At 42.4% G+C, this 1145204-nt stretch overlaps 9 protein-coding genes, 2 long non-coding RNA genes, 1 other non-coding gene and 1 pseudogene across 30 annotated transcripts in view; 6 read left to right on the forward strand and 7 right to left on the reverse strand.

Annotated features, from left to right (window-relative positions):
* Positions 1 to 2886: 2886 nt before the first annotated feature.
* NIPSNAP2 (nipsnap homolog 2) lies at positions 2887 to 27934 on the reverse strand. Its single transcript, XM_048824168.2, has 10 exons — positions 27781 to 27934; positions 20615 to 20754; positions 20484 to 20529; positions 14887 to 14981; positions 12471 to 12541; positions 11050 to 11190; positions 9763 to 9794; positions 6598 to 6692; positions 5070 to 5153; positions 2887 to 4245 (listed from the first exon to the last, which is right to left on the reverse strand). Exons 1-10 carry the CDS (start codon positions 27876 to 27878, stop codon positions 4181 to 4183), a joined length of 867 nt encoding a protein of 288 aa, XP_048680125.1. The 5' UTR covers positions 27879 to 27934; the 3' UTR covers positions 2887 to 4180.
* A 4259-nt stretch (positions 27935 to 32193) lies between these two features.
* Positions 32194 to 36547, reverse strand: MRPS17 (mitochondrial ribosomal protein S17). 4 transcript variants are annotated; one of them, XM_048824176.1, is made up of 4 exons: positions 36480 to 36547; positions 35597 to 35685; positions 33906 to 34052; positions 32194 to 32625 (listed from the first exon to the last, which is right to left on the reverse strand). In XM_048824176.1, exons 3-4 carry the CDS (start codon positions 34026 to 34028, stop codon positions 32335 to 32337), a joined length of 414 nt encoding a protein of 137 aa, XP_048680133.1. In that variant the 5' UTR covers positions 34029 to 34052; positions 35597 to 35685; positions 36480 to 36547; the 3' UTR covers positions 32194 to 32334. The 4 variants fall into 4 exon arrangements, with proteins under 4 accessions (XP_048680133.1, XP_074976943.1, XP_048680131.1 ...); XM_075120842.1 differs by lacking the exon at positions 36480 to 36547 and adding an exon at positions 36366 to 36438; XM_048824174.2 differs by lacking the exon at positions 36480 to 36547 and adding an exon at positions 36259 to 36395.
* A 642-nt stretch (positions 36548 to 37189) lies between these two features.
* On the forward strand, positions 37190 to 67912 carry LOC125623968 (merlin). 7 transcript variants are annotated; one of them, XM_075120773.1, is made up of 18 exons: positions 37190 to 37209; positions 39036 to 39107; positions 43587 to 43695; positions 46451 to 46576; positions 46969 to 47091; positions 52294 to 52377; positions 53510 to 53578; positions 53832 to 53914; positions 55136 to 55211; positions 55752 to 55889; positions 57604 to 57678; positions 58691 to 58804; positions 59256 to 59378; positions 60350 to 60567; positions 61516 to 61618; positions 62735 to 62862; positions 64476 to 64626; positions 65358 to 67912. In XM_075120773.1, exons 3-18 carry the CDS (start codon positions 43606 to 43608, stop codon positions 65604 to 65606), a joined length of 1950 nt encoding a protein of 649 aa, XP_074976874.1. In that variant the 5' UTR covers positions 37190 to 37209; positions 39036 to 39107; positions 43587 to 43605; the 3' UTR covers positions 65607 to 67912. The 7 variants fall into 7 exon arrangements, 6 of the variants coding, with proteins under 6 accessions (XP_074976874.1, XP_074976876.1, XP_074976877.1 ...); XM_048824165.2 differs by lacking the exon at positions 37190 to 37209 and having other exon boundaries at positions 38739 to 39107; positions 65358 to 65567; positions 66782 to 67912; XM_075120772.1 differs by lacking the exon at positions 37190 to 37209 and having other exon boundaries at positions 38738 to 39107.
* A 265-nt stretch (positions 67913 to 68177) lies between these two features.
* On the reverse strand, positions 68178 to 75965 carry SBDS (SBDS ribosome maturation factor). The gene is made up of 5 exons (XM_048824172.2): positions 75740 to 75965; positions 73392 to 73521; positions 72035 to 72235; positions 71238 to 71402; positions 68178 to 70454 (listed from the first exon to the last, which is right to left on the reverse strand). The coding sequence occupies exons 1-5, from the start codon at positions 75865 to 75867 to the stop codon at positions 70326 to 70328; spliced, it is 753 nt and encodes a 250-aa protein (XP_048680129.1). The 5' UTR covers positions 75868 to 75965; the 3' UTR covers positions 68178 to 70325.
* Positions 75966 to 76048: 83 nt separating this feature from the next.
* On the forward strand, positions 76049 to 203041 carry LOC125623967 (S-adenosyl-L-methionine-dependent tRNA 4-demethylwyosine synthase TYW1). Of its 3 annotated transcripts, none has more exons than XM_048824164.2 (17): positions 76049 to 76135; positions 77087 to 77383; positions 80059 to 80201; positions 81018 to 81158; positions 81715 to 81816; positions 82543 to 82737; positions 84275 to 84556; positions 85863 to 85985; positions 99269 to 99395; positions 114057 to 114109; positions 117221 to 117339; positions 128224 to 128333; positions 132158 to 132335; positions 136221 to 136356; positions 173873 to 173983; positions 185530 to 185697; positions 200584 to 203041. In XM_048824164.2, the coding sequence occupies exons 2-17, from the start codon at positions 77350 to 77352 to the stop codon at positions 200803 to 200805; spliced, it is 2244 nt and encodes a 747-aa protein (XP_048680121.1). In that variant the 5' UTR covers positions 76049 to 76135; positions 77087 to 77349; the 3' UTR covers positions 200806 to 203041. The 3 variants fall into 3 exon arrangements, with proteins under 3 accessions (XP_048680121.1, XP_048680120.1, XP_074976872.1); XM_048824163.2 differs by having other exon boundaries at positions 76062 to 76755; XM_075120771.1 differs by having other exon boundaries at positions 76079 to 76093.
* Positions 203042 to 316419: 113378 nt separating this feature from the next.
* Positions 316420 to 500895, forward strand: CALN1 (calneuron 1). Its single transcript, XM_048824173.2, has 6 exons — positions 316420 to 316969; positions 336066 to 336190; positions 395555 to 395698; positions 418641 to 418753; positions 480135 to 480288; positions 492767 to 500895. The coding sequence occupies exons 2-6, from the start codon at positions 336073 to 336075 to the stop codon at positions 492892 to 492894; spliced, it is 657 nt and encodes a 218-aa protein (XP_048680130.1). The 5' UTR covers positions 316420 to 316969; positions 336066 to 336072; the 3' UTR covers positions 492895 to 500895.
* A 1027-nt stretch (positions 500896 to 501922) lies between these two features.
* LOC142069474 (uncharacterized) lies at positions 501923 to 554973 on the reverse strand. Its single transcript, XR_012665319.1, has 4 exons — positions 554603 to 554973; positions 552067 to 552151; positions 549317 to 549495; positions 501923 to 501982 (listed from the first exon to the last, which is right to left on the reverse strand). It is a non-coding gene; the product is annotated as an uncharacterized LOC142069474 (long non-coding RNA).
* A 13507-nt stretch (positions 554974 to 568480) lies between these two features.
* On the reverse strand, positions 568481 to 862278 carry GALNT17 (polypeptide N-acetylgalactosaminyltransferase 17). The gene is made up of 11 exons (XM_048824104.2): positions 861242 to 862278; positions 791223 to 791406; positions 754458 to 754624; positions 744034 to 744208; positions 738540 to 738737; positions 674389 to 674506; positions 588663 to 588848; positions 583846 to 583983; positions 582073 to 582168; positions 572357 to 572524; positions 568481 to 571700 (listed from the first exon to the last, which is right to left on the reverse strand). The coding sequence occupies exons 1-11, from the start codon at positions 861477 to 861479 to the stop codon at positions 571572 to 571574; spliced, it is 1797 nt and encodes a 598-aa protein (XP_048680061.1). The 5' UTR covers positions 861480 to 862278; the 3' UTR covers positions 568481 to 571571.
* Positions 653135 to 655028, forward strand: LOC142069486 (uncharacterized). Its single transcript, XM_075120762.1, has 2 exons — positions 653135 to 654044; positions 654433 to 655028. Exons 1-2 carry the CDS (start codon positions 653465 to 653467, stop codon positions 654972 to 654974), a joined length of 1122 nt encoding a protein of 373 aa, XP_074976863.1. The 5' UTR covers positions 653135 to 653464; the 3' UTR covers positions 654975 to 655028.
* LOC125624161 (5S ribosomal RNA) lies at positions 817106 to 817220 on the reverse strand (annotated as a pseudogene).
* LOC125623942 (uncharacterized) lies at positions 861952 to 881120 on the forward strand. The gene is made up of 2 exons (XR_007353158.2): positions 861952 to 862067; positions 876529 to 881120. It is a non-coding gene; the product is annotated as an uncharacterized LOC125623942 (long non-coding RNA).
* A 74010-nt stretch (positions 881121 to 955130) lies between these two features.
* AUTS2 (activator of transcription and developmental regulator AUTS2) overlaps positions 955131 to 1145204 on the reverse strand; it is a 986895-nt gene continuing 796821 nt past the window's right edge. For 4 of the 8 annotated variants that reach the window (XM_048823808.2, XM_075120910.1, XM_048823813.2 and 1 more), the window contains 14 exons: positions 1042716 to 1042764; positions 985637 to 986114; positions 983799 to 984052; positions 982588 to 982829; positions 982092 to 982136; positions 977312 to 977407; positions 975904 to 975975; positions 973511 to 973540; positions 971613 to 971684; positions 967202 to 967343; positions 966543 to 966620; positions 964888 to 964971; positions 963396 to 963618; positions 955131 to 958299 (listed from right to left, as the gene is read on the reverse strand). In XM_048823808.2, coding sequence (XP_048679765.2) covers positions 957057 to 958299; positions 963396 to 963618; positions 964888 to 964971; positions 966543 to 966620; positions 967202 to 967343; positions 971613 to 971684; positions 973511 to 973540; positions 975904 to 975975; positions 977312 to 977407; positions 982092 to 982136; positions 982588 to 982829; positions 983799 to 984052; positions 985637 to 986114; positions 1042716 to 1042764 — 3108 coding nt within the window. In that variant the 3' untranslated portion in view covers positions 955131 to 957056. The remainder of the gene's footprint in view (positions 958300 to 963395; positions 963619 to 964887; positions 964972 to 966542; positions 966621 to 967201; positions 967344 to 971612; positions 971685 to 973510; positions 973541 to 975903; positions 975976 to 977311; positions 977408 to 982091; positions 982137 to 982587; positions 982830 to 983798; positions 984053 to 985636; positions 986115 to 1042715; positions 1042765 to 1145204) is intronic. The other 4 variants (XM_048823809.2, XM_048823810.2, XM_048823812.2 and 1 more) reach the window with 4 other exon arrangements.
* Positions 1096688 to 1096759, forward strand: TRNAA-UGC (transfer RNA alanine (anticodon UGC)). The gene has a single exon. It is a non-coding gene; the product is annotated as a tRNA-Gly (tRNA).

Genomic DNA, 1145204 nt, shown 5'->3' on the forward strand with positions numbered 1-1145204 from the left:
ATCTGGGGCCATGGCTTTGACGTGCGTTTGTTTGACGTGCGGAAAGCAGTGAGGAACGCCACACTGAGCGGAAACTCTGCTTTGGAATGTGAAAAATAAGCTGCTACCATTTGCTGAAAAGCAGAGTCAGGGCTCACAATTCCAGCAGAGGTGTACCACCCGTAGTTATGCGATGTACGGATAACTAACCGGGGGCACTGGCTAGAAGTTTCAGAGTGTGCAACTGCTTGCTCAGGGTCAACGCTTGTTGGCAACTCTCCCAAAAGTTCAGCGTTCACATGTCCACTTATCGTGGTATAGAAAGGACAGAGATAAATGTATGCAGCGTAGTTGTAGCTGTGTCACTCCCAGGACATTAGACGCATAAGGTGGGGGGGTTTGCTCCAGAAAAAGATATGCCTGAGACACAAGGAGGGGGAGGTAATAAGTGAGTCATTTTCTGTACAAAATTCCAAAATACTGCATGAAGACAGCATGGGCGTCGGTTTTCTTCCAAGGAAAGATGAGCACACTATCACCATAAGTTTTTCTTTTTTTGGCCACTCCTTTCAAGTTTGTTCTTTAGCAAGTTTAGTTGATTAACGCAAGGAGCAGATAACCCAACAAGCTGATTTATTTTTGAAAATGTCTTTTCAAACAGACCTTTATTAGTGAGGGCTGACTCAGAGGGCAACATCTGCTCTGCTTGATAAATCTGCATCTGTACTCTAGCAATGGGCAAGACAGCAGGCTGTTTACTACAAGACTCTACAGTGGCCTACAAAAAATACTCCCTTTTAAATTCATCTGGAAAGAAATCTCAGCAAGTTCCAAGAACAGCTCATGTACAATAAGTCTTTTGTTTAGGTAGGAGTGTTTGAATAGGGCGAGAGAACTCTGTTGCTCTTGCTGTTATTCAGGGTGTTTTCTGCTCTGCTCTGAGATGCAGCTGTAGAGTTTCCAGGCATGAGAGAGTTTTTTGTTAAGAAATCTAACGTCCAATACACAGCTACGGCACTCACTCAGGCCCTGTCTCTGCAAACAGTTATACACCTACTTAATGTTAAGCATGGGTAGCCTGACTGAAGTGAATGCATTAACTTAAGCATATGGAGAAGGGTTCGTACAACTGAGGCCTCAGTGTACTTCTGAAATTCTTCTCCACGCCCGTCACCGTGATTACAAGTGGAAAATGGAAACGTGGATTGTACCTGACATTTCACAGGACTTCTTCAGGTGTGATTGTTTTGAAAAGAAAACCGTTCTCCATTGGGCAAACAGCAAGCCACACCTCTTCCTAGGTGGAATCAAGAATTATTATTTAGCTCAGTAAGCTCTCTTCTCCTGGCTAGCCTCTTTAGCACTCTGTGCTTTACAGACCGCTAATCAGAGGCAGTACAGCAGTGAGAACAGCAACAAGAGGAAAGTTTCCACACCACAGGTAAGGTGCCAGTCCAATTGCATACAAGATCCATCACAAAAGAGCCCAGGAAAATTTTGGGAAACAGTGCAAGGGGTAAAGTAAGTAGGCAGTGCCAGGGGTAAAGTAAGTAAGTAGGCAGGCGCTCCCCTGACAGGAGGGGAATAGGAGAAAGTAGAGGAAGTTACAGGAGGGAAGGGAAATGCCCTACTTGACCCAGAAGAGGTAGGAAAATCATGCAAAGCCATTGCTCACTTAGAAAAATCTGTTCTTCAGTCTGTGCTCAAGCACATGCATTATATTCCTTTCCCCATGCTTTCTCTCTTGTGTGTTTAGATTGTAAGCTCTTGAGCACACAAACAGTCTTTCACTCTGCTTGCACGGTGCCTAGGAGACACTGGGTGCTACCACAGTACAAATAATACTAAAGTTAGGAAATTAATAATAAAGTTAGGAAACTATTAAGTTGAAAGACCAGATATGCACAGGTGCTGGAACTAGGAGTGCGGTGGGGGGAGGCAGCACCACCCGACCTGAAGAGGTTTCCATTATATACAGGGTTTACAGTTTGGTTCAATGGCTCTCAGCACCCCCACTATAAAAATTGTTCCAGCAACCCTGCAGATGTGTGTCACATCCATGTGCATTTTTCAAATGCTGTATTATCTTGGCCAAAATGGCTAGGTTAGTGCATTAGCTTTTCACCTGCGGAGACCAAGGTAAAAATACTGATGCCAATCAATAGTAAGTTTGGGCATCTAGACTGGAGCATCAGAGACAGGGGATGGAAATTACAGGCTAACATGCAGGATTCAGCACAGTTGCCATTGTCTAGCACTGCAAAGCCATCTAACAATCGGGCATAATTAAGTAGCTCTACTCAAGAGAGGCCTGGCAATAGAATGAAACAAGGATGATGTAGGTCAAGGGGTCAAGACTGAAGTATCAGAAGAATGTTAAAGCTTGCAGTGCCAGGCTCAAACTGGCATTGTTCATTCCTCACTCTCCTGAGCAATGAATGTGTTCAGTAATTAAAAGCAAAAATAAGCCACACACAAAAAGAATACACTGGATAATAATAATAGCATGGATCGTTTGAAGCCATACTCTGCAAACCAACATGGGTCCTGATCCTGTAATCGGATCTGGCAACATGGATCCCTGTAGCCTATATGACCATCTGCTGGCTCTACATGGGTGCAGGGCTCCACACCAGCAAATCTAACTGAGGGATCAGGGCTGTGGGCATAATTCCCTATTCCACATCACATCACCACACACTTTTGCAACTTAGTATCTTATTTGGAAATAGTATGTAAAGTAAATATCAGCTGACAGTGTGTCTTTGTGGAAGTAATAAACTTCTGGAAAAAGGGCATATTATGACAATGTTGGCCATCTAAACTGAAATACTGTATACTTCCCCCCTCCCCGCCTTTTTCATAATAAACACTGCGCAGCTGGATGGAGACATATGGTGCCAGTAATATGTGAAAATTAAAAGGATTTTATTGACTGATATGTTATTGCAGAAAACTCATTGAAATGTACAAACTGGACATTCAGTATGTGATTTGTACATACAATATATTACAGTGATTCTTTAACTAATCTGAATAGACATTATTGTTTTCACTTGTAGGATGGCCACATCATGATAGATACTAAAAAAGTCGATATGCTCTATTCTAAAAGTGAAATCAAATCAGAACTGGACATAACGATACATTGCTTTATGCTAATCATATTGACTCAACATGCGCCATCATCACAAATCGTTTCAGAGGCACCTACTGTGGAGATAGTGAAACACCTGATCAAGCATCTATCCGAAGTCATGATTGCTTATTAAACAAAACCTCTTTTCCTAGCCTTCAGAATTATTTTCAGAAATACACAATTAACAAAACGTGAGTGCCTGTAAAATTTCACATCTGTGTTCCTTGCAAACATTGATTCTAGTACTGTAGATCATACAGCCCAAAGCGTTGATTAAATAATTTCATAAAGTTAACTCCAGCTATAGACACCTGGATAGAAGTGTTTGTTTCTACTCCAGAGTCTTATCAAAATGGAATCCACTATTTTCTGTACATTCATCAGCTATCATCTGATTTGTAATTCATTTTCCACTAATACTTGCACTTTGTTTATAAGGGAGAGTAGTTCAGTAATTCTACTGTACGTTATCATTTAAATATTCTCAGCTACTTTGTAAATTTAGAATTATTTACTGGTTCAATTCCCAATAAAACTGATATAATGGTATGAATTTCTCAGATACAAAGCTTTGTTTAAATCTCTCCTATTTATGGGAACCAACCGACATGGATTTTTCAATCGGTAATTACTACAAAATGAATATACATTTTCCATTATACAAAAGCCCCCTGAACTGTAACAAACTTCCCCAGGATTTAAACACAGCATTAGTTCAAGACTTTAAATGACAGCTGTGTAACTCTCCCTTTGATGCTACTAAAGCGTGGCATCAATACAACCCCAAGACACACCATGTATCTGTATGCCAGGCTCAGCTTGAGGGGCCAGTGTCACAGATGAACTGGGGTAGGTCTTTAAGTTCTTAAACTACAACCCTACTATTCTTTCCCTGGTACATTTCTAAATACGAAAAGTCTTTTGATTCTGAAGAAAAGAGGTTTCTTTGACAATCTCAATATGGTACTTTTATGTTTCTTTGACCATGATATATGATGTATACCATCAAATTAATTTAAGAAATACTTGTCACTTCATGTAGGCACAGGTAAGTCAATAACTTTACTGAAGTGGAGAGATCTTCAATGGTATCATGATTCTGGACTCCATTTCCTGAATAAGTGGCACTGAAAAAAGGAAAGATAGGCTTTCATTTACTAATAAAGATCCCATTGGTAATTCTGCATACTCAACTTGGAGTATCGCTGTCATCAAACTACTCTACTAGTTAGTGCATGTCAAATCTTTACTAATCACCAACCACCCCTTTCCTCTGTCACCGAAGAATAGTAGTTTTGAGAGGAAGCAAAAAACCCAAAATTATTTAATAGTCTTTAAATCTGCACTAAGGGTTTTGAAGACAAAAAACACTTGTTGCTTTTCAGCAAGATTTAAGGTTAGCTTGCAATTGTACTGTTATATTTCCATTGTAATCTGACGGAACAACATTTGAAATATTTAGCATAGCTTACATGCCAGATTTATTATGAAAGCTGTTTCTGCTATCAAAGGTCTCCTGGATCCTGGCTCCAAAGTCTACTTTCCCTCTTTAGAGGAATTTATGTCATAGGGTTCCAGTGTTTCACATTATAGCTTGTTCCAAAGAAAATATAATGGATTCTTTTAAAGATATATTTCACTATTTACCGTACAAGTTTTTGTGCACAGAAAATTAAATCTTTGAACAGATCTATTCCCTTAGTAGATGTTCTTTAGTACAAACCTGTTTTAATACAAACATTGATACAGGAACTACTGTACATCAATTTGCTGACATTTACAAAAACTGAAAACAGATTATTTAAACTGACTTTGTAACTGACAAACATACCAGCAAAATAAAAGATTCACGACAGGGTAACTTACTGAAACAATCATGGTGGCATCTCTGTCCATTAAAAAAAAAAAAATGTTTACTACATGGCCCATTCCAATTTAGTTCAGCTCTTACCTGTATAATATACTAGTTCATCCCAGCCATGTTTATTCCATGCAGAATTTCTTGTATCTTCTCTGGACTGGAGGTCTTTGTAAGCTAGAGTAAAAAAGTACACACACAAAATTTAGTACTAAGTCAATGTCCTGCTGTCCATAACAATCACGTTTTAAAATATTTAATTCTGTGGTTAAGAAGCTGCAGTCATTTGGAAGAAAAAGAAAAAGGTAGTTTCAGATGCTCCCCTTAAAACAAAGGAAAAGCTCCAAGATCAGAGGAAAGGGTGAAGGCAGAGAGAGCGAAAAAGTAGGTCCACACCATGTATGGAAACCATTCCATGTGACTCTCACATGGCTGGTGCTCCCTCGGTTTTGCTGCATGTGGAATCCTCAGGCAACTGCTCTGCCTGACATTTAACCCTGGCAACCAGCCTTAAGTATTGCTCGGAAGGCTGGTAGAAGTCACTGTAGGTCATCGGAACATTAAGCTCCACTCCCATGCTGACTAGCCCCTTTCAAATGGAAGGTTTCAGAATAGCAGCCGTGTTAGTCTGTATTCACAAAAAGAAAAGGAGGACTTGTGGCACCTTAGACACTAACCAATTTATTTGAGGTTAGTCTCTAAGGTGCCACAAGTACTCCTTTTCTTTCTGCTACTCTGAAACCTGTCATTATGCAAGGCACTGCATTTAGCCGTACGGAGTGGCTCAAATAAATTGGTTAGTCTCTAAGGTGCCACAAGTCCTCCTTTTCTTTTTTCAAATGGAAGTAAGATGTAATTGTGGCAAGTGATGCCAGAGGCAGAAAGGGCATTGAGGGGGCCTTGATACCATAATTATCGCTGCACTAGAAATAGATTAGATAATGCAGCACACAGGGACTGGATCTCTGCATGGGTGCTCTAGGATTCATGGTGTTGGAATCCAATTTCCTGTGGATACCCTTGAGGCCTGAAGGCTGCAGCACACATTTTCTCAATGCAGTTGTTAGACTGTGAGCTTCTCTGAAGAGGCCTGTCCTCCTGAACTGTCCAGAAACCACCTAGCACACAGTGGGTGCCACTGCAAATAAATAAATGTTCAACTCTTTCTGATGTGAGGGGAGCAGACAGTGGTAACCTGAACAGACACTTGATTTTTCCTTCCCTCTAGGAAGGTATGATTTGACCCTTAGAAATTAAATCTTTGATTACTAATTTCAGTGTGAATTTGGCCTGAGGGAAGAAACGGCAGGACTGAACTCATTACGTCCACTTTACTTGAAGCAAACAGTAAGACTCTGATAAGAAAGGTTTGTGATGCTTTACTGTAACTTCTGATAGAAGTTACAAAAGGACAAGGAAATGTCTATTTTGTGCTTTTAACTTTGGCAACTAAAACTGGAAAATAAATGTAAAAAACCCTTGTTGATATCAAAATGCAATTCACATGGTTCTCTCTCTATTCCACATATCTGGTTACACCGAACGGAATAGGTCCTTGTTTTAAGGACCTATTTAGTATAGTGATAGAGGAGCGAGTATAGCAGAAAACAAAGAAGCCTACCCCAAAGATGATGAACCATATATAACTGTCCGATTTGTGAGAAAAATCCTCCAACTGCTTCATTATTGTCCTGTCGGAAACGAATAGCACGAGCCCTACAAGAGATAAACAGAACCTCTAGAAACAGTAGATGGGCACAGCAAACAAGTGGTGATTGGAAGGAAAGCAGAATTAGAATTAACCCCATCGCAAATGTTAAAGCATTTTGCAGCACGCTCCAGATGTAAAAAACAAAAATACAACCCTATTCCCAGCAACAAGCAATTAAAATAGAACTTGCCTTGTTAAGCCACATTAAACTTGGAGACACACACCTTTATTAGATTGCATGCTGATCATTTTCTAGTCTTCAACTTTAATTTTGGAGCCAGTAGGATTATCACTGTTATGGTTTAAAACGGCAAGAAATTTCTAAAGGTTTCATCAAAAGAGTCTTCTGTAAGTGAATCCTCACACCTGCCAACTTTATACTAATTTTGAGTGTTAGTCATATCAGGAAGATATGGTATTTGTTAATGTATTGTCTTTCACACTTACACACATGGATTTTAAGTTACTGGAATGCAAAGTTCTTGTACACATACATCTTTCTTAGGCAGTTGCATCACATGATGCCCCAAGCCTATTTTTAAATTTTTAACTCAACTAGAAGCTGCTACATTTTCTGAAGTGGATCTGTTGCCAACCTACAAATGTATGTGAATGTGTACCACCCCAATAATAGTATGAAACCACATTACTGGCAAATTACTGAAATTAAACAAATTATCTTGATGCACATTATGCTCTTAGAAAACCCAAGTCTTCATTCTTATTCAAAACAACTGTAAATACTCACAATCATGCAACCGCAATTCATTAGAATTGCTTGGATGTAGGTAATGTAAATGTAAGGAACTTATACGGGTATTAAACAAGATAAAAATCAGGCCTATATACTGAAGAGGAGACAAACACTTTTACCTATATCTCAAAATAGAAATGTGATACTCAGGAGGGCTTTAAAATGAGCTTTATTTTAAAAAGATAAAAATCTAAGGTTTGCATTATAAAAATAGTATCTCTAACTTTGATGCTGAGGAAGCCAAGAATGATCAACATAATGTTAAGTAGTTAACCCTCTGAGTTTCAAAGGGCAGTACTTTCTAGAGAAAACAATGCATTGCCGTGAATTCTGCACTACAGTACTGCATTGCTCAGAAGGCAGACGGGACATCTGGCCTTAGCTGGATACACCCAGCATAGGGAACAGAAAACGCCAAGTGAGAAGGGGGAAGGTTTGTCCCTAATAAAACTAGCAAGTGATTCAGTATCCAAAACCTGCTGAAGCCAAGCACTTTCCACTGCTTCCTTGGCTGCCCGTGTCCCATAGGAAGCCTGGCTCGTGGAAGACTCTAGCATGTGCTCCTCAGTCTGGGCACCCTCTACCCACAGAAGTTGGCTCTAGGTTACAAAGCAAAATGAAAGATCTGAGACTACATTTAATTCTAATTAAATGGAATCTACAGAGGCCTCTCACAGAGAGGAGAAAAAAAGTATGCCAATTCTATTGACAATTCTTCAAATGCATGACTTCCAGAAGCAGCAACACACAAATTATTAGAATCTTGAGACTCCTTAATATTTTGAGAAAAGAAAAAAATCCTTCCTTGTAAATTAAAACAACCACCACCTAACCAATGCCAATATATTGTATTGTGTACTAGTCAAACCGTATGGATGCTAACTTTGGCGAATTGGCCAATGGGTTAGGAGTCAGGTGACCATATTTTCAAACTAAAAAACAAGCATGTTTTGCACAACTTTTTTCTGATCATCAAATACGCAAGTCCTCCGCCTTTTGGCGCCTTTCTTTGATTTGTTCCACCTGAGCTAGATGAGTTCCATCTGGAGCAACAGGAAAACCAAAGAAAGGCTCTGCCTCTTCCCCCTGTGTTCCTCCACACCTGTTTTCCCTCCTCCATGTGAGTCTGGCAATTTTAGAGAAAAGGGAACCAACAGAGACCATCAGCTCTCCCTCCCACCACCACCCATTTCTTAAGGGGTCAGAGCAGAGGTTTTGCATTAATTAGGCTGGATCATTGGCCTTATTACTACAACTCTGGCACATGACAAGTTATAACTAGCTTTGGTTTTGAACAACTGTCAGCGTGTAACACACACTTACTGTGGGAAGGACGAAGCAGGGACATATACTGCTATAAGATATTTTGTAATGATAAGAAACCTGAACATTTTGATAGACGAAGTAAAAAACTGGGAAATTTCAGGTGTTCCAAAAGAAGTTCTCAAGAAACAGAGACGTATCAAAAACTGGGACACATACAGTCTCTTTGTGTAAAGGTCTTTATTTGTTTTGATCACACTACTATGGACAAACATGAGCAGGAGCGGCAAAAGAGTTTAGCCGGTAGAGATCTACAAGTGAGAATAGGTGAGATTCTTAGTGGTAGAGGACGGTAGTTCATTTTGTAGTTGTGAAAGAAACCCAATGCCAGTAGTGCCCAGGTGTATTAGAAAGGTGATGGTGTCTCTTCTACAGAAGTCTACTCTTGCCAAGAGTCTGAGCCTGCTCTTATCGAAGTCAACAGCAAAATTCCCATTAACTTCAATGCAGTAGGATCAGGCACCAAGTCAGTAACATTGGTACTGTCCCTGAGGAGACTGATTGGGAAAGTAGACTGAACATAGGACAGCAAGCAAAATAATCTAGTTTTAATCTTGGCCCTGACATTCGCTTGCTATGTGGCCTTGGGAAAATTCCTTCCCCAATCTGTGCCTCGGAGTCCTCAATAGTAAAATTAGGATAATACTTCCCTTCCTCACACAGTTGTTGTGAAGATAAAGCATTTAAATATTAAAGGATGAAAAATATGATAGAAGTGTTAAGTATTATTTACTTCTCAAAAGAATGACAGCTTTTAAAATGACAACAAACAAGAGAGGTCCCAGCATTGTTCATGGAGCCACTCCCTTTCCTTCCCAGAAAGACAAAATAAAAGAACTAATTTGTCAGAGCTGTGTAGGACCAGAACCAGCTCATTAGCTCTGTGTATCTGGAAGGGTTTGGGGATTATTCTACCATCTCCACCTACATGGTTTTAAACTATGAAACGTAATTAATAAACTTAAATTACACTACACAACATGGTGAAATACACTTACCAGTAGTTGCCCCATTCAATCATTGTTCCAGGCTGAAAGAAAGAAAGAAAGAAATTTCAGGTCTAGTATTTTAAAGAAAACTAGAGTGTTGGGACAGTTCTGTGGCATATTTTTGAAAATGGATCTGACAAATGTGGAGTTATATGAAGCAAAAATATAAAGGGGAGGTGAAGAGGGGCTTCCTTCCATATTTCACAAACTGACAGTGATATGCCTGCTGCTTGATCTAAGCACCACCTTATGGCCATCAATCTTCTGAGCAAGTTAAGATTTATAGGGCTCCCATTTTGAGTCTGTTAACACACCACATTAACCAACTGAAGGAGTCCCTTGAGTGACAGAAGGCACTTCTTTCCCCTGAGAGGCTGTGCATGCTGCCTCTGCAGGGTCCTTAAATGTAAAAGGTAAGAAACTGAGATGTGACTTTTCAAATATTTTTAGAATAGAATTTTTCAGGCTTGACAGACCATGCCAGCTGCTCAAGTCCTCACTCCTGCCTGCTGGCATTATTACAGGTTTTCAATAGTGCTTCCAACAAAAATGTATTTTTAGCATGTCTTTTCTGCCAAACTGAGCACTGTTTAATTTTCACTAATCTGAAGGGTGTTTTTTTTTAAATAAAAATTAGGAAAAAATGAAAAATACAATGGCATGAGCCAAGAGCTACTGAAATCTATTATTATCATAATCAATTACTTGTATTATTGTAGTGCTTATGACACACTAATGACAAAGGGGAACTAAAATGGCTTAAAACAAGATATTGACATTGCCACAAATGTCAGTGATGCTTTTTTGAGCTACTTTCATCTTGCACGTACATGTTAGGAGAATACAACACTGAGAATTCAGTCATCGATATTACAGAGGCTTCCATTCTCACAGGATTTCCATTTGAAAAATACCATCATTTATCAAATACATTGATTCCTTTAAGTGCTTAAAGTTATGACTGTATATTCATTTGCAATTACACTGTACAGCTATTATAGATTTTCTTTCAGTCTCTTGCATGAGTGTGCGCGCATTTCCTTTGAAGTCAACGAGAGGCAAGGGTACTCAGCACTTCTCAGGAAATGGCTAGCACCTTCTAGGATCCAGCGTTTATCGCTGGATTCTGCACACATTGAAGCCAATAACACTTTTGCCATTGACTTCAATAGGAACAAGACTAGATCCTTAGTTTATTTTTAAGAAGGTCTGTGTTTTATTTTACACATGTGTACATGTGTGTTGAATATTTTAAATTTTTAATCATTCACAAAAGACAAAATATTTGACACTTACTCTAAGTTGATAAGATCTCAGTTCATAAATATTAGGACCCTCCCTGGGAACAGGTTCATTCCAGAAACTAAACTCCAACAGAAGCTGGTTCTTGCGAGACAGAAGCATGTTACCTCTTTCTTTGCGAAACTCTGTGAATTCCTTAAAAATAACAGTTATCATCAAACTTTAATATGTTACATTAACAAATTCTACACTTCTATAGTGGTTGAGATTTTCAAAACCACCTTGGGGATCTGTACACCCAGTTCCCATTGAATTTAGTAGTATCCAAATTCCTTAGGCAGCTTTGAAACTATCAATCAGTGTGTTTACACATCACAGTCTATATTAACAATTTTTGTACTGAGCAGTTTGGGTGTGAGCTGTTTTAATAATGCCAAGTTAAATAAGTAAAATCCAGAGGAGTGATTTTCTACACAGACTGTACTGAGTGGGTGCATGACAACAATGTTTTAACTGATAATTAGATTGTGTGTGTTCTGAATGGCTACTGACAGTATCCTGAAGAATGTAATTCATCTGAGCTGGTGCCAGTGGCTGTGCGGGGCAGAGGAGAGAATTAGGGTGGGTGAGAAAAGATGTAGGACTCCAGATCTACATCATCCCCATATACAGCAAACATGCTGATGCATTTGCAGGAAAAGAAGTGGGTAGCTCATTAAAAGCTAGTGGACATTCTTACATGCTTCTACACAGCACCTAAGGTCACTGGCTGTGGCAGCAGCTCACATGTACAGTGCTGAAGGCTCACACAGCAGCCTGCCAGCTCAAGCATCACTTTTCTGCTCCCACTGTAGTAAGTATAGCCTGGCACCAACAAATACCTCCAGCCCCCAGCATGTGACCTTCAAATAAGTGGGAAAATGGGGAGGGGAGAGAAAGAGTATCTGCAAAAATCATGTAAAAGAGCATAATGAGAATAAGACAGGAGGGAAAATAAAAAGACAAGACGAGAACAAAGTAAAGGAGAAGCATTATGTGAGGGGACATGGTGGTGGGGGCATGCGCCGCTGGCAAACCATCCCAAGAAGGGGCTCTGACAAAAAAGCTGAGAATCACAGCCAATTCATAACAGCAGAATATAAATGACTAACACTTCTTTGCACTTCTCAACGTTATACAGTTGAGGAACTCAAAACATTATATAAACATTAACACATTCAACCTCAGCACCCAAGAGGGGTGTGTGATCCCCATTTTACAGACAGGTACAATGAGGCACAGAAAGATGAAGTGCCTTGTCCACGGTCGCACAGTTAGTCTGACAGAGCTGGAAATAGACTGTAGGAGTTCAAACTTCTAGTCTTTTGCTCTGACTGCTAGACTATGTTCTCTAGTGACATTGGGAAAAATATTTCTCAGTAAAACATTTATTATTTCTAGCCAAAGTTTAAAATGTAGTCTTCATTCCGACTTACTTTATTTTGTCGGAGCTTATTCATGACCTCAGTAAGAGCTGGATAGCCTCCCTCATACCGCCAGAGATGTACTGAAATAGAAATATACCATTTTAGAGGCTTATGACAAAAGACATGAAACACCATAATGTAAATGAGGCCATTAACACTAACAAATGATACAAAAATAAAAGCTGACTAGCATGTTCAAAATGCATTCTCAGTGCTATGCAGTCGAGACATTTGCTTTTTGACAAGGGGCTTTCCTTGCTATTCTAGCAACAGATGATTTACCCTAAAGGCAAGAATGTACAAAGATTTTTGAAGGGCGCTTTTGCTGTATACTACTTAGATGGGATGCTTCTATGTGACTATAATTAAAGTTGAGCTTCAACTTAAAAGCTGTAGCTCATGAAAGCTTATGCTCAAATAAATTGGTTAGTCTCTAAGGTGCCACAAGTACTCCTTTTCTTTTTGCAAATACAGACTAACACGGCTGCTACTCTGAAACTTAAACCAGTGTCTTATGCCAAAAATGACTTGGTGCAGAGCTTCAACTGATAGTAGGGCAGCGGTGACACTTGTATTTCAATTAACTACTCAAACAGAAGGAGCACAAAACTTTTTTGTAGGATAGATAAATAAAACAGATGCCATTGTTAATTTTTTAATTGCTCAGCGATAAGAGGCAACCTTAAAAAGTGCGCCAAGCAAGACCAAAACCCTCTACAATATTTAGAATCAGGAGGAATTTCCTCATCAAATAATAATTTCAAGATGGGATGCCTATTTTGACTGAAATTTGACAATGCCCTTTAAGTGCTCTGTGTAACAAGACTTCTTTACAAGTTTTCAGAACAGCAGTGTTAAAATACTGAGACTCCCATTCCCACCCTCTTTTCTTCCATCTTCCCTCGAAGACCCACAAAAGCTACCTTTCCTCCAATGGAGATGGGATGGGAATGCCTTGCTCTGAACTAGTTAATGCTGCTTCATGCATCTACCAGAAGAGTGGACTAGACACCAACCTAAGGCACTCCACTTGCCAGAAGACGTGTGCTGCTTCTGCAAAGATCCAAACTTGGATCCAGTGCATTGTGGCCTTTGTGTGCCAGGCTAGCTGCTTTGGGTACTTAACATCTAGTACCCAGTACTAGCAACCCAGTACTAGCAATAAACTGGAGACAGATATCAAATACACTGGAACCCTTTAATCCGCTGTTATGTTGCTAGGACGGTTGCCATAAAATGCTTAGGCAGGCTTTGGAAATGATTGCAGGGACATTCTCTGTCAGTATGCTTCTGAATTAGCAAAGGAGATTGTCAAGCAATATTTCAGGTTTATTCCGCTCCGTACCTCAACATTTTCTTTATTTTTAAAAATACTCTCTTACAAGCTGACAAATCTCTGTCTACAGATATCCTCTCACCTTTAGCCAATGCTAATATTATAATTATATAATATTCAGCAAATACAGCTGACATTAACATACACATGAGCATATGCTCTTGTAGTTGAAGCAGCAGCATTGATATTAGGATAGCTTTGGCAACAGTGTGTGTCTGCTGTAGAACTAAAGAGAGCACAGCATGCTGGTTATGTGGTTTCCACAACATGAGGGCTGCTGCTATATCCCTTTAACTTCTCAGAGACCAGGGACTGTTCTAAAAGCCCTTTAAAATCATTTAGACGTCTTCCCCAGACCAGATTATAACACAGATACAACACTTTGTAGTTATATAGCATATTTTCATCAATTTGAAGGGAGGTTACATTTTGATCCTGAATTACAGGACACCATCCGTTTAAGGAAGAAATATCTAGGGTATCAGTACAGGACCCAACTGGCCATGAGACAAGAGTTCCGTTACATTTTGTGATAACTTCAACGTTGCATAACAGTGCCATGTGACCAATTATAATAGGACACGGAAAGTCAAAGTTAAACTTTTAAACTGGCTCACACCAGCTAAATTCTATCTCAGTACACCTTTAACTATGGCTTTTAAGCCTAAATTTTCAGAAGCGTGATCCTATGCCTGAAAAATAATGCAGGGACAAATTGTATGCAGGTGCAAAAAAATGCAGGAACAAGAGGAAGGGGCTTACCATGTACTGTCATCCTCTCATTGAGAGGAGATAAAAGTGTATTAACTAAGTATACAAATGTGTTTGAGAGAGAGTATTAGATTAGTGCGAGCACCTGAATAAGCACATTTTATGAGTCAACACTTCAGTATCAAATTCAATGTGATAAAAACAAAGCAATTTTAAAGTTAACAATCATTAACCAATTATTTTATGTAATCAACAGCACACATATCCTCAAGTACACTGTTAAAGGTTTATGAACAACAGTGATGATGTAAAAAGAAACCTGCCAAGCACACATTTCACTTGTACGGTTTTACATTCTGTTGTACTTCTATCTCCTACCAGCCTGATCTTGCTCTCCGTACCACGTGTTCCAAGTCCCCACCAGTGCACATGGGTAGTGTTTTTCTTCATGAATCTTTGGCAGCACCTCTTGACTTAAAAACAAGGAATACAGACACTACGTTGCATTTCCTTCAGGGAGGCTACATTTGATATGCATAACAAATCATATTATGCCACCATTAACTCAAAACTATGCCACCACATGTTCATTATAGTATGAACATTCACAAACTTAATTTTTCAGAAGAGAAAGCAGAAATACAAAAGCCTGCTGTATGCAGGAAAAACTGATCACTACAACTCTCTCTGTGTAAACTTAAGCATAACCATCTGTATGTGTGTCTAATACACTGTGTGTATTAATCTGTGTGTCTAATACACAGCACGACCCATCAGGTCTTTTGATGTGAACCCATAAAACATGTAATGTTACCTGGCAGGTTACCTGATATATTAGCAAGATGTCCCAGTCTGAGGGTGTGCAACACACTTGCATGACTTGATTCAGGAACAACTTAAAAAGTTTTCTTTTGTTAGCAGCAATGGCAAGACACAGAGATGGGAAAGGATAATTCGTCTCTGACACTAAAGTTCTATAACAATGACATTTCTATTATGCCACACAGATGAAGATAATCAATCACTTGGTCTGATGGACATGAGTAAAGTCAAGTGATGGTTGCACGCTGTAGCATTACTGAACAGATTAGAAAGCAGACCCAGTCTGAAACTAATTTATCCATTAAAGCACAACGTACACAGCGAAAGCTGCCTAAAATCCATCTCCTACATGCAACCTGGTCTTGAGCAACCACTGGTTTCTTGCATGGTTGTTTAAAACAGATTTCACTATACTGTATTTTGATGAATAAGCTTGTTTCAGACTAGCTGAATTTTCTCTTTATTACTTTTTATTGCTGAATAACTGTCAGACATTTAGCATTCTGGCTAGCAGCCACGGATTCTATGTACCATAATAAATAAGGAAGAAGAATGGTCTTATGTATAAGGAACAGCATTCAGAGTTAGAAAACCTGGGTTTTATTCTTAGCTCTGCCACTGACCTTCCATGTGACCTTGAGCAAATCTCATTACCATTTGTGCCTCAATTTCTCCATCTGCATAACAGGTATAATACTATGCACTGATCTCACAGAGGAGCTGGGAATTTTTAACAATTTATGTTTGTGAAGCATAACAAGATCCTAGGATAGCAGTTGCAACAGAAAGGTAAATTATCATCATTACTACAATAAAACTAAAAGCTAGTTTTTGCTCTAGATTAGGAAGAATCTCATCTGATTCATATATATGAGCACCACCTTTTTGCCTTTTATTATCAGAAGTCAAATTGGCTCTCAAAGCTTCAGAATGGAGCCCCCTACCTCTGAAGGTTCATGAATTAGTGTTATATCTGTCTTTGTTCTACTATTTTTCTATTAATTTACACAGTAGGGCTGGAAGATGTCATCAAGTCCAGGTTCCTGTGCTGAGGCAGGACCAAGTAAACTAGACTAGACCATTCCTGACAGGTGTTTGTCCAACCTGCTTTTAAAACCGTCACAAGCTCCCTTGGAAGCCTATTCCAGAGCTTACCTACCCTCGTAGTTAGAAAGTTTTCCCTAATACCTACCCTAACTCTTTCTTGCTGCAGATTAAGCCCCTTGCTTCTTGTCCTATCTTGAGCAGACATGGAGAACAATGGATCACAGTCCTCTTTATAACACCCCTGAATGTATTTCAAGACTGTTAAGCAAGTCCCACCGCAGTCTTCTCTTCACAAGTCTGCAGATGCCCAGTTTTTTTAACCTTTCCCCACAAGTCATGTTTTCTAAACCTTTTATCGTTTTTGTAGCTTTCCCCTGGATTCTTCTCAAATTTGTTCACACCTTTCTAAAAGTGTGGCACCCAGAATTGGACATCGTACTCCAGCTGAGGCTTCACCAGAGCTGAATAGAGAGGGACAATGACCTCCCGTGTCTTACATACAACACTCCTGTTAATACACCCCAGAATATTAGCCTGCATCACATTGTTGATTCAAATTCAATTTGTGATCCACTAAAGCCCCAGCTCCTTTTCAGCAGCACTACCACCTAGCTAGTTATTCCCCATTTTGTAGTTGTGCATTTGATTTTTCCTTCCTAAGTGAAGTACTTTGCCCTTGTCGTCCTTGAATTTCACTTTATTGATTTCAGACCAATTTTCCAATTTGTAAAGGTCATTTTGAATTCTAATCCTGTCATCCAGAGTGCTTGCAACCCCTCCCAATTTGGAGTCATCCACAATTTTATAAGCATACGCTCCACCCCATTATCCAAGTCATTAATGAAAATATGGACTAGTACCAGACCCAGGACTGACCCCTGCAGGATCCCTCCCATCTTGACATCAAACCATTGATAACTACTCTTTGAGTATGGACTTTCAAACTGTTGTACACCCACCTTACAGTAATTTCATCCAGACTGTACTTCCCTAGTTTGTGTATGGGAATGTCATGTGGAAGTCTGTCAAAAGTCTTACTAAAATCAAGATATGTCACAACTATGTCTTTCCCCCATCCACGAGGCTAGTAACTCTGTCAAGGAAGGAAATTAGGTTGGTTTGGCATGATTTGTTCTTGAAAAAGTCCTGCTGGCTATTCCTGATAACCCTGTTATCCTGTAGGTGCTTACAAACTGATTGTTTAATCATTTGTTCCAGTATCTTTCCACGTATTGAGGTTAGGCTGATTGGTCTATAATTGCCCAAGTCCTCTTTGTTCCCCTTTCTAAAGAAAGGTACCCTGTTTGCTCTTCTCCAATCCTCTGAGACCTCACTCATCCTCCATGAGTTCTCAAAGATAATCGCTAATGGTTCTGAGATTACTTCAGTTAGTTCCTTAAGTACCTCAGGGTGAATTTCATCAGACCCTAGTGACTTGAATCCACCTAACTTGTCTAAACATTCTTTAACCTGTTCTTTCATAATGCAGGCTTGTGCACCTTACCCCTGGTTGTTAATATTGTGTTAAGTATCTGGTCACTATTAACTTTATTAGCGAAGACTGAAGTAAAATAGGCATTAAACACCTCAGCTTTCTTTGATGTCATCCATTCTTAACTCTCCTTCCCACTAAGTAGTGGACTTACACTTTGGTTCATCTTTCTCTCACTCCTAACGTATGTATAGAACCTCTTATTCTTGCCTTTTATGTCCCTTGCTAGGTGTAACTCATTTTGTGCCTTAGCCTTTCTGATTATGTACCTAGGTGCTTGCAATGTTCTTTTGTACTCCTCCTTATCAACTCATCCACGTTTCCACTTTCTGTAGGATTCCTTTGTGATTTTCAGGTCATTAAAGAGCTCCTGATGAAACCACACTGACCTCTTCCTATCTTCCCTTTGCATCAGTATAGTTTGCAGTTGTGCCTTTAATATTGTCTCCTTGAGAAACTCCCAGCTTTCCTGAACTCCTCTTACCCTTAGATTTTCTTCCCACTGAACCTTACATACCATTTCTCTAAGTTTGTCAAAATCTGCGTTTTTGAAGTCCTTTGTCCTTATTCTGTTGCTCCCATCTTTCCTTTCCTTTAGAATCATGACATCTATTATTTCACTATCACTTTCACCCAAATTGCCTTCCACCTTGGGATTTGCTACCAATTCTACCCTGTTGGTGAAGCCTCCAGGGTCAGGATGCCAAGATTCATGATGGCTAATCCTTATCATCCTGAGTTGGCAGTATGTAATGAGGACTCAGACTGCTCAAGATGAATTTTTGGGGATACCGAGGGAAGCTCAGGGAAGCTTCAGGTTTTCATCCCTCCATTCTTAAGATGGACCCAATTCTCTCCTTCCTACTTGAATACTTAGGCTGACTTGGTTTGGAAAGATCAAATCAAATACCATAGCTTTCAGTAGATTGCAATCACTCTCCCTGTACCTTTCCTTGAAAATAAACATCTCTGCTTTGACTTAACATTTATTTATCTGATGAAGCAGTGCCATTTCTCCACTTCCCTACCCCATATAATTATATACATTTATACTGAACTGGTTGAAAGTGATTTGCTCCTCTCGAGGTATGCTTTTCTTCTTTCAGTCATGAGAGGAAAAAAGATTACCCTGGAAACGATTTTTTAAAGATTCCCCCCTTGTGTAGCAAAGAAGAACCTTTGTTTAATTTAAATGAAGAAAATAGTTTTCCCCCAGTACATTCTCTCTACTTTGGGTGTTTTAACAATAGGATCATTCATACTGTATTAGAGATATAATAGTGATTTTATCCAAAGCAAACCAAAGCACTTTACAAAAATTAATTTATGAAGCCTAAAAGAAACCCTGTAAGGAAGCTATGTATTATTCCCATTTTAGAGATGAGTAAATGGAGGCACACAGAGGTCAGGTAACCTACTTATGGTTACATGGAGAGTCATTAACTCTCTTGAGAGCAGAAGTCAGGAGTTGTGACCTCCAGACTACCGTTCTAGCCAACAAACCACGCTTAAAACAATATTGGTTGCACTAGGATATCATTATCCTAAAACAGTGTTCTATTTAATTGATATCCTCTCTTAAATGATCAGTGTCAATGAGAAAGAACTGCCATTTTGAAACATGGGAGGCTCATGTTTCCCAAGGTGAGTGTTCAGCTCTTTCAAAGTGTAATGGCTATGGCTCTAATACAGCAACTAGACAGTCAAATGAGAATTCACATTTCTGTAACTGGTCTTTAAATTAGTATAGTACATTCAAAAAACATAAATATTGATACTTATTTTTAAACAGCAAAAGAGTTTTTGGAAATCCTATATAACAGCCCTGTGGGTAAAATTCACTGCAGATCAAGCCTGCACAAGGATTCACAATACCTCTTAATATACGGTTCTCAAAAATGTGACTTTTCATAGAATCATCAGGGTGAGTGAATGTCAAAGCTTGGGGTTTTATCCCCTCCCTCAAAACTTTACTTCCATTTTATATTTGATATTTAGTGGCCCCTCGCAAGTGACCATCTCTCTTTTCTTCCCGTTTGCAGACAGGACTCCCACCAGGTAGATTCCTACATTGTAGCTGAAGGAAGGAGGGAAGCTGTGGGCGGCGAGGGATAGCTCAGTGGTTTGAGCATGGGCCCGCTAAACCCAAGGTTGTGAGTTCAATCTTTGAGGGGGCCATTTGGGATCTGGTGCAAAAATTGGGGATTGGTCCTGCTTTGAGCAGGGGGTTGGACTAGATGGCCTCCTGAAGTCTCTTCCAACCCTGATATTCTATGATTCTATGAAGGGCAAACTGGAACAGCAGCATCTGCCTAAAAAGGCTGCAATAGCCTTAAGACAACTAGGGGAGGGAAGAAATGTGCACCTGTGTCCTTCTCATATGAATCCTAAAAACAGCATCTGGTGCAGTTCAGTGAAGGAACAGCCCAAGGAACAGGGCGGTACTAGGGGAACTGGAAAGAAGCATCTGTGCCAACTGTCTCCAAGAATAAATGGTTTATTCAAAATAATTCTCTTCTTCCCAAATAAAAAAAATCACACATCAGCCAATTTACAGAATCCCATTGCTCAGATTCACATGTTGAAAACCACGAAGTATAATATATGAACTTACCAAAGTTTGTTGTAGGCATCTAGGTATTCTGGCTTTACATTGTGAACTGAAACAACAAAATTCAAGGATAAATGTAGTCGCAAAAATAAAAGAAGATAAAAGGAAATGATAAATATAAAAATATCACTCACACTGTATTTTATACAGACTGCTGGTCTCCTTTTTGGCTAGTAGATTGGAGTGAGCATCTTTCCTTGGATCCACTTTGCGAACAAAGAGTGATTTTAACCAGCTGTCTTCACCTGCTCTGTTAGTTGATGATGCCAGCCCCCTACACATCAATGAATATATTACATAGTCACTGAATGTTTATTAAAAATGCACAGACAAGAGGAAAGTCAGTCAAGATCAAGTTTAACATAATATGGTAACGTATACAAAGGAATGATGCTAAGTCTTCCCATTACCTCACTCTCCAGCAGTGTAAAGGTACAATGTTTACCCAGCAAGGTATACACCGATTGAAAAGACTTCCTGGGATGGCACAGAACTGGTGCAGCTACACTACCCCACTTGCACCCCTTGTACTGAGGAAGGGCATGGCTGGAATGCTTCTGCATTCCAGCTAGTCCCAGCTGATGCAACAGACCCAGGAGCCATTGCAGTCAAGCATATGGTAAGTAGTTTTGATGCTGCTCTATGGCCTTGTCTACACTGCCACTTTACAGCGCTGCAATTTTCTCGCTCAGGGGGGTGAAAAAACACACTCCTGAGAGCTGGAAGTCTCAGCACTGTAAAGTGGCAGTGTAGACAATGCACCAGTGCTGGGAGCTATCCCCTCGTGGAGATGGGGTTTTTTTTGGTTTTTTGTTTTTTTTACAGTGCTGCGAGAGCTCTCCCCCAGCACTGGGGCCACGACTTCACAACCACGTTAAAGCGCTGCCAGTAAAGAAAAACCCTAATGTATATCAGGTTTTAAGCCAACCCCAAAACATTGTGAGGCATAAAGCCACTTTTGCTTCCCTGCCCTGCCCCTGCATGGATTAGAGCTCTGTAAGAGCAGAGAATGGGAGCCACTATATATTTTTTTCTTTTAAACTATCTTTGCTCAAGCAAGATAGCTACGTCCCCCCAGAAACTTGCGGTCAAAAATGAACACCCTAGTGCACGTGCACAAGAAAAGACATGTGCAAACATTGCTTTGTTTACTGTGAATGGCACAGTAAATGCCACGTGTTCCTGTGTTTACTGAAACAGATTTCAAGAAAACATGATAGAAAACAAATAATACAGGTTACAGTATACTCTACTTTCGGAACAGGTTACAGTGGCAGAAGTCAAGGAGTCTGCATAGATTTTAATTTTTGAACATTAGCCATTATAATGTTCAGGGTTCAAATTCATTTTCTTTGTTCAATATTTACAGTTTTTCCCACTTAAAAACTGAGTTGACTTTGATAGAGTGTCTGAAAGCCTAGCTAGTTTAACAATTTAGTTTCTGCAAGTACCTCTGCAAAACTGCTACTTTCTACCTTCTTACAACAATACAGTACACAATAAAATCACAACAGACAACATGGTTCTTCTGAAAGTAAGAATATATTAGGACTATTTTTTCCCCTTTTTCAGTGGTAGACAGAAACTAGAGCCACCAAATGATGTTCACTAGCTTTATCTACACCAATACAAATAATCTTTCGTTCAAGTGAACAGCAAACAGAAAAGATTCTGTTTTTTACTGCTTCATCTTTATAATGTACAACGGTGGCCTTGATCTTACAATATTTTCCTTCCTCCAAACCCGTTAGGAGCATTTGCTCGCAGCTTCTCCCCATTTCCTGGAGGATTGTGGAAAGATTTTAAATTATTTAATTATACTGAATTATTCTGGAGGATTTTATTGGCTGGGAGATCCAGATCAGGACAGATTACAACCTTCAGCTGTGATATTGTCTTTAAGGTTCTCAATAGACTGTGAAAATGTTCCAGAAATAAAAATGTTGGAAAAAAACTGTTTTTGGAAAAATAACACTTTGCAGTTCACTTTAAAAACACATAAACCCCCCCAATACACAATCTTCTAATCCCAATAATAATAAAGAGGCATAAAGTGATGTGGTATCTTATATTGCTTATCCAAGCAACATGCTGAAGGAAGCAGAAGACATGTGACAGCTAAGAAAAGAATAGCTGGGAATGAGGTGACCTTCAACACAAAGAAATGACAAGAACATCTCTCACTGCTCCACTCCACTTATTGAAAAGTGTATTCACTTTCTCTGATCAAATCCCCACACACTATTGTGTAGAAAGCTAAACAGGATACTACTAAACAGAAGTATTTACAAAGACCTCCAGTGCCAGAGATATTGCGGGGTGTAGGGCTAATGCAGTTGATCTGTAGCCCTTCTGTGCCACATAGCCAATGCAATCCATAAGTCAGGCCTTCTCTCTATTATATAAGGTTGATATGTACTCATCTTCCCTGGAGGGTGTCGTGAGAATAAGTTGATGTTCTACAAACATCCTGACAATAAAAGTCCTAAGTAATCATATTTACTTCCTCATTTGTGCACTAACATTACCACTATCAGCAGCAAGAACATGAAGAGTTATGGGGATACTATTGGATAACCAATTCCTCAGCTAATAGGAGACACTTATGCCTTTGTTGTTATTTGCCACATAAAATTAGGAGGTAGTTTTCTCTTAATCTCTCAATGAAATGGTGACATTAATAACTCTGCAATTCTTGGATACAAAGTACCATGCAACTGCAAAGAGCTTTATGAACATTGATTAATAAAGTGTTACTATACACCTGCTAGATAGCATGAGCAACATTTTACTTATAAGGTAACAAAGAAAGGTTACAGTTAACATTTCTGAAAATGGAAAAGGAGTACTTGTGGCACCTTAGAGACTAACCAATTTATTTGAGCATGAGCTTTCGTGAGCTACAGCTCACTTCATCAGATGTTTACCGTGGAAACTGCAGCAGACTTTATATACACACAGAGAATATGAAACAATACCTCCTCCCACCCCACTGTCCTGCTGGTAATAGCTTATCTAAAGTGATCAACAGGTGGGCCATTTCCAGCACAAATCCAGGTTTTCTCACCCTCCACCCCCCACACAAATTCACTCTCCTGCTGGTGCTAGCCCATCCAAAGTGACAACTCTTAAATAGCCCGACTTGATTATGTAAAGAGTTGTCACTTTGGATGGGCTAGCACCAGCAGGAGAGTGAATTTGTGTGGGGGGTGGAGGGTGAGAAAACCTGGATTTGTGCTGGAAATGGCCCACCTGTTGATCACTTTAGATAAGCTATTACCAGCAGGACAGTGGGGTGGGAGGAGGTATTGCTTCATATTCTCTGTGTGTATATAAAGTCTGCTGCAGTTTCCACGGTAAACATCTGATGAAGTGAGCTGTAGCTCACGAAAGCTCATGCTCAAATAAATTGGTTAGTCTCTAAGGTGCCACAAGTACTCCTTTTCTTTTTGCGAAGACAGACTAACACGGCTGTTCCTCTGAAACCTGATTTCTGAAAATGGACACTTATTCTGTGTCCCAAGTTCAGACAGCTAGGATCTGATTTTTAATTGTCCTGAACACCTGCAGCTCCCATTGATTAACATAAAAGTCATTGGTACTCAGCTGGTAAATCCTGCCTGAGGTATATCAAGTTGGGCACCCAAAAACGGGTAGGTCCCAAACTAGTGGCCATTATTGAGAAATGTAACCCTTGTTTCGCCAAGACTGACTACGGGGAAAAACTGGAAACTGAACCCAACTTTCTTGGCTGCCAGTCTTGGGCTTAAACTGCAAACCCATCCTTCCTTTTTAAAACAGAGACATGTATATATTTTAAATGTGAATGACATTCCCTATTAGAGTTACAAAAATTGGAAGGAACAAAGTCTTGTTCTGAAATAAGTGTGTTCACCTTCAGATAAGACAAAAAATACTAGACATGTCATGTTCCCATGGATTTAAGCTGGAAGAGTTAGCAAAGTAATCACATTGATTAACATAAGAGTCAGAAAAATAGATAATGCTGCATAAGGGCACTTAGCCCACAAACTACAGATCCTTACGAAAGCGTAAGGCAAAATTGATTGTGAACACAATAGTTCTATTGGAAAAAAAACTATTTTAATTCCCCCCACAGAGATACTGCAAAGCACATAATTATACAGAACATTTCAGTTTAAAGACCAATCGCATGATAAGTTACATTATTTCCTTTTTTCTCCTGCTCCGGGACTGTATCTGAACTTTAGCATATTGTAACTGAATAGCAAATAATGCATTTTTTTCAAATGAATGTCTGATGCAACCAGGGCTACAGCTTCTGGGGCTAGACTTGAATGTCAGTAATCAGTATGGTACACAGTGAATTTTCACGGCAGAGGACTGATCAACTGAAAAATAAAAGTTAGTAAATTAAAACCATGGCCCAGTTTAATAATTATTGCTGAACAGTCCCCTTCTCAAGAGTTTGTCAGGGACAATAATGAAAACCTTGAAATGAAACAAATACAATAAACGTACAACCATAAGAAATCAGCTTTGCATGACATATTACTGGGTAGGTACAGTATTTGAAGATTATAAAGTAATATGATTATCTCTCTGTTTTGAAAGTTAGTACTTCTTAGATGTAATCCTGGTAGTATAGAGAAGAAGTCCTCATTTCCTAGGTGTATTTTATAAGGATACTACAGTGCTTAATATTTTTAAATAAGAACACTATCAACTAAAACATGAGCAACATTTAGAATTTTGGGAGGGAAATAATTTTTAAAAGCTCAGATCCAACAGGTATATTTCCATTAATTTGTTTTAAACATCTTCCAATATAAACAGTTGTTTTTAAACAAAAGCATTTTCCTCCAGTGTTGTCAATTCACAGATTGCAGTGCTAAGAACTTCAAAGAGAAACTGACTATAAACAAGAAAGAAACTGACTTTGTTGATATTAATTGTTGAGTGGTAGTGGAATGCAAAAGATAACAGGATATAAATGGAAAAAAGAACTTGCATTTTTAGAATACTTTGAAATAATAATCAAATTTATAATAAATATGCATACAATACGAATTATAAGTTGACAGCATCCCCTTAAACTCTCCAAAGTTTTACTTCTCAGTAGTTTGAAGTAAGACTTATTTCCTTAACAATTCTCACTGTTTGACAAAAATGGATACTTTCCTATATTTCTAATTAATCTTAAAATCAGCATAGACTTTGTGCACAGTATCACTGATGTCAGCAAAACTTTGAGAATTGTCTCCCTTGTCTTACTACTACAAAGCCAGTATATGTGTTGGTCGTAGATGAGCTGCTTTCCACCAAAAATGTTCCAGCTATAGAGAAATAGATTTTCTTTAAAGGATATCCTGACTGCTATTCTGAGCTCTGAAAGAGACAGAAAAGACCCAAGTAGGTCATCATCTAGTCTAATCTCTTTACTAATTCAGAAATGTTCCCTGCAGTAGAACATTAGCGCTTTGTACAGTTCAGTTTTAAATATCCAAAGCCATGGCATTCCCCACTGGAAGATCACTCCACAGTCTAACAGATTCAGAGGCCAGAAGGGACCATTGTGATCATCTAGTCTGACCTCCTGCATAATGCAGGCCATAGAATTTCCCCAAAATAATTCCTAGAGCAGATCTTTTAGAAAAAGATCCAATTTTGATCTAAAAATTGTCAGTGATAGAGAATCCACCATGACCCATTGTAAATTGTTCCAATGGTTAATTACTCTAATTGTTAAACATATATACCTTACTTCCCATCTGACCTTACTGTCTGGGAATGTTTCCTGATATGTCCCACCAGATTATAAAACAGGTTTAAGAAAACACTACTTGACATCATCTCTCTAATGCCAATAAGAATGTGTTTACATCATGGATAAAGGGTAGGTATACAGTGTTTACAACACAGCATAACATTTTTGGTTTTCTGGGAGCCATAATTCTCACAGCATTACACGCAACCTATCGTGGAATCATTATCAGTCCTTTTACTAAGGCACTACTTGATTTTGCTAGCTGTGGTCCCAATCCTGCAAGCAGTTATGGATGTTCTGAACTTTAAGCACGTGAAGTCACTAGGTCGAGCTAGGTACTCAGAGTAAAGCATATGCCTAAGTGTTTGCAAGATCAAGGCCTACAACTGCACCTGGTAGGTAAGCAATCATGCAGTGTGCAATGGTGTGTCCACACTGGCTTGTATAGAGAAGCCAAAAAAACACAGAAAAAATCAAGTACTCCTGTGTTGTTGTTTTTTTAAGAAAAAATCATTGATACCCAAGATTTCAAATGGACACTACCAGGTTAAAACAATGTAACAAAACAACTTTCCTTATTTAAGAAGCATCATTGGTAACTTGTAACAAAGGGAAAGTTAGAATTTTGAAAATGTATGTTTATTTTTCACTGTTTCACTTTTGGCATTACCCTTCAATTGAAAAATAGTAAAAGACTAATCAGTTTCTAATCGATTTCACCTCTCTGTTCTCAGTGCTACAATAGGCCGCTGGAAAATGTTTATTTAAAAAGTTGCTTACGTTAGATTAAAAGCACACAGGAAAATATTTCTATCCATCAAGTTTTCTTTTAGCCGAAAACCTATATTCAAGTTGAGTACAAATCCTAAATATTTGCCCTGACACCATCGCCCTGAAAGAGAAAAATTTGGAAGAAACACTTCACTGAAATGGAACCAATTTGTCCGAAACAAATACCAAAGTTGAGGGGAAAGTAGACAAATAAACCAGACTCTTCAAAGCCATTCCAAGCGGTGCCTTTGGGGCATGGGGCATCAGATATTTAGACACTGTCCTGTGGGTTTGCCTCTGGGGGTGCCTGTGTAGGGGGATTGTGTAGGAGGTTCCCAGTCTCAGTTGGGGGTAGGGGGGTTGTGCCGAAGGGGGGGGGGGCGGGAGGAGAGGTTCAAACCCAGGAGGGGGCGGGCTTGGGTGGGCATGATCCCAAATCCAGGTCGCGGGGCGGGTATGAGGCGGACGGTGCATCCGTGGGGCGGGCCCCGCATTGGGGGGGTGCACACGCCTGGGGAGGCGCGGGGGGTGGGTGCCCGGCGCGGGCTGTCCCTCGGCGGAGCGGGGAGGCCCACGACCTTGCGGGAGACCCCGGGCTAGGGACGACGACGCGGGGCTGCCCCCTCTCCTGCCCCCGGTCCCGCCGCCCGGGCCCCTCCCCCCAAGCCAAGGGGGCGCCATTCACAGTGCGGAAGGAGTCCGCGAGGGGGACCAGGGGGCCGGGCCTCCCCGCGCCGCACAGCAGGCCCGGGGTCCCCCCTGGAGGAGCGCCGCGCTCACCTGAGGGCCAGGCTGCCGCGGGCCGGGAGGCGAGGCCCTGCCCTGGCCAGCCCGCCGGCTCCCCCCAGGCTCCGCCGCAGCAGCACTCGGGTCGCCATCTTGCTCTGGCCTCCTCCTCCTCCTCCCAAGCTCGCCCGGGCCCGGGAGAACTCGGGCCTGCTGTACCCGCTGGCGGCCACTAGGGGGACAGCGGGGGGTGAGCAAGACCCCAGAGCAGATGGGGGGGGGGGGAAGCATGGCGCGCTGGGGAAGGGGGTCAAGGGGGACAGCCCCCCCATCTCTGCACCCCCCCCCGACCCTACTCGTTAACCCCTCGGCTGCTGGGCTTGGTATCCGTGGCTCTACGTCTCCCGAACACATCCCATCAAGGCAGGCACCTGCAGCATCAGTAGAAGGGGATGGAATAGAATCATAGAATATCAGGGTTGGAAGGGACCTCAGGAGGTCATCTAGTCCAACCCCCTGCTTGAAGCAGGACCAATCCCCAATTTTTGCCCCAGATCCCTAAATGGCCCCCTCAAGGATTGAACTCACAACCCTGGGTTTAGCAGGCCAATGCTCAAACCACTGAGCTGTCCCTAGGGGATTTTAGGGTGGAGCCCCATTTGCTCCCATGCAAATCTGTTAAAGCCTATCTTCACCCACCACGTGTAAGTCCCTTGGGGGTCATGCCAGTGCTTCTCCTCCTCTACTGTTAAAAGAACAGGAGTACTTGTGGCACCTTAAAGACTAACAAAGTCTCTCTGGCGCAGGAGAATAATTCTGCATCTCATCAGCACTTCAGCCAAAAAACATTATCTCTGTAAGGAGACCAGGGTGCAGGAGCCAGCTCTGCTACTGGCTTCTAGCCTTGGCAACAAGCCCTTTCACCTTTCTGTGCCAGTTTCCTCCTCTGTAAAATAAGGATACTATTTTGCACATGCTTAACTTTACTACTGTGAGGAGTCCCGAGGATGCATAAGTCTTAGTGGGCTCGAGAGCCTAAGGTATTACTTGCTAATGCTTGCCACGGTGGTTTTTGCTCTGCAAGACAAAAAACCCAGCCATGGGCAGAAGTCCCAGCTCTGAAGAGCTAAGGGTCTAATGGTTGGCTGCTCTTTACACTTGTTCCTTTCATGAAGTGTGTGATGGATGCAGAAGTATTTTGTGTTCAGGGTTAGCTGTAGCTTCTTACCACTCCAACAAGTTATTAGAGATTAGAATGCTCTTTTTCCTGTCGCCCTCCTGTTGGAACCCTGCAGGAGCAGATATTAACAGCAATACACTGAAGTAATGGGAAAAACTCAAGTCTTTTTCAGTTACCACAACAATATGTTTCACTTGTCACTCATAGTTACAATTTCACTTTTTTGCTGGAGGAAAGAACCAAAACTGGAAAATACCTTCACATTGGAGATACGGCATCCGTATACCACAATGCTGAGTGCACACTACATAGGCAAGGTGTATTTTCCCATACATACCAGACAAGCAAGGCAGTACTAACAGGGTTAAAGCAAATGTAGGGGTACTGAAAGAGGTCAGTGTGACAGCCCTGGAAACCATTCTACTACTATCCTCAGCCCAACCAGCACCAGTGCAAAACTCCTCTGAACTACTGTGTGAATGTGCCTCAATCTTGACCCAGAAAACAAATAACTTTTAATGAGCACAGTGGATAAATTACAGAAGCTGTAGCTCAAGGTCCTGCAAAATACATTAATAAAGATGTAAGCATTCCAGACTCCCACTTTCCAAATCAAATACAGAACTGATTTTTGACATAACTTTAACAATGTAAGATCTTCACCCCCACACAAAACTAAAAAATATTTTCCTTCCCTCATCTCTTACTCTAGGCTTAGGCGTTAACTTAACAAGTGTAAAAATTTCAGACAGATTTTTTTTTAAAATGGAGGACTGTAAAAGTTAATATATAATATATTTTAAAGTAGTAGTTGAATTTTGGGACTTCTATTTATAAATCATTAAGGTACACAGCCACGAGTAGCTAGAACGGGTACAGTAAACAGGTGTTTTAAAAGAACTTGTGACAGTTGTGAATAAGTAATTATCTCTCCATGACACTTCCTTCCATAGGTTCTCTGCTGACAGGGACTTCAGTGACAGCCCTATTAATTCACTGAACAGGTACATTTTCACACCACATGCTTCCAGCTAGCAAGGGTGTCCATTAGATCTTTGTTAAAACTACTTTGTGTAGAAAGACAAATCCCCTAGTGACTAAAAAATTATATGTAAGCCTATCAGAACATAATGCTGCACTACCAAAAACTTTGCCCAGCCAATTGTTTTTATGGTGGTGAGCACAGAGAGGATATAAATTCTGTTAACACATATGGTGGTCCATAAACCATATGTGGTCTGTTAACACATATGGTGGTCCAGTAGTGTGAGGGTTTGACTTGTTCAACAGAAAATGAGTTCAAGTACTGTTTATAATAGTTAATTTTACAAGTTTTGGTTTAAACGGCAAGTAAAGTTCACTTGGCCAGTTACTTTAAGATTTGATATTAGCACCCACTGCACGGAGACCCATACAAACTTGCACATACAATTTCCTTCAATATTAGCGAAGTCTGATGTTGCATCTTAAATCATCGGTAGCCACTGACTTAAGACTCCTCATTTACAATTTTTTAAAATGAGCATACCTCAGATTTTTTCTCTTGTTGGTCTCATATTTTGATTTAAGCAGAATGAATAGGTATGTTAAATCTCCAGCAAACAGCGTGAAGCACTTTTCACAAGACACCTGCAGTCTGAGAAACATGAATTCCATTCCCTCTTTACATATTCTTCTTCCGCAATATTTGAAAAAAACAAAACAAAATCCAATTTCTCTAGTGCTATATAACTGCTAGTGCAGAACAGCGGGCACACGGATAATGAATGAGTTGGTGAGCAATGCATGGCTTTTGGCAACTGCTGAACAGATTCGCAAGCACAAGAGCCTAAGCCTTTAGTGTAGCATTTCCCACAGTATAACACAAGCACCCCTGGGGGCTGAAAGGATATAAATTAAAATGGGTAGGACACATGGGAGACTGGAAGGGGGCACAACTGATTTCATATTCCTGAAGAGGGGCTCAGTTTCCAAAATCTTGCTTTATCAGTAGCACCTCATCCACAGAGATGGATTCACTGGAAGTTTAGGCTGCAATCCTAACCTTGCAAAGTGATGGATACAGGCACACCTATACACCCATTTGAAGAGTCAGTGAGTGAAGATTCCTTCCCCCAGCACTGGGCCTGGCCCCTGTGCAGGTGCACCATATATGATCTTCTGCTGTCCCCTGCAAACCTTGTATTTTGGGAGTGGGAGAGGGTGTCCCAGTAGATTTGACTGCTGAGCAACCCCTGGAACAGCTCTAATTTATGGCAAGGGGGTGAAATAGTATCAACAGGCCCAGAATCCCAGCACCAAGTCAACTGTAATCCTGAATTGCTCTGGACTATTTGTTCTGTCTTACAGCTTTTAGAGACTTGATCCCTGCATCTCTTTGCAGGATTTGTGGCCTTAATTAGATTCTCTTATTAAGGGATTAAGACTTCAGGCATCTTTACTTCCCCTCTTTTGTATTACATTCATGGGATTTTTCCAATACTCAGATTTTGTAACTTTTCTATTTGCAGCACACTTTGGTTAAAACAGATACATCCCTCCCCTATATCTGTGCTAGATACATATCTACTTTTCCTTTGTTTTACAAGCTATTTGAATCATGAAGGACCCACTTTTCTCCTTCATATATGGATTTTACCCCTATTTAAGAACCTCTCTCATGAAAGTCAATAGCAAAACTCTCATTGACTTCCCATTCCCCTTTGACTTCAAGGGTGCTGGATTATGTCCCTTCACTTTGTCAAACTATACCTCTGTTTCATTTTAGCCTTTTATCAATTTCACATGGGAACCTTTCCTTTAGTATGTCTTGTGATAAAGCAGATAAAATTTATAACAGTAAGCAATTAAAATTAGGTGGTTCAAATGCATGATTCTATTACTCATTTTATACAGAAGGTTTATGAAATGTTATAACAGGCTTACTGCTATAGTGTGGTATTACTAATAATAAAATTAAATTTTTTAAAAAAGTTATAACTGTGTTACTTTAAATTTAAGGCTACAAACCACAACAGATTCAGTTCCAGGGTACAGACAGTCAAACATGGGAAAAACATCCTCCCATGAATATTAAACTACATATAGATTTATGCTCTTAAACATCTTAATAAAGAAGAACCATTCTTAATTTTGTGACTGAGGTGGTAATTTTGACATTCTTGCTAAAGATAGGGCAAAACTGTGTGTTAAGAAAATAAACCATTGACAACACAGCTTAACTGTAATTTAAGTTTTCTCCACATTACTTCTAATTGATAAATTCCCCAATTTTAAAATATCTGTCATTTTGGTGTTGGAAGTAATTCAGTTTATTATTTGTTGTTACTAACAATAAAAAGATTTTACATCCTAAGACAATAGGCACAACCAATCCCTCATGTAAAGATGAGAGGTAAAGCCCTCGGTTTACGGCCTCTTCCCACCCTTTATTTCTCTTTTGAGGAAACATTTAGTTCTTGGAGCTTTTCACTTAGATAGGTAGTGTCTGCCTCAGTTAGACTTTCTGAGTCTGTTAGACTTTCCAGGAACCTGGTTCCTGCGCAGGCCTTTCCGGTCACTGGGTCTATGACATTTCCAACCTTGAAAACAATCTCAGCCAGTTCATGTTTCACATTTTTGGTCCTCCGCTCAGGCAAAGCTTTTAGAAGAACAATGTCTCCGATGGCACATTGCTGCAATGGATCATGAGCGAAATAAGTTTTTCGCTTGTTAAAGAACTGTTGGAGAGAAGGAGAAAAGGAAACCCAGGCATTAGGACTCGAAACTAAAAGATGACCAGTAAACTTATGTTCAAAAGCAAAATGAATTGGAAGTTTCACTATCAGGCTGATAGTGCAGGTATGTACAACTAACAGGGTTTTTGCCCAAACAAAGCCACTGGTAGATGCATATCTATAACAGTAGAACTGGGCAAATGTAACATTCGCTCTTCTTCACCTGGGATAGGTCTTTCACCCTAGGTACTGTCACTATTCACCAATCCCTGACTCATCAACTCCATTCTTGACCACTAGTTACCTCTGCTTTATCATCTCAGTCCTTCCCGTGCTTAAGATGCACCAACATGACAGTGCATCACATTCAGCAAAAATGGTTGTCAAGGCTCTTCCAAGCCTAATAATAATTTGCATAAACTGCAAAGGGGAAGCGGTCACGAAACTATATAATTCTCATCCTTCTCAATACACCCAAGTCCCTATCACTGTGGTATTAGTGTTGCACCAATATCTCCCATATGAGCACATTTTAGTCCAATTTTAGTAACTTTTATTGTCTGGGGAAAATATCAGGATCCAGACTACATCCTTTGAGAAGATTATGTAAATTATGATTGAAAAGTTGTGGAAAATGCACCCTAAAACAGAAAAGAGTCAATCACAAATCTAACCTACCTTCTTTTATCTTATAAAATTGAATTGAATAAAGGGAGCATAGTTTCTCCTGAATCTAGTCTTTAATAATAACTGAGGGAGGCTTGCTTATAAATAGTCTGATTATTTTATTAATTATTAATTAATTATTATTCCAATGCTAAAGAATATTTCTGCAATTACTTATTCAACAAAGTGGTTAGGAAAAAAGATATAGTAAGCAATTATTTTATTATCACCATATACAAAAACATCTTATTTTATAACTTCAAGCTTTCAAAATGGAGCAAAAGCCCAGAAACTTATAAAAATTTTAAAAGGACTTTTCAAAAAGTCAAAGCACGAAATCAGCAGTCCACTTTCCCAGCTCAGATCCAAATGTGTGTTTACAGAATCATTCAAGGAAATACATTTAATAGCTAATCTGATATGGAAAATTTTATGTTCTTACAGTGGTTTTACTTTCTATACAGTCACATTCAGAGCCATATTACCACCCAATGTTCTTAATTAGTTAACAATGTAAACAGTTTACAATGGAATCCTAGTATTTCAACGCATCAATACAATTTTTGATACTGAATATGAAAATGGTCTTGCAAAATAAGTTGGTGACCAGACCTTACCTTTAGTAAATAAGGATCCAGCACAAGCCTTGTCACTCTCACTTTGGCAGTTTTATGCATTTTAGTTCCAATTACTTTCCCTATTATCCATTTTGCATGGACAGCTCCACGTAGTCCAGACATTATTTAGCTATGATCATCCAGTGCCTGGAAAGAAAACTGCAATGTTACTTCATAAAAAAAATTAAGTGGTTTCTGATCAGTGCCAAAATGACAAAGCGCCTGGTCCCAACCCAAAATCTATTTTAATCCTTAGAAGAGGTAAGGCACAGACAGCAGCAGTTCAAGTTCCCCACATTCCCCTTCCTTAGCCTTATATCAAAACCTACAAGTAGGTGTGTGAATGTATGTCAGTCTCTACACCCAAATTTTGAAGACAGCAACTGAGGTAGTGATTTCAGGGATGTAGACTTGGACCCCTTGTGTCCACTGAAAAGTGAACTGCACCCAGTTCATTTTACATGGCTCAAATAGCCGTCCGATTAAAATGCTGGATCCAAATTCATAACCTAGAAATGAAAAACTAATTAGGTTAATATGAACCTAATCCATATCCAAATTACTGTTCTTGTCTTACCTTTCTTTGGTATCTTCCCTATAACCCCCCTCACAATTTTACCTAACATTGTATCATATGAAAAGAATGATGTGGAACAGAAAAAACCCAGAAACAAACAAACAAACAAAAGCCCCAAACAAACAAAAAAACTGCTACATGAAATATTCCACAGTTTTAGGGATAAAAATATTGTACATATGTCTGTATATTCCATGATTATTAATTCAGAAACTAAAACTTGAAAAAGATGTCATGACACTTTCAAGGTGCACTGGGGGTTAACTAAGTTAAATGTTTTTTTCTCACATCAGATGCATTCCATGAGATGACTACTTTTAAAATTAGTTCTGCTGTGCAAATAAGAGTGTGTGACTATCACACCAGTCTTGCTAGGACTATAACAGGGTTTAAAAGAGAACTGGATAAATTCATGGAGGTTAAGTCCATTAATGGCTATTGGCCAGGATGGGTAAGGAACGGTGTCCCTAGCCTCTGTTTGTCAGAGGGTGGAGATGGATGGCAGGAGAGAGATCACTAGATCATTACCTGTTAGGTTCACTCCCTCTGGGGCACCTGGCATTGGCCACTGTCAGTAGACAGGATACTGAGCTGGATGGATCTTTGGTCTGACCCAGTATGGCCATTCTTATGTTCTCTAAAGGGGGGAAGAGTTTCTCCGCAGTTGCACATTACCCTGATGAGCACTAAAGGAAAACTATGTCTTCAGAAATAAAAATAAACTAGGGCAATGTTAAAATTGTTAGCTCAGTAAACACCTGTTCCCCTTGTTCAAGTAAACTTTGCTAAAGACAGTCATCAACACTAAAGGAATTCTTGATCCGCCATATTGTTTTGCGAGTTATTTCCCACTAAGCAACAAAAGCAGAAGTACATACATTACATACATATATACAAGGTGATGCATACTTTTATTTCTACAGTACTCAGCACTAGAAAAGTAAATAATACATTTAAGGAAATACTACAAAAGTAGATAAATGTATATCTGAAGTCCCAAGCCCGAGAGGGCGCTAACATGAACAATTTTTCTTGACACAGACCTTGGCAAATTCCAGCTACAAACAATTAATGTGACAAAGAAAGAAAATAGCATTGTTCTTTTCTGACACACCTTTTGTGCAATGTTATGCTTGGCTGAAGAGTCTCTCCAAAACCCCAGAGACACTTCCCTCTCTACTTTTTACTGTGATCTCCACATACCTACAAGATAAAACAAAACAAAAACGCACATTTCAACACAGGAGTTAACAGCCAGCTCTTCCCTGCACATTCACAAGCAAACAAAGTATCAATTCTCAGTTGCATGGTCTAGTGGCTGGAGCATTAGACTGAGGGTCAGGATTCCTGGGCCCTATTTCTGCCCCTAACTTGTTGAGTGAACACAGGGAACAAGTCATTTTCCGTGACTCTAGCTCAGTGGGGATAATGATACAGGAGTGCTGTGAAAGAGGAATCACTAGCGTTTATAAGGCATCAGAGATACACTGGGAGGGGAAGTGCTGTAGGCAGGAAGGCCCAGATCCTCACAAAGCATTTAGGCACCTAACTCTCACTGAGGTCAATGGCAGTCAACCACCTAAGTGCTTTTGGAGGAGCTGGGCCGAAGCTGTCTCGCCGGGAAAGGTAACCTGTACGGAGAAAAAGATCAAGTCAAGGGAGCTGTAGTGGCCCTGCCCTGAGAAGCCCCCAGAGCTCCCTCCCTGCCAGCATCCCGCCCCCAGAGTTCCCCCCCGCCCTTAGACCCCCCCCCACTGCCCCATCCCCCACACCCACCCTCGGCAGAGGCCAGCCCCAGACCCTATCGCCCCCCATGGCCGGGAGCGGTCCTGCTTTGGGCCGCTCCCCCGACCCCAGCGCCGAGCAGCGGCCCGGGACCGTACAGCGGCCTCAGGCCGCGCTCCGCCCACGGGCTCGGCCAGCGCAGCACTCCCGGCTCCCCCGGCTAAGCAGGGAGCGAAAAGCCGACTCCCCACCCGCCTGCACCCCGGACTCACCTCACGTCGGCCGAGGGGGAGGAGCCGGCGCCGGAACGGGGCGGAGCCAACCCCGGAAGGGAGGGGGCTGGCCCTGATGGGAGACTAGGGGGCGTGGCCAACCGCGGTAGAGGAGGGGGCGGGGCCATTTAAAGGCATCGGGGCCATGCAGGCGGCAGCCCCGTTGTTCCTCTCCTCAGGGGAGGAGAAAGGGAGGCCCTCTGCTGTGGCACTGGGGGGGGGAGTAGTAGTGTGGAGGGGCATGGCTCCCTGCCTCCCTTTGGGGGCAGGGATAGCTCAGTGGCTTGAGCATTGGCCTGCTAAACCCAGGCTTGTGAGTTCAATCCTTGAGGGGGCCATTTAGGGATCTGGGGCAAAAATTGGGGATTGGTCCTGCTTTGAGCAGGGGGTTGGACTAGATGACCTCCTGATCTCCCTTCCAACCCTGAGATTTAGTCACACAGGGGGGCTACAATGGGCTGGAACGGGAGGGGAGCTTAGGCTGCAGCCCCTCAGCCAGGGGAGGGGGAGCCATTCCCAGTCAGCAGGGGGGGGACATCTGTTGCTTGTAGTAAAGGGGAATCTGGGCTCAACTTCAACCCCTGCACCTGAGCAACGGGGTGCGCCTACTCGGGAGGGGGGGCAGGATGGAGGCCCGGTTGTGCAGGGTGGCTGGACTGGGGTGGTGGGAATGGGGCGGCTGGAACGGCCCGAGGCGAAGGACAGAGAGGAAGAGGTTACAAAAGCTGAGGTGAGATGGTTCATCTGGCCTTCCAAGAACATCATGTAACCATAAGCTTGCTCTTGCGGAGTGTTTCTGGCAAGTACTTTCCATTGACCCGCCCTTTGCCACCTCCCGAGGTGGTTGAGGAGTCTGTGTGTGCACCCCCCTGCAATGTGGTCCGCCCTGGTGAAGTCGTGTCTTCTTCATTTCCTTCGCTGGCCAGTACTGTCACTAGGGAATTACTTTCTACGGCGGAGAGGAGAACTGCAGTCTTGTGTTACTGGACCATTCTAACCCTACCTTTCCTTGCCAGCTTTCCCGTTGGGGTCAGCATCGTGTCAAGTCAAAGTTCAAGCAGTCGCAAAACCCCTCTCACGTATGGGTATGAATAGAGCTGGTTGAACTCTTCGTTGTGATGAACAGAGCTGAAGATTTTGTCAAATTATTCATAATTACATTTTTCATTATTCAGCTATGAGTGTCTTTTGTGGATTTCCATTAGAGGTGCCCAAAGGAGATGAGGATGCAAAGGTGTAGGAACTGAGGTGCCTTGTTCCATTTCACCAGAGTTCCTGTTAAGAACTCTGTTTAAATAAAATACCCTTTGTTTTATCGTGAAATTGTGTCCTTTGCACCTCAGGAGAGCAGAATCTGATGACAGAGGCCTTTCTCTGAGGGGTTTATTGGACCTCTGCTCATGCTCAGACCAAAATCAGATCAGTGGGCCAAATTTTGCTGTTACACCTGTGTAAAAGTTTACATTGGTGTAACAGACACGGGAGTTTGGTCTATTGTCCTTGCTTATCCATTTCCTAGTAGAATTTGGATATTTAAGAAATTGACTTCTACTGTAGCTCAACTCCAAGGCCTGGTCAACAACTAAAACTTAAGTTGATCTACCTATGTTGCTTAGAAATATAAAAAATTCACACCCCTGAGATGTAGTTAAGATGACCTAAATCCTGCAAGGTCGATGGAACTATCTCTGGGAGGGGTGGATTAACTACAGCAATGGCAAAACCCTTTTACTGATGTATCACATGTCTACACTACAAAGCTATGGTGGCACAATTGCAGAGTTATAGCCCTAAAAATGGCAAAGGATAGTGCAGTTGAGTCTCTGCATTCTGGGCAACGTGCTTTTAGCAGCTCGTTGGCACTGTTACCCCCATCCCATTTCTTTCACTTTTCCTCAGATTTGGGGCTAGCTGAACTGCATTCAGTTTTGTTTCTGGGTAAGTTTTGGTCTGTGAATATATTGGCCATTACCCATTTCACAGTCCTACTCTCTAGATTTTATCATCGCCTCACATGTCACCACAGCAGGAAGTAGCAAGAGGCAGGGTGGTGTTTACCTAAGAAGAGTACACAGCACAGTTTCCTTTTTTTAAGGTGGTTGGCAGTTTTGAGGTAAAGCGTCTCTTTGTGACTGGGGATACTGTCAAAATAATACGATCAAATGTCTTTAAAAGAGTTGTGACACTCTTCCAGTGTGTCTGATCAGTTTTTACATATGTGTGCATCAAGATTTACAGGCTCCTTCCTGAAGCCCTCCTTATGTTTTAAGGTCTTGCTGCTTAAACTGCAGTGAATGGAAAATTGGGGAGGAGTTTAGCCAGCACAGGCAGGAAATGGTTAAAAGCCATTCATATCACCTGGGAAAGCAATTCTTTGATTTGTCAGAGGGCGCTAACATGCTGCAATACATAGGAAACAAAGGAAAGGGAAGCAACTATTAAACATGAGCCTGGATCTTAATTTCAATGACAGAACTGAGGAGTGAGGCTGGACCTTGATGTGTGCTGCAAAATGTGGAATTTGGGATTGAAAGTAATTTTTTTGTCCTATCTTAGTTCAGAGCGGAAACGGGGAAATAAATCTGGTTCCAACTGGAGAACCTAGACTCAAGAGAAGTTATCTGAGAGGTAAGGAAATTATTTATATCACTCACACATGTTAAAAATAATATTTAAGCAAATCAGAGTGGGGAGCACAGAGACAAACGTTTAATTTAAAGATTTCTAAAAGAAACAAAACACCATTTATCTCTTAACTGTCTACATTCTGTTTATTTGCACTAATTTCTGGTTTTAAAGTATAGACACCTGGGAAACAGGAAAAACAGATGAGGCAGTGGAACTTGTGAATAAAAGCTGCAGTAAATACTTCAGTGATGATGAAGACAAGAGCCTTTTAAATTAGACAGTGTTTCTGCTGACATAGTGCTTTTAAAGTACTCTGCTCCTTTTACTGCAGGATCTCAAAGTGCTTCACAAACCTTAATTCATTAAACACTATTTTGGTGCCTGTGAGGCACAAATTTGGTGCTTGTGAAAAGAGCTTATCGGACATGCCTGAAGACTTTCATGGTAATCTGCCAACCACATACAGCACCGTCACTGCCCCACCAAAATGCTTGAATCCTAATCTGAAAGAATTAAGTAATCCTAATTAAAAGATGACCCTTCTTGGCTCATTCATTTCTTGGCTTATCTGATGAGAAAACAAGGTTGCCAATTAAAGAAGGAGATGTGTGTGCATCTCACACACACACATGTGGATGCTCTTCCACTTGGGGGTGTGTGATGCACACACAGGGATTTGGACTGAGACTCCCAAATTGTGATCCAGACTGTAACACTTTTACTCACTATCCATATCAGCCAGAGCTGGATTAAAGCAAGTGCCATGTACGTGAAAGCCTTTATATCCCATATACAGTCTCATGAACAATCCACTTAGCTTGGTAGTACTAAATTGAAGTTGAATAAAACTCAGCTTCTTGGGAGGGTTAATTACAGTGGCCTTGGTTGAGATCTTTTGATATCCTGGTTTCGGTAATTTAATTACCTCTGGTAGCTATATTATGACCAGCAGGATTACTGATTCCATTTTCTTTCCAATTCTGGTTTAGGTTGATGTCATAAGTCTAATTATCTGGATTGTTTACACTTTTGATAAGCTCTTCAGAGCAGGGACATGTTCTGTTTTATATGTCTGTAAAGTGCAGTGCACACCTATGTGATGTATAAATAAACTGTAATCTTTGCAACACTCCTGCAAGAGTTGCCTTGCCAGTTCTTCCTGCTGCTATTTTCCTTTATCGTTCTTCATCCTGATCCCTTGGTCCAGGTGCTAGTTTCTGGGTTTGTCCACGGACTGTACCAGGCAGGAAGAGGACTGCAGTCCAGTGAGGAGTGGCTGCTTGGGTTCTGAAAGTTCAGAGTGCTTAGCAAACCGCTTTCCTCAGTGAACATGGTGAAAGGTGGGGCCATAATAATTTTGTTCCAGTAATTATATTAGATCACTACATTTCTATTTCCACCTTTCAAGCAGAGCTTATGTCTTTCCTCAATGAATTATGAGGGGGAGGAGGAAGAACTGAAAATTCACCATTTCTCCATGGTTCCCTGGCTCTAAAATGTCAATAATTTTCTATCCAGCCAGTTACTATGTTTTTCACCTCACCCTCTCTATGTACCTGCTGTGGCTTGTTGCATTGTTATTTACTAAATATTATTACATGTTTCAGTTTATCAAAATTTGTAGCTTCTGTCTCTCTGGGAATTTCCTAAATAAATCATTGGAACTCAATGAAGGAGATTGTATCTTGATACAAGTTTCCCATGACTCACAGTCCAAAGTGGTTATTACTAGCAAGAAGACTTGACACTGTTTGCCATTTTGTATTTCACAAAGGATTTCAAAACCTGATTATGCTGGCCTGCACGGTTTCTTTTATTTGAAAAAGATTTCTTTGTTGCTAAGGGCCTGACTCTTCTCTCACTTACAAGGGTTTTAAGTAGGTGTAACTCCATTAGGGTTCAGGAGAGTTATTCTGGATTTAAACTGGTGTGAAGAAAATCAGCAGTGGGTCCTTGGATTAATTAATGTGGAAAAGCTCTCCTCTTACGTTCCTCAGAGTAGGTCTGCTTGAAACTAGGAAATTTCATTTAGTGAGAAATTCTGACATTTCAAAACTTGGGGCCATGTAGTAATTTTTGTTGTCAGAAGGGGTTCTTGGTGCAAGGAAGTTTGAGAACCCTTGGATTAGTGAATTCAAAGTATACATTAAAAACAGATTGTGTAACTACTTGCTCTCTTGTCTCTAGCTACTGATTCTCTGTCTCTGCAGGATTGGGGGGTAGAAGGTTTCATTCCCCTGTTTCACTTTGGTTCCACCGGCATCTAACTGTCATCTCCTGTACCAGTGCTAAGTACATCTTCTGTAATACTCTGTATGTGTTGTACTTTGTGGAAGTATTAGTTACCTTTATAAAAGGAAAAGATGTGTGGGAGTGTCCTTTTGAATATACTAGACACACAAAGGTACTATTACTGTCATGTGCACGGTCACATCTAGAATAGCTTGGTGGATTGGGGCCTAAAAAGGTATCAAAGTAATTAAACTGTTTTCATATAGCTTCAGTTCAGATCCTTACTGAGACTTAGGATGGTGGCTGAGCTGGCAAAATGTTAATGTCACCTTTGACAGAAGTACAACTTTGTATACTAAATACAGAGGCAGTATGCTGTAGTGGTTAGAATGCAGGCTCCAATTGCCCTGTGGAGAATTTGCATCGGTTAGATTGGTGAAAAGTGATTGCACCCCTCCAGGAAAATACTTCCAGTACAGGGATTGTTCTGGAGGTGTGAGTGAGAGGGTTTGGCTAGGGCACAGCTGCGTCCCAGCTGTTCCTCAACCACACTAGTCGGCTTTATAGCCAAGGCACACCTTGGCAGTTCTGATCTGTGCCTGAGTTTAAACCAGCCTCCAGCAGCCTCAGGATTGGGAGAGTGTGAGCCACGTCCCCATGATTTCTGCAGTGGTCTCAGTGCTGGTGCAGGGATGAATTCTTCATTGAGAATCTATTCCCAACTCTGCCATTGTTTTTTGTGTGACCTTGGGTACCTTACTGACCTGCTCTTTGCTTCTGTGCTTCCATCAGTAAAAAGAGAGTGAGTGTGTGTGTGTGTGCCTCTGTGTGTGCGCGCGCGCACATGTGCTTGAGATATTTGGTTGAAATACACTATTTTCCATTTATTTTGCATCTTTGCCAATTTACTGCTCAGTAGAAGAGGAAAAAAGAGACAAAGGTGCTTTATAAATTACTGGGAAGTTCAGACAAATGGACCTTTTCAATTTAAACTGGGTTCTTATTTAGGAATTTTTTTAAGACAAGATTTGAGGGTAGCCACACTATAAGAACAGCCTTAGTTTGTAGGAAACCAAGAACTCTGGGTCTCTTCTTGGCCTATATTGCCCTCACATGTTAACTAGGCTGTGTATGTTTCAAATCAAAGCTATTAATACTTGTTTTTAGTTTATGGAACAAAACTTTATGGATTACTTTCCTACACTTATAACATCTGAGGACAGCATAGTGTGGATCCATGTCCCACTGCCGAGCCCACTGCTTGCAACGTTTAGTTGGGCTAGAATCCACAAAACCATCCGGCTATGGAAATAGCACACATTTTCCATATAGTTTTATAGAAAGTACTCAGTCAACTGTATTTAAAATATATATTATGTGGGCTTATGCAAAACTGAACTAAACTCACATCACAAGAACTGATGTGAAAATAAATATTTAAATTACCTTACATCAATGAGACTTAACTGATCTTTTAAATATATATCCTAGAGAAGTGTAAAAATGCAATTTATTCACTGCATATGTTGTTGCACATGTCTCAATGAGATGAGGGCATCCTCTGTAAAAGGCAGAGAATGATTAAGGGTAAAATAGTCCTCTCTGGTCAGCGCTGTGGATCTCTGCTCTTTGGTGCGTACTTTCGTTTCATATTCTGCAACACAGCTTCCATTGATGTCAGCAGCAGTTCTGTGCTCAAAGAGTATGGCATATGCAACAGAGATCCTGTCTTGTTAAGGAGAATTTTGTCTAGGTCTGTAAAGAGACAAGATAAATGTCATATTTGTGTTATTACAACACAATAGTGAGATGTTGTAGTTTGTTGTACTCTGACATTTATGCTGCAACAGAGGAAGGGAGCACTTCAGTATCTTGTGGGACTGGATCTGGGGATGCGTGTCTCACATGTGATAAGAAGCAGACAACTGGCCCTTGCCATGGTGGGACTGAATGTTTGCTCGAATTGGAGGAAAAGTTGGAGACTTACTCATATAAATAATTGCTTCTGTACCGTAAAATCTTAATCTCCTTTCTTGGTTATGGTCTGGATTTTCTATCATTTCCAGGTATGCTATCACATACAGAGACAGCTCATAATAAAGAGTGATTTCCTCCTCCTCCTCCTTTCCCTAGATCAGACTTATTTTATATTGGGATTTACTATTTTATTCCAGAAAGTAGATTTGCAGCCCCAAATTGTGTATTTAAATGTATACTTTTGTTAATGTTACTCTTGTTCAATTCTAGCTGCAGTTGTCCTGATAAAATGTCCATCAGGGGGCTGAAGAAGAAGCAACCTAAGACTTTTAAAGTGAAAGTTATAACCATGGATGCTGAAATGGAGTTCAGCTGTGAGGTAAGTTTCCTGGAGGTGGGAGGAGAGAGAGAGAACTTACATCCTCCATGTTACTAAGGTCTGACTTGGACAATTCTGAATACAACCACAAACAGGCTTTGGAAAAATAATTGTTAATCAGGGGACTGGATGGCTCATGGGATTGGTAATGGGATTTTGAGCCTGCCTCTCCACTGTCCTGCACCTTGTGTAGTCACATACACCTGGGATTCCGATCTACTAGCATTTCATGTGTATTTTGTACAGGTGTAAATGGGTACATGAGGTGCAGGACAGTTGAGAATCAGACCCATAGTCTCTCACCTGTAGGGAGCTGGTTTGAACCCAGCCTAGGTCAGTATTGCCTGCAAGGCATTGCTATGTATTGATTGTTCAGTGGCCTGTGTGAAGTAAGTTGGGTGGTCTCAGTCCAGTTCCCAATGGATAAGTGTCCACATTACAAAACCACTTTTTTTGACACCTTGGGAATCTCAGCAGAGAGACCAAGGATTGAATAGACAGAACTACCCACAACCTTATAGTAGGTCCCTCCAGCTTCATGGTGGAGGCATGCCGACGGGGCAGTGTAAGGAAGCCTGTGCTGCCACTGACCTTGCCCTACATATATAGGTAATGATTAGTAGCATTAACTTATTAAATGTTCATTTTTAAAGTACACTGAGATGGTATATGTGAAAGGACAGTCGTACATGTAAAGAATTAATCAAGGCATGCACTCTGTAATGGGTATCCATTAAAGTCCTCCGTTAATAGGCTATTTAAGAAATAAATGGTCAGACCTAAGGTGAGGGCCATTAATTGTCTCAGAAAACATGTTCTGTTATGCACCCTTGACTTCATATGCTCAGTAAAAATCTAAAACTACCTCAGTAAAATTAATTTCTGATTGTAGCACCACAGTACAGCTAAAGTGGCATTATGCCAGCTGGAGAGATTTCAGTCTGATTTTCATCCTAGTCAGACTGGTGTGCAATACAAGGACCTCTTGTAAATATCAGTGTGGGTGCACATATATAATCTTTGTACAAATGACATAGTCCTGTAAGGTGCTGATTGTGGTCCATTCCCACTGACTTGAATGGGAGTTGCGGGTGCTGAGCAGGTCCAGGGCCTGTAATTTATTTTACAAGTTGCAGAATGCATATTTGAGTTGGGAATTAAGACTTTATCCTCAAAGGTGCCTGCTTGTTTTCTGGATTTAAAAACGTTTACCATGCTCAAGTATATTTGTTTAGTCAGAATGACTTTTAGAATGTCAAAGCTCTTGTTTTGTTTTTCCGTGGGGGAAGCTTTTTATGGGGGCGGGGGACAAATCTGGACACACCAGCTAGTTCTTTCTTTCTGCTAGTTATGACTCCCCCGTAAACAAAATCAAGAAATACAGGCTGCAAAAGAAGAGAGTAATGCATTAGATGACCAGTCACTGGTTGAATTTGGGTTTACTGTGGAGGAAATACAGAGATTGGCTAGCTGGTCAACACATACTAAATCAACAGTAGCAAAAAAGGGTGGGAAATGATTTTATTTAAAAATTAAAGGTGAAAATTTAGAACTGGTATGGGCTGAATGAATTTGCCATTGTGGGAGCTGGCAATCTTGTTTGGGATTGTCTGTTCTGGGTGTGAATTGTTACATAATTCTTGGTTTTTAGAAGTCACCCAAAGATCAAATAACCTAGTTACAGGTCATATATTGTTACACATTGATCTAAAATAATTTTGTCAGATTAACAGAAATAAAGGATTTTTGAATATTGCTTACAGCTCAGGAACCTTGTTAAATTCAATGTAATGTATTCTCTTCCCCCTCCTTTGCAAAATATTGGTTTTGTTGTTGGGATGATTTCCTTCTCCCCATCCAAATATTACTCATAAATTCACTTTTTTTGCCATTAAGTTCTCAGGATCCTGACCCACATTATTAGACAGCAACTCTTGTAACACCCAGCCAAACAGGAGAAACAGCTTTATTTTTTTTCCTCTGAAAAGGCTGCACATCTATGTGACTGTGTGAGAGAACTTCAGGTCCTTTAATCAAAACCTTCTTCCTACACGGAGCTAGCCTAGCAAACTAACTAATCATATATCTATGTTAGGTCTATCATTAGACTATGTTTTTACATTTTTTTCCTGGATACAACAAATCTTGCCTCTATTGTGGGATCAGTCCTATCCCAATGAAGGCAGTGGCCAACCCCATTGACTTGAATGGGAGTAAGATCAGAGCCTGTATAGTTAAGGGGTCAAGTCTGTCTGGTGTAACTCTCTGAAGTAATGGAGTTACATCAAGGATGGATTTACCCTATGATTTTTATGCATTACTGTTCTTCTAGGCTTGGGCCTCCCTTCAACACACCTGCCCCAATCTCTCCAATTTGCATGAATTATTAAATATACTTTACAAATTATTAATAAAAGTTTGCAATGTAGCATCATCTCCATTTTATATGTAAGTAAAATGCAGGATAGAGAGTGACGTACTCAAAAGCTTCACTGTGAATCTGGCAGAGTTTAGAAGAGACATCAAGAAGACTTGGCTCTTGGGCCTTGCTTCTGAGCCTTTCCTCTGACCACTAGGCAACAGTGACACATTTATTTGAAAAGCAAAAGATGAGATAAATGCAGTTCTCAGGAAGAAAGCAAACCATGACCTGGTTAATCCCCTATGCTTTAGAAAACCAGCCTGAGAGCACCTCATTAAGATAACATTTGAAAAATCCATTGTCTTTTTTTTTTTTTCTTCATTCTCATTCTAGATGAAGTGGAAGGGAAAGGACTTGTTCGACTTGGTGTGCCGAGCATTAGGACTAAGAGAAACTTGGTTCTTTGGCTTGCAATACACAATAAAAGGAATGTACACCTGGTTAAAGATGGATAAAAAGGTATTGAAAACAATTAGCCTGTAAAAACAGCAACTGTCAACCTCCTTTCAGTTAGGTTACTCCTACAGGAGCTACTACTTCAGCTCAAGAGGTAAAGGCTCATATGTTTAGTGATGACCTGTGATTTCTAGATTTTTAAGAAGGGACCATAGTGATAGTCTAGTCTGATCTGCTACATAAAATAAGCCTTAGGATTTCACCAGATGATTGCTGCATAAGGCCCATAATGCATAGTGTTAAATTTAGAGTCAGCAATGTCCTTCGTGCTCAAATCTGAAAGGGTTGCTTTGGTTCAAATGCTTGCTGCTTTCTAACTGATGTCTGGAATTGTGTTCTGAGGCATATCTGCACCATTTTCACTGCTGCTTCTACTAATGCTTATTTTAAAATAGGTTTTGGATCAAGAAATCCCCAAAGAAGACCCTGTTAGCTTTCGGTTTTTGGCTAAATTTTATCCAGAGAAAGTGGAAGAGGAGCTATTACAGGAAATTACCCAGCACCTATTCTTCTTGCAGGTCAGGAGGCAGTTTTTAACTGTTAACTTTTGCTCTGTTCATCCCATCCCTTTTCATGATTTGTCTTCTCTTTGTTTGTGTCTGTAGTTTAGTCCTCAGTGTGATGCTGCCCATAGCAGGCAAGCTGCTGTGTTTCTGTGGGATATCCTAGTTGGAATCAATAATAATAGTCTCCTCTCCTGGTCAGTGGGCTCACTCACCTTATTAGACTGGACTTACCCATTGTTTGGGCTACACCAGCTTTGGGTCTCCTGGTGGCTTGTGTTGCTGTGTCCCTATTACAGGTGGATTTACAGCTGCTGGGACTTACAGTCCAGAATGTGAATCAAGCAGTCAGTGTTTTGGGTGTTAATCCCATGTGAACATAACCTCTGAGTATTTCAAGGTTCATTCATCATTATTAATTACCTATTTTTTCCTCAGCAAGGGTGAGAGAGAGAGTGTGTGTGTGTGTAAAACCTTCAAGCAGAGCCAGGGAGATTTGGAGAAGCTTTTTACTTGGCTGGGCTGAGAAGGAAGAAACACAGCAAAACCAGGAAATATGAACAGCTCCATAAAATTTTTAAGACCCTCCAGTTCTTTGGTCTGTAAATCTTCTGAGCTCTGGGGTTCTCAATTGTTTGAAGGCAAGATCAGACCAGCTTAGCAAATCAGTGTCTGTAGTCCCTGCTGCTGCCTGTTTCTCTCTCTTTTGCTCAGCTTCCTGGATTTCTACCCTTGGGCTGAGAATGCAACTTCATTCTTCTGATTGTATCTGTCAGTTTTCATACCTAGAAAGTCTGCCCTGAATATATGTTTTGAAAATCTGTTGGGACAGCAGCATAAGATTCCAGGAATCCCTTATGGATTTAATGTTCAATCACATGTAAAACGCACAAAATTGGACATGGAAATACAGGCTGTCTGGCAAACTCTTAAATTTTATTGGGATAAACAGGTAATTTATATAAACAAATCAATGGGCTCAGCATACTTTTGACCTAAATCTCTTGCAAATTTATTACAGATAAGCCAAGCTTGGGACTGGTTTAACTCTTCAAATCAAGCAAACCATATACCCTGTTTACTGTACAACAGCACCAATATACTATATTTGTTTCTCTGGATAGCAATTCAGGGATACTCAGAAGTCCTCTGGCACCTTGCATGCTCCTAACTTCTGCCAGCCAACTGGAGTTGTGTTTCCCATCCCTGGGAATTTAATGGAATCCCACTGCTCACAGAAGTATAATTGACCCTACTCATGGTGACACCCTGCAATGGGGTTGATTGCATTAGGAAGTAAAATTGTGGTTTTGCCAGGAGAGAATGGAATAATTTCCAGCACTTCAATAACTGTTAAGAGGGGAGCTGTTTGTTTTCAGAAGCACAGTGCAGTAGTTGTAAGAGCAGAATTCTTAAGTCAGGACTCTGGTGTTCTTTTCTCCTCCTGACACCCTAAATGATCTTGGGCAAGTTGCTTAGCTGGTCTGTGCCCCAGTTTCCCCTCTTAAAAATTGAGATTGTAATACTTGTCTCCCTCTCAGTGGTGCTGTGAGGCTTAATTAGTATTTGTTAAACGCTGTGAGATCTCTGGATGGATGGTGCTAAAAAACTAAAATAAATTCTACTTGTACATTAGAGCTCGTAGCTCTGCAGAGCTGCCTTTCTGATTGAATTGCTAGGGTTGGTCATTTCCATTATGCTTGTCTTGGAGACTTCTAAGGTTCTGGTAATCCTGTGGATGCTGTGCACTATGGGCCAAATTCTTGTGTCTCATGCTAAGTTAACAGGCTTTGCTTGGGGACCTACATAGAGATGAGTGAGCTCAAAACCTTCCCCAACCTGGAATAGAGAAACCATGTTGTCACACCACAGCTGCTATAATAGCCCTTCTTATGCACCATGCATGGAGGTTTTGGCCAATTATTCATAGAACCACTGCCCGTTCCTTGGCCTGCCCCAGCCCCACGTTTCTGCTATTGTGTACAGAGCCACTGTAGGGCACTGCTCTATCTACTGCTCCATCTGCCTCTCAACAGATGGGTTCCTCTTTGTAGCAGGACCATGGCAGTTCTGCTTGTTTTTGGAACTTGAATGTCTGTGCAAAGGAGGTTGGAGGCATAGAATATGATTGTCTATATGCTGTATGATATTAAATATAGAAGCACAGCAGATATACTTGTTTCCTGGCAGGTATTAATTCATCAAGTAGTTGGACAAATGCCATTGTTCTAAGGAACTGTTCTTCCACTTGGATTCTTTTAACCATTTGACAGCTGGTTTCTTGAGTCATTTAGGAAAGAGATGACAGGACAAAAACTCTCCTCTTTGCCTTTCTTTTAATCCTCATTTTGCTTTTGTTTTTTTTTCCCCTTGAACCTGCCTTGACTAGCTTTGACTTTCAGATATGCAATTAGTGTAATTCTTCTCATTCCAAAGTAGAAAGACATGGCAAAAAACAAATTTGAACTTGCAGAGTTTCCTGGCCATAAGAACCAGATTGCACCTGGATACTAATAGGAAAAACATGTACAGACATCCGCATGCCTACAGATTTCAGCTTTATAGACTACTGAAATGTCTAAATATTAATGTGGCATAATAGCATTTTGCCATATGTGTGAATAAAACTACATGACTAAAACTCTTCATAACTTTCTCAGTTGATCTCTAATGAACAATCTGCTGTCTAAAGAAGTATAACAATTCATGTTTGTAATTCTTTAATTTCAAAATCCCAAAGACGTATATAGAATTTGTCCAAGGTCATTTTCAATTGTGAAAGATGTGATTTGTAACATGGAACATGAAAGCTGCAATTTTGAAGAAAAACCTTTTCATTCTTTCCATTTTAGCATCTTAGAAATGAGTTTCCCCCTGCACTATAACACACATTCACAGATTGTGCTCACCAAAGGAATAAATTTTTATAATAAAAATCCTTCCTTGAGGATTCATTTCAGTTCACAGAATCTGCTATCCCAATGGATATTCATAAAGATAACCGAGTTACTCAGGTCATTCCTTCCTTCCATTTTGGAAGTGTTTAAGGCTATAAATTCCTCAAGACTTGTTTCTAGGTTAAACTCATTTGCATTTGAGAGGGCTATTTGTGAATATTATGCTGCATTTCTCCTTTAAATTATTGGGTAAAATCAGATTTAAAACAAACAAAACCCCTCAAGTTAGTACTTGTGTTACTAATATCAGCTTAGATTATTAAAATGGAAAAAATGTTAGATATTTTAACTTTTTACCATTTATGCTGTTTTTTCCTCCTGAACTTTCTGCACTTGGCTCTGCCTGGTCAACTAAAACACTTGTTAGTTTCACTATTTTACTAGTCAGTTTTACATTGTGGTTCTCCTTCACTAGTCCAATGTTGCAATGTTTGAGCTTCAGGCACTGCAGAACTGTATTAATTGAGCATTTTTTATTTTATTTTTTTACATTTGAGAACATTTCTATTAACTTTACATTTTGTAAGCCTCTTTTAAAACAAAATTTAAACTTTTGGCCTAAGCTACCTGCTAGAGCCTTTTTTAGATATAGTGAGCCAGATTCCCAGCTGGTGCAAATCGAGGTAGCTCTTCTGAAGACAATTAAGTTGTTATGCTGATTTATGGTAGCTGAGGAGCTGGCTCACTTTTTTTAATGGTAAAAGCAAGATGTGTTATCGCTTCTCCCCTGGATATATATGCTTGAGTGCCAGATAGATGGGTGAGAGAGAGAGAGTCGTGATTCATTCTGCATATATGAATGTGGCATAATGAGTAAACCTGATGATTCCAGATTCACAGTAATGAAAGCTTCTCCCTTACATTTTTCTCGCACTTATGGGAAAAAAACCTGCTCTTGCCATTTTAAAATTTTAAGAATTTGTGATGTCAAGCAAACTGAGTATTATATTTTCATTGGGTTTTCTTACTGCTGTTAAAATGTTTCTTCAGTTTTAACACTTACTTCTAAGACATAATTTTCATTTACATTCAGGGAGCTTTATACCACTCTGGCAGCATAGAGGGGCCTGGCAATGAAGGCCTGTTGGTGCTGCTGGAGTGGTATAAAGTAGGCTTTGTATATATAAGAATTGGGCCCTTGATCTCTAGTTGAACACTTGTTTTCCAGGAAAATGTTGTATTTCAGTAATTCTCAGATGATCTCTGATGATATTTTGCTCTTGTAAAGCACCTTTTATCTACTGTAAGGTAGACCCGTTTTTATTTTCACACAGAAAAAAACTGGGTTAAAGTGAAATGAAGGCTAGAGGCGTATATTAGTGGTTTGAATGCGCATTACCTTTCAATAACATTTGAGTTAAGAGAAAATTCAAATTTAAGAAAACCAGGCCAGAGTTAAGATGAAACTCACAAGAAACCCAAACCCTTGGCAGCATGGAAATTTGCAGTTAAAGTAGCCAAACGACCTTAACTCTGTGCCAGTAATGAAGTGCTGAGAAAATAAGCAACATGTGCTACTATATGGTACTTTATCCATCCAAAACAAGTGCCTTCATTTTAGCATTGATCTAAAAAAGTAGGATACTTTCATCTTACTCATACAGTGGTTGAGCATCTTTCTGACCTTCTCTATGGTCATATACAATATGTGCACACAAATCTGCCAAATTCCTGAATAGACAAATAGCATATGGAAGGCAATCATTCCTCACTCTTCATTAAGGTCCTGATCTTCGGAGAGTGCTCACCACCTATGATTCGTGTGTCATCCAACTAGTCACATGTCTTTAGACCCCAAGCTAGTGTGTTTCTCTATAAAAGCTTCATATCCCTGGATCATAAGATTAGAGCAGGTCGATGAAAAGTGTGCAAGTTAGCATGGTGAGCAATTATTTCACTTAGTATTGGGTATGTGTGCATGAAACAAATGATAAAATTCATGTTCTATAGTACACTTTTTCAATACAGCATCTGCAAGACAGGGTAGATAGCTGACGACTGGTATCTCTGTGGGGATAGCCAAACTACTTTAACTGTGACTTCCAGATTTTCAAAGGTCTTGGTTTCCTGTACATTTAACCTTAACTTTGAATATCCTGTGTTTCTACAGTGTATTTTTGTTTGTTGTTGCTGTTGTTATCTCATAACTGTTAATTTCTGGTGCCAGGCTGTGGTGGGCTGGTTTGATTCACTTCAAACTTAGTTTAAGTCCTGATTTTGGATTGTCTTTCATAACTTGGTACTGTTTTTCCATCTTTAGGTTAAGAAACAGATATTGGATGAAGAAATCTACTGCTCTCCAGAGGCTACAGTTTTATTGGCTTCTTATGCTGTGCAGGCTAAGGTTAGTACACAAGTGCATTTTCTTTTTATTTAATTTCTATCAAACATGATTATATAGGTTTAACTAACACATACAATACTGACAGGTTTCAGAGTAGCAGCCGTGTTAGTCTGTATTCGCAAAAAGAAAAGGAGTACTTTTCTGATGAAGTGAGCTGTAGCTCACAAAAGCTTATGCTCAAATAAATTGGTTAGTCTCTAAGGTGCCACAAGTACTCCTTTTCTGCATACAATACTCTTAAACTTTGCTGTGAAGAAAGTAGGTCAACTGGGGACATGGAGGTATTGCAGAAAGAGAAGAGTTATATTGTATATAATTACTTGCAATTAGGGAGAGAGAGGCTTGTTTGCTATTTTACATTGTTTTTAACAAGGAAGAGGACTAAAATTAGATCCTGTTCTCTGGATTGTCGTATTGCACTAAGAGGTAGAGTGCGAGCATGTGAATATCTTGATCCTGAAAATCTGTATATAGGACTTTGGTATAAGCTTATATTAAAATGTAAAATTATTCCTGGCTCTTTAAAAGATGTCCATGGATCCTGCAGGTGGCTGGTGCCCTCAGTTCCTACTGAAATCAATGGGAACTGAGGACATTCAGCATCTTTAAGTATCAGAGGCCACCATATCCTCACAGGGGTCAAAATTGCCCCATGGCAGAAGGTCAGCACAAAGCCCTCTGCACTGCTGACTGCAGTAGCCATGTGTGGGTATTTGTACAGGAGGAATAGCTGAGCCGGCAAAGCCACCACATCTCCAGAATGCAGCTGAAGTGGGCTCCTTGTTGTGTCTGAATCAGCTGAGGTGAAGAAGGATGTGGGAGGGTGGGACAGGGAAGGAGTCACTGGATCTGTAGTTACATGGATTCACAGACTGGAACTTCTGCAAGGGGCTGTGCCTAGTATTTCAGTCCATTGGCTAGAACAGTGGCTTGTTGAAGCCACATGCCCTGGCCATGGACTAACGACAAATTCCATACCCCAAACCCATCTAAGGGATCCCTGTACAAAGCCCATTTACTTGGACTGTATTTCCCCCTTGAGGCAGTCATTCTAGACAAAAGTTGTCCAGCTACCAAATTCTCCAGCATTCTGCAGGTATTTAACCAAGTGTGTTTTCTTCTCCTGTGACAGTATGGTGACTATGACCCGAATTTTCATGAGCCAGGCTTTCTTGCCCAAGAAGAGCTGTTACCCAAAAGAGTAAGTATTTCCCATGCCTGAACATGAATATTTTTAGCTGCATGAAGAATCAAATGTTTTCGTGGGGCTGGCTGTAACCTCAGGAATTCACACTGTGTGTGTGTGTTTTCTCTGAACTTGGTAACAAGTCCCAGCTGTGAATTTTGTTGACCCTTATACACTGTGTTGTTTGGGAGCTGCAGGAGGTAAACGCCATTGGCAGCACATGTCTTCATATGTTCAAAAGAAAACCAAATCCTTCCCTGTTCTGTAGGTCCTCCGGCAATATCAGATGACAGCAGATATGTGGGAAGAAAAGATATCGGCTTGGTATGCAGAGCACAGGGGTATTGCCAGGTACTGTAACATCTCTTGGGAGATCATAGACATATCTGTTACATCAGTGCAACCCACTTGACTTCAGTGGAGTTTTAGTTATAAGTCATCGGATGGGTATCTGACCCCATTTATGTTGGTTTATCAACACTGTATTCCTAATAGGAACGTTTATTGCTGAATGGAAAAATACAATATTTTGGTCCTAAGATCCTGCTCATACCAGGTGCTGAGCAATTGAGATAGACTTAGTGCCTTCAACTTGCATTGAAGCCAATGGAGGGGTTGAGGCCCTGTTTCAGAGGCACACCATACCAGGCCCCATGTTAAGCTACAGAGAATGAACCTCATATATCTCATACCTACTTAAGGAAATGAGAGAAATTGCTAGGATTATAGAGGCACGAGTCTATTTAGCTAGGAACCAAGATGGAAAGGGGGGGCATCACCTGTGCAAGAATCATGGGGTTTGTCTTGGTGCTGTTCCATGTTCATGTTCCAGGGCTTATACAACTAACAGTGATGTACTCAACATGTCTGGCAATAAAATAAAACTCAGTAAGAGTTTTAGGCATGTGGAGTTGATCTAGCCCAAGTTGTCTGAATTCATTTTTTCTTTATTTAGCTGCCCTGGATGCACATTAACATTCTCTCCTCAATATTTATTATTTTGCCTGCCTTGAAAGGGGATTGGCAATTATGTTGATCAGTGGCTGAAGAAGTTCTCTGTTAGTCAAAGGACCGCTTCGGTGTATCTCTTGGACTTTAGTGCATAATATTGTATGGAGCCTCTTACAGCAATACTTCTCAGTGAACCACTTCCTGAGGGGAAAACTCCTACTCTAACATTGTCTTCCATGACACAGGTCTCTAGCCAGTGGCATCTGTGAACATCTGAAAGAGGCAAAACTGACACGCAGAGATGAGATCAGAGCCAGTTACCAGTAATGGGTAAAGGTTATACTATATGTGACTCAAACAGGGTTGGTAAAGCTTTACTCTGGTCATCTGGAGTAGACTGCACTGGTTAAGCTGTCAGCAATAGATCATGAATTTAACAGTGCAGATCTTAAAAGCTGTACAGCAAAACTTAAGCGCAAGTAAACCAAATGACAAAGGAGCAAAAGATCAAGTCACCTGTTTAGGATTGCTCTCTTCAAAATAGTAATGTAAAATTAGAGGAGAGGAAAATGGTTGGAATTTACTTGAATTTCCAGGTGTAATCACTCCTGTGCTTTCTAGGGATGAAGCAAAGATGAACTATTTGAAAATTGCTCAGGACTTGGAGATGTATGGTGTCAATTACTTTCCTATTGCTGTAAGTGTATCCTATTAAGCTGTATTTTTAGTTGCCATAGATTAACTGATTCTAAATCTTCAGCCCAGTTAGTGCCAGTGTTTCCTGATACTTGAAGCAGGGGAGTTAGCACTAGGATTCATAGGTTCTATTTCCACCTCTGCCACTGACTGGCCATGTGGTCATGGACACACTACTCTCTCTCAGCTTACTAGTCTGCAAAATAAATACAATAAGTTCCTGTGAATAGAACTATTAGGCTTAATTATGTAATGTCTGTAAAAGGTCTTTGATATCTGCATGTGATGACCCCCTAGTGAGGTCACCTATGGTGACTGAGCCTGGGATCTCTGGATCTAAAACTATGGGCTTCTACTGGCTAAGCTAAAGGACCACGCCTGTTAGCTAGAGGTGGCAGTAGACTAATAAACCCCGTATATGGTGGAGACACTAGCCTCTAAAATATACAAATACATTGCTTAGAATAAACAAGTTGCTGGAGTGTGGTTGTACATGCCACCCAAAATGATGTTGGTCGTAATTTATTGTATTCCTTTGCAGCAAAATAAGAGTGACACAGATCTCCTACTTGGAGTTGATGCTAAAGGTATTCATGTCTACAACATAAATAACAGGTTCTCTCCAAATAAGTCTTTTGAATGGAGTGGTATCAGAAACATTTCCTATAGTGAGAAAGAGGTAGGCTGGATCTAACCTATTACTCTTTTTGCGGTCGTGCGTGCACACACAGGGATTCTTGTAATAGATTGGAAGCAGTCTGTCTATCTGAACAGCTGAAAAAAAATCTGAGGATGGGGGATTTGTAACAAAACTCAGAATTATGGGCCTGAATTTCCCCCCCAGAGGTGCCGAGTACCTGTAGCACCCATTGGTTTCAAGGGGAGCTATAGGTGCTCAGCCCTGCCTGAAAACTGAGCACATCATTGCAGTCTGATGGCTCTTTGACCTGTGAAAAAAGTGTGGTGGTTTGTGTTCATTTTCCAGAAGATAAGGCCTACAAAAGCCACCATGATTGGCTCCAGTTGCCTCCGTGGAGAAGCCAAGGATTGAATGGTCCATGAAGACTGAACTTTATCTTCATTTACAGAGCTGGTCCCTCCAGGTCAGGATGGAGGCACTATGGCAAGAGAGGGAATGTAGGGAGGCTTATGCATTTTCTACCTGCACTCTGCCTGTTCTGTGGATAAGTAGAAGACTTCTGTCTCCAGAGCTATAAACCCAGCACATTTTATAAGAGTTCAGTTGAATTTAAAGAGATTACAGATCATCCTCCATACAAAGAAGGGAGAGTGTGGAGGGGAAGGTGTGAGAGAGACCTGAAATATTGCTAACTGGAAGACTGATCAGGAGAAAACATCAGCACTGGAATCCCCAGGAATTAACAATAAAAGCAGAACACAGTCTGTTCCTTTCTTTTCAATGAGCCCTTTCAAATTGGGGTCCAAATTCTGCTCTAGTGGAAATCCAAAGTCAGGGGTGTACATGTATTAAAACATTCATTATCTTCTGCTATTCAAACACAGCCTTGCTTTGGGCAAGATGTTTGAATGACTGTTACCCACACAGTGAAATGAGCTATAACAAGTTATTTATAATCTGAGTGAAACCGTATCTAAAATCAGATGATAGGCACTGAGATTATACAACAAAATGCAAATGAGTGAATCGTAATAGAGTGCTAATTCATGAGTCGCAGCAAAAGCTAGGATCTAAAAGAAGGGAGCTGCTTTTATCGTACTGTTGAATGGAACATAGGAAGTGAAACACTCTGTGCTGGCCCTCTTGCAATATAGCTCTTTTTCACTTACTCCTCAGAAAACAATTTGGGAGATGGACTCTGAATATGGAGAAGCAAAAATTCCATGAATGGGTCCTGATGTCCAGGAGTTTTTTATCCTTTAGGCTTTTTGCTATGTATTTCCTTTTTGTTTGTTTTATAACCACAGTGGTGCTGGATACTTCACAAGGGCAGGCTTGGAGTATTAAATTTGTTAAAATGACAACTTCTAGAGATTAGTAATAACTTCATGTAGTAATTAGTAATGATGACCATTGACTTTGGTGGCCTCAATCCAGTTGGTCACAAAGCCACTGTCACAGCTGGCACTAACTGGCCCCATTGCTGGCAGCTTCAGCTTCTAAAATCCCTTAGCAATCTGATTGCAGGACTGGAAACTAAGAACTCTCTTGTTGTCAAATCCCAACTCTGGCTCTGATTCTCTCTGAGGTCTCGAGTAATCATTAATGTCTTGTCTCAGTTTCCCCTCTATGCTGGGGATAATACTTTCCTGTAGGTGTGGGTTCGTTATTGTCTGCTGTAGAAATAGTATTCAATACTTTCAGCTTTTTATTGATCCAGACTTGTCTGCTTCCCTTTATTTTTTTTCCCCAGCTAACTATTAAACCTCTTGATAAAAAAGCAGAAGTTTTCAAATTCTTTTCTTCTCAGCTCAAAGTGAACAAACTGGTAAGTGGGCTGCTGCTCTTTTAAAAAATCTGAATGTAGTAACAATCCCAGTTGCATTGATTGATATCAGAGTGAGAAATCTTATTCTCAGAATAGCCGCTGTGGTCGTGTGTCATGAGTATTGGTACTTAAGAGGCCTGAAGCCATAATAAAAATTAGTGTTGCAGTGATTTGGTAAAAATTAATGAGAGAAACTGGCGTACCATATTGTGCCCTACATGAGAGAACCACCCAGGGACCAGAAAACTTTGTCTAAACACTTGCTATTTCCTCTAAATTATTCTGTTTGTGGGTGAGTTTGCACTTTTTTTTTTTTTTTAAGAATGGGTATGGGAGGAGACTCACCAACTGTGTAAAAGACCAAAGAGCCACAGGGAAATCCTGCAGACCTAAGGCTAGGGCATTGTGGGAAGGCATGATGCCTCCTTTGCTTCCTCAGGAGCGGTGCTTGTGTGGATTCTCAGTCTGTTGCTGTCCCAACTTTCCTCAAGGAAAGGGAAGCAGCATACGATACTGCTGACTGGGTTGGCATTATCTTTCATTGAAATATCCCTATGGGATTGATGGGGGAAGACACTGGCTCAGTCCTCTCCCTAGCTAAACCATATCCGTTCCCAACCTGCAGTCTTATTATGCACTTGTGCTGGGTCTTCTGCAGATGACCTGCCATGCCACTACTGCTTTTCTCTTTCATATGCCTTCACCCCAGACGAGTTCCATTTACCTCTCTTACACCAGCAGAACTGGAGGAGAAATTGGTGCCAGAGACGGTGACTGAATAAGGAGAGAGACTTTCAGCCTGCTCTCAACCTGTCCAAATCATATATTTGCTGACTAAAGATGTGCCTTACCTTGACTTGCTAGGCTAGAAACCTACAACCTGGAGGAATTGCTAGCTCCTGATGATTCTGAAGTTAGCCCCCAAGTAGAAGATGTGTTTGCATTCCTGTGCCGTGCTCTTCCCCCAGCTCACTGCAACTTACTTGTGTTGCAATTGCTTTGCTTTCTGCAGGTTTTACAGCTGTGCATTGGAAACCACGACCTGTTCATGAGAAGGAGGAACGTTGACTCCATCGAGATCCAGCAAATGAAAGCTCAGGCCAGGGAGGAAAAGGCTAGACAAAAAGTAGGTTCCTTCTGCTTCTTGTTGCTGAAAGTATCTATTCCATTCATCACACAAACATGCTTCCTCACCCTACTTGTTCATACCATAAGCAGAGGTGGGTGTGTCTGTGCTGATGCCTGTGGAGGGACTGAATATGAGCAGCTATGGGAGGTGTGGAATGTCTGAGGAGATGTGTGTTGTGTATGGGTGGTATCTGTGGTAGAGGGATGCTCATGACAAGGTGCAGTACAAAGGGAGACATGACACACGTGCTCCATATGGACAGCACTTTTCAATAACCAGACTCACCAGCTGTTGGATTCAATGCGGATGAGCTGCCCTGGCACTTTGCAAGATGCCTTGACAGTGGCAGATAGCCATGCAGCAGCTGGACAGCTTTCAGTTCTCTAGAAATATTTACCCAGTTTGCTCGGCAGTCCCAGTCTGTGAGCATCACTCATTATCTTTCCAGATGGAGACTCAAAGGCTGGCCAGGGAGAAGCAACTCAGAGAAGAAGCCGAGCGAGCCAAAGAAGAGCTGGAAAGGCGCCTCTTCCAGATGGAAGATGAAGCCCGGCAAGCCAACGAGGCACTGGTGAGCGTTACAGTCGTCTGTGAATGTCATCTGGCCTTGGGTGACATCAAGATTTATAAGCTCCTTTTCCTGTGGCGTTAGCTAGGACACTGAGGAAATGTCTATACTGCAATAAAAAAACCTATGGGACCGAGTCTCCGAGCCCGGGTCAATTGATTCTGGCTCACAGGATTCAGGCTGCAGGGCTAAAAATAGCAGTGTAGCTGTTCGGGCTCGGGCTGGAGCCCAGGCTCTGAGACCCTCTGTCCTCATGGGGTCTTGGACCTCTGGTTCCAGCCCAAGTTTGAATGTCGATGCTGCAATTTTTAGCTCTGCAGCCTGAGCCCCGTGAGCCTGAGTCGGCTGACCCAGACCAGCCATGGCAATGCCACAGGTCTTTTATTGCAGTGTAGATTTACTCTGAGGGTTATTGTTAAGGAAAGGAGGGAGACTTTCTGGGAGGCAGGGTATGCTTGCACTCTTGCAGGGAGCCAGGCCTGCCCCCAATCTCCATTTGCTGGGAACCACCCACTTCCCCAATTTTTCTGCCAACACCTTGTTCGGGCCAGGAACCAGAGAGAGAGGAAAGCAGGCTGCATGAGGAATGGAAGCTGTGGAGAAGCCTGTTTGAAGCCAGCAGCAGGTGGGACTGGCAGCTGAAAGGAGGCAGGCAGAGTTCCCAAGGCTCTGCCCATTTTGGATGATGTCTTAGTCCAGTGCTGAGTGAAGGAGGAGAGGTCATATATGGTGGAAGGAGAGAGGAAGGCAAGCATACTGGAGCAGAGGGAGATGAGATATCCTGGAAACGTTTACTTGGCTCTAGGCCCTCAGTAAAGAGGGCAAAGGACTAATATAATGATCCTTGGTATGTTAAGGGTTAACATTATTATGATCTGCTGGGGAAAGACCTCCTGCTTCTAAGCTGACTGTAGCTATTTTTCCTTTCTAAATATTGCATCATAGTAGCTAAGATAAATCATGTCTCTTTTTAGCTCCGGTCCCAGGAAACAGCAGAGCTGCTGGCTGAGAAAGCTCAGATTGCAGAAGAAGAGGCCAAACTGCTGGCCCAGAATGCTGCAGAAGCTGAGCAAGAGCGGCAGAGGTTGGAGATCACAGCACTGAAAACCAAGGAGGAGAAGCGTCTGATGGAGCAGAAGATGCGGGAGACAGAGCTGATCGCAGTAAAACTGGTGAAAGAGTCAGATCGAAGGTTAGATATGCTTGTGGGTTTGGTGGCTGACATCTGTCAGCCTTGGCACTTGTGGATATACTGTGTGATTATCTTCCCAGAATTTACGTGTGGAAGGAGGAACTCCCCAGGTAACACTTTACAGCTTTGTGCATCTTGTTCATTCCCACCTTGTACCAGTGTATTTGAAATTAGTGCCAAAAATTGTTTAGCAAAAATTGCATCTTCAGCTATAGTTTTCACCATGACTATGCAGCAACTCCTTCTTAGCATTATCGAAAGACTGAGGGCTACTAATGGAGAGTCTAAACTTAAATTTAAAGCCTTGTGAATGCTAGACCCATGCTAATTAGAGGAGTTTAAATTCATAAGTGGTTTGCAGGATTCTATTATGGGGTTCTTAGCCAGTGTAGTGCATTTAATATACACACTGTTGTAGATTATGTATATTCTATTGTTTACACATGTATAGAATCCCAGGGCTCAGTGCTGTCCTAAAATACAGGGCGTGTCTCATGTTCTTTGTTGTTATAGGTATTTGTAGAGTACTTATCACCTTGGTAGGCTGAGGGCACTTTACTTATGCTAGCATAGTGTTAAACAGCATTTTCCCCAAAACAAGGAGCACTTACTTTTCAAACCAGCATCCCAGAGGGTATCTTTGATGCCAGATAATGGTTGAAGGCTCAGAGATTACAAGACAATGGGTGCAGAACTGGGCCCATAAGAATTAGAGATAGAAAAGATCTATTAAATCAGCCAGCTAATGCAGGACTGTTTCCGCAGTCACCTCTTCTTGTGCTTTGTCCAGTTTTCAATTTCCCATGCAATTAGGCCTTCACCTGTGGAGACTATTTCAGAGGCTAACAGATGTCTCTCCAGAAACAAGCTAGGTGTATGAACTCAGTGTATTGCCATGTGTTTGAAATCTACCACCTAACATTCACAGTATGTTTGTTTGTCTGACAGAGCCAAAGAAGCTGAACATCTAAAACAGGATCTGCATGAAGCCAGGGAAGCTGAACGAAAAGCGAAGCAGAAACTTCTGGATGTAACGAAGCTTAATTATCCTGTAAGTTACCCAGTTTAGGTTCTAATGGGCAGCACTTTATTGGAGAGTGGACAAATAACCAATCATCATTTAAATGTAGATACAATGTAACTAACAAGTAAATACACATTCTCCATGAAGCTTGCTCAAGACACTTTGTTACCAAGCTGAAGTATTTATAATGTCTTTGTACTTTGCAGTCTTTGGTCTTCACAATTTTAACATATGATAGATTAGACAGATATTGCTTAAATTATCTGTCTGTCACCATCACTGTTAATCACATAGCCTACACAGTACCCAGAGATGTTTGCAATTTAAGGATACCTGGATGTCGTATTGACAGAAATGAAATATGGAAACTGCGTGACATTGAGAGAACTTTAGGAAGGGATCAGCAAAGGAGCTTTGTGGACAAAAACTTGTCTGCAGCTTCAAACTTCTTTTGTATGCTCCAGTATAGCAAAAGGGGGAATCTGAATTGTCAAAACCGAGGATTGGCATGGTCAGGTTCTATTCCATTCTCTGCCACTGAGTCACTATGTGAACTAGGGCAAGCAACTTAGGGTAAAATTTTCAAAAGTGTCCGAGTCCAATTTTCAAAAGTGTCTAGACTCCTCAGTACTTTAATTATTATTTTTGTGAGTGTAACAGGAGAAGATGAAAGTTTATTCCTCCCGGTCTGTGTTTAAAGTAAAGCTGTGGTCTTGCATAGAAGCAGTATTTGCCACTGTGACCTGAGGTGCCAGGAGCAAATGCCACTCATCCTGCTTATGGGGAAGTGGATCTATGCACATGCTGCACTCTCTCTGATATCCACAAAGTTTAAAATTAGATGGGAAACATTCGAGCCATGATGCTTCTCTCTCATTGGCACGCAGTCTGTATGCATTGTAATGTATTTAATTGAAGGCTAACATTTTATTTCAAAAAGATTTGTTTAGGGCCAGCCAGCCAGGGAGGAAAGGGATACAAATGCTTACAGCCATCTTTAGAATCAATGGGAAGACATCAATTTTGGAGACACTGTTTTTGAGATTCTTGTAGAAGCCAGAAATATACTTGAAATTAAAAAAAACCTTCTAATTGTATTGTTAATGGAACAAACTCTTTTTTTGATTATCTTGCGTCTTTTAGCATGTGGCCCGGTATCCTCCTCATTCACCTGCGGACACCAGAGATGTCAGCTTTGACAAAGGATCTGTAAAGATGGATTTAAAAGATGTAGATCTGAAGAGACTGTCCTTTGAGATAGAAAGAGAGAGGTACTGGAACACTCCTGAGATGTAAATAAACTAGGGAGTCTTAACGTGAGAAACTAGAAGTGGAAAATACCAATTAGGTCTCCTGATGTATCCTCCTACCAGTGGAGGATTGTTCCCCAAAATACATATGGGTGACTGCCTTATACGGAAGTAATAGCATCAGCTCAGAACACATTAGCTTTTTAGAAGGAGAAAAGAGGTTTTCTTGGCATCTAGCCACGAAGAATACAGAGCCCTGGGGTTTAAAGGAATACATTGTCTGGGGCAAAGCCATCTGCTCCAATATGAGTCTGCAGGAGGATGGAAACAACTGACTGGTGCATTGAGAGGGCTTTCCTTTCCTTTGCCCCATTGTAGACTGTATACTGGACTAGGGGAACCTTTGTTCTGTTACGGTCTTTCCTACATTCCTGTGAAAACTGGCTTTAAAATCTATCAAAAGACTATGCAAAATATTCCTAGATATTACACTTGCTTGCCAACACAGACCTTGGAGAGTTCCAAGTTGGTTCTGAGGCTATCTTGAATGTTAAAAATGGTTTATAAGCTGCATTCTGGGCAAATGGACATAAAGTGGCAAGACTCATGTTTTAATTTTTTTCACTCTGCATGCACTATAATGTATGTTATACTTTCATAGAGTTTATCATCAGAAGAGACCATTAGTCATCTAGCCTGATTCCTGTATATCACTTGGCTCCATATGGGAGTATCTGGGCTGTAACTTCAGCAGTATCTGTATTTGACTGATTGAAATGCATTAATGTTCTGATAGTAAATTAGCTGACAATGCAAGGAGCTACTACACATATTAATTGCATTACCGTCGTACCTAGGAGCCCCAGCCATGGACCATGACTCCATTGTGCTAGGCAATGTCCAATCACAGAACAAAAAGATGGTCCCTGCCCCCAAAGAGCTTATCATCTAAGTAGAAGACAAGAGACCACAGATGTCCTATCTATACCTATTGCGGGACCCTCTATGATTCTGCAGATTCCCATATAAAGCTGGTTCTCCGACTGTTTAATAACACCAAACAGGAGATTCTGTGTGTGACTGCTGGATTTATAGTTGAGGAGGAGCAGGTATTGCTGTGATCAGCTGGAAGTAAATGTGTGTCCACAGGTTTCCCATGAAGCCCATAGCGTGAGCTTACATTTGTAACCATTCCCCTTTGTTTTGACTTCTCCCTGATTAAAGAAAACCTCCCTCAGCAAGCAGGGCTAAATGTTGCAGGTGCTGTCAGCAATTCAGAATGAATGTAATGACAACCAAAGAAAAGTCAGGGTCACTGAAAGCCTTTCCCTGTAATGAGACAATTGGAAAACATAGGTTCAGGTCATGTGGAGCAAATATCAGAATAAATAAAATACAAATTGGATGAAGTTATTGACTGTCAACTGAATAACTTAGTGTCAAATTAATCTCTGATGTAAGATTAGTGGATTTACACTGGGGATGGTTTTTGTCCCAGAAGCTTAGAATGAACATTTCTTACTAATTGCCCTTACAAAATAGATGAATGTAAAAACTACAAAACCCTCCGTTAGAGCTACCACTGGCTAATTAGATTCATTTTTTGGCTTCTTCTCTCCCTGTGTGGGCTGCAGGTTAGATTACTTGGAAAAGAGCAAAAAATTTGAAGATCGATTGAAAGAGCTGAAGTCAGAAATCCATGCGCTGAAACTAGAGGAAAAACAAACTGGGCTCTACTCTCACTGGAATGAAGTTCTTGGATCCTTGGATCGTTCAATAGGAAATGTATGTAACCACAAATATAGGTTTTATAATACGAATAACAGATAACCTTACTTATGCAGTAGACATTAATAAATATAGAAGGTTCAGTTGACACCATAAACGAAGGAACATTGGAATCCCTAAAATGTTTCTAAAAGCATATGCTAAACGTATGCTTCGTATTTTGGTACGAAACACACCATTCACTATCTCTATTGATAATATGTGAAAAGGGGGTCTGGAGACATTGAAAGTGGCATTTTCTGTTGGAAGCTTTTTATGGGAGGAATCCCCTCAAATATATAACAGTCAAAAGACTGTGAGCTCCCAGGCAGAGTCCCATAAAGGCTGAAAGCTTTTGCGCAAAATAAGCTCTTGCAAGCTCATTACAACTATGCTACATTTAACTGTTATCAGTCTCTTTCTACTGCATGCTTTTTGTGGCTATTTATTCTTCAGGTGTGATGATATTTTTGTGTGTGTGAAAGTCAGCTTTTTACGCCAGATTCTAGTGATTCAGCAAACAAACTTTCAAGCCCCTTTCTGGACCAGTGCAACAGTAACAGGGCCCCAGCCCTTCCAGATTTCTTCAAACCTAGAAATTTATCTTAGACTAACATGTGAGAGACAAAAAAGGGAGGCTTGGGTGAGAGAAGGCTCCTATAATTTCCGGTCCATGTATTTGATATGCCTTTGGCTTAATGTGAGCTGATGTAGTGAGAACACTGTTTCACATATTCTGTTCTTTAAAGGCTCCCTCATGGATGAAAACCTTTGGAGCTGGAGACTTGTTAGATATGAATCTTCGAAAGCCCTTCCCAGCTTATCCATTAAATGCCACAAGCAGCTGCCCATGTACCAACAAGAATCAACATACAGTACCTGTGGAAAAGTCAACTTTTCAAACAAATACCTTGGTTGCCAGCAATGTGGGGACAGGAACTAGAAAACAGATTATAAAGGTAATGGGATTTATATGTATTTTCCCAAAATGTGGATGAATTTATTGCTTGTGAAAGTAAGGAATTAATAGCTTGGGCAAGCTTCTTCCACCCAGCTCTGCCAGTGCCCCTCAATCCCAAACTGTGGAGGACTGCTAGTTACTCTAGTCCTTCAGTTTCATGCCATTTAAGGCAGCTTATAACATGGGCATCATGGGGGCTAAGATGAGACCATCTGACTCCACTCCACCTGTGGACAAAGCTGGAATACGAATGGAAGATAAATCCCATTAGACAACAAGAGGATTTGTATTCAATAGCTGCGTTTTCTTTATAGTTTGACCAAGCTTGAAAGTAAAGTGTCCTCAGTGCTGGCATCAGCAGTTTAAAACATAAACATGACTCCCTTCTGCACTAGTATTTATGGCTGTGAAAACCTAACTTCCAGCATTAAGGGGTAAGTAATAAGATACTAGTAACAGAAATTGACCAAACCACCTACAATTCAGCTCTTACATGGCAATGGTAATAGAACACTGCCTCTCTATCAGCTGTTTCACACAAGTGCTGTGTAGGTCCATGAGGGAGACCTTGTGTCCTGGTATGCTTGGCTCCTTCCAGGTAGGTGAGTGAGTAAATACATTTGGGGATATAAAAGTTCAGTCTGTACGTGAGACTGTTTTAAGGGCAGGTAACTGTTATTTAACAGTTACCAGCAAGTAACTTTATTTATGCACTACTAATTGTGCTGGTTGCCAGAGAACTAACTGGAGGTTTAAAGGAACGTTGATGTATGTGAATGAGGTTAGGGCAAGAGTTTCTACTCTATGATCAATAAACTTGAGCTGTGCCTGTGACCTCCTTCAGATATTTATTCTAAAGATTTTTCAGAATCTCTAGAGACTGTCACATGACCTTAACTTGCAGACTGTGGGCAAGAATTATAAGATACACAGTCCAATGTGGTTGGACAGAAGCAGCATCTTCCTAATACAAATAATACAGGTAATTGTTTTAAGAAAAATAAAATCCAAACTGCAAAGTGATGTTTTTCAGTGTGAAAACTTCCATGGGGCTGGCAGGAAAATAAGTCAAGCCATTTTGATGCGACTTCTTAAAGGCCAGAGTTGATATCAAAGCCAGGATTAGAGCTAAGGAATTCCTGGTTCCCACTCATATGCTTAAAACAGAACTTTAGGGTGGGTGGAAATAACTTCTCTTTGATTTGCCTGTAGGTTCAGCAGCATGACTCGGACGTGATCTACATTTGAAGTGTTTCGGCAATTCAGTAATGCTTTCATCAAGAGGTGAAAAGGTAGAATTTCAGAGTAATCCATTTGCCTGCCACAAAAGTTACTTACACAAAACCACTATATACATTTAGCTACCCAATGATGTCAGCATCAAAACACATCCTGTCATGAGTGTGGTGCTGCTCAGTTTCCAGACAGGCAGCGTATGCCTGTAGCACTGGAAACGACAAGCATCTTTCATACAGTAGCAAACATGAAATAATATAGGAGCCAAGTTACATCATATGTGCTTTGTGAGAACACTTTAGGAGAAAAGGCATTTTAAATTTAAAGTGCGTTTTAAACTACAGAGCACCACTGAAATACAAGACCCTTTAAAGCGAAGATTAGCAAACAGTCAGTGGAACACACTGGGAGGAAGTGATGTTTTGGAAGATTCCTGCTTCTATAAAAAAAAGTACATAGAGCATACAGGACTTTGTGTTTAAGTCTTTGCAGCTGGTGTGACACTTCTGAAGCCTGTTTCAGCATATTTGTTAGTCCACAGAACATTTTTTCACTTATCCCTAACATAAGACTGTCTGCATACTTGACTTGTATTTCTATTAGGGAAAGTTTAGCTCTTAATTGAGGATTGGACAGGCTTTTTTGTGGGTCTTAATACATCTGTTATTTTGATGTCTTATGGAGATGTGAATGAAACCTTAATTTGAAAGTGCAAGACTTCTGTTTCTGTATGATTTTTGTGATGTGGAATACCTTCACTGCTGACACCTGTAGAAGACTCTATAACATACTGTCTCAGAAATTTAAGTACTAGAGACAAGAAACCTAATGGTATCTGCTAAAGAGGGACTCATCTCTGATGAAGAGTAAACATGGTATCCAGCATCTACTTTATCAGAACCAATTTGTACTTGAGGATGTTGTGTATTAAATGTGTATTTAACTGAGATCTTCATACAGACTTCTATGGAAGTAGACAATACAAAATTGTAGCTAAAGTCAGTTGAACATGCAGGACTGAGTAAAAACAGATGTTAATGTTCATAAACATCTAGTCCTATAAGTTAGGAATCTAAAGTATAGTGAATAAAGTTTCAATTTCTTCTAGCTGTCAGCTTTTTAAAGGTGTATGTATATATTGCTTGGATTTACCTTTAAAGGCAGAGCATGAAATACTGGAAGTTTTTCAGCTCTGAGCACAGACCAAGTAGGTGTACCATGTGCTCCTTTACTAGTCTTCGGCTCTACTTCCTTACTTAACTTGCTTATTCTCTAAACAGTAAGATGACAATTGTAAAACCTCTACATGTATCTTTTTGAAATGTGAATTATATCCATATTCAGGAAAACATTGTGCAAGGAAGTACAGGTGTTGAAGCAGAACTGAAAACCACCACAAGTGATAGTCAACTTTAATAAGATTTGTTTTGATACTTGTCAGCCCTTCTTCCTGACCCATAAATACTAAACAAACCAACTGTACATAAATTACAAAAAGATCAAAAAAGAACTCCCTCTACAGAAAAAACCTGAAAAAACTCACCCATATCCTAGAGAAGGCTTTACAGGCTCAGACTTCCCCCACTATTAACCAGTTTGTGAACTGGCTTCTACTAAATTATTACAACTCATCTCATTCTCTTGCTAGCTCCCAAGTTTGCTCTTCAGAAGCTAAGCTTTATCACTAAAGAAAAACCAGCTCTAATTATGGATGCAGTGATGGCTACAGCTGCAGGCAACCCAAAACACTAAATGCAACTAATGAATTGCCCAATTAATCTCAATGGGATATTAGTACTGATGAGTATCTTTAGTACTCAAATATTAGCACAATCAATGTCTTAACATAGTTTAGGTATAGCTACTTAGTCTAGTGTGTGTCCATATAAGGAGACATAGCAGCAAAATCACACAGGTAATTTCAATTTTCAAAATGCTTAATGACTAAGGAGCCCATATCCCATTGACTGTCAGTGGGACTTAAACTCCAATGCAACTTAAGTACTTCTAAATTTATTATTAGCCTCCCCTGTAATCTGAACTGTGAACAAGCTCAGGCTGTAAGACTAAAGGGAAGGTAAATGCCTGAGAGGGGGATAGAGGGGCTTTGCTAGGTACTTATGTGTTAACAGTATGTTTGTTGTAGTTATAAACTAAGAACATCTAAGTCTTTGCAGAAAATGTATGCATCAAATCAGAGGACAGCTGACAACTTCATCACAAAATACATATGCAGCTTAGCTCTAGGAGTCAGCAAGTGACCAGTGTACTTGCTCATCCCCTAAAACTAGGAAACAGAAATTGTACCAAACAACTAATGCATGTTTTGCTGCATTGTACGCTGTCAGAAGTTGTTTAATTACAGGGGCACTATTTAAACTCCATGTTTATCCTTGAACTATCTATGGATGGGTAGGTGAGTTAGTATCATTTATTCTCTTTTCCCGCTATTTTGTATTCTCTCTCAGGAAGTATGAATGCATCCCTTGGAGCTGCTTAGCTGTATTATTCATACACTATCTAGTTTGAAAAAACTGTACTGTAATTTTAGCAAGAAAATAGTTTAGAGTGCTATATCTTCTGCAGCAGGTTAGTTGATAGAAAGTGTGTGTGTGTGGACATCACCAAAACATACAAAGGGTCTAAAATGACAATACTAGAGAAGTTGAAAGCATTTTGGCTTTTATCTTTGATGAGAAAAGGAACATACAACTTCTAGCAGTGGAAAATCTCAGTGAGCAGATACCTTGATCTAGAATAGATCAGGTTTATTTTAGCAGTGAGTTTTTGCAGATTGTGGAAGCACAGCTTCAGCCTCACAGAAGCATAGAAGACTACTACACTTGTGCCAGATCCTATAAATATAAGTATATATTATAATTCATTTGTAGTTGAAAGAATGAATTAGGGGAACACTTTTTTCCCCCCAAGTTAGAATGTATATTTTGCATGTGTCCCATGAATAATATAGAAGAATGGTCTATTTGAAAATGGCTAAAGTTCTCTAGCAGTAGCATGTGGCAGTCTAGGTCACATCTACTTATGTTGCCATTAAACAAGGTTAATATTGTACACACTAACTCTGTGCACTGGTTTAAGTGACACTTCATTTAATTCACTTGCCTGTGCATGTTTCTCCTCATACACAATAAGCCTCTCTGGGATATATGCAGTCTTCCACCCAGCACTAAATTAAAGGGAAAAGGACTTGGCCCACTGGATAGCACCAGTGACTACTGATAATCAATACCCACACCAAAACAAAAGCTAGTATAGCCTTTCACTGTTAAATCCTATAGCTTTGTCCTTAGTGCAAACTGAACACTCAAAACACCTCTTTATTAAAAAGGCACTTGTTACCCAGACAGATGCAAGGAAACGTGGCATAGAAAAATCTCAAATAGAACTAGTGACAGCAGTTATTTGGCAGCAATAGGTTGGAAAAACAAAAGTAACAGAATGAGGTGGCTTAAGTCTACCTATTAAGTGTTTACCACAAAAGTGAGGTTGATGAAGGGTTTTATTCAAACTTTTCATCTCCTTCTTCCACATCTTTCAAACTGAGTACTTCAAGCGAGCCTTTCCCTTTAGTCTCACACCGGATCAGTTCATCTATCTCCCTGAAGCAGCCTGGGTCAACGAGGCACACCTGAAACATTTTACATATCAATCAGTGAAGATTTTAGCCTACACTGTTTCCTTTTCTCCAATGGCATTTTAATATACAGAGATGACTGACCCAATAGGCCTGAAGAAAGCTTTTCCACATTCCTAAAAGCCTATATTTAATCAATCCCCATAGATCCATCTTTTCTTTAAGGGAGTTTTGCAACTCCACCTGCTGATGCTTGACTTGCTGATAATGCAGCAGTGAAATTGCAGAAGCAGCCCAGTCTGTTGTACGTATCCCAAAGTATTACTAATTACACATTGTTTTATTATTTTGGGGGAATACCTTTTAAATAAATTACAGTACTGTCAGAACTGAATTGCAGTAAGATACAGTGCAAAACACATGCACCATAAGATAATGAAAATTTAACATCCTAACATATAGGGGACTGGCAAAATGAGGATGTTAAACATAGCACTCACTAAAAGTTGCTGCATTATACTTTAAGTTTGAGCAGTAATTCTACAACAAATATGGGTACAGGAAGATAACCGAGTCATGCCTGCTGGTTAAGAACTCTCATTCCTCAAGTAAGTGTTCTGACAGTCCTGAGCCTTGCAAGGCTTGAAAGCAGTCACTAAGACCATGAAGAATTAAAATACCAAAACAAAACCCAAAACATTTAAATTATGCATCTGATTAATTCAGATTTCAGCACTTTAGTTCAATTTCAGCTAACCCAAACACAGGTTTTACATGTAGCTTTCAAAAGACAGCAACTAAATGTAGACAAATTAACTATGGAAACTAGATTCTTACAATTTCTAACTGCTCATCGAAGTCTTCACTCTCTATAACTTTGATCAGTGGTTTGAGCTTCTCTTTTAGCTTCTTGCCCTCTTTTGCTGGGAGAATAAACCGCAGTCTCATGTGAGCCCGCTCAATCTGCATAGTCTCCTTTAACTGTCTGATCACTTCCAAAGCCTGCAAAAGACATTAACTACAAATGAAATTCACTTATACTCATTTGTTATTTACATAGCACCACATCCCACTCAGACTGAGCATTATTTACAACAGCTTATAGATGCTCCAGAAACATTCCTTGTTACCATCCCCTGGAATTCTCCAGGAATACATTTGGTATATTATTAGAACTGATTATTGAGAAGATCTGCCTTTTTATGTTAAAGTATTGCTGGCATTGGACTTAAGGTGTCAGAAAAGCTGGAAATGTTAAACAAGGTGGTTATATCGAAACTATAAAAGCCAGGACATTTAAAATTAAGGATAAACACACTGTCCCACTGAACAAGAGGTAAGACGACAGCATGAGCGTTGAGTATTCTTGCTTTTGTTTTACACCCAATGTTGCTGCTGTTTTAATAATCTGTAGTTTGTTTCCCTTTCTTTGTTTCATGGGCAGATACAAACCAAATTACAAAGTTTCAGAACATATGTTTCTTTCTGACATTCAGCTCCTGTGCCACCTCTGTGTCAAACAATGCTTACCTACCATCCTTAGATTTAGGCTCAAGTGACTCCTGTGGATGTTAATAATGAAACTGCATACAAAATTTTAAGTTTAAACAGAATTTTTGGGGAGTGATACTGACCTGCTGTTTGGTACTCTTGTTTGGTTTAACAGAATAGTGGATATCCTTCATGGCTCTTTCTATAAGAATTACTGTGTATGGCCTCTTTGTTTCAGGATTCACACATTTCTCAGCGACAATAGTTGCAATATCTCTAAACATCTGCTCCAATTGTGTGTGTCGCTCTTTGTCAGACACCTGCAACTCCCCTTTTGTTAAAATCTAGACGTGATTAATCAAGAATGAAAAATTCTATTAAATACATATTTGACTGAGGAATAGAAGTCCTAGCTCTGGGAAAGTTATTGATTTGTTTTCAAAGTAACAGTTACACACACACACACACAAAGCTAAGACATACCATATGTATATTATATATAAAAATAGTGTATATATATTTAATTTGATTAGGTTATTCTGCAGCATGTCAAGTATAACCTTAGAGTTTTTTCATAATACAAAAAACCCTAACGCAAAAGTGTAATGCTTGTTTCATCAAACTATAAAAAAGAAACTAGTGTTTTTAAGATAAGGGTCAAATCCTACAAGTGAAGTTAACAGTTTATATACGTGTACCAACAAGGGAACCAAAAAAAATAAATCATAACAGGTTTATCTTGAACACTGAAACTATTTCAAAATAAACAGCATTACTGAATATCTTGTTTGATTAAAAATGCAGATTAACTATTCACCCCCACTCATTCCTTTTACATCATAAATACACCACTATAACTAAAAAATCCTTTGGATCAAAACATGTGTGAAACAAAACTATTACCTCTCTCCCTCCATCCCTATCTTCCAGTAGAAATTGGTCTAAAGTTCTTTGGGACAGGGACTTTGCTTCTGACATGTATGTAAAGGACAATGCATCCTAATGATGCTATATAAAAAGTGCAAGGGTCAGAACTCAGTTTTATAAATCTCTCACTGGAAAGATCAGGTATCAGAAGAATGCCCCTTCCCTCCCCACCAGGAAGCTGGTTCAGTAGCGACTGAAAGAGAAATGTATCCTTGACTGAATCAGCAACACACTTGTCTATAGCAACTAGGCATTGCACGGACATCCCCTATCAGTCGACTGATCTGATAGGACCCTGCTTTGTTCACAAGACAAGCACAAAGTGGTGCTGAAGACCACAGATTTAAAGCACTTTATTTCCAAAGAGAAGGGAAAGAATGTGTTTACCCAAACCTGATCAATAATTCAAAAAACCCACCACCATGTAATATACTAGAAAATTCATTAATCTCTAACAGCATCAATTGACAGATGGAGATTCAGTTAGCTAAATTTTAATGGAGGATGGCTAGAAGCTTCTGTGATTCACAATAAGGTGTGTTAACTCTATGCTTTCATGTATGGAGGACCTACCATCTTGCAGATTTCTGTTTGGTCATCAGTTCCAAAAGCTTTGAGGAGATCTTCCTTCTTTGCAACTTGACCTTTAGAGACGTTTACAAATACCGTATTGGTCTGTAGAACTTCATCAATGTCTTTTTCACTGGTAAATAACAATTGTATTCACAATCAGAAAACATGCAAGCATAGTATTAACTAGCAGGGAGTAGTCTTGTGGTTGCTACTCTGTCTGAGGCTAGGGCACCAATTAGTGGAAGCTGGGAACTTGAGTGTGGGCAGCTGTTGGACTTTCTCACCAAGAGGAATGTTGTTTGGGGCCCTCAGTAAACCTAATTGTAGCTTTATGGACTGGTTAATTCATTACCAACTTCTTAAGAGGACACCAGCAAGTGACTTAAAGGAGAAACAAATTTCCTTTCTAGATTACTATTACCACATTGGTTGTTAAAAAGGAAAGAATTTTAACATCCAATGTATTTCTCCTCTAGTTTATACTGCTTGTTTACTTTCATCACTTCTTGCAACTGGGACCATGAAAATCAGTTAAGTTGGTCTCATTTTGATTCTCAATGCTGAAACATTTGTACTGCATGCACTGCAGAATGTTTGTTTACAGAGAACTATTTTCACTGGAATTTTAAAAAATGTCAACATTGATTTTAAGAGTTGGTTTTCACAAAAAAAAAATTTAGATGCTGGGGTTAAGCAATGGCTAGTTAAGTCGGTGCAGCCATTAATGTTCCTTTAGGACTCCAAATATGACATAAAATATTAATTTTGTGGGACTAGTCTTTGATTTTTTTTGAAGTTAAACCCGTAGCTATTCAGAGAAACTAAAGAAAAAACATGGTTGAGACAATGAAATAGAAAAGATTCTCAATAGGCTCTCAAACATTATGCCGATTGGGATAATATAAATCCCAGAGAAAAAGACATTCAAAATAAGAGTTTTAGATTGATAGTGACTGCAGGGACAGGTCTTTATTCTCAAACCGCTGTTGCCTCTTCAACATTAGTGGTGCAGAAACATAAAACAAGTACTGCCAACTGCAAGCCTCACTACAAACATTGCAACACACAAAACAAATCAATATTTTCCAAATAAGAGCAGTCAAAACTGGCAGTAGCAACAGAGTATTTCTAAATCCTGAAGTAAAACAACATTCACAAGAAGAAGAGAAGGAGCAACAGGTTCAAAGGAGGGACACTTCCTCATGTAGAAGCTAGGAGGACTCTTAGAAAAGTTAAAGGCAAATAAACTAAAGGTGTGAAGATACCTTCAAAGGGCAAGGAAGGATTCAAGGAGGATCCAGGAGACTATACTGGCATAACCCCACGGCATAGATGCAGCCTACGCCAACAGAAGGGTTTTTTTCTAATCAATGAAGGAACACCACCTCCCCTGTTGACAGTAGCTAGGTTGATAGAAGCATTCTTCCCTTGACAAAACTGCAACACTCAAGGGTGTGTTTTTTCACACCCCTGAGTGATGTAGCTACCTCAGCCTAACTTTTAAGGCTATGGCTACACTTGAGAGTGCCACTGTAAACTCTCTAGTGTAGCCGCTCAAAGCAGACAGGAGAGACCTCTCCCATGGATTTAATTAATCCACCTACAACAAGCGGTGGCAGCTATGTCAGTGGAAAAAGCTCTCCCACCGACAGTGCTGTTCACAGCAGTGCTTAGCTCCATGCAACTTATGTCACTCAGAGGCTGACTTATACCAACATAAGTGGTAATGTAGACACAGCCTGAGTGTAGGCCACACTTAGTTACGGGAAACTAAAGCAGTGTTTACTCCTGAATGAGAGCATCTACATGCTTTAACTTATGAGCATGGACTCTTCAAATTCCAGAGAGCCCCCATGTAGACAGGATTGGTATTTTCAGACCCCCCTCAGTAACTCAGGGCAGAGCCAACTCCTAGCTTCCCTGCATGCTGCGAACCCCTCCCCCAATGCCTGGGTGGGAATCGCTCCTGGAGTAGGATGAGGGCAGGTCACCCCCGCTCTGTAAGCGTTGGCACCAGCTAGAGGAGTAGGGTACTGGTCAGTCAGCCCAGCCGGGGGAAGGGCCTGACCTGGTCCATTTCACTAGGAGCTGGATGTTGGCAGGCACCGCTTCCCAGCACCGCCTGGGGCATCCACCCCCCTCCGCCCCAGACATCCGAGTCTCCTCCCCTTCAGAAACCCCCCAGCGAGGGGGGTCCCACCTCAAACGTCTCCCCGGGCCCTCACCCGCCTCCCAGCCCTGCACCCACACCGGACTCCCCAGCAGCCCTGCACCTGCCTCAGCCCTCTTTGCCCCCAGATCTCCCTCCTCCCCACAACCCTGCAGCCCCCGCCCCAGCCTGTACTCACGCCCCGCTCCGCCAGCCCATGACTTTGTTGCGGTAGCAGGCGATCTCGAAGCGCTTCCCAGCGCGCCGGGTCCGCACCACGGCCACGTTGGTGAGGCGGATCTGGTTGGTGGGGGTGAAGATGGACATGGCGGCGCAGGGGGCCCGTCAGGCGGCGGAGACCGGAATGGAAGCCTGTCAACAAGCGGCGCTGCGCCACGGCTATTAACCACCGCCCCCGCTTGTGACGTCGGCGCAGCTCCGGAAACAGGCGGCTCGAGGGGCCGCCGAAAGGCGTCCGGGGCGGGAAACGCAGCCCGCGAATCAAGGGTTCCGGGGCAGCGGCCGCACAGGGAGAAGAGCGCGCGGTGTGGGGGTGTGTGCGCGCGCGCGGGTGTGACTTCTCCTCGCGCGTGGGGTCAGTTCCCCCCTCCCAGGGGCCCAGTCTTCCCGGGGGCGGGAGGGCGCCAGGCCACGGCTCCCGGCGCGGGGCTCTCACAGCGCCGCGGCACGCTGGGGGGGGGGGGGGGGTCTGATCGTGCCTGCCCCGGCGCCCGGGAGAGGGGCGGTTTGAAAGCATTGCCCCGAGCCGGCCCCGCCGTGCACGGTTCCCCTGAGGCGCACCCGGGCCTGCCCCCAGCCCCCCGGACCTAGGGGGCAGGACGCGGCCTGTCAGGGAGTGTCATCCCGCCATGGGCCCTCCGTGGCAGCGGGCCACCCCCTGAGCCACACACCAGACCCCAGCGGACCACACCGCCGTGATGGTGCATTCATATGAGCGCATCGCACCGCGGTTATGGCCGGAGCGCCGTCAACGGACAGGGTGCTGCGGAGGCGGCAGAGAGACCGGCCCCGCCGGAGGAGCTCACACCCAGTCAGCCCGCGCGCCCATCACCGTGACGTCTTGGCCGCGTGCCTCCCTTCTCTGGGGCATGGATGCCAGTGGCTCCTGGGTGGGGTTCCTCGACAGCAGTGAAATGCTCCAGAGGGCCGGCTGGCGTGGGGGACGGTGTTCCCGTGATTGTGTCGGAGACGGGGGTGAGAGTGGCCTGGCTCTGTGTTTTTCTGTAGCACGGCGTGTTTCCCGGGCGGGCTGCGTTTCTGCCTGTCGCTCTGTGCTTCAGTGTGTTTCTGTGACTGTTCGTGGCATTCGGTTTCTATGCGACCGCGTGTGTGGGGTGTGTGTAGGATCGGCTGCTCTCCCCCCCCCCCCCCCGCCGTGATTGTCTTTACTGTATTATTTTAGTGTCCCCTTTCTTTAGCCCGGTGAAGTGGCACTGCCAATCTGATGGTTTGCGTATGAGAGATTGTTTTTCTATGACTGTAAATGTTTAGAGTGTTTGTGATCGCCTGTGTTTTTGTTTTCTAGGCATGAGGAAGAAAACACTGCCACACCAGCCCTGAGCTCTGTGTAGCTTTCTTTTCATGAGTAGCAATCTATGAAGTGAAGTGGGGAGGAAGGAGAAAAAACCTCCCAGCATCCCTCTGCAAACAGCATGGCTGCCCCCAGCCGCTCCTGTGGATTTCTCTGTCTCAGTTAAGTTTGTTACCTAAGACGTAGAAGAGTAGCTGCAAATTGCCACATCACTCTCTGGAATACTGAATTTTTGGCTGGTGTTTCAGGTCTTAACTATGCCAGCTGCTTGTGCTGATGCTCATGCCATGGGTAAGTACTATTGTGTGGAGAGACCTAGTGAGATCGTTGTTACTAGTGCCCTGACAGAGGACATATCTCCTATTAAACTGAAATGATACTGATTTAGCCATCACACATCAGGAATAGCCTGTTATCCTGCTGCTCCCAGCAAGGTGGGAACGGGCTCGCTCACTTGCCGCTTTTAGTTCTGAGTGCGTCATACGCTCGGTTGCTTATTCTTTTAAAAAGGGGTCAAATTAGTGCCAAGCCTGGAAGGGGTGACCCCTGTGACCAATATCTTAAAACCTTAGGGCTGCTGGGACCACCCGAGTGCAGGCTGGCTTTACAGATAGAAATGAGTTTGGAACATGTCTCTGATGGAAACACCCAAAGTGAAATCTGTTAGTATCAGAGAAATGTAAGAAACAATAATATGAAGGTAACCCTGAATTATTGCTACACCCTTCTCCGGTGGTGCCCCTGGGGGAAGCATCTCTGAGCCAGCTAATAGCCTTGGCTTTTGGGTGTTAATTTCCAGCCAGGGTTCAAGGGTGTTAATTACAGGCAGCTGAGTGTATCTAAACTCCATAAAGGGAAGGTATGTGTGACTGGGAGCAGTGAGGAACGGGAGGGGTTATCTTTGGGGTTATGAGTTTTCTGCATGGGAGGAGGGTAATTAGAGATTTTGGCCAGATTGCTTTTAGGTGGGATTGAATTAGAAACTGTTGCAATAAAACCTTGACCCAGAGGATTATTTGGATTCAAAGCTGAGAGTCTAATAAACCTTTTTGTTTGAAGAGTTACCCTCTCTGGCCTTGCTTCAGTGGGTAAGCGACATTATCCCCATTTTACAAAGAGTGGGAATGAGAGCAGAGAGGTTGAGAAGGAGACTTGTTACAGATGAAATATCAAGCCACTGGTAGAGCAGGGAATAGTACCGAGGTCTCCAGACTTCTAGGAAAACATATGTTTTTTTAGATATCCCTTTTACCAAAAAGGCATTTTTGTTCCAAGGAAGGCTAGGCTAAGCTTTTATTTGCCTGGCGCTCCTGGTTTGGTTGTGGACCTTGGAAACTAGTTTATTAACTGAGCTGATTCTAAAGGGCTTGTTTAGATTAGGGCAATTTGCAATTGTGTGGTTACATCTGTGTAGTCACACTGGTGCAAATTTCCATCTAGACAAGCTTTTTGGGTTTTTGCTGCTTCAAGAATATTGGAAAACATCTGTTGCTCACAGTGATTTTCACAAACATTTTCTGGTCTCCAGCATTGTCTGTACTACAACTCTGGCCTCTGACAGGCAGCTGCTTGTAGGGTTGGCTCTGGTTACAGACTGCTGTCTCAGTGGCTCCTCATTTCTTTCCTTTCAAGTAGCTCATTCTGATTGAAATGCTAGGCAAGGCTGGCCAGCCGTGGAATTGGGGCAATGAATTAACAAGTGAGCTGACAATCAGTGTGAGAAGTCTTATGACTATTCCCAATGGAGGTTGCTGAGAAAACCAAATATTTTGCATTCAGTTTCCAAGAAACTTTCCTTTCCCTTACTTGCACTCTTTTGTTGGATAGCAGACCTGATCTCAGACTCCAGTACCTATTAGAGTCATGATGTTGGAGCCCAGTTAGGAGCATGAGAAGTAATAATGTGAATGCTCAATCCCTGCTCTTCAGAAAGAATTAATTTAATGAGTTAGTCTTATTTTGTTAGCTTATGATCTTTAAGCCTTTGAACATTTTGCACATAACCAGTAAAGACAGAGAATGGGGAAGTAGTACTGTTTACTACACTGTAACGTATATTGCTCTTAATACTATACTTTAAAAGCTAATCCTGTTTTTAAATAAAAACCTTGTGGTTATGCGCCTTGTATAATGCTGATAAAGTATGTTCAGTTTAATCAAAATATTAAGCATGTCTTGATACACAGTTTATTAAAACTTGTATAATTTGAGCAGTTTGTAATGGTTCTAATCCTGCACTGAGCTCTTTGAAGTCAGCAGAGCTCTATATAGGTGCAAGGTTTTGCACTCATTGGATTTGTTGCAAGACTGAGGCCAATGAGATGAAGTTTGGCTTTTGCATTAAGACTGTATTAATTCTTAAGAGTCTATAATGGCACAAGTATCAGAAGGATAGCCGTGTTAGTCTGTATCCACAAAAACAACGAGGAGTCCGGGGGCACCTTAAAGACTAACAGATTTATTTTGGGCATAAGCTTTCGTGGGTAAAAACCCCACTTCTTCAGATTCATCTGCAGTGGTTTTTTAACCACGAAAGCTTATGCCCAAATAAATCTGTTAGCCTTTAAGGTGCCACTGGACTCCTCTTTTTTTTTTTTTATAATGGCATAGAACATGTTTAAGACTAAGCGCACCAGAGCTATGTTGTTGAAACTTAGGATGTCATGTAACAGTCCAAGGCTTTGGCCTGCATATGAGAATGTAGTTATGCTCGGTCTATGCAGCAGTATCTTACTGGGTGAAAGGCCAGCTAGTCCCTAATTCATTTATAATGGTTGTGTCCATAGTCAAAAGCCATTTCAATTTCTGCCTGTCATTGCGTGATCTGGAGACTGAGAATAGTTAAGGTCATGAGACTGGTAGATGCTGTGTGTGCGTGTGTTGCTTTTTTAAAATGGTTGATGAAGGAAACTACTGCTGCTTTTGCTGAGTTGGAAGAGGGCAGTCATGATTTATTCTCATTTTAGATGCATCAGGGGATACATGGAGCTTCTTCTACACTCATCTGATGTCCTTATGGCTAAACAGGTTTTACATCTACTCTTGTGCAGCTTTTGGCATCGGTATTTGGATCTGCTTTCAGTTCATTACCACCAAAGCCAAAAAGCAGGTAACTGAGACTTCACACTTCTAGCATTTATAGTCTTTCAACTGGAAGTATCCCAGAGTGTTACAACAGTAATCCTTTGATTACTACTGAAATGTATCCCACTTTGATGTGGGAATGTGGCATTTCATTTCAGTGTAGTCCACTCTAGGCCACGTGCAAGTCCTAACTTCTTAAAGTTTAAATGTGGCTTAGCATACTCGAAAATCATAGTACTTGAAGTGTGTTAGAAATATATCAAAAGTATACCTGCTGAATATTTTACTGCTTTGTAACCGACATGTGAATTGATCTCACATAATCGCTTCTGTTTGTTATGTGAAGATTTGACATTCTGGACGGGGCCAGCACTTTTTCAAATGTAGAATCCTATCTCTGCCAGCTGCTTACACCTGATGTTTTAGAATCAAGTCCTGTTCCCATTGAAGTTAATGATAAAAATTCCATGATTTCACTAGGAGCAGGAGTATGCCATTCAAGAGGGTAAAAACTCCCTAATAAAATATTCAGTTGTGTATGTGGGTGAAGTGTGTAGATATGTGGGATGGGAGGAAGGCATGTCTTCAGACACCTGCTGTGATCAAGTCACGCCCTATAGTCTGAGATAAGATTACAGAAACATGGCTTATTTAAATGAGAGGTTGCTAGTTTGATTGTTTTTATGGGCCAGTTGTAACTCTAAAAATGATCACTGTTACATTTGCTAGCGCTCACCAACCTAATGCTGAAGATCTGACCAGGTGGTTTGCATTTTATGTGAAAACTAGCTTAAGATGAGTTTGAAAGGGGTAAGATTGGGATACTACAATTGTTTTGTAGGATGAAAAATCCACCCAGAAGCTAACTCCATCTAAAGTAACAAAAGATGTGCTAATAAATGGATATACAATGCCAAAGACGAAGGAGGTTTATGTTGCTGGGGTGAAGGTTTTCTATGGCTCTCAGACTGGCACTGCTAAGGTAAAAGTAACTTTATTCTACTTGGACAAAGTTAATTCAAAATGTTATTGAAGTGTAACTTTGGCTTGCAAACAGTGCATTGTCCAAGAACCTGAAAGTGAAATTGACTAGGTTTTTGTTGTCCAATACAATGAAAAAAGTGAAGAGGAAATTAGTTTTTAAATAATTATTCATCTTGAAAAATCTAAGGGTTATTACATGAACCCTTTAAAATATACTCTATTAATCTGTTGGTGTCACTTTAAACTCCTCTTGTGTGGAGAGATTCTGCTTTATAATGTTTCACTGACAAAGACAAAAACTGATTAAAGTTGAGTGATTTTTGTGTGTCTGTAGAAATACTCACTTTTTCCAAAACCAAATGCACTTCACTTTTAAAAAAAGAAAATGTGTGTTTTATAGTTGTCTTTGTTCTATTTCTGTCCGTGATAGCCATATGAAATATCAGCTTCTTGTTAAAAGGTTTGTGAGTTTCTAACGCCCTCTCTTGAATTTGTTTGGCTCTTCCTTCGGTTGGATTATTGCAGATAAAGCCTTTCCATGTCTCTCTCTCCAGGGATTTGCAACAATTCTTGCTGAAGCTATTCTCTCCCTTAATTTGCCTGCAGAAATCATTAACATGAGAAACTATGATCCAGATGATTGTCTAGCCGAAGAGGTTAGTATTTTTCTTTCTTCCCCTTCCTAGAGAGGTAAAGTATATAAATGTAACAATTCCCTGGGTCTGTTGAGAGGTCTTATCTCTTCTGCATCTCCCTGCAGACCTTCCCCAGTTCTCTGCAAATCCCATAAGATTTGTGTTGAAGAGTGTATCTTTGGGGTAAATGGGAACCTTCAATGCTGGGCTTCTTACAGCCTAAAACACCACCTTGAAGTAATTTAATATTAGCCCTTATTTGACATCAACTTGCTATTTCTTTTCTAAGAGGAGGTAGAATGATAGTCTGTCTAGAACACAGACCTATGATCCTGGGAGATCTGAGTTCTTTTCTTGGTTCTGCTGCAAGCTTTCTCAGTAAGACAGAGATATTTCTCAAGTCCTTGCCTCAGTGTCCTGTCTGGGAGTAGTAATAGTTCTTCCCTACTTCACTGGGGTGTTGAGATTTATTTAGTTAATGTTCATAAAGTTCCTTTAGATCTTTGAATGGAAATGCTGTATGGGGCAAAATGTTTATTAATACAGTTTCCCAATTTATTGAATCCATGGTTTATACAAAGTGAATTTACCAGCTTCATGCCTAGGGTTTTCTGCCCTAGACTTCATACCTAGACTTCTAAAAAGACAATAACATTCTCTTCCTGACGCTCTAATATTAAAGTTGTTTTAGAAAATGCACTGATCATCCCTTTAAAATATTCTTTTCCTCTGCTATGCTGTCTTCAGGCAATCAGCAAAAATATTTGTGTGTTTCTGGTTGCTACCTACACTGATGGACAGCCAACTGAAAATGCAGCATGGTTCTGCAAATGGTTAGAAGAGGCTGTGAATGACTTTAGGTTTGGTAAAACCTATCTGAAAGGCATGAGATACGCTGTGTTTGGCTTGGGAAATTCATTATATGTGGACCACTACAACACGGTGAGTTTCTCTGGATTTTATTTTTGTTTTCTGATCCTGAAGAATTGCTAAGCATCTTCGGTGTCTGCAGACATCAGTGAGATTGATAGTGTTCTTCACCGCTCAGGTTAGGCAGTTAGTGTTCTGGAGATTCCTTGCTTTTAAGAGGAAGTTGGAAAATTAGATGTTTAAAGGATGCAGTATTTAAGGCCAGATCCAACTCCCCTTCAAGTGCAGCACCCATTCAAAGTGAAGAGGAATGATTCCTATTGGTACTATGTTAACCTGTGGATTGTTTTCCCCAGGATGGCAATTCAGACACTTGTAAAACTATATAGTAACTCTGATCCCCAGCCTTTGTAATATTTACAGAATACATTTTGTAAATCTCTCATTGTGAAATGAATTTTCAGGCTTTTAAAACCAGTAATTAGTAGATAAAGCTGTTATATTTGTTTTGTCAGAGGCTGTTCTGTATGTTTTTTAAAGAGCAAAATAAACCACTGACTTATTGCCTCTTTCCCTTTTTTAAAGTACTCCTTTCTCTGCATTTCATTTACTATACTGGATCATGTACATCTTGATATTCGCCAACTATGTGATAGTCTGATGGTGTTTAACCTTATGAACTGACTGAGATTATCTAAATCAGAAAGAGAAAAAATATGTAGTTTATCAGACTAATGTACTTGTACGGTGCTTGATGGCCTGATGGCAACACCTGGTATTCTACATACATAGGTTTAGTTATTACTAGCAAATGCTGTGAAATGAAAAACTATCCCCTAAAACACATCTATTATAGAATCCTAGAAATACAGGGCTGGAATGAACCTCAAGAAGTCATCGAATCCAGCGTCCTGTGCTGAAGCAGGACCAGGTAAACTTAGACCATCTCTGACAAGTGTTTGTCCAACCTGTTTTTAAAATCCTCTAGCGATGGAGATTCCACAACCTTCTTTGGAAACCTTTTCCAGAGCTTAACTATGCTTAGAGTTAGAAAGTTTTTCCTAATGCCTAACCTAAATCTTCCTTGCTGCAGATTAAGCCCATTACTACTTCTCCGACCTCAAGTGGACACGGAGAACACAGTCCTCTTTAGGACAGCCCTGAACAGATTTGAAGACTGTTATCGGGTCCCTTCTCAGCCTTCTTTGGTAAAGACTAAACATGCCCAGGTTTTTTTAACCTTTCCTCACAGGTCAGGTTTTCTAAACCTTTTATCATTTTTGTTGCTCTCCTCTGGACTCTCTCCAGTTTGTTCACATCTTTTCTACAGTTTAGCACCCTGAATTGGACAGACTCAGTGGTGATATCAATACTGTTTTACTGATGAAGAAACTATGAGGTATAGAGCTAAGGTTTAAGTTCATACTCTGCATCTAACAGACCTGGTATTAGAGCGCAGAAATCCCTGGTTCCCAATCACTTAGTTAGCCTGCTATGGCCGTGCATCTAGCCACATCTTTCTAAATTCCTGTCCAATTTGTTTTCTGAATTACTGTCTCTGTGAGTTCCTGGGCCTTGTTAATGGGCTTTTTTCCGTCTCCTGTCCTAGGTTGGAAAAAACATTGATAAATGGCTGTGGATGCTCAGTGCTAGTCGTGTCATGACTCGTGCGGAGGGGGACTGTAATGTAGCCAAAAGCAAGCACGGCAGCATCGAGGCTGACTTCGACGCTTGGAAGGCCAGGTTCCTTGCTAGGCTCCAGGCACTTTGCAAAGGGGAGAAGAAGCCCTGTAGCGGGAACTGTAAGAAAGGCAAGTGCAAATCCAAAGGGAAGCAGAGCAAGGAGGGATCAGATCATGAACAAAGGGTGTCGGAGCAGGAGAACACTGAGGTAGGTCCAAAAATCACAGGGCATTACTTCTGTGACAAGTCTCTCTTAGCTGGGTTGGTTTAAGGAAATCTGTGGGCTCTCTTGGAGCGGTATTGGACTCCTCCCTTTGCTTCCCCAGCTCTAAGGGCTTGGATCCACTATGTGACCTTTTCCCTCACACCTGTGCCTTGGGGAGGGTACAAGTAGAGGGCCAGAAAAGAAGTAGAACTGAAGCTTGTGTGTGTGAAGGGGAGTTAGAGGGAATGGTACGGGGAAGTTTCCCTTTAAATGGGAGCAAGGATGTGCCAGAGCCAACATAAAGGGGAGCCATGTTGATTTCTCAGAGGGGTCTTACGTTATCTCCACCGCCGGGGTGAAGCTTCTTCTTTACTGTGCCATAGGAGCAGTTAACAGCGCCACTAGCATTTCAGTCTGTCGCTGGTCAGGTGGGCTGCTTTGATCCAGGGTCTCTTTTCAGCTGCAGATTGGCAGCATTGTCTGAGGCAGCTCTGTCTCTTCCTCTGAATACTTACATGTCTAACTGCTTGTCTCTCTCCCACAGTGTTTGTGTTAATAACAGATTTTGATTAGGGGATCATCTCTCTTGCTCTGTAGAAAGTGAAAGCAACAGCTGCTGATGCTGAGACACTTGAATCATCTATCTTGAGCAAAGGGCATCATTTCTAGTGCACTGTAGACCTTACCAGAAGACAGTTGCTCTTCTCCCTGGATGGGTTTGAAGGTGCAAGGCTGCCTCTTCCTTAGGCTACCACGAGAGGAATAGGCTTTGTTAATATTGATACAGGACAGCTGCTGTGCCTGGCTCTTTACGGGGGAGTAAGACAAGCCCCCTGCCCTGAGGAGTTTACAGTTTGAACAGCAGTTCCCTTCCTGTCTTGTTCACTGTGATATTGATCACTCTGGTGTGGCTTTTCAAAAGAGCCTAAGGGAATGAGGTGCCTAAATCCCATGGGAGTTGGGTGCCTTTGTCCTAACCTCTGATTTAAACTGCCAATGACATGGTGGCAAATGGACGGATCAGGAAAGAGAGAGAGTGGAATGAATCTGGAAGCCAGATTTCCCAGGAGAGTGAGGGTCAAATGCTTTGTGTACTCTTAAATTCATTGAAAAAAACAATTCATCAGGCTTTTTATTGCTACAGCTGGGAGTTGTGTGCCTTGTATAGGTCAAATGTCCCATCGTTAACCCTTCCAGAAGTCTTTGCCGCATGTTGTGTAATTGAATCAGCAGGCTCGAATAGGCAGGGGTTTATATTTAATATAGTACGCAAGCTTCTAAAATTCCTTCTGCAATCTTTATTGCATAGGTGGAGGATTTATTTGAAACCACTAGCGAGGAGGAGTCGGGCGCTGAGGAAGATGGAAGCCGTAACTCTGTCATTGACGTTGAAGATCTGGGCAAAATTATGGGTCACATGAAGAAGGCCAAGGTACTGCTATTAGAGCAAGCTCAGTACTTGGAGTTTCCTTATCACCAAGGTGGCGAGCTGATTAAAATAGTACTGCCCCTGGCTTGTAGCTATATAGGTAAATTATAAACTAAGCAGTAAACTCAGTTGGCTATCACCTAAGGACACAACAAAAATGTGACTTAAAATATTTGGAGGTAGGTTGGGAAGTGCTCTTTTCCCCCTTCAAAAGATTTAGCAATAATAGTCTTATTTTAAAGTTACGGGAGTGTAATAAAGGGCACTGACGCCTGGAAAAATGTGGATTGAAAAGTGCACAGAGTACAGCTCTTGGTAGCATAGATGTTTCGTTTTTAAAATTTTCCTCCAGTTGGGGGTGAACAATATGATTTGTTTAGTGTCACCCATGATGCCACGGTACAATGGATAAAACTCCATTTTAGGTGGACAAGCAGATGACGATGATGTGCCTTTATAGCAGAGGTGGGCAAACTACGGCCCGTGGGACCATCCTGCCTGGTCCATGAGCTCCCAGCCAGGAAGCTCGCCCCTGGCCCCTCCCCTGCTGTTCCCCCTCCCCCGCCGCTGCGCGGGCAGCGGGGCTGCGAGCTCCTGCCGCTCTGAGCAGCATGGTAAGGGGGTGGCGGCAGGGGGATGCGTGCGGCGGTGCAGGGGTTGGGTAGGGGGTCCCTGGGGGCAGTCAGGGGACAGGGAGTGGTTGGATGGGGTAGAGGTTCTGGGGCGGTCAGGGGGTGGGGGCCAGGCTGTTGGGGGGGGCACAGCCTTCCCTACCCAGTCCTCCATACAGTTGCGCAACCCTGATGTGGGCCTTGCGCCAAAAAGTTTGCCCACCCCTGCTTTATAGAGACTGTGGCATGATACTATCTTCAGTCATGTTAGACAGCTGAATGCTTTGGGTAACAGGGAGGCTTTCCCCTGTAAGGGCCAGTCAGCCCTGTTCAGTTAGTCCCACCCTGCTACACCTGCGCTGGGTGTTGGATTTAAGAAGAGGAGCTCCATGTGGAAGCAGGCCAGAATCCCGTGGCTAAGGAGGAGAACAGGTGAGCTACCTGAGGAGGAAAGTCCAGCAGTTGAGTGCTGGCTGGGGTGGGAGCGGATGGGTTGCTCCTAAAGAGGGAAAAAGCTGAGTGTGAGCTAGGAATTGGCTGTGGCCTGCCAGGGTCCCTTTGAAGGAGGGTAGACCTGACCTGGATGGTTGGGGTGATTGGATCCAGAGGTGAGATAGTGAGACAGGCCATTGCTGCTGGAAGCCCGCCGTAAAGAAGACTTTCTTTTGTTTTGGTGTTGCATTGGACTTAGACTAAGGGACTCTGTTACCCTGGAAGGGATTGAATGTTTAAAGTGGCTTGGCTGCAGGGCCATGTCACCTCTCTGGCAAGAGTAGGCTGAAGAGTGTTAAGGGGAAACTCAGGCGCAAGTGCTGCAACACCTGGTCTTGCAACAAGGGGACACTCTGCGACAGTGAGCTGTGTTCATGTTGTCACAAGAGTGCTTGCTAGCATGAAGTTTTGGTTCAATTGTCTTTCCTGACTAAAGGAGAAAGTTGGAGAGTCTTTCAGTAATTTAAGAGAGCAGGAATTAGCTCTTTGCACTGGGACTGTCACTTGCTATATATTTGACCTATTTGTAGAGTAACGCAGCTCTGACTTGGTTGATGCCTCTAGGGGTGATTGCAGCATAAATGTCTAATAAAAAAGAAGAAAAATAAAGGTTTGAAATGCAATGGGACTAGGACAGGGCCTGAAGTTTCTCTCTTTGGAAATACGGGTGCATGCACAAATATTGACTCTACTTTGGGTTCGTAGAGGAAAAAGTGGTGTTCCTGAACGATAAATGGGAAGTGTCCTCAGAAGTTATTGGACAGAAGTTATTTTTGCCAAGTGCAAAGATGAGTTTTCTACTACAGAACTAGGCCTACTATTTTATGTTGGTTTTATTAAACGCTTTCAGTAGCTAAGTGTGTTTTTTAAGAAAAAAAAAAAAGACCCACAAAAAAACCCACAAACACACCACCAAAAACAAACAAACAAACCTCCTGCCTCTGCCACATGCTCATTATTCCTGTTATAGTGCATATCTGTTTGGATTTATCTAGTAAGGCATCCGAGGCAATAACTGTAAAGTTTCAGTTGCGTGTGCAATGAAAATAATTGGTGTGCACGTTTCTTTGTAGTCCATAACAGTAACGGCAGTTACCAGTTAGTTCTAAGAGACAGTTGCAGATAAATCTGGCAGGCCTGATCTTTTATTGCCTCAACACCCAAAACTCTAATTGATTTCAGTGGGAAACATGGGAGTGCAAGGAATGCAGAATGAAGCTGTCTGAGGATACTTCATCTCTTTTCTCAAGGGGAAATTCTGAGATTAGCAGGCTTCTCCCCCGAGCTCATACTGCCTCATTAACTGTCATGGGGGAAGATGGGGACCTGTATCTGAATGTCTACCTTTCCTTAGTGTAGTGTCAGCTTAGTATCTGTGTCTCCATTGCAGGGAAACTATTTTCCACTTACTAGATCTTCCTCACCCTTAACACGCTTTGATCCTATTTGCAACAGGGTACAGTCCTCCTTTGGCTTCACTGTCACACGTATTCACCACTAGAGGTCACTGGAGAAAAGAAAAAGAGATTCTTTGTGTATGCAGTGTTGTAGCTGTGGAGGTCCCAGGATATGAGAGAGACAATGTGGGTGAGGTAATATCGATTATTGGACCAACTTCTGTTGGTAAGAGAGACAAACTTTTGAGCCACCTTGAGCTCTTCTCCAGGCTTAAAGCTTGAAAGGTTGTGTCTCTCACCAACAGAAGTTGGTCCAATAAAAGATTCTTTTTGGTAGCCTTCATTTGTGACATGACTTGAAACCACTAAAGGGAAAAAATAATCATTTTTGCAACAATTTTTAGAGGAGATTAGACCTCAAGGTTTCACTAATAGAATCTAGCAACAGCACAAGGAATGTGCAATGTAAAATAAAAATATGCATAGTCCATTGTCTAGTTTATGAACAAGCAAATGACCACAACAGTAAACTACAACTGCTTCCTAAAGTTTTATGATCACTGCATTGGTAGTGACCAAAGTCAGAAAGGCAACAAAAACTCACTGTTGCTTGACACTTGGTCTTTGTAGGATCTAAGACGGAGTTTTCTGTCTCTACCTCTCATCCTCCCCTTATTTTGTCTGTGGAGCTGGAGTCTTTTATTAATCCCCTCCTCCCTAAACTGGTTTCTTTGTGCAGACTCTATGTAGGTTGGCTATCCCAGAAGTGCAATCCCCTACCCCATACAATCTAGGGACTCTATCCTGCAACTCTTACACTAGTAGACCCACTTGAGTTCAGGGAGGCTACTTGTAAGAGTAAACTACTTCTTGTGTGTTCTGTAGCTGTCTAGGATTTTGGATTAATTCAGAAAGCTTAGACTTGGGAAGTATTTTCTTTCATCTCTTCCCCCATGGATATTCCAACTAAAAACCTCACCTGTGGCAGTTAAATACCTTCAAAGAATCCTCAGGGCATGTCTACACTTAAAATGCTGCAGCGCTTCAGTGAAGATGGTATGGGGGGCTTCTCCTGTCAGCATATTTAATCCACCTCTGTGGGGGGCAGTAGCTATGTTGACAAGACATTGACATAGCTCTGTCTAGGTTGGTATAACCTGCATCGCTCAGGGTTGTGCATTTTTCATACCCCGTCGTGATGTAGCTATACTGATGTAAGTTTATAGTTGGAGACCTGGCCTCAGGCAGGCCCGGGGGAAGACTCTCTTGTATTTCCTCTAGCTATGTGTTGGCTGTGTGTGTTTAATGTCTGAAAGTTGCATTTCATTCTTCTTTTAAAAATTGCTTGTCAAGGATAGGTTTCTTAACTACAGCCATATCCTGCTATTAATTTTAATGTAAAACTCCAATTGACTTCAGTGGAGCTCCATACACAGAACGATGGCAGGATATGACCATATTGCTGCATGGGAGCGGCTAAATAGGTGTCTGTCTGTATCGTTAGCTATGAGAATGCATGGCTTTGCCTCTGATGAATCTCCCAGGGAACATGCAGACTGACTTACTAATGAATTTGTGTAAATGCTTGAATTGTGGAATGATCACATAGGTGCAGTCATTTACTGTAATAAAAATAAACACTGAAGATGTGATGTTAACATGCAGAAGAATTTGAAATGTGAAACTAATTCTTCATTATCGAGTTGTCTGATTTCCAAGATGGAAGGTGCCATTGTTGGGTAAGTCCAAAGCATCCTTCTTTACAGAGTTGTCCTTGCTTTAGCTGCTGCTGCGCATTAGTGCAATGAGAGCTTTTGTCTTTCAAATTAAGATAATTTTAAAAACCAGTTTACAGAATACTGAGTTGCATGTGTTGAGTACTTAAATTCGCAGGGCCTGATTCTGATTTCACACTGACTCTACTGAAATCAGTGGAATTACATCACTCTGACTTAAAATGGGATGAGTGAGAGCAGAAAGGGGCCTAAAAATCTATTTGTAGAATACGTTGTTGTATCTTAGCTTCTGATTTTTTTTTTTTTTTTACAGTGCTGATCTATAAATATTTCAGGCTTTACTATATGATGTCAAATTCATCCTTCTAATATTCCCCTGGCTTTGGGATGTACACTTGCACATTTCCTTTGTGCGTAGGGGGCAGTAAAAGATAATTTTTGAAGATTTTTAGGACCTAATTTTAATCTCTTATGTGGCTGTGTAAGGACTGATGGCAGAGATTTGAATGCCTGGGACGTCTAGTCATAAATCCTTGTTGTCTTGATTTTTATGCTATGGCAGCATGAGCGAGGTCATGACAGCAGCATCTTAATAATGCATGTTTGTTCAGATCTCTGCAGTTAATCTTCATTTAATTTTGCTGAATGAAATTCCATCTCCCATTACATGACTTGCTGGGAAATCTAGACCAGATTTTTGTTTTATGTATTGCCTTAGACCAGATTTTTGTTTTATGTATTGCCTTTTACACACTGCAAGTTTCTTAGGATTATACAAAATAGGGCATTTGATATAGGCAGCAGACCTTTTCTCATAATGCAAGGAAAAGTGGATTTTAAAAACTGATAAAAGGAAATACTGTTTTTACATGACAAAGAGCTAATTTGTGGAATTCACTGCCACAAGCTAAAATGGAAGCAAGTCCTTAATAGAATTCAAGAAAGGGATTAGATCTTCATATAGATAAGGGATTCTCAACCTTTTTCTTTCTGAGGCCACCCCCAGTGTGCTATAAAAACTCCATGGCCCACCTGTGCCACAACAACTGGTTTTCTGCATATAAAAGCCAGGACCAGTGTTAGGGGATAGGAAGTAGGGCAATTGCCTGGGGCCCCACACCACAGGGGGCTCCACAAAGCTAAAAGAAAAGGAGTACTTGTGGCACCTTAGAGACTAACCAATTTATTTGAGCATAAGCTTTCGTGAGCTACAGCTCACTTAAGTTGCTCAGGCTTCTGCTTCAGCCCCAGGTGGTGGGGCTCAGGGTCCTGGGCTTCAACCCCATGAGTGTAACACTGGTCCTGCTTGGCGAACCCCCTGAAACCTCCTTGTGACCACTGAGAAAATATCCACAGTTTCATAAGACAGGATAAAATAAATTCCAAGGCATATTAAAAATCTCCATGCTTTAGGACATAAGGCAACCACTAACTGATGGGTGGTTAGGAATAATTAGCCCAATGGGGAGGTTACTCCGTAAGTAGTCCACCATGGAGTTTCTTGCACCTTTCTCTGAAGCATCTGGTACTGGTAACTCAGAGACAGGATGCTAGATTAGATGGAATGCAGCCTGACCTAGCAAGGTAATTCCTATGTTTTCTCGCTGTTAGCTATAATTTCAATTTCGTTGCTTTTCAAACACAGAATATGGTTAGGTTTTATTCCCCCAACCAGCTTTTGTTTATCAGAGGAAGGTGTTGGCTTGTGACAGGTTTAACAGTTCCTTCTGCTTTTGATTGATAAAAATGTGGTACACCTTCTCTGTCCTCTAAAGTAACTCCCTAGAAATGTGTTTGTCAGATAAATGTGAAATTTAATGGATGTATTTTTAGCCTTTAAATCTATGGTCATTAATCACAGGGATACTGTTTCTTCATACAGTGTGTCTGCCACAGCTGGATGATTGTGATAAACTAGAAATACAGATCTGTCCTACCAAAAGGAATTGCTTTATTAACCTTCATACTTATAATCACCTAATTTTTTTTTGATCTGTTGAGAGCTAATCACGCATGCATGTTTTTCTTTGTACCATCTTCATATTAATGTTCTTGGTTTGTTTTCCAAAACAAACAAGTATAATGTTGTGTGTGGATACAGTTGCAAAGTTAAAATACAAGGGCAGGGAGAAGAAAAGAAAAGGGGTAGTTGGAAATGAACCATGTGTTCAGGATAGGATTGAAGTGGGGGACTAGGAGTCAAAGACTTTAGGATACTATTCCTGTTCTGCCACAGATTCACTGTGTGTTCTTGGGGAGGTCACTTGATCTCTCTTAGCTCATTTTGCCATCTTGTAAAATGGGGTGGATATTTACTCAACTCCTGTGGGATTTGTAAACCTCAGTGTTCATACATTTATTTGAGAGCCTTTATAGTATTAGCATTGTGAAAGGCCAAATCTTACTGTCTTCACTTAAACAAAACTCTGAGTGAAGTTGGTGGGAGCTTTCCTTGTGTAAGGAAACAGGTTTTGGTTCAAAATCTGTGCAAGAAACATGGTGTCCGCTGTCGGTATCCAAACCTAACTGAGTGAGCTTACTGTTCTGAACTTTAAAGCTTCACAACTAACAACCAAGAGTATGTGCACAACTGGAGTAGGGTTGCCAGATGTCTGGTTTTCGACCAGAATGCCCAGTCAAAAAGGGACCCTGGTGGCTCCGGTCAGTGGTGCTGATCAGGCCATTAAAAGTTCAGACAGCGGCACAGCAGGGTCCAGGGCGGCACAGCAGGGTCCAGGGCTAAGGCAGGCTCTCTGACTGACCTACCTCCAAGTGGCTCCCAGAAGCGGCTGCCCAGGTCCCTGTGGCCCCATGGCACATGGTGGGCAAGGGAAGCTCTGTGCGCTGCCCCCGCCCGAGTGCCAGCTCCGCAGCTCCCGTTGGCCAGGAACTGCAACCAATGGGAGCTGTGGGGCGGCACCTGCAGGCATAAGGGCAGTGCGCGGAGCTGCCTGGCCACGCCTCTGCCTAGGGGCTGCAGAGACTTGGCCACTTCCTGGGAGCCATGGTAAGCGCCGCTGGGACCCCGCGCCCCGTCCCACACTGTCCAAGTGTTTGGCATAGTCCCTAAATGGCAGTCAACCCTGAAAGTTTGTCTTCTGTCTTGCCAAAGCGTACTCCTTTTCTCTAAAGGTGCGGTTATTCTGAAATACGTTACCCATCAGGTCCTTTCTTCATTTTAAGGTGATGCACAGCTTTGCTTCCTTCAGCAAATTGGTTGATTTTTGTTTGAGCACTTCAGAGAGTTGATGGACAGAAATCCCTCTCTTTCATTTGTGGCAGTAGCACCTAGTGCTGCAACTGAGATTGAGACTCTGTTGTGCAAGGTGTTGCACATACACAGCACGAAAGTATGTCTGTCCTGAGTTTATATACACGAGATGGGCAAAGGGTAGGAGAAAGGAAGTAGTATTGACTCAATTTTACAGATGTAAACAGGGCCTAAGTATGCTATAAACTGATATATTAAACTGTACCTGTAAACTGGCATGGAGTAACCTCTGGGTACAAAACCATGCCATGGAGTTTGTCTTGGTTTGTAGTACAGCTTGGTCTTGGCCAGGGAAACAATGTTAACCTGTTTCTGCCAATAACCTTATATAATTGTAATCTCACTCTACTGATGAGCGCAGTGTTGGCCTTTTGTATACACTTGTGACATGTGTAGGCTAGGAAATGATCTGTGGTTGATCAAGGATACCGACCCATCTCAAGTGAGGTTGAAAGTAGCTCGGCCTCTAGGCAAGGACAAATTGGGCTTGACTTGATTTGGGATGCAGAAGGTTGAGGGGTTTGGAGTGTGGGAGTGGTCTCTGGACTGGGGCAGAGGTGTTGGGCTGAGGGTGCGGGCTCTGGGGTGGGGCTGGGATGAGGGATTTAGGGTGTAGGAGGGGGCTCCGGGCTGGGATCGAGAGATTTGGAGGGCAGGAGGGGGCTCAGGGCTGGGGCAGGGGGCTGGGGTGCAGGAGGGGGTCAGGGGTTCAGGCTCTGGGCGATGCTTACCTCAAGCAGCTCCCTGAATCAGTGGCATGTCTGCCCTTCGGCTCCTATGCAGAGGCGAGGCCAGGCAGGTCCGCACACTATGCGGTCTGCAGACACTGCCCCCACAACTCCCATTAGCCACTGTTCTCGGCCAATAGGAGCTGCAGAGCCGGCGCTTAGGGCAAGGGCAGTGTGTGGAGCCCCCTGTCTGCCCCTATGCATAGGAGCTGGGGGGGGGGGGCGGAGATGGGGGACACATGCTGCTGCTTCTGGGAGCCGTGCGGAGCCTCGGCAGGCAGGGAGCCTGCCATAGCCCTGCTGCACCGCCGACCGGACTGTTAAAGTGATCAGCGGCGCTGACCACAGCCGCCAGGGTCCCTTTTCGACTGGGCGTTCTGGTCGAAAACCGGACACCTGGCAATCCTACCCCAAACAGTTACTGCCTGGAAGGCTGCTGGTGTTCAGTGATTCAGCTGAGGTTTAGTCTGATTTAGAACAGACATATTAGCTCATCTAGTCCATATTATTGCCAGGACAGTGTTTCCTATGGTCAAGTTTTATCTTTTGGACATTATTGGTGGCAGCTGCCATGCTGGAGTAGAGAATTGTATAGTGAGTTATATCAACAGATTTTCTTCAGCTGTGACCCACTGAGGATGAGAGTCACATTTAATGGGAGGTTAAAAAGACTTAAATTAACTGTCTGCTTAGTTTAAATTGAAATGGCTAATTTTATCCACAGAATGTGTTCTGAATATTTTGAATTCTACATAATGAAGCCAAAAATGCAGCTGAGAAGTTTTGACAGTTTCAGCTATAACCATCTGTGGAGGTGTCCTCCTCCATGTCTGCAGATATCGGCAGGACCCCAAATAAACACACGCTGCTGAAAGAACTTTACGTTTTGTGTGCGCTTTCCAGGCATATTTGTAAGAAATGCATATAAAGAAGCATTTGAAACATTTGAGCTGTGAATTTGCAGATAATGAATGTTGTTCTGCTTTCTATTCCTATCCTAACCAGGAACACAGAACGTTCTCTACTAAATCGGGCAACTGGTCCCATGTTCTGCCTTTTATAATTGCTAATATTTGGTCATTCAGAGGAAGGTGGATTTCTCTGGCCTGTTCCATAAAGTGCCTAGCTGATGGTGTTATGCTGTACATATAAGAATAAAGAGAAATACATTTCTTTCCTGACCCAAGATTGAGGTCAGCTTGTGCCCGGAAGCATGAGGTGTAACTGTCCTTATTTAGGTCCCAATGAAGCATAGTAGCAAAACTCCTGCAGGCTTCAGGATTTGGGCCTTAAGTAGCAAAAATCTGAATTCCTAAGTTTTCACTGTCCATGGACTTTTGCTGCCTGTGAATATAGAACAGAAGGATGAGTGTTTGGCTTGTTTTATTGGCAACCACATTATTTCAAGGGCAAGAAAAGCTGGCTGTAGCCACTACTTGCTTGATTTGTTACAGAAAGACAATGAACTTGGCTTAGATTTACTTCAGTGCTTCTTGCTAAATCACCCTTGAGAAGTTTGCTCTCTGTGCTAAATTGTTTACTTTTGTTCTTTTCTTTCAAATCCTAAATAACAAACATGAAAGGTTTATTATTAAGCAAATGAATAAATACAACTCCTAGGGCAGCAAGTTGCTTTTCCTTCAAGAAATGTCTTGGATTAAATATTTACCAAACACAAAACAAATTGGGTACTCAGTTAAGATTGGAACAAATGATTGGTGTTCTGTTTACACACTTTGAAATCAGCCTGGGAAAAAAGTGGTAGACAGTCTCCTAAAGGTAGAAAAAAATAAGAATTTATTTTTTGAATTTAAATATACAGATTTCGATTATATTTTTCTAATTAAATAGACTCTTTATGCTTCAATACTTTGCTGAGATAATACAGCATATTATAGTATATAGAAAAATAGATATGCTAGCACACTTAATCATGCAAGATGACTTTTCTTGAATGCAAAGGTTGGTTCGGTATAGGATTTATTTGTACTGCACACTTATGTGAATTACTACATTTAATACAGCAACACAGATACACATTGTGCTCTCTACTCATGTAAAAGGGAATGCTCCTGCATCAGTACATGCTGTCCTGCCCACAGAGGAAGAACAAGAGGCAATGGGTTCAAATTACAGTGTAGCAGATTTAGATTAAATCTCAGGAAAAACTTCCTAACTGTAAGAACAGTAGGACAATGGAACAAACTGCCTAGGGAAGACATGGAAGCTACTTCACTGGAGGTTTTCAAAAAGAAGCTGGATAGCCATATGTCTTGGATGGTTTAGACTCAACAAATCCTGCATCTTGGCATGGGTTAGCCCAGGTGACCCTTGTGTCCCTTCTAACCCTATGTTTCTATGATTCTATGCAGTATAAGAGCTGAAGTTTACCTTGTTACTCACGTTGAGTAATGCTGCACTCCGATAAGTTAATGGGACGACTATAAGTAAGGTACTGCCCACCTTGAGTAAGGGGAGGGCAGAATCTAGCCCAGACGTGAATTAGAGCTTTTAGAGAGAGATGCTCAATAGTTACTTAAAAGATGACTAACTTACCTTCTCCCTGCTTATGTATGAAGCCTTTTCAGTAACATCAATATTTTATTGTCCAAATGTCTTGATGAGTGAAGGTGGTGTCTTATATTGGACTTAGAAGCGTATTTACATTAACAAGAGGGTTGTATATAAGACGTGAGGTAATTGTCCCACTCTACTTGGCACTGGTGATGCCTCAGCTGGAGTACTGTGTCTTTAGGAAAGATGTGGCTAAATTGGAGGGAGTCCAGAGGAGAGCAACAAAAATAGTGAAAAGTTTTAGAAAACCTGATCTATGAGGAAATGTTAAAAAAAAACTGGGCATGTTTAATCTTGAGAAAAGAAGACTGAGAAGGGGCTTGCTAATAGTCTTCAGATAAGTTAAGGGTTGGTATAAAGAGGATGATGATCAGTTGTTCTCCATGTCCACTGAAGGTGGGAGAAGTAGTAATGGGCTTAATCTGCAGCAAGGGAGATTTACGTTAGGTATTAGCAAAAACTTTCAAACTATAAGGGTATTTAAGCTCTGGAATAGTCTTCCAAGGAAGGTTGTGGAATCCCCAATCACTGAAGGTTTTTAAGAACAGATTGGACAAACACCAGTCACGGATGGTCTAGGTTTACTTGGTTTGCCTTGGCACAGGGGCCTGGACTGGATGACTTCTCGAGCTCCCTTCCAGCTCAACGTTTCTGTGATTTGTATTAGTGGCTGGGTGCTTTATATTGTGGACCTTTTAAGAAACTTCAGATGAATTACAAAAATGTTGGTAGAATTGCTGATGAAATGCTGTATTTGTATCTTAGAACTGTTTTTGAACAAACTATGAATGCAAAGAAGCAAAAGTTGGACCATATCTTACTAGTTTAGTAAGGGCCAGATTCTGTTATGTTCTGATGACTGATGCCTACTGCACAAGTAGTCCTATTGAAATCAACAGGTACTACTTCAATATGAACAGGTAAGGTACTTCTCTAATATGAGGGGTGGGTAGAATCTATCCAATATGACTTCAATAATCTATCCCATATGACTTCCTGGAAGCAACGGCAAACTGAATTCTTTGATGGTTCTGAGCTGGCTCTAAGTATTTTCTGAAAACTTCTTGGAGTTCAAATGAAATATGTATGTGTGTCTTGAGAACTGTTTGAGTTACTGTGAATCTGGTCAGGAAGACCATGTGGAGCTCAGGAAATTAAGAGCAGTTGTTTGATTAGTATCTTTAATAGAATACTACGTTTAATAGTACGTTTCTTTAAAAGGAAGTAGAAATAAGCCAAAACTGGAAAAAATTATTGGAACTTCCTGGGGGTGTGTGTGTGTGTGTCTGTCTACTGATTTAAAATAGACCTAGATCGGGGTGCTGATTAAAATGGACCTGGTTGTAAAACAACTTGATTTTTGGGAAATCAGAATGACTCCATTTTTAAACATCATTTGTCTGTAACGTATGTATATTTTCTTTGAATTTGAGAACAAATGTAGTATACCTTCCATCAAATATCAAAGTAATTATATATACTTCCATGTGTGCTGTCAGGGCAACTATAAATGGCAATACAATCTCAGAAGTGATACTCATACAGCAGGGGATTCACAATTATGATGTACTCTTTTTTTGGCCCTCTTTTTAACTTTATACTAATCTGTGTTTTCTTTATTCATGTCAAACTAGACTTTGGGAATTAGCCATATTTGTAGCATTGTATCCCTGGAGAGTCCAATACTCATGTTATACTGTGGCTGATAATGGTGGCTCTAATCTTAGTTGGGTTCCATGATGAGATTTATTAGCTTATTTCTAAACAATGCAGTTGGTTGGGTCTGCATCAAGAGTCCTGAACTGATGCAGCATCACAGCATGAAAGGACAAGTTATGTTTCTGGAGTGTGTGACGCTCCAGATAGACATAAAACAGAGGTCTGAAGCACTGGCCAGGAAAGGTCCCATGGTATTTAGTGTAAGAGTAGGAGAAACATTTCATGTCTCCAAGTCAGTAAATTGTTTTGCCTATTGAAAACCCTTCAGTGGTTTAAAACGGTTATGGGGCATTCTTCACTGACCTGTGCTAAATAACTGCAGTGCTGAGTACTACTGGAACTACTTTTTACCCAAGAGGTGGCTGTGGTTTACTGGCAGGGAGATGTGATCTCTGCACATACGGATCAGTTGTAAAGCGCTTGGAGATGAAAGTCCCTATGGCTGTGGATTTTCAAAGGAATTTATGGGAATTGGGTTCTCAAATCCCATTGACTTTCTATGGAATTTAGATGCCAAACTCCATTAGACTCCTTTGTAAATCCAGGTATTTAAGTGTTTTGGACAGCATGACAAAGAGGTGGAGTGAAATAATGGATGATCAGCTTTTAACAAATGAATTGCATGAGTGCCAGGTTCATCTTGGTGTGCCAGAATTGTTATCAAGTTTAATAGCTGTGATTTGAGGTTGTTAGGAATATTCCTATGTCTAAATATTGCATATTCGGATAAATGATTGTAATTCATTCTCTTTTAACAGAAAGAACGTGAACTTGGGGAAGAAGCTGGCAGGACAGGTCCATCTCAGCAGAGCAGTGGGAAAAATGAAGAGAGTGAAAGGAGGGAGATGATCACTCCAGGTCTTAGAGATGCACTTACAAAACAAGGTGAGGGTCCATAAAGATGGTGTGGAGACCAGATTCTGGATCAGGCTTCAAAAAGTTTGTGTATAGATTTTTATTAGAAAGGGTGCAATGTAAGGATTGCGAAGAAAGGATTGAGCTATTGTATGCCTTTTGTTTATGTTGGTTTCCATGATGCCTGCATAATAGATATGGGACAAACTTTTTGTAGGTGTCACCCTCCTGTTGCAAAGTTAGGACACCAGTGAGATTACTGAAACCAAGCAGTCCAGGCCTAAAATACTTAATAGGGCACAGCAGCTCTTGAAGTCATAAACAGTAGTATCTGATCAGGAATTTTGGAGTCTAGTGGGCACCAATCTTCTTCGTGAGCCGGTTTGTTAATGTTTTGGGGAGAAAACACCCTGGTGCATATCCAGCTCCCAAAAGAGAGGGCTTTTGAAGGGCATTTGAAAATTGGCCTCACTTCTAATATTTTAGTCCAGTACTTTTTTCTCAATTTCATACTTTGATTTTAGTGCTGAAATTCATTCAAATTAATCTGCATCGTCCACTGGAGGAAAACTAGATAATGACTTCTTTCAAGAACCATACAGAACAATGTTATTGGACTTAAGGCCATTATTTTAAAAAACATGTATGTGAGAATGCATGAAAAATGCCTGATTTACAGCCCTGCAGACCAAAAGCCTCAATCCCCAGAACAGGTACAGCTTGGGCAAGGGTAGCACAATGCTCCGCAATGTAGCTCAAGGGCATATGAGAGAGTAGTTTGATCTTCAGCTCTAAAGATGAGAGAGGAGTTAGTTTTCATGCCCATTCACACACTAGTTCCTCTCCTGAAGCTCCTGAAAAAGGGTGTTACAGATGTGTGACTTGACAGCTAGTCTGAGATAGTGAACTTGTTTCATGTAAGTCAAACAGCTGTGGCCTTTCTGTAACATTTTCAGTCACTGATGGTGTGTTCTAGCTTCTTCGACATGGTCACGTGAACGTGACCCAGCTCCATGTCCCAGCCATCCAGTCTTGTGCATATGCTTTTTTGTTTTGTTTTTTTGATTAAATTTAGAACAGATATAAAAGAAATGGGAAATGCATAAAACTCAGAATAAAATAATCTAGCAAAGGCTTCGTAAGAAATAAAGTTCTGCAAAACTTGGCTACTAACCTGTAGTGCCTCCAAGTGGGTATCTGTCTTGCTACTTGCTGACACCTTTGGAAGCCTGAAGTGTCTCCAACACATCCGGGTTGCTCAAGTCTTTTTTGGTTTTGTTGCCAAAGGCCATACTTTTGGTGACAAGTGCAATGTAAACTGCTGCAAAGTAGTTGAATATGTGGTGCACTTTTGTGCCCCTGTGTAACTTTAAGGTCAAATCCTGTCCTAGCCTGTTGTCTTAGGAGCAGGGATGCTGGTAGATGCGTAGGGTGGAGAGGGAATCTGAAGTGGGATGGATGGCATGCAGTGCAGTAGCATCTATTGGAGATGATAGCATGTGCACTAGCTGCCTGGGAATTTGGGTTCTGGCTGTTCCCTGGGTTGGATGATTGACCCCGATGTGCTAGGCAGCATGGTAGCTGGTACCCTGCTAAGTGATCTGTGGAGTCCTAAGGAGGAATCTTGTTCTGCTACTGCACGAGCATGGTAGCTGGTACCCTGCTAAGTGATCTGTGGAGTCCTAAGGAGGAATCTTGTTCTGCTACTGCATGGACGTGAGGGGAGAGGCTTTTACTGTCTCTTTCAGTTGGTGAAACACTTTGATGATAGGAAGTAATTATAAATGCTGCTTATGGCCCTGGCCCTTTGACATGCTGGGGGCCATCAACTACCATGGGAGCTGAGGACGCTCAGCATCTTGGGGGATTGGGCCCCATGTTTGCATTGTAGTGCCCTGCCCAATTGTGAGTCTGCATTATGTCTTCCGGAAGAGTGAAGCAAAGTGACTGCAGTGATTCAGGCAGCTTCACCTTTCCAATTGCCTTTAATTTGCTTTGGTTTTGTGGCTCTGACGATATATCTATTTGGTGCAACATAAAAAATGTTCAGTTAGATGATCAAAATTGCACACAGAGCCCACTTTTCTTCAAATAAAGTTTTAAACACCAGAGCAGATCTGCCTGAGAAATTTTCATCATTTGAGACGTTCAGAGAAGAATTCACTTTCCTGTTGGCAGATTGCATTTTTTTTAGGTACACGTGTCATTTACTTTTTCTGCTTTCTGGAAAATGCCAGCAATCATAGCTGGATGAATAAACCTGCAGTCTCCAAAGAGTTAATTTTAGCATGCCCATTTCTGTTAAATTAAAACCTCTCAGTGAAACAGTTTCCCGCTGTGCACTGAGTACACTATATTCACAAAAACTAGTATCAGAGCATGCTGCTCTATAGGGGTTTAATTTGCCGCCTTTCTATTCAGATGTCAAAACAACATTCTTCCAGAGATCAGACTATAGAGACATATTTACAAGGTGGTTTTAAAAAAAAAAAAAAAAAAGTGCAGAGGATTCAAAAGACATATAATTTATTTAGCAGTTACTGGTTGCTATGGGTTAAACTTCACTTTCTTTTCAACGTTATCCCTGAAGGCATAATTAACTTGAGAGAGAGAGTCTTAGCAATGAATCTATTTCAAGTATTTGACTGTGGGTGTTATGTTTACAGTGATATTACTTTGCAGTGGTAATGTTATAGTAGATTTCATCTATTTAGGCAGACAGGAAATGAACTGAAAATAGAAATCAACCATTGATATTACTTTGTTTGCCAGAGCAAACAGTATGTACGTAGAGCTGAGACATAGCTTATATTCTAACTTCTTTAGTTGCTTATAGTTTTTCAAAACTGTTCCTTCTTGGCTGAAACCTGGTATGCTTGGTCTGAAGATGAATTTTTGTGTGTAGAAAAGCTTATCTCTCATGACTTCTAAGTGTTGGAGGCTGAATTCAGATGAGGAGGTAAACTTGTGTGGCTTTAGCTTTAGAGGCACCCTTAAATTATGGTTATGATCAGAAGAGAATGAATGTTTAAAGTAATCCATTCTGAATCAACACATCTGTTCCTTGTGTGTAATCCAGGTCAGGTCTGCTTATTTTACTAATGCAAAAAACATGATAAACTTTTACACTATCCTGCTAGCTTTACAAAATCAGCTGTGGCATAGGAAGCTGTATTCTGTTCTGGTTAATGAATTATTCATGGGATTTGAACTTTTCTGATTAGCAGACTACTTATTATCAGCGATAGACAAGTCAGAATGAACGCATCTTGACGTGCAGATCCCAGGGTGAGGGCTGGGAATTAAAAAAAAAAAAAATCATAATTTGTCTAGTAAGCCGATTTGTCTCTAAGTGATTTTTTTGTATCCATAAACATGATCCCCCCACAGTGCCCATTTTGAAGTCTGTAGTGAGGACTGTAGCTACAGTCTTATGGTGCTTAAGAAGGGCACAGTAAAGAGGACCTTAAACCAGTGGGAATATAAATGCAAAAAAAAAAAGACTGAGAACCCAAGCAGGGAGAAACTCCAAATGAGACTCCTTCCGTGTCTCTGTTACCTTGGGGTAGGTCTACGTTTTAGTCATGGGATGTGATTGCAGCTTGTTTAGGTCTACCTGAGCTATCTTCAGTCGAGCTAGCTTGGGGACTGGCGCAAAGAAGCTGTGGAACCATTGGCTTTAGTGTGGGCTAGCTGCCTGGGTAATTATCCATGTGTATTTCACACTGTGTGTGTGTGTGTGTGTGTGTATAATATATGCACACTGTGTGTATATATACAGTATATGTGTGTGTATATATATGTGTATATGTGTGTGTGTATATACTGTGTATTGCACAGTATATATTTAGTACAATGTGGCTGAGGTAATGTTACTTATATACTTACAAAGCAACCTGGGCCAAATTCTTCTGTTGGCTGGAAAGTCCAATGGAATTTGTTCTGTGTTTACACCAGCGTAAATGAGAGCAGAATTTTGAGCCTTAATAATGTCCAGAATGTCCTCACTTTCATGGGGCTTGCTTTCTCATCCTTTATGATGTTGCATTTAATTATAACCTTAATTTCCTGTTTGTTAGCTGAATGGTAATGGAAATGCCAAATGATTGGGAATATCCATTTCAATAGTATGTGTACTTTCTCTCATCCTGTTCTCTAATGTCAAAGAATCATCAGGTTATAGAAAATTGGTTATTTATTTAATGGGCCTTGGTAGAAGAGAAATCCAAGGGAAAGAAATAATAGAAGAGAACGCACTATCTGAAATAGCAGGGGCTATTTCAGTCCTGTAACGTCTTTGGTGCTCTCTCATCCCATTAGGATGTCAATGTAAAGTGCTTTGATCTAAGATTTTCAGTGTGTGTGGGATGTGCAGGTGTTGACGTCAGGAAGAGCTCAGGGTCCATTTTCCAAATGCTCAGCATGCACAGTTGAGGCCAGACTTTTAAAAGTACTCAGGAGCTCCCATTGTTGATTCGGATGGCCAGATTTTCAAAAGGGTCCAACACCCAATATTCTGGGCTCTGTTGAAAATCTGAACTTGATTATGGGTACTGAGCTCTTTTGAAATTTCTGGCTAAAGGCTAAATGTGCTGTGAATGTGATGCTGCATTCTGCATAGAAACTGTCACTGATAGGTTTAGGAAGCGTGATGTACCCCTGTGTGGGTTGCATACTTAAAGTTATATTTTCATCTTTCAGGCTTGGGGATGATACCCAAGTCTGAAATCCCTGTGTAAATCCCTGTGCATCAAGAGGAAAATAAAGCCCTTGAACTCCAGGGAGTGCTAGCAGTCTTCTGGCTGGATTATGTATTGGTAACAATAGCGCAGCTACTAAAATGTATGCTATAGATAGAACAACAGAATTCAGATGTTTGTTGTGGAAATATTAACCATGAGTTGTGAAAACATAAAATAAAATTATTCTCACTCAAGTGCCTGTATGCAGAAGAATGCAGTGGTTTTAGATGACGAGGCTCTAAATGTGCTAAATTTACTTAGAGAATTTGTGTATCTGTAAATAAATATGGAATATACAGTTAAAGAAATAACACCCTAAGAGCAGCAGTAACTGAGGCTGAGCAGGGTCATGGTGTGGGAGCTGCCAAGAGCTCATGGAGAAGTGACTATATTCATTTGCTCGGCTAGATGCATAGCATTAGTGGCACAGAAAGTGGTAATAATCGAGATTCTGTGGGCCTGATTAACCTTTTGCTTATGTCAGTGTAAGTGGATGAAGTTACAAATGTAAAACTGGTGGGGGGAAGAACTGGACTCTTTCTATTTCTATTTTAGGTATATTGGTTTTTTGAAAGGGGATGGGACTACTGGGGGGAGGGTTGGAAGTCATGAGGCCTGTTAGACTTAGACAAAACACAGGTTGTAGACATAGAGACAGGCAAGAATAAAAGTCTCTCTGCATTCTTCATAACACCGTCTGCCCAGACAATAGGAGGGGTGTGGTTTTTTTTTTTTTTTTTTAGAAGTTGAAAAAAGTCCTAGACATAAGAATAAATTTGCCCAGTTCATGCAATAACAGCTGGAGGAAAGAGATGCTTTAAAAAAAAAACAACTTGGTCTCTAGCAGCCAGTAAAACTGACACACAGGTGTACACGGAGAACATGCTCTGAAGTTTCCACCAAGCATCGCATACCTCTTCATGCTTCAGTTCCCCCCTCTGTAAAATGGGGTTGATGATACTGGCCTCCTTTTGTAAAGTGCTTTGAGACTTACTGATGAAAAGCAGTGTGTATGAGCTAAGTGGTATTATTGGTGAGTGCACCCAGAGGCTCAGGTAAGGCTGAGTTTTCATTAATAGAATGATAAATGTACACCAGCTCCTGCTATCAGTGGTCACTGTATCACATCACCCCTTGGCAAACACTGCCATCTGCCTTCTCATCCTCATCCTCAAAGGGAACCTGCACAACCGCTTCAAAAGATGAGCCTGGGAGCTTAAATTTATAGCTGTGTTAGACACTAAAAATCAGGGTCTTAATAAAGATACTGGATTTATGGCTTATTACAACAATGTGTAACCTGCTAATTCCACCCCCTTTTGTCCTATGACTGCAGGGGTGTTAACAGGCCACTTCCCCTTGAATGGTACCTTAGAATGTGTGCTAAGTACTTATGCTAAACTATCAGTTCCACTGTTGATTTAGCTGTGATGCTAGGAATACCTTTCCCAGGCCCAGAGAAGAGCTCTGTGTAAGCTTGAAAGCTTGTCTCCCTCACCAACAGAAATTGGTCCAGTAAAACAACATCTTTTCTCTCTAATGTCCTGGGACTAAGGCCGACCACTTATGACAGGTTTCAGAGTAGCAGCCATGTTAGTCTGTATCCGCAAAAAGAAAAGGAGTACTTGTGGCACCTTAGAGACTAACAAATGTATTTGAGCATAAGCTTTCGTGAGCTACAGCTCACTTCATCCGTCCGTGTAACTTGTTGCTCAGGAGTCTGAAAAAATCCCCCTCTGAGTGACATAAGTTACTTAGACAGAAGTTCCAGTGTGGACAGCGCTATGTTGGCGGGAGAGCTTCTCCCATCAACATAGCTACGGCTGCTCGTGGAGGTGGATTTTTTTTATGTTAACAGGAGAGCTCTATCCTGCTTGCATAGAGCGGCTACGCGAGTGATCTTACAGTGGTACAGCTATGTCACTGTAAGCTCACTACTGTAGATGTGGCCTAACACAGCTACGACACCACTGCAAACAACTAGTGATCACATCGGTCTTTTATTGGTGGAGGCTGGAGAGCTAATTTTACAAAAAGGATGGAAAATTAAATGTCCTGCAATAATCAAAAGATTCCTCACTTGACCTCTTGTCTCTGTTTCCTCCTGAGGTTGTATTTGCTTTATTGTATGTAAAATCATATTGGCTTTGCTCTTGCTGGTGTGCTCCAGGTGTATTACTGGGTAATATCTTGTGGTAGTTGTAGGGCAATTTCCTTCATTCCACCCAAATACTGGAAATTCAGTAGACATTACTTTGTTAGTGGCAAGAACAGCTCTGTGAGTGGTCCTGCTTACCACTTTGCTCTGTCTATACCTGCACAAAGCATGAGGTTTTTTCAGCACTAGTTTAATATAGATGAAAACATTGAAGTGGTATTTGTGGCAGTCTATTTGTCAAGCAGACACTTTGATAGGAAATGGTGCTCTGATACATCGGTGGTTTTATGTGCTCCGCTGGTTTGGCAATTTTGTAATGTAAAGATGGATCTGGGCTTTGATTAAAATGAAAAACAGTATCATATTGGACACTGAAATCTTAAAAATTTGCAAGATATTTTATGGTCAGTAAATTAAGGTTGAGGCTGGAGTTTGTTGCAGCTACTGGCAGTTCATCACTGTCAATTTCCCAGTCTGTTTCTGACACCTAGGTGCATATGTTCGCTTGCATCTAATGCACATGGCCTGAGAGGTTGTATTTATTAGTCATAGCAGGTTTTTACAACGTCGAAAATGCAAACATTAGTTTTTGATATTCACAGAGGACGTTAGGCGCTCAAAGCAACATTTTAGCAGCTCAGTTGGGAGGCAAAGAATCACAGGTATTAAGCTGTAGTTGTTTCGCAGTCAGGGTCCAGTCCTTCAACCCTTTGTCATGCAAACACTTTCATTGGGAGTCATTCTGTCAATTGCACTACTCATAGGAAAATATTTCAGGATCAGGCCCTGAAAGCTTCCTACCCCACAAGCCTATTTTTAAAGTATTTTTCCCCCAAAATGCTTTAAAAAGGATGTTGTGAAAACTAGGCCTTCTACTGGTTGTGTTGATTGATTTCCCCCATCCCCCCAGCCATGAGATACTGGTCAGAGCTCAGAACAAAATCCAGAGTGTGTTTATAGTTTAATAAACACCAATATGACTGGCCAACCTATCCAGTTACCAGATACTGTTCATATTTTTGCATCAAATACTAATTTAATTCCAGTAGTTTCCTTTCAGCCTTTTTTGTGATCTCTTTCCCACCTGCCCCCCTGGTTTCTCTGCCAAGTAATCTTTGCTAAGTACCCCAGTTGTGTGGTAGCTGTTGGAGGTGAATTACTATTGTATTAGTGACCTTATTACGTTGCAACCCTTTTACGCTCCACTTTTGCATTGTGGGAGCCAATGGGAAACTTTATTCCTGTGAACATTCTCCTGATGAGTGTCGGGTTTAACAGGTAGCAGTCACTTCAAACCAGAGTGTTTATTTAAGGAGACTGCTTAATAGAACCACACAAATATATTGGATGTTTATTATCCCCTGTTCACAGCAGCTCTTTCTGAATTTGTCTGATTTTCAAGTTCAGTGTTACATCGAATTTGCTTTCACCAGAGCTTGCAATGACTTCTTCCTTATTGGGGAGCGTGGCTAATTTTTTGCTCTTGTACCTCCTGGTGATTTCAATTGCTTATTTAGCTCAGTCTGTCATGGTTAAATCCTTAATTTCACAGCCCTACATCTTTCAATTTTTTGGCAAAACAATTTTTTGATAGTGTAATGACCCTCCATTGTGGTGTGTCCAACATTTCTGTGCTACTTAGGGCTGGTCTGCACTGGATAGTTGTATAACTGTATTTATGAGGGGTGTTGTTTTGTACTGATACAGTTAACAGTACAACTTCCAGTGTAGATGCAGTTATACTGATACAAAGGTACCTCATCCTGGTGTATAGCGTACGTCACTTACCGAAATATATTAAGCTTTTCCCGGGGTAAGCACTCGCACTCCATACCAGTATAACTGCATTTACAGTAAGAGGGTTTTGCCTTTTTAATTATACCAATATAGTTAAAGTGGCAAAACTTCCTAGTGCAGACAAGGCCTGAACATCTGAGTTTCCTGGAGATGTTTTCAGTTCCCATGGATGACATGCTGTTGTAATGGAGAACACACACTATCATTTCACTGGTGACTAATTCTCAGTGATGGAGAATGTAGGATGTGATCCTTGTATGGATGCCAAACAATGGTCTTTTGTTTTGTTTTTTAAATCCATTGATAAAAATGGTGCAGCTTGGGTCTGAGTTGTGGTTAAATTTTTTCACTGTGTACACCCTGCTGCTTGACAGTTGTAACATAGCTTCTGTCTCTTCTTTTGAAAGTCTGGCTGTCAGAACAGATCATTACCAAATGTTCTTTTTATCCTCTTAATATTATAGCCAGAGGACACTCATTTGTCTCAAAAGCTGACCTTCAGGCTATAATTCACGTCTTTTATAACATTTAGGCTTGATTACTGAAATTCACTGTTTGGCAAGCTCTAGTTTTTTCAGAATTCATCAGCTAGAGAAGGGTCACTTGGTACAAAGTCCCAGTTTTGAAGTCCTTGTGCTTTCAGTAAAAATTTTTTTGTTGATTTCATTATGATCTTGCTTATGATGATAAAGGTATTTCATGGGCTTGACTTACATGAATACTTGGTCATTTAAAGATGTGTTGATGCGTACTTCTTTTGAGCAGTGCTATGACCATAAATCCATCTAGTTGTGATTCGAGAGAGTGCTGTCTGGAAAGCATTTTTTTTTTTATTTGGAGTATATTGAAGCTAAACTTTCAACTTAAGCCTGTATCTCATTATAAGTGTTTTGGGAAGATGTGAAACTTGAAATTTCTTTGCTAGCACTTTGAAACTACTAGCAAAAACAGTTGGATATGTTCAGAATGTCCTTGGGAATATCTATGCACAGGCTTGCCCTGAGTGCTTTTACATGGGACCAGTAGCTGCATTTAATTGAAACAGCCATTGTAAGCATCGCAAACAGGAAAGAAGATCAATAGAGTTACCACAGAACCAAAAAAAGTATAACAGTGAAGGTGACCTGGCCCCACTGATGGAAAAGGTGTCTGGCCTGGGCTACTGAAGAGTTCATTATGTATGGTTCAGGTAGCAGACACACAACATAATGAGAGAGAAGAGCCTCAGTTTGATTCTGTCTCCTTTGCATCCATAAAAAGTGCTTTCATATCCTGTATAGTTTAATCATGAGTATGCACAGTCCTTTGTGCTCCTTTCTCCTGTGTTACTTAGGCTGGCTTGGTGCTGGTATTGTTAGACCAAATGGGAGATACATAAATGGGCTTTAGAGAAATTGGAGGAATGGTTTTACTCGTTAAAATAGCCGTACTGAGCTGTTAAACTTTAGCCACTAACCTGCGTGGGGATGGGTTTCATTTGGCTTAGGACTTTGCCATTACTTTATAGTCCTTGAAACCATTAGGATGGCTGAGTGGGCAATTGTCACCAAACTTTCCACACAGTCAACACAACAGGTGAAGAGCTTGGGTACATAAGTTGCTTTTAAGCACTTCTGCAGATCTCTGTGCTATTTCTTCCAATAGTATAATTCCTGGCACAGGCCAACTAGATGACTCAGACACTTTTCATCGCTAAAGTTGGCTGAGAGCTTCAGCCTCTCTTAAATGTTGAGCAAAATCTTAGGAGGTGCTGGGCATGTGCCGTCCCCATTGCCTTTATTGGAGGTTTGCAGGTGCTCGGCATAGTGAATTTGGCATCAGTGGCCCTTACTCAAGGGAAATAAACCTTGTAGATTCAGGATCCCAGGGTCTCAACATCTCTTAAGATTGATCTAATTTTTTCTTTACCATGAACTGGTCAACAGGGGATTTGGGCAGGTAGGTTTTATTTTCAGTAAAACGTTAATATAATAGTATTTCTTTTTTTTAAAAAAAAGTGATACTATTGAGACTTTCTTACTGACATTCGGTGTTGTAGTCTTGGAGAAAATAAATAAATCTCTCCTAAAACTGTCGATGGAGGGCTGCACGTGGCACCTGATGAATGGGTAAAATGTTTTTTTTAAAAAAAATAGGGCATGGGAGCTCTGTGGAGTGACATGAGCTACAAATGTGGCCAATGGCACCTTCTTGGAAGGGAGGAAGAAGGCGCATGGTAGGTTCTACTCAGACAAATAATGAAAATGAATGACAGTAGTACCTACAGGCACCAGTTGAAATCAGGGCCCCACGGTGGTAGGCATTATAGAAACCTAACAAGAGGTCCCTACCCCAAAATGCTTACAGCCTAAACAGACAAGACAGACCCAGGACAGGAGGGGAAGAAGTGGTACAGGGAAACGAAGTGACTTCCTCAAGGTCACACTGCAGGGCAGTGGCAGAGTCAGGAATAGACTCCAAGTCTCCTGACTCCCAGTTAAGTGCCCTATCCACTAGACCAGGCTCCCATGCCTCATATGGCCTTGGGTTTTTTTGCTTTTCCCTGTAGCATGTGGGTGTAAGCCCCTTGCCAGGATTATCTGGGCATATTTCCCTGCCATTGCGGGGGCCTTGGGCTCTGATGCACATCTGGCTCCTGCTATTTTCTGCTTGTGGTGCATAACAGTCTCCTGAGCGGTGTAATACTTTGGTCTAATTTTGGTTGTTGGGTTTAGCATGCGGGTGCTGGGTGATGGTGGTGGCCTGTGATACACAGGAGGTCAGAGTAGGTGATCTTTGGTCGCTTCTGGCCCTAAACTCTGTTTCTCTATGTAGTTTTGGTGAAAATAAATCCCACATTTAAAATGTTAATTGGGGGCTACACAGGTCCCCAAATACATTGGCAAAATGTGTTATTTCCTAAAAAGATGGGGACAGACCCTCAGCAGGTATAAAATGGAATAGCTCCATTCATAGAATGATAGGACTGGAAGGGACCTTGAGAGGTCGTCTAGTCCTTAGTCCTGATGGACTGTATTATCTAGACCATCCCTGATGGTGTCTGTGTAACCTGCTCTTAAAAAATCTCCAATGACATTCCACAACCTCCCTAGGCAATTTATTCCTGTGCTTGACCACCCTGACAGTTAGGAATTTTTTTCTAATGTACAACCTAGACCTCCCTTGCTGCAATTTAAGCCCATTGCTTCTTGGCCTATCCTCAGAGGTTAAAGAGAATAATTTTTCTTCCTCTTGCTTGTAGCAGCCTTTTATGTACTTGAAGACTGTTATCATGTCCCCCCTCATTCTTCGCTTCTCCAGACTAAACAAACCTAATTTTTTCAATCTTCCCTCGTAGGCCATGTTTTCTAGACCTTTAATCATTTTCGTTGCTTTTCTCTGAACTTTCTCCAATTTGTTCACTATAAGCTCTTTGGGGTAGGCACAGTCTTTCTCCATTAAAGTAATTCATTCTGGCCCATAGGATTTTTGGCAGCCAATAGTTCATTGTCCTTCAGAATTAATTTTTGTCTAACTTCTGTGTACGTAACATGCTTTCGGCTAGTCCGTTGAGGTGCTGAGTGCTCTCTTCGCCCATTGACTTCAAAAGGAGGTGAAGGGTGCTCAATACCTATGAACAGGAATAGCCTGTTGAGTGCTGTATATGCTCAATGGATAGACAGTTGCACAGCCTCCTTCTGTGCTTGCAGTATATCATGCTGCTTTATTTGTAGCTGGTACATCTGACTCAGATTCTTACTCTTATTTTAATTCTGCACTGACTTCATTGGAGTCTGCAGGGGTGTGTAAATCAGGACAGAGCATCACCCTGAGCCTGGTGGCAATGAGATGTGTGTGATAACTTCACAAGTGAAGAAAGTAAAATAAACACACTAATTCCACCCTTTGATTCGCTCTGGGTGGCAGTGTGCCGAATGGTTCCTTGTGCCGTATGGTAGGTTTTTATATCTAGCTCATGCTTCTGGGCAGGAAGGAGGACTTGATTCATAAATTTTTATTTGCCTTAAAAGAATAAACATCATAAACATCTGCTGGAATTAACCAAGAAAAACTAGCTAGCTGAGGTAAACCTTTGGGTCTGTGGGTGTCCAGTCTGCATTGATTAGTAAAGAGCTCTGCATTTGGTCTGAGTTATGCAAGTGGGCTTTCCAAATCCCACTTATCTCTTTGTGCCCATTTCGTAGAGAATTTAAATCTTACAGACATTTGGGTATCTAAGCATTTTTTTTTCCAAAGAGGAAAATTACCTAACGTAGGTTATTTAGGGTAATAGTGCTTAGAGCTTAATGAACATCATCTAATTAATCCCCTCATCCCAATGAATTTGAAGAAATGTGTGTCAGTACTGTTGTAATGTCATGAAGTGATGTCAAATTTACATTATCTTCAGAATATAGGGTTGGAGTCTTAGCTGGTGTAAATCAGCATAACTCCACTGAAGACAATGGAGTTACCCCAAGTTACACCAGCTGAGAATCTGGCTCACAATATCCTGAGTCCAGTTTAAAATCCCGAGGCTTCCTTCCTGCTTTCCATTCCAAGCCCATCATTCTCCTTTCCATTTCCATCTCTTATCCCTGTTGTGGCATGAGTGGACTGAGGAGAGCTGGCTATAATTCTCCTTGGTCTGTCAACTTTGCTGAAGAAGATCCCCTTCCCTTGTCCAGGGGAAAAGTCACTGCTAGGCCTCTAATTTAAGGTCTGGCCAATTTGGAGAATGACATACACTGGCTATTTAGAGGCCTACATGAGGCCCTGGGTTGGTGTCTGCCGCGTTTTAGTGAACAAATATCACTTGACATAGGCCATTTGCTGGTACTATGTTGAGTCTATGTTGAAAGGGCATGAAGATGGAACAATCATTCTCTTGAGGTGCTCCCTTCAGAATTGGGCTGAGACACTAGTGTGGGAGAAGCTTCTGGAAGAGGTGAGCAGAGGTGTGATAAGTCTCTTGTTCTGGTATAACCTGTGCTTTTGATTCCTGCACCTTTCTGAGGGGCTAGATGATGCATTATGAGACGGAAGGGTCTTCCTACCTTGAAGTCTGCTTTATACTCTTTAGCCCTTCCCTAGAAACCTATGAGCACCTGGACTTTGCACCATGCAGCTAGTCCAGATTCACCCCTTTCTTCCTAAGCTTTCCTCCACCAGGGTTAGCTGTTACAAGGGGTCTTCAGGAAAAACCCTGGGGTTCCAGACCCTATTTCCTTTTGTGTCTGAGAGGAGATACCATCCTCTGTATGACTGGTTTGGAGCTAGTTGGATTGCCTGCTGCTGTGACTCGGCCATAGTTACAATGTGCCTAAATAGCGGATGCCTCAACACAGACTCTTTGTCACTGTGATTTGTCCTAGAGTCTGCCACTCTGTTACATGGCCCCTTCTTGGGGCCACCATCTTTTCATCAGAGGGAGACTGGGCAATATAAATACATCATTTGTAAACAATCAGCAGCCATCCTGAATGAGGTGGAGTCAGTTTTGGGTGACATGTGGTTTTCCCTCTGAGATCTGGGCTCGCGAGAATAAAACAAGGCTGATGCTATCAATGAAATAACTCTAATGCAGGGAATTGCTGATGTGTGTGTTAAGTTTCTCCACCATGTTAACGTAGGGCGTGTCTACATAAAGAGTTAGTGTGTGGCAAGCCAAGGTGTGAATCTCCCGCGCACTAGCTCCCCAAGTACTAGTTTGCTGCGTGGACATCACTACAGAGTACTAAAAGTTCCATAGTGCACTTTGCAGTGGGGGCCACATGGCCAGTTAGTGTGCAGCAAGCTAGTGTGCTATAGATTCACACTCTGGCTTGCAGCTCATTAGCTCTCCCTGTAGACAAGCTCTAGTATTGTGTCACATCCATCATCTGAACACCTTTAATTTTTAGGGGTGGCTAGAGGGGATGGGAGATGTTAATGCTCAGAGACTAGATTAATTTTGTGTGCCATTTACTGCAGCTTAAAATCAATGGAACTAACTCTTCCCTTTCTTCTGTCCAGGTTACAAATTGATTGGAAGCCATTCCGGTGTGAAGCTTTGTCGGTGGACAAAGGTACCTTTTTATTTTTTTTTTAAGGTTGCAAAACTAACAAAAATAAACATCTAGAGACCTAAATCAGGTGTGACCCTTCTCTGTCCAAAATAACCGTTTGAAAATATATTCCCTGTAACCAAACCTTAAGCTGTCTATTATAATGTCACTTTGCATTTTGATTTATTAAATCCCTGCTGTGAAGAGTAGAAATATGGTTTACGCCAAGAAGCTGGAGCCACTCTCTAGTAGTCTCACTTTCTGCGGCTTATTCCTGTTGTTGTTGAAGCTCCTGTCTGCAGTAATATATAGCATGAAAAAGTAATTGGGCAGATTGCTTGCACCACAGAGGCAAGATCTTCTAAAGCAAAGATGACACCTTCCATTGTAATAGCTGTAGCAGGGTATTCAGACCAGTTTGTCCTTTAATTGATGTTTCTGGCTTTCTGTGGTTGTACTGCCTTGTCCTTGTCTCCTAACAGAGAATATTATGAATTTTGCAAATTCAGGATATATTTTACTAAAACTTTCTCAGAATTATAAACTCTAGGATTAAGCACTTTTAGTGAACGTGATGACACATCTTTAATTCTGGAGTCATGGCATTGATAAGTTCCTGGTGTGTCTGTTTTTGACGCATGATTAGCGTGGTCTGTTTTGAAAAGAACTCTTTGAATTATGATTACCAACATGGGTGGCTGAATCTAGTTTTTACTGAAATGCCTGATGGAGAAGTCTCACATCACAATATCTGCACCTCTGAATGGTTTAAAGTGCACCCTGCCGTACTGTCATGAATGTTTTGTAAGGCATATTGATCCTGGTAATGCTTTTGGTGACCACTGCATCGATTGCAAAAAGTGGGCTGTAAAATTACTTTTAAAAATGTTCCTTCTGTGGTTTTTAACATACTAGCAGGTAGCGAAAAACGTAAAGAAAAAGTCTTCCGATTTTGTCAGTGCCGCAAATGAGAGCGAAGAATAGAGAACTGATTTGTTTTAAAGTGCCATCGTTTCAAGCAATATTACATAAAACCCATTAAAAAGTATAGAACTACAATTTGGGAATGGATGGGGGCAGTACGTAGTTATTCTGAAGTGTGTGGTATAGATCTGGTCTACATTACCAGTTTCAGACAGTATCTTAATTGATTTTAATTTAAACCAGTGGAAAGCAGAAGTAGGCCTAAGGTTTATTAAAGAAAACAAGCTGTACAGTGCCATCTTAACTAATTAGACGTATTTATGCTTTGCCATATTACAGAAGAGAATTGGCAGGTATGAAAAATGTGTATTTCTGGGCATCTCAGAATATCCATCTGCACGATCTGGCTCTCTTAGATGATGTGCATCTTCTCAAATCCATACATATGGCATTGGGCAGGGACTGTGTTTTTGTTCTGTGTTGTTCTGTACAGCAAGCCCAAGCAAGGGCTCCAAGGACTCCTAGGTGCTACGATAATACAAAAAGTACTTTTAATACCTGTTTGAAGGCAGGGGGCACAATCACCTTTTTTAACTCTTTTTTAAAAAATCACTAAGTGCGTAATTATACTGTAATGGTTAGGCATTAGCTGTATTTTCTTTTTCTCTAAGAGGATGAAACTTTAATTTCAATCACCGGGGCTTTTAGATTAAAAGGGTTTGGTTTAAAAGTTAATCCATTATATTCCTCTCTCCCTCTTGATAGTGATAGCAATCCTTTCCCATTTGTTGTTGTTGATCTGATGTGTTGTGCCAAAAAACAAAACAAAACAAAAAAAAACAATCTCTGTCCCAAGCAACATACATTCTAAATAGACTGCAAATTCCTACGGGAACAGTGGTTCTCCAACTTCTGTATTGGTGACCTCTGTCACACAGCAAGCCTTTGAATGCAACCCCTGCATATAAATTAAAAACACATTTAAAAAAAATATTTAACACTACTATAAATGCTGGAGGTGAAGAAGGGTTGTGGAGGCTGATAGCTCGCGATTCCCCAAGTAATAATCTTGCAACTCCCAAAGGGGTCACGACCCCCAGTTTGAGAACCGCTTGGATAGATGCTGCAAACCCAGGCTTAAGGAGATAATGCAGTCCTCCTGGAACAGACTCCTGGTGTAAAAGAGGGTTTGTATTATTTAAATTAGGATTGAGAAAGAAGCAGTTTTTTAGGAGAATTAAAACAAGTGGATGTTTAATAAGGTAGTCTTTAAATTGGTTTTTGTTACTATTTGTAGTAACTTTTTACAAGAAAGTTACCTTAAGTTTACAGCTAAGTGGCTTGACCTGTTGGTTATTGATAGTGAGTATTTTTGTAAGGCTAAAAGCTTTAATAACAGATGTGGTGGGGTATGATACTATTCAAGAAAAAATGATGTTTAAGCTACAGAATTGTTTGTTGTTTCCTTCCTGTAAAGGAGAGTCATGAATTTCCCAGCACTGATGTAAACTTTTTATATAGGCACATACATAAGCTGCTGTAGTGTACACTGATCTGCTTGCCATGAATTTTCTCAAATAGACTATATCTGTCATTATTGTGACCTACTGCATACATTTAACCTGGCTTGTGGAATCTGTCCATGGATGGATTTGAATGAACATCAAAGTGGCTGATGATTGAAACTGCAGATCTGTTAGGGGAACAAATAACCATACAGCATTTATATGACCGTATTAAAAACAAAAATGATGCAAAACTTGAAGAAATGCCTGTAAAGATGTTTGGGTGTTGCTGTATTATAGTTAATACAGCACTGGGGACTTGATCTCCATTCCAATGCATTGACTTTGCTGTGGATTCTTTGGCAAAAGGAAGCTTAATTTAAGCAGCCTTATTGGTATTCAGGTTACTGGGCTAATTAGTCACAGGTATAAGTCTCTAGTGAAGTCAGTTACACTGGAATTTTCATATGTTCATAGGTTGTAAAGCCAGAAGGGAACCATTGTGATAATCTAGCTTGATCTCCTGTATAATGGGAGTAAGAATTAAGTTTGATCCATTGTCTTATTTCTTTCTATGAAGGAAGCTGAAATATGGCCAGAGTTGTCAAATCTTGTTTTTCTACATTATTTTGCTTTTTGCATCATTTGGTTGCAAACTGTGTGTTAAACTTCTATGTGGCTTTTTTCCCCTTTCTGTTTCTAGTCTATGCTGCGAGGTAGAGGAGGCTGCTACAAACATACTTTTTATGGCATTGAAAGTCACCGCTGCATGGAGACCACACCGAGCCTGGCTTGTGCAAACAAATGTGTGTTTTGCTGGAGGTAAAGTACTGATGATGATTTACTTTGGGGACTGTCATTCTATCATTTGGTGAATTAATTGGAGTGTTTATAATCTCCTGGATTCTTAGCGTGAGAGAAAGACCTGCTTGCAATTCTGTGAACTCAGCATACCTATTTTAAAAAAAACCTCAAACAATAATTCCAAAAATTAAATCGGATTTGTTGCATGCTGACAATCTGCTGAGTGCTGTGTACACACACTTAGTAACACATAGCCTAGATATTGCAACTGGACACGTGCTTACACATGGAGATCCAGTTGCAGGGTCAGTACCTCAATGCCCTTCTTATTACAGTTGCAAATGGGAGGTTTTTAAGTTTAAGGTGTTTCATTACCAAAGATTGCTAAATTTTGCATCCAGAGTAAGAAAATATTAATATGATGATAAATGTGGTTTAATAGACCTCTTTAATTTTTAATTTATTTATATGACATTTTAAAAAGATATTTTTAAAAGATCCTTTTATAGTTCCTGAGAATTTGGTGGAGGGATTAATTCAGTGTATGTTCTTGCTGTTTCGATAGTGAGGGTGGGAATAATTTCAAAAGCATCCTTGAGTTTCCAAAGAATTTTTCATCTGGAAAGATGACATTTAGGCTATAAAGGAGCTATCCAAGAAACTGAACATGCTGTGCTTTACTTTGCAGCTAGTTTTTTCTTGCAATGTTAAGTCCACTGGAAAAAATACCAAGCACTAATAAGTCATCTCGGAACCTGATTCAGTTAAAAAAAATGAGTAAACTTCCCCATGGTGCAGGGTCACAGAAGTGTTAAATAAATGTGTTCATATGTTTTAGATTGTATGAAACTGGGTCTCTCTTTTGTGTGCGCGTGCATGCCGAAGTGCATGTCCCAAGATGGATGGTCTTGTTAATCGTCCCTTGAGGGGCGTGAGCTTGTCGGAAGCTGAAATTTAAGATAATACCTGAACTAGCACTCCTTACTCAGGCAAAAATTTCATAGTATTCAGCAGGAATTTTTTTGCCTGAGTAGGGAGGGCCAGGTAAGCCTGGTAGGAAAGAACATAACCCTCAGTATAAATAAAAACACTGAAGTGAAAATGTGATGGATAGGAGGAGTTGAAAGTTATTTCAACTTCTCAACTGTTCGTTCTTTTTCTGTCCCATTAACTAATTCAATACCGTTCAAACTGTACTTAGCTTGGGTATTATTTCTCCCCAAGAGCACATAGACAGACACCATTCATTTTCATATTCTGCCAGCGTGCTGGACATCTCAAGATCATACTGTGAAAACAGCTGTATCCCCCTGAGTGTCAGTTGTTTCCCCTATTCTGATAGTCTGTAAATTTAAGAGTAAAAGTATTTTAAATAACAGTCCCAGTGCAGACCGATTGATGTCATTTTGAAAAGGACTTTGAAGATAACTACAATGTAAATGCTAAGTTCAAGCATTCTGTACTGGCCATCCTATTTAAATCTACACTTGAGCCTTAATTGGTACTGTAATCCTAAACAGGCTCTCCACACCTCATGGTTTGAAAGGACACCGTGAACTTCATATGGCATAGTTAATGGGTGTTATTTTCCCACTCTATTCTACAGTATGTCATAACTGTTCTGTAGCTAGGAAACAAAATGTGGTTTGTTTTTTTTTCTTTTTTCTCTTTTCAAGACTTCAGTTTGTAATGGTGCAGTTAATTCTGCAATGGTTACTGTGCCATTAGGAGTGATTTTGGCGTGTGTGTAATTGTGTATCCAATCCCAACACAGATGGGGCGTATCATAAACGTAAAATAGAAAGCAATAAAAACCACCCAAACGAAGCTTTTTGGTACCTCATGTTCTACTACAGAAAATTTAATACCGTTCCCCTCCAAAACAATCCAACTACAGTATTTTCTATCAGCAGGAGTCTGTGTCTTGAAGTATGGGGCTGAATCAGAGACGCCAAGGGAGAGTAAATTTGGAAGTATGATAATTGGGATAAATCGTCGAGTGTGACACCCGCCATATGACTCTAACTCATAGCTCTGTGGAGCCATTTGTCACTTTTTAAAATAATGCTGGAAATGGAGTAGCACTAATGAATAGTAATGCTGGAAAACGGATTTTGCTAATGGTGACAAACTGAGTGCAAGGAAATTACTTTCTAGAGGACTATGCTGAAAAACATTCTAGGTTATTTGCTTTGGATGAAATGGGTCTAATTAGTAAGCTCTTCGGTATGAACAGGAGGAGTGTCTCTTCAGCTGTCAGGTCAGGTGCAGTTAAAAACACGGATACAGGTGCAAAAAACAGATGTGTAGCAAATTTCAGTGATCTAGGGTCATCCCTACCTCTTTCTGACCAGTTTTTTGGGGGACCTAGGTACAGCCTAGGTAGTCCAGTGGTTAGGTCACTAGCCTAAGACTTGGAAGACCAGGTTTAATTCCTTACTGCACCACAGAGTCCCTGTGTGACCTTGGGCAAGTCACTTAGTTTCTGTGCCTCAGTTACCCATCTGTAAAATGGGGATAATGGCGTTGCCCTGCCTCATAGGGCTATTTTGGGGATAGATACATTCCAGGTTGTGAGGTGCCCAGATACTGTGGTAACAAGGAGCCCCGACTGGTGGAACAGGCAGGCTCAGTGGTACTCCAGTACATCAGGTGGCACCCCGGAGTGGAGGGTAACCCATCACATTTACCATCTGTGCTGTTGGAGACTCATGTGGTAATGGTTTTGTATCCAATGCTAGTAAAATACTTGTAATATGTATTTCCCTCCTGACTGGCCCTGTCAGCTAGCTCTACTCACTCCCTCCTCACTGGGTTTCAGAGCCCAGGTTCCAGCCTGAGCCTGAATATCTATACTGCTATTGTTAGCCCTGTAGTATGAGCCTGAGTCAATTGACCTGGGCTCTGAGACTTGCTGCCGCAGTGTTTTTTTTTTTTTTATGGTATAGACATACCCATAGAAGTAAATGATGACTGTCCCACCCCCACTCCTCTGGCAAGACATGGCTATAGTTTGGCTGTCTTCACTCAAGATGGGCGCTGGCTAGCATTGGTTATGATACTCATCATCCTAAAGCCCATATGCATGAGTGTGGCCATGGCTCGGCCCTTGGCACGTTAAACTCTGCAGCTTTGGTCCCTTTTTTAAAAAGTGTGGTTTGGCTCACTCCATCATCCGTGGAGGCATTATGCCTTGTGTAGATATAATGCCCTGCACTGGTGAAAGGAAGCAATTAGGGGTGGTCTGTCTTCAATACCACTTCCATTCAGAGACAGGCAAGATTAAACTTGGCCCAGGATTTCCTAAGCGCAGTGTACACGTTGTCATATGCTTCTTGTTGCCAAGAAGGCCAATGGCATTTTGGGATGTATAAGTAGGGGCATAGCGAGCAGATCGAGGGACGTGATCGTTCCCCTCTATTCGACATTGGTGAGGCCTCATCTGGAGTACTGTGTCCAGTTTTGGGCCCCACACTTCAAGAAGGATGTGGATAAATTGGAGAGAGTCCAGCGAAGGGCAACAAAAATGATTAGGGGACTGGAACACATGAGTTATGAGGAGAGGCTGAGGGAGCTGGGATTGTTTAGCCTGCAGAAGAGAAGAATGAGGGGGGATTTGATAGCTGCTTTCAACTACCTGAAAGGGGGTTCCAAAGAGGATGGCTCTAGACTGTTCTCAATGGTATCAGATGACAGAACGAGGAGTAATGGTCTCAAGTTGCAGTGGGGGAGGTTTAGATTGGATATTAGGAAAAACTTTTTCACTAAGAGGGTGGTGAAACACTGGAATGCGTTACCTAGGGAGGTGGTAGAATCTCCTTCCTTAGAGGTTTTTAAGGTCAGGCTTGACAAAGCCCTGGCTGGGGTGATTTAACTGGGAATTGGTCCTGCTTCGAGCAGGGGGTTGGACTAGATGACCTTCTGGGGTCCCTTCCAACCCTGATATTCTATGATTCTATGAATACTGTAGTCTCTTCACAGGGCTCAGGGATAATATGCGTGTTTTTTAAGGGCTTATTCATGTCTTAGTGAAGTGAGTAGGAGTTGGCAATGGGAGCAGGAACAAACCTTTAATTATTATAATACATAAATATCCCAAACTAATAATTCACTTTACCACAAAAAAATAAAAAGGTAGTTGGTCACCATCCATTATTGCTCTCAATCTGTCCACTGTATTTGTTGTGTCTCTTCAGCTTAATTGTCTAAATGGAAAAATTTAAGTGATCAAATCTTTTAATCAGTTAGAGGAAGCGTACAGACTGAGTTTTCCGACACTGTGCATATTCTGTCACGATTACTTAGGAGATCACTAAGCAAACCTGATTTGATTATATCCTTTGGCTGAGTGTCTAAAACCCAATCAATTACTGTGGAGAGATGAAGCAGTTAAATAAGATTTCAATGAATAGGTTTTATTATTTTGTCTTTGAGTAGGAGGCAACCAGAATAAAATACCGTAGAAAAATTGCTCTTATTTCTTCCTTTAACACTACATTGATTACAGCTGTGTCTAAATGCTCAGTCTTCCGCTAGTACAGCAACCTGAAATTTCGTGGCTTGAACTCCTCAGGGATGGATTTCCTTACCGTAATACTTGAATATCTGTATTGCCAACTCACAGTGTTCAAAGAGCAAGAGTCAGGCCCCCAGAAATAATGAAATTTTCAAAGGAGATACATTGTGAGTTTTTGGGTTCTCAAGGTTTTCTGTGCAGTTGGGAGGGTAAGAAACTTACCTTTTAAAAACCAAAAGCAGACTTTCATCTAATAACTTGACTCCAGAAGCTGGGGCTTTTAGAGAAGCATCGAATATCATGATAAAATCACAAAAGTTAGCAACACTGGAATGTAATAGAATTACATTAAATAGAATTGGAGCCTGTAAGCTGGAGAAGGCCCCTCCCATCGCCAAACAACCTACTCATTTTAATAAGTGAAGTCATCTTCCTGTAGGGGTTTGTTCTGTTAACAAAAATAGGGTAATTCAAAATTAGCATTACCTAAACCCTAGCTTTAGCCTTCTCCCCAGGCTTGATTTGTCCTCTAGTTTGTTTTCCATAAGACCGGACTGTCCCAGCCCCTACCTTCCTTTGCAGGTCCCACTGGCTCAGCAATAAGGACCCTACAGGGTTTCAGCACCTGTGTGACAATGGATAAAGGTGCTTGTTAACTCCCCATGCGTAAGAGGGTTCCCTGCCTATCACATGGGTAACCTGGGGGGGGCTAAAGCAGAGGTGCAGGTATCCAGAGAAAGGGTGTATTTCTTTCCTCTCGGCTTGCTGCAGTCTTGAACGATGGGTAGTGGCTGTGACAGAGTGTTCCAACCAGCTTTGGTCTTGTTTTTAATTTGTTTGTATTAATAAAGCCCGTCTTGAGGAAAGAGCCTTGGGCTGAATGGTAGCATGGGGCTTTAGTTTATCTTCCCCTATTGCCAGGTGAGGGACCGGGAGAATTCTGTCACAGGGTCTAATTCTGGATTCCTTCCACAGATACAGTTCAATTGACTTCAAACATGAGGGTAAGCTGGATGGTGTGCAAAATATATAGCTTGGGTTTGATGCCAGCAATAAATGGTGGAAACTTAAACATGCTAACAAAAAGGTTATTTGAATGGAGAGCAGAGAATACCTTCCACAGCCCCATAGGTACAGTGGCTTCCACCTCCATTTTGTAGCAACTTCTTTATGAGGTGCTCAGTTCGGTACAAATACCTAAATATATCCTTCCTTGTCAAGTCCAGGCAATATAGGGTGGGGAATAGGTCTCACTATATGTACAATAGTACTCTCCACTTAGATAGCATTTTCCGCATGAGTGCCCTGCAAAGTAAGGAGTATTATTATCTCCATTGTATAGAAGGGGAGGCTGAGCTACAGCAAATGGAAATAATTTGCTTAGGGTCACATAGTGAGTAAACAGTAACATGTATCCAAAAAGTCCTCTAAACCCAGGCAGTCTGGTCCAGTGGACAGGATACTGTATTGGGACTTGGCATCTATTCTTGGCTCTGCCACTGACTTACTGGATGACCTTGGGCAAGTCACTTTACCTCTCTGCTTCAGTTTTTCCCGTCTGTGAAATGGGGATAATGATACTTTCCTCCTTTGTATGGACAAAAAACACTTTTGTAAAGCTAGGTGGTATCATTATTGAGATACCTTTCCCTCAACATTAATTTCCCAGTCTCAACCGCATACTGGTACTGAAATCCATACTTTTCATCACTCTCACTCTTGTATCTCAAAACCATGATGTTTGATATCTCGTACCTTTGGTGTTCTCTGTGACAGTAAAACTTTTGTGATACAGTACTGTGGTATCAGTAATGAATATTGTTATGAGCTGGTGAAGCATTGTTATGGGTTGAGTAAAAACCTTGTTGAGATTGATTTTTCCTTACAGTTATCTTAAATACAGGGTGGATTCATACCCACCAATCACAAGCCACTACCTAAGACAAAAGGGTTAGGTGACCCTGCCCAGGAGTTTTGGACTAGGTGGGTGGAGGGGTTTTGCTGAGTGTTGTTTTTGGGTGGGTGTGAGGGTTGGCAGAACAGACAGAGGCGCTGAGGTGAAAAAGCAAGAAAGCCGAGCAGTAGCCTCTGAGCACAGTGTGTGACCCTGGGAACAGACAGAGTGCTTTTGGGTCTGTTGTTTAAAAAGGTTTGGGGCTGTAAGCTAAGAAATTGCTCTTTTGGTTTTTGATTCCTTCTATGCTCAGAGAAGCAGGACTCTGTACTTTCCTTGTAAATAAACAAGATTGAACCAAAGAAAATACCAGACTCCATCAATGTCTGCTTTCAACTGGAACATCCTCAGAGCCCTGAACTATGGCTAGGCGCTCGGGTCAAAAAGATACAACAATATAATAAAGCTATTGGAAACACCATGATCACTTCCCTCCACTAATTATTGCATGTGGTTGGTGAAATGGCACTCAGTCTTGCCAATCCTTTTTTGACAGAATGCTAGAAACAGTCTTTTGAGTTGATTTTGAAGGAGAAGCTTCCATGTCTCCTCATTCTTGTTAAGTGGGGAGCAGTTGTTGTGTTGATTGCAATACATATTTCCTTAGCGAAAGAATATTAGATACACTAGGCTAAATTCTGAGAGGTACTTGTTTTCTTAATGCATTGAAAAGGTCTATATTAGAAAAAGCACGTTCTACCAAATTACATGGTTCCTAAACCCAGCTCTTTCCCCTCCTCATCTCAGCCCCCAAAATAAAACTAACAAAAAGGAAATATGTACCGCAAAACCATCTTTGCTGACAGAGTAAAAGTGTTGCTGCTGATAGAAGCTAAGGGTGGATAAATGACATTGAGAGTTAGGAGCAAACCAGGAATATGTTCTAGGAGTCTTGACTTTCAATCCCCAACAACTAGACCATACTTCCCCATAGTGTCTGTAGAAGCTTCCTATTGCTGGGTCTCCCAATCTGAGTTACCAAGGCAGGCAGACGCTGGCAGTTCAATTTTTTGTGTGCTATTTGTTTCTTTATAATGGACTGGGCTACTTTTTCACAGTGGAAAATAACTCCTTGTTCTGTAAAGGTTTGCAGTAAATCCACTGACCTTTTTTCCATTTTAAGCAAATAGTGCTTATGGAACTTGCCCATGGTAGTAAACTAGTGGTTGCTTCATCGTAAATATTTACACCATAGGAGCATTCATCTTCCTGGGAAAAAGTTATGATTAATTGCCAGGGTCCTTTGGGTAGTATTGGTAAATGATATAGGTAGATCAAGGGCCTGATGAGAATACAAATAAGGTTCACTTGTAGGCCACACTGATTTGCTGACGGACCGCTAGAATGATCTGAAAACTCCCCGTTGTGTTCAGGTGATGTCTTTCATCAGTTTCTCATAGCAGTACACTATAGCACTCATGCCTTATATTTCAGAGTAGCAGAGCAGTCTCTTAAATGAATATGTTTTGAACGTGAAAGTTCTCTAATACAATAGGATTTTTTCCCCTTTGTTTTGAGTATGGTGTGTTAGTGCTGGAAGGGGAAGAAAGTCCCCCATGATTACCTGCTTGAGACCTGAGTAACTAGTCGGGCACATGTTCTAGGACACCTTATAGCCTGCTGGTGAATGAAAAGGTGAGAGTGAATGATTGGCTTTGGCAATAACTAGGAAGTGCAATCTCCAAAGCCATGAAATATGCTTTGTGTCCCCATTAAAACTCCATACTCCAAATAAGCCACTTGTAGACATGACCTAGTGTGTTTATTAAACAGTTAGTGTGTTAAAAAATTCAAGGCCTGTGAGACGCTCATAATTTATGGGTGTCCAGAGTCCATCAAGGAAGGATCTATTGACTTTCTGCCAAGTCACCCTATTAAATATGCATGGTACAAGTGATGGAGTTAAACATGTATGAGTTGAATAAATACCTTATAATAGAATGTAAGAGTTGTATGAATGCCTTATAATGCTTTTTGGAGAAACTCTAGAAGAATAAAGCTGCTTTTGATTGAGATTCACTTTTATTTATGTATCTTCCCTTTGTGAGAAGTTAAAGATGCTTCAGGCATCAGTGCATGAATTTGTTCTTTACCTGAACGAGAAGGATATTTGGCCCAAACAGGCACTTTGGCCTTGTGCTAGGTTGAGAATCAATTAGTTTGGTTCAGTCAAAGTGTGAGGTTGAAGGGTTTTTCTCACTTAGATCCCTTTGACTTGGTGGAAGTCTTTTGATTAACTCAATGGGCTTTGTCAGGCCCTTAATTCTGGCCCGCGATCTCTTCCTTCCCTCTTTTAGCCACATATTAGATATTAGGCATGAGCTCTATGTAGCTGGAAGATTACAGGAGGAAGACGTGGCCTTGAAGACTATAGAAGAGTAATATCAGAGTCTGAGTTCTGCAGGTCAAAAACCACTTGTCTGAAATGCTCCTGATATCAGCTCTCCCTTGAGCAGCATTTTGCACAGTAACCGGAACTGTGAATGCTGTATGGATAGAAGGTGTGATCCTGTATTCCTTGCTCAGTGTTTTAATCCATCAGTGCCATTGCGTGAGATCCAGTAGGGTATTTTGTTCCCTCTACAGCGCTTTAAATTTCTTCTGAGAGCTGTACTGAAATTGATGGTGCAAGTGCTCAAATGAGAGAACAAACAGGCAGCCTTGTGAATACACAGGCAGCCTTTGTGAATTTCAGATTGGTTCAAAACATGAACAGAAGATGGGGGAATGCACAAGATTAGAGGAGAAACTTCCATTTTTGGCCTTCTGTTTTCAAACACACTGTATTATTTTTAGAAGAGGCACAGAAGTGTGTGCGTGTGTATTTTCTTTCTTTTTTTTTTTGGTTTATACCAAGTTAACCCCACTGAATTCAGTGGAGTTACTCCACTGTTGTAACAGAGAACAGAATCAAGCCCATTGTCTAGGACCCCTTTCTGTGTTGTTACTGGTATGCACAACATGAATCACTTGTAGTAAAGGGAAATCATGAGGGATGTTCTACCTTTTTGTCTGGGAGTTAAGAGTCTGGGAGATGCCTTTGGAGTTTTGCACAGTTGAGTTTCAATCGATTTATAGTATATCTGGAAAACTAAGGTAGAGGGTGAAATATAATTGCAGGTGCCTGGCCTGTGGAAAAATAATCAGTACAGGCGAATCTGAGTACAGCTGCTGAGATATTGATATAAATGCTTTCTTTGGGTGGTTGGGCTTTCCTGACTCTGAGCAAGCTGCTGCATTGTGGTCTTACTCCAGCTGTGTCTCAAATGTTTGACTGATTGTTTTGTTTGCCGCTTACTTCAGTGCGGAGAACTAGTACTTTGTTAGGTTTCAATACTTTAAAAAAAAAAAATCTTATAAGTAACCAGAGAAGGCCTCACCTCCATAAACCTAGGAAATTAACTGGATCCATCATAAATGCATCTCTGATCTATTGCAAGTTGCACCGTCCTTTTTTTTTATATTGAATAACAAAGTCTGCTCTTGTCCATTTTACACTGGAACTCACAGAAAGGGTAAGGCTATTGTGTTAGAAACACATCACTTCATTTTCAGTTGAGGATAGCATCTGTACCTTCAATATTCGGCTAAATGGCCTGGGACCTGCCTCCTTGAGTGTGTCATACTGCCGCAGCTGCGCTCCATTGAAGATTCTAGAGCTGGATCCCCTTGATTTTAATAGAGGCATGGTTGGAGGCAGAGTGTTCCCTTGGCTGCTGAAGAAACTTTTGCCCATCGTCCAGAATAGTTAGACTTATGGCCTTCAAAATGTACTGCAAGGCCCACCTTTCTGCCTGGGGAGAGGAGAAATTGAGGCATGGGCAGTGGGTAACATAGGCAGGGGAATGCTGTGCCTCTGCAAACAGCCTGGTGTGGCCCCATTCACGCTCTGCCCCCAGGCCACCTCTTGCCTGCTTCCAGTTACCTTTCCGCTCTTCTGTGGCCAAGAGGCGGGGGCAGGCAGGCTGGTGCTGGTGTGCACAAGTCTTGGGGCTAGGGCTGAGGGCACTCCAGCCACGCCCACCCGGTGTGCTGGGTTTGGGGACACTCCCGTTGCCCAGCGCTGGGGCTGGGGGCTTTCCGGATGTGCTGCCCGCACAGCACGCTGCAGGGCCGGTGGTCGCAGGGGGGTGTGCTCTGGGCTCCAGCCGGGGGGCAGGGGACCTCAGGCAGAGCAGGAGCAGCCAGGGACTAGCCTCCCCCAACACCGTGTTCACCCATCGGCCATGAAATGAGGGCTGATGGAGCTGGCTGCTTTGTTAGAAAAGTCCCATATATTTATTGGGTTGTGCGAGGGTTGGAGTTGTATTGGGGATTTGTAGCTGGCTTTTGTTTTGTTTTTTTAATAATGTCAGAGGTGCAAAGATTGGCAGGTGGGCTCATTCTTGTGGGTTACAAATCACAATAAAAAAATCAATATTTCTCTCTTCAGGCATCATACAAATCCAGTGGGCACAGAATGGCGGTGGAAAATGGACCAACCTGAAATGATCTTGCGAGAGGCTATTGAAAACCACCAGAGCTTGATCAAGCAATTTAAAGGTAATTTAAATGTATTTTTTTTAATGAAGCTGTTAAGCGGGAATCAGAACAGACACTAACTAATAATGTGTGGAGCAAAAAGTTTCTAGAACACTAGAAAAAAAAGATGAGACTAATAAGGGCCCTCAAGCGTACGTAACTGTGAAATTTTTATGGCACATTATTTATTGTCGTTTTTCCCCAGGTGATTTGTCATGTTTACATCATTAGAACTCAGGATCAGCCTCTGGGCTGCTAGTTTCTGCCATGAAAGAGCTATCTCTTATATGATAGCAGGGGTAAGATATATGGTTTGTGGACAGAGGCCCCACAATGGGTGGGGACAGACTGGGTGACTACAAATCTTGACCTTGCTGTATAAAAGGTAAGGAGAGGTAAGAATGGAAAGGAGCTGTCCATTAACCTGAGCAGAAGGAGTGCCATAGATAGAGCCTCATTGGAATGAGATCCGCAGGGTATTGGCTGCATTTTCTCTCACGTTTCACAGTAGCAGCCGTGTTAGTCTGTATTTGCAAAAAGAAAAGGAGTACTTGTGGCACCTTAGAGACTAACCACAAGTACTCCTTTTCTGTTTTCTCTCATGTTTATGTACCTGGTTTCTGCACTTGAGGGTCTGATTCCCCCTGAAGTACTTGGCACCCAGAACTCCAGCTGGAGTCAATAGGAGCTGCAGGTGCTCAGCACCTCTGGAAATCAGCCCACCTGAATGTGTAACCTGGAATCTTCTTGGCTTTGTTTCCCGTATGGGCTACTCATTAGCTCACATCCTTTTTCAGATACAGAAAATTAGTTACCTTGCCATGGTCAACACTTGTGCACAAGAAAAGCCAACCGATTTGACAAGAAAACTCTGACAAGAAATAAGCTCTTTCTTATTGACTGTTTAGATTGTGACTGCGTCAGGAGTCAAATGAAGCATCCGTAAAATGTGCAAGTCGAGCCTTTGTCTTGGATGTCATTGGGTAACCCATCTGTCTATCATGGCTGAGCATGGAACACGCCCAATGGATGAGAAACGTGACAGGCAGAAACTTTTTTCAGCAGTATGGAGTGATCCTGTCTAGTTCATTGGTGTTCTCTCTTATGTAAACCCAGCTTGAGTTAGGCAAAGTCGGTCCTGCCTTCCTTTTTCGTTAAGTTGCTGATTTAAATCCTGTTATGTTTTGGATGAGACAGTTTCTTAGGATCTTGATGAACTAGATATTCATGGCCTGATTCTAATGGAGAGGGCCAGGGATGGTGGGGCCTGGGCTGTGGGGCTGGAGTGGGATAGAAGAGCTGGTCTTTGTTGCTGGAATGAAGTGAGGGGATTGTGGGTGCAGGGTGGCACTGTGGCTAGAATGGGTTCTCCTTGCTCCACCCCCACCCTGACATAGCTTCCAGCCACAGAATTCTCCATTGTGTAAATTAGAGAGGGAGACAGAGAGAGAGAGAGATCTTATTGATTGATTGGCTGCTGAAGGGGACAGGGGCAGGATAATTTATTTGGTGGATACTTTTTTCAGGTAGTGACTAGTAAACCCCATTGCCCTTCACAAAGGTGGACACTGCATAGTAATAATAATTAAATCAATCAATCCTCCCACCCTCTCCCACTCCAGAAAAGCAGGTACCTTTGGTATTGCAGTCCTGGATTTGTAACGAAGTGTGCCCTGAAAATCTAGGTGCTGTAAGAGGTGGGGAGGGGAAGGTCGCTTATCTGGGTGTTTCTGATGTGTTTAAACAAGATCCTTAATACAGTACTATAATGCTGGTACAGTGTGAACAGGGAAGTTTGGTCCCTAATGTTCATTATGCCTAAGCATTGCAGCTCAATGGGAATGTGATATTAAAGTCACAAAGAGCTGAGGTGGTGGAAGAGTGAGCACCGTAGATCTGAAAGCGAGCTCATCCACAGGAAATGGGAAGTTGAATGTGGTCATTATGTTTAGTTATTAAGTGTATGGGAATTCATGTGCTTCTTAACATGCCCATGTACTCACTGGGAATAACCCTGAACTAGCATATCATTTATGCTGGTCAAAATGATTGCTTATAAAACCTCAGTACCCCACCATTTTGTATGTAGTGCATGCCATATTGGACAATAACTGTTGTAGGAAAATTTTTAGAGAATTTAAAAATGTGCTGTTGGGATTATTTTTTATTTCCCTCTGCCTGTAAGCCTGGTGCCTTGGTCATCATTATCCAATAGCGTAGGGTTAATAAGGGAAGGGAAATTAAGCTAAATGCATCCCAGAATAACTTTGAGACATGGAAATGTCATGACTTTAATGTCTGATATCTTTGATCCTTCCAGAACCAGAAGAAAGTGCTGTTTGTCCCATTGTAAATCTGCGATTCTCCTTTCCAGTGGGGTAAAATTCCCATTTTGAGTCCTGGAGGGTCCCTGTGAGTAGACATTATTAGAGCTATCATGGGCTCAGGACTAAATCTAACTCCTTTTAAATGCACTAAACTTCCTGGTTCTGGTCACAGACCAACTTCTCTGTTTAAGGTTGAGGCTGTATCCTCAAACGCCTTTCTTTATATTGACGTTGCAGTCTAGTGGGTAATTTTCTGTACCATTTGAGCTGCAGCGTCTAGGCAACATGAGGTGAGGTGAGGACTGTGGTTTCCAGCCATAACTCTTTTTTAAAATTCTTAGTATATTATTCAAATGCATCAAGGCACCTCAGGCCAATATAAAGTGACATCTTCAGAATAGAAATTTGAATTGGCTTGCTTCTTATTCCTAGTGAAATGAGTTCACGTGCAGACGCAGAAGCTCAGGGAGCTGGTAATGGATGGGATAGAGCACTCTTCGTTCCCAGATTGCTAGTATGAATCTGGCTCATGTTATTAGGAGCTAAAAGCACTTATATCTGGTGACTGTTCCATGGGATAGCTATAGCTGGTAGCCTTATTGTTGCTACCTTCTCACTTGGAAGTGGTCCTTGCAACCCAGGGATGAGGCAATGTTTGTGTGTTAACAGGTCTTTTGTCTCAGGAAATGTCTTAAAGCAGATGGTATTGCTGACGAATACTGATTTGCAATGGAATATTGTTGCTGTGTTAAATGAAATGTGGGCCTTTGTTTTCGTGTGAAATGCACAAACTACTTTCAGCTCTGAGGGAGGAGGAACATAACTTGTTCATTTCTTCTTAAAGAAAGGCTTATGGTTCTTGGTTTTGTTCCCTTGTTCCTATTCCTTCACGTGTGCTTTATTGAGGACTTATGTGTGGGCGAGAGACTATTCTATACAGTGTACTAAAATATTGCTTTTGTTGTTTATACAGGTTCATTGTATACACAGTGACCGGCATCCTCTGTTGGTGCAAAGCAATGTTAGGGCATTGACTTCAATGATGCCATGTTAATTTACACCACCTGCGGATCTGGCTCAGTAGCTTCAGTCATCAGTCCCATTTTCTTGATCTTGACTCAATGAAAATCTTAAAATGAGTAGCCGCACAGGTGGATTGGCTCAAGTACATGATGGTTCAGAAGGGTTGCTTACAAATTGGTGTTCAGTTACTGGAGGGTAAAATGTTGGGTTTTTTTTGTTTTTTTTTTTAAGGATTAACCAATCTTCTCTTTCCCTGTGATGGACAGCAGATTTTCATCATTCACTTTACTCTCTCCCCAGTTTCCAACGAATATCCAAGATGTGCTGTTTGTGTAGGTTTTGCATGAATTCTTTTCAGAGTAGCCGCTGTGTTAGTCTGTATCTGCAAAAAGAAAAGCAGTACTTGGTGCCACAAGTACTCCTTTTCTTTTTATGAATTATTTCGTAAATTCTTTTCCCACCGCACTCTTCTCCCCACCTCTCCCTTTTTTCCAGGTGTGCCAGGGGTGAGAGTAGATCGCTTCGAAGAAGGGATGGTGGTGAAACACTGTGCGCTGTCTCTGGTGGGAGAGCCGATTATGTACCCAGAAATCAACACGTTCTTAAAACTGCTGCACCAGCACAACATCTCCAGCTTCCTGGTTACAAACGCACAGTTCCCTGTGGAGATTAGGTGAGAATCCTATGAAGTGTTTTTTTTTTTTAATGGATTTTGTCTTGTTCTAAAGAGTTGGTGTTGTATGGTGTGCTTATATTTTATCATAGTGGAAATACACAATGCCACAGTCTGCATGACAAATAGCCATGAAAATTATTGCTCAGAATCTGCCTGGGTCATAGTTTTAGTCTCTCTGGGCTCGTTTCCCGCCCTCTTCCTTCTCTTCTCCACACCAATGTACATTTACTTTATTTTTTTTTTTTCTGTGCCTCTTAAATTCAGTGCAATTACTTTGAATACAGGCAGTATAACCAAACGTCCATTCCGGAAGGTTCTGGAGATACCTAAAGTCTATAAGAATAAAACAAATGAAATGCAAATTGTGTTTTGCTTTTGGTGTTGCAATTGAGTAAAGGAAGGGAGTGTTTCTCATAAACAGACCGCAAATTAAAGCTCATGAGTTCTATTCCCAGTTCACTTGCTCGCTTCCTTGTGACCTTGGGCAGTTCACTCACTTCTTCTCTCAGTATTCCCACCTGCAAAAGGTAATTAGTCATTTTTATCTAACCACGCAGAGGGAGTTGTGAAATTTAATATTTGTAAAGCATTTTCAGATACTTCGATTAAAGGTCCTGGGTGAATTAAAAGTATTATTTGTCTCTTTTGAGAGTGCTTGACACCTGTTTAACCAAAAATCAGAACAGCAGTGAAAAACTTGCTGCTAATGTTCAGACCCTGTCTTCAGCTCCCACAACTTGGGGTGGGGAGAGGGAGGAAGAGCACTTCGAAAGGCATTAGTTAACAGCATAGGCCCAAATTCCTCTCTGGTGGAACGCTAGCAGTGTCACTGGAGGGTACAGCCGCGATGGCTTTGGTGTGTTATATTTCCCACAATTTCTAATTCCAGGTGAATAGGACATTCCATTTGTTGCAAAATAATAATTTACACATCAGTAATCTCTGATATTTTGGCTTCCTCTCTGGCTCCCTTTTTTGGTCTGAATGTGAGGGCTGGAGGCACACATTTTTTAGAGTGAGTAATTAGGTACTCCAAAGCCATTCCAAATGATTGGGTAATTGTGTAATCAAGTTACTTTTCAAACCATGTATTATGAGCCTGATAGATAGAAACTAAACATAGAATTTAAAAAGAGAGCCAACACTATTTTTGAAAATATATTTCTTGGAAAATGATGGGGTTTTTTTGTTTTTTTGTTTTTGTTTTTTTAAATGATAAAATTCTAGTTTTGCTCTCTCATCAGCATGTCCATTGATCCCAACTAGCAAAATCCGAGCCTGGTATATGGTACAGCAGTTAATAAGACTTGCTTTAAGAACACACAAACCTTGCTGAGATAAGAGTGGTCTTATTCCTGCTGCTGAACTTAGACTGTACAGTTTATTGACATGATGTTTTGTCGGTATTGTAAGTCTCTTAGGGATCTGACACTGGCTGTGTACAAAAGCATTTTCAGGTTTAGCTGGTAATTATATCCACTACATTAGGTTGTGTCCCTTGTTTGTTCACTACTAAATCCATGTCAGAGCTCCGTGGAATATCACAGCAGCTCTCACAGCTTGTGGGGTAGAATGACAAGTGTATTCATGTACTTTCAGACCCAGCTATGCCCCCTTGTGGGTGCTGGGGCTCAGTCGGTCACTGCAAAGCGGAACAGCATAGAGCAAGAGGGTATGTAAAACCTCTGCTCATGATCGAGTCCCAATCTTTCTGTGGTATAACTGTACTAATTCTGCTGGCTGCCTGCAGCTGCTGGGGATGGGGCATGCTTTGGTTCCTTGGAGAAGAGGAACTTTTCCAGTTACCATTCTGAAAGTGACTAGCTCTGTTTTCAGTGATACCTTTTTATCATTATTATTATATTATTTTATTAGGCAAATGTAACATGCAAAAGACTGGCTACGCTCTTTGTAATTGAATATTCCAATCCCTTAATACCTGGAACACTTGGCCATTTGGGCAATTGCTGCTTGGACTGTCAGTTCAGAGCATGCTCACTAGTAAACCGGTTCTTAATCTAAACTGTTAGATTTGTTTCCCATTAATGATCTGTTCTTGTCTGAATCTGGAGAGGAGGTATATGCTTGGGTACTTTGCAAGTTCATGTCGAGTAATTGGATTTTCTAACCATTTACAGCTCAGCTCTGGTCTCATTCCAGACAATTCTTGTCACTTTTAGTTTTCACCTTCATGTTTTTTTAAAGAAGGAGTGATTGACAGCTGTATGAAGGATTCTTTTTTAAAAGCACTAGATCAGACTGGAGTTGTAGCCTGCTCGTTAGCAGCTTTCACAGGCAGCATTTGTGGAAGGCTCTTCCTTAATTTCCTAAGATATTGGCTAGTAGACCCACAGAGCTGTGTGATAAAATTTTGAAGCTGTCACTTTATCTAGAAGGCATTGTGGTAGAGTGTTTTTGCCTGGTGTTTGACAAATATCACCAGCCCCCCAGAAGAGACAAAAGGGTATAAAAATTAATTGCCTTTGTCTATTTCTCTTGATTTTAAGGAGCTTGCTAAGTCTGATTCTCTCAGCTTGTTACTCTTTGTTCATTATTCCTTGCATAGCAGAATACAGTGTTATTTATTCTGCTCTTTGCATCTCCAGTTATCTGTGTCTGCATCACACTTGCTAGCCTTGGGGTTCCAGCATGGATGAAATCGGTCACAGGCTCTTGGACAGCAGAATAGGTTTAAGCTTTTAGAAGTCACTTACGCAGTGCTTGTGTTAACCCACTGGTGAATGTGTGTTTTAACTGGGGGCTGTGACAACTCCTGTCCTCTGTGGATCAGCATAGGGGGCATTCACTAGGAAATTACACTTGTAAAAAGAGTAATGTCTTAAATTATAAAAGAGCTAGAGCATAATACGCTTTCCTGCAGAAATCCAAGCTGCAGCTCTTTGCACTTTGACTGATGCGGGCTGGGATTACTGTAATGACCTCTTTAGTCAACTTCACAAAGGCATTGATGTCCTTGTGGGAGCTATATCCCACGCTTTTTGCACCAGAGGAACACTCCTCAAAATGTGGGAACTTGGGAGCCTGGGCTATTAAAATGTGGGGAGGAAATCATAACTAAGGATATGCTTTGGAATCAATGTCTCATATGACAGTAGGTCTCTGGACCCAAGCATGTTTACAGTAGTGCTAGCTGAAAAGGATTCAGTGCAAAATTTTGAGCGGGTCCCATGAAATAAGGTCCTCTACAAAGTACCAGGAGCACATTTGTAAAGCCACTTTTATACTTCTTTTGTTGCAAAAAGCCCATTTGCATGTGGCTTACGGTTTTGGAGCCTTAAAGTTCCACTTGCCTAGCTCAGAGATGTCCCACCCTGCCGGGTGAACTCCACTGAGCAGCACTGCATTTCTGTTGAATAGGGCTGCCTTCCTGTAGGACAGGTGGAATTTTAGGGCACTTTGCCTGCAGATGTTCCAATAGGAAGTGAAGCTTTTAAATGCTTCAGGTGAGACTCCAGGCTCTTTTGATCACAGGCCACTTGGGAAGGCTTTTCTTAATTAGTGTTCTACCTGGATGAAAGATGCTGTTCAGTGAGGATTGGATTGTTGAACTATCACTGGGCTTGACCCTTCCGCGAATGGTTAGTATGTGGTATTTCTTGCTTTGTGGCACATTATGTGGTGAAAGACTATTTTCTGTTGCTATTAGAAACCCCAGCCATTTGGTAAAGATTCACTGCTGAACTTCGAGAGAGTATGCTGTAAATATTACATTACTGCTTTTGCTTCTGGGAACAGAGCAGAGTCAAGCATAGTTATTTGCTCTGCCATGTTATGTCTTATGGATGCTTCTGTAAAAAAGCATAAATTCAGTTAGCTGTAATGTCTGAAAATAATGATTCCCCTCTCCTTTTTATTGCCAAGGAACCTTGAGCCAGTAACACAGCTGTATGTCAGCGTGGATGCTAGCACCAAAGAAAGCCTGAAGAAAATTGACCGTCCCCTCTTCAAGGATTTCTGGCAAAGGTTTCTAGACAGTTTAAAGGCCTTGGCTGAAAAGGTACCAAATTAAGAACAGTTTTTGTTAACTTTTTTCCCTTTCTTCCCATTTTCCGCTCAGGAGGGGGGCGTGGTTTTGTGGGGCTTGAAGGAAATGGGGTGCTGAATGCCTTAAGAGCTTTATTTCTGTGCTTTGTACAGTTTGTGGTGTTAGGATAAGGAGTATAGCAATCCAAACTCAAAGCTAACAAAGGACTCTGGGTTTTTTTGTGTGGGAATAAATTTCAGGAGAGGAGAGGTAGAATGTGTGTCAGGAAGAGAATCGTGTATTTATTTTGCTGTCCAAAATGGAGGTAGTCCCTGCCAAAACTGCTTGCAGCCAAAACGAGGCAGTTGGAGAAAGGTAGGAAGCCCAGAAGAGTTCATGAAAGCACATGTGATAGCTAACATTTGTTTCCAAAGCTTTCACCAGGAGCTCAGTAAAGCCCCTGTCTTGTGAACACTTACACATTGACTGCAATGGGACTACTGATGTCTAAAAATAAGCATATGTGTAAAAGTTTGTTTGCAGGATTGGGGCCGAAGATAGTGGCTGTATATACTTGGGCAATGTAAGGATGCTGCCTCTTCCTGATATTTCCAGGTTGTAACTTTCTTGCTGTACTGCATAAGGCAGTTGAACACTGGGCCAAATTCACAGCAGGCTTACGACCTGCTTATCCCAGCTGTGAGTTTAGGCCACAATCTTTATATTTTTCCTTCTCTCTGACAGAGCCCTACTTATCTGACTTGGGCACTGTGTGAATTAACAAGCTAGGTGTTTTGTGTATATATTTTCTCTTGTCTTTACTATTGCAGCACTCAGAAAAAAAGCTTTTATTTATATTTCTGGCACAACTTTACATGCTGCCTCTGGTACTGAGCAGATGGGAGATGCTATTTAGTGTATATAATAAGCTTTGCTGTGTTCTGAGACTACAAATATTAGGCCTGTTTCTGCCAGATTTACTTATATGAATAGACCCATTAACTTCAATGGAACTGTCTGAAGGTTTGGTCCTGCAAATGCACGCAATTAGCTTTCTCACTCGGATACACCCGTTTCATTTGCTGGCAGTACTCACATGGGTAAAGGTACTTGTGTAGAGTGGCTGTGTACAGGATCATCTTGTTAAACTCAGGGCTAAATCTGGCTTCAGCAAAGTCGGGGGCAAAATTTCCGTTAACTTTAATGGGATCAGGATTTGGCTTGGGGACGCCCAAACTCGATTAAACCAAAATGAAACAAAACCAACCAAACAAAAAAGGGGGACATTTTGATGTACTAGGAAATCTGCCTTTGGCAGAATATCTCTCTTGACCTTGGTTATATAAGGTACAGTCACTGCTGAATTCCTGTCTGTTGTCACAATCTTTCCACCTTCATTTTTTGTGAGGAACATATTGGCAGTTATATCCATAGAGCTAAAAATACTTTTGGTCAAGGTGAAGAGGAAAGGGGAAAAAAAAGCCAAGCTGATAGCTGCATTTTTTTTCCCTTCAAAGACAGATTTGGGTGTTCTTATAACACTGACAACACAGCACCCTCTTAATAGCAGCCAAGGTTGACAATATCCTTTATCAGCAATGGGGTATGATTTGCATAATGCCAGGGCAAAAATATGCAAATGTCAAAATCCCCTAGGAATCTTGTATATTTTAGATGATTTTGTAATTTTACACATGGCTGTGGTTATAGGGGGTGTCTAGAAACACCTGAAGTGACTTAACCTGGAAGGTTCTCCTTCTTAATTTCTCCTCGGTGTGCATGCTTTTGTGTCCAAGTTGGAGATTAAGCACTGTTTCGTAGGACTCTGATAAATTAAGTGTGGGGAAAGCTGATGCTGCCTCTGATGATCTCAAGGTATACGGTTCACACTACAATATGGATGTTGGGATAAGGAAGCAATGATGCATTGTGTTGAGGAAAGCAGTGCTATGTATCAGGAAACGGAACACAAATCCTCAGTTTTGCACGTTGCATTCAGCTGTCGTGTCTTACATAATTTCTCCAAGACACAGACAAGATGATATTGTAGTTGATATAAGGTCATTGTTATTAAGAGTTTATAGTGGGTTTTCATCCCCTGTGCTGCCAAAAACCAAAAGGCTTCTAAAAACTGACATAAAATGTCTTCATGTGCTTGCTACAACTTTGTTTGGCAAGAGTTGTTCCTGTATTCTCGTTCTCCCTCATCCTACCTGTGGTTGGTTGCTTGTATCACAGTAGTACATGGAGGGCCCAGACAAGAGCAGGGCTCTGTTGTGGTTGGTACTGTAAGTATGAGAGTCAGTCCCTGCCTGGCATCTTGGGAAGCCAGGTAGCCTGGGAGCCCTGGGGAGCCGTGGTAGGGCTGTCTGGAGTCAGAGCCCCGGGGAGATCATCCCAGGACTTTCAGGATCCCAGCTCTGCAGCAGGGGGTTGGAAACCTTGAGAGACCACAGGAATTCCAGGCTCCCTGTTGCAGAGCCAGGAGCAGTGTCTCAGTCAGGGCTCCCTGCCGTGGTGCTGAGAGTCCTGACTCCACAGCAGAGATCCTGGAAATCCTGGCATGGCGGGACTGTCCTGGAGCTGAAAACCCTAGGAGCCTGGGGTCCCTGGCTCCAGGGCAGACTGTGTGGCACTGCAGGATTTCATCAGAACCCTAGTGGGCAGAGTTCACCTCTAGTTTGTCAAACCAGTCTTGCTTTCATGAGAAATTTCTGGTTCAGTGACCTGGTGTTTTCTGAATAAACAGTTTCTTCAGAAAATCTCTGACCATCTCTTATCAGGCTATCACTTTCCAGTGGAAGCAACAGTGTATCTCCCAGCTCATGTGGAGAAGCTGTTTTCGGGCATAAGTCTTGCTCTCTCCAAAGTAATCTTTATTGCAGCGGTCTTTATGATGAATTTTCCATTCTGAAATACTCTTCCCGAGAGATCTGTGTGATTTAGTGTTAGATAGCTGGTGAGTACTCGGAAAGCTTTATTTGTTTCGGATCCAAATGTATATTCTGAACATGTCTTAAGCACATGTTTATCAATGAAAAGTAAGGGACAGGTGTCAACTGAGTGCTTAAACTAACATCTAATTTAAAGTGTGCTTTTTCCAAACATCATGTCTGAAATACCCAGCAGAGCTCACTCACCCCTTCATCCTTCCAAAGCAGATGACTTTAGGTGATGAAAACGATCAAGGGGTGACTTAATTTACGGTGGAGAAGTATCTTCCTGTGGAGAAAGTGCTTGGGATTAAAGGATTTTTCATTTTAGTGGTGAAAGACATAATAAGAACCAATTGCTGGAAGGTAAAGCTGGACAGATTAAAATTAGGAAATAAAGCTGTTGCTTTTAATAGTGCGGGTCTTGAATTACTAGAACAAACTACTGAGGGAAATGATGAATCCTCCATCTCTTGAAGTCTTTAGCTCAAGTCTGAATGCCTCTCTGGAAGAGATGCTTTAGCCAAACCCAGGGTATTAGGCTCTCTACAGGAGTAATTGGGTGACATTCCGTGTCCTGTGTTACACAGTCAGACTCGATAATCTAATGGCTCCTTTTGGCCTTTAAAATCTATGATTCTATGGACTTGATTTCCATGAATTCTACTGGGTGAGGTTCTGTATGATGACAGCTGGTAAAAATTAAGCACCTGTCTGTGCTGCCTGGACAATGCAAATCCGGTGATATGTCTCCTAAAAAGAGGGTGTGGCGGTTAGCACAAGTGATGGAGCGACCTTGCATAGGGACCTCAAGCATCACTTGGCTCATAGTTGGTCAGCTGCTTTGGGGGGGGGTTTGAAAAATGGCATAATAATTAAGCCGATTTTAAAGGGAGCACATTTTATTTTTTGGTATGTGACTTACATATTTGTACATCAGAAGCTATAAAATTATCTTGGAGAAAAGTTGAAGTAGGTGCCAGCAGAGTGTTAAGATCTGGGTTTGGGATTCTTCATCATCCTGTGGTACCTGTGTGCTCACACGTATATTTTTCTTTGAGAAATTAGTTCAACTAATTTTTAAGCAGGGTTCTGTGTTTGCTCAGAAAAAAAAAAATTCATGGAGCTGATGAATACCAGAGTATAGGAAAAAGTCAATTTTCTGAGCTTGATGCATTCTGCAGAATTCTTTTCCACCTCCGCGTGGTGCCACCTCTTTGTCATCTTTAGGTGCCCCCCAGGTACCTCTTACTTCTCCATCTCCTTGACTTAATCATCATAAATCCTTTCCAATCTGCTCAGTACACTGTACCTCAAAGTACTTGCTGTGCTGCCAGACACCAAGTAGGCATTATTGCACTCTTTTAACTTTCAGAGTGCAGGTGCCAATGTTCTCTTAAACAGATTAGAATGTTTGGGCAGGGGGAGTCCAAACCCTAGGTTAATATAACATTATGGCCCTGCAAGAATTGAAGACCAAGTAGGACATTAACCTGCCCTTAAAAAAGGGTCAAACAAGCTAAGGAACTCCTTGGTGAGCCTTTCCAGAGTTCATTCTAAATTGTATCTTTTTGTAGGATTTAGATCCTAAGTTTCAGATCTTTTCCTTTCTTCAAGTTAATTGAAATTTCATTGGGAAAAGGGTCATGACTCTGTGCAGATGCAGTGCTGCAGAAGTTCCTCATCTTCAGTATGAAAGAATGTTCTTAACTGTGTTTAACTGAGGACTTCACATTTTGAACAGCGAGACCCTTAAATACGGTGCCATATTCCCCGATCCTGCCAAGCGATACATTCACGTAGATCTGTATTCCATGCATGGAGTCACCTTAAGGGGTGGTGTTTGCAGACCCATTTGCAGGATCAGGGCCTCAAAATGTGAAACGGCACTTATACATCAGTTTACCACTTTCTGACTCTATTTATGACACACTTCTACGTAATTCCTCATAGATATCTGAGTGTATATGGAGATGCCTGGATCTAGATTTCAAAATTATGCAAGCTTGTGTCTGGTACTGTTTACTTAGCTCTTCTTTTTAATGTGATCCTTACTGCAACTTACTCTTTGGTTCTGTGTGTTTATACATGATGTTTGTAAATATGTATCTTCAGAGTAAAATCTTAGTTGTGCTTTGGCGCTAATGCTCTATTACATAATATATGCCAATAATTATAGCTTTTATGCTTGCAACAGATTTTGGTTTGTGTGGAGATTATTTTGTGTGGTTGAGGGGAGAAATCTCTGTTAGTTGGTTTGGAAAGACTGGTCTTTGTTTCTGAACCAAGATATATTTTTTTAAGGAGACTGTAAAATTCAAAATTTGCAACAGACATTGAAATCAGTATTCAATTATGTGTCACTATAAATTTAGAAAAATCTGCCTCTCATGCACAGTAGACCATCTCTTCTCCACCAGCTGTTTGCTAGCTTTAATGATTTTGTTGACAAGATTTATTGATGTAATCATTGTGAATTGAAACATCATGAAAGTTACAAAGGTACAATGTTTTATGTTAAATGATACTCCCTGAAATATGTTGCCCTCTTTCAGCATGGCGTACCGAGTATAACCAGAACGAATCTTTAACAAAAACATCTGGACTTTGGAAAGAATAAACACATACTTAGCCTTTTCTAACCTTTCTAATATCTCTTGTAGAAAGGAAAAGGGAACGAAGAAGTTTGTAAATAATATTGCAAAATCAAACCTGTTTAATATTCCACATCATTGGTCTCTACTGGGGTACCTGGAGACCTGAAATTACAAATAATTACATTTTAAAAGACTGGTTAAGGATCAGTTCCTGTTTTGCTTACCTGGTGTCAGACTTCTATTTTTTCCTCTGCAGGAGTTGTTAATTCCTAGCTCTTATATATCACTTTTCAGCTGTGGATCTCAAAGCGCTTTACAGAGGAGGTAAGCATCATCTTCCCTATTTTATAGATGAGCAAACTGAGGGGAAGTGACTTGCCCAAGGTCACCCTGCAATTCAGAGCCAGAGCTGGGAATAGAATCCAGCTCTATTTAGTCCCAGTCCACTAGACCATGCTGCCCTTGAGAGCTGATGACTTGGGAAATACCCAAAAGAGAGCATTCTCTGTCCTTCTAGAAGAGTCACTGTGTCCCACTGGGTTGACTTGGGAAGCCAGAGTTCTGTTCTGACACTGACATGTTGTGTGACCTTGGGCAAGTCCCTTAACTTCTTTATTCTTTATCTGTAAAACGGGGCTGCTCATACTGACTTTTGAAAAGCACTCAGAGATCTTTAGCTGAAAAGGTTCTATGCATATATGTATTCGTTGGAACTCTTGCAGGGGAAAGATGGGGACTGATCACTGGTTGTGTCAGCTAAGCAAAGGAGAATTAAATCTCATTTAATTTAGAATGGTGCTGGACCAAATGCTGTGTGGACTTGTACTGGGTCTGTTCAAGTTTTCCCATTTGTTAAATGATGTAACCTCTTTTAACTGTTAGATGTTTCTGTTGTTTTTAAACAAATACCAAGAAGCTCTAACTTGGTGATTTATAAGAAAGTATTTATTTCATCCATTGAATTTTTTTTATTTGACATTTCATGAAAGAAGAGGAGCTGACAAAGCATTTCCAAGGGTGATTTACATTTTCATTTCAATGAGAGCGAATGTAAAACTGATGCAAAAGCACCACAAACAAAAGTGAGAAATTCAGTACTGTGAAGAACATAGATACTGGTGTGCTAATGCATATCGAAAACAGAGGGAAAGAAAGAAACGTGGATCCTTCCACACCCAAGAAAAATGGAATAGTAAGATAGCTCTTACTGGAATAAGAGAAATCCGCAACAAGGTTGAATATGTAACCTTTGTTCCATGTGGTAGGCTGTTTGGGTTGTAATTGTGACTTCCATATAAGGTTAAATTGTGCTCTTAATTATGCCTGAGCTACCAAGGACAGATTTTGGCTAATTGCTTCTACATGTCTAGAAAGGATTTACCCCAGCACACTGAAGTAGTACATATGCATTCCAAGACAAAGGGCCAGGTTTTGGTGTTCAGGTTCAGGTTGGTGGCCTTATTCTAGATTAGACTATTCTAGATCTCAGTGCAAATGAGAGCAGAATCTGGCCCTAAACTTTCACTTTTGTTGGGGTTGCTATATTGTGAGTGAGTTGAGTGCCAATTTGCTTGAGCTGGGTTCTTTTTCTTGCAGCCTATAGTGTGCCATGTTTGGGGTCTTTGCATGAATGCAAGGAATATATGCCTTAAACAGTTCCTTTATTATAATTCTACATCCACCTAGCAGGACATGAGACCAAAGCTGCTCCTAGCTTTGTCAGGGCGTTGTGTACTGGACAGTATTCAGAGCCCTGCATGGCTATACGAAGGGTAACCTTTGACCTTTCCAGCCACACCCATCAACTTTAGGAACTAGGAGCCTTTGAGGGCAGCCAGGTCAGGCCATTTGTGGTCTCGTTGATGTTGCTGAATCTGAGCATTAGGGCCAGATGCTGCATTTCTTCCTTGGACAAAATTCCCATTTGGTTTGCCACTCTAAGGACTGGAAGGCTTGCCTTGCCCTACAGCGATCTTCAGAGCCCTTTCTGAAGCTGCTACACTGAAGAATTGTTTTCCAAAAAATTAAATTGGGGGATTCCTACTCATGAAAGCTTACCAACCTTGAACAGAGAGGAGTCGTTTTGGAACTGGAATCTCTTAATTAGAGGTTGACCAAAGGCTGTAAACTAATTGCCAATTAAAGGTGATTTTTTTGTTTGTTTTTACATTAAGGCTTGTCATTATGTTTCAATTTAATGGGTTGGTTCAGCTGCTCTGATTAATGTCAGCAATACAGAAAGGGAATAGTGTAGCAGTCAATTTTATGACTAGCATTAACACCATTGATTTTTGATGTAAGGACCATGTAAAGTACAGAAAATCTGAAAGGACAAATGGATTTAGATCATTCTTTCCATCACTGTTTTCTCACCTAATTGCCTGCATAATCTTCTGTTTAAGTACAAGAAACTATGGGAATTTACTGAATTTCATGCAACGATAATCAGGAATGTACGGTGTTAGATGCACATCAAAGCAAACTGGTGGTTGTGGAACATGGAATGAAAGATAAACTGCTCTGAGAGACTGAAAACATGCTGAAGAGAGATTTCTGGGTGAGCATGGCTGAGGTGATTTTTGTAAAGCCGTCTACCATATTACAGTTAATTGAATCACAGAATCATAGAATATCGGTCCTCAAAGCAGGACTGATCCCCAATTAAATCATTCCAGCCAGGGCTTTGTCAAGCCTGACCTGAAAAACTTCTAAGGAAGGAGATTCCACCACCTCCCTAGGTAACGCATTCCAGTGTTTCACCACCCTCCTAGTGAAAAAGTTTTTCCTAATATCCAACCTAAATCTCCCCCACTGCAACTTGAGATCATTACTCCTTGTTCTGTCATCTGCTACCACTGAGAACAATCTAGAGCCATCCTCTTTGGAACCCCCTTTCAGGTAGTTGAAAGCAGCTATCAAATCCCCCCTCATTCTTCTCTTCTGCAGACTAAACATCCCCAGTTCCCTCAGCCTCTCCTCATAACTCATGTGTTCCAGTCCCCCAATCATTTTTTTTGCCCTCCGCTGGACTCTTTCCAATTTTTCCACATCTTGTAGTGTGGGGCCCAAACCTGGACACAGTACTCCAGATGAGGCCTCACCAATGTCGAATAGAGGAGAACAATCACGTCCCTCGATCTGCTGGCAATGCCCCTACTTATACATCCCAAAATGCCACTGGCCTTCTTGGCAACAAGGGCACACTGCTGACTCATATCCAGCTTCTTGTCCACTGTAACCCTTAGGTCCTTTTCTGCAGAACTGCTGCCAAGCCATTCGGTCCCTAGTCTGTAGCGGAGCATTGGATTCTTCCGTCCTAAGTGCAGGACTCTGCACTTGTCCTTGTTGAACCTCATTAGATTTCTTTTGGCCCAATCCTCCAATTTGTCTAGGTCCCTCTGTATCCTATCCCTACCCTCCAGCGTATCTACCTCTCCTCCCAGTTTAGTGTCATCTGCAAACTTGCTGAGGGTGCAATCCACACCATCCTCCAGATCATTTATTAAGATATTGAACAAAACTGGCCCCAGGACCGACCCTTGGGGCACTCCACTTGATACCGGCTGCCAACTAGACATGGAGCCATTGATCACTACTCATTGAGCCCGACAATCTAGCCAGCTTTCTATCCACCTTATAGTCCATTCATCCAGCCCATACTTCTTTAACTTGCTGGCAAGAATACTGTGGGAGACAGTGTCAAAAGCTTTGCTAAAGTCAAGGAACAACACGTCCACTGCTTTCACTTCATCCACAGAACCAGTTATCTCGTCATAGAAGGCAATTAGTTTAGTCAGGCATGACTTGCCCTTGGTGAATCCATGCTGACTGTTCCTGATCACTTTCCTCTCCTCTAAGTGCTTCAGAATTGATTCCTTGAGAACCTGCTCCATGATTTTTCCAGGGACTGAGGTGCGGCTGACTGGCCTGTAGTTCCCAGGATCCTCCTTCTTCCCTTTTTTAAAGATGGGCACTAAATTAGCCTTTTTCCAGTCGTCGGGGACTTCCCCCGATCGCCATAAGTTTTCAAAGATAATGGCCAGTGGCTCTGCAATCACATCCGCCAACGCATCCGGCCCCATGGACTTGTGCACGTCCAGCTTTTCTAAATAGTCCCGATCCACGTCTTTCTGCACAGAGGGCTGGTCACCTCCTCCCCATGCTGTGCTGCCCAGTGCAGCAGTTTGGGAGCTGACCTTGTTCGTGAAGACAGAGGCAAAAAAAGCATTGAGTACATTAGCTTTTTCCACATCCTCTGTCACTAGGTTGCCTCCCTCATTCAGTAAGGGGCCCACACTTTCCTTGACTTCTTCTTGTTGCTAACATACCTCAAGGAACCCTTCTTGTTACTCTTAACATCTCTTGCTAGCTGCAACTCCAAGTGTGATTTGGCCTTCCTGATATCACTCCTGCATGCCCGAGCAATATTTTTATACTCCTCCCTGGTCATTTGTCCAATCTTCCACTTCTTGTAAGCTTCTTTTTTGTATTTAAGATCAGCAAAGATTTCACTGTTAAGCCAAGCTGGTCGCCTGCCATATTTACTATTCTTTCGAAACATCGGGATGGTTTGTCCCTGTAACCTCAATAAGGAGTCTTTAAAACACAGCCAGCTCTCCTGGACTCCTTTCCCCCTCATGTTATTCTCCCAGGGGATCTTGCCCATCAGTTCCCTGAGGGAGTCAAAGTCTGCTTTTCTGAAGTCCAGGGTCCGTATTCTGCTGCTTTCCTTTCTTCCTTGTGTGTACATTATAATGGGAAGATAGTAATTATCGGGATGGGTCAGACCAGTAGTCCTTTTTCTGATGGTGACCAGTATCTGATGCTTCAGAGGATACATCATGGCGGTACCTGACCACAGCAAAAATTTCTCCCTAACCACTGTGAGCTAGTTATCAGCTTAGGGCCTGAAGCATGAGGGTTTATAACTCCCCATAAAAACACATTTCTAAAATCATGTGTGATAAATCTCTGGATGTTTTCTTTATTCATATAAATGTCAAATCCTTTTTTTGAATCCCACTAATTTTTCAAGCTATGGGTTCTGCAGTTTTAATTTTTCATTTTGTGCAATGAAAAGAAGTGTCAGGGCTTTAAAAGTCATTGCCTTAATATTGGTACAAAGCTTTAGGAAATGCATACCACTCTTTAGTGGTAATTATTTTGTTTCAAAATCTGAAAAAAAAAGCTGCAAGTATTTTTTTATTATACATTTGTTTAATTTCAGGAAATCTTAGGGATGATGCATACAATCCTGTTTTTTTTTTTAAGTCCCTTTTATTCATTGAGCTACCAGCTGGTAACTTGTACCTAATAATAATATTTATTATTATTCTTCCTAATAATAATATTTATTACTAATTTGTATTCGTCACATTCTGAAGTGAGGGGTTGTCAGTGCCTGCCCTGTAACCCTGAGTGCCTCAAAATGCTCTTCTACTGTGGTTCTCTTGTCTGGATGCTCCCAGCCAGCATCCAAGCCTGTGCTGAGTTTCTGTGAGTTAAGCAGCTCTGACTCAGCAATTCTGGTTCCAGCAGCTTGCTTGTGACACCTCAGCCATGCTCTGGTGACATCTGGCAAGATGACCTCAACACATGAATTTTCCCAAAAACCATGTGCTCTGCAATGTCCAGCCCTCTCCTGGACCATTCAGAGAGAGATCATAGAATCATAGAATATAAGGGTTGGAAGGGACCCCAGAAGGTCATCTAGTCCAACCCCCTGCTCGAAGCAGGACCAATTCCCAGTTAAATCATCCCAGCCAGGGCTTTGTCAAGCCTGACCTTAAAAACCTCTAAGGAAGGAGATTCTACCACCTCCCTAGGTAACGCATTCCAGTGTTTCACCACCCTCTTAGTGAAAAAGTTTTTCCTAATATCCAATCTAAACCTCCCCCACTGCAGCTTGAGACCATTACTCCTCGTTCTGTCATCTGCTACCATTGAGAACAGTCTAGAGCCATCCTCTTTGGAACCCCCTTTCAGGTAGTTGAAAGCAGCTATCAAATCCCCCCTCATTCTTCTCTTCTGCAGGCTAAACAATCCCAGCTCCCTCAGCCTCTCCTCATAACTCATGTGTTCCAGACCCCTAATCATTTTTGTTGCCCTTCGCTGGACTCTCTCCAATTTATCCACATCCTTCTTGAAGTGTGGGGCCCAAAACTGGACACAGTACTCCAGATGAGGCCTCACCAATGTCGAATAGAGGGGAACGATCACGTCCCTCAATCTGCTCGCTATGCCCCTACTTATACATCCCAAAATGCCATTGGCCTTCTTGGCAACAAGGGCACACTGCTGACTCATATCCAGCTTCTCGTCCACTGTCACCCCTAGGTCCTTTTCCGCAGAACTGCTGCCTAGCCATTCGGTCCCTAGTCTGTAGCTGTGCATTGGGTTCTTCCGTCCTAAGTGCAGGACCCTGCACTTATCCTTATTGAACCTCATCAGATTTCTTTTGGCCCAATCCTCCAATTTGTCTAGGTCCTTCTGTATCCTATCCCTCCCCTCCAGCGTATCTACCACTCCTCCCAGTTTAGTATCAAGGTTCATTGTTCTTTAAAGGCACAATACAAAGCAGCTTGCCACCTTAACTGGAATTAACATTCACTTTAAGTCAAACACAGCATTGGGTTGGTTTAGATTAAAAGTAAAACAAGTGTATTAACAAAAGGAGATAGGATTTCAAGTTAGTTCAAAGTACAAAGGATAGATATGAAAATGGTTACAAGCAAGTAAAAGTGAAAAGCACTTTCCAGAGGCAAAGACTTGAACACAAGAAGCTACAGGCTTTGTTCAAGGCAGTTTCCTTACTGATAGTCCTACCAGCAAGATGGCTGACCAAGCCCTCTGGTTAGGATCTCCCACAATGTCCAAAGGGCTCAGTTCCTTTGTCGTCTGAGGTGAAAAATAACTTGGGTTTTTTTGCCTCTCCCTTTATAGTTCAATGAAGCTTTGAAATGGTTTCTTCTGAAGGTTACCCCCCAAAATAAAGTTCATTCAAACTGTGAGGAAGGCGATGTGGAGTCTCCTGGTGAAGGAAGTTTCATGCTGCTTCTTCCCCGACTGGTGTTTGCTAAAATGCAAATTGATCTGTTTTCTGCAATCTCCTCCCCATGCTGTCTTGATGGTCTTGTGTATCTTCTATGTAATTTGCATTCCCATTGTCTCTTAATGCAGCAGTTCTCAACTGGGGGCCCAGGGCCACGTGCAGTTTTCAGGAGGTCTGCCAAGCAGGACTGAGGTTAGACTCACTAGGGTCTGGGGCAGAAAGCTGAAGTCCTGCTGCATGGGGCTGTAGCCCAGGGCCCCAAGCCCCACCACCTGGGCCTAAAGCCGAAGCCTGAGCAACTTAGCTTTACGAGGACCCCGTGGCGTGGGGTCCCAGTGAATTGCCCTGATTGCTACACTCTAATTTCAGCCCTGACTTTTAGATGCAGAAAACCGGTTGTTGTGGAACAGGTGGGACGTGGAGTTTTTATAGCATGTTGGAGGGGTGGGCCTCAAAGGAAAAGGTAGAGAGCCTCTGTCTTAATGTACCTTGGTGATGCCTTCCAGATGGCAGAACCTATTTCTTTGTCTAGGATGCGGTAACTTTTGTCCTGGTTGGCAGACACATTTATAATTTCCAGCATGTTTGTAAATTTTGAATTTGACCTCTGTAAATATATATCACAATAATATCAATGAGCAGAATGTGGTTAGCTTTCTATTAATGTTTTACCTGACACCTTTTAGATACAGGTTATGACATCAGTGGTCTGGGGTACACTGATCAGGTCAGGCCAGGTGAAAATCCAGATACCAATGTGCACCTTGTCCTCTTGCATAGGGATATTGTTAGGGTCACAGCACTGTCATAGCTTTTCTAGCTTCTGAGCTGCCCCATGTGCTCTGTTGGGCTCCTAAAGTCACCCCCTGGGGATAGGAGTGGAGTTTCTTCACAGTCAGCGTTTTGCTCCCCAAGTTATATTCCACAAAGGCTGCAAATCTGCCAGCCAAATGGGATCTGGCAAGAAAAATTAGAAACTTAGTTGGGGATTCATGGGGAGAAATAACTTCAAATTATTGTTCTTCATATTACAGCACCACCTAGAGGTCCCAACTGAGATCAGGGCCCTGGTGTGCTGGGTGCTCTGAGCCTGTCTCAGCTCCATGGAGCGTACACGTTAAATAGATGAAGAATGGGAAGGAAAATGGAGGGATCGGGTGGCAAAGTGACTTGCCCAAGGAATAGAATTCACATCTCCTGACTCTGAGCCGAGTGCCCTAGTTATCTTTCTATGACGGAGAACGGAAAGTCTCCAAAATCACTGAACAGGCCATTTTTAATGTGGCCGCATTTAGTGTGCAGATGAATCTGAAGCTGAAAGCATGTGCTTTGGGTACTGTGAAGTTGCACACATTTATTTACCAATTTCTCTCCAGATGAAGTCACCCCCACACAAATGGTCCACAGTAAAAATGTCTGTAAATAAACAAATCTATTGTGTACATTTTTAACTTTCTCTTGGGCCAGAGGAATGATGGTTGTGGTGAGCAAGATGGATTCTCTCCCCACTATTACTCCCAGAAGAGTACTCTGCTGTCTCCATGTTTATCAGATGGATGCTTTTACAATAGGCACAATATAAATGATCTCTTCTCATTCTTTTTTTAAAATTAAACTCCAATAGTCCATAAAAAAAAGTCTATGAAATCTGAATTAGGAAGTGTCCTTGTAATAACGACACATCCTGCATAAAGCCATTATGCAAATCCATTAGGTATACTTAATCCTTCCTCAGCAAACGACCTCTTCAGCCCTACACTTCTATGTTTTTATGCTAACACCAGTAGTCTATCCTGGTTTCTCTTTTAAAAGAGACTGAACTTTGTTTTAATTTTAGCACTCAGAGAAACCACAATTCCTGAATGTGTAGTTTGCAGTAAAATCCATTTAGCCAGAATTTCAAATAGCAAAGAGAATAGCAGTTGAAATACGATGTGGAGACATCACATTTTCTTATAAGGCGAAGCCTGGAATCTAGAGATACGGTTTCCAGCCTTGTAACAAACTTGCCTTTGTCTTTTTGTTCCTGTATGTGCCTTGACTTTGTTGCACTAACCTGCTCTTGTCTTTGTGGGCTGTGATTTTTTCAAAGGATCCTAAGGCATAGACTTTTAACCTAACTCATTTGGCTCCTCTGGAAATCCCAGCCCACAACAAGGGGAAGGTAAGGTTCTCAGTAGTGACTGTTGCCTCAGTTTTGGAGTGCTTAATTTGAAATGCCTGGAAGGGGCCTGGTTTTCAGATGGTGCTTAGCACCTACCCTCAAAACCAGGCTCCATTTGCAGGAGTTTCATCTTGGACCCCCGAGTCACTAACCCAAAACCTTGGCTAAAGGTTTTAATAATGTGTAATACTTATTGAGCTGAGCCGATGGACACCTAAGAAACATGCATGATTTGTGTAGGCTACAACCAGTTAGTGATCTCTTGCCTAAGCCTTGAGCAGGTTTGAGATTCTGATCAATACAAAATGACACCTGAGAAGGCACACAACTATCTAGGTGCATCTCTTGTGCTGAGTCCAGTTTAGAAAATGTTATTATAAAGGATTCAAATGGTTCCCTCTGACAGGAGCATCGGTAGAGTGGTGGCGGTAGAGAGAAGAGGCACGAGGCACCTCAGGCGAATTTGGAAGGATTTGCTCTAACTTTTTTAGAAGTCTGATTAATTCTTAGTGGATAGAAACAGATATAATTTTGTTTTCTCCTTCCTACCTTCCTTCCCTTTACTTTTTAGAGTTTTTTTCTGTTTTCCCCCTTATTTTTTGGGGGGGGAAAAAACCTCAACAAAATATAAAATTAATAATAAAAAGAAATACCCGAGGAGGCAGATATGTTGCAACTGCGAAATGTGGGAGACTTGACAGATGGGGTAACGTACCAGCAGTGGCGCAGAACAGCTTAGAGGGCCTATTAGGTTCTGTATTTTGCATACAAACGGGCTTGGAGGGAAAACTGCTCCCAATTTGTTTTACAGGAATATTAACTTGGTAATTAGGTCCTAATGTTAGTCATTGTTTTGGATGTGCTCCCACCACTTGCATTTTCTCCCCTGCTATCACATTAGTGAGCAATTCCTCATGATCCTGTTCTAAATATTTTAATTTGTTGTAAAGTCACGTACGGAGAAGCTGCTTATAGCCAACTCGGATGGAACGAAACTCTCCTTACAGTGAAGTAGAAAAGTCCAAAATTGTTTCAGTGCATTGCAATGGGCAAATGATAGTTCTGGTTCTAGCACATGGCCTCTATGAAAATGACTTAGCTTTTCACAGTCTAGCTTCTAACAGCAGTGTCTTCCTACAGGAAAGTCAAAGGTAACTTTTTATAAAAATTCCTCATCGTTTGAGACGGAGTCCCATCTGGCAGTTTTAGGACACAGACAATTAATGTCCATGTCTCTTCGTTTAGATATACAACAGACGCAGGAGCAAGACCATGTCCAGATCAGTGCAGTTGGCATGAGCAATATTCCCCTTTTGGCAGGTCTCACACAAGGCTCCCCGTGCTGTGAAACCCTCATGCCTGTAATGCTATATAGTTAGAGCCATGGGGAGTGTCCATTCTGAAAGGCCTTCAAACTCACTGTGTGCTGGCGAGCAGACTCCACCTCGGTTCTAACCATCAGGATGCAGAGGTGAACGATGGGGGAAAGGGTTGCTGGATCCAAAAACAAGTGGCTGCAGCAGATTAGAAGTTCTGCATAGAAAAGCATTGGCAGCTGATAACATAAGAATGGCCATACCGGGTCAGACCAAAGGTCCATCTAGCCCAGTATCCTGTCTTCCAACAGAGGCCAGTGCCAGGCGCCCCAGAGGGAATGAACAGAACAGGTAATCATCTAGTGATCCATCCACTGTTGCCCATTCCCAACTTCTGGCAACAGAGTCTAGGGACACCATCCCTGCCCATCCTGGCTAATAGCCATTGATGGACCAATCCTCCATGAACTTATCTAGTTCTTTTTTGAACCTTGTTATAGTCCATTAATAACAGTCATGGAATGGATGCAGAGCCGATTTGTGCCCTGTGTGTGGATCAGTGGTTGGATTCCCACTTCCCCAACTCCTGCTTAGCTCCCTGTCAGCTGGATCAGAGCGCCTTCGGCCCCAGATTGTATCTTCTTGCTTGTCTCTAAAGCATGCAGTTGGTACTATATAAAAATTATGTTCTTTTAAAATCCCATGAGCATTCTGCTGGAGCTATGCTTTTAATAGGATGGGCAATTAAAATTTTTAAAGCCCATTTACCTTTTATTTTAATCATTATCTTAGATTGTAACTATTGGAGTAATATAATGGCATACAAAAGCAGCTGCCTTCAAAGCTCTCTTAATCAACAAGACATAAAACGTATCTTTCGTGTGCTGTTTTTTTGGTTAAATTCAATAGGCAGGAATTACAGCAAATCAGGTCTTTTAAATCTATTTTTTTAAGGTAAATTAGACAACCCCAAAGAAAAATACTCATAAATCTCTTGCTTCATAGAGTGTTTGAGAGGTGTTCTATAAGGTAATTATATTTTTATGGCAGATTAATCTGTACTTCATTATTTAGCCCTTGCAACTGCACTGCTCTTTGTTGCTTTCCTGATGCTTAGCGTGTTAGCCCTGTTCTTTTAACCATAATATTAACTTGTCATATTTCAGTCCATTCGGCATGCCAATGTACCACAGCATTAATCATACATAAAATGTATTAGGTCTGAGTTATTGGCCGCTGCTTTCAGTGAACCAGACCTGTGACAGAGCTGAAGTTTTGTCAAATTGTGAAAATCTTTCATTTTAGTAGGCATCATGCCTCTTAGTGTTTCATGCAGTAGGGTCTGGGGGGCTTGCTACTGGAGGGGCTGCTGGAGGGGCACTGCCCGGCTATGTAATCCATGGAACTGATGGAAGGACGTGGGATGGGACAAGGGGCTCTGCACAGGGCGGGCAGACTCTGGGCTCCAGACGGATCGGAGCAGGGAGTGGAACTCTGGGTCCTGGATGGGGATGCTGCATTTTAGATTGGTAGCTGTGCTAATGTGACCGTTTGAACCAACCCTCCCACCCTGGGAGCCGCTGGGGTGGATCCCTGCTGACTCCCCCATACACTGGGGAATGCTGGAGTTGCTGGAGTGCATCAGCCATGAAGCCAAGCTGGGAAAAAATCTCCCTGTGACCTTCTGCACCAGTGCAGGGGAGGAGCAGCATTAGGGTTACCAAGCTGTGTGGGGAAGGGTATTTAGGTTGCCAGGACACAGGCATGATTGGGGAGGGGCATTTGGGCTGATGCACAAGTGGGGGCATGTTTGACTTGCCTTGTCCCCTCCTGTGTCTCTGATCCATGAACCTTCTCTCCTTGCTGCCTCCCATCTCCCGGAGCTGCCCTAGTGGGGGGTGGTATATCTTCCCCCACCCCTTTCCTACAGCTGCTCTACATTAGCAGATCCTGTGGCAGGGTCCATGGTGCATCCGTACCTCAGTGAGGCCCCCACTCCGTGCCCCCTGCTTTGCAGACAGCCACACCCTCTCAGGGAAGCTGCGTCTGAGCTGGACAGGATGGGGATGGGATCAGTTCCCAGGGCTGGGGCTCTGTCTTTGGAGTGTGATTATTTTTGCTTGCAAACAGCAGCAGAACCATGGATTCTCTGTCTGAGGATGCAGACAGCTTTGGCGGGCAGTTCTCTCACCGCCCTTCTCACACTGAGGGTTTTGCTGTCCAAGGTGGGCATGGGATTCCCAGAGGGGCTGAGCTCCCCCAAACAATGGACTTCAGAGCAGGGGGACTTAGTGCTTCTGGCAGTCCAGCACCTAAGAGCTGGAGAAATTACAAAGGCATGAGAGCATATCAAATCCAACTGGAGCTGAAAAGTAATTTTCTTTGGCCAAGATTTTCAACAATAGGAACCTACAGTAAGGCTCCTAAGTCTTTAGCTGGGCGCCCTGCTAGGGTGTACTACCCCTTTACAGGACAGTCTGGAGTTCACAGCTAAGATAACCTGCGTGTAGTCCAGGAATGCCCTGCCCTGTCCTTGGGACTGGGCTATATAAACAGGAAAAGAAAGCTGAATAAGAGATTGGGGACCAGAAGCCAGGCTGGCTGACCGAGGACAGGCCCCAGGTTACTGGCCTGTAGACTGTTTTGCTGACTATACATTTGGTGGCTCTGAGTCAGGGGCCTTCTGAACTGGGTTAAGTGACTCATTCACCAACTTGACCTAAGGAAAAGGGGGAGCACCTGCTTGCCATCTAGACCAACAAGAGAACTAGGAATGTTGCAGGTGGCTGGAATCAGTTTGCAGATCACCTTAAAAGTGACTTATTTTTGGGGGGGTTAGTTTTGGCCTTCCACTTCTTGGGTCTTCTACAGGCATGTAAATAAGTGTCTGACTTTCAAAAGTGCTGAGCGGCTAGCAGCTGCCAGTGGAGCTGATGGGTGCTTTGCAATTTTGGTAATCAGTCTGCTTATTTATATTCCTAACTGTTGATTATTTTTAAAACCTTTTGGCCCTGGTTTTCATTTAGATTGTTGCAGAGGATAATCATAGGTAGCATGCCCTTTTCTCTTTCCTCCCTCCTCCTCCCCGTATGAAGTTCCCCATGTTGTTTGTCAATATACTGTAAATGTTGCTCTTCAGTAATGATGATAATACCTAGTTGTTATACAGTGCTTTTCATCTTTCGCTCTCAAAGCACTTCACAGAGATGGAAACTGAGGAACAATTATTTCTAATGTTTCTGTTTTTTTAATAGCATTTTCATGGTCTTAAACTATACTTGTCACTTTTTCATTAAAATGTTGCGGTGGTCATGTGGAATCAGAACTGAGTTGGTATTCCAGCTGGGGTTGTAACCAGGGTCCCAACACAGTGATATGGGGAGATGCTGTTTTACAGATGCGACTTAAAATTGAGGGCTGACTGCTTGAGTTTTGTTAAAACTGCTGTGGCTCTTTTCATGATAATACATTGGTAGCCTTGATGTACTGGCCAGATTCCAAGGCTGATTATTACTTTCCGCCTTGCTAAATTGCCCATGCGATTTGAATTGGATATAGTGGTCGTCATTTCCTATTCTGAATAGTTGTTGCCTGATGTTTTAACAGCTGCTGTATCCACCCTAGTGACTGCTGCTGTATGTCATTGGTCGGTAAAGCGAGACCTTTATGCATAGAGGCCCTGATCTTGTGAACACTTGGACATGAAATCACAAAAGCATCCCTGTTCAGGAAAACACTTCAGCACATGCTGAATGGGGTCTTATTACTAGTGTGCTTATTCCCTATGGGTATGTCTATACTGCAGCTGGGAGTTGTGATTCCCAGCTCTGGCAGAGAGATTTGTGCTAGCTCTGTTCAAGCTAGTACGCTAAAATAGCAGCGTGGATGTTGTGGCACAGGTGGTAGGTTGGCGTAGGCTCCTGAGCCCAAGGCAACCGAGCCCTGGATCTAAGCGTGGGTGACTAGACCAAGCAACCATCCGTGCCGCAATAGCCACACTCCAATTTTTAACACAGTAGCCTGAGCAGATCTAACTCACGTCTGTCTGCCCAGGCTGTAAGGCTCATTCCCAGCTGCAGTGTACACATACCCTAAGAGGTCTCCTGTAGCTCAAGCCCTGTGTTTTCGTAATAACATTATAGGATTGGGCCATGTGTTCGCAGTATCCATGCTGCTCCTGATACTTGTCTTCTCTAATGTTGGATTTACTTAATTTCCCAAAAGGAACTGAAATATCATTATTCCTGTCGGCCTGTTTAACAATAAATCTGAAGAATGTTTTTGCTGATGGCTGGATATAATTTGGTTTGCTGCTCTTCTTTTATTTTCAGGAACATTACACTTGATTTTCTACTGTGAGTATAAATTTTACATGACAGTCTCCTGGAGCCAGCCTAGAAATAAAAATCTTTCTTAATCACCAAAGGAAATTTGGTAAATGATTTATAGAGATAAGTATGTTAAAGTGGAAAAAATAGTGAGGTCTCTGGATCTACTTAGTAAAACAGTTTTCAGGCCTCAGCACAAACATTTAGTTAAGGTTTTATTTCCAGCGATTTTTAATCAAATAAACGGAACAAAGACTATGATTGGGATAATGAAGTGGTGATAATAGCTTACAAATATTGGTGTAGAAGTACAATGGGTCACAGAGAATCTCAAAGTTTAGTGGTACGATTTTGGTAGGTGAGCAAGAGACATGAATCATAGTTAGTTCTCTACTTTTTTTTAGTCCTCAATCTAGCAAAACACTTAAGCACATGCTTAACTTTCAGCATGTGAGTAGTTCCATTGGCATGCGTAAGTGCTTTTTGGATAAGGGGGTCTTGGTGAGGGAATTGGTAGTGGTATATTCCCAAAGCATCTCTGTAGATTATTCCTGTCCTTTCATTGGAAGGATTGTAGATTTGGCCAGTAACAGTTGGGTTAAATGAACTCCCATCCAAGGACCAGATATAAAATGTAGAAGAATTGACTGCAGGATTTTGCACGTCTTTAATACAAATACACATTTTGACAAACGGATTTCTCTGCATTGATAACAGGGAAATATACTGAGGCTATAGAAGAATGAGAAATGGTTTTATGGATTTTAGCCTTGGTACCTAAGGATAAAAATAGCTGATCATTAAATCTGAAAATTTTATAGATCTGATTTGCATTTGCCTCTTTGTCCTGGCTGGTACAACTTTCTTGTGTAGAGAAGCTGTCAGTATTTACAGGATCCGGTCCTGAATCAGTTTGACATTTACTTAGTCGATTTCACTTTCGGTTCTCTTGCGCTTCCACCACTGATGCAGAGCACAAATGGTTTGGAATGCAACCACTGTAGGGGGGTATCTATATTTTGTAAATAAAACTATAACTTTTTAAAGGAACATCTCAGGTTCTCTTTGACATTATAAACCTGGGGTCAAATCTGAACTAACACTGGCCTTATCTTCACTGCTTAAAAAGATATTTTCTTACAGCCTGGTAACAAAATTCTCAGTGGAGATAAGATAGAGTTAACCAGAGATCAGCCCTATACCCCTGCCTGGGGCTGACTGTGCCTAGGTTATCTGGCAGTAAAACTGAAGTGCCTTGTCCTCCCTATGTTTTTTACTGCCAGAGAGCCTTTTTTTTTCTTTTTTTCAAGCCAGTGAAGACAAAGCCCAAGGGCTAATCTACGCTAGAAGCTATTCAGCTGTGTCACTGCAGTGCGTCTGACGCAGATGTTCTGTGCTGAGGGGAGAGTGCTCTCCTGTCGGCATAATAAAACCACCTCAGCAAGAGGCAGTACTGTTTTTGCCTGAATGACTGTGTTGGACATTCTAAAGAGAGGAAGTGAAACCTCATTGCTATGTGCTACTTGAGTTAAACTTGTAAGTAGACTAGGTGGTATAGTTCACTTGGGATGGTGTCTTCTGAGAGCCTGGAAACTCAGGTGTTGTAGTGAATTAGGGAAAGGCTAGTTTGAGCTCTCCCACAGGCTGGGAGTTAAGCCTGGATGAATCAGATGGGGCCACTTTACTCTCAGAACCAAGAATCTGTTTGCTAAAACTCTGTCACCAGGTTGCTTTACAAAAGCTTGGAGGCTTCTGCATTAAAATTAGGGGCTGAAATCTGGGATTTGTTGATCTCATGGCCTTTGAATTTATTTGCTGTGTCTTGGATTTATTGGTCTTATGCATGTTGCATATCGTAAGTTGATGCATGGCTACAGCTTTCTTTTATAGCAAATCCCTGTAACAAGTGATTGTTTCTGTGTGATAAATTGTGGCCAAGGTTATGATAACTTTACTCAGGACTTAAGTTAGATTGCTTTTGGAGTAAGATGCTCCTCAACCCGAGAAAGGGCATCAAAATCTGGCTGCTGGAAATTACTATTTTTCTATCTTCAGAGGGGCTGCCACTCCAAAAGTTAACCTTGCCTACTGCTCCCATGTTTATAATAAACCACCTGCCATGGCCACCAGGAATGAAACAGTGGTCCTAAAGTTGTGTCTGTGTGGAAGAATTTAAGCTATTCTATGTTTTGATAAGGGTTAGTACTTTGCAATTCAGATCCTTTTAAAATGTTGTCTCAGGCCAGGGTGCAAGTCAAGGCTCTTTGTCAAAGAGAGAGCAGGAAATACTAATGAAAAATCCAAAAGCTGGTTTCTGCAGTAGCTTCCTATTTATAATCTAATACCTACCAAGTATCTGCAATGTTGGAGTAAGACAATAGTCCTTTTCATGAAGGATTTATGTAATCTAATCTTCCACAAGTCTTTTTTCCCATTTAAGCAAAGCTACCTTTGCATTTCATTTGTACCACTTACGGTACTTATTTAATCCCATTAGGCACAGAATATGAATTTACTTTGAAGACCAGGTGAATAAAATTTCTTATTTTAGTATAGAGATAATATGGGTGAGGTAATATCTTTGATTGGACCAACTTCTGTTGGTGAGAGAGACCGTCTTTCAAGCTTACACAGAGCTCTTCTTCAGTCTGTTTATATCTAAGGAAAGTATATAACTATTCAGAAGACTTTGCTTTAAGCAGTAGAATAGAAATCCCATACATTTTGGGTGTATTGAACACGTAACAATCTGACTTATAACTCCATGAATATGCTGAGTTCACTTTACCAGAGGATTCTCACACTTTAATGGAGGAGGATGTTAAATCAGCACGGTGCCTGACTGTATGCCTGATCCTGCCCTCCCAGGGAGGAGGAAATATCTGCAGGCATCTCTCTCCTAGTGTCTCATTAGGTATGGGTTTCCCATGAAAAAGGCTAAGTTTGCCCCAAATCTGTTGGAGCTTGGTGGTCTGCAGAATGCCAAGGCCCACTGTGTGTAAGCCCAGAGTGCTTCTACTGGCATTGGCCATTGTGGGCCCTGCTTTTGATTCCCTAGCAACACAGCTCACTGGTGGGAGTGGCGAGTTCTGATTTGGTAGCGTTTTGTACCTGCTTTGCACAGATATGCACAAGATGCAAGGCAATTGGGAGTCAGGCCTGAGGTCTGATCCTGAGCTGCTGAGTACTTACAGCTCCTACTGAAATCAGTTGCAGATGTTCACGATCAAGCACAAGCTTCAGCATTGCTTTTGTAACTCGTGTTATGGATTCTGTGCCTTCTCCCTCCTTGAAGGGAAATTTTTCCTCTTGCTTCTAACTGTACCTGTGCAGGGCCATTTATAGTAACAATTGTGATGTACATCCCCCCATCTGAAATTAGAACTGGTATGTTCTGTGGAGAATAATTGTATCTGATCTACAAAAAGATGAATGTTAAGGAGGAGGGAATTAAAAAGAGATGACTTAAGAAAAAACAAAACAGACTAATCCCTCTTGGTTTATGAAGCAGGAAGGGAGCACTTTGTCAAGCTGACATGCAAAACCTACATTAGCAGATTCTGGAATGATGGATAGTAAAGAGAGCACTGTCTCCTATATTGGCTTTAGCTGATTGCTCAGATGTATGGGATAGTTTGGCTTTGCAATGTGGACAAAGTCAAAGCTTGTATCTAGAACAAACGCTCACTTGCAAATTGTACAAGAGTGGAAAACTTCTTGATATGGTTCAAAAGTGAGATTTAATTGCATGGTAAAACTCCGGTAAGTTTCTGTGCCTTCTGTGTCCAACATCAGTGGTGAGTGTCAGTTGTGTTCTCTGCTTCTCTAGCAGTGAGACATAAATTCTGACCATACTGATGGGTAACAGGATTCAAAAGTCTCCTCTGGAGAAAAAGGTTTTATCTCTTTGTCTACTGGATAATAATTTTGGATTCCAAAGCTTTTTATTGTAGGATTTTTATTACATTTTTGTTCTTTGTGCCCCTCCTTGGCAATTGGAAGATGCAATGTTTCGAGAAACGAATCAGTTGTACAATAATAATTTAATAGGAACAAATACAATGAGGAGTCTGGTGGCACCTTAAAGACTAATAGATTTATTTGGGCATAAGCTTTCGTGGGTAAAAACCCACTTCTTCAGATGCAACAGGAATCTAATAGGAAAATGCTGTTTTTCATCAAGGTTCCTATTGCATGGAGTTGTTTGAAATGTGTTTTCCTTAAGTAGAAGAGCCAGAGTCAGTGTGTTTGGCGTTTACTGCAAAAGTATGGCAGTGCCAGTAACTCGTTCTTGTTGTAGACAGAGGGGAAAAGATCGGTAGAGAATACTTATGAGTGTCTCTGGTGTGATGCCTAGATTTGCCTGGTTTAATTATTCCCTGGTATAATAAAGGTTTAAGAATTTTGCGGGAATAGGTTGTGCCATGTGGTATATATTGAACAGGCTTCTAGCCTGCTCAAATACTGTACTAAGGCTGATTTTAATGAACTGAATAGCACTATGAGCTCCAGAAAAACCTCTCATAAGCAAATTTGCTACCTCTCAGAAGTTTGCCCTGATTTGATATCGATGAGGATTCTATAGGAAAAAAGAACGGTGAGGATAGCAAGAAAAAATTCTGACTGAGGGGCTGTGGCGTTGCAGTCCCATGCGCAAGGTCTCAGTGTCTGAAGTGGGGAGCAGGGCCCTGTCCCAAGGGACAGGAGCTGCCACTGCTGGTTGATTGCGGGGTGGGATCGCTCTGCAACCCCTCCCCTCCCTCACAGGGCCTCCCAACTCTCCCCCACCCCCAGATAAAAAGAGCTAACACAATTTCCCCAAAATGAAATGAAAAATTATATATATAAAAAAATTTCACAGAGCTCTATTTTTATATAGGGATCATTAAATTTCTCTAGTCTGACCTTCTGCAAATCATAGGCCATGGAATATCACCTGATGATTCTTCAATTGCCAGTTAGATCAGAAATAGGGCCTATAACTTCATTTACAGTCATAGGGTAAAATTTTCAAAAGTACCTACATCACTTAAGCTCCTGAGTCTCATTTTCAAAAGTGACCTAGACACTTTGGAGTCTGTCATTTAGACACAGTTGTTGTTGTTCATAGGGTTGCCAACCCTCCCGGTTTCACCAGGAGTCTCCCGGAATCAGGCTTTATCTCCTGGAAGCTACTGAAGCCAATCCAGGAGATTTTAAGCTGCTAAAAGTCCGGTGGTGTAGCGGGGCTAAGGCAGGCTCCCTGCCTGTCCTGACCTCACACGGGTCCCGGAAGCGGCCAACATGTCCTTGCAGCCCCGGGGAGGGGCGCGCGGGAGGGGGGCGAAGAGAAGGGCATCTCCGCGTGCTGCCCTTGCCCTGAGCACTGCCGTTGCCCTCCGCAGTTCCCATTGGCTGGGAGCTGCAGGGGCGATGCTTTCAGGCAGGGGCAGCACATGGAGCCCCCTCCCCAGGGGCCGCAGAGACGTGCCGGCTGGTTTCAGGAGCAGTGCGGGGCCAGGGTAGGCAGGGAGCCTGCCTTAGCCCTGCTGTGCCGCTGACTGGGAGCTGCCTGAGGTAAGCGCCGCCCAGCTGAAGCCCTTACCCGCTACTGCACCTATCCTCCTGCCCCAGCCCTGAGCCCCCTCCCACACCCAACCTCCCTCCCAGAGCCTGTACCCTGCACCCTAACTCCCTCCCAGAGCCCTCACCCCCTCCAGCACCCCAACCCCTGCCCAGCCTGGAGCCCCCTCTTGCACCCAAACTCCCTCCCAGAGCTTGCACCTGTACCCCAACTCAGCCCGGAACCCCCTCCCACACTCCGAATCCCTCAGCCCCAGCCCAGAGCCTACAATTCCTCCCTCAACCCAACCCTCGCCTGGTGAAAGTGAGTGAGGGGAGGGAGGGGGGATGGAGTGAGCGGGGCGGGGCCTCAGAGAAGGGGCTGGCGGGAGCAAGGGTGTTTGGGTTTGTGTGATTAGACAGATGGCAACCCTAGTTGTTCATCATGAGTAAAATTCAATAATGAGTGAAAAATTTTTAAGTGTTGTAATTGCTCTGGCTATACAAAAATATATTAAGTATGTTGTAAATAACTCATGAAGTATGTGGACGTAAAAAGCTACATTTGCACTGTATTGCCTAGGGAATACTGACCAAACACATCTATAAAAGCCACGTTTGTATGTCAGTGTTATGTTGACAGCATACACGCAGAAGTTAGATAAACATAAAATTTTTTTTTTTTTTTGGAAGATTGTAATGTAATGCTCCTTTATTTCTCAGAATCAGGAATCTTAACATGCAAGAACCAAAAACCAGAGAGACACAAAGGAGGCTGCTCCCTTATGCAGAGTCTCACAACTCATCCCACCTTGCTCTGGGCTAACTCTTTGCAGGCTGACTGCTAAAGAACCAGAGTGCACTCTTCCTTACAGAGGCCCAGAGTCTGCAAGGAGTACAAGGAAAACTCCTGAGAATTTAAAGTGGCAGCTTATAATGTTAACAGTTTTCAATACAGCCCAGTCAAGAAATATAAAAACACAAAATAGATCTGTTGGTGTCCTGCAAAGAGACTAGTTTATTGTAGAAGGAACTCCTTGGTTTATGCATCTGGTTTTGCTAGTGGAATGAAGCAAATCTAAAGAAGAGTTTTCCTTAAGTGCCTCTAAAAAAATCTTAATTATCTCTGTGAGATTGTTAGTGTAAAAAATAGTCCTCTAGGAGTTTGTTGTTCAGTTTTTTGAGAATAATGGACCAATAATTTGTAAAACCCAGTTGCTTCTGTGAAGCCATTGGTCAGTAAGAATGGTTTATAATTGCTGATGAATGCTCTCATATATGCTCTCATAGTCAAGGATATATTATCTCAGAGTACCAGACTGTACTGTATCAAGGATACACCTTATTTCAAATGTGGCAGCTCACGTCCTTAGGTAGGCAGACATTATAAAATATTATTAGTAATTTTCTGAAATCTCAGCTCTCTTTCAATATATTGATTTTACAGTTGATCTGACTCTTATGGCTGTGAATGGATTGCTTCAGTGTGCTTTACTGCTCTTTTCTCCTGCTACGCTCCCAGCTGTTCACTAAGATCTGAATCAGTTGGTTATCTAATCTACCTTGATTATAACCTTGTGATGATGGGAGCTAGTGTTTTTTCCCTTCTGTATTTATGCCCCATGACTGTAGAATGCACTTTCTGCTGCTGTTGATAATTGTTGGTCTAGGTCGATATTTTAAACAAGGCTAAAGAAATGTTCCGTATGTTTGTTGCTCCTTTTAATTGTTGTTAATTATGGATATTTTCCTAGAGCTGAATTGTACACTGCCCTCAACTCCCCCTGTGAAGGGTGATTTTAGAAGAGATGTGTTTTGTATTATTGGAGCAAGTCAGAACTATTCATTGGCATATGTTGTTTTCTTTTTCCAAAGTGACATGTTTGTATCTTCCTCCTAGATGCCATTTCTACAACTTTTAATTTCCTGATTTAGCTTGGTCTGTGTCAGAGGAATCCCATTTAGAAGAAGAGCATATAGTTTTTTGCAGCCTTTGTCAGATCGTGCTAGTTCCAATAGCAGCAATGTTAAGTGGCGCTGTTCCATGTGTCGTTGCGTTTGGAAGGATGATGAGCGTAGATTTTTAAATAAAACTTTTGCATTTCCACACCCTCAAATTTCTTCTCAACTGAATTAGCACTTGGACAACAGTCTGTCAGCTTTTATTATTCATAACATTTTAACTAGAGTTACTGTGATAGCTGTCTGAATTGAAATACCGATTGCTTTTTCTGGGAACATAAGGCATGTAACGTTAGACAGTAAATGTTAACATTCCAGTGTTTTGGCTTGTAAACTCTTAAAGTGTAAGATGTCTTATTCTATGTTAGTTCAGTGCTTACTACAGTGGGGTCCGTACATAAGAACAGCCATACCTATTCAAACCAAAGGTCCATCTAGCCCAGTATCCTGTCTTCCGACAGTGGCTAATGCCAGGCGCCCCAGGGGGAATGAACAGAACAGGGAATCATCAAGTGATCCATCCCCTGTTGCCCATTCCCAACTTCTGGCAAACAGAGGCTAGGGACACAATCCCTGCCCATCCTGGCTAATAGCCATTGCAGGGGTCCCTATACGCTGACCTAATACAAACACTAATAATATGTGGCTATTTTTGCTGGGTTAGTGCTGATGATTACATATAAGGATTACTCACATGTAACACATTGAGGGATTGGACCTTTAGTCATTTTTATATACTTTTTTTTTTTAAATGAAAAAGTGAGTGAGTTTAGTCTGTTTCTTCCCCACTCAGCCTACACTTGAAGTATATTGCCCTCTGGAAGGATGTTACTTCAGTTGCAGTATTAATCCCTGATGCTTGCTAATTTTTTTCCTATCCCTTTGGGCAATATTTCAGTGTTCTTCATCTGTTTCTCTCAGAGCTACTAATGATTAGCTAATATTTTTTTGTAACAGTTGGGTTGTTAAAGTGATTGATAATATACGTTGACTGTAGTTATTAAATATCAGTCAGCTCTCCCATTTAAAAATACTATTCATATACTTGTAGCAGTTTCAGTTTCACAAAGTTGGGTGAAGTGTGTCAGACTTTTAAAACAGACTAAAATTTCGATCTGAAAGTACCAGTTGAGATCTAGATGACAGGAAACCAAATGACTAATCTGTACAGTACTTCATTATTACAGAAGGAAATCTGCATGGGCACAATAGGTTTATCACTTTCCCCAATTTAAATTTTAAAATATTTAATTTCCTTCATGTAAAATCCTCCTTCCATTTTCAGAATTCTGTGGCTCTCCTTTAATCTTTACCCTCAATTAAAAACATCTCCTGTCACCTCTTACTGATACAAGTGGGCACTTACACAATTTAAGTGTGCTTATTCATTACATTTACTCTAACGTACACTTAATGGTATTATGAGGTGTTGGTAAATTTTGGGAGAACATTTTACGGTCTTTTCCCAGAGATCTTGCTACAAACCAATGGTACTCAAGTGGATAACACATTCCAAGTAGATACTACAGCTGTGCACGATGCCTTGTGAATTGCACGTGTTTCTTAAATCTTTGGTTCTGCCCTGAGCTGTCAACACTTCAGTTAGGCTAAGGGGCATGCTATCTGCTACATATAGTGGCAATTACCATGATTTTGCAAAGAGATTCTCACCCCATTTGTATCTTGGCTAATTTTTTCCCCATTTTTATTTTGTCATTATTAACAAACATGACTTTTCCATTCATGTATTAACAAATATTGTAATTCTTAGCCCGTATTTGTTATATTGAAAAGATGTTTTTGTGTTTGGTCAAATTCTGTGTATTTTTGGTCAAATTCCCCAAAATGCTAACCATTTCTCATAAAATCTGGCTGATCCTGATATAAGGCTGTCTATCTTTTCCCCCCATTGAATGGATTTCACATACTTCATTTCTCCATCTCCATGCTAGTAATCTGTTCTTTTCCAAAAAGGGGCTATTGTAGATCTGGCTTCTGGCAGTAGTTGTGTTTTCAATGTGTCCTTCCTTGAGTCAATAACCTCCTTTAGATTGTAACCCGGTAGAATTGCTATGGGTTCTGTGAGTAGCCTAAATGGAGTGGGTAGTTTTTCTTTACTGGTATTCAATCTGCCTATTCCAATGGGGATTATTGAGACTGTGATGGAAATCCATACAAACGGGCATTTCCACTTTTTAATGAAAAGTTTCTGTTGGGGCTTTAACCTCCTGACAGGGCGGTATCTTCCTTTTCTGAGTCACTAAAGATTTGTGCATGTGTATTATCAGCATGTTGCATTTTCCGCATACACAGCAGAAATGCACTGGGCCCTGTTCTTATTTTTATATGACATTCCAATGTTACCTCTAGACTTAATTAATGCAGGGCACAAAACTCACTGATTACATTTGGAGTGTATTCTTTCTGACTTTGGCCCTTTGCATCGATAAACTTGTATTAAGAGCCGTTAGTTTATTTAACATTACGTTGAAGCTACACATATTTATTTTTCAGTCCTAGCTGACCCTTGGGGAGCAATTTCTGATTTAATTGGTGTGACAATCTCTACCCCTGTGTTCACCCTTTTTACAAGACTATGATAAATTTTGTACCAAGTATGCCTTGTGAGGTATCATTTGAAAACTCATAATCCGCTGAACATTAAAGTAGTGGTTAAATATGTGTGGCAACACGGTTTGTAAAGTTATAAAATTCTACTGTATAAGACATATTCCAACTATGGGGAAACAGCTTCAAACCAGTTCCCCAGGGACAAAAGGCTAGCCAACGCCTCAGCCAGGTATCAACAAAATCAAATGGACTATCATCTGTTACGTGGCCATTCTTTGGCAGGAAGAAGAGTATAAGCAAAAACATTTACATAGCAGCAAAGAAAACAGCTTGGAGGTTCCTGTCCCCCAGACCTCTTGTCTTCTGAAACTGAGCTGGAAATGATCTTCAAAGGGAAAAGAGAACTATAAGAAATGAGAAGAGATTCCCCCAAAATACTCCTGCCTTTCTCTCTGCCTATGAAGCCACAACACCTAAAAGAGAGAGAGAGAAAACTTTGAACTAGGAGTAGGGTCCTGGCTGAAAGGATTTCAGCCAGCGAGACTGCAAAAGTGTGTGATGAGAGACATTTTTATTTAAATTCATTAAGTTTGTTAAGTTAGATGTTAGTTGGATTTTACTTTTTAGGTTCTTTGTAACCAATCCTGACTTTTATGCCTCATTACTTGTAATCACTTAAAATCTTTCTTTCAGTAGTTAGTAAACGTGTTTTATTGTTTTATCTAAACCAGTGTGTTTGGATTGAAGTGTTTGGGAACCTCCATCTGAGATAACAGGGTCTGTGCATATCATTTTCTATTAATGAAGCGATGGACTTTCTATGAGCTTGTATTATCTTTCTATGAGCTTGCAAAAAGCTGGGCAGTACGAGATGCACACTTCTGGGGGGGGGGGGGGAGGATGTCTGGGGCTGGAAGTTTGCTGGTGTCGCCATATAATATAGTACATGACTGGCGGGCTAGAACACTCATGTAACGTAGCTGGGAGTAATTTACATGCTAGAGGCTGTGTGGGAGCAGATCAGGAGTAGTTATTCTCACAGCAAAGCTGTGTAAAAGGCACCCCAGGTTAGAGTTGAGGGACACAGCTGGTCAGCAGTCCAGATTGTACCCTGAGTAAAGTCACAATTGCTTCAAAAATGGTCAGGCATGCAATGCAGAAGAGATTTTACTGAAGTTTAGATTTTTTGTAATCTTTGGTTTCCTTTCCCACCAATAACCTTGTAAAAGATGCTGTATCCTTAGCATTCCCATAGTTCTTTCTCTCTTTAATAATCAATTTCATGACCTTGCTGTTATCTCTCCTCCGAACTTTCCTTTTGCTAATTCAGTTATATCACAAAAGCCTTCACCCTACCATTCCCAGAAGGCAACAAGGTTATGAACAATGGAGAGCCAGGGGGAGGACAGATACTTCATTCATGCCAAACTCTGGGCTTAGAAATCATTCCCTCTTCTTGATGTGCCAGGATACTTGTCACATGGATTAGAGTCTTTTAGAGTGATATCACTCGTTAAAGTAAATTAAATTAATGTTATTATTGTGTCTTCATTGATTATCTCAGCTGCTACAGGTGGGCTTTCTACGCATTGTAACTGATCCAGAATTTGGCAGCTAGCACACCAACTTTCAAGAGGGATGCTGTTGGTTTCCGGTAAAATGTATATTAATCTCAGGTTTCTTCTCTTCTATAAGCTTTTGTGTTAGTTTATCATATCCAACTGTTGTTGACTCTTTTTATATGCAAGGTCCTACAAGAGGTGTATCCCTTCAAGGACTTCGGGGGTTCAGCTTTTAAGGCTAGCAGTAAAATTTTTAAAAGTGCCTCAGGGCATGGCAACACTTGCAGATGTAGAGCACTGTGGGTTAAACCCGCCTTCGTAGAGCGCAGTAGGGAAAGCGCTGCAGTCTATCCACACTGACAGCGCACTGGCGTGGCCACATTTGAGGCACTTGCCATGGCATTGGGAGCAGTGCATTGTGTGCAGCTATCCCAGCATGCAAGTGACTGCAACGTGCTTTTCAAATCGCGGGGGTGGGTGGGGTGGAGTGCGACAGGGAGTGTGTTGTGTGTATGTGGGGAGAGAGAGAGTGGGTTTTTGGGGTGCTGAGAGTGCGTCAGCATGCTGTCTTGTAAGTTCAGACCCCCCTCCTCTCTCTGATTCACTCAAACAAATAGTAAATATTTGCTTTTTCTTGGAGCTGATAAGCAGCCGACTTCTCCAAAACAGAGCTTTGAAAGGGCATTTCCGCATTTCTGCAGCCGATTTCACAACAATGAGAAGAGTGGCCACTTGACTTAAGGGGATTATGGGACGTTTCTGGAGGCTGATCAGAGCGCAGTAGAGCAACACCTTGTTCACACTGGCGCCGCAGCGCTCCAGCGGGGGCACAGCAAACGTTATTCCACTTGCCGAGGTGGAGTACCAGCAGCGCTGTAGCTGCGGAGTCAGTGTGCTCTACGTGCCTTGCCAGTGTGGATGGGTAGTGAGCTAGTGCGCCCTCGGCTCCTTTATTGTGCTGTAACTCGCAAGTGTAGCCAAGCCCTAGTCTGATTGAAAGTGAACAGTAATTAGGCTGCTAAGACCCAGCTCCTCAAAGGTCTCTAGGCCCATAACTGCCTTTGATTTCAATGGGAGCTAGGGGCCTAGATACCTTGGAGGATTTGGGCCCAAGTTACTTTAGGCGCTCTTGAAAATTTTACCCTTTTTCCTTGTATACCACCATGACATGCTGAGGCTTTTTTGCCCATAATGGGCAGAAACGCTAAGGCACAAAGGGCTGGATTTTTAAGGTGCCTACAGCTGCAGGTAGGTGCCTATCTGCATCTTTAGGCACTTAAATACCTTTTAAAAACCTGGCCCAAGATGCTTTGAAATATTAACTAAAGGAGCAGTGAGTCTTCAACCTTTGTTTTCAGGCAGTGGCACCCAGTCTGGTTTTGTCTGCTAGTCCTTTGTTAGTAAGTGATCCAAAATGGATTCTAGATTTATATCTATATAGGTATAAACACTATAGATTTTTATATGCTGTAGATTGTAACTAAATATTTTAGTTTACTTAAAGGTGAAAGTTTCATAAAAATCAGGTGGAAAACGATGTTATATGGAAACTAGACGTATACAGACCTGAGGAAGTGTGATGTTCCTGGGAGTTGGGAATGGTACTTGAAACCATTTGGCTATCAGCAGGCAGTGTTGCCTAGTGGATAGAGCACCATGCTGGGACTTAGGAGCCCTGGGTTTTATTCCTGGCTCTGCCACTGACCTAATGGGTGATTTTGGTCAAGCAGGGTGGATAAAAATCAATGATTTTTAAAAAAAAAATTTAAAAAATTGGATTTTTTTAATTTAAATCGGATTTTTTTGATAAAATACTTTTTAGGAAAAAACCTACCTAAAGATAGTTTTAATTATGATACACTATAGCTCAAAGATATCTCATCATGGAATAGGGATTATAAATTCTAATTCTGTAGTATGAGACAATATATTCATGTAATGTTTAAGAAAAGTTTTGTAAATGAGTTCCATTAGTTCATGGATTAGGGACCCAATTTTATGGGGTTCCACAGGCTTCTGTATAGATTATTTTGGTCTACCCAATGGGACTCAGTGCTCAGTCTAAAGATACCATCAGAGATGCTTAGTTTTGCAGTTCTCAAACTGTGGATTTGTAGTCTCCAGAGGTAACATGCTTGTTAACAGCAAAAATGTTTTTAAATAAATAAATATATAGAGGTGAGAAATAACAGACCTCAACTCTATTGTCCCTCTGCAATTTTGTGTACACAGAGTCAATCCCTTACCTCTCTCTAAAAGTGCAAAGTTTCAAAAAGTTCAATGAATAGAAGATTGTTGGGGGTGGAATAGATCTGGACAAGGAGAAGAAGTTTGGAGATAAATGTGAGAAGCGAGGGACATATGCTTGTTTTGTTAAAATATTATGTATGCTGTTGAAGAAAAAAATCCAGAATAATTAACATTGTTGTTTTAGTTAAATAAAACAATTTAAATGTCTGTCTGGTGGTGATCTCCTCCTAATACAGCATGGCAAGAAAATCCTCCAAATATTAATGATTAACCTGTTGAATTGGAGATAGTTCCCCTCCCAATGACTTCATAAATATCTGCTTTAATTACTTTTGGTAAATGAACTAATCAAACAATCATCCATTTTCTGATATAGCTGTAAAACTAATCTGAAAAGTTTTCAAAATAAATCACTGTTTAAAAATGTATAGTGTGTACCTTCTAAAAATGAAACCTACATCTATCTCTGAGTTGTGAAGAATATGTATTAAAGTTATAACAACCAACAAGAATGCACTTTTATGTAGAAAACCATGATTAAATCGAGTCTTCCTGACTAGTGATTTAAATCAAATCCACCCTGTGGGCAAGTCACTTCCCTTCCCTCTGCCTGTTTCCCTATCTTTAAAAGGTGGATAATGATACAGTACTGACCTCCTTTGTGCAGCCTATTGAGATCTACTAATGAAAAGTTCTATATCAAATCTCCAGGTATCATTATTATTGTGAATATAATATAAGAGCTAGGTATCATTATTAGCATATACTTCTGGAGTGAGGAAATATTTAGTATATTTTGTAATAAACTGGTTAGTGTGTATGTGTACAACTCACCTATACTGAATGACAGGTTTCAGAGGAACAGCCGTGTTAGTCTGTATTCGCAAAAAGAAAAGGAGTACTTGTGGCACCTTAGAGACTAACCAATTTATTTCAGCATGAGCTTTCGTGAGCTACAGCTCACTTCATCAGATGTTTACCGTGGAAACTGCAGCAGGACTGCTGCAGTTTCCACGGTAAACATCGATGAAGTGAGCTGTAGCTCACGAAAGCTCATGCTGAAATAAATTGGTTAGTCTCTAAGGTGCCACAAGTACTCCTTTTCTTTTTGCTATACTGAATGGAATTAGAATGGCTTATGAAATTCTGCCCTAGGCCCTGTAATGCTGACAGCTAGCGGAGAATCTCTTCTAACTCAAGTAGTGAAGGCCTGATTCTTCTGCTCCAGAAATATTTGATTTTTCTCCCTGCTGTTGCTGTGAATTTCTGGCCGTGGTATGCAATGTACTGACAACCGTGAAGTCTTTGGTTGCCATGGATTTGTTACATTATCTTTTCGAAGTAAGCTGGTACTGTTGAAACATTTTACAATGTACTCTCTGCCAAGGATGTAAAATGAGTTAATTGAAAAAACAATTTTGCTGGAAAATTACTCTATAAATAATGTTTTATTCTACCAGCTTCTGTTTGGAATATAGTGAAAGATGAAGGAGCTGGGGGAATAAGGGGGCAAATGAGCTTTCTCAAAAAATAAAACTGGAGCATCACCTTATCCCATAGTTAAGTGGCTTCCTACTTACAGAAAGGTTGTTGCTAGTATCTGCTTGAGCAAACTTGCCCTAAGAAAGGGACTAGCAAGAAGAATTTTTGCTACAAGCTGAGGAAGTATCAGTTGGAAGTGACGGAGGAGGAGAAAGACCTGGGTGTATTGGTTGATCGCAGGATGAGCCATCAATGTAATATGGCCGTGAAAAAAGGCTAATGTAATCCTAAGATGCAGATGGTTTCTTACCATCAGAGGAGTGAAGCGCTGGACCAGCCTTCCAAGGGGAGCAGTGAGGGTAAAAAACCTAACTGGCTTCTAGACTGAACTGGATAAGTTTATGGAGGGGATGGTCTGATGGGACTGTCTACAATGACATGTGACCCATCGGCGACTGCTAGCAGCAAATATCTCCAATGTCTGGTGATAGGACACTAATTGGGGAGGGCTCTGAGTTACTACAGAGAATTATTTCCCAGGTGTCTGTGTGGTGGGTCTTGCCTACATGCTCAGGGTCTTAACTGATTGATTGCCATATTTGGGGTTGGGAAGGAATTCCCCCCCCCCCCCCCCAGCCAGGTCAGATTGGTAGAGGTTCGGGGAGTTTTTTTACCTTCCTCTGTAGCATGGGGCACTTGCAGGTTTAAATCAGTGTAATGGTTCTGTAAGTTGAAGTCTTTAAACCGCAATTTGAGTACATCAGTAACTCAGCCAGAGGTTAGGGGTCTATTGCAGGAGTGGGTGGGTGAGGTCCTGTGGCTTGCAATACGCAGGAGATCAGACTAGATGATCATGATGGTCCCTTCTGACCTTAAATCTATGACTCTATAAAGAGTGAAGCTGCTGAACAAAATCACTTTATTCTTAAGAGACGCACAGGGCCAGTATTATGCATGAACATGTTTACTGTGGACATCCTAGGAAATAGGCTAGTGTAAGGAGAAATCCTAGTGCTTCGATAAAGCAGTTTTTGAAGAGAACAGCTTTGTGGAGAGAGATTTTGTGGAGAGCAGGTAGAAACCAAGCAGTAGTGGTGGTGATGTGTTGATGAGATTCAGAGCTGCTGATGGATTGATGTTGGTTTATTTAATAGCATTGCAAATAATGCACACTTTTTTTAACGGTTTATAGCACAGTCTTTATGGATTAGGTTGTGAATGGGACACACATTTTTTGGTAGTAATTTTAATTGTCACTTTTGTTTCCAATAAAATGCATTACTTGTCACAAGGGAGCTTTTTCCACAGCTACAGTGCATGTAGCGTACCATAGCAACTGTCAGACCCGGACCGATGAAGGCTCCCTCTAATCTAGTTGCTCGTCTCCATTACTGGCAGTGTCACATGATTCATCTTGATGAAGTAAAATATCCATATTGCAACTAATGGTGAAATGTCATACCAAGGGGGAGAAACTTTCTTGATTCCTGCTGGAACCAAGTGATTGTCCTGATAAGTAAATACTCCCATATGTAATTGTATATGGAGAGAGAGTGTTAGATGCAGTCATTCTAGATCAAAAGTTCGTTCATGTAGCATGGGTTATTCACTTTATTATCTAAATGCCTGCAGTTCCCCCCCTCACCACAAGTACTTGGAACTATAACTCTACAATAAAATGCTTTTTTTTGTGAAAGTTTGAAGACTGTGAATTAGAAAGTAGGAAACATCAACGGTTCATTAAGTGGAGTACAAAGCAAGTGTCACTGAACTGAGTTTTCCTCTATTTCAGCAACAGCGCACAGTGTATAGACTGACACTGGTGAAAGCTTGGAACGTGGATGAACTCAAAGCTTATGCTGAGCTGGTGTCCCTTGGTAAACCAGACTTCATTGAAGTTAAGGTGAGCTGCGTATCAGTGCTTTTCCACTACGGAGCTTCTATTTTTTTCCTCTCCACTTTCTGTAACACAATAATTCAAGATTACCCGAGCACTGAGCAAATAAATGACACAAGCATGGCTCTCCCACCACAGGTGGCTCGCACGCTCCTGGACAGGGGAGGCACACCGCTGCATGGAAGGGACTCCTGTCTGGGAGCGTGCAAGCCTCTTGTACACATTAGCACAGAGGTCCCCACACTGTGGGGCACGTCCCCTTGGGAGGGCCTAGAGGAATGTTCAGGGGTGTGTGCGGTTGCTGGCACCTCACTCCGCTACCGACCCCAGGCCTGGGGTCCCAGCTCCTGGCCCTGTGCCCGGGCCTTGCTCCTAGCCCCGCCTCAGCCTTGGCCCCCTTAACTCTGTCCATGTCCCCCGCTCCCGGAATTGCAGTCCTACTCCCGGCTCTGGCGACTACTGCATTAGCACGACCAGGGACAGCTGCCAATGAGCCTGGTGGCGGCCCCAGTGTGCAGGGCTGGGACGGTACAGCCATGCCGGAGGAGCTGCCTGGGCTGGGCACTGACTCCTGCAAACAGTGGCCTGACATGCTGCTGCTTTTGCTGCTGCAGTTCCTGGCCTAGTCACTGGCCATGGCCCTGCTCGTCTCGCTCGTTGTCGCTAGCGTCCTGCAACTCCATGGATATCTGCTTTATATCTGTGGACATAAATTTGGTATCCTTGGAGGGTTGCAGGCGCAGTGCTACCAGCACAGAGACGGTATGTGGGCCAGAGTATCTCATGCTTATGTCCTTTAAGGGGAGAACGCATGCATTTTGCCTGTCAATGGAAGACTCTGCATATGGGAAGAAAGAGGTGGGAAACCTTCTTGGGGCTTCTCCATTCCTCTTGTCAGCCCCTGTACACGGCCCTCAATTACAGCTGGCTGAAAATTTTTGCAATGTACAATTTCAACATAAGCTGTATAGTTCTTAGGGTATGAAAACGACTCGTGCATTGGCTTTCTCATTTAAATTTGGATGGAAAAAAGGGGCGTTTTTTTCACAATGCACTTGGTACTGTACATTAAGACAGCAGCTAAGTTATAGAAGAGAAAAGTGGATAGTTCAATACCATAAAACACAAATAATTGGTTGGCATATTCACCTGATAGAAATAGACTATCAGCAAACTAGGTGAACCTCCATCTATTGCAGATCCTGCAATAGCCTCCGTTTCTCCACTTGAGTCATCACAGAGCTTTTAAATTGAAATGCACTGTCCTGTTATTTTAATGCATACGAACTGCAGCAGTGTATATGTCCTTAAAAAGCAAGCTTAAATATGAAGCACCCTATTACTTACAGCATTTGCAGGCAATGCCCATTCAAGATGGGATTTTTCTTTTCCTGAGAACTGAACTGATCTGATCACTTTCTGAACCAAATGGCACAGCTGTCTATGCATCAGTGGAACATTTTTAGATTTGGATGACATTTCCGTCTCTTTAAAATGTCATGAAATTTTCTGACACTTTCCTGCAGCTGAGATTTGCTTGACACTTGATTATTTTGTTTAAATGGACTGTAATTTATAGACAATGAAGGACAAACACTGCCTCATGGGTTTTTCAGCGGATTTTTTATTTTTAGTGCTTTTATTTTGGGGCAGGGCTTTTTTTTTTAACCGTTTTTCTTTCATCTTTCAGTTCTTTAAAATGGGAGTAACATTTTAAAGGGGGTAAATTTTGTGCTGCATAGGAAAAAGCATCTCACACTAAATATAGCATTAGGCCAACCAGTAACCTTATTTGTTCCACATAGTTTTATTTGCCAGTTTCTGCTAAACAGCAGCATTTCTGAAGTGCAGAGGGTTTGGCTCAGTGGGGAAGGTGCAATAGTTTACTCCTCTTACTGTGCTATCTCTGTGAATGTGATTACATGGTTTCTTACTTCAAGAGTGAAACTGATTTCCCTATTATTTTTTGGCCTCCCTTTCCTCTTGGCTGGTATCGAGAAATTGTGCATCCCAACAAGGATGATAGAGACACAGTTGTGACCACTTATACCCCACTGAAATAATGCCAACATGGGAAGGCAACACCTACATCTTTGTCTTAACAACAATGGCTTATATCAGTTGCAACGACTTTGTCTTGGGATGTTTTATCTATTTACTTAAATTATTTTCCCCATTTGTACCTGAGCTCTGGCTGCCTAGTGTGGGGATGAGGACGATCGAGACCTCAGCTGAGGTCAGGGCCCCATTGAGCTATGCTGTATGTAAGTATAATAAGAGCCAAACCCACTCCAACTGTCCCCTTGTTGCAGTCAGTAAGGTCTGCTGGAGATGCATTTGGCCCAGGAACGTAATCCAACAGTTTCGGCAATACTATGTGGATTAAGTGCAATGAGTCAAAGTTTAAACTCCTAGCAGCATGGATGTCATGTAGCACTAAGAAGGGATTAGATCCAGGGGCTCTAAGTATCGCAGAGCCAATTCTTTCTTTCTGCACTTGCTGGGTACAGTTTTATGTATTACTTAGAGTTCTTAGGTGCTATTTAACTTCTTGATGTCACTCCTGCTGATAGACATAAGGGTCTGTCCTTTAGCGCAGCTATAATATTTTTGATAGAGTAGTGCCCAGGAGAGGATGTACAGAGCTCTTGTGATGTTGAAATTTCCCTCAGATCTTTCTTTGATTTACAAGGTGGTATTTTTAATCCTTTGGGAATGAAGTAGATTGAAGAACTCATTGGAGACCAAAAGTCATCACAGTCCTTTTTGCCCTAGTTACACTAGTGCAATGGGTTCAAGAAAGGAGACCAAGAAAAGGAAAAGGAATTAGGTCCTGGAGAGCATCTGCTACAAAATGAGGCTTCATCTGTGGGATTTTCCTGGTTAAATACTTGAAATAAATTGTTAGTTTTAAATGAATGTAGCTAATCCCCTGTTGCTCCAGAAACACTCTGGGGTGTAGTGGAAGGTCAAAAGATCTAGAATGTAATTCTGCTTTCATTTACACATCTTACATTGGTGCAACTCTGTTGAACCCTATTCTTCTCTCACTTAGTGGAAACTAGCATTAATTTTGTTGTTGGCAGTGGTTACCCTTGTGTAACACCTCTGGGTCAGGAGAATGAGGTTTATGGAGATCAAAATTAAGAGATCTGACTTATTACCTTATCAGATTTTTACCTAGAAAGCCACCAGTTTATATTAATAAACACGCAGTATCTTGCATTTTTTTTTTCAAATCAAGCGCACTCATAGATTCATAGTATTTAGAGCCATAAGGGAGCATTAGATCATGTAGTCAGATGTTCTGTATGTCATAGGCCATTAAATTTCAGCAGGGGTTACCCCTACATTGGGCTCAACAACTTATTAGAGAAACATGTGTGAAATTTAATAAAAGATTCAGTGTTTGGATCCTTAATAATTAATACCAAAGATATGGAAAACAAAGTGCATATTGCAGAAGATTAACTTATTTACAAAAGCTCTGGTGGTGCTACCGGGATGAAAGCCAGATAAGCACCCAGAAAACAAATACACCTTTAAATGGCTTGGTTTACACAGCAAATCTGTTACACTAACATTCTTCATTGTATCTGTGCCCTTGTGTGCACTTACTTCAAACCTCTCTCTGCAAACTGACAGTAGCTTTCAGACAATGTGTGTGTGAGCGTTCATGTGTACATACCCTCTTGCAGCTCTGACCCTGATTTTGCAGACCCTCACCAGTCAGTGAAGTAAACCTGGCAATTGTGTGTGCGTGGCCCTTTGTACATAATTGATAAACAGACACTAACTTACCCAGGAACAGTTCGCCTGGAGAGCAGGCTGGCGCTACTAAAGAAAGGCCCAATTGTGCAGCCCTGAGAACACTTGATTTTGGTAGGCTCATATAATGAGGAAAGCCTCTAGGATCGGGCCCATAATCTGTCCACTTCCTTTGTCATCTTTGTATTTAACCAATTTCTTTCACTTAAAATAAAATATTGGGCCAGATTCCCAGTTACCCAAAGGCTATTTTACACCATGCTGCTACTTCAAGGAAGAGCTCTGGAAGGGTAAAGGGGCCTTAAGTATAAATGAGATTCAGGCCCAGTATAATTTCCAAAAGCCTTTGTCCATTCAGTCTTCTGACCACTGCTGCTGCATTTGTCTAGCTACACCGCTCAGCACTTCAGAGGTTCTGGGCTAGTGTATAAGGGATGGTGGATCCAGTGTCAGTGAGAAGGAGGAAGGGCTTTCTGGACCTGCTATCTGAGGCTTTGCTATCAAATTAAAATGACCAGTTAATAGGCTGGCTGGGTAGAGCCACACAGAAGCATCTCCCCCGTTCTGCTTACCCGTATCATATTAAATGTTAAAGATTATGTAAGTGTTTAAAACAGAGGAAAATTAACTCTTCTTTAATGAGCTTTTACTTGCAAGAAGCGAGAGCTGATTGCCTTCACCTGTCAAAAAGCTATTCAGAGCCTGGGTAGCGTTCCATTCTGCAATTAGATGGAGAGAAGATGAAGTTAAGTCACGTGTCCTAGCGAGTGCTATAAAACAAAAACAACTGATGTATAATTTTCATGCTTGAGAAACGCTGACCTTTGCCGTTATGTACAGAACTCTAGGTTAAATGAGTTAGAGCTCAACAGAGAGAAAGGGAAGTGCCAAAGCTGCACGCTGCATGGTGTGATTTTCAGAGAGGGTGAGCTCTCACTAAAGGCCCAGCCCCTTTGAATACCAGGCTAAGTAAAATTTTGTATTGGAAAAACATACAGCCAGCACTTTTTGCTAATCCTTTTTCAGGATAAGGCCCCGGAGTGGCAAATTGCATAGATATGTGCTTAACTCGAATTGTATCAGACATCCCACTGAAGTCAAATCAGTTACTTCAAGTTCAGGACGTGTGAACATTTTAGCAGGAGGTTGTATTTTTTTTTTTTAAAACGTTTCGGATTCTAGACACACCCTGTCAGGTATTTTGGGCTGAAAATTTAGTCATTTAACAAAATTTAGCATCATTACACATGTTTTCATGATGTGAGAGAGAAAACAATTAAAGCAGGTTACTTTTTTGTTTTGATTTAATCGTTCCCCACATTCTTTTTGCAGCCCAAACATTGCAGCATTGTTGTGTTGGTGTATCAATGTGTGAAAATAACCAGAAACCAATCTGAAAGACTCGTCTATTTTCATCGTCTAAGCCAAGAGTAATGTATAAAGTAAATAGCAGATATAAACCATGAAAACTGATGTAGCTATCTGAAAGTATTTGTTATCATTAAAAGTATTATTATGGCACAACTAACGTAAGGTGATAGCCAAATCTGGACCATGATTTTTAAACACTGTCACCACTTAATGCCAATGGAGTAAATAATAACACTTATATAATGCTTTCCATCTGTGGATCTGAATGCTTTGTAAAGGTGGATAAGTATCATTATCCCTATTTTACTGATGCGGAAACTGAGTCATAAAGAGGGTGATTAGCATTAGGTTACACAGCAAATCAGTATCTTAGCTGGGGATCAGTTGTCCTGACAGCTAATCAAGTGCTCTATGGGCAGGTGTTTAAACAAACAAGAAACCAACCAGATTTGGAACATGATGTCCTTTAAAACTTAATATTGCTTTTTTTCTTTAAATATCTATACAGTCCATTTCTAAATGTTAGAGTACAACCAACATTCATGGAAGTAGCCTTTATATTCATGACTAAACAGTTGAATTATTGGGTTGGCAGATATAATTGATGCAAATAAACTGATGTCCTTTAGTCAATCCACTTGAGCATGGATATAAAAAAACACATTTCAGGGAGGAGTAGCTGTGTATTATAGCTTTAGACAATATTAAAATCCAAATAATCTGCATTTTTATTGCAGAGTATTTGATCCATCAACGGGCAGTTTAAGGTAGTTACATTTGCCTTGGGTCAAGATTGCCCCAATTTCTGAGCAGTAATCCAGTCTCTCTAATAGTAGGTCAGCCACATTTTGATGGCAGCACTTTATTCTTTTGTCATTTCACACAGTACTCTGTTTAATGAACTTATAATCAGCGGTTTAGAAGATAAGAGAGTTCTCTTGTTCATAATAATTAAATTGGAAGGCCTGCAGTTTATTTTAGAAAAGAAGCAATACTCTCTCGAATTTTTAGTTCACAGGTAATCTCCCTCCACAGTCATTTGGATTAGAATGATTCATGATTGTTCAGGTCCTTGGAAAGGATCCAAATCTCAGTCGAAGAAACTCTCTGGTGACTGAGCAAGCACCAGACAGCACTCCTTTTTGTGTTTCTCATTCACTGTAATTACAGCCAACCTAGCACAAGACATTGTATAAAATCAGTGGTGAAAATTCAGCTCCATTACACCAGTTCAGTGGAGTTACTCTGGATTTACATGCGCAGAACCAAAACCACAAATTGGCCTGAGCATTAAAGACACTTTTGAAGAGGTTTGGATTTCAAGGTATTTGTCTGAAAGCTGTTAGTATAATTAGCATGCTGAAAACATGCATATTAAAGACTAATTAAGAGTGTCATTGATGTTTCCACTACGGAGAAGTTTATATATAAGCTATTGTGTATAATAGAACTGTTTCCTTTTTAATGGTTTGCTTCTTAGTAATTGCTATTTTCAGGTATTGGTGAAAAATATAACAGGACTGCTCTAATCAACCATTTATGTTTTACAGACATTGTTGGCACTGTTAATTAGCTCAAGTTTTAAGAAGTTGAAAGCTGATGTGCTTTTGTACAGTGTGTTGCTAAGATGATTTTCACTCGTGTGTGTGTGTGAGAGAGAGAGAATTAATCAACCATCCAAGTACTTGGTAATTCCATTTGCCACTGCATTCTCTTTGCTTGTAAATGATATCTTTGAAGTTTATTAAAGGAATGAGTCATGTTGTAGCTTCCTAGGAGTTTTTCCCCTCTGTAATCATACATTTTTCATGCTGCTCCAATCATAATCTGCATAATGAATGAGGGGAAAATATTGCTCTATACAGCTGAGCCTTTGAGATATACATTACATTATTTGGGTGTCTGGTTGCTTTTATATAGGCACGTTTAAAATCTCTTCAAACTTCCAGTGCAGGGTTAAATTAATGTACTTTCCTGTTCAGTACTCCCTCTGCGTCTCTTCTGTCTTGCACAGTGCATCTGTTACCTCACTGGTACTGAGCTACAGTATGCTGCTTTAATATCCTTCACTTGGGTAGATTAACGGAGGCAGCCCACCATAAATTAAAAATGTGAAAAATAATTGTTTCCAAAATGTGTGCAGTTTCTAATTAATGCTATTCCATTTCTTCTTCAGGACGTTTCCACTAGCCTAAGAGTCTCTGCTGCTTGTATGGTTTCAGAGTAACAGCCGTGTTAGTCTGTATTTGCAAAAAGAAAAGGAGTACTTGTGGCACCTTAGAGACTAACCAATTTATTTGAGCATAAGCTTTCGTGAGCTACAGCTCATCACTTGCCCCCATTTCAAGCCTTTGCAGTGTAAGGACTTGGCCCTCTTTTTAGTGCTGAGCACATTCAACTTCAGTACCTAAATTTTAAACTCTTTGGGGCAGTGACTGTCTTTTTGATCTGTTTGTTCTGCTCCTGGCCCAGTGGGGTCCTGGTCTCTGAGTGTGCTTGAGAGGTGCTACAGTAATGCACATGACATCGCTGGAGGTTTGAAAGAACAGGTTAGACCAACACCTGTTGGGAATGGTCTCCTTATTACTTAACCCTCCCTGCCTTGAGTGCAGGGAACTAGAATAGATGACCTTTTTAGGTTCTTTCCGGTCCTATATGTCTATGATTCTATAATAAACGTTAATAACACCTGCAGGATTGGGTCTTCAGAATGTAATGCTGGAAAGGATCAGGGCTCCATAAACATTTGGTGGAGATGCAAATACTGATTAAAAGAAACCGAAGTTTCTTTCCATAGAAAAAGGTTTCAAAACATAATCCTCCATAGAATTGCATGTGCTCTGTTTTTAAAGGCACATATCTGATAGCATTTTGGGACCAAATAAAACATCCCCAATCATGAAGCAAAGATAATAAAATGGCCAGTGGGAATGTGGCGCCAACGGGGCCAACTTTTTACCAGAGTAGAGGAACTCCGGTAAAAGCAAGAGCACCTCTTGCCCTCACGCTCTCATTGGCCGTTGTATCATCTTTGCTACTTGGTTGGGGATGTTTTATTTGATCACAGAGATGCACTTGGCCATAAGGGGTGTGCAGGGATGGCATGGAGCCTTAACATGATGTAATTAGCTGAATTCACAGCAGATGCTTGAGTGAATACACTTCAGGGATGGCCTTGTGGATTTTTAAGTATCCAAAAGCTGTGTGAGTAAATCAGACCTGTAGATGGCACGTGGGTCAACAGAGCAATTTAATGCATCTCCTATGCCATATCCTTCATTTTGTGTACTAGCAAGGGGAGTTTGTAATGGTTTCCATGCTGATCCTTATTGACATTAACATCCATAAGAAATGCATGGTATTCAAACACTTATTTCCTTTCTAATATTTAAGTAGAGCCGGGCAATGTGATTTTCTTCCCTATTCACTTTGTACATTTAGAGCCCAGTCCTGTAAGGTGCCAGATGTCTCCTGAACAATGCTGAGCATTCTTGATTCGACTGTCTTCACTGGGAATTGAAGGGAGGGATTCTCCCATTGGTATAGGTATTTGACCTCCCCTAGACACGGTAGCTGGGTCGATGGAAAAATTCTCCTGTCAACCTAATGCTGTCTACACCAGGGCTTTGGTCAGTTTAACTGCATCACTGAGGGGGGTCTGGATTTTTCACACCCTTGAGTGATGTAGTTATACTGACTTAATTTCCTAGTGTAGACCGGGTCTTAGAAGGGAGGGAAGTGGCATGTTCAGAACCCTGAATTTATGAAAAATGTGTGGCTTCCCCCAAATATTCAAATGGCGCACATAAACTAACAGCCTGCAAAATTTCAGTGTAGATAATGCTGCAGGTTTTGAATTGTAGAACTACAAAATAGCCTCTGAAACTAGGATCTTTTGTTTCTTTTTGCATGGCTGAAAAAGCCAAGGAGATCTTCTTTACCTTGTTTAAAAATCTACCTGTCATCTGGCAGAGGCCTTATGTTCCTGCTTTCATCTTGGAGCCAATATTTGTCCGAGTTACACTGTCATGAAAATAGAGCTAGGTACAGTAATGGGAAAAAAAAATAAGCATACTTTTCTTTAAGCCAGAGGAGTTGTTACAACAGGAGTCTTTGTCACTTTTTTTTTTTTTTGAGTTCATATTACTGAGCAGTTCAGATTTTTTTTCTCTCAGGGTTGTTGAGAAATAGAAGTCAGGAGGTGGGAGTGAGACAGAGGGAGAAACAGAAAGAAGGTCTTTCTGAAGTGAAGCAAAGGAAACCAGGGTTGTCACGAGGAAGGAAGGGGGTGTTGGATGGAAGGAAGGAAGGAAGGGGCCACTGGTTAGGGATGCTGGCCTGGGATATGGGATACCAGAGTTCCATTTCTGGTTCCCCACAGGCTTCCTATGTAACCTTGTGGAAACCATTTGGTCTCTTTGTGCTTCAGTTCCCCATCTGTACAGTGGGGGTAAGAGCACAGCTCCACCTCGCAAATAGAGCTCCTTGTGCTTCGACCGAGTTGTTTGTGATTTAAGTCATGGTAAGTGAGGTGAGAACTGGACCCAATGAGTTGAGGCTTTTGATATAAAATTCAGATCTTTCATTGTTGTGCATTCACAAATAGCACCTGCCTTCTGAGGGCTCTCCATGTGCACTTTACTGCTTTATACTGCTCCTTGACCCCCTTACAAATGAGCAGATTTGATCTCAAAGCTTTCCAAAGAGTCAGAGTAATTTCACACTTCATGCACTTGCACAGAGGGTTAGGAAACATTTGCATGCCTGCAGTATGACTTTTTTTTCTTTCCTTTGAAATTAGAATGGGAGTGTGCATCCTTGAGGTTTGGGTGGGCCATCCGTTTTCTTACCTTCGTCAACCCCTCCAGAACAATATCTAATGGGTTTGTTGCTGGTCCTCATGTTGGCATTGTGTGTATTTTACTGTAATTCCCTACTGTCTGTTTTATGCAGGCTGTTTTATCCTTTTAGAATAGCAGTGGCAGGAAATTAAAATGGCCAGTAGTGAGTTATGAGATCTTGGGATGCAATCAGTTGTGGAAGTAGAACAAAGCGCATTACTATCAGTGGACTAGCTGACCTGTAGCAGCAGAAATGCAGTCTGTGCTGGCCTATAGCTAAGTCCACCATTTGCAGCAGCCCCACAAGATGGCTTCCAGTTGTGGAGATTTCTGTGGAAGGCAGGCTCTGGTTTCCAAAAATTGCATAGTCTGAACCACATTTTAATAATAATTGTCTCCTGCACATCCCATTCATAACTGTGTGGCCTATCTCCCCTTTTCTTATTTATGATCTCCTTACACTTCTGGCAACTACAATTGTGTATCCTGAAAAGTAATAGTAGCGAGTTAGTGGGTGTATTTTCAATTGTCTCTTAAATAAATTTAGAAGCTTCAAATGAGAGCCAGTTCTTTAGGGCAATGGCTCTCAACCGTTCCAGACTACTGTACTCCTTTCGGGAGTCTGGTTTGTCTTGTGTACCCCAAATTTCACCTCACTTAAAAACTACCTGCTTACAAAATCAGACCTAAAAATACAGAAGTGTCACGGCACGCTATTACTGAAAAAGTGCTTACTTTCTCATTTTTGCCATATAATTATAAAATAAATCATTTGGAATTGAAACATTTTACTTAGATTTCATTGTATAGTATAGAGCAGTATAAACAAGTCATTGTCTGTATGAAATTTTAGTTTGTACTGACTTCACTAGTGCTTTTTATGTAGCCTGCTGTAAAACTAGGCAAATATCGAGATGAGTTGATGTACCCCCTGGAGGACCTAACAAAATTTAATACGTGTACCCCTGGTTGAGAACTACTGCTCTAGGGAGCAAAATTTAAAAACCACTGGGACAGAGAGTTCATTTGTGAGGGGATGGAAGGAATTATTCTCTTGTAACTTTTTACATTTTATTAGGCTGCTGTACATACAGTAATACTTTATACTGTGATAGTACCTTCCTTCCGAAGATCTCAAAGCTGTCTATGAACATTAAAGGTGTGGTTTTCAAAGGCACCTAAATGGCATAGGAGCACAAGCCCTATTGACTTTTGCTATGTTGCTGCTGCTGTTTTTTTTCACATCCTAATGCATTAAAGTGTGTGAGTTAGAAGGGGTGGATTAGTCCCATTTTACAGAAGGGGAAATTGAGGTGTGGATTACCAAAAATGGTGGAGAGAGAGCCTTCCGCAGAGGTGAGAATATCTCTTTATTCTCTTCCTATGTCCTTGCTGCAAGACCATCCTTCCCCATCCAACACACACTTGGCTGATAATATGGGTGAAATTGTCAAAAAGGAGCTCACAGAGTATAGCTAAGTGTGAATTGTACATGTGCGTGTGTAAATGCTGCCTTAAATTTGTAGTCATCTTAAAAAGACATTTGGTAATTACTTCAACATGTTTCGACAGGGAGTGACATACTGCGGTGAAAACTTGGCCAGCAACTTAACCATGGCCAATGTCCCCTGGCACGAAGAGGTGGTGCATTTCGTCCGGGAGTTGGCTGACCTGATTCCAGACTATGACATCGCGTGTGAACATGAACACTCAAACTGCCTCCTGATAGCTCACAAAAAGGTAAGGCGTCTCTCTCCTGGCGGGTGAAACAGACACTGCATAGAAAGATTTGACGCCTCACTTCCAAAAAGCTGTAAGCTGCTGAGTCTAAGCAATTGCTTTACTTCAGCAGGATTTTCTTTCTAGGTTTGGAAGATTAGCTTTTTAAAAATCCCTTAATGCAGTTATCCCATGGAGCTCTGTGGATTAGTTTTGGAGATTGTTATGGGTTCAGCGACTGCCCTGTTACAACCTGCAGTACTGTCCTTGATGACACAAGCAAGATCTTGAAAATATCAGTCAGTCATTTGGCTCTCAAAGAAAATGAAAGTCTCTCTCTTGCTGTCTTTGCTTCGTATTTTTTGGCAGCAGGAATAAACTAAATGGGGATGGGTTGGTTGTTGCTGTCTCCCGCCCCTATTTCTTCTTTAATAATGCTGTTCAGCAATGAGTGTCCTCATGCAGATTAGACATTGAAGGGGCACCAGAGCTTAGAGGGGTTCGGGTTATATATATATATATATATTTTTTTTTTAATCATTATTCCTTTTACTCCCGAGTTGGAGGAGCACTGGGGACTGCGTTTCTTCTTTGAGATAAACAATTTCTACACAAGACAAATTGATATGTGGGTGTTAAGCATGGAAAAATTTCCCCTCAGAACAGCTTGATGTATCTGGTTTGCAGTATCTGAGAGGTCTCCGCAACTGTATTTCTAGAAAACTGATTTTAAAGGACAAACAATAAAGCAGCTCTGTTATAATTTCATACACTCTCTATCCATATAAATGATAGATAAACAACTGTGAAACTACTACTGCTGTCATAACAGCAACACCAGCCCAGCAGTTCTGTCAGGCACTGAAATACTTTGTAGGCAAAGCATGTTTCAGTGGCGCATATATGTATGTGTATATATAATGTATGTTTCTTATAAATGCCATCAAAGTAATTTGAAATGCATGTGAAATGCTGAAAGGATGGTTAATTTTTAAGCGTGTGGGGTTCAGAAAATATTGTACTATTTGGCATTCTGTTGTACAGGAAAACATTTTAAAATGCAAAACGAAGGACTTGCTAGGCAGCTGATGACATCACTACTTCTTATTTCGGTATTAGATTATGCTGTGTGTGTCTGTCTGTGTGGTATTCACCTGTTACCTCTGATCATTTACTTAAATTGTGAACTCCTTTTGGGGCTGTTCTCTTGTCTCCTGCGTGTACGGTGCCTTGCAGACACCGACTTGCAGAAAATCAGAAGTTATTTTTAATTGGTGTTTGCAACTAATTATAGTGGCTGAAAATGTCCAGTAGGAAATTTTCAAAGGTGCCAAATTCACATTAAAAAAACAAGTGGGGGTATGTGTGGAGTAGGATTAAAAAAATCTGACATGCTACTTTCTTGGCCCATGTCCTCATAATATTTCCTTATTTTTCAATTCAAATCTTATGTGGTGGAACTGGTAGCTGTGCCAGAGTGCATTCACAATGGAAAAATCTCTTCCATAGCAAGGTGAAAGTCTGGCCTAAGGAAAGGAAACCAATTTTTCCCTAGGTCATTGATACATAATCTAAGTAACACCATTATTAACAGTAACAAGAATAGATGGATACTAACCTGTGAGGAATTCTACAACTACTTTGCTTTCTAAATTCATGAGGAGAGGGTGTCTGTTGGAGGCAATCAATACCCAGGAGCTAAAATAACTAATAAAAAGTAAATTTATTTGTACTCCTTTTTAATTCTGGATTTCAAGCTCCAGTAGAGAATAAAACTCATCAATGTTTTACTTGTGGAAAACCAGAGCTATGGGAGCCATTAGGCTGCATAAAAGGAACCTTTTAAAATAAAAAAGAGTGGAGAAAAAAGGATAGTAGAAATAATTAAGAAACTTCATTTGCTTCATTCTGTTTGGCAAGATCTAGCTGTTTTTATTAAGTTCAAATTAAAAAAAATCCAACCCTTCATTGAAATGCCTGCATGTTCAAGAGAATTTAAAAATGGCACATAGAGAGTGAGCTGTTTAATACCTGTTTTGTCTTAAATTAGGGGCATTGACTACCAACTGCTTTAAATATGGATAATCACTTAAGCACTTTTGAAAATTTCACCCTAAGTCCCATTGTCAAAAGGACTTGGGCATTTGGGTGGCTGACTCATTGATAGTGAATGTGATTTAGGGGCCTAAATCCTTTTTGAAAATAGGACTTGGGCACATTTGAAAATTTTATCGTTCAGGCCCAATGCAATTCCCATAGATGCTGGCTGAAAGACTCCCATTTATTTCAGTGGAAATTGAATCTGGCTTTCAGTGTTGCATTAGCCACTGTGATTAAAAACACTTGGTTAATAGATCAGTATTAACCTGTAGATGAAGAAGCTGATACTTGTACTATTTTGAGGTTGGCTTGAAACTATCTGCTGTAGAGTAGCCATTGCTAGCAAGTGCCATTGTGTTCAGTGAAGGTAGATAGCCCTGTAGAAGCAACATTAGTAGTCCCCTTAGCTATCTGTTTCTTGCTTGTATTGCCCAGTGTGTGCCACTTTCAGAAGGTGTCAGTCCCACTTGTCTCTTCTGTGTCCTCCCAGTTGTGTCTTTTCTTAAACGGATGACTTCCACCTCCCCTTGCGAGGTGTCCAGAGTATTCCAGCTCCCTCCCGTCTGATTATATTTTCCCAGCATAGCTGTTATAGTCTCAAGTAATTGCATTTGCTTTGTGGCAAATCCTATGAACAGTCAAGTACAAAAATCTAATTTATTGCAGTGCTTTTGAATTAATTGGTGGAGATATTGAGACAGTGGCAACTTTCTAATTTAACAATTAATTCTAATAACCTTTCCAGAGAGAGAACTTAGGCAGCTGGTTTTCCTTGTGTTGTAACAATAAATGGTATCCTTGAGACAATCAGAGTGAGTGACTAATAAGGGAGAAAATCTTCTGCAGATGCCTCGCAGCAAATATCTTTTTGAATGAAAGTTACAATCGCAGTAATTTCTGGAATAAAAACGTCTGCTTCTCTTTTTTTGTTTTGTTGGATTTGTTTTACCCTGGTGTTTGCCATGTATTCCATTGTGTTGAAACCCTTGCTTGCCAATTACATTCTATTATACTGATTTTAAATAACCTACCTTGCTTTTGTGATGGGTTTGTTTTCCATCAATGCTGTCTCTGTCGCTTTACATTCCTGGGTTTCTCATGAGTGCTATTTGTATTTGTAGTACCTTTCTTGCTTTCTACTTCTGTTGCTGTTCATTTTTGATCAGCTAAAAGCAAGTCCTTAACACTGAAGGATTATTTTTAAGAATTTAAGTATTTTGTGAGCTTCTTCCTTGTTGGTGTAGTGATGAGTATCCCCACCTGTCATAAGGGGCACCTGGGTTTTTTCTCCCTGCCAGGAGACTGCATTTTGAGGTGGCCAGTTGGACATGGCATTGGGCTACTACTGTATTATGTTGTGCATGCATGGGTTCAAATCCCACCTTCATCAGTCTTTAGGAGATTTCAGTAGTGTAGTTGCCTATCATGTGGAAGGTCCCCAGTTCGGAACAGGATAGAAACAAATCAAAGTTTGGGGTAAACAGGTAAAATCCAAAGGCCTGTGTTACACAGGAAGTCAGTCAAGATAATTGAATGGTCCCTTCTAGCCTTAAAATCTGTGAATTGACAGACCTTGTAAAGGTGGATCTGAATCCAAACGGTGGATCCAGAGATCCCAAAACTTTGGGAATGTTTGGCTCTGGATGTGACGGTTATAGCTCAAACCCTCTCTTGTGTTCTACATTGTCTGCAGGTTTCAGCACTGGATTTTGTGGGCTGCAGTGCTTTAGAATCAGTATGTCCAAGTAGGGTGAGTCCTGACCCACCAGAGGGTGGCGGGTGGGTTCTACATGGGTCTGTGTAAGCTTCAAAGCTTGTCTCTCTCATCAAGAGAAGCTGATCCAATAAAAGATATTATTCTTGTCTCTCAGAAAGATCTACAGCATTTTATTTCCTTCCTGTCCCTAACAGTCCCACCTTTTGCAGGTCAATTTTTGGGTATAAGTATTCTCTGTCCTCCTAGAACCTGGGATCCAAAATCTGGACTGCATTCTCTTCGTGTTTATGCTAGTTTGATGTCAGCGTAACTGTACCGACAACAGTAGAGTTGCATGGTGAGAGGAGAATTGAACCTCCACTGCCATAAATTTGAACCAGATATAAAACATCCCTGTGTTTACAGCAGGCAGGGAGACCCATGTAACTCCTTAATCTGTCCAGGAAATAGTCTAACTTCTCGACAGCAATATTATTGCAGGCATGGGATTGTAACTTGATGCTTCTGTGATTTTCTTTAGTGTCGCTCTCAAAATATGAGGTTGGTTCTGCTGTGCTTGATCTGTTAGTTATTAAAAAGGGCACTGTGGTTATTCTGAAGTAATCCATTTTTCATCCATTAGAATTAAAACTGTCTGGGTGTATCTATGGCTTAATTGGTAGATGGGCTGCTCCATAATGATGGTAAGAATTATATATTAAAAAAATCTACAATAATGCATCTTTTATGTAGAATAATCTGTATAAGATTAGACTTAATAAATAGCAGCTAATAAGTTACAGAAGAGAGATCCCATGTGTGGATGGCATTATGCCACTGTACCGAGGATGGTACAGACATTTTGCAAGGCTTTTACTCTTTTAGAAAGTGCGATAACAAATTGAATGTATAAAACTTTATCAGTGCTAAATTTGGATGATGACACCAGATTGTCTAAACTGGTGATAATGCTGTTAAAGGGTTTAAAAAAAATCACTGATCATGTGACTAGGGTACTTATGGACAGAGAAAGATTGTTGGGGGGAAAATGGAAATCTTCAGTGTGATTGTTCTTGGATGGTGGTTTTTAAGATTTCTGGAAGGATATAGTTCTGCACCAGTATCATTGTTCCCCAGCGGTCAGTGCCGATATACTGATTTTTGTTTTACCCCTAGGGTATAGTATGTGGTAAAATTCTCATAATTAGATGTCCCATACACTGTTAGAGTTTTATAACATTCCATGTCACATGTTTATGACTTGATTCATCTCCTTAGTCCTAGTTGCTTCCCATGGAGCCTAAAGTTATAACTAGCAATTAAAAATAATGCTGAGTTCTGAATTAGAAGTGGTGATATGAGCCTGATAGAATTCAGCTGTCTGCCATATTTCTTTTGGTTTCACATCAGCTCCAGTCCAGTTACTCCTGCCATACAAGAAAGCATATATTAAGAACCTTAAATAGTTAGGTAAAGAAACTGTCCACAATAACTTAATGAATTATTCACGTTGACTCAGACAGATTTCTATTGGCAGGTGGTGTGAATAGCCTTGTTATGAAAATTTGCATTAATGTAATACTGTGCACTGCCATTATGTTTCATCTGTTTAATGCTACTTTGTGAATGTATAAAAGCTGTTTTATTAAGATATCTCACTGTCATCAGCTTAAATTAAGGAACTGAGGCTGGAAAGGTTGCATGAGAAAATGGATTAATTTTTTTCCCAACTAACCTAATTTAAGAATTTTCCTCAAGGCGCACGTTAATGAGAACAAAAGGTGGTTTATGCTGAAATGGTGCAAAGAAAATGGCATAAATTGCTGCACTGAGGGGCCCTAGATAAGTAAATATAGTGGTCATAACTTTTAAAAAGGAAACTTCCTATAATATTACATTGCACTTAGATAGCTCCTTCTGTCTGAGGAACTTGGATGTCTTAAGCATTTGAGTTAAGCAACATAGGGAGGGAAAGTGGAGGTGGCAGCAATATTCCCATTTCAGAGATGGGAAAACAGAGGTATGCAAAGGTGAAATAACTTGAAGCTCGTGGCAGAGCCATGACTAGAACCAGATATATTTGTTGGTCTAGGTTTTTGCACTGCACCGCATGACCATGGTATTTGAGTACCTTCTGACTCCTGCTTCCAGGCATTAATCAGTAGCCAATTCATACCTCTCTGTTCCATACATTGAGGAGTCCTTGTGGCACCTTAGAGACTAACAAATTTATTTGGGCATAAGCTTCTGTGGGCTAGAACCCACTTCATCGGATGCATGGAGTGAAAATACAGGAGCAGGTATAAATACATGAAAGGATTGGGGGTTGCTTCACCAAATGTGAGGTCAGTCTAACAAGATAAATCAATTAACAGCAGGATACCAAGGGAGGAAAAATAACTTTTGAAGCGGTAAGAGAGTGGCCCATTACAGACAGTTGACAAGAAGGCGTGAGTAACAGTAGGGAGAAATTAGTATTGGGAAAGTTAAGTTTAGGTTTTGTAATGACCCAACCAATCCCAGTCTCTATTCAGGCCTAATCTGATGGTATCCAGTTTTCAAATTAATTCCAGTTCTGCAGCTTCACGTTGGAGTCTGTTTTTGAAGGTTTTTTTTGTTGAAGAATTGCCACTTTTAGGTCTGTTATTGAGTGACCAGAGAGATTGAAGTGTTCTCCTACTGGTTTTTGAATGTTACGATTCCTGATGTCAGATTTGTGTCCATTTATTCTTTTGCATAGAGACTGTCCGGTTTGGCCAGTGTACATGGCAGAGGGGCATTGCTGGCACATGATGGCATATATCACATTGGTAGATGTGCAGGTGAATGAGCCCTTGATGGTGTGGCTGATGTGGTTAGGTCTTATGATGGTGTCCCTTGAATAGATATGTGGACAGAGTTGGCACCGGAATTTGTAGCAGGGTTTGGTTCCTGGGTTGGTGTTTTTGTTGTGTGGTGTGTAGTTGCTGGTGAGTATTTGCTTCAGGTTGGGGGGCTATCTGTAAGCAAGGACTGGCCTGTCTCCCAAGGTCTGTGAGAGTGAGGGATCGCCCTTCAGGATAGGTTGTAGATCCTTGATGATGCACTAGAGAGGTTTTAGTGGGGGTTGTAGGTGACGGCTAGTGGCGTTCTGTTATTTTCTTTGTCGGGCCTGTCTTGTAGTAGGTGACTTCTCGGTACCCTTCTGGCTCTGTCAATCATTGTATCGTATCACACTTCATACATCAATATATTACATGCACAAATATGGTACATATAGAATCTTTGTAAGCCTGGTGCCATGGCTTCAGAGAATAATATACTGCGGTAGACCGATAGTCAATAGCCATTTTAATGCTGTCTAGTCTTGCAGAGCTAATACACTTGGTCTCCATGAAATGTATGTGGGGGAGGGGACAGAGCGAGAGAGAAAATGGGCAACAGCCCTTACCTTCTGTGCCAGCAAATGAGCAATTAATGGAGTGGCACTTACACTAGCCTAAAAGGAAACATCTGTTTTATGCTGGTGTTTTGGGAGAAGAGTGTTGCTCTTAGTTGGCAAAATACGGGTTTATTTTGACGCAGGTGTAACATCTAGTGCTTCTTTCTGGGAAGTTAGAGTGCCATGTTGCTTTTACAAATCGGCTCTCTAAATATACTGAAAAGGAGTACTTGTGGCACCTTAGAGACTAACCAATGTATTTGAGCATAAGCTTTCGTGAGCTACAGCTCACTTCATCGGATGCAAGCTGTAGCTCACGAAAGCTTATGCTCAAATAAATTGGTTAGTCTCTAAGGTGCCACAAGTACTTCTTTTCTTTTTGCGAATACAGACTAACACGGCTGCTACTCTGAAACCTAAATATATTGAGACAACTTTGAAAATGAAAAGCATTTTGGTGTGTGTTCGTGTGGTAACAATCATGTTAGATGACCACAAGCCATCAATGAGAGTATCTGATATGATGTGCTAGTGTTCCTACAGGCTTTACAAGATAGCAGATTTTTAAGTTGCAAGAGTTTCTGCAACTAAAAAAAAGCATCCTAAGCTATGTGTGCACATCTGTGCTGTCTTCCTAAGAACGTTTTTTGTTTAATGGAAAAAGAATTGTTTAAGCTCAGTAAGAAATCATTTGAGGGAAGCTGCTGAAAATAGGGACTCATGAGGGTTGTTCTGATGCAACCCTAACCTGTGCTTTGAAGATAAGTCTTACATTTTAGTAAAATGCATGTGGGAGCGGTGGTCTTTTTTTGATCAAGTACTTCATCAAATGACTGTACTGTGCAATAGAGTTAAAGGGACATATTAAGGTTTGCGAGCCCAACATGGAACACTTCTAAAGTATGTAAAATGATTTTCTGCAAGTGGATATGTGTGACCAGTCCCACCCAAGCCCCAGTTGCTCTGGGGCTGGGGGATCCAAACGCAAAAACAAGCAACCTCTATTAACAATTCTGGTTTCTGTGAGCCTTCCAGGAATGGAGAAAGACACAATGTTGCTTTGAGGCATCGTTCATGTCAAGTTTAGTTCCTAACTGGCTCACAAGAGTGTGAAGCAGTTTGGAAAAGCAAGGGGGAGAGCAATATGTGTGTGTGTGTTGGAAAATTTAACAAGCCTATGTTCTGAGTTCCCTAGTTGGAATGCTCAGCTGAGAAGCTGGAGTTTTAACACTCTTGGAGTCCTTCCTGTTGAAACCTAATAAATAATTTTTGAATGTCTGATAATTGGGTGTGAGAGAGTAAATTTTCATTTGTTTTTTTGAAATGGGGGGATGAAGGAGGAGGAAGATGGTAACCAGAATTAAACCTTGCATCTGTCAGCCTTAAAAAGCTTCCCCTTCAATATTTGCTGGTGAAAAACCCTCTTTTAACATGTGATGCTGTTAGCAGACTGGAAAAATGTTGGTTGAACACTTGCAGAAACCAGATTTTAAAGTTCTGTAAGTTACAGATGGAAAAGCTCTATTACATCCTCCAGTCCATCATTCTGCCAATGCAGGATCATTCCCTACAGTACAGTCCTGGAGCAGTTTGTGTCGCTAAGCAATGCCATTGAAGCATTCACACCTTTTTCTTTCCACTGAGTGATTTTTTTTATGTAGTCTAGAAATGATTTATGCTTAACCATTATTTTTTGGTAACTTCTGCATGTAAAATGATGAACCTTGAGGTTATTAAAGAATAACTGATTGAAAAAAGTAATGCCCTGTTTTTCCTGTATAGTGGTGGTGTGAAGAATTGCTGTGTAGCTAAACTCTTGCATTTGACCTCAGTTTGGCGCATAAATGAAACACAACATGATTGCATCCAATGAAGTGAGCTGTAGCTCACAAAAGCTTATGCTCAAATAAATGTGTTAGTCTCTAAGGTGCCACAAGTACTCCTTTTCTTTTTGTGGATACAAACTAACATGGCTGCTACTCTGAAACATGATTATTGCCATTCAGTCAATAGTGGAAAGAATTCCATGTTTCATAGCCCTTTCAGTTCAGCCTTCCTGACAGTCTGCAAGGAGAAGACCCTAATGAATGAAGTGGACAGGGCAGCTAATTATCACTTCTCCCATGAGAGGATATGTCCTTCCAGCTCAGGATTAGCTCCAGATGGGTAAAACCTGGATAGTAACGGCAACAAGCTTCACTGCACCACTCTGGTTGAATTTCTTATTTTGCCTAGAGTACTTTCTCTTTGTCTGGGAATAAGTATATAAAGAACTACCAAAGTGAATGGATGAAGAGACACCTTATTCTTCAGTTTAATGCACGTTCCTCAGAAGAGAATAATAGTGTCATCCTTATTAGGATAAACTAATTGATTTTTGGCTGACTTCCATTTTTCAACTGTAGCATTTCATGTCACAATCTTTGGTTCTCTTCTGTATTATATCCCTCCATATAAATCTGTTGAGACTTTTATTTCTCTGCAATTATGCCTGTCTGATGGAATGTAGTATGTTGTACTACAAATTATATTATCTCAAACATAAATTCTTTATACATTAGTTACTAAAAATTGCTTATGCACTGCAGCAATTAACTGTTTTCCACATTTTAATCTGTTCTTTCCTTCAGGAATGTTCAGTTTTACATAATAAGCTACTCTATTTTCAGCATAAAGAAATTCAAGTGGAAATGGTATTCCAGTAGATAATGCCCTTTGAAATAATGTTAGATACACTTCCATTAGGGATAAATAAAAAACAAAGTAGTCAACATTAACTCATGATGTGCTGTCAGTATTGGCCTGAAATGACACACACTTCCCATCAACCTCTTCCCTCAGGCATGATCCAGAGTTCATCAATGGAAAGACTCCCATTCACTTCAGTGGGCTTTGGATTGGGCCCCCCATAGATGTTGCTGGGAAAAGATTAAGTGGGTTTTTGTGCACATTGAGGCAGGGTGGAGGGGAGTGGCTCCCTAGAGTAAGTACTGGAAGGTGCTCAGGCACTATGGTAATGAAAGTGGTGTAAATATGCCTGTATCAGATCTATGGTGTGGGCTAAGCATCCCTGAGATAGGAACCAGTAGAACAGTCAAGCCTGAGGTGAATGTCTGACCTTACTGTTAATAAAGCCAAACCCCAGAAAGGGGATGAGTTTTCACTCTTCAGTGATTTAATTTTAGAGCTGGTTGGAAAAGACAATCTCACATAGCCTGTGTGGTGGCTTTTGTTGTTGTTTGTTTGTTTTTTTAACTGATCTAACAAAAAAAAGTAGTCCCTTGTTCCTGTATTTATTACCTTAACAGACTAACTAGGTAGTGAAAAATATAATAAAAATCCCAACTGTGTTGGCCTTTGAAATAACACTAGTTTTTAGCATTATCGTTCCATTGTTTGTGTGAACATTGAAATACTATAGAAAGTCTTAAATCTTTTGCTAGCTGGAGAATGTTCATAAAATTGTTGAACTCCAATCAGTAAATCTGTGTGGACAACTGAAGAAGTCATTGTCCCGCTCCCCGCAGTTTATTTGATTTTTATTGCCTTGGAGGAAAGTCAATCCATGTTCCACTGTGCTTAAAGATGACTTTTTCATATCCATGTGTTGTTGCCATTGCACCACAGCATTAAAAATATTAAATATTTCTTCTGTTTTTGTAACAAAATACCATAGAATCTTAGCTTGATTGTTGCTATGGGAGATGGATGATGATGATGATTATGAAAGCCTGTAAAGGACCCCAATCGGGATTAAGGGCCCCATTGTGCCACATGGTATACATCCACATGAGATGATGTAGCTGAATTGCTTAAAATCTAATTTAGACACCACAAGAGTTGAGCGTTCATCACAAAAACTATAAGTAACTAGAACGGCCTGCATCTTTGACTAGACTTTTTGGGCTGTCTAGCTCTAGTTCAGAGTGGGAATGATGACATTTGGTATGGGTCCGGAAGGGAAGGTGTCCTTGGGAAAAGATTTAGCCTGGGTTTCCTGGGATGTTGTTTTGGAATTTCCTTTGTGTAATAAAACCCGGAAAGGGTGAATTTTTGATATTATGATGAGTGCCTGTCTTTTGCTTGGAGCTGGGTGGGAACTCCCCCAACTCACATTGACCTTGACTGGGTAAGTTGCTTCCTTTCACTGTGCCTTGGGTTGCCCAATTAAAAATGACTCCTGATTCTTACGTGCCTTTTTAAGCACTTTACATACTTTTCATGCATGGATCTGCAAGCATTATTGTTGCATTTGGAATTCTACACTGGTTTCCCTGCTATAATTCAGGTCTTCTTTGTTTATTGCACACTCCCTTTGTTGCACTATCAAGTTTTTGTTGTTTGACCCCAGTTTATTTGGGCTTCAATAAGGGCTTGGTTTTAGGTTCTCACTTGGTTTCTTTTGCATATATATGATCCTATTGAGTAATTGCATTTGATCCCATGGTTCCCAGTGCCATTTGTATGCAAAAAATGCTCAAATAGACCTTTCAGAGCCTGCATATCAGATAAAGCAGATTGACACTTTGCATAATTGCATTCGGTCATGAATATCTTCTGATTTTCTTAAGGAGATTGTGCGGGTTAACATTTTCTTCAGGAATCTGACAGCTCACGTTGCATAACTTTTAAGAATTCTGCCCCCTTGTTACAAAAATAGCCCATTGGACACTAGTGCTGGACATACCATTTTAGGTCCCCCAATTATTCTAGTATGCTTTGACAAAGATGAGTGTAGTCTTAGTTGGACAGTTAGAGCAATGAAATAGAACACTATTGTGGTCTGAGAAAAGTAAGTAGTTATTTTAAAAAAAAAAAGCTAATTTTTCTCCAAAGCTCATTTTAAGGTCTCATCTCTGTAAGAGACCACTTTCCCCAACTAAATTGGACAGCAGTGGAGTTCTGTATCTGTAGCAGCTGCTGTGCACTGTGAAGAAGACTACTTGAATGCTAGCCCATTCGGGAATTTAATTTCTTTGTAATCCACACATTTATGTTCTACTGAGTGCGGGTGAAACTGAATCACTATTGATTAGCTTGTCAGTGCAGATATGGGTTCGATGGTAGTTCTGTTCATCCTTCAGATAATACACAAAATTGCCATATTGTTTCCAATTTAATAATCTAGCTTGTACAGTAGACTGCTGTCTGGACTGTTGCTGTAGTTTTTAATCTATATCTTTGTTTCATCTTGACTTGATGACTTATGGTAATAGCAGTTTTTCTTATTGTGGGAGTGGGTACAAAGTTTGTCAGCTGCTGAATGCAGTTAAAAAATTTATTGCAAAGTCGTCGTCCCATCCCCCCCCCCCCCCCAAGGTAAGAGCACCTCATTGGTTTGCAAGAAAGTAGGCTTGTTGAACTATTCATTTGCTGATTTAGTTTCAGGTTTTAACAATTTTATTTGATCTTTGATCACCATCCACTAGGTTGCCCTTTATCTTTGCTTCTTTAAATGGCTTTGATCCATTCCATATCTATGGAGTTCCTTGTGTAGTTATGAAAATTAATTCACTGTGCGTTAAACAGTTCACTTTCACTGTATCACATGCTTAAGGCTGCAATGACCATCCATTTTTTGGTTTCCTCTCTTTAAATATTGCATGTGCATTGTATGCCAACATTTGTTGGCATCCTTATACATTTTATGAACTTTCTGAAATGTCTTTTGTTCTAGGGATTCAAAGCTCTTTTAAGTCATTTAATAAGCCTCTCTCATTCCCATGAGGATGGGGGAGCATGATAGCTAGTTGACTGATTAGGGAGTAAGGCACAAAGAAGTTAACTGACTTGCCCAAAGTCACAAGAGTCAAAGTGAGCTACAAACAGAATACAAAAGTCCCGATTCCCATTCTCCAGCTCTAGCTACTGAGCACCACTGCATCTGGAGGTCTCAGCCAAGAGAAGTGCCCCATTGTGGTAGGAGCGTAGGACATGAGAAGAGAGTCCCTGTGCTGCAGAGCTTTTAGTCTGAGTAGACAAGAGAGACAGAGGGTGCGAGGGAGCAACAAAGGTAAGGTGAAGTGGCTTGCCCAGTGTCAGGTACAACAATGGATGTAGAGTCCAGCTCTCCTCTCACCGGGAGCACTACCCTATCCACTAGACCACACTGCCTTTTAGGCAAAAACATCTCTTTAAATTGCAAGTTGCTTTATTGCAAGCTGTATGCAGAACAATAGATACATCGCCTAGTTTGAACACTGCCTTCGTATCATCACATATTTAGAGCAAACATTGAATAAAAAGTATTTGACAATGAAATCATTGCCTGCAATTATGACTCTGCATTTTCCTGTTCTTGGCTAAGAGAACTAAGCTGAGGAATCTTCAGACAAGCCATCTTCATAACTATTAGATGGACAGCAATATAGTAACAGGAGCAAAGTTTTTTTTCAAATGTTGCTGATGTTAGCTTTTTTTTCCCCCCTACTGAAAAGCTTTTAGCTCTTGGGCATCAAGTCAGATGCCATTTAAATGCATAACATTCAATTTTTAAAACCCCCTCCCTCTCTGTGCCAGAACATTCTCAGTCTTTCTTGGATGGAGCGTGTAATAGGCACTTACTTAGCGCCGATAACGCCTAATTGAGGATTCAGTCAAGGCTGTTGCTAAATTAGCAGAGCTGGCTTATTAGACAAATGCAGTATAGACTTGTCAAAATGAGCAATTCTTAAAATTCCCATTGCATAAAAGGAGAATTCATGTAATTAAGCTTCTCTTCCTTTTTCTCTTCCCCAGACCCTGTCCTCTTATTCTTGAAGAATAATTCAAACCTGTTTCCTACAAAGGCACACCTGTATTATTTACCCGATTTCGTTTCACTCGGTGGTTGCTAATGTCCTCTAGCCGGTATTACAGCATGCTTATGTAACCCACTGATGAGAGTGTGTTACAAGTCCTCATCCATGCTGATCTGCAGAGGATATGAGTTGTTAAAGCCCTCAGCTACAGGGTTTTGGCTATTTAGCTGAACGGGGAGCATCTCTTGCTTTTAGCTCTGGAGGAACCCGTTGTAATCCCAGTGTGTCAGTCAAGATGATGGCTGTTACACAGGTCGATCACTGTCATGGGACAAGATCCTCCAAACAGGGATACCCCACTAACATTGTGTAACACACAAGGCTGAGACAGAGTTTTTCCAGCACCTGAAACCATATTCTTCAGATAAGAATGAACGCTCGGGTGAATGCTGAGATGACTGCGAAATAGGCTGTCGAGTGTAGCCAAAGAGGATAGGATGAGGTATTCCTTCCGAGGAGGCAGCACTGAGTGTTAACAGGATCAGAAGGACATTCACTTTTGACATGCAGGTAATGCATCCAAGAAATTAAGTCTATATGCCGGTAGAGAACACTCAATTTTGACTAGATCCTTAAGAAAACGGACTGTTCCACATCTGTGTGCATTTTGTTAAGCTTCAAGATGTGAACTGGAAAAAGTGGATTCCCATTGATGGTGAACAATACGCAGTCTGTATGGCTTTTCACATTCAGTCATTATCATGTCTTAATTTTTAGATGGCTTCTTTTCCCAGGGAGAAACGCTGTGTCTAGAGAATAAGAATGCTGCAGTTCGACCCAATTTAAAATGTAGCTATGAATTCATCAGCTTGGCTAAGCATATAGTCAAGTTTTTTTTGGTACTCTTTATTGCTCCCAGATATGACAATATTCTTTTTTCCCCTTTCTAGTTCAAGATCGGCGGAGAATGGTGCACGTGGATCAATTATGACCGTTTTCAGGAGCTGGTCCAGGAGTATGAAGAAAGCAGGGGATCAAAGACCTTCACCGCAGCAGATTACATCGCCAAAACACCACACTGGGCAGTGTTTGGCTCCAGAGAGAGGGGCTTTGATCCTTTGGACACTAGATTTCAACGAAAGAACAAAACAAAGGACATCTCAGGGTGTTGATATCACTAACCTGATTGATAGATAGAGCTATTATTTGGTTTTCTTACTTATATAGCATAACCTTCATACAGAATATTTGCATGAAGCCCTAACCCTTGACAGCAACAAGAAGGCAAAAGCCCTTTGTAATCTCTTCCTTTCTGTTCCTTCTAGCTCTGCGAATTAAAATATCAGACACTTTTTAATCTAGTACAAATGATCCATATAAACAATTTGCTATAATTGGCATGGTGCCATGTACATTTTATTCTAAGCGTATAGACCTTGCAATTAGAGAGTAACTGTGACCCACACAATTTAGTGTTACAGCTTTTATTATTTTGTTGCTGGCCTTTTTGGAGTGGAGAGAGCTGGTGTCTGTTTGCTTCCTGTTTCAACATTTAAATGTTCTGTTTCAATAACAACGATAGGGAGGTTGAATTTTTCAGTGTAACTGTCCCCCTTGTCTGGTTGTCTGAGGGCTTGAAACCTGGGAGCTCTGGTTTTAAAAGCCTGACCCATACCAGGACCCATACCCATGCCATTGGCAGCACCTAAGATTTATGAACATGTATGTCAATCACAAACACTCGTTGCTATAAAGAAAAGACAAATAAATCTAGAGCCCGATCCAGCAAGGTGGAGAGTATCCACTGAAGTCATAAAACACCTCTAATTATGCTGGTTGTGTCAAGCCTTTAAAACATGCCCAAGTGTCTTCCAACTTCATGGATTCTTATATTTAATATTTTCTAAATAGTTGTGCCTCCAAGCAAAATGAGTTCAGTTTTGTATGAACTCTTTTGGGCCAAATCGTGCTCATCAGATTTGTGCACAATGTCCTACTGATTGCGAGTTTTGAGTGAGGTAGGCTATCAGTATTTGATTTTTTTGAGTAAGCAGCAGTGAATTTTAATTTGAATCCCTGACCAGTAGGAAAACCTAAATACATCAAGTCTTAATATCTAAAGAATCACTTCTGCCTTTGAGCAGAAAGACTGAACAATCAACAATATTTTGAAACGACTAGGAATAAGGCACCAACAGAATCTCTCGAACCAGATCATTACTGGCAGTGTGTGTGTGTGTGTGTGTGTGTGTATGGGAGGGTGATGGTGGCTAATCTTCAAGCCTAAGTGCCAGTGTGTTTGATCAAAATTGTCAGTTGTGAATGAAGAGCAGTTTTGATTTTAAGCAGTACATTTATTCAGGAATGTTACTTGTTGTCTAAACCCTTCAACAGTTTCAGTTTTTGTGACAACTTCCGATTGTCATGGTAGAGCCTGGACTTTGGGGCTTGTTGTGAACTTCCTTACACCTGCGTAAATATACAGTAACAACGGTGAATTTGTCCAAGTTATAAGTGTAAACTGGTGTAAGTAAAGTCTGAATCAGGTTTGGGATTTTTGTTCCAAGAAAACTGTTGTCTTTTATCACAGAAAAGTAAAGGTCAAACTGATGTGCGTCTTATAAATGTATCTGTCAGAGAGGCTGGGCCACAGATGGCTTTTTGTGATATTCTAAGAGATTAAAGTAACTGCTACTAGGAATTCACATTTCAATAAAGGTGTTTTTTGTTTACCATTGAGGAAATAATTGCTTTTGTAGCCCAACAGTTTGCACCATTCTGTTTATGAAATACGCTTGAGTGTGCTCCATGTACAAGTTACTAAGCCTCAGTGTGAAAATATCTGAGGTCAGATTCTCAGCTGGTGTAAATTGGAATAGCTCTGTGGAAGTATTGATGCTATGTTGACTTAGACCAGCTGAGGATTGTGGGTTTATTTATAATCTCCATCTATATGGATCTTAGACTCCTGTTGCATATAATGATTATAGAATGGAGTTGTATTTTACTATTTTCCATTTACAGCAAACTTTAAGGAGGAGTATAATTTGCTCGTGCAGGTTAAAAAATACAATCTCAGGCATATTATAGCTATGTGTTAAAGAGAGCTATGCTTGCTGCCATGTTTTTAAGATATATGCATCTTTTAGATGTGTTCTCTCAGGGTTCCCAGAGATTGCCATAATGTATCTTGACTGAAACCGAACTACCTAACCTGGCTGTTTTATGAAGGTCATTGCAATTTTTAATTTCTTTGTTACAGTAGCTGGTATTTTCAAAATTAGTTATATTCCTGCCTTATAGCTTGGACATGTCGGTATTCGTGGGATTGTAATTTTTTAAAAGTGCAATTCATAAACTGTAAAAGTAATTCAGAAAAGGCAGGAAATAAAGTACTTGACTTTTCAATGCAGTCTCTTGTGTGTGATTGTGCACCATTCACCATTTTTTCTATATGGGGACATGAACGAAACATTTAAAAAAAATTTTGTAATGGGAATTTAAATGTTTGAGCTTTTGGTTTGCTTTTAGAAAAAAGTGTGTGTGTGTGTGAGAGAGAGAGAGAGAGAGGTCTGAGCTAGTGTGAAGATGTCCTAATAGGTAATTTCTCCAGCTTTTTTTCTAAATGTTCAAGTTTGTTCTCATGCTATGGAGGTTAAAGGTGACAAATACAAACAGCCATGATTCTCTAGAGAGTGATTTCTAGTGGTTAGAACATTTTGCTCACTGTAATATTGGGTATAATAAAATTGATAGCTTTTGTGCATGGTTACAAAGTCAAAAGTAAGCATCCTTTTGTTATCCCCATACCGTCAACCACAAAGACAGCATGCTGGCCTTTAGACTATCTCTACTCTATTAATTGGAGACTGGAGTTCATCTATCTTTTGATACTAATATGCTAGGAATGTTGTTCAGTGAATTGTAAAGGAAAGATAATTAGATTTCATCGATCCTTTAAAGGTATTGGAAACTCATAATGTAATGCAGTTGGCATATTTGGTTAAGGTAATGGTCAGAAAGCCATAATCAAACGTGGATTTTTTTTCCTTTCACCATTCACCTCTGCAAAATACTTACCAAACCCTAGTGTGAAAAACAACTTCATGGTTACAATTTTTCACTGTTTTTCCCAGTTAAAAAGTCTAGGGAGCAACGCTTTTCCTTTCTGCTCACTGATCTGGGCTTGGACTAGCTTACTGGCTCTGCAAACATTTTTAGTGCTCTCATCCAGGTGTTAGTGCAAGATATCACATCTTAAAAAATCACATCATTATGATTACTCACTTGTTTCCTTTCAACTACATTTTAGCAACTACTGTCTCAAGATGCCAATATTGGAAATTATTTTATACCATCTGCAAACTGAGATGCCCAGCTTTCTGTCATTAGAAGCTATTTTGTAAGAAAATTCACTTTTACTAGTAAAACTTGAGTTTTGCTGTTTCTGTCTCTTTCAAGTGAATAGGGCTTTTTAAAATAAGGATTACAGATCTCAAAATACGGATTACAAATCCCAAGAATTCAGAGGAGGCTGTGTTCTGGTTTTGCAAAACAAGAACCAGAACTGGTCTGGATAAATCCCCTTGGGTTTTTTCAACTCTAGAATGAGGTTTTTCTCATTGGCTGGAATGGCTGTTACATGCTAACGTACAATCTTCTGTCTGTCAAATCCTTAAGGTGTGGAGCTGTTTATACAGCGGAGGTCAGAAGTATTTCATTGCATCAAAGTGTGCAAATTTTGCTTTGCCATAGTGAAAGTCATCTTGTATGTTATAGTAAGGAAGTGGGAAAGAAGTGATCTTACTCAGAAGTGCTCCACTGGATTTAAAATGAGAGGTAACATGTTCCAATAGAAGTTGGCTTCCCTTGCAGTTTAGCTATCATCACACAGCATATTTGTTCGTGAAGAGCTGAAGTTTAAACAACATTGACATGCTACTGCTCCTCGGCACAGACATTCCAGGAGGAATTACCCTCTGATGGAGATGTCTGTAGACTGAGACCTTGTCCAATCCTGTTATGTTTCATGGCAGCCTGAATGTCTTACTAGAAGTTCTTTCAAGGGTGGGACAGTGGGGTGAAAAACATATTTCTTTGAAATTAGGGATGTTTTGTGTGTTGCTAAGAAGCACCATAGTGTAAAGCCACTTCTAGTTTCCCGGGTAAATCAAATCAAGATAATTGCCAGAAATCTAATGCCCTGCATAGGTTCTATTAGATTAGTATTAGCACTTAGGCCTCAATACTGCAATTGACTGCTCATGCCTATTCGTGCAAATTGTAGAACTGGGGCCCATCTATGCACTATAATGTACTTACAATACTCCATTTAAGGCTTTCTGTGATGTAGCTGTTCTGGTTTCCTAGGGCCAGATACTCCGATCACTTCCAAACCTCACTGATGTTCCATGGAATTACACAGCTATAAATCAGCCCAGCATCTGGCCCCCTGGCTCTGAATCTACCCTAACCTCCCTGTTCAGACCATGCACTGCAGTATAGTTATTCAATTTCGCTTCTCCCTTGTATTTAATCATTGAAGGCTGAGAGTTGGATTTTACTGATGGGATGTGTGCTGCTGTTGACGGCTATGGTGATAATTAGGCAGTTAATGCTCTATAACATCTAAGTGCTGGATCATCCTTTCCCATGAAGCACTAAAGAGTCAGAAAATGCTCCCATGTGTTCTATCAGTCTCTCTAAGATTCTCTATTACTGTCGTATTTGAGCACCTCCCAATCTTTAATGTATTTCTCCTTAGAACACCCTTGTGAGGAAGGCAAGCACTGTTATCCCCATTCACACATTGGGAGCTGAGGCACAGAGAGGCTAAGTGACATGCCCAAGGTCACATGTGGAGTCTGAAAGAGCAGAGACTTCAAGCTACATTGTTCCACTTCTAGGCTAGTGCCCACTGGCCCATCCTTCCTCTCTGTTCTGATCCCATCTTGTCAGAGGTCCCTCTCCCCACAAAAGCCCAGCTGCGCACCGCTCTTCTGTTGGGGTTAACTCGCATAAGAAGCACCATTGCGTAAGAGCTTGCTTGCTAACATGAGGAAAGTGTCATCACTGAGATTTCTTGAGGCGTAATTTGAATGCAGGCTCCTAATGCAGCAGCTAAGGTGCGATTCCAACTCCCCAACCTTCCTGAACGAAGTATTTTGACAAACCATTCACAATTTGTCAGAAAAAAATAGTTTAATCTTCAAAATAACGTGTGGCCTGGTCTTTAACTTGGGAGTGACCTAAATGCCCAGGAGTTGAACAGGCCTGTATTGCTTTGGAGCCTTTTTAAAAAATATTCAGCAAAACTTGAGGGAAGAGTTTCAATGACTGGTGTTGGTTACTGATTTGTAAATATAAATCTCTCGGCGCACAGTGAAAATTTGTTGTGATCGCTAGCAGGTGGCCACTTCAACTGGAAATGTACAAAGGTGTGGAGAGAAAAAAGAACGAAAAGTTCATTTTTCATTTAGTGGAAAACAGAATAGGGTTTAGTACTGAGTGCAGCTAAGGGCTCAATCCCAGCCTAAAATGCACAGACATAGTTCACATTGAAGTCACTGGAATTACAGCCATGTATGCAAAGGCATAACTGGAGCTGGAATATCTCACCTTGATTGTGGCAATGGTTAATGGCATGATCAAGGTACAATATTTTAGTTGCCTTAAGGAGCAAGGCTTTGGGATTACAGAGATGAGTGAAACGTGAAAACCTTGAAAATTAGGAACATTGAGCAAACTAAGGGCCAAACGCTGTTCACTTGAGTAGTTCCATTCACTTTTAGGACTATTCAAGTGAATAAAACTAGCTGGATTTTGTCTTGCAGTTATACCTGATTTACTTTAAGCACAATGCATGTCTTTCAATGCCCACATCCAAAACCAAATCCTCTTACACAGCTAGCTTTCAAGTGTAAAACTTAATATAAATTGCCATCCCGTGCTGTTCCTAAAATGTGCTAAAACTCAGACCCATGCAACCAGAATGGAGTGCTCTCCTAGGTTAATATATCTGAAGAAGATAGGCTAGATGTTGTTGTATTTGGATTCAGATATTTGGTACTTTGAAGTTTGTTTGTTTTGCTGGACATTTTTTTTTTTAATCGGACAAAGGTCCTTTGGTTCTGAACAATCAACGATAACATTTGATGCCGTCTCAGAAATTGCTTATTTTAAGGTAGATTTAAAATAGATCGCCTCTCGACAATACATTCACTTTGCTTGTGATTTACACCCTTTCTGTGCTAGGGCTGTCCTGCGACAGTATTCATCCAGCCTGCACAAGAAAAAAGTGTGATCTTTAGGGTTCTCAAACTCTATCCTTTCCCTTTTGACATAGATTTATAAAAGGGCCTGGTCGTGGGAGAATTCCCATAGGGCTCAGTGATCAGGCTCGGGCCCATCCTCTTTGGAGATTTTGATGTCACTTTTCCATAAGCATTACTGAATAAGCTGCTAGTCAGGGAATGTCAAACTATTTTTTATATGTATCAGTTTGTAACAGAGCCTATTGTCTCAGCAATTGTGTGCCTTTATACTCTTCAGAATAGATACACTATATCAAACTCCCACCCTCCCATACATTAAGGACATAAAAATGGCCACACTGGGTCACACCAGTAGTCCATCTAGCGCAGTTTCCTGTCTTCTGACTTTTGGCTGGTGACAGATGGTTCAGAGGGAATGAACGGAACAGGGCAATGGATCCATTGATCCATCCCCTATTGTTCAGTCCGAGTCAGAGGTTTGGGGATGCCTAGAGCATGGGGTTGCATCCCTGACCATCTTGACTAATAGCCATTGATAGACCTATCCTCCTCAAACTTATCTAATTCTTTTTTGAACCCTTGCCCTTAACATCATCCCCTAACAATGAGTTCCGCAGGTTGACTGCGTTGTGTGAAGAAGTATTTCCTTAGGTATTTAAACCTGCTGCCTGTTACTGGTAGCAATGGTCACGTGTCCATTTAAAAGTCTGACTTAACAGCTCAGTCTTTTGTTTGTGGCCTGAAGCTCCCCAGACTCAGGATCTGGCACCACTACAAGGGGCAATGTCCAAAACCATGACTTTTCTTGCTGAGAGTACCCAGCTTCTTCTCCTGGAAAGTTCAACTCCAGGATCCAAAAGTAAGATGGATTTTAACCTCTGCATTGTCTTGGTAAGACCTTCTTAGTGAGCATGCTGTAAACTAAGTTAACCTATCCGGGATCACGAAGAGCTGGTATTTTGTGATATAGTGGTGCCATCATTTTCTGCAGAATTTAAGCTTTCACTTAAAAAGGTCTTTCCCTGTACTTGGGGTGAGGAGGGAGGAGGACACACACCACGACACACACCTGAATCTAACACCAGTGCAGCACTATATTACTGAGATTGTGGTTAGCAATAATAGCTCTAGGAGGGTGAACTATCCCAATTCATCTCAGTGATAACTTTGAAGCTTCATGATGATCATCCAGGCTGACATTTCACAATTTTGTTCAATTGCTGATGTTCGTAGCTGCAACATCCAGCCACTGTAGAGTTATGGATAGGGATGGAGTAAAGAACCATCACTTTCATCCCTGACCCACTAAAGTTCATCTTTTCAAAGGATAGAAATAGCTTTTTCATAAAGAGCAAAATCATGATTAGAAACTTCCCCAAAACAGTCGCTCTCCATCAGCTCTGCCTTTACTTTGCTTCACCTGTGAATTATTTTGAATATTATATTTAGCATGATGCAATAAGGAGAAAATGAAAAGAGACATCTTCATTTAAATAAGGTGCTCTCTTTCATTTCATCCAGTGCAAACTGATTCATGAGCTGGCACAGAGTCGTGGCCCCTGAGTGAAAGTAACTGATGGCAAGTATGACCGGGTGTTTGTGCAAGTGACTTAATATGATGGAGCAAAGGAAATTAATATTGGGGAAAATATCAATAAAAATGACACACATTCCTTCCTCTTTGCTGAGCAGAGAACTTGAATTCTTTTCCTTTCCCCCATAATTTTGTGTCTGTATGCCTGATTTGCAGGAATTTTCAGCTTTGTTTATTTGTTTTTTTAAAAAGTGATGTATGTGAAATAAGTTTTGGTTTCTCTTTATTGTTTTGTCAATCACTAATATACACTTGGTTAGATTCATTTACTATAGTAGAGGTAAAAAAATTTCAAAAGTGCTTAAGTCCCATTTCCAAAAGGGGGGATGCAGGCATCTGGGTATTTATGTCTCATTGAAAGTCCATATGATGTAGGGCATGTCTACACTATAGCTGCTATGGCAGCTCAGCTGTGGCCCTGCAACTGTACCACTAACGTGCAATAGTGCAAAGGCTTCCTACATTGGCAGAAGGGGTTTCTAGTGCTTCACTGAGACCCATTATGCTTAACAAATACTAAAACCAACTTTATATTAGGGAGACGTAAGATTATGTAGTTATAGGTCTACAGTAAATTTAACTTCAACTCAGATCACCATAACTTCTCCACCACATTACATCCTCCTGTCAAACCACCTCGCTTCCATATGCATGAGAAAAATAGCAGGCTTTGCAGCGGATCTCGTATGTTGGCTGGATTACATGGACTGAGACACGTGGGTTAAGTACTGTGCACCTCTTCCTTGGTTCATTGAATGTAAACGTTAATGACTGTGGGGCTGTACTGTAGTGTCTCTGACTTTGACTGTGGTTGATTTTAAATGGGTTCCAGTCTGGACATGTACACACCTTCCCATATTGTTGATCTTTTCTGACTTATCCCTCTTATTTTGTCAATCTGAAAAGGATGTGCTGGTCTAGGGCCTCATCCTGCAGTCCTATTGAAATCAATGAGGCAAATTGGGCATCTACTTTCATCCCATGAAATCCCATTCCAGCCAATGGGATTTAATAGAGTGTGAGGGGCCAATTTAGCTTGAGGAGACTATTTACATGAATAAAGGCTGTTTGCATTAGTGCTATGATTCCTCACAGGGTCTTTTTACGATCAAAAGGAGTAGTTCTGGATGCCCCAGAGAAGCAAAACAGAAGGCGTGATAGTGAGACAAAAGATGCTCCCCCTCCTCCCCCCCCAGCCATTTCTTCTCTTCAACCAAGATGCGCTTGGCTTATCTCTATGTTCTTTCTAATTATTTCATGTGGACCAGGCCCATATTGTGTCAATTCTATGAAGGTGAGTCCAAAATCACCTTGGACAAGGCAAGTTAGGATAGCCTCCTTGAGGAAAGCCAAGTGCCTAGAAAAGGTGGGATAAATTTGCCAATGGAGTATCCAATAGAATCTCATTGTCAAGCTGGACAGGTAGGAATTCGGATTCACTGACTGATGTTTAAGAGTGGATTGAAATGATAACATCAAGCACAATGAGAGAGACCAAACAAATAATGGAACAATCCTTAGTCCAGGAGTGCAAGGAATTGAGTCTGTCTGGAGTTACTAGGTGGTACATATGAGATGAGCGCAATTAATGGAGGCTCTTACAAAGGCCTGAGTAAAGTCTGAAAAAGCCAGTGTGATCAGAGACCAACCTGTGGGTTCCATCTTGCTCATGCAACAGCACAAATTGGCCTTAGGGCAAGGCCAAACTTCTGTGCTAACGAAGTGCAGCTCAATGCTGCGGTGTATTGAATACTGTTAAAATGACAAGGTATCACTTTAAATTCTCAAAAAGAATGAGGAGTACTTTTGGCACCTTAGAGACTAACAAATTTATTAGGGCATAAGCTTTTGTGGGCTGAAACCCACTTCATCGGAGGCAAGTAGTGGAAAATACAGTAGGAAGATAGATATACAGAGAACATGAAAAAATGGGTGTTGCCATACCAACTCTAATGAGACTCATCAATTAAGGTGGGCTATTATCAGCAGGAGGAAAAAAAAACGTTTGGAGTGATAATCAGGATAGCCCATTTCAAACAGTTGAGAAGGAGGTGTGAGTAACAGTAGGAGAAAAATTAGCATGGGGAAATAGTTTTTTCGTTTGTGTAATGACTCATCCACTCCCAGTCTTTATTTAAGCGTAATTTCATGATGTCCAGTTTGCAAATTAATTCCAGTTCTGCAGTTTCTCGCTGGAGTCTGTTTTTGAAGTTTTTTTGTTTTTTCTTTCAACAAAAAAACTTCAGAAACAGACTCCAATGAGAAACTGCAGAACTGGAATTAAACTTATGCCCTAATACATTTGTTAGTCTCTAAGGTGCCACAAGTACTCCTCGTTCTTTTTGCTGATACAGACTAACATGGCTACCACTCTGAAACCTGTTTAAATTCTCAGGGGTTTTCCTGGTCCTGCTGCTACAGGGTAGGGGGTCTGTTTGGAAGCATTCAATCTGGGGCGTTTAGCAGTCCATCTGTGAGGAGCTAGAGCAAGTTGGGTGTCTCTGCCTTAGCAAGCAGCCTGCTTTGTCTCTTTGTTTTTGGGGTTCTTGTGTGTCATGTGGGTTCTAAGAAATAAAGTAGCGTTATGTTGCAGACTCCAAGAAAGAGTATTTAATGTTTTTTAGCTAACTTCTCTGTTTGTGAATACCAGATATTTTCTTGCCATCACGCAGGGAAGATGTCCATCTTGTTACCCATGTTCTAGAGTCCCTACTCTACTCCTGCTGCTAGCACATGGGGTCTCCCCCCTTCATATTTTATGCATGCCTTTAAGGCTTTCTGTGCATTCATTTTACATTCATAGGGTTTCTTAAGATAAAGTCATGAAAAGTTCTTAAAATCAAGAAATGCAAGTGTTTGTTGCAACGAAAAAAGAAGCTGGAGCATACAGAATGGTTTGAGTTGCTTTATGTTTAAACTCAGATATGGTCAATCAGCTATAAAACAAACGTGTAGTTACATTTTTACAATTGCAAATTGTATTGAATTAAATTCTCCCAGCTAACATTAGCTATGTTGTCATTGCGTTGTGCCTGAACGGCTTTGAGCATCATGTGGAATCATTCAAACAAGCAAAAGTGCATTCTTTTTCTAGGGCAAACTTGTAAGTCAAGAACATCCAGGCTGTCTGAATTCAGGTTATATATATATAATGAGCTTCTTAAGGATCCAGGGTTCTTCTGCAGAAAGCCTTGCTATCATCTGGTCTAAAATTACATCCAGTCTTCCTCTAAACCAAGGTTGACTTTCTTCACCTGCACTCTGCTAATACTAAGGAAAAAGGTTCTCAAGATGCTATGACAGGTGTTTGTTCCAGCAAGTTCACATTTCGAAAGCACTATCTTTAGTGCACACTGAAATGTGACACCTTTTTCAATGGCTTTTACAGGCAGACACTGACGTGTTAAAAGGCAGCGAGATTATTTATTATTAACCCTCCCATTTTTGTGTCGTCCTTGCTGGTTGTATGCCCCGCAGAAATATAGTCAGAAAGGGTCTTGCTGTACAAGTAGGTATTGTTCTGTTTCATGCCTGAACTAGGGGGGAAATTAATTTTCCTGTCAGGGTAGATACTTGTGTGATAATTTTTAACTTGTAGCTGCTCCAGCACAAATGACTTTGCCTTAAGTTTTAACTGCTGGATACTGAGTCAGACAACTCTGACTAAAATGCTGGAGCTAAAGAATTGCTACATCCACTGGTTGTCTGTTAGATGTCGTGTCCTCCTTTAGGAAAATAATACGATGCTATTCTACAGCAATCACACAAAACGCTGTCTTAGATACTTATCTGGCCACCATTGCCATCATATCTGAACACCTCAGAATCTCTAATGTATTTACCCTCACAACACTTCATGAGGTTGGGAATTACTATTATCCCCATTTCACAGATAGGAACTGAAACACAGAGAAACTCGGTGACTTGCCAAGGTTTCATCGGAAGTCTGGGGCAGAGCAGGGAATTGAAGCCATGTTGCCCAAATGCCAGGATAGCACTGTAACCAACAGGCAATCCAGCAGTACTAAGGGAAGATGCAATGTTTTGGGCCACTGCTTTTAGAAATGGAATAGTGCAGAAGTTTTTAAAAGAGCTATAAACCACCAAACAGGAGGCGACAGCCAGAGCACATTGTAAGAACGGGAGCTGAGTCAATTGTGTGGCAAGTGGAGCTGTGGCTAAAGTAGGGTTTTGGTTTTTTCTTTAGAGATTTGTGCTCCACCAGATCAACCTGTAGATTAGCATGAGACCTAACAGCTTCCCCTTGTGCTGTCTAGACAAGCTTTCATCTGGCTTGCCTGGCTCCTTCAAGCTGAGTTATGTGATTGTGACAGCAGGGTCTGAGACACATACACTGTTTGATCTAGCCCTCTTCTGAAGTAGTAGATCCCAATGAACTGGAAGGAACAGCAATCTGCTTAGAAGAAGGTGGTCTATTATGTAAAATGTTTCTGTGAATGACTAGCTGGAAACACACAAGTAGCAAATTGGCAGCTTGTAGGAGACGGGGCAGGGGAAAGATAGGTTTTGTTTGGAACATACATATTAATCATGGGGGTTGTGATGGATCTTTGATGCTCAAAGAGATTTATTTTAGAACTCTTTGTTAAATCTTTAATTATGAAGAAGGTTGGAGACCCAACAGGGACCTGTAGATGCAGATGTAGAGGATGGTTATATTTAGTCCTGTGGTTTTAAAAATATTTCATTGAGAAGAAGTTGTTGACGTCACGCTGGGAATAATTTGAAGTGACAGCAAGCGCAGCAGTTCCTGGGTTTCAGGGCTCCCGATTCCTATTTGAGACTGGCTCAAACTATGCTAACTTGCTGCGTGACCGTGGGTAAGTTGCTTAGGCTACGTTGTTCAGAGGTGCTGAGCACCCACTGACTTCAGTGAGAATTGGGAGTGCTCAACACTTTTTTGAAAATCGGACCCTCAATTTTTATCCAAGAGTCTCCTAGCTATAAAATGGGTACACTTTTCTATCATAGAGGATTGATGGGAGAGTCGGTGCATGCAGTTGTTTTCACTTTGATAATGATATTGTCAGTCCTAAGTGTTCAAAAATCAAGATTGGCTTAATAAAAATCATGAGACTTGTTAATGGGAGGGATGTTCTCTTTATTCACCAGTCTGACTTTTGAATCTTTAGGATGTGCTTTTTTTTTTTAAGCTTTTCTCTGCTACCATGAGGACTAGAAAATTATTTTTTAAAAAAAATGAGATCTGAAATTCTCATGTATTCACAAGAGTCCAGGAGCTGGGAATTTAAGAAATGTTGCAAAACCTATGATAAAATCACAAGTCAGCAATATTGCTTTCATCATAAATTCTCTTTTTTGACAGGGAATATTTCTAGAGGTAACCCTGATGCAAACAGACACATGTTAGTAATATCATACAGCTATAGAGACAAAAGCTTTTGAATCAGCTCATCAGCCATATTAAAAAAAAAAATGTAAGTAGCATGAATTGTAGTGCTTGGCTACACAAACACTTAGTTCATGTCAAACTGAGGTGTAAACCTCCCCTGCACTAGCCTGCCACGGACTAAGTTCTGACGCACTTAAAGTTCCCTCGTGCACTTTGATCTATTCCTGTTTCAAAGCAGGGTAGATCGAAGTGCACTAGGGAACTTTTAATGTGTGTCAGCAGTGTCCACATGGTGAGGTAGGGTAGATTTACGCCTCAGCTTGCTGTGAACTGTAGATGAGCCCTTAAATTTGCAATTTTGGGGATTAGGAGTAAGAACAGGATGATTTAAAAAAACCTTCTAAAAATTGTGAAATATAAATTATTTTTAGACCCTTGTTCTAACTTGCTACTCTGGTTAGATACAAAATGGAGAGGAGTATATTTGAGAACTGGTACATCTCATTACAGGGGCAGTTGTTAATTACAGTTTCAGGATGATTATCTGACAGATGGATTACCTGCCTTTCCTGTATCACATTTATACCTTAACTATGGAATAATCTTAATTGTTTCTTCTCTCTTGGGCCTGGTTCAATAAAAACTCCATCTGCCATGTGTGCTGTGCAAGCCCAGTGTTTTAGAGAGGAGGGGGTTTCTGTTGTCTGGATGCCAGACGGAGGATTATAGACTCTGGCCCGAAGCCTTTTCCATTTCGCTGTCAGTAATGATATGCTGCAATATGATGCAAGTGCCACTGCAGTAAGATGCTGCTGCCATATGATATTGCCCTTGCTGGTCAAGGGCTGAAATTCCGATTGCTGCAGCTGCTGCTCTGTGTGATTATACAGCACCCTCCTTGCTCTGAAAACGGCAAGCTAAACATTGTGCCTTCAGTCACAGTCCTCAGCATGGTATGTTTCGTAAACCTCACCCACCTGTGAGGCAGCATAAGTCAGTGTGTAGGACACAATGGACTAGGAGTTAGGAGACTTGGGTTCTAGGCCTGGCTCTACCACTGACTGGCTTCGAGACCTTGGGCAAGTCGCTTCACCCCTATGTCTTGTTCGTTTAGGTGGTGTACTCTTTGGCGTTTACACTGTCTCTTTCTGTGTATATTGACGGCGTATAGTACATTGGAGCTCCAATCTCTATTCTCTAGGCACTACTGTAATACAAATATCTAATAATACTTCCCTCTCTGCTTTACTCTGGTGAGATTGTTGTTTGTTATTAGCTTATATCAGCAGTACATTACAGCACCTTCCGAGCTAGCCCAGCTACACTGGTTGGATGCACCAAAAGGGCAGAGCAAAGGTACAACCATTCCCCGGCCCAGCCACTCTGGGGAGCATGCCTGCTGATTCCCAAGGTCTGTGCAGGCATGTAATGTGAATTCTCATTTCCCCCTTATTCTGTATGCATCCGATGAAGTGAGCTGTAGTTCACGAAAACTTATGCTCAAATAAATTGGTTAGTCTCTAAGGTGCCACAAGTACTCCTTTTCTTTTTGCAAATACAGACTAACACGGCTGTTACTCTGAAACCCTTACTCTGAGCCTCTGTGTAGGCCAGGTCACAAGCTAGCCTTACATGCCTTTAAATATCAGTCCTTCACAAATCATTTCACCCTTTGTGGAGATAGATGTCAGGAGGCTGAAGTCTTGTGTCCTAACCTGTACTTCTCTTTCTCCCACTTCATTACTGCTGAACACTCTTCTCTCCACAGGCTCCCCATCAGGCTCATCAGAGCCTTCACATCTGTTACCACTGGTGTTTGGTGTATTTGAAGCCAACCTCATACAGATTTAATCTCAGCTCGGTGTTCTTTAAGCACGATATGAAAACTTTTACCTTCCAATCCAAGGGCAATCAGGACTTACCGATTTCACAGCTCATGAATATGAATGTGTGAAATATTGACTGATATCTATTTAAACATGTGTCCGCTCTCTGTAGAAGACAAATTCTATACGGGTGGCTGTTCAGATTATTATTAATTTGGGGTCAAACCTTGACTCAAGAAATCCCAGTAAAATCACTGGGAATATGGACAGTAGGCTGAACCCTGTATCTCCTTTGCTTCTATGTTTTTTCTTGAGAACATAATTAAACTGACTGATGCCATGGAGGAAAAGAATTCACACTGTGCTTATATACAATGTATATGTAGGTATCACTTACATTTATATAGCAGCTTTGCAAACTCCTATGCAAGTTATAAATAGACATCACTTCCCTTGCCTCTGCAATGTGGCCATCTCAAGGGTAGAATGTGGCAGCTGTTTAACTGCACAATAGCATTGCAGAATTGCTTATGACAGAATCAAAGAGTACTGCCTTATCCAGTTGAAATGGAAGTAGGCAGAAGGTAACTACTTACCTACTTGGCTTCCTTCCTGCTGGATAGCCAGCCAACAATACTTCCTACAGCACATAGGAGATCCTTGATTTTTTCTCATCAAACCACTGGCCTAGGTGGAACTCGCTTTAGGGACTTCTTGCATGAGTGTGATCAAATTGGACTGGGCTCTTGCACTGGGAAATCTGATGTGTGAACCTATTGTATTTGGCTTGCCTCCATATCTAGCTCCAGTAAGGGTTGATATGACTGGTTATAGACTAGCATTAAAGGTTGTTCGCTAATTTCAACATTTTTGCTATGGGTCCCAGCCTGCAAAGACTTATGCATATGCTTGACTTAATTGACATCAATGGGTCAACTCACATGAATCGAGTTAAAACAGGCACATTTTTTCAGGATCAGGTCCATGATGATATTGTTCATATGAGAGAAAACAACCAGTTGATGGGAAAGGCAGGAAATTTTAGAGGCTTGATTAGTTACTGTTTTCCCCCACAGTGCTAGTATTCTTGGTCGATTTCTCCGTCTCCCTCTTCTAATGGATTTGCCATACATGTCTTTTATCTCCAGGAATTTTTATGCATGCTGATAATAGTGTAATCCTCACCTCTGGGTCAGCCATCTGGGAGTTTAAACTGCCATTGCCATGCTAAATTTCATCCTCTTTGCCAGGGGCTCAGATTGGATCAGCTGTTTAAATCATCTTAGCACTAAATACATGTTATTTAGAAAACAGAGAGAAAGCGTCAGACGTGAATAATTAGCCAATAAATGCTCCATTCCCATTCAGTGGATTGCCCCAGGAAATGAGAAGATACTTGTCAAAATTATTGGCACTTACGCAGTCCCCGAGTGGTTGTCCTATTGTCAGCAACTTGTAATTTCTCCTTCTGAATCAGGTTGCTCATGGGAACCTAGGTGAAACTAAGGTGTTGTCTACACGACACCTTTGCTTCAGTTTCAGCCATCCATGACCAGCCATTGGTGTAGTTGCTTGGAGTGCGGAACCCCTTTTGTAGACAGGCATATCTACTATTTACAGTGCTTGAGACTAGGCCAAGCTATGCTGGTGCAAGTCTGACTGTCAGCATTTTACCCTGTCTGCACGAAGGGTTTGCTGTGATGCAGTAACATTTGTGGCTGAAATCTGTGCATATCGCCAGAGTAGACAAGGACTGAACTTTTGCAGGAGGAAATTTTTCTATATTTCCCTGGCTAATTACATTGAGAATATGGAACTTGGCTTTGAAATATTTTTCAGGGAAGCAGTCCTGTTCCACTCTATAGTTTTGAGTGCAGCCTGACAATAAAGCTCATTACCCTTAGGTTCCCCTACACAGTACATTGATATGGGAGGAAATGATGCATTTAGGCATCACATTTATCAGGTCGGTCGACATGATCCTACAGCTGCACTGACTCACTTCCACTTCCTGGTCAGTGCTGGCAGCTTCATTTGTTACTCCATGTTATCTTGTGTCTCACCCAAAATCTCCTGGCTTCAAAGGTGATGGAAAATCTCCAACAGAGGATCATGATGAAAAAAGTCTTTGCTGCATTTAGCTGAAAGACTGTGCATTGTTCCTGTACAGTATAGTTGCCATGCATGGCCGCAGTCAGTTCAAAGGAAGTTTTCAAACTGTATCATGCACAAATTCTTGCCTTTACTGGTTTCAACACTGGGTATAAAGCCTTTCCTCTAGTTTTTAAGTGTGGCTTGTGTGACAAAGTTCCCGCTCTACCTTGGTGGGTCTTGCGCTTATTGGCGGATTTGCTTGCCTTGGAGCTTCACGGCAGCCCTCAGCTTGGCCGTTTTTCTGAACCCACAGTCCAGGTCGACGACTCCTGTGTCTGACCAGGAGTTGGGAGGATCTGGGGGGAACCCGGGCCCGCCCTCTACTCCGGGTCCCAGCCCAGGACCCTGTGGAATGCAGCTGTCTAGAGTGCCTCCTGGAACAGCCGTGTGACAGCTACAACTCCCTGGGCTACTTCCCCATGGCCTCCTCCCAACACCTTCTTTATCCTCACCTTAGGACCTTCCTCCTGGTGTCTGATAATGCTTGTACACCTCAGTCCTCCAACAGTCCGCGTTCTCACTCTCAGCTCCTCACATGCACACCACAAACTGAAGTGAGCTCCTTTTTAAAACCCAGGTGCCCTGATTAGCCTGCCTTAATTGATTCTAGCAGCTTTTTGATTGGCTGCATGTGTTCTAATCCACCTGTCTTAATTGTCTCCAGAAGGTTCCTGATTGTTCTGGAACCTTCCCTGTTACCTTACCCAGGGAAAAGGGACCTACTTAGCCTGGGGCTAATATATCTGCCTTCTATTACTCTCCTATAGCCATCTGACTCGACCCTGTCACACTTGTTATATTGATTCAGCTGTGGTTGGGACCTCTAGATGCTAGTATAATATACAAAATACCTAGCATATGCAGTTGTGGTCCATGACTGGGGCTCCTAGGCACTACTGCAATACAAATAAATAATTTAGCAAAGCCCTGATGTTCTTATGCTGTTGTACATAGCTGATTTAATAGTTATAAATTACAGTTGAGAGCCCTCCATTGTGTAATCAATTGGGATCTCTTTAGCTAAATGTAGCTTTCAAACATCTTTCATCTGTCTGAGCAATCCTGTTACAAGTTTAAATATTTGGGTTCATGCTGTTCATCTGTGACAACTGTGCAGATTTTGGGTCCCTCTACCAATTAGTAGATTAAAATGATGGATAAACATCATCTACGCCTGGTATAACCTTGTAAGCAGCGTAGCTATGTTGGTCCCAGGATATTAGAGAGAGAAGGTCGGTGAAGTAATGTCTTTTGGACCAACTTTTGTTAGTGAAAAAGACAAGCTTGGACCCAAAGAAGAGCTCCGTGTAGCTGGAAAGCTTGTCTCTTTCACCAACAGATGTTGTTCCAATAAAAGTTATTATCTCGCCCACTGTAAGCTCTCTGGTATCACCTTGATCCTTTCTTGATTCACTGGCACTTTATAACTTAACGTATCAGAATGGAACTTGTTTTTGTGCTAGGTGGTTGTTAATAGTCATATTTATTTGGGTAGTGCCTGAGGACCAATCAAGAATGGGACACCTTGTGCTAGGCACTGTACAAATATAGAGTAGTGGATGGTCCCCTGCCCTGAAGCATTTACAATCTAAATAGCCAAGACAGACACAGGGTGGGGAAAGGGGTAGAACACAAGCAGAGTGAACAATGTGATGGCAGCAAATGGCATGTTAGCGTCACGATTTGTTGGGGGGTCGGTTTATTTAGTAGGGGATCAGCTGAATAGAAAGAAAAGTGAAAAGCAGAGGAGACATTGAAGGGTCGCCGGTGAGGAAGATAGGGAAGAGGGGAGACTGGGTAGGTGTGGAGTGAAGCTGAGGTGAAGAGGCAGGGAGAGGGTTGGCGCAAACTGACAGTCACCACAGACCAGAGATAATCCAGCACTTAGAGGAGAAGAAAGTGATCAGGAACAGTCAGCATGGATTCACCAAGGGAAGGTCATGCCTGACTAATCTAATCGCCTTCTATGATGAGATTACTGGTTCTGTGGATGAAGGGAAAGCAGTGGATGTATTGTTTCTTGACTTTAGCAAAGCTTTTGACACGGTCTCCCACAGTATTCTTGTCAGCAAGTTAAAGAAGTACGGGCTGGATGAATGCACTATAAGGTGGGTAGAAAGTTGGCTAGATTGTCGGGCTCAACAGGTAGTGATCAATGGCTCCATGTCTAGTTGGCAGCCGGTGTCAAGTGGAATGCCCCAGGGGTCGGTCCTGGGGCCGGTTTTGTTCAATATCTTCATAAATGATCTGGAGGATGGTGTGGATTGCACTCTCAGCAAATTTGCGGATGATACTAAACTGGGAGGAGTGGTAGATATGCTGGAGGGCAGGGATAGGATACAGAGGGACCTAGACAAATTGGAGGATTGGGCCAAAAGAAATCTGATGAGGTTCAATAAGGATAAGTGCAGGGTCCTGCACTTAGGACGGAAGAACCCAATGCACAGCTACAGACTAGGGACCGAATGGCTAGGCAGCAGTTCTGCGGAAAAGGACCTAGGTGTGACAGTGGACGAGAAGCTGGATATGAGTCAGCAGTGTGCCCTTGTTGCCAAGAAGGCCAATGGCATTTTGGGATGTATAAGTAGGGGCATAGCGAGCAGATCGAGGGACGTGACCATCCCCCTCTATTCGACATTGGTGAGGCCTCATCTGGAGTACTGTGTCCAGTTTTGGGCCCCACACTACAAGAAGGATGTGGATAAATTGGAAAGAGTCCAGCGAAGGGCAACAAAAATGATTAGGGGTCTGGAACACATGAGTTATGAGGAGAGGCTGAGGGAACTGGGATTGTTTAGTCTGCAGAAGAGAAGAATGAGGGGGGATTTGATAGCTGCTTTCAACTACCTGAGAGGTGGTTCCAGAGAGGATGGTTCTAGACTATTCTCAGTGGTAGAAGAGGACAGGACAAGGAGTAATGGTCTCAAGTTGCAGTGGGGGAGGTTTAGGTTGGATATTAGGAAAAACTTTTTCACTAGGAGGGTGGTGAAACACTGGAATGCGTTGCCTAGGGAGGTGGTGGAATCTCCTTCTTTAGAAGTTTTTAAGGTCAGGCTTGACAAAGCCCTGGCTGGGATGATTTAATTGGGGATTGGTCCTGCTTTTGAGCAGGGGGTTGGACTAGATGACCTCCTGAGGTCCCTTCCAACCCTGATATTCTATATTCTATGATTCAGTCAGAACTATAGAAAATTCTTTGGAACCAGAAGGTCCCTTTTTTGGCTGTATCTGCGCCAACCCATTGGAATCTCTGTCTCCTCTTTGCAGGTTTTGCTCTGGAACCACATGGTGGGGGGAGGGAGGGAAAGAGGCTCCATCTGGGTTCTAGCTTCGCTTGGAGAACTTCATTCCCTTTCCGCAACGACAAGAGTAAATATTTGTCAGGTACATGTTATGTGGTCTCTTAACCATGATTAGGCCCTGAGAAGTGGGAATAAATATTGGCCTAAATATTTAGTGTGTAATGATTCCTTAATATGGTAAAGCCAAGGTGGGTGAGGAAATCTCTTTTATTGGGCTAATTTCGTCTGGGGAGAGAGACAAGCTTTTGTGCTTACACAAGTTTTTGAGGTCTGAATGCCTCATACAGAAACTTTGTTAAACATTTAGGTTATTAAGTTTTCTACCTTTATGGCCCTTGGTGTTCATTGTTAGCATGGAAACAGGATGTTTGTTCTGATTTGCTCCTGCTGTCCATTTCCCATCTGAAGTCAGGAGAACGTTCCTGTTCCCATGAGGGCTGCAATTGGCTTTGATTTGCTAAAGATGAGTCTGATCTGCAAAATCTAGCAAGGCTAAACTGATATTTCTCACCTTGCAGGGTTTATCTTTTATCTTTCCTATATTCTTTATCTGTGCCTTGTTTTTTTTGTAGGTGGGTGAGGAAATATATAATCCTGAGGGTAGATGATTTGGTTAGCTATATAACGTGAATGTGGCTTAAAATTGCATCGGCAATATTTCTTGTCCTCATATTTTTGTTCTGTAGCTGTGTTTGGGCCTGCTTTTATGAGATTCCTCTTCTGGGAGGAGCTGAGCATCCCCAACTCCCATTCAAGTCTTTGAGAGTTGAGGGCACTAGGCCTGGTGCAGAGGTTTCAGCACTTTGTTGGATCAGAACCTTTGGTACTTTATTAAATATTGTCTAATACATGCTCTGATCTAGAATGACAGATTGTAGGTCTCTTTTCTGTTATTAGTTTTAGGGTTTCAGTATTATTTTAAAAATAAGAAATAGATACCACCAGCCATATCTGTAAAATATGGAAAAAACTGCAGGGACCTTATTTTCCTGAAACACTTAGGTTTAGTATGGGTGCAGATAATCTAGAGAATTCCATGTTTATTTCATTCCTCAGATCATATTTATGATTAACACGATTCAAATCAAGAAATGGCAATATTTACAAATTGACTGATTGCTTTCAAATAAACCACACCATAATATACATTTTGTAATTCTTTCTGTTGACAGATGCATTCTCAAGTTACATTTGATCATTGTATGGGCAAAGCAAACATAGTTTGCTTATTTTTACTTTAAATTGTTGATTGAAAGTCGTAAACTTGCTAAAGAGAAACTTTGCAGTGCAGTTTTCATTATATGCAAATGTCAGGTTGACACTGTGGTCCTCCTTTTATTTCCTGTAATGGACCCTGTTTCCATTCCCTTGTACCAGAAAGAGAGCTCTGAGGAAATGATGTGGATTTTAGCCCCTCTCTATACACAGAGGGTATGGAGAAAATTCAATTTTCATAATGTAAAAGTCAATTGTATTGTGATTCCATGTGGCATAATTTGGGTTTGCTCAGTTCATTGTTACTCTGTCTTCTTATTGAGCAATGAGACAGTGATGTTCAATGAAACAGAACTCTGAGAAGGTTAAGGTGAACAATGCTTTGTATTGGCAGCAAAAAAAAAAGGTTAAAAATATTTTAAAAGGTATGAAATGTAGTGGTTTACCTATTTCCTTGCTTCTTGTGGGGCATTCATGTAAATCAGATCCCTGCCCTACCCCCCCTTTTAGTATGAAATACATTCCCCTATATAAAGACGTTTAGCCTTAACTTGTAATTTCCCTTTGTCATTTTGGGCCAAATGATTGGCCTCAAATCCTGCTTTCCCATTGTCATAAAAAGGGGCATTTTGCTGCAGTGCAGAATTTAGAGAGAGAGAGATCTCAGGATAGCCAGTAGCCCAGTTGTTAGGGCACTTATTTGGAAAGTTGGAGACCTGGGTTCAAATTCCTACTCGGACCTGATTCAGAAATGGAAGTGGGCGCTGTCTGCTTTAATACTATATATCTGGCTCTTCTCTGCTCATGGCACTGGGTGACCAAGCTGCCCATCTTCCCTTTTCCCTAATGCAGCCTGCACAATGCCCACACTGACAGAGGCAGATGACCTAGTCCATGTGATGGCAAAAGGGCTGGGAGGCTGCAGGCTGTGTTGCTGAAGGATCTGAAATTTCTCATACTGTCTCCCCTATGTGGTATCTACCATGAAGAGGAGACGCTGCTCTGAAAATCCTCTGTATTGGACAGAATGGACAAAGGGCATGTAGATCCTTGGCCCAGTTTTTATTGTAACAGTTAACACTCAACTTTCCTGCTGTAAACTATTGTGTGTGGAGGCTAAATCTGAATTCCCAGCTGGGTCACTGTCAAATCTTATCTACAAATGAGAGGGTTTTCAAAAGCACACTTGTTGTTTGAGTGTGTTGGGCTGATTTACATAATAATAGACAGAGCTGTCATTTCCAACGCTGCGTATTGACAATACATTTCCTTGCACTGGGGGCTGGTGTATTTTGCATGCACGACACTTACAAAGTAGCTAATAAATAAAAATCTGCTTCAGAATTATCATGTAGGAGTGACACCATTTGCATATTTCAACCCAGGGCCAGGGACCATGGGGGAATTCTAATGAGATTCAATCTCAAGCAATAGGCTACAATCTGAATGATACAATATATCATCCACATATTGTAGAAATCAACTCCATAGATTAATTCTGCAAAAAATAAATCTCAGTGGTGTTTCCATACAGAGGACTGGGTAATGATTCCAAGAGGATTGCTGTGGATCAGACAATTAGTATGTTAATAATAAAATATTGTTCTTTGGTAGAAGGCTTATGGCATTATAACTAAAGCTGCTCTGGTACAGTATTTAGTCTTGTTTAGATAGCCCTGCAATAGCCTAATCCCTTGTTCACCTCCCATTTCAGCTGCTAAAATCTGCTTGGAACAGAACATTTCATCTCCTTTCAGCAAATAGGCTACCCAAGACATTAAATGCCTTTGAGAAACAGTAGTGAGAAAATACAGCCACATAAAACCAAATTCATTTGAAGCTATTCCAGCTGGAAAACTGCACTAAGGAAATAGTTGGGGTGGGGTGGGTGGAGCTCCTGTAGTTTTGTGTTTCTAGGAAACTTTACTTTTCTAAATAAGATTCTGGAGTCCCAAAAAGCCCTCCCTGCTTTGGGCATGTTCCCAGCATGATGTTAGAACATTCAGCCAGTGGTGGAATATTCATTATCAGATGCCCTGGAGGTAATTTGATGACATAATTCCACTACTAGCCTGTCTAGTAGGTAATAGAACAGTACACAGTCTAAAGTAACCCATCTGCACACTATAAATTGTAAAGCAGTGTGGTCAAAGGCAGGTAATTACAGCGAGTGTATGTTACTGTGACAGGCTTCTTTAATGGGAAATGCAGCTAGAGCATATGCACTCGTATCACTGTAGTGTCCTGCATACTGTCACTGCTCTATAAGAATGTATAATTTCATTCCTTTTTGTTTTCTGGATGGTCTCTGCTTGTCTCTCAGGAAACCCACAGATTTCTCTCCAGTTTTCTCACCCTTAAAGATCTTGGTGAACTTACTTCCACCAGTGGAGAGTGGGGGCCATCTTTAATAGTGCTGGGGCTCAGGGCTTCAGCCCCGCGGGAAGCACTTGCCAGTGGTTGGGGCTTCAGCCCTACTCCTGCTGAAGCCCTGAGCCTGGGCAGGCACCTCCCGTAGGACTGAATCCCTGAGACCCCCTTCCACACTGGGCAGAAGCCCCTAGCCCTGCTGCAGGGAAGAAGCTCCGAGCTCCCCTCTCCCAGTCTGGTAGCTGGAGAATTGGGTTGGGGGGGGGGGGGCTATGAGGGGCTCCGTGAGCCGCACTTCAAGTGTAAAAGAGCTGCATGTGGCTCACGAGCCACAGTTTGGCCACCCCTGGTCTAATATATCAAAAAGTAGAGGACTTCACTCTCCAGGGTTGCCTATCTGGCTTCTTTCACCAGAAGTAAAAGTAATTAGAAATATTGTGTTAATTTCCCAAAGGGATGAAATAGAATCTTACAGTAGGATGTTACCTTCTGATTGACACCTCGACTGTAAGTTCTTTGGGGCAGGGAGGGTTGTCTTTATTTTTTTGTACAGCACCTACCACCCTGGGGCCTGTAACTGGGTTTCCTGTGTGCTGCTTTAATACAAATAACAAAGGTAGGCACGGGTAACTTAAGAACAAGAAGTCACACGGAAGCAGCACATACATCATGACTTGCCCTTTCTTTCATGCCTGGCTTTTGGAATGTGCTGTGGGGTCTCATTCCCACACCACATTGTTGATGGAAGACCGAGTAATACCTAAAAGCAAATGGAAGCACATAAAGGCCACATGCAGCTTCAGGCTCCCCAAACTGAGCATTTTTATCCTAGAAAGTCATGAAAAATGTCCTTTGGCTGTAATCCCAATTTATACCATAGCAGAAAATGCTCAAAATGTGGTGGCAACCTCTCTATTTGGTCACGCAATGTATGGTATGAAGATACCAAGCTTAAAATCAAGAGAGTTATTTACTATCTGTTAGACACCATCCATCACCCAAAGGAGTAAGCCTGGAAATTCAGGGTATTCATTCTCGTGCATTTTTGGCTTCCTTTAAAATGGCAGGTATAAAGGTTTATTGCTTAAATTCTCTTTAAAAAAATTGCATGTAAGGCCAGGCCAATCCCGTTGCAATCTGTTTTATGTCCGTGAAGGATTCATCTTGAGAATAAGCTGCACAAGCGGATCAAGTATGCAGATGCGGTTCTCATTTAACGCTAAGCTGTTATTTAATGGAGACAGAGCACAGCTTAATTTTCTTGCTCAGTCCAGCCTCCTCTGCACTCTCCTCACAGCACAGTAGCAAGGCCAATGTGTGTTCCGAAGAGCTGAGCCTGGCCGTGCCCCGTGGTTAAGATGGGAAGAACGGAAGCCCCTTGTGCTTTGAGTTTTGTAAGGAATGATATCACTTTAAGACCAAGGAGGGAGTCTGGCTGAATGCACAGCACCCTTTGCCCAATCAGATTGCACTGAGCTGGCAAACGGTGGCAGACTCCTTGTCCTTACAGCTGGAAGGGGCTAGTTCTAAAAGAACGCTTTGTAGCTCAGTGGTAATTTCTGTATAAAATTTGATGACGGTGTTTGGTCTTCGGTGTGTGCAAACAGCTTCAGCAACTTGAAACTGTGAATGTAGCTGTTGTTTGTAGCGTCTATAGGCCTCAGCCAAGATTTGGGCCCCATTGTCCTAGGTGCTGTGCAGAAGACATAGTCCCCCAAAACCATACATTCTTGATGAGACTGAGACAGTAAGTAAGTGATGTTATCCCCACCTAATAAATGAGGAACTGAGCCGCAGAGAGATTAAAGGTAAAATTTTCAAAAGGAATTTCGGAGCCTAAGTCTAATGGAAAGTCAACGCAATGTAGGCCCCTAAGTGTCTAGGTCAATTTTGAAAAAAGGACATAGGCTCCTCAGTCACTTAGGTGCTTTTGAAAATATTACCCTTTGTAGCTTCCCCATGGTCACCCTGGAAGTGTGTTGTAGAGCTGGGAATTACCCCGATCTCCTGAGTTCCAGTCTGATGCTTTTACCATAAGACCATCCTCCCTCTTTAAACCATCTTTCTGCTTTACGCTGATAATAGGTTGACAGCTAACACCTCTGTTTCTCAAGCTTTGCTAATAGCAAGGGGCTGGTTTAATCACTTTGCCTCATCTACAGTAATGGAAACTCATTTAAGTCAATGGTACTCAATTGCAAGAAACAACCCTTAATACTAGAGCTTATTACACACATCCTTATCCTCCCTAGGGGCATTGTTTATGTCCTTGTAATGACCAGCACAATCCTACAGGGCACCCATAGGTATAGCCAGTGTACATACTGGGCCAGTTCAAGAGAAGAGAAAAAGTATGGAGATTTAGCAGCTGGTTTTACAAACTGCTGGGCCATCCATGTCTGAGTCTGGGGGATCGCAGAAGCCTGAGAGCTTGAGTCTAATCTCAATTTACTCTAATGTAAATCAGGAATAACTGCACATATAAGCCATCACACTGGTGTAAAACTGTTGTGAGAGCAGAATCCGGCTGCAACTTCCTTGACAAACTACAGGCCTGTAATTCACCATTAGTCCAGCTCCATCGTTGGTGGGAAGTGTAGTGTAGACAGGGCTCCAGAGCTTTTTTTTTACTGCTATATCCTCATTGGAGTTACTCCCGAGTTATTCTGGTGTAAATGGAGGCATAATAAAGCTCTTGGGACTCTGACATCCTCTAATCTCAGAAAGAAAAGGAGTACTTGTGGCACCTTAGAGACTAACCAATTTATTTGAGCATGAGCTTTCGTGAGCTACAGCTCACTTCATCGGATCCGATGAAGTGAGCTGTAGCTCACGAAAGCTCATGCTCAAATAAATTGGTTAGTCTCTAAGGTGCCACAAGTACTCCTTTTCTTTTTGCGAATACAGACTAACACGGCTGTTACTCTGAAATCTAATCTCAGAGACACTCCAAGTAGGGTTAATGTTGTAATGCTCCCACCAGTGGCGGCAAACAGCTTGAAAACGATGAGTCCAGTTTGTTCGGGGTGTAGTCAAGGCCTTCAAGATCAGTGACAGAACCGAAGATGCACCCTGCAAGGCTGCCTGAATGAATGTGAACACTGCCCGTTTCCATTTAGCAGGGTTTCCTTTAAAAACCTACTTTTGCTCTAATTGAAGCCAAAACTTCCTATTGTCTTCAGTGGGAGCAGGAGCAGGCTTTTTCAGTTACTAGCTCTATAAATTCAAACACTTGTTCTAGTTAGTGCTTCAAGCCCAGGCATTCCATCATCAGTAGTTATTGCTTTTCCTAGATACCGCTGAATCAGGAGCCAAGCCAATATGCCTACTTCAAATCTCCTCTAATGCTTTTTTAACTGGTAACCAGATTTACTGTTTCTTACAAAGACTGAGACAGGAGTTGTTTTTGTAGGATCTTTGCTGTTTACCTGTTCATGACATTACAGTTAAGCGTCTGTCAGTGTTTTTGTGATAAATCCCTGTGCTTGCCGTTTTATGGCTTGGCTGAAAACATTTGCAGTGGGCTCAGAATTGTCTTGCCAGGTCTCAGCTTGTGGGTATGGCCTCTCTGCAAAAGTGAGAGAAGTCGGCATTTTAGATGTTACTTAAAAAAAATTTTTTTGCAACCCCTACTGAAAAACACAAACAAAAAAGCCCTTCATTTGCCAAAATAAGGCAATTTGTAAGCAGTTCTGGTCTGCTCTTCAGAGATGCTGAGTACCCATAACTCTCATTGGCTTTACTGGGAGCTGTTGGTGCTCACTAGCCCATAAGAAGATCAGGTGGATAGGTCCTGCTTCTGATCCTATTGTTTTCAATGGGATCAAGATCAGGCAAAAACTCCATTTTTAAAAATGAAAAATATGAAAATAGCTATGCGATAAATAAAGTGGGGGGATAGCTCCCTTTGTTGGACACCCAGCTGGCCAGTTAGCTGTAAAATTCCTCTTGGTAGCTGTTCTCTACTTGCTTTACCTGTAAAGGGTTAACACGTCCCGCAGGTAAAGAAAAAAAAGTGGGCTAAAAGAGCCAATGGGAAGGCTAGAACTTTTTAAAATGGGGAAAGAAACTTTCCCTTTGTCTGTTGTTCTCTGGGCTGCAGGGACACGGAGCAGCAATGCTATAAGCAGAAATGCTGTGTAAGGTTTGAACCAGGTATGCAAAAGTATCTTTCATACCTAGAAGAAATAATTTGGTTAGGGAATGTTTAGTTAGACGCGATCAGGTTTATTTCTTATTTTGGCTTGTGGATCTCCTCTGTGCTAACCCCAAATGTTTTTGTTTTGCTTGTAACCTTTATGCTGAACCTCAAGAGTGCTATCTTGATGCTTAATTTTTGTAAGTGTTTCTTTTAAGATCTAGCAAAAAGCCTAAGTTCCAGATGTATTTTTTTTCATTTTTGTTTTTAATAAAATTTACCTTTTTTTAAGAACAGGATTGGACTGTTAGTGTCCTAAGAGGTTTGTGCATGTTGTTTGATTAACTGGTAGCACAGCTAATTTCCTTTGTTTTCTTTCTCAGCTCTTCCCTGGAGCGGGGGTGAAAGGGCTTGAGGGTACCCCAAAGGGAGGAATTCCCAAGTGCTACTTCCTGGGTTCAAAGGGTTTTTTTTTTTGCATTTGGGTGGTGACAGTGTTTGCCAAGGCAAGGTCAGAGAAAAGCTGTAACTTTGGGAGTGTAATGCAAGCCTGGAGTGGCAAGTATTAATTTTTAAAATCCTTGCAGGCCCCCACTTCCTGCACTCAGAGTGGGGATTCAGCCTTGACAAGCTAATATTGGACCTGGTCCTATAAGTCTTCGTTAAAAGCTTGTTCACTTCAATGGGGCTACTTATATGAGAGGAGAGTAAAGATTGCAGGGTCCAGGACACACATACAATTGTAAGCCCGTTGGGGCAGGGAGTATTTTTTTGTTTTGTGTTTGTATGGCGCCTAGCACAGTGGAGCCCTGGTGTATGACTAGGGTTGCTAGGCACGACGGTAACGCCAATCATAGCATCATAGGACTGGAAGGGACCCGAGAGGTCATCTAGTCCAATCCCCTGCACTCATGGCAGGACTAAATATTATCTAGACCAACCCTTACTGGGGTTTGTCCAACCTGCTCTTAAAAATTCCCATTGATGGAGATTCCACAACCTCCCTAGGCAATTTATTCCGGTGCTTAACCACTCTGACAGTTAGGAAGTTTTTCCTAATGTCCAACCTAAACTGCCCTTGCTTCAGTTTAAGTCCATTGTTTCTTGTCCTATCCTCCTCCTTGTAACAACCTTTTATGTACTTGAAAACTGCTATCATGTCCCCTCTCAGTCTTTTCTCCAGACTCAACAAACCCAATTTTTTCAATCTTCCCTCGTAGGTCATGTTTTCTAGACCTTTAATAATTTTTGTTGCTCTTCTCTGGACTTTCTCCAATTTGTCCACATCTTTCCTGAAATGTGGCGCCCAGAACTCGACACAATACTCCAGTTGAGGCCTAATCAGCATGGAGTAGAGCAGAAGAATTACTTCTTGGGTCTTGCTTTCAATGCTCCTGCTAATACATCCCAGAATGATGTTTGCTTTTTTTGCAACAGTGTTAGCTTGTGATCCACTATGACCCCCAGATCCCTTTCCTCAGTACTCCTTCCGAGGCAGTCATTTCCATTTTGTATGTGTGCAACTGATTGTTCCTTCCTAAGTGGAGTATTTTGCATTTGTCCTTATTGAATTTCATCCTATTTACTTCAGACCATTTTTCCAGTTTGTCCAGATCATATTGAATTTTAATCCTAGCCTCCAAAGCACTTTCAACCCCTCCCAGCTTGGTATCGTCCGCAAACTTTGTAAGTGTATTCTCTATGCCACTATCTAAATCATTGATGAAGATATTGAACAGAACAGAACCAATCTCTGCGGGACCCCACTCGTTATGCCCTTCCAGCATGACCGTGAACCACTGATAACTACTCTCTGGGAATGGTTTTCCAAACAGTGATACACCCACCTTATAGTAGCTCCATCTAGGTTGTTTTTCCCTAGTTTGTTTATGAGAAGGTCAAGCAAGACAGTATCAAAAGTCTTACTAAAGTCAAGATATACCACATCTACTGCTTCCCACCTATCCACAAGGCTTGTTACCCTGTCAAGGAAAGCTATCAGGTTGGTTTGACACGATTTGTTCTTGACAAATCCATGCTGACTGTTACTTATCTCCTCATTATTTTTTAGGTGTTTGCAAATTGATTTCTTAATTATTTGCTCCATTATCTTTCTGGGAATAGAAGTTAAGCTGACTGGTCTGTAATTCCTCGGGTTGTCCTAATTTCCCTTTTTATAGATGGGCACTATATTTGCCCTTTTCCAGTCTTCTGGAATGTCTCCATAATAATAATAATAATAATTAATAAATAGTATGCCGTACTGTGTAGGCTACCCTTGCAACTTTGCTCTTTACATTTTCCTTAGAATTGCAGAAACACCCCCCAATAGGAATATGCCTAGTGGTCTGATTCATTTATTTCTTGAGAGGTTCTGAGAGTCTGCGTGTCCATTGGGTGCAATCTGGCAATCAGTCCATGAATACATATTCACATGGTAGTCTGTAATGGCTGATCTGTGGGAGGCAGATGCATTTATATGTGGTTTTAAGATGTGTAATGTTTACCCAGCAGACCGGAATGTCTCCTTGGGAGCCACCCCTGAGCATTGTATATCAAGTTCCATAATGATACAGTCACTGAACACTTTTAAATAAATAGGTAGTACACAATTGAAACAATCTGTGTTTATGCAGGGGACCATAAGGACAAGGCACAAGCAGTTGTTATTTGTCACAATCTCTTAATTATTTTTATTTCTCTCTTTCTTTCTAGGTACACTTTATTCATGGTAGTGCCGATTAGAACTGGCTGAAATTTCTCAAATGAAACTTTTTTTAGTGAAAAATGTAGATCCAGTTCAACCAAAATATGTCTCAAATTCATGTAGATTTTGGCAAATTGTATCAGCTGGAAAAAAACCTTAAAAAAAAAAATTCTGAAAATAACCAAAACATTGTTTTGACATTTTCAAAATGAAACTTTTTGGCTTTTCAATTCAAAATGACGTTTTGTTCAGGAATTTCCATATATATAAAACAAAACAATGCTTGAAATCAAAACAATTTTTTTTTACTTTTCAATTTGCTGAATAATTTGAATTTTTTTTATTTTGGGTTGATCCAAAACTCTGTTTTTTCTGAATTGCCAGCAAACTGAAAAATCCATAATTCACACACGTCTAGTGCCCACTGTGTGTGAGACAATTTTCAAACGCCAGAGAAGAAGATTCCGCACTGTATGGAACTTGCGTTCTAAGAAAAGTAAGTAAGGAGACAAAGGTTAGGGGAAGGGAACAGCAGTAGGGAATAGGCAATTTATATACAAGTGAACTCAGTTCACTGAGTACAGCAGAAGTGGATCTTTAAGAGGAATTAATAATTTGTCACCTCTTTTTACCTTAATTCTTTGTTTGCTTCCATTAAGATTTGACTCTATTGGGGATTCACTGTTTGAGGCAGAACAGTGCCATTTGTTTCTTCGGAAATGTAGCTAGTGTTCAAGTTGCAGCTCCAATAAAAGTTGTCAAATGTGTACTTTGGCTTCCCTGAGATTTGGCAAAATATTTTTTTTTCAAAGTCAGCATTTTTTCTTACTACGCTCCTCAATCACATTAATTGTCCTGTCTGTTCCTGGATCCTCATGCTACAAGACTTGTACTCCTTTCTGTAGTTTTTAGCTGCTGAGGTCTCTCCTGAGACTGTTAGTGAAGATCTGAACTAAAGACTGCAGCCCCGACAATAAATTTAGATCCCCCGCCTTTTAAGGGGGGCTAGTTCCCACAGTGTAAGTGCAAATTTCAGTATCTCAGTTGACTGGAGCGGAGCCAGAAACTGCAGCAATGGTCACCTTATTAAAGCAGAGCTAGCATTATATAAACTGTCTAATAATGGGACGATTGTGCTGTGTAGCAAGCATAGCTGCATTGAAGGGAATGAATGAGGTAGGAGCAGAGAGGGACTGTTATATATTCCACCAAACAAAATTCTTCTTTAAAAACAGCTCGGGTTTCTCAAGTCCCAAACACAACCATAAAAGAGGGTGGGAGACAACCAGTTAAGTCTGCAGTATAATACTGATCTAATGTTATTTCTAACCACAAGCATGGTTAGAGATGAAGACAGCACGTTTTGCGTGGAGGAGTAGGCTGGAGAGGAGTGTGTTGTGAGTGAGGTAAAGTAAAGAAAGTCAAATCTTGTTTGTAAGATTGCAAGGGTGAGGACTTACCTAGTGTTTTCCTAGACTCTTTTATTTGTGATGGTCACTGTTGAGTCTAACTTATTTGCATCATCCCTTAAGGGTCCAGTCCTGCTGGAAGGACCTGTCCTTAATGTAAGAATGGACAGCAAGTTTGTAGTATGGGAGTGACTATGTAAATGCCAGTGTCAAGTTTCTGAGCATTCCCAGTATGAGAGAGACGGTTCCAGAAACTTGACTTGAGTCACAGTGAGCCACGTACTTGTGCAGGTTATAAAAGTGCTCTGTCTTCTCTTGTGGCTTTTAAGGGCTTTTGCCTTCACTAAGAGCTGTGTCTGCATAAGAGACATCTGACTGTGAATGGATTCTTGCCCAAGATTTTCAAACATGGTGGTGATTTTGGGTGCCTCAATTTTTGCATGCGTAACGTGAAACTCCTTAAAGAGGACTGGTTTTAAACAAGTGCTTGAGCACCCACCTTTGGATATCAGGCCCCTCTAAGGTGTTTCAGGTTAGGTGCCCCAAATTGCTGGTGACTTTTGAAAAACTTGGGCTTGAGGGTAGAACTGCCAAAAGGCTGACAAAATCAGTTCTCACAGCTCATAAAGCAGTAAATACTAGAAAATACTTATTTTAAAAGATTAAGTTTTAAAAATAAGCATTACACTTAGCATTTCTTTTTATGCTTCTGTCTATCTATCTGAGGTGTCTATGTGGCCCCTGTTACCATGTTGTCCAAGAAGCTCACAATTATAATTTCTTGTCATGGATTTTATTAATTGCAGGGAACGCAGAAAGTAAACTCATTTTGCAGTTTTGTTATCACTTAGAATTTAGTGCATTGCCTTAACAATGTAGCATCAGGTACCTTCCCTGAATTCCTACCTGGATGCTACCTTGATATTCCTCCTCCTCCTCCCCCCAAAGATCTATTTCACTCTACTGTACTCATGTCTTCAGAGACATCTATTTCTTATTTTTCCTTCTCCTTCTCCTCCCTAAGACTAAACCGAGAACACTTTTGAACAATACTTGTAAGGTTCTGATCTCTTCAAAGGCGCTGTTCGATGTTTGATTTAAGATGCCAGACAGATTTCATTTAAATGTCTTTTCAAAGCAGTGTTGTGGGACATTACAAGAGTGCGGCGCTATATCTAGATTCCTTTGATTAAAGGAAATTCAGTGTTCTTAGATTCTGCGTATACAACTGGAGTTGCACTTAATGATCACTTTGCTCCTTTTCTATTTACCCAAGAACAGTGAGGTATGGAGAGTGAAACCATTGGCATGAAATCCTTCCTAATTATGACTCTCTCAGAATAGGCAGGAGGGAGCATCTTGCACCCACCATGACAGAGAAGTAAACCCTTGATTTGTTTCTAGAGCTCAGATACCAGCCCAGAGATACTGGAACAGCACAGAGGAACAGCCGTGTTAGTCTGTATTCGCAAAAAGAAAAGGAGTACTTGTGGCACCTTAGAGACTAACCAATTTATTTGAGCATGAGCTTTCGTGAGCTACAGCTCACTTCATCAGTGAGCTGGAGGAGGATTCTGGGTAGCACAATGCAAATGAGCACATGAAGCAACCCCATTAGTTGTGGTCTCTGTATAGCTCCCCTGATGACTCTCAGGAAGACTGAGTTGCCGTAGTCCAGCCTGACTGTACTTCTCAGTGAAAAGGGAGTGGTGTGGTCATTACATCATCCACTTTAGTTAGTCCTTACCTGGTGTCATATGTGAACTAATGCACTAGAGGTGAAAGACTCCATTTCCTAATAGGTTTGGCCCTGTGAACCATCCGATGCATGTCCATAAGGTAAACTCTCTGCACCCCATGTCCACATGCCACTGTTTATACCACACCTGGTAAAATGATGCCACTACCATTATACTGTGACTGTTCTGTTGATTTTCATATAGTAGATTTACTGTAGTGTTTTCTACTCTGGTGATAATTACAGATCATGATCTGACACTGTGTACTTCTGGTGGCTGGTTTGCAAATAGTATATTGGCAGCTGGCAAGAAACATGTGATTTTGTTGTGAGCATAATTTCTTCAGTGCCCAGACAGCTTTAATACAGAAGAAAAGGCTTTGACAGGATCAGAAGCTTTTGTGAAATCTTCTAACTAGTTTTTCCGCATGAAGCATTTACAAAATGCTCCTGACAATACATTATCCATGTCCATAGTTTAAGTGCCAGTATTTTAATATGGAATAGACACTAGGATGAAATACATCAGCACGTTTATTTTTCTATTTTCTCATATAATGGTCCATTAAGTCAATATTTTCATTATCATAAAAGAAACACCCTGAAGTCACGTGCATGCAAATAAAGCTATTTATATCACTGCTTATGGTCTCCACTTTCTATAAATAAAGGAACAACTGCAGTGTAGGCCACTTTCTCGCTCTCTGAAGAATTCCTTAATGAGGTTCTAAATTTTAATTGAAGTATAAGGGATTATTTCTGTAGGGGCACAGGCAGTAATGGATTACTTGTCATGGTGAATGGACAACAATTTTTCTCCCTTTTATAAACACGTTTATGCTGAAATTGCATTCAATGTAAATTGTGCTATGTTAAGTTTAAATGAAGCTTTTCAAGTTTTGTGATGGAGATCAAGAGATCATGTAATCGCAGGGTTGGAAATCTATCTGGATTTTACAAGAATTCACATCCTTTGCCTTATTTTTTGAAAAACATTTTTAGTTTCTGAACATTTTTACCAGCTAACACAAAAATGCTTTGCCCTTCCTCCATATCTTCCACCTGAGGACCTCAATGTCCTTGACTAACATTCGTGAAATACTGCACAGCAGTGTTGGGAAGCGTAAGTGGCATAATTAGTGCTGTTTGTATCAGAGTAGTGCCTAGACATTCCAGCTGAGATCAGGGGAAATGCTGCACACAGCCCTGTGCTTTACCTAGAAGACCACTCTCATTTTAGACCATGGAAATTGAATCTCATGTTATCCGATCACCTCCAGGAGTCAGGAAGGAATTTCTCATTCCATGCGCAAAGGAACAGAGACACTGTTAGCATCAGCATTTTTCTGAACCATCTTGCTGGAGACAGACTATCAGATGAGAAAGTATCAGTGGTCCCCTTTAGTTCGGTAAGTCCGACGTTCCTATTAAAGATGAGTCTGAGACACAACGTCTGAGGGTGCAAAGAGCTGCTGGGCTTTTTGTTATGGGCCCACCTGGAGCTCCTAGAGACTTGGTTCTGCCATGTGCTAAGCACCTTTAATACCCACTGGTACCAATGTGATATATGCCATCATGTGCCAGCAATGCCCCTCTGCCATGTACATTGGCCAAACTGGACAGTCTCTATGCAAAAGAATAAACGGACACAAATCTGACATCAGGAATCATAACTTTCAAAAACCGGTAGAACACTTCAACCTCTCTGGCCACTCAGTAAAAGACTTAAGGGTGGCAATTTTGCAACAGAAAAGCTTCAAAAACAGACTCCAAGGAGAAACTGCCGAGCTTCAATTATTATGCAAACTAGATACCATTAACTTGGGTTTGACTAGAGACTGGGTGTGGCTGGGTCATTACACATATTGAATCTATTTCCCCATGTTAAGTATCCTCACACCTTCTTGTCAACTGTCTAAATGGGTCATCTTGATTATCACTACAAAAAGTTTTTTGTTTTTTTTCCCTCCTGCTGATAATAGCTCATCTTAATTAATTAGCCTCTTACAGTTTGCATGACAACTTCCACTTTCTCTGTATGTGTGTATGTATGTATGTATCTATCTATCTTACTATATATTCCATTCTATGCATCTGATGAAGTGGGCAGTAGCCCACGAAAGCTTATGCTCAAATAAATTTGTTAGTCTTTAAAGTGCCACAAGTACTCCTGTTCTTTTTGCGGATACAGACTAACATGGCTGCTACTCTGAAACCTGTGGGGATTTGAGGTCTTGAACCTTGCAAGATTGGACCCTGTATTTGGAAGTATCAACCCCCCTCTCTATATTCTCAAAATCTGTATTCTGCAGGCTTCCCTCCCTTGCCTCCTGCAGGAAGTGTTTTCTATTGTGTCCCTTTTCTCCAGACTGTCCTTCCACTCTGCAGTGCTAACTTTTAAAGCACCCTACCTTGTAGCTGTATGTTTGCTGAACATGTGCTGCTGTTTCCCATGCACCACCATGTCCCCAAAATGGGACCTGTTTTCTCCAAAGCGTGTGGTTAGCTTCCTTTTATTACAAAAACTGCCTTGGTATTATTGCTATAAACTGTAAACTTTTCCAGAAGACTTACTGTAGATCAGTAAATTTTATCCAATTACGTGGGGATAAAGCAATCAGCAGCCCCTCCCCCCCGGCCCTCCCCCAACGGTGTTTCTCAGGATTATGTGATTAAACAAAGGCTTAAAAGAGGAATCTTCTTTAAACAGCGTGTGAAATAGTTACTGAAATCCTCTGAGAAGGAAACTGTACTTAAAAATGCTGATAAAGAGAATTGAGAGAGGCTCAGCAGTGCAGGATGTTGACTTGACAATTTTGTTTTTTGGGGTCCCACTCCTACATGGGTACAGGAGTCTGCTTATGCTGAGGTCATTGCAGAATTGGGGCCCTAGTTAATATTTTTGACTAATCCTGATGTCTTTATGGTTGAATCCTGAGCCAGTGGATCAATGGGTGTCTCAGCATCCTCTCTCCTGATGGATGGATTTGAATCCCTTCTGTGTTTTTAGGAGGGTGGGCTAGTGGCTAGGGTGCTAGCCTCGGGCTTGAAACACCTGGGTTCAATTCCATGCTCTGCCACAGATTTTGTGACCTTGGGCAAGTCACTTAGTCTCCCTGTGCTTCTGTTCCCTTTATGTAAAAAGGGAATAATAGCACTGTCCGGCCTCACAAGAGTGTCATGAAGATAAACAGGGGCAGTGAGGTGCTCAGGTACTCTGGTATTGGGGGTCATATAAGCACAATAAATAGATTGTGCTCATTATAATAATTGGGTTCAGTACACATTATTTTCAGTCAAATCTCTGAGCACTTTACAAAGCCTCTTGGCACACCTGTGAAATAGCTATTAGTACTAATCTATTACAGTATTTAAACATTCATGCCATAATAAAAAAATTATCCTCATTTTGCAGAGGAGAAAACCGAGACACTGAGTGATGTGTCCAAGTTCTGTGCTTCTCAGAGACACATCTGGGAATTTAACCCAAGAGTCCTGATACACTTTTTCAAATTCTAACCACAGGATCATGCAGCTTACCTCTCTCCTGTGCCCTTGACCCTGAGCTATATTATAGCCTTCTTGCTCCGTTCAACATCATTAGTAGATTGCTTTCAGGATCACTCTTATCTCATGCAGACAACAAAGCGGCCTCTTTAAGCCTCTCTTCCTGATCCGAATATCATGCTATCCTGTTGTTAACATTATTGATCGCTACACCCCTTGAAAATAGATTTTCAGTGATTAAAGGGAGAGAGGGAGAGAACATATTAATGGGCCTACTTGGCTCATCCACTCTTTTTAGTCTGTAGGGAGGTGATCCTGCTCTGCCTTTAAAGTACCAAGATGGATTCTGCTGCCATTAGCCTGGTCTGAATTCCACAATCACAGCGCTAGCCGGAGATTCATGGTCGGGCATACCAGATGGAGAAGTGCAGGAGTTGCCTCTCTGGGTCATGCACAGAACATTTTTAGCTCCAGTAAGACTGCAGGAACCTTAATTAACAGTGGCAAGGCATTGCCAGGAGGGAGGTTTCTATATTGCTCCCTGCCACAGGGGAAGTCTCATAACTCCTAGAAACTTGCTGGCAATTCTTTCACTTTAGCCAATTGTGCTGCGTTCAGTTCTGACTTTGCTGGATTGTTTCAAATGTTGTTTACTGGTGCTTTTACTGTACTATTGTTCCATGCTTCGAATGTGCTATTATGGGAGGTTGTAGCAGGGAGCGCGGCTTCGTGCTTGAGGCACTGGACTGGGAGTCAGGACATCTGGGCTCAGTTCCTCGGTCTGCCACAGGGTTACATTGGGACCTTAGGCGAATGGCTCCGCGGCAGTGTGCCTCCCAGCCCAGACTGATAGACTTGGGCTAGTGCTCTGAAAACAGCTGTGTAGACAGTGTTTTGAGGTTACGGCTTGGCCTCTGAGCCTGAGCCACAACTTCAAAGCACTGTCTGCCTTGATAGGTTTTAGAGTGCTTGTGTGAACCCTGCTAGCCTAAGTACGTTGCAGCAGGCTAGGAAGGTCCCTGCCACGGGCTGCATACACGTATGCTGAGCGTAACATTTGTAGAAGTGACTGCATGACTTGGAAGCATGAGTCCCATCTAAAAGCTCATCTCCGTGCTCGTTCCCTACTGAGTATGTTCTGAACATTTCTGAATGGTTTTGAAGGTTATTAAAATTAAGGGAAACGTCGAAACAAAATGTTATTTTGATCCAGAACATTGCAAACAAAATGTTTTGCTTTTTTTTCCCCTGATTTTTCTAGAGTTTTTATCTAAAGGAACAATTTGGTGAAACTGAAGCAAATTCGCAGAATGATTGGGTGTCACCGAATCTGCATTTTTCAGCAAAAAAAAAAAAAAAAAGGGGGTGGGGGTGGGGGGTTCAGCTGAAAATGGTGTCTCCGCTCTAATGGTGGCTGTCCTCGTTGCAAATGACAGCACGCACCTCTGGAGCCTATCAGTGCTTCTTGATGGGTGGAGTCAAGCGTGTTACCTCAGAGAATGGCACGAAGCTTCCCCCTCTCCAGGGACTGAGCTGAGCAGGGTGTGCTGTGGAGGCTTTGGACAAAGACGGGCAAACTGGATGGTGGCTTTGATTGTGCAGAGTCTTACTGGTCAGAGTCTTGTTCTTCATGTTGAAATTCGGGGGGGGGTCACACCTGGGTCCTATTGGGTTGGAACGCTCCCATCTCTCTCCTCACATGCATTTCCAGTGGCTCAGGTGTCTTTGGCCCATCTTTCTTCTTGATGCTTGTGCTGGAGAAGCAGATTAAAGGGCTAGCAAGATCTGAGCTCTGCCCCATAATATAAAGCCATTCCTGATTATCATAATTGGCAGAAGACTGTGGCCCAGTGGCCTGTCAAGGAAGGAGTGATTCAGGGAGGCATGTTGTTGCAAAAACATTAAGAGCAGAAGCAGGTGTCAGGGACTTTAGGAAGGTAGGTGGCTTTCCTCCTTTACCTGGGATCTTGACATGATGGCACCTGGTATCCACTGCAAGGTTTGAATGTGGGTGGTTTGCATGATGTCTACCTACGGGCAAACACAGATATACTGTCACAGCCACCTGATTGTGATGGGGGGGAAAAAGCACCAGACAAATCTGATGGTTCCATCTGGCCACGGAAACTAAAGTGCCGTATGCAAAAGATGAGATTAGTGGAAATATGTATTAGCCACTAGGGAATACTGTTGTCCTCAAAAAACAGGATGTACTTAGCTGTAGCAATACTGTTGCATCAGAGAATGCCTTCAGGCTGGAAAAAAGCAAGTAGCTCTGGAAAAATACTGACCTGAAAAGGTCAGCTGTAATCGACAAGCTGCCTGTTTTGCCAGAGAATAACCCAAATGGCTGGATTTTCCTGTTGTCCCTTCAGGATGCTACTTTTGGTTCTGACAGTGGTATATGTAAAATGAGCATATTGATGGTCATCTGTGTATCAATGCACATGTAGCGACGTAGTGAAAGGTGCTCAACTAGATACTTGGGGATACCAAGTTTCAGAGCAGCTTGAGATGCTTGTCTCCATGTAGCCCGGCTGACGTGGACTTTCAAGCAGGATGCTTCCCTTATTACATGATCTGAGTCATCATCCACATATGGTTATAAACAAAGGCCATCTGTGTATTTTGTGCCACCCTAGGGGAATAAGTGAAAGCTGAGGGCAAGAGGAAGGGACAATTTGGGAGTGCTGACCCCATATTAAACCCTTCAAATGCAGAGTAAAGATAAAGCGATGCTTGATTTTCAGGTGACTGGTTCAATAGGAACTGCATTGAGGCAGAGCAGCTCTGGCTCACTTCCAGAAATTGATCTTCTGCTGACTATGAGCCTTTAGCAGCTATGCAGCATGGTCTGGTTGTTGGGCATGAATTGGATAAACCCTCTTGTGTTTTTTCTGTGTCAACGGAGTTTGTGGTTCAGGAGTGGCTGGGAGGCCAACACAATTAGATGCTTTTATTTCAGAATGAACCCACACACCCTTTAGTGTCACCCCCAAAACACACCTCTGTCATTGTTATTTTAATGCCCTATCACATTTATTCCTGGGCTCTTGTGATATAGCCGGTACCCCTGTAAGAGAATCAGCTCTGTCCAAGTGATTTTCGATTCTCTGACCATGTGGAAAGCCAGTTCAGTGCTGAGGGCAAACCGTGGTCTGAAAAGTGGATAAAACACTGACATTTGGTTGCTGCTTGGGATGAAGGGAACTCTGTTTTGATCAGATGCTCCATCCTGCCGCAGAGAGGTCAGAGGAGTGGAGTTGAGGGTGAGGAGGCTGTGGCTGAAATGTTATCACCAATTTCTTCCAGAGCATTAAATGCTACCATTTTTGCAGATAAAAGTGGCCAAAAATTCTGAAAAAGAGGGGAGGGGAAAAGGCTTCCTTTTAATGAAACCCAAGTTCTCATGCCTATTCACCAGGAACTAGAGAACCCCTTCCCGTAGAGAACCCCATGGTGAAGATTTTTCCCCATATGGTTCTGTTGCAGTTGGGGCAAAGGAGCTAAGGATTCTGCCCCACAGATCCTGGGCCACCTATGTGAAGCCTCTGTACTGGCATTGAGCCCCTCTGTATTACTTCTTGAGAGTCCTGGTCCAGTGCCTTAAACATCGTTTTGGAGTTGCAAAGCACAGGGCTGGAACATTTGGTGTGCAGTGGACAACTTAGAGCCACTGGCCCCTCTATTAGTCTCAGAAACAGCCATCCATTATTAAAGGGGACAAAATTCTGATTGTGTGAGGGGAGAGGCTTTTTACGTATTGATTGACATAGTTAATGATAATGCGCAAAGGTTCTGATCCTTCAAAGACTTACACACACGCTTACATTTATGCCCTTGGGTAATCCCTGCTCAGCTATCCCCATGCATAGAGTCAAGCGTGTATGTTAGACTTTACAGGATTAGTGCCTGAGCTTGGAATAGAGTGTGGAGCTGACCCTCACCAGGACTGGAATAGCTCAGCATGTACTGGAGCCCCCACTTTGAGGATCCCTGAACGTTACTTAAATAAGCCTTGCGGCGCGCCATCTAATCTGTCCAGGCATTTATGCCACACACATCACCGAGACATCTGAACCACCCCTATGAAGACGTTAAGTCTAATTCTCCCATACTACTACCACTTGACCACACTCTCTCCCTTTTGCATTAATGCTGGTTGAGACTGGCTAACGTTTTATTTCTCCTGACATCAGATAAGGCAGGTTCCATCGACTCCGCTAACGTTTTTGTAGGGCTCACAGGGACGCACATTAGAGCTGCCCCACTTCTCTCTGCTTTTTCATGACTGTAATATTAGCCACGAGAATGCAGGCAGCTATAGATATGAGAGAATGAGTGAGTGTGCATGTGTGCGCAGAGCAAAGAGAGAGGAAAGAACCGAAAAAGATATGCATCTCCCAGAAGTCTGTGCTGGAAGAAGACATTAAGCTTGGAAGAATGATGGGCAAGACAAAAAAGCCCGGGGACTGCTGAGAAGTAAGTGGGGGAAATGTAAAAGAGAGGAGATGCCTAAATGGGGGAAGCAGAGAAGAGAGAAAAGCAGATGAGACATGACAGCAATGATGTTATTTAATGGCAGGTTTGACGTGATGGTGAAAATTAAAGCAAACCCCAAGGAAGCTACTGGACTGCTCTTTAGGATTATTTTTAGTTGTATTGTGCACACAAATGTGAGTGTTAAGTTCCAGTATTAAAGAAAATAATCACTAAATAGGATCTCAGTACGCTGGCAAGAGCCCCTCCTGGGGTTTTAAGCTGTACGTAGGACAAGTTCACTCTTAACCCTCCTGCAGCTGCACTGTGAAAATCTAATTTCAATTACGCTTGTCATATGAGGGTGGAGTGGAAGAGAGAGAGGTTTAGCGAGAGGCTTGAGGCTCTCAGGATTATAGCTGAGATGAAGACATGTTTGATCTCATTAAAAGTTAAGGTTAAAAAAGCACAGAAAAAAAACAGTTCAGAGGGAGGGCTATGCATACATGAGCGCTGTCTCTTTAAAGCTAGACAATGAGTTGGATTCAGGCTTATACCTCCAGCCATGACAACAAGCAAAAGCATGATTGTCAGGCTAGAACAAACAGGGAAGGGAGAGCTGCCTATTGGAAATAAGATATAAGAAAGGCAGTGGGGATGGCAGGGCAGAGAGGCAGACAGGATTCCAGTCTGGTTTTCCAAAGAGCCCTAATTACAATAGCGAATGATGTGAGAAAGCAGACATTGACCTTGGCAGGAGAGACAGGCTGCAATATCCCCTCTGTGGGGTGACGTTTGGATGGGTGGGAAGTGTTTGCTCTGCTGAAAAGCCAGGCACATCAAACATACAGGAAAGCACGGAGTCAAATAGAGGATGAGATGAGACACCGGGTCTCCGACATGTTGCCAGGGCTAAAGTGTCAAAAGTGGTAGCTGAGGAGAGGATGCATGCTCGAGAAGTTATGGCTTATTCCCTGTACGGACACACAGTGGGCCTATCTAGAGGAGCCTTTGCATAGATTTAAGACTAGGGGGTAAAATTTTCACTAGTGCCTAAGTGACTTAGCAACCTAAATCCCATTGAAATCCGTGGGACTTCGGCTCTAAGTGTCTTTTGACAATATAACCCTGGATCTATTAGGCAGAGCATGGTGTTTGGTTGTAATATTTCTCTCTCTTGTTTCATTATGACCCAGGCAGGAATTTTAGATGGTTTGGGGAAATTCCCACAAGCCATCTTCAAGAGGTAGAACAACTTTCAACCTCTAAGAGGCAGTGAAGAGAAGGGGTCTGGAGAGTCCTCTACTCAAGATTTGTGGCCATTATGGCACAGGCTAAGAATTCCTTGCCCCGAGGGTGTATCATCTTCAGGGCTATGGGTCTCAGGATGCATGAGAAATTCTGACAGATTTCTGTTCCTAATCTGCCTGAAGCGTCAGGTGATCAGTCTGAGGCCACAGGATTGTTAAGGGAGGAGATGACGTAACACACCAAGTGTCTAAATTTTAAAACTTTATTGATAAAATAATAAAATAACACCGGAGAGTGATAGGTGCTTCCCATGTCACTCAGAGGAAGGAAGGAAGGAAGCATTAGTGCCACAAGCCCTAACCACTTTCATACTCACACATGCACTACCCGAGGCTGGCCAGGCCTGGGTGTAACGTAAGAAGAAGAGGGGAAAGGGTGGACAAGAGTTCTGTCCTGTGTGCACAGGTCGTCCAGGTCCGCTGTGATCTCCAAGTTGCTCCAGCTCTCAGAAGGGTTTTAAGTCCCGGGCTCCTTGGGGGCAGGGGGATGGGGGGTGCTTCGTTCAGGGACCTCTGCTCCTGGTGCCCTCTGTGCCAGTCCAAACCAGCTTTCCATGGTGTCTTCAGTTTTCTCAAAACACCCCGGTTCCAAGGATGCAGGGTTCGGCTCCCCCTCTTGCCATCTCGCCGGTGTTTTCAATCTCTGCAGTCTTAGACCTTGTTTTCTTCTTTGCTGGCCTTGCTGCCTTGCAGGTCTGTGCAGTTGGGTTTTTCTTTCTCACGGCTGCTCGGGAAAGCCTCAAGCCCCCGTCTTTCTCGGCTGTCAGCCAAGTCTCGGCTGTGAGCAGTGTCCTTGGGCTGCGGAGGCCAGTGTCTTATCTTCCGACTGAGCTAGCTGAAATGTTGAGTTAACCCGTTCTCTGCTCTCTTCTTCTTCTCCCTTTGGCCTCTTGCAGCCTGCAAAAGAATCTTTCACTCTTCACTTACACATTTGACCCTCCCCAAAATGCGTTGCGATGCTTGCAACAGCATTAACAACACGCAGTGCTGATCTGCCTTCCCCAGGGGAACCCCTGAGGTTGTGACAAAATGCCTGATGACCATGGGGGGAAGGGATAGCTCAGTGGTTTGAGCATTGGCCTGCTAAACCCAGGATTGTGAGTTCAATCCTTGAGGGGGCCATTTAGGGATCTGGGGCAAAAATTGGGGATTGGTCCTGCTTTGAGCAGGGGTTGGACTGGATGACCTCCTGAGGTCCCTTCCAACCTTGGTATTCTATGATTCTATGAGAATCTCGAGAACTGAGTTTACAGGGGTAAAACAATAGTCTAAGATATTGACTTAGGAGGCTCACTTATTAACAGGCCCATGGGAAGTTAGGTGGAATTACAGGGAGGGAGCTTTTCTGGATATCTGTGTGGAAATCATGGGCACATCAGAAGTAAATATAAGTTTAATGCTCTCACTCTATTCTCTGCTGGACACCGAGGGCTCACTTCCATAATCGCAAACCTCTGATTCGCTCTGGCTACACTTGGAAAATAGTGTAAAACATGTTAGTTAAAATGTGTTAGCTAGTCATGGTCTATTTTCCTTGTCTAGATGTGCCCAATGACTTTCATGGAAGAGGAATCAGGTTTTACTTAATCTCAGCCAGTCAGAGACATTTCTAACAGGAGAACATTTCACACCAGGCTGTTATAGTTTCATTTCCCTCCCTTCCCCCAGTTTGTTTGTGTTGCTTAAACTGTAGGAATGTAGTTGGCTCAAATAATTTGATTGATTTGAGTGACTACATCATTGTATCTTCCACTGGTTTGATGTGGTTTAGTATCTAATGTAACAGCATAAACCACAGCATGATGGTGTTTTCTGGACAGTTGTGTGCTTGGGAGGTTGTATATGCAGCCTCCAAAGGGTTAATCAAATGCCTTTTGGGGGTTGGGCTCTTTAATATTTTGCTACACTGTCAACACAATGATATTGGTGGCTACTTTAACAGCTTTTCCTGTCTATTCCCCCTTTGATCTTGCATAAAGTACAAGATATTGCAGATCGTAAGAGCTGTTCACATTGTTTACTTTCTTCTACACTGCAATTAATGTCGCAGATTTGCAAAAAGCCAAGCATAAGGGCTGCAAAGTGGTGTTGCCTATGAAATTTTAAAACCCCCCGACTGCACAGACTGATTGGGTTGATTCGGTTGATCTTTATTCTTGCCTAGTATTCATTAAATTATTCTGTTTATATGAAACCTTAACATTAAAAACATATTTTAGGAGGAAGTTCTTTGATTCCCAATGACACTATTTAAAGAGGTTGGTGGAAAAATATCTATAATTAATGGCTGTATATATCTACTTTCTCCTTCCTCCTTTGAGGCTGAGAATCCATTTAACGTCCTACTCTGATACTAAATTCTCATTACCAGTGGCTGTTAAATTCCTTCCACCAAGTGCATTGCATTTAATCTTTCTGATCAGAATTGTATTGGATCCCAGAGTTGAAAGGTGTGGGCCTTTACTCTGGATCTAAAACTGCCCTGGAATATTGGATATGGATCCAAGCTTTTGAAATCAGTTGTGTGAACCCACTGAGAAATATTAATAACTCTTCCCGCTTCCCTTATAACTCTTCTCTGGAGAAGCTGAGAATGAACCCTTTGCAAGTTTCTGAAGTGTTTGGAAAAAGTTTTGCATTCCATGCCCAGTTTGCATCCAGGACTGGGATTAGAAATGCTTGAGATACCACAAGAAAAACTGTTCTGGCAGGTATTTCCATTAGTGAACAGATAATGAAATCTCACAATAAAGCCTTTTCTTATAGATTTCCAGATTGGTTTTCCAGACTCATGAGGTTTGGATACTTCAGAGAAGCTTTGGGTGAGCTTTCAGATAGTTATCTGAACTGAACCATTTAGGGTTCACCCATCACTTGTGCAAAATCAGTCACCAAGTTTGTAAACACCACCAATGTTAATATGTTTTGCTTATAAAGAAAAGGTACTTTGTTTAATCCCTTAAAGTTCCAATGAACACAAAGGCCCAGATCCTCAGCTGGTGTAAATTGTCACAGCCCAATTGAAGTCAATCTAGGTTAATTTATACCAACTAAGGATCTGACTGTAACGGTTCGGCGACTCAACCCTGCGGCGCCTCCTGCTGGTCGTCCTTGGGAATTAGCTCTTCCAGTCTCTGGCGCGCCCTCTGCAGGCCAGTGTCCTGCTTGCTGCTGGCCCCTGTGTCCGTCCCGGGCCACGGTGCCCCTTTACCTGCAGTACCCCCACAGATCTGGGTCTCCCCCTCCCAGGGGAACCCCCACCCACTGTCCCCACCTCGCCTCAGTATATGGCTACTTCCCAGTCACCATCTGGCCCCCGTTCACTGGGGCAGACTGCAGTATATAAGCCAATCATAACAGGCAAGGGGGGTTTGGACCTGCTGCCTCTGCCTACCCGTGGGCTGCCCCCTGCAACCCCACTACCTATCTTAGGCCGTCTGCCAGGCTTGAAGCCTGGGACTTTTCCAGTCTGGAGCCTCCCAGCTCCTCTGGCCTTCCCCAGCCCTGGTTCACCTTAGTATGCTTCACCAGGTATGTGCCCCAGCAGCCAGGCCCATCTCCTTATAAAGGCTGAGAGAGAATGTCTCTGCTCCTGGCCCACTGCCCTCTTATAAGGGCCTGCTGAGCCTTGTTTGGGGCATGGCCACAGCTGAGCCTGCTTCCCCCAATTAGCCTGGGAACTGCTTTCTCCCAGCCACAGCCCTCTCCTGGGCTGTTTTAGGCCCTTCAGGGCAGGAGCGGGTGACCACCCCGCAACACAGACATAAATAGTTTTAATGCCACTGCTGCCTCAGAAAAGATTGACATTTTGCGCAATTTAGAGGAGGGCAGGGGATATGTCCCAGTCAGACAAACTTTTTTGGCTAGATGTCTCTTGCTTTGCCCTTCACCTTTGTTGTGACCTAAAACCAATTTAAGGTACCCAGAGAAATTACCCCAGCATTAGGGTGACTCTCTGGTGGCAGAGAACCAATGCCCCCACTCCTTTCCTCTGATTGGATTAGCCATTTTGATCTTAGACTGCATTTTTTGCTTCTTCTGAGTGCTTGCAACCTGGCTTAAGGTAGAGCAGCTTTTGGGCTGCTCTAACATGGTGCAGGGCAACTGGCTGTGTGCAGAGAAGTACCATGATCAATGGGATACAAAGATGAGCTTTGAGTAGTATACCAGCCCCTCCTGACCTGTATTCTGTGCAACGCAGCCAAACCCCAGGACTTGGCTTTTCCTTCACTGTAAATATTAATGATGTGGAAGAAATGGAGCTAATAGAAACCTGACCTGGCCATGCATTCTGAACTGCAGAGGAATATATAAATATTTTAAAAGTAGTTTACCAGAAGAAATTTTCTTCAGGAAGCAGTTATGCTATGACATACCTTTGTTTTTGTTGGGAAAACTCCAGGCCAGCGTGCAGGTCAGTCCAACAGATTATTTAGAAAAGCTGGACGAGCACAAGTCCATGGGGCCGGATGTGTTGCATCCAAGAGTGCTAAAGGAGTTGGCGGATGTGATTGCAGAGCCATTGGCCATTATCTTTGAAAACTCATGGTGATCGGGAGAGGTCCCAGATGACTGGAAAAAGGCTAATGAAATGCCCATCTTTAAAAAAGGGAAGAAGGAGGATCCTGGGAACTACAGGCCAGTCAGCCTCACCTCAGTCCCTGGAAAAATAATGGAGCAGGTCCTCAAGGAATCAATTCTGAAGCACTTAGAGGAGAGGAAAGTGATCAGGAACAGTCAGCATGGATTCACCAAGGGCAAGTCATGCCTGACTAATCTAATTGCCTTCTATGACGAGATAACTGGCTCTGTGGATGAAGGGAAAGCAGTAGACATGTTGTTCCTTGACTTTAGCAAAGCTTTTGACACTGTCTCCCACAGTATTCTTGCCAGCAAGTTAAAGAAGTATGGGCTGGATGAATGGACTATAAGGTGGATAGAAAGCTGGCTAGATTGTCGGGCTCAACGGGTCGTGATCAATGGCTCCATGTCTAGTTGGCAGCCGGTATCAAGTGGAGTGCCCTAGGGGTCGGTCCTGGGGCTGGTTTTGTTCAATATCTTCATAAACGATCTGGAGGCTGGTGTGGATTGCACCCTCAGCAAGTTTGCAGATGACACTAAACTGGGAGGAGAGGTAGATACGCTGGAGGGTAAGGATAGGATACAGAGGGAGCTAGACAAATTGGAGGATTGGGCCAAAAGAAATCTGATGAGGTTCAACAAGGACAAGTGCAGAGTCCTGCACTTAGGACGGAAGAATCCAATGCACCGCTACAGACTAGGGACCGAATGGCTTGGCAGCAGTTCTGCAGAAAAGGACCTAGGGGTTACAGTGGACGAGAAGCTGGATATGAGTCAGCAGTGTGCCCTTGTTGCCAAGAAGGCCAATGGCATTTTGGGATGTATAAGTAGGGGCATTGCCAGCAGATCGAGGGACGTGATCGTTCTCCTCTATTCGACATTGGTGTGGCCTCATCTGGAGTACTGTGTCCAGTTTTGGGCCCCACACTACAGGAAGGATGTGGAAAAATTGGAACACGTCCAGCGGAGGGCAACACAAATGATTGGGGGACTGGAACACATGAGTTATGAGGAGAGGCTGAGGGAACTGGGGATGTTTAGTCTGCGGAAGAGAAGAATGAGGGGGGATTTGATAGCTGCTTTCAACTCCCTGAAAGGGGGTTCCAAAGAGGATGGATCTAGACTGTTCTCAGTGGTAGCAGATGACAGAACGAGGAGTAATGGTCTCAAGTTTCAGTGGGGGAGATTTAGGTTGGATATTAGGAAAAACTTTTTCACTAGGAGGGTGGTGAAACACTGGAATGCGTTACCTAGGGAGGTGGTGGAATCTCCTTCCCTAGAAGTTTTTAAGGTCAGGCTTGACAAAGCCCTGGCTGGGATGATTTAATTGGGGATCGGTCCTGCTTTGAGCAGGGGGTTGGACTAGATGACCTCCTGAGGTCCCTTCCAACCCTGATATTCTATGATTCTGTGTGTGTAGTGTTTGGGCTTACGGGGGTGCTTTGCAGTGTGTGGGGCACCAGGAGTCATTTTTGCTCAGCTTGTGACCCTAGGCACCTCTGTATTCATACCCTACATGCTACTGGAGTAACATTTGTACACAGCAGGCCTGTGAGATATCCTATGAAAGCCAATAACACACTGTTTATTCATAGTGTAAGATGCATGTGTTAACCATATATGTGAAGTTATGAATTCTCTCTGTATGATGTTACTAGAACATGTGTAAGACCAGACTGCCTAGCCTCGATAAAGGTGATGAACAGGTCTGTCCGAGACAAAGGAATGTGGGTTTACCTCGATTTACAGATTAGTATTAAACAAAGTCATCGAGCTAAACTGGGGCAATTTTCCTACTCCTGAACTCGAGAGACAGAGAATTAACATGGCTCCTGTACCCCAGAGTCACAAGAAACTGAATCCCGAGGGGGCCTTCCTGACTTGTAAAACAGACATCCCTTAGGTATATAAGGAACACAGAGAGACTCCATCTTTATCCTTCTCCTTAGGAGACAAAGAGACCAAGTGATCTGGTTTCTGTGATGGATCCTGGCCAGTAGAGGAGATGGCGTGCGTGTGTGTGTGTGTGAGAGAGAGAGAGAGAATCCATCTTGAACAAAGACTGTATCTTGCTAGATTAAATTTTAGACTTTTAGGCATGTGTTTTCCTTTTATTTGCTTGTAACCATCTCTACCTTTCTCTCTTTTGCTTGGCGTTACATAATCCATGATTCCTTTGTTAATAAACTTGTTTTGCTTTCATTATAAATCATCAGTGCTGGGTAAGTCCAGGAAAGTGCGTGCTTGCAAAAAGCTAACAGGTTGGAGTGTTTTGCTGGTTCTGAAAAGGCAGCAAATTGGCACTTTCTGTCTGAGGGTCCAGTGAGAGGTACTGGTCCCTGCAGTAGGATGAATTTGGGGCTGGAAGGGTCCTAAGGTCAGCCTGCAAGGAGTAAACAAGTGGGACAAAGCTAGGGTAAAGCTTGTGGGCTGCCAGCAGAGCTCTGGTTTAATGCTGCACAGCCACAAGAGAGCCCAGGTTACAAGGCAGATGGTGACTGAACCCCTTGCTGGCCTGGGTGAACCTCAAAACATCACACTGATGACATGCATTTTATAGGAATTAGTGATGAGAAAGAGAGAGGTAATCTTTAGGATGGTTCCGGCAGAGGCAAGTAGGCTAGGCTCATCGCTTGTCGAAAGAGAGCTGCTGCTGTTGTTTCACCTCTGAGTCCAATGCATGCCTCATTCCTTGATTAAAATGCGCAAATCCCTAAGTGAAAACATTCAGCTCTAATTTGGAATAGATTTTATGACATTCTCAAAGCCCAGCCTTGAGGTGAGTTTTCAGAGCTGTGGACCAGCTTATTTAAGCAGCACTTTATTTAATGCAGCAAGAAAATAATGGAGGAAAAAAATTAAAATTAGGGAGACAGATCAGTTAGAAAACAAGAGTGGTGGTTTTATAATTTAAACAAGAACAAATAAAATATCCATGATAATGGAAGGAGTTAGATGTCACCCCAGAGCTCTGTTTTTCCTCCAACAATTTGGCAAATTTCACTCGTTCTGGAAAGCTCACTTTTTGCAATTCAGAGTAAAAAAAAATTCTGATTAGTCTCTCCATATTTTTCAAGTTATTTAGGCACCTAACACCCCTGGAAATCTGAGCTTAAGTCACTTTTGAAAATGGGACTTCAGAGCCTGAGTTACTTTTGAAAATTTTACCCAGGATCTATAAACCTCATGATTTATGTGCAGTACTTCAGTTTTGAGACTTAAACAGATCCTCATCTGGAAGTCATCAAAGCTATGACAACTAACACCAGCTGACGAGGATCTGCCCTTGAGGGTATGTCTACACAGCAACAGAAGATCCATTACAGTGAGTCTAAGAACCCGGGTCAACTGACTTAGACTTGCAGGGCTGGTGCTGTGTGGCTAAAAATAGCTGTGTAGACATTCAGGCTTGGGCAAAAATAATTCAAATCTGTGGTTTGAAAAAGCAGCTGGCTGGGATTCCACCATTATAGCTTTAGAAGCTTAGTGATGTGGACAGTTCACATTAAAAATTGATACACAGAACATATCCGATAGTAATTAAAAATATGGGGGTGAGAGGTGAGCTGAGAATGTTCAGGTGAGCTGTAGGGAAGCAGCTAATTCCAATATTTTACCGTTTAGAAGATTTCTTTACCCTTTGAATTATTTGGGTTTCTTGTGATCTGGGTAACTTTACTGTTTCCGTTTAAAATGGGTAGTTATTCTCAACTTTTTAAAATGTCCAGCTATGTGTACTTCTATGCTTTCCAGTATGACAGCCAATGTGGGAAAGAGCCACATTGCAGCATAGATTGTCCCTGGAACGGACCCTACCCAACAGCTGAGGTTATGAAAAAGGTGCTAGGCATTAGACGGTAGATGCAGAAACTTTAAGGGATAACAACAGTGAAGACCAAAGCTGAGCAGTTTCCTCAGAGTTTCATTTTGTGTTTGATTGGAACTAGGGAAACTATAAAGCTCACCTGATTGTGACCATGTTAACTGCATTACTGCTTTCCGGTTTGGGTTTCCATTGCTGGGGCGCACAGAAGTTGGAAGAAACTGAATTCAGTAAGAAAAGTTGCTGAAGTTTTAGGGCTTGATCCATGGCCGTTTGATGAGCCATGGGATTTCGATCAGGCTCTTAAAACAATATATTTGGGGGGTTATGCCATCAAAAAAATACAGTCTCAACAAGATAAGTTGGGGCAAAAGGAATCAGATCAGAGCAAGTGTCCAAAACGTCACTGAGCATCTGAAAAGTGGAGGTGCTGAGCTGTGTTATTGTTAAAGTATTCATTCTGCACACGTGCACAGAGACGCACAGAGAAACCTACATGTCAGACTTGCTCGGAATTGTTTGGATGACACATTATTTTTTTAACGGCTTTCAACAAAAATGGAATTTTTTGAGTGTGGAGAAATTTCATTTTGGTTGCCATTTTCTGGGGAGGGTTTTCTTCAGTGAAAATCTGGAAACTGAAAAATGTGGGATAACATTTTTCTGAAAAAAAAAATTCTGGGAAGAGGGTGAAATTGAATTGGTTTACGCCCTCTTCTGATATTCTGTTCAGAGCAGCGTGGGAACTCTACCTGCTCACACTTGGCTTTTTTTAATGTTTCTCAGTCAGACTTTTGTTGGGCTTCTAAACAGTGGAGTGTACCTTGAAGATGAGAGTTTATGCAAGTCCAAATGTGCATTGTAGGAAACATTTCAGAGTCCCAAACCTCTCTCCCCCAAATTAGCTTAATTTCATCTGCTAGGACATAGACATTTTTAAATTAAAATCCAGAAGCGTTCCAATCCCTAATAGTGTTTCTGCATTCTCAAGTAAATGCACCAAGGGATAAATTTGATGGTGGAGTTGAATCATGGTATGAGCCAGGGGAATTTCACACAGATGTTTAATAAAGCAGTGTTGACCTGGAATAGCATTACGTTGATTTTGATCGACACTTGAATTTAATGAGAGCTCTCTGAAGGAACACAGCCCCCATCTGGCACTCCTAGAATGGTTGCAAATGGACTAGTGCCAGCAAACCCTGCTTTAGTTCAAGGATGCTGCTGCTCTGGATAGGCTGCAAAACTGCTATAGACCACAGACCTACCAACCTGAACAACTGTAAGTTGATGAGTTCACCTATAGACATTGACATACTTGTTCTTCTGAATTCCAATGGCATGGGTCCCCATGGCATGATTACTCAGAGCAGCAGTATACCTGATGTGAATGTTTATTACACAGTGCTTTCCCCTCCACAATTCCAATAATTAGTTATGAAAACAGATAATAAGAATCTTCTCCTTTTTTGAAAACTAGCTTTAAAAATGAGTGTGATGTTCATGGCTGATAGGTACAACCCTAGAATCTGCTTCACTCTCGGTGCACAGAATTACAGGTGCTGTAGGGGCAGTCTGATTTCCCCTTTAGTGTCTCACCAACGTTCCTGGAGGAACTATATCTAGGGATGAGAGGATAGCTCTCAGTGGCCCATCCAGGCCTTGACTCTCATGGGAGTTTTTTGTACTATGAGAGCATGTCCACTAAGAGCTGGGCTGAACATCTCCTCCCCAACTAATTACACATATGGTAGCGTAACAAGCTGCTCAGAATGCGTTTTGTGTCCTCTACTGTGCCAGATCCATGGAGGATATGGATCTTGTACAGTCCCCAGGTAGAGAGTTTGTTTCTGTAGCTTGAGCTGTGGAGACTTATGATTTTAGCTTTGGAGGTCCCTGGTTCAGGCCCTTGATGTCTCTCAAGCAGAGAGCTATAACCAGTCTCATACCAAAAGGGGAAAAGGTAACACACACTGACCGGTGTGTTACATATACAGAGCCAGGCTGTCAAGCAGAGAAGCTGTAACAGACTGGTGTGCTCTGTAGATTGGGCATACGTGTGTAGCACATACTGACCAGTGGGTTACAGCAGGTCACTGCTGACCTAGGTTGGATTCTGGCAGGCGGCATGGTGATACGCCGATCTGTGTCTCCCAATGTAGAGTGTTGAACTATCTGGTTGCTTATCAAGTTTTATTCTGAAGGTAAAGTGATGTCTTCTATAACCTCGTAGAATGGTCAGCAGTGTTTCTAAAGAATACTCTTCCAAACCAAACCCACCAGGGATATTGATCAACATTTCTTCCTTCTATATTTTGCTCCCATTGTGAGATCCTGACTGTTTGACTCCAGGTATTTGGAAATAGTGGGATCAGTGGGCAAGTTTTTCAGTTTCAGGAGTGACTGTTGATTTTGGATATTAGATAACCTTTACGGGGGCCTGATTTCCAGAGTGCTCAACACTTTCTGAAATCCAGCTGCTTTAAGTTGCTAACATTTTAGGAACCAAAAATCATTAGTGACTTAAGAAAATCTTGCCTTACATGTGTAAGCAGAGTCAGGATGAGCTCCACCCTGACATCTGGTGGTGAGGTGTGGCAAGTTGTGGAAAAGAACTTCAGGGGCTGATCTCATTTGCATAGGCACACCCACCCCGCCTAGAATGAGGCCATAGCTGCCCAAATGGTCACTTTGGCTGCTGTGGGATCCTCAGTGTCTCTGTTATTGGGGCAGGAAGAATAAATTGTTATTACCCTGATTATGGGAATCAAGGACAGTGGAACTGTACTTGGCCTTTTGTTATGATGGAGGGACTCACCATCAACTAAGTAGCACTCACTAGGCAAGGGACATGGGTTCCAAAACTCTGTGAATTGAGAGGGGCTGGGAACAGATATTAATACTTGGTGGCATGGGCCCCCTGGTGAGGGCCTTACTGCTAATTGCAGAGCAGTTTGTTGGATGCCTAGAGTAGCTCATGGGGTGGCTGGCAGAGTGGAGCCCCATGGAGAGGAGGGGGCCATCAGATTTGGACCACGTAAGGTCCCCTTAACCCCCCTCCCGTCCCCCTAATCTCCACCCAGGTTGGGAGGTAAAACGCTGTAGATAAACTTTTGAACTCTGGGGCTGCCCTGACGAGGGACAGAGACTTTTGGGTTGCTGGATTTTTGGGACTTTGGGTGATTTTGGGTTGCTGGACTCAAGAACCAAAGGGAAAGGACATGCCCCAATTTGCTTGGGGTGGGTTTTTTCTCATGGGTTGTGTTATGAATCCTGTTGGTGGTGTTTCCCCAACGTAATGCCACATTGTTTCTCTCTGTTATTAAAAGGCTTTTTGCTACACTCAGACTATCTGCTTGCGAGAGGGGAAGTATTGCCTCTTGGAGGCGCCCAGCGGGGGTGGTATATATTTGTCCCAGGTCACTGAGTGGGGACTCGAGCCGGTTTTGCATTGTGTTATTGGAATGGAACCCCTAGATACTGAACCCGGCCCTTGTTGCTGCCAACTCTGACAGGCAGAAGGGTTACACATGTGCAAACCTTTCTGGGATTTCTCAATTGTAAAACCTTCTGGAGTTACACATATCTACATGCAATGGTGACTGTTGCTCCTTAAAAATCAAAGAAGGTGAGAGATATGAATATTCATATGAATCCTGCAGGAAACCAAGGAACTGCTGTGCATTAGCAAGCCCTTATCATAGTAACACTTTGCAATATTCACCCACCCCTTTGAAGTACCTCACTATTCCCAGTCTATTGGGAATGGAAAATAATTCCTCTGTGAGATTTTGGCTGTGACTGGTTGTGCATTTTGAAGATGCAGAGAATGACTATCTGACGATGGTTGAACCTGGGTTAGTGAGACTTGGCAATTCCCCTTGAATCTCATAAGAACTACAACCAAACCTATTCTCATGGTCAACGAAGCTTATTGAGGAGCAAATTCTGCCCCTGCCCTCATCATCTCCTCAAGAGGATCGTGCCTGCAGTGGAACTGATGTGGGGCTGGTATAGCCAGGATTTGGTGCATAGCCCCATGTACTGTAGGGCCCAGCTCACGCCATATCCCATGCAGCTGGGAGACAGAGGATGAGACAAGGCCAGGGCCGGCTACTCATGGAGCAAAGGTGTAACTGTAAAAGTAGAGCTGTAGTAGCATCCCTGAAGCAGCTCTGTTACCCCTCAGTGGTCTGAAGCATGGGGAAAGTTTTTTCTCCCTTCATGAAGCCTACTGTGGCAAGGGTAGCTTCTTGGCCTTGGTGGATGGGGAGGAATTGGCCCTCAACTCCTCCTTGTTTCCTCTCCAGTTTTTGAACATCTCTGCCCTTGTGGGTTCCAACTGGGGTTCAAAGAGATAACACCAAAGTACCATGAGCGTGGCTGGTTTCTGACTGACACAAGAAGTTCTGAGCTTTCCATGAGGGAGCCTCTCCAACCTAACTCGGCAGAGCCGAGAAGTCCAGATAATTCAGACAAGCATCTAATCGTGTGTGTGTGTGTGTAACAAGCCCAAACCTCAAGCCTTTTTTGAGACCTAGGCCCTTCACCCCTCGCTCCTTTGAAAGCAGCACTTAATATCCTGTTTTTATTAAAAATCTCCCTGGAAATAAAGTATGTCCCATAGCGTTCTACTCTTGAACGTCAGTTTTCGGTAAATAGCTATGCAAGGTGGAAATGAAATTTAAAATGCTACTCGGGACACCCGAGGTCCTTTTGCCAGTAGTTCATTTTCATTCTCGTTTGGATTATTTGTAGTCAATCTAAATTTATTTACCATTTACAATCTCAAATTCAATCTTCTACATGCCTGATCGTAAAACCAACTCCTTTAGCATTTCCTATTTGCCACAGTTACACTCTCCTCTTTTTATCCCTGATTTTGTCTCATCAGCAAATTGTTCTAGTTTGTGCTGCAGTCATTTGGTCTGTCTAGATCATTTGCTGTCAGTGGAATGAAAAACAGGGGTAAGCTGGAGTTAAACAATGAATTCTGCTTTAAAACATGCCTGTGTGTGTGTATGTGTGTGTCAGCAGCAACGTGATCACTTATCGCGTCATCCAAGAGCCTCCTGCAGATGTACAAAGTATGCTCAGATCACACTGATGTCCTTTGTCCTTGAGACCGCGGGTCAATTGCCAGGACTATCTGGGTATATCTCACTTAATCATTTTCCTGCCCTAGGCCCTGGTGCACCTCAGTCTCTCCTATTCTCTCCTGGGACACATAACAGTCTTGTCTGCTGTGGGGTGTAATTCTTTGGTCTACTTTTGGTTATTGGGTTCTGTCACTGGGTGCTGGGTGGTGTTGGTGGCCTGTGAGACACAGGAAGTCAGACTAAATGTTCTGGTCCCTTCTGGCCTTAAACTCTATGACTTTCTGCCTCCATTTAAGCAGGGAAGTTCAAGAGGAAGGTTTCTGCCACCCCCAAACAGACACCGTTGAATGACCTCCAAGGTCTAGGTGGAAGCCAGGGAAGAGTTACTGTCATGCTGTGACAGGTTTCAGAGGAACAGCCGTGTTAGTCTGTATTCGCAAAAAGAAAAGGAGTACTTGTGGCACCTTAGAGACTAGCCAATTTATTTGAGCATGAGCTTTCGTGAGCTACAGCTGAAGTGATGAAGTGAGCTGTAGCTCACGAAAGCTCATGCTCAAATAAATTGGTTAGTCTCTAAGGTGCCACAAGTACTCCTTTTCTTTTTGTCATGCTGTGGTACTCTAGTGATGGGAATTGGGTGTAACTAGCTAGAGTAGATTATATAAAAATCCAAAGCCTAGAGTTAGAGCTTTTGTAACCTCCTCCAAGGAAAATAAACATCGTAATGATGCGTGACAATTAGAGATGGGCCCAGATGAAAAGTCTGAATTTGAACAACACTAAACTCCCCGAACATGGGACGGTTCAGATCCAGATACGTTGGCTCAAACCTATTTCTGTTTCTACATTACGTCATTTATTGTATCTGTTGTTACTATTTATTTGTACTGCAGCTATGCCTATGGGCCCCCGTAGAGATTAGGGCTCCATTGTGCAAGATGTTGTACAAACACATAGGAAAAAGACGAACACTACCCCGATAAATTTACACTCTAAGTAGGATTGTAATGCATCTGACTTAGCACGGAGCGAAAGCTCCATAAAGATACTAAGGAGTGACTTGCTGATAAAGGTCCCGCCTTTTGAATGAAATGTGAAACTGAAGATGGGAAAGAGTTAAGGGGGTTTACAGTTTTGAACCAAATGTGACAGATATTACTTATGCATGCTTACTGCACTACTGGAAGGCACTGAGATAGTACAGTGATGAGGGAGGTACAAGAACCTATGGAGAACAGACTAGAATAGAAATGAGAAAATGCATAACTTGATGGTTTCACTTTGTGTTCTGAACTGTTTTTGAGTGTTCATTGTTAAACAGCTGCTATTGTTCACCCCACAGGTGGCTGTATTCTATTAGTGAGAGAAAAGGTATCTATATGCTTTATATGTTCTTATAATTAGGGCCCAGTCCAACTCCCATTGAAATCCAAATTTTTTATTTTTGTACATTAAAGTGAGCAGGAGTTTGTAAAGCACTTTTGGAGCCATTAGGATGAAAGATGCTCTAATGCTATATAGGGTCAAAGAGTCACATCGATCGCTGGTTCCACTGTAATGAAATCCATGGAGTTGCATCAGTGATAAATCTGGCCTAAGATCACAAGCATCTGTGTGGATTGTGCTCCCCTAACTTATCCTCTTACATGGTTTATTTTTATTCTGTGCATCCAGGTGCCAGGTCTGTCATTTCCTCAGCTAGTCTCGCTGATCTGTTATCCTTTTTATTCTAGTTCTTCTTGGTCTATAATTTTTCCATGATGTACTTTAAAGCTCAAAGAAAACCCCAGTGTGTCATGTAGCAGGCCCTAAATGGATAAACCTCACTCTCACTTCCATGGACGCCTTCCAGCTTATTGCATTGAAAGCCAATATCAGATGATAGTATTTTCTCTTCTGAGTTCATGTTTTCACTTATTACTTCAATTATTTTGTCTTCCTCTACAATTTACTTTCATATTTTATCCTATAATAGGCTCGCTGTTCCCACGGATCTTTTCATCTCTTATGATGATAATAAAAAAAATATTCTTGGCACTACTTGCATGCATCTGATCGTTTTCTTTACATTCCTAATAACAGAGTTACACGTGATCACGGAGCGTGTTTTGACATCTTTTTCTTTTACCTACCAAAGAAGAATTCGCAGTATGATCTCCATAATTTTCAATGATACAGCAACAGGGCAATGGAATCTCTCAATGAGGGATAACTGGAATATTCACAAGTTGATGTGGGTACTGCTTTACAATCCAAGAATCCTCTGTGTAGAAATAGGTTTCAGAGTAACAGCCGTGTTAGTCTGTATTCGCAAAAAGAAAAGGAGTACTTGTGGCACCTTAGAGACTAACCAATTTATTTGCATCTGATGAAGTGAGCTGTAGCTCACGAAAGCTCATGCTCAAATAAATTGGTTAGTCTCTAAGGTGCCACAAGTACTCCTTTTCTTTTTGTGTAGAAATAGGTTATCTCCTAAAGGTTCTGAAGAGATGAATACACAGAAGCACCCCAAACTTAACACTTTTGTGTTTAAAATACTATTATTAGGATTGTGTTAATATTATAGTTTGATTATTATAGTATTTTATCTATTTGTATTACAGTTTTGCCTAGAGGCTCCAATTTGAGATCAAGGCTCTATTTTGGTAGGCACTGTACAAACACAAAATAAGAGTGTCCCTGCCCCAAAGAGTTTAGAATCTAAATAGACAAGACATGCAGACAATTGGAAAAAGGAAGTAGGCCTATCCCCATTTTATAGAGGGGGAAATGAGGTGCTGGGAGTTTAAATGACTTGCTCAGGGTCACATAGGAATTTGTGACTGAGCCAGGAACCCAGATCTCCTGAGAAACAATGCCTTAACCACATCATCCTTCCTTTCTAATATGATTTGCAAACATTAGCTATTTCATCTTCATTCTGAGGTAGGTAAATATTGCTACGCTCAGTCCCTGGATGAGGAAACAGACAGATATGTTGCATGAGCTCCCCAAGGCCTTGGAGGTAGGGCTGTGTGAATAATGGATTTTTTGATTCACTGACAATTCTGGGGGAGAAAAATTGGCACAAAGAGAAAATGAATTTTTTCAAAATTTTTGGCAAATCAAAAGTTAAAGAAAAGAGCTTCAGGTCAAACAAAATGTTTTTACATTTTTAAAATAAATGTGAAGGAATTTTTGAAACAAAAAGTGGTTTTGAACTGAAAAAATTCAAATGTTTTGGTGTCACCCAAACTTGCATTTTTTCCTGAAAAATGTTTTGACTGAAAATTTTGCCCAGATGTATTTGGAGGGATCTGGTGTTGACACTGCAATTGGAACACAAAACACCTTATTCTATTATGTGCTTAAACCATCTTATACAAACCTTTTGGCTCTGCAAAAAAGTAGGCTGGAAATTATTTAGATGCAAGCTATTTGAGGCAGGGGACTGTCTTTTTGTTGTGCATTTGTACAGTGCCAAGCACAGTGGATCCTGGTCAACAACTGGAGCTCCTGGGTGCTGTTGCAATACAAATAATAATAATAAAATTGTAAATGTGCTGAGATTTCCTTTCAGCTTGGCATGATATGCCAAAATAATGCCTTGTCTAATGGAGTTGTCAGCATTTCTAAGTGTGGAAGCACAAAGAAAGGTAATAAAAAAGAATAATCCAAATCTTTAGGTGTCTAAATACCTTTAAAAAGCTGGCTCTTAGAAGCCTAAATCCCATTGAAAGCCTATGGGAATTAGGCTCCTAAGCGTGTCATTCTTTTTTTTGAAAATGGGACTCCTAAGTCACTTATGTGCTTTTGAAAATGTTACCCTTTTCCACTACCTGTATTATTTTTGTTTTTCTAGGTCTTTTTACTGTACCAAGCTCTTTTCAATTTTCCTTTCTTTTCATTTTAGGTACTAATTATTTTTCTCACAGCAATGAGTGCTTCAGTGCTCTACAAAATCAAGTCACTCCTCCGATGCACTTTCCTTCAGTCAAATATTTATATTAGTATTTGCTACTTGGTTTCTGTCTCCCACATACCTAATTAGTAGTACACTAAAAAGTCACTTTTGCATATCTATCTCTTTTGAGCCTCATAGCTAATTCCTGAAACCCCATTTTGATTGTGACAATTTCTCTCCAGGGAGTAGAACTCTTCTCAGTTTCTATTCAGTATAGCAATCATATCCTTTATGAGGCTAGTTCTCTCTTCTAATTGTAGAAGGTCTTTTGGTAATTACCTATATCACATCTGGATTGAACAGTTTCCCCCTTACTAGAATTGAATTGAGGAAGAATCAGTGAATAGTTCCTACGTGTCTTCACTTCAGCAGGTGAGGGAACAGGATTTCTAAGCCTGAACACTGTTGACCCTCGGTGAATAGTGGTCAATTCTGGCTCCTGGCAGGAAGTCCTCTCTCATGAAACCTCTGGGTTTCTACTGGGGAGACCATCTAGTTGAAAATGTCTGCCATAACAACACTAACCAGAACTGCCGTTTGCCTCAAATCACTTTAAGTATTTTTGGTTAGTAAAAAAATAAGTACATTAATGTTAGCTCTTCAACCTGTCTCACCAGCAGGTTAGGCAGCCATCTTGCCCTCATGTGAAGTGACTCCTCCATAAACCTCACCTCAACCTTTATAACATGGCAGAGCTTTCAACCAGAAGTTACCTTGATAGTGAGCATTCAGAACACCTGAGAGGCAGGTCAGGTGTGGGCTTTAGTCCTGGGATATTTCCTGGCAGCTAAGTCAGGCAATGCAGCTCTTATCTGGAGGGACTCCCATGTCACCCTACCTCGTCGCACTAGGAAACCTTTTCTGACACCTCCATTCCCAGATAGATGCTGACAGCTTATCTGCCAGGCACCGCCTGTCTTCTAAGTACAAAACTCGATCCAGATTTTGACACTCAGGCCTCTCTCTGTTGCTAATGTACAAAATTTTTATTGATTTATTTTTAATGTATAGTTACACTAGAATCATAGAATCATAGAATATAAGGGTTGGAAGGGACCCCAGAAGGTCATCTAGTCCAACCCCCTGCTCGAAGCAGGACCAAATCCCAGTTAAATCATCCCAGCCAGGGCTTTGTCAAGCCTGACCTTAAAAACCTCTAAGGAAGGAGATTCTACCACCTCCCTAGGTAACGCATTCCAGTGTTTCACCACCCTCTTAGTGAAAAAGTTTTTCCTAATATCCAACCTAAATCTCCCCCACTGCAACTTGAGACCATTACTCCTCGTTCTGTCATCTGCTACCATTGAGAACAGTCTAGAGCCATCCTCTTTGGAACCCCCTTTCAGGTAGTTGAAAGCAGCTATCAAATCCCCCCTCATTCTTCTCTTCTGCAGGCTAAACAATCCTAGCTCCCTCAGCCTCTCCTCATAAGTCATGTGTTCCAGACCCCTAATCATTTTTGTTGCCCTTCGCTGGACTCTCTCCAATTTATCCACATCCTTCTTGAAGTGTGGGGCCCAAAACTGGACACAGTACTCCAGATGAGGCCTCACCAATGTCGAATAGAGGGGAACGATCACGTCCCTCGATCTGCTCGCTATGCCCCTACTTATACATCCCAAAATGCCATTGGCCTTCTTGGCAACAAGGGCACACTGCTGACTCATATCCAGCTTCTCATCCACTGTCACCCCTAGGTCCTTTTCCGCAGAACTGCTGCCTAGCCATTCGGTCCCTAGTCTGTAGCTGTGCATTGGGTTCTTCTGTCCTAAGTGCAGGACCCTGCACTTATCCTTATTGAACCTCATCAGATTTCTTTTGGCCCAATCCTCCAATTTGTCTAGGTCCTTCTGTATCCTATCCCTCCCCTCCAGCGTATCTACCACTCCTCCCAGTTTAGTATCATCCGCAAATTTGCTGAGAGTGCAATCCACACCATCCTCCAGATCATTTATGAAGATATTGAACAAAACCGGCCCCAGGACCGACCCTTGGGGCACTCCACTTGATACCGGCTGCCAACTAGACATGGAACCATTGATAACTACCCGTTGAGCCCGACAATCTAGCCAGCTTTCTACCCACCTTATAGTGCATTCTTCCAGCCCATACTTCCTTAACTTGCTGACAAGAATACTGTGGGAGACCGTGTCAAAAGCTTTGCTAAAGTCAAGAAACAATACATCCACTGCTTTCCCTTCATCCACAGAACCAGTAATCTCATCATAAAAGGCGATTAGATTAGTCAGGCATGACCTTACTCTGGACTAATGTAAGTCCAGAGTAATTTCACTGATGCCAGCGGTGCTACTCCAGACTTACACTGTGTATCGGAGAGCAGGATCATTGTTTTTCAACTTGGCAGCATCCATTTAAATAATGGAAATTTGTGATGTCGCTAATGTTTAGAGTTGGCTTGGAATTTTGTTGACACAAAGTTTTTAATTGGAAAATGCTGATTTGTCAAAACCAAAACTTTCCACAGAAACTTATTGGTTTTGATGAAAATTTCATCTAGACCGTGTCTATATCAGGGTGGCATTTTGGAAGGAAAGAAGGAGAGAGGGCACCGCCCCTGACTAGTCAAGAGTCTGGTGATAAGGGTGCTCCCCTGGGATGTGGTAGACCTTTGTGCAAGTCCCTGCTCTGCCTTATTTGGAGAAGGGACTTGAACCTGGGTCTCCTAAGGTCAGGCTTGACAAAGCCCTGGCTGGGATGATTTAACTGGGAATTGGTCCTGCTTTGAGCAGGGGGTTGGACTAGATGACCTTCTGGGGTCCCTTCCAACCCTTATATTCTATGATTCTATGATTCTATGATTCCTATATCCCAAGGGAGTGCGCTTAGCACCAGGCTGCTATCTATTCTGGGATGAGCCTGTCTGTCTTTTTCTGAAAAGTTTGGAAAGGTCTGGTTTTTGTTCCAACAGGGAGAGCAAACAAACGTCAAAAACTACAGATTTTTTTTTACAAAAACAGTTTTCTTGTTTTCCAGACAGCTCTACCAGAGTTCCATCAAGTGCTGTAATGTCATTGGGCATATGAGAAATGGTATGAAAGGGTTTTTTAAAAATGCTCAGTAGCTTCTAAAGTAATTTATCTTAAATGGATCAAGTATCCACAAAAATACTTTGATTAGCCATTTTTTAATTAAAATGAATTGAACTTTGAATTGTATTGTATTTAATACCCAAGATCCTTTTGTAAAACCTAAACTTTCCTCACTTAAGCATGCCCCAGAGGGCACTGTATGATGTGCTGGGATATACATAGAACTCTAATCTTAATACAGCCAGGATTTGTTTTCCTATTATGCAGAAAGTACTCATGTGAACATATAGAACTGACTCGTGCAAAAGCCGTTGTGGGAGAATTGTTACAGGGTGTTACCACGGTTACAGTCACCATTTGCCACTGAACCAGTGTTCTGATAACAACCGCTACGTGTGTAAAACAGAAAACAAGGCTACCTTCAGCACACACATTCTCCAAACGGCTGCATCACAAATATGCTATATGAGAGAGTGTGTAGAAGGCAACCGTTACAACACCCACAAGCATGCTCCATGCTGAACACAGAAGATGGCTCCTGGTCTGAAATTGCTCATAATATAAATGATGGGGCAATTGGGACATGAATTCTCCCTGGATGATATATTATTAACATGATAATCTGGGGATTACTGATGTATGATGGGTGATATTTACATTGGCAGATGCATCCTATCAACTTCCTTGTGGCTTCACTTCTGGAGTGGTTGTGGCATGTAAATTAAGAGGTTTCTAAGCATGATCTTCATTTCTTGCAGGGTTCAGATATGCCAGTTAGGAATATTGAGGATGCTTTGGGACTGTAGCAATGCCACTGGATCAAGCCTCATATCTTCTTTTCAGATACTTTGGCCCCACTATGGATGTGCCATACAGTTGTCTGAAATTGCTATGAGATGCACAGAAGCATCTTGTGAGGGGCCATTTCTGCACTGAAAACAAACTATGTCACCATCTCTGCCTTGAACAGGGGTAATCAATTATTTTTTGTCAAGGTCCAAATTTCTTGGTCAAGGTATAGTCAAGGTCCAGGGTCCGGAGAAAATAATATAAAAATCATGATAATGGGGTTACTCCTTACTTATCTCAGTGCAAATGAGATCAGTCCCACTGCATCTAAACTTTGGAGAAATTCTGCTCTGTGTTCAGCTCTTGATCCGAACTTGATAGCTAAGGTCTGTCTCTGTCATGGGCCTAAAATGGAACACACAACTTTCAAGGGCTGTGACCCTTGGGCAGATTTTGGGTTCAGATTTGAGCTCTGAAGCTTGGCTCCACTTCTGTTCAAAACTGGTATCCCTGGCATGAAGCAAAAAGAGAAAACTATGACCAGGTCTAGCACAGTAGGGAGCACTATATGAGAACGGAAATGATTTTAGCTGAAGCAAATGTGAGGTTGGCAAATTCAACAGACTGTCTCTTCAACTGGGTTGGGCAATCTGTGATCCAGTCAGTGGGTGTCAGGGACTGGAGGCTGTTGTAAATTACACAGAGATGGGATGAATGTAGTCTCCTGGAAGAATGATCTTGTAAACTGATTTAAAGCAGGATGAGTTAATAAGACTGAAGTTCAAACTGAAAATAAAGGTGCAGCTGTTCAGTTGGCTTGCACCATCCGTACTTAATCAATGTGTGTTCTGTAAGCTTCCCTCCTGACTGTGGGGCTAGAGCCGAGATGTGGCTGAGGCTCAATGTTTGGACCTAGGGTCAGCTCCTGATGTTTGAACCTCTCTCCCTCACCTGGGTCCAGAAGTGTATGTCCATTTGTAGCTGAGTCTAATCACTCAGGCTGTCTTGTGACCAATAACTGAATATATTAAACATATACCGTGCCAGTTTGACTTAGGCCCAAGCTGCGTTTGAGATCTCCTTGAGCCTCATCCTGATAGATATCTGCATTCGGGCACGGCTCACTGCTTAGAGGTCCCATCATTGTACTTATTTATCTCATTTATGGCATTCCTCACGATAGCATCTAGATGCCTTTATATTAAGAACATAAGAATGGCCATACTGGGTCAGAACAATGGTCCATCTAGCCCAGTATCCTGTCTTCCAAGGGTGGCCAATGCCAGATGCTTCAGAGGGAATGAACAGAACAGGGCAATTATTGAGTGATCCATCCCCTGTTGTCCCCAGCATCTGGCAGTCAGAGGTTTTGGGACAGAGCATGGGTTTCATCCCAGACCCTCTTGGATAATAGCCATTGATCAACCTATCCTCCAGGAACTTATCTAATTCTTTTTTGAATCCAGTTATACTTTTGACCCTTATAGTTTCCCTTGGTAACGAGTTCCACAGATTGACTGTACGTTGTGTGAAGAAGTACTTCCTTATGTTTGTTTTAAACCTGCTGCCTAATAATTTCATTGGGTGACCCCTGGGTCTTGTTGTTATGTGAAGAAGTAAATAACACTTCCTCATTCACTCTTTCCACACCAGTCATGATTTTATAGACCTTTTTCACATCCTCTCTTAGTCGTCTCTTTTCTAAGATGAACAGTCCCAATCTTTTTAATTTTTCCTTGTATGGAAGCTGTTCCATGCCCCTAATAATTTTTGTTGCCCTTCTCTCTACTTTTCCAGTTCTAATATATCTTTTTGAGATGAGGCAACCAGCACTGCACACAGTATTCAAGATGTGGGCATACCATGGATTTATATAAAGGCATTATGACATTTTCTCTCTTATTTATTCCTTTCCTAATGATTTCTAACATTATCTTTTTTGACTGCTGTTGCACATCGAGCAGATATTTTCAGAGACTCTAAGATCTCTTTCCTGAGTGGTAACGGCTAATTTAGACCCTATTATTTTGTATATATAGTTGAGATTACGTTTTTCAATATGCATTTTACTGCACTTATCAATGTTGAATTTCATCTGCCATTTTGTGAGATCCCTTTGTAAATCTTTGCAGTCGGCTTTGGGCTTAGCTGTCTTGAGTATTATCTGCAAACTTTGCCACCTCACTATTTATTGCCTTTTCCAGATTATTTATGAATTTGCTGAACAGCACTGGGCCCAGTACAGATTCTTGGGGGACCCCACTACTTACTTTCCCCACCATCAAGACTAACCATTTATTCTTACCCTTTGTTTCCTATCTTTTAACTAGTTACTGATCCATGAGAGGACCTTACCACTTATCCCATAACTACTTACTTTGCTTAAGAGCCTTTGGTGAGCGACTTTGTCAAAGGGTTTCTGAAAGTCCAGTTACACTGTATCAGCTGGACTGCCCTTGTCCACATGATTGTTGACACCCTCAAAGACTTCTAATAGATTGGTGAGCCGTGGTTTCCCTTTACAAAAGCTGTGTTGACTCTTCCCCAGCATACTGTGATCATCTATGTGTCTGAGAATTCTGTTTTTACTATAGTTTTTTCAACTAATTGGCCTGGTACTGAAGTTAGTCTTACTGGCCTTTAATTGTCAGGATTGCCCCTGAAGCCTTTTTAAAAAATTGGCATTACATTAGCTATCCTCCTGTCACCTAGCACCGAGGCTGATTTATATATATATTTCTTAGCCCCAGACTTTCTTTTCCATTTCCCTTGAATGTGCCATAAATCAGTTTTATGAATTTACATTTCTTACATGGCAGCCTTATATTTCAACATGTTTACATGTATTTTAAATCAAGATGGGTTGTCTTTCTGTAACAGGTGGCCTGGCTGAGCCGCAAGTTATTGGGCTCAATGTGGGAATCATTGGATGGACTTCTCTGTCCTGTGCTATGCAGGAAGTCAGAGTAGATGATCATAAAGGCTCCTTCTGGCCTTGGAATCTATTAATCTGCATTTTGATGATGCATAGCATCCTAAATCCCTCTGCATGGGATGATGAAATGATAAAATTACCATTGAGTGACTGTGATATTGATAGGAGGTTAATAAGCAATGAAAAGCAATAATACAATGAAAACTGAAGTGAACAGGCTCATCAGAAACTCTTCGTATTGTGGAACAGAGCTGCTGTCCTGAAATTTCCATCATTAATTCAGAGCTTTCCCTGTACATTGAGTGACTATTATAAAAGTAAGCATTTTTCAGCACACAGTTATGCGAATGGAACAGACAGCTCTCAGGTAACCTCAATAGAGGTGGCTGTTACTTATCTTCCTTGAACTGAATAATTCCAGCAATCTGAATAAAATGTACAGGCTTGTATTTGCATTTTTAGGATACTGTACCTCTGTAGGAAGTCAGACAATTGCTGCTGTCCCCAGATTCATAGATGCTAGGGGAAGGTGTGAAAAGTAGGTTGGGGGGAGAATGCCTGGAAAGGAACAGTGCAGTGTATATAAAAACAGACGGTAAGGAAGAGCCATGGTTTGTGGCTTGTCATTGTGCTAGCTCTGTCCTGTCCGTGCTGTAACCCTTCTGCCCGTCAGAGTTGGCAGCAACAAGGGCCGGGTTCAGTATCGAGGGGTTCCATTCCAATAAAACAGCGCAAAACCGGCTCGAGTCCCCACCCAGTGACCTGGGACAAACATATGCCACCCGCGCTGGGCGCCTCCAAGAGGCAATACTTCCCCTCTCGCAAGCACAGAGTCTGAGTGTAGCAGAAGCCTTTTAATAACAGAGAGAAACAATGTGGCATTATGTTGGGGAAACACCACCAACAGGATTCATAACACAACCCATGAGCAAAAAAAAAACCCACCCCAAGGAAATTGGGGCATGACCTTTCCCTTTGGTTCTTGAGTCCAGCAACCCAAAAGTCTCTGTCCCTGGTCAGTGCAGCACCAGAGTTTGAAAGTTTATCTGCAGAGTTTTACCTCCCAACCTGGGTGGAGATGGGGGGGGGGTTAAGGGGCACCTTACGTGGTCCAAAGCCGATTGCCCCAACCTCTCCATGGGGCTCCTCTCCGCTCCACCAGCCATCCCACGAATTGCTTCGCTCTTCCATGAGCTGCTCCCATGAGCTGCTCCAGCCATCCCGCGAACCGCTCTGCTCCAAGAGCTGCTCTGCTCTGCCAGCCGTCCCGCAAACCGCTCTGTTCCAAGAGCTGCTCTGCTCCGCCAGCCATCCCGTAAACTGCTCCGCAATATATCTTCAGGCTCCCCCCACTACTTAACACAGCATTCAGTGATTTCAGCTCTTAGTAAGTTTAGCTTTTTTGTGATTTCAGCTTGTAGTAGGGGAGCCTCAGTGCTGGTGCACCATTGGCCCAAAGTGAATTCAGCTCAGCAACCTGTAACTAGACTCCTAATGGTATCAAAATTAGCTCTGATATTCCACAGTGGAGAAAGGAGGAAGTGCAATTAGCATGTAAGGCCCTTACTAGGGGGTCCATACCACCAGGTATTAATATCAGTCCTCAACCTCTTTCAATTCACTGAGTTTTGGAACCCATGTCCCTTGCTTAGCGAGTGCTACTTAGTTGATGGTGAGTCCCTCCATTATAACAAAAGGCCAAGTACAGTTCCACTGTCCTTGATTCACATAATCAGGATAATAACAATTTATTCTTCCTGCCCCAATAACAGAGAAACTGGGGATCCCACAGCAGCCAAAGTGACCATTTGGGCAGCTATGGGCTCATGCTAGGCGGGGTGGGTGTGCCTATGCAAATGAGATCAGCCCCTGAAGTTCTTTTCCACAACTTGCCACACCTCACCACCAGATGTCAGGTTGGAGCTCATCCTGACTCTGCTTATAGCTCCATATGTTTTTTTTTAAGGTCCAAATCCTGAAGCTCTCACTCAGCTCACTCTGGCAAACTCTCCATAGAGGTTAAAGGGAGTTTTGGCTGAGTAAGCAGGGAATATGGGCCTCCAATTGACACACTGTTCTAGGGGTTGCAGGTGTGGTGGGGAATGAGCTCAGGGTCCTACCTCCTCCCCCATCCCTTTGCCTTCTCCTCAACTGCTTGGGGCCAATTTGTTCCCCCTTTAGGGGTAATTTGTGTCCCCAGCAGGAAGTGTGACACACTCTGGCCCTTGCCAGGAGGTGCAGACATGTGAGTGGGTAAATGAGGACGTCCTCATTGCTCCCCCACTCTCCACCCACTCCAAGGTCCAGACCAGTTGGGTGCTAATCTCTGTTCCTTCTGTCATCCCTTCAGCCTCACATATACCCACAGCACCCCGTTCCATTCACATGGGTGATTGCAGCTGTTTGAAAAGGCAATGCATCTTCCTAATTTTTATCAACATAATGGTCGCTTCTCCCTGCATGTTAAGACGTTTTCTTTGCGCTTCTTATTTAAAACATACAGCTAGCCCATGGAGGGCTAGGGGGGCAGGAGGAGGGGAAGGGAATCAAATGATGAGTTTTGAAAAGAATCCTGATTAAGGGATAAGGGTCACACTAATGGTTAATCTTTGTCCTTCGCTAACTGAATTGAATTGATGTAATCCTACATACGTTAATGGGAAACACTGCATGAAGATATTAGCAGTCGTCACATCCTAGTCCTACCATTATTTGATTTGCTCCCATTTAATATCAGTTCAGGATTAACCCAAGAACAAGGTTTCACAAGGGAAACTCTTTTTCTTTTTAGTTTAGTTTCAGGGGATTCATAAATCTCACTGGTTTCAGAGTAACAGCCGTGTTAGTCTGTATTCGCAAAAAGAAAAGGAGTACTTGTGGCACCTTAGAGACTAACCAATTTATTTGAGCATGAGCTTTCGTGAGCTACAGCTCACTTCATCGGATGGATTTCACTTGCGATAGTTTAGAAAGGGATGCAAGAGTATGCTGCAGCAGCAGAGGAAAGAGCCGCAGAGATTCAGGGAAGCAGGCAGCCATTACACTCCATAATTCTTCTGAACAAAACCAACACAGTGGATTAACACTGAGTGGGGCCTGGATCAGTAACAATACTGGGCACTGGGGGTCCCTGAAGAGCATCAGTCAACCCCTAACTCCCTCATCTCTGCTTTCAAAGCTTCCATAAATAAGCTCTTTCTCCCTGTCTCCCTCACCCTAGTTTGGGAAGTCTCTGTTTCTTCTGTGACTCCAAATTAAGCCCCTTATTAGTCTCCCCCAAATAGATTTGGTTACTCACTGCATCACTGGACTCCTCAGATTCCTATCCTATGATAGGGACGCAATGACTTTACCTTGATCTACCCATAAAAATCACCTTTGATTTTCTTACGTGCATGCACACACCTTTCACAATTTACTTCCTGGGGACTATATTAGCATATGAATTGAGATAGATTAACGTTGATACTGCATCTTTCTGCACAACAGGTGCAAAATGAGAGAGTATTATCATGCCTGTCACTGTGCACTTTCTCAACCCCGCTGTTGAAGAGCAGAGCAATGAGAGTGAGACAGGCTCTGTTTGCCAAGTATTCATGATATCAGAGTGCCAGATAAACAGGGCATCCAATGCGTCACTTTGTTCTTGTCGCCTACTTTCTCCATAGCTACTATTTGATACTAAATCAAGGCAAACTTATTCTTTCTGTCCTAGAGAAAGCTCCATACTAAGCATCGGGGAGGATATTGTCAAAGGCACAAATGGCAACTAGCCACCTAATTCCCATTGGCCTTTGACCAGGATGTTTGCAAAGGATAGTATGGCCTGCATGCCTTACTCTTTTCCTGGAGGACTTGATGTACTATGTTCCCACAGCAATTTGTGATCTACATCACAACCTGTTGGCTTCAGTTTGCTTGAGTTGCAGCACAATTTTGGAGGTGTGTGCACCTCGTGAGAGTTGTGTTCTGGTTCTGGGTGTTGTCTGAACCCAAGATGGAGGCCAGCTGAAACTGGTGAGTATTTTTAAGCATTCCTATCTAGAGGCCAGATCTTTGGTTCCAGCTGGTTTATACCACGCAAAGAAACCAGAATGGTACTCTAAATATCAGCTCTGGATTCTCCTGACAGAGGGTGTGACTTAGACTTCAGACTTTAAGGTCAGAAGGGACCATTATGATCGTCTAGTCTGACCTCCTGCACAACGCAGGCCACAGAGTCTCACCCACCCACTCCGGCAACAAACCCCTGACCTATGTCTGAGCTACTGAAGTCCTCAAATTGTGGTTTAAAGTCTTCAAGGTGCAGAGAATCTTCCAGCAAGTGACCCATGCCCCATGCTGCAGAGAAAGGCGAAAACCCCCGAGGGCCTCTGCCAATCTGCCCTGGAGGAAAATTCCTTCCCGACCCCAAATATGGTGATCAGCTGAACCCTGAGCCTGTGGGCAAGACTCACCAGCCAGACACCCAGGAAAGAATTCTCTATAGTAACTCAGATCCCACCCCATCTAACATCCCATCACAGGCCAGTGGGCATATTTACCGCTAAGAGTCAAAGATAAATTAATTGCCAAAATTAGGCTATCCCATCATACCATCCCCTACATAAAGTTATCAAGCTTAGTTTTGAAACCAGATATGTCTTTTGCCAGATACTCTCTCCCCTCCCTTCCAGGGACAGGGCAATTTTGGGAGTGGGGCAAAGCGAGTGACATTTTCCAGGGACAGGGCAGTCCCTGTGGGGCGGCTGAAGCCTTAGGGCTGCTGTAAATTACACTGCAGAGCAATTTTGACCCCTGGAAAGCCCAGGTCCAATAGAGTGCCTGGCTCTCTCTCTGCTCCTCTCAGCTGTGTAGAGGGTAAACTTTTCCCAACTGTGGATCTGGCTCATTCTGCCTATGATGCCACACGTTGTCATGATATCTGTGGGCCATTCCTCAAAAGCTTGCTCAGCTCAGCACACCTTCTGTGACCACCTGTCCAGCTGTGACTAATCATCGCTCCTATATCATTATGAAACCACAGCACATAGACTAAGCTCTTTGCATTTAACTAAATGTTTGTGGGCCCAAGACAATTTTACAAGAAGCTCTGCTGGATTCATTTCCATTTCATTTCATTTCCCAAACTAGACCAGATCTTGCTTAGTTTTGGGTTTCCGTTGTAAAAGGATGACGCAACTCTGCTCACCATGGCAACAGAAAGCTAAGGTAGAATCCACACTGTTCTTGGCAACATCTTGCGGGTAATGGACTTCATTCACAGTACTACTGTATCCGCAGCATGCAGTAAAAAATACCGGCACAGAAAGCTTTTCTACAGTTATACACATGCAATTAGTCTTTGCTGTCAGATTCACTTATCACTTTTAGTTTAGACAAATACCTTGAATCCATTTGAAATGTTAACAGTCAAGTATGAGTTAAAATGAAATCTTTCCTACTCTATCTACTGTTCACAATTATATGTGAGATATATGTATAAGAGAGAGAATATGATTTGATTATATTGTTTTTGGCTGAACTCAAGCTACATAATTTGTTAGCATTAAATCTTGCTTAATGTTTTGGTGATAACTGCTACACTTCAAAGCATTGATAAGTGACTCTTTTCCCCCTTTCCCATCCCCTCAAATTCACTCAAACAAGAGAGATATAGAAGCTCATAAAACCCAACTGATGATTGCAAAATCTCTTTGGATGCTGAATCAAGGACGAAGTTTTGTACCGACTGTTGGGAGTCTGCAGTCATGCCTCCATTAGACTATTGGGTATTTGCAATTGCATGAATATTGTAGAACGTGGTCCACAAATGTGAGAGCTCCTCACTGAAAAAGTAGCTCAAGCCAGAAATGCAGTAGTAAAACCAAGCCCTATGATTTCTCAATCAAAAGGATTGAAAAACATGTTAGTGGCCTCCTGATCATAAGAAACCTTTTTCTCCTCCTAAGGGAGCATGGACCGAAAATTACACTAACCTCCTGAAATGGTGTGTGAGTGTGATAAAAGCATAAAGCTTGTGTGTTGACAGCTGTCTTGCTGTTATAATGAAACCTACTTCTTGGCTCGCTCTAGAATGGGACCTGTGTTGAAGCAGGTTGTTCAAAGTCATGCTGAAACAGAGCAGAAAAGAATAAAGAATCATAGAAAGGTAGGGCTGGAAGGGATCTGGAAAAGTCATCAAAAGTGAGAGCTCAAGAACTTCCCTTTGGGATAATAAAGGGAGGAGTTCTATAAGCTGTATTTTTAAGGTTTTTGTTGTTTGTAGCTGGTGACTCTTGGCCCTGGGCAGGTGATAAAGTAGCAGTGACCCTATGATAATCACAGAGGCACAGAGGAATTGCTATAATGGATCAGATCTGTGATCCATCTAATCCCCTCTCCTGTCTCCACCAGTCACCAGCATCAGAGGCTGGAGACAAAGGTTCAACTCAGCAGCAAATTTGGTTGGGGAAAAATCATAATTTACTAATTGAAAATGTTCTTGATATTGTTGGAAAAGTGTTGAAATTTTGAAAATATACAACCCCCTCTCTAACTGGTTTAAGCTGGGGGAAATGTAACAAAAATGGTATTAAACATTTTCCTGTGGTTTTTTTTTTTTTAGTTTTCAAAGTTTTCAACCAAATCTACACTGCAGCAGGCAGTTATGGATTAACCTTCCCATGAACAAAGTTTCTTCCTAAACGCCTATTAGTTAGAATTTGATTTATGTCCTGAAGCAAGAACGTTTTTATTCTTTCAAAGATCCTCCACTTTTAAACAAAATCCCTCTGTTATTATGAGATATTCTTGTTATCCATATGTGTGGCCAATCCTCTTATAAATGCTGCTAAGCTCTTGGCCTCATTGATATCTTGTACCACTGAGTTCCAAAGGCTAACTGTGCAAAAAAAATTTCTCTCTCAGTTTTAAATTTAGTTTAATTGACTGTGCACTTGAGTGAATTGCAGAATCCAGCCTACCTTCTCTATAGACCATTTACTATTTTGTGTGTCTTTATTGTGTCCCTTCTTACTCATCTTACCTTAAAGGTGAATGGTCCCAGCCTTTTCAATCTCTCATCATATGAGTGTGCTTCCAGGTTTGTAATCATTTTTGTCGCCTGTCTTTGGACCTCCTCTATTTCTGATTCCCAACTCCATTGTTGAGATAGGGTGACTTAGAACTGAACACAATATTCCAGGTGAGATTGTATTTTATATAAACAGTAATTCCTGGAGTTTTTCTTCTTGTTCAGTGACTGCAATATCTCACTCAACAGAAAACTTGCCTCTTAAACCCTCTGTTTTCTTTTATCTTCTCCTCTATGATTTTTCTGGAGCATTTATCATTGTAACCAGCACTGTTGTGGAAATTGGTTAAATACCCACTCACCCAGATAGGTGGAACAGAGCTCGTAACTTATCTAGATTTCAGAGATACATTTGTTTGCCCCATGACAGAATGATTTGCAAAGCCAGGAAAGTGTGGGATAGGGGCAAATTTACAAAGGTGTATTAAGAATTGGCTCATATCTATGTTTAACTATATTTTTTGTTTTCAAATTCCATTTGAAGTCCTAAATAATCTTCTGTGATACTTGGGTAAAAGAAACAAGGTGTTCAAATCTTCCTGCTGGAAATCAGGAAAGCCAGACGGGACATGTGTTCTGATATGTTTTATTCCCTTTGCTTTTTCTTCACTAGCAGAATGAAACTTATATAATAAATATAAATGGGGAATGTCTATACTTGGTATTTTTTGGTTTAACATAATCCTGCATTTTAAGGTTTCGCTCCCGTCACAGAGCAGTTGTGTTTAATCCTCCTCCTGTTTGGTAGGAAACAAGTACAACCTGTCAAAGCAAACCCCAGCCCCTTTTATTATTATAGTTACTATTTATTTATTATTTATATTATGGCAGCACTTAGGGGTCACAGATTAGGCCCCATAGCGCTAGGCACTGTACAGATGAGTAAAATTGGTGCATTTCTCTGGTCTCTGTTATGCAGCAAATGAGATGATCGTAGTGGTGCCTTCTTGCCTTAAAATCAATGTAAGTGAGACAGAGGACACTCCTTGCCCTCGAGAGCTCACATTGTAGATGGCAGGCAAGATGTAACAGAAAAAGTGTGTGGTGGAAAGATGAGGTAACAACATGAAATGAACAGGATTTAGCATAAGAGCAGAAGTCTGAGCTCCCCACTTGCCTAGCCAACGTGAAGTGGCAGTGATTTGCTGGCAGCATGGCGGGTCAGTTTTAAAGAGGGATTTAAAAGACGATAAGGTGGTGGCTTTGGACAAGAATCTGCACAGTTCTATTCCTGCCTACTGAACATGTTGTCAAAGTCAGATTCAGGACTCACATAATTTGTCAGACCACTCTGTTTATTAGCAAAGCGCTTTGCCAGTGCACCCAGATATGTGAGCCCCTCTCTGAGACTCAAGCTAACTTATTTATACAAATAAGCCGAAGCCAATTTAACATAAGAGACAAAAGGAAGCAGAAACTGACAAATATACATACATATCTTATTTGCATACTAACTGTTTACCAATCTCCTAGCTCAGTAGGAGCTCTAAGTTAATTAGTTTGAGGACTCATTGTCTCACACTCCTTAATGTTTCTCTTCCTGACAACTATATTTCAACAAACCCTTCAAGTAGCATTTCTTTAATGAATTATAATTTCAAATATAATTCATTCTGCTTTCACAATATCCTCACTCATCACCTCCTTGCTTGGACCCTGTACTCCATTAGATCTGCCTCAATGCTCCGTTTTTGTCCTTTCCCATCCAGAGTTACAATAGTAAAGATTACAAAATCACTTTACATAAGCTATTACCAGCAGGAGAGTGGGGTGGGGGGAGAGAAAACTTTTTGTAGTGATAAACACCCATTTTTTCATGATTTGTGTGTATAAAAACAAACATCTTCTGTATTTTCCACAGTATGCATCCAATGAAGTGAGCATGCCTGGGTGGCCACACATGAGAGAATGAAAGGCCACCCACTAATTAGTGGAGCTGCACAGGCGTGGCTCAGTTAATTAGGTGACTGGACCCTGGAGAAGACACACGTAAGGTGAGGTGGTGGCCTTGGGGGGAATAGGGAGTAGGTGGGAGGGGGCAGTGGGGTGAAAAGAGGGGGTGGGGGGAATTTGGGATACGCAGGGCTGCAGTGGCCAGAGAAAGAGGCGACTTTCCCCAGCTCCAGGGCTGTGGCTGCCGCGGAGAGACAGCCCTCCTCCCCAGCCTCAGCTTTGTGGCTGCTGTGGCAGGGGAGAGAACCCCCTCCTTCCCAGCCCCAGCTCGGGGGCTGCTGCTGTGGGGTAGAGAGGGCACATCCATTGCATTAGAAAGGTAAGACTACTGATATTAAAATACGAGTTGTGTGCTTTTATTTGTAGAACAAAAAAAAGTTAATTGTTATTAAGTTTTTTTTATATAGCACTTTTATCCAAAGTGCTTTACAATAGTTAGCAAATGGTACAAACAACATTTGGAAAGATCATTTAAGTGGTCCACCGAGACCCTCATCAATTTTCAAGTGGTCCACGAAAACAAAAGTTTGAGAACCACTGTTCTAGTTAATGGAGGTTAGGAAGAAACTAGCCCTGTGGGTAGATAATTCCATAGCTGCCTACTATGGAGTTTTTTGTCCCTTCACACACTGTTAGTGACAGGATACTGGACTAAATGGACCATAGGTCTAATCCAGTCTGGCAAGTCCCATGTTCTCCCACAAGTGGCTCTTCCTATGACGCTTTTTACATGATGTCTGACTCTATACAACATGCAACCTCATCTGGTCTTTCAACCTTCGCCTCAAAAATCACTTTCTCCACAATCTCTTAACTCGTGATCCTCTATTTCTATTTTAGCTACAATGTAATAAAATCAAATCAATGTAATTTCTATTAAAGAAAAAAAGAACACCAAAAAACCTAGGCGCTAACAGCTACTGTACCAATCAAGCAACTGTAATTTTCTGCATCTTACTTATCCCTCTCTCCTGTTGTCTCCCCATGTTACAATCGGTGAGAATGTAACCTTGTTTGGGTAGGGTCCATGGATGAAATCCAGACCACTCCGAAGTCAGTCGGACCTGGATTTGATCCCAAGTCTTTTATCTTTATGTAAACACCAGGCACATCTGTCATGCAAATGCTCAAATATCGAATAATGTCAGTAGCTCACTTCAGCTACTAAAGCACTGTAAACACAATGTATGTTTACGAGTAAAAAATTTGGCTGAAGAAAACATGGTGAGCAGCTATGTTTGCTATCTGTTAATGTGGAATGTGATGCACTCCAACGCTATAAAGCACAAGAATTTCTGAGTGAATGTGTACAATGTCACAGGGCCTGCCTATATATTAAAACAAACATCTCACATCCTTGAAAGCAGACCAGCAGACTTATTTGCTGAAGGAGATAATGCTGCGTGAATTGGACACAATATTTAGGTTTTGTTTAAAAAAAGTTGTACAAAACCTACGTGAATAGAAATGATATCAAGACACTTAAAATATACATTAAATGAGAACTGTTTTTAATATGATTTAACTAAGGATGGGCTCAAGGAGGCGAGTTTCAAATCACGATTCTGAACACGTTGGGATGTTTGCTATGGCTTTGGTTCAGCCCAATATAAAGGGAAACAGCCACATGCAGAATTCCGGTATGGATTTCAGACATCCTCAAAGTTCAGGGATGTTCTTTGAGATTTATCAGGCCCATTAACTAGTTTTCTGGGAGGAGACATCTTTAATTTTTCGTTCAATCTAAATGGGAAGACTTGAATGAAAGACCCATTTTTAAAAAAACCTAGGTCTGGAGTTGAAGCTTGGAAATGAAAGCAGTGCTGAAGGGCCCTCTAAAAGCACAGCTCCATAACCACTTAATTGATAACGCTCATCCCTGACTATCAGATCAAACCATTAGCGTGATGGCTCCAGTGAATCCTGTGATAACATTGTCAGCAAAAGGATCTTATCAGGAAATTAGATTCCGCACATGAAGGCCTGTCACACTTCTATCAAACTGGGATTTTTCATGTGTATCACACTTCAGCATGTGATACAGTTTTTAACTTTCTGGATGGGTACTTTAATTGAAATGCATAGTATTTTATGGTGGGTTTAATATTAGGCTGGAAGGACAATGCAATTGGTCATGGGATGAAGACAAGTCAAATCATGTGGATGTGTATTTCTCATTTTTTGTGAGCATCCTTTAGAAGCCCATATAAATTCACATACGTCAGTACACAGATTTATAATTCAAGGGATAACTACTACTGAATGTCTTTGAGACTCATAAGAGAGAGCAACATCTCCCAGCTTAGATTGGAGGCATGAGTCTCCAGAGACAGACTGTCTCTGCTAACATTTTACCTCTTTGTTTAGCAAAGTGCTTTTGTACCATGCTTATTTAACTAGTAACTTACAACTGATGGTTAACCTCAACCAGAGGAAGAGTGGTAGTTCTGGAAATTACATCTACTGTATACTCTTTATCAAATTGATTAGGAGAGAAGAATCAGAGGCAGTCATGTTGGTTACCAATATTCCAGAGCTGTGTGAAAATTCTTATCTGAAGCCCACTGGAGTCAAGGGGAGTTGTTGGACTTTGGATCAGGCCTCAGATATTTTAGAGAAACTGGCTTTCAGAAGGGTCAGTAGGTGATGCAAATTGAAGCTGTGGATGCTTGATTCCTCTGAAAATCTGGCTCCAAATTTGCTTTCTCTCAAATTCTCTGAGCCAGATGGGTGTCAAGAAGCTATTGCAAATTCATGGAAGCCATTTCAATCCAAACAGAATGGAAAGACTCCAAATTTAGGCCTAAATTCTCCGTTATGCAGAACTCTCTCATCTACAATGCGGTGTTTTAATATGCTGGTTCTCTGTTGGGAGCGCCTGTTGATGTTAATGAGAGAACAAACATAGAACTCATAGAACAAGCAACAGAAAGCCAGAAGATGGATCAGAAAGGGAGAACCTTGCCCCTCGATCTCAGCTATGCAGCTTGGACCATCTCGAACTTTGATGCATTTGTTTTAGAATGTGAATGAAACCCACAAGTGACTTGTGACCCCTTCTCCCCATCTTTTAGTTCCTCCATTCTGCTAGTGTTCTTCATTCATGTATAACCCTGCTAATTATCTCAACGGCTTGGAATTGGTTGCAATCTCAAATTCACGCAAGCATTTTTTGCAATTTTGCTGCCATCTCAAGCAAGCCCAGAGAAGATGAGGAAAAGGAGCAATAGTCTTTCTTTCCCTGCTTCTCCCCTCCCTTATTTAAGATTTGGCAAAGCCTGGACCAAGGTATGTTGATTCAGTATTCTGTACTTTATAGTAAGTCTTCAGTTGCTGTTTGCTAAGACAAAAGTGAGAAAACAACCCAGTAAAGTTAGGAAACATGCTTCCATCATTACTGCCATGCCTAAGAAAATGCAGACACTGTAGCTTTAAGGAATGTTGCACACTGGAATTCTGATATCCATTGTGAGAACAATGGGAGGTCTGAATGAATCTGCTGACGGAATAGCCTGGGAAATCAAAGGAAGAACAAGTATTTTTGCAATCTGGGCACCTGGAAATCCAGTGCATATGTTGGGTGTGATTCCCTACGGCCTTGGGTAGAAACAGAGATTCCAGATCAGAGTGGTAGCTTTTCCAGTTCACTTTGCACAGATGTAAATTACAAGGGACCAGGACGGTGGTAGACTAGGGCCCTGTATTAACATGGTTGCCAGGCAGAAGCAAGGGAAGTGCATCAGGTTCAGCTGCAGGTCCTTTACCCCTCGCTCGGTTTGGACCACTTACTGAAGTCCTTATTCAGTCAAAATTCCAACGGATTTCAGTGAGGGATTTGTCCCCGTACTCAGGGTCCGCATCTCTCCTGGTATTGGGAGAGATGCGAGCATTTTAATAACTAGGACAGAGAAACCCTATGTTAAACTGAAAAAGCTGGAAAGCATTTGTGGATTGCAAACGTTCTTTCCCTCCTGCTCCTAATGTGCTTCATTCAGGTCACCTCGTGGACACCGTTGCCAGCATCACTACTTGCACGTCAGGGTTTGCTAGCCTCCATGCCTAGGCCTCGTAGTATTGATTTACAATTTGTTGTTGCTGCCACCAGGTAGCTGTGGTTGCAGCTTGCTACATGGTTACTGTATTGTCAGCAAGTTATCTGCAGGCTCTGGTTTGCTGCTGCAGCTGATGGACTGAAGTGAGAGAGGATCACTCCTCAGCGAGCTACAACACCAAATTGGGATTCTAGCCCTTTAAATCACTTTTTTAAAAAAGAGCCTTCAGACTCTTTTAATTACAGCTTGTACTATATTCTGTCTTTCCAAATAGCTACAGTTACTCTAGGTTCTTCAGAACAGTTTAGCCATTCACCGGCCCCATATCATGGATTTTGGAAGCTGTTCACCTGAGAGCAACTGTAGTAGGTATGTTGTTTGCTGATGGCCTTGTGGGGGAGGAGGGGGACTTTTATATTGAAAGTGGGCTAGTTGCATGCTTTCTCTCTCTTCTAACAGCCAGAATGAAAGTGTTCCCATTTTTCTTCTAGGGCACAGTTGTATGCCTTGACCTCTCCCTCCCTTTGTTTAAAAAATAATTAAATGCATGACCTAGAGTTTTTATTGTGCCTTAAATCAATAACCTGCCACTCAATGGAAGATAAGTTGAGCCACTTCTTTCGTAAATTACTGGAGAACTCATTCCCTGTCACTTACTCTGTAAATTTCCCCAGCTGGACTACAGTGTTTGTATTCTGCTCCTCTTTGCTTTCCTTTTTAAGAGTACCAGCCTAACTGAGTTTTGCCATAGTCTTCCATGAGCATTGCACTCTTAATGCAGAGCATTTCTTGGGAGCATAACAGCTGAATGTTAGGTCTATTAAGGACTGTGTTGTGTTTGGATTGGAGTTTGATATACTCGGGAGTATAACCATAGTGGATTTATCTAGTCTTAGAAATTGCCTTTTAGTGAGAACAATGTGTACAGAGAACAGTTAACAGTGACCCATCACATTCACCAATTGATTTTTTTTACTGAGCTATATCTTAATCCCTCATTCCCAACAGCAGAGCTGTTTCTTTAAATTACGCAGTGATGTTCCTTCATTTCTATGTCTGAGAGTCCGGTTATGAGCACAGTTAAGATTTTTTAATCTTAATGAGCAATTCTCTTTATCTTTGCAGTCAGATCCCAGGTGAGCTGCGGGTCCTCAGAAGCCCTTATGTGGTGTGGCTCTCTGAAGGGGAACACAGGCTTCGGAAGAAAAGCATTTTCGCTGATGCCTATCTGAGTTTAATAACACTTTTGACAAATAACAGACCGTCTTGAAGTAGGACTGAAAAAGCAGCCACTAATCTCCCAGAAAAGGGCTAGAATTTTAACCACATGTTTCAGCATATAATGAGACAGGTTGTTTATACATGGAGTGTTAGCGCAGGAAAAACTCTGCCATTAATCTGTGGGCAGAGAACTATACCTTACTATGGCCACATCTGATGACAACCAACACACCCATTTAAGAAATTCTGTAAATTCAGCATGTATCAAAGTGCATAAGACCATAAGGATTGCCATGCAGGTCAGACCAGTGGTCCATCTAGACCAGTGGTCCATCTAGACCAGTACCATCTCTCTGACTGTGTTGAGTACCAGATGCATGGGAGGAAGAAGGGGCAAGAAACTTCAAAGTGAATAATATAATGTAGAGTAATATACCAACAGCTGTTGCATGAAGAAGAATACAGGTGCAACTCCAAGTACCATATATCTTCTGTCCACCAAGAGGTGGCTGCTGGTGCCATGATTTGAATAGTTAAAGGAACAAATGTAGTGAAGGGTTGCAGTCTCTGCAAGCCAAAGTTAAAGATGCCAGAGCACAGTGAAATCTGCACCATAGAATCTATTATTAACTATTAAAGGAGTAAGCCTACAGAAGATGCACATTTTCTGTGTCCTATACTTTTAACAGGTTTCCACAATCTTGGTTTCCTTCATCATTTACTCTGTCCTCCCTGATTTACTTGACTGTAAAATGTTAACTGTTTGTTCGGCTGGTGAGCATATGAAGGAGCTTGGGCCTCGTGACTAAAGCCCAGGATAATAGGTCTGCTGTTTTCATTTTGCAGAGGAGAAGTAAATAAGCTGGCAAGGAAACCTGAAAGTGCCTTTTAGTTCTATTAGAAAAAAAATAGTGTGTATGATCTGGCCCAGGCCGGTGGCTTTTCAGATATAAACTCTTGCTTCTTGTGTAACCCCCTCCCTTCCCTTGGTAATTAGCAGAGTTTGACTCTAGTACCTTCAGACCCATAGTGCAGATCTCTACCACTTGAGTTAAAGGAGTAACTCTGTTAGCTAGTAGCTATAGTAGGCTGTTATCAAGCATGTCCACTAGCTTAACAGATTTTTTGAGACCAGAAGGGACCATTCTGATCATCTAGTCTGACCTCCTGCTTAACACGGGCCAGAGAACTTCACCAAGTGGCTTTTGCCTCAAGCCCATAACACGAGCCACCAGAGGGGTACATGGCATGTGCTGTGTCAGCATGTGCTGCATGAACACAAAAAAATTCAGCACTAATTGGCACTCATGCAACTCCGTTGTTGCAGGGAAGAAACTGAATGTGCAATTTGGCCTGTGCTACACACAACTTGACATATTTAGTTCAAAAATGGTGGTAACTACATTTCGTTCATTCAGGTGTATCTACCAATATGTTAGTTAAGTACTAAATAAATTGAATCAGCCGTATAATAAAAGACAAGTGTATTCAGATTCCCATTTCTTAACCATAAGAACAGCCATACTGGTCAGACCAAAGGTCCATCTAGCCCAGTATCCTGTCTTCCAACACTGGCCAGTGCCAGGTGCTTCAGAGGGAATGAACAGAATGGGTCATCATTAAGTGATCCATCCCCCGTTGCTCATTCCCAGCTTCTGGCAAACAGAGGCTAGGGACACCATTCCTGCCCTTCCTGGCTAATAGCCATTGATGGACCTGTCCTTCATGAACTTATCTAGCTCTTTTTTGAACCCTGTTATAGTCTTGCTGCTCCATCTCTTAAATTAGGAAGTACTGTAACTCTTTCACTGAAACAGGCTTGCTTGTAAAGACGCACAGATCTGCTGACATTTTACTCAGTAGCTCCAACAGCAGCTTTGCTGGGCTCTCAAACTATTGCTGCTTGTAGATGTTGCTTTTGGTCCCGGTGCCGTTGCGATAGGCGTTAAAGCATCTGCTGCATATCCAGAGATGGCATATCCTAGAGTAGAGAGGTGGTTCTGCGTTCTGTATGATTGCGAGAGACCTCAACTGGAACATGGTGTTAATTTCAGGGCACCTCACTACCAGAAAGACCGACAAACTGGAAGGAATTCAGAGATGAACAACAAAACCCATTACAGGGAGGGAGAATGAAGAGCTAAACAGCTTGGCTTAGTGATGTGACACCAACCTGCAAGCTTTTGACAGGTGCAAACACCAAGAATGGGTAGTAATTATTTATGGTGGTATAACCAGGAGTAATGGTATGAAATTAAGAAAATGACAATTCCTGCTATGGGGAAAAGCTTCCTGACCCTGAGATGTGTTTTATAGCATCCAAAGCATGTTTTGCACTGCTGAAGAGAAATACAGCCCCTCCTCCAATTACTTTACAATCTAAGGCCCCAATCCGTCAATGAATCTTGTTTAGACAGAATCCTGTGTGAGGCCCCAGTGAAGACAGAGGAGCTCCATCCAGGCACAGGGATCCACCCACATGGAGAATCAAGGCCTAAATGTTGGTTGTGATACACCAAGTATGAGTGACAAGCAGTCGGGAGGGGATGCTGCATTGTGGAATAATCCCCTAAAGGAAGTTAGCTATGGACATGTACAATTAGACAGGACAAAACTTAACATACAGAGCAATGCTTCACTGGCAGGCGATGGAGTAGATGACTGAACAAGATTTTTCCATTTTTAATTTGATTCTACAAATGCGGCTATTAAAAAAGAAAAAAGAAAAAGCCAAGATCAGCAGCTAGTATAATTCAATGTATTAACCTTCATAATTAAACTCTGTGTTCTGTGCTTCAATAATGCTCGTGAACTGTAACGACAGATGGAATTAGAGAGGATTGGAAGACACACATTCAAGCAGAAAAGCACTCACCTGGCATCACTTAAATTAAAGGTGGCCAGCAAAAACTATTTTTAAATTGAGTTTGTGCCCTGTTTTTGCTGCTTTATGATAGATAAAGAAGGTCTGGATTTTTTTTAAACCTTAGACTTTTCAAGATTATGGGTATGTCTACACTACGGAATAAGGTCGAATTTATAGAAGTCGGTTTTTTAGAAATCGGTTTTATAAATTCGAGTGTGTGTGTCCCCACAGTAAATGCTCTAAGTGCATTAAGTGCATTAACTCGGCGGAGCGCTTCCACAGTACCGAGGCAAGCGTCGACTTCCGGAGCGTTGCACTGTGGGTAGCTATCCCACAGTTCCCGCAGTCTCCGCTGCCCATTGGAATTCTGGGTTGAGATCCCAATGCCTGATGGGGCTAAAACATTGTCGCGGGTGGTTCTGGGTACATATCGTCAGCCTCCCGTTCCCTCCCTCCCCCCGTGAAAGCAAGGGCAGACAATCATTTCGCGCCTTTTTTCCTGAGTTACCTGTGCAGACGCCATACCATGGCAAGCATGGAGCCCGCTCAGGTAACCGTCACCCTATGTCTCCTGGGTGCTGGCAGACGCGGTACGGCATTGCTACACAGTAGCAGCAACCCCTTGCCTTGTGGCAGCAGACGGTACAGTACGACTGGTAGCCGTCATCGTCATGTCTGAGGTGCTCCTGGTCGCCTCTGTGAGGTCGATCAGGAGCGCCTGGGCAGACATGGGCACAGGGACTAAATTTGGAGTGACTTGACCAGGTCATTCTCTTTAGTCCTGCAGTCAGTCCTATTGAACCGTCTTATGGTGAGCGGGCAGGCGATACGGACTGCTAGCAGTCGTGCTGTACCATCTTCTGCCGAGCAGTCATGAGATGTGGATGGCATGCAGTCCGTCTGCTGCCAGCCAAAGATGTAAAAGATAGATGGAGTGGGTCAAAACAAGAAATAGACCAGATTTGTTTTGTACTCATTTGCTTCCCCCCCCTCCCCTGTCTAGGGGACTCATTCTTCTAGATCACACTGCAGTCAAGATGCAGCGAGGTAAATCTAGCCATGTATCAATCAGAGGCCAGGCTAACCTTCTTGCTCCAATAAGGACAATAACTTAGGTGCACCATTTCTTATTGGAACCCTCTGTGAAGTCCTGCCTGAAATACTCCTTGATGTAAAGCCACCCCCTTTGTTGATTTTAGCTCCCTGAAGCCAACCCTGTAAGCGCCCCTCCCAGCGTCAGAGCAATGGCAAACAATCGGGCATCTGAGAGTGCTGTCCAGAGCAGTCACAATGGAGCGCTCTGATGGGGCTAAAACATTGTCGCGGGTGGTTCTGGGTACGTGTCGTCAGGCCCCCGTTCCCTCCCTCCCTCCGTGAAAGCAAGGGCAGACAATCATTTCGCGCCTTTTTTCCTGAGTTACCTGTGCAGACGCCATACCACAGCAAGCATGGAGCCCGCTCAGGTAACCGTCACCCTATGTCTCCTGGGTGCTGGCAGACGCGGTACGGCTTTGCTGCACAGTAGCAGCAACCCCTTGCCTTCTGGCAGCAGACGGTGCAATACGATTGGTAGTCGTCCTCATCGTGTCCGAGGTGCTCCTGGCCGCGTCGGCTGGGAGCGCCTGGGCAGACATGGGCGCAGGGACTAAATTTGGAGTGACTTGACCAGGTCATTCTCTTTAGTCCTGCAGTCAGTCCTATTGAACCGTCTTATGGTGAGCAGGCAGGCGATACGGACTGCTAGCAGTCGTACTGTACCATCTTCTGCCAGGCAGGCAAGAGATGAGGATTGCTAGCAGTCGTATTGCACCATCTTCTGCCAGGCAGGCAAGAGATGGGGATGGCTAGCAGGCGTACTGTACCATCTTCTGCCAAGCAGCCATGAGATGTGGATGGCATGCAGTCCTTCTGCACCGTCTGCTGCCAGCCAAAGATGTAAAAGATAGATGGAGTGGGTCAAAACAAGAAATAGACCAGATTTGTTTTGTACTCATTTGCCTCCTCCCCTGTCTAGGGGACTCATTCCTCTAGGTCACACTGCAGTCACTCACAGAGAAGGTGCAGCGAGGTAAATCTAGCCATGTATCAATCAGAGGCCAGGCTAACCTCCTTGTTCCAATAACAACGATAACTTAGGTGCACCATTTCTTATTGGAACCCTCCGTGCAGTCCTGCCTGAAATACTCCTTGATGTACAGGCACCCCCTTTGTTGATTTTAGCTCCCTGAAGCCAACCCTGTAAGCCGTGTCGTCAGTCGCCCCTCCCTCCGTCAGAGCAACGGCAGACAATCGTTCCGCGCCTTTTTTCTGTGCGGACGCCATACCAAGGCAAGCATGGAGCCCGCTCAGCTCACTTTGGCAATTAGGAGCACATTAACCACCACACGCATTATTCAGCAGTATATGCAGCACCAGAACATGGCAACGCGATACCGGGCGAGGAGGCGACGTCAGCGCGGTCCCGTGAGTGATCAGGACATGGACACAGATTTCTCTGAAAGCATGGGCCCTGACAATGCATGCATCATGGTGCTAATGGGGCAGGTTCATGCTGTGGAACGCCGATTCTGGGCTCGGGAAACAAGCACAGACTGGTGGGACCGCATAGTGTTGCAGGTCTGGGACGATTCCCAGTGGCTACGAAACTTTCGCATGCGTAAGGGCACTTTCATGGAACTTTGTGACTTGCTTTCCCCTGTCCTGAAGCGCATGAATACCAAGATGAGAGCAGCCCTCACAGTTGAGAAGCGAGTGGCGATAGCCCTGTGGAAGCTTGCAACGCCAGACAGCTACCGGTCAGTTGGGAATCAATTTGGAGTGGGCAAATCTACTGTGGGGGCTGCTGTGATGCAAGTAGCCCACGCAATCAAAGATCTGCTGATATCAAGGGTAGTGACCCTGGGAAATGTGCAGGTCATAGTGGATGGCTTTGCTGCAATGGGATTCCCTAACTGTGGTGGGGCTATAGATGGAACCCATATCCCTATCTTGGCACCGGAGCACCAAGCCGCCGAGTACATAAACCGCAAGGGGTACTTTTCAATAGTGCTGCAAGCTCTGGTGGATCACAAGGGACGTTTCACCAACATCAACGTGGGATGGCCGGGAAAGGTGCATGATGCTCGCATCTTCAGGAACTCTGGTCTGTTTCAAAAGCTGCAGGAAGGGACTTTATTCCCAGACCAGAAAATAACTGTTGGGGATGTTGAAATGCCTATATGTATCCTTGGGGACCCAGCCTACCCCTTAATGCCATGGCTCATGAAGCCGTACACAGGCAGCCTGGACAGTGGTCAGGAGCTGTTCAACTACAGGCTGAGCAAGTGCAGAATGGTGGTAGAATGTGCATTTGGACGTTTAAAGGCGCGCTGGCGCAGTTTATTGACTCGCTTAGACCTCAGCGAAACCAATATTCCCACTGTTATTACTGCTTGCTGTGTGCTCCACAATATCTGTGAGAGTAAGGGGGAGACGTTTATGGCGGGGTGGGAGGTTGAGGCAAATCGCCTGGCTGCTGGTTACGCGCAGCCAGACACCAGGGCGGTTAGAAGAGCACAGGAGGGCGCGGTACGCATCAGAGAAGCTTTGAAAAACAGTTTCATGACTGGCCAGGCTACGGTGTAAAAGTTCTGTTTGTTTCTCCTTGATGAACCCCCCCGCCCCTTGGTTCACTCTACTTCCCTGTAAGCTAACCACCCTCCCCTCCTCCCTTTAATCATTGCTTGCAGAGCCAATAAAGTCATTGCTGCTTCACAGTCATGCATTCGTTATTCATTCATCACACAAATAGGGGGATGACTACCAAGGTATCCCAGGAGGGGTGGTGGAGGAGGGAAGGAAAATGCCACACAGCACTTTAAGCACAGCACTTTAAAAGTTTACAACTTTAAAATTTATTGAATGACAGCCTTCTTTTTTTTGGGCAATCCTCTGTGGGGGAGTGGCTGGTTGGCCGGAGGCCTCCCCACCGTGTTCTTGGGCGTCTGGGTGTGGAGGCTATGGAACTTGGGGAGGAGGGCGGTTGGTTACAGAGGGGCTGCAGTGGCAGTCTGTGCTCCAGCTGCCTTTGCTGCAGCTCAACCATACACTGGAGCATACTGGTTTGGTCCTGCAGCAGCCTCAGCATTGAATCCTGCCTCCTCTCATCACGCTGCCGCCACCTTTGAGCTTCAGCCCTGTCTTCAGCCCGCCACTTACTCTCTTCAGCCCGCCACTTACTCTCTTCAGCCCTCCACCTCTCCTCCCGGTCATTTTGTGCTTTCCTGCACTCTGACATTATTTGCCTCCACGCATTCGTCTGTGCTCTGTCAGTGTGGGAGGACAGCATGAGCTCGGAGAACATTTCATCGCGAGTGCGTTTTTTTTTCTTTCTAAGCTTCACTAGCCTCTGGGAAGGAGAAGATCCTGTGATCATTGAAACACATGCAGCTGGTGGAGAAAAAAAAAGGGACAGCGGTATTTAAAAAGACACATTTTATAAAACAGTGGCTACACTCTTTCAGGGTAAACCTTGAAAGTTAACATTACATACATAGCACATGTGCTTTCGTTACAAGGTCGCATTTTGCCTCCTCCCACCGCGTGAACGGATTTTGGTTGAATGCCAGCAAACATACACTGCAATGCTTTGTTCTACAGTGATTCCCCAGTACGTGTTGCTGGCCTGGAGTGGTAAAGTGTCCTACCATGAAGGACGAAATAAGGCTGCCCTCCCCAGAAACCTTTTGCAAAGGCAGAACCGCAAATGCCAGGGCAAAGTAATCCTTTCACATGCTTGCTTTTAAACCATGTATAGCATTTTAAAAGGTACACTCACCAGAGGTCCCTTCTCCGCCTGCTGAGTCCAGGAGGCAGCCTTGGGTGGGTTCGGGGGGTACTGGCTCCAGGTCTAGGGTGAGAAACAGTTCCTGGCTGTCGGGAAAACCGGTTTCTCCGCTTGCTTGCTGTGAGCTATCTACAACCTCCTCCTCATCATCTTCTTCGTCCCCAAAACCTACTTCTGTATTGCCTCCATCTCCATTGAAGGAGTCAAACAACACGGCTGGGGTAGTGGTGGCTGAACCCCCTAAAATGGCATGCAGCTCATCATAGAAGCGGCATGTTTGGGGCTCTGACCCAGAGCGGCCGTTCGCCTCTCTGGTTTTCTGGTAGGCTTGCCTCAGCTCCTTCAGTTTCACGCGGCACTGCTTCGGGTCCCTGTTATGGCCTCTGTCCTTCATGCCCTGGGAGATTTTCAGAAAGGTTTTGGCATTTCGAAAACTGGAACGGAGTTCTGATAGCACAGATTCCTCTCCCCAAACAGCGATCAGATCCCGTACCTCCCGTTCAGTCCATGCTGGAGCTCTTTTGCGATTCTGGGACTCCATCATGGTCACCTCTGCTGATGAGCTCTGCATGGTCACCTGCAGCTTGCCACGCTGGCCAAACAGGAAATGAGATTCAAAAGTTCGCGGTTCTTTTCCTGTCTACCTGGCCAGTGCATCTGAGTTGAGAGCGCTGTCCAGAGCGGTCAGAATGGAGCACTCTGGGATAGCTCCCGGAGGCCAATACCATCGAATTGTGTCCACAGTACCCCAAATTCGAGCCGGCAACGTCGATTTAAGCGCTAATCCACTTGTCAGGGGTGGAGTAAGGAAATCGATTTTAAGAGCCCTTTAAGTCGAAATAAAGGGCTTCATTGTGTGGACGGGTGCAGGTTTAAATCGATTTAACGCTGCTAAATTCGATCTAAAGTCCTAGTGTAGACCAGGGCTATGACTCTTGTCTTTCCCTGGTGTTGATGGAGGACTTCTTGGAGGTCTTGAAAATGTTTGTTATGATCTCTCTCTACTCTTAAAAGAAGGACCTTGGAATTTTTAATACACATCCTCTTAGCTAAGTGTTCATCACACAGTAGGCTTACATAAGATCTTACCAAAAGCAATCAATCAAAATGTTTTAAATAAACTCAACCCTGTTCCTCCCTCAAACTTTCAGCTTTCTCTCTGTAACTGCATCATACTCTTACCACAGGCCAGATCAACAATTGGGGTAAACTACATAGTTCATCAGTTTACACAAGCTGTGGGTCTGGCTCCAAGTCTCCAGTTGTCATAGCATCTTCTAAGATAGACAAGACCTGAATATCTGGTATGAAGAACAAGCAGAAAAATCATTCTCTTTGTTACACAACCACAAAAAGCACAAGTCTAATACCCGCAAAACAAATACTATACTGTACCTGGAACAGGAGGGGACCAAAGTGGGTCTGAAGAGGTAATATCTGTTTACTCACTCTAGCTCAGTGTTTCTCAACCTTTTTGATACCAGGGATTGGCTTGCTGCCTTCCTAAACTGTTTCAGGGAGATCTCAGGGACCGGAGGAGGCTGCCATGGACTGGTGCCAGGCCACAGACCAGTTGTTGAGAAACACTGCGCTAGCCTATTTTGTTTTTCAGAGCAAGGGACATGTGTCAAACCCATTCTACGTTTCTGGCAGGTGTGATAGACCCAGGCCAGTTGGGTACAGCAGAGTAGTAGAAGGCAGATATACTGGCCACTAGATAAGCAGTTTTCTGTTCCCTGACTGACCAGAGCAGGGGCTGCTACAGGCTAGGGTGGATACATGACTCCAATTAGCCTGCAGAGAGTCAGTTGAAGCCATTAAGCTAATGAGAACACCTGACTCCACTTAACCTGCAAAGAGTCAGGTGAGGCTGTTAAGCCCATGTGAACACCTGACTCTAATTAAGGCCCCTCTGATACTATAAAAGGGCTCACTCCAGTCAGGCCGAAGAGATCCAGGGAGCCAGAGGAGAGGAAGTGCGGCTGAAGGGCTGGGTAATGAAGACACCCTCAAGCTGCAGGAAAGGGAGCCCTAAGGTAAGGGTGAAGAAGGCATTAAGAGAGAGAAACGGGATAGCTGTGGGGAAGTGGCCCAGGGAAATGTAGCAACTCTGGCAGTGAAAGGTCGGCTGCCAACAGCTGCTGCCATTAGGATCTCTGGGCCGGAAGCTGGAGTACAGGGTGAGACCAGGTTCACCACAACCCGCCACTACAGAAACACCTCCTGGGAGGGGAAGACAGGCCCCTGTCAGGACAGGAGGCTAAACTGTTCGGGAATAAGCCCATAGGGACAACAGAGACTGTGGGAGTTCTCTCACCAACCTCCTTGCTGGCTTATGATGAAAAGGGCTCAATAGACTGTAACCCTGGCCCTAGAGAGAGAAGGGCTACGTGGAGGGTCGCAGTGAGCATCTGAAACTAGCATAAACCACCTGGAAGCGCGGGACCCACGGGGACAAGGCTGGAGCTCTGCCACACAGGATATTACAGTTTGAATTAGTAGGATAAATTAAAAATAGTTGTAAAATTGTACAGCAGTCTTAAATTGTTAAAATGTATTGTCTGAGTGAAATCACACAATGATTAACGGAGGTGTTTGATCTAGAAGCATTAGCATGAACCTGAAGCTGGGAAAAGTGGGAAACAGTCACGTAAGGAGAAAACTAAGTGATCCAGATGTGGAATAATCTTTACTGATAATCCGAATGTGTTAGCTTGGTTCAGGTCCCCTTTGAATATGGGCTAAATCCTCCATCTGCTGGGGTATTTTCTTTCTGAATCTTTATCTTTTTTATTCAGGGACTTCTATATTTCCCCCCTTTAAATATAAAGCTACTTTTAAGGTACTCCTTGAAATGTGTTTTGGAGGGAGGAGAGAAAAAGAATGTACAGGGGACACTGAAAACCTTGTCCTCAGTGATTGCTCAGGAGAGCAGCAAAAAGCAATTGCCTGGTAGGGACTGGTTTTTAAATAAAGTGAAACAAAATTGTAATGGAGGCCTTGGGGCACCTTTAAAGTAGTTGTTTAAGGAGGATGTGTATAAGAGGTGGTGCTTAATTTGATTGAGGCTTAAGTTTGATTATTTCTTTTGTGTTGGGGCCTGAAGTTCTGAGCAGCTGAACTATGCTGCATTCAGGCCCTAGCCAGAAGATTGATTCCAGATTTGGGGGAAAAAATGTCACAGGCGCCCTTAGTGACTTACGAGACCCATTTTCGACTGGGACTTAGGGGAACCTACGTCTCATTTGAAACCAAAGGGACTCAGGCTCCTAAGTTACACAGATGCTTGTGAAAATGGTACCCTTGATCCTGTTGTGCCCCTCCTGTTGTTATGGGACCAAAGATAAATATCTTTATTTTGGAATATATGGAATCAAAGATAAAATAGGAAGAGATTTTTATTTTCCTATAATGCCCTTGGAAGTAAGGGTTTGTTGAAACAGCATATGGAGAGGAAAGGCATGACTTTAGAAGGGCATAGGGGCTGCCTAATCTTGAGAATCAGAAACCTGCCCTGCTATGTTTTACCTGAGGTGGATGCAGGCTTCTCCTCTTCTACCTGAGGGATACATTAGGCTTGAATGTGCCCCGCATCTCAGTGATTTATAACAACGTGCTATTGACATCAGTGGAAAGAATGCAGACTTACACCCGTGTAAGTGAGAAGAGAATTGGACCGGTTATGTGCAGGGGATTTGGAGCAGACTTGCTAGTTTACTAGGAAACGTCAGAAAAGGAAGGGAGTACAGTGGCATGACCAGGACTGCAGTGGGTATTATTGTTTAATATTTGTATTGTCGTGGCAATTAAAGGCTCCAGTCAGGGACTGAGAGTCCATTGTCCCTAGGCACTCTACGTACATGTAGCAAAAAGCCAGTCCATGCTCCAAAGAAATTATGCTACTTTGTAAAAGATTTTCAAGGGAAAGGTGTACAGGTCCAAACTAAGGTGACTTGCGCAAAGATCGTGTATATATGCAGTAAGCCAATTTATGACACAAGTCTGCTTTCAACATAAGGCTTTATTTTGCTATCGTTTAAACTGGTGTAACTGCACCAAAGTGAATGGAGCCATTCCTGATTTACACCGGTGCAAGCAAGAATGTAATCAGTCATATAATATCTAAATTAGCCCTGTTCTACACACAGGGCCATATCATAGTGATCATAATAAGGACTTCATGAAAATACGTGCAGGCCCATGTGATAGGAGCTAATCAAGGTAAAAACAGATAGGAAACATGCTTCAATATTCCATTGATTCAGGTAGAAATCTCCACATATTGAGGCAGGGGGGAATAGTATGTTGTACTATAATATATAGAGAGGTGTCTCTTTGTTCTGTGCTTGTAGAGCATCTAGCAAAAAGGGGTCCATGCCTAGGGCTTCTAGGCCTACGGTAATACCAATAGCAACAATGCTATCCACATATATAATGCTATCCGAGGGCATCTATCTCTGTTCCACAGCTTTTGAAAGGCGGGCCAAGAAAGTCACTGGAGAATGTTATTTCTCTTTCTGTGCTAATGTGTTTAACGGAGATCACCATGGGAGGTATTCACAAACAGATTAGCTGAGACTAATAGTGGGAATTACATAAGGAAATTGCCCTGTGCAAAGCTGGAGGAGGGATCAAACATGCTGATTTGCTGGGTCTTTCCCTTACCGTTAGATTAAATAGTTTATGCCTAAAATTTGACTTTCCTTAAAACTGTTGGGGCCTGATGGAGAATATCTTCTGAGTTCTTACTATCCCAGGGTGAGGTGAAGGGAAGAAATAATTTCCTCCCTGCCTCCCACAGCAGGAAAGCCTATGCATATCTCAGGGAACTGTACAGAGACAACACACCTCTGCAACAGAGGCCTCATTTGAACCCCTCTGCATGGGGTGCTGATCCATGGAGTGCTGGGGGTGCTGTTGCAGCCCCTGGCTTGAAGTGGTTTCTATCACATACAGGGTTTATGGTTTATGGTTTGGTTCAGTGACTCTCAGCACTCCCACTAGACAAATTGTTCCAGCACCCCTGCCCCTCTGATCCCCAAGGGTCAGTGGAGCTACCAGGAATCCTGCGCAGGTGACTGTTTCTGGAACTCCCCCGTAACAAGCCTGTATTACCTTCGGTGTCGATTCCCCAGCTAATAACCACTTAATAACTGTAATTGTTTCCACGAGTTCTCTGTGATAAAGGCAACAGTGCCAGGCGTCACCCTTTTTACTTGGATCTGGTCTTGACTCGCTGATATGTTAACAAGGAGTACTGCCCTTTTCCACATTGCCTGGCAGGGCCGGTTTACAGTCTCCAGCCAATCCCAGATGCCCATCAGGGAGCTGCTGTTCACAGTGCCTCTTAAGCCACCCACATCTTATTTTTGCAGCACCATCAGTGTGATCCAGTAGCTAGAGCATTGGACTGGGTCTCAGGAGACCCGCGTTCTATTTCCCACTCCATCACTGCCCTGCTGTGTGACCTTTCACCTCTGTACCTCAGTGCCCCCATCTGTACAATAGGGATAACGAGACTACTCGTTAGAGCTAAGTAGCATTATCAGCATGCCATCTAGGGAGGATAAAACATAAGTGGACACCGGTTTGGCAATGCTCGTGTTAGACACGACGACAGTTCAAGTGGATCAAAACGCTACAGTAATTGAAATGTTTGAAGTCAAATGAATACAGGTTGGTAGGGTCAACCTTAAACAGGCTTCCCGAATAGCTGGCGGAAGAAGAATGGGAGAACAATTACAGTGATCTATGAATGATGACTCTGGTGCTTAATTCAAACGAAACATTAAATAAATAAATAAATAAATAGGAGAGGGACTGAGAGAGAGAATGCAATTAATCAAGATATATAACCTAAGCAAAAAAAGCCTAGCACAGCTGATATTGTGCGTGGTAGAATTTCAACAGTTTAGCACAGAACCTGTTCGGGTTTTCCAGAAAATTGAGCATTTGAGAAAGCATTGAATTGCTGTTGGAAGTACTTTGCAGCCTGGAATATTTGTTTAATATGTGTATGCGCGGCAGCTCGCCCAATGGGTCCCCAGTGGTGACCGGGGCCTCAGAGTGCTACTGTAACACGGTCTGAATAATAAATAGTAATATCTTGTGGAAATTAGAGTCTCTAGCCAAAGCTCTGATCTGGAAAACGCTCAAGTACACACTTAGCTTCCACTGAAGTAACTGAAGTCAATGGGACTCAAGCAGGGGTCAACAGGAGGGTGGTGACGCACTGGAATGGGTTACCTAGGGAGGTGGTGGAATCTCCTTTCTTAGAGGTTTTTAAGATCAGGCTTGACAAAGCCCTGGCTGGGATGATTTAGTTGGGGATTGGTCCTGCTTTGAGCAGGGGGTTGGACTAGATGACCTCCTGAGGTCCCTTCCAACCCTGATATTCTAAGATAAGCACTATCTATGAATAGGGATGGATTTAAGGACACACTTAAGTGCTTTCCTGAGTCAAGGTCAAAGTCTTCTGTATATACAGTTGTGCAACCAGTCTGGCACTCTCTGAAGTCAATGATAATTTTGCTCCTGACTTAAACAGCCACAGCATTAAACCAATGTAATGACCTGCACCAGCTTGATTTGATCTCTTTTATTCCATGATAGTATAGCTTTAGGGTAGGGTATTAGTTATGCTAATCTCATTAGCCTAGGGGGTGGTCATGGGGATAGTGGGGTAGGGGGAAGATCAGAAGTATGCACAGAGCTAGTCTTCCTGTATTGTGGCTTATTGTTGTTTTTCTTTTTTATTATTGTATTGTTTTGACATATTTTTGCTCCTTGAGGGGCAGTGGGGTAGGCGCCGTTGGGTAGAACAAGAGGCTCCTTGGGCTTAGGTTTCTTGTAGCTTATTTTGAATCAGATACAGTTTGTTCTTCCTCTTCTGCAGTAGGTTAGCTCTAAATGCACCTATGTGTATGTTTCATCTCCCTACTTTCCGATATTAGCATCCTCCATGGTGACAGCTCTGGAGATTTACCTCCTTTGTTTCTCTCCAGAACAGGTTCAGAATAGGCAGTGATAGCGCAGATGTGCACTGATGTCGAGGCACCACCAAACAAGAGTGAGAGGTTGGCTAAATCTCAGTGCCCCTTCAGTCCTCTGCCATCTTGGCTATCCCTGTCAACAATCAGTCTTCTTTTCTATGGTGATATTTATAATGAGGCCATGTGTCCATTGGGAACTGGCCTGAGACCCACCAATTCTTTGCACAAGGCCCCACAAACAGCCTTTGGATGGTAAACAGATACCTATTTGGAAAACTTTCCTTTTTCATGTGTGATGATAATGAACGGGAAATCGGTGCAGATAAACTCATGGATGTTTGAGGTTTGCAAATGACAAAACTCCAGGAATGGAAAGTCAAGACTATAACATCACTCCTAACTAAAGAAATAAGACTGGTGGCTAAGAGTTAGTGATGAAGGATTATTTTATGGCACTAAGGGCAGGCTGGCTCCCTTCAGTGTTAATTTCCAGACATCGTGAGGTTTGATGTTTTTAAAAATGTTACATTTTTGTAAGGACATTTTTGAGTTACTTGGACTCTATTGAAACGAATTCCATCGTAAGTCTTTCCTAATAAAGCTTTTTGTTTAGGATATATATGCGTGTGCATGAATAGACTAGAGAGCAAACCTTGACAAAGATTCAAATGAAGTTGTGCTGAATTATGGGACATTGCTTGTTGAGTTTTGAGCAAAATTGGGGCAATTTATGGTATTGGGGGGGAACCATAGAAAACACTGGGTTTGACTAGCGCAGGGGTTCTCAAACTTCATTGCACCGTGACCCTCTTCTGACAACAAAAAATTATGACCCAACCCCAGGAGGGGGGACTGAAATCTGAGCCCGCCTGAGTCCCACTGCCCCGGGGGGTGGGACAAAGCCAAAGCCTGAGCCCTACCACCCAAGACAGGGAAGAGGTCAAAGTCGAAGCCCAAAGGCTTCAGCCCCCCACCACAGGGCCTGTAACCTGAGCCCCAAAATATTGCCAGGACAGCTCACAAGATTTTGGCACTGGTCCCCGGTTCCACCCTGATTCGGAACTCTGAACTCCAGCTTAAATCTGATCCAGACCCAAACCCTTTCTCTTTGGCCAACCTCGGATTTTGATCCAAATCCAGGGAGAGGTGGTGGTTTTGACTGAGTTTAACTTCATGTTTTGGGGTGCCTTTGGGGTTGAAATCCAAGGGGAAGGAAGGTGAATTCATGTGCACGCCACCCAAAAATAAAGAAACAAATAAAAGCCTGGCCCATACTCCTGAGCGCCAGGACAGCTGCACTCATGTAGCTCTGGTCCTATGATTGTAACCCTTGTTAAAAGCGAGGGGTGAGGCCTGCAGAGAAGCCAGGCTACTGGAGCCATGAGTAACCTATTAGTTGGTATGTGTATGGGCTAATGAATACTAACACTGTCCAATTAAGCTCAACCAATATTTGTACAGGGCTGTACTCTATGCAAAGGCCTTTGTGCAGTCTTTGGCTGTTAGCACCTGCGGCTCTGAATTCAGAATAACTATGTATCTGCTCCTTTAGGTTCATTTATAAGATTGCACTAAAATTCATTGACCTTTTAGCCTTGCTCCTCTCATCATCAAAACATTTCATCTAAATGCAGATTCAGCACTGCCAAATATTGACCAACCCCCCCTTTTCTTTAATACCGGATTTTTTGTTACCCTCAAAATCTTTTCCTAGTTCTTTTGAGATTGGAACTGTTTGGCTCTATGTAGGGTAATTAATTGGCCTCTCCATGTTAGCAGCAGCAGTATCTCCGGTGAGTTAGCTTCAGCACTCAGCAATTACTTTACAGACGGTGGGTGAAAGAGGGCATTAACGATTTGCAAGTTATTTAGTCAGTGCTGCCAACAAGGTCTCTTTCATTTTTGTTGTTGGTTATTTCTTTTTTCATGCAGCTTGGCAAGTTTCTCTTTTGTTTTTCTTTCATGATGTTGCAATTGCGCAATGAGAACAGTATGTCATTTCACCGAAACCCTTGTTTTATAATTGTCCTGCCAGTTGCTTTTTCAAAAGACCATACATAATATCAGAGCTCCTTGTCGGGGAACAGTTATTCTTAGATGCTTGCCAAACTGCTCAATTCTTTAGGAACTTTCTGGATATTCATCACAATCTCTTCCTAGCATCCTGTGGTTCCAGATATATGCTAATACACTGAATGGCATCCAACTGACCCTAAAAGCATGCACTGCGGGCTGGAGGATCTATCCTTGGTGATAACAAACCTGGTTGCTTGAAGGGAAGTTTTCCTACAAGTGTCCCTTGTTCTCTCGGTTCATTATGAATCAGGCAATGTGTTTGAAATGTGTCGCCCCAGATGATTCGCCCGGGTCTGTTTCGGTTATTGCTTACTCTGGTGGGGATCAGTACTGACTGAAAAGATTAGGGATACGCTGGTGTGGAACTGGAGTAAGATTATAATCAGGTCCATTATGTCAGATAATCCATTGGAACCTTCCTCTTTCTGCTGCAACTGAATTGTGTTTTGGATAATGCCAATTCCAGGCAGTGAGATAAACAAGGCAGGTCATGCAACTCTTCCATGACTAATCTTTCTATGAGTAAGTATCTTCTCACTTCAGGGCTCACAGAATGAGTCCAAAGATTGGTACAGATGAAAGGGGCAGCTGAGATAGTAGTCCTGTTGTACATGGAAAATGTGTAGGTGTTACATGTAAGGGTGAAAGTGAGTGAACCATTAATCATATTGGGATCAGATGGGTAAGTACAAGCAAGGGAAAAGCTCTCAGCCACAACACCACTGCATTAGTTGTTCTGCCACTCTGGCAAAATGGATCTTTCTATTTATAAGGGTAAAACTCACCTGTGTGGGAGACGGAACTTTCTCAGGAGCTCATCCTAGACTTTGAATGAATGAATTCCTACAGGAACTAAGGGCCATACAAACCTCATCAGCTTCCGCTCATGGCCAGTGCTCCAAATGCAAAGTGCGCTGCTCCGACCTGCTTTCTCTAACCTACACACAGAGCAGCGTGTATGTTAAAATAAATATTCCCCAAAATAAAACCCATGCCACAGGAAAGTGCTCAGTACACTACTGGAAACTGTTCAGATACTACAGTGACATGGGCGACATAAAGCACGTGTATAGAATAGAACAACAGAAAAGTGAAGAAAAACTACCCGTGATAAAGTAGAAATCCAGCAGCTTCAATATCACACAGAGAGAATACGATGTGGGTTTTTTCATACCATTTTAATAAAGGGCTCCAGATCCAACGAAAGAATTGACCAAAGGCTTCTAAACAGGCTGAGTTCAGACATCATCTACTTTCCAAAGAGAGCACATCTGGAACAGCTGTTGATTTCCATTTTAATAATATTAGGTTTTGAGCTATTAATAAGACTGGAAATAACCACAATTTATTTGAATCACAGAACAGATGTTAAAATCCCCACTATATAAATTTGTCCATCCCATGGAAGCCTTGATATTGAGATCTTCGAAGTGGCTCTGCTCTGTCGACATTTTGCAATAGCATCTTTGCTATTATGGGAAGAAAGAAGGTTGTTGTTGTTCCATCTGATCTTATCATCTGTTTTGAAACTATTTAATATGCTCTTCCTTAATTTGCTTTATACCAGATATACTGTGTGTTTAGGATTTTCTTGCCTTTTCTAGGCATAATATTTTTAAGGCAATGCCAACTAAAATGAAACCCTATTGAAAGAATACATTGGGATGAAGAAATGCTGAATGAATGGTTGAGCTTGAGTTGGTATGTTGTGTTGTAAATCAGTCCAGGGTTTTTACATTTGGAGTGACAGACTGAAAAGAAAAAGCAAGAAAAGAAAAGAAAACTTTAGACAAGAAGCATTGCATTGCTCGGGGAGCCAGCTGAACTTGATTAGTGATCATTTTCGTTCTCAACAGTTTAAAGGATGATGCTATCACCCAAAAAACCTGAAGAGCTCTGTCCTGGTTTTACAGTTACAAGCAAACTTGGTTGAACTACCATGAAATGTATCTTAAGCAAGTGTTCAAAGGACCAGACAAAAATTGGACTTACTCAGAGAGATGAAAAGGATTTTTGCCATGTCGGGGTTTTATTAATTATAAGGCTGGAAAGGTCTGAGGTCTTTTTATTTCTTCTTAAGTTTCCTTTTCTGGTTGTTTTTTTTAACCTTGCAAAAACACCAGAAATATCAAATCTTGTCTTTGCTCTTTCTGTTGGAGTTTGTCTTGGAAGATTCAGAGCCGCTTTCTCAGCACTTAACTAGGGGTGTGTGTTGAATCTTTAACAAAGTCTCTTTTTCAGGCAGTGGGTTGTTAGTTGTTTTTATAAAATAGGTTTAATTATAATTAAACAAAAAACCAGAAAGTTTTTTTTAAACCATCTGAATATGTATTTCTTCCTCCTCTCCATCAGGTTACATTGCTTTGTTACTTGTCACACTACATTACTGCTACTTCTCCAGTCATCCATCTTTTGGGAAAAACAAGGTAGACAGGACCTGAACTGTGAATATTTAAGATAGAGGCAAGAATTTTTTTCTGGCTTCCTGAATACATTGGAGGAGCATAAACGTAATGTGCAGGGGCTGCCCTTTGGATAAAGGAGGAGCAGAACTGTAATCAGTACATTATGGGGTAATTTTGGCAGTCCTCTTGAGACAGGAGTTTGTAAGTGGTTTCTGGTACACGTGTCAATAAATTAATGAAACTATTTCCAAAGAGAGTCACATTTTCTGTGACTGCAGAGTCACCAGGACTGTTGGTCCAACATCCAGATTAGTGGAATATATAATATAAAGAAGCTATGACATTCTTGTATTAGAGGTGGTTTTCTCTCTCTGAATGATGGCTTCATTTAGATGCAATGTTAAATGTTTTTGGCTGAAATCTGCTTTAACATCTTCTTGGATACACATACTGTCATGGCAACTAAAAGCATACCTTAATACCAAAGGATATCCTTTTCTCACAATAATGCTTTTGGGGAAACTTGGCTCAAACTGAACAGGCTTATAAAAGAAAACTCCCAATGTGAATGTTTAGCTGTTTTGTCCCTATCACATGGCAATGATAGTCGGAATTGTTTGTAAAGAGAAGTCCTTTGAACATCTTTGGATTCTGCTCTGATTTTTCATGCACTCTACCAGAGAGTCAAGGAAAGTGCTACAAGATTTTTTTAAATATGTAAAGTTCAACAGAATTGTGGATGGAATGAAACCCTCTTGGGTAACCAGGCTTTAATTTGGATGGCCTCCTAAGTGGCATAGGTCCAGAAACTTCATAGAAAGAATTCTGCTAGAGCTGACTGTTGGCCTTTTTAACCAAGGTTAAAATTCATGACATGAGGTGTAGAACAGGGGGACAGGTTTGAATGACTATGGGAAAAAGTGAACTACCCCTTTAAGGGTCAGGCCAGAGCCTATGACCAGGGACAGTCTGGGTGTACTCAAGGAGGCCCTGCCTGCCCCCAGCCTGGGCTGGGGTATTTAAACAGAAACCGGAAGCTGTCAAGGGAGAGGGGAGAGAAACTGTGCAGAAGTACAGTGGGTGGTTTCTTCCTCAGGCTCCAGGTGACTAACCTGATCAAATTCAGAGACTTTATTTGAGGATTTTGTTTGGGAGCTCTGAACAGGGGCCAAGTGAGAACCTTATGAACCAGTTATTGTAATTGCTCCTAGCCTGAATATTTATTAAAGGGTTTTGCTACTTTAATAGTACGTGTCTGCTTCTCCTTGCCCAGATCTGTTAAAGTGAACTTATTGTTACCCATTGAGGAAAGGAAGTTGGGTCTCACCTGCAGTGCCACACCTGGCCACAAGGAGGCATACGGGGACTGTCTGCACCTGTACACAGACCACAAGACCTCTCTATGGCTCTCCTTAGTTCAGCCTTGAACAGCCATTGACAGTCTTACTATCTGTTGTTCAGTGCTCCCTACTGATTGATGGGCTCCTAATGTGGCTTTGATTAGCTAACTGATCTTGAAGTTCAGCGGCTATCTATAAAAAAGCAATGTCTGGCTGGCATTAAGTGGCTGGCTAGCAGAGTGAAATACTCAGACGTTATTAGTAAGAAAACTCCTTCATAAGTACTGTCTGTGCCGCAAGTATGATGACTGGCAAGGAGAGGGAAGAATCCAGTTATCAGAGGAGGTGTTGAAAGCCCAGTGTTGCAATAAGTAGGGATGGACAAAACCATCTGAAAGATGTGAGAGCCTATCCAGAGCTCAGAAGAAACCCTTACGGAGTTTATCATTGTCATCAATTATTTGTATTACCATCGTGCCTAGGACAATAGTCGTGGACCAGGAACCCACTGTGCCCGGCTCTGTACAAACACAGAACAAAAAGATGGTCCCTGCCTCAAAGAGCTTACAATCTAAGTATAAGACAAGAGATGACAGACAGATGGATACAGATAGATGGGGGAGTGCAAGGAAACAGCGAGATACTGGTCAGCATAACAAACAGTGGTCTCTGGACACCCGCAGCCTAACTGTTGTCAAGTGTTTTGTAGGCATCACTGAATAGGAGAGATTTGAAGGAAGACAATGAGGTAGGTTTACAGAGAGCTCCTCCCAAGTGTGAGGGGTGGCATGGGAGAAAGTACAACGGTGAAAATTTAACAAATGGGTGATGGAGGGTGGCATCATGGGCTGATCGGAGGTGGGAGTCCTTATCTCGATAGTGAATGAGCGATGATAGGGAAAGTGGGGATTGGCTGTGATGGAACTTGAAGGTGAAGACAAATAACTTACGGCTGATACTATAGAGAAGAGGGAGTCAGTGAAAGGGGGGACACGATCAAAATGAGGGGGCTAAGTAAATTATCTGTGCAGGAGCATTCTGAAGGGACAGACGTGGGGCAGGATGGCTTTTGTCCAAGCCAGAGAAAAAGATGAGATGATGAGAGTTTTAGCTGTGTGGATGGATGAGAAAAGACCATACGTTAGAGATGCTCTGCAGACAGAACCAGCAAGATTTAGACGTAGCTTGGATAGGAGGTCCGGGAGAGAGTTTTGAGTTGAAGATGATGCCCAGCTTATGGGCCTGAGTGATGGGCAGGATGGCGGTGTTGACAACAGCAATAAAAAAAAGGGGTCTTGGGGAGAGCTTGATGGGGGGAAGAGGAAGACTGAGAGCTCTGGTTTAGCCATGTTGAGGTTGAGTGGACAGATAGACATCCAGAGGGAGGTGTCAAAGAAACAGGCTGAGATTTTAGTTTGGCCAGAATGAGACAGGTCTGGAATAGACCTGTGAGTTGTCTGCAGAGAGTTGGTAGATGACTCTGCTTGCAGTTGAGATTTCCCAGAGATAAGATGTAGAGGGAGGACAGAAGGGGACCGTGGACAGAGCCCTGTTGAACCCCCACGGAAAGTTGCGGGCAGAAGAGGAGGATCCTCTGAAGGATGTGCTGAAGGAGCAATTAAAGAGAGGAGGAGAATCAGGAGAGGACAGAGTCATAGAAGCCAAGGGAGGACAAGATTTCAAGAAAAGCACAGCTGGCTGTGTTGAAGGTGGCTGACAGGTCAAGGAGGATGGAGTATTGGTTCGGAGCTTTGGCTTCTGAAGATGTTATTTAGAGACTTTGGCGAGAGCAGTTTGCAGTGGAGTGCAAGGTCTGGAAGCTGGACTAGGATGGAAGTGAAGGAGTAGAACTCCAGACAGCCATTGTAAACAGCATGCTCAATGAGTTAAGAGATGAAAGAGAGAAGGGAGGTGGGGCAAGTGGGGTCAAAGGTGGAATTGCTCATAGTGTGAGGGGAAAGAACCAGAGGAGAATGAGGTTAAGGAGAAGAGTAAGGGAGGGGATAAGAGCAGGTGCTAGGTAGATCAAGAGATGGGATGGGGTCACTGAGGTATGTGGAGGGCCTAGAGGAGGCGATCAGGTGAGAAACTTCCTCTGTGGCAGGGAAGAAGGAAGCAAGAGTTGCTGACAAACTATGTAGCCAGTTGCTTGACCACACTTTAGTTCGTTATGAAATATATTCAAGAGACCAAATACCCAATGTCTTTCATGTTTATTATTGGTTGCAAAGTAGCAGCCGTGTTAGTCTGTATCTGTAAAAAGAAAAGGAGTACTTGTGGCACCTTAGAGACTAACAAATTTATTAGAGCATAAGCTTTCGTGAGCTACAGCTCACTTCATCGGATTATTAAAATTCAATAATAGTATAGAAGAGGAAAGAAGGTTCAATCTGATACCAGTTCCTGGGGAGCTGTCTCCTGTACTATTGTTAAATTCACCTTACAAAGAAGATGTGCTGTCAAAGTGACACTCCTAAGCTATCCTTTTTATACTCATCCATTTACATTAAAAAGATACTGGGTGCCTCATCTGAAATTAGATTTAACTAATCAGCTTTCTACTTTTTGTCTACCCCTTATCTCTTTGTTCTGAACACATGCATCCCAAGTACCAAGGGGTGTGATGGCACCTTTTCATGTTTGGGGGAGTTGAACGAGGGATGCAGGTCAAACGAAGAGTTGAGGAAAGGTGCAGCTAGGGGGTCAAAAGTGGTGGCAGGGTAGAGGTCAAATGTAGGCCTGACCGTAATCTCTCCCTGGTTTTTACCCCAGTTCCCTGGTTCCAGTGCTGTTACTCCTGATTTACATGAGCATCTGTGCATGCAGAATCAGGTTCATTGGTTCCAGTGGAGGTAGTCCCAATTTACATCAGTCTCAGTGGGTTCAGAACCATTGTGCCTACATCCGGCCCAGTGCTACTGAGAATATCCTTTCAGGTGTTGCACGTCTAACATCCCCATCACTGTGGGATTGTGGCTGAATCTAGCTCTAGACTTGTCATTTTGTCTATGCAGATGTTGTTTGCAATGAAAACCAATGGGCAAGGATCCCTGCATACCTATAAATAGTGGGGCTGTCTGTGAAAGCACGTCCTTTAACTTGTGTTTTAATATTCTGTGGTAATATTGAGCTTTTATTAATAACTGGACATCTGTTACAGCTGCAACTATTCACTGTTTGTGTTGTGCTGCCATTGTTGTCCTGCTGCTCACTGAAAGGGTGGTATGCATGACTAAAAGGTCTAGTTTCAATAAATTATAAATTAGTACAGTATGTGCAGTAAGTTTCTGTCAACCCCTTGCAGAGTCACGTTGCTGGCTTTGATGTCCCCCTGATGTGGTCACCCATCTTCTGGAACCGTTCGTCTCATCTGCCTGATGGGGCTGATAGAAGAACATGGAGAGAGGCAGACCAAGTGTGAAGATGATCAAAAGGGAGAGTCTCCCAGAGAAAAAGAAGATCTACAGAGAAGTAGGCAACCAGAATTCCCTGTCTGGCAAGTCTCTTTCTAATCACAAACTATTCCATTCAATAATGCATGGGCAGCGGGTATAATAGGCCAGGGAAGGCTAACCCTCCCCTAACCCAGGCCCTGGCCCCACCGATGCTCCGCCTTCTCCCCCAAGCTAGCGGGAGCTCATCTCCGGCTGGAGGTGGGTGGCTGGGCTTGGGGGCAGAATTTAGTCTTAAGATTTATGTCTCGTCTCATCTGTTGTGTTCTTGCTATTCTGATGCTGCCTTCAATAATGCTGTCTTCCATCTTCTATAATGATGCTTCCCAGGTAGCAATAATTCCTTACTTGTTGTACAGCTCTGTCGTTTGCTGGAATGTTGCATGTTTGCCCAGGATCCTTGCATAACACCATAGTTTTTATCTTTAATCATATTAGGAGAGCAGAAAGGCTGGCCTGAGTCTGGGTTTATTAGTGGGTTTGGGACAGCCAATGCCTCACTTTGTGTTGAGCGGGAACTGGGAAGTCCAAAGGGATTTCTGGAGGGCTGGAAATCTCTAACTGTGGATTCTTCATTATTTTTGGAAAATGGTTTGACTCACATTAATTGCATTAGGCTATGGAGGAGTCACAACAGACCATCTGCTTCAGCTCTTTGCAGGCAATAATTTTTATATATTTTTGCCACTTTTGATATTCTTTAGAAATATGTGCTTGGATGACTTCAGAGTTACTTCCTTTTTAAAAAAGAGAAATACACATTTGATGCACTAGTTAAAAAGAAATATATTTTTATTGGGTTTTCTAGATGGAGATTTTGTCTCTGACAGGCAGGCTGAAGGACACTGTGTACTGTGTATTTCCTCTTCACCAAGGAATCATGATAATGCTCTGCTAAGCAATCTTGCAATGCACTTAGAAAGAATTTTTGCTGGCTCTGCTTTGATATTAGAAGGATCTGACTACATCAGGCTTTCTGTCTGTCTGTCACCAGTACATTTCAGGAGTTGATTACTGAGGCACTTTGATTAAATCAGTCCTTTGCCTCCAGTTATTCTATCCAGAAACTGAAAAATTAGTTAATTTCTTGATTGGTGTTCACAGTTGAAATTTCAGTTTGTGACTGGGCATATCACACAATAATTACAGGACAAGTCAGTCTTATTCACACTAGCTAGCTGCAAACACTTATGTCCATGCTTAATTTTATGCATGTGAGCAGTGCCATACATTGAGATCAGGGTCTCACTGTGATGAAGATATCAACAAGTCTGTGATACCTGGATATATTTCTTGAAGGGGTACTGTCTGTCTGCCACACACCTGTTTGAAAAATTGTTACCTAATACTGTTACAAGAAGCACCTAAAATCATGATAGCTGTTACATATTAGAATTTTGTTTTGGTCTTTTGAATTAGTTTGCTTACTTTGAGCATTTGATAGCACTTTGTAATGGGCCAAGTGTGATTGCAAAACCACCAGAATTGACCACTGGTTGTGCGGGACTACTGTAAACTCCTTTTTTTCTGAGATGTCCTATTTCAAATTGGTGGTGTCCCTTTAAGAGATGAAGCTACACTGTATGGAGATGTTTGGTAGCTGATCGTGAATTCCGTGTCAGAGAGAGCAGATTGAAATGGAGAGGTTTATACCAGGTGTCAGAGAGTTGCATTGTTCTGTGGCATGTGTATCCCTGGAATCCCTGTACTGCTGCTTGAATGACACACAGTAGCACCGATATGGCAGAGTTTGGGGGGTTAGCACACCTGAAAGGTGGTCTTGGGGCATGGATTTATTTCAACAACCTGCACACCATAAAATGCTGCCTGTTTTGCTCTAGACTCTTGGTGTCCATGAACGTGAGATGTTGGCGAATCCAGCACAGGTCGATGCGCTTTTACCTGTTTGTGATATTTGGGGAAGATAATGGCCGGGGTTGTGGAATAATAGCCAGTTGTCCCATTGGGACTATGACAGGTTTCAGAGTAGCAGCCGTGTTAGTCTGTATCCGCAAAAAGAAAAGGAGGACGTGTGGCACCTTAGAGACTAACCAATTTATTTGAGCATAAGCTTTCGTGAGCTACAGCCCACTTCATGGTCATTCAGCAAAACTGTAAATGTATTCCAGAAGATGCTGTCCTAATCTGGGCAGATTATTATTATTATAGTGTCAGGATTTAGGAGTTCATTCTGTGCTTGGTAGCCCAAATGGGACATCTTGAACAAGCCGAATGCACCAGGTATGAGGGTAGCTAACTTTTGGTTAAATATCATTTAAAGGGGCCAATCCTACAAATGTCACCGTGTCTTTAATAGTTCTGAAGTAGTTATGCTGTGCAAGGTAGGGGATACCGAGGGTGCCCATACCACAGGCACAGGGCTGAGCTCCACAGTAGATCCCTGTGCACCAGCATGCAATAGTTGAGTGGGGGCAGTATATGGGGTGGAGGTAGCAGGCCCCTCTCATTCCCCTTTGCCTGGGTGAAGCCTCAAGGCTACAGTATCAGCTGTCTCCCAGGGAGAAGGATGCATTTCTTCTTTCACTGACACCCCATGCATCTCTCCAGAATCTAGTGCAGCTACTTGAGTTGAGTTCTGGAGAGTAGGTTTTCCCTTAAGGGCCAAATTAGGCAGAAACTGCACAGAGATGCCCGGCTGTAAACCCATGAACAGCAGCAAGAGCATGTGGTGGAGGCTGACTGAACCATTTTAGCTCCTCACCTAAAGGAAATCCACACCACAGGTCTGTTGTGTAGAGGCATTCTTGGGCACGGCTGAAAGGTGGTCCGCACACCCACGCATGTGCTGCTGGATGTAGGGTGGTACCCACACATGCTTCTCCTTTGCAGATTATTCCAACCCCCCTTTCAGGAATAATTTTCCCAGGAAGGGATAAGATAGGTGCATAGAGCTGCCGCATTCCAGATAGGCAGGTGTTTAATCAGGAGCCATCCCTGCCTATCTGAGAGATCATGATGTGCTCTAGGAGTTAGGTGTAAAAGAAAAAAAAAATCTCCCCATCAGTAAAATTTCCCATTAAAGTAAAGTCTGAATGGAGCTTCACCCCCCTTCCCTTCCAAAATGTCTCTTGCCACTGGGAAGTCTAAAAATAAGCACAATGTCAACAAAACATTTTAAGATGTTTAAAATGAAAAGCAACACAAGATTTAGAACATCTGACTCATTAAATTACAGGGCTATCTTTGATAATGAAAAAACTCCCCACTGAAACTCCCTTGTAAATCTATAAGAGATATACATTGCCTTATAGGGTGTGTCTACACTGCTAAACATCGTGACTGGCTCGTGCCTGCTGACTCAGGCTCACAGGGCTCAGGCTGCTTAATTGCCATGTAGATGTTTGGGCTTGGGCTGCAGCCTGGACTCTTGGACCTTCCTCCCCCTCTCCCATAAGATCCCAGAGCCTGGGCCAGCCTGAATGTCTACCCTGCAATTAAACAGTCCTGTAAGCCTAAGCCCCATGAACCCGAGTCAGTTGACACGGGCCAGCTGTGGATGTTTAGTTGCAGCGTAGACATACAGATAATGGCCTGTTCAAATGACAGTGGTCGCATTTCCTGGGATGATATGGGACAGCACCTTTATTCCATTTTTAATGTATAGTGTTCCAGGGCACAGTCTATGTCTAAACATTAATAAAAAACACCCAGCTCAAAGGTATGAGCATAGGGTGCTTTTTTCTCAGGCTCAATGGCGATTCTGACACAGCTTGAGATCTTGCAAGATATTGTTGGAAGTTGAGGCTACTCCTTGAAATTAAAGATATAAATGTACATTGGTCCTCATGGTATGTTTTCCTCATGCTCTCTAAGTCACAAGTGTTTGGAGTTGCAATGGGTAGTGAGCAAATTTTTGTGGGTGTTGTCACAGTTACCTACAGGTTTATTTTGTAATGAAAAGGAGTTCTTGTTTTATTGTCCAGGTTGAAAGAGTTTACTAACAGGACTTGCAAAATCAAACTGATTTTTAAGGCCCCCATCCAGTGAGCCACACTCTGGTGGGAACCTATTGTAAGATTGAAGCTGTAGCTAGCACTAGTAGGTAAGCCTGGATCAAAACCCTGGACTTTCAGACAGTGGGAAGGGGTGGTCAGGTGCCAAAGCTAAACCTAGATTTGATATTTATAGCCAGCCCAGTCTCTCTGATGGGCTGAACGGAAACTTTGGAACCAAACACACAGAGGGGATGGAGATAGAATCAGAGATCATAGAATTTAAGGCCAGAAGGGACCCAAATCATCTAATCTAATCCTGAGTGTATCACAGGCCACCAACAGCATCTAGCATTCGCACACCAAACCCAACAATTGAAATTAGACCAAGGTATTGCAGCCAACAGGAGACTAAACTATTGGGTGCTACAGGCAGAAAATAGGGTGCACGAGGTACACCCCAAGGCCTCTGCAATGGAAGGAAATTGATTAAGTGAGATTATACCCATATGATCCTGGCATGTGACCAGGAGATGTGGATCTGCTAGAAGTTTTGTAGCTCAGGCCCTTTTCTATTAAGCATCTCCTCTGCTGTCTATAACTATTCTAAGCAATGTGACAGCTGGATAATTTAGGCCTGATGCTGCAACCCTTACTTATGCTGAGTAGCACCTTGTTCTGTGAGTAATCAAAATCAATTCTCTTTGTGGAAGAAGGTACTATTCAGTGTAAACAAGGGCAACAGCACTCGGTTATTAAAAAGCTGGTAGATCTGCCTTCTCTCTCTTCCCACAAAACAAGCACGGTTAACTGTTTTGCTTCTTAAACTACCAATGATCTTTCATGTGGTTCCTCTTCAGCCCCATTGCAAATACCTAATCAATCAACATCAATTACATGAGTTGGCAAAGACAATAAGCACTGCATAGAAGGATCATAAATCCTCAAGCAGAACCTACTCACTAATTATAAAAGCTAGCTATTTAGCTCTAAAAATTGCCCATTAAACTTCAAAATAAATCATCCAACAAAGAAATGAAATAAAGGAGAAAGTTTAAGAACAATTTGCCTCTGGAATAATTAACCATGGTTAGAAGGGTATAAATATCCAGGCTGGGTAGCAGTTGTTTGGGATGGTGCACAGCAGTTTAATTAGGAATAATGGGATGAAAGCCAGCAAAAAAAAAAGTCAGAAAACATGTTCTAATTGTGAGACCTATTAGGCTATGAAGTATTCGTGAACTCTCCCAAAGGAATTTTAGAACCTACACTTCTTGGGACATTTAAAATTGGAGTGGACGGAGGACAAGAACACATAGTATATTGAAGGGAACAATTCTGCACTGGAAGGTTGATAGCTTAGGTGGACCTAATGGATCTTTTCCAGTTTTAATTTTCTCAATTGAGCAAAACTCCTACTGATTTCAATGGAAGATTGACCATTTAAAGATCTCTACGGTTTGATGTGATGGATCTATAAAATCATGACATAGCTAATAAAGGGGAGACATTTTAAAATGTCAGTCCTTTCTAAAATTTTACATTGGCTTGATTTGATTGCCTCTTGGCTTCTCCCTTGTTCTGCTGCAGGATGACCAGTGATCTAATCTGGTGTGGCCAATGCTGCTGGTGTGTTCTTAGTACTGGTGGTCACTTGTTAAATAATAGCTCATAGCTATGTATCCATGGTGTTGCTTGGTCTGTGATTTACCACAGAAAGTGCAGCTCAAAAAACTGGTGCATAGATAAAAAAGAAAAAAACCCACCACTCCAGTCATGGGCTTACTGAGCTGTTTCACCTTTGAACTGGGTGATACCCAATGTTTGATTAACCGTTTTGGCTGATCTGAAGCATGTTTATGACAAATTACATCAAACCATGATGCACTTGTTAGTAGAGCGATGCCTCAGTTCTGACAGTGACAACTATCACCAATTACCCACAGGCAGCTAGGCCTGTGACAACAACTTTCTCTGTCTTCAATAATTTTTCACTGTATTACTTTGTCACATTGGTATTATATTGTCTCCCTCTGCATTATTTGCAGAAACGTAATGCAGATGACATACTTGTGATTTCTGAAACTTTTATCCCTTAATGAAAAATACACATTTCCATGTGCTTGTGCCATGAAGAGCTAGCATTTGTGTCCACATATAGGAACAAAATTGGTAATTTATATTTATTCTTATAAAACACAAGGTTTTACACAATCAGTAATATGTTTTAAAGGATGTGGAGTAAAAGAGAGGGAGAACCAGATTCTGATCTCAATTTTGTGGCTGTAAATCCAGAGTAACTGGGGTTACTTTGGATTTATGTAGGTGTAGCGGAGATCAGAATCTGGTCCGTGAACAATTTAAAAAATAAATATAGAACTCTAATCATTTTCAGATTACTATTTTCAAACCACAAGGCAGATGCTTTTGCTACTATATGGCTGGGATTTGGTTACTATCTTTGGGAATTTATGGGCAGGAAAATAAGCCTAAAGGGGGAATTAAGTTCTTATAAATTGATTAGAACAATAGTGGGCCAAACCCTTGCTTTACTCATTCCAGTAGTGCTATTAAAATTGATGGGGTAACATATAAGCAAATCAGGCTTGATCCCTTTAAGAGTTAACCAAAGAAAAAAGGAAAAGCAAAAGAATGAAAAAGCAATGAATTCCAACCCTACCCTGGTGTAAAATGTAATGAAAACACAGGCGGTCTATGGTTTATCAGCACCATTCCCATTGACATCCGTGGGAGTTACGTTCATGGATCAACAATTGAAGTGTTTTCATTGGACATGGATATGTGTACTATATAATGAAGATAATACAGTGCTGGATTGTAGTCTGGTTTATGTACCCTTATGGCGATGTACGAAGGAGTAAGAGAATCCCCATACTCCTGCATGGCCTCCCCAGACCAGGGGCCCAGGTGCATATAAGTAACATGCACCCAATATCCCTTCCCTCCAGGGGTGAGGAGTGGGCAGAGCACAGAAGAGCTTTGGCTCCACCCCTTCAATGTATTGGTCAGTGCTCAGGGAGCAATAATCAGCAACTGATCGGGGTTAACTAGTTCGCTGGGGCAGGTGAGGAGCATGGTAAGGCGGGATCCCTTCCTTGACCATCTCCTGCTCTCATTCACTGTGTTTTAAAGGCCTCATCTAGTCTGAAGTGTTGGTAACATAGTGATTCACTAGTCTGGAGAGAGAGAGGCAGCAGACAGGAAAGATTTTTACACTGGAAATGTACAACACTAACAGGCTATGAATTAAATACCCTTGAAATATAAAGATGACACATGATCCATGAGGCCACACAGTCTTTGCTTAATATTAATGTGATTGTCAACGTGTTTTAGTAGCTGCTGGAAACTCTCCATGTCGTTTCTGAATACTATGCACACAGTTCTAGTTGGCTCAAACAGTGGGTTTCCAGTGGCAACTATGCCCCACTTCTGCCGGTTAGAACGTTTCTCCAGATATCAGCCTAAATAGTCTTTAGTTTAATTTCATCACACTATGGCACCCTGATTCTTTTGTTCCTTGGGTACTGCTTACTCAATGGGAGTTCTGAGTGACAGTGGTGCGGGGTCAGGCCCCAGGCATGTAAGGAACGGCTGGCTTTGCCAAGCAAGCCACATGCATGCATTCCCATGAGGATGGAGCTACCGTATAGAATATCTTTCATGGTGAAGAAAATGAAAAAGAAACAGCTGTTCAGTCACATTAGAGTGACCATGTCACTGCTTTTCAGACATGGAGAGAGTGCCCTTCCTTGTCTGAGTAAAGAAAGGAGAGACGGGGGGGAAAAGAAACCCTACTAATCCCAGATATCCTGGTTAAAAAGACATAAAACTCAGTGGTGTTTTCTGGCTGATCTAAAGTGTCTGGGAAGCCATAACTCTCCATCTTAAGGTGATGCTTAATAAACTGCGAGATGCAGAAAAGGTAGCCTTTATATTCTATCCCTGCATGAACGTGCCATAGAACTTTGGAGAATTTGGAACCACTTCAAAGGGCTGTCTGCCTGATAGGAACTATGATTTGTGATCATTTGGCACCATCTTTCCTCCTTTGCCCTCATCAATATCTCTGTATATAAACACAGAGAGAGAGCGAGCACTGTATATTGTCAAGAAGTAAGGGTGTAACTGGTAGGTCTGTGTTGAAACCCATACCTGTTCATTCAGGAGGCTTGTGGCAGTGTTTAGTTATGCCTTTTATTTTCTTTTGTTTATAAAAATGCTGGTGTCTGATTCTACATTCACTTATGTCAGCCCATCAAATGTCTTTTGTGAGCTATTCTGAAGGATTGTGGGTTTTCATAGAAACAAAATTATTTGGCACTTAGGTATCTAGAATTGTGACAAATTAGTAATATGCACTGTGTTTGGCTTTGCCTGTGTCCCATTTGTTGAGTTAGTCTTTGGTCTAAAGACAGGAAAGATGATTTAGTGGTTTGAGTGCTAGTCTGGGACTCAGAACACCTGGGTTCAATTCCTGCTCTTTCACAGACTTCCTGTGTGACCTTGGCCAAGTCACTTAGTCTCTGTGCTTCTGTTCCCCATCTATAAAATGGGGATAATACCTACCTGACATGGGTTCTGTGAGAATAAATAGATTAAAGATTGTGCATTGCTCAGATACTATGGTAAAGGGGGCCATATAAATATCTAAGATCATTTCTAGTTAATATGCCATAGTGAACTATACAACATGTAGGAACTTGAGCTCTCATAGGGTATGTCCAGACACCAACTAGACACCTGCGGCTGGCCCATGCCAGCTGACTCGGGCTCACGCTGCAAGTCTGTTTCGTTGCTGTGTAGAATTCCGGTGGCTCTGGGACTCTGCAAGGTGGGGGGGTCTTTGAATGAATTCTTCAAATATGGGCCTTAAGCTGTGTTTAGTGAATTGTGCTGCTAGCCAATTAGAGGCCTGAAGAAAAGTGGTAGCATAAGACTGGCTATAAATATCTTCCTCCAGCCATCTCACTCAGAGTCACTTCCTCCCCTGGCTGCAACCCTTACTGCCTATGCTAATTTCCTTCCCTCCCCATTCCCCTGGACTCTCTATCCCAGCAGTTCTCCAACTTCATTGCACCGTGACCACCTTCTGACAACAAAAATGACTACATGACCTTGCCCGGGGGGCAGAGCCGGAGTCCAAGACCCACCGTTCCGGGTGAGGTGGGGCTGGAGCCCAAACCCAAGTCCCAGCCCTGTCACCCCGGGGCTGAAGCCCTTGGGCTTCGGCATCAGCAGTGAATCTAACGCTGGCCCTGGCGACCCCATTAAAATGAGGTCGGGACCCGCTTTGGGATCCCGACCCACAGTTTGAGAGGCGCTGCGAGTCTCTCCCTGGGAGTTTTCTATGGCCTTGAGTCTCCCTCAAGGGGACTCCCTCTCTTTTTCTCTCTTGGGGCCTCCACATTTTTTTCTCCTTTCTCCTGGGATGCTGCTCTGGGCTGGGTGGTTTATGTCTCTCCCCTTAATCCTCATCGCTCTTCCCTTTCCCTCCCTCGAACTCTCTCTTTGCCCCACCTCCCTCTCCACCTCTCCTCTCTAAATGTGCCCCTCACTTCCTCATCACTCTGCCTCCCCCGCTCTTAATCTGCCCCTCAGCCCTCTTACCCCCCCCGACTTTCCTCTTTCGCCCTCTGTCCCCCACCCCCTTTATTCTCTGTCCCTGTATCTCTGCCCCCAGGCCCCTCTCCTCTCTGCCTGTCACCCTCTGCCCCTCCACTCCCTCTCCCCAGCCTCTCTGGGCCTCCCGCCGCTGCTCAGTCCAGGAGCCCCAGATCTGCAGGCGTGCGCCTCACCTGCTGGTGAGGAAAGAGTTACCAAGGGCCCTGGTGCAAGGTGTCCAATATGAAACGGCTCCCGTGTGCAGGAGTTTTACGTGGGCAGCTTCTCCTTCGGAGGGGAGGAAGCTGTCGCTCGCTGCCTGGCTCCGGGGCGGGGGGTGCGCGTGTGCAGGGAGGCCAGGCGCTTCTCAGCCGCCTGGCAGCAGAGCGGGGAAAGCCACAGCGGAGCCGGCTGAGCCCAGGTTCCCGAGCCCCAGGAGGTGGATGGGGGGGCGTTTCCCGAAGCCGGGGAAGGGCAGACGCTGTGAGTTGGCCATGGGCGGCTGGAGGCACCAGGCAACTGCTGAATGGAGTTTAAAGGGAGCCCTGCCCGGGGACAGGGAGCACTGACGGCCCCGGGGCGCCCCTGGGCCACTCGCCCCGCTGCCGGAGATCGATCCCAAGGCTTCCACCGAGGCTCACCCCTCTCCTTCCCTGCCCCCGCCCCATGCCCCCCGAGAAAAGGGGAGCGCTGGAACCCCGCGAAAGCCCGTGCTCGCCTCGGGGGCTGCATGTTTTCTACCCGCGGGGCGTGTGACCGGAGATTTCTCGTCTTGGGCGGAGGAAAATAAACCACCACCGCCCCCCCCGGCCAGCAGCGACCTGGAGGGGGGCCGAGGGAGCCAGGGGAGAAAACCCGTAGCGGCGGCGGCGCCTGCTGGGGAGGTGAGTACAGCGGGGAGACGGAGCCCGGGGAGACGGAGCCCGGGGCGCCCTCGCCCCCTTCTGCGTCCTCCGGCGGGGCTCCCGGGCGTGCGACGGGACCCGGGCGCGGGAGATGACCGCGAGTAGCCAGCCCGGGGGTCAGGTGTTTGTTGCACGGAAAGCATATGGGCTGTGTGTGTGTGTGTGTGTGTGTGAGAGAGAGAAAACCTTCAGAACCTGCTGAGAGCGGCGTGTGTGTGTGTGTGTGTGTGTGTGTGTGGATTGTGCAGCTGTGTGCTGGTTTCTGACCATCATTTGCTTCGATTCGTGTGGCGGTGATGGTCACAGGACGGTGCAAGGAAGAGTAATGTGTGCGTACACAATAATGCGTGTGCGTGTGTCTATAGACTATGCACATCTCCGTATTCTGTTAACCAGTCCCATCTGCTGCTGGACAGTGGGCTCGAACTGGGGGATCCGGGCCGGTTGGCAGCCGGCTCATTAGGCGCAGAGAGATTGCAGGCGGGAGGATTTTGCACCTGGCGGTTAAAAGGGGGCCCCTGGTGCTTGATGGGGCGTGGGGCGTCCAGCCCTGGCTGTTGGGGTCTCCTTTAGCTAGTTTTGGATGCGCTGTCCCCCTTCCCCCTCCGATAGTCTCGACAGAAGGTTGAGCTGAATATCCCCCCCCCGGGAAGCAGCAGAATGGGGGGGGAGGGCAGGGCTGAGGAGGGGCCGGTGACCCAGCGGGCCGGTGGCAGCGTGGCTACCTGTTGGCTGCCTTGCGGAAGCAGCAGGTACCCGCCCCCGGGGGAGGCGATGCTTTGAACTTGCACCGTGTCTCGGAGGGGGGGGGGGGGGGAACCTTGCGCACAAAAGCCACCAGCATCCTAAGCAAGCACAGAGCAGCTGCAAAGACCCGGTGGGGCGGGGGCAGCCCGTGGCCGATCGCCAGCGCTGCTCTTTGCATAGGGGCAAGCTGGGCACAATTAGAAGTTGTTCTTTTCCCCAGGCAGCTTAATTTAGCTGTTGAGCAACAGGTGGGGCTGTAGCTGGGGGAGGAGAGGAGAACGGCAGTAGGTCACTGCTGCATGAGGAGGCTGCACCGAGCTTAACACAGTTAAAGGGCTACAGCTGGGCCAGAGGGTGAAGGAAGCTGTGTGTAGACAGAGAGATATCTCCTACCTATCTACAGTTGTAATACACTGTTTGTATTTATAGCAATTGTGAAACACAGCATTTGTGTACACACATTATTTCTCTCTTTCTCTGTGTATGCATATTTTTTCTTCCCCTACCCCCCCATTATTTTCAATAACAATCAGTAACGCAGACCTGTATCTGCTTTGAGTGTTGGGTGCATCCATATGGGATATAGATTCGGGGGTGGGCGCACACACTCTCCCAAGACAGAAAAGTACACAAGTTCTCATTTAACAGCATCCCACTAGTGTTCTATTTTATTTTCCAAACACCCCCCAGGCCCAAGAAAGAAGATACACACTTGTTTTGTAGCTGTGTAATACACAACTCTGTAGGTAGGTATAAGTAGATGACAGAAAGAATCAGAAAACAAAGAGCTATGATTTCCCCTCCATTTGAACACCCAGGTCCAAATTAGTCCATTGAAGTGAGTGAATTCACACCATGGATGAATTTGGCCCATAATGTCCACTAATCTTAATGGCAGTAATCAAAAGGTGATGGTCCTATCTGGCATATGCACACGTGTATTAATAGGTTTTATGTATTCAAACATACATTCGTTCATTTTATTTTAAATATAATTTCAACCACTGAAAGATGATCTATAGTGATTGCATCCTGATTTATCTACTAAAAGAGCAAAAGGAATACATTTAAGAAAGCCTCCCTCTTAGCTTTCTTGCTTTCTGAGGTCTTAAGGCTGTATAATACCATTTCAGCTGACACTGATAAGCTATTCAAAGAAGTTTCTGCTAACATTTTCCAGCATGTGCAAACTGCAGTTTTCTTAGTATTACTTGCATAGTGTTTCAATTCTTAATTGTGCACAGTGCTGGATTTTAGTGTGGTGATGGTCATTTCTCTTTTGAAATTCATAATGATAATGACTGCCTCAATGGGAAAACTATAGTAGAATTTGATCCATTGTGGAAACAGCTGTCCAAGTCGTCATTGGTCTAAATGATCTATATCAATATTATCTATATATATCAGTGGTTCTCAAACTTTTGTATTTGTTACCCCTTTCGCACAGCAAGCCTCTGAGTGCAACCCCCCCCCTTATAAATTAAAAACACATTTTTTAAATATTTAACACTATTATAAATGCTGGAGGTGAAGCAGGGTTTGGGGGTGGAGGCTGAGAACTCATGACCCCCCACATAATAACCTCACAACCCCCTGAGGGGTCATGACCCCCAGTTTGAGAATCCCTGATATATATATGTATTAAAAAGAGAGAACACGCCACATTATATTTATTGTGCTTATCAGGCTATTTAAAAACTCCTAATGTAATTGGAAATGGGATTTCTTGCACTGGACTTGATTGGTTATGGATTTGATTGACAAAGTTGCATACAACATGTAGGCAGCTGACATCAAAATGATGCTTTGTTTTAAGTCCAAAAGAACCATGTAAGTAAGTATCTGCGATTAGACCACATATATATGATGTCTTAGTGCAAATAAAAGTCTCTCTAGTCTTCCCTCCCCCCATATTGTTTTGTAATGAGCCTTCCATTGCAGGGATAATGTTTAGGTCACATTGGCTATACTTTTACTTTGCATTAATGCTGATGTAAGCTTCCTTGACCTGAAATAATTTACTGTTCCAGTCTCATACAATAACCAATGGAAGTTCAACAATATAATGCCACCAGGTGAGTACCCTGAAAGTTTTCATTTCAAAAAGACTGTCCCAGCTGTTTTACTTTATGGTATTTCTGTAAAAGTTTATTTATTGCAGGATACTTTTTATTACCTCATATGTGTGGCAGGAGAAGCTTTGATGTGACAGATTTACCCCAGTCAAGTTTTCTAATTTATTCTAGATCCTGTACTCTTTTCCTTGGCATATGCACTGCCCCTACTGAGCCAAATCTGCCCTGATATCAGTGAGGTAGCATGGGGTGTAAGTCAAGGCAAAATTCAAACCACACTGTACGTGGATCTGGATGACGGTACATGTGGGCCAGATTTTCGTTATGCAAAATATCCACTTGCAGTAAGGACTGCAGGATTAGACCTCTCAGGGTGAGCTCTGTCTTGCAAGGTGCTAGGTATGCATCCTGCATTTGACTTTAGGTGGGACCCAGCCTGGTTGTCACTGGCAGCCCCCCCATTAATTTCAGTAGTGCAAGAAGAGGGCTCATTATAAAGTATGCTTCTTCATGCTGATGAATTACATTATAGTGCAGGGCTTTATAGAAACTACATATATTATGGAATCTCTGGCCTAAATTTACACTGCAAAAATTGTATTCTGTTTAAAGATACTAGTTGTATATTCAAACCTTATTTTTATATAGAAATTCTGTTTTATCCCCTCTCTCATTTTACACGAGGCAAAGTTATACTCTCTCTCTCTCTCTTCCCCCCTTCCCCCACTTTAACATCATGCAGTCCTTGTCCAATCATAATGTGGTTCAGGATTATGCTGATGCATCTTATCTATGGCAGATCATTTTATATATATATATATGTACACACATGCACACACACACACTCTCTCTCTCTCCCTCGGCCACTTGTTCCAGCCTTTACCTCAGCAGAACCAATGCAAACCCAGTCCTAATACATTTCAGTGGCTGGTCCTCTGCTTCTGATCCAGGCTCCAGAAAACCTTCCCCTCTAAGTTGTAATGCAAGGCAAAATCCTTCCTCCCTCTACCCCCAAATGATCTAACTGGTAAGGCAGATGAAAACATTGCTTAATGAATGGCAAGATAACAGCACCTAGTTAGTATTCAGGTTTAATCTTCAACAGTGATTTGTAAATTGAAAAAAAAAAACAGTGCCTATGTAAAAATTGTTTGCATTAGCAATGCTAGTTTGCATCATTTTAGCCAATTTCTGCATGCATAACATTACTGAGTCAGCATGAAATGTAGCTGACAAAATCTGTTAATAGATATAAAAGAAAATGGGAACTTTTTAAATGTATCATGGGATTGTAGAATGTCTTTTAGAATGTTTGTTTTATTCAGTGGAATTGGGTTATGGCAACTAAAGCAATTATTATATGGATATTATAAATAATATCAAGTCTCTTTTATATAGTAAGCAGTACAATAAAATGTACTTAGCTGGGATATTAACTGGAGGAACCAATATCTATAGACAGACTTTCTGAAGGTATATACTTGCTGATTATACTTTACATCTGTGAATTTGACTTTGTGCTCTAAGCTGTAAACAAGAAACTGTAGAAAACACAGGCTATTATGTAACAGGACTTGGATTATCGTTAGTGTGATGCAATAGAAGAATGCCACTTTACATTATTACTTATAATTAAATGCATCCTGCTTTGCTAAAAGGCTTAAAGGATTAAAATGTGGTTTAGAATAAAGATGCTAAACAATAGTAATCAAAATCACATTGTGGATTTAGTCTTCTGAAACTGAAATCCAAGAGTATGACATGAAATATGTATAGAAATAATGAGGTGGTTTCAAAACTGCCCGTTCATTCGCTGAACTTAATTTCTGTTTATGCACTCTTTGTAGGCATAGTTGTACATACCTTTTTACAGCATAATAAAAGAAAACCTTAAACATCTGCACTGCATACTGTCATTAAGCCTGGTCTCATGGCTATAGTATACACACAGCATATCTCTGCTTTTCATAATAAGTGACAGTACTACTTAGTCTGGATCTGAGGTTTAGGATTCATATCATTTGTTGCCTGCAGCCATATCACTTTGCGCTGTGATCCTATCAGCATAAATGGGAAACCTCCAAGGAGCACTGAGATGTTCCAGGGCATAGAGTTGGTGATTTAGTAGCTGTTACGCTTCTCTCTGAGCCAGGAATTAACCAATGCCCCAGTGTGGCATTAAGGAGTATTGTGTTGGTGGTGGTGCTGGGTCAGTGTCTGATTTAATCTCTCTGCCTCACTAAGTGCTTTCACCTTGGTATTTGAGGGCACTCATACAATGGAGTGGCTCCAGATTTTCACAGGTGTAATTCAGATAATCTGGCTCTCTATCTTTCAGGTCAGGCCGAAACAGAAGATGTGATCACTTATGGTCATTAAAGATCCCATGGTATTTTTTACAAGATTAAGGAGGGCCATTCCCCTCAACATCAAAAAATGTGGGACACAGTGTGTGGCAAGATCAAGAATGAGGTGGGTGGGGGGTGTGTACATGCATGCACCCGCACAAAAAGTATTAATGCAAAACACTCAAAGTACCGTGGGATCCACTTCTATGGTGTACACAACTTTGTCGTCACCTCGCTTAATGATCCTTTGCTATCAGTTGCTTTCAGTAATAGGAGTGAGAGGGAGAATAGATCTGTTTGAAATGTAAGTAACTTTGGGACTAAGATGAATGACGTTCCTTGAAATGAGGGACAGTTGAGTGATATGATGCCCTTGGTATCCTGGCCAAAATCCAATTCAGGTCATTACATTCTGACCTAAATTCCACCTAGATATGGAAACAATTGTATAGTGTATTTAATTTGTCTTCACTTCCTGCCCATGGCCCTAATCATGCAAAGGGATCACTATGGTCAGAATCTCATTGCAGTCAATGGGACTAAGTCAGTAGGATGCTGTGAGAGTGGACCTTTATGCCTGTACTGAGACTTTTTCAAGTCAATGAGCTTTTGCCCATGTTTCTTTGTTGGCAGGGTTGGGGCCTTTAAACTGTCATATAGACTTGCTGAGCACTTTTAAATGACTGCCTAGTCTTACAAAACCTTACTAAGGTAACTAGTTTTTGTTCTTGCGAATAATTCCGTTGACTTCAATTCGGGACAACTAATGGGCACAAAGAAAAGAAGTACTTGTGGCACAATCTCTCCCATTTAAGTTAATTGGCGTTTTGCCATTGACTTCAGTAATGATGGGAGCATGTGGGTAAGGTTTGCTTCTGTGAGTATGTATTTGAAGGACCAGGCCTTGTACAATAAGTTTGTTAGCTTTCTGAAGCATTTGGGGAGCTATCTAGATGAACGATGCTATAAAAATGTCAGATTGATGTGTGTGTGTTGATACACATTGCCCCATTTTATAGAATTCCTTGATCTTACATATTCTGTTTTGTCGCCTTCTAAAAACTGTAATTTAAGTGAAATGCCTTCTTTCATATTAGTTTTTTCTGCATAGTATGATATCCTCCAGGGCAATAATCTACCTTGAAGTATTGTCAGCATGTCAACTGTTATGTAAATGAGATTCCAAACAGTTAATTGACCCAGCTAGGTATTACAATTGTGAACATGAAAGTACAGAGTTAAGTCCATGGAAAACAATGAAATGAAGTCTACATAACTGTTTTCAATTATTTAGTCTTAGTGATTCTTTTTATATTTCAAGAAGCGACATGAAAATCTCTCTGGAGCTAACTTGTTTACGGAGCACCAGCAGGTTTAAAGCACTGCCGGCATCAGACTTCTCTCTTGTACATTTCCTTCAAATAAATACTGAATAAAAACAAGAATCCTGTAATTTGGCCATCCAAAGAGCTAAACACTATGCTTCAGCAGGAAATTATCATTTCAAAATCTCAGGACAGCTTTGTGACAATCTTCCAAAGACCAGTACCCTGAGAAGAAAGAATTGCATCCGATGAAGTGAGCTGTAGCTCACGAAAGCTCATGCTCAAATAAATTGGTTAGTCTCTAAGGTGCCACAAGTACTCCTTTTCTTTTTGCGAATACAGACTAACACGGCTGTTACTCTGAAACCTATAATTTCTAAAGAATTTCAGCACTTTACTATGGAGTCTGATTATCCCATAATTATCACTTATGCTTTTAGGCCCTGATTCAACAAAGCACTTATGCAAGTGCTGTAGTCTGATTGAAATCAGTAGGACTTAAGTTTGTACTTAAGTACGCTGTTGAATTGGGTACTAAATGAATAAATCCTATTGACTTCAATGGAACTGCCGCGCTAGATTAAGTGCGTTGCTGAACTGGGGCTGTAGGCCTTAATCCTGAAATCTTCTCCATGCCAGCAGACCCCCGTACCCATGCAGAGTTCATTGTACGATCATATATTTAGGGTTTATTCTTCCCCTTAACCTGCTCAGTGCTTAGGTATTATGGTAACTGGTGCTATATATAAATTTCACAGATGGACAGGCAGTACTTAGCTCTTCTCCTTTGGGTGGACATTATGACAACCTTAGATAGTGGTGTAAAAAATATAATGCTTTGGAATCTTCTGCATATCATAGTCTGAAAGCTCTCTGTTAATGCATCTGCAAGATCTCCTGTAATAATAAATAGCCATACAATTTTGGAAAAGTGTTGCTACTGAATATAAGCCTAGGTCAAATGTCCTGGTCTGATCAATCTGGGACTTTGGAAGTCTACATCTACACCCTAATTTAAGGACTGGCTACTTTCTCTACAATGTACTCAACCAAAAGCCTAGATCCTAAGACCCCATAACTTTGAAACTCAGATCTGCATGTGAATTTTGTATGACATTTCATCTCTAGTTATTCCAATTTATAATTACCCTCCCCTGTTTTATTACTTTCTATCTCATTTATGATATTTGCATAGCTCCCAATTACCATAACATCTAGGCAACTTCACTAAGATTTATCTGCTGTTGCTTTTAGAAATGAAACCATGCAAGCTGTACAATAGCTTCCTTTCAGGAAGGGGGCTGGTGAATATCACATTCACTTGAGTAATTAATTGTCCCATTATTAAAATTAAATGTTTTGGCACTCTACTAATAACATCCAATCAACCCTGAGGGTATTTGTAATGCCATGTTGTTTTGTTAAATCTGTTGTAAAAATTCTTCATTATTGATGTATTTCCATTTATTATTACTCAGCTGTGATACATTCAGTCTATTATGAATAATAACTTGTGTATATATATTTTTTTAAATTGAGGCTTTTTGTTCAGTATACTCTAGTGCAGATAGGGAATGCTTTGAATTCATTTCTTCAGCTTTGCTATAACTGTTTGAAATGAAGGCAGTGGGACATGGGGAAATGAACTAAAACATGATGGAGAAAAGAGTCCTTACAACACTCGTGATAAACAAACCCACAACAGCCATATCCTCTGTTGCCAGTGGAAGACAAGGTCTTTAAACAGATTAAGAGATGTACAAATGTATAATCGGAGACTTAAAGATACACAAGTGACATTTCCTTGCTACTTTGATGTTCTCTTAGCAAAATCTTTGAAATACAGTTTTTTCTGACTGCTAATGATCTTATTGTGTCAGCATTCTACTCTTTCTCTAGGCCCTGATCCTTCAATGAGCTCTGCGTGGGCAAAAAATGAGATAAATTACTCTAGAAAGAGACAGATCTCAGATTTTTGGGACTTAACAGTAAAGATCCTAAGAGTATTTGCTGGCATAAGGGGTGGAACAAACAAAGAAGATAGTGCGGAGACTCTATTGCACTGGTGACTGTTGATGGCCCCATTTGTTCACTTAATCACTGTTGACTTTATTCAATTCTCCGTACACCAGGTGCTCTGCTGGTGAGGGGGAAATTGCTGATTGCTAGATGAGAGGAAAGAGAAACAGCGATGACTACCAGTGCATGCCAGTAAGGGGGAAAACAGTAAGTAATTGCTGGGCATGGATTCAGAGAGATCTCTGCTGGCATCATCATTCATTAGCAGGGTAACCTGCTTTGGGCAGAGTCTAAAGAGATCCAGAATGGGAGATAGCGATGAGATAATGCTTGGGATAGGTGCAAGTAAACACACAGGATAACATTTAAGTTCTTTCATAGTAGATGTTCTGACCTGGGCATTTATGCTGTGTTAGTAGGTGTGGTATCTTCATAGATTCACAGAGTTTAAGACCAGAAGTCAGCATTAGGTCACTTACAGTATGTCTACACAGCGAAGAAAAATCCGTGGCTGGCCGGGGGACACAGGCTGTGGGACTGTTGCATTGCTGGGTAGAATTCTGGGCTCGGGCTGGAGCCTGGGCTCTAGGATGCTGTCCGGTGGAAGAGGGTCTACACAGCAATGAAACAGCCCCGCAGCCTTAGCCACGCAAGCCTGGGTTGGCTGACATGGGGCAGCCATGGATTTTTCTTTGCTGTGTAGACAAACTTGTAGTATGACCACCTGTATAATTCAGGCCATTAAATTTACTGAGCCCAAATAACTTGTGTCTGGCTAAAGACTATCTTCCAGAAAGGCATCTAGTCTTGATTTTAAGACAGCAAGAGACAGAGAATCCACCACTTCCTTTGGTAGTTTATTCCAGTGGTTAATGACCATTTCTGTTAAAGATTTGTGCCCCATTTCTTGTTTGAGTTAGTCTGGCTTCAGTTTTCATCCTTTGGTTCTCTCCATGATTAAAGAGTCCTTTACTACCTGGTATTTTGTCCCTATGAAGGTACAGATACATTCTAATCAAGTCACTTACCAATCTTCTTTTTTATAAGCTAAACAGATTGAGCTCTTTGTCTCTCACTATAAGGCATTTTCTGGCACCCCCAAATAATTTCTCTCTCTCTTTTTTGTACCCTTAGCAACTATGTCTATTCCTTCTTCTTTTCTACTCATAAATTTTCAGTAGTCCATGGCTTCCAATCCTATTGTAGAGGCCAACACTTTGGCATAATTTTTTTAGGACCCTGGACTTCACTGAAATTTCTCACACTCTGAAGCTTACTTGGATCGAGACATCCAAGGGTGCACTGCAAGCCAGACTTGGAGGAAACAGTCCCCTGGGCCCAGCAGACAGGTTGAGACTAGAGCTGGTTGGAAAAAGGAGTTTTTCCTGTGGACAATTTTTACAAAAATATCACCCCCATCCCCCACCCAAAATACATTTTTGTGTGTTTTCCATAGAAAATTTCAACCTTTTTGGTGGAAAAACTAAAGTTTTTCAGCCAACCGCCCAAAAATTTTCTGCTGAAAAATTTCTATTTGGAAATGCTGTTGTGATCCATTATGGGATTTGTAGTTCAGGTACGTCATGCTCCCGTTCTCCTATATGAGCTGGGGTCCAAGGCCTGACTACATCTCCCATGATGCTTCAGTGTCTCCCTTGCTGAATCGTCCTATTATATCACGGGAGATGTAGTCCCACTGGGGAACCCAGCCCATAGAGGGGAATGGAAATGACAAATGCGTAACACAGCTGCATTTCCCAAATGACGTTTTGGATTTTCAGGCATTTGGGGTTTTGATGGAAAGTCAAAATTTTCCATGGAAAGCACACACTTTTTGCGAAAAATGTCATATAACAGAAAAATAGTTTGGTCAGCATTTTTGACCACCTGAATTGCAGAGTGGGAATGGGAAGCTATTGAAAAATGGTGAAGGAATAGTGAAAAGGAAGCAAAGGAACTAGTGCAGGGCTGTGGGAGGGTAAGCAAGCTAGGGGATTGCTGGATGGCTACAGAAAGGGAGGAAGAGCTAGGGGGACTAACGGAGGACGGCATGGAAGAATTTAAATATAGCTGAGCTCTTGGGGACTAAGAGGAGAGTTGGATGGATCTGACCCTTAAAGATGATTTAGATTTAGGCTGAGGATCAGGCTAGTTCCTACTCCCTCTTTTTGTTATTTTTAAATTTAAACTTAGTTTTCGTTTCTACTGTTCAGAACTCAAAAGAACCTTGGCATTCTTGAAACTTCTGTGTTTTTCAACATGATGCCTTTTAAAGTGACCTTCACTACCTTTTTAATAGTAAAGTTTTCAGGAGGAGGGGAAAACCCACCACTAACAGAATTTGGGGTCATCACACCTTTATACTTGTCAACAACCTGGAAGCTCCTAGGTAATGAAATGGCTTTGTGACACTGCATCCATCAGGCTAATTGCTAAGGTTTTGTTTCCTTCATTTCCAAGAACTAAACTGCTTCCGAGGTTATATCCTTAACTGTCAAAAATAATCTGAAATGTGTAGTGACCCCTTACCCACGATGGGTCATCAGCAGGGATTGAATGTTCAACGTTCATTATTAAAAGCTTGATCCATTACCCACTGACTTCAGTAAGCATTGGACCTAAAATCACAGGCCTTTACTACTTGATGGGGCACTAGAGGGGGAGGGCTCCTAGTTACTACCAAGGATTCTTTCCCAGGTGTCTAGTTGATACGTCTCGCCCAAATGCTCAGGGCCCAACTGAGAAGTGGGGAAAAATTCTATCAGAGAACACATGGGCTATTCTGTGCTCAGAATATGCATAATGGGCTTGCATTGGAGTCCACGGAAATTTGGCTCTTAATAAAAAAAATAAAAATAAAAAAAGATAGAATGAACAGATTGTGTTGCCCGTACCAATGTAGCAGGGAAATCCATTTGTGCAGCCTAGGGTTGAAAGAGATGTAATCTCTTTGGTATTTTGTCCCGTGTACTTGTAAAGTGCAAGTTCACTGCATATAGGCTCTTCTGCTTGGAGCACGTCTCGCTACTTGTTATAAAAGTAATGATTCTGTAACAACCTCTCTCAAACATTTATGATGCAAACACAATACAGTGTAATAAGTATTTCTTGTTGTTATTTCAGTATTGAAATTTCCCACTGGGTTGCCTTGTGATCCATGAGCTATTAAGAAGGGCTGTAAGCAGGTGAAGTTCCCACCCTGCGCTGCTCATAATATATACACACTATATATAACCCCAGTTTACCCTCTCCACTCCTTCCTGGCATCTTGGCTTTGTTGATAACTTAAATAGCAGCAAATATGTAAACTTCATTCTAGGTTTTCTCCCTAAGGTTGTCTATTCTTACAGCTTTCCCTGTAAGACCTCCTCAGTCCCAGACCTTATTTCCCTCTGCTCCAGAGACTCCCAAGTTCTCTTATAGCCTGTTTGGAGCTATAACAAGGTCCACCTACCAACATAAGTGAGCTATAATTCTTGTTTATCTTGAAGCACTTAAGGTTTTGGTGATTAAAAAGAAGATCTCTGCATTCCTATGCAGGGTCCTAGAATCTGGCACACTGTTAGAGCCAATCGAGCACTCCTGATATGCCTGTTAATGTGCTGGATATACTTTCTGTTGCTGTACTGAGACTTTTTGGGTCCTTCCAAGTTCTTTGCAGCTGGATCTAGTATTGAAATATAAGGAGAGCCAACTCTATGCCCAATAGGAGACACGCAAAAAGAAAAAATACACAGTCAGCAACAGCAAATCCAAGTACTAATGCATAAGGTCAATTAATACTCAGACTAATGGAGGGGTGTTGCCAAAAGCACATGTATGCAACAGGTTGTTGACTCCCATTAAATATATTGGCTACAGCGGGAGAGATGTGGATTAACTGCAGAACAGTTGCTTACATGAAGGAGGTCATGGCTAAAGATGGCTCTCTGGTTATTGCCTTTTCCTGTTAAACCTGCAGCAATTAGGGAAGAATGCACCAAGACAACAATGAGGAATATTTGGAAAGACAACTGTCTCGCCTGCCTGACACGCTCAGAAGATGGAGGGTGAAATTATTCAAGATATGCCCCACTGATGCACAACGACCTGTCTGTGTTTTATTCTGATCTTTCCTTTGGTCCAAGTTAGAAGCTCAGTTATTAGCCTGATTCATACAGATATCTAAGACTGTATCAGCAATCTTTCAACTCAGTGGGAAATGGGTAAAGCGCCAGAGATCTCTCTTATTTGCCTCAGTTACTGTACTTGACCCTTCCTCCAATTTTGTTCAACCCAGCCCCACTACTTAATTTGGTGAATCTTTGCAAAAGGGGCTATAAAAGGGCCCCAGGGTGCTTTATGGCTCATAAATTTGTTACCCTACAATCTAATTCTTTCTTTCTTTCTTTCATATAAAATCTACTCTTTGATTGCACATCTTCGTGTGGAAGGTACTTTAGGAAATCACTGGCAATCATATATTGTTGGACGTAATGAAGAATTTAATAAGAAATGTTGCATATTTTGGTAGCCATCACATATCTGCCAGTATAGTTTCAGGGTAAATTTGAGCAATCTATTGGCCAGAGCCACTTAAATTATCCTAATCCTGCAGTGTAGGCTTCAAGCGCACTTAATTTCTAGTTAAAAGAAAGTTTCCAGTTTAACAATCGGATGAATTTTCAGTAATGTCTGAAAATCTTTTTCTTAAACACGCCAAAGGAGCTAAAGACGAATGTAAGCTACAGAAATGTTTTTCTACCTTTTGATACCAGGGACCAGCTTGCTGCCTTTCTAAACTGTGTCAGGGAGATCTTGGGGACCAGCACTGGTCCATGGACCCTTCACTGAGAAACACTGAGCTAAAGAGATTTCTGACACCAAAACACCAGTTGAATGAATAATTAGTAGTAAATCGTTTATTTGGTGAAATTCACTTTGTTTTCCTGTTAATGACTTGTCCAGGAGCATCTTATATTTTTCCTCAAATGTATTTGTACCAAAACCCTGACAAATATATTTGGAAATGCTGCTGCCATGCATCGTGAGACATATAGTCTGACTGGTGACCTTGGTTTCCCCCGAACCAGCAACTCCCTGAGGCATCATGACAGCATTTCCAAATAAAATTTTTTGGGTTTGGGGGAGTTTTTTTTTTTTTTTTTTTTTATGAAAACTCAACATTTCCCATGGAAACAGACGCTTTTTGCAAAAAAACTTTTTTTCATTGAAAATTCAATTTTCTTCCAAAAACCATTTGCAGTGGAAAATTTTCAACCTGCTGTAGTATTCATCCAGCTTCACCAGTGTTGCAGTCCCTAAATGAGAGTCTGTCTGTCTTGAACTATGCAAAATAGTTACATCATGGCAAAAGCATACCAATAGCTGCTCTCTTCAGCCTTTTTTTGTTGCTGGTAGTTTGAGGTGGACTTCCCGCTTCTAGGCTGTGTTGAGGTTGTTGGGAGAGAGTATCACACAGAGACTGACTGGTGCCAACTGGCAAAGGACTCAGGGTTGTTTACAAGCAGCTCCTGTCTCAGACCTGATAAACTCACTACCTCTAATACACCACTTTCATACTATTATTCCATAGAGGGTAGCATGTGAGGTCTCTACTGAAAGCTTGTATCGTATCGATACTCGTAACCATGGCAAGATGTGTGTATGGGTCATATTTAAGGAATAATGTAACTATATGGAAAATTATGCCTTTATGGTCTTGGAGTAAAAGTTAGTCAGCAGGGAATCATATGTCTCGGTGTTGGCCCATTCAGGTGGCAGGAAGTTGTCACCACTCCCTGGCTAGCGGGCTATGTAATATATTGCTTAGTGCACGAACCCAGAAAAGTCAGTGGAAAACCATCAAGGACAAACTATAAACATTGAAACTACCTGGAAGTGAAAAGGAATGATAGGCCAGTGAGTGGAGCATCCTGTTGGGGAATAAAGACAAAAGACCGATTCAGTATATCACAGGGTGGAGAAAGGCACTCTGGATCCATTCACTGAGGAGGGGGTGCTTCAAGAAAGACGGGATTCTGTTTCCTTGTGGCTAGCAAATACTGGAAAAGGCTGTACTTTCAGGTGAGAATCTGCTCTGTTGGCCAGGAAAGGTAACTATTAATATGCCCTAGCCCTAGTTCACATTTTATTATTTTGTTTTGTACGTAACCATTTGTTTCCATCACTCACGCTGGTTTCTATTTGAATTTCTCATCTTTCTGAAATCTGTATTACCGTGACTGAGCTCAAGTGCTGTGTGTGGTACAGGCATGGTGGGCTAAGGTAAAATGGGTAAGCTGGGATACACTGTTCCTCTGTGATCAGAGGGTCTGGGATTTCTATGGTTATCCAGTGATCAGGTGCTGGACACCATAGGAGGACACTTTATAGGGACCCAGGGGCTGGGAGCATCTATTGTCAGGGCAAAGACAGGGTTGGTGTAGCCCAGAGGAGAGTGCTTGAGTACCTGACAGGCAAGTTGTGTTAGGGAGTTAACACCCCGATGATACCGGTAAGATTCCCTCACAATGGAGGCAGGTGGCGGGGAGGTGACTCTCAGCCCTGGGTGCCCTGAAAAGCGTCACAATGGGCTACAGAATTGGAGATCAGGTGTGTGGTGTGAAACCCGTTGTCCCAGCCACAGTCACTAGCGTTATGAAGTGGGGTGGATCCTCCACAGGAACACCCCCTTTCTTCTTTGCTGACCGTTTCAGCTGTGAGCTCAGCCAGGCAAAGGATGGGTTTGCATTCTGCAGCTGCTTCAGAGGTGGAAACTCTCCAGATGGAAGCGAGAGTACCCTTGGTGGTGACTCTCCATCTAAGGAAGCACTGGGTATTTCATGTATCAGCTACAGAAGCTGCTTCCTGCAGGACAGAACTCTGGATTCTTTCTTATGCCATCTCTGTAAAAGGGCAGAATAAAGTGCTGTGTCCCCTTTCCCACCTAATGAGTTAATGAGAAACATGTTCACATGGCTATAAATTTAGCAATAGGGACTCCGGTCACATGCCAAATGTGAGAGGATGCTGGGTGCCACCCGTTCTCAACTGAGCAAGAGTTGGGCTGGGTAGCACTGTGAGGTCTCCTGAGAGCAGGAATGTCTCTAGGCTAGTAATGCTGCCAGCCTAGGTGCTCTGAAGAGTGCCAGGAAATGCCAGCCCCTTACTACACCTGGTTGCTTCCCCCTACGAAAGGGTTACACAATGACTTGCCATTTCTTTTCCTTTAAGGCATAATCTCTTTCAAGAGTTCCTGCCTGAGCAGTGAACCACCAAGGCTATGTCTTTAAATTACCATTAATTAAGTGCTCAGACTCATTAAGATAGAGTCGCTTTCTCTTTATTGCAGGTGAAGAGGAAAAGGTCAATGTTTCTACCACAAAGGGCCTTCCTCAAAAAGACATAAAACATTCAGTACAGTAGTGTGAATACAAATGAGAGCGGGCCTTGTCTTGCAGACCTTACTCAAGCAAAAACTCCAATTGAAGTACTGTGTGGTTTGAGGTCTGGCAGGGTCAGGCCTACTATGGGTATTTTGTCCCTGAAGGTGTCGTGCTCCTCTAATGCTTCCGAAAGTGTTTCTTGGTGATTGCAACTTACGTAAGTTCAGGACAGAGGTACGCAGGGTGAAATCCACCTGCCTCACACCAAGCTGGAGTAAATCAACTTGACAGTGGGGGGCTATCTTGGGGCAGGGAGAAAGGAGTATATTCCTTTTCCCAATTTGCAGATATAGCCAGCCCTGCAACCTGTCCATAGTTAATAAAGGATGTCTACTGCACATGCCCAGTGCTAAGGTATGTGGCTGCTTGGATTAGTGTAATCATGGACCTATGGGCTATCTTAACACCTCCCTTGTGTACACATAGTCCAGCTGTGTCTCATTTAGGCAGTGCCATGTGCAGTGTTGTTCTTACCTCCCGCAGCGAAGTCATCTTATTTCCACCACACTGGGGCCCTCTGTGACCCTGCTTGTGATAGGTAGATTTTGCTCAGACTGATCATGCAACAATTCACCAGCAAATTTGACAAAAAAGCGACCTCCTGTCTATAAACAAACTGTCTGTAGTAGAGCACATCACTGATTACCAGATGGGTTGATATTTACCCACTCTCCCAGAAAGCCTTTGCTTGTTTCAAAATATTTTCCCTTTTTTGTATGGCACACCCACAATCCAGGTGTTGCAATCCAGATGTTCTGCTTCATCTCTCTCTAGGGAGGATTCCATTCTGGTGGCAGGATACCTCAAGCTTCACTCTGCTAGCAGTTGGATGTAGATTTCAAACATCTCGACGTTCAGGGGATGGTTAGCTGTGGTATTTTAAAAATCATTATAAAGACAAGGATTCACAGGCCTGATTTTTAAAATGGTTAGGTATGCAGTTACATGCAGAAATCCATACCTGATTTGCATGTGCAGTTATTGCAACTGTACATACAAATTGGGTAACCCCGGACACCAGTTCTGGCCTGTTGTGTGCCCTCAGCTGCTTGATTTGTGTATGCACCTAGTCAATTTAAACCTCTGACCCTGTGTGAGGAGTTGAGATCTGGATTTTGGATATCAAACTAACCCCAATATGTGACTGCTCAGGTTTAGGGATTTGGTTTAAGCCCCTCTCTAATTAAATGGGATTTCAAAAGTCAGTGTAGTTGCTTTTATATTGGAAGTATGATTATGGAGAAAACATGCAGATTCATTTATGTTTAAATATTTCATTGTGTGACATGACAGCCAACATGAATGCACAGCTTGCTGGAACTGCTGTCTGACTGGTCAGCATTTAAATATCCAAACCGGCACTGAAATGGTGTTCACTATACTCCTTTTGCTGTGTATATAAAGTTAGTGCCTTGGCAACACAGACTAATTTATCGGAGTGAAATATTTTAATTGGTAAGTGCTGGGAAATTATCTATTTAATGAAAAAGAAAACCTATTTATTTTTGTAATGTGCTGCTGAAGAAACTAGTTCCCAAGTAAATATATTTAAAAAAGGATTAGGATTTGTTTGCATAATTACAGCAAGAGAACTGCTATGTATGTACAAAGTAATGACAGGGAAACAAACTCTCTTTCTCATTCTGTGTTATCCGTGTATCAAGTTGGTTTGCTGTTTAAGGCTATTTAAGCTTTCATAAACTCAGTGAGGCAGAAAGTCATTAATTACAGGATTAAGATGTGTATGTGTGTGTATATATATATATATATATTGAGTGTATGTGTGCGTGTGTGTGTGTATATATGCATCTGTTTTATTGACTGTACTAAGAACATATGGTGGTGTAAGAGCCAAATCACCCCTGTAATTATTACCCAAGTGTGGCTGGAAGTTGAGGACACGATTCAATAGGTGGCACTTGTCTCTCGGAGGCAGTGCTTCAGCATGAATGTAGAGGTGATGTCCTTTGAGTGAGATGCAAAGGAGAGACCCTATAATACATTTTTATAGAGAGCACTCAAGGGATCAGTTCCTCAGCTGCTATAAATCAGCACAGTCAATGTGGCTACATCGAATTACACTTGCTGAAGATCTGGCCTGAGGTATTTTGGCCTGCATCCTGGCCAAATTCCAGTTTGTAAAATGTTTGGCATAAAAACATTGCGCCAATCGACACAGCTCCACGGAGGCTGCTGCTCTAGCCACTGAAGGTGGACCCTTTACGCTAGAACATGTGGTGTGGCTGGGATGAATTCTGATTTACACCAGCTGTGGATCTGGCCTACAAACATTTCAGTTTCAAACATCGTTTCAGTTGATTACAGCAAACTTGCTCCTTTCCTGTCCATCCTAAATCATTGTAGGTTATTGCTATGTAACTGCCATTTTTGACTGGGGGAATGGCTGTCCTGCAATAGAGGGTGACGAACCGTACCCTAGGTTGTGGTGGGCATTGCTTATGCTGTAGGTGAATTGCAAAGAAGTTTCCATTGCAATCTCCTGGGATGCTTTCCTAGTAATACTTTTCTGCAACATTCATATACTGGGATGAAAATGTTCATCTCCAGTCCCTGCTTGAAGGTGAAATTCCTTCCTTCAGCAAAAACCATTGCAGTTAGAATCTTTAAACTGTGGCATGGACATAGATCTCATTTAGGTTTGGTACTCAGTACTAGTGCTAACATGTCCTGGCTCAGATGCTCAAAGCTGCCTAAGGGGTTTGGATGTTCAGTTTAAATTAATGGGAATTGGGCGTTTGGATCCCTTGCGCAGCTTTGAACATCTCAGCTCTGATGCCTTGTGATTTTATTAAGAGTGCATTTTGCACTCTATTAAATTCTCCAGGCTGAACATTGCTAGGTAAATGCAAAGGAGGATTATTTTTCTAGGACATCTGTATTCTGCCTATGCTAACTCTCCCCCCTCATGAAGAAGACACTGTTATTTGTTTAGTTCCTGGTGTAGTGACAAAATTAAGCCTGCAATCCATCAGTCCTGAGCTTGGCTTCTCTGAGCATTCATCATTCTGAGATGCAGAAGGTTTTAATCTTACTGCTCTTTCAAAGATTGCTCTCTGAAAAGAAAGAATAGACAAAGTATTATAATGAGTCTTCTGCTTGTTTTTCGTGTGCAGGGAGAAGATGCCATTCCACCATGTAACGGCTGGCTTGTTATACAAGGGGAACTACCTGAATCGATCACTCTCTGCTGGCAGTGACAGTGAACAGCTAGCCAATATCTCTGTGGAGGAATTGGATGGTAAGGAGCCTTGTTTGAGGTGGGAAGGGGGTAATTAGACAATAGGAAAAGGCAGTCGGTGGGCCTGCATTCATTTTATTAGTTGCGTAATCTTAAAATAACTTGAACGTCATTCTGAGTGTGAAGTAGAGAATAAAATGTTTGTCTGAAGTGGCACAGCTTACCAGATCTAAAATGAGGGGAAGGCCACAGTCTAAAGTTGTATTCAGATCTCAGGTCTGATTTTAGCTTCAGTCTCTGTCCTTCCACCTTCAAATAAGGCAAGAGCTTTTAAAAGAACAAGAATGTTCTGTATGGGCCAAATTTTGTAGGAGAAAGTTAGACTAACATTTTGGATAAAGATGCTTTGTTCTTTACACAGGGCCAGGATCTGTCTTCCTAGATGTACCATCACATCTGGTATATGGCCATTAAGCAAGCAGTTTTCTGTCTGTCTATATCTATTTATCTAGATAGATATGTGGAAGCTGAATGTGGCTCTGGGGCTGGAAAAGTGCTTTGCGATTGACTTCTCCAGGTCAATGATTCAGGTCATAAGCCAACTTTGAATTGATGAGGGTTAGAAAGAAACTTTTCTTGTGGGTAGATTATCCCATAAACTACCTACTGTGGAGTTTCTTGCACTTTCCTCTGCAGCATCTGGTATTGGTCACCATCAGAGACAAGACACTGGGCTAGATGGACTTGGGGTCTGATTCCTCTGTTCTTGCCCAGGTAATTTCTAATTATAAGTAACTACCGTTTGATGGCTCTTCTGTGAGCAACATGGAAGACGTTGAAGCTCTTGGTCTACTTCCCAGTGGACCTTTTGTACAAGCTCTGCAGAGAGCTTAATGATTCAATGAGCATGGAAATGGAGCTAGATAGAAACCGTCCCTCTAGAACAGGGTTTACACGTATTGGTGGGGCAACATGCAAGCAAGCCAAGTTTTATATGTTCTGAGAATTAATCAGATCTCACTTACAAGCTTGACAAGTCTGTTTTATCTCTACTCTCTGTAAGTCAATTTTGCAAGCTGTACATTAATTTAAGCTAAGAAGACAAAAAGTACATTCTCCAAATATATTTGTTACAATGATTTTTCCCCCCAGTGGGAATTTACTATACTTATTAAAGGTAAGAAATATACAGTACCTAATATAAAACACTTTAAACACAGTTTAACTAAAAATGTCACTTAAGGTACATCACTTAAGGGAAGTGTGCAGATTTTATAGCCACACTCTGTTCCTTATAAATTTGGATGAGAGTTTGGGTTTGGTTGATAATATCGCTGACCCGGCTTGCCCATTGTGGGCTGCAATAAGGAAGAACAATGCGGTTAGGTAAAGTTTAGATGCTCTCATAGTTGATGATCAAACAGGTTAGCACAATGCAGACAAGATGGTAGTGGATTAAGTCTTGCTCAAATGCCACTCTGGAAGACTTCGCTGCTACAGGCTAACCAGGGTATCCTATTTTAATTCCTCTATAGCTCACAGGCACCTTACTTCCTAGTGACTGAGGAAGGAATTGCAACTTATTTATTTAGAAGATTTGCATTTAGAGGCAAGCAACCAAACAGAAAAGCCAGGTCTCTGCTCTGAAGTGTTTACATATCAGCATCAGACAGAAGGCAATCTCTCTGTCAGTGCAGTTTGGCCTCTTTGTGGTCTTGAACTGGAGTAATCTGCAGTGAAGACACCACTGATCCTGTAATGGCAGAAGGACTTCTGTGCCATTCACCCTCCCTGCTGCTAGCACTGCAGGGAAAAGGGGGCCTGGCTGAAGAAAGGGAGAGTGGCCAGAATACTGCTGAGATGTGCTGATTCTCAGTTGTATTTTCACTCCTCTCAGGCTGTTTGCAGCTGGCCTTCAAGTGGCTCTAACATAGCACAGGGAGACCAGCCCCGCACAGAACAGTGACAGACCAGAGATTTAGGCCCTCTTAACCACCGCCACCCTACTTTGCAATTTGGCCACCCCCCCAATCAGGTAAAATTCATGCATGTTGTCACTGGGTGGACTCCATTCTGATTTCACCGGCTATTGGTCATCACAAAATTCAGCCCAGGGAGTGAAGGTGCCTGACCTAAACAGAGTCAATCTGAATATGAATCACTGAGTTGATTACTGGTAATTAATGTGAAATGTCATGAATAAGTGCTGGGTAGCTGGCTTATAAAACCAGTGGCAGTTGCTGTGAATGTTAATACCATGTCAGCTCAACATGGTTTGTGTCTTATTGTAATTGTGCCGTTGCACTGGAGAGCAACTTATTTCATTCATCTCTGTTCACAAAGATATCCCACTCACTCTTGAAAATACAGGAGTCTGAGCTCTTTTGCTAGTCACCCATTTATTCTTTGGCTGTTAGACATAGACTTCTCATTAGAATTTATGTATAATTTTTTGACAGCATTTTGCTTTACAAACACTTATTTTCAAAGGCTTTATAACTTTGCCGTGAAGATTTGTCCCAGTTTTTAGCCTAGCAGAAAAGATGTCAACCCGGGGGCATTTTTTTTCTTAAACAAAAAATTGGTGCTAAATTGATTCAGATCCTCTTAAGCTGTAGCAACACAGAAGGATTTTGTAGGTGGAAATGCTTTCCTGTGCACTGTGTACTAAAATATAGCTTAGTTATTTTTTAAAAAAAGGATGGAATTCCTTTTGGCCATTGTTATTTTTTACCAGCAGTAAGTATTATTTTATTATTTATTTGTGTTATTGTAGCACCTAAGAGCCCCAGCCAGAGACCAGGACCCCAGTGTGCTAGGTGCTGCACAAACATACAACAAAAAGACTATCACCTCTCCAAAGAGTTTACAATCTAGGTAGCAGTTATTAAGCTGTTTTAGCTTTGGGCATTAGTGAAGGCATATGCGAGTTATAATGATGTTCTAATGGCTGCATCACAACCTTTGTAACATAGTAACAAATCTGAAATTAATAATACAGGCTGGGATTTTCAAAAGGAGCCTCTGGGAGTTAGGCACTGAACACCCATTGACTTTCAATGGGAATTGGGTGCCTAAATCCCCTCCAGTGCCTTCAAAAATACCAGTCACAATATGCTAAAGCCTTAAAGGATTGAACCTTCTTGCATAAAAGTTAATGGGAATTTTGAGTGGGACTTCTTGCAAGATTGGGGACCAAATATCCATCTGATCTGTTAGGCTTCTCTGGCATCATGGTAGCTTCTAGAGTGTTTGGCTGAATCCCATTCACTTCTGTAACAGATTTTTAAAAGTGCGTGTGATCAGTTACTACTGTGATGAGTGCAGTATAAGAGTCGAAGTAAAACCAAATAGAGTAGAATGTTATTTTTGCTGAGGGGTAATGTAATGAATTCATACTTGCATTGTTGTTATGGGATCCACAGGGTCAAACAGTGCAGTATGGTATGAACATCAGACAATTTTTAAATTGTTCAAGGTTACACATTTTTAATAAGCGGTAAAGGTGGGCAGAGATTCTGGGTTGTAGGGTAAATAAGCACATCTTAGTCTGTCCACATGCCCAAGCAATTCTTCCACCTCCTTTCTGGCTAGTCGTTCTCTTCCCATGAGAACTTCTCAGACTTTTGTCAGCTGTCTGTCTATTTTAAATGCATTCTCTTTTTCCCATTCTGCTCTAAATACTATCGTGGCAGCACAGAAAATAGCTTGAAGCAATAGTTTGTTACTCTTTTGATTCTCTGGTTATTCCTCATAGTGTTATTTGCTATTTGTGGTCCCATAGTAGCTTGAGAGTTTTGAGAAATTCTTAGGATTGCAAAGGAAATTAACTTATAGAAAGCTACATTAGGTGTTGCCAAAATTTGTAACACAAAGTAAATGACAAAGGTGAAACTGACATGCCATCCATAACCTGTCTCTTGGGGATTATAAAGCAGGGGCGGGCTTCTGGTGAATGTTATGTGCTATATGGTCAGCAATAGCTAGGCATGAGAGAATAAATTAGGGCTAGAGCAACTACTTTATCTATGAATTTCCTGTCTATTGTTGATTCATTTCAGAATTGTAGCACTATTTGCACATATTTCCTTTTAGAATCGGCTGCTGCCTTAACGTTACAAATTACCAAGAAAATATATATATATATATATTCTTAGCAAAAATATATATATATATTTTAATAAAAAAATCAGGGGATGGAATCATCATTGCAAGTTTGAGTCATCCACCCACACAGGCACTCTCTAAAGGGTATCGTCAGCAGGCAAAATGTTCCCATTGTAAGAGTCTGACAAATATCACCTGAAGGGAAAATATATGCATTTTAGGTAAACTTTGTAAAAGTCTGTGTGTGTGTGTGTGTTACACACACATCTCTATCTCACCCCCTCATCCCCCCTACACACACCAGAACAGAAGAGCAGCCATTAGAATGGAAAAATGTCATGATAACTCAGAGCCTGGCCCAAGTCACATTAAAGTCAATCGGCACTGGACGTGAACCCTCCATGTCATTATAAAGCACAGGGACATATGATTGGACAGGATCTGCTGGGTCATCATGTCCAGTCCCCTGCTATCACAGGCAACTACCCCACAGAATCCCTTTTGTAAATTTATCAAGCTCTATCTGGAAATCAGTCAGGTTTCTTGCCCACACCGCTCCCACTGGGAGGCTGTTCCAGAGCCTCGCCCTTCTGTTGGCTGGAAACCTTTTTCTGATTTTCAGCCTCAGTTTAGTCATCCCCATTTTATACCCATTTGTTCTTGTGCCAACATTGTCCTTCAGCTTAAATAGCTCTTTGCCCTCCCTGAGATTTACTCCCTGATTTATTTAAAGCATCTTGAAGTAATAAGGTATTTCATCCAGAGATTTAGATCATATGGCCTCCACCATAAAACCTTAGCTGTGCCTGTTAGACCTTCTGTAGACTGGGGATGTGCCCCGATTACAGACATCAGGCTGGCTGAACTGGTGCAAGCTCTAGTGTAGTGAAGCTGAGGGAAGTTCCATCAGTACAAATCATGACTTTGCCTGTCCAAGCTAGACTTGCAGTAGTGGAGCTATAGTAAAGGCTGAAACTGGGGAAAGTCCCCAGTCTAGACAAGCTTAGGTCAAGTGGCCTTCAAATGAAGAGCTCTAGGACTTTCCTTGAATCAGAGCTCTTACTCAAGGATTATTTTGTTTGCATTGAAGACAAACATGCACCATAGCACCTCCATTCCCAGGCTTCCACCCCTTTCATTGCCAACTCTCTGCCATTGTGGAGTGGGAGCAGTACCTGCAGAAGCAATTTTAACCAGGTCACTTGTATGCTGGGCTGCTGCATACGATACAACAGCGAGTGGCTTTAGAGTATAATTGGAAAACAGCTCATGGAAAAATGAAAGGGCCTGGTTAAATGCTGTCCATATGCACTTCGAAATTAGATGTTGGCTCCCATATGCCAATAATCCAGGCAATGAAAAATTGGATGAGGATATATTGAGGCAATAGTCATGTATAAAGAGTCAAAGTTGCAGCAGGACAATAAGGCATTAGGATGATGCAGATTATACCACAAAATAAGCTCTCTTGGGAGTCAGGAACGAAACCTGTGGACCCCAATTCTCAAACTGAGGCACCTAAACTTTAGACACACATGTCTACAAATTTTGTCCATGGCTGTTAAAAATGAAGGCAGAGGTCAGGATTGCTCACTGTATAATGGGTAGCCTCAAGAAGGTCAGTTTTTAATGCATTTCAGATATGTTCTATGCCCTGCAAAGCACTAAGACCCTGATTCTGCAAAGCTCTTAAGCATGATCTTAACCGTAATCCCATCCCTATTCAGCAAATCACAAAAACAGGCACTTGAGTCCCATTGAACTGCTTAAGCATTTTGCTGCATTGGGGCCTGATTTGCTATTGGCTACCAGGAGGACTTGATGAAAAGGACTGTTGCCTCTGAGAGATGGGAACCACAGTATTATTCCCAGAAGTTCCTCCCTGAAAATGATTCTTTTAGAATGTGCCTGTTTTGTGGCCCCTTTGCATTTGTGGCTATTTTGATCATCCTGCTGAGTTCTGGTGGCTCGAGGAGCAGTTAGAGTATTGCTAGTCTTAAAATCAAGCTGATTGCACAGTATATTTGCAGTTGAGACTTATTGTTGCAGAGTGAGCTGCTTTTAGGTCCCCAGAGAGTGTGAAACTTAAGTACTTTGGAGAAGCAATGTACCAGCACTCAGAGGGAGGAAAATCCAAAGGGGATATGACCTGTTAGATGCTTGGTTGACACATGGACCAAAGCTGAGTGAGTCTGCCTTTCGGCCATGGAAAAAAACAGCCAGAGGAGGAGAGGGATAAAAGCGTTTGGGGGTCCAAGGACCGCTTCTGAAATGGCTAAGCATGACACAGAAGGAACTAAGCTGAAATGCTAGCCGTGCTCATGTTGCATTAAAGGCTGGTGCTCAGATTAACAGCTTTGATGCACAGCGTTGAGGGTGATAGCAACGGAGGTTTCTCAAAAGCCTGTATTTCAGTGTGGGCTCTGGGAGCAGCCTGTTAATTATGTGGATGAAATTGTGTAAAGTTCCTTTTCTGTTTCTTGGAATGCTTGTAAAAGAGAGGTTTATCCGTGGATTCCCCATCATGACTGATCTGGGCTGAAAATGGAATAATTTAAGTTTTAAATTGTGTTTAAATACTGTTTCATCTTTGTGGCTATAAAGCCACAGTGTCATGATGCAGATACTCCCCCGACTGGACCTTGGGTATCTCTGATGCCTGTGGGGCTTTTCTTTCCAGTTTCCCAAGTATAAACATATTTTAATTACAGTGTGCATTTCTTCAGTGCCCAGTCGCTTCAGGTTTGAAACAGCTTCCGTTTAAAAATCATAAATACCAGCACGGTGATGATAACTTCTGTATAATATTGATTATTTTATTATGAGATGCACATTTGCTCCTGAAAAAAGCCCATAGAATGAATACCCACAGGAAGAGCATACATGCACAGAGAGAGATTGTGGCTACCCATTCTGGCCGATGTTCTTATTTACTGTGGGCTTAGGTTGGAGAGTTCATTTAAATCAGACAAAGAGAGGACACAGCAGTGCACTGCATGTATAATTATCCCAATCTATTTTATCTTCTATAAAATTAATATGGAGTCTATAGATTCTGGTGTTGTTTGGGTTTGCTTGGACGTTTATACACTGGCTCAAAGACATCGGGCCTAATTCTCCATTGAGCCGCACCTTGTATAGCCATTTACACCAGTGGAAGGTAAGTGGTAAAATCTACCATTCTGATCTGGTAGCATTTTACACCTACTTTGCACGGAGCTGTAATGCAATCCGGGTGCTTCAGACAGACACACAATTACTAGACAGATCTCTCTCTCACACACACACTCACAGGGACTGTAATTCAGTTCCATAAACACAGGCCTTGAGCACTTGAGATACAGGAGCTTTCGCTAACAGGAGTAACAGCTCCCAGCCCCTCACAGGCACCCGTCAATCACTCGGCCACACAAAGCCGGTATGACACAACAGTGACCCTTCGGGCTAGAAGGAAGTTGGGCTCTGTAGGGAGCCAAGCTCGTATCTTCTAAGCTGTGGAGGCTGTGATGTCTCGGGGAGTGCTGTGGCCAGAAGGCCAGCCCTGTGCTATATGAGACACTAAGGACCCTCAGCAGGCAGGTGGTAAAAAGCTACAGCATGGAAATTGTGGAGCGGGACAAAGCAGCTCAGGTTTCCAGTCTCAGATGTTTTACTGCCTAGGCCCTGGCTGGCGGTTCTGTATTTGCCCAACGTGGCAGGTTGCTAAAATATTGCGGCAAACCTCACAGCGTTTGTGTATGTGGTGGGGAAAGGGGTTGCAGGTGCCTTGCGTTAGAGGGGAAAGTGCTTGCTCCTTTCCCCAGAACAGCCCCTCTCTCCCGACGCCAGAATCCTTTACTGTAAGCTCATTCACCTTGGCTTACTGCCCCAGCAGTCTATTATAAAGGAAAAATACAGTTAACACACATCACAGCCGTCTCTGAGGGGAGAGCTCTGACAGAGAGAATTAAGAAACTGACGATCAGCTGCCAACAGATGAGAATTGCTAGGGACACCATCTGGAAGATAATTAAAGAGGTTATGTTTGAGCTCTAGCTACATCACTGTAGTTATTGGTATCGGCTGGTCAGTGGGCAAGTCCTCTGAGTGTTACTAGGGTTAGTTATCCTCTGCAATGAATCTGAACAAGGATGGGGTACGGAAGGGGGCCAGTCTACTGGAGGTAGCAAGGAAGGAACCAGTATAGGATGAACATTGCTAACCCTCTGTGTACAAGACAGTTTTTAGAAAAGACCTGCAGTTTGCATGAAGCCACTTTTACGTCTCTCCTCATTACTTTATTTAATCTCTTGCCTCCTAGCGTGGAGACAGGCGTGCGTGTCTCCTACTGGGAACGCATCGTTGTTACGTTATCCCTCATGAGATATGCATTGTTGTGTGTGAATATTCCTCTGAATTTTTGTAAATAAACCCAGTTCATTTTTACCTGCCTGCCTTTCTTTGGAGCAGCAGTATTATAACTAGCTCTCTGCGTGGCCCAAGGATCTGTGTGCAGAGCTGCTGCCTGGCAAACTCAGATCAAGCTCTAAACATGCTTTAAAAGTCCCTTAAATTAGACAATAACACATTGATACCATTTTACTATGGACCTTTAAAATACATATGTCTAATCTAGACCATTCATTTTCCAGGTTCCGTCCAGTTCCTTGTCCTAAACCCACGGTTCACCTCACAGCTGCTCTACAACATGATTCTCAGCGCATGTTGCTCTAAAAACTCACTGGGCCTAATCCTTAGTTAACAGCAAAGCCCCTTTACAGCCTCTCAGAAGCTGTGGAGCTCACAAAAGGGAGAGTGCACTGTTCTGTGGCTATTCTCTGCTTCCCAGGCAGACCCCTGAATATGCAGGGTCAAAGGTGGCTTTAAGCTACCTGTGCCTCCCTCCTGCTGTTCCTCTCCCAGGTGCAGAAGCAAGAGAATAGAGGATTGGGGCCAATGTGTTTAGCCAGCATCCAGTGCCTACATCCAGAGGCTCAGACCAAGGTGAACATTTTCTAGCATCCCTCCCGTATGTTTCAGACACTGCGTAAATTCATTTGTGATCAGTACTGGTTGCTGTTGGTTGAAGTGCCTCTCCTTGTCACACAGGAGTCTGTGGGGTTTGATTCTGCTTCTGCTCCCTGGGCAGATAGGAGCTGTGGGGGGGGGGAGTTCTGCAGGGACACAGATTTCAGGCTGAATACACTCAGAGATGGTTAGAGGGAACAGCTGCTGAATATCCTGAAGGAGATTATTTTTTCCTTCTTACAGAACAAGGTCTCCCTACTGTTGACCTTTTAAAAACTTCCCTCTTTGATCCTCCTTTGTCCCTCTCTGACCACTCTTGGTGGGCTGCTGGCTCTGTTCCTGCCAAGATAGCCCCACTGAAGCCAACTACTTGCACAAGAGGCTGTCTCCCTCCTGAGCTGCAGGTTCAATAGAGGAGGAACGGCAGCCTGATGGGAGCAGCAGGAAGCCTGCAGAACTGAAGTATTCCGACCAGCTGACTGAAGATTCTCATTTGCACTTGGTATCTTAGAAATAGGGGACATTATGTTGCTAAGTTGCCTTGGGCAAGTCTCTTAGCCTCTCTGTGCCTCACCTTCCCCATTTGTGGCTGAATAAATCTGCATTAATACTCATCTCATTCAGGATTTGTTAATTTGGGGGGGTGGGGGATTCTCCTCTCACTTATGCCAGTTTAAATTGGGAATCACTCCACTGAAATCAATGATGCCAGACTCGTGTCACGCCCATGAAGTGTGTACAAGAAGACTCAGGCCCCCAATATGCTATATAAGTGCTTAATCAAATGGCCTGTTCTATTTTCTGTTCTATGCCGTATCGGTTCTCATACCAACTGCCATCTGTCTCGTCGCTTAGGGCTTTCATATCTCAACCAAAGTCCTGGGGCTGCTGCAGAGTGGACTCAGGAGTTTCAGACAAGACGCAGTTAACAAAGAGGCAAAAGGAGGATGAATGTTACTAGAGTGCCCTGATGAATCTAAGCCAGAGCTAAACTGGAGCAAATGGAACCTTAATCTTGCATGATTTTGGGGCAGAATGAGATTGCATCAATTTATAAAATGTGGGAAAAGGTCCTACATGCTCAGCAGTGGTTAGGATGCATATTTCATGTTTCATGGGGAAATGACTTCTGTTCGGTTAGCTGTACCAAGTCAAGGGCACCTCTGCGGTACTTCTGTACTAGCAGGGTTCCTGCTCAGAATAGCATGCACTGTAGTGTATCAATTAGCCAGCACACTTTGCCTGTTTCCCCTTCAATTAGCATTATTTTAAATAATTAATACTTGAAAGTAAACGATGCTAATGCTGAGAACTAGCTCTATCTCAGTCTGTTTCCTGGGTTGTCTGCTGTCGGGTGCCCCTTAGAGTTACAGTGATCAATGTTTTAGCCACGCTGAGTTAGCTCACTGTGTTTTTCAGCCCGTCAGGTTTAATCAAGTTGTAGCAAAACCTAAGTCAACTTCCTCAAGTCCAAAAGAGTCACCCTGCCAAACTTAGCGAACTATGATTAGACATCTGTTTGCCACAATGTTTAAGTGCATTTCATAAAGCCAGTCTAAAGACAGGTTTCAGAGTAACAGCCGCAAAAAGAAAAGGAGTACTTGTGGCATATAAAGAATAGATTTTGCCTCATTACTAATGAGATCTGGCAGCTACAGAGCAACAGACTGGGAGCCAGGACTTCGGGGTTCTTGTTCTGCACTGAGACTTTGTGAAAGTCATTAATCGCTTTGTGCTTCAGTTCACCTCATGGGAGCAATGTTTGTAAGAAGGGCAGAATAATATTTATATCCCCATTTGGGGTGGTACACGATTTCCCAGATGTAGTATTCGGAGGAATGCCCCTTTTCGGCAAAGTGCTTAGCTTAAACATGTGTTTTTAGTGGAAAGGCTTAAGTCCTTTGCTGAAATGGGGTCGAAATGAATGGCACTGTGTGAACCTCTGGTTTGCATTTATCCCCTGAATGGAGGAGATGGGGAATCTCCAGAAATCCAGGGAAAGCTTTGCCTGTATCTTCCACACATGATCCTTTTTAAAGAACATGTAAAAAAAAAAGATAAAATGTCAAGGTTCATGGTAACAGCTTCAGTTTGACTTTCAGGGCATCTGTTATGCGGCATCATAAAACATCTTCAAACCTGCTGTGTTATTGGTTAGAAGCCATCGCAGGCAACTGCTGTCCATAAGTCTGTAATGACACATTTTGATTATGATTCTCCCTCCCCCCCAGTACTATTCTCCCAAAACTCATGATAAAGTACATTTGTCTTCCTGAGGGGGCAGGGTTGTGACTCACATCTCATGATTGAGAGAGCTACGAGTCACTTAGCAAGGCATAGATCCAGAGGAGAGAAGCTAAGTACGCTATGCTCAGAAGAGTAAAACTAATGGACTGCATTGTGTCTTGTACCGTTCAGACCCATCTTTCCATTCTCCCTGCAATTACAAGGCTGTGGGAAGCATGAGACCAGCTGTTGTAAAAGCTCTGTATCCAAGTTTACCTAGCCCGGTCATGTCATTGAGAACAATGCTTCATTGAAGGCAAAGAAGGGAAAATAGAAAAACACACAGTAGCTCATCCCAAAACGAAATGAGAATAGATGTGAATGGCCAGAGCTAGGAAGCTGGGAACAACTCTGTGTTGTTTAAAAGGAAAGGGGCTTTCTTTTTTCACTGATTTCAGAGTAGGGTGAATGCCCAGTAATATACAGTGCAACCCACGTGGGGAATCCAGCTCCTATCCAGTGCAGCCACTGAAGCACACTCCTTCCTGGTAGTTTTGTCAGATTATTTGCAAAACATTCAGGAAGGGGGAAGAGGAGAGGGGTGGAAAATTGGTGGCAGGGTTGTGGCTGGGATAGCTTTAAAGACAGGGGAGAAAGAATAGTGGGGAAGCAGAGAATCATCTGTGAGAGGGAAGCAGGATTCTCTGTGGTGGAGTGGGCAAGTTTCTTGGGGGCAGATTGGAAGAGCAAAGCAGGAACAGAATAGCCGGGTGCGGAGGGGTGATATTAGAGTCAGAGCTGGGATGGGGAAGCAGGGAATATTGGGGGGAGAGATTTGGGAGCCAGGGCAAGCTGGACAGACTTCTGGAGGACACAGGCGAGGGAGCAGGTGGTTGGTAGCTGGCTAGGTGTGATGTCTGGGTACTCATGTTCCATCCTACAGGCCCCCCCGAGCAAGATGAGCTGGCAGCCAGGACTGTGGGCAGCAGTTGTTGGCTTGTGTAGGATTGCTGGTGCATCCAACTGTCAGACAGATGGTGGGGCAGAAACCCATCTGGGAAGAAGCTTTTCCTGGCCTTGGCTGGCTTCTGAAACATCCAAGGGTATTAAATGAAAACTTTGAATTCAAAGTTTGCTTCTGCATGCCCATGAGTCCCGAAGAGGTGCAATTAACCCTATGGCTAATATATCACTGGGTGGGTATATGGCTCCCTCCATGTGACAATTTCAAGTACTTGACAAACATCAATCATCCAAACAAAATAGCAGACCTGTGTGCCAGGCAAGTATCCTCGTCATCATTTCACAGAGAGGGACACAGAGAGTTTGAGCACCTTGCCTAGTCACACCGCACAGGAGAGGCAGAATTGGGACTAGAACCCAGAACTCTGTGTTTGGTTATAACAGGTTTTACTGTGCATGCTTGGGTTAAGGTATTTGTCATCTGTACTAGCCCGGTGGTGTAACAGTGCTGTGGGGCACTGGGTTCATCACTTGCCTCATTTCACTTCAAAGGTGGCACAGGGTCAGTGGGAGAAGCAATTTCTGTATGTGTATATATATGAATACATATGAATTTTCCATGCCAGCGCTATTGATGTCAGAGGGAGTCTAGAAGTGGAACAGGTGCAAGGTCTGCAGTGCTGATCAAAAGGAGAATCATCTCGGTAGTATGTGAAGTGCTTTGTGATGGTTTGCCATTCGTAATGCTATTACATTGTAGGATGAGTGGGCCAAATTCACTGAAGTTAGTGGGATGACACCATGAATTTGGCCCAGGGCTATTCTGCCTCTGAGTGAAATTAAAATGAGTTAAAAATGACATTTCTTTTTGCATCCAAAGGTTAGGTTAAAGCACGTGTCTGTGGTGCATGTAGGTGTTGCTGTTACACTCAGTCTTCCAAGTTCTTTTTCTTAGTATGTGAGCAAATGTTCAGTTTTGGGAAGACAAGTGGTGTATGTTTTGTTATACAGAATTCGGTATGGGGGGACTGTGACATTGAGCCCCATATTCTTCATAGCGATATTAGTATGATATAATTATATCATAATTATGATGTGTTTTATGGAAGATAAGGCATGTAAGGTGTCATTGGAAAGGTTATGGTTTGCTGAATATGATTATCCTATTTGTATGCATATATAATTTTTTTTATCCGAAGTTATGAGTATTGACTATATATTATTCACATGTAGCTATCCCTGGGCAAAGCCCACTAGGCAAAATGCTCTCAGTCTAGATGGCTCACTGGGAAGGGCCCATTCAGGTTAATGAGCCATTAGGAAGAAATAATAGGCCTTAGGAGAAGCTCATCTCCCACTTGGTGAGCCTTCCTGTGAACGCTCCAAACAGTCAGTAGGGGATGGCTGTTGTGACTTTACAGGGACATGTGACCATGTCACCTGGTGCTGGATTCCATCTTGAGATGTCAGAATTTTTCCACTGACTGGCATGCAAAAACAGCTGTGAAACAAAGGGTTCCTGCAATATGCAAAACCTATATAAAGACAGGGGAGTAACATCATCTGGGTTCTTCACTGACTCCCCACCCACGGAGGCGCCTAGAAACACCTGAGGAAAAAAGTCTGAACTGGGGGAAGTGCTGGATGCAGGCGAAAAGGATTTTTAGCCTGTGAATGGAACACCTGGGGATTCCAAGCTACAAACAAGTGCAGCTTGCCTCTTAAGAATCTGCTTGTATCATCACTTAGGATGAGAATCTGCCATCCATATTGTGGCAAAATACCTTGTTCGCCGCAGTAGGCTCAGTCCTTTTTAACCTTGGAGACTCAGGATTGGGACAAGGTGTATCCTTATAGGTGGCCCAGGGTCCTGCTACTCCTTTCCTCAGTCAGTCCCTTGTGCTTATTTTCCTTCCCTTCTGGGGAGCGAGTGCAGCCTCCCTACTGGGAAGGTTTGGTGTCTTGCTGCAAGCAGCCTACTGGCAGCTTTCCTGCTCCTCTCACTCCCTCACTCTCCCCCTCCTACCATCCAGGAGAGGGTTTAAAAAGGTCCCAAGTAGTTGGAGTCAGCTGAACCTAATTGGTTCCCTAGCAACCCCTTTTCTAGCTGAACCTTATTGCCCCCTGGTTCTCTCTCCTCAGTGGATAGGAGGGGCCTTTTAAACCCCTAGGACTAATTACTACCCCCCTTTTTGTAGCTGTTTGTCCTGGGTTTACCACATATCCCCCCTCCTCCCCCCCGCTCAACACTATGCGGTTGGGCTACTTGGGTCGGCAAACAGTGCACTCTTGACAGGCCATCCGCATTGCCATGTTGGATTCCAGACCTATGTTGTACTCTGAAGTGGAAGGGTTGAAGCAACAGGAACCATCTCGTCACTCTGGCATTTTTGTCTCTATTTTGGTGCATCCACTCCAGAGGAGCATGGTCCGTGACAAGGGTAAACCTCCATCCCAGTAGATAGTAGTGGAGGCTTTCTACAGCCCATTTTACCTCCAGGCATTCTTTTTCGACAACGGCGTATTTCCGTTCCCTAGACAGGAGCTTCCTACTGAAGAAGAAGACAGGGTGTTCGTCATCCCCGACCATTTGTGAAAGTACTGCCCCCAACCCTACATCAGAGGCGTCAGTTTGTAGGATAAACTCCTTTCCCCAGTCTGGGGCCACGAGTATGGGGTCAGTGCAGAGGGCCGTCTGTAGATCTGAAAAAGCATCTTCAGCTGCGGTCGTCCATCTTACTATGTCTGGGCCCCAAGCTTTTGTCAGGTCCATTAATGGGCATGCCCTGGTGGCAAAGTGGGGAATGAACCGTCTGTAGTACCCCACTAGTCCCAGGAATGCCCTGACCTGTTTTTTTCGGAGTGGTCGGGGCCACTTCTGTATAGCTTCTAACTTGTTGAGTTGGGCCCTCCCCACTATATACCCGAGATATTTGGCTTCAACTAGCCCGAGCGAACACTTGGAGGGGTTTGCCGTCAGCCCCACCTTCCTCAGGGTATCCAGCACTGCCTCCCCCTTCTCCAAGTGTGTCGCCCAGTCGGGGCTATATGTGATAACGTCGTCGAGATAGGCTGCTGCGTACTTGCCATGTGGTTGCAACAGTTTGTCCATGAGCCTTTGGAAAGTAGCGGGCGCCCCATACAACCCAAAGGGGAGGATGGTGTACTGATATAGTCCCTCTGGAGTTGCAAAGGCTGTCTTCTCTTTGTTGGCCTTGGCCGGGGGATCTGCCAATAGCCCTTGGTCAGGTCATGGGTAGACATAAACCGTGCTTTTCCCAATCTGTCAATTAGCTCATCTGTCCGGGGTACAGGGTACGCATCAAACTGGGACACCTCATTCAGCTTTCGGAAGTCATTGCAGAACCTCACGCTGCCATCCGGCTTAGGCACTAAAACCGCTGGGCTTGACCATTGGCTCTGAGATTCTTCAGTGACTCCTAAGGCCAGCATTTTCCTGACCTCTGTCCTGATCTCCTCTCTTTTGGCCTCCGAGATCCGGTATGGCTTGACATTCACCTTCACTCCAGGCTCTGTGAGGATGTGATGGTGAACCTCAGTAGTCCTGCCTGGCTTTTCTGAGGACACATCCTGGTTGCGTTTAATCAGGCTGATCACTTCAGATCATTGCTCCGGAGTCAACTCCGGGGATATTCCCACTTGGTCAGGCTGGTCGCTTTTAGGGGATGTTGCCCCTAGCGCAACCACATGCGCTTCTCTATCCTGCCATGGCTTCAGCAGGTTTATATGGTAGTTCTGCTCCAGCTTCCAGCAACCCGGCTGTCGGACCTTATAGTCAACTTCTCCTATGGCTTCTATTATCTCATATGGCCCCAGCCACCCGGCCAGGAGCTTGCTGTCTGCCGTGGGTATGAGCACCATTACCAGGTCTCCCACCTGGAACTTCCGGGTCATTGCTTGGCGATTGTAGTATGTCTGTTGGGCCCCTTGGGCCTTCTCCAGATGTTCGCGCACAAGGGGGGTGACTTGGGCTATCCTGTCTTTCATTTGCAATACATGTTCAATGATGATTCTCCCAGTGTTTGGCTGTTCTTCCCAGCCCTCTTTGGCCATGTCCAATATGCCCCTGGGGTGGCAACCATATAACAGCTCGAATGGGGAGAATCCAGTGGAAGCTTGGGAAACCTTTCATACAGCAAACAGCAAGTAAGGCAGCAGGGCGTCCCAGTCTTTCCTGTTGCGACTAACCACTTTCCATAGCATGTTCTTCAATGTTCTACTGAAACATTTGACAAGACCATCAGTCTGTGGATGATAGACTGACATCCTGAGGGTCCGTATATGGAGCATTGCACATAGGTCCTTCATTAACTTAGACACAAAGGGGGTCCCTTGGTCCGTCAGGATCTCTTTAGGTATCCCTACTCTGGAAAAAATCCGAACTAATTCTTTGGCTATGGTCTTGGACATGGTGTTCCGTAGGGGTACGGCCTCGGGATAGCGGGATAGTACTACCAGAATGTACTGATGACCCCGGGCTGACTTCTCCAGTGGCCCTGCTAGATCCATAGCTATTCGCTCAAATGGGATTTCAATAATTGGTAGAGGTAACAAAGGGGCCTTAGGTGTGGTCGGGGCCCATGTAACTGACATTCTGGACAGGAGGTACAATATCGCTGGACAGCTGCATAAATGCCGGGCCAAAAAAACCTCTGTAGAATCCAATCAAGGGTCTTATCTACCCCTAGATGCCCCCCAAACAGATGGCTGTGGGCCAGAACCATCACGCCCCTCTGATGCTTCTGTGGGACCAAGAGTTGTTCTACGACTTGCTCTTGGACCCGGACTACTCTGTATAGCAGATCACCCTTAATCACATAATATGGCCCTGGGCCCTTGACTCTCCCCTCCACGGGGACCCCATTTACCTCGACTACTTCTTTACGAATATTGCTGTATATTGGATCATTGGCCTGATCCCGACCAAAATTCCCAAGTGAGGTCCCCATTTGTCCAAACTCAGGGGGATCTACCTCTGTCTCCTCCTCGGGGAAAACCCCTGGGGAACAAGGTCCGGCTATTGGGTCATTGATCTCCTGCCCTGCCCCGCTGTCCGTTGAGCTACCTCTTTCCCCTACAAGCGTAGATTTCTGGTACTGGGTCAAGATCCTCATTCCCCTCCTTTTATCCGCCCTCCGAGTCTTCCAGGGCTTTCCTGGCGGGGAGAACAAATCCTGGCCAAATTCATGGAAGCCGGGTGGGGGTTATCTATCTGGGCCACCCCCTGGGTCCAGGGTTCATTATTTTCTTCCACCTTCTCCCCAGGGAGTAGGCTATCAAACCCCGTGAAGTCTCGTCCGATAAGGGGAGTTTCGGAACTACTCCCACCGTCACCTTAGTGGGGTTTCCGAGAACTTCTATTTTTACGGGGATGGTCGGGTACTAACTGACATCCCCATGCACACAAGATATTCCTGAGCATTTGGCCTGGGATAGTTGGTCCTGCCTGACCAGCTTTCCCGAGACCAGCGTGATTGCACTTCCCGAGTCTACTAACGCGGTGGTCTCTATACCATTCATCTTAATGGGTCTAGTGTATCTATGAGGGACCATCGCAACCCCTACTAGACTTATTAGATCACATGGTCCTCGTATATCTCCCAGTTCACATTGCGTGGGCTCTTCTAGATTTGGGCATTGGGCAGCGATATGCCCCAGTTCGCCACATGCATAACATCGGTACCCTGCTCGGGGCAGCCCCCGATTTTTCAGGCTACTGGGCTTTATCCCCTGAGCCTTTCTCCCCCCAGCCTCAAGTCTCTCTGGGACCTCTGGCTGCTCTTGGGCCTCCTTCCTCCCCTCCATAGTCCGGCCTGGTGTTAGGGCAAACCGGGGCCTCGGCGCAGAGACTTGTCTCTGATTCTGGCGCCTTCCTTCCCCGGTGGTCCGCGAAAGTTCTTGGGCTGCTACGTGTCTCTCTACGAGGGCAACCAGTTCATCATAGGAGGAGGGATCATTTTGGTGGACCCCCACCCCCGTATGTCTTGTGTCAAGCCCCTCATGTACCTGTCCAACACGAGGATTTCCACTATCTTCTCCGGCCCATGGGTCTCAGGGCGGAGCCACTTCCGGGCGAGGTGGATTAAATCAAATAGCTGGGACCTCGGCAGTTTGCTATCCTGGTCTTTCCACTCATGGAAGCGCTGGGCCCGTATGGCTGACGTCACCCCTGACCTTGCCAGGATTTCTGCCTTCAGCTGGGGGTAATCCATAGCTGTCTCTGTGGTCATGTCGAAATAGGCCTTCTGGGGCTCCCCACACAGAAATGGAGCCAGGATACCTGCCCACTGGTCTTGAGGCCAGGCCTCCCGCAGTGCCGTCCTCTCGAAGGCGAGGAAATATGCCTCTATATCGTCATCCATAGTCATCTTCTGTAAATAGTTGCTTGCCTGCAGCAGCCGGATCCCCTGGGGCCTGTGCGTCAGCGTGGTCAGGGCTTTTAACTGGTTCACTACTTCATTCAGGATGGCTCGATCTTGGGCCGCCTGGTTCATTAGTAGTTGGTTTGTCTCCTGTTGGACGCGTACTGACTCTTGCTGGGCAAGCATCTGCACCCTGGTAGCCTCTTGTTGGGCCGCAGTGGCCTGTACCAATGCCTTCACTACATCCTCCATTTTTTTTTTATTTACCCTGCCCTGAGATGGCTTGCCACAGAGCCTTGCTCACTCACCACATCCCACTTCTGACACCACGTGTGGCAAAATACCTTGTTCGCCTCAGTAAGCTCAGTCCTTTTTAGCCTTGGAGACTCAGGATTGGGGCAAGGCGAATCCCTGTAGGTGGCACAGGGTCCTGCTACTCCTCTTGTGCTTATTTTCCTTCCCTTCTGGGGAGCAAGTGCAGTCTCCCTAATGGGAAGATTTGGTGTCTTGCTGCAAGCAGCCTACTGGCAGTTTCCCTGCTCCTCTCACTCCCTCGCTCTGCCGCTCCTACCACCCAGGAGAGGGTTTAAAAAGGTCCCAAGTAGTTGGAGTCAGCTGAACCTAATTGGTTCCCTAGCAACCCCTTTTCCAGCTGAACCTTATTGCCCCCTGGTTCTCTCTCCTCAGTAGATAGGAGGGGCCTTTTAAACCCATGGGACTAATTACTACCCCCCTTTTGTAGCTGTTTGTCCTGGGTTTACCACAATATCTAGTATATTAAGCTTAGTTCGCATTTTTGTTTATTTATTAGGTAATCCGCTTTGATCTGTTTGCTATCCCTTACAATCACTTAAAATCTATCTTTTATAGTTATTAATCTTGTTTTTACTTCATCTAAAACCAGTGTGTGGGAATCATAACTCGGGGGAGAAAGCTGTTGCATATTCCTCTCCACATTGCGGGAGGGGGTGAATTTTATGAGCTTATGCTGTACAGTTCCCTGTGCAGCGCAAGACAGTATAATTTTGGGTTTATACTTCAGAGGGGGTGTGTGCCTTAGGAGCTGGGAGGTGCCCTAGCTGAGGCCTTCCCATGCAGGGGCTGGTTAAAGATCTTGCCTGCATGTAACTGCAGCTGGGTGTGTTCCTAACTGTATGTATGCTGGTGAAAGTGCAGGCTAGAGAAGGCTTTGCAGCTTGTCACAGCAGTACAGTGTAAAAGGGAGCCCTGACTGGTGCATCAGGGTGGCTCAGTGGCACCCCAGTTCCAGGTGGCACCCTGGGGAGGAACTCATCACAGGGAGCTGCATGAAAAAACGGAGAGTTTGATCTCTCTCTCTCGGCCTCTGATTCAAATCAAATATTTCCTAGGAACCAGTCATTGGTTCTGGGCAGAGATTCCTGAAAGAAGAATTTGCCTGTGTGCTGTATGTGACCACCTCTGATCCAGGACTGATGTGTGTAAGTAAATAAAACAAGCTATACTCAGAATATAACCAGACTCCAGGTCACTGATTTCTCTTTCACTGGGGATCTTGACCTGCAAGGCCCCTGGCATCTGCAGCCAGTCAGCTGAAGGGCAACTATAAGTAGAACCAAAAAGCTGATGAGAATTGGAATGAATGTTCACGTACACTTTTTTTGCAGTACTTACCTGGGTGTAAAGTATAAAGTGTTCAGTACAGAGACTGTGTCTTCCTATATGTGTAAACAGCCCCCTGGTATGTTGTAGGAACAAATAATACAAATAGTAAAGATAGAATAACTAAAGCAGATATTTTATCATTGTATATTTTCCAGTCTTCAGTAATACAGTGCTATGATCAGTCTTAATGTTTCACATCTTTTCTTCAGTTTGCTGAGAAATACGTAAAAACTAAAATAACCCCTCGGTCGTAAAAAGACATCCAGGCTCAGTTTCTCAAATTCACATCTTTATAATGTCATTTAGGGGAAGCAGTGCCTCTCCGTGATAAGTCATTAGAACACAAACATGTCAGCAACATTTGGAACAGGGCATTTCTAATTACTAATGAGATTATTTGTTTGGGCAATTATCTACAGAAATTGGGAAAGACCGATCTCATTACCTTTCTTTCATCTAAATGCATAGCCAAAGGGATCCTTGAATAGGTTTGAATGGAGAGGGGGGAAATAACTGTTTTAACTAGCTAGTAATTGGTATTTTGCCCCTACAGTTGAATCAGTTGGGTGTAGTTTTTCTTCAACAGTTCTTAATGTGGAGGTGGCATCCTCTGTGCTCTGCAGGTACAGCTAAGTTTCTGCCTTTGAAAGGTGAACTTGCTTTTCTAAAAGCATGTGATGGGTAAAATGCCTGTCACAAGAACTTAAATTTTATCTCTGACAGCTGCGGAGGAAAGTAAACTTTCAGTTCAGTGCTGGTCGCAGGAGAGATGGAAAAATATTGACAGAGCTGAGGGACATAGCAGCAACAATAATCTTTCCCTATCTGGCTTCCTAAGATTGTAGCTTTCAGCAAATTTGATTTTTCCCTTCCATAAAGCTGCATTGATTGCCTTACTTATTGCTTTATAAAAATAATAGATGTAATGACAACACTAGTTGGCTAGTCTGCAGATATTGAATTTAGTACCTCTGAGTCGAAAAGCACAGCCCCCTGCTACCTGTGCTAAAGAAACAAATCCATTAGCATGAGGGCACTAGCAGACTCATAAAAAGAGCTGGCTGGAAAACACGAGAGGAAAACGCTGATTCATTAAACCAGAAATGCTGAGCAAAAATACCTCCAATTTAATGAATTTTCGGTGAAGGAAAGGCAGGTTTGCATGGGAAACCTGCCAGCTCTCTGGGCTACGGGGGAGCCCAGGTTTTCAGGGTCTGCCACTCTGGGGTAGGCAGCCATGCCAGGGCTTCCAGACTCTCAGCCATATTGCTGGGAACCTGAAAGCCCTGGGAGCCCCAGCTCTAACCGAGGCTTGGCTCCTGGGGAGCAGGAAGCCTAGAAGCCCTGCCATGGAGCCTGGCTCCCAGGGTCTGGGGCAGTCCCTCCACATGCGGACTGCCCTGGGCTGGGAGCCCCAGGACTTCCAAACTCCTGTGCCAGCTGGTGGCTGTGAGAAGAATGTCAGTTTCATTCAGCAGCAGTCGGGTTCCTGGGGAACAGATTTTCTTTAGGAAACACCATGTGTTGATATTTCCAAGATGAAGTTTTTTTTCAGGATTTCTGGTTTGTGGAAAATTTCAAAAAAGTGAAATTCCCTGCAGAGATCCTACATTTTGGCCAGCTCTACTCATAAACCTTTTTATCCTAGTCCACCCACTAGAAGGTAAGTAACAGCAACAGTAGGGTTAGTGTGGGTTACAGAAAAGAAGTAGTTGTCTGCAGACAAGTTGCATTTACAATGTGTATTCTCTACACAGCACAGCAATCATGATGGAGATGCTTTATCCTGCTTTGTTTAGCTTTTGGGTAACCTCTTTCCAGTGTTTGACTGTTTACAGGCTTAAATGGTCTCCTGTTTAACTGCTCCTAAAGTTTCCAGAATGAAAAAGTTATTACCTACATAATGTACAAAACAGATGTAAAGCTTGAATTACAGGTCCTTGTCACTGGGCCCGGCAATGAAATGTTCACATGGTGCGTGCTGTCATTAATAGCAATACTTTACACACATTACTTTAATCTTCACCAGGCCCCCAAAGTAATTAGCGTTGTTGCCTCCAGAGAGCTTTTAAAATGACTTGGCCAGAACTCACTAGTTTCTGGCTACCGGTCCTGGGCTCCAATCACTAAACTTTATTGCCTCCTGGGCACATAGTTGCCACATGGGAGTACTCATCTGAGTTGGATTTCTGCTTCATTGGATTCTATTTAACTTATAAGCAAGGGGGGCACAGTCTGAGGGTACTCCAACAGCTAATTAACCATACAACGAAGAGGCCAGTCTGCCTGACCAACGGCCTGTCTCTGTTCCTTATCTTCATGGAGAACGGGTGTTGTGTAATCACTGGCTATAGTTTATGCACACCGGGACTGATTAAAAGTCCATTGAAATCAATAGGCGTCTTCCCGCTGACGTCAGTGGGCTTTGGATCAAACCCATTATGAAAGATAGAAAGCAGTCAAATTGGGCAAAACTCTGACCACTAGCCTGTGCACCTCTGATTACTTGTGGTATAAATCAGGCTAGTATGTGGTCCATTGTTTCTGCCTGTATAGTATAAGCATAGAAACTATCTGCCTAATAACTTTTCTCAGTACTGTAATCCACTGGTTCAGTTTACATTACATGTCCCATTCTTGTGTCTGGTCCAGAATCAGAGGATAAGAGCCTATTACTGCTTCCAGCTAATGGAATTACTCCTTTAGTTTGAATAGCAGAGTCCTATGCTTCTAGACCTGATTCAGGAAGGCATTTGCGCATCCTCTTAAGTGATGTCTGGATCAGGACTTTAGTACTGATAACGCATGGTGGGGAGCAGGACAATAGCTTGATAGGTTTTATTGTCTCTTTCTTTGTGGTTTTTATTTTGCGGTAGTTTCTGTGTACTCATGTACCTATCTCGCCTTTTATAAAGAATAGATAAAAACAAACAAACCAACCAGTAGAAGTAGAAAGCTGTGAGACCAGATGAGAATATTTCTTGTGGGAGGGAAGCACTTATTGACAACTCCCATGTTCAAAGCTGGCCATGTGCCTTTCTGCTTTTCTACAACAAAAGCTGGTGTTGGTGTTGGTAAGCTCTTTACCGTACCTCCTCATGGCTACCGCGTGCAGTAGTCACCAGTCATTTTCTTTCAGTTGCATTGATAAGACTAACTTTGTTCCTTAGGAGGAGGAGATGAGATCGATACCAATTCAGAAATAAAGTGTATTAGATAAATGCTGTCCCATTTGTGCAGTGGTCCCATCGTTAACCCTTTCGAACAAGTGGCTGTTGAGATTTTTTGTCCACATTTGAAAAAAAAATTTAAACCTGATAGTGGCAAAGCTTTGGCTTTCTTTTTAATTATTCATTGACACTAAAGGCTTTGTGGCTGTTGACATGGCACAGAAGGAGAAGCTTTGATGTCTAAAACTGATGACTTAGTATTGTACAGGGTTTTTATTTTCCTCCCTAAAGTTTCCCCTGTTCTTGGCTAATAATAACAGCAGCCCCATGTTGTTGTTTCGGGGTCATCCTCCCTGTGTATTCCAAATCCCTCTTGACTTCCAAAGGGATTTTGAGTGTCCAAGAACTACAGGATTGGGCCCCTATGATATATATATAATATTTATTTTGAGTCTTGGCACATAAAAAGCTTTTGGGCCAACTTTAAGCTTTTTGAGTTCAGGGCTTTGTGTTCCTCTAGCAATGACTGGCAACATCACTAGCACCCAGTCAGAGCATTTCCATGTTACTTCATGAGATAAGGCTGCAGAGAAACACTGAATCTACTTGCCCAGATGATGGAGGCACTGATTCCAGCCAGTTAGCTTTAGAATGAGTTTGTTGTTTTAAAAGTCCAAATGCACATTCTGAAAAGGTAAAATTCTGACCCCATTGATTTCAATACCAAAACTGCCATTGATGTTAATGGGACCAGGATCTGGCCCTTAGTCATTTGAGATTTAAATAGTTGGCTAATCTTCTTAGCTTTGCTTCATTTGTAAAGAAACGCTTTTTAGTACACATAGGAATTAATCAAAATTTCAACTCCTTGAACTCTGAGGAAGTTTGGATTCAAATGCTGTAACTAAGTTCTGCAGCAGGGTGAATCAAAACCCCAGATCAGAATACGCCCACATAGGGAAGTTTGGCACAGCTCAGATCCATCTCTGCCTTTCGGTTCCCATTTTAGTTTCTTGGTCTGATATGAATGTGTCAGAGCATTTTTCCATAGTAACTTTATTTTCATAAACTGGAAGCTCTGACTTTGACAGGTCTTTTGACAGTGATGGTAGCGAAAGAACGTATCCAAATGTGTGCTGAAATATACAACGCTCCTGGACAGTTGGATTAATATATATTTTAATACACTGCCCGCTTACCAGACAGTTGGGAAGGCAGGATGAAGATGGACATGTGCAAACAAATTCAAAACAAACGTTGGGAAATTTGACCTGGGGTCAGCAATAACTTGGTTGAATTGTCTTCGTGTCTGCAAACATATGAATTGTTCTCTATCTGAGGTGGCTGTGTGCCAATGCTGTTTGAGCGTGAATGGTGCTTGCCAAGAAAAGTCTGAGTGCTATATAAAAGAATTACAATATATTTGTGTATACTATATCTAAATAGTTAATATAAGGAGCACCATTTGCTGGCAGATAAGAATATGCATCCAGCTTTTAACAAAACAAAGTCAGTCACATGGTATTTTACAATATGGCCACCAGCCTCATCATTTTTGCCAATGAACATGTGCAAACCTGTGAAAGAGTGTGAATTATCACACCTAAGGCTTTCTTAGAGGCTTACATTGAGATTTGACTATGGGCAAAATGGGTTGCTCTCAGAGGTGAAAGTAAGCCGGTATGCCCTGGTACGGCATACCGGCAAGAGCCCGTGCACTGTACCAGGGCGGATCGGCTTCCCCAGGCAGCAATTTAAAGGGCCTGGGGCTCCCAGAAGCACCCCGGGCCCTTTAAATTGCTGCCAGAGCCCTGGGGAAGCGGCGGTGGGGCTCGGGCGGTGATTTAAAGGGCCCGGGGCTCCTGCCGCAGCTACCGACCTGGGCCCTTTAAATAGCCGCTGGAGTGGCAGCAGGGCTCCGGGGGCAATTTAAAGAGTCCGGGGCTCCGGAAGCCGCTACTGCCCCAGGTCCTTTAAATCATCCCTGGAGCCTGCCAGAGCCCTGGGGTAGCAGCGGCGGGGCTCTGGTGGCTATTTAAAGGGCCCGGGGTGGTAAGGGAAGCCTGAGCCCCAGGCCCTTTAAATCACCGCCGGAGCCCCGCCACCGCTACCCCAGGGCTCCGGCAGCAGGGCTCTGGGGATGATTTAAAGGGCCCGGGGCTCCCAGCTGCTGCTACCACAGTCCCAGTCCAGGGCCCTTTAAATCTTGATTTAAAGGGCCCGGGGATGTAAAGGTCCCGCCTCTTCCGGTTGAGGCCCTGTCCCCTCCTAAGGATTCCGGAGTACCGGTAAGTCCTTTAAGTTACTTTCACCCCTTGTTGCTCTGAACATTGGGTCTTTTTGAAATACATGGTAAGAAAACCCATGTGTTTCTTTAGCAACTGACCCTTTCTCCAGTCCCACTTTTCATACTACATGTGAATTGGTTCTGTCAAACGAAAACTGGGAACCACTTTTGAAACAAACTTTGGATGCGTTTAGTCAAATTTGTCCGATAACAGCTTTGAAATTCTCTGCCCTGCCCATGCTTTCCAGTAATGAGATGTTTTTCCTGTGCCTTAATCTTAGGCCCCAGTTCTGCTCCCACTGATACTACTAGCAAAACTGTTAACCAGGAACAGGATTGGGCCCCAAATTCCCAGCAGTCTAATGCAGAAAAAGTCAAAATGGCAACGTTCAGTGGTAGAAGCACTGCTCATGTTCAGACACAGTGACAAGTACTTCTAAAGACTATTTTGAAAATGTATTTAAGTATATCTAGGTATGCTAGAGTAATAAATACTTGGCTTTCTCTGCAGTGTCCCTTTTAATTGTGGTGAGGCAGCCAGACAAAAACAGGAGGAAGACAAAAGGAGGACTTGTGGCACCTTAGAGACTAACCAATTTATTTGAGCATAAGCTTTCGTGAGCTACAGCTCACTTCATCGGATGCATGTAGGAACTGGCAGCAATAGAAGATTATTTATTAGAAAGCTTAAAATTCTGTACACATGTCCTAAGGGCTCGTTTGCACCGTAAGGTAATATACTCTACAGGGGTGTGATTTCTAAAGCATACTAACATGTTGCCCATTAATTGGTCCCTGTAGATCTGCACAGATTCCCCAGTGCACTTTTAACACTGTTTCAAATAACACTACATTAAAGCACACCAGCAGGGTCTATTCAAATTATTGCACAGCACCTTAGTGTGCTTTAGAAATCACACCCCGGTAGAGCGCATTACCCTCCCATGTATACAAGCCCCAAGTCACTTTTTTTTTTTTGCCATGAACCTAAAACATCCTGTTCTCTCTACATATTGTGGGTCATGACTGTAAAGCTTTCCAACAAGATGAATCTGAGCAGAGTTGTACGGTCAGCCAAAGTTTAAGGAATCTGATCATTTCACCAACGGGTCTAACCAATAAAGAGACTGGGTGCAAATAGGAATTTAATACTTCATTTGTCTAAACACAGATTGATATTTTATCAATTGATATTTTAGGAGGAAAGGGTTAAATACTCCAATGGCACCATAAACTACTTTGCCATCATATAATATATTTATAAAATATGGTGCCAGGGTATTTTTAAAAGAAGCCTGGTGTTACAGTATGTTGATTGTTTTGCACAATTTACAGCAAAAGGCATAAAATATTTGTCTCATTCGTGTGTGTATGCCCCAAACATTGAGAAATAAGGACATTCCATCTCTGGTACATGTTTATGAACATGAACTTTCAACAACTGTGTAGGTTCAGAAATTAGTTTTTGATGTTGATAAAAACAGTGAAAGCTTTGCAGAGACCAAATTTGTCACCCACAGTAGTTAATTTGCACTAACTTTGATGCAGAGTTTAATTTAGATTGATGAGAGAGGAATTTTGTTATGACTATAAAAATCCATTAATTACAGATCCTGTCTTAATTATGAATGGCTTTATTTTAAAGTGAGGTTTGCAACCGAAATTAAGCCTTGAAGCAGTTCAATCAATACAAACATCAATTAGACCTGACTTTGTACTCCAATTAGTTTCTAGAGCTTTTAAATGAAGTGTACAAAGCATACTGCTTTGTCGACATCTTTTAGACATACGCAAGGATCGGGAGGTCTTTGCCATTTCATTAACAGCCTCCTCACAACAAGCATGGATGGAATATCAAACAGGATGTTGGCCTATCAAAGAAGCTTATGGAGTGAACTATTTAAAAGGCAGAATGTGCGGCAGATCTAGTGGGAAGTTAGATGCTCTTAAAGATATTAAATTAATAAGTATTATTTGTCTTACCAATGCACCGAGAAGCCATAAGCAAGACTGGGGTCCCATTGTCCCATCTTAGTGTTCTGTGTTCCAACAACACCTAGCACAACAGGATCTTAGTCCAGGACTAGGGGTCCCAGATGCTACTGCAATGCAAATAACCAATAGTAATAATAGGGAGTGTATGAATAAGAGATTAAGAGCCGATAGCTTAAGTAGACGAGAAAGACAAAGGACGGAAGGGGAAATCGAGAGAAATCATGCATGTCCAAGGAGGGAAGTGATTTACCTAAGATCACGTTGCAAGTGAGTGGCAGAACCAAGGACAGAACCCAGGTCTTATGAATCCCAGTCCAGCCTCTCGAGCCGGTTTTATCTAGCCTCAAGTGAATAATAAAAATAAATATATTGCACTTTTATAGCACATTTTGTCTCAGGTCCCAAAGCTTTGTATAAAAAATATATTTAACCTCACAAAGCCCCTGTGAGGTAGGTCAATATTACTGTCCCTCCAACTGTAAAGATAGGTGAGCTGAGACACGGAGAGATTAACATGTGGCACTGCTCTGAGCTGCGACTATCTTAAAATGGCATCTTCCTCTGAGCAGATTGGGTCACCTTGCGTATCCGGAGTCATATCTGCTAACTTGAGGGACAAAAATATTTTTTAGCTGTTGCTTAAGTCTGAAGAGCCAATTGAGCTACGACGAAGTGGTTGGTTTCCACTCCTGCTTATGCATGGTCACCCAAATGTCTGACTTGAATTCCAGTCACTATTAACTGTGGAGGCCATTGACTGTGATGGGTTTGCTTGAGAGTCACCATAAGCATAAAAGGAGCTGCAGAGCTTTTATGCAGCATTGTTTTATTTATTTAACTCAAAGCGTCACCGCTACATAAGTTTCCCAGACCTGAAGAACTCTGTGTAAACTCAAAAGCTTGTCTCTCTCCCCAGCAGAAGTGAATCCAATAAAAGATGGATTGCCTCACTCACCTTGTCTCTGCAGAGCTGTTTCTTCTTATTATTGAAGGCCATGCACGGAGGAAGCAAGAACTCAGTTTGACTCCCAGAACACAGGTTATAAGTTTGGAGTGTTATAAAAGACAGAAATAACATAGTGTTGCTTCTAAACTGATCACATTTGATCTGGAAGTCACTAGCAAATGAGAAGCCTGGATTTCTACAATGCCATTTATGGAGAGTAGAATGTGCACTTTAAGGGATGTTAGTGCCAGGTCTTACAGATAACTTAAGCCCTTACTTGGGCGTTGTGTAATCCCTCTTTACAAGGGATGAGATTTGGCCCAACTGTCTTGCCAGTGCAGGTCATATGTGTAGTCTGTGGGGCTTAGGTTAGAACTCAGGTGGCCAATGTGTGTGTTCTACCTCATCTCTATTTAAACTGGATGCTCCATTAAAACCAAGCTCTCATTTGGATAATTGGTGGAACTTGACCTTCAGTTGGTAACCTGGCCAACCAGAAAACAAAGAGAGAGAGAGAGAGAGCACACTAGGCAGATAGCAGAAGAAATTATCATAAGGTCTTTTGCTGTTTTAAATTCCTTAAAGCAGAGCCATTTGTACTGGAGAAAATCCTCCCAAGGTATATTTAGGCCATATGAGCAGAAAAAAATATTACACCATAGCAAGCTGTTTACAAATGTACTAACCTTGTTTAGTGCTACTAAAACTCTCTGCTTGGTGTGCTACAGTGTGCGTTAATTGCTTGACAGAAAATATGCATCACTGCTTTTCTAAAATGATATAGATTGGCTAAGGTCTGCAGTTGGGGCAGTGTACAGGGTTTATATAAATAACCGTGAATGGTTCTGCAGTTCTTCTATTCAAACAGAGATGGTGAGGCAAAAAAAGACAGACGGTGCCTATTATTGACTACTTGTGCTTCTTCACTGAAATTCATTGAGCCTTTGTGCTATGAAGCAAAAGGCAAATTCCATCCATTCTCGGTCAGTTTGAGAATTAAAAAAAAAACACTGGATGCCAAATTGTTATCTCCATCTCCATGGGAAGATTGGGGACAAAAGCCTGGTATGCTCCTAGCTGGGGGTTGGTGGGGAGGTCACTTGCCTCTTTGTCATCATAATTCCACCTTCCTGAACCATGGAGAAAGTGCTCTGTGATGAATGGGATCTATATGAGAGGAGGAAACAGGCCCATGGGTAGGAATGGGAGGACCAAGTGTGCTATACACATAGGAACAAGCCTGTAGATAATGAACATAGCCCAGGGCTGGGTTAACTTTTGTGTGCCCAGTCACTACACTATCAGACCCTTCTTTGGTTGGGGTTCTGTGATTTGTTGTCATGGGAAGCTGTGGAGGGAGGCAGGTGGCATTGCAGAATTCCATGTCAGAGGCATACAGTCTCCTTAGCCATTAGCAATTCTTGCAGGAGTTAGGGACTGGTGGCTTTACTTCCACCTGATTGTGGCCTAGGACTTGCAAAACCTGGGTTCAAGGTTCTGCTCTGCCAAACACTCCCTCTGTGTGACCGTGAGCAAGTCACTTAGTTTCTCTGTGTGTCGGTTCCCTCTCTGTAGGAAGGAGATCAGAACAATACTTCTCTACCTCACATGGGTGTTGTAAGGATAAACACATTAAAAACTGTCAGGTGCTCAGATATTACAGTAATAGGGGCTATATATTTATTGTAGGATTCCTGTATACAGAACTCCCCCCTGCTACAGGGCTGTATTTCCTGGCAGAGAAAGTGGTTTCTCTTTGGAACCACTCAAAGCTTTATAATTCAGCGTAGGGCCTTGTGAAAAGAGCCGGAGAACAAAATTGTGTCTGAATAACGGGGAAACTTCCAGGACACTTATTCAACTGAGCAATGATCTGTCAAGGGAAGTGATGGAAACCCCATTGCTTGAGATATATAATACCTGACTGGACAGAACATATAATATAGGGAGGAGTCCCTCCTTAAAAGAGGAGGGTCTAGATGACACACCTGGCATTTCCCGTCTCTCTCTTCTCTTATGTTTTGTGTGGTCTGGAGGGTTAAATATCTTAGGAAGAGAGGGAGTGGAACACAGAATAAAGCAACAGTACTTGGCTTGATTCTTCTCGCCTGCCGTGGGCCCATTTTGTGCTTTGTTGCCAACGCAAAGTTGCCCTAAAGCTGGACAGTCAAGGATCCCCCTTGTGTAAGGGAAACCTCACATGCCACTGAGCTGGTGTAATGGCCCTTACATCTCCTCCCCATGCACGTGGCATAGGGGACATGGCCAAGAGGTATGAGTGTCATGGCTGTGAATTCCTTTTATCTAGCGACTCTTGGCTGTTATAATAGCCCCTTGGGGCTACTGACAGCTGGCATAATTTAATAGCTCCAGTTATTATTTTAATATAATGCTTCTTCCAGGAGCATGAACTGGGCCCGATTTTGTCCTTTGCATGTGACTGGATTGTGTGGAAGTCACCGAGTCTCTAAGGGTAGAATTTGGATTGTAGTCTTGGGCCTGAGCTTGCAATCGGAGATGAGCTTTTCCATTTGAGAGAGAAGTGACTTTCAGCAGAGATGGGAGGTAATACATGGGAGAGTCACATTTCAAAAGAACCTCTGCTTAGGGCTGGTTTTACACTCAGTTTTTATATTGTTATAACTATATCAGTTTAGAAACCCCTGAGTGCAGCTGCAAAGAGCTATGCACCTTTATACTAGTATAATTGTGTCAACGTGAAGGAATCATACCACTTTAACTTATAAGTTATAGTGCTACAAAAACTGTGTTGAGACCTTACATAAAAAGGGTGTTGGGAGTGGGACCTGATTTTCTACTGCTTTTACCTTCGTTTACACCTGTGCACGGTGGGTACAAAATGCCATTGCAGGTGTAAATGACTGCACGAGGCAGTGGAGAATTCCTTCACTCTCCTTTCACATATAGTTTAATTTAAGAGGTGAATGTCACAGATTTTACCTCTCCTCTGCTGTGAGTTTTTCCTTCTCTCAGAATTTTATGTTTTTTTTTAAAATGTAATCTTCTGTATGTTGTATTGGAAGTTATGTTCCCTTATCTTCTCCACGGCGCACCGAGAAAGATGCACTTCTGCTCCTGCTCCTCCTGAGGTGGCTTCCCAGCAAAGTTTTAATTTGGCTGATTTCAGAGTTTTGTTAAAGCTGTGTATTCTTAGACTGAGTTGGCCAAGGCTACAAGGCTATTTCTGTGATAAGAAAACATGTCAAGTATCGTACAGTATACAGCAAGGCACAGTTAGTGTCTCATCCTTTAAATAAAGTTCAATGGTACTTGGCAAACTTTTGCATACATGTTTTTAGAACAGATACCTTTCCAAACATTCACAGGTATTGTGGAATAAATGCTGTATAGATTCATCCAGGTGCTTAACTTGAAGCATGTGAGTAGTCCCCTGGGGTGTTGTAAAACAGTGGGAGCTGACAGTCGTGTGCTCTTCGTGATGAGGGGTCCTTAGCTTTCGAACCTACTCTCCCCACCTACCCGGACATCTGTTGACATTCAGTCACACTGCAAGCCTGTCTGTTTATCCAGACTTTTGGAGAGGGAGGGACATGACAGGTGGTTGATATTTGTGTTAGTGACAGGAGTATTGCTGGGTTTGCTTTGTACTCTGACGGTTACTTTTTGCTTGTGGGTGTGGAGTACCTGCTGGCTTTCCTTTTCACTTGATAGTATCTTTAATTGTGGTAAAGGAGAAATGCCATAGTACATTTATCAAACAACATCCCTAATTAGCTGTTGCAGTGTGGTTTAATTTAGGGGCAATTCCACCTGATGTGCAACATTATCTAGACTGTAAGACCTTGGCGGCAGAGACTGCATGTATATTGTCTGTTTGCATATTGTGACTGTGTGTGTGTATTATCTATGTATGTAAAGTGCCTGTATATCGTGTCTATGCATACACTGTGACTGTATACAGATTGTCTGTTTGTTGTGTCTGTGTGTATACAATGATTCTGTGCATATTGCATAGGGCACTGAATACACTGAATGTGTTTAATAAATAATTATAATAATGTGAGTAAAATCCCCTATTCCCTGCATCAGGTGTGAAATAGCTGCTCTCAAAATTTGACATGCTGTATAATAAGACAAGTCTGTATGGTGTCAAACTATGTTTGTTTGTGCTTTGTAAGCATTAGCTCCAATGTAAAATATATACACATTGTCAAGTCTTTAATTAGGGAAAACTTTATCCATTTAATTTATTTCACAAACAGATAGGATTACAGATGGTGTGTTCCCCTCTGACTTCAGACAACAAATAAAGCATGCAAGTAATGTACACGGCTTGAAATTTCCAATAGCCAAATGCCAAATTGATTATTTAAAGGGCATTTGAAGCCAAAATGCTGTTCATTCCATTTTATTTCATTTCAGAATCTTTGATCACCTTGCAGCAGTAAAAAACATGGCAGGCTGGATACATCTGATTGTAAATGGCGAGACTATTCCCTCTTAAATCTAAATTACTTAGCCTCTGTCTCCTTCCCTGGAGCTCCAAATAGTGACCATGGCATTATTATTATCATCATAACTGTTGGTTTTAGTAATCTGCAGAAAATACATGGAAGAGCTAAAGTCACAGCTAAAATAGAGCTGAGCTTGGATTGATTTTTTTTTTTTATCCATCAGAGATGCAGGAAAACGAAAATAAGCCCAGCAGTGTTTGTAAAAGCTTTAAGGATTTTTCTTTGCCTGTTTGTGTGATACAGGAGCTGCAGGCATCCACGTATGGGCATTTCCTCGTGCTATTGATCCTGTCTTCTCCTAGGCAACTGTTATACTTCGTAAGAAATAAACTGCTGATCGTGCGGTCTTGATGGACTCTGATCATTACTGCTGTGGGAGCAAAGACAATCCCAGCTGGGAAGCAAACTCTCCTTTTGCTCAAAAAGGGACTCAAACTCCCCACGCTGCTGGGCTACAGAACGAGAAAGAGAGACTCACATTTTTTGAGTGCTTCTCTCTCTACCGCTGAGAAGTATGGGGAGAATGGACACCGTGCTAAACAGAAATGTTTGCTTCCAGATCATTTTTATTTTTTATTAATATTACAGGAGCACCTAGAGGTGCCAACTGAATTCAGGGACTCTTCGTGCTAGGCACTGTACGTAGACATTATAAGGGATAGTCCCTATGTTAAAAAGCTTAAAATCTAACTGGAAAAAGGGTGGAAAAAAGGAGATGTGATTATCTTCAATGTACAACTGGGAACTTGAGATGCTTGAATGATTAAGGGCTAGATCCTGCAAATGGATGTGTTCTGGGGGATCCACCTGCAGGATCTAGCCCCAAGTGTGACTAGCCCAAAGTTTCTCAGGAAGTCTGGAACTGGACCCTGATCTCCTGAGTCCCAGCTCGTTGCCTTAACTACAAAGCATTCTCAATCTACTGTGATGAGGTATACAAACCTCACACTGGACAACCAGGGGTTAAGGAACTGCTCTGGGCTCAGACAGCTCTGACCTGTCACACCTGCAGATCCCACTCACACCGGAATCATGGGAGAAAACCACCTTTGCCAAGACTTTGGCCGCTGTCATTTAGAACTACGCCCTTTGGCCTCCTTGGTGCCACAGTGACATTCCATCGCATGCAGCATGCTATTTAGATGATACGGTCATCCCCAGCTGAGATTCAGATGAACATGAAGCACAAGTCACCACCGTACTTTGGTCCCTGTGGGAGGCTGGGCCAGTTGGAAACCCAGCAAAGTGTAAGATTGGAAAAGAAGAGACCACCTTCCTGGGATGTAGTTTGGGAAAGGGCCAGGACTGGCTTCTTGTGGGCAAAGTTCAGGCCCTCAAAGCATGCCCTATCCTAACCACGAAGAAACAAGTCCAAAGTTTATTAGGCCTCCCAGATTACTAGTACCGATTTGTGCCCAGGTTTTCAACCACAGCAGCCCCTGCACAGACCTAATGCGGAATAGTAGCCCCAAGAAGGTTCACGGTTCTGAGGCCTGTGAAAAGGCCTTTTTGAAGTTGAAAGAACACTTGTGCAAAGAGCCTGTCCTGTTCAGTCCTGACTTCTCCAAAGAATTCATTTTGCAAACTGACGCCTCAGAAGTGGGACGAGGCACAATGTTGTCCCAGGAAGCAAATGGAGAGGAACATCTTGTACTCTACCTGAGCTGCAAACTGTTCTCTTGGGAGTGGGCATATTCTGTAATGGAAAAGGAAGGTGTGGCTGAGAAATGGGCCGTAGACTCCCCCCACTACTACCACCTGGAAAATCTGTTCAAGCTTGTCACCGATCATGTCCCTTATTGTGGTTAAACATCAGCAAAGACACAACCCCTCCAGCTTATGCCCTCCAGCTGTACACCTTCCAAATTCAGCATACAGTGGGAAAAGCTCACCAAAATGTCATTTTTTTTCTGGGCGGGGCAGAGAGTGGAGGACAATCTGCTGGTCTGGGTCCCCAATGCCATCTTCAGGAGGAGTGGGTGTGATGGGGCATACAAACCCCACACTGGACAACAAGGGGCTAAGGAGTTGCTCTGGGGTCATCCAGCTATGCCACACCACACCTGCCATGCATGCACATGCTGGAAGTAGCGTTTAACAGGGGAGTGGAGCAGCTCACCTGTTGGCAGACCATCAAAGAGAACAGAGCGTCAGCCCTCAGCTCCTGAGGAAAGGGCTGACTGAAGGCAGGAGCTTCCCAGATGAGCACTGCCTGAAGGCCCCTGCCTGAGGGGAGGGAGGGCCAGATTCTGACACACCCTGAGAGAGAGTCATGGATTCTGACGCACCCCGAAAAGGACCAGTTCCCCTCTCTCTCTCACTAACTCTTTTTATTTTCGTTAATCCCCCCTGCTGTTTGTTCATGGCCTACTCCGGAAGGGGACAGGCTTTAAAGTGACCTGTCCGGAGGGCCACATCACAGGAAGAGGCAGAGCAGCCATTAGCAGGAGACGGCCAGTGGGCAGAGAGCTGCTACGCCACACCTGTCCACAAGGAGGTGACAGTGGTGAGTTAACCCCTTCATCCTATACCCATACAAACAACATGACTCTGATCCCATGCTAGTGTCCATCAGGACAGTAATTCCACTGAGGTCAGAAATCAGCCCAGAGAGAGAAGAGAGAAGATGAGACCTCTCTGTGTAATTGAACTCCTCATGTTTGGTAAGTGGAGAGAGACCAGGGGACATGGGTTGCAGCTTTAGTTGCCTTGCGTTTCCTGTATTTTTGAGGTATCAAATGAATTGAAAGTGCAGGCGGCCACATCTGAGCTCAGAGAGTTGATGCGACCATGAGAATTACAGGGCTTATTATGGCCTTCTGTATGTTTACAGTATTGTCGTGCATTTATATAGCACCCTAAACTCCCGAGGACACCAGAATGGAGAGGAACACCCCGAGGATCCCAGAATGTTATTTTACAAAGGATAGCGTATCAAGAGTGTGAGCTTCTGCGAAGGACTCGATTGGAGACCACCGATGTGAATGTGGGAATTGAAAACCCTTTTAGGAACTCTTGTAGGTTTGGAGAGAGGGAGCTATCAAATGTTTGTTCTACAGATGGACACAAAACTGAGCAGGGCTTTATCGATCCTGCTTCTGCCACTAAACCCAGAACTCCTGGGCAAGTGGAAGGAAAGGGTCTTAATCTTTCCATGAATCATACCAGCTTTTTGACCTGGGCTTGCTGCACCTTTCATTATGATCAGCAGCCTATTTCATGGAGGGGGATAGAGAGAGAGAGATTTTCAAAGTACCATTTTCACCTGCTTGCCTGTCTTTAATGGGAATTCACTGATTAGGTGCATGAAAGTCTGCAGAAGATGACATTTTCACTGTGCTCCATTTTAATACAAAGGGTACTACGGTTGCTAAGAGACAGATACTTCAAGTTTGGAAATCTTCATCCACACTGGATATGTTATCTTGGCAAATTGGACTTTCAGACTTGGCAGCAAATGGAAAAGAGTAACTTTTAAAAATAGAAAAAAGAAAGGGAGGACTTGTGGCACCTTAGAGACTAACAAATTTATTTGAGCATAAGCTTTCGTGAGCTACGTGCATCCGATGAAGTGAGCTATAGCTCACGAAAGCTATGCTCAAATAAATTTGTTAGTCTCTAAGGTGCCACAAGTCCTCCTTTTCTTTTTGCGGATACAGACTAACACGGGTGCTATTCTGAAACCTTTTAAAAATAGAGATAATTTAGATGACGCCAAAGACATCTGGTATCCTTTTCTAGAAATGTGAAGCTGATCTATTTTGCTAATATATATTAGATCAAATGCACACAGTGCAAGTTTTACCTGTGTCTGCATTTGATGTTGGTTTATTAATTTGCTTTATGCTTGGAATCTTTAGCCAGATAATTTTCTTAATTAAAATGGTTTTATGTTTATAGCAGATAGAATCTGTCATCCCCGTGAATCTCAGAGCATTTCAGCCTTTTGCCTTATGCAAAACAGAAGCTCCAGGAGCATAATACCCCCTAACACTCACTGGGACGGTGGTTCTCAACCTTTCTGGACTACTATACCCCTTTCAGGAGTCTGATTTGTCTTGCGTACCCCAAGTTTCACTTCACTTAAAAACTACTTGCTCACAAAATCAGACATAAAAATACAAAAGTGGCACAGCGCACTTGTCATAAATATAAAGGGAAAGTTTCAGAGTAACAGCCGTGTTAGTCTGTATTCGCAAAAAGAAAAGGAGTACTTGTGGCACCTTAGAGACTAACCAATTTATTTGAGCATAAGCTTTTGTGAGCTACAGCTCACTTCATCCGATGAAGTGAGCTGTAGCTCACGAAAGCTTATGCTCAAACCAATTGGTTAGTCTCTAAGATGCCACAAGTACTCCTTTTTCTTTTTATAAAGGGAAGGGTAAACCCCTTTGAAATCCGTCCTGGCCAGGGGAAAGCTCCTCTCACCTGTAAAGGGTTAAGAAGCTAAAGGTAACCTCGCTGGCACCTGACCAAAATAACCAATGAGGAGACAAGATACTTTCAAAAGCTGGGAGGAGGGAGAGAAACAAAGGGTCTCAGTCTGTCTATATGCTGTTTCTGCCAGGGATAGACCAGGAATGGAGTCTTAGAACTTTTAGTAAGTAATCTAGCTAGGTACGTGTTAGATTATGATTTCTTTAAATGGCTGAGAAAAGAATTGTGCTGAATAGAATAACTATTTCTGTCTGTGTATCTTTTTTGTAACTTAAGGTTTTGCCTAGAGGGATTCTCTGTGTTTTGAATCTAATTACCCTGTAAGGTATCTACCATCCTGATTTTACAGAGGTGATTTCTTTACTTCTATTTACTTCTATTTCTATTAAAAGTCTTCTTGTAAGAAAACTGAATGCTTTTTCATTGTTCTCAGATCCAAGGGTTTGGGTCTGTGGTCACCTATGCAAATTGGTGAGGCTTTTTATCCAACATTTCCCAGGAAAGGGGGGGTGCAAGTGTTGGGAGGATTGTTCATTGTTCTTAAGATCCAAGGGTCTGGGTCTGTGGTCACCTATGCAAATTGGTGAGGCTTTTTACCAAACCTTGTCCAGGAAGTGGGGTGCAAGGTTTTGGGAAGTATTTTGGGGGGAAAGACGTTTCCAAACAGCTCTTCCCCAGTAACCAGTATTTGTTTGGTGGTGGTAGCGGCCAATCCAAGGACAAAGGGTGTAATATTTTGTACCTTGGGGAAGTTTTGACCTAAGCTGGTAAAGATAAGCTTAGGAGGTTTTTCATGCAGGTCCCCACATCTGTACCCTAGCGTTCAGAGTGGGGAAGGAACCTTGACAGCACTATTACTGAAAACGTGCTGACTTTCTCATTTTTACTGTAGAATTATAAAATAAATCAACTGGAATATCAATATTGTACTTACATTTCAGGGTATAGTCTATAGAGCAGTATAAACAAGTCATTGTATGAAATTTTAGTTTGTACTGACTTTGCTAGTGCTTTTTATGTAGCCTGTTGTAAAACTAGGTAGATATCTAGATGAGTTGATGTACCCCCTGGAAGACCTCTGCGTACCCCTGGTTGAGAACCACCACACTAAGACACTGGCTCTGTAATGGCTCAGACAGTAAAATGCCACTTGCCAAATTGTTAACCCCACTTCCTAGGTGTTCCTTTCAGCTCCCCCATCCAACTTCTGGCCCTGCCCAACTTATGATCATAGCACAAGGTGATGAGGCTACAGACTATGTTACTGTGTTATTATTGAGCTCCATCTTCCCCTGTATGGGAATGAATGCCCATGGAGGAGAACTCTGAATTTTCTACCCATTTATCTATGGTGTGGTTAGCTTTTCTTTTCCCTTTATCTCCTCTCCAGCAAAATGACTTCTCTGCCCCAGCATTGCGTATGTGGGTTGGTGTTTGTGGGCCTTGTGAAAGAGATATGGGGAGGCTTTGAATGAGAGAGAGGAGGGTAGGAAGCTTCTGGGGCTGGGGCGGTGGTGTTCTTCTGTGTGCAGGAGGCAGTGTGGGAGAAAGAAGTGAAGGGAACAGTAATGTTGATGTCTCTGGTGGAGAGACTGGGAGCACAGTAGGGGAGTAAGAGGCACACTGGGGCAGAACTGCAGCGGGACTTGAGGACAAGAGGTTTAAACTTGTCTTGGTGGGTGAAGAGGGAGCTATGGAAAGGATTTGAAGAGGGGTGTGGTGTGGACTGATCGAGGGGGGAAGATTATTTTGGGAGCTGCAGTATGAATGGATTGTAGGGGCACAACTATTTATTTAAAGAAACTCATTAATTCTGTGGTATGAGGGGTCTCTGAATTTAAGTATAAGTGGTCACTGGAATGATAATTAATCAATATGTGATGTGAGCAGGGATAAAACATATCAAGAGAGCATAGATGTAAGATGATGATAAACACAAGTTACCCATTTTCAAATTTAGAAATCACACTAACTGCACCTTGGACATTATTCAACTTTGATATCATGCACACTGATTAAACCATTCTCTTTGAAGAGCCTTACTTTCATCTTTCTCTTTTAAGATGTTTTTGTTCAGTAGGACGAAAGGCATTGTTCAGCTCTGATCCTGGCATGCGATTTGAATCGAAACTAACATATGGGAAAGGGTGACAAAGAATCGAATTCTCCTCTTGTTAACACTGGTGCAAATCAGGAGCAGCTCCACTGAAATCAATGAGGCTGCACTACAATAAGACTGGTCTAAAGGGGAGAAGAATTGAGCCCTGTAGCTCTTTCTTGCACCAGCCCTTTGTTTTTATTGGCTTCATTTATAAATATTTTCATTAATTCATTAAGTAGGGATCCAGCTGTATTTTTTCTGAATAATCTGCTTGGATATTTTATTGACATATCCCTGCAACTTCATCGTGGAGGTAGCGTATATAATTGGATGAAGGCTAGTTGTATTAGAGATACAAGATGGGTGAGGTAATATCTTTTATGGGAGTAGCATTGTCACAACTAAATACAAGGTGGAACAGATTGTTTAGCCTAAGAGGTTAACATGTTGTAAGAGAGCATTCAAGGTGAAGTGGACAGTTAATATCCTTGCTGTCATAGGACAAGGGAGGTTTAGTGGATTATAGATTGTTGTAATGAGCCATAATCCAGTGTCTTTATTAAATCCATGATTTTTAGTGTCTAACGAAGTTATGAATTTAAGCTTGTCTTTTGAAGGTGTTGTGCAGGTTTCCTTTGAGGAAGAGAACTGAGAGGCTAAATATAGAGCAATTGTTTTGTGAAAAGTGTTCACCTGTGTGTGATACGGTGTTTTTGTCTTTTATCGTTTTTCTGTGTGAGTTCATTCAAGAGCGTAGTGATTGTCTGATGTTACCCATATGGTTGTTATTGGGGGCATTTAGTGCAATGGATCAGGTACACCATATGTTGTGAGAGGCATGTGTAGGACCTATGGATTGTGAAAGGTGTGTTGTGGGGGATATTGGTCATCGTAGCAGTGGAGAGATATCTGCAGGTTTTCCACCTGTTTTTATGGCAGGGTCTAGTGCCGCTTTGAGTTTGGTGTGTCCTGGTCTGTGGGGAGCTTGCCTCTGAAGATGAGCTTGGTGAAATTGGGGGGCTGTTTGAAGGTCAGAAAAGGGGGTTTGGAAAAGATTTCTTCCATGATGTGGTCCCCATCAATTATGGATTGTAAATGTGTAAAGACACCCCATATGGATTTTGGTGTGGGGTGATAGGTGACAACTAGAAGTGTGCAGTCGGCATTTCTCCCCTACCCCCCCTATTTTGAAGCAGTTTCTCTTGGGGTATTTGGGTGGCCTGTTCCATGATGTATCCTTGTTTGATGAAGGTGGTTTCAAGTGTGTTAAGGTGTGTTCCCCTCAGAACATATTCTCGAATCAAATTACAGGCTTAACCTTTCTAACTATGGCCAAAGTCAAGAATTAGTAATGCATCAAAATGTCCCCCATGTGAATTCTTTGTCCCAGTGCTGTAGCTACTATGTTACTTAAAAGATGCATGCAATATGACTTGTGGCTTTGGAAACTTCTTTAGAGATGGGCCAGAGTTAGAATACGAGGATACCCATAGATATTCTCCAAAAATTCAGAGGTGAATCTGGAGGTCCAGATTTAGTGTTCAGTTCACAAACTCATTACCTTAAAACATGGTGAGGGCCAAGAATAATAATGTTCTCAGAATTAAGTATGACAGTTCTTGGATGCTGAAGGACAATATCAAGCTTAGTATGTGAGATGAAAACTAAAGTTTGTTTCCTGAACTTGCCCAGCTTTATCTGGTACACCCACAACTTCACCTCAAGTAAGAAGCATACACATCATGTGGCATATAGTACAGGAGGCTCAGCCTTGCTACACCTACAGCTGTACAGATAGACCCATGTCTTCAAAATTGGATGCTGAACTTTAGGTCCCCAATCATGAAAAGTTTGGCCTGAGCAGCCAGATTTGTTGCAATGGAGACTGAAAGAGATGGGAACCTCCAAAGATGTTGGCTGCATAGAACGCCCACTGTCGGTCCTTCTAACCTTCTCTAACAGGGTAAAAGAGTGTTTGGGATGAGGGATCAAAGTCACTGGACAAAGCTCAATTCCCCTGTAAATAATATATTCTTTCTATAACGGACACTGCGTATACTACAGCCATGGAGAACACCTTAGCAATACTGGGTATGATTTTCTATTGCATTGGATCCTTTACATCGGTGCAAAGTGGGTACATAATTATTCTCACTTTACACTGGTGCAAATTATGACACAAGGCAGTAGAGAATATTGTATCAGCTTTGCTGCACTGGGTGCATGGCAGTGTTGAGTGTCTCTGAACTTGTACATCTTGTTGAGTGGACCTCTCAGTGCTGCTTCACGATCAGGGATATGAAGAGCCTTCTCAAATGGTCTTACACTATGTAAAGCCATAAATAAAGCCAGATCAAAGGCATATGGAGGAAGTAGGGGGGAGTAGAGCTCTTTGTAATTTTTCCAAGAGAATGGTTGTCTGTTGGAAAATGCTGATTGGATTAAATCAAAACGTTCTGCAGGAATTTTCAACAGAAAATTATCGAAATGATTAATTTTGACTACAACATAATATAATTGAGTTGCTAAAGTGGAAATGAAACATTTTTGATAAGGTCAAAACAAAATGATGTTTTGATATTTTTAAATGAAACTTTGAATTTTTGTTTTGATTTAGATGTTAGTCTTTTGGAAATTCTGGAATTTCCCATGGAATGAGAATTCCGGGTTCCAATCCACCTTAGGTCAGTGGATGTTGTTTTATTTCCAATTCTTATTCATTTTCCATATACTCTGAGGCGAATCAGATACCTTCATATACAACATGTTACCTTCTTTGCACTATAAAATTACCAGCATCAACAAAAAGCGGAAAAGACAGATGGCCATTAAAAACATTATAAATAAAATATATTATTGAAACTCCCCAGTCTAGATTCTTAGTGCATTTTCTGGAGAGAGCATTTTATTTTTTTTCCAAATGTCCCCAGGTACAAAGATTTATTAGAAAACTTCCATTTCTAATCTGAAATTACTTCTGGAAAAGAATGATTTATTTGGTTTAATTGTGGCAGCCTGAAAGATTTAGTGGAAAACAAAACAAACCCTACCATAAATAACTGTACCATGCTCTCCCCAGCCTGCCTCCATCTGTAATCTTTGAAATTAACTTCTTTTTACTGGTGAGACAGAAGGGTTCTGAGGCTAGACCATGGAGTTGTCAAAAGCCCCGAATGAAGGGATGCTGCTGCTCCAGAAGAAGGCCAGGCACTGAACTGTAACTTAGAGCAAATCCTGTACATGGTGCAGTTTATTTCCCACTGTACACTGGCTCAGCTTTGCTGTGTTGGCATATGGAGGGTGGACCATGGGTGAGGGAACCTTGTGCAGGAGTGGGATCAGCAGCTTTATGGCAGCTGGCCTCTCTGCTACACACGGTCTGGTGACAGAGGTAGCCTGCCCAAGGTTATGCCTGCTTACTCACCTGCACATAAGGTAGGTCATGTTCAAACACATCGTGCTGCATCTCCGCCGCCCCTCCTTGCTTCCCCACCTATTTTTGGTATCCTCTTTATGTCCCCTTTAAAATACGACTAAGAGTTACACTCCTGTTCTCCTACTGCCTGAAGTTTTTACTCTGCTTTCACCACCACTTTGGTTTCGTCTTGTTTGGGCTTCTGAATAGCCTTATTGATCTGAATGTCACTGGGAATTCTCCATCAGTTATATAATTGAGGAGTCAGGTGATCAAGGACCTTTCCACTGTAATTGCAGGAGGAGATGATTGAGTTGCAGAAAACTGAGGTTCAGATAATGAAGAATTGTAGAGCCCTTCTGTCCAGTGAGGTCATTACTAGGTTTGCAAAGAATTTGCTTTCATATGAAGGTCACCTTAATATGAAAGTGTTCAGTGGAGTTAAGAGAATGTAATCACTTGTCACCGGGCAGAAAACGTTAGTAGAGCCCCATTTTTACTGTGCAGCGAATATCTCTGTAGTAGAAGGTAACAGAAGAAAAGTTGGGCTTACCAGAAAAGTCATAAATCTACTGACAGCATGAATTCTAACATGAACTTCTGTAGTTAAACCACCACATTTATAATTCATCTCCAGCACTTCGACAAAGACCACAGTGGCTGAATTCACTGAACACTGCACACTTCTTTCAGCGGCAAGTAGAATATGTACTTGGGGAGTCCCCGCATCGTAAGTTTAAGTAGCAAAGTAGACGGTAAGGCCTGGCTTAGGCGAACAGAGTACAGGTCTGTCTGAAGGCTGCGGGTATGTACCCGAGGACATACCCTACATAGCTCTCCAATCACCCAGGCTGTGCCTCGCTGTCTGCACTGCTGTTGTTAGCTGTGTCATGTCCCGTGGCCTGCCAGCTGCTGCAGCCTTTCCTCACCATAGGAAAAGGCTGGGGCACAGGGGAAAGGTTCTGCCAGCTCCCTGTGACTAGAGCAGGGGTGGGCAGACGTTTTGGCCCGAGGGCCACATCTGGGAACAGAAATTGTATGGCAGGCCATGAACGCTCAGAAAATTGGGGTTGGGGTACGGGAGGGGGTGAGGGCTCCGGGGTGGGGCCAGAAATGAGGAGTTCAGGGGTCGGGAGGGAGCTCTGAGCTGGGGCGGGGGAGTGGGGTGCGAGTTCCGGCTGGGGCGGGGACTGCGGATGAGCGGCTTGGGATGCGAGTTCCGGCGGGGGAGGAGGGTGCTCCCAGCGGAAGCTCCAGGGCCGGCTTAAAATGGCTGGCGGGCCAGATCTGGCCCATGGGCTGTAGTTTGCTCACCCCTGGAGACTAGACCCTCTCCTTGCCAGAGGGAAAACTGCTGGAGCCTTCCCTGTCTCAAGAAAAGATTCTAGCAGCTCCTCACCGCTGGTGCCTTTTCCCGCTGTAGGTAAGGACTCCTGCTGCTAGAGCCTTTCTCCACCAGAGGGAAAGACTCTGGCATCAGGGAAAGGCTCCCCTAGTGGGCAAGGACTCCAGCAACTCCCCTCTACCGGAGCCTTTCACTGCTCCGTGTAGCTACACCCTGCAGCGTGGATGCAGCCTTTTCACTGCAGTGTATAGCTACACATACGCTGCATGCCGCCAAAAGTGGTGTAGGTGTAGCCTGCGTGGGAAGTTTTGATTCAGTGTAGCTGGCTCTGTGTAGTCTTTAAAAAAAATAGAGAAAGAGTAAAGAGAAGCTCATTTCCTTTCACTTTGACACAGTAAAGAGAGATGGTAATGAGTGAGAGCCGGAAAGGGCACATTCGAGTTAGATTGGGTTTTGTCAACAGACTCTCTATGCTCCTTTTCACAAGACATGCTGCCAGTATAGCAATTTACATGTTATAAGGAATATTATTTTGAAGAGAAAGAAATCCGTAGCTGCTGAGGGTTGGGGAATAGAAAATGCCCCGGGGGAAAAGTAACTTAATAATGAAAAACCTTAAATCAAAGGTACATTATAGTCTTTACAAGACAGTCTGTTGCCTTGGGCCAAAGTTAGTGGAAGTGAATCCGGGGCCCAAGGGGCAAAATTTGCTGATTGAAAAGGAAACATGGGGATGGTTGAAATTGGTCTTTGAAGTGGGCAGGCTTATGATGGAGGAGTGTATAGAATAATAATGCGTGATCAGTTTAGGGCCCGATCATACAAGGCGCTGGATGGGCACTCAGCAGCTCCCATGATAGGGTCCTTAGTGAGGCAACTGACGGAGTTAACTGAACCATGTGGAGATTTACTTAAAGGTGCTGTGGTGGGTGAGAAGGCTGTCGAACTTCAATCATTTTTGCCAACATTGTGCCCACAATTAATTGCCCCCACAAAATTGATTCCAAAAAAAGAAAGAAGCCCAAGTCCTTATACGCGTCAGAACCAAATGCCAGGTGACTTTGAGGCATTCCCATAGCAAATCAATCCCTGCTTAGCTGTTTTAAGGATGTTGTCCTAAATGTGGAATTTAATGCCCTGAGTTAGGCACCCAAGTTTGAAAATTGGGAAGTAAATTTATAAAAGAAAGTTTTCCATATCTAAATAATCCCCTTTTATGAAGGGAAGGAAAATAGCTGTAAATGAAGACAGAGGTCATATTTCCCAAACAATTATAGCCTTGAAGATTGCCGACTGAATCTGTCATTTTACTAAGAACTGTACATAAACAGTTTCTGTGGGAAATCAGAAGAAGATGCAAATTAATAAATGATGGCCAACCATTATCTCTTTGACATTAATGAGAGTCATGGGTAAATAATCTTGAGTCAAATTACCATCGGTCTTTGAAATGCCTGTGAGCAGGATCTTAAACGTTGTTTATATCCAGCAAATATTTTCATTTTTGTGAGCGTGGATTGAATACTCATGGCAAAAAACTGGAGTGATGTCATGGGAGGGAAAATAGGCCTTTCCTCATTGTCCATAAACGGTGGTACAGTGGAGCTCCGGTTTTTGTGGATGATTGTACTCCAACTCATGCAGGTTTGTTGTGCAGCTACTGTAATTTTGAGATGTTCAGGTTTATGGACTCCTCAATGGGTTTGTAAAATAGGGCGTAAGGGCTTTCTATCACCAATTCACACTAAAGGAATAGGAATAGGAGGATGAGGGAAAGGAAAGAGAGGAGTTTCTTTGGAAAACAATGAAGAATAGCTGTCTCCTTATTCAGCTTTCTGAATAGCAGTTTTTTAAAACTGTACAGGAAATATTATGGGCTGTCCATTTAACTGGACACTTGTAGTGGGGGAGGGGCCATATGTTTTCATGGCTGTGAATTGTTTTTCATTACCAATAATAAGTAGCGTTGGGAGTTCCTTTCCCAGTTGTGTTTTGAAAATATTACCCTTGCAGTCTCAGTCCACTTCCATGCAGGGGTGAAAGTAACTTTAAAGGACTTACCGGTACTCCAGAGCACTTAGGAGGGGGCAGGGCCTCTACCGGAAGAGGCGGGACCTTTACATCCCCAGGCTCTTTAAATCAAGATTTAAAGGGCCCCGGGCTGGGACTGTGGTAGCAGCAGCTGGGAGCCCTGGGCCCTTTAAATTGCTACCGGAGCCCTGGGGTAGCCATGGCAGCTGGGGGCTCCTGTGGCGATTTAAAGGGCCAGGGGCTCCCAGCCGCCGCTACCGCAGCCGAGTCCCGGGCCCTTTAAATTGCTGCCGCAACCCCCGGGGCTCCAGCAGCAGGGCTCGGGCGGCGATTTAAAGTGTCCGGGGGTACGGTTGCTGCTACCACCCCATGTCCTTTAAATCATCCCTGGAGCCTGCCGGAGCCCTGGGGTAGCGGCGGCAGGGCTCTGGCAGCTATTTAAAGGGCCCGGGGCGGTGACGGTGGCCGGAGCCCTGGGCCCTTTAAATCGTCGCCCGAGCCCCACCGCCGCTTCCCCAGGGCTCTGGCAGCAGGGATCTTGCGGCAATTTAAAGGGCCCGGGGTGCAGCTGGGAGCCCCAGGCCCTTTAAATTGCTCCCGGGGAAGCTGATCCGCCCTGGTACGGTGCACGGGCTCTTGCCAGTACGCTGTACCGGGGCATACCGGCTTACTTTCACCTCTGCTTCCAGGTGAACATCACAAAAGGCCCCCAACACAGCTGTCCTTGTTGTTGGCAATCTCATCAGAGAGGGCTGAATGAGTCCTAGAGATTGTGACCTACTCTTGTGGTCTCTCCAGATCACAGAGATGAGGGACTTGGGGGGCTTATGATGCCACCGCTTGTGTTTTACCTTCTGAGTGGATAAACAGAGAACTAGGACCTCCGGGTCTGGCAATATGGCACTTTTCAGCAGCACAGTAATTCACAGTACAAAACAAAAGAAGTGAAACTGTCACTCTCTGTGCAGATCTTTTTCAAGTCCCTGGCGTTGTCTATTTGGGATCCATCTGCAGGTTTAAAAGTCAATTGGTATTTCTCCTGTTCTATGCAGAGCTCTTTGTGGCATGGTTCAACAATTGAAAGAAAGAGGTCAGACGACTCTTCCATTTAAGACACAAGCCACTATACATGTGTCAGGGTGGACGGGAGCCTCCTGGCTTGTGCGGAGAGACCTCAGAACCATTCTGCAAACAGCATTAAATGCAGCACCGGCATCACTTCCAGCTCAGAGATGGCACATTGACAGTGGTGTACTGGGAGGGTCTTGTGTAAAATGCTGAGACCTGTAACAATAAGGTCATTGCTCAATCAACAAAAATGAGATATTTGCTTATGTAGCCAATATCCATCTCAAATGCTGATATTTATAAATAATCTGTTTGGTTGCCGGTGCCCAAGAAGAGACTCATTTTGTGAGCCATTTGGCTGAGAGAACGGGAATGCAAAGCTGAGCATTTCTGACACTTAAACTGGGAAAGAGACAATCTGTCACCCTTGCTGAAGCTCTTTGGACTAAGTTGTCAAACAGCGAAGAAGAAGAAGAGATAATAGTGATTGGCAGGCGATAGGATCAGCCCTGAAATGATCACAGATGGAATGGACTGGTTAAGCCCCAGGGAGCAGGAAATAGAACAGCTGGGAGAAGAATGCCAGGCTGGGAACAGCAGGTGAGTTTTAGGGAGAAGAGAGGAAGAAGCTGATAAGGCTGAGAAGAATTGGAAATGGCCGAGGGTGCATTAGTGAGGTCCAAAGTGCAGGTCATTCAGGAACCATATGACAGCTCTGATGCATGTTGGGCTGTAAGTTGTCGAGGAAGAATGTTCCTCTCTTAGTAGAGAACTTTATTGCCTATCATGGTTTTCACCCGTGTAATGTTGCATCATCTTTGCACCGATGCTTGCAATGAGCATTGATATGCTGGGAGCAAACACATATTTACACTTCTCTCTTGTTACCACTTTGTTGACAAGCCCTCCCTTGCTTGGTATTTTTCTCAGCACAGATGTATATGTTTGGTCTCTTGAGGTGTAAAAAACAACAGGTTGAGGTAGACTAACCAACATTTCCCTCACACCTACTTTAATTGACTGAGCAATCAATACTACTGTGACCTGTGTGCAGTGGTCCACAGAGCCAGTATAAATTTGCACTGTACCCTTTGGGAATTAAACATATTTTTGTGGCAGTTCATCAATGGGTGTTTTATTTTTTTAAGCTTATTTCAGATGCAGGGAACTAAAGAGAAGTTATTCCTGATTAGCTGAAAATAAAGGGGAAAATGTGCACCATTTAAAATCACTGCTCACTGAATTATTCTGCATTATTTTATTCACCAATTGAGGGCCAGATTCTGCTATCATTGAGAGACAAGGAGTCCACTTGATTTGAGTGGAAGCAGGTTCAGGCCTGGAATTACATTCTGGGTGAAATCCTGACCCCGGTTAAATTGATGGGAGTTTTGCCATTGACTTCAGTGGGCTCCAGATTACATCCTCTGTGTCAACAAGGGGACCAGTCCTGTTCCTGTTGAAATCAGTGGAAAACACCCATTTACTTTTCAACAGAGGCAGAGACAGACCCAAGGTGTCCAGGATGCTACAAAGAGAATTGCTAAAACTAGACTTGTAGATTGCCAATTCTAATGGGAATGACATAAAATGATGTAAAAGAAGTTACTACTGTTCCAAACACTTTTGACAGCTGGCTTTCACAGTCATATTCTCCTGAAGAACGCTGAAACTCAAGACAGTGCAGGGTTCATAAAATTATAAGCTACTCTATATGCTCTGTACGTTCCCTCCAGACCAGGGTTAAGGCATATTTGCCTGGCAATAGGTGGGTAATGGGAAGTTTGCAGTGTTGCTGTCTGCACTGTTATGCGGATAAACATCCTTAAGGACTGTCAAGATAGCACCTATAACTGGCATTAAATATTTACTGTGACAGATATGGCAACTTCCTGCCATATACTTGGGAGACCTTACTGAATTAAGTTTAAATATCTTTTGGGTCCATTGTATTAACTGAATGGTTTATGTATGATTGTATTCTACTTCCTCAGGGAGGGGTGCCCCAGCTTCTTCAGGAACTAAAAACTGTGGGTGGTGATTAGGACAAATCACCCAGATTGTAATACCCCCACAGAGATATGTGGGAAAGCTCACATATGCTACTTCAAACTGGATTCTCCAGAGACCAAAAGACAAATAAAGGATTTTTGGATTCATTAGCCTGAGTTTAAATTGATTTGGGGACTTCTTTCTGATCCAGGAAATGGACAAGATCTGTGGTCCACCTTTAGGGAACGTTGGACTAACTGAGGCCCCATAAAACTGATGGGTAACCTTTGGTAGGCTGTCAGCATGCATATGGGAATGTTTATTGGTTGTTTTTTTTTTCTCTGTAATGCTTTCACCTGAAGAATACATGTACTTGCTTAGAAAGAGCTGTGTGGTAACTTGTAACTGCTGGCAATTGTACTGTTCATAGTCCTGGGAGAGAGAACAGAGCACAAGCATCTTTTTAGGCAGACTGGCTTGCTGGCGATATTGCCGTAGAAGACAGGACCCTGTGCAACCTTAAAAGCCCTGGTCAGGAGCGAGTAAAACTCACTGCCCAGAAAAGGTGACAGCTGTGAGCTGGAAACCTTTCTGTGGGTGCTGTCAAGGAATGACGGATGGGGAATACAGGGGAAGTTACCCTGAAACTGTGACATTTATTATCATTTTAAAAAATTACTTAGTATTGGCACATTCAATGCATTTATATGCTAGTAACATGTTCCTGAAGATTACCTGGTAATTATTAGAGTGGCTGGGAATTTTCCATCTAAATGTTTTTTCAATGGAAAATGCAGTTTCCCACAAAATCAGAATTTTCATGGGGAAATTTCAGTTTTGCCATTTCCTCCACCCCCCTATTTTCCACTAGGAAAATCGAACTGAAATGTATTGGGTTGGATCGACCCAAATTAAAATATTTCCGTTTGTGAAACGAATGAAAACATTTAGTATGGGTCAATTTGACATTACTGTGTGCCCCCATTCTCCTGTATGAGCTGTGTCCCTGGCTGGAGTACATTTCCATGATGCACAGCAGTCTATCCTCTGGTTGAACCATCACAGTGCATCCTGGGAGACGTAGTCCCTCCAGGGAGCCCAGTCCATAAAGGAGAATGGGGGTATGAGATACCTGAACTACAACTCTCATGAGACACTGTGACAGCTCTCACAAACACAGTTCAGTGTCAAAAACAAATGTTTTCATCCAATAATGTTGTCATGTTTCATTTCTATTGAAATTCTCAAAATAAAACATTTTGACATTTCCAAATCAAAATTTTTCAGAACTTTCCATTCTACCAGTTTTTTTTCTTTTTAGATATTTTGACACTTCATCCTGACTTGGGATGAAAACAAATGTGGTAGTATCAGAATTTCCCAAGGGATGGAAATTCCAATTTTTGACCAGCTCTAGTAATTGTTAAACTTATTTACTAGGCAACTAAGGATATAAAATTTTGTAGCTTTTAGATCACTTATTTATACTTTAGAACCCAAAGCTGCATTGAAGCCAAGGAAACTAGCTACTGGCAAACATAAGGGATATAGGACTGCTGCCCATCTTACAATGATAGAAATAATCGGATAGTGATTACATAGCAGTTAACGTGGTCAACAGTTGCAGTGTAATTACAAATGTATTACATGGCTATTTATAACCTATCAAATATATTGAAACCATCTGCAGGGCCTGAGGCTAGCTATCAGGCAGGGATTTCCCAAGTAGAATTTGTTTCACAGAGAGTTGTGATTCATTCTGGATCAGTATATGCAACAAAAAATAATGAGGATTGCCGCTAGTTCCCAGTCATATAGGGATTTCCTGTAAATAAATGGACTGCTGAACTGTAGGTAAGAAAGCTCAGGAAGTTTTAAAGGAAAAACAATATCAAACACCACCAAAACAACTCCGTCTGTGAATGGCTTTTCTGAAATGAAATGCACCGAAAGAAACCAATTCAGAGTAACTCATGTACATGGGGAAGTAGCCTTTGAATCTTCATATAGCCAGATGTAGATGAAGAGAATTAATTACTTGCTGGACTGGATGTCAGGTCAGGACTATAATAGCTGTCTACTTTTGAACCTGCACAAAGAAAATTAAAAAATGCCTATTTCACCTGATAGTTCTTTCCTTCATCCCAGAGGAATTTGGGACTTAATAGAATTGCCATGTGCTGCCTAATAGCTAAAATGAGAAGGTGCAGATGTTAAACACAATCAGAGAGTGGAAATTAATTAAAAACAAAACCCCTTGCATGCTCAAATAACTCTGAGAAGTGAGTACTGTACCCTTTAGCACTTGTAGAACATAAATCATCAGCAGGGGAAAAATAGCAGGCTAAACCATCATGAGAAATGTGTTTTAAAAGCAACAAACAGAAGCTGAAGCAAACATCCACAAACCCTGTGACCTCTGGATGATAGAGCACATTGAAAAGTTTTGACTTTCTGTACAGGTTGCTCTTTGAGACAGATTCATTGGTTTTCTTCTGAAATGGAGATGCTTCTTGGATAAGTCACTACAGAAGCTGCACTTGGAAATGAATCCTAGAATTATACATTGAAATCAGTCAATAAAATAGAAAAATAATGAATATTACCCTAGAGTTCTTTCTGCATTAATACTTCTCTAGTCCTTCCCTCTCTTGAGTTACTCTTCTCATGTTGTTTGTTCCCTAGTTCGGTGATTTTGCATTTTTTCCAGGTGAATCTCATTTTTGTTGTTTTCTGCCATTCAGTCTAACCTCTTGTGCACAGTGTTATTTCTCTGTTCTTGGACTGAGTGGCAGAAGAGCGATGCACTTTTAGTCCTTAGATCTTAAAGCTCTTTTCAAGGAAGATCCAAGGTCATTATCCCCATTTTATAGAAGGGGAACAAAGGCACAAGTTGGGGCAGTGACTTCCCAATATCACCCGGAAGAACTGAAGTTTCCTGAGTCTCAGTCCAGTGCTGTTACCGCTGGAACACACTGTCATGGTTCAGGGGTTAACTGCACCTCTGGCCTCTACAGATCTGCTCAAGGACACCCCTGAGAGTCTCGGACTCCAGCCATCACCTCTCTGTGGGCAAGAACATGTGTCTCAGCCTGCGGATGAGGAATTTAAGCTTTCAGTCCCCATGCAATCCACTGTACTGATCCCAGAAGGTCTGTCCCCGTCTCAGGGGAAATGAGGGTTACCAGTGACCAGACAGCTTTCATAAAGCACAACACATTTATTTTAGGCCAAAGGCATTACAGAAAGGACATTTAAGACAGCTAACAGCCTCCATGCACGCGAAGGTTACCAGGTGTCACCCATTTTCCACATGGAGGCCCTGGCAGATGCCAGTCTTCAAACCCTTCCGGCAGTGTTTTGCCCTCTCGGTTACAATCTCATGTCAATTGTTGAATCAAAAAGAAGGTTCAGTCAGGCAGTTCCGGCTGACCCTTCTGCTACTGGCTCTCTCCTTGTCTCGGCCACTTGAACCTGGTCTGAATTCAGCGAATTCAGTGCAATTAATTGCAATTCAGTGGCACTTCTCTGGAGTTCTTTACCTGCCCCAGGATCTGCATAATTACCCCGCACTGATTTTAGTTCTTGGCAGAAGCTCGGTGACCCTCCCCCATAAACCTAGAATACTATCCCTCGCTCATAATGATACATATAACATTTATAGATACAAAAGTGTATGACTAATCCCTGAGCCTATAGCATCTGGCCCATTTCAATATAATAGTCTTTTGAAGTGTCCATGTTTCTAAGCTCTCGCATGTATCTCACACACGGTCACCCAATATTAAAATCCCCAGAGACTTAATCTACCACCTTCTCTTCATGTGTAGTTCTATTTGTGTTTTCTGTGTTTGGGAGTAGACTACATATGTTGGACTGGAGGGCGACAGCGGTACAAAGTGATGCCAAATAATATACATAGGAGTGGGAATATACTAAATCCCTAGTGGAAACCAGTAGAACTTGAACAGACCTGTCGCTTGCTACTGTATGGCCAGCCCCTGCACAGGACTGCTTGGAACTAGCGCACCCCCACCGGTCGCTTCTCCAGAAGGATTGGGTAAGAGGCTTCACCCTTCTGGAGCAGTGTCCATCTGTGCTGCCCTCTGGTCACAATCTGGCCGTTATTCTTCTATGCTATTATTATGACTATGTTTATTATGGTTGTGCCTGGGGCCTAGCCAAAATTGGGGCTACACTGTGGTAGGCACTGTACAAACCCAGCGTAGTAGAGAGTAGAGCTGAGCAAATAATGGAATTTTCAATTTGAGCACCAAACTAAAAACTCTGAAAAAAGTCTGGTTCAAATTGAATCAAACTGAAATTTTTTGCTGAAACAAATTTGTTTTGAATCAACTCAAACATTTTTGGTTGATTTGAATGAAAATTTTTGGTTTTATTTATTTATTTAGTGTCAATTAAAACATTTTGGTTTACCTGAAATAATTTGTGTTTTGGTTTGGATTTTTTACTTATTTTTTTGTCTTTTCTTTTTAATCTGGCCAAATTTGAAGTCAACGTCAACATTTTGAAATTTTCAGAACACAACATTTCAAAATGAAAAAGTCAAAACAAAACATTTTGAAATGGTTGAAACTAAATGTTTTGACTTCTTTGAAATTTTGTTCTTGTTTTTTTCTGTATGGAGATTATTAATTGAATTGGGCCCAAATTTGCAGAGAGCTTTGTGGCATGGAAAGATGCATTTTCCAACCAAAAAAACCTATTTGTTGAACTTTTTTTGCCGTGCTCTAATAAAAAACAGTCCCTGCCCCCAAAGGGCCTGTAGTCTAAATCAGTCATTTTCAACCGGTGGTCTGCGACCTCAGGGAGTCTGCAGACTGTGCCTAAGATTTCCAAAGGGGTCTGGCACTTCAATTTTAAATTTTTTAGGGTTCTGCACATGAAAAAAAGTTGAAAACCACTCGTCTAAATAAAGGAGTTCTCAAACTTTTCATAGTGGACAGCTTCTTTCCTGAGTGATTGCTTCATGGGCACCTCCTGTCCCACTTGTGATCCAGCAGCATCAGTCGTCATTGCAACCACCATGATCACTTGGAAAAGTGATATTAGGAAAATACTGATGTATTTTTAGCTTCTGCTAATGACATTTAACGGCTGGTAACAAAAAGGGGGAGCCAGAACCATGTGATCCACAGGTTCAGAGACCACAGTTTGGGACCTGTGGTTTTGTACCCGTTAGCTAATAGAGTTGGCTTGACTATACCTGAAAAGGAACCAGAGCCATGTGACCTTTAAGTTAGGTGATGTGTCGAACAGTAGCACGGAGTCTGTTGGAGAGCAGAATCAAAGAGTGCTACAAAGAAAAAAACGTTTAAGAGGTGGAGTTACATACAAGTATACAAAGGAGGCACTTGCTGAGGTAGTAGCTGCTTTTTGGACTTTGAGTACAACCTATTCATAGCTCCTCAAATAGATTTACACTAGGAAGTGCTGTTTATAGACATGAGTGCAAATAGGTACATTTGGGGTCAGAAGTTGATGTTTCAGACTTGGTTAACAGTTTATTTTTCTGAAGGCTGTGGAACAGGGCTTGAACTGAATTTTATGTCAGGATTCTGACCCTGATCCAGCAAAGCACTTAAGCATATGAGTACTCCCAATGAAATCAATGAAACCTGCCATATGTTGGGATTAAGAAATCCTACATTGAAGTCAATATATAAATATAGATTATTCACGCATTTAAGTGCTTTCGCATTGCAGCTTGTAAAGTTTTCTGAAGTTAACGCCTGATATTTTCCTTTAAAAAACATTTTTAATTCCCTACCATATTTGTAGTTCTGATTCCTTCTTTTTAAGACGTCAAAAGATTATTTTTTAAATGGATGGATTCCACTGTAATATTTATTGCGCTTCAGCTTTCAGCCTGACATATGAAAATAGCTATCACTTGAGATGGTAGTGGCTAATGGGATTCATTGCTACTCCACAGGCATTATGTACTGAAACTTCCAGCTGTTCTTGATTTGAACAGACTCGTCATCGCTTTACATTATTGTGATTCCAGTGCAAGGAGTGAAGGTGGATACAAGGTAGCATCTATCTTTCACTTATGTATAAAGAGGCCATAGTTAATGCCGGTAGGAACTGAAAATATAGTTGTTATGGGTCTGATCCAGTGCCCACTGAAATTAACGGGAACCTTTCCTTTGACTTCAGTGGGTTTTGGATCAGGCCTTACATGGGTGACCTATAAAAGCCGATTTAAAAACCAACGAAGCAAACATGGAATTATTCTGTAGTATAAGATAGCATATTTATAGTGAAATGATAAATGCACAATAGATTTTGTCAAAGCAACAGTGGTGTATGTGTGAACTTTGATTTATTGTGATTTAGAAGCTGTCTTTGGGCTTTAAAAGAATTATTAGAAAATAATTAAGTCACTGCAGCATGCCACTATGAACTAGGATATCATCAGCTCTTCCTTGGATGGAAAATCCATTATTATGGTAACTGATTCCCTGCAGAGCACTAGTATTCCCACCAGCCAGATGGGGAACTGAGGCACAAGAAAGTAAGACACTTGCCCAAGGTTACTCAGGGAGTCTGTGGTGAAGGAGGGAATGGAATATTGATCTCCTGAGTCCTAGGCTAGTGCCCAAGCCAGCTTGGGCTGGTTGAAAATTTTCTGATGAAACTGTTTTATGGCAGAAAATTGAATTTTGAATTGAAAACCAAACACCTGAAAATGAAAATTTAATTTTTCAGCTGAAACCAAAATATCTTGAATCAGACATGCTGCCATGATACCTCATAGGAGTTGTTGTTTGGTGCCCTTGGTCCACATTATCCTCTGTGGACTGGGCTCCCCAACTGGTTTTCATCTGCCATGATGCACTGGGGCCACGGAACTCACATGGTATACAACCTCTCCTCCCCTGGGGGAATCATGGTGGATCATGGGAAATGTAGTCTGACCAGGGAGTCCAGTCTCTGGGAGAATGGGAGCATGAGGCCCTGCAACAGTATTTTACAAATATTTTGTTTTTCAGTTTTTGGTGAAGATGAAATTTTCTGCAGGGAAAAGAGCCCTATTTTCCAACCAGCCCCCAGCCCCCTTTTTATCTGTTTAAGTATATACTTTTTATTAACTTTGTAAAAGCAAAGGCCACAGAGGCACCAGCCATGCAATATGATCAGTAAGTTCTGCAGGAGACAGTTATACTACAAAAAAAAATCTCTGCAGATAAGTGGCTCATTGCACATCCCCAGCTCCTTGGGCAAAGGGGAGCAAAGTGGATGGAGATTGGGCAGTGAAAGCAGATGAGGGGAACTCACCTCTAAGACATGTTCCTACTTTCCCAGTAATCTTCAGAATCCTACCTTGTGCAGTTGGAAGTAGCATGTTGCCATCCACCTTGGAATGCTCCCTCTGGGACCCCTGTGGCTGAATATAGTATGGGTACTAGCAATATTGACTTCTGCTCCATGCCTCTTATTATGGGAGTGGGCACTGGGCTCCTCTGGGGTTCCCTGAATCATCATCATGTCTGCTGGTGAGCACCCAGGAGATGACGGCTAGCAGTCGTACTGCACTGTCTGCTGCCAGCCTACCCCTTACTCCCCCCTCCCTCTGTGAAAGCAATGGCCAACAATCGTTTCATGCCTTTTGGAGGGGGGGAGATAGCTCAGTGGTTTGAGCATTGGCCTGCTAAACCCAGGGTTGTGAGTGCAATCCTTGAGGGGGCCATTTAGGGATATGGGGCAAAAATTGGGGATTGGTCCTGCTTTGAGCAGGGGGTTGGACTAGATGACCTCCTGAGGTCCCTTCCAACCCTAATATTCTAAAACATTTTTGGGGGGAGGGATAGCTCAGTGGTTTGAGCATTGGCCTGCTAAACCCATGGTTGTGAGTTCAATCCCTGAGGGGGCCATCTGAGGGGGGGAAAAATTGGGAATTGTGCCTGTTTTGAGCAGGGGATTGGACCAGATGATCTCCTGAGGTCCCTTCCAACTCTGATATTCTATGATCCCCCTTCAGGAGAATATTTATCAGAAAATCTGTGGTTCACTTGACAGAGTTTCCCAGAGTCATAGAATCATAGAATATCAGGGTTGGAAGGGACCCCAGAAGGTCATCTAGTCCAACCCCCCGCTCGAAGCAGGACCAATTCCCAGTTAAATCATCCCAGCCAGGGCTTTGTCCTCTGACTTCTTGTAGGTTTTACTACTGAAAGGTACATTATGGCCCTGGGTAAACTGAAAATGATCAGTCAACATCCTTGTAAACAATGCACAAGTAAGATAAACATAACTGATGACATGTTAAATAAGGAATGTGTTCGTATCCTAGCAGAGATTATAAAGAGCTGACTGATGTGAGATTACTGAACCTGTTAATAGCTGATTATCTCCCTGAAAGGTGTTTAATAAAACATCCTATGTTTTCTTTCCAAATGCATGTCAAAAAGATAAACCTATTTAACAAAACAAAACAAACCCCACAACCCCAAGTCCCTTAAAGTAGAAAGGCTTCCCAGCTGGCTGAGACTCCAGAATTGACATGAACCAAAATGTCCTGTATTTTAAGCAGCCATGACCACTTCACCTGAGGAATTTGATGGCGAAACTTCAATGTTAAGAAAGCCCTGAAGTACGTCAAACTTGGATAACCATCAGTGCCCTCAACACATTGGCAGAACATGGACACTCCAGGATAGGGAATGACTGAGCAGTATGGAGTTTAAAGCGGCTATGAAAGGCTTGAGGTGTGAATGTCAGATTCAAAACAAAAACAATATCAGATGTCAAACTGAGCCAGGGTTGGGAAGAATGATGGATGATTTCTCTGGTTCTCACAGCATTTTTATAGATCTGTGGCTGCTTATAGCAGTAAAACAGTTATAAATTAGAGGAATGCCATGAAAAGTAGTGGGGGGTGGAAATTGCCTGGAGGTGGTTTAAAAGGTATACATCATGATTTATCAGACAAGAAAGAAAATAAGTATTTAGGGCTTCATTTGGGAGATAAGAGTCTTCTATGAGAGAGACTCAACTTCCAAAAGCAGTTTTTTGGGCCAAACATGTTACTGGCTGTAGGTGAAAATCTACTATTTAGATTGGTGTGACTTCGTTTAATAGTGGAGAGATGTTGTCCTGATGTGGTGATGTGGGTGACCTCATTAGAGGTTCATACTTAGGTTATATGAATCTGCATGTAGCAGGGGAGTGTGCCTAGGTTCTCTTACCCTGCAACAAGGTCATGGTTTTATTACCCTCCTTGTATGATGGACAAAACTTATCTGTCCTACAAGTGTGCTGACAGGCTTAATTCGTTACTTTTTCTGAAAAGCATTCTGAGTCTATTTGATGAAATAGTCTATAGTATCCCAGGGTTGGTGTGATGATTATAATTGTAGAAACATAGGAATAACCATACTAGATCAGAACAATCCACCCAGATCAGTCCATCCCATTTCACACACAGCTCAACAGCAGATGCTGCAGAGAGATTTAGAAACACCTCAGATAAATATTTGTGCAATAGTTTGCCTAAGGACAAATTACTTTTGGATTCCTAGTGGTTGTCTTATGCCTGAAAACTTGAGGGTCGTCTGTGTGTATATATACACACAGACGACCCTCAAGTTTTCTGGCATAATATATATATGACAGTAATAGTAACCAGGAGATTTTTTTTATCTATCTATATATCCTGGTTACTATTACTGGAACATTAACAAACATCTAATTGATCTAATAAAGAGAGATGTGTATTCTTTGCATGGAGAGGTTAATGCACCATGATACTATTTTACCCTTCTTCTTTTCTTCATTATTGCAGAAATCCGTGAAGCCTTTCGGGTACTGGACAGGGACGGGAATGGCTTTATCTCCAAGCAGGAGCTGGGCATGGCTATGCGTTCTTTGGGATACATGCCTAGTGAGGTAGAACTGGCGATTATCATGCAGCGTCTTGATATGGATGGTAAGTCGTTATTATTCTTTGAATTGTAGTAGTGCTGGGTGCTGTACAAATACATAGTGAGAGGCAGTCGCTGCCTCAAAGAACTTACCATCTAAATAACATGACAGACAAAGGGCTGGAGGGGAAACAGAGGCACAGAAAGGTGGAGTGGCTGGTCCAAGGTCACACATGAGATCAATAGCAGAGACAGAAATAGAACGCAGGACTCCTGACTCCCTGTCCTATGCCTTATTCGTTAGACCATACTGCCTCACCTTATAAAATTCCCCAGATGAAACCTTTACAAACAGATTTTCACTTGCAGATAGGACTTTCCTATAATTTCCAAGCAATGTCCAGGTGGAAGTGGCAAAATAGTGCCTTTCAAAGTATCCCACTAAGCCATTTCCTCCTTAGTTTAGTTTTCAGATATTTATTGTGAATACTGTGCTCATGAAAGGTGTCAGTTGATAACCCAGGAAACTGAAGTCCTTTATTCATTCACCTAGCAGGTACAACAGTGGTGCAAGCTTCCCCACGCTGTCCCTTCTATATGACTCTATCCTGACCGCCTCTAGGAATGAGAGGGTAGCTCAGTTTCCATAACTCATTCAAATATAGCGCTTGGCTTCTCTGCTGTGCCAACTAGAGGTAGTCATGGAAGTGGTTTTGTGGATGCTTGTTCACTGAGAGTTAGCCTGAAACCACTAAACACCTTTGATTAAGTCACGAAACAGATATCAATTGTGAGGAGTTTTTGGTTATTTCTGGGCTGCCTTTGAACCAGTGACCTTGCGTTGGAAGGCTTTGTAGCCAGTTATCCGTGTCTTGAATGGTCCAATCCTCTGAGCAATCCAGTCCTTTATAAGCCACGATGTAATTCTGCTGCATCATGCATAACTTGCAAGTGAAAGTTGCTATAGGCGGGGCTTTCTCATGCTGTGTCTGAAATGTGGAAGCTTTGGCAGTTTTGATGGACAAGGCTTTGAAAAGGATGGAACAAGGCCCTGTGGAGAGATTTCCTTCAAATAGTTACTAGCGTATAATCAAAGAAAAGGAACCCATTATTAAAGTGAATAGAGGAACAGGACATCAAGGCTTTTGGAACCATGGGGGACTCTCTTAGCTGATGTACACCTGCAATCATACTAGCTCAGAATAAGGAGCCATCTTTAAAATGCCCTTAGAATTATAGGTCAGAAAGGTAAATGCTTTTCTAACAGCTAAAATGTGCATAGATGCTGGACTAATGAGCAGCTCTTCTCTCCTGTTTCTGCAAAGGCACATAACAGCGTTGAAAAATTATACAAAATGGTGCAAAGCCAAATGGAAAACATTATTGTGTATGCAGTACAAATACATTAATCATGTCAGGCTGCAGAAAATTTGGTGGGCTTTTGGTTTTAGTGTTTGTTTTTTATTGTAAAATCTTTCTGGTCATCTAAAGAAGTTTTACAAATGAAGAGTATTATAAATCTGCAAACGTTAAGTTGAGAGTGTTGATATTCTCAGTGGGCAACAGATGCACGATGGAGTGTAGCTAATACATGCTGCTTTTAAATAAAATTTGCTCCTTGTTACAAATGTGTGAGTGAAGTGCAAACTTCAAATGTTTCCTAGGTTTAGTTCATATGCTACTTTGTTTTAGAAATTAGGCTTGGAATCTAATGGATACAGAATTTCTCACATGATTTTTGGTACTTTCTGTTTCCAGTTAGGACAGGCTCTCTCATTCTCTTGTGATTAAAGAGGGGAAAAACACCTCTATGGAATGTGAAAGAGCATGATAACCTTTCTATAGAATGTTCAAAGTATCCCACAGAATTCTATAGCAGGGATAGAAATCAATAGAAAATGGATTCCATAGGGTGGATTTAAAAAATGGTGAAAAGTATCTCATTCTTTAAAAAAAAAAAAATTTTAGATAGGATTTAAGAGTAGTTTCTATAGAGCACTATTACGTTCATCCTATTACATTCTACTGGATTCTTCCTTCAGGGTGATTTTGCTTTAGGTTTTACAAAACGATGTGGTACAGATTCCTACACTATTTTAACTGAGCCTCAAGTTTTTAGGACAAAGAATGATTTGGATAATGACTCCAACTCTGGTCCATCTCCTGTTATTCTCTCATTCCTGATTTCTAGAAGCTCTGGAGATCTCTGGCGTGCTATCATTTCCACTTCTAGTACAGCTGGGACCTGTAAGTACAGAGGTGGCATGTAAAAAAGGGGAATAAATTAAATGAACTTCTGAGACCTTTGACAAAGTTTCAACGTGAGTTTTGCATAAAGATTGGGAGGTGAGTCTTGTATCTGAGCCAATTCACCCAACCCTATCTAGCTTTTCTAGGCAGTTTATTATTAATTATTCATGTTTCTAAGGTGCCTATTTTCATAGTATTTTGACTGAAGGGTTTCTGGACTAGAAGACACATGCATGTGATGTAAAGAACATAAGAACGGCCCTACTGGGTCAGACCAAAGGTCCATCTAGCCCAGTCTCGTGTCTTCTGACAGTGGCTAATACCAGGTGCCCCAGAGGGAATGAACAGAACAGGTCATCATCAAGTGATCCATCCCCTGTCACTCATTCCCAGCTTCTGGCAAACAGAGAATAGGGACAGCATCCCTGCCTATCCTGGCTAATAGCCATTGATGGACTTATCCTCCATTAATTTGTCTAGTTCTTTTTTGAACCCTGTTATAGTCTTGGCCTTCACAACATCCTCTGGCAAGGAGTTCCACAGGTTGTGCATTATGTGAAGAAATACTTCCTTTTATTTGTTTTAAACCTGCTGCGTATTAATTTCATTTAGTGGCCCCTAGTTCTTGTGTTATGAGAAGTAGTAAACAACACTTTCTTATCTACTTTCTCTACACAAGTCATGATTTTATAGACCTAATAATATCTCCCCTTAGCCATCTCTTTTCCAAGCTGAAAAGTCCCAGTCTTATTAATCTCTCCCCATATGGAAACCGTTCCATACCCCTAATCATTTTTGTTGCCCTTTTCTGAATCTTTTCCAATTCCAATATATCTTTTTTGAGATGGGGAGACCACATCTGCACACAGTATTCAAGATATGGACGTACCATGGATTTATACAGCAGCAACATGATATTTTCTGTCCTATTATCTATCTCTTGCTTAATTATTCCCAGCATTCTGTTAGCTTTTTTAACTGCCGCTGCACATTGAGTGGATGTTTTCAGAGAACTATCCACAATGACTCCAAGATCTCTTCCTTGAGTGGTAACAGCTAATTTAGACCCCATCATTTTATATGTATAGTTGGGATTATGCTTTCCAATGTGCATAAAGGATAAGTGGACCCAGAGTATAAAAAGACAAAAACAAAACAGAAAGATTAGTAGGGAAAATTCTTTAGGCAGTGCAGGAGCTGGGGGGGATATTATGAGAAGAATTTATTTAGGCTACAAACTGAGCTAACACAATGCAGCTCAAGGTTTTCTTTTCTTTGATGGATTGCTCTTTTCTGCAGCTTATCTTGAAACGTAATGAGAACGTGAAACCGTATAACTAGCTTCCCTTTCTTTCTCTTGCTGTGTGAATGGGGATTGTTCGTTACTCTGGGCCTGATCCAAAGTCCAATGAAGTCAATGGAAATTGACTTCTCTGGGCTTTGAATCAGGCCCTGTACTTGCAGATATAGACCTACCCAGCCAAGTTTCTCTCTGTCATATATTCCTGATGAGGGATGCAGCACTTTGTCAGGATAAAGCCAAAAAACGGAAGCTCTTGGCAGTGCTTTGCCTGCATTTATCTCAGTTGGGAGGCCAGGTTGCGTGATAAATCATTATGTACAGTGTGCAATCATAAGACCCCCACAGTATGTGAGAGCTACGGAAAAGACAATAAACCCTCTGTGCATTTGGGGGTATATGACTGATAAAGATATAAAGTGCAAGCGGATATGCTAGCCAGATGTGTGCTTCCCCCCAGGAGGCTGATGACAGTGGCTGCTAATAATAAGGTAATAAAATTGGCAGTGGTTTATGTGTAATCTGAACCAGTCTGCGTGGACCTAGTACAAATTTAACATTATTGTCAGATAATACCTTGGGAGTATATTTGCATTGCAAGATGGCAGAGGAACTGTATCTGCCTTGCCTTATTTAGATGACAGATTGATTATAGTGACACAACCAGAATCAGTCGGCCTTTCCATTCCCGTATGAAGCCCATTTTGTAAGAGGGTTGAGAGTGAGAATGCGGCTATTAAAAATCTGTTTCAGGTTGAAAATGAATAGAAGCCTTAGCCTGGGAGCAAGTTTGTCTTCCCCAGATTGGATGAATTTGTGTTTATAAAGAGCCACCCGCATGAATAATGTGGACAGGTTTTAATGGCTTGGCACTCACCCTAAACTAAAACCATAACAGCATGTTTCATCTACGTAGTCACCATTGTCCTGAAGGATCTCATAGTGCTTAACAGATAGGGTGCCCAGGTGTCCTGATATTGTCGGGGCCATCCCAATATTAGGGGCTTTGTTTTATATATGCAACTATACACCCTCCCTCCCCCACCCCCCCACAAGGGAAGTGTCCTGATTTTTCACTCTTGCTATCTGGTCACCCTATTGACAAATTATATAGGAATCACTTCCTATCCCACTGAAAAGCAGCTACTTCTGGGGTTGTAACGTGGCAGTTGTTTAGCAATGTGAAGCGTAACCACATACCAGGTTAGGACAGAAATAAAGGAGAATTTTCTATCCCATTGGAAAAGCAGGCGGAAGTTAGGTTAGGTAGAAAATGCTGGTAGAATTCTAAGTAGAAGTGGTAATTGCCCAAACTGGAATTTGACCAGCACCTCAGTAAAAGTGCCATGCCGTCTTTAATGCCCATGAGTTTTCAGTAACACCATGTTTCCTCTGAAAAATGGTAATGCCAGCAGCCCTGTGCCCCGTAACACCATGCTGGGGCATTCATTCATTATTGAGATAAAGAAAAGAGAGCCACCAAAAGAACTTGCAGATTTGTCTCTGGAGTTTTCCCATCCAAGTGCTGACCAATGCTGACTCTTCCAGCTTGTATGATCCAATCCTAACCCCAGTTTAGAATCATCTGCAGTGGTGCATCAAAGCATATGTTGTATTGTACTTTCTCAGAAGGATTCTTAGGACAGTTGGAACAGAGAGAGAAGTTTCTCAAATATCTGATTCTCTCTTGAAATTGGCTTTCAGTTGTGAATCATTCAGTTTGGCCACAGTGTAATGATTTATTTTGAATTGCATTTTGTTTTATTGGGATTGATTATGACCTGGGTGTTCTTGCCACTTTCTCTGGCGGGAAAAAAAAAGCTTTTTATTTTCCTTTTGGTTCTTATGAGCATATTATCCCACAAAATGACTGCATTGTAGAAAAATGTAAGCATCTAGTTAATTCATTAAAAAGATGATGACACAAAAACCTCATGGTGGAACTTTTTTCAAGTATAAAGTGTGTAATTATGGAGACTTGGATGCCACAGATGCGATGATGGCAAGACCAGGGATGGACATGAATAATTTGTCAGAGCAGTGGGCACAGTTGACGGGAGAAGGGAACGTCTTTGGGATGAGATTAAGATAAAGGGATGGTGGTTGGTAAAGTAGAAAACTTGAACTGATTCACAAACCCATAATCTCAATGAAAGCAGTTTGAGCTGAAAAGTTGGTGTCCTTTGGGCTTATATAGGCTGATGATTCTGAATGAACATTATTTAGAATGGATTTGTATTCTATTGTAGTGAAACAAACTGGGTTATGTGTATCTGTGCTTCTGCCCTCTTATAGATGGCATTGGAATTGCTCATTTGAGTGTCATAAACCCTGTAGCGCAGACAGAGATGTTCTTAACTCAAGTTGTAGAGACATGTGCGTTCAGAGCTATAAGATCTGAGTTCTGTCCCTGCTGGGATGACAAAGATTCAAGCTGTCATGGTGTGCCGATGGTGACCACCGTGACGTTCTAAGTGGCCACACATTTATTATCATGGTGTGGTTAGTACTTCACGTCATGGTAGTTATATGCTGCAGTTCTGCCTGTTATGCTGTGGGCCCTGTTGTTTTATATGGAACAGGCGAAGTGAGCCTCACCGGGGAAAAGGGACACGGGCTAGAAGACTGGCCTGAGCTGGGAAGCGAGTGGGTTTGAATCCTGCTCTCTGTGCTGGTGCTGCAGGTCTGGGTCTAGCAAATGAAAGAAGGCATCTGCGGACAGGAATGTGCACGCTTATAGTGAAGTCTGCACTGAGGAACCCACTTCCAACAGCCGGCAGCTCCCCCTTAGCAACTGACCACGTTGAAGTGTCCCCAGGAGGCTTCCAGTACAATTTTTTGTTGTCCACGTTAAGTAAAGGCTACCCCTTTACCTAACATGTGAAAGTTTGTTGGGCACCATCTGCCCCCTGACCTTAAGGGGTGTGTGTGAGATTATAGATGTGTCAGGGGAGAGCAGCATATTCGCGTTTCACATGAGGCTAAATTCTGCCTTCCCTTGGGTGGGCGTGCTGTGTGGGGGCAGACGCTGAGCCCTCTTCTCCCCCAGTGCATCTAAGCAGGGGCCAGGCAGCACAGGAAGGGCTAGAGCAGCGGTTCTGAAACTGGGGGTCAGGACCCCAATTTAATGGGATCGCCAGGGCTGGCGTTGGACTTTCTGGGGCTTGGGGACAAAGCCTGAGTCCCGCCGTCTGGGGCTGAAGCTGAAGCCTGAGCCCCACTGCCTGGATCTGCCCTCCTGTGCACCAGGTGGTAGCATCTGGAAGCAGATGCTGGGGGTACGTGACCCTGCTAATGTCTGCATCAGCCATCAGGAACGTTGGTGCATTTGCTTCCCCCTGGGCTAACTGAGCCATTTTCCCCGCACCAGCCTTATGCAGATAGAATGGCTAAAGGAAGCTCCACAGAGTTGCTGCCTCTCTGCTGCCCTCCCTCCCCTCATGATCTGGGTCAGGTAGAAAACAACACAATTTAGCATATTATGATCCCAGCATGTTCCGTTCCCTGCCCTGTGTGTCTCCTCTCGTATATTTGCAAAGGAGTAAGGATCCAGCTACGGTCTCCCAAGCACAGCCTGACTGAATGCAAAATACTTCCCCTGAATACCAAACTCCGCAGCTCTCACCGGAGGCAGGCACTGGAGGTCAGAGCAGTTATTGTATTTATTAAAAGGGGTGCTGCTTATTTTTTTAATGTTTAAAGTCTCCTTACCATTTTCAAAGGTGTATTTCAGCCAACGAGAAGGGTGGCTGCTGCAGAGGGAAATATTTTAGTCTTTTTTTGTTGTTGTTTTTACTGTTAAAAATAAAGCTCGGGGGAAAATAATATATTGGGAATATTTCAGGTCTCTAAGGAAACCTAATAAATTACCAATCATATTGCTTTACTCGCTATCGAAAGGGGCTGAGCTACTACTGTAATGAAGGTGGTATAGTAAGCCAAGTAGAATAGGATTGAATAGAGTGTGGAAAAACTGCTTCTCATTACTGTGTGTGTAATGAGGGAGGAGAGCAATGCTTTCATCCCTGTAAGGGATGCATCCTGTGCAGGGTATGCGGTGCTTATGCCCTGTTTTGAGGGTACAAGCCGTTCTTAGATTGTGTGGGGGGTCTCTGCACTGGGATGAATTTCACACTAACACAGGAGAGGGCTGTTCAATACACTTGAATATTCACCAGATGCACAATGGCCATATATGAACCTTCTGGATGTTATTCCTCAGATGTGAGATATGTGCTCTGACACCACGGACCATGTTCTGCCTGACTTACACCCCAGGGCCCACTGATGCCATTGGGGGAGAGCAACATATTCACTTTTCCATTGCCTGGGGTGCAATTGAAGTAATTTAGGCCTGTGTTCTTACCTATATGCTGAACTGCATAACATTAACGTGAACATTACAGTTCATGGGTGTTTCATGTATCGTGTACTGGGTAATAACATGAAGGATTCCGTGTTTATAACATTAAACCAGCTCTTTATTAAGAGAACTATTTATAGAGATGCTGTGATGGCAGCTAGTATCCTAGCCATGTGCGTACGGACTGACTTCCTGGTGCCTTCTTCAAACTCTCTTCCATTCTGCAACCTGTGCCCCTCCCTCCAAGTCCCATGCATGTTGCTACAATGTTGAATACCTACCTATCTTTCTGAAGTCTTGTTAGCAAGTTGGGGTGCTCTGTCTTTAGAGCCTTGGGATGTAAAGTATTTAAAATGTATTTTCTGTGCAAAAAAAGGAATAGTTTGTACGATTTGCCAATTAGCAGGAAAACTAATAAAGATATTGAAAAACAGCATATTAACTACTGCATTGTCCTATGTAGTGAGCCCACCATTTAAACTGGCCTCTAGAAATAAAAAAGATGAATCTGTGACTCACTATGCTTGAATTTAACTGTTAGGGCTATATGCTCCATGGTATATGTAGATAAAACTCCACTGAAATCAATGGAGCTATATACCCACAATGCAGAGAAGTTGGCCCCATTGTGTAAACTTCCCCCATAGTTAGAGATTCTTCTAGCACTCCCTTTTCTGATCTTAGTTTTGGGGTACACTCAGGTTGAGCTGTTACAAGATTGAAATACAGTTGCCAACCCTCCCGGTATCGGGCTCTATCTCCCAGAGGCTACTGAAGCCAAACCAGGAGATTTTAGGCTGCTAAAAGTCCGGCAGCACAGCGGGGCTAAGGCAGGCTCCCTGTCTGCCCAGGCCCTGCGACGCTCCCAGAAGCTTCCGGCATGTCCCTGTGGCCCCTGGAGGGGGCAGGGGTCTCTGCGCCCTGCCCGCGCACCGAGCGCCCATTGGGAGTCAATGGGAGCTGCGGGGGCAGTACCTGCAGGCAGGGGCAGCATGTGGCGCTCCCTAACCCCCCACCAGGGGCAGCAGGGAGGTTCTGGCCGCTTCTGGGAGCAGCGCGTGGAGCTCCCTGGCCCCGCTTGCCTCGGCTGGCCACTTCTGGGAGCAGTGTGGGGCCAGGGCAGACAGGGAGCCTGCCTTAGCCCCCCTGCACTGCCACCCGGGAGCCGCCTGAGGTAAGCTCTGGTCAGCTGGAGCCCTCATCCCCTCCCACACCCCAACCCCCTGCCACAGCCCTGAGCCCCCTCCTGCACTCCTACCCCAGGCTCAGCCTGGAGCCTTCTCCCACATGCCAAATCCCTCGGCCCCACCCCCTAGCCCAGAACCCACATCTTCTCCCACACCCAACCCTCTGCCCCAGGCCAGTGAAAATGAGTGAGGGTGGGGGAGAGCGAGTGATGGAGGGAGGGAGGATGGCGTCAGTGAAGCGGGGCCTTGGAGAAGGGGCGGGGCATGGCCCGGGCCTCAGGGGTGGGGCAGGGAAGGGGGTGGGACAAGGATGTTTGGGTTTGTGTGATTAGACAGTTGTTAATCCTAGATTGAAAGGATGCACTCTTGCGTTCTGATAGCCAGCCTTTGCGGATACAGTTTTTTAAAAAGGTGATCTGAAAAGTGTATAACAAAGGCTTTGTATCAAGTCTAGTCTTCCTTGTTTTTGCTGGAGGTTTCCAAGGAGGACCGGAGAACTGGAATGGGAATTTGTTTTGCTTTCAATTGAACCTTTAAACATTTGGGAGGAATTATCTTTTTGTATGATTAGGGCATTTGACTTAAAGAGGAATGAATAAAAGCAAAAGAATAGCATTAAGTAGTTAGGCAGTATGAGTAATGTGGACTGTCAAATACATATGAGGCATGATTGTGTTGTTTAGATGTGTCCACACAGCAGCCTTTAAACTGTATCATATAACTGGAACTGGCGAAGAGCTCTGTATAAGCTGAAAGCTTCTTTCTCATCAACAGAAGTTGGTCCAATAAAAATTATTACCTCACCCGCCTTGTCTCTCTGATATAACTGGTTCAGATGAAAATGTCACGACACAGTCATAAATATCCGGTTGTATTTGTAGCGTAGACAGAACCTTACCAAGCATCCCTTCATATGGTGCACCAGAGTCATGACTTGACAATTTCTCTGGGTTAATACTCTTTTCTATGCTATGCAAAGTGATCTATCCTAGTTCAGGGCACTTCTCACCATCCCGTCTTTGAAGCAATACAAGTAGAGTTAAAGCAATATGACCCTACACAGTTACACCAATTTTGCTATTCCCAAATGGGAAAAGTTATACCCGTATAAGGCATCTTGATATTGTTATAGGTGCATCATGTGAGGGATTGTGTTGGTATAACTATTTTGGTTAAAAAATCACACCCTTAACTGGAAGAGTTATATTGGTACAAAATCTGTGTGTAGACCAAGCATTATTGGCCAAAATCATGTAGGGCAGAATTAGATTGATTACACTGAATACAGTAGATCAAACATGGTGAGTGAGAACAGAACAGTATCTGTTTCGTGAACTCCAGCATGTTTGGTATCAACAGCATTTTGTGCAAGGATGGAAGCTGTGTGGAAGTACCAATTGCACTGAAAATTCTAGGGGAAAAATAAATTTCTCCTTTAGAAATTAAACACTGAGTTTTCTTGGGCAGCTGTGCCAGCTGAACTCCACTAACAGATTGCCATAAAACACCAGGTTGCAGAATATTAGATCCTTTGTTAGGAGCTTTGCTTTTTGCTGTGCTGTGTGGAACAACCATGAAACCCACATCCAATACTGGCTGAAAACATTTTCTTGTATCTTAATACTTTTTTTTTTTTTGGGGCTTTAGCAGAATGGATAATTCATTGTGTTTCGACTCTGAAAAAAGATGAGTGGATCCTAAACTGGAAAAAAAAAATTAAAATAACACAAAACAAAAAAAGCCTCCTGCCCTGGCCTACACTACAGAATTAATTTGGTATAATTTGAATATAATTACTTTGAATAATCCACACCACTGAGCGACATAGTTGTACCGACCTAAGTGCCGGTGTAGACAGCTGTGTGTTGGCAGGAGAGCTTCTCCCACAGACAAAACTACTGTCTCTTGCTGAGGTGGATTAACTATGCTGACAGGAGAGTTGTCTCCTGTCGGCACAGAACGTCTTCATTAAAGCATGTTGGTGTAGCTGCACTGATTCAGTGTTTTGAGTGTAGATCTGCCCTAAGAAGTCAACAGGAAGAGAACACATTGCTTGACACAAGCGCTTCACTTGTTCCTTGTCCGTGAAAAATGACCTTGCTCAGATACAAAGTTCTGCTAGCTTAAACCACATTGCTTAGCTGGGAGACTCATCCACCTGACAAATGGAATAGCTTAACTACAAAACTGGTTTAATCAGACTAGCCTTTATTTATGTGGCACTGACTTGGATGACCCTAAGGTACTCTCACCCCTTACAGGCATATGGCAAACCTTTCATTCTGGCTAAAGAACTTTATCAAGTCCAGCTATTTTTTTATTTCAGTAAAAACCACTTACAGCTGTTCTTATTTGTTCTTGGGGTGGGGGCAAGATACCTCTCTTCTGTACAATAATAGATTTTGGAATGTGCTTTCCAGTGCAATAGGAAATGGGGTCCAGTGTTGGATCTTTGTTCACCTTTCACGGATGACCAGTATTTTTAGAGCTCTCCTCCTTTTATGCCATCATTGTTGAATAGGAGAAGCCTGTAGCATCTTGGATACATGTTACAGAAAAGTTTCTTTCTCTCTTTCTCTCTTTCTTTCTCTTTCTTTTCTTTCTCACAGTGCTGTGAATATTAAACCATATTACCATCAATATTATATTTTAATTCATTCTAATCATCTGATCTAAATAAGCATAGCTTGGTCTGGTAAACTAAGTGATTGCTGAATTGACAACCAGATGTTAGATGCTTCTCTCTCCCTTTTTTGACTTCAGAGGTGGCTCATAAGCTTCTCAATGTGCAATTTCATAGTTTAACTCTCTTAGGATGAGTTTCTCTCCCACGCTTTAAACCAAATGTGAGGGGGGAAATGGGATATGGCTTTTGCATATTAACTAGGATGTTTGGAAAGCATTGCCTCTACTGGACTTCTCACACGCTGGAGAACTCACTTAGAGCAGTGCTGTTATAGGCAGCCACTAATTGTTGATTATTGTCCAGCTTCTTGAATCCGAGTGTTGAGCATTCACAAGTACAGTTGGGAGCTGTGGTCGCTCAGTACCCCTGAAATATCAGTCCCATAGTGTCTCAAGTTGGGCATTGAAAATGAGTGGAAATTTGTTCAAAAGTTGGCCCCAATCTTTCTTTGCCTCAGTTCCCAACTGCAAAATGGAGATAATGATACTCCCTTCCCCCACCTCAGAGAGGTGTTGTGGAGTTGAATGATTGTTTGTAAGGCAAGTAGGATACTACATTGATGAGCACCATTTCTGGAAAAAAAAGGCAATGAGCAATAACAAATTCCCTGTTAAGTGCAGGGACTGGCAGGTGTGGTTGGGGCCACATACGAGTGAGGAGAATAAAAAGAAATAGTGAACAGCTCTCTCATTACCTGAAGACTGGGACCTGGGAATTGCATCTTTAAATTCTCGCACTTCTATCTTTGACTTTGCAAGCTCAATGGTTTTTTTAAAAAAATCTTAGGGGTTTTTTGTGTGTGTGTGTGGTTTGTATGGACTATGTCTGTAGTTCCGCGACTTAATTATCAGCTTCCCAATTGTTTCAAATGTTGCAGAGCTCTCTGGTAACTACAATGATGATTTCAGAGTTTCTTGCCATTCTGGGAACCTCTTAGGCAAAAATGATTAGGGTCTCAACAAGCTTGGCTTGTTTTTGCTTTAGCTGATCATTTGGCAAACTGTTCATCTACTGCAACATGTGAGACTTCCTGAAATCTTAAGGGAACTGCAATAATCCTTTCACTTTAACACATTGCCTGATAGCCATTGCTCTCTCATCTCCTGATGGTAGCCTCCGCAGTGCAAATGAAGCTATTTCTGCAGAATAGGCATTGATAGCTTGCAGCAGATTGGCCTGATGGCCTACTGGCAAAGCCAAAGGAGATGGAGGCAAGCCAGGGACAGCCGGCCCTGTAGTCTGTTTACCTGCAGTGCAGTCATTGAGAGAGAGAGGTAATTTTGAGGTTATATGGTTTCCAAGGGATTGTGTGGAGCTGACGTATCACTTGACAGATGTCTGGTGAATTTTTACTGCAATGTAAGTTGCTGTTATCATTGGACTGCTCTTCTCTACCCAAGTGCTAAAAAGCACCCTGCTCATTTTTGACTGGTAATAGATGTTGTGGAGAGGAAGCACCAGTCTCTGTGTTTGTTTAACCCAGCGATTCTCAGACTGTGGATTGGGACCCCAAAGTAGGTCATGACTCCATTTTAATGGGCTTGCCAGGGCTGGCGTAGACTTGCTGGGGTCCGGGGCCAAAGCTGAAACCCAAGTTCCACCGCCCAGGGCTGAAGCCAAAGCCCGAGGGCTTCAGCCCTGGATGGTGGGGCTCAGGTTATAGGCTCTCTGACTGGGATTGAAGCCCTTGAGGCTTTGCCCCCCCCAGCCTGGGGGGAGGGGCTTGGGCTTTGGCCCCGCCACTCAGGGCAGCAGGGCCCGGGGCTCATGCTTCGGTCCCCACTCCTGGGGTCGTGTAGTAATTTTTGTTGTCAGAAGGGGATCACGGTGCAATGAAGTCTGAGAACCCCTGATTTAACCTACTGGTGCGTGTATGTTACAGATCCCACTCCATGAGGCTCCACAGAGGGTATGAATTTTTACAGCCTCCAGCTCCAGAGCTTTAGCTCTTCAGCTCAAACTGTAGCAGCTCATGGTTTTAGCTCAGACAGTCCCTGTTCAGTCCCTGGTATGTTGGCCAAGATGGCAGCTGTCACATCTGCATCTCCAAGGTCTGGTTACCAGGCTGAGGTTTAAATGGATACTCATCAGGGTAACTTGATCTCTGGTGTTGCAGAACAAGCTTCTATCACTCGTTCTCAGGTGGAAGCATCTGAGCTGAAGTTATAGCCCTAGTCTTTGATCACTGTCTTGCAGGGTCAACAGCTAGAGCGGGTCCTACTGGCTCATATGAGTAGGCTAAGAGTATCTTCTAATGGGGAGACAGTCATTCAGTCCTTGGAAGAGTTCTGAACTCCCTTTCCTTGAAAGGGCAATGAACAAATGCCAGTCGCTTGAAACAAGGTGCAAATGGGAAGTTCTCAGATTACCCTACTTGCAGTGTGGATAGATAATATAATCATTGGACGCAAAGACTTGGTGGTCAGTTCAGCTCTCTGGTTCTTGCAGGCAGATCCCAGGCCAGGGTAAAACTGAGTAATTCTTTGGTCTCCAGATGATCCCTTTGCAGGGTGGATGCAAATCTGCCTTTTCCCTCAGCTAGGAACCCCAGTCCAACCAAATCATGCAGCTTTTATGTTTACCCCTCTATGATCCACAGCTGCCAACTCACACCAGAAACCCAAAAAGATAGGCTTCTCATGGAGTTATTTAGCCACCCTCCTGAGGCCCAGTTACGTTTGGGGTATATACAATGCCTCACAGCCAAATTGTCTAGAAGGGTATGTCCTGAAGGGGGTCTGATAATTTCTATTTATCCCGTTTGTAGAAATGTGTCTTTAATCCTACAGTGAGCTTTGGAGAGTTCACGTATCTTCAATAATAGCAGGTTTTTGTAATTTGTTCAGGAGAAGCAAGGGAGAAAGGGCATGGTGCTTTTAGTTTGTGTCTCAGCAAAACCTGAACAGAATTTCATGGGACAAACTAAAGGCACTTGTGCAGCCTGCTGGTGTTTCCCAACGCCCACTGTTAAAGCCCTGCTGCAAAGAACGGAGGTGTCAGAGCTTCACAAAGTAAAGGCCACCAGGATCTTTTACAATGGAAAAGGTGTATTATCTGAGTTCATGCTAGAATGCTTGTGCATTATTGTCTGGGGGGACTTAGTGTGTATGTGGGCGTTAGCTCAGATAGGACAGAGAGACCTGGGTTCTCTTCCTGACTGCCACTTACTTCTTATGTTACCCTTGGACAAGTGACTTTACAGCTTTCTGTGCCTCAATTTCCCCAACTGTGAAAAGTGGATATTATTATTATTGTGGGGCTTTTCATTAATCTTTGCAAAGTGCTTGGAGATCTTAGAACAATTTTATACAATAAGTTTAAAATATCTTTAGTATTTTGTATATAGCTGGCCACTTCACTGTCCTTCCCATCCTCCAATTGCCCTTCCAAACCCCTCTAAAACAAACACTCCCACCTGAAGTGTAATTAGTTTATTTGTGAAATGGAGTTTTTCCCCCACAGTATAGAATCATAGACTATCAGGGTTGGAAGGGACCTCAGGAGGTCATCTAGTCCAACCCCCTGCTCAAAGCAGGACCGATCCCCAATTAAATCATCCCAGCCAGGGCTATTTCAAGCCTAACCTTAAAAACTTCTAAGGAAGAAGATTCCACCACCTCCCTAGGTAACGCATTCCAGTGTTTCACCACTCTCCTAGTGAAAAAGTTTTTCCTAATATCCAACCTAAACCTCCCCCACTGCAACTTGAGACCATTACTCCTTGTTCTGTCATCTGCTACCACTGAGAACAGTCTAGAGCCATCCTCTTTGGAACCCCCTTTCAGGTAGTTGAAAGCAGCTATCAAATCCCCCCTCATTCTTCTCTTCTGAAGACTAAACATCCCCAGTTTCCTCAGCCTCTCCTCATAACTCATGTGTTCCAGTCCCCTAATAATTTTTGTTGCCCTCCGCTGGACGTGTTCCAATTTTTCCACATCCTTCTTGTAGTGTGGGGCCCAAAACTGGACACAGTACTCCAGATGAGGCCTCACCAGTGTCGAATAGAGGGGAACAATCACGTCCCTCGATCTGCTGGCAATGCCCCTACTTATACATCCCAAAATGCCATTGGCCTTCTTGGCAACAAGGGTACACTGTTGACTCATATCCAGCTTCTCGTCCACTGTAACCCCTAGGTCCTTTCCTGCAGAACTGCTGCCGAGCCATTCGGTCCCTAGTCTGTAGCGGTGCATTGGATTCTTCCATCCTAAGTGCAGGACTCTGCACTTGTCCTTGCTGAACCTCATCAGATTTCTTTTGGCCCAATCCTCCAATTTGTCTAGGTCCCTCTGTATCCTATCCCTACCCTCCAGCGTATCTATCACTCCTCCCAGTTTAGTGTCATCTGCAAACTTGCTGAGGGTGCAATCCATACCATCCTCCAGATCATTTATGAAGATATTGAACAAAACCGGCCCCAGGACCGACCCTTGGGGCACTCCACTTGATACCGGCTGCCAACTAGACGTGGAGCCATTGATCACTACCAGTTGAGCCCGACATTCTAGCCAGCTTTCTATGCACCTTATGTCCATTCATCCAGCCCATACTTGCTGACAAGAATACAGTGTCAAAAGCTTTGCTAAAGTCAAGGAACAACACGTCCACTGCTTTCCCTTCATCCACAGAACCGGTAATCTCGTCATAAAAGGCAATTAGATTAGTCAAGCATGACTTGCCCTTGGTGAATCCATGCTGACTGTTCCTGACCACTTTCCTCTCCTATATGTGCTTCAGAATTGATTCCTTGAGGACCTGCTCCATGATTTTTCCAGGGACTGAGGTGAGGCTGATTGGCCTGTAGTTCCCAGGACCCTCCTCCTTCTCTTTTTTAAAGATGGGCACTACATTAGTCTTTTTCCAGTCATCTGGGATTTCCCCTGATCGCCATGAGTTTTCAAAGATAATGGCCAATGGCTCTGCAATCACATCCGCCAACTCCTTTAGCACTCTCGGATGCAACGCATCCGGCCCCATGGACTTGTGCACGTCCAGCTTTTCTAAATAGTCCCGAACCACTTCTTTCTCCACAGAGGGCTGGTCACCTCCTCCCCATGCTGTGCTGCCCAGTGCAGCAATCTGGGAGCTGACCTTGTTCGTGAAGACAGAGGCAAAAAAAGCATTGAGTACATTAGCTTTTTCCACATCCTCTGTCACTAGGTTGCCTCCCTCATTCAGTAAGGGGCCCACACTTTCCTTGACTTTCTTCTTGTTGCTAACATACCTGAAGAAACCCTTCTTGTTACTCTCAACATCTCTTATTAGCTGCAACTCCAGGTGTGATTTGGCCTTCCTGAGTTCACTCCTGCATGCCCGAGCAATATTTTTATACTCCTCCCTGGTCATTTGTCCAATCTTCCACTTCTTGTAGGCTACTTTTTTGTATTTAAGATCAGCAAGGATTTCACTGTTAAGCCAAGCTGGTTGCCTGCCATATTTACTAGTCTTTTTACACATCGGGATAAGAATTCTTTAAAATACAGCCTGCTCTCCTGGACTCCTTCCCCCCCCATGTTATTCTCCCAGGGGATCTTGCCCATCAGTTCCCTGAGGGAGTCAAAAACCCACATGCTGAAGACAAATGCTCAGAGACACATGTATGTTAAAAATACATGTTTTTATAGTGAAGGTAATTCATTATGGAACAACTTATCTAGGGATGTGGCAGATTGTCCGTCACTTGCAATCTTTAAGTCAAGATTGGATAGTTTCTAAAAGAAATGCTATAGCTCAAACTGAAGTTACATATTCAATGAAGTAACTACTGGATGAAGTTCTTTGGCCTGCGGCATGCTGTAGGTCAGGCTAGATGATCATAATGGTCCCTTCTGGCTTTAAAGTCTGTGAAACAGGCACACAACTTTTCTTGGAAATAGCTCCGTGGTTGTAGCTGTTCTGCACCTTTCCTCCGTATAATTTTAGAGCAGAGCAGGGTGGCCATCCCAAAATTCCATAATTTTCACACACAGTTACTATATGGCTGCAAAGAGTGACACGGAGCAGGATAGTGAGTCACGGCTGCTATGTATTAAGAGAATAAAAATGAACGGAAGGGTCTGCATGCTTGTGACCCAAGCTGCAAGTGACTCCCTCATTAATTCAAATATATCCAGCTAGCCGCATTCTGGAGGTCAAACACAAGAAAAATGTGACTATTTATCAGTCACACACACCAGATTCTTATAGCCATTTATTAATGTGCCTTATCCTTTGTGCCATGGCCAGGGTTTTTCAGGAAGTGTTCCCCTGCACGCTAATTTAGCATCAAAATCTGTGCCTGAAAATGTATTTACATTTGCAAAGTTCACTGTCCCTGAGTGATTTCTCACTGCTAGAGAATTGGTCTCCCTTTTGTGATCCCACTCCAGGAAATGGGAGTAAAGCAGGTTCTTCGTTGTCATTAGGGCTCAACCAAACCCAAACAATGAAAGGATAATGGCCATGTGCTATGTTTGGTCTTCTTAAAGCAGGGCAAGACTGCCTAGGGCTGTGGGGGAACTAAGCAGCAAGGAAGAAAGCAAGTAACTTGATACATCTGTTTGCTAGAATAGTGTCTCCTGTGCATTGAGGAGAGACCATAACAACAACAGGGTCTATTTCATCCCATTAATTTTACACTGCAACAACGTGTTCAGGGGTGTATTTTCATTGTTATGGAAGGTTTTAGCTGTACAGTTTCCAGCCCATCTTCCACTTTGACCTTAATGGAAGACAGTTAGTGGGTTGTATTATAGGGGATTGGGTAGAAAAATCCTCAGAGCAACTCTTCGAAAAATCCTCTATTAGGTAGACAAAGGGAAGCCAGTGGACTGGCTCTAGGGAAGAATATTATACAGTGAGGACCTTCCATGTTGCGTATTACCTTATTTCAACTCTGCTTCTCACATGGCCGTGGTTGCAGTCCTGCAGTCTGACCGACTAGTTAGGAGCTTTTTGCGGCTGCACTAGTATCCAGGCACCCTGGGTTTATAAATAAGTCATAGTAGGGTTTGATTGTCATAATCAGTCGGGGCAGTGAGCACAGTATGGGTCAGGTTTATAAACCTATTCCTCATTTATACCTGATGAGAGCAGGGAAGAGAGAATACCGGCTCTACATCACTACAAGGGAAATGGAATATCTGAGCTGAACAAGCAACAGATTTGCATCTTCTCACTCCCTATGCCTGCTGTTAAATTTACGTTCGATTGCCTCCTTGGTCAAATTGCCCTTGACGGTAGTTCCTTGAATGCGAAGAGGATTTGCTAATGTAATTAACGTAAAATTGCACGTTGAAGGAAAGGGAGACTGTAGAAGGTGGACGGTGTACACATTGGAAATCTCTTGGCATAGAGAGAACTGCAGGAATTGGGCATGACACACAAAATATGTGCTAATAAAGCTGGAGGTGGGCTTAGACCAGAACATGGGATTCAAGCCCACCCAAACCTGAAGAAGTTTGGATTCATATTTGTGTGACTCAGGTCTATCTGTCTAATGGCTGAAGAGTGCCATCAAATCCAAACACCCCCAAATGCCTGGGATTGTTCCAAACTTCGCATCTTGGCCCCATCTCTGCTAAAACCTACAATTTCTGAATAAGACAGCGTTCGATTGCTCTGAATATCTAATAATCTCTGCCAAGAAGGATTTCTATAGACATGGTATAGGTACTGACTGTGATTGAATGCATCATAGATTATAATTGAATGAGATTTGTGCCTAGCTGAGATTGTTAAGGGTGTGAGCAAAAAGAGCAACTATGGATCAAATTCTGCCTTCAATTAAGGCCTGATCCTTCAAGATGCTGAGCGGTCCTCTGAGCTGATCTTAACTCCTGCTGATCTGAGGGGGAGCTAAATTCATTCAGCATCATCCCTTTACAGCGTCTTATACCTGAGAGAAACCCCATTGATTTTAATTTCGCAATTACAGCGGTATTACATGGGGTATACTTGAGGACAGAAAGTAGCCCTTTATGTTCATTTTCCCATGATCCGTACACTGGTATTTAAGGATTTTTCTGTTGACTGTTGAATACCGTAAAAGGAGTTCTTGGTTTAAATTGTAATTTCTATCTCTGATACAGAATCTCTGGTGAGTCTGATGGTGGGAAGTGTTTATTTTGTTATACTTAAAATAAATGTCAAAGGGACCTTTTCTGTTATGTAAAATCCTGGTTCTGCTTAGGTCATATGCTAGTCACCAGTTTTAACTGAAAGTGCAGCAAATAAGAAAATAAAATATCGTTGTACTTTTGTGGCATCTTTCATTGGAGGTTTTCAAAACATTGTACAAATTTCAATTAATTCAGCCCCAGAACAGCCTTGTTGAAGTAGTAGTTATGTTTAGATGGGTAAACTGAGGCACAGAGTTGTGACTATAAATGACTTGGCCAAAGTTCTAGTAAGTCAGAAAGTGAGCCCAGGAGTCCTGACGCTTGTTCTATTATGTGGCACTCCCTGCTTCTCTTCTTAGTAAATGAAATGACACTGTCTCTAGTAGAAAATGTCATGTGGATAATTCAATATATTGGGGTCAGACGTCCAGAAGCAAATATATGTGTGGTCAGGTACTAGTAGCTATTTAAAATGCAAATTGTTTTCTTGATAATCTGGCTAATATCTTTAACCCAGTTTGTAAGGTAGTGTGTGTTTCCATTCCTGCCTTTCCTTCTAAGCAAGGCACTGCAGTGTACATCATTTTGAATTCACTGTCATCTTGCATTGCATTCCACAACATGGTCCAGTGTGATGTGATTGATACAGTCTGACTTAATGTCACAAGCTTCTGTCTCCCACAGGGAAGCAAAAAAAGCGCCGTCTCTCTGCCTATGAATATTTTAAAAATCTGCTCTCAAAGATGTGGGGTCCCTATGCCCCTCACCCCCACCTCGCCCTTACCAGACTATTCATAAAATGAATGTTGGCATTGACTCTTCTATCATGGGACTGAATCCTATAAGTTGCTGAGTGCTCTGGCCCTGATCCAGCCAAGCATTAAGCACGTGCTTAGCTGTAAGTGTGTGAGGATCATTCCCAATAATATGAATGAAGCTACGCGCAAACTGAAGTTCCTTGCTGATTTGGGGCAAGACTGCTCAGCAGCTGGCAGGATTGAGCCTGTTCTGGATCCCTGCTACGTTCTTCAGAGCAATGCTTGTTGCTTCCCCCTCAGAATGTTCTTCCCATCTCTGCGTGTCTTCCTGAAAATTATTGACTGCACTCTTGAGTGGGTAAAGATCATCAGTCTGGAAAGGGAATAATCTCTGCTCAGCTTATTTGACACAGTTTTTTTGCTCGGATAAGAATTTAGTTTATATAGATTTCAACAAATGAGGCGTACGTACAAATGGAGAACAGCAAACAATTATCTTAGTTACACTGAAAAGGGCAAATACCTACAGCCCACAAAACACACACGTACCTGCAAATGGAGGTGTTGTCATTAATCAGTATTTACTCAGAAGTAACCACACACCGCAGTATCTAAGATACCCTGGTTAACGCTGGCTTTTTGCTAATGACCACTGTCCGGAGCTGCTCTAGTCTGATCTTTTAGTAGTGATTAATTCTTTATAATTTAAGAACAACACCCACACAAGCTCCTGTGGGGCCAATCTGTTCCCATTGTGTGCAGGGTGCAAATGGGCGCAGGATTGGGAGAGAAGCAGGAAGGTCCCAATGATCAGGGTGCTAGCTTGAGACATGGGAGACCTGGGTTCAGCTAATGCCACGTCTACACTAGAACAGCACTAGAAAGCCCTCCTGATGTAGCCAGTTTATACTGGCAAAAGAGTGCTTTTTGCTTGTAGAGTACCTGTAGCGGCTCCCTGGATAACATAAGCTATACGGGCAAAAAGAGTTTCCTGCTGGCATAACTGCACCTATATTAGAGCTTGTCATAAAAATCACACCCATTACATGACACTGCTATATCCGCAAATGTTTCTAATGTGGCCCTGGTCTCAATATGTGGCCCTAGGCAAGTCTCTTAATCTTTCTATGCCTCCATTCCCAAACTGTCAAATGACAACAGCTCTTCCCTCACAGAGGTGATGTGAGAATAAATGCATTAAAAGATTGCGAGGTGCTCTGGTACTGTGGTGATAGGGGGCAGAAAAGCACGAAAAGGCAGATGTGCATTGTACTCACCTTTTTAAAGCCTGGAAAAGCAAAGTATTTGAAAGATTCCTTAACCACTACAGAAGTGCTCTCTTTCTTTCTTGTCATTTTTTATTAATCCTTCTGTAAAGTCCTCCAAGGAGATAATTAATACTTGGATGCATGACAAACAGCGTCAAGTGCCACATCATTTACAAAACAGACAGTATACTGCAGGGTCATGGGACTGCACAGGCTGAGTTCATTAGTGGCACGAGCAGTCTCCTCTTTCTGCTAACGACACTGGATCTGTGTCTATGCTGTCTTCTCTGCATGCAGACTACACAGAACTTTCAGGAGATACACATTGATGAAAGCAGATAAGAATTGCCTTGTGGTTACTTTATTGCCTGGCTGTTCTTTGTATGGTAACCTCCACTGCAGGATGTAATTGGACCTGCCTAAGAGTTTGGGAAGATTTCACTCTCTGCAGGCTGATTTACAAACAGGATGATAATAATAATAAATAAATTAATACCTACCTCTTACACAGAGCTCTTCCCTTTGCAGATCTCAAAGCACTTTACAAGGGAGATCAGTATAATTATCCCCACTTTTTACAGATGGGGAATTTGTGGCACAGGGAGATGATGTGATGGGACCAAAGTCACCTAGCAAACCAGTGGCAGAACTAGGAACAGATCCCAAGTCTCCTGAGTCCAGTCCAGTGCTGCCACGCTGCCTCCCTCCTACAGCTAATGGAGGTTGCTATCTTGCTGAAATGCTTGAGAGCCTCTGGTTTTTAGAAGTGACTTGCTTGTAACCTCAGCAGGGCATGGGGACAGCCTTTTCATCTTTTTTTTGTACAGCACCTACCACAATGGGGCCCTGATCTTGACTGCTCTTTGGCTAGTAATATAATATTAAACCATTAATAAGAATGGAAATGAGAGCTGTTCCCCAGGCACCATAGATGTGATTTTGCTGGTGATCATGGTGTCTAGATGTATGCACTCACTGGTTCATAACTTGTTTTCTTTCCAGGGGGCAGAGCAATCCAGGGTGGCACATGGACTTTTGAACGACCTTTGAGATAGCAATCAACTAAGATTGATTGATAGTTTCTCTCTCATTCTAGGGGATGGCCAGGTTGATTTTGATGAATTTATGACCATTCTTGGACCTAAGCTGGTATCTTCAGAAGGGAGAGATGGTTTTCTTGGAAATACAATAGATAGCATATTCTGGCAGGTAAGTAAGCTTTTTTCTTCTTAAAGCAACATCAGTGAGCAAATATCATTATCTCAAGAAACAATGAAATGGTTTGAAGCATGAAATATTTTGCTGAAATTGAACAATTGTTTAAAGGTTATTCAGTTCTGTTTATGAGCCAGATAAGACCATAGTGTATTGGTGGAGCTGGCGAGCTGAAGTTAATCAAATGTACAGAATGCTGATCATATCGCATTGGTGCTTATGTGTGTTCTATGAGATACAATAGATCAAACAATTTGGGATCCAAGTCTGGGGATAATGAAACCCTCTGTTTATCACAGAACAAGTAGACTGGCAGTGCCATTTGCAAGCTGCTCCCACGCTGACCCATCAATGTGCCTCAACCCTGCCCTATCAGGGTAAGATGATAGCGCACGTTCCATGTGAATTCAGTCCTTGGTGCTGAGACTCCTGTCTAAGGTGTCAACCAGTGCCTGTAAACTTGATAACTGTACTGAGCTGTGCAGGCTTCCAAAAAGGATTGGATTTTTGTATGATGACAAGGTTATGCTGAGTTGTTATAGTAAGGATTACTTCCCTTCCCCCCCTCTCCCCCCCCACACACACGCCCACCCCCAAATTTTGGAGGGGATATAAATGTTAGTGCTTCAGGACATAAGCAATCCTCTAACCATTGGGAGTTAGATATAACCTTTCCCTGTGGACATATTATTTCATAACTGCCTCCTGCAGGGTTTCTTGCCCCTTCCCCAGGCCTGCTGTTTGAGACAGGACTATTGGACTAGATGGACCACTGTATCCAGTATTTCTCTGCTACTATGAGATGAGCAGTGATTTCACATAGCAACTGAGTGCTTTTGTGTGGCCTAACAGCTTTTGGTCACTATCAAGCCTAGTCCTTGTGGAAACTGACACCCTAACTCTAAAAGGCTTTGTCTCTTGTTACTAGTTCCTGCAGACATTCAGTCTGCCATATTTGAGTGGTTTCAAACTTGTTTATGATACATGGTGGGATGATAGGAACAAGCTTGAAAATGTTAGCTCTGTATTTCCACCATTCATTCATCAGAGTAAGTACTCAGTGTTGATGAACCAGCAATGAATTATGACATATCTGGGAGGGAAACAGTGTTTGAAGAAACATTAAGAAGTTCCGGGACTTTGCAGAAAATCATTATTGTTCTTCTACAGCCTCCACCGAGCCCCACAGGTGAGTCACTTATCAAAGAGCTTGACTAGTACAAAGGGGAAAAAGCTCTAGCTCTTCTTACCAAACAGTATATGCCTGTGGCTAGCCTTGCCTCATGAGACGAAGCAGGGGAATTCTGGGTTCTATGTCTGGCACTGCTGTGGACTCTATATTTGCCACTGACTTTAATTCTTTTGTGCTGTGGTTTACTTTGCTTATCCAATGAGGAAAATAATAATGCTTCTCTTCCTCACAGGACTCCTGTGAGAATTAATTAAGAGTTTTGTGATTCTCAGGTGACAGATGCTATACAAGCTGTGAGAAATAGTCTGGGGAGTTATCTATGGGCAACAAAGATTTGACTGAATTGCATGTGTGCTTCCGAGCATGTAAAACATTGTATGTATTGTTAAAGCTTGTAATAATAATTCCTAGCTCTTACATAATGCTTTTCATTCATAGATCTGCAAGCACTTTGCAAAAGAGGGTAATATCTTTATTAGATGGGGAAACTGAGGCACGGGGAGGGGCCATGACTCACCCAGCATAGCAATGGCAGACCCACAAATTGAACCCTGGTCTCCTGAGTTCTAGTTCATTGACCTATCCATGAGGCCACATCTAAGACTGGCGAACACACATTTTCATTTTGCATACAAAAATGTATCCCTCTTCTTTCTGAGCAGGTAACATTTGTCTAAAATGTGCCTCAGCAATTTGACTGCTTGTTCTCAGAAGAGTAAACCAGCAGAAGAATGTAGGAGAGCGCAACTCACATGTGTGGCATGTTTCCTTTGCTTATTTTACCTACTCAGATATCAGAGCCTTGATTTATCAAAATATTTAAGCAGTATTAAGTCCCATCCCAGTACAACAAAGTATTTAAGTACATGCTGAAGTTCAGTGGGCCTTAAGCACATGCTTAAAGTAATGCACATGATGAAGTGCCTTGCTGAACTGGGGTCTAAATGCACTCTCAACATCCCACTAATGCAGACTTTTAACTTTCTCGCAAAAGGGAAAGACGTGGAGATGTGTAGTGATTTTTGCATGTTGACATTTTTGGAAAATCCCCTCAAGTATCTAAAGAAAGTTGAGAGTAGCTGCAGCCTTGCTATGTCCATTCAAAAGCTATAAGTGGGCCAAGGCAGTTGAAGGTGTTAACTTAGCCACTAGAAGGTTATCTTGTGTAGGCTGTTAGCTGAAGGCCTGGGGCACCACACCATAGAATCAGCATGTCAAGAGGCACCTCTGAGAAGTTTTTTATATCAGGTGCGGAGGCAGAAGATACATTTTTGGCTTCCAGAAACTGCTTTGCCACACTATCCATCCAATCTCTCATTCTCCAACTGTCACGATTTTGGCTTGCATGATATTTTTGCCGAAGGCCCAGCTTCCTATATTAATGGCGCTTTCATCCAGATTCTGTTCCCAGCACAGTTTAAATAATACAATGACAGAGTTAAATAATAAACAGCAGCAGAAGGAGAGAGAAATTCAAAGGAACCGGCGAGGGATGAGAGATGCGTGTTCAAATGAAACTGGGAGTGTGTTGGTGTGATACAGGAAGGCTGCTCCAGATGGCATGAGCTGGAGAGGGGAAGGATCTTGCAACAACACTAGCAGGACTGCGGGAAGACAGAGAAAGGATGCCAATGGTAGAAGAGTAGAGAGAGCAAAAATGGGAACAGGGTGTGTAAGAAACGGACCTGAAATAATATCAAACTGGGGCATTCTTCCTGTTGCAAATATTAGGTAAAGCGTAATGGACATTCAGAAAATAGTTAATCTCTGCTGAGGGCTGTACAGTGGCACAGATTGGGAGAATGAAGGGTTTTTCAAACGTATGTTTCCTATTTTCCTTCCCACGTGAGCTTTAAATTGCATTTTATCAGTTCTTGTCAAGGCAGCTCGCTCACTCTCTTTCTACGGTAGCCAAGATCAGTTCCACTCCGGAAAGAAAGGCTTTCCATGTTCTTACATGATTGTTCAAGAGGTTATAGGGTGGGGATGGGGGGCAGGTAACACTGTAAAGAGTATTTCCGTTCAACGTAGTGTTGAACAATTGTATCAATAAAGCTGAGGGAACATTAATATCTATCTCTGTAGCGCTGCCTCTGTAGAATTTCGAGCTGGAGCTTGTACAAATGGAATACAGTTTTGCAGAGAATGTTGTCAATTACATATTTCAGTCCCTAGTTCTCTGTCTCAGCCCCATATGCCCAGATGTGGTTTTTACTGATGCTTTCAGTTTACAAGTGAATATAAAATTTAACCTTGGGTAGATGTCTTAAACTTTCCCGGAACTTGTTTTTCTTACAAACAAAAGTTCTCTGATACCAGAAGCTTTTTATGAGCACTTAGTTTGGGCGATTATGGTGTATGATTTGAAGGACAAAAGGATTTGTAGTGTAGTGTTTTCCATAGTGTGTGTGGGGGGGGGGCATGCCTCTAGTGGGGCTGACGGATGAGCTAGGGTGGTGCAAATAGACCATTCCATTGATCACCAGAGTGTCAGCTTTTTTTTTTTTTTTAAGTAAGAATAAGGGTAAAAATTTGAAAAGTGTCTAAGGGAATGTCTATACTACATCTTTTGTTGGCATAACCTACGTCACTCAGGGATGGGAGTAAACCACCCCCCCCCCGAGCGACATAAGTCACATCGACAAAAGCGTCGGTGTGGGCAGCACCGTGTTGGCTGGAGAGCTTGTGCCAATCACAGAGGGGGTGTTATTTTGCCGATGGGAGAGCTTTCTTCTAGAGTGTCTTCATCACACGTTCTGCAGTGGCATAGCAAACTTAGCAAAGCACACTGATTTACGTAGCAGGGCATTATGCAGCCATGGGCCATCAGGCCAGCCAAGCATGTTCTGCTAACATGGGAGCTTTTGTGATGCAAGAAGGGAAGGAAGGCTGGTTCCAGCCATGTAAAGGAGAATGGGTTTTCTCTTCTCACCACCAGGTGGTGATGGATGTGCTGAGGACAGGGTGAGACACAAGCCCAGTAGATTCGTGACTATTGCTGGGTGAATTTATTTTAGTGAATAGTAAATTTGCCACACACAAAAATGCAGTTTGGGGGCAAACAAAACTCTTTGCGAATTCAGGTTGAGTTTGGCAAATAGTTTTGGCTGAATGAAAAGCAGAGGGGGAAAAATTAAAAAGATAGAAATGAACCATTTTGATATTTTTCAGAGTAGCAGCCGTGTTAGTCTGTATCCACAAAAAGAAAAGGAGGACTCGTGGCACCTTAGAGACTAACCAATTTATTTGAGCATAAGCTTTCATGAGCTACAGCCCACTTCATCGGATGCATTCAGTGGAAAATACAGCGGGGAGATTTATATACACAGAGAACATGAAACAATGGTTGTTACCGTACAGACTGTAACGAGAGTGATCAGGTAAGGTGAGCTACTACCAGCAGGAGAGTGTGGAGGGAAAAACCTTTTGTAGTGATAATCAAGCTGGGCCATTTCCAGCAGTTAACAAGAACGTAGCTCACGAAAGCTTATGCTCAAATAAATTTGTTAGTCTCTAAGGTGCCACAAGTCCTCATTTTGATATTGGCATTTTCAAAATGACATTTTTTTAACCTGCACAAATTCCTTTTTTGTTTTGTCAAGAAAAATAAACCCAAAGGAAAACATTTCAGTTTTGGTTCCAAACTAATTTTTTTTCCTGGATTTCTCAGTACCACCATCTATTATTCGCTCAGCTCTATTCATGACTATATCCAGGGACTGAGAAGGCTACAACAGCTTCCAGTATTGGCCTCAGATGGCTGTGGTGATTTTTATTAGGCCAGCGGAGGGCAGGATTCTGTCTTCTGCTGGCCTCTACAGAAAACTCATTACTGAGGGCAAGGACCCCAGTTCCCTTTCTATGTGGTGAGCAATAAGGATGCAGTGAGGAAGGGGATAGAACAGTTGCATTTCCACAGCCTGGCTTCCGTTGCTGACGCTTTAATGAATTTATGTGAGGAGCTGCCTGTTCATAATCTATTGTCAGTTGTCATTACTAATGGAATGACTCTCCCATGGGATAGTTCTATGCTGTATTAAGCCACTCAATCAATCAGTGGTTTAATAGAATGAAATGAGGAAGGAAATATTTGGAAATCTCATTGACATCAACAAAAGCCCAGTGCAAGCTTGAGGGAGGGAGGGCTGAGACTCTGAAAGATATAAGGTGGTTGGGGAAGGGCGCTGTTTTTTTTCTACGTCTAGTAGATAAATTTAACAAAATTTCTTCCTCTGAAAACCTGAGGAACAGTTAGTTCCTCCTCTAGTCCCTGCAGAGGAATTAGTTTGGAGCCTGCACGTTTTTTAGCATTGTTATAATCCCTGAGGATGTATTTTGTCTCTCTGAAAATAGTATGTAATTTAGCCAGGTAAGAAACCCGGCACTTCTTCACCAGCATTGGAAAAGTGTATTTCTAAATAATGGATTTCCTTCTCCCCAGCTGGGCTGGGCTGGAGAGGGCTTGGGAGTATGTAGATTCCGGTGCATCCTTCATTTTGTTCTACTCTAATGCTGGTCTTCCCATTTTGTCTGGGATCTGGCTTAGCCAATACTTCATTAATTGTCTTTCGTCAGCTCCCCTTACTTTTGCAATCAGCTGATAAACCAAGCAGTTACACCATTCCAAGCCCTCAGCACAGATGCATTACACTTGTGTAATATGCGGTGAAACCGCAGTAAACCCCATTTTACATCAGTGCAACACATCTACACTGGGAGTTTGCAAACTCGTGTAGCTACATTGATACAAATTTTCCAAGTATGGACTTTAAGTGGTGGTGTTTCCGCCTTTGCAGTATGGCAGCAGCCCCATTCATTCACAGTTTTTACCGAGGACTCCAGCCAACATTTGCTGTGGTTCTAAATAATGGCAGATGCTCGAAACTGTGTAACGCTAAGTTTGTAGGTCAAAGCTCCAGATGATGCACAATGTTTGGTGGTTGGCTCAGCTGTCGGAGTCTTATATGTCTGTTGACTACTGAATCAGAGAATGAGCTGTATGAGGTGCTTGGCTCATAGACTGCTGCATGTGCTGTGGTCCGTGGAGGAAAGCTTAGCAATGCTTCAGAGTAGCAGCCGTGTTAGTCTGTATTCTCAAAAAGAAAAGGAGGACGTGTGGCACCTTAGAGACTAACCAATTTATTTGAGTATAAGCTTTCGTGAGCGAGACCTCACTTCATCGGAATGCCACATGTCCTCCTTTTCTTTTTTAGTAATGTTTGTAAGTCTAGTGCACATGTGATGGCCACCATATTGGCGCATGCTCCAGGGATTGACCCAGGAACCTCCAGAGCTAGAAGAATGAATTTCTACAACTTAAACCAAAATTCTCTAGCTGGGGCTGTCCCACTCATATCTTTTGGAGATTAAGCACAGAGGCGTACCTATAACGTGCACTCACCAGTGGATTACCCAAACAAGCCAACATTTTCAAAAGTGATCTGCAATTTTGGGTGCCTCCACTTTCGGGTGCCCAGCTTGACATATATTGAAAGGGGGGTGATTTTCATAGGGCAGGTGCTCAGAACTTTCTGAAAATCAGACATTTTTATAGCGTCTTCAGTGGAGCATCCAGAATCTCCAGTCACTTTTGAAAACCTTGGTCTGCTGTTGATTAGCAGACATTACTACAGTCTTCACTGCCTGCTTGGCACGATTGCACTGCATTTCTCGACTCCTTCTCCCATTTACACAGGGTTGGTGATGCCCAGGATTCTTCACCACTCCTTTTGGTCCATGACACATGGACTCATGAGTCTTGGAGTTCCAGTCCTCCTCTCTTCAGACATCTCTGATAGTCTTTCCACCATATCCTCAGTCTTTCTTGCTGCCCTCTTCCTCCCGTGGCTTTCTTTGCGGATCATTCTTCTCCCACTCTTGTCACATGTCCATCTAACCTCAAATGCGCGTTTTCCAGTGTACCTATCACCGAGAGTCCCGAGTTCATTTTGCCTCTGATTTCTTCCATGCACACTATAGCCATCCTCCGCTTGCCTGCCATTCATCTCAGTACTCAACAAGAGACCTCTGTTCATGGCACAGGTATCCTGCATAGAAGTGCTTTGCGCAGCCTGCTGGAATATACATGAATTCGTGCATTTGTTAGGTTCATGAATTATATGCCATCCATGAAGTTGCTGTTTGTCCTGTGACGAGTGTCTCCATTCTTTAACCCTTTCCACAACTACATAACAAATGTGAAGGCCAGGATTTCAAGAATAACTTGGAACACTTGGGATGTCTTGGTTTTTGGGTGGTCAACTGGAGACACCTAATGGGGCCTATTTTTAGACAGCATTAAACAGTGTCTGTCTGAAAACCAGGTCCACTTAAGCCATCTCAAATTGGGTATCCAAAACCAGAGGCATCTGAAATCACTAAATTTTGAAAATCTAGGCCAAAATGTTTCTGCTCAAAAGCAGGAGACTAGACCTCTGCTGTAGCCAACAATAGGGAGAAAAGAAGACTTCCCGTTCCTATTGTGTTGCATAGTTTGCACAGGCCTATTTGTACCATTAGCCTTCTTAAGACACCAAAGCCTTTCGAGTCTGAGGTATATTTAAAGCTAACAATTTATATAAAGAGGCTTCCTGCATGCTGGGTCATGTTGCTTTATCAGTGTGGCAGGTGGTGATTTTGGTATTCAGCGTCACATACTTGGAAACACACACGCACTGACTATTTCTTAATTCACAGAGGTTATTTTTTTCTTCACACACACACACACACACACACACACACACACACACACACACACACACACACACACACACACACACACACACACACACACACACACACACACACACACACACACACACACACACACACACACACACACACACACAGTTTTGGTCTGTGTCTGGTGGTGTTTTCCTCGCCTCCTGATATATAAAATAGCAACTTTGCTCTGACTTTCTTAATGAGCCAGTTTGGAGAACACTTCAATCTCTCTGGTCACTCGATTACAGACCTAAAAGTGGCAATTCTTCAACAAAAAACCTTCCAAAACAGACTCCAACGAGAGACTGCTGAATTGAAATTAATTTGCAAACTGGATACAATTAACTTAGGCTTGAATAAAGACTGGGAGTGGATGGGTCATTACACAAAGTAAAACTATTTCCTCATGTTTATCCCCCACTCCACCCCCCGCCCCCCCCCGCAGTTCCTCAGACGTTCTTGTCAACTGCTGGAAATGGCCCACCTTGATTATCACTACAAAAGGTTTTTTTTCCCCCACTCTCCTGCTGGTAATAGCTCACCTTACCTGATCATTCTCGTTACAGTGTGTATGGTAACACCCATTGTTCCATGTTCTCTGTGTATATAAATCTCCCCACTGTATTTTCCACTGAATGCATCCGATGAAGTGAGCTGTAGCTCACGAAAGCTTATGCTCAAATAAATTTGTTAGTCTCTAAGGTGCTACAAGTCCTCCTTTTTTTTTTTTTTAAATGAATGGAGCTGTGAGTGCCAAAAGTAAATGCACGTGGCTGTAGGTCTCTGTGTTGATGGCGTGTCTGGAATTTGAACTGGCATGGGGCTCCATTGCTCCCTATGAGATCTGCTTTGGATAGGTTCAGTGGTGGAAATTCTTCAATACATATTGCGTGCTCTTTTGAAGTTTCTTTGCTGGGTTTGTTGGGAGAAATGTCTTTTATTTAGATATAGTCCTTATGTTAAGTTTCAAGTACAACAACAAAGGCAATGGAGGAATGCATGCAGGACTCATGCCTTCCATCTTGAGCAAAGCAAGCTGTCATGGGAAAAGAAGGAAGGTCCTTTCATGGACTGGTAACTGGTTAAAAGATAGGAAACAAAGGGTAGGAATAAATGGTCAGTTTTCAGAATGGAGAGAGATAAATAGTGGTGTCCCCCAGGAGTCTGTACTGGGACTAATCCTATTCAACATATTCATAAATGATCGGGAAAACGGGGTAAACAGTGAGGTGGCAAAATTTTCAGATGATAACTATCTTAAGTAGTTTTGTAAGTCCCCAGCAGACTGTGAAGAGCTACAAAGGGATCTCTCAAAACTGGGTCACTGGGCAACAAAATGGCAGATGAAATTCAATGTTGATAAATGCAAAAAAGATATATTGGAATTGGAAAAGGTTCAGAAAAGGGCAACAAAAATGAATAGGGGTATGGAACAGCTTCCATATGAGGAGAGATTAATAAGATGGTGACTTTTCAGCTTGGAAAAGAGATAACTAAGGGGGATATGATAGAGGTCTATAAAATCATGACTGGTGTGGGGAAAGTTAATAAGAGTGTTATTTATTCTCATAACACAAGAACTAGGGGTGATCAAATCAAATTAATAGGCAGCAGGTTTAAAACAAACAAAAGGAAGTATTTCTTCACACAACGCACAGTCAATCTGTGGAACTCCTTGCCAGAAGATGTTGTGAAGGCCAAGACTATAACAGGGTTCAAAAAAGAACTAGATAACTAGATAATGGCTATTAGCCAGGATGGGCAGGGATGCTGTCCCTCGTCTCTGTTTGCCAGAAGCTGGGAATGAGCAACGGGGTGGATCACTTGATGATTGATTACCTGTTCTGTTCATTCCCTCTGGGGTACCTGGCATTGGCCACTGTCGGAAAACAGGATACTGGGCTAGATGGACCTTTGGTCTGACCCTGTATGACTGTTCTTATGTTCTTTGAGGAAGGGTTTTCCATAGTACCGTTCTGGCCAGAAGCTAAGCACAGACTACACACCCAAAACTAATTTAAATCAATAGACTTGCAGATGTCCAGCGCCCTTCTGGTTCAGGCCCAAAGAGCCCTTGTTTTTGATTTAGCTTCTCCAAACAGTTTCAAATAATCTATTTTAGGTACTTATATGGCCCCCATTACCAGAGTATCTAAGCTCCAATAATCTTTAATGAATGTATTCCCCCACATATCATCCCTATCAGGTAGGCCAATGCTATTACCATCATTCTACAGAGAGGGAATTAAGGCACAGAGACACTAAGGTCTGGTCTACACCTAAAATTTAGGGCAACCTAGCTATGTTACTCAAGGGTGTCAAAAATTCAGCTCCCCTCCCCGCCCCGAGAGATGTAGTTAAGGCAACCTAGTTCCAGTATAGACTTCTTCCAGTATAGACTTCTTCCATCAACCTAGCCACTGTCTCTTGAAGGAGTGGTTTTCTACAGCAATAGAAAACCCGCTTCTGTTGCTGCAGCAAGTCTCTACGCTGCTGCAGTGCTTGTAGTGTAGACATAACGTAAGTGTCTTGCTCCAGGGTGCACTGGGGGTCTTTGTTAAAGCAGGGAGTTGAGCTCAGGTTTCCCAAGTCCCAGGCCAGCACCCTAACCACTGGACCATCTTTCCTCTCTTCAGAGCTATCTAAGAAATGGCTTATTAGGGATTTGGAATGCTGGGAAATTTTGCTAAAGAACAAACCTTCCCTAGACCACCTTCTTTCGGTTGTTGTGGTTGTTATCAGGTTCTTGTAATATGCTTGTGTCTTTCGGTTTGCTTAACAGAACAATAACAATGCAGAAAAAAACAATTTCCTAATGAGGTATGTGAACACTAGAGCCGATGGAGAAATAAAAACCTATTTTCACAAAGAATTGCTGAATGTTGAAGTGATTTTCAGTCTGAAGTGTTCAAAACAGACCCATTTGTTGTTTTTTCAAAAATTTTTCCCCAAAAAGGTTGAAAACGTCACCAAAATTTTTTGTTTACCAACAACTTGATTTTTCAATAAAATGAATTTTTTTGCCTGGGAGCCAGGGAAGTGGAGCAGGCTGGGGCCAGGTCACTCCACTTCCTGCAGGAAGTGGCCAGCCCCGCCCTGTCCCCCATGGAAGCCTAGGGCCCCACACAGCCCCCCTGCGGAGGCCTGGGACCAGTTCCCGCCTGTGGAGGCCTGGGACCCCAGGCTGCTCTGCTCTCCTGGCTCCCAGGCTTGGGGAGATGGGGGAACAGCCCCCAGCACTCACCGGCGGCGCGGCTGGGAGCCAGGGAAGTGGAGCAGGCTTCAGGGGAGTGGGGGTGGGGCGGGGCTGGGGCAGAGCAGGGGCGGGGGCCTGGGGAAGAGCCGGAGCAGGGGCTGGAGCAGCACGCAGCTGCGCAGGGCACCAGGAAATTTGGTGCCCCACGCAGCTGTATGCTTTGCGTATGGGTAAGGACAGCCCTGTACAGGCCCATGTCCCACAGAGCTTGGGTCAATGTGCAGTGTAGACATACCCTAAATGTACACCCAAGTGGTAGCATTGTGGTGCCCTGGTGTGAAATCAGGATTTTCAGTTGCAGTCTGCTGGTTAAAGCCTGATCTGAAGACTACTGAATTCAATGGAAAGACTTGCATTGACTTTTCAAGGGAGTGTGGATCAGGCCCTAAATGGTATATTGGTTGTGCAGTGATATCAGCAAAACAGCAATGTTAAACCATGTGCAGATGACCGACTTGAAGCAGTTAGCATCTGCAGATGGCAACAGGGTTTGAAAAAGTAAGCCATGCACCTTTACCAGGCCACCAGTCATGAGCGTAGATGCGTGTTGGACAGCTTTTCCATCGTAACACCTAGAACTGTGCCACCCCAGTGGCACACGCTCACCTGTCTTTGTAAAATGCCTTGATTGTTTTGGTCTAATAGGGCCAGGCTCACCATGCTGGCTGCTGCGAATGAGTGCTTCATAGCTCTTTGCTCTCCCCAGCACCCAGGTCGAGTAACTGCTCTGGGTGCTGGGGATTCCCCACTGGCAGGAAGGGGAGGAATCCTGACCCTCCACAGCTGATGGATAACTCTGTGGCCCTAGCATTCCCAATCATGAGATCACTGTTTGATCTCAGTTGCATCCCTTGCTTCCTCCTGGGCACCGCCCCTCGCCCTGGGCTAGGATGTTCAAAAAAGCCTCATGGAGTTAGGCACCCAGCTTCCACTGGAAGTCAATAGGATTTGGGTGTTTACCTCCCTTTGAAAACCCCAATCTTTCTCCTTAAAGACTCCCATCAAACTTTGTTATGCCACCCCTTTCAAGTCATGACTTTCTCTTGTGCTAGCTCTCCAGCTCTGTCCTAAGTGGCCTTGACAAATCACATCCTCTGATCTCGTTCAATGCCTTTCTCAGCCTCTCCACCAGTCCCTTACCAGTCTCTTCCAGGATAAGCCATAGTACAGCTTAGTTCTTCCATCACACACCTCCCTAGCGGTGAACACCATCTTTTGTTTGGATGACAGTCCATACATCACTGGCCCTGAATTTTAGCCCATCATTTCTGGTCCAGCTGGCACTTGAAAAAGAAAAACAAAATATAAGCCCTGGTTTTCAAGTGTTTTTGAGATGAATTTTACAAATAGGCACTGTAGAGGTTTGAAATTGATTGTCTGGCAGGAGTAGAATAGGTTACTGTCTAGTGTGTTGGGGCAAAAATTGTGCCCACTTAGCTGTGAACTTTGCCTCACCCACTGCAAACTTTGCACTGGCAAAGAAGGACGGGCTTAGTCCTCTCTCCTTCCCCCCCCCCCCCAAAAAGTGTTGCTTTGTTAAATAAAAATTTCTAGCAGAGACATGATTTACCATTTCCGAGTGGGTGGAAAGATGCTGAACGTGAAGAGAAAGCTGATGAAATGCCAGAGGTCTCTCTCTTTTAATGAATCCACTGTTATCCAGACAAAGTACCTCTCTGCCTGTCTCTCTCCACCACTTCATTTTACTGTTTGTGAAGTTAGAAATATATTTCTGTGCCAGCAAGAGAAGAAATACATTATGCCTTGTAATGCACAGGATTCTCTAGAACTGATTGTCTTAATGCATTTTCTAGTGGCCGGGAAAGATTTACTACTGTATATAATTGAATTCTACATGGTATTATACAGTCGTCATTTTTTAAAAAGAAGTATATATAAGTCACAAGTAGGACTGAAGAAATATGTTGGAACAGATTCTAGCACCACTTACTATGGCATAAATCCGGAATAACACCATTGAAGTCCATGGAAACACTAGAAATATATAAGGATATATCTGTCAATTAGATATTCTCCTTAACCTCTGAGGATAGGACAAGAACCAGTGGGTTTAACTTGCAGCAAGGGCGGTTTAGGTTGGACATTAGGAAAAACTTCCTGTCAGGGTGGTTAAGCACTGGAATAAATTGTCCTGGGAGGTTGTGGAATCTCCATCATTGGAGATTTTTAAGAGCAGATTATACAACAACTGTCAGGGATGGTCTAGATAATACTTAGTCCTGCCATGAGTGCAGGGAACTGGAGTAGATGACCTCTTGGGTCCCTTCCAGTCCAATGATTCTATGATATTAAATGATCAAAACCTTTCCTGGTCTCCCTCTTTATGTACTGATATTTACGGTACTTTCTATGTGTAATTTCCCCTGTTGTGAAATGAGCAAGATATCTGTCCAGTGTTTCCATGGAGGTCTTACATAGATCAAGAGTTCTGTCATGAGGCATGTTCATTTTTCAAGGTTTTGTACACTGAGGGCAAAGAAAGGCAGACTTCAGAAGATTCTCTATCAAATTATACAGGTTGATAAGCTCTGATATCAAGAACAAAGTCTAGATATTGTTATGCAGAATATGGAGATGCCTTCACCTCAGCTAAGAAGAGACAAAAAAGAAATCTTACAAAGATTATTTTGATTTCTGTTCTCTTTTGGTCATTGCTGTGTGTGTTGTTTTAGATACCTTTCCCTTGGGGACTGGATAGCTCAGGGAATTGCAAATAAGATACAGAGGGTGTCAATCCATTAGCTTTCTCCAGAGTTATCAGTCCTGCAACTTTCACCAGCCCTAAAATTCACTCAATTTTCTTTTCTTTTCATCGATCTCTCTCTTTCCAAAGTTTAAGTGGATACATTTTAGAGACGCATCACTCGGGGTGGAAAAGAAATGACACAATACTTCTTAGATAGTGCCAATCTTCAATGAAGCATGTGTTGTATACCTACATAGGTATTGTGGGACTCAGTGTAGATAGAACCCAGGAATCTTAGGTCTCAAAACACTAGAGTTAAAAGGACAAAAGCTTTGGTATTATTAATGTTACATATTCTTTGTGAGCTAACCAGTAGGGGGTGACATAATACCACGTGCTTAGACAGTGTGTTACAATGTGTCCCCTTCCCCCAGGATTAGAAATTCTTCTTTCTACTTACTGGTTCAAGCCAAACATCCTCATGTTTTCTCATAACTCCACCTCTTTATTACTGCCTCCAATACGAAAGCTACGAACTTCTGGCTCTGAAATGCTCTTGCAGTTACTCAAATAGCTTTCAGCAAACTATGTATTTTATTCTGACATTCAAAAATGCTTGAATCCCAAGGGCAGTTTTAAGTCTAAGGGTAGAACATATAATGATCCTAAAATCAAATGATGACGTAATCCTCCAGTGAAAATACATTCACTTAGGAAGTACATGTACTGGAATTGTACAGAAATGGAATTTATTTTCCTTAATTTTTTTTTTAACGCTGTAAAACACAAAAGTATATAGTAAAAAGAAACTGGAAAGGTGGAATTTTTTTCTCCAAGTCTTCAATTTGTGCATAATTGTTTTAAAACAAAGATGTTTCATACTAGAAAATTAGAGATTTAAAAATAAAATAAAATTAGTGTGACCTAGTGCTTAGAACACTGGACTTGGAACTCAGGAGGCTTGAGTTCTATATACAGCTCTGTCACCGGTCTGCTGGATGACTTTAGGTAAGTTTCTTAGTCTTTCTGTACTTCAATTTCCCCATCTGTGAAATGGAGGTAATGATACTGATGTTTGCAAAGCACTCTGCAATTCACTGATGAAAAGCGCTATGTAAGAGTGAGGTATTTTACCATCATCATCATGTTTCTTTATATTGCTGAACATTCTGGGCTTGTTATAAATTGGATCCCCAGTGCTTTACTTTTGCTGGCAAACTGAAGTACAGAGGGTGACATTCACCCCACACACCACTTAAATCTAGAAACAGGTGAACAGTTAATTTTTTGGTTTGGTGGCTAGACTGGAAAAATTAAATTGTTTCAGTTTGATCTGAAATGAATTTTTTTTTAGTTTTTAAAAAAAGTTGTTTTGGGTCAAATGAAATATTTTTTGTTCAGGATTTAGGGTCTAATCCTGCAAATATTCCAGAGCACATTGCTTCTGTCCAAGACTCGTCTGCTGAAGAAAGCACTTTGCCTGGTAATAACTGTTTATGCGATTAGACCCCTAGGTTGGAAATGGGGATATAGGGCTTTGTGTACAGGAGAGAGCTTGCAGGGTCCTGGCTGGTATGAGCGGGGTCAGATTGAGAATGGATGCAAAGACAGAATGAATCCACTGCCAATGTTCCTCTTAACCACCAATATTCCTTAGTAAACTCTTAGAACACTCTGCATCTATGTTTTCATCACAGAGTTAAAACCATCAGGGTAGATTGCATAGCAAGAATATTTTCAGCTGATGGTTGGTGACTCCAAAGTAAATAGATTTGAAAAACCAGATTAATTTTTTCCACATCTATATAAAGGCTGAATCTGAGCAGCCTAAATCAAATCGCTGTGTTATAGGTCTTTTGTATAGAAGGGCACAAGCCATAAAATCTCTGTCTTAGGTTGGGTCTGGATTTAACCCTTCTACACCGTCGCGCACACACACCTTCCCCACACTGGCCCCTGAAAGTTTGTGGAAGTGTGAAGTTTGTATTCTGGTTTGGACCCACCTCTAATCTTTCATACTGCTGCGTTAGTGTGTAGGGAATAGAATGCAGCTGAGCTACACAATTCTAATGAGTTTCAAAACCAATGATTCATTGAAATGTCAGGGTTTCTGAACCCAAGCTTGGCAAATATGAAGAGGATTTGATCTTTCCAGCCATACTATGTCTAGCAAAGATTTCTTTTTTAAATTGCTTCTTCAGTGTTACATTCCAATAGGAATCTACCAACTGAATTGTTATCACCTGTAGAGATTTTGTGTGTGTGTAAGAAAGCAGGATACCTAGGTCAGTCAACACAGCACATTCTTTGACCATCACTGTGTGTGTGTGTGATATTTCAATCCAGGCACTGATCTGGTGGGGAAGACCATTCTTTTTTACAATGGTGTACATTTACCAAGCAAATTAGTGTAGTGTTCCAGAGATGTGGTCAGAGGGGACAAGAACAATCTATTCTATAGATAGAGCTGCAGATCCTCAGAGGGTGTAAATCAGCACAGCTTTATTACTTCAATGGAGCTATGCTGCTTTACACCAGTTGAGAATGGGGACTTTTTGAGGCTCTGTTGAATGCCAGCTGTGATGAGATGTCTGGAAAGTCAGGCAGACTGAGTCTTGAAGGGAGCACTATTCTCTTCTCTGCAGACTGGAATGCACAAGTAACTACGTTGCTCTCAGAGGATTTTATTTTTTGTATTTATTTTTATAATGTATATACTGGGCATATTAAAATCTCTCTCTCTAGGTGACAGACTTATTTCTGGGTTGAGGTTGGTGGAGTGTGGGGGCCACTCCTTAGATATCTTGTGTTTCTTCCTTATCTGTCATTGGCTCAAAGTGCATGTTTCGAACTTTCATTACCCTCATCTTCTCTCCATTTCTTCTGCTTGGCTGGAACACCAGCTTGCTGAGTCCTGGCTTAATTTAGTCCCCAATTCTGCAACAGCTTATACACGTATTTAACTTTGCGGACTGCAAGTTGTCTCATTTAAGCTAACGGGTCTACTCACAGTGCATGAAGTTAAGCACATGCCTACAGCTTTGCAGGATCAGTGCCTTAAATGTAAGCTCTCTGGGGCTGGACTTGTTCGTTTTTCATACATTTGTCCAGATCCTATCACATTGAGGGCCCATTTTTATTATGGCCTCTAGAGAGCCCTGTAAAGAGTAAATAATAATAATTAGAGATGATCAAAACTTTTTGTATGAAAAATGTTGTGGTTTTTTAGTTGAAAAATACCCACCCACACCCCATGAAACTTTTCATGAAAGAATTAATGGAGAAAATTTTGAGAATAATCGAAAATGTCTATTTTTACCAACCTTTTCCCAGAAATTTTGATCATTTTTTTTCTTGAAATCCTTATTAAAGTGTTTTATTTACCCCAAACCACGGTTTCTTACAGCAAACCAGGTGTTTGCTAAATGAAAAAAAAAATCGGTAAAAAAATCATGGAAACTTTCATGAAAAACAGAAAATGGGTCCATTTCGAATGGCAAAATGGTAACAACATAAAAAATATTTGTGAAATCATTTCCCCATTTTCTAACTAGCTTGAAGAAGCGTGTGCAGTGTACTTTATCAAGCTTTTCTAGCTGTTTACAGTAGAGTCTGAAGAATGCACCTTGTTCAGACAGGGCATCTCAGTCACTTATGATAATTACTGAGACAAATTTACCTATTGTAGCCTATCGTAATGATCATTCTTTCTATGAATGCTGTTGGTCCAGTGGAATTGGGAAATGCTGTCTTCACAAAATTCCCCTAGTTCCATTTGTCTACCAGAAACCAGCTCTTTGTTTTTCAAGTTACTCTTCTGTTTACACACAGTAAAAGAGTATTGGGGAAAGGACAAGAGAGACTAGAATCCTGTTGTATTCTTCTCACTTCCCGAAACAGTCTGTTCTGATTGCAGTTCAAACAGCTGACTGTTGATTGCTGTACAGGAATCAAATTAGGTGAGTTAAAAACCCATATCAATCACCCTCAGGCACACTTGCATCTGAGACATAGAATCAAAAGCTTTATGGTAATCAAGGTAAAGTGGCTAATTAAGTCCATTAAAATTGTCAAGTTGAAAATCCCTTCTCTCTGCTTCTGCACCTTCTCAATCCTGTCTGTCTGACAAACCACATCTGACTTTCTTTATTTTCTGTGGCAAAATGCGCCAGAGCTGGACATGCTACTGAAGGCATAGTAAAAGTCAGGCTATACAATTGTACTCACACATAGATTATGGGGATACATCCAGTCCGAGAGGCAGGAGGAAAATGAAAAGTAGGAATGTTTTCATTTAAAATTTACAAACCTTGGAACCAGTTCCAATAGGTCTCAAAGGGTTTCATGTTTTCCAGTATAGACCATAAACCTTAAAAAATTAAGATAGAGATCTAACTGTACTGAAACTCCATAGTTTCAGAAATGCCCCGTGACTAATATGTTGTGTTATTTCTAAAGCACCTGTCATCTTACTATATATGTGCCTGTTCTAAATTTAAGCCAAGAGTATCCTCCTGTGAGATACGTTTTTCCCAATTTTATCTCAATATCAAAGTAATTCAGAATGGCATGCAAGGCACCTCCATAAAAGGTGGAAATGACACACACGTCATTGGTACTTTGACATAATGAGAAAATGTCTCAGATTGCACTGTCAAATAATTGCATGCACAATTATTAGGAGGGGCTGTGGTTCATATGACCTTCAAAGCTTACCTGCCTGATTTGCATGTGAAATCCGACAGTTAGATGTCTAAATCATCTGAATTACACCCATAAGTAATTGAAGATCCAGTTATCGGTGCTTGCAAAATCAAAAGCTGGTTTGAGGTCTTTTTTCCAAAACCGGGGTCAAAACTGTTAGGCACTATATTTTGACATGGGCGTAATGCCTGATATTGCAGAGGTGTCAGAACACCTCTAGCTCTCATAAGCATCTGTGGGAGCTGCAGGCTACAGGAACCACAGACAAACATGCCTTAGTGTTCTCTATACTATAGTATGTAATGTCATTGGGAGTGGATTCTTTTCCAGCTTTCAGATTTTTAAAATGTTGACCCCTGCTTTCAGGGTGATAATTGGAATACAAGTATCCACACAGCTTTCTAACAAAGCCATTGGGAGTTATGTACCCTCTTGCAATCCTAGGTTGTTTTTCTTTATTGTTCTGTGAGTCATCCGTGGCCTTGATGTTGATATAGAAGAGGATAGAGTACTGTCAATTTGCCTCCCTGTTGCTGTTGGGTTTAATGCCGCATGTCTTTTTCCTGCTGGTCTGATCTCACTAATTGTATCTTTTCAGGAAGGTTCTTGTAGCACCTCTTATGCAATCATGCTGTGACTCTTCCATGGTTTGCTGCTCGTTTCTGGTCAGTAGGTGCCTCACCTTATATGCACTTTGCAAGTGTCTGATCAGTTAACATGTGGCTATCAGGATGGTGGTTGTCAGTTTCACCTTCCCTTGATGCTCATTTTCAGCTAGGCTTCTTCCATTTCTTCTGATAACGTCTTTGATCAGCTGATGCCCACTCCAGAGCCTGTCACTGTTTTTATGAGGTCAAATCTCAAGCACATAAGTATAAATGCAATTTAATTTCTTCAGGTGAAGGGGAACAAACAGATACACACATGTATAGATGCACATGCCCATCTATAAGTTACACACAAAAAGCACGTTAAAAGAACATTATTAAGGTTGCAAAGTCAAGCACTCAAAAATTAGGAAGTACTGAATCAAAGCTGCCTGTGTAACCTTAACTTGGTGCCCTTGTGCGTGTACATTATGATACAGTCTTAAATTGCATGATCTTTCACTGTTTTTCCTGACAGAACTCCTACCTGTGACTCCAGTGGTCTTGTGTCAGGCTCTAAATCAATAATTACTTTTATGTATTCATCTTTATCAATCATGTAATCATCATTTACAGCAGATAGCGTTGCTGGACCAGTCCTACATAAATAGTTCTCACTGTAGTCCCATTGACTTCAATGAGATTATTGCATAACTAAGGACTGAAAGTAGGTTGACATCTTGGGTATTGTGAGAAGAAGTGATACATTCTGCAAGGTGAGGTTTCAGTGCTTGATTATGAAAATATTTCATTGTTTCTTCCTTTTTTTTTTTTTGGGTGATCATCCAATTGCAGCCAAAATTTCTAGGCTAAACCCTGCTTTAACTTTCAGTGGTGTAAATCTAGAGTGATTCTGCTTTTAGTCCCTCCTCCTGCAACTGGTTCACTAAGAATTTCTCTACTTTTTTTTATAGGCTGTGGGAGATGTAGAGTGCCCAGCACCTCTGACAATATAGTCATTCATATTTAGATACCTAACTTTAGTCACCCAGGTTTGGAAAGCTTGGGCCAAAATGCAATGGTATGTCAAGCAGATGGGACTGATATATTTGTGTGGGATAATGGAAATACCAATAAATGATTAGTTGAATATGTAGAGACTTGTACACTACACCCATGAATCCAGTTGTAGTAATGTCCTACATTTATATCTTGCAATATCGTTCACCCTAAAGCATACCAAAACATTTACCAAATGTAAACTGATACACACTGTCTACAGACCTAACTTACTCCAACACTAAAACTCAGCTACCTTGGGGGTGAAGAACAAATAACAAATACAACAAAACAGTTCAGAAGAGGAATACCTTGTACGAGTGAAACCACAGAAGAAATAGGGCATGGCAGAATGTAATGATCAGAACTGGAATTTGGCCAGGACTGCAGATTAATGCTGTTGCTGTTACAAGAAATGCTCTGGCATCTTTCCTGGCACATACATTAAGGGTTCAGTTCTACAACTTTTAGGACTTCTACATGCCTAATCAGTACAATGCCTCACACGTAGATGGCAATATTTAATACGTGCTCACTACTGCTCCAGTATTTAATGAGAAAAAACGGCAGTCCAAAGGTGCCTGAGGATATACCTTGGATTAGTTTATCAGTTCATTCTAATGTCATCAGCTTCACTTGGCAACTTTCTCCTTTGTGCATGTATTAGATTTGTACTGCGACGGGCACTGGGATCAAGCTTATAGTTTAGATCAAATAGTACTTTAAAAGATAGGATGCTTTGTGGCTAAGAAGATTCTGATGGTTCCAAGGAGACATACCTCCCTTAATGAAATTAATAGGGCTGGACAGGATGCAGTTTTCCTCTCCTGTGAGAAGTTTCAAGATTTTGAAAATTTTCGTAAACCCAACAGAAAAAAAATTGAAACATTTTATTTTGATAAAGTTGGAATATTTTGTTTCCATGTTCACCTTATCAAAAATGTATAGTAAAAACTTAATTTCAAAACCAAAAGTTGTTTCAACCCAAAAGCCAGAAAGCTTTTGTTTTGATAATATTGAACCAAGATGTTTTGACAATTTTGAAATTTTTGATTTTTTTTTTTTTTCAAAATGGGAAATGTATCAAAACCAACCCTTTCCTGTGAACAGTTTCAGGTTTGATGAATCAGTATTTTCTAACGGAAAAAAAATTGTTTTACTGAAAATTCCTCCTCAGCTCTAGAAGTGACATGATTTTTGGGTGTTTTTTGTTGGGTGCATAACTTGAGACAGCACAAAGAAGTCTGATTTTCAGAAAGTGCTGAGTCACCAGTATTCTGAAAACCAGGCTTCTTTAAAGGTGTCTCAAGTTGGGCACCCAAAACCTACTTTTGAAAATACTGGCCTTTAGTATTTAGCAAAGAACATCACTGGCTCATCGTTGCTCATCATTGCTTGACTCTGCAATGGAAAAGCCTGGATTAATTCCACTGTGGTTTCACTAACATCCACTTCTGATTGCCAATGGTATTTTCAGGAAAAATCTCAGGCCTGAAAAAAATAGAGGGGTACTTCACTTCAGCTGAAGACAAGGAACGTGTAACTTAACCTCCTTCCCCCAACCCCCGCATTTTTGTGATCAACTTAAAGAGAACATTGTATGAAAAACAGTGATGATCGTATGTCAAAGGCATCAGAAGAAGATCCAGTGTGTGAATGAAAGGTTTTTCAGATGCTGCGGTCTGTCTTATTTCTACTATGGAGTGTCCCTATAATTTTGTTGTTTGTGATTTGTGTTTTGCTTCATGCGCAGTTTTTTTTTTTTTTTTGGTAACATTTCCTTTCTCTAAATAGTGTAAAGTACATTTCTGGAGGCAAGACAGTATATACTATGTTAGACCATAAGTCTGACACTGAGGTTCTTTATTCCTCCTCCCTAGAATAAAAATCAACTCCGAAAGCTCTTTACTACTGACAAGGTAGAAAGTTCAGTTGAAGCCTACAGAAACGTCTGGTTACTCTGTTGCTATGAGTACAGTTTTTTGCCTTGGTAAAAACAAGGTGATCAATTCTCAAGTCCCCTCCAGCCGTTCACTTTGCATTTGCTGGCTCTTGCCAGCTACTGATATTCTAGAGTAGTGAGGGAGGGAAACAAAATCAGCTGTCACAGCAAAAGAAAAAAAGAACTAGTCAAGGAAGTAATTTTAATGCATGTGTTGGATCAGTCAGCCTGTGACCAACAGGCAGACAAGGAGATTTTGCATTTTAGGTCTAAGGAAAAATGAGGTTCTTATCTGTTATCTAATACCATAATGCAGATTGCAGAGCACTGAAACAGTACTGTGCAATCATCTTAGAAATCAAATCTGATGTATATTCAGTGTGTTGCCTACAATACACGCTAGCATGAGAAGAGGCACACAATTGCTTAGGTGAAAGTGAATCATAGCCTTTACAGTAAACCCAGGTTTGAGCCTAAATTGGATTGTGTCTCATTTTGACAATTGATAAGGAGTTTGTGAAGCTTCAAACTTCTTACATTTTAGGATCCCCAATGTGACCTTGGAAACATAACCACTGAGAACACCTCAGAAGGTCCAACTGCTTTTCTTGATCTCTAAACCTCCTGAGTTGTACACTCAGGAACTCAAGCCAGGTCTCATTCTTTACTTGAATGGAAGAGGAGGACATCCATCCTGAGTTCGCAGGGCATGAGAGACTCAATTGGTCGAATGTACGTTCCTAAATGAAGTTGTCTGAACTGCTTAATCTTTGGATTTCTATGTGCCATGCAACAATGTAGCCATGCATTAGGACACCTCAGGGCATGTTCTTCCCTCAGTTACATCCTGTGAATCTCTTTACAGCCCACTGAAGTGACAGGGGGTTGCACAGGTGTATCTGAGGGCAGAATTAGGCTTGTTGAATACTGTCGTGTCAAGTTCATGATCTGTGCTTGTTTCAATCTCTGTTCGGTCTCATGTGGCATTGATTTTCGCACACACAACAGATTGCTGAGAATTGGTTTTCACATCATTTTTAGTAATGGTCCCGGGAGCCAGTGCTGGAAGCAGTCGGAACACTCATGTGGACTGTTTTCAGTAGAGTTGCCGAAAGCATGGCTGAAGCTCAGTGGGACAGGAATGCCCGATCTTGCAATCGTTAGGCAAAGCACCCATTGATATCTGTTAACGTGAAGTCAATGGGAGTCTTGACAGAGCTAGGATTCTAAGGTTGAACTCAATGAGTTCTATTAAGTTATACATTCATTATAGAAATATACAGCTGAGTGAGGCTCGTGAATTCTTTGCAGTACGTCATATGACTTAAGTAGGTCATATGACAGATCAGTTCACTAATCTGCCCAATAGGAGTACACTGCTGGTCTTGCCGTTTATCAATCCAGCCAGTTCCTTTGTGTTCCTGGGATTGTTTTTGTTTTGGATCTTGTGACCTCAGCAATTGGTTTGGCAATTGATTGATGGATCTGGAGTTCATAGGGAAGCAAAACTACTATCTAAGAAAATAGCAGTATGAGAGAGAAACAGAGCCACAATCCTGGGGAATTTGGAATGCCAGCTGTGACTACATTCCAAGAGGTGGCCAACAATTCAGATCTAGTGTTAATGGATCCATTGACTGAATTAGTCCGAGGCATATGGGCAATTAAAAAAAAAGTCTTCATAAGGAATCTGCAAGGCAACAGTGGTATGATCAGTTATGTTGTGTGTTAGTGTAGCCCCCCCACCTTTTTTTTTTTTTTTTTTTTACAAAATTCTACACTTGAAAGACAAAGCAACCTTGTAAGAATGACTGAAATAGGGTGTCAGATTCTAGGACCTTGCTCAGAGATGTAGAGCTGCTTTCCTGACTCATCTTGGCACCCACACTAGGTAGGTCCTCTTAGTTCCAACACAGGAGTTTTGCTTATTGAGATTTGAATGTTTCCCTTGGCCAGAGGGGTCCTGCAGTGAGAAACCCAAGGAAAAGGCGCCTGTAATAGGAAACTTAGGCTGAGATTTGTTTAGTTTTAATTTCACACTGAATAGCAACCCAGGACGCAAGTAAATTTAAATGCATCTAATGTGCAAGTAGGTTTACTGTGTTAACAGTTGAGCAAGAATACTACCTGCACATAGTGACTTTACATAGTTCCATCTCTGTCCTCTCACACTAACATTTTTGTATCATGTACAGATCAGACGTTGACTTTGCAAGGATGGTGGTTAGAAATCTCCACCTTGGCCCATAAAATAGAGCAGCCTTTTATTAGCCATAAATAAGATGCTTGCAATCAAAATGTAACTGATCATTTTGCTAATAGATGCATAAATCAAAATGTTGTACTGCTGTGAGCTCTCTCGTATAGCCGTAGCCTAAGAATTTTCTGGTTTCAGAGTAGCAGCCGTTTAGTCTGTATTCGCAAAAATTGTGGCACCTTACAGACTAGCAAATTTATTTGAGCATAAGCTTTCGTGAGCTACATCCAGTGAAGTGAGCTGTAGCTCACGAAAGCTTATGCTCAAATAAATTGGTTAGTCTCTAAGGTGCCACAAGTCCTCCTTTTCTTTTTAAGAGTTTTCTGTAACTTTTGCCCACTGCCAAATGGAATGCATATGTTTGTGCAGTGAGTCCTGCTGCATAATAACCATTCCCACTTACATACATTGGAGAGAAGCTGGTTGCTTATTTAGGAGAGACCAGATGATCTACCCTCTTTCCCAACTTCTTCTTGTAGGACTTGTCTTGGGAGGCCACGTGACTCCTGTGCCTTCCTTTGGTTAGGGTCATGGCATGGTGAGTGGCTCGGAGAGCCCTTTTTCTCTCCAGCTGTTGCTTGACCTCAGCACTCCCTTTGCTGTGTCCTACTGCTGCACTGCTTTCTACACTCAGCTGTTCCCTGGGACTTCTGAAATCCTGGAGCTATTTAAAACCTTGGCTGTGGTAACATTTCAGCTGCTGTATTGCCCTCTTAGCTGCAGGTCATGGAGAAACTCCAAATGCTGCTAAATGTAAGAGAGAGATTCTGAATCAAGAGGTGCAGTTAAGGGATCCTGCCGCTATCTCGGGGAGCATGTGGGGCCCCGCAGGTTCCCACACTAAACCATGCAATTGGAGAGGGTAAGGAGGCAGGAGAGAGTGGCATATCCTCCTACTGAAGTGTCAAATGTGGGGAGAGTGTCTGGTGGGTGGATAGTGTCTATGGGCTTAAACATTAGCATGCTTACGCAGGGCATATTTTGGAACCTCCAAACGTCTGTCTACCCAGCGTGCGGGGGGGAGCATGTTTTATGACTCAGAGCTGCTGCAACAGCAGTTAACTTTGACTTCTAATCAACTTGTGGAACACACCCTCTCAGAGCAGGGCTATACATGCCACTTCAGCACGCAGCTTTAATTGTGCCCCTGGGCCACACACCCAAAAAATGAGAACTGCTTCCTTAACTGAATCACCACTCCCCAGTGGAAAGAAAGGAGAGCATTTTGGAGTTGTGAATAGGTTATTCCCCCTTTGCCTTTACAACATTTCATTGTCAGTTATTCAGATGCTTCCATTAAAACCATGTTGGGTTGTTTTTAAACAAAACAAACACATCTTCAAGTTGAGAGTAGCCACTGCTAGATTTTCCTGTTAGGGCTGATCTACACATCGTATTATCAAAATGATACTGATTTAAAAACAGATATAGTTACATAGAGGTGGTGAAAGTCCCTGGTGTGAACACAGTTATAGTGTTATCAAAGTGTTTGTATCACTTAATTCCCAAAATAAAAGGGCTGATTTTTACATAAAGCTAGTTTATGCTGGTATTACTGCATCCAGAGTAGGGGTTGCACTGATGTAACTATAATCAGTTTTGATTTGTGTGTAAGCAAAAACTAACTCTGCTGGTTTATAGTCAAACTCTTAGGTATTGTTTCCTTTAGTGCATTAAGAACACAAACTCAGTCTGAAGATTTATATAGTTGTCTGAAGCCAGATCTATTCTGGCCCTGATTCAGCAAAATTGATAAGCACATGATAATTCCATCTCTATTCAGCCAAGCATGTAAGATGTCCTACTGATCTCAATGTCTTAAACTTAAACACATGCTTAATTAGTTTGCTGCAACACTGCCTCTATGAAGCTCTCCTACCTCTCCAATTTGGCGGATGGTAATTCACAGTATCCTTTGTTCTGAGTTCTCATAAAAGAGAACATACACAGTGTTGAAACGGATCTTTAATGGCCCACAGCTGGGCACATTGTTACCGGTACCAGTGAGAATTCAGAAACCAATATGCTTAATGCATAGTAATGTATTTGACAAAGACTCACACAAGTAGTTAAGGTTACACAGTACACATCTTTCCCAATAAGCCTCAGTTCCTCAAACATAAAGCCTCAATAACTATGTTAGCCTTACACAGTATCCTGATTGGCAAACAAAGCAGGTTTATCTACCAATTCTAGATGGAGACATCTGCTCTTCTTTTCTTTTCCCCTCTCAGCTACTTGGTCCGTCAAGTGTCCCCGGAAGCGGGGTCTAGCTCACCCTGAGGACTTCTGTCTCACAGTCTTGAACCTTTTCAGATGTTAAGTTAGTTCCCCAATTAACTAATTTACTTTGCTTAGCATTTATACTTTTTATTCTCAAAGGAGTCACTTGTCCCAGAAATGTGCCTTGTGGGTGTCTTATTCCTGATTTTCTTTAATTAATATTTTGGGAGGGACTGCAAAGCAGACATAGACCAAAACTCAATCATCGTTTACCCTCTTATCAATTATTCACTTAAGCTCTTAATGTGATACCATTTTGACCCAGGTCAGCTTGTACTAAGCCCACTGATTGCATGATTTTACATGAGCTGGTTCCCCTGCTGATATTCCAAAATTCGATGTTGAAACATACACACAGATTGAGCCTTTATTAGCCATTCAGGTGCCGTTTTAGCACCGCCAGTAATTTTCCACACCATTTATATAATGCTAAGAGAATCCTGCTCCCAGAATCCTCTAGCAGATTCAGACATCCCAAGCCATACCAAACTCATGCTTACCACATTCATTCATATCAGTCATAGCAATTCATATTAATTTGGCACTGGCCCAACATATAGCATCATACATACAAAAACCAGAACATTGTAACTTGACTGCTGGCTCCATCTAATGTGATCGATCCATGGATTTATCATGTGCATATCACTGTTGTTGTTGTTATTGATTTATATTGCAATAGCACTTAGAGGCACTGGTTAGGAACAGGGGAGTGTTCTAGGAGCGTTCTATATAGGAGAGATGTCTGATTCTGTATAGCTCTTTACATGAAGCTGTTATCCAGCACATGGCACAGTGGGCTCTGTTAAGTTTGTAGTAACAAGACAGTCTCTGCCCCAAAGAGCCCATGATCTTGTTGCATCTCGTCATTAACCAAGTGGTAGGGACAAACAAATTGAGTCAAGTGATAGCACAAGATAATGCTGATATGAGCATGCTTTCCTGTAGGCTAACGGGGTATACAGTGCAGCTTGCAACTGCCTAGCTGTTATCAACAGGCAGCGCTCTATAAGCAGCAAGCTGTCCTATGTGAAAAATAGGAACCATCAGATCTATCACTAAGGGAAATGATTAAGTTTGTCATTTCACCGACAGCGTCCTAAGGTTTAAATAGCTTTTGTTAAGTGAGTGAATCAAATATCTCGGTGTTTGTACTGTATCTACTGCTTCTCAAAACTAATTAGTTGATCTGGTAAAAACATGTGATGGAATAGTTTTCTGTCGAAAAATGCATTTTCATCAAAATCTTAACTGTTTTTCAAGAGTATGTCAATTTCAGCTAAAGTTTTGACAGGAAAAAGTCAACTTCCTAATTTAATTTGGATAACATTGATTCCTTTTGCTTAGACTTTATTTTATATTATGTATATTATTTCACTTTGACTTTCACATTTTAATATACATTTAATAAAATTACTATATCATACATGATTCAGTGTTTCATAAACATTTTGTTTCATGTTGAAATAAGGTAAAAATGCTTTGTTTTGATAAATATTTCAAAATCAATTTTTTTCCCCAGCATTGTCATTTTGCTGGAAAACTTAGCTTTTTATTCCAATTTGGAACAGAAACAAATGTCAAAATATTGGGATTTCATACGGAACGGAAATTCTGGTTTCTTGACCAGATCTACTAAGCTGTCAGCTGATGGCAAACCGTCACCAGATCAGCTCAGACTGCTGTATCTGGTATTACATCTCTGTTAAATATATTGATATATATGGGGAGAAAGCTCGGTGTTTGGCCAGGTTTTAAATAGTTCATTCCCTGACTTTATTACACTTCAGATACGGTGCATATCAGGAGGAGAGGTGGGCAATCCCACAAACTGGTGAATCGTTATCCTGGGGATCCTTCTACATTGTCTGGCTTGTGGTCACTTAATAATGTATTGGGTCATCACACTCTCTGGTGACCCCCTGCTATATGGATTTTACATTTCTTTTTTTGTGCATTTTTATAAAATTTTACTCTAATTATTAATTAACAGTGAACACAGTAAGTGTATTAATGCATAGCACTATTTTATTTCATGCAATTAAATATAGCAGTGACGGCCAGACTGAAATATTGTACATGTACTTTACTGTGTTAACTTCACCTATATTTTTACACAGTGATGGAGCAATCCAAACTGACAATACAGAAGTGGGCCTGTCTTCAGTGGAAATCAGGCTATTTATTTTCTCCCTACCCTTTACAGTGCAAAGGTTTTTAAGGAAATGCAGACATCTCCTTGAATTTCAGGTAGTGCTGCATTTCATGGAACTGTTTTCAGACCTCCCCAAGTTTTCTGAATGGACTCCTGAAAGCCATTTTTTTTGTTAAAGACTTAGTCACTATATACAATGGGACTGCCTCAAGTAGGGAAATGTGAATGTAATTGACAGGGGTAGGTTGTGCGCAGGTCAGCCTCTAAAGAGGAATTGCAATAATGTGGTCTTTCCATCAATGGCAACAGATGATGGCACATGATGGCTCTGAGGGTGGTCGGTTAAGGTAATTACATTTCCCATCTCTCCTGTAATCCTATATCTTCCGGTTTGCCATCGATGGTATAACATAATAACAGAGACTCTGGGTTAAAGCTGCTCTGATACCATAGCTCAAGCCAAAGTGCAAAGTTCATGCTAGCAAGGCTGTCACTAGGTTTCCTCATGGCTGGCCTCTCTAGCTGATACATCGCTATGTTGTTTAGATGATAGCTATAGCTATCGAGAGGTTATTAGTCAGTCCCAGAAATAGTCCAAGAACTGAAGACTCTGCAGCTTTCTAAAAACTGTGGCTAGAGGCAGGCTTTAAGGTACTAAAAACAGTTTTAGCGTATTAAATATGGCATTAATGTTAGAAATTGATACCTGGGTCCCAATTTTGCAGCATGAGTTAAACACCCAGAAGTTTGGTGTAGGAATTTGGCCCATTATAAAGATTGGGGACGTTTTCAGAATTCAGGTAAGGGTTTGGATTTTGAGCAACAACCCTAAAAATCAAGCATAGTTGGATGTTGGTTTGAGCAACCAATGGGTCGTTCTATTTTACATTCTATAGGATTAGGATAATTAATCTCAAGTCACCTAATCACTGGAATATGGGATGTTCCGATGTGGGTCTCTCATGCTCTCTTGTTGAATTATTCATATAAAGTGGAATGGCTTCAATAATTACTGGGCCTAGAGACAGAATGTGAGAATGACTCTATAGTCCAGTGGTTAGGGCACTCACTTGTCTCCTCTTTAGTCAGAGAGGGAAATTTGAACCAGGGTCTTCCACATCTTGGGTGAGTTCCCTAACCCAGTGGTTTTCAATCTGTGCTCCGCATACCCCTGGGGATCCGCAGACTATATCTAAGATTTCCAATGGGATTCACATCTCAATTTGAAAATTTGTAGGGGTCCGCAAATGAAAAAAGGTTGAAAACCACTGCCCTAACCAGTGGACTAAAGTTTATAAGAGAGACTGCCTCCTCCTTCCTGCCACTCCTTGGCCATTTTGTGCAGAGGTAGGTGTGCTCAGAGAACACCTACTGGATCTGGGCCCACAGGCAAGATAGGCGCTATTCCACCGATCTTCACCTGGTTTGAGGGTCATGCTGGGGCTGAGATGTAAGATGAGCATTCTGGATGCCTGTCCGAGGCAGTGGTGGGCATATCTGGAGGCAGAAACCTAGGTTCCTAAGGGAATTGAGGATTAGGTGAAAATTTAGGTGCCAAGTGAATTTAAGATTAGATGGAGCTGAGCAGGAGTTTTGTGGATTCCAAATCTGGGCTAAAGTTGCCCAAGTCCCTTTGTAGATCTGGGTCTAAGTGCCAATATCACGTAAGACTCCTAAACTGTATTGCCTGCTCTGTAACAGACTTAACACCCAGTCCCATCCATCCTTTAAGCATTAGACTACAGTCATAATGGGTTCTTTAGTGACTAAAAGTGGAAGGAGATTTCCAAAGGGTTTGTTTTCAGTTGGAGCCGTGAAGGTACTAGTTCAGTTAGAACTAGAGGAGGATCTGAGCTGCAGCGTTTGTGCTTGTTGGAATCCAAATGTTTGCATTGGGTCTGCCTCTAATTGGTCTATTTCCTTTTGCATCAGTTATTTAGGTGGGGAAACAGTGATGTGAAGTCACCCACTGTTACCTGCTGTTTATTACTCTGCCACACTCAGGTTTGGAATTTTCATTGAGTGCAGGAGTCAATTATTAACACACATGGTGCGTCTCCTCCTTGATTTCTATAAACGTTGATCATTCCATGGTAATTGGAGCCAGGAGAAAGACCACTGTTTTTCCTGAAAGTGGAAAACATGGGTACACTAACTCATAGTTAATTATTCATTTTCAACATAAACTGTGTCCTCTTCAAGGTGTGTGGGTGGAAATGTGATTGCTCTAAGTTGCTTTGCTAAATGAATTCCATTTATGGCTAGCACCGCGAGGTTATGTTTTGGGCCGAACTTTTTATGAACGGAATCCTTTGATCTAATTAAGAAAAAACCAACACGAAATAAACATGCAGAATATTTTTCAACTTTAACCTGTACAAGTTTACAGCAAAAGCCACCTTCTGTATTAAATGCATGCTCCCTTCTGCACAGTTCTGGTTTTAAGCAACCCTTTGTGCTTGCTAATTCTACAAAGGACAAGTTCACCAAGACGGAAGGTGCCATTGAATCAGTCACTCTGTGTTTACGATAATAGTAGTCACTGGCTTCAACTACATGCTGTTTTATTACTGCAACTAAACAGCACTTGGGAAGTCATGTTTCCGTTAATACCAGAGGCCAGCCATAGTGTTGTAAATAGAGGTGAGCAAATAATTTGTCCATACATAATTTATTTGATGGGTTTTTTTTTAAATCTCATTTGCAACTTGTCCCACAAACAAACAGTGAAACCCTCAAATTTTTTCTGAAAGAAATTAATAGACAACAAATAAAATATTTTGTCAAATGGTGAATATTCACAATTTGCAATTTGTGCTGTGTTGCTTAGTTACAAAAGTCAAACTGTGCTCTTTCTGATCTCTGATTGGATGACTCTGGTAAATAACCAACACAACAGATTGGAAATTGTGAACTTTACCAGTGAATACACACATTTAAATTTCCTTTCCAAGAATATTACAGTCAAGCTCACAATTAGGCTTTTGGACGTATTTGTGCTAGTGAAGCTTGAAGGCACAAAAATTCACAGAAAGCAAATACAGTAGGGTAGAAAATATGGCGAACTGAAATTTGCTTTCAAATTTTCGTGACTAGTGATTTTGTCTGTCTGGGTTCTTGTACTGGTACCCATCACTCTGTTATCTGAACATTTCCTCCGACTGCTTGCTTACCATTGGTTATAATGTATTGCAGACCATCAGACGTTTACAAGGCTATTCCACAGCTTGACTGCAACCAAATCCCTATGATCAAAGAGGCAGAATTCCTCTTCCTGCAACACACTGCAAGGCAGACATTAAAACAGCTATTTGCAATAAAATACGATATGTGTGAATGTGAATCAGTGTGTCTGACTTGCTCCCGACACTGCAGGTATATGATTTCAATGTGAGCACTCCCCCTGGCAGACCCCACGCTTCCTGAGACTTGGCATTTGCTGCATGAACTGCTTTCTTCCTCAACTCTATATGAGTAGAATGGGTGACATCTGGCAAATATTTTTGCTAGATCGTCAAATACCTCCCCAGACACTTCTTCAGTTCTTTAAATCACATTCATGCTGCTAAACTGCCCGTGACTCTGTTCATAGCAATGGCGTGGATAGAGTCTCGTCTGAACCAGGTGAAGTGCATCTTGTGTCTCTCAACTGCAGGCTTTCATTAGAAGGGGGAGCCCCTTACTTCACTTCATATAGGCATGCAGATTTTCCGTAATGCATTTTGCCTTCTTCTGAGCCACGAGTTAGTTGTTGTCTTAATATTTTCTCCTTTCTTTCTCCCCTTGACAGTGCCAAAATCTAGCTTTTGTTCATTTTTCTCTTAATCAGAAATGCTTGCTGGTCTTCAGATATTGGCTGCTTCACCCCTTGGAAGCATGACTATCTACATAGAAGTCTCTGCTTATGTTTAGTCATCTGCTGGATCTTTTGCTTTAGATCTCAGCTCCTGAAGCCATACACAGTCTCTCTCTAACTCTGGATTTCACTTGTGAGATCTCCTGAGATTTTTGACTTAATGTATTCTTGCTGTGCCTGTAAAGCCTAAGCTCTAATCAGTAAAATGCCAGGGACCAATTTAGGGACCAATCTAAAGCCCTTTGCACCTAGAAAGTATGGAGCTTCCAAGGAAACTGTCCTGATCTTATTTCCAAAGGGTAAAATCCCAGGAGGAGGAAGACAGAGAGAAGTCAGTCTAGTGATCTACACTAGAACTAACACGGAAACAAATACAAACATCTAGTTAAGTCTTTTTTGCTCTAGTTAGATCAAATGTGGGTTTGCGTCCAGCCTGTGTAATGGGCCAGCTCAGAGCTTGGATTCAAGTACTTCTGGATCCCCTAAAGATATGGATTTGAACATAGGAACACAGACATTTGCCTACAAAAAAATCTCCTGCAGTAAGCTCTTGAAGTAGCTAAACAAATAGTTATTTGCAAAAAGAAAAGGAGTACTTGTGGCACCTTAGAGACTAACCAATTTATCTGAGCACAAGCTTTCGTGAGCTACAGCTCACTTCATTGGATGCTGTAGCTCACGAAAGCTTATGCTCAAATAAATTGGTTAGTCTCTAAGGTGCCACAAGTCCTCCTTTTCTTTTTGCGAATACAAACTGACATGGCTGCTACTCTGAAATAGTTATTTGTGTTTTTAAGATGAAATTGAGCCTTAATACCACCATTTTTTATTTAGTGCACAATATCTAGCAATACCGGGAATAGCCATAGAGGAGATATCAGTTTAGACAGGCATGTTGCTGGTGCTAATTGTAGATGACACGTCACTGTTACCTGAAAAGGTGATGCCCCAGTTCTGTGGAACCAGTGGCTCGCCAACTGAGCTACTTAACACTTTGAATACTGGCATTTTCCATCCTACCTTAGTCATCACTCATATTGCTGGGTGATGTTGCAAGGGGTTAACACAGAGACATTTGTAACAACTGCCCATCATCTCCGCTTAAATGTGCCACCACTGTGGTTGATGTTCTGGAGCCTGGGGGGAGCTATGGGAATGAAGCAACTGAGAGCAACCGGTGTGGCTAAAAAAGATGAAACAGAGCAATTTAATAAATGAAGTTCCCTTTTTCATTTCATTTCATTTCATTCTTGGCTGAGATTGCACCTCCTTAACACACTACCGTAGACTTGTTCCAACCAGCAGAGTTCACTAAGATACAGAACCCAGAAAAAGTGTAAGAAATCCTGGTATGGTTGTAGCCCTACTTGTAATGGACTGTGCAAACATACCGCAAATGTGTCAATTGGAGACTTCTGCTGTGTGGTGGAAGATTTATTGTTTTCTTTTCACTGTGTCTGGAATTTAATAACGGTTTTCAACCCTACAATATCGTCCCGGGTCAGGGGTGACCAAAAGTCGTCATTGTCTGATGGCTTTTTTGGGAGGTTTATATGAAATAAGTTGTTAATAAAATATCCAGGACCTGACTTTCAGTGATGCTGAGCACTCAGATCTGCAGATGAAAACAGTGTGAGCTGTATGTTCCCAGCATAGCTGAGAATCAGGCTTACTTTACATCACACCTCTTTAACCTCTCTACCTTTCTAGTATGCTTTGATATCTTCGGATAAGTGAGTAGGACTTAAAGTGGTCCACAGTAGACTTGGGAACAGAATCCAGGGTTCCTGACGTCCAGTCTCCAGTTATAACCCCCAGTCAGCACTACTTTCCAGTGCGCGAGATGAAGGTGACGTTGTGATAAGTGAGAATGCAACCTAGGAGAATAAAAGAAACCGGTATAAAGTTTTGCTTAGAGTAGGGCTTCTGAACCTGGTGAGTAACAACCCAGATGGGTGGATGGGTGTGTGTGTGTGTGTGTGTGTGACAAACATAGGCTTTGCTTGGTGTAAGTGTGAGCAGAGTTTGGCCCAATGTATTCAGACTTTGGATAAACATCAGAAACTTTGGGTACTGAATCAAATCTCTGTACCATCTGAGGATCACTAGTCTGCTGTACAACTTTACATTTCAATAGCCTGCCCCACGATAACCTTGTGATTTTAATCAAGCACTCAATAAGACTTGAACACTAATTCTCAGGTATTCTCTCCCCCCTTCTTGTATTTACACTAAGCTTTTATCTTTATTAAGCAATTAATGGAGTGAGACACCAATGAATAATGGCCAAGGCAGCATTGATGTGATTCATCACCTAAGGTGCATCTGGGACCAGTGATATAGGAAGCATGCCTAAAAACCTGTTCGCTACTGTACTCGCAATTGATGTAGAGTAGCACAAGAATGTTATTTAAGTTGGTTGGATCATTTTTGCAACAATGAATTAGAATACAGGCCTCACTTAGGCTTTGGCTTGTTGGTACAGTGAATGTGTGTTTGAGGATTTATTCAAGGCACAAGAAGGTCTTGCAGAATGTACGCTGTTCTTGTCTTGCACTTTGTTACCATCAGTTAGGGACTTTGGGATAATTGAATACAATCCCCATCTTTGTATTTGGTAGTGAAACAGATGGCGATGGTGTGTCCATTTAAATCAATGAGTGTTTTGCCGCTGGCATTAAAAAAAGAGCAGGAGTGGGTCCTAAAAACAAAACTTTCCAAAAGCAGTCAATGATGTAGGGTGCCCGGTTTGATACACATTGGGCCTGATTTGTATCAGGTGTTGAGCTCCCTCTCGCTGTCAGAAGGAACGATGGGTGCTCTGAAAATCAGGCCCGCAATGTCTCATGTTAGGCACCCAAAATCAGATTCCACGTCTGAAAATGTTGGCCCAAGTGACAGGCTCAGAATCCCAGTGAGGCAGCATCAGAATCACTAATAGAACCCAGGTCTCCCTACTCCCAGTCAGTGCTGTTTAGCAAGACCCATTTTCCTGCGTTTATACGAGATGTGTCACTTACCCTGCCATGTACATTACTGCGGAATCTGGCCCAGAGCCTCCCATGGGTTATGTTGTCACTCGCACATTGCATCTGCTGTGATCAGTTTCCAACAGCGAGCAGCCTTTAAAGATATATTAATGTAAATGTGTAATAGTCTACAAAGGTGCCAGACTGACAGCCCTGGAAGCCAGGCCTCAGGTTTCAAGTTTTATCTGTTTTACATTCACGGATCTCTTCTGTATGTCAGAGGAAAACTATTGGTTTAATTTTCTCTTGAAGCTGGAAGTTTGGTGCCTACGTTTAGATTTTTGAGACCTCTCTGCTCTTTTTATGCTTGGTGGAGTGAAAACTCATCTTAATGCTCAGTGAAAATTATTTTTATTGCTGACGAGTAACATTCCTCACCGCCACCTGCTTCCCTTCTCATTAATTATCCACTGGAATTTGGATTAGTTGCCTCCTGTGTGAATAGATAATATCGATCGTTGAACTGACATTGTCAGCATGTCACATTGCATTACACTGTACAAGATTCTTAACTGAATAAGCACTTTGGCCAGGTGATCTTGAATATTTTAAGATTCAAGTACAGTTGCATTTTTAGACTCGCTGTGCCTGCCGCATGACAATTCACTTGATGGTAAACACTTTTGTATGTAATCAAGTATTTGAGAGGGAAATAGGTTTGCTATTAAGAAAAACCAAATGTATATTACCAGAATTATGCTTATGAGTGTTGTCAACCAACGTAAGAAAACCAAATTTTATAGGAAGTTCTAGCCCTAATTTACTGTGAACTAGCGAGCATCATCACACCTTCAAATCAACATTTATTTCAGTGGCTGTTTTGTCATTGACATCAATCAGACCAGTAACATGCCATGATTAATAAGGAGCTGAATGTTAAATGAGTTTTCATTGGCAGGATGGTTGTGGTAAATCTGCATTACTTATGGTTAAGTTTTATATAAAATCATGTCCACATGGTGTGGGTCAGTTATTAAGCTGCATATTTTAGTGTGTGTCACCAGATGTGTGCAGGAAAATGCCTTTTTTTAAAAAAATGACTGTATAAGATCATAGTACAAGTCTTCATATCCAAACACAGAGATAGGGAAACATCAGCCCTTAGGGAGCCCTCAAGAGGTTTGGTTCAGATAAGCATCCAACCTGCCTAAGCCCCTTACATGTGTAAACTGAGATCCAAGGGTCACGAAAACTGGTTCCAAACACACCGCAGGGAAATCTATCATGGCTGTAGCCCAGTACACAGTTCAGACACACATTTTTCATATTTCATATAACAGAAATACAGTTCCTCACATTAACAATATTTGTCTCCTATCTTTGATTTAAACCTGCTTTATATTTAAACCAGCTTTATAATTGTGAATTTTAAAATTCATTTCAGCTCAGGTTTCGGACAAGGAATGAGTTACCTTCTTTTTCTGTCTCCAGTAAAGACAGCACTGAGTGATCAGAAGCAGGCTTTTTTGTTGCATATGATGGGAGAGCTGTTTTAACAGTTGTCCCTTTTAATGTTATCACTTCTGATGCCCTAAAAGCTGCTGCTTTTAACAGCTCTTGCTGTTCATGGTCTAGAGGACATGCTTGTTTTCACAGTCCAGGACAGGGAAAACAATATAAATCATAGCTTTCAGAGTAGCAGCCGTATTAGTCTGTATCCGCAAAAAGAACAGGAGGACTTGGGGCACCTTACAGACGAACAAATTTATTTGAGCATAAGCTTTCGTGAGCTACAGTCCATTTCTTGATTATCACTACAAAAGTTTTTTTCTCCTGCTGATAATAGTTCATCTTAATTAATTAGCCTCTTACTCCACCTTTTCATGTTTTGTGTATGTATATATATATCTCTTCTTACTATTCGTTCCATTCTATGCATCTGATGAAGTGGGCTGTAGCTCACGAAAGCTTATGCTCTAATAAATTTGTTAGTCTCTAAGGTGCCACAAGTACTCTTGTTCTTTTTAATATAAATAATGAAATTCTTTGCTGGTCTCTGGACATCAGTAGTTGTTCCCTGTAACTGAAGTCTGGAAAAGGATCCTACAAAAACTTGGCTTGGCTATTTAAGGCAAGTTCTGCTCCATCAACACCTTGGAATACTATACCCCAAGAGGGACAGAGCACACTCATACAGTGGGGTTTGGATTATTGTTAGTCAAAAAGGGTGACATCTTGGCCCCACTGAGAACAACAGGATTTTTGAGACAGGCTTCATTGGGGCCAGGATTTAGAGTCACAGCAACGTAGAAGGGCCCATTAGATCAAGTCTGACCTCTTGTTTATCACAGGCCATTAACACTGCACCCTCACTAAACCCAACAACTTCCTTTCCCTCTCTAACACAAAATGTTGTGGATAAAGACAGATGTAGCTTTTTGTTTTAATCTTAAATAAAACTGTGCTTGTGCTCCGAGCTCTCACTGCTAAAAAAAAAAAAAAACTGGTGAGCACAAGCTGGTTTTGGTACAGCATAATGTTTGGTGATCGTGAGAGCGTCTACAGGCTGGTTAGTGACTGCAGGCAGGGTAGTTGAATCCCTAGAGCTGGTGCTTCCAGGAGTTATTAAACTAGCATTTCAGGAAGTTTTCATCTCTACCAAAATACTTAGCTAAGGCTGTACAGCAGACTCAGTCTAAGTGGTCTTGGTGCCACTAGATGGGACAGAACACCACACCCAGGAGGTGTGTGGGTTACACTAAGAGCCATATGGCTTTTAGCTCATGCAGTAGAGGTTCACGCTCTAAGCTTCAGAACTCCCAGGTTCGATCCCACCCACTGACAACCAGAGTCTGTCGGTGTTACACTATCTTGGGTTATCGTTGACTTTGGCAGTACTAGAGGCAAGCTGCTTCAATGAGTACTAGCTGCATAACTTACCGTAGTTATCGACACCAATCAAGACTAGTCTGGAGGCATAAATTACACTAGTTAATAACCCCCAAAACTCCTTTGTTTGGGTGGCTTCTCTCTCATTTTCCTTTTGTGCCTCCCCAAAGCATCCAAGTGTTGCTTAGGTTGACTAACACTGATTTTATGGCTGATAAGCGAGATTTCAAATCAATGTATACAAAAATTCCTGCACACATGCTGTCTGTGGTCAGTGAGAGGATAACCTTTATTTAGTAGTTATCACTTTGGATTCAATTTGTCACCTCTGATGCATTCCTGTTTGCCATGAGAGGGCTGCGAGAAATAGCACTCTATTCAGGAGAGCAAATTTCTGTACACCGGGCATCAGCGCTGCTCTTTCCTATTTTTAAACTAGAATTAAAAGTTTAAAAATCTCAAAAGGGGAATATTAAAATTATAATGCAAGATCTTTGCAGATCATATTAAAGGTCTCTAAACAATTGCAACTAATCTTGTCATACAGGCATAATCTTCGGAGTATGATTTCTGAAATTCCAATCATTAGTGTGTGATAAGGTGAGAGGTTGCTTGAGGAAGTGTTAAATTCTTGCTTACTGGATATAGATAAGGAAAAAGAAAGGGTGACACTTTGATTCTCCATTTATACTCAGGTTATGGGGGGGGGGGGGGGGGATTGCTCTATTAGATTTTGGAAGAGCATTGTATCTATTGAGGGACAAGTCCTGCTCTGAGGAATGGCAGCACTGCCTCCCACATCCTCTGTCACAGAGTGAGTTCCTACAAGCCAGGACAGGGTATTATGGGGAATGCTGGGTCACTGTTCTGTAGAGGACTCTTTGCTGCTGTTGGGAGATGGTGGGAATGAATGTGGAGTAGCATGTAGACAAGCCCTTAATGCAGCTAACAATATTCTCGAGAAAGTGAAAGGATCTTATTGGCTATTACAGAGACATATAATAAATATTATATTATGGTGGCCCAGCTGGAGAGCTGGGTCCAGAAAGCCCAAGAGGGCGAGGACATTGTCACCAGGGAGGAGTCCTGGGGCACTGCTCTAGACAGAGAGAGAGTGTGCAGGTACATGCAGTCGGCCAAGGGAGCACTCACGAGAGGTGAGCGTGCCCAGTTGCAGTGCTCTATAAATCAACTGAAATAATATTAGGAACTCCCAACAAAGGTTTTTGGCCTTCATCTTGATGTATTATCAAAGAGCCACATTTAATGCAGATAATCTCAGGTGTCTATAAATAATATTGCTCCCAGTTTTACTCCACAGACTGTAAGGGATTTGTCATCTGTATATGAGTAACTACGGTATATATCTGACATGCAGCTAAGATGCATTTCCATGAATGACGTATTGGTGTATTTTGTAAATAGATTTCTATGCATTACTGGGGCTTTACAGTTTGAAAACAAGATATTTTGTATGCAGCATCCCTTCTGTAAAAATGGAATCTCAACAATATACATCATAAAAATGAATCAGAATAGGCAATACAATTATTGATGAATGTTCTGTTTAAGCCGCTGACCAAGCAGACCATATATAGCAGCTGATGGAGTCATTTACCTCATCTACTGCTAGCATTGTACACAGTTGTTTTACAAACATTGTAAGCACACACATATACACACATGGTATTGCAACTGGCAAACACATGTTCTGCCAGAGGGAAGTAGGTTTTTCAACATCTCATCCATGGTAATGGAGATGCGGAAGACTGAATCATCAGCGCTGGGACTGACAAACTCAATAAGGGGAAGTTCACCTCAAAATGCCTGTGTCAACAATGAATGTTCTCGTTTCTATTACGTTCCTTCGCAAGACAGGCAGGGAGATTAAGGAGGAATCGGTGATGACATATGGGATTTAGTCACTTACCTATTGTGGTAGCACTTAGGAGCATCGTTCTTGGATCAAGACTGTACTGTGCTGTATAGACACAGAACAAAGATTGATACTTAAAGACAAGAGAGAACAGTTGGATACAGTCAGAGGGGGGAGCACAAGGAAAGAGTGAGACCATATTAGGCAGTGTATGAACACAGTCAGTATGATAGAACTGAGATCAATAAGAGTTGCCAGCATGATGTGCTTTCACAGATCTTGTAGCTAAGGGGTGAGATTTTCAAAGGCACCTAACACCCCTTTAGAGGAGAGATTGTTTTAAAAAAAAACCCTGAAACTCTCCCCATAACATGTGTTAGGAAAAAATAAAGACAGGTGCACAGCTATAAACACCAGCTATCCTGGGTTTTTCCTCATCAAAGAATCTGGGGGACTAGGAGGAGTGGGGTGGGACTGTGAGGGATAATAGGGTATAGAGTTCTTTCTCCGCTAGGTCAAGGACTCTTCTCTATGTCAGGTTGGGAATGGGCTCAAATTGTTGGACGTTTATTGTTTTGTGTGAAATTTGGTAATATCAGGTCAGTTCCCAAGCAGCGATTCAGCACACTTCAGGACTGGAGCACGTTGTTAAGTGCTTTGCTGAATAAATGCATGTTTTGTTTTTTTTATAATCCATCATCCCTAAAGGCTTTCCTGAATTGTAAAAATCACCATCACAATTGGGACCTTTCATTGGGATTCACAGGAGAGGGGCCAAAGATTAGTCAATTGGTTCTGAACCCAATGTCCCTGATCCAATCACCTGTGAGAACATTCCTATATAGCAAACTAGAAATGAGTGTAGGAGCCTAGTGTCGTATTTCACAGCCACATTTTTCCATTTGCTTTTCTTTAGTGTTGTGAAGGTTGCCTTGTACAAAGTCCAGTTTTTGAGTGAGGAGTTCATTTTTCTATAATTTACCTGCCTTAAGAGACTATTCCTTTGTGGTGACTGCAGGAGTCTCTTACATAGAGTTTATCTGAGATGCTGAACAAGGAGAACCAAGATGCAAGCAGCTAGTGTCAATGTATTTCCCATGCAGAGGATCTAATATATCTAGACTCATTGAGCACACACATGTAAATAATTTAGTCTTGGAGAACTTCTAGAAATCACAACTTGAAAGCACCTTTTTACAGACCTAGAATCCTCTTCAGGGACGATTGAATTGACTAGGATAAAATAAAAGGGCAAATTTTCAGGTCAAAGACCTTGGAAATGACCCTAAGTTGAATACAATATCTAAATTTCTAAGCTTGTTTGCTCTTCCAGCTGAGCTTAGCAATGGCAGTGCCAGAGGGTTGCAAGAGAACGTGTTCTTGTGGGATTTGTAGTGGCAGCCTTGGAGGTTCAGTGAAACCACTAAATCCTTTGACTCCCTATTGACTCTCAGTTCAGAAGCTGTTTAAGAAAACTTTATATTACTAGGTATTCATGCATTTCTGTAGTGCACATCACTGTGTTATCTGGGTCTCCCATCATCCCTAAATCTCTTGTAAAAATGGGGTCATTGTTGCCCAAGGCTTTCAAAAAAGATTCAGCAGGGAAAGTGATCAGACAGTTCATACTTCCTCTGAAGTTTTTTTAAAAAACCCGAAGTACATTAAATGAAGTTTTATGCTCGAGGTAGTGATTCGGTAAGAGGGGGAGGGTAACAGATGTCAGTCCCTGATATTTTCCTACTGTTTGCTTTCAGGAAATTCATTTCTCACTGCTGGGAGGATGTAGCACTTCATGGCTGCATTTTCCAGGAGTATGCCAATACTGGGGATTGCTGAAGAAGCCAAGCATCTCTGCAACCAATAAACCAGCATCACGGCATAAGGAACTTGTCAATGGAAAAGAGTGAACGTGGGCAGGAGTAGACAAAAGATGCAATTGGTGATTGTCCTTGCAGTACACATAAGTGTATTACGTGGATACTATTTTCTCAGTACAGTATCTAGGCAGTAATGGTGGTGATACTTTGTAGTTTCAAAGATACTTTAGGTATTTTTTCACCCAGTGAATGACTGTTGAAGGGGTCTCCTTTCCCAAGGATGTCAAAGCACTTTCTATTACCTACTAAGCTTCTCTACCTCCCTGTGAGGTAATAGGCTAAATATTATCTCCATTTCACAGATGAGGAGATAGATGCCTAGAAACTAAGGCAAGGTGCGTTATGTCACTTTGTGGCAGAGCCAATAATAAAATCCCAGGTGAAAATCTGGCCCTACTGAAGTCAAGGGCAAAGCTCCAGGATTTCTCCCAGGCTTGGGCCAAAACCACAAGACCTTCCTCTTTCTAAAATTAAAATGCATTAAAGAATCTTTCCTATGACACATTCTGATGCTTCTTGGGTCACCCAGGCCTGTGAGTTACCTCATTGCCACCTGTTTCCAACGTGAGGGAGCCTTGCCAGTACCAGCTGGCTATTCCCTTTTCCAGTCATTGGTAAATACCCAATGGTCTGGGAATAAATTCTTGGGGCATCCTCCTGTTGATCTTTGGCACTTTATTCTTACAAGTAGGAACCAGCAAACAGAAAACAATATTAACCCCTTAGGGATAGGGCGCCTGCCCCACACTGGGCTCCTTGAGCCCTAGGCAGGCTGTGTAGGAGGCAGCCAATCAGAGAAGGGCTGAGGGAAGCAGCCAATCGAGGCCCAGCAGGTCCCTTATAAGAAGAGCTGCAGGGCAGAGCAGTTTGTCAATCCCTGGAGCTCGACGAGGGAGAAGAACTGGTTGCCTTGCAGGCTGAAGGCAGCTGGTCCGCTAGACAGAGCAGTGCTTCAGGCAGAGACCTAGAGAGGTAGCGGCATCTCCTGGGAGGCTGCAGGGATCGGCAGGCTGAGGCGAGGGTGATGGGGTCATGGGGAAGCAGCCCAGGGAACTCTGTGGAGCAGTTGGAAGGGCGGCAAGCAGCAGCCTTCTACAGGGTCCCTCCCCTCGCCGCACTGGGGGTGGTTAGATGGTAGACTGCAGTCACCCTGAGAGAAGTGGCTGGACGGGGATTGGAGAGATTGGCTTTGTCACTGAAGAGGACACTGCAGTCCTTGGAGGGACATGGGTCCAGGAGGAGAGGTGATGGAGGTGAGACACCCCCAAAAGAGGGCACGCTGGCTACCAGAGCTAATTCCCTTATTGGCCACAGGGAGGTGCCGAAGTGGTGACTGAGTTAATGTCCTGTCATGGAGTGAGGTGAGAGGCAACTAAGCAGTTCTCACAAGAGACTTTCTGAAAATCCAAATACATTGTCAGCTGCTTCTCCTTCATCTGTGGTTTTACTGATCTATGCATGCGTGTTTTGGCATATCAGCCACTTTGTTCATCTTGAGTTCCTTCTGAAGTCTCATCTCTAGTGACCAAACTGCTCCTTAATATATCATTTTCTGCCAGTGTAGACCCCTTGCCCTTATATTACCTAGGGCATATTTCTTCTTTTTAACATCCTCTGTGGTGATGACAAATGCAAATCAGCCACTTAGTGTCTCTGTAGTATCTTTCTCTGTAGTACCTTTAGTTGCTCCCTTTTCTCCCCAGTGTTAGGATTCCCTCCAAAACCTTTTCCACTCAGTTTATCCAGACCACATCAGCCAGTTCTCTGAAACCCAAGAAATCAGTTCAACTCCAGACTCTTCACTGAGGTTTCATTAGTGCCCTATGTCAAGCTACAGTTGAGCCCAATCAACTCAACTGTAGAGGTGGGTACAGAGTATACAGCCCATTAAATCAATGAACGTAATCACAAATCTGCTTAAACTCACATTTTAATACTATTGGTTAATACCTCGTATCATGCACTGGATGATTGGTGCTTGTGGATAGCTCCTGCATGTTCTTTACAAGGCCACTTGTGATTTTATGCTTTGAAAAAAAACAGAGGTTAATGAACATTCTTTGTGCAAGGCCGACACCCAGCAGTCGAGCAGATACAGCCAATCTCAGGCAAGGAATTATATAAACAAGGAAGCTTGTCAAAGTCTATATTTATTAGACCCATAAATTAAAACCACACTTCCAACACACTATGCTTTCTTTACTTTCCCAAGGTGTGCAGATGTTTTTCTGTAATGATCTAAAGACGGTTAGTAATGTTATCTAATTCTAACAAACTCTGTTGGCAAATTTGGGTGCAGGGGGTGGGGGGGTGAGAGGAAACACATTTGTATTGAAAATGGGGGCAGATAGCTTAAATTACCACTCTTATCTAATTACAGGTAGTGTTACCACCTTGTGTTCCTTGTTGTGGGATACAGGCCTCTTTATCCTGCATCATGTTCTTCTAGATCCTAATCACCCATAGCTTATACTGTAGCTGCAAATGGATTAGTACCTGGTCTTCCCAGAGAGACATGCAGCTCAAATGGTGATGAAGTATTCATCCTTTGGTTGCAGAAGGTGTTAACCTCCACTTGGAAGGAAAGGTACGGACTTCACGGAATTTGGTAACTCCAGTAGCGTCTTAAGCAGCTCACTTTCTTTGAGTGGGTTTCCCCCCTCTCTTAGGGCTAGGCTTTTCTCTTGTCCATACTGGAGACAGAGCACACATTTATCTTTTCTAAGTTGCTCAACAGCCTTCATTAGAGTGTATGCTATATTTTTTCTTCATTTACCTAAGGTGATATTTTTGTGGCACAACCAGGGGCATCTGGAAAGGATGGAATTTACATACTAGATTAGGATCCATTTGTCAGATGTATCCTGGACAGTAGCTAATTATTGGACCCCATCTATCTTACCATGGTAGATGGTATCCCCTGTCTTTCCCCTCCCCAACCCACCTTAAAAACCTTGGAGGAAGTTGGATTCTGGAGGCAACTTTGGTGTGGGAAACTTCTGGAAGTACAGTCGCTAGACGAGTTGTAGCTGGTGAGGCTGGGTGTCTGAGTGGGGGATCCACATGTAAAGAAGTGGAACATTCCTATGGGGTAGAAGCCCTATGGTAGAAGTAGCGCTTCCTAGGAATTCAAGTTGAACCTTTTGGATTTTCCTCTCCCCTGTATGGGTTCAGTTCAACTGAACCAGAATTCACAGTAAATGGATTTTAAAAATTACTGCATCTTAGTCTCAGATAATAGTGGTCTCCCATTTTGATTTTTTTTTTTTTTTACTGAAAAGGTACCAGAGTTTTGAGAAGAGTCAGGCCCACCAGTGTAAACAAAACTTCATTGACTTTGATGGAGGTATTAAGTCACTCTATATCTTCCATTATATTTGTATAATATCTATTGTGAATCTGGAGTTCATGGTCCCAGTTCTCTTTTCATTTTAGTTTAAATCCAGAGTAAGTTCGAGTAAATCTCAAAAAGTTCAGGTCACTTAAGCATGCATCACTTGGAGAAGGCTTGGATAAGCATCCAAAGCGATGCACGCAGCTAGTGAAAAATGGTGATTTGCAGAGCGCTCAGGCAGTAACATAAATAATTAAATGATCTTGTTAGCTTCTCTCTTTATATGTGAATAACTAGGCTAAAAAGATCTAAAAATGACGATGCTCAGGATAGTCTTGAAATAAGTAACATATATTTGTCTGGAAAATTAAAGTGACTACATTACACTTTGAGAAATGAATACATCAAGCAAACTATCCTAGGAAACATCGTAAATGTAAAAAGACTATCGGTGAGGACGCCTGCAGCATCTGAAGATGCAAGTTTTCTCCTGAGGGTCTGAAATCTAAACTAAATATCCATTCACTTTGGATTTCCACGTAACTGAAATGGACTCTGACAAATGGATCCTAATCATAGATCTGAGTTGTTAAACACAGTTGAAAGTTCTACGTTTATTTAGGATTAATTAGTTTGATTTGACATGACACATGAAAACTATCAATTAACCTTAGCAATGATTTCCCCTCTTTCTTCTCCTTTTAAACGAACAGCATTATTGAAAGAGAAGACAGTACAAATTTTAATGCCAAGGGGCCTATTTCTTTTAACCTGCTTCAATAATGGTTATGCCCTGGCCTTGAACTGGAGAATTCAGCATGGCATAAAGATCTCTGCCCCAATGGGGTGCAAAATGCTTATGCACAATGCTTTAGAATCAGGTCTAGCACTGGGCAGAGGATGAACTTAAAACGGCCAAGAACATTGTTACACAGCAGTTGCAACACCGGAATATGCTTTTGGAGTTCTATTCCAGTCCAGCTAGAGTGAAAAAAGTGTAGGCAGCAGAAGTCAGGTTTCAGTTGTTGATGGTCTCATCTCAGGAACCTGCTGACATGTGGATTCTGTCTCTGTAATGTGTGGAGGAACAAAGCCGCATCCTATGCTAAATAGCAGTAATGAATTTAGAGTAATACAGTAAATGGCCCAGACCCTAACACGCCAGAGCACTGGGGCTAAGCCCAATTCCGTCTCCATAAAGTACTAATTGAATCCCGAGGGAGGAATCCCCCTCATCAGTGGTAACAGTGTAGCACCTTCTAGGTAAATAACGCAGCCATGAAGGAACGCCCCCATCCATATCTTTTCCAAAAGGTTCAAACAAAATTTTGGAATACTTGTTCTGGGGAAATTTTCTTTTTCTTCCCATTGAAATTGTTTTTCTTGGTTGCGTTGTCCTGCAAAGTTCCCCATGGAAAGGGAATTCTAGTTTCCAGCCAGCTCTAGCGATTTCACTTTTTCCTCCTATTTTGCTATTCCTGTGGCTGTTTTGCAGGAGTTATTGACCTTGGAGATGGGGAACTCATTTGTATAAACATCTTGTTTCCCTGTGCTGCTTTGCCATCCCGTTCCAACCCTCTCTGTGGCCCTTCTGAAAAGGTCTCATTGTCCCCAGACACAGTCACATGTAGTGCTGAGCCTCCACGGTCCTAAAAATGGTCCTAAAAACGGACCATGCAATCTGCCAGTTCTTCTGTATCATGCTTCAGAATTGGAATTGGGTGCCTGATTCTGTGACCCTCACTCCTGTTGTGTAATGCTTATTCAGGCAAATGGCCCTCTTGAATTCACCGGGACCACTTACATAAGCAAAGGTTTCAATGAAAAGGCTCTTCCGAGGAAGCCTTCAGGCTTCAATCTGAATGCAAACGTGGGCACTGCTGTACGGCTTGAGTCAATGCTTACAGCTCATGGAGTTTCTTCTTCAACACAAGTGGTGCTGACAAATCTCCAGCAGGGTACTTTTCTCACGGAGGGATGGAGTGGATATTTTGTCGCCACTTTTTTGAAACTGGAAATCTCTCCTGCGTTGATTGTCAGAGTCCTTCTCCTAAGTGCTTTGTGCAGCCTTGTCGCTCCTCAAGCCATCGCTTCTTCCTGACTGTAGGTAGGATTTTAAGACACGATGATGATGGCAGTCTAGATGTTTATGTTTAAGATCCAGCTGCTCTCTGCAGTTCCGGAAAGAGGCCCTAACCCAGCACATAATAGCAATTGATAGTACAAGATGCTGGCTAAGCTAAACCATATATCAGTCCACCAAACCCTGGGTTTTCATGACTCTTGGGGCATTCTAATAGGATAATGCTTTCCCCAGTGAGGGGAAAGTTGACAGATTTGGGTAATATTGTGAGTGGCTGGAAAGTAGTAACTAGAGGTGTCTCTGCTTTTATGACCTATGAGTGTTGACTTGGTGGGTCTGTTTTTATTTTGAATGCTTCTTATTGTATTCAATACTTGATGATGTGCCTAAGGTTAAGACAGGCACAGTGCATATATTATTTTCAGAAATATTTTAAAAATTTTAAAATTAAAAATTTGTATATATTATGTACCATTTCCTGCAGACAAGTCTGCTTGATTCTTTTCAGCAATCTTGTATTAGCAGCAGCCAGCATAATAATGAGCCCGTTACTATGGAAATGAGATCATTACTCTTTGCTGGCTCCTGAATGATTTTTTGAGCTGCTTTTCAGTTTCGGAAAAGCTGTTCATGAATTGTGCTTATTTGGGTTATTGTCCCTCCATTACTGAAACTTGTGGGTGGGGAATCTTGGCAATTAGCAAATGGATAAAGTCCCTTAGTTTAGCATTACACAGAATCACTGCAAAGAACCATTAGACTCTGTTTGAGACCTTCAGGAGGGAAAATGGAAGAGTAGGAATTACTGTAACCATGAATATGTCCTATTTAATATCATAACAAACCCATGGCCAGCTAACCATTTGTTACACCATGCCCACTTCTCATGGTGAAGGAACATCTGAGCTATAGGCCCACTGTTACTGTAATACGAGCAAATGCTCCTATCTACCATCTGAGCTCAGAGATACCGCATTAACAGTATAGAGGCAATCTGCCCCCCCCCCCCCCCGCCAGTGGGATAGCAATCCAGTTGGACACATCCGCTAGGAGGTAATCTTACAAACCTCACCAAATCTTAATAATTTTGTGGCAATTCCTGGCTGGAAAAAGCTGCAGGCCCCTGCCCCTTATGCATCCCTTTTAACTTCATCCTCGGAATCCGTGTGAATTCCAGACTGAGGCTCATGGGAAATAACATCAATGAGAGGAACACTGTAAAATCTGAAATTAAAGTAATTTCACACTTCTGTTGCCTCAATGTGATAATGCTAGAATAATTATGGAGGAAGGCTCCAAGTTACTCATACAGAGGACAGCCTTTTCAAATGGGCTTTGCTTTATTCCCCTGGGTTTGCTTTTTTTATATGCATGTCTGTGTGTTCCTGAGAGAGGTAGGGTTTTGTGTCAGTGTTATTTTGAGGCATGGATCTTGCAGTACAGCCAGCCATAGATAGGAAGCTATAAGAACGCTCCTCTACTTCCAGCTATGGACAGGAATAGCCACCTCTTCCTCTGTATTCTTATGGGTAGGAGGCTACCCCAGTATATAGGGATAAGGACCTGGTGTCTATGCACATCTCTAGGCTGCACCCTATGTTTTCTTAGGGATAGAAACAGGCATCATTTCCTAGCCCTAGCAACAGCCCTGTATAGATACCCATACCCTCATAATAGTCACTTGCCACATCTATATGCTCTTTTATTAACATGCAGACATAAGTTGTGTGCACACAGTGTCCCCAAATCTAGCCATGTCCTTTTGAGACTCCATCATGTGAGGAAAGACATTTAGACTTCCCTCCGCTCCACTAAGATCAGCTCTTCTTTGAGGTTTGTTTCCTCTAACACAGCATGGTGAACCGTGCTAACAGCAGCACTGGTGCAAATGAGCTTTGTGGCCCCTGCACTGAGTAGTGGAAGCAAATAATTCCCACTCTTGTTGCCAGATGACTCTGGGGCCAGGGAGATTGTTCTGTTCACAACGCGCGACCCTCAGACTTTCGCTTGATGCGCGTCTCTTTGAGAAGCAACTTTTCAGTTGCTCTTGTGCAAAATTGTAGCAGCTCCGATACTTTCCAACTCAGCATTCTGAAGGCAAATGCAGTAAGTACACACAGGGTTGGAAAGGCTTGCTACTAGCCTAGTGGTGTTCACTTCCTCAGGTTTCTCCTCTAGCTTTGACTTTAAACTTTTTGTTACTGATTTGTATTAGAACCAAGATTTGGTTCAACTTACCTTTGTTTCCTAGAGGCACCTTTATTCAATATGTGCGACTACACTAAAGGGGCAAAATATTCCCAAATCGTCACTGGTGTTTTCCTTAAGTCTTCAGCGTTATGAGAACTGCAGCGAAAAGCTTGGGAAAAAGAAAACAAAGAAGGCAAAATAAAGAGATGCCACATGTTGGTTTTTAAATGTCAGGATGTTTGCATACTTGAAAGTTACTGTATTGCCAGCCTCAAGGGAGAGTTGCATTTTCGTGCCCCAGTAGGCATTGCAAAGTTACAAAGTCCACACTTGCATGCCAGTTAGTTAATCCTGCAGAATGATAATCTACTTTAGCCCATCATTTCATTTGTCAGAGCAAATGCCTCTGATGGTGCCAGTTTGCATTACACAACTGCCCATTTGTTAGATAACTGCTCTTTCCTTGTATACAGTATGAAATTGACAGTATTCTGCATGGAGCATATATATAAATAAAATCTGGTATTTCTTCTGTATGTAATATAATTACACTGGCAAGAAAAGTGTAATGTTGCTGGCAGTGTTTCTGCTTCAGTGCCCCATGGTTCAGTGATTTTAAGGAGATGAATTTAAAACTTTCCAGCTGTGACCTGCCGAGGCGGAGAGAGAGGACTGAATCCCAAAATAGCACTCTTGTTTTGGAAGGAAAGGAGCACTTCGAGTGCTGGGGCAGGATCTGAGCAATGTGTGTGTTCATGAATGAAATCCCACAAACAATTGAATGTTTCATATTTGGATTTATTCAGGTTTGTGAATGTCCCAGTCGGCGTATGCTCAAGTGCTCAGCTGAGTTTAACTGAGGTTGCTTAAGCTCATGAGCCTGGAAGACTGGGAAGAACCTTTGCGGTAAAGTTTGACTAGAGCTGGCAATTGCCTGAAGCCCGAGGGTTCTGACAAACTATGACAGCAGTGAGTTGCATGGTAGCTCTAAGACGCTGAAGATTAAGGAGGCATTCATTTGGTTTTTTTGAGAGGGTTTCCCTTACATGCCAGAAAATAAAAATGTCCAGGGATGTCACTGCATCATCCCCATGTTCAATCAGGTGTGCAAAATGGCATCCTTTGCACGCACCATACGTGTGAGGTCATGCTGTGCAAAGAATGCCATTTTGTTCATGCATTGAGGGATCAGACCGAATTGTCCCATGGGCACAGCTGGTCTTGGACCATGTCTTGCCCACACAAACAGCATGCCACTGATGGGATGGACCAGTGGAGGGGAGGGGTTGAAAATGTGACATGACTATTACGGGGCTGGTTGACACTAACGAATGCCCTTTTTCACCAAAAGAGGGGAGAAAAGGTCTTTCCAAGTCAAGTTTGAAGCATATTTGCAAGACTACATGTGGAATCTTGCACTCATGGTCTCTGGATCCTTATAGACCTAGAGAATGTACTGACAATCAAATCCAGGGATGGGGGCAGTGATAGAGGGAAAAGATCATCTTTCAACCCAAAGGCAATGCCTTGACTTGAAGAGGACTGGGATTAGGCTCCATGTGAGTTCTGCCCAAGACTTTTCAGGGAGCAGATTTAGGCCCTAAGGGGTCTGATCACATGGTACATTTAACCATTCTTGCCTTTTGAAAATGTAATCTTTCTACCACCCCTTGTGCTCTATGCTGATGAAAGAAGATGGGCACACTGTTTGCAAACCTCCTTGCAGAAACAGTGCTCCATGGATAATCCAGTCCATTGTGCGCTAGTTTTCTCTCTGCCTATCCCTCTAGCTCAGGGGTTCTTAAACTTGATTGTACGGTGACCCCTTTCTGACAACAAAACTTACTACAAGACCCCACGAGGGGGGACTGAAGCAAAGTGCCCTTTCAGTGTAGGAGCAAACAAAGAAAATATAATCAGTGGCCCAGACCCAACTAAAACTTTCCTAACAACTAGACCTGTTGAAAACACAACTTGTTATTGATCTATGATTTGGCTAATCCCCCTCTCCTGGAAAGCATTGTAAATCTTTTAGTTGACAGCTGATAATGGCATATGCTTTGACTTCTGCCAGGGACTGCCAACTTTTCTACATTCTGTTAAAGTTCAGATGAAGAAACTGAACCATTGAACCTGTTGAAGTTTGAGCTCCACTGATGAGCTAAGGAGAGGAGGGGGAGGAATAATAAAAGGTTTCAGACAGAATTTAACTTGATTTCCAGCCCAAATTTGTTCTATGGCAGAGTTCTGGGTACATTTGGGAGAGCAGGGTGGTTATTTCTTTTTTGAAACAATCGGTCTGTAAACTCCATCCCTCTGTCAAGCTTCATCACTTAGTAACAACACGATACCCCCGTAGATCAGACCTGGGCTGGAACAATTCTTATTGAGCACATCTGTCCACTACAACCTTTTCCTCAGTTCTATGGCATGATTGCGTGTGCAGTGTTCATTCAGACAAGACTGCAGCTGAGGAGCGTGGCTCCTTTTAAGCCTGTTTTCTGTCTGCTTCTGTGTCCTCGGTTTAGTCTGCATCCTTGTGTTTTAGCTGGTTAGCAGGCCTTTTGTTCCTCTTAATTTCAAGAGATTAAACTTTAGCTCTGCAACAGTCGCCAATCCTTCCCTCTGGTACTATGTCTCAGGCTTGCATTTAGTGTTGCTGAATGTTATAGGAACAAGCACTACCTCATTTCTTCCAGGAGCCCACAGTACATTGTAAAAATTTCAGAAATGGCTCTTGTCCAGCATGCAGGTTTACAAACATGTTATGACCACCAATACTTCCTAGTTATCTTCAGGCAACTCCACATATCTCTTAAGTAGAACACATTTCTAAACCTGAGGGCTACCCCTGAGCCCACTGTCTGCCTTCATTTGCACCCTTTAGTGACTGGTCTATAGTTCTGTGGCAAGTCCCCGCGTCCTCTCTATGTAGGCTGATGCACAGACCGGGGCGAGCTGATGGATGGAACTTTAATATCCAGTTTGATAAAATTCATTCTTCTTTAGCACCCGGAAACATATAATAGTCTCAGCTTTCTTTAACTTTCACAGAGCCATCACGGCTATAATTCTGACATTTACAAAAAAGTGGGAGGACATTTTACATGAATCAGAGATTGGCTCCACTGTATTAGAAATTGGGAAAAGACAAGATGACATTAAAAGAAAGTAACAGAAATAAGTGTGTATGTGACAGAGAAATCTACCCATGTAAATGATCGCATAAGAAAAGTGGAACGGTTGAGAGAGGATACCATATAGGGCAGAGAAACACATGCTAATGGTACTCATAACCACAACAATCATCTGCCGTTGTAGCAGGCATCCTCAGCCAGGGAGGGGGGAGTATTTATGGGACCTCTGGAAGGCCGTTTCTTCACACCCAGCAGCTTCATGCACATATGAAGCAAGACCAGTCATCTGGATTTCATTCCTCATTGAGTTGTCACCCCCACAGTTTCCTGTCCATAGCTGATCAGAGGAGGAGATTGGCTCTCAGTGAAGTCTTTCAATACAGTTAATAAGTAAATACTGGCTGTTTTCTAACTGGGCATCTTTATGCTTCTGGATCTCTGTAATTCCCAGCTCACTGTACCCTTTAAACTAAGCCAACATTTTCAAGCCTTAGTTTACACTGGGAGCAGCGATAGAAATTTGCTCGCCCATGCCTAGTGTGAACTGTGGTTAATAAGCAGTGACGTGTTTGAACACAGTGTACTCCCAAGAGCAAAAAAGGAACTGAGCTAAACAAGACCTTCCCTAGACTATTTCTCTTCCTAAATATGCACTTGCTCACACTAATCTTCCACTACAGTTCTGAAGTAATTACCTATTAGGGGAACTCACACGTGAATAAAACCAGTTACCCAGATGACAGTCGTTAAACAGCCTCGAAGATACTCTGTTTCAAACTGCTCTGATTGCATATACAGTCAGGGCCGTGCTTTGACCTCTTAGGTAACTGTGTATGCCAGAGGGGTGCAGATGCAGAGAGGCCTCTGCTGCCTCCAGCACACCCACATAATTTTGGCTCAGAGAGCTAGGGAGCATGATTAGCACTGCTGCTTTCCCTCGGCACGCCCCAGAGGGGGTGTTCCAGTGTTGGCACAAATGCCTCCATAGCAAGCTGCAGGGGTGCTTTGGGACAGATCCCTTTTCTGCGGAAAAGGACCTAGGGGTGACAGTGGATGAGAAGCTGGATATGAGTCAGCAGTGTGCCCTTGTTGCCAAGAAGGCCAATGGCATTTTGGGATGTATAAGTAGGGGCATAGCGAGCAGATCGAGGGATGTGATCGTTCCCCTCTATTCGACATTGGTGAGGCCTCATCTGGAGTACTGTGTCCAGTTTTGGGCCCCACACTACAAGAAGGATGTGGATAAATTGGAGAGAGTCCAGCGAAGGGCAACAAAAATGATTAGGGGTCTGGAACACATGACTTATGAGGAGAGGCTGAGGGAGCTGGGATTGTTTAGTCTGCAGAAGAGAAGAATGAGGGGGGATTTGATAGCTGCTTTCAACTACCTGAAAGGGGGTTCCAAAGAGGATGGCTCTAGACTGTTCTCAATGGTAGCAGATGACAGAACGAGGAGTAATGGTCTCAAGTTGCAGTGGGGGAGGTTTAGATTGGATATTAGGAAAAACTTTTTCACTAGGAGGGTGGTGGAATGCGTTAGAATCTCCTTCCTTAGAGGTTTTTAAGGTCAGGCTTGACAAAGCCCTGGCTGGGATGATTTAACTGGGGATTGGTCCTGCTTCGAGGAAGGGGTTGGACTAGATGACCTTCTGGGGTCCCTTCCAATCCTGATATTCTATGATTTACTGTGTGTCACATGCAGGCGTAACGTCCCACCACCAACACACTTGGATGCTAACCCCGTGCTTCGCTGGCTCCCAGGGCCATCATTTATCCCAATGTGTTCAGTGAACTTATTTGGTAGTTCTAAGTTGACATCGGAATGGAAAGAAGCTGGTGTTCAGTGTAGGCAAATGAGTCACTGATCTGCATGTTCTGCCTTGTTTCTTTCCACAAAAGTATTGTATGGGAGTTCTAAGAGCTCCCTGCCATTTCATCTGAGAAGCCTAAAGAGGGAGGGATAGAAGATCATGTTTGTGGGGAAAAAAATAATCTACGAAAAATGGCATTTTAGATTGTGGGTGATTTTATAAAGAGCATAAAACAAATACATTGTTTTTTTAAGATCTAAGGGCAGTCCATAGTGATCAAAGTTTGCTATAATTTGGCAGTGCTTTATGGGCAGAATAATTTCTCAGCTTGGCCAAGAGCCCAGGTATTTTTATTAAAGTTGCAACCAAAGGTTGGTTATTACTTTGTCCTTCATTTCCTCCCACCGCCCCAGCCCGCATACCCATTGTGCTGGTGATAGATTGGACAGTTCATCTGATATTGCTCTCTGCCGCACTCAGACAGATCATCATCATTTGCATGATTCATGATATCTGTCTAGATTACCATCGATCTAGCACTGTACAGTTCTGGGCTTTTTCCTGAGCTATAATTTTATCTCAAAAGGAACTAACTCTCCTGAGCTTAGTTTGGGGCTAAAGTACGACTACTGGCTCAAGAGCCCTACCAAGGGTATTTTTTTCATATATCTTTGACAACAGGGGTACTGATTTTTGTTTTTAATCAGACTGGAGATGTGAAAGCAGGTACAAGGCATAATGAGTGTTCCTGGTGCAAAAGCCTGTCAATGCAAGTCAAAGTCTAAACACTTCATAACAAAGCCTGAGATCTACTTATGTCAGGGTTTTGCCCCTGCCCAAATACATTTTCACACTGGTTTGTTAAGACGATGTGAAGTGGGCAACACTTCCGGGGTGATACACTCACATCTAACCAGCTCACTGCATCGACCACAGCGGGCATATGCACTTTTATTAAATAAGGACCCATAAAATGGGAGCAACCATGTTTCGTCTCCTTTCTACAAAAGCATCGTAAGCGTAGCATATGTTCAGTGTAGGCAAATGAGTCAAAATGGCCATTCTATGCCTTTGAGTGGTGTTTTAAGAAACATGAGCTGATCAGGGAAATGAAACTGTAATATACTGCAGTCAGTAGCCAAATAGAATGCATTGTTGGATGCAAAGTATAAAAATTTGAGAGCAATTTATGGAGTAAATAATTGAAACGAGTTTCCAACTATATGCCCAAAAATTTATAGTCAGAGTTAGTTATCTGGGAGAACAAGGAGTCTAATTTACCCCAGTCAATGGAGTGACACACCAGGGATCATCTTGGTCTCTGTTCAAAGCATGCCTTGCCTAAGAGCTTGTCTACAGGTGCAAATTTACCAATTATACAGCACGATTTCTAAAGTGATAGCATGACGGATTCCAACACTTTCTGGAACTCCATACGGCTGTCGACAAGCAGGGCCAGCTCTAGATTTTTTGTCGTCCCAAGCGCGCAACTGCCCAAGCCCAGAAAAAAAAAAGGGATAGCCAGAGTGTCACCCCAAGCACGTGCTTGCTTTGCTGGTGCCTAGAGCTGGTTCCTGTTGACAAGCTTTTAACGTTGCTCTAATTGCTGAGACACGGGAGGCTCACTCACCTACTGAAAAGGTTTTTTTCCATAGCTCATACAAGTTGGTGGCTACAGTTCAGTTATAAAACTTTAAGTTCTCTCCCCCGAAGCTGAGCCTACATGCTATACAGCAGATGAAATCATGCCCTTCTTTTACAAGCTGTGATGATTTTATATCTGGGTTGGATACATCATTAGAAATGCCAGAAGTTTGTCAGAGTGTGTTAAAACCTACCACAAGAGTTGCATCAGCACAGGGATGTACTAAGTCGAATAGAAAGCTATCAGATAGGTGTAAAATCCCCAAGGCCAAATAGTCCTCTCCATTTCGAATGGTGGTGCTCTCTCCTTTTTATATAAAAAGGGAGCATCAGCATGGACCTGATCCCACAGGCAGATCCATGCAGCCAGAGCCTTGAGCCCCTGCACAGCCCAGCGTAGCCTTGATAAGCAGATGTGCTCACCTGCTCAATTTTGGTACTGTCAATGTGCTGCTGTGCAGCATTTAGCACAACTTTCCCTGCAATTACGGGTTAGAGTTGCACTACGAAACCTCAGGTTCCCAGTACCCCTTATCGCTAGGCAATTTGACTCTAGCTCCACCCTCCATGAAAGGCCAAGCCGGAACCCTGGCACTGAACAGCCATATGTTTGGGGCAAGTTCAAATGTCCACTTCATGGCTGAGAGGAACATTTCTTTTTTTAATCTACAGGGGGAAATAGATAAGATGATCTAATGGGCTCTTAGAACCTTAAACTCCTTTTCCCTTGTCTGACCACCTGAATATACAGGCCCTTAAATTTCAGTTCAGGTTAAGTCTAACATGTTAATGGCAAGATTTTTCATATATCATAGCTAATGGTGAGCTTGCTAAGTCCCTTAGCCATGATCTAAGTGCATACTTTAAGAAAGAGTTCTAACTAGTTCTGGCTTTCAGCATGCAGATGTGAGTTTCTTTAACTAACAAACAGTTCTCTACCTGTTAGCAGGACTTTAGTCCTGGTAGCAGGTAAATACTGAGGCATGCTTGAGGGAAGTGCTGTCCCTGGAAATTATCAGCACAGGAGCTGAGCTTATTGAAGTACCACCCTGCCTCAGAATCATAATCATCTCTTTCATACATCCCCAAGAGGCAGTAGTCAGAGTTCTGATAAAGTTCTGTACATTCATTTGTGAAGAACAAAGAGTTTATCAAGCTGACTCGCTTGTCTTCTACAGCATAATACTGGGAGATTCTTTTATGGATTTCGTCCATTGACAGGGCTCTTCCCTGTCTATAAATGCTCTTCCACCTTGATCGTTAGCAACAGCCAGCGTTTTATAGTTTGAGATTCACTTGGAGAATTTAACACTTTTTAAAATTCACTGAATTTAATTTATTCCTTTGTGCTTATTTCAGGAAAGTTACCATCTCTGTATGAACCTTAATTTACAGCCCGTGAATGAAAAATAGGCTTATAAAATCAGTTTCCACCACTGCTCTTTTCACCAAAGCTAATGATTGTGTTATTAACACACATTAATGGCAAAAGGACATTTCTGACTAACACGCTGACTGGGCCAGAAGGTGTGGGCTCAAACTGGGAACTATTTCAGGCTGCTGAGTTTCTAGGTGCTGTTCATAGCTCTAACGGTTTTCATCCCCAAAGATGACAAAATACTTCACAAACTGCAGGTCTGATCCTGCAAACACTTTATTACCAAGCGCCGTGCTCATTACAGATGGACGATTGCGACAGGCGGGACTGAGTCAGGGATTGGTGCTGAGTCCTTTCTTCTTTATCCTCTGCCTCTTCTTGGGAAGAGTAACGCTCAGCAGAAGAACTCGGCATACAGGCTCACGGATGGAGTGAGCAAGTGCTGCATGGGCCCCCCCAGCCTGAAGAGTAATCTAGGTAACGTGTGTGACACAAGACAGGATCTCTCTGCATCAAATTATAAACCCCTTCTACTGTTTGACACAGTCAGTGGCTCCACGTCTTAGTGAAAATAAGTTGGACATGCCCAATCGGCTGCTGGCTCAACCTCAGGGAACTGATCTGACAAGGGGCAGGGGTGCTGCTTGGTGCAGGGGGGCTCATAGGAGAGAGAGCGCCCATGCCAGATGATCGTAAGGCAGCAGTTCTGCTGCTGAGGAATACTTTGGTAAATTGTCACTAAAAGAGCCATTGCAGAATCCTTCCACCAAGGATTTCTTCCAAAGAACCTCAAGAGAGAGTCCGTCGCCAATTGCCCTTTGACGTGGGATACAACCGTACTGTAGTTGAAGTGTGTTGCTATCTGAACATACTTATCTGCCTGCTGGGCGGTTTCCTGCACCTTCCTCCGAAGCAGCTGATACTGGGCTAGATGGACCAGAGGTCAGATCCACTGGGGCTAGTCCTATGTTTCAGTATTTCTGTGATGGAGTGAGGGGAGTCCCACTACTACTTTTGATACCCGCTGCCCATGAAGTTTACACGCACTGTCCCTGAAACTAGCCCATCCAAATCCCCTCTCCCTAGAATGTCCCAAGAGGCAGAGGAACAAACGCACTCCTTGTAGAAAACCACACGGGCGGAATATCAAAAGCACAATCTGCTAGTAGTTACAGAAATGTCTGAGGAGTCAGAACACCAGTGATTGGTGGATGCCTGAGAAGACGGGATTTCCACTCATATGTTGGGGCACTTTCAAATATACCATGTGAGTTAGCTTACAGAGCACAGAGACCATGATCTGTGCTTCTAAATACATCTGCCAGAAAGTCACACACTGTGCTTTCTAGCATTTGCAAGCACCCCCAATTACTGGTAAAGCTAGCTATTGGGCAGATGGTAGAAGGAAAAAAAAATCTCTATAGGGTGGCGCTATGAACACACTGGCTTCAGAGATCTCCCTTTGAGACAAAGATATAAACCAAGCACAATTATAGCATCAACGGACCAGCCACCACACCCCCTTTGGCCAGTAAGGCCATGGCTTCACTGCAGACTTAACTCAGCTGTGACCCCTAACGTAAGTCTGGTCCACACCAAAAGGGCCAAAGAGGAAAGCAAAACTACAGGGCGGGTGAGAAAGCATACGCTCAGTATGTGGGGGAGACTGTTGGGCTCTGGGTGTTTCACAGAACCACGATAACCCCCTGCACTTTAACATAGCTCAGTTTGGCCCATAGAGATACAAGAGGTAAATCTGGTGTAAAGCCAGAGCAACGCCGTTCACCTTAGCACTGTGCCAGCCTGAAAACACTGCCTCAGAAGGGGGTAAAAATGATCAAACGACACTTGGCTCTGTAACATGCTTTGCAAATGCAAAGCAGCGTATAAAACATCAAGTAATTAATGCTTCCAACACCCCTGTGAGGTAGCCAAGTGTCTGTTAGCCTATGTTTACAGAGCTCTAGTTGCCAGGAGAAACATTTTTCCTATTCATACCAGTTCTGAAAGAAATCAGAAGAGGAGTATGCAGATTTCTGTGCTTACAACACAATGAGTGGGCAATTTGTCACTGTGTGTGTGTGTCTTTCTTCTAGCGCAAGCAAAGTCTAGAGCTTGCTGGTGGCAATTGTGCGTTTGGTGATAGTTTTAGTAGGTCAGCGGTGTCCCAAATCCAGCAGAGAAACAACCAACCCCAATAGATGGGGTCTGTTTGGAGCTACATGAGGCGCTTGCAGTGTTCACCATTTCCCGTGCTGTCTCCTGCTCGCTGCGCGATAACATTGTTGGCATCAGATTTTACAGGTCACAGGAAAAAGAACTAAATTAGAATTTTAGAGATCAATGAGTCTGGATTCATTTATATGCAAAAATATTTTAAACGTATCAAGAACAGCTTCTGAAAGCTTATTTTCCCCACATAGGCAAATGATTTTTCTCAGTGAAGGAGAAGGTGGTCAGGGAAGAGGGCCTTAGCTGTTTTCCATGCTAAACTTCTTTGTTTTCCTGTTAACTAAGAATAGATAAGCTTATCTAATTGCTTTGGGGAGGGGGTTCTCTTTTTGCTCCTATGGTTTATGAAATTGTTGGATAAGAAATCTAATTACTTGCTGTCAGTATGTGTTTAATGGAAGAAGCAGACACAAGTGGTAATTTATTTTTCTCAATCACCATATTAGGCCAGAGGTGTAATTTGGATTCCTCTCTCATTTCAGGAGGTGGGCATTTCTTTTGAAGGGTTGAGAAGACTACAGAGGTTGCATGTAAATGTCGAGGGTTTTTGTTAAATAAATCAATCAAGCAATGAGTTCTCTATTTGTATATGATAAAAAAAGAGAACACATTCTCTTTTTATTTAATTTTATTCATACTATATATATAGGTCTGTGTCTGTGCAATTGTACAGCCAGATACCCCAAAGCAAAGATGTACCCTCTGGAGAGGGGCGGGGGCCTGTGTTCCAATGGAAGCATATTTCTGCAGCAGTGACCGTTTCAGGCTGGGCACTGACATTGTGTGGGAGCAGCACCTACCTACCTTGCCTGTGACATATGCTCATGAATACTTGAAGGTCAACATGTCAGCGCCCTGTATTATGTTAAGAGGGAGGGATTAGGGCAGGGTGCTGCTGCACTGCAAAAAGCTGCTAGGCAGCCCAGTATATAAAGATCCTACCAAAAATGAGCGAGGCTCATTGAACCCATCCTGGGTTTGGCTTCTTGGGCGCATGCATGCCTGGAAAAGCTGATAGGCAATACAGACCTCATAGGGGAAGTGATGGATATCCACCACTTCTAGTGCATTCTTTAGAAGTATGGAAAAGAATTTGAAAAATAACCTCTGAGGCCTTTTCTTCCACAACGAGCGTGCAGCACATTGGGATGTGGAGAGCGCGTCCCTAAAGCATTTATGGTTTGTTACCACTTCTGCAAACTAACTGAAATGCTTTCTCTTATTCCCACAGTTTGACATGCAAAGGATAACGCTGGAAGAGCTCAAACATATTCTGTATCATGCATTCCAGGATCATTTAACAATGAAGGACATTGAAAACATCATCATCAATGAAGAGGAGAGTTTGAATGAAAACTCTGGCAACTGCCAACCAGAGTTTGAAGGTGGTGAAAAGTTGTTATGTCTTTTCTCTCTAAGCTTTTCTTTGTTATGAAACTCTAGCAGGATCCTGAGGTCCTTTCCGAAGGTTTTAATGGGAACTGACCTGATTAGTACCAGTGAGCACTGGTCTGCTTAAAAGCACGGTGAAAACTGACTATGGACCTCAGAATTTGAGCCTTAATCTTCTTTACTCTGTATCCATGAAAATTGGGGGGGTGGGGGGGCTGAAGTGTTTTAAGTATCAAACTGATACCTTATATGGTTTGCAGTACATTTACAAGGATTGAAAAGGTCATGTACTAACTAGATTTTATGACTACCTCATAGTATTACTTAAAGGGACTATAAAACACGTAGGGATCCTTTACTCTATATCAGTGGTTTGCAAACTTTTGTACTGGTGGCCCCTTTCACACAGAGGCTTGCTGAGTGTGACCCCCCCTCCTTATAATTTTTTTTCATATTTAAAGTGTTTAATACCAGTGTAAAATGTAGGAGGCAAAGCAGGGTTTGGGGTGGAGTCTGACAGCTCGTGACCCCCACACACACCTGCTGTAATAATCTCGCAACCCCCGGAGGGGTCAAGACCCCGGTTTGAGAACGCGTGCTCTATACGATTAACTCCCATCTTTATATAAGATGGATCTTGTGACAAATTTGTCAGGCTCAGTACCAAAATCATGAACCATTTTGGGGTCAATTTCTTAGTATCCTTCCACAAGCAAGGTAAGTCTTCCCCACCAGTTTCCCCTACACACTCTTCCCTTTTCAGCACTTATAACACAGTAGCAAACCTACATTTAAACTTAGTGTGGATTTGAAGTCAACAAATTGCTTAAAGGGGAGGAAGAATGGCTGTGTACTTTGTTAGTAGATTTGTTTAAAGCATACTAATCAACCACCACAACCCCCTCCCTAAATCGCCTTCCTTTACTAGAGCTGTGGAACAAAACCATTTTCTTACATTATTTAGTCGGGAGTGAATGCCTAGCATTAGAACCTCTTGCCTTCCAGCTCACTGTTTCATATGCTGCCCCATCCGGCTTTAGGAGCACCACCCCAACCTGCTCTTCATGCTAACTCCAGCTTTTTCAACATCCGTGAGTGTGAGCCCATGCATGAATTGATATGAGTTTTCATGCTCCATTGGGAACAGTTTCAGTCCCTTGGCATGAACCCAAGAAGAGTCAGGTGGTACAAAAACCAACAACCCCTTCCTCCCCCAAACCAATATCAGTGAAAAATGTCAAGGAACTGAAAAGGTGTTCACCAAAGTGAGCCACCTCTTAAAAAAAATGGTTAGAAGGTTATTACAAGCAGAAAACCCTGCAAAGTGTTCTGAGAGTCTCTGACGAAAGGCTCTTTGGAACAGGAAAGTTAATAATAAAGAAAAATAGGATAGCTCAGTGAGAGGTCAACGGAGGAGGAAATGGTGATTCTCTCAGGAGTAGCTACTTCTCAGTGATAGCATTTCTGGGGACTGCACAATGGTTGGTATAAAATGATGAGAGAGTGTGCGAGCCAGAGAGCTTCTCAGGGAGACAGGAATCTCTTTAGTTGGCTCATATCCTTGTGAGAGGCAAGTTTTAATCCTTGTAATAGAATTAGCACAATGAATTACGACTGAGCTCTGGAGTCATCTCTCTGACACTGGTTAATTACTATTGATAGTCCTGAAATCACCTAGCACTTGAAACCTGGCATAGTTCTTTCTCTGCAAAAGAGAGAATGTTACCTAGGCAAGCCAACCCATTAGCACAAAAGAGAGTCAAATTCTGCTTTGTGATATTAATCTACTAAAAAAGTTTGGCCCCTTAAGGTCCCAATCCTGCAAAGATTGACACATACACATGGGCTTAACCTAGCATTCTGGAACTAATTACAGTAAGTCTCTGGATGATTTGAAAGAGACAAGGTGGGTGAGGTGATCTCTTTTATTGGACCACATTAAGAATGACTAGCTTTGTATTCGCAAAATTGGGTTTAAAAAAAAGTTAGTTCAGTGATTCCACAAGCAATGTTAACTGAAGTGCTTGACGGATGGTGTCACATGCAATTTTGGCTTTAATAGTCACAGCCGCTTTTATACTTTACCCAGCATAAGATTCCAATGGGAAAAATGACTCAAAGTTTAAAAAAAAATCCCATCTAATCTTTCATTTCAAGTTTAAGAATGCTTATCATAGAATATCAGGGTTGGAAGGGACCCCAGAAGGTCATCTAGTCCAACCCCCTGCTTGAAGCAGGACCAATTCCCAGTTAAATCATCCCAGCCAGGGCTTTGTCAAGCCTGACCTTAAAAACCTCAAAGGAAGGCGATTCCTCCACCTCCCTAGGTAACGCATTCCAGTTCTTCACCACCCTTCTAGTGAAAGTTTTTCCTAATATCCAACCTAAACCTCCCCCGCTGCAACTTGAGACCATTACTCCTTGTTCTGTCATCTGCTACCACTGAGAACAGTCTAGATCCATCCTCTTTGGAACCCCCTTTCAGGGAGTTGAAAGCAGCTATCAAATCACTCCTCATTCTTCTCTTCTGCAGACTAAACAATCCCAGTTCCCTCAGCCTCTCCTCATAACTCATGTGTTCCAGTCCCCTAATCATTTTTGTTGCCCTCCACTGGACGTGTTCCAATTTTTCCTCATCCTTTTTGTAGTGTGGGGCCCAAAACTGGACACAGTACTCCAGATGAGGCCTCACCAATGTTGAATAGAGGGGAACGATCACATCCCTCCATCTGCTGACAGTGCCCCTACTTATACATCCCAAAATGCCATTGGCCTTCTTGGCAACTACGGCACACTGTTGACTCATATCCAGCTTCTCGTCCACTGTAACCCCTAGGTCCTTTTCTGCAGAACTGCTGCCTAGTCAGTCGGTCCCTAGTCTGTAGCGGTGCATGGGATTCTTCCATCCTAAGTGCAGGACTCTGCACTTGAACCTCAGATTTCTTTTGCCCCAATCCTCTAATTTGTCTAGGTGCCTCTGTATCCTATCCCTACCCTCCAGCGCATCTACCTCTCCTCCCAGTTTAGCATCATCTGCAAACTTGCTGAGGGTGCAGTCCACGCCATTCTCCAGATCATTTATGAAGATATTGAACAAAGCTGGCCCCAGGACCAACCCTTGAGGCACTCCGCTGCCAACTAGACATGGAGCCGTTGAGCCAGACAATCCAGCCAGCTTTCTATCCACCTTATAGCCCATACTTTAACTTGCTGGCAAGAATACTGTGGGAGACTGTATCAAAAGCTTTGCTAAAGTCAAGGAACACCACGTCCACCGCTTTCCCCTCAGTCACAGAGCCGATTATCTTGTCGTAGAAGGCAATTAGATTAGTCAGGCATGACTTGCCCTTGGTGAATCCATGCTGACTGTTCCTGATCACTTTCCTCTCCTCTAAGTGCTTCAGAATTGATTCCTTGAGGACCTGGTCCATGATTTTTCCAGGGACTGAGGTGAGGCTGACTGGCCTGTAGTTCCCAGGATCCTCCTTCTTCCCTTTTTTAAAGATGGGCACTACATTAGCCTTTTTCCAGTCATCCGGGACCTCCCCCGATCGCCATGAGTTTTCAAAGATAACGGCCAATGGCTCTGCAATCACATCCGCCAATTCCTTTAGCACTCTCGGATGCAGCGCATCCGGCCCTATGGACTTGTGCTCGTCCAGCTTTTCTAAATAGTCCCGAACCACGTCTTTCTCCACAGAGGGCTGGTCACCTCCTCCCCATGCTGTGCTGCCCAGTGCAGCAGTCTGGGAGCTGACCTTGTTCGTGAAGACAGAGGCAAAAAAAAGCATTGAGTACATTAGCTTTTTCCACATCCTCTGTCACTAGGTTGCCTCTCTCATTCAGTAAGGGGCCCACACTTTCCTTGACTTTCTTCTTGTTGCTAACATACCTGAAGAAACCCTTCTTGTTACTCTTAACATCTCTTGCTAGCTGCAGCTCCAAGTGTGATTTGGCCTTCCTGGGCTTCACTGAGTGTAGATAGTTTCCCACAATAAGTTCAGAGTGAGAGAAAAATAAAAGGATACTAGAAGAGCAGAAATTTTTAGGTATAGACTGGGCCTCAGCTGTAGCTCAAGGTTTATTTGGTTTATATCACTTAGGGCTTGGAAAAATTTCCTGCCCTCTGCAACGTAGTTAGGTTGACCTAACCACTACTGTAGATCAACAAAGAATTCTGCTGTCGACCTAGCTACAGCCTCTCAGAGAGGTGGATTCCCTACGCTGACAGGAAAACCACTCCTCTCACTGTAGGAAATGTCTCTACTACCGCACCACCACACGTCTGGGCTACTATATAAGCCACATACCCTGATTTAGACGTCACCATGTCCTTCAGGATTGGAACCAACTGAAACGCAGAACAAGTTTGATTGTGAAGGGCACTAGTTTTACCATCACACTGATTTGATAAATGAAGTCTTGCCCGCGATTTATTTACTAAGAACACTTCTTTTGTGTCCAACATATTTAAGGTAGTTTCATTTACTAAAAACAATGCAGTTTGTGCATTTTGAATTGATTTCCAATTTCTAGCCAAATGGAGTCTGACATTTTTTTTACTTGCAGTTATTAAATGAGATCCTCCATTCACCATTTTCTAATATAAAAAAAGCAAAAGTTCAATAAATGTGCAACACTTAGAAATTGGAATAAATGCGTATAGATCTAGTGCATCCTCCTGGTTAGCAAAAAAAAGTACCACCAAATCACACCAATCGACCTGTCTTTAGGAACAATAAAAAGCGCAAATGCAAAATAAGATCAACATCCATTACTTAAAATCAAGGTTTCCTGCTTGCTGATTTAAATCTTGATTAAAAATGGAAAGTTGATATAAAGCAAAGCACTTAAAATCACCATTACCTGCTGATAACCCACTAATGTGACTCAACGGGGGAATTTTGGGAGGTTCCGAGATCAGCACGGAGCTGGGCCCGATACTTCGGTGAACCCTCTCAGCCTGGATCTGCTAAAATTGGGCTGGAAGTGTCATATGCTCAGTCTGTCAGCACGTTGGTACTTCCTGCTTCTGAAAGTACAGCGGGAACAGCTTTTTCTCATGGGATGTTGGCGCTGCTGGTGCCAGACAGAACCCAGAAGCATATGGACCCATTAAAAAAAAAAAATCAGGAGGAAAAAAATATTAGCTTTTAACCAGTTTTTTGGTTCAAAAATAACTGAATTCTTCAAAAGTTTAGCCGTGACACTGGCACTTTTCAAAGTGCTTTCAGGCCCAAAGACAACCTGCATCTTTCCCCCATGCGTAGCTGTTCACTTAAGCATATACGCTGCTGCCCCAACTATACCCATTACACAGGTGCCAAACTTCACTGCTTGGCTCCAAAGCAAGAACGTGGGACTTCATGGAGTCGACACGCCTTAATTAAGCAGGTTTCAGAGGAACAGCCGTGTTAGTCTGTATTCGCAAAAGGAAAGGAGTACTTGTGGCACCTTAGAGACTAACCAATTTATTTGAGCATGAGCTTTCGTGAGCTACAGCTCACTTCATCAGATGTTTACCGTGGAAACTGCAGCAGACTTTATATACACACAGAGAATATGAAACAATACCTCCTCCCACCCCACTGTCCTGCTGGTAATAGCTTATCTAAAGTGATCAACAGGTGGGCCATTTCCAGCACAAATCCAGGTTTTCTCACCCTCCACCCCCCACACAAATTCACTCTCCTGCTGGTGCTAGCCCATCCAAAGTGACAACTCTTTGCATAATCAAGTAATTAAGCAGTACCTTTGCAGGTAAGGCATGTTGGAGTGCCCCGCTGGATTTTAGCAAGGTTCCCCCCCAGCTAGTTTAAGCCTTCTGCAAAATCAGCACTCACTAGCACCATTGAAACATTCTTCCCAACAGAAGGACACTGCATGCTCTTTCCACGGACACAGACGCTCAGTGGGTCAGAAGGGATAATTACCCCAGAGAATCTCAGGGCTAGTCTACACGCAAAAGTTGTACCACTCACTATACTGGTACGACTCCCTAGTGTGGATGCACTTACAGCAGTATAGAAGGTTCTTGTACCACCATTGCACTTTATAGCGTATTCTTGTAAAGAAACTATGCTACTATAAGGCACCTTTTATATTGGTGTAACTGCATCCTCACAAGGATATACCAGCATAACTACCTCTGTTAAATATAACTATTGCTTCAAAACCTCTGTCCATGCCAGGCCTTAGCAAACCATTTTCTCTATTTTGTGGCCCGAGATTCCCTTGTCTGGGTACAGACTTTCAGGATTACACTTTAAATTGTGTGTGTCAGTCCCTGTCTAGTGAAAGTTACATACACATATCCAGATGTCCAACCCTACAAATCTGGAGTGTTTGGCTTCTATATTTAGAGTAAACTGAATGACACGTTGAACCCAAATCTGCATCTGAGACCAAAATTGCCACCTATCCAATGACAAAGTCTTTGCTCTAGTAGAGAAAAAAAAATGGAATCACCCCCCACGCAAATTGACACACACATTTTTCCCCTTTTCCATTCAGATTTTCCATCCTGATAACAAGGCACCACAAAGTCCTGAGAGCTCCATAGAAATACCTAACAAACAGAAGGATACACAGTGTCATTGGGCAAAAGAAATTAATGAGCAGGCCAGGGGAATGGAGGCAAGAACCAGGAATCAGTATATATAATTTATGGCAAAGAAACAAGCAGTCAGCAAAAATGGGAGAGCCATTCGCAATTACACTAAAGCCTCTTGCCTGGCAGTGCCTTAAATCAAACTGCTTGTGATATCACAGGAAACAAACTAGAATGTCTATATTCTGATGACTGCACACACCTATTTCATCCTCAAATGTGACATTGAAATTAACAGGATACAATGGAGCAGCTGCAGCCAAATGCCACGAGTCTCTGCTCCTTGCCCACAGTGTGAAAATGCGGAGCTGACTTCCTCCTATTATTTTCCTAACTCTATTCCCAGACAAAGGGAAAGAAACCTGGGACTTGTCCATACCAACATTTAGAGCGTGGCAAGCTGGGGTGTAAATTTACAGCACACTAGCTTGCTGCACATGAAGTGTGTGATCGCAGGGTCCACATGGACAGTAACAGCTCCTCAGTGCACTGCAAAGAGTAGATCAAAGGGCACTGTGGAACTGTTAGGACAGGTCTACACTCACAGCAGCATACAGAGGACACGTGCTGCACGGCCCACTTGCACAGGTATAAATAGCAGCATTGGTGGGGAGGCATTGCTTAGTAGCGTAACATGCCAAAACCTTAGGGCATGCTCAACTACACGCCTGAGCAGTGCCTCCCCCAGCTCACTGCTGTTTTTAGTGGTGTAGCATCCTGCAGCTTCCCCTCTGCTTCTCCCTGCCAGAGCCTTTCAGAGTCAGGGACAGCAACACGCTGCATTGTGGATGCAGCCTGTTTTGTACTATGGCACGTAGCTACACGTGCCCTATGTGTTGCTCTCACTGTAGGCGAGGCTTTAATGTATGGCAGCATGGTCCACATGCACAGTTAGTGTGCAGCCAGTTAGCATGCTGTAAGATTTACACCGTGACTTGCTGCAAACTCGGTGTTTGTACAGCCACGCTCCTAGTGTTGTTCGCCGCGTGCAGGAATTATGACAACGTTCACTGTAAATATTTTCAAAAAGAAAAGGAGGACTTGTGGCACCTTAGAGACTAACCAATTTATTTGAGCATAAGCTTTCGTGAGCTACAGCTCACTTCATCGGATGTAGCTCACGAAAGCTCATGCTCAAATAAATTGGTTAGTCTCTAAGGTGCCACAAGTACTCCTTTTCTTTTTGCGAATACAGACTAACACGGCTGTTACTCTGAAACCTGTAAATATTTTGTAGCACGTAATTTGAATTTGCTGGATACTGACCAGGTCCTATAGCACCTGCATTTGAAGAAGGCTCATCCTTTACTTCTAGCAATAGCTTAACCATGATAACACTGGCCAGATCGGACATGGTAGCTTTATGGTAGAGGTTGCTGACTCGGGGCATCCCTCAGATACTATGGCTCTATTTTGGTCAGTGTTAGCTCTTTGTGGCCTCTTCCCCAACCCAATAGAAGAAAAACTGCAGCCACTCTCTGCCCCTGCAACCTCCAACAGCTCTTCCTCCACAGAGGTCCAGCATAGACCCTGGGCCATATCTTGCCTGGCACCTGTTATACATGTACGCGTCTTCGTTAGCGGTCACCCGACATTATTCAGATGTTCATTGGTGCTGCTGCATAGCTCATTTCCTTTGCTGTGCTTGCTCTCGGCTGAGCCCACTGGGACCAGCCCCTTGTATCTAGTTATCGTACATGAACGAGTTACACACTCAGTGAACTCCACCAGGGGCTATTCCCACTTGGCGACCCTTCCCTCGCTTTAATAAGATTCTCCTGCTTTGATGTGACAATCTTCTTGCAGATAACCCTTGCTTCCTGGGAATGTCTTTATGTAGCTCAATCTCACAGATTGCCTTTCGAGGCTGCTACTCAGCCTCTCGCATCCCAGAGGGATTCCTGACCCTGACCAGTTTCAGAAGAAAGCTCACATCCGACTGCTGTGCTTACTCCGAACACACCCAGCCACTGCTAAGATTGTATTCTTCTCTATAGCACCATGTTCATCTCCTCTGTTTTGAGGAGAAAAGTGGCTAGCCTCTGGGAGAACTCCAGTCAAACAAACCTTGAGGAAGACCTAAGTGTTATGCTTAAATGATTTCATTACTCTCAGTCCTTCCAAATAGGAAAACACAATACACAGCCATAATGGTACAGAGCCTAGACACCACTACGGACAGGTCTCTGCTGTAAAATGCTGACTTTCCTCATTCCAAAAACCCCAGCCTTATCTTATCAGGGAGCGCCAGCATTAGAGCTTGGCTAGTTATGACCCATATTAGCTGAATCTATCCTGGCTCTACCTAGCATCCTGTGCAGTGTGCCTAGATATTCATGGTAGTTGTCTTTTCTCAGACCTTTCCCAGTGGAATAAAGGCAAGACAAAATATTTTTCAATACAGCTGCAGAGAGCTGAACTCTGGGAGGACAAAGCCCATGAGGCGGTCTTTAAAAAAATCAAGCTCTAGGCCCACTCCATCGGTCTACTTTGCTCAATACCACCAGACACTTATTTGTGTGTATATAGGTGCACCTCTCTCCAAAAAAACACATCTTCCTCTAGAATGCCATTGGACAGCTCTGTGGCTGCTACAGCCTCATTCAAAACCCTTGTTTAACCAGACTGCATTACAGCTATAGGAACTGTAGCTCAAAGTGGGTTATGTTGCATTACACAACTCTTGCGAGTAGACAGATCAGGGCTACAGGAAGATTATATTGTAATGAGTGGTCTCCGAGAGCAATTTTGTTCAAGGTGGCAGCTTTCCTTTTCATAGGCAGGGCAGGAATTCACACCCTTAGCACAGAGGAGCCTGCCATAAGGAAAAGTGGGGCCCTGGGACTGACAGGTTTCTCCTGCCAGCTGAATTCAGGATCTGGCCCTGACCAGATGAAAAGTTTGAGCATACACAACTCCATTTGACTCAGCACCTCTCAGGATCAGATCCCTTGTGATTAGTGAAGGGACCTGTGCATGTTTCATAAAACTGTCTTTCTTCCTCCCTCCCTCTGCTTCCACCCCCATCAACACCATGTACAGTAGGCAGTGCAGAATAAGACTAACATTGGCAGGAATAATTTAGGCCCACAGTGAATCACCAATGATTTATTCTTTGGAGATAGAAATGGAAGACTTGTTTGTGCCCTAATAAGTTCAAAAAACAAACAAAACAAACAGACTTCTAAGTTCCGGCTACTCAAATCTCAAATAAAACCTGTGGAACATTTTAAGGATGTTGCAAACTTATTGCTGAACCAGTTTTTCCATTTGCCAGTGTTCTAGGTCACACACAGTCCTGTTGATTGTCTTCCTTTCTAAAGAGAAATGCAGCTGGCCAAGTATAGAGTGTGCTGGGGTGCAGAGGATTTCTTATTTCTGACCACCCAAATACTGCCTCATCATATCAGTGAGACGCATGAAATAATCTTGTTCATTTGTAGAATATAAATTCAGTATGTCATAATCTTCTATTAAAATGAATACAAGGGACTGATCAATACAGTGATGCACAATATAAGAACCAAGACAAGAGAAGTAGGCAGACAGGAAAAATATCAGAGAATACTAGATATCCTAGGCCTGATTCTGATCTTAGTTATTTCCATGCAACTTCTAACATAAAATAATGAATCAGTGTTGGATGAAAGAAAAAAACCAAACAAACCAAGGAAGAAAGCAACAGTGAGAAGATAGAATAGGAAAAAGGTACAGGCTGGAGTTCAGGATTTTTTTTATTATTGTTATTAATGCCCCAGAAGAGGAAACAGTATACAACTGCCACAATGGGGATTTTTACACTCTCTCTGCATGGAAATTATTGACTCCCCTATTGGTTTCTCTGACCTAGGAAAAAAAGGATGCTAAAGAAACAGCCATTTCCATCAAAATACCACCTTTTGAGAAGGAGTAAGGATGTACTGAAGTGTTATTGCAGGGCAACTAACATTCATATGGGAGTGGGCATTACAATTCAAATTTCCTTACCCCCTTATGAGAGAGGAACAAACAGTAACACACTCAGAACTGAATATCTGGAGCTTTCCGACAGTTATGAACAGCTTCCACCCCCACCCCCCACCCCCCCCACACACACACACTTTCTGCATGCCTTTGGATATTCAGGTTCCAGCTGGCATCAGAACCAGAAGGGCAGGGTATCATGAGAGGAAAACCCATTCTCATGAAACCACCAGCCCAAGCTTTCCACACTTGAGAAGTTCAGAATCTCTTCTGCTCATCTGAAAGTCTGATATTTGAGATAATATTCCAGTTTTGACAGTCATTTGAGGTTCTCTCATTAGTAATCTGACCATGGAGGCGGCAACTTCATGTCCATGTTATAACTAGGGTACGGGGAAGCCATATCAAAATTTAGTGATTACCATGCTTGTTTGGAGAAGGTTTATAATCACTAGCAGTAAGTCAGTGCTTGCCATAATCAATCAGCTATGCCCTCTCCCCCTCCCCTACACACACCAAAATAAGAAAGCTATTTGCTGCCTAGCAAATACAGATAAGACAGATTTCATACTTCCTGCAACAGCAAACTTAATGATACGCCGAGTTGCTATAGCACTTTAGTACTGTAGCAGAGGCTCCCTAAGCACTTGCCAAATACTAAATCATTACAATAACTCTGCAAGATGGGGAGATGAAGACCTGGAGGGGTAAACTGGCTTGTACAAGGTCATGGTGTGAGCCAGTGGTAGAGATTAAAAAAACAAAACAACCATAACTCCTGACTTCAAATATTGTCTTTTGACTAGTAGATGATAAGCCTGCTTTTCTACAGGATATTTAGAGAAAAGTTTGCCCACTGTTCTGTAAGTCATTTTTAATAGGTCTCCTTTTGCCTGTACACTGAAAACTTTGAATGCGCTTCCAGGAAGTGATGTAACCATATTTAACCATGGCAATTGGGCACAATATTTAGAGCGAGTTGTCTGATGAGACCCCCGATCTGGAATACTCTCTGCTCAGTTCTGAGCACCGCATTTCTGAATTCCTTCCAATTTGACTACATCTTTTCAGTCAAGACCAACACAAATGATTTATAAGGAAAGATTAATGGAGCTATATCTAAAGGACTGAAGAGATGGTCAGTTCGTGGATTAAACAGCAGTAAATTTAAACCCTTCTAATACTTGTAAACAGTGTTTCAATGCCAGGAGGAGACAGCAATGGGTTAGGAGTTTTAACTAGGAGCAATGGGTGAAGTTAGAGAACATGCAGGGTGAATACGATGAGAATTGATCACTTGATTGTTTTACAAGCCTTTTGGACAAAGCATTAGAAAATACACTGCAAGAGAGCAAATCCTGCATTGACAGAAAGATGCACTAGATGACCATAATACATGTGTCATCAATATAGAATCCAAGCGAAGTTTCCAATGTTGCTCTAAGGACTATAAAAGAAAAACTGATCTGGGGTTGTGCAAGGATACCTGGCGTATCAGTCTGTATTGAGAATAAGAGGGCTTGAATTTAGCATGTGCCAGGACTGGGCAATATGCGGCTTGACAGTCTCCCTTTGAAGTGCACAGTGGAGAATTTAAATTACTGGTATGGAAATCCAGGGGTGGAAATCTTTATGGAAATGTAACTTCTTAAATCAGAAGTCAAACAACTGGGGCTGTCGAATCTGGGGGAATCTCAAAAGGAATAGACTAGAGGTTTAACCATTCAAAAGTCAGACCAGTGAAAAGGGTGGGGTAAAATTCAATTGATATGGATTTTTTTGCAGAGAGGCTACAGATGCAAGAGATGTTAAGTGCTTATTATGATACAAAGAAAAACTGGTGAAAGACTAAATACTTCCAGTTGTAATACTCCTCTATTTTTTCCCTCCCACTTTAGTTCACTCCCAGAAACAGAACAGACAGACCTGTGTACGGAAGAGCCTTATATGTGCATTTGCCATGGCCTTTATTATAAGTGTCATGCTGATTGCAGCCAACCAGATCCTCCGGAGCGGCATGGAATAGCCTTTCAACATAACACTGTGAACCAAACTAACCATGCATGCGCATGCCAACGGGTGAACTTTTTCCTCAATCAACTTTGAAAAGGGAAATAAAGAAAGAGGTGGGCAGATAAAGAACCAGTCGACAAGGAACCCGAGGCTAGCAGTGTAATACGTCTTGTGAATCAACTACATCCTCTTGGCAGGGACATAAAAGGGCTGTCTTAATGCTTTAATGGCTTAGTTTCCTAATGCAATAAACATACAGGAGTCCTGAATTATTGCTTCAAAACGGCGGTGGTAACTTGAAGGAGGACTCACTTTCATCCAGAGTTATATTTTGTGATTCTGAAGAAGCGCAGCCTTACGAGCTATTTTTGTGGGACTGTCTTTTAACCTAGGGGGCCAACAGACTATTTTGAGTAGCTTTCCTGGAGTCCCATGTTCCCAGGAAGTCGATCATAGCGTAGCCACAAGCAAATACAGTTTGTTTTACTTCATCTACTTCGCTGTGTTTTCCCTTATGACTGTGCGCTCAAGTCTACGGCATTGGAGGGGAGCTAGAAAGTCCTTGTACAGTATTTTCAAATTTCAAAAAGGAAAATTTGCTAGTATTGTGCATTTTTTATTTTTTTGGTTTTAAACCCACCTTTGACACAAGATTGTGGGGGAAGCACTCTGCTTTTTTTCTGTTTCAATCAGGGCTTTTAAAAGAAAAAGGAAAAAAAAGCTTGCTTTAGCACATGGGCATTTTAAAAATCTGTGCAGTCTTCCTACTGAGTCTGCAACCAGCGCTATCAATTAAAGATCATATTTGGCTCCATCTGTCCATCAGAGGTCACTCACTGGTTTTCAGCAAACTCGCTTTTGCCCTTGCTCTAAATTGGTCTTGCACAAGCATCTCAGGCACCAAAAATCCTAGGAGAACTCTTCCAATAAAAACAATATTTTTTGAGTCCTGGCTCCAATTTCACGCTTTGTTAGGTGTCAGAAGTCTCTATGCTAGGCACCTTCTATTAAAAAAATATATATAAAGTAGCTCATACCTTTGACTTTTTGGTGTTGTTCGTTTTTGATCATTTGACTGTTCTGTCTTTTATCAGGGGCAGTTTTTCCCCTCGTGCATAGGCTCATGGGAGAGAAAACTGAAAAGCAGAAAGCAACAAGCAGTGGAAGAGCTCAGAGTAGAAAATACTGCCATATGTTACATAGCACGTCAGCCGTTCAGATCCTGAGAGTTACTCATTTTTCCTGGAAGAGATTTTCACGAGCGGCACAAACAAGATCAGGGAGTTATGTAGACAAAAGGTACAACATGTACTGGGACGAGCACAAGAACTACGCACGCTTGATGCCAGGATCAAATATGGAATTTTTATTTTTTTAAACAAGGCATGATCCTTGCATTTAGCTTTGAACGATCCTCGCGTGATCTGGGTACGAGGTAGGGGTGAAAGTCACCTGCTATCGTCAAATGGACAGTGTGTGTCCGGGGAGGAGAGAAGGTGTAGGCTGTATTTCTTTAGATACCTGAGTGCAGGGTTAGAGCCTTGAGTGCTGCCAGCTACGTTAGATGCCCCCAAGGGGGTGGAAAGCGTCACTGTGAAAGTGGGGCCAAGGAGCAGATGCTTCACCTTTTTAAAGGGAGGCAGAGCTTAGTCTCCAACACGCACTTCCCCCGGACTGTCAGTGGAACTTTGGGTGCGCCGGCCATAATCACTGCAGAGACGCACAGTGCTCCATTCCTTCTCTTCCCCCTACAATGCAGCCAAGCATCTTAAACCCTGATCTGTCCTGAAAACTAACGGTCTTTTTGTTTGGCTACCAGGTTGGTCTGTTACATGTAATGCGTATTTTTATTTGGTCTGATTAGAAAGTGATCATGATGGAACCATTCCTTCCTCTTCTTCTGCCTCCTCCTCCATCTACAGACACTACAGACAATGGATGTGTTCAGTATCGGTTATGGATTTGCATTCCTCTTCCCCCCCCCCCACCTAAATCCACAATCTTTTCATCATCCATCTTTTCCCTGTTTCTGAGCAAGACAACTTTAGTTTTCAAAGCAACCATGCAATTTTTCTGCTTAGGTTTCAGGACATGGTGTGCGTGCACACACCCCCCACCCCCTTCATTTCTGTTCTACTGTGGCCAAAACTGGATCAATGGGTAGAATATTCTCCGAGAAGCATTCCTTCTCCCAGAAGGAGAGATTTACATACGGTATGGGACAGGAACGGACTTCAAAACAAAACCAAATCCTTGGAGAGTTCTAAACACATGCTTCTCCTCACTAGGGAACAGAGATAGAGTTAAAGGCTTTCTGCAAGGGACCCGGCAGATCTAGTCGACTAATGAGCATTGAGATCTTGATGCTGTAAATGTGGATGACAGTTTCACATCTCAGGGGCACGATGAAAGTGGCATCACTGGAACACAGCATCAACACTACTTATCACTGGGTGATGTTTATTAACAATTTGCAGTTATTGCCTGGAGGCTTAACACTTGCTTAATATTCCTAGTTGCCTGGTTGATGGACCATATTGGTGCCTTTTGAAAGTTAGAAACCAACATTCCACATGGAGAGCAACCGAAGCCGGAGACAAGCATTAAGTTATGGTCTGACCCCCCCCCCCCGTTCACTTCCTGGGGAGCTGGATCAGATCACTGGGGCCAAATCCCAAGACCCTTCCCTCGGGCACAAAACTCCCATTGACATCAGTGCGAGTTTTGCCTGAGAAAACTTGGCTCCGGGTACATTAACAGATCAACATGTGTGTGTTGATCAGTATCGTAATAGTAAATGAAAGTCACCAGCGTTTGGCAAGTCTCAATTACTTTAATCATCCCCATTCCCTGAAAACAACGCATGGATTTCAGTAGGTGTTTGTGTTTAATGTTTTAGTTTATACAAAAAACAGGATTGTAATTTCATATTGTTCAGCCTAAATATTAAATTGATACTACTAGATTGTTATTAGGTTACATAAAAGGACTCAAAAACATGTTCCTGTTCTTAGTCAGTTACTCAGAATAAGAGAACTCCAAAGCCATGTGATGCTTGATTCATAAATAGGAATTAGATTTTGAAAACTGATCCTTGACCACAGTTAAAAAGCTCTGTTCTCATTCCCCGCGTGGAGGGGAGCCTGGCATGCATCAGGAGTGGGATAAATCCCGCCCTCCAAAATACAGGCACGCAGTACTGCATGTTTAGTAATATTAACTACTGCACGTGGGCATGTCTTGCATATCGGTAACTCACTCCGCATCTTGCATAGCGACACTACAAGTTACATGGGAATTTCAGGGGATGCTCCACATTGCCTTTTCATACCAAATGGCAATCGCAAAGGCAACCCTGGCTATACAAGATGTGCACAGTGTCACAGAAACATGCAACAGTTTCTTAAAGAGAACACAGCCCAATTTCATTAGTGTTGGTCAAACAGTATTCAAGCCAAGAACTGATAAACTTAGCCTGCCTTTTGGTTCATGCATCATTCCCAGATTCTGAAAATACACTTGTATCTAAGGGCTTGTCTAGGTGGAGGGTTGCACTGGTTTGTCTAACTATGTGAAATTCAACAGATTGATTTAAACTGGTGGAAAACCTCTGAGTGGACACACTTATTTCAGTTTAAGTGTAGTATTCTGGTTTAGCTAAACCAAACTAAAACAATGAGTGTGTGTCCACACATTTGGATTGCATCAGTTTGATCAAACCAGTGTAAGTCTGCATGTAGAAAAGCCCTACGGTTTTGCTACTGATTGGACGGTTCTTATGTCAGTTGGTGAATGGACAGCCACAGGCATCCGCAGTGTGGGACTGATCATATGGATGTTAATGCTTCCTATTGGAAGGACAAACTTTTTAAAAACAGGTGACTACTGAACAACAAGAAAGAGCCCATCTGATAATAATTGGAGAGGCATTTGGTATTTGCCAATATTACTGCGGACATGGACCAAATCTGGAAATTCCTGAGCAGTTCAGCGTATGAGCCTCCCAAAAAGCGGAATAGGAGGTTGCTGGTTGGTTTGTTACAATGCCAGCTTGCCAAACCTGTATCGAGCCGGGTAAGAATCCCTGTAAGGAGGATTCTGGCTCGGTCTTACGAGATCCGAGATGAAATTTTCGGCTGGTTCAGGAATCTTTTTCACCCTGATGCTTTACATTTAAAAAGGTAGATCCTGGTTTTCAAAAGATGTGGAGCACCTGGTCACTTCAGTTGGAATTCTGGGCACTCAGCACCTCTGAAAATCTTTTGAGGCTTTCGTAGGGGTTTATTTATGGTACAGTCTTGGATCAGTAAGCAAGACGGCTTTCTGTTTCTTTAACCTTTTGCCCTACGGGATCAGAGAATCTCTGGGCAGCCTCAAGTTGAAGTGGTGGATGAATGAAGCTGCAGCTAGGGAATAAGCGAGTGGGTCAAAAACAACATCAGAAGTAGCAATTTACATAATCGTCAGCTGAGCAAATTGAACATGATAGGCTCACGCTGTCCAACTAGCAAAGTTACAAAAGCACCAGAATTGACCTTCATATAGCTTATACCTTTAACTACTGCCAAAGGAGAATCTGAAGTCAGATCCAGTATCTGTGCGGACTGAGAGGAAGTTACAAAATGTTACCATGCAGCATAACTGGGAACAATTGTCTGCTACCGAGTTGGTACTCACACCATTGTTAAGGTTACAGCAAGATTTTCCACAAGAGAAGGGTTGCAGTAAATTAGGGTATGAATTCAATTACCAGTCAGGAAATAATGAGCATTTTACCCAGCCATATCTTAGAAAATTGACTCTCTGGAATAGTTATCTTATGAAAATTAGCCACTAGTGTCTCACTTTCCTTTTTACTTCACTGTAGCTACACAATCCCAGGGTCAAAGAAAACTCTAAACCACACCCCAACACACACTGAAATGTTTCAAGTTGTCTAGGCTAAGACAGAGTTCAGCACCACAAATTTTATCCCCATCAAGAGTTGTGCATTGAAAATTCTGTCTGAACCCCTTTATTAGCTCTGGTCTCTAATGCCACCTCCATGGCCCTGCTACCTAGCCTGCCTCATCAGCTCTGCACCCCACAGAATCTCCCCAAGAGCCTCTGACCTGGGGTGGCAGAATAGATGGGGACAGAACATGGAAAGAGTGTAGAACATGGAAGAGGATACTTTCTTCTCAGCCCACCCCTTACTCCTCCCACAAGATAACCCTAGTCTAATCTTGCTGAGGCCAGGGTTAAAGTTGTGATTTTGAGGGACTGGGTACAGGCAGTTCACATTGCGTATTCTAGGTGTGTACCTGCACACTGATGTTTAGATGTCTGAATTGGTTGGTCAGGAAGTTGGTGTGGCTTTTACTGGCAATGTCCTTGAATTCTAGTGACTGTATCAAAAAGGTAATGCAATCACAACCTAAACTCCACATTAACCAAGGGGTTTAGATGGTTTCAAGAATATGTCATCATCCTAAGATTATCAGTCACAGCATCCTAGTGAGCTCTCAGCTGTCTATGTTATTGATCTGAATGAATGCAGAAAGCCCAGAACAAAGACTGTACAGTAATTAGAGAGAATCTTTCTGTGTTTAAAGTGTGTTTCTGGCTTCCTGTGAAGAACTCAACGAATGCCTGATGGAACTTGGCACAGGACTGTGAGCCCTATCCACAGTTCCAATCTTATAGATGAAATTCCATTTTGAAGTGCTCACATAATACAAGGAGCGTTATGCCAGTCTCTCTCCCTTATCCATTCAAGATTTTATACTCAACTGCAACTTTTATGCACTTGTGTACACACACACACTCTGCTGTCAAGAACTGTTGTTCCTCAGAAGCAAGAAATTAACAGTCCCAATTTAGCTGTAGGTCTGCGACAGGAGAAATGGTATTTTGATCATTCACAGAAAGGAGTTACAATTAATAAGAATGAGGCTCTCTACTTTACCACCAGATACAATGACTTATTGAGTTTCGGGTCTTTTAAAAAATTGGTCATCTTAAGTCTGACCAAGTGTCTTGATTCATATATATTCATGCTTAAATGGAGGAACAACACGTCTTATAGCAGCCATATCTTAGTGAAATAAGAGATTATACTCTAATTGATGTCAGGAAATCTAGTGGCAGAGCTGTCAGTTTCTAGGAAAGTAATGGGCTTCATTCTAAGAATTTAATATAGAACATTCACTTTCATCTCTATTTTGGCTGCCACTTTCATGAGGCCTATCATTGATTCTTTTATTCACGTACATGAATTTTAACTTTCTGGGTCAAAGGCAACACTCCGATTTCTAGCAGAAATCTTTCCTATAAATCTCAGAAATATTCAGCATCTCTGAATGGACTTGCCAATTTAAGTCTGCAAATTCTAATGCGCTCTCATTTGGAAGGAAGAGGGGCAAGTTAAACCCTAGTATTCAGCTAAAATCCATGGCAACTTTGCTTGCAGTTGAACAGAATTGGGAATGCACGACTTCCCCTCCCTGCCCTATGGTCAGCTACACTGAAAATTCCCCTTTTTCGGGAAGTAACATGAGTGATTTTGGGGAAAGAGATAATGGGAAGAGTTGGAGTGGTGAGTTTCTTCTGAGCTATCCAAGGAGAGATTTGAAATACCAAGGTCATTCCAGGAAGATGCAGCAGCAACCAGAGATCATTATATTCGTGTCACATTTTTATTTGTTGAAAATTTTCTGACCAGCTCTACTCGTTCAGTAAAGTATTGTCAAAACATGCCATTGTCAAAAATGAACCGTTTCAGAAAGACACAGATTTTGAAGAACTTTTCCAGCTACAGGGTGGACGTGAGAGCATAACCTGACCTTTTTGATCTGAAAACAGATGTTTCGACAATTGTTTCACAAAAACTTTCAGAACATTTCGGTTTAGTTCCAATGCAGAACAAACCCAGATTTTGAAGCCTTGAAAGTTTTCACAGGCTGGTATTGTTGGTTTTCTGTCCAGTCCTATTCAAGAGTGATCATTAACAGGATCCTAAAGAGAAGTCTGTCTTTGCTTTGTTATCACAAATAGCCAGCCCCAAGGACTGTTCTTTCTTCTTTTAAACTGCATTCCTCTTAAAATGGACTCACATCTGCTAGTCCTGTGTCTGAAACAGCAAACCTTTCCTCACATGGCTCCTGTGACTAAATCCCTGACCCTGCGAACAATTATGCATGTGCTTCACTTTACTACTGTGATTAGCCCACTGATTTCAAAATTAGGCATGCTCATGTTTGCAGAATTGGGGCCTAAAAGATCAGGACCCTCATATTGTACATCTGTTTTGATTTTACTTGTGAACAAGAGCTTCTATTTTCATATTCTTCCAGACTAACACACAGTATTAGCATTCCTGCCATCCTTGTCTAGACATGCCAAACTGTTCCTGTTTCATTCAGTGGCTCCTGTTCTCACAAATCCCATCAAACTACAGTAAACATATGGGGTGTGATTGTTCTCTCACATACATGGGTGAAATCAGGAGTAAATCCATTGAAGTCAAGTGAGTGAGATCAGAATCAGCCACACTGACATTCATTTTATTGTAGGACCTGAGTAATTGATGCCTACTGGCTCAGCCATATGAAATCCAACATTACTAGTTTAATTTATATACCTCAGTGTTGCATCAGTCATTATTTCTGCTCCATTTCTCATTCAGTTTTTTTTTTAAAAAAAAAGTCATTTTTGCTCATTAACTGAAGATATGGTATTTTAATTAAGAACAATCACCGCCCACACATTCAAAACCATAATGGTTAAAAAAAATTAAAAAACCTTTGTACAAACCAATGTAAATATTAATATAAATGAACTTGGCATGCAACTTAAATTCTATGTTATTACAATGTTATCTGAGTGTATAAAGAAGTGTATAAAGAAAAACAGACTGCCATATGTACCGGCTGTTTCCTCTAACCAAACACCACTGTAAATATATAATGTGTATAAAAAGATTTTAATTTTACCATTATTTATGCAATAGAAATAAAGTTTTCGTTTCTTTTGATGAGGGATGAAATTTCTTTTTTGTTCTCATTTTGAAGCAGAGTCATTGATAGTCATTCATGCCCAAGAATGAGAAAGAAAGCAAGATTTGCATAAAATATACAGACTGAGACCCTCTTTCTTTCTTCTGAGGAATACATGAAGATTAAAAAAAGATTTGTTTTTGGCTTTGAAAATAGATTTACATATTATAAAGCTTGTTATTACAAACAGTGCTTTGGGCTGAATACTGGCACTGTCAGTTTAATGCTAGGATCGAGATAAGCAGCATGTGACATTACATAGAGCTTAGTAGGGTACTAAGAGACGGGGCTCAACTCCCTTTGTAGAGGTCAGAAATAATTTCCCTGCCATCAGTAGTGTTAGTGATGCAAGCAAATGGACAATGAGGCCCCGACTTTGTTGCACTGCAGTACTTTCCTGAACACTTAATGGCCTGATCTGACGCCTACCAAAATCAATGGAATGACTACCGCTGAATTCAGTGCAGGTCCAGATCAGATCATTACTGTGCAAGAATGTATATACTAGCAGTAAGAACAGAGAGCGTACCTGAGACATCAGTTCTGCTCCTGACTCTGCCGCTACATAGGCTTCAATACCGAAAGCCGCACCAGGCAGGAAAACCCTGGTATTCTGGAGGGGGCCACTGACTCCAGCAAAGTTCTATGCAGCCATTGAGCAGCTTGTAGGAATGGAGCTTTGGTGCATGAAGTCACATAACCTGCTCTTCATTTTACTCTGATCAGTTTTACAGATATTCTTCTTCACCTACCTCCCGACTCACATCTACAGTGTGCTTCGAGATCTTTGGATGAAGGGCCGTATAGAAGTGTTTAATATCCCCAGAGCTATTAGAACAGTGTTCAAGTTAACTCTTTACCAGAGACAGATCAGAAAGTCTGAAATGAGACTACAGCTATCTGGAGTGACACCTGACTGCTTGATTTGTGCCGTCAAAATTAGAATTTGACAAGTTTCTGAAGTTGCTTACCCACGTCTTCTGACAAAGTTGTGTTTTGCTGTTCGCTCACATCTTGCAACTACAATTGAGTCGTAAAGGATTTTTTTGAATAAAAGCATTACACCTGGTATAGAAAAAGAAAAAAAACCCTTATTGAAAAACTTATGGAAAGTGCTTTCCATGGATTAAAAGAAGGAACAACAACAACAGGTGGGAAAACTTCAAGAAAGTTGCAGAATTAGTCTCTCTCCGACTCAGGTTCATATATTTATTACACAACTATTTGGACAAAAGTCTGCTGTTTCAGATGATGTTCCTTAAACTTGGAAGGTTCATCAGTTTTACCATGAATGATTATCCATCCACTAATTCATTTTACTTTTGTTTCTGTTGGATGACCAAAACTTTATAAACACAACCACAATTTGGTTTGCCTATTACACTACACAAATAGCAAATCTCAATATGAATAGAACTTAGTTAGAGATGACACTTCCACATACCCATGTATACTCTGTCCATCACCCCCCTCTTCCTCCACCTGATTTACATCTATAGCATTCATTTGCTAATGCTAATCCAGATGTAGTATTTTTTTATTTTTTGATAAAGGCTAGTTAATACTGGAAAGTTTTCTTTGTTGTATTAAGTGCAGTTTCAAGTCCTCCCTTTTAAATTGGCTCTTTGTTTCTTACTCTTGATAAGATTTTTAATTAAAATGTTTTTGATTTACCTTCCATATCTTTTTCCAATTATTCTTCCACCCACAGAAGTTATCAAAACATTTGTAATTTTCTAAGCAAGTAATTACAGGAGATGTTGAGCACAGCTTCTATACATTATTGTTGTTGAACAGTTTTCATTAGCCTTCTTATTTTCACTTGCTCAGAACTTTCTGCAGCATCTCCCCTTTGGACTGAACGTTTCTCACACTCACCCAAATGTGGTGTGTGCGCGCACTCTGGACTCAGAACAAATTCCCTCCAGTTATTTGAGTTAGAAAAATGTATGTGTAGGGGGAAAAATACCATTAGTCATTTGACCAGGCTACAACAAAAAAAGTTTGAAAGAGGAAATCTGGAATCAAAATGAAACTCCTCTAGGAGTGGTGCATGGGATTGTCTGCGGTTTAAATTAGATGTATTAGTTTACTATCAATTTGCGACATACCAAACGCACCTTTACAACATAGCAGAGAATAATACTTCTGTTCAAGTCCTTTTCCCACTAAAATAAATAGCAAGACTCCGGTTGCCTTCAACAGGATGCAGATTTGGTCTTTACAGTTTATCACAAGTGGTACCCAGATATTTAGGCAGAACTCGAGCCAAATTTTACATTCTCCAGTGAATCAGTGTTCTGTTGCCACAGTTGGAATAACCACCGTTAGGAAACATCCAGGCGGTCACAGCGTTAAGACCATTTATTTATGGATTTCTACTAAAATATTCGAGTTTACTCATTCAAGAATGGCTAAAAATGCTGTATGTCCTACCTATTTAATCCCTAGTATTACACCAGATTTACAATGAACATCATAATACTGGCCTGGGGGGGCGGGGGTGGTTATTGTAGTGCAATATGATAAATCCAACCTAAACTGGAACACAGCACTGGGAAATATACTCTACAATGTCAATTTATTGGTAATTATGCATAGTCAGCCTTTTCAGCCTTAGTGCTGGGGCCGAACTAGAATAAATGCCTCTTAACCCCAATAGCTATTTAGACTGCTACTTGTCCATCACGAGTGGCTTTGAAAATACATACTCAAAATACTTCTCATGTATAATGAATGAAAGCGGAGATCATTTGAGCCTATCTTTACAAGTGGCTATAAAAGAAGACTAATAATAAATAGCTATATTACCATTTAGATGGATGTGGAACAAAAATCCCGCAGCCACTTATTACCCCCCACCCCCCAAAAAAAAGGGTATTCATTCAGTTAAATCCCCCCAAATCTGGTAAAGTAGCTCCAGGGAAAGGAAAATGCACAATTAATTGAAAATGCCGTTGTCCTTTAACTGACCACACAGCAAGTCAGTATTGCAACATTTATAATTGCTGCATCCATTAACTTGCTCACTTGACAACAGCAACTAAGGAAGAAAAGTAATCTTGCCATGATAAAACATTTCGTACTCCAACGGAGATGCTACAGTATTTCGCTAACAGCACAGGATAAGAACAGTTGGCAAATTTTAAGATGTTAGCCATTAGCAGATCACATTCACTTTTTAAAAACAGAAGCTTATTAATAGAACGGGAGAGTTGAAGGTTAACAAAAAGATAGCAGGAAAAATCTTTAGTATTCCAAATATTTACAAGATGTGTGTATAGCCTTAAAAACCACAAGTATATTTTGTAATTACATGGCTGGCAACTGCTATTGCTGAGCAAAAGCCTGCAGACAGTAACTCCAGAGTTCATCTCTGAGCATCAACACCAACTCTCGCTCTGTGGCTGTGGGTAAATCACTTAAAAATCTCTGTCTCGGGGATTTTTCAAGGATTAAATTTCTATGGGCCATATTCGTTCCTAGTCTAAGTGAGATTCGACTCCTTAGGCAAAAATCCTACAGATCACAGAACAGGAAGCCCATGAGTTTTGGCGCGCTCAGAAAGGAGACTGCGCAGTACGGCTACAGGAAAACAAGGTAAGTAATTGCTAATGAGCCACCTCCTGATGAGTCTAAAAAAGCTTGTGCCCTTGTACGCACTATGTCACGTGCCAGCCTGCAAAAGCATTTTTACAGTTAGGCTGCAAAACTCCCAAAAATAAGGATTTATAATGGAAAGGCTGAGAGACCCTTAACTATAGTGGTACGAACTGTACTACTATAATAAGGGTAATCACTGCACGTTACATGGAACGGCTCTCAAGTGATTGCTGTTTGCAGAGTCTGATTAAATATAAATTAAACTCATCTGCATGCTCAGCAAGAGACGTGAATGGAATTGCTAAGGCATCTCTCCCCATCAGCTCCACTCAGTACTGCTAAACGTTTGGCAAAGATCGTCTAATGACCGGGCATAACAGGACAGAGGGAGGCTGCTGTAGGAATTCTGGAATGATGCCAACAACCTGGGCATCTGCTTATTATCAGAATTAAAAAAAAAAACATGTTCACATGCATAATGATGAGGTTAGATGGAGTATGAAGAAATTATTATTTTTGTTATTCCCATGTTTTTCATGGTGGTCCGAGTGTAACTTTTTGTACTTCCACTGCTGCATTGCTATCTAATTTTGTTTGCTTCAGGTCATGTGTGTCTTTGTGATCCTGATTTCTTGCATAACCTATTCAGATTCATAGCTGTCCACACCCCTACCATAAAGTGAACAGACAAGCAATTCCTGCTCAGAGACCCAGTCCTGTACTTTCCTTGAAGTGCATCCCCAAACATTCTATTCCTGGTTAGGAGGGAAGCAGCATCCACTCACAGTTTTATTTGGATGAAAAACAGCCATTTCCAAATCTGGAGCATCGTTTAGTAAAGAGCCGGGAATGGCACTGACAAAAATCGTTAATGGGTACAGTAGCAGGGAAGCAGCCTTCACATTCAACAGAACTATTAGTCATTAACCTGCTTTGCAGGAAAGCCTCATTGTTACTGCAACAGCTCCAAAAGTCTGAGCTACTTCGTGAAAAGTCTGAGAGAGTCCCTGATCCCAAACTTTAAAGGCTATAAATTGATTTCAGAAACTGAATTTTACAAATTAAATAGACCATACAGTTTGTATTAACTGGGCAGACATCATAAGAACATACGCAGAGGGAGCATGTTTGGGAGAGAGAGTTTGGATTCTTGGCTTGTACAGCCAACTCTTACAAAGACATGTCATTTTTTCATTGGCACCCCCTTATGCCCCAAAAAACTCTAATCAACCAAACACTGAAACAAATCACCCTTAACGATAGAGGGAAATTAAATAATAATTGAGAAATCCCTCCCCTAGGCAGAGGTTTTACCCCAAAAAGGAAGACATGCCAGAGATTCTATGCAGTCCACTAGGGACTACTGTATCAATTTGATGTGGAAGACACTCAGATACTAAAATGATGGGTGGCAGTATAAAATCCTACAATAGACAGGACTTTAACCTCTCAGTTTAAGTTGATCACTTTGAAAAAATAGACCAAGCCTTACAAGCCTCACAGGGCTGTTGTGCAGACTGTAATTCAAGTGCTTTGGAGTTTGAAGAAGAAAGTCACTATAATACTAGTCTACCTGGGCTTGATTATTTTAATAAGTCATGGATAGTAGGCATAAGTGATTCCATTAAGCTGGGTCTGCCATATATATAGGGCCAAACCTTAAGTGTATACCCATATCCAATGCTAAAAGTACCCACATCTGTAGGCCTTATTTTCCATGTACTATTACAACTGTAAATGCAATTACATATCTTAGGTACCTACACACATACAATTATTAAAGTCAGTGGGACTTTATAAGATCAGACTCTCAGATTCCCATCTTGATCTATCCTATGTCTGTTGGCCTAGTTACTTTGTGGGCTGGGGGGGGGGGGGGGGGAAGGATTTTGTCCATCCCCAGTGCACTAAAACTTTCTCTCTCTCTCACACACACTTTCCTCATACAGCTCTAAGTCCAGTGTTCCTACCTTGATTTCATAGAATTCTTTCCCCATATTTTAAATTCACCTGAAAAAAATGCAACCACTATGCTTGATCTACCACCCCCTTCCCTGACTATCCCTTTCTCTATCAACTCAGATGCTACAACCATCCTCCTACCACTCAGGCCTGTCACCGGGGCAGTTACTTTTGACCTCATTCGCTCATTTGACCCACTTGGTCAGGCCATTGCTAAATCTTTCTGCTTTTCTCTTTCACACTCTCTCTAAAATCCGGACTTTCCCCTCCTCATCATTTCACATCTTGAATACGGCAACTGCCTTGGTTCTGGCTTTGCTCCATTCATCAAAAGTGCAGCTGCTGAGCTAAGGTGGTGATCATCTTCACAGCGTAACAGCCCCCACCCACCACGAGCTTCCTCCTTCACTCCCACATCAACCACAAACTTCTTGGTTTCACCTTTCAGGGACTGAAGAGTTCAGCTCCACTCGATCTAGCTGGTCTATAACCTAATGCAGTGCTGATCCATGCCTTGGCTCCATCAGCAAGCTTCTGCCTTAAACATCTCCCTGCTTTTTCAGACATTTTCTTCTTACACATGGGAAAAGCACGGATAACATCCAAAGAGTCTCTGTCTTAACCTCCTTAAGACACCTGTGGTGGGATGTGAGGTTGCCACCTCCAAGATGCAGAAAAACTGGTCAGTGGCCACCCCCCTGCCACTAAGAAAAGGGGTCCTAGTGTCGACTAAAACTTTTCAATAATTAGCTGTAGAGAACCATTTAAAAAATGGAACAGTCTGTGTATGAGAGGTTAGTTTATCACTTTCTTACCTTACCCTACCATGGTGCTGCAATGCAGGCTAACTGAATGTAAATTGTAGACATATCCCAAGGCGGGGGAGGGAACCTGGCACATTAAAATCTTTTAACCAGCAAGGTGGCATAAAAACTGGCAAGCTGAGAATCCTATGCAATCCGTAGCCTGATGATCATGGCTAGCCAGGTTCTCTTTCTAAACCCTACCTCTGGCCCAAGGTTAAACCAAAGTTTAAAAAAAAAAAAAATCCTACAAAAACACCACCACTCTCAAAACAAAAAACTACTGCTACCCAGAAGTATCAATTCCTCACCGTAGTCATTTGCTTGAATGGCTTATCCTTCCCTCCTGCTCTTTTTGCCTGTGCCTTTACATGGTACACCTTCTGAGGCAGAGATTCCTTTCTATATTTGTACAGTATCCCAGCACAATGGGGTCTCAATCCCAAAGAAAGCTTCAGGGTGCTACCGTAGTATACTATATTTACAACACCCCCTAGTACACCTGTTCCTCCTAACTGCCAGTGACCTAAAGTAATCAAAGCTGGCATAGTACCTCAATATGATCCAATCATCAATGTATTGATATTGTCCACCAAAAATACTTTGCCCTGTACACCTCAAAGCACTTACAGCTCTCTCTCACACCTAGACTCTCTTTGCTTAATGGTACTAATGGGTCACATGAGAGAGGATATAAAGACCAGCTATAATTATAAAGAACTGCTACAGATTCTTATGGGTTTTGCTTTAAATCCCTGGGAGTAAACCAGTCATTCAATCCTATTCAAATCCAGAACACCCCTTTTAGCAAATTACAACAATGCTCCCCAGTACCACAATTACATAAAAGAGTAAATTTCAACTACAGAATCATTTGTATACTATTCAATAGTACTTTTTATTGGAAAGGGTATGTGATTTCTGTCAAAATGTGAAATCCATATGAAGAGTTTACTGGACTGAATTTCATGATCACTGAGATTAGTGGATAGAACAGAGTTTGCATGTATGCATATGCATGTCTGACTACAGAGGCTTAAGTTAAAATGGAAGGCACAAAATAAGAATTTAAGGATCCATTGCATTTATAAGTGAAAAAAGTACACGTTCTGTCAAAAAGTATGGCATCTCCCCAAGCTAATAAAGCCAGAGGCAACTTCAAATGTTATGGACTGATATTTAGTTCAGTTTTTACTTTAGCTGAAAACCTTTGGAGTGCCTGTTTGCTACAAAAGTGTACCAAATCTTCCCTTTCCTGGTTTCGGATTTGTAAAGAGGGGCAAAGCATTAGCACAGTAGAACCCCAGAGTTACAAACTGACCGGTCAACCATGCACTTCATTTGGAACCAGAAGTAAAGTTTTAAAAAAATAAATAAATAAAGATTTGACACAGTAAGAAAACTGTTTCTGTTCTTGTTCATTTAAATTGAGATGATTAAAAGCAGCATTTTTCTTCTGCAGAGTAAAGTTTCAAAGCTGTATTAAGTCAATGTTCAGCTGTAAAATTTTGAAAAAACAACCATAATTGCTTTGTTTAGAGTTACAATCAGACTCCATTCCCAAGTGGTTTGTGACTCTGAGGTTCTACTGTACATTAAAGGTAAAAAGGAACTATAAACTACAGCAAAATAATCCATCTTTATTTCGGATAAATAACCTCTTGATACGCCTTGCACAGTAAGTATTCATTAGACACTTTGAATGCAACAATTGTGTACACATGATGGCTTGTCAATAGCAATTATAATTTGCTGCATTTATTTACATAATTGCAAATCTCTATGTTGTTAAAGATCATTCTTAAACACTTATCACTTCAGGATTTCTTTAGACTCCACTGGTCTACAAGTTGTGCATGCAGTAATATTGCAGAAAGTGGTCCCTGAAAATTAAAGTGGATTTGTTTTTATAACAAAAGTTTAAAGCTTAAGAGATATTCAGTGGTCTTATAGACTCGCAATGAAGTGGGACAAAGCTATATCAAAAGGTGAACAACTATAAACGCAAGGGACTAACAGAAGGCATCCATCACCTTGGTAACTAAGCAATACAACTACATTTAAAGGCTAGAGAGATGGATTGGTTACTGACTGGTGTAGAGGAAAAAAAAGCTTTTTCCTGTCTATAGTCAATCTGCGACTTTCCACCCACTGGATTAAAATACTTTTGTTAGATTATTTGTTATCTTTCACGTTGTCGCTAAATTCCACATTTGATTACACCTATTCTACCTCAGTGGGTTTAAATGAGAGAAAGATTTTGCCCACTACAATTTCCTAATCATAGCGTCTAGGGTGTCCAGTTAAGATACATAATCTCTAACAGAGCATTTACAGGGTTAAAACAAGTCACAAAACCACAACAGTTTAGAAGAAGGATGCTGGAGGAGTTTAGAGAATTCAGAAGTTCTGAAATTTAACCCTTCTGGTGCCATGCCCAAGGCAGGCTTTGATTAGCACTGCCACAAATACCATCTATCAAAAGCACCTACAAGGATGTACTGGGTAAGTGGTACTTTACTAGATGTCCAGTTGCATCTTGCCTATTTATTAAGATGCATTGGTCAAATGCTTATTTCAGTCTAATATAATCAATGCCATTGAAAAAAATATCACCACAAATTAGAAACTAAGCCTTGGTGTTTTTAATTTCTTTAGACTGCAGGAGGAAGTTTCTTTAATAGATATCAATGGTACAGAAAGCTCTAACATTGACTAGCAATTGCGGGGTATGCACACCCCGTCCCCTTTGGGGGCATGTCGGGGTTGTGATACTACTGCGGTTACAGTCTACCCGACTATCCCTAGCCTGAGAGCAGTTTGGCCCCATGACCGGAGTCTGTATGGCTGACCTGGGAATCAGGGCTGTATGGACTCATGGTCAAAGCCAAGATGGCTGCCCTCAGGGATCCAGGCTGTGCAGCTTAACAACTAGAGCCAGTAAGACTGCCCTGGGGATCAGGGCTGTGCGGTTCAATGGCCAGAACAAGGGGCCGCCATCTGGGGGGCGGGGCGGCCAGCGTAGGGGAACCCGGTCCCTCCCTTCCTCACTGGGTCCCGGCCCAGGGCCTTGTTAGTGATGAGTGTGGTCATCATGCAGTCAGCGTGGATCCTATGGCTACATGCTGACCTTCCTCGGGTGGGAGATACCACTCACGCCACCTCTCTGAGCCACTTCTTACCATGTCTTCTGAAGCAGAGGTCTGTATGTTGTCAGGGTCTCCAAGCCCCTTGTACGTAGGTCCCTGGGATTCTGACTCCAGTTGGCTGGCCATAGGCAACAGGCCTCTAGTCTGGTCTTTGGGTTCTCTGGTTCCCACAGTCAAGTGCTGAAGCAACTTCTAGGCAGGAGCCTCCACCAAGCGTCCTCCCTCCTCGGTGGTCAGCTTAGAATGAGCTGGGCTGCTCCCTTTTAATACTGAGGCAGCAGTTGGAGCATGCCCAGCATGGTCTTAGGGGTGGGACTTCCGCCGCCCATTGTTGGGTTAACCCTTTCTTGCCTAGTGTGGGGTATGCACACCCCGTTACACTAGACTATATAAATTGTTAACCCATGTTTATACAAGCAACAGCGCTTAGGTAAATTTGTTAATGCAACCACAGCTCAAGGTTCCCTGTGCCAGAGATCCATGTAAACTTTGCCCCAGCATGTGGGCTGGTATGTTGATTTAGGATGGTATGATAGTAAACAAGTTCTCAAAGGCTGGTTGGACTAAATAGTAGCATTTGGATTCCAGTTCCTTAAAGTTTGGGCATCTTGGTTCTCACTGACCCTACTTATCTTCCATTACTTTCAGGTCATGTTTGTTTCAAATGCTGATGTCTGAGATTTAAATACACTATTGACCTAAAACTCCCCCGATGTCAGAGGGAATCATAGAATATCAGGGTTGGAAGGGACCTCAGGAGGTCATCTAGTCCAATCCCCTGCTCAAAAGCAGGACCAATCCCCAATTAAATCATCCCAGCCAGGGCTTTATCAAGCCTGACCTTAAAAACTTCTAAGGAAGGAGATTCCACCACCTCCCTAGGCAACGCATTCCAGTGTTTCACCACCCTCCTAGTGAAAAAGTTTTTCCTAATATCCAACCTAAACCTCCCCCACTGCAACTTGAGACCATTACTCCTTGTCCTGTCCTCTTCTACCACTGAGAATAGTCTAGAACCATCTTCTCTGGAACCACCTCTCAGGTAGTTGAAAGCAGCTATCAAATCCCCCCTCATTCTTCTCTTCCGCAGACTAAACAATCTCAGCCTCTCCTCATAAGTCATGTGTTCCAGACCCCTAATCATTTTTGTTGCCCTTCGCTGGACTCTTTCCAATTTATCCACATCCTTCTTGTAGTGTGGGGCCCAAAACTGGACACAGTACTCCAGATGAGGCCTCACCAATGTTGAATAGAGGGGGACGATCATGTCCCTCGATCTGCTCGCTATGCCCCTACTTATACATCCCAAAATGCCATTGGCCTTCTTGGCAACAAGGGCACACTGCTGGACTCATATCCAGCTTCTCGTCCACTGTCACCCCTAGGTCCTTTTCCGCAGAACTTCTGCCTAGCCATTCGATCTCTAGTCTGTAGCGGTGCAGTGGATTCTTCCGTCATAAGTGCAGGATTCTCCACTTGTCCTTGTTGAACCTCATCAGATTTCTTTTGGCCCAATCCTCCAATTTGTCTAGGTCCCTCTGTATCCTATCCCTGCCCTCCAGCATATCTACCACTCCTCCCAGTTTAGTATCATCCGCAAATTTGCTGAGAGTGCAATCCACACCATCCTCCAGATCATTTATGAAGATATTGAACAAAACCGACCCCAGGACCGACCCCTGGGGCACTCCACTAGACACCGGCTGCCAACTAGACATGGAGCCATTGATCACTACCCGTTGAGCCTGACAATCTAGCCAACTTTCTACCCACCTTATAGTGCATTCATCCAGCCCGTACTTCTTTAACTTGCTGACAAGAATACTGTGGGAGACCGTGTCAAAAGCTTTGCTAAAGTCAAGAAACAATATATCTACTGCTTTCCCTTCATCCACAGAACCAGTAATCTCATCATAGAAGGCGATTAGATTAGTCAGGCATGACCTTCCCTTGGTGAATCCATGCTGACTGTTCCTGATCACTTTCCTCTCGTGTAAGTGCTTCAGGATTGATTCTTTGAGGACCTGCTCCATGATTTTTCCAGGGACTGAAGTGAGGCTGACTGGCCTGTAGTTCCCAGGATCCTCCTTCTTCCCTTTTTTAAAGATTGGCACTACATTAGCCTTTTTCCAGTCATCCGGGACTTCCCCCGTTTGCCACGAGTTTTCAAAGATAATGGCCAATGGCTCTGCAATCACAGCCGCCAGTTCCTTTAGCACTCTCGTATGCAACTCGTCCGGCCCCATGGACTTGTGCACGTCCAGCTTTTCTAAATAGTCCCTAACCACCTCTTTCTCCACCGAGGGCTGGCCATCTATTCCCCATGTTGTGATGCCCAGCGCAGCAGTCTGGGAGCTGACCTTGTTAGTGAAGACAGAGGCAAAAAAGGCATTGCGCACATTAGCTTTTTCCACATCCTCTGTCACTAGGTTGCCTCCCTCATTCATTAAGGGGCCCACACTTTCCTTGGCTTTCTTCTTGTTGCCAACATACCTGAAGAAACCCTTCTTGTTACTCTTGACATCTCTCGCTAGCTGCAGCTCCAGGTGCGATTTGGCCCTCCTGATTTCATTCCTGCATGCCCGAGCAATATTTTTATACTCTTCCCTGGTCATATGTCCAATCTTCCACTTCTTGTAAGCTTCTTTTTTGTATTTAAGATCCGCTAGGATTTCACCGTTAAGCCAAGCTGGTCGCCTGCCATATTTACTATTCTTTCGACACATCGGGATGGTTTGTCCCTGTAACCTCAACAGGGATTCCTTGAAATACAGCCAGCTCTCCTGGACTCCTTTCCCCTTCATGTTAGTCCCCCAGGGGATCCTACCCATCTGTTCCCTGAGGGAGTCGAAGTCTGCTTTCCTGAAGTCCAGGGTCCGTATCCTGCTGCTTACCTTTCTTCCCTGTGTCAGGATCCTGAACTCAACCAACTCATGGTCACTGCCTCCCAGATTCCCATCCACTTTTGCTTCCCCTACTAATTCTTCCCCGTTTGTGAGCAGCAGGTCAAGAAAAGCTCCCCCCTAGTTGGCTCCTCTAGCACTTGCACCAGGAATTGTCCCCTACGCTTTCCAAAAACTTCCTGGATTGTCTATGCACCGCTGTATTGCTCTCCCAGCAGATATCAGGAAAATTAAAGTCACCCATGAGAACCAGGGCGTGCGATCTAGTAGCTTCTGCGTGCTGCCGGAAGAAAGCCTCATCCACCTCATCCCCCTGGTCCGGTGGTCTATAGCAGACTCCCACTACTACATCACTCTTGTCGCTCACACTTCTAAACTTAATCCAGAGAGTTGATCTAAGGGATGAATGAAGAATTCAAGATTGTAATGGTCAGAGAAGCCAAAACCCAGATATATTTTTTTCCTTGCTAACCAGAATAAATAAATTCTGGTATCGTACAGTCCATATATCTTTTCTGAGGAATGGGAAAAACTTTTTTGGTTTGCTTTACTTTTCCAATTACACTTGGCATATGCAAGATCTACCTTAATTAATGCAAGCTTATTATTAAATTAGAGCACCACACAATCAAGTATTAATTAGATTGGTCCCCCTTTTTTAAAGAGAGGTTTAGCTGGTTGGTTTATTGGCTTTTTAATCAAGGTTTTAATTAAGTCAATACAATTGAACTCTTAAATATTGACTGAATGGTAATATTAATTGCCAGATGGAGCTGGGAATACACATCTCTGGGGACCTAATTAGATTAGGTTTTTTCCCTTTCTTTGTTGCTTGTCAGCCTTCCCTTTTGCTATATCTTAAATTTTTGACACAGTGGCTCTACTGATCCCAGGGAAACACATTCAGTGTAATTAAGTTAATTTATCAATAAGGAAGTCTGTTAACTGAGTTTCTTTGGAACTTATATTTAAAAGAATCTCTCATCTCCCCCCCCCAAAAGAGCAACTTGATTTTCATAAACATACATACACTGGATTTGTCAAGACTGAAAATGTGTCCCTGTTTATAGCCATTGTTGGCCACATCATGGGAAATGAATCGATGTTATACATAGTATCGAGAGGCAAAGTCATTGCTGGCACTGGTGAAATATAGTTTGGTTTGAAGCAGAAGTAAAGTCCATCTGTACAATCCAATTTCAGCTTACCCCCCTCCTCTAAAAAACAAACAAAAAATACAGCTAAATTTTATTTTAACTCCATGCACACAGGGCCTCCCCGAAGATGGAACCCTAGTGGAGCAGACAAAATAATGCCATACAGTATCTCTAGCAGTCCTACTGGATAGGGCTACACTATGTGTTACCATACACGTTTCTACTGTATAGCATGTTCCGGAAAAATCACAGGAAAATACAGTCCATAGAAAAATGGTTCCTATTGCTTTATCAGTCTAGCATTGTGCTGGTTACAGCAGATGCGTGTTTTCCTTTCAGTAGCAGCAGGACATGCTGATGTGACTACGTTTGGGAAGGGGCAGAAGTAGACCTTCCTACACAAGGCATCATTCCGATCACTTTTTGGTGCTCACCACTCAAGTGTTTCTGTGAAGATCAGAAAGTCTGAATAACCTTGCCCACTGCTTCAAAATGAAACAAGTGAGCATATTGTTGAGATTGTCAAGAGGTTTCTAAGCCATTCTCAGAACAGTCCATGCAGCTGGATGTAAGATATATGCTTATTTCAGTGGGAAACAATTAGTCTTGCATTTTATGTTCTTGCCCACTATGTGCAATGGAAATATCTTGAAATAGCATAAAGACACCTTACCCCCTACCATGTTTCTTTGATATACTCAACTTCCTTCTACCTAGAGAAATAAAACAGCTACTCTGCGCGGGTGAAGATAAAAATGATGAAGCTGGAACGCCTACAGAAAGCGCTACTTACCTCCTCACTTATTTGCACTGGCTTCTTAATTGGTTCTGCAGGAATGTCTCTGATCCCTGCCAAGTGTATGTGTCTCTCTTTCTCTCCACACACTTATAGACTATGCAAACCCTTTCTAAAACAAATCTTAACATTGCAAACATTTTCACAGGAAATAAGGATTCTAGCAGTCTCTCTCTATTGAATTATTAACAGCTGTTCATTCTCTCCCATTAATGTACCTGTATAAAGCATGGTACACCTGCCTGGACTTTGTACTTATACAAATCTGTATAATTCCAAACACTGCAGCAACAGTGTATTGCTTTAAATAACCCTAATCATTTCACAAACATTACATTGACTTTAAGTGTAAACCCTGTCACTGTAAGCTAGGGTGACCAGATAGAAAGTGTGAAAAATCGGGACGGGGCTAGGGGGGTAATAGGCACCTATATAAGAAAAAGCCCCAAATATCGGGACTTTCCCTATAAAATCGGGACATCTGGTCACCCTACTGTAAGCACAGCAGATTACTAACATATGTTAACTCTGTGTACAAGGGGACAGATTGAAAAAGAGGTGGGAAATGCAGTCTCCATGGTTTAGTCACTTAGCCTTCCTGCGAGGCCTGCCACCAGGAGAGCTAATATAGCAGAAATGTTTTCTTTGGGAAGTAGAGTGGACACTGTCAACTGGAACTAAAGATTCAGACATCCTTTGGTGTGTGAACTCTTCAGTAGTTATTGTTTTTAACAATCTTATTTATGGAAGCTGGTGAACTAGTCTGGCAAAGATTAAAAAAAAAAAGGAAAAAGAAAAATGAACCTCAAACTTGAAATGAAAAGGAGGACTTGCGGCACCTTAGAGACTAACAAATTTATTTGACAGGTTTCAGAGTGACAGTTCTTCTGTAACAGTAACTTCTGCAGTTTCCACAGTATGCATTTGATGAAGTGAGCTGTAGCTCACGAAAGCTTATGCTCAAATAAATTGGTTAGTCTCTGAGGTGCCACAAGTCCTCTTTTTCTTTTTGCGAAATTTATTTGAGCATCAGCTTTTGTGAGCTACAGCTCACTTCATCAGATGTAGCTCACGTAAGCTTATGCTCAAATAAATTGGTTAGTCTCTAAGGTGCCACAAATACTCCTTTTCTTTTTGCGAATACAGACTAACACGGTTGCTACTCTGAAACTTGAAATGGACTTTTCTTGAGGTTCCAGCACATTTCAAAACATATTTCTTCTCTTTAGGAACATGAGATAAGAGTAAAAATTATCAAACTTTTTGAGATGAGGGAATTGTGTGTGTGGTGTAAAATGACAAAGTTTGTTTTTAGGCAACCCACTCAAAGAATTAACCCTGTATCCAGCAATTAGTATTGGCTGATCAACAGACTTACTTTATTATCTTCCTCAAATGAGGTTTTCAGAGAGGAATTGCACAGGCTGGCCAAGTAATATTATTAACTGAATGCACCTTTAAAATATATATATATATATATAGTCCTCCGCAAGTCCTCCTTTTCATTTCAAGTTTGAGGTTCATTTTTCTTTTTCCTTTTTATATAAAAAAAATATATATAAAAAAATAAAATGAGAATCAAGTGTGTGACATCTAGTGGTGGAAAGGAAGATTTAGGTTTTCATAGTGCAAGCAAGCAATCAGGATGAAATTTATTACAGGAATCACACTGGGATTTCAGCCAAGAGGAAGCTAGGACTTTTTCCTGATGACAATAAATATGCTGAATTGACCTCTATCCCACTTGACAATAGGCCATATGCAAATTGTGGGCAGTTTCTTAACTGAACTCATCTGTTGAAATTCAACATCCTGCATGCAATTGGTTAGTGTGTTCAGTTTGATGAACATTTTTACTGCACTAGCAAAAATATTGCACATAGAACCAAACAGACAAAGCAGGAATCAATGCTAACTCAAAGTAGGAGGAGGTTATATTTACAAATACCTTTCAGCCCAAGAGAAAACCTGAGGGATTTCATATTGTAAATATAAGATCTGATTTTTCAGGAACCAGACACCTGCATCTTCCTGTGAATTCAAGAGTTTTAAATACTAAACAACTCAGAAACCATAACCCTGCAAAACAGGATAGAGGTTCATCCAATTTTAGGTGAACCTGAGCACAGTTCGGAGATGGTAACAAGATACAAAATCAGGCAAATTCCCACTACAGCTCTGGTCATCCTACTCTTTTAATGGAATTGTAGAAGGTGGTAATTGATAGGAGGACAGCACCATACATAACACAAGCAGATGCTGATTTATTTGTGCCCTTGATACTTTTGAGAAGGCCAGGAGACTTTACAATACTATCTGCCAAATATCATCATTAAAAGTTCTTTATGATAAACAGCTAAACTGTATGATTTAGCCTGCAAGCAGAGCTAAGCCACTGTAACACTGAGTGTGTCATTACAGGTATGAAATAGCAGCCTCGGTACAAAACACCTTGTAAGAGATCAGAGCTAGAGAAACACTCGAAAATCTGGTAAGCAGTATTTATAGTTTTCTCATTGAAGCCTCACTTCATCCATAAAGACCACATGGAAAGTAGAAGCTGGGTATAGGGTAAGGGGTTGTTTGGAGGAAGTTTTGAACTAGGCATTGGAGATGAGGTTATGACATTCACTCCTCACCACTACAAAGAAGCCAGCACTAGTGATATTCACCACAGGACAGATATCCCGAAGCCCCATTGGGAGGGTGGAATAGGTCTTTTGCTGCAGGGCTGAATTTCTCCCTAGATGCATAAAAATCAGAACTTTTGCTTAAAAGCAACCAATGAGGCTTAAGTACTCATGATCTTAAAAAAAAAAAAAAAAAAAAAAAAAAAGTTTTTCCCCTTTTCTCGTTCCTGATTCCAGCTAGGACTGCAATCCAAAGCATTCAAATGCAACAAGGAATGTGATCTTTAATATGCCCAGGAGCCAGACTGGCTGGACAGAAGCCACAGCTCATTCTGTTACATGCTCAAGTATTCTGCTCAGTCCAGCTCAGCTCAGGCTTCTGGAAAACATCTGGAACAGGCTGGTGCTTAGCATGTACAGAGGCCTAAAATACATATTAGATTGGTCAATTTTTCCTAAGTCACCTTTGGCTTCTTTCCCTCACTTGAGCACATAATTGTCCTCCCATCCTTTCTGCCTCATTTACTTAGGCGAGGCTTTTCAAAACACTCCTAAGGGTAGAGTGCCCAACTCCCATAGGATGCAAATGGGAGTGTGTGTTTAAATCCCTTGAGCTCCTTTGAAAATTCCAACCTAAACTTTTTGGGGTAGAGATGGTCTCTTACTCTGTATGTACAGCACCTTGCACAATGGAGCCCTGATCTTGGTTGGGCCCTTAAGGCATTACTGTACTGCTGCTCATAAATCTTGCTCTCTAGGCTTGAAGCATCCACCCTCTTCTCACTCAAAATTTGTGAGTTATTTATTTGTTTATTTAGGATAGATCATTCTTCATAGTAATACCTCTTGTATTACTCTAAGTAGTATACATCCACTCTCCAGCTAGGGGTCATTATCATTTCTCTCATTTAGATAGCAAGCTATTCAGGGTAGGAACCTTGTCTTCTGCATTTATACAGCACTATGCATGTCCATGATGCTTCAGTTATTAGAGATGGTCTTACTCCCAAGTTTTAGGTGTATTCATATCCCTGCATATTAAACCACTGGCCTTCTAGTGCTGTTTAGATGCCACTGTGCTGCTGGCCATTCAGAACTTTAAGGCAGCAGGGAGGATAGGATTCACTCTGCCACCAGAGGCAAGAGAGAATCTCCACTATGCCCAGGAATATATGGTCTCTGACACACACAGCACTCATCATATCCAGAACAGGGCTATAGTACATGTTTCAGTACATACACATGATACTTCATTACCTGAGGTTTTGGTTAATGACCGCCGCAGTTGCTAGCACTTGTAACAACTCAGAATGAAAAATAACCTTTTTGAGTTACGAATCATGGTATCAAAAAGCTGACACAGTCTGTGCCCTTCAAAAGTGGGGCAAATCTAAATGGTCACTCCTTTAAACTACCCAATATATGCCCACAGTTGGATTGTAGGTACAGAAGGCAGCTACCAGAGAGAAGCCACCCTGTCAGACAAGAGGAAGGAGTGCATTTGAAAGTGGAATAGCTCTGTACAAATAAAATAATATTGAATTAAGACTTGTTCACAGTGAATTACATGGGACCAATTTAGAAAGATATTAATGTTTACATAGATAAATCTAGGTCCCTGGGTGCTTTTCAAACCATTCTTCGTGCTATAAAAAGTACATTAAAAAGCCATGAAATACCTGGGGTTTTTTTATTGCTAGAAATCTTTTTATCTAGGAAGTCCCATCTGCTATACTTAGGGCTCAGACTTAGTGTAACTGCAATGTTTTTCCTGAGCCCACACCAGAGTTTAGAGAAAGAACAAGTTCAAATGATCCAGAGCTTATGCCATGTAGAATATTTATATCATAAAATGGCAGTTGGATGCATTTATAACATGGCTCATCATCAAGGATCTCAACACTATTTGGTAAGTGCAGACAGGGTGGATTGATTTAAAGTAAACTTATTTAAACCATGATTAAATTTGATCATTTAAATTAGCAAGCGAGAAACCCAATTTAAATAATTTATTTCCAACCTTGTATTGCACTCGTACTTTTTAGTTGTTTTTCTAAAGCAAAGGTTATTCTCACTGGCTGGTAACCATTAAAACATGTTGATTTGCAACAAGCCTTTATACAAAGTTTGGTACTTTTTTGCCAATCACAAGGATATAGTGTATCTGTATACATTTAAGCAAGTATATACTTTGACATACAGGAAAAGTAAAAATTAAAAATCAAATGGGTTAGAAAATGGTTGATGGTACACTTCTTGTTTATTAGGGTCATTTACTTGAAATGTGTGTCAAGATGCACTGGGATAGAAATTGGAATTCAATTAAAAATATACAAAACGAACATTTAAAAACATTTACTAGTTAGGTAAAACTAGCTTAAATGGTTGATATACAAGAAAAACAAGCAAACAAACAAAAAAAAGGACATTTATCACAAGTTTTGCTTTTTAAACTGATTGTATTAAACAATGGAAGTAGAGGCTATAGTTGGTGAGCTGAACTGACTGTGGTTCTCATCATCCATTTCTTTCAAGATTTCTGGACTAGTAAGTCTCATCCTTGCATGCCTGTTTTTATTGATCCAGTGGAAAACAAGCCTTCCTGCATTTTCAACTTCTAATCAATTTGTCAACTTTGACTGAACTAGTTAGTCATTGCACTGAACTAGTTAAATAAACTGAAATGAAGAAAATACTGTCTCTCTGCACCTGCACAAGAGGCTACAACTGTCAAAAGCCGGTTTTAGCCCGTGAACAAACTCTGTTGCAGGTACTTAGCCAATGACATCCACCACTTCAGTGGTTTGACTTTCTTTAAAACTTTGGCAGCAGGCATGTACTGCTGGATTTTAAAAAAAAATAAAATAAATCCAATTTGAAATTATTACAATCTAGGTTAAGGCCAGAACATAGTGTAATCTAGTAAAATTATTTACATTAAACATTTCATGAGAAAACTATTTTGATTTTTATAAATCATTGTTATTTATCCACCTTGAGCACTAACACTGTGTTCTGAGCTGAACAAAAAGAGAAAATGAAGACAACCTTTGCTGTGTAGTTTTTACCGTATTGAGAAAAATTAATTCACATGCACACAAAATATTTTTGCCCCTCTGCTGAAGTAGAGGAGGTTGGGGTTTTGCAGAACAGTTTCCTGTTGGAGGAGGAATCAGTGACATGGAGTCTTTGCTTTATATACTGTAAATAAAACAAGTTGAACTACAAAAAAAAAAAGCAATATAGACACCCTAGTTCTTGGATACAGGTGATCACACACAACATGCAGGCAACCCCGCCCTCCCGCCCCTTTCAAAAATCTCAGCCCAACTACCTACACCTGGTTTCCAGGAGGCAACGCCAAACCAACAATTAACTCTAGAGATTAATGGAGAGCACATAGGCTTTTGCTGTTTGTAACAGCATCTCCAAAAGACCCTACACGTTTCAGAAACAACAATACAGCATTTCTTCAAAAACTCTCCGCCGCTTGTATGCCAACAAAAAAACCTTCTAGACTGCAACAACGCCATCTGGTGACTCCCACCATAACAAAATATCCATTTTACACAATTATGGAAAAAACCTGGATTTGTGCTGGAAATGGCCCACCTTGATTATCATGCACATGGTAAGGAGAGTGATCACTTTAGATAAGCTATTACCAGCAGGAGAGTGGGGTGGGAGGAGAGAAAACCTTTTGTAGTGATAAACACCCATTTTTTCATGGTCTGTGCGTATAAAAACATCTTCTGTATTTTCCACAGTATGCATCCGATGAAGTGAGCTGTAGCTCACGAAAGCTTATGCTCAAATAAAGTGGTTAGTCTCTAAGGTGCCACAAGTCCTCCTTTTCTTTTTACAAATGGCTAAACTCACCACTGACATGCAGCCATCACTAAGGCCTGGGTCAACACAGGGATTTTACTTATGGAGATAGGGATTTGGCTCAATGAAGCTAACAAAGATACCATTTAACCAGTGGAATGAGATTTGCTGTGCAGAAGAACTGATAAAGCTTCACGGATTCAAATCAGGCTGCATTGGTGTAAACACGGATGCGTTAGGGGACTGCACTGATGCAGATACACTGGGATTTTAGGAGCTAGTGTAAATGACGGCTTAAAGTGGAGCATGGCAGTTGAACAGCTTTTAGCAATTATTTTAGCACAAGAAGCAAAGACATATATTGTAGCCTGTCAAATGGGGGAACATATGTAGACAGAATACTAGTTCCCAAGCAAGCATCTGGCCAAGGCACCCGAGTTAACAACTCTCCTCTTGCATGAGTGAATACAAGCAGTTGTGACCTCAATTTTCTCTTGTCAGAGAGAAAGCATTCTCCCAAAGCAGCATCCCCCAATATCACGCTGGGTATCTGTAATGCCAAATCTCTCTCTCTCTAGCTTTACCTTGAGCACTCACTGGTAACTCATGACAGAGAAAGCGAGTTAATTGGTATTGTTAGGTTTCCCCTATTCACTTTGACAATGTGAGCGAACCCAAGCTTCCGTCCCCGACACTAAGCAGAGCTAGAGTTGTACCAACACTTCCAAGAGGGGCTTACAATGGGTTCAAGACATTTCTCCCCAGAATTCTCATGGTTTCATGGGACTTGACGTTTGCAGGAATTTGGGTTTCCCCCTTGCCAGACCAGAGACAACTTTTGGGTTCATGTGCTTCTGAATGGATTCGGGGAGAATTCCTAGACCCAGAAGCGGAACGAGAGCAGGGATAGTCAATAGGCAGACCCCGGGCCAAATCCGGACCACTCGATGCTTTTGAATGGACTGCGAAATATTTTTTAATTTACTTAATACAAAATTATCATCATTATTGGTATTATTTTCTCTGGAGTCTGGACCTTGCCTAGACCTTGACAAAAATAATTTGATTACCCCTGCACTAGGCTTGGCATCGATACAACAACCTAAATCAGATTAGAGGGGGAAAACACTACCTGGGGGAGGGGGGGAACCAACCAAACAAAAAAACCAGAAATACTTATGATGCTAATATAAAAAAATAAAAAGATGGGACAGTTCAATAATGCGGAAATTTACTGAAGGTTACAATGTACAAGTTCCTCTAGATTAGGGGTGGGCAAACCTTTTGGCCTGAGGGCCACATCTGGGTATGGAAATTGTACGGCAGGCCATTAATGCTCACAAAATTGGGAGTTGGGGTGCGGGCTCTGGCTAGGGGTGTGGGCTCTGGGATGGGGCTGAGGAGTTGGGGGTGCAGGGGGGTGCTAACCTCAAGCAGCTCCCAAAAGCAGCAACGTGTCCCCCTTCTGGTTCCTACGCGGAGGTGCAGCCAAGCAGCTCCGCGTGCTGCCATGTCCGCAGGCACCACCCCTGCAGCTCCCACTGTCAGTGGTTCCCAGCCAATGGGAGCTGCGGGAGCAGCGCTTGGGGTGGGGGCAGCATACGGAGCCCCCGGCTGCCCCTATGCAAAGGAGGCTGGAGAGGGGACATGCTGCTGTTTCCGGGAGCTGCACGGAGCAGGGCAAGCCCCAGACCCTGCTCCCCAGCTGGAGCTCGAGGACCGGATTAAAACATCTGGAGGGCCGGATGCAGCCCCCGGGCTGTAGTTTGCCCACCTCTGCTCTAAACTATGAGCTTCTGGGAACATGGGTTCCCTACCCCGCCTTCCCCCATTTTAGAAATCTGTGAGCAATGACCAATTATTTACTCATTATCTTCTGATAATGTTTGCATAGTCAGAAAAGCACAAGAGCAACTGTAGAAGGCTTTTCCCCACCCTGCCCTCATTTTCCCAGTAGACGCAACTAAACCATCAGAAGGCCACTGGAAAGGATTTCTGAGTTGGACCACTCCTTCTGACGCCAGATCTGGACACAGTGAGATCATCTAAAGAGCTCCACTTGAAATGCACTGATTAGGGACTCAGGAGTTCAGATAACCTGACAGAACAAATACGTCTGCAGAGATCTCCATCACTGAACACATGTACAAGTTGCAATCAATGGTTTGTGAACAGATCAAACTTAAATCCAGGCCAATTTCCATTACTCTGGGTGGTTGGGTACAGCAGCATGACCATCATATCCCATGCTTCCCCAAAGCGATGGTTTACACTGATAACAGGGCTGAGTCCATGGAATTCTCTTTCAACTCAGGACTGAAGCAATATGTCTCCAAATATCTAAAGGAAAATGCCAGTGGGGAAAGATGCAATGTAGGATATGATTCAGAGTTCTGGATGTGCCAGGTTTGGTCCAAAATTCTAGTTCATCACCCCTCTCACCAGCCATACTGTCCGTATAAAATAAAACCGGATAATAAATAAATTAGCTTTTGTAACTAAACTGACTCAAATGCAGCTGTGCAGCAAATGGGATAATGCATTTAGATGAAATAAATGAGCTTGTGGTACAAACTTGGCAGAACAACAACACTTTTTGCATTCTGGCTGAGATTAGTCTGAATGATTATCGGTAATCAGCATCATGAGTCCTTTTTCCTGGGGTGTGAGAAAAGGCAGTCTGTTTCTACTCTGCGGTAAATTGCATACTACCTGTGAGCTGTAAACAGCTCCTGTATTGGTACAGAACGTGGTGGTGGAAAAGCAAGTATTTTGGGAGAGGCAGGGTCACTTTCTCCCGCTAAAATGAACCACTACCTGCTGCTGGAACGACATTCAGAAAAGCTCCCTGTAGTGCTGGGCCTGAGCCAAGGAGTTCAGAGTCATTAACTTCCCCAAAGACTGATGGGCCTGATCATCAGCATAGGATCCAACCAGAGATGAGCTGCCAAAATCTGAAAAACCAGTTCCTTCAGTCTCTCTGGGTCTTCGGTGGCACTGAAGTACCTGCCAGCGAAGTGCCGCCAAAGACCCGGAGCACCGCCGGGTGAGTGAAAATTTAAAAAAAAAAGGATTCTCAGTCAGAGGAGCCTCCACAGCTGGGAGCTCAGGCAGGCAGGACAGGACGGATTAGAGTGCCAAATAAAATAAAAAATAAAATACTTACTAAATAAAATGCATTGTCTGCCATAACATGCAATTTGTGTTGCATACCCCCAAGAAGAGCTCTTGTACCCCTAGGGGTAGGCATACCCCAGTTTGAAAACCACTGCCCCAGTGTAAGAGAGCCTTCTGGAAAGGGTGGCAAGCATAATTTAGGTGAGGAAGAGGTATTCTCTGTGCTAGAGCTATGCTTTCCATTTGCAGTCGCACCCACATGCTTCTAGACTATGAAACCTGGATGTACAGTGCAGTCCTTGGGCTCCTTCATACCAGCTCTGAGCCGAAATCTTTCCTCCATTATTAGTCACAATCATATGTTCACATCAAAGAGAGTTTTGCCTGAGTGGGGGGGCTTCAAGCCAGATCCCAGAGCTGCCAACTTCCATAAAAGCTTGCAAGTGCTCAGCACTGTAAGAATCCAGGTCTGCAACCCTACCCCTACGAGGCCAATGGAGCAGCACAGATAAAATCAACGGGGATTGAGGTTACTCAGCCTCCCACAGGATGGGGTCTTCCATGAAGTTCATCTCTTCCCCAAGTCTACACACAACTTAAGCCCTCAAAAATAGGGCTCAAAAAGGCTTATGTAGTGCATTGGCATTGTGGAGGGTTGGCTGCAGGGGGTGAGGTTCACCCTTTGTGAAGAAAGCACCTCAACTCTTGTATCTGTCAAAGAGAGGGGGGTGCCAGTGATTTGCTGATAGAAAGAGCAAGCCAAGTTCCTTGAATTAGACCCATCAGATGCTTAGCACCCTTGCCCATGTGTTCCAGCAATAACACACTGTGGTGAACAGTGTCTGCCTAGCTTGCTAGGAGATAAACAGGAATCTAATGGTGAAAGAGACGGCGCTTTGCTTTGTGAGACTCTAAAACAAAAACAAAAAAAAGATTTTGTACTAAAGGAGGTATCATAAACACTGACGTTATGGGTAATGGTTTAGACAAGTCTTTGCCCATATATAATGGGAACAAAATCCTCAAAGACGATTTCAGTCTTGTGATTAGAGGAGTTTGGTTTGGACCTTCATATTAAAATGATGGTGCAAAGATATGGAAAAGGTTCATAACGCAAAAGAAAGAAGAGGCACATATCAATATTCTGTTGGAATTCCTCAGCTGAGAATTTTAAGAAGTCTTTAGCATCAGATTTCACATAGAAATTGCAGGTAATGGCTCAACTATTTTATTTCATATTCTCTGGATGCCTCACCTTGCGTGAAATGTCTAACTCTGTCTTCTTCTTTGCAGGCAAGCTCAAACTTAAAACTATTGATTAAGCTGATGAGGAGTTTAACTTCAAGGGCTCAGTAGAAATGCTGTCTTTAATAGAATGATTGACCTCAGTTCCCTCTTGAAATGGTCTGCAGTTTTTTGCCAGTGTTCACTTGTACATATTATTTTACGGAGATGTGGCATTTCCTATAACTATTGAGTCTGAGACAGTAGTCCCATTAAATGGAATCATATGGCTTCAATATACAGTATTTACATGAGTGTAGTGTGCCAGCAGGAGACTACTTTTAAAAATGGTCTTTCTCCACCCACCCCCACTCTAATAACCTTCCAATTCACAATATACCTGCAGACAATAGGGATTTTATGGTTGCTAACAACTTCCACAGTGCTACATGGCAGCATTTCAGTATATGAACTTTTTGTACTAAAAAGGAACGGATGTTATGAAGCAAGTGGGAGAGAAGTCAAGGAAACCCACAAAGTCTCCAGACATCATGTGTTGCTGTTTTATATATTGTTACACAGAGCTCCTTCTGGAGAAGGAAATAGGGGGAAAGAAATCCTAAGGTGATGCAATCGGACCAAAGATTTTCCCCACAGTATACTGCATGCTGTAGTGAATGACTTTATGCTTATTGCTAACGAGCCACCTACCCTGTTAAGTGGTATGAAAAAGGAACGAGGAGTCCGGTGGCACCTTAAAGACTAATAATCTGGGCATAAGCTTTCGTGGGTAAAAAACCCACTTCTTCAGATGCATGGAGTGAAAATTACAGATACAGGCATAAATATATATTGGCACATGAAGAGAAGGGAGCAACCTTACAAGTGGAGAACCAATGTTGAAGGCCAAACGGTGGATGTGGTCCACTCCCAATAATTGATGAGGAGGTGTCAATACCAAGGGAGGGAAAATTTGCTTTTATAGTGAGCCAGCCACTCCCAGTCCCCATTCAAACCCAAATTAATGGTGTTAAGTTGCAAATGAATTGTAGCTCTGCAGTTTCTCTTTGAAGTCTGTTTTGGAAGGTTGTTTTTGTTGAAGAATGGCTACTTTTAAAACTGCTATTGAGTGTCCAGGGAGTTTGAAGTGTTCTCCTACTGGCTTTTGTAGGTTACCTTTCCTGAAGTCCGATTTGTGTCCATTTATCCTTTTACACAGAGACTGGCCGGTTTGGCCAATGTACATGGCAGAGGGGCATTGCTGGCACATGATGGCATGTGTCACATTAGTAGATGTGCAAGTGAATGAGCCTCTGATGGTGTGGTTGGGTCCTATGATGTTGTCACTAGAGTAGCTATGGGGACAGAGAAGGCAACAGGGTTTGGTACAGGGATTGGTTCCTGGGTTAGTGTCCCTCTGGTGTGGTGTGTAGCTGATGGTGAGTATTTGCTTCAGGTTGGGGGCTGTCTGTAAGTGAGGACTGGCCTGCCTCCCAAGGCTTGTGAAAGTGGGGGATCATTTTCTAGGATAGGTTGTAGATTGTTGATGCGCTGGAGAGGTTTTAGCTGGGGGCTATATGTGATGGCCAATGGTGTTCTGTTGTTTTCCTTGTTGGGCCTGTCCTGTAGTAGGTGATTTATGGGTACCCATCTTGCTCTGACAATCTGTTTTCTCACTTCCCCGGGTGAGAATTTAAGTTTTTAAGAATGCTTGATAGAGGCCTTGTGGGTGTTTGCCTCTGTCTGAGGGATTGAAGCAAATGCAGTTGTATCTTAAGGCTTGACTGTAGACAATGGATCACGTGATGTGTCCTGGATGGAAGCTAGAGATATGTAGGTAAGTATAGCGGTCAGTATAGTTTCCTGTATAGGATGGTGATTATGTGATCATCACTTATTTGCACTGTAGTGTCCAGGAAGTGGCCTTCAACATTGGTTCTCCACTTGTAAGGCAACTCCATTCTCTTCACGTGCCAATATATATTTATGCCTGTATCTGTAATTTTCACTCCATGCATCTGAAGAAGTGGGTTTTTTACCCATGAAAACTTATGCCCAATAAATCTGTTAGTCTTTAAGGTGTCACTGGACTCTTCGTTGTTTTTGTGGATACAGACTAAGACGGCTACCCCTCTGATATATGAAAAAGGAAGTCCACGCTCACTGGAAGCGTTGCCGTGTCAGAATTCCAGGAGACAAACCAATATAACTTCCATTCTCAGCACACACTGGATGCACAAAGGTGTATGAGAGTGAACAGTAATTTTGGTGGAGGTAAGGTGGGGAAGGGGGTCAAGAGAAAAATAGAGTAACCCAAAGCTCCTTGTACTTCAGAAGAGTTTTACTTCACTTCTTCATCTTATCCCACATGGCTCACCTATCCCTCCTGATGAGCAAAACTAACTGCTTGAAGATGAAAAAGAGGAGGTAGTGGAAAGGCCGAACTGGCAGATTCCAGGGAGCAGAGATCAGGATGGTATCGGCCTTACTTATTCTCTATTTACCCACACAGTCAAGCACAGCTTTCTGTTATGCCACGAGCCATTTGAGCATGTGATGAGTGGCATTCCCAGGGGCCGAAGCCTCCCGCTGCAGCCATTTCCCCCCCCCCCCCAGGTTGTTTTGCTGCTGTGGCAGAGCTAGCGTCTCCTAGCCTCACTGGAGCATAAAAATATTTGTAGGTTTGGCGTGACGACCATCACAGCAGGAAAGCAACAGTGAATGAATGCAGCATGAGACATCCAATGTGCAGTGCAGGAGTCTCCACAACTTAGTCAGGGCACATAATGGCCACAGATGTGACCCTTGGCCCCATCACCTGGAGGGCTATTGGCTGTCCCTGTAGCTACTAGCCACGACTGTGTCCAGACCGTGTCCAGATTCAGAGGGCACTTCATAGCATGCTGCCTCCAGCAAGTTCTCCAGGATAAATACCATTTCCTCCCTGACTGGTCTCCACAAGAGGTTACAAGATTATTTTCCCTCCCAGAACCTACCACAACGACTGTCTCTGAACAATGAAAATTTGAATTCTGAATTAAAATACGATTGAGACTAGATTGGGGGGAGGAGGGGGATTAGACAACAAAAAAGTGCCTGCACAGAATATCTAGTCTGAAACTCTGCAAAAGCGCCTCTGAATAGGCAATGCCTTTGCATCTCCAGACTATTTGCTTTTTAAAATAAAGCTCCTCCTTCTCCATTTCCCCACACCACACACTTTATCTGGGCAGTATATTCAGTTCCAGCATCTGGTATAGGGTGCCATATGCTACCCTCTCATGGCTCCCTTGGATCCCAGTTCTTTATAGTCTGTGAGCCCTTTGTGGCTCTCAAGGGTAAGACAGAACCCATTCTATATGGCATCGAGGTCTAGATTACAAGCTCCAGTGCCACTCCGTTATATTTGCTGTGCCGATAAAACTTCTCCGTCCAAGGGCTATTGGCCGTCTTACTAGCTGGCTCTAGAATTTTTTCTCCAGCTTTTCAGCTGGCAGTTTGAACCTGCCTTGCTAGCCTGAAGCATCTACATGACTGGAGGTCTGTTTGCAGATCCTAAACTGAATCCTTTTGAAGGTGTGCGTGCGTGCACACACACACACACACACACACACCCCCCAGTCACTTCAAGGCCAATTTTGCATTGTATTTCCAAACAAGTTTTCCCCTCCAAGAGCGGTCTGCTTTTTGATTTAGCAGGGATGCTTTTATCTGCTAAATGTCCTTGTCGATCTGAATCCAACCCATCTTTCTGGAGAGGTACGGCTTATATTTTCTTAAAAAGCAGAATGAAGTTATGAAGGAATTTTTTATCAGCTATGAATTATTGACCTCTATATGTCACAGAGCACAACTGTCAGATATAAAGACAGCTGACCTACAAATCTGAAGCGAAACTACACACTCAACAATCGCTGCAAAGTACTGGCTGAAGTGAGGTCTTGGCTTTGGATGTGATGGAGGTATCTAATGCGACATGGCCCAAAAGTGACCTCTATTAAGGCCCTGTAGTTAGAGCAGTAGCCTGGGGCTCAGGACACTCGGGTTCAATTCTCTGCTCTGCCAAAGACTTCCTATGTGACTTTGGGCAAATCACTTGGGGCAAGATTTTTAAAGGTATTTAGACTTCTAATAGCTATTGAGAACAATGCGTTGCAGGTGCCTCTAGGAACCTACAAGTCACCTAAATATTATGTTCACAGCATACACACAGGCTACATCTACACGACAAGCGAGGGTTGTGTTTCCCCTGCTTGCATATACACGCTTGCGCTAGCTTTTAATTGAGCCCGTGCGAGAACAAATAGCAGTGTAGCCATGGTAGCATGGGCAGGCAAGGCACAGCTTAGCACAAACCGACCTGAAACCAGTAGGAACAGAGTACACATATAAATACCAGTGTAGCCACGGTACTAACTCGATGAGAGCACGTGCAAGTATGTGTATGTAAGTGGGGTGATCACACCCCTAGCTTGTAGTGTAGGCTTACCCACAGAGAAGTTAGAGATAAACATAATTACTCTTGCTGGAAGGTTGCAATGTAAAGCTACTTCATTTCTTAGAATTCAGAACGATAAACACACAGAATCTAAAAACAGAGAGGAAAAAACAGGCTGCTTCATAAGGCAGCAAGGTATAACACCCTCACTTATGTTAAGGTGGCTCTGCTGACTAACTCAGATGACACTGTTTCCCTCAGAGCCCCTTAGCCTGCAAGCAGGACTGGGAAATCCCTCACTCTTAAAGTGATAGCTTGTCAGGTTTTAGCTGTTTCCTATACTCCACACAAAAGACCTTTAAAAATCTGTCCCTTCATCTCTCTGAGCCTTATTTTTACCTATTTACATATAGGAAATGGAGGCAAATAGCATTGCCATGTCTCAGAGGGGTGTTGTGAGGAAAAATACATACAAAATTGTGAGGCATTCAGATAGTACAGTAATAGTGGCCAAGGAAGTACTGAAGGTGGATAGTTTTTGAACAAGCAATATGTGGGTTGACCTCTTAAAGGTCTAGCAAGTACCTACAATTTTAAAAGTGTCTCAGAAACTAACTAACCCCCCTGACAGGTTTCAGGGTAACAGCCGTGTTAGTCTGTATTCGCAAAAAGAAAAGGAGTACTTGTGGCGCCTTAGAGATTAACCAATTTATTTGAGCATAAGCTTTCGTGAGCTACCCTCCTGAGTATTCAGAGCTGATCTGGAAGTAAACCAGATACAGACTGAGGGAGAACAAGAATGAATGTAAGTGGAGAACTCAAAGAAAAGAAACTAATAAATGCAGTATTCAGACCACACTATAGAAAAAAAGCAATGGTAAAGGGAATAAATTACACATCACTAAGTCTACCTGCAAGATAAGAACTCAAAAGAACCCTGATTAACATTTAAAAGGGAAAGTTGTTTCAGTCTTGCCTACTGATGAGGTGAAGCCAATCATAGCCAGAATGAAATCCATATTAGCATTCTTGTGATTAATTTTAAAGTAACGCCCAATACATTATTAAAAATGAAATTCAGGAGGGGTGTGGCTCCTCAAATTGATATTATCCTTCCAGACTTCCAAGGAATCTTTGCAAGGGATCTTAAGGGAATTAGCGCTGCTGTTTCCGACAGCACATCGATGCAGGGAAGACGTAGCCCGGCACTCTGCAAATCTGTCGATTTGGCACCTTTCACTTCCTGAGAAGTTATTGCTGGAGACGCTGTAGTCGTGACTTAGAATGATGGGAGATCTTCCTCTGCTGCTAATCTGTTAGCATGCCACATGGCAACAGTGTAAAAGCAACTGTTGGGTGGAACCGCAGGTGATGGTGTGGGGAGAGGTGGCTAGGAAAAGGATATTAAGGCTATGTTTAAAATTACTCTCTCTAATTTGTGATGACAATGCAAGGAGATATTTGAAAATTTAAAAAAGACTTCAGGCAATGAGTAGATTGTGGAAACTTACGGTTTTTTAGATAGCTGATGAATGAAATTCGTCTCTGTGGACTAGAAATGAAAGGCATACAGGAGATTTGCAAAATGATCAAGAATTGATCCATGAAAGGAACGGGAGAGTCAGTGTTAAAATCAGATTTATTTTGGCACTTAAATAGAGTAAGAACAATGGGCCTCAGTCCTATATTGACAGAAAGCTATATATTCCCATTCAATATACAATGTAAACTTCAGCTCAGTATATAAAGAAAATGGAATCTAATGGTCAGCTGGGAAGATGCTATGTGAGCTCTCCAGGCTGAGTAAACCGGAAGAGGAATTTTTAAAAATCCCAGGGATAAAAAGTGGGGAGGGGCGCATGCCTGTGTACCTGGCTGCAGGGCAGTGGAGTTCAAACTGGTGATCAGAGTGCCACGATGGGCATTGTGGGACACCACCTAGGGCAACATAAACAATGTGGTGTCCGCACTGACACTGCATTGCTCTAACGCCGGCCCCATATGCGCTACACCTCTCGACTAGGTGATTTTGTTACGGTGGCGAAGCAGGAGAGTTACAGTGGTGAGAGGCGCATAGCTGTGGGGGTGTACACACGGCAAAGTCAACATAAGGCAGTTTGTGTCAACCTGACGGTGTACTGGAGACATGGCCTAAGATGATAGGTTCATCTTACAGCCAGAAACAAAAATGCAGTCACCCTCTACCATTTTCATACAGTAGCATTCCAGAAAAATGTACAACGTTAAACATAGTTGTAACCTACAGAGAAATTAAGTGGTATCCAAAAGGGAGAAGCGGAAGTTTTCCAATACGTTTTGAAGAAAGAGATTCAGTGATGAGGTGGAGAAGCACAGAGGTGGTTCGGGATGGCAGAGAAGACTCTCACACCCGCACTGGCTAGTTTGAGAGAAGGGACTGAGAAGAGAGCCATGACTGTCAAGCTCAGGGAGCAAGGAGGAGGAAGATACTTGCTCTGGGGCAAAGAAAACTAAAATAATTCTAGGGCATTCCCAAGAGCTACACCAAGAGAACAGCCTTTTTGCTGATATCCCCAACCCAGCACCTCACACACAAATAGCATTCCCGTTGTGGTAATACTTACGTTGGCAAATGAGCGAAAAGACAGCACAGAAGAGATCATGAATTCAAAACTCCCAATTCTGGCCATGGACCTTTCAAACATTCAAAGCTCTTAGGAGGTTTTAAAATGTGAACAAATGCCTCAGGCAGTCAAACAACTTGAATGGTCTTCAGGGTTAATAGCCAAGGGCTCCATTTGTAATCAGTCACAGTGTGTCCTCGGAGCTGAATTATGTTGGCCCCAAAATCATGCACTAAACACAGTGAGAGCCAATGGCAACATCCAAGACAAACCAGAGATTTACAGAGAAAACCAAACAGCACATAAACCACTTTGCTTGTTACGAAAGCCCTTAAACACACACAAAGTGTTTTCTAACCATTTCGACAATCTAATGAACTGTGGCACAGAAGATTTAAATAACTTACATCCCCATTTCACTCGCTCTAAGTTGGAAAAAAGCATGACACTTCAGGTTGACTTTGATTGTAAGCTGCTTGGGGGAAAGGGGCATCTTTTTGTTCTGTGTTTATACAGCACAATGCGCTTGTGGGTTCTCCGAGGTAAAGCTGAGCACAATTTAGTTTTTGATTTGGTAGCTGAACTGAAAAAAAAAAAAAAGTTCCAAACACAAGAAAACAAAAATTTCTCCCTGAACCAAAAAAAAAAGAAAAAAAATTCATTTTTTAAAGAAATGTCCATTTGAAATAACATTTTGAGATGGATTCAAATGGACATTTCCAAAACAATATGTTTGAGCCAAAGCAAAATATCAAAACAGTGTGATGTTTGTTTTTTCGGCCAAGACTATTCATCGAATTCAACACAAATCTGCAAATTGTTTCAGTGCCCTGAAACAACAACAACAACCACCAAAAGTATTTTTCAGTAAATTTACTGTAACTGAAAAACGTTTATCCAGCTGTACTCCTAGGTGCTCTGGTAATACTAGTCAACGGTAATAATAGGGTTTGACTACACTAGAGATACTTTAATTGCCAATCAATTAACTTGGAGTGAACTCAAGGTAGTTAACACCTTTGTAAAGCTTAGCGTGGATACTCCTTTACAAAGGAGAGCTGGAGACCAGGAAGATAGGCTTTGCACTTGCTAATTGGGTTATCTGATCCAGAGCTAGTTAGGAACAAACGAATAAAAGAACGCCATACTGGGTCAGACCAAAGGTCCATCTAGCTCAATAGCCGTCTTTCGACAGTGGCCAATGCCAGGGAAGGTACAGAACATGGCAATCAAGCGAGCCATCCCCTGTTGTCCACTCTCTGCTTCTGGAAGTCAGAGGCTAGGGATACCCAGTTCTTGGGGTTGTGTCCCTGACCATCTTGGGTAATAGCAACTGATGGACCTATCCTCCATGAACTAATCTAATCATACTTTTGGCCTTCACAACATCCCCTCGCAATAAGTTCCACAAGTTGACTGTGCATTGTGCGAAGTACTCCTGTTTGTTTTAAACCTGCCGCCCATTAAATTTCACCTCGTTCTGGTGTTTGTTTCTTCACATAACACTTCCTTATTCACTTTCTGCACACCATTCACGATTTTATAGATCTCTATCATATCCCCCTTTAGTTGTTTCTCATCCAAGATGAAAAGTCTGTCTTTTTAATTTCTCCTCCATTACATACATCTTTTTTGAGATGGGGTGACCACAGAGGTGAAAATAAGCCGGTACCGCCATGGTACGGCATACCAGCGAGAGCCCGTGTGCCATACCGGGGCGGATCGGCTTCCCCAGGTGGCAATTTAAGAGGCCTGGGACTCCCAGCAGTGGCTGGAGCCCCGGGCCCTTTAAATTGCTGCCAGAGCCCTGGGGAAGCGGCGGTGGGGCTCGGCTCCAGCCACTGCTCCGGGGACGATTTAAAGAGTCCGGGGCTCCGGTAGCCGCTACCGCCCCGGGTCCTTTAAATCATCCCTGGAGCCTGCCGGAGCCCTGGGGTAGCGGCAGTGAGGCTCTGGTGGCTATTTAAAGGGCCTGGGGCGGTAAGGGCAGCCAGAGCCATGGGCCCTTTAAATCGCCACCGGAGCCCCGCCACTGCCTCCCCAGGACTCTGGCCACCCTTACCGCCCAGGGCCCTTTAAATAGCTGCCAGAGCCCCGCCACCGCTACCCCAGGGCTCCGGGGACGATTTAGAGGACCCAGGGCAGTAGCGGCAACCGGAGCCCCAGACCCTTTAAATTGCTGCCCGAGCCCTGCTGCTGGAGCCCCGGGGGTCGCGGTGACAATTTAAAGGGCCAGGGGCTCCGCTGCGGTATCGGCGGCTGGGAGCCCCTGGCCCTTTAAATTGCTGACAGAGACCTGCTACAGCTGCTACCCCGGGGCTCCGGCAGGGGGCTCGGGTGGTGGTTTAAAGGGCCCAGGGCTCCCACGGCAGCTACCCTCCGGAGCCCTTTAAATCGCCACCCAGGCCCTGGGGTAGTGGCAGCGGGGCTCTGGCGGTGATTTAAAGGGCCAGGGGCTCCCAGCTGCCGCTACTGCAGCGGAGCCCCGGGCCCTTTAAAGCTCCGCCAGAGCCCAGGGCCCCTGGGTAGCGGTGGCAGCTGGGAGCCCCCGGGGCTCCGATGGCTATTTAAAGGGCCTGGACCTCCGCTGCGGTAGCTGGAGCCCCAGGCCCTTTAAATCACCCCTGAGCCTTGGGGCTCCCAGCCGCCTCTGCAGTGATAGCTCCGGGGTGATTTAAACGGCCTGGGGCTCCAGCTACCGCAGCGGAGGTCCAGGCCCTTTAAATAGCCATCGGAGCCCCGGGGGCTCCCGGCTGCTGATTTAAAGGGCCCAGGGATGTAAAGCCGCCGCCTCTTCCAGTTGAGGCCCTGTCCCCTCATAAGGACTCCGGAGTACCGGTAAGTCCTTTAAGTTACTTTCACCCCTGGGTGACCAAAACTGTATGCAGTATTCAAGGTGTGGACAAACCATAGATTTATATAGTGGCATTATGATATTTACTGTCTTATTCTCTCTCTTTCCTAATGGCTCCTAACATTGTTAGCCTTTTTGACTACCGCTGCACATTGAGTGGATGTTTTCAGAGAACTATCCGTAATGACGCCAAGAAAGAGATCTTTAGTGGTAACAGTTAATTTAGATCCCCTCATTTTGTATGTATAGTTGGGACTGTATTTTCCAATATGGATTTATCAACAGTGAATTTCATCTGCCATTTTGTTGCCCAGTTTTGTCAGATCCCTGTGTAACTCTTCGCAGTCCGCTTTGGACTTAACTATCTTGAGTAACTTTGCATCATCTGCAAACTTTCCCCTTTTCCCAGATCTTTTATAAATAGGTTGGTCCCAGTACAGGTCCCTGGGTGACACCACCGTTTCTCTTTCTCCATTCTGAGAACGGACCATTTGTTCCTACCCTTCGTTTCCTGTCTTTTAACCTGTTCTGATCCATGAGAGGATCTTCCCTCTTATGCCCTAACAGCTTACGTTACTTAAGAGCTGTAGGTGATGGACCTTGTCAAAGGCTTTCTGGAAGTCCAAGCACACTATATCCAGCGGATCACCCTTGTCCACATTTGTGGACCCATTCAAAGAATTCTACTAGACTGGCAAAGCATGATTGGTCTTTAAAATAGCTGTGTTGTCTCCTCTCTAACAAATCATGTTCTTCTCTGTCTGATAATTCTGTTCTTTACTATAGTTGCAACCAATTAGCCTAGTAATAAATCAATTTTTTCCTCACCAAACAGCTTGACTGATTGTTGCTATTGATTTCAATACATGTAGAATGAGCCCCTAGGTGCATCTCTTGTGTCACGGGTTTGCTGCACCGACAAACCAGGCTGTCATGGTGGATTATGGGGTTTAATACAAGAGAGGTGTGAAGAATTCTGATAAATCATGTAAAAAGAGATGGAGGTTTACCTTTGATAATGGGATAATCCAGGAGCTCCTTCAAGAAGTCTGGTGTTTGAAGCTAGAGATAAGAGTCTTCTTTACAAACTGAAACACTGGTTAAGTAATTTGGAGGAAGAGGTTACTTTTGGGACACAAAGGAGAGAGAGTGTGGAGGGAGATGAAGCAATGGAGGATAGTGACAGTAGGTAGGCAAAATTGACACAGACTGAGTCAATTTACAGAAGCAACTAAAGATCATAATGAATAGGATTCAAAACAGGGGACTAAAAGGGGATGCAAAAAGGTTTTCATGGAGAAAAGATGAAGAGACAAGTACAGCGGAGTTTAAACGCACACACAAGTCTACTTCTGGGGCCTTTTGAGGTCATTTATGCATTTGTAATAGGCAGCAGGTTTAAAACTCATCCCTAATCAGTCTCATGTGGTAGCAGAGCAGAATAGAATAGATGTTCTCACCGACTTGCGGTTGGTCAAGAACTGATCGCAAAAGCCGTCTCCTCTTATTGCTGGTAACCAGAATTGCTCACGCTGGAGTTCCAGTAAGAAGCCGCTACAATATCCTCACAGCCCTTGCTTGCCCTTTTCTTGCTGCTGTTAGTTTAAATGTGGTATCCACAGTCAGACTCCAGGAGAGTTATTATTGTATTAGGCTCTCTTTTGTCCAGTCTCCGCCTCGTTACTTTATGACATTAAATTGTATGAGCCATTTATCTGCCAGCAACCCAAATCTGCGAAATGCACTGCAAATTAGCTGGCTCCATCTTTGCTACCCACTACTTCCTATTATTATACAAGGGAAATGAATACATGCTGCAAGGGCATCAGGCCTCTGTCCACTGTTTCTAGTTAATGACATACGCTGTCCTCTATCCTGTAGCCAGTTTTGGAGTTAAATGTATTCCAGTAACACTTTCTATTCCAGTCTTATTGGTTGTGCATGAATGTGACCTACATTTCAGCACCGAAAAATATTCTGAACTGAGCTCAGTCTAGCCTCACTACAGTAAATCACATATTTATGCATCTCAGAAAGCCTGGGAGCCTTACTGCTACACTAGGATTTGGACACGTAACTCCCAACTGCATGCCGGCAGATGCCAAGAGCGCGAATCATAAAAAAAAAAAAAAAAAAAATCACAGAAATGTCGGACTGGAAGGGACCTTGAGATGTCATCGAGTGCAGCCCAGTGCACGGATTCAGGGCCAAGAAAACCTAGACCATCCCTAACAGGTTGGACAAACACCTGTCCTTAGAAACTTCCAAGGATGGGAATTCCACAAACTCCCTCGAAAGCCTGTTCCAGAGCTTACCTACCCCCTATAGTTAGAAAGATTTTCCAAATATCTAACCTAAAATCTCCCTTGCTGCAGGGTAAGCTCATTACTTCTTATCCTACTTTCAGAGGACATAGAAAACAACGGATCACTGCCCTTTTTATAACAGCCCTAAAAATATTTTAAGGCTGCTATCAGGTCCTCTCTCAGTCTCTCTGTTCTCAAGACAAAACATGCCTAGTTTTTTTAACCTTTCCTCAGAGGTCAGGTTGTCGAAACCTTTTATCGTTTTTGTTGCTTTCCTCTGGACCATCTCCAATTTGTCTACATCTTTTTACAGGGGGCAGTACTCCTGCAGAGATCTAATCAGAGCCAAGCAGAGTGGGACAATTACCTCCTGTTTCTTACATACATCACTCCTGTTAATACATCTCAGAATATTAGCCTTTTTCACAACTGCATCACATTGTTGACTCATATTTAATTTGTGATCCACTGTAACCCCCAGATCCTTCTCACCAATACTACCACCTAGCCCAGGGGTGGGCAAACTTTTTGGCCCAAGGGCCACATCAGGGTGTGTCATGAATATAAAGGGAAGGCTAACCACCTTTAAATCCCTCCTGGCCAGAGGAGAAACCCTTTCACCGGTAAAGGATTAAGAAGCTAAAGACAACCTTGCTGGCAACTGACCAAAATGACCAATGACGAGACAAGATACTTTCAAAGCTGGAGGGGGGCGGGAAACAAAGGGTTCTCTCTGTCTGTGTGATACTTTTGCCGGGACCAGAGCAGAAATGCAGGTCAGAACTCCTGTAAAGAGTCAGTAAACAATCTAGTTAGATATGCGTTAGATTCGGCTTTGTTTAAATGGCTGATAAAATAAGTTGTGCTGAATGGAATGTATTTTTTTGTAACTTAAGGTTTTGCCTGGAGGGATTCTCTATGTTTTGAATCTGATTACCCTGTAAGATATTTACCATCCTGATTTTACAGAGGTGATTCTCTTACTTTTTCTTCAATTACAATTCTTCTTATAAGAACCTGATTCCTTTTTCGTTGTTCTTAAGATCCAAGGGTTTGAGTCTGTGTTCACCTATGCAAATTGGTGAGGATTTGTATCAAGCCTTCCCCAGGAAAGGGGGTGTAGGGTTTGGGGGGGGGGGAGGGGAAGACGTTTCCAAGTGGGCTCTTTCCCAGTTATATTTGTTAGACACTTGGTGGTGGCAGCAATAAAGTCCAGGGACAAAAGGTAAAATAGTTTGTACCTTGGGGAAGTTTTAACCTAAGCTGGTAAAAATAAGCTTAGGGGGTTTTTCATGCAGGTCCCCACATCTGTACCCTAGAGTTTAGAGTGGGGAAAGAACCTTGACAGGGTGCGAAACTGTATGGAGGGCCGGGTAGGGAAGGCTGTACCTCCCCAAACAGACTGGCCCTGGCCCCTGCCCCTTCCCACTTCCTGACTACTCCCCTCAGAATCCCCGACCCATCCAACACCCCCTGCTCCTTGTCCTCTGGCCACCCCCTCCCGAGAACCCCTACCCCTAACCACCCCCCCCCCCCCCGGAACTCCACTCTCTCTCCAGCCCCCCCTGCTCCCTGACCCCTATCCACACCCCCGCCCCCTGACAGGCCCCCGGGGACTCCGCCCTATCCAACCACCCTACACTGAACCTCCACCCCATCCAACCACCCCCGCTCCCTAACTGCCCCTTACCCGACTCCCCTGCTCCCTGCCCCCTTACCGAGCAGCAGGAGCTCGCAGCCCCACCGCGTGGTAGTGTAGCTGCGGGGGAGGGGCTGGGGGCTAGGCTCCCTGGCAGAGAGCTCAAGATCCAGGCAGGACTGTCCCGCAGGCCGGATGTGGCCCGCGTGCCACAGTTTGCCCACCTCTGGCCTTGCCAGTTATTCCTCATTTTGTAGTTGTGCATTTGAGTTTTCCTTCTCAAGTGAAGTACTTTGCACTTATCTTTCTTGACTGTCATCTTGATGAATGCAGACTCATTCTCCAATTGGTCAAGGTCCTTTAGAATTCTCAGTCTGTCCTCCAAAGTACTTGCGACCTCTCCCAGCTTGGTCTATGTGACACCACACCCCATCGTCTTCATAGACATTTGCTTCTATATGAATATGGCATAACTAAGATGTATTTTATCCAAGGTGGGTCACGTGAGGTATCATTGGAAAGGTTATGATTTACTGAATGTGATTATCCTATTTGTATGCATGTATCATTTCTGTATCAAATGAGGAATATTAACTATATATCAATTACCAAAGTATTTGCACCTGGGGAACACCCACTAGACTAAATACAATCAGTCTGGCCAGTTAGGCAATGAACCATGAGGGAGAACAACAGGGCTTTGAAAATACTAAGCTCCCACCTTCCTGAGATGTTGCTTTGACGCTGCAAGGTCACATGATCATGTCACCTGGTACTGGACCCCATCTTGTCCTACTAGTGTTTTTCCACTCATAGGGACCAAACTGGGAAACAAACTATTCCCACCATATGCAAATCTTATGTAAGGCAGGGAAGTGAGTCAATCAGGGCTCTTTCTTCACTGAATCCCCGCCCAGGATGACTGCTGAGAACATCTAGGGAACAAGGACTGAGGAGGGGGGAGAAGAAGACCAGGCTGGAAAAGGTGTCTGGCCTGTGAAAGAAATGCCCTAGACAACACATAGGGTGAGAAATTACTACTTGTAACCAGTTTCTTTAGTGTATTGAGCTTAGTTTGCATGTTTGTTTTATTTGCTCAGTAATCTGCTTTGATCTGTCTGCTATCCCTTATAAATCACTTACAATCTATCCGTTGTAGTTAATAAACTTGTTTTATTATAAAACCCAGTTTGTGAAATTCATAAAGGGGGAGGGAGGCAAAAAGCTGTGCATATCTTCCTCCACATTGACAGAGGGGGGCGATTTTCATGAACTGACCCTTGTCAGATTTCTGTGACACACAAGACAATACAATTTTGGGTTTGCACCCCAGAAGGGGTGTGACTTGAGAACTGGGCAATCCCCTAGCTGATTCTTCCCCTGTAGAGCTGATTTCAGTGTCTGTGCCTTTCTGCAGCTGGGTGTGTCCATACCTGGGTGTGTGCTAGAGGAGGCTTGAGGGTCTAACACAGCAGGACAGGGTGAGGGAGCCCAGGCTGGTGGAACAGGCGGGCCCAGTGGGACCCCAATACATCAGGTGGCACCCCGGACGCAGGGGGCAACCCGTCATAGTGTAATTGGCAAATTTTATAAGCACATTCTCTACTCCATTATCCAAGTGATTAATGAAAATATTGATTATTACCAGACCCTGGACTGACCCCGAAGAACTCCATTGATATACCCACCTAGTTTGACAGCGAACCATTGACGACTACTCTTTGAGTAAGGTCTTTCAACCAGTTGTGCACACACCTTATACTAGTTACAGCTAGACGACATTATAAGCAACTAGGTAAAATGTTATGTGGAACTGTATCAAAAGTCTTATTAAAAAAATCAAGATATAGGGCATCTACTGCTTCCCCCCACCCACTAGGCCAATACTCGGTCAAAGAAGGAAATTAGGTTGGTTTTGCATGACTTGTTCTTCAAAAATGAATGCTAGCCATTTCTTGTAAACCTATTATCCTCCTAGTGTTTACAAAATTGATTGTTTAATAATTTGTCCCAGTATCTTTCCAGATATCAGAGTTAGGATGACTGGTCTATAATTCCCCGGGTCCTCCTTTTCCTGTTTTTCAAAGATAGATACTATGTGTTTGCCCCACTCCAGGACCTTACCTGTCCTCCAGGAATTCTCAAAGATAATTGCAAATGGTTTTGAGATTGCTTCAGATAGTTCCTTAAGTACCCTAGGATGAATTTCATTAGGCTCTACCATCTAAATATTCTTTAACCTGTTATTTCCCTACTTTGTCTTCCATTCCTTTCCCCTTGTCATTCATATTTACTCTGTTGAGCATGTCACTAAAAAGGTGACTAGTGTTAAAAAACAAAAACAAAAAAAGTTGTCCCCAATACTTTCCAAGACCTTGTTAGAAATGTGTGTTCTGCCATTTTACTTTTCCAACAGAGGTCTGGATAGTTAAAGTCCCCCCTTACTACCAGGTCTTGGATTTTGGCTATTTCTGTTATTAATTCATCCACCTCCTCTTCCTGATTTTTTTTTTTAAACTCCTTTTCTCTTTATCCAGAGACTCTCAACTGTCTGCCTCCCACCTCCTTCTGGACCTCAAAACAAGTGTATATATTAAATGTATAATGCATCACCACCTCCCTAAGCAAGCTATTCTCCCTATACCAATATTCTAATCATGAGGCTTCTCCCACTAGGGATGTAAAATGTTTACCCCCGGACTGGCCGGCCCCAGTGGCCCCATGCCAGCCAGCCGCTGGCCCCAGCAACCCCGTCCAGAGTGGCCCCGCCTGGCCAGATCAGCCCCAGCAGGATGTCCTTTTAATCCATTAACCATTTAAAACAAAATATTCTTAAATTGTTTAAACGGTTAAACTTTTAAATAGTATTTACATCCCTACTTCCCCTCCACACACACACCAGTTAATACATAAGCTAAATTACGACGTAATACTTCCAGTTCTCCCTGTTTATTCCCCATAAGCCTTGCATTTGTATATAGACCTGTAAGATGTTGAGCAAATTCCTACACTGATATCCCCTTGTTGCACTTATTTTCCAGCTCTCTTTCTCCCTCCCCCGCCCGCACCATTCCAATATCCAGCCCCCTGTTAAGGTCTCCTTTTTTAAAAAATTCATACCTAGGAATGTGCCAAGGCCATTTGAAGAAGAAATGAAGGTCACTCCTCTGTAAACAGAGGTTTTCAGGATGGACTCTGCACATTCATACTCACCACACACTTTCCCTTGAGTCTTAGTTCCAGCTTTGGATATGAGCGGGCAGTGGAAGATTTGAGGTGACTGGTGCATCATGCCCCCTTTTATAGCTGCTACCTCTGAATCTTCAGAGCAGCGACGACACGGAAAATGTTAGCAGTGCCCATTGGATTGCTTTTACAAAGTTCCATTGGTTCACACTGTACAGTCAGTGCATCCAACTCCCTTTGGTTCTTTTGAAAAATCCCTGTCTCAGTAACTCACCCAAGATCATAGAGACAGAACCACTCAGAACACTTAATTACAAACCCCGCCCTTTACCAACACACTGTCCATGCTCGTACAGAAATAAATCTTTAATACAAAAGGAAGTTACAAGAATCTTTGGCCATGAACCTTCAACGCACTCTACACAGTCTGAACTACAGAGGAGAAGAGTCTCAGACACACTAATATCAATGAGGTTGTGTGAAAAGACAGAAGAGATCTGTTCTACATGACTTTTAAAATAATCAGGTAAAGTCAACTGCAGGGACCAAACTTCACTCCCTAGTTAAGGGCAACTGCAGAAAGAAAAAACGTCCCACCATTTCTCATTAACAGGAGACCCCCCCCCCCATTACTACAGCACAGCTAAAAAAATAAAAACATTTACATTAAGTATTTCCGCGCTATGTTTTCCCAGTATTGCAAACTCTCACGATTTTATCATGAGGCTTGCAATATTTGGTGCTTCTCTTAAACACCCCAGCTCTCAGAGAGCTGTGATTAAGAATCTCAGCTTTCATTTAAAAAACAGCCCTCATGATTGCTTTAAACAAAACAACAACAAAACCAAAACACAAACACCCAACAGAAGGCAAACAAAAAGCATTAAAAATTAAGTCTTTAAAAATCTGTTATTGCAACCGAACAAATTTGAGCTTTTGTGGTTCCCAATACTGATTTTCAGAACAGTCCTCAAACGGTTGAGCTATGCCTAGTTGACTTATTCTTCTGTTTAGGAACCTGGGGACCTCTTGTGGTGAAAAATGGCATTTATCATTAGTATTGGCTTATAGACACCAAAACCTCTCCTTATATGCCCTATCACCACTACAGATGGATGGAAACACAGAACAGGGTTGGTGGCGTTAAAAAAAAAAAAAAAATGTGTTTGATGAGGAGATAAAAGGGGAAATGTCAGATTTTTAAAAGGTATTTTGCCATTGTTGAACTCAGCATTGCAATGGGATTTAGGCTAAGTGCCTAAATCCCTTGTGAAAAAATCAAATTTAGGCTCCTAAATGCAGAGCACAGCAACACCTAAATACCTTTAAAAATCTGGGCCCTCGTGAGCAAGATACTGTCTTACTTCACAGGGCAAATTAGTAAAGCTTGTAGCTCTGTAACTCTCACTTTGGTAAAGACATGAGGCCATCATCATTTGTTTCCATACAAGGGGCAGATTGAATTACTAACGAGTGGCTTTGGCTACACCATGGACTCTCTCTCCACGTAGACAAAGGAACCTGTACCCAGATTAAGGGTTGCATAGTAGGTGTATACAGATTAGGAGCAGTACATGCCATTGCTAGGATACTATCCTACACATTGCAGTCAGAGGCCTGCTCTGGTTGAATTGTTTGCCTTTCCTGGCTATTTAGCTTGGATCATTCTTTAAAGAAGTTCTTAGATTTTTTTCTACTTTTTTTTTTTTATTAAAAATACCCCTCTAATTCTATATGCACCAGTAAATCACATTTACTCATCTTTTCTATACCAAGATTTAATTGAGATATCACTTTTGAAATATATTAACCAAGTGAAGCTTTATAAGAATTGGAGGGAAATTATGTGCTGTAGACTAGGGTGGCCTTTAGTTGGCAAACCAATGTGTTATATTTCAGGTCTAAAGAACAAGGATACGAATAAGGCAGCGGAACACCTCAAGATAGTAACTCTTAGGTCTTCTTTCAGCAAAGACTAAGGGACATTGCCTGAACTTTTAGCTTTGACGATATTTCCAACTTCCCAGCCAACCTGCTATACTAGTTTAGTTCAGAAGGACCAAAGCTCAGGAACACATGAGAACAAAAGGACTCAAGCAGTTTAAAAAGGGTGTCCTTCAAGAGTAGAACTAAGAGGAAGGCACCATTGGGGTATCTGAAGAAGTTAGGCCTGCCTAGGCTGCCATCAGGCAATGGTAAGCCAGTCGGCAAGATAGAGAGGATATTAGAACAATCTACACCCATGGCTAACGGGTTTGTTTCTATTGTGAAAACGATACACACACCCCTTCATTGTAAGATGGCTGGTTTATCACTGGATAGCAATGATCAGAGACACCCACAGAGAAAAAATGTCTATGGTGTCTATGCTCAGTGACACCTGCTGGGTAGCACAGTTGATAGACTGGGACCTGGGCCACAGCACCCTTCACAAGTGGGAGATCTGTTGCATTCCACCCAGGAGAAGCAAAGGCATGAGGCCTGACCCCTGAGGGTTGCACTGAGAGAGACCAGGAAGGGGACAGAGGTGCAGCTAGCCCTGTAACCATGACAGTCATTTTCATCCTGGTTATGAGTCATATATATATTTGTGGCATTGACCTGGAGGCTGGAACCAAAACCTTACATCTGAAACTCCCCCGTCCCACCCCACAAACTCTGGAGCAGCATGGATCTGGAACTAAGCCTCACAGCCAGGCCCAGTCCTGCTAGGTAATGAAAATCCTCAGCCCCCATGGAGTTAATGCCCAGTGCTGGCTGGAGTTCTTAGGCAATATTGCAACACGAGTAATATAGCTAGTAATTTTTCCAGGTTCTCTCTCTGGACTTTCTAAAATACTATTACTCTAACTGCAATAGGATGGAAGTAGCCCTGCATATCACAAGCAGGAAACTGACATCAGCCCATGCATGATGAAATAGAGGTGCACATTCCTACACATAAAACTTACGTATGCATACAGTTGGCTTGTTCACATAGTTGTGTGTTAACCTCTTAAGTGAGTCCTTGTAATATGCACCCTGTGCAGCACATAAAATAAGTGGTAGAAATAAAAGGACAAGTCCCATACACAAGAAACTTGGGTTTGATTCTGCTCCTACAGCAGTCTTTCTATTGCAGAAACTTCTTCAAAAAGAAAGCCATTAGCCTATTCTTTAGAATCTGTTTTTTCATTCAGAGCAAACTCATCTCTCCTCAAAGCAATTTTTTTAAACCCAAGAAAGAGGTTTGTGTTTACAGCTACAATTAAACACTGATCACTATCTAACAAGCTCTCTTTGTTGGGAAGTCAGACAATGTATCGCTCCTGTTTAAAATATCACGCTTATCTACCTATCCTTTCTGTCGATGGCTGCTTAAATTACTTCTCTTTGGCTATTAACGTTACCTCTGTACAGAACGTCTTCAGAAGAGTCCTTTTGCAGTGAGTTGTTACAAGCACTTCTCTTCTTGATGATGATGTAGATCTTGATGATGACGAAAGACCAGGCTACGTTTGCAGTAAGCAATGAAGTTTGATTCTATTTATGACATTGCAGTTCTTCATCTCGGGTATGTACCGGGAGATGGCAGCATAATCTGACATGGTGCCAGAATGAAGATTAGGTCTACCAACAATTTTTGTACCGTTACACAAGTTTAGAAAGCAAGATAGTTAAGGTGATGTAACTGCCTAATGTGGATAAACTTCTACTAGTAGAAAAGTGGTCATATTGGTATTGCTTACTCTGTTGAGGGAAGAAATAGACTGGATGCCTCCAAAGAGTGAAACAGTTAGGCAACTGGTGGATTTTTAAGACCGCTGCCCATGGTACTGACTGATATGGTCTCATACTTCCCTTGTGCTGTTGTCTCTGGTCTTGTACTGGGTTGGGGTAGGGACAGCCTTTTTGTCTTGTGTTTGTACAGTGCCCAGCACAATGGGGTTCTGGTCCAGGACTGGCAGTCCTGGAAGCTACCACAATGCAAATAATAAAATACCAGTAAACTGTATCCACTCTAGGTGGTTGTACCACTTTACATTTGTTTCTATAGAATTCCAAAAACTGTACGTAAACAAACCCTAAGGAAGGAAGCTGTCCAGGAGCACCGCCACAGTCCGTCTAAGCAGTGTATAATATACAGTGTCCATTGTAATGGCCCCATGGGAGTGGGGTAGGCATATGGGAGCATCGTTACCTCACACAAATAGCACTTAGAGCATCAAGATTAGATTCAGAGCTTAAACCCCTCAACATTTGGGCCTCTTTCAATAAGGTTGAGGTTCTACAACTTGTCCGCTCTTCCAGTGTCACCTCATTAACTTTCACAGAGTTGAATAGGCAATATTCCTCAGGTCCAATATTTATCAAGTCACAAACAGAAATGCTGATCCACAAAGGGCTGAATTCATTCTAAGATGCTGAACTGGGGGGAGGGATAGCTCAGGGTTTTGAGCATTGGCCTGCTAAACCAAGTGTTGTGAGCTCAATCCTTGAGGGGGGCCATTTAGGGATCTGGAGCAAAAATTGGGGATTGGTCCTGCTTTGAGCAGGAGGTTGGACTAGATGACCTCCTGAGGTCCCCTCCAACCCTGATATTCTAGGATTCTAACTCCTCACAAGAAATGTCTGGTTTAGCTTCCTGTCTCTGTGGTGGATTTCATCGCTTCTCAGGCCAACAGTGTCAAAGACTTATTACTGTACTACATGCTGTTTACTATTACCCTCCCGTGCAGCAGTGTGCGCTCACAGCCTTTGGGGAGAAGAAGAAAGACATGCAGAGACTGACAGCGGCCAGTACAAACACAGCAGCCCCAAACACGCTCAGAGATTGCCCCCCACCCCAGACTTGTGACCATTGACCAATGTGAACACACCCAGACAAGACATAGAGGGGTGATAGAAAAAAAATCGCCCTACACCTACCTCAGCCTCCCCCCGCCCTCCCCATGAACACAGCCTCCCCATGCAGGCACCAGCCCCCTAATACAGCCACTGTCCTCCCTCCACCCACAGACATGCATGAATATACCCCCCCCCATACGAACAGAGCCTTCGCCCTATAGGACAAGCATGCAGAAACTGCCCATTTGCAAACACAGCTACCCCCACCACAGACATCAGCCCCCCCCATGAACAGAGTCCCCCCAGACACCAGCCCCCTGAACACAGCCACAGGCCCCCAACCGTGCAGATACCATCCCCGCCTCAAACATAGCCTCAGCACCCCCCGCCCCAACAGATGCACATGCAGACACCAGCCCCTCCCATCCCCATGAACACAGGCAGCGCCCCACAGTGGACATACAGAAATCAGCCCACCAGGAACACAGCCACCCCATCAGAAACACACATGGGCAGACCCCAGCTTCCCCATCCTCCCCTCCATGGCTTAAACGTCAGCCCCCGCAATGAAGACAACCACACCCCCTATGGACACAGACTTCCCCCATAAACACAGCCACCCCACCCACGGATGTGTGCACAAACAGCCCCCCATAAGGACACGCCCAAAATGTCATTTCCCCCCCCCCGCCTTGAATGCACATATAGGTACTACTCCCCTCCAGACACATGTGCAGACCCCAGCCAACCATAAACACAGCCACTGGCCCCCCACGGATGCTTCACACAGACACCAGTTCCCCCCATCCCACCATAAATACAACTGCTTCCCCAGCTGTAAGCAGAGAGCAGCCGCCCCATCCAGCACGTGAACACAGCCAGCCCTTCCCCCACCCCCGGACCACATTTTTCCACACAAACCCTCCACTGATTTCAGGTGCGCCCCCCACCCACAGACTTATGAACACAGCTGACACCACCCTTCTTCCCAATGCACATACACCTTCCCACCCTCCCATGTACAAAGCTGCACCCCCACCCATACGCAGAGGGGAGGGAAATTCGGATTTTTGCTCAGCTCTTTATGCTAGTGTCTCCAATCCTACTCTGAGCAGTCACTCAGGAATCTACCCAGTAGAAAATACTCCCAGTATAGCTTTGTGTCATGTCTCCTTTAGCGTCGTGAGGGCAAGAACGGTATCCCTAGTCTGTCTGCCAGAAGCTGAGACTGGGCAACCTGGGATGGATCACTTGATGATGACCCATTCTGTTCATTCCCTCTGAAGCACCTGGCACTGGCCACTGTCAGGAGACAGGATATTGAGCTAGATGGACTTTTGGTCTGACCCAGCATGGCCCTTCTTATGTTCTTACCTCTAGTGGGTAAAGAGCAAGCCTGGGACTCAGGAATGGAGTGAAGGGATTCCCAGCTCTGCCCCAGACCAGACAGGCTATGCAACCTCTGGCAAGTCACATGAGGACCAATTTTTATGGGTACTGAGTGCCAGCCGTTCCCATTGGCTTTAGTTGGGAGGTGAGAGTGCTCAGCATTCCTGGAAAACAAAAAAATCTAGATCTTAGGAAAACTTGATTATGGAGAAGCTGCCTGTCAAACAGGTGTAATAATAAATATTTAAATTGCATCACAGGGCTAGAGCAAGATTGATTAATGATTAAAACACTGTGAAAGGTCAACTTCCATTTTACTTCTTGAAGATTTTACATTGCTTTAACAAGACAGAAACAAACGTAAGATTTGTCACCAGAGCAATCTCCGATCATTGGTTTTATCGGATATGCTGATGCAAAGCTCTTGGTCCCATCAGAAGGCAGCCAAAATAAATATTAAGAAATCGCTATAGTGGCACAGTTGCACCAAGTGTAGACCTGCCCTAGGCATCATCTGCGATTTCTCTCCCCCCGCACCCGCAGCCTCTTCATTTGAATAAAAGCTCGTTTGAACGTGAATTCAGGTAGGCTTGCAGCAAGTTTTCATGGTGTGAACTGCATCTTAATAGAGAAATGCGCTCAAGACTTCTCTCCTCCCATTTTCTGATCCCATGGATCACCTCTCTTGCAATCAAATGCTATCCTCGTGTTACAGCAAATAAAAAGGAAGTTAATATTAGAAAAGCATTTACTGTCGTTTTAGCTGTGTTCACGCAATTTAGCTGATGCAGTCCCCCAACTGTGCTGTGACAACACATCTGCCATTACCACGCCTCATTCCTCTTGCTTTTCAATAATCCAGAACCAGCATGTACTTATATTACTCAAAACAAGTCAACCTCTCTCTCCAGAGGCTTCTGCTACTTTTACAAAGAGGCAATAACACCTCAGAGAGACAAGGTGGGTGAGGTACTATGTTTTATTGGACCAACTTCTGTTGGTGAAAGAGACAAGCTTTCGAGCTTACACAGAGCTCTTCTTTAGGTCTGGGAAATGTACTCAGAGTGTCATAGCTAAACAGAAGGTGGAACATATTGTTCAGCAGAAGAAGTTAACATACATCATAAGACACTGTTCAAGAGGCCTGTGTTAACACCTGTTAACACATGTTAACATGTGGCCTGTGTTAACACCTCTGCAGTCATAGGTCAAAAGAAGGGGGTTAGTGGATTACAGACAAAAGGTTGTAAATCCAGTGTTTTTATTAAGACCTTGATTTTTAGTGTCTAGCAAAGTTATGAATTTAAGCTCCCAGGCTCATGTATTGATGGTGTTGGGCAGGTTTTCTTTGAGGAAGAAGACTGGGAAGTCAGATATGGAGTGATCTCTCTGTGAAAAGTGTTTGCCCACGGGGATATGGTGTTTTTTGCTTTTAGAATTTTTCTGTGCGAGTTCATTTGAGAGTGTAGCAATTGTCTGGTTTCACTCACCTAGTTGTTACTGGGGGCATTTAGTGCACTGGATGAGGTACACCACTGGTTGTGATAAGCATGGGTAGAACTCCTGGATCTTGAAAGGTGTGTTGTGGGGTGATTGATCACCATAGCAGTGGAGATATATCTGCAGGGTTTGCATCGGTTACGGCAAGTCTGGTGCCACTTTGAATTGGAGGGTCCTGGTTTGTGGAGAGCTTACTTCTGACAAAGAATTTGGCTAGATTGGGGATTGTTTGAAGGCCAGAAGAGGGGGGTTCAGGAAAGATTTCTTTCAGAATAGAGCCCCCCATCAAGTATGCGTTGTAATTGTTTGAGGATACCCCCTATGGGGTTTTGCCATATCATTTGGCATTATGAAGTGCTCCCTAGGTTAGGATGAAGATCATTCCTGGATTAAAAATAGACAGCTCTCCAAGACTTTGCATCGCCGTTGTTCTGCCACAATAACGGGACTTTCATTCACTAACATTAGTGGGCATGAGACGGTGATGCCACAGAGAAGCCACATTCAAGAAACCCAATTAAAGAGCTAGACATTTAAAAAACAAACAAACTTCAAAATACGTTTGGCTGTGCAACGAGCAACATCTGCGACTGCAAAATGGCAGCTGTGCCTCACTTGGGTGCTGTTATGGCAGAAACTGGATAAGAACAACTGGTGTGATGAGAGGGCAGCAGCATTACACAGGTGATGTGCTCTCTCTCTCCCACACACCCCCCTCCCCCCCATTACCATCTCAATCCAACACCAAGCTGACAGGGCAGCATGCCTGCAAGCAATATCCAGCTATGTGAGACAAAGCAAAGCATTAACCTGTTCTGCATGTAGGGCATGAGAGAGAGAGAGAAGGGCAGTTTTCAGAGAAAAGTTTAGTCACAAGACTAAGAGCAGATCCTGAATTAATGGGGAAAGGGCGGGGGGGTAAATCACAGTCTAATGCTCTCAGAATGTGACTGACACACACTTCTGGCTCTGAATGGACTAGGAGGCAGATCACCTCAGGGACTTAACCAAGATCCCAGGGATATTCATTACTAAACAGATTCTTTTTTCAGAGGAACAGCCGTGTTAGATTTTCTTTAAACAGATTCTGCGCTTGCCACTGTAATACCACCACCCAGCTCTTACGTGGCACTCTTCTTCAGTAAGTCTCAAAGTACTTCACAAATGGAGGTCAGTATTTTTTTTTAAACAGATACACAGATGGGAAACTGAGGCAGGGAGTTGACATGACTTACCCAAGGGCTGCCTGAGTCCCCGTCCAGTGCTCTAATCACTAGGCACTCTGCCTCCTTTTGTAAGAGGTATGAAACAGTGAAATCCCTAGAAGACAAGAAACAGAGGAAACAATGCAGACTGACCCAGAGGAAGTAGTAACCTAAATTCCCACCCACCCTCACAAAACCCTTTCTTGTGAGCATCACAGCAGGGTTACTAATAAAAGCCCCTCTCTGGCACTGAAACGGACACATGTGGCAAGCTCCATTGGCTTTACTGGAGTTCCATTCAGGGCCCATCCACACACAGCTTCTTGCTAGATCCCGTCCAGAGGGTTACTTGTCATTGCCATAAGGAATGAGCACAGATTGGAGGCATGCTCTGACGATAAGGAAGCGCTGAACCAAGCATGGTTAATAACTGAGCAGAAACTTGGCGCTAGAGACCAATGCCACTTTTGGGAATGTTTGTCAGAATTAAAAAAAACAACAACAAAAAAGAGACTCCATAGGATGAAGGTTTGAGAAAGCTGAAACAGTGGCTGGCTGGCCTGCCCATTTCATACACCCTGTCACTCAAACTACACTTGAGTGCCCTCCGAGAGATATGAGACTAATTGTAGTGAAAGCTTCAAGTTAGCTTCATGTTTGCAGCCAGACAGAAAGCGTCTGAGTGGGTAATTACCCAGCCAATGCTTAGGATTGTCAGCTTTTACAGAAAGAAGTCAGCCAGGCTTTTAATTCTTTTTTTTTGGGGGTGGTGGTGTGGGAGGTTAGACACACTCATGTTTCACAAGTGCAGACAATTCCTTTGCTGATTCTGTTAGGAACCTAGAATTGCACCCGCTGGCAAAGAGCAAACAAAACAAACAAAAAAAAGCCACTGATTAGATACAAATGACAGCTTCTTCTGGACCAGTGTTCCTCAACCTTTTCAGGTTGGCAACCTTTTATTGGAGATCATTTTTCATGACCCACTTAGGTTTACTTTAAAAGAGTAAAAAATTACTACAATGCTAAGCCTATATACTTTGCATGCGTGTGTTGAGAGACTAGCAGAACACTTGACCATGAAGGATAACGGTGTGAGGAGAGTGGGGCAGTGAGATTTTCTTTGCTTTAGAACATAATAAAGTTTTAGAAACTTTGCAATCCTCCCAATTGCTTTTTCTGAATCCCAGGATTGTAACCCAGGGTTGGGAAACCCCAGCTCTAGCGTATAGACATCAATCCAACTTTGAGAGGAGCTGTACCATGGCCAACATTTCCTTCCCCCGCCCCAAAAAGAAAAGAATCGGTGTGTTCGGAGAGGGTGAACGGTTGTGTTTGTTTTTAATAAAACAGAAAAACTGCACCGTGTGGTGCCCTACTAGAAAGCTCAAAATATAAGACATTTTGCCTCCTGGTTTCGTCCTAATGCATTTAGCAAACACGATGTACTCAACGAGCAACGTGCATTGCTCTCACATTTTGAGTGGAGCCAAGATTTACCTGATGGTTGCCTTTTGTTCAAGACCTTCTTCTTATCAGAACCTGAATCTGTTCAGCTGGGAAAAAAACCACTTCCTCACTTCTTGTACTTCAGGTTTGTTGTTTCACAGGGTTTGGGGGGAGGGGCGGGGGAAAGAGGAGAATCCCCAAACTCCTCTCAGGTAATGCGCCCCCCCCCCCAATACCACAGCATCTGAGCACCTCAATCTTTAACGTATCGATCCATACTAGCACTAGTGAGGTAAGGCAGTGCTTTTATCCCCATTGTACACATAGACAAAGAGAGGCTAAGTGACTTGCCCAAGGCCATGCAGAAAGCCTGTGGCAGAGCAGAAACTGAACTTGGGTCTCCCAAGTCCCACGCTAGTGATCAAACCCACTGTGTGTGCACATACACAGTCTCTGGCCAAATTCTGAATGCCCTGTTTAATATGGCTAAAACATTAAACATGATTTTCAAAGCAGCTCCGTTTCTGCCCAGACTCTGGATCTGCAGGGCTCCTTAGGAGAATTCACAGATGCTGACTTCTTCTCAGCCGGACCATTTTATTTTTTTACTTTGAGGCCCATCTGTGATGATTTGATTTTTGGCCACACGGTGGCACTATGAAAATGGCCTTGAGTCAACTACTGAATTTCACAAAGCAAATTCCAAGAACCATTCCCTTTCCCATACAAACAATGCCAGGAGCTACACAACCCAAAGGCTACTTCAGACAATGGGTTGTGATGGAGCAACAACTATTCAAGCCAAACAACTAGAAAAACAAACAGTTAAACTGGCACAAAAAGTTAATTTCTCTCTACCCACAGGGGTATGGAGATATAGGGACACCACTGGCCTCTCTCAGGGGTCTCAAAGTCTCATGGCCACTGATTCAAACAACTGCCTATGGCACAGTCAAGGCCCTGACAAGGAAGAGACTCAGACATACACACTTGAACTGTTAACAGGAAGCATGAAAAAGCAAAGGATAAATTGCACTGAAGATGTTATCAGCAGTTCAGATTGAAGGAGCCAACCAATCTCACATTAGCATACTGTTAATAGTTCTTAAGCTCCTACCTGCTGCCAACAATGCTCGGTCACAGCTGGGAGGAGGATCACTGCATGTTTAGAGGGGTGCTCAGGTAGAAGGCACATCTAAATGGAATCCTTTCTACTCGTCTCTGGTGAGCATCGCATGAAGAATCCCACACAGGGCAGAGTCAGGGGCTACATAGCTGGAGAGAAGTTTCCCAGGAAGTCCAGGCTGAACTACTCGCTCTGAGACTTCAGGACTTGCACAGCCAAAGAAACCAAACCACAATGCTACTTCTAGCCACATTTTCTTCCTGCAGCAGGAATCCTTACACAGTACCATAAACAATATTGATCTCTAGAGCACTCTGTCCTGGTCTCCAACAAGCAGAATGTCCCTTCTCTGCCTTGACTGAGCTGAGCTGCTCTTCAAGGTTCTGAGCCTAAGGAGGCTCAGCTGCCCTTGATTACTGCCAGCTGGCAGTCATCTCCCTGAGCTGACTGTGCAAGCAACCCTCCTCCCCCACTGCTGGGATTCAAACAAAACAAAACCCACATCTGTGTCTGGCTTGGTGAGGATTCCCTGCAGGGTCAGAGGGGGTGGGAGTAACAGAGCACACAGCCCCCTCTAAAGGTCACTGAAAGAACTGCGGAACCTGAACTCACGACCGCTTTTGGAAAAGGTCAAAGAATAGGTTCCGCATTCTGCTCAACGCTTCTCTGTTAGTAAAACAGGTTCTAAGGTCCAGTGCCGTGTGTGAAACCTTTTAGTGAATGCACAGTTATGATCTTGCTGCCTTTGCATGCATAGTCCCTGCACCATCACTGATAGCGTATGATTATTTATTGGGGGTCCCTTTGGGACAACGCTAGAAGTTGCCATAAAACCAGAATAGATTCTAAATTCTAGTCTGAAGTGATTTACTTAGGGCTTGAAATTCATGCCCTTGGAATTAGCATGGATTTAAAGCAATGCTGTGCATACAATTCCCAGAGCAGTTCAGAGCTGAGCAATAAAGCTGCAGTTTAGAGGTTATTTGCTCAGGTCAAAGGCAGTCCAGAATGGCAGTGAATTTATTAGTACTTATTAGTAGTACTTATTTGATTATTAATACTTATTATCTGAACTGCAGTAGCATTCAGAGGCCTCAGTCAGCACTGGGGGGCTCCAGTGCACAAGCTGCTGTGCAAATGCGCAGAAAGACCCAGCACCTGCCCGGAAGAGTTTATAATCTAAGGCCCAATCCTGCAACATGATGCATGCAAGCAGACTTCTGCACCCTCACAGAGCCCCAGAGGGCTGCACATATCTTCCCACATGGGGCAGCTTTCAGAATCGGGGCCAGAATTGCTGAAGGGTTCAATAAGTGAATGTGAGAAATTAAAGGAGCAAAGTGGGCGGGAGGAGGGTGAAGATGAATGGGGGGGTTCCATAGGTTGGTTGTTGGACAAGCACCAGCAGGTAGATCCAGATGGCATGTGCTGTGGGGGAGAAATTCAAGTGCAGAGAGGGCATCATGCCCCTGGGCTGGGAGGGAACACAGAACAGTCTCCAAGGGCAGTAAGGAAGAGGGACACAATTGCTCCCTAGTGTATAGGAGAGCAGGAGGGCAGCACCACCAACAGAATGGATCTTCTCAGACTGAATCATGGCTTGCCAATTGCCCTGCCTGGGCACTGGACCCTTCCGTCCCTGCTTTCTCCACTGCGGGTGAGAGACCCACCTCCTCTGCAGCTTCCCTCATCTGGACTAGCCTCCCTTTATGTCCTCACTTCATTTCCAACATCTCATCTCTCCATCCCTGCAACCGGATTAGGCTCTAATTTAAACAGAGTGGGGGAATTCAGGTTGTTCTCAAACATGCTTGATGGCACAGTTTTATGGGCAGTCTCGTGGGGGTAAGTTTCCCCCTGCCATCTAAAGAAAAAAATATTTAAAGCTATCTAGCTGCCCTTCCTGAGACACACTCATCCCATCATTAAATCATTAGGAGCTTTTAGATCCAGAGTTCAATCCCCTGCAGATGTCAACTCCGCCACAGCTGTTGTTGCAATGTCATTAGCTGACGGTTGCCCAGCAAGTCAGTAGCAGAGCCAGGAATAGAAACCAGATGTTCTGACACTCATCCACCCCCATGCTCTAACCACTAGACAACACTCTCTGCAAGAGTTGGACCAATGTAATCCAGAAGTCCTGACTCATAGCAACCCTCACACACCCAGAGCCAGAATTAAAATCCAGGAGATCTGGCGCCTAGCGCCCATGCTCTAACCCAGGGGTGGCCAACCTGCGCCTGAGAAGGAGCCGAAATTTACCTGTGTACTTTGCCAAAGAGCCCCAGCAATGTGTCAGCAGCCCCCCATCAGCTCCCCACTTGCCTGCCAGCAGCCCTGCTGATCAGTGCCTGAGGAGCGAGGGCGTGGCAGGCTCAGGAAGGGGGCAGGAAGGAGTAGGGGTCTTGGGGGAAAGGGTGGAGTGGGAGCAGGGCCTGTAGCAGAGTCAGGGCTTGAGCAGTGAGCAGCCCCCTAGGCCTCCGGCACATCGGAAAGTTGATGCCTGTAGCTCCAACCCCGAAGTCGGTGCCTATATAAGGAGCTGCATATTAACTTCTGAAGAGCCGTATGCAGCTCCAGAGCCACAGGTTGGCCACCCCTGCTCTAACCATTAGCATGCACTGCCAGACCCAGGATTAGAATCCAAGCGTCCTGATTCCCATTTTCCCTCTCGGACTACTCCCAGAAGAGGCAACAACCAGAGCTAATGCTAGAGATACAACACATCCCACAGGCTGAGCACTCAGCTCATAGATGGAGCATCATTCAAGAAAGGCAGACACTCCACCAACATCCTTGGCACACTCCTCTAGCACGGTGGCTACTTTCGTTTCCCTCAACAGAGAAGCTGTTGCCATCTGGCTGTTTAGAGGCTGGAGCAAGCTGAGCTGGTGGTCCTAGTCCAGTCCTCACTGGATAGGGATCTACATCAAAAGCCACCCTCCTCATCATGGACGCTTAGCTGCCTCTGCAGAGAGCCCGAGGATCGAACGGATAGGACGGCAATTACTTTTCTGAGGCTGAGGAAAGAAATGGGGAAGTATGCACGAAGGGCCTGATTCAAAGTCTATTCAGGTCAGTGGTAAGTCTCCCATTGGCTTCAGTGAGCTTTGGGTCAAGCCCCCTGTTTTGCACCCTGCCCTGTGGGTGAATGGAGGGCTTCTGGCAGAGCTGCTTATTCAGCCCTTTGTAGGAGAAGAGCTGAGTTCTGGAGCAGCTGTGACGTTACCGTCCCTGCATCAGTAGAGGGGGCAGGAAGAGATGCTTTTAGAACTCTGTGGAGCACAGTCCCTCTCCTTTGGGAGAAGAGAGAGTGAGCAGGAAGACACACAGTGCCTGCATTGCCTTTAATCTTCTCTGCAGCAAGCCCAGAGAGCAGCATAAGATGATGACAGTGATTCACCCTGCGGGCGTTCTTATGGGAGGGAGAGGAACAGATGAAAAGAACTACGAGCAGGATGTGGAAAGTCTCAGATGAGCCCCCGCTTTGTGGCTGTATTAGTCTGGGGCAGCGAGAGCCCTTTGGCTCATGGGCTTAGCATCGCAGAACGAGAGAGAAATAACATCTTACACACTAAAGTATGCCACAAACCCTGTTCTATCTAGCCTCATCCTTATCTTTCAGGTATCCCTGTGCTACACGTGTAGGGAATTGGTCTGGGATTGAGAAAAACTGGCTCTGTTGTATGACCATTGGCAAGTGGTTTTATCTCTGTTTCTCCTTTGTCTTGTCTGTCTATATTATAAGCTCCTCTGGGCAAGAACTAGCTCTTCCTTTGTGTTTGTACAGCACCTTGCACAATCCTATTTAGGGACTATAGATGATACTGTGATAACAGTAAGTCTCAGGATATGGTGTACCTTTACTCTTCAAGGTAATTGTTATGTAACTTTAAACACTGCAGCAAGAGCTACGTTCATCAGCATGCATCCTACATTCTAATCAGTGTTCTATTTAGATAGTATCAACCATGGGCCCTATAAATCTTCACCAAAAAAAACCAAACCAAAGCCGCCAAATATCTTGCACTTTTAGCAAGGTAAAATCACTCCCAAAATATAATTACACTTTGTCTGTATTGTACTTCTATCCCAGGCCTCACGAGAGTCTAACATTTTAATGAAATGTGGGTGTTACAGGATATCATGTAGTTTGGTCACCAAACTATTCCATCAGTAACTTTATCCTATTACTATAAAGGACAATGCCAGAAATATTCTCACTCCTAATCACAATTGGCTTCTTGGGTGATGACTATTAGCATTGTTGACTAGAACGTCTGTCTTATTGCAATTTCACGGCATAGCTGAAGAGAACTGGATGAACCTATTACTTTCATTAATTTTACAAATAAATTTGCAGTGTGGAAGAAATTGTTCATTAAAATACAGAGGGAAGCTTGTTTGATCTTAAGGACTAAGGATAGGCTGTGAATAATTAATGTATTTTACCTGTCACGTATCTAGGAAGAAATCAAATACCTAGAAATACTAACCTTGACTTTGTATGGAATTAAATATTAAGTAACATTTTAGCAGGCACTTTCCACTCTTCCCCTTGCAATTGTAGCACTTAAATAATTCATGAGAGGCTAAAGAGAAAACCCCTTCTCTTCTGATTAGGATGGGTGGCAACTGTAATTTACATCAATTCACCAACAGCCTTCACTTTGGTCAAAGAAAACTGGTGCTAAATCTCATCACCAGAGGTGGTGTCAAGGCCATAAGTTTTCCCAGCACACCAAGACCACTTGCACAACGACTGGGGCTAGAACAGTTAATAATTAGCTTCAGAAATCAGCCTGATTTTTTAAAAAGTGTGCGTCTCAGAAAAACTGTGTTTTCCCTCAATTGCTATTGTTAGTGATCACTAGCCTAGCGGCAGTCAAGAGATAGCAGCTGATTAATATCAGATCTCTAGGAGCTGTTAGAGATCCATCAAAGGCCTGAAGAGCGCCTCTCTTGCCTACTGAAACACAGTTTACCCACTGATGGGATTATAATTATCTTGCTATCAACTGCAACAAAGCCGCTCAGCATGAGCTGCTGCACTTCAGCTGCGGAAGTCACCAAAATTACACTCGTGGGAAATGTACCACGAAACTATGAGACTATCACGAGGCTCATCGCCCAGCATGGTCTACATTATCTTTGTTATCTGGGTGGCGGTAGTCCCCAGGAGTCATGGGCGACCACCCCATTGTGTGAGGTGCTGAACAAACACAGAACAACTTCCAGCGGAAAGCTATCACAGGGGGTGATTCCCTTTCTTGGTTGCCTCCACTCTAAGGACTCGTGGCCCAAGGCACTAGAGTTCTGACATTAGGACAATTCCTAAAAACACCGAGGGCCTAATTCGGCTTTTCACACTGCTCCTGTGAAGGGCTGCTCAGGGGGAGGAGCGTTGGTGAACAGCTCTATGCCATACTTCTGTTAGTCCTTCTTCTACCTCCCCCCCAATCCCTGGCATAGGGGAGACAGCTGGGGAGCAAAGTGTGTCTGACGCATTCTTTGCTCCAGCTATTCTGAACATGCCCGAACTTATGTTAAGGAGTACTTGTGGCACCTTAGAGACTAACCAATTTATTTGAGCATAAGCTTTCGTGAGCTACAGCTCACTTCATCGGATGCATACTGTGGAAAGTGTAGAATCTCTTTTTATATACACACAAAGCATGAAAAAATACCTCCTCCCACCCCACTCTCCTACTGGTAACAGACTCCAGCGAGAAACTGTTGAATTGGAATTCATTTGCAAATTTGATACAATTAACTTAGGCTTGAATAGAGACTGGGAGTGGCTTAGTCATTATGCAAGGTAACCTATTTCCCCTTGTTTTTTCCTACCCCCCCCCCCCAAGACGTTCTTGTTAAACCCTGGATTTGTGCTGGAAATGGCCCACCTTGATTATCATACACATTGTAAGGAGACTGATCACTTTAGATAAGCTATTACCAGCAGGAGAGTGGGGTGGGAGGAGGTATTTTTTCATGCTTTGTGTGTATATAAAAAGAGATTCTACACTTTCCACAGTATGCATCCGATGAAGTGAGCTGTAGCTCACGAAAGCTTATGCTCAAATAAATTGGTTAGTCTCTAAGGTGCCACAAGTACTCCTTTTCTTTTTGCGAATACAGACTAACACGGCTGTTACTCTGGAACTTATGTTACTGACTCTTCCATTTCTCCTAGATTCCTAGAATCCAAGGGGCCACAGTGGTGGCCTATAATTACCTTGCCCCTCCTATGAGGTGCCAAACTCATCTAAGCACTGCTGAGAATTAGGGCGAAAGGCTTGACTTTCTCAGCTGAGTCCCTGGCAGCTCCATCACAAGGCTGATGTTCCCCTCTATCCCTCCATCCTCCTACTCAGGGTCCCAGATCAGTTGCTCCTTTCTGGCTGAGATCAGGATAGGGCCCCTAAGTGGTCACCGATGAACAAAGAGAAACACTGCTGCTCTTGCATCAGGAAATGCTGCTGTAAAACTGATGTGGGGAAACTGTGCACTGCATACCCTATTGCAGGGCCGTTCTATACATGACCACGGAATTTGGTCCACAGAGCTTTTAGAGATGACCGTGACTAGATTCAAGTTCTCCCACCTTCCCCTTCTCAGAAGTGAGCCTCACAACCAAACACACATTTCATTCAGCTTGTGATTTCCCCTCTCTTGGAAACTGGGATCAGCACCGCAGGCTTAGTTCTACCTTTTCTGAATTTCCTTCTCCCCTGTGTGCATCTCCATCCTCTTCCCACATGCAGCTTCTGGGAGGTGAGGGGAACCTCATTTTTCTGAAGCTCTGCTGGCAACAACCGCAGCTAAGAGTTCCCAGTGCTTCTGGAAATCAGACTCTAGATATTTCTTCTGTGGGTGACCAATAGTTCTAATCTTCAAGTTCAAAAAGGAATTATTTGGGGGAAGGTCTTGGCTTGTCTTGGTGCAAGAGAGTCAGAGCAGATGATCACAATGGTCCCTTTGGCCTTAGAATCTATCAGTGTAATGAAAAGCAACAGAGAGCAGTTTCTCTGGAGAGAGACTTGTCTTCAAACTCAGTGCTTTGTAAAGCTTGAAAGTCTTTTCCCTTGAGTTGCCAAGTGCACGACAAATGAGGTTTTCTATGGCTCCAATTGAAATAAGTGTTCTCACTCTAAGATAGCCAAATAAAATGCCACCTTATTTTCCGCCCCCCCCACTATGGTGTAATATCATGGGTCTGTCTCTTCTTGGCTTTGTCTACACTGGGAAATTAACAAACAAATTACAGTGGTTGCTACTGGTGTTAGTGCTGGCAGGAGCTGTAATGTTGATATAAGGACTGACTTGGTTTTACCATTAAATTACATGCATAATAGGATTAACTAAAGTGGTGGTAAAACCAAGACTGACTTTAGGAGCCTTGCCTATTAACCCCATGAGAGCACTGTTGGGAATTATTTTGTTCATTGTAGACACAGACCTTGGTATTATGGCCTATATTTTATTAGAACTGGGAGATCCTGGAAAGTTTGACCTCCATAATAATGGCCTGGATTGCTGGGAGTGGACTTACCCTTTCGAAAGCATTTGTTTTTTCTTCTCAGGAAGCGGTGTTGTATTCCATGATATCACGTCCTGCTCTAGTGCAGTCCATTGTCACCGGTAGTAAACATTTGGGGCAGCACTGTAGGGAAGAGAGTCTAACACCCTGCAAAAGGAAGCAGCTTTTAAAATCTTTTAGAGGCTGATTCTCAGTTACACTAAGGCTCCTTTCCATGCTGACAGTTTAAAGGGACCGTAAAGTGGGTGCCCAGTACGCTGCCAAAGTGGGACTAAATACAATAAGAATATGCTCATTGGTACCTCCCTACTCTGCTATATATCTTGATCTCAAATGGTGCTGGCTCATCAGAGCTGGGCAGATATCCGTTCTCTCAGAGCTTCTGCTACATTCATCAGCATTCTAGAGAAACCCCCGAGTGGGAAGAAGGAGTACTGAAATAAGCTAAAAACCCAACGCATACTGCACGAGAGCAATTCAGCGTTGATGTAAGGCCGGTTTTGTGTAACTCTGAGAACACGAGTAGCTGTGTGGACACCCATTGATCAGCATTAGAAAGTCAATGCATTTGGAATACAGACACGAATGACTAAAATTTAGAGAGAAAAATATTTAATCATTATACCTAGGTTGGATGCAAACCTCCAAAGGGAAACTTAAGAGGAAAAACAGAGGCATAGTTACTTAGAGGCAATAGAGGAGAAATCTAAAGAGCAAAATGATGACATATAAAGAACAAAGCAACTAGACTAGAGAACCTAATTACAAAGAAAACAGAGCAACAGAAAAATAAGAGAGAGGAGACAAGACATAGAGGAACAAAATAACCAGAAGGGGATGAGTGGAAATAAGCAATTAAGAGAAATGGCAAGAGAAAAAAGACTGAACAAAGAAAGATACATGGAAAATAAAGGGACTGAAGAGGATGTAGATGGAACAAATCCATGCTGAGAACAAAGAGCCAAATCTCAGGCAGCCAGAGTCACTAAAAATAAAACAAGACAGCTAAAGGCAAAGGGAGAGGAGGACAAAAATAGCACTAAAGCTGAAGACATGACAGGAGAGAAGGTAAAAATGACATAGCCTTAAAGACAAGGGGGGAATCTCTCCCCCCCCCCCCCCGCAAGAAAACCCAAACAGCAGAACAAAGCACAATCCCTGTGAATATATACAAAATCATCAGCTGGTGTGATCTGGTGTAGTTCTACTGAAGCTAATAGGGCTGTGCTGATTTACACCAGCTCAGGACCAGACCCAAGTCACGTTAATGCCCTGCTCCCAAGAAAATGCAAGGGTTGTTCTCCACATGTGCCCTCACGTTTTATTACTGAGAGTTAAGAGACAGCTCTCTGGGTGCTAGCAGCATGGGTGGGCACTGCTGGAATAACATTATTAGTTCTAACTGGGTCTGTGAGCCATAGGCTGCAGTGAGAAAGGGTTGTCCCATAAATAGGGCCACAAAAGGTATATGCAAGGAGTTCTCTCAGGAGTGGTGCATTTTTACATCCCAGGCCCATCTGTTCCATCAGATGATCCCCCCTATACTGGGTTGATCATCTCATGGCTTCTCAGCAGTAGGGTCCCTTTGTACCAGAGGAGTAGTGAAAAATGACCCCGATGCACAGACAAAGCTTGGAGGACTTAAAAAATTCTCAGGACTTAAAGTTTTTCTCTGTCATCTTCACAGCAGATGACTCATTATTTCTGACCTGAATTTAGAAGCATTTTTGTCTCAGCAGAAGGGGATTTCCTCTTGCTATTTTATGTACCTTTTGCCTCATGCCATTCTAAAAAGAAAATCAGTAGAACCATAAAGCAATGAATGGAGCGACAAAGAGACTCCTCTATTGCCAGCCACAATTAAGAAAAACAAATCACCCGTCAGATAATAAACTTGTCACCGCCCACATAATTCACTTCTGTAAATCAGAAAGTACAGGTGTGTATCAGTCATGCCCAGGTTGAACCAGCCAGTATGCCAGCCCAGATGTCAGACTCTCTTCTCCTGAGGTCCTATCCTGCAGGCCTTTGCTCAGTCAATGACAGAGCCTCCAAAGGGGCTTGTTATGGCTTCCTGGGACTCATCAGGTTACAGAGATGCCCTCTGCCAGCTGCACTTTGTCCTGGCCACATCCCCGCTAACTGCAGGGAGGGGGCTTAGAGGAAGAGCAGCTATACTAGCTCTGTTCCATCCCCCCTACACTGGGTTGATCGTCTCATGGCTTCTCAGCAGTAGGGTCCCTTTGTACCAGAGGAGTAGTGAAAAATGGCCCCGAAACACAGACAAAGCTTGGAGGGCTTATAAAATTCTCAGTGTAGCTATGTTTCAGAGTAGCAGCCGTGTTAGTCTGTATTCGCAAAAAGAAAAGGAGGACTTGTGGCACCTTAGAGACTAACCAATTTATTTGAGCATGAGCTTTCGTGAGCTACAGCTCACTTCATCGGATGCATGTAGTTCACGAGAGCTCATGCTCAAACAAATTTGTTAGTCTCTAAGGTGCTACAAGTCCTCCTTTTCTTTTTTCAGTGTAGCTATGGTACCCTCAGAGATTGCCGCTCAAAATGCAGAGTTGTTTGAGGTTCATTGCAGGTTTCCACCCAGTTGAATATTAGTATTGCAAAACATGCTGGTATTCCCATATTCACCCTGTCTGAAGAGCGTAAAAAGGAATTGGTTCCTGCAGATTTCAGAGTAACAGCCGTGTTAGTCTGTATTCGCAAAAAGAAAAGGAGGACTTGTGGCACCTTAGAGACTAACCAATTTATTTGAGCATAAGCTTTCGTGAGCTACAGCTCACTTCATCGGATGCATACTGTGGAAACTGCAGAAGACATTATATACACAGAGACCATGAAACAATACCTCCTCCCACCCCACTCTCCTGCTGGTAATAGCTTATCTAAAGTGATCACTCTCCTTACAATGTGTATGATAATGAAGTTGGGCCATTTCCAGCATTTCCCGCAGAGTTTCTCGGCTACCTATAAGACACTTAAACATAACAATAAAACCTAGTTAGAATAGCTAGGAAACCAGTTTTCAGGCTATTATCCATCATGTCTCAGAACATAAAATGATCACCAAGTGGGATTAAAAAAGAAATCCCTAGGGAGTTACTCATATGCGTTATCTTTTATTATTATTATTATTTTGCCTCTCTCTGAACATCTGACATAGGCCCTTGCCGAAGATATTGCACTGAAGTAGAAGGACCGTTAGTCTCTTCTGGGGTAACAATTCTTATATTCCTTCCAACCAAACATTTAGCATATTAGGAGATATAAGAGCTAGTGCCCCAACTGTTAATTTGTTGACAGTACATATAATATATGGCAGACAATGAACTACCAAAGATCTCGGCCTGGAAGATGGGCCAGATCCACAGCTGGCATAAGTAAGCATAGCTACATTGGATTTATAGGGTCTGATTCTCATTTATATTAGGGTCCCCACTTTACACCAATTTGGCATTGTAAAGGCGCTTTACGTGGGTGGAAAGCAGCCAGAGGGTAAATGTGAATCAAGTCCATTCATGCTTATAATCTACAGACCAAACAGTCCAGTCCTTAGGCAAAACTCCCTTTGGGGTTAATAGAAGTTTTGCCTGTTTTAGGCCTGAAAGCTTGGTCCCAATCAATATAGAAGTCACTTTAACCACCACTGAAGTGCAACCACTTTTTGGAGAGAAACATTTATCCGTGCTCCCACCTCTGGAGAAAAAAGCGTGGTCACCAAGGTCCAGAGCACAGAGTTTAACAATGTTCAGCAATGCCATACCATAGTTCAGACAGACAGTAAAGGGACCTCCATCCAGTTGAAACTATAATGGGAATTTGTGAAGGAATCCATCCAGGACACTGCAGTTAACACCTGTGTTCTTGAAAAAGAACCATAGGATTTTTAATGAGCACAAATAGTTAGAGCAACTGAGTCTATTTTTTGTTAGAAGTTATTTAGTCATTCTGTTTCTGAAGCAACGTAATTATTTTGCTTCTATTGTAGACCCCAGTCCCCCAAACATTTACACACATTAGTATCTTTATGCACCTGAGTAGCCCCATTGACTTTACAGTGCTGTGTAACTCTTTCCTGTAAATGTTTGTAGGACTGATTTTGGCAACCATCTCCCCCAAATAAATACCTCCAAAGTGCTCAACCCAACTTTCAATTTTCTACCAAAGCTGAAAATTCTGGAAAGCTGGGGAATATCTCAAAACCTTGCCTTTCTTCACTTGTCAGGTGGATGGGGCTACAAGGGGGAGAAATTCAGATCAGCGAACCTGACAAAAATGTAATCTGATTGTTTATGTAAATTTACAAAACACTTTGGTTCAAATGAGGGAGGTCTGGCCCCCAGTGGATTATTCAGCTAGGCTTGGAATTTCAGCTGGGATTCCTAATGGTCACATGAACTTTCTGTACGTTGCATACAAAAGCAAAACCAAAGTCTCATCTACAGTTTCATAGTTGCTTCCGAGCGCTCGGTATAGGGATTTCACAATGCTTAATTTCACACTGCATAATGGAGTGCTTAACTCCATACCCATTAGCAGTGGATGAATGCCCAAATTACTTAGTGGTCAAGCAAAGAGGCTTTTCTATTGGGAGTTCATGAGTCAAACCTGACTTTGAAAGCAGTCGAACAGTGAAGTTTCTGAAAGCTCGGCTATCTGCCCAGGGCAGTGGCAATAAAGTTACTGCTAAAGAGTTTTGACTGTAGGAATAAATGCTCATTTTTGACTTTGAAGTTCCATAAAATAGGTTGGATTGTATAGTTCTCTCTGGCCTAGACTGGTCCATCATAAAATTAGAAACTTACAAAACTATATGGCAATAACAATGCAGGTGTTCTTCCATTAGTCTTGTAATATCCCTTAAAAGAGCTTTTAGCATAACCCCAAAAGCCCCTCCCCTGTGTGTGTGATGACTTACTCACAAACAATACCTCTGACCAGGTGATTTTTCATCTCCTCAGTATATAATTTCATTATCTTTGTGACTGACAGACCATATGGAGGGATGGAATGGCAAATTAATCTGTATAAGCAATCTCCCTTTCATTCTTCTTTTTCTAAAATTTAAGTTCCATTTCTATAAAAAAAACAACCCACCTTTGTGTTAAATAGGGAGCAGAGGATAACGAGTCCCTCCACATTTCAGTGGCATCCAATCCTTTCTAAATTACTTGAGAGGCAAGCCACCTGGACACTGCTTGTTGAAGCAATTAACTAGAGAGAGAGATGCAAGATGCAACATTTAGATCCAGATCTGTAAAAGCACCAAAGTTTGAATCTCAGGTTTTGGTTCTGGCCTGTCTCTGCATTTTACAATCCTAAATGTAAGAACTTTAAATGAATACAAGAGGTAAAATCCTGGCTCCATTTAAGTCAGTGGTAAAACTCCTGTTGACTTCAGTAGAGCCAGGATTGCACCCAGGTGCTTGTCTGCTGAAGTTTTCTTCTTGATCTTTTTAAAGCCTTCTGTGTATGCTGATTGGAAACCAATTTAGGGGAATTTCTTCCCTCTTCCCAAACCTATATCCATTTGAATACCAAATCAGAAATGCCTTGTTCACTTCCAAAATCCTCTTCACTTTTCATTTTCTTACATTTACTTATATGATGATTTATAAAATGATAATATCAAAGAGCTTCAAAATACTCATTGACAATCTCTTCTTAAATGGAATCCCATTACAAAATAAGTCCCGTTTCTTCCCCAGAGTCATCTCTTTCAGACAAAGCCTGATGCAAAGAGATGGGTCTTAGTGGCTGACTGTATTACTTCCTGGTTCTATCCAGAACTGGAAGCAGAAGCGATAAAACAACAGGTTCTTCTCAAGCTGTTTCTGGTCAACAAGAAGTACCTGAACTCTCACAGAGAACTGTCTTCACCATGAGATCAGCAGTCCAAATATCAAGACTCACTCGGAACCCAGTCCTGCAAACACTGACTCAATTACATAAGTAACTTTACATGTGTGAGTAAAGCATTCTACATGCCTAAGTGTGGCAGGACTGGCCTCTGGGTTTGGAATAGTCATAAAAGTTTCAGATAAACATGCAAACTTTTGGGGTGGTTACGCTGAAACATTTTGAGTTCTCCCAACACTACGCAATACATGATTTCCACAGCTGACCTTTAGCAAATGAATTGCTCATTTAGAGATAATTGTACTGCATTTATCATTAATTTTGTCGCATAACCCTCCCCCGCCACCACCGCAAGTTTTTTCAGTGAAAAGTTTCTTGGCAAATTATTTTCGTTACCAGGTGGCAATGAACAAGAGGGGGAAACTTACAGACATTTTAAAACATACACATCATGCTGGTTTTGTAAGTGCTAAAATTTATTACACAAGAGATGATGCAACAGCTAATAAGAGAGCAAAGTTTTACAATGACTCCGTACTGTGCAATTCAGGATAACTGAAAGATTTCACTTCATTAAGGACAGCAAGGGTGAAAAAATCAGAGAAATGCCAATGGGGAGTCTTGTCAAGCATGATTGAACAATGATGTTCATTGCTGTAGAAGGAACAATGAAATACATCTGCTTCTGTTCAATAAATTACTAAAACATCAGCTATAAACCTGTTGCATGGCATTGAAAATGAAACTCATTAAACATCAAGGTAGCTTCATCATGACCCGAATGGAAGACAGGCACGAGTGCTCTGCAGCAAACAACTCTGGGTACATCCAGTCTTTGGGAATGATATTTACACGTACTTCTCATATATTAATATATTTTATACTTACCCTGACCAGAGGGCAACCAGAAAAATTATTATTCTGTGAGAAAGACAAAGAAAAGAGGTTCCCCCCTCCCCACAACAGACACAGCTTGATGTGAAATGAATTCTTTTAACGTTCATGTGAACATTGGTAACTTGGTTTGTCACTATTCCCCCTTCTCAATTACCCTGACACTGGGACCCAAACGCAATATCTGGGGGTCACCTATCATGGCTGAATAAATTGGGTAGTGCATATTCTTGTGGTTGAAAATTGAGAACGTGACAATGCCACCTTCACTGTGTTGCTGTAATTAGCCTTGATGGCTGCCAGGGCAGGAACTTGTGGCAAATCAGCATTGAAACAAACTACATTCATTTATCTGTTTACCTCCCTCCCCTGACTTAGCCAAAGCTCATGAAGAATCACAGAGGCCAGGATTGTGGCAAGCAGGGATACACCAGATATGGTACAATGAATGTGCTCAAACACCCACCACAGGGAGTAGGACTAAAGCACTACGAAGATCAGGGGTTTTTATTATTATTTTGTCTTCATTTGTCACGAGTGTATTTTTAAAATTAATCCCACTGCTTCACTCAGAGGATCGCCTTGGTAGGATCTTCTCTCCTCTTACTTGTTCTTGGCATGACCTGCAAACAAGCATAATTATCCTCACTTTCAAAAGAACAGCAATAGGATAAAGAAGAATTGCAGGAGAGGCAGTTCTGGTGCTGAAACTCCAGTGTGGAGCAAAGCAAGTCAGCTGCTCAGCATGCTGTTGGCTGGTCAGCATCTTGCTGTTCAGCTGATTGGCTGCCCCTTGGGAAAGAAGACTTCCGTTGGCCATCCTCACTAAGAGCACACTGGACTGGTCCTGCAATGGGGTAATCATTTGAAATCAATGTGAAGGAGCAGCAATCACTTTGGGGGGAAAACTGGAAGGTGTTTTTAGAGGAGAACGCATTCAGGAGGGTGGTGGTGGGATTTGGCTGCCATTTGGCAAAGGCGTGGGAAAAGGAGATCCATTCTGCATGTGGTGGGTTACTGCAATTGTTAGCAGGTGGAAGGTACAGGAGATAACTACTTTAAACAGCCTTATAGACTGAAGCAGGGTTTTGCTGTTGCTGGAGGAGGCATACGTGTTAAGTGGAGGGGGAAGCAACAGAAGATCATATTTTTTTTATTTCAGCTGATTTAGAGTAATGAAAGAATTGGCATGAGATAAGAATATATGAATGGCCACACTGGGTCAGACCAATGCTCCATCTAGCCCAGTTCCCTGTCTTCCAACAGTGGCTGGTGCCAGGTGCTTCAGGGGGAATGAACCGAACAGGGCAATTATCAAGTAAGCCATCCCTGTCATTCAGTGCCAGCTTCTTGCAAACAGAATATAGGGGACACTTAGAGCACAGGGTTACATCCCTGACTCTTGTGGCTAACAGCCATTGTTGGACCTATCCTCCAGGAACTTATTTAATTCTTATTTGAACCCACTTATACTTTTGGCTTTCACAACATCCCCCGGCAACGAGTTCCACAGGTTGACTGCATTGTGTGAAGAAGTACTTCCTTATGTTTGTTTTAAACCTGCTGCTTATTAATTTCATTGGGTGACCCCCTGGTTCTTGTGTTATGAGAAGGGGTCAATAACACTTCCTCATTCACTTTCTCCACATCCTCCCTTAGTCGTCTCTTTCCTAAGCTGAGCAGTCTCTGTCTGTTTAATCTTTCCTCATATGCAAGCTGTTTTATACCCCTTATATTTTGTTGCCTTTCTTGGTACCTTTTCCACTTCTAATGTATCTTTTTTGAGATGGGGAGCAGAACTGGACACAGTATTCAAGAAGTGGGTGCACCAGGGATTTCTGTATTGGCATTATGATATTTACTGTCTTATTATCTATCCCTTCCTTAATGGTTCCTGACCTCCTGTTAGCTGTTTTGACTGCCCCAGTACACTGAACAGATGTTTTCAGAGAACTATCCATGATGATGCCAAAATCTCTTTCTTGAGTTGTAACAGCTACTTGAGACCCCATCATTTTGTATGTATAGTTGGTATCCTGCTGTTGGGAGAGGGAAATCAATGGGCTATTTGGAGATGCCTTTGAGACCTGTCACTTTAAAGCATGCCTGTCCCAGGATGAAGAAGAAGGTGGATAGGAGAGAAGAGACATTTAAAAACACCTAATGACTTTAACTCAGCTCACTTTAGGCTTCCAAACTTGGCAATCTTTTTCTGTTTTAGACAGACAAATGCTCTTGCTTGACAAGTGGGTTTGTCCAAGGTCTCTTAACTCTGGTCCTGGTATAAACCTTGATGGCCCTTGCTAAGAGCTTCAAGTCATTTGTGAAAGCAGCTCTTCCCCGTCAATAAACCATCCATAAGACTGCACAGGTTTCATTCCAGCAGAAATAAGTGATACCTTGAGAGCTCTTGCTAGATGAAACTAACAGTTCTGACCCAATTTCACCCAGTTGGAATCAGCTGTGAGAGACTAATAAACAATAAAAAAAACTCCACAAATGCCCACTTCCCCCAAGGTCCTCTCCTGATACCGTGAATAAAGCTCTGTTTTTATATTTATTTCCAAAGCTGTGAAAAGGATCCCTGTCTGATTGGTCCAAGTCACTTGTGTTGTGAGTGAAGCTCTTCAGACTGCTCTGGCCTTTACACCTTTACTTGATGAAGTTTTTAATTGTCCATCTTTGTCCCGTGCAGCTGCGAAGAATTAGATCAATGCCGGACATTCCTTTGCTCTCCACTTCCAAGCAGCGCCCAGTCCCCTTATTCAGGATCGCACCATTCTAAAATCAAAGATATAGGTAAGAACTTTCTGTGTAGCCAACAGGTGACTGCATGCCATCACTGGGACAGGGACTATGTCTTCCTCTGGACCTGGTAAGTGCTTAACACTTGGTGGGCGGGCACTAAGGCAAACTAAGAAATAATGCCCATTAAAATAATCCATGAAATCCTTCAGCCCTCAGTGCATATATCCCTGCCACTTCAGCTAACTGAGAAAATCTGTAATCTGCAAGTAGCAGGGTCTTAACCTCTGTGTGAGGGAGACATGATCACACACATTTAGCCAATATATTACACACTCCCGACATAGACAAAGGCAATTTTCAGTCTCTGAGGTCTGCCTGATCCTATTCTGGGATGCCATTTTGTGACGAACCTATGGCTGCATGGCGTGAATATCGATTTCTGGGCCTTATGCACCAGCAGTACAAGACTTAGGAAGAAGGAGAAACATCCTTAATCTCACCAACGTTAAATTGTTCTTAGGCTGAGCAATTTCTGTGAGAGTAAAAGTAGCAAAGGGGGCACAAAAACATCTCCTCTCGCAGCATGTTGGCTCGTAGCCCCTACCTCTGAAGAAATGCTTCCTCCTTGCTATAAAGAAGAGGCATAGGTAAAGGGAGGAGAAGCAGGCGAAAGCCCCAGCCTCACAAACCTGTATGAAATTCCAGCGTTTATGGAGGCTGCTCTTGACCTTTTCACAATCAAGGAGCTGAGGGAGTCGGCTTTTCATGTTATCCACCAGGCAGCGGGTATCTGGCAAGAGAGTCGTGGTCCCAAGGGCCCCTAAGTGAAGAAATCCCTCCTTGGTGTAGCGGGCAAGCTGAGGGGATGGGAGGAAAAAGACTGTTAGCGTTTCTCGAATGTCATTAGAGAAGAGATGCAGAGGGGACTGAGCTAGTGAGTACAGGAGATGGGCACGACATGCAAAAGCCTGTACTCAGGAAATTTCTAGCTCAGTTTTGCAGACACATGCAGGTGACCGGGGGTGGGGGGTTGTTTGATACCTAAATACCTTTATGGATCTGAGCTTTAATAACTAACAACCCCCTGGGGGGGGATCCTTTGGCCTTTATTTGGTGTTGATACTATCCTAGTCATGGTGGTTTTAGACTGTAGCCAGTTTGGGTCATGCTGGACCATTCTATTGATTCTGAGATGCTTAGCTGTGGGTTCTTCTTCTTCTGACAACTAAATGCCTTGTCGGTGTGTCCAGAGCAGCCCTCCAGCTATGCTAGGCATAGTTAGAAAATAGCAGCCAATAGGAAAGGCTAGCCAAGTGAAGGATTTGATTTGTGATCACGTCCCTCACGAACTGATCCAATCTTAGATTCCCCCATATTGTTCACCATATGTGTGTACAGCTATAGATGATATAAAAGCCTCCTGGTGTGACCATTTCCAACACACTAGAGTATCCGTCAGTATCCTGCTAATGCATAACTGTATATCTCGCTTCCCCCATGCACCCTGAAAATTCTGTCTGTTCTGGAGGAAATGTTGAATGATAGCACCAGAGGAAGGCATCAGAGCTGTCTTGTCCTCAGCCATGGAAAGAGTGAAGTCTTGCTACTGGTCAGAAATTAGCTATAGGAAGACAACTGCCCGCCTCACGTCCCTTCCTGTTGTTTATTGTCCAACGATCTGCATTGTTGTTTAAGAAAAGGCTGATATTTGCAAAGTTTAAAAAAAAATATTTCCCTAGACGTATTTAAATTCACAGAGTGAAAAGAGATGAATGACAGCAGCCTGCCTTTTATAATTCAGGGGAAAGATATACACAGCTGCTTATTTAAATTATGAATCAATCTATTATCCAGCAGACAAATGAGAAGTATTCAGCACATTAATTAACTGAATATATCTGTGACCCAGATGCTTAAAGAGAGGCAGTAAATCACACTGGGAGTTGTGGTTATCTTTGTTGGAATAATTAAACATCCAAAATCAGGTTAAAAACGATGTAAAGGGATTTGACTTGAACCAATAAAAGCAGATCCCGCTGATTAAGGTATTTGTTTCTAATTTCATCTTTACTTCACTATGTTGGATTTAGACATACATGCGCATTGCTCTGGGTTGGCGTGCATGATTGTGTCTCTAGAGGCTTGTGACTATAACAGCATGCTATTTATCAACAGCTTATCGACTCCTTCAGATCATTTGGCAGCGTTGTGGTGTGTTTGGTGCTGAAGTTCCCAGGTTTGCTCTCCAGCTGGGACAAAGGGGGCTGGATTCTGACTAGAACTGGCTGAGAACAGGAGAGGGCTATGCAATGCCAAGCCGCCACTGCTGTATGATTCCTTAAGAACATTATACTAGTGTCGTAAATCTAAGCAAGACCTAAGCTATAACTCACAACAAAACCCACTGTCTCCCACCATTCTGCCCACCATGCTCTCCTTGCACTGAAGAAAGCTCTGATACAGTAAAACACATGACCCTTTAGCTGTAACATCGTGATCAAACTTCCCCTGACTGTGCATTGACAAGTTCTTTTTCCCTGTGGTTTTGGCCAGAGCCCTCAGTTGTGTTAGGGTTGGATCTGTGGAACAGGAGGGAGCGCCTTCTAGAGGTTAATGCAGCACCATATACATCAGGACTGCTGGGGTCTATTCCCAACTCTGCCACTGACTCATTGAATGGGCCCTGGGCAAGACACTTAACCTCTCTGTGCCTCAGTTTATTCATTTGCAAAACAGGTATAATGCTCACCTGCATCACAGAAGCTTAATTACTTCAACTCTGCAAAGTGTGATGAGACTGTCTGGCAACAGGGCTACCATATGAACAAAGCAGTAGAATTACTCTAAGAGCAAATCAAGTATTGCAGAATGGTGAAATTCTGGATTATCTGTTTTTATTGGCGCTGATGTTTTTGTTTCAAATCCTCAGCAGTGAAATTCTTGACTGACAGTTTGTGTTTTAGTAAAGCAATCAAACTGAATTAGTATTTGAACAGTAGCTCACAAATTTTTCAAGGACTAAAAAAATCCATCTGCAAGGGCATGCATGCAGTGCAAGTATTTTTCTTTATGCCGCTTTTAAAACCTTAGTGACCACGTATACAATTATTGTATTAGGCATCTTTCCTTTCATTATGTTTGGCAGCTTCTCTTTAGCCTGTTGGCCTAGTGCCCACAAGGCAATAAAATTTCTGTGCTTAGATGTTATCTCCTTTTGAGGTGGGAAAAGCAACTAGAGCAAAAATCAGATCAGGTCCTGAAGGCAAGGGACAATGGCAAAATGAAATAATCTGAGGAACAAACATGGATCTTATGAGAAATCGATCACAATGGATATATTACATGTGCAACCTATTTGGTATAATAGCCAGATAAATAAAGCCCAGATTGTATTTCTGGATTGACTTCAGCGTATTGCATACTATTTGATCTACCTCACTGTCAACCAAAACAGAGCTTGCAATTGCTTTACTCTTCAGTCTTTTTCATCAGCTCAAAGCGGAGGACAGTTATTCCTGGAAAGTATCACTGCTGGAAAAGGCTGTTTCGGAGAGTTAACGTTGTGCACGTGCATTGATGAGTTAAATAAGTTTAAGGGTGTGATTTTCAAATAAGCTCCAGTGATTGAGGAGTACAAATCCCCTTGTGTTCTGAATGAAGGATGCACGAAAGGTGTGATGTTTTGGTTCTAAAGTTAGGGCCACTATTGTTGAAGTTGCAGTTTTGGTGCCCTCAACTGAAGTAACGTACTCTGCCTTCAGCATAGAGGTGTGGGTAGGGGGGGAAGGAGACAAGTGTATATGGGCAAACTGGGGGGAGGGGATGCAGGACCTAAAATCTATTTTATAACTAACTACATGGCAAGTTGGCAGCAGGGTCCTTTAGCTTGCAACAGGGGTTGGACACCCTCTGCCTTCCTCCAATCCCCACAGCAAGGTGCGGGGGGCCTGACTCCTGTAGTCCCAAAGCCAGCTGTGGCTCCAAGACCCCTGGAGGCATTGTAGGGGGCTGGCACCACCAGGGCTCCCTTGTCCCAGCCCTCTGCTCTTCCCAGGCCCCATTCACCTGCAGAAGTGGAAGATGAAGGCCCTGTGGTCATGCAGGAGCTGTGTTGCTTGGGGGGCCTGGCCCACACCAGCGGGCAGAGAGGAACCATTCAAGGCCATGGCCACATGCAGGTGGCAGCAGAGCTTGCCCCTGAGCCAGGGCAGCAAGTCCCCCAGGGAACCTGGCTGCAACTTGCATGCAGAGCCTAGGCCTGACTCTCACAGGGAGCCTGGCCCCATTCCCCATCTCATCTGCCTCCACCACTGCCCCTCCTCCTCCCCCCGGACTATATGCACCAGCCCACATTTCAACAAGGAGGTTGCATAGAAGTCATGGGGAGTGTGGGAAGTCACACTTTCCACAGATCAAAATGGCAGGGTGTGAGCTGTTACTTCTAATGGATGTACTCTACACTGCTAACTTCTACAGGCCACCTTGTTCATATTCTTGAATGGGTCCCCCACTGGCAAGGACTGACCATGTTGCAGAGGAGTATGGACATCTCTAGGGATTGGGGAAAAGGAGAGGAAGCAAAGCCATAGGAATTACCATATAGACCTCTATGAGTAGGTCTACACTGCATTACAGACCCAAGTGAGACCCAGGCTTGTGGACTTGGTGTTTCTAAGCTAGAGCTCGAGCATCTATACAGCACTGAAAGCCTGGGTTTCAAATTGCTGAACCCGAGTCTCTCAGTCATGTTCATGTGACCCTTCTGACTTGAGGCCATGGCTTGACCTGCGTTCACATTGTAAAACAGAGCTTGGACCGGCGTCTCAGTGGGATTTTGGGGGCACTGATCAACCCCCTCAGCAGCGTCTGAGAATTTAGGTCCTGAGTGTACGCTGACCTGAGTGAGACTGATCAGTATGGACAGAAGGGGGGCTTGAACTCGGACCTGAGCCTACATTTAGTGTGCAGTACAGACCTACCCTATCAGGCCACTAGGATGTGAGGAGTTCTAGAAAGGGGGAGAGAGAGAGAAACAGGGGAAAAGGGAAGGAATCCAAGAGGAACCCTTAAGAAAACCAACAACGATCTAATGACCAAACCGTTAAAGGAAATTAATATGGAGTGACACTGCCTCAGGCTCACTGCTGACTTTGGATAAGGTTGAACATGTCCACAAGTAGCCCCATAAGACTGTACCTCTCAGCAAATGCTCACCAATGTAAGGGATGCACAACCTAACCCTCAGATTAATAAGTGAGGATGTGCTAAGAGCCTGGCCCTAGAACCTCCAAGTATCACTATTCTAAATCTCTTTCCAATCCAGAAGGGGATGGTGTAACCATACCTCTGTTCAAAGGGGGTGGCAGCTGCCTGTGTTTTTAAGAGGGAAGGAGGGGGTAAAGTAAAGATTACATAATTTAGCTAACCTGTAGCTTCTGCAAATTTCAACAGTTGGGTAAGCCTCACACTCTACAAATGCACTGTTGCATCATTCAGTTTGATCTCCTCATTTGTAAACCTGACATTAACAATATACACTCTTTGATTACTATTTCTGGCTGATTGCTCCTCGGTGATGGAAGAAAGTTAGACTTCTTCGGACCTGGGAAATAAGTCGTGATGATGTTCCTTGACTATCAAAAAATAATATAGAGTAGTTTAGCTTTTTCTGCAGAGGCCAGCTTCTCAACTAGCCACAATACATAAAAGAGTACAGTATTTTCTTTTTTAAACAACTCAATCTAAATGCTACTTGTCCCCCAATGATACACCATTCTTCTGGATTACTTCAGTATTAGTGGCTTTGTCCCAGGGTCCTGCTGCTTAACAAGTTTGTTTGAGGAAAACATTTTATCCTATAATTAAAGGGAAGGAAGGCACTGCTGGATGGACATTATCTTGTTTTATAGTGCCTTCTATTATGCCAATATATCACCACAGTTCTGTCACTCCAATGACATTACTGTAATACATCATCAAAAATACTTTGCAGTAATGATATATCACTTAAAAGATGCAGCTAACAGAAAGTGAGTCCAAGAACAGATTCAATTTAATTACAGGATAAAGGGATTCTTCATCATTCACTCTTGGTGATGAATTAACCTAGAAATGAATGAAAGCCTTATATGAAAGAAGAGAGGAAGGAACGCTAAAGGGAAGATAAACAGAGGAAACAACAAAAAGGGAGACAAATGCGGCCAGAGAGATACTTTGAGCAAAAGCAAAAAAAAAATCTTATCGGCAATACAAGCTGCACTATGCATCTGACCGCAAGGCTCTGAAGCCAGATTGCATTTTACCAGAACACCAAAATCACTGAGCAGACATATCTATCTAATGCTTTGGCTTGTAAATGTTTGCTTTATGTGCCCAAATGCCATTCTCTTTTTTTGAGCAGCTGGGCATACCATTAGATGCCCACATTAATTGGGGATCATTGTTTCTTTCATGGTTTGGAGAGGAAAGGAACAACGTGGATCAGAAAGAAAAATCTGCTTTGAGCTGGTTTCCTTGAGCCTGCCAGTCAAACAAACTGTAATGCAACATTTTAATGCAGATCACCAAATAGGAAAAGAAAACATCATTAAGTTTAATAAAAAAAAAAACCCAGGGGAAGGAAGAAATAACCTGCTTTTAGTCATTCATCTCAAAGTCCAAGGTTAGCAGGCAGTATCAGTTTAGTTTCTCATAGTCAGAAACTTAAAGGCATAAGCTTCCGTCTACAAAGTGCAATATGCAGTTTGTGCATAATTTGTTATTAAATGGCACATTCACAACAGTGGCTAAGTTATACTTAGTAAAGAGAGCTACATCATTGGGTGATCTAGTTTATCCTTCCCTTTGTACAAAGAATAGGATATCCATCTTCGCCTTAAGGCTTAACTGTGAATTGATCCCATGCTAGGTACAGGTGGCCCTACAAAAGTTTTCAGTTCAGCTTCAGTGCGAGCTAGTATCTCATCACAGAGATGTTGTATCCCATCACTATTCTACCCTGGTGAATCTTCAAAGGTCAGGCTGGAAATATTTTGAGGATGGCTCTCTTAGGGCATTTCTGGCACATGGGCAAATGTTCCAGCTGAAGGCCAGAAGGGAAGACTACTTGTATCTGAACACATCAGAGCCCGAGATTAACCAGGGCCTTTACAGCAAGGGAGGCTTCTATTTATTCATTTTCTTGTGTATTTATATGGCCCCTTTCATCATACTGTCCAATCGCTGCATAACCTTGAATATATTTATCTTCCCAAGACCCCTTTGAGGTAGCTCAGTGCTGCTATCCCAATTTTACAGATGGGGAGCTGAGGAGGGGGAGAGAGACTAAGTGATTTGCCCAAGGTCACAACTGAAATCTGTTCTGGAGCTGGGACTTGAACTCAAGTCCCCCCAAGTCCTAGGTTAGTGCCCTAACTCGAGTACCATCTCTATGGTAATAGTGTTGGTGAACGGTGAGCTGAAAGGTGAGCTGAGCAGCTGAGCCCATTGCTGGTCACACCATGAGGGCCAATATCAGGCCCATTCTTTGGGCAAGTTACCAGTCACTGGATCAAGTCTACCTGACACCAGGGCCTTTCTGTAAACTTGAATGCTACCATAATCATCTCCCCTTTCATAAAATGGGAACAATACCTCCTTTGTAAAGAGCTCTATTATGGACAGATGGGGAAAATACTATAAAAGAGCTTGATTATTATATGCAAGTGCTACCACAAGCGGGAGGAAGAGAGACTATTTTCAAACATGACTTTGACAAACATCTCTGGTAGTCTATCCTACCACTGCTAAAGCTACAGTATGGAGCCAGAGCATGGCTGGAATCAGTTAAATAGGCTGGAACAGCCTTTTGCTCAGCCAGAAAACTAATGCTTTAGCTGCAAATCTTTTCAGTGAATTAATTACCTCAAACAAGTTTAGGAACCTTTTGGTCTTGCAGGAGACCTTTTTGCCCCCCTTGCACTCCTTTCTGGTGTATGTGAGAAATTGATTTCCTTAGGCAAGCTTCTTATTATGCAAATATCTGGTGAGCACTTACTGTGATGGTCTTTATTGTGTTATATTTCAGAGTTTTGATCTTAATGAATGCAATTGCAGCCCTGAGCGCTCTCATGTAACACTGATGGAAGAAACAGCAGAATAAACCTTAGAGCCTCCCTTTCTCACAACTTCTAATGAGAACCTCATTGACCAGAGAATAGAGATGCTGGCTTACAGAACAACTGGGACCAGGAATTAAGACTTCACCCCGAGTCCTTGTGGGATGCTTATGCACTTTTTTTTTTTTGGGAGATTAAGAAGGCTTGATAGGGAACTTACTTTGTAGGTAGAGTGAACTTGTCAAACAGTGGCAGTTTATAAAGGCACCTTGGAGCTCAGATTCTATTCTGCATATTTTTTTATACCCCCTTATTCCTGTCATATCGGAATGCTTTTCAGTGATGCATTAATCAAGGTGTCATGTGTGGCTAATTTTGTTGCTCATCCTCTGCCCAGGGCAAGAACTGTGTGGCAGTGTAGTGCTTTGCTTGGGTAGAGTTGTTTTTAAATCTACCATTAGAAGACATGGTCATGTATAGGGTGATATACATGATGCTGTCCATCTGGAAGACAGAGGGAATCAAAAAACTAAAACCAACATAGTAGAGCAAGGGAAATAATAATATACATCACATGCAATAAAGCTCCCAAAGCCTCTGGAAGGATAGTCAGTCCTTCCTCTCCGAAAAACCCCACTCAAAGGCAGATGACTTGCCTTCTAATAAATAGAACTCTACCTGGATGTTAAATATGCCTAGATAGAGTGGATCTTGGCACACTTATGGTACAGGAAAAGTTTTTCTAGCAAAAGGCAAATGATGTAATCCCTTCAGTTCAGATGTTGAGCCAGAGGCGGTAGGGTGAGTAATGCCTGACCTGATTGTTCAGTGCTATGCACAAATTTTTAGTAAGGTAAAAAGGGGAGCAACAGAAGAAAAGAGAATGACAGATGAGATGCTGGCAGGTTTGCCTTCCCAATTCTAGCTGTAGCCAGTATCTACTGGTACATTCATTCTCTGAGCAAATTGACTGTGGAACATGTGATCTGTATCCTTTCCACCTCACCTCTCACTTGATTATGCTCATATAACGATGGGTAAATCTCAAGCACTTCAGGAGGCTGAAGTTTGATGCACACCCAAAAACTTGGATCTTTAGCTAAATTATCTGAAAAACCTCTTGGGTGTATATATAGAGATTGGGCTGCAGATCCCATGAGAACAAGCTCCAACAGACCCTGGGTTTGGTCAGGCAGGAATTTCATGATTTCTGGTGTCTCCTGCTTTTGGTCAAGCAGGAAAAAAAATGAAACAAGTGGCCTATTGTATTATGGCTCTTTTACTTCCAGAAGTATCATGAACTTGCTTAGGACTCTTCATTCATATCCCACCTCAAAATGCCCTTCTTCCATGGAGATGAAGGAAGGTGATGACTACCTGGCACATGTGACCAGGACTGTGATCCCCGGTTAAGAGGAAGCACAAAAGTAGACACACAGGTCAGAATGAGAGAAGGATGCAAAGTAACAAAGGAGCCTTGGCAAGTTATTCTTGGAGGCTTGCAGATCTTGGAAGCACAGCATAATCCCCCAGTTTTAAAGATGGATGCAATGGCACTGTTTGTGCTGTACCTGTTCTATGGCAAAACATAGGATTTCCAACTCCAAGGCTGTCCAGCCAGGACTATTCAAGTGTAGTGAATTTACTAGGTTTCTTTTTAAAGTATCGAAGGATAAAATTATATCACAGGCTAAGGTAAGCCATCATATCACAAATGCACACCATGACAACAACAAAAGTTAGGGAACTGATCTTTAGCCCAGAAGGTGATTTGAATTAAGACAATGGTCCAAAGAGTCTTTTGGTTGGCCCATACTTTCTTGGGCAAGTAAGAGGTGTCCTACAAGCATGAGGCGAAGGCCTAGTAAGGCTTCATCTTAAGTCCTTACCTAGTTGAAAAACAAACAAAACAAACAAAAAAAAAACACATTCTAGTTATGTCATCAGAAAAAAAATTCCACCACCGTTTGCTTTGTTTTCCCAGGGGTCTCTTTGTCTTGCTGGCATATGAACAGAAAAATAAAATGCCTTAAAATGTGTTGCATGAGGCATGTTCGATTTTGCCGATTGGCTATTTGCTTCGCCTAGCTCTCTCAAGATTACGGTAATTTAATTTAGAAAACTGCTCTAAGTAAATGGAAAAAAAAACATACCCCCCTGCCCTCTTCATTCTTAACAGGAAGACCAGCCTTGTCATTTGAAAGTCTGAACGGATCAGACCCCACCTCACGTCTTTATTATGCTTTGCAGCAATCTTGGCCGATTCTCTGTTATTTGTGCACACAGTACGACAGAAAATAAATCCTAACCTGAGGTCCCCAGCCGTGGCACGGATACAGTATTGCTGTGTGGTTCTCCTGCGGACCCTGGTCAAGACATACCTCTTTCGCTTTGTTGTTACGAAGCTGTAGAAACAAACATTGCATATTTACGTATCCGTCCCTTACAGGAGGGAAGACTGGAACTCATGATCACAGTGAAGTCCCTGGCCTTTAGTGTTATGGAAAAGAAGATGCTTTACACATCGTTGGCAATAGGTTTGTGTGCTGCATATGCGATAGTTTTAATAACTTGCATTTATACAATAGCTACCACTAAAAACTATTGTTTACTGACAGTTGCAATGATTTCAGCTGCCTCTGTATTTAGGATATGAGACATGTGTGGTGATATGTTTTCAAGTCTTCCACGGTATGGTGTGGGGGTCAGGGTAGCACTCTTTATTCCTTATGCTGAAGTGCTCTAGAAGCCCTGAAATAAAATTCAGGGTGTCTTATGTGGGTGCAATGATGGAGTGTGGGGGAAAAAGGACACCAGGAACCCTTTTCATGCTACCATGAGAGAGCAGGATGGGATCCAGGCCTAGCGATTAGGCAAAAGTCCCAACTCCTTTGCCCAGGGGCCCAGAGGATGCAGTCAGCCATCTTGGATACATGGTCAGAGCTCTCTGCTCTTGTGCCCATGTTGCAGTTGGCAGCAAGCACTGGCAACACCCCTTTTCGGAAGAGTAATAGAGGGCATAGGGGTCAATGCAGTGCTTCTTGTGGGCAAGACTGCAGAGTGTTTATAGCTTTTAAATCATCCAGATCATAATGCTCACCTAAGCTGTGGCTGTGAGTGAAACTGGTGCAGTCTTGCCATTAGTCAGGCATTTTTAAGGAACTTAGGAGAAGGGTGGTAACGGAGAGGTGGGCAATGATGTACACATATGCTACTGGTCTGAGGGGGGGTGGGGGGGAAGAAGAGAAATTGAGGAAACTGAAAAGAGGTCAAGGAGAAGCTTGCACATACTAATACAGACATCGTGTTAAATTTATACTGTAAAGTGAATGAAGTGTTGAGACATGAGTCAAGCAATGAGATTTGCTCATGTAGTCATTTGTTCTCCAGAATCTCCCCATACAGACCAAGTGAAGTTATAACACACATTAAAAATTCCTGTCTCTGTTTTCGGCTTAAAAGACATAACATTGGTGCGGGACATGTTCTTGGGATTCATGACCAGCTGGGATCCCTGGGCAGTTTTGGCAACTCTGCCCAGGCAGTCACTATTCCATGGGAAACGAACTGCAACGGATCATTATTACTTAATTACTGTGAATAGCTGTTTTTATAATTCTCATGTGATCCCAATGCCAGTCAATACTGAATTCCATCTCTTTACATGGCACAAAGGTATGGCTTTGGGGCAAAGGATTACACCCTATAGAGCACATATGTCCAGGCCCCTGCAAACTGGCAAAAGTTAGGTCAAGTGTAAGTTAAGAAATTACTACAATAGGACAGCACATTCCAAAAAATATTTTTACACACACACGCTTATCCAATGGAGTTAGAAGGGACCATGCACAGTATTGTGGTAACTATTTACATTTTAGAGTATGTATGGGACCCCAAAATTGGGAATGAACCTAAAGCTCAAAACATTACAGGGAACGGTGAACAGATTCTAAAATGCAGCTCTTCAAGTTCATCTTGAAATGGGTTTCTGATTAGATACACATTGACATGCTCATGTGTCATTTCTCTATACAGTATGATACTTATTGGTGTGCGTTAAGAACATGCTTTGTCTTAATTACCTCCCCATAGGCAATAGTATTATTGTATCTCCTCATTTCTGGGTAAACATGGTCCAGGTACCACTGGAAATTCTTACACTTTAAGCTTTTTCTTAATGCTCTTCTCTCCGAGACATCCCCAATGTCAATGCCTGGATTCTGAAAAAGACAGACACACGCAGCACCTTAGGTGAGAGTTTATTCTTGCCATGTTATTTAAGGGATTGGATTTCCTTGAGTTTTAATATGGTTGCTGAACAGCTTGAAGATTTCCAAGCGCCGCTCTACATACAGGTGAACTATGCTATTTTCAACCCCCACCCCATCCATTTCTTAAAAAACCCTTGTCCAAGCAGGTTAATAGAAAGGCAAGTACCTCATAGCTACAAACAGGAAGAAATATACATTTTAAAAAAAGTGTTTAAAATCATTCTTTCAATTGTCAACACCTCAGTACTCGACAGATTGAGGTGAAGTGGGCAGGAATTCAGAGAAGACAAATAAGATTTAGGAAGCTGGAAGAACTGATTTTGAGGAAAGATTAAGAGACTATTAAAGTCAGTGGGCTTTGGATCAGTGCACAAAGTGTTCAGAAGAACTTAGTTCCCATTTAGGCACCCAAGTAAGAGTCCGTCTTTCCAAAAGAGCTCAGTGACCAACGTGCTGATAATCTGGCCATAGGTTATTAGAGTGGGAGGGACTGAGTGTTGAGCTCTCGTGAAAATCTGGCCCCAGTTGTGAGGGCTGTACGCTTAAAAAGCTGTCCCTCCTAAAAGAATGAAATTTGTGAAACTTTGCTAACAGATGGCTGAAGAGCGAGCATGTTTAGGAAGGTGTAAAAGAGACTCAGGGCATCATGGGGGGGAAAAAAAAACCAAGAGTAATAGAATAAAATTATGGAGACAATTAAATTTAGGTTGAACCTCAGGAAAACCTCCTGACAATTTCAACTATTATACTTGAAATAGTCTCCCAAGGGAAACAGTAGAAGCCCCATTACTTGTGTTGATTTGAAAATGAGTAAAGCTATTGTATACAGACTACTGCACTGGGCAGCTCAGCATGAGGAGGAGGTGACCAGCCCTGTGTGGAGAAAGAAGTGGTTCGGGACTATTTAGAAAAGCTGGACGAGCACAAGTCCATGGGGCCAGATGCGCTGCATCTGAGAGTGCTAAAGGAGTTGATGGATGTGATTGCGGAGCCATTGGCCATTATCTTTGAAAACTCATGGCGATCGGGGGGAGGTCCCGGATGACTGGAAAAAAGCTAATGTAGTGCCCATCTTTAAAAAAGAGAAGAAGGAGGATCCTGGGAACTACAGGCCAGTCAGCCCCACCTCAGTCCCTGGAAAAATCACGAAGCAGGTCCTCAAGGAATCAATTCTGAAGCACTTAGAGGAGAGGAAAGTGATCGGGAACAGTCAGCATGGATACACCAAGGGCAAGTCATGCCTATCTAATCCAATTGCCTTCTATGATGGGATAATTGGCTCTGTGGATGACGGGAAAGCGGTGGACGTGTTGTTCCTTGACTTTAGCAAAGCTTTTGACACGGTCTCCCACAGTATTCTTGCCAGCAAGTTAAAGAAGTATGGGCTGGATGAATGGACTATAAGGTGGATAGAAAGTTGGCTAGATTGTCGGACTCAACAGGTAGTGATCAATGGCTCCATGTCTAGTTGGCAGCCGGTATCAAGCGGAGTGCCCCAAGGGTCAGTCCTGGGGCCGGTTTTGTTCAATATCTTCATTAATGATCTGGAGGATGGTCTGGATTGCATCCTCAGCAAGTTTGCAGATGACACTAAACTGGGAGGAGAGGTAGATATGCTGGAGGGTAGGGATAGGATACAGAGTGCCCTAGACAAATTAGAGGATTGGGCCAAAAGAAATCTGATGAGGTTCAACAAGGACAAGCACAGAGTCCTGCACTTAGGACGGAAGAATCCCATGCACCGCTACAGGCTAGGGACCGAATGGCTCGGCAGCAGTTCTGCAGAAAAGGACGTAGGGGTTACAGTGGACGAGAAGCTGGATATGAGTCAACAGTGTGCCCTTGTTGCCAAGAAGGCCAATGGCATTTTGGGATGTATATGTAGGGGCATTGCCAGCAGATCGAGGGACGTGATCGTTCCCCTCTATTCAACATTGGTGAGGCCTCATCTGGAGTAGTGTGTCCAATTTTGGGCCCCACACTACAAGAAGGATGTGGAAAAATTGGAAAGAGTCCAGCGGAGGGCAACAAAAATGATTAGGGGACTGGAACACATGACTTATGAGGAGAGGTTGAGGGAACTGGGATTGTTTAGTCTGCGGAAGAGAAGAATGAGGGGGGGATTTGATAGCTCCTTTCAACTACCTGAAAGGGGGTTCCAAAGAGGATGGATCTAGACTGTTCTCAGTGGTAGCAGAGGACAGAACAAGGAGTAATGGTCTCAAGTTGCAGTGGGGGAGGTTTAGGTTGGACATTAGGCAAAACTTTTTCACTAAGAGGGTGGTGAAACACTGGAATGCGTTACCTAGGGAAGTGGTGGAATATCCTTCCTTAGATATTTTTAAGGTCAGGCTTGCCAAAGCCCTGGCTGGGATGATTTAGTTGGGGATTGGTCCTGCTTTGAGCAGGGGATTGGACTAGATGACCTCCTGAGGTCCCTTCCAGCCCTGATATTCTATGGTTCTATGTCCCAATGTGAACAATCCTACAGTGGCCAGGAAAAATGACTCAGATTATTCCCATCTTTAACTTCTTTAAGTAATTTCAAGAACTAGAGTAATAGTTTGGTCTGAGAAATTAGAGGCATGATACAACCATCCTTATTCCTTTAAACAGGTGTCTTTTATACTTTTGTATTTTCAAAGTTCATTAGATTCAGTCAGGAAAGCAATTTTCTAGGACAACACTTGTAATGATCTTCTAAGGAATTGTTCACTCTGCTTTTCAGAAGAGAGCATTATAAAATGGTACTAATAAGTAAAACTAAATTGGATTCAATTTAGTATAAAATCTGGATGAAGTGAGCTGGGATGATGTGCTAAGCAGGCCCATAAACCAGTCAGACAAATATTCAGAGCATGGCGTTTTACACTGAGCAAACATGTTCCACATTTTATATAAAAACAAAAAGAAGGGGTCAATACATATTTGCACTGAGGAAGTTTTGTAATGGTTATGAACAAGGTACTTTAAAATTAAACCCTCACAGGGTGACTAATAATGCCCATAGAAAATTCCTGAACCATTTGAAAAAAAGACTCAGCTGCTCTTTTAAGACCATTTCTAGTGAGATTCCCTCTGCTCCTTAAGCATAGAGCCCTACTGCCCTCAAAGCTTGGGATCTAATTTTCTACTCTCCCTGGTGTGCTCCTAAAACCAAAACCACTCAACTCAAATGCAAGCCCCCCAAAGAAACTTTTATTCACTTGCCTCTTACACAGAAAGGTCTAAGGCTTGGGTCTGAGCCCACTCAACTTGCTTAGAACCCTGTCCCAAGTTAGGCAGGAATGACTGCAGATACAGCCTAAGAAAAGCCAGAAAGCAGTCAGACTCCTGATATCTTTCCTTCTTCATCACAGGCACTTGGAGTACTCACAACACTCAGATCATATAAGCCCCAGCTCATCTGTTTAACAGCATTTTAATTAGAGACCATCTGCAGTCCCCAGCACGTCAAATCAGGAAACCCTTTCAGAAGGTTAGTACCTAAACTGCACTGAGGAAATACTCTTTGTTCTCTGACAAAGAACAAAGGCTATGTTACTGCGTGTCCAAATGCCAGTAAATCTCCTCAGACTTAACCTTTCTTCAGACTACAGTCTGTAAACTGGCCCACAGAGGCAGACACTTATGCCTGTGCAAAGTCCTGCTGAAGTTAACGGAGCTCTGCACAGAAGCAGAGGTTGACCCACACAGATCAGATTGCAGGAATGTAGCCTTTGTGAGTAACAAAATTGCTGCAAAGCAGAGTTTCGGAAGCTCCTGGCTTCTAGCTTCTGCAGGGAAGCCACAGGAAGTTGTCACAAGAAAGGATTTAACTAAGAAGTTTTTGCTAAAACTCAGTGTTCAAGCATTTATGTGAAATAAACATAGCCACCAAGGATATCACAATGTATTGTACTATTTAGAGCAGCTACACAAACACTAATCTGTTGGAATTGGAGCCCATTTCCTGAATAGCTGTTCCATTGTCTTGGATGTTTGTGTATCTAAGGCATCTGTAAACATGGTTTCTAAATGCTGTTTGTCTCTAAACTGTAAGGTCTTCAGGGCAGAGACCCTGCTTAGCCTATGTTTGTGAAGCACTGTGTTCAAGGCTGGGAACTTGGAATAGAAATGGTTTTTCCAACAATTTTTGTAGAATACATTCTCAACAGAATGAGCTTGGGCTACAAGTTGGAGAATTTACAATGGAAGTGATGGTTTCCTGTTACTATGGGTCTGTGGAGCAAGGCATGCAATGTACATTCACCACATGAAACAGTGTGTTAAAAAGACATTTACTGACTGCAGAAAGATTTGATCATTTGCTATCTTTAATCCCACAGAAAGACTAAATTTACTGGGTAAAGTCAGTGATATAAATACACAACAAATATGAATTGAAGCGTGAGGCAAATAAATTGCGTGTTTAATCTTCAGAAACAACAAGCCAGACCCTCAGCTGGTGTTAATCGGCATAGCTCCACGGACTCCTATGTCCTCCAGTAATAGCTCCGTTGACTTTGCTGGAGGGTATGTTTATTTACACCATCAGTACCATGATGCAAAAAGACAGCTATGTACTGTTTATTTAAGATCTTAAAAAGATAAGAGTAAGACTACATGAACTGAGGCAAAGGCTGTACCTCCAGTGGCAAGTTCCATGCAATGTAAACGTGAGACTTGTAATCGTCCATCCACACTTCGGCCACTCGCAAAGCATTCCGCTTGGTGTAGAAACCAATGTTATTGTTGTAGGGCTTCTTCTTGCGTTCAATGTGAGCGACTCTGGAGCATGGCAGGACTTCCATGCTGCCACCACACAGCCACACCTGAAACAGACCAGAATAAGACATGCAACACATTGGTTTAAGGACTGAGTTTTCAGATCAGAATCCAGCACGTTAATCTCTGCTGCTCTCAGAGTTCAATCATCCAAAAATGGAAGAGAAGGAGAGAGAAGGGCTGTTTCTCTCCCCCTCCACTCCCCCACCCCATGAACTACCACAGTCTGTTGACCAGCGTGGATGGCAGTGTCGTCTGATAAACTGAAAAGGCTCTGTAATACCTTGGAGCCCAATCCTTGCAAATACTGTCAGCGTAGTGCTTACCACTGTAAATCCTAATTAGACTACCCATCGTAGCAAGCATTCTGTAGGGAGAAATCTGGGCCTTATTTAAAATCAATGGCAAAACTCCCAATGGACTTCAGTGGGGCCAAGATTTTGCACTACATTTGGTAAGTGCCTGCAGGATTGGGCCCTTAGTTTACATGGCTGTTACTCTTGACCAATAGAGTGTACACACCACTTTTTATTCAAGTCATAGTGGTGTGTGACGTATCAGCATTATTGATGCTGTCAACGGCACCAGAGGTCTGGAAAGGGCCCAATCTAAGCTCACTGACTTCAACTGGAGACTTTCCATTGGTTTGGATCAGGCCTTGAATTCAATTCTTAGCCATGTCCAAACCTGGGAATCTGTTGGGAAGGAAGCAAAGCCCTAAGCCTTTTCCACAGCTGTAAGTGCCTACGGCATTCTGGGTGACCAATGGAATATCGGCAATGTTTGAATCTACAAGAAAGGTAACTCAGTGAAACAGATTGTAGGGACAGATTTCTCTAGGAAACATTTGCTCATGCTTCCCCCGCCCTGCCTAGGGTGACCAGATGTCCCAATTTTATAGGGACAGTCCTGATTTTTTTTTTTTTTTTTTTTTTTTAAATATAGGCTCTTATTACACCCCACCCCGTCCCAATTTCACACTTGCTGTCTGGTCACCCTACCCCCACCTAATGGTTTAAACTTCTTTAAATCACAGTTTATATTTTATTACAATAACTTCAAGTCTTTTCTCTCACACAGAAATGGACTGAGGCATACAACACACAATATATTCTTCCCAGAAACCTTTATGTAAAGTCTTAGCATACCTGTACTCTACAATCCCTGCTTTTTCCCCCCATTGTTTTTCTCCATCTTAAATTGGTAACAGATCATACCCAGGGCTCTAGGCACTGGACAGTTATGGCACAAACACATGACAGGGATGCCTAATGATCATGGTTGGGCCTATTTTGTGGTGTTATTCATTAATGTTTTGCATAATTATTACAGCACCCACAGTTTGATATTATTTCCACGCCCACCACTTTTTATTCCATCTGTGTTCTCCAATTTACATTGGCCTCTTTCTGTATGGCTCTAGATAGTGCTGGGATACCAGTTGCGCCATGCCAGCCCTGCTGGGTCAGATTCTGATCTCCATTACCCTGCAGTAAAAATCGAGATTAATTGCATTGGCCCAAAAGGCACACGATTCTAGGAGACATACAAAAAGAGCATATATGTGTATCCATTCAGAACTCTATGGCTACACAGAGGTGGCCCTTAAGAGCTCACCACTTGTATCTAGGAGATACTACAGTAAGCTGCTCTAGGAGTTATTCCCTTGCACTTTCCTACGTAAATAATGTCCAAACTGAAAATAAATATTTAGTTATCCAAGGCAATTAGCCAGTTTTTAAGAACCTCTGCTGTTTATTCAAATGGATAGGTTCAAACGCCTGTTTTCATGCACAAATGCGGAACTACAGTGAGCAAGTGCGCATCTTCCAGGAACACCATGTAGCTAGTGCTGTACCTTCCTTGCTCTCAGCAGCACATACACCCTATGTATTATTTGTATTCCAGAAGTTCCCAGGAGCCCAATGCATCTATTAGGGTCCCACTGTGCTAGGTGCTGCACAAAACAACCCCCCAACACACCCCAAATATACCCTGATCCTGAGGTTTGCCCTTGACTTCAAACACCACCAAAACAAAGACAGAATTCAGAATTGTGTCACTTTTCATGCATCTGAGCATCCCTGCGAGCATATTTTATTTCAGAACCACCACATTTCAGTGTTTCCAAAAGGAAATATTATGGGATTTCAGTTTCAAGACAAATTTTCAGATTTTGGCTTTTCATCTTGATTGAGGACAGAATAATTCTGACAACATGAAAGTGTTCACAGAACTAAAATTCTTTTCCCCAAACACTACTACTTAGTAGGCTTGGGATGCAACTATTATGGTCTTGTGTTTTACTCACAATCACAAACTTTTCATAGGGGACAAAGTTTGTTTCAGGAATAAATGTACAAAAAATGCACAAACATATGGTAGTAAACTAAGGGATAATGTCTCAGGTATCATTTGAAGGGCACTGATGTGTGTATGTATACACACAAGTCTGTTGCAGTAAGATCAATAAGGTTTAATTTTAAAAAGGAATTATAATATGGATGACCATGCTCTATGCACAAATAGATCAAGCTGTCATAATAAAATAAATAAAAATGGACACATCTCTACCAGATATTTCCTACCTGATGAGAACGGTAGCAGAGAGAAATAATTCCAATGTGATTTAAAACCAAAATTTGTTTAACTACTTGTATTTTTATAGAACTTTTCATCCTAGAAACACTTGTATCTAAGTCTTACCAAACTCCTGTGAAGTAGGCAAATATTATTAGTCTTCCCATCTGAACAATGAGGACAAGGCACAGAGCAGCTGTCACTTGTACTTGCTCACACAAAGCCAGATTGGGTTTCCCTTACTGACACTGGTGGGTAGTGAAGTGGCCGCACTGAAGTGGCCCAGAGGGACTAGGCAGGGAATAGAATCCAAGTGTCTTGCCTTCCCTTCTTGTACACTAAGCATTAGATATACTTCTTTCAGTAAGTTCAAATTGATCTATTTCATGCATATCTATACCCTGTTTACAAAGGACTAACAGTAACTTACTTTGAACATGGAGTTTCCATATAGGTGTTATTGGAGCAAAGAGAACAATATCTGGACATCTTCCTACTGAGAAGTACAGGACTAACCTTCCAATTAAGCCATCTTCCCAATGATCCCAAGAGCCATTTAATGTGGGTCTTAAAGTGACGCAAGTGCTTGAAATGCCATAAGCCTTTAACACACATTAGTACTTAAAGCCACCTATATGTTGCTGTGTCTTAACCTGCCTTAAGTCTTTAGACAGCTTTGCACATGTAATTGAGAAGTTCATTGGAAAGGGCTGTGTTTCATTTACTCTTCACTTATATCCCTGTTGAGTGTCTCTCAGTTAAGCTTTCAAATAATGGTGATGGTCCCCAGGGAACCAGTTTAAGTGGATTTCCCAGTTAAGTGTATAGAAATCTAGATGTCTAGATCATAGCAAAAAAACTCTGTGCCACCATGAGGCATTGTTTGCTACAATAACTCATTAACTAGTTAATGTGTCCCACACAGTTACGTTGACTGTATGGAGGATTTTTCCATTACTCACAGCTAATGTTTGATCCACTGAAAGGGAGAACATAAACCAAATCACAACACTTAGATCAATGAGGGGAAAAATCCACTTTTAAATTAAGTCATGTTTGGCCATTTAACTTGGCAGTGTCCTTTGTACATATAGTTACAAAAGGAGCAAATTGTGTGTGTTAAAAATATGCATGCTTAGGATAGAATGCATGTTTCAAAAGTTTACTATGGTATATTTCCTGGTGGGAAAAAGAATCATGAAAGTCATTATTTTTCAGCATAAGACTCAAATATGCAACAGCTATTAGCCAACCATTCATCCATCCAGAAAGAAGTAAAACTGGATGCATCTCCCTCCACTAGTTGATAATGGTGACTATGTAACCTCTTGTCTGTAAAGCATAGAAAGCCAGGTCATGGGGATACTAGAATACATAAATAATTTTTTTGAACTAAGCTCTATAGAGCAAATCTCAAAGAAACAAATCAAAAAATAAATCTTTCACCCACAAACCTTTGAAATACACAACAAAAGAGTGGTGGGTGATGCATTTCCAATTATCTTCCAAACAAAAATTTATTGCCTTAGGAATTAATGAGAAGAATATATAATGATTTGTCTTGCATACTGACATTTACTAATGATGTTGAAATGATATCAGTGATCTCTTCTCTAGACATTTTTGTCATACGTGAGAAGGAAAAAAAGCGGGGGTGTGTGTGTGTGTGCTGGAAATGGCCCAACTTGATGATCACTTTAGATAAGCTATTACCAGCAGGAGGGTGGGGTGGGAGAAGGTATTGTTTCATGGTCTCTGTGTATATAGAGTCCTCTGCAGTTTCCACAGTATGCATCCGATGAAGTGAGCTGTAGCTCACGAAAGCTCATGCTCAAATAAATTGGTTAGTCTCTAAGGTGCCACATTGCAAACACAGACTAACACGGCTGTTACTCTGAAGCATGAAAGAACCACTCTATGGGAAATGTCAGGCAGGTTCTTTCCAGAGTTAAAATACTTGCACTATTGGTTGTGATGGGTTTTTTTTGTTTTTGTGTTATGCCAGACCTCAGCGTTTTTCAATGGAATTCATCCTGACAAGCAGGTAGTGTGCATCTGGGAAGGCTCCATGCAATCGTTTCAGTTTGCATTTTCAAAATAGGAGAGGCATTTTTACATTGCTCTTGCTGGAAAGGGAAGCCATTTGCATTTATTTCTCTCAAATGACAGCTAGGAATCACTCACTGTGCTTGTCAGTATCTTTATGTTTCAGGATATTCACATGAGTGTAAGGTCTATGCCCTCAGGACTGAGATGGGACTGGAAGATGAAGCACTCTGTAGCCTGTTAGAGAAAAAAAGACTCTGTGCTGTCTGATTGCCACCTGCTAAGATTACTGCACTCACTTTAATAGAAAGAGAATGGCTGATGACTTTAGGAAATGCGATATACAAATGGTGCGCGTGCGAGAGAGACCCAGGGAGATGTCAGGTTAACTAGACCACCTCATCTCTACAGCCACAGAAATATTTTTCACAGCGTTAAGAACAATTACCTTTCCTGTTCCCTTTGCCCTCAAAGAAATGCCGTAGCTATCAATTTGCTTTGCTACTGTCGGACAGCAGCAGCCATCACCCTAAAAGGAATGTTCTTTAAACAAAATGACCCTTCACAATCAGTCTAAGATCAAAATAACTTCAAGCAAAAAGCATAATCCAGGTCTAGTGATCAGGACTGATCCTGCTTTCACAAAGTAGGTAAAACTCCAAGCTCAGTGGGAGCATCCCTCTGCACAAGCACTGGAGTACAGAGTTTGTACATCTTTTCAGTACTCTCTGCTAGATTGTGTGAACTCCCTGGACTGGGACTCTAATGCCTGTTCTGCCACTGATTCACCCTAGCTGAATCCCTGTACATTAATTTCCTCATCTGTAAAATGGGGCCAATGTGTGCTTGATTTACTAGCTAAGCTCATCCTTTGAGATCCATGAAGGAAGACGCACTGAAAGTGCAAAAGATTCTTACTGTTACAGATGCGGTCTTTGAGGAAGGAGACAGACAGGTTTGTTTTGCGCATATTATTGAAGTGATTTTATACTTTAATACACAACTTGTGTGGTATGTAGGTCAACTGAGCCCTAATCCTACAAAGCACGTGCTTTACTGCTCCTGTGCTTCAAGTTAAGCACATGCTCAAGTACTTTGCTGGATTGTGCCAAAGCATAAACGGCAATGTAACACGGTCAGCACCTGCCTCTCGTGAGCACCCCCTTCCCTGGCCAATAATGCCTGAAATCACAGTTCTTTTGAGCAGGTCTTCAGTGACTCAGCCCTCTGAGTGAGCTGCATTCACAATCCCCCGTTCCAGGGTATACAGTCTCAGGTTCTTTCCCCAGCCTTGGTATGGGGCCATAGCTCTAAGGTTTCTTCCCAGATGCCCTGTTTTCAACAACCCAACCCAGGCTCATCTCTATACCTGCAGCTGGTGTCCTTTCAGCAGTCCTCCCTGGGCTCAGTCTGCAACCAGACCCCATCTCAGTGCGCTTGCCAGGTTGTGGGCTCAGCCTGCCCACACTGGCCTGTCTACAATCCTGCTGCTCAACCAGCCAGCCAGGCACCTGGTCCTCTTGGAGCTCCAGGAAGAAACTGAACTCTCTGCTCGCCTGCTTGCCTTTTATATGGCCCTTCTGACACCTGATTGGTCACTCCAGCAACCCCTCCAATTGGTTGCTTCTCTGTGGCCACTCTGGCTGCCTGGAGGACTTCTCCTCTACTCTGTTCTGGGGTGGGGTAACGCAGACCCATGAGGCCTCCAAGAGAGGGCCTGCACACCGAGTCCACCCCATCACAGGCAAGATGAAAAGGTGAGTGGTTTTGATTCTCTCAAACAATGATTTTATGGCAGACGGAAGGGGTATTTCCCCAGCCCTATCAAAAAAGTTAGGAAGTGAACTAATTAAAAGAGTCTAGCTTATAGAAACCAATCTCCCAAGCAATTCACAAGAAAACAATACTAGTTCTAACATGGGTAAAATCCTACTCCACCCCATTGACAGCCAGACCTGCTGTTGGGAGACAAAAAAACCACCCCATCCCTGCCAATATGGTGATGAGTGAAAAAGTTGTTCCCAGCCCTCCAAGGAAAATGGCAACTAGCATAATGCCCACAAGTAGGTCAAGAGAAGCCTGGTCTCAACACCAGGCAGACAAATCAAAAGTCAATTCCTTGGCTAGTTAGAAGTGTCTACAGAAGTGGAAATTAACGTAACTTTTGGAATGCTGGATTTGGAAACAAGAAACTGGGGGAATAAATAGGGGACAATACTAGGGCGGGGGGAGGAGGAAGGGAGAAGAAAATGGGACAGAAAACACTCCTTGTGGAAACATTGATGGAGCTTCACCCTGATTAGCTAATGAACTCTAACACCTGGGCTTGATAATGAGCTGGGTGAAATCTTTTTTTGGCAAATAGATGTTTTGCCAAAAAAATGCATTTAGGGGGTCTCTGAAATTATTTGCAAATTCAGGTTGAATTTCACGAATAGCTTTAATTGATTTTTTTTAAAGTCAAAACATTTTATTTTGACTGGACTTAGAAACAGCATTTCATTTTTTCATTTGGCCAATATTTAAAATAACATGAATCAAAATGAAAAAAAGTCTAAGAGTTTCTTTTCAAGTCAACTGAAATGTTTTGTTTGATTCTAAATGAACTTTTGCGTTTTTCAAGTCAATGAAAATTTTTGGAAACGTTGGTTCTGATTTGAACTAAATTTTATTTTATTTAAAAACCAAAAAAAACCCCAACCTTTTGGTTTGGCTCCTGAAGCAAAAAAAAAAAAAAAAAAAAAAAAGAGAAATCCATTATGTACTCAGTTCTGGTTGTTAAGCGGAGGGGAGGTAGGGTGGATGGGGGAGAGAAATGCTCTCTGGACTTAAAAGTGGAAGAGTCAGAAAAGGCCTCCCTTTCTAGAGATGTAGATTTTCTTCTCTTTGCTGTAATTAAGCTAAGGAAAGCCTGTCTCACTGGGCTTTAGTCAAATATACTGATATGTAAACCATTTCTTTTAATCAGATTCTCTGTTTTCAAAACAAATCCTGTTTTTTAAGAAGGGTGCTAGCGGGTTGGTATTGCACAGAGATTTCCCTGGAAAATGCAAAGCCCTTCAACCTCCACGGAAAAGCAGAGAAGGCAAAAGGTGAGATCTGAGGCCTGAGCCTCTATGCCTATTCTTAGTCAAACACGTGTCCCTCGCCAAGTGAGAGGTGTTGCAAAGGCTATGCCAGGCACATGCTCAGGGTGAAGTATAAGGCCCAAAACAGAGACATGAGTTGTGTGACAGAGATTATTAATTTTTATTTAATGTTTCTGAAAGGTGCCAGATTGAAAACCTGGATGACAAAGGGCTTTTGTTTATCTATAACAAAAGTACAGGATAGGCAATGGTAGTGTCAGATTCAGCCAACTCATGCCAAACTAGTATGCCTCAAATCCTCACTTGAAGGGGCCATTTAAAGGGCTGGCAGGGGGGGAAAAGGGTAATATACTAAACAGACACAAAATAATATATTCTTGTGATGCTTTCCCGCTTCTCTCCCCTATCCTTAAGCTGCGTGCTCTATGGGGCTGGAGACTTATATTATGGGTCTCTTCTGGTGCCATGTAAACAACAGTAATGCCCATATAATTCTTGGCCTTACTGATGAGACTACCATATTAAAGCCATCTGTGGTGGCCATTTGATGTAACCACCTATCCAGTAGGAACTGGATTGGGACCAGCAACTCCCTATACAAAGCCCACAGTATTTTAATATAAAGTATATTTTATCGCTGAAACTGTGCAAGGAATATAACCAGCTTAACATTTGACATACTGGAGAATATTACAACAAAACTTTTTAGGTCTATGCATTCTACAGTTGGTGGAGCTGAAGCAATTATTGCTCTGTGCCACCCCCTGTCCAATCAGAATGATACATACACTTGGTAATTGGGTTTGTACAAAATTAAGAATTAATGTTGTGTTTCTCCAACAATCCCCAAAACAAGCAGTTTTAAAAAGTGCACCAGTGCCAGCTACCACGTGCATTGATTTGACTGCATCAGCAAAAGATAAAATATTAAAGAATGACCTTTGGCGGAAGTCTATATTTAAGAGACTCCCAATCGCAGATACACTGCACTAGTCGCTATGATGAATTTCTGTACTCTCAGCTCTGAAAAAACTATAGAAAAAGAACGTACCACTTCTTAACCCCTTTGGGGTTGATACTTAAATTGTTACACAGTTAAACTACTGGCATCTAGAACAACTGCATGATCAGACCAGAATTTTGTAATCTTAACTCTAATAGTTTATCCCTCTTTTACATTAGACTATTTCTAAGCAGGCATCTTGGGGAGGTATCAAATTTATCTAACCTGAAGATATAAACTAAATTCAGCCTGAAACTGGAATCCCAAATCCTGCCTGAAACCTAAACTGCAACCAAAAACCCATCTCCTCAGCACATCTCTGGCCTTGGCCACACAGTAACGTAGTGTGCAGCAAGCCATGGTATGAATGTGCAACGTGCTAGCCTGCTGCACACTAAGGCTACGTCTACACTATGAGCCAGTGGTGTGACTCCCAGCTTGAGTACACATACTGCTGTTCAAAGGTCTCATTGAGCTATCGTGAGTATGTGAAAGACACTATGGACATTTTAGTATATGGTAGGGTGGCCAACATGACCACTTAGCGTATGGCACATAAGCGTGCTGTAGATCTACATCCTGGCTTGCTGTGCACTAACTGGTTAGACAAGCCCACTAATATATGGCCAAGTTCTATGGTCCTTGAATGAGCAAAACTATATTTGTGTGCATAAGTTATTCCTAGCTATTGTGATATAAAATCTACCACAGATATGCACAGTACTTAAATTCCCCAACACATTGAGGTTACATGACCAGTCTCGTCATCATAACAAGGACCTTATTATGTTTTAACAGTACAATACAAACATTAGAGGCTTATAAAAAAGATAGTATTTAAAAAGCCACTGTAAACCATAATCACTATCCCCTATGGAACAGGCAGAAATAGCCAAACCCTGTGTGTTACCAGGATAGAAAATAGTCTCCAGAAATTGATCCTAATCTACACAGCAATTTTATTGCAGGTCACACACCAAAATAACCTTGATCTTATTTTTCCATTATTGCATCCAGTAAGTATATCCAGTCACATAGTGATACCAGTAAAAATGGCAGAAGATGTTTAACAGAATTTGGATGTATTTTTGATGCAAAGAGGCTGCAGAGCAAATTAGCCATAACCCGTTATTTAGGATAGCGGGGCTCAACGTTGTGTGTGCACATGTCATATTAAGTTTTAATCAGAAGAGGCAGTTCTGAAACAGAATTATTTATGCAGAGACAGGCACCAAGTGTGATATAGCAGCTCCTGTGCGGACAGTGTGCCCACATCCTTCAGCCTATTATTATTCCTCTCAACTCCTGCGCATCATTAAAGTGGCTTTTGCTAGCTGTAATTATAGATAGCCTATGAAATCATTCAGTAGCTTCCGTTCAACACATTCTCTGTTCAGATCGGATGATAGGCTCTCTGTTTTCATGCAAGTGATTCAGATCTATTCTTTCTAACGGAAAACCAAAACAGAAAACTTGCTCAGGTAACTCACCATGAAGGATAGAGAATGGGATTAGCATGTACGTATACTTAAGGCTTCCAAACACTTTAAAGCACAACTGACAATAATGCTCCGTAGGCTCTTACAAGTTCTTTCTACCATCTCCCTTGATTATTAGTTTCAGTCAGGGTTTAGCAGGTTGTTAAACGGTTTCCCCTGGAACAGCCCACCTTGCCTGTAGGTGCTGTTCCTACTTGGAAAGGTTTAAGTGGGTTCTGCCTGCTCAGTGAAGCATGTATCCAAGTGGTGTAACAGACTACAAAGGAGGAGGCAATGGTGCTCTAGAGGAAAGAGGCTCTGGAGTGTGAGTTGAGAAATCAGAACTAGGAACCCTAGGTGCTGAAGCACCTTGGAAGCAGTGCGAAGTTCAGACCCAAGCATGTGTTATTGTTAACATCTTTGTTAATAAAGCCAAACCCTAGGAAGTATTAAGAATGGCTATTTGCAGTACACAACAAGTTCTACTGATTGTCCAAAACCCAGAAACTATCCTACATATTCATGAGCACCATCTACTGACACTATATCTATTAATGCCCCCTCTTACATATGCACAGGTATCGAGCATTTTTGTAACAAGAAATGGATGAGTTTCAGCACTGCACATCTGTCTTTGTTTAAGAGCAGGTTGAGAGGCATCTCCTCACAACTGTACGTAAAGAATACTAGTTTGTAGTGACAGTAGTATGGACGGCACAGCCTAATACACGGCCTTCTGCAAAGCAAAAAGTCTGCTAGAGACCTCAGATGTGTGCAGTTTTAAAATCAGGACTCTATAAAGGTCCTAAACAGATGGCCAGGGTCTGTAGCAGTTCTGTCATATTTTTGCCATTCATTCTGCCCGTCTATAGCAGGCTAAAAAAATGACTTGCTTAAAATGGAAGTTAAGTACAAGATGACTCCTCAAACGCACAGCATGGGCAATCACTGTGGTTCTGAGGTTATCAGCTATGGAAATAATGTTAATTTCTTACACTTCCGCTGAGTATTAGAGCTCAACCAAAAAACTTCTCAAAAATTCAGGCACATGTGATCAAGTAGCATCCAGAGGCTCGTAAGATTAATAAACCACCAACGGCACTTTTAAAAATAGTAGACACGGTCATATCTTGACCACTCCTTAAAGTACAGCCAACCCAGACAGCATTTACCTCCAGAATTAGCACTGGAAAAGCAGTTAGGCTGGAACTGTGATTTTAAATATGGAAGTACTATCTTCAGGGGAGCGCTTAGTGCAATGAAGATAATGCAGCCGTTGGATGTACTGATGGTCCTCTCCACGGCCTACAAATTACCTTTGGTGATAGGCTATCTAGATTCTGTTGTCTTGAAAGGTTTCCAAAGCTCGTGGCTCATGAGCTAGTTCAGTATTTATTGATATATGTCTGTTTGATGGAGTCCCTATTATTCACTGGATTCTGAATTGCTTGGTGCCCAACTCAGACCTGATGGACTGAATGCAAGTCTGACTTCAGGGGCCTCTCACTTGTTTACAGCTGCTAAGAATTTGGCCCCTGGCCTTCGAACATCACACAAGCAACAGAAAAGAAGGCTGAAGGCTGTGAGGGGCATTTGGAATGAGTTTTAACTTTGTCTGTGGACATAAAAATGTGTCTGTTCCAGACAACATATATTAGCATAGTGGGTTTTCCACCTTTTGGCTTATTGGCTAAAGAGCACTCATTTTTATTAAGAGCAATATTCAACACTTTCTGTCAAATCGAGTTCCGAATTAAGGCTTGTTTAGATTCTGAGGGTGAAATCCTGGCTGCATTGAAGTCAACAGCAAAACTCCCATTGACTTAAGGGAGATCAGGATGTCCTCCTGTTTCTATAATGCCAATAACCACAGTACGTTTGCCAAATACAATGTGTTTAAGTATCAGCATGGTCCTAGTTAGGACTTGGGGTGGCAGGAGAGAGAGACAGACAGACTTCCCTATTACTGTGGGAAGATCAGTGTAAACAAGGAGTCTTCGGTTGCATTCTCTAGAAACAAAAGAGAAGTTCATCTTGATCTTGCAGGACATTGAGCTCCAGAGCCATATCTTCTTCACCAAGATGATTTTGGATCTCCATCCACATTGAATTTTCATATGGATAATGATAACTTATAATAATTGTAGCTGGTTGGAAAATGCCAATTGTTTCTTGCAGGAAATGTCTTTAATTTCTCACAATTGTGAGAGTACCTGTCCCCCAAACAAAAAACCAACCCCCCCCCCCAACCCAATACTTTTTGGGCTTTCAGTAAAACATTGTTGAAAACTGAATCTGACTTGAATGGGACTTGAAGATATTCTTAAAATTATGTGTACATCCTTCCTGAACAGGGATACTTCCCTAGATTAGGGTCAAGGGCTCCATTTGTTTGTAGCTTTTTTGCTGGAAAGTTTGACCTTCTTAAGGTCTGATATTTTGGATACTATGATCCTTCGCTAGTTAAAGAAGTCAATGGATACATGACCTACTAAATGACAGCCCATTACACTGCCCGAGATTGAGAAGGTGGGGCAGACTGCTTCTTGTACAAAATTGCTTTCATGACTGCACAGAAATCATGCTGCTTTGTTAGGCCCCTTTATAACCTACGTTGCAAATTGTTCCTTTGATCTCCGGGACCAAATTGCCATGGTAGAGATCAAAATTATTTTTAAACATTTTTCCCACTGGCTGACTTCATTAGCTTTTTACAGCTGACCCCCTACTCTTCAGTAACATGTTCGAAAGCTGTTTGCTTGCTATCTCACTCCAGAAACCTCAGCCAACAGGGGCTTACTGAATATATTTCTGTTTACCTTGGGGTATGGTCACAGCATGGACCCTACTTGGTTGAGCATCATCACTAATGATTTTTTGTGTAGCAAATGCTGGGACACTGTTGTGCTCATTATGCCAGATCTTTTCAGTAGAATTTAATGGCATTGAGATCCAAAGGAAATGTTCTCTCCATTGTCCCTGGATGACTTCTTGTTATTAGTCTGCACAGTTAAACACTCTGCTATGTTAGGATGCCACTTGTATCTGTCTCAGATGAGGTTGCTAGCTTGGTCTACATGCTGTCACAATGTGTGGCCATTGTCGAGATGTCTGGCTGAAGGTTAAACTAGACAAGAAACTAATTTACAGCAAGTAACATTTAGAATAACTATTTTTAATACTTTCCTACCCTTGGTGGATTCACAGTGCAGATAGGTTTTTTATATTTTTAATCTAGTCTCAATAGTCAGACTAATATAGAATATCTACAAGAATCTTTTCTCTGCATAGGTCCTATAGAGTAGCAAAGTACTATTCTTCTAGATATGGGTCTGCTCCAGCATTTTGCTCTTTAAATGATCCATACAAAGCTCAACTCATAAAAGCCATGGGAATGGAGGATGGTGAAGACTGATTACAGCACTGATGTGGCTGTGTACACAGGCAGTAAGTGAGATGCAGTGTGGTCCAGTAGACATTGGACTAGGATCCTAGAGATCTAGCCTCCATTCTCAGCACTGCCAGTAGCCAGTCATTTGGCTGCTTTTGGACCTGCCTTTGGACAGGTCATTTCAGTGCTGTGTATCTGTTTCCCCTTCCATGCATTATCGGTCTTGTCTAATTAAAAGTCAAAGCTCTTTGGGGCAAGAGCTACCTCTTATTACAGGTATGGATAATGCCTAGAACAATGGAGCTCTCATCTTGATTGGGCCTCATGATGCTACTGTACACAAACAATTTCAGATAGGTATTGGGTTTTCTGTGTGTGTCTGTGTGTGTGTGTGTGTGTGTGTGTGTGTACACACACACAGCCTAGTACAAGAGGGTCTGAGCTGTGACTGGGGTCTATAGGTACAACAGTTCAGAGGGGAATATAAATGGAAAGGTTCCCTTTTAAAGGTTAGACAAATCTCTACCCCTTATTTCAACAGAACACAGATCTTCAATAGAAGTTACACCAATAGAGAATTTGGTTCAACTACTTTGCAGGGAGAGTGATGAAACATGGGCATGTGTCAAAGCAATCTATGGGCAAACCTTTTTTTAAAAAAAGTGATCAGATCTGCACCAAAAATGTCTTGGTATTTGTCAGAGCTATTCAAATTTCTTGGGTGAACCTGTGTTAGAAATCTGTGAAAGCAGTCTTTTCCTAAAAAACTTCCAGTGCTTCCAGATTCAGGTGTTTTATTTTATTCAGTTGGCCCATTCCAAGATTAAGCTCATTTATTTGAAAAGTTTTTTGGGGCTAACATTATTTTCCTTGCATGAAATATGCAGAAGCGAAGCAGTGGCAAAAATATGTACTAGCACCTCCATATCTGTGAAGGTGAGAATGTATTGTTTACTCCCTTAATAGCATTCTGCTTATCACGCAAGCATGCACTTTCCCGTACAACATTATTCTAAGGTCCCACTAGGCATTTCATAGATTTTTTTTAAAATTTCTTCCAAGTTCCCAAAAGCACAGTAATCACTGAGAAGACAACAGCATTTAAATTCCTATTTTTTTATATTGCATTTCTTTGTGTTACTAAAGATTAAAAATTGATTCCATGTAGACTACTGAATAGCAAATAGAGTTGGTCAGGAAAGGAGTATTTTTCCATTGGATTTCTTTAAAAAGAAAAAAAAAAAGCTCAGTTTTTTAAATGCAACCCCGCAAAATGGTTCAATTTTCAAGTGACTGAAAACCAAAAACCACAAAGAGTTTGAAAATAGCTATTATGTCTCAATGCAAGTTTCCATGGGAAATGTCAGTTTTCCAGTAAATATTTGGAGTTCAGTTTTTCAAGGGAAACCTGAAAAATTTAATAGTAAAAATAAATAAAAAACAAAACAAACAAACCAGTCACTTCCAAAGGAAATTCTCATTTAGATAAACAGATCCACTTTCCAACTCTGCCATAAAAATTTCAACCACCTCTAATAGACTTAGTCCACATCATTTTGTTTGGTGTGTACAGAACATTTTCCAAGCCCATATTTTATTATGAATGAAATATCAGATATTTTTATGAAGATGACTTATAGACATAATTAGGCTGGAGTAACCAGAGCATGTGTGGGTTTCCCAGCTCCATTCCAACTACTGTCTGTGCCCAAACAGAAGCTCTATCCAGCTTTAGAATCCAGTTCAAGCTTTTACTCCTGCCTCTTCCAAGCACTGACTGCCAGCTCATGAATTTTGAGCTATCTGTAGTTAAAGACCAAAAGAAAATTCTCCTGAGCCAGAATTGCAAAATGAAGGACCCTCATTTCAACCTTCTGTCTCTTAATACTCCATTCTCTCTTCCTGTGCCTAGCAGTACTAAAGCAAAATTCTGCTTAGGGGCCAACAGGACTTAACTCCTTTTAAATGCATTTTAAAGTGTGCTGAAAAATGGAGGCTGCTGGTTAAAACCGTTTTTAACAGCAGCAATAGTTCGGCAGTGTCACTGCTCATTTTCCCACTAGGAGACTCTGCTGCACAACCGATACACGCGACAAACAGGGACAGTGTATCCTTTCAGTACTTTTGGATATTTGTCAGGCACTTGGCTTGTGAAATCCTGGAAAAAGCTTGAAGACTGAGCTGGTTTAAAAATTTTCCCATGTCAGAAAAGAGTTACTGTGTCAAAACTGAACCTTTCTACAGGACTGTCAATGAAATTTCATTTCAAATGTTGTAAAAATGAACTCTTTGGATAAGGTCAGCAATGTTGTGCTTTGACCTTATTGGTATGTAGCGTTTAGATTTTTCATTTTGAAATGACTGTTTCAAAATCTATTTCAATATTATTCCAGCAGAAAGTTTTGCTTAACCTAGCAAAAAAAATTTCAATTTCATTTCATCAGAAACAGATTTTGTTTTTTTTTCTGATTTGGAACAGAAGCAGCTATTCTGAGTTTTAACCATCTCTACTTGGAAACTGGAACTCTATCAGTAAATCACTTTGGAGAAAAAGATGAAAAGATGAAAACAACAAGTAAACCCTATTATCTCCAGCTATTATGAGATCATCCGATTCCTTTTCAGTTGGCTGTCATGTGTTCATATTTAAATAACTGGACAATGAGTTATTCCAGGCTCTAAGCATTTTTGCTACTCATAACCTAGTCACTGAGATCCAAAACAGCAGCACATGCTTTCCCTCCCCACCCCTGCAAATCCATACAATCAACGGGGGAGGGAAAACAAAATTAAAATATTTCCTCCTAAATGCAACTGGAAACCCCCCTCAAGACCATTCCAGTGCCCTGTTAGAAAAGATGCACTTTGAAGCAGGCCTAGAGCTATTTCAGAGCGAGAAAGTGAAGTCCAAAGTTGAGAGGTGCTCAGCGAAAGTTCCCTGCCAGAGCAGCACCTACTTTTCTACATGTAAGGGGACTGTTGCCCCCTTACTAACATTCAGTGGGGGTTTTTTAGTTGCTAGCTCCTAGTACCAAAAGGGGAAGGGTCAATGGGAAATCAGGATTCTGAGACTGACAGTCCCCAGGTACAATGGGGAGAGGCCAATGCTCCAGGTCAACCTGAATGACAGGATGGGCAGGCTAATCAGGGAGTCAGGAGGCCAGGGAGGTCCTGTTCTACAGTGTGAGCTGGATTTGCCTGGGTCAGACAGAGCAGGGCCAAGCTAAGGAGAAAGCAGGGGCCCAAGCTAAGCTGGGGAGCAGAGCTGTGCCAGATCCAGAGAGCAGACCCTGTCCTAGGAGCAGAGCTGCAGCCCCAAAGCCAGAGGCACAGCCCAGAGAGAGCAGACTTGCCCTGGGCGCAGAGCGGCAGCAACCAGAGCCAGAGGGGCCAGAAAAGCAGCCCAGGAAGCAGGTCAGTGCTGGGAGCAGAGTCACAGAAGCAGCCTGCAGAGCAGACCTGTCCTGGGAGCAGAGCTGTAGCAACCAGAGCCAGAGGAGCCAGAGAAGCGGCCCAGGGAGCTGGAGGCAGAGCAGCAGTGCAGAGACAGAGTGGTGGAGCTGGGACTGGAGCAGTCCGGAGCTGGGTGCGTGAGCAGCTGAGGAGAGCGAGGGGGACCCTGGGCAGTGGGCCCAGCGCAGGGAGACGCCTCAGCCAAGGGGCTCTACATCGTAACCCCGACAGGGCGGGGGCGACACTGGGAAGAAGGGTCCTACCGCTTAGAGCCTGAGAGTGTGTAGCCACCACCAGAGCGAGTGTCCAACCCACAGCATCCCTGCAGCACAGCCAGGGCCTGAGCAGGAGGCCTGGGACTTACAAGGAGCAGACTGAACCGCCCTGACATTCCAGAGACACTGTTTGTGATGTTGCCTGCCACAGAGCGGGGTGATGTGTTTCCTTTAACCTTTCCCATTTTTTCCTTATTCTTTTTAAAAGTAATTGTTGATTAAATAACTTGCATTTGCTTTAAATTGTATGTAATGGTCAGTGGGTCAGAGAAGTGCCCAGTGCAGAGAGAGTAACCCGGAGTGGGGACACCCTAGCCCCTATCCTAGGTGACCACAGCAGGTTGGGGGGGGGGTTGAGCCCCCCAGGAATCCTGGGCCCAGCCTTGTTGGGGTTACAAGGACTCTGCCAGACAGGAGAGTGGAGGGGAGTCCTCAAGGGCAGCAAGGCCACTGGGTAAAGGAAGTGGGAGTGAGGACTCAGATCCTTTCGCTAGCCCACTTCACCGGGATAGTGCAGAAGCCAGGAAGTTCCCCACAATAGCAGGACTATTCCCCTGCTTACATACAGCAAAAAGGCCCCAACTCAAGTACCTCCCCTGAGCTCTGCTGTAGTGGTGTTGAACAGGACAAGGATAGTCTCTTAGGTAAGACAGTCCTAGGCCATTCAGGGACTTTTAGGTCAAACACATCACCTTACATTCCACCTGGAGGCCAGTGGGTAGCTGCTGCAGATCACGAAGCACACACTGTCCGTGTGAGATCACTAGACCCCTGCACAGATACAACTTTATATCCGCGGAACCGCAGAGCTCTCCTGGGAGCCGTAGCGGTGAAAGGAGAAAAACGTGGGGCTGCCACTCCCAGGGGCCAGCGCCCCAGGCCGGCAGCTCCTCCAGCATGGTACTGCCCTAACCCCCCCGTCCCTTCCACATGGACGTTTGTCTCCTGTCTGGGGGCGTGCAAGCTGCTTGAACACAAGAGTGTGACCAGGGACAGCTGCCAATGAGCATAGTGCCCGCCCCAGTGGTTGGGGCTGGGGTACAGCTGCACTGTAGAAGCTGCTAGTGCAGGGCACTGGCTCCTGGGAGTGGCAGCCCCATGTTCTGCTCCTTTCCCTGCTGTGGTTCCTGGGAGAGCCCTGCGGTTCCATGGATACTGATTTATATTTGCATCTGTGGATATACAGAGATGGAGCATGGCATTTGCATGCAAGTATAGAATTGCATGTTTGTGATGGTCTTTGGTCATGGGAAGCATTGCCTAGTGGTCTGAGCTTAGGCCCTTCAACATGCAGTGAGAGGGTTTGGTAGGGAAGCCTAGGCCCTCCCACTCTACAGGGCTCTGGCCCAGGGCCTTGTGAAGGCCACACAAGGTCTGACGCTCAAGAATGCCTTAAGGCTGCCCTCCCTGGGTCACCTCCTATCACTTCACCATTGCCTGAAGTTTGAAGTCGATCACAGGAGGCAGTGAAGGGCGTCAGCTCACCACTTGGCATCTCTTCACAGCCGAGCATGGTATGGTAGCTCTCCCCCTTTTGAGGAATGCAGCTTGGCCCTCTGGCCAGGTCAGTTCCAGGCCTTCCCCTTCAGGGGTAATCCATAAATATGGGGAATCAACACCAAAACTGGGTTAGTAGGGGAGGGGGAAATGCCTCCCTCTCCAGGTATAACCTTCCATCTGGGAAGGGCCTTCAGGCAAGTGTGAGGGAGAGATCCTGCCTTCCCTCAGCCCTTTTCTCAGGAGCTGCAAGGTAGAGGTCCCTTCCCTTGCCTGCTCACATAGGAGCTGTTCTGCTCCCTTTTAACTCCTCATCCACTCCATGCATCTCTTGCAGTTGTGGTGGGGCAGGGCTGGCTGCTCCCTAACCCCTTGTTGCCCAGTGTAGGGTTTTTATACCCCATCACAATGCCTATCACAGCATACCACAGGATGTCATATGCCCACCATGGGATTCCCTACACTACAGGTTACGTCACTATAACTTGTCCCCCTCAGGGGTGTGAATAAGCCACCCCCCTCCGAGCGACGTAGAGTTACACTGACCTAAGCACCAGTGAGGACGGTGCTATGTCTGTGGGGAGCCTCTCCTGCAGACATAGCTACTGCCTCTCGGAGGCGGTTTTATTACACCAATGGGAGAGCTCTGTCAGCATAGAGCGTCTTCACCAGACCTGCTACAGTGACACAGCTGCATTGGGTGCAGCTGCACCACTGTAGCGCTTCTCGTGTAGACTAGCCCTTAAACAGGCAGCCATTCTGCACCAGCCTCTAAAAAGTCTTCCAGCCTGAGCCACAGCTTGTCAGAGTCGATAGAAACACTCCGATTGACTTCACTGGGCTTTGGATCAGGCCCCTAAGCTGTAGCTGCAGATATGGCACACGGCAGCACTTCAGTCTAGAGGTGACAAAAGCTTGGATCACAGTAACAAGATTTAAATCGCAACGTGGTAACAAGTAATATCTTTACTGGACCAACTTCTGTTGGTAGAAGAAAATCTTTCGAGCTTCACAGAGTTCTTCAGGTCTGGAGATCCATAGAAGGACACACTGCTTTGGGTCCGAGGTGTAATTTGTGAACTTCTTTCATGAGTTTAACTAGAAGCATGCACACTGACCTTCCCGGTAAGTCAGCAATCAACAGAATTTAAGCACAGTTATGCATGCCACACGGGGGGCAGAGGAAGAGGCTATCTGTGTGCTTGCCATTGCTCTGGCTTTAGCAGAGATGCCTGTGGGTGTTGACTATTTCTCCACAAAAAGAACAGGAGTACTTGTGGCACCTTAGAGGCTAAGCTTACGCTCAAATAAATTGGTTAGTCTCTAAGGTGCCACAAGTACTCCTGTTCTTTTTTGCGAATACAGACTAACACAGCTGCTACTCTGAAACCTGTCATTTCTCCACAGTCTCTCTCAATTTCAAGCCTTCTTTCTGAAGTTAGAGAGAAGGAATCTCCTTCCAATAATGAAGTAGTTCAAAAAATATTTTCAAATGCCTAATTCCCTAAACCAATCACTGTGCTTCCATGTGTCTATTTTCATCATTCCTGAGCTGGCCCATCTCCTGATAAGGCAGCCAAAGCCTTTAACATTTGAAGGAAAAGAAAAGATCAGACTTGTTACCACCAAGCAAAAGTTTCTGAGGCAAAGCAGTGCATTACAAGCGTGTGTGCAGGTGCACACACAGAATTTGCGGTTATTAACATTACACATTGTACCAAGGATAATAGGTTTTTGTACATGTTCACAAAGCATATAACTACTTACCTTGTTCTCATTTGCTGTACTCTGTCTGTCATGGTTTGGGTGCTTTTAAATGTCTTTAGAGCTATTTAGAATTACTCATCCCCATGCTACCATGAAATGAGAAGGTGAACTTGAATTGCTAGCACATTGGTTGTCACGGACTGTGTTGATCTCTGTATAATTACTTGGAGATAGATACCCTTAACATGGAAAGATGATTCAGCTTTCAAAGACTAATGCTCTTTATATGCCTCAGACACTCTTTGAGGTGCACTAGCAACCTTGTTTGCAGGACTAAGCTCTTTGGGGCCAGAACCATTGTCTTTGTCTATGGCAGTGATACTCAGACTGTGGCTAGTGAGCCGCAAGTGGCCCTCTAATGTGTCTCCTGTGGCTCTTTGCAGCACAGAATATTAAAATGATGTGATTTAATTAACAACCAGTCAGGATGCTTTTTCTGTGTTATTATCCAATTAAGTTATTAACTTATTTGCTGAGAGTATACATACATTAAATATTTCCTATCGTACTGTTTAAACATGAATACAGTAGAACCTCAGTTATGAGCACATTGGGAATGAAGGTTCTTTGTAACTGAAACGATTGTAACTCTGAACAAAACGTTATAGTTCTTTCAAAAGTTGACCACTGAACATTGACTTGATTCAGCTTTGAAACTTTACTATGCAGAAGAAAAATGCTGCTTCTCTTTTTTTTTTTTAAAGTAGTTTATGTTTAACAGTACTGTACTTTCTTCTCCCCCCCGCCCCTTCTTTCTGCTGTCTCATTGTGTACTTCCGGTTCCAAATGAGGTGTGTGATTGACTGGTCAGTTTATAACTCTGGTGTTCGAAACAGGTTCTACTGTAGTACTGTAGTGAATGAAAATTAATTCACATGACTGATGCCCTTTTGGGTAATGCTGAACACTAACTTGGCTCCTGAACCACTGAGGTCTGAGAATCACTGGTCTAGGACTTTGGTCCTGCATAAAGCTTTGTGTGGGCAGGCACTTGGGCCCACACAGAATAATATTAAATTAATCTGAATTTACATAGCTCCCAAATCATGAAGTCATAGAAACATAGGGCCGGAAGGGACCTCAGAGGTTCTAGTCCACCCCTCTATGCTGAGGCAGGATTGAGTATACCTAGCTATAAAATATTATTTAAGACAATTACAGCTGGTTAAAGGTTGGTTGTTTTATTTCAAAAACCAATAAAAATGTCTAGCCAAAAGATGGTTTTTTGACCAAAGTTAAATTTTTCATTTTAGTCAGTTTTTCTATTTTTGGATGAAAATGGAAAAACTGGTCTTCAGGGTTTGGTTGTTTTTGATACCCTTCACTTTTCTGCCCCTTTTCTTCTTAAAGGAGAAAAGGAAAAGAAAACTGAAGGTTTTATTTCCAAGTTGTCAAAAAACAGAAATACTGAACATAGTTTGACATTTTCCATGGAAATATAGCATTTTTCAAATATCTTTAAAGATATTGTATTGCACTATGTTGGTACCTATGGAAATAAAAAATCAATCTAGAGCCTTACACCTGAGAGTTTGTGTTTGTAATGCGTGCATTCATCAACCTGACCACTCTACTTGTATGCTGAATCCCAATTCCCCCTCTGCCCACACACCCACACCACCCTTCGCCTATATTTCTGGTGTCTGTCCACAGACTTATTCCTGAATAACTGTGATAGATGCCCTGAATGTAGTTGAATCCATTTTTAAATAGATTCAACTGTAAAAAGACACTTTTATTCCAGAATAAGAATGATCACATGGAGTTACTCAGGACTGGCTATACTGCCTTAAATTCACACCCTATCTTAGGATATCTCTACACCAGAAATGCTACAGCAGCATGGCTGCACCTGCTCTGCTGTAGCACAGACACATCACTGCAAGGGAAGGGGTTCTTCTGTCATTGTAGTAAATCCACCTCTGAGAGGCATCAGGTAGGTCAATGGAAGAATTCTTACATCAACCTAGTGCCATCTCCACCATGGCTTGTGTGATGAAATTTAGACAACCTAAGGCATGAAATTTTTCACAGCCCTGAGTGAAGCAGTGGAATCTCCCGAGTTTTGTAGTGTAGACCAGCCCTCAATTTGCAGTGATTTACACATGTGAGAACTTGTCTTCTACATTATAAGCTCTTTGAGGTAGTAAGTGTGGTTTACCATGTGCCTATACAACAAATAGCACATTTTAGGCCTGAGGCAATCCCCAGTGAAATGACTTCAATAAACACTGAATAAGGACTAAGATGTCCAATCAATGGAAGAGACTTCCAAATCCTTTTAAGATTCTCACTGAAATATACAGAAATTGGTATAAAAATGGAGGGGGGCGGGAACAATTCTCATGGACAATTATCCCTTGACAAAATGTAATCGTTACATATGATCATTACCACATCAAAATTTAAAACATGGTGATCAGACCAGCAAAGTAGAGTAAATAAATAGAGTTCAAGAGATCCTACTGAAGATATGAACAATACTGTAAACAAGAAATAATTCAAAGAAAAAAAAGACCGTCTTCATTGACAGATGGTTAACAAAGAGCTAGATTTCAGATCTCAGCAAAATAATGACCCTTGTCTGGTACATGCTAATTATCTGAAGCCCACTTTCAAAATTAAATTTTTTATTTCATTCTGTATGTTCATTTAAGTGACAAATATGCAGGATAATAATCCCACGGTATAGTGCACAACAGTTCCGATTCACTTAGGAGTCAGGCTTTGTGAAAGAAGGAAAAGAGTTCTGTTTCTGTTCTCTGCCTCTAAAAAAGAAGAATGTATTTTAGGGCAGTGGTAATTTCACACAGCCCCCTCCCAGATATTACTGTATTTGCCGTAACTACAGAAACAAAACAAGCTGCAAATACATGCATAATCAGAATCACACAGCCACAACTGTGGCCATCCTAATGCTTACAGATTTTCTGACCTCATGTATACAGTCAGTTATATACAGCATATAGAACACAGTAAAAGAAAACTGACAGAGTGCAGAGTAAAACTTCTTGTTTTTTAAAAGTTTTCAGACATGTCAGTTCACAGAAACTGGAAGATGGCAGAAAAAGTGGGAACTGGGTTACTCAGTGAATAAAAGCTTTCAAATGTAGCCGGTTCTATGAGGGCTGAATGGCGAACCCGCAGCTCACACCGGTGAGCAGTTACTCACATAAGCGATTCCACTGAAGTTAGTGGTGTAGTTTTATAGCAATGAGCTGAGAATGACCAATTTACAGCCTGACTGTGAACCCTTAATTGCCACTGGTCATCTGGTATGCAGTGGGGCTGCTCATGAGTAACCACCCACCAAAGTAAAAAGGAGACACAATCTGGATCTAAGTGGAATGAGTTTGGCAGTCTCAGCTCAGTCCCTGGTGATTTCATTCCAACTCTTAAATCTATTGGCTGCAGACCATAAAAAAAGCATGAAAGACATTCCTGGTCCTCCACTGCCATCTGCAAATAATTACCTAGCAGTCCTAAAAATAATTAAGTGCAAATGGTAAGAGGGGGCAAACATACTTTACCTAAAGTCTTTTAACTGGACTTATTAGAGGCCTAAGTGAAGGAAAAAGATTCCAGGTATAGCAATTACCCACGTGTACCTATTGATAGGAAATTTCACCTCACAACTTTTCTTCAGTGCACACAACAGGATTTTGTGCCCCGGATCTTGCCCCTTTTAGCATTAGTCACAGGATTTATCTGCCTAAACTAGCAGCTGGCATGAGACACCCAACAGAGAAAGAAAAGGAGTACTTGTGGCACCTTAGAGACTAACGAATTTATTTGAGCATGAGCTTTCGTGAGCTACAGCTCACTTCATCAGATGTTTACCGTGGAAACTGCAGCAGACTTTATATACACACAGAGAATATGAAACAATACCTCCTCCCACCCCACTGTCCTGCTGGTAATAGCTTATCTAAAGTGATCAACAGGTGGGCCATTTCCAGCACAAATCCAGGTTTTCTCACCCTCCACCCCCCACACAAATTCACTCTCCTGCTGGTGCTAGCCCATCCAAAGTGACAACTCTTTGCATAATCAAGTCGGGCTATTTCCTGCATAGATCAAGGTTTTCTCACATCCCCCCCACCCCCATACACACACAAACTCACTCTCCTGCTGGTAATAGCTCATCTAAACTGACCACTCTCCAAGTTTAAATCCAAGTTAAACCAGAACATCTGGGGGGGGGGGGTAGGAAAAACAAGAAGAAACAGGCTACCTTGCATAATGACTTAGCCACTCCCAGTCTCTATTTAAGCCTAAATTAATAGTATCCAATTTGCAAATGAATTCCAATTCAGCAGTTTCTCGCTGGAGTCTGGATTTGAAGTTTTTTTGTTTTAAGATAGCGACCTTCATGTCTGTGATTGCGTGACCAGAGAGATTGAAGTGTTCTCCGACTGGTTTATGAATGTTATAATTCTTGACATCTGATTTGTGTCCATTTATTCTTTTACGTAGAGACTGTCCAGTTTGACCAATGTACATGGCAGAGGGGCATTGCTGGCACATGATGGCATATATCACATTGGTGGATGTGCAGGTGAACGAGCCTCTGATAGTGTGGCTGATGTTATTAGGCCCTGTGATGGTGTCCCCTGAATAGATATGTGGGCACAATTGGCAACGGGCTTTGTTGCAAGGATAAGTTCCTGGGTTAGTGGTTCTGTTGTGTGGTATGTGGTTGTTGGTGAGTATTTGCTTCAGGTTGCGGGGCTGTCTGTAGGCAAGGACTGGCCTGTCTCCCAAGACTTGTGAGAGTGTTGGGTCATCCTTTAGGATAGGTTGTAGATCCTTAATAATGCGTTGGAGGGGTTTTAGTTGGGGGCTGAAGGTGACCGCTAGTGGCGTTCTGTTATTTTCTTTGTTAGGCCTGTCCTGTAGTAGGTAACTTCTGGGAACTCTTCTGGCTCTATCAATCTGTTTCTTTACTTCTGCAGGTGGGTATTGTAGTTGTAAGAAAGCTTGACAGAGATCTTGTAGGTGTTTGTCTCTGTCTGAGGGGTTGGAGCAAATGCGGTTGTATCGCAGAGCTTGGCTGTAGACGATGGATCGTGTGGTGTGGTCAGGGTGAAAGCTGGAGGCATGCAGGTAGGAATAGCGGTCAGTAGGTTTCCGGTGTAGGGTGGTGTTTATGTGGCCATTGTTTATTAGCACTGTAGTGTCCAGGAAGTGGATCTCTTGTGTGGACTGGACCAGGCTGAGGTTGGTGGTGGGATGGAAATTGTTGAAATCGTGGTGGAATTCCTCAAGAGCTTCTTTTCCATGGGTCCAGATGATGAAGATGTCATCAATATAGCGCAAGTAGAGTAGGGGCTTTAGGGGACGAGAGCTGAGGAAGCGTTGTTCTAAATCAGCCATAAAAATGTTGGCATACTGTGGGGCCATGCGGGTACCCATAGCAGTGCCGCTGATCTGAAGGTATACATTGTATACACCAGCAGGAGAGTGAATTTGTGTGGGGGGTGGAGGGTGAGAAAACCTGGATTTGTGCTGGAAATGGCCCACCTGTTGATCACTTTAGATAAGCTATTACCAGCAGGACAGTGGGGTGGGAGGAGGTATTGTTTCATATTCTCTGTGTGTATATAAAGTCTGCTGCAGTTTCCACGGTAAACATCTGATGAAGTGAGCTGTAGCTCACGAAAGCTCATGCTCAAATAAATTCGTTAGTCTCTAAGGTGCCACAAGTACTCCTTTTCTTTTTGCGAATACAGACTAACACGGCTGTTCCTCTGAAACCAACAGAGAAAGAATCACCATCTCGCTGTACGGGACCAGCTTAAGGACAAATGGAGAAAAGCTGTACTGCAGAGGCAATTTGCTGCATGTTTAATATTATTAAATGCTCAGGTACTACAGTAATGAGCACCAAAGAAACTTATATGCCTAGATCTTGCCACCTTTACAGTATGTTGATACACACATTTGATTAATCAGAGAGACACAAGGTGGATGAGGTAACCTTTTATTGGACCAACTTCTGTCAGTGAAAGACCACAGAGCTCTTCTTCAGGTCTAATTAAACTAGCATTTCCCTCCAACAAACAGGTTGCAAGAATCCCAGTGCAGAAGGAATGTACCCCTATAAATAAGGGGAAGAGGTTTGTTTATGACTCTGTCCCAGAACAGGTAATACAGTGGAACTTAGATTAAAATGACCAAATCAAGACCCAGGACAAACTGGCTGCCTGATTGGTCTTTAACCAAAGATTGCACCAAATTATTCTGGAGAGCACAATGGGATACTTTAAGGGCACTGCTTAAGAAAGGGGTTTCTCCATGAGAAATAGGGTCCCTAGTGCAGGTTTCTGGGCCTGATTCGCCACTCACTCAGACCAGGTAATTCCACTCAAGCCAATGCAGTTATACTGTAAGTGAAGTGAGAAGAGCATCAAACGATACATATCATGATGCTGGAGTAGGACCTCCAAAGCAATGGTTAAAGGGAATACAAGGATTTGGGTGAGGTCACAGTCTTGTTCGCCATCTGTTTAAAGCCATTTCCCTGTGCCAGTCCTGCTTGAAGTCTTATCCACACCTCCCTTAGCACCGCAGGTGAGCATGTGTTCACTGAAGTGTTTAAGCTTTGTGACTGTGCTGAAGATAAAAAAGGATCAGTGAACAAACACTTTGGTGGATTTCTTGGTCCACACCCAAGTATGATTTGGGCCACTTGGCACTGGTGTGGTGTCTTATTTCTTTTGCTCAATTTTGCGAAGTGAGGGGATTAGCCTAGTGAAAGAGTTTGCTGGGCTGGTATCTAGTGCGATCTTTTGGACTAACTTTCACACTTTCCAATGTGAATCATGAGACTGGAATAAGTGAGATGAAGTGCTGATAACTTGCTTTATCCTACCATCACTGGAAACATAAAGCCCCCTTTTCTCTGCAATGGTGATTAACAGGGAGCAAAGGCAGATAAAGCCAAGGCACACAGTCTGCCATCCCTGCTTAATCTTCAGATAACTGTGTTCTTAAAACTCCCTGGTCTGGCTGCTCTGCATCCCCAGCACAGTGGTCACCGTAAATGAGTCTGTCTAAAGAAGAAGGATAAGGACGTAAAGGAAAATAGGAAGATAAAGAGATGGGGAAAATGCCTGGCATGCTAAAAAGGGTGGTGGCCTACAAAGCTATTGCTTAGAACCAAAGTGGTAACAGATGAAAGGAGAAAGATTAACTTTTGTTGTTCAATTGGATGAAGGCACTCGGCTCAGTTTGAGTGAACAATGCTTCTTGCTGAATGTCGTATAGAAAACCATCAGCCGCAGTGTCTAAAGGGACCAAATGTAGGATTTTGAAGCTTGATTCTCAAAACTACATTAATATTTATTCACTAAGCTAATCTATTTAAATGTCATAGCCTTTGAAGTTTCCTATTGCCTCAGTTTGCGGATCTGAGAGAAGGAGCACTGTCTTTAAAAAAACCAACCAACCAAAACAAAACAAAGACATTTATTTAGTGATCCTGAAAGTTGTGGCTACACATACCTACAGAACAGCTGCAGTGCAGGCAAAGACAGTGCAAAGTTCCCCATACCTGAGGGAAGGTGACCAGATGTCCCAATTTTACAGGGCCTATCACAATATTTGGGGCTGTGTCTTATATAGATGCCTATTACTCCCCACCCCACCCCAATTTTTCACACTTGCTTTCTGGTCACCCCGCCCATACCGCACATTGACAACGTACACCAAACTCTACTAGCGCAACCAACTCAATCGCCCATGACCATTCGGTTCCTGGACCTTGTTGAGGCTGGGAACAATGGACGAACTTGTGATGGAAGTGCTTTCCATGACACAGATGTTGTCCACTAGGAATTTGATGGAGACCAAAAATTCATTCCACATATGCCAGCAATTATTCCCATAGCCCCATATGACTGCAGAAATAGGTCCCTGCCTCACAAAACATGCAACTTGGACAAACACTGGAAATTATGAGAACAGACAAAGGAGTAGAGTAGGAGGAAAGAAAAGGAGGAATAGGATCGACAAACAGCAGCTAAGTAGGTAGATAGAATCAAAGGAGGGAGTCCTTGAGATAAAAGCCATTGTGAAAGACCTCAGATACTGATGAGTGGACATATGAAAAACAGACACTGGCTTTTGGTCACTCACTTCTAAAGCTGGTTAAAAAATGGCAGTTATTTTTCACAGGAAATGTTCAAAATTTCCTGCAAATATTTTTCAGTTTTTCAACAAAAACCCTAAGTCTAAAATATTTTTTATTTCAGAAAACCTGAAACTTTTAACAAACACAAATGAATTTTTCTCATGAATATGTATTTGACTCACTTCCAACTTGAGTATTATGGTCTAGGTATCTTGGTCCTGTCTCAGCACAGGGCTAGATGACCTCTTGAAGTACTTTCTAGTCTTACATTTCCATGATTCTAAAACGCAGTGACCTAGTAGTGAAAAATTGCATATTCCACACCCATTTCCCAGAACCTTATTGAAACAGTTCATTCATGAACAAAACCACCTAGACAAGTACAGCGACACTAATGTCTACGGGATTACCAATTCTACTGCACTTACATGCCATCAGTAATGGGCATACTACAAATGGATTAAATACTGTAGACAGATGTTTGATTTGTTTTTCTTGAGCCTAAGACTACACTCCTAGAGGCTATTTTATTTTTTTTAATCCAAAAATGAAACATTAATGAGCACTCTGGATTGCATTAGAGCATCGAAACAACCCCCCCTCCCCCAACATCATGGCTCTTATAAAATCATTGTTAAAAAATTTAGCCTGTTTTTCCAAGTCTGAGTAGTCAAAATATTTTACGTGTTCAGTACTCGTGTACACTTATGGTTGCCAATGATCACTTACTAGCAGAGACATCTGGAATATCTCACATTCTTACTTGTGAACTCCTTTATTCATTCCGTGGAAACACTTGATTCTAATTGTCTATTACAGGCGGGTAAACAAAATGCATTTTCAATAGGACGCCCACATAATGCATGTGGGCGACTACATACCAGATGAATCAGCCAGAATGGAAACTACTAGATAGATTCAGAATACCTAGATAGTTTGGGGTATGGTTTCCAAATAGTGCAGCAGTGAAATCTTACTGGGAATAAGTATGTGGCAGAATTTTAGCCAAAATTTTAACGTTTGCTTTGACTAATCTTCAGAGGCACCTCTCGCTGCACAAGTATCTACAGCATAGCTGGATGTGAGTGCTGCTTATCTCGGTGTCTTGGCAGTTTTCACAGGGATCTGGCACAGTTTGGGGTGGAGGAGAAGTTAGAAAGAGGCCCCATTTCCTTGTTATCCTTCCCTGGAGAATTTCATGTCAGACTCTCTTCCCTGCTACTCTTCTCTCACCCAGTATCAGAGAGAGACAATTAAAAGCCCCCAAAATTAAATGGAAGATTTGTGCACCTACTGGTCCAGATCCTCAGTCATGTAAATTGGCCCTGATTTACACCAGTTGAATATATGGCCGTGTGTCTGTTGGATGAGATTTAAAAAGTGATGTTCCCACCACTTGTGATCATTAGTGTTCCTGTGACAATTTTTATAAGAAAAGGGATGTTAACCATCGGTGGGCTGGCCGAACACAAGCTCATGTGAATAGTCAGCCTAGCTAAACTCAATTCAGTTCTTCTTAACTTCCTCTCCTAAACTACTGGGCAGGATTACTATATGCTGCTCAACAGTTACTGTGTTCAAAACAGAAGGCTGCATTTTCATGGTGGGTGAAATGATCCCTGCATATAGTTTGTAACACAACCCTGGTATCCGTCAGGATCAAAGGCTCTGTATTAACTTAAGCGAGTGTTATCCACACATCACTTTGAAAATAAAATTCCTTCAGTTATCAAAGGCACAATAAATCATTTAGAAGCGTTTGTTATCTGAAACTCAATTATAGTCAGAGCACCCACACTACCAACACATACATTTATTAGGCCTACTGCTACTGCCAAAAGTACAGGGAAAACCATAACAGTTGGTCAGCTAAAATAAAGAGTTGCTTTGTACTTTTTAAACAAGTGTTCTGCAGCCCCAATTCCCTCATGCCTGCTTTATAAAGTGAGTTGCTTAATTAGCCCATGATGAGGTATTGCAAACATTAATAAGTGAAGCTACAGCGATGAGAGAACCTGTAATTAAGCATTCTGCTGCTGCCTGGTTCTGCAAATAAGCTCTTTAAGACTTTAAAAAAACCCAAACCCTCAAATTAAAGGCAATCTGAAAATGCGTTCTGTGACAGGGGAGTGTTTACTCACCATTGGACAGCTCCTCCTCTTGGAAGTTCTGGGGTTTAGCTCGGCCAGGCCAATACCCCTTCCCTCTCTCTGCGGTTCCTCTCCTTTCAGGAGCTGCAGCCTCCTCTTCGCGACTCATCCTTCTAGCCAGGCCATGAAGCGGTTTCCCCTTCTGTGGTGGTCTTTCAAAGTCTCTCTCCACAAGCAACATCTGACAATCCTCATACCCACTGCCCTATGTCACTCCTGCTGTCTTCCTATTCGCTGCCCTTAGCGGTAGCGCTCTCCAGTGGCTGGTGGGGGAACCCAGGGCCTCTCTCTATCATGAGCTCTACTGCACAGCCTTGTCATGAACACTTAATATCTGCACTTAATATCTTAATATCATCATGAGCACATATATTAATGAACACTTAATATATGAACATCATGTTCAGAACCCTAGACTTCTTCCCCCTTACCTAAGGAGAAGGACCACATGCTTCCTCCCTGCTTCTTGTCTTCCTGGCTTTATAGAAGCCCTGCCTATACCCTCACAGGTAAGCTTCCTTCTAATTAGCTCCCTCCATACAGCCTAAATCTCCGCCCTTTACAGCTTAATTGGCTGGTTGAGCCCACCTGCCCTAATTCAGCTCTGGCAAGGCTGGTGTGGGGAGCACATTCCCCAAACTGAAGGGTATTTATATGTTTGATTTTTACACAGCCCCCATCCTCCTTTACAGAGGCTTCTCTGTCCATAGCCAAACACCATATGAAGACAGTCAAAGGAATGCATCCTGAACAGATTAAAAGAGAAGGAGGATGGCAGGATCTTCCTGAAGTAATAGGCATTCCAAACAACACAAGTCTCATTTAAAAAAAGGAGTGTCTCCTTCTACATTAGGTGATTTTTCTACCAAGTCCTTCTGAAAACTTGGTCTCATGTGGTCATACAAAGACCAGGTCCAGGACAGCACCTCACAAAAGGTACTGTGCTGGTTTATCTTGACATGTGTTTCGTTTTCATTTAGGAGAAGGAGAGTACTGTCTAGCAGTTACAGATTATGTAGAGAGTAAGGGTCATCTTCCTGACTTTGCAACGGACCTCTTGCTTGACCCTGGGCAAGACACTTAACCTGAGTGCACCTCAGTTTTCCTTATTTGCACCCTGGGGAGCTATTAGTGGTGTAAAACATTGTGAGACCTTTGAGGTGAAGGTACTAGAGAAGAGCAATATCTTATTTACAGGAATATTTCACTCGATCATGGTAAACACACCGTACAGAATAACTTCTAAGAACAATAAATTCTTAGTCATCTGAGACCTCACTGTGGCATTCCTCTGTTGCAGTGTTTGCTGAGGAGTGGGTGAGGCTGGATTCATTTTTGTGGAATCTAATTGGCTGAGAAGTGAAGTGAGAATTAGGAAGGTTCTGCTGCACAGGACAGAATTTAACTTGCCAAGAGTACAACATATAACCTGCCTGAAGGCTATTTTGGGTATTTGCACTGGGAGCCCCTCGGTAGTGCCCATAATATTATATATGCAGTGTTGGTAAACTTGCAAGGATGACAGTCAGTATGCTAACACAACCTTACTTGTAATCATTCGCTAGAGCTCAGGAAGCCACATGGTTTGTATTAATAGCAAATGCATACTATTATTTTTATTATTTGTATTACAGTAGTGCCTCAAAATCCCAACTGAGACTGGAGGCCCAGGGTGCTCAGTGCAGTACAGACACACACTGAGAGGCACAAAGAGCTCATAGTTGAAAAAGAAAACACAAACTCAAGGTGGGAAAAAGGAAGCATTGACATGCCCATTTGACAGAGGAGCAAATGAGGCACAGTGATAAGAAGTGACTTGCGTGAGGTCACAGAGGAAGACCTGTGCAGAGCCAGCAACTGAACCCAGAGCTTGAGTACCAGTTCAGTAACTAGACCATAGGCCACCTTACCACTAGTCCAAAGAGTGATATATCTCATGTATTTTCCAAGAAGTGCATACTTTTAATCACAGTGAAGACCCATCACCAGGAGATGGTATGTTTGATCCCTTGGTGGGAGGGGAGTTGGGACAAGCCTTGCATTACTTTCCTGCCCCCCTCCTCTGGAACAAAGGAGCGGGTGAGTATGGCCATTGGTGGGTCCCAGCAAGAGCCAGCCAGCCAGCCAGCGCTCCCCGACAGAGGGACAACCGTCTAGAAGGGGGCTGGTGGGGAGTTGAAGAGGGGAGGGACAGAGAAATCTTGGGGAGGATTCCTTTTCCCATTCCCTTCCCCATCAGAAAAACAGCCATTTCTATCATGAGGCTCACAGACAATGTTCAGTTTGTCCTACAGTGAAAGTGTGATGCGACTGTTTCGTTTCAGGAAATTTATGATGTCCCTGGAATGGGATATAGACTTGGACTTGGCCAAGAAGTTAGACTGTATTGAATATCACCTGGGGGTGATGGGGGGGGGGGGGGGAAGGAGAAAAGTCCTTTCAAGTTGGTTCAATGGATTAGCAAAACCCAACATTTACTCTCAGAGGCTATTACACTCTGACAGGGGAAAAGGCAGAGAAAGTGATTTGTCATGCTGGTTCAGTATTTACAGCTTAGATAAGCTTCGCTACCTTTCAGCGCGCGTGCGCACACACACAGGACAGATCCTCAGCTGGTGTAAATTACCGTAGGTCCATAGATCTGGCCAGGCTAACAGTGAATCATAGCATATGCTTTCCCCCTATATTTTAACTGCCATTCCTCCCTAATCCTGTGTCCCCACTCCACACACACACCAAAGCAGATGTGGCTTTTGCAGTAATTGTTAATGATTCTTTGCATGCATCAGAAACCAGGATTAGGAAAGCAACAGAGCCAGACAGAGACAGATGTTGAAAGCTCTGGTTCTGTAGTGCGAAGAGGCCAATCCTGCAAGGTGCTGAGCACCGTCACCTCCATTCGCTGCCAACACCAGGCCCTAGATTTTTAACAGAACAAACGGTTCCTTGCACAGAAGAATTCAGTTAGAGCCCTGGAATGCTCCCTCTCACAAAGCTGCACGCAGACAGGCCCATCCATTTCTGCCCACAATTAGATGAGTGGAGAAAAAATATATATTGAAATCGAGGCTCCTGAAAGAAAACCTCATTCTCTACTGACCAAAATTCATATTCGGCTTCCAGACAAAGGCCATTGCCAATCCATCAGCCTATCTGTCAGCATTAGCCAAACCAGCCTGAACAAGTGTTTAAAGTGCAAGATGCTGAACCTGGTGAAAACTTGAAAATGACAAGAGCAGGCGGCTGGAGGGGGAAGGAAACAGGCGCGTGTAGCAATGGGAGGTTATGGAGCTGCACAGAAAGAACAACATAATCTAAATAACCTTGAAGTCAAGCGATGGTCTTTGCAATGTACTCTAGCTTGAATTTGGTTACCTGCATTTTCATCTCTCTTCACGTATTTTCACTCCATTTATTTAAAAAAAGCTTTTAATGAGTAATCCTGACATTAGCGGAGGCTTTTGGAACATGTTAATGATGATGAACCTGCTAATGAGAGTGAAGGAACTGAAGCCCTTGTAGTTTTCCATAAAGTAAATTCTTCTGCGACAAATGCTTTTTTTTTTTTTAACTCCTAATACTTAAAGCTTCACGTTCAATATTATGAGAAAGGTGAAGCAGGGTGACAGGGTTCATTTATTCTGCTTTGTGTTTCACTTCTGAGACTTCTCTAGAACTGAGACTGCTAATCAGAATGTCCTTTCAGATGTGTGGTGACTTTCTATGCGGCCCAGTTGACGTTTGTTCATTAAAGATTTAACTGTGGCCATGAAGCTTATTTTATTCAGGGCTTCAGGCAAGCCCCAAAGCGAGATGATTTTTTTTTTCTTTCCCGGCAATCCACCAGCTCCAAGCAGTTCTCAGGTATGTGATGGAAACCACATAGACCCAGGGCATCAGCACCTCTGCTGCAACTCAGGAGGAGTTTAAATATGAACAGGACGATGCTGTGTACTCTGTGCAATCTATCTGACTACTTTAACTGACTGCTGGATACATTGTGATGGCTGTTAGAAGGAGAAATGATGCTTTGGGGAGAAAAAAGCCACAGTGGAGAAGCATCTTTCCTCTGTGCAAAGAGCAGGGCAGGACCCCGAAGAACGCTGTGAAAGTGATAGTAACATACCTAGTTTTTATTTCTAAGGTATTTCTAAGGTACTTACTATTTTTAATGTGTTTATCTTCACAACACCCTTGTGAGATAGGTAAGTGCTATTACCCGCATATACAGATGGGAAACTGAAGCACAGGGACACCCAATGACTTGCCCACAGTCACAAAGGGAGTCTTTGGTGTAGCAGAGAATGAACCTGGGTCTCCTGAATCCAAGACTAATGCCCTAGCTAGTGAACCAGTCTTCTTTGTTAGCATATCTCAGCCAATGATTTCAAAGTGATTAACACATAAAATATTATTACTCTCATTTTACTGATGATGAGCCTGAGACACAGAGAGACGAGGTGACTTGTCACACAGTCATCCAGGTCCCTTGACTCATATTCCAGTGCCCTGTCCACTCACACTCTCTCTCTCTCTGGATGAGCAGACAATTAACACACCAGTCATGGATCACTTTCCCAAAGATACATGGTGTTAAGCAGATTAATAGGAGTTTCCAGGTCCACTCATAGTTGGCGACTGCCATGATATACTGTAGATTTCTTATTTTATCCCAAACCAGATTGCTTATCCCTCTGTAAAGTAAGTTCTTTGATTTATTAAACCAGCCCTTCACCCATCCTTCTGTACAAAGAAGTGTTTTATGCAACAGATCCAGAGTTGAAGCCAGGTGTCGTTGCTACTGACCACTCTTTGTAAAAGATCAATTGCTTACAGAACTCAAAATGAATGTGTCTGTTCTTCTGCTGGCAAATATAAAGTCTGAGAGTCAACTGGAGTTCATACTCTCTGCAACAACGACAGAGAAAAATGGTGTCAGAGACAGCCAAGGAGCTAACTTTTGGCTGTTATAATAATGGGGGTGGGGAGGGATGGCTTAAGCTAGTTGGGTGTAAGAGTTGGATATTTTTCTGTATCAGCTTGAACTTCATAAAGATTACAAGGAATAATCAAACTGCAAACATTTTAGCACTTTACTCTAGTTATTTTAAATATATATAAAAGTTTCCATAAAAAAGTATTACAAGAAACCAAACTTTGAGAAAATATACACAAGCTTCCATTTAATTACACCTTTTGTTTTTGCTAGGCAAAATGCCTGAAACAGTGGTGTGTGTCTGTCATTTTCCCTGATAGTGTTGGCAACTGTTCAAATGCCCCAAAAGCACGACCAGCAGGGTTGCAAAGGAACGTTGCCAGTGATTAATATTACATACTGGTTGACCTACTGTAATCATTAAGCTGTTTTCCCAGATAAAATTAAAAACATTTCATTCTCACCTTAACTTGCATGTTATTCACCTGCATATTCCATGTTTATTACCGCATTCACATTAGAATAATTAGGCTAAAGACTGAATGTAAAATTGAATTTCATTTCCTAATTGCTGTTCTATACTTTAATTATAGTCTAATAATTTTTATATTAACTAGAGCTGTGCCAAGTTGGGACTTTTTTTTGTGTGTGCGCAAAGTTTTCTGCAAAAATATTTCTTTGAGGTAATTTTTCAGCTCCAAAGTTTTGCTTTTGCATGCAATGTTGGGGTGATGGATTTTTTTCAGATTGATTCATTGAAAAGCCAGTGCTGGGTGAAACTGTGAACAGAAGAAGAGATGGGACAGCTGCCATCTTAGAGACTTTCATTTTGTGGGCATAGAGTGGGAGAGGCAGGGAGGGAAATACTTAATATATTTCCAGAAATGGCTATGGTTTTCAAACAAGTGCTTTTGTGCTTCCTCCACATGGCATTCCTCGTACTTGGGAGGAGCTCCCTATAAAAATCCCAAAGCTGCGTCATTGTCCTCCTTCAAATCCCTCTTTAAAACTCTCATTTGCTGTGCTGCCTACAAAAAAACTTGACAACAGGCAGTTGGAGTGCTGAGACCACTGGCTGTCATGCTGACCCATATTGTCTTGTAGTTTCCTTTTGCTCCATTTCTCTCTATATCCACCCGTTGTTTCTTGTTTTATATTTAGATAGCTCTTTGGAGTAGGGGACCATCCTTATGTTCTGTACATGTACAGCGCCTAGCACAATCAGTCCACGACGGTGCTACCCCAATAAAAAAAACAAACAAATAAACATCATTTTGTGTGTGTGTGTACGCATGCACCACTGCCCTCTATTGGGTAGAATCAGAAGTTCTCACCTTTGTGTCATAGAACCTACAGCTGCTGGAAACTCTTCTGTACTTCAAATGGTAGGGGGCATTGCTTGTTGGGACAGAGGTTCTGATTGTATAAAACAAGAGCTGAAAAGTTTTACAGAAAGTCTGCACCAGTTTTTCTTTTGACACAGGAAGGAGTCTGTTACTGGCACAGTTTTTCCACCTCCTGAAGCACTGTGTGAAACTCATGAAAAAGTTTCCACATTGAAAAATAATAGTTTCATTGTTTTATTCCAGGCAATTTTGCAGCTCGTTCAATGAAAACGGAAAAATTGGAATGAGCTCATTTTCACTCAGTAATGGGTCCTTTTTCTTCCCAAGTGAAGAGTTCGCAGATCATGGTTTATTTTTAGGTAAAATTGGGTCCATTTTCTAGTGCACAACAACAGCAAAAAAGTAAAATCCAATTCCAAGTATCTTCTACTTTCATTGCAAATAGTTCACACATTTCTAAGAGTTAAGCCTCCAGTTCCCTTTCAGGAATGTCATATCTGGCTTTGCCAAACAGATTTCATAGTCCAGGTGAGGCACATCATTTAAAGTGGGTTTAGGAGGTTGCAATGTGTTTTTAACTTCTAGAGAAGCTTCATGAGAGCTCTCAGAATCGGAAAAAACAACAAGGAGTCCGGTGGCACCTTAAAGACTAACAGATTTATTTGAGCTTAAGTTTTCGTGTGTAAAAAACCCACTTCTTCAGATGCAGAATCTTATTTCAACCTCTTCAGGCACTGAGAAGTTACACAGCTCGCCTGAAATCAACCTATCTCCAGTACTACAGAAACAAGACGAAAAACACCCAAGGAACCTAACAATGTGTTATCTTTTGCTCGTATAGGCAGGAAAATACATGAAATTCAGCAGTGCAAAACTGAAGTAAGGGAAAATTCAGACGTTTGGAGTGAGTTTTGCTTCAAGGTTTTTGGTACAAGCCCACTAAAAAAAGCTTGTATGACCCTATGGGGATGTTCTTCCTTTACGTCTGTTGTGGACAGCAGGCAGGAGGTGGGTCTGAGGAAGGTTCTGAGCAAAAGCTCTCCAGTGAAGAAAGGAGAGATAGACAATAGTTATGGGGGGGAACACCATTCAGGGTTAGAAGAAAGTGCCTCTATCTCTGATTTTCACTATTGTCACAGAATAAAACACCTTTTAGCTGAAGCTGCTCAGGAAGTGATCTGATTCTCTCAGTGACTTCAATAGGCCATAAAGTTCATTTTTCCTTGTTTTGTTCCAGATGTCTGAAATTAGAATTTTAGGGCCAGAGTATGATCTCATTTATTCTGGCCTATTGACCAGGAGATACCATTTTCACAGATCACGATAATCTACATTACCTCAATTTAACGGAGACCAGAATCTGGTTCTTAGATCAGACATGCTTATTCCCTGAACTGCAACTTTTCTAAATGGCATTTCTCCAGAGTGCTCAGACTCACATTACTTTTTACTGTTTGAGATTTTCTTTCCTGGTTTTAGAGTTAGAGAGAGGTTTTGAGATGTCAGAAAGAAAGTCTGTTTTTTCACTTCTCCTAATAAGCTCGCACTGTGATATGGAAAACAGTTCTACTGCAAAGCAATCTCTAAAGGAAGACCCCACTTTGAGGGATTTTTCTTTTGCTTCCTAATCATTTCAGTATGCTAATTTTTGCCATTAATGATCACTCACTGCATCTGGTCTGTTAGACAGTGATTGCCACTTGAAACGGTTTCCTATATATCAGACACACTTATTCTGGCAGGGAATTTGATCTCTGGTAATGCAATTGCCCTAAATTGGGTAAAACAGACAGTGTTAGTTCTGGGTTGTTTATGCCTACTGTATTGTAAACATATGGCATAAAAATATCCCCTTATGATCTGAAATTAGGGGTAGCCTAACATGATACCCCAACAAAAGATGTGAAATTTGGAAGATGCAATGACTAAAAGCATCCTTTGTTCCGATGACGTGGCTCAGAATCAGATTTCTCTGTTTAGCAATGGATAAGCCAGATAATTTGTTCTGCAAATCACGAACAGATGAGCACAGGTGGTGGAATTAGGTGTGCTACCGCACCCCCCTGGCCTGAACTAGTAATAACAACTCAAATACATGATTTCCTCCTTCAGCACCCTCCCGCCCCACAAACACACACTATAAAAATTGCTCCAGCACCACTGCAGATAAGAAAACTGCAGGGAGAAAAATGTGCTAAATAATTAAACCATCCTTCTATAGGTTATCAAATTTTGTTTAAAATAGTTTAAACAAATACTTAAAAAAAGAAGAAGACATAACTGAATCTGCACTACTGTGTGCAGTCAATAGACAGTCTTTTTAAAAAAATCTTTTACTTTCAAGGAGAAATAATATAGTGAAAAACAACAGTCTGCCTTCCATTCTGGAAATAATCTGTCTTCTAGTAAGTAATCCATCATTCCAAACTCCTCATTCTTTCAAGTAATTATTTAGAGTTCACAGTTTATTAATTTGACAGCGCATCTCATCTACCTAGTATGTTAAAAAGCTTACATTTAATCAGAAAATCAGCACCACGGCTTGCTGAACAATGGCACCTTCTCTCAGTCCTTTGATTTAACTGATTTCAACATGCTTATGAAGGTCCTTTATTTATATGCAGGTAGTGCAAGTTAATGCAAAGCACATTAACTAATCTTAAATGCCACATTGGCGAGTAATAGAGCTGGGCAAGCTATTCGTAGGGAATAACTTCTCCAATGTATTTAGCCCCATTTTTCTGCTTATGAATTTTCAGCAAACAGATACATATAATTGTTTTATGAGCTCTTTATGTTAACATACTGTAACCCAGGGGTATTAGCATGCACTGTATTGCAGTTGTACTTAGGAGTGCCAATCATAGCCCAGGATTCATTATGCTAGGCACTGTACATAATCAGAACAATAAGATGACCTTGCTCCATACAGTTTACAAGCTAAGTAATAACAGTAGCTAACCGTAGGGCAATTATTGAACTATTCATTTCAACTATGTATTCTACTGTTCATTATTTGTGGTCTGTGATTGGTTGCTTCAATTACATGGTATTGTCTCAGCTCCTTGAACTGATGACTAAAACTGCATGAAATGAGGATGAACACCGTTGGTGCAAATAATATTTGCTAATGGATACCCTGGATCACCAGCAAATAGTGGTATTTGCATGAAAAGTAGCGGTTCCCCAATGTCACTCATCTGAATGAGAGCCCAGGAGCACAAATGTTAGTGGAAAAACTACCGTAATCTAAACCATTTTTTGTAATTCGAGGAAGAGATTTTCAAAAACTGCCTAAGGGATTTCGATGCACAATTCCCTTTAATTTTAAGGGGAATTGGGAAACCAAATTCCTTAGGCAGCTTTGAAAAACCCAGCATGAGTATCTGAATATTGAACATTATTTTGCAGTATTCACCAAATTCTAGCTGGATTTGTATACACATGGTAGTCATTTTATAAAAGATTCAGTTGTATGCTGGTAGATTATTAACAGTAAAAGGAAATGTAACATTGCACCCGTAGGTGGGTCATCATCAGCATGGATTGACTCTGGGATCTCTGATTCTAAATGCTCAGTTAGACGAGGCTGTAAGTAGGCCCATCAACCTCTATATGAAGACCTCCCACCACTAGAGGGGGATAGAGTCACACTGAGCGAGTTACATAAAATAGGAAGCAAATGTGCGCTGAGACATTGTGGTATGGTGGAACTGTACTAGAGACAATCTCCCACAGTTCTCCTGGTCACATTTTGTATTAGGTTCACATGCATAAAGGGTTAATAAATTATGAATACATGTTATAAGCATGTTACAGACACAAGCAGTATGTGTCACGGAAAGCAGGCTGGTGCTAGCCCATCGGGGGCCCCAAGCAGGAATATTTTTGTGTCCCTCTCCCGGCCGCACACTATAATTAATAGGTGGCCTTCTTCAGCTGCTCAGGGGCCTAAGCAAGTGTTTAGTCTGCTTGTGCCTAGTGCTGACTCTTTCTATTAGAAAGTTATAAGCACATCCGTAGAAGGTGTTAGAGATGGTTGTAACCAACCGGTTGAAGTCTATAACAAACAATCACCCACTGACTAAAAGATCTACTAAGCATTCATTATTCCTTCATACATCATTTATAAATGGAAACTAACTATAAAATATGCTATTGTGTTAATATAAAAATGAGTTTCTCACCTAGACGTCGCAGTAGACATATAGGGAGAGAATGGATTTAATAGATTCTTGTACTTTTAGGGAAAATTAATACTGAATTCAGTTGAGCTTACTTTTTATTTTTCACAACAATAATTTTTTAAACATTGCACACAAATAATTTTCGTGACTGTATTTCCCCAGTATCCCACTGTATAAATCAGAGTGCTGGGTAAACATACAGCAACATGATGCTGCATCTAGCACCCTCGCTTCCCCATAGATCGTGTTAGAAAACACTGCTGGCTGCCTCATTAGCAGGAAGAGAGGAGCCAAATACATTGTTGGAATATGAATATTCCTGAAGTATGGCACGCTTTCAGAGCAAAGTGTTTTGTTACTTTTCTATTAGACCTTCCAATCATATACATTTACAATATCAACATGCACAGACCACTAATCCATAGACTGTCCCAGACCACAGGCCCATGATTGGGTAGGATAAGAGATCATTGTATGGCTTTGTACATTTTCTGGAAAAAGTGGCAAGAGCTGTCCAGTTGTGAAAAGTTTAGCAGAGCTCCTACTGGCATTTAGCTCAGCTGACAGGTCTGGTGGAAAGATAAGGAGAGACCTGATGGAAGTCTTTATGGTCATGTGTGGGATGCATACACAGAGGCACAAGATTGGAACTCAGAGCCCAGGGAGAAGGGAAGTGACCTTGGCTATAAGAGTCTGTCCTCTGCAGTGCCTGCACCCACGGTATGCATCCGATGAAGTGAGCTGTAGCTCACGAAAGCTCATGCTCAAATAAATTGGTTAGTCTCTAAGGTGCCACAAGTACTCCTCTTCCTCTGGCTGAATCAGGAGCTTTTATTCCTCTTTGGCCTTTTAACTCAGCTGACCTCACCCAGAAAGCCCAGATATCCAACTGGGGAGGTTCCACTAACTGATTAAGTCTGCTTCTAGTGCCCAGTCATCAGTTGGCTAACACAACAAGTCAACTTCCACTTGTTAAAGTAGTGAATCCTACAGAGGTATGGCTGAAAGATCAGTGAGGTGGGGCTAGCCACAAGAACAAATTGAGACACCTCTGGATAAACTGAGTTGCTTTTAGGAAAAATTCCTAAATCAGCCTAACTCACCTCAGTATCTTCCGCACTTGAAATCCTTAATGCAAACAAACATGTTGGAGATCAAAGTTACGCCACACACACTTGAATAGCTAACACTGCAAAGAAACAAGAAAAGATCTCAAGGTCACACCTGTGGAAGGTGGGGGTGGGGTGGGAGGGAAGGACCATCTAAGTGTTTAGAATCATGGGTTTTATCAAATCCTGGCTATGCATGTGAACCAGAGGACATAATTGAACTTCTGTGTACCTCAGTTTCCACAACTGTAAAATGGGAATAATGGCCCAATCTCATCACCACCAAAGCCAGTGGAAAGATTCCTGTTCACTTCAGTGGAAATTGGATTAGGCTCACGCTCTCTTTTACTGTGGCTACCTCACAGCTTTGTAAAGAACTAGAACATTATCTGATGCAAAGTCGTACCTGTGGAGGTTCAACCTATTATCATCATCATCATCAATCTCAAGACCAACAGGAGCATCCAATTCCACTAGGACTGATGATTTAATTTAATCACCATCCGTGAAAATTAATTGAAAGAACAAGCAAATATGAAAACAGAGGCTTAAAGACTGCTCAAATGTTAAGGGAAAATATAGCTTTAGACACTTTATTAAATCATTACCACCCAAGGGGGTTGTTGTTATTGTCACAGGTAGGCAGCCTCAAGCATCTGACTGAGACTTTGAGAATGGAATGCTCTAATGCCAACATCTTAATTTTATTTATAATATCTGTGCTTTAGCAATTAGAGCACAGTCCTGTTTTACCAATGAAACAGTGTCACTATGGCTCACTGACCAGATGATAAAAGAATGATGATATGATTATACATCCACATACCATCCAGTCCTCGCTTAGGCCTTGCCCACATGGTGTCCTAGTGTGCACCAGCAGGGGTGTAAAGTCTAGTGCCCACCAGCAAGTCACACACTAACTGATCCGTGTGGACCTTGTTGATGCACACTAAAAGTTCCTTAGCATGCGCTGACATAGTCCCACAATACTACATTAATGGGCCTGGGGGGAACTTTTAGTGTGCGTCAGCAGGGTCCCTTTAGTGTGTGACACACTTGTGCACTTGAGAATTTACCCTTCCCCCCCAGCTGGTGTGCACTAAAGCACTGTGTGGGCCAGCCCTTAGCATCCGTTAGCCTATCTGCAGGGGAGGGCTGAAAAGAGAGTAACAGAGCAAAATGAAAAAGCAGGCTTTCCTGTTCACACACTTAGGTCCCAAACTCATGCTAAGCCCCTCTAAAAGTTAAACAGGGATCTGTGTGTATGGTTCCTAGAGGAGGACTGGGTCCTTATTTTCCATTGCCTAGAAATTCTTTATCACTCTTGAAGAAATGGGCCTGGGCTGTAAAGTTTGGTTCTGGATCTGAACTTTCCCTAAGTTCTGTGGCACCCAGATGTGGCGTTTTGTTTGTTTACTTCCTCTAGCTATTTGATGTGGGAGCTCTCTAATAATTAAGGGTTTAAGAACAATCCTAGGGAGCCAAATATTTAAACCTTTACTGTCTGTCTTTCCTTGGGAAAATTCCACTGAAGGCAATAGTAACTGAAGGGAACAAGAATTTTGCTGAATAAAAGCTGCCTTAGGCTTCAGGATTTGGCTCAATAAAAATTTGAAGGATTGTTCATCAATGAGATCCACAAAACAAACCAAGCTGGGGAAAAATTGTTTCCACGGTTTTCTGTGTACAACATATCTAACTGGAGCCTTGGGAAAAGCGTTCTTCCTCCTGCTTTTTACACGTGCATAACTCAAAAGCACACAGCTGGATAGATTTTACTGAATCTATCAACAACAACAAAATTTCCTCTTGGCTGAGACCAGGAAATGGGACAATTTTACTCCAAAAAGAAGTTGTAGTGAGCAGCTGAAAAAGCAGAATTGTAACAAAAGTTACATTTTAACTTTAATGACAGTGGACACTTACTGCTCACTTACTGTGCCTGCAAAAACATAAAACTGTGTACATGTTCATAGTAAAATAAGTTAGCTTATTCTTTAATGTAGAAATATTTCATTATTATAACTCTTTACTCATTGCAATTATAGTAAATAGACAATATACAGCAACTTCAGGACAAAATATTGAAGATATTTTTACCTCAGAAACTTAGCTGTTCAGGGTGAAGAGGAGGATCCTTACATCAATGCATCCCTATTTTTTAAAAACCTTTTTGTCTTTCAAAGGGAGCACGTGAAAGTGGGTGAGGTAATATCTTTTATTGGACCGATTTCTGTTGGTGAGAGAGTCAACTTTCCAGCTTACACAGAGCTGTTCTTCAGGTCTGGGAAAGGTACTTAAGAGTGTTACAGCTAACTACAAGACAGAACAGATTGTTTAGCATAAGGAGTTAACACATAATTCAAGAGACCATTCAAGGTGAAGTGGCCTGTTAACACCTCTCCAGTCATAGTGGGGAAGGGAGAGAGGGGGAAAAAAAGCTGAGGGGAGTGAGGTTTAGTGGGTTACATATTGCTATAATAAGCCTTAAATCTAGTGTGTCTGTTCAGGCCATGATTTCTAGGGTCTAGCAAAGTTATGAATTTAACCTCCCAGGCTTGTCTTTTGATGGTGTCATGCAGGTTTCCTGGGAAGACGATGATTGGGAGGTCAGGTATAGAGTAAAAAGAAAAGGAGTACTTGTGGCACCTTAGAGACTAACCAATTTATTTGAGCATAAGCTTTTGTGAGCTACAGCTCACTTCATCGGATGTATACTGTGGAAAGTTTAGAAGATCTTATTATATACACACAAAGCATGAAAAAAATACCTCCTCCCACCCCACTCTCCTGCTGGTAATAGCTTATCTAAAGTGATCACTCTCCTTACAATGTGTATGATAATCAAGGTGGGCCATTTCCAGCACAAATCCAGGGTTTAACAAGAACGTCTGGGGGCGGGGGGGGGGGGGGGTTAAGAAAAAACAAGGGGAAATAGGCTACCTTGCATAATGACTAAGCCACTCCCAGTCTCTATTCAAGCCTAAATTAATTGTAGCCACTCCCAGTCTCTATTCAAGACTAAGTTAATTGTATCCAATTTGCAAATGAATTCATCTGATACAATTAACTTAGGCTTGAATAGAGACTGGGAGTGGCTTAGTCATTATGCAAGGTAGCCTATTTCCCCTTGTTTTTTCCTACCCCCCCCCTCCAGACCTTCTTGTTAAACCCTGGATTTGTGTTGGAAATGGCCCACCTTGATTATCATACACATTGTAAGGAGAGTGAATCACTTTAGATAAGCTTCAGAGGAACAGCCGTGTTAGTGGCTCAGGAAAGCTCATGCTCAAATAAATTGGTTAGTCTCTAAGGTGCCACAAGTACTCCTTTTCTTTTTAGATAAGCTATTACCAACAGGAGAGTGAGTTTGTGGGGGGGGGGGGTGAGAAAACCTGGATTTGTGTTGGAAATGGCCCACCTTGATTATCATAATCATTGTAAGGAGGTTTCAGAGTAACAGCCGTGTTAGTCTGTATTCGCAAAAAGAAAAGGAGTACTTGTAGCACCTTAGAGACTAACCAATTTATTTGAGCATGAGCTTTTCATGCTCAAATAAATTGGTTAGTCTCTAAGGTGCTACAAGTACTCCTTTTCTTATTGTAAGGAGGGTGAATCACTTTAGATAAGCTATTACCAGCAGGAGAGTGGGGTGGGAGGAGGTATTTTTTTCATGCTTTGTGTGTATATAATAAGATCTTCTAAACTTTCCACAGTATGCATCCGATAAAGTGAGCTGTAGCTCACAAAAGCTTATGCTCAAATAAATTGGTTAGTCTCTAAGGTGCCACAAGTACTCCTTTTCTTTTTGCGAATACAGACTAACACGGCTGTTACTCTGAAACCAGGTATAGAGTGATTGCTTTGTGAAAAGTGTCCACCCACAGGTGATATGGTATTTTTGTCTTTTATCGTTTTGCAGTGTCAGTATATTTGAGAGCGTAGTGATTGTCTGGTTTCACTCACATAGTTGCTATTGTGGCATTTAGTGCACTGGAGGTTACACCTTATGTTGTGAGAGGCATGTGTAGGACCCATGGATCTTGAAAGGTGTGTTGTAGGGGGTATTGATCATCCTAGCAGTGGAGATAGGTCTGCAGGTTTTGCATCCGTTGTTCTGGCAGCATCTGGTGCTACTTTGAGCTGGTGTGTCCTGGTCTGTGGGGAGCTTGGTTCTGATGATGAGCTTGAGATGTGTAACAACTTTACCATCCCAGAGGTCCCGCTTGTGACCTTTCCCAGTGATCTCCTGCATTCAGGCCCTGGGACTCCAGACAGATTCCCCCCTCTTTCAGGGCAATAATGTCCTTCAAGTTCCAAATAATGTCCTCCACCAGCATTAAAGCAAATATAGCAATCCTCCAAAGGTCTTCTACCTCTTCTGGGACTTCTCCTCTCCAACCAAACTAGAGTCCAAACCATAAATACCCCTGCACCTCTTTGACCCCTCTTGAGTTTGAGGTTTCAGCCTCACCATCCTGTCCCTGGAAAAATCATGGAGCAGGTCCTCAAGGAATCAATTCTGAAGCACTTAGAGGAGAGGAAAGTGATCAGGAACAGTCAGCATGGATTCACCAAGGGCAAGTCATGCCTGACTAATCTAATTGCCTTCTATGACGAGATAACTGGCTCTGTGGATGAGGGGAAAGCAGTGGACGTGTTGTTCCTTGACTTTAGCAAAGCTTTTGACACGGTCTCCCACAGTATTCTTGCCAGCAAGTTAAAGAAGTATGGGCTGGATGAATGGACTATAAGGAGGACAGAAAGTTGGCTAGATTGTCGGGCTCAACGGGTACTGATTAATGGCTCCATGTCTAGTTGGCAGCCGGTATCAAGTGGAGTGCCCCAAGGGTCAGTCCTCGGGCTGGTTTTGTTCAATATCTTCATAAATGATCTGGAGGCTGGTGTGGATTGCACCCTCAGCAAGTTTGCAGATGACACTAAACTGGGAGGAGTGATAGATACGCTGCAGGGTAGGGATAGGATACAGAGGGACCTAGGCAAATTAGAGGATTGGTCCAAAAGAAATCTGATGAGGTTCAACAAGGACAAGTGCAAAGTCCTGCACTTAGGATGGAAGAATCCCATGCACCGCTACAGACTAGGAACCGAATGGCTAGGCAGCAGTTCTGCAGAAAAGGACCTAGGGGTTACAGTGGACGAGAAGCTGGATATAAGTGAACAGTGTGCCCTTGTTGCCAAGAAGGCCAATGGCATTTTGGGATGTATAAGTAGGGGCATTGCCAGCAGATCGAGGCACGTGATTGTTCCCCTCTATTCGACATTGGCGAGGCCTCATCTGGAGTACTATGTCCAGTTTTGGGCCCCACACTACAAGCAGGATGTGGAAAAATTGGAACACGTCCAGCAGAGGGCAACAAAAATGATTAGGGGACTGGAACACATGACTTATGAGGAGAGGCTGAGGGAACTGGGATTGTTTAGTCTGCGGAAGAGAAGAATGAGGGTGGATTTGATAGCTGCTTTCAACTACCTGAAAGCGGGTTCCAAAGGGGATGGATCTAGACTGTTCTCAGTGGTAGCAGATGACAGAATGAGGAGTAATGGTCTCAAGTTGCAGTGGGGGAGGTTTAGGTTGGATATTAGGAAAAGCTTTTTCACTAGGAGGGTGGTGAAGCACTGGAATGCGTTACCTAGGGAGGTGGTGGAATCTCCTTCCTTAGAAGTTTTTAAGGTCAGGCTTGACAAAGGCCTGGCTGGGATGATTTAGTTGGGGATTGGCCCTGCTTTGAGCAGGGGGTTGGACTAGATGACCTCCTGAGGTCCCTTCCAACCCTGGTATTCTATGATTCCTCATGACATGCACTTATTCAGATTCCTACCTCAACCTGACCACACCCACCCCAGCTGTACCATGTGAGCTCCTAGGCTCCTTAACTCTTTCTCTGCCCTGTTTGTTTGAAGGACCATGTGCTGTGGGCAGCAGTTGGAAGCTGTGAGCTTCTAAACAAGAGTTGAAATCTAGAAGCCTCTGTTCATTGGCTGAGCCTTAGGCAGGGGGCGGGGCTATCTAGGAAGCCAGTGCTTTATAAAGCAGTGAGCAAGCAACCAGGGAGGTTTGCAAACAGGGGCCGCTAATAAGGAGTTTCGAGAGGCAGTTGGGAAGGGGATTGGGAAGGGGGCAAGGTCCACCTGCCATTCTTTAAAACCTTTACACTAAACTATTATCAAAACTTCTTGATTTAAACAAAAACCCTATCATTAACCTACGTAGCTGTAGGAGAAAATGCAGGCAGAAGCCCAGCAACAGAGTGGGGGCTACCCTGTTTATTGCACTCAGTGTAGCATGTATGATTACCTGCCCTGGGGGTGGGTGGCGTATGTGTGCATTCGGTGCAAGGAGCTCTGGGCCCTCAGAGACTGTGTATGGGCTTAGGAGGCCAGGGTGGCAGAACTAAAGGAGCTAAGGGAGGCAGAGAGGTATGCTGATGAAGCTTTCCGGGACACTGTAGATTTGTCCCACCTCTGGTCAGACACCCCCTGCGCTGTTAAGGAGGATGAAAGGCACAGAAAAGGAGAGCAGTCAACAGGAACAGAGGGAAACCTTCCCATAGTTGGGACCCTCCTTCCAGATGATGCTGGGGTATCCTCTCGCACTGAGGTTACCTCTTCAGGGGAGGTTTCAGAGGAACAGCCGTGTTAGTCTGTATTTGCAAAAAGAAAAGGAGTACTTGTAGCTCACGAAAGCTCATGCTCAAATAAATTGGTTAGTCTCTAAGGTGCCACAAGTACTCCTTTTCTTTCTTCAGGGGAGGGAACTCCAGTCATTAGGAAAAGGCAGGTGTTAGTAATGGGAGATTCGATCATTAGAAACATAGATAGCTGGGTTTGTGATGACCGGGAGAACCGTATGGCGACTTGCCTCCCTGGTGCAAAGGTTGCGGATCTCTCAAGGCATCTAGATAGACTTATCTGTAGTGCTGGGGAAGAGCCGGTGGTCGTGGTACATGTAGGTATCAATGATGTTGGGGAGGGTAGGAGAGACGTCCTGGAGGCCAAATTTAGGCTGCTAGGAGAGAGACTGAAATCCAGGACCTCTTGGTGGCAGTCTCAGAAATGCTACCAGTTCCATGCGCAGGGCCAGGTAGGCAGGCAGAGCTTCAGAGTCTCACTGCGTGGATGAGACGACGGTGTAGAGAGGAGGGGGTTAGATGTATTAGGAACTGGGGAAACTTTTGGGATGGGGGGAGCCTATACAGGAAGGATGGGCTCCATCTAAACCAAAGTGGATCCAGACTGCTGGCACTTAACATTAAAAAGGTTGCAGAGCAGTTTTTAAACAGAGATGGAAAGCCGATTGCTGCAGGGGCGCACGTGGATCAGACAGAGACTTCTCTTAGAGGAGAGTCTATTGATGGAGATTCTCTAGGTTTTAGTCAGAGGAGAGGATGAAAGAGGACAAAGTATGGGCCAGATCAGATGAGAAACATTCACCAAAGAATCTGACACATCAGAAAAGGGTGGACAAATAAACAGTGACAAGTTTTTAAAGTGCTTGTACACAAATGCTAGAAGTCTAAATAATAAGACGGGTGAACAAGAGTGCCTCGTGTTAAAGGAGGATATTGATATAACAGGCATCACAGAAACCTGATGGAGTGAGGACAATCAATGGGACACAATCATTCCAGGGTACAAAATATATCGGAAGGACAGAACAGGTCGTGCCAGGGGGTGGGGGGAGGGTGGCACTATGGCATGTGAAAGAAAATGTAGAATCAAATGAAATAAAAATCTTAAATGAATCCACATGTTCCATAGAATCTCTATGGACAGTAATTCCAGGTTCTAATAAGAATATAACAGTAGGGATCGATTATCAACCACCTGACCAGGACAGTGATAGTGATGATGAAATGCTAAGGGAGACTAGAGAGGCTATCAAAATAAAAAACTCAATAATAGTGGGGGATTTCAATTATCCCCGTATTGACTGGGTACATGTCACCTCAGGACGAAATGCAGAGACAAAATGTCTCAATACTTTAAATGACTGCTTCTTGGAGCAGCTGGTACAGGAAACCACAAGGGGAGAGGCAACTGTCGATCTAGTCCTGAGTGGAGTGCAGGATCTGGTCCAAGAGGTAACTATAACAGTACTGCTTGGAAATAGTGACCATAATATAACAACATTTAACATTCCTGTGGTGGGAAGAACACCTCAACAGCCCAACACTGTGGCATTTAATTTCAGAAAGGGGAATTATGCAAAAATGAGGAGGTTAGTTAAACAGAAATTAAAAGGTACAGTGACTAGAGTGAAATCCCTGCAAGCTGCATGGACACTTTTCAAAGACACCATAATAGAGGTTCAACTTAAATGTATACCCCAAATTAAAAAACACAGTAAAAGAACTAAAAAAGAGCCAGTGTGGCTTAACAACCATGTAAAAGAAGCAGTGAGAGATAAAAAGGCATCTTTTTAAAAGTGGAAATCAAATCCTAGTGAGGTAAATAGAAAGGAGCATAAACACTGCCAAATTAAATGTAAAAATGTAATAAGAAAAACCAAAAAGGAGTCTGAAGAACAGCTAGCCAAAAACTCAAAAGGTAATAACAAAATGTTTTTTAAGTACATCAGAAGCAGGAAGCCTGCTAAACAACCAGTGGGGCCCCTGGACAATCGAGATACAAAAGGAGCACTTAAAGACGATAAAGTCATCATAGAGAAACTAAATGAATTCTTTGCTTCAGTCTTCACAGCTGAGGATGTTAGCGAGATTCCCAAACCTGTGCCATCTTTTGTAGGTGACAAATCTGAGGAATTGTCACAGATTGAAGTGACACTAGAGGAGGTTTTGGAATTAATTGAGAAACTTAACAGTAACAAGTCACCGGGACCAGATGGCATTCACCCAAGAGTTCTGAAAGAACTCAAATGTGAAATTGCAGAACTATTAAGTATGGTTTGTAACCTGTCCTTTAAATCAGCTACCTGTCCAATGACAGGAAGATAGCTAATGTAATGCCAATATTTAAGAAGGGCTCTAGAGGTGATCCTGGCAATTACAGACTGGTAAGTCTAATGTCAGTACCGGGCAAATTAGTTGAAACAATAGTAAAGAATAAAATTGTCAGACACACTGAAAAACAAACTGTTGCGCAGAAGTCAACATGGTTTCTGTAAAGGGAGATCATGTCTTCCTAATCTATTAGAGTTCTTTCACAGGGTCAACAAACATGTGGACAAGGGGGATCCAGTGGACATAGTGTACTTAGATTTCCAGAAAGCCTTTGACAAGGTCCCTCACCAAAGGCTCTTACGTAAATTAAGTTGTCATAGGATAAGAGGGAATATCCTTTCAGGGACTGAGAACTGGTTAAAAGACAGGGAACAAAGGGTAGGAATAAATGGTAAATTTTCAGAACGGAGAGGGGTAACTAGTGGTGTTCCCAAAGGGTCAGTCCTAGGACCAATCCTATTCAACCTATTCATAAATGATCTGGAGAAAGGGGTAAACAGCGAGGTGGCAAAGTTTGCAGACGATACTAAACTGCTCAAGAAAGTTAAGACCAAAGCAGACTGTGAAGAACTTCAAAAAGATCTCACAAAACTAAGTGATTGGGCAACAAAATGGCAAATGAAATTGAATGTGGATAAATGTAAAGTAATGCACATTGGAAAAAATAACCCCAACTATACATACAACATGATGGGGGCTAATTTAGCGACAACTAATCAGGAGAAAGATCTTGGAGTCATCATGGACAGTTCTCTGAAGACATCCATGCAGTGTGCAGAGACAGTCAAAAAAGCAAACGGGACATTAGGAATAATTAAAAAAGGGATAGAGAATAAGATGGAGAATCTCTTATTGCCCTTATATAAATCCATGGTACGCCCACATCTTGAATGCTGCATCCAGATTTGGGCCCCTCATCTCAAAAAAGATATACTGGCATTCGAAAAGGTTCAGAGAAGGGCAAATAAAATGATTAGGGGTTTGGAACGGGTCCCATATGAGGAGAGATTAAAGAGGCTAGGACTCTTCAGCTTGGAAAAGAGGAGACTAAGGGGGGATATGATAGAGGTCTATAAAATCATGAGTGGTGTGGAGAAAGTGAATAAGGAAAAGTTATTTACTTGTTCCCATCACATAAGAACTAGAGGCCACCAAATGAAATTAATGGGTAGCAGGTTTAAAACAAATAAAAGGAAGTTCTTCACACAGCGCACAGTCAGCCTGTGGAACTCTTTGCCTGAGGAGGTTGTGAAGGCTAGGACTATAACAGGGTTTAAAAGAGAACTGGATAAATTCATGGAGGTTAAGTCCATTAATGGCTATTAGCCAGGATGGTTAAGGAATGGTGTCCCCGGCCTCTGTTTGTCAAAGGGTGGAGATGGATGGCAGGAGAGAGATCACTTGATCATTACCTGTTAGGTTCACTCCTTCTGGGACACATGGCATTGGCCACTGTCGGCAGACAGGATACTGGGCTGGATGGACCTTTGGTCTGACCCGGTATGGCCATTCTTATGTTCTTATGGGAGGTTTATGTACCCCATTATACAAAGGAACAGGGAAGCATTTAAGGAACTAAGGTCCTGCTCTCGGAATGAGAAGTGTATGGGCAGATCTCTGTATCTGTGTGGAGCCCTACAGACTTCAGTGGAGCTGCATGCAGATGCCAGGGTCCACCTGAGTGAATTTCATTGCAGGGCTGGGTCCTACACAAGTCCTGAGGTACAAAGAATAGATAAGATATCAAGTAAATGATACAAACAGGATATTTTACTTGAGGCCTGGCCTGACATGAATAAAATTAACACATGGAGGGATGCCTCATTTCTTGGAAAACAGAATTAGGGAGATAAATGAATCATTGGGTTGAAAACAGAACATTTGTGCTAAATAAAATAAGTAAATAGGGTCAGTAAGCTAAGAAGACAGAATGTCTGAGTCAACTAAGATAAGAGGGAGAAACACCCAGGGAATTATTTACTATGAATTAGATAACAAAGGACAAAATAAGTTAGAAATGTAGAGATGAGGTCTGGAAGTTGAAACATGGACAGTGCATGGACAGAGTATGTAGTTCAGGGACTGGTTTCTGCTAAGTAACCAAGCCAATCCTAAAACATATGATACAACGTATAGTAAATGCAATGAGATGTGAAAATGTATATAAAGAGAGACAGTTTCTGTGTAACTTTGGAGCCGTGATGTACACTCCATCCGCCTCCACTCCTGGGTTTGAGTCTGATGAATTCAGTGTAGCACTGCTGTATGCCAAATAAAGATACCTGAGTGATGAAGTCTGGTGTCAAACTGAGTTCTTGGGAAGCTGAATGGAAAGAGCTCTTGGAGGGAATCCCAACAGATATAACATAGTTGAGTCACAGTCAAATACTACACTGGTCTGAGGCACACTAAACCAATAAATCAACAAGCAGCAGGCAGACACATAGGTGAGTAAGTCTATACTCAGAGTTTGGCATAGCACTCTTATACACAACAAAGCCTAGCTCTTTGTATATGATATGTAGAGTGAATGCTTGCCTACACAGTGGAGTGATGTGCTTATGGGAGTGTGATTTCTAAATTAAACTAATGTGCCACACATTAATTGGTCCAGTAGACCCTGCTGACGTGCACTAATGGTTCCCTAGTGCACTTTAACACGTTACTATTTGAAACACAGAACATTAGTGAGCTTTAGAAATCACACCCCTGTAGAGAGCATTACCCCCCTCTGCCCAATGTAGATAACCCCTAAGTGTCATGTTGTTCCCCTGGGAGTCTGGAATCAGTTTGCATTGATATTTTAGTTCAGTGTCAAGGTAGCATGTCTGTTGTGAGTTGTGAGTAAAAAGTCTGCTCAGACCTCTTTTCCTTGAACTGAATTTGAGATTAGAGAGTTAGAGATGGGCTATGTTTTTCTCCACCTCTCATATTGACTTGATTTTTTTCTAATTTTTTCTAACAACATTTCAATCACACAACTCTTCTTTGTGACGACACATTCCCTAGAAGCTGCTGTTGAGACTTCAAATTGGTGTTATTGCAGCTGTATTTATTTCCCAGAATATATTGGATTTTTACTCAAACTGCACATTGATGATATTTTTTAAGTGATAAACTGAAATTTTGGACCTCATGATGTCCCAGAAAAAATTTGCTTTTTGACCTCTTTGCCTGCAATCTCTCTATAACACATTTCTGTGTGTGTGTATGTACATGTCTTCAGATTTGCACACATTTTTTATGGCACAGATAATACCCGCTAAAGAGGTTTAAAATGAAAAGGCTGACACACCATCTCTGGCTGCAGAACAGGAGTCCCATAAGCGGTACGCTTATAAATTGTATTTTCCCCTTTGTGCACACGCTCTCCCTCTCTCTCTCTCTCTCTCTCACACACACACACACACACTCAGAGGAATCTCTGGTGAGGAAAGGTGAGATGATGAGCAGCAGCAGCAGCAGGAGAAAAGTCAAACAAAAAGTCCACGATGTTTGCCGACACCCACTTATTATTGGTTCAGACAGACAGGTGGTGGAGCAGCCGTGCAGAGAACACATGTCGTGTGCAGCCAAGCACGCTAATCTGATTAGCGGATTACTGAAGGGCAGAGCTATAGGAAGGATATGGGTAAAGGGTTAACAAAAATTCACAATTCCAGTTGCAGATGTGAGGACTATTTCTGCCTCGATGATGAAATGAGTTTAGCTTTGACAGATTTGGGTCTGGAGTGCTTAACCTGCCCTGCAAAGAAATTTTGAGATTATTTGCTTTGTCAGAAGAAATCCTTACTGGTGTGCACCTTCCCATACATATAAACACTTGCTGGTGGCAGAGCACAAAGCCTCCTTGAAAATCACTTGATGTAAAGTTCTGGGCATTTTCTGTGCTTTATGTGTTTCCTAGATTGCAGTTATTCTGTAAATACAGCAAAGTTCTGGAATCTGGGACAACATAAAGACTGGCACTTGGATGCTACAGTGAGAGACGCAATAAGAAAACCTAAATTAAAACAGCTTAATTCAGCAGTGACATAAATAGAGGGGTCACTTAGTTGGACACAGGTACACTGCAAGTTGCACAGATTTGGCATTTACTGTAAAATGAGTGCACATTAAAACCGGGGGACAGAAAGGAATTGCAGCAAAGAAGGCAACGAAGAAGAGAGCACAAGATAAAGCAAGTCTTTCCTCTGCTTTGGGCCGAAACTTGGTTGCACTGTGATTCCTGTTGCCTCTGATAGCACAAGGATTTGACACTTTACTTGATACTTTCCTGTTACTTTTATCTCGTACCCAGATACTTAGAACCCATGGAAAACAAGTAGGTAAAAATGAGCTATTTTTATTTATTTCGTCTTTTTTTTTTTTTTTTTGAAGAATAAGGGGCCTCTCTGTCCTCCTCCCCCACAAAGGAAACTGGGTGCAAAGTTAATGCAGGGCATAACCATACAGAAAAGCTAAGAGGGAGAAAGAACCCTAACTGGTGCATCTGATCCTGCATCAGGCAGTGGGTGTGCCAGGTGCCCTCTAATGTCAACGTCCGTGTTTGCAGTATCAAACGCTTAAAGGGTAACTTCAGTACAGACATCTGAAAACTTTTGTAAAGAAGCAGCACACTCTCTTCCTTTTGAGACACTCGCCATTAACAAAATAGGCTTTTCATGCATCTGTGGTGTAAGTTATCAGCTATTCATTTCGGTCTGTTCTATTTACATGATGCACACTTACCAACAGGAAAATGCTTTCAGTGAGAACAATGCATTACATGTTACTGGTTTGGAAGGGACCCCTCTGTATTTCTTTACAGTGACATTTTGCAATAATGAAGATAGGGAGTCCTGAATGTTTCCAGGACATATGAATCTCTCCACAGGATATTCTTTCTGCAGGATTTGGGTTTTTTCTTTTTTAAGAGAGTGTAAGCACTGCTTCAGTACCCCCTGCTCTCATAGAACTATTTGTTAAACTATTTCTCACTGGGAATGAAGTATGGAAATGCAGGAATGCCTCATTTACACAGCTAGTGGCCTGATTCAAACCCCAGAAAAATCAATGGGAGCCTTTCCATTTATTTCAGTGGGCTTTGGATCACGCTCAAAATACAAGTTCCATAAAGATTTCGGTGTTTCTGGAGATCTGCTGCTATGTGCCAGATCTTTGACATCAGCTGAGGATCAGACCCTATAAATAAAAATAAATATCAGTATCTACACAGATGTGATGTATGTATGTATATCTATACCAGCATTTCAAGTAATATATAAAGCATTCATAGTAAGGATAATTAATCATTGGAACATCTTACCTACAGTTGTGGTGCATTCCCCATCGTTGGCAATTTTTAAAGCAAGACTGGATGTTTTTCTAAATGATATGCTCTAGTGAAAACAGGAATTATTACGGGGAAGTCCTACGAAGGAGGCCAAATCAGATGATCACTGTGGACTCTTCTAGCTTTACCCTATCAATATGTACTCTATGTCTGTGTATAATGCACCATCACTTTAAATTTTGCTCTAAAATAGGTTTCAGAGTAACAGCCGTGTTAGTCTATATTCGCAAAAAGAAAAGGAGTACTTGTGGCACCTTAGAGACTAACCAATTTATTTGAGCATGAGCTTTCGTGAGCTACAGCTCACTTCATCAGATGCATACCGTGGAAACTGCAGCAGACTTTATATACACACAGAGATCATGAAACAATACCTCCTCCCACCATTTGTGCTGGAAATGGCCCACCTTGGTTATCATGCACATTGTAGGGAGAGTGGTCACTTTTTGGATGAGCTATTACCAGCAGGATAGTGAGTTTGTGTGTGTGTTTTTTGGAGGGGGGTGAGAGAACCTGGATTTGTGCAGGAAATGGCCCACCTTGATTATCATGCACATTGTGTAGAGAGTTGTCACTTTGGATGGGCTATTACCAGCAGGAGAGTGAGTTTGTGTGTGGGGGGGTGGAGGGTGAGAAAACCTGGATTTGTGCTGGAAGTGGCCCAACTTGATGATCACTTTAGATAAGCTATTACCAGCAGGACAGTGGGGTGGGAGGAGGTATTGTTTCATGATCTCTGTGTGTATATAAAGTCTGCTGCAGTTTCCACGGTATGCATCCGATGAAGTGAGCTGTAGCTCACGAAAGCTCATGTTCAAATAAATTGGTTAGTGTCTAGGGTGCCACAAGTACTCCTGCTCTAAAATAGGTTATTTTTATGGGCTTATAGCTTATGATGGTTTGTTAATGATCATTTTTCTTCTTAAACTTATATAGTGGAAAGCAGATCAGTTGTAGAGGAAAAAGAGGGAGCTAGTTTTATGAAAAAAACAAAGGAGCGAATGTGGTTTTCAGCTTATTACTATTCCTGTTTCTCCTGCAGATGTTTTAACAACATCTAAACGACTTTACATTTGAAATATATATTTTCCCTGACACTCAGTAGTTATGACTTGTTTTAGATAAACACGAGTGGTGGAAATATAACTGAAAATAATGACATGTTGTAGATATTGTATTATGCATTCAGCTTTATAGGGCTTGGCTAATAACCATGTCACAGAACTCTGCTCAGTAAAACTGTGAGAAAGTTTTGTAATGACAGCAAAGCTGACCATTTCTGCCTTTATACTGAATTTGTACAAAAGGCTAAAAAACATCTGAAATGTTACAAGTCTTCAGAATTTTCCATTAGCAAAAAAAGCTGTTTTCACTTTTAAAGTGTCACAAAAAAGCTTCTATGCAAAGCCCATAAATGTATGTACTACTATGCAAACACTAGGAAACACAATTCTGATTAAATCAAACTAGCTCACATTTGCACTTCTCATGTTTTTGAGTGCATGTGAAATTCATAGCATTTCATAACCTGAGCTTGGCTGTGAGGAGCAACTTGGTACAAGCTTATCATCTTCATCTACATCATGTCACCCTGAACTGGAAATGTGTTTATTATTTTGTAAGTGAGGGGCTGACTTAATGAAAATATAGAACCAGAGGTTCCTTTGACCTTGCATAGACTCCTATGGTTCAGAAACTAGATATGTATTATATTTCATTGGGCCCTAACGGTCAATAAGTTTTATTCTCTCATACTGTCTGTGTCTGTCTGAAACAGGCGGGGGCTTCAGGAGAGACAAACGATACACACTAAAGACCAAACTTTAAATGCCAATTCCTAATCTGGCAATTTTTTATGCAAGGTTTACAACTATTCATATTTTCCTTCAGAGCATAAATTTTGCTTTTAATTCTGAAAAAGGGTGGTGGTGGGGAGAAGGGGACTCCATTTAAGTGTCACTCCCATGGAATGGAAAGTAAATTTGCTTTCAATGGGGGCATTTAGGAAAATGTTTAACAATAGTGGTTGAGATTTTGGAGGACCCTGTGGATTTAGACATAAAATGCCTGCTGCTACCTCCTCTTACGCAAAGCTACCCTTCAAAACTCTCTGTGATGTGGCTTACCCCACAGCACTTGCAAGGCAAAGGAAAGAACTCAATAATCATGCTCTGCACAAGTATTGGGGGTGAGAACTCATTATCTCTTGGCTAGAGGTAGACTGAAGGAGGTAATGGGGAGACAGGTCTCTCTGATTGAGAAAAAAAAAAAGGGTATCAACCTAGGGCTAAACAGGCAGGGTACACCAGGGACTACAGTGAAGCCTGAGAGGGGTGGAAGGGCTATTAATTTGAAGATTTGTTTGAATCTTTATTAGACTTGTTCAGGCCGGAAGGGGCTTAGACTTTTCTGCGACTTGGCCAGAGTGTCAAGCCACAGAATACTCTGAAGGGGAGTCAGGAGAAGAGACAGTCAGAGAAAGGCCATTGCTGATCCAAGAGAGATCTCAGCAGGGGCTGCTAGAGTTGAGAACTCCATGCAATGCTGTGACCAGAGTTGAGGGGCCGCCCACCAGGCGAGGACACGCTCTCACACTCTCTCAGCTCCCTCACTCAGCCCATTCACCTGTTGTTTGTCCTCATCTGGAAGCATTTCCCACCCACACTGAAGAATACAAATAAATCAATCACAAAATTTAAAACAAACAAAAAACATGCAGTGGGAATTCATGCTCCCCTTCCCCCAAATAACACACACACAGAAAGGAAATCTTTCCATCCTACCCCAGGTGACTGGTCTAGGCCACCAGAAAATGAATATGAGTATTAAATACTACCTATTGCTCCTCCTACCCAAGGGGAGCAGAGAGTTAACATTCTGTGCAGCTTTAGCTATTGCTGAGTATGCTTAAGCTCTAGGAAAAAAACATTTATTATTTAATGGCAGTTCTTCAACTTAAAAGGTAGTTTTCTTTTTAATGCTCGCAAATGCTGCTTTTATATCGTACAAATGCTAATCCCCAGTGAACAGCCATTTGCTACTCTTATGTAATCTAAGCAGACAACGTAACTCTGACAAGACACTCCGCCTTAAATTTGGCAAAAGTAGCAGATGATCTAAATGAACAGTTCTGAAAGGCTTTGTTAAATGGCTCAGTCTCTATGTTTTCACTGACACCAACACTGTTGTTGCCTTGTCCCAGCTCAGAAAGGTGCATTCACTATTGCTTTAGCTGTACTAACTTTTCACAAGTCTGGATAACTTATAAACTATGAAGAAATGATGGGCTGGGCTTGATTTTTTTCATTGCAGTATTTTGGAACTCCTGCTCCTTGTTCTCAAAAGTGCAGAGATACATTGAAATGAAATTCTGGACTCGATTGTGGCCTGTCTAATGTTCCCAGGCAGAGAAGCAAGGGGGCTCCAGGCATCCCAGGTGGACCATTCAAGTTCAATTCAATGAGACTTTATCGGCATGACAAACTATGCAAGTGTTGCCAAAGTGTAGACCCCCATACCAGGTCTGTCCGGGCAGGTATGACCCACTCAGGAAGGATACGGTCACATACTATGTTTACGGTTTGAGCCCGTGTGTCTCAAGACAGTGCAAGGGAGAAAGCAGCCTTCCCAGAGCTTCTACTCCCACGCCTACAGAGGGTGTGAGGGGAGGGAGTGAACTGGGGAAGAGAGAGGGCAAAGCCCCTGCCCGCTCCACATGCTAGCATACTGGGGCAAGTCAGGAGAGAATCATTCCATGCCCCCAGAGCCAGAGGGAAACCTGGAAGCAGTATGCTAGCATACTGGGGCAAGTCTGGAGAGAATCATTCCATGCCCCCAGAGCCAGAGGAAAACCTGGAAGCAGCATGTGAGTCTCTCAGTCACAGTCTGCTTCCTGGGCTGCAACAGCAAAGCCAAAGTTTAGCCCTTAATGGGTGTTGAATGAGCAGAAGTTTTCTAGTTTTCTAAAGATAGTTTGGTTCAAGATTTGGGGAAAATCTCAGGAACGCTCTTATTTTATGCCAATCTATTTAATTCAATGTTTACTTAATACAATCATCTGTAATCACCATTAAAATACTCCTGAGAAACTGTAGGGGGTCGCAGAGTGTCAGCACCAGTCACTCAGCATGTCTGACTGTGGGCTGATGCTGGCAGGAATAGAACAACACTTCAATACTTGCCAAATTCAAGGTTTGCCAGGAAGTCCCCACAATGAGACGCTGAAGAACCTTCCGCTGAGTTACTGCTAACCAGAACCATGCAAACATTCCACAAAGAACCCTTTATGTTTTAGCCCAACCCAAAACACAGTTCAAGGTCCTGAAAAGATTCACTAAGGGCTTGTCTACACCTGAAACACTACAGCAGCACTGCCTAGACCTTACCTATGCCAACAGGAAGGGTTCTCCCATTGGGGTAGGTAATCACCTCCCCAAGAAGTGGTTGCCATGTTGATGGAAAAATTCTTCCAATGGACTAGTGCTGTCTACACAGGGACTTAGGTCAGTTTAACTACGCTGCTCAGGGGTGTGGATTTTTCAGTAGCCTAAGCTTTCTGCGAACAGGTATCTAGTTTCAAATGAAAGCTGCCAATGTAAGGTTTTGGATGGAACTGAAATGGAACGTTGTAGTTTTACACGGGTTTGACCTCACAATTGATAGAACATGGTGGTTTATACATATCTCATTTCTTCCCATTGGAAAATGAACATAAGTTGTATTCCTTGGAAGAAACACAGAAAATATCGGTATTCTTTTACACAGTCAATGCGTGAGTGAGGCAGAGACGGCAAACACCTAACAGAAAAGCAATGTTACATCCAACATGCTGAGATGAATTTGCCAATCAGTGAATCTACTCCTTTTCTTCCCGTGCTAGCGAGCCAGAGCTCAAGGTGAAGGGTCCATGGGAGTTGGGAAGAAACAGACCGGGGACACCGTGTGTCCAGAGGCCCCGGTAGGAGTGTGGCAATGGACAGGATGTCATTCAGGTGCTAAATTAGCAGTTGAAGCATCTACAGTGCTTGTGTATGAGTAGGACTCCTGGCCAGCCACTGGGGATTGAGCTATGACAGCACTCTAGCTACCCCATAAGTAAGGATGGATCACAACAGGAAAGGATATTATCCCAGATAAACTGAACACATCTCAAGTCAACATGGAGAAATCCTTATTTTACTACTGTTTGGACACTGTGATCACGAGAAGTCTTGGAAAGGTAGGGACTTATTGGACTTAAAAAAAAAAAGAAAAGGCGTCAGTTTAAAGTTTACACTTGAACTTAAGTTCAGCTGTCTTCCCCTACTTTAACCCTGTGGCTTTGGCACAGCAAAACAGCTGTTGCAGAAGGAAACATGGTTTTCCATCCTGTAGGAAATCCAGACAAATTTCTCAAGTGGGATCCCATATGGATATTCTGTTGCCACGCTTGTATTGCTTCCAGCAACTTCTGCAGAGTGGAAATCATGGGACCCCTCCATACCCACCCACACTGGGCTGCAAGGCATAGATCTGATATACCTAGCGCAGAGCAACCTTCTTTAAAAGGTAGAAAATGTAACAGAAATGCTAATCTTGAAATATTGGTTTATACTACTTCATTTGCATGTGCCCATTCACAACAATGGGGTTAATTAATACATGTGCTGGGTTTTCAGCTGAATATGAAATAGTTACTGCATTGAGGCTTTAAGTATAAATCTATTTAAAATACAGATTACCTTGCTTCCTGGTGTCTTATCCCTGCATTTTCTGTGCAAATGACGTATAATAACTCTCAAAAGTAGAGCCACATGACCCAATCCAAGAAGGATGCACATATAATTTAAAGCCAGAGCCAGGTAATTAGGGCATCAGGCAGAAGATTGTTTTTTATCTTTTAAAACTTGTTCAAACCTATGTTCACTTATAAGAAAAATAAGGTTGAGTGTTTTGCTTCACAAATATCGGTTCTTAAAATGCTTTGGTTCAAGTTTAACTCTTTAAGGCATCGGTCCAACAATGCACTTAAGCATGTCATTAAATTTACAGCATACAGACTAGTCTTAAAGAAGTCAGCATGACTTCTCATGTGCTTAAAAGTTAAGCATTTGGCTGGATCAGGGCTTATATGGCCAAAGGTAGAGTTCTGGACTAGCTCACCCAAACTCTTTTTCCTTCTGCTTCTGACAAGCATAGGGAGAAAATGTGTGGCCCTAATATTGGGCCAAATCCTGAGGTCCTTATTCTTTCCTATTTTGGTTCTTCTATTGCACACATCACCACAGTGTCTGAGTTTTTAAACAAAGCCAATGAAAGGATGGTGCTTCTGTCGGTCAAGCCCCGAGTCATTACAGAGCTTAAGGGTGGACAACGACCTATAGCCTACTACCAAAGAGGTGCAAGGGAGGAGATGGACTCATACGTTTGGAAAACGGCAACAATTCTCATGCTGACAGCAAGAAAGGAAGCACAATGCACACCATAGTACAGAACTGAGGGAGGTTATGGCTGACACACTAAAACCATGAACCCACTACACATGTGAAAACTAATATAAAAGCGTGCCTTGTATCTTTACAGAGTTATTAAATAAGGCTGAGCACTCTCTCGTCAGTGAAATAGCTGGGTTGTAAGTATTCTCTGCTGCTTTGGAACTGCTTGGAAAGCAGTGATGAGAAAGAGACCTCTGAAGTAGCAAGGAGACAAATGAGAACTCAGTGCATTGAGTTATTGAGGTTAACCACCTTTTATGTATCATGGAAACAAGTGCACTGCATGGATTTGATTCTGTATGAACTAGAAGCCTTGCCTTGAATAATAAAAACACCAATGGGAAGCCAGCTAGTGTGGCACTCTGCTACCTTCATATTATAGTGAACTTTGCCTACGACTGTGATTAAAAATGAGTCCCCAGGAGCAATACCCTTGTGATGTCCACAAAACATAACAGGGACACACAAAGGTGGAGGATAAATTCATAGGGATGCAGGACATACACCTTCAGAAATTATTCTATTGTTGTTCTAAATACCACACAGAACAAGTCTCAAGTTATATCACATTAAGAATAATGCATGCTGATCTGGTCACTTACTATCTCAAGGAGAGGACAGATTCTCAAAGGTGGCTTGAGGAGTGAAGCAACCAACTCCTGCTGAATTCTGATGGGAGCCTACGTGCCCTTTGTGCCTTTGAAAAGCTCACCTGAGATTGTTGGGATTGTAAAAATGGTGGCAAAAGTGACCAAATAATCTGAAGAGATGACTAATAAAGAAAGGTTTATTGTCATTATTGATGGTGCCCAAAATTCTCTGGACCATTTCCAAATACATAAGATGACATAATTCCTGCCCCAAAGAGCTTGGTCTATATGGAAAATACATAAGTATCACAGTAAGAGCAAACTAAATGTGAGCGGATGGGTGAAGGAATCCACTTTTCACAAAAGAAATCTTGAAGATTAACTGAACCAACACCCAAATGCTGGAGATAGTGGGCCTGATTCTCCATTGACCTGTTCTGTTGTGACTGAAACCCAAATTGTCTCATTGGATTTATGCTTCTATGCCCTGGTCTACACTAGGACTTTAGATCGAATTTAGCAGCGTTAAATCGATTTAAACCTGCACCCGTCCACACAATGAAGCCCTTTATTTCGACTTAAAGGGCTCTTAAAATCGATTTCCTTACTCCACCCCTGACAAGTGGATTAGCGCTTAAATCGACGTTGCCGGCTCGAATTTGGGGTACTGTGGACACAATTCGATGGTATTGGCCTCCGGGAGCTATCCCAGAGTGCTCCATTCTGACCGCTCTGGACAGCGCTCTCAACTCAGATGCACTGGCCAGGTAGACAGGAAAAGAACCGCGAACTTTTGAATCTCATTTCCTGTTTGGCCAGCGTGGCAAGCTGCAGGTGACCATGCAGAGCTCATCAGCAGAGGTGACCATGATGGAGTCCCAGAATCGCAAAAGAGCTCCAGCATGGACTGAACGGGAGGTACGGGATCTGATCGCTGTTTGGGGAGAGGAATCCGTGCTATCAGAACTCCGTTCCAGTTTTCGAAATGCCAAAACCTTTCTGAAAATCTCCCAGGGCATGAAGGACAGAGGCCATAACAGGGACCCGAAGCAGTGCCGCGTGAAACTGAAGGAGCTGAGGCAAGCCTACCAGAAAACCAGAGAGGCGAACGGCCGCTCTGGGTCAGAGCCCCAAACATGCCGCTTCTATGATGAGCTGCATGCCATTTTAGGGGGTTCAGCCACCACTACCCCAGCCGTGTTGTTTGACTCCTTCAATGGAGATGGAGGCAATACAGAAGTAGGTTTTGGGGACGAAGAAGATGATGAGGAGGAGGTTGTAGATAGCTCACAGCAAGCAAGCGGAGAAACCGGTTTTCCCGACAGCCAGGAACTGTTTCTCACCCTAGACCTGGAGCCAGTACCCCCCGAACCCACCCAAGGCTGCCTCCTGGACTCAGCAGGCGGAGAAGGGACCTCTGGTGAGTGTACCTTTTAAAATGCTATACATGGTTTAAAAGCAAGCATGTGAAAGGATTACTTTGCCCTGGCATTTGCGGTTCTGCCTTTGCAAAAGGTTTCTGGGGAGGGCAGCCTTATTTCGTCCTTCATGGTAGGACACTTTACCACTCCAGGCCAGCAACACGTACTGGGGAATCACTGTAGAACAAAGCATTGCAGTGTATGTTTGCTGGCATTCAACCAAAATCCGTTCACGCGGTGGGAGGAGGCAAAATGCGACCTTGTAACGAAAGCACATGTGCTATGTATGTAATGTTAACTTTCAAGGTTTACCCTGAAAGAGTGTAGCCACTGTTTTATAAAATGTGTCTTTTTAAATACCGCTGTCCCTTTTTTTTTCTCCACCAGCTGCATGTGTTTCAATGATCACAGGATCTTCTCCTTCCCAGAGGCTAGTGAAGCTTAGAAAGAAAAAAAAACGCACTCGCGATGAAATGTTCTCCGAGCTCATGCTGTCCTCCCACACTGACAGAGCACAGACGAATGCGTGGAGGCAAATAATGTCAGAGTGCAGGAAAGCACAAAATGACCGGGAGGAGAGGTGGAGGGCTGAAGAGAGTAAGTGGCGGGCTGAAGAGAGTAAGTGGCGGGCTGAAGACAGGGCTGAAGCTCAAAGGTGGCGGCAGCGTGATGAGAGGAGGCAGGATTCAATGCTGAGGCTGCTGCAGGACCAAACCAGTATGCTCCAGTGTATGGTTGAGCTGCAGCAAAGGCAGCTGGAGCACAGACTGCCACTGCAGCCCCTCTGTAACCAACCGCCCTCCTCCCCAAGTTCCATAGCCTCCACACCCAGACGCCCAAGAACACGGTGGGGAGGCCTCCGGCCAACCAGCCACTCCCCCACAGAGGATTGCCCAAAAAAAAGAAGGCTGTCATTCAATAAATTTTAAAGTTGTAAACTTTTAAAGTGCTGTGCTTAAAGTGCTGTGTGGCATTTTCCTTCCCTCCTCCACCACCCCTCCTGGGATACCTTGGTAGTCATCCCCCTATTTGTGTGATGAATGAATAACGAATGCATGACTGTGAAGCAGCAATGACTTTATTGGCTCTGCAAGCAATGATTAAAGGGAGGAGGGGAGGGTGGTTAGCTTACAGGGAAGTAGAGTGAACCAAGGGGCGGGGGGGTTCATCAAGGAGAAACAAACAGAACTTTTACACCGTAGCCTGGCCAGTCATGAAACTGTTTTTCAAAGCTTCTCTGATGCGTACCGCGCCCTCCTGTGCTCTTCTAACCGCCCTGGTGTCTGGCTGCGCGTAACCAGCAGCCAGGCGATTTGCCTCAACCTCCCACCCCGCCATAAACGTCTCCCCCTTACTCTCACAGATATTGTGGAGCACACAGCAAGCAGTAATAACAGTGGGAATATTGGTTTCGCTGAGGTCTAAGCGAGTCAATAAACTGCGCCAGCGCGCCTTTAAACGTCCAAATGCACATTCTACCACCATTCTGCACTTGCTCAGCCTGTAGTTGAACAGCTCCTGACCACTGTCCAGGCTGCCTGTGTACGGCTTCATGAGCCATGGCATTAAGGGGTAGGCTGGGTCCCCAAGGATACATATAGGCATTTCAACATCCCCAACAGTTATTTTCTGGTCTGGGAATAAAGTCCCTTCCTGCAGCTTTTGAAACAGACCAGAGTTCCTGAAGATGCGAGCATCATGCACCTTTCCCGGCCATCCCACGTTGATGTTGGTGAAACGTCCCTTGTGATCCACCAGAGCTTGCAGCACTATTGAAAAGTACCCCTTGCGGTTTATGTACTCGGCGGCTTGGTGCTCCGGTGCCAAGATAGGGATATGGGTTCCATCTATAGCCCCACCACAGTTAGGGAATCCCATTGCAGCAAAGCCATCCACTATGACCTGCACATTTCCCAGGGTCACTACCCTTGATATCAGCAGATCTTTGATTGCGTGGGCTACTTGCATCACAGCAGCCCCCACAGTAGATTTGCCCACTCCAAATTGATTCCCAACTGACCGGTAGCTGTCTGGCGTTGCAAGCTTCCACAGGGCTATCGCCACTCGCTTCTCAACTGTGAGGGCTGCTCTCATCTTGGTATTCATGCGCTTCAGGACAGGGGAAAGCAAGTCACAAAGTTCCATGAAAGTGCCCTTACGCATGCGAAAGTTTCGTAGCCACTGGGAATCGTCCCAGACCTGCAACACTATGCGGTCCCACCAGTCTGTGCTTGTTTCCCGAGCCCAGAATCGGCGTTCCACAGCATGAACCTGCCCCATTAGCACCATGATGCATGCATTGTCAGGGCCCATGCTTTCAGAGAAATCTGTGTCCATGTCCTGATCACTCACGGGACCGCGCTGACGTCGCCTCCTCGCCCGGTATCGCGTTGCCATGTTCTGGTGCTGCATATACTGCTGAATAATGCGTGTGGTGGTTAATGTGCTCCTAATTGCCAAAGTGAGCTGAGCGGGCTCCATGCTTGCCGTGGTATGGCGTCCGCACAGAAAAAAGGCGCGGAACGATTGTCTGCCGTTGCTCTGACGGAGGGAGGGGCGACTGACGACACGGCTTACAGGGTTGGCTTCAGGGAGCTAAAATCAACAAAGGGGGTGCCTGTACATCAAGGAGTATTTCAGGCAGGACTGCACGGAGGGTTCCAATAAGAAATGGTGCACCTAAGTTATCGTTGTTATTGGAACAAGGAGGTTAGCCTGGCCTCTGATTGATACATGGCTAGATTTACCTCGCTGCACCTTCTCTGTGAGTGACTGCAGTGTGACCTAGAGGAATGAGTCCCCTAGACAGGGGAGGAGGCAAATGAGTACAAAACAAATCTGGTCTATTTCTTGTTTTGACCCACTCCATCTATCTTTTACATCTTTGGCTGGCAGCAGACGGTGCAGAAGGACTGCATGCCATCCACATCTCATGGCTGCTTGGCAGAAGATGGTACAGTACGCCTGCTAGCCATCCCCATCTCTTGCCTGCCTGGCAGAAGATGGTGCAATACGACTGCTAGCAATCCTCATCTCTTGCCTGCCTGGCAGAAGATGGTACAGTACGACTGCTAGCAGTCCGTATCGCCTGCCTGCTCACCATAAGACGGTTCAATAGGACTGACTGCAGGACTAAAGAGAATGACCTGGTCAAGTCACTCCAAATTTAGTCCCTGCGCCCATGTCTGCCCAGGCGCTCCCAGCCGACGTGGCCAGGAGCACCTCGGACACGATGAGGACGACTACCAATCGTATTGCACCGTCTGCTGCCAGAAGGCAAGGGGTTGCTGCTACTGTGCAGCAAAGCCGTACCGCGTCTGCCAGCACCCAGGAGACATAGGGTGACGGTTACCTGAGCGGGCTCCATGCTTGCTGTGGTATGGCGTCTGCACAGGTAACTCAGGAAAAAAGGCGCGAAATGATTGTCTGCCCTTGCTTTCACGGAGGGAGGGAGGGAACGGGGGCCTGACGACACGTACCCAGAACCACCCGCGACAATGTTTTAGCCCCATCAGAGCGCTCCATTGTGACTGCTCTGGACAGCACTCTCAGATGCCCGATTGTTTGCCATTGCTCTGACGCTGGGAGGGGCGCTTACAGGGTTGGCTTCAGGGAGCTAAAATCAACAAAGGGGGTGGCTTTACATCAAGGAGTATTTCAGGCAGGACTTCACAGAGGGTTCCAATAAGAAATGGTGCACCTAAGTTATTGTCCTTATTGGAGCAAGAAGGTTAGCCTGGCCTCTGATTGATACATGGCTAGATTTACCTCGCTGCATCTTGACTGCAGTGTGATCTAGAAGAATGAGTCCCCTAGACAGGGGAGGGGGGGGAAGCAAATGAGTACAAAACAAATCTGGTCTATTTCTTGTTTTGACCCACTCCATCTATCTTTTACATCTTTGGCTGGCAGCAGACGGACTGCATGCCATCCACATCTCATGACTGCTCGGCAGAAGATGGTACAGCACGACTGCTAGCAGTCCGTATCGCCTGCCCGCTCACCATAAGACGGTTCAATAGGACTGACTGCAGGACTAAAGAGAATGACCTGGTCAAGTCACTCCAAATTTAGTCCCTGTGCCCATGTCTGCCCAGGCGCTCCTGATCGACCTCACAGAGGCGACCAGGAGCACCTCAGACATGACGATGACGGCTACCAGTCGTACTGTACCGTCTGCTGCCACAAGGCAAGGGGTTGCTGCTACTGCGTAGCAATGCCGTACCGCGTCTGCCAGCACCCAGGAGACATAGGGTGACGGTTACCTGAGCGGGCTCCATGCTTGCCATGGTATGGCGTCTGCACAGGTAACTCAGGAAAAAAGGCGCGAAATGATTGTCTGCCCTTGCTTTCACGGGGGGAGGGAGGGAACGGGAGGCTGACGATATGTACCCAGAACCACCCGCGACAATGTTTTAGCCCCATCAGGCATTGGGATCTCAACCCAGAATTCCAATGGGCAGCGGAGACTGCGGGAACTGTGGGATAGCTACCCACAGTGCAACGCTCCGGAAGTCGACGCTTGCCTCGGTACTGTGGAAGCGCTCCGCCGAGTTAATGCACTTAATGCACTTAGAGCATTTACTGTGGGGACACACACACTCGAATTTATAAAACCGATTTCTAAAAAACCGACTTCTATAAATTCGACCTTATTCCGTAGTGTAGACATACCCTAAGGACCTAAATCTCTTTTGGAAATGAGACTAAGGCTCCTAAATCATAGAATCACAGAATCATAGAATATAAGGGTTGGAAGGGACCCCAGAAGGTCATCTAGTCCAACCCCCTGCTCAAAGCAGGACCAATTCCCAGTTAAATCATCCCAGCCAGGGCTTTGTCAAGCCTGACCTTAAAAACCTCTAAGGAAGGAGATTCTACCACCTCCCTAGGTAACGCATTCCAGTGTTTCACCACCCTCTTAGTGAAAAAGTTTTTCCTAATATCCAATCTAAACCTCCCCCACTGCAGCTTGAGACCATTACTCCTCGTTCTGTCATCTGCTACCATTGAGAACAGTCTAGAGCCATCCTCTTTGGAACCCCCTTTCAGGTAGTTGAAAGCAGCTATCAAATCCCCCCCCATTCTTCTCTTCTGCAGGCTAAACAATCCCAGCTCCCTCAGCCTCTCCTCATAACTCATGTGTTCCAGACCCCTAATCATTTTTGTTGCCCTTCGCTGGACTCTCTCCAATTTATCCACATCCTTCTTGAAGTGTGGGGCCCAAAACTGGACACAGTACTCCAGATGAGGCCTCACCAATGTCGAATAGAGGGGGACGATCACGTCCCTCGATCTGCTCGCTATGCCCCTACTTATACATCCCAAAATGCCATTGGCCTTCTTGGCAACAAGGGCACACTGCTGACTCATATCCAGCTTCTCGTCCACTGTCACCCCTAGGTCCTTTTCCGCAGAACTGCTGCCTAGCCATTCGGTCCCTTGTCTGTAGCTGTGCATTGGGTTCTTCCGTCCTAAGTGCAGGACCCTGCACTTATCCTTATTGAACCTCATCAGATTTCTTTTGGCCCAATCCTCCAATTTGTCTAGGTCCTTCTGTATCCTATCCCTCCCCTCCAGCGTATCTACCACTCCTCCCAGTTTAGTGTCATCTGCAAACTTGCTGAGGGTGCAATCCACACCATCCTCCAGATCATTTATGAAGATATTGAACAAAACCGGCCCCAGGACCGACCCTTGGGGCACTCCACTTGATATTGGCTGCCAACTAGACATGGAGCCATTGATAACTACCCGTTGAGCCCGACAATCTAGCCAGCTTTCTACCCACCTTATAGTGCATTCTTCCAGCCCATACTTCCTTAACTTGCTGACAAGAATACTGTGGGAGACCGTGTCAAAAGCTTTGCTAAAGTCAAGAAACAATACATCCACTGCTTTCCCTTCATCCACAGAACCAGTAATCTCATCATAAAAGGCGATTAGATTAGTCAGGCATGACCTTCCCTTGGTGAATCCATGCTGGCTGTTCCTGATCACTTTCCTCTCCTCTAAGTGCTTCAGAATTGATTCCTTGAGGACCTGCTCCATGATTTTTCCAGGGACTGAGGTGAGGCTGACTGGCCTGTAGTTCCCAGGATCCTCCTTCTTCCCTTTTTTAAAGATTGGCACTACATTAGCCTTTTTCCAGTCATCCGGGACTTCCCCCGTTCGCCACGAGTTTTCAAAGATAATGGCCAATGGCTCTGCAATCACAGCCATCAGTCTAGATGGCCTAAATCAGTTAGGCTTTGCAATGTTGAGCACAGCAATACTAAATACCATTAAAAATCTGGGCCTAAGTGTTTTATACCCACTTGGCTCTCATAGTGCACCGATGTAAATGACAACACATGGTGTCAGGCAACAGAGAATCACGCCCAGTAGTTAAATGAAAAACAAAAAGAGAGGAGAAGATTGGCATATGAACCCTTCAGACGAAATTTCTTTGCACAGAGGAAGCTTGGAACAACCTGCCTAATTCAGCAGGAGAAAGCCGTTGTAAGACAAGTGCCAAAAATCACTCGAGAGGGAATTAGACGTGTGTCTGGAAAAGGACTATCATGTTCACAGGAACTCTGGGAAAAGATGCACCAATTAAGAATCTACCGCTCTAATGTAAATTTTCAACAGTAAAAAAGGTTGAGACCAACACATTAAAAAGGGGTCGGTGATAATAGGTGACTAATCTGAGCCCCGCAAAAAGGGATGAAGTCCTACAGAACAAGTGAGGAGCAGGAGGGGAATTGTGATCAGAGTCACAGTTCCTTCCCAGAACTCCTCCTGGGGAAGCACACGTATGTGCTACCCCATTTTCTGAGCCCTATAATGAGAATATTTGGCCATGGGTGGCACCCAGCCTTTAAAAAATAATACTGTGCAATTATTTTCAGAAAGCTGGTTGGAGGGAAATGTCACCTTATTATTCAACATACTACTTTCCTTGCATGGCTTCTTTGTTAGAAAAAAAAAAAAAGGGGGAAGCAGATATGACCCAGATATATTTTAATCCTGCTAGAATTGCAGAGCCAACATCTATGGACAAGGAAGCCTGATTCTATCCTGTCTAGAAGCATCACCTACCGAACTATCAGCAATGTTTTCACTGTTCTTTACGGGTGATGATTTAAGAGGCAGAAGGAACAGCCTGAGTTTTTGTCAGAGCCCAGGTTTATGTCTGCAGTGCTGGCACTTAGAAAACTGTGTTCTGACTTACGAAAATGAACAGATTTGCTTGGGAAGTCCTTGAGAGAGGACAGATAGGAAACCCCACATCGCTATTTATATAGTTACACTTTTCAGAGTGTAACCTCATGTCAAATTTTCTCTTATCTTTCCCAACGTGCACTGTTTTTTAAATAAGAAGGCAACATTCAGTTTGTTTTTAATGGTTTTGTTTTCCACTTTATAGGGCAATTTATATCTCAGACATTCCAGGAACTTAAGATGAGTTGCTAGCCCATTGTAATAGCGAACAAGGGAGGAAAGTTGGATTATTGTTTCATGGATTAGGGATATTTTAAAGGACAGTTGTACTCTGAAAAGGGATTCTGTAAGAACGACATTGTGGCGTTCCATCTTTGTGGTGGCTCAGTAATTCTCGACTGAATTGCTAATAAAAGGAGGTTTATCTCCAACAATCTTAACCTGTCCTCTGAGAGCTGGGTTCATTCTGGCTCATGCACCATGACCACAGTAATAAATGTTCAGCAAGTGAAATTTAACAATTCTGTAGATGACAGGACAGGAATGTAGCTCAATCTCCCAGGACCGCATTGAGTCAGAAGGGCTAACAGCAGAGGTGAAAGTAAGCTGGTAAACCGTGCTGCACCAGACTGGCTTCCCCAGGCAGTGATTTAAAGGGCTCAGGGCTCCCCGCAGTGGGCGGAGCCCCAGGCCATTTAAATTGCCTCCCGAGCCCCGCTGCCAGAGCCCTGGGGTAGCGGTGGCAGGGATCTGGTGGTGATTTAAAGGGCCCGGGGCTCCAGCCACTGCGAGGAGCCCCAGGCCTTTTAAATCACCGCCATATCCCTGCCACCACTACCCCGGGGCTCCGGCAGTGGGGCTCAGGCGGTGCTTTTAAAGGGCCCGGAGCTCTCCTGCGGTAGCAGTGGCTGGAGCCCCAGGCCCTTTAAATTGCCCCTGAGCTCCCAGCTGCCTCTGCAGCTGGGAGCTCCGGGGGTGATTTAAAGGCCCCGGGGCTCCCAGCCGCAGCTGGGAGCCTTTAAATCTTTAAAGTCCACACCTCTTCCGGTTGAGGCCACACCCCTGCTCAGGACTCCGGCGTACCGGTAAGTCCTTTTAGTTACTTTCACCCCTGGCTAACCGGAATGGTAAAAACAGATCTGCTTGTATTTCTGACTCAGATATAACTCGCAATGCACTGCAGGACCAGACCTGTTGAACTTTTCTCATTTTCTGACCATAACTGCATTTTCAAAGGGCAAGTTAAATAACTTACACACACACACACGCTCAGTGTTGGCCTAACTCTGATTCCATTGAAATTAATGGGAATTATTTACCATTGGCTTCAATAGAGCAGAGTTAGACCAGTGCTGAGTGCTTTTGAAAATACCACTGCATAGAGTACAGATCCTAAAGCAGGGGCGGGCAAACTTTCTGGACCAAGGGCTACACCTGGGTATGGAAATAGTATGGCGGGCCATGAATGCTGATGAAATTGGGGGTTGGGTTGCAGGAGGGGGTGAGGGCTCTGGCTGGGGGTGCGGGCTCTGGGGTGGGACCAGAAATGGGGAGTTCAGGATGCGGGAGGGAGCTCCGGGCTGGGGCAGAGGGTTGGGGTGCGATGTGGGGGAGGGCTCTGGCTGGGCGTGCAAGCTCTGGGGTGGCGCTGGGGATGAGGGGTTGTGGGTTCAGGAGGGTGCTCCAGGCTGGGACCGAGGGGTTCGGAGGGCAGGAGGGGGATCAGGGGTGCAGGCTCTGGCTGGTGCTTACCTCAAGTTCCTGGCCAACGGGGACAGTGCTCGGAGCGGGGGCAGTGCGCGGAACCCCTTGGCTGCACCTAGGCACTGGAGCTGGAGAGGGGACACGCTGCCTCTTCCAGGAGTCATGCGGTGCCACGGCACGCATTGAGTGGGGCAAGCCCCGACTCCACTCCTTGGTGAGAGCTCAAGAGCCAGGTTAAAACATCTGGGGGGCCAGATGCTGCCCCCAGGCTGTAGTTTGCCCACCCCGTCCTAGACACTAGGCCAGATTCTCCCAAACGAGCCAGTAATGAGAGGTGTAAATCATCCCTGGCCTGAGCTATCTAATCCCCTGAACTCAGGAAGGTGAGATGGTGCTGCAGCTTTCATCCTGCCTTGTGGTTTTCTACTCTCTTTGGGTTCTGCAGACCCACATACCTACAGGCCCTTCAGCAGAGGGCTGCTCTCCACAGCTGGAACATTTGTAAGAGCGGCCTGGAGCCTGCAATGACAGTGGTGGAAGATGGGGCTGTCTGTCTGATTCTGTACGTCCAGCATTAAGTCAGGCCTTTGGCAATTTTTCAATTAGTATTCACAAGAAGAGGCTTATAAGCGCCAAAAGCTCAAGCGGAAATTAAGGGGTGCATAGTCTTGAGAGCAGGACCTCTGTACACAGAAGTGAATTTCATCTGCAATATACTGCCGGTTGGATGGGAAGAGCTAATATTTTTCGATGAAAATGATGAACTTTTTCCCTGCATAAAAAGAACATTGTCGGTAAAAACACTAGAATCAGAGTGGGTGAGAATGCTCCTTTCACCCTTCCTTATTTGAATGGAGATAATGGGCAGGGACAATAAATCATTTTCTATCAGGAGACAGCGAGGGAGCAGCATAAGCCACACGACTGCCTGCTTGCAATTTCCCTTTCTTAAAAGAGGCAGCTCTAAATTGCTCACACCACTGCAACTCTAATAGAAGAAAATAGCGTAAATGTCTGGCTCACAATGCATCAGAAAATTAGAGTGACATTTCCTATAAAACATCCTCCAGCACCTACAGTAAATGCGGCACAACAACATGGAGCAAACATTCTAAATTCACAATAGTACCAATTTCTGTGGTTAAAATAAACTTTTCCTGATTGGCTATTTGTCAACAGTGGAAATATTTCTTTCAACCACACAACAATAACGCTGGCTGAAGAATAAAATCAATCTTAATACAATGGGGATACCGACCGATATAAATAGCATGTGACCAAGCACATGGGCGCATACGAATTGGTGTGCTGCTTTATTTCTAAAGCTATGCTTCTAAGACATTTTCCAAGGTCAGTCTTATTCTATTTCTTCATTTGCTCTGAGTTAACAATATCTTTATCTGGAAATGTCCTTTGTTTAAAAAGTTCCCACTTTCAGTAGTCCCTGTGGCTTTTGCACATAGATTCTGTGGTATTGTGTGAGCCATCCAGGGTCTTTTATGGATCCTGCAAGTTATGCAGGTGCTTCCTTGTTCCTTGAAAGCAGGGATGAAATGGACCCATCTTCATATGTGGCTTTCTTCTTCCCATTCATAGAATCATAGAATATTAGGGTTGGAAGAGACCTCAGGAGGTCATCTAGCCAATCTCCTGCTCAAAGCAAGACCAACACCCACTAAATAATCCCAGCCAGGGCTTTGTCAAGCCAGGCCTTATAAACCTCTAAGGATGGAGGTTCCACCACCTCCCTAGGTAACCCATTCCAGTGCTTCACAACCCTCCAAATGAAATAGTGTTTCCTGATATCCAACCTCGACCTCCCCCACTGCAACTTCAGACCATTGCTTCTTGTTCTGTCATAAAGCTTGCGCTATTCCCCAGACCAGACCACTCCATTTGTGGCTCTCCCACTCCTAAGACTTCATCAGCCCAATGTGGTACCCTGCTTGCCACCCCTCACATCATGACTATCTGCATCTGGCCTATACCCACTTTATAAAGTTTATAGCTGTTCAGTATACATGCTAAGATACATCAGCTGATTAGGCAGACGGGACAGACAAACACCAACTGCATTAGGCCATGAAGACATCATAATGTACGTAATTAATATCTCATAATTCCAGCATCAACCCGCAAAACTCATTTATGGCACATCTCCTTTCCAGGATTGACTGAATCCATGGAATTTGAGGTATATATGCCAAGCCATTTGAGATGTACCAAAAACCAGCCAAGCACACTAAGAAATAAAATTAAGGATATATTCCAAGAGTGAACTCCACTTAAGATTTGAACCTCCATCTCTCTCAGAAGTTTTCTCTGATTCATCCCTAGATTGAAGATCTTGCAGGTGGAATTTCAAGCAGATCAGTTTCGTTTTGGCAAAGTGAGAGTTGGGTGGGTAAAAAAATTGCACATCATTCTAATTATTGTCTCTTCACGCACTCACAGGGCTAATAAAACCACCCCAAAATGTTTGATTCCACCTATTTGCATATATTACCTGGAGCCAACCTCTCAGAATTCACTACCCTTATTATTTATTACCTTAAATATGGGACCATCCTTCCTGTATTCACTGATGCACAGAACATCATGGAGCAAATTCTCTGTCCTATTCCTCTCCCTTTGCTCCGCCTACATGGCACAAATGGCCGGAGACTTGCTGCAACTTGGTACCACATAAAATTTTGATTGAAAAACTTAGAACAGTATAAAATTAACGTGGCACATCTTAAAACGATTAAAAACTGGCTAACTGACGGGTCTTAATGTATAATTGTAAATTGGGAATCGTCATCAAGCATATGTGTTTCCAGTGGGATCCTGCGGGGGGTTGGTTCTTGGCCCGATGCTATTTCTCATTTTTATCAATGACCTGGAACAAAACATGAAATCACCACACTCCTCCTTTGCAGATGACACAAAATTGGGGGAGTGGGCAAATAATGAAGAGGACAGGTCACTGATTCAGAGCAATTTGGATCACTGGGTAAACTTGGCACAAACAAACAATATGCATTTTAATATGGCTAAATGTAAATGTATACACCTAGGAACTTACAGAATGGGGGACTCTCTCCAGGGAAGCAGTGACTCTGAAAAAAATTGGGGAGTCCTGGTGGATAATCAGCTGAACATGAGCAACCAGTGTGACACTATGGCCAAAAGAGCTAGTGCAATGCTGGGATGCATAAACAGGGGAATCCTGAATAGGAGTAAAGAGGTTATTTTATTTCTGTATTTGGCAGTGGTGCTGCTAGAATACGATGTCCGGTTCTGATGCCCACAATTCAAGAAGGATGTTGATAAATAGGGGAGAGTGTTTGAACTGAGAATGATTAAAGGATTAGAAAACCTGCCTTAGATTGAGCTTTTGAGTCTATCATTATATTTCAATGACCAAAGAGAAGGTTAAGGGGTGACTTGATTACAGTTTATAAATATCTATATGGGGAATAAATATTTAATAAGGGGCTCCTCAATATAGATGAGCGAGAACTAACACAAACGAGCGGCTGGAAGCTGAAGCTATACAAATTCAGACTGGAAATAAGACATATGTTTTTGACAGTGAGGGTAATTAACCATTGGAGCAATTTGCCAAGGGTCGTGGTGGTGGATTCTCCATCACTGACCATTTTAAAATCAAGATTGGATATTTTCCTAAAAGATTCGTTCCAGGAATTATATGGGGGAAGTTCTCTGGCTTGTGTTATACAGGAGGTCAGACTTGATGATCACAGTTGTCCCTTCTGGCTTTGGAATCGATGAACTCTCAAGCTAGCGTAGAGGAACTCAGTGGAAGCCGAAAGATTCAGCTGCTTTCAAAAATCCAGCCAAACTTCTTTATTTTATTCTTAGTAAAGAGTGATAGATTACATTAATTTTATGCAAAATATACAGAGAAAAAAACATTTGATTTTCTAAATACAGAAATACATGAGCTCCTCTGTGCTAAAAAGGAAATGAAATATATTTTTTTTGTTTCTAAGGCCCTGATTCTGCAAACACTTAAGCCTGAGAGTAATTTTACTCATATAAATTCAATGAGACTATTTATGGGTAAAATTCACCCTGTGCACAGGGCCCACCCCGGTAGGGTGACCAGATGTCCTGATTTTAAAAGGACAGTCCCGATATTTGGAGCTTTGTCTTATATAGGCACCGATTCCCCCCCACCCCCACCCTGATTTTTCTCATTTGCTATGTGCTCACCTTACACCCCGGACTTATGTACCACTGAAGTGCCAATTTGAGAACTTATGTGGGAGTTAAGGGGTGCACAGTCCTTGCACCCTCTGCACAGGGGTGAATTTCACCCCTAATTATAAAGTTGCTAATGTGTATTAATGGTTGTGGAATTAGAGCCTAAATAATTATTAATAAAATAACAACCACCCCAAAATGTTTGATTCCCCGCATGTGCATATCTTACCAGGAGCCAACTGCTCAGAATTCGCTACCCTTATTGAGATCAGTCCTCCATTAGCACATATGAATGTTCAAATGGGTTCACTGGGTTACCTCTTTTGCATGCACAGCTGCTCATTTGGATGCGCACATCTGAGATTGACATGAGACATTTAGGTGACTAGTTAGGAAAACCTGGCGTTTGAAATGAGAGAACACTTTTTTCCCCTCTAAAAAAAGAAATAGATAATAATAAATGACCAAACCCAAACTACAATCGATTAAACATTCACATAAAACAAAGACAGAGTCATCCACTGAGCCTCAAAGAAATCCTTGAATTGTACTTTTCTTAATTAAATCTATGACTGATTCTTAGTACACAAATAAGGTGTGGGATGGATCAGCTAATAAGCATTCTGAGTTAATTGTCTTCATCAAGTGACGATTTGTACAAATGATACTATCAAAGGAGTAATAATATCCTTATTGATTAAATTAATCTCTAAAAGACAGCTTAAATGAGTTTAATTAGCAATGCATGACATTGCTGAAAACAACCTTGTAACCCATCCCCAGGGCTTGAAATGATGGCAACACACACAAAATAATCCTTTGTTCAAAACAAACACCATATATAGTTTCCTGGGGCATCTCAGTAACTCGCTGTGACCAACCGTGAAAATCCATACAACCCTCACACACAAAGAAACAGCATGATGCATATTAAAAGCAAATGGTTTCCTTGCAGTTCAAACATTCACTAAAAACCGTATCCACAAACAATCTTCATTTAAAAAAACACAAAACAAAAGTGGGAATGGAAGTTTTCTGAATAGATTTTTTTGCCAAAGTTTGCAAAAGCAGAAGGGGCACTGTTACAGCTCCAGGAACCTGGATGGAGCCCAGCTACTATCCAGACGCAGTGTGTAGTACTCCTTGTGCGAGCTGGTACCTGTTATCCAGCTGCCTATCCCCATAGCTTAAACACACACTCTCCCAGAACCCCACCAAAGGTGGTGAGCCTTCCAGTTTACTGGTTAAGTCTCTCACATTTTGCCTAAAGCTTATAATACAGACTTTGCACAGAATTTTAACACCCTTGCTCTTTCACCTAACTAAGCACAAGAAAGTACAAATTATTTAGAAAACAATCAGCAGTCTAAATGCAATGCCCACCACTAGCTCACCATTCCCTTGGGAGTCCTTGGGGGCAAGTAGGCACAGTTCCCTATCTCAACAAACTTCTACATGCTGGGCTGCTTCTCCCTCATATTGAGCGGGAGAAAAATGGTCCCCTGAGTAAAACAGCTCCTGCCCTTTTATAGCTTTTAGCCTCCTCAAGCGACTTAATTGCCAAGGCGACCTCTCCTCTGATAGACCAATTCTGCTGGTTAGGAGCCAGTCTATTTTTAGAGCTATTCCATTTCAATAGGAGCGCACTTTAAGTCAGCAATCCTCTTTTCTTATACCTTTGTCACCAGCCTTTTCAATTTGAATTCAACAAGGAGGCAAACAGACAACAGAGAAGGCAGGGGGACTGCATATTCAAAATGGAGTTTGCAGCTTGATAAAGCTGCAAAGCGTTCATAATCATACACAGAATCCATAAGTTATAGAGGCAGATTCCCCACATCCTCACTGGAGTGGAGAAAAGTCTGTGCGTATTGAGGGGACCAGTTATTTGAGGGAATTGGGTAATGCGTTATAGATTCTCACAGGCCAATGTCACTGGACTAAATCTGTCTCCATTAAGCAATGAATGGAAAACTCATACTGATTTGCCATATTGCTGGCCACCTCAGGAAAGAAGCTACCAGAGCAAATGTTCCTCTCACCACTATAGCAGTACTATGGCTGATAAAACAGTTTTGATATAAAATTTTTGATGTTGGAAAATTGGATTTGTGATTAAATTTTTCATGAAAAGTATGTGCTTAAGTTCTTTCCTGCATCGAGGCTGGAACTGCATGCATAATATACAACCTTGACATTGGTAAATGCCCAAATCTACCTCTGAAGTCAAGGGGAATTCTGAGACCACATTCAAGGGCTTTATATTAGTGAAGTGAAAATGTCCACAGAGTTCAAAAGCTGACGCACTCTTACAATTGCCCTTCACTCAGACATCTAGGGCTTCGATATTCTCCAGCCACAGCAGGTAGAGCTTGTGACCAACTCTGCGGTTGTGGAATAACCGTGAAGAGTAGAATTTGATAAAATGGCCTGCTGTGGAAGGTATTTGTTGCTAACTCTAGGGAATGCTGTTCAAATATACAGGCCTGGCATGCAACAAATGTGGTAAGACCTAGCACTGGGATAACTCAATGTCCAGGAATAGCTTAACATAAATGAATGAATAAATAAATAAATGAATGCTGTTGAAAACATCTCCGTTGAAATATTACCCTGAACTCCTTTGCCTAATGGACACCACCATTTTCTCTGCCAAGAACAGGCTGATAGCGATTTTATTCCTTTTTTTTTTTTTTTTTTTTTTAATGCTGCCTCAGGATATGAAGTCGTCCACTTTAGGGACAGGGAGCAAGACTAAGCACAAGATGAGAACTCCTTCTAGAGTCACTGTAGTGAGATAAAAGGAATGACAGTAATACAAAGAACAATCTGTACTCTATGCCAGGGCCAGGTTTACCCTGCAAGCAGAACAAAAAATTGCCTAGAGCAGCTAGAAATTAGAGGCAGCAAAATGTTTAGTGGGTTTATTATTATTTTAGTGACTACAGGGTAGGGGGATGTTTTCCACTTTGTACAGGGCAGCAAAAACCCTAGCGCCAGGATTATCTGCAGCCCTAACCATGGATAACTTTTTTTGTTAAAGTGAACCACTTAGCTAATCAGTCAATGCTCTCATTTGAACTAATTAGTAACAGCAATTAAATAGATAGTTTTCTTTATTGCATTTTATAGCCATATGTACTGTATCTATATCTGGACATATTTATAAATCAGATTCTTGTAAAGTACATGTTCTTTTTAAATATAGGACAACATAAAACATTATTTTAGTACTGCTAAGTTAAATATTGCAACTCTAATTGCTAATAACAATATTAATGCTATTGCCTCTGGAAGGGGGTATCCTGTGTATCCTTTTTGTTTAGATCACCTTCATTTAATTGTACCATAACTGTGTTTCTCAAATGTGGCCACCGTGGCTGCATGCCACCAGGGGCTTTTCTTGAGGCCACAGCCTCCTGGGCAGTGATGTGGGAGGGGGTCAAAGCAGTGCCCCCTCCCCTGAGGCCGCCAGCAGGGGAGACACAAATGCTGGAGGAACAGGCTCCTAGTCAGTTCCCCACCTTCCCTGTGGTGGTGGGCAACAGGCTTTGGCCCTGGGCTCACGCCCGTCCATTCTCCCTTGGCCCCCATTGCCTCCCCCAGCCCCCTATCCATTCTCCCCATTGCCTCTGGCACCCAATGCCTTCCTACCCTCCTCCCCATCCAGAGATCAATTTGTCCTTGGGCTTGCCAGGGCTGAGTAAGTGTGCTGCTGTGAAAAGTGATATTTATATGTTTGTTATTATCATTTTCACAGCAGCAGCTTACTATCTAGCAAGTCTTTAAAACAGAAACCAAAAAAGTAAAATAAACAACAAAAAAGACAAGATATGCCCTTATTTGTGTTTTCTATTCTGTTTAGGTCCAGTAAAGAACAGAGATGTGTACATTATTTTTATTATTGAGCCTGCAAAAAAATCCCAACATAAATACATTTCAATGATTTGGACAAGTATTTGCATATTTATTTGTCTTTCCTAAACTTAGTTAAAATTGTAACAGCGGCCACCAGCAAGAGTTGGTGGCCGCAATCAGAGGCCACCAAAATATTTGTTGTGAGAACCTCTGCCATGGTTTGTTTAACTGATGTTTTTGCTGGATGTCTGAGATGGTGGGGTTTATTTGTCCCTTGGTCTACTGTCTAATTTTTGTACTTTTTGTACTGGGTGTATACATGCACCCAGAAACATATGATGGGGTTTTTAGTGATATAAATATTAAACTATATTAAAATACAGCATGATTTTCAGAAAGAAGGTGGAACTTGCAGCATCACCAAAGAGAAAACCATTATCTTTGGACTTGTAAACTGAGCCAGTTTTGAGCTGAGAGGCATTGAGACAGAGTAAAACAAAGAACCACACAATTACTTTTTGACAACTGCCACACTTTAAAATTATTCAGCAACCAATCAAACGTTTTATATTAAGATAAACTTTAGCAATGGTTTCTGAGGGTTAATAGGTGTTATAAGCATATTATAGATGGCTGTAAGCCAGAGTTTAAAACAATGTATTGGTTGGTTGGATGCTATAATAATCTATAATTAATGAACCATTTATTAAAATGTCTATTAATTATTTATTAACCCTGTATAAACCATCTATAAATGGAATCTTGATATAAAGTGCAAACCAAACCAAACTATGACAAGAGCCACCACTCTATTGAATTTAGGAGCAAAAACCTATCAACTTCACTGTGAGCAAGACTGGGACCAAATGGTGTAACTGTAAGCTTTACAAGAAGGCCAACATTTTCAAAAGTGACTAGAGATTTTATTAACCAGCACTTTTGGGTGCCCAACTTGAGACACCTTAAAGGAGGCTGATTTTCAGAGGGGACAAGCTCAGCACCGTTTGAAAAGGAGGCCTTTTTAAAAGTGTCATAAGTTTCAGCCCCACATGTTTATACACCCAAAACCACTAATTACTTTTGAAAATCTTGGCCAGAGTGTGTGTGTGTGTGTGTGTGTGTGTATATATAATGTGTGTGCACACACGTATACACACTGGAAAAATAAAGATTAGGATAGGGGTGGTGGGAATTTTCAAAATCTTTCAACTAGAGATATTCTAGTTCTCCTTTTAATAGATCCACGTCAAAAAAAATATTACATCTCTGATCATTGCTTGTGCCTTGAACATCTATCTTATTTTTCCAGCAATCTCCCATGAAATCCTCCAAGACCAAAGAGACGGGTTGAATTATTAACTAGGAGAAGAAAATAGTTCTACTAAATACTATACCATCTCTGTCAATCACTGAATGATAGCAACACAAAAAAGTGAAAGAAACAAATGAAGGTGGTCACAAGAGAGTCTGATACCTCTAGACCAAGAGCGTCAATTGCATGCTCATGGTGCAATAATTACCCTATAAAGAGTGGAATTGCATGGCATATTTAAAGGCTTTATCTTCTATTCTCTTGTTTAAATGAGATTACTATTCCTCACACCCAATAAAAATAGATTTTATCAATTGCTTTTGATTTTCTAGCAAAGCAAATACAAGTTGGAAAATCTATGAAATAAACAATGATTTTTCATTTTTTATAACAGCAAACAGTTAATTCAACTTTTCAGATATGAGCAAGTCTCAAGTCTCTCTCACTATCAGTTCCTTTATCTAACCAACAGTATGTTCTAAGCCCAGGCTTGATTGGATCTCCATAGACTCTGCCTTTGCAAGCATTGAAATCTTTTGTATATGAACCACTTTGTGATATATTATGGATAGGGCCCTATCACATTCAGGGTCCATTTTGGTCGATTTCACAGGTCATTGGATTTTAAAAATTGTTAAGTTCATGATTTCAGCTATTTAAATCTGAATTTTCATGGTGTTGTAATTGTAGGGGTCCTGACCCAAAAAGGAATTAGGTGTGTGTGTGTGGGGCGAGGAGGAAGGTGGGGGTGTTGCAAGGTTATTGTAGCAGGGGGTTGCGATACAGCTACCCTTACTTCTGCACTGCTGCTGCTGGCGGCGGTGCTGCCTTCAGAGCTGGGCAGCTGGAGAGCGGCGGCTGCTGGCCGGGAGCCCAGCTCTGAAGGCAGAGCTGCGGCTAGCAGCAGTGCAGAAGTAAGGATGGCACGGTATGGTATTGACACCCTTATTTCTGCGTGTCTGTCTGCAGAGCTGCGCCCTCAGTCAGGAGCTGCCACTCTCTGGCCGCCCAGCTCTGAAGGCAGCAGCGCAGAAGTACGGGTGACATGGTATGGCATTGCCATCCTTACTTCAGCGCTGCTGCTGACGGGGCGCTGCCTTCCGAGCTGGGTACCTGGTCAACAGCCACTGGTGCTCCCTGGCCACCCAGCTCTGATGGCAGCGCAGAAATAAGGGTGGCAATTCCACAACCCCCCTAAAATAACCTTGGGACCCCCCTGCATGTCTCTTTTGGTCAGGACCCCTAATTTGAGAAACGCTGGTCTCCCCCGTGAAATCTGTACAGTATTTAGTAAAACCACACAAATGACCAGATTTCATGGGATGGGGAGGGGAAGGAGACCAGATTTCACAGTCCATAATGCATTTTTCGTGGCCGTGAATTTGGTAGGGCCCTAATTATGGAAACAATCAAATCATTAAACCACATCTAATATCTTTATAGTAATGAATTGAAGTTGCACTGGTAGATATTGTAAGTAGGAGTTTCTTGTGTAGATTTATTGTGGCAGTTACTGAAAATATGTCTATTGATATATCATAATTAAAGTGGGTTACACCAATTTATACATGCACTTTATGTTGTGGCTGTTAAATGTCTGTAAAAGATGTTTTAGCATTCAAATCATGCTTGTGGTATTCACAACGAGTAGCCCCATCACCTTCCATGAGTCTATTTCTGTGAGAGACACAGGCATGATATTTTCTTTGACACTGGATTTGATATTTTGCATATCTATAACTTGTTATCATGAACTGATGCTATAGACCTGATCCAAAGCCCACTTAAATAATTGAAAATGCTCCCTTTGGCTTTAGCAGGCATTGCATAGGCTCCATATGCAAATGTTGGGGAACAGGAGAAAATATATGCTCCCAAGAAGTAACTAAATGTTTTCTGGACTCTTTCTTTAAGGTGCCACTGAAAGTATCGTGCTCGATTCTCATGCAGATTCTAATTGATTTTGGTCTTTAAAAAAGATCCTTGTGCATGAGTTTTTTAAAAATACAATTTCAAGAAAAACCGCACAGAATGGTAACAATTTCACAAACCTTGATTCCTAGCTCTATGTTCTCTCCTCCATATACATCCATTCCAGGATCCAGAAGACCTATTTCTCCAAAGAACTTCCTGTTTACAACAAACGAACAGCCAATCATAGCAGGTGTCCTGCAGGAAGAGAAAAAAAACAATAGAAACAGCATCATCAGCAATGCAAAAATTATTAGTTGTCATTTTTCTTTTTCTTTTTTTAAAGGACTATAGGTTTATTTAATCAATGGAAGTTACCAAATACCTAAAATAAGGCCTGATCCTGATGCCATTGGAGTCTTTGGAAAACTCCTATTGACTTCAGTGGGGCCAACAGCTTCACAGTAGTAAGCACTATGCTTATAGAATTGGAGCATTATTTGGGAGATATTATTTTGCCACTGAAGTAAGACTGCACAAAATTCAACTGCCTAAATACGTTAAAGGGAGGAAGGAGAGTTCTGTGGTTACGGCACTGAACTTAAGAGAGCTGGGTTCAATTCTTGGCTCAGCCACAGACTTCCTGGGTGACCTTGGGCAAGTCACTTAATCTCTCTGTGCCTCAGTTCCCCACTAGCAGAGTAGGAATAATACTACTACCTTTCACTCCCCCTTTTTTCTCTTGTCTATTTAGAACATAAGCTCTCCAGGACAGCAATTGGTTGGGTTTTTTTGCTATGTATCTGCACAATGCCTAATCAAATGGCGCCCTGATCGTGGGTGGGATCTGCAGGGTGATGTCAATTATAACAACAATATAATTCCAGAGAAGGAAATATGCCTCACTAATGAATAACAACGACAATCATGTGGCTGAATCAAATTCATTAATAACATTGGACAAATATTCACACAATATTTTGTTGCATAATTTTCCCAGCTCTACCAATAGTCAGAGTTACTCTCAAGTGGGTGGGTGCGAAAGATTTGACTCCAGAATGCTGCAAAAGTTCTTGCTCTCTAATTGATGAAGCAAAATTATTACTCTCATCCTGTGGATGGCCAGCCAAGCTCACGGTATCCATTAAGAGAACAGGATTAAGAAAAATGAGAGTGTGTCAGGTGCTGGCATTAACATATGCACAAAAAGATAATAGAAGAAATATGGTCCCACTGGATATATTCTTAAGAACTATAAAACATTAAGGGCATTCATAGGTAGGTGTATTTACTGCTGGTGCCAGTTTTCTTTCTTTCTTCTTCAATAACTAGGATAGAACAACTGTAAATATTGTTTGAAAACATTGGGGCAGATCTTCAGCTGGTACAGATGGTTCACTGGAAACAAGGGAGCTATTCTGATTTATGCCAACTGAGGATCTGACCCATTATTTTGGCATGGTTGAACAGAACCCCATCCCTAAAATTATGATTTACCACACAGCATGTGGCTTAAAACAATTAGATTTTTATGCTCTTGCTACTTTGGGGTTTGCAAATCTGTTGTGGTTGTGGTATATGGAAAGTTGAATTCTCTGGGGTATTTTCCACTGTAAAATGGAATAATAAAAGACACTCCCCCTCCCTCCCCATCTAATCTAGACTCTTATCCTAGCTGTAGAAGCAAAGCCTGAACCCCTCATGGATATCAGCAAGGAAAAAAAATCAAATATACCTGTAGTATTTAGGGGTGCAGAAGAGTCACCAAAGCACCTCAGTCTTAAATTATTCCCATACACAAACAGAGTTCTGTCCCCAATATCCTTTGAAATCAGGAAATAAGCCTAGTATTTAAGAGGTGGTATTGTCCTCACTAGGGTGAAATTCACCCTTGAACAGAGGGACAGCACAAGCCTACGCAGCAGTTAAGCCCATGACTAAGCAAATAGGCCTTGGGTTGCACAGGGAAGAATTTCACCCCTTAATGCAAATTCTGTCATATATGATCATTAGAAAACTCACTGTATTTCCCCATAAGCACATGTTGTTTCCTATAAGGCAGTCTGGTCTTGTGGTAGAAGCCAGGCAGCAGGAGTCAGGAAGTCTGGCTTCTATTCCTGGCTTGACCACTGATATGCTGGGTCATACTTAACAAACATGCTTTAAATGAGGCAAGTCACAGAAAATCCCTGTGCCTTGGTTTCCCAATCTATAAAGTTGCTATTTACAGTACTTCTCTACCATGTCTAGGGCCAGACAGTGAGACTCAGGTTGGGTTGTACCTTACACCATGAGTCATCCTATGGGAGTCAATGGGAGGCAAATACTACGCTATCTGAGTAAAGGTATCACTCGTTGACTCATAGATGGTATGAGGCCTAATTCATTTTTGTGAATTATCTGAGATCCTTGGATGAAAGGTGACATGTATTAAGTGCAGATCATTTCTATTATTTATAGTCATTATAAAATTTAACAGAATCACAGAACAATTGGCGTGTTAAATTAGTTAATATAGGAACTATCAATAATCTACCTTAAATAGACTCTTTTTCAGACAGCTATCTGACCCTTAGTTTCAATAAGCACTACAATACTTCATGGCTTGTTCTACTCTAGTACTTAAGAATTCAATTTCATTGCTTTAGTTGTGGCAAGATTACTACATTAGCAGAAACAATTCATTTTGAAACGATAACCACGTTAGAGATGCCAACATCTAATAGCTCTATTATCCTGGATTAGCATCAGGAATTAAACAAAAGGAAAAGTCACACTCTTTCTGTCACAGAATGTGCACAACCTCTTTTCTCTTTTGTCTTCTGACCTGGGAAGCTGGCATGGACACTTTGAGTCTGTCTACACAGCAACTAGATTCCCGCGGCTGGCCTGGGCCAACAGACTTGGGCTCACGCTATGGGTCTGTTTCATTGCTGTGTAGACTTCCGGGTGAGCCTCTTGCCTTGCAGGGTTGTAGAGCCCGGCCTCATCCCGAGCCCAGAAATCTGCACAGCAATGAAACAGTCCTCATCCTGAGCCCGGTGAGCCTGAGTTGACGGGCACGGGCCAGCTGCAGGTGTCTAGTTGCTGTGTAGATGTACCCTTTGGGATCTAGTTATGGGAGCTCTGGGGCCTTTTGCTTCTACATCAAATTTAGTTTAGGTCATTAGTGACAGAAAGATACTAATTAGTTCTGGTCAAAAATTTTCCAGTGAAACTTTTTATCAATGGAAAATGGCGTTGTTTACAAAACAACATTTTTGACAAAAAACTGAAAGCCTGATAACTGAAATATCTGGATTCTGAAATGCTGCTGCAGTGACTCGTGGGATAGTTCGGATACCTCATACTCTCCTTCTCCTCTATGGGCAGGGCTGACCAACTGGACTTCATGATGCACCGCCTTCCCATACCAAGAGGAGAAAACACGGTGCATCATGGGAGATGCAGTCCGACGAAGGAGCACGGCCTATGGAGGAGAACAGGGGCATGAGGCACATGAACTACAACTCCCCTGAAGCACCAAGTTAGCTTTACAAACTCAAAATATTTTATTTTTTGGTTAAAATACTTTTAACCAAAAAAAAATCAATTTTTTCCCAGAAGAAAAACCCCCAGTTTTCTAACCAGCTCTAATACTAAAATCTCATCACGAGTGGCTTGAGTGAAATCAGCTGGTGGCCACAGACCAGTTCTTAGTGAACAGTGGCCCATGTGCACACCCCCTCCCGCACAAATTGTTATCCTTTTTAACAGCCAAATATTTTAAGGACTAAGGCTCTGATCCCGCTAATACTCATGTGCTTAACTTAATGTACTGTGAGTAGTTCCACTGAAATCAGTGGGAGTATTCGCAGTGCACAACATTAAACATCCATGCACATCTTTGCAGGACCAAATCCAATGCTTCCTGAAGTTAGTGGGCAGTCTTTCCAATGACTTTATTGGATCAAGCCATAAAGGTCCAACCTAAGCATCCAATAAAGTCAATGGGAGTCTTTCCACTGATCTTTCTGAGCATTAGATCAGACCTTAAATGAACATTAAAACTGAAATTATCCTCTCATCCCTGCTAATGGCCACTCCCTCCAAAGCCAGCTGAGACTCAGAAACAGTGATGAAGCTGTCAGCACTGCTTTGTGTGCATGTTTCCTGGATATACAACAGAAAACATGTCCTTTTAGAAGCTCTGTCTGTGAATAATCTGACAGATTTTATAATTTCACCTCCAAATTTTGCTCAGCTATATCATGCTGCATATTAATTTCCGACCCAATGATATAGTTAACATGCAAAACGAGCAAATGCAGCATTCCTGAGCTCCCTTAAGCAATACAAATTAAGTGCTACATTCTTCTTCATAACAATGGTTCCTTATCAAATAAATGAGGGCTCATGCGGCACACTGGAATTTAAATGCAAACTACATTAGATTTAACAGCAAATCCTTCAAAAAAGGTCGACATTTAGAACAACAGAAGCCCTATCCACAATGAAATAATAGCCCGAGGAGACTGGATGATAAAGCCCTTCATTTTCCCTACCCCTTAATTAAAAGCATTAGCACCGTTTGTTTTGAAAACACACAGACCAACTTGCACTCAGTGCATTTTTTATCTGTCCCGATGATAGCTAATTTTTCTTTAATGTGCAGCAAAAAGTAGAATTTGGCAGAAAGAATATTAACAGAGATGATTCATATTTAGTGGAATTATTGGCCTTATATCCTGAATTCCATGGCTTGTTAGTTTCTTGCTATTATTTCACTTGGCTCTTATACATAAATAAGAGACAAAAGATCAAAAAAAGCTGGCTGAACGATCCTCAGTATGAATCTCTAAATACAGATAAATAAGACAGAGGCAAACATTTATCCTAGTCTATTAAGTGACTTTAATATTCTTCCTTTCTCTGGTTCACAGTTATACTCTAGACTTCTAAACCAGTCTCTTGAACTGAAGAGGAAATAGAGCCTAGTGAGCTCTCCTGTACAATTAGCACTAGACTTAAAGTACAAGTTACAATACGTATATAGCAAGTAAGGGGTTTTGGTTGGGTTTGTGTTTTTTTAAATTTTCATGTCCATACAAGTAAAGGCTGACAGTGTAAGAAACCACAATGGGCATGGTCAGAGCCATGGCAATCACATCGAGTGGGCAGAGCAGGGGGTGTCAGAGCTGGAATCAGGAGCCCAGAGTGGGGCTGGAACAAGGCCTGAGCAAGAACAAGGCCGGAGCAGGACTAGAAACGAGGCTGAAGCAAGAGCAAGGCAGGAGGTAGCTAAGGCTTACGGAGTGTGTTACCACTGACAGGCAGGGGAGAGTTCCAATCCATGAAGCAACATTGAGTAAAATGAGCTACTATTTCTGCCACAGGTTTATATACCCGCCCCAAGTGTCACCAGACCAGGTCCTGGCTTGTGGATTGGCTGGAGCCTAGCACAGGAAGGCCTCATTTATTCAAACTCTAGTTCAGGGATGACTCATCACCTTACAGGCGGGCTGAAGGAGACCTACTGAATATAGCTGCTGTATGTAGCTTCCACTAAAACGATACTTCAGCCTTGGAATCACTCCATGTTTAGTGCTCTAATCCTGAGGCCACAGCAGGCCCCATGGCTGTTTCCCAGCTGTTCCATTTGGGGGTAAACTTGGAGAGTTTGTCTAGAAACACATCTTCTTGCCCTGCCTCTGCCTCATCCCCTGCCCTTTGCCCATCCCCGCACACCAAACTCAAACAAGCATTTTGATTTTGAGGTTCCAAAACCATAGGAAATTTGCACCCAGTATCTTTCATTTTTGCCTATCTCTGCACTTTTGGGTTGCAGCCAGGAGGTATTGCAAAGTTTGTATGGAGTGAGAAAAGACTGGGAAAATCATTAAAAAGCCTGTTCTCACAAAATTTTTGGCCCAAATTTGCAAACTCAGAAGGAGATTCAGCTGGTTTGGGTAAATATGAATTCCATTCTCAATTACATTGGGACATTGGGATTACAGTTGGATTTATGGTGACTGCATTGCTATTACATCTGGCTTTATATTGAAGTGAGAACAGAATCAGGCTTACTTATCTAGCAAGCTTCAGGTAAGTTGTCTAACTTGGTTGTATTAACAAAGTGGCTCCCATGTGGTGGACCACCAATTATTTTCTTCTCCCTAAAGGAAGTCTATGTTGGAGATAAGAAAAACAGATTTTATAGACAGCTGGTCTTGGGCCAAATTTTCATTTGCTTTCTCTCATATCTTTGACTGCTTTTTTAAAAAAAGAGCATGTATTTATGGGCATGCACTATACACAACAAAAGAGATTTTAAATTAACTACATCATTGGTCAGTCTCCTGTACATCACTGAAACTCTGTTTGTAAACTCCGATCTTTCTGAGCCATGGGGAACAGAAATCAACAAATCAAGAAAACACAAACTTCTCTTTGAGTTTAAGTATTAAAGCAGAGTGGATAAACAGTTCAATCAGTGGCTAACAGTAATCTATACTTGAAAGCCTTCCTGAGCTGCTTTGCGGACTATGCATGTACTGTTCTTGCTGCTCAGTAGATATGCACAGTATATGCTTATTTATAGTATTTAATTTTCTTTTAGCCATGGACAAAATTAAGGACCTAATTTGTAAACAAAAATGACTTGTTACTGTTGTATATGTGTGTTTCTACTCACGGGGTGTCTGGTGCACAGAATGTAGAGTTAATAAAGAACTGGATGCATAACATAGGGGGTTGTTCCAGGGAATGTGTACTCTTAACACAGTATAGCAGAAATCAAATCCCAGCATGTGGTATTGAAGAAAGCCTTTTTCAGTTTATAGCAAGGTTAATACCTTGGCCACAGATGCTTATTCAGCAACTGATAATAGCTATCTAGCTGCCTATTTCTGCTTGCGTAAAGCAAGGCTATAGAAAAAGAGATCAGTCATAACAGTTTTCTTGCGTATCCATCACCCCTAAATACAACAGACTTTCTTCTGAACAAAACTCCTTAGATTAAAAATAAAGAGAGAGCATATTGGTGGAAATAAGTCTCCTGTACCTTCTTTTTGCGGATACAGACAACACAGCTGCTACTCTGAAACCTGACAATCTTCAGTTTCCCATCCAAACGTATTGATGAGGAAGTCATTCCGGAAACATCACACGATCAGAATGTCTCATGAGATTTCAGTACTTTTGGTATTGCGCTGGTCTACAAATACCAGAGAGGACAGCTTCTCTCACAGGGTCCATCCACTTCTGCGGTTGGTCAAAACCAGTTCAGAAGAAACTAGGTACTATCTCTATTACGATTTGCTGATTTAATGTGCCATGTCAAGGACTGTAGGAGAGAGGGCTTCTAGATAGAGAAGGTATACTTTGAACCAGAGTTATGGGCTTCAGGCTTCCTTCGCTTGTATGTCAATTATGTCAAGGATGTCTCTTCCTTCTTGGAGACTTGTATTTGGCAATTCAGTGTCTCAGGCTATGAATACTTGAATTCATGCTCAGGATGAGACCATTAGCTTTACTGAATATGTCTGCAGAGCCTAACTACTTCTTCCAAAGGTCATCCCAGCATGCATTGGGCCTGGTTTAAAACCAGGCATGGATTCATCAGGGGTAGCCTTTTGTTTGATTGTTCTGAAATCCTGATCTGGAAGCTGTATCTTCCCAGGTTACTATATCATCATTGTTGGAAGTGAAATGAATTTTAAAACTTCTATTGTGTTAGTGTAATTCCCAGATATAAACTCTCGGTCCCCCGATCCCACAATCACAGCTAGAATTTTTAGGACAGTCATTGGGATCATCAAGTGGACAAGCAGAATAATGGAACTTATGTTGGTAATTGAGGTCCCACAAAGGGTTACTGTATATAAATAGGTTTCAGAGTAACAGCTGTGTTAGTCTGTATTCGCAAAAAGAAAAGGAGTACTTGTGGTACCTTAGAGACTAACCAATTTGAGCATGAGCTTTCGTGAGCTACAGCTCACTTCATCGGATGCATACCGTGGAAACTGCAGCAGACTTTGTATACACACAGAGATCATGAAACAATACCTCCTCCCACCCCACTGTCCTGCTGGTAATAGCTTATCTAAAGTGATCATCAAGTTGGACCATTTCCAGCACAAATCCAGGTTTTCTCACCCTCCACCCCCCCACACACAAACTCACTCTCCTGCTGGTAACAGCCCATCCAAAGTGACAACTCTCTACACAATGTGCATGATAATCAAGGTGGGCCATTTCCTGCACAAATTCAGGTTCTCTCACCCCCTCACCCCCCTCCAAAAACACACACACACAAACTCACTATCCTGCTTGTAATAGCTCATCCAAAAAGTGACCACTCTCCCTACAATGTGCATGGTAATCAAGGTGGGCCTTCTCACCCCCCCCCTTTTTTCCGGGACACACACACACACACACAAACTCACTCTCCTGCTGGCAATAGCTCATCCAAACTGACCACTCTCCAAGTTTAAATCTAAGTTTAACCAGAACATCGGGGGGGGGGGGGGGAGGAAAAAACAAGAGGAAATAGCCACTCCCAGTCTCTATTTAAGCCTAAATTAATAGTATCCAATTTGCAAATGAATTCCAATTCAGCAGTTTCTCGCTGGAGTCTGGATTTGAAGTTTGTTTGTCTCTGTCTGAGGGGTTGGAGCAAATGCGGTTGTATCGCAGAGCTTGGCTGTAGACGATGGATCGTGTGGTGTGGTCAGGGTGAAAGCTGGAGGCATGTAGGTAGGAATAGCGGTCATGGTCATGGTCCTACCTACATGCCTCCAGCTTTCACCCTGACCACACCACACGATCCATCGTCTACAGCCAAGCTCTGCGATACAACGGCATTTGCTCCAACCCCTCAGACAGAGACAAAAACCTACAAGATCTCTGTCAAGCTTTCTTACAACTACAATACCCACTTGCGGAAATGAAGAAACAGATTGATAGAGCCAGAAGAGTTCCCAGAAGTTACCTACTACAGGACAGGCCTAACAAAGAAAATAACAGAACGCCACTAGCCATCACCTTCAGCCCCCAACTAAAACCCCTCCAATGCATTATTAAGGATCTACAACCTATCCTAAAGGATGACCCAACACTCTCACAAATCTTGGGAGACAGGCCAGTCCTTGCCTACAGACAGCCCCGCAACCTGAAGCAAATACTCACCAACAACCACATACCACACAACAGAACCACTAACCCAGGAACTTATCCTTGCAACAAAGCCCATTGCCAACTGTGCCCACATATCTATTCAGGGGACACCATCACAGGGCCTAATAACATCAACCACACTATCAGAGGCTCGTTCACCTGCACATCCACCAATGTGATATATGCCATCATGTGCCAGCAATGCCCCTCTGCCATTTACATTGGTCAAACTGGACAGTCTCTACGTAAAAGAATAAATGGACACAAATCAGATGTCAAGAATTATAACATTCATAAACCAGTCGGAGAACACTTCAATCTCTCTGGTCACGTAATCACAGACATGAAGGTTGCTATCTTAAAACAAAAAAACTTCAAATCCAGACTCCAGCGAGAAACTGCTGAATTGGAATTCATTTGCAAATTGGATACTATTAATTTAGGCTTAAATAGAGACTGGGAGTGGCTAAGTCATTATGCAAGGTAGCCTATTTCCCCTTGTTTTTTCCTAACCCCCCCCCCCCCCCCCAGACGTTCTGGTTAAACTTGGATTTAAACTTGGAGAGTGGTCAGTTTGGATGAGCTATTGCCAGCAGGAGAGTGAGTGAGTGAGTGTGTGTGTCCTGGAAAAAAAAGGGGGGGGGTGAGAAAGCCTGGATTTGTGCTGGACATGGCCCACCTTGATTACCATGCACATTGTAAGGAGAGTTGTCACTTTGGATGGGCTATTACCAGCAGGAGAGTGAGTTTGTGTGTGGGGGGGTGGAGGGTGAGAAAACCTGGATTTGTGCTGGAAATGGCCCAACTTGATGATCACTTTAGATAAACTATTACCAGCAGGACAGTGGGGTGGGAGGAGGTATTGTTTCATGATCTCTGTGTGTATATAAAGTCTGCTGCAGTTTCCACGGTATGCATCCGATGAAGTGAGCTGTAGCTCATGAAAGCTCATGCTCAAATAAATTGGTTAGTCTCTAAGGTGCCACAAGTACTCCTTTTCTTTTTGCGAATACAGACTAACACAGCTATTACTCTAAAATCAGATATGTTGGAGTGTCTCACTGCAATGTTATTATATGCATTTTAAAGACTCAAACTACCTTTTCAATCGGATTTGAAGACTCTGAATAACAGAAAAGAGACACTCCAAAGAATCCAGTCCCAACTTTTACAAGAAGCCCATACAAAACTTCAGTGTATTAATTCGAGCAATTCAAGAAGCTTTCAGTGTGACCATTGCATAGTAGTCCACAGGTGCGATGTGATCTGGATCACATGGGAGTCTGCATACTTATGTCATTACAGTCATTTGTGAGTGCTACCTCTCCAAGAAAAGCTCAAATATTCCTCCCACCTCATACATGAAGGTATGCAGTTACACAGATGAGAACCTTCTCTGAGCCTCGCTCCATAACGGCTTGGGCAGACACTGGCTAGATTTCATTCATAAGAGTGTAATAAAATGTGCACAGAAGGAATGACGGTTTGGCCGCTGGCAATGTACCTTGGTTAATAGTATCCCCGGGTTAGCATTCAAAATAGTTGTTTCTTGAATGATCCTAGCTTCCTTGCGCCAACGACCTTGCTTAATTGTCTGTTTCAAAGGGGCTGATTTTTCCACTCTTGCTAAGTGCTAGTATCCGAGAAACAAATTAAAAATAAGAGCTATCACTTAAAGAGCTTAGATTTAGTGTCTTTTTTGAAATTTGTATGAGTTTAACAAGCCTTAAAGAAACTTTTCATGAAACGGAACCCTTGAAAACTATATATTTTTGAAAGTCTCTGTCAGTTCTACTTATGTATTTGACCTGGTCAGTGTTGTGTAAATGGTTCTATTCCCAGTTCTACAACAGACTCCGTTTGGGACCTTAGGCAAAGTATTTAACCACATGTGCCTCTCCTTCCCATCTGTCAAATGAGTGTAACATCTATGGCGAGCCAACATCTATAAAGCACTTTTGTGATTCTTGGATTAAAGCTGTTACAGTAACTGTAACTATGGTTACATGTGCCACGCACACAGATGCACTACTTCTGTGACGAGAAAAAAAACCAGTAGTTCGGACAGTGTGAGCTGTAACCTTATGACTGAGGAGTCACTCCTGGTCTTCCAACTCCAGCACTGCTTTAGCCAACCAGTAACAATGGTGGAACACATGTTTATTCTTTCTATACCCATGGTGTATTAAGGTGCAGCAGCTGATGCTGTAGCAAATCTTCTATGAAATTTCCAAGCTTCAGGCTTTCAACATAAAATTTCACATCCAACTGCTACCAAGGTCACAGCCTAAGGGCATTTTTTTCCTTATAATTAAAAAAAAAACAAAAAAAAAACAACAGAGCAGTCCCAGCATTTTCTATGACAGGACACCCTTAAACACTCACAATTTCCTTGCACACCAACATATTTTTAGGGATATTTAGCAAGGGTTTTAGTGCAGACATGCTTGCCATAACAGACTTCAAAATGTCGGATTACTTCTTGGCATCATATGGTAGGTGATATAGAGTCCCTGATTCTAGTCTATTGCAGTCAATTAGATTTATAAACTCTGTCCAGAACATCATCATTTGGTGTAACTTGTCCAGTGAAGTCAATGCAGCTATGACAATTTACACCAGCTAGGAATCTACCCTTTTTTTAAAAGGTTTGTAAATTCACAAGGCCAGAGTCTCTGGCACCTTGCTCATGCTGAGTAGTATCTGAATCAGCAAGAAGTCTCACTGAAAACAATCAGACTTTCTGTGGAGTAAGATACTTCTGAATGAGGATGTTAGACTCTGGCCCATATTTATGTGATAAAACACATTAAATCTTTGTCTCATCTTACTGCTTTGTACTCTTACTGCTTCTTGTGGCTTTCCTTTTATTTAACTTTTCAGGCACCAATTCTTACTCAATTAATTTTTCTATTGGCTAACCCGTCACAGGCTACTGTTTGATCTTTTAGATTCTCCCTTTCTTTCCACCTCCTTACTTTTACCAGTTTCTGGTAAAAACTGTGGTCCAGTTTCTAGCAAAAATCTATTCAAATGCAATAGAATGCAAATACAGAGTAATCAAATCTGACTCCATTTGCCCTTTTAATGGAATTTGCCAGTAAGCCCTACATACTGATGTATCAGCGGCTGCACATAGTAAATTACAACTATAGGTGTTCATGAGTAAAGATGAGCCTCACCTGAAGAGATGCAGCAGCACCTGAATACAACAGGGAAACGAAGTTTGATTAGAGCCCAGGAAAAGGGCTGAAGACAAAGTGAAAAAAGATAGACCTCCAGATGGCCTGTGGAAAAGTTGCAGGGAGAAGATTTGGTTTGGGGTTTATGTTGGAGTTTGAGTAAAACTCTGGAAGTGATGTTCTTTTAGATTTAGCCAAAGGGTTAAATCTCTGCAATGACCCTGCAGCACTGGGAGCTGGTGAATGATTGACACTATGGGGAAACTGAGGCAGAGGCCCGACTTAGATTTAGAGAAATCCTACTACAAATCTGAACCAACACCTAGATCCAAAGAGTTCCCAGATCTGAATTTTGCACAGGATAGCCCTCTAGGGGGACCCCACACACATCCTAAACCCTAAACAATGGGCTGTCTGTCTACAATCCAGAACTGCTGTCACAAATGCTCTCAGCTTCGGCCTCTTCATCACCCCTTTCCCAGCTGGCCTTTTACCCTTGATGGAGTGCTAACTCCCAGATCTACTTTCCCTAGACCTTTCCTTCCCAAAAAGTGTTACAATAACCAACCCGAAATAGTCTTGTGTTACAAGATTTTCATAAATGGAGGTTTATTGCGTCACCATTAACAGCCACTTGATCATTTGGACCATTCTCTTCTCTTTCCTTCACCCACTTACACCGCTAGCATACCAGGGACAATCAGACCTACAATGCTGAATGAAAAGTGTGTTGGCCTTATCTCTGAATTCCTTTCTTTTTGCCGATTAAAGCAAGCCCCTTAGCAGGCATTATTTGTATCATGCAGTTTGAGCAAAGGGACCCAGGGTTTTATTCCCAGATCTATTGCCAATTCACTGTGTAACATTAAGCAAGGCATTTCACCTCTTTTTCCCATAGTTTCAGTTCCATGCTTTGTTAATATGTGGACAAGAGAGGAGCAATGTTGCATCAAATTAATTTAAAGATATTGTTATGAGTTTGAGGACATCACAAGACACTTGTATGGCAGCCCTGCTGTGAAAAGTCACAGTGGATAAGGCTCATTGGATACTTACCCTTTAAAATGAGACTGTTTGTTTGGCAAAGGTCTTGAGAAAATTTTACAGCAATTATCTGATTCTTAAAAGCCCAGCTCCCTCAGGATAAACTTAAAAGATGCTATTCAACATCAGCTAATTTTAAGCCATGTTCCAGGGCTATTTCAATACAAGTGACTCCTTACGGCAACGGGAAGATAAACGAAAAGGGAGAACCTAATCCTTTTAAATTTAACACAGAAGCTTTGGCCTGAGGTTATGGGATTCCATGCGCTGGCCTCTGACCATAGAGGGAAAGGCTGTGCTTGCTTTGACAGAACTGACAACATGCAGGAACCACTGAAAGCTACAGTGTCTTCTGCAGTTTCCACGGCATGCATCCGATGAAGTGAGCTGTAGCTCACGAAAGCTTATGCTCAAATAAATTGGTGAGTCTCTAAGGTGCCACGAGTCCTCCTTTTCTTTCTGCGAATACAGACTAACACGGCTGTTACTCTGAAACCAGTAATAGGGCTGTGCAGTAGAATTTCCCACCATGCTAGAAAGATTTCTTCTTCTTGCAATCTCCCAGTTCTCAAAGGCAGAGTTGTGGGAAGTAATACGGCCCTTATAAGCAGTGATTTATTAGCGATATTCCTGCAGGGGAGAAGGCTACACAGAGGTCTTGGAGTCTCAGATGGAGATAAATAGTGCATCATATTAATATATATGCCAAATAATAATGAAGCCACTGAAAAATACATGCAGAATGACAGGAAAAATACATTCCTGTCTGAGAAGTTATTGAACAGCAAGAATCATGAAAAGAGAGAGCTTTAAAAGGAGACTTTTCCTGTGCTCGGAAAGTTGTGATTTGCCTTTTTGTTTTTAATTCCATTGTATCACTGGTCGCTTAAAAAATCCAGCAAACGTCAACTGGTATTAGATTTAAAGGACCAAACATTGAAAAACAGCCTCTGAAATTGCTCCTGGATATTACATGCATGTGTAACATATTGGCAAAGTGTGTACTGCAGTTAGCTCCACTGGCTAGTCCACCAGCCTTGAGTGAGCTAGGCTAAAGGTGTGTTTTTCACTTCGTGTTTGCTAACATATGGTAACTAACACAACATAAATTCCTAGTGAAGACAAGTCAGCTTGTAGTTTTAACCTGAGTTAGATAGTCAAGATAAACCTTGGACTCCTCCATAGTCTTTAGTTCAACCTGTTAACTCATGAAAAGAATGTACCATTTTTCCAAGTGAAGCTTCATTCCTGTAGGATAACAGCCAACTACTGCCATCAGCTAATGGAATTACTTCTTCTGCTCAAGTGATAGAAGTGCATGCTGTGGTACAGAATGTCATGAGTTCAAACCCTGTTGACTACTTAGGTGGGGGATCTATTACACATACAAACCTTCCATTCACAAGAGTGTGTTGGCATACGCAAATCAGGGTTATTTATTTGATTTGTGAGAAACAGAACTCCTGAGCACAAATTTAGGGAGGGAGTTGAGGCCTGTTTGAAAATCTGGCTAAAAAGCTAATTTCATAATGGTGACAATGACTAAGGGCTTGTCTATACAGGGAATTAAGCTAACCCAAATTGAGGCCTCTTTAATTCTGAATCAGAGTGTCCACATAAATTTAATGCAGTTTGATTAATCCACTTTAAATTCACATCTTTAGGGCTTGTCTCCACTTGAAACGCTACAGCAGTACCTCAGTGTAGACTCTCACTTCAGTGGCAGGAGGGTTCTCCTACTGGTGTAGGTAATCCATCTCCCTGAGAGGCAGTAGCTAGGTCAATGGAAGAATTCTTAGCTCTGTTGCTCGGGGTGTGGATTTTTCACACCTTCGAGCAATGTAGCTGGGTTGACTTAACTTTTTTAAGTATAGACCAGCCTTAGTTAATGCAGGTTAACTTTCCCGAGTATCCCCATGAAACAAGCTCTAAAACTGATCATTTCAAGCAGTTCCCACAAATAACAATTAGTGGCTACAATAGACCTCCAAGATAACTGTATTTGTACATGTCCCTAGTTAGCAAACCCTTCAGATTTCACAACAGGACACCACTTCCAGATACTTTTCAGGAGGACTTCTTTTTCTTCCCAAATTTCCCACAACCCATATGAGAATTAGTGTTGGATGAACCCCAAAATTCCAGAGATTTGGCTAAGTACCCAAAAGCTTGGATGCTTATTTGACATTCATAGTTCTGCAAAACTGAGAAGTAGTCCTTCTTGTGAGCTTTCTGGCACTTCCTGTTTCCATTTGAATTGGAAGTACAGTGAGAACAACCTCTGTCATGGTGTTTCATCACCTCTGCTTCTGGACTGAACACAACAAATGAGAATGGAAAATAGCAGAGAAAATATGTATCTAAATTTTTTTAATCTCAGAAATGTTTGGGGTGGAGATCTTTGTGTGTGTGTGTGTGTGTGTGTGTGTGTGTGTCACATGTTATTGGGGTAGGGATCATCTAGTCCTAATCTGTGAGTTTTTCAAATCAAAGCACCTAATTTATTATGGAAGAAGCAAACCCCCACATACAGCAAATTAGCATCTGGCACTAAACTAGAGCAATTCTGCTACCACCTCAAAACAAAGCCTCAGTTGGCGTAGCTCCATCAAAATCAGCAGGTAGCTCCACTGACTTTACTGAGCTATGCTGATTTATACCAGTTGAAGACCTGGTCCAAAACACTTTTATTATCATTTTACCATGAACATATCGGTTTCTTTGGTAGTGGTAATGAACTTAATGCAACTTCCACTTCATTGTACTTCTATTATTACCAGACTGCTGATTAAAGGAGAATTGCTTTTGGATGTAATATGTGTAATTAACGTACTCTGCAGGAACGTGTTATTTACTTTGCTCTTTTTAATGTGAATTTAGTTCTTGTTAAAGATGCCAGAATGATAGACTTGGAAATGGATAGCCTGTATTTATCCACCCAGCACACAAACCCCAGGTAATGGCAGAGCCCATTTCTCACATTTGCCCAACAGTGTGTATCAGGGGTGATCCGGAAGGGCAACCATACTCTAAGTGGGGGAAAGGGTGATCCAGTGGTTAGGGATGTAGATGGATCACAGGAGATCTGTATTCAATTCCTTGCTCTGCCATGGACTTCCTGTGTGACCTTAGGTAAGTCATTTAGCCTCTCTTCCTTAGTTTAATGGGGATAATAGCACTTCAGTATCTCACAGGAATGCTGTGAAGATAAATGCATTAAAGTTTGTGAGGTGTTCACACCCTGTAGTAATGGGACCATATCAGTACCTTAGATAGATGGGGTGAGTTAAGTTTCCATGGCCTTTCAAATCTTCCCTGGATAACTGAGCAGTGATAAACCTATCATATTCACACACGGCACTGTATAGTCAATGACCAGGACTGAATCAGAATCAATATCTCAGAAGGCAATGGCTCTATATCCCATTAACAATCATCTGCACCGTCCAAATCTCTCACAAGAAAACCATATTGACCGTGAAAGTAAACAATACTTTTATTATATTTGTCCTATGCCACTTAAAGTGTAGTACTAATCTGAAAACTGACATTGACATTGTTTGCTTTATTGGCTCTGCAGAACTAAAAGGAATAAAAAGCAGTCTAGGCTTGATGTTGTCACTAAATTAGTAGCTAGGGTTCTGAACACACACAAGGAACAGATCTGTTGAGTAAGAAGGTACTATTTTGCATAGTAACTTTTCAACAAGTGGTACTGCTTTTTTAAAAATATTTTGGGCTACATCCCCAGCTCATGTACACTGAATTTAGTGGAACTACACAGACATACAGCTGACAATCTGACCCTTTATTATTAATTTATCTTATACAAGCCAGCATTGCTCTCAGATATGTACAGGTAATGGATATAGAAGTCAACCGTGCAGGGAGAGAATTTCCTAGGTATATCTGAAGACTGCATTTAGCCCACTGTGTTTGTGTTTGCTATAGTCTGTTACTAAGGATAGGAAAATGAGTAATGGATATTGACAGATGGAGCAGTCCCACTTTGTGGGGAAATAAGAGTGCACTGAAATAGCCCTGTAAGCACCTGAAAGAAGCTGAGTAATGCATTTATTCTGACAAATACCGGATGTGATTCTGTTCACAGGGAGGGGGTAACACTCAGGTTTATTTTACCCTTCACACACCTACGGTATCACGGAACAAGAGGGACTGATCAGGAAAATCATAAATAGGCATGTTTGGGGCCTCCAGTTGTCAGTGATACTCCTATTCTTTCATTTTTCTTTTTTGAAATTTTAAGGACCAGTTCTCTCTAATTAGACATGAAGTATGCACATTTAACAGCATAATTAAGTTTTCCCTGGTAGCTGTAAAAAGAAAGAAGGGGCAAGGGAAGGAATGTATTGAGAATCTAAAAAGAGAAACAGTGACTAAGGCAGATGAGGGGGGAGGGGAGAGACCGGAACCTGGAGGAATGGATGGAGGATACAGTGAAGAATGAACATAGATCCTCTTAGTGGTCACTGACAGGTAAGGGGCAGGGGGAGGGACTGAAAGGGGTTCAGATTTGGATTCATTTCCATCACAGAGAAAACAGATCTGTCTGCACACAACTTAACAAATGGCCTGAGTCTGCAAACTCTTCCTAACAGCAGGAGACTTTGTTCACAAGAGCAGCTACACTGATCCAGATCCACAACTGGGTGTACATCAACATTGACCACAATGGAGTTATGATGATTTACACAAGCTAAAGATCTGTCCCACTGGCTTCAGTGGGGTGACTTGCTTGCAGAAGCCCAGGCGAATCAGGCTCAAAGTTGATAAGTTATCTGAGGTGTTTCTATTAGCATGAGCCACACTTGGTTTGTGGCCTGGTAGAGCTAACACACACTTGAAGACAATTGTTTACGTCTTTTTATATATACATATACACACACACACACACACACACACACATACATACATACACACACACACACACACACACACACAAAATTTAAAAATGGAAGGTGAAATTCTGGCCCTAAAGAAGTTAATGGCAAAATAAAAATTGCTTGTAATTACGGGAGACTGATATGAGTAACTACCACACACTATGCGCCAAATTCTTCTTTCATGTTGCTGAAAATCAGGCCACTCTCTCCACTGAAGTGAATGGAATTACACAGGTGCAAAACTGGTCTGGGCGAGAGAGGAACTGGGCATCATCGTAAGTTAGAGTTGCAGAATGAGGCCCTTTATTTGGGGGCTTAAATATGAGCACAGTGTAGGGGAAGCTAGTCTGTACTCAGCACCCTCAGGAACCAGAGGAATCTTTGAGCAGGGGGTTGGACTAGATGACCTCCTGAGGTCTCTTCCAACCCTAATCTTCTATGATTCTATGAATCTGCGAAAAGGGACCGTTTTGCCCTTTCAAGTTGATCTCACAGGGGATACAAACTGTTTATTGACTGCACAAAACTGAATCAGGTAAGTCAGCACATCTTTCATCGGCAGCCACATTTTGGAGTGTGCAGCCCTAGCCGAGGTTCATAGAATGAAAAATGATATGGACAAAGAAAGGTTGAGGCAATATCATTCCCCTCCACTCTTCCCTCCCCGCCCCCCATCGTATTCTGCACACCTGGCTTGGCTAGGACCCTGTTGTGACAGATTGACAATATCCCGCAATATCCTGAATGAACTTTACTGAATCAAGTTAACTCTCACTGAATGAGGTGCTAATACCTTTGGGGTCCATTGTATTAAAAATGAAATTGTTGTCGTTATTCAGAGATTGTATGTATGTCCACGGGAAAGGTAAACAGGAGCACAGCAGAGGGGGATTAGGCAAATTCACTCAGATGGTAACATCTCCAGAGAAACACCGCCGAATTAGAGGTTTGGATATACTAGCTCAAACTGGATTCTCCAGGGACCAACTTGACAAAGAAAGAATTTTTAGATAAATAACCTAGTTTTAAACTGGCTTATGGCCTTCTTCCTGATCCAGAAATGGCCAGGACCTCTGGTCCACGGAGAGCCCCACTCCTTAGAATATGGTTGGAAGTACTTGGTCTACAAAGGCCTATAAGATGGATGCTAATTCTGAACTGATGTTATTATGAACCTGTGTCCATAGAAAAGCCCTTCTTTTGGGTGGGGGTTTGAAGGAATGCTCCTGCCAGAGCCCATGTTGGAGGTGGGGTGAAGTCTGGTAAATGTATTCACATGCATGTAAGTTCTTTTATTGTTTTTAGTAGGTTCTCTCTGTAGTGCTTTTACCTCAAGAATAAAATAGGCTTGCACCAAAAAGAGCTGTCTGGTATCTATAACCGTGGGCAACTGTGCTGTTAACTGTCTCCGAAGAGAAAGACAGCAGGTGTGCTTGGGCAGCCTGTCTCTGCCCAGAACAACACAGTGAAGGTAGGGAACTGTGCAGCCTGGAAATACCACTCAGAAGGGAGTGAGATGCAGGTCTCCACCCAAGAGAGGCAGCTCCTGGGGAGCTAGAAGACTGAGAGTGGGTGCCTTTGCTAGATCACGGAGGGGAAATACAGGTGCTGTTGTCCTGAAATGTGACACTGTCTTTCTTTCTAAGGAGGAACGGTGGCTGGAAATGAAAAGTGAAGGGACAGTGAAGCCTTTTGTGGTTCCCAATGTGATTAGTTTTTAGGAAGGGCACACATGGTGTGATGGCTCAGTCCCTGGCTTGAACATTGTGGTTTCCTAGTCCTGCCATTAGGAACAAAGAACTGCTGAAGGGAGCAGAGTGGGGAGTGATTCATATTTTCTTACAGCAAAAGAAGGATTAAAGTTTTACAAAGGGAACTCTAAGTGCTTTACCATTTGTGTTTTGCTAACAGATCCTTTGTCTCACACTACAATACATTCATGGCCAAAGGACTGAATCTTTTATTTGTACTTTGCCTAAAACTTAAGCAATACCAGATTCCTTGGCACAGAGAATCTGCAGTTTGCCCTGGCAGCACTCCAGCATGCTGCAGGCTTTAAACAACTCAAGACTTTGTGAGTGAATCCACAGCCTAGAAAAAACTGAAGGGGGTGGATGTAAGTGTTTGAACTCGTACAAAAGGAGAAGTTGTTCTGATTAGAAAGGGAAGCCTTTATCAGAGGATCATCTGAGGAGTCCTGCAAACCTAAGATGAATTAGAGATTGTCTAATCAAATGATGGGTTTGTCTTTGATTCCAATTCATATTGTTAACACACTCCAAAATTCTAGTCCTGACTTACTCCTGATTCTCTGTGGCGGGGGGGGAAATTTAGTTTAAATTCTATTTTGTAATTTTTTTGCAGTAGGTTCCTGCTTGGACAAAGTTAACAGTTGGAGAAAAGAAGTCATGGTAGAAATCACTGCCAGATATTGCCTGGAATGAGAATTATGTCCACTATTTATATAGTGCCTTTCATGCCAAAAGGCTCAAAAGCACTTTCAGTCTGTTTTTGTTCAGTCTTTAATGAGGCCAAATGTTTGTTGACCGTAACACGAGTTTTATCCGAGTAAGGACTGAGGAGGAACTCGGGAAGATTTGACTCAGCGGGTGCAAGGTCTGTAATAACTTCACCCACTGCTGAAATGCAGCACTTTCTCAGAGTGGAAAGCAGCTGCTGTTTAACAGCACACAACACCACAGACAGCAATGCAGAGAGTGAATAGCAAAAACATATCGCACTGAAACTGAAGGGGCAATTGAAGTAGGACCCGTACAAAACTCTGTACAGAACCTAACACAATAGAATCCTAGTCCACGAGTAAGGCTCATAGGTGCTATGATAATACAAACAATACATAAACCAGGCACTTTGTATGGGTACATTAACCGTATGAATTTATTCTGAAGAAACTTCTTTATTCATTTCTTAATATTACCATATTTGTTTGAAATAAAGAGCAAGAATTTGACAGTTTAAAACTAGAGGGGCCAAATCCAGGATTGTCGGATATGACTAAAAAATTCATTCTAGTAATTAGGGTAGCCAGATCAATAGAAAAAAAATGTGTTTCTGGTAACAGTCTAAAAAGCACACTGATTGGTTTGATATATGTCTTTAGAAGTTGGTCTGGAAAATAAAGATGGGATATTGTCAAATTACAAATCATATAGAGTGAGAGTCTTAAAAGCCAATCATGTAATGCTCTTAACACAATTTACATCATTTATGGAATTTGTGGTACTCTGTTCTTAGCATCATGAATTATTGTAAACACCACAAATGAGGTATGGATCCTTATTTTAGTCAATAGCCAGTTTTAAAGCTGCTCACTGTATTTAACCCAAAAGGCTCTTTATTTTCATTAATACCTAGATGTGAGCAAATAAAGAGTAGTGAACAATTTGACAAATTTGGGTCCTGATCTTGCAATGACATTCCTACTTTAAAATGAATTGTGTTAATTAAAATAAGGTCTAAAGTGTGATGATTTTAAATGCTGAATTTATTTTTAACTGTATAGATATTTATTTACATCTGCTCTTCATTCAGGTACTGATTCAGCAAAGCATAGGCTTAACATTAAGCACATGAATAGCTCTATTGACATAAATGGGAGAAATCACATGCTTAATGTTAAGCACATGTTTAAATGCTTTCCTGAATTTAAGCCGCAGCTTGTATGATTAACTTACACTGGCCTGTTTCTGGTCATTCTCATGTCCTAGCACAGTACTGCAGAGTTTAGCTTCAAAGTCTACAAGGGAATATTCAAATTAAACAAAACAGTTCATTGCAATTAATCACGAAACCACTTCCATTCAAATGAAGTTTTGTAAAGCTTTTTTTAGACTGCCAAACAAAAAAACCCCAGTCCTGCAAACACTTACACATGTAACTTTATTCATGCGAAGAGTCCCACTGAAGCCAGCGGGATCAGACCCTAAATTTGGATCCAGAGGGTCTCCAATCAATACAGTAATCTGCATAATGAGTGCTGCAGAGCTAATGTAGGAAGAGAAGGATTAAAACAAAAGAATGTGAACTATCAGACAGATGTGATGATGCATATATCAGGATAAGGTCTAGACTGTAGCAAGAGCAAAGTAAAAATAGGATTTTACAGCAGAATGATCCTATGTCCCTTATTACCTTTATTTTTCATATTGCGACATTAATCTAAGCACATTAGGATTTACCTAATTATTCCTACACTCCTGTAGAATGTATAGGGTGCTTTCCTCTTTCTGATGATAGTCTCTTCATTTGTTATATATGGCAAAGCAACAGACCATTCCTGCTTTCCCTCACCCCACCACCCCCGGTTTTCTCTGCAATTAAAAATAAAATTAAAACAAACAAACAGAAGCTTTGGTGACATAATGCAACTATCATTACCTTTGCCTTAATTATTTCTTCTGTGTGAAATAACACTTGTGTCCATGGTATACATTAACAGCATCACCATTATGCAGCTGCAGTAGCTCGTGCCAATGGATGTCTGTTACTGGGGCTATTTGATCTGGAGCCACTTCATGGCACTCATGAAAGTTGTGAACAGTAACAGGACACGGATAAGATTATAACTGTTCCTGGAAACTTGGTCCAGTCAGTAAAATTGCCAAACCATCGGCTCTCCTCTCATAACTGTTCGCTGCTCTTTGAAACTAGAGGAATTCCAATCTTTGCTCTTTCCCAGGTGACTTCTTTCTGCTACATTCATCCTAGCCCAAGGGAAAATCACAACTTTCTCTGGTAGAGCTCAAGCACAGAGACAGAATCAGACACTCTGAAGGAGGATTCTAAGCAAAACTGGTAGATGTATAATTAACAAAGATCTAAAGACAGCAATAACCTAATAAAACAAAAACTGGGCTGGAATTTATCACTTGTGCTGTTATTTACTTTTCAATTTTCCTTTTACTTAGAAAAATGACTCATTGCAATATCCCAAATAAAGAGCTAGCTTTTAGGGTGCCCAATGCATTCAAAGAAAAGGAGGCCTTTCTCTGCATTAACAATTGGAGTTCAGTAGTTAATAGCAGTAAACTGTCCCTGCAGCCAGGACTTGAACCCGCATCTCTGGACTCACAGTCCAACCCTACGAGCACGTCACCTCCCAGGACCACATACAAATTATAACTCAGAGTTATAATGCAAATATTGCTACTTCTTGTGTGTCAGAATCCTCCAGTGATGCTACTGGACCCAAACAGAAAAGCTGCAAGGGTCCAAACACTGTGGTATTCAACTGGCATTCAGAGGATCTCAAATGTTTTTCCCATTAATTTAATTTAACAGGAAATAGCAAGAAGGCTTTTGGTTCCCATGGGGACAAGTGGACACACAGTAGAAATATTTCAAGGCAAAAGGAAACTTAAGCCAAAGTAAGAGGCCTGTGGCTACCCTTTTGTGTTATTCTACACAGCAGCTTTTCCTATTCCAATCAAATTTCCTGTGCCTTATATGTTAAAATAGGGCTGTTTTTTACACCTAGCATGTGCGTGCACATTTGTTTCAACCTATACTTGGTATTTGGTTTAGATGATTTTGTTTTAAGTAGAAAAACTTCTTTTAACTTTTTAGTAAGGCAAAGTTAACACACTACATTGTATACTGCCTATTAATTATTCAGAATGCACTTAATATTCACAGAATCTGGCTCAAGATTCTGGCTTGCTGGCTAGGATCCCTCCTCCTCAGAGTAGGCTAAAAAGGGTGACAACATTTCTAAATACTTTTCTATTTTTGTAAGATTACCTAATTACGCATTCACAGTAGACTTGGCAGTAGGTCACTAATCATGTAATCACACTCTTCTACCCCATTTCCTCTTGACGCCACAGAACCAGTAGTCTAAACCAAATTCTAATCCTGCTATTTCAAAATAAATAAAAGTGCAACAACAAATATTTCCTTAATGGAAAAATTGCAACTCTGTAACACTGACCTTTTTACACCCAGGACGGTGTGAATTTAGTAGTAGTTCTTGTATACAAGCTCTTAAATCCTTCTGTTTGTTTGTATTACTCTTACTGGTGTTTATAAGTTTAGGCAGATATTCTGTTCAGGCACTGGCAGTTCACAGATGAGGCAGAAAGTTTTAGCTACTTTCCCAGTGGTTAACTAGAATTGTTGACTAGGTTTAAATTCAGTTGTTGACACCCATTATACAAATGTTTCTTGAGAGCAGAAACAGGTCCAAACCAAAATCCCAAACCTGAACATCTCTGAACTATAAAAAAGTTTATATCTAGATATCAGCTTTTCCAAACTTTGTGGCTGCCTTTCTCTTTATAATGGGCTGAACCAAATCCCAGAACTCAAATACTCCCACACTTGAAGGTTGTGTGGATTTGATCTTTGTGAGGTTGTTTGAAAATGATCAGGTACATTTCTCTGCCAGTCGATGCGGAGAATTGATCCAGGAGTCCCAATTGTCAGATACAGACATGAAAATGGGACAACAAAACTTTGCATTTGGATGTTAAAGTCAGCGCTTATGAGTGCAAATGCCCATTTTAGGTGCCTAAGTGTATATTAAGATACCTATGGTGAAATCTTGACCACACTGAAGTCCATGGGAGTTTTGCCATTGGTTTCAATCGGGGACAAGATTTCACTTGTTAAATACCAGATTTCAACATCTTATATAGGTATATCCACATTTGAAAACTGAGCCCCCCATATCTGAAGCAGATGCCTCCACCACCACTAATGGCATAATGTTTTCATTAAAGCAGAAACCTATCCTACCAAATCCTGATCTCAGTTACATAAATGCAGAGAACCCCCATTACCGACAAATGAGTTACTCTGAACTTACACCAGCAAAAGAGAGATCAGCATTTGGCCCATCACCTTATAAGGAACATATTAAAAACAATAGCTGCAGCATTATTCCCTATACTTTTATTAACCGCCTACTTCAAACAGTATAAACAATGAGTACTGAACTGTTACTGGAATGTAAAAATTTTCTACAGCTGAGGCAGGATGTTGACTTTCAGTGGAATGTAGGCTCCTAACTCACTTAGAGGTAAAGTTTTGCACAGATCCTTTATGAGAGTCATGAACCACACAGAAGAACGCTGTTTTCTGCTGCTCCTAAAGCAGGGCTTCTAACTTTCAGTTCCTAGTAGGGTGTAGGTTTGGATTAGATTAAGTCCTTGCTGCCTAGAGAATTTATATTCAATACATTCACCAGCTCATTCCTATTTAAAAATATAGGGAGGGTGGAATTAGAGGAGCTTTGGGTTTGCTTTGGAAAACTCTCTCATCCACCTGACTCCGTCATGGCCAAAGAAGGTGTCTCTGTCACTCTGCCCATCCCGCACTGAGAATGATGGTCCTAGAACCAGAGTCACCAAAAGAACGAAATCAGTAAAGCCTCGAATGCAGCTGATTTATCCTATTGTTTCTGAACTGCAGCTGCGTTGTCATACAGTGATTTCACTCTGGTATTCTTTCAGTCTGGGTCCCCTCTAGTGAGCTATCAGAAGGAGCAGGCACAAATAGTGCTTTGTTTTGTTTTATCCTGAACAGGCATAAATGTTAACATTTGATTCAAACTGTCCCGTGGCTCACCTCTTTTTCATCAGGGGCTCTTTGAATGAGGCAAAATAATCATGATCCATCTATATAGAGGCAAGTGCCAACAGCAACACCAACACAATGGATTTACAACCATAGATGTAACTTAATTTTTATAGACGGTATTCAAAAGCAAGAAAAATGGGGATACTGAAGAAACACAAATCTACATTCAGGTGTTTCCCAAGACAGTTCAGCAAGGTTTTATTTGATCTGCTTCCAAATACAAAATGTCTGTGTCAACACATCTACCTGTCTACCTATCAGTTTGACACTGATGTAGTATATGAGTACCTTCCATGTAAAATAAATAGCAGTACTGAAGTCCCTATACGCCATTGTCAAGAAACAAACAAGGATTTTCTTCTCTTCCAGAAAACTGACTGGATGGCTGAAACAATTCCCTGTTGACTTCATCTGTACTTCTGGCAGATGTATGTTTTTTGTATACTGTCAGGCTTGGCAAATGATACACAAATGAATCCTGACTGCTGGTGGAAAGAAGCAGATGCTGATATTTGTTGGGATTTTTGTGGTGACTGTGTGATGACCCATCACAGATCATCATCAGGTTTTGAAATCTGGACCTTCAGTACCGAAACACAGACCTCCACCACTTAACATAAAGGAGTAACTCCATTAGCTGTCAGTAGTGGTAGACTTATCACCTATGTGGACAAGGCATAACATGAGTTTGGGGTGAAAATATGACACACTCTTTACAAACATGTTACAAACACACACGATAGATAACGCTAAGTGGCAACAGGATGTCATAAGCCCATACACAACACTCAGCTTGTGGCCAGCTATGGTATATGCCTGGAGATAAAGCCTGTCTGGAATAGTCCCATGCTTGTCACAAGATCTTAACACAGATCTAGAAGAGATATTGGCTTCAATGCTGATATTACCTCAGACTTACACAACTGCTGAGAGGAATCTGGTGAGTTGACACTTTCTGTACTAAATCTCACTGAAAATCCACGGGAGAAGGGTGCCTAACTGCCTTTTGTGCCATTAAAAACTTGGTTTACCCTGTCTACACTAGAGCTTGGCGCTGCTGCAGCTATAGTGCTAGATGTAATCAGGGCAAACAGAGCAGACGGACTTCCCAGTGTTTAAACAGCACTGGGAACTTCTAAATGTAAATAAAGGCTACAAGGTTCTGAAATAAGATCAGGCTGGCTGGGTAACAAGAGATGCACACCTTGCAAAAACAGAAACCCCCCCCCCCCCCCCAACACTCAGTAATGAACCTTTTAAAAGAAGATTAATTTGATAGTCAAAGAAAGCTGTTCCTTCCCTCAGGTTAGCAAAAAAAAGGGAAGACGGATAAAGGTGATTGATCATTTCCTTTCATCACTTCAAGGAACAGGAAGGATCTTTTGTTGCCATTGAATTCCCCTGCAGGTTTAGAAGCTTTTAAATCAATGTTATTAGGTTACTTGATTCTATCTTCTGTGTACTTTTCTGAGCTGTTTGCCATACTCTACTGGCTGGACCTGGAAGCAGGATTTTTTTAAGTCCACTGTTTGGTTCCATGGAGATTTAGAACCCATGGGGCGAATGAGGATTTATGATACGAATGTTTGTTATATATGGGCCTAGTTTACAGGCACTGTTAAGACAATAAAGGTTATTTTCTGTATTATCAAGGCACACAGTGTCAACATTTTCATCATGAGCCCCAAACTTCAGAGGCTCTATGACTTGGCCATAAAAACTGACCCTGGGCTGAACCTTGACACAAAGTTGCAGTCTTCATTTTAAATTGGTTTAGCATTTTTAAACCACATATATAAAAGAGAAGAGTGTGCTTTGTGATATCAGATGCTTTTTTAAAAAGCAACATCTTAAACGGAGACGAGATGCTACCATCGACCAAAGGACAACGGCAAGAAGGAACTCAGACTATGATTTATAATACTAGCACATAGCTGAAGAGCCTTCCACTGGTAAATTATGTATATGATATACCTAAGGGCTTCAAGCAGTAACAATGGAACTTGCTTCTTCAGAAAATAACATCCTAACATTCTGTTCTGCACTGTATACACTCAGGAAATATGCAAAATGATTAAAAAAATTTTATGGAAAATTACTGCTATCAGCTAATTCTCTCTCCTATTGCCACTCTTCCCCAACCCCAACTGGTGTCAAAAACAAAAAGGCCCAAGTAGCCTCCGGTCTAATGAGTTGTAAAATTTAATTAGTAAGATGGGATGCTACATCTGTATTTCTGGGGTGCAACCACAGAAAAGAAACCAACAACTGCCAGCTTTTTAAAGGAAGTTCTCCAACCGCCCTGGAATAAAGTGAGGGTCTACCGCAATGCCATAAAAGTGAAATTGAAGATAAATGAGCCCAACAGAGATAAGTGCTTATTTTCAATGGGATTTGAACACCTAACTTCCTTATATTCCTGTGTAAACCTCAGCCTAACTCACTCACTATGCTGAGCTATTGAGGTGTTGAGTATAATACTGCACAGTGAACAAGACCTAAGACCAGTCCCTTCAGGGGATGACCTCTACACTCCGGGGAGGGAATAAGGACACAGTCCCGTAATGTTTTCAGTGCCCTTAGCTCCTACTTCAGTCATTCATCACTAGATCAAAAAGGGGGGAACATTTTCCATGAACATTTTCATGGAAATTCCATTCTTGTTGTGTTTCCCCCTCAAGAAATATAAAATTGTGTCAAAATGTTGTCTTTTTTACCTTTTTCCAACCAGATCTAGGGCTGATCAGAAAACAGAATTAATTTTGGGGGGAATTTTTTAGAAAAAAGCAATCCCTTTGTTGTGGTTGAAATATGAAGTTTCAACAAAAAAGGTAGCTGAAAAAATTAAAATTTGGTAAAATTTCAACCAGCTCTGCTCAGCACCAATCAGGTGAGTTTAGGATGCACAGGCAGTCTTCGCTCTGATTTTTTTGTTACTTTTCTTATGTCAAAGTTTGACTCAGACTCACAATTTATTAGACCACTCTGTTTTATTAGCAAAGCTGCTCTGCTAATACATTTAGAAGTGAGCCCCCCGAGTGGGGCTTGTGTCTCTTAATTTATAAAGCTTGGGTGGAGGGTGAGAAAACCTGGATTTGTGCTGGAAATGGCCCACCTGTTGATCACTTTAGATAAGCTATTACCAGCAGGACAGTGGGGTGGGAGGAGGTATTGTTTCATATTCTCTGTGTGTATATAAAGTCTGCTGCAGTTTCCACGGTAAACATCTGATGAAGTGAGCTGTAGCTCACGAAAGCTCATGCTCAAATAAATTGGTTAGTCTCTAAGGTGCCACAAGTACTCCTTTTCTTTTTGCGAATACAGACTAACACGGCTGTTCCTCTGAAACCTGTCAAGTTACAGAGAAGTTACAGACAAAACAAGAAAAAGATTTTAGTCACCACCCTTCGAGATCCCTGAGACCAGTCACGTATCTTCAATTACCTGCCACCCTTAACAATCTCCTTTAACAGCTTCCAGTTAACTTAACTAATTGCCCTTCACACCTTCCATTCTGATGCCTGCTTCTTAGACGTGCTGGCTCTATCTTAATTGCTTCTCCATTCAAACGCTAACTGTCCCTACGTGTGCTCCCTCAGATACTTTGTAACATGTTTTGGCATGCCCTCTCATATACAATGTATCCAGCATGTCCCCTTATACAATGTTATACTTCCACACTTCGCTTAATTGAGAATTGCAGTTCTATTTCAATCAGATCATTGCTACTTGACATCTGAGTTGATGGCAACAGCACTGCATGTGGAGCAAAATGTTGGGAATAACTAAAGAGCATTAGTTATCTAAAAGCCTTCTTACAAATTAATGGCTTGGTCTATGCCTCAGTGGACATCTGGGACTAGATTTCCAAGAGTTTACTACCTCTCACTGTGGCCAGATTTTCAGAAGATCTTAGCTGCACTAAGGCACCTAAACCAGGGCCATATTTTCAAAGATGCTCAATGCCTAGTAGCTCCCACTGGGATGCTTAGGGCCAGTTTCTCTGCTCTTCTGAAAACCTGGCCCATAATTCCCATTGACTGCACTGTGAATTGCCTAGGTTTATCTAAGAGCAAATCAGGTTTATGTCTTATCATAAGCAGAAAGGTATTTAGTATACACATGAATATATATAAAAAATCACTAAATAAAACTGTTTGCTCCAGACATTTGACCTAGAAATCACATCTGTGTTCTTAGCAAATATGTACAGTACACTACATTTGTGTGACCAAAGATTTAATGCTTGCCACTCTCCCCTTAGAGCAGATGCTTTACAAAACTCCAGGGATATAAATAGGGCAATTATTTACTAAAGCCATATGTTGGAAGCACATAACATGTGCTTGGTTAACTTAAAAACCTTCAAATAACAATCATAATAATAGGACTGAACAGATCTCAGATTTAATTTATCGATGGAACTTTTTTGTTTGGGGCACTATGCATGAAAAACTGAAACAACATGTACACAACTTTCCCCTGCCCCCAAACCATCTTCTCCAGTAATATTGGTGAACTAGCGGGTCAGTCTTCAGGGAAAGCATTGAAGATGCCAGGAACTAAAGAGACCCAGAGGTTCCTCAGTCTTCTGTTGTGGAAATGATTTTACTGACCATTTGGGAAAGCGGTTGTGAAATGATCCCCTTTGTTCTGGTTGTGACATGACCCCCTTTTTGTAATGAGAAATAAAAGTACAGAGGAATGTGTTGGGAACAAGGCAAACCAGACGGAAACAGTATGGCTCCTGGATCACTGGTGTTTCAAGTTGAGGAGAGAAGGTGGAGGGAGACCTATCCTACAGAACAGAGCTGGGAGTTGTAACCCAAGGTCATTATTCCTGCAACAAAATCACCATGGCTCATTCTGAAGCGCACAGATTCTCTGCGCAGTTACCGTGTGACTGTTAATGCTAATAGGCATTAAATATACTGAAGTCAATGGAATTGCACTTGCTTATGCCAAGGGTAAAGTCTGGCCCAATGTTTTGAACTGTGCTGAGAGGAGAGGTAGGTGTGGAGGCCCAGTCTAAAGAGCATAAGCAAAAGGGCTTCTACAGCCCCAAGTTCAAGTCAACAGACTGATCATACATTACTGGCTTCTCTTTGTCCTGGCTACGATCACACCCAGAAAGCTGTTAACATCTCAGTCTTCCTGCAGTCCTTCCTAGCAGAGTCAGTCTCTTATGGGGTTCACATGTGCGCTGGGTTTGTGGCAATATCTCCAATGAGGGCAGATCCATGAGTAACAACGTCAGGATTTGGACTACAGAGATCCAGACAGGACAGTGTATTTCTATCCTGCCCACCAAGGCAGAGCTGTACCAAAATGCAAAATAAAGCTTCCCTATATACTGCTCACATTAAAGGGAGAACCTTCTCCCTTGCCATCTAGACAAGTATTCCAGCATTTCTCCATCTTAATGACTCTCTATTGCTTTTTCATATCTCATCTAAAAAAAATCTCTATAATCTCTGAATGTCTCTTCCACTGGCATTATTTGTTAGTTATCTTTCTTCAGCGATCTGCAAATTCTGTGACGTTGTGGGGGGGAGGCAAAAGAGAAAGTTGAATTTTATTGTCGGGGTGACCAAGAGCCCAAGAGATTCACCCCGACTCAATTATTTAAATGTCATTTTCATTATGCAATGCAATGGATGAACTTTGCTGCCCAAAAAACTTTGTCATACTAGTGGTGATTAATAAAATACAAAATTTACTCTATATGAAGTTACTTTTGATTTCTCAGATAGAATCCCCTTCCTTTCACTATTCTCCCCCCTTTGAAATTTCCTCCTTTTTGGGGGGCATGAAATAGTTCCCGTTTTTAGTTTTTAATTAAAAGCCAGCCCTGCCCTACATATGGGGCCATGGAAAGTACTGACTGCCCGGGTCCAGGAGCAATAGTGGCAGGAGGAAGGGAAATCAATACATTCACAACACAAACTTTACAAAGCTTGTGAGCAAAAGCAGGAAGAATATGGTAATGAGGTTTGAGATAGGCCCTTGTTCTATTTCTCAGGTGCCCTAAGGCAAGGGGGAAATGAATCCAGACTTGACATCCACATGGGAAGCATATGGTGAATAATTCACAATCCATCTCAAGATTTCATCGGGAAAAGAAAGCCTCAGCAATAAAGAACAGGAAAGTACAGTACCTATGGGCCTGAGCCTGCAAGATGATGATCCCCTCATCTGAGCTGCTGAGCAGCTAAAAATCCATTTAAGTTAATGTGAGCGGAGGTTGCTCAGCACCTTTTTCCCCAATAGCAACTTTTCTGATGCATGCTGAGAGAGTTTAGATTTCCTTGCTGTTGTCAAAGTACATTTTCAAGCTCACTGCCTAATTTCTTTCCCCCTCTCTCGTTTTAGAGGCTGCACACTCCGTACCTGAGCATGCAGCACTATGCATCAAAGAGGGATCTCTCGTGTGGCTCTAGAATATACTGCTCTCGATAAGAAAATCAAGATGCTTGATTTTAAAGTATAATTGTTATTAAAAAAAATAAATTCTGCTTCTTGGGAACTCTGTACAGCAAAAAGAAAAAAACTGCTTGTAAGCCCAGAAACAAATGGAGTGTTTACAGCAAAAAATATTTTTACTCTGAAATATGCCTTAATTTATTATTGAGGGGGAAAAAATGTTCAATGGAGCGTAGGTTCCATTTTCAAAAGTGAATTAGGCACCTAGGTCTAATTGATTTTGGGCAAGTTCTGTCAATTATCTATGCTTCAGTTTCCCCATCTGTAAAATGGGGATAATGAATCTCCTTTTGTAAAGCTCTTTGAATTTATGGATGGAAAAGCACTGCTTAAGAACTAGCTATTATTATCTTTAAGCCACCTTCTATTCTATTCTGGTTGTCATACTGCTCTCCCTACTGTAGAGCTGAGTCCCTTCCAGATGTGTGTTAAGTGATGGTAATAGCATTTGTCACATGCAATTCTTTCATTTTTTTTCCTCCATGGCGCTATGAGGGGATCAAGGCATTATGCTTCCCCATGATCCTGCTCTGGCTGTGAGGGGTTGGTGCTGAATTGACATCTGGAACAAATTAAAGCAGCCATATGGCTGCTCCGACTTACAAGTAGAAAAGTCCTTCATGGTCCATTCTGCTTGACAATGATCAGTGGAGTGCACCATTCTCTGGTCTCCCCTCATAACACAGATCTGTCTCCGCTTAACGCAGCAAGCCCTGATACATCTTCTACACCAGTTTTATGCCACCCCAGATCTCCCCTTGCTGGGAGTATCCTCAGGTGCCCTTTTTGGGCATCTTTAAGGACACTTTGTGCTGTGCCAGTGTGACAAAGCAACCTTCAGCCAGATTCTGATCTCAAGTTATACCAGTGCAAACCCAGACGCTACTGATTTCAAATTTCTTCCTCCAGCTAAATTCCCATATAACTGCAATCAGAATCGGACCTCTTAGCAGGGTCCAAGATCAAGGCCAACAAATTGGAAAGAACTATTTCAGCGCTTCCTTGGGGAATGATGTTTTATAGGGAGATAGCATCACAGCATAAGATTTTCCTCCATTCTTAGCAAATGAGGTTGTGGCAGTGCTCACTGCTTTTCATTTGAATGAAATAAATGAAAACTCACTTTGCTTTGCCGTACTTCTTAAATCTGTCTCCTACCAGGTAGGATGCCTTTAGTACCATGGGAGCAAAAAGGCAGAAATACTAGTCTTCGCTGGTGCATTACGAAAGTGTGTTGTGTAGCCAGTCTACTATCATGGAAGTAAAATGTTCCGCCTGTTTCATTTGTGACTCCTGTTATGCTGGTGGTGTGGAATACAGCTTTGACAAGCTGTTTATGGGATACTTGACAGTCTCTCTGGCTCACTGCATCAGGGCCCGAGAGACTTAGTTCAGAAGTGACAAAGATGCCTTGTACACAGTCACAAAATGAGCCTCATGCATTATACATGGCAAGCAGGCCATGTTTCTTTGAATCCATTATACTAGTTCAGTCAGCACAGTTCCACAAAGAGTAGGTCATGTCATTCTATGATATACAGCATTTAATTGAAAAGTAATGTCAGAGTGTATGTCAGCAAGTGGGACTGTGATTATTTATCGGGTATCCTGAACTATTCCAGCAATACCACAGGACAGCATTGCTCTATGCTGGTTAGTTTCATCTAGAGCATGTTGACATTAAAGTTGGAGGGCACAGGGAACAGAAATTTTCCAGGAAGATGTATCCAGATCTGGAAGACTTTTCCGGAGGTTGTAGACAATGCACTACAGTTTTTTCCATAGACTATCCTTTAGAAAGTCAGTGCTTGATGCTTTTATAAGGCAGAACACAAAGATCTTTCAGACAAAACACGAGCAACACAGTAGGTAGGATGCACTGGGACACCGAGAGAGGAAGGATGTGGATTAAGGTTTTATGATTAAAGTACTGGACTGGGACTCAGTTCCTAACTCTTCCATTGACTTAATGTGCAACCTTGAGCTAGTCACTTCAGCTTCTTGTGCTTCAGTTCCTTATCTATAAAGATCTTTATTTTTTCAGTCTATTTAGAGTGCAACCTCTTTGGGACAAGGACTGTTTCCTCCTATTGGTTGGTACAATTTTCTTCTTCAAGTGAGATCTCTGTTGCAGAGATTGTTGACCGTCGTATGCAGTCATGACAGAGTTGTAAAACATCCAATCTCCTTTGGATACCATTCCATCTGACGACATTTCCAACATAACTGGTTCTCTTTCTTCCTCTTCCTGGTTTGCCTGGAACCTTGCCTGATCATATGAGTGCTGGAAGCTAGTCACTCTGTGATCTGCAAGCTATGGGTCCACAAAAAGATGTTATTCTTTTACCTAGGGTCTCAAGTAATTGTGCTCTTTTTAAATTCATCCTTCTCATCGCCTTTGTTTGCAGTTTTGGGTACGCAGCAATTTTTTATTTTTAGCTTTCCTCTGGAACACCAAAATTCAAATGCTGTCGGTCTTCTCTCAATGTCCTTTTTAAGTGTCCAGCTCTCACATCAGTGCAGCAGAGTGGACCATCTGTAGCACTTCAGCAATCTAGTGTCGATGTGCAGCTTTAGCTCTGGAAGTCTTTGGAAGTTGTAAAATACATTTTTTTCCTCACTGCATCCTTCTTTTGATTTCTTCATCACATCTTCGCTCTGACGTTATTACACTACCCAAACAGGGAACCCTATTCACTCATTCCACCACTTGACTGCCAAGATGTAGATGTGACCTACCTTGTGCCTCACTGTGTTTACTTATTACTGTCACTATGTATAGTGCCTAGCAAAAGGGGATCTTGTCTGGGATCTGTAGGCATTCCTGTGATATAAATTAAATAATAAATAAAAATAACTCCAGAGAAGAAAACAACTAGGATGAAGGTTTTTTAAATGTATTAATCATCATTCTTCATCTTTTTGTGGAAAAAGTGAACAGACCAGAATGAGGCTCAACCAGTGAACTTGAAAATAAAGGCCTGGGATTCTCATGAGGAAGTTAAGAAACTATGATCATGGGAACATTTTTCAGCAGATATGATGCTTTTATATACCAGCTGTTACGATTTTAGATCAGCTATAAAAGCAACTAATGTTTTCAGTTGATAATGTTTGTAGTTTTTAAGAGTGTTTTATGTAGTTATAAGCTAATGTTGGCTCATATGACTCACATTGCCTTTAGTGAAATTCTTCTTCTTTAGGAAATAAATGACATACCTGATTCATCTCCTGTTACAGTCCACAGCTTTTTCCCCCAAGTACACATGGCCCCCTGACAGAGTTCTCAGCAATTAGCATTCACTAGTGGAAGCTAGATAAAATCTAATGAGCCAGATCCACAGTTGGTGTAAAAAACAATGGATCTATGACAGTTTTGACCAGCAAGAGATTTAACCCAACCAATTTTCCGCAAAGAAGATTCCTCATAATGACCATCACTCAATTGCTTTGTGTGACATTTCAAAGGCAGTGTACACAATTGACTACACTTATCTCACCCTATACCTGCCCTCCAAATCTGGGCAACAGATTATCACAAATGTAGGAGGCCAACCAAATATTCAGTTGCCTGTCGTACTCATTTGCCAGAAGGATTCTTAACAGATGTCATACTTGGTGGGATATGGGGAGACGTATATGTGTCAAAGTCCCTTGTTCACCAGCAGTCTCAGTCAGTCCTCCCATTCACTGCCCCAGGTGCCACTCCCTCAGTTGCTGGTAGGGGAACACAGGCCTGCCTTCTAGTCTGGGTTCTGGCTCAGGGACTCTCTAAATAGCAGTTCCTTTCTGCATCTTGCTGCCTTTCCCTGAGCCTCTTCCTTACCTCTTGGCTCTCCCCACTCTTCTGGATTTGCCAGCCTCTCAATTCCCTCCTTCCAAGGAACAACCGTGGGCTACTTGTCTCTATAGATCCCAAACATCTCCCTCCCCCCGGGGAGTGACTGCAGACTACTTCCCTTCAGCCCCCCCCCCCCCCATGCTTCCAATTTCCTGTCTTTATATAAGCCCCCTGGTCCTACACAGGTGAGCTACCCCTAATTAGGGCTTTCCTCCCAGGCTTAATTCTCCCAGATTGCAGCCTAATTGACTGATTGGGCCCACTTGGCCCAATTCAGCTCTTTGCAGTGCCAATAAGGGGGGTACACTCCATCACAGTATGTCATGAATGAAAAAAAATTAGCCCCCGGTGGCCATTTGATCACCTTTGAAAAACAACACACAATTCAGCATGACTGAAATCCTCCTTTCAGGAGATGCCCAGCACTGGGATAGCAGCACGGTTACACAGCAGGTCTGAGATATACCAACAAAGGTGCAGGATCCGGCAGCTGCCTGCACTATGCTTAGTTTTACACTCTCTCTTCCCTCACTTTGACAAGCATGAATTTCCTTAAGAACATTAAAGAAGACACAGGAAGCCAGACTCGGAGCGGGGGGAAGAACATGACGGTGACCTTTAACATAAAAGTTCAAACCTACCACAGCACATAAGCAGTCAGGGAGCAATTCCAAACCAAGAGTCTGATCTGGAATGGTGCTGACCATCTGCAACACCTGTTGACTTCAGTGAGCATTGCTGGTGCTCAGCTCCTCTCAGGACCAGGCTGTGAATGGTCTCTATGATAGCCTGTGCCACGAATCTCGAGCGATTTCGTTGAAAAAAAAAATGAAGGTTGTTTTCTCAATTGCTTCTGCATAGCATGAAAGATTATGCTGTCCTATTTTAAAATAAGAATGCCACTACTTATTTACCCAAGTGCAGAATCATGCATACTGTGCTAGTTAGTTAAAGCTCAATGGAAAAGTAAATCCTTAGGAGCAAGAGCATGGGACAAAAATAGATCAATTGATTTGTGAAGACAAGGTGGTTTGTTTTGAGCCTTATTTATTATTCTAGAGTACTTGAACCAGGTAGAAATTCCACTTCATTTTCTTTTACAGCTTCCATTTGTAGCTAGAGAAAATAGATCAGTGAGAAAAGAGAAGTGGTACATGATCTTGAGAGATTTTGCTTCAGAGGAAAGAAGTACTTGTGGCACCTTAGAGACTAACAAATTAGACTCATGGGTTCCAGCATTAGGACTATCCGTCCACAGCTTCACTCTCAGATGGGATTAGACTGTATGACACATTTGTTGTCTAGTGTTAATAATGAGCACAACACATGTACTGTGTGGCCAATGCTACCCCTGGGCAGGCAGACACAACTTCCTCAGAAGTCAGCAGAGGTTTGCAGGCAGTATGGGACTGGCAGACAGACACATACATAAAGCTGAAGGTGGAATTAGGCTCAGCAGGTTTATTAGTGGGGTGGGCATTGCATCTACTAAGGAATTTTATGAAGAGGTATTGCTCTCTCTCCAGACACATACAGCTAAGAGGTGACTAAGAAACATGGGACCAAATTCTGCTGTGACTCATGCCACATGTAACCCCACTGACACTGATGGAGTTACGTGGAGTGTGGCAAATCACGGTACAAACAATAAATGCTTCATCTATCACACATCTATGCCTCACACTGGAGGAACTCTGGGCTAACTCATGCCTCGGTTACACTGTTGCAGCCCCACTGAAGTCATACAGGTTTTGCGATTTTTAACTGAGGCTAGAACTACTCCCACTGAATTTGCACAGGTCAAAAGGAAGGCAGAATTTGGTTTTTTTATTACAAAATCCTATCTGCAATCATGCAGTAATGCTCCATAAGACAGGGTCTGTCTTGGCTGGAAAAGTGAGACTTCAAAAGAAGTTTAAACAACAAAGACACTTGAAAAATGACAATCTGATTAGAAGCTATAGTTACAGTTCTTTTAATGAAATGCACTGCTTTATTTCTTAGTCCTTAGTCTAGACTGCATGCTTACTTCATAGCTGTAGTTCTTTGTTCCTCATTTACTACGGAAGACATGAGAAAGATTTTTTTTTCCTTTCTCATCACTAATATACATTAAAAATCATTATCTAAATACATTTAGTGTAGCTGATGCAAAGAAAGGGCACTGATGCTCTTAGGAAAATTTTTACCTACTGCAGCCTTCATCCACATGTCTCAAAGCACCCTACAGACACAAATTAATCCTCTGTGAGGTAGGTATTCTTATACCTCAGGAGAAACTGAGGCACTGAGACAAAGTGACTAGCCCAAGTTCACAGAGCTAGTCAATAGCAGAGATGAGACCATAACCCCAGAAGTTCTGATATTGAATCCTTTGCTCTCTAAACACTCAGCCACACTTGGAAATCTTGTTGTTCCAACCACTTTGGTGAATGCAGCCTCAGCACACTAGAAGATGAGTGCAATACAATAAAGGGAACTTGAGCTTTTCTTTATTTGCATGCTGCTCATTCGGGATACCTGAACTCTAGTATAAAAACATATTTAAAAGCAGCAAAGACCTGTGCTGTTTTTCTAGTGGCAAGGAAATGATTCCCCAAAGAATCAGAAAAAAGCCAAATATCTCATCCAATTACAAAATGTGTACAACATTAGATCACATAACAATTCAGCTATTTAATTGTCAACTACAGGCTTAAATCAGACAAGAGGTTCAGACCACTTCTCATACTGCAAGCAACTTTGAAAGATAAATGTGCTCTATTTGCCATTTTAATAAACTTCATTTCTGTAAAGACTCTTGTTATTTATTACAGACTGAAAGGGAATGATAGAGACAGATGGAGAGACCAGAAAGCCATTCTACAGCTAAAAAGAGATTAGGCTGGCAAAAAGTTAGGGGGCTCAAAACTAAGGTAGTAAGTCATATAGGAAAGACCACCAGGGCCCTACATTTAGATATAGCATAACTAGAGAAGTGGCTTAGCCAGTACAATGAAGTTGAAGGTCACGACACTGGAGGAAATTCAGAAACGGAGCTGGATTCTAACTTTGCAGCACACACTCATCTTTGCAAAATAAACGCCTTAAAACACATTGCAAATAACATCTTGAGCTCTTAGGTCTAGATGCACTGCAAGGTCCAGGCTGGCAGAAGATGTTGTGGACTAAAGCACAGGACACATCAGTGCTGGAATACCCTCTAGATGGGAGCTGTTCTGGGAGGTTGTTGCAACAGAAACAGGTCATTGTGGCACTCATCGCAGGCCTTGTCTACACTTGCAGTGGCGTGTATTGTACGCCGCAGTGAAAGGCAAGCTGCATTCACACAGCGATGTGTAGCTACCCATGGCAGTGAAAGGCTCTAATGGGGGGAGGCAGTTGGGAAAATGCTCCAGCAGCAGGACCCTACAGTGCAAAAAAGAGCAGCGTACATTTAGGAAGCACTGCTTGGGTGAGTAGAGAGCCATGTAGGGTACATATCCTAGGGTTCTGGCATGTCTGAGCTTGCCTAAGCAAAGCCTCATCATCTACACTGCTGTTTATACCCATGTTGGCTGGGCAGGCGGGATCTGTACTCTACATGCCACTGTAAGTGCAGACCTGGCCATAGGCACAGATGCGGATGCATCACTGTGACCCAGGAACCTCATGATGCCCACAGGCAGAGGGTACAGGCGGTGTGCAGAATTTTACAGGGTTGGATATATACATAAATAATTCACTCAAGGGTGTCATCTGAGGTCTCTACTGAGACCAGTAGCTCACTGATCATCATACTCAGTGTGAAATGTATGTATGGATAATATTTATGGAGTTATGTATCTATACTGAAAATTATGTTCTTAAGGCAGGTAACCAGGAAGCGACACATCCTAGACAGGTTCCTTTCAAGCAGGAGGTAACAGATGCTTATTTCCCTGTCTGGTCAAGTGCACTGGCTATCATGCCTCACAACTGATGTCTATGTACATTCTTAACATGACACTGATAAAAACATTGCAAAATCTACAAGAGAGGGAAGTCACGGGGGGGGGGATATCAAAGGACTGTTCTGATACATCTGGGGGTGCAAACAGACACCCCGAATCTTTCACCCTGGAGGCAAGCTGACAGTGTGATTTGTCTTGAATGGATCATAGCCAAGCCCGGCTGTAAAATGTTGGAAGGACTTTGGGAGAGCTTTGCTGTATAAGACATGAAAGTATCTAGTTGAATAAGTTTAGCTTCCAGGATGCGTATTATGATTTTATTTTATATGTAACCATTTGTTTCAATACTTCTATTTGCTATCACTTGAATTGCTGTGCTTTGTCAAATAAACTCTTATTTGTTTTCACTATAGACATATCTAAGTGCTGTGTATTAAGAGGAACTGAGTTGTAACTGGTAAGCTGGGGTGTCCTGCTTCTTTGGAAGCAGCGAATCTGTGAATACTGCATCCAGTGGACCAAAGACTGGATATTCCAGGGAGACAATCAGAGGCTGGGTGATGGAGTGTGCGTATCACTAACCTGTAGTGAGAGAGTGGGGCCCACGTAGGCCTAGAGGGAGTGCTTGTGTTTCCCATGGCCAGTGGAGATGGGGACTTGACCCGCAGCAGGCAAAGATAAGGGTTCTTCATGCTAAGGGCAAGTGGTAGCGAGGTGCTTCCAAACCCTGGGTATCCCTGGGAAGCATCACAATCACTCCGGATGGAACCCCCAGTGAAATTTAAAGCTGTCTCTACCTAATGGAAACTTGATGGGAGGGAGGACACTACAGCAGTGGCTGCCCTCCCTCAGATTGAATCTCCTACTGAGATACAAAGAGACAAGTGGGCAGAGGCTTTGTTTTATCTCTTTCTGCACTAGCCCAAGAGAAACTGACCCTGAATGTCAGACATTCCCAGGAGAGCACAGAATTTATTCTGTTGCTTAGATTACACTAGATTGTGTATGAAAGCTGTGAAGTTCTCCCTTATGGAGTATTTTCACCTTGCTTATCCTAACAGGGAATTTAAGACTCACAACATTTGCCTATTAAAAACATCCCTGTACAATTGTTGATGTTTCTTGCTGCAAACATCTGGAGACATTTTTCTTTGAATTTTCAGTCCTCCTAATTCCATCTGGAAAATGAGCCACGACACATGAGCCATTTGCAATTCACGGCTACTATGACATCAGTCAAATTTCCATGGTAACACTCTCTCCCTCTCCCTCCCTAGTTATAGACATGCATTCCCTACAGAGTTAGGTTGCAGATACAGATCATTATATTTAATCTGAACAAATGTGTAGTGGAGCTGACTTCTAGTCCATGAAACTGCATAAGAAATTAAATTACACTCACTGTTTCCTTCTCCTGAGTCCCAGTGTCATTACTTGCAGCGCTGTGCCATTATCTGCTGGCATTTTGCATCAGTACATAATGATCCAATATCAGATAATGTTAAGATGCAAAACCATTCAAAACACCAGACAGCAATTTTCTGCTCAGTTTCCCAGTTTAACCTGAATTGATGCTACACTGCAAGTTTGGATGGGGTTGGACTATTCTCATTATAACAGCATCTTGGGCAGCTGTAGTCACTTGCACATGGCCCTTTTGATATTGGCCTTGATAGTGCAATTCAGAGGCAAAGAAGAAGAAAACTTAATTCCAAGATTTATCCTAATCAATAGTAAAAAAAACCCTGTTCAATCTCTATTGACATTCACTGTGATTTATAAATATCTCCTTTTCTAAATAACATGTTTTTGGGTTTAACTTTAAATCCTTCCATTCCCAATAATAATGTGTGGTTCAACTGTCAACAGGCCTGGCAGGGTCCCATATTCATGTCTCCCAGTGATTTGCAAGATTGTTTTCCTAACTACCAGCTTGGCAAATTCACCTTGGGCTCTGAGAGTCTTTCCACCTCAGAGACCGTCACCAGAAATCATGGCGCTGCAGGACCAGTGATGACTTCAGTGATACCTATGCAACCCCATTAACCTTAAGTGGGTTTGAACAGGTCACAGAGGACACAATCTGAAGACAATGGAGTTGCACAGGTGGAAATGAGGGTACCATTTGTCCTGTAGTCAAACCAAAGAATAGCTCAGAGGATTGCCTATCCTTCCTGGGCAGTCCTTATAGTTTTCCTATAGTTCCTGTATAGCAGTTAGATGTGAGGAGAGAGAGAAAGATGTAATTTTATCTATAAGGACAAAGTGAGGCCTACTTTAACAGTACTGAATTACTGAGGCCTAAATCTCAACCTCCACATCTGGTCTGAGCAGCCTGAGCAGATGCAGGGAAGAAGGGGAATTACTTCCCCCAAGCCATGAATCCAGATTTAGGAGCCACTCTATCATCAGTCCTATGGATAAAGTAGCCTCCGCGGAAAATTATATGCTCCCAATTCCCAACTCTCCTCCTCCCACAGCAGTGCCAGGTGGGAGACTGCGCATGACTCCGCACAGCACAGGGGATTCTGCTCTTCCACATTCTCTAGCACCGAGCAGCCCACCAAATCCTGCCTCCAAGAAGCCCTTGGGAATGAGCTGGATTTTAATCCTCTAAAACATTTAAATTACTGATCCATATAGCTCCCGATAAAGCAACTGTTCTGTGGGAAACTTTGAAACACTTGTGCCCTGCATGAGAAGAGCCTTCAGAAAGAGCCTGAATTACATGAAACAGCCAAATAAAGGATGATGGTGGATGGGAAACTGGCATATGGGAAGATAAAACATAATTGAAATAGAATGATTTAACATTTCATCTACCTCTATCTAAATTCAGCTTGTGGGCACTTTTGCGTGTGTGCACACGTGCATGTGTGTGTGATAATCTCTTTTACTGGATGCCTGTAGATGGTATTTTATGCATTATTAGCCAAGTCAATAAAGATGAAACAGAATAAATCGCTTTCATGTCTGGTTGGTCCATTTTGGTCCAAATTAAGTCTCATCAAAGTAATTGGAGTAAAACTGGGATTTGTGTGTCTAAGTCAGGGGTTCCCAAACTTAGTTCGTGGCTTGTTCAGGGTAAGCCCCTGGCAGGCCACGAGATGCCTTGTCTACCTGAGCGTCTGCAGGTACGGCCGCTTGCAGCTTGCTGCCGCTTCCCGCAGCTCCCATTGGCTGGGAACGGCAAACTGCGGCCACTGGGAGCTGCATGTGGCCATACCTGCGGACGCTCACGTAAACAAAGCATCTCGCGGCCCACCAGGGGCTTACCCTGAACAAGCCACGAACCAAGTTTGGGAACCCCTGCTCTAAGTTTTAGATCCATTACCTATTTCTTTGACATTCTACTTGACATATTTTATGCCCTGCTCCATTTCAAAGCTTTGTAAAGTACAGGTGCACAGGATTAGTGTTCTGAGGATGTCACAATAACAAATAAAATCCATTTGGAAAGAGTATGATTAAAACTAAAAAAAATAAGGTTTTCTGCATCCATCATCATATGAACCAAGTTTTGTTATATATGCTCAAGCCAGATAATCCTTGGTTTAAATTTAGCATTTTAGGATGATTTGAGTCATTGGACAGTATGATCAAATGCTCAGGACACAGGCTGCCTTACCTTAGATGCATGCTTGCAGCACAGCATAATGTCCAATTTTCTTGTAAATGGCTTAGTCAAATGAACCTGTCTCAGTTTGAAGTGGTGCCAGGGAGACAGACAGGGGCAAGATAACACCTGTAGAGCCATGGTGTGTATTTACATTTTAATGAGCCATCCTCCTGTGACATCACTGATTAGTCTCTTGGATGGCATGCCAGGAGTTGCACGGAGGTAATGGTATCACAACCTGCTCAGTATATATTTCTAGGCATAACTCTATTTTCATTTTAGCTTTGCAGTTTGCCTTTAATAAATCATTTTTCCATTAAAATAAACGATCGCGGTGTGCTGTTCATTCATGCATATGAAATTGAGTAATTGCACATACTGTAGTGCTAGTGGGTCATGGCACCATACAAATGCTTCTCGGGGGTGCTGGAAGCATTTAGCTAAGTTTGGTTCGAGTCTGCGGAAGATGTAGTGAAAGGTGGTCAACAGTTTTAATCAAAACATTTTTGAAGTGAAAAAAATCATCAAAATGAAAGTTCCAAGAGGCGAGATTTTGGGGGGCGGTGAGGTGGTCAAGAAACTTACAACTCAAAAAATAAACTATTTTTGGTTTTTTGGCAACCAAAATCTTTCAGCTGAAAACTTTTAAAGAAAAATTTCACCAATTTGTTTTTATTTTTACTAAAAAAGTGGGAATTTGAGTTGGCTTTTATTTACCTCTCTTTAATTATTATGATCCTTGTTACTGAAGAAAAATACAACTGCCATTAATGCTGCTATAATAATTATAGTTTATTATTTGTATTACAGTAACACCTAGAGCCCTGATTGAGATCATGGCCTCATTGTGCTTGTGCTTTATAAACACACAACAAGAGATAGTCCAAGTCCTGACGAGCTTATGGCCCTGACTCAGTGAAATATTTTGGCACATGCCTCGCATTAAGCATGTGATAATTCCATTTAAGGTACTCTTGTACTCAAAGTTAGTCAGGCATTTACATACTTTGCTGAATGGAAGCTGAAACAGATGAGCAAGGAAAGGTGGAAGAAAGAAATGATCATCATCGGTTTCAGAGTAGCAGCCGTGTTAGTCTGTATTCGCAAAAAGAAAAGGAGTACTTGTGGCACCTTAGAGACTAACAAATTTATTTGAGCATAAGCTTTTGTGAGCTGCATCAGATGAAGTGAGCTTGTAGCTCACGAAAGCTTATGCTCAAATAAATTGGTTAGTCTCTAAGGTGCCACAAGTCCTCCTTTTCTTTTTTTGATCATCATCCTCATTTTGAAGGTGGGGAACTGAAGTGCCAAAGGATGAAGGGCTAGCTTTGCAAAACTGATAAAAATAATTTTAAAAATGATATCTTCTGTGGGCAAAATGATCACCTCATATCTGACCTTTCAGTCCTCATCCTCAAAGGAACCTGCACACCACCTTCAAAAGATGAGCCTGAGAACTTAAATTCATAACTCTGCAACATGGCCTCTACTAAATCCAGAACTCATGGATTTAATACAGACTCTGGATTTATGGCTCATTACAATAATCTGTAACCCACTAACCCTCCTTTGTCCCATGACTGTAGAGGTGTTAACTGTCCACTTCACCTTGAAGTGTCTCTTGCACCTTGAATGGTCTCTTGTTAATTCCTTATCTGTTTCATCTGTAACACTCTGCATACCTTTCCAAGATCTGAAGAAGAGCTCTTTGTAAGGTCACACATACATACACACCCACACGTATACATATGAAAATGTCAACCAATCAAAAAGGATGGGTAAAAAAAAAAGAACTTGCATCAGCTTGAACTTGAGTTGATAGATGAGAATATATTCCTTTCCTTCAAAGTGTCCCTTTCTTTTCCCGAGAAAGAGAAAATGCAGTAAGACCTCTTTTGTCAATGCAGAAGTTGTTTGCAACTATACACAGAAAAATGAGGGGAAAAACATACAGGAAAACTGCTCTGTCACCCCAGGCTCCATTTCAGAGTGAATCAACACACACTTTTCAAGCTCACTTATCAACACCCTATGGTGCCAATTTATTTGGCACCTTTCATTTTGAGCTTCCTACAACAGGCAACTGGATGCAGTGTGTGTGTATGTGTGTCTGTGTGTAATTACTTAATTGTATCAATTGAATTAGTATCTCAGAACAAGCTTGCTCTGTCAAGTTCCATCCTTTCCTATCTTCAGATGCAAGCAGTCCATTGAATCACAGCCAAACAAAATTCTCCATTAACTGCTAACATAATAATAATGGTCCAAATCCCCAAGCCCTTTACGCACTTCTAGGCCATTAGCTGTGTGTTGGGTTGTTCCAAAACACTTGTGATCTGTGGAGCAGTTCAGATCCAAATCCTAACATCGCACCTAGGACCAGTCTCTAATTCCAAAGGGTGAATGGCCACTTGAGTAGAGTCAGAGACTTTCAAATTTTCTCATTCACTCAGCACTCTGTAAAGGTCATAGCTGACACTCTGGGCAGCACGTGACATGGCTTCCTGACACACTATCTTTGCTCACTTTTCACACTTCATGGGAGATGTGTGTCTTGGTCAATAAGAGACTAGTTTTATTATTAGAAAGAAAAGAAAAGACAACCACCAAACTTCTTTCCTCTTTTTAAAAAAAAGCAGGAAGCTGAAATCCCATGTGGAAAACATATTTGTGAAGAATCTCAGCAGAGCACCTGGAAACCTATCAGACATTCTTTTCTCTCCAAGGCTGGACCTGACAAGAACATCTATTTTAAATAGCAAATGAGATAGAAGACAATTATACAGTGCCCATTTGTGAAATTGATTGATGGCTTTTCTAAGTGAAGGGAAAAATAGAAGCAGAGTGGTGATGGTGGTTGTGGGGAAACAGATTATTTCCCTTTCTAATGTCAATCCACTGGTTTGGAAAAGAAAGAAAGAACTTACAAATACTCATAGCTGGTGACTTTATTCTCATTTTCTAGGAAAATGGGCTTGTTGAAAATTAACACAGAACTTTCATATCTTGCTGCACCAATCCAAGAGATTGACAGTCATTTCCTTGAATAGTTTATGTCATTTCTTTCTGAATTACTTGACTTGGAGGGAAAACAGAGATAAAGAGGGGGTACTAAATTGAGGTTACAACTGCTGAGTCATCAACTAGTGCCTGGTAAATGCCACCACAAAAGGATTGTGTTGGGTAAATTCAGAAGTTGTACCATGGTTTTTTTTCCTTCTCCTGCCAGCAGACTGCACTGCATGCAGTAAAGATGGATGAAAGATGGGTGGGTAGGGAGATACCATGGAACCAGACACCTCAGTGAAAACACAAGGGCTTACAGAACTGCAGGAAACGCAGATGGAAAAGCCCATCTGAGTCCAACCCACCGCAAGACAGCTCTCTCCCTAGTGATGCACAGATCCAACAAAGCACAAGCAGCACGTAGCTAATCCCACTGGCTTCAATGGGAGTATACACCATACTTAAATTGAAGCATGTGTGTAAAAGGATTGGGACCTATTTTACAGTACCCTCCTCCTACCAGACCAGGTTTTGCTCTTGCTGAACGAGCTCCCTTCCTGAGTTTTCTCAAGGAATCCAGGGAAGCTGTTCCCAGCAGGGTTAGTTGTTTTATTTTAAGTCTTCTCAACAAACCAACCAAACCTTGCAGACTCTTCCCTCAAAGTCCATGCAGGCCAAGCAATCCCTTCCCCAAGTCTGTCCCTCACTGCAGTTACTTCAGTAACCCAAATTTCCTGGCTCTTACCTCAGAGCCTCAGCAATAAAAAACTCCACACAGTCTCCCTCTATCTGTTCAGTTCCTGGAACAATTCATCTCTGCAGTAGCTCCAGCAGCAGTCCGTTCAGAGCCTGGCACCCGGCCCCATAGCTTTCTGGTCCTTCAGGTCCTACTGCCCTCTTTTATAAAGGTTTCTAGCTCAGGTGCAGTGGGTGGGGCTAATCAGCCAGCCAGTCAGCTGCAAGTCTCTGATCCCCAAGCAATGGTATACCTGGAAAATACTTTGCTCAGTGAGGCTTGACTGCTGTGGGACTAATAAGTTATAGAACAAAATACAAGATGAGGGCCTCATCAGACCAAAAACTGGAGACAAACATGTCTGAGAAGGCTATGGTATGGGAGTGAACCTCAGAGCTCCTAAGTGTTGTGGCCCCCCATATGTTAATGGCTTTAATATGGAGTGGCAGGCTTTAACTAGTCAAGCAAATGATGCATGTATTCAGGAATTAAGAAGAACAGTGTGTGTGCTATTTAGAGACAAATATGAACAACTGTAACCCTATCACTCATTAGTAAGAATTTGTCTCTCTTAAAAGTGGATTGTCTCCAGGGCACTTGGGAACTTAAATAGGTGTAGGGCTCAAAACATAGCATCTGAAATCACATATGGTGAGCAGTGAGGGGGCAGGACGGTTTTAATATACTCAGTGTTGAGTGCTGTGCTATTCATCATGCTTGAGGAGAAAAACAGAGAGCGCAACGAGGACTAAGCCCCCTAATAAAATAATTAGGATCAAAAGCAATGTTGTTACTCTAAAGCCAGTACCGTGGCATTGGAGCATTAAATGGGCAGGGGGAGATTCAGAGTTCATAACTGCCTCGTCGGATACTTGCTTTGTCTATTCAGAGCCAACGCACTTTACATGCTGTCCCTCTAGAAGAGATAATTTTGTGGTATTTACTAGAAAGAGATTTGCTTTGGATAATCAAAAATGCAGTTAGCATTTTTTGGTGCATGTTTTCATTTACATATGAATGGATACCATCAGCAAAAATATCCTACAATCCTGAGTTATTTTTTTTAAGGACATGCTAAGTGCTCTGCTTTATCAGGCTTTCTCAAGGGTACCAACTAATTGCACAGAAGTTAGCCAGATGCCAGTCTCTCCTTTTTGGGAAAAAGATGACCCTGTAACAAAAAAAGAGCTGACTCGCTCCCAGTGTCTTTCCAAAATACAGCTCCTGCTGGTGCAGCCTGAAATGCATTCCTTGCAATATTCTGTTAAACGTTTGGAATGTTTTGATGTGTGACCTATAGGCAAAAATGCTGGCAACAAGGACTCTATGTTCCAGAGTTCTGAAAATTGTCTCTTTCAAAGCTCAGTTCTTTTTCAGCCATGAGACTAGTGCATGGCCCACAGGGCATAGCAACAGTGCCTTGCAGGAGCCTCCGCTTGCCCTCAATAATAGCAATTTTGATAGCTGTTGCTAGATCCAGCCTTAAATTCATTTTAAAATGAAATGTTTTAGTTTGATTTGATTTAGTGCTTTGCGCCCAGCAGGAGAGACATGTCTGAATCTTCCATTGATGGCAACTTACTCTGAAAAAGCCTGCAGCTTGACCATCTTTCATGTATACCTGGCCTGTCAGGGGTGTGACTCTTCTGTCAACTACCACGACTACTCAGCCCAAGGACATCTAACTATACAGTGTTATCTTCTCCCTTTACTAGCTAACGGGCAAAATTTTAGCTTAATAACTGTCTTTCCATATAACTGAGGTGCTCAAGATCCTATATATTTGTTTTCTCAAATGCTGATCCAAACCAATCAAGCAGGCATAGATTCAGATTTATAGCTGCAATGAGCCACGAGGGGAACTCAGAAGGAGAAAGCATTGGGGACCATCTGGACTTTAAATAACTAAATAAATAAACTCAGAAGTGCTACTGCTTAACTCTTGGATTAGACCAATAGCTTCACTGTCACCTCTACTGGAGTATGCTTCATATACCTGCTCATTGAACGGGTTCATCCATTAGTAAGAACTGTTTAACAAAGAGAGCTCCCTAGAATCAATGTGGCTACGTGAAGGCTATGAAGTAAGGCCAACTGGTGAAAGAAAATATTTTCACTGGGAAAAAAAATAGTGTTTTCTTTGACTAGCTGAGAACTATTGAACAAGAGGCCCAGAGAGATGACATGTACAGCAGCTGCTGTTTCCGAGAATCCTAGGTCAGTTTTTGATGCTAAAGATTTTAAAGCAGGCAAAATGTATACAGTCATAAGTACTGTGTTGGTGTCCTTGATGAAAAGATTTGGTGGTCCCCATTCAGTTACTTCACACAAAAAAACCCTGCAAACCACTATCACTATTAGCACAAGTCTGAATAGAGAGGCCAAGGTAACAAAAACTTCTCCTTGTTTTTTAGTGAGGACACGGGGGCAGATAGAGGTTTAGTGACTTGCCACAGTCACATATGGATTTATTGGCAGCACGGGGATTAGAACTCAAGTCTCCTGAATCCCAGTCTCTGTGCTCTAAGGACAGCTCCTGCTACCTTCCAGTGACCCATTTTGTCCATAAAACATGTAAGTTGTGTGAGTACATTTTGCAGGCACAATGTAGCTACTTGTTTCAAAATTTAGCTCAATTTAGACAGGCAAATACAGAGATCAGAAGAGTTAGGTGCGCAGGGCAAAACTGGGCCAATACAGTTTGTAAAGCCTCCAACATTCCAGTATAGAGGCAGCATGGAGCATTCAGGGAGCAAACACTTATGGATATGATAATAAGGATCTTTTAATTTAAACTATACCTATTTATGCACCACTGAGTGAAAAAGACAGTGAATTAAAGTGCACATAAAAGGAAATCATAGCCCCCAGCACTCTCTCTCAAAGATTCACTTTTAAGTCTCTTTGACGAAGGGCTGCTATATTTTGTCACTAAGTGCAATCGACTCTATTATCACTTCTTTGTTTTGAACACCCACCTCAGAAGTCATTAAATACTTGGCTTCTTAATAAGAATAGCTTATTCTTAGCCAATAAATCATTTAAATGCCATCTGCTCAAATAAAAAAGAAATTCAAAGAGCCAATTCACCCCCCAGTATATTTTCCTTCATTTATGTTTTAAAACTAAAAGACATTAGTATAATCAATCAAAGATAGCTTTTCTCCTAGGGGAAGTGTGAACAGACCACAGAACAGGCTCAGTTTGATTTTGACTTACACATCCACTTTATGGACAACTTATAAGCAATTCTTCCAGCATGACACAAATTCAGTACATTTCTCTTGCCCTGGGTTGTTTTGTTTGTTTGTTTAATTATTATTGAGAATATTTATTGTTATTTATCTTCCATTTATTTAGTAACTTTTATCCCACAAACGCTTTACAAATTATGGGCCAAGTCCTGATTGCCTTACTTCTCCAAGTAACTTTGACTTCGGTACGGCTACTTGTGTGACTGAGGCCTGGTCTACCCTTACAAGTTTTACTGGTAAAATTAGGGAGGAAATAATTTTTTACTGCAATAATTACACCAGGAAAAACCCTAATCTGGGTAGTTATACTGGTGTAAAAGTGACGTATACTGGTATAGTTATTTCCTTTCCCAAACGGGAATAAACTATATAGGCAGAAGCACTTTTATACCAACATAACTGTGTTCATGCTGGAAGGGTTGGACTGTTATACCAGGTACAAGCCCTAAAGGTTCCCTGTATTGGGCCCAGTTTTAAAGCCTTCAAGAAAGGTTTCTGCTGACATCAGTGGGAGCTTTGCTTCAGTAACGACTTCCAGACTTGGACCTACCAATTCAAAAAGCAGTTATACACAAGCTTAAGTCCCACTGAATTCAATGGAACTTAAGCACGTGTCTGAAATTGACCATATAATTAAATGCTTTGCTGAATAGGGATGAATTTAAGCATATGCTTGCCTGGTTTGCTGAATTGCAGCCTGAGAGAGGAATCACTTCACTCACTGTAGAAATGCAGCCACCTCTGGGGTGAACATGCCAGCTATTTAACACCCTACCCAGCACCTTAGAACGAATTCAACCCCACCCCCCAAATCTCCACCTAGGAATGTTTTGTCAAAAGAGGCATGGAGGAGATGCCTTTCTTGAGACGCATTTAAGAAGACCTCGTTGTCCATTATTTCTGCAGCTTTTTAATCTTGGTTAGTTTATGTCAGAATCTCTGTCATTGCTACACCTGTGCTGACATACAGACAATGTATGAGACCCTGAACCAAAGACCATTGATAGTCTTTCCATTGGCTCCAGTGGGTATTGGATCAGGCCCTTGGCTTCCAAGTAGACCCACCTGCAGCTGTCATTCCTAATCACAACAGCAGCCTTAGGAAAGAGGAGAATCTTTGAAAAAAGTATAATATTGATATTCTTGGAAAGGATGTACTGTTTTTCATCCCATAGGTCTATTACTAACATCTCCCTCTATTAATTAAAAGGAACAGCTACACATAGTCACAGTCCCGATACTTCAGTGATGAAGGGTATTTAGCTCTTCGGGCAATGAGACAAATCTGTTAATCTTATTAAACCAGACAACATTACAAACAATCAGATGCTCCTTTTCCTGACACTTTGCACTAAATTCCGCAACATTAAAGATGACCGGACATAGAATTCTTTATAAAATGACCGGACATAGAATTCTTTATAAAATGCATGACAGACAACCAAAGCTGTGATAGCCTTCAACTATCCAAACCTCACACAGAATTTCCTTAGGGAATCTGCAAAGTTTGGGAGCTTAAAATATCCCTCTGCAGAGTAAAGTCACCTTTTATAAATGGTGTGTGTGTGTGTGGGGTATTCTTGCTCAGTTCTCTTGTCAAAATAAGTCATTCGCTATTTTCTGTCATTTAAAAATCAATTTAAAATTAAAATCAAGAAAATCAGCTAGGCTGTGTTTTTCGCGTAGCTTGGATTGTCATTGCAAAGCTTATCACCGAAAGATAAATCCAAGGTAAGGGAGGTGAAAGCTTCCTGTAAAATAAAGTACTTTGAAGGTGGTAAAAAAATGTATAATTGTGGTTTAACTTTGGGATGGGTGAAAAAGTAAGATCCTAACCCAAATCTGTCCGTCCTGTGAGCTGAAACCAGACCAACCTGTTCTGAGTTTAAAAAAAAATAAATCAGTTCACTTCTTCCTCCCCACCCTCCATTATTTTTTATTTTCATATGCCTCTCTTCTGCTTCGTTCCAGCCAGGGGAAAGTTCTGAAATACATTAAAAAAGAATGACCTAGCTGTATGACTGGCCCATTTGGAAACCAGAATAACTGGAAATTGCATTAAATAAGGCTCTTGTATGATTTATTCATTAAAAAGTTTAAATGTGTAGGTGCTTATTACCAAAGGCCTCTCCAGCAACAGTAAATCACAGTGAAATCAAGCATAAGCCTGCAAGCAAGTGCTCTTCCCAGCCTGGTCTAAGGCTCTGATCCTACATACTCTGCAGTCAATGGGAATTTTGCCTTTGATTTCAATTGGTGCAGGATCAAACACTAAAACAATGTCCATGCAACGAGTATGGTATAGTTGTTACCTCACTTTCTATAGCCCAGTATAAGTGTTGCATCTTCATTAAATAAACAGTTCTTTGCCCCATGATGCCACTGCACAAAGATTTAAAACCTGCCTCAGTTTACAAGCGGGAGATGGCAAGAGAGTGTACTCAGTGAAGGGCCCTTTGGTCTAAAACAGGCTTCTTCTGTTGTCTGAAATTACCCAGATTTATTGACCTTCAGGACAAGGTGCAAGGCCAAGCCATATACGCAGGCTGTTGCAGAGGTGGGCTTTGGGAGGAGAGGATTTTGGGGGCTTGTGAACAGCTTGATTTTGTTGTAGCAATTTATTGCACGAGTACATAGAGCTTTGGATAGGTGCCCCTCCCCCTCTTTGGGTACGAATCTATATAAATAGTTCAGATGATAGCTCTACAGTTGTTATGAAGCTGTCACTGCATTCATACGTCTCACATACTATACAAGCAAAAAGCTACACAAAGTGTTCTTCAGAAAGACCAGGCTGGGTTTTCAAAAGCATTCGATGATGGTCTATCACTGTCTTACATTGAAATCAAGGGAAGTTTTACCATTGACTTCAATGACAGCATCGTCAGGCTGGAGCTGAAAGCTTCTGAAAATTCCACTCACTGTGTTTACAAAGGAATAAAAATCTTATTGCAGTTTGCACCATCTCATTAAAAGCAGTAATCCTGCCAGAAACGAACAAAAAATAAAGTATTCCTATGTTTTGTCTAAAGTCAGTTTCCAGAGATGTTCTGGGACTGTTCAGAATAATTGACACCAAAGAAACAATAAATAATCACAATAATTCTGCCTAATCTTATGAGGTCCAACCATTGTCATCTACGATTAATGGTCTGCATAAACTCAGAGTTACTAGATGTCTTCTGATAAAAATGCCACACTAATAGTTTAATGCTGGGTAAAATATTCATAATAGCTAAACAAGCCTGCCTAAATCAATATATTGCAGTTTTGATGTGCTGCCATAATAGGTTAACCTGTAAAAGCTTACAAGGCAGAATGGAAGTGAGCTCCCCTGAGCCTGAAAACTCATTTGCCATCAAAATGCATGACTACAGATGTTATTCTGTGAAATCTACTTGATAGTAAAGACCAATCTAAAAATATGTGCTTGTCCTGTGCAAAACAAATACTTCAGACTTGAAGTGTCGCCTGCAAGGATTCTCAAGGGCTAGACTGGGAGAAGACGGAATCCACCAATGAGTGGCGATAAAGCAAGCACATTTACTGATAGGATTGAATCTGCACAAGTCCAGAGTAAAGATCAACATCAGCAGATGAGTGCTTCGAGAACTAGAAAAGACTTGGGATCTGGAATCTTAGGGCCTGATCCAAAAACCAGCTGGCTTTCCATTGACTTTAGTGGACTTGGGATCACATATTTAGAGCTGAACCTAATGGGAAAGCAGTCACCACACCATAAGCATACTGACCACTTTGTTGGCCATCTCAGCAAAGAGGCTGAATGAGTGAATATGATGACTGAAATATCTTTCTACTCCTGGAGATGGCACTTTTCACAGTGGTACATTAGCTGAGAACTTCAAGGAAAGCTTGCCCTACCTTCTATGTGTAACAGGCGCATAAAATGGAGAACTCCACTTTTCTGTGTTATCAGTGTGGCCCTTTTCACTATCATTAAATTCAATCTGAAAGTCAAAGTCTAAGAGGAAAACATAGGGGAAAAACACAAGATAAATGCTGAAAAATTTATTATAATAAAACATTATGTAAAGGTAATAAACACACACATAATCCCCTCATTCTGGGTGAAATTCATTATTGTGCAGGGGTTCATCACAAGATCTGTATGCCACTTAAGCCCTATGATTGATACTATAACAATATACAATAAACACAAAGTCCATCTTTTAAAATGTGGGTGATGGCTAAAGATAGACACTTAAATCCACACTTAGTCCCCAATATTGCATCAGCATCTTTGATAGCATACACCCTTGTCTGGGTGCAAATTCCCATTAACCCACCAAGTCAGGATTGGGAGAAGCATTAGGAAGTCAATGGGCTTTGGGACTTGCACTAGCTTTATGTACTAAAAGAGGTTGCAAGGTTTCATAGGTACTGAGCAGCTGCAGCTTCCACTAACTTCAAGGAGGAAGGATTAGTCATGTCAAGCTTTACAGAGTATTGGTAAGCAAAATTCCGATTGACTTCAGTGGGGGCAGGATATAACTATATATATATGCTCATTGGTGCTTTACAGTGTGATTTTTCTCCCTTGCACCAAAAGGGAAACGTAATTGTGTTAGAAAAGTGCATAATACCATAGAATATTGCATTGTCTTGCGGGCACTAGATTGGTACTCAGGAGATCTGGGTTTGATTTTCAGGCCCAGTCTGAGACCTGGGTTCCACACCTGGCTTGGCCTGCTGGGTGACCTTGAACAGTGACTTCACCTCTCTTTGCCTCAGTTCTCCCATCTATAAAATGGGGATGGCACTTAAAGATCTACTGATGAAACACTACATTATAGGTAGGTATTAATTATTATTATTGCCAGCTCTGTCAATGGGTGTGTATGTCTGTGGGCAAGTCACTTAATTTCCCTGGTCAGAATTTTCAAGATTAACTAGCAGTTCAACTGGAGACACCTTAATGGGGCTTGATTTAAGTGCTGGGCACCCATGCTCTGAAATTGTGTCCTCTCAAGGTGTCTTATGCTTGGCAACAAAAAATTGAGGCATCCAGAGTCATTGGTCTCTTGAAAATCTTGGCCTCTTTGCCATCTGTATAACAGGGATAATATTTTCCTCCCTGGCAGGTACATTGTGAAGATAATGCCATTAATGTTTGTAAGGCACTCAGATATTGTGGTGATGGATAATCAGGTGAGTTATTTCGGAATGAACCTTGGCCATTTTTTTTCTTCTCATGAAAGAAATCTATCCTGCATTCCTAGTGATTGGCAATCAATAACTCCCAACAATGATTTCCATTAAAAAAAAATTACATTTAAATGAATAGTCATCTGTCTCTCAACACAAAGAAATGAAATACTATGTAAAACAACAACAAAATGATATAGCATTATCCAGTTTAATCAACCAGCTGTTTCAGAGCTGTCATAATGTACACCAGGCTGTTTAAATAGGACCCTTTGCTTGTCATCTTTGAGACAGCCCTAGAAGTGCGCTTTCAGAGCTCAAGGACATTAAGTGGGTGTTTTGCAAAGTAAGTAAAGGTATTCAGCAGCAGTGCTTCTGCATGTCAGATAGAATTGATCTGTCCAGTCGAGTGTAGAAGGTACACCGAAAATGTCAGGAAATCCCATTATAACCATTTGGGAATGTTATGTTCACAACACTGTCGATGGACCCACAGACCGTACAGCAGAGTTCCAAGACATTTCCTTCTGCATAGGGGCTAGCATATTCTACAACCACTATCAGAGAAAAATGACAACTCCAACTCTCAAGTCAGGCAAGCATCCCTGTTTGAGAAGGGCACTTAACTTTACACATCTGCTGAAGTGCTCTTATATTGAATAAGGAAGGATTTAAGCCTGTGTTTTATTGCTTTTCTGAATTGGAGCCCCAGGGTTTGAGATGTCCTGCAAATATACAGATCCTAACAAACCATGAGGCTGTCTTGCATAGAGTATGATGAGCGTGTCTGGCCATAAATCTTCCCAATATTGGTCACTGATATAATGGTTCTGTTTCACTGAGTTTGACTTCAGTGAACTGAAAGAGTGAGAGAGGAGAAACTGGTACCTTTTGAAATAGCATCCCAATTGTGGGAGGCTGAGAGTCCCACCACTGTACTGTAAAAGGCCTGGAAATCAAACTCTGCCAGCTATGAAATTAATAATTCTTTGAGCATTGTGAGAAGATAAATTTCAGCTTTGGAATGTGCTGTTTTTAAACAAGATAATCAATCAGTGATTTCACAGCATTTCCAAGTGACCTTTTGGTGCATCCTGCACAATACAGGAGGTGTTAGGTTATTTTCTTTTTCTTTGAAGTATTATGTTTCTTTGAACTCCCAGTAAATGCTGATCAATAACCATTAATGACAAAAAAACTGGATACACACAGACACAATATTTTGTGTATACACACACACGCAAACTAAAAAAAATACTCCATCAAGAAACGCAAATCAAGAGAGCCCAATGGTGATGATCTAATCATAAGATGATTGTTTCAAGTATCACTTACTGACTTCTCATGGTGGGAGTTCTAATTTAGATGTAATCCATTATATTGTAATCATGATTTTATCTTTTTGGCAGAATTGGTCAACAGCAGCTCAGTTAGCTTGGCAAGGAAGGTCTATTCATAAATCGTTTGCATGCATAAAAGAGTGCTAAGTGTCAGGACATCTTTATATAGCAGATTCTTTCACATTATAGGAAGAAACATGAAAGAGGAAATGTTTCATGGAATCCAAAAATTACACCTGATCCTGCCTAGTCATTTAAAAAGCCTACTTTAGGGTCACATGGTACTCAAGAGGAAGATGGCTACTTAGTCCCAGACTTCTTGACTCCTCACCTATTGAAAGACTCCTCATCTCTAATAATTACTTTCCTAGCAAATGGGCAATAAGTTTCTGTCATAAACATTTAAATTAATCTCCTGGATAAAAATCAAATGATTGAATAAGGATTCAAATGAAAAAATGAGAGGCAATAAAATATCTAAGCCTGAATCCACTACGCTGGGGGGAGGGGGGGGGATGGAGACGGGGACGGGGGGACTTTTTGGCCCGAGGGCCACAGCGGGGTTCCGAAACTGTATGGAGGGCCGGGTAGGGAAGGCTGTGCCTCCCCAAACAGCCTGGCCCCCACCCCCTCCCACTTTCTGCCCCCTGACTGCCGCCCTCAGAACCCCCAACCCATCCAACCCCCCTGCTCCTTGTCCCCTGAATGCCCCCTCCCAGGACCCCCCGCCCCTAACCACCACCCCCGGGATCCCACCCCCTATCCAACCCCCCCGCTCCCTGTCCCCTGACTGCCCCACCCCCTATCCACACACCCTATGACACGCCCCCTGGGACTTCCACGCCTATCCAACCACCCCTGCTCCCCATCCCCTGACCGCCCTCCCCAAACCTCCGCCCTATCCAACCACCCCCTGTTCCCTGTCCCCTGACTGCCCTGAACCCTATCCACACCCCCGCCCCCTGACAGGCCGCCCAGGACTCCCACGTCTATCCAACGCCCCTGTTCCCTGTCCCCTGACTTCACTGACCCCTATCTACACCCCCACCCCCTGACAAACCCCCCCCCAGGACTCCCACGCCCTATCCAACAGCCCCCTGTTCCCTGACTGCCCCCCGGAACCTCCTTATCCAATCCCCCTGCTCCCCGTCCCCTTACCAAGCTGCTCAGAGCAGCAGGACTGGCAGCCGCGCAGCCCAGACGGAGCCAGCCACACCATCATGCTGCCCGGCAGGAGCTCGCAGCCCCGCCACCCACAGCGCTGGCCGCACGGCGAGCTGAGGTTGCGGGGGAGGGGCCGGGGGTGAGCCTCCCCGGCTAGGAGCTCAAGGGCCGGGCAGTATGGTCCTGTGGGCCGGATGTGGCCCGCGGGCTGTCGTTTGCCCACCTCTGCCCTACACAGATGAAGCAAGAGACGACAAGGTCACAGCAAAACCTAGCCCAAGCTGTCTCAGCCCTGAAAGAATTCCTCACAGACGGACAGGATTCAATCTCAAAAGGTGTAGGTGATGTAAAATCCTGAATGGCTTGCTTGGAAGATGAGCTACAAAAGACAGCCATTGAAACCAGTGAAATTAAAGAAGAAACTGCCTCCTTAAAGCTTAGACTAGACAAACATTTAGAGAGCTGATCACCAGGCTGGCCACAGGCTAAATGGCGCTGCCCCCCTTCATTTGTAAAACTTTTGAATACCTTATTTTGTGTTGAATTTGTAGCCCATTTCACGACTTTGACCCATGATTTGCCTGCATGATTTATCCCTGTCATATTAAACGGACCGGCGACACTCTACCCCTTATATACCCGTGAGGGCAGGGCTGACAACATTCTAGGAGGTTTGAGGTAGTTCTCAGAAAGTCTGGAAGGTTCCACAAGATTCTACAAAGGTCCAGAACATTCTAGGAGGTTAATGAAAAATGAACCCACATATGGAATACCTGAATCATGCTACTTCAAACATCCTATTTTCCTGTTTGTCACTAACAACAAAAACAACACCCCAAGCCCGGTGTCGCCCCCCAGCCTGGCATCCCAGGAAGTTGCCTGGGTCTCCTGCCCCTAAATCCAGCCCTGAGCATATTTGCTTGATATAAAGCAGGATCCTGGAGCCATCTTGAGGCTGGGCCATATTTTAGATGAGTTGCCTGCTATCATCTTGCTTTGCCTGGATAATTATCTCTTATGAATTAAACAGGGGAGAAAATTGTCTCCGAACACATTGTCTCCAGCCTCTGCTGCTGCATATTCTGTAGGTCTAGAATAAAGATTGTGTAGGACCAGATACCCAGGAGCAAGTCAGACCATTCCTTTCCACCTCTTTTAACACATAGGTCTTGATCAGGCTCTTCAAGGACTGTTAAAAACCAAGCATGTCAAAAATTCAAAACTGAAGGAAAAAAACAACAACAAAAAATACTTAACTCCTTACTTCACTCTCCTTCCTTTATCCTAAAAGGTCAACTATCTGAAATAGGCAAGATCTTTTTAACTTTGTTTTGCATATTGTAATTTAAAATTTTCCCATGTTTCCCTGCATAATTACAGAGTAAAACACAGCCATTCCTTTCAAGTAAACATTGCCATAAAATGTACAGTGCAGAGCACTATACAGCAAATAATCTTATTAATAATAATAATTGAAGCAGTTTATTTCTGTCTGTATACAGAATTATACCCATTATAATGGAAAGAGGCGGTATTTTACACATTTATCTTCCTCATAACGCTTCTCCTTTTGCATATTAATAATGCATATTAATAATTAGCAAGTTGTTAAATTATTTAACATTACTCTGAGGCTATTGTCTCTGTTTTGGCATTCCTTTTCCATATAGCTATTGGAAAGCATTGTGCCCTGCAATCCATATTCTCTCTAAGCCTTTGACTCTTACTTTCAAGTGATTCAACTCTTCTCAGCTTGAGGGGTCAGTGTCCATGTTACTGGACTCTCTAATGAAGTGAAGACAAATGATTATGTAGGCACCTCTTGCTACTGCTCATGTGGGTCTGTAGTGTATCTCCATCAGTCTTCACAGATCTCTGCTTTTCTGTTTAGTCCTCCTAAGTTTCTTGCACAATAGCAAAGGTGGCAGTCACGAACATCAGAATTGTCACAGTGGACGAGCCCTGAGATGCACTGAGTCCAGGATCCTGTCTCCAAAAGCTACCAGAACTAGATGCTCCAGAGGCAGACGTAAGAACCCTGCAGTAGGCAGATATGGGGTCATTTGCCCTCCACATAAGGGCTTATCCTGATCTCGGATAATTGAGACTGTCTTAAATCCTGAAGAATTGGGTTTAATATCACTTCCACAATTTTTTTTATCATTTATAAATTTTAAGGCCAGAAGGGACCATGACAACAGTCTAGTCTGACCTCCTGAATAACACAGGTCAAAGAACCTGACCCAATAATTTCTGCATCAAGCCCCTAAATTCTGTGGAGAATATTCATCTGCTCCGAGACAAATTAGATGGCAATGAACACTTGCACACAAAGCACAACGCCTTCCACTACTCCACAGAGCCATTGCATCCATAGAATGAATTATAACCTCTGGATATTCTCAATATCCATGTAAACGTCCAAACCCTTTTTTAATCTTGTTACATTCTTGGCCTCAACGATTTCCTATGGAAGTGAGTTCTATAGTTGGGGAACCCCCCGCCCCCCGGCACAGCCCCCACTCGGGGCTCCCGCATCTTAACAGAAGAGGTCATTACTGAATGATCTTCTGTGCTAGTTATTTGTTTTCTTGTGGAATTTTTTTTTTTTAAACAACAAGCTCTTAATCATCAGGGAAGTATCTGTGCTCCCTACAGTACGTGGGAGAGCCACACCATATCCATAAACAGCAGCAACGGCAAGAAAATGCAGAATTGGATCAAAGGAGGCCTGTTCTGGTCTTACATTATTTTAAAAGAAGCGCAAGAGTTACTTAGCAGGGACCCTGCGGATCAGCTGCCATAGGGTGAGACAAAGCAGGTGAACGACTGACTCCTGACTCATATGGAAGGCAGCAGCTCTCTAGCTCATCTAGGTGATGGGTGAGGGAGGGAGAGGTAACAGATCAGCCTGACTCCTTATCTTTCCTCCAAAACCCGCTCCATTCCTCCATCACTGACACAAGCACCATTCTCCCCATTGCTCAGACCCATACACTGCGTGTTATCTTTGACTCCGCCTTCTCCCTTGCACACACATTCAGACTATGTCTGACTTGCATCTAAAATTGGGCCTTATTTCTCTGCCTGCACTTCACTCAGAGCCCCTGTCACTCACATCTCAACTGTTGCAATCTCTCCATTTTGCCACCCCTCCCACACACACTCCAATGCAATCTCCATGCAGCTGCTATTTGCCTACAAAAAGAAAAGGAGGACTAGTGGCACCTTAGAGACTAACCAATTTATTTGAGCATAAGCTTTCATGAGCTACAGCTCACTTCATCGGATGCATTCAGTGGAAAATACAGTGAGCCTCTAAGGTGCCACTAGTACTCCTTTTCTTTTTGCGAATACAGACTAACATGACTGCTACTCTGAAACCTGTCATATTTGCCTACAGTTTCCCTGCCTATTGCTCTGACCACATCATCCCCATTTTTCATATCTATCCACTGACTCCTCGGCTCTCCACAGCCCTCCCCTTCCTCAATCAGCCACTCTTCTAGGGTTGCCAGGAGTCTGGTTTTCGACCAGAACACCCGGTCGAAGAGGTACCCTGGTGGCTTCGGGGAGCACCACTGACTGGGCTGTTAAAAGTCTGGTGGGCAGCGCAACAGGGCTAAGGCAGGCTCTCTGCCTACAGTGGCTCCGCGTGACTCCTGGAAGCAGCGGCATGTCCTCTCCTCCAGCTTCTAGGCATAGGGGCAGCCAGGGGGCTCTGCGCGCTGCCCTTGCCCCAAGCACCAGCCTCGCAGCTCCCATTGGCCAGGAACTGCGGCCAATGGGAGCTGCAGGGGTGGCACCTGCGGACGGGGCAGTGTGCAGAGCCACCTGGCCGCGTCTCCACGTAGGAGCCAGAGGGGGGACATACGGCTGCTTCCGACAGCTGCCTGAGGTAAGTGCTGCCCGGAGCTTGCAGCCCTGACCCAGCCCTGATCCCCCTCCCACCTTCCAAACGCTCGATCCCAGCTTGGAGCAACCTCTATCCCCAGCCCTACCCCAGAGTGTGCACCCCCAACCAGAGCCCTCACTCCATCCTGCAGCCCAACCCCCTGAGCCAGACTGGTGAAAATGAGTGAGTGAGGATGGGGAGAGCAAGCGACAGAGGGAGGGGGGATGGAGTGGGTGGGGCCTCTGAGAAGAGGGAGGGCAGGAGCGGAGCAAGGGTGATCAGTTTTGTGCGAGTATAAAATTGACAATCCTACACTCTTCCCTCTTATTGCATTTCCCCCCTTCTCATCCATGCTGTGTACAATGCCAGTCTTCTCCTGTCCACCTTTCACCCATGTCTTTGTGCTTCCAGGCTGCTCTCTATTCATGGTACTCAGCTCCAACCCTTCAAATCCCCTTCGACACCTATAAGAAATTTATCAACCAATGACAGCTAGGCTTAGGGGAGGGGGAAATAATAAAATGTCTATTTGTACATTAACATAGATTAGACGGGTTATTGCCCTTTCACTCACTCTTCCTATGTCCCATATTATTTATATAGTAAACTCTTAGGAGGAAGGACCACGCTTGTCTCTGTATACTATGAAGAAACATCAATATTGGGACCTTGGGGCACTAGTAAAAGATCAGTAATTTATCAGTAACAATAATGCTATACATAAGTGAACAATAGCAATAACAGTTCTCCATTCCCACCCACTGCATTCTTGGGGAAGTACTTTGGGGAAGACTTTCAAAGGTACGTATGGGAGTTTGGTGCTCAGGTTCCACTGTAAGTCCATGGGAGCTAAACATCTAATTCGCATTTGTGGCCTTCTCTATTGCTAGTGCTTCCACATCCAACATTTCGGTCACTGAAAAGTTACTGTGGAATAGGAAATTATAGGGGTGACCACACTGTTAGCATGTCCTTAGGACCACAGAGTCCTAGAGCTGAAGGCCAAAAGGGAACATTACATCATCTAACCTGAACCCCTCCCACCCCCCACGTATCACAAGTCATTAAATTTCACCCAGTTACTCCTGTATTGTGCCCAATAACTTGTGTTTGGCTAAAACATAACTTTCAGAAAGGGCTCTAAGTCTTGATTTGAAGTCAAGAGACGGACAATCCACAGTTTCTCCTGGTAGTTTGTTCCAATGGCTAATCACCCTCACGGTTAAAAAAAACCTGCCTTATTTCTAATTTAGATTTCTCTGGCTTCAGCTTCCAGCCATTAGCTCTATCTCCATTACACCATTTTTCCCGAGACGGATTTTTCCAGGATATACCTGTTTAGTGAGATGATATCCTGATCATTTTGTTGTCAGCAGGGATTTAAAATCATATTTAAAGAAAATAGATTATAGGCCTAGATATTGTGTTCTTGGAGTTGAGAGAAAACGTAGGTGTTTTCCCATGCCTACATTTGTAACAGCAGGCAAAATATGCCTGGTGGTAACACCCCCTCAGCAGCCAAGCCCATAGCAGCACATTATAAAAGAGCAATATACTGTAGCAGGTAAAAACAGTCCTGTAGCTGCTTAGACGTTGTCCGACAAATTACATTATATGAGAAAAATCAGCTCATTCCTGTGAATTTAAAAAGTTAACAATAAATATAATAACCTGAATTATTTTCTAGTAAAGTGACATTTTAAAATCTACAATTAAAACCTCTGCTTGTATAGTGCAACGGAGTCCTGATTCCTTACCGGTTCCCTGAGTATGAATGCAATGTGAAATAATATGATGGTCCTCCACTTGGAAAAGTGAAATCCCTCACCACAGTAACATATGAACACAGACTCTACTCTCAGTCTATGACATCGTTGCCACAACTTCTGGGCCATCTTCCTTATTCTACAAGTCATTCCATTTCACTGGCTCTCTTTGATTACTGAACATGTCCTGGCTCCACAACATACCTGATTGGCAGTGAAGGGTCACCAGCATCCCACCAGTCTTTGGGAGGGCTAATGTACATGCACCATAACTCCCAGCTGTATCCATGGGCAGAGTTCTCATAACGCTGCACCTCAAAGTTGTCCTGCTTGATATTGTCGATGGATGGAAGAATAACCCTTTTCCGGTTTTCTTGGATTCGTGAAAGAACTGGCTCAGCCCTAAAAGGCCAAAAAGAAGGAAACAGAAAAGGGACATGAACTGCTGTTACAACACAGATGGACACAGGAGCACTTTAACAACCCACGTACCTGATGGCAACACTTAGGTTATGTGTATGCTGCAGTCGGAGGTTTGATTGCAGGACAGATTGGCACACCTGTGCTAACTTTAATCTACCCTACTGGCTAAAAATAGCAGTAAAGACATGGTGGCATGGGTTTCAGTGTGCGTTATCCAAGTCTGCCAGGGACCCTCCATCTGTACTGGCATAGCCAGCCCATGCCAAAACCCAAGCAATTACACCTCCATCTACAGTGTAGACATACCCCTAGTGAATGCCTTACTTCTGCTAGCTCGGACAGCACCCCTGTAGGACAGGGCAAAGAAGAAGGACCCATTTCTGTTCTCACTTAAGATGGCATAATTCCAGTGACTTGTTGGAGTTACAAAGATGCAAGGGACAGCAGAATCCAACCAACAGAGGTTAAGTGACTGGCACTAGGCCACACAGCTGTTCAGGGTTTGTCTACACTACAAAATTAAGTTGACTTTATCTAATTCGACCTCGAGCCTCAGAATTAATTAAGTCGATTGTGCATGGCCACACCATGCTCATTGTCTCGATGGAGTGTGTCCTCACTAGCAATGCCTGCATTGATGCACAAAGCAGTGCATCGTGGGAAGCTATCCCAAAGTGCAACTTGCCACAGTGTGTTTTGGGAAGTTTGTGCAATGCCTCATGGGATCAAAACATTGTCACAGGGGAGAAGGGGAACACTGCGTCAACATCGCATGATGCACTGTGCTCAATGGCAAACAACCCAGAGGTTTTTGTGCCTTAAAACTGCCGCACGTATGCCGTAAGCCCAGAAGCATGGAGCCTGCTCAGTTGTGCACTCTTGCTGTGAGCATCTCAAACACCTTGTGCCTTCTCCTGCAGTATTTCCAGGGCTGAAGTAGGGTTGCTGTGTGGAACACGGCAATGTCCTGCAAGCATCCCCATCTTGGCACCAGACCACCTTGCCAAAGAGTACATAAACTGAAAGGGATACTTTTCAATGGTGTTGCAAGCACTGGTGGATCACAGGAGCGTTTCACCGACATCAATGTAGGATGGTCAGAAAAGATTCATGACGTGCGCATCTTTAGGAACTTGGGTCTGTTTAGAAAGCTGCAATCCGGGACTTTCTTTCCAGACCACAAAGTGAACATTGATGATGTTGAGATGCCTATAGTTATCCTGGGGGGACCCAGCCTACCCCTTGCTCCCATGGCTCATGAAGCCAATCTCTTGCCATCTGGACAGCAGTAAGGAACAGTTCAACTAAAGGCTCAGCAAGTGCAGAATGGAGGTTGAATGCGCCTTTGGTCATTTGGAAGGGCGCTGTAGAAGTTTACTAACAAGGTTGGACCTTTGTGAAGAGAACATCCCCCTGGTTATAGCTGCCTGCTGTGTGCTCCATAATACCTGTGGAAAAAAAGGGGGGAAATTTTCCGCAGGGGTGGGCAGTTGAGGCAGATCGCATGGCAGCCATTTTTGAGCAGCCAGACACCAGGGCAATAAGAAAAGCACAGCAAAGGGCACTGCGTATCCACGAGGCTTTGAAAAGCCGTTTCAATAATGAGTCACCATGGTGGAAGAAATAAGACTGCCCTGCCCAGAAATCTTCTGCAAAGGATTGCAGAGTACCTCCATGAAAGTTTCCTAGAGATATCCATGGAGGATTCCTGGGCTATCCCACTCCACATAAACACTCTTTTTCGGGGGCCACCCTTTGCGTAGCTGGAGCAGCCTCTTGGAAGCAGAGAACCACAGCACCTCGGTTTTTCTTCACAGTAAATGTGCAATACCTCCGAATGCGTGCGCCCACTAAAGTTTAACTGGACTTTGATTGTAACTGTATACTCACCAGAGGTGCCTTCCCCAGCATCACGGTTGGCCACCGTGATGTCCTGCAACCCACAGGGCTCCAGGGTTAAAAATATTTCCTGGCTCTCAGGGAGAATGGATCCACCACTCGCCTGTCTCCCATTCTCCTCCTCTTCCTCCTCCTCATGCACCATACCGTCTTCCTCATTGTCCCTAGACTCACCACCTGTGAGGTGTCCATGTTGCTTGTGGGGGTACTGCTAGGGTCACCACCGAGAATCGCATGCAGCTTGCTGTAGAACCAGCGTGTGTGGGGTTCAGCCCCAGAATGACTGTTCGCCTCCCTTGGCTTCTGGTAAGCTTGGCAAAGTTATTTTATTTTCACACGGCACTGCTATGTCCCCCCCGTGTAGCCCTTCTCCCCCATTCCACGAGCGATCTCTGCATAGATGTTGGCGTTTCTTCTGCTGGATCGGAGCTCTGCTGCACACAGACTCTTCTCCCGACAAAGCAACGAGATCCACCACCTCCTGGAGCACATTTGGGGCGTGTAGTCTCCATGATCAGCTGTGCTCAAGCTGGCATGCTCCCAGTGCTGATCAAACAGGAAATGGGAAATCAAAAATTCCCAGGACTTTAGTAGAGGAGGGGCTGTTTCCTGCGTACCTGGCTGCAGTGCAGCAGAGTAGAGAATGATCTCCAGAGTGGTCACAGATGAGCATTGTGGGACACCGCTTGGAGGCCAATTAAGTCGAATTACACAATGCTGCATCTGCACTACCTCGCAGTCGACCCATGAACATCGAATTAAGCACTACGCCTCTCGCAGAGGTGGATTACAGAAGTCGACATTAGAAGCAACTTAGGTCGGCGTAAAGGACCCGGTAGCGTAGACACATACATTATCAGGTCGACTTAAGGCGGCTTCCTTCAACCTAATTTTTTAGCGTAGACCAGGCCTCAGTGACAGAGCCTATATTTGAATTTGAGAGTCCCTGGCTCGCAATGCTGTGCTCAATCCATTAAACCACCCTCTTATAAACATACTCGGAGTAGAAAGTGAACACAAAAACCAGAGGCAAAGGAAAGTTCTTCATTTTCCTGAGATTAAATGGATACTTTTTAAGGTCTGCAATGCAGCTTTATCAGCCACCAGGAAGGCTTTAGAAGTTTCCGAGCTTCCACTCCATGGGATTTCCTGCCTGGGAGAAGCATGGACATATCAATTATGTGGAACTATTATCAATTAGGCTACAGGGGACAGCTGCTGCATATGGATTTCAAATAGCAACATACCCATATGTGTTAGGGTTTAGGCTCTCTCTTACGCAATTGAATATTCCTGTGCAAAATTCATGGACCCAGTGGAGAATACCACAGTACACACAAAGAAGCAATTTCACAAACCAGGAAGAATTTAAGGTATAAAGGCTTTACGAGACCCTCCAGAGCTGGATATGTCCCTTTCATGCAGAGACAACAGAGACAGTCCATTTTGTAGTGGCTTGATGTGGTTACAAAGTGTTATAAACATGAATTCAGTTGTGTTTTAAAGACAGGTTTCAGAGTAGCAGACATGTTAGTCTGTATTCGCAAAAAGAAAAGGAGGACTTGTGACACCTTAGAGACTAACAAATTTATTTGAGCATAAGCTTTCGTGAGCTACAGCTCACTTCATGCATCTGATGAAGTGAGCTGTAGCTCACGAAAGCTTATGCTCAAATAAATTTGTTAGTCTCTAAGGTGCCACAAGTACTCCTTTTCTTTTTGTGTTTTAAAGAGCATTTCCCCATCATTTTAACCAAGAAGGTATGATACCAGGCAATGTGGTGAATAAGGGCTAGTTTTTCAATACCGTCTTCTGACATTCCACCTACAAAGTCAGAATGTGTACAGTGAATATCTGTATATGCAGATTGGCTAATTGCACAATAGTGTTCATTTGGGAGTACAATTACCTGCTTTGCACACAATGGTGGCACTTCTGCACATACACTGTGCATGCACACTTTGCTGGAGAAATTTAGGAAGCCCATTCTGAAAGCATGCCAACAGAGACCAGATTTCCCAATATGAATGCTTAAATTGCCCTTGAGATCCTCGACTTGCTTCCACAAGTGGATATTGGCAGTAGGTGCAGGCAAATTTTCTGGCTGCACTTTGCTTCCTCCTCCCCCACCCCCACTTCTGAAAATGTGTCTCTAAATATAAGAAATAAAAGTAAATATAGGCATGGCTGTGCTGCTATCCCAACAGCGTTTCCTTGAAACATGCACACGGAAAACCACATATGGACCCAAGCCACAAAATTCTGATCTGGAACCCTGCTTCTGCTCCAGCTGAGAGTGTTCAGAGCTGGGGTTTGGGATCAGCCTCCCCTTTGTGAAAACAAGAACCACTGAACAGACAGGGCTCATTCTGTCAAGGATCTAAGCAATCAGTGAGAGCTGAGGATGTTCAGTGTCTGCCAAGATCAAGCTCATAATGCAGTCAAAGGAGCAATCTGCTACTCTCATTCCTTACTGATCAGAAAAGCTGCTTCAACAGTGAGTTCAGTAAATTATACTTTCCCGTACACATGCATACAATCCAGTTTTGAAAAGCTAGCAGCCTAATCACTGCAGTATTTAGATGGGAATACAGGTACTGGTGTGAGAAACAGCCTTCTATGTCCTTATTCATACGAAAAATGCGATAACTCTACACAGAATGTGTTTTCTATTTGCAGGTGATAGAACATTTTCCTGGTAAATGATTTTTTCTTTTCCTCCCTTCATATCACACAATGAAACATGCATTAGCCTTTCCAGCCTCCAATATTCTAAGCATGGCACACAGTGTTTTAAAAAACACATTTTGTTGCAAAATATCATTCATGGAACCTTCTTGTTGTGCAGACTTAGAAACGTAATAGAATTTCCTCTGATACTTTGTGCTCTGGATGCATCAATCCCTCTGAAAGAGTCCCTTTGAAACACTTTCTGCTGTCCTTGCACTTTTGAACTTATTTTCAATTTAAGAAGAATCAAACCAATACAAAACATAAGCCTTCCCCAGAGAGACGAAAGTAGAAAGGCCTATAACATTGGAACCATTCTCTTTTTCAATTCCCGGCTGCCTCGTCTTTTTAGCTTACAGAATTCACTCAGGTCAAGGAGGGGGCACTGATCTGAACAAAATAAAATGTGAGTGGAGGTAGGATAAGTACAGAAAACAGGGACTTTAGCAGTCCTAGAGCGTACTGCCTCACCCAATCCAGGGTACGTTGGGGTAAAAGGAAGAATCTAGCTTTACTAATTTAATGGCGACATTTGCAAGAACGTCCAGGCTAAATTATACATTTTCAGCATGCCTGATTTATTCCCTTATAACCTAACCACACCATGAAATCATTACATCTGATCTTTTTTTACTATTATACTGACCAGCCAGCAGTGAATTCCACGTGGGCATCAAAGAATCCAGTGATGTGGCCAGTAGCGGCTTTCCAACCTTCAATGCGAGCTCGGATCAGGCCTTCTCTTTTCTGGTTGCGCACCACCTTCACGAGCCCCGGGTATCGTTTGTTGACATACTCTTCCAGAGGTGCCTTCAATTCCTCTAGAGGAGAAAACCCAGAGAGCCAATTCAAAAGGAGCAACAGTTTCCATAGGGAATCTAGTGCATTAATCAACTCTTATCACTGGTGAACATTGGTGGAGCTTACTGATACAGGATACCTTAGGGAAGAGGCTAGTAGGAAATGCAATACGTAGAAAAGGATTTAGGCCTAGTCAATGTTAATTGGGGAAAAGGGAATTTCAGGGAGCTGTTAGAAGTCTGAGCTGAGTGACTAAAAGGACAAGAAACAAGTCTTTGACCAGGATGTTGCTATTGTGTTACATCTAGGGCAAAATTTTCAAAAGTGACTAAGGCACTTAAGTACCATTTTCTAAAGAGTCTTAAGCTTTTAAGTGCCGAGCTGCCTTCTGAAAAGGGGACTTAGGCACTTTTGAAATTATACCCCTACTTCTGAATCTTTGTTCCTAATTTCTGAGCATTTGTTTAACCCCCATTAACGTCTTGGAAAGTCCCTTTACACAATTTCCTTTTTTAATACTTGTTTGTAAATTTGGGACCAGATTCTTTGCCCCCAACCAGTTCCTTTGTGACATTCAGACAGCACTAACGAGCTGGCATGTGGACGTATGGCCACCACGTAGATGGTGTAAAGCCAGCATCGCTGGCTCCTATGCTGATACCGAATAGGACGTGCTTTCAGGGGTGTGTGAGAAGCATTTTCTTTGGGATCGTGGCCAGCTTGCATAACTTAGGACAGTACCTAGGCTACACTGATTTATGCTACAATTGGGACTGGTTTGGTGCAGATCAAGCCAACAGGATGAAGGAGTCATCCAAACTCTCCTGTGTCAAGTAATTCCCAACAGTGGAGAAAATTAATCTTAATCTTTATTGGCTTTCCCCTCTCTCCTAAATGCAATTTTAATGTATTTTACCTTTTTCTCATCAGCTATTTCCAGGTTTTTTATCACTCTGTCCTCTTTGCAAAAACTGAGAGGCTTAGAGCAAATACGAAGGGACAAGGCTCCGCAGAGTAGCGAGAGACCAGGTAAACGTCCCTGCTGTACTTGGGACACTGTTTCATTATAAAATAAAATGTCACCAATACTGTTAAAAGAATCAAAGAAATACTGTGGCTGATGTTAGTGATTTTGCCTCCTGTAGGCTTGAGTGGACTGCTGTGAACATTGCAAAATGAGATCAGTCGACTGGCTTAATCAGCCGCTGTCATTTAAATTGCTGCAAACGGCACCCCTCCGTTTCTCCCTTTCCTGTGGCTCAGCCTTGCCATTTCAATATCCGTGTTGGTTGCATACAGACTTTGCCCTTCGACTACCTGAAATCCTTCCACTTTTATTTATAGCAATGAAGAGATTTCTGCTTCATTCAGCAGAGCCTAAATATCATGCACTCTAAGTACTTCTACTTACTGGGAAACTGCTGATCATTTAATTAAGTTGTTTAAGACGGCGTACGCTCTACTGCTGAGTACATAATGGCTCTAAGTTTCTAGAGTCACTACTGGTACCAAACTTATTAGTACTTTCTGATGCCTGTGGTGTATAAAAGACATGTAATGTAAAAGCAATCTCTAGGGTACGCACATGGAAGCATACAAAAATAAATAAATAAATATTGAATGTTGGAGTGTCAGTTCAATTATGGAAAAGCACCCCAAAATCTGGGTGCTTATCCACACCGTACTGGGACCAAAGCTCCTAAGTTTGTAGCGCTGGACTGGAAGTCTCATGAGACTAGACTCTCCTGGGAGATTTCCACTACTTCCTGCTTCCAACTAAATTAGAAACACTCGGCAGTCCTGCTTCTAGCCCCGGATACAACCTACCTGCAAAAAAAGGAGAAATTGTAGCAAGTGTTTTTGATTCTCAAAATAAGGTTTGGTTTTGAGTTAACAACATGCAAAACACTCAGGCTAGGGGCCTAAACCCCTGATTTGCAAGGTATATTCCATTGAATACTACTGAATTCTCTGTTTTTTTAAAAATGCTCTACCTTTTTGCAGAATAAGAGGAATTTTAAGGATGCAGGACTGTATCAGAAATTCTGCCCTTTCCCATGAAACCTTACATGGGGTAGTATATCTGATTTGTCCACAAAATAAACTAATGCAGAATAGTTAAAATAAAATGCACAATACTGGATACAATCTTTGATATTGCGCCAATCACAAACAGGCCTCTATTGTGCTGGGAATTGAACAAAATTAGTTTACAATTCTGACTGCAACCGAAACATGCCAGGTAAGGGAGGCTGGGTGATGTAGTGGATAGAGGACTGACTGGGACTCAGGATATCCAGGTTCTGTTCCTAGCTCTGCTTTGTATCCTTGAGCAAGTCACGTCACCTCTCTGTGCCTCAGTTTCCCAATCTGTAACATGATGATACTTGCATCCTTTATAAAGCACTTTGAGATCTACTGATGAAAAGTGTGATATCAGAGCTAAGTTTTATTATGTACCGAGACAGACTGCAGGCATCATATTGTTAAAACAAATTGCTGGAGAATGACCCTCATTTCTGTAGAACTCAAGGGCTCCATGATATTATCTTATGGCATGGCTAGGAATTCCTATGCGAGGCTTATTGACCTATTCCTGCCCCCCACCTTTCAGAAGAATCACTGTTAATGCAATACACAAGGTCAGAATAGTTGCTGAGATATGAGTGGAAAGTAAGTTGCTACTTTAAGAAAACACAGCAATGGAAAACAGAGGAGTAAACAGTAAACCCCATCTATTATGCTTAGCCAGAGAAGTCAAAGGAAATGGGATCAGCTATTCCCTCTCCTCGTGCATTCTTCCAAGCACTTAAAAATAGTGCTTTTGTGAGACTATCTTTCTGGCATTGTTCCTCCTCACATATTTGTTTCCCTCAGGTAGAGTCTCTGTCTCTTATGCTGAAATAGGGAAGAAGGGGGAGGGGAGGAAACTTGCAACCCTAAGCTTCTGCATCACATACATATATTATTGTGGCAACTTCAGTTTCATGCTGAGCCACTCATAGGAAACCAATATTTTATGGAGGTGACATCCCCTCTGTGAGAGGCTTCAAGGCGACAGAGACACAAAATTTTTTGACAGACATAACCCCACATGTATAGCATCAGTTTCTGAAGTGTTTTTGTCAGAAGGTAAGCCATTAATGTTGCATTATCATGGATTTATAGGCCACATTAAACCATGGGTGCTGGAACAATTTTTATAGTGTGGGATCTGAGAGCCACTGAACGAAACTATAAACCAGGGATATAATGGAAACTACTTCAAGCCCAGGGGTGCGGTAGCACCCCCAGCACCCTTAGTTCCAGCACCTCTGCATTAAACAATGACAAGACTTTCACAACTAGAGTTTAAGTTTCTCTGCTGAAGGAAGGAAGGAAGGCAAGTGGGGAAAACGCTAATGGGAGTTAGATGAGGAAGCCGAAAGTTTAATGTACCCAAGAGTGACAGAGGGAGAAGGAGTGTTAATATGTAATTTGGGATACATCTATACTGCAGCCAGGGGTGAATGACAGCTCATGCAGACATCCCAGCACGAGCTGTATGCTAGCAAGCTTGCTAAAAATAGAAGTGAGGATGTTGCCGTACAGGCTATAGCACAGCATCTACTTGCTCGTACAGCCTGTGCTGAAGCCCAGGTCACCACGCCCTCGCTTCTACAGGAACTCCTCGCTTAACGTGGTAGTTCTGTTCCTGAAAAATGCGACTTTAAGCGACACGATGTTAAGCGAATCCACTTTCCCCAATTTTAAACAAGCAATTTAATACAGGTATTAAATAGAAGGCGCTGATCCCCTACACCTCCCCGCAGCGCCTCCCACCCACTGGCAGACCCTGCGGATCAGTGCCTTTCTCCTGCTCCCCTCGCCTCCTGCCTGCTGCAATCAGCTGGCTTGCGGCATTCAGGAGGCTGGGGAGGGAGGGGGAGCCTGCGCGCTGCGTCCTCACTCCTCCCCCCTCCCTCCTGAATACCACAAACCAGCTGATTGCCGCGGGCAGGAGTTGAGGGGAACAGGGAGAAGGCGCTGATCTGCAGGGTCTGCCAGCAGGCGGGAGGTGCTGGGGACAGGCGTAGGGGAGCGGATCGGTGGGCTGGCAACCGTGCACAAAGCAGGTGGCCAAATGACATTATAGCAGAGCATTGCACAACTTTAAATGAGCATGTTCTGTAACGGAGCAGGGATGTAAGATCGAAACAACGTTAAGCAAGAGGACGTTAAGTGGGGAGTTACTGTATTTTTAGCAAGCTCACTAGAGTCCAGCTAGAGCAGGTACACATATTTGAGCTGCCATTCACATCCCCAGCTGCAAAGTAGACATATTCTTAGTGATGGGTGAACCTCAAGTGGCTTAGAGTTCTGGTTTGGTACAGATAATCACCTAAAATGATTATACAAATGACTTGGATTGGCAAAACTGCAAGAACAGACCTGTGTGCAATGCTACATTCTTTCTCTATTTTATCTGTGCACGGTTCGTTTGGTAGATAAATAGTAACTGTATTTCAGCTAACACTGATGGTCAATATTGAGATGGGACCCCAGGAAGAAAACTCAGGTGGGGGTTGGACTTTGGATTTCGACTCTCAGCCCATCCAGAACTGAGGCTGTCTCATTAGAAAGACAGGTCCTACCTGTAAAACTTAGGTGCAAGTGTAAGGAGTGAAAACCTAGCTCCACTGACATCAACGGCAAAACTCTTATGGCCTTCACTGGAGCCACAATTTCACCCAGTGATCCAGATTTCCATTCCTCCAAATAGATGAGTGGGGGCTGGTAGTAATCTGAGATTTCGGGTCCCTTAGGTGCTTTTAAATACACAGGTATGTCCATCCCATTGGCAATCAACTGCAGCCTACCACTCACTTGGGATATGTGAAGCCCGCACTGCTCAGTTTCTGCAGAGGTTGATTTTGTACCATTCCCTCTAGATGAACTCTGCTGGATTGTAAATCAGAAGTCACTCTCACATCTAATCTTAACTAAATCATGGTAAATTATTCCTAATTTTATCTTGCATTTGTTGTGTTTAGTGACTGACATTAGCATAACAGGAAAATAACTCAATGCCTGCCAACATGGCATCGTCAGAACATGTAGCTTTAGGCTCTGAATCCAGAGGGCTATTGCATTTAGGTCAGTAGCAGGAAATTTATTCTCTGTCTTATAAATTATCCCAAATACTGGCTGCTTTATCCCAAAATATTGCATTTTTATAGCGTAGCCCAGAGCTCACATTATGTAACAAGGTTGGGAGGTTCAGAAATAGCATGCCAGAAATTAGATGATTTCAAAAAAGGGGTGGGGGAGAGCCTCCCCTATGAAGTTGGCATTCACATAAATTGGTTACCCTGCCCTGGGCTTCACTATTTTCAAGGCTTCCTGCTAATTAGAGTAGGGGAGAAAATGGCATACAGTTCAGAGAACTGACTGCAGTTCTGATCAGTTCTTTTGTGCACTTCGTTATAACATTTTGCTCTTCCATAACACCACTGATGACCAGAAGATTTAAACGAGCTTCACAAAAACACTAAGTCTCACAGCATCTCTACGAGACACTTTAGCATTATCTCCATTTCACCATTTCCGTTTGTAAACTGAGGATCACAGAAGCAAAACGACTTGCCCAAAGTTACAAAGTGAGCCAGGAGCAGAGCTGGGGCTGGAACTGAGGCTTCCTGGTTCCAGATCCATTTTTCTAATTACTGGGCTATCTAACTATCTTGCTCCCCACCATGGTATTTGAGTACATGGACCTTACATGCCTTACAGATGGGTAGTTTGAGACATTCTCTCTTAATTATAACCCTATTCTCCACATTGGTGTCCATTCTGCTCTTCCCTTTGAAGAGGGCTGGATGGATTCTCTTTCAGCTCACATCCACATGTTTTTTAAATCATGTTCAAGTTGGAGATAATAAATATTAGTACAAGAGGAGGTGAATTTTTGGTATTTGACATTCCATGAGCAACTTCCAACTGAGACGGACGCTCCTGGTAAACATGCCAGTAGACTCCATTTCAATGATCTCTTGATTCCTATCTGACTCAATTAATCTCTAGTGGAAGATGAGTCCCAGGAGCTAGAAGCCCTAGAAACCAATATATCTGCTGCTCTGTTAAAAAACTTGTCTGGCTGGATATTCAGGTTATGTTTGTCATTGGCAATTTTATTGTGCCACCAAAGCTTTTGGCAACCACGTGGTCTCCAGCTGTTACCTTCCAACTGGTATCAGTTATACTATCAATTGGAATTGATAATACAGAAGGCTTGGCCAGCTATATAGGCATTTGAGAAGGTTACTTCTGGCTAGAACTAAGATTTTGGCTTTGAGAATATTGGTTTGATTTTCAGCCAAAGTAATGTGCAAGAAGCACAGAAGAACAGTAGACAGTGGATGAGAAGGGTCATCTAACTGATTAGGTTGGCCTATCACTGAACTAGAGTTAGGGGGGAGCTTTTGTAACAAGACTTGGAAATGGGCAAAACTCTGTGAGTTTTCATATTTAGTTGTATACCTTTTAGGTGAAGCTAAGGGAAGGGAAGCAGCTGCCAGCGAGAGAATTATAACATATGGATTAAACTGTGCAAAATGTGGTGACTTAGGCTGCATTACGTATCAAGCCTTGGGTTCCATAGACCCCAACATACAGCAAAACCCAGAGGGATACAAACCAAACTAAAAGGTTTGCCAAGCCCCTATGTACATTGGTACGGTCTGCACAACTCTAACCTGGCCACAATCTAGCCAGCATAATACTAGCTGTAATTAAACAACTTGTCAATTAGAAGATTTGAGGTACCTTGGGATTTGTGTTGGCTAAGGCAACTTTGATGCCTAACAAGACTTGGAAGGCTCTTAACTTCATGTAAGTCTATTAAAACCTTCCCCTTTTTAATGTACTCTTCTTCCAAACCCGTAAAACAGTCAGCTCCCAAAAGAACACATAGGAAGCATTGTTGTTGCTGAAATGAGCTGCGGAGCAAGATAATGATATATTCAGTCACAGCAAATATTGTTACGCTGAAGTAAATTACAATCAGTCACATGGATCACTGAATGTACCTAGGTATTTTAAGTAGCCTTTTATCTTGGAGTTTTCTTTTATAAAATGAGGCTTTCTTTTCAAAGAGATGTTATTCCAGATTAAAAACATTTACAGGGAGACCGCAGAAAGGCAGGCGATGCTCAAGCAACAGTCTCAAACAAGGTATGTGACTGTGAGATAGCATATTGTCTAAGGGGCATATTCTGTATGCCTTCAGCGACCTAGGAAATGTGTTATCACTCAGAAACACAAGCGGTGTAGCGTCTTTGCAATTATAAACCAGTGCAACAAAAAAAACAAAGGCAAGTACAAAACAAGTCTTTACATAGAAGTATAGTGTGACTTGCAAGGGAAAAAAGTTTCAAAACTGAAACTCTCTCAGCATTTGCCTTTAGGGGAGGAACATTTTGTTGCAGTACATTTGAGTTTCTGTCTATGTTTACAATTCAGGTATACCCATTAAGAATTGTTACATTTAATATATCTCTGTAATATATTTGTGTAAATCTATGTTTGCCATGTTTATTGTATATATCACCATGTAGTGATGCCAGGAGGAAGAAAAATCTAATGTGTCTTTAAAAATAAGTTTTTAGGTACACCATTGGATGGTGTACCTATAAGGCAAAGTTAAGGATGCTTGAGTGCCTGAACTGTGTGTTTCTTACCTTTGCATATGTTGAGATTTCTTTTAAATGTAATCTTAATTCTCAGTTTCCTTGGTGTTGTTATTGTTGATTTTGGGAAAATTAAAACATCCCTGTAATGTCTTTTACTCTTAAATTACTGAGATATACTTTCAACCTCAACTCCATCTTAATGTAGTTACGCAGGTTTTTTTGTATTTTATACAGACACACAGACACACGCAACTCCAAAATCTGAAAACCAGGAAGTAGAACACTAACTTTTCAAAGGCCACTAGTGATTTTAGGTTCCTCAGTTTTTGGGTGCCCAACTGGATATACCTGAAAGGGTCCTGATTTTCAGAAAGTTCAGAGCATCTGCCCTGTGAAAATCAGGTTCCTTTCAGGTATCGGAAGTTTGGCATCCAAGATCTCTAGGTCAGTGATTAAAGCCGCACACCTACAAGTCGTCTTCTCACGCAGCCCCTCAGAAATACAGTCTGCCCATTCATAAGCATCAACAATAAAGCAGCCATACTCAACCACAAAGGCATATCCTGAAAACTTTAACTCTGAAAACTTTAACTCTGACCTTTGTTTACTCCTAGGATTCCTGGAGAATTAATCATTATTTACTATAACCTGTAGTTTACAATGTGGAATAATTTCCCTGTCAGAACCTTACTCATTTTATAATATCCATTTGCTTGTAATATTAGAAGAGTGAACCCTAAGATGTTGTTCTTACTATGAGGAACTATTTTCTGTCACTGAGGCTTCTTGGGTATATATCAGCAGCATGGTTTGTGGAGCTCTGGTATGTACATTGCTTTGTATAATTTACTATTATTTTGGCATCTCACAGGAGGACAGAGTCAAGGTTATCTGGCTTACGGTTGTGACTCTGGCTGAGGGATGCTGCAAGGGGCTCTGATGTAAGTCGGAGTGCTTTGACAAAGCAGCACTGAAACAAGCCAACATTTTCCAAAGCTCTTCGGGGCACTAAAGTTAACCAAACTCAGTTTGTGCCTCCTTCCACCCCCCACACACATATTGAATATTGCTCAGGTTTCTATCCACCCTCTGACCTGCCCACAGAAATCACTGCTTGAGTTAGCCCAGTCTTCCTCAGAGCAGACGCTAGTCAAGACGGTGCCTTTTAATCTTAGCAGCGGATAAAGAATGAGAGTTATTTAATTTTGTATGCTCATGGCCAGCTGCAGTTTCTGCTATTCAAGGAGCGACGTTTTTTAAAAGGATTCATTTCATTGTCCTACTCCTTTCATAAGTGTCTCCAGAGCTTATCAATAGCATTTGTTACAATATTAGCTTCAGTGCGGCATACTGAGTAGCTGACAGAGACTGTTTAGTTGCATATTTCTTTGCACAAGGCAGGGACTATGGAAGATAAATAATTAATACACATGGGTTCTCCTTTAAGCCATACTTCACTCTCTATCAAGTCAATGCAGTGTAACTTTGTGGGGTATGTGCAGGATTTCATTTTGATATTTTCAAAGATTTTTTTCCCCTGTAAAACAGAGGATATAGCAAAGACTGCAAACACAAATCACCGTCACCTTTCTTTACTGGCCAGATGAGGAGAGAAATGCCCAGCTTGTGTAAATCATCAATTATTTTTGCTGACTTTAATGAAGCTATGTTGATTTCCATCCGCTGAGGCTCTGACCACAGTTCCGCCTTCCCCTGAGCAATTCATCAGTTTTCTGTGGTGCTTATTACTGTCGTTCCTATTTTCACAGGCTTGAGATGCTTACTTTATTCCAGTTTTATCTTGTCACATCTTAAATGCAACCTCTCAGCCTTCTTTGGAATGGAAAATCAGCTATCATTCCCCCAGTTCTTCACTTCCAGTTGTAATGTATCACCTAGCTTTTATGCAGTGCTTTTCATCCATAAGTCCCCAAGCACTTTACAAATGGAGGCCGGTATCGTCATCCCCAATTCACTAATGGGAAAACTGAGGCACAGGGAGAGGACATGGCTTTCCCAAGGTCACTCACTAGGTCAGTGCAGAGCCAGGAATAGAACCCCCACCTCCTAAGTTCTAGTGTGGTGTTCAATGAATGAGGCCATCCTATCACATTTAGATTGTAAGGCTCAGATCCTCAAAGGTATTGAAATCAATGGGTGTTAGGCTACCATATACTTTTGAGCATCTGAGTTAAAGCTTTTGGGGGCAGGGACTGCCTCTTACTATGCGTTTGACAGTGTCTACAGTAATAACAATAATTAATTAATGCTCTCTGGCATCCTTCCAACCCACTGAGATAGTTCCTTTTATTCTCCTGAAATACGGATTGCTTGCAAATTTATTTAGAAGTCTAATTTGAGGTTTGATTTTGGTTCCACTTATACCACTGCAGCTGATGGAATGGATGCTGACCGAGGGGTGGGAAGAATTGTATGCTGAACAGCACCTGATCTTCCAATGCATGCGGCTCTTCATATCATGAAGCCACTGTCCTCTTATCATGTTGAACCTCTTTATGTGGTTTTGGAAACAAACGTCCTACTGGACCTTTTGGGGATCAAGTGCTCCATGTTTCGTTAAGAGCTCAGCCAGCCTTACCTTCATCGCTGTTGTCGTCCACAAGTATAATCTCTTTCAGGAGGTGGGCTGGCGTGTGATTAACAGCACTGTGCACGGACCTCAGGATCACTGACAACGCTTCATTCACAAAGATGAAAATAATGGAAATCTGGGGCAGATCTTTCGCATATTTCAGCTCTTTGCACCTGTAGCACGAAAAGGAAAGTGGGTTAACAGGATGCATGCTGGACCGCTGCAGTGTTAGAAGCTGAGCACACAAGCAAAATATTCTAAAGGGCAATTTATCAAGCTTTACAATTGTGTAAAGTTGCATATTCTTGCAGACCCCATGTACCAGCTATGCTCTACATTACAGGCATGGGCCCTTGTGCTTTGGGAACATAGAAATTTCCACACTTGCTCAGACCCGTGGTCCATCTAGTCTAGTCTCCTGTCTCCAAATATAGCTAGCTGGGGAAAATTTCCCCTTAAGGAACCTCAGGGAATATGGCTAACTAAGTGTTACAGTTAACTACAGTTGGGTAAACCGGGGATGAGAGAGACAGAGACAGAATTACAGAGACACAGACTTCTTTTTTTGTATATTTATTTTTCAAATGTTCTTTCAACATGGCAAAAGCCTCTGATTTTATAATTCAAAGTGAAGTCTCCATTCTGATTTAGTTTTAAGATGAATGGATGCTCAGAAATTTGCCTTTTTCTTAAGCTGCACTACTGTGTTTCTTTCTGTTTGGTTTTTGGGACTTGCCAGAAGGAAATGAATTTAGTGACCTATGGTCAAACAGCTTTAGCAAATGTTTGCAATGCTCTTTGCTGGCTTTCTTATGCATTTTCTCTTCCATTGGAACATTCTACTCGAATGTCAACTTGAACTGGTGTCTTTGCACTTCACATCTGTACGTGAGTTTTTATGCAGTTCCATAAGTACCTTGCAGTGTTTCAGCATTAATTGCTCAAAATGAGCTTTACTTTTATGGCTGGACATTTATTTAGCTACTTTTCTCTGTGCTGGAGCTAGGAGGTTTTCACTCTGCAGCCAACTTCTTTAGTGACAACCTGCACGTTTATGTTACATGAACAGCTACACTCTGAGTTTGTGAATAGGAGCATGATGAACAGGATTAAAGTAGTTAGAAGTGGACGAGATCTTTAAGATAATTAAATCTGTTCCCCGCAAGGGCAGGAGATAGCGTCTGCATGAGAGACAGCAGATATTAAATTAATGCTGCTTTTGATCCTATCCAATCTTAATACATTCATCACATAATGCAAACAGGTGACCATATACAAGAGCATTACAGATTACCAAGGAGATATATAATAAGTAGGGCTGTCGATTAATCGCAGTTAACTCATGTGATTAACTAAAAAATTAATCAGTTTACAAAAATTAATTGCTATTAATCGCAATTTTAATCGCACTGTTGAACAATAGAATACCAATTGAAATTTATTAACTATTTTTGGATTTTTTTCTACATTTTCAAATATATTGATTTCAATTACAACAGATAATAGAAAGTGTACAGTGCTCACTTTATATTATCTTTATTACAAATATTTTTACTCTAAAAATGATAAACAAAAGAAATAGTATTTTTCACTTCACCTCATAGAAGTACTGTAGTGCAATCTCTTTATCTTGAAAGTGCAATTTACAAATGTAGATTTTTTTTTGTTACATATCTGCACTCAAAAACAACAGAATGTAAAACTTCAGCGCCTACAAGTCCAATCAGTCCTACTTCTCATTCAGCCAATCGTGAAGAGAAACAAGTTAGTTTACATTTATGGAATAATGCTGCCCACTTCTTATTTACATTGTAACCTGAAAGTGAGAACAGGTGTTCGCATAGCACTGTTGTAGCTGGCATCGCAAGGTATTTATGTGCCAGATGTGATAAAGATTCCTATGCCTCTTCATGCTTTGGCCACCATTCCAGAGGACATGCTGATGATGCTCATTAAAAAAATAATGCATTAATTACATTTGTGACTGAACTCCTTGGGAGAGAATTGTATGTCTCCTATTCTGTTTTACCCACATTCTGACATATATATTTCATGTTCTAGCAGTCTCGGATGATGACCCAGAGCATGTTCATTTTAGGAACACTTTCACAGCAGATTTGACAAAATACAAATAAGGTACCAATGTGAGATTTCTAAAGATAGCTACAGCATTCGACCCAAGGTTTAAGAATCTGAAGTGCCTTCCAAAATCTGAGAGGGATGAGGTGAGGAGCATGCTTTCAGAAGTCTTAAAAGAACAACACTCCAATGCAGAAACTACAGAATCCGAACCACCAAAACAGAAAACCAACCTTCTGCTGGTGGCATCTGACTCAGATAATGAAAATGAACTTGCGTCGGACCTCACTGCTTTGGATCATTATCGAGCAGAACCCATCATCAGCATGGATGTATGTCCTCTGTAACGGTGGTTGAAGCATGAAGGGACATACAAATCTTTAGCGCATCTGGCACATAAATATCTTGCAACAGTGCCATGTGAACACCTGTTCTCACTTTCAAGTGACACTGTAAACAAGAAGTGGGAAGCATTATCTCCTGAAAATGTAAACAAACTTGTTTCTCTGAGCAACTGGCTGAACAAGAAGTAGGACTGAGTGGACTTGTAGACGGTAAAGTTTGACATTGTTTTACTTTTTAATGCAGTTTTTTGTACATAATTCTACATTGGTAAGTTCAACTTTCATGATAAAGGGATTGCAATACTGTACTTGTATGAGGTGAAATGAAAAATTTTATTTCTTTTGTTTTTTACAGTGCAAACATTTGTAATAAAAATAAATATAAAGTGAGCACAGTACACTTTGTACTCTGTGCTGTAACTGAAATCAATATATTTGAAAATGTAGAAAACATCCAAAAATATTTAAATAAATGGTATTCTATTATTTTTAATCGTGCGATTAATAGCGATTATTTTTTTAATTGCAATTAATTTTTTAATCGCTTGACAGACCTAATAATAGGGTCTCTCTCATGAACAAGAATACTTAAGCCTTCAGAGCCTCCCAATAGCTGGGAGCTCTGGACATTCAGGTCATTAATCCCCTCTCATCTGCCTTTCTATAACCCTCTAAATAAGGTTTATCTTCTTCCTTATGAACCCTGTTGGGAGGATTCTATCACCATAGGGCCAAGTCTGGGACATGAAGTTTGCCCTTGTGAACTATGCAGGACCACTTACTACTAGGGCTAAGTGAGCCCATTGGGATAAAATGAAACCTGACCTGGACCATTGTGCAAAACAACCCGAGGAGAACTAAACCACTGAGTTTCAGAAAAAGTTCAGTAACAAGTCTTCATTCCTGAGCCCCCTACTGGGAACCATAATGCTTCATTATTATGGGCCAGATTTTAAAAAGCACTCAGCATGATAGGAGCACACTGGGTGCTGAGCTCTCTCAAAAATCTGTCCTGAAGTGTCATAATGGGAACTGCTGGTATGTTAAGAGGGGATGAAGATCTAGCCAATCATTTCTACGTACAGAAACATTTTATACATATATATATATCCACTGAAAATACATCAAGTGATTATTTAACTCCTTTAGGTAATGGTTTCTCCTGCTTTCCTTTAATTAAATGGGGAAAGGAAAAGAAAAAGAAGAAAAAGAAAAGGGCATCATGCAAAGAGTCATTCTCAATATCATCTGCGACAGATTAAACGTAGAACACCCATTAATGTTAGCTGCAATATAATTAGTATTTATTTATCAAATGAATCCTGTGCAGATAAAACAAAGAAATAATGTAACAATCTCTATGACGTAGAGTTTAAAATTAATTGACTCTCATAGAATATCAGGATTGGCAGGGACCTCAGGAGGTCATCTAATCCAACCCCCTGCTCAAAGCAGGACCTAATCCCCAACTAAATCATCCCAGCCAGGGCTTTGTCAAGCCTGACTTTAAAAACCTCTAAGGAAGGAGATTCCACCACCACCTCCCTAGGTAACCCATTCTAGTGCGTCACCATCCTCCTAGTGAAAAAGTTTTTCCTAATATCCAATCTAAACCTCCCCCACTGCAACTTGAGACCATTACTCCTTGTTCTGTCATCTGCTACCACTGAGAACAGTCTAGATCCATCCTTTTCAGAACCCCCTTTCAGGTAGCTGAAAGCGGCTATCAAATCCCACCTCATTCTTCTCCTCTGCAGACTAAAAAAATCCCAGTTCCCTCAGCCGCTCCTCATAAGTCATGTGCTCCAGCCCCCTAATCATTTTTGTTGCCCTTCGCTGGACTCTTTCCAATTTTTCCACATCCTTGTAGTGTGGGGTCCAAAACTGGACACAGTACTCCAGATGAGGCTTCACCTGCCAAATGCCAAAGAGTGGGGAATGATCACATCCCTCGATCTGCTCGCAATGCTCCTACTTATACAGCAATGCTCCTCATGATCAATTATTTTATTTTTAATTTTGCTAGATGTTTCTTAGGCCACAACAGGCATTGTATATGCTCTGAAATGGGAGAGAGGAACTCAGAAAGACTTCCACAGCAAGACAGTTGCCAGATGGCTTATATGTGAACCTTCTTTAGTAGAACAAGTACCTCATATGAAAATAAATCTACGTTTTTCCATTGTAACAACTGCCTTCACCCTAGCTGATGCAGCCTCTCCAAAGGGAACATAAAATCATCTAACAGAAACAGATGCTAAAACAGCTTTTGGGGAAGGATTTCTTTTGAAAATGCATCAGCAATGGGCTGAAACAAGAATTGATCCTCAAAATGTCAAACTGAACAAAAGCAATTTTCTGATTTGCTCCTGTGTCCTCCAAAACACAATAAACCGTGTAAATGGATAGAGACAGAGAGATATAGAGATAATGCTTTATTTTAATTTGCATACCTCTGCACTGTTCTTCCTCCAGGCAGGCTATTCTGGTGGTATAACCAGCTCAGTTTGTGACTACTCAGAGAAACATCCAAACCAAGTGATTTAAGGTTTGCCCACTGTTAATTTACATTTAAATTACATGCACCACTCCTGTCATATTCCGTCTGCCCCTGATTATGGAGGACAAATGGATAGAGACTGGGACAACAGCTACCAGGATCTTTAATGTGCATAATAGTGAAATCCTCATAAGGCAATCTGGCAGGAGGCAAGGTCTTTCCATAAATACAGTGCTCTCATGTGGCCATGGCTGCAGCCACAATAGGAGGCAAGGTAGAAAGTCAAAAACAAACAATTTCCAAGCAGGTAAAACAAACTTAAGCATCAGTCTTCTTTCAGTGTTCTGCCTTCATTTGTTGGCACAAGGAGCAGCTGGTCCAAGTGTAGCACTCGGCCTGCAGCCATGTGCTATTGTTCTTCAACTCCTCTAGGGCACACCGCGATAGTTTGTTATTGACAGACTGACATGTCAACAAATATTCATGTGTTCATTCAAGAAAACACCTGGTGCTTTTGTTCTCTCATGGGGCTGAAGGAAATAAAAGATTTTAAAAAACCCCACAGTGCTTCACCTCAGCCATAATTAGAGGGGCCAATGGAGAACTTATTAAAAGCAGCAGAAATAATGAAAGGTACATTACATTGGAGATCGTTTTATTTTTTTCTTAGCACTTGCAGTAAAAAGGGACTGATCTGAGCTCCATGCTTTATTTATGCAGAGCATGTGGCTCAGTATAGTTACAAGCTGTGGTTTGGGAGATTGGCAGCTCCACTCAGAAATATTTCTTGCACATTTTGAGATATTAGTGTAGGAGCAAAGGGTCTGCTATACGCTATAAGCTCATCAGTCTGTCAGAACCAGAGAACTGCCGTGACCTCTAGCCATTACTGGCAGATAATGAGAGGAAGTTGGAATGTCTGTAATGGATAGGGTGAGAGAAGAATTCCCTGCCAACCTGGAACATGACTATGCCCTGAAGTATGAGATGCACTTATTGTCATCTTAGCAGATAGAACTATATTGTTATAAGAAAATTCAGCCCCTTTAAAAACAAGAGAAACATGTTACATAAAAGAGCTGTTGTGCCTCTCGTTAACTGAGAAGAATGAGTCTTCAATGGCCACTGTCCCTTCAGAAGCTCACCAAGAGCAGCATGAACAGTGCCTGGGGGAAAACCTCAACAATACTGCAACATTTCAACCACGCTCAAGCTATTAAAATGATCTTTTAAACCAGGGGTTCTCAACCTCTCTCTTTCCGAGCCCTCCCCCTGCAACATGCTGTAAAAACCTCCATGGCCCACCTGTGCCAAACCAACACATTTTCTGCACATAAAAGCCAGGGCTGACATTTGGGGATAGCAAACAGGGCAATTGCTCTGGGCCCCGGCGACTCTAATGCTGGCCCTGCTTGGTGGACCCCTTGAAACCTGCTTGCAGCCCGCAAGGGGCCCCGGACCCCTGATTGAGAACCACTGTTTTAGACCACTCTATTAATACAGGAAACACAATCCTTGGACGTGGTTCAAGGTGGCTGACTTCCAGACAAAGCCACAAAATTCTGATTCAGATCTGAAATGCTCCCCAGGTCAATGGGAGTTTAATTTGGGACTTTGGTTCAGCTTGTTAGTGAAATCAGGACCCAAACCCCAGATCTGGAATTTAACGTTTTATAGGAGTGTCCAGATCTTGATCTCTGGGCCTAATTCGGGAATGAGCCTATCTCTAACTATAGTTTATGTATCTATACAGCATTTCTTATGGGACCAGCAGTGAAAGTACTATAATACCATGACAAAGGATCTTCTCATGGTAATTCTGAACCTAATCAGAAAGAGGAAATATCATGATAAAATATGTTTTTGCATATTTCCAGGCTAATACTGCAGTCCAGAAATTTGCTTGTTTGTCTCTGTCTGAGGGGTTGGAGCAAAAGTGGATGGGAATCTGGGAGGCAGTGACCATGAGTTGGTTGAGTTCAGGATCCTGACACAGGGAAGAAAGGTAAGCAGCAGGATACGGACCCTGGACTTCAGGAAAGCAGACTTCGACTCCCTCAGGGAACGGATGGGTAGGATCCCCTAGGGGACTAACATGAAGGGGAAAGGAGTCCAGGAGAGATGGCTGTATTTCAAGGAATCCCTGTTGAGGTTACAGGGACAAACCATCCCGACGTGTCGAAAGAATAGTAAATATGGCAGGCGACCAGCTTGGCTTAACGGTGAAATCCTAGCGGATCTTAAACATAAAAAAGAAGCTTACAAGAAGTGGAAGGTTAGACATATGACCAGGGAAGAGTATAAAAATATTGCTCGGGCATGTAGGAATGAAATCAGGAGGGCTAAATCGCACCTGGAGCTCCAGCTAGCGAGAGATGTCAAGAGTAACAAGAAGGGTTTCTTCAGGTATGTTGGCAACAAGAAGAAAGCCAAGGAAAGTGTGGGCCCCTTAATGAATGAGGGAGGCAACCTAGTGACAGAGGATGTGGAAAAAGCTAATGTACTCAATGCTTTTTTTGCCTCTGTCTTCACTAACAAGGTCAGCTCCCAGACTGCTGTGCTGGGCATCACAACATGGGGAATAGATGGCCAGCCCTCTGTGGAGAAAGAGGTGGTTAGGGACTATTTAGAAAAGCTGGACGTGCACAAGTCCAGGGGGCCGGATGAGTTGCATCCGAGAGTGCTAAAGGAATTGGCGGCTGTGATTGCAGAGCCATTGGCCATTATCTTTGAAAACTCGTGGCGAACGGGGGAAGTCCCGGATGACTGGAAAAAGGCTAATGTGGTGCCAATCTTTAAAAAAGGGAAAGAGGAGGATCCTGGGAACTACAGGCCAGTTAGCCTCACCTCAGTCCCTGGAAAAATCATGGAGCAGGTCCTCAAAGAATCAATCCTGAAGCACTTACACGAGAGGAAAGTGATCAGGAACAGTCAGCATGGATTCACCAAGGGAAGGTCATGCCTGACTAATCTAATCGCCTTCTATGATGAGATTACTGGTTCTGTGGATGAAGGGAAAGCAGTAGATATATTGTTTCTTGACTTTAGCAAAGCTTTTGACACGGTCTCCCACAGTATTCTTGTCAGCAAGTTAAGGAAGTATGGGCTGGATGAATGCACTACAAGGTGGGTAGAAAGCTGGCTAGATTGTCGGGCTCAACGGGTAGCGATCAATGGCTCCATGTCTAGTTGGCAGCCGGTGTCAAGTGGAGTGCCCCAGGGGTCGGTCCTGGGGCCGGTTTTGTTCAATATCTTCATAAATGATCTGGAGGATGGTGTGGTTTGCACTCTCAGCAAATTTGCGGATGATACTAAACTGGGAGGAGTGGTAGATACGCTGGAGGGCAGGGATAGGATACAGAGGGACCTAGACAAATTGGAGGATTGGGCCAAAAGAAATCTGATGAGGTTCAATAGGATAAGTGCAGGGTCCTGCACTTAGGACGGAAGAACCCAATGCACAGCTACAGACTAGGGACCGAACGGCTAGGCAGCAGTTCTGCGGAAAAGGACCTAGGGGTGACAGTGGACGAGAAGCTGAGTCAGCAGTGTGCCCTTGTTGCCAAGAAGGCCAATGGCATTTTGGGATGTATAAGTAGGGGCATAGCGAGCAGATCGAGGGACGTGATCATCCCCCTCTATTTGACATTGGTGAGGCCTCATCTGGAGTACTGTGTCCAGTTTTGGGCCCCACACTACAAGAAGGATGTGGATAAATTGGAGAGAGTCCAGCGAAGGGCAACAAAAATGATTAGGGGTCTGGAACACATGACTTATGAGGAGAGGCTGAGGGAATTGGGATTGTTTAGTCTGCAGGAGAGAAGAATGGGGGGGGATTTGATAGCTGCTTTCAACTACCTGAGAGGTGGTTCCAGAGAGGATGGTTCTAGACTATTCTCAGTGGTAGAAGAGGACAGGACAAGGAGTAATGGTCTCAAGTTGCAGTGGGGGAGGTTTAGGTTGGATATTAGGAAAAACTTTTTCACTAAGAGGGTGGTGAAACACTGGAATGCGTTACCTAGGGAGGTGGTAGAATCTCCTTCCTTAGAAGTTTTTAAGGTCAGGCTTGACAAAGCCCTGGCTGGGATGATTTAATTGGGGATTGGTCCTGCTTTGAGCAGGGGGTTGGACTAGATGACCTCCTGAGGTCCCTTCCAACCCTGATATTCTATGATTCTATGATTCTATGATTCTATGAAATGCGGTTGTATCGTAGAGCTTGGCTGTAGACAATGGATCGTGTGGTATGGTCTGGATGAAAGCTGGAGGCATGTAGGTAAGTATAGTGGTCAGTAGGTTTCCGGTATAGGGTGGTTTTTATGTGACCATTGCTTATTAGCCAAGCTCTACGATTCAACCACATTTGCTCCAACCCCTCAGACAGAGACAAACACCTACAAGATCTCTATCAAGCGTTCTTACAACTACAATACCCACCTGCTGAAGTGAAGAAACAGATTGACAGAGCCAGAAGAGTACCCAGAAGTCACCTACTACAGGACAGGCCCAACAAAGAAAATAACAGAACGCCACTAGCCATCACCTTCAGCCCCCAACTAAAACCTCTCCAACGCATCATCTAGGATCTACAACCTACCCTGAAGGATGACCCATCGCTCTCACAGATCTTGGGAGACAGGTCAGTCCTTGCTTACAGACAGCCCCCCAACCTGAAGCAAATACTCACCAGCAACCACACACCACACAACAAAAACACTAACCCAGGAACCTATCCTTGCAACAAAACTCGTTGCCAACTGTGTCCACATATCTATTCAGGGGACATTATCATAGGGCCTAATCACATCAGCCACACTATCAGAGGCTCGTTCACCTGCGCATCTACCAATGTGATATATGCCATCATGTGCCAACAATACCCCTCTGCCATGTACATTGGTCAAACTGGACAGTCTCTATGTAAAAGAATAAATGGACACAAATCAGACGTCAAGAATTATAACATTCAAAAACCAGTCAGAGAACACTTCAATCTCTTTGGTCACTCGCTTACAGACCTAAAAGTGGCAATTCTTCAACAAAAAAACTTCAAAAATAGACTCCAACGAGAGACTGCTAAATTGGAATTAATTTTCAAACTGGATACAATTAACTTAGGCTTGAATAAAGACGGGGAGTGGATGTGTCATTACACAAAGTAAAACTATTTCCCCTTGTTTATTTCCCCTCCTACTGTTCTTGTAAACTGCTGGAAATGGCCCACCTTGATTATCACTCCAAAAGGTCCTCCCCACCCCCCCACCCCACTCTCCTGCTGGTAATAGCTCACCTTTTCTGATCACTCTGGTTACAGTCTGTATGGTAACACCCATTATTTCATGTTCTCTGTGTATAAAAAATCTCCCCACTGTATTTTCCACTGAATGCATTCAATGAAGTGAGCTGTAGCTCATGAAAGCTTATGCTCTAATAAATTTGTTAGTCTCTTAGATGCCACAAGTACTCCTCGTTTAGTCTAAGCTTCTGCATACCAAAAGCCACACCCAATAATTTCTGCATCAAGCCCATAACTTCTGGCTGAGCTAAAGCACCTCTTCTAGAAAGATATCCAGTCTTGATTTATAGACTTCAAGGGATGAAGAGTCTTCCACATTTCTAGGTAAATTGTTCCAACGATTAACTAACCTCACTGTTAAAAATGTGAACCTTGTTTCAAGTCTGAATTGGTCTAGCTTCATCTTACAAAGGTTGGATCTTGTTATGCCTTTTTCTTCAAGATTAAGAAGCTGTCCATACTACCAGAATCTCCTCCCACTTAGGTACTCATGGACCATGATAATCAAAGATGGACCTGAGCCAAAACCAGAAGTCATTGGAGCTATGCCAGTTTACACCAATCTAGGACCTGGCCAATTAGATCTAAATATCAGACTCTGGAAGAGTTCAGATTCAGATCTGATTGCTCACACCCTACCTTCAGCACTTAACTAGCACTTTACGTCTGCAAAGCACTTACCAAAGTTGGCAAACAGACCACATTAGCTAATTAATACACTTTACACAATGGCATTTTTACTAATAAATCCTGCTGCTTCCCTTCCTCCCCCACAGTCAAATGTGCTATGGCACCTTCTTGTAGGATTTAAATAAAAACACTGAAAATCAATACGGAAAACCAAAATTTATCTGCTGGCATCACTTACAGTTTTGCCTCTTACTCAGATGCAACCATTGGTTTGAATGAAAGGCACTTCTATGCCCCATTAAATCATGACTGACAAAGGCTACAACTCTTGGCAAATGCTCCTTGCCCCTAGCACACATTTTATTGGGGATCCAGTTAAGAACATATTTAAACTGTGAACTTGTGTTGTCACCTATTCCAAATTTGTGTTACTGTATCATTGGGTCCGATTCTCTATTACACTAAGGCCCCCTCACACCATTCTGGCAGAAGAAAGGAGCCCTAAAGGGGACAGAAGCATCTACACCAAACCCGTTTTTAGCCCCTGGTATAAGGTATATTGAGATGGGCTGGGTGAAGGGCATTGGAAGGTGAGATCAAGCCAGGAGCATGGGCATGGCCAATGCGCACTAGACTATAGCCATTTTCCACTTCACAAGGCCCAAAGGAGGGGTCATGGGAAGCAGACCGTAAGGTAGAGCACCCATGAGGTTGCTTGAATGTATGCCAGGGGCTGCACCATCCCCAAACAGCCCCACTATACAGCAGGAATACAGTTGCCTAAAGTTCAGCACAGAAATGGAATAACAGAGTTGGGCCTGCTAGGAGATGGTAAATGTCCCCACAACCCTGCATACACACAGACATAGGCCTACACAATCTGAACAGCTACTACTGCAGTCCTAGAGATGGTATGAAAGATTTTTACATCAAATCCAAACTTGTAACCAGTAGAATACACAAGGAAGCAGCTGGAAAGGAGGGATACAGCTGAATATAGGAAGAGAGATATTTTTATAAATAGCTCTTTCCACATATTACACTACTCCTTTATAGAAATAACCATTCAAGTGCAAAATAGAGGAGGAGAGTGAGAGAGAAATATGACTGGTTTTATGCTGAACAGCTTTGGGTATATCAGGCCATATGAATCACATCAGCAAATTTCAGAATAAAATAAAGATTTGTTACTATGTATGTTTGTGTCTGCTGGACAAGTCTGTCATGAGATCCACTGATAGTTCACTTTTATCCTTGCCATGTCATTGTAAATATAGTGCAACATGTGAGATCAGAATGTTTACTGACTGTCCCAGTAACAGTAAAGGGGATATCACATAATTTATTGCTTGGTCCTCCTGCTGGGGTGAAAAATATCTCAGTATCACAGAAAATGTTCTTATAGCACAGAGAGACTCGACGCTAGCAAGCAGCCTCCTAAAATTACTCAGGCCTCCTCACTGATTTAACAAGGCCCCATTTGGTACTTCTGAGTTATCTTCGGAGTTCTAGGGTGCAATACCATGCCCGTGTCACAAAATCTATCTCTACCATGAGCCCAAAAAATCATTCCATTCCTGCATTGGTTAGACAATTAGCCATCTGAGGATGAGATTATTTCTTCATACTCCCAATCCACATCCAGTCCATCTGTCCTGCTTCATCCACGTATTGCAATTTGTCTGCTACACACATTGTGAGCAATGTAGGGCATGGGCTGTGTCAGGGTTCCCTCCCCACTCTGAACTCTGGGGTACAGATGTGGGGACCCACATGAAAGACCCCCCCTAAGCTTATTTCTACCAGTTTAGGTTAAAAACTTCCCCAAGGCACAAATCCTTCCTTGTCCTTGGATGGTACTGCTACCACCACCAAGTGAGTTAGACAAAGATTCAGGAAAAGGACCACTTGGAGTTCCTGTTTCCCCAAAATATCCCCCCAAGCCCCTTTACCACCTTTCCTGGGGAGGCTTGAAAATAATATACCAACCAAATAGGTAAACAAGGTGAGCACAGACCAGACCCTTCGGTTTTTAGGACACTGAAAACCCATCAGGTTCTAAAAAGCAGAACTTTTTTATAAAGAAAAAAGTAAAAGAAGCACCTCTGTAAAATCAGGATGGAAGGTAATTTTACAGGGTAATAAGATTTAAAACACAGAGGATTTCCCTCTAGGCAAAACTTCAAAATTACAAAAAACAGGAATAAACCTCCCTCTTAGCATAGGGAAAATTCACAAGCTAAAACAAAAGATAATCTAATGCATTTCCTTGCTATTAATTACAATTTCTGTAATTTTATATGTATCATTTCAGTAGAAGCTGGATTACTTGTTTGTTCTCTCTCTTTGTCTTGAGAGGGAACACACAGAGAGCACAAACACACTCCCCTCCACCCCCCCAGATTTGGAAGTATCTTCTTTCCCCATTGGTCCTTCTGGTCAGGTGCCAACTAGGTTAATGGAACTGATTAACTCCTTACAGGCAAGTGATTCTGTACCTCTGGCCAGGAGGGATTTGATGTTACTGCATACATAAAGGTTGTTACCCTTCCCTTTATATTTATGACAGGTTGCCTTCCTTGCTATTTGTCTGTATAGCTCCAAGCACAATGGGGCCCTGATCCTTAAATGGGCTTTTCAGGTGCTACCATACTATTTAAATAAATAACAAGTGATGAGACAGAGAGGCCTCCAAACCAGCAGAGAAAGGATTAACGAGATCCTATGATCCTAATTAGCCCCATCCTGTTGTACCTGTAACCAATGCCAAACCTGGAGGGGGAATAAAAAGAGAGAGAGCCTTCGCTTGCAGAGTTGTGGAGACATAAGTCTGATAGCTGGAGCAGCCACTGGGGAGGAACAATTAGATTTCAAGCAGCGAGCAACGCATGAATCGGAAACTGCTTGGGAAGCAAGCCTGAAGGGCAGGAACGCCCCCCTGGAAGACTTGGGGATGGTCCAGTATTAAGCTAGGTTTCGTTCTTCTTGCTCCTCAACCCCACCCAGAAGGGGATAAAACTGGAGGGACAATTAGCCAGACGGCTGGAGCCCAGCTCAGTGGGCAGCAGAGACAGAGATTCTCCCCACCCTTGGGAAAAACACTCTAACGCTATTTTTTGTATTTAAAAAATCATATTCTTGTATGTAAAGTGGGGTCAAGACTGGGGTGTAGTGTTCTTGGTATATGCTGTGAGGTCCTTGCTTGTGTTGTTACACCCTTGTAGGATGTAGAATAAAATAAAACCCTTGTAGAATAAAAATGCTAACTGAACATAAAATTAGACTCTGATGAACATCAGAGTATTAATACATCGATAAGTTCTGCTAAGTGTCAAGGAGTTTGGATTCTTTTCTGTACCTTTTTGCTATGGAATTTGGGCTTGGAATTTTATGAGAACGGGATCTGTCAACATTACTAGTACTAGCGAGGTGTGGATCGAGTCTGCTGCCTGTGGCTGCTGTAAAGAAGAAGCACAGAGATGCTTTTAATTACAAAATAAGCTTTTGGAATCTCTGGAACCACATACATGAGCGTGTGCAAAACCACAATGTTTCTAGCTTGGGTTTGTTGAAGATTTTGCGTGAGTTCTTATTCTCTCTGGACCAATTTGCTCATCCGTACCCAAAACTATAGAAATTTGAGGTGTAACACCAGTGAGGCTATCAAAAGTTTTCACCATCTTTACTCTGAGCTCTCAAAGGCCTAAAGCACTTGCGCCTGACCCTTTCTGCAAAGCTCCTCTCCAACTCTGCATCCATATCTCATCTTCTTGACATCCCAGACGCTGACTGATCAGCATTAGTGAGTTCTGAACCAAAGGGCAAGTCTAAGAAATGCCAGTGCAAACGTGGAATGTTGTTGTCAATGCACTACATATAAATCCAAAACCCCCCTCCTGCTTATGTTGGTGTGGTTATAACTGTAAGACTCTGGTCCCAACTCTACTACATTTTTGCCATGTTATGAAACCATTTTTAAACATTGGGTTTAAGAAAAAAATCTTTCCGTCATTATGGAGGCAAGTTTGATAGGGGCCAAAGTTTGGTTGAACAGCTTCTCCAACCCCTTTTTAGGACCTAATCTTGATTGTAAGGGTTAATAGGATGTGTAATTCAGATCACGCAATATGAGAACAAAAGGGCAAGCAATGAAACCGAAAGACGGTAAAATTTAAAACTGGTGAAAGGAAATACTTTTTAAAACAATGCTTCATTAACATGTGGAACTCCTTGCCACTAGATACCAGTGAGGTCAAGAGCTGGGAAGGATTCAGAAAAAGATTAGACATTTATATGATTAATGAGACCATCCAGAGTTACATTTAATTATAAGTGATATAAACCCTCATGCTGCAGGACATAAGCCAATTTTATACTGGTGGAAGTTAATGAGATACTTCTACAGTTATTCCCAACTTAGGCACTATGTTTTGTTTGCACCTTTTTCTGAAGAATCTGGTACCGGGTTCCATTACAGACAGGATACTGGCCTGAACTAGTGTCACAATTCCCAAGCAGGCCAACTACTTGGGGGGCTGCAATTCTGCACCCTATGGCCCCATATTGATTCAGTAACTCACAAGCCAGCCAATCTTCCACCATAGAGGCAAGGTAGAGATTGTTCATTTTAAATAGGGCTAGCTGGCATGCATGGGAGAAATGGGAAGAGTTAGAAAATTCATGGTGCAATTTTCCCACTCCATAAAGCAGCACAGGGCACCAGAGATGCATAATCCCTGCACACTCCCATACAAGTCATGACATGTTTAATACCTTTGTAAATACATACAAACTTTTTTATTATAAAACACATCCCTGCCTCGTCTCTCCATCTACCCAGCAGGCTGCCAGCGTCCCTGACTCCAGAAAACAGAACTGGGAATGTTTACAACCGTCCAGATATTCTGGGGCTATTGGCAAATTTAACAAACATTCCAATGGATGAGAACTGGACACAGCCCTGCCCATGAGGAGAAATCATCTGCAGAGCGTTCTCTATTGAAGCACTTGGAGCACTGCACAAACCATTTACACTCAGCGAGAAACAGCAGCATTCAAGCGTTATAGAGTCAGTGCCCAACAGAAAAACCAGGTAGGATGCCAAAACTCCAAAACACAGTGGAAACATGAAATAAAAAGGGGAGAGGATCCCCCACATCAGCTGGTAAAAGTCCATCATACAATAGCTCACCAGATGTGCATATGCATTCATGACAGTGACTTAGAAGAATTGCTACCTAATACTAATTACTGAGAGTACTTTGGGCAAATTAGAATATTCATTCTGAGGATCAACCAAGATTGTGCAAATGTTAAGCCTCAATGAAGCATGAATTATTACCTCCGTTTTACAGAAGAAGAAATTGAGACACAGGAAGGCTTAGTGACTTGCCCAAGAGATAGCAAGTCATTCTCAGAGCAGGAAATAGAAAAGCATGTAGATCTCCTTAAAAGAGAAAGGCTATTTACAAAAATGGATCCCTCTTTGGTAAAGTTTGTCCCTTGTTGTCCTCCTTTTCCTTGTGCTGCTTCATCAGCATGAAGCAGATGGAAAGATTTCCCCCAGACACAGTGCAATCCTTAGGAGGCTCAAAGCCTTCCTTGCCAGTCGTACACCACTCATCCCCCATCGAACTGTCTTCAATTTCTCTTAGTGGAATATGTCCCTTGGGTCCAAATTTTCAAAGCACTCCTCGTCCATTTCAGCATCTAAACCAAGAGACCAGATTTTCTAAAATGCTTAGCACCCAGATGGCCATCAAAATCTAGTTATTAATCATTTCTTTGCTGGTCACTATACAAAATAAATCAACCTAACATGCTTATCCAGGGCATATCCTTGGACATTCCCTTCTTGCATGCAGTTTTGTTGTAGCCATGTTGGTCCCAGGATTTAGAGGGACAAGGTGGGTGAGGTAATATCTTTTATTGGACCAACGTCTTTCGGTGAGAGAGACAAGCTTTCGAGCCAACACAGAGGCCTTCTTCAGCTCTCTGTAAGCTTGAAAGCTTGTCTCTCTCACCAGCAGAAGATGGTCCAATAAAAGATAATATCTCACATTCCTTTCTTGTGGGAGGTTTGAATATTTAAGTGGGCAAATGATATTTTGATTATTGGAATAAATGATTTGTTACTTATTGTGTTTGAGAACATCAATAAAGTGGGGTAAGTGCTGAACTATTTGGCTAAAACTTTTGTAGTTTTTCTATAAAACTTGGTCCAATGGCATAAAGAGAGTTCAGGTTCATAAGTTCATAATATTTTTATGCCTCTCCTTGTGTCTCTCAATGACATCTGGTGTTAAAATGCAAGAGTAAAGTAAAGTGCAATAAAGAACTCCTCAAAGAACTTTTGTAGATTTGACAGTGGAATTCTCTCAGAAATTATCATAATTTAATATAGATTCATACTTAACCATGAACAAATGCATGAAGGAAGAGAATATTCTATACATAAAAAGATGTATTATTAATTATACCTTGCACTTTTGCCAAAGTCTTTTTCACTATCTAGTAATCTCTGTCCTTAGGTGGCCCCCATCAGCATATCAGAGCACCTCATAGGCATTCAGGAATTTATCCTCCCAACGTCCCTATGAAGTAGGGAAGATTTATTTTCCCTGTTTTTCAGATGGGAAACTGAGGCACACAGACAAAATGTCTTATCCATGGTCACACAGGGAGTCTGTGGCAGAGCTGGGAATTGAACTTACATCTTCTGAGGACAGGTCTACATTTAAAGTTTAGATCAGGGGTGGGCAAACTTTTGTGGTGCGAAACTGTATAGAGGGCCCGGTAGGGAAGGCTGTGCCTCCCCAAACAGCCTGGCCCCCGCCCCAGCCCCCTATTCGCCCCGTCCCACTTCCCGCCCCCTGACTGTCCCCCTCAGAACCTCCGACCCTTCTAACCCCCCCCCCCCCGCTCCTTGTCCCCTGACTGCCCCCTCCTGGGACCGCCCCTGCACCAAACCGCCCCCCCCCAGATCCCATGCCCTATCCAATCCCCCCATTCCCCGACCCCTGACCACCCCAGAACCTCCGCCCCATCCAACCGCCCCCTGCTCCCTGTCCCCTGACTGCCCCCGACGTCCCCCGCCCCTGACCGCCCCCTTCTCCCTGTCCCCTGAATGCCCCCGACGTCCCCCGCCCCTGACCGCCCCCTGCTCCCTGTCCCCTGACTGCCCCCGACGTCCCCCGCCCCTGACCGCCCCCTGCTCCCTGTCCCCTGACTGCCCCCGACGTCCCCCGCCCCTGACCGCCCCCTGCTCCCTGTCCCCCCTACCCAGCCCTCCCACCACCGTGCACACTGCCACCGCCACCCCCTTACCAGGCCACTCAGAGCGGCAGGATCTTGCGGCCCTGCTGCCCGCGCAGCGGCAAAGCACAGGGAACGGCAGGGGAGGGGCCAGGGGCAAGCCTCCCGGGCCAGGAGCTCAGGAGCCGCGTAGGACGGTCCCGTGGGCCGGATGTGGTCCGCGGGCCGCAGTTTGCCTGCCTCTGGTTTAGATGGACGTAGCTATGTTGCTCAAGGATGTTAAAAAAAAAAATCACATCCCTGAGCACCAAAGCTATGCCAACCTAACCCCGCAGTGCAGAAACAGGAAGGCTGGTGGAACAATGCTTCCGTCACCCTATCTACCGCCACTCAGGGAGGTGGATTACCTGCAACGATGGACCTAAACCTTCCGCCGTTGCTGTAGGAAGCATCTACACTCTCGCACTATGGTAGCACAGCGACAGCTCTTTAGCTGTGCCGCTGTAGCTCCTGGAGCACCGACAAGGCCAGAGTCTCACTCAAGAGTTTAACCACAGCCTTCGTCCCCTTTAACGAAGACATTAATTATTTAAGCTCCACAAGTCCCTGTCTGAGGTTAGCATATCAGCCCTTTAAACTGTGGCGCACAAAAATTAAGTGGTTAACCCCAAGGTCACTGGTGCGGAGGAACAGAACCCAGGAGTCCAGATTACCTGCTATAATCACTAGAGAACTTTTAATTCTCAGACTGGGGTTACAGATGAGAAATTTTTTTTAAAGTATGAAAAATGCTCTATCAGAAAATAGCTGAACACAGACCTGCTATTTTGAAAATAAGCACTTAATATAGCCGGTGGTCTTGATGAAGGTCTGCGTGCAGTACTTTACAAAAACATGGCTTGATGCTCTAGAGAGCGAAGCACCCTCAGCTCCCATTTGATTTAATTGGGAGACGAGAGCGCTCAGCACCTTGAAGGACTGGGCTGCAACACTGAAATCTTGGAGCCAGTACTTCCAAATTCTGTTCCTGGCTTTGCTACTGAACTGCTGAACACGCTCCCTGGCTCAGTTTATTGGAAGGACTTGCATCCCATCAGTGTACTCAGTATTAAGGTGGGAAGAATATTGACTGTACCACAGAGGGGTTTTCTGAGACTTACATTAAAGTGCTTTGAGATCTATGGAGGTGTAAATTGAACAAATCTAAGCTTTGACATTCTCTGTGGGGCACATCAGATGTTCATCATGTAATTTAAACGTAATATGGTGCCTGAGAAACCCAGTTCATTTACTCTAGGTTAGCAGTGATATTGGTGGGAGTTTAGTGAAAAGCAGCTCATTGCCTCTTTGCTTTGCAGATCAATATACAACTACTGGAATATTTGCCTGCCAAATTTAAAGTGCAATTATTTGTATATACCATTATATAAGAACTTCTTATCCTAGTGGGCATGTAATTTTGGAACATATCCCATATGCGGTAAGGACAAATGTATAAAGTAGGAGACTATAAAGTTTGCATAGACTGGAATAGTGTGAGGAATGATGCCATTGCTGTAATAAGTATTGATGATAAATTTAAAAGAAATAACTGAGTTCATAGAAAATTATTTTCTCTAATAAGGGATCCACATTACTGAGTGCCTAGAGGATGGTTTAAGGACTGGCAGGATTAATTTTTGCCTTCTACTGGTGTCTGTAAAAGTTTTCATATAAATTCACTTAAGCCTGATCATCGAACAGGTAAGTCTGTACCACTGTGGTGTTGCTGAGTGATACTTGGCAAGCTTTCAATTTGCCCCCTGGTGGAATCTGAAATCGAAAAGGTCTTTAAAAAACAGAGTCAACCAACGGAAGCCAGTCTTGACATGATCTACACAAATATTTCCATTTCTCACACCTCACCTCATACATCACTATCAGCTCATCATAATTAATTGCCATATTGCATAACAAAAGCACATAGTTTAATGAGACGCTACCTGCGTAAGCTTGCTTTGGGATGAAAGCTGGCAAATAGAAATGCTGTGATTGGTGATAATAATACTTGTTCTTCAACTGACCTTCCAAGGATCTCCAAACATTAGTTAAGGTAAATTATTAGTTAACTAATCAATTGACTAGTAAAAGGTATTCCCTCGCCCCCTTTTACATTTGGGGAAAATGAGGCATGGAGCAGTCAAGTGACTTCCCTAAGATCATACCATTAATTAATGGCAGAGTCAGAACAAGATCTCAAGAGTTCTGACTTCTGATCCCCTTGCTGTAAATTCTCAGACAACATGCTTCCTCTGAGGTTCCTGTTCTAAAAATAACAGGCAAAATCAACCCCGCAAAAACTCCATTGGGACAGAGTCTGCTCTCAGTGACACAGGTTTAAATCCAGAATATCTTCCCTACCCTAATGAAGTTACTCAGGGGTTGAATTTGGCTGGTTATTTTTCCTCCACCAGGAAAAAGGTATGTTTGTTTTATGTTCTCTAATCCAGTTCCCACTACCCCACCCTTGTAATACATTGTTGCACATGTATGAACTAGGGCATCTTTATTGTGTGCTGTCTTCAAATCTCAGCAGAAAAGCAAAATCCTTACAATTCTCCCTAAACTATAGGTACACATGTAATTCCATAAATTAAACCTATTGATCTGAAGAATGTTCAATTCACTTGCTCCACACAAATATCAAGTTTACTCAGGATATTAATTGATCCTCATTTTCATCTGTAAAGATTATGAACAGGCATAAAAGAAAGAAAACCTTCAGACTGCTATTCATGATGTACTTTCCTAATCATGCTGCATTCTCTGATGTGGAGGCTTATTTTAGTTTGTATTTCGCTGATTCAGTTGCACATGTCTTCTTGTAAAAGGAGTTATCAATAGAAAATCAATGACATAATTTATGAAGTAGAGGGAAAAGTAGAACCTCTTTCTCCACATAAACATATTTTTAAATGGCTTAATAGGATGGTATACTGATAGCTTAATGCTTAAAGAATTCAGAACACATGTATTCCAGCAAATATTGTATCTCTGATCTTTAGCAAATGTTATAAGGAAAATTTTTAAAAATTAGGTAAATAGATTAGAAATTTAAGCAAGAAATGTTTGAAAGATTTCCCCATGAAATTTGCATTTTAATGGACCTATTTTATTTCCAGCACACAGTAATATTTTTTAAGTTATGTGACAAATTATAAAATAAGGAAGTACTGAAATATGCATTATAATTTAACTATACAGGTATATAGGGACATTTTAAAATGTACGTTTACTAAATAGGAGCAGTTATGTTCCATTGAGAAATGGTATCCTGAGCAATATGTAAAAACATAAAAAATAAGATAATTACGGAAACATTTTACAGAAACAAAGTTGCTACAAAGCAATTAGAAAACCGTAATGAAGGCACCACCGTCGTTATGGAGTTACCAACAACAATTACGTCTCCCGCCCGCCCCCACTCCCTCCCCCCCACACACACCTTGCTAAAATGTATTAAGGACTGGAAAAAATAGAGAGTCACTGAATTTTATCAATTGAAAGTAAATGAATAAGCAAAATTTTAAGAAAATCAAAACTAAATATCACAAAGTATGCGTTGTTCATTTATTTTCACAATTATAGTTTTGTTGTAATTATTTATGATAATATAGTAACTTCCATTCATGGCCCTGATTCAGCAAAACTATCAACATGTGATTAACTTCAAGCACATGACTAATCCTATCCCTATTCAGCACTGCACTGAAGCACTTAATTTAACTGAATCAGGCCCTCTGCTAGCAAATGTCCTATAGTATGTTTTGTAAAAATAACATTTGTTTTGGTAATATGAGACTTCATGGCACCATTCTGCTATGAAATGTTTAAGAAGTAGGAAGCATTGGTTGTTGCTGTCAATAAGTAGTACTGATCAGAAAATTGACCATTAGTGATATCTATTGTGCGTAAGATATCTGTATAGCTGTGTGTATGTGTATATATATATATTTATTTTAAGTAAATGAAAATTCATGTCTTCCCAAAACTTCAAAAGTTATTACTTATGCTGCACAACATGACCACAGATAATTTCATCACAGCCACGTAAATAGAACCCAGAGATTCTTATTCCGAAAGCAGTCCTCTACCAACTAAGCTAAAGGAGACCCTCCAGCACTTGTTAGCAGTGGAGGGCTTAGGACCCATAGTTAAAGCAATTCTGATTCCATCCTGTAGCTGGCAGCAATGCACATACATATTTGCCAAATACAGTATCTTTGGACACACGTATATAAACTTCTGGTTGAAAAATAATGGTGAAAGCCAGACAATGAACTCCCAACTTCAAATAAAAAGGCTCATTTTATGTTTACCTGTTCTCTATCCACTGCTATATTCAGATTTTAAAACTAAGGATTTGTTTTTATCTACAGGTGTTATAAAGCACAAAATAAAAACCTCTAGTTATGTGATGATCTTTAAATTTTATTCATTTTAAATGGGGTTATATACAAGTTCAAGTAATCAGGTCTCAGAACTCTGTGCTCGTATAGACCATGTAGCTAACTCTGAACATTAATGGATATAGCCCGAAGTTACAAATGAAAAACAGGTGGTACCAACACCAATTACAAGTGTCCAATTCTTTAAAAGTTTGTGTGCACATATTGTTCAAACAGGGGAATTATTGAAAATCTAATAACTTTCTCTACATGCACACAAATTTGGATACATTTAAGAACAAAGATAAAATACTGCTACTTATTTAATATAAAGATTTTATTAGTATCAGAGCTGCAGAGCTAACATGGTAACCTATGAGAAAGCTGCAGTCTTCTGTGCCCTATGCATAATCAACAAAAGAAGCTGCTAAATTTTTATTTAAGAGGCAGATAGAGCACATTTTGATTTTCAGATTTCAGATTGCATTTGCATGTGAAAAAGAGGGCATAATTTGCTGGTGATGATGCATGAAAAGGAAAGAACTCATACTGGTTTTCAGATCTCAAGTTGCGTTTGTGAGGCTAGCAGTTGGTAAGGAGCAAATCTGCTCTGGCAATCACAGAGAAGGGATAAATATGGAAAACCTCCAATGTTCAAGTCAGCATTCAGAGTCTAAGTAAGGGCCACACCTCAGCTGGTGTAAATAGGCATATGGCACCATTGAAATCAATAGACCCACCCCGATTTACACCAGCAAAGGATTTGGACCAAAGTCTGTAATGTGTGGCCTTCCTTGTACGCATCACCAAAGGTCTAAAAGAATACAATGGGGAGCAGCAAATATCCCTCCACTCACACTACTCTGATATTTCCAGAAGCAATCTGCATTTGGATAACATTAATGTATAGCTGCTAATGCCCAACCTGCTCCTTTTCTGCCAAACCTTTGTATTTGATTCCACCGTTTGTCCCCAAGAAATGCCTTGAAAAAGCTGAAACTGTTTGATTTTAGGGTGACCTTTCCAAGGTTCCCTACCTTGTCTATGTTAAATTCACAGCATAGCCACAGGAATGTTACATTAGAACATAAAATACTCTTTCTGGAAGGTTACAATGTGACACTACTTTATTTCTTAGAACCCATAACCCTAACATGCACAAACAAAAACCGAGAGAAAAAACAAGTCTGTTCTGTAATGAAGTGATGCACAACTCACCACAACTTGCTCTTGGCTGGCTCTTTGCAGACTGGCTGCTGAAAACCCAGATCACACACTTCCCTACAGAACCCCCCTAGCCTGCAATCAGGACCAAAAAAGCCATTACACATAATATAATAGTTTGTAATTTTAACACAGTTTTCAATAAATCACAGGCTACCTGAGTGCTGTCGGAGGGGGTGAGGGGAGCTATAAACTTGGTTCTTCTATTTACTTTGCTCTGACTGAGTGTATGATGCTTGAAAATGCAGAGGTCCAGTTTTGCACAGCTCCAGATGAAAATTAAATGGGCTTTTACATCCTGTAAATGCTGTGGTGGCTTCTCCCTGATTAGGCTTTCCTGCACTCCTTGCAAAAAAAAATTTTATTGCATTTGACTGCAGGAGAGAAATCACTGTGCCTTGCAATGCTTTCGCTTGCTGCTTTATGCATGTAGAGTAGCACAAAACCTTCATAAGAGTCATCAGAATGCAACGTGAGAACGAGACAGAGATCAGGAGAGTTCTTTCTACTGTTTGCAATGAACGAACAACAAAGATTGTGATGAAACGGCCTTGAAGCTCCATTCCCTGGCAAATGTCATTCTTGCAATTTTGAATTGAAGTAAAGGTAAAAAATGTGCTCTCTTTCCCCTCAGCCTCATCTCATGAATGCTAGCTTTAAACACGAGGAGCTGTGACACATGGGCAGGACTTGATTTACTGTAACCTGCACACCTCCTGGGCATGGTGCTCCATCCCATCTAGTGGTACTGAGACCAATTAATGAGTCTGCTACAGTCTTAGTGAAGGGCCATAGTAGAAGCTCATGCATTCAGCTCCAGAAGTCCCAGGTTCGATCCCGCCTGGGGTCAGTTGGTATTACATACTTGACACAATACCACAAATACAGTAACTCCTCACTTAATGTAGTTTCACAGTTACATCGCTGCTCAATTAGGGAACGTGTTCATTTAAAGTTGTGCAATGCTCCCTTATAATGTTGTTTGGCTGCCTGCTCTGTACACTGCATGTAAGATTTTGTGGAAGAGCAGCGACTTTACAAGGGACCATTGCACAAGTTCCTCTTTTCTGCCTCCTCCCCACACTTCCCCCTTAGAACTTTCTGGGAGGGAGGGGGAGGAGCGGGGAAGCGCTGCATCTCCACTCTTCCCCCTCCCTCCCAGAAAGTCCTAAGTGCGAAGCACTGGGAGGGAGGGGGAGCAGCGGGGAAGCGCCACATCTCCACTCTTCCCCCTCCCCCCCCCCCCCCCCCCCAGAAAGCCCTTAGCACCGCCAAACAGCTGTTTGGCAGCGCTTAGGACTTTCTGGGGGTGGGGAAGGAGCGGGGATGCGGCATGCTGCAGAGACGAGGTGGAGCGGGGACGGGAAGAGGTGGGCCTGGAGCATCCCCCAGCAAAGTCGGCGCCTGTTCTTCTCTGAGTAAGCTGCCACCGCTGCTGCAAAGGTGCTTCCTAGCGTCCTTGCCTGCAGCGGGCTGTGCCTGTTGGGGTAAGCCGGGGCACTTCCCCAACCACAGTACAGTACTGTACAGTATATAATGCCTTTTGTCTGCCCCCAAAAAATTTCCTTGGAACCTAACCCCCAGCATTTACATTAAATCTTATGGGAAAACTGGATTTGTTTAAAATCGTTTCACTTAAAGTTGCATTTTTCAGGAACATAACTACAACGTTAAGTGAGGAGTTACTATATGCAAGTGAGGAAGCATTCCATCCATTAAACAAATTAAGGAAATTGCTAAGAGAATAATGCTCCTGCCTGCTACACCAGATCTATATCTATTGCAGGTCTGAAACCAAATTCACCAGAACTAAATTGCCTACAGGAACCTGTGTCCTTGCAGATGTAACAGACAAAAGTACTTTGTCAACAATCTACTGGGGCCTGAATACCTCTTACTTTAAAGAGAAATAAGATACCTGGACACACAAGGATTTTGACAGGGAGAGGGAAAAAAAGGTTATATATAGTAGCCCAATAGGTCAGTCTCAAGTTCCATCTACCAGAGTCAAACATACCTAATTCCCAACACAGTTACTTCCTGGTCTGAGCCAGAAACAGCACCAAAATGCTGGAGGGTGTTCCTGCACTGAAGCACTTACAAATCCTATGGGGGTCTTCAGATTCATTCATTTTAGTCATCAGTACAGAACTATGTTGGCCTGATGCTCCCACCCCAAGCCAAAACACATCTCGAGGAATATATTCCTCAGGATACTATGACAGGGTCGGGCCAGATGGCTATAGGAGAATGATAGAAGGCAGATATATTAGCCCCAGGCTAAGTAGGTCCCTTTTCCCTGGGTAAGGCAACAGGGAAGGTTCCAGAACAATCAGGAACTTTCTGGAAACAATTAAAGCAGACAGGCTGATTACAACACCTGCAGCCAATCAAGAAGCTGCTAGAATCAATTAAGGCAGGCTAACCAGGGCACCTGGGTTTAAAAAGGAGCTCACTTCAGTTTGTGGTGCGCATGCGAGGAGCTGGGAGCAAGAGGTACAAGAAGCTGAGAGTGAGAAGGCGTACTACTGGAAGACTGAGAAGTATAAATATTATTAGACATCAGGAGGAAGGTCCTGTGGTGAGAATAAAAAAAGTGTGGGGAGGGGGCCAAGGGGAAGTAGCCCAGGGAGTTGTAGCTGTCACGCAGCTGTCACAGGAGCCACTGTAGACAGCTGCAATCCACAGGGCCCCCCATCCCCCCAACTCCCTACTTGATACCGGAGGAGTTGAACTGGACTGTGGGTTCCACCAGAGGGGAAGGTCTCTGGCCTTTTCCCTGATCCACTAGGTGGATCAGCAGACACTGCGGGGATCGTTCTTCTTCCTTTCCCCATGCTGGCCAGTGATGAGGCTAACTGAGTGAATGGAAGATTTGAGCCACGAAAGTGGCCAAACTGAGAGCTGCCGTGAACCTCTGAGGCAAGAAAAACTGCCAATAAGCGCAGGACCCACCAAAGCAGAGGAGGAACTTTGTCACAATACTCAAAGTGTGTTTTCTTTACTAAGACTCATGCTTATGTCTGCCTAAAACCCCACAGCAAGGAAACAGAAGTGCCTTTCTCTCCTTAACTGAACTTAAACATCTCAACCAGCTCTTAGGAATACTAGCGTTCTATGGTGGGACTGTTTAAGTGCCGTCCCATTGTATGTCTTAGATTCTGTGGAAGCAAGTTCCAGAGATTTAAAAGGCCCTGACTCCAGCACACATGACAGGGGTCACAGGTTCTGGGTTCCTAAGGAGTGCAGATGTCAAGGCACACTGAGGTCCCATAAGTTGTGAATGTCAGAGGTATTCCAGAGCCATCCTACTAAGGGCTTGAACCTGTCAAGATATAGCTTACGCTTAGTTAAATGAATGCCTATCAACAGATTGCATTAACAATTGCATGATAATTAAACCGGTTGAAATTTCAGTAGTTTCCTATTTCCTACAATATTTTTCATTGGAGAAAATCCAGAGGAAAGCAATAAAAATGATTAAAGGTCTAGAAAACATGACATATGAGGAAAGATTGAGAAAAAATGGATTTGTTTAGTCTGGAGAAGAGAATACTGAGGGGGGACATAAGTCTTCAAATATGTAAAAGGTTGTTATAAAGAAGAGGGTGCTATATTGTTCTACTTAACCACTGAGGACAGGACAAGAAGTAATGGGCTTAAATTGCAGCAAAATAGATTTAGGTTAGACACTAAGAAAAACTTCCTAATTGTCAGGGTAGTTGAGCACTGGAACAAATTGCCTTGGGAGGTTGTGGAATCTCCATCACTGGAGGTTTTTAAGAACAGAGCAGACAAACACCTGTCAGGGATGGTCGAGATAATACTTAGTTCTGCCTCAGTGCAGGGAACTGGACTAGATGACCTATTGAGGTCCCTTCCAGTCCTACATTTCTATGATTCTATGTTAGAGCATAGTTAGCTCATGGGGGAATGCTACTTCAGCACAGATGCTTTTAAATGGAGGCTCCAAATGTCTCTGAATGGTGATGTACTCTTTTTTCCAGATAAATTTTAAGATTATAATGATGAGATATTACATTTACCTGCTAAGCACATAGAGAAGGGTAGACAAATGAAATGCCAAATCATTTTGTTAAGAGTCTGGGCACAGACATTACTGGAGCTTATTTTTATTAAACTTAATTTTAGATATGTCTTACAGAATGTTCTCTGAAATAGGAAAGCATCAGTTTGTCTGTGATGTTAGTGAAGGCTCCGATCAAATGTGTCTAGAAAGATTAGGACACAAAAGATATATATTCCACATTCCATGTCATTAGGTTAGTGACAGATATTTTTGATTTTTAAGCAAAACTTTGTTGAAAACATTGCGGGGTTTCAACCAACTACAGGGCCAGTTGAAATTTTTCAACAATCAAAAATTGCTGATGGAATACTGAAGAAACAAAAACCAAAAATTAAACATTGTTTTTTAAATGCCCAGGAAAATTTATATTTAATTTTTTTAAAACCAGCTCATCATAATGTTTTGAAATCAACTGCCAAGGAATCTGGCTTCCAATTCTATCTATCTCTGACAGATCCAACCCTGATTTTATTTTCTGACTCTCAATCAGACAATGAATACCTTGTAACAGGGGGGCTTGCCCCTTCAGGAATAGAATCCTGGGTCCAGCAAATCCTTATTACTAACGAGGCACAGCTCAACAGAGATCAGAGGCTGCTTTAGAAGCGAGTAGGTTCCAGCAGCCTGGGAGTTGGGACTGAGACTACAGATGGGAAAGACTTGGGAGGAGCCCTGATCAGAGGGTAAGTACACAGACTTGAGGAGACTTTCTTTTGTAAGAAAAAAAGAGAGCAAAACACCACAGGAATAAGACAAGATTTTAGTCGGGTAGAGCTGAGAGCAGCCTGTCAAGGCAGGGAAGAATTTCAGAGAGTACAACTGGGAGAGAAGAGTTTTGTGTCACTAAATTAGACCCTGGGAGAAGGAGCGTTATTGGAACAAAACCCTTGTGGTGTTTATTTAAGGAGCCCCTTGAAGGGGCAAATGGAGGCGAGGGGGTGCTTGAGAGCAGCAACGCATTCACTCACTGGTGTATCTATCTTGGGACATCTGCATTGACGTTGCAGCTACAGCAAAAACATCTTCTGCAACATGCTTCACCTTCACCAGGATGCCAGTTTGAAGAAAAAAGCTTCCCTGAACCTCTTAAACTCTCGGTGCTTTCTTCCATCTTCCACTCAGAGAAAATGCCTGGAGCCCAAGAGCTGCAGCAAAGTCCACAGGAATAAAAGCATATGAGGCCAAATGGTGGCAAAGAGCCCATTATTCAGAGACTATCAGTAAAGGCAGCTACAGAAATGAACTGTGTTGGTGACTCAGAATCGGGGGAGAACTGAGGCTAATGGCTGTGACTCAAACCCTGAACCCGTTACTTGGAATGATTACAATAATTAGTGCCCCTGATATGTCATTGGATATTTCTTAGAAAATGACTGTGGATGATGATCCACTTCTCCTGCTCATTCCAGTCCCCAAAAGCCATGTGGGTTAGCTAGCAAATACAAGCTCGAACAGCTGCATATTGGAAAAGACACAAGTCTATCTGTGCCATGCCTTACCCATGTCCTGCAAGGACCACATGGCAGCTGGTGAGTGGAGCAGAGTGTTCCATTAAAGAGGAAATACTCAGAATAATTAAAAAACAAGTTATGTGCTTTTTTTCTCCTTCCTTACCTTTGGATTTTTTCCCTTCACTTTAACCTATTCTGTTGGCTTTAACAGTGTCGTTATGCTAACAACAGATGTTCAAAGTACAGCAGGAGTACTTCACCTTCCCACAACTTGTCACAGTTCTGGGCAGACACAACACTTGTGGGCATTGTTTTTCTTAAATCTGGTCTTCATTCCCATGTCAAAATACCATTGGACCAGAATTTATTAGGATTCAAAAAGGTATTAGATATTTATCTAGATAATTAGAACTCCACATAGTTATATTAGACAGGATTAAAAAAAACAATATAAATTAGGGATATAAACCCATTGGTTAAGGGCACTCACTAACAGGGGTGAGAAAGAAATATAACCGAAGGGCAGATGGTTTCATAAGTGAGCTGTAGCTCACGAAAGCTTATGCTCAAATAAATTGGTTAGTCTCTAAGGTGCCACAAGTACTCCTTTTCTTTTTGTCCATTGTATGGTTTCTTGAACCTTTCTCTGAAGCATCTGCTGCTGGCCACTTTCAGAGACAGGATACTGGTCTACATGGTTCACTGGTCTGATCCAGTCTGTCAATTCCTACTTTTCCAGTAAATTTAGGAGGGTGTTATGTTCTATTAAATCAGAGTGTTCATGTATCACAGCATCACTGTATAAAGCAGAGGTGCACAAATTTGGCACCACAATGCGCTACAGTGGCCATCCACCAGGAGCCCAAGAATTACATCTTATTTGCATTTAAATGTGCCTTACGTTTAATATAAAATAAAACTCTCATCATCCTGTTTTCCTGTACTCTTATCTTCCTTCACAGACGAGTAGATATTGCTGCTTGAGTTCATCAGCAATCAACCCTGCAAACAATTAGCTTTTTCCTTCAGCACCAACTACATGCTAGAACATACAACGAGAGAGTAACACTGGCCTGCATTTCAGGGCATTGTGGGTCACGTAGAGCCTCTGGGTAGCACTTTGAGCACTTCTGGTCTAATGGAAGTCAAGCCTAAGGCTCCATGAGCTGACAGAAGTAGTAGGCTCTTATCATAGAATCATAGAATATAAGGGTTGGAAGGGACCCCAGAAGGTCATCTAGTCCAACCCCCTGCTCGAAGCAGGACCAAATCCCAGTTAAATCATCCCAGCCAGGGCTTTGTCAAGCCTGACCTTAAAAACCTCTAAGGAAGGAGATTCTACCACCCCCCTAGGTAACGCATTCCAGTGTTTCACCACCCTCTTAGTGAAAAAGTTTTTCCTAATATCCAATCTAAACCTCCCCCACTGCAACTTGAGACCATTACTCCTCGTTCTGTCATCTGTTACCATTGAGAACAGTCTAGAGCCATCCTCTTTGGAACCCCCTTTCAGGTAGTTGAAAGCAGCTATCAAATCCCCCCTCATTCTTCTCTTCTGCAGACTAAACAATCCCAGCTCCCTCAGCCTCTCCTCATAACTCATGTGTTCCAGACCCCTAATCATTTTTGTTGCCCTTCGCTGGACTCTCTCCAATTTATCCACATCCTTCTTGAAGTGTGGGGCCCAAAACTGGACACAGTACTCCAGATGAGGCCTCACCAATGTCGAATAGAGGGGAACGATCACGTCCCACGATCTGCTCGCTATGCCCCTACTTATACATCCCAAAATGCCATTGGCCTTCTTGGCAACAAGGGCACACTGCTGACTCATATCCAGCTTCTCGTCCACTGTCACCCCTAGGTCCTTTTCCGCAGAACTGCTGCCTAGCCATTCGGTCCCTAGTCTGTAGCTGTGCATTGGGTTCTTCCGTCCTAAGTGCAGGACCCTGCACTTATCCTTATTGAACCGCATCAGATTTCTTTTGGCCCAATCCTCCAATTTGTCTAGGTCCTTCTGTATCCTATCCCTCCCCTCCAGCGTATCTACCACTCCTCCCAGTTTAGTATCATCCGCAAATTTGCTGAGAGTGCAATCCACACCATCCTCCAGATCATTTATGAAGATATTGAACAAACATCCTCCATGTAGATGTAATTTACACTTCATAATAGCATGCTTTATTGACATGACCAGCAGCTTTTGCTCAGTAGGTGACTGGGGTCAGAAGAATCAGTGTCGCAAAAGATCAGGATTGAAGTTTCACAACCAGATCTATCTTGAGGATGTTTGCATGGCATCAAAGCCAGTTTTATACCTGACGTGATCCAATATTATTATCACCCTCCTTTCAGAAAGGGATCCAGACTGAAACCCTGAATCCAAACTCTTAAAACCGAGGACAGTTCAGCTCTGGAGCTGAGCTACTTTTATTCAGGAGAAAGCCATGCACTCCTTTTTTATCTTTTTCTTAAAATAACAAAAGAAAGAACAAGTGCCACTGAGTAGCACAAATTGCTACCTATGAATAGTTTGAGTCTGTGGGCATTATAATTGCCAAGTAGTCTCCAGTAGAGACGAGTATGTTTTTACAGTGATATTTAAAATTAATACATGCTTTATAATACTTATCAGCCAGGGCTTTTTTAAACAGTTTTCCTTACTAATGTCGCAATTTTAAATCCATTTAGGCTGATTTCCTTCGACTTGAATCTATTTTAATCAGAGACCAGGATACTTGACTGAACTGGTTTTATAAAACTCTTCATAAAAATCAGCAATAAAAGAGCATTAGGAAAATAGAGAACAAATCTTGGAACAAGATGGGAGGGGGGAAATGAAAATTTCCAAATCCTCTAGCAAAGTCATAACCACTCCCCAATCAGACAAAACACCCACCTAAAATGCCAGGATACTCAATCCCTGAAGAAGCAAGTGCAAAAATATACTATGGAATGCTTCACAGAGACAAACACAAAATTACTGTACCCAAAAATGCCCCAGGTCAACCCTCTCCCAAAATATTAGCCAAGTCGCACAATCATTTTTGTAACAAACCCAAAAACTCAATGGGAGGGAAATACAAAATAACACACGCCAGATGTGACTGTTGTTTCTGCAGAAGAATCAACTGGGGTTGTGATAAGCTAAAAATGTTAATGAATTCAACCTCTCCTGCCCAACATCTCAAAGAACATTAATTCCCAAACTCAACTCACAAATTAACTGTGCTAGAGGTAAGAATTCTGGATGGGGAAGTTTGTGTAAGGAGCTCATATTCAGGTGTTAGAGAAGGCTCCTCACCAAGGTTTTTCAGTGGAGTAGGATTTGTAAATCAGGTAGCTAGAGGTGCAAACCCTTTGATGTGTATCTCCAGTTCATTTTGCTGATGCACGTGTAAATTGTGCCTGCACAAAGGAGATTTCGGCTTCAATCCCTTTGAAAAAATCACCTAAATATTTCTGTTTTCATTGTTCAGGGGGACTTGGAAACCATTGGTGGCTGCCTGAAACTTATCCAGCATGCAGATAAGTAAAGGACTTCAGCTTGTCATGACATTAAGTCCTTAACCCTTTCCCAGCATGCTGTGTGTATTTAACCATATCTCCTTTTCGCATGATTATCAGTGGTCTGCAGATTCCACGTAATATCTCTGTCACTAACCTAATGACATGGAATGTGGATATATATCTTTTGTGTCTTAATCTTTCTAGACACATTTGATAGGAGCCTTCACTAACATCACAGACAAACTGATGCTTTCCCATTTCAGAGAACATTCTGTAAGACATATCTAAAATTAAGTTTAATAAAAATAAGCTCCAGTAATGTCTGTGCCCAGACTCTTAACAAAATGATTTGGCATTTCATTTGTCTACCCTTCTCTATGTGCTTAGCAGGTAAATGTAATATCTCATCATTATAATCTTAAAATGTATCTGGAAAAAAGAGTACATCGCCATTCAGAGACATTTGGAGCCTCCATTTAAAAGCATCTGTGCTGAAGTAGCATTCCCCCATGAGCTAACTGTGCTCTAATATAGAATCATAGAAATGTAGGACTGGAAGGGACCTCAATAGGTCATCTAGTCCAGTTCCCTGCACTGAGGCAGAACTAAGTATTATCTCGACCATCCCTGACAGGTGTTTGTCTGCTCTGTTCTTAAAAACCTCCAGTGATGGAGATTCCACAACCTCCCAAGGCAATTTGTTCCAGTGCTCAACTACCCTGACAATTAGGAAGTTTTTCTTAGTGTCTAACCTAAATCTATTTTGCTGCAATTTAAGCCCATTACTTCTTGTCCTGTCCTCAGTGGTTAAGTAGAACAATATAGCACCCTCTTCTTTATAACAACCTTTTACATATTTGAAGACTTATGTCCCCCCTCAGTACTCTCTTCTCCAGACTAAACAAACCCATTTTTTTCTCAGTCTTTCCTCATATGTCATGTTTTCTAGATCTTTAATCATTTTTATTGCTCTCCTCTGGATTTTCTCCAACTTGTCCACACCAAAAAAGTGTGGTGCCCAGAACTGGACACAGTACTCCAGTTGAGGCCTTATCAGTCCTGAGTAGAGTGGAAGAATTACTTCTCGTGCCTTGCTTACAACACTCCTGCTAATACATCCCATCCTGACTACAGAGCCTAAACCTGAAAAGAAAATAAATAATATTTGGATCAACCTAACCTGCAAAGATCACTCTTTTGACCCATATGTTAGGCATTTCCTCATATCTCCCTTCTGCTACAACTGTGTGGTTGAACAACTAGCCTGGAGTTGGTGAGGAAGGCAATTGACAGCTGCGTGAGAATCCGAGATGCCAAGCCAAATGGCAGTATTACAAGTTAAGTGTCTGGTGACCGTCTTAATAGGAACATAAGGACATAGGACTGGAAGGGACCTTCTGGGTCATCAAGTCCAATCCCCTGCTGTCACAGGCAACCCCATCAGATTATTTATTTGTATTATTGTAGCACCTAGCAAGGAGTCCCTATCATGGACCAGGACACCATTTTACTAGACTCTGTGCAAATACAGAACAAAGAGACAGTAATCCCATTCATAAACTTAATGTGGGGTACCTCGGGTTCAATTCTTGGGACTAAATTCTCATTCCTTGGGCTAGCATGCTTGGGGAGTGCAGCAAAGGCAGAATACTCATCTATCCATTTGGTGATGGGAGAGAAGGGCCTCTGGGTGGATTAAAGCACAGTGCAGGCTGGCACTGAAGGGATGCCCATCAGACTGACTCAGCTAGAAGACTAGTGAGGCATAGTGCAGGGGGCAAATAGTTTATTCTGGGAACTCTAGCAGGACTAAGGAGCTGGCAGAAAAAGAAAGTAGAGGCTCTTTGCCCAATTCTAAAGAGCAACAGACATCTGTGAAAAACTGTGTCTGATACCACAGTGGGCGATGCTCTGCTGCCTGGAGTGGATCTGGGCCTCTCCTATCATTACCACCCACAATTTTACAAAAGCAACATATTAAGTTTTGTCCTGGTAAACTGTCTCTTGGGTTTAATCCCAACCAATTAAATTGTTCACTATTGAACGAGATTGTCTAGTGACTGAGTTAAGTGGGAAGGGAGAAAGCATCAACTGAGATCATGGATCATTCTACAAATACACTAGAAGCAAGAGGAAGACCAAGGACAGGGTAGGCCCATTACTAAATTGGGGGGGGGGGGAATAACAACAGAAAAGCAGAAATGGAAATGGCAGAGATGCTTAATGACATCTTTGTTTCGGTTTTCACCAAGAAGGCGATTGGACGTCTAACATAGTGAATGCCAGTGAAAATGAAGTAGGTTCAGAAGAGGCTAAAACACGAAAAGAGCAAGTTAAAAATTAGGTGGACAAATGAGATGTCTTCAAGTCACCAGGGCCTGATGAAATACATCCTAGAATACTCAAGGAGCTGACTGAGGAGATATCTGAGCCATTAGCAATTATCTTTGAAAAGTCATGGAAGACCGGAGAGATTCCAGAAGACAGGGAAAAAGCAAATATACTGCTCATCTCGAAAAAGGGAAATAAGGACAACCCAGGGAACTACAGACCAGTCAGCTTAACTTCTGAACCCGGAAAGATAATGGAGCAAATAATTAAGCAATCAATTCGCAAACAGCTAGAAGATAATTAGGTGACAAGTAACAGTCAGCATGGATTTGTCAAAAACAAATCATGTCAAACCAACCTGATAGCTTTCTTTGACAGGGTAACAAACCTTGTGGATGGGGGGAAGTGGTAGACATGGTATATCTTGACTTTAGTAAAGCTTTTGATACTGTCTCGCATGGACTTCTCATAAACAAACTAGGGAATGCAACCTAGATGGAGCTACTATAAGGTGGGTGCAAAACTGGTTGGAAAACCATTCCCAGAGAGTAGTTATCAGTGGCTCACAGTCATGCTGGAAGGGCATAACGAGTGGGGTCCCACAGGGATCAGTTCTGGGTCTGGTTCTGTTCAATATCTTCATCAATGATTTAGATAATGGCATACAGAGTAGACTTATAAAGTGTGCAGATGATGCCAAGCTGAGAGGGGTTGCAAGTGCTTTGGAGGACTGGATTAAAATTCAAAATGATCTGGACAAACTGGAGAAATGGTCTAAAGTAAACAGGATGAAATTCAATAAGGACAAATGCAAAGAACTCCATTTAGGAAGGAACAATCTGTTGCACACATGCAAAATGAGAAATGACTGTCTAGAAAGGAGTACTGTGAAAAGGGACCTGGGGATCATAGTGGACCACAAGCTAAATATGAGTCAACAGTGTAACACTGTTGCAAAAAAAGCAAAGATCCTTCTGGGATGTATTAGCAGGAGCGTTGTAAGCAAGACACAAGAAGTAATTCTTCCACTCTATATCATGTTGATTAGGCCTCAACTGGAGTATTGTGTCCAGTTCTGTGCTCCACATTTCAGGAAGGATGTGGACAAACTGGAGAAAGTCCAGAGAAGAGCAACAAAAATGATTAAAGGTCTAGAAAACATGACCTATGAGGGAAGATTGAAAAAATTGGGTTTGTTTAGTCTGGAAAAGACAAGACTGAGAGGGAACATGATAAGTTTTCAAGTATGTAAAAGGTTGTTACAAGGAGGAGGGGAAAAATGTTTTTCTTAACCTCTGAGGATAGGAGAAGAAGCAATGGGCTTAAACTGCAGCAAGGGAGGTCTAGGTTGGACATTAGGAAAAACTTCCTAACTGTCAGGGTGGTTAAGCACTGGAATAAATTGCCTAGGGAGATTGTGGAATCTCTGCCATTGGAGAGTTTTAAGAGGAGGTTAGACACAACACCTGTCAGGGGTGGGCTAGATAATACTTAGTCCTGCCACAAGTGCAGGGGACTGGACTAGATGACCTCTCAAGGTCCCTTCCAGTTCTGTGATTCTATGGAGGAAATCAACACTGCTGGCTTATCACTCACACCAATGGTTTTGAGATGTCGATAATAAAGGATACTTACTTGGTTGGACGATAATCCGGTATGGAACGATCCAGTGAAATTTTCTCACTGAGGTAGGAATTATAGCCATATTTCTCATGTGGCCCCTTAGCTTTCTCTTCCTCTGCCGGGGAAAGGGTGGCAGGAAGCCCACCTTTACCACGCCCACCGTAGCCTTCAATGAGACCAAGCGACTTAGACAAACCTTGGGAAAGAAAAGAAAGATAATTGTTGTAGAGTGCTTATATATCAAATCACCACCACCACCCTTCTCTGGGGCGGTAGGTAGATGCTCTTCCTAGTAGCTGCAGCCAAATAGTTACACATTTCTCCCTGCAATAAGTGAACGTCTGTACAGACCAGCAAATCAGATGAAGGTACTTTAATTAAGGACTAAAGTTAGATATTCAGAGTCTGTCATACTCATTTTCACAATCCCATTTGTTTGGAGGGATTGTACATTTTCATAAAGGATATACTGTTACGTGTCTGTTTGTTCATATATCTACTATTTTAGTTTTCAGAGTAGCAGCCGTGTTAGTCTGTATCCGCAAAAAGAACAGGAGTATTTGTGGCACCTTAGAGACTAACAAATTTATTAGAGCATAAGCTTTTGTGGGCTACAGCCCACTTCATCGGACGCATAGAATGGAACATATAGTAAGAAGATATATATATAGTGACAAAGTTCCTCCTCTACCTTGGTGGGTCTTGTGCTTATTGGCAGATTTGCTTGCCATGGAGCTTCATGGCAGCCCTCAGCTTGGCCGTTTTTCTGAACCCACAGTCCAGGTCGACTCCTCCTGTGTCTGACCAGGAGTTGGGAAGTTTGGGGGGAACCCTCTACTCCGGGTTCCAGCGCAGGGCCCTGTGGAATGCAGCTGTCCAGAGTGCCTCCTGGAACAGCTGTGTGACAGCAACAACTCCCTGGGCTACTTCCCCATGGCCTCCTCCCAACACCTTCTTTAGCCTCACCATAGGACCTTCCTCCTGGTCTCTGATAATGCTTGTACACCTCAGTCCTCCAACAGTCCGCGTTCTCACTCTCAGCTCCCAGTGCCTCTTGCTCCCAGCTCCTCACAGTCACACCACAAACTCAAGTGAAATCCTTTTTAAAACCCAGGTGCCCTGATTCGCCTGATTGATTCTAGTAGCTTCTTGACTGGGTGCATGTATTCTAATCAGTCTGTCTTAATTGTCTCCAGAAGGTTCCTGATTGTTCTGGAACCCTCCCTGTTACCTTACCCAGGGAAAAGGGACCTACTTAGCCTGGGGCTAATATATCTGCCTTCTATTACTCTCCTATAGCCATCTGGCCTGACCCTGTCACTATATATATATATATATATATATTATACACACACGCACATACAGATAAGTTGGAAGTTGCCATACAAACCGTGAGAGGCTAATTAGTTAAGATGAGCTATTATCAGCAGGAGAAAAAAACTTTTGTAGTGATAATCAAGATGGCCCATTTAGACAGTTGACCAGAAGGTGTGAGGATACTTAACTTAGGGAAATAGATTTTAGTGTCCATCACTATTGCAAGTATGTGCTTCCCAGCCATGCAAGCAAGGGAGTTGAGAAATTCATCATCTGCAGGGATATACCCCAACAGTTAACTAAAATGCAGTCCTGGAAAAAAGTTTCCCATCAGTAACCAACATGATGATCCCGCCTGGAGAACTGTACATACTGCAAACTCTATTTAGTTGTTAGGGAAGTTATGGTTATTTATACCTACTTCTCTTTCTCAGTGGGGTAATTATATATAAGGTTAGATGTCCCCAGGAGGAGAATGGGCTGAACACAGAATAAGAACAGAAACAAGTTGGGTAACTGCCAAGTGAATAATTTTTTTACTTAGTATGAACAGTGAATAGCATACAAATGTTGTTGATTTAAAAACAATTTTCCCTCCTAGCTTTCTTAAAGTGTAACCACATTCTTAGACCTTTATCAAAAGGATTTATTCATTCATATATGTGTAGCTGTAGGAATTAAACAAGGTTCAAGAATGAATCAAGGAAAATAAGAATAATAATGATTGGGGAGGTTGTGGGAAGCCAAGTTAAGACTTGCTTCACTCGTGATATAGAGCACCTGACATTTTAACATTTTTCACTAGTGGAGATTCAGACCTTTCTCTTTGGCAGATACTAAGAAGTTTGATGCATAATTTTTTTTTAAAACCTTGATATTTCCTTCTTCATTTTTATTTCCGAGAGCCCTGATTCGCAAAGCAGGGCTCTCCATCACCCTGCTAATGCTTAAGACAAGAGAGGATGGTCTTGTAGCTAAAGCACAGTAGTTGGAATTCACAGATCAGAGTTCTGCTCCCAAATTTGCCATGGACATCATGTGTAACCTTGGGCAGATGACTTAGCCTCTTTATGCCTTAGGTTCCCCATTTTCAAGACAGGGATTTTAAATACTTCTCTACCTTAAAGGGTTGTTGCCAGGCTTAATGAAAATCATTTGTGAGCATAAATCACCATGAAATCCTCTGACAGGAGGTGTTATTATTATCACAGCTTCTGAGAAGGGATCTCTATCTTGCCAACTCTCCAGATTTTATCATGAATCTCATGATATTTAAGGGCTGGAGTCATGCAAGTACACGAAAAATCTCAAAAAAACAGAAAGCAAATTGAACCCCTCCCCCCCAATAATTTATTATTTTTTTAAAAACCCTCATGATTTTAAGCTACTTGAGATTTTTGGGGGCTGACTCATAATACCTGGGGTTAGCAATACTATAGAACCAGGTCTCACACTTTGCTTTTAGGACAGCCTGGGCCATATTCTGATCTCACTAACACCAGTGAAAATTCAGAGTAACTCCCCAATGGATAGATTTACTCCAGATTTGGACCCATAATGTTAATTCATTCTTCTTTACCCTGTTCATGAAATATTTCTACTGAGAACTCTCTGTGATGACTGAAATTACCCTACTCTCTACCAGTGCTATTTCCTGGCTGGTAAGAATATAGCACAGAGTTATGAAATATTCCCAGGATGTCTTGCGTGCAGTCACATTTTATTATAGGTGCCTTAAGCTCCTGCCAGTTAGCTTTTAAAGCGCTGACCCCTTAACCTGCCTGGGTTTTATTTATTTACTTACTTAATTTACAGCTGTGCTCTTCCCTTACAGCATTTACCAATGTTGTTTTTAAAAATATAGGTTTAAGAAGCACTTAATAGAATTATGAGCTCTCCATGCAAAAGTACTGAGCTAAAGTTTTTTTCTTCCTCTTTGGAGACCCCTTAGATGACCCTGAGGCTACATGTTGACAGGGTTTAGAACTTTATCTACATTAGGGGTTTGTTTAAGCAAAAGCTCCCTAGAGTTGCTAGCCCCAGCATAACTCACTAGTATGGAATGGTTGTCAGAATTTTTAATATCCTGTCTCACCCAACTCAGAGCAGGTCTAAATCACATGGTGTTAAAAATCTCGGCAGCCACAGGAGGTGTCCACCATCACTAACAGTGGTGGATCTGTATCAGTGCTCACAACGGTGGGACATCTTTGCTAAAGAACCCTAGTGTCGTCAAGGTTCTGTGTCTTGTGAACATGAAGCCTCACGGAACTGCGGAAGCTCCACAGAGTAAATAGCAAGAACTGACCTCCCGCTCATCATCTCTGAATGAAAAAGCTCATCCTGTCATTAACTATTTTATTTTGAGAGATGAGTCATGATAGAAAGACACACAAGTGTTGATTCATATCGACCAACTAACCACGGAAGCTAATTTCCAGATATACATCTTTCTACGCTACTCCTCCATCGGCTCATGGTGTTACAGCAAAAGCTGATAAACTGATGTCAAACCATTTAATCAGTGAAATAAATAAAATATGTAATTCAATCATTCTGCACACACTAGGCAAGGGATCTGCAGTGAGCAAATATCCTCTTTCAGTGCCGTCCTATCTGATATATCAAGGCACCCAAAGGGGTCATCAGAAAAAATGAAAATCCCCAGGTGCGATGTGACAATTAGGATCTATGCATTTTACTCAGGGTCGGTCACATGCCTCCTCCCCCAGCTTAAGTTGTCAGAAAGGTTCACCAATGCAGCTAAAGTGTCACTTTGTTTTAAGGTGCTTGGAACTGAGGATCAAGAAATGTTTGGCGAGGATGTTAACAGCCCAGCTCTAACAGGAAAATGAAAGAGACAACATTTGTTTCCAGCTGGTTGAAAAGCTGTCTCCAAAAAGATGAGATTGAAGAGAAATAGTCAGATAGAGACCCTGATCCAGCAAATCACTTCAGCCTTTTTTCATTTTATTTTATTTAGGTAAAAAGGACCTTTAGGCACCCTTGGGGTAACTTAAAAATACAGCTTAAGTGCAGCAGTACAATTTCAGCTAACAACTCCACTGAAGCCAAATAACTTAAAAACTCAAATCCTCCTCAAACAATTCACCAAGCTCGTAATTCCTCCTCCCAACCACTCCGTTTTCAAATGCCTGGGAAAAGAGAGGAGTCTTTACACAACATTCCAACATACCAGTTGTGCCTCATTGTTTGCTTGTGCTCCCCCCACCACACAAACCCACACCTATTTTTTCTCGTGTTGTTCTCAGATTATAAACTGTCTAGGGGCGAGAACTATCGTTTTGTTCTGTGTTTTTACAGCACCTAACACAACAGGGTCCTTGTTTGTGACTGGAAATTCTAGGTGTTACTGCAAGACAAAGAAAGAATAAGTGTGCTGGAGATCATCAGATTTGGGCTATTTTGGACTATAAGGAAAGTTATTTCCAAAGATATAAGGCCATCAAAGAGAACAGTCTGCCAGGACCCCCCTCTCATTTATACCAATAGGACTGTGGTTTTCGCACCACTGTTGATATCAGCTCTGACAGTAGGGCGCATACAACATGCCTGTAGCTTTAAGCAAGAGTGGTATCATTGAGTTCAATGGGACTAGTTGCATGGTTAAAGTAAAACGTGTGCTTAAGGCCTTTATAGGTAGTAAATATATTTTTAATTCTCTGTTTGCCTTTCACTGCTTCTAGGGACCCTATGTCTGGGTCTCAAAGAGTGAGTGATCTCCCCTACCAGGTCCATGCTGCTGACAGAGAATGAATCATTAGATGCTTCTGGTGATTTAGAAGCAGGGAAGAGTGAATTGATTCTGATAAAAATAGAACTGACATGAACCTTTCCCAACATGTAAACCAAATCTTTATTATTCTGGCCAGGCACAGAAACATAACTGCCAAACTGCTGCCAGAAAGGTGCTTTTTTGCTTTGGTTCCATCCTGTCTAGAAGTGATAAACACAATTAATCTCACCAAGAAAGCCTGATATTAGGTGATTCTCTGCCCAATTTTACAAGCTCAGGAGATTCAGATAGTTTGGATAAACGTCAGGTGTTGATCTGGACCAGATCTCTGAATATTTCTGAGCTACACCCATCATTAAATTACATTCTCCCAAATAACACCTCAGAAAGGGTATTTTACTCAAAGTCTCCCCCATTATTTGAATTCTGGGGCAAAGGAGCATCCAGCTCTTACACTGCTGCAATAAGTAAGAGTCTATGCCTGCAACTCTAAATATCTGAGCCACTCCCGCTGAAAAGCCAGAAATCAAATTCTCCAAGGACTTGCAAAGTGTTGGTTTTCTTAATGATAGTATAAAAATTTAATTTCTATAGCAAAATTATTCCTACACTAACACAGTTACAGTAGCTATATTCTTCTTCTCTTAAACTAGCAGTATATTTCCTAACGAGACAGTAGCTTTCTGAGACAATAAAATACAATATAATGTGATACACAATCTTCGTTTACAAAGCACCCAGTCAAACAGACAGCCCATGCACAGTGCAACTAGGAAAATTTTTTTGCTATATTTCAGCACAACTGAAAATTAACATTAATCTAGCTTGGATAAATATTTAGGGAGTAAACTGCCTTCATTTAGACAAGGAGTTTGCAATAGAAAGGGCCTAAGGGTGCAAATGATCATTTACTGGCAAAGATTGTCCCAAGCCATAATCGTTGGATCCAAATTAAGAACTGAGTTTCTCTAAAAGGTCAGGACTGTTCAAATTCTGGGGTTCAGTTCAGACCGCTATAGAGCTTAGGACCAGCTGAAAAGTTTGGATCAATTCCAAACTTCTCCAAAGTCTGAGACTGTTTGCATCCAGGATTTTTGTTCATTTTTGTCTTGTTATTAGCAGAATAAAAGCAGGACTTAGCAACAGAAAGCAACTCAGAGTTGGAAGACCTAAGAGACCTGGCTGGAATAGAGCACACAAGAAGGGCTGCAGCCATCCCACCTGGAGCTAAGATCTCAATGGGTCTCATAAGCTAAGCAGGGAGACTAGACAATACTTTGATGGGACACCATGAAGGAAACCCCAAGACACTGCACGAAGTGGTGCAAGTAATTTAATAAGGACCCTCTTCCTTCCAAGCTTGTACTGAAACAATTGCCCCCAGCAGGTCTTGTGCTTCTGGAGGTGCCATCTTTCAAATGCACCTGATCACTTCTGGTCACTAAAGATGCATGTTCCTTTTTTTCCCCCAAGAGAACCGTTGTCCCAGACAAATTCTGAATAAATTACATACCACCCCCCTAAATTTTCCATGTAGTTTCAAATGGATATAGTATTCCTTTGTTCTTCCTAATTTCTTGTGTACTGTTGCGGGGTGGTTGAACAGCTGTTATATTCCATTCCAAAGTGCCTACATACCAGTGGTGAAGTGATCCTTGAAGATGGTCTATAGTTTGTAAAGCTCAATGGGATAACATACGCTGTAATAAGTCATATTAAATCAGAAGGTACAACATACATTATTTGAAAGAAAGGCTCTACATTATACAGTCCATGCACTGATACTTTGAGGCCACTGACAAGAAATGGAGTGACCCATACTGTATGATCAGATGACTGTCTGTTCCAGGCACCTAGATACTCTGTTTGGATCTGTATGATTCAGAAAGTGCATTTGCAGGAAGGCCAAGAGAAAGAGCATATTTCAGCAATCCAACCTATTTATAATGACTGTATGAATAAAGCTCACAGCACTGGGCAAGGTAAGGGAACTCCTTAACCTGGCAATATTACTTAAGTGCTATTCGTTTTAAGAAAAAAAAAGCTGATCAAGTGGTGGCAAGAAATGCTCAACTAAAAGGAAACTCAGCGTCAAAAACACAGCCAAGATCTGTATGGATTTTGCTGACATAAAACCCAAGGCATCCAAATGCAAACCAAGGAAGTTCACCTTAGTCAGCCTCTGCCTAAGACCAGCCCACAGAGATTCATTCGTAGTAGGATATAGGCACAACCAATTTTTTCCCCTTCTACAGGAATGAATTTATGTCAGATGTCTAAGCCAGTCTAACAGACTATCATACATGGACAGGCGTCAAAAGGGGGAAAAATAGTTATATCTATATTGATAGTAGGAAAAAATCTACAGCACACTGCCTCTCGTTAAAAACTGAAAGCAATAACGACATACAGAAATTAAATACGGGTGCCAGTGTTGCATTGTCATTTCTAAAGGCACAAAATTGCTTTCAGGGTCAGTAAAATCCAACTTTTTGACACAACTGTATGTTGATGCCCTACAGAAATATATCTTCCTCATCCATGTGCAGATGTCCAGATTTGCCTATGTATTAATGAACTTGGCAGACTTCCTCTAGTACAAGTACTGGGATAGAGCCTTAGAAGGTATCTATTGGTATAGCTCCATTTAGTTGAGGTTCTGGCCAGCTACACTTATTATTTTGGCCTCTCTAACTTTTCCCTATCTGCCGTGCTCCTGAGCTCTGTTTGTTCTTTGTAAGCAATTCTGGAAAAGGACTCCGTCTTGTGTTGTGTGTAGTGCTGGTTGAAAATTTTCCCACTGAATGTTTTTCCATCAGAAAATAATGATCAGTCCAAACTGAAAGATTCTACGGGATCATGTCAACTTTGATGAAATTTTGTTTAGGAAAAAAATGGAAATGAATCATTCTGATAAGGTCAAAAGGTTCAGTTTCAATCATATTTGTTTTGACCTTATTAGAATGGTACGTTTTGATCTTCCTTTTCAAAATGACTTTATTTTGAAGTTTATTTTTATTGTTATATTATTTTTTATTTTTACTTTATTAATGTATATTTTATGAGTTTATATTTATTATTTTATTTGTATTTTTATATTTTTAATGTTTCTGTTTTCTTTCATAAAATAATTACAAATAAAATGATATAAAAATAATAACAAATGGTGTAACTGACCCAAAATGAAATGGTTTCAAAACTGATGTGTCTTGGGAAATTTTGAAATTCAATATTTCATTCCGAGTTGGAATAATTTTCCCCCCCTGAAATGGCAGAAATTCCAGTGAATCCTGGTTCTCAGACAGCTCTAGTCATTGGGGCTGGTCTATGATTGGGGTCCCCAGACATTACCATAATACAAATAATAAATAATAATTCTACTCACAATTGTTGCTGTTGAGAGATGTAACATGCACCTTTCTCAACCCCTCTCTTCTAGGCTACTCTTTCAGCGTATGAAAGAGTTATCAGGACAATACTCCCAGTCCCTGCCAGCTCAGAGTAAATGCACTGGATCTGGATGGAATACAGTTCTGCTTGGCAGGCTGCATCCAGAGCTAATGGTATCAGCATATTTTTTTAAAAAAAAAAGGCAAATTTCTCCCTCTTGCCCCTATTCACTTAAATGGGAGAAGCACCTGTGTATCAGAGGGCAGAAGGTGACTCTAAGAGTCTGTCCTGCAGAGGTCGGAGAGCAAGAATCAAGGAAAACATGAGGACAAGCATGAGGAATGGAAGGGTTACTGAGAGGGTGGGTGAGAAGATGTTGGAGGGAAGGTCAAAGGTGCGGAGGGATAAAAAATATTGGCGATCCAGGTCCCATTTAGTATTGACACACTATCTACCTGTCAGTGCATTTCATCACCTCTAGGACACTTAGCTGGCTCTGTGTATTGTTTTTCCAAGGTTTCTCACTCCATTTATTGTGCAGTTTAACTTGGCTGATTCATAAGTGTGACAATTTGTTTCCTCTATGGCAAACAGCAAGAAATCCCTACAAAGCCCTTCGCTCTAGTTTCTTTCTCATAGGGCTGGACAGCTCTAATCATGGCTGATTTGGTCTGTTTCACACTCTTCTCTGAAATATAAATCTGTTGGCTATTTGTTGAGGCTCCAAGATGGAGGAGGGAGGCGGGGGAAGGAAAGTCCAACATAAGCAACTGCAACTGTGAATGATCCACTAACCTTGCTGTCTTGTCAGGGTAAATTTTCAGCACAGAGAGTTAGACCCCATGGCGCCCATTAACACTGATTGAAACAGTGAGTTTAAACTGCCATGCTAAAGATTTCTCTTGCAAAGCCTCTGGAATGAGATATATTTTATTATATGCTCTCTAAAATGTTATACAGAGAGATTGTTTTTAATTATATTTAATATAATCAAATGTGTAACATTATAGTATTTTACATTACAGACAACGTAACTAGGCTGATAATGCCTAGACACATGTTGGGTGCTTTACAGTTCAAAAAGAAAGACAAGGCTCTTGCCCCATGCAGCCTACAGTCTTCCACCCCTATTTAGCAAACATGTACAACCAGTAACCATACGCACATGACTAGTTCCAGCAGTGTCCCAGATCTGCTCACATATGTGAGTTTTGGCACCTAAGTTTGTGAGTTAACAAACAGTAGCAGCTACAGATAGAGAAGGCCATGAGGTTAAAGTAGGAAGGCCATGGGTTAAAGTATGTGGTCACTATGTTCAGGCATGTGCATATCTGGGCATTCCCGTAAAAAGGTTTCTCTAATGTAGGGGTGGGCAAACTACGGCCCGCAGGCCAGAGCCATTTAAAGCCACTCCCGCTGGGGAGTGGGTTCTCGGGCTTGCCCCGCTCCGGCACTCCAGCCGGGGTGCCAGGTTGGGGGCCACACCACGCAGCTCGGCTCTGCTCCTGTGCTCCAGCCAGGGTGGCGGCCACACCATGCGGCTCCCAGAAGCCGCGGCATGGCCCCGCTCTGGGGCACAGGGTTGGGGGCCACACCACGTGGCTCCCGGAAGCAGCCGCGTGGCCCTGCTCCAAAGGTCGGGGGCCGCTCCACGTGTAGGGGCCGGAGAAGGGACATGCCACTGCTTCCAGGAGCCGCTTGGGGTAAGCACCACTCGGAGCCTACACCCCTGAGTTTCTCCCCACGCCCCAACCCCCTGCCCCAGGCCTGATCCCCCTCCCGCTCTCCAAACCCCTCATATCCCAGCATGGAGCACCCTCCTGCACCCCAAATCTCTCATCCCCAGCCCCACCCAGAGCCCACACCCCCAACCAGAGCCCTCACTCCCTCCCACACCCACCCCCAATTTTGTGAGCATTCATGGCCCACCATACAATTTCTATTCCCCGATGTGGCCCTCAGACCAAAAAGTTTGCCCACTCCTGCTCTAATGTAATAATCACAGGCTAGATTCTGACTCAGGCTAAGTACCTGTGCAAGGAACTAAGACCCACCTTACACGCACCCATATTGAGCTACCTGGAATTTAGGTCTAAGAGTAAGCATGACAACTTGCTTGCTTACTGCCTACCCAGAAGAGATGGGTGGGGATTACATTACATTTTCACCCTCTCCAAAGCCCCTTTACGATACCAGAATGGTGTAAAGAGACCTTAGTGTGACTTTCAAGGGGAACTGTGAGTTATTTTGGGGAAGTTGTATGGCCTGTGTTCTACAGGAGGTCAGACAAGATGATTACAATGGTACCCTTTTGGCCTCAGAATCCATGAATATGCACTCATATCAAAAATCAGGCGATCAGTTTTTGACTTTTTTCTGAAGTTCTGTCCAAGTGGTTAACAGAAATTATTCTACATATTTTCCTCCCACAGAATCTATTATTTTCAGGTCAGATTTTCTCAGGAGAAGTTGTTAATTTAGAAAATCCACATAGCTTTTCCCCCCTTTTCTGTGAACCACTTTTGTTGTCTGCAGGGGGGGAAATCACCTCCATATTATGTGGGCATTTATTTTTAATCTGGCAAGAAAGGAAATGCCACGTTTTAGTGCACGCATTATAACTCACCCCATTCCCTTTGTTATGTGAATGGGTACACATAATACATTCTTGTTCACACCAAGCCAAGCTATATTTCCATACCAGAGCCTTTGATAACCATGAAAAGAAAAAGTGCAGAGAACTCCACAAAGTTCACTGGAGTTCTCACCATACAGATCTAATTTAGCTACAAAGACCCTAAGATACATTGAGTTTTACAATGGGACTCAGCATATATTTCTACTTGAAGTTTCTGCAAAAGGCTAACATAGCCATGTTCCATATCATCCCTCCCAGGTCTACAGTTCAACATTTCTCATTAAAATGCTCTTTAAAGTGCTGGTTACTTTGGACTCAGTGTCTCCCAGAATGGCCAGTCCGAAAAGAAATAAGAGCATCTCAATTCAAATATGTAATTGTTATGCAAATTTATCCACAGAAAGAGAAACTTTGGGTCAATATATGTATTTTCTGCAATCACCTACATGTGTTTTCCTGCTAATTCCTTTACTGAGCTATCGACTTGTTACTTTTTAAGGTCAAGAAAATCTATTTTACAGGGTTTTGCTCAGTACATTTAATCTTTTATATAGGCTTTTCTCTGGCTGTGCTTGGACACCAAGTCTCACTTGGAGACTTAACAATTCATTGGTGGTTCACCAGTGGGAATTTGGACCATTCAGATACACAGGGCACCCTAGAGAGTAATTTTCCTTCTTCTCATTTGTTTGTGCTTACAAATAGGTCAAAAGGGTGATATGGCAAGACTTGTAATATCTGAGGGCACTTATAAGAGATGCAATTCAGTAACAGAAGAGGAACATTTTGTACTGTGATTCTTCTTCCCCTTAGCTCCCCCCCTCTCACACACATAGTATGAAATGCATACTAACCATATAGGATCCAAAATGCACATTATTAATGAATCAAGATGTTGTATGTAATAAAAATATACTAGTAATGAAACAGTACATGTATATATAGATATATATATATATGGGTATATGCATATCAGCACCCCTTGTAGGACAGAATTATAACCGCTCAACTGGATTATAATCTCTGTACTACTTACAGTGAAAGTAGAGTGTCATATAGCTCAAGTACTAGGAGCCAGAGCTTTGGAGTCAATGAGACTACTCACATGTTTAAAGTTAAGCATGTGTATATGTGCTTTGCAAGATAGGGGTTTTGAAACAAGAGATTCAGCATTTGCTCTCTACTGTCAATGCAAAATTATGAATGGTGAGATTGCACAGCAGAATGATAATATGGAATTCCTAGAAGGCCACAGATTTGTGTCTGATAAAAGGCTCTAAGTGCTTTAAGACATAATTCATGTTCAAGGAAGCTAAATATATTACTTCGATTTTAAACTCTTTGAGGCGGGGACCATCTTTTTGTTCTGCATTTGTACAGCAACTGGGATTGTGATTCTGGGATTCTCGTCCATGTTTGGAACCCGAGTTGTATGCTTCTGCAATACAAATAAACAACAACAACAACAAATTCCACCCATTTTTCAGATGGTCAAACAGAGGTTGAATAACTTGTCCAAGGTCATTCAGTCAGAAAATGCAATGTGTAGGAACAGAACGCAAGAGGCCTGTCTCCAAATCTTCTGATCAAACCATTAAACCACACAAGCAATTTATGAAATCTAAAAAGTGTTCTACATTCAGAATAAAAACCTGGGCAATTGGACTTCATTTAATCTTATATACATGAAAAATGTCCTGAGTGTATAATGTTATAATTTGGTGACAATACTTCTACTTAAGATATTCTCTTTTCCAAACTACACTTAATTTTCCTGCACAACCCATGCCTTCTTCCTGTGGTTATCTTTGTAAATTGCTGCATTTTAAGGTGAGGTAATATACTGCAACGTACTGTAGTTCTAGTCTCCTTGAACATTTAAATCCCAGTTATTTTGCTTAGCCAAATTCGTTTACATGGTACATAGCAGCCCCTTGATCTTAGTACATGTCCTCCACAACTCAACTGCTGTTTCACAGCAGTCAGAACAGTTCAAATTCCTAAGTAGATGCTGCAGGGTTCTACATCAGGGTGGGCAAACTTTTTGGCTTGAGGGTGGCATTGGATTTCGGAAATTGTATAGAGGGCAGGTGGTGTGGCCCGCCTCCCCCCATTTACTCCCCCCCCCGCTTCTCACCCCCTGATGCCCCCCCGTAACTCCTGTCCCATCCAACCCCCCCTGTTCCCTCACGGGCCCCTGCCCCATCCACACACACCCCCGGAACCCCCGCTGCCCCATCCAACCCCTCCTCTCATTCCTGATGGCCCCCCTGGGACCCTTGCCCCATCCAACCACCCCTTCTCCCTGTCCCCTGACTGCCCCTGGAACCCCTGCACCTGACTGCCCCTTGCCACCCCATCCAACCCCCCCTCCTTCCTGACTGCCCCCCCAAGACCCCTGCCCTATCAAACACCCCTTCTCCCTGTCTCCTGACTGCCCCTGGAACCCCTGTCCCGACTGCCCCCCACCGCCCCATCCAACCCCCCCTCCTTCCTGACTGCCCCCTGGAACCCCTGCCCCCATTCAACCCCCCGGTTCCCTGCCCTCTGACTGCCCCGACCCCTACCCACACCCCCGCCCCATGACCACCACCCCGAACTCCCCTGCCCTCTATCTAATCCCCCGTGCTCCCTGCCCCCTTACTGCGCTGCCTGGAGCACTGGCGGCTGGAGCTGGGCCACGCTGCCGCCACCACCGTGCAGCACAGAGCACCGTGTCAGGCCGGGCTCTGCAGCTGCGCTGCCCCAGGAGCTCGCAGCCCCACCACCCAGAGCATCACGCCGGCGGCGCAGTGAGCTGCGGCTGCAGGGGAGGAGGAACAGCGGGGGAGGGGCAGGAGCTCAGGGGCCGGGCAGGAGGGTCCCACGGGCTGTAGTTTGCCCACCTCTGATCTACATGAATCTAAACAAATATATGGAGACTAAATCTCATCTTTGAGTAGATAATGTATAGGGATTCAGCCCACTCTACCGAATAATGCCTAAACTGGCCAATACCTGGCTCGAAAGAGCTGTGCCTTCTATTTATTCCTTATTGATATTAGCCTAAAGAAACACCATTACTTATTGTTTCTCTGTTTGTATGTGATTTATTTACCAATTGGGACATAATTCGTGCTGCAGATGTAGGTCAGAAGAAAAGTCCGAGTGGTACAAATTTGCTTACATAGGAGACACTGCTTTCCTACAATGCCTAGCAGCTCCTCAGTTCTGCAATTCAAAGGGAATAACAAATGACCAGGAGTAAGCAAGGGAACAAGAGAGGAGGCAGCCAGCAGTTTTACCAACAGGTCTTTTATACTTGATTTTTTGGTTTTTCAGATATATTCTTAGACCAACGTGTACAAACCAAACCAGTTTTAAGCATTTGGAAAATCCACTTATAGGAGCAATGTCAGAAGTAAGGCATCTGTAATAGCTCCTCTGGAAGGGTCATTGTGACTTTCATTCTCTCCGTGATAGAAGAAAGGGCTTCTTTAATCCTGACATGACAACATAGCGGAAAGCTTGTCTTTCCACTTTAACTACTGCTGGCTTTTAGGATGATTACTATCCAATGGTTCATCTTCTGCCAATTCATGTTCTTTACAAGCTCCCTTCACTTTGGTCACCATGTTTGTCCCACTGCCTCTCTTCGCAATACCACCCATACATTTTTCTTTGATTTGCTATCTATCCTGTCCCTTTTGCTTCACTTTCTTATGGCTGTTGTGTGCCTATGTTTCAACCACATGTACCATGACTGGCAACACATCTTCAGTACCTTGGACCTCTCCTGGAGCTGCTGCACACGTGACACTTATGCTGAAGTCAACAGGAGTTGTGCTCACGCAGTACTGCCAAGAATGGGCGCCTTTAGTGGGGTACTGGAGTTCATTCTCCTTTTTTTCATTCTCCTTTTTCAAATTCCTCTTTCTGGTTTGAATCCACATATGAGAGTTGGTTAAGGCAACCAAAGGCATTAAACCTCTTCTTCTTTTACCAATGTTATACCCAACATGATTTCATTCTCCTGTATATTCATTCTAACTCCACTTTCTTATTCATTTCTCAGATCTTTGGTAGAAATGAGCTTAACTCAAAAAATGCAGACCTATCAGGATTTCAAATATCCCAGTGTTCAGGCCCATTGAGACCCAGGGTGTTGGTTTGGCCCATGATTTATCATCTGGATACCCATCAGATTAGGAAACAGAAGGGGGTGTTTAAATCTGGGGTTTGACCCATATCTGCTTTGTAGTCTTTGGGAAGGTGAAGCAAATATTGAGAGCCATCTATAACCTTGATGTGACAAGGTATCCTTAAGTGACATTGACACCCTCCTACAATCAACCTTTACCTTAGATAAATAGACTATTATTATTTGGAGGAGCCCATGTGCTAAATGGCTCCTGCTCTAAATTTAATGATAATATATGAGGTCATCTCAGTATTTGCCAGCAGTCTCTATACTTTCCTATGCAAACTAAAACAAATGCCTAAAATACGGAACTAAGGTTACTTAGGCTACATCTGCACTTGGAGTTGGGGCTCTGATTCGCAGCTCGAACAGACATGCTCACGCTCGCTATCATCAAGCTAGTGCACCACAGTAGCATGACTAACGGCAGGTTGAAGCATGGGCTAGCCACCCCGAATGCATACCTACAGGGTCTGATGCACTTGGATATACTCTGCTTTGAAACAGGAGTACATCAGTGCACACGAGGGAACTTTTAGTGTGTGGTAACAGGCTTCACATGGACAGCTAGTACATGGCACACTAGCATGCTGCAGATTTACACCCTGCTTGCTGCTCATTAACTGTTGGTCTAGGCGAGCCCAAAACCAATAGGCAATTTGGCAAAGATTACCACTGTAGATCAATTTAGGGATGAATGTAGTGATTATAGCATAGCTAAACCAATCTGATTTCAGACCCTGTCTCCACTGTACCTAACCCACTTTATCTCTTTTTATTCATCATCACACCTTGAAGCTGCAAATCAGACCAAACAGTCCCCAGCTTCTATTACTAGCAGGTAAACAACACCATAAACCATAGTTTTCAGTGTGTGCACAGACAGATATAAATGTATATTAGTAAAAATAATAAATATGTTTTCTCCTTGAAAGCTCTAAGCACATTCTTGTATGGCTCTAGCTACAATGCTGGCAATCAAGAAGCACTTTAATATGATTTAGTATTTAAAACTTTGCCAAAAATTCATTTTTAAAAGGTCAGATTTCTAAAATGATAAATTTAAAAAGACAATGTCAAGTCCTTTAGGCCAAACAATTGAATGTATTTTTGAATTTGTACATTCTTGTAGGAAACGTGGTCCCCATTCCCATGGGGTCAGTTATACTCTTTTAAAATTGATCTTCCCAGAGCAGACTCATTTGAAAGCAAGAAAATTAACATATCCTACACATAAACAAAGAAAGAATTACACAATAAGGCCCTCATCCTCCAACTGGATCCATACAGGCAGATCCCTTACACCTGAGCAAGTCTGATTGAAATCAACAGGCTCCACCAGACATCAGAGTCCACCTGCAAAAATGTGACTGCCAGCTCGGGGACTGTGGTATGAGAAGGGATTTAATACATTGGGGTTGGTTTTTTTTAAGGTTCTAGAGTAAATTCTGCATTTTCTGGATGGATTAATTAGTCTAATTAGCTATTAGTTGACTAATTAGATTGTAAGTTCCTTGGGGCAAGGAATGTTTTATTATGTGTTTGTACAGTACCTAACAATTTAGGATCTTGGTGCATGAGTGGGTTTCCTAAGCACTCTTCCAATATAAATAATAATAAATACAAAATGTTTAGGGACAGTAGGACAATTCATGGAATAAGATGCTGCTAATCAGTGTAAAAAGTATCAGAATTGGACCCTTAGGGACAAGGGCTGTCTCCTTTATTATGAGTAAAATGTCTCTCTCAATGGGGATTTGATCCCTGATTGGGACCTCTATGTGCTACCTCAATACAAATACATACATAATGATGCCAATAAAAAATACTGGAGTGAAACTCTAAACTGTACAGAAATTGATAATTGCATCAATATATTTCTGGCTTCAAGCATTTAACAGCACTTTAACTGAAACATATTCTTATCCTTTAAGATTTCCTAATTTACATCTCCAGCCAACAGTTGGCTGCAACTCCATTGACCTGTTTTGTAACAAATGAATGAGTCTTTTCTCTTGAGTTGGGAAAAAAACAGCTGTTCCTCATTTGGAATAGAAAACAATGTCTTCAAGCCTATGTCCTTTCTGTCCTACATTACTATTGCCCAATAGCCATGGACTTCAGGAAATACCAGAATTATATTCTTCATAGCTTGGGAGAAGTGTGCTACTATTTCTTGGCATTCTATGAAGAGACTATTGGTGAATACTTGGGGTAAGCAGTCCCAGTGTTTAAAAAAAGAAAGCTAGTAATACAAACAAAAATATTTGTAATAAGGCAGTGGAATTTTAAAGTCAATATCTCAAAGACTCTATTACATGAATAAAAAGCTCTGTGGGGCATTTTCAAGGCAACTGAAATCTTTCCCTTAAAAATCTTACAGAAATGATACATCACTTTAATGCAGTTCTGTGCGTGTGGCATGTTTGCCAGTAATATGGAGAACGCATGACTGCAATGCAAAACCCTTAGCATCTATACTGATTCCATAAAATTTCTGCACAGAACGGAGTAGGATAAATGCTTTCCATATGCACTTATGAATCCGAGTTCAGCACTCATTATCTCATTTGCTGTTGAGGTTATAGGGATATAACCAATTGCAGAAATTGACCCACTGTTTGTAAAAAGAACCCCCTATTGTGCATACTTCCAGTTAAAACCGCCAGTGTGAATTTGCTATTAATTTATAGGTTAATCAAATAAAGTGACATGCAGCTGAAAATCATTGCAAGTATACAAGGTCTGGCCCAACAGAATCGTAGACCTTTTAAAATAAAGTACTACATAGTGTTTGCTACTATTGCCAAGAGCTCAAGTCCTGAGATTCTTGTTGAGTTTTCATTTAATCCTGAGTAATGACTATGTAAAAACTTAGGAAAGTCCTCCTTGGGATTTGGCACAACTTACGTATTTCAGTGCTGTGACTAGTGTAGTTATTGTTTTTCAATCCAAAATAGGTCTGTTATGTTTTTACATTAACATGCATCATTGTTACATTAAGTTTGAAAAAAAAATAGAATCAGGGACCGAACAGAAATCCTGAATGGCTCCAAGACTACTAGCAATGGCTTTGTAAAGCTAATTTTAACCTGCTTTCAACACATTAACCTTCTGAAGAACACTGTTTTATGAATACAGCATAAAGCAACACCATGCAATAGTCTACACAAGGAGTGAAAAAATCTTGTATCTTAAGTTGTATACTGTGTCCCAAAGTTGTAGGGAGACAGAATGATACTGGAATTCAGCGAGTTGAACTGACATCACTATTCTAGTAATAACTCTGGGTTCTTAACCTAACATTCCACAGCTCTGAACAACTTAATTCTTGCAATTAGGGTGACCAGATGTCCCAATTTTATAGGGATAGCCCCGATTTTGGGGTCTTTTTCTTATATAGGCTCCTTTTACCCCCCAACCCCGTACTGATTTTTCACAATTCCTGTCTGGTCACCCTACTTGCAGTGGACATGTTTTTCCATCGTCCACACATACACACAAAGTCACCTTCATCTAAGGTGTAAGATTGGCAATAGTCTAGTAATTGGTTTAAGGTCCAGTATTTCATGACATTTTGCAAACCACACAAACAAACAGAAAGACTAAATCTGGAAAACGTCAGCCCGAGAGGCGAACGTTTCAGAAATTTATAAATGCCTAAAAACATCTGTTATAATAAAAATTCTCTGGCAACCTTCCTTTAGCTGTCACTAGCATTCCACCAATAATAATAATATAAGTACGAGTCCATCTGTAAATACAGTAAAGAGCACTGCACAAGTTATTCTTGTCCAAATTGGTTACAATCACTCACTAAAAGCCAAGTCTGAGGTACCCATCCTAAATTATTGTTGGACAAAGGCTACATCATGATTTACAGCAAGGAAACAGGATATATGTGAGGGAACATAAAAGTCTTATAGTCACCATTCAAGTATTGGAGACTGCTGCCAGATGGAAACGCAGGAAATATAAAGGGATAAACGGACAAGTGCAGGAGTCACAAATTCCTTTTGAGCTCCTCTGTGACAGGCCTAGGGATTGGTAAAAACTAGGGCTGTGAAGCGATTAAAAAAATTAATGGCGATTAATTGCACTGTTAAACAATAATGGAATACCATTTGTTTAAATATTTTTTGATGTTTTCTACATTTTCAAATATATTGACTTCAGTTACAACACAGAACACAAAGTGTAGTGTTCACTTTATATTTATTTTTATTACAAATATTTGCATTGTAAAAAACAAAAAAAATAGTATTTTTGAGTTCACCTCATACAAGTACTGCAGTGCACTCTCTTTATCATGAAAGTTGAACTTAAAAATGTAGAATTATGTACAAAAAATAACTGCATTGAAAAATAAAACAATGTAAATCTTTAGAGACTACAAGTCCACCCATTTCTACTTCAGCCAATCGCTCGGACAAACAAACTTGGTAACAATTTGCAAGAGATAATGCTGCCCGCTTCTTGTTTACAGCATCATCTGAAAGTGAGAAAAGGCGTTTGCATGGCACTGTTGTAGCCAGCGTTGCAAGATACTTACGTGCCATATGTGCTAATAATTCATATATCCCTTCATCTGCAACCACCATTCCATAGGACATGCGTCCATGCTGATGATGGGTTCTGCTCGATAACGATCCAAAGCAGAGTGGACCGATGCATGTTCATTTTCATCATCATGAGTCAGATGCCACCAATAGAAGGTTGATTTTCTTTTTTAGTGATTCGGATTCTGTAGTTTCCGCATCTGAGTGTTGCTCTTAAAAGACTTCTGAAAGCATGCTCTACACCTCCTCCCTCTCAGATTATGGAAGGCACTTCTGATTCTTAAACCTTGGGTCAAGTGCTGTAGCTATTTTTAGAAATTTCACATTGGTATCTTCTTTGCATTTTGTCAAATCTGCTGTGAAAGTGTTCTTAAAACAAACGTGTGCTGAGTTATCATCCGAGACTGCTAGAACATGAAATATATGGCAGAATACAGGTAAAACAGAGCCAAAGACATACAGCTCTCCTCAGTCACAAATTTAATTAATGCATTATTTTTTAACAAGCATCATCAGCATCGAAGCAAGTCCTCTGGAATGGTGGTCAAAGCATGAAGGGGCATACCAATGTTCAGAAATACCTTGCAACGCCAGCTACAACAGTGCCATGCGAACGCCTGTTCTCACTTTCCGGTGACGTAAATAAGAAGCAGGCAGCAGCATCTCTTGTAAATGTAAACAAACTTGTTTCTCTTAGCGATTGGTTGAACAAGAAGCAGGACTGAATGGATTTGTAGGCTCTAAGTTTTACATTGTTTTGTTTTTGAGTGCAATTATGTGACACACGCACAAATCTACGTTTGTAAGTTGCACTTTCATGATAAAGAGATCGCACTTCGGTACTTGTCTGAGGTGAATTGAAAAATACTATTTCTTTTGTTTATCATTTTTTACAGTGCAAATATTTGTAATAAAAATAATAATACAAAGTGAGCACTGAACACCATGTATTCTGTGTTGTAATAGAAATCAATATATTTGAAAATGTAGAAAAAATCCAAAAATATTTAATAAATTTCAGTTACTATTCTATTGTTTAACAGTGCGATTAATCGCAATTAATTTAAATTTTTTTGGGTTATTCGCGTGAGTTAACTGCGATTAATTGATAGCCCTGGTAAAAACAAAACCATCCGGTCAGTTACTAGATTCTGCAAAACAGAAAAATGGGCCTCTCTCTACTTCGGAAGCAAAGTCCATTCAACAGCAGAGATGGGCTAGCTGCAGCGGTATCATGTTCTAGCAGCAAAACCAGCATTGTTCTGCTGATACAGTCTACTAGGACAGCAGACTAGTGATGGAGTGGAGAGATGACCCTGTGCAAACTCAAGGTCAAGCACACTGTCAGCACTTTAAACCAGATTAAGCCAAGAACAGCTCTGATTATTCGTCTTTTCACTTAATATTGGTTTCTGCTTCTTCCAGTTAGAGATAGTGACACACAAATACATGCACAGAGAGCCACACTGAGGAGCTAGATCTTAGACCATAGAGCAGAGCAGGTATGGTCACCGAGTCCTTCTAAAGTGGCTTGGATAAGTACTGCCTAGAGCTGGTTAAAATCGTTCACAAGAGACTTTTTCTGGCCAAAAACTCTGTTTTGGACCTCAGGAGGTCATCTAGTCCAACCCCCTGATCAAAGCAGGACCAATCCCCAATTTTTGCCCCAGATCCCTAAATGGCCCCCTCAAGGATTGAACTCACAACCCTGGGTTTAACAGGCCACTGCTCAAACCACTGAGCAATTCTGGCAAATAAATTTTCCTGTAGGAAATGTCACAACAAAAATTTCCAATTTGGCTTTTCAGTTTAAAAACCCCAAAATGAAAATTGCTATTTCACTTTTTGAAATTTTCTGTGGGAAAGCCAAACTTTTTGGAATGAAAAGTTTTGGAGGAAGAGTTTTCTACAGACATTTCTTGCAGGGAAAAAATGTTGGTCTTCAAATCCGTTCTAATGATGCCCCATATTCAGGGCACTGAACAAAGGCTTAATCTAACCCTCAGTGGCAGTTTAAAGCAACCCTCTGGAAAAACAAAGCAGAGCTTGTCATAGAACTGGTAACACAAGAATAATAAATAAAACACCACTCATATGAAAACATTGTTTAAATACTACTGGATAGGAGGCCTTGCTTAACACACAATTAAGATAGGAAATGTGAAAACCGTGCCAAGAGTCACTATGGGAAGATACAAAGGTCAAAAAGGACGTTTACTAGAGTGGATTTCAACTGCATAGATCCTAAGTGATCTCCTGTATCATCTCCTCATCAGATTGCAGAAGCACATCAGAGCCTGTTACACAGGCTTGCATCAAGCTGCACATTTCTAAACTTGTGTGTATCAGTGGATTTGTCACGTAGGGAGCTCTGAACTTGTTTCCATTTCATCCTGCGTCTAAGCACGAGGCTCACATTGCCAGGGAGATCTGGCATTCTGCAGAAGCCTAATGCCCCAAAGTGACAGTTTCTCATTGCCACGGAGACAAGAATCTATTGAATGAAGTCCACTGTAAACTGCATAAAGTCCACTGCATACAAACCACATGCACGCACAGCCGCTAGGTGGTTGTGGTGTTTGAGGGAGAGCGCCTATTCAGCTCTCTTCTCACTGAGTGTCTGCTTCAGAGACAGAACTCTGATGTCTGGTAGCACAGACAGTTACACACAAACAACCCCTGTACTCTGGCCAAAACAGAAATTGACTTATTTTAGTCCTCACAACACTCCTGTGAGGTTTTACAAGTGGGGAACTGAGGCATAGGAGGATGAAGTGGATTCCCAAGGTCACACAGGAAGCAGGTGGAATTGAATCCCAGTTGGCCAAGTGACATGCTAGCCCCCTAACCACTGGCCCACCCTTCTTCTCTATACATTAAGAGACCTTGCAGGGCAAGGACGAGTGAGTGGGTAGGAAGAGAAAGTCCATTGAAAAAGCAACAGCTTGCAGAACTCGGTGTGGAAAATTCAAGAGGCAGACATTTTACTGGATGCTGGTGGTGTCAAGACCTCTGCTACGGTGAGGGGAGAACTGTCTGGTGGTGCAGGTTCTTGTGTCACAGCAGAGCCCTGCCTCAGATGCAATTCACAACTTGGGGTGTCAAGGGCCCAGGCTGCACATCATGAGACTGTGGGCCTGGGCCCATTGTGCTTACAGTTAACCCAGACTTGTATTAAATGCGAGTGACTGAAGGCCACAGGCAGCATGTCATGTCACTGAAGAGCCACCCAATTTCATCTGAGTTGGTAGAATCATTCCATTTGCTTAGATTTTTCTTGACCTCATACAAAACCTGGCCACCTCCCCCATAATGATCTCAACAGAGAACACACAATTTGCAATCCTATTTGCATACAAAGATTACAGCAAAGTGCCAGCTAAGTTTCACCATTCATCAGACTTTACCTCAATGGTGTGCAAGTGACTAGAATTCAGCTCTGTCTATCTATTTAGGCACTCATCCCACACTATTTATGGTACTCATATGGCCCTCGATACTGTAGTATTTAAGAACCTTGCAATTTTTATTGCATTTATTGTCATAACATCCCTGGGAGCCAGGGGATGGCTGAGTGACTTGATCAAGGTCACATACAAAGTCTGTGGCAAAGCAGGGATTTGAATGCAGAGCTCACAAATTCTAGACTAATGTCTTAACTAGTGGGCCAGCCTTCCTTTCTTTGGCTGCTCAGCCCTGTTCTGAGAACCACTGAGCACCTACTCACAGCCTCACCAGCAGCAGAATGCCAACCTATGTACAGAGGTATATAGATCACTTTTAAAGTAATTTAGATGATTACTCTGCTGCACGAAGCCAGTTACAACTTTGATATAGCCAGCACTGGAAGAAAATAAATAATAAATGAAAATTCTCTTATTCTCAACTGCATTAGCATTTTGGAATGAGACCCATAAGGGGTCTTTTTCCCCTTTAACCAAGTCTTTGTTGTTCTAAGAAATATTTTGGTTATGTGGAAAGCTATGCAAGTGCAGGTGAAGTGGTAATTTTGGGCCAGGTCCAGTAGATCACTTAAGAATGTGCTTTTCTTTAAGCATGTGACTTCAATGGGACCATTCACAATCTTAAAGCTAAGCACATGTTTAAGTGCTTAGCTGGATCTGGGCCATAAAACATTATCATGAGCTAATGGAATATGTATTTGTGACAAAGTGGGGATTTCCCCTTGTTATGTTGTATGACAGTCTTACTATTGAGCCTCTGTGAGTTTTACTGTTTCGTATGAATACTGTGTGTGCCTCAGTTTCCCTGTGTGCTGCACCAATACTTCGTGGTGGGAATAGGGGTGTGTGACTTTGGCTGAGACCTCTGGGGCAGGTGAGGCAGCTCCAGCTGCCGGCACCTATGCTATGGCTGGTGCTCTTAGTAACCTGAGACCCAGGAGGGGGATGCAACCAGGTGACGGACCAGCTGACTCTTTGTCTGGGAAGCGAGACAAAGACAAGAAGGAGAAGTGATGGGGGTGTCTGAGGTCGGGTCACTGGAAGCTGGCAGTCTGCTTGGGGGGACTGGCCGCCTGGCACAGGATTCCCCAAGATGGACTTGGCTGAAAGTCACTTATTTCTGTGATAGCAAGCTCTGTTCTATGCTGTGTTTCATTCGACTAATAAACCTTCTATTCTACATGCTGGCTGAAGAGCTGGGGTGCAGGGCCCTCTGGCTTCCCCAGGAGCCCAGCCCAGGCAGACTCACTGTAGGAAGCACACAGTGTGCAAGGAGATGCTGAATGCTCCAAGGTCAGCCCCAGGAAGGTCAAAGCTGTGTAAGCTTCTTGTCCTGGAGACAGTATGCTCAGAGAGAGGAGTCATGCTCCCCCAGAGTCCTGACTGGCTTTGTACGGAGTAGTTCCAGAGCATTGGCCTGGTGACTCCGTGACAGTATTCATAGTGGGGCAGATTTACCAAGGCAGTCAGGTTATGCCTTGCAGTTATGCACCCAGCTGTCATCTATGCCTTGGAAAATCTACCTTACTGTACAATTGGGATAGGCAATCTGTTCAGATGAGGAAAAATAATCCACCCAAACCTTTGCCTAACACTCATACCAACCCGTTCTAAAATCATGCACATGTTTAACTTCAATGGAAACAACAGGTGCTTAGCACCTTCAAAAATCAGACCAGCTACCTGATGTGAGGCACATAATTTATGCACCAAATGTATGCAACTTTTCTGTATACAACATTGTATTCTTAAAATGGGGGAAGATCTCTCTGAGACTCTGCGTTCCAACAGAGGAGAACGTTTCGGTTTTTTGTTTTAATGCTGCCCTCGATAGTACAGCTTGTCATGTGGTTTTAAAGTACATTTAATTCTGGGGGAAGAGGCAGCACGGACACTTCTGGAAGCCTAAACCCGAAAGAGTCCTGCCACAGAAGCTATTTTTAGTCCGTGCTGAGGGGAAGTAGCTTAATACACTTTAGAAGAGGTAACTGTATAATTCATAAATGGCAGGGCAGAGCAAAGTGAAACCACAATGGCTGGTGCATGATCACTTGTAACTCATGAGTGAATGCAAACTAAAAAGTCCATTTGTGTTTATACACTTCATGGCATTCTATACTTCATGCACTTTCTTGCCACCTTGACAGGGAGCGTGAGGAGAAAGGAGGGAAAGGCCATTGAGTAAACCCCCAGCATGTACTGATATCATTTTGCAGGATTTCAGTTTTAAGAAGGACAATGCGACCCAGGGACCTTTTGGTGCCAACTGGCACAGGGCACAGAGGATGTATAGAGTTTTACAGAGATCCCTTGGGTCAGATATATGCCTAATAATTCATCAAAGCATGACATATGAGGTCTCTACCAAAAGCCCACTGGTCATCACAATCACTGTGAAATGAACATAGAATCATAGAATATCAGGGTTGGAAGGGACCTCAGGAGGTCATCTAGTCCAACCCCCTGATCAAAGCAGGACCAATCCCCAATTTTTGCCCCAGATCCCTAAATGGCACCCTCAAGGATTGAACTCACAACCCTGGGTTTAGCAGGCTAATGCTCAAACCACTGAGCTATCCCTCCCCCCCAAAGCCTACAGCACCCAGTATTCCCAGGAGGTCTCCCATCCAAGTACTAACCAGGCCCGAACCTGCTTAGCTTCCGAGATCAGACGAGATCGGGCGTGTTCAGGGTGGTACATATGGATAATATTTAAGGACTTATGTATCTAGATTGAAAATTATCTTCTTGAGGTCCTGGAGTTAAGGCAGGTCACCAGAAAGTGAAATGACTCAGACATGCTCCTTTCAAGCTGGAGGTAACATATGCTTATTGCCCTGTCTGGTAATATGGGTATTATGTATTGCCTGCCTCACAATGGAGGCCTCCGCAGACTGAGACAGGTGCCAGTGGAAAGCTACAAGAGAAAATCTACATGAAGAAACAATACAGCAGTGAGTGTCCTGGTTATGAAAGAAGACAAAGGATGGGACTTGTGTACCTTGGGAGGCAAAGGAATACATTAAACCCTTCATGGCAGTATGTCTGTCTCAAGAGGGGATGATGACAGCCGTGCCTAGCTGTAAAATGCCCCCATGACTTTGGGTGAGCATTGCTCTATAAGACATGAGAATAACTAAGTCTAGATGCATCACACAGGATGATCTTGTGGTTAAGACACTGGTCTGGGATCCAGGAGATCCTGATTCACCTCATGGCTCTGCCACACTGACTTCACGTGGGACCTTGGGCACATCATTTCCTCCCTTTGTGCTTCTCTTCCCCATCTACAGAATGGGGATTGCATTACTTCCTTTCTCCAATATTGTACCTTGTTTATTTGGGCCAGGGGCCTGCAAAGAGTGAAGGTGAACTCTGTGCCTGCAACGGGGTTCTGCCTGGATGCAGGTGTCTGCCACACAGTTTTCTTTGTGGGATCAGAGCTAGAGACGCAGATCCAAGTAACTCACATGCTTAACTGAAAGCACATGAGTAGTCCCCTTGACATCAACGGGACTACACACGTGCTTGAAGTTAAGTGCCTATATAAGTGTTTGCTAGATCTGGGCCTTCGCAGTGCACTGGTCCACGCTAAAGGGGTGTAAATTTTAGTGGGCTAGCATGTTTCACACCAAGTGGTCCATGTACACCTTGCTGGTGCACATAAAAAGTTCCCTAGTGCATTTTAATATAGTCTCCTGATTGAAATGGGACTAGATTAATGCACACTAGGGAACTTCTAGCGCCTGCTAGCAGGGTCCACAAGACAATGCACTACACGCTAGTGCACACAAGAACTGACACCCTTCTAGTGCGGACTAATGCGCCATGTCGTCAAGCCCTTAGATTCTGCACTCCTTGATGCAAGGAGAAGCAGTTCTCATAGTCTATGTCCGTGCGGTGCCTAGCATAATGGGGAACTGATCTTGGCAGGGGCAACTGGACTCAACTGTCATATTTTTTAAAAAGGGGAAATAACAAAGGAATAAAGATATAATAAAGGTAAAAAATGGAATAAAATTATAAAAGAGGTTCTCAACTATCACAAAGTTGAGTGTGAGAGACAGATGTGTGAGATCATCAGGATACCAGAAGCCATAAAAGAGTGCAGAGACTCAAGTCCTTCAAGCAAAAACATTGCCATACAAATATCCACTATAAAGACAAAATACAAGAGGAGGAAAAAATGAGGCAATAACCCCAGATGGCCAGACTTTGGTCCCCCTTACCAGGCCCTGGTCTCTTAAATTCAGATAAGTCTTTCCACAACCAAAACTTCTACCAGACTAACTCCTTTTTAGTAATGTTCCATGTTATATACCCTGAATATGTTTCCCAGTCTGCTCTGCACTCAAAGAAGAAACTCAAATAAGAGTTTATCCAAACTTTCTCTTGCAGAATTTCTGGGAGAAAAAGGGGGAAGATAGGACAGACTAGGACAAAAAATATAAGTACACAGATAAACAGATAGATATACAGTCAAATGAAGGCCCTGATTCAGGAAAGCAATTAAGCATATGCTTAACTTTAAGCATATACTTAAATGCAGTCCTGAAAGCAGAGGTAGAATGGGTAATATTTTGATGGATAAGAAAAAGAAATATAAATTACTGCTGCATGGTCATGAAAAAGCAGTAACATCATAGAACAGATAGAGTAGATGGATAAAGAAACGTATATTTTCAGCAACGGCTGCTTGCAAATTGGCATTTGGCTTTGGAGTTTTATATACAGATAGAATCATTGGTCATGCAGCCTTTAGAAATAATATAGTTCCAAAAATGTGTGCACGTATGTAAGTAATTCAGAAAGATAGACTGAAGAACACAGGATAGTTCAGGTATTGCCTGACATTTATCTTCATGGGTACAGAGAGACCTAACAACTGAGGACTGGCGTAGTGGGACTTATTGAGTCTCTAGCTCCTTAACATCATAAAAGATCTAAGTAAGCATACATTATTCCAGTGTTGCTTTCTGGGGTTGGTAGATAGAATGCTGTCAGCCTTTCCATGAAAATCATGTTTTTAAGTTGAACATACACATTTGCTCCAGGCTGAAACCTGACATACAAGTTTCTGCCCAGGAGCAAACGTTTTAGAAAATTTATTGAAATCTTTTGGCTTTGTCTGTGGTGACAGAACAGAGCAATAGGGAAAAAGAAAAAGTCTGAGAGTTCGTTTTATGTTAATGTTTTGGTCACAATGTAGCAAACTTTCTATAAATAAAAATAATATCTGTTTCAGGTATTAAAGCTGATATTTGCAAACTTGGGTGCCTACATTAGAACACCTCAAATCATAGTTAGCCGGGGTGGTGGAACAGGTGGCGGGAGGGAAGGGGGAACAGGGGAAGCTAGCGCTGCGGCAATGGAAATATTGTGGTGGCACCAAAAGCTTGTAAACTTGTGCATGCCTCAGGGAAGCGAGAGTGAGATCTAGAGGGGCTGGAACGGCCTTTGCCGGGCCTGGGATTGGACCACGGAGCAGGACCAAGAGGGAGTAGGTGGAAACTCCCAGGATAGGACCCTGTTTCCTAGCATGGAGCTGGCTGACCCCACCACCCTAGTCTCAGTAACTCCCCTCAGTCCCCCTCCGCCTCTCTCCCGCTATCCCCCCCAATATTGAGAGACCTAGGGAGAGATCTCCAAAGGCACAAACAGGAGTTAAGAACTCTGGGTGGTATTTTCAAGACTCTCCCTCTTCCATCTCCGTAATCAGGAAGGAAGGGTGCCATTTCTAAATCTGGGCTCCACATATGTAGCCAATAGAATGCTCTTCCTAATGCAAATGAGGACAGGAAACGGTTTTAATGGGGATTGCTTAACCCAGTGACTCAGCAGGGGACATAGAACGTGTATCAGAGGCAACTCGTGGGAGCTGCACGAATGGCCACAGGCATCGCCCCAAGGTCAAGTGACCCACCAGCAGCCGGCCCAGGCGGGGAGACGAAGGGGTGGGGCCAGAGCTGGAAGGGAAGGGGCGGGGCCAGAGCAGCATCCCAGCTCTCTGGGAGAGTGCCTCCCACCCAGGCTCAGCTTCTGGGGACAGGAGCCGACTTTGAACATGCCAGGGAGAGCGGGGGGCTCCGACTCGCTCAGCCGCTGTCCCGGAAGCCAAGCCGCTGCAGCCAGGCACTCTCCCAGGCAGCTGCTGTGCTTGGCTCCGGAGCCTGGCCGCCAGGAAGAACAGCCGAACACGCCAGGGGAGCCGGTGCCGCAGGAGGGGAAGGGGACAGGGAGAGCGTGGGGTCCCTGGGCTGGGGAGTAGCCATGGGGGGGGTCACGTGCACCCCCTTTAGCTGGTGCCCCCTTTGTGTCCCTCCCACACGTCACCTATGTATTTGATCCCTGACTCTATGTCTGAGACAGTATCTTTCCATGCCTGTGGATTGGGGAGTATAAATTGGAGTCTGTACCATCAGCCCAGGGCCTGACTCCTCCCCCATCTCAACACCTGGAAGATCATTTGGAAGATAAAGACTTTGAATTGAAGAGATTGGTCCTGGGATAAGAAGAGTATTCAGTATGTATCCTGTGTATTAGGAGCTGTAAACTACCTGGAACATCCTTACCAGCGAGTTTGTCTAAAGTGCATGGGGAATCTGCTTAGATTACAAAGGCTGTTGCACACCACTATCCTTTGACAAAGCGGCGAACTAATTAACGTGCTTCCATTGCTCAAGAGAAGATCTTGAGCAGTATAAGATGGCACGTTTCTGGGGTGCAAGGCTTGGGGGCTGGGGATATTTGCTGGTGTCTCTCTGCATAGTTCATGAGTGACTTAGAGAGCATTCATGCAAGTTAGCTGGGGTGTCTCTGCATGCTGTTGGCTGAGTGATCACAGCACCTGGTGGAGTTTGCTGCTTGTCACTAGCAAGGCACTGTAAGAGACAATCCAGGGAAGAGAGTGAAGGGGACACAGTGGTGCCACAAATCCAGGTTGCAACCAGGGGTACGTCACAAATTCAAGAAAGACATCACTTTTGTGGAGAAGTTTGTACAACCGCAGACTATGCAATGCATCTTCTGTGGATTATTAAAAGAGTGGTTCCGGTCTGTAACACTGTTTATTTCCCCTTATGGAAAAGTCCTATATGATTTAATATCACACAATGTTTATTGGCCCATCCTGCAGAACTGAAGAGAGAATTATATGCTCACTATGGTTCAAAACCATATAGAAATGATCTCATTCTCTCTTAAATTCTACACCTTTCTAGAGGGATCTATGCAGCCTATTACATTTCTATAGAAACTTTTATCACTTCACTCCTGTTAAATTCTATGGTTAATATTTAATTTTAAGGGAAGCTGTGTGTCAAAATCTCCTGGACTGCTATGAAAATCTCTAGCTATTGGACTCTCCCATCCCTTCACATAAGCAGAAATTTCAAGTAGGAGAAATTTGAATGGCAGGTACTAGCTGAAACTCATCATGCCGTGCTACGGCCACAGCAGTTTATTGATGAACCCATATGTGCAGGTCTCTAGTTAGAGTTAATACTGTAGCTATCTTCCCACTTATATGATATCATCTGCTCAGTTAGTCATTGCATGAGTATGGCATGACATTGTATTATCTGGATAACAAAACTACATGTGAAGTGTAGGTTAAAAGAGGGCCAAAGTGAAATTAATTGGAAACTAACTATTGAACCGCTACATCCAACAGCGCATAAACAGTGTAGATAATTTAATGCTGCGTTTGAAAGTATCTGCAGCAACAATAGCCTTGTATGGTTAGAAAAAATAAAAACCTTAATAATACTTCAATACTGTTAATGAGACGGGCCAACAAAATAACCGCCTGCTATGGTGTATGTTAGGGAGACTAATAAATTAAGACGTGGGTAATCTAACAAACCTGGCGCATGAGAAACAATGGAGAGAACAACGGGTATCTATAAAATACTATGATGATGGGGAAAGTATAAGAACCTGAATAGAATAGAACAGAATAGAAATGCAGCTATCATGTATATTTGATACTAGAATGTATGGCTTGCCTGAGTCAAATGGACAACCCCTCCACAGCCTTGGCCAGAGCAGTCAGATGAGACATTTCCGTCAGTTTCAGGCCTTCCCCCAGGAACACTGCTGTAGTTGCTTGGTCTGGATCCAGTAGAGTGAGTGTTGCCTCACTCTGCATCTTCATTAAGGAAGGGAAGAAAAATGGCATCTTTGCATAACTCCAAGCTGTTCTCCAACCTAAGGCCATTCAAGAATCGTACAGAGACTGAGATCCAATTTACAATTCCTCTAACCAGATTTGGAGGATAGGGTATTGTTTTAACCTATTACTCGTAAGCTTTTTACTGCAGCAAGAATGCCTAAATTCTGATGGCTTCAATTATACAAGTCAATGAAAAGGGTTTGTTTGCTTAGAACTGGTCAAAAGTTTTCAAAATTTTTAAATCTCAATGAAAATATTTTTCAATTTTTTCCCCTTATGAACTTGTTTTTTAATGCCATTATAGAGAGGTCGAATTTTTTTAAACATTCAAAATTTCAACAACAAATTTTCACAATTTTTTAAAAGTGTTTCCACACAAACTTGTCTGTATTTTTTACCCAGGTGTAGTTCTGGTTAGTTCAGTTTTAAAAACCATCTTCATCTTCTTCCTGCCCTTCCCATAATGATACAATGGAGCAGGGATAGTATGCATGTCTATTTGAGGCACAAGGCTCCTCCCACTGTCCAGCTACCCCTCACTTTAAGCCACCGGATCATCCTCAGCTCAGATCACTCCACCACCCAATAGCCTCTCCCAAGTGAAAGAATTATATGGGACAGTGCCTGTTTCCAAGTCCATTTACATAAGTGTGAGCATTCAACTGGCAATGATCAGAACGTTCACATATCCAGGTGTACACTGAAATTTATGAGGCTGAGAAACTATCGCTGTTGAGATGTTCGTAAAACAGGTACTGCTTGGGTTACTTTAGCTCATTGTGTGCATCCTTCCAAAAAGGAAAAGAACGGCACGGGCTTGAAAGTGTTCTCCTTGTTCCCAGGCCGCTGTACAGATTTGCTCCCACATTCTCCACCAATTCTGCTCCTCAAAAGTCGCAAGGGTGGGGATTTATGCTGCAATAATAGGCAGAGACACTGCTCTTTAGTTATGTGATATGCTGTCCCCCACCTTCCTGCCTTTCATGGACTTGTCTGACCTGTCTCTATTGGCTTGGATAGTGACTCTGGAACATTGATGAGATAAGATTGTCACTCGAGGCTGGATTCTGCAAACACTTTTTACTAGGCGAGGCCTCCTGCCACGCAAAGTCCGTGGCAGTACTCTCAGCACCACACCAGTGCTAATAAGCTAATAATGCAAGACTAGTCCCTCTAATGGTAGGTTGTTATGGGTTCAATTCTCTTATAGAACTGCTTTTTCCTCATGCAGTCCTATTTGCTTTGCTGATATGATTAGGGAAGGGGATGATCACTATCAAAAGGCTGTAAATCATATTTACAAAAATCACTACAGCAAGTTTTTCTTATGACTTAGCCTCTCCCATCCTTGTCATCCTTTGTCAGATCAATCGTGCCAAGAAAACAAAGCCAATGTCACTTGTGAAGTCATGAACAATCCACTACTCATATCAATACTGCTTAGGGAAACACACTCTGCCTATCATTTAAACACTCACTCTTTTTGTTTTGTTTTGCTTGTTTGTTTTGAGAAGAAAAGGGGAGAGGGCTAAAGGAGGATGACTGTTCTGTGCTCCAAGATTTGACATCAAGCCAGAGGCTTATCCAGATATACCTAAAAGAGCAGATAAACCTCCAAAACCCCTCCACCAATCACCAATCCACCACCCCTCCAACAATCACATAGCATTTGACTGCACTTGCAATCTCAACACCACGCTGCCATTGTGGATAGTTTGGACCGACCACTTGAACCAGCATTGGCATAGGAGGAACTTTGGAGCTGGGGCACATGCAGAGGTAGGCTTTCTACAAAGAAGCTTCCTCTTGACACAATGTTCATCTGTTTCTGAGAATGGCACCTATCTCAGTGGCACTAAGAGTAACAAGCCAGATAACAACAACATCTCCGCCCCCTCAGGGCTCTTTCTTCTCTTTGCTCTGAAGAGAAAGTCCAGGGTTTACACATAAACACATTTAAAACTGCCTTCCCTAAACAAGAACACTCCACCAGAGAAGTAGATCCCATCATGCAACAGGGCACCCAAATACCCCAAGAGAATCTGCTTCAATACAGAAAAAAAACTCCATTGACCACACCCCTCTAGTTGTCACCTACCACCCCACAGAGGAACCCATATGGGGGTCTCATCAAACTACAACCCTTACTCAATGGGGACCACACCCAGAAGGAAATCTTTCCTGACCCCCTCTTCCAGCCTTCAAACAATCCCTCAGCCTCTTCAAGCTCATCATCAGAAGCAAGATCCTCACAGACCAGGACACACCAACTCAAAGCAGCACCAGACCCTGCCAGAACAACAGATGCAAAACCTACAGATGTATCTCCAATGCTATGATGAGCAATACCCCCACCCTCCAACACATCTCTCAAGATCCATCGGACCTATACATGCCTATGAGAACTTGTGTCGTACCTCATCCAGTGCATTAAATTCCCCAACAGCAACGACATGGATGAAACCAGACAAGCACTACACACTCAAATGAACTTGCACAGAAAAGGACATAAAAAGACAAAAACACCCTGCTACCCATGGGCAAACACTTTTCACAGAACTGTCACTCCATATCTGCCCTGTCAGTCCTCATCCTCGAAGGAAACCTGCATAACACTTTCCAAAGATGAGCCTTTACACTTACATTCATAACTCTGCTGGACATTAAAAACCACAGACTTAACAGAGATAGGGTGACCAGATGTCCCGTTTTGGGGGACTTTTTCTTATATAGGCGACTATTACCCTCCCACCCCGTACCGTTTTTTCACAGTTGCTATCTGGTAACCCTAAACAGAGACAGTGTATTATAGCTCATTACCGTGATGTGTAACACACCCTGCTGCTTGCTAACCCTTAATTGCCCACTTCATTTTGAGTGGTCTCCTACAGCATATGCTTAACAATCTGTCCCACCTTGTATTTAGCTCAGACACTCTGGTTACCTTCTTCAGACCTGAGGAAGAGCTCTGGGAAGCCCCAAAGCTTCTCCCTTCCACCAACAGAAGTTGGTCCAATAAAAGATACTACCTAACCTACCTTGTCTTTTTAAAGTATTTTAAGACCTTTTCAAGTAGTGGTTTGGATAGATTGGGAGAGACTTCTCTCCCTCTAATGCTCAGTCAGATTATGTGAGGGCAGCAAGAGAGGAGAAAAGATTTAATTCAACAATACCAAAAAAAACCTGAATGAAGGACGAGGAAGAAAGAGTCTTGTCTAATACTTCTGGCCTTTTCTGGCTGCAACTGAGCTGAACATTTTACAGCAGTGGCTATATCTGTGTGCACTGGGCAGAGATTTTTCATTTCATACATCATTTATTCCTGTGGTGATTCCATGAAGTCACTACATGTCCTGAACACACACACACACAAACAGAGAAATTCGTTCTTGTCGTGATAAGGGTAAAGGCTGGAGATACTGATCAGAGATTTCTCTGCACAGCCACAGCACTAGCTGCAAGGATGATCACTAGCCCTTAATAGAAAAACGCAGGTTAAAGATAGGAAGGACTAAGATCCTTGCAATAATTGGAGAATGGTTAAACAGGATACATTTACCTGCTCCTAAAAGGCTACTTGAATTCAATAAAAACCACACTCTCTTGAAGGTCTCTCTCCCAATCTGTTGTAGAAGAATCAGTGCTCATGTGTTATCAACAGTCAGTGTGATTAAGCATCCAATCCTATTTATATACCATGAGATACCATTGATATCTACCTAAATGTTCGTCCTGTCTCAATACTCACAGAATTAAACCAATCAAAGGAACAATTACATTTTTGTTGCCAACGTTGGCAAGTTCAGGTTCAGCAAAGGAGCGCTCTTTCCTGGATTTAAAGATGAGCTAAATTGCCTGTTCGCCCTGTTGCTCCACCCCATCACCTGCATTAAATGGCTTGGCAGAAAGAGCCATCTCTGCAATATAGCTTGTAAACCAGTGAGGGTGACAGAGTAGAAGATATGCGGGGTATCTGTGGCAGAGGTCCAACTCCAGGAAAGAGGCAGTCTCACACCCACGCCCACCTCTGAAAAAGGACAGAAAAGAGTATGAGGAAAGGAAAGACAAGTTTGGGGGAAGGATTTAAAATTTGAACAAGGGGGAAACCAAGTGATCAGATGCAGAGATTTCACCGCAAGGCTTCCAGTCTGAATTCAGTCAAAGTCAGAAAGGAAGCTCTTTGACAGCCTGGCTGAAATGGGGATCTAAGTCCTGTTCCTAGTAAGCCGAAGTTCCCATTTTAAAAACCAGCGCCACCACTGGAATGAACTGGGAACCTTGGCTGCAATCTCATCAGAGAAGCCTGGGATCAAACAGCTTGGAAAGTGGTGGGTTTTTTTTTTCCCCCTAATGGAAAATTTTCATCAACATGCAACATTTTTCATCCAACAACCTTCTAATTTTTTCAATTAAAATTCAAAATGTTCCACAGAGAGCCAACGCCTTTTTGCAAAAATGTTTGTTTTCTCAGAGACCTAATCTGCCAGCAAAAAACAGTTTGGATGGGAAATTTTCAACGAGGGTGACTCCTCCCTCCCACATGAAAAAGCAACGTGAGAGACGCTTGCCTTGCCAACACCAGTGCTGGACTTCAGCCAGGAAGCTTATCGGTTCATCTTCATCTTTCTGAGACATACTTTCACTTTGTTTTTCAATACGGGGCTGGTGGGGAAGGGAGAAAATATGGAGGCAGGCAAAGTGGGGGAGTGTTGAAGGTAGGTTTCAAACCGTGGAGAAGGGAATGACAGAAGGATGGTGAGAAAATTAAAAACAACAATAGGGGAGGAGAGTTAATTTTCTAAAAGCCCATTACAATGTCATTTATGTACCTCTGTTTTCTTTCTCAACATACTGATTATCAGTAATTAGCAGAGATGGGAGAGGAAATAGAGCAGGAGTACACAGACTAGATTAAACAAGATGAAAATTTGTGCTTATATTCGGTATACCATATCATTCTGCCTACCCGGCAACTGCTGACATGTCCTGCATGATAAAACCAAAGTCAGCAGGCTGGCATCCATCTTAAGCTGCTCCGGGAAATAAAACAATTGTCCAGCGAACCTCATCAGAAATGGGCTAGAACCAAAATGACAGATCCAAGCTGTGGATCTGGATCTGTGGCTTGGGGGCTATTTCTAATCCTCAACGGTAAATATGAGAGACACTCACAGTTGGTGCTTTAAATCATCCTCTATCCATTAGGTGGGCAGCAGCTGAAGGAAGGAGCCAAAAGGAAGCCCTCCACCACCCACACAAGACAATAAGAGTTTCGCTAGTCTAGTGACTGTCCCACTGGATAGGTGGTCCTCCATTCTGCTCCTCATCCTCCTGGAGTTGAATGACAGTCGACAGCCAATGGGATTTTGTGTGTGTGTGGGGAGGGAGGGGGAGATACTAAAGTAGTTCTAAACCACTTAGCAGAATCCCCCATGTGGTACCTGCACTCTGTGCACGTGTCCTGCTCATTATTATTTGAACCTGGATCTTCTCGATCACCATAAGGAGATCTTTAACACAGGTGCCAAAAAAGAGCGTTCGCTGGCTGGGCTACTAGAAGCAGTGCTAAGCTCCTCTTAGTTGCAAGTCTCTTTGCATGCACATTGCCCTTCCCTTCTGGGAACTGGTCCAGCTGGAAGCCTCTCTCTGTGCATCTTACACCATCCTCTTTTACACCCACATCAGTCCAAGGGAACAGTCAGAGCCCAGGGGATATATGAAATGGCAAAGGCAGACTTTCAGGCAGCCTAGGAGTGGGTGACTGATCCAAAGTAAACACCATGGCATGGAAAAGGAGTCACGCAAAGCACACGCAACAAATCACCCATCTGCACAGGCTTGGAACAAGATCACTTGCAGCACAGCTCTGCCGCCTGCTAAACGGTGCCATTTGAGATGGTTTCCAACAAACTGCTCATTAAAAATTCATGGCTGCAGCTGACCCCAAATTAGAATGCATTTCATTGAATTAAAACATCCATCCCAGAAATATAGGTTTGCTTAACAGACACAAATGATTTGGGGACCTCATGCTGCAAGCTGTAAAATAAAATCAAACTGTGGTAAACCAAAAGAAATTAAGCCATCAAGCAAAAGGGGTGGGAGGGACACAGAGATCTCTCGCCAAAGGGAAGCTGTTTATCGCAGGCCTGATACAAACCAAAAGTCCCCACGTTTGCTACATCCGGAGAGCAATTTAACTGAATGAAAGAGACGACTATACAAATCTTAGCAGTAGATGTGAGGGATACTCAACATATAAAGAACAGGAAGACTTGTGGCACCTTAGACACGAACAAATGTATTTGAGCATAAGCTTTCGTGAGCTACAGCTCACTTCATCAGATGCATTCAGTGGATATAAAGAGACTCACTCAATAGGTCATAGGTGCAGGTTTTTCCTTTGGTAGTTTAATATGTTCTCAACCTTTCTGAATTGGTTTAATTACTTATCATTCATTTTATAATAGTGAAAGTGTACTGCTCTTAAGGTGCTCAAATCCTTCCTGTATAATTCAGGCATCAGCAATACAAGTTCTGTCTAGGCTAGACATTTATATGCCACCCCTCCCCAAGTATCTCTCTCTCTCTCTCTCTCTCTCTCACACACACACACACACACACACACACACACACACACACACTTCACCACACTACTTGTCACACTGCTGTAGAATCTGAACACCTGACAATCTTTAATATGTTTATCTGCATAGCCTTCCTGTGGGGTATGGAAGTGTTGTTCTTCCCATTATACAGATGGGGGAACTAAGGTACAAAGAGACAAACTACAATCCATCGGTGATCTTCCTGATAACACCAATCTGGCCACTATGGATGTAGAAGCCCTCTACACCAACATTCCACACGAAGATGGACTACAAGCCGTCAAGAACACTATCCCCGATAATGTCACGGCTAACCTGGTGGCTGAACTTTGTGACTTTGTCCTTACCCATAACTATTTTACATTTGGGGACAATGTATACCTTCAGATCAGCGGCACTGCTATGGGTACCCGCATGGCCCCACAGTATGCCAACATTTTTATGGCTGATTTAGAACAACGCTTCCTCAGCTCTCATCCCCTAAGGCCCTACTCTACTTGCGCTCTATTGATGACATCTTCATCATCTGGACCCATGGAAAAGAAGCCCTTGAGGAATTCCACCATGATTTCAACAATTTCCATCCCACCATCAACCTCAACCTGGTCCAGTCCACACAAGAGATCCACTTCCTGGACACTACAGTGCTAATAAACAATGGTCACATAACCACCACCCTATACCGGAAACCTACTGACCGCTATTCCTACCTACATGCCTCCAGCTTTCACCCTGACCACACCACACGATCCATCGTCTACAGCCAAGCTCTGCGATACAACCGCATTTGCTCCAACCCCTCAGACAGAGACAAACACCTACAAGATCTCTATCAAGCATTCTTACAACTACAATACCCACCTGCGGAAATGAAGAAACAGATTGATAGAGCCAGAAGAGTTCCCAGAAGTCACCTACTACAGGACAGGCCTAACAAAGAAAATAACAGAACGCCACTAGCCGTCACCTTCAGCCCCCAACTAAAACCCCTCCAACGCATTATTAAGGATCTACAACCTATCCTGAAGGATGACCCAACACTCTCACAAATCTTGGGAGACAGGCCAGTCCTTGCCTACAGACAGCCCCCCAACCTGAAGCAAATACTCTCCAACAACCACATACCACACAACAGAACCGCTAACCCAGGAACTTATCCTTGCAACAAAGCCCATTGCCAACTGTGCCCACATATCTATTCAGGGGACACCATCACAGGGCCTAATAACATCAGCCACACTATCAGAGGCTCGTTCACCTGCACATCCACCAATGTGATATATGCCATCATGTGCCAGCAATGCCCCTCTGCCATGTACATTGGTCAAACTGGACAGTCTCTACGTAAAAGAATAAATGGACACAAATCAGATGTCAAGAATTATAACATTCATAAACCAGTCGGAGAACACTTCAATCTCTCTGGTCACGCAATTACAGATATGAAGGTCGCTATCTTAAAACAAAAAAACTTCAAATCCAGACTCCAGCGAGAAACTGCTGAATTGGAATTCATTTGCAAATTGGATACTATTAATTTAGGCTTAAATAGAGACTGGGAGTGGCTAAGTCATTATGCAAGGTAGCCTATTTCCCCTTGTTTTTTCCTTCCCCTCCCTTCCCCCGACGTTCTGGTTAAACTTGGATTTATGCTGGAAATGGCCCACCTTGATTATCATACACATTGTAAGGAGAGTGGTCAGTTTGGATGAGCTATTGCCAGCAGGAGAGTGAGTTGGGGGGGGGGGGGGAGAAAACCTGGATTTGTGCTGGAAATGGCCCACCTTGATTATCATACACATTGTAAAGAGAGTGGTCACTTTGGATGGGCTATTACCAGCAGGAGAGTGAGTTTGGGGGGGGGGGGGGAGGGTGAGAAAACCTGGATTTGTGCTGGAAATGGCCCAACTTGATTATCATACACATTGTAAGGAGAGTGATCACTTTAGATAAGCTATTACCAGCAGGAGAGTGGGGTGGGAGGAGGTATTGTTTCATGGTCTCTGTGTATATAATGTCTTCTGCAGTTTCCACAGTATGCATCCGATGAAGTGAGCTGTAGCTCACAAAAGCTTATGCTCAAATAAATTGGTTAGTCTCTAAGGTGCCACAAGTACTCCTTTTCTTTTTGCGAATACAGACTAACACGGCTGTTACTCTGAAACCTGTCAACTGACTCAGGTTCACGAGCCTGAACGTCTACACCGCTCGTTTTAGCCCACCAGGCCGAGCCGGAGTCACCTGACCCAGGCTCTGAGACTCGGCATCTCAGATTTTTCTTTGCCGTGTAGACGTGTGGAATGCAGCAGAGGCAGGTCTCGATTAGTATTCAGCAGCTTCATCCCGGCTCAAACTTCACAGTTTAACAGGTTTAAAGAACGGAAGCAGGAAGAGAGAGGGGGTTGTTTTGTTGCTCATTAGCACCAGTTTATTTTAGGTGATAGTCTTTGAACATGCCCTCTGTATACCTTCCCTACCAAGGTGGGATCTCTTGGTCATTTAACTTACGTCTCATTTCATGCATCATTTATTCAAGCAATCACTCCCAAGAGTCTGCATTTCTTTAACACAAGAGAAGAAAGAATTGTGTTTTCCTTGCAGCCATGGTAGAGGTTGGAGATCGTACTCATGGATTTCCTGGCACTGTAATTTCACTACCTGTGGAGATAAGGTAATTGCTGGCCCTTAACTCAGGAATAAAAGAGAGGAAACAGTATGGACCGTTGATGCTGGACTCCATACATTACAACACACGCTGCCAGCCCAAAATGCACTAAACAAAACAACACACAACACAACACAACACAACCAACCTAGTTCACCAGTTTTCTAGGTGGATATCAGGAAAACGTGGGTTTTCAGATAACTGTCTACTGGGACCAGTGGCAGGAAGGCTCCAACTCTGCAACTGACGGAGGATATAGGTTGCCATACCACTGGGAATCCCACTGAGGCCAACAGAGCTCTGTGTGGGCACAATGGTGCACTATCGATTCTGTGGCTGGGCCAAAATAACCGACTGTTATTTACGGTTAAGGACGCCAGTCAGAACTGGGGCCCCATTGCGCAAGGTTACAGCAGTGTGCTCCTGGAGTGCACACTGGTAACGGGCTCAGTTCTAAACTCACCCATGACACCACAACACTGCAATTTTGACATAAGCATTTCTGGGGGATTTCTGCCTCTCATTCGTATGCCGGAGCTGCAATCTCTACATGGTCCCTCTTCCTTACAAAGCAATCTTTCATCTCATTCTCACTTCAGTCCACCTCCACTGACCAGTAAATAGGTAAGGCAGAAAGTTAGCAGCAACAATACTGATTCAATCTGCCTTGTTACTTAATCCATATGGAAGGAAACTGACAAGCGTTCGAAAGAGAAAGACATTTCAAAATGTAAGGCTGATTGCAACCCAGCACGAACTAAGTCGACTCAAACGGAAAGACAAGAGGAGGAAGCTGTAGTGGTATGAGCACAGGGCTGAGGCCCAGGAAGTTCTGAGTTCTAATCTTGGCTCTGACACTCAGAGCCAAATTAATCTTGGTCTTCCCTATTCAGGATCAGGATTGGCCCTGGGCACAGACTCAGACAACATCCCCAACACTATACACCCTGCTGCCACAGCTCCTACTGGGCTTGCAAAAATGGCGAATGACAGGGACCACTGCAACTCTGCTCCCCCCACCTCTAACTCTTCCCTCCTGTGAGTCACCGGTGGCATAGCCCCGTGGGGTTTCTACAGGGACAGTGAAAAACTGGCTCTTTGTCTACAATAGAGTCCCCTTGTCCACCATGGGTGTCAGACATCTATCCTACAGCCTCTTGGTGTTGGTCATATTGACACTAAGGAGCCATAGATCAATGCTGAATGTAGTCCCAACTCCCTGGGCAGCTCATTCAAATGCTCTGCCTCAGTTTCCACATCTGTATCATTGAACATACTTACCAATCCCACAGAGGTGTTATGGGGATGAATTAGTTACCATTGATAAAGGACCTGGAGAATTAAGAACCCCATAGATGTACAAGGATTCTTAATAACACTGAACGTGCCTGTTTTCCCACTCAAATAAATAGGAAAATAGATTTAAAAAAACATTGTCTTGTTATCTCTCAGGCATTTGGGCTAATGAAAGTCCACTTTTGTAAGTACTGAATTAAATTACATGCAATTGAAATGAATCATTCCATTGTAGAAACATTTGTTTTAATGGTATGGAATTATATTATAGAGCTTGTTCTGATTTATCTGTTTTGGGTTGGATTGTTTATATTCTGCTGTGTATGCATGCACAGAATGTCAATATAAATATTATAGATAACTGCTATAGAATTCAATAACGTATTGTTTTCCACCATTATACAAGGAGTAAATGGATTGTGGGATATTGAAAAGAATGAGTTGGTAGCATTTGAGTCTCATAGCTATGTGTATAAGAGGAACTGTTGTGCAGTTGTGAACGGATCAAGATCAGACTTGCAGAAATCTACCCATCAAGAATTACAGAAATTTCCAGATCCTATACACTCAGGGCTTCAAAAAAATCCATTTGCCTCCTCATCTGTAATGGGTAAGACACTTTCCTGGATAGTGGCATCAGCTTCTGCAGAATCCAAAAGCTGTCATTTAAATAATAATAATAATAAAGGTCAAACTTTTCAAAAGTGGCCAATGGTTTTGGGTGCCTTCCATTTTGAGTGTCCAGCCTAAGGCATCTTAGGTCTTATTTTCACAAATATGAGACCTTGCAGCTCCTATTCATAAATTTTACACAGGTTCATAGATTTTGAGGCCTGAAGAGACTGACCTCCTGAATATCACAGGCCAAAGAACCTAGCCCAATAATTTCTGCCTCAGGTCCATGACGTGTTCTTGAGCTATAGCACACCAATTTCTTGTAGAAAGGTTTACAGACTTCAAGCAACAGAGAATTCACCCCACTTTCAGGTAAATTGTTCCAATAGCTAATTACCCTCACTGTTTAAAAACCTGTGTCTCATTGACTTCATCTAGAGCTCATCAACTTCCGAAACCAAGGCCCTGGGGGTATGAAATCAGGCGCCTGAAAATGGAGGCACTGAAAATCATTGACCATTTTTGAAAATTTGGATGGAATTACATTTACAGTTAGCGCCATGTAAAGGTGCCTTGGTGTAAATGAGACTCTGACCCTGCATCTGTAATTTACAAGAATACTCTCGTTCATGATGTGAAGCCACAGAGGTGTGCAAGTTCACAAAAGCTGTAGGGGTGTTATTATTCCAGAAGTTAAGTCCCTGACCTTGTACTCATTGAAGTCAGTGGGAACTTTGCCATTGTTTGGAACAAGTGCAGTATCACACTCTAATCCAAATGGGCCAAAATGGCTGGAAAAAAATGTGGCTTTTGCACTGAAAGGAGAGGAAGACGCCATTACATTCTTTACCCATTTTGAGCCCTTCCTCCAGCTGTCCTTCCCTTACCCTTTCCCTTCCTTCTCCTACATGCCTAATATGCATTGTCTTTGGCCACTCTGCATGTTGTTTTGATTCTTCAGTGCTACATGCGGCTGCATCAGCACAAGCTATGTCAGCAGTCCCAACACATCAGATGCTATAGGCACTGCTGAGGCAAACCCATGGGCTGAAACAAAGACTTGGGAAGCAACATGGGGAAAAAATTCATGGAAGTTATTTTCTTCTAAAATAAACCCTCAGGATTTCCAGCTTGAAAACCCAACCATTCAAAGGTAACAAAATTACAAGAGATCATAGAAATAAATAATGTGTCTAGAGCCTGAGGATTGGATTTCTTTATGCAGTAATGTTTGGTGATATATTTAGGGGGGTTCCTTCCATTTTCCGAGAAATTGTACAGAGTCATATTGCCAACATATGCTCCTGCCTTCATGATTTGGAGCCCAATCCTAGAATTTACTGGTCACCCCCCCACACACACCATTTCCACTGGCTTCACAATAAGAGTAGAGGGCATCACAGGTCTGAGTCCTTACTGGCTTGTGTGCTTGTGTTACAGATCTCCTTTTCTCTCCCGCTGCTGGCACCACTCCCTTCCTGTTCTGGACACCTCTGCCCTGATCAGTTTTGTATGCTTGGGATGGAACGTCAGTGGAGCCTTCCATGGAACCTAGCCACATTGTTTGTTCACTATTTTTACTGGAAGTACAAGGAGGGTGTGCAGTGGGATTATATGTCAGAGAAACATTTTCAGGAGCTGTAGTTAGTTAAAGAGTCCACGTCCTAGTAGAAAGTGGTGCAACCAACAAATCCTTGGGAACCAGCTTAAGTCTCTGGAGAAAGGTACATGGAACAATGCAGCCAGTTGAACAGTTCATGTTGCAGAAAGGCATTATTTTTTCCTATCATGTCATAAGCCTAGCTGTGGCTTTGGATAACTTCCCCTTTGCAATGGGTCACTTAGGTTTCAGAGTCTATTAAAAAGAAAAATCCCACTCATGAAATGCCTCCAATTTGCAATTCTTAATAAATTATCAAAGTTAAAAGCCTGGAGGTGAGGGGGGGAACCAACCCCACCACCACCACAATGGGACAAACTTCTGCTCTTAAGAAGGATGTCATGAGGTCATTGTAAATACAGAACAAAAAGGATTTTTGAAGTCTCATCTGAAGGAATCACCTTAAAAATGCTGCATGGAATTCAGTCTCTCTTTCCTACCTTGTTAGGATAAACAACTCAGTCAAGACTGCCTCAGTCAGAAGCTTAGACCGATAAGCCTCTGTCTCCAGTATACATATCAGAACAAAATGTTTGTTTCAGTGCAACAGCAGCATATCAATACGTTTCTGATCTTTTAAAGGCTCAGATCAGGATGGTTTCTCTTGCAGGGAACATGCCGCACCTGACCCAGTTCTGACTCAGAGAGACTGTACAGGTAATCTTGCAAACGACCTCCGCCACTCACGACTTTCAATTTGGCAATAAGAGTTGCTGAATCAAACCAAATTTAGCAGAATTATGGTACAGTGAAGAGCCTTTAGAGCACAAGCAACTCCATTTAGAGCACATCAGCAGCCCTGACTAACCAACCAAACACTGGTCCCTTAAATAAGTTATGCAATCAGTGACCCTGATTCATTGCCTTTCACCTTGTGTGGCCATTTATACCCGTGCATAGACAGTCTGATTTGGTCACATTTTACATCCACTTTGCACTGGTGTAAATGACGGCACAAGATGCAGAGCAGCCCAGGCCCAGGCCCAGGAATTACTTTACATGTTGCTGTTAGTTTTCCCCAGAGTCCCATGCACAGTATGAGCACTCAGTACACTCATTTTGTTTCACAAAGCTGTTACCCACCATATTCAGAACACAATCTTCCAGAATCACACACAGGATCATTAGCAGGGGCAATATTTCTGTTCAGGCAAGGAGGCCACATAACTAAACTGTATATATGTCATAGAATCATAGGATTGGAAGGGCCCTCAAGAGGTCATCAAGTCCAGTCTCCTACACGCATGGCAGGACTAAGTATTATCTAGACCATCCCTGACAGGTGTTTGTCTAACCTGCTTTTAAAAATCTCCAATGATGGAGATTCCACAACCTCCCTAGGCAATTTATTCCAGTGCTTAACCACTCTGACAGTTAGGAAGTTTTTGCTAATATCCAACCTAGACCTCCCTTGCTGCAATTTAAGCCCCTTGTACCTTGTCCTATCCTCACAGGTTAAGAAGAACAATTTTTCTTCTTTTTCCCTGTAACAACCTTTTATGTACTTGAAGACTGTTATCATGTCCCCTCTCAGTCTTCTCTTCTTGAGACTAAACAAACCCAATTTTTTCAATCTTCCCTCATAGGTAATGTTTTCTAGACCTTTAATCATTTTTGTTGCTCTTCTCTGTATTTTCTCCAATTTGTCCATATCTTTCCTGAAATGTGGTGCCCAGAACTGGACACAATACTCCAGCTGAGGCCAAATCAGCGCGGAGTAGAGCAGACGAATTACTTCTCGTGTCTTCCTTACAATACTCCTGCTAATACATCGCAGAATGATGTTTGCTTTTTTTGCAACAGTGTTACACTGTTGACTCATATTTAGCTTGTGATCCACTGTGACCCTCAGATCCCTTTCCGCAGTACTCCTTCCTGGGCAGTCATTTCCCATTTTGTATGTGTGCAACAGATTGTTCCTTCCTAAGTGGAGTACTTTGCATTTGTCCTTATTGAATTGAATTTCATCCTATTTACTTCATAACTTGATTATCATACACATTGTAAGGAGAGTGATCACTTTAGATAAGCTATTACCTGCAGGAGAGTGGGGTGGGGGGAGGTATTTTTTCATGCTTTGTGTGTATAAAAAGATCTTCTACACTTTCCACAGTATGCATCCGATGAAGTGAGCTGTAGCTCACAAAAGCTTATGCTCAAATAAATTGGTTAGTCTCTAAGGTGCCACAAGTACTCCTTTTCTTTTTGCGAATACAGACTAACACGGCTGTTACTCTGAAACCTTACTTCAGACCATTTCTCTAGTTTGTCCAGATCATTTTGAATTTTAATCCTGTCCTCCAAAGCACTTGCAACCCCTCCCAGCTTGGTATCATCTGCAAACTTTTTAAGTGTACTCTCTATGCCATTATCTAAATCATTGATGAAGATACTGAACAGAACTGGACCCAGAACTGATCCCTGCGGGACCCCACTCATTATGCCCTTTCAGCATGACTGTGAACCACTCATAACTACCTTCTGGGAATGGTTTTCCAACCAGTTTTGCACCCTCCTTACAGTAGCTCCATCCCAGCTTTGCTTACTTGATTATAGACATAAAGTCATGTTTCCCTTGTTTAACAGACTAAGGCTAGTGCAAAAACCAAAATTATACATATACATCATGAGCTATCTGTTGCTGAAATCCTGCTCAACTCCACTGGAAAGTCCATAGGATCGCTTGCATCACTTGGCAAGTCTCCCCCTTTACTCCTTTAGAATTTGTTACTGAACATTCCGTGCTCTTGATATCCATGAGCTCGGAAACAGGGCACTCTGTTACTTCTCATTTAAGTGAAGTAATTAATTAGATTTCCTACAAATGTTAAACTGATTAACATTCCCCAAAGTCATATCCTTGACTTTTTCCCTTCTCTCCTAGATCTGAGAAGCCCTTTGACATGTTTTCCCAGCAGCAACAAAAGGGTACACCATGTTCTTCCTATAATTAGATGGGAGATGAAATGGCTTGCTGGGTGGAAAGCCTTCTGGACAAAAGGTAGAGTCACATCACTAGATCCCTAATGCCAGGCAACATTATAATCAACTTTTTTTTTTAAATGGAGAGAGAGGAGAAACAACAGAAAACATGTGGCCTTCACAATGCTGCATTATGTAATACAGCCTTGGCAAACACAATGATTGCATGGTGAGGCTTTGAAATATACATGACAAACAAACAGATTAACACTGTGTACCCTATGTGTCCTGCAAATGTTTAATTAATGGAGATCAGGGGATTTCTATGGCCTTTCAGTAAGGTGATTTGATTTTTAAAAAAATGATTTTTTTTTGTTTTGCATGAGGGGATCTTTTCGGATTAGGAAAGCAAAGGGTCACTTTGACCTCCTGCTCCTAAAATTTCAGATAACATGGATGTCGGTAAGCTACCAAATGCCTTGGTGCTGTGCTATGTGGTCCTGTCACAGCCAGCAATACAAGCAAAACCCTCTTAAATACAAAGGAAGCTCTTTAAGGACAAATTCTAGCAATACAAACAAGAAACCTTGTAATACAAATGAAGCTCTTGAAGGACACATTTGTGTTTTGGCTCTATGTCCTGATTTCTGCAGCAGGAATGTCAGGAGAGGGCTTAGTGATGGGAGCCTCAAAGCAGATCTTTAAAATAAATACATTAATAAATAGTTCCCCCCTTCTAAGTAGGTCACTCTGCTAGCTATGGAAATCAGCTTCTCTTCAAAGCAGGTTTGCTTCTTTCTTTATCTCCTTAATGCTAGAAATGTGCAAAGCATAATAACAGCAAAGACTAATTTCAGATTCATTTGATTTATTTCTGCATGGTTATAAATATGAAACAGTATTTGTTTGTGGGGGAAAAAACATTTGTTAGAAAATTCAATGAAAACTTGTAATATTATTTCCAGAACAGCTATTTCTGAATTTGATGCATGATTAAAAAATCCAAGCATTCAACTTTTAGCACATTGCAAATGGACTAATATGTGCTTCTGAGAACCTAATGAAATAATCACTTGAATCAATTCGCAAAAGTTTAAGGGGCCGATTTTTAGAGATGCTGAGCACCCACAGCTCCCAGGAACTATAGCTGAAGTTTGAGAATTAGGCCCTAAAACTTTCAAGATATCATAACCCCACAAGTCTCATTACTAATTGAATGGATGGTTAATAAAGCTTTTAGGACAGGGTTGGTCCTAATGCCACTGATATCAATGGGAGTCTTCCCATTCATGTCAGTGGGCTCTGGGTCAAGCCCTACATCGATTGTCTGTAATGCAGCATGCATCTTTAGCTGTAAGTTAGAATTCTGCAAGTTTTCCCTAATTTTCCAAATGAATCACAAAGTTTACTTGGAAGGTCAGGATCCAGTCACTAGGATGGATTTAAAATCCAGACTTCACCAGTTACAGGTTTGTACAATGGTATATGACTGACAATGAGTAGACAGAGAGAAAAATATTCACTTTTACTCTGCCAAGGACCAGCTGGATAGGAACTAAAATTTTTGCTCAGCTTTAATCAAGCTACAGCAGCAGCTTATTTACAGTCCTCCCACAGCAGCAATGAAGTGTTAGCAAAGAAGAGTCACACATAAGACTCACTCCAGCCATCCCTTTATGTTCTCACACCTCCTACAATTTTTATAATGTCCTATATACAAAGCAGGGAGTGAACAGAGAAGAAAAATTTCACTTAGCTTGCTATGATGACTCACACACGAGCAGTAAGGGAAAGATGGGAAAGAAGTAGCAGGATTGGAACATCACAAGCTCAGTGTGAGAGGAGAGAGAAAGGAAGGAGTCAAAAACTATGCCCAGGTTGGGCCCCTGCGTGATAAGGATGTGGTATGTTCAGAGGTAGCAGAGGTGGGAAAAGTGGAAAAGGGGTAAAGAAGATCTTATTTGTAGCCATGTCAAGCTTGAGTTGCCACGAATCCATCCAGGCAGACTGAGCCCCAAATATGGGACTGGAGAGAGGGAAACATGTCAGGTGTGGAAAAGAGGCTATCTGATTTATCAACATACATACGACAAGTGAAGCCCTGTGAACAGAAGAGGACACCCAGGGATAAGTTACAGAAAATTAGGAATAGGGAGCCAAGGCAGTAAACACATGGTTATTAGGAGATACTTGGAGAGGATCCTAGAAATAAGAGCTAAAAGAGACATCTTAGGGCATGTAGTGCAATTGTTCTCAAACTATTTTCAGGCGGTGGAACTTTTCATGAGAGAAAGAGAGAGAATCTCAAGGATCCATCAACAGCCCAGTCCTCCAATACTAGATGTCACAGTTCAGGGCAACTGCACCTTTATTCCCCCTCATGGTGCAGCCAGTGGCGGATTAATGATTTTGCCGCCCCTAGGCCCAGAAATAATTGCTGCTCCCCCACCCCCCAGCTCACTTCCGCTCCACGTCTGCCTCTTCCCCTGAGCGCAGCCCCGGGTCCTACTTCTCCCCGCTCCCTGCCAGTGCTTGTGCGTGAAACAGCTTTGCGAAGTAGGGGCAGAAGGCGTGGAAACGCAGCGTGCTCAGAAGAGGAGGCGGGGCTGGGGTGGAGATTTGGGGAAGGGGACAAATAGGGGCAAGGAGGGGGCGGGGAATGGGGGCAGAGCCGGGGATGGAGGGCACAAACCAGCACTGGGGAAAGCAGCCTCTGGCTGCTGTTATAAATGTGCAGCCCCTGCAAATTTGTCGGCCTAGGTGTTAATATGCCGCTGGGTCCAGCAAGGACATCCCCTCTAGGCTTCTCAGCCATCACCTCTCTTGCACAAAGACCCATATCTCTCTCCCTAAGGACTGGGGCCCTCTCCATGGCAGAAGTTCCTGTTTGTTTGCTGGATCAGAAAGAAGGCCCTTAGTCAGTTTATACTCAGGCTATTTATCCAAAAAGTCCTTTCTTTGTCTGTTGGCTTCTGGAGAATCCAGTTTGAACCGGTATATGCAAGCCTCCCAGGAGGTGGTACTTCTCTGGAGGTGTTATAATGTGAGTAAATTTGCCTAATCACTCCCCATATTCTTTGTCCCTGGAGGCTGTGGTCACTGTCCCCCATGAAATGATATACAATCTCTGGCCCACAATGATACATACATTTAATACAGTAAAATCTCCCAAAGACATTGCTGGAAATTGCCTTATCTGTCACACTCGGTCCTCAAAAATATTTGATTTTGAGGCCCACCAGGAAAGGTTCCACAGATGTCAATTTGAGAGCTGCATGCCTAACCCATCCTCCCACCAGTGCAGAACTGTAAGCTATAGTATATTATTTAGCACACTCTTCCTTGTGAGATTGCTCCACTGCCTAATAGATCTAAAAAGATGTAAATGTACTTCTGCCCCTTTGATCTGCTGTTCCAGGGAAGGCATGAGGTGGAAACTACCATTTGAGATGTTTACATATGCAGTCTCTCTCCATGAAAGCATTCACATGGGTAGGAGGGCCTTATGATTTTTTAATAGCTTTGAATCAAGATAAAAATCAAATATAAACTAAAAAGGAAAAACAATCTTCATTCTTCTGCTGAGTAACTCAAAGACAGATTTTCATAGATTCTAATGCCAGAAGGAACCATAGTTTAGTTAAAGCACAGGCCATAAAATGTCCCCACAATAATTTCTGGAGCAGATCTTTCAGAAAAACATCCATTCTCGATTTTAAAATGTTCAGTGATGGAAACTCCACCATAACTCTTGGTAAATTGTTCCAGTGATTAATTACTCTCACCATTAAAAATGTAAGCCTTATTTCCAGTCTGAATTTGTCTAGCTTCAACTTCCAGCCATTGGAACATGTTAGACCTTTCTCTGCTAGATTGAAGGGCCCGTTATTACATATTTGTTCCCCATGTAGGTACTTAACAGACTGTGATCAAATCACCCCTTAACCTTCTCTGGTTAAGCTAAATAGATTGAGTTCCTTGGGTCTATCACTTCAAAGGCAGGTTTTCTAATCCTTTAATCATTCCTGTGGCTCTTCTCTGAACCCTCTCCAATGTATCAAAATCCTTCTAGAATGGTGGCCACCAGAACTGGACACAGGATTCCAGTAGCAGTCACACCAGTTCCATTTCATATAATTTAAAAAGAATATAATAACTCTTTATATCAAAAGATCCCACAAGATCTCACTATATCTGATTAAAGCAAATATTAAGGGACAGATTTTCAAGTCAGCACCCACAACTGAGGTGCTGAGTACCCTCAACTCTCACTGACTACCATGACTGTCCATGGCACTCAGCACTTGGCTGGGTTCAGCACCAAAATGGCAGTAAATGCTACACAGGAAGAGCAGCAAAGAAACTCCAGTGTGCATAGAGACAAATACTAAAGGCATCCATCTTAGAACACTGGAAAGGAAATCCAAGAAGATGAACAATGACTGCACTGTTAATTATCATTATTAGGCCCATGTTCTTGTGAGCAACTTTAAATAGCAGCATCTTAAAACCTGAGTGTCCAAGGGCATTTCCAGAGACAAAAAACATTCAGTTTATTCACCATGCAAGATCTCTGCGTGGTGCAAGATCCTGACACAAGGCATCCAGCAAAGTCCTCTGAGCTCTCAGTTGTGCAACTTCAGCCTTCTCCTTTGTTTCACTGATCAGCAGGTTGACAACAGCTGATCTGGGAGGTTTCTGTTTCATGAGTTTCAGCTCTGAAGGTTTCGTGCTAAGGCTGGGTACAGAGACTTGACAAAGGCAAATGCAGGAGCAGGCAAAAAATACATATGTATTGAAAAGCAGAGACCGGAGCCCTGATCCTTCAATGGGTCCAGACTCAAGCTCTATACCTAGATGAAGTCTATGGCAAAGAAGTCAGTGGGTGGGAAGGCTAGAAACAAGCACTGAAAATAGATAACTGAATTAAAGAAAACCAGTGTGTACGTCAGAAGTTATGGCTGGCTCACAGAAGGACTGCAGCACATCACCCCAGGCCTTGATAACAGCTTGCTCTCTCAAGTCATAATTAATTAGCATTTCAAGGGATGCGATGCGGAAGAGGCCGGGTAGATGGTATACACTAGGAACATATTCAGTACTTAGGTCTAAGTATGCAGGTTAATAAAACAGCGTGAACTCCATCTGGGAATGATCTCTTCACATGCAGGTGTTTAGAGGCCCATACAGAGCCATATATTTCACTACCAAACACACACACTGTACTTGCCGTCAACTGGGTGGGCAAATTCTTGAACATTCTAGTTGATTTACTTAACCCACTGATTTCAGAGTAGCAGCCGTGTTCGTCTGTATCTGCAAAAAGAAAGGGAGGACTTGTGGCACCTTAGAGACGAACCCATTTATTTGAGCATAAGCTTTCGTGAGCTACAGCTCACTTCGGGTCATATTCTCAAAATGGATTAAAATGTCTCTTGCTAAAAGACACACCGAGCTATTCCTACATTGACAGAGGTAAATTAGGTAACTGCACAAGCAAATGGGTGAGATGGACAATTTTGGGGCCAAAGTTTCAGCATTTACTTTTGAAAATCTGGCCCAGGAACTGTAATGCAGGAAACAATGATTTGCCTATTTGTGTCCAGACTTCAAACTGGTTCCTTGCAATGAAATAGTAAAAGTAATAATAATAGTAATATTTCTAGTTACTTTAAGACTTTTTTTTTAAAAGATGAACCAAAACAAAACCCCTGAGCCAAAACACCCCCAAAATTTTGGGCTGGTTCAGATTCGAACTCCAGATCCAAATTTTGAAAATTTGCCTCTATTGTCATAACGGGCCAATGCAAAATACAGTATCTGTCCACCTCAGAGCTTTGTGGGTTTGAAATTTAGGCTTCAGTTTTGTTGCACACACCCATCTCCAGGATTTCAATTTTTATGATTAAAAGGTTTGGCTGTGCCTCTGTATTGGCTCATTATTAGCAAAAAGAACCCCCTGAGCATACAGAATATTTTAGCACAGCATTGTCTCTTCTCTGTGCACTGAGCAGCAATTCTTCCTGTCATACATCATTAACAAGTTGCAATGATTCCAAAGAGCCACATAACCTTATCACAGTGACATTAGAGACAGAAAAGGAACGTGGTCTATTTACGCTTTGGGATGTTGTTCTTTGGGCACTTGGACTGGCGTGAGTAGGTGGGATTGGATTCAGCAGGAGAAGGGGCATTGCGGATTGTGTCTCATCTTTTTAGAGGGTCATCAAGAATGGCTGCCACATTTAACACCCTGCCAGTATTTGTAGCATCTAGCATTCTATAGGGCCTCACTTGTGAGCATAGTGGAGTCTAAGCTGCAAAACTCAGACCTAAATACAGATCCACACTTCAAAGCCCAAGTGCACTGAGTCCATCATAAAGATCAGGACTCAATGCTTTTGGGACTCAAAGCACTGATCTGAAAAAGGCAACTGAAAAGTGCAGTAAAAAAGCAGGTAGGTGAACTGCCAATAAACCATACAAAGGACACGCCTTCTGGGCTAGATGGACTTCTTTTATTCCTAGTATTTCCAATATTCTTAACGGCCGATTTCCTGATTTCCCTCTGAATGTGCCACTCTTCTTAATTAGGTTTCCCTTTAAGGTCATAAGCCTTAATACTTCCGTACCACTGCGGCTTTTTACGTGTTTCCTTTTTTCTCTTCTGCAGCGAACTCTGCCTGCCTGTTTGAATTTAACATCAGTGGCCCAAGCAAAATGAGCACATGGTCTTAAACTAATTCTCCTGGTCCACTGGTCCACGTCACAAAAAACACCTAACTGGCATCCATGCTGGCCCTTCCCAGGCATCAAAGGGACTATGGAGAATAAGCAATCTTTTCGTTCCCTCTTGCACCAGAACAGGTGAGAGCCTCGCTGGTGAGGCAAGGAAGTTCACACTGCTACTGCCTGGCTGTATCTTCTAGTCAGTGAAAAAGAGGGCTTCAGCCTTTAGAGCTGCCAGTCCAATCCAGCACATTTCACTAGTATTAAGTTCAACTGAAAATTTAAAAATAAAAAAAGAGAAATAGAAAAGGGAATCCTGAATCAGAAAGTGATCCACATCCGCTCTCACAGGCTCAGCGTGGTTCTGAGACATAATCAAAGCTCATTAAAAGACTATAAGCTTTTTGGTACTGCAGTTCCTCTGCCAAGTCCGACTCGGTCTACTGTCACTGGGACGCTGTACATGAAAAGACCGTCTCATGAAAAACAGTAGGAGGTCAGTGCTTAATGCCAGTCTGAGAAAATAAGTGATACCACTGAATTCTCAGACAAAAAAACCCAACTTGATTAACTTGAAGTTATGTTACTTACTGCAGAAATCCTAACAGTTACAAATGAGAACTACTGAGGATATTAAATAAATGAAATCCAAGGATTAGAAAATATGGAAAAATCTAATTCAGATGATTATTCTAATACCACAACATTTCATACATAGAAATGTGAAAATTCACACTTGACTTTCCACCCACCACCTTAACTCTGACCACCAAGGCAGAACAATACAAGTAACATAGCACTTCATTATTAAAGTTTTATTCAAATTGTTTCAATACAAAAAACACCACTATTCTACAACTGTCTTGTATTACATGACAAATATATCCTTCATGGTCCAATGCACACACATCTTTTGAATTGTACAGAATATAAATATTTTAATCATCAAATTAAGGAGACATGACACAAGAACTCTGTTTTATAACTGATATTAATGTAGATAAGATCTTTCTAGTGTATTGCTTTGATATAAAACATATGGTTAAAAAATAACACACAATCCTTGCATTTATTGTCCTTCCACAACTTACTATAAAAACTACTGAACAATATTATGACATCTTAATCTTTCCCCTACCAAAAATTAAAAAGAACATGGAGGTCGGAATCAAGATTATCGGGATGTTTAACATGAAATTTCACATCTAGATTTTTGTTAGAGAATGTATGGACTGCATGGATACGAGAATAATTATTTATATTACCTTATGTTTACATTTCCATATATTATAATGCTGAGGTTGCATTATTTGTAGTACCCTTGATATTGCTTTATTCTTTTGGTTGTTACTTACTGTAGCAATCTTAATTTTAAGTTAACTAAGTTTTTTGTCTGGGAATTTCCCTATGTAACAAAAATACAATAAAAGAACATTCTTCAGGTTGCAAAGTCATATTAATAATGTTATTTCAACATAGTTTTATATGTGTAATTTCATAGGCTTTTTTGAAAAGCAAACTGAAAAACCAGAAATTCCATCACAAAGCATCCTGTTGCAATGCACATGATTCATCAGCAGGGTTGGAGCCTCTAGAGCCACCACACAGGCCTCTGCCATTTGAGCTAATGGAGTAACTGATAGAAATTGCAAACTTTCATCCTCTGTGTGGACCAGCACTAGAGGTGGAGAGAGAGACACTGCCAGTGGATTTCACAGAGGTCTGCTGACAGCAGAGGCGTGGTGAGACTCAGGAATTTTGGGTTCCATTCCACGTTGGTGGTCAGGGTGCTATTGTTGGCACAGCCTCTTCTGTCTGTTTGCCCCAAGCTTGACCCCTTCTGCCCTGTCCCTGTCTTGTCTCTCCCCCACCCCGGCTCCTTGTTTCAGGCCTATTTTCATTGCCTACTCAATCCCAGTCTCTACTCCTCAGGCTTCTCACCCCAGTCTCTTTGCCCTGGTCAGGGTTTGTTGTCCAATTCTCAATCTCCCCGACTCCCAGTTGCTTCCCTCCCTACACTCAGTTCCAGTGTCCTTGAACAGCCAGTCCCTGTTCCCCCTCCTGGCTCCAATCTCATCCAATCTCTCTCACTTCCTCCCACGAGCTCCCAGTCCCACTCTCCCTCCCTGAGCTGCTCATCCAACAGAGAGCTTTCTCCATACTTCCTCCCTGGCTCCTTGTCCAGCCAGTGCCAGCCTTCCTCCTCCCCCAGCACCTTGTCTGATCTCATTGTTCCTCCCACTATTCGATCATCTCCTTTTTTTAGTTGTGCGTGCAACAGCTATTCAGTTCTCCCCAAAAGTCACCTGTTGAACTGGGCCTTGATCTCAAGACTCTGAAGACTACTGAAGTCAATATGCCCTGACCTCACTAATATCTTTCACATATAACACTGAACAGCCAGTAACTACATTCAGTCACTACTGACATGGGCCAAAGTATCATCATAACAATCACTCGCCTGATCCCCCCTTAATATATCTGTCATGCTGAGTATTGATCAGCTGATAATGGTTTGAATTGTATCATTCTTGTTTGAATAATTAACCAACCTATCCCCAGACCTTCAGGTTCAATTACCTACTCATCACTCTGTGTATGCAGAGTTCTTCTTCTGACCTTTACTGACTGGTTTAGAAACCAGCTCTGACTTCTTAGGCGTTACATACATACAAACCTGTTTTATCCAACTATCACCTTCTCTACCACGGCCACCAAATGATAAACTTGAATGTATGTCCCTGCAATATGCCTCCATTATCCCACATTTCCTTCATACAAACTGATATACAACAGAAACTTTCCAAACATTGAGGCAGGCCCCAAGTGTCCCCTATCCCCCAGTCGGTCAGGGTAAATAATGTTTCTGGAAGCGAAGAAAGTCTCAAGAACCCAAGTGACTTCTCTGGCAGAATTATGCCTTCAGGGTCCTTTTGACACCAATGAAGTAATTTCATTTGGAAACGCTCACCCCTCCTGCCATCCATCATTGCTCTGTCCTTCCATTCCTCCCTCTCTACCTTACTTTCTCATTCACATGTTTTTGCTCTATTAAGTCATTCTCTTCTGCATTCCTCCCTCATCACAACCCCAAAATATATTTAATAAAATAATTAAAACAAACAACAAACAACGGAACTAACATTACAGAGACAAAGTGGGCGAGATAATATATAAAATATATTACCTCACCCACCTTGTTTCCCTAATATCCTGAGACCAACACGGCTACAACAACACTACATACGTGGAACTAACATGACATTTGCCAACCATCACTCTGACCATTCTGCATGGATGTTACAAAGTTCTCTAGTCCTCCTCCCTGCTCTTTCGTCTGTCTTATCTATTAGACAGTCAACTACTCAGGACAGGGACTGTCTCTTTCTGTTTGTACAACACCTAGCATAAGGGAGCCCTGATTTGATTGGAGCCACTGGGTACTGCCTTAATAAAAATAAATAATAATGACCATCAAAAATTAGCTATAAGTTATGGCTGTTTATCATGGTTAGGCAGAGGAGCGGTAACTGTTCCACTTCCCCTTCCTTCCTTCTCCTGTCCCCTATCACCCCCACTCCTGACATTATCCTCACCCTAACTCTACCACTAATACAAAATATTGTCAGCCAACCACAGAACCTCGGCAGAAGCAAAACACGTAACTATCAAAACCGAGGTTGTTGTTCATCTGCTTCCTATCCCAACCCTTCATCTCTTTATGTCTTTTAATCAGTCATTTTTGACAATGGGACTCCAGCTCCTAAGTCACTTAGAAGATTTTTTAAAAATTTTACCCTAAGTGATTTAACCAAGGTCACATAGGAAATCTGTGGCAGAGCAGAAAATTGAATCCAAATCTTCCAATCAGCACCTTGAGCACTGGACCATCCTTCTTTGTCTTCGCCGGTGGACTGCAGAGCCTGTACCGAGTCAGGGAGGCTCTATGCAGGTGCAGAGGTTTGCCTGCGCATTGTACGTTGCAAGTCCGGGAGCTTAGCTTCTAATTCTTCAGGGACAGAGAGTATGGATGAAATCCTGACCCCACTGAAGTCAATGGCAAAACTTGCACTGACTTCCATGGGGCCATGATTTCACGCTTTTTCTGTGTTTGTACAGGGCCTGGCACAAAGGTGCCCCATTAGAGTAATTTGGCCAGTACAATGAATGAATCATCATCATCATTTCCCTAACAATACACACATGAAAAAATAGAAGTAAAGTTTAACAGAATAGGCTTTTTATAGTTAGCCTATTTTACGTCCCTTAGCACTTGGCTTATTGTATGAAAGGAGGTGGCACAGTTGGAATGTACAAAGGTCGACCAAAGTTATTTGAAAACCAATCATGGTAAATTAGCAAGCTCACAGCATCGCTAAATGGCTTTTCACAATTTTCTTCCCTTAACTCTGTCTTTATCTTGAGAGCACAATCAAGCAATTGTTTGGAAAGATAGTGTAGTAATTGGGCACAAACATAAATGCTTTCATGATTTAATTTAAAGTACAACACATCCAAAGAGCCAGAAAGACAATCTAATTGTTCCATTTTTAAACTAACCTTTCACTTCATCTTTCTGTTCTGAAAACATCAACACCCACATAAGGAGGTTATGCTGATTGAAATGCTACGCAAGAATCTAAGATTAAAACCAGAGTAAAATAAGTTCTGCCAACAGTCATGCAAGAGACCTGGATTTGATTCCCAGACCTGGCCACTCACTCTCAGACTGAGAAAATACTTAAGATAATATAATAGGGACAGCTCTGGTCAATTGTTTGTATTTGGATTATTCAATAATCAATGGTGTATTATGATTTTGCATTACAGTAGCACCTACAGGCCCCCAACCAAGACCAGGGGCCCATTGTGTTCAGCACTATACAAGCTCATAGCAAGAGATAATCTCTGTCCCGAAGACCTTACCATCTAAAGAGACACACACACAAAAAAGAGAAAAGAAGCATTATCATCCCCTTTGTACTCAGAAAACTGAGGCAGAGAGAGATTAAGTAACATGTCCAAGGTCATAATGGAAATCTGTGGCAAGGCTGGGAAATTAAACCCAGATCTCCTGAGTTCAAGTGCAGTGCCTTTACCACAGGACCATCCTTCCTGTTAACTAAGGAGCCATGAGAGTCGGACAGATTTAAAACTAAATAAATAATCATACACCGTAAGGGGAAGGAGATAGCTTGTAGAAAGGTGTAGGCTATGAAAGGTGAGAGAAACTGAGGTATTGAGGACTCCTTGAGATGCAGTACACTGGTCCTCACTGTGCTAAGAGTTAAGCAATAAGATGCAACACCATACCAGTGTATTGCACACCTTGTGCCTAACTACCCAAGCATGGAAATCATCCCAACACAACATACATTTGCCTCTGGCTTTGAGGAAAGCCTGCATTTTCACCAACCAGCAGCTGTGACAATATGCCATGACACTCTAGAATGGCCCTCTTTTTAAAAAAAATAGCCCTTAGCAAAAGTTAACATGAACTGTTCCACGCTGCATATACTAAGCAGCTGCAATTATTTCCTAGCCCAAGTACAGATGAATATGCAGTATCAGATACCCTACGGCAGGCCGACTAGTGGGGCCAGGTGATATGCACAGAATAAGTACCTAGGGGAGACAGATCCACAGGCCACTGTGTTGTTTATTTAGTAAAGGGGAACTGCAAAGTAGTCATTGCAAAGCCTAGGGGAGGCAAAGGATCTGATTTAATTCAACCCCCTCCTAGTTTTAAGGATCTCTCTTCCTTGCATCTCCCACTGACAGAAATGTAAAAGCTATTGGACAGCATCAGGAGTCGAGTGTGTAATTGCCCAAGTACAGTGTGGGCTCTTCACCCCAGTCTGCACTTTGCTTTAATTTAACCTTCTCCATAGAGGCTCTTGTCACTTCATTACCACGTTATTTTTAGATAATGTGTCACTGTAATGTCAGAACAGGGGTCGATGGCTATTAGATTTATTGCCAGAACTAGCAGCAGATGTGTCAATAAGATAGAAAGTGTATGACAGTTTGTTGAGAAAATCTGACAACAGGGAGTTGGGGTTATAAAATACGGTTGCCTGTACTGACAAAACTGTTTAGGAAAAATAACATAGCAAAACTAGAATACATTACTAAAGCTAAATCACCACTGTCAACTTGTGGTGGTGTATTATGGGGATACACTTGAAAGAGGTCTTCGCAGATTTTCTTAAAGACCTCTTGTATGGCCAGATTATCACATACTGGCCTTTCACCTTGAATCCATCGCTCAAATGCTGGCTCCCAGAACACAATAGTAACATGCGTGGTGGTCTCATTCATATTTTTGTTTATGCACAAGACAAAACCAGCTCCCAATTTGGCTTGATTAACAGTCATTCCTCAAGAGATGCCATGACTTCACACAGCTGCGGGTATTGTAAGTTAAGACCCTAGATGTAAGTTAAGGCCCAGCAGTGCAGACAAGCAATGCTTACAAATGTCCACTTCAATTTTCTCTTATGTTTTGTTTTAGGAAGAGATCGAATGGTCCAATGGACAGGCCACTAAAATAGGGTCCAGGAGACCTGGATTGTACACCCAACTCTATCACTTCTCATAAAAGGATTCTCTCTTATGATGCGTTTGTACAGTACCTATCACAATGGAGCTTTGATCTGCGTTAGGGCTTTAAAATAATACTGTAATACTTAATAATTAAACTAATTAAATTAATTAAAATAATTAAATAATAATTAAAAGGGAGGTTTTCCCCTTGGGTAAGATTTCCAAAAATGCCTAAATGAGTTTGGAGCCTAGATCCCACTTTCAGAAGGGACTCCGGCATGTAGGCGTCTAAATCCCATTTACCTCAATGGGACTTAAGCTCCTAAGACACTCAGGCACTTTTGAAAGTGTTCCCATGTATCTAAACTTTTGCTGATGTGCATTCAGATTAATATGCAAGAATAAAATACCAAAGTTGTGTCTGTGACCTAGTCCCTGCTGCTACAGCTCAAGATCAGTGTGTTGTTTCTGCGTGATGAATGTGTCACCGATTTATTACTCATCCGTTGCCAACACCAGAGAATATTCGGATAATAATGCCAAACAATAATTGAAAACAAAATTATCTATCAGTTCCTTGTCAGCCTGGTTGTCATCCAAATGTCACATTAACTTCTAAACTGACAGACTATCAGAAGACTAGTCTGTTAACTCTATTATTCCTTTAAGAAGTATTTATTTTTATCATTCTGTGATAGATATCAGACTTCCTTTAGATGCTCCTGATAAGAACAATTTACTTTAAAGTCAACAGCTCTCATGTTGCTTCAGGGGATGAGTGAAGTCTATAAAACCTGTTATCCTGCAACTTAAAAGTTGGGCTGAGATTTCAAAAGGTGCCTACAGGATGAAGATGTACAATTTCCATTAATTTAATGGAAATTGGGGATCCAAATCTCCTTAGGTACCTTTTGGAATAACCTCAGCTTTAGTGTTTAGGATGGAGTTACAACATTATGCTTTATGTGGACAGTGGTTTTCAAACTGGGGTACGTGAGAAATATCCAGTAATGGCAGACAACACATTTTTTTAGTAAGACTTGACAATCTAAATCACAGGCATATTATGAGCCTATCTTAAATGGGGGCACCCGGTAGGCTGTGTTATTTGGAAAGGTGTATGCACCCTAAAAAGTTTGAAAATCAATGCTATATGAGATACCAGAGTCACTTCACATTATAAGCACAGCTTGGGGGTGAGGGGAAAATCAAGGTATCTCATATACCACTGTGTGACAGCTGTTGGTAAAATTTCACAATTTAGCAGCAGCATCCACCACATCATTCTATATAATTACTCGTAACACCATTTTCCATACCTATGGGCCTTACCCAGCAAGATCATCCCCTTACGAGGAGTTTTTTTGACATAACTTGTGAGTAAAGCTTTTCTGGATTGGGCCCTTGTTCTTTACAAACAGCATATCCTCATTCTTCTCTCTTTGCTTTTATCTGTTTATCTTAAATCAAAGACTCTTTCATCCCTTTAGTGGTATATTACTTACCGATTAGGAAATCTGAATCTAACTACTCTCTGCGGGTGCCACGCTGCTTCATACCAGTAATAGCTGATGGATCTGATGGTAATCGGCTTTTGTTTACATGTACAGTTGTCATAGTCAGTAGTTAGCTAATGTTTGTAAAGTACTTTAAAGATAAGTGCTGTAAGTGTCAAGCATTATTATGCTCTGTAATATGTGAGCAAATTCACATTTCTTTAAAGTATTTTAAATGAGTGCCATTTTAAAAAGACAAAACTATATTTCAGTAAAATCATCTAAAAGGCCACATTTCAAAAAGTGCCTCAATTTTGCTTATGCAATCCCCACAAGTTTCAAGGACAAATTGGGTAAACAGCTAACTATGCAATTTGTGTGAACAAATGTGGTTTGCTTGCACCAGTTTTGAACTGAATGTGTGCAAATTATTGCACATGCAAAGGTGGAGATGTAAATTTAATGGATGCTTTTTTGCAAACTATGACCCTACATTATTCAATTGGAAAGTAGTTTAAAGTTCTAATTTGCTTTTTAACATTTATATAATACCTATTTGCCTTTGTGCATTTCTTCCAGATAGGGGGCAACTAACTTCACTGGGCAATTTCATGTTCCTTTCTAGCCAGTTTCATGTCCTACACTGGCATAAGGGTGCAGTTTGAGATTTTAACACTGCAGAGGGATGTTTACTCTTTAACATTCAGAGGTGCGCATATTAAAAATAGCTTTAAAATAATTTCTATTCCTATTACATTTTGTAAAATATCCATTTTGTTTTTACAAACAAAATCTTAAATGTTGGGCCTAAAATGAGTTGTGGTGTCCCTTTAGAGCATTCGTCAGTATTCTCCTAAACATCTGGATTTGTGCACAGAACTTTTTTATACTAAACAATTAATTTTTCCCTGCTGAGGGCTCTGTTCAGCAGCGTACTGACCACTTTCACTCCCACTAATTTCATACACTGAACAGCTTACTGGATGGATCCATTTGTGTAAATCAAACAAAAAAGCACTGAACAGAACTGGTTATTCAGAACTCTTACTCATTGAACCTGCTAATAATAGAGATGGTTTCTAACACTCCCAACTTGAGGGATGTTCAGATCAGGATCTTGATTCTGGGCCTATCTACATACTTACATGGCCCTGATTATTGCGGTATCTGAGCACCTCACAATCGTTAATGGGTTTTATCCTTAACACCCCCCTCGTGAGGAAGCGAAGTATTATCCCTATTTTACCCCTGAAGGACTGTGGCACAGTCTAAGTGGTAGACTAAGTGGTTCACACAGGGAGCCTGGCTGAGAAAGAAATATACCCTGGTTTCCTGAGTCCCAGTTCCGTGGCCTACCCACCAGACCAGGGGTGGACAAACTTTTTGGCCCGAGGGCCACATCAGGGTGTGAAACTGTATGGAGAGCCAGGTAGGGAAGGCTGTGCCTCCCCAAACAGTCTGGCCCCTGCCCCCTATCCAACCCCTCCCACTTCCCGCCCCCGACTGCCCCCCTCAGAACCCTCCACCCATCCAACCCCACCCCCGCTCCTTATCCCCTAACCATCCCCCAGGACCCCATCCCCTATCTAACCCCCCCTGTTCCCCATCCCCTGCCCCACCCCAGAACCTCTGCCCTATCCAACCGCCCCCTGTTCCCCATCCCCTGACTGCCCCCTAGACTCCCTGCCTCATATCCAACCCCCCGGCCCTGGCCCCCTTACCTTGCCTCTCAGAGCAGCATGCCTGGCCGCCGTGCCACCCGGCCGGAGCCAGACACACCGCCACGCTGCCCTGCATGAGCGCGCAGCCCTGCCACCTAGAGCGCTGCCCAGGTGGCTGGGGGGAGGGGGGGGAAACGGGACAGCAGGGGAGGGGCCAGGGCGAGCCTCCCCGGCTAGGAGCTCAGGGGCCGGGCAGATCAGACCCAACACTCTGCACCAGCTCCTGCACCAAACTCCCTCCCGGAGCCTGCACCCCCTCCTGCACCCCAACCTCCTGCCCCAGCCTGGTGAAAGTGAGTGAGGGTGGGAGAAAGCAAGCGACAGAGGGAGGGGGGAATGGAGTGAGCAAGGCGGGGCCTCGGGGAGTGGGCAGGGTAGATCCTGGGTTGATCTTAAATTCAAAAAGTGATCTTGTGCGCAAAAAGGTTGGAAACCACTGGTGTAGACACTCACTACAGCAATGGAAGGGGTTTTCCCATCACTGGGGTTAATCCACCCCTCAAAGAAGTGGTAGCTAGGTCAACGGAAGAATTCAGAGAATCCCAAGATTGCATGAGAAGTCCATGGCTGAGGTAAGAATTGAATGCGTTCTACTAAGTCCTTATCCATTAGACCATCCTCCTTAACCTATGTCTATTATGCACACACATACACACACTCTCTCTCTCACACTCTCTCTCTCTGAGAGGGTTCACACTGCAAAGTTCTGATATTTCTGCATGAACTTCCACAACTTTTGAGGCTATTTGGACCACAACCACTGCTAAATTTTATGTAAATGTAGAAGCAGAGAGAGATTAAGTAGGAGTAAAAAATAAAATTGCAAACATTAACTGAAATAAAAGCCATAGGTTCCTTTCAGCAGTATTCACAACCCTTTCATTAGCTTTTCCTGAACATGTGCAGTATAAAGAAAACATCTGCTTATCAAAAAAAAAAAAAGTCTGCAGAACTTAAAAGTCTCTCAAATACTCTTACAAATGTATATATTCCCCAAAATATCCATGTGGGGGAGAGAGAACACATGGCCACACTTATGGAAGATCTTTGATAGTATAAAGTTATCTGATCGGGGGCTGGAAAACACACACACACACACACCCCTTCTGTGATGAATCACACAGCAGGAATAGAAAATCAGAAAGAGCAATACTTATGGCCAATAGTTCACAAGCAAGCCGCAGGCTGAAGTATGCTTATGACTAATTCTGAACAAACAAATTTGTAAAGATCTAAGTCTGCTCATGGATAATTTGAGAACAACAAAAAGGGAGTGAATTAATCAAATCTACCCTTTACAATGAATAGTTACTAAGCTGTAATACAATATTGCACACACACACAGAATTCATCTGACTGGCAGTCTGGAAAAGGTCAGCATTCCAAGGGCTAAATTACATAGTGGCTTGTGCTGCGCCGAACATAAGAAGCAACCCCACTTCCACCCAGCCTCAGCCATGTGTAACACCTGCAAAGCAAGGCCAAGTAGGTTCTAACTGCCTCACCAATTTTAAGCTGCGGTTTACATTTTCAGAAACTCGTATGGTCTCTCCTGTTCCTACTGGTCTGCAGAGTCATTTAAGACGGCAGTTCTGGTTCATGTCAGAGAATCCCAAGGTCTTGCAGGAAAGTCTAAGAACTAAATGTTTTTTACTGAGTCCTTATCCACAAGACCATCCTCCCTTAGCCTGCATGTCTGCCCAGCCCTTCAACCCTTGCATAAAGACATGTCCATTGTGGGCAGGGGAGGTGTTGTGCTGGTTACAAAATGTCATTACTAATCAAATATTAATTCTGTAGCACAATGCAGTTATTAGACCATCAGCACAGAATTCCATTGATTCTGTCTTGGAGGCCAACATTCACCAAAAAAGTTTCAAAGGAGAGATGGTGGGTGTACAGTTTGGCTGGCATTTCTGACCTGCTTTATACCATATCTTGCAACAATCAGAAACACAGGAATTGCCATACTAGATCAGAACAATAACAAGCTTATATTTATACAACAGAGCTTTATAAATGGTGCACTTATTTAGGAATTGCTTCATCCACCCCTGAAATGGAGCCAACTCTGAGTGCAACACAGCAAAGTAGAGCAGCACACAACAGTTTAGATTTAATTTATAATTATTATCTATATTACCGTAGCACCTAGAAGCCCTAGTCATGGGCCAGGTTTGCCCAAACACCTCCTACTTCCTCCAACCAAGTGAAGCTATAGGAGAAACACAGGATTCCCTTAAAGTAAGAGGATGCTACATTCTGTAATAGTCGAAATTTGGCACAAAACATAACATCAAGGCCTTGGGCAAATTATAAAATAAAATATTAATGGGTACTGTGAAAGAAGAATGTAATTGGCTGATGGATTTTGCAGGGAGCTATTCTAAATGCATGGATTAGGGCTGGCGAGTCAGTTGACACCAAAATGCAATTTTTAAAGATGAAAAGTTAGAAAAAAAAAAAGCATAAGTGAAGTTATACTAGATACCTGCACATCTCAAGTTGGTACTACAGCGGAACCTCAGAATAACAAACAGCAGAGTTACAAACTGACCAGTCAACCACACATCTCATCTGGAACCAGAAGTACACAATCAAGCAGAAGAGACAAAAACAAAACAAAACAAAAAAACTGCACAGTACAGTACTGTGTTAAATGTAAACTACTGAAAAAAATGTAAAATTACATTTTTTTGACAAGATAAGCAAACCATTTCTGAGCTAGTTTCATTTAAATTAAGATGGTTAAAAGTTCAGTTGTAAACTTTTGAAAGAACCATAATGTTTTGTTCAGAGTAATGAACATTTCAGAGTTATGAATAACCTGCATTCCCAAGGTGCTCTTAACTCTGAGGTTCTACCGTAGAGCTTCAGTCTTGGTAACTCTTTCTCTTGTGAATGGAATTAATTTTAACTCCAAATTTAGACATGGGGAAATTCTCCCATAGAGGAGTTGTTCCATCTTCCTCGGGATCATCACAGCAAGGATCATTTGGGCACATCTCACTACTTCCTGCAGTTGCAGAGGACAGGCTCTAGAGAGCGATGGTGTTTCCTATTTTCTTTATCCTTCTCATTCAATCAGGTCTAATCACATGCCTTGCTGAAGCACAAAGCACACATTGGCCAAATTGGGCAGTCTCTACGCAAAAGAATAAATGGACACAAATCAGGCAACAAAAATTATAACATTCAAAAACCAGTCAGAGAACACTTCAACCTCCCTGGACACTCAACAACAGACTTAAAAGTGGCAATTCTTCAACAAAAAAAACTTAAAAAACAGACTGCAACGAGAAACTGCAGAACTGGAATTAATTTGAAAACTGGATACCATCAGATTAGGCCTGAATAAAGGCTGGAAGTGGATGGGTCACTACAAGAACTAAAAACTAATCTCCCCATGCTAATTTTCCCCCTACCGTTATTCACACCTTCTTGTCAACTGTTTGAAATGGGCCACCTTGATTACCACTACAAAAGTGACTTTCCTCCTGTTGAAAATAGCCCACTTTAATTGAATTGTCTCGTTAGAATTGGTAATGCAACTCCCATCTTTTCATGGACTATGTATATATATCTTCCACTCCATGCATCTGGTGAAGCGGGTCTTAGCCCACGAAAGCTTATGCCCAAACAAATTTGTTAGTCTCTAAGGTGCCACGAGTATGCCCCGTTGTTTTTTGCTGATACAGACTAACACAGCTACAACTCTGACACAGTATTCAGTGGATAGTGTGCATAAGCAAAATTAACAGAAATAAATTGTGTGTGAACCCCAAAATACACTTGATCAACACCCCTAACTTACACCACAGTTAAACTTGAGCCTATTGTTGAGCCAGACTCATCGATCAATATTGCTACAAATTGTACTTGTAATGGCCATACAGATAAGTAGCTACCTTCATGCTCTTGAGTTGCAGTCCATCCGGGAAATCATTTGTGGTTTGGACAAACATATTGATTCCATCCCCTTTCATAGCGTTTAAGTGCATAGCAGCATTTTCCAGCACCAGGCTGTCTCTTACTCTACATTCCAAATGCACACCTGCTGGGAGTGTACTACAGAAACGGCCAATTCAGACCTAGGAAGAAAGGCACCTCTTGCACTCAATGGTGTGTTGGGGGAATCAATAGACACCAAAAGGTCTAGTTTGCACCCTCAAGGATTGGCCAAAAGTAGGGAGTCCTACAGGTCCCCAGCTCTTAATCCTAAGGAAAATGGAAACACTTCTGATGAACTCCCACTTTTTATTTCTGGGAACACAAGGAGACAAATGCCAACTAAGGTCTTGTTTTGAGCTCCCTTGCTAGGTAGTGCAGGTAGTGTTATATATTGCACCAGAGTAATGAGATTTCATTTTACCAAACATTTTTATAGCACTATCATTTAGATACACTATATGCCAGCTGTCCTTTAAAATTCCGTTCAGTTGCCATAGTAGAACTGACCATTGCTGCACCTAGTTGAGCATCTTGACGCTCATGGTGGCTAATGTCAGCACTCCGTTATGTAGTTCTCTCCAGTGTGTGTACAGTGCCTAGGAAAACCTCTCACTAAGGCTGCTAGGAGCTACCCCAATGCACATATTTAATAAATAATAATGATAGCGGTGGGAAGAAATATCTTGCTGGTTGTTATGCTCTGAAGATTGAGGACTGATATCCCACAGATTTTTTAAGTTAAATATAACTGCGGACTGTCTTATTTACAGATATGCCTATTCCTTTCTGAAAAGTATTAAATTGTTTGCCCGGCTATCTTGCAGCAATGCATTTCACAGGTTCATTACACCGAATAGTATAGAATCTTGTTATCCTTTTACTTCACTCCTCACATTGCCACGCAACACTGTTTCAGCAGCTTCTGTTGGATAACACTGGGGTTTAGATTAGGTGTCATCCACCTTTATAAGCAGGAAATTCTTCTCACACATGTGTATGGAGTAGCAATGCAAAATGATCCGTTCTCGACTGGCTTAGTGCATCTCAATTTATACAACACCGTTCCCAAACCCAGAGATTAACCAAGATGATGATTATAACTAAAGACAAAACACCAGCATATGCCTGCTGCATTCCAGTATATGCCTAGCATCCACTGCCTAGTATTGCCATCCATCAGTAATAGTTCTGAGTCAGTACACAAATGCAATTCACAAGGTGCTCCGTTCAACAGTACATAATCATGCCTTAGTTTAGTATTCAAGAATCAGGGGAGGGGAGAACATACCGACATTACAGAAAATATTAACTATGTTAATTTTGCAATATTAAAATCTATAGTCTTTAAATCCACAGAGACTGGAAGCTCCAAATGGGTTGGCTGGAAGCTCTAAATCACATTGCTACTAGTGAATCTATGGGGAACACTTAAAAAAAATAGCTCTTTAGTCTGTGTTTTAATTAGATATCTCACCTCGATTTCTTACATCCCCACAACATGTTTCGGTATCCCTCATGGCATCTTTATGCTCCCTTTCTACATCTCCGAACTATTGAACCTGGTGAGATTTTAATAGAAATCCCTGCACTGTGCTATAAAGAGAAGCATTACGGGAGGTTTTAATTAGCATCTGTCAAGGCTGAACCATAGGAAACGTTTGAATTGTTTGTTTAACTTATTACCGAAAAGTGCATTTACTGTCTGGCTGTCTGCACTTGGATGACACAAAATGCTTTAGACTTTTGAACCCCCTCTCCCCAAAAGTTTTTAAAAAATAGCAAACAACAAATTTCTGGGGGTAAAAAGCCATTTCCTCAATCAATACACAGCATGCTTCTTCAACCCTATATTTGGCTGCTGAACTAGTTTCTGATCTCCTGAGGAAAAAGTCATGATGGTATAATTTCCTGACCGGAACAACAAAACTGAGAGCCAGCATTATGTTATTACACATTCCTCCCATTCTGTGCAAGGTACTTGCAATCTTTTAAGAAACTAACATAGCTTAGAAATTAGAGACTACGCTGATTCACCCAGTTATGTCTCCTAAAGATATAGCTTGCATGAGAACACAGAAAACATATCTGATGAAGTGGGTTTTAGCCCACGAAAGCTTATGCGCAAATAAATTTGTTAGTCTCTAAGGTGCCACAAGGACTCCCCGTTGTTTTTTCTGATACAGACTAACACGGCTACCCCTCTGAAACCTGTCACAGAAAAGATAGGTAAGTAGCTCTCTACTTTTGCTAACTTCAAGAATCATTGTTCTCTATTATATTTTTATTTGTATTTCCAAGTATGTCAGTGCCCGAAAGGTAACAAAAGAATGACAGCTATTCCTACCATTTAGCTGCCTGTAGACTATATCTTCTAGAAGGGAGAGCCTTTTCAGTACTGCATCCTGGATAGGGCTGATGCCATGGGCTGTCAAGTTGGCCACTTCTGCCCTGGGATGAATTTCATGGAAGGAATCCCCGCTCTTGACGGTGATGGGTCTACACTTGGCCAGAAAGAGGACAAAGCCAGCCACTGCAATCAAGTTCAACACCAACAGAACTTTGACTCGCCTCAAAGAAGCCATCAAACTCCCAGTGTGGCCGCTTCTGCTGCTGCTTAGCAAATGAGGGGTGGCGTGTGGGGAGGCGCCTGGCTGGAGATGCAAAGGTGGCTTGGGATGGGAGGTGGCTGCAGGTGAGAGCACATCCCACGTCCCCGGGAGCTGTGGTCTCAAGCCCAAGCAGGGAGCGTGCAGGACAAGCGGCAGCCGCAAAGATGGGTGGTACGGAAAGGTGCCGGCTCAGGAAGGCTTCCTAGTGCCCCGCAGGTGCAGAAGAGATGGAGAGAACCGTCCGGGTGCGGCAGCCGCGGCGCCCGGAGGGGAAATGCCCCCGGGATGGGGAAGCCAGAGCCGCAACTCCTGGACCCCTTGAATGCGTCCTGCGCCTGCTGCCCCCCGTTATTCCGCACAGCTCAGACTCCCAGCGCCGGCCAGCTTCCCGTGGACGGGCTGGGCTCCAGGAGCCGATCCCCGCAGGGCTGGCACAGGGCGTCCTGCATACCGAGCGGCAACTCCGGAATGAAGGTGGCTTGCGAACGAAGGGGCGAAATGTCACAGGCTTGGGTCCCCCCGTCCCCTTTAAGTCGTTCGCTCGCTCAATCCAGGCGGAAGGTAAACCCAGCCCCGCTCCATCCTCCCCACTGTATCCCTGCAGCCGCAGCCGGGGAGGGGCTGGGGTGGTTCCCCTCTCACTCGGTGCACGGCGGACCTAGGGTCCCTCCCGGCCCCGCAGCAAGTCAGCCACCATCCTACGCCTCCTCCCCGCACCGTCATCCGGCTGCTCCGGGCTCGGGAGTCGCAGCTGCCGCCGCTGCAAGGCGAGAGGGAGGGCGGGAGGGAGGGACGGACGCTGCGGCAAAGGCGCCCCCCCCCCGGGCCAACCCCAGCCTCGCCCCCCCTAAGCGGGGCGCGCGGGCCAGGTGGGGCCCCCCCGAGCCCGGCGGCGCGCGCGGGGCGGGCTCGGGAGCATCCTCCCCCGGCGCGCGAAGCCCGGGCGAGGGCGGCTGCGCTCCCTCCGGTCCCAGGCAGGCGCCGGCGCCGGGGCCGGGGCCGGGGGCAGCGGCTCGCTCTCGCCTCTGGGCTTCCCGGGCTGGGGGCGCCTGAGCGGAGGAGACCATCCCCGCCTGTGTGCCTGAAGCCCCGCGGCCTGCCCGGGGAAGGGTTGGAGGGAAAATCTGGGCTGGAGAAAGGGGATGTGTTGCCGGTTGGTACGATATTGGCGAGGGGGAGGCTGCTGGGTGGAAAATAAGGGAGCGGGTCCGACTGTCTGTCTGGTCTGTGTGTCCCTCCGGCTGGTGGCAGAGTTAGCACCCACATCTTTTTTTTTTTTTTTTTTTGAAATAAATTATTGCCCTGCCCGTGTCTCCCCCGGTACAAAAATACATGGGGAGAGAAGAGCAAAGTCAGGGAAACTAAGTCACAGCTCAGGCTCCTCCAAAGCAACACTTAGAGAGGGACATTTCATCTAGCCAAGGTATCAGAAGTGACTCTAGTTCTGCAGTCAGCCCAGCCCCGGAGTCCGTCCTTCTTCAGTTCGCTTTGTTTTTCCCAGCATTAGACCTTTGCATTTTCTTTTAAGGCACAGTTAAATTGGGGGACTCCCCTTCCTTTCTTAAAAATAATCTGCAGAGTGCCGGGCACTGGAGACTTAGATTTGGCTTTAAAACTACAAACAGCAGCACAGGCAGCAAAGTCAGTCAAACGCAGAGCATATATCTGAATAAAAACACTGCAAAAATATTGTTCAAAAACAGGCAAACCAAATGAATACATGTTCAAAATATATACAGGCCAGATCCTCAATTGGTGTAGCTCCATTGAAATCAACAGATCTACACTTATTCAGAACAATTCAGCGTTGGGCCCATATAGAGAAAACTCTGAGTTCATGCATTTTATCTTTACATGGAGGCAGACCTGAAGGTATTTTTCCAGTTTCTTTCTTTTTTTTTTTAAACAGACATTATTAGTTATAGAGATGAGAAACTTTCCCAGTCTGATGCAGAGTGACCAAAAGCCCCCTTTCCCCTCCTTAAATTGTCCTAATTAGAAACAAGTGACCATAACATTCTGATTCTCATAATAATAAAAATCACCTTGGATTAACATAACAGACAATTATATAATATCAATATAATGATATGTATTGAGAGAAGGGGAAAACCAATCACATGCGTACACACAAACATAACTTTTTTTTAAACACACACACACACACACACAGGCTTTCTGTGTTTTGTTAATCTGATGACCCTTAATCCAGATCTGGAGAGGGTTGTTCAATCTTCAGATCTCCATGTTTCTGCTTCAGAACAGGAGGATGGACTAGACCACCTCTTGAGGCCCATGCCAGTCCTACGTTTTTATGATGTCATGTTCATTCAGTCATTAACCTTTCTGGTGGAAAGCCAGGAAGGGTATCAACTGGAATAATGGATTGAGTGATAGTGACCGCTAGTCACTAGCTGGAGACCACCGTGGCACTCAACCCTCTTCAGAGTGGAAGTCACTGGGATGGGTTTGAAATAAATATCTAGAGGATGGGGGTGAGGGGTTAATGGAATGGTAAAATTCTTCCAGTATAAAACTCCATAAGTCGTATTTCAATGCCTATAATATTTTATCCCAAAATCATGAACTCTTAAGAGGACAAATCCATATAGTTACAGCTGTCATTATTGAATAATGTGCCATTATTAAACTTTATTTTCAATGGAATCACGATATAAAAATGCAGCAGAAATTCAAATCCAGGTTGAAGCATGGTGTCAAAGTAGAGTTGGGCGGAGAGGGTTTATTTTAAAAATATTCCCCCTTCCCTGCCTCTCCATCTCCCCCCCCCCCCCAAAAAAAAAACACAAACAAAAACCTTCAAGAGATTTGACATTTCAGATGATGGGATACAAAATCTTTTGCTTCTAGATTGCTGGTTCAAATCCAGTCTAAGGTTGATAAATGACCAAACATTGCTACAATAGACTGCATGAAATGGTCCCTCCTCAAGTTTCCAGTGTTCGGGTGTCCACATTTCAAAATCCATTTCCACCATCCACAATTCCTCTATTCACCAGAAAGGCCAAGCTGTGAATGGCTGTGTTTGCCAAGAAGAATGCACTACTCCACCCTTTTCAGATAAGGACTGAAGGAGGTTGGCAAGGAAGTGTGAGAAAGTCTACATTGCATCTGCCTGTTTTTTACCTTATATGTGAAGAAACAGAAGACTTTGGTTTCCAGAGACATCAATCCAAGCACTTTCCCCCAGCAGTAAATGTACTGATTCAAAAAATAATAATTAGAGCTGCTAGAGCTGTTTACCAAAAAGAAAAGCAGCATAGCACTCAAAGCAGAGAAAATTTCCTATTCACCTGCATATTTTTAACTGCTGCTTTTTGAAAGATGGGGTTCAGTCTTGGAAAGATAGGACCCAACCCATCCTGCAAGGTCTTCATTGCACAGAACTCTCACTGAAGTAAACATACTTGCATTATATACATGTAGCAAAAGTGGAGTTTTAATTATAAAGCTCTAATAATAAAAGCTTAGATTTAAAAGAAAAAGAATGACACACAACTTATAATATGACCTTAATGCTGTTAGTGTTTTCAAAAGTAAAATGCTAATTCTTAATTTCTATTCAAATTTTCTATTTTCCTCTTACTCAAAAGCGGCTGAACCACTTTTGCTCAGTCTTTCCAGAACCACTCACTTTGGGGCAGATGCTAAGCCTGGGAAATTTCAGTCTGAAAACTTTCAGGAATAGAAAGTGACTGAAAAGCCTGGAATTAGAAAACCATTATGCAGCTTTAAGTATATCCAGTCCAAAAATACTGAGCAGCAATATGGCAGCCTCCTTCAATATGAATTACACAGGAGGACCTGGATGATTTTGTTATACAGAGAGGGACAACTGCTTCCAAATAGTCTGCTGTGAACTTTGTGATCTTGAGAGCTGCTGCATTAGCATACCTTTCCGTTAACGCCATTGTATTCCCTAGGTGAGGTGGAGGCAAGGAACATACGAGAAAATTCCACTGAAGCATACAGAAGGTGCCATATAGCATTGAAGGAGACCAGAAAAGAGGTTATGCTCTGTGGCATGGAAATCTAGAAGAAAAATACCAGGTGCACACACACACAGGCTACCTTAAGTGTGGCTAACAAACGAGCGCTCCATTAATACCGTACAATACTATAAAAGAACTGTGGGAATTCAAATCCAAATAGGGAATTTTTTAACGTATGGGGAAAATGTGAAAACATCTTCCACAACTCCACAGACGTAGGATGTTGGTTCACAGGGGGACAAGACTGAGACCAATCATAGCTTTGTTTTTCTCCCTCGGCCTATTTCCATTTTTTTTCTAGAAATTGCTGCATAAAAATGTTATAAAGCAAAGAAGAAGTGGAACAAAGGGACATTTACCATTAATGTGTGTCTCTAATGCTCTGGAAAAATTCTATTTCTGCCTAACACACTAGGGTATCAAAAGTCAATAGCAGCAATGTATAGCCTCTATATATGCTGGCCAAAATTATTATTTCCCTGTATCTGAGAAAAAAATCCACTATATCATTATTCGGTGGTTCAATTACTGATATTAAAATCTTCTAGCTCAAAGCTCTGCTCCTTGAATGCAACGAGCATGGCGACAAGAGTTTTGGCAAAGTAACTTGGCTTTCTGAGGTTATGCAGTCCTGATTCTCCTCTCACCTAATGGTTAGCAATGTGGAGGGACTCTATTGAAGTAACTGGGACAGCTGCTCTTCACTGCTCTGCTACATCTGCACCATTCAAGGTGCAAATGTTGCCCTCAAGCGAGCTGCTGGGGATTCCCTCAACATTAGGGAGTTCCCAGAAGGGATACAGCTGGTAGAGCCAGCTCCTTGCACATCCTCCCCACAGCTTCTGCAGGAAGTTTCAGGAACTGGGGAGGGGAAGGGGGCACTGAGGAATAGGCCAGAGCATTCTCTACTCCAGTTGGTGAACAATCCCTTGGGGGCCATTGTCATCTTGCTCAGGTTGCAACAGCCTCCAGTCTGCTCTAACCTGGTCTCAGGGCTGAGGAGAGAATAAGGGTATTATAACTGGCTCCCTGGACATACATTGGACCCAGCAGTGTAAAGCTAGTGTAAGCGAAAGGACAGTTAGGTCTTTTATATATCAATCCACTTGGCCTGCATTACTTAACTTTGACTTTAAAACCTCTCACAAAAGCCATTATAACAGAAGAAAAATAGCAGCAGAAATAAAGTCTTCAAATCACCCTCCAAAACTCAAAGTACAAGTTCTGCCTGGATGATTGGTTTAGTGCAATTAATTTTTTTTTTTTTTTTTTACTTCAGGGGTGCATTAGCTTTAGTTGATGTTCACGATTTGTCCCTCTCTAACACTGCCATGAGACTCTTGAGGATTCCTTATTACTGTTTAAATGTAGTTCTACTTCCCTAGTGCGTGCAGCCATTGGGGAAAGGATCTCTCCCCCAACAGTTCTGGAGAATTCAAATTTCCCCCGCCATCTGTGGATTTTTTTTTTTAATTTATTGGACTCAGAATTCAGTCCTAAAAGGTGTGACACTTCTACAAGATGTCAAGTCTGCTCAACTTCCACCAAAACCACTGGGATTTGAAGGCACAAAGTAGTTTGCAGGGCAAGATGGTTATAATCATAGAATCATAGAATCATAGAATATCAGGGTTGGAAGGGACCCCAGAAGGTCATCTAGTCCAACCCCCTGCTCAAAGCAGGACCAATTCCCAGTTAAATCATCCCAGCCAGGGCTTTGTCAAGCCTGACCTTAAAAACCTCTAAGGAAGGAGATTCTACCACCTCCCTAGGTAACGCATTCCAGTGTTTCACCACCATCTGATGAAGTGAGCTGTAGCTCACGAAAGCTCATGCTCAAATAAATTCTTTTTGCGAATACAGACTAACACGGCTGTTCCTCTGACACCCTCTTAGTGAAAAAGTTTTTCCTAATATCCAATCTAAACCTCCCCCACTGCAACTTGAGACCATTACTCCTCGTTCTGTCATCTGCTACCATTGAGAACAGTCTAGAGCCATCCTCTTTGGAACCCCCTTTCAGGTAGTTGAAAGCAGCTATCAAATCCCCCCTCATTCTTCTCTTCTGCAGGCTAAACAATCCCAGCTCCCTCAGCCTCTCCTCATAACTCATGTGTTCCAGTCCCCTAATCATTTTTGTTGCCCTTCGCTGGACTCTCTCCAATTTATCCACATCCTTCTTGAAGTGTGGGGCCCAAAACTGGACACAGTACTCCAGATGAGGCCTCACCAATGTCGAATAGAGGGGAACGATCACGTCCCTCGATTTGCTCTCTATGCCCCTACTTATACATCCCAAAATGCCATTGGCCTTCTTGGCAACAAGGGCACACTGCTGACTCATATCCAGCTTCTCGTCCACTGTCACCCCTAGGTCCTTTTCCGCAGAACTGCTGCCTAGCCATTCGATCCCTAGTCTGTAGCGGTGCATTGGGTTCTTCCGTCCTAAGTGCAGGACCCTGCACTTATCCTTATTGAACCTCATCAGATTTCTTTTGGCCCAATCCTCCAATTTGTCTAGGTCTTTCTGTATCCTATCCCTCCCCTCCAGCGTATCTACCACTCCTCCCAGTTTAGTATCATCCGCAAATTTGCTGAGAGTGCAATCCACACCATCCTCCAGATCATTTATGAAGATATTGAACAAAACCGGCCCCAGGACCGACCCTTGGGGTACTCCACTTGATACCGGCTGCCAACTAGATATGGAGCCATTTATCACTACCCGTTGAGCCCGACAATCTAGCCAGCTTTCTACCCACCTTGTAGTGCATTTATCCAGCCCATACTTCCTTAACTTGCTGACAAGAATACTGTGGGAGACCGTGTCAAAAGCTTTGCTAAAGTCAAGAAACATTATAGTCAAGAAATTATACCCCTTGCATAACCTACAGAGTTATGCAGCAATGTGGCTTTGTGGGTGTCAAGCTTTTCTTGTTGCACATACAGTAGACAGTTTCAAAACTTGTTTTCAAACAATAATTCAAATTGGGAGATTCATCAGAACTGGCTCTTTCCCATGAACAGTTTCAGCTTATCAGCATTTTCCTATGAAAAATTGTTAAATTCTTGACCAGCTCTAATTATACACTGATAATGTAACATGTCTGCTTCTTATTCTAGCTGGAACACTGACACGGAGAGCAGCAAAAGAAAAAGTTAAATTTTGGGTCAGTGTTAGCAAAGTTCTCACTGTTTCTAAATGGGTTCGTCCATCCCTTATCTGAGCGAAGCCTCTTCAAATCTTTCGAAGAAACCACAGAAGTGCTGATCCCTATAGATATTGGTAGAAGTACGTGAAACTTCTGTTTTAGTTTCTCAACCTAAAAGCAGAATGCAAAACATTGTCCATATTCCAGCCCATTTCACAAATGTGTCATAATTTGATGAGCAGCTCACGGTCACATGCTCTAGTTAAAATTTAATAAAATGTGAATAGAACGCTTGTAGCATGGAAACAAAATGAACCCCCAAAGCTTTAAAGACTTAGCTGTAAGTAATATTTCTTTCTTGCTGTACCTGCTACTGTGGAGAGAGAAAACTGGAAGGCTGGAACTCAGGGATTTACTCTCGGGTGTTAAATACCTGCACAAGTTAGTGGCAAAAGACTTCAGAAAGGGAAAACTTTAATATGGCTTTCTTTAAAGTCCAGTCTTGCAAGTTGTTTAGTTCTCACACAGGATTGGGCCTCAACGGGACAAAGGAAACCAAAGTTTCAAATTTGTTGAGAATGTCGTGCTTTGACTTTTTGAAACAAAAAATTTCATTTGTCTGTTCAAAACATTTCATTTTGAAATTCTAGTCCATTTCAACTTAACAAAAAGTATAAAATAGTATGAAAATGTGACAATCAAAACAAAATGTTTTAAAATGATCTTTAAGGAAATATTTAGGGTGGCCCAGTCCAAAAATATTTTTGGTTTACTCATTCATGAACATTTTCAAGATTTTGACTTTTCATCATGATCGGGATGGGGGGAAAAATGTTTGAAATCTCAAAAATTCTCACATGACAGGAAAACCATTTCCCATCCAGCTCTACAGATTGTACCACGCCTCCATTAGCATAGTATCTAATCACCTCACAGTCCTCAATGTAGTTGTCCTGACGACACCCCTGTGAGGTGGAAGAAGTGCTAAGTATGCCCATTTTACAGATTGGGAATTGAGAGACAGAGAGACTAAGTGACTTGCCCAAGGTCAAACAGGAAATGTGTGACAGAGCAGGGAACTGAATCTATGTCTCCCTAGTTCCAAGCTACCACCTTAACCACTGGAGCATCCCTCTTCTCTTCACAACAATATCTCCAGGCCAACAGAAAACAAGGCAATCCAGAACCTCATGAAAACTAATTCTCCTGAGAGTTCTGGTCTAAGAATCCAATCCTGCTCCTTTTGAGGCTAATGGCAAAATTCCCTTTAATCTGACTTTCAGCAGAGTCAGAGATCTGATAGTGCAGAGTATAATCAAACCTGTCACTACGGACCTAATCCTGCCCTCCCTGATGTCACTGGGAGTTCGGCCCCTGTTTCAGTGGGACTAGGGTCAGACCTCAGCTAAAATGGAGTTATGGGACACAGCATTGTCCCCTTATCATGGCAGCAATATGGAATTGTTAATACTTTTGTAGTGCCTATAAAACCACTCCAGCACCTGCAGAATTAAATCCTTTCTGGTAAGAAAAGCTGTTTACTGGGCTCAGAGGTGGTTTCTTGATACTGCAGCCAACAGTCAAGTTTTACAATGTTTTTCCACCATTTACCCTCTCGTAAGCAGTCGGGTGTGGCACAAGGGGATTCCACAGGGCCTGGGGAGAGAAATCATATCCCGCAGGTGCAGATTAGCAGAGCTACTCCACGACCAGTAATGCAGCTTTGAGTCCCTGCCACTCTTGTGTACCAATTCTGCAGGGTCAATGAGTAATGGGTCCACATAATCACAGACCCCCTGGCCCTAGCTGTTGGGGCTGAGCATTGAGCTCTCGGTGACATGGGTTCCTCAGTGTGCAGGTGATGTACACCCACTATGCAGCACGCTCCAGTGCAGACAGTGGAATTTCACTGGTCCCACTGCAGCTGGGGCCATTTGATACTATGCTGTGGGGAGAGGCGAGTGGGGAGACATTGCAAATCTTCCGCTTTGAGTGGGAGCATTCAATACAACGCAGTGGGAAAGAGACAGGGAGTAGGCATCGTTCTTCTGTGGACGCAAATATGAAAGAAAACAGATACTTAATTCTGCCTTCTTATCTACTAAAGCCCTCCATATGTTATTGCCTAAGATATGAAGGGAATAATTTTCAGATTGGCAGCTGTTAAATAGGGTTGCTAAGTATTTTTAAACTAATTTTATAGGCTGGAATTGTGAATAACCTGTTTCTATATTTTTTTTAATGAGATCCTTTAGAAGATAATTAAAGGATCTTTTGCCCTGCATTTGTGCTTAAGCTATGCTATAGTAATGCTAGGGCAGTTTTTACCCTACTGTGATGCTGAATGTTAGTTGACTATCTGTAAGTAATAAATCATTTTAACCCTACAAACTTAAGCCCTCCCAATAAAAAGTTACCATAAATTGCAACAACCAGTAATCCAATACTAGTCTGCTGGTGCAACTGCGTTATTCTAATTTCATCTCAATGAGAGCTACAAAGAAACTTCCTGTTTCAGGCTTTAAAGAGGCTTCTTATACAAATTTCAAGAAACCTGCATTCCAGCAAGAAATACTTCAAAGCAGTTCCTAATATTTAGAGGCGCAAGTAGGTCAAGAAAAAGAAATATGTTTGTTTACGTTCGATTAAAGAGTTGCATGTCCTCGTCATGTAGTATGTTCATGTGCACACATGTAGGAGACAGACAGATACGTACGCCTCTGCAATGTTTCTGTACATGGAGTGACAGTGGCCTACCAGTTAGAGCATCAAACTGGGTTCTATTCCTAACTCTGACACAGTTTTCTTGTGTAACCTTGAGCAACTCATATTTTCAGGTGTTCAGGTCAGATTACCAAGTATACAGCGCCTACATCTGGGGACAGATTTTCAAAGGAGCTCATATCCCAGTATGCACCCCCAACATGCTAAGCTGTTTTGAAAATCTGGCCACTTATTTTGGTGCTTAGAAGGGAGCTGAGCTCTTTTGCAGACCTGGCCCCAGTTGTGTGCTGAGCTTTTCTCTCTCTATTGCCACTTTCTCATCTTTAAGCAGCCTTGCAAAGCACTAGCTGAAGAAGGTAGTTTGTGCCTGCAGGACCTGGTATGGATGGAGGGACTTTCCTTAGAGTAGTTCCTCAGAGTGGTGATGAATATCTGCTTTTGATCACCAGGTGTTCTCTTGACTGTGGAGCGAAGTCCTGCCACTCTCTTCTGTTTAATGAAATTATTGGGAGAAATTAAAAGATGATACAGGGAACACCATGACCAGTATGCAGATGTCTCTCAACTCCAAGTCTCCTTTTCTTCTGCCCCTTACACTGCTGTCAGCAGGTTTATTCAAAACCTAGAAGCAACTGAAAACTTGGGTGAAAGCCAGCTGGCTACAACTCAATCTGGTCAAGACTCTGGTGAACCTGGTCCCTGGAGGGTAGGGGGCCGTGCTTTCCAGAATCTGGCAAAATCTGTGACTTGCTCCATGAAATGAGGGTTTATGCCCAACTACCAATATAATCACATCCACAGACCTTCCTAGCTTTTCATCTGAATTGCTGCAGCAGGTCTGAGCACAGACAAATTGTAAAAGCAACACCCAAGCCACACATCTGTGCTCCACTCGCCAGAGCAAGTGCCAATCAGACTGCTAGCTGAAACTCAGTATACACAACGCTCTAAATGGACTAGGCCCAAATTGATGAAACAGTTGTTACGCCTTTGGCCAGGTAACTGCAAAATGCTGCTTCACTATTTCTGACCTACTATAAAATATAAGCTTATTTAGAGTGCTGGAGCATGCTGTCCCAACGGTGAAGCTCACAGGATGTGCAGGCAAGGCATTATGGGTACTAGACCCTGGCCTGCCTCTGGAATATTTTTCCTTCATAAATATGGGACTTGTATCCTCTTTTGGGACTCCAGCTTCTAGAGACCTAGACAAATATTTGGGCAGGAATAATTCCTTCTAGTTGAGGGCAGCCAGCCAGTACATTACATCAGCCAATGCTGCACATAAAGTCTATCCCCCATTATCATAGCATCTAATTTTTGATTAGACCACACAATTACCTCACAATTTTGTATTTATCCCCATAACACCGCTGAGAGGTAGGGAAGTGCTATTGTCCCTATTTTTACAGCTGAAGGACCGGACGCACAGAGAGATTAAGAGCCTTGCTCAAGATCACACCTTAAGTCTGTGACAAAGAAGGGATTTGAACGTGGGTCTTCTAAGTCCCAGACTAGCACCCTAAACCTCTCTCGCTGTCTTCCCCCAACCCCCCTTCTCACACACACACACCCCTACCATCCTGTTCAATAAAGAACCAGAGAAGAGCAAAACAACAACAAAAAGGGTTCATTCTGACAGCCATTAAAAAAAAAAGTACACTAAATGCAAGTCTATGAAAATGCATCAACATATCCGTCATTTCTCCTGGCACTGCTGTGATTTCTAGTGTCATGTCCACGTTTTCTCCCAGTCCCCATGAGTGGATTCTACTTACGCACAGATGACCCCGACACCACCCTCACTGTTAATCATGTTATACTCAAACGCCTCTAGGAGACTAGTCCTGAAAAGCTGGGGTCTTTTGGCTTGTTGTGGAGGAAGGATTTCTCACCCACAGTCAGTATTTGCTTGCTAACAACGCCATTCTTGGAAGAACCTTGCACTGTCAGATGGAAACACTGCTGTGCTGTGTGTTCTTCTTTCCTTAACTGCCTTTTTAGCATTTTAAAAACACGATATACTCAGGAAAGCTTGTAAAACTCCCCATACATAAAGTTTATTCCTCTACAGGGTTAATTGCCGAATACCTCCTGGAACTATGGATAAGTAACTAATCTTCAATCCATCACCAGCAGCCACTGACACGTTTTTAAAAAGCTAATTATTACCTTTTCAACCAAAAGCAACACAGAATTTGATTTGGGGGAAGGCACTACAAAATACTGAAACTGTTTGGCAACCGTACCTGGTAAGCAGGTGGAAGAGCTGGAAGAGACTGGTACCTATTTCGTTCTGCTATATAAAGTCTCTGAAATCTTCATATACAAAAAATGTACTTCAAACAGACACTTTGAAAAATGGCTGAACAAGTCAAACAATATGGATTTGCTGGAAAAAAATTCCCCTTTGTTATATAGCACGGGTATTTGAGGGCAGGTGGTAAATATATATTTAAAATAATAAATGATAACGATCCTTTGCATTTACACAGTGCACTGCATCTTCAAAGAGCATAAGAAACATTAACTAATTAATTCTCAGACATAAGGATTATTATTTCCATGTTACAGAAGCACCTATATTAACCCTTAGAATGCTGGGCAGTCAAATCTGCTGCTGCTTTACAGGCTGGCTTATAAGGCTGCTGTAGTAGGAAGGATGTATATGGATGCTGGAAGGAGAGTCCAGCTCAGGATTCCAGTGAGAAGCCAGTCCTGGCTTACCTTGCTGGATATTTCCATCTTCCCTTCTTCTTCCTGCAAGTCTTGCCCCACCCTTCTCAGCTGTCGGGGAAGGTCAAGCTAGGAGTGGACAGAACAGACTGAAGCCTCAACTTCTGGGCATGAGGAATTCTTGCTAGGTACAGAGGCCAGGCAGCTGGGGAGGTAAGGCAGGTGTGGAACGTGAGGCTGACATCTCAGAGGGAAGGGGGTTCTTTCTAATGTTTTCCATGAGGGAAAGGGGGTAGCATGCTCAGACTTAGCTTTCAAATAATTTTTCCCAAGGCCACAGAGGGAGATACTGCAACAGTCATGAGCAGAACTCAGAAGAAGTTCCCGGCTCCTAAGCCTGTGCTCAGACCACTCTTCTCGCTCCAGCGGTAGTCCCAGAGCTGCAATGAGCTAGGACTGGTGAAAATCATCAGCAGGCCCGAGTCGGAGCATTGTCAGTGACCGCATTCCTGTGTGGGTTTATTTTTGGCTTGTGCAGCACATTTGCATTCTCAGCCTCAAGTGGCTACTGCAGAAGGGACAATATTTGTGGGAAAACATATTTTTGGTATTTTGCAAGGAGGCAGCCAAGTATGTGCAAAAAAAATACATTTTTACTGCAAAAATGAGCTCATCCCTACTGCCTTATGCAGGGGGCAGGAGGATGCATGGATAATTAACAGGAGTGATTGCTCATCTTGTGCTGCTGCACCTGCAAGTTTGGGGGCATGAAAATTAACAGTTCGGCGGTGCCGCTCTGATTACAAATGCGCGCGCGCACACACAGTTTGAGCCTGAGCACTGAGCCGCTTGTAAAGTCAGCGACCAGCATCGCCCTTGTGCTCGTGTAAGCTGTGGCTGATTTTACAAGGCAGGAAGCAACATGCACCTGTTTATCAGAGAGCAGGACCAAACTAAGTGCTTTAGTTTACAACGTACCTCCATTTTCAGCAGTGTGTGTTTACGTTCCTATTCATACTATCTGACATGGTGGGGTAGGGATCCAGGCATCAGGCTGCAACAACTAGAGGCAAATCCCAACAGCCGGACTAATTCAAAATTACTGCCAAAGCTGCAGCCACAGCGGGTCTCTGGGACGTAGGAACCAATGATAACATAATGTTTACTGCTCAAGTGCTGCATTGTGTGGAGTATGACCTGCTTTCTGCTGGCTGTATGCTCTCTGGGGACAATAATTTGTGGCCAGGGAGACATCTCCTTTGTCACGGCTCTGGCAGGAAAGGAATTGTGGGTTCTTTTCTGCTCCTCTTGTTTAGAAGCAAATCTCCCTTCGCTTTTTCCTACAGTTGTCTCCAGGAACGTGTACCAATTTTGGACAAAGTTCTTCTCTTCTCTTCAGCCCTCTGCAGGTCCCAGCTCCCATGCTTTCTCAAGGTGAAAGGTGTTTGGTGCAGGGAGGAACAAAGGAATTGCCACCATGAATCAGACCAATAGAACATCTAGTCCAGTACCCAGCTTCTGAGGGTGACTAGATGCTTCAGAGGAAGGTGCAAGAATTCTCAAAGTAGACATTTATGGAACATCTTGCAGATAGAGAAAATTTCATTCTAAGGATATCACTCAAGAACTGTTAGACAAAACACTCGTCAGGGATGATCTTAATGGATACTGCTTCAGCATGGGGGACACAGACTAGATGACCACTTGAGGTCCATTCCAACCCTACATTTCTATGCTGTACCTGTTGGTTTATCCCCTGAGATAAGGTTACACACTGAATCCTGAGCCTTGCACATGGGTTCCCATATATAAATGTCCCTTCCAGCAGAGTCATATGACTCAACCCTTCATCGGCAGATACACTAAATTCCATAGAGTTTACAGTCTCTTTTGGGGGAGACTTGAAAAACAAAGGGCCAGCCTGCTCTTTGTGGGCATTAAACAGTACATGACACTTCATGAGTGGAGGGATTTGATCCACTGCTTTTGCCCAAATATTTTACCATCGTTCACTCGTGTACAGTTTGCTGACCACTGCTGGCCACCCTCTATAGAACTTTAGTGATGCTCTATGTACATAGTTTGCAAAACACTGCAGGAGCCTTTTGTGTCCAATATGCTGTATAAGAGTGAAATATGGTTACGTATTTTACATGAACTTTCACAAAAAGTGACACTATATATTTGAGTTATTTCTGTAGATGCAATAATCCATACTGTGCAATATGGATTCAAGCACTATAAAAATCAGGAAAGTTCAAATGCTATGATGTACGTTCAATATGGACTTTAATTACATATAAAAAATTAAAAGAATGTTATGGTTGCAAAGTCAAGCTTTCAAAACTTCGGTAATGCCTGAATTAAGGTTGCCTGAGCAACTTTAATTTGGCCCACTTGTATGTATGCATAATGATACAGACTTTACTTACAATGATCTCATTTCTTCCCCCACAGGACCTCTGCTGGATAATGGATAATGCTTTGGGAATTAATGAGGGTTGTGTAGCAACTGAAGATGTTGTGTGTTGTCTGCAGGATCCCTGCCTCACTGACCTCCTTTGTCAAGCATTTTGCGATCCACTGATGAAATTCACTATATAAGAACCGGGGATTATTACTATCATTATTATTTGTTACAGAAGTTGGATGGTGTGTAATGAATCAATCAGGGAACATCCACCTAACATTCAGGCTAAGAGTGATCTGGAGGGTTCTAGATACAGACTGGGAACACCGTAAAGAGAGCTGGGAAATAGAGCAACAGGGTACAATAGGATTGTGTTGTAGCAGGATACAGATTAGGGAACTTTCTGAAACACGGTGTGATGATTTTGCTATCTTTTATACAAGTGTATATCTGGAGTAACTGTATTAATTTCAATGGAGTTACTCCAGATTTCCTTTGGTGCAAAAAATAGAATTTGCACTCCAATATGCAGTTCTTGGAACATTGCTCTGCTGTACGTTGATCAGCTTAGGCAATGTACGATACCAGAACTAAAGCCAGTATATATAATGGTGAAAGGACTGCAAGAGTTTCACCAGGAATTTTAGATCTAGTCAGAAATAGGTTATACTGATACAAAATTTATGCCTGTGGCATCCCTACATTCAGCAGTGCATAAGCAATACAGAGCTGGTTCATTCTAATGTCGCTGTCACGGCATTTTAAATGTTACAGAACAGGAGGTATTTGAATTAAGGAGGAGACAAGCTCTACGAAATTTTAATTCAACCCACAGATGTCTAGTAAATAAGCACTCAAACATCAGCAGCCTGGGAGACTGAAGAGATTCTAACAGTAACTTTGCCAACCATTTTGCCATCATTGGTAAATATTCTATCCCCAGAGTACACACCGAAAAGCTGTAAGGTTAAGCTGTTTAAACATAACTTGTATTATACAGCGATGTACTTGGGGAAACAGAACGCTGTGTGGTTGTTTCAGTTGATATTCTCCAAAGCTACTACAGATCATTTAAATTTACCAAACGTACAGTTCCTCGTTCTAGTAGTCGAACACAGAACAATCTACTTCTGAAAGGCAGACGAGTGATTCTTTGCTATCTATTTGGCCTTCTCTAGCTCCAGTTCATTGGGTTAAACCTTTAAGCCCCTTTTTACACCATCTGCACATAACCATGGAGAAAGGCGGGCACATGTGTAAGCACAGACAGAGAATTAGATACACAACAGATTTAAAATGGATACAGATCTGAGCACGCACGTACGCCTGACACACCCTGCTTGTGCACACACGTGGGTGAAAAGTGGATTTCAAACTGTCCATTTGCAATTTCCACAAGAAAAATTGTGGGGGTTGATTTCTTTCTGCCTGGTCAAATTTAGATAAAGGAAAGCACTGACTAAGTCATTTTGGAAATTGTGTTTGTGTATAAATTAAAGCAGAAAAGCCTCTATTCACTCAGTTTTGCCACTAAGCTGCCTGTAGCAGGGGTTGCATTAGATGAAGAAGGGACCACAGGCAGGATCAGCAGGCAATGCTCAATGAAGACAAATTATGAAAGTACACAGAAATATACTAGCTATTGCTTTCTGAACCACAGAGATTAATAGGATTTAGATCAATACAGACAGACCATTCTTGATTCTGGCAAAGGTTTTTAAGTAAAATTATCAAGCACAGCAGCAAGGATGTCCTTTTACAGCTACTTGTTGGAACTCTTAGGCGCTGGGTCCTGAGTGCTGCTCACTGTGGATGAATCTAAACACCCACACAGAGCCCCATGAAAGTAATTGGGAGTCCACCCACAAGAAAGAACTTGCAGAAATGGGGCTTTAGACCCCGATCCTGCAAACAGTTTTGCATGTGCCTAAAATTAGGCATATGAATCGTCCTAGGGAAGTCAATGGGCCTATTCACGTTAAGCATGTGCGTAAGTGTTTGGAGGAGCGCGGTAATGGAGATTTTATCTCCATACCAATGCCATTTAAGCCTTTTACTGGAGATGGGAAAATCATTCAAAGAGAACAAATTATTCAATGGATTTAGCCCTTTTTTCTGTTCATGAATTGCTTGTAAATATGTTGATTTCACTTATTTGATATTCTCTATAATTCAGTGGATATTTGGGGACACAAATTGCAGCCTGGATTGCTCACTAAAGGTGAAATTTGCTCCTTGCAAAGCGCCAGCACAAGACCTATGCACCATTCAAGTCACGTTTAAGCCCTACATTTAAAGTTTCACCCCAATTGCTCACTAAATTGAATCCTGCCAGTTCTAAATATTTGCAATTCGATGTCTGAGTTGTCGAACTGGCCACCGATGTCACCAGGTATTATTTCTGCTGGCTTACTGAATGATCCAGCAGCTCTAAATCACGATTGAGTCACAAGGCAAACTCTGTTTTGTGATTACATGAATTTCAGTTTGGGGATAAATTACTTGGGTAATTTACACCCATTTATAAATAGATCATAAAGTCTAAAGGACTGCCTTCCTCTGTAGCATAGGGCACGGGTCACTTGCTGGAGGATTCTCTGCTCATTGAAGTCTTTAAACCACAATTTGAGGACTTCAATAGCTCAGACGTAGGTGAGAGGTTTTTCGCAGGTGTGGGTGGGTGAGATTCTGTGGCCTGCGTTGTGCAGGAGGTCAGACTAGATGATCATAATGGTCCCTTCTGACCTTAATATCTATGAATCTATAATAAATCGTTAATTGTTTTAAAGTCCAACAGGTTTACGGGTCACTTATAACTCTAATATCTTCTTTTTTTTGCTTACAACACATACTACTCATGTCCGTAACATGCTTATAACATCTATTAACGCTTTATCAACCATTTGTAAATTGAACCTTAATATAAAGTGTGACTATTAGTTTTCTGTGAACTTTCATACAAACAAATCTGCACTGAAGTGAATATCCACGAAAAGTGAATAAAAGAGGAGAAAACATGGATAATATAGCAGGTCTAACATTTCTTTCCCTGCCTTCCTGCCTCTGAACAAGATTACATCATGATCCAGTTTTGCAAGACAGCAAAACTTGGCATTTTAACCTATTGTTACAATTTAGGTTAGGTAGGAAAATAATGATATTTCAGCTACGTTCAGAAAAAGGCGGGAAGGTTTGTGGGCAGATGTGTTGGCTCTTGCTCTAGGGGTAGCTTTAATCACTAGGGAGCATGGTCAGGCAACTAAGCTTGTTGATGTGTTATTGCCATATGAAACAAGGAGCTTTCATCATTCCTTTAAAGAGCTGCTTATGCTGGGGGTGGAGGGAGAGACAACTCCAGTAGCATTCTGTTTGTGAAAAAAAATACCTAGCTTACATGATCTCTATTGATCTCCCCTCGTTCTGCATCATTAAGGGCATTTGCATGAAAGCAAATCTTTTTTAGGAAGCTTGCTTGCGCCTGCTGCTTATTCCCCAATAGGGTTATCATTCTCATTTTCCCAGCAAACAAATGGCGGTGTCAAACAGAGGAGGAGGACTTCACGGGAGGGGAAGATCAGATGAAACCCATAAAATGTCCTCAATTAAAAACACCTCCCCCGAATAGTTGGTATGTAAGGAAAAGGCTGTTTAGTGGAATATTTTCCCGAGCGTTTCTTGGTAATGGTGCTCTCAAGGGAGGAAACTATTACTAGCCTGTGCATTTGCTTGGTATATAGCTGCAGATAAAAGATATATTTAAAGGGAAGATCAGAGGCCAAGAAAATTAACATCTCTCACCCTTGGCATAAGCAGTGGCCATAAAATGCAATACTTTTATGGTTTATTAGATGTAGGGGGTACAGAGTCACAATGGGAAGAAGTGTCAACCCACACATCATTTGCATTTTTATAACGCGTCAGATTCAGACATCCTTATTTAGTGAGTAGTACCTTATTCCAGGAGTAATTTCATTAACATCATGAGGCTTCTCACAGAGTAAGGTAGAGCTCAGTGTGAGTGAGGGTGTCAGACGCCAGTCCTCTATGAATACATCAAATGCAAAGCATCATTATTATGCTTAGTACCCATTATAGTGGTTTAAACTCGGCAATGTTACCCATGTTCATAAAGATATCCCTAGGATGCAACCTATATATCACAGCTAGCATCTTAAATTGATACTTATATGCATAAATGCCTATTTCACATTCCAAACTGCTATTTTGTTCACCCAAACATGGCATGAGATGTCCTGTTAAAGAAGCCAATGTTTAAACCATATTCCAAAACAACAGAGTTACAGAGAGAAACCACAGCAAGAGGAAATATTATAAGTGGCCCAGACAAGGAACAATGACGTTTTGGCAGGTATTTGAAATCAGATGATGAAGAGTTATCGAGAAGGAGAAACACAGGACAGCTGCTTCAGAAGATAGAAGCAGCAATGGAGAAAGGTCTTGCATTGACAGAGGAGAGACGGAGAATTCATATATTCAGATACACACATGCTCTTTTTTAATACTGTTGCTCACTGTCTGTAGAACAAATAAAGGTTATGTAAATAAGGAGTTTGCAATGAATCTGGAGTTCTACTAATTCAATTGATGATTATTGACTGATAAAAATCTAGCAAATTTACCCAAGTGTCAGATTTCTTTTGTCCGTTTATTACCTGGAGACCATGGCATTGAGAACAGAGGTCAAGCGGAAAATACCTTTGCCACGAACCACAACAACAGTTTTCAGCTCCCAAGAGTCTAGATGGAATTTAATTCAGACTCTCCAATTTAAACACACACCGGGGCAAAATCCTGGTCCTATTGAAGTCAATGGCAAAACTCAAACTGACTTCAATGGGGCCAGGATTTCCCACCTGATGATTTTTTATCATGTATATATATTTGTGTGAGAGAGAAACACACTACTGATTATACTGACATTTTAGGAACTGCCAACATTGTGTAGGGGCCGTGATACAGGATTAAATTTCAGTATCTACAATTAATGTTATATTCTGAAATACAGACATTTTAATGAGGTAATACACTTGGGAAACACAATATGCATTTGTGTGGATAACCAATTAGAAAGAGCAGCAGCTACCCAGCCTCCTCTATACCTCAGGCGGCATACCCATTTGCACTCTTTAATAACGGAGTATGATATTGATTGTTTTTCTTTTGATCAAGACAATTAAACCAGCAGTACATATTTATCTAGTGCACTTCGTCTCCTCCCCAGTGGGAGAATATATTTTTTTTATTTTGATTTTAAACTACCTACTTAGCACTAGGGGGCTTCATACAAATGAAACAATCTTAAGTAGTAAAGTTAATACCATCATCCTTTTAGGATTCCCAGTGCTCTTGAGAATCCAACAATCCCACCAAGTCATCAAAATAATTATAATCCTGCATCAAACCTCCATATCCTGAGACGATTTAAACAACTCCCTTCCTGCAAAAAGGAGGGCTTTGCATCATGCCCGCAACATTAACCAGTCTGGGTTCTGATGGTCCAACAAGGGGGTGGCTTCCAAAGCACAGACCCATGCTGCCCATCACTGGAGTAATGGAGCACCGCACATCAGTAATTAGCTTGATTCTTACAACACCGTTTCGAAGTATTATTCCCATTTCACAGATGGAAAACTGAGGCATGGGGTAGATTAAGTGGTTTGCCTAGTTCCCACAAAAAAGTCTATGGCAGAGCCAGAAACCTACATCTCCTTCCTTAGAAGTTTTTAAGGTCAGGCTTGACAAAGCCCTGGCTGGGATGATTTAATTGGGGATTGGTCCTGCTTTGAGCAGGGGGTTGGACTAGATGACCTCCTGAGGTCCCTTCCAACCCTGATATTCTATGATTCTATGATCTCCTCAGTCCAGTGTCATAATCACTAGGCCTTCCTTCCTTCCCGTCACTGAAAATTCTCTGCCAGCTGATCCCTTTAAAAGCAAGGGGTCATCAGCTTTTGAGCACCTCTAGTGATCTCAGTTGCAGAGGTACTGTACAAAGAGATACGTGTGTAATGAAATCCCAAACCATTGAGGTGTCTTAGATTACTGGGTCCAAGCTATTGTAGAATATAAAATATTATTCTAGGATACTATTAGCAAATTGCTGACTGAAGGAAAACAATGGTACGTATAGAGGGAGATGAGATACTTTAGGTAGAAGAGTGATAGATGAAAGTGATCTCGCTCTTCATAGAAATGGATACCTTTTGGTTCAGTTATTTGGGAATCCAGGCAGGAAGACTTGATATCAGAAAGATCAAAATATCTGTTTCAAATGTCCTGAATCAGTGGTATGAACTGAACTGGAAGGTCACTTTTCTCCAACAAAATAAACTTGGGGAGAGATGATGGGGAGAGAAAAGGGATCCGGGAGGTGGTGTAGAATCTCAAACTTTTTTTTTTTTAAAACCATCTGAGGGGAATGGGGCAGAAATAATCACATCTCACAAAACATAATTACCTTCCTGGTGTTTAAGTAATACAAGTTTAATTTATATGACAGAATTTATAGCTACCAAAAAAAGTGATACGTGGGAAGCATTTTTTTTTTTTTTACACATTTCCTGATGGGGCTCATAAATGTCTGTCACGAGATTACTGATTTGGCTGTTTTCTTCAGGTAAGTCAGACTGAGGGAAAGGCCAATTTCCTAGCAAGATGAGGTCTAAATAGCATTGATGATGGAAGCAAGGGGACAATGTATTGGCCGTGTACAAAGGCAGAGCTGACACACAGGAAGCAGGAAGTGAGAGAGGAACTCATTTTGCATGACTGCAACCAAGGTTATTAGCTGCCCTAATACTGTAGGTGCAGTTTATTATGCAAAGTAAAGGGGAAAATGCAGACATTTCATAGAAGCCCTCCTCAAACCAAAGCCTTGGAGAGGACGTATTTAACTCAACAGAAGCAGTAGCATCTAAACGAAGCTTTTTTTTTTTTTTTAATAATTTAGGATTCCTCTGCACATTTCTCCCCTTAGGGTTCCAGCTACCCTAGCTCTTTCTGCAGCCCATCAGTGGGTCTGCAGACCCATTACTGCAGATCTATGATCCGTCTGGAACTCTGTTTACTATGTAGAAACATGTTGCCCTGCCCTTACATTTCCTGGCCAACCCTGGTTGCACTTTCAATAAAGCAAGGCACCCAGAATTATGTCGCGAATGGGGTGAACTGGTGTTTAGTGATTTCCAGGGAGCTATCTGTTTGTGCTATCAAACCACACCACAAAACCATGCACCTGGACTTTCACCAAAAAAAAAAAAAAAATACAAACACTGCTTTGAAGCCTTCTGAGAAATCCTATGATTCTGAGATGTGCAGTGATGTTTGACTGGAGATTAATGCAAAGAATGTGCCTTGCCTTAGAAGACATACATGACACATGCAAGGGATGTTAAGCTACACTAACTATAATTGGTTGTTTTTCAAATGAGGCCTGAGCCTGGACCTTTGAATTGAAGTGGAATAGGATGAGGCCCAAAATCAGTTGGAGATGGTCATTTAACCTCATTCCTTGAGGGCTTAGAACTGACCCAGGATCTACCTCAGTTCAAGGAAAAGCCAGGTGAGGAGACAAACTGTCACTACTGTATCAGAAGCAATTGAATAATGGTTACTTCTATGCTAGAAGAGAATGAAAATATATTGGGATATGACCCTGAATGAAAGGGTGGGTGAAATGCCATCCCATGCAAGAGTATCTAGGGTAGGACACAGTGAAATATTTTGGATGAATAGTTTACTTGGCAAAAAATGCAGTTTCAGTCAACTCTAAGCTAGTCACAAATTTGCTGAACGGTTTTAGTAAAATCGGGGGATTAGATTCACGAAAGGGCCAGGAACAGGAGGGTTCTTTTATTGCTCCAGCCACCACTTCCTCCTCTGGCCATTTTGTGAATCTAACCCTTTAAAAATGCCAGAAAACAAAACATTTCAGTGGGAATAAAACACTGAGTTCAACCCAAAATGAACTTTTCTGATTAGCTGAAAATTTTGAAAAAGTTTGGATTTGATTCAGGGTTTTTTAATTTTTTATTTTTCAGAACTGCCAGTGAACTGAGAAATCAGTTATTCACCCAGCTCTAATCCAGTGACCTGTTCCATTATCAGTGGTCAAAGAGAGGTCTGGAGGGAGCTATTGTTATATTTTGATCTGTAAGAAAAGCCATACATAAAATAACCCTGAGCATCTTAGTGGCTCTTTCAGAGTGTTGCGTGTTTTTCTATTTTGGGCAAGACAATAACTGTGGAGTCAGTATCTATCACTCAAACCGTTCATGTGACAAACACGAAGCTATGCTCAAATATCTGGCATTTCCCCTCTCCTCTCCTCTCCAAGTCACCAGAACAGCTCAAGTCAGCTGGAACACTCTAGCAAACAGCTAAAGCAAAAGAGAAAGATGGTAAAAGTTGTGCCCTAATTTTAGGGAAGTTTTTAGCAGTGTGGATCTAGAATGTTCCTACTTCGCAAATTCTGAGCCTTATTTGAAACACAGGAACTGTAATTTGAAAATTAAAATATGAAAAGTAATATTTTCATTTTCTCTAGGCAAGTGTATGGTAGTCACCATTCAGGGTATGTCTACAGCATAATGAGGTACCTGCAGCTGGCATATGTCAGTTGACTTGGTACTCAGGCTGTGGGGCTATAAAATTGCAGTTTGGGCTCAGGCTGGAGCCTGGGCCCTGGGACCCCATGAGTGGGCGAGGATCCCAGAGCCCTGCTTCACCCTGAGCCCAAATGTCTACAGTGCAACTGTATACCCCACAGCCCAAGCTCTGTGAGCCCAAGTCAGCTGACACGGGGCAGCTGAGGGTATTTCATTGCAGTGTAGATGAACCCAAAAATTCTAGTTACATCTGTGGTCTCAATCCTGCAAAGAATTAAACATGTGCATAAGTCTTTGCAGGATCAAAGCCTTTGATATCTAAGTATGAGGTATTCAGAATATTAAATAAATCCAACACTGGTAAAATGTTAGCGTTATTCACAGTAACCATTGTGTGTGTGCAAACAACACTATAAAGGAGATGAAATTTTAATTTCAGACACCAGGGTGGCCCCTTACCTCAGTACTAGAAGTGCCATGGGGTCCTTAATATACTTGCAAAGCAGTCAGGATGTCAGTTTTAAGGCCCTTATCCATGGAACTGAACACATTAAAAGCCTACATAGTTCACTGGTCTAACTGGGAAGACTGAGGGGGCTGAATCAACCCTATAGGAGTTGGGTCCAAAGAATAAGATGATTCAGGGAAGTTCAAACCAAACCCCACTTCTATCTAAATGGAACATTCTATCCCCATAAGGGCCATGTGTTTGCTTTAAAAGCATCATTATACAGCTACAACAATGCTCCCACAGGAGCACTGTATAAAGTAGAAACCCTGCTCACAGGACAATTTTCACTGAACTTACAGGATGCCTCATTCACAGCTAGTACTGCTCTGCTTCACAGTTTTAGAGCCCATTATCACTAGCTCAAGAAGGGTCATGTTTTAATCCCAGCAAAAGCAACCTCAGTGCAAGGTATGTGTGTACTGAACAGCAAGAACAATTCTGCCTCAGTACAGACTAATTAACTCAACGCAAGGCAATGGGTATCAGACAACGGCAAATTAGAATTTCAAAAACCTCAGGCCAAACCCCTGAAGCCTGGACTCAGTTAAATCTCTTATTAAAGTCGGTGGGAGTTTTTTTTCTGAGTAAGGGACTGGCCCCTCCTGTGTGCAATTCAGAAATCCATAACCCTTTCTTCAAGTTCTGCAAAAAGATTTCTCACGAACTAGTTGAGAGACATATTTCAGGCAGGAGCATTTTGTCCTCCGGAGTCATAAACCCTAAATAGGGATTTATATATAAGTCAAAGACTGAGAGATTCACAATATTGATGCCAATGAGCATCCCTAGAATATATTACAAATAATTCCGTTTTCTCTTCAATGTCTAGAGCCACCCGGTTTTTGGCTGTGATCCCTGGAGATGTCACAAGCTAACCAGAGGAGTGCCCTGCATTTTGGTTAGCACTTGGAAGGAGGATCTCCAAGAAAAACTTTTATGTTGCAAGAAGGTGTGACAGCAATGCAGTAAAGGGAGCTCTTCGCTTGGTATCAGGACCAAACTAATGCCACCCCATAATGCCAAGCATGATGTGCGACTGTAAATGCTGTTTCAGGTCAGACATGAAACTGACAGAGTCACTAAAAGGTACTATTGCCCCTTTGATACGAGCAATTAGCCAATGTTCAAGGCCTTGCAAGACTGTTTACATTAGGAGGAGAAAGGGATGATACTGGTCAGGCATATTCTCTGGTGCAACCCTATTTGTTTTCAAAGAATAAACTCTAAAGGTCCGTTGCCCTGAACACAGTAGGAACAGCAGCAGGCAGCTTCCTTGCTCAGAAATCCCCAGGGTGGCTTTTCCAACATGTTCTATGCCCAAAGAAGGAGCTCTAGCTCACTGCTTCATCTTAGAGCTGAGCTCATGACTGCTTCTCTTGCTTTCATGCTGGCTTTCTGCCTCTTACGAACACACAGTTGGTCTTCAGCCCCTACATTTTCAGCCAGTCCCAGGGAAACTCCTCTTATTCTCCCTGGGTTAGCTCTTGCTCAGGCTCTTTGCCACATGGGTCTCTGCTAGGGTGATCAAATGTCCCGATTTTATAGGGACAGTCCCGATTTTTGAGTCTTTTTTTAATATAGGCTCCTATTAACCCCCACCCCATGTCCTAATTTTTCACACTTGCTGTCTGGTCACCCTATTCTCCGCCTTGTGTAGTCGTTTCTATTGTTTCTGGATATCACTACATAAAAAGGGATTAATTGCTCCTTCCACTTGGCCTGAATGGCATTTAGCACACCCAGGTCTACGATATTTTATCGATTCTATTGATGGCAGTCATTAAAACCTTCCAGCATAACAACACTATTACAGAATCTTACAAATTATCTGTAGACATAGCTAGGAGAAATGCTTACTGTTAGTTTAGGTGCAATTCATTTTAAGTCTATTTTCTGCCTTACAGCTTGATCCAAAGCCCATTGAAGTCAACAGACAGACTCCAGTTAACGTCACTGGGTTTTGGATCAGGTATGAAGGCTCTCTGCCCAAATCTTTTTTTATGTGCAGCAGCTTTCTACAGGCTATACACAAGCAAGCAAACAGAACGTTTCATGGTGGCATAAACATGATACTGACCCTGTGAGATTTTCAAGTTTACTGGGCAAGCTACACTTTAGACCCCATTTAGTCTTTTTCGATTGCACCCCTCAGGTGACAGGCATGGCTTTTTGCACGTCTCTCAAGGGTCACTCAGTCACTCTGGGACTGGATCTCTCCTGTCTATCAACCACATTAATTTGACAAGCCCAAGTGTTTTAGGCACATGTAAGCCCTTTTCCTCCAGGAGTCTGTGACAGCAGCTGATTGAAGTCATTCAAAAACAGCAACTTCAGAACCAAGGATTATTTATTCATCCAAAGGGTACATAGCATGCAGAGCAACAGGATAAAAAACAAAGGCCTCTATGGCACACTTCCCCTTAACTAAACCTTACTCTTCCCTTGCAAGCTCTGGTAAGTGCCATTCAGCTCAGATACCTTCATCCCTGAGTTGAGAGCAGACTGCCTTCTTGCATTTTCTCCCTCCTTCTGTGTGTGTCTGTCAGTGTCTCCAGACTGAGCAGCTGCTGATGGACAACTCAACCCCCCTTCTCTCCTGTGCCAGCAATTTGAAGGTTTTAATATCCCCTTTAATCCTATTTTGGTTCTGGGAAGAATAAACCTTGCTAGCCCAGTTGGAGCCAGGCAGGGGCATTCCCCAGTTAATAGCTCCACCCCACTGATCCCTTAAAGAGCCTGATCTCTGCATTGTTTTGTTTCCTGGTTTCTCCCCTTCACCCCACCTGCCTCCTTTGATTTTTAACCCTGTGCAGTCAGATAGGATAATATTAAACAGGTATATGAAGGCACATATGAAAAATACAAAACTCCTTCATTTTCCACAAGATTATTAAGCATGCCATGGCACTTTCCCTGAGCAGGGGAGTTAATTCTAAGAGCATGAGAGTTAATTGTAGAGTCCTTCCAACTCAAATAATTAACTTATATTTTTATTCCTGAAATTTTCCCTCGAAATTTCAGTTGGAGCTGGTGTGTTATATACTAAATCATTCTGAAGGGTGGCTGCCTGCTGTTAAACAGATGCTGCAATTCATCCCAGCAAGTGAACTGACCCCTGTATACAGTTTCCATTGTTTTTAAAGCCTGATTTCCTTTTGAAAGAAAAGGAAGCATATTAAAGCAAGCTGACTTATTGAGTGTGCTGCTGGTGACAGAATGCACAAACAGAGAAAAAAAATATGTTTAAATACCTTTTCTAAATTGAGAAGACTCCATTCATCTTAACAACTGAAACTGGCAGTTCTTTACATGCCATGAATACAGCAGATGTTAGAAAGCTGTTTAATCTTTCTCAGACTGCTCTGGGTAAAAAAATCTGTGACTTGCAAATATGTACCAGGAAGGTCAAAGAACTAAGATGTCTTGAAATAGTTTTGCTTGAGGGCCAATGGGATCCTAAGTGACCTCCATAATTTCTCAAGTTCCTAAACTTCATTACCACCAAGCCCTCTTTTTCCTCTTGATGTTTTTCCTTTGCAGAAGGTGGGAGTTGCCTCCAGCATATCTAAAAATTTGAAAAATTTTCAATTTATTCCACTGAAAGGTTAGTATACCTGAGGCTGCAGCTAATGATCGGAGATGCACTGAACTGTAGATTTACCATAATCACTTTTTCAACTTTACCATTAGGACAGCCCTCTAGTTTCTCTTGGGTATTTTCAAGAATAAATGTAATATTCTCTCCAAGTTGGGCCTCAAATTAGCTCAGGCCACAATAACTATTTCTACATTAAATGTATAAAAGCTTCCTCTCACTTCATGAAATGAAATCACCTTATTCCAATACCAGATCATTGTCATGAAGAATGCCAGGGCCCACGTTAAAACATCTCAGAGATGATCCCTTGTGGACGCAATATCGTTATAGATATAACAAACAACTTTAATGGTCTCATGAAACATGAGACAGGTGCTTAAAGCAGAGAAACTTCCAAATATACTTCTCCTTTGTTCAAGTCTATGCTAACTTTTGGGACTTTGTCTGGTTTACAGTAGCGAATGAGCTGACCTTCCACTACATACCCCTATTTAAAATCATTTATACAACTTCGTAATACAAATTCCTTCCAGGATAGTATTTAGTACCTAATCTTAGCCTCAAAATGAATTATTCATCCAAGTCTGAGTCAGCCATTGACTAAGGGCAAGGCAACCCTCCGAGTTGTACTCTTTTGTACTACACCAGTGGGGCTTTGGATAAGAGGTAATATCACAAATGTGGTACTAGCCCAGCTCTCATCCTCACTAAGGCTGGTTTTGTTCATGCTCACATGAGAGATGTATTAAAGAACGGCTCAGCTAAGAAATTATAGGATTTAACTGTATGCGGTCCAGAGCCATGGAATGCTGCCTTTTTTCCTAATGTAGGCACTGTCAGCTAAAGGCTATGTCCTGCTGACCTGTGCACACAGTACTCGGAAAAAGGGATCAAAGCCTTGGGCTGCACTTGTGGGAAAATGGACGAAGGGCCTGATCCAAAACCCACGGATATCAATAGAAACTCTCCTATTGATTTCAGTGGGCTTTGGATCAGGCCCTAAAAGCACAGCTGCGAAGGGAAGAGTAATCCTTTGTCTCAATCCCCTGCTGTAGGGACATGGTCTCAGTGGAACGTATCCAGGGCCGGCTCTACAGTTTTTGCCGTCCGAAGCAGTGAAAAAAAACCCATCACCATGGACGGCAAGAGGAAGACCACCTGTTCATCTAATAAAACCTTGTTTGTTTTACTACCACCCTGGGCCTGTGTCTGAACTTGCCAGTGGCCTATTTACCAGTGCCCTGAGCTGTGCCCATTTTGTTCCACCTCCATCTATTCACAATTAAAACACAAAACTGTGAGCGATTGGGTAATTTCCTACAATATACAAATGTTAACATTTCATTTCACCCTATGCATCGTTTACCAGCAAAACGATTTCTGTATTGTAAACTGGGAGAAAGACAGCTACAAGATCTGAAAGCCGCACTGGGTTAAGTTGCGCACAAGCTGTGATTCCGAATGCTTCTACCAATAGTAAGTGTCACGGTACTTATTAACGGTGGCCAGCAAGCCTTTCTCCCGGGCACATACTTTGCATCGTGAGAGTAGAATGGGGCATCGTGACTTTTATCTGATGGATTCCAGCTGATAAAACAACATGTCATGCCTCCAGAACAGGTTACAATTCACCCCTTTATAGGCATTCAGAATGGATTATGTGAGTGGACACATCACTAGTATGGCTGGTCCTCACTCATTGCTTATTCACGTGAATGGGCAATTCAAGGTTTTCCACTAGGACTTCTATAGCCAGGACTGGTCTGAGAGCCAGCTCTCAAAGACCGCATCTCCCTTTGCTTGTGCTTGTGAGAAGAATGATCTGCGTTCTAAGGCAGAGCATCTAAAGCAAGGATACTCAGACTGAAGCTCTTGAGCCGCAAACGGCTCTTTAACGTATCTCCTGTGGCTCTTCGCAGCACATGATATTAAAACACTGTGTGATTTAATTATTAACCTATCTCAGTTAGTAACAACATTCTGATTGGTTAATAGGTTATTAACCAATTGTAGCTGATAAAATAATAATACTTGGGTTATTCATTTTGCTGTGATAATAATAGATAGTAAATGAAACAATGAAGTCACATGACTCCTGAACCACTGAGGTCTGAGTATCACTGGTCTAAGGAAAGGTGGAAGAAGCTTCCACCAGAGAGCAACCCGAGATACCTTCAGCGTAAAGTGTGCTTCTGCCCCTCCGGGATTCAGAGCTCATGATCATCCCAGATGTCCCATGTTTTTGGCATCTTATAGGTGGCAATCCTAGGCTGCACTTTAGATCCCTTTTAGCCCTTCTTGAGTATACCCCTTTGGGGACAGGTTACACTATCTTCACCCCTTTCTCAGTGGAAGCACATGGTTCTGCCAGTCTTAGATCTGATCTCTGGCCTGCAGCCCCCTGCTCATCAAGAGTGTTTACGATCTTTTCCTCTGGAAGCCTGCAACAGCAGCTGATTAAAATGACCCAAGAACAGTTTCTTTAAAACAAAGCATTATTTCTTCACCAAGAGGGTACATAGCACTATACAGCATGTAGAGCAAAGGATAAAAATAATAAGGGGCCTTTATTCTTTGACTATGGGACTACTCATATACTCATGCTTTGTGGGAGGGGGACCCCAGATTGCTCAGCAAATTGCAGGATTGAGCCGTGATATAGTAGATTAATTAAAAGTGTGGTTTACTTTAAATCATCATATGAGGCGTAAGTGCTGTGATAACATAAGATGGAGTGCCGAGGGATGTGCAAGGGGGATTATATGTATACTCCGATGATTTCAAAAAAGTGGGTTATGCACTCCACGTTTTCCTCACTAATCTTAGCCCACTATTTTTTCATTGAAAATTAAAAAAAACTAAACAACCCACAGTCTGGCACACACGAGAAAGTGAACTACCTTGTTGGCTCCAGAGCAGCAGTTAATTAGCTAAACCGTTCAGCAGAGCTGTGCTGCCAGAAAAATCTGGCAAACAGAGAAATAAATATGGGCCAGAGCTGTGCAGTTCTGATCTGAATGATTTATTTATTTATTGTAGGTGCTGTCAGGGGAGGATGGTCCCTGATCCTAGGAGCTGACAGTCTAAGGACAGATACACACATATGGAGAGAGAGAGAGAGAGAGACAGACTAGGGAATGCAGGAACACCAGACTACTTACATGCAAGTCCACTCAATTCACTGTAGCTAGCATGATGGCCAAAGTAGGTATTTAAGTGGGACCTAAGGGAGGGTTGGATATGGGCTTTGTGGATGAGCTCAAGGAGGTTGTATCATGCACAGGGAGGAAGTTGGGACAGTTTCAGAACCAGTCTCCAACTATTGACGGGAAGTGGTTTAAAAAAAGATCCCACTGTGAAGGGACTTTTGTCCCACTTCTTTATCTCACTCATATTTCACATATCTAGTGAGGGCATATTTGACATTGAACAGCCTGGAACTGCGTACACACAAAGTAACTTCACACACACACCTAGATTCTGGGTGCTGGTCAGGGAACAACAATGGAACACAGATATCCAGATGATATGAAAGTGCACATTACAGGACTCAGACACACTAAATAAGATGGGTGTGTGCAAAGGAAAGTAAACCAAACATCTCCATATTCAAAGACCTGCATCTTGTGGAAGTTTCAGTGCATATTAAAGTCAATTCCACATGCCCAAGGACGTAACAATAACAGCGAAATTAAAATATGCTCTCCTTGCTAAAACACAATTCCCCTCAAACAAAACAACCTCGGTGGGTTTTTGTTTGGATTATTTAAAACATATTGTGACAAAGTTCCTCCTCTACCTTGGTGGGTTTTGCGCTTATTGGCGGATTTGCTTGCCTTGGAGCTTCACGGCAGCCCTCAGTTTGGCCGTTTTCGTGAACCCACAGTCCAGGTCAACAACTCCTGTGTCTGACCAAGAGTTGGGAGGTTTGCGGGGAACCCGGGCCCGCCCTCTACTCCGGGTTCCAGCCCAGGGCCCTGTGGAATGCAGCTGTCTAGGGTGCCTCCTGGAACTGCTGTGTGACAGCAACAACTCCTTGGGCTACTTCCCCATGGCCTCCTCCCAACACCTGATTAGCCTGCCTTAATTGATTCTAGCAGCTTCTTGATTGGCTGCAGGTGTTCTAATCAGCCTGTCTTAATTGTCTCCAGGAGGTTCCTGATTGTTTTGTTCCTGTTATCTTACCCAGGGAAAAGGGACCTACTTAACCTAAGGCTAATATATCTGCCTTCTATTACCCTCCTATAGCCATCCAGCCCGACCCTGTCACAAGATTCATAATTCAACACACGCGCACACACACACACACAGAGTGCCTTTTAAATTCCTCCTAACTCTGCAGTAAGCAGTTTAGTCCAGCCAGGAGCAGGAACAGCTGGTTCTAAGGATCTGCAATGAGAACTGTACTTAAGGCAGATAATGTCTTCAGTACCTTGCTCAAATCAGGATGAAAGGACCCAATCTTATTCTCCTTGGAGTCAATGTCAAAACTCCCACTGGCTACAATGGTTCAGGAGTACGCTTTAATTTCACTAATTCCCTAGCATGGATATCAATGAAGGCAAATGATTACATTTCCCTACCACTTGCTTGTATCAATAGTTACTTTTTATAAGTCTTATTTCTGAATTCAAAACTTACTTTTTTTTCCTTATTAATTTTTGCAACAAAATATGCAGGTCAATCAAAACATTTGACAAATGTCTGTCAAATTTGCCAAATTATTTACACCCAAAACCAAAAAAAATAAAAACCAGCTCTAGTCCCTTCCTTATTAATAAGGCTACTTTCTTGCTAGTTCTTTTTCTCACTTGATCCATTTATAAATATCCTTCTTCCTCCCTTTACCTCATGTGCGGTTTCCATTTCAAGGCAGGTGAAAATATAATTTAGTACTGAGAGAGCTTTTAGCACTTTGCACATTTATTGGCTCAAAAATTCCAGATTAGTTTAGGTTCCTACTTCTCCAGGTGTTGAAAATGTGTACAGTAATTCATACACTTTTCCTATCTTACCTGTCCTTTAAAAATATCACACACACAGGTCTGTCATCTCAAGAATTCAATTACTCAGCTTTCTCCTTATGCCAGAACGCAAAGAGTTATTCACCATAAGAATTTATCCTGATGTGCTGCTCACCAGCTGATGCAGAACAGAAAAATAGGGCTTCGCACTTGCAGAGTCAGTGATAAGTATGAGACAGATCTGATGAGTGATGGCATGAAGAAGCACAACTCCTGGCAAACCTGAACATTGTTGGTAGGCTGGCAGACTTGGCAACAGGAGCAGCATTGAAGAGGCTATCAATTGACTGTGGGCTGAAGTGAATGTTTGCATCTATTGCTATAACCCAAGTAGATTTATCCTGTCAAGAATACCATAAGTGATTGGCCCACTGGGAACCAGACTGTGAAAAATGAAGGGGCGGGCTAGCTCCCTTTTATGGACACCCATCCAGCCAGTTCGCTATAAAGTCCCTCTTGGTAGCTGTTCTCTACTTGCTTTACCTGTAAAATCATAGAATATCAGGGTTGGAAGGGACCTCAGGAGGTCATCTAGTCCAACCCCCCTGCTCAAAGTAGGACCAATCCCCAATTTTTGCCCCCAATCCCTAAATGGCCCCCTCAAGGATTGAACTCACAACCCTGGGTTTAGCAGGCCAATGCTCAAATCACTGAGCTATCCCTCCCCCCAAAGTCCAGGTAAAAGGAAGGGAGTGGGCTCCTGACCAAAAGACCCAATGGGAAGGCTAGAACTTTGTAAAATTGGGAAAAAAGCTTTCCTTTTGTGTGCTGCTGTTGTTCTCTGGGGAAGAGGAGAACAGGGAGCAGTTATGCTGTGAGAAGCTGAAGGCCAGATATGAAAATCATCAGAGCATATCTAGAACTACTTATTTAACAACCCAGAGATGTAAGTAGATCAGGAATGTTTAGAAAGACGTGATTAGGTTTATTTCTGTTTATTTCTTATTGGCTTGTGGACTCCTCTGTACTAACCCCAAATGCTTTTTGTTTTGCTTGTAACCTTTAAGCTGGACCTCAAGAAGGTTATTTTTGATGTTTAATTTTTGTAAGTGGGTTTTTTAAATCTAGCAAAAGCCTAAGTTCCAGATGTATTTTCTTTCTTTTTGTTGAGAACAACATTTACCTTTTTTAAGAACAGGATTGGATTTTTGTTTGTCCTAAAGAGATTTGTGCATATGATAGCTGGGGGCAACAGCTAATTTACTTTGCTTTCTTTCTCAGCTCTTCCCTGGAGGGGGGGAGGTGAAAGGGCTTGAGGGTACCCCACAGGAAGGAATTCCCAAGTGTACCTTCCTGGGTTCCAAGGGGTTTTGCATTTGGGTGGTGGCAGCATCTACCCATCCAAGTTGTAACCTTGGGAGTTTAGCACAAGCCTGGAGTGGCCAGTATTAATTTTTAGAATCCTTGCGGGCCCCCAACTTCTGCACTCAAAGTGCCAGACTGGGGAATCAGCCATGACACAGACAGATCTCACATTTCGTGCCAGAAATCTCATCCACACTGCAAACTACTGAATGTCATATATGAGGTTTGCCCTACAGAGGTTCATGAATGTGAAATACTGGTTTCTATACAAGAGAATACCAGAGCTAATACAGCTTATTTCTTTCAGAGGTTTAGAACGTCACGCTTTATTTGACCATGAATCATCATAACAGAATTCTCTGCCCAAAACTGCACATTTTTAATCTTCAGCTAGAATTGAGAAAGCTTTGTCCCAAAAGTAATTCAGTCTCCATATTTGTCCCGATAATTACTTGGAAGTAATTTTGGAGGGAAGGGGTGACATGCAGTTGCACCCAATTCCATAACTTTGTGGTTTCTAGTGTTGTGAACTCAAATGGCTCTAACTGAATTAAAGTGCTGGTAAAAATAGGCACACTGCCCTTTAAACTGAAGTTTTTGTATTGCCCCAGATCAGGTCCACTGCAGATAGGGGCAATGAAAATTTCCCACTCCCAGCCCATCACACCAGCAAACACAATGATCCAGAGTGACCTGAGATAACATCCGTGCCTTAGACTTTCTGCTGAGAAAGCCTCCATGTGTGCCAGCTCTGATATAGGCAACTATCCCCCAACAACTCATTTACACAGGTCACTGAGCAGAGGAGCAGCTGGTAATATTGGACGGTGGGACTGAGTCAGGGCCGAGAGCTTGGAGAGATGTACTCCTTATTCCTTCATATGCTCTCTAATTTATATTTGACATGGCAGTACTTTCAGGAAGATTTAGGGCTTTTATTACATTTATGACAACCTTACCCAAAAGCATTTATACATAATGAGCACATTCCCATAAAGAATGCCCTTTGATACAATATGTTCTAACTAAAATCAGTAATATAATAAAACTCTGTTGCCTTTTCACCTTGCAAGCTATAAGAGGCAACAGTTTAAACCCAAATAGGTTTTTAATCAGGAAGGACATAACCTTGTGGGCCCTCTAAACGTTACCCCTCCCACCCCTTTGCTCTATGAAAATAAAAAGGGCGACAGTGAGAAGAGAAGTCTGTGAGTTTGTCTTCATTGTGCATTTCCTCTTGCAGAAAACAAGAAAATTATTCGACGAATGAACTCATTGTGCAGCAAAGATGAAGCCCAAGGATTAAGGACAGGTGAATTCCATGCAGACAGTTCTACCCAGTACTCACTCCACCCCACTTATGACAGTAGTTGTTTTTTCTCCCTGCAAGATCTGAATGAAGGTTTAAGTGTAGTGGCTCACAAAAGGTAAGAGACTGAAATAGCAAAAACAGACTATACAAAAAGGTAAGGGGAAAGGGCGGGGGGACCCAAACAACCAGACTGCCAACAAAATAGTGACCAGCCCTCTCTTGCAAAGGGATTTAATGGCAAAAAGCTAATGAGCAACAGAAGATGGGGGTTCTGAAAAGGTGCAGAGGTTAAGCACACTGCTACCTGACATTCTTTAAGCTGCAGAACTGGGTAGGGCAGTCTCATGACAACATTTTTCTATGGCAATTCCTGTAACTTCTCCCTTCCATTCAGGCCAGAAAAACCTGCAAGACCAGCCTCTTGGGGTATTTCAGAACCTCTGGCCAGAACCAAGAATTAGAGAGGCAGAGGCAAGATGACGCCTGGGAAGTCATCAGCACTGCTTACCAAAGAGAGGCTCAGCCACAGATTTTGCACAGGATTAAGAAGGGATTGAGCATGGCTTTTCTTAGAGCTGGAGCATGACCAAGATCAGGTGAAGTCCATAGAAAAGCTCCCATTGACTCCAAAGCTCCAAGTTCCCCCATGACCAGTAGGAGTCACTCCAAAGAATGTTACTGGGAGGGATCATAGCTGTTATCTCATACAGCAGACTTCATAAAGGACGGAGACTGGGTAACAACAACAAAACAATCTCCATCTTTGCAAGGGAACAATAAGCTTATGAAGCACACACCCGATACACAAGAGAAGGTTAGAGCTCAGCTGATAGCAGAGATCAAGAGTTGTGTTTTACAAGGTTCATACATGAAAAATGTTAAGTGGGAAGCACAAGAGAGGAAAGGCCCAGTATCAGTGGGATCCCCAGACTAATGAAATACATGAGCCACTCCTGACCGTTCGACTAGTAATGTTGGGTAGACCAGAAAGCGTGCAGAAAATGTGAAAGCAAAAAACAGCTGGTGCCCATGCTATGCTTTGTAGATAAAATATTTCTGTCTCCACTGCTGACTATTGGGTTCTTTTCATGAGTGCTAGAGTGAGATAAAAATAGTACTACTAAATGTGCCTGTGATAAGGCTTTATAAAAAAAGTGGTTTAAAAAAACATATGTCTCATCTGTGGCTGTACTGCATCAGTTTAACCAAAGTTTGAGTTTGGAACACTTGTCTAAATCCGCTTATAATGCTATAGCCTTTTCTGAGCAGTCAAGGAGGAATTTGTTTTTGTTTTCGAGTTATTAGATAGCAAGATGCACTAGTTGGATTTCCCTCTCAGCCCATTGTGAGGTCCATAGCACTGAGAAATCAAGCTGAGTGTGCCCTGAAACAAAAGAGAATGCTGTCTATAACAAAGGCCAATGCTACCCCCACTGCTTGCCAACCAAAATACAACTGCATCGCAGTTAGGCACAAATCCCCTCCTAACCAGTGTGGTCTAATGGATAGAGCCCTAGACTGGGACTCAGGACACCTGGGTTTTATTTCTGGCTCTGATTTTTGGGCAGGTCACACCACTGCTCAATCTCTCTGTAAAATGAGGATGATAATACTTTGAGATCTATGGAGGAACACTCCATAGACTATTATTACTGCCAGAGACAGCTTTACTGGCTTAGATTGCTCTGTTTTTTGCCTAAATCTGTGTTCTTCCCTCCCACATGAAGCTTCCCTTGTGATACGAAGAGACGAGACTGAGGGGGCTCACTCTCAAACATTGATGCTACTGCAAAAGCAATAAGCCTCGGCCTAGGATAGATACAATCCTTACTCTCTCTCTCTCCGCTGTTGAAGGGTCTCATTTTCCTGCCTACTTTTTCATCTCCTTGCTCTCCCCTTTTACTTCTATATTGCCCATATGTCCTCTTTAACCCCTCTCCCACCTCTAATGTATTAGAGTTCTCTTTCTAACAGACTGTGTTGCACAACAGTGTTTTCTGTATTAATTTCTTTGACAACCCTTTTCGTTAGTCCTACTTCTCATATAAGGGAATTCACATGGGATAAACGACTTGCTGGAGCCCAACACGATCCACATGGACACCAATATTTCATATTGCTGCTCGTTGTTCTAATAAAAACTCACAGCTATGAGTTGAAGTTGTATAACTAGTTTAGAAATTAGTCAGCCTGTGACAAGCAAATAAACCAGGTGTCGATTGGTTGTTCCATCCCCATCCCTGGACCTCCTGTTCTTATGGCTTTTAGATGGTAACTCTCCAAAGCAAGGGTTGTATCTTTGTGTAGCATCCAGCACAAAACGGCTCTGATCCAGACTGGGGCATTTGCATGCAACTCTGTTAGAAACGTTTAATAGAAAACAAAGAAAACTTGAATGATTTCTTAAAATCCACTGGGGTGGGAAGGACAGATAGCTGTTTAAGTAGGGGCCAAGAGGGAGATCGTGGGTAGTTGGGGGATGGGTATACCGCCTGGGTTCAAAGTGCAACAGAAAAAGGAGAGAGATTATTATGGACCCATCTCAGCCTGACAGAGGGGCAGCACGCTCTCAGCACAGGAGTAGGAGCCAGAAGTTCCTGTGTTCTAATTTTAGCTCTTACACACAGTGACCCAGACTAAGTCCTCTATCTGAGTTCTCTCATCTGGCAAAGTGGGGACAAGAAGGTAGTGGCCAGCATTAGCCACTGGCCATACAAGTATTAAAGTTTCGCCCTTGAAATGGCACACAAAAAAAGTTATTACAGTTTCCCCTTATCTTTATAATATGAATTAACCTCAGTATTTCAAGTAGCATTTACCAACAGCTAGCATTCCACGGCAACTGGGACACCGTAGTTATTCCAGTCTATGTAGAGGAGGATGCTAACTCTGAGCCAGCGATGACATTTTAATGTTAATCACTATATTTAACCTACCTCAAAGAACTATGAAGATCATTTCATTCTTGCGTTGTTAGTCTGGATTTATAGAAGTTTAAGTGAAAACAGAACCTGGGTCTTTCAGAGCTTTACTGTGTGTGTGACAGAAACCACATGCTTTCAAAATAGGTGTTCATTTCTGCATCAGTGCAATGCCTGTTAACATGGGACCATACTATTGCTAGTCCTATTGATATGCACAGGTTCCCAGAAACCATGAGGTTTTTAAAGGGGAAAGAAGAATGTGAATCAATCAATCTTTTGGAAAAAAAAACAAAACAACCCCCCCCCCCCCACGGAGCTTCCAGAATGCCACTGTCACAAGTGTTATGTTAAATCTTAATTTAAACAAGATTTTCAACAGTACCAGTCAGCTCACAATCAGCTAGAGATGGAAGAAATCTATTGGGTCATCTTGTCCATTCCCCTGCAGAACTGTTTTCGACAGCAATCTAAGTGTTTTGTCTCAGGCACATGACTCAAGCAATAAGGCTTCTACTACTTCCCTGGGCTGATTATATCTTAAAAACTAAGTTTTCAAATAAATGCAATTTACGCCTAGAAACATTCATCTTTACCTTTTGAACTCATAGACTCCTAGATAGAACAAAATGGATACAGTTTTCTTTTAAAGCTGTATGGACTCCCTTCACAATTAGAATTCTGCTCTCTTGGAGAAACATAAAAGCAAAGATACTTCAATAAAACAACAGTTGCAGATCTTAAAAAGGTTGGAACCCCATTAAATACACATGATGCAAGTTTACTTGAACTCAGCCCTTTTTTTTTTAGATTCTGATCTACTTTTGGGTGGGTTTGTTTTGTTTTTGGTGTATTTCCGACAGGTTGGGCCATAGCAGTTTTCCTTTAATGTCTGCCTTTTCTGGAAACCCAGAGGAAATTATAAGAATAGCATAATATAGATGAAACATGAAGCCATGAATAGGTGGCAAAACTGAAAATTGTGTATATTATATTAACAGAGAAATATAGCTTCCAGGAAACTTCAGAGTAATTGTTTCAAAAATAAATCACAAGCAAATACTATTAGTGTTGCAGGAATTACTGTTGCCCTTTAATGTTATTTTTACTGATGAATTCCTAATTTATTTTTAAGTACACTATAATTAGTGGCCTGTGTAACAATTTAGGTAACAAAAAAATCAGAAGCTATGTAGGTCAAAAATCAAAGTTGTTTTTGTTTTAAAAAGGAAAGCAGGTCCTAGAGGGTTCTAAAGGTTGCTTTCCCAGGAACAGCTGATTAGTAGTAACGCGAAACCTTAATTGCTAGGTGAAATTGCAGATTTTAATTAACATGTTAGGTACAGAGAAAGAAAAAAAGAAAACAACATCAAAAACAAAAAAACTTTCCCCATTTTAATTCCTTGCATTTTTAGCAATTCTTAACCCAACGTGCTCTTTGACTGTTTTGACATTATGTCAGAAATAGAATATAAAAAGAGAGAGGTTAAGAAGAAGAAAGTTACTCCTATCATTTCAGTGGTCAAACAGATTTTAGCTGAAACCATGTATCCAAGGGCAGATTAGGGACAAATTTGTGAACCCAAAAGAAACCCTATGCCCACCAATACCTTACGGGCAGCAAGGGAACAGGTACAACTTGCCTGAGGCTCGGATCCATAGATTGCCTCCATTGTTTGCCTGTGTGGTTATAGCATTTAGGCAGCAGCCATGCCTAAGAATGATTCTGAGAGAGAGAACACAAATGTTTTGGCAATATACTCAACTTCTAAAAAAACTGCTTCACAATTAACAACAAGCAGTTTCTTCAAGATCTAATACGTATACCGTCACACAAAAACATAACTAGTAAGACCACAACTATCTACCTAATTAGCACCACCACCAGCATAATTTTTCTCATCCACAGCAGAAAATGGTGATCCAAATTGTTTCAGTAACCTAAACGTAAGAATAATTCTAAGTGATGATAATAGATTTTTAAAGTTTCTATAAAGGTATATTAAAGGCAGATGAAAATATAAGGTTATGAACAACATTAAGCGCTATTCACTTGATGTGTTCTCAAACAGGATACAATATTCTTTCAGGCTTTGCTTAGTCTCTTATTTAAGAGGATATATAGATTAACAGCTTCTTCCTTATTCATAAGCAAAGTCACTTGGGCCCCATGTAACAAACACTTATCCAGATATTTTTAAAAGAATGTAGATGTTCTAAACACATGAAACCTCCTCTCCACAGAGGGAAGTATCCCTTACGGGTGAGAAAGACATTTAGATAACTTTCTTCATTAGAGCTCCTAAAATATTTATCCTTTACAGTCAGAGGAATATGCATATGACGTATTATAATAAATTATTACACACACTCTGGATACAGATCATTAAGAATTTATGTTTCTCCCTGTGGACTAAAAACAACAACCCACAAAGAAGATAATTTTAAAATCTGACTTGTTCTATGCACGTAAACAGTACATTAGATTGGCTGTATTTATGTACATATTTATATCTTCTATATTGCCCTAGATTTCTGAAAGAAATTATCCTAACTATAGCCCTCTCCCCTCAGCAAGAGGGGAAGGCAAGTAAAGAAAAAATGCGCCCTAGTGGTCACAGTACCTTTCATTCATGTGGAAAAAACTCAGCCTCTTATTTATTATTTGTATTACTGTAATGCCTAGGAGCCTCAGTGATGGTGGAGGACACCACTGTGCTAGGTGCTGTATAGAAGAAGAACAAAAGCATATCTGTCAGCATCTCGCAATTGCGTGAGGGCTCTTTTCAACATACATGTATGTATGCATGTGCTTCATTCTATTTGTCTAGCTTTGTAGGTGGTGTTCATACTGCACTAAGAACCATGGAGTCTTTAAAAAAAAACCCACCACCACCAATATGGTAGAGCAGGACATTTTGAAAAGCTCTGTGCTCCATTAATAACACCCTTTCTGTAGGATGTGCATGGCTGGTGACCGAACCAGCCCGATGTAGAAGCTGGTTAGAGCCTTTGTGACCCTAGAACAATAAGATACATAGAAGTGGAAATCTTTGAATGTTCAGGAATGCAACAGGGAATGAGACTAAAGATTTAGTATGTACATCTCATTTTCCAAGGTATCATTTCACGTAATATTTGGTTTTACCACCATCATAGAAAGCCCTTAGGAGCCTAGAATCTTTCAGCCTACGTCCTGCCAAAACGGAGTTCTCCTTATTTCCTGTCCAAGGATTCCATCTGGAATGCACCAGGGGAGAACCTTCTCCCTCATAGTGATTTGTGTGGCATCCCCTCCCTAAGCATGGAGAGGTAGCCTAGATAGGGCACTGAACTGGGAGTTAGGACTGCTGGACTCTATTCCCTACTTTGCCTATGTGAACTTGGGCACAACATCTGTCTCTTGCCTCAGTTTCCATATCCCCATTTTAGGAATAACGACACTTTGAGAACTAGAAGCACTAGGTAAGAGCAAGTCACAGTCCCTTCTTTGGCTGTTTTTAGAGCTATTGGGCTGGGTATGGGGAGGAGGGATAGCTCAGTGATTTGAGCATTGGCCTGCTAAACCCAGGGTTGTGAGCTTGATCCTTGAGGGGCCATTTAGGGACTGGGGGCAAAAATTGGGGATTGGTCCTGCTTTGAGCAGGGGGTTGGACTAGATGACCTCCTGAGGGCCCTTCCAACTCTGATATGCTATGATATCAGGGCATGAAGCCTTCAGTAAATAGTAAACTTTAGCTGGTACAGAATGCTGCAGCATGTCTCTTCAGCCACACTGGCTCCCACAAATACATCAAACCCTGTCCTCCATTTCTTGTGCTGGCTTTCCAGAATATCTAATCTAGTTCAAGGTCTTGGCCCTTATCTTCAAGGAGCTCTAAAAGATAAGCAAAAGTTCTGGACTGAAGACCCTGGTCATCAACTTTGCTCATCTGGCACAAGAGAATTTTCTACAATAAAGGTGAAGCTTGTCTGTGCAGAGGACTGAACTTTCTCGGTGGCCAGCCTGAGCTTATGGAACGAACTTCCACAGAAACTAAAGACCATCACCAACCTCAGCACCTTCCTTTCCAAGTGCAAGGCACATTTCTGTGACCTTGCCTTCTCAACGTATTTATATATTACACACACTCTCTGCTATATGTTTATTAAAAAAACCCAAAGGTGACAAGAGGAGAGAACAAACATGTGACAGATGTTACATTGCTTAATGCACTATGGGAAGGCACTCTGACTACCTGGTGATGGAGCATAGTATAAGAAAGTAGATAGAATACAAAGAATAGTAATTCCATCATTTTATTCAGGACTGTTTGACTTCCTTTGTTCTATGTAGTCTTCTAGCAGATGATGGAAGTGAAGATAGAGTTGAGTCATTGGCATTTATGATTTTAAAATAATGAGTTTTAGGTAGCATTCAGGTGCTTTGTTTGCAATTGGCCCTTTTTTGTGGTAATATATATACACTGGCTACAGTAAAAACACACGTACAAGCTACAAAACTATGTTAATGTGAAGAAGCAGTGAAAACCCTCCTAGGAAGAAGGAAAACAGAGTGTGTGTGCATTCTGTATATGCATATCCTTTGCCATAACATTTCTTCACTTAAGAAGAATGCAGTATGTACTAGAATAAACCCACGCTAACAATGAAACAATGGTCACCACAGAGCAAAAGTGGTTCCTTTACTCAAGAAGAAATTGTTGCTATTAGAAAAAGGCAGCCTGAATTAGTGAAGCCATCTGTCAGTGATCTGAATGGATTTCTTTGCCCAACATCAGATTTCACTTTAAGAACTGTTGCTGATATATCTTGGTCTCCACTTCAAAAGCAACCAGTGATTTTGGATACCCAGCTTGAGACATCTTAAAGGAGTTGGATTGTCAGAGGGCATTGATCAGCAGTTTCCGGAAATCAACCCCTCTTTAATGTGTCTCAAGACGGGCACCTAAAAATGGAGGCAAACAAAATCTCTAGTCAGATTTGAAAATGTTTGCCTAATTGTGTTACTAGAAAGGGTTATTCCTGGTCTCCTACAGAACTAGACTTCTCCTTTAAAAGAAAAAGTGGAATTAGCATACGCTATGCTACATCTTGATTCAATATACTTTTAGGAATCCATTAAATAACATGTATATATCTTTAGGCTTACAGATATTTTCTAGTTTTCCATATTTAGAAAAATTTTGGCAAGAAATAATTTTTATCATCTACTATTAAAATATTGGGTCAAATTGAAGTGTAATGTGTTTGAAACAAATAATCACTAAATATACTAGAGAGACTCGTTGGGTCAGGTAATATATCTTTTATTGAACCAACTTCTCTTGGTGAGAGAGACAAGCTTTTGAGCTTACACAGAGTTCTTCTTCAGGTCAGGGAAACTACTCTGAAGAAGAGCTCTGTGTAAGCTTGATAGCTTGTCTCTCTCACCAAGAGAAGTTGGTCCAATAATAGATATTACCTCACCCACCTTGTCTCTCTAATATCCTGAGACCAACATGGCTACAACACCACAGCATACACTAAACACACCATAGGTGCTGGAATTAGGGGCTCTGGGGTGCTGCTGCTCCTCTCTGGCTTGAAGTAGTAACAACAACCCAAATACATGGTTTCTGCCTTCAGCACCCCCGGTATAAAAATTGTTCCAGCACCACTGAGAAACTGGACCAATTGCAATTCTATCGGAACTCCTTTATTTTACTATCATGACAAAGCTGGTATGTTGAGTGGGTATTAAACTGATGCGTAGATATGAAATTCCCATCTCATACAGTATTTTAATTTGGAGACTCCCTTTTCTGTTGAAACGCAGACTGTGTTAAGTCAGAGGCAGAAGCTATATAGTCTTATAAGCACTACTCTTGTTCCAACCTGTAATGTAAGGAATTTTATGGTTAAATCAATCCAAGTTTAAGGAAGTGGAGCAGTCACACAATTGCCCGATACAATGCTGCATGATGGGCAGATGATACGGTGCCCCCATGACCTCTTCCTTTTTCCCCTCGCCAACCACTACTGATGGACTCATTTAGGGTGGTTGCTGGAGAGGGGAGGAGAGGTGGAGAAGTTTTGGCCAGGGGGAAGGTATGGGCCTGTATGCAAGGCAGGCAGTTCTTGGTGCAAGAAGAGGAAGGAAAAAAGTTGGGAAACGAAGTGGGGGAAAAAAAACACTATTTATAAATGACAAATTCCAGGGCAGTGGGTTTCTGAAAAATATTGTTATAGAAAAGAATTTAAAGCAGCATGCCCAGTCACTCATGCTATTGCCCTCCCAGCTGCCAATAAAAGTTATTCAACAAGGAGATACATAATAATAGACAAAGTCTTCACCATTGCATAACAGTGCTTGAACCCAGAACTGCTATTCAAGGTCCTTTCTTCTGTCCTGTAAGATTTGAAGGGAGATGGTGAGTATTTCCAATTAATTGTTTTTATGCTGCTAATTGGGACTATGGAAAAGGTTATCTGTGCACACACTCTTATAGTTGGGACAAAGCCATGCACAGAATAAAGGCAGGCAGTGTTTATTCTGCAGGATCCATCAGAAAAGCAGGAAACTGGACTGCAAAAAAACACTCGAAGATCCAGAGTGCCAGCAAACTACACAAACATCAAAACATCAGCAACTTGCATCAGCCCAGGGCATCAGAGCAGCTTCAGAACACAGAATCCTCATTTGATGTGCGTCCCCATAATGAGGTGATCAGATTTTCCAAAAAGATACATACAGAAATATCCATCGGTAATTTTGGTTAGGAAGTTTCAAAGGACATGTTAAGTGCCTATCTGTTTAAGTGCGGAGTTCTTGAATCTTGACAGGCTACGTGAAAGTTAAGAAATAGTCTTATACAGCTCTTCACATATGCAGACCTTAAAGCATTTTACAAAGGTGGGTGGGTTACTTCATTTCACAGTTGGGGAAGCTGCGGCATGGAGAAGTGAAAAGACTTGCCCAGGGTCAACCGCAGAGCCAGGGGAAGAATCAAGGTCTTCTGACTCTCAGCACGGCGTCCTATCCACTGGGTCACACTGGTTCCCATCACCACAAGCACTTTTACAACAAAAGTTGTGATTTTGATGTGACGGTCATAAGGCGGCCCCTACTGGAGCGCTGTCCTGCTGCAGACCAGGGCATGACAAACATGCCTGCCTAGCTTCCCTCCTGAAGAGTCCACAGAGTATTTCTGAGGGCCAGTAACCCTTGCGGGGTTAATTTATTACTGAAGTCCTGCGCACATAAATCATAACAAAAACAAGTCCCGACCCACAGTTCAGAATTCCCCCAGCATCACGCAAACTGAACAAGCAACACGCAGCCCCAGCATCTCTCACCACACCCCGGCTCTCCGGCACAGCCCCAGAGTCTTCTCCTGTTCTTGTACCAGCACAGCCACCCCCTAACCCTTTCAACTGGAGTGCAACCCCACTCTTCCCAATAGGAACGCGCCCCCCACCCCCCCAAGGCCTCTTTTCTGGGGAGCATCCCTCATTCCCCCAGCCTCTTGTGGTTGCTCTGGGACCAGCTCTGCAGCCCTGGAGTTGACAGCAGATGAGCGCCTCTGCTGGTCTCCTACTTCCAGGCCTGCTCTGGCCCTTGGCTCTGGCTCTCCAGCTTAGAGCTAGCAGGCAACTCCTTCTGGTGCTGCTTCTCTTGCCTTCAGCCTTCTCAAGTGCTCTGGCTTAGGGATGCCAGCCAGCAAACCCCTCTTCAGCCTTCCCCAAGGAAACATTTGCTGCTTCCTTCTAGGACCTCCTCCAGTCCCCTGGTCTCTGGCAGCTCTCACCTGCCTTTCTTGACTGAACCAGTCTGCTCTGACTCACTGAGATGCCTTCTTCACCAGGTCTCTCCCTGATCCTTTATAGCCCATCCTCTTCATTGGCCAAGTGTGACCACCTGTTCAAGCATCACCCTATGACTGTGGCCATGTGACACTCATGCTACTACCGTATATTTACTTACTACATTTACAGAAAGAACATTGGATTATTTGGCACTTAATTTGCACTCCCACCTCTTCTTATTACTCCTTTATATTTGATTCTATCCAATTTGCCCTCCATCATAAGAGCAAAAAAGGGGGGAAGGTTAGCTAGAATGTGGGTGGGTGGAGACGGGGAAAGGGGCCTTATTTTAAGTAACTAAAAAATGGTCAGACTTGTCTGCTAATTTGGGTAGTAGAGTTAGTTGAAAATTTCCCGACGGAACATGCTGATTCAACAACGCTGAATGTTTCACTGGAACATATTAATTTCATCAACATTTGCTGGGAGTCATCAAAAGGTTACATTTATATAAGGTCAGAAGAAAATATTTCAGAATATTAATTTGATTGAAAATTTCTGAGGTTTCATCGTTTCAGCCATACTTGAGACAAAATCACATTAGAAAATCTCAGAATTTCCCATGGGATGGAAATTCCATTTTTGACCTGCGCTGACAGCTAGTCAAGTGCAGTGGGTATGTTTATTCTTTAATCTGAACCATGGAAAGCATGAACAGATACCATAGTTATGGCTGCCTTGACAATGCCTATAGCCATAAACCCTTATGCAAAAATTGTAGGACTTAGCTTTTAGGAAATTCTGTTTTCTTTTGATGCATTTTGATTCATTTTGATGTGATTTGCCTCCCCTTTGCAAGCGAATAGTCAGGACCACATGAAGTGGTAAGAGTTTGAACTTAGACCCCAAACCAAGAAGCATAGCCCACAGTTTTGCGGGGGTGTGGGGGGGGGGGAAATGAAGGAGAGAAACAACCTCATCTGTTGAAGTTTTCATCTTTTCATACAGGGGGAAGGAAACCATGGGGGAGAAAAAGGCACATTTCTTCTTGCCTGATGGCTAGAATATCTCACAAGTCTCAGTCTCCAGAGGTCTTTCAAGATCAGAGGGTACAAACTGTCCCCGCCCCCGAGCGGGGCAAGTTTCAGCACTGTGAAGTGTCAGTGTAGACAAGTGCTACAGCACTGGAGCTGCGACTACACAGCCACGTTGGCTGGGTATACACACCCTAAGAAAACACTCAGCTTGGAAGACAAAGAATCCCCGTTTGCAAAGCTGATTTTGCTTTTACTCGTGTAGCTGAAAATGACAGGCTCGTTCTCTCTAGGTGGTAAATTATTCATCCTGAAATGTTCTCAATTTAGGCCATGGCACATACTGTCTAAAACTGCAAAGTTAGTGCGTTATTCTCTCAAAGCTTCCATAGTTTGTGGTAAACTGCACCACACTTATTTTTATTTCACAATACTTTTTTGTTAAGTACTAAACTTACCCACATCAATCACCAATTCTCATTCCATGACAGAACACTATTGTGCAGGGCGGGGGCTGTGGAATGCATAATTTGAAGTACAAGTGCATTTACATAACTTTGGCTAAAACTTCTTCCCTGCATGAATTGCATTTTTTTAATTTCTCCTGACAATCGTTAAGTATTATAGACAGGTCCAACCCAATCTGATCACTCAGAAATTTTGGAAGACATTCGCCATGTTTCCATTCCTTTTAGCTAAATATAGAAACTATTTCCAGTATTTCATTACTGATGAGGAGAGGATCTAAGTCCAGGGGTAAGCTAAGTCCCAGATCCTGCAGACATTTATATGGAGCTGTCAGCAGTCCCATTAACTTCAGTATGATTGCTCATGTGCTTTCAGTTAAGCATGTGTGTAAATATTTGTAGGACCTGGGCCATAGATAGTCCCTACCAAAAGGAATTTACTGTGTCTTTGGTCTCTTATCTTTGTAAAGCGTAATTCACATGTATGATGCTATCTAGAAGTGTGGAATTGTAATTAAAATTCACACATGTATTCAAATTCAGATTTAGAAAGACCTCTATCAACGCTACTGGAACTACTTATGTTTGCAAAATTGGACTGGAAAATGTTTTTGGTGCTCCCACTGTGATCTAGAAATAGGAACAACGGTAGTGCTTATGGATGAGGAGTAGGGAGGAGTAAGTAGAGATGAAAAATGAGGGAGGGAGTTTTGAATCACAAAGATGGCTTGGTTCAGCCTCAGCCTGAGTTTTTGAGCAAAGGTTCCAGCTGATTTATTTACCCTGCACTCGTTTGCCAATTTGCATTACCTAGGCCAGTCATGGCGTCGGCTCTTTTCTGTGGACAGCCAACTTCTAATGAACTCCTCTTCAAGTTCGCATGGCATCGCTTTACTATTATTAAAGAGAGCCAAAATAATGCAGTCAGTTAATTCTACACTCCCCTTGCCTCAGGCTGAATAGCGCAAATTGAACTCCATACTAAGGGCCAGGGACAACCCAGCACAACCCAGACCCAGCTCATTGCCCAGATTCAGCTAGTGACCATGGCTTCCTGACTGGCTGAAGACTCCAGCAGGCACATTCTTCAATCCTGCAGCAGGCCTAGGTGCCAGGCTGCTCAATAGTCTTCCATTCCTGCAGCTGTTTCTCTGGCCCTGCTTCCCGCTCTCAGCTCCTCTCCTTCCTTATCCCTGAACCTTCTACTCCTTGTTCCTGGCTCCTGCTGATCCTTAATTCCTGGCGCTCAGCTCCAGGTTGCTCCCTGGACTTGGTTCTCTGCTTCGGACCATGGCTTTGACTCTCATCTCCAGCGCACTCCCTGCACTTGATAACTCAGCTCCTGATTTGGGCTCTGGCCACTAGGCATGGTCACCTCTGATCCAAACTCTAGGTCAGCCTCCCACCCTGATCATTAGGCAGGACTGCCCACAGCCCGGTCTGTAATAGTAATCAACACATGCCTTTGGTGCGCCATATTGAAGTCAGGGACATTGACTCTTTGTGGTATAAATGTGTGCTACGTATGCAACGCATAAATAGTGCAGAAACTATCACAGACATTCGTGCTAAACCATTAGTGATTAGCCTCTGATTCCTCTTGCTGATGTTAAAATCCATTTCTCATATCCACTCCAGGTGTTAGGTGCAGATGCTATAGGACTAACAGCAACAGTACATCTACCATCCAATAAGAGAGAGAGACCTACTACCCGCGGTTCTTCAGAAAAAACAAACAAACCCACCACTGAAAAGAAAGACACGTCATTGTAGGGCGCCTCTTAAATCAGGCTTATAAAAAGTAGCCATGACCTCACTTTTCAGTACTGCATCATATTCAGCAAGTTATTCCAGGAAAGTACATGTAATACAATGCGGGGGAGAGCCTGGCCCATCTAAGGGAGTAGGAATTATGCCATTGACTTCTATGTGGACAGGATTTCAGCCGGCACCAACACTGTGTCACTTCCTATAATGAAATAGTTTTGGGTCTTCAGCATTTAGCCAGAAGGATGAGAGCAAATTGAGAAACTTTGGTGGGATATGGGAGTGAAGTAGAAAGCCTTTCCCCACAATAACAGAGCAGAAGAGGAAGAGACACTGTAGAGAGTAGTAATTATGTGTTATATTAAAATTTATACATACGTAGGCTTCTTTTGAAGACATCAACTGACCATACTATACATTCATTCTTGACCACTGTCACCATCACCTTTCCTATATGGAACTGGAGTCTTCTGTGCTTTTATCATTATGTAATGGAACACTGGAAACACTCAAACACATGTTTGTTTGTTCTTTCTTTTTTACTTTTGCTGTTTAAGTGGGGAGGGACTCCTTGTGAAAGGGTACCAGGTGGGCAAACCCAGATGCAGAGCAAGAACTCAACCACCGCAGAGATTTGGAAACCACTATAAATTCCCATGGAGATAAGTTATTTCTTTGCTCTGTATTAGAAATGGACCACGAACACGCTTTTTTTTTGTTTTACGTTTAATTGCGTCTGAACATAGGCATTGGATGACATGTACATTAGAGATGGGTATTGGCTGTTCACATTAGCATCTGCACTGGGGTGCAGCATAATTTTGAATGACCTTACCTGTGATAACGTTGGCTATCCATGATCACCACCTCAAACTGACATTGCTTCCAAGGCATGTGTCTGCTATAACATGCTCTGCTCTAATACACCATGCATTCTAAATGCAGAGCACGCAGAAAAGTAGATGAAAAACCCCCAAGTACTTGAAACAACAGGACCAAGATACAGCTTTCAAGACCCCAGTCCTGCAGAGCTTCACACGGAAGAAGATCATGGAAGGATGAGAGTGATCCTTTGAGTAGACTTCTCCCTACCCAATTTGTATGCACGTATCCTGTGTCCATGTGCAAGTTCTACAGTTTGCATAGGCAATTTACTGCACAAATATTTAGAATGCAAGAGTAAGTTCCTTTCAAACCTTAGCCCTGGTCACATGGAGAAGCTATCGTTTCTTGGCTATCTGCAAACTAGAATTTACTAGCAGTACTTTAGAATTATGCAGTTAGTGAATTCTTTAAATGCTCCTTTGGGGGGAAAAATATTTGATTACTAGTTTTGGAATGAGCAAACGTTAGAAAAAATGATTCAGTTGAACAATGTTATAATCAAGAGACTTACATGCGTAAAAGGCAAGTTAAAAACCCTCTTGTGTAAGGAAATATCACTGGGTGTGCTATGAGATATTGCTATACACATCTCGTTAGTAGACAGCCGAGTCAACATTCGGTTCTTTAAAATCATATTTGTCAAGATGCACTACCAGGGCAGCTGGGGTGAATAATGGCAAATAGTCATTCAGCGATTTATTCAATAAAGATCACAGAATTCATTGAATTATTCAACATCTATTATCTGACCAGAGTTAGTTGTTAGCATTGCAAAGAGGAACTGGAGTTACCAGGAATTAAGACCATTTCACAAAAAAAGGTTGATGCCTGCAAAACAGCTTTGCCAAATATTTTAAGCAGCCCCCTAGCCCCCCATATATTCTCCACTGCCCAGTGACGAGTACAAGACTGAAATAGTAGAGTTATGCTTTACTGCATCAAAGGACAAATAAATATATTTATCTTAAGTCTGTTCAGTCAATGAACAGTTGCCTAGCAACATTTCCTAGCAACACCACCACAGCAGAGAACCACACAGAAAGAGTATTTCGCTACAAGTCAATTAAATATGGTAATTTGTATGGGAAGATACCAGTGTCCGTTCCAGTTAAAAACAATTCCTCTCTCATTTCTATATTTGATTAAGAGCTTTGTAAATTTATCCCTGACCCCATTTTGGTTTTGCCTTTGTTCATCTCCTCCTCCTAAAGTTACAAAACTTTACGTCAGCAGCAAGTCAAGGTTGACAGTATTAAAAGCAACACCTTAAAATACAATACAACCCATTCATTTTAGTTTCCAGCTTAGTGACTGGTTTCTTCTCTCTTACAAAAGAAACACGTAGAGAACCACAGCTGGCTCGTCCGTACACTCATGATTTGGGAACATTTTCAAAGGAAGACCCTTGGTGCAATTTCAAATCCTCGTATGAATAGGTGCATTCTGTTTACCCAACTTCCCCATGTGTAGTTTCAGCTAGACACAATTTTCTTCACTTCAAGTTCTGACCTGTAATAATGTTGCAGCCTCTGCATGCCAAAGCTACAGCAGTGCTATCCTGCACAGGTGCTGTATTCAGTAGGAATGGGTGAAGTGACTTTGGTGAAAGAGCTGTTAAAGTGCTACGCAAACGTAAGATATCTGACATCACATTCTAAAATGGGACATCAAAACTAAAGGGGCAAGTCAAACACTCAGGGTTTATTTCTGTGGTTATTTTATTCTTTCAATTCTAGAAGCTGGCAGTCTCGGAAATGACAGGCCATCATCTCAAAATAAAATTAAATGGAAAAAAAATAAGGACATCAGGAGAAATTGTGACTATCTTTATTCCTAGTCCGGTAGCTCCCCCCACAAACTACTAATTACTGATATTTGCAAAAGAGGATAAAGAGAATTATATTTTTGATGCCAAAATCAACATAATTTTCAAGTTCTTTACATCTTCCAGTGCCAAAGGTCATCTAACTTTTCACAGTATAAAATGACTTAGCAAGCAGCCGCATTAACGTAGTCTCTACCCACTCACTCTTTTACATATTACTAGTGGTAATTTAAATGGAACCTGTGATAGGCTGCTCTACTCACTTCTGGATGGCACCACCTCCTGGTGGTTCTGGGAATTAGCTCGGTCAGGCTGACACCCCTTCCATCCGGTACAACCTGTCAGTTTCTCCTCTGCAGCCCCTTTCTTTCTCTCAGTAACTGCAGTTGTTCCCTGCACCTTGCTGCCTTTTTCTCTGAGCCACATCCATACCTCCTGGCCTTCCCCACTCCTCTGGGTTTGTCAGTCTCTTCACTCCCTCCTCCCAAGAAGTATCTTTAGGCAACTCATCTCTGCAACCCCTCAGATATCCCTCCCTTCTCCCAGGGAGGGGTTGTAGACTCTTTCCCTGCAGTCCCTTCTGCTTCCCATCTCCAGTCTTATATAGGCCAGTGGTTCTGAATCAGGGGTACGCATACCTCTGGGGGTAAAAGAGGTCTTCCAAGGGTACATCAACTCATCCAGATATTTCCTTAGTTTTACAACAGGCTACAGAGAAAGAACTAGCGCAGACAGTACAAACTAAAATTTCATACGGACAATGACTTGTTTATACTGCTCTATATACTATACACTGAAATTTAAGTAGATTATTTATATTCCAATTGACTTATTTTATGATTATATGGTAAAAATGAGAAAGTCAGCAAGTTTTCAGTAATAGTGTATATTTTGTACACACTCTATACTATATTAGTGTAAAAATAATAAAATAAAATAGTGTATATTTTAATATGTAATTATATGTAATATAAAATAGTGTATATTTTGTATACACTATATACTATTTGTATATTTATGTCCGATTTTGTAAGCAGGTAGTTTTTAAGTGAGGTGAAACTTGGGAGGTACACAAGACAAGTCAGAATCCTGAAAGGATTAAAGGATTATAATAGTCTGGAAAGGTTGAGAACCACTGATATAGGCCATGCCGGTCCCACATAGGTGAGCTGCTCTCTAATTAGCGTCTCCAGGCTGAAAACAGGAGAGTTGTAGGCTAATTAGCTGATTGGGCCCACTTGGCCTAATTCAGCTCTTGCAGGGCCAGTGCAGGAAGCAGACCCCATCACAGAGCCCTCTCTGCAAATTGAAGGTGTGGGGAGGGATTGAGACCTAATGCTTGTTTACAGAGTCAACTTGTAACCCTGTCATATCTAGAACAAGCCAGACATCAAAAAACCCGTTTCTCTGCTATTAATGGGTTTGTTAGAGATACACCATCAGAACTTTAGATTTTCAGGCATCTCTTTTCAGCATTGAACATGAAGAATACCACCTACCTAGCTTGCCCATCCTCTAACCCATTCCTTATTGGCAGAGGTTGTGTTTCAATAACATGCATCATGCTGCCAACATTTCAAATGGCCCACGGCTTCAGGAGACTGGAAAAATATAATAAAAGTAAACGTCAAATCAGTAAGTGCTTTTACTAATAAGGGGAGTCACCATCTTATCCTACAATATTTTTTTAGTTGTAGATCATCTCAGCTCGAAAACCAAAAATGATTAATGGACTTCTTACTTCAGAAAGGAAAGTAAAATTTGGCCCTTATTGTCTGTTACCATCGTACTCAAAAGAGTTGTCTCAAGAATCGTGATCAAAGTTTCTAGACCGCACTTTTTTTTATTTATTTTTTTTTAAATGGCTATTGAGTTAATCCAGCAAGCTTTTAAAAGCAACGGAGAACCCATTTCAGGTTAAGATTCTAATTCCACAGCTCACACCATGGTCTCGGTTCTATGTCGCACCATTTTTCAAATGAGGGTTGTACCATACAAGTTATTTACATTGTTTGACATTGTACAGTTTAATTAACATGATAACATCCTGTTTCTCAAATATTTTCTCAAAGCATAGGAAAAGGAGGTAGAGTTAAGCTTGTACGTGCACCCTGAACTCTTGCATTTCCTCTTTTGAGTGCTTATCCATGCAACCACAACCTTAATCTTTATCTCAAGCAATACATAATCAGTTGCTGAGGGTGTTTGGTTAATACACCCATATAAGAGGCTTAGTTGGTCTAAAAAGCCTTTAAGTGGGTATGGCTGGATTATGTTTGACAGGTAGTGGTTGTTATTGACAGATGCTTCCCCCCATTGTAACAGAAGCAGCTCCGTAGACCACATTAACAGAGGATTTCATCAGTCTTTAGAGCATAACTTTGTAGCAGTATAATCACCAAGAAAAGATTTTCCACAGAATTCACGTTTTGACACTCCCTGGTTTACAAAACTCGCTGGACACTGATGCAATTAATAGAGGTTAAGAGTTGGTTAAATGATTTGTGATCTTTTTTGTTGTTTTCAAGTTATTATTTGAGTTCGTGTAACTTCTCCACTCAGAGCAGAGGAAGCCATTTTTATAAAGAGCCTTTTACATCAACTGTGAGGCTGAAAATGAATATTTTCATTCCGCAGAAGGACAGAGATGACGGCTTCAAAAGAAATAGAAAAGGTAAGACCTGAACGGTAATAATTGTTTTGAATTTATATTTTTTTTAAAAAGTAAAAAGTCTTCAGGTGGGCTAGACAGAGGGCTTAAATTGTTTTGTTACAATCAGCCTAATTCAGCTGTCACAAAAATGGAAGGAAGGGAGAGTAAACAAGGTAAATACAACTTTTCTATACTAAAAGCAACGTGCTGCAGAGAGATCACAGATCTAGAAAGCCTTGCCCACAGGAACACCAAGCAGTTAGGGAAACTTTGAAGTTTAGTTCAAATCAATCACCAAAGAGGGACATTTAATACAGAACTAGAGAAAGCACTAGAAATATATCCCCTAAGGAAGCGCATCGGCAAGGTGCAATACATTACTGTCAGTGCATCCCAGACTGTTTAGGTTCTCCAACTACGCCCATTATCGTGACAAATGGCAGCTGGACCTCTTTCCAGGCTTCAGCTGAACTAATCAGTACCTGATGACTCTGATTAAGTCACATGGGCTGTAATATATAATTGATCTTGGAGGACACCTGGGTTAGGATACAGCCAAGATCCACTGTGTGAGAACTGGCACAGATGAGTCAGAGACAGGGAACAAGTAACACTGGGACCTGTCACTGTGGTCAGTCAAGACAAAAGAAAGAAAGCCAGCCGCCAGCCAGAGTACAGTTACTTGGGAACCACAGGAGAAGACACAGACCTAAAACACAGTAGGACTGTCCCCATACTTCACCATCTGCCCTCTCCCCTCACCATTCCACAATGGAGGCACTTTATACAAACTAGCAAACTGAATAAAGGAGGGAATTCTTCCTTAAAGCAGTAAATTGATCCCATTTGGTTTATTAGTAGACAGACTCTGGAAAGATTCAGTTGGGCTGACAATAAGGAAAATAGATAATAGAGATCAGGACAAAAAAAAAAATCACCCCTGAATAGTATTGGTAGACAACTATAACATAAGCTCAAGAAATCTAGGAGCTATTCCTGAACTGTAACAAGGCAGAGGACATCAGATTTTCCAAGACCAATGGAAGATGTCTGAGCTATTGCAGCTCTTATGTCACTTCCATCACTGAGGAATAGGAGTGTGTCATAAATATAAAGGGAAGGGTAAACATCTTTAAATCCCTCCTGGCCAGAGGAAAAACCCTTTCACCTGTAAAGGGTTAAGAAGCTAGGATAACCTCGCTGGCACCTGACCAAAATGACCAATGAGGAGACAAGATACTTTCAAAGTTGGGGGGGAGGGAGGGAGACAAAGGGTTCTCTCTGTCTGTGTGATGCTTTTGCCGTGAGCAGAGCAGGAATGCAGGTCAGAACTCCTGTAAAGAGTCAGTAATCAATCTAGTTAGATATGCATTAGATTCGGTTTTGTTTAAATAGCTGATAAAATAAGTTGTGCTGAATGGAATGTATATTCCTGTTTTTGTGTCTTTTTGTAACTTAAGATTTTGCCTAGAGGGATTCTCTATGTTTTGAATCTGATTACCCTGTAAGGTATTTACCACCCTGATTTTACAGAGGTGATTCGTTTACTTTTTCTTTATTTAAAATTCTCTTTTAAGAACCTCATTGGTTTTTCATTGTTCTTAAGATCCAAGGGTTTGGGTCTGTGTTCACCTATGCAAATTGGTGAGAACTTTTATCAAGCCTTCCCCAGGAAAGGGGGTATAGTGCTTGGGGGGATATTTTGGTGGGGGAGACGTTTCCAAGTAGGCACTTCCCCTGTGCTTTGTGTAACACTTTGGTGGTGGCAGCGTTTAACCTAAGCTGGTAAGAATAAGCTTAGGGGGGGTCTTTCATGCAGGTCCCCACATCTGTACCCTAGAGTTCAGAGTGGGGAAGGAACCTTGACAGAGTGCCTTCGTTATTTGTATTACAATAGCACCTAGAGCCCTCAACCAAGATTAAAACCATTTTATGGTATGGACCATGCTCAGCAAATTCCTTCCCCAAAGAGTCTACCCGCCTAACAAAAGAAGACACAGACGAGACGAGAGGAGAAGCAGGGGCATGGAGAGGTGAAGTGACTTGCCCAAGGTCACACAGCACATCAGTGACAGAGCCCAGCTCTTTTTCCACTAGACAATGCCACCTCTCATAGTGCCAAGCAGGGCTTGAACTCAGAACCTTCAATACCAAAACGCAGGATTTCCACCACTTGACCTAAAAGGAGTAACTCCATTAGCTGGAAGAATTAGCAGGCAGCTGTCTGCTGTGGACCAGCCATAGGGTGGGTGGGTCGGAGTGGGGGAGGGAACACAACACACTTGATTAACTATTACACAAGCATGTGCGACTTAGGAAAAGAAATAACCTGTTCCCATTTGCAGTTCATATTGTTGCCCCAAGCATTCTCTCAAATTTGAGCTGGCTAAAAGTGTAGCTGTATGGATAAAGCTATCACTTTCCCAAAATGGAGAGCTATGAATTCCCACCTGAAGTTCTTAAAGAATTAGGATTCAAAACAAAATGCACCATTTCATGAGACAGACATACTAAGCTATCAGCTCTGCAAGTCTGCCCTTGTATTAGAAATTCAATAGGGTGATGGGATCTAGGGAAAGAGAAAAAACACACTTCCCATCTCTATATTGATAAGGGTGTTTAAAAGTCAAGATTATCAATAGTAGTTAGTTAAGCTCTGCCTTCAGTGGAGTAGAAGACTTGGGTTTCCAATACAGTCCTTCAGCCTTCAAGCTGTGATAATACTTGGCACATTTATATAGGATTTTCTTTCAGAAGGATTCTAAATAACTCTGCACAAATACAAATAAGTTATAAAAAAATCAAACAATTGTTCTGCATGAATAAATTTTAGTTATATATTTTCTGAACAAATTGGTTTTTTTGTGCCAGCAGATCAGGCATTTTCAGAACAATATATAAAGCCTGGCATTGCTCAGGAGACAAAAAAAAAAAAAGTTTAAGAACAGATGGAGAGATCTGAAAAGGGTTTCAGATATTTATCTGGTAGCCAGTGAGTTAAGAATAGCAAGTGCAGTTGCAGTAAGTTTGGAGTGAGTGAACTGTGTGATGAGGTCATGCAGTTTCCCTCTTAACTCTCTTCTAACTTTCCCTGTTCACTCTTTACTCAATGGGGAGAATAAAAGCACCTAGGAGAGACTCTACCATTAGGGCAACTGAGATATTGCCCCACTCATGAGAGAAAGAATATCGGAGTCAGAGCAATTTGTCTTCATTCAAATTCTACACATCATTCGCAGTCATTAATTTTTATGAATAGTTCTTTTAGATGAAGGATTTAGGTGGATGCCTGTGTCACTGTTGGATGTTACATGAGCTTCTTCGAGTAGGGTGCACCAAAGCCATAGCAGAAGAGCTTATCATTCCCAACACTGCCGTAAAGGGTATTTCCAAAAGTGCCTTAACTAATAAGCAGATATAGGACTAAGGCAAGTTAAAACCCCACGTTACAACTGCCTGGTTGCACATCCCAAAAACTGTCTTTAAATGTAAATGCAAAACAGTCTACAGGAATCTGCAACAGTTGAGATGGTGCTAGGAGACCAGCAATAATGTAACAGCTGGAATAAAGATATCTGCAATGGCTACCTGCAGATGAAAGGAACTAGGAGATGGTATATGAATGTACTAGCTATTCCTCTGAAAAGACATTGCCCTGAAGACCATAAAGGCTACTGGGTTTCTAGATCAATAACATACCAAAGGGATGTCCCAAGGGATTTTGCAGAAGCCTGGCAAACTGGCACCCATAAATAAAGCCCTGCGTAGATACAAAATTTGTATCCGCATCCAATCCGCAAACATGGCCTGCACCTACATCTGTAGATATAAAGCAGCTAACCACGGATTTGCAGCGCTCTGTCCATAAAGAGTAAAGGAAATACTTTGCTCCATGAAGAACACAGTGCCCTGCTCTCTTTCTCTTCCCACAGTGATTTTTCTGGGGAGGCTAATGCAGCATGTTTAGAACCAGCTCTTCCTTTCCTCCACATTCCTGTCGTTGGGAGCAGCTTCTACGGACGGTCGTTGGACCATTTTCTTCATCACAGCCCTTCTGACTGCAGCCTTGTTAGGACACTCAGGGTTCAGAACAGCTGCCTGTCTCAGTACTACTCTCCCCCAGTGATCAGGAAATGTGACAGACTGAAGCTCCAGCAAGGAGTGTGGGAGGCTATGGGTAGATTTTTGCTAACAGGCTTTTACAAAACCTACCATGGTGTGCTGCTCAAGCGCATCCGCTCAATCAGATAGCTGCCTAGAAGGCAAAGGAAATGGAGAACTGTGACAGGACTGCAAATGGTTTATGAGCAGAAAAAAGGTGGGGGAGGAGGCTAAATGCCCCATGAATATTCGTTAGAAGTAGTAATTTTGACCTGCTCTGCTCTGAATGTGGCATATCCTGAAGTTATTTAACTGCAGATCCTTAGTCACTGAAGGCAATAGGTAAAATTGCATGTGCCGCCCTTATAACTACATTGATTTCAGATAATTTAACATGGCCCCTTGTCGGTCGCTCTTATTACTGTGGAGTAGCAGTGCTGGGGAGTGGCAGGGGACAATGAATGTCTTCCATTGTCCTAAGACATGCCCTAGGGTCAGCAGAAGAGTGGTTTTAGAGATAGAACAAAAGAGAGCACAATGCACTTATTGTCTGGAAGGAAGTTGTGCAGATGGCCTCCAAGTGGGAGAGAACAGAAGGGAGTAGAACAGGAGTCTAAAGGCTGCGAGTGCCTTGCCCTGGAAGACACTGAGGTACATTCTATTTGTGAATAATCATTACTACGTTCTCTTCTCTTCATCACAAAACTAAAGCTATACAAGCCTGAACTCCTCAGCACAAGGGAACCTACAGTAAAGTGAGCTGATTAAAATGATATCACGACAGATATTTGGAGGGGGAGGTGCTCAAACTTCAGAAATACCCCTCCTACATTGATCTGTCAGCACCAATTTTAAGCTAAGCTTCCCGACCCATTTTCAGCAATGTTTTTTAGGCGGAGAACACCTGCAATAAACATTGAAACTTACTGTCTGACTGCCCCATGCACATATATGCGCACACATATTTTACGCAAACAGAACAAACACATCCAAAAAGGAAGAAAAGAAGAGGAAAAGAAAGGTTACGGGCAGCTAGCTCCCATTTCTGCTCCTTGCTATAGCCCAGTTTTAAGGTTTTTAGCTGGGAAAAGTATCTTGGTTAGTGATCCCTGAGTTGCCTTCAACACAATGCAAGATTTCCAAGGTTTCCCTGATGAAATGAGAAAGAAGTGTATTTCAGAGCAGATGTAAATATCATGACATGCGACAGAGTAATTAATCACTTCTACAACAACAGACTGGAATCCTTAAGTGGCCAGAAATGAAAGTTTTTCTCATTTCAGAAGCTGCCGGGCATCAATTTTAAGACACACATTTGTAATAGGATTTACACAGAAAGACACTGTTCTTAAAAAAAAAAAAAAAAAAAAAATCTGCTACTCGAGATGTACGTATTCTGATGCAGCTGCATCAGACTGATTTCTGGAGGTGAACCAGCAAGTCCTGCTCCTAGACAGTTCCAGTGCACTCTAGAACCTGGATATATAACTTTCGGATATTTCTGCATATTTCATGAGTTGATAGATCTTGGGTCTATTAAGTCGAGAGGCCTGGTGCAAGCAGTTGTGCAAGTTTTCTGCCATAAGATAACTAATTTCCAACACAAACTATGAAGTGAGTTTTAGGTGTGCAAGTAGGTGAGCATCGCTTTAGCCAGAAGCGTTGCACTGCGGCTGGATGTAACACCCTGTGCACCTATCAGAAAGGCCAAAGAACAGAAAGGAAACACTCCTTACCCTAAAGAAACACCCACATTAGGAAAAATAAAAATTAAAAATACCAAATAGGGTGAATCTCAAAGCATTATTGGTGCACAGTAGAAGCCTGTGCGTGATTTCTTTTAACATGGGGAAGCTGGTGCGCCTAAAGAGACCACACAATTATGATAAGTCGGAGGTCTGGGGCCCAGTGGCAGCGAAAGTCCGAGACGACTGGAGATCTCCACTTGCTGCAGCCTTCATCTGCTTTCGCAGCCATTGAGGTCCGAGGACCCTCTTCCACCTGATCCACCGGACTTGGGGGATTGGACCGGGCTTTCTCTTGGATCTCCCTTCAGATTTGTTTGCCTTGGGATGTTATACCAATAAAATAAAAACCAGTAGGATCTTATTAAAGAGGAAAAGGCAAAATACCACATTTATTGTGAACACAGAAAGAATCATAGTAAGCAGTTAGTTATAGCTATCACATTCCATTCAATCTCATATTTATTCACACATTCATTCATACAAACACACAAACACAGGTTCTGCAAGGTTGTTATCATAGTTACCAGCCTTAGAGTTGCTCATGCCAAGCCACTGTCCAGGTAGCCTGGACACGAGGAGGGAGCAGGGCCTTGTCAGATGCTCATCTGATGCTCCTGGAAGTTGGTTTGCAGAATCAGACCCTCAAAATTCTCACTTTCCAGAGTCCATTTTTATAGGAATTTCTTCCTATGCCAGTCTATGGGAATTGCTTCATCATGCTGTTGCTGAATCAATCAGCAGATGGCACATTCCTTACGGCTCCGTGCTGCCAGATGTTATCTTGTTCTTTGGTTCTCACATTCTTGAGGCTGTTGGGTGGATTCCAGTCTGCCCTCCGGGGTAGGGGGGGTCCTCTGGTTATTTCCACTTGACGCCTTCTTCAGCCGATGGACACTAGATTCTTAGGCTGGTACCTCCCTGATCATTCAGTTATTATCCACACCAAGCATCCATCCACATATATCCTCTATCTCTATTTGAATCACAATTGTTAATACAACAAAAAGGCGGGGAGTCTCTGGGTGCTGTTTCTGTTGTTACAGAGCATTGCTTTGAGTCTCTCTCTGTGTGAATTGCTTTGAGAATAGACTCTGTCTTAGAATGTACTAACGCAATTAGCAGCTTGCAAGTTTCACACATAGAGGGAAGGAAACGGTACCAAAAACCAAGAGACCTCTTAATTAGTAATACCCTGGAATTTTAAACTATGGGGAATCAAACTCATTTGTGATTTTAATACAGAACTTCTTTAATATGATCCAACATAATCCCCCTTTTGACTCTAAGATTTATAATCGTCAGTGTCACTTTCTATGTAGCCTATTCAAGAGAACGTACTGTGAGGCAATTTGAGTTTGTGATTCCAATTCATGCCACATATATGATCCTAGTGATGTATCTTTACTACAAGGTTCTGGGGCAACAGGCAAGGTGAGGCACACCCACTTTTGAGGAGTCCAATCAGTATAACCTCTAGTGTCCAATAGCTTCCCTCCCTCCCCAGCCCACTGGCTCGAGGTCCAGGGTAGCCAGAAGGATCCCATGTGTAATATGGGAAGTGGGTTAACTTTCAATACCTTTGCCTCCAGGGACGTTGGTGTGCAATTTTGACAATAATTTCTCCCATTAACAAGTCTGGTTTTACAATACTGGAAATGTATTGCATACATTCATACTGATAAGTATCAAACAATGATCTCTTCCTTTGTTTTACCAAATGCATCAAACCCTTAATATTTCCCAGTATGACCCAGAACATTTTGTGTTCCAAAGTAGCTAGTGCAAGTATCTGCATTTCAGTGCATCCCATAGCTACGGCTGTGCAGTTTCCTATTTCTAAATTTTTTTCCTTATGGCTAAGCCATGTGGTAGTATGAAGCCATTACCAAAGATTCCATCTGCCTTTTAGGTTACCCAGACCAATTTGGACCAAGTCTACATTGGCATGTACTTGTTTTTGTATCAGGCTGTCCTGTAGCTGAGACAGAAAGCTTAATTTATTTTTAAGTACCTGCAGGTCTTCAGTATTTTTTTTTTTTTAAACACACAACAGGACAAAACACAAGAAAAAACATAGAACACAAAACACAATTTCTATTGTGACAGTAGATTCATGGTATTGGGTTGCTCTTCAGCTGGCATCAGCTTTTCCTGATTTTCTGAAAGACAAAAAGAACATGTTTCTACCCCTTTTGGGGTGGCAGATTATTGCTTAAAATATTTCTTTTACAAATACCCTTGCTGATTGCAGGCAAAACAGAGGAATTGCCCCCACATTTTCCTGTTTTTGTTCTATAGGCAGGCCAGGTTTCAATGGCTTCTATCTTTTACGGATTATGGGGAAATTATCCCATTGTTTAATCATTAAATCCCTGAGGTGGGGTACCTCAGTTTCCCTTCTTATACAGCAGACCAAGTTTATAACATTTTTCCTGCTGTGTTAAGCTTTAAGTTTATTTACAGGTAATAACTGAGAAGCATCATTACCATATGACCTTTAAAGGATTTTTCCAAAAATCATACACACTATACAGTGTTACGGGGTACTTATTATCATTAAATTTATTAAAATTATCTTGTTATCCCATGCCTTTTATTTAGACAATTTGTTTGCTGACCAGGTGTGTCCTTTATCTGCAGCTCCTTTGTGCTGCTAGTTCTTTCCTTCCTTTATCATTTAGGTAATTTGCATTTTCACAAACACTTCCTGCTTTTGGATTTAAAGCCATCAGCAGCTCAGAGACTCTATCTTAAAAGGGACACAATCAACTTTCACCAGAGTTTTGATTACTTTCATCTTCTGCTTCCAAAACACACAGCAATCTAAAAAAAGAAAACCCAACCTATTGTGGCTCCCTTTGGAGCCCTAATAGCATTTTAATTAAGTAGCAAGATGTTTGCATTTCTTTTGCCCCTTCTACAATATACCCTGCACATGTTCTGGGGCAAATGCACATTGCTTCCATAAAGAAAAGGAGTACTTGTGGCACCTTAGAGACTAGCCAATTTATTTGAGCATAAGCTTTCGTGAGCTACAGCTCACTTGCATCCGATGAAGTGAGCTGTAGCTCACGAAAGCTTATAGCTCAAATAAATTGGTTAGTCTCTAAGGTGCCACAAGTACTCCTTTTCTTTTTGCGAATACAGACTAACATGGCTGTTACTCTGAAACCATTCCTTCCATAGTTTAACTTCTATAACATTATCCATATCAATTTTTACATAAGGTGTAACTATTTCTTTTTTTTTTTTTTTTGCTTACAGAGTTTTCATGTACTTTTATCAAAGTGACAGTCTGATTACTCAGAGCCATTTTAAGACTCAGTGTTTCTAACATTGCTTTTTTTTTTGTTTTGTGCACCTCACCCCTGCTGTTGCTTCAGATGGGCACTGTCTTTTTTAAAAAAATTTTTATTTATTTTTTTACTACAGCTCTCATCTGCTATTTTGTTACAAAAACAAACAAACAAAAAGAAACCAGAATTTTTTTTTCTGATTTTGACTGCCCTGCTGCAGCCACAACTTAATAACATTTTAAATTTTGTAAAGCATTGAGTTACCTTTTAAAGGTTAAATGGCAAATCCCAAAGCCAAACAACACTAATTACCTGTGTCTAGCAAAAAGGTCTGTCAGTTTTGCAACTTTGAATTAAAGAGTCAAATGGATTTTTAGTGGCATTATTTAAAACAAAAACAAAACCAATTGGTCCTTAGAACTTTACATATTTACATACACATTTTCTTTTCCTTAACATCCCTTCCACACTGCTCTGTTTTTTACATCTTACATTCCCTTTATACATTTGAGGCAGTTAAGTTCCAATAGAACCCTCTTATGTTCTTTTAGCAAATTTGACTAAATTGTCCAGTCAAGTGATTTAAATCAGATAGTTTATTTTTGCCTGGCTAATTTACAGACATTCCTTTGGAAAAGGGCCCATTTTTCCTTCAGAATGGTTGCAAAGAAACCAAAAATGCTCCTTCTCCAACACTTTTCCTTTTTAACATTTTCACAAAGTTTAGCTGCTTAATTCTCTCCAGCCTCTGCAGAGTTAACTTTTTTTTACTCTCTTTTCTCTTTGTAATTATGCCTGGGGGTGCCGTACATAGGACCTTCTCCCCCTTTACCTGCGTCCCTCCAGCCTCTGCAGAGTTAACTTTTTCACTCTTTTTGTATTCCTAAAGTGCCTCTTTCACTATTTTCAGCTGGCTTTGGGTATTTGTAGCCAGCACCTTCCAATTGTCTGCTCCCTTTTCCATTTGTGCCTTTTCCTCTTTACATGAGGACAAGCGGAGGTAAGAATCCTTACATGCCTCCCACAACAACCAAATTGCTGCTGCATCTCTTTTGGCAGCACTAGAAGGTTTGTATATGAGGATATACTGAGCCAATCTATCCTCTAGGTCCGAAATAGTGCAGACATCAGCTAGGGCTTGTTTAGTCCAAGGACTGTGCCCAAATTTTTGAAGGATTTGTTTAAAAGGTGTAATTTCTTTAACAAAAGGCGAGGTTGGAGTTCCTTCTGACTCCATTCCTCCCTCTGGTACTGGCTTACTCTGTTTTCTTTTAAACATCTTAACATGGATATTTCAATCTCTTTGTCACTCCTGGTATTATTGAGCAAGTGACACAGCCTAGATTCTGAAATCATAGCTTAATCTATGCGTGTTTCCCCTGCTACCTTCTCGGAGGCCAGCAGGTCCCCTGCTACCTTCCCAGAGGCCAGCAGGTCCGGTTAACCTATTTCTCCCTGCTATCTTCTCGGAGGCCAGCAGGTCCGGTTAACCTGTTCTCCCCTGCTACCTTCCCGGAGGCCAGCAGGTCCCCTGCTACCTTCCCGGAGGCCAGCAGGTCTGGTTAACCTAATAGAAATGCCTAGCTCAATAGAGCTGGTGGTGTGCACACCAATATTTACAATAACTGAGGTTTTTTACCAATATTCCCCTTTTCGCAATTCTCCACCAAAACGTTATACCAATAAAATAAAAACCAGCAGGATCTTATTAAAGAGGAAGAGGCAAAATACCACATTTATTGTGAACACAGAAAGAATCATAGTAAGCAGTTAGTTATAGCTATCACATTCCATTCAATCTCACATTTATTCACACATTCATTCATACAAACACACACACACAGGTTCTGCAAGGTTGTTATCATAGTTACCAGCCTTAGAGTTGCTCATGCCAAGCCACTGGCCAGGTGCCCTGGACATGAGGAGGGAGCAGGGCCTTGTCAGATGCTCATCTGATGCTCCTGGAAGTTGGTTTGCAGAATCAGACCCTCAAAATTCTCACTTTCCAGAGTCCATTTTTATAGGAATTTCTTCCTATGCCAGTCTATGGGAATTGCTTCATCATGCTGCTGCTAAATCAACCAGCAGATAGCACATTCCTGACGGCTCCACGCTGCCAGATGTTATCTTGTTCTTTGGTTCTCACATTCTTGAGGCTGTTGGGTGGATTCCAGTCTGCCCTCCGGGGTAGGGGGGGTCCTCTGGTTATTTCCACTTGACGCCTTCTTCAGCCGATGGACACTGGATTCTTAGGCTGGCACCTCCCTGATCATTCAGTTATTATCCACACCAAGCATCCATCCACATACATCCTCTATCTCTATTTGAATCACAATTGTTAATACAACAAAAGGACGGGAAGTCTCTGGGTGCTGTTTCTGTTGTTACAGAGTATTGCTTTGAGTCTCTCTCTGTGTGAATTGCTTTGAGAATAGACTCTGTCTTAGAACGTACTAACGCAATTAGCAGCTTGCAAGTTTCACACATAGAGGGAGAGAAACAGTACCAAAAACCAAGAGACCTCTTAATTAGTAATACCTTGGAATTTAAACTATGAGGAATCGAACTCATTTGTGATTTTAATACAGAACTTCTTTAATATGATCCAACAGGGGGACCCTATCAGGAACATGAAGATCCCGACAACTTAGCTCTGAGTATCATTGGAACACGCAAGCCCCTTCACCACAAGAAGGTGATGGTCCCCAAAGAGGAATATTGGTGCAAGGTAACAGCAAAAACCCTTGTACGAATTAACTTTTTAACAATAGTACACTGCCTATGATAGATTATACATCTGGGCTTTGGTCCCCTATGGAGGTTCACCAGTGAACTGTTTGTTCAGAATCTAATCACCACCCTAGGGGGAAAAATGCAAGGAATAGAGGCATAGGATTTTATATTCAGACTTAATTGGAGAAAGAGACTCAGTTGTGAAGAAAAACCAACTTTATTTCAGTGAGAAGTGGGCATATTAGGAACCATAATCCCTAAAGAAAAGACTCTCTATGTGGGACCAATCGGAATGTCCCGCTTTGTCTGAGGGAAAAACCGAGGATGAGGAGTTCAAGCTGGTGGTTTTGAGTTTTTGTAACAGAGGAATCATCTGTGGATGCTTAGGTCTCCCAAAGCAAAGAGTCTTTAAGACTTAACCACCATCACATCAGACAGCATCTGTGCAGTGATTTGGATCATTACTGTACAATACTGCATTTTATAAAAGAAGAGATCCATTTAAAAGAGACCATACTGGGCTCTCATCCCCATTGGGTTGACCTCCAAGATCAAGGAGTTAATGAATGAGCTACAGGGGAGAATGCAGTTAAGTAGTTTTAATCACTAAGTCACATAATACCGTAGAGGAATCTGTGTAGTCCATAAATAGCCAGACATGCTGTGAGCAACAGGGAACTAATAGCCTCAGCTAAATTAAATGAATTAAAGCATAAAATTATACAAATGCACCTATACCTCTCACAATCTTAGGACAAACTAGGAAAGGGTGAAGCCTGGATTCAGTGGAAACTGCTTTACAAATTAGAGTGCTCAGGTAACCCAGATACAAAACAATCCCTTGTGTTGAGACACTAATGACAGGCTGTTGCAAAGCAGCATGGGGAGGCAAACACACACACATGCACACAGGTGGTGGATTAGTCTATTAAACAATGCTCCATGGAACAACTGGGGGAAGTGGATGAATCAACAGAATACACAGCCCAGTACACTTCAATCTGTGGAGGGGGTGTAATCACAAACAGGTGGAATTTGTTACCAAGCCTGGTTGCGGATACACAAAACTTTCTTAACACACTCCATACCATAGCATTTTCCTTCCCCACCACTACTCCCTGCTACAAGCATTCCATAATTACCACCAATTTGCTCAGTAACCCAACCACACAAGAAATCGGAACGGGAAACGGGCCAATTCACACAAGGAAATATAATGCCCATCAAGTAAAGCACAGCCTGTTTAAATACAAGATGGCCACTGAAAGACACCTTTAGGGAAGCGGTTAGTGGAAAGTACAGCTCTTCATTGCAGGGCTATCTAGACAATGGACAATAATATAAACTGAGGCCCTGTCCGTTATCACAATCAGTTTTAATCAACCCTCAGGAGAGGACTCGGTCACTCTGGATGACTGCAGGAGGAAAGAATTTATTTACAGGTGTACAATATCTCCTCATGGCTAGTTTAGCCATCAGCTCTTCTTTGCATCCACCTTGGACTCTCACAATGTCTACTTATAAAACCTGGATTCCAAGACTTACAAAGAACTCCCATTGACTGTGACAGAAATTTTGCTTAAGCAAGCACTTCAGGACCATAGCAAATACCTATTTTATACTGCATACTTCTGCTCCCCACCCCAGATCCTCCATGTGTTTGACCCTTATTATTTCCCCTCTCCCCCTTCCCCCCATATCTTCCATTCCTTGGCTTTTCATGATCTACAGAAGCCTCTTAAAATCAAGCCTTTTAAACAAATACCACCCACCCAAATGCCACTTTGCTTCTTTAAATATCCAGAATGAAGTTCAGCTCAGCCTTGGGAAAGCAATATTATTCCAGGCTGCAGCTACTATAAATAGGGGTCTGGCTGTGGAAAGGGGAGGAGGAAAAATATATAATGCATGACTTCACTGAGTCAGAGGCTCGGGCTTTGCCCCCCCCCCACCATGGGTGGTGGGGCTCAGGCAGGCTCAGGCTTCGGTCCCCCTTCCTGGGGTCAGGTAGTAATTTTTGTTGTCAGAAGGGGGTCACGGTGCAATGAAGTCTGAGAACCCCTGGTATAAGCTAAGTTTCACAGTGGGACAGACTTTTATAGCAGGCCTATGAATCCCTGAAAGGTTCATAATGGAAACACCAATACAACATTAAATCAATACAGCACTCCAGGGTACTTTTATTACTTGATGTTCTGTAATATCAATGCTGCTGCTGAACTTACGGGATGACCTTGGGTACAAGTAACTTCAACTCTGTGACTCAATTTATTCGGCTGTAACATGCCGATAATTTTCTGTATCTATCTTGCACAGCTTTTAAGTTTCCATGCCTTGGATTAAAGGTGGTATAAATTGTGTGTGCCAGGGTCTGATTATCTATAATAGGGAATCCAAATGGGAATGTAGTCTACAAGATCCTCTCAAAATGAGTATTCTATTAATTTGCATTTGAGGCCACGGAGTTAAATTCATTTGTATGTGTTTGCCCTGTATAGCAATTTTTTTTTTAAAAAATGTTGATTGTTAAAACTGTGCCCATCCAATGATCTTATAAGAATGTATTAAGCCTACCATAAGAAATTATGCCTTCTGGACTAAACAGGGATTTTATTACATTTAGGCGACAGCAGAAGGTAAAAATCCATCGCAAACTTATTGATTTCAACTAACTGTAAGTAGTCACACACAATTGAAATCCAGTGAAACACACTAACTGAGAATAAGTGGATGGAATGACAGTTCTCTGAATCCTGTTTAAAAACAAAATCCAATTGATTCCCAAACAGAAATAGTTGAAAACATTAATAAAATATGACATGGTATCTCGGTTTATTATGTATCAATAGGTCATTTTTATATATTTAAAACACAGTTAAACAGCAAGGTAATTATAGCATTACATTTCAGCAGAAATTTACACCCAAGCCTGAGGGCAAGTTAAATGGAATTGGACAAACACTGAGCTAACACTGAGAAAAGGAGAACAATTTGATATGCAAGATGCAGTTTAAGTGATTTCAGCTTGTGCTTAATATAGAAGCTTAAAGCTTTGCTTACTTTCCTCCCCAAAAGATGGTAAATTAAAGGCCTCCATTTTATTAAAACATGCCCCTCTAGCCTCCAGATGAAGCATCCGAGGGAGAAAAATATAATTGTGAGGCAGAAGTCATCTTCACTGCATGAGATCTACCCCAAACGTTCAGGGAATTCTACTGGTCAATCTTCCTTGATATTTCATGTAACTGGATACCAATTACCCTTAGCAATATTATTCAGCACCATATTCAACTTCATTCCTAAACAACTATTTGAAGTTCTTTGCTGCCCTTTTAATCTCCCTGAGTGTAAATACTGCAAAGAATAGAATTCTTATTCCAAATAATCTTTCTCTCTCTCACATCCACAGATTTTGCCATTAATATTTAAGGTTGCAGGCATAGTTTTACTTGGGTTGCTTACTAATAACATGGTGTTACCCACATACAGAAGTGGGTTATGGAGCTAGGTACCCACTCCAATACCCAGTTTAGCTTTTCTCTGCTTCTGAAAAAAAACGAAATACTCATACCTCATGTAGAATTTTATGTAGAACTGGTGTGTTCTTTGAAACAGGCGTGCTAGTTGGTAGGACAGTAACCTTGAATCACAAGTAAATTCACCAGAATTGAATTAGAAACAAACTTGACATCTCGAGACCACAGTGTCAAAAACATTTCAGTAGCACTTCCCACTGCTGGATGTGTTCAGACAGTTCCTCATCAGCTGCCATTTGGCACAACCATCTCAAATCTCAGGTGAAGTTAGATGTGAAGATGTAAACTTAGGATGTTTTTAAAAGAGAGTTCAATTTGTCATGTAAAGTAATTATTTATCACCACTTAAAGTAGGTTACATTCGTGATTTTGGCCCTAAGCCTGCAATGAGCTCTATACAAGTGGAATCCTGTATCCATACCTGGCCCCATTTAATTAAATTTAGTTCTACCTGTAGAGAGCACAATCCTGCACTGAGACCTTACTGGGTATATCTACACAGCAAAGCTAAACCCATGAAAGCCAACTCTGGATGCAGGGCTGGTTCATTGCTGTTTAAACTTCCAAGTCTGGGCTGGAGCCTGGGCCTCATTTGATAATTTTTTTAATGACCTAGTTTAAAAATAGCATTTTGCAGATAAGGGCAACATTCTTTTTTTTTTAAAACCTTGGGCACATAAAGTTTGGCACCAAATCAACAGTTAAGCCCTTAAATAGGTGGCCAGCTTTTCAGAGGTGCAGCTCAAAGAGCAGCAAAAGTCACTCATCTGTAGCTGTAACTTACAGCCCTCCAGAAGCCGGAGAACTCAGCTGACTAGGTTTGAATGTCTGAGACAGCTATGCTATGCTATGCCATGCCATCAAGAGGGAACACAGAACATTTGGGGTTCTGAATGTAATTTGCACAGTATGTTCCGAGCAATGAAATTCCAAACTTAAGCCACATCAACACGGAAGTCCTTAATAAAGATGTAACAGGAGCTTAAGTAGCACATTTGGCCCTCCACAGAAATGTATTTTACCCACTGTGAAGACCTATAATAAATCCGTAATAAGTGTATGCCCTTTAGCTATGGATTTAGCATGATTTAGCTATGGATAACAGAGTTATTCTTTAATCTTAAACCACCAGAGCTTTAGCTGGTGTAGCTCCGTTGACTTCATTGCCAATTCATATTAGCTTAGGATCTGATCCACTATTTCCACGTCCAAATTCTTGCTAAGCAAGATTTTAAAAATTCTAGGGAAGATATTGCTAGAGATAAACCCAGTTTGTGAATTCAGAGTTTTGAACAAGCCTTTTTTGTTTTAAAGCAATGCCATTTAAAACAATAAAGCCATACTCATCAGTCTAAAAGAGCAGAGTCAGTGATCTGATTAGGAGATGCTCTGGACAAGTCTTTTGAGATTCGTGTTTGCATACATTTCAGACACTGCCCACTCTCACAATCAGTCCTCTAATGTTTCGAGCTCTCCTCGTGCATCACATGCCCACTTCAAGTCATAGTTGAGGTGTCTACATTTCTATAAGCCTAATTACCCTGAGGAGTATGTATTTCTTCTGTGACATCAGAAGAGTGATGTGTTAAAGACTTGCTCCCTCTACCACTTCCTGCTACATGACCCTGTTTGAAGGAGGGGCTTTTTCATTTGGAAAGATATATTTGCCTGCAATTCCTGAATTGCCTAAAAACACCGTGGCAGATCTTCCAAGGTTTACCTAACACCCTGAATGAACACACTATTTCATGACAGCCCTATTAGGGTCGGGGGGAGGAAGCTGGAGAAGTAATTAATTTTTCACAGGGAGGAAATCAACCCAACAGAACTGTCAAGTAAAATTAAACTGTTGTAAGGGAAATAAAATGAAAGCTGTTTGTGAAATAATGGGGTAGGTTGAGGGCACCAGTGTGGAAGCATTGAACTGCTCTCCCCGCGCACGCGCACACACACCCAGCCCTTTATCATTGTTGCTTTTTGCACCAGGTCTCAGAAGTGCATACCAGAGCGGTGACTGGCAGTAGGGTAGAGAAAAAGATTCAGCGTATCCAATGCAGGAACAGCAATGATCAGGGTGAGAATTCTAGCAGGGTCTTTGTAAAGGAAACATGGAATTGGCCAATTTGCGAGCAGCCTGATAGAGTCAGAGCCTGCTTAAAGTCCAAGCTTGTTTGCAAGCACTGCGCTTTGCAGATTACAATACCAGTGAGAGAGTCACTTGGCCCACAGATGCTGTTCTTATAGTGAAGTCTCCTCATGTTGTGCTATACGCTAACTTTGATATCAAAGGCCCAATTCATCGCTGCCCTGCACGGTGCAAGCTTATTCATGCCACAGCAAAGTGCAAGTTGGATCTAAAAATGCTACCAGATCAGAACGGTTGCATTGGTATAAACGATGACAGGAGGCGCATGGCAAAAAGGTGTTAGGTGGGAGGGTGTTATGGGGTCAAAGCTGCAACCCAGACCAGGCTGCGTCACCATAATGCTTTGCTGCTGTCGCTCCCAAGCGTGGACGCTCACAGTCAGCCTACAAGCACGCAGATCACAATGAGTGTGCACACGCACTGGGCTGTCACTGAGAAGAGAGGACGCCAGCAGCCCGTCCACATCCCCATCCAGACACCTGGCCTCCAGCTCGATCCATTTCTCTTCCACTAGCAGGCTTTTCCACTCCAACCTCCATAGCTCTTGACCTCTTACCATTGCTAATGCCACCTTGCCCTGTATTAACTTTCTGTACCATTGTGGGTCAGGCAGCGTATGTAATTCCATAGGGAGGGTGGGGCAGTGACCACAGCCAGGAACTGAGAATAGTGCAGGGTGATTAGGCAAATTCACTCCAATTGTAACCACTCCAGAGAGGTACCACGCCTTGGAAAAGCTCAAACACAGTGGGCTAAACAGGATCGTTCAATGACCAGCCGACAAAGAAAGGACTTTTGGATAAATAGCCTGAGTATAAACTGATTCAGGGTCTTCTTTCTGATCCATCCAACGGACAGGCCCGTCTGTCCAAGGGGAGGGTGGCATTCCTGGCTGGGAGGGGTTGGCAGGACCCCATAAGACTTTTAGGGTGACCTCCAGTAAGCTTCTTAGCATGCGTGTAGGTTCTTTGTATTGTTTTTAAATAATGTAATGCTCTGTAATGCTTTCACCTTTAGAATAAAATGTGCTTGCTTAAAAAAAAGCTGTGTGCTAACCTATAATGGAGGGCAATAACATGGTTCATGGCTTCTGAGGAGACAGCAAAGCATGGACTCTGGCCTGTCCAGGCAATCTGGCTTTCTGGGAATAATACAGTGTAGGCAGGGAACTATGCAGCCTGGAAAAACCGCAGTCAGAGGGAGAGACACGCATGTCTCTACCTAATAAAGGTGATGATGGCCGAGAAGCTGAGAGCCCTTGGGGGGGACAATGGAGGAGGAATACAGTGCAGCTGTGACAACAATGTCCTTACTCAATGGGCCAAACCTCTTTCAGCCAGTACCACCAACCCAAAACCTCTCTCTCCAGGCCTCTCCCAGGGCCACAAACTATGCTCCTACACTGGGACTTCTTGTCTTGCTTTCTGCTTCCGTCTCTCTGATCTTGCTTTGTGTGCTCTCTCTCCCTCCACTGTCCCCTCTTTATCCAAATACCACCCAGCAAAAAGCCCTCCACCCACACAGTTCAAATGCCGGGGTGTACTCACATATACCTTTGTTTTAAGGGGCACTTAGCTCTTAAACCTTGTTGTTATGGGTTAAGCATAACGCAACTCCCATCACCATATGTTATATGGGCACCTAACTCAGAGCTATGGATTCCATGAGGTGGCAGGGCACCTAAATGCTACGTGTTGCATCACTGAGTCTAAGACCTCTTCGTGGATCTAGCTCCTTGCCACTCTGTGTCTCAGTTTCCCATCTGTAAAATGGGCATAATAGCACTGCTCTAACTCACAGGTGTGTTGGGGGATAACATATTAAAGATTGCAAGGAGCTCAGCTAATACTGAAATGGGGGCTATATAAGCACCTTAAATTTCAGAACACATGGCTTCTGTTTACCCCTAAATGCAGGAGAGGGATGGCTGAGACAAAGTGATATCCGTACTTTCATATTGTAAGTGATTCCAGGGAGTTTCAAGGAAGATTTGAGGTTCTGACCCAGTTCTAGTGCAAGTAAAGTGGGGGGAAAAAAGGAAAGAAAAAAAAAAAACAAACTACAACATTGCAGTCCTCAAGTTTTAGCTTAAAAATAATTTTTTCCTTAAAGTTATGAGCTAAAAGTGAAACTGATGAATCCTCAAACACAATATGCAACCTTTCTTCTCTCCTCACAATTTCATCTTCCTTTGTTACTTCAGTCTGACAGCTTTCCCAAAAGTCTCTTGTTGACAGCCTGTTCCTTCTGGTCTGTTCCCCCATCCTCTCCCCTTGCAATACAGCTTTGGATTTAAAAAGAAAGGTGAAAGGTTGATATTAAAAATGAAAAAGAAATGCATGTGTGTGTGATGAAAATAGTGTGCTTCTGTAGAAACTGTCAAACAGATGAAATGTCTTATATCTGTCACACTATGAGAAAAATGTGTCTTTAAAATTCCATGACAACTGCAGAATGAGGTAGAACGTGAAATTGCCTACGCTGGTAGAATTGATTATTATTCAGGTGGATTCTGCTTAAGAAATCATTAACCTCTTCCAGACCATGCAGCAGCAGCCACAAGAAATTTGAATGGGGAAACCCTGGACAAACTCTGCTTTCTAAAAGTTTTGGGCCAGCCATTAGCAGACTGCAGAGCAGATATCAAACATTTCCCCCCTCCTAACAAAATAGTGAGGTTTTGGAGGAGCGGGGTGAACACTCCAGGTGCCGCAGGGAGTGTTGTATCTCCTGGAGGATCTAATCATCAACTATTATACAACCTGCCCTCTGCTGGGGTTGAGGGAGTTGGTCCCTCACACAGCTGGGAGCTCAGCTGAGGCCTCCACTTCTGAACAGAGGAAACTTATCTGGAGATAAGGAGTTGGGAAGGAGAGAGGCCTCAGCCCAACTGAAGGGCTGTGGCAGACCCTCCAACAGGACACTGGCACGTGGCCCTTTGCCAAGGAGTACAAGGCATGACAGCTCAATACAGCCCTGTGAGACAGGCATTGCTTATGCTTGGTTAAATCAATACTACAATGAATAAGGATGGTGGGCTGCAAACTCTACAGAGGACACACATGTCTGAACCCACTCTTGTCTGGGAATCTGCAAGTCGGCTGTTATCCACCACAGACCATCACTGCACTGCTCGAAATCCCTGCCTCAAGGGGGTCTTTCTACAGAGGAAGCATCAGCTGCATAAGTATGGATTCTGCTGATGCGATAAACCCTGGAAATTTCATCTGCGGCTGGACACACACCACGCTTGCATGCTCAGAGGCCAAAGACTTCCCTACTGTAGACAAGCAAAGATTTTCACAAATCATTTTGTGACTTTGGGTATTTCAAGTTTTTGGGTGCCCAATGTTAGATACGATGAAGTGTTCTAGGCATTGGTCCTTTAAAACAAATTATGACTCCGCTATGTAGCTAAAGCTGAGGCACCCCAAGTCACTTGTCAGTGGAGATAATCGTGGCTTCAGGACCAGATTCATTTCGCCACACAGTGCCTCAGTTTCCCCCCGAGCAATGCAAGTTTCGGTGCTGTAAATTGGCCACGTAGACAGAGCTGGTTGCTCCCAGAGCTGGTTGCTATTCCTCTCACGGAGGTGGTTTTATTACAGCTGAGACTACACAGCCACATTAAAGCACTGCCGTGGCAGAACACATACCCATTTGTGGATGACTTTCAGCTTCTTCATTTGTTGCTGTTCTTTTTGACTGACAATCCCCCATTTCCTCCCTTTTACCCATTAGCGTGTAAGACAGGCAAAGGCCTGGGGGGGTGTCACAGACCAGCAAACAGCAGCAGCAAGCCCCCCAAGTGGGAAAGAGGTGTAAGACAGAGAAGTTTCACCCAGGACGCCAGATGCTTCAGAATCCAGCTCGTGCGCTGCCAAGACCCTCCCCCGCTGCTGGCTCCTGCCTCTGGCACCCCACAGCTGCCTGCAACAGGAACTGCTGCAGAGACTCCCCCAAAGAGCCTGGGCACAGGAAAAGGAAGGAGGGTCCCTGGCTCTGGTTCTCCCCAACTGCAGCCAGGTGAGCTCTCCCTCCCAGAGCTGGCTGAATAATGAAAAACCCAAGGGCTGGGAGCAGAGCGCAGCCCCCTGGGCATGGAGCCCAAAGCCACCCCTCCATCCTGCAGCGTGCACACAACACTCACTCCCCAAGCTGCCTCGTCCCCAAAGGGCCCGCACGTGTGAATATGCATGCTGGAAAGCAGGTGGCCCGCAGGAGAACCAGCCCAAGAGCGAACCAGGTGGGGAGCAAGGGGTTTCTGCACAATCACATTCCTGATACATTGCGCTCCTTAGACCCTCCCTGCCTGCCGTCTTTCAGCTCCCCTAATCTCCGAGATCAACTCTGATTCCCTCTCCAACTACGCTTAGGGGTGGTCGGTTTGCTTGTAGAGAGGGATGTTTGCCGCAGTCCATTCTGCCTTCATGGCGTTCACAACACTGGGCCCCTTCCAGCAACATCTCCGCTCCGGTGAGTCATACTCTCTTAGCGAAGGCTGAATTATGCAGTGTGTGATTCTGCAAATCAACTACATTTAATTACATTGTTCCATCGGAGGGGACAGTCACACCAGGTGCTTTCTACTGTAAATTGCACACCTGACACAACAGACTTGACCAAGAAGAAGCAAGAGGTTACCATGATGGCACTCAAAAGCTAACGTTCAGAACCACATGAACATCTTCCACCTAACAAAAAGTAAAAACTGAAGGGGAGCATTTTGTTTCTAGAGAATGTAAAATATATTTAATTCAAGTGATAAATCTGACTTTTTGTTCTTACTACAGTTAAACCTAGACTATTTTACCCATTTGTACTGAATGCTTTGGTCACTTTCTTACCGGTACGCTGAACCCTCCTACTTTCCCCTCTGATAGGAGCCCTAACCTTAGCTCCAATCACCCTACCCATAGGAACTCTAACCCCAGGATGGGAAGTCCTACCCATGGGAAACCTAAATCTAGGGCAGAGAACCCACACAAACCTTATCTATAGCTCCAAGTACCCTACCCATAGGAACCCTAAACCTACCATTCTGATTTGGTGGCATTTGGCACCAACTTCAACTATCATTAAGTAACATAAGAAGCCTGCAAGACAATGGGGAATTGGGCACCCATTGTGTATAGCAGGTTTTTTTTAAAACCCTGTTAACATTTTGCATTCACTGCTTGTGAAATGGTGGGGGAAGAGTGAGGATTGAAGAGTATGGAGCAGAGGCATGCATGCAGCAAAAGGGGGGAAAATAAAATCTAATAGGGCCATCTGGAGCCAATAAAGGCTAATAAGAAAATTTGACAGTAGAGTCAAGAACAAAATGTAGGTATTATCATATCAATTGTGAAGGATAAACCTACTGGGTTTGTGAATCCTATTCAATTAGCTGAGTGGATTAAGAGGTGTGTTGGGGATATTAGTAAAGCTGGAAGATTGCAAGGGGCTAATTTGCTGGCGAACTGTAAAAATGAAGTGAAAGCAAAGGAGAGAGAAGTGAAAGCAAAGGAGAGAGATTACCGATGTGGAAGGGGCAGGGGGCAGAGCAGAGAGAGGGGATGGCAAAAGGGGTGCTTCAACTCAGCATGGTTTTCAGTAGGACTTGTGCTGCTAAATTCCCGTTGTCACATGTTACTAGCCCAACAAGAATTAAAAAGCAGATGCGAGCAGTTTCAATGGGATGAAGGTAAAGGCATGTAGCTTTGCATATTGCAAAGAGTATGCTTTCAGAGTCCTAGAGCAGAATCTGGGAAATAGTTTGTCTTTCTGTCTTGTCAAGTAGATAGAAGCATTACCAAGTAGATCACTTATACTGCCCTTGTAAGCCACCTGCATTAAGTTCTGCACGTTGACACAGTTAATCTGTTGGTTAATTAGGTTTGCACTAAAATCCATTGAAAAGAAAGAGACCACCACCACCACCACCGTAAGGGCAGGAATTGATTGCCTGTAGCAAGTTTTATTAAGTTGTGCCACAGCCCCCCAGTCCCTGACAATTACTCAAATGTATACATTCCGATTTAGCATGCAACTGTAAAAATAATGAAGACGACGAGGCTGGGCTCAGAGAAGCACTATCCGCTAGACTGGAACCAGACATCTCCAATACAACCAGTCACAAAGTTGCCAATGTTGAAGACAGAAGGCTGGACTAATATTCCATCTCTCACCTATAGGGTCTATTTACATTGGCCCATGCACCAGCAGATGCTAGATATGCACAATCATCAATATAGCAGCCTGTAACAGTTTTATTACCAATATGATGCTCTGCTATTAGGCAAAACTCCCTCTCCCTGTGTGTTGATGCACAAGCAACCAAAAACTAACGGAAACATATATATGATATAGTTTCCCCAGCACTTAGCATTTTTGCTTTTATGTTTCTCCTGTCACTTGAAAGCACAGCAGAAGCCGAAGGACATTATTAAGAGCAGCAGCAGCTCTTTAAAGGATTAGGAATTAAGTTAACTGCACATTTGAGATAACATAGCACAGTGTTTGCCTTATGGTTTATTATTAACAAACAAGGCCATGGAGCTACAGAGTCAGATTAACGTCTTCCAACTTCTGATCATTATTGCTGAAAAAACCAGAGGTTGGTCTTATTAAAAACACAGAGAGATTATGTTAAAATTAAATGAATTTAGGGCTGGTGAAAGGTGCCAGCCTGCCAACCTTGGAGACAGAATTCCTTCATTTGACCGTAGAGCAGGCAGGGCATATGCAGCATCAGAATGAGTTCACCTACACAGTACCCCAGCCATGATTTGGAGAGACCAGATCTGGCGATGAAAGCATGATCAGTGACCCTGCTCATTCACTTGCCTTGCCCCCGCGGCCTTAACACGACTGAACATTCAAGTGTAAAGGATTGTAAATGATGAAATAGGCACTTCACAGACATTAGCACCTGACCCTGGTTCACCAAAGGCTCACCTGTACACCTGAGCTAACTGAGGCCAAGCCCTAGGGTGACCCAATATTTACAGCCAATTAGGAAAGAGGGCGACAGGGTTGGGGCACTAGCCTAGGACTTGGGAAACCCAGGAACAATTCCCTGCTCTGCCACACGCAGCTCGAGTCTCTGTGTGCCTCAATTCCCCATCTGTACAGTGAGGATAATACGTCACAGGGGTATTGGGAGGATAAATACATTTAAGGTTGTGAGGTGCTCAGATATTACAGCAACCAGGGCCCCATCAGTAGCTAGACAGATAGAATTCACACCTCGTACCTGGTAATTGACTAATGTGTTATAAGATATCCGAAAACTTAAGTCTACACAAAATTGCTGATACTAGTAATGCATTTGGGGCCATGTTTGCCCACTAGGTACTGGACTAAACTGCATTTGTACCAGTGACTTGGGGGCGGGAGGGAAAGTAACTGCAAATTCCCTCATCAATCCCTTACACCATCCAAGTCAACCCAGCCTCCATTGCCCACTTGTTAAATTTTCATACAAGCGCCTTTGTGCTTTCTCCCATGCTACCCCTCAGACTTGAGAGGCATTCCCTGTACAGCTGCCTCATTATCCTCCTTCAAATCCCTTCTTCAAACTCTCCTTGATAAATTGGGAAACTGAGGAACAGAGAGATTAAGTGACTTGTCGAGGGTCACATAGGAAGTCAGTGGCATGGGAAGTCAGATCTTGAAACCACTCCTAGATGCCAGTCCAATGCCTTAGCCGTAAGATTCAAAGAATTCTTTATGGACTTTCTCTCCTGCTTCCTTCTCTGTTCAGGGCACTCGAGCTGGGGATGTGATTTCCAGCTCAAGGAGACATACTTGCACTAGCTCTGATCAAGCTAGTATGCTAAAAATAGAGCACGGCTACAGTGGCACAAGTGGTGGGAGGGGCTATCTGCCGAGACACGCCCCTCGTGTCTCTGACGGGCAGGCACTTGGGACAGCTAGCCCCACCCACCACTTGTGTGCCTGCAGCTACGCTCTACTTCTAGCTCAAGAGGCCTCATTGAGTTAGTGTGGGTACGTCTCCTCAAGCTGGAAACCACATCCCAGCTCGAAGTGCATACAGCCTCTCTCTCTCTCCCCCCCCCTCCTACAATCTCATCACGGTCCCTTCACAAACCTTCTCCTTTGCAGCTCCTGCTCAGTAGGACAGCCTCCCTATATCTATTTCCAGGCATCTCCAAACACATGGTTCCTCACCTTCTTTCCCTCCCCCCCCATTATTGATTTTATGACTGAGCACTTTAATTTATTCACCATTCCAGGGATATACATGGCTGTTCTCTAATTTATATTCATCCCACACTGTTATGCAACCTAGGCATAAAGTTTGCACTGAAGTGGCTGTACAGAATAAAGTGGTAGTGTGTTGCATTACTGCATAGACTACTATGGTCTGAAAGTAGATTGGTCTCCTATGCAGTCATACAGAAAAGTCTATTTCCCTCTTCACTTTGTGTACAGACACTAACTCTCATGGTTGTTATGGGAGTTACACAGAAGTAACCAGGGGAGGCTATACCTAAGTCAAGGTTCATGCAGTTTTAACTGTAAAACAGCTATGCATGTGCTGGCCAATTTTAATGCCTCAAAATGTCAGGGTCATATTTTCTTTCAAACTGGACTATAAAATGCTGTGAGATCAGCAATTCCTTAATTTCCCTGTGGCCTAGCAGGCTCCTTAAATATCCACCAGATCCTTGTAATTTGTAGACAGTGTAAAAATACATCTGGGTGAGGGATGGAGGAATGGGATGGGAAATAAATCGCAATCCACATCGTGGTTCTCTCATCTGTAGCATACCATTAGCACTCATTCTATAGATGGAATTTACAAGATTACCATTTGCATTACAATAGTATCTCGAGAACCCACTGCACTAGGTTCTGTACAGCACATAACAACAGACAGTCCTGCCCTGAAGAGCTATATAGACCAGACAAACAAAAGGAATCCAATATACAAGCAGAAGGCTGCAAATGGAGCCCCAGGGAAATTAAATGACTTGCCCAAGGTCACACAAATTCCGTGGCCAACCTGGAAAATTAATTCAGCTCTCCTGACTCTCTTTCCAGTGCCTTGGCCATGAGACCATCCATCTCCCTTTTGTTCCCTGTTTGGAGTCTATAAAATAGCAGCTGTGTAGCACAGATCAGAAAGGGCAGTTTTGCCCTACTCTTCCAACAACATTTCTAATAAATCTTTTATAGCTTTGGCAGATTCAGAAACTCCAGGGGTTTCTCTAATACTCAATAGCCAAAAGGTATTAATATTATTTTTGACAGGGCTCTAGCTGCTTACAGGGAAGTTTCTTAGCAAGCTTCAGTGAGAACACTTTTATACTCATGGGCGATATTTTTTTAACCCATCATTTGCAGGTTTTCATACAGGGCTTCAGTTCAGACATTCATGTTGCAAAGGAGACTTATTGTACATGCAAAGACTTCTACAGTAGCCTGACTGGTTCACATGTACACCTCTACCCCAAATCTGTTGATCCGCAGTTGCATCAGATTCCTTTAACCAAGTGCTAGAGCAGACTTGGCAGACTGAAATTAGCAGCCATGACTGACTAATGAAATGAAGCCTCCTCTAATAATAATGCTATAAAATCCTCTGCTGCGAGGGTGACTTTTAAGAAATCTCATTTCTTTAGCACTCTGGATAAAGTTGGTTCTTTCATGGTCTTTGCAAACCAGCAAGTGTCCACCATTCCCAAAACTTAAGTCACCCACAGAAAGGGTTACTGAATGTTTTGCTGTCATAGAGCACCAGACCTGGATGACTAGAAGAGCTAGCACAAGTGCTGACAAGCCAACTGCCTAGGCAGCTTGGCTAACACCCCTTCCAGTTCCCAAAACAAATGCTAGCAGCCAGTGCCACAGAAGCCTCAGAACCTCTTCCGTCTGCTACAGTATAGCTCAAAAGGAAACATGTTAAAAATACACCTGTCGTACTCTCAGGTAAACAGCTTTCTGCTCTGCATTTAAGCCAATGCACCTGCAGTCTCAAAGCTCTCCCTACAAACACAAGTGCCCCAAATGAGAAAGAAAACAGCGGCAAAAACAAACGTGCTGCTAGGCAATGGGGTGGAGGGAGCTTTCCCATTTGAAAAAAACAAACAAACCCACCACCACAGAGAAAGCAGCACAGAGAAACAACCCCACCAACAATCATGATGGCTCTTTCCTACCTATCACATCTCTCTGTTTAGAGTTGATTGAACAATATTATTTCTCAGGCCAAGCTCTTGTCTGATGAGTTTCGCATGGATTAGGATTGCTATTTATTGGAGTTTCAATAATGAGATGACTTTAACTAGAGGCCAGAAGCAATAAGTAATTAATAGGTGCCAGAAGCCACAGTAATTCTGTCAGGTATGGACGAAAACAAGAGTACTGTGATTCCTTGCCCCCACCCCAATTAAAATCAAGCCTATTGGCTTTTGGTAACCCGCATTGGCATTGGGAAGACAGGTGACTAGATAAACAATAATGTAGGATCTTTGTTTTATTTTGCATTTAAATTCTCTGTCTAACACAAGTTTGTATGTTGCACCCCACAAACATGCATGCATGTATCGAGACATACAGTTGGGCATACATCCATGTGTAAGATGGAGCACAACGGCACTCATGATTTTACCATATAAAGACAGACCAGCTCAGCCCTTGCATATTCAGGCATAATTTGAAGTTAATGGAGTTTACACGCACCATACCAAGGTTCTGTTTGACTCAGAACATTTAGTGCAGGGGTGGCCAAACTGTGGCTCGCGAGCCACATGTGACTCTTTTACCACTGAAGTGTGGCTTGAGGAGCCCACACGCCTCCCCAATTCTCCACCTACCAGACTGGGGTGGGGAGCTCGGGACCTCTGCCTTGCAGCGGGGTGGCGGGTTAGGGGCTTCTGCCCAGTGGAGAGGGGGTCTTGGGGTTTCTGCCCAGCAGGGACGGGGGTCTCAGGGATTCAGCCCTGCAGGGCACACTTGCCGGGGCTCAGGGCTTCAACAGGAGCAAGGCTGAAGCCCCAGCAGGTGCCTACCGTGGGGCTGCCCTGAGCCCCGACAGGTGTGCCCCGGCTTTCGAACTTCTGAAGATTGTCATATGTGGGTCAGAGGGTCAGTAAGTTTGGTCACCACTGATATAGTGCATGGGTACCTGTACCCAGGAAGCACATGGCAATTCAGCTAGGTGTTCAAATGGAAATGGATCTGTCCATTTCAGACAATACCTAATGGAGACTAACTATGCTTCCTCTTATTATGCAGACCTTTGGCATCTCTGTATATACATGAGACTGACCCAGTGGCTGCAATGGAAATAGAAGGGGTAAGAGCTTTACATTTCAAAACTTGAACCAAAAAATGGCCTATTTTCTAAAACAAAATAATTTTGTGGAAAATTTTCACTCTTGCAATTGTCCAGAAAAACCTTTCAACGCAGAAAAAAAATTCAGTTTGTGTTCCCTTTGCTTGCTCCCCCTTTTCCTGACAAAATGGGAAAGGAAAACAAAAACAAAAACTTTAATATGAACAATTTGGAATTGCACGTTAATAGAAAACTGCGGGTTTCTTGTAAACATACCTTTTTCCCCCCACCTGCTCTAAATGGGGCAACTTATGTGGTTGAAGCTATACCTGTGTTTAACTGTTGTGTTGTATCAGAAGCCTCAATAAATTGCACTGGGTCACACAATGAGTCTATGGCAAGACTGGAACAGAGATCTGACTCCCAGTCCTCTGCTTCAACCACTAGGCCATGCCTCCCCAGAAATGCATTGATGAAATTCTTAATAAAATATCACATAGAAGAAGGGAATTTCTGTTTGCCTTTTACTGACAAAACAAATGGCACTTGCGTGTCTTCTTTTCCTTTATTACTTCCAAGGAGATGGGTAACTGGAGATTTTAGCAGCTGGATTTAGCGTGTTCAGAAATGTTTCCAAGACACTTGTTAATATAGGCATATGTACATCCAATCCTAAACAAGTGATAGCACTTTGGTGAAGGTCTGTTCTACTCCAATCCCATGAAGGCCAGAAGTCAGAAGAATGGGATAACTCAGGCTTGCCTAGACAGGGCACGGATAACCAACCATATTTCTTACTGGGCCAGAGTGGTAGCATTTCACACCCATTTTGAATGGGGTTGAAAGACTACAACAGGTGCAAGTCAATAGAGGAGTTGGAATTGGCCCAAGATTCCGAGGAGGGGGCATGTTGCAAAAAGGTGTGTGAAGGTGCACAGCTGCCTGGGTTAAAAATTAAAAAAGAGCAAATGAATGTTTAAGATTCCAGATATTCCACTTCAAAACCAGTCACATAGACATGAGAAATGATTAGATGTGATCAGTGAAAAGAACAAAGTCTGAGTAGGCTGTGTTATACGCAGTACTGTAATTAGCAGCTTTGCCTACAAGTTTGGGAAGCAGACTCCCTCTACTGTCTGAACACTTCCTGCAGGACCCCGAGCACACCGTATATACTCTGGCCTGAAAACATAAAGCTCTGTACCAAGACATTTAAACTCACCCACACTGCCCTCTGCAGCACATCATCCAGTACTGCATGGCCAATAATTTCAATGAAAGCTTGGTCCTCTGATCTACCGGGCCAAGCAAAAATGATGTTCTCTTTTGAACCATAAAATGCCTATGCTTCATTGCAGCCTGGCTGGAAAAATAAACCATTTCTGTCAGCCCTTTCACAGGAAATACATGAAAACATAGTTTTATATATAAAACTATATAAATATAGTTTTATATAAAAATATAGTTTTAGCATGGAAAAATTCACTGACACTCTCTTAGTTACAGGCCCGGTCCACACTTAAGACATATCAGCACAGTTCAGTTATTCGGCGTGGGGGGGGAGGGGGGAACAGCCTTGACCAACATATCTCTGCCAGCGTAGCCACAGTTATCCCAACAATAAAGCGTTACAGTCAGCATAGCTACTGTCATTCAGGGTGCTCCTACATGGCAGGAGCACTCCTTTTGCTGGTGTATGCTGCCATTGGCTCTGTAACGCAGACACAGTTGCAGTCTCTTGCAGTTCAGAAATCCTCTGCACATGTCTGGGATAGCATAGTTATTTGAAATGGAAAGAAACCTAGTCACCCTTCTGAAACCTGCAAAAACATTCCCTCCAGCTTGGGGCATATAAGAGGACCCATCCCTTGAAACTTTGATCCTCAAGGACAAGTACATAATAATAACTGCAATGAGTTTGAAAGTGCTCAAGTTAAAGAACATGAAACCGCACCAACACCAGTGGCATCTAAACTTGCGCTATACCTTAGACCCCACGAAGCTCTCTCTCCAACGAAGGTTTTCGGTCATCAGGCATGAATTTGGGCTGTTGTGGAGTTGCACTAAAGCTGCATTTAACCCAGCTCCAGGTTTGTCATAGCTGAACAGGGAGCCTGCTGCTTCTTGTTGTATTCACGTCTATGGGAAAAAAACAAAAACAAAAAATCATCCTGGAACACACAGCCAACAAAAAGGAGACACCCTGGACCCCAGTGAGGTCTGGGAGCAACAATATTAAACATCTTCTATTTTGTGCACACGTATCGGACAGTACAATGAGACCCGATCCAAAGTGGAACACTACTGTAACTCAGATAATGATGATTTCATACAGTAGTCTAAATAGACATGATCAAGGAGTCTTAGAAGGAGCACGGGAACACTATGGAAAGTGTGTGTGTACATATTATGAACACACAAATTTCTTCTTCCACAGTATTTTTGCTGAAGATACTCTTCAAAGAGACACAAGTAAATTAGTATGTCACTACCGTAGTCAGTGGACCCCATTACAAAGCTCCAAGTGCTCGATAAGCTGCGAAAATATAGTGAAGTGGAATATGAGTCAGTTAAAACCACAAAAAGAAAAGGAGGACTCGTGGCACCCTAGAGACTAACTAAGCTCACTTCATCGGATGCATTCACTTCATCGGATGCTGTAGCTCACGAAAGCTCATGCTCAGATAAATTGGTTAGTCTCTACGGTGCCACAAGCCCTCCTTTTCTTCTTGCGGATACAGACGAACACGGCTGCTACTCTGAAACCAGTTAAAACCACAGTGATTCTAATAACGTTTCTCTGACAAGAAGATAACGGCCTCAGGAAGCAGCCTGAGCGCATCACAGGGGCAAGTGCACAAAGACACCACGAGGGCGCTACAGTTGCCATGGAGGGCACCCAGTGATGTCGTCTGCAATAATGGCGGCGAAAGGGGATGCAGAGGGTAAGAGGCACATAAAGGACGCGGAGTCCAAAGGTCTGAATTGGGTGCTCTGTCAAAGCAGAGTACTGGACCTCATGACTTGGGGCTTCTCTTCCTGGCTCTGCCACCGACTTACTGTTGCCTTGGGTGCATCACTTCCCCTTTCTGAGTCTCCAGTGACCCAGCTGCGAAGCAGGGACGTTTCTGGTCAACTTCACACCAGCCGTAGCGAGGCTTTGCTTCATACAAACCACTTTTGAGGCCCTCTGGGTTAAAAGCAGCGGCACAGGTCCAGATGCACGTTTCTCACCGCTCGGGCACAAGAGAGCCCCGCGCAGGGACCGCCCAGGTGCCCGGCGCTTCGGGGCGGTGCGCCGCGCCGTGACCGGTTATTTGTATTGGTTTGGCGCCATCTAGTGGCGAGACCACCACATGACACCAACACGGCTGGGAATGGCGCACAGCGTCCAGACGCCTCGTTTGCTAGAGATCGTGCTTAGTTCGCTGCTGACTTGGGGAGGAGCGGGAAGAGGCCCCGGCAACCCTCCTGCCTCTGCATTTACGAGTTTCATCGCACAGGAGGGGGCGCGGCAAACTGACCACCTGGCTGCTCTCAGGCGTCTGCAAACGGGTCACACCCAGCTCGTGGGTCGAGCCAGCCGGCTTGCACGGCCCTGGCTGACACCCGGGCACGGCGCGGTTCGCGGGGAAGGGGCAACGCACCTGGCCGCCTGCTCCAAAGGGGGGGGGGGGGACGAGGCGGGTTTGCCTGGCTGCTCGCCCAGGTTCCCATGAATGCCGCCCTCCTTGTAACACGCCCCTGGAGGGAAACAGGCCCCCTCTCCTCGCGGGGGCGGTGCATTGAGAGAACAAGGGGCAGGTTCCCCAGAAATTCACCCCCTGCAGCCGCTGGCTGGGGAGAGGCGGCACTTTGCCTTGGGGATTCCCCCCCGGGAGGGGGGAGCTGTGGGATAGTTTTCCCCGGGACATGAAAACAAACGCCAGCCCTTACCAGAGCAAGGCGGGTTTCAGGCACCCTCCTTCCGCCAAGGGAGCGGAGCTCTCCCGCCTGCGGCTGCCTCCTCAGCCGGCTTCTGCTCCTCGCGTTCCCCGCTCAGCAATCTGCACCCAGTCCCGACAGCTGCTGCTCATGCCTGGCCTGGCCCTCTGACCTGACCTCCCCCCCCAGACATGCTGGAGACACGCTTGGGGGAGAGAGAAAAACAAACAGCTAGAGCTGTTTCAAGGGACCACTGTGTCCCTCATGGGGCAAAACCACCCCCCCGGCCTCCGCCCTCAGACCCTACAGAGCTGCCCCCCCCAGGACACAATCCACCACGAGCCCAGTTGGGTCACCACCGGCCTGGTGACCCGTCCCATCCTCTCGGGTCTTGGCCCTTGACTATTGCTCCTGTCCCAGTGCCTTACTGAGGGAACTCAATCCCATTCCAGTGCATTCTTCTCCCAAGGCCCTCCGGGGACAGGCAGGAGCAATTTTACAAACTCAGGACAGCGCTGCTGCTTTCCTGAGCTGGGCCAACAAGATAGTCAAGGTCCGATGCAGGTATACGTAGAGTGTTGATGTAGAAGGGCCAAATGCTCTGCTGGTGTAAAATGGGTACCTCCATTGCTGGCAGTGGAAGAGTAGCATAAGACAGTAGATATTTTGACCCCCTTTTTTCTTAATGCCCAAACCAGCTTAAACCACCTAGACTGTGATGGCCACATTTTAACCTTGGGCCAGCCCTCTCCAGAGCCCGGTAGTGGATGCAAGAAGTAGAGGCTCTTAGGAGCTAGTAGCTGATGCTGTTGAGGCTTTGAGCAGCACAGATGTGCTGGGTCACGCTGTTTACGCTATTTGAATGGAGAGAGATGCCTTTCTATTTAACTTAATGCTACAGGCTGTTGATAGGTTGTAACAATCTATGCCTAGGGTGGAGCAAAGCAGCTTTCAAACTGGCTGAGCTGGCCAATGGATGAGTCTCTTTATTGGGGGAAAAAAGAAAAGGAGGACTTGTGGCGCCTTAGAGACTAACAAATTTATTTGAGCATAAGCTTTCGTGAGCTACAGCTCACTTCATCGGATGCATTCAGTGGAAAATGCTCAAATAAATTTGTTAGTCTCTAAGGTGCCACAAGTCCTCCTTTTCTTTTTGCGAATACAGACTAACACAGCTGCTACTCTGAAACCTGTCTTTATTGGGGGAATTCCCTTCATCATGGCTCCTACATCACTCCTTCCTGGTCCCTGCAATACAAGGAGGCATGGTGAGGTCACCCCTACTCTGGATGATCACTGGCTGCCACAGCAGCCTTAGGACTGCTCTGTTTTGTGCTGGGGGATGGGATGGTTCCTCCAGGAGCAGGGGAAGTATAACGTTAACTTACAGCCACATTCATCTCACCCCTACCTGGATTTGCACTGAATGTAGACAGCTCAGCCCCCATCCAGATGATATTTAAATCTCTGCTCAAGCTACCCTCTTGTGGTGTCTCTGAAGAATGACACCTGAATTTGAGAGAACAAAATAAATCCAACCATACTTGGGCATTCTGCTATACCAAACTCAAATAAAATATTACTTTCCGGGGGAGAGCAGCGCCTTAGCTCTGGGAATCTGCCTCAGGCAGGCTGAGGTACTTCAACCCAACCACTAGTATACTTTCCATTTCTATTGTATCATCCACCCAGGACACACAAAGCCCTTTTCAAGTATCAGTGAGTGACTCTGTCTGCTGGCGCTGCCCAGCCACTAATTTCTTATCCTTGGGCAAAATTAGCAACTGCTTTTACTCTCTAAAGCTCTGAACAACATAGGACCCGCCTTCCTACAGCAACAATCACTTCTTCCCTGCCATAGCAACTGGCAGAAGGGAGGCTCATATGGGAGCCTGATTGGCATCAAAGAAAGGGAACTTCTGGCCCGGTGTTTGCAGTGAATGACCTCAGCTTTAGAATCCATTGCCCACCACCACCGCCGAGCTATTCAATAGTGACGAGTGAGTCGACAAGGCTCAATTCTGGGTCCTCAACATGAGACACCGTGAAAGGGTCTAATACTCAGAAAGTGCTGAGCACTCACTCTCTGCAAACCAGGCCCCTTCAAGGTATCTCAGGTTGGACACACCCAAAATCACTAGCCATGGCTGAAAATTCAGGCCTTTAGTCTAAAATATCCTGTAGACTTGGCCTACCCAGGGTCAGATTTCTAAAAAGATTTAGGTCCCTATAGTTACAGATTAAAGGTGCAGATTGGCATCTCACTAGATGCCTATCTGTAACTATAGGCACCTCAATACCTTTAGAAATCTGAATCCTACGCTTTTAGGGCTTGATTCAACTCCCACTGAAGTCAAATAAAATCTCCCATTGACTTCAATGGGAGCTGGATCAGGGCTTCAAGGAAGAAAAAAGCCAGCTGAAAGCTGTTTGTGATGAGAGTAATATTTGATACCTGATATTTGAGTTTCCACTTAACTGTTGCTTAATTATTTTCTGGTCCTAGCGTGCAAAGCAGCTGCTGCCATCTTGCTTGTGATTGTATGTTAAATTTATGGCAAAGGTGCCTAGAGCATAGGATAGGCTTTTTATGTCTTTTTATGTCTTTTATGTCTTTTTATGTCGATAACTTACAAATCCATGCTGGGAACTATATTGTATCTGTCCTCCGTAAATTACTGACAGAATGATTACAACCCTTTATCAGCTCAAACAAGTAAATCATTTCTACTTCTCCAGTAAATGCTGCACTACGCTTAGCATCTACTGTATTATCCTCTAGAAAAAGGAATGATCAGGCTGCCTGGAGTTCCATCACACTATTTCCAGAAGCAAATCTAGGCCCCCTTTAAGCTGTTTTAGTTCTGCTGGTAATTTTACATCACTGGAGCCCATTGTGTTTAAATAAATACAATGGACTCTTATGAGAAAACCATCTGTTAAAATGAAAGTAAAAGTCACTACAATCCAGAGAGAGAGAAAGAGAGAGCTGGGTGGGTGCATGGAGGGGAGACAGAATAGGGTGGGGGAGTAGGTTCTGAGTAGAAACTTAGAAGTCCTGATCTTCTACTGGGCTCTAACACTAACTCCTGTCTGTGGCTTAGGCTAATCACTTACCTCACCTTCCTGAGTCTGCTCATCTGTAAAATGGGGATAATGACACAGTAGAATCCCCATTACTTGAAGACTTTGGGTACCACCAAATATGATCATCAGAGCATGGAGAGGCACTATCAGGCAGTTAGAAAGGAGGGTTTGGGCAGCAAGGGGTTTATATAGTCCTATGTTCTGCAGTGCGTTGCTTAAGTGCCCATCACTACCGCTCCCAAGTGAGTGCATTTAATATAGATGCCTGACCTACTCTGCACTATGCAGAAGGGTTTATTCTCTCTGGCAGGCAACTATCTTACATTGTGCAGCAATCATTTTAATGTATCATATATGGCAAGGGATTGGGCTGGGATCAAATGCACAAGAAAACTGAGCAGCATATATATGAGTCGTGCGGAAAATGGAATGTGATTTAGATTGCACAGAGTCTCTCTCAGTGTGTGTGTGTAATGCCTACAATAGGGCCCCAATCTCCACTGGAGTCCCAGGTCCTGCGTAATTATTGTTATTTACATCACAGTAGCACATAGACATTCCATTCAAAATTATGGCTCCATAGTGCTAGATACATACTAAGAGAGGGATTATAAGCCCTTTAGGGTAGAATCTAAGTAGGCAGGACAAGACAACACATGGGAGAAAAGTATTAGCTGTATTTTACAGGTGGAGAATTGGGGCACAAAATGATTACACAAGTCACCTATTTTTTAAATAGAATACGACTAAAAATCTATTACCTTGTTCCGGCACCTCAAGCAGCATTCAGCACAGATAACCTGCATGTACAGAGAGATAGTTAGAGTCCACAGTCTTGCTCCCGCATGCTATGAAGATATATATTTATGTAACAAGACACATTTGTAGAGCGTGAAAACACTAGCAAAAATCTTACCAAACCTTCACTTGTCTTTCCTTGAGTCCAGTTTTCACTACCCCATCTGGATGGAGGCAATAAGGAATAAAAACCTACTGTAAATGGCTAGGGTCTTTGGAAAAAAAATCACCCAAAATTATAATTATTGCATATTAGTGGCTTTAAATGTGATGAGCTGTTAATCAGCAAAAAAGGCCAAGAGTAAATTACAGTATCAATAAAGTTTTGATAGTAGCAAACCAGATACCTAGTAATCAAAGACAATGAAGATAATTAGTAAAAAATTATGCGAGGAACAAGATAAACATTGCGTCAGGGACCAAATGCTATGACTGTTCTCAAAGAATCACTTCCTATACACGCTGCATTATCTGGCATTCCAGTTGGGTGGTGTGATGAAATCTGCAAAACAACAAACTGCTGGGAAGGAGAGAGGATTGACAAAGGAATCCAAGACAGTGTGTTGTGTGGGCATAGTAGTCCATTGACACAAGGATGTTATACACTTGGAGTGTTTCATGCTCTATGATACGATACCCTTTCGGTCCATATAATTTTCACAGCTATTTGTACTGGGCTTTGCATAAACCTTATTGCTTTAATGTTAGATAGTCCAAAAATAGGATTTAAGAGAATTGGGTCTTGAATGGAGAAACCCTGTTAAAATGATTAATTTGTCTACAGCAGCTGCTAACTTCTCCATTTCAGACTTTTATTTTAAAAACATGTTAAATCTCATTTAATCTCTTATATGTAAGGGCACATTCTTGTGTGTGCCACACCTGAAAAGGACTGTCTACTGGCTTCAGTAGAAAGTGAGGATCATCAGCAGGAACATACTTTGCACCTCACATGACTGGGATCATAGTTTATACGATCAGTCAGGGATCAACTTTTCTTCCATTGAAATCATTGAGAAAGCTTCCATGACTCTTAGCAAAGCGCTCTCTGGGATATGTCTGGAAGAAAGACTCTACGTAAATGTAAAGTCATCAGGCATTGCTCGCTCTGAGATCCCTTCTCCATGGATTTGTGCACGTAGATGCTTCCATTTCCACAAGCTTCCTTCAGTAGTTTCCATTCTTCCTGATCCATCTAGGACTCTGGCTTCCTTCAGAAAGTCAGAATGATTTTTAATGACACACATGCAAAGACCAAGACCATCTCCTTACAAAAAGAAAAGGAAGCAATTTTGTTTCATTATGCAACAACTGTACATGCTGCTGAGAATATGCAGAGTTCACACAAAGTTGAATTTTAAATAAGTGATAGGGCCATCTTTTGCTCTTAGTTACACAGGTGAAAATCCAGCGTTACAGGCGTTAAACATCAGATTTAGATGAGTGTAACAGCAGAATTTGGACAACGTTTCATGGGAGGAAAGATCTACAGTACAAGAGTATAATTTGACGAGCAAAATGACTTGAACGTATGCTTGTGTACACCAATTGTACACAGCAATTATGCTTACAAAGAGAGATGTGCTGTGTGTATTAGAGAGGGAGGACAGATTTATTAGATCTTGTTCAAGATTACAAATTTCAGCATCACAATTACTTCTGCCAAAAGTTACCTGGTTAAAGGCTTGCAAAGGGCTTCTAACAAATGCAGACTAAAAACCTGAAAGTCAGACATCAACAGGAGCTGACATTTCTAAGCAGAATGACAACAGTAAAGAGCAGTGCTAAGTGGGGCTGAACCATTTTTAAGCCACAAAAAATATTCATGTATAGATTAAAAACCATCTCCTATGCACAAAATGTTGATTTTAATGGAGGGAAAACATTTAAGGCCATATCCTCAGCTGGTGTAAATCGGCAACACTTCAGTGACCTGAGTGGAACTGTGCCAGTTTACACAAGGGTTCCAATTCATCGAGATACTTACGCACCTGCCTAACTTTGAGCACCTGATTAATGGCACCAGCTTCACTTAGAGTAAGGCAGGCATTCAAATACCTTGCACAATTGGGATTTCACCAAAGATCTGTCCTCCTCTTTCTTTCTCCCTCCTTATAGTACCAGGCTTATTTCTACAGCATGACCCATAGAGAGTTTCTTTTATATTTTTCTCATGGCTGCTTATTTCTTAGGAACAAAAGCCCAGTCTTGGGAAGAAATATGATTTCTTCCCTATAGCAATGATGGGGCACTCCACACAAAGAAGCACCTGGCAGTTTAGTTCACATTTTTTAATAACATGGCACAATTTACATTACACAAGTCTTCGCTGATGAGGAAACATGCTGAAGATTCAGAGCCGCTTCACTTTTCTTTTCACATAGGATCTAGAAAGGACTTTTATTACATACAGGATAAACAGCAAAAAGGTTTGTATATAACAATCTCTTTACAATACTGAAAGCTACCACTACGGTTCCAGTGTACATATTCTTCTGGGTTGGTTTTTTTTTTTTGGTTTTTTTTTGTTTTGTTTTTGTTTTTTTAATTTTTTTCCCTTTTGTTCTTTAAAAAAAAAAACACCGCACAACATCTGGAGTTCACAAAATCTGAAGCTCACAACTAAACTTTCAGTTGACTACTAAAATAGATCTCTGATCATTAGAAACAACTGTCTGTCGTTAGACATTTTTTTCTTTTCTTTTTTTCTTTTTTTTTTTTTGCCAAAACAGGATAACAACTTCAGATAGCACTTTAATACACTAGAAGACCAATGGAACTAATTTTATTTCATACATATATTTTACAGTCCAGTAGACAAGATATTGTATTCTTTCTGATAAAGTCATATTGTCTCCAAATATTTAGACAAGAAACGTAATGCATTATAAAATAGTGTGTTATGAAAAGACAGAAATTTCAGAAGATTGGTGCATTTTTTTTAAAAGGGCCATTTCTCCTGTGATCAGGGAAAAACAAAGCTGACCTATTAGCTATTCACAGACTTTATTACCAACTGAAACACAATAAATTGCATTATGAAATCTGCACTGGAGTTCAGACTAAACTACTGATCCACAGTGAAAATATATCCATCATTTTAGGAAAGTATTAGCTTTCTTGTAGGATTTGTTTCAGTGTAGCTAAATTCACTTAACCAAAAAAAAAAAAAAAAGTGTGTGTACAGATAAAAATGACACACTGATCATAACAACAGACTCAAATAGCTATAACGAGATGTTTTTCCAAAAATAAACTTGACATTGTTTTTCCAAAAATAAACTTGACATGTTAAGTGACAAAAGTTCCAGGAAGTATCCCACATTTGATTGTTACTCTGTTTAACCCAGGTTAATAGGACTGAAAAACCATCCATCATATTAGACACTATGGTGTCAGTGATTATATTTTGCTAACCTGCACAAGGCCTAAGAAATGACATGTACTACAGTAACATTAGTATCTTGATGCCAGGGTTCATATGGAAAACTACACTTCTAATGGATTGTTTCATCATCAAAACAAGCAAGGAAAACAGATTTATATAATAGATGAGCTTGTTCAGGGAAAATATGACTTTAAGTAGGTTGTGTGTTGAAAGGCTCCTTTGAGTTATACAGGCTTTTGTGAAAAGCCTTAAAATTCATTGCATAGTTGAAGGGGTTTAGCTGTCTATAACAATATATGTAACACAGTATAAGCAAACTGTGTTGATCAATATTAAGTTTGCAAATAGCACAGTTTAAGAAGTATTCATGTTTTATGTGACTTAATTTTATCTATTTACATTTGTACAAAGTAAAGCTTTCATCTTACCCTTTTTGCATATATGAACCATTACCCCATGAAGCAATCTTTTTACACAAATATCTACAATTGTCTTCACTTCTGGTCTGAAAGAACTTTGTACGGTTGTTGTTGGTTTGTTTTTAACCAAATTATGATGATTGATGCCTTGTTCTTCAGTTCAAATTTTGAAACTTTTAAACTAGAAATAAAATAGAGTAGGAGACACAAGGAACGTATGGACTTGGCTAAAAGATCTGGAAAATTTCAACATGGCATATACAAAAAACCCATTTCAAAATCTTTGCGCTTGGGTCTATACATTTTGTACAGCGGAGTCACATCCACAGTCTGCGTCAATGACTAGCAAGAAGCTCTTTATATCGTGTTCAGTATCTCCTTATTTTTTATTCTCTTTATCGAGCTTCAATGTCCTTAAGGGTGTGAGAAGGAGGCCTCTCTCTCATCTCTGTCGACAGAGGAGTAGTCCTTCTGGGAGACCCAGGCCGAGGTCCCAGAGTGGAAATAAGAGGAGGAGGGGCGCTGAGAGCTGCTGTGGGAGGAGTTTTATTGAGAATGCCATTCTGGTGTCCTGTCGGGGGACTGACTCTGGGATAGTGCATGCTGGGAAGTCCAGGTGTGATTAAACTTGGGTGAGGCAGATGACCATCCAAGGCGGCAGGGTGAACTGAGTGCAGGCGTGCATGTTCGTAGTCCTCTCTGAGCATATGTAACCGTTCCCTCTCATCCAAGTGGTTGCCCCTCTCATGCTCACGTCGAGGATCCATGGACAGAGAATGGTGGTGGTGGTGGTGGTGGTGATTGTAGTCATGAGGTTCCCTGTCCCTGAATGACCTATCGGCTTCATATAATCTTGGCGTGGAAAGACGATGAAGGGGATCGTTTCTTAGCAAAAAGTCTCTGCCCAGAGGGTCTCTCCGATGAATATCAAGCTCTCTGTAAGGATCTCTCAAGGGATCCCTCATCGGATCCCAGTGGAAAGACGGGTAGGGAAAACGTTCTCCACCTGGGATTGGGCTTATTCCCATAAAAGGTGTCATCATGCGAGTCCTGTCCAGGCCACTGATGCTGTTCATGGGGTGTATACCAGTTACACCTACAGTCATAGGCATAGACACTAAGGAACCTGGATGGACGTTGGCTGTAGATATTGGTGGTGGCTGGTCAGATGACCTATGAGTCTGAGGTCCCTCAGGTGGAACATCGTGGTCTTCCTTCCGTTCCTCCTTCACTTTGACTTCACTGCTTTTCTTCTGATTATCGTATGCAGTCTCGATCTTTCTCTCAGCCTCACGGTTGGAAGTACTACTAGGCCTGGTGCTCTCCACAACAGGGGGCCTAGCGTAGGGTGAAGGTACCCTGGACATTTGCTTAGACTCTTCCACTGCCCTGCTTTCATGGCCCAAGCCTTCTTTCTCTGACGAGTAGTTGTCCTTCACCTTGTGTTCTTCAACATTCATGTCCTTCCGAGATTCGGAGTGATCCCTCTCTCGTTCTTTGGGTTTCTCTTTCTCTCGAACCTCAGGATTGAGATGGCTCCTGATCTGCTCAGCTGAGCTGCGGTTATGTCCAAGGGAGTTCACTGGATGGATAGGTGCTGGCGAAGGATGACTGGAGTGTCTTTTCTCAATACTCTCCCTAGAGAGAGCAAAGTGTAAAGGTTAAGGATTTGAGAAACTCTGAAAATAAAACAAAGCACCGGGCTCCTGACTCCCTATTCACTGTTGTGCAGAAAGCTAGTAATGTGTTATTTTAATGCATTATTTCCTTTGGCAGAGGCATATGTGGCATTGCTAGAACACCCCTTCTCTACACTATGCTTGTTCTATTTATCTAGACCCGGGAGAAAGAAGGCCCCTAGAGCTGCTTTACAAACCATCTGACCAAATCCTCAGCACTCAAGTCAATGGAGCTATACCAACAGAGATCCTGGCCCCCTCTATCTGTATAAGTTTTAAACAGCAGCCTCAACAGTTTGTAAGAAGATAAGCAATGAATAAAAACAACCTAACTCTAGCCTCAAAAATAAGTGAAGAAATTAAATTTAAATGGCAGGAGTTATATGATTTTTACCTGATTCCTCCCAAATGTATTTTAATAGAAGTTGCGGGGTGGGGGCGGGGAGAAATGAAGAGACAGCATTTGTTTTGCATTGATTTATTGTTTAAAATCTCTACACCCTACATATCTAATTTCTTTATGTATATACTCTGCATCCTTCTTGCTTTACAATTTGCATTGAAGAGTTTGAAAACATAACACAATATACCCTCCATAGTACTACTTGATGGAGGCTTTCAGCATCTCCCTTAATGTGCCAGCATCTCTCTACGGGTGAAACTGATCCCAGTCCAAGAGGTCAGAAGGGCCTAGCACTGAAACCCTCAAACTAGGCCTTAAGTGGGACATCAGTGGTCCATAAATCTTGAGCTGACTACCTGCACAGGGGTGAATTTCACCCTTTATGAACAGCTATGTCCCTCCTCAAGAAGATATCTCCCTGGACCCCGATAATCTTGCTAATAAGAGCCCTGCTTCTAGCCTGCCTTTTTAGGAAGACCATAGAGTTGCCATAATCTTTCCATCTTTCCTGGACCCATTTTATTTTAGATCTCTATATGGTACAGAAATAGCGTTAGACAACGATCTCCTCCTGGCGACAGATGTCTATGCTGATCCCTTTAGAGCTACAGTATCAGCTGTCCTTTGAAACCAACAACAACAACAAGGTAGAGTAGACACCGGGGCAGTTTCTGGCAGTGACACACAGAGTAGCTTCATTGTTTACTCTGTAAAAGGGGTTGTGTTGGGCCATCGGCCATGGGAATTCTCTCATGTAGGGTACTGCAGAATTCTCTTCTGTTAAATGTGTAGGTTAGGCTATTAGGAAGGACAACAAGGTAGCCTGAGCAGTGTCACCCTCCATCTCTAAGTCTCTGTTATCAGACCTGGGTGAGGCCGTCTCTCTGCTTTCTCAGTGTCTAGCCATGACTGGGACTTGCGAGAGGCTAGGTGGTTGAAGCTCAATCCAGAAAAGACAGGAAATGTGGCCTTGGAGGTTGGAGGACACATCCAGAGGAGATATTTAAGAGGTTATCTTCCCTGTCAATTGAGCAGTTTGGCTTGCCTTTTGTTAATAAGGCACCCTGTCTAGGGCTCCTGTGTATAGAATGTAGCTGCTCTCAAAAGGTCACTTAGCAGCAGCAATCAAGGGGATGATATCCTTTCATCTATGCGTAACCTCTTGGATACGGATCTCGCCGCGGGCATTCATGCCTTTGCTACCTCCAGACTAGATTACTGCAACTTTAACTTCATAGGCACACATCAGAAGACTGCTCGGAAACTTCAGTTACAGCAAAATGGAACTGCTCAGCAATGTGTTTCTAACAGCGTGAATTTGATGCCCACACTGATTTACTACACCTTAAATGTTTGGGACCCTGGATACTTTAGAAACAGTCTCTCTCCTCATGTTCTGTACCAACAACTGAGATTAGCTGAGCCATACAAGCTGGATTTGAACATCTGGAGGCGGGGATTTTAATGAATGCCCCTCAACTTGCGGTCATGATTCCTTTGTTTCTCCAACAGAGCGTAAGTTTGTGGACTTCCATGGCACTCTGCAATGACGACCTATTAATATCAGCTTTTGCTTGGGGGAGTGATTTAGGGACTTCTTGGTATTTTTATTTTAAGGGGAACCTGCTGAGTTCTTTAGTTAATGCTAAATCAGTTTGCTTTGTAATTTATATATTTTCAATTGTGCTTGAAATAAATGCTTTCTGTAACCAACATGAATAAATATATTCAATTACCATACTTTTGGATGAATGAAATAACCATTTTCTCTGCTGATTCTGTCCTATTCAATTAAGCAACCAGCATATACTGATGAAATTATCTCAAGATGCACTAAGATTCTATCATTACACAATATCTCAGCTAAGTAAAATGTAGTCTAGTGGGTAGAGTTGGAGACTGGGAGTCATTTAACCTCAGATCTACTTTCCGGTCTGTCACAGACTTGCTGTGTTAACTTGACCTAGTTTCTGTGCCCCAGTTTCCAGTATATTGACCAGGCAACATTTGCTTTGGAATCCTCAAGTGAACATGCAAAGTATTGTTATTACTAAATATAACATGTAATGTCTGTTGCCAAACTGTATATTGCCAGGCACCTATTGAGACATCTCACTATGATTATTCTACTGCATTTATGTTGCTAAAAGAGTCAACAAGACTCATGATATTTTCTGCTCTGGGATTACAATCACCTGAATGTCATCTGCAAGAATGGAAATTGTTCTCTGGTGCCTTTTAGATTACCTGTTGTTGCTGAGCACAAGGGTTCTCACCTTGTACTCACTAGCTATTGTTTTCTTTCTAAATGCTGTAATGCAGTGGTGGATTTCTTGAAAAGAAAAGTGACACTGATACTAAAGGATAAAGAGTGTACTATATCAGAATATACCAATGTAAAATTGGAGCAATTTTTGGGTCTGACTGTGATTTACCTATGCTGGTTTCATATGAATGCAACTCCATCAACTTCAGTGGAAAGAAAAGGAGTACTGGTGGCACCTTAGAGACTTAGAGCTTTCGAAAGCTCATGCTCAAATAAATTGGTTAGTCTCTAAGGTACTCCTTTTCTTTTTGCGAATACAGACTAACACGACTGTTCCTCTGAAACTTCAGTGGAGTTACTTGTAATTTACACTGGTGTAAGTGAGATTGGAATCAGGCACTATCGCCTAATCAGGCTAACATAATTGCTGCATGAGGTTTGGTAATTATCTGCGCATACCTAAACCCTGTAGAAAAGAAAGGATGGTCTTGTGATAAAGGCACTGTAGTGGAACTCAGGAAATAACTCCCGGCTCTGTCATAAACTACTTGTGAGATTTGTGGAAATCAGTTTATTTCTCTGGACCTCCAGGTCTCAACTATAAAACGAGGCTAATAAGTCCATACTCCACAGGGATGTTGCGAGGATAAATTAATTAACATACTTGAAGTGAGCAGATAGTATGGTGGCCCCAGAAATATCTGGATAGCTAGTACGTTTCCAGACTGGATTTTCCAGCATCTTCAAATACAGGTAATAGCATTACTATATTGCAAAATAAAGCTCTTGAAAAAAAATCACCTTTTTTTCTGTTTGATACATTATCATACTAGGTTAGAGAAATCAGTATTCTACTTCTATAAAGCTGACAACTGTAACTGTGCAGAAGTATGATGTAAGAATGAAGCTTAATTTTTTCAGACTCTGAAATTAGGCTGATCGTTAAAAAGAAATATGCTTGGAACTATGACATGGAGTTCAGAGCGATGCAAAAGCAGCTGGCAAGGAATATATTTCTGAAAGGGATTGTCTTCAACAGAGACACACATTGTAACAAAACAACAAAATACCAAATGAAATACTTATGTAGTTCTAAAATCTACCCACATCCACAGTAAGTAAAATTATTCACATGGCTAAGTGTCTGCAGGATTGACTCCCCAATTCCCTTTGAAGCATTAAAACTAGAGCTGAACAAAACGAGGCCATGCGATCACACAGAAAATGTTCCAAATGGAAAAAATATAGTTGAAAAAATCTGTAGCTTGACTTACTTAAAAAGTTCTTAAAAATGTATTTTTAGAATATCAATGTGTTCATGTAACGTCCTTTAAAAAAGAGGTTACTCATGAGTATACTCAGTGGAGTAGCCAAAAAAACACATTTCCTAAATATTCAAGAAAGAAAGAAAGAAAGAAAGTTAGCTATTACCTAGCAAAATAACGAATATACCATTTTAGCAGGAAAGCTGTTAAGCTACACTTGTTGAAAAAGCTGAAATCCGTTCTGCATGTTTTTTCAGCAGGATATGACGCTGGCTGACAAAATCTTATAATTTGGTTCTTAAATGTTAATAAGAATTGTGATTGATGTAACTATAATGGGAACATTTCTGAAAAAATTGACCCGTTTTAATTTTCATTAACCTTTTCCAACTTGGACAGGTTTACACTAGTGTCCGAGTCCACATAAGGCACTGAATTAAAACCATGTTCTGAAATGTACAAAACCAATGCAAATATGTTTTTTTTAAAAAGGACTCAAGGAAATGTAATGTACTGTATGAAAACTAAGACTTACTATGTCAGTGAACCATGACATACCTGAGCATTTTCCAGTGTTACAATTGTTTATTTTAAATATTACAAATGGAAGATTAATACCTTTGAAAAATGTTGCTAATGCATGTAAGCCCAGATTTACAAAGATATATACACGCTGAAAGATGCAGATAGGTGCCTAGCGTGATTCAAAAAAGCACCTAAATCACATTGGCACTGGACACCTGTCTATATATTTAGGCCCCTAAATACCTTTGTAAATCTGCCCTGAAGGACAGGTAAGCTCTGTGGGTCTCAGTCTATCCTCACTTTACACTGGTAGAGTTCTCCTGACTTCAGTCAAGTTACTTTTGATTAACCCAGGTGCAAATGAGAGGGGGATCAGCCTGTCTAGGCCTTCTAGGAAGCACCTGAACAAGAACTATGTCTTCTGTATTACTAACCTAGTACCATCCACATTGACAGTGTTAGTTCTGCAGGGATTAAGTGCACAATTCGATCTGTGGAAGCTGTGTTTTAACCAGGGGCCAGGCTGGGAAGGGTTAAAAGCTGAACAGAGCCCCCACGCTTTGAACTAGACAATTCTTGGAAGCGTTCTTTCGTACCTTTCTTTGTCATCTTTACTAACAGATGAGTCTCGTTTATCTACATCTCTATCTCTGTCATGAGCTGCAGCAGATGAACTGCGCTCCAGCTCTCCTGGCTTCAGCCAGGGCGGAGGGGTCGGGAACGAAGGAGGAGTTCGGTGCAGTCGGTTCCAGGGTTCATGAGGGTTGCTAAAGCTCTGCATACTGGGGCCATCCTTGTGGCCGAACATTGAGTTGGGTGCTGAAATGGTGAAGTGGAAAACAAAAAGGTTTAAGAAAAAGGTATGCTTTAGTGAAGGTACTTACCAAAAAAACTTTTACAGCACTCAGAGTTAAAATGAATACATATTATTGGAGGCTGGAAAAGGAAAGGAGATTAACAGAGATTCATTAGAGGCTCTCATTCCTAACACTAGACAGGCAACTGACAGCTGTTTAACTGCAAAATGGAAATTCTGTATATAAGGGGAGAAAGGATCAGGCAAAATTGACATGTTTCTTATTCCAAACATATTGGAGGCATCAGGGAATGAAAATGATACCAATTCAAGATACGGGCTTGCTATATTCAGTCTGGGACCAGTGCAGAATACATGTTTAACATCCTATACCTTGCAAAACCTTCAGATTCGAAACACATACTGTATACTACTAAATTTGGAAAACAGCCATTCTCAGCTTTTCAAAAGTATACAAAGCATTCATTTCTACCATTGGCTGGTCATTAGTGAGCAGCTCTTAAAATCATGTCTTTCTGGTTACCATCCTGCTTATTTCATTTTCTCTACTTAAATTTCAACATGACTTTGGCAGTGAGTAGCTATGTCATAATTAGACATTAACATGCTGTTACTGTTTGAAAGCTAAGATCCTCAGCTTTCTAGACACATAAATTCACTAGAGCCTTCTAGCTCTAGTTTTTCAAGATGGGAATGATGAAAATAATGTCGGATTTGAAGGGGGGGGAGAGAGGAAGCATGACAAAAGGAAGAAAGATGTGATTTTTAGGGACTGATCTTTTGTGATTGGCCAAAACTATGAAAGATTTAGGTGATTCAGTGCAAATAAGCACAGGACCAGTAAGCATTTTCAAGTTCAGTTTCTGGATAAGTAGTCAGAAAGGAAAAAATATTCCCATCTAAGGCTAGATAAAGCAGCACATATTAACTGTTTTTGACCATTACAATGGAACTCTTAGGAATTTCTCAAGTTAATTAAATTCATGGGTTCTAGATTACTTTTGTCTTTTAAACTACATAAGGTATTGTTACCAGTTGCTGGTATGTTTAACCTGAACTATGAAATACATAAAGAATAATAATTTGTTTCTGAGCACAAAATTGCATCCTCTAAAAAATAACGTCTGTTTCTGAAAATCAGGTCCTTTGTGACTGTGTGATCTATGTAACTAGTACAGACACAGCAGACAGTCACCTTCACTCAAAATTTTGAGTCACGCAATGAACAAAAATAATCAAAAGGCAAATTTCTAGAGAAAGAGGTTACTCACTAACTGTCGGGTTCCCAAGTCCCCCGAAGGCATTACCACCCACTGCAGCGAGACCGGTGAACGTAGCTGGTCTATTAAAAGGCTCTGAAATCAAATGGGAACAATTGAAAAACAGTGGCATGTTGGTAACTGCAATGAAGCATTAGTGAAATATCCAACTGTATTATGTTTGCATATAGTGAAGTCCACAACTATAATTAGCTGAACATGATCCAAAATATGGCAGTGTTTAGAGAAAAAAAAGAAATCTTTTTTCAATGCCAGCACAAAGGGATCATTTTATTAGAAAGTCTCTGCTTTAAAACAAAAGCAAGACTTCAAGAACACAGAGTCTTGGGGCCCCTGCATTATTGGGAGTGGTTGCCAATGTGTTAAAGCTGAAAAAAACCTCCCTTTTTATTCCACTCCCATCCCATATCTATTCCACGTGCTCGCTCATGAAATGCTCCTGGCTAACAGGCATTGCTGGCACCATTGATCCTATAGAATACTTTTACGCCGTGTGCTGGTCACGTCTTCTAAACCACATTCAGGACCCAGCTAGGACAGAATGTCCACATTTACTATGCTATGGAATCATGAGATTGACCTGGGCATTTTCCAGTGCTGCGAGGTTTACTGTTAATGTTATATATGAAAAAGTAGTTTAGAGCCTTTGGAAAGCGTTGCAATCAGTCTTTTTATTTTATTTTTCTTTTTAAGTATCTAATGTGTGTAGGACACAGGTAAGCTTTGTGGGTCTGGCTCTCTTTTCACTTTACAGTGGGGGAAGTCTAGTGACTTTCAGTGAAGTTACTTCTGTTTTACACTGGTACAAATGAGAGGCGAACCAGCCCCACTGTTTTCTAATGGGTAAGTTAAAGGATTCCTGGTGCAGAATGACAAACCGTTTCCATGAGTTCAGCGTGACATCTCTGTGACCCTCCCAAACCCTGCCCGTCCAGAAACGAAAGACTAATTTAAAGTCTCAAACTCTGATTCACAGGCGGTGGCATGTTGTATTATTGCAACACTCTATGTCGACACAGAATGTAGCTTTTCATTTAATGCCTTGAATTATTCCTTTTTTAAAACCATGGTTGCTGCTTTTCACCAATGCAGGCAATTACACTTCTTACCATTATTTTAGCAAGAGAGTTTAAGTCTACTGTAGTCATGACTACAGTGAAGCTGAATCAGTATTGTCTGACTTCACTCAAAATTCCAGGTGGATGATTTCCAAGTGTTTTTTCTGGTTTGCTGTTATTTGTACCTAGGGCTGCTGCATGGTAGAAAAGAGTCAACTGATTGATATTTTTATTTAGTTTTGTAAATTTTGAATAACTGGCAGGGCACGCAGAGTCTTTGTCTGGGCAGTTTTAAGAAAGAAAGAAAGACAGAAAGACAGACAGAAATAAATAAATAAATAAATTATTTTTGAGAGGGGTAAAGCATGACAGCTGTTTAACAATACACTGTGATCACTGGAGAACAGTTTAGAATAGGGAGTGAAATACAACGTAGCCAGTTGTCATTTCAGTGGGTATTTAGGAAGACAGAATGTACCTGCCCACACTGGAATTTGGTGAGGACACAAACTATGCTTATACATTATTTCCCAGTTCTGTTCACAGTTAATTCTTTACTGAGAATCTGTAACTAGTTCTTGCACTTACCCAAGTGAGCAGCTGGGTTGAGAAAGTTGCTATGATGGGGTGGAGGACCAAAAGGGGTGCCAGCTGGATGAGCAGCACCTACCAAGCAAAGCCAAAGGAAACAATTTCCTGAATCAGTAAATGAACCACAGTGCTCTTGGCTATATGCACTGTTGTCTGTTATGAAATGACAGCACATGTACATGGCAGAGGTTACCTTAATCCCTGTATGCGGCCTGACTCACTCTCTTTTTCAGGTGTCCTCAACCTGGGGGTTGTGACCCTCAGGTAGAGGTCACAAACAGATGCCTTGGGTCACAGCCATCCTGTCCTTCCCATATTGCTAAATAAGGGGTCTCCGCTAGATTGAAGGGGGGGGGGGTGCAGAAAGTTGCAGTACGGAAAACGTTGAGAGACTCTGATCTGTCATATTTCTAATGCGCTATCTTTATGGCATGTAAGCTACATCTGTGTGGTAGTTTTCTTTCATTCAGAGTACGTCTGGCAGCTCATCAGGATCCTCGCTTTAAGTGTGGAAAATAACTACAAGATTCAATGGACCAATAGTCATTAAGCTCATGAGAGCAAACCTGATTGGACGTTTCCTGTTAGCACCCACGGGATCGGCCATCCAATTAATATTCCATAAGAAGAAACATCTGAGCTTCTTGAGTACTCACCGGCTGCAGAGAAGAGAGTTGAAGGGCGGGCCAAGTCATGGGGGTGGTGGATGGCTCCGAAGAGGCTGGGACCTGGTGGTCTGCTCAGAAACTCAGGTTTCAGGCCAAAGTCCAGCTTGTGTGGATCAGACTGCATCTGTTTCTGAAATGGAAAATGGGATTCGAAACGAGACCTTCCTAAGAAGGAGCAGTAAAAGGCACCTTCAGAATCATATGGTTGCAGCAAAGTAGTGACACTGAAAATGGAAAGATGCCTTGCCAGGGAATGGTGTAACAGGCTGTCAGATACTGGGATCCTGAACAGAAATGCAGAGAGATTCTTGTGATTCTTCTAGATAATCACAAAAGGCGGAACAATCAAAGGGCGAGAACAAGAATCAATCTCAGGCTCAGGTTGATGTTTTCTTAGGGTACGTCTACACAGCAAAAAAATCCCCATGGCAGCAAGCTCGAGCCTGGGCTCTGTAACCCGGCAAGGGGAGAGGGTTTCAAAACCTGAGCTCCAGCCTGAATGTTTCACTGCTATTTTTAGTCCTGTAGCACAAGACCAAATCAGCTGACCCAGACTCTGAGACTTGCTGCCACAGGATATTTTTGCTGTGTAGACGTACCTTCAAAGGCCCCAATTCAGTGAAGCACTTAAGCGTGTGTTTGAATCCCACCCAAGGCAATGAGATTTAAGCAGCTCTTGCTTAACTGCTTGGGTGAATAAATTAGGCCTAACCGAATAATAAAAGCAAAACCCAGGGAAAGCGTTAGTTTGGACCATATTCTGTGCGTGTTTGTACAGGGTGTGGGCTGTGCTAAGAGCAGGGTGGAACTACCACCAGTTTACAAGTGTATCTTGTCAACATATGCTTTCACAATGACAGGAATTGTATACCAGTAATGTTAAGTTTGTAACTTAAACCTACAAAAGCCAGAAGTATCAAATTTAATGTTGAAACCTCCCCACCGCATAAACATCGGTCTTCGGCAGCGACCCCAGACTGCAAACACAGGCAGAACTGGTCAAGTTGGGGATTGCGGCTACATCTATACTACGAGCGAGGGGTGCAATTCCCATACTCCCGCACACATACTCGCACTACCTTGACACGAGCGAGGGAGCGTCTAAGTCGCTGTGGTAGGACACGTAATGGCGGGGAGGCACAGCTTAGCTGTGCTGTGTATAAACCCACCTGAAACCGGTGGGTACCTATTCGGCACAGTTAAGCTGTACATCAGCTGCCAGTCCCTGTGCTACTGCCTCTCCATTGTTATTTACACCCGTAGTAGCTCAAGGCGAGCTAGCAGGCGTGTGCGTATAGGAGCAGCGAAATCACACCTCTAGCTCGTACCGTAGACATAGCCTGAAAGGAATCCAGTAAAGGATGGACCGAGTCTTAAAATCTAAAGAATGTTTGATTTCTGACCGTGTGTATCACAAATTCGAAGCAAGGCGTTGTATTCCATTTTCGTTATTTACTTGGTATTGGAATTTGCTGATTAATTGTGCAAGTCCGGCGGAGTGAATTTTAAAATGCATAACATTGAACCAATAATCTTCACGGTAATGCCGGAGCACGTCACGGTTTCTAAATCAATATTTAATACTGTGCCAGCTCAGAGTACGGACTTTACAATGACATGAATATGCATATTTAAAAGTTATGACCAAGTTAATGTGCATGCCTCGTGGCTGCTTTTCAAGTGCTAGTAACTTGTCCATGTGGATGTAAGAACGAGAAAAGGCTCATCCATGTTTGGATCTAAAAGTCTGCAAAATATTAAAATGCAAATGACACCTGATTTAAGGGCAAGAAGTACAATTTTAGGGCTTGAATAATTAAAAAATAGTCAGAGAAATACACACTTGTCAGCGGAGTCCCTGCATGCCAGATATTTAGCTTATAAACTTTTTTTTTCAGAACAATTAATTTATAAACCCCTGAAGATAATTGCTCATACGAGCAAAAGCTGGCAGGTATGTTAGTTGCAGCAGTATGAACAGTGTGGCTATAATAATGAAAAAAACCACAACACTCCCAAATTGTATTGATAAAGGACCACCACAGATGGATTAAGAACTAAGCACCATTTGCTGAATGTGCTGGCTTACCTTACAAGAGCACTGAAGAAGAGCTGATATACTTTACATTGCGCCCCAATGTAAAGTACATTAGGCCTGGATTCAGGAAAATATCCCTGTTCGGGAACGCCCTTACCCGGGTGTTTCAAGTTAATGAAATGCTTAAGTGCCTGATCCAATACCCACTGAAATCACTGGAAAGACTCCTACTGATTTCAGAGAGTGTCAGACCAGGCTGTAAGTGCATCCCTGAATTGGGATGGACTTAAGCGTGTGCTTTCCTGAATCCAGGCCATAATGGGACTGTTTTTTTGTTTCTATATTCATACAGCACCTAGCACAATGGGAATCCTGGTCCATGACTGGGACTCCTAGGTGCTGTGGGAATACACATAAATAGTCAATAATAATAATAGGCCAGATTATGGCATATACACACTGGCCTGTGTAAGAGGCAATGTAAACTACCGTGGGAGCTTTAGCAAGGCTTTTAATCAGCCGGACTATGCCTCAGGAGCTCCCTGGTATTCAGGAAGAATGCACAGGCTGCATAAGACCTTAGGATGATGCAGTTTGCTCCCCTCTCATTTGATAGTGTGGAGGAGAGCTTTCTCCTTCCCAAACCTGGGGCTCTAGGAGTCTCTGTGCTCCTCCAGCCACTGAGACTGCAACTGCACCTAGCCCTTATGTAAGGCTGCACATGGGAGCAAGGATCCTTGTGTCCTGCCCCAGCCTGGGCAAGGCCCAGTCTGGTTTAGTCATAGAAAGCTGTATGAGCACAAGTGCTGTTTGATGTTAATATGCTAGGTTGCAAAGCACAGTTCCATTAACTTCTTGGGGTGCAGGAAGCAAACTGTGCCTTATGGAAATGATAAAAAAGACAGACCAATGAAGGTTTGTGTGTAAGGAGGAGGGCGATTGCCACCAGCAAGTTTCAAAAATACCTTTGTAACTGAACTGAATAATGAAACGTATTTTCTGGGCATGTTTGGAAAAGTGAATAGAATCAGCCTCATACAGACAAGCAAAAGCCTCCATAGTTCTACTCTGCATATTTAAACATGGGAGTGTAACTGAAGCATTAGATAAAATCTACACCAATGCAAAAACAGCACCTCGTCTGATTTAGAAGTTTGCCTACATGATCTTTCACTGAGCATCAAATCACAGAGGATTCAAAGAATGTAGATAATGGCAAAGATAATTTCATTTCTAGAAAAAATCCTTTCAATATTTTTTTTTAAAAAGACATAACTCTCTAGGTCAATAATTGTCTCTCTTTTTGGTAATGAGAAGATGAATGAAGATCACTGGCAGGGGAAACATAAGGAAGCAAAGAGGAGAGATTCATCTACTGCAGCAAATTAACCTGTCAACCTTGTTTAAAAGGGTTGTTTTTAAACTCTGCTAGCTCCAGGCTTTAGTAACTGTTCAACATCTCCATATACTGTATAAATATGACTTGTTACAATTGACTCACATACTCAGGATCTCTAAAGTGATATGAAAACCATGTTCATTTTGCAACATGTACAAGTTTCTAACACACAATCAGCACAGCCTACGGACTCATCTGAAGTTGAAAGTATTCACAGCAGAGAATCCCAATGGCTTACTGACTATTAATTAGCTCAGAGGTTCAGGAATTATTTGAAAAATATAATGGAAATATCCTAAAAGGAAAAAACAAAAACAAAATCACACACTCACCAAGCCACTGGACAATCAAAACACCATTATAATATGAATGACAATTAACCCTAACGATTAAATTCATTAGTTATTTTATGTTTGTACAACACCTAGCATAATGGGGCCCCAACCTGGTTGTGCTTTTTCAGTGTCACAGCCACACAATAATTAAAGCTGGTGAAGATATATTAGACAGCATGGCGGAGGGAGAAGAGGGAAGCTCCTTGTGCCTTCTAATATCCTGGAACACCATTAAAGTCAACAGAAGATATGCATTTTAAGCCCTAGACTGCTTTTTAACATCTCAACCACTGTATTTTCACTTCTGGTCTATAAATAGAACAAATCTCGCAGTTCATATACATCCTCCACTTAGCTCTTCCCAGTCACCAGTTGGTGTTGAAAGTTTATGTTCTAATGTCCCTGGCCACTAATGACACAGACATTTCCTGAGTGATTGTGTCTAGGATCCTACAGATCAATTAAGCCTTCAACGTGAAACAGAAATAAGAGACTAAAATGTTTCTGTGCTCCACAGTGTCATTTCAACGATGGTAGAGCAGAGCTCAGGATGAGTGGTGAACCTTTTCCACCACAGATTTGCACTGAGCAGCTCCCCACAGAGGTGTGACTGCCAAAAGGACTGACCTTGACTTTTTGTTGGTGATGATATATCTGCCAGGCGATATGAACGTGCATAGCACACCACTTTCCAGGTTTCTGGAGAAACAAAGAAGTGACATGAAATCAAGAACCATCAGAGACACGTGACACTTTTCTGTGGTTATAGGTTACAAGCTTTACTGATTCACTGCATCCAGAGAAAAGGGGCCGTGAGGGAGCTGGTTTTGGCTCCCTGATTCTCTGCCATGGCACAGACCCTGATTAGGCAACTATCTCCTGCTGGAGATAGCCAGCCATTTCCTCCCAACTCCTGTCCCCTGCATTAGGAAGGTGGCACAGGAGATGGCTTTGCCAGTGTGGGGCCCACTGGGGAATCCCTCACATCAGGACAATGGCAGATAAAAAATGTTGCAGGTCGTCTCTGCTTCCTTTGCACCGCCACAGGAGCAAAGTGGGGCAGAGATTCTGCCCCTGGATTAGGGCTTTATCTGTCCCTCCAGAAACACTATGGGTCATCACCTTCTCAAAAAAACAAAAATCCATCTTTCGTTTTATCAGCTCTTCTGATGCCAGCTAGCGCTACTCAGCTGGCTGAGAACATGGCTTATCTCAGCTGAAATCAATGATGCGGTATATGCTAATCCACATCAGCTATTTTGCATAAGTAGAGCACTTCACAACTGTACATCAAGTGCAATGATTCTAAAACACTAGCTTCATCAACAAAGAGGTGAAAAGAAATCACTTTTTTTTTAAATCACCCCAGCGCTTAAAATGAGCCTGACCCCCCCACTATAACTTCATCAACTTTGCCTTCAAGTCCTTCCACAATTTACTTTTAGCTGCGGGATATGTTGAAGAAGTTGGCAGGCCAGTCAACTCACCCTTGTTGTGTGGGTGAAACCCGGTTTAACCTCACCCTCTGAATCTGTCCTCTAACTTGTATTTCATATTATTACTGAAACACACGCTGTAAAACACCTGCTAGTGCTATTTGTTTGTCTGCTAAGAGTTCAGGAAGTCATTTCTTAAAAGGACACATCTAGGATATTCCTTCCCAAACACTGTTAATTAACCATATGTACTCCACATCTAACATCTGTTCAGATACAAAAACAGTCATAGGAATGAGGAGAATTCTTCAAGCCACCTGTGGCTTAAAGGCTGTACAACCTGGTAGTATTCTTACAAGCCTGAACTTCATAGGCAGCATAACATGGCAAACAGCTCTATTTTCTGTTTCTAGGTTTTTTTCTTTTTTAGAGCTTTTATAGAGCAAGCAATTATTACAAAACAAAAACACCCAACCTTCTGCACATCCATTGAGTCGAGCTATGCTAGTGACTATATGGAGCTCTTGTCTCCGTATTTTCAAAAAGTTAGACCGCCAAAGAAACTTATAAAAATTAAAAAGGCATCAGTACTGCTTTGAGGTGATCTCTTAATTCCTGGCTTTCCACGTCTGAACTGGATTGTCTGTCTAAATTTAACTGTAAGCTTCTTGGGGGTAGGACCCTTGTCTCAGTTCAAGTTTGGTACAGCACTGAGCAACAGTGATATTGCAAAATAGATAATAAAAGACTAAATCCAGCAGTCTTTTCTCAGGCAAAACAAAAACAGAGTTTTGCCTGGCTAGTATTGCAGGATTTGGCTCAGTAAACCTTGTGAGTCAGAAAGATAGAAAGCTCATCGTATTTAACCTCCAGAATTCTTTGTGTTAGTGGGTTCTGTGAGAAGCACAAACAATAACTTCAAAACCATGCATATTTCACTTGAGCGACCACAAGATAGAGGTATAGAGGGACCTACCACGCTATTTAACAAACATGTCGCACATGTTCCAGATATAACAGGGCACTCCTTCATAATTAGTCTGCATTTTTAACCCAATGGGAGGAGTGTATCAGAGGAAAGTGTCTTACCCTCAACATGGGCCTGAACGGATCTGTCAACTGTGAAGAAAAAATGACAACTTGGTTACATGCCTGTCACTCAAACAATTGCTCTAATTAACAAATTTGTATTGCCTCATTAGGAGATGAAATTAAAATGTTATCATTTTACTTTCAAATGAAGTCCTTTTGGAGAATAATTAGTCCTTTTCCTCGGTATTAGAACCAATCTCCTTCCCCCTCCCCCATGACTGTTGTACATAAGTGTTGACAAGTAACTAAACAAGTCTCATAAAGAGCATTCTGCCCTCCAGCACTATTATTAATTTGTTGATTTAACACTATAAAAATGGAAATTTTGCTAATTTGGAGAAAAACATGGCTAATGCCTTTGGGCAAATTTCTGTTCATATATTTCTAAAGTGGCTAACTCGGGAGGAGATTGGGAAGGGGTCTTGGCCACCTTTCTGCAGATCTGCTGGAAAGGATTGGGTTGGAACTGGCTGGAATGGCACTTTGAAAGTGCCACCACAAACCAGCAACTGTGTCCGTTCAGTGACTATGGTTTTAAAAAAGGGCACCTGGTGCTCTACTTATAAAATTTGAATAGACAATACAGACTGGCATTGACCGGTTGTCGATGGTTTCTCTGCAACGGATCAGCTTTGACTTAAAAGAGGGATTTTCACACTGGAACAAATGTGGATAAAGAATGTTTACACAAAAAGCATTTTTTGTTTGTTTGTTTTTGGCCAGATATTTTCGGTCATCCTCCTTTGCTCATGCTTCAGCTATTTATGTTTTGACTAGCTTCAATAAATAGCAATGAAAATATAAAATAAATTCATTAGTTATTTCTGACAGGTTTGGATGTCCCTCTTGAAATGCCGTGATAAAAGGGAAGGGAGGTTTACAGATATAGGAGGATGCTTTGCAGGAAGCAACGACAGCATACTATATTATCTTGGAACAATCAAAACTATGCTACAAGTTGAAAGGAAGTATACAGCTAAATGACTTAATGGAAGATGCTCTCGTTATCTTTTCAACTAGATGAATACACAGAAACAAAAATGCACAATTTGTTTTGGTACAAAGCCAAAGTGCGGCACCAGCTGAGTTGGGACCCAGCATAAAACTCATAATTCAACACCTGCAAATAGCCTAACAATACATAAAAGCTGGGCCACCTATAGCAGCATGGATTTTTTTCATTGCTTTCAAATAGGGAGTTCTGCTTAACAACTGACAGGATAACATCACTCATTGTAAACAACAATTAACAGATGAATATAAATTCCCAGCCTGCCTATGGACATTCATCACCAGGATTCATTTTCCTGTAAAATGGAAAAATGCCGACAGCTGAACAGTCAAGACCAAAATAAATAAATAAAATGTGCAATTTGGTCTTAAAAATCCAAGAGTGCCAAACGATCAACCAAGTGCATCAATATTTCATCAGCATAATCAATACTATAGTAAATATGGGACTACATGTCATAATCCAATTATAGCCTATCAGCATAAAACTTGTGGATGTTTATAAACCTTATAATAGATTTGGAGTTTATCCTTTTACTCATGAGGATGTTACAGGAAAGGGCTTTTCCATTGCATGGTATATGCTTTGTGCTAATGATTAAAGACCATTCCTTTAAGTTGTTATGAGCCTGATCATCCACCCATTGATGTTAATGATAAAATTCCCATTGACTTTAATTGTGCAGGATTAAGCATTTCTAATGCCTTGTCTACACTTTATGGCAGTGTGCAGAGTATAGGCACTTTGTACGTAGCAAAATGCTGCTGTGAAAGGCCAGCTGCGTCCACGCGTATCACTGCAGTGTGTAGCTGCACAAGGCAGTGAAAGGCTCCAGCAGGTGGAAGAAGCAGGGAAAGGTTCCGGCACCGGGGAGCTTGATCTTTTCCCAGCTGCCTCCTTGCTGCCAGAGCCTCTCCCCGCTACCAGAGCCTTTCACTACAGCAGGGAAAGACCCCAGCAGCAGGAAGGCTGTGGGACACGATGCTGCTACAAATAGCAGTATTCAGGTGGGAGGCACTGCTTGGTTATGTAAAGAGCAATGTCTGGTATATACCCTAGGGCTCAAATGTGGAGTGCACTCTATTCTACTTGCCTAAGCCACGCATCACCGTCCACACTGCTATTTATACCCCTCCTAGGTGGGTGTGCAGTGCCCGTACTCTACAAGCTCCCATAAGTGTAGACCTAACTTAAGATGCTCTTCTAGGTACCTGATGGGTCCTACCTCAGCACGGGGGATGGCCTGGATGACCTCTAATGTCCCTTCCTGCCCTACATTTCTATCAATCTATGACAGAGTCTCTCGTATTACTAAATTATCTGGATTATTAGTTTTAGTGGCATTCTCATCTAAAATGGCATAACATTTCCAACATACCCTGGGGTCTTTCTGCAGGAGGGTATGTGGGACAGTTCCCGGTCTGGCTGCGACATCAATAGGATTGGAAGTCTACAAATGTTACAAGAAAATGTCGTGAGTTGTGACAAAATTAGTGGGTAAAAATTCCCTGTTTAGCGTTAATATTCCCCAAAGAATAAAGGTGGCATTTTAAAAGGGAAGGAACACATCATGGTTTAGTAAAATGTATAATACAGCCTCAATTTTCCAAACTTCATTGTCTGAGGTCTTCTGGTTATTCAAAACAGAGTGAACAGAATCATGTAACACAAGAGCAATAGTTACACTGAAAGTTCTGTCCATAGTCCAAAACTTGATTAGCCAGACTTATACAATGTCCGCAGTGGTATTTGGAGCATCAAGCTTGTACTGTATTACTCATCAATTTTAGCACCTGGAAATAATCCACTGATGGCTGTCAGTGACATCAATACACTGAAACAGACTAAGGATTCTAACTTCATTGTCAATACACAATTTATCAGTAATTTTTTTAGTTGTTACAATGCTATCATAAAATGGCAACACCTCTTTAAACAAACAAAAAGCCTTTCCCATGGTTTAGATTTAAATATTCATCCACTATAACAAAATGCATCACTCCAGGCATTGTAACTTCCCACATTAAAAAAAACAAAAAGAATAGAAATCAGCTGCAGTACAACTAACAATTAAGCAGCAGTGTTGTTAACAGCCTGATTACCATACATATGAAGAACTCCACTAATGAACTGCAATCTACATATTCAATCAATAAACTGGATGGGCCTATTTAAGAAAAAGAAAATCTTCTCTGTAGAGATTTACGCCCTGATCCAGCAAAGACCACAGGGCTATAGAGCCTGATTCTCTTCTTACTCAAGGATGACTTCATTAAAGCCAGAAGAATTACATTGGTTCACAGCAGATATAAATGAGGAGAACCAGGTTCATGGTTTTCGGTAATGGTGGAACTATCAGGTAACAGTAAATCAAGAAATGAATTTAAAAAAAACTTGTTTATTAAATGAACTTGCATCAGTTTTCAGATCAGTTATATCTGAAAATTAGTTGGCTAGATTCTGAACTGAGCTACCACAGTATAAACCTGAACTCCATTAAATTATTTCTCATTTCAGTTACACCAATGTAAAACTGGAGTTACCCAGCTATCGTCAGTGGGATTACTCCTGAATTACATTAGTGCAACTGATATTTGAATGGTTTCAGAGTAGCAGCCGTGTTAGTCTGTATCCGCAAAAAGAAAAGGAGGACTTGTGGCACCGTAGAGACTAACAAATTTATTTGAGCATAAGCTTTCGTGAGCTACAGCTCACTTCATCGGATGCATTCAAACCCTAAACCTAAACCAAATGTGAACAAATGCACAAGTAATTCTTATTTTTACCTTAGGTTGAAATGCTCCTTGTAGTGAGCCAAAAGGACCAGTGGGAGGAATCATGGGAGGAATACCTGATACAGCTGGAGGATAGGAGTGAAACAGCTGTAATCAAAAGATAAAAGAACATAAGGAGACGTTTTCTAAATACAAATCTAGTAATTCGAGAGAGAGAGAGAGGAAGAAAGAAAGCATTCTTGTATAATATTAAGGAAATGAGACGTAGAGAAAATTGAAAAGCACTGAAAACATGATCTCACTGCAACAATGTTAGTTAAAGCAGTCAATGAAATGTTTACAAATGTCATGAATGTTTACTTTAGAACTTAAAAGTAGTTTACAAATCAAACAGCCAGCAAACTATTCCCTGGATTAGGACATCATAATATAAAAGGATCTTTTGCAATTGTTAATTTTTAAATTGGATAGAAGTCGCAGATTTTAAACTATATCAAAAAGGAGGGAGGAAGGCTAAGCCAAATAAGACTCTCAGAAAATTACTACTTAATTGAAAAAACAATTTTCTAAGGTTTTACTCCATTAAAACTCAATTAGTACTTTAGATTTTAATAGTTATCTGTAGGAAATCAGAAAATATACACAATTCTTACTTCATTAGCCTGTCTTAGAGGATATCCTGTCACAGCTAATATTAGAATAGAGATAATCTGATTTGCCAAAACCCATCATTTAAACAAATAGTTGTGGCAGCAAAAAAGTCTAAATTTAGAGTACCAATTTCTATAATGATAGAGCCCTGGAGCACAGAGGCACACAAATCTCTAGGGAATATATGCCTGAAATATACTCCGCTGGCCTCAAGGTACCTTCTTGTTTTAAATGAGCTCAGTCACACAAGCTTTTCTGTGTCGTGCACATGCGCAAACTGGAAAACAAACCAAATCAACCATACTGTTCAAACCTCATCCTGCCTTTGTGATCAGACTGTGAATCCCTTACTCATATGGAGGAGCTGTTCCTCATGTAATCAGTTCCACTGAAGTCAATGGGACTACTTGGGCAGCTGCCTACTGTGGGAGTCAGGGGTTGACAGTGTGACCTAAGGGTTTGTCTTCACTGAAGACTTAGCCTGGGATTTACCTGGGTGTTGTTCCTAACCCTTTTCCTGTCTACATACAAAAAATTCTGACCCAGATTTGGTGGTGCTTTAAACCCAGGCTGGCGGGCGTGTGTGTCATGTGTGACTGTTAAAAATCTACCTCCTAATAGAGCTGTTCTAAGATAAATCCTCTGTATATGCTACTTTTAAGATCAAAATAAATGCTGTTTTTCATGAGTTATTGGCTAATTGAATAGAAGTGGGACTGGGCAAAGTAAAAGATTGAACATGCAGAATGGGCACACACGAGGAAACCACATTCCCGTGTAAACCATATGTTTCAAGAGTTTTCATCAATTTATTTCATGTAATATACATATGTACATAAAGATAGACCTTTTTTCTGAGTCCCTTTTCCCTCCATTATCCTCTCTCACAAGGTCAGTTAATCATATTATAGTGACTGAGAGCTGATAAATTATTTCAATATCATATCTGTACCCAAAGGTTTATTATCTAAACAATATGGTATGAAGTCTCCTTTCATAGCACATTCCCATCGTTGCTTTTAATTCTGTTTTATTTGAACCTCCTCTTTTCAAAGATGCAGAAAACATTTCCGGATTAGCTAATATTGAACTGAAGGCATTTGAGAAGTCATTATTAGGCAAGTGTCCTCCTTTACAGTAACTTTTAATGCCTAAAATGTGTTTGAAATACGCTAGTGTCTACTGCATTTAATTCTCCATATAATGTGTTCATTCCAAAAGGTGGAGAGAGACATATTATTTAATATGACTAATAATAAGGAATGGTTTCCTTACAGTTCTATAATTAAATATACGTTATCTTTCCTCAAGGTCAGAATTATTATAAAACACAGATATTTCTCAATTATCTCTGTATCAGTCAAACTAGGTTAGCGTTTATAGGTTATTTTTCATCTTCAGTGTTTCCTTTTGCCCTTGAATATCCTCAATTTGCACAATCTTTTCCTCTTCAGCTTTCCTCACTGGAAAATTCAGTGGCCACTTGTAAAATTGGACTACAGCTCCCCTGACATGCACCCCAATGATAATGCAAAGGCTAGTGGTTGTTTCTCTGATCTTGACCCAGCATCAACCATTCATAAGGGTAATTTCTTACTGTATTGCTTTAAGGTCCTGAAACAGAGAGAGATACTGTGACCAAAGAGGTCAAGATAGGAGAAACAAATTATTTGAGCCTCTGCTCTAGACCACATGTATCTTTCTTCCCCATGTATTTTCAATTCTATGACAGATTGGATTCAATCCAAAACTGGCCTTACATTTGTTCTCCTGCAGTGTTAGTTTATTTGGTGAATGATTCTTCTTTTGGCTTTAAGACAATTGCCAGATTTTCTCAAGGTAAGTCTAATTATCAGGGCAGGTCTACACTAGACACTTCTGCTGGTAAAGTTGGAGTGTGATTTTTTTACAGACATTTCCATGCTGCCAAAAGCCCTAGTGTCCTTTTTGGCAGTATAAGCTTCGTCTACACTAGTAGGGTTTGCCAGTATACATCAGCAAGCACCTCTTCTACTGCAGACTAGGCCTTAGTTTAAATAAGGATATGAATCCAGTGGCAGTATGACAAAAAGGCAACAAAATCTAAGAGTTTACAAAGCATCAGTCAGAAAGGCCATGATTACTTAAGCTATGTCTACTGATAGCACTACTATCAGTAAAACTTTTGTTGCTCAGGGGTGTGAAAAAACACCCCTTGACCAACATAAGTTCACCGACAAAAGTGCCGGGGCGGATAGCGCTATTTCTGTGGGAGATGCTCTCCTGCCGACATACCTACTGTCTCTTGTTGGAGGTGGTTGCATTATGCCGGCAGGAGAGCTTTCTCCTGCCGGCAGAGAACGGCTACATGTGAGACCTTACAGCTGCAGCGGTACCGTTGTAAGGTCTGTAGTGTAGACATAGCCTTAGATTGTAAGCTCTTTGGGGGAAGGACCATCTTTTGTGTTTTGTGTTTGTACAGCACCTAAAACAATGGGATCCTGGTCAAAGATTGGGGCTCCTAGGCTCTATAATAATATAAATAATAAAGAATAATAATATTTTACACCTTTTTTACTGTCACATTCTATTATTGACACATCATTGAACATAATGGGCCAAATCTCCAGCAGCTGTTAATTGGTGCAGCTCTACTGACTTCAACAGACACCCACCAATTTACACCAGCTAAGGATCTTGCCCCATAGGCTAGCAGATAACAACACGATGCCCTCCGTTAACATTTAGAAGGAAAATGGCATGATTTAGTTTGGTCGGATTTCTAGTAACTGCAGTTTTCATAAGAGAACTTGTCAATGTCAATTTGAAAAAGCTTATATAGATAAGTCACTCAATGATTTTCTGTAATCACCATTGACTGCTGTGCTTTATTTGCCTAATGCACGTTTATCTATTTCTCCGGTTCTGCATTCTTGCTTGAATCAACATGCCACATTGATGATAACGTATCTTATAAACTGATGTGAAACCCAGTGACTAAGGGTGGAGTCCTGCTTTAAACAAATCATATAAGCATGTGAGTGATTTCACTCATGTGAGTAAAAGTGCTCCCATGCATGCATGTTTGCAGGATTGAGCCCTAACATTTCATACAAAGGCCTCAATCCTGCAAAACACCTATATATGGACTTAAAATTACACAGACGAGTCTTATTGAAGATCAATGGGAGTATTCACATGCTCGAAGTTAGGCATGTGAGTAAATTTTTTTCAGCATCTGGGCCTAAATAGGTTCCAAAGTGAGCAAAACAAACAATAAAAGAATCCAACCATCATCTCATTTTTCTTGCCCAGTTCCACTTCTAAACAAAACCAACATGAAAAGCCAAGTGCTTTGCAGGGTTCTGAATAATACTGATGCAGTAACTCATTCTCTAAACAAAATATCATTATGAGAGTGAGAAAATTCTCTCCGTAGCCAATCAAGAACTTGTCTTTTACCAATACGATGAAGCTCCTGACAATGGAGAAAAGCAACCTAGATTTCAGCAGCTAATCAATCAATGATACAAACTGTAAAACCAAAAAGCTTGACAATTAAGTGAAATCTATTGATTTACAATATATTTTTGATTTATAACACACCAGCTATTAAATTACAAGGTTTTTATTTTGTAGTTCTTAACCACAGTGCTAGATTCTCATTGCTGTCAGGAAATAGAGCTTTCAAAATGTAACAAGCCCAGTGGCACAGTTACGACTTTTGAAATCGGAAGCACACAAAAGACAAGGATTTAGTTTTTATACAGTGAAATATATTAGTAAAACTATTGGATTATCTAACCCTGAAGGGTATGTATGATAGTTTGTCATTTCATTACAAATTTCTTAGGAAGAAATTTAGTCTAATGGCTTATGACACAACTGAAAAATGGTGATGAAATTACTGGTGTATCCTGCTTTATGTGGCATATTTAAGCTCTTATGCCGCATCTTCACATCAAGTTGGTCAAGCAAAAGATCTTTTGATTAAAAAAGATGATACTGCATCTTTATCAGAAACCAGCACCACAAAGGCAAGCCTTTAGAAGGCAAAGCTAAAGTGACCAAGAACGATAATGATAATTCCTGGAGTGATGATTAAGAACAGACTGAACATTCTGCTAGTTATTGAGTGGCAATCCCAGCCCACTATGGAAAAGCGATTAAGTCAATTTTTAAACACAGTAATAAAACTCACACTGTGACGGTAGAAGGGGTCAACTTTTGTAGGGTATTTGTCAAACTGCAAAGGGATCAAAGCACAAACTAGTTACTTTGTATTTTGTTGTTCATACCTTCGCTTCTGTTGGTAATATCAAAGACTGCCTTTCTACTAGTTAGCAACCAACAGAGATAAACAAAAACAGAATAAGCAAGTCTTGCATAAGACTGTGCTTTGGATTTTGCATCCTTCGGAGTAACATGACGTCTTTAGGCAATAGAGGAAAGGAACAAGCACATGAGAAGTATCACACGTTCCAAGCACTATAGTATTTTGGGTCAACAGGCTAAATTCATCAGCCTAAATGCTGCCATTCGGTACTTATTGTTAGTTATCAGTACACGTTTGAGGAAGGAGGAGGCCTTTTTGCCTCTAGCTAAGGGTATCTGGCCCAAAAGCATTTTCTTTCCCTTAAAACTGAGATTTTTGTAGTTTGTAATAAAGAATAGAGTCGTGCTCTACTTATCCTCACATTTCTGCCTGGGGTACGCACCATGGGCGGTGCCGGCGTTGGCATGATGGCAGTGGGCGGGATGGCGTGTGGGAAAGGCGTGAAGGTATGCTGGTGTGTATGTTGGTGTGTGTGCTGGTGCTGATGCTGATGCTGGTGGAACTCGGTCCTCAGGTAGGGCGGTGGCCCCAGAGAGGCCCCACGATCCGCACTCTGGGAGGCCAAAAATCGTGTGTTGAGTTCCTGACGAAGAAGATCTTGCTCTGAAACAAAGAATAAAGCCGTGAGTTCAGGAGCTTTTCTGCAGTCCCCCCTGGTGGTTGCTGGGTTTGGCTGCCAGAACTAAGTTTAGGTTTCCCTTATGAGGAGAAAACTATCTTCTCCCAACTACCGCGTCACAAAACATGAGGGTCTTCCTTGGATCTTCCCAAAATGCACTGGAGGCAATAGAACCATTCAATTTCCCCTTTCTCCCGGGGTTTGTCTTCACTGCAAAGTTAACTCAAGCTATAACTTGAGTGTTGTCTCTAAATCGGGACAGGTCCACACACAAAAGTCCTTATCTCAAGTACTGTGCTGTTTTTAACTAGCGTTGACTGGCAAGACTACACAGGCTAAAAACTGACTGAACCTAACTTGTCAGCTTCTAACATGACCACTCCGTAATATGTATGCAGGCTAATGTCACTCGAGTGAAGCTACTCCTCCAGTGCCTTCCCACAATTCCTCCCATGGGTCCAGGAAGGAGAGAGGTTCTCCTAATATTTCACAGAAGTCTTACTGCCATACTCGAGTGAGTACCGCACAGGTGTGGACACAGTACCTCAAGTATTGTATAGCAGTGTGGCTGCTCTCACTCGATGCTAACTCGAGTGGAGTAACTCAAGTGTAGATAACTCAAGTTAACTCTGCAGTGAAGACAGATGCCCAGAGGGTTCATGTAATGGGAGCATGCACTCTAGCATGATTTTACCATGGAGAGAAAAAAGAAACACAAAATTTAGCCTCCCACAGATATTCTTTCCTAGGGTGGAAGGAATATTACTGGGACAGGCTGAACTGATGGTTTCCATTTATAACACAGCCCTGAGCATGTCAGTGGGTACATCCTCTGTCAAACAGCCAACCCTTGTTGTATTGGTCAAAATAAATAATTTGACTTAAAACCAAGAGCTAGTTTTGTATGTCGTACCACGAAAATGTTTTTCTCCCGTAACACATCCAACTCTTACCTGAGTAAGTACTACCAGCTGGATGTCCTGCAACCTGCAGTGTCCCTGAAGTCAATGGAGGTGGAGGAGGCAAAGCCGTAGGAGGGGCAAACATATTGGGGTGATGCGAGTGAGCAGGAGGTTGGAGGGTGGGCGTGAAGGTGTGCAATGGACTGTGGCTGGGTAAAGAGAGGGGAAATGGTGAAGCGGAGGGGTGGTGGGCTATGTGTGGAGGAGGGGCCTGAGTCTTGGCTGGAGTACTGCTCCTGCTGCTGCTGTTAATGAAAAGAGGCGGGAGGGAATAATTAAGCAATGCAGGAAAAGAAGAAAAGCCTCATCACGCCCCACACCCCTCCCTGCACACACACCAGAAGTTACTTTTGGAACATGCTAAACAAACCGTAACTTTGAAATTCCCTTTTTATTTCCAATCTACTCTCTAGTCAGAGAAATTGAGGTTGCAAGAGGCTGAGTTCCAAAGTTAAATGGTATCAGCCTTGAAGAAATACATGAATGGCACACAAAGGAACAATCCACTGTGTACATTTATTACTTCACTGTCAATTCCTTTCGGCACGAATGCTTCTGAACTGTTGTTCCAGGTAACTGAAGCTCAAATTAGTGATCTTTGCACTAATAGAGATAGTTATCACTAAATAAAATGAAAGATCGTAGAAGATGAGAGACAGGCTGGAGAAAATGGTGATGTCTACCTGCTTATCATATAATTAATGACTCCCTCTCTTCTCCCACAACATAAAGATCTAGGTAGATTACCCAGCAATAAATATTTGTGTATGTACTGGTTGCAGTTTTTCCCTCTTTAACATACTCCAACATGACTTTTTTAATGTCTTAAAATAGCTAGTGCTCACGTTTTACTTTTCACTATGTCATGTAATAATCATTCACGCTTCTGCTGCATGGGACTCTGAAGGAAAAACAGCCTGATTTTGGTTTAAAGTAACTCAAGAACTTGAGCAGTTGTGGGTCAGATTCCACCCCTCAACTCAAAGCACAGAGCAGCCAAAAAGCTAGTTTAACTGGCTCCTGCGTAGGGGAATCCCAGCTTGGATAGATGGAGGAGGATCCAGTGGTTAGGGCACTAACTTAGAACTGGGGAGACCTGGGGTCAAGTCACTGCCCCACCACAGACTTCCCGTGTGACCTGGGCAAGTCACTTGGCCTCGCAGTGCCTCAGCTGCCCAGCTGTAAAAATGGGATAATACCTCCCAGGGGTGTTGTGAGGATAAACACATTAAAGACTGTGAGATGCTCAGAAATTACACTAATGGGGGTCTTGTAAGTACTTAAGATAGATATACAGGGCCAGTGTAGCAGCTCCTCCTTTGTCGTAAGGTCTTCACCCCAAAGCAGCAAAGGAGATTAAGCTAACAGCGGTTCTCAAACCAAAGTGAGTCACCACCCCTTTTTAACAGGGGCACCAGGGCTGGCGTTAGACTTGCTGGGCCTGGACTTGAAGCTGATGTCTGAGCCCCATTGCCCGGGGCTGAAGCCAATGCCCAAGGGCTTCAGCCCTGGCTGGTGCGGCTCAGGCTTCAGTCCCCCGCCCTGGGGCCAGGTAGTAATTTTTGTTGTCAGAAGGGGGATACGGTGCAGTGAAGTTTGAGAACTGCTGAGCCAAAGCAAGCTAAGGCTGCTTTACTTCTGAAGGGTTTAATGTGCTTGAACTATGCACCTTTAGTTAATTCCTCTGAACTTTCCTAAATGTCCCAGGCAGACGAGCCCTGAAAAGCATGTCCTCCTATGTGCATATTCAGCTAACAATTTGGGCATCTTCGCCACATTTTAATAGGCTTTCCTTTATTGTTTGCCATAATAAATAACAGTTTGCCTACCTTAAACTGTTGAGGCTTAGGCTGCTGCTGTTATACGCTGATAAAGGCTGAGAGAGACTCTGTGAGGAAGGGTGAGGCTGCACCAGCGGCAGGTTTTGATGGACAGATTGCAGAGGGGACTGTGGCCTGGGTGGACGTTGCACTTGAGGCTGAGGTGCAGGTGGACGCTGGGCTTCTTCTGAGCCTTGCAGCGGCTGTGAGGCTTGAGGCTGTGGTGGCTGGGCAGGAGCCTCTGTACGCTGAACCAGTACAGGGCTTGGGGAAGGTGCTTCAGGCTGTGGCTCCAAAAGATGTTGGGCCAAAGTCTGAGAAACCTGAGGACAAGCGTCTTTAGGCACCACAGGCTCGAGTATTGGTTCTTTATTGCTGTCCTGGCTCTTCTCTTGACTCCTTTCTAAGCCTGATATTTTCGGGACAGCCGGCCCCCTAGCATCTTGGTTGTCATTTTCAGCTAGCGTGCTGACACCTAATTCTTTACCTGCAACGCCGAGAGAAAGAAAGACAAAATGTCTACGCATGCAAAGAAGTGAGAAAAAACATGTGAACCCATTACATTCTAGGCAGTTTCAGTATTTTCTCATAGTAGACTTTTACAGGGATAACGTCAACTTGAAATGCAGTCAACTTCCAAAAATGACTATAAGGTAGGTAGAAAGCTGGCTAGATTGTCGGGCTCAACGGGTAGTGATCAATGGCTCCATGTCTAGTTGGCAGCCGGTATCAAGTGGAGTGCCCCAAGGGTCGGTCCTGGGGCCGGTTTTGTTCAATATCTTCATAAATGATCTGGAGGATGGTGTGGATTGCACTCTCAGCAAATTTGTGGATGATACTAAACTGGGAGGAGTGGTAGATACGCTGGAGGGGAGGGATAGGATACAGAAGGACCTAGACAGATTGGAGGATTGGGCCAAAAGAAATCTGATGAGGTTCAATAAGGATAAGTGTAGGGTCCTGCACTTAGGATGGAAGAACCCAATGCACCGCTACAGACTAGGGACCGAATGGCTAGGCAGCAGTTCTGCGGAAAAGGACCTAGGGGTGACAGTGGACGAGAAGCTGGATATGAGTCAGCAGTGTGCCCTTGTTGCCAAGAAGGCCAATGGCATTTTGGGATGTATAAGTAGGGGCATAGCGAGCAGATCGAGGGACGTGATCGTTCCCCTCTATTCAACATTGGTGAGGCCTCATCTGGAGTACTATGTCCAGTTTTGGGCCCCACACTACAAGAAGGATGTGGATAAATTGGAGAGAGTCCAGCGAAGGGCAACAAAAATGATTAGGGGTCTGGAACACATGACTTATGAGGAGAGGCTGAGGGAGCTGGGATTGTTTAGCCTGCAGAAGAGAAGAATGAGGGGGGATTTGATAGCTGCTTTCAACTACCTGAAAGGGGGTTCCAAAGAGGATGGCTCTAGACTGTTCTCAATGGTAGCAGATGACAGAACGAGGAGTAATGGTCTCAAGTTGCAGTGGGGGAGGTTTAGATTGGATATTAGGAAAAACTTTTTCACTAAGAGGGTGGTGAAACACTGGAATGCGTTACCTAGGGAGGTAGTAGAATCTCCTTCCTTAGAGGTTTTTAAGGTCAGGCTTGACAAAGCCCTGGCTGGGATGATTTAACTGGGAATTGGTCCTGCTTCGAGCAGGGGGTTGGACTAGATGACCTTCTGGGGTCCCTTCCAACCCTGATATTCTATGATTCTATGAGTTAAAAGTAATTTCCTGTAGTACACCTGTTCCTGATATTTGTGGTTTTAAAGTCACTTTTTACCATTAATAGATCTGTACCAAAGTATCTTCCCCCTGCCACCTTTATTTCTCAAAAGATCTGCACAGTATCTAGCACAATGGGATGCTAGGTACATGACTAGGGCTCCCTGGCGCTATGAAAATACGAATAATAAACAGCAGAAATTGACCACATTCATGATCCAGCAAACGCTTATGCACCTGCTTAGAGCTACACATGAGTAGTCTCATTGAATTTAATAGGGCGACTCATATGTGGTATTGCTAAGCCCAAGAGCTTAGCAATCATGAGCTAGCCCCCCCAAATCATCAAACTGGCTTAAAGAAAATTATTTTTTTAATAATACATTTTGGGAGGAGGGGGAGTTATATGCCTTCTCATTTTCAAACATTTGAGGTTCATATTTTCAAGCTTCTCTCTGCAGCCATGAGGGCTGGAAACATTGTTTTTTTTAAATGAAACTGAGAAATTCATATAATCCCATGACCCCAGGAGTTGCAGTTTAGGAAAAATTCAGGATACATTTGTGAGAGTTGGCAACGCTGCTTATGCATAAAATGAAATGTGCAGAAGTATTTGCAAGATCCTGGCCTGACTGATTATACAGGAGAAAAAAATGAAACCAACTATTCACAGAGTGCTATCAAATAGTGGGGGAAACGAAAAAGATTTTTGCTTGTGACCTCCTTCAGTGACAGTTATTTAGGAGCTACTTGTCACAATAATAGCTACAGAAGATAAGAGAGCACAATGTGATTTTTTTAAATTGGCATGTCCCATTCATATCAGTGACTTATTATCATACATTTAGTATCGCGGAGCCTATGCTCATCACTTCTCAACAACAATCTCTCACCTGAAAGGTATCATACTACCCTTAATTTTTAAGGAGGTGTATTTAATCCAAGTGTGATAAAAAGGTTGGAGGGAGATTCTAAAGGAAAATTATTGCACTTGCACACTGGGAGCTTGATTTTCAGAAGTGCTGAGCCCATGCAATTCTCACTGCAGCCAATTGGGGCTTAGTAATTGGGCCTGCTATGTCTTCGACAACCACCAATACCGTGAAAAAGAAATTTAGGCAAAACTATTGAAAAGCCCCTAGGGCTCAGGATGAATATACCGTTCAAAGTGTACTTGAGGTTCTAGATACTTCCTAGTGAGGAAACCGTTTCCTTACCCTTTTCCCAGTTTTTAGGTGGGGAAAATACAACCGAATACATAAATGATAACACGTTATACAGTATATTGAAGGAGAAATTGTTCATAGCTATGTTTCTAACTTCTTGAAGAAGGGATGCGAATAAAAGTAATGGAAAACAAAGTCTTCAAACAAAGTCAAAGCATAAAGTCTACTATGGCCAGCAAACTCAATTTTCTTGTGATTCCATATTTGTTTTATGGGATTGGTGTGTTTTTTTTTTTAAAGCCCGAGCTGTTGATTTCATGAGATTGAAAGAGAATCTGACCCTCCATTCAAACAAAAAGAATAAGTTTCTAGCTTTCATGGTTAGGGAGAAAAGTCTGAAATCGTGACGCGAGTGCATCCTAAAGGCTCAGAAACCAGAAGACAATTTTAAAAAGCCCCTACATTTATTTATTTCTTTTTAAATCTTATGATTTTTTTTTAGCCAATCCCATCATTTTGCGGACCAGATTCATGATTTTTGAACGGATGGGGGTGGGGGAATACTATTGATATGTTCATACTCTGTGGGCTCAAATGTATGTCTCTTGTGGCCTTTGCTGTGGAACTGAGGGAAGCACAATGGAGCAGCAACTGCGCCTACAGACATTTTGCTTATTATTTCTGGCTCTGAGGGAGTTTGGGAAGAGGCATTCCTTGCTGTACCTGTTCAGCAAGTGAAAAGAGCTCCTTCCAACCCCGAAAGACCCCGCCTCCCTTTCCTCATGCCCATCAGTGAAGCCAAACTCAGTTATGGCTCCTTTTTGTGCAGATGTTCAGAAAGCTCAGGTGGCGTAGCAATGACCTTTTCCTCTAAGTGCTGCCATATTGGAGTGGCCCTTATAATGTATATCATAATGATATCATCAGTCTTTAATTTAATAAAGAGAGCATAGACAAAGGTGTCCCAGGAAGGAATCTGTACGTCAGTGGCACTGAGCAATTTGCTAGATCAGCAGAGTGGCAAGCAGTTTGGTGGAGTAAGCTAGGAGGGTACTGGAAACTGTACAGACAGGAAATGGAGAAAGCCGTTGTCTCAGGGGGAATTGTGACTTGAGCTGGTTGATACTGATGCATTTAAACTTTTGTTGTCCCTGGAGCTGACCAACAGGGAACTTTGCTATTTGTAATAAGAGATCCAGGGAATCTGGATCAGAAAAATACAGCAGTACTGGGACTTTATAAGAATAAAAAGTAATGACTGTGACGTGTGCCCAAGGTGTAGCTCAAAGCAATTAAATTGTAGGTTATCAATAACTGAAACTCAGTTTGCATTAATTCTTTGGATCAGTTTTGTTTGATCAAACACTATTAAAAGTTAAACAGAATAAGATCATCACGTTTGTTAAGACAGGTCCCAAGCATGGAAAGAGAAAAAAATAAGCAACAGATTGCTTAGGATGACATGGTACGTGTCCCCAGTCCCCAAAGAGCTTAATTATTAGTTAGAGTTTTAGTGAGAAGGCATGCCAATTGTGGCTTTGAGGGATTTGTTTTATCATTAGAAACTGCCTACTAGGTGAATACAGTGGTGGTCTGAAAACACAGCAGAGGTGACACCTTCAATTCCAGGGGAAATACCTTGCTCTCGGAGCCCTTCATTTAACCTTCTTATCTGATATTTTTAGTGTCTCTTGGGTGCACAAAATTTATTCAGCACAGCCCTCTGCTGTGAAGTGAAATTCCTTATACAATACCTACTCCTCCCCTGGAGAAAAGACATTATAAGTCGTGGTGTCCCCTGTGTATTTTTTCCACATTGGTATGTATATCTTCAATGTGCAGCCCCTTAAGTACCATTCCCATGTGCATTAGTTAATAGCTTAGAAGACATAACATTTAGTTGCTCTCAATTTATTTTATTTGGGAGATGTCAAACATTGAACCTGCTCTTTCTCTCAAACCATTACATCTATACTATACAACTATACATCTATCACAAAATGGTATCAAAGGTCCAGGAGTTTTTCTTGTGTCAATGTTCCTAATAAATGTATCTTTGCACAACCAATAATTAATGTATATAGTCCAGCAAGAACACTGTAGTACACAGTATCCGTTTAGAGAGTTCAAATCCCACAGCAATGCGATCTATTTTATGATTTTTGTGGAGAGTTTTAAATCTTCTGCAGCAGCATTTCAAGGTCATAGATACACATTTTCCCTTAATTTTCTAAGACTTTTTACACATATAATTATTTCTGAATATTTAATTCACTAGCCACTGGAAACTGGAAGGAGAGAGCCCTTTATTTCTTCATGACATTGGCCACTCAATACACAGCTTTCTTTTCTTCTTTAGACCACAAAGGAGTTTCTTTCCATCCACGCAAATTAAAGAATCAGGGGTGTCCCATTTTTTTTTTTTTAAAAAAGCACCCTCATTAGACAGTTTTGGGGAAAGTCAGCTTGCTGAATCAGTAAATTACAAAAATAATAATTATGTCTCTGATATGGTGATATAAGATTTCCTTTCATTATTGTCGTGATGTTGTGCCAATCAGCTATGAGAGTTTTATCAAAAGAAGAATAAAAGAAAGTGCTGATGATTCTTTGAGTATTGGAAAAAATCATTTGCTAAGCTTACAGACAAATGGCATGCACATGGAATCTGCATTCGATTCTCTCTCACACTGTCCTTCCATTTCTCTAATGTCACCACTTTTCACTTGAAGCAGAGAATATTGTGATTTCTCAAGGTACAGGACACAGATCCCAAATTAATCCAAATGAAGTTACCAAATAAGTTTGCTGTGTCTACATGATTATTACTCTGTCATCTCAATAACACCAGAGAAATAGGCCTGGCTGTTAGAACATGATTATCACTCTATCAGCGAAACACCCCTCGAGAAATGAAGACTTGTAATACAAACACAGAGTTGCATGTGAAATACTGACACTCTGTATTTATGAGTTTATGATATTATATATATATAAAAATACACACACTTGTGTTTTCATGTGTGTATCTGTAATATGTAATATATGTGTGCATATGTATTTATCCCTTTTATATCTATCAGTATCCATAATATATCTTGTAAATATCTATGTGCATACAAAAGAACGACACAATGCCCACAAACACATGTTAATTAAAGCACCAAGGTTTGTACAATGAATACAGTATGTATGTGGCATCCTCCCGAAATCACTTTGTCAGTCTTCCTAATCTCCATAGAAGAAAACATGGAAATATGGGCCCAGGTCCTCTTCTGTAATCTGGCTCCTTCGTACAACTCAGGCAGTACGAGGGAGTTGGAACCTGGACATAACTGGCCACCTTAGAGTTCACTTTGTAGGGGAAGCTCTTTGTAGATATACAATTTGCTCCTACTGAACTTCTCCGGTAGCACAGAGAGCATGTTGAGACCAGTGAAAGGCATGTCATTGATGCGGCAAAGATCCTCCAGTCCTCAGATGGCATAGATTAGAGCAATTCTTTGGTTACTCTAATTTATAATAGGACTAGTTCTGGAAAATCTGCGGCTTCAGAAACAGAGAGATCCATAACTAGCTCCATCACATTCTTGGGCTTCATGCGAAGAAGTCCTTATGGGACTGATTAAAAGTCAATAATGAGTCTTTCCATTCATTCCAGGCTTTGGACTAAGCCCCAAAAGCTCTAGTATCACAGAGCACAGTAACAGAGGAAGTAGAACTGTTATACCCATCTTTGAGATCAAACATGCCTCCCAAGGCAACCTCACTCACATTTCCATAGCATTTTTCTATTTTGAATTAGTATTCATTTTCTTTTCTTTCTCTGATAATATAAGCTATTCTCTTTGGTGTCACAGGCATCTTACTGTAAAATCTTCTAAGACAGGATAAAGAGCTGGCCACTCGAAAATATACAACTCATTTTATTGTTTTTTATTGTTCTGTTTTCCTTCAGCTTTGACATAGAGCGAGATTAATTTTTTTCACATGGATAGTTTATTTGCAGAAAATTGCAGTTTCGGCTGACTCAAAAAGATTCACAAATTTGGCATGAATTCACAGATTAGTTTCAGACAAAAACAATTTTATTTTATTTTTTTTAGCCTGCATTCGCAAAGGCCTTAGATATCATTCATAAAACAGCCAGATGAGCTGAGGTTTATAATCTTTTACCCAGTAATGAGGGCACTCGCCTGGGCTGTGAGAGACCTTGGTTCAATTCCCTTGTGTCTGATGTGGAGAAGAGATTTCAGGTTGGGTCTCCCATCTGCAGGAGAGTGCTACGGCCTGGTGGCTAGATGGTGGTCTGGGTTGTATGTGTCTCCATTTCTCCTGTTGAAGCTGTTTCATTTTGTCTAAAATACTCGAATAGTCATTGGGCAAGAGAGTGAGAAGGACTCTACAACCTGGTGGTCAGGGGGACTCACCTGAGAGGTTGGAGACCCAAGTTCAAATCCATGCTCCAAAGACTGTTTAATTACTCACACACAATAGAACAGCTTTAACAGAAGAGATTGAGCAATACCTCCCTCAGAATATCCCATAGCCCAATGGATAGGGGCACTTACCGGCAAGATGAGACACTCACGTTCAAATCCCTGCTCTGCATCACAGAGAGGGGGGGACTGAAACCAGTTCTCCTATTTTCCATGTGAGTCCACTGGGCTAAAGGGTGGCAGTGGCCTCTCCTCCACTTCTGGCAGTTTCTTTTGCTTCCTTTTTAAAAATGCCCAGATAGAAAACAAAACATTTTGTTTGACCCAAAACAATTTTTTTTGCAGAATTTTTCAATTTGCCAAAAATGTTTGGTTTCAGATTGACCTGTTTTTTTCTGAAACTGCCTGCAAACCAAAAAATCAATTATTCACCCAGCTCTAGAGAGGACAGATCCTCAGCTGGTATAAATTGTCATAGCTGGTGTAAATTGCTCTATTATGTCTAGCTGTGACAATTTACACCAGCTGAGGATTAGCCTTGAGATATAGGCATATATGTCTGAGCAGGGAGTTGGACTAGGTGACCTCCTGAGGTCCCTTTCAACCCTGATATTCTATGATTCTATGTTGCAACAGTTATTCAGATTGAAAATCTGATTATACATTGCTTAATCAAACATTTGGATAAATAAGATAGTCACAGAAATTATTATTGGAAAGGACAAAGGACATCCTGTTAGGTATCTCACCTATCATACAGAACAATGGCCTCAGAGTCACTCATCAATTGTACTGGATAAAGTACACCTTAAACAGAATTTTTTGTTTTCAGCACATAACCATCTTTCATCCTGAGTCCCAAGGACCGTAATAAAATTGATTATGCAAATTAAAAACAAATTAGAAAATAGAAAAAACTTGCAGCTCTGTCATCTGCTGACACCAATTAGTCCGTATTACGCAAGTATTTGTACAAGGGAATAGCAAGCCTTGTGACGCAATTTGTACTCAATTATCAAAGAGAGAAGAATGTCATCTGGTACAAAAGACCTTGCTATTGCCTGTTAAAATGTTTATCTTTTGCATTGAAATGGATTTAATTGTAAACAATAAAGCTGAAGATCAATGAAAAGAACCACTTAGTGAAATTGAACAACTTGTTGACACTCCTTCAGTCATTGAGCTGCTTCTAGCCTTGATCTGAGAATGCAGAACGCTCCAATATTTCACGTGAAACAATTTAGTTAATCCAGTCATTAAACAGAAGACACATCATAAATGTGCCACCTAAATTACCAGGAATATAATACTGAAAGCCCTTGATGTTAGATTATTTTCTTTTAAAAAGCCTCTTTACTTAACACAGGGTCATAGCTTTTCAGAGTAGAGGTGACGTGCATAACATCTAAATTTCCTTCTATCGCAAAAATCTTGTCAAATGGAAAATACTGTACAGTACATACATGCAATCCCTGAAGAGAAAACTACACCATGATAACTCAGTCCTGCTCCAACCGCCTCTAGAAACAAATAACCACAGCAAAAAGGTTAATTTCTAACAGACACACCTCTTGATTTTCTAACCTATCCAACTAAGAAGCTGTAAATTAAATAATTAATTTTAAAAACAACGAGGAGTCCGGTGGCACCTTAAAGACTAACAGATTTATTTGGACATAAGCTTTCATGGGTAAAAAATCACTTGTTCAGATGCAACATCTGAAGAAGTGGGGTTTGGTTTTTTTTGTTTGTTTTTTTACCGTTTATGGCCAAACAAATCTGTTAGTCTTTAAGGTGCTACAGGACTCCTCGTTGTTTTTGTGGATACATACGAACACGGCCACAACTCTGATAATTAACTTTGCAACTCTGTTAAGCATCCAATAGCTAGCTAAGAGCCAGAGACTGTTTGTTAAAAGAAACTTTTCTCAAATGGGATGACAAACTTGCCACGTGGGAAGAAAAGGAAGGCAAATTAACATTCAATGTTAATAAACTGTTTGAGTACTAAGGGTCTCCTTTCTCTCCTTGTTTCATTTAACATGTAAGTTAAAGAGATATGGGTCCCCTCAAACCACACCATTTGTACAGCATATTTAGCAAAATAGAAACACAAGAATTGCCAGACTGGAGCAGACTCAACAGCCATCTAGTTCAGTATCCTATATCTGAGAAGTGGCAAGCACCAGATGCTTCAAAGGAATGTGTACACAATAAACAGATGTGGGGTAATCTGCCCCTCATATTAGAGATTGCTTTAAGCCCTGAAGCATAAGGTTTAATATCCCTTCAGCAAAGTTTTTGTCAGTGTTAATTATAACACTGTATATTCTTGATAATCATATAAATATCCAATCCCTTTTCCAATCTTGCTGAGTTCTTGGCCTCAGTAGCTTTCTGTGGCGCTGTGTGAAAAAATATTTCCTTTTATCAGGTTGGTATTTTCCAACTTTTAATTGAATTATATGTCTTGTTCTGAGACAGGGAAAACAGAAGTGGTTCTATCTCCCTTCTCTAGACCAGTAACCATTTTATATACTTATATTATATCCCCATTTATTCATCCCCTCCTTAAAGTGAACAATCCCAAACTTTTCAATCTCTCTTCATATGAAAGCTTTTCCAGGCCCTTGATCTTTCTTGTTGCTCTTCTTGACCCCCCCCTTACGTTCAGTAATATCCTTTTAGAGATGGGGTGACCAGTACTACACACATTATCCACATGAGGCTACGGCACTGATTTATAAAAAGGCATTTTAATATTCTCTTTATTATTCACCATCCCATTCGTTATGCATCCTAACTTCTAGCTTATTTTTTTATTTCAGCGGCACCCTGAGCAAAGGTCTTCATTGAACTGTCAACTATGATACCCAGATCCCTTTCTTTATACCGTTAATTTAGAACCCCATAAAATCTATGAGTAGTTCTTTTTTCCCCGTCCATGTACATTTTTTGCATTTATCAACTTGAATGTCATTTGCCATCTTTACACAAAGTAAAACTATTTTCCCATGTTTATTTCCCTCCCCACCCCCCCACCGCTCCTCGTAACTGCTGGAAATGGCCCACCTTGATTATCACTACAAAAGGTTTTCTCCCCCTCCTACCCCCCCCCGTTAATAGCTCATCTTAAGTGATCACTCTCCTTACAGTGTGTATGATAACACTCATTTTTTCATGTTCTGTGTGTATATAAATCTCCTTGCTATATTTTCCACTGAATGCAGCCGATGAAGTGAGCTGCAGCTCACGAAAGCTTATGCTCAAATAAATTGGTTAGTCTCTAAGGTGCCACTAGTACTCCTTTTCTTTTTGCGAATACAGACTAACACGGCTACTACTCTGAAATTTGCCATCTTGTCGCCCATTCACCTATCTTGTTTAGGTTTCTCTAAAGTTCTTCATACCCCTCTATGATCCTCACTAACCTAAATAACTTTGTGCCATCTGTAAATTTTTCAACCTCACTACTGACCTCTCCCCCGCCCCCGCCACTTAAAAAAAACCCAATGACATAGGACATGGTCTGAATCTTGAGGACCCCCACTGTCAACTTTTTGCCATGGTGAAAACTGCCATTTAATCTTACTCTTTGTTCTTTGTCTCCTAGCCAGTTTTTGATCAATGAAAATACTTTGCCTTTCACCCCATGATGACTTTGCCTTTCATCCCATAGCTTCTTTAAAAGCCTCTTGTGTGGGGCCTTGTCAACTGGTTCTCCTCTATCCACTATTTTATTGACATGTTCAAAGAATTCCAAGAGACTAGTGAGACACATTTTTTCTTTGCAAAAACCATGCTGGTTAGACCCCATCATGATCTTCCAGATTTTTTATATTCTGTTTTTAAATATGACTTTAACCATTTGCCACATTCTGACATAAGGCTTACTGGCCTAAAATTTCCTCAATCACCCCTAAAGCCTTTTTTAAACAGAGCTACAACATTTGCTGCCCCCCACTTCTCTGAACAGTGAGTGTTTTAGTGAGAGGTTGCACATTTTGTTAGTGCCTCAGTCACTTCATACTTGAGTGTCTTCAGAACTCTTTGGCGGACCATCTGGACCAGGTGACTTATTGCTTTTTAACTTAGCAAGTTGCTCCTCTTCTTTTGACACCTCAGTCTCTAAGAGTACCTCATCTTTATTATAAGGCATCCATGCACTTTAGGGCCTGATAACACATATTGAGCATAACTTATACCACTGTTAGTAGTCCCATTGACTTTAACAGGACCACTGTATTTATTTGTTTGGAGGCTTTTCTAGTAACCCCTCATCAACATAGAAGCTCTGAATTCCTTTCATGCATTAAATGCATGTAATGAAAAAGCCCATTTCTCAGAAAGTCTCTGTGAAGTAAAGGAGCATTTATCCCATTTGATGGAGGGGAAGTGAAGCACGGAAAGACTAAGGTCAACATTTTCAAAAGTAGTGTCTGAATCTGGTGCCTCACTGTGCAACTGCCTAATCTGAGACCTCTTGGGGCTGATTTTCAGAAGCACTGAAAACCAATACCTTATAATGAGTCAGTGGGAGATGCAGGTGCTCAGCACCTCTGAAAATCAGGTCCAAGGTGTCCCAAATTGGATACCCTAAAAAACCAGAACCAGCTGTAATCAGAGAACAAGGAGTCTGTAACACAGCTGGGAACAGAACCTGGCTCTCCTGAGTCCCAGGCCAATGCTGTAACAATAAGACCCTCCTTCCTTCTCTCTGAGAGTAGTTAACACTTGCACTGTGAGGCCCTCAGCCTATTAATTCCAATACATGTAACACTGAGTTTTGTTTGCTCGGGATAGGATGCTCCCTCTCATAACATATATACAATACTTATACATAGCATAATACTGCTTACCTACTGCAATTACCACTAAGGAGAAGTGTGAAGGGAGGGGTTTTGGGTTTTTTTGTTTTTTTTTTAAATACTGAATAAAAATAAATCAATGGAAACACTGAATACTAGATAGTAAAAAAAAAAAAAAAAAAAGGGAAAAAGAAGAAGAAGAAACAGAAACAGACACCATGATAAGGCTGGATTTTTATGTCCCATTTTCAAAAGGTTCCAGCTAACCTTAACATACAAGTAACTTTCGCTGAGATGAAAAATAGATTGGTTTTATCTCCCCTTCCTTGCCCATTGATTTGCTTCAGCCACACAGCTACATAAAATGCTCATGACATTAGCTCACCCAGCTTGGATGTGACAGGATTACTTGAATGAGCTTGAATAAAAACTGGCTTTCAAAAGCAGCTTGAAAAGTATCACCTTATGAACATTGATCGAATTTAGCATGGCAGCTCAGTTTAATATACTGAGGACAAAAAGAGCTGTGTGATATGTTTATACGGAAGAATAACACATTTATTCCCCTAGAGAGGTGTCATAGCCATAACTCACTAGCCACATAACACTGTGTTTCCTTTGTGAATTTGTTCTGTAGCGCCAAGAATTTTCTCCCCTAGGTCTTACAGTGAAGGGTTTCAGAGCAATTTTTAAAGACAGTGTCAATACAAAACCATAGTTTTAAAACTGCTTTTCTTCTCTGGCTATCACCACCTCTATGAAATTAACTGTAAAATATCAAACAGTAATTACCACAATTTCAGTGGCTTGCTTTGTACAGGAAGTTACACTGGGTTTGCACAGTGAAACTCCACTGATCAGCATCACTGTGAGGTGTAATCATGCACTAGCTTAATACTAATCTGCTTAAGCTTCCAACATTGCAGAGGAGATGTCTGAAATGACAATAAAACTCTTTCCACGTAAATTCAGGAGTTCATGGGCAGAAACTTGTTCACCTAATCGGGGGGGGGGGGGGGGGGAGCTAAACCTGTGAATTGAATGGGGCTATTCATGTGAGAAAAGGGAACAGGGCTAGACCTCACACAAGTATATCTAATTGTATTAGGTGTGTAAACCAACCCTGTCTCCAGCCTTCCATCCCTATCCCCTTTTTAAACTGTCTCAATTTGGGTTGTGAAGCTACTTAACAGCATCCTTTTAAAGAACTATGTGCTGGTGGTAAGTTGAGGCCTATAAGTTATATGCATGTTTTCTCTGGCTCGCAAGATTTCTCTGGAGCTCCAGTAATCCAGAACATCAACTTCCTCCACTTCTCCAAGTGAAAGCCTGGTAACATTTAAGTGTATTTTTTAAAAACTCTATTATAACTGAAAGGCAATAGGGATGCAAATGACTGACGTGCCTGCAGTCTTAATTTCCCCTTTGCCAAGTTTCTTGTATAGAAAATCCTCAGAAAGTGTAAAACATGTGGCTCTACTGAAATCAGATATATGTCCCCCTTGTTTTTGTCTGTTTCTTTATTTCAAGATCACTGATATTGTCATTTAAAGCTTCTTTCAGCATGTAAAAAATGTCCTCATAGGCCAAATTCTGTCCTTAGGGGAACATTCATAGCATTTAAAAGAGATTAAGCAAGTAAGATTCTACAGAAATAATAATAATAAAAAAACCCTATAAAATGTAGCAGAAAATAAGTTCCTTTCTATAGCTTAAAAAACAAACAAACAAAACAACCCACCCTATAGGAAATATAGCAGGGACATAATGTTCTAGGAAATTCCATAGACTTATTCAAAAACATCTGTTGAAAGGATCTCATTTTTTATAAAATCCTACAGGATTTGCCATGAGGTTACCCAAAGAACTTCCATATAATTCAGTGGGAGGTACACCTGTGTTTCTGAGGGCCCTGTGCTGTCCTATGGTCTTTCACTGTCATTCTCCATCGGAAGGAGCACCAAGTATAAACTACAAGGATTTGCTCCACCTAGACATCTCCTTTCCTTGCACCTCTCTCCCTACTCCCCTGTTCTTTAAATCTATTGAGCACTGTCTGGTTTGTTCCAATTATTGGCACTGACGGGCGACATCCAGGCTTGCGGCTGTCCTCTGTCACTGAAACGGTACAAACAAATTGAGGGGAACCTGACTATTTGTTTTAGTCAAATTAATTTTCAAACATTGAGGCAGGGAGATGACGGGAGCACAGAGAGTTTCCACTTTGTGCATGTCCATCTGTATAAACGTTAATCACAATCAGGGAGGCTGCGCCGTAGGCTGGCTCTCGTTTCATAGACCTCAGAGGAGGATCAAGGCTCCTATTACAGCAACCTCCAGTATAGCGAAGAGTGCATTATGGCATAACAAATTCTATATAATAAAGCAAATGTTATTGGAATGAGCTGAATTAGCCTTACGAAACCTAAGGTGGGGAAATACATACAAGTATAATAGAACAGGACCTAGCACACGGGACAAGACCTTTGATTCACCTAGTCCAGCAGTGGCTAGGTACTTGATGCTTGTGATGCAGGAATAAAAAACCACAATGTGCCTACCCAAACAAACAATGCCATACAATAGGGGAAAATTCCTTCCTGACCCCTTTAGGTGATCAGTTTACAATATAAAGCATGGAATTTGGGTACCCATATAATACCATGGATATCACTTTTAGACATGCGTGCCCTCTTTAATATCATATTCCTCTGCTGCACGGAGTAGGTTAACATTTCACTGACCACTATCTGAGTTAGTTTTTAAGAGTAACAGCCGTGTTAGTCTGTGTTCGCAAAAAAAAAAGGAGTACTTGTGGCACCTTAGAGACTAACCAATTTATTTGAGCATAAGTTTTCGTGAGCTACAGCTCACTTTCCACAGTATGCATCCGATGAAGTGAGCTGTAGCTCACGAAAGCTTACGCTCAAATAAATTGGTTAGTCTCTAAGCTGCCACAAGTACTCCTTGTCTTTTTGAGTTAGTTTTTGTTTCTCGATCTAATGTTTTGGGAGTGATCCAATAGCAGGTTCAGGGGAGATTAACGACACCTTTAAACTGGATGATGTAGTTCTCAGGTATGCTCTAACTTAAGCTCTTCATCCCAAGCCTCCATATGGAGGAAGAAGAGCACAGCCAAAGCATAGCATGTATGCCAGAGTTGTGTAAAGGGACCGTAGCATGACAGAGAATCATCCCTAAATTGTACAACTTACTTGTTTCTAGTCGTTCATGGGCTTTATGTTAATTAAAGTAGCAGAGTGGTACAGTAATGACAGCTTCTAGCTGTCTGGCAGAGTAACCTTATTCCAATAGAAATACACATACAAAGACTTCATAAAATACATCAGCATGAATTATCATGGGGCCTTTAGGAAAAGTAATCATCTTCTGATTAATGTGAGTTCAATACTTGGCTAAAAATAAACCAATAAATCCTGTGTACATTCCCAAGGTAAAAGACATGCAATCCAGACCAGTTTCAAGTATGATCACCCACATTTTTATTTCTGCTATAAATATAATAAGGTGGATCAATTGGCTGGATCTGACATTTCTATGGAAAGCGACCACCTTGTGTGTTGAAAGGGGCACTACCAATGGAATATAAGGCCTGAATATGGAGACAATATTGCCTACTGGAGGTCCTTTTTCCAATCCAAAGGGTAAGTGTTTTCCTTACCAGCTTAAATCTTTAATCTATATATGCTCTAGTATACTGTTTGAATATGTCATCTGCTCCTCACTTTGATGTAGCTTTTGTAGCCCCTTACTGAGGCTAATTAGTAGCCCGTCAATGGTGCACTTAAAGACACAAGACTTGCATACTGTGCTTTCTCCAGTTTGAACAGAACTGTGATTTTTAAAGGATTAAAAGTTTAAAAGCACATCAATGTGAGGCAGAAAATGAATTGCTTACTCTTCTCATCTCTCTTTGTGAATTAGATTACAGGTTCCAAGTGAGCTGAAACACAGAATGAGGCAAATCCATGTGATTAGCTCACAGGTGGCCAGTGAGCCTTGTCTTTGCTTGGAAGTCTAGCTGCCTCCCATTAATAACAGTAATCAAAGAATGTATATTTATCCTTTGGCCCAAACCCTGCCCTGTGCCAACATGGCTGCCTGCTGTGCTAATCCTCATACCCAATATAATCATCCTCAATGGTTATTTCATAAGTTTGCTCAGCTGTCATGTGGAATATACAGTATGTGTGGTAATGAATTTGTGCTGCAACTGTCATTGAGAATCCATAACAAAATAGGTTTCTAATTCCTTATGATGCTATTAATGGAAAACAAGAATTTTCGTGATAATCCTGGGCAGTTCTATGCTTTGAGAGCTGGTTTCACTGCTGTTGGAGGCAAGGCTCTCCATATGAATAAACAAGCCACTCCATTAATCAGAAGTGCTTCCTTTAAATTAATTAATTAATTAATTAATTAAGAGTTTCAATGTATATTCTGTCTAAAAAATGCATCACATTCTAGGCGTGTTAACTCAGTAAAATACATCGTCCACTGGATGAGAAAACAGGAACGACAAATAACTATTCCAGGATCTGATGGCGGAATTGGCCAGTAGTGCATCACACCAATGGGACTCCATCAAGTCCAGTCAGTACAGGGCAGTATCAGATCCTTCACAGAAGGATGTAAACACCCCAGTCATGAAAAATTAGGCGATAACATGCATCTGAGGGACTTTCCTACTGCATTTGTCAGTTAGTGGTTGGCTTATATCATGATCTGTGAGAGTGATCTCTCTCTTACATAACTGTGGATAACATATTTTTATTCATATAAATGCCTAATATGTTTTGAACTCTCCAGCTCTTTACCTTAACAATATCTTATGGTAATAAGATCCGTGGGTTAATTACACATTGTGTAATTATTTCCTTTTATCGACTTTAAATTTGTTGCCTTTAAATTTCATGGGCTGTCCCCTTATTCTTGTAACGTAGGTTAGATGGTTAGGTAAGTTAATATAGGTCAGACTTTCATTTATAGGCTTTTTAGTCCTACAGATCTGATTCAGAAATAATGCTCTCTCCTGTTACATTAGCGGGAGATGGTTTGGTAACTTCAGGAATGCTGAATAGTGAAACGTGACTGGTGAGATCCTCTTGCATATTTTCCTCTCATGTCATAATCTTCATAGCAGTGACAACCTACCAACTTTATACGCCCTAATCCTGCAAAGGCTTAAGGGCCTATTTAATTTCATTCATGTGAGTAGTCCCATTGAAATCAACAGCACTAGTCATATGCCTAAAATTACTCACATGCATAAGTCTTTGCACAGGCTCAAGACCTTATTTGTAATGATGGATTGGTGGCCAATTTTTGATTTTCCAAAATAGATTAACAAGGTGGATGTCAGTAGCAGTTTGAATGGTACTTTGGAGAAACTGACTACCAATGCTTTCAAACTGAAGGGATATTTTAGCAGAAGTCACCAAAAACTGGGTTTATAATGGAAATTCATTTGCAACATTTACTACAGATTCCTGGCTGTTGCACCAGAATTTCAGATATTTCAATCATCATTTTTAAGATTTCAGGTTTCTTCTTAGTAACTTTCAGTTTGAAGAAAGAAATCACATAAACACATTTGAACAATTTCATGGATTCTCTGTGCATCTGTACTACGTACATTTAGATCTTGCAAATACACATGTGAACACATACATATAAATGTGCAGTATTGGGATTAAAATCTATAACAAATTACAGGTTTATATATTATACATAATGCTTAAATTGTACAACAAAACTGTGATGAAGAATGACCAGGCCATGCATAAAATCTCCTTGCCCATCCTTCATGATGATAGAAATAATGAAATATATATATATAAAAAATAGGCAAGCAAAATATCAATTTGCCTGCGGTGAGTGGGCAAAAAGAACTTTGCAATGCTGTATTTACTAATCTCTCTGTCATCCTGAATAATTCTGTCTTTGGAATTCATCAAAAACAAATACTAAAAAGTCTATTCACAGATTATTATTCAGCTCAGTCCTCTGCTATATGCATCTGGATTTTAATATTTGGATGTCAAATTCAGAGTCAGTGAATATTTTCTGCCTAGCTCAGTTTTCACTTGAATCTAAATAGTTTTGTAACAATTTGTTTTATTCTCCCCCTCTTTATACCACTCCTCTCTAAGACCTCAGTTCTGGAACGCATCCTCATTCAGGACAACTCTTCAACATGTGCTTAACTTCGAGTATGTGCTTAAATCCCACTGACTTCCAAGGGATATCCTGAATAGGGATGGACTTAAAGCATTGATTATGGGTTTTCCTGAATCAGTGGGTAGGCCTGGTGTTGGTCTGAATTCTGTTTTTGTTCCATCTGAAACCTGACAGTGACTCGCCTCGCCACTACAGAATGAATCTAAGATCTAACTTCTCCAAAGGAGTTGAGTTTGCTGCTCCTATACAGAAGCTGCAAAACATCATGCCAGGGTCCTGAACGTTGATCCGTCTATGATAGCATGTTGTGCTAATACTAGAGTCCCTCCAATATATTTATTTTCCTATGAAAATACAAGCCAAACGATTTTATTTACCTGCCCCTTCAGTTCACCCCCCCCAGTTGTGACAATACAAAGGTAAAGGATAAAGAGTTAGAAGAGGTAAATCTGTGAAATTAGCCAAAGATTGAATATTGTCCCTTTACCTTAAAAATGAAAACTATGTGGTTTTTTTTTAAATCTCCAGAAGGAGGAGACATAAAACAGTTTGAAGTTAATTATGTAAATAGACTTGTAGGGCAGATGTTTAACCAACTGGGATTTTAGGCATTTTACCATATTCCGTTTGAATACTATTGGTGCTTCATATTTGTATATAAACTTATATTTATATACTGCCTCTAATGCTGAAGCATTTGACAAATATCCACAAGACTCACTTCACTTTCCTGCAACCAGTTCTGGGGTGGAACGTGGCTACTGCTTAACAGTACAAAGCAAACGCCCTCAATGAAAGTGAAAGGCCTGGATCCTGCAACAGGTTGCACGGGGACTCCTTGAGGTACAGAGATCCACAACAGCAGGTTTTGGCACAGGACTGGGGTCTCTAAAAAGGAAGATTACGACCAGACCCCATCCACAAAGTTTGGATCCAGAGTTTCCCACAGTTGAGGAGGTTTTAATTTCTTTAGAATTTAGGTATGGTAAACTAAGCAGAATGGCTAGTTAGAAAGATACCAGGGAACAACATAATATTGTTGCATAATATCTTAGAAGCTCTAAACTACATCAAGGCCCCAATCCTGCAAACTATTTGATGCAGACACACTCCTATGCTTATGCAGAGCTATACTGAAGGCAATGGGTTTCCACATGGGAGCAGGGGTCCCACTGCATAGACTAGCTTGCAACCGAGGGTCCATAGTTTCCACAGTAATTAAAAACAGACCCATATGTAGAATTACGTTTCTAAATTAAGAAAAATGCCTCTTAAAAATAAGATTGTCTACTTATTCAAAAAGACTATTTTAAAATTAGAGAAATTACTTTAAATTTGACGCTATTTTAAATTCCTTCCACAAGGGATGCCAAACTGAAAACAAATGTTTACTGGATGATGGGAGACCGAATCAAGCATATATGATGTTTCAACAGCAGCCCCAAAAATAATCAATGTCTTCCAATTCATATTATTGACTTTTGTCACAGGCCTGGAGGCATAAAACTTTAGATGAAAGCATAAGAACCGCCATATTGTCCAATTTGCTAGAATTCAGACATTTTACACTGCACTTTTTTTTATGGTGGTATGGAAGCTTGTTCAAAGAAAGCTCTTGAAATAGCAAAGTGGACCTTAACTCCTTTTATTCCATGTGCCATGACAGGAAAGATCCTCTGTGCTTCATTTCAGGGCAGAGGTTGCTAACCTGTATAAACCGACACTTCTTCCAACACAAAGCATGAATATCGCATATCCATAATACCCATGTGAAGAGCTTGACTGCTGTGCATTTCTCCTTAAGGCCAGTCCCATGAGACCTCACAAGCTGGATAATTTTCCATTCATATCCCAAAAGTACCACAAATATTTCTCATTTTTCAACATATATATATGGTAGGAAGATGGGCATCCATGAACTACTGACTCACCATGAGGAAACATTAAGTTCCAGTAAAGCATGGATCAGCATCACAAATTCTTCATACGTAGACACAGAGTGTGATCAGCTTCCACTTGTACCTGTCTTTTCTTTTTATGAGTCAGTTTCCAGAATATAATGCTGTATTGCACAACAGGAATGATAAATAACCATGCCTGAACCCCTGCAAAACAGCAGGATCCCATTAAAAGTCATAAGAGAACATTTGCATCCATTTTAGCACAAGAATGATGTGCTCCGACATAGGAAAACCCTGTTATTTAGCTATATAACTGCCACGAAGATATCAGGTTTAACAGGGAAGAGATGGTCAAAAGCACACATTTCTTACTAGGTTGCAAATAGCTGTTAGCAACACCTCTAGAAGATGTGTTGAGTAGATTGATATTCCAACACTATCTTCAAATAGATAAGGGAAATAACTTCAACTACATGAGAATCATTGTTGCAGGTGGTGAACCTTACACCCTTCTCCTTTCCCATGCAAAGCTGTGAGCAATCTACTCCTGACGTCATGACCTCTAAAAAATGCAGGGTCACGTAATATACGTAAAACCATGTTTAGGATCATGGATTAACCCAAAATCATATAGCCTGACTGACAAAGGCCTAAAGACCTAGCATTATAAAAGCTCTTGTTCCTTCCGTCCAGCTGTAACACACCATCAATCTTCAGCTCGCTTTCTCTGCAGCATGTTTTGCTCATCAGTGGCATAAACCCGCCAGGCATATAGAATTTAATGGTCCAATCCTCCCGCTCTCACAAAAAACAGATTAGCTTTAAGTTAAATACTCTTGTTCCTTAAATTTCCTCCTTGTCAGAATACCCAGAGAAGCTGTTAATCTTACAAAATAGCCTGAGGACGTTCGGATGCCTCCACGTGAAGATAGAAAGCAGTCCAGACTGCCAAAATAAGGCTGAGGGAGTAAGATATTCTCACAAACCTGGGAATGTACATGCAGCAGGGATCACCGCTGTTGCTCTCTGTAGCTGCTAGAGGGGGGTCATTAACTGTAAATAGGGCTTTTGTTGTCACAAACCAAATCTCAGCAGTCACCTGCTTTGGATCCATCAGACTGATGCGCTGACAAGTCTTCAACCTGCCTCCTTTGCTGTATATTCTGAGTGGCAAAGTAACAAGCTCACCAATTAGACGTAGAGTCCTATCTGTGAATTAAATTCCTCCAACTTGCCTGCACAAGGCATGTTAAACACAATCTTATACAATTCTGGTGACATGCGCCTCCAGATCGTGCTGTGGCAGACCCCCAATTTGGCATAGAATGTGGGCCTCCCAGTTTAGTGCTAGGGATCTTTCACAAGTAGAGAGATAGGGCTGCACACCAAAATTCATGTTCAAAAGGTTGAAAATGGCAGTCTGATAATGGGTGGATTTATATTTGATGTCTTGAGATTTTAAAATTTCCCTCACAAAGTAAGGCATTCACCAACCTAAATATACAAAGCACAAATGAAGGCATGCATGGCTCTAAGATGCACAGCCTATGCGTTCCCCCTTCACATAATTGAGTAGAAACCTTCAGAACCAAAGAAGAGCAAAAATTACAGAGCATGCAGAGAACCACAGCGAATTTATGGAAAAGCACGCTGTTTATCTACAGCCTCCCCATCTACAACCCAAGAGAGACAAAGGCAAACCATAATAGTCTTATTATGACTTGAATGAAATTCACTGTTGACTAGGCCTGAGTAGTTGCTCCTAATTCCTCCATATAACAGGATAATAGATGAAAGATTATTTAATTACCATTAAACCTTCTTTTACTCTGCAAACTCCTCCAGAACGTGATACTGATGGACAGCGAAATACAAAGGTTTTCTGGGTAACACGGAGCCAAATCCACTCTTCTGCACGGTGAAGGTGTTTACATAAAACTGAAGAAAATTTAAAGACTAGTTTGCAAGATCTCAATGATCCACGTCGATCAGTAAACTCTATAATTTGTTCTGAAGATGTGATGCACACGGAAAGAAAGGCCTGTTCCTCTCCCATCACTAGATAGACTTTCCTACACATTACACAAAATAGCATTTAGCTACTGGTATTTCAACTCCATTATGAATTTTTTAAAAGCTATTCAGAAGTGAAATTCATACACACAGTTCTCAATGCTGCCCTCTTCACCCCAAGTCCCCTTAAATAATCTCCCTAGGCAAAGGTTTAGAAGACAGAGAACCACCTTAGAGAATACGTCAAAACAGAACAAATCCTCAGCTGTTTTTGTTGCTATAACATTCATCTATTTTTAATCACACAGCAGATTAAAACCAAACGATGCACACAGGCTGTGCAAAGCATTGTGGTGAAAGTCTCTCTCTGTTGCTGTTACCACTCCCCACCATTCTGGGTAAAACACTATGAATTAGGACTACCAGTGTTTGCATCTGTCCTGGAAATTACATCTAAATATGCCATGAAGAAAATAATCCTATGGTTCAAAGCAAAGTAGTTGTTATGTTTACTTAAATAAATGGATGCATTTCACAAAGAGGACTTGACGAATATGAGGGTGCTACAGGAAGGAGTTATATCTCAGCATGTAACTAATGCGGATGGCCCGTGCTAATTAAAACATTAAGGGCGGAATTTTCTGAAATGCTTAACTCCCACAGCTCCAGAGAGAGTGAAAATTAGGGTTCTACAGGTTTGCTAGAGTCAGGAAACCTGGCAAAATATTACTGCAACCCTGCGTTTTGATTGCTCAATAGATGCGTACTATGGGCACCACCTGTGGGAACACAGTTACTCAGCCTCAGCACTGGCCTTAAAAAAGCAATGGAGTCGACCAGTCAAAATGCAGGATGCTTATCCCAAAGTTATGGAAGGCCTTACCATTTCCCCCTACAACAGGCTTTGGCTCCTCACTTTTATCTATGGGTCTCTCTTTTGCGGGGCGTAGTGAGGAAGAAAGACGAGTGGCCTGCTCTTATGATTGAGAGTAGAGGGTAGGTCTGTTTCACCTCTGACATGTTTGGGGAGAAATGGTCAACTACTTCCTCTCCCTAGTTATCTGCTCCCCACAGAATTGCACTGAAAAACCACAGCAGTGGACCAGCAGGTGAAGCACTTAACAGCAGCTGGGCTGGGAACAGAAGAATAAACCGCTACAATCCAGCAACAGCCACAAGAGTCAACTGTAGCGACTGCAAGAAAGAACTACAGCCAAAACACACTGCTCACTCCTGGCTGCTTGAGACATACTGGCTGCTACCTGTGACACAAAGACTGTCTGTAACCACTGGCTAGTATGCCCAAGTCATAGCAATATACCTACCTAACATGCTTCATTTGGTTGTGTATGCTTGACTAAGCTCTTCCAATATTTCCAACCTCAAGCATTTAAATATTTTGAGACAGGCCCACCAAAAAATCCTGAGTTTAAAATAAATAAATAAACGAATAAAATAAATTTGGGAACTTTTTTATTTTCCTTCTGGTTTTTGACCCTTTAGGTTTCACATTTTTAAGTTTCTCTCCAAAACCAGGAAGAAACCCTAGAAATGTATATTAAAAATAAAAAAAATGAAAGTCACGATTTTCACATATTCATTTGACTCCAGGAGCTGAGTTTTAAGAAAAACACCAAATATCATGAGCCTAGTAATAAAATCATGGGAGCTGGTAATTCTGCATCTTCTTTTGGTCTGAGAATTAGTCATGCCACTTCACTGTGACTCAGTTTGTTTCGTTTTGTTTTTAATATTGGCAATGCCATATAGCAGGTAAGAATGTTAATGCCCTCTAAAATCTTAATGATCTACATGATGTAAGAGCGGAGCAACTGAATTGCTGTTTCTCTCCAGGTGCTTTATTAGAGACTCTAAGGAACATTTTCCTCTTCCCAGCTCTCCCTCTCTCTCCATCTCTCTAAGCATTTACACCCCTTTTCAAAATGAACAGAGGGGTTTTCATACTTCATGATAATACGAAGTGCTGCCCTGCAAAAATTATTCAGAGGGGTCACTAATACATAAAAGAAAGAAAAATGTCAGTAGCCCATAGAGAATTCCGAAAGAGATTAGGCAAAAATATTTCACACACAAAGCAGCCAGACGTAGGGAGGCATTACAGCAGTTGTTTAAAAGTTCATTGCAACACTAACTGAAACTGCAGGGAGAATTTAGGTAGGCAGAACATAATTAACCAAGTTTGAACTGGACCAGAACACCAGCGTTAGCAGCCCAACTCTAACAAAAAGCACCCAAGAATATTCAGTGATAGTAAGAGCCCAGGACTTCTGTTTGTGCTTCATCCAAAATACATCCCCTATTTTGAAAATACATCCCCTATGCATGCAGAAACATGACTTGCAAATCACCCACTTGAGTATATGTATTGTGCACCATGCATGCACATCACAGGCGTTCATGCTTTTCAAAATGTGAACCCGTTGTGTACACCTAGCCTTCTAGCACCATACTATTCCTTAACTCCTGATGGGCGCACTGAATAAGCTCTACTCAAAGGGAAAAGTGCCACCTAGAATGCCAGTTTAAGATAGCGTCATCTGGTAACAACAGGTAATGATTCCCAAAGTGAGCAGAAGAGGTGGCATGTTATTAGCAAGCCAGGGGTTGGATTGCAATGAAAATAGATGGTGTTAGCCAGTTATAAATGTAACATGCTTCTCCAAAAAAAGATAACTAATTCTGAATAAACTAGTAATCCAGCTAAAAGTTTCATTCTCAACATGACTCCCTCCATCTAGCAATCACGCCTGCACTGATTTAAAAACCGAGATTTTCTGTTTATTCAATACAAATACATGGGATGTTGTCAAGATTCTGTTTTAAACTGACCATGTGTTTATATCACCCTTTCACTACATCTTATCTGGCTGGTAGATGCAAGGCACTAACTGTGTTTCCAACTTTTACCTGTCTTGAGGTGAAAGATTACTCAATAAGCAATGAACTGAGCCAACCAAAGTTATATTATTATATTAATATATTTCTTCTTCATTTTAAGGTCATGATGATCTTCCCAATCCAGCAAAGAATAAGGTAGTGTTCTTATTTAGATTGAAAGCTCTTTGGGGGCAGGACCTTCTCTTTGTTCTGTGTTTGCACAACACCTAGTACAGTGGGGTCCCTGGTCCGTGACTGGAGCTTGTAGGTACTCCCATAAAAAAAATAATAATCTGCAAGGCTGTCAAAAACCCTGCATGCAATCTATGTCACTGGAAAGACGTATGGATTCAACCAGGTGCTCTTCAGTACTTCCTTAGCAGGTTCATGCGGTCTCTTGCAGTGCTGAGTAACACAGCAGATAGGAAATTTTCCACCTCCATTTCTCCAGCCTACTGTTCTCTTCTGCCTATAGTAAGGTGCAGTAAAGCCGTGCAGCTTCAGCTGAATTGGACGTATCCATTAAATTAAAATAAACAATCCGCGAGAGAAATACACCTTATCTGATGCTCAGTTCCTCCTATCCCAACTCCAGAGTTTAAGTACAATACAGAAGGATTACAGTATTTCTGCATATGGCTTGTGGCAGCCGAAACAGGCACAGGCAGAACAGATATAGAACTATGAGCCAAAAAAACAAACAAATTACTACAAAATTGTGGCTGAGATTTTTTTAAAGGCACAAAATCAGCAATTTCAAATTGATGTCGGAGTTACATGTAAAACCACAGAAGTTAGCATCACACAGTGTCACACAAAACGTTCCATATGCTCATCAGGGACAAACGGTGTTTGCGGTAGGAACCATCGCTTTAAATCTATGCCTTTGAAAGTCACCCTAATGCTGTATTGACAATTTTCTTCTATTAAGAGTAAAAGGCAGATGGAACAGGCAAGAGTGAACTTTGATACCACTCAGTTGACTGTATTTAAATGATTACACATCTGTTGTATATGGAAACACATTCAAACAAACACTGATAACCTATATCTGAATGCGTAATCATCAAAATAAATGCAGCTATTTTTATTTCAATGTGTAATAGTCCAGAAACACACATCCATGTGAACCTCTCTAGAATCGTCACTTGCTACATTAAAAGAGAAAATCCATATTTGTATGTGATTTGTCTGATGTTTTACAAATAATACTAGTAATGCCTAGCTCTTCTACAGCAATTTCCTTGCACAGAACCCCAGTTCTTTAAAAAGGTGGGTGAGGATCTCTCTTTTCTTTGACCAACTTTGGTTGGTGAAAGAGACAAGGTTTCAAGCTTGCACAGGGCTCTTCTTTGGCAAGCAAAAACCAGTTTGTCTGCCTTGAGCATAGAAGAACTCAGTGTAAGATCGAAAGCTTGTCTGTCTCCTCAACAGAAGTTAGTCCAATAAAAGATATTATAAGGTGGGTGAGGTCTCTCATATATCCTGGGACCAACACAGACACAACACTGCAATTTACAAAAGAGATCAGTAGCACTATCCCCATTTTACAGAGAGGGAAACTGGGGCCAGGGAGGGAAGTGACTTAACCAAGCTAGTGGCAAAGCCAGGAAGAGAACCCACATCTCCACAGTCCCACATCACTTGCTCTATCCAATAAACCACATAGATTCCCCTTTAAACTTCATCTTTTCAAAACCAAACAAATATGTCACCAAATGTGTCTAAGACATTAGCTCTCATCTTGAGCCATGCTTAAAGCTTTAGAAATAAGCTATAGGTGAGATGTCAGTATAGAAAACAGAAATGCCTGACAAATACCCTAATTGATGAAACCCTCCTTTATTCATACTTGGATAACTCAAATATAACCAATCAGGATTTTACTAAACTTAACACTCACAAAGAAAATATGCATCTACAGGCCCGGAGCATCATGAAAAATATTTCTAATCTGTAATAAACATGTACAACAGAAATGTTTTCTCAACCATATATATGAGAGTGAATTTTTCTTCTCCCCTACGTGTAAATATGGTTTACTTGTTGGAAAAATGTTCACAGTTCTTTAATTTTATGGGGCACCAATGTGATGTATCCAAAAACTTTGGGTCAGTCAGTGGGGGGGTTCTGCTAAAATGTTATGACACACTATGGCTCAATATTAGGCTCTAATTCAAGAAAGCACTTCTGTACATGCTTACATTGATCCCTATTCAGCATTGAAACGTATGCAACAGTCCCTATGATTTAAGCACATGCTTAAGGGCTGACCTGAATAGGAGTCAGAATTCGCAAAAAGAAAAGGAGTACTTGTGGCACCTTAGAGACGAACAAATTTATTTGAGCATAAGCTTTCGTGAGCTACAGCTCACTTCATCGGATGCATAGGAGTGCTTTCCTAAACTGGCTCCTTAGACATGACTGCATAATTTAAGATCCTGAATTATTTTCACGGACTCAGAAAGCCAACTGGTGTGTGTAAAACAGCAAAACATTAAACTCAGTCTTAAGTGGACTAAAAGGTTCTTGCAAGTTGAAATCAACTGTTGGCCTTAGGCAGGTTGATTCACAAGCTCTCATAATTGAAAACCTACTGTATTAGCTCCTGATTTAGAAAAGCACTTAAGTGAGTGCTTAAACCCTTCCTTAATTGGCTACACTGAGACTAAGCAGGTGCTTAAAATTTTTAAAAAGTATAAAATTTAAGCTTAAATGTGTTGATCTGGTTAGGGATGCTTTCCTGAATTAGGGCCATAGACTGCAATAAAGTCCTTGTCCTCCTCTGCGCCAGCACGGAATATTTGCAAGAATGCCTTTTTATAAGTGATTTGTAGTATTTATTATTCTCCAACAGTATGATGGGAACTTTACAATACAAACAGAAAGGCAAGATCGCAACACCCAAGTGCTTACAACCTGGAAGGTGTGTTCTTGAGAAAAGCCCAGGTCAGGATTGTAATATTTCTTTCCAGGAGGTAATCCTAATGCTCAGTTTTGAAATTTACATTTGCATAACTCCTTTGGTTAACAGCAAGGACAGCAGAGCAGCTCTGGCTAACAATTCAATGAAGTTAATGTCCCCATACTTCTGCTACGAGGAGAGTAAGTGGGGTGTTTAATTTCATTGAATGTAGTTTACCAATATGTTATCAGTCATCAAACATCACAATTTAACTCTCAGTAAAACACAGCACCCATCGGAGAGAAGAAAGTATTACACGTCAATTAACATTTCCCCCCATCATTTGATATATTTTGGAATTAAATATGCAAGGAATTAATCTTTAAACTGATGTCAATCCTTTCATTACTAACTTCCTGCCATACATCATTAAGGATTCAGAGAGTAGATATATATCTTTTCCGTAATGTGCATAACCTTTTTTCTGCTAAAACCACTCAGTTCTGAGTAAGAAATTGATTTTGCAAAACACATCCTCTCTCATTTTTAAAGGATATAATTTGCCTTTTTTATTTTGAACTGGACTAGAGTCATCCAAATTAAAACAAAATGCACGCTTCATATTTTTCATTAACAGACCCAAATCACAGTGCAAAACACTTACAATAGATAATCTTCCTGCTGAGATTATCCTCCACATACACAAGAAGAGAACGTCATTTTGGTGATAATCAAATGACGATTGATAAAACTGCTTATGTTTCTTGTTTATAGTTAATACTGCTCGCATCATGGAACGGTTATTGATCAAGAACAGCATTGATATGCCAACACAATCCCCACTAAGAAGTAATTTAAAGAGGCCCATATTTAACATAGTTTTACTTTCAGTCAAAACAGTGCATTCAGCCACTTAATCCCTTTCTGAGACACTGCATTTGAGATTTAACGACTTTTTGTTTTGTTTCATTTTGTTGCCATAACAGATGACAGAGGTCCTAAAAGCTGCCCCTTCCACTCTGATATGACACATCAGAGGTTGTTAATCCTGCCTCAGGGTCAGATTCAGTTTATCTTTCATGTTCACTTTTTGAGGAAAATGCAGCTATGGGAGTAGGCAGCTTTCCTCAGGGAAATGTAAAATAGTCTGTAATCAGAGAAGTATGCTGAGAAAACAAGCTGGTGTGCAAAAATGTTGATGGTTCTGAGAGCGGTTGTATTTTCACAGAAACATGGCTAAAGATAACAATAATCTCTGTTCTTCACTCCCTGCACAGTCTGACCAGTTGAGAGACTATGACTGCAAGTGGAAAATACATACAGAACTTGATTAAATCAGTCTCAAATACTGGATTTGTAGCTCATCACAGGATAGGAAGCCAGGAGATCTGGATCCTAGTCCCAACTCTGTCACAGACTTCTCGTGTATGAGAAGCTTGCCACCTTGAGTAACAGTTTACTCCAACAGTAGCTGAAACCAACGGTACTTGAAACAAGGTATTACTTAGGGTACCAGGGTACTACTGAGGGTGCCAGAATCGGCCACTCTGTGATCTTGCGCAAGTCACATCCCTCTCTGTGCTTCTGTTTCCCCTTCTGTATATAAAGGTTTATGAATGGAATAGTAAGACTTATCTCACAAGACTGCTGTGACGCTTAATTAATTAGAGTATTTTGACATCCTTGGATGGAAGGTGCTATCTGAAAAGCCATATGTATGGAGGCTCACATACTTTTTCGTTAAAGACTCTAGCGAAGAGATTTTCTCCAGGCCAAAGGTGAGTTAGGCACCCAAGTCCCATTGAAAGCCAATATGAATTCAGCACATACCTCATCTATGTTTTACAAAACCTCCCTCCAGGTGACTAAAAGGCAGCGAAACAATAAAAGAGATTCCAGCTAACTAGACTATTTGTTTTTAAATGCTCTCAATGGCCGGCACCAACTTTTCTTTTTGTGTCTCTCAAGTTTCAGCAAACTGTCGCTTTTACGTGGGAAAAACAAACACATGATTAGAAAACAACCACTGTCAAATCTGATAACAAGCTGACACTAATCGCCTCAGGAATTCTGCTGCCAGGGATGTTTTGTATTGTTTAGAAAATATAAAAAGGAGGACTCCTAAGGGAAGGGGGGGAACACACAAACAAACAATTGTTTTACATTCCATTCATAAACCCTTACAGTCCATGCTGCCAGCTCCCTAAGCCAACTTTATAAAATGGCGTATGTCTTGCCCTGCTTAAAAACAAAGTGTACAAAAACTACTCTGAAAACAATTACAGTTATTGGCTTTATATTCTTCTCAAGGCCAGTACACGTGCTTTACAAGGGAAAACTCCTTCCACCACTCTCTGCTGGCTCTTGCCTTCCCCTAAAACCAGCTCTGAAAGCTTCAACATCATTTCATGTCCAGTATAAGTTTACCTGCACAGTTCTTCTGTGTGTGGCAGGATCCCATGAAATAAAAATTACTAACCACGCTCTTCTCCCCTAGTCTATTGTACCTCTATCATGATTTTTGTGCAGGAAGTAAGGAAAAGAAATCAATTGAGCTACAATACAAAAATGATTCAACCTAACCAAACTATTGTAAGGGCTAAGAGACAGATGTAGGCATTTATGTGTTTTAAAATAAGAAAGTTAATCCAGCCTGTTACCCTTTGCACCTGTCTCTCAAAAGAATAAGTTTCACTGTCCACAGGTCACTAAGAGTCTCATAGATGCTACTGTGCTTGACATCTGACTTGACATCATGATGCTTAAGCAGGGAGATTCAAGCATTTTGGGACTGCTCAAACAGCAACGAGCTGAGCAGGTAACTCTAGGTCACGGGATTTTTTTATTACATTTTTATCTGCTCTTGACTAGATTTTTGCAGCACTTGGATTTGCAGAGGAAGGTTCTGCCCATGTCAGTGGATTATGTCACTGCAGTAGTTAATTCACACAAATTTAGGGCAAATGGAGTATCAGTAACCACAGAGAACTGATTTCCAAAGGCAGAAATTCTAAATGGAGAAACATGAATTTTAGATTTTCTAGGGCTGCTCTTTAGTAGTTGCTTGCTTAATAGAACCATAGTAAGATGCTGTCTGTTCTCTCCACCAAGTGACATATCAACTTTTCTGTGTAAATATTGGTGTTATTTATATTACAGTAAAGCCCTAGAGCCCTCAAACAAGGATCAAGAAATTATTGTTTTAGGCACTGTACAGCTGGACAGAAAATTCCGAAAAGTTGGATGTTTTCACCAAAACAGCCATATGTGGCTGACATTTTAACAAACACATTTGCCAATTTTAAAATCAGCTTCCAAATACAAAGCACAAGATTGTATGCTATTTTGGGCAAGGACTATATAGTTAAGACAAGATGTAACCAGTGGACATAATAAACAGCAAAAGGGATAACAAGAGAGAATGAGGGAAACTCTAAGACCATCTTGTGTTTACTTTGGCACAGCCAAAGACCTCTGACATTTTCCCCTCAGAAAATAAGGTTTCCTTGATCTTAAAATTTTCCAAGGGACAAATTAAATTTCAGAGGAATTTTACATGGGAAAGTCAAAATGAAAGTTTTTGTTTTGGGTCAGGTTGATATTCATCTCTGCATCCACCTGAGCTGTGCCTCATGGGATTTTAATTCAGGGCCTTCATGCCTCCATTCTCCCCTGCTTCCCAGACATACTGCATCTCCCATGAGGTACTGCAGTTGCTCCCTGTGGCTGAGTCATGTCTACACTGCAATGTAAACTCAGACTCAAACTTGAACCCAGACCCTGGTTCCGTCTACACACAAATCTCTCAGATTCAGGCTCAGAGACCTACAGTCATAGCGCCCTGAAGGGCTGAAGGGTCAGAGCCCAAGTCAAGCCGTGACCCAGGGTTCAAACCCTATTGCTCTGCAGTGCAGACACAGTCCCCGGTTCACTGAGTGTCCCTGAAGTCAACCAGATACAAAAAATAGACAAAATGCATAACCACCCCATCTGAAACACACTCTAATTATTGAAATCTCTCTGCCTTTGACAAAGCCTATATAATCATTGAAATACATCTGTTAAATATCCATGCCACGTGTCCAAAACATATATTTAAATTGCTCTAAATTTAAGCAAAAGGCTAAGGAACCCAGAGACTGGATGTTACTCTACTACAACTATGGTGATCTCTTATCCATAGCATGTGAACAAGTCGAAATGGCATGAAACAAATCTAAATGAACACAGAAGAGTGCACTAAAAGAATATTCTAACGCAAGGGAAAACAGCAAAAATACAAGTGTTACCAAAATTCTCATCAGCAAATTTTCAAATCTTAGTATTGCGGTTACACCTACTAATCCCATTTATTTGTTTAAAGGATTTACAAATATAACATTGCAAAAAAAGTAAACTTTAAGTTCGATTTCTCTCACTTTCTTTTTTTTTTTGGTTTGTTTTTTGTTTTTAAACACATGGGAGGATGCGTACAGCTTGTGGTATGCAGAAGGCTGACAGTACTTGAGACAGACCTCTCTTCAACCTCAGGCCATCTGAGCGCATTGCAAGCCTTCCTCACACTCCTAAATTAATGCATTTCACCTACAGCCTGGAGGAATAACTCTTGCCCGATGTAAGTGTATATCATTTGCCAAGTTTAGTTTCATTTTGGCCATGCCTGCTAGGAAGGTTCAGTTATAGTTTCCATAATCCCTTCCTTGTCTCCGAAGATTATAATTTGCTCATTGTAATTCACATCAAGCTGCAATTTGGCGCGCACATTAGAAATCTGAATGCAATTTTTTTCCTTTTTGAAAAATGGATATTTATTCAGTCATTTAGATGAAGCACAATAAAAAAAGAAGAGGCAGTTTTAGACCTTATGGTGGGATTTGACACTGTTGATTTTATCTTTTATCTTTTAACACTGTTGATTTTAATGGTACATTCAATCCACCAGGACTCATGGACTTAATTCTGTCAAAGAGTGCGGGATTGTAAATTACATGTCTCATCAGCTTGCACTGAGACCTTAGGATACCAATGAAAATAACCCTTATTATACATCCATAGGAGTTTTTTTTGTAACTACACTTTGACCCACATCTGTCCTTGAAATTTTGTGCGCTACATTCTGCTCTTAGCTATGCACATGTACATGAGAACAAAATTTGTCCCTTTCCGTTCGTTCTTTTTCTTTAAAAATATACATAAAAAGTTAGGTTAAAACCTATTCAGAATTTTACAGCAATGAAAGCAAAACAGATGCCCCCAGTCAGCAGTGCATCCCACTCCTTTGATTCTTTCAGCATACTGAGCCATTGGCACACCCCTTTGGCCTGGGGCTACACACACATGCTGCGAGGGATTCCACAGTTAAGGTTGCTAGTCCAACTTTTATTCATCTTGTTGTACCTAGGTATTAGAGGACACCTGACATTCTCACTGCCAGACCTTGGGCATAATAGGAAGAGTTTGTCGACACGGGCAAGTGAAAGACAAAACTTTTGTTGTTCAGAGGTGTTAAAAAAACACCCCACCCCGAAAGACAAAAATTTTGTCGACGACAAGCGCTCTCCTGCCAACAACGCTAACGCCGCTTGTTGGGGGCGCAAGTGTTTGTCAGCAGGAGAGCTCTCTCCCGCCGACAAACAGCAGCTACACCGCGCGCCTTTTAGCAGCACGGCTCTAGCGGCACGGCATGTCACTAAAAGCTGAGTAGTGTAGACAAAGCCCTAAAGACGGACGAGCAGCATTAATGTTCAATCTCACCTGTTTTTAATCACTTTGTTGGGCTGTTACAATATTTAAGGTTTCAGAGTAGCAGCCATGTTAGTCTATATCTGTAAAAAGAAAAGGAGGACTTGTGGCACCTTATATAAATCTGTTAGTTTCTAAGGTGCCACAAGTACTCCTTTTCTTTTTACAATATTTAAGGCAGTTTTGCAGTTAATTTGATTTCTACAGACCTTTGATGTTTCGTGTTGACATGATTGCTGTGTCTTTCATTAGTTCCTTGCTACCTTACAGGAAACATGGTTTCCACTTGGATGTACCACAGCATTCAGGGTCTATCCTGCTTGTCATTCACGCTCACCATATATATTCACAAAAAGAAAAGGAGTACTTGTGGCACCTAGTCTCTAAGGTGCCACAAGTACTCCTTTTCTTTTTGCGAATACAGACTAACACGGCTGTTCCTCTGAAACCTGTCATATATATTCAGAAAGTACATTCCATCTAAGAGCAAGTCTGTCTGTAAGCCTAAATCCTCATCCAACCTGGCTCTGTACATCACTGAGTATGCTCAGTTCTAAAGCTCCATTCTTATGAATCAATAAACATTTCTCCAACTTCAACCTTATCATTTTAAGAAAGAATTCTGTGTAAGGAGAGGTTCTACAAGCAAGATCCATTGAACTACTTGATTACTCATTTAAACTGTTAAAACAAATAAACTGCAATTAAAATCATACATATTTGCCTTTGGGTTCTAAAGTATATGACAGCCCAAATTAAAGTTCTTTGGGGTCCAATCCTGTGAATGAGTAAGTAGTCCATGGGTCTGCTCACATGAGTAAAGATTTGCAGGATCAGACCCTTATGATTTAAAAAGAACTGCAGCTTTGAAACATGAAGGACTTGTTGCAAATTGTTCCAGGGACTAAGTCTTGTAAAACAGCCAGCATGACTTTTTGACATACCAATGAAAGGCTAAGTTTTCTCAGGGACTATAAAGATTTAAAGTCATAGTATAATCTCACCTCCGGGTTACTGGGCCCCACTTCCCTTATCAATTAACCTGTCAGTTGACAGCCAAGTTTAATTACTTAAATCCCTTTTTAATGAAAAGAGTCTGCCTTGAGCAGAATTTGCCAGCTCCAGAATCATTTAACAATCAGGAGCATGTCTCCACAAAAATCATTTTTGCAAACTAAAACTCTTCTTTCTTGCTTTAGCAGATAAGTATAATTATTTTTTTTTTTTATGTTTGTATCCCATTGCAACACAGGGGCTATTTGCATCTTACTGTATGAAAAGCTAGAGCTGTATTTGGCTTCAGTGATCCTTTGCTTCAACTGCTTTAGAAGGGCGTGCTTGCGAATCTATAATATTGATGTGCACAACCCTATTAATTAGAAATGTTCACAAACCAAAATACTGGATCTGTACACCCTGAAAATTTATTTTTCAGGATCTATCCAGCAAGATGACTGTGAAAATATTCAATATGGATCATTCATGGTACTGTACAAACACTCCATTGATAACAACTAACTGTAGTTCTCACAAAGTGCCAGCCGCAGAACTAGCAGGAAGAATTATGAGATTTTTTTAGACTGCTCTCTTAAATTCTATAGTAGTGTGAGCATTAATGGGGCCAAATCTTCAGTCTCTGGAAAAGGTATGTGTATGAAGAGAAAGAAGAACCAATGCACTGTCGCTGGTATGTATATTGTCAAAGTGGGATGAGAGGACTAGACGGGGGAAAACAATTGTCTAAAAGGACTGGGTAGAACATGTACTACTTCCTTCGCTAATGAGCTCATTATTCCCATTGCCTTCATTTTTCCCACTGACTGTATTTTATTAAAGGGAAAAAAGGAAAAAGCTCAAGTTATGTAAGTGAAGCATATCTTCTAGGTAAATCAGAGTTATGATAGTAGGTAATTACATAACATATTGCCCTGAACACCAGCTGGTATCATCCAGGTTTGGGGTGACCAGATAGCAAGTGTGAAAAATCGGGACAGGGGGTAGGGGGTAATAGGAGCCCATATAAAAAAAAAGCCCCAAATATCGGGACTGTCCCTATAAAATCAGGACACCTGGTCACCCTATCCAGGTTATGACTCCTTAGAATAGGTCTTAAATTCCTTTCAAACGCGAGAAAACAGAATCTGTAATGATATAATGGACCACATTCTGATTTCATTTATACTCACAGAAATATGGTGTAAATTAACTCAAATTATTCTGGATAGCGTCAGTGACGTTGCAAACAGAATTTATCACAATATATCAAGATGTAATTTTAAATAGGTAAGAGAGGTTACGTGAATACCTTTATATCAGATTAAACTAGGCCTATTTCAGTTTAGTTTAAATTGATAAGGAACCATTTTAAACTAAACCAAAATAAGCCACTCTTAAGCTGAAGTAAGAATGTCTATACAGGTTTAACTAAACCAGTTTAATTGACCCAGGGCAAGTTTGTGTGTGGACAAATCCTGGACAATATTAAATGAAGCTCCCTTGGAATTCTAAGGGCCATATCAAGAAGTCTTTAATTCAGGCAAAAGTCCTAAAGAAGTCAATAACAGTTTTTCCCTGGGCAAGGTTTGAAGAATTCAGTGTCTAATAATAATTTGTATAAGCCGTAGAGTATTACCAAATGATTGGTTTGTTACTTAAGTCTCATCTTATTTTACAAACCAATCTCATATTAATAGGGCGGTAGGATTTATTTCTTAATATAATTAATTTCCTATGGACTTCCAGCTCTAAGTTTGTCTCCTTCCAAGTATGCTATTTTGCTGTGTCTATTGCATATTGTAATGTTAAGATGATATATTTTTTACATTATTCTTAAATTAAAATGTTGTATCTAAACAGGTAGGAGCTAAAACTAAGCAGAGTTTGACCTGATGGTGTGTCAATAATGAATCATTACCCTGTAGAGTTTGTTATGCATTTAGCATAATGTCTGTTATTGAATAACATAAGTGAGTAGTGTTCCTGTTTAAAGGGCAGGGAGTGGCATGTTACTCCATCAAATAGCCTTTGAAACCTTTGCCTGTAGGCCAAGTGTTCCTGCAATGAATAGAAAAACCAAACACACCATGTCAAAAAGTATATGTGGATGCATACACCTTCTGTTTGTCCTCCGGGAAAAAGGTAAATAGGGTTTAAGCAATTTCCTCCTTATTTCTTCTTCTTTTTAAGTATAAACTGTCTGATTTGTTGGAAACATTTACCTTTTGCCTGTCAGAGCAAGTTATCTGCATGTTTATTATACATTAAAATAACAGCCTAACACAACATATTCACACTCTGTCTATAAGAGACAGAGTTTAAGTTGCAGCAGGAAAATGAACATACACTAATAAACTGATTTTCAGCCGTGATTCTACCAAACAGTTTATATTGTAAAGGGCGTGTGCGGGCGGGCGGGAGGGAAGAAGAGAAGAACATAAGAATGGCCATACTGGGTCAGACCAAAGGTCCATCCAGCCCAGTATTCTGTCTACTGACAGTGGCCAATACCAGGTGCCCCAGAGGGAGTGAACCTAACAAGTACTGATCTAATGATCTCTCTCCTGCCATCCATCTCTACCCTCTGACAAACAGAGGCTAGGGACACCATTCCTTACCCATCCTGGCTAACAGCCAGGAATGGACTGAACCTCCATGAATTTATCCAGTTCTCTTTTAAACGCTGTCATAGTCCTAGCCTTCACAACCTCCTCAGGTAAGGAGTTCCACAGGCTGACTGTGCACTGAGTGAAGAAGAACTTCCTTTTATTTGTTTTAAACCTGCTACCCATTAATTTCATTTGGTGGCCTCTAGTTCTTATGTGATGGGAACAAGTAAATAACTTTTCCTTATTCACTTTCTCCACACCACTCATGATTTTATATATCTCTATTATATCCCCCCTTAGTCTCCTCTTTTCCAAGCTGAAAAGTCCTAGCCTCTTTAATCTCTCCTCATATGGGACTCGTTCCAAACCCATAATCATTTTAGTTGCCCTTTTCTGAACCTTTTTGAATGCCAGTATATCTTTTTTGAGATGAGGGGACCACATCTGTATGCAGTATTCAAGATGTGGGCGTACCATGGATTTATAGAAGGGCAATAAGATATGATTCCTAACATCCCATTAGCTGGCATAAGCGGGGGGGGGGAGCAAGAACTATTAACTTCTATTTACTTTAATCCTGAGAAGTCAACTTAAAGAATATGCAGCAGATATTTCTGACATGTGCTAATGTTTCTTTACCTATGCATGTTTATTAGAAAGAAGAAAACTAGTATGAACACAAGTAAACTGCTAACCCAAACCATCATTTAAAAATTAGACTGCAGGTTTTTCTGAGCTTTCACAGAAACATAGAAGAGTCGGACTGGAAGGAATCTCAGTAGGTCACCTAGTCCAGTCCCTGAAGTTCATTTAATTACTCTCTTGAATTTGCCTTTGCACTTTTTACTGAGAGCTGTAAAATATCGAAGCAGCACAAAACATTTCAGAAAAGGAAGTCATGAGTGCACTGCTGTACGCTTGTGTAAATAAACAATTTCTGTCTGTGTTAGTATCTTTCAGAACTATTTGCAACATTGCATGGTGCCCTCCCAACGCTTAGTATTGGCTACCCCTAAAGAGAGCAAAACATGCTGTTAGCACAGAATGTATAATCATTTCTTTAGTACGCTGTCAATATTCATGTCTGCACACAGAAAGGGTTTTTCTCTAGTTTAAAAATTTGACTATATAAATACACACACACACAATAAATGCAAAATGTAACATTGACATTGAGAAATCAAGCATTCAAAGCTCAAGAAATTCCAACAGTTATAGTTATATATCCAGTGTACTTTACTACATAGAGAAAATTGCACGGGGTCAGATTCTGCACTCCTTATATTGTCAAAATTCCCAGTGAATTCAGAAAAAAATCCTAAGATCCGCACAATTGGGCCCATAAACAGCAATATATGAAAGTTTCTCTCATGCCTTTACTAGGGGCAGGTGTGTTGCTGTAGGTGAGGATGTGTTCGGCGCTACTGCCAGGTTCTATGGCTATTCTGCCCCTGGAGAAGGCTATCATTCCATGGCTATGCTGATAAATGACTCCGGTAGCTGACTTCTGGAAATGTAGCACACACTTCCTCCTGCCCTGGATTTTGTCCATATGCGGGGGCAAATGGGGCCATGGCGCTACCCCGTCAGGTCGCCTGACACTGCTAGCAGCACTCACATACCCTTTTTTCTTGCGTTCAGGCAGCAGGGATCAGTGCTGTTCCCTGTGCACATATGCAAAGGTTGACCTTTAACAAAGAAAACAGGAACTGAAACTACTAGGTACGCACAACATGGAGCCTGATTCAGAGTCCACCTAAGTCGATGGGAGTCTTTCTATTGACTTCAATGACCTTTGATGAACAGGAACAATGTCCCAGAGTTAATGCTACGGTGAAGAAACCTTCAACTGGGGGGATTTCCTGACTTTTTAAGTGCTTGATGACCACAACCTGAATGTTGCACTAATGCCTGTTTCTGTATTTAGTTTTCTCTGTGGGATAATACACTGTCAAACATGCACCCTTGGAAACAAAACAACACACTGCTTTTGTTTCAAACACCACAGCCCTAATAACCATTATTCGTGATTTTTTACTGGGCAATCTGATTTTTACATATATACAGCCTTCACATCACTCAATTTTAAACAGATTACAATGCCAGATTAAAAAGAAAACGAGGTGAGAAATTTCCTGCCCCGGACATAAACCTTCCTAGAGGACCACATATTTCTGATTTTATTTATTTTTTTTTAAATGCTATTGTTCCACCTCTGTTGCAGGATGTCAGCCATTCACCTGTATGAAAATGACAGCAACTTGTCATAGCCTGCATGAGAGGCCTACCTGACCTGCTGCAATAACTAGCATGCTATTTCCAAAGCTGTCATTCTTGTGTGTCATCCCTATCTGCTGCTCAAAGATTTGCTCTGACATGAGCCAGTCAGAGCTGTAACTGTTACTGTTGAGTACTCTGCACACAGCAGTCCGTGTCAGCTGCACTGTGCTTAGGGTTTGTTTCACCCAATTATTTGTTTGTCATTTAAAGTCCTTGGTGTCGAGCAGGTGTTGTCAAGTTATTTTTGGCCCCACAATGTGCTGGCAAAGCATAATGAGGCCTTCAGGTGAATACCCATCTCCTCAGCTAGATGCTAAGAGGATGTGCTGTTGAAAGACTCAATAGCAGTTAGGTTATCAGAATAAGATAAGATACCGGGGAGAATATGTGAAGGCAAAGAAAACCATCTTAACTTTTAAAATGCAAAAACCCTGAAGTAGGCAGCTACATATTCAAAACAAGGTCATCATGTATTACACACAGGACAAACTTGAATTTATATTACCCCAAAAGCATGTACAGCAGAAGAGATTTGAGGTATAGGCCATGCTAGGTAGCACCAGCCTTTTCAGGCAATTATAACAGCTTGCCAAAGAATTAATAGCATTTAATAGTATAGAGCAGGATCCCATTGTGCTAGGCGCTGTACAAAGACAGAACAAAATGACTGTCCCTGCTCTCTCCTACAAAAGCTTACGATTTAAGTAAGGAAGCCTCCCAGCAAAGAAATAAGACTTCTCAGACATTTGAATTTCTTTTAGGTAATTTGGCGCTCAATTACATCCTCCTACACGAACAGGAAAAAAACCTCACCTGAGGGGCTGATTCAAAGCTGATTGAAGTCAATGGGAATCTTTCTGGTAACTTCAATGAGCTATGGAGAAGGCCCTTCTCCACTGATGAAGTGTTCATTTCACATGAGAGCCGGAATGGGTAAGGTCACATGCTATCTGTATGGGTTCAGCAGTGCAGCAGCTCACAGGTAAACTTGTGTACTCTAAGGACTGTTCACCATTTTGGCAACCAGACACAACAGGAGAATGTTTCAAAGGAACTTGTTAACCTGCAAGGCAAAGTAAGGGCTGGCACAGCCTAAAGGAGAGCGCTTGGGTGGCTAACAGGCTGGTGGTGTCAGGGCGCTGACGCCCAGTGAAGCACAAGCAAGCAAGACTTCCTCACGCTGGAGGCAGGGATGTAAGAAGGCGACTCTCAGTCCTGGTTACCCTGAGAATCATCACAGTACACAACAGTTCCTGCTTCCCAATCAGCCAACTTGCCAAGCAAGAGAAACCCAGAGTTTCGGTATGGTACAGAACACAGCCCTTGCTGTCTAGATACTCCCGCCTCCGAGACAATGGGCAGGGAGGAGATAAAGAGTAGGCAGAGCTCTGGCTACACACCCCCATTACTCCATGGCCAGATATGATGGGAAGAACTTAGCATCACCCTTTCAAAGGCTTCAGTAACTTATTCTTCTTCCCATCCCTCCCGTCGATCTTAGGTTTTTATACTGCTGCCCATCACCATAGTATCTGAGTTCCATCTCCCAGAAGCAACTCCCTGAGTCACAGTTCCTTTCAGGGGCTCACACCGGGGAGAAACAGCTCTGTGCCTCAATGTTCTAACTAGCCCAAATTAGTGAAACATATTTCAATTAATATATTGCACTACTAGTATACTTTCTCTCCCATTCTCTCAGAGAAAGCGTAATGCACTGTCGAAACCCTAACACGTATATTGTTGCACAATCATCCATATCCACAACTCAACAACTATGAAATAATGCATCAGGAACAAAGAAAGAAAGAGTTACTGAAGTATTATCATATACAAAGGTGCTATAGTGTTGTTTAATATTACCCAATCCTGGAATGTCTTATTACAAACAATAGTGGAATCAAACTCTGCAATTATATACCCCCTTTGTGGTAGAAAACCCAGTGAGATTTGAGGGCAGCATGACTGTGTGAACAAGCAAATTATGAAACAGCAAGCAAAGGTAAAACTAGTGTTTTAAACCACCAAATTAGTTTTAAAATGTTGTTTCTTTTTAAAAAATAAAGTTGAAATGTTTGCATGATTGACCTAATAAAATAAATCAACCTAATTAAACGTTTCCTTTTTATTACTAACTTGAGATAGCCTTATACAGATGTTTCTTAGAATGCAACTTCATGTGCAACAGACGTTTTCTATTCTAAGCCACTCACCACAAAGTATTTAGGCTCAAATTTTCAAAAGTATCCACTATATTTTAAAAAAAAAGAAAAGGAGAACTTGTGGCACCTTAGAGACTAACAAATTTATTTGAGCATAAGCTTTCGTGAGCTACAGCTCACTTCATCGGACGCATTCAGTGAGCATAAGCTTTCGTGTGCTACAGCTCGCTTCATGCAACCGATGAAGTGAGCTGTAGCTCACGAAAGCTCATGCTCAAATAAATTGGTTAGTCTCTAAGGTGCCACAAGTACTCCTTTTCTTTTTGCAAATACAGACTAACAGGGCTGCTACTCTGAAACCTGTCACTATATTTAAGTGTCTCTGTTACTATCATCCTCAACTTGAGGCACCTACTGGCCTGATTTGCAGAGGTGCTAAGCTCCCACAATTCCACAATGGGAGTGCTACAGCTAAAATCAATGGGAGCCATGGCTGCTCTGCACCTCTGAAAATGAGGCGTGAAGTTGGTCGTGCAAAAAGCAAAGCATCCAGAAAGCTAGCTGACACTTAAAACTCCAGGTCTTAATCTTTAAGAAAGAAAGAAATGATTGGGAAAAACTATTTTTCAGATGACAGTAGAAGAAAAAAAAAACTAAGGACAACCACCTCTTGCATCAGTCTATTAGCACATACAACTCAAGGCCATTTACTGTTCAAAATGGCCTTTAAAGCAATTTATTTGTTATCTCTTAAGTATAAATTTACACTGGCCATTTAAACAGCTTGTTGAGCAGTGTACAACACCCCTTTCACAAACACAATCACTCACCACTTGATGCATTCCTCTGTGTCCTCCTGACAAACACACAGAGTGCTACTAGTTAAATTTAGCTTAGAAAACAGTTTGTGACAGCAAATAAATTTCACATGCAGCCTGATACTGAGGATATGTCTATACTACAGCACTGCGGCTGTCCCGCTGTAGTGTAGATACTTCCTACATGGATGGAAGGGGGTTTTCTATCAATGTAGGTAATCCATCTTTCCAAGAAATGGTAGCTAGGTCAATGGAAGATTTCTTCTGTTCGCCTAGCAGCATCTACAACTCGACCTAACTACATCACACAGGGTGTGAAATTTCTCACAGCCCTGAGCGATGCAGCTAGGTAGATCTAATGTTTAGGTGTAGATCAGGCCTGAGTCAAGTTCTGCCTTCGGTTACACAAGTGCAGTCTCATGTGAAGTCAATGGGAACTACACCTGCAGTAGGACTAAATAATGAGAGATTCATGAGAAGCTCAAAGTGTTCAGTGCCTCTCAAGATTTGTCACTAGGACTCTGATCCATCAAAGCACTAATGTAGAGGCTTAACTTTAACAAGTGCTCAAAAATAAGCACATACTGAAGTACCTCGCTGAACCGGGGCCCAAAATAAGAACAAATTAGGGAGCATTTACTCAGCTATATTTAATAAGTACTCAATCCTTCAACCCCCTGCATACTTTGGGACAAGCTAGTGTAGGTCTTTATAATATGAACCTTCTCTCATTTCCTACATGCCCTGATGAGCAGTGTAAGAGTTAACGCTTTTGACATTTAAGATATCACTGGTATCTGAGTTAGCTGCCACTGAAATAAATAGAGCTGTTGACGCCTCAGAGCCTTTGTTTCAGGCTCTTCACACACTTAGGCAAATATTGCTGCATTGCTGGGTCACATTTAAGGGTTTCTTCACAACCATAATATCTAGAGACTTACTTCTTTTCCCCCTCTCTCTTCAAACAGAAGCGGAGAGCTTATCTACAACCTGCATTAGTCCACACTAGAGGGGAGTAAATTATTGTGCACACTAGAGTGTCACTCACTGTCTGTGTGGACCCTGCTGGCGTGCACTGAAAATTCCCTACTGCATGTTAATGTTTGCATGTTTCAAACAGTACTATGTTAATGTGCACTAGGAACTTTCAGTGCATGCTAGCAGGCTCCACGTGGGCCAGTTAGTGAGCACTAGAATTTACATCTCTAGTGCAGCATAATACACAGCTTAGACAAGCCCTGGGACTCTGGTCTGGTCTACACTACAGACTTCCGCCGGGATAGCTGTGTTGATAAGGGGAGAGAAGAGGTGTGACCCCTGACCGATACAGCTGTGGAAGCAGTAGCCTTTGTGTAGATGCAGTTATACTGGCAAAACTATGCTTTTACTGATATAGCTCATGGGGGGGTGGTTTTACCAGTATAGCTGTGTCCACACTGGGAGCACTTTGCCAGTACAGTATATCAGCATTCCCACACTGGTAAAGTATTCCTAGGGTAGACATACATGCTGGAGAGCAATAGGGAGGTATGTCTTTGCTACCTTCACTCCTTTTCCCACACTTTGGTAAATACTAACATGAATAACCCCACTGACTTCCATGGGGCAGCCGGAATGAATACATACCATCATGCTCTATGGGATTATTTTACATGAAGAATCATATTACAAATACTCTGGTGCTGTGACAAGGCTAAACAGCATTTCTGTTCAGGAGTACAGTTGACAACTGAAATAAAAAGCCTATCTGATTTGGTTTTTGAAACAACTTTTGAAGGTATTTAAAACTGCTCCCTAAATCTGTTGACATTAAATGTATATTTTCACCCAGGGTTGCGAGACTTTGCTATATAGCTGTAGGCCAGTGTGATGCTCGATCTATTTTTTGTTTAACTGATGGTAGTTTAATACAAAATAACATGAGTAATGGCCCCAAAATGGCGGGGCTTTAAGTTAAGAGGGATATTAAAATCCACAGAGTCCATTGAGGAGGAAGGTTAGATTCATTCGTATGGCTAGGTTAATGGTATACTTCATACGCTAGGCATAAAAAATGTATAACATATTAGGACAATATATGTTTCTCAAGAGACCTTTGGAGAAAGCCATATAATACATCCTTACTGGACAAAAGGCCGTTTATCAAGTAGGGCTCTTTAAAAAAAATTAAATTAGGTTGTTCAGTAATGAGTCAGGCTGGTCACTATACGAAAGCTGTTTCCTATAAAGATAAAGCTAAATTAGGGTCCATTCCTAATCAGTACTTTTGAGCAGGACACAAGGTAAATCTGCAGTATGGAGGCCTAACTATGCAGTGCAGTTAGAGGAGGTGTTACTCCTTAATCAGTAACAAATAGCTGTTTGCACTGTTGTTTGTAGCTGTGTTGATCCCAGGACATGAGAGAGACAAGGCAGATGAAGAAGAGCTCTGTATAGGCTCAAAAGCTTGTCTCTTTCACCAACAGAAGCTGGTCCAATAAGAGATATTACCTCACCCACCTTGGCACTGACAAATAGCTGATCAATTGCTTATCTTGCAGGAGGAGGAGACTGGGCTGCCAGAGAGAGTGATCTTCCACTGGTGTGAAGGGGGCCAAGTCTCAAGAGTTGGCAAAAGAAGCACAGAACACATCTACACAGCATATTGCTGGGTGGGCCCAGGTTATTTACCGAAATTAACTGAATAAATCAGATAGCATTTAAAATATAAATAAATTTAAAGGAAATACAGTGGGGGAAATCAATTAATATTGTTCAGTATTTTCTTAAATCACATATACATTACAGCTGTATATGTTCCCTAATTCTCCTCTAGTGTGTAAAAGAGGAGTAACTTCATTGAGGTCGACAGCTATGCGGGTGTAAAATTGATGAAAGTGAGAAGAGAATCAGGCTCACATGCCCTGGTCTTCAAAAGGTATTTAGGCTCGTAACTTCCACTGATTTCAATACTAGTTAGGAGCCTAAATATGTTTGAGGATCTGGGTCCATAGTCTCGAGTCTGTAGTCTTAAAAGAACATTGTTGTGCTTTTCCGATTGAAATGAAATATATCTGTTAAGATAACAAATGCATGGTAAAGTATATTTAACTTATGTAAGGAAAATAAAAGAGGAGGGGGGAAAATCTTGGGTAAACAACAAAACAATACAGCTTTATCTAATCTCAATAATTTATTGCTGCTTGTCTCTCTCTGTGTGTGTTTTACTGACAAAATAAAATAAATTGAATCAGCTCACACATGATAACATGCTCTTTCCTAACTCATACTAATTGCTTGGCTAATTGATGTTTGTTGAACTTTCTCCATTTCATTGAGTGATTAGGTACAAAGCTAACAGTTGACATCTGTAGGCGCTTAACTGGCATCTGTAATTACTGTTAATGTTAAATAATTGTTAGTTAATTGGAGTGGTAACTGACTGAATAGAATCCAGATTGTGAAGCAAAAAGAGACCGAGTTAAATAAACATACATTTTCCGAGAAAACAACGGTTTATTACAGTGGAGTGACTCACAATAGTCTAGATACAGGAGGTCGACGGGCCTTTTCATTTATGAAATTTTATGCCAAAGTCCAACTTGGACTTCACTAATCTAGAAGTAGTTCATGTCAAAATCTTTGTAATCAAAACACTCTATCCCAAAGAATTTTTAATCTTATTTTGACTTTATTTTTGTGGTTTCTGTTATTTTGCAGTGCAATGCTGAGAAGTCTTTCTGAGAAAATCAAATAGAGCTTAATCTACAAAATAAATACTGGAGCCAGAACAGATAAAATTATGCTTTTGTAAATATTGCCATTTTGCTCACTGATACCGGATTAATTTGACTTTGCTAAAATCAACATTTCCAATAAATTCTTAAAAGAACAGGATCAGAAATTCAGAGAAAAGGAGTATCTGATAGTTTTATTAAGCTATCAGTAAAAATGGGCAAGGCCTCTTAAAATTACATTTGCAAATAATAATTTTAGGCACCCCAATGAAAAATATCATTGCTCACAGTTACTTGAATTCGCAAAAAGAAAAGGAGTACTTGTGGCACCTTAGAGACTAACAAATTTATTTGAGCATAAGCTTTTGTGAGCTACAGCTCATTTCATTGGATGTATTCAGTGGAAAATACAGTGGGGAGATTTATATACACAAAGAACATGAAACAATAGGTGTTACCATACACACTGTAACAAGAGAGTGATCACTTACGGTGAGCTATTACGGGGGGGGGGGGGGGGGAATAAACATGGTGAAATAGTTTTACTTTGTGTAATGACCCATCCACTCCCAGTCTCTATTCAAGCTTAAGTTAATTGTATCCAGTTTGCAAATTAATTCCAATTCAGCAGTCTCTCGTTGGAGTCTGTTTTTGAAGTTTTTTTGTTGAAGAATTGCAACTTTTAGGTCTGTAATCGAGTGACCAAAGAGATTGAAGTGTTCTCCAACTGGTTTTTTAATGTTATAATTCTTAACATCTGATTTGTGTCCATTTATTCTTTTACGTAGAGACTGTCCAGTTTGACCAATGTACATGGCAGAGGGGCATTGCTGGCACATGATGGCATATATCACATTGGTGGATGTGCAGGTGAACGAGCCTCTGATAGTGTGGCTGATGTGATTAGGCCCTGTGATGGTGTCCTCTGAATAGATATGCGGACACAGTTGACAACGGGCTTTGTTGCAAGGATAGGTTCCTGGGTTAGTGGTTCTGTTGTGTGGTATGTGGTTGTTGGTGAGTATTTGCTTCAGGTTGCGGGGCTGTCTGTAGGCAAGGACTGGCCTGTCTCCCAAGACTTGTGAGAGTGTTGGGTCATCCTTTAGGATAGGTTGTAGATCCTTAATAATGCGTTGGAGGGGTTTTAGTTGCGGGCTGAAGGTGATGGCTAGTGGCGTTCTGTTATTTTCTTTGTTGGGCCTGTTCTGTAGTAGGTGACTTCTGGATACTCTTCTGGCTTTGTCAATCCGTTTCTTCACTTCAGCAGGTGGGTATTGAAGTTGTAAGAATGCTTGATAGAGATCTTGTAGATGTTTGTCTCTGTCTGAGGGGTTGGAGCAAAAGTGGTTGCATCATAGACCTTGGCTGTAGACAATGGATCGTGTGGTGTGGTCTGGATGAAAGCTGGAGGCATGTAGGTAGGAATAGCGGTTAGTAGGTTTCCGGTATAGGGTGGTGTTTATGTGACCATCGCTTATTAGCACCATAGTGTCCAGGAAGTGGATCTCTTGTGTGGACTGGACCAGGCTGAGGTTGATGGTGGAATGGAAATTGTTGAAATCATGGTGGAATTCCTCAAGGGCTTCTTTTCCAAGGGTCCAGATGATGAAGATATCATCAATGTAGTGGAAGTAGAGTAGGGGCATTAGGGGACGAGAGCTGAGGAAGCGTTGTTCTAAGTCAGCCATAAAAATGTTGGCATACTGTGGGGCCATGCGGGTACCCATAGCAGTGCCGCTAATTTGAAGGTACACATTGTTCCCAAATGTGAAATAGTTATGGGTGAGGACAAAGTCACAAAGTTCAGCCACCAGGTTTGCCGTGACATTATCGGGGATACTGTTCCTGACGGTTTGTAGCCCATCTTTGTGTGGAATGTTGATGTAGAGGGATTCTACATCCATAGTGGCCAGGATGGTGTTTTCAGGAAGATCACCGACGGATTGTAGTTTCCTCAGGAAGTCAGCGGTGTCTCGAAGATAGCTGGGAGTGCTGGTAGCGTAGGGCCTGAGGAGGGAGTCTACAAAGCCAGACAATCCTGCTGTCAGGGTACCAATGCCTGAGAAGATGGGGCGTCCAGGATTTCCAGGTTTATGGATCTTGGGTAGCAGACAGAATACCCCAGGTCGGGGTTCCAGGGGTGTGTCTGTGTGGATTTGTTCTTGTGCTTTTTCAGGGAGTTTCTTGAGCAAATGGTGTAGTTTCTTTTGGTAACCCTCAGTGGGATCAGAGGGTAATGGCTTGTAGAAAGTGGTGCTGGAGAGCTGCCGAGCAGCCTCTTGTTCATATTCCGACCTATTCATGATGATGACAGCACCTCCTTTGTCAGCCTTTTTGATTATGATGTCAGAGTTGTTTCTGAGGCTGTGGATGGCATTGTGTTCTGCACAGCTGAGGTTATGGGGCAAGTGATGCTGCTTTTCCACATTTTCAGCCCGTGCACTTCGGTGGAAGCACTCTATGTAGAAGTCCAGTCTGTTGTTTCGACCTTCAGGAGGAGTCCACCCAGAATCCTTCTTTTTGTAGTCTTGGTAGGAAGGTCTCTGTGGGTTAGTAAAACCAACCTTCCACACAAACTTCCTCATGGCTGGACTTTACAAAAACTAGACAAGCCATTTACAACACACACTTTGCTTCTCTGCAAAAGAAAAAGGACACTAAACTCTCTAAACTACTGCATGCCACAAGGAGCCACAACAGTGGTTCCCTTAACCCACGCAGCAATATTGTTAATCTATCCAACTATACTCTTAGCCCAGCAGAAGAATCTGTCCTATCTCGGGGTCTCTCCTTCAGCCCCTCCACCCCCACGAACATAATACAGTTCTGTGGTGACCTAGAATCCTATTTTTGACGTCTCCGACTCAAGGAATATTTCCACTAAGGTGCCACAAGTACTCCTTTTCTTTTTGCGAATACAGACTAACACAGCTGCTTCTCTGAAACCAGTTACTTGTATTGTATTTTTAAAGCTTAATTTGAGAAATTATAGCTAATTATAGCTACTGTCTCTTCCACACTTGGCAGCCCTAGCTCACTCTCCTGCCCTGGAGAACTCTCCTCTAGAACTTTAGCTGTGGGGAAAGAACACAGTGTAACTGCGGATGGGGAGAGGATAGAGTGAAAGTGTACAGAGGAGGCGGCGGCTGTGATTTGAGCATAGGAGGGAGGATGGCATGTAGGTGTAGAGGTGGACCTATGCTCCCTTACTAAGAGCACCAGAACAATTTCACCATGTCAACAGCTGGCTCTGCCAATGCATCTTGCATTCAGTAGTGCAAAATGTATTCATGCTGATGGATATGAACTGCACAGATGCAACACTACGCAACAAGCTTCTTGTTCAGATAAAGCCTTCAGAACACAAGCTAACTAACTCTCTTCTAGAAATTATAGCAAAAGGCAATCCCAAAACAACCCCCCCCCACACACACACTTTTTTTTAAACTCTGAAGTTAGACTCAAACAAAGCAGTCTTTCTCCTAGTCCAGTTGGCAGCACTGCCTCATTACAAGAACATCGGGGTCTTCGAAACAGCAAACCTCATCAAATGGTTTGTGATTTTCAGCCTAGCCTCTAACGGACAGGATGGCAACATTTAATGTCATGGATATGGCCTGCCAGATGAGTTCGCCATCTAATTCTGCATCAGGGACTCCTTTGTGACCCAAAGCCCACAGACCCAATTCACAAAGTCTCCTTTGGGGACATGCCTTGGTCGCAGTCCCATTTACGGAGTGAGCCCTCTTCGGAAGCACAAAGAAAATGTTTCCGGGCAGGGAGCTGCTCTTGTAGTACGATAATTCCCGGGCTTCTCTGGCCAGCCGACTGGATAGTTTCCAAGGGTAGTGGAGGCACCACACACACAGCACAGAAGTAGCAGGCTGGGGATGCACACACCACCCGCCCTCTGTAGATCTACAGAGATGTGAAGGTGGCAGCCAAAAAAAGGAGGAGAAGGTGGTGGTGGGTGAGTAGTTTGGGGAAGGTTGCTCTGGGTTCCTGAGAAGAGAGGGTAAAGGGCAGAAAGGGGGGCTGTCTGTCTGCCCAGTATGGGGTGGTGGTGGTGGTTTTTTGCTATACTTAGGTATGCTGAGATTGTGTCCATGCTTTTTGTAGGTAGTGGTGAATCCCAATTACACTCCCTACGGAAAATGGGGTGAGGTTGGTTCACCTGGAGAGAGAAGCACCTCTCTTCCACCACAGGAACTCCTGTGAACTGGATCAGGGAAGAGAAATATTTCTCTGTTTCACTTCCCTATCTGTTTGCAAAAACAGATGTGGCAGGGGGTCTTAAAGAAATGATGTACCAGACAGACATACGGGAGAAACAAGAACTTGTGCCTATTTTTCTGGAGGACAATCTCTCTCCAGAGCAACCTAAAAAGCCAGAGCTTGCCATGAGCAGCATTTCAGCTGCTACGGCCAACTGGTAACCCACACCTATCTATCTACTTCATGCTGAGAGACTAAATATTTCCCTGACAGCTGGCTTTGGCACCAAGGCAGATGGATTCATAAAGTTTACATGAACATCCTGTAAACAATTTGAACATAAAAAGCTGTAACAGCCTAACTGGGCTCCTGATCAAAGAAAACTTCAGTATAGTATACAGAATAAAACTTCAACAGTTTGAGAATAATTTTTTTCCCCTACAGGAAAGGCTATTTTCTGGGGAGAGGGGTTAACATACATTGAGTACAGAGCCAGTAGGAGAAATTGCCGGCTCCAGAACTGTGACTTTGAAGTGTGTCTGTTATCGAAAGATAATGGAACTTCATTACTCTGGGAAATTACACTACAAAATTTGGTTAACAACATTCAATACATGGGCCAGGATTAATGATGTTAATGTTGATGCTTTCAGACCTCAAAGGAAAGTTGGTATGTCCTTTTAAAGCACCTAAGAATCATAGAATCATAGAATATCAGGGTTGGAAGGGACCCCAGAAGGCCATCTAGTCCAACCCCCTGCTCGAAGCAGGACCAATTCCCAGTTAAATCATCCCAGCCAGGGCTTTGTCAAGCCTGACCTTAAAAACCTCTAAGGAAGGAGATTCTACCACCTCCCTAGGTAACGCATTCCAGTGTTTCACCACCCTCTTAGTGAAAAAGTTTTTCCTAATATCCAATCTAAACCTCCCCCACTGCAACTTGAGACCATTACTCCTCGTTCTGTCATCTGCTACCATTGAGAACAGTCTAGAGCCATCCTCTTTGGAACCCCCTTTCAGGTAGTTGAAAGCAGCTATCAAATCCCCCCTCATTCTTCTCTTCTGCAGGCTAAACAATCCCAGCTCCCTCAGCCTCTCCTCATAAGTCATGTGTTCTAGACCCCTAATCATTTTTGTTGCCCTTCGCTGGACTCTCTCCAATTTATCCACATCCTTCTTGTAGTGTGGGGCCCAAAACTGGACACAGTACTCCAGATGAGGCCTCACCAATGTCGAATAGAGGGGAACGATCACGTCCCTCGATCTGCTCGCTATGCCCCTACTTATACATCCCAAAATGCCATTGGCCTTCTTGGCAACAAGGGCACACTGCTGACTCATATCCAGCTTCTTGTCCACTGTCACCCCTAGGTCCTTTTCCGCAGAACTGCTGCCTAGCCATTCGGTCCCTAGTCTGTAGCCGTGCATTGGGTTCTTCCGTCCTAAGTGCAGGACCCTGCACTTATCCTTGTTGAACCTCATCAGATTTCTTTTGGCCCAATCCTCCAATTTGTCTAGGTCCTTCTGTATCCTATCCCCCCCCTCCAGCGTATCTACCACTCCTCCCAGTTTAGTATCATCCGCAAATTTGCTGAGAGTGCAAACCACACCATCCTCCAGATCATTTATGAAGATATTGAACAAAACTGGCCCCAGGACCGACCCTTGGGGCACTCCACTTGATACCGGCTGCCAACTAGACATGGAGCCATTGATCACTACCCGTTGAGCCCGACAATCTAGCCAGCTTTCTACCCACCTTATAGTGCATTCATCCAGCCCATACTTCCTTAACTTGCTGACAAGAATACTGTGGGAGACCGTGTCAAAAGCTTTGCTAAAGTCAAGAAACAATACATCCACTGCTTTCCCTTCATCCACAGAACCAGTAATCTCATCATAAAAGGCGATTAGATTAGTCAGGCATGACCTTCCCTTGGTGAATCCATGCTGGCTGTTCCTGATCACTTTCCTCTCATGCAAGTGCTTCAGGATTGATTCTTTGAGGACCTGCTCCATGATTTTTCCAGGGACTGAGGTGAGGCTGACTGGCCTGTAGTTCCCAGGATCCTCCTTCTTCCCTTTTTTAAAGATTGGCACTACATTAGCCTTTTTCCAGTCATCCGGGACTTCCCCGGTTCGCCACGAGTTTTCAAAGATAATGGCCAATGGCTCTGCAATCACAGCCGCCAATTCCTTCAGCACTCTCACAGGCAGTGGTCTCCAACTTTTTAATGCCCAAGATCACTTTTTGAATCTAAGGGCAAACCAGGATCTACCCTGCTACTTCCCCGAGGCCCCGCCCCACTCACTCCATCCCCCCCTTCTATGTCGCTTGTTCTCCCCCACCTCACTCACTTTCACCGGCCTGGGGCGGGGGTTGGGGTTTGGAAGGGAGTGCAGGCTCTGGGCTGGGGCCGATGGGTTCGCAGTGTGGGAGGGGGCTCTGGGATGAGCCTGGGGCAGGGGGCTGGGGTGCAGGAGGGGATGCAGGGTGCAGGCTCTGGGAGGGAGTTTGGGTGCAGGAAGGGGCTCTGGGCTGGGGCAGAGTGTAGGGGTGCAGGAGGGGGTACAGCATTCTGGCTTTGGGAGGGGGCTCAGGGCTGGGCTTGGGGTGCAGGAGGAGGTTCAGGGTGCAGGCTCTCGGAGGGGGCTCAGAGGTTGCAGTGCGGCCTCCCGCTGGGCAGCACTTACCTCCAGCGGCTCCCGGTCAGCAGTGCACGCAGAGAGGCTAAGGCAGGCTCCCTGCCTACCCCGACGCCACGCCGCTCCCGGAAAGGGCCAACATGCCCCTTCAGCCCCTGGGGTGGGCTTTGCCGTGCATTGCCCCTCTCTGCAAGCACTGCCTCCGCAGCTCTTCCAGCCAATGGGAGCTGCGGGGGCGGTGCTTGCAGGCAGGAGCAGCACGTGGAGGGAGACCCCTGCCTCCCCGCCCCTGGGGCCGTGGAGCTGCGCTGGCTGCTTCTGGGAGCGGCTTGGGGCCGGGGTAGGTAGGGAGTCTGCCTTAGTGGCAGCCACACTGCACCACCGGAGATGACAATCGACTGGTCGATCCTCTAGGATCAACTGGTTGGTGACCACTGACCTAAAGGGCATGTCCTGCAATTGATTTTTGTACTCAGACATACTGATTGAAATCGACTGGGAGATCTGCCAAACATCACTAGCAGACTATAACCATGGACATACCTCTTAATCTGCCAAATCCCAAATGAGAAAGCAGGTCTTATGGTTAATGCACTGGACTGGGACTCAGGAGATCTGAGTTCAAGCCACAACTCTACCGCAGACTTCATGTATGCCTTTGAGGAAATCATTTCATCTCTTTATACCTTTGTTTCCTATTTCTAAAATGGTACTTCCTTTCTTGTACTCTTTGGCTGTCTTGTTTATTTAGATTCTGAGTAACATTTTCAAAAGCACCTGTTACTTAACAGCAAGTATTTAGGCATCTAAATCCCCAGTAGGGACTGAAGGGTCTAAATACCTTTTAAGGATCTGGACCTAGGAGCTTAAGTCCTATTTTCAGTGTCTTTCAAGGAAACATAGATTACTAAACCTCTAAGTGGCTTGAAAATTTTGCCCTAAACTTTTTGCAGCAGGGACTGTGTCCTGCTGTGTGTCCGTACAGAGACTAGCACAAGGGCCTCTGGGTGCTACTGGAATACAATAACTAACCACATAATAAAAGGGAATACAGTATAGGACAAATACCCAAAATGAAGGACACAACCAATTAATAATTAAAATGCAGTGGAAGTCATTCCTTTTGTGCAAATAACTTTTTCTGTAGTATCAGTTTCACAATCTTTTGTTTCCGATGCAAATCATTTTAAAACAATAAATGTGAGAGAACACCACATTTGAGTAGCATGTAGATAATTTTGAGGGATATTTGAGAGGCAGACCAGGGATGTATGCTTGTCATTTTGCCATACCTTGTCAGATTGTTCAATCAGCCAGGGGCTTTGAAGATTTTCGTCGCGGTTTACCAAATGCAAATTTGACCTTTCTTAGGCTGATTTTTATTGCTTCTGGCAAAAGGAACACTGGACAAAACAGGAGAAGAGCTGGCTCTAAAGCAAACAGCCCACTTTGCAAAAAAGAGAACTTGAACTTGAAACGCATCAAACTGACAGTTCTTTGACAGTCTACTCAACCATCCATCCAGCAGACACTCAGAGGACAGACTAACAACAAACCCCAGCCCATAATGAGAATCCCTGCACCTGTCTGGAAGCAATTATTGACATTATCTCTAAACAGTGGATCTTTTTGAGATTATTTTCCTGATATTTAGCGGTTTGAATGTTAATCCCTTTAACAAAACTGTCCCCTATGCTTTTTCCACCCTCCTCCCCTTAATCTCTTTCTTCCAGTGGGGAAAAAAAAAACCACCCAAAACAAAATGAAACCAGTCAGCCTAGTTTTTCAGCACCTGGATTTGCACTGATTCTCCCCCTTGTCATTCATGTTGCCAACAGGAATTAGCATATGGCTTGAAGGGGAAACTCAGGAGGAGAAAAGAAAGATGCCATTTTGATGGAAATAAGGGGGCAAAGGAATAATCTACCATCAACTAAAAAGCTTATTTGTGTATGGTTTCCCAAGCAAAGCTTCGAAAAGCCTATGTTGATTTTAGGCTACACAAAGAAACCCTAATCCTTTCAAGGGAACTAAATCACCAAAGAAAAGTACCTCAGAAGAAAAGGCTCCCTGTCAAGCATGGTTATTCACAACCTAATAGATGCCACAAATCAAACTGGGTAAGTAAACAAAAATAAGAATGTGGGCAATGTGTTTGATTCTAAAAAGAAAACGAAAGGAAGAGGAACAAGGGCCTAGTCTTCATCAATCACTTTTCATCCTTCAATTGAAGAGATCCCTTCAGCCTAGTTACAGGCTATCAGTCAGGAATGTTGATTCACTGGATTGGCTTCTATTCTATTCTGGCTCAATCCCAAAAAAGGACTACTCAAATTCCAAAGCTTTTTACAGCAAATTAGCAAAATAAAGGTGCAGTCACATGTAGTTTGGAGGTCTGGGGTCCCTGAACACACAAAAGTCTTCCTCTTTTTTATTTCTTTTGGTGACCTATATTTTCCAGGGAGGAGGAAGGATGGCTGTAAATTCAAATTTAAATAGAATAGATAACATAAGTTTGCCAAGTTGGATAACCTATTTCGACCAAAAAAACCCAACCCCTTCAGATTGTTCTTCAAAAGGATGTTAATACATAAAACAGGAAGACAGGTCCATAAGGCAATTAAAAATAGATATAATTCAATATGCATCAAAGTAATTTCAGAAGTAGTGTATCAGCATGGGAATCCCAAATATAAGGGGCTGCTTAATGCCCTCAGGTACACCTTCCGCAGCTCTATGGAATCAAAAGGTACAGAAATTGGCAGGATGTGGCATTTTTCACATTTAAAAATGATCCAACAGGACAAACCAAAACAAAAAACCAACCAACCAACCAACCCAAAAAAGCTCTATGTGAGAAGGACACAGTATAAGTCACCATCCAAATTATTCACCTAGATAACAGAAAAGGCTTAAATTTCAGTATAATCAAGCCTGTATTTTCTACTCAACCTTTGCTCCAGTGCCCCCAATGAAATTATAATTTAAGACTGTATGAGATTAGAGCTGAAAGCGCACACCTTCTTACTAAGCAATTATCATGCACTGCCACTAAACAGGTGTTGGGGGAGAGGGGGATTTGAGAGAAACGATCAAATAGATTTTATGCAATTTAAAGCCTTTGAATTATACACCTTGGCTCAGCTAGTGATTCAGGACTCTCTCCCCACTCTGCCCTCAAAAAGAAAAGCACCCCCACATTATTTTCAACAATGCTGCTTCAGATAAGCACTACACAGAAGCCCACTGACACTGATTTAAGGCAAGTATTCCTTTAATGTACTGTTAAATCATTAGCCACTCTCTCTTTATATTGCTGTTTGGGAGATATGAATGGGATATTGCATATTTAAATGTGGTCTCTATATCGTTTATTAACTTTACAGAAAGCATACGGCACAGCAAGCCATGGTTTATTACTATTATCCTGTGAATACTAAATGCTGGCTGGTTATTACTGTCAGCAGTACAAATTGGCTATTCATAATTCCATGTCTATCATGTAACTGATGAGTAACAATCATGCTAAAACATTTTGAAAACAGTTGCCGTTATTTAAATGAGCTTAAATTAAAGCCATTTGTAAAATAAACTATTCCCTAATATTGTTATTTAAATTAATTCTGACCAGGAAGGCAATGCATTATTTAAAGTCTTTATGTTATATTGCTCTAGCAAAGCAATTATGAAGCATATAGAACATGTCTGAAACCAAGGGAAACATAAAAAGCACTAACAAGCTGATTGCTACATTCCTGCACAACAAGTTACATTTTATCTCAAATTGAAATTGCCATGAAAAGAAATGCATGTAGAAAAAATATATATGCTTATGATGGGGATTGCAGTCTTACCTTTATTTGTAACAGTGTTGAATAATTTTTCAGAGCTGGCATCAGATGCCTGAAATACCAATGAAAAAGAAGGTACACATTATACATATTATTAAAATATGTGTATATTTATATACCTTAGAAAAACCAAAATAGGTTGACAAAACAAGAAAGCTGATGAAAGCTGTAGCTCCAGAAAAAAACATCCATAAGATGGTGCTATTTGGCTGTGTTTCACTGTCCTGCAGTGCAGATATTTATTTGGAAAGATTCTAGTTAATAAATTAAAAAATGATTCCTTATTCAACATATTAGCTGCACACAAAATATATTTTTGTACTGTGATACATAAGGCAACCCAACTTGTTCTGACAATGATTTTGCAGCCTATGACAGATACCATAATTTTGAATTACTCATTCCAGTCTCATGTGTTTGCAGTTCTGCGCGTTTCTTTCTTTTTAAAAATTCTTCTTTTAAGACCCAGTGTATTTATCATTTCAGACTTAGGCCAGTGTTTGTCTGAATTGCTATAATGTGCTGTTTATTAAACAAGACATTATTAATGTTTAACGGAACTATCTCAGCATTGGACTCACTTTGGTCAAAATAATCTAGACACTACTCTATCTGCATAAACTGATAACTATTTTGTATTTTTTCCATCATGCCAGCTTGATCTTTGCTTATTCTGAAAAATACCCATTTCATAATTATTACTACAATTTTCACATCAGTAGGCTGACTAATTTTTTATCAATAAAACTGAAACCTTATTTAAATTTCATGTAAAACAACTGTGTATCTCTGTTCCAAGAACTAAATGTTAAGAAGTCAGCCAAGGGAAAATATCCCTGTAAAGGTTCTCCTTACCAACAACTTACTTCCCTAACATTTAAAAGTTCAAGTCTATTTATGTTTCTGTTGTGCACGTGTGTACATATATGGGTATATACATACATACACACACACACACACTTAAAGCTTAAATCTATACAATATCTGAATTTACAAATTATACAAAAAATAAAGCTATTAAAATTTAACCATATTTCAGGTACAACATTATTTTGGGATAATCAGCTTTTTGACATTTTATACAATTAAATGTGCTTATTAACAAAATATTCTATTAAGGACATAGGGGAAAATACAGACAGCAAAATTTGTAAAATATTTTTAGTTTCTTGGTGTTTGGCTATGATACAGCATTGTTTTCCATTTTCATTCAGTGAACAAAGCTTAAAAACATCCTGTACTTGGAAAGCAAATAATTATACATATATACTTAAATCAGGAGGTCATTTCTGAAGTTGTGTCTAGCAAAATTAATTTATTAGACATATACTATATTACACAAAAAGAAAAGGAGTACTTGTGGCACCTTAGAGACTAAGAGTCTCTAAGGTGCCACAAGTACTCCTTTTCTTTTTGCGAATACAGACTAACACGGCTGTTACTCTGAAACTATATTACACAATGCATTATATATAAACTGATATATATATATAAATCTATATATAGAGAGAGATACACACGTCAGTTTATATACAATGTATTATAATGTAATAACAAGCAAGTATTCATTAATTTAACATCAAGTTAAAGTATCTTTTTTATATTCTTATTTATTAAAAATTGCTCTATTTGCTCCCAATTCTAAATGGATTTTGCCAGATTAATGTTGTATGTATTATTTAAAAGGTAAGCTAGGATATTTCTTTCTAATTAAATACCTTGTAAACACTGGATTTATTATCCAGTGATGCCCTTCTTGAAATTAATGAAAATATGGGAACAAAGTACAAATTGAAGAGATCAAGGAAGCCATGTGTTTTAAAGAACAGTTGGACATTATTCCAACACATTAGGAGATTTTTCCATATTTTCATAAACGTGAGAATCATCCTGTTCTCTGATTACAAACAATAGCCTTTCAGGCTGGATCTCATCTGCAACTGCCTTTCTAAAATCAGTTTCCCCTTAAAAGTCAAGTTCTTCCCAATTCATCCTGCTTTTGAAAAAAATCAAGCCTGAACTACTTTTATTGTAAAAAATTGCTTATAGGTTTTGAAATTCTTTTATTCCAGCATTTCAAAATGAAATAGCCCAGAAAATGTGTGTGCTTCTTAATAACTCCCCCCCGCAACAATGGGAAAAGAGAGAAATATTTTTTTAAAGCTTGATCTATGGGGGGGGGGGGGGGGAGCTTTTTTCCAAGCTCAGAATATCCAGGTGACAATTTTTTCCGGTTCATTGCAAAACACAAGAAACTCCGCTGTGAAGTCTGCCTGTGACATTTGTTAGACCTAATGTGGTACATAATACATTCTGCATGAACAACCTTTACACCTCAACCCAAATTAGGGATGTGATTATTAGCACGGCTATACAATAAATTAAAGATAATTTTACAAAGACAGAGGTTACTGGAAAGTGAATGCCTCTTTTGCCTTATTAACTGCATTGTTGACTCTAACAGTACCAACTTAAAAAAGAAAAGAAAACCAAAAAACCCATCAACACCGCATGTGTTACGATGCATATAGACAAGAACCGCCTGGTTAGCTCGAACAGCAAGTTAGAACTTTGTTTTTAAATATGAAGCTTCATTGGGTGAACAGCACAGTACACAACTAATAGTAAAAAAAAAAAAAAAAAAATCGTCACCAAACATGGTCCAATAATTAACTAATTCCTATACAATTATTACTTTCTTTACAATAATTAATTTGCCCAATCCAGTGGCACCTACACCTAACAAAAACAAACCATTTTCAAAAAGCATTCAATACGAACGCAAAAAATCCACTAAAATACAACGCCTGCAAGTGTTCTTGACTTAAAATCTCTTGCACGACGACAATGAAAATCTATTGGCAGGAAACGATAGCGTGTTTCTACTTTAGTGACTGATGATTTGAGGGAAGTATGTTGTCAGACCTTGATTTTTTAAGAAACGGAGACTGACTTGGATATTTGAGACATTTCCTTTCCATGAGAAAATGTGTGTTCGTTCACTACCATCCGGATGATTTCCACTGTTCGAGTCCTATCTGAGGAGTTACTGGAAAGACACCGTCTCTGGTGGTGTCACCACATTTCTGGAAACCCGTGAGAGCCTGCATGCAGAACACGCACTCTGCCAGGAAAACGTCTCTTTTCTGTTGAGCATCATCCTCTAGCCTTGTCTTGGGCAGCGTGAGAAATGCTGCTGAAGCGGATTATAAACCGCCCCTTTGTACTCTGCTTATTTCAGTTCCCAAGCCCAGTTTAGCCCTTTACAACACGAACGACAGAAGCCAGCAATCTCGGGGCCGACAAAAAAATAACCTGCTCCCCCCATCTCGGAACGTCCTTCCATTCAAGGGGATGTATTCCTAAACCATGGCCTGTCCAGGCAGGCGCCTTGGCACAGAGGCTGTTTAAGCACTTGCAAACCCGCCCACTCTCACATGAAATACTTCCGAACCGGGCTCCCCGCGCACCTGTCCACCCCACCCGCCGGGTTTACACGGAAGGGCTCAGGCTGCTTCGCTTCCGCTCACTCCTCAATAGCGCGGGGGCGCATTTGCCATTTTCTCCACCCGCATGCAAAGCCCCCGTTAGCGAGGGGCATGGAAACCGAAGCGCAGCCCCAACTGAGGCAGTGAAGACCCCTCACTCTTATGTTCAGAGGGAGCCTTTGAGTCCGTCCCCCCCCCCCTCCCAGCGGTGGTCTATTTCCAGCGGTAGTCCCCAGAGTACGGGGCACCTTCCCCCAATTCCCCCTCCTCCGATCACCTTCTCTCTCTCTCACACGCAAACTCCACCAAATGTCAACAGTGAGGGAACGAGCCAAAGGCTTCAGCCCAAATAACGCTGCGAAACACCCAGCAACCTCAGACCTGTCAACAGCTCTCTCTCCCCGCTCCGGGTCTGGACCGAGAGAGCAGCGATCCCAAACCCAGCCCAAGTGCACACCACCCACCCATGCCGCTTGCCATTTCCAGGCGTCCGGGCCGGGCGCGTCCCGACAGTCCTGTGCCAAGCAGCATGAAGCTCATTCGGCGAGGGAGCAAGCAGGGATCCCCGAGGCAAAGGGGATATGAAGGGGATCCGCGCGCCCCTTCCTCCAACTCGCGCCAGTTCGGCTTGCCGGGGGGTGGGGGTGGGGGGGCGCCGGGGAGGGAACACGTTTGTGAAGAACGGGATCCAGACTGGGGCGAATCTGAAATTGCACATGCCTGAACTGCCCAGAGAGTCCCACATCCCGCTGGGAGGGTGGGGTGGGAACAGAGACGGTGCTTGCGGACAGAGGACCCCCTCGAACCACACAGAGAACATCCCCCCCCCCCTCCACCCAAAGGGAGGAAGCCCCAAGAAAGCGAAGTGCAGGCAAAACAGTCTTCGGACCGGTGCAAGCTTCCCCCCCCCCACTGCCCCGGCTGTCAGATCTCAACCAGGTCCAACCCGCCAGCGGAGAGCGGAAGATGCAAAGGGGGGAAGGGGGGGATTTACCTGATCGCAAAGGGTAAAGCGCTACTGACAGCCCTAAGTGCATTTTTGGTGCTTGCGTGCGTGTGAACGCGCGTGCTCCCGTCTCCAGCGAACTCCGATCCAGATGGGCTTTTTAAAAAAAAAAAAAAAAAAAAAAAGTCTCCAAGCGACACCCAAACTAATCCTTCAAAGGCCAGTTCCTTCCAGGCGGGGAACCCGAAGCACACAGCCAGCCATCCTTGCTGGAGAGCGAGCGAAGAGCGCGGAACAGCCCCCCTCTCCCGGCAAGATGGTTCCCAGGGAGGAGAGGGAGCGAGGGGGGCGGGTGTGAGCGGGCGCGGGGAAAGCAGCGGCCGCGGAAAGCTAACCAAGGAGCTGCGGCAGCAGGACAAAGAAACCCATGTGGAGCAGCAGCAGCAAGCCGCGGGGGGGTCGGGCAGCGCTCCAACCTGCGCCCGGTGCCCCGGGGACGAGCCGCTTGGAGGAGCTCCGGCTCCCAGGCGCTCCCCCACCCCGGACTCTCACACTCCTCCCTGGGCTGGGGGGCAGACGGAAGCCGGGGGTGGGGTGAGGTGTGTGTGGGGGGGTGTCTTTTTAAAAAAAAAAAGTCTTTGGATTCGTCCCCCCCTCTTCGGGGACAAAGCGGCTGCCCCCGGGTGTGCCCCAGTCCCCCCCCCCCCCCCGCGCGGCGCCGGCCCCTGGCTCTCCGGCGGCCGGGTTCAAGTGAATTCCATTGGAAACAGCGGCTCAGGGGGGTGAGAGCCGCCCAGCCCCGACGCTCCTTGCCCGCCACACCGCGGCCCTGCACCCGGTAATCCTGAGCCGGACGCGAGCCCCCGGCGCTGCGCCGCACAAAAGGAGGCGCCCGAGCGGCCCCCGAGCTCCTGCCGAAGGGCTCCCGGCGGGCGGCCGCATAGGACCCTCTCCCAGGGCCGCCCCAGCGCGCTGCAGCGGCCGCCCCCCCGCGCCGTGTCTAGCCAGGAGCGCTCCACATGCAGAGACTCCGCCGCGCTCCGAGAGGGACTTCCCACCCGGCCTCTGCTCCTCCCCTCCCGCCCGCCTTCCCCGCCCTGCTCCTCTGCTCCGCCGCCAGCCCGACAGCCAGCCCGGGCCGCGGCACCGCTGCCTGGCCGCCTGCGCCCTGCCCCACTGCGCCCCAGCCTGGCCGCCCTGCTCCCTGCCCACTTATGCCCCAGCCTGGCCGCCTGCGCCCTGCCCCACTGCGCCCCAGCCTGGCCGCCCTGCTCCCTGCCCACCTATGCCCCAGCCTGGCCGCCCTGCGCCCTGCCCCACTGCGCCCCAGCCTGACCTCTCCGTGCCCTGCCCCTCTTCGCCCCAGCCTGGCCGCCTGCGCCCTGCCCCACTGCGCCCCAGCCTGACCTCTCCGTGCCCTGCCCCTCTTCGCCCCAGCCTGGCCGCCCTGCCCCCTGCCCACCTATGCCCCAGCCTGGCCGTCCTGCGCCCTGCCCCACTGCGCCCCAGCCTGGCCGCCCTGCTCCCTGCCCACCTATGCCCCAGCCTGGCTGTCCTGCGCCCTGCCCCACCGCGCCCCAGCCTGACCTCTCCGTGCCCTGCCCCTCTTCGCCCCAGCCTGGCCGCCCTGCCCCCTGCCCACCTATGCCCCAGCCTGGCCGTCCTGCGCCCTGCCCCACTACGCCCCAGCCTGACCTCTCTGTGCCCTGCCCCTCTTCGCCCCAGCCTGGCCGCCCTGCCCCCTGCCCACCTATGCCCCAGCCTGGCCGTCCTGCGCCCTGCCCCACTGCGCCCCATCCTGGCCGCCCTGCCCAACTGCACCCCAAGTCTGCCCTCTCCGGGGTGTGCGCCCTGCCCCACTGCGCCCCAGCCTGGCCTCCCTGGTCCCTGCCCACCTATGCCCCAGCCTGGCCGCCCTGCCCCACTGAGCCCCAGCCTGGCCATCCTGGGCCCTGACCCACTGCGCCCCAGCCTGACCTCTCCGGGCCCTGCCCCTCTGCACCCCAGCCTGGCCACCCTGCCCGACTGCACCCCAGCCTGCCCTTTCCGTGCTGTGCGCCCTGCCCCACTGCGCCCCAGACTGCCTTCTCCGTGCTGTGTGCCCTGCCCCACTGCGCCCCAGCCTGACCTCTTGACGCCCTGACCCACTGTGCCCCAGCCTGTCTTCCCTGTGCCTCCACTCCGTCCTACCCTATGCTTTCCCACTATGGTTAAACGCACCTGCTCCCCTCTAGCCCTAGGCCTGCCCTGTCCTACTACACACCAGCCTTACCCTTCCCCTGCTCAACTGCCCACCACCACCACCACCCTGACTCCAGCACTTACCTACCTAATACTTTGTACTATCCTGCAACTGTGCTGTCCCACTCTGGGACCAGAAGCAGCTCCCCTGCATGGCTTTCTCAACATTTGGGTGCAGGTGCTTATCTGGTGCCAGGGTGACTAAGTTTCTGGAATAAGTGAAGCTGGATAGGATACATGAGACTATGAATTATGGATGGATGTTCTGACTACAGGGCTCAAACGCCAGAGGAGAGTTGCAGGGACAGGTAGATGCTCACACAACAGCTCTTCATTTTCCACTTCATGTGAGGCACAGCACATGAGCAGGGCTAAACATCTGTGCATGCTGCTTCAGTGGAGTTATAAAACCAAGGCCCTGATCACTTGTGTTCATTAAAGATCTCATGGCACTTTTTGCAAATGTAGGAATCTTATTCCTACTATCCTGGCAAGATTCAAACTTGAGCTCCAGTTTTGCCTGACTGTCTAAAGCACTCCATTAATTTCAATGAGGAAAAGGGATTTGACACTTCCAGACCTAAACTGTTGCGCAGTACTGCTGCCAGCTGCTAAACAGCGGCCACATTCAACTCCACAGCTGGCTATGTTTCAGTGGTAGATGAAGTGAGCCCATTTGTGGGTTATGCCCACTACAGCTAAGATTGCAGACGAAGGTAAACGTCAATTGGTAAAGCTTTTGAAAATCTGCACAAGAAAAGATGCTAGAAATTGCATTGTATATTACTAATACCATACATGCACCAACATACTGAACACATTATTATTGTATAAAGAATTAGACATTTTTATCCCCTAGGAGAAATGTGTCATTGGTTTTAAAAATGAAACCCAGAATTCTCAAGTGTTGACAAATTGTGAGTGCCTCGATTTTGGGTGACTAAACTGAGACACTTTGGTCTCTGAGATTAAGCAGACACTGCAGTGATTCTTTTGTTTTTGCATAGACTTCTGCTATTTTAGTTCCAACACCAACTGTTAGGACCACCAGGAACTATATTTATTAATCTAGCCACTGTACACCCCCCACAGACACTTGGGAAGATCCACAGCAAAAATAAAAACACAAATACATTATTATGATTACATCTGTAATAATTCACTCAAACTACACAGTAGCGGTTAAGCCTCCTACGAAGTTAGCTGAGCTGGAGATGGGAAGAAGTGCAAATGCTGAAAGGTATATATCAATGTTTCATGGGTATCGTGGGGAGGTCTCTAGCTCATTGGTTCTCAAGCTTTCCAGGCTACTGTACCCCTTGTAGGAGTCTGATTTGTCTTGCGTACCCCCAAGTTACACCTCACTTAAAAACTGCTTCCTTACAAAATCAGACATAAAAGTACAAAAGTGTCACAGTACATTATGACTGAAAAACTGCTTATGTTGTCATTTTTACCAGACAATTATAAAATAAATCAGTTGAAATATAATGTACTTACATTTCAGCATATAGTATATACAGCAGGATAAACAAGTCATTGTCTGTATGAAATTTTAGTTTGTACTGACTTCACTAGTGCTTTTTATGTTGCCTGTTGTAAAATTAGGCAAATATCTAGATGAGTTGATGTACCCCATGGAAGACCTCTCAGTACAGGTACCTCTGGTTGAGAACCACTGCTCTAGCTAGCATCCCTGGCTACGCCTTTACCATCTAGGGATGGTGAGCACAGAAAGCAGGCTGAGTGGGCGCTGGGAAGTAAATTATAGCTGCCTCCTACTCACGTATGTTGAAGGGTAGGGGGCGGCAGGTTTATACATATGCACCTTCCCAGTACACACCTATGCAAGGACAGGTCTGATTTAACCATGGGAATTTTGCTACTGATTTCTATACTATGCTAAAACTAGTAGTCCATATGAACAATACGTATCCAAGTACAATGTCTATACTATGGCATCTGCAATGAGATCATAACATTTCTTCACTGGGAGTCGAATCTAAAGATTATATAGACACAATAAGGCAGTAACTTGTGTATCATGCCAACAGCTATTTAGAAAGGAATCTGGGGATAACAGCATGATGGACTCCAGTGGCTTTGCAGGACCAACCAGTTTCCCAGGCCCGTGCCCAGCAAATCTATATTTTAAAGGTCCAGGTTGCAGTTTAAGTGGATGTGGGGGTACACAGCAGCAGCAGAAGCCTGGGAGGAATTCTGATGGACTCAGCTCTGTTAGCTGATGTGTAGAGTCAGCAGGGTCATGGTCTTGGTCTCATTCTGCCCCTCCCCTTGGGCCTATGTTCTCCACACTGACTGCACTGGTTCCCCCACAGGGGGCAGTTGAAGGCAGGGAAGACTCCTTGTCCTCCTTCTGCCACTCTTTATCAGACTCAAGCTGGCCTAAGAATTTTGGAGCCTGATCCAAAGCCTACAGAAGTCAGTGGCAAGGTTTCCACTAGTACCAATGGGCTTTGGATGAGGCCCCAGGGGAACATTTGGATATATGAATAAAGCTGTTGATTCCTAAAAGCTGCAACATAAAAATGTAGGGAGGTAGTAAGCCATGCAAGCTAGCAGAGCTATGTCAACTGCTTAAGAAAAGCCTTCCTACTGGTTTCTGATATATGATTATAGGATTTTATGCAGAGATCACTCAGTTCCTGAGGGTTCCACTGTATGATCCCTGAAAGATGACTTTTTTCCCCAACATTATTTTGTGCCTTGCCCCAGAATTGATATTTCAGGTACAGTTGCATGCACTACAGTGGTTTCCCCTGGGACAACTAAGTGGGAATGTGCACAACAACAAAACAAATAGTACTAACAGTAATAATAATAACAATGTGTTCACGACAGCCCCATATAAACACAGTGGTTATAAATATAACATGCAGGGTGATTATTACATGGCTGTTAAACAGAGGGTGTTATTTAGTCAAACTGTGATAGAAATTCTAATCCTTCAGGATAGGATCAGTCTCATGGTCCAATTCTGATCTGAGTCACACTGGTGTACTACCAGAGGGACTCCACTATAACAGTGAACAGAATCTGGCCCTCACTATTTTACAGCTTTTTGAAGCTCTTAATATACATGTATTGTAAATAACAATCTTGCACTGGCAATGGAATGGATTACATGACCTCCTACTGGTAATGGGATGCAGAAGATTTCACTTCTAGCTACTTGGTTAAGTCTAGCTGAGCTGGACAGTGACTGAAAGTCATTACTCTCTAATGGCTCTTTCATGTCCAATTCTTAGGGGACAGGAATCCCCATTACAAAAATAATATAAACAGAGCTTTTGTAAGCACTATAAGCAAAGTATCCAAGGACTGCATGGACAGTAAGGCCTGGTCTAGGATTAAAGGTGTAAAATTAGACCAAGTTAGCTAACATATCTGAGCACATTTGGAAGTTCTGTTGTGGACAAGGCAGTGTATACTTTTCTTTAGCCACTGTGCCTTGTCTACACAAGACTTTTCAAACGTGTTATTCAGACCTGAAACCTTAGTCTACACGAAATCTAACACTGAATTACCCTCTCCTCTCCCTAAAGTAGATTGGCAGGGCAGTGGGCATGCCTGTGCTCATCATACATGTCCTGTGGATAAGTAGTGGGGCCCAATTTTCCTGCTTGCATGCGCACTTTAATCTTTAGAATGAAAGGATCAGATCTTAGGGCTTCACTCAAAGCCAACTGAAGTCAACAAAAAAAAACTCCACTGACGTCAGTGGGCTTTGGATCAGGGTTACAGACTCAGAAAAATAGGTTTTCAATTATACCAATCCTTTCCATTGAATAAAAATCTGGATTGACTAGGTTTTAAGACATTTCTGTCCCTTGCCCTGGTAAGACCTTGCCCAAATTCTATTTTAATTTATCTGTGGTCTCTGAGAAGGTTATCACTGTTTCTGCAGCAGCTGTGGCCTACAGCCATCTGATGAGACCCAATGAACTTGTGTCAGAACTGACCCCAGAATTTTGTGGTGTCTTTTAAAGATGCTTGGAGGTATCTAGGTCCAATGCAGCTTAGTTAGGACGACTTGAAGCAGCCTAAATGCTGAGCAATATGTGGACAGCTTTGCTTCCAAACGGTGCAGTAGTTCCAAAGAATTACCCATCTCTGTAGCAACGTGCAAATGAATTTTAAATTTATGGCAGATTATATTGTATTAAATCATACATGGCAAGCTCTCTCTCACCTGGAAAGCTGTGCAGTTTATTTCCTGGCCATGTGAAAACTGGATATTCCAATACTTAGGTATTCTGTTGGAAACTGGAAACATTTATGGTTCCTCTCAGTGGCTTATCTTTTCAAAAAGCATTACAGTGTCTGAATTGTGAATGTGATGATACCCTATAAAGTCCTTAATAATGCTTTGAAAATATACATAATTTTATCTGTTAGAGAATATGAGATGGAGGGGGGGGGGTTATGAGGAAAGAATTTATGGAGCTATAAGTGTTTTTAAAGAAATGGCTTCACACAGCTAGTCTGATGGTATAATGTCCCAAAGAGTAAGAACCCGAAGATAATGTAATGTTTTACAAAATAAACCTGTCCCTAGTAACGACCTAGATGAATGCTATCACAAACAAAATTACAGCTCTTGTATACATTAAAAGGTGGCAACAGATGTCAATAAAAAAAATAGGCTGGATTTTGCCAGGGGGATTGAATCTGCTCTACTGTGGTTACACACTCAGCCTACAAGGTAAACGACTGCCTCCCCAGGTGGGCTCTTGGCATGAGATGAAAGTGAAGCTCGACTGCCTTTCGGGAGGCAAGGGGAGGGGAAGAAAGTGGTCTTTACACTAAGGGAAGACCGGGGGGGGGGGGCGGGGGGAGAATGCTGTGCAAAATGTAAATTCTTGACAGCAGCAATTAGAAAGAAACAGAATTGACATAGTGTTGCAGAATAACATTTAAATTCAAGACAAGTTTTCAATTTGACAAAGCAGAAAACTTTCACAGGGGAGTATTAATGACAGTGCAACTTTTATTTATTTATTATTATTTTTCTGCAGCATTTGCAGAACTAAAAACACTTTGTAATCCCTTCTTTTAGGCAGAACAGATTGCAGTTTTAAGCAGAGGCCCATAAACTGCAGGTTCAAAGAAACCTGAAACTGAATTAGCATAAAAGCTGGAATTCTCATTTATAGGAACAGCATCAGCGAGGCAGCCACTCTGCAGGCAGTTTTATGATTTGGGTTTCAAATGGAAACAAAGAATAAAAGTGAGGCAGAGCTGAACAGCAGAGCTTTCTTCTCCTCCTCCTTGCTAAGGGCGGGGCCTGATCCTCTATAATGCCGAGTGCTTTCCACTAATTTCAGGGATGATGGATTCTCTCCCCAAACCATTAACAGCCTGGGAAAGGAAGCTTCACTGTCCCACCTTGATTATCACGACAAAGGGTTCCCCCCTCTCTGCCCGCCGAGCTCTCCTGCTGGTAATAGCTCACCTTACCAGATCACTCTCCTTACAGTGTATATGGTAACACCCCCTGTTTCATGTTCTCTGTGTATATAAATCTCCCCACTGTATTTTCCACTGAATGCATCCGATGAAGTGAGCTGTAGCTCACGAAAGCTTATACTCAAATAAATTTGTTAGTCTCTAAGGTGCCACAAGTACTCCTACAATTGTAGAGACATTTCACTTTGCCACTTCCCTCCCAAACTTCTCCCAATATAGTCACATATTTAGGCTAGAGTGAAGACAGACATTCTCCTTCTTTTCTCCCAAATATGAAAAACAAAAATTGCCAAACTGTTTTCTGGCTACAGCTTTCCAGCCAGGGAATATATACCTTCCCCCATCTCTTCTATATACCTTTCATTATGATTACAAAATGCTATTTACCTGGGTTCACAGCTTTGAGAATTTCTTGTGGCTTTTTAACCAGATATATTACATAGTTTAACTGATGTACATTTGTAAACTCTTCTTTCACAATAAGAAGATATCGTTAAAACCCTTCCCCCACCAACTCTGAGGTAAGCAGGTGTTATAAATGCACCACTCAAAAAAATTATACTCTGAGCATCATCTATCACTATTTTCCAGCTGCCGTTTAGTTCTGAAACTAAAAGAATATTTCAAAAACATTTGTTTACTAATATCCTAGCTCACGTATTCAATATTTGTCATAGTCTGTTCCATAGTCAGGGTAACAGAATCTCACAAAACAGAAGAAAGCAGCCATCACTGAATGCCATAATCCCGCTCTCTAGTAATCAGACCATTTTTAATCAAGGGAATGCTGAATCAGCACTGGGAACCAACTGAGTCATTTCTTTCATTTTCTAAAATTTGAGCAAAATAATGAAAATCGTGTCTAATTTGGCAAAGAGACTATAAGACATAAATCTCAGCTTTTCTGGATAATTATAAAAGAGGTACACTTGATACAGAAGTATTGTTCCAAAAACATGTGGCAACCGTATGATCTCTTTCACTGATCAGATAAATTCCAGCTTTGACTATTCCTTCATCTTTCGATCTGAAATTATAAATAATCAGGCTGTACATTTGGTGTCTTTGCACCATGTAGAAGCCAGCTCCCGTGGCAAAAGAATGACCGTTACACTGATGAACAAAACATCCATCTAAAATATTCATATACAGTGTGATCAGATCCAATGGGCAACATAATAACTTCTTCAGAACTCAAATAACTGAAATGCATATGAGCAAAGCTGTATTACACCGCACGTAAGAGGAGTTATTATGGCACTGTTTGAAGAACCAACAAATGAAAAAAAAGGCTTGATAAATATTTTCCATAACAAAACACAATTGGTTTCAGTGGGATACAGCTCTGTTTCTCATTAGTTATCCTTCACTTGTCAGACAAGTTCCATATTTCACTGAAACCCACTGAGTATTCTTTATAGTTTGCTGGGGAAAGTGACTATATATTTAGCACATTTCCTTTATGCGGTGTGTTTTCACAGGTCTGTCTTTAAACCATAGTGTACAGGCTTTTGCTTCTTTCCCTTAGGATAGTGGGTTTCAACATCCAAGAAAGTTTAAAATCAGGTAACAAGTCATCACTTTTGAAGTTGCAGAGGAACTGAAGAGGTGCAATAGCCCCAGCAGCCATTATCAGTACCTACCAGGGTGCCGCAGTATCAAGTTATATGATAAAGCACTCAGCTGACACCAGAAAAGTAATCGTTCTCTCTCCCCTGCACCACCCACTTTTTCACAAGGAGGCTTTTTACACTCATTAAATGCAACCTTATCTCTGAAACACTGCAATCCTCAGCAAATGACAAGTGCGCCTAATCTCATTTTCTGACAAGCGATTCTGACAGCACCTTCCTTTTGATTTCTAAGACACGTAGCTAGACATATATTAATCTGTCAGTCATTGCCCTTAGGAAAGATGAAAGAGAGAGAGAGAGAGAGAGAGAGAGAGAGAGAGAGAGAGAGGTGAACATTTTTGAATGTGAAGAGAACAAGACAAGAAAGAGACCAAGGGCCCTTTTCTGGCTATTTTAATAGATGCATGTGCATTTCTTTACTCCTCTCACCCAAGCACCTTCTATGTTGCACAATAGTGTGTTTACTATGCAGAGATCCTACAACATTTACACCAAAAGACAACTCTGGGTTGGATTTGACCAAAGATGCATCCATCTCAGGGAGGCAGTGTGGTGTAGTAGCACTGAAATGGGAATCAGGCCTATTCCTGGCTCGATCACATTCCCACTGGAGTGACACTGGACAAGTCACTTCCCCAATCTGGGCCTCAGTTTTCCTACCATTGAGATCTGTGGATAAAAGCAGTAGATCAGAGCTGAGTATTATTTTTATTTCTACACACATGTCTGTTGTGGACAGGGCACTCCCATTATTGACATTATAAAACAGAGAAAGTCTTAATTCAAATAAATTTACAAGATTGCCAAGTGTTTTGCCCCAGAGAAGTAACCTCAAGCTAGATGAGCCCTTGTTGGCTTAGGGTACCAAGACTGGTTGGAGGAGCGAAGTCATTCAGATGCTCTTCCAATAGGAATGAGAACGAAAGCACCAAACTACTGTCAGATCGTAACCGCCCCTGGTCAGCACCCAAACTGGTCTAAATACAAAACAGTCACCGGGATTATTTAAGCTCAATACCAATGTGGTTACTACAGAGAATTATTTTCTGCATATCTGGCTGGTGAATCTTGCCCATATGCTCAGAGTTCAGCTGATCGCCATATTTGGGGTCGGGAAGGAATTTTCCTCCAGGACAGATTGGAAGAGGCCCTGGAGATTTTTCGCCTTCCTCTCTAGCATGCGGCACGGGTCACTTGCTGGAGGATTCTCTGCTCCTTGAAGCCTTTAAACCATGATTTGAGGACTTCAATAGCTCAGACATAGATGAGAGGTTTATCGCAGTAGTGGGTGGGTGAGATTCTGTGGCCTGCATTTTGCAGGAGGTCAGACTAGATGATCATAATGGTCCCTTCTGACCTTAATATCTATGAATCTATGAAAGCACCAAACTATCATAACCACCTCTGGCCAAACTGTTCTAAATATAAAACAGTCACCGGGATGTAAATCCGCCCACGTGCCAAATTTCGCAGTGACACAGAGTGGCATAAAATTGCACATTGGGACTATATAGTGCTATGGGTCTTCAAGCAGAACTCCCAAATGAAATAATTGGGGGAATTCTGCTTTAAACCTGATGACATTAAATAGCCCTGAAAGGAAGTAGTAAATCAGTGTAACTGGCCCTGATTTGCCATTCAGTGAGCCTGTAAAACAAGTGTACCTTATTTGTGAGGTGGGGGAAGGGGGAAGGAAAGGAGGGAGAATGTAGCAAGAAAGGCAACTAACAAAAGGGTGTAAAATAAAGTGGGGGTTCTGGGAATGAGGTTCAAAGGAGGGAATATAATTAAATGAGGTGGCAGAGAAGAATATTTTACCGTACACGCTCCTGTGAGTTACTTTTTCTAATAAATCCTCCTTCTCCCCTTTGGCACATAAGTCACGGTCATTTGCATACCCTCTAAATGCTAACACAACACAAGTTACACAGATTTTACCACTTAATGCCTCTCAGTTTACACCCACGTTGTAACATGCAATTTTGCCCAAGGACATCCATAAACATGGCTGCTGCCAACTACAGGCTGAATATGACACTCCTAAACCCAGAGCCTTTCGGTCCTTCCCCACCCCCTCTTTCTTGAATATTAAAGTTCAGGTGGAACTTCCCTGTTCCTAACAGGATGAAAAAATCTGAATGAAAGGTAAGTACAAAGGGGCCCAATCCAGTGCTTTAAAGTGATGCCATTTGCAGAGCAATACAGCCATTAAGTACTTGTTTGATGGTGCAAAAAGTAGGCAAAGATCTTTTCTAATAGATTTTATTAATCAATACCTGCAATAGGAAGACGGGAACAATTAAAGTTTCTCTTCTAACTCAGACAAAGCAGCATAAAGCTTGTGATCTACTTAAGTAGCCGCCAGTCAATGGAGAGATGAAAAGACTTCTTTGGTTTAACTTAAGAGCTGAAATGATGTTAATACTTCTAGTGTTTAGTATCTGGTTCTCAGAAAGACAGTAAATTAACATTGACAGGAAAGCTGCCTGACATTGCAAAGTCCCTGTTCTTGCATTTATACAATGATGTCATAATAACTGGAAGGCTCACAAATACATTCTTGAGTTCACTGAGCTTGAAAATAACACTGGCTATATTTCCTTTGCAGTGTATAACTCTTTAATAAATAAGCCTACCAGAAACCCACATTTACTGCTGATGTGCCTTATAAGGATAAATGCAAACCTGCCACTCACCTAGTTTATATCTTTGCCTGCTCTTTTATTAAAGAGGGATTTTCTGGCTGGATCTAAGACAAGGGGGTGAAAAGAGAGAGAGAGGAGAGACAATCTAGTGTGGAAAAGTCTCCTCCTGTGGGTAAAAAGTCAGCAGAGGAGATCAGGTCCAGCCCTCCCTCCTCATCCCAAAGGGACGGGGGTTCTGAGCTCACAATGGGTGAATCATATTCTCAGTGTCCAGGGCTTCCAGGGGGAAGTCAGGCTATATTTTTTCAGGAACCTAATGTCATCTGAGCACCTGACACTTGCCTCTTTTTCCTCAGCAGAATGGTTTATTACTATTATTATTTATGGTATGTATGACATGTTTTTACTGGCTCCGCGGTGCTAGGTGTTGTGCAAACACACAGGAAGAGAATGTCCCTGGCCTTACAATCTAAACAGACAAGACAGAGGATGGGGAGGAACTATTGTTATATTTCACATATATGAGGCACAGAGATGAAGTGACTTGCCCAAATGTCACCAGGGAGTCTGTTCAGAGCCAGGAACTGAACCCAGATCTGATTCCCAGCCTTAACAGGAACTCTCTTCCTCTGGTGTGAGATTCCCCTGGCTGCTGTATTAGTATTCTCTTTCTTGGCAACATGCCAGTACTCCACACCCATTCTCATAGGTTAGAAGGAAAGTATAAAAAGGTTTCAATGCTTCTTGGGGCAGAATGAAATCCACCAGATTAGGAGGGGAGCATCCTATAAAGTGGATGCACTCTCCAGCTCCGTCCTTTCCCAGTCATGACAAGCCTCTTCCTCACCCAAAGAACCTCAGACACATAGTTTGCTGCTGCACAGATAGGGATCTGAATAAGAGATTTCCACCTTACCACCCAACTGCTTCTATTGTTTGCTCCTGCAGTGTGATCATAATTCAGTGTTTAGGATATCACAGTCTGCTGATAGGAAAGTAACTTGGGTGATCACACTTTCAGGCTTCTTCCTAAAGCATAGGAGAGGGGAAAGCATGGCCATAGAAAAGGTTTGTGTAGACAACAGGTATTTTTGGCACAATAATGAGCAAAAAGAAAATAGCTCATTTTATTTTGTAATGCCAAGAAATACTCAAATCAACATTCGACACACAAAATTCTGGTCTGCCTCAGGACTTTGGAAGCCTTGGAAGCTGGCTGGTGTCCCGATGCAGTATTAGTTCAGGTCTACCTCTTGTTCTAAGAACAAGATATTTTAAAAATTCCACTAGGATTAAATCTATCAATCATCTTAGTTTTTCTAAGGCACCTATTAAAATTATATTTGAGCCTTGCTAAGACCTCCTTTCTCAAGGCTCCTGTTTCTCAGTATGCACAGCCTCAGCTTCCACTGACAAAGAGTACACTCAAGGCACATTGGGAGGTCAAAAAGATACATGTTGGTCATAACGAAAGGTCAAAAAGTCAAGTCTCTCTCCCTTTTAACCCTCATCCTTGCATCCAAACCTCTACATCAATGGACCTTTCTAACATCCTCTGGGGGAAAAAATCCCCCTAACACCAGAAATATTTTTGCTAGCTTTCAGAAAGTCCTATTTTTCTTTCATTTAAGATTCTAACAAAACCCTAGTTCTTTGTCTCTCAAGCATCCTTGAGATCTTTTGCTTTCAGCTGTTGCATAAAGTCAATTGGCTGCACCTCTGTGCTTCACAAAGACGTTCCAGATCTTCTGATGTGCCCTCACTATGGAGGTACGTAGGGATCAATCTTATGAGGTGCTGAGCATTCTGACGCCAAGCACTTAAGTATTGTCTTAACTTTAAGCAAAAGGCAGCCCCTTTAATGCTAATGGCACTACTTACATGCTCAGAATAAGGCATGTGCTTAAGTGCCTTGCTAGGTCGGGGCCAGTCCTCTTGCAGGATTGAGTTTATAGTTAGGTACAAAGCGAATAAGCGAGAAGTACATAAGGTATGTTGTACAGTCTAATGAAAAGCTAGGAAATGCACAGAAGAGTTTTTAGATAAATTATGAAAGGTCCCTCTATTATTAATGAATATGCCAATCATGTTGCCATGTACTAGCATATATTTTATTGCTATTCCATTCAAGAACGTATGCTTCAAAATGAACAGATTTGTTTTCTTTTTTTCCCCATGTAGTGTTTCATAAATAGAATGGAGTATATTAAGGATCTGTAACCATGAAAGCTTCATATCCACTGGAAAGTAAATTGCTGAATGTTTACAATAGGAACGGGACAGATAGAAAACAAGACAAATAAAAATTAAAGGATAAGACCATGAAGGTGGGCGAACAGTAATAGTCAACTTGACACTAGAGATGAGCTACTACTGGTTCATGAGATTTGGTTAATCAGTTGATCTATATCCAGATAGGATTATTCCAGTCATTATTGAAGGAGATGTATGCAGAGTATCTAATATCATACATTAGAGTGATGATAAAAATTTAACCGGTTTTGATAACACTGCTGCATGGTCTACTTTACACATAGCTCTAAGACAGACTGTCAGAACTGACCACAGTTGGTTATTAATGTTGAAAGAGAAAGAAAGAAAGAACGAAAGAAAGAACGAAAGAACGAAAAATTGTTTTTAACAATTTGCTTTTCCGAGCAGGGTGCTCATTTAATGGCAGGAAGATGTGTAACAGATCAAAACGTACATGTCAAGAAACTCAGGTAGATGATGTTTTTGAAATAATATTTTGTTACCAAACTACCTCTCTATACAGGGCTTGATCCAAGTTAGTGGAAAAACTCCCACTGATTGACTCCAATGATGGAAGATCAAGTCCATATTGCATATAAAGCCGAATTCAAATCCCAAAGCAATCAGCTGAAAGACTTCCACAGGCTTTGGATTCGATCAGAGAGAATATATGATGGTGGTGTTTGGTAAACAGATTTTATCTAAATGAGTTTGATTTGGTCACATTACTTGTAAGTGGCAAAGTCATGAATAAGTTACATAGGCCATTCAAAAAAACTGCTAATACAACCTTTAGACTGCATCACCCCATCAAGTATTTTGTACATGTCATTCATGTAACTGCCTGTGGGTGGAGGGGTGGGGGGGGGAGGATATTTTAGGGAGTTTTTAAAAAGTTGGAGCCTTTTTTTATCCCTACCCTTGAGGGATAAAAGCAATAGTTCAACTGTACATAGTTCAGAAGGAGAGAAAAACTGGAACAAATACATTTCTAAAACTTCTGCAATAGAATTACTTAAGTAGATTTCTCCAACTTAAAAACAAGATGGCAGTCAGAATTTAGGTACAATATTTAGCATTGCTATAGTGCTTTTAGTTCATCTTCAAAGCACTGTACAAACATTAACTCATGAATCTTCACAATTCATCCTCCCCATTTTACAGACGAGAAACCCAAGACCAGAGAAGTTAAGTGACTTGTCCAAGGCCATACAATGCATCAGTGGCAAAGCCAGGATTAGAATCCAGTTTATGGCCCTCAGTCCATACCCAGTCCTCCTGACCTAAGTGCCTCAGTGTTTTGCAATACTTACGTAACATTTATGATGTCTTTTTATGACTATTTACTTTTTTAGGAAATTTTAACAAATTTCCAGATTATTGCAATGTAAACAAGAGAAATAAAATGTTAGCAATTAGAAAGTTCAGCATCTTTTTGTTTACAGAAACATCATGAGTAATATAATAATAAAATTTTCCATTTAGCAGGGTGTTCCCATACTACAGTGAGCCTCTGTATATCACCCTACATGTGCGCAGATTAAAAGGCTATAAAAAGCCGGCTGAGGTTTTTTTTTTAAGAGGGCTTCAAACTGAAAGCCTCATCTCTATCTTGGGCCTGGCAGGAAGGCTCACAAGAAGTCTTCCATTTTCCTATGAAAATGTTCTTCTTTTTCATTCAAACAATTTGTCTGGTAGAGACAAAGAAACAAAGCGTCCAGGTCAATGGAAATGTGTGACAAAGACTTTTGTGCTAGGCACACACAGGGACAACTCCACCAGCTGTGTCAGTTTTTTTTCAAATGGCTAAGACAAAGGTCCTGATTAAAGGACCTCTAGGAGGGACAAAAGATGGCCCAGGACTTCAAAGTCAACAGACTATTGGACAGCAGGGAGGTCCTTTTTTTCCTTTCAGCTGAAGTTCCTGCTGGCTCTGGAGGGGCTTCTATTTGCATTTCACAGAGAATGAACAGAATGCAGTCTTGTCTTCCACACCGCAGCGACCCTACTGGAAACAGGACAGGATTTGAGACTTCAGAATGGTAACAAAAAGAATTTATCGTGTCAACAAGTCATGAAAAGATAAGGAGGAAGCCTCTTGGGTAATGCAAGAATGGTGCCAACTGGGCAAAAGAAAACAAAAAGCTAAAAGAAGCTTGACGTATCATTAAACCTACTGGAGTAAGAAAAATTGAGCTTTGTGTGTTCAAGTTCTCAGTAAACCTCCTCAGCCCCTCGGCCAAAAAAAAAAAAAAAAAAAAAAGTGAATACTGAAAAATGAAGATGGATTTAAAAATTAAAAGGGACCAATTCTGCAATCCCTTCCACGCATAGAGAGTTGTGAGTAGTTCAGGTGAGCAGATAGGGCCTGGTATCAGAAATACCATACGCCTCTGAATTGTGAAGTGGAAACTTGCTCTATTTTAAACATACATTTTCACCTATCTGACAGTCTGTAAGGGAAATGCAAAAGTCAGATAAGGTATGTAAACTACATTCAGAGTAAAAGCACCGGGCTTATTCCCTTTACTCACAAATGTACACTTTACTCTTACAAGCCGTTCCTTTACTATCAACCTGACCATTTGGGGGAGCAAAGATTACTCACACAGGTAAGAGTTGCAGGATCTGGCCCTGATTTACCATTTTAAGTAACTTCCCCACCACCCTCAAAAAACAGACACAGGGGAGCCAAGAAATAGAAACTATTATACCAAAAATCCCTCAAAACGGTACAAACCATATTACTTTAGGTATAGATCACATACATTTAAACTCAGGAAAACATTTACTAAATCAGCCTCCCAGAGCTCCCGGGTACTGGGGGGAAGCATTTTCAACTCTCCTTGCTCCCCACTCCCGCCACGGCTAGTCAGCTGTTGTGAATGGCATGGACCAAAGCTCCACTCACTTCAGGGTGCTGTGTACCCAGAAGGGAGTAATGAAGGAGCACCACCCAGCACATGGATGCCATCCTGCCCAGTCCCTATGCAGGCTATATAGGGTGTCAGGAGGTTCCTTATCCCCTCCCTCTCACTGCACACCAGGCAGCATTTCAGCTTTTAGAATGTAAAGTCTTTGGGGCAGAGAACACCTTTTACTGTATAGTCGTACCGCACCTCACATCTGCTGCCCAGATTCTGATTGGGACCTCTGGATCCTACTACCATTGTTATTTATTTGTATTATTGTAGTCTCTAGAAGCCCCCATCATGGACCGGGACCCTGTTGTGATAGGTGCAAAACACAGAACAGAAAGACAGTCCCTGCCCCCAAATAGACCATAATACAAGGAACAAATAAGAACAATGCCAATAACTGGTTGACTGAAGGTCAGACATATTCATTTTGCTTAACTATAACTGAATAAATATTATTAAAACTCATTTGGGTCATCTCAGGTGTCTGTGTGTATACGTATGTGTGTCTAACAGTCTTTTTAAAAGGGCAAATTGCCTGTACAGATGCTTATTTCTGAAGTGCAAACATCATAGTTCTGTGCTGTGCAATCTGTGTGTGTAGGTCAAATTCCTTTCTCTCATTGATTCTTTTCATTTACATTGACTTCAGTGGAGTTCCTCTGGATTTAGACTAGTGCAACTAGATGAGGCTCTGGCTCTGGATTTGTCTGTGAATATACAATGGTTCATTTTAACAGACATGGTGTAGCTAAATCCCCTGCACCACTTTGAAAATCCCAACAGGGTTCCCCACTCATTACAAGTGGACCTGAGACTGATCCAATATGCAACATCAGTAGAAAGCTATTCACAGCTGAAGACGGTTGCATTGACCGGTAGAGTGAACACATTTTATTGTGCTTGAAAAGGGAACCTTTGCTCACTGACCCAGGTCTTGCTGCTGAGACACTCTTCTCAGCAAATTGCAAACCTAATCAAATTACACCCAGCAAAATTTAGGTAGCCCAAACACAGATCTCCAAATGCATAGGTGGTAAGAAGTTTTGCTAAAGCCCTTTGGCATATTTGTTGGTTTTGTGTGTTTTTGTTTGTTTTTGTTTTGAAACCATGAGTAAAGCTCTAAGTGGCTTTAAGGGATGAGGAATAGGAGTAAATCAGAAATCATCGAGTCATGGTACAGTATGCCAAGGTGTTATACAGACTGTATACGTAGTAGTACAGATATTCCACAGGATTTAGTGTTTGAATTTGGCTATTTTAATGTTTTCAAATACCAAAAGGACCTGTATTAAGATACATGAGCAAACTGTCATCACAGCAGGTGCTGAGTTATAGGAGAATAAAGTTAGGAAGAAAATATTTGATATTTTCTGTTTTCTTATTCCCTGGCTTGGATTTTCTTTTCTTTTCTTTTCTTTTTTTTGTTTCACCGTAGCGCCTAGGAGACCTAGTCATGGACCAACACCCCATTGCACTTGGTGCTTTACAAACAGTGCATTCAAATTTGAGTGTGGAAAGAATTTTTTGCATCTCAGGATGAGACAGATCATGAGATCCACACACATATGCCTGCTTCCCCATGCTGCACAACAGCACACCCTACTATAGTAAAAATACTGACAACCAAACCGCAGTGCCAGTGGAAGTGAATGAAAGGCCAGCACTACAAGCATTCTGTAGCCTCTCACATGGCAGCATTAGACCCCCAAATGAAGTCAGTTAACTGCTGCTGATTCATCATGCATTTGTAGTTTGGCTTAAGAAAGCCCCAACCCCCATTTCTTTCTGTACACCAAATAGGCCCATATATCGAATGTATGTTTTTTCACACTGACGACAGTGGAAAGCCTCATGCTCACATCCATATTATAATAAATGCATTATAAATGATAAGTAGGAAACAGTAAGGAAATGATGTTTTACTTTTAAATGCTAATTATGGAGCCCTGGTGCAGTTAATGTGCAGGGTGTTCTGTCAATTTTTAATGTTTATGCCAAGTGTAGTCTTCAATTTAACATGAGCTTTTAATCCTTTGAGTACTAAACTGCCTTTTAATGCTTGCAGCACAACATTGTGTGTGCACAAAGTCAGGACTGAAAAAGTACTTAGTACAACGTGCACGCGTGTGTGGAGGGGCAAGGAGGTACAAAGACGAGGTGGTGGGGGTTTGTTGTTGTTGTTTTTACAATGCTATTAGAACACAACAAGGGAAAGCAACTGCCTGTCAGGATGTCACTCGACAACCCCGTGAGAAGAAGCAAGATTCTATTCTTGAGTGAGCCCCTTTATTGAAACAGCCTGAGACACAAGTGCCAGTTTGATCGGAGACGCTCCATCCAAAAGTTGTACCAAGGAGTAATGGCTCATGCCAGTAAAGAAAACCTCACGAAAAATATGATGAAGGGAATAATCAGGCATCATGATGAGCATGACCAAAATAGCTAAACAGACAGAGAAAAGGAATTCTCCCATTTGACAATATAGAAAAAAAAATGTTTCCACATATGTTGTTCTGAGAAAGAAAATACAACGGAATTGGATACAGTGATTTTTTGTCTTACTGAAAAATGACAGCTTTTGCTAATAGATTTTTTTTTTTTTTCTATTTGCCATCCTAATATGGTTAGTAATGTAGTTACGATATGGAATGTGTAGCTAAAAATCTCTCTGGTCATATATGCGCACACAGCTTTTCATCTCATATTTATGCTTCATAACCTTTTCACAATCTACACTAACCACCCCCGAACAAGAGATCAACATGTGATACCTACGTTCTTATGACTTTACTATGAACACAACGACAGGTGATAAAAGTGAACATGAGGAGCATCATGTATCTGTCTACTCTCACCCAACTTCTGCCATGTGGATTGTGATGTATGCACACAACACTCACCCACGCTTTCAGAAACTTTATGGATTGAACTTCATCACTTCTGTCCTCCTATTAACAGCTACTTTCACCTTTCCTCCCTTACACCTAATAAATTATAAGGGACTTAAAGCAGCTGTTGTGATTAATGCATCTTAAGTAGCGTGCTGAATACGCCTTTGAAAGTGATACTGTCCAGGTTTATAAAGTCCCAAATTTGATTTTCTTTCACAGCAGCCATGTCTGGAATTCCAAGATGCTTTTATATTTTTCAACTAACCCTTTTTCTTTAGCAAGAATCCGCTGTACACACCTACCCATACCCACACCCCAGACCTTATAAGGTAAAAATATGCAGATGGGTAAGGCAGGTCAAATTTTGAATCTATAAATGCCTTGAACCTGTAAGTCCCACTAGGACTTCCCCAGCTGTATTGGTGAGGTGGATCCCCAAGAAGAAAGAGCAGATTAATACAACTCTCTGTCACCTCTCTCCAACCTTCCAGCTTTTGAGGAAAAATTCCCCATATCTGACTTAAAAAAAAAAAAAAACAACAAAAAAACCACCCATGCCCCGTTCTACCCCACTTCAATAGGCAAAATGATCACAGATGCTCCAGTGTGCATTTCTTGCTATCCATGTCAAAGAAGTTATATAGAAGGAATTTTCTATTTACTTTCAGGTGATTAGCCATTCAGAGATCAATGGTCAAAAATCCAAGCAGGGTAACCTGCCTAATGACTAAATAAAAAGTTTCTAAAATTTGAGCATAAAAGAACACCTTTAAAATTAAAGCTGGTTTTAATTCTGACCAACTCCACCATGGTTGATAAAAGGGGAAAAATAAATTAAAATATTTTAACTTGTAGGCCAAATGTATCTAAGACCATGGTTCTAAACACATTTACACAAGTATACAGGTTTAGGCACCTAAATAGTCCATTGAAGTCAATTGCCACTACCTTATTAATGGCATTCTGACGGGAATTCCTTGCCTTTTGGTGGGGAAGGCTGGATGCTGAGTCTTGATTTTTTTCCCCCCTTGTTATGTTTCTCTTTAGGCCAACGTTTGCAAACTTCACTCCCAACAGGAATGGTTTAGAAGCAAAAGTCCAACTGACTTTCAGTGTTCCTATACTACTTAGATACATCTGAAAATCCCACACCATAATCCATATTTTAGGCTCCTAAATAAGGGGCCTGATTTGGCTATTGGCTTCCATCTGGCCACTTCATTTAGGTGCCCACCTTTGGATTTAGGTGCCTAATTTGAAAATGTTGGCCTTCCATTTTAAGAAAGGGGTTTCTGCTGAGAGGGAACACATGGACAAGGGAAACCATCTCTGTCCCCTTGCACACAAATAATATCAGAGTTTATGATGTTGGTAGCTCTGGAGAAAAGAGGATGGTTGTACAGGTGTAACTGAGTACAGTGTAATGTTAGAAATAATATTCAGCACATTTTAAATATATCTTGCATCCATCTTTAGACCAATAATATGAGGCTTTAAAAATAAACCATCTGTCATCAATGGAAGGATAGTGAACACCACAATATTGAGTTTGGATTCATTTGCTGAGATACAGGGCACTCAGATACCATGGTAATAGGAGTGACAAACACCTAGATAGATGGCTTCCATCTTCTTGACTTAGATGTTAGTCTTGTATAGACACTTATGCACATGCTTAACATTAAACATGCAAATTACCCATTGACTTTAATGGGACTGTTCATGTGATTAAAGTTAGGACTGAGGCCTTCTGCATTCATGAGATGTTTTTCTCTCAAGCATGACAGGATGGATTTATTCTTCTTAACTTTTGGAATCTGTTAACTAAATACCCCATTTTTATCATTCAAGATTGCTCCTCCTCTTTCTGTCCCTTTGAGGCACTCTGTATATTACAGGCTAGATCTCATTCATTAATGTATCTTGGCATCTCATTTTCCATTATTTCTGTATCTTTTTAGATAGAAAGAGAAATTACAAGGTTTAGTAATTTCCCTTATACATGTAACAGAAATAATACAGCATGAAATTACAGAGCTGTGACTGATTCTAATGAAAGTACAACATTTGTAGCTGCTAAACAGGTTTTTTGTCTTTTTAAAAAAATGTACATATGGTCAACCACACCACATTTTGGTGGAAAGCAACACTACACTGTCCAGCTAGAAATATTCTATGATTGGAAGGACCCACAATGCTACAGCAGATAGAAATTACAAAATTAGAATATACTGACATCCTGTAATTTCATAGTAATCCAATAATAGGGATTGGATAAGCACCAGAATATCTGGATGATTATTCAGATTGCCTGTCTCTACAAAATTGTTTGGAGATCTTGGGTGAATAAGTACTTGTGATGAACTTTCTGGTTCTAGTGTCTAGGATGTGACTATAAGACTAGCTTCTCCGATGAGTTTTCCAGTGCCCTTTGCATCTGACTGGGCTGCAGAACTGGACACGTTACATGGTTCTAAACCACAAGCTGCACCTTCTTGTAGCACATCAATGGTCATAGAATCATAGAATATCAGGGTTGGAAGGGACCTCAGGAGGTCATCTAGTCCAACCCCCTGCTCAAAGCAGGACCAATCCCCAATTAAATCATCCCAGCCAGGGCTTTGTCAAGCCTGACCTTAAAAACTTCTAAGGAAGGAGATTCTACTACCTCCCTAGGTAACGCATTCCAGTGTTTCACCACCCTCATAGTGAAAAAGTTTTTCCTAATATCCAGTCTAAACCTCCCCCACTGCAACTTGAGACCATTACTCCTTGTCCTGTCCTCTTCTACCACTGAGAATAATCTAGAACCATCCTCTCTGGAACCACCTCTCAGGTAGTTGAAAGCAGCTATCAAATCCCCCCTCATTCTTCTCTTCTGCAGACTAAACAATCCCAGTTCCCGCAGCCTCTCCTCATAAGTCATGTGTTCTAGACCCCTAATCATTTTTGTTGCCCTTCGCTGGACTCTCTCCAATTTCTCCACATCCTTCTTGAAGTGTGGGGCCCAAAACTGGACACAGTACTCCAGATGAGGCCTCACCAATGTCGAATAGAGGGGGACGATCACGTCCCTCGATCTGCTCGCTATGCCCCTACTTATACATCCCAAAATGCCATTGGCCTTCTTGGCAACAAGGGCACACTGCTGACTCATATCCAGCTTCTCGTCCACTGTCACCCCTAGGTCCTTTTCCGCAGAACTGCTGCCTAGCCATTCGGTCCCTAGTCTGTAGCTGTGCATTGGGTTCTTCCGTCCTGAGTGCAGGACCCTGCACTTATCCTTATTGAACCTCATCAGATTTCTTTTGGCCCAATCCTCCAATTTGTCTAGGTCCCTCTGTATCCTATCCCTGCCCTCCAGCGTATCTACCCACTCCTCCCAGTTTAGTATCATCCGCAAATTTGCTGAGAGTGCAAACCACACCATCCTCCGGATCATTTATGAAGATATTGAACAAAACCGGCCCCAGGACCGACCCCTGGGGCACTCCACTTGACACCGGCTGCCAACTAGACATGGAGCCATTGATCACTACCCGTTGAGCCCGACAATCTAGCCAACTTTCTGCCCACCTTATAGTGCATTCATCTAGCCCATACTTCTTTAACTTGCTGACAAGAATACTGTGGGAGACCGTGTCAAAAGCTTTGCTAAAGTCAAGAAACAATACATCCACTGCTTTCCCTTCATCCACAGAAGCAGTAATCTCATCATAGAAGGTGATTAGATTAGTCAGGCATTCTGCATAGATGGTCTGCATTCTGGAAGATCCTGATTGACCCCCAAGTCTTACTGAACGCAGTGGGAATTTAGGTTGTTCACCACATTGCAGGACGTACTGAGACCTCTTGTTCTCAGGCCTTAGATGATTAAACAAACAAAAGCAACATCCAAACAAAACAGATAAAGCAAAGTACAATCCTCTGTCTTTTCACACATGGTGATAATGAAGCTATATTCCATCTCAGGGTTTTCATGAGCTTTTTAATTAGTAATCACCCATCCAATATCTCCCCAGACTACTGGTATCATACACTGAGAATGTTACAGTAGCTACGAGGATCTTCCCCTACATCTCTGAGACACTGTGGAATCAAAATCTATGACAAGGTTACATTAGCCATGGTGCCATATTTTCCTGGACTCTACAGCAGCGTTAATGAGACCGTGTAGCTGGCCGCACATTCTCGGCTGCAAAATGCACTCTCAGCTGTGGAATTAAAAGAAACATTCTCACTGTGGGATTTGTACATGGAGCCAGCTCATTGCAGAATCCTCTCACTAAGCCAGGATTTCCGAAAGAAGGATGTCTGCATGATGTTGCTTTGGCATATCATGTAGCTGACAACTGGCACTGCTCCTCCGCCCCCCGCCCCACGCTCTTAAATGTCTGGAGTCACTCCTACGGTCATGCGTTTTCATACCATTCACCCGCACACCAGAACTGGACAATGATAGCCCTTGTATGAGAAATGAATAATTGGGATGTTTAGCAGAATCTTCTTATTCAAGCCTCTATAGAGTACTCATGCTGTGTTGCCTACTGTTAGAATTGGTCTCAGATTTCAATAATAATTCAATCTGGTGGCAGATTTTAACACTGGGCAACACAATTGTTTAAGAGAGTTTTAAATCAACATGTCAATTCTCCGAATACATGCACGTGCGCACACAAACACATATTCACACACTCTACAGCCATCTCTGTTCGTTTGGCTTGGTTTCACCTGCCAAGAATGAAGGGCTTATTGATAGAGCACAGGCTGTGTAACTATTACTCTATGCACTGACAACAGTTATAGGTTAAAGAAGGCACCAATGCAACCTCTTGGCATCTTTCTCTTCATAATGCCAATATGGGTTCAGGATCCTCAGCTGAACTGGCTACAATTTCAAACACTAACTCAACTTCATGGTGATCACTTTCCAGGGCTGTAGTCACGGAATCATTGAATGCAACAAGACCTGGGTGTTAACGTCACACAGCAGTGAAGACCATATGTTACCAGTCTATGCTTATTTAAATGTATTTATAAATGTTCCTAGAAAGTTTCAAGCACATACTCTAGTGTGATATCTTTCAAAAGCTGAGGATTTCATTAAATCATTTTTACTATCCTAGCTGACTGAAATATAAACACTGCACATAAGAAATATGGCACTCATTCTAATAATACCGTACTGCATGCATATAGGCCCACACAGCTATAACATAATACTTCTGGAAGACTTTTGATCTGTCAGATTGTTTTACAAAGATGGGTCTGATAGGGAAACTGAGGCGCCAAGCATCAGGTTCTGATCTCCATTATTCCAGTGTTAACCCAAAATAACTCCCTTGAAGTCTCTTTGGCCCCAAAATGTTAAGTGACCCACAAGAGCATAGGCTGGAATAGAACCCACATCTCTTGACTCCCAGACCTGTGCTTAATCCGTAAGCCCCCAGAATAATTATTACCAAGACACTACAGCACATTGAGGTGTACAGTGCCTGATTTTACTCAGATTAACATTACATTTATTCCCTGAAAGAGCGCCTAACCCCCCCCGCCAAATTAAACCCTAACATTACATTTGAATTAAGCACATGTAATGATTTAACTATCCACATTTTCTACCAACACTATTTTTAAACAGGAAGTGAGATGGTAGCTAGAAGTCCTTTCACTTCTAAGGATGAGTGAAGGCTGGATTCTTCACTCTATGATCCTTTTGAAATTGCCTGTGCTTCTTCAAGTCAGCCCTTTTAGTCTATTACACCTCTTGTGCAGGTTTCCTCCTATGATAATTCCCTCCCCATGCAACCTCAGATAATACAGTGCATTTTCTCTTCTACTTTTGGTGCTTATTTGCAGGTGTAGCCATAGAATCATAGAATATCAGGGTTGGAAGGGACCCCAGAAGGTCATCTAGTCCAACCCCCTGCTCGAAGCAGGACCAATTCCCAGTTAAATCATCCCAGCCAGGGCTTTGTCAAGCCTGACCTTAAAAACCTCTAAAGAAGGAGATTCTACCACCTCCCTAGGTAACGCATTCCAGTGTTTCACCACCCTCATAGTGAAAAAGTTTTTCCTAATATCCAGTCTAAACCTCCCCCACTGCAACTTGAGACCATTACTCCTCGTTCTGTCATCTGCTACCATTGAGAACAGTCTAGAGCCATCCTCTTTGGAACCCCCTTTCAGGTAGTTGAAAGCAGCTATCAAATCCCCCCTCATTCTTCTCTTCTGCAGACTAAACAATCCCAGCTCCCTCAGCCTCTCCTCATAAGTCATGTGTTCTAGACCCCTAATCATTTTTGTTGCCCTTCGCTGGACTCTCTCCAATTTATCCACATCCTTCTTGTAGCGTGGGGCCCAAAACTGGACACAGTACTCCAGATGAGGCCTCACCAATGTCGAATAGAGGGGAACGATCACGTCCCTCGATCTGCTCGCTATACCCCTACTTATACATCCCAAAATGCCATTGGCCTTCTTGGCAACAAGGGCACACTGCTGACTAATATCCAGCTTCTCGTCCACTGTCACCCCTAGGTCCTTTTCCGCAGAACTGCTGCCTAGCCATTCGGCCCCTAGTCTGTAGCGGTGCATTGAATTCTTCCGTCCTAAGTGCAGGACCCTGAACTTACCCTTATTGAACCTCATCAGATTTCTTTTGGCCCAATCCTCCAATTTGTCTAGGTCCTTCTGTATCCTATCCCTCCCCTCCAGCGTATCTACCACTCCTCCCAGTTTAGTATCATCCGCAAATTTGCTGAGAGTGCAATGTACACCATCCTCCAGATCATTTATGAAGATATTGAACAAAACCGGCCCCAGGACCGACCCCTGGGGCACTCCACTTGACACCGGCTGCCAACTAGACATGGAGCCATTGATCACTACCCGTTGAGCCCGACAATCTAGCCAGCTTTCTACCCACCTTATAGTCCATCCATAAGAGGCTTTAAATACGTATAACACTACAGTAAAACCCCTGTGGCCCACCACGTAGTGGACTGGAAAACCAGTTTAGATTTGCAAAGAAGCTGGTATTAAAATCACTGAGGACTTGGTAGCTCAGCTTGTCATGCATTTTAAGACTTGTCAATAATAAAAGGAGTGCTAGTAATTCTGCTAAAAAATGAAATTCCTCCATTTCTGCAGAATAAACAAAAACAAAACAATGCATTAGCCATGCAGTATTTCTCAGCATTATGCTCTGAGTGTGTCATTAAAGTCAGATTTTATCTATGACTATTTTTTAAAATAACTAATATATGAAACTTTACATATACATTTCATTTCCTTCCTACTTTCTCTCTGTGGGAGGTGGACTCCGATTAAGCTAGTATAGCTAGTTTCACCAGTTCTTGGGGGTTAGGAGACCTATTTGTTACAGTTCATGTACTTTATATTGTGCTCTAAACTAAATCCTTGGGTGGTCTTTGCCTGTAAGTATAAAACTTCCTAGACTCTGAATGTAAAACACTTCACAGATTTTGGAAATTGAAAATGACTAAACCAAGGCATGAATATAATCTCACTGAGGCAAAAACAGACCATCAGGTTCCAGGTTACAATTTCTGGATTCGTAGTCTTACTGTAAGATTCTGATTTTTAGAGATATTAAGCAAACACAGATGCCACTGACTTCAACTGGAGTTTGTGCACAGCACATCTCAAAACAAGGCCCTAGGAGTTAAAAGGAGAGCTGTATTTGAGCAAGCAACAAAATGGAGCAAGACTATTTTTGTAAATTTTACATGAACAACATCTTAGTGGGTCCATTGCTTTCAAAAAGCAGTGGGTCTCAACCTGTTCCCATTCCAATCAATAGGAGTACTGCCTCTGGTTTGGGCAGGGACCAGCTATGACCCTATGAGACACCCCCCTCCACTTCCAGATGGTGTAACTCTGTTGACCTGAATGGAGCTAGACTGAGTTGCAAAAGCTGATGATCTGCCTGCTTATTAGATTGTATTATTAGGATGTCCTGGCACATAGTATTCTCCCGTCACGGGTTTTACTTCACTAAAGACAGAGTATTTATGCCACCAGGGATTGGTCCAGCTTCATCACACTGATAACCTCCCCCCAAGACCCGCCCCGGCCCCAGATCCTAGTAACTCAGTTTAAATTAATGTATAACTTGAATAAATATTAAAAGCATCATGGGCCTGATTCTTCCCTCAGCTACACCAGTGTTATTTGGGAGTGATTCCCTTAAAGTCAATGGCATTACACTGGTGTGAGTGTGAGGAGTGTTAGGCACCTCATATGTTATTTAAAACCAGGCCTTTCATTCCAAAAATACTATTCAAAATAATCCACAAAGTACTTAAATATCATGCAGCATACACATGGTCACACTGGACTCAGCATTTGGGGAGGCTGGAGAATGACAGTGTCTATAGCAGCCGTACTCATCTGTCACGTAACTCCACTGACTTCCCTGGAGTTGAACCAGGGATGTATTTGGCAGCCGGTACTGTGATGATAGCTGTCAAGTAAGTCTAGTCACCTGATTTTTAAAAACATACACCACTAGCCAAGGATATTACAAGGTTACTAATAAAACACAAATCCTTAGGGTAGTATTCAAGAGCAATTCCTCAATCAGTAGTCAATTCCTGCTGTAGAATGTCACTCACATAGAAAGCCATGATGTCTTGATAGGTTTCGCAATTCCCCATCAGTTATCCAGCTGCTAGGCTAATCAGATATTATTACCTCCTTTGTGTTTTCTTTCTCAGTGCGCACTCTCTCTCTCTCTCTCTCTCTGGCAAGGTTGCTGTAAAAGGGCTCTATAATGATTCCTATCTAAATATTTCACTTACAATACAACTTTGTGCTGTGCATCCCATGGAAAAAAATGGTGACTCACCTTGGCGTAACTGTTGTTCTTCGAGATGTGCTGCTCACATCCATTCCAATTAGGTGTGTGCACGCCGAGTGCACAGTTCGCTGGAAGGTTTTTCCTCGAACAGCACCCATCGGATCAGCTCTGGAGCCCCCTGGAGTCGTGCCTTCATAGAGCTCAATATAGAGCCCTGCCACCCCTCCAGTTCCTTCTTGCCGGATACTCCGACAGAGGGGAAGGTGGGTGGGTTTGGAATGGACATGAGCAGCACAACTCGAAGAACAACAGTTATGAGAAGGCGAGTAACCCTTCTTTCTTCTTCAAGCGCTTGCTAATATCGATTCCAATAGGTGACTCCCAAACCTTACCTAGGAGGTGGGGTCAGAGTTCATGGAATCGTTAATTGAAGTACAGGCCTGATGAACACCGCATTGTCCCTGGCGCGCTGGGTGATGGCGTAATGTGAAGTGAAGGTGTGGACCGAAGACCACGTAGCTGCTCTACATATCTCCTGGATCGGTACCTGGGCCAGGAAGGCCGCCAAAGATGCCTGAGCTCTGATGGAGTGTGCAGTCAGAGCGGGGGCAGGGACCTTTGCCAGGTTGTAGCATGCCCGGATACAGGACGTGATCCACAACGATGTCCTTTGCGTGGACACTGGGAGGCCTTTCATCCTGTCTGCCACTGCAACAAACAGCTGGTTCGACTTGCGGAACGGTTTAGTTTGTTCAATATAACAGGCCAATGCACGCCACATGTCCAGGGAATGGAGCCTCTGCTCACGGGTATTGGCAGGGGGTTTTGGGAAAAAGACCGGAAGGAATATGTCTTGATTGGCGTGGAAATTCAAGAACACCTTTGTGAGGAATGCCGGGTGAGGTCGCAGTAACACCATCTGTGTAAAAAATGTTATATAATGAGGGTCGGATGTGAGAGCCTTGAGCTTGGACACCCCCTTCTGGCTGATGTTATTGCCACCAAATGGCCACCTTATAGGAAAAATAGAGAAGTGAGCACATTGCTAGGGGCTCGAACAGCAGCCCCATCAGCCTCCAGAGTACCAAGGTCCAAGCAGGGGTGGACTGCCGAATATGAGAATATAATCTGTCCAGCCCCTTGAGGAACCACTGCAGCACTTCGTTAGTGAAGATGGTGCATCCACGCTCTCCTAGGAGAAAAGCTGAGAGACAGCCAGGTGAATCTTTATTGAGGAGTGAGATAGGCCCTGCTGTTTCGATTGTAGGAGGTAGTCCAAGATAAAGGGGACCAACGATAGTGTTGGAGAGAGATGACTCTGAGAGCACCAAATGGCGAATCTTTTCTACTTGACCAGGTAAGTAGCTCTGGTCGAAGGTTTTCTGGTACCCAGAAGGACCTCCCTAACAGGGTCTGAGCATGTGAACTCTAGTGAGTTCACCCACACAGCTTCCAAGCCGCAAGGTGGAGAGACTCGAGATTGGGGTGTTGAAGCCTTCTGTGATGTTGAGTTATGAGGTCCGGAACTGGTGGTAGAGTGATTGGAGTATTCACTGATAGCTCCAGTAGCATGGTGTACCAATGCTGACGGGGCCCGGCCAGTGCCATCAGGATCACCACGGTTTCATCGCTCTGGATTTTGAGGAGGACCTTGTGAATCAGCAGTATGGGAGGGAACACACAGAACAGGCAGTCCTTCCATGTAAGCAGAAATGCGTCTCCAACGAATCCAGGCTGTAGTTCAGGAAGGAGCAGAATTGAAGGCACTTCCTGTTGGCGCTTGTGGCGAAGAGATCAATCTGGGGAACTCCCCACCGCTGGAAAATATCGTTTATTACATCTGGGCGGATAGACCATTCGTGATTGTGAAAAGACCTCCTGAGGTGGTCTGTTAGTTCATTCTGTGACCCTGGAAGATGGGACGCTTCCAAAAGTATGGAGTGTGCTATGCAGAACTCCCAGAGCTTGAGGGCTTCCTGACACAGGGGAGAGAAGCATGTTCTCCTGTGTCTGTTGATATAAAACATCGTTGTTGTATTGTCTGTTAAGACCGATGTGCACTTGGCCTCAAGGAGAGACCTTAAGGCCTGACATGCCAGCTGGACTGTCCTGAACTCCCTTACGTTGATGTGAAGCATCAGTAACTCTTGAGACCAGAGGCTCTGAGTTCTGTGCTCCTCAAGGTGTGCCACACACCCCATGGCCGAGGCGTCGGCAGTCAGACATAGGGACGGAAGGGGGTTTGGAAAACGTGACCCCTGCGCAAACCAAGTGCGGGTCGAGCCACCAGTGAAGAGACTTGAGAACCGCTGGTGGAAGGGTAACCACCATGTCTAGACTATGCCTGATTGGTTAATACACCGATGCCAGCCAAGCTTGAAGAGGTCCAAGTCTGAGCCTCGGTTGCACTTCATGCGTGCAAGCTGGCACGTGACCCAGGAGTTTTAAGCAACTCCTTACTGTGGTTATAGGGAATCGTTTGAGGTCTTGTATGATGTCGTGAATGGCCTGGAAGCGAGATTAGGGCAGGAACGCTCTGGCCTGTGTTGAGCCTAGCACTGCCCCATGAACTCTATTCTCTCAGTAGGAGTGAGAGTTGACTTTTGAGTGTTTAGGAGGGGGCTTAATGTGTTGAAGGTGGATCTTATGAAGGTGACCTATTGATACACTTGGGTTCTGGACCGGCTGTTGACTAGCCAGTCGTCTAGGTAAGGAAATACCTGAACCTGCCTTTTCCGCAGAAAAGCGGCGATGACAGACATATATTTGGTGAACACCTGAGGTGCCGATGATAGGCCAAATGGTAGTACTTTGAATTGGTAGTGGGAACTCCCGAAGGCAAACCTCAAGAAGCGCCTTTGGGCGGGATTATAGATATGTGGAAGTATGTGTCCTTCAAGTTGTGAGCGGCATAGCAATCTCTGGATCCAGGGACAAGATGATATTGCCCAAAAAGACCATTGAAAACTTTAGTTTCTTCATGAACCTGTTGAGATTGCACAAGTCCAAGGTGGGTCTGAGGCCCCTTTTGTTTCAGTATTAGGAAATACTGGGAGTAAAACTCATTTCCCCTGAGCTCCGGCGGAACTCCTCCACAGCCCTTGTCGATAGGAGGGTTTGTACCATCTGGACAAGAAGTTGCTTGTGAGAAGGGTTCCTGAAGAGGAATGGGGGGTGGGGTGAGGAAAATTGAAGAGAATATCCCATTTCTACCATGCGGAGGACCCAACGGTCTGAGATGATATGGGACCACACTTGGTAGAAATGGGACAGACATTCCAAAAATGGGAAAGAACAATCCAGTTGAGAGGTTGGTATAATGCCCTCTGGCACATCCTCAAAAGGTCTGCCTAGGGCCTGGTGGCTGCCTGGATGACCCAGATCCCCTGTCATTCAGGGGTTGGGGTTGGCAACGGTGGTTCTGATTTCTGGGACCCCTACGGTTCTGGTCCTGCCTAGACTTTCCCTGGTATGGTCGTGTCGTGGGCTGAGGCCAAAATTGTCTATGCTGGATGGCAGGGGTGTGCAGTCCCAGTGATCTCAGAGTGGCTCAGGAGTCTTTCGAACTGTGGAGTCTTTTTTCTCCAAAAATAATGTGGCCCCCTCGAATGGTAAGTCCTGAATTGTCTGTTGGACCTCCCTGGGGAGGCCTGAGGCCTGCAACCATGAGCAATGGTGCATTGAGATGCCCGAAAACATAGTCCGCATTGCAAAGTCCGCAGAGTCTAATGCCGCTTGCAGCAACATCCTAGCAACTGTCTTGCTCTCACCCATGATAGCTGAGAATTCCGGCTTAGAATCCGGTGGGACAAGGTCCAAGAATTTGGACATTGCGTCCCATGACTTAAAGGATCACTTGCTGGTTTGCAACACGAAGCTGGAGCCATCTGGTGTAGTACAACTTCCTCCCGAAGAGGTTCAGCTTCTCTGCATCCTTAGGTCGAGGGGTAGGCCCTTGCTGCCCTCGCCTCTTCCTGGAGTTAACGGCCACCACTACCAATGAGTCTGGAAGGGGATGGGTAAACAAATATTCGTAGCCTTTGGAAGGCACAACTCCCTCAGCTGTAGGAGCCAGAGAGGATGGTGTCTGCCAAGGAGTTTTTGTGTTCTCCTGAATGGTCTTTATCGGGGAATGGCCACCCTGGTGGGTCCTGCCGGGGATAAAATGTCCACCATTGGGTCTGACACCTCGGTGACCTCTTCATCTGTATCCCAAGGTTCTGAGCGACCCGCCTCAAAACTTCAAGGGGGGCTTTACTGTCGGGAAGGGGAGGCCCCAAGGATGCTCCTGCCACTGCCTCACTTGGAGACTATGTTGAGGAGCCCCAAATATGGGAGGGCCCCTTGTGCCCTTCCGGGTCTGGTGTCAGTACTGGACACGGTGCCAATTGTGGTGCTGGCAGCGGTAGTGGTGGCTAATGCCCAGGAGAAATCCCTGGCCCTAGACGCAGTCCTTCTCTCAGACGTGACCAAAAAGGAGCGTACCAAGGCGGACCCCGGGGACTGGTGGTAAGCCCACGGGGTCCAGAAAGGCACTGAGTTGGCATCTGAGCTGGTACTTGCCATTGAGGTGGCCACGGTACCAGGGGGAAAGTTTGGGTTATCCCCGCTGTCTGGGAGTGCCGGAGGCTGTAGCGTCAGCTTCTTTGGGACACATATGAGTCAGTGTCCGATTTGGACTCTGATGAATCCGCGTGCAGGGACAATGGCGGTGCCGCGCCTGTCTGTGCCTGGGATCATTGCCAGGCCAATGTAGATTGTTGCCATGTCATATCCGGCTTGCCCCTGGGCTGCACCAGTGGCTTCTGAGTTGTTTGGGGCCTTGGGACTGGTGCAGTGACACCATGGTGGGAGAAGTGTGGACCTGTCAGTGTTATCAGGTCCCGCGCCACTTCATAAGTCTCGGGTGTAAAAGGGAGGTCCAAATCCTCCACCTGGTCTCCTCCAGTGGCACCAGACTCAACGGTCCCTCCCGTGGGCCTGGAGTTGACTGTGCCAGCTGTTGAGCTGGAGAGGAGATGCGGTCTTGCACCGGTCCCCCTCCCTTGAGTTCATGTTCCCGTGCGTGGGAAGGGGAGAGCCCTCTATCAGTCTTCCTGTGTTTCTTCTTTGGGACAAGAGACTGTCATAGGTGCCGAGAGTGATCCTGCGCTGTGCTCGGCGTTGGGGAACGCCGGTGATGAGGGTCTCTGATCGCAGAGTCCTTCTTCAGCACTTCCCGGACCGAAGCCAGCACACTGATGCTCAGGGGCCCGGTGCTGTGTCCATGGGCTCGATTCAGACTGAGGGCGGAGAGCTGCTTCCATTAGCAGTAACTTTAGTCTGTGGTCCCTCCCTTTCTTTGTGCGGGGGCGACAGCTCCTACAGATTTTGCACCTGTCCTCTTGATGGGACTCCCCCAAGCACTTTAGACAAGCTGAGTGTGGCTTGTATCCCTGGGTCCAAGGCATGCCCCGGACTTGGGAGAGGGAAACACCCCCCAGTACCCCAAGTCCAAACATCTATCTAACTAACTACAACAATTTTGTAAACTATCTTTAACTATTTACAGAAAACTATGCTAGAGGATTGCTCGTTGAACAGGAGAGATGAAATGCTCCAATGACCGTCACTGACGGTAAGAAGGAACTGGAGAGGCGGCGGGTTGTCAGGGACCTATATGCAGCGCCACGAAGGTGCAACTCCCGGGGGCTCCAGAGCCAACCCGACGGATGCTGCTAGGGGAAAAACCTTCTGGAGAATTGTACATGCGGCATGCAGACACCTAACTGGAATCGATATGAGCAAGCACTTGAAGGTCTTGCAGTAGATGGCAGGAACACTAGCAAGCCATAAGAAGTCAGACCATTGGTACTGTGCTTCTAGTCTTCCTCCAGCAATGACACAACATCACCTGTTGACTGCAATTCTCTGAGGGGAACCACGTGAGCGAAAGGCACATTTTGATGGATGTTCAGAGGTGTTCGGTGTTGGCTAACTCTACCACCATTTAAGTTAGGGGGAGTTTTACCATTAACTTCAATAAGAATAGAGCTAGGCTGAGCTTTTGAAAACCCCACCTTTTGACTTTATCTCCCAGTTTCCCTGCTTTTGTGGATTTACAAGACAAGGTGGGTGAGGTAATATCTTGTTGGTGAGGAAGACAAGCTTTTGAATTACACAGAGCTCTTCTTTTGGTCTGGGAGAGGTACTGAGAGTCTCACAGCTAAAAACAAAATCAAACAGATAGTTTAGGGTAAGTAGTTACAAGAGACCATTCAAGGTGAAGTGGTCTGTTAACATTCCTGTAGTCATAGTACAAAAGGGGGGCTTAGCGGGCTACAGAATGTTGTAATAAGCCATAAATCCAGTGATTTTTAGTGTCTAGCAAAGTTATGAATTTAAGCTCCCAGGCTCATCTTTTGAAAGTGTTGTGCCGGTTTCCTTTGACGATGAAGACTGTTAGGTCAGATATAGCATAATCATTTGTGAAAAGTGTTCACCTACAGGTGATAGGGTGTTTTTGTCTTATCATTTTCCTGTGCGAGTTCATCTAAGAGCATAGTGATTGTCTGGTTTCACCCACAAAGTTATTATTGGGGCATTTAGTGCACTGGATTAGGTACATCGTATGTTGTGATAGTTGTGTGTAAGACCTATGGATCTTGAAAGGTGTGTTGTGTTGATCACTGTAGCAGTGAAGATATGTCTGCTGGTTTTGCATCTGTTGTTCTGGCAGGGTCTGGTGCCACTTGGAGTTGGTGTGTCCTGGTCTGTGGAGAGCTTGCTTCTAATGATGAGCTTGGAGAGGTTGCGGGGTTGTTTGAACGCCAGAAGAAGGGGTTCAGGAAAGATTTCCTTCAGGATGGGGTCCCCATCGAGTATGGGTTTTTGTTGTTTGAGGATACCTTGTATGGATTCCAGTGTGGGTTGGTAGGTGACGATTGGGGTGCGCCATCAACGGGGGTTTTATTTCTGTACTGAAGAAGATTCTCTCGGGGTATTTGGCTGGCCCGTTTCATGATGTGATCTACTTCTCTGGTGGAGTGTCCTTGTTTGGTGAAGGCGGTTTTGAGTGTTAAGGTTTATATCCCAGACTTCCTCCTCAGAGAGATTCTATGGTATCTGAGTGCTTGGTTGTAGACAACAGATTTCTTGCTGTGTTTGGGATGGTTACTAGATCTATGAAGATAGATTTGGTGATCTGTGGGTTTCTTGTATATATTGTGGATTTATGTCAGAAGTTCAACCCCGGTTGGACTCGAGACATGTGAACCAATTTGGATTAAATAGGAATCAACACAAACTGGATGTGGACTCAAAGCATCTTTCAGCTTGGAAAAAAGATTCACCTCCTAACAAAGGACAAAAATCTTTCCTAAACTAGGAACCGGGCCCGGGCAGGTAGGCTGAAAGTGCTGCCACAGCAACTAAAACAGCAGCTGTAAACACTTGCTACAGAATTTAAGGCACAACCTCTTGGCCACTGAAGTCAGTGTGGGGCTTTCCTCTGATTGACGTACACACTGGATGAGGCCCTTAGTGCTTACAACCATGAGTGGCTTGTATGAAGTCAAGGTGGCTGCTTATGGTAATAACTCGTTGAAGGACTGAACCCTAAAGCAAAATAAAAAAATAGAGATCTGCTGTATAACTTATTTGTAAAAATTCGGCGAGAATTTAAAGGGTCTTTATGTGCAGTTTCTATCAGTTTATTATTATTGATTGAACACTACTGGTATGCATGGCATTTTACACAGGTATATACCTGCATACACATATGCATAATTATAGTGTGAATCTTAGCATAAGGTTTCCTAGTAAGGCACTGTCGACATCAGATAAATTTACACCAGTGTAAGGCCCCACGGTAGGTGCAATGTACTGGTAAATTACTAAAGTAAGCCACACGGGTGTGGACTATCTTTACCGCAGCACAATGGGTCTACATTAAGAGTGTGTCACTGTGTAATGCTGATGTAGATACATCAGTGCAAATTTCTCTAACACAGACAGGCCGGATTCTTAAGGCCATGTTAAATAAAATCACTTCTGTGCTACGGTTTAGGCCTGGAAAAAAAAAACTGTTATAGACGAGTGATTACCCCGTGAAACAATGGGTCTGGGCAGAGGAAAGGTCAATGGAGCTGTAAGTACAGCGTCCTGGAAGGCGCCGCTACAAGTTTATTATGTCAAAGAAGGAGCCATGATGTTACTATTTTTCCATTAAGGACAGTGATAAAAAACTATCCTCACTCTCAGCTCTGGGATTTACAGCATAGGTTTCCAACCTCCAGAGGCTAATTATTTCAAGTCACCCTGCAGTGCACCATGGGCAATGCTTTACGAAGTTAGCTTCATATGGTTGAGCACCCGTTACTTCATTGGCCTCTTGCTGTCATGATGCAAAGACGGACTACTACTTCAGGTAGCAATTTTTAAACAGAAGTGGATGATTTTTCAAGCAATTATAAGCAAAAACGTCAAACAGAAAGGCAGAGACTGCCTATCTTACTGAGAGGAGCCACTGAGGCAGAAAATATGTGCCAGAGCGGATCGCCTGAGAGCTACAGTGAGCTTGCTGTCAGGCAACGCGTTTTATCAAACTAGAAACACGATACTCGCCTGCTCATAATACCCTCCTTTAATGAGGTGGCCAGAGCAGCCGTGCTCTGCTGTATTCAAATAATAAACACAGTGGCTTTTCAGCAACTGATTTTAATCTCGTTTCTGGATCTGAGGAGGGCCAGAGAAACCTAACCCTGTTAAAAAAAAAATGGGGTTGGCAACTTTGCCTGCTATCTTCAAAGGAAAAGTTAATGATGTCTAAGCAGATAGCAATGATACCATAGTGGTCAAGGGAACTCTTTCCATCTCTCTTTCACAAAGGCTCAGTTCTCAAAATACTAGACACTGTCTCCCATTCACTGGCAAAAGAGAAAAATCTCTAGACCCTCTTACAAGAACACATGTGACGGGCAGAAATCAGAGCACAATTCCACAAGGAGGAAAAGCAACTATAAAATGGAGCATTGCAAAGAATAACTCATTTACACAGTGTAGTCCTCCACTTGGACAATGGCTCCAGTGAGACACGACTGATTAAAATGATGTCAGTGAACTGAACACAGACAGGAAGGATGGTCGTTTGAGGCTAAAACACTGGACTAGAACTCAGGAGACGTTGGTTCAAATCTCAGCTCTGCCACAGACTTTGGTGCCCACAATTCAAGAAAGATGTTGATAAGTTGGAGATGATTCGGAGAAGAGCCAGGAGAATGGTTAAAGGATGAGAAATCCCACTTTATAGTGACAGACTCAAGGAGGTCAATCTATTTATCTTAAAGAAAAGGTTAAGGGGTGACTTGATTACAGTCTATAAGTACCTACATGGGGAACAAATATTTAATATTGGGCTCTTCAATCCAGCCGAGAAACGTAGAACGTCGATCCAATGGCTGGAAGTTGAAGCTAGACAAACTCAGATTCGAAATATCAGATGTCAATTTTTAACAGTGAGAGTAATTAACTATTGGAATAATTTACCAAGGATTGTGTCGCATTCTTCATCACAAATTATTTGTTTTTCTAAAAGGTTTGCTCTAAAACCTATTGTGCTCTAGAACTTAAGTTCTCTGGCCTGTGCTCTAGGGGAGGTCAGACTGTATAACCACAAAGGTCCCTTCTGGCCTTGGAATCTATGAATGTTGAGCAAGTCACTCAATCTCTGTGAGCCTCAGTTTCTCTGCTGTTAAATGCAGTTAATAACAACTCCTTTCTCCCACGTGTTGTGTTTGGGACAGGGACTACCTTTTTCTAGGTCTCTGTATAACATCCAGCACAAGGTGGCTTTGATTTTGGTACAAATAAATGATAATAAGTAATAATAGCACCCAAATCGGACAGCCACCAAACTTCGGGCACAGCCAGACTTTTTGCGGTGAGCTGAGCTGTGCTGTTATAGTTGTCACAGGCCGAATTAAAAACCCACAGTGTGAACACGCCCAAGCTTTGGGAAAATTCAGGTATAAGTCAGGCCCTGTGGGAAAAAAACAAGTTAAGCAGCTTTAGGAATGAAGATAAAACAAAACACATACAATGTTTTAAAATAAGCCATCTGAAATAGAAACAAAAAATAAACCCAAGTTTAATGGCAACAAAGTGCATAGCACAAACTCCCCAAAGCCAGGCAAGTCCAAGTTAAATCCAACACTGCACACACCACCCATGCAGCTTATGATGTCTGGTGTTCACAATGCAGAGATGCATTTCAGTCTAGTCAGACTGGGTGGCTTAGATACCTGCTTATCAGCAGAAATATCTGAGCAGACAGAAGAAACATGCCATACGGCTGCTTGGCTCATTAATAGCACCCTCTTTGAAGGACTTTCCAGTTTTAAGAGTTGAAACGCTATACAGGGTTTAATGTTGTAAACAGAAAGTGAAGTCAGCCCTTTTATGATCTTCCTGTCCATGACACTGTGAAGGGAACCTCCTTGTCATTTAACCCTCTTCACCAAGATCTTATCTACACCCACAAATTGCACCAGGTTATCTTTGGTATTTAAGTCAATTTAAACTGACGCAGAAGGCTGTGTGGACACTCTGATTTTGTTTTAAGAATGGTTTATTTTGATTACACTTAAAGCTGTTCCTATTTGACCTAAGCTAAACCAAAATAAGGCACTCAAACTGAAATATGAGTGTCCGCATGTGAAGTTGCATCCATATAACTAAAACTGGTTTAAAATCAGATCCTGAGTTAGTGCTAAATTATCCCCAAGAGGTTCATGTTGCTAGTTCTCACAGTGGCATCACAGCTTAAATTTCAGCCACAATCTCTGATTTTTCACCTAAAAGATGAGTATGGAAGTATACACACTCGACTCTACACAACAGGTGACATTCAGTGGACAGAACATTCTACCAATGATGTGGTACATTATTATTATTATTATTTATGTGCATTGCAGTAGCGCCTAGAGGCCCAGTTATGGACCAGTGTGCCAGGCACTGTACAAACACAGAACAAGAGGGTCTATGTCCCAAGCTGTTTACACTCTAATAACACTCAGCCTTCTTTTGCATAGATTCTTTCACACAAACTGTCTCCCCAAAACCTTTACAGTGTTAAAGGACACAAGTGCACAGTTACAATTAAAAGAAGAAGAGGAGCGGAGGCAGTGACATTAAGACATTTAGGCAAGGAAGGAAAGACATGTTGTCCAATGAAGTTATGAAAATAGTTGGAGAAACCTGAAGAGGAAACTACTTCAACCTTTATTGGTGAAACTGCATGAAAGGATAGAAAAGGTCCATGCAAGATGAGGGGAGGGGAGCAGAGAGCACGTTCATGGGCTAATACTTAGAAATGTATAAAAGATGCATTTCACTTCTGCATTAGGCTCTTCCCACTGGAAATGAAGACTGTTACTTTGCATTCCTACAATAGCACCTTTCATATCAGCATTTCAATGAACTTTGCAAACATTACTCGAGAGTCTCAGAAAAACCTCATGATGTGGAGTGAATGGTATTACAGATATTTTACAGAAGGGCCAGTTAAGGCAGAGAAAGGGATCATGAGTTAGAGAGCTTTAAGAACAGAAACCAGGTGTCTGGACTTGCAGTTTCAGGATAGGCTGGGTTCTTCTCTCATACATAATCCTTAAAGTTATTTCTGCCCAGTGCCGTCACTATAAAAAACACCCTTCTCTTGAGTCCACTTGGTGCTTTGGAAACCTGTGTAATCCATTGAGTTCAGGCATAGATATTAGTGGACTATTTTGTGGGGAGATATAATAGAATCACGGAAACATGGGAAGGCCCTTTTTTTTAAATTATTATTTCTGGAGGCAAGGCTTTGGCTTGTACAGATCCATAAAACCTTTTGAGGTAGTATGGAGAAGCTTAATCTTTGGCTGACACCTGACATCTTTGCCAGAATTATGGTATTCTTATCCTGCAGACCTGAAAAGTGAGATGTGCCCTCGACATATGACCTGAGCAAATGTGAAGGCAATTTTATCGCTGGCGTAAATAAAATAAACTCTGACAGGCCTGAGGATGGGAGAAGTGGCGTGGCCCTGTGTTGTCCCCCTTTAGTTAAAACCCTTTGGACTTTGCCTTAAGCTCACTGCAGATGGCTGCTGATGCAAAGGGTGATATTTGCTTGTAATCTTTCCTTGGAAAGTAATTAGCTTCCATTTAGAGGGATGACAAATTGATCAGGCAGGAATCTCACTGAGCTCTGAATTGACGCTAAACTATGGTGTCTGGGGCTCTGGCAAGTCGGGTTTGTAAGTCTGTCAATGCATTTTACAGTTTCAAAATTCAATCACCCAACAGCAGGCGAGGAAAGACATTGCTCCAAGGGGGGGTAAGGGGGAGGGAGAACCCACCAAAGCCAACACTTCCTCCTGCAAGTTCATTATCGCCTCTCTAAAGCATGACGGTGGTGTGAAATGGGTTAGACGCACGGATGCCTCTGTTAACGGCCAAAGAAAAAAAAGTCGCACATCATTAGGAATGGAATAAACGATACCGAGGCACAGAGCAGAAATGATTTGATTAGCAATTTCCAGTTTTGAAAAGACCTGGAAGAGAACCAAATGACTATACAGAAGGTGTGATGGAGTTCTTAATTGCTGTAACTGCACAGGGAGACTCGATGATTTGTGACATATAATACAGCACAGTACGCTAACGCTAATAACTGTTAATTAACTGCAGCAATGATATACTCTCAAAATGCACATACAAGTTACCATAATTTCTAGATTAAAAGCTGCACTTTTCGAAGCCACAGGCAGGGAGGGGAAAAAAAAGGGGGGGGGGGAACAGGGTTGTTTTTTTTAACCTTCTTTGAGCACGGTTCACATCCCACCCAGAGGAAAGCAGCCAGACAACACTAGGAAAAAAAAATACTCCTGCTGAAATGTGAAACAGTTCCTGAATGAACCTCTCCCCCCAGAGAAGCAGTTATTAATTCTGAAAGGCTGCTGTTGCACCAGGCCATCTGGCTGTGCTGTGAGGAGTTCAGTACTGCTTGGATCCCATTTGCCCCAGCGACACCGTTCACTCGCCAACGTTAACGCACCGGTTTGAAATTTCATTTTGGTCCCTCCCTGGTCCTGTTTGTGGGTTTTGTTTTTGTTGTTGCTTTGTTTGTTGCGGGAGTTGGTTGCGCTGTCCCCTGCAAACACAGCTCTGTTGGAGACCTTCTCTGAGCCTGGAGACAGCAGTCTCTTCTAAGTGATGCCAAGAAGCGAACGTTACTCTGACTCCTAATAGCAATGCTGTACATTAGACTGGAAGGTAGCGCTCAGCAACAGCTGCTGGATTGACAGCCCTGGAGACTGAAGGCCTCTATTTATCCATCCTGCAGGTAGAGCACAGAAACTTCCTCACATTGCCCCCTGCCAATATGGCGAGGCTGGGATCATGTGACGCTGATTAGCTGTCTGGAAATTGCTAAAAGACTTTCTCTTTGAGATCAATAGTACTAAAGAGGAATGTAAGATGGGTGTCAGGAGAGAAAAATTATTAATGTAGAGTTTCTGACCAGCACTAAAATACTTTTGGCCTGTTTCCCCACCAAATTTCTTTCAGATGTAACAGATCTTTAGAAAGTCTCTTTAAATGCTACAGTCAAAGCAAACAAAACCAAGCACCTCAGTTACCCTGGGGGTGGGAAAGCTAACAGCTTAGTGCTTCTATTGGTCATCCATTGTCATGTACTCCATCTGCATCTCTCCCAAGGGACAAGTTAAGCCAGGTGGTCCACATCTTTGAAGGTACTGCTCTATGTTTCACAGTAGGACGAGTACAAATCTGAGCCTTATTGTAAATATATTGGAAGAATGGAAAAAACACACACACACTTGGGTTTCAGTGTCAGTGTTCACTGGTATGAGCTGAGCTACAGGTTACAGAAGAGATAAGAAACATGCACAGTACAAAGGAAAGAGGAGAGAAACAAAAATACTCTCAATATATGAAGAGGAAATAGAGACCAATGAGGATATGTGTGAATGGTCTGTCGACATATATAGATTACCCATCTCCGTAGCATCCATGTGCCACTGCCATGAAATATATCACAGGTAGACTTGTCTATCAGTCTAATACACTGCAAGCCAATGAAATGAAGGCATATCCTGTAAGACACTTGGGCTTAAGTGTATTTGTAGTCAGGACTCACTTTTAGTGAAGAGCACACAGGTCTTTTTAAGTATTATTGCTCCAATTACAGTGTTGTCAACCTCAGAAGATAATTCTCTCTCAACATACTAGCATTGGCTGTATGTGTACAATGGAAGAAAAGAAGAACAGATCTCCTTTTTATCTTGATATCAGAGCTACAGTAAATAGTACCAGTAAAAAAAATGTGGTTTTATATTTCAGAGAATCCTAGGCATGAAAGGAAAACATGGCCTGTTAAGTCATATACCGTCTCTGCCCTCAGGGCCAGTACAGAATTATTCCCTATAATATGTTCTCCAGTGCTCTGGCCAAATGTAAATAACTCATGCGATGGCATTTCTACCACTTCCCTTGGTATGACATTTCCCCTCCTTATTTAATCTCTGTCTCTTCCTACTGCTCCTAGTGATCATATCACTCCCAGTTTTGCTCCTGTGACTACCCTCTCCAAATCATATTTTCCTTACACACTAACAAGTACTTTTACCAGACAGATTTTAAATCTGACATGAATGCTATGTATAAAGATCCACACACTAGATATGTACTTAATAACCCCCCAGGGACAAAAATGCTTCTGTAACCACTAAAATGCATCCTTTGGGGATAAGTCAGCCTTGAGTAAAAAATTCTTAAAGACATTTTGTATGACAGTATCACTCCCTTTGAAAGTCTCAGGTGCCATTATAAAGATGAGGAGGAGGACTGTAATGCACTTTAAGAAATCAAGAATAATTAGCCTCGTGTATTACTGTTTTGCCATAAGATCTAAGTGATAAGTCATCCAAATTGCATGATTCTGAATAATCACAAATGCTAGTGTTAAAAAAAAAGAGACATGAAGTAAAACTGCGCATTCCACAGTTGTGTTGTGCTATATTAATGAAAGAAACCCCAAACATTTATGATCCCAGTACATGATTAAAAATATGGAGTCAGAAAGAAGGCTGACAAAGGGCTTGAGTCTGCTCTCAATTATATTGGTGTAAATCTGAAGTAATTCTCCTGATGCCAATGGCATTACTCCAGATCAACACCATTTCAACATTCCCTCTCGTAGGTCCCTCATTCTAGTTCCAAAGTTACCTATGTTCCACACAAATTGTCTGTCCCCTCAGCAATTTTATTGCTGAAAATTATTCACATATGGAATAAAGAATGAAAAAAACTAATGCGGTCTTGGGATGCATTAGGAGAGGTATTTCCAGTAGGGATAAGGAGGTTTTAGTACCGTTATACAAGGCACTGGTGAGACCTCACCTGGAATACTGTGTGCAGTTCTGGTCTCCCATGTTTAAGAAGGATGAATTCAAACTGGAACAGGTACAGAGAAGGGCTACCAGGATGATGCGAGGAATGGAAAACTTGTCTTATGAAAGGAGACTCAAGGAGCTTGGCTTGTTTAGCCTAACTACAAGAAGGTTGAGAGGAGATATGATTGCTCTCTATAAATATATCAGAGGGATAAATACCAGAGAGGAGAGGAATTATTTAAGCTCAGTACCAATGTGGACACAAGAACAAATGGATATAAACTGGCCACCAGGAAATTTAGACTAGAAATTAGACGAAGGTTTCTAACCATCAGAGGAGTGAAGTTTTGGAATAGCCTTCCAATGGAAGCAGTGGGGGCAAAAGATCTATCTGGCTTTAAGATTAAACTCGATAAGTTTATGGAGGACATGGTATGATGGCATAACATAGTTTTGGTAATTAAATATTCATGGTAAACAGGCCCAATGGCCTGTGATGGGATATTAGATGGGGTGGGATCCGAGTTACCCAGGAAAGAATTTTCTGTAGTATCTGGCTGATGAATCTTGCCCATATGCTCAGGGTTTAGCTGATCGCCATATTTGGGGTCGGGAAGGAATTTTCCTCCAAGGCAGATTGGAAAAGGCCCTGGAGGTTTTTTGCCTTCCTCTGTAACATGGGGCATGGGTCACTTGCTGGAGGATTCTCTGCTCCTTGAAGTCTTTAAACTACGATTTGAGGACTTCAATAGCACAGATATAGGTGTGAGATTTTTTGCAGGAGTGGTGGGTGAAATTCTGTGGCCTGCGTTGTACAGGAGGTCAGACTAGATGATCATAATGGTCCCTTCTGACCTAAATATCTATGAATCTATGAATGATGAAGTGGAAGTCACAGAGTTATTCACATTAAAGGAAGGCGTCCCATAGCATTTTAAGTATCAATAAGTTGTTCATTTTCCTCCTTTTGGATCTGTATCATGCCTTATGTTCCAAACAGGGGCTTTGACACGTTGAGAGATACAAATATAGAGGAAGATCTTCAAAGGCATAAAGGGGAGTTAGGCACCCAACCTAAAGTCAATGGGAGTTGGGTGTCTAACTTGCATTTTTGCCTTTGAAAATCTCTCCCATAACTCAGAACAGATTTTCACTCACAGGATGAAACTCATCCCTGTGCAGGCAGCCAATAAAATGTCTGGTGCTTAAGTCCCATTTAAGCCATATTTTGAGGTCTGAAGTGGTACTCAACTGATGTATCGATCTTATGCTGGCCATTTGCACAGGGTGAACTTCGCTCATGATATTCCAGTTGGAACTCCTTTGTTCGTGTCACATGAAAATGCCTCTGGGTCAGAGCAGCACGTTCTGTGCTAGCTGTACGAAATGCGCGAGTTACAATTAAACTGTTTTTTCCCCTCCAGACGAAAGCAAATATTTTCTATTAAGATTTGTTTCAAGCAGAAGCACACAAAATAAAAGCAAGAGAAATATTTGAGGGTTGCGTCGATTGGGGTATGCATGGAAAATTAACGCTCTGACATACATAATGTGCTTAATCTTTTGTGGCAACTTTTTTACATTTGTAAGAGTTATGGATTTTAAAAGTCACAGCTAAGATTGCTTAATGAACATTCACCACCCTGGCAGTGGAAGCAGGGCTGATGTGGTTTAGTCAGCTGTTAGCTTTATTGCCTCTCTTCTGTACTAAAAGTGACAAGTTGAACACATTATAGAGAGCTCAGATGTGTTATGTAGATGAAGCCTGCAGCAATATCTGCCTGCTCTCTATTATTTATGATGTCTATATAATACAATGGACTGAGATTTAAGCCATTGTGATGCAGTTTGTTTTCCAGGGCTCTGAAGTACAGCACATTTTACAGAGAATTGCATCTCTGTTACATATTAATCAAATCCATCTTACATGCAGCTCTTACACTGTAAACTAAAGAGAAAGAAAGATTAAAGCGCTTGGCTTTTCCTCCGCTGTCAAGGACTGGCAATAAAATAATAATAAGGGCTTCTAAATAATGTGTGTGTGACAGGCCTTTGCTCAGTTGTACAGTCCTTTATGGAGGTTAACTACAAAATAAGTTCCAGTGAGTGATTGGAAACAGGCGTGTGTGCAAGACTGTAATGCCAACCCCTGCATAACTCTTTGCAAAGTTCATTTGCAGAATTTCTCCCAACTTGATAAAGCAGTGTTGTTGCCACTCCAATCCTTCCAGTCATCAGTGCGTCCTGCCCAAGTTTACAATCCCCGTCCTTTTGAACTCACCTTCAGCTGTGGCCCCTTAGTGCAGAAAGCTAAACTCCAGTCACAAAAATCAGGCTTCCCCCCGCATTTTGGAAGTCATGGGAAAGTTATTTTACTATAGAATATATAAAACTCTGTAGAGGTCTGTGGTTTCGGATTTTTCTTTTTCATCATTATTTGGGTTTTGAAGATCAAGATGTGGAATTTTTAACAAAAGCCTGAAAAGACTGGAAGTTTTTAAGATGGTATGAATTGCAGCATTTATTGGATTGTTTTTCCCCCTCACCAGATTGTTCTGTCAGGCCGCCTTTTAAAAGTTAAAAGTTAAGCCTGCTCTGCCTTATTATCCCCACAACAGTTGGGCTCAACACGCCACAGCTTGCAGGCGGTCTGCCTGCTTCTCATCATGTTATTTAGATGCTCGTGTGTCAAATGCATGGAAGAGAAGCAGCCCAAGGCATCTGAAAAGGAGCCATTGAGGCCATCACAACTTGCTGTGCTGGTGAGCCACTGTCAGAGTGCAGGACTGGGAATCAGGAGGCATGCATGGGTTTGATTCCAGGCTATGACAGTGACCTTCTGTGTAACCTTAGGCAAGCCACATCACCTCTCTGTATGGAGGGTCCACTCTTAACTTAACACTTCCTAATCCAGAGATGAAAAGTGCTACATAAGCGATAAAGTACCACTGGTATTACGAACTGTGTAATAACTGAAAGAAAATAGAAGGCAATATGTTAAGTATATTATACATTGCACAGCTAAGTTAACCTGCAGAATCCACTTGGGAGAGTCGTCACTGGATCAACTTAAGGTGCTGCGAAGTTCAGATCTGGATTCTGAATGCCTCAAAGTTCAGTGGCTTTTGGACCTGGGGCTTTGCTTGAGTCAATTATAAAGATGAGGCCTCTTGAAAAAATATGTATTCAGATCTTGGTTTGTGTATTAATATCCCTGAACTTTAATGATATTTGGACCTAGAATTTTGGTTCAGGTTCAACTCTAAATCAAATAGTGTGGGAGGATTTTTAAAATGTTTGATACTTTTAGGACAGATAACTTCTGTATTGTAGTTATGCACCTTAAGATCATGGAAAAGGCAAATAAATGCCAACCTGCAGGGCATAAGATGACCCCTGCAGGGTCAGAAAAAAATCCTGACCTACAAACCTATAGCATGGGCAAATGTCTCAGGTGCAGTATTCCCCCCACATTCTTCTGAAACATCAGGTTTTGGCTCAATGATGTAATGCAATATGGCAACTGCTATGTTTGCTCTCAAAGAACTGCCATATACTGCTGCTGTGGATTTTCCGAGGGTCATGGTGGTATTTTGAGACTGTAGTCATAAGATGATACTACTTTCCAACATCTCCATTATCTCTTCTAGCATACCTAGTCTCATTTGCTCAGAGAATCCTGAGTACTTTAGTTTTTTATTTCACAGCATGTTTATATGCAGTAATATCCATGTTTGATGGCTGGGACTCCTCAGAAGTTTGCAGGCGTTGCAGCTACCTCAGCATGATCAGTCTGGGGTTTTGATTTTATATTTCTTTTATCTCTTAGTATCTGGGAAAAAAATTAACATGTCTAAGCTAACTCCCTCTTCTGTCTCTCCCACTGCGTCTGGTCTTGCTTCATCTCCCACTTAAACCCATTTTCTGCCAGTGTAATGCCAACTACTGACTTCAGTGGACTCACTCCAGCACTGCACTGGTTGTAAAGGAAAGAAGAATTGGATGTATTTCAGAGTAAGAATTTTCTTTATAATTATGGGTTATATAGCACTGGGCACAAAGGAAGCACTGAATAAATAACTGATGATAATGAATGAAAAGAATCCTGACTCTTTGGGCCTGCCTTGCCCACGGTGTAGCCATTTAAGCTTTGGCAAAGTGAGTATAAAACAGACCCTTAAAGGGTTTTCATGCAACTAATGGTAATTCTAGACTAGTGCCTCTACTTCACTGTGTAGCTCACCAGGTTGCCAATTCTCATGACATTTGCTATTTGTTTTTTGTTTGTGTATTTGTTTTAAAGTGTCCAGGCTCTTGGATTCACACAGTTAGGTGAAAATCTTATACTGAAAATTTGAAAAATTTTATGGAGAAAAGCTTGAAAACATGAACCCTAAAGGCTCAAAACCCAAAAGGCAAATAAAAAGAGCCCCAAATGAATTATTTGTAAAGAATCACGATTTTTAAGCAATCTCTTGATTTTTGACTTCCTAAGAGTTGGCAATACTCAACTCATTTCTTCAATTGCTGAGACCTGTCTTAAAACTTCTCCACCACCTGATCTACCTCTGACCATCCTCACCAGTATCCACGTAGGGAAAAGCCTGTTTTGAAGAGCAGTTGCCAAGAAGAACCTCCTTGCTTTTATTTCTGATGAATGCGGAGAGGTAGAGAACAGAGTGGGCTATGCCTGAAATATATCAAGACTGATTTTATTTTGAAGGAGATTATGTTCCTTCCATTGTGGTAGCTTTTAAAACCATCTTCTGTAGATTTCCGACACCCAGTACAGTGTCACAGGGAAACGTTCTCCAAGTCCGGAGATGGTATCTTGAGGGATAGTCATTCTCATTTCCACATAAACCAGACTTTAAAACAAAAGAGAGAGAGAGAGAGAGACCTAGCTGCTTGTAGTAGTGGGGTAGTTTCTTTCACTCCACTCTACCTGGAAAGTGGTCAAAGTGCCACCCGAAGCTATGAGAATTCATTTCTCAGGCTTTGGGAAATGAGCTGGGAAAACATGAGCTCCAGCCTCCTGTGGTTTGTATGTCTGCATCAGGAGAAGCCTAGAGAATATGAAGGCAGACTCTCCAATTCTCTCCTTTACCTTGTCTTGAAAAGTAAATACACTGCTCCATTCAGTAGAGAATTACCACGGGGGGGGGAGGGGGGGGATTGGAAAACTCTAGGGGCTAGATAGGGGAAGGGGATCTAGCTCAGTGGTAGAGCGCATGCTTTCCGTGTATGAGGTCCCAGGTTCAATCCCTGGCATCTCCAAATTGCTTTGGGGCGGGGAAGGGATAGCTCAGTGGTTTGAGCATTGGCCTGCTAAACCCGGGTTGTGAGTTCAATCCTTGAGGGGGCCATTGAGGGATCTGGGGAGTTGGGGATTGGTCCTGCTTTGAGCAGGGGGTTGGACTAGATGACCTCCTGAGGTCCCTTCCAACCCTGATATTCTATGATTCTAGGGGCCTTGCTTACAAACCCTTACATTAACAGGCAGCAGTGTGAAGAGACTGTCGCACAGGCTGCTGAGAACAGAGTTGTAAGTCACTGTGCAGGTTTGCTGAAGGAGCCTGGGAGCAGCTGCATCCCTTTATTCCCTAAATAACGTATTGATATGAGCACATGTATTTTCCTGTTGAAGTGGCTCACAGAATAAATGTGCATCCCATCCAAAGAGAGATTACTATGGCAGCAGATGTATGCTATACTGCAAACAATAAACGTATGGCGCCCTAATCCGATACAACACAATTTCGTTTCATACTAAATCCTTCATGGAAAGTATCACAAAATGCTTTACAGCAATAGGAGGTGGGAGTCCTGCTCAATGCCTAAAGCCCTAGGCAGTTTGGACTCCCGGGTTCTTTTCCTAACCCTGCCACTATCCCAGCCTGGGCTTCTTTTGACCCTGCCTCTGACAATGTGGGCAACTCACTTACGCACACGGTGCCTCAGCCTATCCAAACGGAACATGAGCATGCACCCAGCCTCACAGGGAGATGAGAGTCTTAATTCCTGTTTGTAAAGTGCTTTCAGATACCTGGATAGATGCTGTGTGCTATTCATACACAGAGAGAACGCTTTACTGCACAAAGCTGGGGTCAGTGACTCCCATGCAGGGCAAACGACATACGGAAACAAAACAAGCGCAAATAAACTGCCAACGATAAAAATCCAAATTCATGCAGGCTCGTCATGACAAGGCAAGAATGGAAGGAAAGCTGGAGTAGCGGGGGCAGGGATAGTAGCTTGGCATTTAGTGCTGGATGCAGGCAAAGACAAACCAGAAGGTTTTGAGGGAAGATCTGAAGAAAGGATGTGACTCAGGAGGAGACGAGGGAGAGAGTTAAATGGGCCAGCACAAATGAAAAAAGCAACCCCCAGCTGTGGAGAGTTCTGAAGAGAGGACAAAGAGGAGACCAAGATTGGAGGAGCGGCATGAGCAGGCAGGGGCACCAGAGGGTCACAGAGGAGGTCACAGAGATGGGGTGGTGCGAGTCCATACAGAGCACTGAAAACCAGGAGGGCAAGTTGGTATTTTTATTTGAAGTTGTATCGTAAATGGCAAGTGGACCTAATTGTAAACAGCGGGGCTTCCCCTTGCATGTCTTTATCCTTTGCGTTAAATCTTAGTTGAGAAACAGCACAAGGCACTGAAAACAAACACACACACACACACACACACACACATAAACAAACTAAGCTTAGCATAGTTCAATCCCCACCTTGCTTGATCCTCCTCTAAACAGTCAACAGCCCAATGATATCTCTGCCGCTGATTATTCAAGGGCCATTACGATATCAGTGAATGACTGATTGCATTTAATTCAAGTACATCATATATTTGGAATTCAGTTTATCCTAGCTATTCAGAGCTCCCACACACAAAGTATAACAGATCATTTAAAACCAGTGCAGGTCACATCCTGAGTTGTGGCACTAACCATATAATTTCCTACTCTCCTAGGGGCATTAAATCCTGCAACTGCTGACCTGCCAGCAGGAGAGATGACCTCACATTTGTCCTGCTTATTTTTGGCTAATAACCATTAGGGACAATGGCAAGGGCTCACACCTGCTGCCCAGTACTAGTGCAGATCAGTCCCAGCAGGAGGCAAAAGCTGAAAATCTCCTCCCCTTTTCATTACAGGCTTTTGTCACTCATGCACGCACACAAAGCTACTCAGGGGGATTCTAAGAGAATTAAGCGTAAGTGACAAAGTGTGTCCTACCCCCTAGCAAGTTAGCAAACACTGTTGAGGGGTTTACACAACGTTGTCAAGCATCAATATTGATTAAAAGACATTTATATCACTTTTCCCCTAGAAGGTGTGCAGAAGCTAAAATACACAAGACACATCACCAACAAGGTTATTTATACCACCACAGCTTATCTTTACATAAAAAATGCAAGCTCTATGCCTGTAAAGGGTGTGATCTAGCAGGACCCCTGAAGTCCACTCCTTAGATCTGGGTCTGGGGAATTCTCAGAGGTCACCTCAAAGGTCACCCTTAAAACCTTCCACTGGTACCGGCGCTAATGTAGGTTGGCCGCTTCTAACCCCGAGTGGGGCTGCAATGGGGAGAGGTTTTAAGGAAACTGTGAGTGCACACAAGGATTCGAGGTAAGAGCCACCAGAACGATCTGTCTGTGGCACTTTCAAAACGCACTAGAATCTAAACTCTTTGGGGCAGGAGCCTTATCTTAATACCAGTAAGGCTGCTTAAATACAGATGTCATTGCCACGGTACCTCTGGCGGATAGTGCATTGTAATGGACATTCTAGCCCTCTACGCCACAGCTCCTGAAACTCACCTATTCTCCAAAGGAACCTTAGTAGTCCTTGTTTGTAAACCCCCTAGCACACTGCTGGTGCTAAACAGGTGATAAATACATCACTAATAGTAACTATTCTTTCTGCAGACAAATCACACCCTGTTTCTGCAAGACCACCAATTTTGGTGTCTCGGTACATGAGACTGTAAATAAATACTGTATCCATATTTCTCTGTGGGCCTGATCTTACTACCGGCGTACCATGACATAGAAAGAGTCTCAGCTGCTGTAAATCGGTGTAGGTCCACTGACTTCAAGGGAGCGCTGCCAATTCACATCAGCTGAAGACCTGGCCCTGGATGTATATATTTTTTAAGCTGGGCCACTATAAGTCTCTGCCTTGCACTTCTCTGAAGCAGGAGCAGCAGCAGCTCAGGTCCACGTTGCAGTGAAGTATTAACTCATACTGAACACAGTTTGTCTCCAAGGACCCTCTTGGCCCCTTCGTCATCCTGTGCTGACATTTTAATCGCGCTTTTGTGGGAGCCGGCTGGCAGTTTGTCATCAGGAATGGCGCGGCGAGGGGCCAGAGCGGGCTGCTAGCTGTGGCGGCTGCCGAGGGAAGCAGCCCATTCTGACAGACTGAGCAATAATCTGAACTTACTGCACTGAGCCTGTGGGACACCAGCCGGGCCGCTTTATCTTCTTCATTAAAGTGCGCTCAAAAAAAAAATCCATTTTCCTTTAAAGTCTCAGGAACAGATGGAGTAAAATTAATTGCGCCATTAAGTCCCGATAGACAATACCAGAGTGGTTTTCTTTCAACAGTGCATGTGTGTTACAAAGTGCTCTTCGTAAAAGGCAATTACTGCAACATTTGCCATAAAATAAAGGTTGCTTTAATGGGCAATAAACACAGGCTTCAAATTTTGTATGAAATGGGTCTCCAAAGGGCACTGTTATAGGCAGCTCAAAGGCACAACTGACTTTAGTATTTCTGCTCTGGCTCCAGCTCAGCTAGTTCGGAGAACAATGATTTCCACCCTTGGATATTTTCTGATAGAATTATGTATGCGATGTTAGCTCATCGCCGGGCCTTTCAATCCAGTTTTTTCTGGTCAGGAAACAGTGGCGAAGGGAGACTCCAGCAGCTGGTCTGCTGGCTGCCATCAATCGCTTAAAAGAGACAGTAAGACAGAGGCATATGGAGAGCGGCCAGGAAGAAGAGGTAGGTCCCGGGGCCAGCTCACTAGAGGAGTGGTTCATTCCCTAAGCAGAAAATAACGAGGCCTGATTTCCTGACATCATCCCCCTGCCAATTAGAATCATTATTGGGTTGGTTTGGCACAGGATTCAATATTATTATTTATTTTGATCGATAATGCAGTTGACATTAAAGAGCCTAGCAAAATGGACATCGAGTCCATGCAGATACCAGGGTGCAATGAGGCTATAAAGATAGCTGAGAACCAGAGGCAAAGCTATTTCTAAGCTTTACTTTTTGCTAAGGTCACTGAGCAAAACAAAAATCAACAAAAGTAAACCACCACAAGCCCAATCTCAAGAACCCTGTGGGTAGGTTTAAAAAACCCATGGCTGGTCCAGGTCACAGGGTTCAGGATCGGGGGCTGAAAAATTGCTGTTTTGACCTCTGGGCTCAGGCTGGAGCCTGAGCTCTGGGACCCCGTGAGGGTGGAGGGTGCCAGACCATGGGCTTCAGCCAAAGCCCAAATATGTACACAACCATTTTTAGCCCTGCAGACCGAGCCCCGTGAGCCTGCTGTGAGCTGCGGTCGTGCCAGGGCTTTTATCCCCGTGGACATGTACACTGTCAAAGTGCAGTTGGTTTCCAAAACAAGGCTATTCAGTGTTCTAACCTGTCCCAAATGACCAATCTACTGCAGGTGACGTGAGAAATAGTACAGTCATTGTCTTTCTCCATAGCCTACAATTCCTGCCACACCCAAAGATTAAAACGAGGCAGTTTACACTCATATACAGCCTGCCTTGCCAAATTGCCGTGAAACTATAAACTACCTGCCCACAAAATCTACGTGCCCGCTCTTTAGAATGATGACTGACCCAAAACAAGAATAAATGATAGCTTTAACATCCCGTCAACAATCCTCTCATTCTGGTGGAGTATGGAAGTAAAATGTTGCATGGCTTTATTGAGCATGTGCACACACACCCAGACATGTAATAAACGGTTTCTATCTGATCCAACTTGCTCAGATTTATTTGAAAGGGAGTGTGTGTGTGTGTGGGGGGGAAATAATTTCAGTTCATTGTATTTCCACATTCCAGTAATTACAAAGCGAGCATGACATATAAATGATCCATTAATTGAAATATGGGCTTCATGAACTCCTATATGTATCGTGTAAATCCATATTTAATTAAATAAAGCCAATAATGCTCATTTCAAAGGGAACATTTTTATTTAACCATGTGCTTTATGCCATATGTGCTCATTTCACTTTGACCATTCCTTATTAAATCACAGCTTGCAGGCAAGGCGGGGTGTAGGTGTACAAAGCAACTTGAGATATATCCAGGGCACCCAGGCTTTAATTATCTGTATTTATACGGCTACCTCAGGTCACAGGCTACTGTACGCTTTTTTAGGTAGCAACATCAGTCAACACCTCTGACTGAGCGGCATTAATAACCCACTTAATTGCCTTAATCACCTTCTACATATCTAAGAAATCACCACACTTCAGTTGTCTGAACCTGATGCAGTAACATCAGTATCACCCACTGGGTGCTAATGTTTCAGGATTCAAGAGTAACAAGGTCTAAGCAAGGGCTCTGGAGAGTGAACAGCATTGCTGCCGCTGTCTGCAAATATTCACAATGACCAAGAATTTACACTTCTGAGTTACAGACTGGGAGAATCAATGAAAGGTCCATTTAGGTCATCTAGCCCTGATCCCTGCCAGCACAGGATTTGTGCCCCGATATATACATTCTAAAGTTTTCTCTTGGCTTGTTTTTAAATGCCCCATATATTGATGTACTCAACCCTTCCCTTGGAAGCCTTTCCAGTCTTCCCAGACATCACCAGAGAGAAGCTGCGCCTGATATTCTGCTTGTACTTTCCCTTTTTAAAATGCCGTCCCATTTCTCCTTGTTAGGCCCTCTTTCAGCACTATAAACAATCCTCCCTTGCCTTGGTGTGTGTACACTTTACATGTGAGTAGATCATGTGCTCTCTCCATTAGTTACCCTATCCATATTTATCCCTTGCAAGATAAGCAGCAGGGAACGCAGGACTACTGAGCTGCAGCACAAGTGTGCACAGGGTATACGTATAGGTGCAAGTAATGTAAAACCCTAGCTGTCGTCCTCTGCAGTGAGCAGGAATAAACCACAACTACCGTGGATGCCCAAAAGTGCACTTTGAAGAAACCATGGGGTAAAAAAAGGAGTGGGCTGTAGGCAAAGAATGGGTGGGTGTGTATGAAGAGTCTTAGGCATATGTGTGATCTTTAGCAAGCCAATGAGCAAGCCTATTGCCTTTAGCAAGCCTATTGTCTTAGGCTTCAGTCCTGCTACTGATCAGAAGAAATTTCGTGGCAATTTAGCAGCGTTCTCATTAATACTGAATGAGGCTCTGGCTTAGCTCCATGTCCTGCTCACCACTTTCTTTGTACTTATGCATCCAACTCTTGGCGCCTGCATTGGCAGGATCGAGCCCGCAGTCTCTCTTAAACCTCCTAATAACTGCTGTTGCTCTTCTTGGGAGTTCTCACTGGGTAAGATTTCCAAAAGCACTCAACGCCAACCTAACTCTGCTCCCAATGAAGTCGACGGTAAAATGCTAGTGGCAATCAAGTCCCTGGCCTTTCTTGAGCAAGCCCTTTAACAAGCTTAGACAATGGCACACAAAGTGTTAATAAAATTGTCAAGCAGACACTTAAAGGTCTAAACTGGCATGAAGCAACGGCCCTGGTTTGTGGGCAGTATGGAATGTCTTTGTTCCAGTGTGACCTCTGGGTGGCATTGAGAGTCCCGGTGTTCTCTGGGTCCATGCCACCTTTACAGTGTGTGATCTCCCCCCACAGCCACTTAGCTCTGCCAACTCCCTTCCCCATTGAGGGCATACTCTTCTGGAAACCCCAGGGAGTTCTCCTGGCCCCCTTCCATGGGTTTCTCCACAGGGTAGGGGCACATGGGCGCTAGGTTCTGCTGTCAGATGCAATCTAAAAACACTAGAGAGCAGCACTGACGCACCCCATGAAAAAAACCCAGTGTGCCTTCCACTTCTGTCACTGCTAAAGAGAAATGGTACCTGAGATCAAGCAGCCACCTATAAAGTCTTTGCCAAGCCGTGCATGTTAGAAATGTAAAAAAAAAAAAAAATTCTCCTTCTGACACCACCACCATCTCAAGACTTAAAGGCGACCTCAATATGAGCTGCACAAAATAAACAAGATGCTAAGAGCTTTCAGGAAATTCAAGCGGTGTTGCTCATAACAATTAATAATAAATAGTAATACTAATAGTTTGAGAAAGCCTGCACATGAATGCAAAGTGCTTCTTGCACGCTAATACAGACTCACTGCAACTCTCTGAGGTAGGCAACTATTACTACGAATGTTTTACAGACTGGGAAACAGCAGCACAGTAAGAGCTAAATAAGCAAAATTACCAAGAGCAGAACTTGGAATATAACCCAAAGCTCCTGACCCACTGCCCTGCTCTAACCATTTGGCAACATTTCTTCCCCCCAGACTAACTCACTAGAAGAGCTAGGTCAATGACACCAGAAAAACAGAAGCACAGTGTGGTATCAGCAGGAATTGTGAGCTGTGTATTGATATTCAGAAAAGGCTACTACGGAGCACACTATATCAGTCCCAATTCTGAACTCAGCGGATGGCCCTGTTTACAACGAGGAACCCACACATCGGTGCAAATGGCTAAGGCAGATATGCTGCGCCAGCACGAAGTAGGGCTTGCAGTGCTGTATGTTACTGGATTAAACTGAGCCAATGGAAGCCTTGCTTTGCACCTGTCCAACATGTCTAGATCTGGTATTTGCATTGGGTTAACTACACAGTTGCGGTTCCAACTGGTGTAAATTTCGTTACCATAGACAGGGTCTAAATCTGCAGTAACTCCACGGAAGTCAGTGGAGTTGCCCCAACACAAAGCCAGTGTACATGAGGTTGGAATGAGTCCCGCAGGTATACCGCAAGTCACACGCACAGTCACTGAACTGGATGACTGATTTGCTGGTATAACAAATGCTTGGGTTGCATTTTTAAGTGAAATAAGGCAAGATGGCAATCAGTGATGGCTATTGCAATGGGGACGGACTTTGTTTCCACAAAAGAGATGTTGTTTATGCCCCTATCCCCAGAGAGTCTCGTGATTTTTTTTTTGAGCAATGAGCTGAGTTGATAAAGTTATATTGCCAAGAGCTTGTCCTACCAAAACATGGCAGCTTCCATGGCTCTTGCTACAGCATGTTTAGATTTAGAAGTCAGTTAACAAGGCGGAAAAAAAATAGCTACACACACACGCACACACAAAAAGCAGCTGAATCTGTCAAATTCCCCACACTCCAGACGGGTCTGCATTGCCGGATTCACGGCTGTCTCATTCCGATCCCTCTGAAGCTAATTATTATTTAAAGGTCAAAATGAATAGCCACGCATACGCACAAAACTGTTCTGAGTATTTTTTTTAAAAAATCTCTAACTTACATGATATTTTGTGATTATAATTATGCATCTTCTTCTCCCAGAGAGTTTGCAACCATTTGGTTTAATTATGTACTAAGAAGAAGAAGATGGGGGGCAGGGGAAGGAATCTGAAGCTCATGCTACTTCAAAATGGAGCTTCCTGATGCACTGAAAGGTGCCTCTTAGTCAAGATAACAAGTATGAAGAGAATGTCAGCCCCTACGGGCTCCTTTAAACTGCTAAAAAAAAAAAAAGGAAAGAAAAAGCTAAAAGGAAGCAAAAAAAGGGGGGGGGGGGCTGTTGGGGTAGGCAGCCCACTGACAGCAAAGAGTTAACAGCCCATTAGAAATGTCCTTCAGTTCTGTGTCTGTTGTTCCTCACAGAACATTAAGCTCAGTGGGGCAGTCAGAAACTCCTGTGGTGCCCCCATTAAAAAAGAACAAGTAGCACATGTCAATATCACAGCTTCAGCCATACTGTAATTTGTTTGACAGCAGCTAATGCTGTTGGTTGTGACCAGGGAAGACTGTTTGGTCTTTTAAAAAGAGAAGCCCAAATCCCTTAAAATATTTTGTGGTCAGACACACTTCTTAACAATATAAAGATGCAATAAGCTTTTCTCCCACTCCTCCCCTCCCACTGGAAACAGGATAAAACCAGGCACACCACATAATAATCCTAGTAAATGCACTGCCAATGCACTAACAAAATCCTGGGTTACAGTCAAAGCATTTTTTTTTTAATGCCAAAGGCATTAAAAGAGATGAAATCCACTCCACAGAGCTAGGTGAAAAACGTTAATCCATTGGCCTTACTTTGCTGGGAAACCTGGGTTTGAACGAGGCCCAAGGCATAAATGAAATGAGTTTAGTGATCTCAGTTTAATTCTTAATAGGCCACAACAGGCCTTGCAGATACGGAAGATAGAATATTAGGAAATCAAGCCCTTTCAGAATTGTTTTTTCTTTTTGGCTAATGAGGGTCAGGAGAGATTTGATGTAGAAACTGAACCACTAAGCAAACCTATCAGCGTTAAGAGGAGTGAAGACCAAGGGAGATGCTTGCTCACCCGATGACCAGATTCACTCTGCAGCTCTGCTGATACTACAGGGCCTGATCTTGCAGACACTGAGGGCCTGATCAGAGTCTTTCCATTGATTTCAGCAGGCATTGGATCAAGCCCATATCTATTGTGAATAGTCCAGCCAAAGCAATATTGATAGTAAATGTTGGCAGGATCAGTCCCTTAGCTGACTATTTCTCATAAAACACATATCTCCAAATACATCAGGAGGGGAAACAACCACTCACCTCCCCCCATAGCTAAGGTTTGGAAAAATGGTGCTAAATATTTGAGCTAAAGGAAAGTTTCCTTCTTGTTTATAGGGAAATTTTAATTCCTTTCCAAATTTTCTTGGGTCTCATCACTGAGCAGATAGATATACTGATGGCCCCATGTGGAAAGTCAAACCTTTTACGTGGAGTTATTTTGCAAACATTAAATGTTGGTGCTGAGAAAAATCAACTTTGCTGCTTTTTTTTTTTTTTTTTTTTGCATAGGGAAAGGAAAACATACTGCAACTGCAAGATAGAAGATAGATATTAGAAGATAAACCACAGAAAAACAACTATACATGAGTCAAATATTTTAATGTGCAACAACAAACGCTCTGGGATGAGCTCCTTAAGGATCTAACCCACTGGGCCTGTTTCTCTTTTACCCTGACCTTGTATAATCATTACATCAGTGGAAATGTTAAATGCTATTAAAACAGAATGGTAGCATTTTATAAACACTTTACGCCAGTGTAAATGACTACACAAGGTGCAGCGCAACCGAGAATCTGCCCCATTGGCTCCAGGGGGAGTTACCCAGCTCAGGTTCGGTTCTAAATGCTGAATAGTTTCTCTAGATTTTTCCCCACCCCCAAGCTGAATGTCACCTTACTGCTGTGCATTTTCCCACATGCAACTTGTCAGAAGCTGCTGACTTCTCAGCAGACTTAAGCAACCGGAGGGCCTCAGTTCATGAGCTCCCACTCATGTCAAAGGGAGCTTTGTCATTAGCATCAATGAAAACAATATCAAGCTCTTACTATATTTAAGCAAAACATTTTTATTTAGAAAATAACACCCCTATGGGCCATATTCAACATTGCTCTGAGGTCCCTTTGCACCAGCTAGTCACAAACCACTGCAGTGTATCGAGCCTCATCTTCAGCATCTGCTCCAGGAACCCCAGGCACAGGCTAGAGTGGAGGAATTGCACAGGCAGGCTGGAGGAGATTGGGGATTTGCCACGGAAGACCGGCATGACTGCAATTGTGTGCCCTGGTCATAGCCATTCCAGCAAGGGTGTAACCTAGGACAGCCCTGAGGGCCATTCGAACCTATGCCAGGGACTGAAGAAACGCCCCCATAGTCCTTGGACAGAGGAGGTACAAACTGCTTCCCCTCCATCCGTTGTGCTGACCTCTGCATCTCCAGGGATGGATCTGGCCCCACAAATCTACAACCAGAGTGCCCCTGCAGTGCCTGGGACCATAACTGTACTGATTTTTTTTTTTTAAATAAGCAACAGTAAATTAAGGTTTCCAATTCTTTAAATTGGAAACAGAAAATAAAGCCAAACATTAAACCCTGGGTCATTAGTGGAAATGGGATGCTGACTGGGTAGTCCATTTTAACATAATAGAACAATGCTTTGCACTTATCTATAACTAGACGAGCACACAATAATTATTCTTCACAATATTCCCACGAGAGGTAGGTCAGTAAACACTGCTATCCCTACACTGCAGATTGGGAAACCAAGAGATTATTTCAATTGCCCAAGAACATAGAGGACAACAATGTAGAACCAGGATTGCTACTTAGGAGACATTGGGTGCCAATCTTCTTTGCAGGCCCATCTCATACTCCTCCTCTTTATGATTCCACCTGTAACGCTGTCTGCTTACCCATTTACATTTGCTATCCAATTTAACCTTTATAACCTCTACTGAATCAGCACCAGTGCATGTTTGGATGAAGTACATTATTCAAGCTTTAGCTGATCTATTTGGGCTAGTTCGTTCAAAAGGCTCATTCCAAGCTTTCAACAAGGAGTGCAATAAAGTGCAAAAATACTGCAATAAAGCTCTAGCTCAGCTCATCAGGATAACGAAAGACTTATCTTATCAAACACATCCCCTACAAAGGTTTTATGGGAATAAACTCTTTAGGGTATATCCCTATTTCACTGCATCAGATTTATTCATCTAATTCCCAATACATCAGGATGGCCAAAAATATGTTAGTTACGATGGCTACAGGAAGTGGGCTCTTCTTTTAAAAGGTGGTAGCAAGGACTGATTTATAGATATTATATAAGCTTGCCAAAGCTCTACAAACCTGTTGTATTTTCAACTTGTTGGTCTAATGAATGCTTATGATTATGTCTACTATTACTAAAGCATTAAAGCTGGCAGTGGAATCTACAAAACGTGCTTCATTACCACTCAGTCTGTGATTTCAGCAAGGGAATGGGAATAATTTAAAAGTTTATCCAACAAATGAGGGCAAAGCATTTACACTGTGAACTGGCTTGAGCTAGTCTCTAAAGGTAATTGCTGCATTGAACAAGCTACAGGTTTGACTCCTGCCACTGTTGGTTACAGTGAGACTTGCAAACCCGCTACTAGAAGAGAGTTTGTTCAACCTAGACATGCCAGCTGGACTTGCAGTTTCCCTGGGGGTGGAGATGTAAGAACAGATTACTGGTTCAGTTCAGTTACACTGCCATGGTCCCAGAAGGGAGAAATCTTGCAATTCCACCTCACTTCAGATGGGCAGTGATATAGCAGAACCTGAATAAATGGTTAGAAACTAGAAAGCAGGGGCTACTCTATTCTCCCGATCTATCTATCTTAGGTTGTTGTGTGGCACCCATCACCATAGAAGCCAAGGGTTCAACAGGTAATTAAGAACCGTAAAGCACTGTTCAAAGGAAATGTTGTAATGGAGTCTGTTCTTTGCCTTCTTTTTAGACTTCTAGGTTTTAGTTTAATCCTCTCTCTTTTTTCTTTAGCGCTCCTCAACTTGGTGTTACCCAATGCTTCACAGAGACAAAAAATCTCTTTAACTAAACAACAGGCTCTGCATTTAAAAAGGGTGCACTCTATGCTGAACATACATTCTTGTGACTAATGGTCTAAAAGCACTATTCTCATGTATGAGTTTTTTCGATGTTATTTAGCCAAGTAACTGATCATATAAGCCACAGCTATTTAATATGCTTGAAAGAATTCTTTAAACACATGGGGCCTGATTCTCCTCTCACTTGGGTCAGTGTAAATAAGGAATAACTCCACCACTAAGTTAGTGGAGTCATACCAGGGTAAAACTGTGGGAGAAGAGAAGCAGGCTCTTGGAATGTGTCACATCAGAAACCTACATTTTCCTCAGCTCCAGCTCAAGAGCTTGTGAACCTATAGTCACTGCAGCTGTCACATCACAATGGGTTGCCATGGAGATAATTGCAATGTCGTAACTAAAGGCTAATGCCAGAACCAGATTTCTCAAGAAAATTACTGGATTGTAATTAAAATGTATCCAAAAATTACTACAACTTCCTTTACATCATGATCGAAAATCAAATTTGTAATTCATGTTTTGAAAGCAACATATCACAATTTCATTGTCTGGGACCTAGAAGAATTTAAGTTTTTGCATATGTATATTTTCTTGGGTATATCTATCTATCTATAACTTACATCTAGATGGATACTCAGATATAGATAGATATAGGAAATCAGGATTACATATAAACAGAAAACATACATATGTATACAGTGGTGAGCTGGAGCCAGTTCGCACCGGTTCGCTAGAACCGGTTGTTAAATTTAGAAGCCCTTTTAGAACCGGTTGTTCCTCGAGGGACAACCGGTTCTAAAAGGGCTTCTAAATTTAACTGGCCAAAAGTGGCGTCTTAGGCGCCGACTCCATGGGTGCTCCAGCCCTGGAGCACCCACGGGGAAAATTTGGTGGGTGCAGAGCACCCACCGGCAGCTCCCACTCCACTGTACCCCCAGCCCCAGCTCACCTCTGCTCTGTCTCCGCCTCCTCCCCAAACGCGCCGCCCCCCCGGCTTCCCGTGAATCAGCTGTTCACGCGGGAAGCCGGGGTGGGCTGAGAAGCAGACAGCGGCTTCCCACTCAGGCCCAGGGAGGCAGAGGTGAGCTGGGGCGGGGGGGGGGGGTGCAAGGAGGGCAACCCACGCCGCAGCAGGTAACCCGGGGGAGGGCCGCGCAGGGGATCCGCTCCCCACCCCAACTCACCCCCGCCACCCTCAGCCTGAGTGTGAAGCCGCGGCCTGCTTCTCGGCCCTTACCAGCTTCCTGCCGAACAGGTGATTCGAGGGAAGCCGGGGGGTGGGGGTGGAGAAGCAGAGCGGGGCAGAGCGTTCAGCAGAGGAGGCGGAGGTGAGGTGAGCTGAGGTCGGGCGCAGGGCGGGGAGCTGCCGGTGGATGCTCTGCACCCACCAAATTTTCCCTGTGGGTGCTCCAGCCCCAGAGCACCCAGGGAGTGGGCGCCTAAGGTGCTACTTTTGATGTGACTGCTCCCCCCCAGCTAAGCTCCCCCGCCCCAGGAGCCAGAGGGACCTGCTGGATGCTTCCTGGGAGCTGCCCAGGTAAGCACCTCCGAGACTCCCCACCTCGCCCCCTGGCAGATGCCTCTGGCTCTTCGGGGTGGGGTGGGCACCCACTACAGTGGCCCACGAGACCCTCCTGCCCGGTTCTGGGGGGGGGACGTCAAGGAACGCAGGGGGGTTGGATGGGGCAGGAGTCTTGGAGGCCGGGGATGGGCAACGACCCCCTCGTGGGGAGAGGAGGGAACTCGTTGTTAAGATTTTTGGCAGCTCATCACTGTACATCTATTATGCATACACTATATGATGCATGTGCATAAATGTGTTAAGTTGGTTGATTTGAACTTGGTTGATATACCTAGTTTTCTAATAATGTTAGTCAACAGTTTGAAGATGCACACTGGGCAGTTGTTACGCTATTCTCTGGTAATAACACTGTTCTCTGGTAATGAGTCCAGCTGGAATTTTACAACATCTTGGGGTTCGATAAGCCCACATGTATTTAAGATGATCTATTCCTAAATCCAAAGTTAGAGCCTAATCCTACAACAGGGTGTGAGCAGACTATCACTCAACTCAAAGGTGCTCCAAACACAGGCAGCCATCTTGCTGCCCTATGTCAAATGCTGGATCGCTGTCCTAGTAGTGAAAAATAATACTAAGTTCTTATACTTAAATTCTTATAGAGTATTTTCTGGAAACCTCCATGCCCTCTCCCACAACATGCTATAAAAACTCCAGCCGGTTTGAAAATATTTGCCGGAGCTCTGCTCCAGACAGCTCCAGCTGAATTTAAGCCCTGGTTGTAAGCTCCTTAGGGCAGGGGCCATTCTTTTTACAAAGTACTATGTACATTTTTTCTTCTAGCATTTGCAGTGCTTGCCAAGCCACGCAACAGCAGCTTCATCAGCAAAATGAAGGGCCCTAAGGCCACCATGAAATCTGATTAGTTGAAAAAATGCACTGAGTGACTCAGACCACATTGACAAAGTGGGTCGTTGTGCACACCTCATATGTAGAGGTTGGCTGCGCATATTCCTTGGCCGGTTTGGAACCTCTTCAGCAGAGTCTAAAGGTGACCTGGCAGGTCTAATTCCGATGGTCCAATGGTTGGATCAGCGACAAGGAAAACATTCCAAATGTTGTTAGCTGATCACTTGTCGTTCCATAGGGCTGCTGCTGGCAGATTCTGATCTGGCAATTGAGACCACAAATGGATGCCTCGACATAAGTCGTGCTCTGGGGCAACTGAAGATGTCCATGTACAGTGGGAGTCCTGGATTGGGGGTGGATCAGCATTCACGTAGCATCCCGCATCAGTACCTGGCTAACCCCTGGGAAGCTAATGATCCAACCTAGCAGACCGAATTCAATGAATCCTGGTCACATTTATGGTGCTACATACAAATATAAAATACATAGGATCAGCAGCAGCCTCATCAGGGAAGTGCTTGCACTCTTCATGGTGCCATACAATCCCACGTTGCAGGATGCAACGTTCAAATGATCTGATGCAAAATTTAAAGTAAGAGTTTAATCAACCTGTACCCTTAAAAATCAAATACAAATGTGCATTTTAATCTACTCTCATTAATGGCATTCCTAAACTACTGAGAAAGTGATGCAATTGAGGCTGATTGCCAAGAAAAATTTCTTGCAGTGAGATGTGTTAGCCTGTGGAACAGTCTCCCCCTAAGGAGCCAGTGGAAGCCACATCACTTGGGACTTTAAATAATAGACCGGACAAAACATTAGAAAATGTACTGTAGGGAATAATCCTGCAATGGCAGGGAAATGGACTGGATGATCTAATAATTCCTTTCTACCTCGAACTTTTACGATTCACTGATTCAATCTAAATGGCTCTCATGGTCCACTTGTTAGTTTAGTAGCTAATACAGAAGTAGCTCTCACTGTGTCCCTGTTAAACAGTCCACTGACACCTCACTCAAAAAAAAAAAAAATCTCTTCAGAGAATATTCTGCTGATGCAGCAACATACTTTCTGGGTTTCTTTTCTACCCTCTTTTCCCTAAACTCCTAAACAGCAAAGATCCTGCTTCCACAAAAATGAATGAACCAGCCAACCAACCAAAAAGAGATCAATGTAGTCAATCTATAACACAAAAGAGAGATTTGGTAGATTTTTTTCAAATGTACACAAACTTTTTAAATCTTGGTGAAGGGAGGACTACTCTAAACTACTCTAAAAACTGTAGCAATTCCACCCCCACATCCCCTTTTTTAAAAATCAGCTCTACATAGAAGCCACTCCTCCTTTGCCCCATCATATGGAATGTCTGTCCCATGAGTTGCACTCCAGGACATGCATGGGAAGGAGGACATTTACCAGAGCAGAACCTTTTGTCTTTGGAATTTGATCTCACTTCAAATCCACCACAGCCCCCCCAAAATCACAAGAAATGCAAGAAGTGTCTCTTTATCCTGGCATTTTAAATGACAGGGAATTTATTGCTGGGTATTATCTGTGAAAGGCAGTATATAAATGGAAGTATAACGGACTGCTAGAGGAGCAAGAACAGGTCCTAAATAAACAAGAATGGTTTCCATGAAGTACCATTTGCTCTTTAAGAAAGTCAACTATTTCTTGTGATCACAACAGTAACTCTGTCTCACTTGGGGTCCCTAAAGGGAAAAAGAAAATGTTCAAAGAGATACAAATTATACACCATAACCACATGACCAAACAAGACGACACTACAATATGAGAGCAAATTACCAAGAAGTAATCCAAGGGTTTCAATAATTCAGTAGGACCATCAGGACATTCCTTGATGCACAGCCAGATTATTAAATAAAAAAAAATTGTGTTTATAGCAATCAGCTTTGTTTGACATATTTCCCACAATTACCCTTTCATCAGCTGCAGTACTTCCCCTCAGTCATCTTTCGCTATCCTCTTAAGTTGGATCAGATTCTCTGTATGAATCACTACAGCCACTCATGGAGCCTTTCAGGCTGTGACCTCTTTACAGACGTGTTCATTTTTACAACAGCTTGTGTGTGTGTATGTGCATGACAGAGCAATGACATGCACAACACATAATTAACTTCTGGTACTCACTGCCACAGGTATTTCTGAGGGCAAGCGGTTAGTCAGATAAAAACAAGGATTCAGTATTTCTAACCTATCTGCACCCCAGTGCTGAGGTATTGAGCTCCTCACAACCTTTAACGTAGTTAGCCTCTCAATACCTTATAAGGTAAGATTGTGAGCGGCTCAGATACTATGCTACTTTTATCTCCATTTTACAGATGGAGAACTGAGGCAGAGAGAAACTATTTCACACAAGAGATCTCTGGCAGAGCGGGAATTGAACCCAGAACTCAGGCTGGGGCCCCAACCACCTGACTAATCCTCCATCTCTAGATCCCATTTATGGATTGGGAACATCCACAGTTAAGTTAGCGAGTATAAAACTGTGACAATCATTTGTTATTATTTATCATGTGTATTATGACCATGCCTAGAATCTCTCACCAAGATCAAGGGCCTATTGTGCGAGGTGCTGTACACACCCATAATGAGAGAACAGTCCTTGCCCTGAAAAGCTGACAATCTAAACAACAGGCAGTTCATTACATCCCCACATGGCTCTCACACAAGCTACAAGCCGTGGCTTGTGTAAATAGAGGCTGCTTGGTATTCCAACAGATTATTTTATAGCGAATTCACACCACAATACTTTTCTGAGCATCTTTTTAAATTGTACTAAACTGTCGTCAAAATATAAAGTGACAATAATGCGGTTTTAATGTTATTTTTTTAAACAATTTACACCCCGCGTCACGTCAGAGATAGACTTTCCCTGTACAGTCAGAACTGGAAAAGGGAAAATGCATTGTTTTAAGGAAGGGGAAAAAAATTCATGGCTCTTCAACCTTTTTTCCTCCTGCTACTTGGGCGCTTGTCTTTAATGAGCAGCTCCAAATGACAGCTTTAATCACTGCCTCTGGCCACTGAAAGAGGCCGCTAATGATAGGAAAGAACAGAGGACCATTTGCATCAATCAGCTCCAGTCTAAATCACTTTTTATGATAATGCACCGAAGCGAAGAACGTCTCTGATGTCTCCTGCATGATGATGTACCACAGTGCTGTCTCCTCATCTCAGACCTCCACATAAATCTCTTAAAGATGCACACACACCCCACCCTGTGCTGCCCGCACTAGTCCTCATTTTCTACACCATTAATGATCTACCACCAGGGTAGAGTCAGGAGAGGTTAAGCAATCAGTTCATTCAGCTCTCACTTTCTGTGGGGAATGCCCACTGCTTAAAAAAGAAAAGAAAAAAAAAGGGGGGGAAAAAAACCCACAGAGAAAACGTCTGATCTGTCAAACAAATATTATTTAGCATGAGCATAATTCCAAACTTGCAACTGATTAATATCAGGAAATGATACAAGAGAAATAATAGACCAAATTTTGTGGGGTGCTGTGTGCTCACTCAGCACCACAAAGGATTGCATCCCATCGAATGAATTAAAAGGCTCCAAGCCTGCAAACCTTTACTCATGTGAGTACTCCTTATTCACAGACGTGACTTCAATTATACTACTCACATAATGACAGGTTTCAGAGGAACAGCCGTGTTAGTCTGTATTCGCAAAAAGAAAAGGAGGACTTGTGGCACCTTAGAGACTAACCAATTTATTTGAGCATGAGCTTTCGTGAGCTACATCTGATGAAGTGAGCTGTAGCTCACGAAAGCTCATGCTCAGATAAATGGGTGAGTCTCTAAGGTGCCACGAGTCCTCCTTTTCTTTCTGCGAATACAGACTAACACGGCTGCTCCTCTGGATCTTGTGGTTAGGGCACTGGTGTGAGACTGCAGAAATTGAGGCTCAATCACTAGCTCTGCCACAGACTCTCTGTGTGACCCTGGACAAGTCACTTCATCTCTCTCTGTCTCAGTTCCTCATCTGTAAAATGGGGTGATAAATATTTCAGCTATTTTGTCAATTACATTCTAAGCTCTTTGGGGCGAGGCCCATCTCTTACTATATGTAAGTACACTGCCCAGCCCAATGATGTCCTCTGACATCAGGGGAGGCCTCTAGGTACTCCAGTGCAAGGTCAGGAAGTATTCTTCCTTGCAGGATCCAGCACTTACGTTCTATGTATTAAGTAGGGTTGTCAACTTTCTAGTCACACAACACAGAACTCCCTTGCCCCGCCCCTCCTTCAAGGTCCCATTCCCCCACCCCGCTCACTGCATCCTCCCCTCCCTCTGTCGCTCACTCTCCCCACCTTCACTCACTCATTTCACCAGGCTGGCTCAGGGTGCTGGGATGCAGGAAGCGATGAGGGCTCTGGCTGGGGGTGCGGGCTCCGGGGTGAGGCCAGAAACAAGTAGTTCAGGGTGCAAGAGGAGGCTCCGATGTGGGAGGGGATGATGGCTCCAGCTGGGTGTGCGGGCTCTGGTGTGGAGCCACAGATGAGGGATTTTAGGTGCAGGAGGGGGCTCTAGGCTGGGGCAGAGGGGTTTTGAGTACAGGAGGGGGCTCCGGGCTGTGACACGGGATGTGCGAGGGCTCTGGCTGGGGGTGCAGACACTGGGGATGAGATGTTTGGGGTGCAGGAGAGGACTCCGGGCTGGGGGTGGAGCCAAGGGGTTTGGGGTGCAGGAGGGGGCTCTGGTTTGAGGCAGGGGGTTGGGGTGTGAGATGGAGTGAGGGCTCCTGTTGGGGGCTCTGGATGATGGGCTTGGGGTGTAGGAGGGTGCTCCAGGCTGAGACTGAGGGGTTCAGAGGGCGTGAGAGGGATCAGGGCTGGGGCAGGGGGTTGGGGTGCAGGGGGGAGTCGGTGGCACAGGATCTGGGCTGCACTTACCTCAAGCAGCTCCCGGAAGCAGTGGCATATCCCCCGCTCCAGCTCCTACATGGAGGTGCAGCCAGGCGGCTCTGCATGCTGCCCTATCCACAGGCGCCTCCCCCAAAGCTCCCATTGGCCATGGTTCCCAGTTAATGGGAGCTGCAGAGCCAGCGCTCGGGGTGTGGGCAGTGTGCAGAGCCCCCTGGCTGCCCCTACACATAGGAGCTGGAGTGAGGACACGCTGCTGCTTCCAGGAGCCGCAGGGAGCCTGCCTTAGCCCTGCTGCACCAACCAGACTTTTAACGGCCCGATCAGCAGTGCTGACCAGAGCTGTCCGGGTCCCTTTTTGACTGGGCATTCTGGTCGAAAACCAGATACCCTAGTATTAAGGCTGGGATTTCCAGAAGAGCATAAGGTCACTCGGCATCCAAATCCCATTGAAATTCAATGTGAATTGATCATGTAACTCCCTTCGATGCCCTTGAAAATCCCAGCCTAATGGTCTGAGAATCTGCAAACCTTTACTAAGGCGAGTGCCTCCGTTGACTTCAACGTGATCACCTGTATAAGGACTACTAATTTGAGCCAGTGCTTGAAGGCTCAGTTGTCCAGAAAAGCTTTTTTAGGGCACATAATGCCAAAATCTCTTGTCCTGTCATGCTTCTAAACAACCTCATTTTGTCAAAGAGAACTAATAGATGCACCATCAGATCTACTAATGATTCATGTGGGATGAGAATAGACGCACATAATTTTTGGGGGGTGCTTAACTGGGAGTGGGGGGAGGGAGAATCCAGTTCCCAGCTGTCCTAGAGTCAAAGGCCAGAAAGGACCCCCAGATCATCTAGCTTGACCTCCTGCATATCAAAGGCCGCCAACACCACCTAGCACCTGCACACTAAAACCAACGATCAAAATTAGACCTAAGTATTGCAGCCCAAAGGAGACTAGACTGTTAAGTGCCACAAGCAGAGAACAGGGAAGCCCGAGGGGCACAGTGCTTGATCCACCCACGGTACTCCCAGTAGGCACACTGCTGAATGGAGGAAGACATACCAGCCCCAATGATGAGCACTTGACGTGTGCAGTCCAATGTTTAAAATGGTCCCCTCCTTTATAAAGGCCAGATTCAGCAAGTTCTGAACACCTTCAACTCCTTATGGCGTCCCTGGAGCCACACAGGAAATACTCAGCATCTTGCACGATAAGGGGGAAGAACAGTTCTGCTAGCAAGCTGTTTTATTTAGCCTGCTGGTGTCCATGAAAATTTGTTGTTACACAGGGAAACAGGTTATACCTTTTAAGGCCTGATCTTCAGAAGTGCTGAGAACACACAACTCCAGTTGACATCCGTGGCCCAGATTCTGTCGCCCTGACTCACACTGATTTCAATGGGGTGTTTTGAGGAGTAAGGGAGGAAGAGTCTTGCTCATGGGAGTTGAGTGTGCTCTGAAAAATCAGGGTACTGTTAGGAAATTATTAATGCTTATGAAGGGACAGATTCTGCTGGCCTTACCCATGGGCGATGGGTATCAAAGGTAGGGGAAGGCTAAGCTTCCCAAACTGCCTGCATAACCCTGCCCACACTCCACCCCCAGACTCCCTCCTGCTTTCCACCATACTCTGCTGCAGCTTTTCCTTCCCATGTGGCCAGGGCCCCGGGTCAGTGGTGCAGGGGACCATAGCCCTCCCACTTTTTGAAAGTGGATAGGCCTGGCTCGTCTACTTTTGCTGGGGCGGACACTACCCCGTCCCACTCCTCTTTCCCCTCCCCAAAAATCCCTACCCCCCACCCTTGCCCTGGGCTGGGGCTACTGGGGGCCGGCCTGCAGCCAGGGACTCTGGGTGGCGGGGGGCGCACTCGGGTGGCCCGGGGCTCATGCGGGGGGGGACTCTGGGTTCCGGTGTGGGAAGGGGCCCCGGACAGAAGGGGCGGGCCAGCCGACCTGCATCACATAGCACGATACACGGCAAGAAGTCCTACTGAAGTCAGCAGGACTACTGGTGGAGTACGTGCCTTTATAGCCTAAAGGTGGAAGAATTGGTCCTTATGGTCAGATCCAAAGCCCAGTGAAATCAGTAGAGCGGCTTTCATTGACTACACTGGGCTTTGGGTTGTATGTAAATAAAAGAATAGAATACAACAGATATAAATAATTTTCTTAAGTTTGTTTTATTTTTTGGTTTTCCTTAGCGGTTTTATTTCATTTTGTGACAATAAATGCCAAAAGTTACCTTTGATCTGCCAACATGTTTTTCACTGTCCACCAGCAGTTCATTTAAGCTGCACAATGTAGCAAATACTGTATGTTAGGTTAATTTTCATGTCAGCTGTACAACGTAGATTTTTGTTATGTCGCTCGGCTGCTGAAGTTAACTCCTGGTGGCTGTAGTCAAAAACATACCAGCAGATCAAATGTATTCTGAAGTTTTCTGTAATGCAACATCTTTTTAAAAAAGGAGGAGAAAGCTTTTAAAACGTGTAAACGTCTATAGTTTGTACAGCCTATTTGAATTAGCTTAGCTTAAATGAACTCCTGACGGACAGTGAAAAACATGTTGCCAGATCAAATGCACCCTTTGAAGTTTATTATAATGAAATGAAGAAAGCAGCTGTAGTCAATGAGACCTGACTGCAGGATCAGGCCTCAGAACTGCACAAAATGTTGGCAAAGAAAGCCAAGTAACACATGAAACTCCACTGGTTTCAGGCTTCATTAAAAATCTCCAAGCTCAGACTAAGTTCTCTGAAATTATGACTAAGTAACCCAAGCCTTTGTGCTAACCCCAGATCCATAATGACATCCTACATGGGAGGTAACACCTCACAGTAGATGCCATTTTGTAGAGCAAAATGGTATCCTCCATACAGCAAGACCTTGCATACACTGTATGCACGGAAGACTCCATTTTCTTTCTGTACGTGATCCATGGAAGTGCTGCACAACTATGCATGTGGCCCACCTCAATGAAATGGTTGGACCACGGCTAACGTCATTCAGGGAGATGGTATTTCTACACTGGCAGAAAAGTTCCTTCAGTAGGCATACACGGAGTCTACTCTAGCAGGTTATGTTGGCATAGCTACGTAGACATAGCTTAAGTCTCTAAATTTTTCAGTGCCCTACTCCCCCCCCCAAACATGCACACAGAGATACACAGAGCAAATATTTGAACAGCCTATGCTTTTAGGGCAAAGACTTTAAATGGCTCCACAATAACTATTTCTGAGACTTCTACTGGGAATTCATAATGCTGTGTTTCTTTCTGCTATCATCCCATACCAAGATCCCATTCTGGACAAAGTAATGAGTGTTGGAAACAGGACCCTCCACTCCAGGAAGTAAGAAGAACAAGACACTGTTGGTTTTTTGTGTGTCTCACAAGAGCAGCTCCCCTGTTTAAAAATTTCCCACATCTCTTGGTTCAACAACGATTTTGAACAAAACACTGCAGGACTTCTGATGAATGGTGCAGCTCAAAAAACTCTGGAATGATTTCTTCTTGCCATTTTAACTCACAGCAAACCATATACACTGAGGCTAACTGTATCGAAAATTCAGAATGTTGAGGAAATGTTACTTGTGATAAATATTTACCCTCAGGGTTTCAAAAAGAACCTGTAACAACTTATTTCTAACCAATACAAAACAGTTTTAAATTGCACGACAATGCAGCCCCAAACCCTATACTTTTTCTAACATGTACCAATCATTCTTTGTGAAAAATGTCATACAACATCCACTCACCACGTAACTGCCTATAATAATAATGTGGTATTTTATTCTCTTTTAGCACAATTTATCTTAAAACACTTTATAAAACAATGAATTGATTCTACAGTTGCTTACACCAGTTTTCCACTGGTGTACCTAACTGGACCTCAAAAGAATTACTCCTGATTTATACCAGTGTAAGAGGAAAATCAGTCCTGCAAATTCTTATTCAAATGTATGGTACTGTTCATATTCATGAAAACAATTCAGTGGAGCTGTTAGTGGAAGTCTGGACTCCCATGGAGTAAGCATGTGCAGGCTCAAGCCCTGTCTACATACAGCTTCAGTAAAAGGCAGCCACTTCCAGCACGTTCTAGAGTCTAGACTAACAATACACGGTACGTCACACAATGATGGTGAAGGGAGAAGTGTTATGAGCTCCAACAAACGCAGTGTTGTAGCTATGTCAGTCCCAGGATATTATAGAGACAAGGTGGGTGAGGTAATATCTTTTATTGGACCAACTTCTGTTGGTGAAAAAGACAAGCTTGCCAGCTTACACAGAGCTCTTCTTCAGGTCTGGGAAAGGTACTCAGAGTGTCACAGCTAAATACAAGGCGGAACATAAGCATAAGGAGTTAACACATACTTCAAAGGTCCATTCCAGGTGAAGTGGCCTGTTAACACCTCTCCAGTCACAGGGGCAAAAGGAGTGTGGAGGTGGGATGGGGGGAGGTTGTTAGTGGGCTACAGATTGTTGTAATAAGCCATAAATCCAGCATCTCTGTTCAGTCCATGATTTTTCATGTCTAGCAAAGTTATGAATTTAAACTCCCAGGCTCGTCTTTTGAAAGTGTTGTGCAGGTTTCCTTTGAAGATGAAGTCTGATATGTCAGATATACAGCACTTGCTTTGTGAAAAATGTTCACCTAAAGGTGATAGGGTGTTTTTGTCTTTTATCGTTTTCCGGTGTGAGTTCATTTGAGAGCATAGTGATTGTCTGGTTTCACCCACATATTTGTTATTGGCGCATTTAGTGCACTGGAGGAGGTCCACCACATGTTGTGATAAGCATATATAGGACCCATGGATCTTGAAAGTTGTGCTGTGTGGGGTGTTGATCATTGTAGCAGTAGAGGTTTTGCATCTGTTGTTCTGGAGAGTGCTCGGCAGTCGATTTATCGCGTCTTCACTAGATACAATAAATCGACCCCCGCTGGATCGATCGCTCCGAAGGTAAGTGTAGACATGCCCTAAGTTCAGAAACCTCTCTCTCTCACCAACAGAAACTGGTCCAACAAAAGATATTATTTCACTCACCGTGTCTCTCTAAGGGGTGGTAATGGTCACCAAGAAATGAGAGAACCTTGGGTCAAGATTTTCAAACAGAGATTCCCACAGTTAGACTCCAAAGATCCTATTTAAGCGTCTAAATCAGTAGCCAAAAGTGTTGCACCCTCAGCAGCTCCCACTGAAGTGCTTGTCTGAGAAAAAGAGTCTCTTTGTCAATGCTTCTACTTGGAGATAAAACTAGTGAAGGACGTGCATGAAAATGTAAAACGGCTTCATTTTGAGGCTGGCTTGAAAATTCAGGTCAGATTCACATTTCATATGAACCAGTTCATCCAGTATTCTTATTTAGAGCCTAAATTAAGTCAATTAAGCGAGTATTAGAACAAATGATTATGAAAGGAAAGATTCCGTCCTCTCTCTCTCTCTCTCAATAGCAGAAAACATCTGTCTTTAAATTAGGTGGTTTTGATCTAAACCATTTGTGATGCAAAAGAAAAGCTTTACAATCCATATCACAGCCAGATCCTCATTCTGATGGGATTAGGGGTCAGCACAAGGGAGAAAGGTGGGCCTATAATGAGTGCTAGGCTATTTATATTGAATAAAAAATACTTAAAGTAAAACAGATAACCTTAATCACAACTCCAGTGCTAAAGCTTCCACTGGATGTAAATTCTGATGAACCAGTTGAAAGGTAAAGTTCATATGCCATTTGCACACATTTAAGAGGTTCACACATCAGACATCCTTAACCACATGGAACTGTTTTAAACATTGGACGCTGTGAATACACACCACACGTACTCTTACGTACCTACTAGATGCACACAAACATACAAAGGAGTCGTCAGAGGAGAGAGATTTTTGACCATTAAAAATAGTAGTAGAAATACATAATAATAATCTCTCATTTTGATATAGCGTTTTTCACCAGTGGATTTCAAAGCACTTTACAAATTGATTACGCGTTATCATTTTATAGATGGGGAAACTGAGGCACACCGTCCAGAAGTCATGTGCCCAAACAGGCCAGTGGCAGAGCTGGGAGGAGAACCCAAGTATCCTGAGGGTAATAGAGTGCAGAATGGGAATGTCTTACATCTGGGAAACAGTGGAATTCACCCTGGAGCACAGGGGATGTAAGTTTGATATGGGGAGAGAACAACAATCTAATGATCAGAGCAAAGGACTATGAGTCAGGTCTTCTGGGTTCTGTTTCTGGCTTTGTTTCACTGTGTGACTTTGGGCAAGTCACTTAAGCACTCAGTGCCTCAGTTTACCGATATGTAAAATAGTTATAATACAGCTTATCACCTTCCAGCTGAAGTGTCGAACAGCTTAACTAATATTTGCAAAGTGCTTTGAGATCTTCACACAAAAGTACAAAATACTTTTGATGATATTCCTAGCTATCTATAGATGCGTTCCTGTGCCCGGCTGCCTCGCCAGAAAATACAAGATGTTAAACACGAGTCTTTCTAAAGAAGGTTCTGATTTGATTTTGCACGTGTGTATCCTCCCATCCCCAGGTTGTGTGGTGTCTGGATATGGACTGTGCATGGCCTTGGAGAATTCTCAGTCTCACCCGTTTACCCTGTTACAACAAACTTTTCTTTCAACATTTCACCCCTTCATTTCCACTGACAAATGAGTGACCTAAGGAATATTTTTGCATTATACTATTTTCCTGGATTCTCCTGCCCCTTACAAAAAAAACAGTGCTTGGACTACACCACGGAGTTAGGCTGACATAAGGCAGCTCACACTGAGCTAACTCTAAGGCCTTGTCTACATTGTCACTTACAGCACTGAAACTTTCTTTGCTCAGGGGTGTGAAAAAACACCCCCCTGAGCGATGCAAGTTTCAGCGCTGTAAAGTGACAGTGTAGATAGCACTAGTAGCTATTCCCCCCGCGGAGCGGGTTTTATTACAACACCGGGAGAGCTCTCTCCCAGCTCTGGAGCCGCAAATAACGCAGCTGCGCTTTAATGTTGGCTGTGTAGACATACCCTAAGTGTCTACACTACAATATTGCTCTTTCTGATTTATGTCACCCACTACACTGACCTAATAACTCCACTTCCACGACAGGCGTAGCACTTAGGTCAATGTAGTTAGGGTGACTTACTTACATCGCCTGTTGCTGTCAGCTGCACACAGCTCTCACAGCTAGAGGCCCCCTCTGCCCTGGGGCTGACAACCTGAGCTGTCAGCCCTGCTCAGAGCTCGCAGCTGGAGCTCCCCTGCCCTGGGGCTGACACCTCTCAGGTCTGCAGGTAGTATCCTAAAATATGAGAGAACATAGACTTTTCATGCAACACTGTCCATAAAACCTGCATTGCAATGAACATTGCTATTTATCTTTAACACAGCATCAGGATGCACACCTGAATGCCAGGTAAAATGTGCTAAATACGTGACAGGTTTCAGAGTAACAGCCGTGTTAGTCTGTATTCGCAAAAAGAAAAGGAGTACTTGTGGCACCTTAGAGACTAACCAATTTATTTGAGCATGAGCTTTCGTGAGCTACAGCTCACTTCATCGGATGCATACCGTGGAAACTGCAGCAGACATTATATACACACAGAGATCATGAAACAATACGGGGTGGGAGGAGGTATTGTTTCATGATCTCTGTGTGTATATAAAGTCTGCTGCAGTTTCCACGGTATGCATCCGATGAAGTGAGCTGTAGCTCACGAAAGCTCATGCTCAAATAAATTGGTTAGTCTCTAAGGTGCCACAAGTACTCCTTTTCTTTTTGCTAAATATGTGAGAATCTCAGCCCCCAAAGAGTATAGAGACAAAAGGGTCCCAAAACTATAAGCAATGGCCAAGGGACATTCCAATAACAATGCATGGAACGCATTCAGACATTTCCAGAAAAGACAATATGATTCCCCGCAGGCGAGTGGGCAGGGTTATGTAGCCCCCACGTACTCCTATACAACCGGACCAAAGGTCCTGGTAGCCTATAATGGGGCTAAAGGGGGTTCTTACTCTCCCTTAAGTCTGTATGTGCCTGCGCAGGCCAAAGGATAACTGAGCCTATACAATGGTTTTTTACAACTTTTTCTATCGACCATAAACATCTGTAAGTAACCTCCAAACAGGTATTCTTGGAAGAACAGGAGTTCAGAGGTTAAGATGCTCTATTGCTCGCTGGGCAGAGCTCACACTGTGAATGAAGCAGGAGTGCTGAAGCCCAGTGTCTCAGTCTCAGAGGCGGCGAGGCCTACCCTGATGGAAGAATAAGTGCCTTTGGGGGTCTGACACACTGAGGGAGGGGGTTCTTCCAAGAGACTGTTTAAAGCGGGAGGTAGCACCACACCTGTGGATCCATGACAGCTTCTGATTAGTTTTCTAGTAGCATTAAGGCTTTGGTTTTGATCTACAAAACCCTGAATGCTTTGGGCATGAATTTCTTGAAAGCTCACTGCTCTGACAGGGCAACACCATGACAAGTTGTGATCAATGGATGTTCTTGAGCTGACAGTCTCATGGGGCTCGTCTTCACTACAAAATTAATTCGAGTTATAACTCATGTGTTGCCCCTAACTCAAGTTCCCCCATATCCCCAGAAAGGACAGACAACTACTTCTCACAGGTCACCGGAAAAGAATGAAAAGAGCAGCTCAGCCTATTGCCGGCCTAAAAGCCCCCAAAGACCACACACGAGAGTACAGCACCTGTGTGGACATAGTAACTTCAGTGTTATTTGGTCTGCTCTCCCTCGAGTGGAATAATATGAGCATAGACATTAAAAGTCTATAGCTGGGCATTTGCCATGAGGGTGTTCCATATTTGTACAGTACCTAGCACAACAGAATCCTGGTCCATAACCCGGACTTCCAGGCGTTATGACAACACAAATTATAAATAATAATAATTAGGGTCTTTTTCTCTGAAACATACATCCCTCCTTGGTCTGACAAAGTCTGGATTTGTTAATCTTCTGAGCCCACTGCAAAGACAGGAGATTTAAGGTGGTTGGTCATGGGGATCTTATTTGACTTTCAACGGTTACTGTGGGTTATGGTATGAAGTGGTTCGCTTGAGAGAGTCTATTGTAATTTGTATCGTTTTGGTGTCATTGCGATATTTCTATAGTTTCTAAGATATAGGTAGGCATTTCCTACATTTAAGTAAATCAATCAAATACAATATCCAAAAATGGCAACAGATCAAAAGTCCTGAACCTTGTGTTGTGATGTCTGCATATTTTATATGCACCCGCCCAAGAGAGCAGTTTTTCACAATGCCTGCCTTCAGAGCCCACCAGTGAAATGAAAAAGCCCAGTAACAATGTTATTAAATATTTAATTGATAAAAGAAAATATCAACCTGCCATATCACCAGTTGCTAATCACTTCAATTTAGATGGATGCAACACAGATGACATCAACGGAACATATTACTGCAATGGAACACCCACTGCTCAGAAACAAAACAAACATGAATTCATACTATCTTGAGACTTGGAGCCACATGGGAGGGAAGAGTAATTTTAGACTAAGAACCAAAACATTCCACAATTGATCCCTAACAAAGCAGTAAGGTGAAAAACATCAACACCTACTCCACAGAGACAGAACTGTAGGAAAGCTGTCTAACATGTACATGGGTTTTATTCTTCAACATTTGTTTTCAGAATTGCTATTCTCTGAACTTCCCACATTTCATGGACTTTGCAATTAAACTCTTGGGCTCTCCAAGCTGTGCAGGCTCAGGGCTTACACAATTTTCCATGATGCATTACAAACACCAATAAAATAGTAAGGATGAAAGAAGAACATTATCCATTGGTCCATACAGTTACCACTACCACGGATGTGTATCACGTGCCTATTGGAAACTGATGGGGGCTAATTTCTCTTTTCTGAGAAGCATGCAGAATTATATTGTAATTAAAATATCATCGGTGTATTTGGCTGGGTTGGTGATAACAATGCCTCTTGCTTATGTGAGTTTGCAGGGTAATAACTCAAACAAAAAAAGTTATGACTCTGATTCAGAAATAGTTTCCAAAATTCAGGAGTACAACACGTAGGTGTATGCTTGTATGGTACGTATGGGGAAAAAGCATATTTTAGGGGTCTGATCACAGAACTAGGATCAAAAAACTCCTTAGTTCTAATCTCAAGGAAAGGTAGGACTGGAAGGGACCTTGTTAGGTCATCTAGTCCAGCCCCCTGCACCGAGGCAGGACTAAATATTATCTAGACCATCCCTGACAGGTGTTTGTCTACCCTGTTCTTAAAAACCTCCAATGATGGAGATTCCACAACCTCCCTAAGTAATTTGTTCCAGTGCTTAACTATTCTTACAGTTAGGAAGATTTTCCTAATGTCTAACCTAAATCTCCCCTGCTACAACTTAAGCCCACTACTTCTTGCCCTGTCTTCAGTGGTTAAGGAGAACAATTTATCACCCTCATTTTTACAACAGCCCTTTACGTACTTGAAGACTGCTACCATCTCCCCCCTCAGCCTCCTTTTCTCCAGACTCAATAAACTCAATTTTTTCCATCTTTCCTCATAGGCCATGTTTTCTAGACCTTTAATAATTTTTGTTGCTCTCCCTTCTGGACTGTCTCCAGTTTGTCCACATCTTTTCCAAAGTGTGATGCCCAGAACTGGACACAGTACTCCAGTTGAGGCCTTATCAGTGCTGAGTAGAGTGGAAAAATTACTTCTCATGTCTTGCTTACAATACTCCTGCTAATACATCAGTTGGTTATTTCAAAACTTTGTACTGGATTGTAGAATACAATAGGCTCGATCCTTGGCTTCAATGGAGAAATGCTGATTTACAACAATTGAGATTCCGGCTCCTCTTGGATATATCCTCCTGCATAACATATTATAAACTATAGTCATTAATGATAATGATTGGATGACTTCTATTTCACACAGCATCTTTCTGCCCTAAGCTTCCCATAGCATTTACATTTTACAGTACACATACAGGATTCACATGGAATTGCAGACAGCTCTGGGGTGAAACACAGCACCAGCATACTATAATGGGAGTTCTGTAAATGGTTACTGACATAGTAAAACTTGATGTTTTAAATGGTACAGTGCACTACTATGGAAGATATTAAAATAATAAATTGAAACTCCACTCTAAATTTGAGATTACAGTTGTCTCTGTCTATTTAGCAAGAAAACTCAGCAATGGCTATTTTCAAAAATAATGAAATAAGGAGCTAGACAAACATAATGAACAATTAAATGGCTATTCCAAACCTATACTGAGAGTGTATTTTGTATAAGCAGCATTCTTTGAACAAGGAGTTTAGATTTCTCCCAAACTTAAGTGCAACTCACACCAAGAACTTATTCTTCAGGACATAATAAGGTAGAGAGAGAGAGAGCACCACAGCCTATTGAAAATATATATATAATTACAGATTTAATCCTAACACACCCAATCTACACTTCTCAGACTCAGATCACTTTTACCAGAAGCTCAGCCAGCTCTCTCAGTGATTCACATTTAGCGCTTAACTGCTCAAGAGAGACCATGTTCCCTGCACACACCCTGACAGCAAAACATTTTTCAGTTCAGGTTCTTTTTATTGAATTAGCCTGCTGCTGTATGTGTGACCAAATGAGAGAGAAGTGACCCGATTGCTGCTCAAGATACGGGATGTTCAGCATATAAGGGTTTATCAGGTTACATAAACATTTGATTTCACTGCATTTTCAACAAGTAAATTCCCTTTAACAACAAATAAAGGTATGTATTCTATAAATTGTCTCTTCTTTTTCAAATCATACCATTGGGAACTCTGTTAAAGCCTCAGCTTTGGAGCTTTCTAATCACACTTAGTTTTACAAATGATATGACTTCGATTACTGCCAGAGTCTGACCCACCATATTTTTTCTTTCCGTCGTGAATCCATGCAACTTCCCACAGTTTTGAAAAGAACCCTTCCTAGACTTCGTTTTCATGCATCAGACAGTTTAATTCCTCTCATCCTTTACTGTGAATCGTGAAAAGTACACTATAATTATACAAACTCTTAATTAAACTGAAGAATTGAATGCATCGTCAATGTTTCTATTGCCATTGGTAATTCTACTCAATTAGGACAATAGACTTCCATTTATTACTGCACTCCTAATTGCTAACCATTTTCTCGGTTAGTAATTGCTAAATGCTATCAGAAAATGTATTTAAACATACACATGATCACAAAATGATACTTCCACCCCCACCAGGAATAAAAGGTATAATGTTCAAACATTGGTTTGGATAATATGTCACAGTTCCCTCACTCCCTCCGTGCTTAAATAGCTGATTTTGTAAAGGATAAATATCTGCAATGAGTCCTGCAGCTATTCATATTTGTCGAATAATGGACTCACCACAGAAGAAATCAATGTTCCAACTGTTAAAGTATCCAATGCCAAGTACAAATGGGTGCAAAAAAATCCTGAACAACATGCGAGTCCTGCTATTCTGCAGACTGAATAAGTTACATGTCCAGAAGAAAACAGCAAGCTAGGTCTGATGAAGTGAGCTTTATGACAGAGAGAGAGTCAGACATGCAAAACATTCCTCTCTGGACAATGGAGGCTTCTGTAATTGCTCTTGATGGCCAGTGGCCAGACAAAACCTCTCCAAGTAAGCCTGTCTTTCTTCCCCTCCCTTGCATTCACTCTCTCTCCTTTGCAGATGTTTCTCTATGAGCATATACAAATCAGAGAGATGCTGTTTCTTCAGTAATCCCTTGCCAGATAGATGGTAAAGCTTGTTACTGTGTTCGCTGATCACCACCAGAAGTCAAACTGAAGCCATGAAAAGGTCATCAAACATTAGACTCTAGCTTTTCACAGTGCAGAGACGTCTAATTCCTATGACAAGACAGTTTGCAACATGAACTGCTTCTTCCTTCCTCACCACCTCAGCACTGCTCCACTCTAAGCCCCTACCTACCAAGTCAGCTTTGTGCTAACGTACACTGCCAGACTCTGATACATACACTAAGAGATCCGACAAGGCATCCCACTGACTAGACCAGAGCAATCTACCAAAGACACATTGATTCCCTTTTCCTCTCAGAAGAGAGCACCCACTACCACTACCTAAAAACCCAAGAAACCCCTCAATAGCTAGATTTCTGCGTCCTTTTAATTAGTCGACAGAACCCTGACAACGCGAGAGAAACATCTGCTGCATGACTGAATGATTCCAAGCCGACAGCAGACCACCACAATTGGAGAGAGATAATTCCACCTAGCACAACCATAAACTTTCACTGCGAAACCCAGGGGGTTTAGGATACTGACTAATTCATTTTCCAGCTCTGATTTCATCGTGTTTGTCATTTATTTGAACTTGAAGCAGCACAATGGGGTGGCCTGGGGCAACGTGGAGGATCGTGCAACTAAAAAGGTGTGCCACTCAACAGTGTGCCACAGAAGGAATCCTTCCTTTTAGACTGTGGAGCAGCTACAGAATCAATGCCCGCAGAACACTGCAGCCTTACTGCTAGTGCAGTCCCTCTGCGGCTACCGTGCATCCTCACTGCTGAGAAGGAGCCATGTAGATTGCAAATCGGGTTATGTTCCACTTACAGTGAAAGCTTTCCTGTCAAAAATAGCTACATCACTGTGAAAACATAAAGTTTACCCTGGAATCATGGAAGAAGTCTAAGAAAAGTAGAAACAGAAATTTCCAAAACTGGCTGGGGGTATCTAGACACCTAATTTCCATGGCCATTGAGGTTATGTCTATACTGCACACTAAGCCCAGGCCCTAACTCAGGTTTGAGCCCAATTGCCCCTTCTGCCCACATACCATCAGTCTGACTTAGGTCAGCAAGCACTCACGACCCATGTCCTAGAACCCTGTTAGGGGGGTGAGTCTGAGCCTGAGTTCTGCTGTGACTTGGGTCTAAGCCAGTGGTGAGCTGCAGCCAGTTCGCACCGGTTCACTGGAACCGGTTGTTAAATTTAGAAGCCCTTTTAGAACCAGTTGTCCCGCGAGGGAGAACTGGTTCTAAAAGGGCTTCTAAATTTAACAACCGGCCAAAAGTGGCGCCTTAGGCGCCAACTCCCTGGGTGCTCCGGGACTGGAGCACCCATGGGGAAAATTTGGTGGGTGCAGAGCACCCACCGGCAGCTCCCCACCCGGCCCCAGCTCACCTCCACTCTGCCTCTGCCCCACTCTGCTTCTCCACCCCCGTGGAGGCCCAGGGAGGTGGAGGCAGAGTGGAGGAGAGCTGGGGCGGGGGGTCCTGAAGAGGGCCGCCCGCACTGCAGCAGGTAACCCGGGAGGGGGGTGCAGGGAACCGCTCCCCACCCCAACTCGCCTCCACCTGGGCCTGAGCGCGAAGCCGCCGCCTGCTTCTCAGCCCTCCCCGGCTTCCTGCGCGAATAGCTGATTCACAGGAAGCCGGAGGGGGGTGGTGGAGAATCAGAGCAGGGCAGAGCGTACCTCAGGGGCGGAGGTGAGCTGGGGCCGGGCACAGGGCGGGGAGCTGCTGGTGGGTGCTCTGTACCCCCCAAATTTTCCCCGTGGGTGCTCCAGCCCCGGAGCACCCATAGAGTCGGTTGCTCCCCGCCAGCTTTGCTACCCTGCCCCTAGGAGCCAGAGGGACCTGCCGGATGCTTCCCGGGAGCCACCCCAAGTAAGCCCTGCCGGGACTCCCCACCTCGCCCCCTGGCAGGTCCCTCTGGCTCTTAGGGGTGGGGCGCGGTGGGCACCCACTACGGTCGCCCACGAGACCCTCCTGCCCGGTTCCAGGGGTAGTCAGGGGACAGGGGTGGATGGGACAGGGATCCCGGGGGGCATCAAGGAACACGGGAGAGTTGGATGAAGCAGGAGTCCAGGGGGGCGGGGGCAGGCCACGACCCCCTCGTGGTGTGAGGAGGGAACCGGCTGTTAAGATTTAGGCAGCTCATCACTGGTCTAAGCCCCGTCATTTTGCAATATGGACACAGGACAAGTGGCCGACTGGACTCAGACTCTTGCAATTTTATCGCAAGTATCACTACAGTTGGTGTTTATCTGAAAAGCCCCAGCTCTTGGAGTCAAGTGATAATGTGAGAATGTCAGCTTTCATAAAAAACCAAACCCAACCAAATAAGCCTCCTGCTGGAGAGAAAAGTTTGAAAATGTGCACCCTAAAGGCTCAAAATCCAGAAGATATATTTATTATTTTTTAAATCTCATGATTTTTAAGTCACTCATCGATTTTCTGGGAGCTGACTCAATTTTTCAGTGGTTTGGGCTGACAACACTGCTAACTCCACTGATTTCAATGGAGCTGATCCAGATTTATACCAGTGTACATGAGAACAGATTTAGGACCTTTGATTTCAAAGGAATTACACCAGTGCTCCTTGTGTCTCTTCACTTCGGGCCTGATACAAAAGCCCATTCAAGCCAAGATGAAACTTTCTGTTGACTTTAATGGGCATTGAACCCTAAGTGAACTTCTTGTAACAGAATTCTGCCTCATCTCCAGCTACATCAGACCTCTGGTGCTTTAATCATCAGGGCCAACTAGCGTTTATCCTCACAAAAGATACAGTAGTTAGCGCAGTGTGTTAAAATAGTCTCAAGAAACACATTTACCTAGGACCCTGGTAGTTGAAGAATCAGTGTTTTCTTTTTTTGCACTTTGTATCTGCACGGGCCCACAAAGGGTCATAAAAATAACTCATAAAGAACTTAAGTCCCATTATTTAAAACTTGCCCTTGGAACAAGACTTCTTGGACAGAAGAAAAAAGTTTAGCTGGGGGGGGCAGGAGGATTCCTTCTCCCCACTCCCCCAATTTTAAAATAAATCCAACATTACTGCATTTGGTATTCAAGCAATTATGTATTCACGAGCGGAAAGATTTCTCATCCCCATTAATCTGGGACTTCAACATGACGATTATGACAGTGCACTAGTGAGCTACCGCTGTCCCTCTGAACTCACCTCTTAAATTCCAGCACTAACGACTGGGGATGTGTACTTCATGCAGCAAACCTGAGACTCCTGTTTCTTGAATTTCCTCAGACAAGTGGGGAGTCCCCTGCCTTTTTACATTGCAGATATGCATTTTGACGCAAGTACAAGAAAGTCTCCATTCAGGTACGATCGTGAGCGCTTCCTGAGAGGTGCTATTGCTCAGTACTCTTTTTGGCTTGAGTGCGAGGGGCAGGTGCTCAACATTTGTCAGGAGGCAATCTAAACCTCACAGGATAGAGCTGTTACTGCATAGGCATGTGGTGCTATACCCTGCTCCTGCTTAAGTCAAATGGTAGAACTACTATAGACTTCAATGGGAGCTGGGTTAGATCCTTGGCAGCACTGGATATTAGCAAGACATTCCGTTTTAAGCACGTTATCTCAGCTGTTCTATCATTAACCATTCCACTCTCAGACCCAGTGCTGACACAAACTCAGTACGAAGGGGAATGCTGTAAAATTAAAGGTTCCATGGTTGAAGAACAGGGGAAAACAATGTCATTAAAAAAAAATAATCCCCAAACTTCTAATATCCAAAGCTACTACGTAACACACAGCAGAATGCATAACAGCTGAAGTATTTCCCTGCAAAGTCACTGCATTCCCCCAGTACTTAAAAGAACACTAGGCACTACTGAATAAAATCTACTCTAGTTTATCAGATGCAGAACAAGGCCACTTCCTGAATCAATGCAATCCGCCACACAAGAGGCAGCCAGTGTTTTTCACCTTTTTATATTGTCATTTATTAATCTCATAAGCGAAGAATTAAGAGATCAATGCAATAGCGAGCCACATTTTCAAATTTCCAATCACACAGTTTTCTGCTTTGTTAACTGTTAGTCACTCAGATAATTTTCTTCCCACATTTTAAAAGGTCATTCTTTCCTCAGTTTTCTTTGGTAGACAGAGGTGCGATTGCAAAAGGGCTCCTGGCTGCGTTAGCCCCTGCCTCTTTCTGAACTGCAGATATCTCTGTAGGAAACGCTCTAAAGGGATTCTGGAGACATACACTGTTCTACAAATGTTTCCAAGCAGATTCATCATTTTCAGTGAATACAAGCTTTTGACTGATATATAGGAAGAAGCCTGAATAAGCTCAGATCTGAGAATTGAAGGTTTTTCTAAAGAAGAAGCTCCAGAAATGCCTGCATTTAGATGGAAGGAAAATGTGTGAGACTCAAGAACAAAGCCATAAGAACCAGAGGGAGCGAATAACCTTTCATATCAAATTGCTTTCCCCACTAGACATAGTTCCAGCCTGTATGTTACCATTTGATGCAAATGTCTGTCAGAAAAGCACTAGTGGATAACAGATAAAAGATTATCTGTGACATTACGAAAAATGAAAGCTTAAAAATGGCTACAAGTTCCTTGGGAAAAAAAAATAGTCTTTTTGAAAGACAACAATAGCCCCTATGGTTTATTCAATACTGATGCCCTGCTGCTGTCCACCATTGTTCTAATGACTTACACCAGCTCATCAGCTTTCAGAAGCCTTCCCTGCTGGTTTCTCTTTGCCAGAAACATAAGGTCCAAGAAGCTATCACAGTTATGATTCCTTTTCCCCAACTAGAAACCGGTGCTAGAAATTCAACTGGAGTAGCTCTACATCTCGTCTCCCTCTGTGCTAAAGCACTGTGCAGCACACTTGATTTAACAGACGAATTATAGATTCAAGGCAGGGATTTCAGAGAGAGGCAAGAGTCTGATTTTCATCCAGGTCTTTCTTGATTGGCCCAGCATGTCAGCCTTTCATTTAATGGGCCGGGCCCTGTTGAGAACACCTTTGCCATGCATCACACAGATTTGTTTTCTGAGCTCATCAGTTGAGAGCTATGTGGGAGTCACAGTCTAAGGGCCCAATTCTAATCTCATCCACACTGGTTTAACACCAGCATAAATCAGCTGGGTCAAACCTTCAGCTGGTGTAAATCAGCATAGCTCCACTGAAGCCAACCAACACCAGCTGAGGATCTGGCCCATTGATTTCTGTGGAGTTACTACTGATTTAGAGCAGGGTACGTAAGAGCAGAATCAGGACGTGTGCACGTGTGTGTTTTAAAGGGTTAGCTCTTTAGCTGACCTCCAGTGGAGCTATGCCAATTTCCACGACTTGATGATCTCACCCATTGTAATTGCATGTTATTTAATATCTACAAATAATGTCCTATAAAAAGACAATAGCAAGCTCCTACCTACTGGTTATATTTTGCTTGCTGTTTATGGTATCCAGTTCCTAATCGTACAGAAGCACAATCTATTACACAAAGTAATTATTCTAAATTTCAAAGTGCAATATACCTATATCTCTAGGATCACACAATCATTTACCTTTTAAGTTCAGTTTAACACCACCAAATTCATATACGCTGTTTTTATTAAATGAGAAACTGATGGAGGTCAAACAATACAGACACCATTCAACAGCTACATTTTCATTATTCAATAATTCTGTGTTGTAATATGCAATTAACATTTTGGCAGTCATGCTGAAAAAAACGGAAATTATATTGAAAATCTGAAAAGCAGGCCCTGACCAGTTCTCAGATACCGCAAAGATGGATAATCCTGATTCCTGCCATCTCAAGCAACCTATCATGATTACTCCTATATGCTGTCGTGGGGGTTGATTCCTTGAGGGCACCCTTAAGGATGAAGCTCATGTCTGGCCTCCATTTCCAGCCCACACATACGAATCTTTGCTGCAACATCCACCACCCACTGACAAAGACCAGGAGTCTTCTTTACTAGTGGAGGCAAAATTTTACACAGTGCAACGTAGCCCTCCTTTCTTACACATGTGCTCATTTCAAAGACCAATTCTGCAAGGTACTGAGCACTTCCTGAGAAACAAAGCTCACGCAACTTCCAGGGAATGAAATGAAAGTTGAGGATACTCAGAACCTTGTAGGAATGGGCCTTAATTTAAGATCCCTGCCTAACGCATCTCTCAGCGCTCCGTTGTAGATGCAAAGCTGTTCTCCTTCAAGTCCTACCGCTGCTTGGCAGGCTCTTACCGAAACATGCATTACACAATCTGGGGCACTAAAGCAGCTGCCCCACATATTGCCTAGTTCAGGAAGATGGAAGGAGTCCACTGTTGAATTAACAGCTGTGAATGGTGCGTAGAGTTGAGCTGACATTTAAGGTGTCCAACTTTGGTCATTTTGTTTTTCCTGAGAGGGGCAGTACTCCAGATGCCTCAATGGGAAAAACACAATTGTGATTTTCATTAACCTTCAATAAGAACAGGTCGTATTTTGTACTGAAATCCCCTTCAATCATGTTACCACGTAATTGGCAAGGTAAGAGAGCTATACCTTTATGTACCATACATATCTATGAGTGGAAACATTATGAATTGATTCAAAATCTTTTCCAATTAGCCAGGGATTGGGGGCGGGAGGAGAGAGAATAGAGGGCTGCATAGGACTAGTGGACAAATTCTAATCTATGCAACCAGGGCCAGCTCCAGCATTTTTGCCGCCCCAAGCGGCAAAAAGAACAAAACAAAAAACCTTGGCACCAAACACGGATGAGGAGTGATGGTGCGGCTGCTGAATTCCCGCCCTAGAGCCCGACGTCCTGCTGCCCCTTTACATTTGCCCCCCCAGGCACCTGCTTGGTTCGCTGGTGCCGGCCCTGTATGCAACCTGCTTAATCTGCGGAAATCAAAATCGGGATGAGAATTTTTCTGACCCAAGCAGCGAAGTTTAAACCAGAAATCATAGGTTGAGAATCCACATGCAGCTTAATTAATAAATTCTCTGAAAGCTACATTGATCTGACTGCTGTGGAGATGCTGATTTTTTCACCATGGAAGCAGCTACCCTTTTGGTCTCGGTAAAAAACTCCTCTCTCTCTTCCTCCCCCTCCCCCTCCCCTTCCCCCCCCAGCAGTTAAAAAATGAGCCTCTAGCTACAAATTGGACAATTATAGATAGTATTGTAGAACAGCAGTTTAAAAAAGTGCTAATGAGCTGCAGGAAATCAGAAACAAAAAAGAAAATATTTTCCCTGTAGGCCAAACAAAATTAATTTTAAAAATTAATGTAAACCACTAATGCAGCAAGTGCCTCCATTAAATTATGGGGCTATGACATGTACAATGCTATATTTTTGCCATGGAATTTGTTATCTAAAAAGGTGTTCGTTGTTTATTATGGTGTGAAAAGCTGTTTTCCTCCAGATAGGCTGGTTCATTAAGAAATTGGATCCTTGCCATAGTCCTATTTCTTAGCAATGAAGCGATGCCCTGTATCAAAAAATGCGGAGACCAGCTCTGTTTAATATCTGAAAAGTAAATCAAACAAGTCCAGTCTGCTTTTTAAAATGGCTTTACAGAGATGAAACTCAACCAAAATATTTCACTTTGTTGCCTATCAAAACGGCTCCTGCAGATTCCAAGCCCTGCAAAATGATTAGGATCATAATACTATTACTACTTCAACAAATAATGAAGCAAAATATAGATCTTGTTTTAAGTGAAAAGTTGCAGCCTTCCGTGCTATTAAAACACATTTATTTCTAGTGTTTCATTCATCGTGTTGTGACAGGTTTGGTTTTAAGAAGAAATAAGACCTGGGTTTTAATTGAGAGAGAGAGAGAGTGTAAACCCCCTCCCCCCCTTGAAATAAAGCAGGACGTGTACAATAAAAAAAAAATGATGGTGAGTCAATATGCATTTCACAAATGCACTGAAAAAAACAATAGGCCCACCTTCTCATATTCTTACTTCTGCTGAATAGCACCTTACTCTACAAGAAGTTCCATTGATCTCAATGGGATTAATAACAACTCAGTCTGATGAAGGATATCAGATTCTGGACCAATGAAAATTACAGAATTCAGGCCATTGTGAACAGCATGGAAGCATGTGCATTACCCAATGAGGATATAATGAAATGATAGGGGTTAAGGGGCAGAGAGGAGGAGGAGAACAAGTACAATGGCTGCTTTGGCTACTAGATTCAGAGGAAATATCAAAGCTTTCACCTCTAAATAACAGGGGGGAGGGGAAAAAGAAAATGAGGCCAAAAGCCCACTATTGGCAAATATTAAAAAAAAAATATTCTATTTAATAAAATTAGATATTTTGTTAGCCTTTATTTATGAGCCAAAACACCGAGGGGAACTGCTCACTAATGTTAATTAGTAATAAAACGCTTATAAGAAACAGGGGAGCCAGGACTAAAGTCCATGGGCCAAATTTTGCACTCACCAGTTTAAACCCAGAACAACTCCCAGATCTTCAATGAAGTTGCTCCGCATTTACTCCAGGGTAACTCACTGGCTTTACGTCACAGTAAAGGGAAGGCATATTGTGCTGTGAGTGGCACATTGTGAACTGTAACCACTGTGCAAGGAACATTTAATCTGTTATTGGGAGCCTTTTTATATGCTGGAGGCCAGAGTTATCCAAGGGATTCATGACTTCTCTGGTAATTTATTTATTTACTTACTGCCTTGATATAGAAAACATCCAGTTCATGCAGCGTTACTTGAAATTTTAAAAAAAGCACACCAGGAATTATTTAGTAGCCAGAAAAAAATAAAAATAAAAAATGGTAGAAAAAATTGCTGATTAGTAATAAGCATATTTCCAAAGAAATGGGCTAATCCCAATGGACTGTGAAGAAACATACAAGGATGTCTTCCTGCAAGCAAGCACATTCCTATAGGCAGCATTCTACTACCTGCCTCCTTGAAGAAATGCAGGAATTAGGTCTTGTCTATACACTGTTTTTGTACTGCTGTAACGATATCTGTTTAGAAACCAATATAAAGTGGGAAAACCCTTAGCATGAAGCACTATGATGCCAGTGTAAAGGTGCTTATCTCTGTAAGGCTTATTGCAGTAAATTTGGGGAAGAAGTTATACTGACATAAGCACCTTTATACTGGGATAACTGCATCCACACTAAGGATGCAAGGATACCCATTTCTATAGTTAAAGCAGTACAAAAATGACACGTACACCAGTCCTAAGTGGTATACATTCCATAAACAACAATCCTCCCTGAAATCTAGAACAATGCATCTGATTCTGATTTCATTTTGCTCTGGTCTGATATCAGTATAATTCCACTGACTTCTGATTTGTACCAGTGTAGGTGAGGGAAATCAGGCTAATTTTCAATTCATGATAACAAACAACGTGGGAAATGGACTCAAAACTGAAATTTTCGTGAATTTTTTTGCAACGAAACCCACAACCATATGCAAAACAGTTAGCTTTGGGGTGCTGAACCTGGATAGAAGATCAGCTGAAATGCTGGATCTCATGAACCTTTCATCAGAATTTACCTTCTGATGTATCTGTGTCTTGAAAAATTCAGGCTTGCCTAGATACAGCAGAAATGGTTTCAGCTTGAAAGGTTTGTTTGGGACCAGTCTAGGGCTCCCCAACTGTGGGATGAGCGCACACTGGCACGACTCAAGCTTGTCAAAAACCTTTGGCTGATCCAAGACATTTATCTTTTCTCTCTGCTTTGCTCTTCTGTTTAGGTTGTAACATTACCTACGGCTTCATGGTTGCCACTGTGCTGCTCTGCCTGTTCTGAACACCTCCCCAGCAATGCGCATAGAAGCCAGCCCTTCCTGGTCGAAGGAACTTATCCTGGGAAGTGCCAAGCGCCTTTTCAGAGTTATCGAGTAAACTAAGCTGCCAACGAGTTGAGGATTCACAGTACCTCACAAGAGGCACCTTCCAGGACTGGGTCCCAAAAGCACAGGCTCTTACCATTTTATGCTAAATGTGTACAGAACCTTTGACACACAGAAGACCAGCTGTGATTCCATCCAGAAGAGGGAAGTGTTGTCCATACACACTTGACATTCATTATTTATGCTTGTTTCTATGCACCGCACACCCGATGCCTTAGCAGTGGGCATACTAAAAGTTACTAAATATATTGCAGTAAATAAAACAGTGCCAGGAAAAAACAAACAAGCAAACAAAATCATTTTCAGCTTTTCCCCATCAGCCAAGGGTCTAGTCTGGATAACCCAAAGGTCATTTCTGGACAATTATCCATGAAACGATGAACAAACATCTCTTCCTACTCCAGTTACTAAAACGTTCAAATTTTCAGCCCAAAGAGTGCTGACAAATAGGCCCTACCCCCTGGACTGTTGTACTTTGCAACAGTTTTATGAATTTCAATGTGATATTGTATGTGTTAACCAAAATTCCCTGATCTTATATTACAAGGGATATGAACAAGCAGCTTTCAGCAACAACAACATTCAAAAAGGGACCAGGGGACGAGTTTGATAGCTTTGTTCAGACACATTGATCACACACACAAAAGAGAAGAGCTGCAGCTCTTTGCTAATCATGCAAGGTAGCATTAAAACAAAAAACATACAAAAAGTCCACACTGCTCACAACATTAAGTGCTGGGATTTCACTGGTTTCTTGTCTGTTATGTCAATGGTGGCCCATAAATACAGATCAATAGAGGTAGGGTATTTCTTCATGCTGGCAAGAATGGGGCCAAATTCTGATTCCAATTACATGGTAAAACCAGAGCATGACTTCAATGTGGAGTTACTATGGATTTACACCAATGTAACAGAGAGCAGAATCTATCCCCTTGCTCTCTGGATCTGACCTACATTGTAAGAACAAGAAGGGCAGCAGGAGCATTTGGAAGCGCTGCTCCCATATTAGCAAAGAGATTAATTAAGATGTCGCTGGGTGCTTCTCCACAGTCAGGCCCGACCGCTAATAGCCATTGATTTTTTTTTAAACAGCATGTACAAGTCTAAATGTTGTAAATTCTCCCAGATTCCCTTTCTCTGGCTTCCTCTCCCCTGTTAGGGGTTAACTGTGCTGGAGAGGGGGAAAAAAAAGCTCAATTCCCTCCTTCCTTTGCCTGGGGCACTGAGATCAGGAAATTCACTGCTAATCACTGTGGTTGTGATTTCTGATCTCAACTGGCAGCACAGAGAATTGAACTCCAGTCCCCTGAGTACAGCGAGCTCCACAAGGTGGGCCTTGAGCTTGTTAAAGCTGCAGTGCTGCCATGCAGTTATCAACTTTAAATTAATCTCCCCCATCGCTTAAAGTGGTTGCTAAAAATATAACCTCCAGGATACCTCACTTTAAGATTTAACTAAAGTAAAAAATTGGGATAATATTAATTAATTGCTTCCTTCAGCCACAGCGCCAGGAAAACTGGATTTGGTCATTGTTTCTGGGATTTGGCTAATCTGTCTCCAGCAGCAAAGCCAGCCTGGGCTCTCTCAGTCCTGTCCTGCAAATCTTTGCTCACATGACTAGCCCCTACTCAGGTGAGTAGCCACATTGATTTCCGTTAGCGTGACCATGTATCCTGATTGGCTTTACAAAAAACCAGCAGCCTGGATCCTCAGTAGGTGTAATTTAGCATAGCACTGCTGGAGTCAACAGGGCTACAGTGATTTACACCAGCTGACGATCTGGCCTGGTAATAGGTGGTGTTTTTTTGTAAAGCTCCTGCAGACTGGCCACCTCAAAGAGCCGTGGGTCAGCCAATCTGGTGAAATGCACAATCATGCTAGCAGAGTGCATGTGCACTTCAGGGGGCTTCCTCACCAGGTCTGTCACATGCTGAAATCCTGCCCTCCCTGTGCTAGCCCTTCCATGGATTATCCAGCTATAACCTCCACACAAGTTTCTGAGCTAGCCTTTTGGCCAAATCCAAATGGTGGTGGAACAGAGGGCTGGAGTGGGGAGAGCTTGGCTTTGGAAAGGGAAGAGCAAGCATCCTTTTCTCTCTGACCCTTCCTCATATACGACCACAACACCCACTACCGGCCTCCATCCAATCTCGCTGAATTCCATTGCAAGACTGCAGGAAGCCTTCAGCAGGCATCCCACTGCCAACTGGTGCTCGCTGAACCTCTTTTTCGCTTTGAAAATCTGTTTGCCCTGTTTCAGTGAAGTTACTCAAGTGAGAAGTGTCTGCAGGCTGGGGCATCCAGTTTGGAGTCAATACACTTCTGAAATCTGTTATTACTTTATTAGTACTAATACCGTACTGGCAACATATATTTTTTCCCCTTAAAGAGTGCATACTCAGCATTAAATTGCAGTACAACAAATCCTCAACTATCCATAACCTGCGAAATTATGGAGGGGCGATGGGTTGTGGGATAAAATAGAAAAATGAAAAGAGTCTAGACATGCTTTCCTTACGCTCACTGGGGAGTCATTTTAAAATCATTTTATGAGGAAATAATTTAGGTTGTATATACAATAACCCCTTTAAAAATAGTAACACGTCTGACAATCTTAAAGAGTCAAAGAGTTCTTATTCAGAAGAATGGCTCTCTGTGTGGAAATGTAAATGCTATGCGGGTCTAATTCATAAACAGTTACGATTTCATAAAAGCTGGTAAGAATGAAAGAACACTGAGTTCAAGAAAAACAAGACAGCGCCAACAAAAACCAAATGAACCAAAACCACCTCTTTGCTTGTGCCCCCCATCCTCCAACAAAAACGCTAACAATCCCCAAACCATTCCCTCCAGTGCTCCACAAAATAAAAACACAATAGTATACCACATTCTGCAATATGCTGGAATTCATTCCAAAATCATAATGCCTAGCATTATCCCACTCAATATTATTTGGTAATATAAATTTGATCACACGGGTATGCAAAATACAGCAATCTTGTTTGTTTCACTAATGGTTCCTTTTTCCTCAAGGACAGTGGAGCCAGAAAACTTTTTATTCTACATCTCCCCATTAATGTAGGACAAGCAATGTAGTTACTGTCTCCCAGGCACATCCTCTTAAAGACCCTGATCAACCCCCTACAACCAAATAGGACACACAGGTGTACACAGAAAATAAGAAATATATTTTTAGAAGAATGGGCAGATCCTCAATGGGTGAAAACTGGCAAAGCTCCAATGCACTCAATGGGATACCAGTTGAAAATCTGGCCCTGTGTTACTTACTTCCCACTCTCCTGCACTCTCTAAAGAACTGCTCTGTAGGTGTGAGCCAAAGTCCACTGAAGCAAATGGGAAGAGGCACACTGACTTTAACGGGTTTTGAATCAGGCCCTATAACAGCAAATGAAATGGCTGAATTTATCACATCTCTAGTTATTTTTTTCTCATTATTGAGATTACTAACACTACCAGCTCTACCGATGTGTCTGTGTAACATGAATTAAATTTAAGACAGATATTCCCACAAACAAATTATGGTGACCTTGGGTGAAACAATGTAGCCGTGGCAGCCTGACTTGTTCTGCTGGACTCCCACACCGTCAGACTTGAAAACTTCCCCAGTTTTTCCATTGTGAATTGAGATGGGCTCAGACAATATTCCCAAAAACATCCAGTGACTTTGGAGGACTCTGGAGGCAAACTCGATGACTGGACATTATTTCTGTGGGGTCGAACTAAAACTTCAGTTCTGTGCACATGCCAACATTAGGGAAGTTCAGATCCGTGCCTGAACTTCATGGCTCAGGCCCCTTTCTAATTGTGACTAAGCACATCACTGAACTGCCTTTTTTTCTGGCCCAATGCAGCCACCTTTTTGACCTGCACACCCAGCTGAAGCACTGACATCAAGAAAGTTATGCCTGCTGAGTGTGAGGGTTAGTGAAAAAAAAAAACATTCAGAATGTCAATGAGGTAGGGGCATCACACACTTTTCACGTTAAAATTCAGCAGGTTTTCCAGTCCTTCTGGCCTTGGTACATTTGCATAGTGCAGGGTCAGAGAGACATCCGGAATCCACCACAGCTCACTGTTTAAAGGGTCATATATGTGACACATGAAAATAACCCAACTTTAATTGATACCCTGGCTGCTGGCTGTTGAATTTGAAACTCCCCCGGCCCCATCCCTTGTATGTCTAACGTACAGTACACTCTATAGCAGACGCCAAGAAGGCAGCGTGATCTCACAGTTGCAGTAACAGAGTTTTAAAAATAAATTGTGAATCGTTCACAAGATGTCCACCCTACTTTCGAAGACTATGAATCTCTCAGGAACGCACACCCCATCAGTAATGTTTTCAAAGCCCCAAGTTATTTAACTGTCTATCCTAACCCTACCAAACCAATAAAAGAACTCCAAAAAAGCTGTCTTTTTCATTCAAGCTTCTTGCTAGGCTGTTTCCAATTATTTTTATATTTCTCTCAGTCCAGTTATGGCTCAAACTTTAAAAGGAACAGCAGAGACTTAGGTGCATGTGTTAAGTTATCCACAGGTTTCTCATTGCTATCCATTCCCAGATCAAACAGGCACAAATATTTCCCTTGACAATCACAAATGAACATCTAATGCAGAGATGTTTGAGCTCAGTCAGCCACAATGGAAATGCACATAAAACATATTCCTTAACAAAAACCACTGCTGATGCCTTGAGGTTTCCAGACTAAGGGGTAGAGAAGGTGGACAAGATTGGTTTTCCTATTTATTAAGCATTATATTTCCATCGACAAGAAGGACAACGGTTAATGCTTAGGAAGAAAAAAGAAAATTGATGAACTTCATGGAAAAGATACAATAATGTAGATATGCCTGCATCAACGCTTAACCACTTACCGCTACTTGTCTATCACTTAAAATGCATGCTCTATTATTAACTCATCCATGTTACAGAATATAGTAGAAAAGAAACATAAATGTGCTGTACACAGCAGTTCACAACCATGTCAGCCAACTGAATAAAACTTGCAAATTCTGAAAAAATAATTAGCTATGCAACACTAAGGCTGTAAATAAGGAGAAACTGTATTTCCACGTTATCCCAGCAATGCAGAGATGATTCACGGTTGCACTCATCTGCATTACCGATCTTGATTAAAAAGAATATCATTTAGATTCCTAGTGTTGCCTAAATCTTTCCAAAGTTCCATCCATATTTTCCTATTATGGTAAAATTGCTGTAAAATTAAATTCTGTGGACTATTACAATGCATTATTTAAAAAGGTACGTTCAATGTAGTAAAATAGTACTAAGAATAATGGGATGAAATTAAATAGAAAGTCAAAAAAGCTGGGGAGGGGGGAACCTAAGAGTGATTTCTATTTAAGTACAGAGTAGTCTCCCAAGTGAAGTGCTGACTGTACAGTTACATTAGTGTCCTCTTAAATAGCAACATATTTGTTACTTGGCTGGCATTTACAAGTCTGCCCGGATTGCTTTGCTATACCAGATATTTCATCAAAATGCCTATTTTGTTTGGTTGATCCATTGGTTCACTGATCTTCTATGAATGTTCATTAAAAGCTATCCAGGTTCAAAGTACTGAGGTTCTATCTGATGAGGGATAAATATGAACAGACACAGATAGTATTTCTTGATTACCATTGTGTTCATTTATGGGAATATTTCCAAAGGGTTTTCAACTTTCCCTTTGCCTTTCCCTGAGAAAAGCCCTTTGAACTAAACAAATATGTAATGAGTGCCCAAGAAGGAGACTATCAGCCACCTGATTAGATGCTATGTTTGGATGTGAGATACACAATGGAAGAGTACATTACAGCAGGTTATCGTGAAGTGGTAGTGATATGTTCCTAATGGGTATAAGGATGTGCTAACATCAGAAGTGAGACTGACAGGCCCACAGTGAACTGTCATTTCCATCACAGACTTAATAGCTTTGCCAGGCACCCTCGAAGCAAACGAAGAGAAGAAAGATTTTGCTGTGTGACAGTATTCAAAAAGAATGCATGTGAATGCCATTATAGTATTGGAAGTGTCAGGTGCCAGCAGAAGAGCTCTGATCAGACAGACAAGCATCGTGCTGGATGCTTTAAGGTTATTT

The sequence above is a fragment of the Caretta caretta genome, chromosome 17, assembly GCF_965140235.1.
Source record: "Caretta caretta isolate rCarCar2 chromosome 17, rCarCar1.hap1, whole genome shotgun sequence".
NCBI lineage: Eukaryota > Metazoa > Chordata > Testudines > Cheloniidae > Caretta > Caretta caretta.

Excerpts from the sequence above, each read along its gene's own strand:
- LOC125623967 (XM_048824164.2), top strand. The coding sequence starts at position 77,350 with ATGCCAGCTGCTTGTGCTGATGCTCATGCCATGG. Across the intron at positions 81,817-82,542 it reads ATGATTGTCTAGCCGAAGAG|GCAATCAGCAAAAATATTTG; the intron begins GTTAGTATTTTT and ends TGCTGTCTTCAG. Across the intron at positions 128,334-132,157 it reads CTTGATCAAGCAATTTAAAG|GTGTGCCAGGGGTGAGAGTA; the intron begins GTAATTTAAATG and ends CCTTTTTTCCAG.
- GALNT17 (XM_048824104.2), bottom strand. The coding sequence starts at position 861,479 with ATGGCTTCTTTGAGGCGAGTCAAAGTTCTGTTGGTGTTGAACTTGATT. Across the intron at positions 754,625-791,222 it reads CCGGATTATCGTCCAACCAA|GTGCAAAGAGCTGAAATATG; the intron begins GTAAGTATCCTT and ends TTCGTGCTACAG. Across the intron at positions 583,984-588,662 it reads CATGGAACTTGCCACTGGAG|AATCCAGGCATTGACATTGG; the intron begins GTACAGCCTTTG and ends TGTCTTTTTCAG.
- NIPSNAP2 (XM_048824168.2), bottom strand. The coding sequence starts at position 27,878 with ATGGCGACCCGAGTGCTGCTGCGGCGGAGCCTGGGGGGAGCCGGCGGG. Across the intron at positions 20,755-27,780 it reads CGCGGCAGCCTGGCCCTCAG|GGGGCTGGCATCATCAACTA; the intron begins GTGAGCGCGGCG and ends ATTGATGTGTAG. Across the intron at positions 11,191-12,470 it reads ATAAGCTCCGACAAAATAAA|GAATTCACAGAGTTTCGCAA; the intron begins GTAAGTCGGAAT and ends GTTATTTTTAAG.
- MRPS17 (XM_048824176.1), bottom strand. The coding sequence starts at position 34,028 with ATGTCTGGACTACGTGGAGCTGTCCATGCAAAATGGATAATAGGGAAA. Across the intron at positions 32,626-33,905 it reads TGGATCCTTATTTACTAAAG|TTCTTTAACAAGCGAAAAAC; the intron begins GTAAGGTCTGGT and ends TCTCTCCAACAG.
- SBDS (XM_048824172.2), bottom strand. The coding sequence starts at position 75,867 with ATGTCCATCTTCACCCCCACCAACCAGATCCGCCTCACCAACGTGGCC. Across the intron at positions 73,522-75,739 it reads ATGGGCTGGCGGAGCGGGGC|TGAAAAAGACATTGATGAAG; the intron begins GTGAGTACAGGC and ends GTTATTTACCAG. Across the intron at positions 71,403-72,034 it reads ACAAGAGTACCAAACAGCAG|GCTTTGGAAGTGATCAGACA; the intron begins GTCAGTATCACT and ends TGTCTTTTGCAG.
- LOC125623968 (XM_075120773.1), top strand. The coding sequence starts at position 43,606 with ATGTCCATCAGGGGGCTGAAGAAGAAGCAACCTAAGACTTTTAAAGTG. Across the intron at positions 58,805-59,255 it reads AGGAAAAGGCTAGACAAAAA|ATGGAGACTCAAAGGCTGGC; the intron begins GTAGGTTCCTTC and ends TTATCTTTCCAG. Across the intron at positions 61,619-62,734 it reads TAACGAAGCTTAATTATCCT|CATGTGGCCCGGTATCCTCC; the intron begins GTAAGTTACCCA and ends TGCGTCTTTTAG.
- CALN1 (XM_048824173.2), top strand. The coding sequence starts at position 336,073 with ATGCCATTCCACCATGTAACGGCTGGCTTGTTATACAAGGGGAACTAC. Across the intron at positions 336,191-395,554 it reads CTCTGTGGAGGAATTGGATG|AAATCCGTGAAGCCTTTCGG; the intron begins GTAAGGAGCCTT and ends TCATTATTGCAG. Across the intron at positions 395,699-418,640 it reads GCAGCGTCTTGATATGGATG|GGGATGGCCAGGTTGATTTT; the intron begins GTAAGTCGTTAT and ends CTCTCATTCTAG.
- LOC142069486 (XM_075120762.1), top strand. The coding sequence starts at position 653,465 with ATGCAGAGCTCATCAGCAGAGGTGACCATGATGGAGTCCCAGAATCGC. Across the intron at positions 654,045-654,432 it reads AGGCGGAGAAGGGACCTCTG|CTGCATGTGTTTCAATGATC; the intron begins GTGAGTGTACCT and ends TTTCTCCACCAG.